Here is a 1,153,433-nt window from a genome sequence, read left to right as displayed (position 1 = left end):
TGCACACTCACTTCTTTATATGAAGAATCTTGACAAATCACCTGTTCGCACTCGTCCCCACTATCGTCTATTATCAACTTACGTTTAACGGGCTTTTTCTTCTTACTGATACCACTTGTTTTCTGTGCTGCAATTTCCTCCTTGTTGGGTGTGTCTGTTAGAATTCTAGATTTTCCTTTTGCTCTTCCTTTAGAAGTCCTCTTCCTAGGCAGCGCCTTTGGAAACGGTCTGATCATCACTGGTGAGATTGTAGGCTCTTCACTTGTTGAAGGTTTACTCACCAATTGCAGTGGCTCATGCCTTTCTCCTGGATTCAGTGCTGGATCGGGACGGTCTGAGACATACGAGGAAAGAAACTCATCTTCCTGAAAAATGTCCTCATTCAGTGGCGAGATGCCAGTAGCACTAAAACCACTCAGAATGTTGCTGGTAGTAAAAGCAAGAGGAAATGCTCTGCCCACCAATTGAGCAACATCATACACTGACACAGATTTCCCTGGGTTGGAGGACATCCAGTTATTCATTGCCCTATTATAATGCATCTTGAAAGAACCAAAAACTGTCCGATCTAGAGGCTGAAGTTTATGTGAAGTGTGTGGAGGAAATGTGATCATAATTATTCCTGAAGCTCGGGCCTTCTCAATAACTGGGATATTCACATGGCTATCATGGTTGTCAAGGAACATGAGAATTGGTTCCTCTTTTGAAGGCTTTGCATGTTGTATGAAATGATCTAAAAATTTCAAGAATAGACTCTCATTGGACCACCCGGATGGGTTAGCACCTCCTATGCTACCTACTGGAGCTCCAGTTAACATGAAATCCTTGAAATTTACTCTCGGAAACACAAACATAGGAGGAATGTGATTCCCAACAGCGTTAATTGCAGCAATCATGGTCACATTCTGTCCCCTTTCTCCAGAAGTCATACTTCCCAACTGTTTTATGCCTTTTGGAGCCACAATTTTCGGTGGTACGTGGACCGTTGATAGCCCTGTCTCATCCACATTGTAAATTTGATGTGCAGGAAATGGACCATCCCAGATAACACGGCATTTGTATTACATCAATAATACACACAAAAAACGTGACCAAATACATATGTATAAGATGGAATACGATCGTATTACATCGGTATATTTCACGTAGAAGTGGTTCAAAAGTCCCTATGGATGTATGTATTCGTGCGTATTACAAATTGGAAATCTGAATACCCATACATGAATTATACATATGTATACAATGGAATACAATCGTATTACGTCTGTATATTTCACGTAAAAGTGGCTCAAAAGTCCCTCAGGATGTATGTATACATGCGTATTACAAATTGGAAATCTGAAAATCCTCACATGTAATATACATGTGTATCTGCAGGCCCTCGTACACGAATTATACATATTGATTTTCTGACCCACATCCACTTAATATCAATATGGATCAAACGGATGAATAAATATAAGGAAACCAGAACGTACAGATAATAAAACATTTATTCAAAGAGAAAAATAAAATAATACACACAAATAACAAGTGTGGCCATGAATATTGCTAACAAGCATTAAGGGCCAGCAAACAGTAGGTGAAACTTAGTTAAAAAAAATGGCACAAAGATAAATCAAGTACAAACAATGGTTTGAGTTGGAAAATAGAAAAAAATGTTAGCACGGAACAAGCGTTGTAACCCATTGCACAAGAAGAAACCTGAATTCAGGAAACCAACTCTGCACAATTAGCCACTTTCTGAAAGGAGAAAAGAAGACGTCAAGTTTAAAAGTCATGCAAAAATATATCTTTTTGTAAGATCTGAATAGGAGCTCAAGGCCTTTCAATTTTATTTTTTTTCAATTCATATAGGCAGTCAGTAATCTGTGAAGTCTGTAATTTTAGTACTAATTCTGTATTCTGAATGCAAATGAAAGTTTGGCTTCTCTGCTAGGTTCCAGACATAAGTTTTAAATTTTTTCATTTACCAATTATGTCGAGGTCCCAGCTAGCACAGATTTGACCTTGTACTTTGATAAATCATATATTTTGGGGAAATGCTTTCATTTTACAAAATTAATAGCCTTTCTCTTAAGAAGAATGAGAAATATGAGAAAAGATCATATGACTACTTTTAAATATAAATTAACTAGGAAAACGTGAATCCATTGGTATGCTTATTTATTACAAGATACTAATATATTACTACCATGATTTAGTAGCGGATGACTCACACAGAAAAAATATAAACTTGTGATATCAAATTTTCAAACAAATAAATTTCATACATAACCGATAATTTCAGGCTTAACTTTAAGAAACCTCTCCATTATGGTAAAAAAAAATTTCCCTCAAAGCTTACCTCGGTATTAACAATTCCACCTGGTCTTCTGGCTTTGCTTCGTCGTCTTTTCCGTAATCCATTCTCCTCTTGTCCAGGCCAAGCTATTTACATCGTCGCCTGCTGGGTATGCGCGAAAGAGCATGAAAAGAAAATTATAATTAATTAATTTGGCCCGTACGCACCTTTTTCTTACATATAATGACAAACTTTCGCATGAAAATTACGTATTTATCTTGTGTTAATAATAATGACGAAATGCACCTTGATTGACTGCATTTCAAGATGAAAGAAATATTACATTTTGCTTTAAGGGAACCGATATTACACGACCAATACTTCTTGTTCGTTAAATAATTAGAAGTAGAGGGCAAAACCGCTCGGAACCTCGAGGAATCTATCAGTGACAAGGCTACGCTGATAAGTCTACGGTCAAAGATGTTATGACTAAAGCATAGGATAACTAGGAATGCAAGAACTACAATACAGTAGGTTGTGGTAATAAACAGCGATAAAACAACTTACACGTGAACGAAAACATTCCTTCAAACAATTTTTTCTGCTCTTAATTAAGAGAAGTAAAAATGTAACTTCAGCCGCGAAGCACGGAATTACTATACGACGCATAATCTATTAATTTATACGTACAAGATTGACATTACTATGTTTTACCATATAACTTCAATGGACACTAGTCTCCTCGATACATAACTCAACAAAAAAGGAAAACAATAGCCAAACATAAACAAAATAATTACCTCTATTGGCGCAATGTGTTGACCACATTGCGCCAATAGTTGTATCCAAATATACTCAAATAACATAATTAATGTAGTCTATGTAGGCGTACAATACAATAAAAGATAAATCATACCTTACCTTAATAATCCATGGATTGGATGGATCACTGCAGTGACAGGAAACTGCTGGAGCTGGCTTGCACGAATCGCAATAACGTGTGGGATTGAAGCACATTTCCAGCAAAACATAGAGCACACCATCCACACGCACCGGTTATCGAGGATTAAAACACTATGTCAATTCTTCCAATAAGTATAATAATACAAACAAATATAAAATTAACTATACATCAGTAGCTAGTTAATAACGGATTTCCTTTTGTTTATTAGCGTAGATGCCGGAGTTCCTCCTACAGCATGTTCTCGTAGTCTCGAACGAAATGCCGAGGCCGAGGTTTACTGTCAATGAGATTATAACTGTATCACTCCCACTCACTTCCCTAGCGACAGTGAGCCGCGGAATTGAGAATTTAATTTTTTGTCTAAACAGTTACATTAAAATATTGTTTAAAAAATCAAACTTCGCTTTTACTTTTGATCTGTGCAAGTACTATGTTTTGTATTTTTCATGTATTGTGAACCATTTTTCCATGTGTATATTTCGCGGATAGAAACTGAATTTTACATATGTAATACGTCTGTATTTCGCGTGCATTTACAAATTAACATAAATAGCCGCCATATTTACTACCCTTGCTCACATCGACCAGTATATGATTTATTTTTAAGCTTTCTGGGTATAAATTCGAATGGATGAATGATCATTAAAATAGGGAAATCTGGCGTTTGCTGTGAACATATTATTTCTGGAAAAAATGTTTATGAACGTTTCGCAAGACGCCACGAAAATCTACCTCCCAAGTATTACAGGAAATATACATAATGTATATTTTGTGTATTTTTGACCACATTTACATATGTATTTCCTCTGTATTCATACATATGTAAAAGTGGTACGTGTTACACGATAAATACATTTGTATTTTTGTGTATTTTTGACCACATTTACATAAGTATCCAAATTTCAAAATACACAAAAAATACAAATGTATTTATCGTGTAACAAGTGCCACTTTTACATATGTATGAATACAAAGGAAATACATTCAATAATACATATGTACTACAGATGTAATACATAACAAAAATATATATGTATGTGACCCATGAAAATACAATATATATACATATGTATATCCAAATGTGTGTTGTTGGGGATGCTTTTCCAGAACAGTTTTAACATTTTTAAAGAATGCTTGTACATTGAATTTATTAAAGCTTGTTGATCGAGCAAGAGACGTTGCTTCAGGCTTCCGAAGTGCAACCGAAGCTTCATGTTTCTTCATAAAATTTCTCATCCATTCACCTCCGGCAGTTTGGTTTTCATCCCACTGTTGAGGATATTTAACTTTGTTTGCTTTAGCATACTGGTATGCAAGCTCCCGTATCTCCCATTTCGTTAACCCATAATGCAGAAGAGCTGCCTGCTTTATGTAGTCAAGCAGTTCCTCCTCCATTGTAATATTAAAAACTTGTTTTACTGCATTTGTTGCTTCATATTTATACACATCTGAACCTGACTGTTTATGAATTTCAATATGTCTGTGTAGTGTTCCCAATTTTACTGTAAAATCTGCACATGCTTGCCGCAATGACATTTCACCATTTATGACTGCCATAACTGCACATTCAATATTTTCTTTTACAACTGCTGATCGTTTCTTACCTTCTTTACTTCTAGGCATATTCTGGCCTAACCTAAAACAAAATAGATACTGGTATGTAGCTTCATCATAATTGTCTTTAGTAAGTAATTTACAAAAATGATTCATGTTAGTGTACCTTGGAACATGTTCCAAGGTACACTAACAATAGTGTTCAGAGGTACACCAACTACAACATTCATTTCCAAACACCGACTTCTTCATATAAATTACAACAATTAACATTAAAATAAGTAGTAATAGACACAGTTATACTTACAGTTTAAGAACAACTAGATGAAAATTCACTAACAATCGTGATGAAGATTCAGTCAATCGAAAATACTATCTCTGAATAATTACTTTTTCGCCACATAAAATTCAACTGGAGTTTACATCAAAACTTGTTAACATCAGGCAGCCATTTCAAAACAATTGAGCATCTACTGGAGGTAGCTTCACATAGTTCAAACCATTCCCACTAGATGCCATGGTAAGTACTAAATATCTTCAATGTTCCAAGGTACAAGTGTTCCAAGGTACAACACCTTCCCCTACATATGTATTACACATGTTGTACATAACAAAAATAAATATGTATGTGACCCATGAAAATACAATATAAATACATTATGTATAACCAAATGTGTGCTGTTGGGGTACCACAGCTTCCTGATCAAGCACTGGTATTATTAAATGGATTTCTTTTTCTTGACCTCAATTATTTAATGATGATTAATGTCTTGGTGTATAGGTCTGAGAATTATATACAATTGTTATGAATGATAAAGGGTGCATACCTGGTGAAAATAAATTGTTCAAGAACCATTCCAAAAGTGTGACACAAAATGTTCAGAAACTGTAGCAGAAGTGTTCATGAACTGTTGGGGAACCATTCTTGTAGTGAATTTTGGCCCATTGAAGCGTTGCAAACTGTTCAAATAAGCTATTCATGGGGTATTTTCCTGCTGTTCATGAGGTGTTTTCAGATGTTCATGACGCATTCTTTTAACTTTACAGGAAGTGTTTACAATTATACCAATGATGATTAATGTCTTGGATTGTAGGTCACAAAAATACAGAAAGAATTCAATTATGTACACAAATGTAAAAGAAGAGACAAGAATTTCGGCGTATTATGTATGTAAAATTGATTTCTATTTACATATATTCTTTTATTGTAACAAAACCTTTCATTACTTTATGCATAGGCTGATTTAGGGGGGGGGGGGGGGGCACGGATTGTAGATTGCCCCCCCCCCTAGACGCTTGAAAAACACACAAGATTTTTAGTATTCTTTTTGTTTAATTGGGAGTCTCAATCATTTATGTAATTTCATATCAATAAGTATCTTGTTAAGATAAAGAAAATATATTGTACAGTAATCTTTCAATGCATATTGTTACCCTTTAAATCTCAAATATGAGAAGACTGTTTGCCTGTCACACCCATGTGCCCCTCCCAGAAAAATATCCTGGATTCACCCTTGCCTTCATGTATCAATTTAATGTAACGTTGTGATTGTTTTTGTTTGAATATGGCTGGTAATCTCCCAACTATCGTATTACTGTATTCATTTGTTTTTTTTGTTCTTCACCGGAAGTTGGTTCTTTTAATAAATCGCAGTTTCGCCATGTTATTCAACACGTGTGGTCGTGTTCATTTACCACTCCTCCTGAATCTAAAACCATCGTCCCCCCAGTAACTATTTACAACAATTATCATTCATAACCCAGAATAAGGCATGAGGAATGTATCGAAATGTTGGTAAACAATTTTGCATATTATTCTCACAAGTGTTATTTACACAATTATTATTGTCAGACCTACACTTCGAGATGTTAATCATCATTGGTATTATGGTAAACGCTTCCTGTACAGTTGAAAGAATGCTTCACGAACATCTGAAAACACCTCATGAACAGCTGGGAAACGCCTGTTGAACAGCTTATTGGAACGGTACGTCACGGTTCAATGGGCCAAAATACAGTCGGTGAACGGTTCAATAATAGTTCATGAACACTTAGGGAAAAGGTTCTGAACACTTCGTGCAACGCTTCCTGCACGGTTATAGAACACTCCATGAACAGCTGAACACCTCATGAACAGCTGAACACCTCATGAACAGCTTATTGGAACGGTTCGTCACGGTTCAATGGGGCAAAATACAGTCCGTGAACAGTTCAATAATAGTTCATGAACACTTAGGGAACAGGTTCTGAACACTTCGTGCAACGCTTCCTGCATGATTACAGAACACTCCATGAACAGCTGAACACCTCATGAACAGCTGGGAAGCGCCTGCTGAACAGCTTATTGGAACGGTTCGTCACGGTTCAATGGCCCAAAATACAGTCCCTGAACGGTTCCCGAACAGTTAATGAACGCTTAGTGAACAGGTTCTGAACACTTCGTTTAATGCTTCTTGAACGGTTCGTGAACAGTTCATTTTCACCAGGGCAGTTCTGACTGTTTGGTGCCTATAGGTGGTCTCAAGAGAAAACTATTCGTCATCGGGGTTCAGCCACCTTAGTTAAGGATGATTTTATAAAAGGTAAGAGAAAACCATCTCCCCAGATAATAAGGCAAGCTGGAATCAAGCTTGATTCCCACTTGACCTATCAGGTCAGTCAGGCTTGAATAAAGGAAGCTTGAATCATACAAACAAGTTCCCACCATGCAAGCTTGCCACAATTAGGATACTAAGATCGGTTCAAGCCTACCAACTCAAGCTGGAATCAAGCCTAAAAATTAAAGGTTGTTGAATCAAGCCTGCCAATGCCAGCTTGTATATTATTCACATCAATCTTACTGTCAGAAATTAGTGCACTAATGTTCTATTACTGGAAATGGAATTAGGTTCTAGTATTCAGTCAAGTTCTTGTAAAGGTCATATGAATGAAGATGAACATTAACATGACTAGACAATTAAGCTCGAATCATATCATACATGTCCATTTAGTTTGAATAACAATTATCAAGTTTGAAAAGGATAAAATGAGTGAACCAAGTTTCCTTTAAACAGTACAATTTATTTGCAAAAGAATCATAACATCTCATTATCCTTGTAGCTCTTGCAAGATTGGCAAGCTTGATTCAACTTTGTATTGGATCATGCTTGACAATCCAAACCTAAATGAAGCTAGAAAATGTCAAGCTTGACGTGACAAGAGAAAGTTAAGCTGGACGTCAGCTTGCGTGCTATCTGGGTCATTATTACTCTGCCATGCTCTGGTTTTGCTTAAAAAATTGAATAATATTTGTAGAACAGTAGGCATTCATTCTTTACTGTAGGCTGAAATATTATTGTTTCTCATTCTTTCTTTTTTGATTTGTTTGTGTAAAGCTTGCAAATGTAATTCGTAATGATGAGTGGTTGTGGTGTTAATTGTTTGACAATATTATTAATTTAACTCCCATTACTTAAGCCCACAGCCCACAAGAAACCAACAGCTGTAATCACCAAAGGAAAACTATCCAAGTATATTCTCTCAATAAAACACGGTTAAAATATGTACAAATTAGTACTGCCTATTGTATAAATGGAAGAGTAAAAATGTCTCATCACCATATGTCAACAATATCTTAATGATTGATTATATGTGCAGCTGCTCAATTCTGCTCTCCTATCTGCTAACCTTTTCACAGTGTCATATTTCTTTTCTCTTACGTTCTTTTATAACCTGCCCAGGGGTGCCGGCTTACAGAAAATATTGGGGGGGCCCAAACCGGGGTTCTGCCCAAGGAAATTTTATACATAGTGAGTTTTTAGTTTTTTAAGCATTTTAGAAGAGTCATATGATCACCATTAGAACCCTGATAACACAAATCTTGATATCTGGACGTTCCGGGGAAAATCGACAAGCCTGACACACTTTTTCGTCGCTCCCATAACCAATTTTTGAGGAGGCTCGGGCCCCCTCAGGCCCCATGGAGTCCGCACCACTGAACCTACCCTATGTAATTCATTCGGGGCCATCCCTTGCCCTTCTTCCCTTCTACCCCACACACGGACATCTTTGGGATGTCTGGTGACTGTCCGCCAAGTGGCCTACGGACATCCGTAGGCCATCCCCATGCCAGAGGATATTTATGCCAGAGGATGCCCACTGCATGTCTGCATGTCAGTAAAAAATACTGCCTACGGACCTCCTGAAGGTGTCTGCTCCGGACACCTTCAGGACACGCATTAAGGATTAGGACTGAATTTTGTTTATTACCAATAAATACCAGGTCCGGACAAGAATTTAAATAAATAAGGCATCAATTTCATTATAATTATTGATTAGACTACTTAGTACAAGAAGCTAACACAGGAAATTACATATTACTTATTTTTCTTCTTCCCCTGCAAGCGCTCCTCAGCATGCCTAATCCAATTTCTCACAGTCACTTCTACATCTTTTCCAGGGGCAGGCTTTCTCTCTTACACTGCTGCTGAAATGATGAATAATAATGTAATGATTGCATTATAGCAGGGCATCATCTATTGTAGATAAAGAACTGATAGCATAAGACAAGGAATTACGATTTTTTCCATCAGGCCATCATGTCTCATCATAATGTGGCCTGTCCCGTCCTCTGACCAAGATTTTTAGAAGACTTGTCGCTCCTCCCACTCTTCTCAGCCCTTTCTCATTGTGTACTCAGTCAATCCTTTTAATCTTCGTCATTCTTTGGTAGCACCACATTTTGAATGCCTCCACTCTTTTTGAAGTATACCGGGACTCAGTGGTGCAGCAAGGGGGGGGGTTTTGGGGGTTAAACCTCCCCCTCCCCCCCAGAGCTCAGAGAAATTTTTAAGTTAAATCTATTTTACTTAATTGGATTAATATTGCTTATAGAATAGTGTGAGGACTAACAAAATATCCTTCATAAGGCCGTAAAACTCAACATTTAGAGCGATTTATCTTAAATTTTTTTCTGGTGGAGGGCTCCTGCACCAACCGCTTACCCCGGTGGGTATACCACACCCCCAGGCACCCCAGTATTAGTTGCACCTGAAACCTCCCCTAGCCTTAATTCTTATCTGCGCTCCTGCCAGGAGTAGCCATGGTGATATCTTTATGGAGTCACCTGCAATGCACAAATTGTGCCAAAAATACACAGAGAAAAAATTCATTCCCTTCGACTAGGAAACGAAACCGGATCCCCCAATTTCCAGTCGAGTGCTTAACCCAGTTGAGCTACCAAGGCATCATTTTCCTCAGTGGAAATCCTAGTCAAGGCAAATGAATTTTCCTCTGTGTATTTTTCCACTCAAGACTTCTCTGCTGATGTAGACCTCCTATCTCCTATCCTCGCTATCATATAGAAACATGCTCCATATGTATCATCTGCTGAATTTTTTTCATAATTCTATACTTTTGTAGTCAGTTATGAAGAGATTCTTCTTTTTGCGGAAAGCTTTTTGCGCCTTAGCTATTCTACTGACTACATATTTCTTTCTTAACCAGAAATGGTTATTTGGTGTCTAGGTAACAAACTCTTGCACACTTTTAAGCTTTTGTTTCCCTAGTTTCATCTTTGTCCTAGGCTCCTCTCTTTTGCTTTATATTACATAGTATCCATAGGCGGATCCAGGGGGGGCACGGGGGCACGTGCCCCCCCCCCAGACCCTCAAAAATATGCAAGATTTTTAATACGGTCCTAATATCATTGCGTTCGTTTTGTATTACGAGGTATCCTTGTGCCCCACCCAGAACAAAATCCTGGATACGGCCTTGCTTGTGCCCCTCCCAGAAAAAAATCCTGGATCCGCCCCTCATAGTATCTTTGTCTTCCTTTTGTCAATTTTCTGCTGATATCTGGCCATTGTCCTTTCCATATTTGTCATAGTCTTTTTCCTATCATTTTCACTCTCAGCTATGATGGTAATGTTGTTAGCAAATTGCATGAAAAATTACTGGGAACAGTGCACACCCTTGTCTCATTCCTTTTCTTGCTTCTTCATAGTTGGGTGCTGATTTTATCGCAGCTACGTTTATAAAAACTGTACTCATTTCTACGATCATTGTGAACAATCCAATTCTTTCAGAATTCTTAAGATTGAATTCCATTCCAAGTTATCAAAGGCCCTCTCCAAGTCAACAAATGCTATAAAAGTTGGTTTTTTTCTTCTCCAATTTCTTCAAATGTTGGTTTTCAGCTGATATCTTGCCATTGTCCTTTCCATATTTGCCATAGTCTTCTTTAAATCCTTCTCTGTCTTGGCTACAAGTGCTATTTCGCCAGCAAATCCCAGCGTACTAATTTTTTCTCCGTTGACATTGACACCCAAAGCTTTCTCCTTGATTTCAGTGATTGGCTTTTTCGATGCAAAAATTAAAAGTTATGGGGGAAAGTGATCCCTTGTCTCACTTCTTTTCCTATTCTTGCTTCTGCATCATTGGGTCCACATTTGATCACTGCTACTTGGATTTTATACAAAATATGAACAATTCTACGATCATTGTAGAGCACTCCGATTTCTTTCCGGATTCTAAGCATTGAATTCCATTCCACATTGTCAAGCGCCTTCTCTAAATCGACAAATGCTGTGAAAGTCGGTTTGTTTTTCTCCATTCTCTTCTCTATAAGCAGCCTAAGAGCCAGAATTGCTTCTTTTATACTTGCTTTTCCTACATCAGAATTGGTCCTCATCCAGGAATTCTTCTGCTCTATGTTCTATTCCCCTATAGATGGTTCTTGTCAGTATCTTCAATGTATGCATCGTCAAACTCATGGTACTAAAATCTTCATACTTCTCTGCTCTCTTTGTTTTAGGCATAGTAATGATGATATTAATCTCAAAGTCTTTTGGCAAATCTCCAGTTGAGTTCATTTCACTGATGGTTTTGTTCAGTCGATTCAAAGTCCTCTCTCCTGCATTTTTGATGAGCTCTGCTGGAATATCAGCTGTTCCTGAAGCATTATTCCTTAGCAGGGCTCATATTGCAGCATCAAATTCTGATCTTAATGTGCTCACTCTCACGTCATTTTCCATTTCACTTTCCTGTTTGACAATTTTTGTTCTGAGTTTGCTTCCATTGCATAATTCTTCCAGGTATTATTTCCATCTCTTCCCTTTGTCTTCCCTCCTACATTTAAAGCATTGTTCTCTGCAGGAGCGGCAGTGGCGTAGCCAGGAATTTTGTATGGGGGGGTCCAAAATCAGGGGAGAAATATTGGAAAAACAGGGTACTAAGTAGAGGGTTTTAAACTAATTTTAACGCCTTCATAATCGAAAAAAATTCATTTGTTAAAAAAATTTTGCAATATTTTGTTATCTTTTATGGAGAAAAATAATTGTGCCTTTGTATTTCGGGGGGGGGGGGGGGGTCCAGAACCCCCCCAATGGCTACGCCACTGGAGAGCAAGGCTTGGATGTTAACAGCAGCAGAGAAGTCAAGAGTTGAGGCATACCTATCTATCAAAATATAGACAGTGGAACCTCGTTAAAGCGAGTATGGGCTATAGCGACACCCCCGCTATTACGAGAGATAGCCGATGCACCGTCAATTGACCCTATGGGTGCTTTCCAATCACCTTGCGCAGACTAGCTCACATCGCAGCAGATTGAAACACACTAGCGCACACTGAAACAGACGATTGGAACGCATCTGCGCTGGTGTGTTTACAAATGGTGGACCTATCGGCGGCAAAAGTTGAATGTTCAAATGACCTGTAGCTTTTGAACTGACCTTCGCCACATTATTATTGAAGAAGGATGATAAATATTCGTCTATATCATTTTGTATTTATATAAGCACTAGTAAGTATTAATTGAAAGAAAATAATGGAACTATCGCTACTTAATAATGAGGAACTTGCATGAATTTTTTTTATTTCATAGGCGGACAGAAAATTATTTTCTGAATACAACAAAGAAAACCGCATGTAAATCTGAGTTTTCCTTCGCGAGATATTTAATGATAAATATAACGAATTTTAAAGCGCGGGAAAAACTCCCTCACCCCCCAAGACCCATGCAAGTTCCTCATTACCTCTCCCGAACTGCTACAGTGCCGGCAGTTATACCACTTATACTTCATTTCGCATTTCTGGATTGAGATACATATACAACTTAAATCCATATCACGCAGGTAAAGCCGTAAAAAATTTTAACACCGCATTATAAATCTGCCGATTCTATAGTTATTTTGCGGTACTGAATTTCAATTAATGGAATGAAATTAACGCCACATGAACGTTAAAGGAAATTTGGTATATAATACGCCCGCTATCCATGTAAGCTAATGAAATAAATCTGCTTAGAATCTAAGCAATATAACATTTTAGTTAAATAGCTAACATTCTCCATTTCTAATTTTTTTGATAGGGACAATTACTCTAGAAAATCTACTAGCCTCCTCTTGCTATCGTTCTTTGCTCATGAGTTATATCAATCATTACGTTTGACGAAGATAATATTATATTTCCGACATTACGAGCTTAATTAAACTTATGTAAGACATATATAGATCAAATTATTGTTTATTATTCTCAAATGATCATCATACTTATCTTTGAGATGGTGGAATTCATTCATTCATTTTCCGTCACCAATATATTTTCCCGCCATCACAAGTTTTGTCTGCTAGCAGACAAAACTTGTGTACAGTAGGTTGTGGTAATAAACAGCGATAAAACAACTTACACGTGAACGAAAACATTCCTTTAAACAATTTTTTCTGCTCTTAATTAAGAGAAGAAAAAATGTAACTTCAGCCGCGAAGCACGGAATTACTATACGACGCATAATCTATTAATTTATACGTACAAGATTGACATTACTATGTTTTACCATATAACTTCAATGGACACCAGTCTCCTCGATACATAACTCAACAAAAAAGGAAAACAATAGCCAAACATAAACAAAATAATTACCTCTATTGGCGCAATGTGGTCAATGTGGTAGTTGTATCCAAATATACTCAAATAACATAATTAATGTAGTCTATGTATGCGTACAATATAATAAAAGATAAATCATACCTTACCTTAATTATCCAGTGACAGGAAACTGTTGGAGCTGGCTTGCACGAATCGCAATAACGTGCGGGATTGAAGCACATTTCCAGCAAAACATAGCTTCGGTTTGAGCACACCATCCACACGCACCGGTTATCGAGGATTAAAACACTATGTCAATTCTTCCAATACGTATAATAATACAAACAAATATAAAATGAACTATACATCAGTAGCCGGAGTTCCTCCTACAGCACGTTCTTGACGTTCTCGTAGTCTCGAACGAAATGCCGAGCTAACTGTTAACGAGATTATCACTCCCACTCACTTCCCTAGCTTGTTGCGACAGAATTGAGAATTTAATTTTTTTGTTTAAACAGTTAATTTAAAATATTGTTTAAAAAATTAAACTTCGCTTTTACTTTTGCGCTGTGCAAGAACTATTTTTTGTATTTTTCATGTATTGTGAACCATTTTCCATGTGTATATTTCGCGGATGGAAACTGAAGTTTACATATGTAATACGTCTGTATTTCGCGTGCATTTACAAATTAACATAAATATGGTCGCCATACTACCCTTGCTCACATCGATCAGTATATGATTTATTTTTAAGCTTCCTGGGTATAAATTCGAATGGATGAATGATCATTGAAATGAGGAAATCTGGCGTTTGCAGTGAACATATTATTTCTGCAGAAATGTTTCTGAACATTTCACTAGACGCCACGAAAATCCACCTCTCAAAAATTACAGGAAATATACATAATGTATATTTTGTGTATTTTTGACCACATTTACATATGTATTTCCTCTGTATTCATACATATGTAAAAGTAGCAAGTGTTACACGATATTTACATTTGTATTTTTGACCACATTTACATAAGTATTCAAATTTCAAAAATACAAATGTATTTATCGTGTAACACGTACCACTTTTACATATGTATGAATACAAAGGAAATATATCCAATAATAGGGGAAGGTGTTGTACCTTGGAACAGATTTTGGTTTTTTAATCATTTTGATACTTTAAAGGAGAGGTCGGAGGTTCTGCCTGTTTCCATTCTTTGGTACCACTATTGTATATGTTTTCTAAATGCCATTCAGATAAATAATAAACAGATCCTTAATGCAATCATTTAATTTTGATATCAATGACATGTGTTCCAAGGTACAGTGACTTCTTGTACCTTGGAACATCTCATGTTGTACCTTGGAACATGGCTTGTATAAATCTGGCAAACGTATTAGCAGTCCATCTAATCTTTTAATATGAAAACATCTATACTCATACAAATACTAAGTGAACATTTAGCAAACGTTATGTCCTAATTCATTGAGTTTAATTCTGGTACATGAAAAAATCCTCTTTTTGAAATTTGCCTTGGAGAGTTAATACCACCTAAAATATCTTCCCATGGATATATTAAAATGTCTTCTTTCTCTGGCCATTTCCATGACTTTTTTGATTTTGTCATTGAGCTAATGGTTGCCCCATCATCATTAACATTGATTATTTTCCCAGGATACAATTCGTTATCATATGTAACTGCTACAAACTGCCCCACTGCACGAACAACACTTTTTAGAGGAAGAACATATTTCATGCTTTTTTCTCCCATACCCACTGCAATGGCATTTTCTTCGATTTTGTCTTCAGCATCTTGTTCAAGTATTTCTTGCACACTCACTTCTTTATATGAAGAATCTTGACAAATCACCTGTTCGCACTCGTCCCCACTATCGTCTATTATCAACTTACGTTTAACGGGCTTTTTCTTCTTACTGATACCACTTGTTTTCTGTGCTGCAATTTCCTCCTTGTTGGGTGTGTCTGTTAGAATTCTAGATTTTCCTTTTGCTCTTCCTTTAGAAGTCCTCTTCCTAGGCAGCGCCTTTGGAAACGGTCTGATCATCACTGGTGAGATTGTAGGCTCTTCACTTGTTGAAGGTTTACTCACCAATTGCAGTGGCTCATGCCTTTCTCCTGGATTCAGTGCTGGATCGGGACGGTCTGAGACATACGAGGAAAGAAACTCATCTTCCTGAAAAATGTCCTCATTCAGTGGCGAGATGCCAGTAGCACTAAAACCACTCAGAATGTTGCTGGTAGTAAAAGCAAGAGGAAATGCTCTGCCCACCAATTGAGCAACATCATACACTGACACAGATTTCCCTGGGTTGGAGGACATCCAGTTATTCATTGCCCTATTATAATGCATCTTGAAAGAACCAAAAACTGTCCGATCTAGAGGCTGAAGTTTATGTGAAGTGTGTGGAGGAAATGTGATCATAATTATTCCTGAAGCTCGGGCCTTCTCAATAACTGGGATATTCACATGGCTATCATGGTTGTCAAGGAACATGAGAATTGGTTCCTCTTTTGAAGGCTTTGCATGTTGTATGAAATGATCTAAAAATTTCAAGAATAGACTCTCATTGGACCACCCGGATGGGTTAGCACCTCCTATGCTACCTACTGGAGCTCCAGTTAACATGAAATCCTTGAAATTTACTCTCGGAAACACAAACATAGGAGGAATGTGATTCCCAACAGCGTTAATTGCAGCAATCATGGTCACATTCTGTCCCCTTTCTCCAGAAGTCATACTTCCCAACTGTTTTATGCCTTTTGGAGCCACAATTTTCGGTGGTACGTGGACCGTTGATAGCCCTGTCTCATCCACATTGTAAATTTGATGTGCAGGAAATGGACCATCCCAGATAACACGGCATTTGTATTACATCAATAATACACACAAAAAACGTGACCAAATACATATGTATAAGATGGAATACGATCGTATTACATCGGTATATTTCACGTAGAAGTGGTTCAAAAGTCCCTATGGATGTATGTATTCGTGCGTATTACAAATTGGAAATCTGAATACCCATACATGAATTATACATATGTATACAATGGAATACAATCGTATTACGTCTGTATATTTCACGTAAAAGTGGCTCAAAAGTCCCTCAGGATGTATGTATACATGCGTATTACAAATTGGAAATCTGAAAATCCTCACATGTAATATACATGTGTATCTGCAGGCCCTCGTACACGAATTATACATATTGATTTTCTGACCCACATCCACTTAATATCAATATGGATCAAACGGATGAATAAATATAAGGAAACCAGAACGTACAGATAATAAAACATTTATTCAAAGAGAAAAATAAAATAATACACACAAATAACAAGTGTGGCCATGAATATTGCTAACAAGCATTAAGGGCCAGCAAACAGTAGGTGAAACTTAGTTAAAAAAAATGGCACAAAGATAAATCAAGTACAAACAATGGTTTGAGTTGGAAAATAGAAAAAAATGTTAGCACGGAACAAGCGTTGTAACCCATTGCACAAGAAGAAACCTGAATTCAGGAAACCAACTCTGCACAATTAGCCACTTTCTGAAAGGAGAAAAGAAGACGTCAAGTTTAAAAGTCATGCAAAAATATATCTTTTTGTAAGATCTGAATAGGAGCTCAAGGCCTTTCAATTTTATTTTTTTTCAATTCATATAGGCAGTCAGTAATCTGTGAAGTCTGTAATTTTAGTACTAATTCTGTATTCTGAATGCAAATGAAAGTTTGGCTTCTCTGCTAGGTTCCAGACATAAGTTTTAAATTTTTTCATTTACCAATTATGTCGAGGTCCCAGCTAGCACAGATTTGACCTTGTACTTTGATAAATCATATATTTTGGGGAAATGCTTTCATTTTACAAAATTAATAGCCTTTCTCTTAAGAAGAATGAGAAATATGAGAAAAGATCATATGACTACTTTTAAATATAAATTAACTAGGAAAACGTGAATCCATTGGTATGCTTATTTATTACAAGATACTAATATATTACTACCATGATTTAGTAGCGGATGACTCACACAGAAAAAATATAAACTTGTGATATCAAATTTTCAAACAAATAAATTTCATACATAACCGATAATTTCAGGCTTAACTTTAAGAAACCTCTCCATTATGGTAAAAAAAAATTTCCCTCAAAGCTTACCTCGGTATTAACAATTCCACCTGGTCTTCTGGCTTTGCTTCGTCGTCTTTTCCGTAATCCATTCTCCTCTTGTCCAGGCCAAGCTATTTACATCGTCGCCTGCTGGGTATGCGCGAAAGAGCATGAAAAGAAAATTATAATTAATTAATTTGGCCCGTACGCACCTTTTTCTTACATATAATGACAAACTTTCGCATGAAAATTACGTATTTATCTTGTGTTAATAATAATGACGAAATGCACCTTGATTGACTGCATTTCAAGATGAAAGAAATATTACATTTTGCTTTAAGGGAACCGATATTACACGACCAATACTTCTTGTTCGTTAAATAATTAGAAGTAGAGGGCAAAACCGCTCGGAACCTCGAGGAATCTATCAGTGACAAGGCTACGCTGATAAGTCTACGGTCAAAGATGTTATGACTAAAGCATAGGATAACTAGGAATGCAAGAACTACAATACAGTAGGTTGTGGTAATAAACAGCGATAAAACAACTTACACGTGAACGAAAACATTCCTTCAAACAATTTTTTCTGCTCTTAATTAAGAGAAGTAAAAATGTAACTTCAGCCGCGAAGCACGGAATTACTATACGACGCATAATCTATTAATTTATACGTACAAGATTGACATTACTATGTTTTACCATATAACTTCAATGGACACTAGTCTCCTCGATACATAACTCAACAAAAAAGGAAAACAATAGCCAAACATAAACAAAATAATTACCTCTATTGGCGCAATGTGTTGACCACATTGCGCCAATAGTTGTATCCAAATATACTCAAATAACATAATTAATGTAGTCTATGTAGGCGTACAATACAATAAAAGATAAATCATACCTTACCTTAATAATCCATGGATTGGATGGATCACTGCAGTGACAGGAAACTGCTGGAGCTGGCTTGCACGAATCGCAATAACGTGTGGGATTGAAGCACATTTCCAGCAAAACATAGAGCACACCATCCACACGCACCGGTTATCGAGGATTAAAACACTATGTCAATTCTTCCAATAAGTATAATAATACAAACAAATATAAAATTAACTATACATCAGTAGCTAGTTAATAACGGATTTCCTTTTGTTTATTAGCGTAGATGCCGGAGTTCCTCCTACAGCATGTTCTCGTAGTCTCGAACGAAATGCCGAGGCCGAGGTTTACTGTCAATGAGATTATAACTGTATCACTCCCACTCACTTCCCTAGCGACAGTGAGCCGCGGAATTGAGAATTTAATTTTTTGTCTAAACAGTTACATTAAAATATTGTTTAAAAAATCAAACTTCGCTTTTACTTTTGATCTGTGCAAGTACTATGTTTTGTATTTTTCATGTATTGTGAACCATTTTTCCATGTGTATATTTCGCGGATAGAAACTGAATTTTACATATGTAATACGTCTGTATTTCGCGTGCATTTACAAATTAACATAAATAGCCGCCATATTTACTACCCTTGCTCACATCGACCAGTATATGATTTATTTTTAAGCTTTCTGGGTATAAATTCGAATGGATGAATGATCATTAAAATAGGGAAATCTGGCGTTTGCTGTGAACATATTATTTCTGGAAAAAATGTTTATGAACGTTTCGCAAGACGCCACGAAAATCTACCTCCCAAGTATTACAGGAAATATACATAATGTATATTTTGTGTATTTTTGACCACATTTACATATGTATTTCCTCTGTATTCATACATATGTAAAAGTGGTACGTGTTACACGATAAATACATTTGTATTTTTGTGTATTTTTGACCACATTTACATAAGTATCCAAATTTCAAAATACACAAAAAATACAAATGTATTTATCGTGTAACAAGTGCCACTTTTACATATGTATGAATACAAAGGAAATACATTCAATAATACATATGTACTACAGATGTAATACATAACAAAAATATATATGTATGTGACCCATGAAAATACAATATATATACATATGTATATCCAAATGTGTGTTGTTGGGGATGCTTTTCCAGAACAGTTTTAACATTTTTAAAGAATGCTTGTACATTGAATTTATTAAAGCTTGTTGATCGAGCAAGAGACGTTGCTTCAGGCTTCCGAAGTGCAACCGAAGCTTCATGTTTCTTCATAAAATTTCTCATCCATTCACCTCCGGCAGTTTGGTTTTCATCCCACTGTTGAGGATATTTAACTTTGTTTGCTTTAGCATACTGGTATGCAAGCTCCCGTATCTCCCATTTCGTTAACCCATAATGCAGAAGAGCTGCCTGCTTTATGTAGTCAAGCAGTTCCTCCTCCATTGTAATATTAAAAACTTGTTTTACTGCATTTGTTGCTTCATATTTATACACATCTGAACCTGACTGTTTATGAATTTCAATATGTCTGTGTAGTGTTCCCAATTTTACTGTAAAATCTGCACATGCTTGCCGCAATGACATTTCACCATTTATGACTGCCATAACTGCACATTCAATATTTTCTTTTACAACTGCTGATCGTTTCTTACCTTCTTTACTTCTAGGCATATTCTGGCCTAACCTAAAACAAAATAGATACTGGTATGTAGCTTCATCATAATTGTCTTTAGTAAGTAATTTACAAAAATGATTCATGTTAGTGTACCTTGGAACATGTTCCAAGGTACACTAACAATAGTGTTCAGAGGTACACCAACTACAACATTCATTTCCAAACACCGACTTCTTCATATAAATTACAACAATTAACATTAAAATAAGTAGTAATAGACACAGTTATACTTACAGTTTAAGAACAACTAGATGAAAATTCACTAACAATCGTGATGAAGATTCAGTCAATCGAAAATACTATCTCTGAATAATTACTTTTTCGCCACATAAAATTCAACTGGAGTTTACATCAAAACTTGTTAACATCAGGCAGCCATTTCAAAACAATTGAGCATCTACTGGAGGTAGCTTCACATAGTTCAAACCATTCCCACTAGATGCCATGGTAAGTACTAAATATCTTCAATGTTCCAAGGTACAAGTGTTCCAAGGTACAACACCTTCCCCTACATATGTATTACACATGTTGTACATAACAAAAATAAATATGTATGTGACCCATGAAAATACAATATAAATACATTATGTATAACCAAATGTGTGCTGTTGGGGTACCACAGCTTCCTGATCAAGCACTGGTATTATTAAATGGATTTCTTTTTCTTGACCTCAATTATTTAATGATGATTAATGTCTTGGTGTATAGGTCTGAGAATTATATACAATTGTTATGAATGATAAAGGGTGCATACCTGGTGAAAATAAATTGTTCAAGAACCATTCCAAAAGTGTGACACAAAATGTTCAGAAACTGTAGCAGAAGTGTTCATGAACTGTTGGGGAACCATTCTTGTAGTGAATTTTGGCCCATTGAAGCGTTGCAAACTGTTCAAATAAGCTATTCATGGGGTATTTTCCTGCTGTTCATGAGGTGTTTTCAGATGTTCATGACGCATTCTTTTAACTTTACAGGAAGTGTTTACAATTATACCAATGATGATTAATGTCTTGGATTGTAGGTCACAAAAATACAGAAAGAATTCAATTATGTACACAAATGTAAAAGAAGAGACAAGAATTTCGGCGTATTATGTATGTAAAATTGATTTCTATTTACATATATTCTTTTATTGTAACAAAACCTTTCATTACTTTATGCATAGGCTGATTTAGGGGGGGGGGGGGGGCACGGATTGTAGATTGCCCCCCCCCCTAGACGCTTGAAAAACACACAAGATTTTTAGTATTCTTTTTGTTTAATTGGGAGTCTCAATCATTTATGTAATTTCATATCAATAAGTATCTTGTTAAGATAAAGAAAATATATTGTACAGTAATCTTTCAATGCATATTGTTACCCTTTAAATCTCAAATATGAGAAGACTGTTTGCCTGTCACACCCATGTGCCCCTCCCAGAAAAATATCCTGGATTCACCCTTGCCTTCATGTATCAATTTAATGTAACGTTGTGATTGTTTTTGTTTGAATATGGCTGGTAATCTCCCAACTATCGTATTACTGTATTCATTTGTTTTTTTTGTTCTTCACCGGAAGTTGGTTCTTTTAATAAATCGCAGTTTCGCCATGTTATTCAACACGTGTGGTCGTGTTCATTTACCACTCCTCCTGAATCTAAAACCATCGTCCCCCCAGTAACTACCCATACAGCACAAGCAGTGCGAAACCCGTGTAAAATCGTGATAAAACACGGGTAAAAACTCGTGTATATCTCGTTTCTACTCGTGTAGGACTGGTGTAATTGCGGTGTATTTCCGGTACTATGTCCGCTATTTCTGGTGTATACACGAGTATTATCCGTATATTATTCCCTAGGTCCCACGTAGTACCACGGTTCCCGGGGGCGACGCCACCGTCGCAACATTGAGTTACTTTCAAATATGGCCGCTAGATGGCAGTACTATCGCTGCAGCCAAATCGATTGGTCGATTATATCGAGCTATCCATAGGTCGCTCTTGGCGATGTATATCGACTCATCGATAGGTCGCTCTTGACAATTACTCGAACCTGAACGATTAGGATGAAAAAATAAACATTGCTATTCCACAGATCAAAAAATTAAACTTTGCAATTACACTGATTTCTGTGGAATTACAAAGTTTAATTTTTTATCTGTGGAATAACAAAGTTCAATTTTTTATCTGTGGAATAACAAAGTTCAATTTTTTATCTGTGGAATAACAAAGTTCAATTTTTTCATCCAAAATGTAAATTCCATGAAGTATCTTTAGGGTGAACTTTATAACCTAATAATATATTCTGTTGAAAGAAAAAGTTTAATTTTTTACCCAAAAAGATTGTTAAATTCAATGAACTATCACCAGAAACCACCTATGACCCCGAATGCATAAAAAGCGGAAGCTTGTAGTTTACCAGTGAGTACATTTAAAGTGGTGCATTTCGAAGGCTGTACCACAATGTTTTTTCATTGAAAGAAGTTCCTTCAGCATTCCTGTAAACAAACGTGACAAGGTGATCCTCTCAAAATGCACCATTTAATGTGATCTGGTGTTTAATACACAAAAGCAAGTAGTAGAATTCACAATCAATGCAACCCCCTAAACTTACAATTAGAAGTCAACTAAAATTATCCTGGATCTATAAGTTTCTATAGATCTAGACCCTATAGACACTTACTTCCCCCGAACTATTAAATTAAAATCCCAAGTGGTTGATTTTGCTCCCCAGGGGGCAAACAATGCATACTTACCCAACTCCCCTTGGTTGCCACTGGCGTCTGACATCTCATGGATGAGGAATGCTTACCAATCCTAAGCATGAGGACTTACACAGAAAAACTCACCCATTAATGATGGTGATCACTGAAGAAGCCCACCTAATGCTAGGTGACTTATTTCAACAAAGTAAATGGGAAAACCTTTCAAATGCAGATTAAAAATTTAATGACACTTCAATTTAAGAAAACATTTATTTGGGCACTATTAGGTGAATGGCGGAATACAAAACAAAGCATACAAAAAACAGAATAAACAAAGCATACATGAGACTTCATTCGTATCCCCAGCAATCAAGAGACTTAAAATCCCTAGTGAATTACAGTCGGTCTGTGAAACTTCATTGTGGAATGAACCACTCACTATCAAATACTCAGTAGCATCTACAATCACAAAAAGGGCTTCATTAATAGGAAAAACCATACTCGTGATCCCATACCATCAAATACAGAAAGAACAATCAAAAGAATTTAACTTTTATGTAAACACGAGAACCATACTATCACCTGCAGAGACAAAGGAAACAGTTTGGTTATATAAGAGTGAAAAGAGTGCCATGACAATGTCAGCGATTCAATGAAGATAATGATTGTGAATCTTTAATATATGTACTAGAGAGAAATGAAACAAGAGCTCAACAATTGTTACTTCCCACTGACAGGTAGAAAAAAACATGATTTTATCAAATAGTGCAAACATTCCACATAGTTTTATCAATATTAACCCTTCATCATTACGGTTATTTGGCCTCCTTAAGATATAAAGGATTACTAACCCAGAGAGACTAAATCTACTAATGCTCTGATAACAGATAGGCAAATGAAGAACTCTCCGCAGATTGGCTCAAAAATTTCATGGATAAAAAAAATCAACTATGAAAGTTCATGTGTAATTGATTATGGACAACCATAGAAGTCAAATCTCTCTTGATAGCTATGAATTCCATAGACGTAATCATGTTCATGTTGTCTTTATACCCCCGCATAATCACTGCCTTTGGATTTTTTAATGATTCTCTCAAGAAAGTGTTTAATTTACAGTGGGACAGGCCCTTATGGATTAATGACCTCCAGAAGATTTCAGGAAACGACATAACTTTGACCCAGAAAAAACTTTCATCCTTATTGCGACATTCATGAAGCGTATATTAAGATCCCAACAATGCAAAATGGTGTTTCAGGATTCAGTGTAGCAGAAATCTTTCCCTTTATACCGGAAGAGTTCAATGACGTGGACTTCATCTTTGAAAAAGCTATTCAAACACAAATCATCATTGACCCAGAGAATGTTGACGAATCAATGAATGACGAAACTGATCACAAACACTATGATGCTGTCAATGAGCAGCCATCAAAACCTTAATAAGACATGTGTTGAAACTTCGAATCTTTATGGGTATAACCCAAAGGATATTGCTTAAAAAAATTGAATCCAAGAAAACAGCCAGCTTAAATTTATCAGAGCTGTACGAAAATCCTGTTGGTGGTACTTCACGACCTAATTCGACACCCAAGTCAGTCCCGGAACCTACTCAAGCCCATCTCATTTCAAAGAAACCGTTGAATTGACATATCCTCCGCAAAAACCACACAGTGACTGAAAATAAAATCTAAGAATGGACAGAAAGCAACACTCAATAATTAGGACTTCTACTCCTATGAAATTGGTATCAAAGTGAGTATAGAGAAATAAATGCACGTAAACAAAATTGTAATTAATTTTCAAGTACTTCAATGAAAAATGTAACTAAATATGTAAAAAATCATAAATTTAAATATGTCTTAAGGAGTCAAAATTGTTCTGGTCTACCATACCATGCTAACATGATTTTATCTTCGTACTAGCACTCATCAATGCCGAATCATTCCTGAAAAAAATTAAAATCATTATTATTGTTGAAGTAGCAAAGCTATCAATCACTTCATCTATGTGCTAATACCTCTTAATGCAGAAGCAATACTTATAGCATATGAACTATCTTTTTCACATACAATGACGAATGACATTGCAAAGCCTACAACTAGTAAGCGTTCCAACAAAGATGCCATGATGAACGCAACAAAAATTTAGAAAATATGGAACCTGGTGCAAACTGGTCTAACAAACAATTTTATACTACCATATTTAGGCATCATGTGAAACTAAGTGCCAACATTTTTCCCTCCATGAGATATAACTTTTGAATAAGTATTTGGTACCTGTATTCCACATCACGCCACAGAGTATGGTCTATACCCTTTTCACCAGACTCCTTCCTACGGCCAGCTTTGAATGTTTATCCTCCTCCATCAAACGACCATAACCAATGTTTCCAATGGAGCTTCCTAGATTTATAAATGCAAAGGACACATTAAAACATTTTTATGATTGTATGGTCTCAAAATTATTTCTTTACACCATGCACCATGTCATGCCATCACTTAGATAAATATTCACAAGAGAAAACGAGACACAGTGATATATATAAGAAATGGTATTTTAGTATCTCAGTATAGTTTTTATTAAAAATATGAGGAGCACGTCTAGTACCACACCAATTAAAAAAGTACAGTCATTTGCAGCATGGCTGATGTCTCTCCCTACATATAATATTGAAATCTAACCAACTCTTAAATATATATGAACTGAAATATGTCCTAATCATCAGGAAACAATCCTCTTGTCGTGAACTTTCTATCTTTAACAGAGCAGAAGACTCTATAGAGTATGCCGTGACCTTTGCTGGCTCTTGAGTGAGCATGCCTCAGAAAATACTTTTTCATTATACCAGCCTCAGTCTTGCCTCCAATCCTATTCATAGTATTCTCATGCGGATGAGACTAAGTTACAAGTAGTGAGTCCATCTCCACCCACCCTTCTCTAAAATGAGTACACTTGAGTGTTGAATTAATTTGATGATATTTTTACTAAATCTAAACTCAAGAAAAAGATAAATGGAAAAAAGTGTATATTGACAGAGGGCAACATTTTGATATACCACACAGTTACATTATTTTATTTATATTTCTTAGAACTTGAGGAAGAAGAATGAGAAAGATCAAATTTATTACAACATAAATTGCACTGTTTTGGTGTAGTTGGATGGCAGGTAATAATGGACACAAAAATGGGGCGAAATATTTGTATTGATGTTTGGAACTCTAAAAGTTATAAAATAAAACAAATCAGTGAATTTGATCTCATCCAACAATATGCCATTTAAGTTGAACATTCCAATTTGTCTTCTACGATTTGAGGGAGCTTGCAAATTCAATTAATGCACATATATATAGCATCCTGGGTCTTTATGCAGTATTTTCTCAATATTGTAATCAAGTAATTTACGATACTTATTTTGGATCCATTCAATGTGTGTATGAAAATGTGGATTAAAAATCATAAAACCATACTCCAAGACAACTTACCAATATAACAGAGCAGTGAAATGCAAATGAAGACCATGAAGTAGACTGATTAAGATTATTAATGAGCCATTTACATCCCTCCAATACACAGGCATCATATTACTCTGGTGAAATTCAATAAACGCGAAAATTATTCTAGACTATGAAGGCAAGGAAAGAGCAAATTTGAGATTTTAAAATTTTCCGAATTTAAAACATTTAGAGCGTAAGGGATGGTAAAAAAAATGCTGGCACGAGATTGTAAATAAAAAAATAATTAACACCTTTCTATCAGGATTATTTTCCGAGTGTTACTGCGAAATTAACGAAATATAATTAGCTTATATTATAACATATATCACCGTAACAAATTATAATTACAGCAACGAAAAAAGCTTTCATTTTTTAACCATTCACGAGCATACTAACCGCGACGTTAAAGCATCGTGGCAATATGCTACACACTAGCACTCATATACTTGATTCTCCGAAATATCAATTGAAAAATCCGGACCAAACAGCCCAATAAAATCACCAATTGACGCCCAAAAATATAACACAAATAAATCTCCCGGCAAACATATGAATTGCGTCGAATAACGGCTCTATATGTTTAAACCACACGGATGAGCAATGATGAATTAAGAGCCAACAAAAACTCAGTGGATGAAACAGTAGAATAATATATATTTTCGCAATGGCTAAGAAAAGGGAAGGCTGACAATGAACCTTCGGCCATTTTCATGACGCCACGACCTCAGGGAAAGCAACACATTTGTAAAGTTAACTACGAATGACAAATAAATGTGAATCGAAATCAAAGCAAATTGAAACCATAGAATCAGCCAAGAACCTTAACATAGTTACTTAAAGGGTACTTGGAATTTTGACGCTCAAAGATTTATGAAAAATATACCTATCACCGGACGAAGATAGCGTCGAAGTAGAACCGAAGACGAATACCGCCGAATCCCAGCTGTATTTGAAGTATTTATATCACACAGATGAGAAATGATAAATTAAGATCCAATAAAAATCCCAAGGATAACAGAATAGAATATGAATAATAGAACTACATATGCGCTATTACCTAATGGCGTCCTTCGGCCATTTTCATGACATCACGAACCTCATGGTAAAGGTCACATTTATAAGATTACGTATGGCAAACAAATGTAAGTCGCATAAAAATTGATAACTCACCTCTTTATGAAAGCAGCAAGGAGCAGTAGACGGCAGAGGTTGCAATATTAGCGCGTTGAGTTACCTGAGGTTTTATCGTTGCATCTTGCGTCCTTGGTCCTTGTCCTTGTGTTTATCCAGCGACACGGAGCGCCACACACGGTGCTAACAAGAACTCATAGTCCAACATGTCTGCTACCATCAGCATCACGAAATATCAGAAATATCACGAAAAACATTATCTTCTTTTATTGTAAAAAGAATTATTCGCCAATATTAAATACGCTCATCAATTTACATCTGAAACAATATTTATCAAGGTGGCAATTTTTGAAAGGACGATCCAGTCATTTGATCAAGTCACGGACGTATATAAATAAATATATTTTTAAAATTATACATTTGCCTATCTGGAAGTACGCAAGCAATTTAAAAAACATAAAAATTATGGCAGGAATAGATTTCATACCGAAAGTATAGCAAAATGTGCGTTTAAATGCAGAATACTTCTGTACACGGGTTTTATTATGAAAATATCCGAGTTTTATTTTTACACCGCATTTACACCAAAAAAACACGTGTAAATAATTTCTCGGTGCTGTCTGGGTATTTACAACAATTATCATTCATAACCCAGAATAAGGCATGAGGAATGTATCGAAATGTTGGTAAACAATTTTGCATATTATTCTCACAAGTGTTATTTACACAATTATTATTGTCAGACCTACACTTCGAGATGTTAATCATCATTGGTATTATGGTAAACGCTTCCTGTACAGTTGAAAGAATGCTTCACGAACATCTGAAAACACCTCATGAACAGCTGGGAAACGCCTGTTGAACAGCTTATTGGAACGGTACGTCACGGTTCAATGGGCCAAAATACAGTCGGTGAACGGTTCAATAATAGTTCATGAACACTTAGGGAAAAGGTTCTGAACACTTCGTGCAACGCTTCCTGCACGGTTATAGAACACTCCATGAACAGCTGAACACCTCATGAACAGCTGAACACCTCATGAACAGCTTATTGGAACGGTTCGTCACGGTTCAATGGGGCAAAATACAGTCCGTGAACAGTTCAATAATAGTTCATGAACACTTAGGGAACAGGTTCTGAACACTTCGTGCAACGCTTCCTGCATGATTACAGAACACTCCATGAACAGCTGAACACCTCATGAACAGCTGGGAAGCGCCTGCTGAACAGCTTATTGGAACGGTTCGTCACGGTTCAATGGCCCAAAATACAGTCCCTGAACGGTTCCCGAACAGTTAATGAACGCTTAGTGAACAGGTTCTGAACACTTCGTTTAATGCTTCTTGAACGGTTCGTGAACAGTTCATTTTCACCAGGGCAGTTCTGACTGTTTGGTGCCTATAGGTGGTCTCAAGAGAAAACTATTCGTCATCGGGGTTCAGCCACCTTAGTTAAGGATGATTTTATAAAAGGTAAGAGAAAACCATCTCCCCAGATAATAAGGCAAGCTGGAATCAAGCTTGATTCCCACTTGACCTATCAGGTCAGTCAGGCTTGAATAAAGGAAGCTTGAATCATACAAACAAGTTCCCACCATGCAAGCTTGCCACAATTAGGATACTAAGATCGGTTCAAGCCTACCAACTCAAGCTGGAATCAAGCCTAAAAATTAAAGGTTGTTGAATCAAGCCTGCCAATGCCAGCTTGTATATTATTCACATCAATCTTACTGTCAGAAATTAGTGCACTAATGTTCTATTACTGGAAATGGAATTAGGTTCTAGTATTCAGTCAAGTTCTTGTAAAGGTCATATGAATGAAGATGAACATTAACATGACTAGACAATTAAGCTCGAATCATATCATACATGTCCATTTAGTTTGAATAACAATTATCAAGTTTGAAAAGGATAAAATGAGTGAACCAAGTTTCCTTTAAACAGTACAATTTATTTGCAAAAGAATCATAACATCTCATTATCCTTGTAGCTCTTGCAAGATTGGCAAGCTTGATTCAACTTTGTATTGGATCATGCTTGACAATCCAAACCTAAATGAAGCTAGAAAATGTCAAGCTTGACGTGACAAGAGAAAGTTAAGCTGGACGTCAGCTTGCGTGCTATCTGGGTCATTATTACTCTGCCATGCTCTGGTTTTGCTTAAAAAATTGAATAATATTTGTAGAACAGTAGGCATTCATTCTTTACTGTAGGCTGAAATATTATTGTTTCTCATTCTTTCTTTTTTGATTTGTTTGTGTAAAGCTTGCAAATGTAATTCGTAATGATGAGTGGTTGTGGTGTTAATTGTTTGACAATATTATTAATTTAACTCCCATTACTTAAGCCCACAGCCCACAAGAAACCAACAGCTGTAATCACCAAAGGAAAACTATCCAAGTATATTCTCTCAATAAAACACGGTTAAAATATGTACAAATTAGTACTGCCTATTGTATAAATGGAAGAGTAAAAATGTCTCATCACCATATGTCAACAATATCTTAATGATTGATTATATGTGCAGCTGCTCAATTCTGCTCTCCTATCTGCTAACCTTTTCACAGTGTCATATTTCTTTTCTCTTACGTTCTTTTATAACCTGCCCAGGGGTGCCGGCTTACAGAAAATATTGGGGGGGCCCAAACCGGGGTTCTGCCCAAGGAAATTTTATACATAGTGAGTTTTTAGTTTTTTAAGCATTTTAGAAGAGTCATATGATCACCATTAGAACCCTGATAACACAAATCTTGATATCTGGACGTTCCGGGGAAAATCGACAAGCCTGACACACTTTTTCGTCGCTCCCATAACCAATTTTTGAGGAGGCTCGGGCCCCCTCAGGCCCCATGGAGTCCGCACCACTGAACCTACCCTATGTAATTCATTCGGGGCCATCCCTTGCCCTTCTTCCCTTCTACCCCACACACGGACATCTTTGGGATGTCTGGTGACTGTCCGCCAAGTGGCCTACGGACATCCGTAGGCCATCCCCATGCCAGAGGATATTTATGCCAGAGGATGCCCACTGCATGTCTGCATGTCAGTAAAAAATACTGCCTACGGACCTCCTGAAGGTGTCTGCTCCGGACACCTTCAGGACACGCATTAAGGATTAGGACTGAATTTTGTTTATTACCAATAAATACCAGGTCCGGACAAGAATTTAAATAAATAAGGCATCAATTTCATTATAATTATTGATTAGACTACTTAGTACAAGAAGCTAACACAGGAAATTACATATTACTTATTTTTCTTCTTCCCCTGCAAGCGCTCCTCAGCATGCCTAATCCAATTTCTCACAGTCACTTCTACATCTTTTCCAGGGGCAGGCTTTCTCTCTTACACTGCTGCTGAAATGATGAATAATAATGTAATGATTGCATTATAGCAGGGCATCATCTATTGTAGATAAAGAACTGATAGCATAAGACAAGGAATTACGATTTTTTCCATCAGGCCATCATGTCTCATCATAATGTGGCCTGTCCCGTCCTCTGACCAAGATTTTTAGAAGACTTGTCGCTCCTCCCACTCTTCTCAGCCCTTTCTCATTGTGTACTCAGTCAATCCTTTTAATCTTCGTCATTCTTTGGTAGCACCACATTTTGAATGCCTCCACTCTTTTTGAAGTATACCGGGACTCAGTGGTGCAGCAAGGGGGGGGGTTTTGGGGGTTAAACCTCCCCCTCCCCCCCAGAGCTCAGAGAAATTTTTAAGTTAAATCTATTTTACTTAATTGGATTAATATTGCTTATAGAATAGTGTGAGGACTAACAAAATATCCTTCATAAGGCCGTAAAACTCAACATTTAGAGCGATTTATCTTAAATTTTTTTCTGGTGGAGGGCTCCTGCACCAACCGCTTACCCCGGTGGGTATACCACACCCCCAGGCACCCCAGTATTAGTTGCACCTGAAACCTCCCCTAGCCTTAATTCTTATCTGCGCTCCTGCCAGGAGTAGCCATGGTGATATCTTTATGGAGTCACCTGCAATGCACAAATTGTGCCAAAAATACACAGAGAAAAAATTCATTCCCTTCGACTAGGAAACGAAACCGGATCCCCCAATTTCCAGTCGAGTGCTTAACCCAGTTGAGCTACCAAGGCATCATTTTCCTCAGTGGAAATCCTAGTCAAGGCAAATGAATTTTCCTCTGTGTATTTTTCCACTCAAGACTTCTCTGCTGATGTAGACCTCCTATCTCCTATCCTCGCTATCATATAGAAACATGCTCCATATGTATCATCTGCTGAATTTTTTTCATAATTCTATACTTTTGTAGTCAGTTATGAAGAGATTCTTCTTTTTGCGGAAAGCTTTTTGCGCCTTAGCTATTCTACTGACTACATATTTCTTTCTTAACCAGAAATGGTTATTTGGTGTCTAGGTAACAAACTCTTGCACACTTTTAAGCTTTTGTTTCCCTAGTTTCATCTTTGTCCTAGGCTCCTCTCTTTTGCTTTATATTACATAGTATCCATAGGCGGATCCAGGGGGGGCACGGGGGCACGTGCCCCCCCCCCAGACCCTCAAAAATATGCAAGATTTTTAATACGGTCCTAATATCATTGCGTTCGTTTTGTATTACGAGGTATCCTTGTGCCCCACCCAGAACAAAATCCTGGATACGGCCTTGCTTGTGCCCCTCCCAGAAAAAAATCCTGGATCCGCCCCTCATAGTATCTTTGTCTTCCTTTTGTCAATTTTCTGCTGATATCTGGCCATTGTCCTTTCCATATTTGTCATAGTCTTTTTCCTATCATTTTCACTCTCAGCTATGATGGTAATGTTGTTAGCAAATTGCATGAAAAATTACTGGGAACAGTGCACACCCTTGTCTCATTCCTTTTCTTGCTTCTTCATAGTTGGGTGCTGATTTTATCGCAGCTACGTTTATAAAAACTGTACTCATTTCTACGATCATTGTGAACAATCCAATTCTTTCAGAATTCTTAAGATTGAATTCCATTCCAAGTTATCAAAGGCCCTCTCCAAGTCAACAAATGCTATAAAAGTTGGTTTTTTTCTTCTCCAATTTCTTCAAATGTTGGTTTTCAGCTGATATCTTGCCATTGTCCTTTCCATATTTGCCATAGTCTTCTTTAAATCCTTCTCTGTCTTGGCTACAAGTGCTATTTCGCCAGCAAATCCCAGCGTACTAATTTTTTCTCCGTTGACATTGACACCCAAAGCTTTCTCCTTGATTTCAGTGATTGGCTTTTTCGATGCAAAAATTAAAAGTTATGGGGGAAAGTGATCCCTTGTCTCACTTCTTTTCCTATTCTTGCTTCTGCATCATTGGGTCCACATTTGATCACTGCTACTTGGATTTTATACAAAATATGAACAATTCTACGATCATTGTAGAGCACTCCGATTTCTTTCCGGATTCTAAGCATTGAATTCCATTCCACATTGTCAAGCGCCTTCTCTAAATCGACAAATGCTGTGAAAGTCGGTTTGTTTTTCTCCATTCTCTTCTCTATAAGCAGCCTAAGAGCCAGAATTGCTTCTTTTATACTTGCTTTTCCTACATCAGAATTGGTCCTCATCCAGGAATTCTTCTGCTCTATGTTCTATTCCCCTATAGATGGTTCTTGTCAGTATCTTCAATGTATGCATCGTCAAACTCATGGTACTAAAATCTTCATACTTCTCTGCTCTCTTTGTTTTAGGCATAGTAATGATGATATTAATCTCAAAGTCTTTTGGCAAATCTCCAGTTGAGTTCATTTCACTGATGGTTTTGTTCAGTCGATTCAAAGTCCTCTCTCCTGCATTTTTGATGAGCTCTGCTGGAATATCAGCTGTTCCTGAAGCATTATTCCTTAGCAGGGCTCATATTGCAGCATCAAATTCTGATCTTAATGTGCTCACTCTCACGTCATTTTCCATTTCACTTTCCTGTTTGACAATTTTTGTTCTGAGTTTGCTTCCATTGCATAATTCTTCCAGGTATTATTTCCATCTCTTCCCTTTGTCTTCCCTCCTACATTTAAAGCATTGTTCTCTGCAGGAGCGGCAGTGGCGTAGCCAGGAATTTTGTATGGGGGGGTCCAAAATCAGGGGAGAAATATTGGAAAAACAGGGTACTAAGTAGAGGGTTTTAAACTAATTTTAACGCCTTCATAATCGAAAAAAATTCATTTGTTAAAAAAATTTTGCAATATTTTGTTATCTTTTATGGAGAAAAATAATTGTGCCTTTGTATTTCGGGGGGGGGGGGGGGGTCCAGAACCCCCCCAATGGCTACGCCACTGGAGAGCAAGGCTTGGATGTTAACAGCAGCAGAGAAGTCAAGAGTTGAGGCATACCTATCTATCAAAATATAGACAGTGGAACCTCGTTAAAGCGAGTATGGGCTATAGCGACACCCCCGCTATTACGAGAGATAGCCGATGCACCGTCAATTGACCCTATGGGTGCTTTCCAATCACCTTGCGCAGACTAGCTCACATCGCAGCAGATTGAAACACACTAGCGCACACTGAAACAGACGATTGGAACGCATCTGCGCTGGTGTGTTTACAAATGGTGGACCTATCGGCGGCAAAAGTTGAATGTTCAAATGACCTGTAGCTTTTGAACTGACCTTCGCCACATTATTATTGAAGAAGGATGATAAATATTCGTCTATATCATTTTGTATTTATATAAGCACTAGTAAGTATTAATTGAAAGAAAATAATGGAACTATCGCTACTTAATAATGAGGAACTTGCATGAATTTTTTTTATTTCATAGGCGGACAGAAAATTATTTTCTGAATACAACAAAGAAAACCGCATGTAAATCTGAGTTTTCCTTCGCGAGATATTTAATGATAAATATAACGAATTTTAAAGCGCGGGAAAAACTCCCTCACCCCCCAAGACCCATGCAAGTTCCTCATTACCTCTCCCGAACTGCTACAGTGCCGGCAGTTATACCACTTATACTTCATTTCGCATTTCTGGATTGAGATACATATACAACTTAAATCCATATCACGCAGGTAAAGCCGTAAAAAATTTTAACACCGCATTATAAATCTGCCGATTCTATAGTTATTTTGCGGTACTGAATTTCAATTAATGGAATGAAATTAACGCCACATGAACGTTAAAGGAAATTTGGTATATAATACGCCCGCTATCCATGTAAGCTAATGAAATAAATCTGCTTAGAATCTAAGCAATATAACATTTTAGTTAAATAGCTAACATTCTCCATTTCTAATTTTTTTGATAGGGACAATTACTCTAGAAAATCTACTAGCCTCCTCTTGCTATCGTTCTTTGCTCATGAGTTATATCAATCATTACGTTTGACGAAGATAATATTATATTTCCGACATTACGAGCTTAATTAAACTTATGTAAGACATATATAGATCAAATTATTGTTTATTATTCTCAAATGATCATCATACTTATCTTTGAGATGGTGGAATTCATTCATTCATTTTCCGTCACCAATATATTTTCCCGCCATCACAAGTTTTGTCTGCTAGCGCAGACGAACGACGGTGCAGGATGTGTTCCCATCTGTTTAGCGCAGATGACGTCACAGCTGCGATTGGAACACGCTCTGAGCTAAACAGTTTAAAACAGATCAGCGCAGATACGCGATTGGAAAGCACCCTATAACAAGCATGTTAAAAAATTCGTTTTTACGAGACCCTTTCGGTGTTGGCTCTTGCCATAGCGAGGGTTTCACCGCCGGAAGACTTTCATCAAGACTCCTTAACCTCTGTAATTGCTAGCGATCTGTTAGAAATGGTTGAACATTCCTTGAACATTCTTAGGCAGTGTGTTGGCAACCGCTATTTGTGCTCTGGGCAGAATTCCAAGAATTCCATTCTCCTCTTTTTTTTTTGATTTCCTAATCAATATTTTGCTGTTATTCTTCCATCCTGGACTTTGCTGATGACAGCATTTCAATCCCCTAAAACAATAATGTTTTCTTAACCTTTTATGTGCTTGATTACACTGTTCTGCAAAAAAGAAGTTAAAAAAATGCTCGGCTACAAATTTGGGTGTTTCTGGCTAATTTTGGGTCACTGAATCCAATGACAGACTCCTCAGAAAGAAGACCCAAATGCATAACAAAGATAAAACTCTGGACTATTTGTATAGCATCCAGGTCCCCGTGACGTCATGTGGAGTGGCATCGCATGGCCACCAATCTGGCCTTTTTCAAATGAGGATAAAATTGACTATCAACATTCGTCTAAACTGGGATTTATAAAACCAATTATATATATATGTAATTTGTATATTATGAGTGCACTAATGGTGGGAAATGAATCACAATCTATGTCTTTCATTTTCTTTGATGAAAGAAACTACCATATTGACTTCCTGTGGGTCACAATGGCTCTAATCTAACATAAATTACCTAATTCATCGGTCTTGCATTACTATTTAATTTCATTGCATCTCTTGTGAAAAATGCCCAAAGGCATTTTTTTATGAGTAAAGAGCAAAAATTGGTAGCTGCCTTGTAAGAGTCTGTCATGGAAGAAGGAGGTCCTCCTCCTTTCATGGTTTTACTTTTATCCTATACTTATCTTTCATACTTATCTTTCCTACTTGTATCCTTGCGACTGGGGTGCCGCTATTTAGGGCGACTGGTGGGAATCAATGAAATCGCAGGAGTGGAGATTCCTGTGTGCAATATTTATGATCAAGTAATGTTCAAAAAATGCCTGGCTACAATTTAGGGTGTTTCTGGCTAATTTTGGGTTGCTGAATCTGAAAATGACCTCCATTGTTTTCTATCACCCTCCATTTTTAGAAGCAACCCCTAAATTTGGGAAACCAACCTCAAATGTAAACTAATTGCTTTTCAAGGGACTTTTACTACTATTATCTGCTTCTGATTAAAAAAGTGGACGCTTTGATGCTATAAGGGTCATGAAAGAGACAAACTTGACTGGGGTTGAAAATATTTAGGGGATGAAAATTGAAAAAAAAAACATTAAAAAACCATTTTTATTCACTTTTTATCGCATATGATATGGTGGCTGATAGAAAAGTTTTTAAGGGATAAATACACTGTTCCTCTTTCGTAAAGGATTGATAGTACATAAAATATAAGGGGAAGGGGAGGGAATTGGAGTTGGTATGAAGGGCTGCCTCAAAAATCTGGATACAAAAATTAAATTTGGTAAATAGGTAGGTACATATTGTACCAGCATTTGGGGACTCAGGATTTGACCTTGTTGTCCTCCTCAATTTTAAAGTAAGAGCTGAGACCTTTCTTTCCATTTAAAGCTTTGGGAAACGTTAAAAAATACATTGTATGTAAAACCATTGGGAAACATGCGGAATTACATCGTAAAAGTTACTCGCCACATGTTTTAACATGCTTGGACACGTTGTAATGTGTCTTCATGTGTTTTGGCAGTCACAGTTGCTGATGTTCATCTATGAAACAAACCAGTGGTCTATTCAGTATTGTTGTAAATAGTTACTGGGGGGACGATGGTTTTAGATTCAGGAGGAGTGGTAAATGAACACGACCACACGTGTTGAATAACATGGCGAAACTGCAATTTATTAAAAGAACCAACTTCCGGTGAAGAACAAAAAAACAAATGAATACAGTAATACGATAGTTGGGAGATTACCAGCCATATTCAAACAAAAACAATCACAACACTCTCCCTTAATCTACCAACTTTACATTGCATTTTTACAATTAACCATACCCAGAGGAATAATGCACTTGCGGTGTGCAGTCACATTAAGTGCCTTAGTAAACACATCGGCAATCATTTTTTCAGATTCCATGTAATTGAGGACAACCTTCTTATGCTTAACAAGTTCCCTGATGTGATGAAACTTCACTTCTATATGCTGAGTGCGAGCATGCAATCCATTGTCAGAGGCTAATTTTAGTGCACTCTGGTTATCATTCCATAAAAGAATTGGCCCCTTCCTACCACATAACTCAGAGAGTAACCCCTTCAAGTAAGTGCCCTTCCTACCTGCAGAGTCAATGGCAATATACTCTGCCTCGGTTGAAGACAAGGCAGTTACACTTTGTTTTTTACTCTCCCAGCAGATTGGTCCACCAGCAGACACAAAAACATACCCAGTCACTGATTTTCTGTTGACGTCATTAGCAAATGACGCATCAACAAAACCACAAATATCCGGATTATTCTCAGTCCTTCGGAATTCTATTCCTGCATCAATTGTTCCTTTTAAATACCTTAACACTCTTTTCACACACTGCCAGTGTTCATTTCCATAGCAGTTGTTGAACTGGCTGAGGTAATTGGTAGCATAGGATATATCAGGCCTGGTACACACTGATAAATACAGTAAACTTCCAATCACTTGTTGGTAAGGTACACTATCACACGTTATCGATTCACCCTTGGTCAGTCGAGTGCCAGGAACCATAGGGGTTGACACAGATTTACATTCTGCCATCCCCACCTTACTCAGCAAGTTCAAAATTACCTGTTTTTGGTTCAACTTTACTTTACCATTACCCATTTCTACCCTCATTCCCAGGCAATCCACGACTGATCCTAAGTCTTTTACCTTAAAACAAGAGTGGAGCTTTTGTTTCAGTTTCTCAGCTTGAACTTCATCATTAAAGAATACAAAAAAGTCATCAACATAAACACATATTATAACCATGGATGCACCATCTCTCCAAAAATAAACACAAGGCTCATGTTGAGATTTCTTAAAACCAACACTTAATACGACTTCATCCATTCTCTCATACCAGGAACGCGAAGCCTGTTTCAGGCCATAAATGGCCTTCTTTAACTTATACACTTTACTTGCATCTGAAACAAAACCTTCCGGTTGGTACATGAAAATGTCTTCACTTAGTGAACCATTCAAAAAGGCTGTGGAAACATCCAAGTGATGTACATGCAAACCATGAGCAACAGCAATTGAAAAACACAATCGTAAGGTATCATGTCTCACCACAGGAGCAAAAGTGTCAAGATAATCAATACCATAACGCTGAGAGAAACCCTTAGCTACCAGGCGAGCCTTATACTTGTCCACTTCTCCCTCCCCATTCCGCTTCAATTTAAAAACCCATTTGCATTGCACTATATTTCCACCCTTAGGTCTGTCTACAAGATCCCACACATCGTTTTCCTGAAAAGAACTGATCTCTCTTTCCATAGCTTCTTTCCAATGAATTTTATCAGTACCATTTAATGCCTCGGTAACTGATGTAGGTTCTACCTTTTCATCACATGCTAAATATAACTCAAAACCAGGAAATTCCTTCCTTTGCCTTTCCCTCATAGGATACCTCCTTTCACCTTCATCGACATTATTTCCAGGATTTATTTGCACCTCATTTGCATCCGCAAAAGACAGATTTTCAATATCATTCTCTGCTCCATGAATGTGATTGACATTGGCATTTGTTTCACTCTGACAATGAACATCATCACTGACATTACACACTGAAGTAAATGGCAAATCATCATCTAAGTTTACAGGCACAGGCATACTGAAAGAACCCTTCTTCCCTTTACCAATAGCCTTAATTGCAGTGAAACTATTTTCAATGAATTTAACATCACGAGCAACAAGAATTTCTCTCGGGTTTTCAGGATTAAGCAAACGATACCCCTTGGAAGCTGAAGAGTAACCCACAAAGACCATTTTCTTGCTCCTAGGATTTAGTTTATCCCCCCTTATTTCCTCAGGGATTAGAGCATATGCATCAGAACCAAACACCCTGAGCTGATCATAGCTGACTTTCTTACCTGACCACAGGACCTCAGGGACATTGTCAGGGACACTCCTGTGGGGGCTTCTGTTTAATAAGTACACAGCAGTGTTAGCTGCTTCTGCCCACATCTCCTTAGGACTTCCTGCGTGAAAGAGCATGCATCGCACTTTCTCCAGAATGGTGCGATTCAGTCTCTCTGCTACACCATTTTGCTGTGGAGTATACCTTACAGTTCTCTGATGTGTGATTCCTCTGCTTTTAAAGAAATTCTGTAACTCATCACTCAAGAACTCAGTTCCATTATCAGACCTGAAAATTTTCAACCTTTTACCAGTTACATTTTCAGCCATATTTACAAAATCAATCACTCTCTGCTTGGTTTCAGACTTGCTCTTTAAGAAATAAACAGTCGTTCTGCGAGAGAAATCATCTATCAAAGTAAGAATGTACCTTGACCCACTCCATGACTTTACATTAGAACCAAAATCACACAGATCAGAGTGAACAAGACCTAGTACCTCATCTGCCCTAGTACCTCCTTCCTTAGGAAAAGGATTTCTGTGCTGTTTTCCAAGAACACAAGCATTACAATCATCAGCAGGTTCATACTTGAAATCAATGCAATCACTTAATTTATCCCGCAACAATATCATATTTTGCATACCCAAATGACCCATTCTTTGATGCCACAATTCATAATCATTAATATTGCACACAAATGCCTGCTTTGATTTAACATCCAAACGGTTTAACCCATTACTCGTTCTACTTGCAGTAGCTAGTTCTGTACCATTACAGACAAAGTCATCATCATACATTTTACAACCCTTTTTATCATAAACAACAGTGCCCTATTGGAAAAATTCAATGGGAAAAAATTCAATTGAAATGTTCCATTGAAAAGTGACAAATTTCAATGGAACAGTTCAATTGAAAAATTTTCAATGGAACCGTTCAAATGAAAATTTTTACAATTGAAAAAAATTCCATTGAAATTTGTCACTTTTCAATGGAACAGTTCAATTGAAAAAATTACAAATACATTAATACATCCAATATGGTAAACTTATTATTAGGTAGAATATACTTAAAATCTAAATTTCACGAATCCCGAATTCTGAATAAATAAAACACGTGAACAAAAATTAAAGTTGAAATATTTTTAGAAGCAGTGTCATGAAAACTTTAATTGGGCTTTTCCACATCTTACATCACTTCTCACAATCATGAATAGTTATCGAAAATCTGTATAGTTTTGCCATGATTATCAGAACAACTATACCATGAGAGCCACATCTTTTACCTGTTCAAACAACGTTGAATAGTTGTCGAAAAGAAGACGTTTTTCCGCGATTAGCGATAACAACTTCACCAACAAATATCTCACACGTCTTTATCTAAGAAAGGCTTCTTTAAAATACTGATAAATATACTTCTGGTTTGACATGAAGCCAACATAACTTATTTTTCACAACAGAAACATGTCACTCATGTTTATACAAGAACACGGGAATTTCACTTCACACAAACTAACCTGCGTGATACACACTTTCCGACAATGCTAGTAGTTGTTTGTCGGCGACGTAACGCACGTACGCATAATTAAGTTATATAAATATGCTTACATTTTAAACACAAACGTTAGTATTACCAGTCAAAAAACTGAAGGCAAACGATACATTACTAAATGAACGCACTACAGCACAACAATCACATCAAGACTTCCACTATATCACGGAAGAAACACACGAATGACCTAAAACAACGCTGTGGGGATCAAGCACAGGTTAAATAACAACGATACTAAATAGTCTTCACCACAAGCAAAAAATTAACCACAACTGACCACAACTACCATGTGCACGTAAACATATGAATAACGGTATAACGGTATTTTTTATTTCAATTGAGTATTTGAGATTTCAATGGAGTATTTGAGATTTCAATAGGATATTTGGGAATTCCATTGAAAATTTGAGAATCCAATGGAATACTTGACAATTCAATTGTATCTTTTCTTCGAATTCCATTGAATTTCCTAATATTCAATGGAATATTCGTATTTTCAGTTGTAAATTTGAAAATCCGATTGAATTTTTGGATATTCCATTGAAAACAAGGAAATTCCATTGAAAATTGGCATTTTCAATTGATTTCAATTGGAATTTTCAATGGAATCGGCTGATTTTTTCCAATAGGGTGATCCCTTTGTCGGCAACTTGACTTACAGAAATCAAATTTTCTTTCAATCCAGGAACATGCACAACATGTTTAAGTTCACAAATGTGATCACTTACATTTAGGTTCACAGATCCAACACCTCTGCTTTTAAGCTTACCGTTATTTCCGACAGTAATCTCAATATGACTGTCAACGTCACGACAATAATCATGCATACGGTCTTCATGGGGTGACATATGTACGGATGCTCCGGAATCTACAAACCAATCTGAGTCACACGATGCAGCCGACAGGGCACACAGAAGACTTCTCAGCGGTTTCCTATTTTCTCCTTTCTTCTCTCCCTTAACCTCGGCTCTGTTCTCGTTCGGATCCCTCTTCTTCTGCGACTGCGGGCATTGTGTTTTAAGATGCCCCTTTTCACCACAGTTCCAGCACTTCCACGCCTTCACAACTGATGAACTCCCAGCCATGGTCGAAGAGTTGTACTTCTTGCCCTTGGAATACAGGGCAGTGGTTTCGGGAACACTCGCATTTTGACCGGCACTCACGCTCTTCCGGTAGCTTTCGTCTAGCAAAATCGTCTTCACACGATCCAAATTTAAGACATTCTCCCCACTCGTGATGGCCATGACAAGATTGTCATACGAATTTGGCAGCCCCTGAAGCAACATTGCTGCAACAAAGTTTTCCGCCATCGGCTCACCGATACCCTCGAGCTTGTGTGCCAACATTATCACCTCGCTGATATAAGTGTCCATGGTTTCAAACTTTTCGAGCCTCATTTGGCACATAGAACGAAGCAGGGATACATACCGCCACTTGCCTTTATCCTCATATGCCTTGGATAAAGCATTCCAGGCATCCTTTGCCGTTTTAGCTGGCCTTACATGGGGATATACCACAGGCTGCACCATAAGGCAAATGTCTGCTAAAGCTTTCTCGTCCCTACGTTCTTTACCTTCGCCATTATCACTTCCCTGGACACAACTCCACAATCCATTACGACGTAAATAGTTTGTCATCGCGAACGACCAGTCATAATAGTTTTCCCGCCCAACGAGTTTTTCGAAACCATACGCCTGCGAAGTGACCTGAGATTCTTGCATCTTTGCTACCACACGGTTTACCACAAAAATAAAGAAATCTGAATTCAGCAGCGCAGTGGAAAGTGCGCTGGGCCCATAACCTGTTGTAAATAGTTACTGGGGGGACGATGGTTTTAGATTCAGGAGGAGTGGTAAATGAACACGACCACACGTGTTGAATAACATGGCGAAACTGCAATTTATTAAAAGAACCAACTTCCGGTGAAGAACAAAAAAACAAATGAATACAGTAATACGATAGTTGGGAGATTACCAGCCATATTCAAACAAAAACAATCACAACAAGTATGTCACTCTCTTCGTGTTAGGTTTTAATCTTCCAAGTTCTTTCTTTATTTTTCTAGGGGTGTGTTCGATTTCTTGTGTTATTTTGCGAGCGATTAAGTGTTTTCTCACGATCATGCCATGATCTTGCAAAAATCATCCCAATTCATTTTGTTACATCTGTGGGGACTTAATGATTAAAGACCAAAGGGAAGTGATGACTGCAATTGTGCAGATTTATCATGAACTTTATTTCGGGTGTAAAATTGGTGATCAAGACATATTGTGAGCCCCTAAATTCTGTTGCAGTGGTTGTCATAGAAGTCTTTGTGAATGGCTAAACGGGGGAAATTGTTCCCTAAATTTTGAAGTGTCAATGGTTTGGCGTGGACCCACTTGCCATGTAATGGATTGCTATTTTGCCAAACCGACACTAGGGGGTTAAAAAAAAAAAAAATTCCATTCATTTTCGATAGCTTTCGATCTTATGCTGTTTCTGTTGTACATATAACTTCTCCAAATATTCTTTCCATCTCTTTGCTTTGGCTACATTTTCAATCATTAGCTCTCCATTTTTGTCCCACTAGGGTGTTACACCTTAAGCTCCTTTCCTTGAAGTGCTTTTTCACTATCCTATTGCCGGCCTCTACTTTTCCACGTACAAGGTTGTTCTGTATTTCTTCACAGATATTTTTCATCCACACTTTTCTAGCCTTCTTTGTACTACAACATATTTCATGTCTTATTCTCGTGTAAGTATTCTATCCTTCCACTGTTTTCGAGTTCTTGTTACTTTCATCTTTCTTTAATGAGATCAAAGACTTCCTACCCCTGTAAACACAAATAGCTGCAGCAGCGCTGCACAGGGGTTTCACAGCTGCAAGTTCGTTTCCGTTTCAATGAAGCGCGGTAACAGCGCTTGTGCAGCGCTCTTTCGCAGCACGCTGGCGAAACATGCAATTGCAGCGCATCAACAGCGCATGCCCAAAGCATGCCTGCAGCACGCTGCTGGAACGCTGCAAATGCGAGTTTGTGCCAGTTTGTGCAACAATCCTCCGCTACGCGATACGCGATTGTTTACCAGGGTGCTTGGGAAGTTTGCTGAGGCTATGGCGGCCAACGTCGTGGAACTGTTGATCGTCCTTGGGGATTCTAAGTAGGTAAGAATTTATCATCTTCTTTTAAAATGTATAATTTTAGTTACTTTAAATTCAATGCTCCTTGAAATTAGGTAGAATTGGCATTCTTTCATGGTGAATATAAACACATTTTAAGAGTGAGTGTTTTTGTTTACATACGTGGTCGTAGTTATGTTTGGAACCATTGGAAATAAGCTTTAAAATAATAATCATATAGGTTTCCATTAATAGTGAAATAGGAAATTTGTAACGCATATCTCAGGAAAAGTTCACAGCTGAAAAGTTTTTAGTTAGCCAACCTTTTTAGTAAAATACTAAAAAGATTGTCTAACGAGATGGGCTGACGCGGGAGTGAAAAAATCATTAAAGCGACAGAGAGAATGCCCTGCTAAAATGGAAGATGTCAATACTGATTTATCCAGTAATTATCTCGTGTTACTAATTAAAAAATATAAGTTGTTTAAAGCTTAAGTAAGCCTTCAAGAATGCATTGACGAATTTTAAAATGAAAACGCTGGTAGAGGAGTAACGGGATAACTCAAAAGCATTTTGGTCTGGTGTTAGGGAAGTACGAGCAATGTAAAATATCTTCCGTTTGATCGCTAAAATACGATGATGGATAAGTATTAGCAAACAGTTTCGTGAAAGTCAATTTATTGAATTCCTACTTCAAGAGTGTTCACTGAACCTTCTGAGAACAAATTAGAAAATATTGACAATGTTTTTGCAAGTTCTAGCTTCAGGGTAGATTGCCTTCATGAGTGTTTGGCAAGTTTAGCCTTTATATAAATGAGGGAGTGTAATTTTCTGGCGTATGTAACATTGTTGTGACCGTGTGGTGTGCATGTGGGAATCCTCTTGCGTGCTTATGATTCATCATGATAAATATTATAATTATTGCAAAGCTATTCTTGGTATAGTTTTTACTCTTGTCATTTATTCCTTCCCTACTTTCACAATTGATCTCCCATTGATTGCGTCTTTTGTATCAGTAGATGCTTTATGTGTGTTCTTTGGTATTTCCTCAGATGCTGATAAGAAGCCTACGCTGGTTCATGTTGGTTTTGGTAAAATAAATAAAAAGATAGGAGAGTGGTACCAGTATTTGGACCAGGATAAGGAGATCCGTTTTTGACAGCGATTGTGTATTCTGTTGCATTATTATGAATATATGCTTTTATTTTTCATTGAATTGCTCTTGCTTCATATGATGTGTCTAGCATAATTACTTTAAACGACCACTGTTTATTTTCTAATTTTCAGTTTTGTATTTCGAAGAAAGAGCATAAATACTTCCACTGCTATTATATGCCATGCAATTCTGCCCTTGGGTACTGTCATTTTATTCTGTAACTAGGAATTGTGGTGCATTCTCATTCTATATTGAGTACCATGTTTGTTGCCTTTGCTTTTGATGATTTTTCGTTGCATTGCTTCTGCTGACATATCATGCATTAATTACTTAACATGAATTTTGTTTTTTCTCTAATTTTCAAATTTATATTCTGAGGAGAGGGCAGAGAAACTTCCACTGCCATTAATTGCTATTTAAATCTGGCCTTGCATACTGTCTCTTTGTTCTGTAACTTTTTGGGATGCAAATTAAAAGATGCACTGAAAATAAATTTTTTAAGCATATTTTGAATTTTTTTCTTCTACCATAAACTCATTCTGCTGTAAGGATAATGCTATATAGCGAATGGTGAGTAAGTATCTGTGTTTAAGGTATGCTTAGTTATTCTGAGGATTGTTGTACGCTTTGTATGGAGTGGTTACCAGTTCTTAATTTTGCATTCTTTTTTGATTCGAGATTTGAGAACTAGGGCTGTTTTTGGCTGAGTGAAGTACTGATGGTAAGCCTAGAGTGAAAGTCTATGGAAATTTTACTTTCTAGGTTATGACCGTCATAGAATTCTACCCTGTGTGCCAAACTTCTTGTCAAGGTAATTTCGTTTTGGTTTACTACCCTGTGGCCATAGTTATGCAGGTTATTCCGGACCTTTTCATTGATGGTATGCTTTCAGTGTAAATCCCCAAAAGCAATTCCATCATTCATGTGCAGGTCTGAATTATCATCGCTGCTATGCTCGTAGATATGTCTACTTGTCCGGGCACTAGTCAGCCTGGCAGGTGAATGAAGAAATGGCTATTGGGCATAAGCTATGAAGGAGTACTGAAATAAATTATTAGGTCTTGATTGAACTGCGTAATTCAATCAAGACTAATAATTTATTTCAGTACTCTTTCATAGCGTATGCCCAATAGCTATTTCTTCATTCACCTGCCAGGCTGACGAGTGCCCGGACAAGTAGACGTATCTACGAGCATAGCAGCGATGATAATTCAGACCTGCACATGAATGATGGAATTGCTTTTGGGGATAGGCCACCGGGTAGTAATTGGCAAGGATAAGCTTGATTCAGTACGCAATTAAAGCGAAATTCGGGCGCCGCAGCACCGCTGGTGTAGCGCTGCAAGACGGTTGTTGCAGCGCTGCCGCAGCAACTAAACGGCGCTGCTGCAGCTGTTCAGCAGCGCTCGTGATGCTCCTCCGTTACGCTGCCGCAGCTGTTCTGCAGCGCTACAGTGGCGCTGTAGCAGCGCGTGTGGCATTCAAAAAACGGAAATTTGAAGGTTGCTGTCGCGCGTCAGCAGCGCGTGGGCACCGTCTGCAGCGCTACGGTGCAGCGCTGCTGCAGCGCTTCAGCAGCTATTTGTGTTTACAGGGACGTGATCCATGTTTTTTTTCAAAATAACTTTTCTTCTGCCAAGAGCTTCTTCAGCTGCTGTCTGTAATTCATTTCTAATGTTTTTCCAGCTCTCTTCTGTAGATTTATTGATCATATCCTCCCCAATTCTTTTTTCTACAGTTTGTATAAAAGCCAGTTGATGCTGAGACTTGTTCAATATTTCAACCTGCCAAATTTATTTCATGACTTTCTTCCATTTTTCTATTTTAGGTGGCATTTCGAGGTAACTAAGTTATGGTCACTTTCTATATCTTCTCTATCTCGGATTACCTTTTGCAGTCCTTCACCTTTTTTTTTTTACCAAAAAGGACACAGTCGAATGGGAATCTTCTAAGGTCTCTCAGGATATTCCACATGTATCTTCTTCAAATCGGATTTTTTTAATAATATGTTGGCAACTATTAGTCTTTGTTCCATGCAGAATTCAAGTAGCTTTCCTCCTCCTTTGTTTCGGCTTCCTAATCCATATTTCCCAGTTATCATTCCATTTTGACTTTTGCTGATGGCGGCATTCCAGTCACCTAAAATAATTAGATTTTCTTCTCTCTCACCTGCTTGATTACCTCCATTACATCCAGGTAGACATCTTCTACTTCTTTATCTTCATAATCTGATGTAGGTATGTGAACCTGCACCACTACAAGTGCTCCAGATTTGGATTCTGCCTTCACCATTAAAATCCTTTTATTAATCTGCAAGTAGCTTTTAGTGCACATCCTAGTGCTCTTTCTAAACGGTATCCCAACCCCTGTTTATACCGTTTGAAGATCCTGTGTGCATCATGCAAGTGGTTCCACTCCAAAAGTCACTCACCATGCTCAGGCCACTTCATTTCGTTGGTTCCTAGCTCCTTTTCATTCCCACCTTATTGTTTTCTAGCCTATTACAAAGTGATATCACAGTGGATTGATGCATCCTCTTGAGTAGTTCCCACTCAAAGATTCAAATGGGAGACTAGTTTACCTTTAGAATATTTTATCTGAGAGAATTCCATCATCATGTCTGATATTTTAAAGTTCGAGTAGCTGCCACTCCTTAGGCTAATAATATGGTGGTTTTTGATGCCTTCAATATTTCACTACTTCAGCTATTAACACGTTAAGTGCCGCAGCGGCCTATAGGAACCACTACGAAAATGTCCACCGCGGCCACGGCGGTCCCAATGGACTGCCCAAAATATTTTCTTGAGAAGCGTTGGGGAGGGCCGGAGGACCGCTGCTACAGTGCGAAACGCATTATGATCGGACCTCTATGGCATCAAGGATTTTTATAGCATTTTTTTCTTAAATTACGAAATGGTATTTTATTGGTAATTATTACATAAAAGTTTTATTTGGTTACCACATTTAAGTCTATTAAACACTCGATAACATTTGAAGTACATAATATTTCTTTAGTTTTAGATACTTTACATTTTTTTGATGCTCATAACATGGTCATTTCTATTTATTTCAAGTAATTTTTTATGATACAATGCAAAACAATTGATACAAAAGTAGGGGTTACCTTCGCAGTCTTCGCAAAAAGTGGCTATACCTTAGTCACCCTGTTTTTATTTATGAGCCCTTTTTTTTCTTTTCTTAATATCCTTTGCAATACTTTCTCACTTTGTGGCTGGGACCACTCATTTTTTTAGTGAGTGAGGATAGCTTTTTCTTCTCTTCTTGAATGATGCCCCTATTTCATCATCTTCAGCCACTTCCTCCTCGCCAAACAGCAGCTGATCAATTAATAATTCTCCATAAACTGTAATAGGCGTTGCACAATCATTAATTAGTTTATATAGAAAATGTGCATTTACTACGCTAGTCCCCAAAATTAATTCTACTGCCAATTTTTGATACCATTTCAATGTTTTCCTAAAGGCTGATCCATAGCTTGAAAGCTGGTCTGACAAATCAATGGAACTTTTCCCTTTATTGTTGTCCAAAATAGCTACGGGTTTTTTTTACAGATCCTGAATGTCTTTTGGTAACTACCATTCCGTCCTTGTGCTTAGTTGATAGAAGCAAAACATCTCGCCGGTCTCGCCATTTCATAATGCGTATTCCTCTGCTATTCTCTTGCGCAACTATTTCCCCAACTTTCATCTTTTTATCTATTACATTCTTAGGGTTTCCCCGTCCATCACTTTGTAGTGTCCCAATTAGATGGGTCTTGTTGTCTAGCAGAGCATTTGCCAATTCTATGCTTGAATAGTAATTGTCAGTTACCATGCTTCTTCCTGAATTTAGCAAATCTTTCGATAAATTCATCACTGCATTAGTTGGCATGGAAATACTTGCATCCTTTTCTCTACTGCTATACATTTTCATGTTCCACGTGTATCCCTTACCTGCACACAATTTGAAAATTTTATTCCGTACTTGTGGGTTTTGTGTGGAATATATTGCTTAATTTTTAGGCGTCCCCTGTTAGGCACTAACGTCTCTTCCACGAAAGAAGTTTCCACTGGGGTGAAGCACTTTTTCCACTTCCCAATGAGGGAATTCATTAAGGGAACAATTTTGAAGCCTCTATCGCCATCTGGGCACTCTTCATTATTACTAAAATACCACATTTTTAGAAGGATTTCAAACCTATTTCATGACATCACATTAGGAAGGATGCTGATTCCGAAGAGTCTTCTTTTACACCAGTAGTAGCGAAGTGTAGGCAGATCTTCTATACCCATATATCCGAGTATGCCAATAAATCTCTTTATTTCCCCTAACGTGGTAGGTTCCCACGAGTGTAATCTGGAATGGTCTCCGACGTCATCAGTAGACATTAGAGTTTGTGTTGCATAGAGATTAGTTTGTTCCACCATTTCTTTTATAATATCTGCATTTAAAAACAGTGAAAAAAAATCTAAAAGAGTTCCACCAACTAATGCTGCTGCTATTTCCGGAGGAATGCCATGCGGTCCCTCAAACTCGAAGTTTTGGTGGCAGTCTGCAAGAATGAATTTTGAAGTTAGTTTATGGATGGCCTATTTGTTCTTCCGGGTTTTACTTCCCCAAGAAAAGGGCATATTTACCTGTAGGATCACTCCAGCCATTACTGCAGTTCGGATGTACGGAGGATGACTCACTCCATTCAGGTGAGTGGATTGGCATAATACTCTCATCGGAGACTCTTGCAGGACGTATCTCCGTAATCTCTGCTTCTGAGCTCTCAAATTCTGAGGTTCCCCCTTCCTCATCGCTGCTGATATTGAAGTCTGGGTCTTGCAGAGAATCATCACTAGTGACCGGATTATCTTCCCCATCGGACTCAGCAACCAATGCACGAGTCAGCTATACTTCCATGAACATTAGGGAAAAATAAGCAATGCCTGACAAGTTTTTGTCGTGGCCCACAAAAATTCAAGGTAACGTTACTTACCTTTTAAATTTTGGTAAGATTTTCTGGCTAGTTCCAAAATTCTCCTCGCTCGTTCACTCATTTCAGCGGTCACTCAAGACGTACAATGGGATATATCTTGGACAACTTGGCACTTTGGAGAATGCTGGCAGACTGTGCCTGTTACTAGCTGGGGGCATCACACAAACCGTTGAGTGGGAATGGTAACAATGTAGTATAATAACTTTAGGTCCGTCAATGGATCAGTAAATGGAAATTCAAGACAAGGAAAGGTTTCTGATGGGCGTCGTCATGAATGAGCAGCAAAATATCATTAAAATGTTGCATGAGATCGACTTTAATGCCTTTGAGCCAGAGGAACTCCAAAGCTTGTATTTGTATTACAAAGTAAGACTACACTCAGTCCGAGGAAACTTGTGGATGAAAAATAACACGTGGAAGGGGTAGCACTCTTTGAAAGCACCAAGTGTCGCTATTGTAACCTAGATAACATTAACCTAGATAACACAGAACGCAAGGAAAGGTTGAAAAGTAGGCATTCAACCTTGATAATATGAAATAACCTGCCAGACGTAGAAAAAAGAATTATGTGACGTGGACCGCTAAGGGACCGCTATGGCAACAGAAGTCCCATATAGACGGCCGTGGTGGCCAATGGTTTAAATGGTGGTCCCCTGGGACCACCATTTAAAATTTTTGTGAAATTAGCAAAAGTAAGGCAAATTACTTATCCATAATGATTTTTTAAAACATTATCATAATTTTGCAAGTGTGAAAAGAAAAAAAATTTGGCCCTGATGAACTTAATTAAAAATTCAAGTTGGCGCTCAATGTGTTAAAGTTAATCTTTAGCAGTGAAAATCCATTCAGTACCATTTATTTCTTCTATCTTACCCAAGGTTAAACCATTTATCCCTCAGATTGCTATCACTCTTTGTCCACAATTGCTTCTTCAAAGAGTAAAATCTTGTAAATAACAGCTAACCTCTACATCTAGAGGTCGACCTACCATCCACAACCTGCTATGTTGATGGAATTGGTGGCTTAAAGCTCAGCCTCTAGTAGAAACTTCTAGGCATAGAAAATGCTGGCAAGCAAACATCCTATATTAAATAATTGTGAATGGAGAACTATTTCTTGTAAACAAGCTGACACATATTCATCAAACTTTGCAGAACAGTTGTACAATGTTTGCATATTCCCAAAAAATACTTATGGGATGGAAAAACTCAAATCATGAAAAGTTATCACAAACAGACTTGATAGTAGAAGCACTATTATGCCTCAACCACTGCATAAATTCACTTCAAACTTAATCTGCCAGTAGATCATTTTGCCTTCTAAACTACCATCACCATTTTAGTACTTGCGTAATCCTGGGGTAGTACTCATAGGCTAGAAAAACTGCCATCATTGCTCTCTCTTTCTTGGAATGAGGATATTAGAAGTACATACATTATGCCTTAACCACTTCAGTTGATTTCTTCAAACTTTGTCAGCTCATAAATCTATACGTCTTTAAGGTAAACAACCCAGTTCAGCATTTGTACATTCTTGGGAAAGTATCTACTTGTGGGGTGGAAATACTCGCATTATTGCATGGTCTCTCTCAGAATGGTGATAGTAAAACTACTATCACACCTTGACTCCTTGTAATGAAAGCAAAGCAAAACAACATGATTTTTTAAAGATCATTGACATCTTTTAGAGGAGTTAGAAATGAGTATCCATCATGATTTTATTTGTGAAGCCCGAGATACATAGTGAGATAATTTCTGTACTGTCCTCATATGTGAGGTGAGTTTTTATAGATTACGTATGTATACAGGTAATTTAGCCCCATCTAATAAGTAGAACTTGCTTGTTTAGAGAAATTACTATCATCTCTACATGTTACAGGCGGCCTTAAAATGACTAAACAGCCTGCAGCCAGTAACTTCTACCCAATGAGAAATACAGTAGATTCCGTTTAATGGGTCCACCGGTTAGTTAGGACAGCCGCTTAATTGGGGCAGATCTTGAAGAACAGAACCCAATAGAGGATTATCCCAGAGTATTTTCCGCTTAATTGGGACAGCATGCCGCTTTATTCAGCCATGAGTCGGCGACATAGACTCTATACTCGCGATGAAATTAAAATTTTTGTTTTCAGAATATTATTTTTTTATGTTTTCCCTTTGATTTACTCTTATTTTTCACAAATGTTCCTATTCTTGCCCTATTTTGAAAGCTCTTTTTGATATACTATCCGCAAGAGGATAGGACTTTTCTTTAATAGGACTTAGTAAGAGATATTCATTCAGCGTCGCCCGGAGCTGTGAAAAATATTTTTAACTAAATTGTTATAATTCTTAAAAACGATAATAAATTAATGAACTCGCTGATTTATTAATCAAATTAATAGTTTAATAAATTTATGTTGCATTATACACATTCTTCAGTCTTCTTTCTATCATTTCAACATTTCTTAATGCCCATATGCAGGATAGTTCGCTTAATTGGGGCAAAGTGCACAAGTCCCGATATGTCCCAATTAACTGGAATCTACTGTATTTATGCAAAAATGCTGATTTTAAGGAAGGGGGGGGGGGGGAGTCAGGCATAATAGCACCCAAATAGAAATCCTGTAAATCTCAGGGAATTTTTTTATTGCTGGACACCCTAAAAGTATAAACCAGTTTTTCTTACTGAGCCAGTTTTTCCCTGATGAACCAGTTCCTTCCTGATGAACCGGTTGTTATATTCTACGCCTCACCTCGTTAGGGAATCTCTTTTGGTAGTTCAATACTGAAACCATGAATGAAACACACGAGTTATTTGTCAACGGTGGTGTCCGCCATGCCACGGGAAGGGCGCGAGGTAGACTACTGCGAACGATCGGGAGAAGAGGGGAGAAGAAGGGAAAGGAGGGGAGGCATGAGCGAACTCACCAATCGCCTTTATTCTACAACAATGTGCATACATAACACATTCCTTCCCCTAATTTTTGACTTCCATAACCAAAAAAAAAATTGTAACATAATACATATCTATGATTATACAATCAGCACATCAATCACATTCAGATAGGAGAAAGAAAATACGATTTCACAATAAACCACAGAGAAAATAACTAATAATAATTTCACAGACACACTCTTACAAGTTCAACCGAGAGATTGGCTTTCTCTCTCTAGCTGGATAGCGACGTATTGGGCTTTTTGAAAGTTGCACTTGTTCAACCACCTGATCAGCTGATGTTAGGGGCACCCCTGCAGTGGATTCACCCGATGTTTTCTCCACAATGGAAGTGTTCTCTTGTGGTGGTGAACCATGTACCATGCCCATTGGTGATTTAGGCAAGTCATTACTTGGTACGGTACCAACATCATTTTGGAAAGGCAAATCAGGGCTTTTGACATCAATTCCGTCTAACCAAGATTGGACGCCAATCAACTGGTTAATATGGCGCTTCCAAATGATGCCGTTATCCAGTTGGACTAAATATGACACTGGACTCAATATCTTTGAAATTGTACCATCTATCCATTTACTTTTGCCTCTATAATCTCTACAGAGTACCGGTTGTCCAATGCATAATTCTCGGGTGTTATGCACATTTGAATTATGAGTTTGCTTCGTCTGACTATTATGAACTGTTTCTTGTAAATTGGGTCGGATCAAATCTAATCTGGTTCTTAAATTACGATTGAACATAAGTTTAGCAGGTGTCTCTTTTGTAGTGCTATGAACTGAATTCCTATAGGCAAACAAGAATTGACTTAATGCCATTTCTGCATTTTCTTTACCCAATAATATACATTTTAAGTATTTCTTGACAATTTTTACTGAGCTTTCAGCTTGCCCATTACTAGCTGTGGATGGTAGGATGGTGTGAACGTATGTCTCACTCCATTCTTCTTCAGAAATTGGTCAAATTCACTAGACGAAAAGGGTGGACCATTGTCTGTTACACAATGCTGCGGAAGACCAAATCTTGAAAATATGGGTCTCAATTTGGAAATGGTTTGCTTTGCGGAGGTGGAAGTAACTTCTTCTACTTCCAACCACTTGCTATATGCATCCGTAATAACCAGATACATTTTGGCATTGAATGGCCCTAAAAAGTCTAAGTGAACTCTTTGCCAGGGTGTCTGTGGGTATTCCCACACATGCAACATACTTTTCACTGGGTTTTGCCTCTGTGATAAACACGGTAAACAGGAATTAGCCAGTTGTTCAATATCAACATCAATACCCGGCCACCACAAATATGATCGAGCTAATGCTTTCATTTTTACGATGCCTAAATGGCCAATATGGAGCTCATTTAAAATCAATTTTCTTAAGGATTTGGGTATTATGACCCGGTGACCCCACATTAAGATATCTTGCTCAATGGTGAGCTCACTAATCCTTTGAAAATACGCCTTCAAGGCATCATCGACATTCCTTGGCCAGCCATACAAAACATAGCCTAAAATCTTACTCCACTCAGGGTCCCTTTTAGTTTCCACCCTTACATCCTTAAAATTAAGGGGTATATTACTCTCCTTCAAACACTGTAAGTAAGTTCCCTCACAATTTACATCTATCCACTCCTTTTGATTTTTGGGGGGTTGCGTTAAATCCTGTAAATTCAACGGTAGTCTAGAGAGTCCATCAGCTGGTCCATTATCTTTAGAGGGGACATATTCAATGTCAAAATCATAACCTGATAGGAAGAGTGCATTACGCTGTAGTCTACTGGCTGCATAGGCTGGTAAGCCTCTCCCCAGCTAGCACATTATAAGTCATTGAGATAAGGTGAAAGGAAGAAATAAGGAAGTCGCTTCTCAAGTAAGCTTGTTATGGGTTTCTTACGGTCAGGGCGACAAACATCCAGAGTAATGGCAAAATGGATGCCAAACTTTCAGCACTTCCGTAGATGCTGTTATTATCCCATCGTTACAGAGTGTTAATTAAGGCCTTTATGCATTAAAACAATGTTTTTATTATTGGCGCTTCTATATTATGAGGAGAAATAACATCATACCGCCATAATTTGAAAATCATTCACATTTATGAACTGATAGCTTAACGAAGGTCGTAAGAAAAACACAATTTCACAAGAATACCAACGTAGAATAATATAAAAATGCCGGAAGGAACATCTAATATACGTATTGTAGTCATCGGGTTATCAAACCATAATTTAAAATTCATAAATGTTAAAATGTATGGACCTTGAATAAATTCAGTTTTTCATGCAATGCCAATCAAGTTTTTTTTACATAATTGGATATTTAATTAGTAACTACGCCAACTATACTTAATAATTGCCGTGGTGTAGTGGTTAGCGTGTAGTATTTCGGTTCCGAAGGTCGCACGTTCAAATCCACCCTGATGTTATTTTTTTTTCTTTCCGCCGCATGGATAGAGTACTTGTACTATGCTTTATATCTTCACTAGCCGGTTGCTTGAAGTTATTAATTTTTTTCTATTTACGGGCAAATCTGTTATCAGTTGTTCAGCCCTTATAAAAACTCGCTAAATTTCCCCAATAGCCTTTAAATCCATGTCAAGATGAGCCGCGTAGCATGTTTAGTACGCTGTTCAGCCGCCTTTGGCGCTCCAACAGAAGTGACTTACATTGCCTGAGGATATTTGACGGCATTCCTTACCTAAACGTCCCTAACGTCTTACCCTTGCCTTATATAAGTCCCTTAGCTTACGATAAGCTGCTTATCAATTTTTTCCGTAAGAAAACCATAAGAAACGGTTAACTCACTTACTTTGTGCTATCTGGGTCTTAGGACCGAAAATAGATAATAAAGGCTTATGGTCAGTGACCAGCGTAAATTTCCTACAAAACAAGTACTGGTTCCACTTTTTGATACCAAATACAATGGCTGTTGCTTCCTTATCAATCACTGAATAATTAAGTACATTTGGGGTTAACGTCCTGGAAGCAAACCCAATAGGTTTTTCACATCCATTAGCTTGAATTTGAGTTAATACACTTCCTAAACCATAAAAACTACTGTCTGTGTACAACTTAAGCGGTAGATCTGGATTGTAGTGAGCTAGGATGGGTGCTGATATCAGCTTTTGCTCAATGATCTCAACAGATCTTTTACAAGGCACACTCCAAACAAAGGGTACATCCTTTTTTAACAAATTATACAACGGTGCTGCAATCGAAGATAGCTTAGGCACAAACTTAGAGTAGTAATTAACCAGGCCTAAAAAACCTTTGAGTTGGGAAACATTTTGTGGAATAGGTGCTTTAACAATAGCTTCAATTTTGCTGGGTGAAGTCTGAAGACCCTCTTTACTTAGTACATAACCTAAGTATTCTACTGATTTTTGAAAAAATTGACATTTCTCTTTGCTTACTGTCAATCCATGGCTACTTAATCTAGAAAACACTTCCCTTAACTTGGTTAAATGATCATTCTGGTTTTCCCCAGTTATGAGAATATCATCTAAAAAACAAACTACTCCCGGTATTCCCTGTAGCAACTGCTCCATTATCCTCTGAAAGAGCCCAGGAGCGGATGCTATACCAAAGGGCAGGCGATTAAATGCAAATAGTCCTTTATGAGTGCTAACAGTGCACAGCTTCTTAGAAGCTTCATCAAGTCTAAGCTGGGTATAAGCTTGAGACAAATCCATCTTTGAATAAAACTCCCCCTTTTGTAAACCGTTCAACAGATCCTCTATTCTAGGGATTGGAAAACGATCAATTTCCAGGTATGGATTCAAGGAAACCTTAAAATCCCCACATATTCTTAACTGACCATTCTTCTTTAAGATAGGAACAATAGGCGTCCCAAATTCACTGCTTTCTATGGGAGTCAAGATTTTATCTTCAACTAACCTATCCAGTTCTTTTTCTACCTTTTGCCTCAACGAAAAAGGGATTGGCCGGGGTTTGAAAAACTTTGGCACAATATTAGGTTTTAAGTTTAGCTTAACTGGTTCACCCTTGTAACATCCCAGTTTGTCTGTGAAAACAGTAGGAAATTCATTAAACAAACTCGTTACTATCTTTTGGGAACTGATCTTAAGCTTACTTGTCTCGTCATCTTCCACCTGGTTCACCATCATTGGAATGCTGATGGTAACATGAAATGCCTTGATCCAGTCACGACCCATTAAAGGATTTGCACCTGTTTTGAGCACAAAAAGATCAAGAGTTTTTTGCAGATTATTATGTTCCACATTAACAGATAGTTTACCAATTGGTTTGATTTTCTCATTAGTATATGAACTCAAAAGCAAATCAGTAGGCTGCAAGGTAATATGATTGAAATATAACTCATAACATTTCTGAGATATTACTGAGACACAAGCTCCACTGTCCACTTCAAACATCAAGGTTTGACCTTCTACCTTTAAATTAACATGAATGGGTTTGACTCGTACTTGATTGATGGACATTTTAACATTTTGCAAGTTAAACACGCCACTCAAGTCAAAATCATCATCGTCATTCATATCAGTTTTGTCCTCCTCAACATAATGTTGGCGATCTTTGGCAAATTTAGTACCCTTATTTTGTACATGCTTTGAACATTCAGCCTTAGGTTTCTCATAACATACAACGTTTGATGGCGAATTAATAGACTGCTTCTTACAAATACAAGCCTTCTCCAAATGGCCTTTCTTACCACAGTAATGACAACTGTAACTTCTGAACTTACAAACATTAGTCGTGTGACCACTTTTACCACAGCAAAAACAATTCACTTTTTCACTTCCGATTCCCTCCTCACGGCGGAAAGGACGTTCCTGCCCCCCCGACTGCTTCGGGAAATGCTGAGGACGCCTTGGAGTTAATGCCTGAAGTCTAGATGATGTTGCCTGGCCGGCCGTATGATGGTAGGTCAGGGTAGATGAGTCCCGGTCCGCAGCCTCCAGTGAAGTAGCCAACTGCACCGCTTTCTCGAACGTCAGCTCCAGTTCCCCTAACAGACGTTTCCTGATAGCCTCGTTAACCATTCTCCTTTTGAACCATTTTTTCTTGCTGCTAAACTGCTTCATCCAACTGAACCAATTTTTTTTTCTGCTGAATCTTTTATTTTGCTCTAACGTTTAAACATTAAACAAGACTATGTGGAGGAACGCTCAAAAGCTATTACCAACCCAAATGAAGTTTATATTCATGTGCTAAAATTTTCTTTCTTTAAAATTGCAGGAAACCGTGCTCCAAAGGTCCTAGATACTAAGAGTTTTGTGGATGAAAATACCTATGTATTCTATCCCGATGGAAAAGGTAAGGGTAAAGTCGTTTTGGACCAAATTTTTGTTTTGACATATCTGCAAGCATTTATTAGAAATGATCCCCAAAAATCCAATTCACCTCCCAAAGCACAAACCTGCCTCTTCTGCCAGTCCCCAAGGTATTGCCTGGTCCACTTAAATACATCCGCTGGTAGACACTTCCTCTCCGACCCCTCCCATATCTCGCAGGGGCAATCTTCCTTGTATAAAAGATCTAGCCTCTGTTGGCTTGTTCTTACTTCAAAAAAGATTTAAAGGGAAGTTATTACCATACCAATCAAGTTAGATAAAATTATATTCACAATGCCTGTGTCCGTAATTAAAAATGAGCCAAAAATTAAGCAAACTTTTATTGTATCTCTTTATATCCTCTGCAAATTGGTATTAATGGGTATTTGAAGTGCCTTATACATAGCAGGGCATGTGATATGATTGGTAATATTGGCAATGTTTATCCCTTTTTTCATGGGTGTGTGAAAGAATTGAGTGCATATTTTTTTATTTATTCTCACCTCCCTGAAAACAGCACATTTTAGGCTTTTATGTCAGGAGATTTTTACAGTCAACAACGATTGGCTATCACAAACACCCATTCCCTAAATACTGGGGGGACCCTTACCCTGGCAGGACTCCAACTTGCCCTGGTGAGACTCAAACTCTCGACCTTCGGTTCGGTAGGTGAGGACTGCACCCTGCCACCACTGAGGCTGGCATTTCCTGCTGGATATCACTGCAACTGCTTTCTTTTATTAATAATATGTATGTAGTGGGAAAATTTATTTTAGATTACTGAGTTATCAATTTTGGACAATGATGAAAGATTGCATGTATGAATGTAGTAAGATCTTTCTGTATGAGTAGTGGATGCTTTCTCAAGTGAATAAGATTTTCAGCCCTCTCACAGTTATTCACGTTTTCTTTTCTCCCCCAGGAAGGCATTTGAGAAACAGTCAAAGTCCTACCAACTCCTCACTGAAGTACGGTAAATCATTTGGAAACCTCTTTTGAGCCGACTGTGCAATGTCCAGGCTAAACATAGTTTACAGCAGTGCAAGGGATGTTTGAGGAATTGCAGGTCATTGTTGGGAGTATACGCAGAGGAGGGAGAGAACATGTGCACATGTAAATTCAGAACAAATAATAATTCATGCATAAGACTGTTTGCTTGAGCTTGGCTCATGGAGAACTGCATACGATAAAGCCAAATCACAATTTAGCATAAGAATTGGACATCCATCAAGCGCTATGCATTGAGCCTGATTAATCAAAGCAAATGCAACTAAGAGGATACTTCAAGGAATATTGTCGTTTGCTCTAGCTGTTTTTGGCAGTTCGCAATGAACTCATTCTCCAACACTTTTTCATATACATTATCGCAGTCATCATTAATGGTTAACAATCCTGAGATTGTTTTGATGCAGCTCTCCATTCAGTTATCCTATCGCATAATCTTTCTACCCCTACTTCTTCTCTTTCACATCCTTCTTAACATTGGCATAACAATGGGGGGAGGGGATGAGGGGATAGATCCCACCCCAAAACCTCAGAAATTAACAAAATATTTAAAGCTATTATCTATTTTTGACATGCAATAACTTCATCTGCTTAAAGTTAAATATTTAGTGCCAAAGTGATTTAAAATGTATTTCCAGGCATGTCATTTTCCGCGGACCCCTCCCCCCTGTCTCCACCCCAGGCCATCCCATCCCCCCAAAGCATATTCCTAGTTACGCGACTGCTTCTTTATCTGTTCCATGTACATATTTCATTCATGGTCTTCATTTTCCTTTCTTTCCATCCTCTTGTCCCTCGACAGTTGTCTTCATCAGGCCATCATGTCTCCAGATGTGGCCTAGAAGGTTGTTTCAACATCTTTTCAAGGTTTTCGTGAGGTTTCTCTCCTCTCCTATTCTTCTTGGGACATTCTCATTACTTACTTGGTTTGATCCTAATCATTCTTCTGCAGCACTGCATTTCAGATGCCTCTATTCTCTTTGGATTTCTCTGCAGCAGCCATTGTCCGTGCCTCAATTCCATAAAGAAGCACTCTCCAAATGCAATTTCTGATTAACTGTTTCCTTACTTCTATGTTTAAATTTCCCACTTTAAGTTGGCCCTTTTTAAGACGGAACGATCTCTTTGCCTTGGCTATTCTGTTGATAATTTCTTTCATGCTTCTCCCGTAGATAGTTATCCTGTCACCCACATGACAGATGTCATTCAAGCCTTCGAGTTTTTGTTTCCTTATTTTAATTTTGGTCTCAACTTCTTCTCTCCTGCAGCATACTTGTATTTTGGTTTTCTTTATGCTTATTTTCAGCTGATTTTTACCCATTGTCTTGCCCATGTTAACCAGAATCTTTTCCAATCCTTCTGTCCCTACTATTATTGCTATGTTATTGGCAAATCTTAGCATGTTACTTTTTTCCCCTTGCTCATTCATTCTTGAGGCCTTTCCTTTGATTTCATTGATGGCTTTCTTGATGAAAGGTTGAAAATTATGAGTGACAAAGCACAGTCTTGTCTTACACATTTCCTAATTCTTGCTTCCTCACATCTAGGCACTGATCTTATAACTGCTACTTGGTTGTGGATGATTCTCCTGTTATTTTAAAGAACTCCGATTTCTTTCAGGATTATCAGCATTGTCTTCCAGCCTATTTTTGTTAGTCGCATCCTCTTCTATTCTTTTTTCTATGGCTTCCATATAAGCCAGTCGATGCTGAGCCTCCTTCAGTTTTTCAACCTGTTGTTGTTGTTGAAACTTTAAAGCTTAAATGAAGCTGTCTCAAAGATGCAAATAGTATTATCCTTTACTAGGAAACTCATCTGACAAAAAAATCTAATTTATATTGAAATCCAAGTGCTTATAATTGGAGAAACGAAACCAAACCAAACCCAAGAACCAAAATGGAACTGGACCCGTCACTATTGGATTCTATTGTTGAGAATGGTGTGCAATGACCATTACATAATAAGCATAGCTTTCGTTTGTCTTTTCAGCATTTTTTGAAAATATTACGTTAATATCTAAATAAATATTGACTGTAAATTCTTGTAGATCTACAGTTATTCACATGATGAAGCCAATATCTTTATTAATTGGTGGTGGAACTCAGTAGTCAAATTATTCCAACGTGCACTTTCTTTTCTTCAATTTACTTTGTAAAGGGCTGGTTTTCTGACACCCCCACAGAACCAGAAGCAAGCATCAGGAAAAACATTGATTTATGAGAAAATTTTTAAAATTCTGGAAAGTTCAAGGAAAGGTCATTGAATTCTCATACAAGTCAGGGAGAAGCTTAGATGGATAGAAATTCTCCTATTTCTACTACTGATGCATTTAATTACTTCGCCCTATAGCATCTTTTCATTTTTTGGAGTTAATTCTCTGGTAAATAAGTTTTGGAGAAGCCACGTCAAATATGTATATCTAGGCAATTATAAAAATAATAGTAAAAAATCTACTTTTTTCTTTGTTATACCGCTTAAAACTTTTTATTTATTTATGTTACATACTGTTGCATTGTTTTTTATGTTGATATAGGGTGGGACTACGAATGATGAGGGATTTGTAGCCCAACACAATTTAATTGAAGGGTGAAAATGAAAAGACATAGTACATATATGAATTGGATGATAGGTTAATTCATGAGGGCTTTCATGTAGTTTTTAATGTTTTTTGGTTTGAGCTGGTAACATTTTCTGAGTTAAAAATTTTATGAAGGCAATGTAAAATATTTCAATAATTTTGGAGAAACAGGTCTTCTCTGCAGTATTCAAAAATGCCATAAATTCGTCTCTCAGAAGATTTCTTTTGTCATGATAACCTTTTATTTTCTCAACTCATGGGTCTTTTAACATTCATAGAATGAATATTTATCCCTTTAGGATTGTCGTCTTAATTTTGCACAAGATAGGGTATTTGGGTAGTTATTTGTTGAGTCATAGCATCTGGGCCAAAATTTCTTGGTATATTCCTGTAACTCTTGTTTGTAGCCAGATATTTTATTGCATGGGGAAGGGTGGATTTCATTCATGCAGAGGTTGTTTTCCTGATACCTTATTCTTCAGCAATTGTTTGTTTCTTTATCTCTATTGATCCATGGATGTGAGAAGACATGGATATCAATTTAATTAAGGATAACCTATTGATTTGGAATAGATAGTAGCCTCTTCATCTTGATTGGCTATGGACTTGAGGTAGCCAATATTTCAAGTCTCATTGAGAAACATTATCAGCCTAATATTGTTAACAGTGCTTCAAAACAATGTCTCTACATTCTTTGATTCTTACTTGAGTAAAATTTAGGGGTGAAATCATTCATCTGCATCATAAAAGACCTTATTGATCCTATTAGAATATTTTCCCAGGAAAATACCTAAATAATAATATTGTTATAAGAAAATTTATATAAAATGTTATACGGTTTTGTAAAGCATCACGGTAGGCAAATGTGAGGCTCCTAGATGAAAGTAGGCGGGAAAAAACTTGATCAGGCACAGTAATTCATCTACATATTTGGAGAGCGTTTTAGAGGGAAATGGATACGTCAATGAGGATGTCATGAAGAGAATTGCATTAGCAAAGGAAGCGTTCATGAACAGGAAAAAGCTGATTAGAGGATCGTTATGTAATTGGGTAGAGATTAAGGTAGTGATGAGTCTGATATGGAGTGAAGCACATTACGGTGGGGAAATATGGACCCTTAGCATGGCGAACAAGAAAAGACTGGAGGCATTTGAGAGGTGGGTGTGGAGAAGGTGAAGTGGACGGAGAAGAGAAGGAATGATCAAGTGCTGGACATGGTGGGTGAGGAGAGGCAGCTTCTAGATGAGTTGAGGAGACACAAGGTTTTTGATGGAGCGAGTGCTGAGCAGGTAGGGGATGTTGAAAACAGTGTTAGAGGGAAGAATTCTTGATAGGCGAAAGGTAAGGAAGAAAATCGGATTATCGGAAGTGTAGAATGTTGGGTAAACAGGGAGAGGACGGAAGAGAATAGATTTTATGGATGGAATGAAAAGGAGTAGGCCTTATGTTGAATTGAAGAAGGAAGTCCATGAAGCTAGGGAAGACTGCCACAAGGCTTTGTAAATACTCCATGCAAACCTACCTTAATTCGTGGAACACTTTCATAAAAATAGGCGGTATAATGTTTTGTAAAATAATGCGAAGCCAGTGATTTATGATTTTGAATAAATATACAATTTAATATCCATGGAAACATCGTCAAAAATTCACAGGACAATCCATAAATGCTTGAACATTCAGAAAAATGTACATTTGTATCTTAAATGGCAAAGAAGTTTGCCAGGAAAAATTGCAATCAACGGTCATAACCGCAAAAAAGAGAACAAACACAGCCTTGGATGCGGTGATACCTCTCACGTGGAGAACAAAAGAAAAGCGATGGAGCGGCTGATGACTCATTGGCGGTCGGTCATTTGGTGTTGGTTGTTTCCGCCAGTCCGTCGTGCAGACTTGAGAGGAAGGAGGGAGCAGATTTTTTCAAAGGGATTGGGAGGACAGGTTTGGTTCATTGCCATCCCACCTAACCCTTTTAAAAAGAAAAAAAAACCCTCTCCTTTTTGTGTGGAGGAAGTTTTCGTGGGGATGAGGCTTAGGGTTAGGAAGAGAAGAGCTCTAGCAATGCTTGGGTAGTGCAGGAATATGAATCTGAGCTGGAGTAGTATATCAATTGTTGCTGGGTTTATTTCTGTTGAATTTTGCCCAAAAAACAAATTCACTTTCCATATCCAAACACCAAATCAATGTGCACACATTCACCTCCAGTTTATCGTGTGTGACACCATAGTTTCTCCCCATTCGTTGCACGTTCGCTTGTTCGGCACACGAGGAGAAAAAACTCGATGTCTTCTAACAAAATTCCACTTAAATGTCGAGGAGGGAAGTAGTTATCACCTTCAACACGTCTTTCAGATGGGATTAAATTCATGCCTAATTAAGAGTTCTTGGTGAATCGTTATTTCCCAAGGCAAAAGCTAACAGTTAAAGAGTCACTCAGCTGCTCACAAAACTATCTTCTCTGGATAGAATCCATGATCAAGCCGAGGAAAAACATGGATCTCCAGTAGGTGTGATAATTGATTTTTTTCTTTGGTATCGTGTCAAATAGTCTCTTAACATGGACAACTGTCATGATGTTGGTGATTTTCTCCTTCAGAAGTATGCTCTCGCGCTATATACATAATAATATGCATTCATATGTGTTGACAAAGTACCTGCTGAATGGATATTTGTTCCCACTAGGAAATGTCACTGAGTTTCCTGCCAGCTCATGCCTCTATTGTAATTCTAGCTATAAACTGAAAATTCAGGTATTGATTTTTTTCAAATCCATGAAATTTTCCTAGAATTTTTTTCGAAGACTTGAGAAAATTTCTGTGTCAGATCCTACAATCTCAGTTAAATTTTTATTACTTTATTGGTATAATAACTAAAAGTTCGGAAAATACTGTGTAGTGTATGAGAAAAACCGTGGGAACTTGATAAAACGGAGTCAATTTTATTGATTATTTAAAAAAATATGGTGCAAAGTCATGTGAAAGGTGTGAGTTTAGTTCTGCTTCATGAAGTAATGTGAAAATTTTGACTCTTACATAAAGCTTAGTGTCTTTAATAATTATTAAAAAGAGATTTGAGTTTATTATGGCTTTGATTCATTGGCATTTACTTTAGTTGGGAGAAAATCACTTGACTTAGGGTTCTCTATCCGGAGGTCGTCTTTTCTGATTTCAATTTACCATTGCCCCAACTTCAGCAGTATTAGTGGTATCTCTTTAAAAAATCTTTTTTTTATATCATATCTGTGAGAAATTTATCATTGGTAATATCACTTGTATTTATACAATGATAGTGTGTTTCCTAACCAAAGGGATGTTAACCAATTGTAAAACTTTGATCTAAATTTTGGTGGTACCACGTAAATGCCAAAAAGAAGAATTTTTTTGTCATCAATATCTGAAAACTTTGTTGGTTTGGCTGTTGCTGTGAAAATTATTAGCTTGCCTGAGTTTGGTCAAAGTGGGTGATATCATTTTATTGGTACCACTTTTTCATCATTTTCAGTGATACCCAAATTTGATGCTGAGTTTTTTTTCGACATCTCTTTTTCATCATGTGTTGTGCTTTCAAATTTGTAATCCCGAAGTGATACAGTATTGTGCATAACGAATTGATAAATGTATAATATCGCTTTTACTTAACGCTAAAGATGCAGACGTGAAAGTGATATTGATGATTTTAAATTGATGCCTTGTTGACTCAGAAATGACACATGGTTTGGAAGAGTTCTTTGTGAGATTTGTGTAATTCCTGAAATTTTGGAAATCATTGTGATATGTCGAGTTACAAAAGAAATTTCAATTAATTTGATTGCGTACGGATAGCTGAATGTAATGATTGGGCTAGGATTAAACTGTGCAACAGTGAAAAGGCTTTTCTCTCAAAAGTAAATGTCCTCTATGTAATAATGCCTCCAGAATTCGTAAATGATATTCAAAAGTTCGTATCACTCGCGATTTTTTATTGCATTTTCGATTTCCGGAGGAAAAACATTAAGAACACCTACTTTGGCGAATTTTTTTTCGCTGTTGCACAGATGATCTTTGAAATCAGAGAGAATTTTGTGAATTGCTCGTGACCATCGTACTTTATCATTCAAAGAATTTCGAGGCAACTGTCGCGGGCACTTCTATAAAATTTGCATGTTAGAGAGGGTCTTTGGTTCCATTTGATGTGTTGGCGTACTATTGGGACGAGAAACACACTTATTTACACATTGTTCGCACCCTTAAATCATGTACACACGCCACTCCTCTTATTCTCTCGACGAAGGAACGAAGCAAACAAACAAACGCTTTCACAGTTCAACACTGTAGGGAGCAGTGGGGAAAAGTCACTGTTTGACCGTCACTGTTCTCATATGCAAGCGTGACTCTTGAAGTCCTTTAAGTCCACCGTAATGGGTGTGCCGAAAGTATTTTCCCCCGCTATTCAAGTAGGTACCCGAACGAATGAATCCATACCCAGATGACTACTCTAGTACCCACACGAATACGTGATTTGGTATTCGGACGACAATACCATGGCAACAACGTGAGTACTCGCTTATAATTAATATCAGGCATTTGTATTCCTCCATGAACTCCAAGCAATGGAATGTAGACTAATGTCCTCTCCCCAAGATAGCGACTTGGAACATAAATAATTTGGATCCCAGCGACAACTTTTCCTTTTCAAAATGTACTTTTCTTTCGATCGAATATTCTTGCCATTTAAAATACACGGGAGTCGCATGGGTTCCATCTTGGCTCCAACTGTTGGTGCCGTGCACTCCATTGTTTGCAGTTCATTAATACTCGTTGATGCCTTGTTATTCTTTCATTCGTTCGGGGCCTGTGGACGAGTGAGCACTTCCCACACGAGCACTTCTCGTTCTTTCACAGCTCGTTGGCGGCGTCGGCCCACGCGCTGAGCAGATGCGAGATGTGTGGCGGTGCGGTGGTCCTGCCGCCCCTGCGTCCCTTGGCGTGGGGCCAGGGGTGGTCGGCGGGTGGCGGCGGTCAGTAGTGCGAGGCAGGGGCGGTGGCCGGCTCCAGCCACGAGTCGGGGCTCGGCGGGAAGTCTGGGTAGGCGCCGGGCGTGGTGCCGCCTCCGCTGCTCGCGTCGCTCAGGTCCGGGTGCAGCAGCGGGTGCGGCGGAGGAGCGCCACCTGCCGACGAAATAAAGAAACGCTCTGGGTCGTACACATTACGCAAATTATCACTACATCACTCGGTCAGGCAATCAGGTGCCGTGGACCCCGATATGTGTGATACATAAGTTCAACTGATTTAGGCGTGATATAGTGGAAGTTCGACTTATTGAAATAAAAATTAGTTGCACTTTTCCACAATAATTTAATGTGTAGGTACGAAGCGTTTCGGCTCACAGAGCTATCATCTGCTGATAGGCCGTCATTTGGTCCTGCTCCAGATGATGGCTCTGTGCGCCGAAATGACTACGCATTAAATTATCGTGGAAAAGTGCGACTATTTTTTATTTCAATATGCACAATACAGGCAGTAGGCAGGAGGGGGAACGTGCCCCCCCCCCCCTAAACCCATTAATTTTAGCATAAAATATTAACCTATCAAACGAATTTACTCAAACATTGGACATCATTTATAAAAACAGCCCGACGACCGATAAACTGTGTAATTATAAGTGCCAAAATAGCATAAAATGTGATGTTCACATCCATAGGTTCCAACAGCTATATCGTCAAACTGAGGTAATTGAGAAGCATTTACTCCAAAAACACTTCTTAATAGATAAATATCTAGGTGATTATGATAAGAGTAACAACCAAAATATAATGAAGTAAAATCAGATAAAATAAAATCCCAAGTTACGGTGTTGTGCAAACAAACTTTTCTTTTGGAAAATAGTAATAAGGATACCCCAGGAATTCACGAGCTTTCTTTTTCAATAGAATGATGGATAAGGCATTTTTCGAATATTTTTTACCATGTGGATAATTAGGAAGTCTTACGTTAGCCCTGAGGACGGGACAAATTAATGGGTCATATGTTTAGAGACGACGGTTTGATGAAGCCTGATACCTAGGGGCTAATGGACGACAGGTCGGCAAAGTAAGATCTAGGATGAGTTACGTATAGATAATGTTTAAATATGAAGTTCGAATAAAATGAATATTTGAAAATAAAATAGCCGATATGAGAACTACATAAATAATTGTGCCCAGCAAATCTTAATATTATTGACCAATGGTGATGGAGAGAATTCTTGTTCTATACGGTGAATTATGTGATGGAATGGGTATGAAGTGAGGGTCAAGTTTGAATAATTCGCATTGGAGCATTGATGGCTACATCTACATAAGCAAGCCGACTCAACAGGCGTGTGGCAGGTGTTGTTAGGACACCAGCCATTTACAAATAAAAAGGAAGTGCTCTAATTAAATTACGCTTAGATTTTATTAATGTCATCTTTTGTCTTTTTTTACCGAAAACCAGTCTAGTCTACGACGACGAATCGAAATGAGAACGTGGATCCTTTAGAATACGCTCAGTTTAGGGTGAACTCTAGATATTTAATCCTAAAGTTGCTCTTTTTAATCCTAGTAGCTCAGTGTGTAATCGTTAGTGAAAAATTTACACCGCTGAGACCAAAAGGGTGGACGCTTCACAAAAAAAGGCCAGTCGACGTATCCTTGAATCCAACCATCAACCACGTCTACTTTTGTGACTAATAATATTGCGATTGAAAATAATTCTTTGTGCTTTAGGACATAAACAGATAAAAAATAGTCTCCTAACTGTTAATTATACGGAAGTTTCGCTTTTATTAAAGAAAGCTAAGAGTATTTTTGTATCAAATGAATTTAAGAAGTGGTAAAAGGAATGCGGCCAACTTCATTGCTTTAGGGAAGTTGGTGTCATGAATGCAGAGCATTTTCTCGAAAGAACAAAAGTATGCTCCTCTAAATTGGCTTATGACTTTCTAGCCATTTTTCTGGAAAATTTACGTTTAAGACAATCCGCAGTTTACACAGGCTCCTATGGCAACATTTGCACGAGCGTTGCAAAAGTTTTGATCACTGTTAGCATGTGAATGTCATTTTGAAATACAAATTAATATTGTGCTCTTTATGATGCAAGGTCAATGAAAAAAATAGTTTTTAACCACGTGGTCTTGTTACTGTTCGATTCAACGGAAAGATTAGGCTGCAACCAAAGTCGAACCCCGTTAATTAGATAAAAATAACACCACGGGCTATTGCTGCCCACCAGGCTATGCTGGCTCTCCTCCTGGAAGGTAGGCTAATCAATGGGCACGGAGCCTTTTACTTTGCATAGCATCTAGGATGCAAGGATCGGGATAGGTTTGTCAGATGCTATGGAGCATGTTGTTCAATGGGAGCCAGGCTTGTAGACGTCAAAAAGTGGTAGCATTCAAAATTTGGCGCTAGAGAAGAATGATGATGGCTTGAACTTCTCCTGTTCTCCTGTGCATAGCGTTGCTTCAACTAAATTCTCCCTCTTTTCTGTTTTCATGTTCCTCCTCTCCCTTGATGTAATAACTCTCTGCTTCACATTCCGCGATTCCGTCTTTCCGTCTCTCAACGCTCTCTCTCCTACCAAATCCCCCTCTTTATTCACTCCCTGGCTTTAAAATATTCTTCCCAAGACCTCTTTTCCTCTACCAATATTTTCAAATACTCCTTAAAAATGCCACCTGAACAACTCACCACTTTCAACCCATCATCCTCATTCCCCCTTTCTTATGTTTGAACATTTTGTTTTCTGTTTTTTTATTTATTGTGTTATCTTTAAGATGTTATTTATTTATCGACGATATTCAATGAAAAAGCCTTTGAGCCTTTTTTGGTGGTGAAATAAATAAATAAATAGCGACCAGGATTCCATTTGTAAGAGTTCAGTGCAGCGAGTACGCGCAAACTGTAATAGACTCGACAAGAGTGGACTTGTGATTGATTGAGAGTAGTAATATTTGCTTTATCAATCGCTTGAGAAGCGTGTGTGTGAGAGAGGTGGGAAGATAGAGAGACGTACCCTGTGTAGCGAAGAGGGTGTCCGCTCCGAAGGGTAGTCGCAGCGGGGGGGAGGAGGTGGCCAGGAAAGAGGGGGGCGTGCCCCTGGCAGCCGAGCCCGCGAGGAGAAAGGGCGGCGGCCTCCGCAACCCACCGACATCGCCACCCAACGGCTCTGCGGGAAAAACGGACAGCCAATCACAAAGCTGTACACATTCCATCTTTTGCGCTGCCTCTCAGTGTCGTCCAGATAATTTATCTAGCTCTGGTCGCTATGTTTGTTCGTTATATACGTTTAAAATTACACCCACGATTTTATTGATGCCAAAATTCTGTTGACGTTACCTTCACTACCTAAACAGGATCAAAATTACGACGGACACTCGATGTTAAGAGTAAATTGACGAATTTGCTGTTGATGATAGGTGGTTTTGACCCTGAAATCTAAAAAATGTTATGCTGATACCGCCTTCCCAAATTGAAGACAAGAAATCTCGCAGATTTTATTTTTTTCAATTTGCAGAACAAAGGAGAAACGGAGAGCTAACCAAATGTCTGAGCGTATGGACTCGTGTGTGACTAATTGTATATTCGATCTTTTCTGCTGCTTCATTTGTTTACTTATTTCATTAGCTACATTTGATTCCGCCGCATGTTATTTATTATCGCTGTGTGAGATGATGATGAAAACAAGTTTGAAAGAGCTAATTTATGCGCAAAACTTGTACTTTTTCTACCACTGGATACATTGGTTATTCCGAAATCACGAATATTAAAACAGAACCACGTGGGCAGTATAAGATACGCTATTTTGCCGTAGCTATCTACGTAATGGCGTTTTAAAAGAATACAATCATGCTCCTGGTCACTTTCGTGGATTGATGCTTTTGTGGAATTATTTTCACGGCAAGTCTGGTACCAAAATTTATGTTGCCATGATAGCGGGTCCTATGTAACGTCAAAATGACTACGTTGACACAATTATTTGTTAAATGGTTCTGAAGTTACTATTGATGGCGTGCTTTCCACGTAGTATAAAGTTTATTTACGTAGTGATGATAACACGATGGGAACTATCTGATGTGACTGGAATGCTGAGATTATACGTTTGATCTCTTTTATTTTGAAACCAAAATTTGTTGGAAATACCAAAATATTATAAGTTCTACGTGTTCATTCATACACTGCTGACTGCAATAGTTTTCCTAAGGGTTGCTATTTGCTAATTCGCCCAAAATTTGAACAATGAGATGATAGTGGCCAGGAAAAATTAGGGCCCCTCTGATTGGTTTGGGCTCTTTTAGAATTGAGAACCCAAGGTCACCAAAATACACAGTTGTATAATTGAAAAATATACGGATGACGGGAAATCAATGCGATGGGAATTATGGTTAAATTTGGTAACGAACAGATTGAGGGCATTATCCACTTACCTCTGCGGCGACATATGCCGAGGCTAGGCCAGAAAATGCGCGGGCGGAAGCTATGGAGTGAAGAAGTGTAATAAAGGGAAACCCTCCGACTTAAAAAACGAACAGGCAAATTTTCTTGGGAGCTTTCGTTTTCAGTATTCAAACACAGGTTCAGATACCTAGATCATTTTAAAACCGGTTCGGAGACGTGTGATGTTTTTGCCGAAGTAAACGTGTCTTAAATAATTTAACCCGATACTTATATCTCTCCAATCAATTTTTGTAGAGACATTATTTTGGTCTCATTTTCAAGCTCAGACTTTGCTGTAGACATTTTATATGAATAAATTTTACTTTGCTTTACGCCTTGTCATTGTAAAAAAAATTGGTAATTCAACATTTTCAAAAATTCCTCATCCTAATAGGCCTAATAATAATAATAAAAATAATAATAAATAATAATAAAATATTATTTTTGAAATAGAAATTCCATTTTACGTTTGAAAAAATTAAATTTTCCAACAGTTCATAAATTTACCTTTTTAATATATACGAATGTATTTTTCCTACTGCGGGGCGATTTGGCTTCGCAGTTAGAAATAAAGACAGTAAGCTTATCGTAGGCCTTTTGCAGTAATTGATCGAAGCCTCGTTAAAATGCCCCAAAACTTAAATGGCACATCGTCCTTACCGCCAGCACTTGTTATTTAAACTATAAACGCAATAATTTATGTGAAATTGATACGAGAGCCAACATAAAGGCTATATTTGAAAATCATCTAGTGTGAATTTATTTTCGGGCAAATTCGAGTTTTTACAATTCAATAGGATATAAATCAGTGTAATGGAAAGATAAGTTACTTTTCATAGAGATTATTTAATGAGTGTCACCACAAGTCGTTCCAGATCGAAAATTAATCCTTTTTTTTTAACTATACGTGATCCGTTTCTATTTCTGCCTCTCTATTATTTGCGAAGGCGTCATGGCCACTTGTATCCTCGTTTTCGAATTTCATTTTCACTGCGATTCACTGGAAAGAGTTACCATGTGGAAAACATAGTGAAAGATTGTTTCCTTTCCGAATTTTCCATCTTTATATCTTCGAATCCTATTACTGCTGTTGCAATATTTATATGCTTTACCATAATTTAATGCAAGAATATACAGAAAATACCATGCATGAAGACAACGGTTGCAGGTGTACAGTACGAGTGCATCGGTGTCAAAGAATTTCAATGATATGCAACTGAGTACCTTTCTAATCTGCTCTTACTTTTAGAATCATTAATATTAATGAAAATAGAACTTTAAACAGGTCACTATAGATCATATATAGAAATACAGGTTGGATATTTTGCGTGCATCGTCAGTTATAGTAAAGACTAATTTGTACTATAGATTGTGATAATTTAAAATGAGTACATACCTGCTTTGCAAATTCAAATCATCACATTAAGTTAGGTAAATTGGCCGTGCACATAATGGAACTACCCTCTATCTGGTTCGACAATTTTTGGTCTTTCTTTTTAGCGCTGTTACAATTCAGGGTATTGGGGGAGAGTGAAGCCATTTGAAATGGTTTAGAGAATCACGGAATCTCGTCTATGGCATTGGAGAAAAAATATATATTGTGTCGCTCGTACCTAGGGAACCGTCAGCCTGTCAGATATCTTGGAGGGCTTGCGGCTTTGACACAGAAACATATGATACAATTTGTCTTTCAAAGATAATTGTATATCAAAATGTAGGGATAACAAGCTATATTTTTTTACTCAATTAATGTTAAAATAGTTCTTGGAGTGTAGGTCAATGTATGTTATGCAAAAAGGTTTTAGCCAACGTTTCTGTTTATTTTAAACTATCATCAGGGCTTAACTTTGTACATATTTATTGATATTAAATATGATTGATATTATATTAATATCATATTTAATATCAATTAATATGTGCAAAGTTAAGCCCTGATGATAGTTTAAAATAAACAGAAACGTTGGCTAAAACTTTTTTGCATGACATACATTGACCTAGACTCCAAGAACTATTTTAACTTGAATTAAACGAGGTAAAGATAAGGAAAAAAATAATTACTCAATTAAGTTATCCAAGTAAATATTCTCTATCACCATACGTTCATTGAAAAGATTTTAGTTTCAAGAGGCAATTTAAATTTATCATCATATTTTTACTTTCAGTCAACTAAAATTACGTTTGCAAGTTACGATTTGTCTGTATGTTCATTTTAAAGTAATACGTTGTAGCATGATAGTGAATATCTTTCAAGAATGTTGCATTTTACTGACTCCTAATCCCCAAAGATGTTTGATGCAATGAGGCGCAAGAGAATGAGCAAAAGTTTTGGGAAATGAAGATAATTATTAAGAAAATGCACTGCAAGATGTTTACAGTCTCTGTGACCGGACTATGGAAGGCTGCGGAGCAATACTCAATATTTCAGGGATACATCAGTGCGCCCGATATTCACTGCTGACAATAATGCACAGCGGGTTGGTGGGTGAATCAGTGCTCACGAGGAGTACATAGACATCCCCTATGAGAAGGAGTTGTATGAGGTGTACTGATAATTTCTGGTCTTGCTTGTTTCCCAAATTTTGCTACGTTGGAGACAACGAGGTTTAAAATGGTAGAAAATCATTCCGAGACCCATATTCATGCAACAGAATGGCTTCGTCTACGTTTCAGGAATGTGTCCAATGTGTGCCGCACTCTTTTGTACCCTGTGTATTAAAAGCACTGAAGACATTATGATAAAAATTCCGATACGTTGTTGAGGAATTGCTGTTTAATTACACTGTTCTGCAAAAAAATAGTTCAAAAAAATTCCTGGCTACAATTTAGGGTTTTTCTGTCTAACTTTGGGTCGCTGAATCCGAAAATGACCTCCGTTTTTTTCTATCACCCTCCATTTTTACGCAACCCCTAAATCGAGGAAAACAACCCCTTATCTAAACTTATCGCTTTTTAAGGGACTTTTACTAATATTATATGCTTCTGATTGAAAAAATTTACGTTTTAAGGCTATCAGGGTCAAGAGAGAGACAAACTTCATTGGGGTTGAAAAGATTTACGGGGTGAAAGTAAAAAAAACTTGAAAAAAACGAAAATTAACAATTTTTCTTCGTTTTTTATGACATAACATGGTAGCTAATGGAAAAGTTTTTAATGGAGGAATACACTGTTAACCCCCCCTATTTTGTAAAGGATTTAAATAACAGTGAATTCATCCATTAAAAACTTTTCCATTAGCTACCATATCATATGTCATAAAAAACGAAGAAAAATGGTTATTTAAATGTTTTTTTAAAGTTTTTTTTTCTTTTACCCCCTAAATCTTTTCAACCCCAGTAAAGTTTGCCTCTCTCTTGACCCTGATAGCCTTAAAACGTCAATTTTTTTCAATCAGAAGTATATAATATTAGTAAAAGTCCCTTGAAAAGCGATAAGTTTAGATAAGGGGTTGTTTTCCCCAATTTAGGGGTGCGTAAAAATGGAGGGCGTTAGAAAAAAACGGAGGTCATTTTCGGATTCAGTGACCCAAAATTAGCAAGAAACACCCTAAATTGTTGCCAGGCATTTTTTGAACTATGTTTTTGCAGAACAGTGTTATTTCTGCAACCTTACCTCGAGAGGACCCCCCGAAAATAATTTGAGAATTGGGATCAGGGGCCGGCCATATTTACACGTTGCGCTCATGTGTGCGTTCGTGCTATTTAAGATTTTTCATGAATTTTGATGTGCACGTCCGTACTTGCTCAAGGCTTTGGAATTAAATGCAATGGTTTGAGGCGTTGCTTGATGGAACTCCTTCATGACTGTCAGGAAAGAATAAGGCTTGGCCATTTCCACGTAATTCATTCACTCGCATGTGAATAAATCATGTGGAAATAGCCAGGCCTTATTCTTTCCTGACATCCACTGTGAAAGTACGAGCCTCGTGTGAAACGTTTGGATTCTTAATCGAAGCGAATGCTATCATCTTGAAAGTTTCAGGTATTATAGATCCTTGATAAAATTTGTCTGCATAGAAAAGTGCTTCAGAATCACGTTCCAGACGATAATGCAAAATGCATTTTAACCACTAAAGATAAAGCATCAGTGAAAAATTACACGTAACTTTAAGTTAAAAATTTATCTGTATTTCAAATTTGAAATTTTTGCTTCAGTATTTTCTTGTATGCAAAGTTTTCTTTTATTTGAGAAACGGCCATGTATTTGCAAAGGCCCACTCTATGCACTGAAAATTTCAGAATGATAGCATAAGTGTTTGAAAGGAGAATTGCGTCATCAAAATAGATTCAAAAAGCGACTGGTCCAGAGGGAAAGAAAGGGGATTCCATGGGTGAGAGATCGAAATATTAGTTGTTGTCCTCACCGTGGTGAGAGAGGGGCGGCGCCACTTTGATCTCGTCGTCGTCGTCCTCCTCGTCGAGTCTCTGTTGGACGTCGGTGCGCGGCGAGGAGGCGCCCTTGATGCTGCGGAAGTACTGCGACCAGCGCGTCCGACCGGCGTCCTTCTTGAGCCGCTTCTCCTTTGCCCTTCTGAAACCAAGGGCAGGCGATGCGTGAGAACAACCCTTATGCACTCTGACACAAACACACACATGCTCCGTAATCACAAAGAAATAGTTAACCAGCCTCAGAGACAACTTCCTCCGGCTTCAAAAACGTTATGGGACCGTTCACGCAGACCCAAAGTTGTACTTCACCTAAATAATTCGATTGATGCAAAGGGAAGATAGCATAATTATATCTTCCTTTTTATCCGCAATCCGCCTCAATAGGCGTGTGGTGGGGGCTGTTAGGACACCAGTCGCCACAAAAGAAAATGAAAACGGAATCCGCATAGGGCAACATTTAATGAAGTCCTTCATTGTTCGGGAAAAAAAAGGAATTCCCATACCAATCTTTTAAGCAAAATTTCTCTCTTAATTCACCGTGTATGTCGGATAAATATGGTGGAATTATAACATGATGTTCTTCGTGTCACTGGGAAAGATATCTATTCTTAATTGCTCGAGCAATCCAAGCTTAGCTCGTAGCCTCTGAGTCACTTGCGGCTTCCAGTCTAATTCGTTTAAGATCTGTGTAGCACTTTCTGTTAGCCCGTTGCAGCTTTTGACGAATAGCGCAGCTTTCTTTTGTATTTAATGAAATTCGCAGTTTAAGTCTTTCTGCGTCAGATCCCATTGTATTGTATTCTCGCTTCAAGGTGTGAGCGAACGAGTCCGAAATAGCACTTCTCCATCAATTTACCATTCGCTGCAAAATTAAACCCCTCTCTCTTTCCTGTCAGCGTGGTCCAATGGAAAATCTTCCTCGTTCAGCCGTTTTCTCTTTAGGTTTCAATGAAAAAATACGCATGTCTCTGCTCACATTTCATGAGTAGGCGATATCATGGTAGGTCCGTTTCATAATCCGTTCGAGGAGACCAACTCATATCTATCGCTAAGCGCGTGATTTCGGTGCGCGAATTCGCATCCGGTACTATACGTTCTTATTAATTTAATTAAAATACGAAAATAACGAGTTTTTAACTTTCTTTTTCATGCAATACTCACTTATTTACTCCAGTTTATAGAACTCAAATAGCAGTAACAGCAGTCATGATATAGCCTTCTGAAGAGAAGGATTATTTATTTGCGCCCGAGGAGGACATATTTGTATCACTAATATCGGTAGCAGGGATTTTCCCAACACCCAGAAATATCTTCGGAAAGAAAGCCCATTTTTAGTCTTCTCATTATTTTCGGTGTCCCTGTATTGCGATTGATGCGTCATTTCATGCATCGTTTCATCATGAACGGTCTCTGGCGTAGAACCGACTCATGTGAATTATAAAGACTGATTTGTCGCTCCACATAAAAACACTTATTCAAGTAATCTGGTTTTTTAGGTCTCAAGACGATGAAGTGAGACCTCGAAATGGGGGTCGCTTTAATGCTACTTTTTGCGGAACGACATCGTTAAGAGTGGCATTCATATCGCGCATCTTATGATACATCGTTCGTTGGTCCATTTCCGGCCGATTCAGGAATGGTGTCTCAGTCGGATTGGACGTACTCAACGCTGAATTGGTCGGGAATGTTTCAATGAATTATTGAATTACAATGCGCCGGAAAAAACTTCAATTTTTGATACGTGCACGCCTTTTTTAATTTCTATTTTCATTCTCTAAAATTATGACCACGTTCAGCAAAGGCGCTATTTTACATTGGCCAAGTAACAATACATTCATTTTAATGATGTAATGGGTAACTTAACGATAAAGTAGACAATAATATTAGTAATAATAAAGAACAGGAAACGTGGTTGGGTAGAAGTACGTAAGAAGTACATATTTGTAGGAGGCGACCGACTGCTAAGGCCATTTACGCCATGTGGCAAGGGTAGGGAGGGATGGGTGGAGAGAAACCTGGCGTCGGCAGTAGCCTACTCATAAGGAAAGGCGCAGAGGGGACCACAGGTTAACGTCCCATCCGTTGGACGGAGTGTCTATAGGATGCTGGACTTGCAGCTTCCTCCACAAATCACTCGAGCAGGAATCGCCCCTCGGGCAAAATCTCTGCCACCGCCGGGATTACAACCCGGACCGACTGGGTGGAAAGCTAGCATTCTAGCTACCATACTAACCCAACCCCGTGGAAATACTATTTAGTTGCCAGGTTCTAAATAGCATGAGTTATAAATCTATTATATGGAACGGATCAATGTGTGTGGGGGGGGGGGGGGAGTTAGTTGTGTGAAGAGGAGAAAAAGAACGTTTCGCACTCGAAACTCTGTGAATGGGAGAGAATAGAGAGAATAGGGTGAGAGTGGCGGTTGGGCCGGGATAAGGCTTAGAAGCTCACACAGGAGAGCAATTCAGGGCAGTGTATGGGGGAGTTTAGGGTGAGAATTATAAATTGGTTTTAAGTCTGCAGTGAGCCTTTGGGTGGCGAGGTTAGGGTTGTAGAGGGAGCAGAGAATGCTATCGGTGGACATATTTGCAAAAGTGTGCTAATCTATGTTAAACTATTTTTGCGAAGTAATCACTGGCACAGCCCAAAGATGGAAGATTAGTTTGAGAGGAGATGAATCCAGACGGGAGAGGCATGGATATGTAGGAATCTGAAAGATTGAAGAAAAGAAGAAAGTCTTGAGGGGGGGAGGTGCTTTTATTTCTGTGAAACGGAGGAGGAGGCCTAAGAGAGATATTGCGTCAGACGTTTCTCACATGAGGGGAAGAATCTGGTTTATTGAAATAAACACTTTGGTACCGTATTTCACCTTGAAAATGATGTAGTAACATCGAAATCTAGGTTGGGAATAAATAATATAATCTTGGAAAATTGCAAGTGTTTATTTCAATATCGAAAAATTTCACTCCATTTCGCTCGGATCTTCGGATTTCATTAATAATGTAATTAATTGTCTCTTCGCCATTTTCAGAGCTCCTTTTGAGTCATTTGTTCGACAGAAAGAATAATTCGTCGACGAGACTCGTTTGTTGGGAGTGTTGCAGCCGCGCGTCGCTTCTATCGACCTTCAACTTCGTCATTGTGGGTGGGCGGGCGGGCGGGTTGCTGGACGCGCATGCGCCGACGGGAATCCACTCGCGGGGGTGGGAGTGGCTGATGTGGTCTCTCTCTCTCTCTCTCCCCCCTCTTCCATCGCTTCCCATCGTCCAAACGCCATTCCTCGCCCTCCACTCCACCAGTCACCATTTTATCGTCACGCAGCAAAGTTAGCGCCACCCACCTCGCATAAATTCCACCATCGAACCAAGTCAGTCACAATTACAAAAAGTAACTACAGTGAAACTCGCTTATAGCGAATTTCAAGGGACCATTTCGTTATGAGAGAGATTTCTTTATATCCAAAGTATATGATTTTTCTCTATGCATCACAGGACGGCCGGCTAATGTTCCGTATATCGTCTTTAGCAACGGATCCGCAACATTTAACCGTCGTCTAACCCTTTCCATCAAACGGCTGTTAAGAGAAGGATTTTTAGATCAACGGTAGAACTCTGTGGTGATGACCACACGTAAGAACAACTTATGATAAGGCAAGGAACCGTTATGTAGCCAATATGGCCGTAATTTCTTTATAAAGGAGGTTACAATTCCCCAAGGGACCAAAGAATAGTTCGTAATAGCGGGGATTTCGTATCATCCAAACTTGTTACATGCGGGGAAAGGAACATAAACGATCATAGGAGAGTCCAAGGGATCGGGAACTCATCTCGTTAAATGCGAGATTTTGATCTTTATAAGCGAGTTTTACTGCAGTTACAGCTATAAGGTCATTCACAGTTTATTTTCGGATTACTTTAAATACCGCACCTTGATGACTTACGGACCATGATCTCCACGATCGGATTAGATTTATTGAACCACAATTTAAAACTCTTCATTTTGTACAAAATATAATGCATCTACCAATGATCCGCAGCTGAAACAGCAGATGTCTTAAATGGTAAAACTTAAGGAGTCTCCAATTACGTATTTGTCAGAGTTGCGAATATTTCTCAAAATTGTCCTCCCAATAAGCCTAGGTTTAACAAATAAATAGATAAAGATGGAGTTTTACTTTGACCGTTCAGGTAGTTATATAATCAAGACCACTCTGATTACATTTCCAGTTTTTCATTTCCTCCTATCATTTGGACCGCGACTGCAGAGCTTATTAGCGTAACATAACAAATGTATGTGTGTGGATAGTCTTTCGTTCAAATGACACGGGCAAAAGCTCCACTACGTGCATCGGCAGGGTAAGTGCCGAAAAGGTAACCATGTATTACATTCAGAAAGTAATGCGTACTTCACCTGTTGGTGCGTTTAAATGTAACGATTAAAAGACGCAAGTAAATCAAATGTAATCGTTGCCTGTAACACAGTTACTTTTTCTGAGCTAGGCCTGGTCTGCAGTGGGACATAATCAGGATAAGAAGTAAACCGCAAGTGATTGCTCATCTCCAATGCAGAAGTCGCGAATATTGCGAAGGAGGATCAATCTCAAGTCGGTCTCTAAATGTGTCGTCACCCACCGCGAATTTATATGGGACGAATTGTTTCGAGTTTGACGGGGAAATGAGGTATAATCAGGGGTGTAAACGGTAATCTACATTCATGATGATAGCGCAGTAGCTGAGAATGGGATTATGAGAAAGAATTATCCCCTATGCCTTCCAAATGAGTAGGTATATTGTCTCGGCGACGGGGCCAAAATACCTGTGGCCACCCATTATTCACACGTTTTTAGTGACAAAGAAGAGTGACTATGTACATTTGGCAACGTTATATTCGATCCTCCTCCATCCCTCTTGGTACTACCCCTCCCCTATCAGCGAGGCCATCCGAGAGTGTCCGGGCTCTCACGAAAGCTCACCCGCAGACATAAAGTGAATAGACTATAGCGAAACCTTACTTCGATGTATCTTCGGAAGGGGCAGATATTTCTATGCAGAAGGGAAATCTTTCAATTCTTCCGTCTTCAACTCGAGTTGGCGCGTGCGTTGGAGCTCACCTGTTTTGGAACCACACCTGCACGACCCTCATGTCCAGGCCCGTGTCTTGGCTCAGCTGCTCCCGAACGTGCCTCGCTGGCTTGGGTGAGTTGTTGTAGGCGCACTTGAGCGTTTCCAGCTGCTTGGCCGTGATTGTGGTCCGGGGCCTCTTGTTGGGCGCGTCGCCATCGCTACCCGCCACCCCTCCACCCCCGCAACTCCCGTCTGTTGAGAAAAAAAGGAAGACAGGGGGCGGCGTGAGAAGATACACATTGGAAGCAAAAGATGTGGACCCATCATGCATCCCAATTGCGATGAACAGAAATTTATCAATTTATTGGAATCCGTATAAATAATGATACCCATCAATCAATATTACAAAACATGCTTGTGTCACACAAATTATTCAACCTGAGCTAAAGCTATTGATTTCGGTATCTCAGTCGTTACCATCCAGGAGAGAGTTTATAAACTAAATGCGTGCCTTGTACGTAATATAGCATGCTATTTTACTTGGTCCATTTCCCGTGGAAACTTCTGAAATCAGATTTTCATTTTTTTCCCGTGTCATTTGAAAATATTTTTCTTTGCATGCGTTTCGTCTATCTAGTGGGCTATGTCATGGTCACTTACATTACAAGATGACCCCACATCTTGGGTAAGAGAATTCCCGCAGGAAAGCCGTACTATGTATGATAGACGAAAGACTTCAGGAGGAGAAATAAGAAGGAGATAGAGGTTGTGGACGGATGGGTGCTCAGTGAGGAAGATGACTGAGTTTGGCGGGGGAGGATGAAAACAGGATGAAGGGAAAGGGAATAGGCATCACTTTGAAGTGAAGGCGGATGTCCAATTTGGGAAGGAGAATAGAGGAGGCTGATTGATTAGAAATGTACTCTGACGAATGACCTTTAACTAAAGGAAGGCCACGTACGGATAATCTACATCTACCTTCACAAGATACCTCAATTGGCGTGTGGAGGGTGTTATTAGGGCACCAGCTAGAAAAGAAGTTGTCGTGGGAGATATTTGACGACAGAGTCCCACCTTGCATTCATTGGAGTAAAGTATCGTGAAATAAAATGTTTACTCGTGGAAGCATAGAGTGACTTGATGTGTAGCCAGTCGTCCAATGTTTAGTGTTTCAGATTTACATTTTCATTGTGGATGACCATGAGGGTAATTGCCCTGGTGTTAAAAGGTATGCATGCAGTAACAACTAGGATGGATGAGAAATAGAAAACATATGCTCTCTGTCGGCATATGAGCACTGACCGTGGTACAAACCTTTGCTGCGCGCCGCCTCGTAGTCTGGCTTGCACACCAGCTTGCGGTCTTCCATGAGGTAGAATTCGTCGCCCGTGTTGAGTTGTCGCCGGCAGAGGGCGCACGCGAAGCAGCCCAAGTGGTACACGTGCTCGCCCGCACGCCTCACCACCTCCGTCGGCGGGATGCCCTCCTCACACGCCGCGCACTTGGTGCCGAAGCGCCTGCGCAGAGCAGAGAAGCAGACACGAACACATCAGTAGGTGATTCCATGAGCGATTTTTTCAGACGTGAATCATAATTTAGAGTTTAAGTTTGTGTACCTACAGTTTAACAATTTAGGCTCGTAATGCGAGCACTTTTGAATTATCAGCAGATGAATGCCTAGCTTAAATTCAAACCGTATAATTGACTGGAACTGAAAGGGCTGTGTTCAGGTGGAAATGTGTCAAATGTAAAATTTGGGATACGGATCGAGGGAGTCGCCGCTGAAGGCCTGACTGCCGGGAACCGCTGATGCACGACGTCGCATCGCCCGCCAGCTGTCTTCTCGGCAGTTCAGTGCTCCTGGTTTCCATGCATTGCTCATCTACCCCTTAGGCAGCACATGAACCGAGCCTGGTTTCGTCACTATAGTGCCAATTTCTAAGTTTAAGATTAAGGCATGTGGTGGTTTGATGACTATCAATTTGAATGTTAATGTATACGATCTATCAGAATGAGCTTGATAGATTTATTTGCCGTAAGGTGATACAAGCAAGTGATATGCGCGTGTCATGTATTAAATAGCTTTTATTTAAAAAATTTCATAAGAAAAATGTCATTTTTTATGGGAATTGATTTTTCAGTGATTTAAAATTGTGTGTGGTTTTACCCTCTTTGGGGTGAAGGTTTTTTCTTTGATAATTACATTTCCTAATAATTCGCGATTAAATTTTGGTGGAGGAATAGATATTTCTCGGCTAGGTATAAGTATATTACACAATAAAGGCTACAACTCTACTCATGCAAAGAAGACAATAGTAAATCCTTGCTTGGTGAAATTCTTGATGCATTAATTCATGGAAATCATAAGTCTAAAAAGTCTAGAACTCTTCATCAATTGTTTGATTAAGAACTGTAAACATTCATCTCATGAGGATCTTCACAGGTTTCGTTATCATTTGGATGGACAATTTACCCAGGGATAGACCCAAATCATCCCGAAATGCCGTCACTCTTTGTCCGCGGCTGCCTAAACGAAGATTAAACTCTTATATCGCAGCTAACCATCTCTATGTAAAGATGAAACCCGCCATCCGCAACTCGGTGGCTTTAAGCATAGGCGCGCGGAAAAATAATTAGATAACCTAGGTCTAATAAGTTGAAGGCACCTTATAGCTGAATGAAGCCACTTATTATTTATCTATAGATGCACGTATTTAATGTTGATTTTGTGTGTATATACTTTTATTCTGTATTTGTTTGTTTATGCAGTGGTGGTATACTGTACTTGAAGAAGTCGTCCTTGCAGAACACGTGTCCCTCGCGAGCGAAGCACTTGTCCGTCAAAGGGGCCGCGCAGTCTCCGCACTTGAGGCACCGTGCGTGCCACGTGCGGTCCAGCACTTTGAGGATGAAGCGATCCAGGATGAGACCCCTGCATCCGCCGCACCGCGGGACGGTCGCTGCAATCACAGAAACAGGAGAACGCAGGGTAAGTATAGGTACCAGCAACATCAACTCTCTCTCCTCGGTCACTCAACCCAATGGTTGGTTTCTGGTAAGCGATGGTAGAGCTCACCTCAAACGAAGTTACAGTTATATGTACAAACAATACACTCGGGTTTTATCTGGTGGAAATTTACAATCATGATGCTTGTGGGGAACTCAAACTTTTGTAATTTTAGTATCATCAATATTAACTGTCTCAGTGATTCAACCAGAGGGTAGTGAAGGATGATCGGGTGTTCCACCGGGTCATTTGCTCCATGCGATGGAGCACACGAGCAGCCTTCACGACCAGCATACGCTGGGAATGCATTTAGGGATCTTATCTCATTCAACCCGTAGGTTGGTTTAGGGTAAGCGATGGTAAGGCTCACCCCAAACTTAATAACAGTTTAACCAATTTTTCCGTGCAGCAGCATTTGTATATATTCACTTAAGGGTGGTGTGGTAGCTGGTAGAATACCTGAACGGCAATCGGGAGATCCGGGTTCGAATTCCGGTTAAGCCAAAGGAATATTTCATACTGAGTTTCATCCTTGGTGTATATAACTTGTAATTTGGTTTTATCGACACCTCAGTACCAACTTAACTATAATTTCCAGGTCAGAACGCCATTTTACTATTAAAGTAACTGTCTAAACTTAAGTGTTACATGCGATGCAAAGAATGTCGTTCTCAGTGCTATTAGTACGTATAAGGATATGCTGATAGTAAATTAATTATATGAGAAGCAAAGTTATACCAAAGTGTTGACCACTTACAACAAAGCTGACGCAAATGAAGGAAATTCAAATCAAATCAAAAGTACTTTTTGTGGAAAATATAGAGAGAGTGAATGAGTATGTTGCCAAATAGCTACTTTGAGTTGGAAGGGGTCAAGCAGCTTCCAAAAAGACCACAAAGCGAGTACTCACTTCCATATTAACATGGAATTCGTTTGAATTATGGCATCACAGTCTTCAGGCCGCGTATGCGTTGCTTTAGTGGTGAAAGTTTCGCCTGCAATAATGCTAGTATCTTCCATTTACATTTCTACGCCTGAATACGCAAGATAGAGGACTGACTATACTGTCGCAACAAACCAGCAATCATGCTGTCTTAGGTGTCAGCACAGAACTTCCACATGAGCATGAGTTTAGCATCCAAGACATAATAATATCGCTTATATTTGTGCATCGTGAGGAAATCGCTGTCGAATCATGATGCAGCATCTTTCATCCCGAGAGGTATGCCACAATCAACACTTGTGTGTAATGCAAAATGGCATATTTCACGGGGTACAATAAAAAGAAAATTCTGTTGGATCCCACGAATCTGTATACACAACTCATTATAATCTTTGCATTCCTGCTTGTGTCATACCACCGAAAGTTTGATTCGCGTGAACGATTAATATCCGCGTTTTTTATTTCATTAGGACGGATGGATTGATTAGAAAATGATTTTAAAAGCGTAGAATACCAAAATGGAAATGAGATTCGTTGGCGGTTGTAGCTCTGGAATTTTTCTTGGACTCCCCATCAGGGGGACTCGAATGATTGGAGTAATTCCGATAGGTTTTCATTGCGAGTGGTTGGTTTGTTATTTGCGTTGCTGTGTTCTTTTCATTTCCATTACGAGATGAGCCCTCGTGCAGTTCGTCCGGTGTGAACATTTTCAAGCGCACCCAATCACTCGAAATCAACCAATCGCAGTAGATCTGCTTAGGATCATTCCGATCTGTAACCACGCAAGGAAGGAGGAGAGGTCGAGTTAAGCCCTCTGGGGATTTCGCTCTAAATATTTATTTTTACCTAATGCAGAACGCTTAGATTGTTTGTAGTGTTACGTTTATCAATAATATATATTTAAGTGCTGAATATATAAATACTTAAATATGAAATCCTGTGCTGAGGAGAATCCACGATAAAGTGGCGGAAATCGACGAACCAATCACAGGCTACCCAAGCGAACATCGGCCTTAATGAATAGCGGAGAATTTCACGACAAGTCATCCACCTCTGAGGAAGATGGGCGACTCGGCCATCGGAACGTCGGCAATAATGGAGAGCCTGCTGGAACCCGGCTGCTTACCCGACATCACTTTATCAATATTTCAATAACTTTAATTTAGTAATTAATAATTCTTAAATACTTCAAACGTACGCTTATTTTTGGTCACCATGAGTCATGGAAATTACAAAGGAATCACTTCAAAAATATCTGGATTGTATAGGAGGAGGGAGTAAGTTGCGAAAAATTTAAAAAAAGCTCCTAGAAAACTCGAAAGCTCCTGTACTATGATCTCCACAGCGGCTACTCGCGCCCATCCACTTTGTAAAACCACCATTTGACTCCATTCAAATATCCCTCATTCTATCTTTCCCGCCCTGTTTATTTTCCTCTGCCCTCACGCACATTAACCCAATAATTATCTGGTATGGGAAAGTTTTTTTTAATTTGAGGATCACTTCGTTGATGCTTTAACTTTTTTGTAACTTTAACTAACTAACGGTTTGATTGAAACTGTTTAACTTAATGACAATGAATATTACAAAATAATGATGATGTCTGGATGACGAGGTAGATCAAATGGATTGATGGTGTGAGCAGGGGGGAAGTTCTGAGAATGGGAAGGTGAGGAGAGGAGATTTTGAAAACCTTGGTTAGAAGATGAGACAAACTAGTTGGGCGAATAATGAGAATAGAAGATCTGATGGTAATTATCGCTGAAGGTCAGGTGGAAGGGAAGAGTGGCAGAGATAGACCACGGATGAGAATCATAGAGCAGACGATGAATGGTATAAATCAAAAGAGAGTGAGTGTTTAAAAATTAACTGATATGAGAATTGAGTGGTGATCCGCGTCAAACAATCGTCGATGTGACCGAGACTGTTGATGATGAAGGTAAAATATGTTATGAGGTCATATGAAGCCAAAAAATATTGGCTATAGTTGTCTGTAATCTCCAAGTATCCCAATGAAAATCCAAACCTCGCCTAAGAAAAATATGTGTGTCGGAACGTTGTCAAAGAGCTAAATACTTTTTTCTACCAAACTTCAAGATGTACAGGCAATTGATGAATTTTGATGGTGATAATTGAAATAGAAAGCGTCATTTGACTGAGAGTTATCCGTATAGGGACGAAATTTTCAACATTTTATTTTTCATTCTGTCTTCGCCAGCAATGCCTACACCACCCAACCCATTCCCCCTCCCCCGACCCATTTCCTCCCCCCCCCAAACCAATCCACTTCCCTCCCTCTCCCTCACTCTCTTTGGCTTTGCAATATGAAAAAGCTCCGTCCAAGCGGAAACGGGGAGGGCGCCCTGCTTTTATAAAAAAGAAGAAGATGGGATCCCTGTTTCATCCCCTTTCTTCGAGCAGAGCATTCTCACCCCATCATCCACCCCCCTCCCCCACACTCTTCTTATCCTTCTTCCTCTGCATACTCTCCACTCCGCTAGAACAGTACTATCGCACATCACCTATCTCAACTCTTTAACACCCAAACTACGGTTCTGTTTCTTCAAATCCTACTCCTTTGGACGTAAAAAAGCCACATCTACATATTACCCTGCAGGCCGTCTTTAGAGGAGGGCGGCGGGGGGTGCTAGGAGAGCAGGCGTTAACGAAAATCGAGACGCACGTGGTAGAAGCTAGGCTATCCGTTTTCACCTATTAGTTGGGGAAAATATCACTCTTTCTTATTGCTTCTGTCGGGCATTCTCAAATCTGGTGAGTAGGAAAGACAAGTCGACGCATTATTTCTAGATTTAAAGAGAGATTTCGACACTGTACAAAGACCTCAATACAAACTACAGTCATGAGGGTTAAAGAAAACAGTAGTAAACTGGATACGAGACTTTCTGATTAATCATAAGCAACATGCATATATTGACGGAATTAGCTCTGATATAGCTACAGAGAAGTCCCTCAAGGTAGCGTAATCGGCTTCCTTTCGTAATAATATGTTTTCGTTCGTAATATATACGTAGGTGACCTCTGCTCCCGAATAAGCAGTAAAATGCGTGTATTATCTGTCGACGCTATCAACTATCGCGAAATTAGTGATCCCTCTGACTTTGAAATTCTATCATAGGAACGTTCATGTGTGGAGCCAAAAATGCTGGACTAGAACTTAATCTGAGCAAATGCGCGGCGGTACATTTCTTGCGGAGGACATCGATTATCCCCTTGGCGATAGTGTTCACATAAAGGTAACAGACGAAGTGAAGCATCTGTTAGTTACGATAACTTCGAACCTATCGTGGCGAACGCATATAAAAATTATTTGTGGAAGAGCCATGAGGGAGTCAGGATGCGTCCGTTGTGTTGTGGGAAGATTTCGGATGAGAAAGTAAAGGAAAGGTGCTATTTCGCACTAGTCCGACCACACCTTGTGTATGGAGCGATTATATGGGATCCGGTGCAGAAAGACTTAATCCGTAAACTTAATTAAATACTAAGAAAAGCTGCACGATTCGCCAAAAACTACTGCGGGCGTGCAGAGAGCGTTACCCAGATGTTAAGTGAATTAGGCTAGGAGCCGCTGGAGACTCGGAGGCTGCGCGCTAAGTTTAGATTGCTTGAGCAATAAGAATCTTTTCTTATCTTTCAGAGCCACTCAGAGAGCATTATTAGAACCACAATATATTTTTAGGTCCGACAGAAACGGCAAATTAAGAGAAACACATATTTTAACGAACGCAGAAGTTTAGGGATTCGTTTTTCCCCAAGCTATAAAGAACTTAAATAAATGCTTGGCGGAACTCGGTACATCCATTTACTTTTTATTTAATAACGGTTTGTTTCCTAGCAAGAAGGACGGGAAATGACTGGAGGCCTTCAAGATGTGGGTGTGGAGAAGAATTAAGGCGGTGATGTGGACGGAGAGGAGCAGAAACGACGAGGTGCTGGGCAAGATGGGTGAAAAGAGGAAGTCTCTAGATGACATGAGGAGAGGATTTGGATGGAGCGAATACTGAGGAGGATGGGGATGTTGAAAACGGTGTGGAAAATGTTATGCAAGAGAGGGCGGGAATTGAAGAGAATGGAGTTTTCGGATAGAATATAAGGGGTTGGGCCTCATTATGATTTGAAGACGAAAGTTCAAGTCGGAAGAGGAGATTGGGCGACGTAATCTGCTCCATGTAAACTTACTGCAGCCGGTAGAGTTCTTTGATAAACTGTGAAAAGGTGCTAAATCATTCACCTTATAATTATCTCCAAGGTCTGCTACTCGGTCACCATTAATACCGGCATGAAAACTCGAAGAGTGCCCTTCGTCCATCGCGTGGATTTGGAAATAAACTTCCTGTGTTAGAGCAACATTCCCATGCATCAAAGGAGTATCGCACGCAGCAGTACGAACATAAATTGCTCACGCTAGTGCATTTAACGCCGCGAAAATCCAAAAGCAAGATGAAAAGCGTTTCCTTTCTTCCCCATTTTCTTCGCCCTTCGACATTTACTCGAGGGAGAGATAGAGGGCGGTGCGGCGGGCGTGGTCCCCTACCCCCCTGCGTGCGTGCAATGGGGGAGGAGGGGGCTTCGCTGCGCAGGCGCCCCCCTCCTTCCACTCGCCCCTCCCCCTCTCTCGTTGAGCGCATGCGCAGGAATTCAATCTTCCCGGAGAGAGGGGATTTCCACCCCCCATCTCATTTATTCCCGTTTTTTCCTCCCCATTCCCACCGGAGGCCACTCGATTAAAGCCCTAGGGGTGCGGCAAAGGGGAGATGGGACAGGGGCAGCAAACTGGGATAGCGAGGCCCCCCCGTTCAGAAGGACACTTGGAGGAAAGAAAGAGAGGAGGATTTTGAGTGGCGCTAAGGCGATGAAGTCCGTGGTTAATAGCTGCATAGGTTGGCAGTGTTGAGATGTGGTGAGTGCGGTTTAGGGAGATGATGAATGACGTGACATTGAATGAGGAATGATGAATTCACGGTGATTCTTTGCAGGCAATCGCGGAATGGCAAGCGTGTGCGACGATTAGGAAATGATGGCCTCAAATGAGCGATATGGAAAAATTAATGTGACTGTGAAAAGATTGTATGAGAGCTGTTCGAAACCAATGTAGAGTTTCTTGGACTAGACTCCCGAAACATCGGCAAACATTCAACAATTACTCGGTGGAAAACAAGATAGGTATACTTTTAAGACACTTTACGCCTGTATAAAACAAGAAATAAAATATATATAGACTGCTTCATTCATTATATACATACGTCTGCCTACTAAACCGCAAGCCGCTTCAATAGGTATGTGGTAGGGGTTGTCAGGAAACCAGGTGTCAACATAAAGAAATTCGGGTGTGAAGTTACACTTTGTGTCTAGTAGAGTCCTCAATTGTTCGGGGAAAGATTAATGCTTCCACCAATCCCTTCATAAAAATATTTATCTTTTTTCTCGAATATAGGGAAATTCTAATGTGATGTTGTTCGGGTCACTATGAATGGTATATTTTCTTAGTTGCTGAAGCCAATCGCGTGGCTGCCAAGTCTTTACCGGCTTCTAGTAATTGGTTTAAAATCTGTGTAAAGTTATCTCTTCAGTTGTAGTAGGTTTTGATGAATCGCGCAGCTTATTTAGGTGTGATATTCTAATAGGCATAGGACGAATAATGCGAAATTGAGTGGATAATTATGATTTTGTGGTACACTTTAGATATTGCTAGTGGATGTGAAGATTATAAAATTGAGGACTCAAATAACATGGGAAATGTGAGTGAGTGTGAGATTCCTAAGTGTAAAACAATTTTATGATGGGAGAATTTAGATGATAGCTGTTTAAAACGTCTTTTCTGCTGCTGATGATGATGACCGCTTATATACACATAGTAAATCTTCAAACTAGGCTGCTTACTGTGAAGAAACTCCATAATTGGTCATCCTAAAAACGAGATCAGGCCAAAATTTCATCACTGTAGATTGTCCGCAGCTTCATACTGATAATAATGTAATCAGCGATTCTTTGGTTAGAAAAAAAATATTATAGGAATGTAATGTAAACATGCAAGTGTAATTTTTTCAATCCTCAGTTGTGGATGTATAAATGGCAAAGGAGCCTGTACGTTTTTTCATATTTTCCCTGCTAAGTGTGGCACATGCCAATTTTTTAGTCAATCTGAATGTTTAAGCATTTCCACATCAGAAATCAATGTGCCCTGAATCGTCTGGAAACATCGTTTTCATGAACACATTTACTATAAGTTTCAATAATATGAAAACTGACCCCTCTCAAGTACGACCAACTTTTATTGTTTACTATTATCTCAAATGCAAGTCGAGATTTGTACTATGAAGATCATCAGTCATTACTCTCATAGATAAAGATCTTTCGGCTTTCATTCCGATGTACATTTCCTCATTTTGAACAAAATCTATTCTCCTTCACAGTCAATGACGTTTTAATCGACGTTAAGTAATTTGGAAATGTACTGCTTCCAGGTGCTTAGAACTTTTTTTTGCTTCACCGGTTAGACTTCCATTTTCATATCCAGTGCTATTTGTTTTTAGGTTGAATACTTAAATAAATACTGTAAAATAATTGAGGTTCTTATTTTTTATTGCATCATGCGAGAAACCTAAAAACCACCATTATATTTCATCCAGAAGGAAATGCAGCTATTAAGCTCCCACTTTCTCGCAAAGGTGCCCCGCGCCAAGAGGCCTATCGGCTTCTATGTGCATTTATACAGTAGTATTATGATATGAGGCGTCAGTCTGATAGAGAATTCATATTTTAAGACTCAAGGTGTGTTTTACAAACGTCTCAATTGAAGCCGAAATATTTTTAGTCCTAAATTGCCCTAAGGAAAAGCGAATTCACTATCATACCCATTCGACTATGCTTCTAATTTGTATACCACACCTGCAAAGATAATGCGCAAATAGATTTTTGAGTAATTTTTATCTCTTCTCTATCTATCGTTTAAATTTTCAATCGACCTAATTTTATAAAAATTTCCAGCTTCTAAAACCCAGTCGTCTAGAAAGATATTTTAAATATTTTAAAATTTAATTGCTTAAAAATTTCACGTGTTACTACAACCTAAAAAGGCCATTGTCGACCAAATCCTATCCTTTGTAGAAAATGCAGAGAAGAAGTTTCGTAAATGGCGATGCACGAGGTCCTTCATTGACATTCGCAGCAGATGTACTGACATGCATGTCTAGGCGGCTGCATATTGTGCCGCAATTCGCTCTCTAGAATCTCGAATGCGCACTGCTATGATGAGCTCGAATCTCTCTTTCGCTGTGCATCGCTGTCCTGTTTCGCACGAACAATCTCCGTCCAACGCTCTTCATTGAGAGACTCGACGTGCAGTCCAAAAGATCGTGCAACGCAAAAATACGGCAAAAATATGGCGACGCTTTGGCTTCTGGGAAATTAAACGAAAGCCACGGTTTCGGTTCATCCGTGCACGACGCATGCTTGTGCGGTGTTATTCGGATGTCGGTTGAGAGATATCGACGGAACGGCGTTCGCGAGCACCACTCTTTCCATTTACCTCCCCCAGATGTCTCTGCCGTTTATGCAGAGTTCGGATCTCGCGAGTCCTTTTTTCTTTGCTGCATCCGTTTTTGTGTGGAGCGCGGGATTTGCACAATGGGCCCGCGAGGAATTGAAGCGGGGGCGCTGAGTGGAAAGGGTCCCCCTCTCCTTCGACCCTCGTCTTTCTTCCGATATGTGGAGATGCGGGGCGGACGTGCCTTCGACGGATGCCATTCACATATTGTGAACACCACCACTATTACATCCGTGCCCTGCTTTGAATATCTGCTGTAATATCGGATGCATATGCTATGCACGGATTGCTGCGCACCTGGATTTACGCTCGGTAAACACGGCTCGACTCTCGGGTCTCCGGAGGGAGGTGAATGCAATCCATGCGATTGGTAAAAGCGATTTTATCTCGTAGTTTCCGTGGCGCTGGGTTAGATGATCTCTCCGTCTTTCGGGTTGCCACCACTTTGTTTGTCGTAGGGTGACAACAGTTTCGCCAGGATTCCAGCAGGCGTCTTCTGGTCGAAGTGCCCGTATCGGTATTTTCTTAAGTATCTGAAGACGCGTTGTGGAATACCGGCGAAGCTATTCTTACCCTATTACAAACAAAGCGGCGAGAACTAGAAAGATGGAGACATTACCTAATCTAGTAAAAGTGATTATTTTCACGTTCAAATGTGGTTTGAATCTAACCAAAAATGTTTCTTATGAACTCACTCCGCTATTCAACCGGAAGGTTGGTATGGGTATGTGAGGATAGAGCTCGCCCCAGATAACGGCAGCAGGCGTGCAAGCATCACGCAGTGTCTTTCCTTGGGTTACCTGGCACTTCAAGGATTTTATTTGGGGGATTTCAGAAGGCTTAACCCGAGATTTGAAACCGGATCTCTTCGATCTCCTGCCAAGCGCTCAGGCCACTTGACTAACACCTTCCCCTTTTCATAATTTACGGTAAATAAAGAACTTATTATAGATTAAAATAATCAATATCGCAAGGGTGAAAGTACCCAGGCATTGAGTGTAGCTACACTTCGCTAGTTTTTTAAATCCTTCCTTGTGAGGGAGCAATCATTAATCAAAATACAAGTATACTATTTCAGGAAATGAAATTATTTCTCTTTCGCAACCGTAATTTCTTTGGTTTCTCTGCCTCTGCCACCACGAACCGTGTAGCCATTCTTGGTACACTGTGAGCTAAAAGCAGCGAGGGAAATTTGTTAGATTGATACATTTTTATATCTGCTGCCTTTGTAATCAACTTGGACGTGTAAAGCAGCCCTAATGCCTCTTTTGCTCGGAGCCAGTGGCTTCCCGAGGCCGATAATTCTGAATTATTACGATGGGGGAGCTGCGATGCGCTGAGACGTGGTCTGTGACGCATGCCACTCGCATTTCGTGTGCCTTGCAGTCCCTCTCTGAGTGGGTGCTGTAATTTTGTAAGCATATACTAGATGCGGATATTTCTGCATACTTGTGTTTACTCTTGGTAAACACGGCTCGGATCGCAGGTATCTGCAAAGAGGTATGAAAGAACGAACTTAATGTAGGCTTAATGCCCGAAATTCGTACTAGGAGAGGCATTTCGCATGAAATGCGGGAAATAGCCTTCGTTCCCATTTTGGCCTCGCTGAACCCGAAAATCGCGAGAAATGTGCGGCGGAAGTGAGATATTCAAGATGACGTCCAAGACGGCGGCCGCGAAAATAAATCTCGTTTTCTCAGAAGCATTGGAGGAAATGGCTGGTTTGATGTCACAAATTTAGTCCTCAGGATCTAGGAGAAAAAAGTAGCATTTGGACATTATTTCTTGAGATATTTGGAAATACTTCACAATTTGACTACTCTGTGTGTCTTCTTCCTTAAAGTCATATTTTCCGGAAAACTAAGTCATAAACGGGAATGGTATTCCAAGCAAACGTTTTATCAAATTATTAGAATTTTCATTAATATAAATCCAGATTTTTACGATAATTACCATTCTAATGGTAAAATCGATCACTTTCAATTTCAAAAATGGTTTTAATTTAACAAAAATGCTCTATTATGCTTAACATCCTCAGGATTCACTTCGTGGAAGTTATTCATATTCATGATGTCAAATTCATACTTTTTCACTGAACTCTAATATTGGTGCCGCATGCTTCACGGTTAAGCGGCATCATCATTTAAAAACAAACAATAATCTTGTTATGTGGTAGATACATCTGCTGATGTCGTTGAGCGGCAAAACATGTTGTCAAGGTATTAAATTTTAGTGAAAAAAGTACGAATTAGTATGGATGAAAAATTTTCTTGATAAGCTAGTAAACAATAAGGCAGTGTCTATGCCAAATCCATTTTATGAACGCAGGAGATTTGTATTACTAACTGCTACTCAAATATAAAAATTCAGCTGGCTGGTATTTGAGTCAGTGACTATGACACATGTTAAATTACTTAAGATTATATTTTTGTTGAGGGCAGGAGGAAATATGCACCCATTTCATTGAATTGATTTTCATTCAACGCTGTTCGGTCCAAACCTACGTATTCGTACTACCCCATAAGTCGCATGAATAGTCGTTTGGAGGTGGGAATGGGGAGACAACCGTTTATAAATTAGAAAATAAGAGCCGTACGCGTTGCACAGTGGTTCCGGCGAATATAGTGGAGCGTAATTATTTTTGATGAAAATAAATTATAAAAAAAATACTCATGATGACAAATTCATACTTTTCCACTGAACTTCAATATTGGTGCAGCATACCTCACGGTAAAGCGGCATCATCATTTAAAAACAAACAAGAATTTTCTTATGTAGGTTATGTAATTTTGTTATGTTGTTGTTTTGTTTTTTGAATTTTGCCTAGGAAGGTAGGTATTTGCTTTTATTTTTTATTTTTTTCCTTTGCAAAAAAATTAGAGCTCTTGTCGTTTAAACATTCGGAGTGGCCAAATTATAGACATGAACACAACATAACACTATCATAGGTCTTTTCAAGGTGGTTTTTATGAAAAAAATGAAATATAATTAACAAAATTATTTTTATGTTACCCAACACTTTAAAAATATGCATAGAATCATCAAATTATATATTAATGCGCTTTTCTTAATTTAATGAACTAATTACGTTAGAAATATACACCAAAACGCAGGATTTAACATACAATCGTTTTTCACAGAAAGTGAATTGCGGAATATTAGTCTCTTTCATGACCGTCACTCTCCCAATTCTCTGCATTTTTGAATAGCATTAAAATTTTCCTGATGTCCTTTGAGGCATCTTCATTACAATTTTCAAATCAAAGTTTATGTTCTACGTATTAACATAAATCATCTACAGTCATTTTCTTCTGCAGAAATTCCATGCGAGTTATCGCCGGCAACTTGAATCTCTCTACATGCGACATGATTTTCCCTATCGATATAAAGATTTTAAGCCATATAATATTTATACCATAAATATTTATGAATATATGGACCATACTAAAATGCTATACTTAAATTTAAAACTATTCCTTTTAACCCCAAAATATCTCTCTAGTACGTTTAAGCGATCATAATTTGGCTTCCTCCTAAATCTAGAACGATGGTCTCTATTATTAAGCCACATCCATCAATTAGCAAAATAATATAATTGTCCACATGTTTAACAGAAATTACCTAAAAAGGGCGACCAATAGCGTAATTTATACCGATATTCTAGGCGTCGTCCAAGGGTCTGTCCCTGGCCCATGTCTCAACGGCCCCCGTTTGTTAACTTCATGGAACAATAAGGACATTATTGTCAAAAGGCGCAAGGGGGCGCAAAATCTGTTCGAAACATCTAGGTATTTGAAGTCGGTAATAAAGCAAGGTTTTAAAGACTGAGTGATTTCCCTTTGAAATCTAGTGTTTGAAAGTTATTAATTTTGAAGAAATATCACTCTAAATAATGTTATATACCGTTGGCTACAATATCCTGTTATAAATTGTGGTTCCTTGCGTTTTTGCTGTCTTGCATGCACGCGTTAGTGCTAGCGAGTCAGCCCCCGTCTGGGTGTAGGCGGCGGGTAGGCGATCTCGATCCGTGACTTTGCAGCTGTCGTAACATTGTTATCACTTATACTAACCTTGTCAAAGTGAACAGTAATGATGAAGCACTCAATTGTGGATATCGCTACTCCTACGGCGGCTTTGTTTTTAAAAGTTGCAAAACTGACTTTTGTCCCGCTAGATTAGCGATTGGGACTCTGCGTTAGAGGCATTTGACGACCGAGTCCCACCTAGCATTTTATTAAGTCCTTCGCTATGGGGAAGAAAAAGGAATTCCTATATCTAGTCGAGGGACAAAATATCTCTCTTATTTTACCGTTTCTAATGGAACTATAAACAGATTGAGCTTCTGACATGGTGTCCTCCGTGACGCTCTGAAAGATATCTATTCTTGATTCCTCAAGCAATTTAAGCCTGGAGCGTGGCCCACGAGTCTCTAGCGGCTCCCAAACTGTATTCGGAAATTGCAAACGTGATCAGAAACTATTGTATGAGCTGTGTAACGCTCTCTGTTTTATCGTCTTTATTTACGACGGATTCTTTCAGTTTTCCTTTGCATTTGATCTCATCTCGCGGATAAAATCTTCCTGAGCCGGACTCCGCATGCTCGTCGTGGTGTGGCGTGCGGACTGGTTCTCATATCCTTCATGTCCCTTCATGATATCTCATCCTTCATATCCATATCATCCCTATCTGCTATTCATGTTTTCATATCCTTGACTACATTTGTGTTGCTAAAATATAGTGGGTACTGAGTCAGGGTCTAGGAAAAACCTATGCTATTAGCGATGTTTGGATTGTTCTTTGTTTGGGATATCTTGGAGCATGTTTCTTTATGGCTGCGACGCATGAACTTCGACGGAAACAAAGGAGTCTATAGTGGAAGCATTCGAAACGTGGTGCTGCAGAAGATTGTAGAAGATAAAATGGATCTACTGATTAAGTAATGAGTAAGTATTATGAAGAGTGGGAGGAAAGAGAAGTATTGTGTATACCCCAAAGAGAGGACGGGATTAAGTAATCGGCCGCAATATGAGCCATGATGGCCCGATGAGGATAATCGTCAAAGGAAGTGGTCGGGAAGAGAGCCGTAGGAAGGCCTAGAATGAGGGGCACAGGAGAGAATAGAGTAGGTGTAGGAGAGTTGCTTCAAACCAGTCTTCGCAATGTTTGCTTATGATGACGAGTGATTTCGAAAGAAAATAGTGATTGCTGTTGTGGGATTGTCGGCTCTTCGCAGTGAATGAGACCATATATGTGGAGGTGACACTCTCTATGATTAGCTCTAGGTCCTCACAAAGCCTTCGCATTTAGCTACTTTCCATCAGCGCCGTGCATCCGTGGTCGTCCAATCTGTCCCTTCGCTTGCGGTAGAGGTGACGCGCGCTGGGCCCCATTTCGTCCTGTCACGCGCGTGCCATATGCTACCTGCTCCGAGCGCGATGTCCATCGGATGCCCTCGTGGTCGCGTGCTTCGCATTGTTTCTCAAGTCGACATATGTTTCTCATCCATGCACCCCCTGTCCGCATTTTGTGCCCGTGACGAAATCAATCGATCGACGGGCGTTTAGGGAGGGGCTGATTCAAACTTCATTTCACTGATCCTAGTGCCAATCTTCCGGATAATTTGCACGAGGGAAGGTGTTAACGATCCGTCATAATCGGCTCGTGGCCGTCAGCGTGTGATGTTAGTTGACTCTTTCTACTTTCACATACATTCCACCCATCGAGCCACCACGATAGGTCTGTGGCACAGAATGCTAGGACACCGACCGTCAACAGGAAAAAAGTTCGCGTTGGAATTATGTGACCACCCAGTTTCACTTGGCATTCATTGAAGTCCGGAGAATTGTTCTGGGAAAAAAGAATTATTGTAGCTACCCTCTCAGCGGAATATCTGGCTTAATCTATCGTTACGGAGAAGCAGGCTGAGGAAAAGCTGTGTGCACTGTGTGCGGAAGGAAATGGTGTAAATGGAGTGAATTGGATGAAAAACTGTGCAATGACGGGCGGCATGGAGATTGGGAATCTGAAGACGAAGTTGTTACTCACAACGAAAATGTGGAATCATCTTATCCGTGTCTACATTTTTGTTACTGCGTTATCTCGAACTTTATTATTACATATCACGTTGTCACTTTCTATCAAGAATAAATGCTTACACATAATAATGATGTATATGTGTGACCAACTACCCGACCGAAAATACCCGTGGGGGTCATGGTACCATTCGCACGCAATGCTTGGAATGACTGTCAGTTGAAGGACTTAGGGTCTCTCAGTCAGTAGGTATGGCAGAAGAGGAGGCATCGCAGTCATTTGCGTGTGAGAGGCGTGGGCTGGTTCTTCTACTTTATTGAAGTGCTCGCGTGGGGAAGGTGAAGTGGAGAGGGGGTGCTCACGAGGGGGGGCACCCCTTCACTCTCTTCCTTGTCGTGCTGATGATCAAATGGATGGATGATAGGGCGAGAAACGGGGAGGTGTAACCAAGAATAGGAGGTTAAAGGGAACTTCGAAGCAAGAGGAGGACCTATGGGTGGATAGGTCCTTCTCTTATATGTGGCAGTTAAGTGAGGAGTATAATGAAGGTATAAATATAATGAGAAGTCCTAATAGGAAGAGGTAGAAATGAGGAATTACCTGGGACAGATAAAATGAGGACAAAAAGGGAAAGAACTTGAGGCAACTGATGGAAATACAGAGATAGGAATGGAGGACTGAATTGTACCAACCTTAGGATTGGAGTACTTTGAATGGAGCGCAGTGATTCAACCCGAGGTTGGTTTGAATTGTTAGTATCATTGATAAAAACACAACTTGAAGTTGCCTTGCCCTTTTAGCGTTTGATTCGCTTCAAAGAGGACTTGCGGCTTGGAGTTGACTCACAACGGATGAGAGGTAACTCGAAATTACCCGTAAATTACTAGAAAAACGTGAAATATACAAAAATACAATACGAAATTTAGCTGAGAACGTCCTTTCGCCGCCTTTTCTGCCGGGACTGTAGCTTAGGAGCTAAGGTGCACACTATAATTTGAAATTTCTATCCTTCATCTACGAATGAACTCCACAACACTTAACAATGAGTTTCTTCCATATGTCCTCAGTCTTCGCAATGATGTGAATTTCACCATTCCTGCTCCTTGTCTCCTCACTATCTATCGCTCGTAGGTTGGTTCTTGGAACTGCCGCGTGGTAGGGAAGAATGCAGAGTTGCGCTATAAAAATCTTAGGATCATAATTGTAGAAGAAGTACCGCACAATCATTCTGAAGGCTGGGCTTGATTCTTTTAGGGGTGGGCGCACGAGCGACCCTAGGGCCTTCCACGTTTGCACTCTCCTTCCAATCGAACAAAAATACTGCAGAGATCGCTAAAAGTTCAACCACGTGGTGCTTCCCCCTCCCCTCTTTCACAGACGCTACCCCTCCCACCTCCCCCATTCCCTCCAAGTAATTAGAGTAAAAGCCGTCGGCTCTTCGTGTGCTCGCGTTCTCCCCTCCCCATCCATCTCGAAGACTCGTATCGGCGGAACTACGATTCCGAGACAAAAAAGAAAACAAAGCACCTACTGTTATCCGCTTTTGAGGACGCGTCAGTCCCGCACAATGCGTCGTAAAAACTCAAATTTCAAGGTGATCGATTGAGGTTTAGACCGGAGTTGAGTCCAAAAACAAATCTTTTAAAAGTTGAAGTTAATCATGGTGAAAGATAACGCGTTAGAGTTGAAACTTATCCTTCTGAAAGAGCAACTCTATTAAGCTTAAAAATTAACTTTTACGCTAAAATTTACTGATTCCATTTAGGTGGTTTAAAATATAATCACATAGTGACCCTCGAAATTTATCGGTCAAATTTAGTTTTGTTCCATTTGTTTATATCATAGTTGAGATTGGCGATTGAAAAAAAACAATCAATAGTAAATTTCCTCGCTTTAATTACACCGACGTCGGTTACAACAGATACATAACCGCAATTCTCAAGGTTTTGGGATACCAAGGTCGGTGAAAGTGTGGACATTTGCAAAATTTTGAGTGTTCCTCTACCATCACGATTGAAAAATTCCACAAAGTTCAACCTTCAGTCCCTTTAAGAAGTTTCCTTGGCCTCTACACCACTTTGATATTGGCTTCATTTCCACTTTTTTTAGTATATTGTTTACAGTTAGGAATAACGAGCAACAAATTACGCTTTAATGTAATCCTTAAAAATGTATTTGAACCGTAAACTATTTAATTTTATTATTAATTTTTTGGAAGTTATAACATTGAAAACGACGTAAAGATTTCAAAGGCTGCTATGTGATTTATACTAGAATTGCGATTAGAAAAAATTCCCCGGGACCGGGAATCGAACTTTTCGGGCCACTGCGCAGACCACTATGCTATCCAGGTTCTTTTATTACCATGGCAATTATACCGAGGCTCATCGATACCTCCACTGCAAAAACGCTCAACAATCGCCCACCGATTCAAATCCGCTTCATCCGATTATCACATCATCCAAGCTTGGAGTATAGGATATACTTAAGCATTTATGCTTCTTACACTGCCAGCTGAGCGGATTCGTATCGTTGGAAGAGCGGGTTTGATTCGGTGGACGATTGTTGAGCGTTTTTGCAGTGGAGGGATCGTCCTAGTACCAGGTGTTAGGCCCTCACGGTCCATCAAGGATGGCAATGCGAGGGAGAAAGGACTTCATAGAATACTAGGACTCCATAACCGGTTGAGAGCCTCAAACCTGCGCTATAGCCGCGCAAAGCGGTAACAAACTGGTTTGAGGCTCTTAACCGATTGTGGCTTCCTGTAAGTCCTTTCTCCGTAAAATCTTTTGCAATAGCTATAAGAGTTTACGCTATCGCCTGGATCGCCTAGCACTGGTCCCGATTTTCATGTAATTGACTTCTAAGTGAATGAATCACTTGGCTTTTGTGTTTGCCTCCATTGATTTAGTGCATGGAATGTTTTAGTGAGCTCAAATTCCATCGTCTTTTCGTTAAAGTCCTTATCTCCAAGTGCGACAGAAATTATTTATTAAAAGAGATATTTCGCTGAACGGATTGGTATAGGTATTCGTTTTTTCCCAAACAATAATGGACTTAAATGAGCTCTTAAATGAGAATGAGTTCACTCTTTGATATTTTATTTCTCATCGGCTGGTGTCCTAACACCCCCCCTACTACACGATTATTGAGGCTGGCGGGATATACTTGTAGATAGGCGTAGATGTTGATAAACTCCAACCACGGGTGAGTATGATATCGCCCATTTACGATTGGATCGCCGTTTTCGTCAGCGCAGGCGAAGCTTTCGTAATCGGTGTAGACCTACTAGCTAATGGATGTTACAATCGATCTCACAGCTGCATGGAAAAGGCACTCATTTCGGAATGGCTCATAGAATAGCTGAAAATAATATTATGTTAGATAAGAATGGAATTATTTGTCAAATTCGCGTACCCAAACTAATCTTTGCCATCTCCAGGTGGTACCCCTAAACAAGTTGCGGTGTTAGACAGCCCTGGGCTCAATACTGATTCCAATTTAGCGGCACAATGTTATTCATTGTGATCATTTAGCTGTTGAATTGTATTTGTTCGGTAAGGCTAAATTATTGAAGCAAACACAGCACTACACAAATATGTTGTTGCCTTTGATGTTTTTAGATTATCTATAGCAGTACGCAGGGTCGTTCGAAATATCCTAGATGTCATCTGCAAATATTTAATCGTATCACGTCAGTTGATGGTGAAATAAATACGTTCACTGAACTAAGAAACTTTTACTCCCGCTGTCAGCATTAGCAAAGGGAGTTTGATGAGCTTTCATAAACAGAAAAGAGCGAATGAGAAAATCTTTATGTAAGAATTTTTAAGAAAAGACTCGTAAAGAGTCTGATATGGAGTGTTGTGATTTACGGTGCGGAAATGTGGACATTTATGAAGGTGGACGAGAGAAGACTGGAGAAATTCGAGATGTGGGTGTGGCGAAGAATGGAGGGGGTGAAGTGGACGGAGAGGAGGAGGAACGACGAAGTGGGCGAGAAGAGGCAGTTGTTAGATGGAATAGGAGGAAGGAAAGATGCTGGGTAAACGAGGGAGAGGAAGGTAGAGAATAAAATTCACAGATAGATATTATGAAATGATGTTATCGTGAATTGAAGAAGTGGGTTGATACTGGGAGAGAGGGCAGGCTGAGCTAACTTGTGAAACGCTCCCTGTAAACTTGCCTTAGCCAATAGAAAGCTTAAATTATCCTCTAAACCTCACACAACCAAAATTGATGTTAGCTTTGATGGCGAAACGTCTCATCTTTAAAACGTATCATCTGAATATCAATCAGACCGCAAGATGCCTCTAGTGCTGGCCACTGGACTCTAAACCTAAACAACGGAATGCTGAATGATTCCCCCCACCTCTCCAAGTAAAGACTAAAAATTTCGCATGTGGCCATCTTGAACGCCTTCACAATTGCCCTCCGTTTAAATGTATGGTAAATTGAGCAATATGGAAATTTTTATTCTCAGCTTATACAGTTTGGATGAGATTACAGCTTGTAAAACCAGTTATTGAACGTAAATACTATCTCGTATTACAATTGAACGCTGCACATTTTCTCATTTAAAGTTATTCACGGAAGTCGGCCAGTTATCTTTGCAGAACCCGGACTGGCTTCAGTCTTGCTTCATTTCTCCATTTCCCAGGTTTTTTCCGCGTTTTGTTGTTGCTTGCTTGATGCTTGTTGAGACACCATTGCTTCAACTTTTCTCAAGCGCGGTGCACAATGAGCAGCTTTCCATTGTATCATGAATAAGACATACGAATAAAATGTCTCAGACGAATGTGCATATAAAGGTCCACATATTTGTACCTACCAACCCTCTTTTAGATTTAACAATTTCGAGTATGGTTGATAGTTTTTTTAAATTGTAACTCGAAGCCTCGGTGGATTAACAAAATTATTTGTACCATACAAACGCTTGACTGTGATTATATTGCCTGTCTCACAGTCCACAAAATATCACCAAATATCCGTTTAAAGGGCGCATTGGTCTTCTCCCTCAATTGCTCTTTTTTGGTTTCGGATATCTCCCGTCAAATTCATGCTATCATCTTGAAATGCACAGAGGCTATGAAATAGATCCTCTTCAACATTTTTCTGGAGCTCAAATTGGAAAATTTTACCTTTCTATTATTTTTTCTGGTGTATTTTTTCACGTTTTCGATACGCAAAAGTGCAGAATAGGTTCACTTCTACTTATCTTGAAAATTTTAACGTAATATCGTAAGTTTGAAGCAGGTAATTCGTCTCCTTATAAAGATAGTTCTTGTCGAGAGGGGCCCTCTCGTGTTGGTTTAGCATTCCGTTGTTCTGAGTTTAGTGCTATTTCGATGATCTCTCCCTCGATCAATGGATGGTGCTTCTCTCTCGAGTGGGCTCTCGTCCGACCGCAGAGCACTCGGTCGCCGTGTCAACAAGGGAAGTGGGGTGGGCAGGGGGGGGAGAGGAGACACCCCCCAATCATCGTAGGCTGTCATCCCGTCACGGGCGTGGGGGAGAGCGGGGAGAGGTAGCGGAATTGGCGTGGGAGAGCGAGGCAGGAAGAAGAGGCCGGCCGCCTTGTTGCTGCTGCCTTTCTGTTTGGCCGGGGGAAGCCATTGTGTGCGCAATCATCATTACAACCCCCTACCCACCCCCACCTTTCCCCTGGGAGGGGGTGGGCTTAAATCCCGGATGATTTGGGGGCGGACTCTCCCTCTCCCCTGGGGGAAGACGGGGGACGGGGGGGGGTAGCATCTAGCCTCGGAGCGCTCAGCCCCCTCCCCCCTCCTTCGTGAGTGAATTATCCGAGTGTTGTGAGGGGGTCGGAAGGGAAGTAAGGGGGTCAGTGGTTGGAGCGAAGCACTGCCACCCGCCCGCCACCAACCTGCACGTTGGTTCATAATCGGTCAGGGTGGAGCTCACGCCAGACTAAGCCACAGGCGGGTGAATTTTCACGCAGTCGGGGTAAGTGGACCGGGATGCTATCCATGGTGGTCACCGCAAACTTCGTTTCTGAGCGTCCAAACGAAGGCCTCACCTATTAGTAGGAAGGAGGCACTGGGTTAGTCGAGCATGGGTCCCGAACGTGGAGAGACCGGAGTTTGCGACCGGTTTGTGTTTGCTGTTAACTTTTGTTTTTATTCCTTCCTAATTATTTTATGATTTATCTAATCAATTTTCATTATCATTTGAGGCATTCATAACCATTAACAGCGGAGAAAATGCCTTATTGCACGATAACGTGCGCTGTTATATTATCAATAGAAAAGAATAACAACGTATTCTCAGATCATAGGAAACTAATTTTCAAATGAAATATTTCCCCATAAATATAGGTTTCTAATATTTCTTTTAATTTTAGATGGAACAATTTTTAAAAAGTTTCATTATTAATAACAATGCGCGCAGCGAATTTATCAAATTTTACTTTGCTTTGTGCATTTGGTTAAAATAATTATTGCAGGTTGGAATTATTTCTAAAAATGAGTTTTGAAGTTGTCCAGTTCGTGAAAACGGCTAATTTTTAGGGTTCACGGATTTAGTTACTCCATTGCTGCATTGGGGCCTTTGAGTATCTCATACATGTATAAATATATCATTATGGAAAGAAACATGATATTTTAAATTCTGAATATACTGAGTAATCATCTTGATAACGGGCCAAGGTAGAAATGAGTGAATTACAGCTACGCATCGTTTAGACGGCGACAGTGGTAGGATGAGATGGCAGAATTGGCCGCAAAAACTGGCGGGTGAATGCATAAACAAATATGCCGCCAAATCTTATCCCCCGCCTGGTCCTAAATGGTTTAAGGATTTTTAAATGTATCCCCGGTGCAAATGTAGTTATTGAAACAATTTAAAAGCATAAGAATCTTAATCCGTGAGAACTTAAATACAAATGAAAGCTTCTCGGCACGTTAAAAAAACACCTAAGAGCGAGCAGAGAGAATTTCACTGTTTTCACTCGAATAAGAATGGCAACTGCTAGAGACTCGTAGGCTATGCGCAACGCTTTAGCAGTTGATATCTTTCAGAGCGACTTAAAGAATATCATTTAAGAACTTCACTGCATTTTTGGCCCGATAAAAACGAAAAACTAAGTGGCATATTTTGTCTTAACGATAGCTAAAGGAATTAGTTTTTTTACTCATGGACTCAAGTAAATTCCTGGCGGGACAAAGAATTCGAATCACTAAAAAGTGCCCCTTTTATTAAAGAAAACGCACTGTGGCTTAACACGCATATTGAGGCGTCTTGCGGGGTAGTGTATTATTATTAAAAGTATTCTACCGATTTAGGTAGGTTTCCACGGAGTACTTATGAAATATTCCGGCTGCCCCTCTTTCCTTCAAGCACCTTCCTCGTCCATTCACTATGAGACCCTCTGCCTTACATTCTATCTACGAATCCTATTCTCTTCCTTCCTCTCCCTCGTTTACCTAACATTCTACCCTCTGTTTTTTACATCCCCTCCCCGCATTTTTTTCCATCCGTACCTTCTGTCTCCGCCGAATATCATCTAGAAATTCCTGCGTAGGTTTCCGTGGCGATGTTCACGGTGACTGCAAAATTCCTGTTTCTCAAACGACAAACGCAGCTGGAGAACCCGGACTTTGGCTCTCATCTAGAAGCTGCCTCTCCTCACCCACTCCCTCATTCCTCCTCCTCTCCCTCCACTTCACCTTCTCCTTTCTTCTACACTCCCACAAAATTTGTCATCCTGCTTTCTAAGCGTCCATGTTTCCGCTCCATAAAGGGCTACACTCCAGATCAGACCATTCACTAACGTTTTCTTTTAACTCCGGCTAATTGATCCTCTGACAATCTCTTCCCTATTCAAGAACGCGTCATTTTTTCCGGCTGTCCGTACTGCCGTATCCGTTTTTCTCTAATGTGCTGTCCTAATAGCTGTGCTGCCCACCTACTTTTATCTTGAGGCTCACATTCCTTGCTCAAGATGCCGCAGTGTATAGATGCAGGTAGTGTATTCAATGGTGAGGATTCTGGCATGGTCTTCAACTATCAACATGCGCAATTTCTCTCTCAGGTACTAGATCAAGCTAGCCGGAACTGGAGACTCGAATGTGATGGGAGGTTGACTTGGTGTTGGGTTGGGGGACGGAGTGCAGCATCCCTTATCCTCTCGGTGGAGGGGATGGGCGTGCAAAGTGTATTTTTGGAGGGGTGGGAGCGGCTCTCGAAGCGTGCGTGCGGGTCGCGTGCCCATCCACGCACTGCCCTCGCAGCACGCGTGCCTTTTAGCGGCCCGCCGCCGCCGGCAACCCCCGATCATCTTCCACGCCCCCTCTCTCTCTCTCCTTCTACCACCGAGAGAAAAAGGCGCCCGCCCCGAGCACTCATTCCGTTCAATCGGCCGCCGCGTCGCAACTGTTGTTGACCTTCGCAAACCGAGCTCGTCTAATGCAAATTTCATGCCCTCTCCCTCTCGTTAACCGCGGTCTCTTTGCTACAGTCAAGTGAATGAAGCAAGGCCTTTGATGGAGTTTTCTGTGGGGAATAAAATCCCTTGGAGGCGAAGTTGGTTATCAAAAGTATATCGGACTTGAAGGGGCCAATTTACTACTGGCTTGAAAACACTGGGGGAGACAAGTATTTTGGATCCTTATAAACAACAATCTCAGGTTTAATTCGATGCAATTTTTCAATCACGATAATAGAAGAACAAGCGTTTTTTATGATCTAAGGTTTTCCCGGCGTATCAGACGACATCAACCGGTGGAAAACCCGAGAAACTCTTCCGCAAGCGTTTTTTTATTTTTCGCGTTTAATCACATTTATATTGACTTAGATTTCCCTGAATAACATACCCTCCGAAATACGCTTATCCCCTTAAACCTATGTAGTTGTGAGCTTGATTTAAGCGTGGAAAATTACAAAATTTTGTTCTTCTATCATCATATTTCCTGCCAAGTCAAGCATACTAGTACAAATATTCAAAATTCTTGTTTCGAACGGTGCTTCGAAAATCTTCCGGTAAACCCTAGTCTGTGATCCGCATTTTAGAATAATGTTCATTTTTTTCATTCATTTTCGAAACTGATTTTACATGACAATTACCTACGTATTTTATAATTATAACTCTTGTTTCAATACCTACTTGTAATTTTCAAAGCTTTTTCTCTTTGAAGAAGAGACTTGGACAAGGAACTGCTTATCATTCCTCACCCGAAATCGGGAGATCCGGGTTCGAATCCCAACTAAGCCTCAATACTTTTTCATGGCTAAATTCAGCTTTAGTTAATTTAATTGGCGGACAAATTTCCCGCTTGAAGTATCATTGAATAGTCGTATTCCATATTTACCAAATCATTGTAGGGAGATTCTCTCAAAACACGTGATTTAAAACCAGAAAAGCAAATCATATTATGAAAAAAGATATCACATAGGGGCAATTTACTATTTGAATGAAATTACCTTAATAAGTCATTTGGTCATCTCTGGATCGGGAGATCCGGATTTGATTCTCGGCCGAAGCAAAATTTTTTCGTGATTAATTTTATGCTGTAGTGTGTGGAAAAGCAAGTCTCTTTCACCAGGCCCGCCTTATCCCTTCTTACCGACTTTAGGACATTTAATCAAGAAATTTTGAAGAGTAGTTACTTGACGATGATATGGAATTCATTGTAACCAGTTGTGTTACTAATCTTCTCTTGGACTGTTTTATTAATATTTTGGGGCTATGCATCGTTACGTACGGGAAATTTGTAAATAATTTTTTCGCTAGTTTAAAATATATTCTCTTTGAGAGCAACATATATTTCTTAGTGAATTTTACTTGGATTTATCGTGCTTTTGTTAAAATATTTCACACATTCAGTATACTGATTCATTACATGTTGTGCGTTCAAATTATATAAGGGTTCTTGTTGATGAAGTTTTCACGGGAAATCAGCCGGGTCAGGATTGACATTGCTGCCAACGTTTCAATGGCCTTCTCTGCCATCGTCTTCAGGGCGAAGACAATGAAGCCCGGCAGACGATGGCAGAGAAGGCCATTGAAGCGTTGGCAGCAATGTCAATCTTGACCCGGCTGATTTCCCGTGAAAACTTCATCAACAAGATTCGCCGGAAAATGCTAGATCCTTCATAAGGGTCCTTGTTACGCATGGAACAAGTCCCCGCAATATAGGTCATCATTGAGATTGGCAATCAAATTAGAGGCATTGAGAATTACCGTCTTGACTACAAAGTAGAAACAAATTGTTTCAGGTTACACTATCACTCAGGTAGCTTATAAGAAATTTGATAGCACCTTTTATCGAAAATCCTATTTAAGTTAACTGTGGTATATTCAAATCAAAATCTTGATTACTGCTTTGTATTTTAGACTTGGATGAAGAGGAAAACAGTAGCTTTATTGTAGCACACCTATTGAGGTAGCTTGCGGGATAATATGCTGATGTAGATCCATACCTCAGGGATCAAGATGTGAATTTCACGCTATGTCGCGTTGTTGCCTCTCACCGCCGTCGTGTAAATTGAATAATTCTCCCTCCTCCCATACCAACCACCGACGGTCCTTAATAATTCAGCGCTCTTGACTCCACCCCGGTCACCCCATTTCTCCCCCACCCACCCACCCACCCCCGGGGGAACACGTTCTTCTCTTTCGATTTACCCTCGCGGTGTTTGAAGATGCCGAAGGCAAGATGACTCCCTACACCCACTGCTCCACTCCGGCTTTTTTTTTTTTAGCTTCGACCGCCCCTTAATTTCCTCCCCCCAGGCACTCAAGCTGCGACAGCGAATCATAAAGTTCCCCTGATTTCATGAAATATTTAGTAGGAATCTCGACCCCTCAATCATGCGGAACGGATATTTAGAATGCATGAAAAATTCGTATTATTGGGGTCCCGTCTATATGTATTGTTTTTTATGCATCATTTGCTGTGGGAATGTATGCGAATAATTTGACAAGGATTAATATGGACTTAGAACATGTATATCTCTGAAAATTAAATCTGCTGCAGATTTTGTTTATGCTTGGCATAAAATTTTTATTTTTTTCGCATCCATTGTGTTTTTGAGCGGAATTTCTTCCGAGAAGTGATGGGCCATTTCTTGCAAGGTTACATGCTCGGCTAATTACGTCTCACTATGCAATGAAGTGAAGGCTGGGTGTGAAAATGGAAAGATTGCGAGTAAATGCCCATTTTATCTTTTACATTTTTTACATGTCCATTATTCTTTTGGATGATTTTTTGGCCCGCCCATTCACAACCACTCTGTTTCTCCAGTTATACCGTAAGTATCACCCTTAGGATCAACTATTATCAGTTAGTATTGCTTGAGAGGGTGTTGTATGAAGCCTTTATTCTTCATTTTTTCATGTCATTATTTATTCGGCTCTTTTTGTGCTTTTGTCATAAAATAATTCTAAGCTCTTTTCTCGCAAAACTTAATTCCCAGTAGCAACGGAAGTTCAGTCGCACCCAACTACAACTATCAATATCTACTTCTAGCAACTATCAAAATGGAACTGAAGCTGATGGCAATGGTGTCAACGCGTAGTTTGGAGTTCCTAGATATTTATTTGGGGGTGATATCTAGAGTGTGAAGACCTAAGAAGAGTAGGAGAGAAGTATTTTGAACATCTTTGGTATACGGAAGAACAATTTAATCGGTCATAACGAGAGGTATTAATGATGTAATGGTAGTTACCGTTGAACGATGGGTGGAGGGAAGAACGTCAGAGGTGGGAATATAGAGAGGAGTTGATGAAGGGTGTTAGAAGAGTGAAGAAGGTATTATAAGATTGGCCGATGGCGGAATAGAGTGGAGGACTACATCAATAACCTATCTGAGGATTGATAAATGTTGATAATGATGATGTAGACAATTCTATGAATTCAATGAAATGTGTAGAAGTATAATTTAGTGGTAGTTTTCACTGTTCAGACTTGGTTATTACGGGTTAAAGCGAAGAATGAAGGGAATGAAAAAGAAGACAAAATGAGAAGTGGATTAAGTGATGGAGAGGTCAATGAATAATGTGGAAGAAAAGAGATGAGCAGTGAAGATAATGAGATGAAGGACCCTGGGGAAGCCGACGAGAGAACGGGAGATTCATGAATAGCTCATGTATGCCATTCATCACATAAAGTGAACCTGCCATCACAACCTGGCTATATAGTGAAATGGAATTTTTTAATTAATGTTCGAGTACCTTTTGAGTGAGAATGCACATGGGAAAATAAAAAAAAACACTTTTGTATTAATATTATTGCTTTATATCGATTCAATAGTTGCAAGACGCTGTGGAATTTGTTCAGATGAATATAAAGAGGTTTCCTTACACTAAAGTCATTGGGTTTCAAATAGCAAATCTTATGCCAACCTGAAAATGTGTATTAGACGATTAATATTTCGGTGAATTGGAATAAATTATGATTGCCAACTATTATTTTACGACTGCAATAGGAGTACCAATGCATTAGAATATATTTGCATTCGGTAAAATCATCATCTGGTGACATCAGATCAAACATCAGTAAGCTAACTCATTAAAATGGAAATTTCTTATACTGCATAACTCTTGTGTGTATATAGATTCCACTGCATTGCGATGCATTTTATTTACATATAGGTACACATATGGACGACTAATGTCCTAGCACCCCCGCCACACGCCTTTTGATGATTCTTTTGTGAGATATCTTTTATCAATTAATGAATTTATCAAATCCAGCAGCCACGCCTAATAATTTATCATTGCCTAAATTTGTAAACATTCGTAAAATGTAAAAATGCACTTCATTTTATCTCAAATCCATATATTTTTTAAAATTACAACCGTTTTCGTCCCCATAAAGTTTTTAATGAGTTTCTCTCTATGAATTGATTAAGATGTACCCAAAGGTTTGACTTACGTAAATTATTTACTAAAACAATATAACTGTAACTGTATTTTTACTCTTCACTGACAGCCATCAATTCTGAAATTGGTTTGACGCTGCTCTCCACTCAATTCTTTTGTCGGCTAATCTGTTAACAACTTTATAATTCTTGTGCTTCACATAATTCATCGCCTGCTCTATGCATTTCATCCGTGGCCTTCCTCTGCCGATCTTCCGTTTGGCCTGTCCTCCTACGAGGTCTTTCATTAAACCATCTGGTCTTAGGATGTGGCCGATCAAATAGTCCCGTCTTCTACTCAAGGTTTTTAAAAGACTTCTCTCTTATTAGAACTACCACCTCAATATCTCACATATATTCCACATAGTATTGTTTCATCATTTGAATAGCTCTCTCTAGGCACGGGGGAAATTGCCATTGTTTGTTCAAATGCCTCATAATTCAAATTGCATCATTGCAATGCCACTCACTGAATTTGCCGATCGAATCGGGATCAAGTACTTTTCGAGTCCCGTCCGCTTGAGTACGCTGCATATCGTACTCATTTCCCACGCAAACACATCTTCTGCTCCATCCCCCCTCTCTCTCTCTTTATATCATTTACTCGATCTCTTTCCCCTCGCTCGCCTCAATCGCGTTATACAAATTCAATTATCCTTCTGGGGGTCTGTCCGTGTCTCCCCAGTGGTTGGTGCCTGCGAGGAGCGCGAGCGGAATGGGAAGAATCCCCCAGCGATCCATTGATTGATGATCTGTATCTCTGTCTGTAGCGCTGCTGATCACCTCAAACAGTACGTTGCATTGAGAGCGACTTTTCGTGCCTCGGGGCACGCCTGGGACAGAGCAATGAGTGAAAGGCACGGGCGTGCCGACTAGAGGCTGACACCAACGCCACCTCAACTGCACATTGGTCCAAAATGCTTCAAACTGTAGCCACTGTAACCTATCGTAACCAAAGTGGAGTTATCGTGGGTAGTTGAGGTCGCTGATGACAGATTTCACCTCGAAAATTTTCGAAAACACTAAAAATCTGAATTTGAGGAATTGGTTTTGGATTCCTGAATCCCTGAAGACGATGGGCGAGTTGTTCATCGAAACGTTGGAAGGAGAAATGGAGGACCTGACCCGGTGTGAAACCCGAGAAAACTTCACTGCACTAAGAATCTGAAGCTGTGCTCGGGGAATCCCGATATCTTGTCACCTGAAAACTCAACCCAGTTTAGAGGATTGGTTTAATAAATTCTGAAACTGTGCCAAAAAATGAAGCTTTATAAATACCAAGCACGATATTTACGATTTTCTGGAAAATAAGCTATATTCTACTAAACGCCATGTTCCAAATCACTTGTAATAGCTATAATTATGCGAGGCACTCAATAATCAGGAGTGAGGTTGACGTTGTCCATAGTTTTCAAGCATTACCTGCTTAACGTACAATGTTTGGAGAGGGATGTTTTTATTACTCTAATTTGCGAGGAAGTATACGTTAACTTTTGCTAATCATTACTCTCGATCGAGAATCCCAACATTAGGCGTTTAGTTAGTACATCTTTTGCCTTGTCACATTCATTTCATGTTTCATATATTTTAGGGCTGTCAGGATTAAAGCCTTATACCTTTTCAGGAATTAAAAAATGTCCGTATTATAGTTTACAGAAAACTCTGTTGCCATAGTCTCTCTCAGAATTGATAAAACGTGTAATTTTGTCCGTCAAAAGTAATTACTAAAGAAATAATTGAAGGCATAAACATGATCGAGGGAATTAGAAAATTCATTATTTTACCTTTAATATGAATTTGACCATTGAGGCAGACTATGCCCTTGGAACAACTAGGAATATCTTTGCACAACGGATTGGGGAAAAGTTTGGAAACAACGACAAAAAATATTTGAGGCATAAAAATTCCAAATTCAAATTTACGCGGAAATAATTCGTAGCCAATGGGCAAATACAGTTTAAAAGTCGCATTTCAGATTTTGTAATGAAGAGAATGGTCTCATTATGGTATTTAGTGCATTAATCAGTGGTCATGAAAGTTTTTCGTTAAGTTAACTACTGAATGGAAAGCGCCGATAGCCAACGATATCTCATTACGTCGAGTGAGGAAAATTCTCGATGGAAATCTGTGCTCGAGTGCAACAAAAATATCACATAGCATTAATTATTGTCGCTGTCGTGCTGTAGATTGGATTGATGTATGGCATGCTTTCGGTTGTAATTTATCTTAGCACCTTCGGCATTCACATTTAGCTCATATTCACATAACCAGTCCAGTAACTATATTACTAAACATTAAGTTTTGCTACTATACCATCACATACATAATGGAGAACACCGACAGCCTTCGTCGCCAAATCAACAAAGTTAAGAAGGGCTAGAGGGAAATTGATTCATGCCACTGTGCCAAAGTACAATGTAAATATCACGTCCTGGCGAAATAATATAACAGAGAGATGGAGGATGCATTAGGGAGATTATCCATTCAACCTGATGATGACACGTCAAAACACATGGATAATTTTTGCAATAAAAAAGCGAACAGAACGAAAATATTTTATTCAATTAATTCGACACCCCATTTCGCCTAATGTAGTTGAACTTTGTTCTCATCATTGTGTCAGTACTCAATGAACCCCGATGTCATGTGACCCGCGTGACCTCAGCACCGTGACCGCTCATTGGCCGATTCCGTCGATAATTTTTTTCAATAATAGAAATTTGGATCATTCCTAATAGAAATTTCCTCAGAAAAATTGAACTCTTAGAATGACGAGTAGTTATGAAGATTGGAGTGCTAACTTTTTAGACGACTTTAATAGGCTTAAATAATTAATCAATAGCTTGACGCAGTACTAGGCTTAATTTCTTCATTTAAAATAAATATTCATTTATTTCACAAGAATATATAATTTTGGACGACGCAGATGATGTCGCCTGGCGACGAAACTGGTCGTCCCAAATTATGTACACATTTGAAATGTACAGAGCTTTAATTTACTCTTCCAAGATCCATCATTAATGTCTATATTTTTCAGCTACAATGTGGTTTTAGAGCCGGCCTTTAACTTCCATTTTTTTGCGTCCATCGTTCTTGTTTACAGTTACTCAGGACTTAGCGTTTTTCCGGGTACCATTGAAACTAAATATGAAATTGGCGGAGAGGGGGTGAATTTATCAAAAGAGTGCATTGCTCGGACAAAGAGGAATCTTTATTTACATTTGGCAAACTGCGATGTAATCAAGTGATATTGAAAAAGGGAATGTTTCACAAAAGGCTCTCCAATCCGTCATTGCATTGTGCAGGGAAACGCGACTGCATGTTTACCGAAAGGAATTTCAATCTCAGATATTAAAATAAAGGCAATCAGAGGTTAATTATTTGATTGCCTTTTTAGTTGTCCCAATTAGCTGATGTATTTGCGCGCTGCATTGCTTTCCTAATTTATTTTCTCTTCTTATTACGTTAATTTACATATTTGTATTTCACATTTTGAAACTTAGGCTCACTAATTCCAATAGTTTTTTCGGCCCATACCATTTGGTTGAAAAATATTCATCTTTCCAAACATTTTATGAACACATAGGAGCAAGATTTCCGTTACCTATAGATAATTTTAGGTTTTCTGGCCGTGACCGTATTTTTCCGGACTGGATTTGCAAAATGAGGCTACGTTAATTCAGAAATCGATGATTGGATGTTTTATTAATACTACGATCATTTGAAGCTGAGCTTCATTAATGAGAAGCAAATTTGTGGTGTAAAGTTTGAATGAATGAGGAATTATGTGATTTATTCTTGTTAATCAGGAATGTAGTATTTTAATAACGCTAATTATTATAAGTAAATATTAACCTAGGAATTATTACGCAACCGCATTTGGGGAATATGTTGGTATTGTGTTATAAAAAGTAGTGTTTATAGCTAATAGTTTCATATGTTGGTTAAATATTTTTATGGCAAGAAAACATATTTTCGCCAAAATCAATATTTATTTAATGTTTTGTTGTGCTTTTTTTCACACTTCATGTCGGCTCTTCGGGCACCAAGACTTCCCGTTGTATACTATTCCCCGTTCCCCTCATCATGCGTACTGATCTTTGCAGTATTTCATTGATTATCATTATATCCACTTGGCATACATGTGTGCTATTTGTCGTTGCTCCAATCTACCAGCAGTGCTTTCATTGGATTTAGGCCACTTTTCCCTTGACGTCCCACCGAGGCTATGATTTGGGCTAGGGACGTATGTACTTGCGATTATTTCAACCTAAAGCCTTATTTTTTGGTCTGAAGCTCGTGATTCGTGCACCACCCTTCAAAGATATTCGTCAAATTTTCCTTCTATCATGCAATACTTTTTGAACATTGAGTTTGCCTATTTTCCTCTTTGGCGCATGTTAGTAATGCTGAGGAAAGGGTTACGATTCGTCAAAAACTGGTTGGTTCAACAGCGTTCCATAGCTTCCGCACAAGAAAGGCTGGGAGCTGCTTGAGCCATGGAGACGCTTTAAGAATTTTTCAATGCAATTTAGAATATTTCAGTACGACACGGAGAGTATTATCTTAGTAATATTTCGAAGTCTTTCGCGTGAACGGCGGTGAAATATACATGAATTTCCATGAGAAAAAAATCCCCTGGATCGGAACTTCGGCTTTCCACTGCGCAGACCACTACCCTATCCAAATTCCGGATCTATTAAGGTACAATTTCCATGGATTGTCTACCTTGAATAAATAGTTAAAAATTCATATTAGAATTACCGTATGGCAAGTTAAAAGATAAAGAATTTGGGTGACATGAATTCTGCCTCCATCGCCTCAAATGATAAGTGCTACATTGGTTAGAAAAACGAATTGAAATTTCAGCGTAAAAACTTCGATATCTGTGAAATACCATGCCAGGTCATACACTTCAGTGTTGGGTCGTCCATTTTTTTGTTTACAACTGGTATCCCGGCAACGACTCCTCCTCGCGACACATATATGGTGTCGACCGACTAAGCTCTAACCGGAAATTCTTACCCTCAGAATAAACGATTAAGCGTTGAAACTTGGTTGCAGTTAAGCAGTAACCACAAAGTTTAACAAATCAACGATGCAAAATTTACATTGAAATAATAGCCAAAAAGTTACCACCTAACAACACCTCCTAAAAATCACTTTAGACTTCGCTGAATTTTCCGCATCAAGTATACTGCACGATTACCACCTTCCGAACTGTACAAAACGATGGCTCCACCGATATGGTGTCGACCTCCATAGCTTAGGAGAGTTTTTTAAACGTAGATTTTCCTTCTTCATTTCGGCTCAAAGTCTTCATAACTCTTCATCTGAACAAGAAACCTGTGAACGAGGGGTAAGTTCACCTGAAACGAGATAGAAAACAATGATTCTCTTTTTTTATCACTGCGATGAGAAGTAAAATAAGGAATTCGAATCGATAAATCTTTTTAAGATTTGAAATGGCTACAATGGACGAAAAGTGTGGCTCGTAGAACAGTGAACTCAGCCTCTCTTGGAGTTTGGGGGTGCCAGAAGACGTTTATGAGAAGCAGTGGATATTAGTTTGCTTGGCATGGTGATTGTGTGAAAACTTTAGCCTTTTTCATTGAAGACAAACAGACTCATAAAAATTGATTTTATTTCTAGCATTACGGATTGTATATGCCATAGAGAGCCTTCGTCTAGGAGTAAATTCTGCGCGTCTTCTAAATATGATGCTTTAACGTTTCTCAGTCAGTGTGGAATTACTGCCCTTCACATTTAAGGGGCGAGTCATCATCTCAAGGACGAGGGGGCGGAGAAGCCTTTTCGGGGCCAGGGGGGGGAGGGTTCCCCCTTCTAAAGCCCTCCATCGGCTCAAGGGGGATAATTATGTCAGATAGGGATTCCTTTTGAAGCCGGCTCCTCAGCCTCCGCGATCGTGGCTTCCTGTTTGTCCAACCCGGGGAGGTAATCTGGGATGTTGGCCCGTGCAGGGGCGGGCGCAGGGGTGGCGCGTGGCGGCCATGTGCCGCCCCTGTTGTTCCTTCCGGAGAGGAAGTGCACTCATGTCTACACTGTCGCCCTCTCTCGTGAGTCCCCCGTACTTCACCGCAGAGTGTAATTGTTGGCGGGCGCATTTTACGGAAGGCGTGGCCGTTTTGACTCGTTCGCGGTGCAATCAAAGAGTCTTCAAGGTCCCATTCATGGCTGCCCACTGTTGTGTGCTCGACGGGTAGGGGCGGCTCCAAACAGGGGCGTTAGGACTTACTGCGAGAGCGTTAATGGGTTTATATTTCCATAATCTGACCAAGATGTATAAAATTAATAAATGTGTTGCTTAATTTTAAGCGTGCAGGTAGTGAGAACAATGTTCAGAGTATTTCTTCTCTTAGAAATGAGAATTATCAGAAAGCCATCGTTTTTTTTACCATTAGGAAGGTGGTAATGGTGCAGTATACATGAATTCTATTCGCGATTCTTGTCCTACTCATGAACCGTTTTGTTTGAAATCTCTCGCAGAGGTTGCGTAGCAGAATTTCAGCCGTAGAAAATAAAAAAGACAAAATACGACTGGCACACAGTGTGACTCTTCCCAAGAGATTGAACAATCATCGGGGGAATCTCAGCGTCGTAGGATAATAACCACGTCAAAAGTAACTACGTCGCAGATTTCAGAAAACCACCATCGGCCGTCCATCAGCCTCTGTTGTTTTTTTTTGTTTCTGAAATCACACAGACCATTAATCATTGTCTTCTAAGGAAAATATCAAATTACACGAGAACAAATGAAGCTTGTTAAACTCCTACCCTGTCTCACCAACTGACCTTTTTTGGCCTACCTGCTTTAATTTTCTGTTTCTAGACGACAAATGCTACGTGAGTGACTTTCGGGGCCCGAATATGTCTCAAAATCTTCGGCAATTAGATGACATTCACGAGATTTAAAAAAGAATTTGACCAAACGCGACACATTCCTGGCGATATTTCTGTTTATTTTTCAGCTCTAGTTTATTGCCACTAAGTTTTCTATTTACAATTAGAGATAAGGAGAACCTATGTATGCCATGTGCGTGCACTGTAGCGAGAAATTATCGCGAGGAAGTGCTAAATCCACCTCAACGTAACTGAAGCATTTTCGGGTGAAACACAAGTCCTAAGGCGATGAGAAAGTGACAAAAGTCGGGGTAAACGTGCAAGAGGAAATTTTGAATTCAGTCGATGGCATTGGAGTAGCCAGGAATTTCGTTAGAGGGGTCCAAAACCAGGAAGAAATATTTTTAAACAACAGGGTACAACGTAGAGGGTTTCAAACTAATTTTAACACCCTTCTTTATCGAAAAAAACTTCATTTTTCAAAGAAATCTATGGTAAATTTATGATTTTTCAATATTTTGTTTCCTTTTATGAAGGAAAGTAATTGCGTTTTTATATTTTGGGGGGGTCCGGACCCCATGACTTCCTCTCGCTACGCCACTGGTCAGTGGATTTTCCGAAGATTTTTCCTATTTTCATTTCCAAACCCAAGCGTAACAGTTTATGTCCTAAGCATGTAAAGATATTTAAAAAAAACAACTTGAAAGTCTACAAAAATGATTTTTAATTTATGAAAATATGAAAATGCGAATGAACATCTAGTTTAATGGCAGGAATTTGAAAATGCATTTGGATCCGAAAATCAAGGATCCGATCCGAATCCGGATCCGAAAAAAATCCTGGATCCGTCCATTCCTAGCTGAAACGTTTTGGCTATTATTTCAATGCACATGTTCGATCGTTGGTTTGTTAAACTTTGTGGCTATTACTTAAATGCATCCAAGTTTCAGCGCTTAATCGTTTAGTTTGAGGGTAAGAATTTCCGGTGAGAGCTTAGTCGGTCAAAATTCCCAAATGCCAATATAAATTTAGAATATTTGAACAATTTTACGGTTATAACGAGAATGTGGTTAGGATGAATAAATAAAATTCGTAGGTGAAGTATTTTTTCACTGCTAAGAAGGAACAGAGACTATTGCACAGCTAAGACGTGCATTAGGCCGCTAGAGAGTCAGAGGCTACTTGCTAGGCGTAGATTACCTTCCTTTGAATCTAAGAATCTTAAAAAGCTACACGGAGAACATCGTCTTCGAACCTCACTTTAATATCGGTCCGACAGAAACAATTAGTATTATCAGAGTATTCTACCTATTATGGTAAGTTTGTACGGAGTATATCCGAAGTATTCTAAAATTATCCCCTCCCTCCAAAGACTTCCATCTTCAATGGTTCTTCCCTATCATTCTATCTGCAAGTCCTCTTCTTTTCCTTCCTCTCCCTCGTTTACATTCTGCCCTCCAACACTATCTTCAACATCCCCTCCCCGCTCAATACGCGCGCCGTCCAAACCTTCCGTCTCCTCCGCATTCCATCTACAAGCTGCCCCCCCCCCCTCTCCTAACTCTTCCCTGATCTTTTCTCTAAACTCTTGCACAGCAATCACAGCAACAGCTCCTTCCTCTTCCAGAAGGCTCCTTTGAAAAACGCAATTCTCATTCTTAAGTCCTACCAGCTAGATAATTATCCCGAAGGGGAGGTTTAAGAATTTAATAGTCAGAGATTTAGGTGGAAGCTGCCTGATAGTTCCATATTTAGCACCAAATGATGTGGGAGTTGTGTGTATTTTAACATGATTCGTCTTCGTATCTTCTCCGTTGAATATCAACGAGTACCTACGCCATTGTATGGATTCTAAGCTAGGTACTGAAGTTGTTACGGAGGCTTTTGGGCCTCAAAATGGGAGCTGGAAAGCGGCCGAAACTGACGTCCAACAAAAATGTGTCGACGTGGTATTAACCCGAGAAAAACAATCATCAAGGTATTCAAGTGTTGAATGTACAGCCGCGGAGTGAAAGAAGACTTTTTTTACATCTGATTTTCGGGGGTGGGGGTTGTTCATTTAGTCCTTCCCTCCCCCTGGGTCCCACTTGTCAAGAGCGACCGAGGGTGGGTGGCTTTCCTTTGGTCCTAGGGTGCGTGGGGGTGCAGGGAGCAGAGCGTGGCAGCAAGAAAGGGAGCGTCGCGTGTGCGTACAGAATGGCTGCGATCGAGGGAGGCAAATATTTTTCCTGTCTCCATTTGGGATGGAAATTGAATCTGTGACAATGGGAGCGACAAAGGCCCTGGAGGAGGTAGTGAGGACCGTCATGTTTGTTGATACGCGTGAGAAGTATGCGGAAGCACTCATCTTCAGCCTCCCTTCCCGACCTAATCCGTCAACAGCGGATTATCTCAAGCCTTTGTCGTTGTTTCTTTATTTTCTTGTTTGTTTGAGCGTTTGTGTATGCTTACGCGACTGTCCTATGATTTGTTATTTATTTTTTACATTTTGCATACGCGGCAGATTTACCATTTTTCATTAAGTCTCGAATGGCCACTTGTTGCGTACGTTAGGATAATCTTTCACTTACTTGCAAGTACCACTGAGTATCAGTGAGATATTAAGAGTTGTATCCATGAAAAAATGGTAAAGGATTCCAGGCTTTTTTTTCCTAAGGCCATGTATATTGTATGCTTTTTTGTCGCTTTAATTTATGTCTTATTTTCGTTCTCATAGTGAACAGATTGTCCTTCCTTTTTGTGCGTGTTGCGCACACTGATACTCACGATGTTTTGGCAAGGGCGCTGTTGCTCTCTGTCGACCAATTAATTTTCTTATCAATGCTTTAACTAAACTCGTCTCATTATTTTAGCTTTATGACCTCATCGTTATCTTAGTATCCGATTTTTGAAATGCCTCCACTCTTGCTGTAAAAACAAAGTACGACCACGTTGAGCAAGGCATTAGAGTCTATTCACTTTATGTCTGCGGGTGAGCTTTCGTGAGAGCCCGGACACTCTCGGATGGCTTCGCTGATAGGGGAGGGGTAGTACCAAGAGGGATGGAGGAGGAGCGAATATAACGTTGCCAAATGTACATAGTCACTCTTCTTTGTCACTAAAAACATGTGAATAATGGGTGGCCACAGGTATTTTGGCCCCGTCGCCGAGACAATATACCTACTCATTTGGAAGGCATAGGGGATAATTCTTTCTCATAATCCCATGGTATTCTCAGCTACTGCGCTGAATGAGGCACCGTTGATGGAAGGCATGCTTAGTCTTATACAGGGAGAACGCGCAACACTGCTCCATTAGCAGATTCACGATGTTCACTCGGCGGAGGTCTGAGAGCGACTCACTGAGGCCACGCCTACTGTTTGCTGATTGGCAAAGGCAAAGTCACATGTCGAGAAACTTTCCCTCCCTTCATCTCCACTTGATTTAGCCACACCAGCTCACCCGCTGAGATAATATGAACGGAGTATAGGAAGGGTGCGCAGAAGGCCTTGTTCGAAACATTGGACGAGAAGGCCTCGTGGAAGCCACTGTATGCAATGAGGCCTTCGTGCGCGATATTAAGGTTAGGATTTCCAATCCGTGAAAGTGGTGGAATGAACTTGAAAGGACGTGTCCCTTGATAAAGGACCCTTCTCAGTGATTTGAAGCTAGTGAGTGAGTGATCTGGCATTTTGCGATTGAAATCACTAAAATTGGCGCTTGCTAGTAAGGAACAACCCTGAGCAACGCTTCGATAATCTATCTTGCTTGAATGAAAGGTGCACACATAATATAAAAGGCTATTGAAAGGGTACCTGATCCAATAAATGTATTTCAACTCAAACAAGGGTCGCTTTCCATGTTTCTTTGCAAAGTACTTGGAGGTCATATGGACAACGAATGAATTTATTCATACCCAATACTAACTGCAGTCGCCCCTCGTTTCTACTGAGTTTACAAAGTCTTGTGTTGTTCTATCTTCAATCCTTTATTTTATGCTTTCAATCTTTGGTTAGCCTGGCCTAAACAATTGACGAAAGCCATAGTTGTATTTGACTTATCGACATAACAATCGTCGCTTGTTGTTTATGACAAACTCAATAATTTGGATTTGATATTCTCCACCTGGGAGTTAAATCTTATATCTTGCGTGTACCAGTATGTGTTTATAGAAGCATCCTAATAGCCTGTCTTGTGAACTTAATTGGCCCTTTGAAGAACGTTCATGTATTATCACGAATAATATTTAAATGCTCCTTCTAGCCGTTTTTGAAAATGTCAGGGACAGAGGTGGAGGGGACGATAGGTCAATTAAAGTGACGAGTCATCAGACCCTACTCATTGTTTCGAACAAGCCCAAATCGTAAGACTAACTGGGTCAACAGGTTTAATGGAGGCCATGGAATGGAAGTATGGTAATGGGCCCGGCTATTGTGCAACGCCCATCAATTTTGAAAATTTAACGAAATATTGAAAATATCAATGTGACTATTTATAGAAAATTAATTATTATATTTTATAAAAACCGTATGAAAAATCTTATTGGAGTTCATAAATATAGGAGCATTCATAGATTATGTACTAAATTGCGCATATTATGTCATGAATCAAAGTTATAAATTGGCGATATTATTGGATCGTTGAATGTCATGCAGTTGGCGGTATTAACGCATCATGTCTCTTACAAATATGTTAAGTATTTCATTAAAAATTCTTTAACGTTTTAGAGGATCGAAAATAACATTAGTGTAATGTCAATATTGCTCCAACCGGAACATTGTGTTGCTATCACGGCTTTGTTGCACGGAATATTTTAAGAGCTGCCCTGGTTGGTATTTATTTGCAATCGCATAAAGTTACTAAAAATTAAATCTCTTGTGGTTAGAGTACTACCTATATGCGTAATGGAAATTACGCTTTCCGAAGATTTCTGTAATATTTGAGGGCCATGTTTTGTGGAACGAAAATGCAATCGGTAAATCGATAATCGATGAATCGAAACGATAAATCAATGAATCAACCCTAAGGCCGATCTGGAATGGTGTTGGTAGAGCCTATCCCATGTTAAGTCAAAGGCATCACACATTAATTGTAGAGGTGCCAGTTTGTTCCCCTGAGCCACCTCGCATTTCAAGGACTTCACACTTAGGGGGTGTGCGAATTTGGGGGTGTCCGTTCCACCTTGGATTTGAACCTGGAGTTCTCATATCAGAAGCAGAGCAGTCACCCTACTTGGCTACCACGCTCCTCCTACCGTATATGTTCAGCAATTCGTTTTTCCCTCGTAGAGCAAAGGTATTAATTTAATGCTATAGCTCTGTCTGTCAAATGTCTATCCACTTTCACCTAACTTTATTCTATCCTTAAATAGGTTAACGGCTGGTTTCCTTGCACCTCCTGCCACTCGCCTGTGGAGGGGACTTGCGGGGAAGCAGGTGGATTTAGTGATGCTATGGGTTGAAAAAATAGGGCAGTATGGAAGTGGGCTTCACCTTGCATGCATAAAGATTTTGTTTGACCTCATTGATTTCTCCCGACGTATCCCATTGGGTTTTACAAAAAATATGGATAAAAGGCTGCTTCATTGCTTCAGATATCACTCGCTCAACTTTCTTTTTAGACGCATTTTATTTCAAGTCCTTATCTTATATGAGGGGGTTGGAAGCCGAGGGGTATAAGTGATTTCTCTTTTCTATACGGTGTTAGGTACAGAAATTAGGTATAGAAAACAAACAAGATCAATTAGATATTTAGTACTTAGTGCATTAGATTTTTCCATTCGATGTCAGCACAGGACAGAGACTTACTCGTTTCCCTTGGCAATCAGGTTTTTGTGTATTTATTCTAACAATTAACTTTACCTTTAATTAACTGTGTTGAGAAAACAAGTCACTAGTACCCCTTGGCTTCCAACCCACTCATATAATTTCCCGGAAGTCACTTTTTTCCACCCTTTGTCCATTACAAGTAGAATTATAATTCCAATGTCCCGCAATACCGTGATATAACTTTAAGATCCTTACGGATTCTGGGTCTCAGGTGCCCGGATCTAGCTATATTTCCTTATTTCTAGTTCCTTAAATGTTGAAAACCTTTATGCAGTTTCCGGAAATGTGATTGCACGCTGTTATGGCTATCTAGAAATAGGACAATAATACTTATTACGCACCCTTTTAATTCACTTACACGAGTGAGCGGTGATGGCTAGAGATTACGTCCAATGCATGAATGTCCTTTTTATGTCATGATTTTATGTATCTTTTTGATTTGAGTTGTAAAATTTTAAATCAATGCCGTGCCAACGTTTTGGAACATTTACTGCCATGCTCAGGGCTCAGGGCCAATCGATTACGAAAGTGGGAAAGAAAAACCGTTGAATATACATTAAATAAAAATGTAAAGATGAAGATAAAAATAATGTAGCCGAAACGTTTGCAAGCAAATAATAATATACATATTAATGGACTCAATCTCAAAAAAAAAAGGAAAACATGGATTAATTAGTCCTTTTCTACGCCAATGGAGCGCTTTGTTAAATGTTGAAATGGGTGTCTATTATCATCACTTACCCATGTCCATGTTCTCATGTCTCCGTGTAATTTTCTCAAGTAATATTTTGATTACATACGGCTTTTCCATATTGGGTGAAGCGAATTGGCGGGTGATAATCCATCTTTTTGTCGCTTTTTCCTTGATTGGAAGCTTCCGCATTGAATCGAATCCTGTGGCATTGCTGCCTTTCGGCGCGCGGCCTTCATCCCTCATCATCCCGGCGTCGAATCTGGTTCACTTTATTAATCTCTCTTTCTCTATCGCCATTCCTTCAATCACAGATTTGAGAATCCCTTCACACCTGGGAACCCTTTTACGCACCCTTCTACACCCTGTCGTTTCATCGAAAATTCATGAAAAGGGAGGCCATGGTATGACGCCATAACAATCCAGTCGTATACTGTGCCGTTATGGAAATAATGCATGTTTAATATCCTGTAGCTCTTTTAAGAAGTCAAATACCGTAAACAAAGTACCACTATATCCGGCTATTTTCGTTTATTTCAGTAATGAGTGAAATATGTGTCCATGTACTGAAGTTTATCAGGTATTTTTACGTAGTATATGTGTATTTCTTTTATTTATTGGAGAAGGTTTATTCATAAAATTAAGTCGTTCATAAATTTTTATATGCGCGCATAGTGAATGTATATGAAATCTTTGGGGCTAAATTTGACGCCTTCGCACTTAAGAAATAAGCGAAAAAATGGAAAAATTCATGTCTATGCATTCAAACCTTACGTTCGTCTTTCGCTCTCAAAGGTAGATATTGTATCAGTTCAGGGTCTTTTACGCAATTATCATGGCGGGTGAGCACTAAGAATAGCCGTTTACCTTTTTCCTGAATCCCTCCTTCCGTTTTTTAAACTTGACTTATTTATTTGTGCCGGAAACTTGGCATCACGCCTTCGGGAAACAGGAATATGCCTCGTGAGGGTAACACGAAGGCTCAAAGCGGTTCAGTGATGACATTAGTGAAATTATCCGGTCGTGTTACATGTCCAATGATAGAGGATCGTCAGTGTTCCATCTCAAAATATTCTATCGTAAAGAGTAGTCATTTTCTCCTTGAAATTTCTCTTTTTATGGAAGCGGTGAGAAAAGCAAATGACTTGAGTTATCGGCAAAATGGCCTATTAATGCCAAGAAATAAAATTAAATTGTATAAAAAATTACTATTATCTCTATTCACTCCGAACGTTACATGTTGCATAAATTCAATCAATGTATTCTAGAAAATAAGAAATCGTGGTTGAGGTGAGGACAATTAATTAACCTCCACACTTATTCCAAATCGCTTTCCCCCCTCATTCAACCTGACTCACTTATTTGCGTTGGAAACATTGTATGGGGCAGGAAACTCAGTATTGCCACGCAAGGGCGATGCAATGAATGTGAAGCAGGTAGGGAGGTCTGTGAAATGTTCGCTTTCGGGTAGAGCTTTGAATAATATGTGGTTTGCATCGTTCCACCCAAAATAATCAGAGATAAAGATTTGGCACTACCCAATTAAAATTTCAGACGCAAGTGAGGAAGTGTGTGTGATGGGGGGGGGGGGGGGAAATGCGAAATGGCGACCTCGATCCGTCCCGAGCGGCCATTTTGTAAAAGTGAGCGCTGTGCGACGGGGAAGCGTCGACAGGTTCACGCATTGATAAGATGCGTCAATATCAGGCCCCCAAACGTAGAGAACGAACAAATGACTGCGGTTGGCCGTGCTGAAATATATGTATACGAGATACAGTTATGCTCCTATTTTAAATCCTTTCGACGTAATTTAGAGAAATAATTCCGACAAATGTTTAGAGTAATTTTCATTTAAAACGCAATTATGGCCAATCAGAGAAAGTACGGCGTTATTCCACAATAGAAAAAAAATTGACCATATGCTACGCATTGTATCATGATAAAAACCTAAATCTCGTGTAATAGAATGCGACCGGGAAAGGTGATACATTGATGGCGGAAGTTGTCTTTTTTTCTAATTATTTTTATGTTCAACAGATGGAGCCTTTTTGTCACCAGCACATTTAAGTCGAATAACTTTTATTGGAGTGAGATTATTTTTAAGCGGAATCCTGTAAAATTTTTCCTGCTTTTTTAAAATAAATACATCTATTATCTATGGTAAAATAGGGAAGAATTTTCGAGAATTTATGATTTAATTTAAACTCTAGTGCAAATAATTGAAGCGTAAAAGGTTATATCCACTATAGGTCGATTCTAGTTAAAGAAGTAAAAATTACCATCAATAGTATTTTTCCAAAAGTACCGCGTGTTGGCCAAAGTAACTTCTCGAATCTGTTTTTCTTGAGCCAAATACTTAACTACCAGTCGAGGCGAGATTCCATTTTAAAACGACAGTCGTTGAAATCTCTTTTTATTCCCTGAGTGGGGCATGCGATTGGCGTATTGACTTGATGCCTATGGTCGTTATTCTAAGGTTCCATTATGGCTTAAGTAACTTCGCCTAAATATAGTAGAAATTATTTTGTTATTCATTCTGTCCACTAATATAGTCACTGTGTGTAAATTATGCATTGGCTATCTTCTCTTTCTCTGATTTTTTTATCCACACGATTGGCTTTCATACTAAAGTAAATCTTGAGCGAAAAAGTAAATGTGGCGCAATTTATTGCGTCTTTAAAACTATCATGTTACGCAGAATGGACTACCTCATGGATAGAAGTATTTTTTACGGCTGGGTACTTATTTTAATTGATACAATGGCATCAAATATAAGCATGCAATTCTTTGCTACTTATATTTTCAACCAGATACTAACAATAAGTAAATAGGGAGGTAATTAAAAGAATAAAATAGTAATGCTAATTGTTGCAATTTTCGTCGCCCATAAATTGTGAATGATAATTTTCTCAAGTTTTGCCAATAATCGCTATAAGCGATGCATTTAATTAGAGAAATATTTATTTCCGGCGGATATTGATGCAAGGTGAATTGCTAATTTCTTGCAAATCATCCATTCTAGCTTATTACAGAATTTTTTCCCTTGTCACCTTTTTTCTCAAGGTTTCCGTTTAATAGTGACTTAATTTCGAATTAACACTTTGAAATTTATTTCGTAATCTACAACGACTTTAGAGGTAAAAGCGAATTATTTGCGAGTGCTGAAGGAATCCATGTCGATAAATGTGCTAAGAAATAGGTTTTCTTTCCGAGATATCAGTAAGGACGGATTACGTATTCTCTTCAGCTTACGTGAAGACTTACTAGGTCTTTCATACAAATTGCTTTTATACTTTTCCTCAATTTATTTTGTGGGAAAATTTGATTTTTCTTTGCATTCGTGCCCATTAATGCTGACCAGCTACGTAAATTTATTGATGACGGAATAACCATTGCCTAAATGTCTTCATGCTAATTTTCAACGTTAGTTATCCAAAGATTTGCCGGACAAAAAAATAATACTCCTTCTACTACGGATGATATTAAGTTTCAGAGGCTTACTTTGTTAACAACTTTTTCGATTTTATTGGATCAGTATTTGAAAATGTTTTCTGAAACGGAAATGGATCTAGCTACCAAATATTGAAATCACAAGTAATGGGAACGAAAACTATGGAAATACGAAGAACTAAATTTTTAAGATGCCGATTTTACGCGCAAAACATTGATGTAGTCTTAACAAAATTGCTAAAATACTAAAGAATAGAGGATTTTGAAAAGTGTGCGATCCAACGGAGAAATAAAACGACCTGTGATTCGAAATTGCTTGGACGCTTCTTGCTCAATTAGAGTAATAGATTTGATTGGAGCACTGTTAAACTACATAGAAGTGTTTCGCACTTTCCTTGACTCGGGCACAGCATAGCACCTCTCAGCGGACGGGATGAGGCCCTCTCCTCGAAGCACGGAACACACACAAAAGCACACGACCGAACAGAGAAGAGGCACACTCGATGGCTTGGCGCACGCACACTCACCCTCGAGGGACTTGTTCCTGGAGAGCAGGGCAAGCAGCACGTCGGGTCCCGGCGGCTGTGGCGTGGGGCCCCCGAGCAGGCCCCCCTGCGCGGCCTCCACGCCGCCCTTCCCGCCCCCGGCGCCGCCCCTGCCCCCCGCGGCCGGGGGCAGGGGCCCCACGGCCGCCGAAGACATGGCCCCCTCGAGGCCCGGAGGGAACAGCGTCGTGGCGAGGAAGCGGGGCCCCTCAGCGTGCACGAATATGTCTGCGGCGGCGGCGGCGTCCGCCGGCGGGAGGAATGCCGCCGGAGGCACGAAGTGGTGCAGCAGTGGTGCAGAAGGGGAGGCCTCTCGCTTGACCCGCACCCCGAACAGCGAGAGCGCGGCACCCTCCTCGTCCACCTCCGCGCCTCCCACCCGCTCCCGGCCCGTCGTCTTGCCGCACCACACAACAACACCACCCGCCACGCCCCACTCTGCCCCTCGGACCGAGGGATCTTCTCTTGCCCCCGAATTATGCCTTTCCCTCGCACGTTTCGCTGTTTCCCCGGCCCTCGAAGACACCACAAAGCACAGCGGAGGAGTAGTGTTGTGGTCGCGGCGTATAATCCGTCGTGTCCGCTGCCGAGGGCCCGGCCTTGGAGAGGTAGCGGCTCCGACTGAGCCATGGGGAGCCAGGGGCGGCAGCGCAGGCGTGGGTCGATGGGGGCACGCAGGCGCGGGGACACGCCAATCCCCTGCCCCCGCGGGGGATGCGATGGGGGTGGAGGACGGGGGTGGCTCGAGTCTGGATTGGCGGGAGAGGGGGGAGGTGTGAATTGCGCAGGCGCGGGGAAGGGAGGGGTTGACGGACGAGGGGAGAGATTTCAACGCTCGAAGTGTGAAAAATGCGAATGTGTGCGTGTGTGTGGTGGAGAGAGAGAGAGAGAGAGAGAGAGAGAGAGAGAGAGAGAGATGTCCTCGCATCGGCCATTTTGAAATCAGATGCTTGCGAGGGTACTTCGATCGTAAGCGTCGCACAGACGATCGCATGTTTCGCCGATGAGGGTGTTTCCGAGTAAAGAAAAATTGCGAATTCCATTTGAAGTCGGAAATAATATTTCATTAGACGGATTTTTAACTGAATGAGTCAGCCATGATCGGGAAGCAGCGTTTTACAATTTCTGATTCCCCCAACTTCATTCATACTTATGCCCATAAGCTTTTTTTGCCGCTGTGTTTATCGATTTCTACTAAGAAAAGGAAAAATCCATCATTGCAAGACTTGTCCTTTGTGTGAAGGGTTTAAGTGGTAGTAAATGAATTGTCTTGTTTTTCCGTTCATTTTATCCCGAAGTATTTTCTAGTTGTGATCTTTATTTAATATGAAGGATGTCAATGTGCAATGAAAATATTGTTTTATACAATCTTAACTTCATATGGGTCAGCATCTATTTAATCCTATAGTTCCTAACGGAGATGATGTTAGTTACTGATTAGTCAGTCTAATGTTTCAAAACAATACTCTCATTTAGCCTTCACTTAACGTAGCGATACCCTAAACTGGTATCTAACCCCTAAAGCCATTTCATTCACAGAAACGAAATGAGAAAAGTTACACTAGTAATGGGTGTTATTAAATTAAGTGCCAAAAACTGTATCTCAGGGTAATTATTTGTTTTAGCTGATTATGTAATTAAAAAAATTAAATGCACGTTTTGAATGCATTGGTATTGGTAATCAGAAGGTATTGACACGTAAGCGCCTAAATGTCAGTTCAGCGGTGAATTTGAGGATACCAGCCGTTAAAAAAAATTAAATATAAATGAATATCCGCGCCCACGTGTTGGAAGTATCTCACTCCTGAGTTGCATATCACATTTATTGTTCGGTGGGGAAACGAATTCTTAGACCTATCCGTACGGCAAAATGTCTATCTTATTTTATCATTTTTATCGGTCTGAGATGCAATGCATTGTACGTGTCACTTTGGAAGATATCCGCTCTCAAGCATAAGCACACTTAGCCAAGCACGTCGCCCACGTGTTGGATGGCGAGATTGACTTAACCGATTACCCCCAACGACGGCTCTATTTGATGACTGAAGTTGATAGAAATAAGTACTAATAAATTCTCCGAACGAAGATTTGTGCATGAGATTCCAATGCCCATATGTCAACGGTTGCGATCATAGAAAAAGTCAGCGCGGAATTTCGTGAAATTAAAGTGGATGTTAGCGTGGAGTGGTTCGGTCGATTTTGAATGAAAGGGAATATAAGCGCTAAACCTTGGAATGCACAGTGCCGTGGTTACGTTTTATGAGCATTGCATCCGAGTTTTATTAGTGCTAACAGGAATTCGTGGAATCAAGCACTTAAGTATGAAAAGCAACTCCGGAAACTCCGTTTAAGACAGTGATGCACCAAAGAAACAACTCTACTCAATGTCAGTAAATAATGTGCGGCAGATTTGTTTCTTCTTTCAGCAGAAGAATGACAGATAGCATCCGATTGACGCCACATTTTTTCTATGACCGTCGTGAAGCTTTGAGGATAATTTATTCATTAGTCCTAATGTTTCTTGATCGCAATTACCTTCCTTAAACTGGGATTTACTATTATTATTTACTATATTAGGAAATGGGGGGAATCGCAGCTGTTCTTGGAGATGTAGCGTTTGAATGAATGGTGCTTTTTAAAATTAACTTGGAAATAATATTGACTGTGTTGATGCTTTAGACCAGTTTATACATTTTCAGGCCATTGCATTTCCTCAAGAATAAGGTTAAGAAAAGCAAAATCGACCAAATATGTCATTAAATGAAGTGTCGGGTGAAGCAAAGCGCTGATAAAGTTCTTTCGGGTTTGCAGCCGGGCGATGAAAACCGTATTCACTGAAATTTCGAGGTCTTCGAGGGCGAGGACGTCAAAACATTTGGCCATATGCATTATCTCACCCTGCGGGAAACCCAAGAGAGCTTACTCCAGATAATGAGCCTTGGAGGAAGTGCCCATTATTTTATTGATATCGGAGTGTATTTGATATTGTAGAAAACGTAATGTCACATTTTTGCATCCAAGCTTTGAACATCAGTTATGAATGTGAATGAAGCGAATGCCCGCAGCTACTGCTCCGTGTGATTATTTGCTCTTGAGAGCGGGCGAGATAAGGGAATGAGAGGGGAATCGTAAGTTTTGGGGGGTGGTGCTATTTTAAAGGGACGCCAGGGTTCTCAGGGAACACTCCCTGTGGATGTGGAAATGGATGCATGCGTGTGTTATGCACTCGACGCAGCCATTGGTGGCTTCTGGCGTATGCGTATATTCTCGAGTTTTGACGTTCTTTTTTGTTTGGGGGTGCTCATGCGAATTTAGGAGCTGGGAAGTGCTGCGAAGGGCTGAGTGCTCCTAGCAGTCTCATCCAATCCATTTAGCCCATGAACTCCCTTCTCCACGAGTCTGTCTCTCAGTAGAATATGAGGGTTGCCGTGAAAAATATTCGCCAAGTTTTATTTTTGTAAAAGGTGAAAATACTTATCCAACATTCTTCAAAGTTTACTTTACACAATGGAGGTAAATAAGTGGAAATTTAACCGCTACAAATACGAGTCCACCTGCCGGCTGAAAAAATTCTCTTTGGCCGTGAATTCATTTTAATCATCGTTTCTTTGGATCCAGGTGGTATGTGCCTGGTCCATCACAAAGTAATGCATATGCAGCTGCGGCTGCTGTAATTTTTGTTGCTAGCATGACTCAGGATGGTTCCTGCTAAAGCGATCCGAAATATGTCGTTGCAAAATTCACCTGACAAAGCTCGCTGTTTTCTTGAAAATCCGTACCTCTAAAATTTATGTTTCAATAGCTGCGGAAATTCAAATGATTTTCTTTGGAAGTAAGCATTGCAATGGCCCTAGAGACGATGGAATTGTTTCCTAATATCATTCGGATTCATTAGATTTCTCGATAGTTAATAAGCATTTAAGGAGAAAGAAGTCTTTTGGATACTTAGAGGGGGTCACTACATAGTCGTCTACATACTGAGACACGATTGTCTGATTCAAATAATCGTTGAAGGATAGATTGTAGGGGAAGAACGGCGGAGTTAGTCAATGCATAGGTGATGAAGGACGTGTAGTAGTAGAATTATATTCTTAAGCGTTAAATGGCTAACCGATGGGAGACTTGAGTGGCTCCACTTGGGAGGCACTAGGCTCCCTATTCTATTTATTATATTCTATTAATTAGATACGATTTTCTTACAGCATTTCTCAAGTAGTACTTGAGAAGGATTGTCATAATTGATACATAAATGAGATACCTGAGCAATAATGTGGTCATGAGATGAAATATTTGCACTTTGAAGTGAAATGTTTTCAACGGCTGAATGCACAAATTCATCGTCATAATCATTACCCATGTTTATAACAAGTGTCTATGATATAACATGCATGGACCTTCTTATGCCTGGTTATATGTCCTGTTTTATTTCTCCGTATTAACTATATAAATGACGAAAAGCACTTTATTTAAGACAGAACTGATATATCCGAAGAGGAAAAGGGTGTTCCACATGAATAAACTAAAACGTTGCCCTCTCGGCAAAAATATGTTCGAATGGAAGCAGGAATAAAGTGAAATCCTTCACAATAACATATTCCACCAATGATTTTTCCCATCGTCTAGCTAGATAATAGATTTTTTCGTCAACATTAGACCTAGGTGTGGTGGAGGACCGCAGCCGCGACGGGAGCATTGATTTCCACTCGGATGACCCCCTTTACCCCCCCAAAAACTCCCCCCAACTCCCCCCGCTCACACAGGGAGGTCCCCCCGGGCGCCGCATCCACGCAAGCGCCACCGCACCCCACAGGAGGAGCGGCTTTAATCAGGAAGGGAGCCCCCGCTCCCTCTTGGGCTTGTGTTTGAGAGCAGCGCCACCGCCCCCCTCTGTCGCTGCAAATACACGCGTTGTGGCGGAACGCAGGCGGACGGAAAATATGCCCTTAAAACATCGTCGTAACACACAGCTTTAAATTATATTCATATTCATAACTTGATGTTCATGGAATTATTATGTTCATTAAGTCAGGTTGGCTTCGGTTGACGGGTTAACTTGGTGAAAATCCTTCTTATAATTTTAAGAGAGACAGCGTGTTCATCTTACATATTACGTGAAAGAAAACTCAACCAAAAAAATAAAGGAAGGCAACACGTGCCATATCAAAGATAAGCCTCTCTTCCTCCAATGGGAGAGGAAGAGTGAGGTGGGTGAAGCGACCTGTCTTGGCCAGATGGCTGATAAAATTAATAGATTTTTCCCTAAAAAGAATCTAAATTTATGTTTTTTCTAACTTACAGTGATCTATTTTTTCAATGTTTTTTATTATTATTTATTATTGACGACACGGAAAAAGTGGAGTGCATAATTAAAAATATATTTCAACTGATTGCAAATGTTTATATAATGGTGGACGGAGCTATTTAAGATTAGGCGAGCATGAAAAACAGTTTTAAAATTGCGATTATGAATCTACGCTTGCAAAGCATTTAAATGATTGTGGCCATTCATTTGATATTAACTTCTATATTTTACACTTAGATGAAAAAATGTCAAATTGGACTTAATTGAAAACTTCAAGAACTATTTATAAAACGTAAGATGAATGATGTTGACCGTTTCTTTTTTTTCCCCGTCCCTCTCCCCATCCTCTCCTAGATCCGCTGTAGATAACCATGGCCATGCTCTTTCCGCTTCAAATAGTCCCCAATTCTCATCCTCGCTACACTTTTCATGTTCCCTTTGCTACCTAATCTACCATTCTCAATTACAGTTATACGCGAGACTGATTGTGCGCTAATTAGGCAACTCTTGAGTATGACGCCATGCACGTTGAAACCGAGTTTTAATAATGTGTAAAAGTACTACACTGTAAGTATTACTATTATGATAATTAACGTGGATTAAGTAGATGTGGTGGGTCTAGCATGAATGAAATATTAATCCTCGAGGAACTAGCTCTTTTCAATATTCACGTAATTGCAAACTACAAATATGGTATGAAGACAACTGATTTCCCTCCATGAATTCTCTCGCCTCGTGTGCTCCAACGTGTGGCACCGCTAAGTTACGCAGATAGCTAAATCGCGGTTGTTGCTATAATTGAAGTGTCCTACCAGTTACAAGGGTAGGTTTGCATTGTGCTGCACTCTGCAGATTACCCCGCCTGGCTGCCTCCCCACCCATCATGGACACTCCTTTTTGACGTCCCTTCACCGCTTAGCACTCGCTCGATCCAAACCCTCTCTCTCTTCTGCATCTCATTTTATCTATTTATCTCCTCTACAACTACTTCCACCACTTAATCAATCATCATCCTAAATTAAAGATTTTATTATGCTGAATCCTCTCCTCATTTGAGTAAAATTAAACTATCGTTGGCATTGTTTAAAAGCTTTCTGGATGTTGTGAACACTCACTATATGATTCATCTCGAAGTTTGGATTAGTTAGGCGAAGCCAGAGCTCAACCCGGGCTAGGCCACTGATGTAGAAACATCACTCATTAAGGGTACGGGGATAATATCCTTTCCCTGGCCCAACTCGTGCACTTCCAGGGTTTTTGATTTCTTGAGATATCTTGATATTTATTCAGTTCAAAAAAATCGTTTTAATATGGAGTTTATACCATAATTGATGGGGTAAATAAATTTGTGGGCTTTGATTGAGAACATGGCGCCCCATAGCATATGCCTCCTTTAACCCCTCCAATACTCGTAGTTTCCCCAGTACTTCATCTTGCAGCGCCTCCGAGTTTTCAGCGCTCGCCTGAAAAATTCAGCGCTCTCGTGGGCGGGACGCAATTCCCCCCCTCTCCCCAGCCCCCAACCCCCCCAGCCCTCTCCTCTTTCTTCTTTCCTTGGGTCGGAGGCAATCCTGGGAGTTGAAAGGGCGACGGGAAATAAGAGGGCTTCGCTCAGAGACGCGCAGAATCCACCCGTCCCTCTTCAACGAGGGTCGCAACCGAAGATGCGCACGGAACACTACCCTTTAAACGATGATCATTGCCGCTGTAATTTAAATATTCCTATCTTGGTCTGTTAGCAGGATAATGTCATAATATTAGAAACAGCCACCTAAAAAAAAATAAACACGCTGAATACGTTTGAAGAAAAAAACTTTTCTCATTCGGCTCGAGAATAACGTGAACAAAACATATTCCCGATAGCTTGATAAGTGGCGCTATTCATATTAAACCGTACTCTGAATCTAGTTGTCCTATTTGTTATATATATATATATATAACATATAATTAGCTCCTTTTTTCTTTATTGGTTTCGTAATAACTAGTTCCAAAGGCTTACGAATTCGAGTCCACTGGCAAAGAAAATTAAAAAAAGTAAAAGTGCTTATCGACAGAACTTTAAAATACCAAAGTACGTTGACAGCAAAATTGACATGCAATGGAAAGTGGTGACCTTGTGGGCATTACAATTGGCTGCTCATCGACTTCCCTCTTTTCAATCCTGGGTGAAAGATACGGACACTCCTAATAAAAAATTTTTCAGTGAAAGCTGGTCCAGGGATGGAATATCCCCCTTATCCCCCACACTGATTGTGCCTTCCTTGTCCGTGCTTTAGTCGGGGGCAGAGGTGGCGAATCTTTTGGCGATCGAGTGTCATAAATCATGAAATTGCTGAGAATGGTCGCTCGACTGTCATACAAACCCAACCCAATTCAACTCCCAGGTGATGGATTGCGTCGATCGCGAGCGACGCTCGCTTGCGCGATTTAAATCGTTTGTGTGATCGACTAATGAACGGGATCACTCCGACGAACGACTCAATGTTTTAGGCTGTTCGCGACCGAAGGCGTTTGTCAGTCATGCGTGACCCAATCTGTAGATATGTCGGTCGTCTTCATTCCAAGCCAATCTTCGGGTCGAAGTCCTTATTGAGCACAAAATGGTGTTAATTGGGATGGGGTAGTGAAAAAATATCTTATCTACTCAATGTGTTCAAGTTTGGGGCCAATACTTCGAAAATCATTTTGTTAGTAATGAAATTATCAGACGATTCTGTCCCAGGTCCACTTTTACCCCTGGCATCCTAGAGGGCGTAGCCTATTTTTAGGTTTTCCAGGGACCGGGCCACCAGAAATTTACATACACCTTGTGATGAGTGATGAAAAATCGACACAAACGGGACTCGAACCCGCTCATCATCATCATCATTAGTCAACAATCCTAAGATTGGTTTGACGCAGCTCTCCATTTCTCTCTCCTATCCGCTAATCTCTTCATAGCTACATATTTATTCCCCTTTATTCCTTTATAACCTGTCCAATATAACTCATTCAGGGCCGTCCCTTGCCCTTTTTCCCTTCCACTTGTCCTTCAACGATTGTCTTCATCAGACCATCGTGCCTCAAAATGTGGCCAACTAAGTTGTCCCTTCTTCTGCTTAATGTTTTTAGGAGGCTTCTCTTTTCTCCTACTCTCCTTAGCACTTCATGGTTACTCACACGGTCAATCCATTTTATCTTCATCATTCTTCGGTAGCACCACATTTCGAATGCTTCCACTCTTGACTTCTCTGCTGCTGTCAACGTCCAAGCCTCGCTTCCATAGAGAAACATACTCCATATGTAGCATCTGATGAATTGTTTCCTTACTTCTATGCTGGTATTTTCAGCTGTAAGAAGATTCTTCTTGTTGTAGAAAGCCCTCTTCGCCTGCGCTATTCTACTGTGTATTTCTTTCTTGCTCCGTCCATCGCTGGTAATTCGGCTTCCCCGGTAAGAGAACTCGTTCACCTCTTCAAGCTTATGCTTTCCTAGGTTGATGTTTGTTTTAGCCTCCTCTCTTTTACTGCAAACTAATGTCTTAGTCTTCTTTTTGTTGATTTTCAGCTGATATCTGGCCATTGTCCTTTCCATGTTTGTCAACGTCTTCTTCAAATCCTTCTCTGTCTCGGCTATGACTGCTATGTCGTCAGCAAATCGCAGCATACTAATTTTTTCTCCGTGGATATTGACACCCGAAGCTTTCTGCTTGATTTCGTTGATGGCTTTCTCTATGTAAACATTAAAAATTAAGGGGGAAAGCGCACAACCTTGTCTCACCCCTTTTCTTATTCTCGCTTCTGCACCGTTTGGTCCACATTTGATCACAGCTACTTGGTTTTTATACAAACTATGAATAATTCTACGATCATTACGATCATCCCAGAATAAGTAGGCATGGACTTAACTACGCCGCCTCCGCGGCCACACGTGAAAATTGTGTTTTGATTTTAAATTCAAATTTCTTGATCTAGAAAATGATTGAATGCCTTCGCATCGGCTCCACATTCTGTTTCCGCGTGTGACTGCACCGTGAGAATTCCACTCCTACTCGTTCCTTTACACGACGGCACGCGTGCGTGTCGCGGAGGTTTTCCGCCCGAGGTCGCTCCAAAACACACGAGGGAGACAAGCAGTTCGCGGCGGCAGGAAAAGGGAAGAAAAGAAGAAGGGGTGGCGCATCGGGAGAATTTTTTATAATTTTCAATCCTGCTTCGGTCGAGAATGCATTTAGCTCCATCTTTTGAAAACTGTGGCGGGAACAGCCGTGCGAGGGCAACCATTTCCCGCTGAAAATTTAAGGGAATTTTCATAGCTTAATTACATCCGCGTGAAACCATCCTCTTAATTTATGCACGCATTCATTCTTCTCCTGTTCCAAAAGTGAGAGGTCCCCTCAATTCTTTTCTTGCATCCGCTTATGTGAGGAAATAAAGCACCTCTTATTAATCTCCATCACCTATTTTGGGTGATGGTGCGCGGGAAATGTAGTAAACATGTAGGCGTGAATATAGATTGCTGATATAGGTGATGAAGGTTATAAAACTAAAATTATGTATTTTTAAATTAAAAAATGCTGGAAACTTTTCACTCACAATTTAATTCTAACGTAAACATTCTAAAAGTACATGGTGGAACATTTAAATATAAATTAATTAATCACTCAATTAATCAAAAACTTATTGTAAATGCCTCTTATATATTTCAATTGAACCAAACGAGGTTTCAGTTGTTTACGGTCATTGTCAGACAGTTCTGGCTCAGTCTGAGTGGGGATGAATACAGGAAGAAAGTTGTGGAGAGATGAACATTCTTGAAGAAAAGACGAGGGAAGGTGAGTGTGAGTGGATCACATGTTTTACGTTAACAGTGTCACTCTTTTGGACCATTTGCAGCTGCTCCAGGGGTTTTGTCTTTAATTCGAACGCGGGTGACTCGTGGTCTTCTTCAAACTAATGATAGACTAATTCTAATGGCCGTTTTGCACTGGGTACGTCATTGTGCAATGTGACGTATGTAAGAAGGCGCAGTTAAAATTGCGTCGTATAAAGTGGTTAATAGGGTAGTTTCCTTCATCAAAGAAAACGAAAGGCATTGATTGTGATTCGTTACCCACTATTACTGTATTCATAATATCAAAATTATTTGGTTTTAGAAATACCGATTTAGACGAATGGCAACGGTCAATTTTATCCTCATTTGAAAAAGGCGCCCATGCGATGCCACTCCACGTGACGTCACAGCGACCTAGTTTCTATACGAGTAGATAGAAGTTTTACATCGTCTGAGATTACCAATACATGCATGAGGCACAGAGCTCAGGGAAACATGTCTTAATAATCACCTATTAAAACTACCTAAAGTCGGAAAGTTTCCTTGGTTTGATATGGTGTTAATAATCCTTATTTAAGCCAAGCGCTACTAGCTGGGAGGGTATTCAACTACCTGATAGCATCCTGCGTCGTATCAGCGCTCAAAGCCTCGCCTCAAGGTCACCTCACTTGCGGCAGCGGGAACCAGAATGACGTCACACGGGGTTTTCCCAGCATTCATACTAAGCCGTCGTGTTTTCGCGCGGTTTAAAATGTTCACTTAATCGCGAAAAATAGATATCGTCATTTAAAAATCTGCAAGCGTAAAATACGTACTCCTGGAGTAATAATCTTTCGATTTAGGCAATAAAAAATAATAGTAAACCACCCTATTGCCAGAGCGCATGCCAGAATGCATTGATGCAAGATGTCAAAATAGCCCATGCTCTAAGTTCGAGGTCGAATTCTCGCCATTTCAACAAATGCCCTCAGCGCTAACCTGCGCAATGACATGCCCTGTTTAAAGCGGCCTTGAAATCTGTTGACAATGGCACAGCAAATACTGATTTATCTGATACTGATTGACAGTCCAACGCTTTGGATGCATGCTACTGCTAATGATAGTGTCATTCTTTGAAAAGACATTTTATCAACTTCAGTTTTATTTTTGGTATTTTCCGTCCTCAAGACCTCAGGAGAAATAAATTTTGCGTTGATTTCCATTCATATTTTCGTTTGAATTGTTAAATTTTAAGTGCGCATCCCTCCAGCTCGGCTCTTAAATCTTTGCCGTAATCGTGGTGTTAATACCTTACAGTTACTCGGTTCCTTTTTAGATTGCCACATATGGACAAAAATTGTACTGGAATCAGCGTCTGCCATTTTGTAATGAATCGGCGATAAATACAAAACTTTGTAATAATCAGTTTATAATAAATGGTAAAATGATCTTGTACTAATATACATTAACGATTTTATTGAATTCCTTTGCTGTAAAAATACAAGTCTGAAATCTGTCAAGTACTGTATTCCTCGTGGCCAGTTGCGGATACTCCAGACGGTCGAAAAATCGATGTGAATTTCCGCCTCGTATGCGGTGGTAGATCATCGCTGCAGACGTAGTCTACGAAGGCTTTGTTGTGTATTAGGTGTAAATATCTCGAGGTAACAGGGAGACCCTTTGTTATAATCCTGCATTTACAAAAACAAATTCACGAAGGACAGGGTCCAACATTTTGTGTTGTTTCGGTTAAAAATAAAGCAATTAAGTTGATGAGAAGTTTATTTAATATAAGTTGATATTAGAACAAACCGTTTAATAGCAATGTGAAGTTTCGGTAGCATTTCATAACTACAATAGGTTGACCATTCGGTTAATTCCTCTGAATTTCGAAAAAAAATTCAATAGGAGCAATGTCGGGAAAATTTGTTCAACTTTGAGGCCATGTATTTTTTTAAAAGTAATAAATGAACAACGATAAACGTAAAAAATGCTCTGATGTACCGACAGCAACTGTGCTAAGTTTCATCTTCCGTACTAAAAAAAACTTTGAGGTTTTGGCCTGCTTTTTTTAGATTTCATCCCACTGTGCTTCGGCCCGAGTGAACTCCCTGATCCGGTGGACAGCCCCAGAAAACTTCTCGAAACAAAGTTTAAAATTTTGCAAGCCGAGTTCAAAAGTTCCACAAAATGACGCCAGAAATTATGAATTTTCCACGAAGGAGCGAACATTGGTGGGGGTTGCTTTTTAGGAGATCAATTTGAAGATCAGCAGCATGTGTTATGAAGTGGGTAGGGTTAAGGGGAGGAGAGGCCTGCTAAGTACATTGACTGGCAATCACTATATAGCCTTTCCACCCTCCTCCAAGCAATCGTCGGATGGGAGTCCCCAGCGCTGGCCGCCCCCGCCCCCGGGGGCAGCACTCTCGCTCGCTCTGATTCACCCACCACTCTAGCAAATTGAAGCCCCCCCTCACACATTAAGGGGGGGCGCCCCCTCTGCCACTGGGGCGAGGGGCAGCTGCCCCCCTCCGCCCCCACGACGTGTTGGCCTGGCACACCTCACGCTAAGTAATTCCTCCCGAAGAATTCGCAGCCATTCGAAGGTGCGGATTTGAAAAATAAAAGCAAAGCCCACGCGGAAAGGATCCCTTCTGTAACCCCGCCAATATCCTCGCTGAAATGTACCCTGATACAGACTTGGGTTGGGTTTCATATATTATTACAATGTAGCTGGTATTATATTTCAGTGTGTATCGCGTATATTTTTTATATACATACATGAAAAAAGCCTGCATAATCTTGATTTCTAGAACATGAGGTGTCGGAACCATAATCTACCGGGAGGTACAACCCATCTCACCTCATCAATAACGCTCCAGAAAATGTTTGCCTGTGCATTAAGTTAAGAGAACTGAACATTTTATTGAACTACACATTATAAATCAGAAAAATAATAGAAAAACTGCAAAAGTTAAACAACCATTCCTAAAATATTGTCCAAAACTTTAATATGTTTCGTCATATTTATTTTCTCTTGATACCTCCTTCCTCTTGACAGCTTGGTCTGAATGGCGTCCAGAAAAAAGTGAAGTGCCAACATGCTTCTCTGCATTAAAAAGCCGAAGAGAAAATCATTTAATTTTCACGAACAGCTGAACTGTTGCAATTTCGAGTGACGATCTCAGTGGTTCAGTTGCTAAGTTTCTTCTGAGAGAATCCTCTTTCACATTTATTCGGCGAAAAGGCAACTAAGTTGATTTATTGCACTAAGGAGGCGAGGCTTTCTGGTAACATTGTGTAGTAGATGCACATTCTCGGGAAACTATAGTGTACCATCATTCGTTATAAAATAAAATAAAAATACTTTGTTCTATTCCACACTTTATTTTAAATAGTACGACCCTGGTTTCTGATCATATCATGTTATCATCAGAAACCCGGGTCGTAGTATTTAGAATAAAGTGTGCAATAGAACAAAGTATTTTTATTTTATTTTATGGTGAAGCAGTTCCACGAAGTAACGCTGGAGATCGTGTCTTATATCTTCTTTCGTTAGTTTAAGCCTAGAAGGAAGTTTTCTCATTGATTTTCCCCTAATGTTATTAGGAATTTTTGCGGTCAGTTTATTGTGTTTACATCTTTAAAAATTTCAGCTAACTCGTCTTTTTAATCATGCGGTCTTTTTTCAATGGAGTTTTAGGGCCTCTTCAAATATTTTCGGGGTTCAACGACTGGTTGTCTGTTCTAAATTCTTTTGCGTGGAGGGTATCTCGGATAAAAGACAACTTGTTTACAGCTCCTTGATCCATTGTTGAGTAGCGTCTCTCTCTTCAAATGGAGCAACTGTGATGTATAATCGTCTGTTTGAATTGCTCAAATCTACATTGCTATGATGCTAAGCGTCACTTACTTCTGAAATTTCTTGCAAAGCATCAGCAATTTCGATTCCTCCTCTGCATAGACGCTCAACAATCGCCCACCGAATCGAATCCGCTCATCTAGATAGCCCTGATAGTACCAGATGAGCGGATTTGATTCGGTGGGCGATTATTGAGCGTTTATCTAGTGGAGGTATCGATTAATCCTTGGTCTAGTAAGAAATTAGTTTCTGTGGAGGTTTGAAAAGGTTTTTTTTCTGAGTCTATTTGATCATCTGAAGTTTATTTAAAGCATTGGACTATTGCTTTTTCGGAAGCCCAAACTGCTTGCACAGTTCTGAAACTAGATGAATCGCAACGGGCTCAAATCCTGCTGGAGGCGGAAATTTTTCAGAGACTGGCTGCCCGATCCCTGCCTGAGCGCTTTGTGGATAGTACTTCAAGTACAGTACTCCATCCGTCGGATGGGATTTTAAGCCGTGGTACCCTAGAAGTCTTTCGTTAAGAGCAGGCTGATGCCAACGCCGGGTTTCTCTCCACATTTCCTTTCCTACCGTCACCACATGGCACCAATGACTTCAGCCGTCATTTGCCTCCTCCAAATACCAATCAATACCAGCATCACAAATAACGCATTTGATTTCGATCTTTTTGTTTCACCTACCAAAGTTACTTAGCCGCTTGTAGTTCTTCCTGGGGGAACAGTGGCGATCGATCGTAACAATTTTGGGATGCTTATCTTCGGTATGAGTTACACCACAACCTACAACAATCTATCTTCATTATCGAGTTTCCCCGGCGACCATGACGGTGCTTAGAGAACCGGTGGCACCAGCAGCCGTGAAAAACAGGACTAGTATAGACAAGAAATCGATTCTAGAATAGGATGAGGGAGTGGCTGACGCAGCTATGCTTTCCTAGATCATTATCGCTCAGAACTTTTTCCGTCGAGGGAAAGTAAGCATAGTGTTGTGAAATTTCAGGATATTTTTGAACCCAGTGAAAATTTCCAGTATTTATAGGTATAGGTTAACACCAGGTTAGGTGCGCATTTATTTTGTACTAGGGGTGTTGATGGCTTGCATGATAGCTGTAACTCGTCTTGGCGTAGCTCCTTAAAAAGGGTGGATGGAAATTTAATCAAGGTAGGGCTACTTAGTGGGGAGTTTTCATATGATTTTCGATGTTTTTTTTTTCATATTTTTTTCGATGTCATTCATGAATGAAATCGCTTATGCCAAATGTTTGTACGTAAACAGTAACCTTAAATTCTTCCCTGCTTCACTGAGTTTAGATCTGCTATGTGCATTTTTTTTAACGAAAAACCCGGTGGCGAGTATGTAAAGACTTAACGACGATTATTCTCCAAAAAAACTTGAAGCTATGCAAAGGAAAATAGTACTTTTTATGACATACAATGTTCTGATTGAGGTAGTTTTTGATCAAGGTATCATATAAGTCACAAAAAATGACAATTCAATAAAAATCTTTTATTTTCGAAATTTACAAAGAACATTGGTTTATTCTCTGTTGAATACTTATAGAATTGGTATATTTACATGGTATTATTTCCACATGGTGACGCTATGATGACCGACCATGGTTTCACTACAGCGTGACATCCATGCTCGGTCATAATAAATCACCAAATGAAAACAGCCAAGTTTTTATTCCATCACTCCTACGATAAATGATTTCCACCAAGTCACGCCCCCTGCTATTAATTAGCGATATTTATTTCTCTCGAAATATCATTTCACGAAGAATTTGGAAACATTTTTCTAGTATCACAAAATCAAACTGAATTTTAACACGCATAGGCTTTACTTGCAGTTGTATTGCGGCAGATCTTTTATATATGCTACGTTCGTTATCTCTCATCAGAAACTGTAGCGTTAATTGTAAGACTTTGACGGATCGGCCAATTTACTAGAGAAAGTAAATTGATGTCCTGAAGATGGCTTTATTATCTGGCATGAGCTGCACAGTTCATGTGGTATTAAACATTGCAAATATCCCGCATATGATGTGGTAATAACAGTATTGCAGGAGATGGGAATGTTGTTCGAATTTCCCTTCTACATGTACAATAGAAAATACCGGAACTACATTTCCCAACTGCGGTGAAATTGGCGCCGCTCCATTCTTTGGAATACCTTTGAATCCGACTGTGCAACTCGCCCGTATGTGATCGCCGCAGCGGGACCTCAGGAAATGTCTCCCTTTGGGTTGTGAGAATGAGAGACGTATTCAGTGAGGGGTTCAATTCCATCGCCATTTGTTGTTAGGCTTATTATTTTTGGAAAGAGAGGGAAACGTAAAAAAGCAGAACGGATGGGAATGGGTCGTGGTGAAGCGGACGCAAGGAGTGAGGGATTAATCTACCAGTTGAATGACAAAGCGATGAATGTTGTCGATGTTACTCAATTAGAGCTGCTCTGCCGCCCCTACCCTTATATCCACCGCATGCGTAAGGGGAGCTAGCGCCCCGGGCGGCGAGGCGCTGTTAGCCGGGGCGACAAAATCCCAATAAAAATTACACGCCCCTATTTTAATTAATTCAGCATTTAGCCATTCCAATTCATAGAACTCGGAGCGCAGCATCGAATTAAAGTTAGGAGCCTCGCAGGTGCGTGTTATTCTGCTGTGCGTGATTTTTGCCCAAAACGAGACTACACTTGGCATACACGCGTTATCATCGACATCAAAACTAGTTGGAATGTTTTAAGAGTGAATTTCACTTCAGCAAAATGCTCTTATTATGTTCTAAAACTTGATATATATATATTTTTTTTATTCAGTGGAAAAGGTTGATGAGCTTACTTAAGCCCATTTTCATATTATATATCGTGATATTAGTTCAAGGATAAAAGTCACTTGATTGAATGGCTGTTTTTTTTTGCGTTAAGTTTTTACATGTACCTATTTGAGATTCCTTTTGTGGTGACAAAAAATCTTTTAAAATTGCTATTTTGAAATTTTGTTTACATTATGTCATAATGTATCAAGATATTTCAAACATAAGCTACACATAATTGTGCGATAAAAGTTCAAAATTTGAAGTTTTTACTTTTGCAATGTCAGGGATTGATGATTTTTTTGTGAACTTATTTATTTCTTGAAAAAGTTTTTATCCTCCTCCATCAATGATGAATCGGCATGATATAATTAGGTTGTAAAGTTTGGCGGAGGATTAGAACTGTGTCGGCTAATAATTAATTTACGAAAATTGAATCTCTACGGCGAGGTGCATTTGTCGCGAGAATGAATTGGCTCATCGAAATGAGGTGGATTCAAGGGGGGACGAAGGCCAAGCCAATATGACCACGGCCATTTCAGTGGTAAAAAAGAATGCCTCTAACTTTCAGCATTTATTTCGGCACTGATGAGGCTTTGGGGGATGCAGCCCAAATTTATCCCCGAAATTTTCCCCACGGTGGCGACAACCCGCGATACATCTGCAGAGGAGACCACTGCCATCTATCTTCTGACACTCCTTTTTTAGAAATATTTAAATTATATAAAACCTGCCTATTAAATTCAATGAATTTAACTTTCAGCTCCAAGTAAGCGAAATTCATGTCTTAATTAATGAAATGTACTGATGCGTGCGAATTGACGACGAAACATTATCATAGGAAATCCGCATTCCACGAAAGCACCACCCGGAGAATTATTTTGGCCTCGTGATTCTGGGGGTTGGTCGGCGAATGCGCCAATACTGGACAGCACAGAGCCATCAGTGCCACTGCCCCCCCCCCCCCCCCCGCCCCACAACCGCTCTCTGTCTTCGATTCAACCATTTTTTAATCCCTCCCATCCGCCCTAGCAACATGAAAAAAACCACAAAAATTAAAAACGCGAGCGGATTTTTCTTTGGGTATGTTTAAAAAACGATTCAATAGACCTCCAAAATGAATTTTTTGGACTTATATATATAGTTTTAAACGCCATTTCTGTTCCCCTATGCGTAAAAAATCGTATGAAAAAACCGTCCGCCATTTTGGAACATAGGGCTACCGTAACTTCGTACAAAATCTCTGAAACTAAGTACGGGTAATGCTACGGACGATCTTCTACGATATGTGGTAGAAGTTATTAATATTAGTTAAACAAGACATTGCAATATTTTTCATTGAATTCTGTCAGTGTGTATGCCTGCAGCATTACGCGCCTCGTTGTTGCCATAACGTTGGGTACTTGAGAATTTTGTTGTGACCACGAAACGCGTCGTTTTAAAATTAATTCTGGGGAAATATTGCAATTTCTTATTCAATTAATGCATAGTATCATATTAAGAGATGAGATGATGATCGAAATATTGCAAAAGCGTCAGCTGGTGCTTAATCTATGAAATTTTCCAATAGAGCTGAAAAACGATCTTCCTTGAAAAGTTATTGATTGCCAAATACTTGCGAATATTGTTTCGAATAGTCAGGCTCTACCCTAATTCGTAAAACGTCATTTTTAATCCTTGTCCACTTTATTTCGATCTCAGCTCCCTTAGCCCTTTCTGTTCGTTCCCTCCATCATCCCTTTGTCTTGCATTATCAAATCCATCATACGAGTAACCTTCCCCTCCCCCTCATCACATATGACAACGGGAGAGCGAAAGGGTGAATTTTGAAATCAAAAACCGATGCTGGAAATTGGTGCTCACCACCGCTGCACTACGCTATATCAACCGGCGCAGACTGTCTGCGGGAAACAGCGGCCAAATATGCTTTTCAGCTAATATATCTCAATTTTCCATTATTTTTGGAGCAGATTGGAGGAGTTTTGGAGCAACTGATAGTTCCCCACTAAATTATCAAAACCTTATCGATATCACAGATGTGTGAATTTTTTTGTCCTATAAGGTTAATATCATGTGTCAGAATTTTTCACTAAAATTTGTAAATAAGTTTCTGAAAAAGTTGGATTTATTTTTTCACGTCCTAATAATTTTGGTTCCTGGTCAATATTATTTTAATCAGCCAACCCCGTCGCGGATTAATATGTATTTTTGCTCATTTAGGGCCTGAAAGTTTTAATAAATCATCACTCATTTCCGAAACTGCTTGAACCCGTCGTTAAACTTGAGCTTTAAATACTTCATTTTAGTTATGTCAAGAAATATTACAGTTCCCGCAAAATACATTAGTTTATAATAAAAGCCCCGAAGATGCAAAAATAAAAGTTGCGAAACGTGTGCTGGAATTTTTTTTCCAAAATGGATATCTCCAAACTGAATTATGCATTTTTGTTCATTATAAATTCAAGAATTATTCACTATCATTTATTTTTTTGGCAAAATGGCCAATTATTATTTAATATTTATGATTAGTGCATTGCATTAAAGGTTTTTATAAGTATTTTGGAAAGATGGTGCTGAATATAATAAATAAACATGGTAAAAAAATAAAATTTGTAGTGTCCGTGTGTTTGGGCCGCTCCTGCTGTCTCTTTCTATTTTCTCTCTGAAAATAGTGCAACGGAGAGGCACTCATAGAAGAAACATCAATTTGATGAACAACCCTCGGCAGATGCAAAACCGAAGTCATATACGCTTCTTTATTATCTTGAAAAAATCATTGGGAAATTTTGAACCTCTGTGCGTGGAAATATTGTTGGATTAGATTTCATTGCTTTCGTTGCATTATTTCAATTGCCTACCTCTCTTTGCCTTCCGGCATTAGCGTGCCTTTATCTCGGGGCTTGTCAGGTAAATATTTCCGTTTTAATAATTGTTAAGCCCTTGAAATGAGCGATCTCTGCCCACAGATAATGATCATACAGCGTGACCGTTTTTGTCTTCTGGAGTTGTGAAAAATTCATCAATGATTATGAAAGGCCTCAATGTCAGTTTCGAAACGGCATTGGTGGAGTTCAGGAAATAATCAGTTGGACATTACGCGAGTGATCAAATGGTTATTGGGTTATTTATGATTGGCCATACCATCGGTTATATCATAATCAGTTTCACCACCGTTGACAGTCTTAATTGCTCTACCAATAACTCTTTGTTTCAACGTGAGGGTCCATCTGATTAATATATAATGTCCTTTTGATGCAGAGAATCGATTGTACATTGAATGACGGTAATTTCCTCGAACATGGTATACACGTCGAAGTACACTGCATTAACAGTAGCTCAAAAACGATATCTCACCACTATAATCAATGCACTAGTGCCCAAAGAATGCCAATACGCTCAGTAATTTTCAATAAATCCCCTCCTTCCGAACGAAATTTCTGGCTACGCCGCTGGCTGCAGAATGTGTACCAATGTTTTTCACACAATTTGTACCGATCTTAAAATTGGAATGTATGAAAAAATCCAATACGGAGAAATTACACTCCTAGCTAGAATTTTCGGATTTAATATGATGAAGGTCAGTTCAAAATCATGTGGAGTGTATTTTCTTTTGCATTATTACGACTGCGTTAGACGGAGAAGCTTCCTCTCTTGATGTATCCCACGCCAATCATGAATCGTGTTGTAAGCACGTGAGATGATGGACAGAGCGCCAAAGGCCTTTGAGAATAGCACACACTAATACACGAGTGGGCCTGCTGAGCCGTCATGTGAAGGGCATTTGCACCCGTCACCTTGCACTCCTCTACGCTGTGACCCTAATCACGATTGCCTCCGCTGTGCACAGGCACGTCACACGCAACCGCAGCTGCATGCGGAATTACGGTTGTAGGTACCCTATCCCATCTCCTCATTCTTGCGCCTCACATACTTATAAAGAAAATGTGAAATGATGAGAAGAAATGGATGGGGTGATGACGAGAAAACAATACATTACCGTTCCCTTAACCCACTCGGGTAAATAGACGGCGATTCGTCGGTTTGATACAAATTTCCTTAAGGTAAAGAGCCGGCGAACTGCCGGCAGCGTCATTGTTGTTGTTGCATTTGAAAATCTTTTATTGAATGAATATTATCTTAAAACTAAATATCATGTGCGAAAAAAAACAATTGAAACTATCTCACAAAAATTCCATGCATCTTGACACAAAATGTGATATTCTATAAAATAATAGGTAAATGAAATCCCTTGGAAAAATATAAAAGGCATTTAGTTTAGAAATTACCAAATTAAGAGGCGAATGGGTTAAATGATAAAACACCTTACATTCTTACAGTGGATACAAAACCCTCGGGCGGGATCGCCGGTTACTCTCCTGGGACGAGGTCTGGAAGTGTTAGCTTATTACCTCTGCACTACAGAAGGGGGGGACTAGAAGGAAAAAGGAAGGAGGCGCCGCCGCGATAGGAGCCCGATGACACCTCCAGGGAAAGGATAGGGAAGGAAGGGATGGGACGAGGAATCCCGCACCGTCACAAAGGCGGGCGGGTCCTACCACCAGCGAAACCAGGCATCAGCCATTGGTATTCTAACAACTTTAGAGGATTATCCTATGAGAAAGAATAATCCAACGATCAAATCGCTTTACATTCTTACTCGAATATTACTCAATGGAAGATTCTCATTTCGGCCTCAAAATGTGCTTGCACTCAACCGCGCATTTTAATGTGTTTGTAGTTGTCGCCGTCGCGTCGCTGACGGCAGAGCGATCCGAATTGCACGGGCAGTATATCCATGGTTGCTGGGCTTTTATCCGAAACTGTATTTTAAATTAGGTAACCAGCCAAAGCTAAAGGTTTTAAACAGAGACTCGTCCGAGAAGCCATTGAAATATCCAAAGAAGGAAAGAGCAATCTCAACAGGGACACCGGCATTAAAATTAGCCGTACTTGGCAACCATTAACCAGCTGAAACAATCAACAACCCACTCCTCCAACCTCCCTCTCCCCTCCCCCCACCAACTGACACAGATACCTAGATGTAAGAATTTAAATTCCCAACTCTTCATAATTCCTTGAAAAAGCGACCAGCATCGGTTGAGAAACGTTGGGGCCACCCAAGAGTTGACGCGGCGACATAGCCCAAAAGTTTTTATTCATAATAGGTAACCAGCATATATCATGACTTGTGAGTGATATTCCCTGCGAGTGCAAGTACTCTTATGCTAATATTGAAAATAATTGGATCGTATTGCACTCATCACTGCGCTGCGGATATTTTTGAAAACTGATGATATTGCTCGCTGAGTGACTGCGTAAATCTTCCATGCCACGGAAAGGATCCTCCCCCGCGTAATATCCATGCCTAATATAATTCCGAAGCAGGATTTAATGGCAGGAAAATAAGATAAAATACAGTGGCGAAAGAGAGATGTATTATTTATCTCCTCTTCTTTGTAACAAAATTAAAAATAAATTTTAGCTTACCATTAATTGATACCTCAGAAGTAAGTAATTGAAAAATAAGGTAGCTGTAGCCGTGTAGCTATATCATTTGCCTGAGTAGTTGTCAACTTAAAAATCAATTGAAGTGTCAGGCACTCGACAAAATTTCTCTAGAATACACTACTTTCTCGAGATGTGAACTGGAAGAAAGTCAGTCTGCACGTAACGTATTGAAAGACATGTACGGGAAGCCAATGGTTGAAGGCGTAACTTTGTAGTGTTTTGTCATAGTCACGACGGAAACATTTACATAAATTCACTATAGAAACATTTAATTCCTTCCCAGTTGTTGATTGCCTCACAGTCATTATTGCGGCCCATAAAGCATTTTATCTGTCAACGTTTAAACGGAGTGAAGCTACGCTAAAAAGCGTTCAATTTTTTTTTAATTTTCGATTTTTGCTCAGGTCATTGTGATAATATTAAGACCCGCTGAAAACCTGAGTACTCCTAGACATTGCAAAATAGTTCATCTGTTGTTTCAATGAGCCATTTAGTCGTTATATTTTAATGTGAAATACATACAAAAATGGAATTTAAATGAAATGACATCGGCATCTGAGAAATATTGACCGATGCTTCTAAAATATTCTTCTAAGGTATTTTACTATACTGTACTCTTAGACGGTATTGTAAATTTTTACTTTATATTTAATTCTATATAATAAGCATTCGATTGATGGCCTTTACTAAGAAATGGATCGATAATGACTCGAAATAAAATAAGATAACTATCGTTGATGAATTTTTCTCGGGTTTTCAGGCAGGTCGATTCTTTCATACAAGGCTTATATGGGCTTATACGAAATAATTAACCTTGCTGAGAACCCGAGAAAATTCCTCCATGGTATTACTAGGAGAAATTACAATCGTTTATAACTATCGTTAGTTAAGTTTACATAAGAAGATCGGAGTTTGTGTGAGTGAAAGAAAGAATTTTGGGCCAACGTTTCCTAATTTATTGAATATTTTTTTCTTTTCCAGGCCTTGAATCCAACCATACGGCATCATGTTGTGCGAAGAATCCCAGTTCATGCCGCGATCTCTAAAAATAATCCTTTGCATTCTTTACCTTCGGTGAGTCCTCTAACGTTCTGTTCAAGTGGCGTCTTATTTCGATTTAATCGGAATTTTTATTTGCGAATTTACGATTCAAAGTCCTTTCATTGAATCAGGGTTTAACTGCTCAATTATTGATTGGTATTCTCATAAGCACTTTCTTTCAATTTCTCGATTGGCCATGGTTACTGGTTAAAGAGGTTTTACCAAAACGTTTTACGAAAGTTTGTCGTGGAATATTCTGTGGTCTTCATGATATAGAAAAAATGAAATTGACCCAATTTTTGCTGGAAAATGTATCCGCATGTCGGTCCTTGATGATATCATAATGGGCTAAAACCATATTTTATGGTAAGTGAGGTATGTAAAAGAGTTAAAATTTCATTGCGAAGTGGTATCATATAAAACTGGAGTAGATCGCGCCTTGTCATCGTACTATGTAACTAAGGTAGTTGACGCATATTCGGAGCCCTTTGTTCTCGTCTGGTAGTAATTGGCTAGTGACTTCTCCTCTGTGGAATTGAAGTGCATATTCGCCTTCCTTTATCGTAAATAATCATCTCAGGCTACACTTGTTGGAAGTTTAAGATAGTCATAGTGATAGTTTCTCTTGTTTAAACCCCCTTTTTTTAAATTACAAATCGATCTGCCTCTCTACACAGGTGTGTCCACATTCATTCATACAAATACAATCCTAATATGTATTGTATACCGAGCCCTCCGTTTTCTTCCTTTCCCAAGCTGGTCCCTTCATTTAATGTTCCGATAGTCTTTTCCCACATGTCCGTCTTTGCTTGCCCTGGCGACTTTTCCTCCTATTTTTCCCTCGGTAATATACTTCCCTGAGTAATTGCTACATTGCCGGGTCGTCTTAATTCAAATACCTCGACATGCCTCTGAGGTATGGTTTTATCGTTCCTTTTCTTATCCTATTCTTCGGTACCTTTTAAGTGTGATGATAGCTGATGATGGGACAGTTGTTTTTATTCCAGGTTGGTCGAAGAAAATAAATTTCATTGAAATGGAAAACATGTAAATTTTCTTTGATAAATGAGTTAAGGTTTCCCCGACAATAAGTTGAATGAAACAATACCTTTTGGAATTTTTAACCGTCAATAAACTTTTAATATCTCATGCTTGATAATTTTGAAATTTAGACGTAAACTTTCGTGGAGGTGATGTGAGCTCCCAACTAGCATGAATGGTTCCATGCAACAAAAGTCAGTACCTCAGATGCACTCGTATAGACGGCTAAAACCTTCGTAAGCCAAACAAAGTGTTTTTTCTCGAAGAAATAAAGGCAAAAAGGAAGACGAAAGTGATCAGATGAGTAACACTACCGTGCAAATGCATGGCGAGCAAAAGAAAATACCGAAAGATATTTTCTGTGTTACCTCGAAACTCTTTTTTGCATTGCAGTGGCTGAGAGGGGAAGCGTGTATCCCTTTCTTAAGGTGAGGGTTATAAGATTGGATCCCTTGTCTTAGCAGTGAGGGGTGCGGGTGGAGGCGAGATGCTTGCTCTCCATGGAGACGATCAGATAGGGGCAGGTGGGGAGGGGGTAATCGGCGTCCTAAGTGGATAATCGGGGTGCATGTCGCCGCTTTTCGGGGTCTCTCTCGTGTGGGGCAAGGGGAGCGATGCATTGCAGGGGGAGCTAATTGAATTGGGGGCCCTTTGCCATGGCAACCGCCCTTCCCCAAATCTCCCCTCGTGGAATCCCAGCATTCCCCGGACCCACTCTCCCCACACAGAGTGAGCTACCTCACCTTCGACCTCCAATCCTCAACCTAATTGCCTCCACCCAAGAAATGGTTTCTTCGCCAGAAAATGTTTCGAAGGTTCCGCAGTCAGGTGTAATGCTTCATAGACTGGTTCATCCATTGTATTGTAATTGGTGGAATTTAGCCTATCCATGCCAGTTCTTTTACCTTGACAAAATTTCACTGGACAACACTCCTATTTCGGGTTATGAATGGGATGAAAATCGTTTAGCACACGAGGAGATAAAGGCATAAGTAACATGTAGTTGAAGGTATTATCATAATCACAGTGGTTATATTATAAGATTGGTATGTTTGCAGTAGCCCTCCCCTTCTCACCATCTCTCCCATGACAGTTGTTCTACCTCCATGAGCTCCCTCTTCCCCCTATCATTCTTCGTCTGTCCTATTGGCATTTGTCCCTTGGTCTTCCTGTGCGGACCTTATCATCAATGTTTCCTTTCATTGTGTTTCCCACCCAATTGATGCGTCTCTTTCGGCGGCCATTTCACGAAGTATGTTCTTCTTTTGCATGCAGTGACCAAAGTGTCCTTCCTCCTACTCCTATTTTTCTCTATAGGCCTCCTCGCTTCTCTCCCGATGCCTGCATTTTGTCTTCTGCATCCTCCTCCAGTGCCACACATCGAAGGTGTAAGTCGCCAAGGCCCTCTCGTCGTCGTCGCCCGGGGATTGATCGGGAAAATTGCACAGAAAAAGGAGAGAACTCATGTCGACAACAATCACGCTTTAATCTTCCTTCATTCGTGTACACTCGCCGACTGCCCATTTCGCTGTCCTCTCCCTCTGGTAAGCGTTTTTCTGTTATTTTCCGGTACCTTCTTAAGAAAGATATCTTACCTTACGTGACCATGCGAGCGCTTCCTGTCGGGGTTGGATGGAGGGGAATCGTGGGAGCCGAAAGGAAAGGAGTTATCGCCGAGTTTGGATGGGAAAGGAAATGAGGTAAGGAAGACGATAGCCGCCTCTTACTAAGGTCTTATATTTTCGAAATTGCTCCGGAAGCCAAGACCCCTAATCGCTATTTAGTCAAAAATATTCGGTCAAACGTATGGGTGTATCTCCTAAAAAGCTAATTGAAATAGGAATTAATACTCCGAAACAGGTTTTTCGGTTGTCTACGCAACCATCACCGGGGAGAGCCTGTCAGAGGACGAGGAGAGAGGGAAGAAATTTTTGTGCATTTCTTTCCACTCATACCACGATCTGGGAAATGTGAACACGAATTCTACTCGCTGGTGATGGAGGCCTAGCCAAAAGAAGAACCTCTTTCGGGGTATTAATTCCCAATTAACAGCACCACTAAACTGTCCTTAAAGAATTCGATATTGAAGGGAGGGAAGGATTAGTTACTGTGAAACTAAATATTCCCATTCAAACTTTCTCTTATAATTGTTAAATCAAACGTAAGTTCCTACCCATTTTTTGTTAGTTGATGACGACATTATTTATCAGGTTCATGTAAGTGCATATTTGAAAGGAGCATTCGTTGAGGGAAAGAATCGCTAAGTAGAGAAGTTCACGTACGAATCTAAGAAGCGTAGACATACTCAGCTTGTCTACGAAAGGGTTTACGCTATTGCTTTTTCGTCGCATGAGAAGTAGGTATCCCATTGCAGCACGTCTCTATATTTTACAATCTCCACCAGAATGTGTCGAGATTAAAATTAAATTTGAGAACGGAACTCTCTGAACATCTCGTATTTCCGTTTAAGCCACACAATGTTTCAAAAACCCATTTGTATTAACGACATTTTAAATTCATACCAAATTGCACGAAAAGCTGCTTGCAGTTGCAGAGAACAAATTTTTGAAAACTATAGCAATACTCCTCATTTTGGTGCAACCGTGTGAAGTCGCACTGAATTTTCAAAGATCGCTCATACGAATGGAATGCAGTTATAAAAGAAGATAGTAATATAATTCTTGTTGTCTCATCACCCCAAATAGGGGAGTCTAAGGAAGTTGAGCCGGTCATTATAATGCCGTGTACTTTTTTTTTAGCAGAATGCAAATAGAATTGATTATTTATTAGTGAATCGATTCAACTCCTCCTAGCTTCATCGCAATATTGATTTTTTAAATGATTTTAAATCGTTAAATCGGTAAATAAATTTAAATCTTCGGAGTTAGAGTACTTTACTTCGATTCCAGAGGTGAAATCGAAGGAAAACAGAATTGTAAAAATCGAGGGAAAAAATAGATTAAACAAAGGCATTCTTTGCATCACTATTCATGAGTATTTAAAAATATTTTTCTACAGTTACGTTTTTAAGTGTATTGGCTAATTTGACATGTTTTTATATCAGGCTGATTATCTGATGATGGGGAGGAGTTAGTTTCAGTGACAAATGCCGAGATTAACTCTACAATTTTTAGTTACTTATTTCAATAAAAATGGGAGAATTTGGGCCGAATCAATGCTAAATAACCATTTTTTGCCTTTTGCACCAATCAAAAATAAGGCATTCAAATCGCAGAGTCAACATCCCCCAATAAGTCTCATTTCTCCACGGAAACCTTCCATAGGGTGGAAATATCCGTCGTCGAGGTATTTTCGTTTCGTTCCGATTGCGAACACTCCGCGCCAACGGCCGTTTCCTTCTTTCCTTCCATCGCTGCTGCGAGGCGAGGCCGTCGCCTTTGCAGCTCCCTCTTCACATCGTGCGCCTCCCTTTAAGAGCAACACCCCCCCTCACAACTCCCCCCCTCCTCCCCTCTCTTTCATTCCATTGTTTTTTTTTTCATTTTCCGCCCCCTCCGCCACCGCAACCCACTCCTCCAACTCCTCTGTTCTATTCCCCTCCACTCTACCCCCTCAAGTGAAAAACACAACCCCCTCTCTTCTTCTTTTGCACCTCCACTCCTCACATAATTGCCCCAATATTGTTTGCAGGGCTCCCTTCCTTCTCTCGCCTCCCTTTGTCGGTTGCTGCCTCTTCTGCTCCTGCTCTTCTGCCTTCCCCGACCATTCTAGATTTCATCCAACTGTTATGACAGTCTTTTGTCGCCAATCAATGAATGATGGCGGTACGTCGTAGTACCTAATTCGGAACACATACGCAGTTCATCAAAAAAATTCTATGATTTATTCATGTTTATGAAAGAAATTGAATTTTATTTTTATTTTAATCCTTTACAACACGAACATGGTAAATGAAACAACATTGGGCTTTTCTAACTCCTTCATTAGATCCCCGATCGCTTTTAACGACCAATCGTCTCTCTTTAAGCGATTAAGATGGCGATCCCCACCCCTACTCTACTCATTTGAAAATGACGCTTTGTCGTTGAAATCGGACGGAGTAGGTAACGCTGTGTGGAAAAATTAAAAGTGCTATAATTTTCCATTTTTGTGTAATCAAGGTAAAATTTAAAAAAATCCTTCACTAAATATGCTTAAATAGTAAACTTTTTTCAATTCTTGACCCACGTACATGCACTTTGAGACAAATTACGGGACATAATTATTTTTCTGCGCCAGTTAAAAGTCCTCTGAAGAATTTAAAAGTTCACTGATCGACTCAAAGAAAAAAGATTAGGAAAATATTTAAGAGAAGAAATCAAGAGCGGGCCTGATTTGAAGCCTTGATCACTAAGTTCGTCCGTTGTTGTTCAGCCAATTAGCCTTTCCTGTATGTACCTTTATTGTTCTTCCTTTGTCTTTAGCCTTCCTTTGTTCGGTTTTTCCATACGTTTAAGTGCAGCAATGTGATTTCTTACGCGGCACCCGTCCTCTCGTTAAATTACCCGAACAAGACCAATTACAGCTATAAATTTCTAGGTCCAATAGAATTGATGAAATAAGAGAAATATTTTGCCGAACGGATGGCCGTCTCAATTTTCGCATCGTACTTTAATTATAATAAATCATAGATCGCAATCAAATCACGCAATATATGTATATGTTTTTAACATGTTGGTTAACGGTTGCTGTCCTAAAACATAGGGTTACAAGCCTATTGAGGAGACCTGTGGGAGAGAGAGTATAGATGGAAATACAATTCTCATTCACTCTCTGAGTGATGCAAATCAAAGGTTGATTTGGATAGATGAGGGTAGAGAGCATCGCGGACTCACCTAAGCCATCTACTGACATGTTACTTCCTCAATATCATAGCAGGGTTGCCATTTCTTATCCCTGAGCCACCTCACAATTGGATAATATTTTGGGTGAGCTTCAACCGGGACTCGCTCCCGGGACCGCTTGATCAGTGGCCCAACTCTCTACCCATTGCGCCACTACGCTCATAAATACTTACAGGGTTCATGCGAGTCAGGGAAAATCGTAGACATTTCAGGGAAGTGAAAATCGGGAGTGGGAGTCAGGGATATGTCAGGGAAAACTCCAGAGGCAGCAAGATGAAAGTCGTGTTTGAAAGAGCGTTGCTGTGTTCGAGGGACGTGGGGTATTTCTTTGCCGTCTATGTGGGGGGAGGGATTATTCTGTATTTCTGGATGAAAACGGCCACATCTGGTGAACTTGAGAGGGGATTTTGTGCTTGCTGAGGTGAGGACCTTTAAATGAATCGTTCAAAGACTCATTTATCGCTCGGCACAACAATGATAAGAAAATTGAAATGAACCGTTTCTACGGAAGTGAACCATTTGCGCGACGTACTCGGTCACTTACTTATTAGACTTCCAAAAAATTGGTATTTGATTAAATCTGTGACGTCATCCGAATCGGAGCCCAAATTCGAAAAAAGAGGATAACGTCGCTGGCTGGGAGGCAAAGGGTGGCGCTCCCTGACCACATTTCTACCCTTATGACAACTGCTCCACTTCATGCTACAAAATGACATTGTGCATTTTTCCATAAAATCTATTTATACGACTGATTCGCTCATTACATGCAGTCAGGGAAGATTCGGACTGGAAATGAGTAAGGAGTCAGGGTAATTGAAAATGGAAAGTTGAAACTCACCCTTAAATACTCTGCATGGAGGCTAAATTACGTGATAAAGTGATTCAATTGATAATTTTAATTTGCTTTAGAAATATTATAGACATGATTCGATAGTTTGTGGTAGTCCCCAATCATGGAAGTCACCCTGTCGATTCGAGTATATGTTTTGAGCTTCGTGTTTGGGTATTCCACGATTTATCCCGTCCGTATTTCTCATTGGAAGAGCGCGTACTTCCTCTAACAGCCACCCGCCCCTCCCCTTAGCAACTGCCTCACCCCATAGCAACTGCCCCCGCCCCCATATGGCACTCACTCCTAGGGGTAAGATGCTCCTTCTCAAAGCGATGCGTCCTTCCGTCTCGACGGCAGCGAAATGTCGCCCTTCGCCACAACAGTCTGAGTGTTATGTTCTCCTGTGCGTGGTGATGGGCCAAGTCGTTTCTTTGTCGTTGCGTCGATCACTGTTCACCATTCTCTCCAGTGAGTCATTCGCAAATGGTCGAGCGTTGGTCGCTATAGTGATTCAAATAAGTCAATCACGACCGACTCCGGCCGCGAATGTTTGTCGACCGATTTGTCCGAATTACTCGCGAGTGATCAAGCAACGCGCCTATCACAGTCCAGTCCACCATGTCAAAATGCCAAAGCTACAACAGGCATGCGGAGCCACGTTTTAATAAAAGTGAACAAAACTTTTTATAATCGTCATTTACTGCAATGGATTGTATTTTGCCAAAACACCTTCGTCTTGCATCTACGGCTGATGTGGTGGTCAGCTGGATGTTTTAAAAATATTCGCTGTATTCGGGTTCAGTACAAGTACCTTCCAAAACATAGCTGTCGCATGCTTTGGCAACAAGTTACTATAATTTTCAATGAATTTAGAACAAAATTGAGGTTGTACTGACGAAATTATTCGGCTCACTATCTCTTGATCTTCCAAACAGAATTTTACGTTCCAATTTCCATAAAATACACGTACGTAACATCGGAAAAACCCTAGGCTAATACAAAACGGTAAATCAGACTAATAAATGATATGCAACGAAGAGATCACAAACAATAGAATCATTTCGTAAATGTCAAGAAGAGAGCAATCAATCAGAAAATATAGAAGCTCGACAAACCTAGAGATTATCCAGTGGTGATTATTTGGTAAATGTTACCACAGTCAATGTAGCTATGTAACTTCACCTTGCTAGTTTTTAATATTTCATAATTTTACTTTCTTTTTTATCCTCCCCCCCCCCCCCCGACCCCATTTCTGTGCACCGTATAAAATCCCTCCCACATTCTCAGTCCCAAATGAAGAATTCCAATCCGGTCGGGAAAATAAAAGTTATTTTGGAAAAGTAACGAGTATATTTTTCCTTACTATTTCTTAGCAAGTGAGTTAAGTTTGAGTGAGTATCCAAAATAAGTCTCAGATTTATCTCGAGTCCCGACTCCACGGAGAATGAGCGAGGACTCAAGATTGAGGGAAGGTGCGTCCTCTCATCCGCTCCTCTTTCTTCATTTCTTCCTCCTCTCCTTCTTCTCCTCCTTTTATCCCCACATTCCTTTCATCCTCCCTCCCTTTGGGGAGCACCGCTTTTTCCCTCTTCTTTTTACGGCTCTCCACTCCATAAAAAAAAAGAGGATCCCACGTGGCCCCACCCCCACTCTGCCTGATTTGCACCCCTCTTCTCGTTTCTATCATCTCCCACCCCCCTCTCCCCCCATTTACACCCGCTGCTACTCACTCTCCCCCCCCCCCACTTCTCTCATCCACCCCCTACTTAGACGATCCATTTTCCTTTGCAACTCTCCATTACGAAATACCTTAAATCTCGCGCATTTTTGCATTCTTTTTTCCGTACATCTCCATACTACTCCGCCATCCACCTTAATAGACGTGTGGCGGAGGGTGCTAGAGCACGGTCCTTCACCAAATAAAAAGGAAATGCTCTTACCGATTCCCGCCAAGCATTTAATATAGTCTTATCGTAATCTTCTAGGAAAAAAGGCAATTCCGATAGGTTCGGATAAATATCTCTCTTAATTTACTGTTTCTTTCAGATTTAGAAATATAGTGAGGTGATGGTGATGTTATCTGTGCTTCTATAAAAGATATCTTTTCTGGTATGCTCAAGCTAAATAAGCTAATTAATCACGTAGCCTCCGAGTATCTAGCAGCTACCAGTCTGATTCCTTTAAAATTCATGTTGCGCTTTCTGTACGTCCATAAAAGTTTTTGGCAAAGTACGTAGCTTTTATTTGTTTGGTCGTATAGCTTTACGCACATCGCCTAGAATAACCGAATTCCGGAGACAAAATAATGGGAAAATCCAGTAAAAATTCATGGAAGTGGTGCATATTTATAAAAAAATATTCGTTGTAGGCAAAATCGAATGATTTGGGAATTTTTTAGTGTAGTCAAATTAGTTATTACTAATCAAACTCTGAATGCGTTATATTATTAGGATTAGGCCTAGTTCGGGGAAGAGCTCTCCCTTAATTCTCCAAAAAAAACCTTAGGATTGGAATATAATTAAAATATTTGTGGAACAGTGCATAATAACATTTTGCATATAAGAATATAATTTCACCAATTGACGGATTTTATGGTTGAAATATAACATCTCCCTATCCGTAACATAAGAATAGAGACTCGATTTTGAACGCTTATGAAACCATTCTTTTTAAACTACTTTCATGATATTAGTACTGACTAGTTTTCTTGTTATATTGCGCGTTGATTAATATGGCTGAAAATATTTTACTCTTCCAGTAAAATATAGTTATTAGCGCATAAACTAAAAACGCACCGGTTTTTTTGAAGCCTCTCTTTGTTAAGCTCACCATTGGCCAAAGTTAAAGAGAAAACAAATCATGAAAATTATTTCTGCAATCGGATACCGGGAAAACGTGCCGCATCGCACTTAAATTTTTGAAATTATGGTATATTTGGGTGTTTCTCTCACCAAATGGAAAAAACGGGGGCGTCCCAAAATAAATTCGAAATTTTTAAAAATAAGGGCCACCCTAATGTATATGTATTATTGAGTAAGGCTTTTTTGGCATTTATCATAAGTTTAAAACGTCTCACAAAATTACTGCAATTGTTAATTAAGGTATATTTTACGAGACAATATTTTCTAAGTAACGGTTGTCCGAACGAGGTAAGTTTTGACACTGTTGTCATTGGCTGGTCTTCCGTATATTTGCACGCACGTAATCAATACCCGTGACCACAAATATCCGTTGATTTTATAATGACTTTTAATCGAGGCAATGAGCGCCAATCGGTAAAGACAGCCGGAAACATCAGTCCTTGTTGAACGCACTCCCTCTCCCTGAGCGTTGGGGAAGAAATTTTAATTTTCCTTGCTACGAGTCACAAAATCGTTATAAATCAACGCATGTTAAAGCGCAATATAGCAAGAAAACTAATGTTGCCAATGCCATGGAAATAGCATTAAGGATATAATTTATATTTATGGCGCGTTCAAACTCGAGTCTATACTTTTGTTAAGAAAATTAGATACTTGTTTTCACTTTTTGTAAAATAAAAACGGTGAGGCGAAAAGTTTTACTGGGAATCACTCAAGTTAAATCCGGGAAGCACTTCAGTTTTCGACGGCTAATTCCTGAATCGCGTGAATCCCAATCGGTTCGATTTGCTTCCATCAATAGGCATCCCTCTTCCGGCGACAGCCTTCCCAATCATAACATGATCGCCTCCTCCCGCACTCCCCCAACCGTCGCCAACCGCTACGCCAATAACAACCGCTCGCTTCACCCTTTCAACCCCTGCGGTGTCCATCTCTCATATTGAATTACTCGCGCCATCCGTTTTGCCCCTCTCCACTGTTTTTCGACCCTTTTACCCTGAGCAGCAGCGGGTGCAAGTCTGTGCATCTTCATGATCGAATCTTCCTATTGCCTTTCACCCTCGGAAAAACCCAGAATTATGGGACGCATCTGCGCACTTTGAGTAGTTTAGGAATGCAGGAATTAATCTATGCTACCTTGTTGTTTTATTTGATGGTGGATAAAAGGGATTTTTATGCAGAAATGAGCATCGTTTTATTGTTTTTTTGCAGATTATCTCATCATCACCATCGCATTCAATACATCTCTCCAATCCGACTTCCTATTTGCTAGCCGCTTCATTTAGAAGTGTTTCTTCCTTTTTGCATGCTAAATGACTTATGTTATTCAATCGGGGCCGTCCTTTGCTCTTCTTCCCATGGAATTCTTCAATGCATATCCTTCGTACGAAGCCATTCTTATTTCTGTAAGAATAGGGTAGTTTCCTTCATCAAAGAAAACGAAAGGCATTGATTGCGATTCCTTACCCAACATTTGTGTATTCATAATATACAAGTTATTTGGTTTTATAAATCCCAGTTTAGACGAATGGAAATGGTCAATTTTATCCTCATTTGAAAAAGGCCAGATTGGCGCCCATGCGATGCCACTCCACGTGACGTCACAGGGACCTAGTTTCTATCCGAGTGGATAAAAGTTTTACATTGTCTTAAATTACCAATGCAAGCATGAGGCACAGAGCTCAGGGAAACATGTCTTAATAATCACCAATTAAAATTGCCTAAGTTCGGAAAGTTTCCTTTGTTTGATACGGGAATAATAATCCTTATTTAAGCCAAGAGCTACCTGCTAGCAGGGACTCAGCTACTTCCTAGCAGCCTGCGTCGTATCAGCGCTCAAGCCTCGCCCCAAGGTCACCTCACACGCCGACAGCTGGAACCAGAAATACGTTACACGGGGTTTTCCCAGCATTCCTACTTAGTCGTCGCGTTTTCGCGCGCTTGAAAATTATCACTTTTCGTTTAATCGCGAAAAATAGATATCGTCATTCGAAAATCTAAGAGCGTGAAATGCGTACTCCAGGAGTAATTATCTTTCAATTTAGGCAATATAAAAATAATAGGAAACCACCCTATTGTGGCTGAGCAATAGTCCACCTCTTCATTGCTCCATAATTATCCTTGCAATTAAATTAATCTATAACATATAGAATTAATAGACTCAAATGACAAGAGCTTAGTGGAATTTTTACATTCATTCCATGTAATAAAGCAGAGTTACATTTTAAAATGGAATACCAATAAAGACGCTCGGTACTTCATACCGATCTTATATTGGTATTAATCTGCTCAGCACTCCTGGGCTCTTCAGATTATGATTCGCTTTGGGTTCCAACTTGCCAAGGGACTTATTCCCTGTAAAAGCCTCCTGTGTTGAGGCCGTAAATCCCGTTACGGGACCGCGTTCTTTTGTTCCTTCGGAGGAAGATCTTCTGTTTGTCCGGTTCCGGCGCAGGGTCTTCTGTATTTGTCCCAGGGCCGGACCGGGAATTCTGCAGCGCCGTCCGCCGCAGCCGTCGCAGCTCCAAAAACTTTGACTTCGCGACCTCCTGGAAAAATTTCTGTGTCTGGGAACGAAGAGTCTTCTCCAGCGGCTCCATCCGCGCTAACGGCCATAGGGCGTCATTATGCGGTGTCCATCCGAGACAAAGGGCAACCCGAAGCGATTTTCTCTCTGCTACTTCCAGGATATGCTGAGCAGATTTGCTTGCAAGACCAATCCATGCTGGTGCTGCGTATGAAATGATGGGCCGAATTATGGTCTTATGAAGATGCACTCTTCTGTGTTGAGGGAGATTCACGTTTCCAAGCATTGATGATAACTGATGCCTCCGCACTCCCACGATGGCTGCTTTGCCGCGGGCGTGATTTGATATAATTTGTATAAATAGATTTCGTCAGTGATTTAACGCTTCGATATTCGGTAAATGCAATCAATTGCAGTCTTTGATACTTATTATCACGAAATCTGGATGATAATTATTCTAACACAAATATTATACTTAGTTGTAAACCTTGTTTTATAGGCGTTTCATATTTAACGCTAGTGTTAAATTATTGAAGGGATATATAATGGCAGTTGAATTAAAGATGTTTACGTGAGAAGTTTTAAGTGCTGCTGTGCTTCAGATAATCAGTGTCTGTCACTAAAATCTACCAAAGAAGAATAAATACGCTTCATAAAGTATGTGATCACAACTGACCGTTGTTTCAGTTTAAGAAGTCGTTTTAGAATGCCATGGTTACAAAATAGTTATTATGTCATAAACCTGACGATTTCTTTGTTCTAAAGTGTGGTGGAAACTATGCAAAACAATGTTAACTTATTTAAATTCCTAAAGGAGGCGCCACTCGGAGGAAAGTGGTTACGTGGGATAGACAGGAAGAATATCGAGCCATTGGAGGAAAGCAGTTATTTGAACAAATTAGTTTTCCTTTCATTACCCTATCGGTATTTATTTTACCCACTCTTATCTATTTTATAACTGTGGTGTCCTGACATCCCCCGCCTATTGAGGCGTCGTGCGGGGTAGTACGTAGGTGTAGATATTTTTGCCTTGGAATTGGGGCGGCTGTTGTGGAGTGGCGTGGTGGGACGGTAAGGAGGGACGATTCGATGATGCGGTCGTTCGATATGTCACTCCAGTCGATGGGTCGATACGGCATTCGAGGAGAGTGACAGGCCAATGGGGAGATTGGCCAATGGGGTGGATGCTTATGCTTTCGAACCCTCTCCCCTCACTCTTCCCTTCACCCCTCAGCCATTGAGACATTAGTGGAGGAAAGCAACTTTGAATACTGTCCAATTTATACATGTGTCCATTTTATACATTACTTGGCAATCTATATGTACAATTATCGACTCAGTTCGCAGATATAGTTCGCAGTTTACAGTATCGACTCCTACAGACAGATACCACCTTGTCCGGTATAGTCCACAAATTTCCACAGGGGAGAATGACGCCTCGGTAGCTTAACTGGCTAAAGCACTCGGCCGGAAATCGAGGGATCCGGGTTCGAATCCCGGTCAAGGCGAATGATTTTTCTTCTGTGGATTTTTCGCACTATTTGTGCATTGCGGGTGACTCCGTAAAAAGTTATCACCGTGGCTAGTCCCGGTATACTTTCATAAGTCCAGAGCGAACACCTCTAGTGTTCAAAGTTCGGGCTTTGCTCTCCGGCTGTGGCGCCATGCGCACGACCTGGACTGCTAGTCGCATCATATGCTCAGCAGTCCATACCACCTTGTCCGGTATAGTCCACAAATTTCCACAGGGGAGAATGACGCCTCGGTAGCTTAACTGGCTAAAGCACTCGGCCGGAAATCGAGGGATCTGGGTTCGAATCCCGGTCAAGGCGAATGATTTTTCCTCTGTGGATTTTTCGCACTATTTGTGCATTGCGGGTGACTCCGTAAAAAGTTATCACCGTGGCTAGTCCCGGTATACTTTCATAAGTCCAGAGCGAACACCTCTAGTGTTCAAAGTTCGGGCTTTGCTCTCCGGCTGTGGCGCCATGCGCACGACCTGGACTGCTAGTCGCATCATATGCTCAGCAGTCCATACCACCTTGTCCGGTATAGTCCACAAATTTCCACAGGGGAGAATGACGCCTCGGTAGCTTAACTGGCTAAAGCACTCGGCCGGAAATCGATGGATCCGGGTTCGAATCCCGGTCAAGGCGAATGATTTTTCCTCTGTGGATTTTTCGCACTATTTGTGCATTGCGGGTGACTCCGTAAAAAGTTATCACCGTGGCTAGTCCCGGTATACTTTCATAAGTATCGACTCAGTTCGCAGTTTTCCTCAAGCATTACTCAGGTGATTTTTGTGGACAAAAACTAATGACAGAGGTGGTAATTATCAGCACCTGAGTTGGGAAAGATGTCAAAAAATTAGCTTTTTAAAGTTAATCTCTGTAAAACGTAAATATTTAAATTTTTTAAATTATTTTTTAAATACTTATAGTCACTATTCTTTGAAAGTAACTTTTTACTGTTTAAGTCTAAAATAATTAAATTTTACGTTAAAAGTTATAAAGTTGATTAAAAAGTTATCGCAAAGTAACCTTTATATCTATTTTTTTCGCAATTACGACATAATAAATGAAAACTTGCCATAAGATTTTGAAGACCCTTATTCTCATCTTCTGATTAATGTGTATACCTAATAATTCGATGCCGCTGAAGAGCCTTCTTGCCAATGCGGACATTGTCTTTGAGCGGTCTCGTGTATTCTCGTCTAACAACAACTACCCTTCTACGTATATTACACTCTTAGACACCGTTTTATTTTCTTCTCTGTCTTTTGGATAAGCCAGGAGGCCAATTTCGAGCAGATCGACGTTCACCAAAATTTAGCGAAATTTAAGTTAAGGTAATCTAGAATCAAGTACTACATAATTTAAAATTTTAAGGCTAAAAATTTAAATTCTAACTTACATAAGGAGTAATTATTAAATTAAATAGGTAAACAGTTTTAACGATATATTTAAATCGTTATCCCCACTATAAACTTATAATGAAACACACACCTACGCAGGCTTCAATGAATGAGTTACTTACCGTCATTTCCAAGGCGCCGAACAACAGAAAAGCACATATCTCAGTTGGGGTTGCATATCTCCCTCCCGCAGAACTTTTCTTTTTCACCCAAACTGATAAATATATGAATGCTCTTTGCAGGTTTTTGTCACCTTAGTATGGTGGTCACTCGATCATAACCTTGGACGGTGTGTGTTTAATTAGATGTAAGGATAATTACTAAAGAACTGTTTTCCTTGCGTCGTCATAATGCTCTAGAGTTGCATGTAAATTCATGTACTTACTTAATCTTTATTAAACTGAAAAGAATTTATTCACGATTTATTTATTTTGTGTAATAAGTATGTTTCCCGTGGCAATCATCATCATCACTGTTGCACAATCCTGAGAATGTTTTGACTCAGCTCTCCTCTGAATTTTTATAATATATGATAATCTTTTCACGCCTTCGTATTTCCTCTCCATCACGTTTTCCATTACCTTTTCCATATATTTTGTCGATATCTTCCTTTGCTATCATTACGATCCACATTGTTCAGATCGTCATCAGGTCATAATGGATAAAGATATGACCGATTAGATTGTTTCATTTTCATCTCAAGGTTTTCACGAGACTCCTCTCCTAGTCTTCTTAGGACTTCCTCATTACTTATTCAATCGATACATTTGATCCTCATCGTTGCAGTATTATTTCTTCTCCATGGAAGCTACCTACATTTATAGATGGACGGTAGAGGTTCTTTCTATTATCCTTCTAATTACTGAGGTTGCGAAGTGGAAACTAGCCGTGCGTATCCGTGCATTTCCGAGGTGCCGTGAGATTCGCGTGGTCCATTGTTGTCGGTGCTGCTCCCTCTCTGTCTCCCCTCGCACTCCTCTTTGGATACGTCCCCCGTTTCCACAGAGAGCAGTCGAATTAAGCCCGTCCCCTTCCGCCCCCAATGTGGGTTGCGGGTGCTGCTGTCGGTCGCGGCGGTCTAAAAGGGAGGCAGGAGGAGGGGGAGACGGGAGTGTAGGGGTGGAGAGAACGGCGCTATGTGCCCCTTGGGGGTTGATAAAGCCCCCTCCCCCCATCCCACCCTCCGCCACACACCCCCCTCTCTCATAGACATGCAGGGGAGGGAAGAATTGAAGGCGAGACGCTCAAGGTATCGTGCGAACAGAACAGCCACTGGTCGATGCTCCGATGTTTTCGATGCAAAGCAAAGGGTCGCAAAATATAGCTATGAAATGGATTCTCCATTCTAGGCATGTTGGCAGCCACCGCCTATTTAAATGGGTTTACAAAAGTCGCCACCATTGGCGTCGCTGGCGGGCAAAGCGATCCGAATTTCATGGATAACTTAACTATACTTGGTCTGTAAACTAAGATTTACATTCATGATGATGCGATATAGCAAATCCTTACTATTTTAGCTTTCCTTAGCTAAGTATTGAAAATGAATGGGTCGCACCCATCGTTGCTCTGCGGACACTTTTGAAAACCGATTAAAATTCACTCCAAGAGACGACAACACGAAATGAAGCTTATGCAGGGCGGACTGAGGCCTTCTGCATGTTTCCCCATGTGCTGCGCATAACAGGTCGAAGAAGACTGATGTAGCAGTGATCGATATCTCGCTGCTGTGATCAACACACAAGAGTCCCAAGATAGGCTGAGTTAATTCAGGTTTAATCATGTCGAATTCTAACGTATTTGCACACTAAAAGTTAAAATAAAATTTCCACAAATACGTTAATTTCATTTCGCAATCGGTTTCAGTATACTCTTCATTCTTCTCATCATCATCACTGGTCAACAATCCTAGGATTGGTTTGATGCAGCTCTCCACTCAGTTCTCCTATCAGCTAATCTTTTCACACCTACGTATTTCTTCTCTTTCACATCTATCTTTACTTGTTCCATATATTTTGTTCAGGGTCTTCTTTTTCCATTCTTGCCTTCCACTTGTCCTTCGACGATTGTCTTCATCAGGCCATCATGTCTCAAGATGTGGCCTATAAGGTTGTTCCGTCTTCTTATCAAGGTTTTCATGAGGCTTCTCTTCTCTCCTACCCTTCTTAGGACTTCCTCGTTACTAACTCGGTCGATCCATTTGATTTTCATCATTCTTCTGTGGCACCACATTTCAAATGCCTCTATCCTTGCTTTCTCCGCTGCGGTCATTGTCCATGCCTCACTTCCGTATAGGAGCATACTCCAGATGTAGGTTCTTATAAATTGTTTCTTTACTTCTATATTTAAGTTTCCCGCTGTAAGCAGGTCTCTCTTTTGGTGGAATGCTCTCTTCGCCTGGGCTATTCTGCTGATAATCTCTTTCTTGCTTCTCCCGTCACTAGTTATCTTGCTTCCCAAATAACAGAATTCATCCACCTCTATCAGTTTTTGCCTCCCTATTTTAATGTTGGTCTTGACTTCTTCTCTTCTGCTGCATACTAAGATCTTAGTTTTCTTCGTGCTTATTTTCAGTTGATATCTACTCATTACCCTACCCATATTAACCAGAATATTTTTTTCAAATCCTTCTCTGTTTCTGCTATAGCGGCTATGTCATCGGCAAATCTTAGCATGCTAATTTTTTCTCCATGGATATTCACTCCCAATTCCTTTTCTTTGATTTCATTAATGGCTTTCAAGTGTGGGAATGATACAAAATGCATTGAAGCCGATATTTTAAAGTGAAAAATTGCATTTGTAACTTTTAGCTGACGCGTAAGGTTCCTAAGCATCTCAATGCACTTCGTGATTGCAGGGATGTAAAACAAATGGAGCGATGTTGGTGGAAGAGAAATATTCTCATCTCCTCTTCTTTGGGGGAAAATTCAATTTAATTTTGGCGAAAATAGATAAGTAAAAAATAAAAAAGGAATATGTATTGATGTTCTTTGCCTACTGTATCAACGTTTACTTTTTCCAATCGATCTTGACTGACGGAGAGGTTGACCATAAACAATATATTGCGTATCAATTACTCGTGAGCAGTGACTGCGGTAGGAATCGAATGAAGACGTGGTAGATTTTGAATCGAGGATAAAGCAGAGCCGCCCAAGAACAACAAACATTATTACTATGCAGAGTGCAGTTGAATTAGACGCAGTAAGAACAGAAAATTATGCAAGATATATCTCAAAGTAAAAATAAAATACTAAGGTGAAAATACTTCACAGAGGCATGGGGAACCAAAAACCAAAGAAATGTATTAGACGTGACTCTTGATAAATTCACTATTTTATTTATCAAAAATATATTTTAAAATCAGCTTATTTTTCACAAATGATATTTACATACTTACGTTGAATCTCTTTAAGTTTCATAACTTTATTCTACAATTTAAAATTTTTTTCAATATATGTTTCGCGAAACTTAATGTCTTATTACATATCAACATTAATTGATTAGTTTTTGAGCTGCTTAAATGTAGAAGACAAATATCGTCGTGTTTACAAGGTGATAGCATCTCATCTTTCGATATTTCCGATATGTCGGCGAGATAACGTTTCGAACGCAGCGGAACGCAACTTTATCGGTGCGTATGTTTGCGTGTGCGTGCGTGCGGGAGGGGAAAGGGAAGTTGGTTTGGGGGGCGGCGTTCTTGCCCACCCCCTCCCCTTCCACTCTTTTGGTTTCACCAATTTTCGAGAGGGGAGGGACTCCTGACATATTATCAAGGGTTTTAGTTGCGCAGGGGAAGAGTCAGGGATGGATTCCCAGGGAATGGAGAGACAAGGGTGGGGGGTAGGGCCCCCAGGGGAATCCACCCTCCTCCCCGACCCACCCCATCCATCCCCCTCTGCATGCGGATATCATATCGATGCATGCGCACGCTGTTTGTGCCGACCCGGCCGAGAAATCGATGAACATATGTTTTCGATTCATAAAGATCTGCAGAAGTTAACTCGGCATTGATATTTAGCTCGAAATAGACTACAAGGCCTTATTGACGCGTCGAAATTGACTGCTACAGAAGTCGACTATTGGAAACAATGACGTTTAAATCGTGCGTGTAGACATTTAGGGACTGTGAAGTCCTGCGGCGTGAGGACAAATTGATTGTATGCGAATGTGGTATAATAATTATCCCAGCATGCGAATCCCCTTTTTCCCGATCTAAGAAAAGGATCTAGATGAATGCTAGGCAGAACTCGGGCAGCCAAGTCATATCGGCGCTCACCTGAAGCTTTTAATATTCTCGTAGTGGCATATTTACATCTCCCGCCAAATACCTATCGCTGATTGGTGTGTAGATTACAGTGAACCTGAAACTGGTAAAAAGAGCTAGGGTTGCAGTATTCTTAGGTCCGTGTTCATAGTCGCATCTTGAGCATTTGCTTGACGAATATCGCCTTATTTCAAATAAAGCTATCTTGTGTACGACGCTTTCGTCAAGTCGAGCTTATTTTATTACTGTGAAATCGGCAACCACATAAGCTCGCCTTTACCAACAAGGCGGTCTTCATCAAGATGGTCTCCAGTAAGCAATCAACACGCTACTATGAATGCGACCCTTAGTCCCCATTCGGATGGATGTCAAATTTAATTAATAGTAGCGGGCGTAACTTGGTGGAAATCCATAATCGCAGGAATAGAAGGATCAACAACTTTGCTATTTCCACATAGTAATTTATTGACAACGACCATGGTTTCGTTGTAGAGTAACATTATCGAGGTGTGTATAACCCGATAATGTTACTCTGCAATGAAACCATGGCCGGTGTCAATAAATTACTATAAGGAAATAGCAAAGTTGTTGATCCTTCTATTCCTGCGATATCATATTAGATGGCCACCAAAAAATGAGTTAAGAATGTAGTTCTAGAACCATCATCAACGATCAGCAATACTAAGATTGGTTTGACGCAGCTTTCCACTCAACTCTCCTATCAGCTTATCTTTTCAAACCGACGTATTTCTTCTATTTCACATGTTTCTTCACCTGTTCGATACATTTTATTCGAAGTCTCCCTTCTTCAAGATGCGTCCGATGAGGCTGTTTCGTCTTCTCATCAAGGTTTTACTAGGCTTCTTCTCTTCTCTCCTACTTACCTCAGTGCTTCCTCATTGCTACGCGTTTGGTCCTCATAGTTCAAGAATATTTGCCTGTCTCGATTGAGTTTAAGATTCTACCTTTCTACGGTAACATTCACTCGCGGCCGATTGCTTATTGCATGGCTGTTGAGGCGGTTTGCTTGTGTTATATTTGCATCTATGGCGTCTGTTCATCATGCAGTGCATCGATGTTTTGGCATCTCCGGTGTGCTATGCATCGATGTTTTGGCGTCGCTCGACCCCTTCCATCAGAGAGAGGGTCTGTTGGTCGTAGGGGCGTTGTCGGGGGTGATAGATTGATTTAGGTCCGCTTCGGGGGTGGCTGAGGGAGTGGGGGGGATGTTTTCGCCCCCTCCCTTTGCCTTTGGGCGATCGGCACGCGCCAATCCACTCCCAGAGGACCACCTCGCATCGCCTGCCTCACTCTGCTCGCGTTCCCCAACCACATCGGGCCCTATTCAGTCGAGGATGCTCAAGCCTTGTGTCTCTACTCATCCGCTATCCACGTTACGATACAGCGGGACTCAAGTCAGATCAATCAACCGTTCACAGAGCCTCGATCGCTATCACGAGTCGTTGGCATCGATGTTCGCCTATAGATTTTCATGAACAAATTTAAATATGCCGTGATTAGCCTCGGAGAAGACTTCACGGAGTCACCAGCAATGCACAAATAGGGTAGTTTCCCTTCATCAAAGAAAACGAAAGGCATTGATTTCGATTCGTTACCCACCATTAATGTATTCATAATATACAAGTTATTTGGTTTTACAAATCCCAGTTTAGGCGAATGGCAATGGTCAATTTTAACCGCATTTGAAAAAGGCCAGATTGGCGCCCATGCGATGCCACTCCACGTGACGTCACAGGGACCTAGTTTCTATACGAGTAGATAGGAGTTTTAAATCGTCTGAGATTACCAATGGATGCATGAGGCACAGAGCTCAGGGAAACATGTCTTAATAATCACCTATTAAAACTGGCTAAGGTCGGAAAGTTTCTTTCGTTTCAAAGGGTAATAATACTCCTTATTTAAGCCAATCGCTACCTGCTAGCAGCGCACACATCCTCGCCCCAAGGTCACCTCACTTTGCGGCGGCGGGAACCAGAATGACGTCACACCAGCATTCATACTTAGCCGTCGCGTTTTCGCGCGCTTGAAAATTTTCACTTTTCATTTAATCGAAAAAAAAATAGATATCGTCATTTCAAAATCTGAAAGTTTGAAATTCGTAATCCAGGAGTAATATCTACGGAATAATCTTTCGATTTAGGTAATAAAATAGTAATAGGAAACCACCCTATTGCGCGAAAATTCCACGGAGATAAAAATTAGGTTATTTCGTCTGCTTATCAAGGATTTTACGAGCCTTCTTATCTCTCCTAATCTCCTCAGGGCTTCCCCGGTTGCCTACTCGGTCGATTTATCATAGTTCAAGGGCATTTGCCTTCTTCATTTGACGATTTGGTCTGCTAGGTGCATGATAGGCTCATCAGTCCACACAATCTTGTCCAGTATAGTCCCTTAAATTTCCTTCATTGGGAATGAAGCTTCGGTAGCTTAACTGGCAGAAGTACTCGACCGAAAATTGTGTGATTCGGGTTCGAATCCAGATAAACGCGAGTAATTTTTGGGTGAGTAGAATTTTCGCAAAATGTCTGACAAATACCGAAATCTTGCGTTGCGGAATCGATAATGCTTGAAATAGCATAAGTGCTCCAAAATAGTAATAACGATGAATTCACTTTTTTTATTAACGTTCGATAAATAAATATTATCTTGCTGACACATGGCCGGAATGCTTTCGACAGTTTCCACGTCGCACGACCATACAGAGGGGTACAGCAATGGAATTGGAATTTAGCGACGAATTATCGAAATTTGAAAATATTTCGCTCCGTACTTATGATTTTACCGACAGACGTAGTTAAAAATGAGGTGCAGAATAACAGTATTCGGTAAGGAAGATAGTGAACCGAGATATTTCGTTGCGTGTCTTGAATATATTTCGAATTGATACATTTATCCGACAGTATTGAATGATTAGCATATATTTAATATAGAGAAACGAATTATCTTTCCGAAATACATTGATATGTTTTTTTTCTGACTTATTTTCCCATACTAGAATTTGCTTGAAATTACATCGCCCTATATCAGTGGCGAAATTGAATATTGACCCCCCTCGGTGGCGGAGGGGTAAAATCCCCGCCTGCCAAGGAAGAGGTTCGAGTCCCACCTGGATAGGTTTCTCTGATAGGGCATGGCTCATCGTGTAATTGTTATATTTGTCGAAATCCCTAATGTAATAGACCAATATATGCTTTTCTCGGTGGTATGGGAAAAAATAAATATTCCATCAGATTAAGCGTGAAGAAACTCTCTATACCAAGAACAGATACCATTCAGAACGGCACAGACAGTGTCATCTTAGAACCGCACTAAGCGAGATAATATATTGACTACACTGTGGTGAGACAAAGGTATAAAGTATAAGTGAATCAGTGCGGCAATAAGACTACGGTGCGTAGATCAAGTGGCATAAGTGCTTGCAGACAAAGCGTGTTAATGGAAAATCAGCTAATATACATAAAGTTAAGAAAATCAAAACGAGAACGTTAAAGCTGTTTTATACAAAAAATTAACATTTAATTATCCGTAAGGATCTCTTAGCATGGTATTTTGTGATCCATAAGTCATTGACGGCGTTCGTAGAAAATATATCAGCGCCGATATTGCCTGATGAACGTAGCGCGAAAATCGCTTGAGACTTGATCGATTTTTGAATGGCGGAAAATTATCATGAAACTTGGGAGTATATAGGGTCGTATTCAATTTTTTCATGCGATTTGCATCCGTGTTTTGTCTGTTCTACCTTGAATTGTGGAAGAAGAGTCCCCGGAATAAAAATAACTTGGATATTAATACAGATTTGGGAAGCAAACCCTGGAAAACTATTAATATGTAATTAAGAAAACTTTGTAGAGCGTCTTGAAGCTAATTGGTATTTATCGCTAAATTTGTCTATAAACTGCCCTTAAAGCCTTCACTATCACTGTAAGTTGTAGAAGAACTCGGTGGATTGGCCACATAATAAGATATAACAGTTACATGGGAGTCATAATGGTAGGAAAAATAGATAGAAAAATGCCAGAGGAATACTGTGTGCAAGTATCTATGATAGGTGAAGGAGGTTGCAGGTAAGAAGATCCTCAGGGAGGAGGAAGAACCAGCATTGGATAATGAGAAACGGAAAGTGCAAAACCAATCTCAGGATTGCAATACTATGTATGCATGTATGTAAGGCCATGATGCATCCGCGCCGTTCGCATATCCATTCCGCAACCCCTTTGAAACGGCTCTCTCCAATGGCCCTTCACCGACCCCGACCAGCCCCAACGCAGGGAATCCGGTAAAAATATTCATTAGCAACCGTAATGAGCTCCATATCCGTCATTCCACTTCCGATACCCCCTCCAAGGTACGATTCAAGCCCCTCTTGTGCTCATCACGAAATGAAATTTTTCTTACCGTTCTCAATACATGCGTAAGTTGTAATATTTTGGTGGAACTGCTTTATTTCTAACGTAAGACTATCGGAATGAATTGATGAAATGTGGCCGTTGGCGCTGGTGGTTAAGAAGATTAATTTATTAATTAAAAATATATTACCAGTTAGGAAGCAATGTACTTATTTAGCTATTTATTCATGAGGACTTTCGTTTGGATCCTTCTTCTTTAGGGGGGCGTGGCCGATGACAGCAACGGAAACATCCAGGAAAGCGTTCAAAATGTGGGAATAATGAAGATGAAATGGATGAATCGTGGGTTTAGTGTTAAGAAGAGATGGAGAGAAGTCTTTTGAAAGCTGTGGATGTAAGACGGGACAATTTATTCGGACGCATCATGATACAAGACTAAATTCAACTGATTTGGGCGCTACTTGGTGGAACTATGAAATATTCATGGTGAAACAAAACCCATTAGTGATCCAAAAACTTTTTATTATTAGCTGTCAACTAGTTTCGACATCTATACCGTCATTATCAAGACTCTGTTAGTCGAAACTAGTTGACAGCTAATAATAAAACGTTTGTGGAACAGCACTGGGTTTTGTTTCACCATGACAATGATACAAGGCGGTCTGATGAAAGCTATCGTTGCAGGACAGGCGGGGGGGGGGGGAGGAAAGGCAGAGGTAGGGCACGGATGGAGCAGGTGATGAAGAATGTCGTAGAATTAAGTGGGGAGCTGCGAAAAACCAATTGATTGACGACTATTGATCATAGTGATGCTACTGGCTACAATAGATTTTCATGGGGCGTTTTGCGATTTAGCTCAGCCAGGAATTAAAGAGATTGGATCGATCAATCGCTTCAATTCACTATACGGCCTCATTGCCAGAAAGGTTGCTGAATCTTATATCCTTCTTATTAAAAATATTGCCTGGTTTCGATCCATAATGACAAGCATCCTCACATTTTAACGTGACACAATGGCCCTTTACCGGCCCCAACCAGCCCCAACGCAGGGAATCCGGTCAAAATCTTCATTAGAAACCGTGATGAGCTCCATATCTGTCATTCCGCATCCGATACCCTCTCCAAGGTACGATGCAAGCCCCTCTTGTGCTCATCACGAAATGAAATTTTTACATTTGATGACACAATACATCAAGGTACCAAGGTATCAAGGTATGCCACGAGGGCGCGTAAAATTTCACATCTTTTATTGCTCTCCTGCAATCAACATGTCCGTTCGTTAATTTTCCTTGTCGGTAGTCAAATATCTCCCATAGTCAAATATCTGCACCTACGAATCATCTTTTCTTTTATTCTAAACAGCTTGTCCATACTCAGAGTATATCTGTATATCAATATAAGTGAACCTCGGCAGCAATCTAAAACTTTGAACCAAACCTGACTTGAGGCGTTGTCGAGATGCTTCGCGTGCTGTGGTTGGTCGTTTCATCTGTTGGACGGAGGTGAGGACCACACGCGCACGCCTTTCGAGCGGAGCAGATCTCATACCGTTCGGATGTGACCCTGCAAGGATTCCTATCCGGCCCCTGTTGAGCAAAAGGGCTCCAGCGGCCAACCCTTTTCGCCCCTCATTATTGATTTTCTCGACCGATAAGTCACTTTCCGCGCGGGAGGACATCTTTCATCTCTCTCCCTCAAACACGGACGGAAAGAGAATTCGAAGTGGAAATGTGGAGGATACCTCGCCCTGGGAATTTCTGTACTTAAAAACAGAGAGTCGGAATGAACCTCGATAGAGACTCAGAGGGCTTACTTTAGTTAAGTTTGCTGTTTTTTATCGGATTATTCACTTGCTTTTTTGTCACCAATGTGTAATTATGAACTGTTTTTGTTTTATTTTTTAGCTAAGAGCATTATACTTTCTGAATTGTATTAATCCTCTTTCTCTAATTATTTATTTGTTCATTTATCAATTTTCGCAAAGAGCTTTTCTTTGAGCTGTATTATAATGCTGTGATTTTTTCATTTATTCATTACTTTTTAGTGCGTGGCATACCTGCTTTCAATATCAATCAATAGAGCTATCTTAAGAGGCATCCAATCCGCTTCATGCTATTATCTTTGTATTTTATCATGGACCAAAGGGAGCAATAAAAATTATGATAATGATTACCCTGATTTCACCGGCCGACTTCTGCTCAGAAAGCAGAGCTCCGTGTTTCAATTCCCGGTCGAGGAGAAAATGGCTGGTTTCCAAACACCCATTGCCACACGCCATTTGCGGCGATTTGCGGGGAACTGTACCGATTTATATTGTGAACGATTTCATTTTGATGGAATATGTTTTCTTTGCTTTGCTGATACAAGATAATACAAGCCTCCGACTCATTCCATTAGTTTGTTTGTGAAAGTCTTATTCCAAACTACCACATCATCTGGTGTTTTTTTCACATTGTGAAATTTCGTGAGTTGTGCTAAGCAGTTATTTGAAATGTTCCGTCGGAAAAGATGTTAAACTTCAAATCATACGTTCTCCATTTTCCTAAAGCATAGTTTTGAAGTATTTTACTGATTAAGGCAGATTTGCATGGAATTCGCGAAGACTTCTTTCAGTATCCTCTCTCTTCGTGGCCATCATGCACGGGTTTCGCATGTTAACGACCCCGAGACCGTGAACGACACCGGCTCTTTGAGGACAGGTCCCGTTCGATGAGTTTCCGAGGCTCATTTGTTAGTAATCCATGTTTACAGGGAAGAGAAAGTTGGTAGAGTTTTCCACTTCCATAACGACAGTGTTTTTTACGTGACACCATCACATGGACTACCTTTTGTCTGACTCCTACCCTTCGACCTATCTGCATGGGTGGCCCTACCTAGAGTAATTGAGAATTTATCCCGCCAGTGCAGCTCTAGGGGTCATAGGAACGCACAAGCCTTTCCACCGCGGCAAGGTTCTAGCCCAAGGCACAGGAAAGCAGCATATTTAGCAGCACAAAAAATAACCCTTGTGATTCTCTCTCCTGAATTCCTCAGTGTGGATAATCAGTGTGTTTTCCTGCCGGGGCTGCAGTCTGTTTTGCGATCCCCCCCCCACCCCCTCGCATAAGGGGTTGCTGGTGGTGGTTGAGTTCTGAGTGCTCTGTCGGACGAGGGTTGGTTATTTTTTCCAATTCGCCGAAATTAAGGGAAGGCAGGAGGGTTGGTGGCTGCAGTAGGGTAGGGGGATGGAGCAATCCCTTTACTCCTCCTGGCGGCGGCAGCGGACCCCTGTTTTTTCCCCTTCCTTGGCCATGGAGGGGGAGAGTGTATGGCGGCAGTAAGCGTGTAATGGGAGGGGGTTGCTTTTAGGCTGAGGGGTGGGGGTCGGGGTGGTCCTGTACGGGGGAAGTGGTAAACACGCGTGGCTGTCGTCGCCATGAGAGCGAGCAAATGATACGGCCAGGCCCTCTCTCTCGCGTGGAGGGTGCGTGTCCCGACCCAGGCACGCACACACGCACGCGCTGCTCCCGTGTTTTCACGGTCCCCCGCGTATCTGCATTTCCACGCTCGCACCCGCTTACGCTTGCTCTAACTCATACATCGCCGTTCCATACTCTTGTTTTGTTCCACGCACTCATTTGCTTAACAATATCTTTATATGTGGATAATCTACCTGATACACAGCGAGTCACCTCTAGGATGTTTGGCAGGGGGTGATCAATCACCATCATGCAAGAGGATTCCCATACGCACACCACGCGACCATAAACATTTTACGCTTACTAATAAATTATACTTCCACATTTATGCAAAGGCAAAACTTGAATCATTCGTGCAATGTAATTAGATGGTAGATTTCCTGCCTAACTTTTTGAAATCTTTAATTTATGTGGAACCAGCACTAATAGAGACTTTGTTATTTTCCACAGGATATCTTATTTTATGGCCAAGGTTACGTCAAACAGTCGACATCATCTGATGGAGAGAAACTTGGCGTATGCATTAGGCTATTCATAAAGATGAGTGTCAAGGGGACTTAACTTCTCATCTGACCGACATATTAACAAGTTATTTTTTAGTGAAGTATCATACGCTCTAACAGAACGAAGAACGTATAGTTTTATGTCGAAGTTTTTTTCCAAAGGAATATTTCATATAAACGGCTGCTCACGAGGTGTTACATAGTGGAAAATGACACCAGGTAATTTCATAGGTTCGAATAAGTACTTCTCCTAGCCGCCACGTGATAATGTTGACTGTTCGACGAAACCATGGTTGTGTAATAAATTATTCTGTTGAAATTTACCAAGTATTTTCTTATTGTTTCAACATAAATTAATTTTAGTTTAAAATAGCGTCAGCCTTGTTTGCTGCCTTGGAGCAGCGTCATCAACGGGAAACTTTGTATCCTGGGATGGAAGGGAGGCGAGGAAATTTAATCTCAGGAAATCAGATGGAATTCTCTCTGATTGTAGGTAGAAGGACAGGTGGAAGGGAAGAAGGGCAAGGGACGGCCCCGAATGAGTTAAAATAGGACAAAGGGTTGTAAAGGATGAAGAAGAGAAGAAATACGTCGCTGTGAAAAGGTAAGCGAATAGGAGAGAGGAATGGAGAGCTGCGTCGAACCAATCTTAGGATTGTTGACCAGTGATGATGACTTCACACCCCGCGCGCCCGCATTTAGATCTTTGCAGGGGCAGGCGATTTTTAGTTTAGAGACCACCCAATCCCTGCTTGAGTGTGGAGTGGAGGACACTTTAAGTACAGACCTCCGTCCGTCGGATGGGTCGTTAAGCTATGGTCTCCTTTGCGCCTTCCGTTAAGATCTGGCCAATGCCAACGCCGGGTTTTCCTCCACCCTTTCATCCCTATCCACCGTTCCCTCATGATCTCAGCTGTCAATCACCTTCTCCACATACAATTCAGAAGGCTTATCCTTGGTAAGTAGGTTGGTTAAAAATCTAATCATTTTTTACATGGGAAAAAATTAATTATTTTTTTTGTGCTTGTCAGCATGAAAGCCAAATAGTGGATCCCCTCATTTTAGCTGGAAAAATATCTTTATGTAGCTAAAGAAAATCCAAATTTCCGGAAAGTTTTAAATAATTTCTATAAAAATATCGACCGTAAAGGAACTTCTTCGCGTAAAATTATAAACTCGAAATACATGTATCATCTTTAATTCAAGTTCAACCAGCAACAATAGAGACTTCAAATGCTACAAAAATAAGTCCTGATGAATTGCTACATTATTACTATGCTTCAATTTTTCGCAGTGAAAAATTCTTCTTTTTGGTTGAATTTTTTCATCGCTTGGGCCATTTTTCTGATACAAAATTTCTAGCTTCTTTCATCACTTGCTATTCTGCCTCCCAATAAACGGAATTCATTCTCCTCTTTTCTCTTCATTTTTAGGAGAATGAATTGTAAGAATGTAAAAATTAAAAAAGGAGGCAATATTTCATTTGTCAGTAGATGGGGTGTAGCTTGGGTGGTGAGATTGATACTCGATTAAAAAAATGAATGGAAATATGGAGGGAATGAATTAAGAAGGGAACGGTGGCGATAGAAAGGCGAGAAATATCGTGGGAAATGGCAGATGGAGTATGGCGAGTGTATCGAATTGATAAGCTGAAGTTGAAGGCAGAAAACATTTCAGGGCATTCAATTTGGGCAGTTAAAAATACGTGTGTTCATATAGAGCAACAAGGAAAGGGGATAGAAAACTACTTTAGCAGGGGATAAATTTTCGTACAGGATGGAGGTGATGAGAAGTACTATGCATCAGGATGTGAAGAGAAGAAAGACTAGCCGAGAGTCTAGCCTGGAGTGTAGCGGATAACGGTGAGGAAACTTATTTTGCTTAAAATTTGGCCCTCTGTGCATTTCCAGGATTATGTGGAGAAAAACGATTCCCTCCCGAGAGAGGGTTGAGGCGTCAATCGATGATATACCACTAACGTTTGTTTCTCACATTTAATCAAATTCTCTAACTATATACAATATTTCAAATCGATTGGTTTAGTTTCAAATAATTCGGGATATACAGCTGATTTTCAGCCTCACCGACTGACGTAAGGACTCTTTTCCATATTTCCCTTTTGCTCTGACTGTCACTGTGCTGCTCCAAGTCACAAGGGATAAAACTGCGGTACGGAGGTACGGAGCGATGTCCGAGGGATGTGTGTAATCCATCGCCCGATGGGACCATTTTCCGTTCAATCGGTTTGGCCGTCGCAGAATGTGATGCGTCCACTCGAGTGATTCGATCCGGGGATTAAGAGGGGACACCTGTCACCCTGGGTCACGCCCCGGTGCACTCTGGGACATCCCACAATGTGCTCCTCTCGTCAGGGTGCTCGGGGATCCGTTTCTCTCGGAGGTGGCGAGAGATTAACGCTCTCACGACGGACGCTGCGGAAGAACACCTTGCAAGCCAACTCGACATTTTACGGAAGGGACTTGACATATTTAGCTTTTGAACCAACTTCATAATTGTAGCATTATATTTCTATTATGTGCATGTTTTTTGTAATCTTGATACAAATTTTTGAAAGTGAAAGTATACTTTTAAGAATTACGATAACCTGAATGTTTTTTATTTAATACTACGAAATTTCCATAATATTTCTGGATCATTTAAAAAAGTTATTAATAAGAAAGGATAATATTTAATTCTACTGGAACTTTGGTTGAATTTAGTTTATATTTTTGATTTGCTTTTTTGAATCATATTACTTATGTATATTATGGTGCCTAAAGGGCCAGATAGACCCACGGTAATTATGTGAAATGACATTTCACGACCTAAACAAGAATGATGCGGCTGAACATTTACTTGCAGGCCAAAGAGTATATAAATAATTTTCCTACATCATTTTTCCTGCTGGCTAACTCTAGAAACATGGCGGGTACAAAACAAACGTATCGATCGGTCGTATACTATTGGATCATCAAATTTACTTTCATCATCTTAATGCAATAAATTGACCGTGCCAAACAACACTTGGCATCAGATTCCAGTAGCCACAGAAAATTTACGGCGTTCATAGAAAAAATAGTGTAGGTATTACTTGGTTAAATTAATTGTCGTGCTTGGAAAATTATCTTAACTTTTGGTCGATTTTGAATTAGTGTGAATATGGTAGAATGCGCTGTGTCGAAGTAACTTATTTCATTTGATTTTCTTCTGTGTTTTGTTAACTCAAACCGGGGGTCATGGAATAGGATATCTCGGGCATACTTGGAGCAGTGCGATAGGCTTTTACATGACCCTATGCCGTATGAGTATTTGCAGGTCATTCCACACAAACCAAGGCGGGAGTTAACCTCTCGGATTTTGATTTTGGAATAAAAGTCATAATTAATAGTGGTGCATTTATTTTGATAATGACCGACACTCAACTGTTATTTCGTTTTCGCAAGACGCTTCTATTTTTCATTTGAGGAACATTCATGTGTATTTTCATCGAATTCTGACGGATCAGGGGTCAGATCGTGTCGCATTGACATCGGAGCTTCATTCGTTGGCGTGACATTCCCATCACTCTGGGGAACTTCCACGATAGACACTCTGGTCCATGATGCGACTGAGGCGGGCAGGTTGGATTTTTGATCGTGAAAGCAGGAGTCGTTGCAGATAATGAGGTTACGAAGCGGTATGGTAGGGACTAAAATCATTGAGCGCTATTGCCTCTGTATCGAGTCATTAATACGGTAATGGCTAATAAAGGAATGGAGTGCGTCAAACAGATTGTTAATCGCGCGACTCAATCAAAGTTCATTGCAATTACATTATTACCTCATATTATCTCGCCAATTTCTACCGTAACATCTAGGCACGGAAAAGTCATAGAGAAAGTCAATTTCATTTTTGGAATAGTTTGAGGACCGTTTGCAAATTATGGAAAATATTTTTAGGCCGATTCCGAGGGGGGCTAGTATAGGACATTTTTTCAAACTTTAAATTGAGTTTGAGTACAAAATTGCGTAAAAATCAACTTCAAATGCGTGATATATATCTCAGGGAAAGAAAAAACTTTAAAATGACTTCAAAACAATAGTGCTAAGAAATTATGGGCAGAGGAATGAGAAAAAATACAATGGGACACTTATTTTGTTAAAAATGAGAACAATTATAATGGACATGAATCGCCCATTTTGTTTCGTAAATTGGTTTATAGCTTTGAAGCGATTATACTTCCTTATTCAAGTTTAATCGAATGTGACCCATAATCTCTTTGTTTGTTAAAGTTAACTGAAATGAACTAAGAACCAATGCGCTGCTCATTGAAAAAATTTCACTGTATGTACGGAATATTCCCTAAATACAGGTATATTCTTCTTACAAAATTAAGTACCTCCATGTTCGATATTGTTGAAAACTCTCCTCTCCATCTCTCTAACTATCTCCAATTACCTGGTATTCACTTTTCACTCATTCCCTTTGATCAGTACTCAGAATATATTAAAATTAAATAAGGATAGTATAATAAATTCTTTAAAATGATGAATAACCCCTTTTTTAGCATTCCTATACAACGTGTGCTCAGAAAACAGTTAATTGTAGATTTAATTGTTGCGCATTGCTGATAAATTTTCGATGCAAGAGAAACATGGTGAAGTTGAGAACCAAATAGATAAATTGGCCTCTTTAATTTGCTGTACATAAGGAACCATAAACAATATTGAGCCTAAAGTAGCAACAATTCTATGCAATACTTTGTTACTAGAATCCTATTATTCGTTAAAAATCGAGTAAAATGCTTTTATATCGAATTAACGTATTTCCAAAGGCAGATTCACAATTCATTTTCCGCACCAACTGCTCATGCCTTCAGTCAGCTAGCAGGCGGGTGGTTTTTTTGATTCCCAGTGCACACCATGAGAAATTTTCCCTGACGCCATTGCCGAGATTCCCTCACTATTCCCTGAAAGTCCCGATTTCCCTGATCTGTAACCTCCCTGAAATTGCGAAAGCAAGAATTTTATTAACTATCCAGGCGGCATCTGAAACAAGTCAATGGATCATCAGAGTGCGAATGCCATTATCGACGTTGGAATTGGAAGCATAAGGTGAATGGAGGGGGTTGTTATCCTGCTAGGCGTTGCTTTTAAGTGTGAGCACGGCGACCTTCCCGCCGTCCCATGAATTATTAATCAGCTGTAAACGCTCTCTTGCGACGACAAAGCGAGGTGGCTACTACAGTGGTGTCGGAGGGGAGTCAGGATGGGCACCCTGGGATTTGGAGTGCTTTTATCAGCCGAAGGGAGCGCGCTCAGTGTATCCTCATGCGTGCGAACAGGAAATAAATCACACGATAGCGGAAAGACGGGCAGGAGGAGCAAAGATGATTCAGCGCGAGATGAAGGAATAGAAAAATTAAGTGAACGTAAAGGTCAAATGAAGGCAGTCAGGAAAACAGGTGCGACCATAAAAAGGGCCTAGCAGGACAAGATGGTGAAAGTGGTCCAGTGGGAAGTGCTTTTGTCTGATGAGGACAGTTTCGCAGGTAACCTGTGCCGCCAGTATATCTACGTCAGCAGTGCACTTCTGACGTGAAGATTTTGGCAGAGTTTCTCGTGAAACTGACGTCATAAGACAAAAACAACGCGGCGAAAACTCGTGAAACACGACCAGTCAAGCACTCACCACGGAAGCATGTAGGAAACCCAATATAAGGATTATAATTGAAAAATCGCTGTCCTCGTTCTGCACGATGAGTTTATGTGCGAATTTGACATACGCATCGAGCCTTAATTTCCAGGAGGTGTACACGAGAGTAGGACTATAGCAGGTGCACGGTTTGAATCACGCGATCACAATTCGCAGGACGCTTTGGCTGCACGACTTGCGCTGCACAGTGCTCGCATACGGATGTGACTCGGGGGAATGAAAAAACAGTTGAATAAAGGACGGCGAAAAGAAGAATTAAAAGCAGCCGGGAGATGGTGAAAAGGAGAAAGAGGGATGTCCCGCTATTCATGACATTCGGATTTTATGGACGTGGATGTAGTGCGGGACAAAAGGCCCTGAATGGGCGGGGAACAATTGGGATATCGGCCGTGAGGGTCCGCAGGGGCTTTCGGTCGGATTTGGTGCGCAAGGGGGGGGGAAGGGTAGGGAGGGACCAGACCCTTTAGGGGTCTGTCTGCGTAGGGGAGGACATAATAGTGGAATCACCGCCCGGGGAATGAGACGGATACGTACGCGCTATTCCACCAGGAGGATCTATTCAGAGATAGATATTTCCGTGAAACTAGGATCCTAATCCAGATAATCCTACATTCCTAGACCACAGTCGCGAATCAATACTCACCCATCCGTGGGCGTCATTGGCTTACTACATATCCCTCTCAAAATGATCCGTGCCGCATTACTTGAAAACATTTGACCCTATTTTAAAAACACGTTTATATATACACAAATCAATTCATCGTGTAGGAAAGAAATGGATAGGGATTTTGGATTCGAGTCAGGCACATTTTTACCCTCTGATATTTGGCTTTTTCCATCTACCAAAACACCGTTGTCTTCCTCCTTTTTCTATTATATGTTCCTATTTCATTTATAGTAGGTGTATTCATTTTTCGGTATATTCATGCATAGTCATCCCTTCGGTATATTTATATTTATTGGAAAAATGCTAACATCAATTTCATTCACCAAAATTAAATTTTAATTCAATTTCCTTGGAGCAGTTTTAGTACCATAGATCCGTAGCCTCTCCTTAATTTCACTAAACCTTATGCGGCTGCCTTTATGTTCCGCTTCAATATTTGGCATTCAAATTAAAGATCCATCATTTATTTATATTCGCGATGGTTATCATTTATTCAAGGTCCAATCGTTCGTTGAATTTAAACCGCAATAACGATTGAAAATTTTTAATTTACGTCATTTTGGTACACCATCCAGCCACTATTCCACCTTATCGCCGCATAGTGGGCTAGAATCGAAAAAAGCTGGCTAAAACCTCAAAATCGATTTTTTTTAGCTAGGACGTTGAAACTTCGCATACATATTCTCAAATAAATTGTGCATATCTTTCCAGATTATTTATTTCCTGTGTTTTCACGTTAACAATATGTGTGAGGTCAAAGTTCAACAAATTTAGCGAAAAACGACGACCCTCGATTTTTTCTGAAAATTGCCGCCTTTATCCTCGTGCAGTAGTTTCATGAATAGTTTTATCAACAAAACTGTTATACCATCTTAATCGACACTTCTTTTTCTTTCATTTGAAGGGTTTTTAAAGATTTTCTTTCGGCACGCCGGTTAGACTCAGGCATTTGTTGTAGCGTGGTATTAATTTTCCAACACCCTCGTCGACAAAGGGTAGTCGACGTATTGGATGGGCAGCGAAGAGAATTGCCAGTGCTCTCAGGCAATTCTCTACGCTGGTCTGTGTCTTGCTCTCCGTACCGAAATGCTGTTCTCTTGGCCAGCAATTCGTGTGGCCAAGGGCGTATCCAGAAACCTCACTACTGCTGGATACGTCATCAGATGGTGACGTAGCTGCTATAGCGGCCGAGCACCGCTACGATCACCCGCTGTAAATTCTAGTGAGGCCCATGCCATGCTACTAACTACAAGTAATATAGCCACCGGATTTCGTCTGCTCATCGCATCGCATTTATAATTAATAATTATTGATTTTTAAAGAGCTATAAGTTCATGATAACCATTTCTTATTGCATAAAAATATAGCAGAAAAGCTTTGATACAGAATTTGATGCTAATGAGTAGATATTTTACCTAAAATAACTACCAACAACTACTGTCAGCAATACCGTGATGTAACCTCTTTGGCTTCACCGTTTTAATTGCTATTGACTACTGAACGGGTCCTGTCATGCCTTGAAAACCATTTATAATTAAAGATAAACAAATAATGACATAGTTATGTCTCACCCTGATACTTGAGAAATACGTTTTACGTAAAATAACTACTGTGAACACAATTATGCTTAAACCTCGTCTGCTTTGCCATTCTAATAGCTATTAACTTTGGTATGGACCGTAGCTTGCCTTGAAAACCATTAATATTTATATATAAGTGCCCAAATAAAGTTGCAATCACCCGCTTTGTGCCTGTGGAATCCACAATTTGCGTAAAATACTCAAAACAACAAAGACGTCTTCCAGTCAGCTACATCCACACTAAGTAACTGCTTGTTAAAGTAATGGCAGTTCCAAGCCATTGAAAACCACATTCAATTACGTGAAAACTTACCTATAATGATTTATGCTGTTACTAAAATGATGAGTAAAAGTTTAAAGGAAAATTCTCATAGGTCGATGGAATTAACATAGTGCTTCTCCTTCTCCTCAACAGGTGCTCAATGATAAAATTTCCGATTTTTTGGGACACTTATTACATAAGGAACGGAACCAGATTCCCAGAAGAGACTTGAGGGACCAGGGAAATCCCATGAACGGGGAATAAATTCCGCACGAGATACCGCATCTCCAAAGACACCATGTTTCCATGAACGCCACTATAAGAGAGAATTTTTATTAATAATTTCTATTCACATTTGGAGCATAAGACAAAAAAAAAATTCTTAGCCATTGCTTCGCGATGTTATCCTTCGTGGAAGTCTCACCGTGCACATTATCCATATATGTCAATGAATTTCGGGAACATTGCTTTCTTCAGCATGAAAAATCAAAGTACATCATGAACTTAGTGGGAGACACCGTTGTTGTAGACGTATTTAATAGCTAATTACGCCCTCAGAGCTAAAAATTATGACGCGACGCGGTCGACGGATATACTAGAGATACTGTGAAACACACTTTCGCGAAGCATAATTGGATTGTCACTGTGGTTTTAATTTCAATTCGGATTGGACCCTGGTAAATGATTAAGAACGCGTAATCTCATCAATATTTAAAGATGATTTCTTTTGACGCATTAGTTAATCGTGGTGATGAAATTTATATTTTATAGAGCAGGTTGGTTGAGCAAAGTGGTTTAAACGGCTATTGTTACCCTCCGAGAGTCCTATTGAAATTATGCTAATTGAATATTAGGTCCATGATTCGTGCAAAAACAGATGAGTTGAGCTAGGGATTCATTGACCTCGGAGTGGTGCAAGTATCAGAAGCGACGAACTCACTCCATCTCATATTTTCGTCATCTTTTTAATATTATTTACTTACTTCTGGCCAGTGAAATTAAGAAAGATGAAATTTTAAGAAAAACTCGATATATTTAATTAGCTTCGTTTGTCCTTTTGTTAATTCAAGTAAGTTTCCTTAATTCTGAGAATGTTGGTAATCATACTTTACGCTTTACACAATGCTGAGAAGAGATGTTGCCAGAGGAAGACCTATGGACAAGCATGTAAAACTGATCCAGAAGGATACGTGGAAGGAGGACCATAGGGAGTCAAATGAGCTAGCATGAAAGAGATGGGGAGACATTGAGGTATGCAGTCTGTACAACAATCTTAGGATAGCATTACTGTGAATGCATGTAAGCAAAAGATCTGAAGAGAGCAATTCATATCGTACTCCAGAAGGTCGCTTGTAACAATTGAATTGAATTTGAAAATATTAGGCGAGGTATAATGTCTTCCACTTTTATCTTGGGTTCTTATCATAGTGAAAATACTTGCGTGAGTAGTATAAGAAATCGTTTCCCACTGCAAGAGAAGTTAATTGTGGAACTTCATAATGGTACCTACGTCAAAGGTTTCTCGTGATGTTCCTTTTGGAATGGTTTTTACGCGTGAAGAGTTAAATGGCCATCGTTTCTTTCCATTTCTTGTAATTTCCGGGAAATGCTTGTCCGAAACGTTTCGTCTTTTCTGTCGCCATTCCTCACTAGGATTTCTCGTGATATATTTATACAGTTTATTAACCCTGAAATTTTTAAAAATCTCAAGTGTACAAATTGCAACTGCAAAAGTTTATACTTAAAATTTTGATATATTAGATACAGAAAAATTCTGAACGGAGTCTGATCAAGGTACGCCGAAAGTTTCAAGGAGATAGGATTAGTTTATAGCGAATAATCCGCCATCAATTAGCAACCATGCACATGCGTGGAATAACTGAATTTATTTCAGGAACTGATAAACTGATACTCTAAGTAAGTGGAACCTCGCACAAGAATTTATTTGCAGGGCCGTAAACAGGAAATGAAAGAGACTGCTGAGAAGAAGTATACACGTCCTCTGACCACGGAGCGCGCAAATGCTCAGATATTGAATCTATCCGACCGTGTTCCTTCTTCCCTCTCTTCTCCAGTACACATATTTCACGGATGGCGACTCCTCCCCTGCCTTCGCACAATGCACGCAGCGAGGAGGTACGCCTTATGGCCTTCACAACCACTCCCATCTCGCCGTTGGCTGGGGGATTTAGTTGGCAGCATCTGTCCCTTTTAAGGGAGGAAGACTTCCGTGCCCATACCGTGAGCCACTCGGATTATCGCCATCATGATTCGAGCCATTAGTGAGCAAGGGGCGTTCGCGTGCCCGTGATCGTCGCCTCGCGTGCGCTCACGTTTAAAGGGCTGCCGCCCGCCGGCGGACACGCAGATGGCGCGACTCACTTCCGGCCGAAATGTGGGCCACGCGCTCTCCCGATGCATCCGACCCCGATTCATTCAATCACGCGCCGGTCCTCCTGACGACTGAGCCGCATCTCGAAGACGTATCGCGGCTCTGGACGAATCGCTTGAAGTACCTTCCGGTGTGCCCAATCTCCACACATCATGTAAAAGTGCGAGACAGGTGGTCTTGAGTTCGCATTCCGCCCGTTCGAATGATCCTGTTTTTTTTTCTTTCTCGGTGGCTTATCACTCGCTCTAAACTTTGCTATCACCTTAATCCTTTGAGTTCCAACCTGTTTTTCCAAGTACTATGCCAAAAGTGCCGAGGCATTTTTTTCTGATTTTGCAGTAGGTTAGGAAAAAAAATTAGGTCTCAAAAACAACTAAAGATATATATCCAAAAACTTTAAGAAACTTTTATTATATGTGGTTTCACCTTTTTAATGTATTATTTGACGAATTTTGGGTAATATGAGTTAATTTTTATAATTAAAAGAAAATAGTTAATGTTGAAATAAAATGAATACTGGCAATTGAATTATTAGTGAACTATCAGCATCTAAGAGGGACTTAGCGCTATCGCGATTCTGGCACTTTTCGCGAGAGATTGGAGGAGCGTGATGGCGCTCACCGGCTCTCTAAGAGTTAAAGTATTCAAAGTACATAGAGTGAGAATATCATTTATTTGTTTCTCAAATATAGTACACTTACGAATGAGTAAATAATAACGATGAAGTTTCGTATATTGAGATTTCCCCTGACGCCGAAAACGAGTCCGCCGACTGTGCCGAAAATGAGACGCCTAACTCCCAGAATATACTCAGTAATAGAGTAAACGCTATTTCGGTCATTTTTTAACTTACTAATTCTTGTAACTCAGTCATTATAATCATTAGTGGGTGATCAGCTTTTGGAGTGGACGCCGGTGTTCAGCGCGCGCCGAGAACATTGTGTGGGGACGGAGCAGCCATTGGATGCATTTAAATCGCCGCCCATGTCCAGTGAATGGACCCAACCTTTGGACGGCGAAAACCCCACCCAGGCGGAATTGGAGGCCACGACCTCTGAATTAATAGGCGAGTACTTGATTCGTCATCACTGAGACCGGCGTGGATTGTAATGGAAGGACCCCGAAGGAACTATGCACCAAGTGTTGACCTCGTTAAGGAAGGAAATCTGCATTCACATCAAACTTATTTTCGGTTCTTCAAGTTAAACTTTTATGTTTTTATTAGCGCTTTAATTAAATTAATTCTTATTCAGTGAGTTTTAGAGTAACCGCCTCAAACCTCTTTAATGGAGTTGAGTGAATGTTCCAGTAACGTAGTTAACAGCGTCTAGTCTTCACTGCTCGAAATGCTTAATGAATCATAAAAATTCCGACTTCAGAGATTTCAACGCTCTTCTCGCCAGCTATTTTAACAACTAGGTGTATGCTGGTGACGTCAATGCCCGCTGTGAACGTGAGGATATGAGGATGGAGATTTGATTTTAAATATTGCGGACGGGGCTTTATTAGTGTCGATCCTGCAAGAGAGACCTTGTAACGCATTTTTCAATTACGCATCCATTATTCCGTGCAGAGGACCAATCCACGGTGTCCTCTTCGCCGGTGAAAGGCTTTCTCAGTCATTTTGTTGTTGGAGGATACTTGAAAAACGAGACGCTAAACGAGTATGATCTAAGGTAAGGCTTTCCCGGAGCACGCTATTTACAAAGGTTGTTTGAGTTCTCCGCCGGGTTATTACCATTATCGTTACCGATACTTCGATGACTTCAGGGCCTTGCCGACGAACAGTTGTTGAAAAATTTGCAATAATTTATGATAAGGTAAATCTGGTGGAAAATCTTAATAAACTATAATCCGATAATTATAAAACTAGGAAGGTTAGGAATATGTATTCGCCGTGCACCCACTTTTTAAGCCTCGCGACACAAGTAAAAAGTGTTCAGTGTTTTAATTTCAGAGACATTGGTTTTCTGCTTCGTGCCGACGATAGATTTCTTTGCTTTAAAATTGAGTGAGCTTCATCGTTCTGGAATCTTTATGTGGCTTAACTATCTCTACGGATGCATTTATAGAAGGAAACCGCGCAGATTATCAGGTCCAAGTTTTTACAGTTTTATGATTTATGGATATTCTTTTTCTCGATTTCTAAATATGTTCGGATTATTTTAGCTCTAACAAATTACAATTTTGCTATATGGGCTTCAGGATCTATTTATTACTAGAAACTGCAGTGATTCCAACGCTTAATTTGTCATTTTAACAAGTAGTTTATTGGTGACCTCAATGCACGTCGCATATTTAAAATTAATTTCGGAAGCAACTTACGAAGAGTATATCTGATGCAGTGATATGTGGAATCGCTGCCTGAATTTTTCTCTTGCATGTTGTATGTAGGATCTTATATCCGGAATTTGGTGCTAATGTCATTCTTATGACTCGCTTCAGTTAGCTCTCATACGCTAGGCAAAGCCATTATTTGATAATAAATACAAGTTAGAGTGATTAAATTGACATTGCCGCGTCGAAGGATTTTGACGTTCCTTGATGAAGGTGCTCAATTTTACGTGGAAAATTCCAAGTTTCTATGATACCTATGTACGTTTTACAGCAATATAATTGTTGTGTGATAAAGTCTATTTCCACAATTTTTTATAGAAATAGCTTTGAGGCCATCAAACTGCATTAATATTTTTTCTATAAACTTTTGTCCTACTTTTATTTTTAGAATATGATTTGTGCATCATGTCTCAACCAATGAAATAGGTAATAAAAAACAATCCTAATTTATACTTTGGAGCAACTCGTGATTGTCATCATGAGAGATCTTTTCACTGGATGCTTATTTTATCGTTTAAGTGCTGCTCGAAATTATATACGAGATTTGGGTAGAGCGAGTTACTACCATTGCCGTTGGCTAAAGTCAGTTTTGGATGAGGTAATAGTTTATCTACTCTCGATGAATTTGAATTTTCTTGATGAATGGATTGTTATAGTACAAGATAAGTTTGCCAGAATAGAATTTTTAATCGAGTTTAGAATATTTCTCGGTGAAGAAAATGCATACTTCCTTGTAAATTATCGTTTTTTTTTTATTCATCGTTTTTTGCTCGTCACCGACTGGTTTCAACTCTACTTTCATTCTCTTGGGAAATACTTGTATTTTGCCCCCTTAAGAATGAAACCTGAGTGTTTCAAACTGGTCGGAGTTTAGCAAATAAAAAGTTGCGCCGTATTAAAAAAGTTTCTCCTATTTATTTAGTCATGCAATGCAATGAAAATTGGGTGAGAGTGATAGCACTACCCTTCACCTCCCCTTCTTCTCAATAATAAATAAAAAACCCTCGCCCAGATGCAAACTTGCTAAATGGTTAACAGCATTATACATATAGTACGTATTTTCCTTCTTCCTTTCACGGGTCGCGGCACCCGCCAGGTCGTCCATCATATCTCCTTTGGGGGCGTGAACGACAGGGGGGCTCTCCGACCCCCCCATAACCACCAGGGGGTCCGTTCCCCTTTTCCGTGATGACCGTATCGCAATCGCCGATCCATATAAACTTTAATTCGATAACCCGCAGCTTAAGGAAAACACACGTTGGCGAAGAGGGGAGTACGCAGTGTGCTAACCCATTTAAATGCTGCTCTGCTCCGCTCGTCTCCGTTACGTCCAGACGCCCTTCCCCTCCCCGCTTCCCATATCAGCTGTCTCGCTGCAATGTACGGCGGGCCCTAATGCAGAGACTCCGCGGGGGGTTACTTACGCCCGGTCCCCCCCCCCTTCCTGACTGGGGTGGGCCTGGAGACCACATGTCGTGGATTGGTGGCGAAGAATGATTCAGGCACCCCCGTCCAGGGGGATTGTGGGTAGCAGGTTGCAGCGTCGTCTGCCGTTCGTCTCAAAGTCAAGTTGAGTTCAGTCAGAGCGTCTTCCAGAGCGTTTCTCAAGTGCTGATCTTCTCTCGACTCGGTTGCCACTCAACTCAAACGCGACTTTGTTGACACGTTAGCATTACTAGACTTCTCCCAAGTACGAAATATCGTTTTTTTACCATACTCCACGACTGATAAGTTGATTCCCAACTCAGATCCAAGTTCCAAGATATCCGCTGTCGTCTCCTCACGTTTTTAAATTGAAATGTCTCCCGTAAAAATACTTGGTATTGTACTCCAGTAATGCCCTTTATGTATTAGCGGGAGACCATAAATGGAAGTCGTTTTGGTAAATGCATTTTTTTTTTGTAGTTTTAACGCAGTCAATCTAGCTCAAGTGAGTTGAGATGAAGTTAGTTTCTTAAATACTAAAATCCAACTCAAAATTCATCTTGAGCCTGAGATCCGAACCACCCGAACCGCCGAGACGGAGTGAGGAATGAGTGAGGTTCCCCACGAATGTCGCCATCGATGATTCTCCATCCGGCCACTAAAATGTGCTGGCGCTCACTGCTTACTTAAATGGGTTTACTAGAGTCGTCCCTCGCGCACCTTGGGACTCAAATTTCGCCCATGACACAGTCTTTTGGTAGAAGGTTACCGTATTGGTTTTTTCCCCGTTTTCAGTATACGGAGCCAAGCTTATTGCGCGGAGGAAAATACGAAGGCATTCAGAGATCATAAACCTCAATATATAATTGAATGGTGTACATCACTCTCGTGGAAGAAATAGCTTGGTAAGTCGAGTTCAATACGATGGAAGTTTGTTTGTAATGATCCGTCGCTCGGAGGTTGCGGAATCGAAAGGCTTGGCCGAGATGGATTAAATCGAGAGGAGCTGGTGACGCGAGGGATTAACGTATTTTCCAGTAGAGTTCTTTAGCATCGATTCAAGCTTGTAGAAATAAATCTACATGATACTCTCCGAGCCAGCTCTTGGGTGCATAGCATGGGGTGAGCATTAAGTAATTCATTCCAAAATGCATTCAGCTTCATGTACGTGCTACCACAAACGCACTTGCAATTGCATGCCTCACTGTCGTCATGCATTCTCCATGCATGCCTGCGGACTTTAGTATGTAATTTACTCTGCAACGAATGCAACGAATACTTAATTCACTCGAGGATTCCGCGCAGCATTTTAGTAGGTTTAAACTCCTTTCACTCAGTTTTACTCAGTGGCGCCGACTCTATGAGGCCTGAGGGGGCCCGAGGCCCCTCAAAAATTTGTTATGGGTGTGAGGTCAGGCTTGCCGATTTTCCCCGGAGTGTCCAGATATCGAGATTCGAGTGATCAAGGTTCTAATGTTGTCTTATCACTCTTCTAAAATGCTTAAAAAACTTAAAACTCACTACTTATAAAATTTCCCGGGGCAAGATCCCCGGTTTGGGACCCCCAAATATTTTTTGTAAGTCGGCATCCCTGGTTTTACTACCCGATGGTTTCAGGAAACATAATGAAAGATATACTTTTTATGTTCCACAGAAGTTATACTTAAGCGACCCAGGTTTCGACATTACACTATGGCATTTTCAAATCTTTGAAAATAAGTATTTGGTCGGTTAAGTGAACTTCTGTGTAACATACAACTCAGTGCATCTTTTATTTTGTTTCCTATCACCAAGTATCGCCCTCCAGCCTTAAGGTGAACCAGATGGTTTTTTGGTAAGGTGAGAGTAGATCTCTACGCATATTAAAGCGAGTGAACTTCGCACATTGAGGGTAGGCAGTACGTTTCCGTGGGTCACCTCGCATTTCGAAGATATAATATTTAAGGTGGTATGCGAAGGCTTCACGGATTGGAGCCCGGGACCCTTGGGTGAGCGTCTCCTCAATAGTCTACCACGCTCCTCCTAAGCCAAGCAGATTCTACTGGGCATATTATGTATTTGGTTTTGAATCTCGTAGTAAAAAATAACTAACTAACTTTCAAAAGGGAGGCCTTTTTTTCAAATCGCGGTGAATTTTGTTGCAGCCTGTCGTTGTTCTGTGATGAATTGAAATTTTGAACCTCTGTATTCTCTAGACTGTTTAACGATCATTATCGATCTCATGGACTCTGACGTGAGCTCTACAAAGTCGCACGGAGCGCCGTGCGTTAGCCGATTATGTTTTCCAAGTGTTCTTGTAATGTTTGGATTTATCCTCACCATCAGTCCAAATTAGGCGAGCGATGCCGTTATTAGCAGATTTTGTTTGCATTCATACCAACTCGGCGACTAAATTGCGACGCTTTCATGACCACCATTCTATATAGTTACATTTCTAATATGACTTTTGGAAAACTATTTTTATTTTGAATGTGCGACTTCAATAATACCATGGAGATGCCTTGACTTCAAGTGGGTATTCATTATGCCCAATGAGGAAGATTTTTGTTTCGTACTCACTTAACGTTAACCTTTATCCTACCGACTTTATGTAATAAATTGCTATTTTGGATCTGAATAAACGATCCCGTTCAGATAAACCTCGTTTCTTGAAGTGCATTTTTAAATGCTAAAACTTCGACGAGTTGGAATCCGCCATTGAAGTACCATTCTCTTTGTCACTGTGTAAACGGGGAAATTTGGCCAGTCATCATTAAAGTACTCTACCGATTATTATTGGTTTCCATGGAGTATTTAAGGAGTAATATTTTAGTCTCCCCTCTCGTCATGGACTTCCCAAGTCAAGTCGCAATAAGGCATACTTCCTTTCATTATTTCATCTATAAGCCCTATTCCACTCGAACACCTTTTTCAACTCCCCTCCCCGCTAAGTACTCCCTCCATCCACACCCTCTGTCTCCTCCGCATCTCATCTAGAAGCTTCCACTCCTCACCCACCATGTCCAGCACTTCGTCGTTCCTCCTCCTCACCCCAACAGTGTCGACGTTTCCGCACCTTAAAGCGCTCTACTCCATATCTGACTTTTAATATAAGACACGGTGTCAGGCGTTACTTTGTGGAATTGCTTCACATTGAATGAAATAAAATAACTATGTTTTATTCCACACTTTATTTCTGACTTTTCCCTCAGCCTCTCCTTTAAATGCTTGTCTGGCGATTCCCTCATCAGCTGTTTCCCGTTCATGAGCTCCTCTTTCGCTCCAACGCAGTTTTCTTCCTGATTACCTCACCGTTTTCCCCGAGTGATCAATGAAGTAGTGAAATGAAATGAATACCGGAGACTGTTGTGGTGGGTGTGGCGATTGTTTGGATGGATTTCCCCTTCCCTTCCCCTTCCCTTTGCCTCCCCCCCCCCCTAGGGGCTCTCGGGTTTCTCTGTTGCCACTGCTTTATCGCATTCGAGTGCGTATCATCCTCTTGCCTTCCTTCCTGGACGCGGTGAGTGCTTCCCATTGTATCGGATGTTATTCTCCGTTGGGGGAGGACGTGCGAGCAGAAGGTATCAAGTCAAGTGCGAGACACCCCACCCCTCCTCCTCCCATGTTGTTTCTTTTAAGCATGTTCAATATGTTTGCGTATTCCCCGAGTCAACTGATGGCGGATGTTGGCTCTCTCAAGAGACTACTATCCACTCATTATCACCTCCATTGGCATCCAAGGACCTTGACCTCTTTTTATCCAAATAATCCTAAATTGTATAAAACCCGGGTAAGTCGTTAAAAATTTCAAGAAATTTTCCGTTCCTAAGAAATATTTCAACGCGTATTCACGCGGTATAGCATTTTAAACACAATATAGAAACATTTCGAACGCTTACTTTCCACAAAAATAACAGTTAAGTTGCAGCTTTTTTGAAAATTGGCCTGTTAAATTGGCCTCAGCCGGATTACCACTTGTAGTGAGCCTTCTTTTAAACGTCGAATCTCTATTATTTTGTATAAAAATATTTCTGCTTTTACTTATGCAGCGTGATTAACATGTATATATCCAATTTCATAGCCAGTACTAATTACTTAGCAACTTATGACTGTAAATGTTTATTTGCGTCAGTCATTTTTACAGCATCGCGGTTCGGATTGACCATCCAAAGGTACGTTCATTTTCATTTGTAGCATGTTGCTGAAAATGTAAAAGAATGATATTTTTGGATTTCATTGACTTATCTACAAACCTAATCAAATAAATTACTAACTGAGCCATATACACGCCTTAAATATCAGTTTTTAACCTGCATGGCTATCCGAATGTGCTTATTTGAAAGAAAATTCGGGTATGCGCCCGAGGATGAAGAAGTCCATCGAACAAGTTCGCGTCTTCTCTGAGCCAAAGGGATTGCCTCTCAAAGGGCAACCTCCTCATTTTCACGTTCCTGGACGTTAACTCATCTGGATAGATTGATCCAATTAATCCTTGTCTGTAATATCGGGGTACTCGAATTGCAGAGAATCGGAAAAAGTTTTATATTCTAAGAGATGCTTCATCTTGAGCTCCAGAATCACCACGATTTAGCATGTAACTACAACATAGAGACACATCGAGCGCTTAGTTGATGGAAAAATAACAATTAATAGTTGTTGTAAGAAGTGACTATCCCAGCCAAGGCCGATTATTTGATTATTTTGTACCGTAAACATCACATAAATATTAATTGAATACCATTATTAATTACTTAGCCTCGTATGATTATATAAATTCGTATTTTCTTTAATTATTATCACAATTTTTGCGTTTCGGCTGTAGCACACACATGATAACTCATTGCAATATTATTATGTTGTTTAAAATGAAAAAATGAGCGTAGTTTTAAGTAAAATTAACGTATCTACGAAGCAAATCAAATAATTATCAAAAACTCCTCTCTTGTGTAACAGCAGGACTTTGGCGATTCGATTGAGGACGTGGTCGATATTGATTCGACCTATTTGCGAAGTTGAAGCAGTTCTACTAAGAAAACTGTAAAAATTAATGGCCAATGTAATGTTCCAAGCGGCACATTGATTTCATTTAGCAGGAAAATGATATTGTTAGAGGTGACTATTTTTACTTTATTACTCGTGATGGATCATAAGTAAGCCAAAATCCAATTTAATTTTCTTAAATTAACAATTACAGAAAATTAAAATATTTCTCTTTCACGGCTGGCTCTTTTTTTAATTTTTTACTCCTGCCATCACGAAGTAAATTGGAATACTTGTTTCTTGATAATAGTGGCGAAATATCATAGTAGCGGTCAACTTTGGCGTGGAAGCCAGCCATAGGTGGTGCAACAGGGTAGTTTCCTTCATCAAAGCAAACGAAAGGCATTGATTGCGATTCGTTACCCACCATTAGCGTTTTCATAATATACAAATTATTTGGTTTTAGAAATACCGGTTTAGACGAATGGCAATGGTCAATTTTATCCTCATTTGAAAAAGGCCAGATTGGCGCCCATGCGATAGCGCTCCACGTGACGACACAGGGACGTAGTTTTTCTACGAGTAGATAGGAGTTTTACATCGTCTGAGATTGCCAATGCATGCATAAGGCCCAGAGCTCAGGGAAACATGTTTTAATAATCACTTATTAAAACTGCTTAAGGTCGGAAAGATTCCTTCGTTTGATACGGTATTGATAATCCTTATTTAAGCCAAGCGCTACCAGCTAGCATCCTGCGTTCTATCAGCGTTCAAAGCCTCGCCCCAAGGTCACCTCATTTGCTGCAGCGGGAACCAGAACGACGTCGTACGGAGTTTTCCCAGCATTCATACTTAGCCGTCGCGTTTTCGCGCGCTTGGAAATTTTCACTTTTCATTTAATCGCGAAAAATAGATATCGTCATTAAAAAATCTAAAAGCGTGAAATACGTACTGCAGGAGTAATAGTCTTTCGATTTAGGCAGTAAAAAAATAATAGGAAACCTCATATTGTGTAAACTTCTTAAGCCACTCCCTTCAAGATGTTGTGATAATTTCCTTCGGCGTGCCGTTGGCGTGGTGAGGCACGAATCGTTTTTGAGTGCGCGTCGGAAGTCGAATCGATTGCGCGCAGGTCGACCTCTCGCTGCGTCGACTGTTGAGCGCACGTCGCCCCGGAAACAATCGCTCGAATCAACACGTGCTCGCATGCACGACATGTGTCGACACCGGCGGTGATCCCTCGAACTAATCATTTTTTTCCCTTCGTGACGAGTTCATTTTCGCGATCCATAAGGGCGACACAGAAAAAGAAATGCGGACGACTCCCGACCTGCGAAGAGAAAAGCGAACGGATGTTGTAGTGATGGGAGGCGATCGGAGGAAACCTTAGACATATCCTCGGAAATGATGAAGAGATTTCTTTAAATGAGGCTATACGGGTGGGAAAACTTTATGTCCCTTTCATTAATAATCCAAAATGATCTCCCTCAGATCTGCTTCCTCAACAGGCATTTAAAAAAGTTAGCCTCTTCATGTCGTAAAACAATGCATATTCATGTTTGTATCCTCTTCCACTTTCGTGGGGTTTGAATTTTTTTCCTAACCATTTTCATCAAAGAATGTTGCTTCATTACTCTTGCCTCCCTCATGAAATTATCTCAGGAATTCCCATTTGTCTTAACAGCTACTTTTATCTAATCCATCCATATTTTGCGTGGTCTTTTACCTTCTTCATTATCATCCGGCATCATTTTCGGTATCTTCAAATAGGTAGTTCATTCTAATTAGTTTATTACGTTCTGCTGTTATAAATTTCCTGCCTTCATCTTTAATAAATTGTAGGATTCCGAGTGAAAGGATCAATGCCCTGCAATCTTACCCGACAGGTTTCCACCATCTTGGCCTAATCCTAAGTTAATTTCCAATTTTGTTCTTCATGTGTTTCTTAAATATTTCCTTAATCAATAACACCCGGTCAATGGAATAATGTGAGCAAGATAAATAATGCAAAACTTTAATTTTATTTAGAAAAACATTTCAATGTTTAATTGAATTTTTACATTATTTTTTAAATCAAAGTTTATAGTGAGAATATTTAAATTTACGTTGAATAGATATGAAATTAGATGGTTAATTGTAATTTTACTTCAAAAGTATAATATTGTCACCATTTGAGGTACACTTAACTGTGGTAAGTGTGAGCAACTAAGCTGGCAGTTGAAATTGGAAAGTAAAACTTAAAATCTTTTATCCTTTAACGGTCCATAATAGAAAGTTTTCGCCTCGTAAAGAGTCAAGTTTTGCGCGACTGTGAAAGTGGGTTACTTTGGACAGTTTTTGAATTTGAAAATCATGAAATTGAGTTAAAATCATTGAAATTTATAATACGACAAGATTACTTCAATCTAATTCCTGAAATTGAAATTTTATATGATAATTATTAGCATTATTAAGTTATTAATTTTGTCCCAAGCAGTCCCTCGTTATGTTCGATCCAATATCACACTCCAAAGGACTTTTGGACTTTGTTTGTTTTTCTTTTTAAATAATGAGCAATTAAAAATTTATAAAAAGAACTAGCCAGGGGAAACTACGAATGTTGTTTCTGCGATTTGAATTTCGCATTTTTGCTCGGCGCAGAATGCATATAGTAGTGGCTCTTCAGTAGTCATTCGATCCATCTCCTCCCAGCTTCAATGCAATGAATAAATATATATTGTAAAATTAATTAATTATTATAGACGTAAGCCTTCGATGAGCATTGTGGTTGGTGTAATGGTCTCTGAATTAAAAATCGCTGGTTCGAGGCCCAAAAAAAAAAGAATTTTTCATCGTTAATCATGAATATTTCAAAGGATTTTTACCATTTAAAATATTTTTTTCAGCAAGGCTGATCACCTAGCAATGGCGAGGAGGAAATGACAACCAGTAAACTGATTTAACGCATAAATTATATCTCAAAATGAAACTTGAAGGATTTGGGCCGAATTACTTCATAAACATCCCCTTTTTATTGGTCTTCTGCTGCAAACAAATCATACGCGAACTCAACTTCCGTAACTTCCCCTTAAAGTGAATTTTTTCCAATAACATTAGTTTATTTTTTTCTTATTTTCTATCCTAGTTTATTGGAAAATAAAACGCGTGCACTTTGTTCGACGCGAATTCCGCGGAGTTAGGTATATTTGAAGGAAGAGCGTCGTGAGTGGGTTTAGCGGCCCTTGTTGTTGTTGGGAGCAAACAGAGGACGAGAGAGAGGACGGAGTGTATACAAGGGGGTGGGGGTGGAGGGAGGGAAGGCCCGAAACGAGGAGAGGGGGAGGACCATTAGCAGGATTGAAAAACCCCTTCTCTCTCTCTCTCTCGAGGGTGTGGATCGCGTGCTCTCCCTCGGTGGCGGTGGTCGTCCATGACGGGGGCGCATATGTGGCGGGGGAGGGGGGTGGGACGACGAAGGGTAGAGGGAATGGAGGGCCTAGCTCAAAGTCAATCAGTCAATAAATAGCACAGATGAGAGCAAAATCATATCTACGGTGTGGGTGTCTGGCGATTTTAGCGATTGGCTGATGATAACTAATGTGTCAGTGTGTCTTACACGTCAGAACGACATATTTTTACCATTTTTTGTCGTTGCTACAATTAGTCAATTGTTATTTATTCTATGCATGATTCAGCACTTTTGCGGCGAATGGAATGACTTAACTTTAAGTTTTCTTACCCGCACGGAAACCCGAGAAAAGTTAATTCGTTATTTCTTCAGTTGGGCCTTCATTACCGAATTTTATATATTACGCTCAACTTGTAAGTAAATAAATTTCGTTCGTTATAAATATGTATAGTCATTAATATTATAATTCTTCGTGAAACAAACTGTTAAAATTACATTGCATATTTATATTATTATATGGTGAATTTTATTTTATTAACATTACAATGGCATAAGTCCTCTGCTTTATACCTCCTGCCCCATGCATACCTTCTCTTCTTCCCTTCCGCCTTTCCTTTAACAATTGCTGCCATCGCATCTCCTGATGTGGCCCAATAAGATTGCGCCGTCACCTACCCACTTTTTAAAAACTTGTTTCTTCGATACTTGCAATCGGTGAATTCAGTTGATTTTTCTGCAAATCTTTCAGGGGGGGGGGGTGGAAGGTTATTCCTACTCATAATTGCATGTCCAAGGGTGTCGAGGACGAACGAGGTTCGAACGGAGTGCCCTCGCTCAAAGAAGTCAATCAATCAATAAATGGCACATCACACATCTACACAGCAAAATCACACATATACAAAAGCTCAATCGGTTACGACGTTTCGCATATATTTCTTTAAGACTTGTTTGGAAGTATTCTTGTCTGGAACAGGTGATCTAAATGGAAGACACGATTAACTCTGACTATGAATCTCGGAAAAATCTAATTCTTTACGAGTTCTTGTCTGAGGTAAATCGATTGAAGATTACGTGAGACACGTCGAAACCGGTTACGTTTTAATAGCACCACGTGAAATATTACTAAATTGTCTCTCTCATAATTATTTCAGGGCATATGCCCGTGCAAGTGTCCACTATTTATATCCATTACTGTTTGTAGCCTGGGGATGCGACTTCGGCAATGAAACTTCCTATTCGGTGAATGGATGTTCCAAGTGCGTTATAATAAATGCACATGATCTATTTGCTTCTTTATTTATTCTTCGAGAGAAACAAGCGTCGCTTGATTTGAGAAACTCGTGAGTTACGATTTTATCAAGAGCAAGCATACATTTATTTTACTTGAAACTATTTGCAGGTGTAGACAGAGATTTCCGTTGAGAATATGAGGTATTTAAACAAAAACTTTGTGCATACTGCAATTAATGAAGCCTAAAATGTTTGAGGGGCGGAGTCGCCTTGTTGCGTGGCCAGCCAGAGGATGGTGGGGTTTGGGGAGGGGGAATAGAGGGGGGGGAGGCCCCTTCTCCTCCTCCCCCGCCCCCTTGCTCAAAGGCAACCTATCAATATTAGATAATGAGCTCAGATGAGATGAAATCATACAGCTACGGTGTGTGTAGCGATTTTAGTGATTGGATGCTCATCATGCATAACTTATCGAAATAAAAGCGGCAGTGCCCTTTGTAAAAAAGAATTGGAAAAAATGAATGTTAATGAATTGTGAAAATGAATGTGAAGGAAAAGGAAATAGCTGGCGCATGGCATACTTTCCCATATCTAAATCTAACCCTTTCATGTGAAAGATGGCTTAAATCGTTTCATTTGGGCAATGTACGAGTAATTTTCTCAGGCATGACTTCGTGTAATTTGCTAATCATTGTAATTGAAAAGAAAAAGCTTAAAAGAATGTATGCGTTACCGCATTGCTTTGTGCCTGGTGTTCTACGTCGAAACCATAGGCCTATAAATATTATTTATAAAACAACCAAGTCTTAGCTTTTCAGTCATAAGTACTTCCTTGAGTAATAAAGATCTGTTTCAATTAGAAAATAAAATAAAGTTTTTCACCTCGAAATATGACTTCCGGAGTGAACCTACTAATTTAAAATGTTATACCTTAATCATTTCAATCTATTAGAAGGATCTATATATTTCTTTATTAGACGGAATCAAGTCTCATGTCTCATGAATGTGTCACTGAATTGGTATGGGCTACGATTTTATTGAGAGCAAGCATGATTGTCTTGATTTTCCCGTGAAACCACGACACGATGTGAAAACACGTGCTTTGAGGATGTGTGGTAATTGTTGTACTGGATGAGGCCTAAAATGGCGGATGCGTGTGTTCTGGAGGAGGTTGTGGGAGGGATAGGAACAAGTGGAGGGTGGGTGGGAGGAAAGATCTCTCAAAGTCAATCAATCAATAAGGAGCAGAGATGAGGATGAGGGAAGAAAAGATTTCAAAACATACATCGAGCTCTATTTTGCATTTCTTTTTTGTCGAAAATTCAAAGCTAAATTATCATTACACTAGGAAGGATATATACATATCTCATTGTTATAAAAAAAGAATAAAGTCAAAAGATTAAGAATTCATTTTAAAAAAGTATGGTGCGCCTGCCTTCTCATGAATGTGTGTTTTCTTTATTTCATTTGGAAAATATACATCTTTTTCATTTAGCTCAATCTACCTGCTGAATGAACACTTACGCCTTTATTTTTTACGTTAACCGTGTTTTGGTGGAAAAAAACTATTTTTGTGGTGACCAATTCTTCTCTTCATAAAGCAGACACATTGGCCGCATGTCCGAACTTGACGAGGAAAGCCCGGGCTAATTCTGCAATTGGCTTCTATTCCAGGAAAATTGTCCCAAATAAGTGTATTCCATCACAATCCATTGAATGGAATAGCCCGTATGTATTAACATCTTTGGAGCTCTTTCCATTTTCTTTCCTTGTGAAATGCGCTTTTCCCTTTTGATTCAGCTGCACACACAATTCAATCCAAAGTGACCATTACGATAAGATGGTGTCCGCTGTCCTGGATTACTCAGGGAATTTCTGTCCTCTGGATAAACTCAAGAAAATCTCAGCTGTGTGTGCTGGAAAGGCAAGCAGCTTTTTCATTCGCAACATGCGGGGAAAGTATCTCAATGCGTTGAATTCTCGCGACGCACCCAATGAAGGGCAAAGTAATGGAGTAATTTTTATATTATTTTTGTTCTTACTATCAGAACTCTAAATCTCTTTAATGGAAGCTTTATTTCAATACTATTCATTTCAAGATTTTTTAGATTGAATAATTGTTGAGTTGATACTCATTGCTTATTCACAATCTCACTTCTCATTATATCAAAGTAGTAAGTAGAACTGTTTATGATTGCACTTCAATTGAAAGTCACGACAATTTTTATCTGGGTGTTTTCATTTTGCTCAATTCAGTTTCATGTTGAGAACATTTTAGGTGGATATCTATTGATAGAGATTGTAAGGGGTGTCTGCCATCTTTTTAATTTTTAAAGATCAGGATAATTTGATAATGCCTGCGTTTCCTCTTGCGGTAACGTATGAGCTGCATTTACATAGATTAAGTAGAGTATTTCTTGAACCTCATCTAATTGGTGTAAATTGTAATTTAAGATAAGTTTCTGTCGTCTCGGAATGTTTTATTCAATCTCAAATAGACTTTACAGCCACTTCTATAGTCAGTAACATCCACTCGTCATCAACTTTTTCCAAAAATGCTAAGGACCGGATTGTTTCTTGGAAAACAACGCGGCCTCTGTAAAACCTGGAATTATCAGGGATTTTTAAATTTGACTCGTAGTGGGCATTGTGTTTAAAGCTATCGCAAAATATCGGTAGTGATACTATGATGTAGCCTCGTGGTGGTTGGCCTTCAATCACAGGGAAGCCAATTTAGAACATTCGATGATCGTAGGACTGTCGGGTCCCGCAGTCTGCTGCTCTCGACTGTTCCTGATAAAACTCAAGGGCTGATCTCGTTGCCCTTTGACGGAGAGCGACATCTGCACGCCAGTCTTTTCTGCACGCATTATCCAAAGACTGATTTCCACTCGCTTCCTCGCCTTCATTTGTCCGATCATTATCTCCGAGAGAGAGAGAGAGGAATCTGCGACCCTCTCACGGCTCTGTTTGCCCACCGTCATTTTACTCCACATATCACTCGGATCATGTTCAAATACGAAAGAAATTACTGCGAAAGGGTTTCGTGTCGTCACACGGGAGCAAAATAATACGAGTATATTCTTTCCCTCCTTGGCATTTGTTTGAGTTTGGTCACTGAACTGTGTACAATAGCAAGCTGATCGCTATGCTCCGCGCTCGGAAGCAGTTGGAATTAGGTTGAAGCACTTTCGGACCCTCAAAAAATGGACCACTACCACCTATAATTTAAATGAAAATTGCGCTGAATCCGACTGTGTGGTGGAAAGTGCACTTGAGGTAGAAAAGCTGTCGTGGTATTTCATCCTTGCAAGCTATTTTCAAAATCGCAGTCGCATCTGAATTATATGAGCTGGGAGGAAGCATTTCAAATATGGGCGATTTTCAATTTGATTTAAACATTGTGGAATTCCTTGCCAAGATTGCCAGAAGCGCTATTTCTTGGCTCCTCTTGGACATGGAGTTTTACTCCTCCACAGTTTTTAGAGTCCAGTGCTATATTGGACAAACGTTTCAGCTCAATTCCAGCTGAAATCTTGAGGTCGAAGTTCTGCGGAGTGCGCCTTTCTTCGGGACGGCTCTCAAATGGAGGCACGATACATTGGAATTTCATTGCTGCGCACTTCTTGCTGTAAGTGTTCCTGACGATTTGAGAGCGTGAATTTCAGGGAAGAGTCAATAATTAATAAACTTTGGTCTGAAGTGCTCAAAAGCCAGGTGTATACGCCCAAGTGGACTGCTGTGGCAGAACATCGAGAGCGATATCTCGCCACAATTATTAGCAAAGGGGTGTCACAAGAGTGAAAATCCGCTTCGTGATGGCATAGGTAGAAAAAACAAAAGAAGTTGCTGTTGCGCAGGGGAAATTGTTTCCCTCCTCTTCTTTGTGAAAAAAATAAATCAATTTATGGCTGACTCTCAATCCCTAATTAGCATTAATTTTTAAAATTTTATCATTAATTAATATGTTAACATTCGAAGTAAAATCAAAAATCATCGCTTGCGGTATATCATTGGTAATCGCTTCCTGCTGTGTTAAAAGTAGAACTTCGATAGTTGATCGAATCTAAGACGTAATAAATTACGAAATAAAATAAAAAGAATTGTACGATATCAATACGATTCAATTGAAACAACAAATCCAGTTCGGAAGTAAAATCAGGAAATAAGAGTTGCATTTAGTTCCTGCTGAGCACATGTAGATCGTCAGCAGGTGCGCTCTTTCAGTATTCTTTTGTTTTGCTGCGGAGCTTTTGAACTAATTCCAAATCTTGTGCGTTCGGAATATCACGGAGGAATAAATGTCTGTAAAGAAGTGTTATCATTGCTAATGCGGACACCCAACGCCACGTTCAAGCTTCCAGTTTCGATTTAATCACGGGGAAGTCAATGACCTGAGAAGATATCTTGGCGGTGCATTGGGCTAACACGTCTGACCGGCTATCAAGAGATCAGGATTCGAATCCCGGTTAAGTCGAATATTTTTTATGGCTAATTTCATCCTTGGTGTTTCTAGTGAACTTTGAGTACTCTGGTTCGTCGGACCTTTATGGAAGGTGTTCGGGGTTGTTTGATGATTTGTGGCTCAAGTAATACTGGGAGGGGGGAGGGTGGGGGATGGGTGGCAGGTCGGATGTGATGGGTAGGTTGGGGGATGGTATTTGCATTATTTTAGGGAATGGGGTGTTTAGGGGTTGGTGGTGTCTAGGGGGCGCACAGCGGGATTGGAGATGGGGTCCCTCCCCCTCTAATATGTCAAGCATTCTGCTGAGGGTCTTCTTTTGAAGGTGGTCCATGCGAGAGAGGGGATTCCCATCCATTCATGGCTCTTCACCCTCTCTCGGCCCAAACAGCAGAAGGACGGCCTCTTTGGAAGGGGGATGTTTTCAAGCACTTTATGTTTGTGGAGAGCCCTTTTGTGCCGGTCCCGGGTTCGCGTCCTCGACCCTGGAAAAACTTTACCGCTCCAATGCACACCCGGTGTGTTTTTTTTAGCATTCAAGCGCCAAAACAAGGGTCATTACGGAAAACTTTTCGCTTTCCTGGCGTACAGTCCGGTGAAAACTCGGCGACTCCTGAATGCGCAGAACTCTCTCGGGTGGGAGGGGAAGATTCTGTGGAGGGGGAACTTCTGAGGGGGGGGGGGGGGGGGGGAAGAAGCCCTTCGGATTTTTGAGTCAAGCACGGGCCTCGAATGGAGTCAAGTCCGAAGCAGAATGGGAAATATTAACCTACTTCCTCGTGTGACGGTACTTCAAAACCTTGAAGACGATGGTGGAATTAGCTATTTGAATCTGTGCTTCATTTTTTCAATTTTAAGAACCAGAACGCATACCAACACATTTAATCCACATGATTTTCAAATATAAGCCCCCCTCCTAATTCTTGAGATTTTTTAAAACTAGTGATAAAAGTTACTACGAGGAATCATGTTTTACCCATTATAAAAAAAAGATGAAATTTTTTGCGCGACCCAATTCTCCGTAAAAGAACGCCGTTCCGGCCGAAATTAAGCACTGATTCAACCGTCGGCAATGACTGATTAACTTACGCGGGGAAGACCCCGATAATGCCTAACGCCAATATTGTCATTAGTTCTCGTCTAGCTTGCGTTATTGTCTACAGTAAATTCTTCATCTACAAAGTACTCCGAGGGCCGCCACAATAGGCGGAGGACGGAGGGTGTTAGGTGACTAGCCGTTGAGAAAAAATAGAAGGAAAGGAGATGAACTTTGAAGATGTGTCAGTGCTACTGAGTCTCGCGCAGCATTTGTACTCGTTAGTTCGAGGGAGAGCGAATTCCGCTATCTATCCTTTGGGCAAAATGTCTCCCTTATTTCATCATTTCTGCCGGGCATAAAATATATTCGAAGGCGATGAATAATTATGATCTCATGTTGAGATGTTTCTAAGATGATGTTCTCTGAGTCGCCTGGAAGATGTCTTTCTTGTTTGCAGAAGTAAACAAAGCTTAAACTATGATTGTTATGTAATGCATTGTTCATAGTGTATTTAGACCGAGTTTTCATGTTGACACGAGGCAGTGCCACAAAGTGAAATATAAATGCATTAATTGGATTATTACCACCTACTCTCTCTCTCTCTTTGTTTCATCTTCGTAGAAGACAGAAAGAACAGTTTGACATCCAAGGTCTCATTGGATTTGTTTGCTTATTTGCTTACCTCATTCTAGTTCGTCCTAAGCGATTCTCCCCTTCCACGTGTACTTCAACGATAATTTTCTTCAGAGCATAGTGTCCCATGATATGACCAAACGAGTTGCCCATCTAAAACTACATTTCCTTTAATGTACAAATCATATTCGGCCTGCCAAACCCCAAATTTCACCATCATTTGTCACGTACAAGTTCAGTGATGGCTGCAATGACTGCTCAAATGATAGCTATATGACGTCATCATTTTTTCAGGAATGGCATTACTGATAGTGATCACCATTAATACTTATTTCCATAATTTGTTGTCGTCGCAATTTTCTTCACTGAACACGGGCGCACGTGAAATACAGCAGCAAGCATTCAGCCTACCGAAACCAAAGGCATATCGCGGTGACGCCATTGAGCTAAATGATAACGAGCACAGGAAACATAAAGGACTGAAAATGATGGCTTGAATAATCATCTTCCTTGTCATTGAAAATCAAAGGCGAAAAGTACGTAATTCTGGCGTAAGATTAAAAAAACTTGTTTACTTCTCAAGTTGTTCACAGAGTACAAGAAATCCACATTTTTCCGATGCTGTGTGCTTGAGCGATGTCGTCGATAGGGGAAATGAAAATCCTTCTGACTTGTTTAAACGCATTGCGAGCCATCAATGTGAAAAAGTGCGTACTAACGATTTGTCAACTCCATTAGCGGCGAGGCAATTTGCCGGCAGCCACCCCCTGTTCGTCGGAAAGGGCATTGTTGCTGGGGACCCCTTCACCAGGGGCATAAAAAAGGATATAAACAGCCTCCCGGCTGCTAAGAGAGCTTAAGGGTATCGGTGAGTGCGCGGCTAATGCATGAGGATTAAGGGTGTCATCGAATTCCCTTCCGGGAAGGAGGGACAGATTGCCGGTCAGGCACCAAAGTGTCCGCCGGAATAAAGAGGGCCATTTATGCAAATGGACCTGAAATGGATCTCAATTGGTTTAAAGCGATGCCCGTCCGAATTCATAGAACGTCTTCATTCGTTGTACCTTCCTGTCGCGTTCCTGGTCTCCATTGCAATTGTGCCCACAGACTGCCGATGTGCGTAAAGAGGCATATAAATAACGCAAGAGTTAGACGTAAGCAACGAACGGAAGTCTTAGAAGCAGCTTCAGGGTTAATTTTGTGGGCTTTCGCTGCCCTCATAATAGAAAATGCCTTACTTTAAAAGCCACACTTTTAATTGGCCGACCAATACTGACCCACGCTTCAACACAGTACTTGGCACAAATGATGGCGCTAATACTATGCTGTAACCCACTTTGGTTTGGGAATCGAAAGTGTGGATTAAAAACTAAGTTAATTTTAATTGAGAAACGGATGAGAAGACTTAAGGAAAAATAGGTGATAAGCAAGTGTACGCTGCGTCTAAATATAAACCTTCATACATAAGTCGTCTCAATGGGGACATTTTTTATCCTGTTGGCTTCCGCATATTTTAGGAGAGTGTCGTGTGGTGTTAGCTCACCAGCTGTGGAAGAATGCAATAAAAATTGTTGCGCGTTGTTAGTGATTTGAACGCCTGAGTCAAGCCTAACATTTGTTGAAGTCCTTTATTTTTCGGGAAGAAGCTGCATCCTACAACCATCCCTTTAGAAAAACATTTTATTTTTACTGTGGGACCCAGAAATATAGTGCGGTTCCAAATCTATGCCCTCTGCGTCCCTGTGAAAGTTATCTATTCTTAATTGCTCAAGCGCTCGAACCGTAGACTCCCAGTCTCCAGTGGCTCCGAGCCGAAGTCGTGTGTAAGAAATGTTCTTCGTTCCCTCGCAGTAGTTTTTCAGGAAACCCACGGCTTTACTATGTATTTTATTTAGTTCACTGAGTAACTCTTTCTGCTTCAGATTCCTTGTGCACATAGCATATTCAAGTTGTGGTCTGACGAGTGCACAATTGCCACTCCCTTTTTCTTTTTTATAAAAAAATCTCCCCACAACACGCTTGACGAATCTTAGCTGCTTCGCGGCCCTCGCTGATTAAGAGCAGCTTGTTTTCTCAAGGGAGGAGACGTTCCTCTCTTCTTCTGAGAAATAATCCCATCGAAAATCAGAGCAAACTAGCTCCATATTTTCATTTATTATTTATTTCTACTATCAAACTAAATGTTTCTGTGGGCCCACCCTGAGACAAGAAGAAGTTTTGTTTATTTATTTATGATACTCGTGTGAATCACTTTCAAACGTGTGCGTGTGTAAATATGTATAATGTGAAGTTAGTTAAATCTATTGGTGGGCTCCATCTTAAGAACCACTGGAAACCGCGCGAATATATGCTGAACACGGCTTTGCCTGTGCGTGTCGGTGGCGGTTTCCCTTTGAGTGTGTCCCGCTCGGAGAATAGTGGTGTCTCGTGGCGAGGTGAGAGCGACAGATGCGCAGGGGGGGGGGGGGGCCGAGGGGGGAGGGGGGGGGGGCGGAGGGGGTTGAATGGAGGGTGTGTGAGAGAGAGGGGCTTCTTCTTCCTCGTGACATCCGTCGTTTCGTCCCCCCCCCCCCCCCATGCTCCTCCTCTCTCACTCCATCTGGTGGCCCGCACGAGAAACACCATACTGGACATTAGGACCAATACTTGTTCGCGAGTCGAGGGACTCACAGAGGGGATGGAGGGGGGGTTAGACTTCTATGGATTGAGTGTAAGGGGCTGGTTGGGTCATGATTCGAGTGAATATATCTACATACATTCGATGAATGGAAAATTTATTGTTATTCGCTCGGAGGATGAATGGCATGTCGCGAGGGATTTTGTGCGTGCGAGTGAAAGCGGTGAATAATGTTTGAGGAGCAGCCGCGAAATCAGTTTGAAACGAACAAGAGAAAACGAAACGCGCAACTTCGGCTTACTCGATGGCATCTTACCGATTCACTAGCAAGTGCTCCCAATTGCACAATTCCTCCGCAAAAATAGCCCAAAAGTCACTAAATAGCATAGGAGGGCATGTTAGTGATGACGGTAATAATAGTGGTAATTTTAATGCTCCCAAACATGCGCAATTATTAGATTAAAACACGTGAATAGGGAAGCTCTAGATCACCCCTATGATCGAAACCCGTGTGAGGCTAACCGAATACCTGCCATGCAAATATTTTTAAGAAAGGGAATGAAATATTACTGTGATGTACAGATTTTTACAGCAGTAAGCATTCAGCAGACTAATTTTACAGCATTATTATACAAATTTACATTACATATTCATGTTTTAAAACAATTTCTTGTGTATTTGAAAATATAATATCAATATAATCATATTAAGCAACCGTATTTTGACTTGTTTTTAAAATAACATAATTTTTTTCCTTTTTATGTCCGTCCGTTGTCGATTAAATATTTCTGGAACAATTCCACTATCCGACAAATTACGAGGTCTCAAAAACGTTTTTCGAGAATTTAGGTGTTTTGAAGGCATTTCGACCTCCTAAATACAAAAATGATACTCAGATCATAGAATCACAGCATGGAAGAGGAGTGCGCGGCGAAGCTTTGTGGAAACGTCCGCGGGAAGGGAATGGGAGACAGGAGTAAATGTGCACACGGCTTTAAATTTGTCCGACCTGGTTTCGACACTTGTAATGAGCCGGTAACTCTCTTTACCGCGGAACTGTAATTGCAAATTATGGACTGCAATGACAGCAGTGAAACCATTGCGGAGACTATTGATTCTGAGTTTGGAGTAAGCACTCACTAGAGACTTCTTCTGTCCACACAGACAGATCTAAATTATTTCTTCTGTGATCTGTGTCTGACTCAGTATGAAATAAAGCCTTTGGAGGATACAGTTCCAGGAGAAATTTGTACGTCTGCCACATTTTACGAAAAAAGGAGATTGGCCAACATCACTGGTCCATAACTATCCTAAGATATGTTTGACGCAGATCTCCACTCAGTTCTCCTATCAGCTAATCTTTTCACACCTACGTATTTCTTCTCTTTCACATCCGTCTTTACTTGTTCCACATATTTTGTTCGAGGTCTTCATTTTTCGTGCTTGCCTTCCTCTTGTCCCTCAACGATTGTCTTCATCGGGCCATCATGGCTCAAGAAATTGCCGATAACGCTGTTTCAGCTTCTTGCCAAGGTTTTCACGAGTCTTCTCTTCTCTCCTACTCTTCTTATGACTACATCGTTACTAACTCGGTCGATCCATTTGATCCTTATCATTATTCTGTAGCACCGCATTCCGAAAACCTCCACTCTTGAAATTTTCGCTGCCGTAATTTTCCATGCTTCACTTCTGTCGAGAAAACATTCTCCAAATATAAGCTATGATGGTTTCATTTATTTTCTCCAAAGCTGAGATTTCCCGTTGAAAATAGATATTTCAGTTGAAAGAATGCTGCTTCGCCTGGGATATTCTACTGATAATGTACATCTTAAATGGCATGGTAAATATTTATCTTCATTTTCCTTATTATTAATTTAGTTAAAGGAGATGGATTTAGCATTTGATTCATATGGCATTTGGCAAACTTGAGCACAAATTCGATTCTCTACATATCGTGAATTAGTGACAGCTGTTGGTTTTAACTTACGGGAAAATGTGCCCAAAAATTTTCAGACTTTCGTTCATTTAATATATTGAGGGGAAATCTCTTCCAGCACTGAAAGATAAATCGGTCTTTCCATAGTTATCTTCCCTGGAATATCCGTAGAAATTACCGTACTGCATAATGCGTTGTTCGTGACTATGATTATTCTATTGTCATATATTTATTTCATACGATTACTAATTTTTAATCTAATTCTGTGCCATATTAATTTTTAGTTCAACGATTATTTTCTGAAATATAATATGAAACTGAGATCTATGTCGGTATTTATTTAAAATATTCACAATGGATGTAATTCCAAGGTCATTGACAAGATACTGGTTTTGCTCTTATCAGATAAACCTTCTTCCTAGAAGAAACTAGGACTCGTCAAGCGTATTTTGGGAAGATTTTTGGATGAAAAAGTAAAAGAAAGATTTTATTTCGCACTCGCCCGACCGCACCTTGAATATGCAGCGAGCGCATGAGATCCAACGCAAAAAGAGTTACTCCGCGAACTGAATAAAACACAAAGTAAAGCTGTGAGTTTCGTCAAAAACTGCTACGGGCGTGCGGAAAGTGTTAAACAGATTTTGAACGAATTAGGTTGGGAGCTGCTTAATACTCGGAGGCTGCGCGCTAGGCTTAGATTGCTTCAGCAATTGAGAATGAATATATTTTAGAGCAACACGGAGAGCAACATTAGGACCCCCACTTTATGTCCAGGTACGACGGAAGCGATAAATTAAGAGAGATACTTTGTCGAACGGATGGGTGCAGGAGTTCGTTCTTCAAAGCAATAAATACATCGGCAGTGAAGATTCCTCGGGTGTCACACCGCCTAAGATACACCTTGTTTTCTTCCGACGCTTCGATGTGCTACTCACCCATCGTCCTCAGGGATTCAATAAGGATTCCTCAATCCCCGGGAAAGGAGATGTGGAGGGCCTTACCCGGTGTGAGACCGGAGGAATCTTCTCTACCATTGTTCACCGGAATGAAACCAGACATTAGTTCTTACATCAGTGAATGGCAGGTGGAAAGAGCTCAGTTGTCCAAAATCTCCATCGCGCCTCTTCATGTGTTCGCTTTGCTTGTTAATTATATCGGCTGATCTCCCAATCGTTTCCCGCCACACATTTATTTTAGCGGCTCGCAGAGTTATTTATAGATAATGATTATGATTGGTAATATGTCGATCTGAATAAGAACTAATGACGATATTATTTGTAATAGATCCATCAGAAAAGATAACACCAGAGATAAATTTTATCCAACGAACAGGCATAGTAAGAATCTGTTTTCCCCAGAACAAGAAAAGACTTAAATAAACACTATAATGGGCTGTCAAATCACACTAACGCAGACCTTTTTTTTTTCTCTGTCTTTTTTATCGGTTGGTTTCTTCACACCTACCGCCGCACGCCTAACGAGACGGCTTGCATTCGCGTAGTATGAATATTTAGATACTAATACGATGTCCACGCACGTAGACGAGCGTATTTTGACTCGAAACGCCATCTCCAAGTCTTAAATACGTATTATAGTATTAAGAAAGTAACGCAATAACGTTCAAATGACTTGATTGCAGCGTACGTAGGCCGAAATGAATGTCCGGGTCAACGACAATGACGTCACTGATAAATTTGTTCTTTGGTAAAGATTGCATGGGAGAATTCGTAACCTTGGCATTATTTTTTGGTTTTATAGCCGAAATTAATGCAATTTCATAAGAAAACTTATAATCAGTGCAATAACTATTTTTAAGGAACAGAATCAGAAAATCAGTGTTTTTAAATATGTGGAGAGTACCTATTTGAGATACACTCATGCTCGCACTATGTCTTATCACTTTCTTTTGGGCAAAACTGGAATTCTTTTCGAGTCCATTTCCCTTTGTCATTGCACCCCCCTCTTTCCAACCCCTTCCTGCTGCTGCACGTACGCATTACCCTGAGGGATCATCCCCTATTCCCTTTTATTCATATCGAGGGAGTGAGGGGGCTTTGCCACCCCCCACCCCGTGAATCACCCCACCCTCCCCCTCCAATCGGCGGCCCCCTTTCGGGGGGGTGAGGGAGTCACCTGTCGCCTTGCCCGCTCCTCATTTGTCACGCGCCCCTCCCTCATTCCCCCGCACATTCAATCATTCCATTCCCTCATTCCACGCCGGGAGGCCGCTCTTGTTCCGGAAGTTGAGCGGAAAAGACCCCCTTTAAGTCCTGGGCGCTTCCTTCCGCCTTCCCAAACGACGCGCTTTCTTTCGGCTCCACCTAGCGGTCGGGCGAACACGACGCGTTTATAGCCGACGCGTTTACAGCCCTTTCCATTATTTCGGGGATCACATCATTGATTCACTCAATTATCTTATGTGTTCCTTTCGAGAAATGCTCGGCATTTTAACTTAAAATTTCCCTCCCATTACAGAGCGTTTTCAAGAGAAGAGAGATTCGTCTACCAGTGAGAGGAGTGAAATGTTAAAACCATTTCCACGTAGCATTTCCCGTAAGGAATATATTAGATGGACTAAATAAGCTGTTAAAATATTCGAACAAATAAAATTTAATTAATTGTTTACCAACTTTATTTTCCACTTTTCGAATATAAATGTTAATGGAGACCCCTCCTCATCTTCTAAATATGTGCAATATCAAGTTTCAACGTTTCTTTAACTCTTGTGTACGCCTGCATCGTCCAACATGCACACTCATTGTGGGTTTCAGGTTTTCTCCTTTTAGTGTTTTTTTGAAAATCTATGAATAGCGTTGTCATCTCTGGAAATGAATGAGAAGTTAATTTTTCGATCTCAGCAACGCAAAGAAAAAATATGAAGGCGTGATGATGGTTTCAACAACAGCGTAAGCGTTGGCTAAAGAAATACAGTTTATTATAAATCTATTAAAAACCATCACGACCAGCCTCCGAAAAAGTCGGTAGACATTAATCGATATTGTGATAGTATGAGTTATTTGTTGTAATATATGGGTTATTTCTTACTTAATGTGGGCCTATAATAACTATATTTAGTATTGGATGTAGGGAGGTACTTTTATACACCAAGAAAAATCATTGCCGATGACTTTTAGCTCTGTATGGTTGTCAAGTTGTCAAAAAATTACTCCGACTGCTCAAGATGGAAAACCGGCTCACCATTTTAGATAATGGTTAATTTATGGACTGTGTTACGTGATAAGCTATTTTTTTGTTTTCCCTACGTAAATGCTATATTATTTAAAAGTAGCTCCGGCAGGGAAAGACATTTCAGATGATTTGTAGCTCTTCATGGTTGGCAATTAAACTATAGTTCCTCATAGATATGACCTTCAGGATTCCTGCTTATCTCTATCGTGGAAGCATTCACAGTGATAGGATTTTTACTGCGTGCTCTCTATATTTGAAACAAATTCAAAAACGAATTTTAAGATCGTCATTACTTAAATTATGAGTTCCAAAGTTAGCACGAAACATTATTTGCCTTACGCGAAAGATTGCGAGTTAAAGACGCGGTTTTTAATGCATTGCGAACATTTTGAATCCCCATTAATTGCATTAAAAAAATATTATCCATATTAATCATCATTGAAACACTCTTTGCAACACAGAGGTTTAATTCTGTGAGAACAAGTTATTAATGTTTTGCATAGAAGAGGATGAAAAAGCATTTTTTTTATAATTAAAAAAAGCTTTTCCAAGGGGGAAAAAGATTATTTTGTCTACTGAAATATCATATAGATTAGAGCAATTTAACGGGATAATGATTATTTCTTTTGGAAACTTTACACACTTTAACCGAGGAAAATTCTTCAACTATCTCCCAAACATTGAGTTCCTATTTTTCACGAATTAGTGCCTAATACTTCGGAGAAAATTTATCATCACCACGGGATAAACTTTGTTGTGATATGAAAATTAAGCACCAATTAATTTAAGTGAAAGAGAGCAAGGGCATAGCGCAGTAAAAGTGTCAACGTTTTATGATCCGAGGGAATCTCTTTCTGCGGCTCGTTACGCTCGCACGTGATTTCATTAAGGGAAACTTGTGGACCAGTAATTCGCATCCTCCTGGATATGGCGACGGAGGGAGATTAGAGGGTGTGGGGGTGGAGGGGATTACTTGCATGATATTAGGGGGGGGGGGTCGGAAGCACTATTTTCCCCGCTCGGTCCTTCCATTCATCCGCGGACGTAAAAGGGGAGCATGAGGAGGTGATTGGGGGAGTGGCGAGGGTATACTGCGCTCGGGGGGTTGGTGGGGTTGGTGCTTAGAGGGGAAGATAGGCAACCTCTTCTTCGTTGGCGATGAGAGCCCGTTCATGACCATCATGTGCTGACGCCAGCAGAATGAGCGTCTTAGGAGGCCGTATTCACTCCCGCTGCGTCTGCGTCGCTACGCTCCCTTACAATATCCCTTTCTTATCTATCTTAAGGAGGTTGATCCGAGGTTCGGAGTAAGTAGGGTGTTTCATGGCAAATATCTCAAAGCTCTCTCTTGGGAGACGTGTATAATTCATATACCATTAAATGAAATAATATTTATTCCTCTTCAATTGTGAAAAACAACGAAGGGCATCAAAAACAAGTCCTCGAATCGCAGGAATAGAAGGATCAACAACTTTGTTATTTCCACATAGTAATTTATTGACACCGACCACGGTTTCGTTACAGAGTAACATTATCAAGGTCAATGTCAACGTCAATTATCAAGGTAAACGATAATGTTAAGCTGTAACGAAACCATGGTCGGTGTTAATAAATTACAATGTGGAAATAACAAAGCTGTTGATCCTTCTATTCCTGCGATTCGAGGACTTGTTTTTGATGCCCTTCGTTGTTTTTCACTATTGAAGAGGAATAAATATTATTTCATGTAATGTTTCATTTATTTCATGTACGGATTTCCACCAAGTTACGCCCGCTACTAATATTTAATTAAGTCCTCGAATATTGGAAATTGAATTTACTGGCGTAGTAAGGTGATAATATTTAGAATACATTAGTGAATATCTTATTTTTTTACTTCTCTCACACAGCCTATGCAAAGTTACACTCCATGCGAAGCGATAAAATGCCACTTTTAGCAACACTTGTAGAATAATTTTAATTTGGATAAAATTGTGTATGAATTTGATATTAAGAGCGGAAGAAATTTTTATCTTACTTATCTCCTCCCTTTTCAGATAAAATCAATGAAGATGTTTTAATAGCTTAGCTTGGATGTAAGAATAGCTTAGTGGTCTGCGCACCTGGAAAGCCAAAGGTCCGCGGTCCTAATCTCGATCGGTAATTCCAAATTACTATGAACTTCACCACCAATAAAGTCTGTAAAGTCACTCACACGGCTAAAATCAAAATTGACAAACTTAAGGCCTCACTTGTTCTTATCATGATAAAAAAATTTAAATTGATGAGAACGTGATGAATTTGCGCCGTTTGTTGACTTCTTTTCGATTAATACAAACGGACATCAGCGCCGATACTCGAAAATCGCATATGTTCACGCTCAAAAAAATAAAATAAAATTTTTAGTCATAGTACCCACATATTTGCTAGCTGATATAGATATTATTTAGTACGAGTAAAAATAATGTCATTGCAATGTCTCGCAGTAACGTAATTAGATAAATAGAGAAGGTTTGTTGAAACGTGGCAGAGTCAATCAATTTCTTTAAATCGATTGGGTATTTTTTTAAATCTTGAACTATCAAACGTCGCATTGTTTGGAAAAGATAGACGAAGTCTTGAGTGAGCCATGAGTAGAATTTAACGCTTTTAAGCGCAACTTTCTTAGATGTGGGCATTTTATTTTTAGAGCGCAGTGCGGCAAGATTGAAATATACCACCATTTGTTATAACTGTACCCATTGATGTTTCATTTATTCATTAAAGTAATCAACCGGTATTGCTAGGTTTTTATGGTTTATTTTTGTGGGGTATCTATGCCAGCTCAGATTGGACCCCTATCTTCGGTTCACAACAAGGCCCACTCCTATCCAATCAAAATCTATAAATCCTATTTTCTTTCTTCCTCTTCATCGTATAAACAACATTCTTAACTCCAACCTTGCCTTCAACATCCCCTCCCCGTTGAGAACTTACTCCATCCATATCTTCTGTCTCCTCCGCATCTCATCTAGAAGCTGCCTCTCCTCACTCACTAAGTTCAGCAATTCTTCCTTCCTCCTCCTCTTCTCCGTACAATTTATGTTATCCATTCTTCTCCATACCCATATCATGAAGATATTTTAGTCTTTTCTCGTCCTCCATCCTAAGTGTCCATGTTTCTACACTATATTAATGCGCTGCATTCTAGACTGCACGCTTTAATAGCCTCTCTTTATTTCTAAATTACCGATCCTCTCATCGCTTCCTCCCTTTACTCGCGATTAACTCTTTTTGTATCGCACTTTTCATTTTGATATGCTTAGTGATTTAATCTTTTTTTATGTGTACTACAGGAAAATTTCTCGATGATATTTATAATAAATAGTGTTAACAATAAAATGTAAATGCTACTGACCATGCAGTAAGAAGGGTCTATTCTGTACAAACTGGAGAGTTCACGGTTGTAGCTCAAGTTTAAATCAAGTAATAGGCGTGTGTCCCCGTAAAAGAGGGATGTGAGTTGGGAGGCGGGGGGTGAGGGGGATGGAGTGAAATGGAGAGACGGGACCATAGCCGGTGTGCCGAGAAAATTAAGTCGCGAATAAAGGGCGGAATTGAGATATCCCGGGGAGCCCTCCCGTCTGCCTCTACACCCATTGTGAGCTAAGCATGAACACTGGCGCTGAACGATAAATGCCGCCCTCAATAAAATGAGTGAAATGAGCGGAAAGAAAATGAGAGGCCGTGCGATGGGAGGTCCAAAATAGCTGTGCAGCGAATCGGAAATAAAAGCGTGTTTTTTATACGTTCTAGCTTCATTGCCAGATTCATGCAGTTGTGTCCACATTCATGCAAAGGCATGTTTTGCCTTTGCATGAATGTGGAAGTGTTGTTGTTTGTTTAGCATTTTATTAACCGTGTGGTGTGCATGTGGGAATTCTCTAGCATGTTGTTGTAGCGCAAACCTCGTTTAAACCATTTAAATTTCACGCAACATGAAGACTAAATTTCCTAAAATCTATTGAGGGATGAGATGATACTTTAGGTTGGACATCAATGGCACAAAATTTCCACGTTTTATCACGATCAAGTAAAAAGAATATTGAAAAACCTTACACTTTAAAATGAGGGATGAAATGAATACGGGATTAAATGCTACACAGCTGGAAAATAAGGTCATTAAGTGAAACAAAATACATATAAATGACACTTGACGACTTCTTTTCGTCACGTCAAATCACAGAAATCAGTTATGAACAATGAAGTTGCCCCATATGACCGACACAAAAACTCCTCCTTCTACTTCAATATAAAGAGTCCGGCGTCGGTCCAACAGGGATGACAAGAACGGAAGAATTATGATACAAAAATTAGATGGTTCTTAGACCTGGAAAGATTGAAACTAGAATGTCTCTCAGAGCACTTTATATTCGGGGGACCCACTCTCACTTGGTGTTTCTTCTGGGAAGACGGGCTGACTGGATCAGGGGGAAAGGATCGGGAATACTTCACTATCCCGATAGAGGGTTTACAGTACTTAATTGTCTAAGGCGTCACCAATCGGGGTCACCGCTTCACGAGCTGTCCTCCGCGGGGAACTTCAACCCGTGGCTTGTTAGACGACGTCTTGAACGCTCGTACTCTGCTTTTTCTCTGCGTCACGTTTCCTCCGTTGTCGCTTCTTTGGACCTCCAACCGCCGCACGCGCGACAGTCTGTCTCGGGAGTGATGACTCCCTCACTTACACCGTCTCGCTCTTTGCAGCGTCTTCCTTGCTATCTGACCCCCAGTCTTTGGGTGGTCACCTGGCCCTGATCCGGCCGTGGTCTGTTCTTATTCAAATCTTTTACAAAAGTGTCCCGACACACCACTCAACACCTGTATATCAATTTGACACACAAAATTGCTGTGCTCGCGCGCTAAACACAAACATATAAAAAGGGTGGGATTAGAAACACAAAGACCGCGATGAGGCCATACCATCACATTATTAAACACTGTATTTCACCTAATTGGAGAATATGTGATTAACTTATGTTTTATCTTACTATCTGAGAGACTTTTTTTTACTACCTGTCCTTTGCATGAATCGAATTAGTAAACTTTGAGGTTATATCGACCCTTTGTTCATTCTGTATCAACTTAAGCTACTTTAAAATTCACCTGAAAATAGAAATGTTTGTTTTTGGAGGGTAAAGTGGATCACCATGGTTCGTACCTATGTGAAGAAGATCGGAAAATTGATGTATCACAAGTAGGCTGGGAAAGATTTAAAATGTGCATTGCAATGCGTCAAAAGTGACAGAATGCCAATTAGGAAAGCTACAGAGATGTTTGGTGTTCTTCAAATAAAAATTCGTCGTACTGTCAAAGTTTTAAATCCTCTGAAACATGGCAGACAAACCGCCATATCAGAAAGAGGAGAGAGGTGGTTGATTATCTACATAAAATCGAACCCTAATGGTTGCGGGTTTGATGGTAACAACTTCATTTATTTCATCAAACGCTATTGATGAATTTCATCGAACGTTTCGATATTTCATAATTTTGTCAATTGTACGAAAGAGTTTGGTAAAAATAACTGCATAAATTCGATACGCTTTTCGGTCATTTTTATCGAAGTTTTGATTAAGTTTTCGCAAGTGCATGCTTGTTTGGTAACTATTATCAAACTCTATATTGTTAACCAAATTCGGTTTGATAGAATTTACTAATCGTATTTCGTAATCTATCGAACAGATCATCGTTCCTGTTTTGTTTATACCAATACACAGTTGGAGATGAATGATTCCTAAACAGATCTTGCTTGAAAGATCGGTTGGAGAAATGATTTTATTTTCATTATTTGTGAAGGCGACAACGTTTTAATTTCGTTTACGTTCATTTTTCTGTTTAGTCCTGCTTTAATAAGATAAGATTTATTCATCCAAGTGACACATTACACAGTGACTACTGGTATATGCATAGGATAAGTCAATATGCAAGAAATCTTACATAAATTACAAAAAGAAAGCATGTATTACAAATATTTCTCGGGTTTGCATCCAGGTTAAAGCTTTTATGTAAGCCGACGTTTCGGAAGACGACTTGTCTTCCATCCTCAAGGCTATGTTACTTTTTCGAAGTTCAATTTCACACTAAACTGGATCGACCGTTTACCGAGGACAACAATACGGCTCAGGTGTCGTCCGATTGGCTGTAGGTCTTTTGAAATTCTTCACGTTTAACCCTTATGTTTTTCATACAGCTGATTACAGGTCGATCCAGTTCAGTGTGAAATTGAACTTCGATAAAGTAACATGGCCTTGAAGATGGAAGACAAGTCGTCTTCCGAAATGTCGGCTTGCATAAAAGCTTTAACCTGGATGCAAACCCGAGAAATATTTGTCAGAAGTATTCACCAGGAAAAACTTAAATCGTTTATTATGTATTACAAATTTGGCACCAAGTATTTTTTAACGCTATAAAAACATTTATCAACCAGATATTCATGGACCAATTTTTTTAAAAACAGGCATCCTCATTTCTTTTTTAATGTGTTCTGGTAGGTTATTGTATAATTTCACACACATAGACCTTGGACCATTGGATGCCATAGACAAATTATTTGGCTTAACATGTAGGTTGTTACATTGCCTTGTGCCATACATGTGTATTTTACTGTTCAATTAAAATCTGCAACTATTTTGTTTCACGAGTAATACACAATGATAAATATAAACACAAGGGGCGGATAATAATTTTAAACTTTTAAATAGAGGACGACAATGGGCATAGTAACTTTTACAACACATCACTCTCACCATCTTTTTTTGTATTTTCAGTAAACTGTGAAGGTGAAAAGGCTGTCCCCACAACACAATACCATACGAAATTCTTGAATAAAATAATCCATGGTATAAGGTTAACAAAATCGTTTGGCTTACAGAATGTCTTAAAATTGATAGCAGGTAGAACACAGAATTTAGCTTTTTTATCGTGAGTGTGACATGAACATTCCATTTCAGGTTACAATCGACATGAAGTCCTAAGAACTTACAAGAATTAACAGTATTTACCTGATTACTAATTGTCAAAGTGGAGTCAATATCAGTAGTGCTATGAACAGTAGAGAAAACCATAGCTTGGGTTTTATCGATTTTTAAAACCAAATTATTATCATAACAACATGAAGTCATACTTTTCAGCAGTTGTTCACTAGACACAACCAAATCACTTAAATGTTTACTTGAAGTCAGAACACTTACATCGTCTGCATGCATAACACTTTTATGTGTGACACTGTACTGTAGCTGCCCAGGTAGCTCATTAATAAAAATTAAAAACAATATGGGGCCAAGCACTGATCCCTGTGGAACTCCTCTGTTTAACTCCAGAGGGGCAGAGAGACAGAGATTCCCTTCATGATGATAAACAACCCTTTGGCTTCGATTTTCAAGATAAGATTTCAGCCATCTTAATGCCGCACCCCCAATGCCCAGTGACTCACATTTAGAGATCAACTGACAGTGGTCAACAGTATCAAATGCTCCGCTCATATCAAAGAAAATACCCATAACCTTACACTTGGTGTCAATCTCTTGAATGATGTAATCTACAGCTTCAAAAAGTGCAAGATTTGTTGATCTCCCCTTACGAAAACCAAATTGGTTATTGGATAGCACGTTTTGGCTTTCAAGATAGTCTATTAGCCTTTTACCAAAAATACACTCAAGAACAAAAAGTCTCCAAATTGTGGAATTATAGATATAGGTCTGTAATTACGTACATTGTTCCGGTCACATTTATTCTTGTAGACTGGTATAACCTTGGCTACCTTAAGGGAATCTGGATAAGTGCCTTCAGCTAGAGATTGGTTAACCAGCATTAGCAATGGGATAAGTATACTGTCCCCACAGTCTTTAATTAATTTTCCAGATATGCCGTCAATGTCAACCGACCCTTTTTTACCAATCTTATCCAGATAAGAGTATAATTCTCTCTCACTACAAGGTTTAAGGTACATAGTTTTATGTGTCTTTCTAATGGATGACATGGGCTCACATGGCACAAGGCGTTGCATATTTGGCAGAGACAGAAAAGCTTTGTTAAATACATTGGATATTTCACTTGGTTCAGATATAATGATACCATTTTCATTCTACACTTGCAGTGGTAATAGAGTAGTACTTGACTGGCTATTACTTTTTATGATATTCCAAGCAGCTTTTGAAAAATTTGAAGCATTCTGAATCAGCCTATCATTGCATTCCTTTTTAGCACGTTTTAACAAACACCTAAACTCCTTTTTCTGCTGAGAGTAATTCCGGTATAATGTGCTATCACCAGAAGATTTTACAGAAGAGAACATAGTTTTCAAATTCTTGGACATAATACGAATTTCTGGGGTTAGCCAACTTTTCTTATTACTTATTCTATTTAACACTGGTTGAAATGGAAAGGCGATGTTGAAATAATGAATAAAATAACTATAAAAAGCTTTGAAGTTCTCATTGATATTGACCAGCTGAAGCGTCTCCCACCAGTTATACTGGTAGAGCAGTACTCTAAAATAACTGATATTAGATTCATTGAAGAGCCTGCGACGTTTGAAGGCATTGGATGGTGAAACTTGTTCATGCAGATGAAAAGTAGACATTACAGCTGAATGATCAGACAATGCCGGATCAAATACTTTCGTTACAATTCTGCTTTCAGTATAATCAGTAAAGACATTGTCTAAAAGAGTTTTACAATTAGCAGTTATCCTCGTTGGAGACTTGACTAATGGTATCATTTTATAAGAGTCAAATATTTGGAGAAGCTGTCTTTGGTCATTTCCATCAACCAACAAGTTACAATTAAGGTCTCCTGTAAGGATAACTGTAGGCCTTGATGAGTGATTAGTTAATTTGTACAACAAAAATTCAAGTTTTTCACAAAATGATGTAAAACTAGCCAGGGGAGATCTATATAACACCAAAATAACAAATAGACGGTTTGCCCTCATGAACCTTACTCCCGAACATTCGAATGTTAATTCCTCACAGATATTCGTTATATCACGAGAAATGGTACTAAAAACCAGATTATTCTTTACATAGATGACAACACCCCCATGATGACGATGCCTACGGCAGAATACGTCTCCAATTACGTAGCCTGGTATTGTAACACTTACAGCTTTTAACCAGTGCTCACAAATACAGATTAAGTCAGGTTTTTCCCAAGTGGCCACAGCTTCAAGACCCTCAAGCTTGTTACTTAGACACTGAATATTCAATACTAAGATTCTTATCACAAGGCTAACACTATCACATGGAACAGACTGGTTTGTCTCCCGGACTATCCTTTTGACAGGTTCGCCGAGATTTTACGAAAAAAATATGGCATCACAAATATATCAGTGGGCCAAAACTCTGGATTTGATATCTTATCTTTTAATTTCAAGTCTAATGCCACACGGAAGAGTGCATAAGCACCTTTAGTGACCTTGAGTTCCTCAATTTCGACATCATAACCCGTGCTTCTGGTACAAACATAGTCTTTAACCGATTTTGCGGCCGTATTTTCTTTAAAGTTGCAAACATGTATATGGGTTTTTCTCGGATTACCACGAAGTGAATCGTCAGATTTGGCTGTACCGATAACTGGGGGATGTTTAGATCTCCTCCTCGATCCAGCAACGACAGCCCACTCCTTATCCTTCGACTGAGACGGTCGATGGTCATGCGTGTCTGACGTATTATTTTGCGACACCGATGTATTAGAACTCAGCATAGAATTATCATTTAAGTATCACATATGCAATGTTATCTGTATGCTGGTGCATCAAAGACAATGCACACTAGAATACGTAGGAATAGTGCAATTATGGGCATTCCATTTTCAGTTATTTGCATTACGAAGATCACCTTTCATTAAGAGACTACTCACATTTCAAAACAAAGGTTGATTATTTACATTAATATTACGGCGTTTGTGTTGGCATTTATTATAGCAACCGATTTAGACTATAGTTGGAGTCCGTTGCTTCTACGCGAGTTGCTTCACGTTCAATATTTTCTACAGGCGTATTTTCCTCCACTTTTTTAATTTTTTTGCAGAAACTTAGGTTAAACTCCTAATTTTATGATTTTTGACACGAACAATGTTTTTCTGGGTGGAAAATCTTTATTATGTGCGCACTATGTCCGATATATTATCCTTTTGAATTTAGAGGTTTTTATCGAACTGCTGTGGCCAGTTTGGTAGCAATAACCAAACCAGTTTAAAAAATTCTATAAAACTGGTTCGGTATTTGCTACCGAAGTTTTCAATGTTCCATGTGAATCGAATAGTTGGATAAATTTCATCATAATTCGATAGTTCTAAGAAAACTATTTTTTTCAGCGTAGAAAAGGAAGTTTTGACATAAAAAATATTTAAAAATAATTTACCGGGTCGAAAACGGGTATGAGGCTTCTTCACTCGTCACCTAAAAATCACTGCAATATTTAGTGAGTATATAAAAACCAGAGCACTGGTTGATGTTGATACTATAACAAATATCTACTTTAAAAATCTTGTATCCTTGACAGATGTACCGCCTCAAAATATTGTTAACTTTGATGAGGCAAACCATACTTATTAGTGCCGAATGCATAAAAACGTTTTAAAATCAAATATTTCGTGGTTCACTGTATCTTATTACCATTAGAAAGATGCCCTAGGCACCAGATATAGAACAGTGGTCTATTTTACCCCAACTTGTGGGGTAAAGGGGATCACTTTTTTCAATAAAAAATACAAATTGCTGGATAGTTGGCACACTCTCACGCACATTCCATCAGGAAGATCTCAAAGTTATTTAGTTATTATATTGATAATACCAAAGGGATACGTAAATATTAAGTAGTACATTAATTTAAAAAATTGATAAAAACGGTCCATTTCACCCCACTCCACGTTAATTGTTCTGAGCGAGTTGAGTGAACGTTAAACTTCTCAAACTAAATTAGGCTTATTTATCAGTGGCTTTGGATACCATGTCCTGCATTTACTTTCTTCAAAATCGTGTTGCTCTCATCTGCGGCAATCAAAGCGAACATTATTGCAGCTCAACGTGAGCGTGTGAACCATTCATGTATATCTGTATTCCATAAATATAAATTAACGATCAGATTTACCTTTCACTTCGTCAGTGTATTGAGTCATCGACAACTAATGGATTACAATTACTTTTTTAAATCTTTTCAAAATTAACTAATCCAAATGAATAAAATTATTGAAAAATATTTTAAGTATTTAATTCGAAGAATGATTTGCTTTTAATTATTTGTGTTGGTACTAAGTCTATGGTATCCCTGAGGATGATGTTTTTTAAACACAACAAAATTTTGGCAAATCAACGTAAATCAAACGAATTGATTTTTTTCTCGGCATTTATAAATATTTAAAATTTATTTTCATCAAAGATAATTTAAGAAAGATTCCCTGTACTTTGGTTGTTTTCACGCTGAGCCTACACCCAGACGGTGTTTTAAAAATGTATTAAGATGTTTGCCAGGCAAGTTTGTCAATCGTTTGTCAAAACACATGAAAATACTTGAGCAGCATCCACGGGATGTCCATTGTCTGCTTGGCTGGATTTGTGTGCATGCGGCGGGCGTGCTCTTGTCTCGCGTCACTAATCACGCGATCACGCGCTCGCCCTCGCATCCCACGCCCGCCGGCATCATCTCTTCACTGTCACGAACTGCTGCTTGGGTGCGCGCACCGTGCATTAATTATTATTATTGAGCCAAAGAGGGCGCTCGCAACAGCTCAAAGTGTCAAGCCTCAAAGGCATTCGGTCGGACATTCTCCAAGGCGAAATTTAGCAGAATGAACCTTGCCCTATCATTAAAGCATGGAACACAGTATTAAGCAAATAATGCGTTTGTGTTTTTGAAATTCTTCATAAAACTCACGTGAGCTAGCCGCATCCATAAAATTGCTTACTACTAAATTGCTACTGAATGAGCTGATTTGATTTGGTGAGCGATTGTTGAGCGTTTTTGCTGTGGAATTAACTATAAGTTCAGCTTCATCAATAGTTAGCAATCGGAAGATTGAAAAAATTGGTTACCGGCGTCATTCTGTGGAAATTTTTAATATTTAACATAATTATATCACTTAGTCTTATCATGAAAGAAAACGTGTGCACAGCTTCATTCGGGACACCACTGTATAGCAACACAAGCACATAGAGATAAATCCCTTCCAGACACTGAAATTCTCTCAAGTTATGCAATATTCTGCGTATGAATGAAATAGCTATCTTTTCGTACCCGTTTAATAGTGATCAAGGAAAAGAAATGTATTATTTGAGCTATAAAATAGAAATGTGAAAAATAATTAACACCGAGTCTGCAAAATAATTTCGATCATTGAGCAGCCCTTTATTTACAGTTATCGAGTGTTTTCCGGGGATATGTTAGCCATATAAGTAAAAAGGGGCAAGACCGGGAAAGGCAAATCTATGATCTACGACTATAAGGAGAGTACTTGACAAGAGACGGTCATATATTACGATTTTCGCAAGAACAATATTTCACACGATTACGAAAACAACTAAAGGTATGCAAACGAAATCACTGGGAAACGTGATGCAGATTATATCATAAGTTCGATTAGTAAGCACTGGAAACACAGTCAATTTATCACTCAGGGGCGAATAATAGGCATACTCAAATCTAGCGTCAATTTCCTGCCACAGACACTAAATATATCAGCAATTGATTAGCAAACAATCTTGGGGGGAATCACGGTTAAAATAACTAATATGTGGCACACAAGATCTTCGCGGAAATTTCCAAGCGATGAATAACAGAATAATACACAAGGTGAAGTCTCCGCCGAAATTGTACACTTGGATTTTCTGGACCTTTGACAGGATTGATAAAGTATTGATATCAAAAAGGAGAGCGAGCATTCATAAAAATGAATGTAATACGAATAAATGAACTCAGCTAAACTCTGAACTGATCAGCACTAACCCAGTTTGGACCTATTCTTTTCCATTCCCAATACGGCCTACTCATTTTCATACCCTTAATCTTATCTATACTTACAAATCCTACTCCATTCCTTCCTCTCCCTCGTTAGTCAACATTCTTCCATTATCTAACAATGTATTCAACATCCCCTCCCCGCTAAGTGCTCCCTCCATCTACACCCTGTCTCCTCCGCATCTCATCTAGAAGCTGCCTCTCCTCACCCACCATGTCCAGCACTTCCTCGTTCCTCCTCCTCTCCGTCCACCTCACCCTCTCCAATCTTCTTCACACCCACATCTCAAACGTCTCCAGTCTTCACTCCTCCTCCCAAAGTGTCCACGTCTCCGCACCATAAAGAGCTACACTCCAAATGAGACCACTTAAAAAAAACACTTAAACTTCGTCTTTTTAGTACTTCTGCATCATACATAACCGTAAATAAACACTAATCTACCAAATAAATGATACTTAAGCTTATAATTAGAGTATTTACTATTGGATGTTATTAGGAGAAGGCTACCGACAGCTGGGATCACATGTAACATGAGGCAAGGGTAGGTAGGTTAGGTTAAAGGTGGAGGAAACCCGGTGTCGGAATCAGCCTTCTCTTAGCGAAAGAAGCCAAGGGGACAATGGCTCAACGTCCCATCCGACGGATGGAGTACGGATGGACTGGAAGTGCCGTCCGTGGAGCACTCAAGTAGGGACCTGGCAGTCTCTGAAAAATCCGGTATCCGAAAAGTATCACCGGGAATCGAACCCGGGCCCAGGGGGGTGACAGCACCCTAGAGTTTCACCACCCTGAGCCTCCTTCCTCATGTACGGCCATGAGTTGGGGAGCAGACGGAGAAATAAAAGGGAGGGGCGCAGGATAAAACAAATAAGCCAAACAAAATTCTCATCTTCAGTGCACCATTATCATAATCTTCTGCTGCTTAAAATTACGACGCTTTCATAAAATCACAAAGGATTTTTGCTATTAATATGTGAGTAATGATGTTTCTTATTAATTTCATCGATTTTTATCCTTCGAGTCTAATTGACGTATTTAATCTATCCCCGGTTACTTTCGTTTCAATTCAGCGTTTAATTTAGCATTTCTATCATAGCCGTTCTCTTATCATTTAACAAGGATGTTATCATGTATCCTCTTGTCCTCTGTCTAATTTTCTGTCCCTACTGCTTCCTTTTTGTTGATATTCCAAATTGAAGCTGTGTATCGCTGTGTGAAGTGTCTAAGTCTCGTCGTTACACGGATTATTTCTGGTTGACAAGATAACATTTACTACCCCGGAATTTAACTTGACAGGGATGTATCAGTCACGAATTTTAAAATTCATGGTCCTTCGGGCGGTTTCTAGATGCCTTGTCAACCAATGCGCGTTATGAATGGATTGACTAAGTCGCTGAAGGCAGCGTGATCCAAATTTCACAGAGATATTAGTCATAAATAGGGCTGCTCACCGTAATTTATATTCGCGATAGCGTCATGTATTACATTAGTGACTTATTTATGCCTTTCCTAGCGATTTTTAATATAATACGGTAAATATTGAGAATAATTGAATCACTGAGCCCTCACCTAAGCGCCGCGCTTCGGACATTTTTTTAAACCGACGAGAATGCGTTGAAAGTGGCACCAATGATCGAGTATGGGACGGACTTCTCCCTCTAGTTGACCTTGGTTTCAGCTCTTGTTTAAATTTACGCGTGCGGTTCGTCTGTCTTGACAACGAATCCTGATTCGCAACTTGTAATTTCGAATTCACAGCAGAATAGGTAGCTATCGCGAAAATTATTGAAAGAATTTTTCTCAAAGTTGGAGAGGGTAAGAATTCTCAGTGTGCCTTAGATTTGAATGGCTTCTATTGGATAAGGATATCGGTATTCACAATAAGTACGCACAGCCCAAACTAATGAAGATTCTGCCATGAAGTTTTCAGGATGTATTCCTTTTTTCCTTTATGGGCACACCAAGAAGAGCATACGTGAGAATCAATTTTTACGCCATTATAATCGATAACTTCTTGACTCTCATCGAAAAAGCTTTTAATTTTCTGTCCATTTTTTTATTTTGCTTTTAAAAGTTACTTTCACTTGACGCATTGGCTGTAAATTTGTATTAATGCACCTTAAATGTAAAGACCTTAAATATGTAGATTCTTATCTGAAACCAACTTTGGCTATTGCAGTGAGAAGGTAATTTTTAGTGTACAATTTCAATTATTTCATTAATGTTGGTATATATAGTCACTTTCAAAAGTTTTAGGACTAAGTTTGTGGCTCCGCTTCTGCTTCTCGAGGAAATTGAGCTTCCCTTACTACTTTAGTTGTCATTGGCTGCACACGGCAAGTATTTCTTTTTGCGCGTGAAGATACTTGCATATGCACTCAGAGGGAGAAATCACTTGCAAAAATTATCATTCCGAATAGATTTATGCTGAATACAAAGATAATTTCGCGAGCATTAGCTGCGCACAGGATCTGGTTTTCACTATTGGTTTGTATTTTACCTCATATATAGTTTCTGGTGGGTAGTCGCGGTGGCCTAGTGGAGTAAACGTGCTGCTGATACGGAAATGGTATTCTTATCGAGTCACCGTCGAGGGAAACTTATTCCGTCACTATTTTTCAGCTCTTTCAATCGTTTTGTATTTCTTGAGGGTTTAAAATTATTCATTAATCATCATTATGTAGAGTATTCAAGCTAAATTTCCTCGAGAAGCAAAAGTATTGCCACAAACTTAGTCATAAAACTTTTGAAAGTGACTGCACATTAGGCCGGCCCTTATTTTTCAGAATTCAGAAAGATCTAGCCTCTTAATGAATGTGAATGAATGAGTGACTATTTTTATTATGCCTTCGGTAAAACCTGTAAGATCAAAAGAATGGAAAATACATTAAATATTATTTTTAACTCTTAATAAATAACATGTTGACAAAAAATTGCATTATAGAGATTATTGCTTGGCTAATGAGCAGTAAATATTTAGACAAAAAAGTCAAATATTCAATATTAATAACAAAAGAATATAAGTTTTAGCACAGATCATAATGAACACACGCATACATATATATACATTTATGTAGAAAGTTTGATAGCATCGCAAGTTTAAGTTAAAAAGGATTCAATTGGCATGACAAAATTTCCAATCAAAAGTGATCAATTAATTTTCACACACCATGAATCTAAGTAATTTAAGTACATATTAATAAAAATAAAATAAATTTTCAGTGTGTTTCTAATCTTCAAATGAAAGGCCGTATTTGGCAGTTAAAGTTCTTTTGCGCTCCTAGGGGATTGTGCTTAAATGAAAACTTAGTAATAACTTTTGAAAACTTCCTTCCTTCCTCGTAACTGGCTTAAAATCTTGAATTATTCTCACCTCTCTCTCTCTCTCTCTCTGTGCACAATCATTCACCACTTGAAGACCTCGAATAATTTGCAAAACGTTCTTTTAATCAGTATGTTCATCGTTCATCCCACCTTCGCGTGGGCACATCAAAGAATGCAGTGCATATTTCAATTGATTAAACATCCTCCTTATCATCCTTCTCAGAGAATGCACTTTTCACTCATCTAATAAGTTGAAGTATACCATGGTAACTGAAAATATCAGATTTTACCATTACATTGATTTTAACTTGCAGTAGGCTGCTTGACTGTCCTTTCCGTATTCAATCAACCACAATACCTGTCTCTCTGAAGGAGATGTATTTAAAAATGTATAATTATTGGAATAATTACCTGAGATTTGACGCGGTTCCAAATACGTCACTCTTCTTTCGCGCAGCATTTCTTCCCGATGCAGCTTCTTCAATAATTTCCAAGCAATCTTTTCTTCCTTCCAGATCACATTGAAATCTATTCCACCAATAACTGCACATCGTGCTCCTCTTTGATCGCGTAAGAATTTGACTTCTTCAGCCCGAGCACACTCATCCAAGAGATTAAATGCGCTCTTCTCCTCGTGCGTCAAAAACTCAATGGCACCGCTCCTAGCAGATGCAATGTCGAACAAATCATCAAGTTTTGATGCCAAAGATTTTCTTCTCTTCATCTCCATGGCAATTCCCGCTCACTTCTTGTGCTGTCGCAAGTTCCCCCATCATTTGCGTAATTTTTCTTGCCTTTCAATTGCCTTAATTTCCCTAATAACAGGAAATCTCGTTTGGTTAAAAAAAAAGAATTAAACACATTTCTTACGGTTTTTTTCTCACTAAGTCTAATCCATTTCGAACCCTTCTTGAGGTGAAAGAAAAAAGCGCACATTAATTCTCTCATTCCAGGTAACTTTGATCCAATAATTTCTACATTTTATTTTCCAACCAGTTCAATTTCTGAATTCAGTATTTATTTCATGCCTTTCCTCGTTGGCCTAATTTTTAACTGAACGCCACGTGTATCCATGATAAACTAGTCATTAAACGGAAGGTAGCAACGAATTTCTGTCGTTCATTGCCGTGACTAAACAATAGCAAATATTATCGGTGGTTACGCAATCTTATTAATGCGTTTGCTTACACACATTATATCAATCTAGGAATAAAAAAAGGTGAATTTAATGTTTAATTCCCATTATTTGGCCATGGAAACACCCAGAAACTGATACAAATAAATCGACAGACATCGCTGATGAGTAGGAACCTCGGAAGGGTGCAGGAGAGATGCTGGTGCAGCTTGAGGAAGCCATCGATTGAGCCTTCGATACGAGCGACACAGGGGTGGGAGGGGCACTGGGGGTGGGCATAGTGAGGGGTGGAAGAATAAGGATTCTTGGATATGGGGTGATAGGGGAGTGGGAGCCATAATTGTCGGAAATCCTAAAAGCGAGGGTCGTATCGAAAAAGGGAAAATTAGTCATCGGAAGAGCACGGAGTCGCAGCTGATTGGGTAAGGCGAAGGAGGGGGATGAATAAAAGTTGAATATCGAAGAGATTAGAGCTACCATATATTTAGATAAATTAGAGATGAACACCTGGAAAAAATATTTCAAACGTTTGAAAAAACTTTCTTTACACTTGGCTCGAAAAGAACGTGAAATAAACTTTTTTCGATAAATTTTTTGAACTGCGTTTTTCATAACATAATCTTATAAGTTTAACACTCCAAATTTAATTATTGTATTTTTTATGTCATTTGTCTGTAATTCCTTCATTTTATTTATTAGTTTCTTAATTACAATTCCCCAAAATATACGCGTTCGATATGTGGTTTCACAGAAGTCTAATAAAAATACCTTTCGTAATGTCGCATTTTATATTTCAATATATTGCTTTCAACATGGAAATATTGAAATGTAAAAAGCTATTAAAATCACAGATATATTATCATGGTTATAAATTATAATATATTAGTGTTGATTTCCCGGGAATCTTGTCAAATAAATGCTCAGATGATACGTCTGGTAAAGATTTAATATGAGAAAGGAAAAAATGTGAAATATACGTTTTTAATGGAGAGATCACCATTCACAACATATGTGCGCTCAAGGCGTCGTGTGAATGAATGCCTCCTTTATTTCTCCCTTTGTGACGTGCTCGTGTCACCTCTTACCTTGTGCGGTGACCGTGTCGGCAATGCGGGGGCTGTTCAAAAAGTGATGATAATAGTTTCCCAGAGGGAAAATGCGTGGCGAAGTTTGAAAGCACTTAGTACCATTGCGTATCTTATTCGCTTAGCCAACGACACTGTTTGTTTCGCATTGACTGGTACAGTGAGTGGACGTTTGTGGTGCATCACTTTCGCATGTATGTGTTATTTAGTTTACCTACGTCAGTCGCTTGCATTACTATGCGTTTCTTGAACTCTTGAAGCATCTCAAATGTATTAAACTAATCGGCGTGCAGTCCAATCTGGCTCCTTCCAGGCTGTTCCCCGAACTCAAGAATCAGCTGTGCTGTTTCACGGAGTTCGGGAAAGATGGCGCGGCGTTCGTCTTAGTGTCACGAACGAGTGTATTCGCATTGAGGCCCCACGTTACTTCGAAAAAGAGAACCTAAATTTGGAATATTGAATTGATGTTTTTTTAGCGTTTTTATCATTACTTCTTGAACAATCCTCCTAATTGGCCGAGGAAGGACGCCTAATTTTATTCGGCAAGATGCAATTTGGTAAAATGGTAGTGGGAACAATCCTACTACTGACTAATATTATACAAATTGTAATAGAAAGACGGCCGGACAGCAGAGAGGACAGCATTGAACCGTTTGGAGGTGAATGTTCTGACTACGAGTGAAGAACTGGACACCAAATATTTTCGACTCGGTCCGCTAAGAGGGTGACACCACTCAGGGCACGCAGTTTTTTTTACCAAGTTTCTATATAAAGTCACTTTCTGGTCTTTTTGCTTTCATGCTTGCCAGGGAAAAATCCTGCAGCTAAAATCCAACCCACTTCCCTATTAGCTATCGATTAAACTACTTTTTCACCACAGATCAAAACCATATCGCAATTAATCCGTGAATTATTTCTAGTTCTTCGGAGGCAGCGAGAGCCGCCATTTTCGGCAATTCACGTTTGCATTACTCGCACTTTATTTTAGCAGTTTGCAAAAACTCAAAACTATTTCCGGCTATTCAGATTTGCGTGAATACAAAAAATGCAAGAAAAATTTTTAAAATCACGTTTTCGTTTAAACTAAAAATCTGAAGATATTTCGGTTAGTTACAAGATCTATATGAGGTCCCACGTTTTTGGTCGCGCTAAAAAGAGGAAAGTAAATCACCCTACCTATGTAGGCACAGTGTAACTCTAATGATGAAGGGCGACACGTTGTGCACATTCATTCGCTTTACATTTGACTTTGGAGAGACATAAATCCATCATAATAGGTTTTAGGTTTCATTTACGGCATTTTGATGAATATTTGACAGATAAAGGTTTGATTTAAGACGTTGAAATTAATGCACACCACGTTTTTAGCTTTGGATATGTAGACATATCTGCAAAATTTAAACATGGGACCATGGGTCTAGTCAGGGTGGTTCATTTTATTATTTTTAGTACAAATAAAAACGTGTTTTTTTATTAATCCTTTTTTGTATTGTTAAATTTAAATTTAAAAAATATTTCGAGAGGGAAGGAGGAGATTATGAAGGGGGCAGTGGCCTTAATCACCGAGAATCTTCTCCACATCTTCCACTGCTGAGGCAGCGCTCTAAAATGGCCGAATGACACCGCTGCGTACGCAGAGGGAACCGGAAGTTTCAACCTGCGCCAGATCGCTCTGTGAAAGCCGACGCGCAAGATATTATGCCATAAGTCACGTACAGCCATCGTTAGATCCTCGAAGCAGGGCTTGCATTAATCAGATATCTGAGAGGGCATTTGGCATAAATCCTCACCGGTCGCCAATGAATTGAGTTTTTTTTACCGTAAGGGCTTAATGATTCGTTGAGTTGCTAGATCAATATGTGTCGACTCACTTAGAGAGTTATTCGACTCTCATCAATTTGTATCGGGGTGAATAATTTGTGGTCGGCGCTAATGAAAGAGGCCTTCGGAGATGTCGACTGCAGCGAGCCCCCGCGGCGAGATCTCTAATTAAAATCACCTCGCGGCCAATCTTCTCTCGTCCGCAGTATTCTTAAGGACGGAATCTTAAGCGTGAGTAGGTGCGTGTTCCTCCTTTCCCAATCCTCGTGCCCACATGTTTTTAATGGTTGCAGTTGGATTTAGTGCCTACAATGCCATGGCAGTTTGTATTTTCAGGTCCAATTGGGGATGATTTTGGCGCCATGTTCCTTGTCATGACTTAAACGTGAACACGAGAAAGCTGTTGGTGCGTCTGAGAGTTGAGTGTGAATGACGAATTGCAAGGACTATGATTTTGCAGCTATTTGGCTCGTGAAAAGTAAGTGACGGTTTTCTCGTTACTGGAATCATCCGTGTGTTGTAAGCAGTCTCGTTCAGCTGCCGTTGTTCGGCTCTGATAGAATCAAGTACGGTTTTTATTCAGGGAAAAGTTCCAGGAGTAAGTCACGAGTTTGAGATCTGACACCGGCCTTAAAATGATTACTCAGCATTGCTTCAGGTTCTGGAGTGAGGCCCTCACTCTCGATGGCGTCGAAATGAGTGCAGAACGAAGGTTGGTCGACGTGCCCCTTCTGCGTAACTGCACCAAGTGAATCGGATAAATTATCGGTGTTAACACCACCCTCCACGGAGATTTTTAAATTATCCTAGGAGTGGAGGTAGTCATTATTGGATTGAAAAAAAAGGAAAATAATATTTTTGTCTTGGCAGTCAGGTCAGAGGCAGCGGTTTGGGTTTGTGTGGCGGCTAGAGTGACGGCTTCCCATTAGGTTGGCCATGGTTTGCATCCCAGCGGTGGAATTTACCTTAAGCTTCCTGATACCTGCTTGAGTGCTATGTTGAGGCCATTCGTCGGATGGCTTTAAGCGGTGTCTTTCGCGAAGAGCAGGCTAATGCTGTCGCCGGGTTTCCCTCCACCATAACCTCCCTACCGTGACGCAAATGGCTTCGGCAGTGAGTCGCCTCCTCCGAATGGCATACCATATCCGAAAGCCGTCAGGGGAGAGACAGAGATTGGCTGAAAAATCGTACGAAAGATACACAGAGAAAAAAATCATTCGCCTTGACCGGGACTCGAACCCGGATCCTCCGATTTCCGGTCGAGTGCTTTAGCCTTAGTGCTTTAGGGCAAAGCACTCGACCGGAAATCGGGTTATCCGGGTTCGAATCCCGGTCAAGGCGAATGATTTTTTTCTCTATTGATCTTTCGCACGATTGTGCATTGCGGGTGACTCCCGTAAAAGTTATCACCGCGGCTAGTCCCGGTATACTTTAAACTTGGCTGAAAAAGTTCTGTTCGATGTAAAGAAATTCGAAGAAAAACAAAGTATCAGTCTATAGTGATTGAGAAGAGGTTGGAACAGGAGATGAGCCTAAAACTTGAGGAGGTGTAGACGTTGAGCATTTTGGGTTGCTGAGTGACGACAGAGAGCGAGATATACCTCCTGAGTCGGACTCCGCCAAATACCACTGCCTTCAGTGAATTACATTTTTCGCTAATGCATAACTTCCCGCTATAGTTTAGCACATAATACACTCCTTGGCACAATTCTTGTGTTTGATAGTCTCCTTGTAAAAGGTTTGGCAGTTTTTTCCCAGTTAGCCACGCAGCTGTTTCTTGTTACCATGGTCATATTTCCTTAGTACCCTGGATATCTTTTCAGGAGTAGCAGAGTGACGACAGCCCTCCTGTGTCAGCTTTTAAGTATGCCATTTCAAAGAACCTGCAAAGTCACGCCGTTAGTTCGAATGGGAATGCTACGTGCGTTATTCCCCAAAATCAGCACACGCAGGCTAACTGCAAGACGTCACAGGTTCTTTGGTCTGGCTTTATGCGTGGAGACGAGGGATGGGAGAAGTAACAAGGAAATAGTGAGTAGAATAGCGAAAGCAAAGAGGGCATTCCTGGAATAGTGGAGACTCAGGTGTAGGAGAGATTCATTCATTTGGACTTACATTCGGAGGTGTAGAGCCAGGGACGATAAAAGTTGCTGAGAAATCAAGGTTACTTGCTTTCGAAATGTGATGTTATTAGCGATGAGTGATGACGATAGGTTGTGGGAGTGATGTTGAAGCTCTAAGAAGAGCAGGAGAGAAGTATTTTGGTCCCCTTTGGTGGAAGACGTGACCATTTTATCGGCCATTATAACATGAGACACGATGCAATGATGAAAATCATCATTGAAGTATTAATAATAATAATAATAATAATAATAATAATAATGTCGTCTTTACTTCACATGCGAATTTAGGACTAGATAGTCCTCTCTTACAATTAACTTGTCTGACAATCACATACATCCAATGGAATTATCGTATTGGGGAATTGGGTATGAGGTCAAAGGTTCACCTCGGATGAGAAAGAGAAGGGCAAGTGATGAAGGAAGTAAAGCAGAAGAATTATGTGGGTGATAAAAGATTAGCCGATGGGAGAATTGAGTTGAGAGCTTCATCATACAATCTTAAGATTGATGAATGTTGGCGTTGCTGATTAGTGAAATTGACGAGAAATTTTCCTCAATGTATCCTGAAGAAAAGCTCGAAAATTGTGGCTGCGTTTATTGAAATTTTGGTTCACTTTCCATTTTGCGGACCGTTGGTTTTCCTTTGCGCATTTTCTGAAGCGATTCATTTTCCCCTCGAGTACAGAGATCGCGTTTTATAAAAGAGGATGCAATACAAGTAGTGCGAACAGAGAAACGCGGGTGGAGCAGAAGGTCTCGGAGGGGGAGTCCACGAGAGGAGGGAAGCTCCCCCTCCCTTCTCCCCTCCGGGGGGGGGGGGGGGGAGTAGTGCGTAGGGGCAGTCCACCGCCCGGGGCAGATGGCAAGAATGCCGTCCCTACTAAATATTATACTATTTTAGAAATTTCTCTAATTATTTTCTCCAAAAATTAAAAATTGTTTTTTATCTGCTCCAAAAGTTAAAAACTAGGGAATTAATTCAATTTTATGGTAAATTTTTCACTCTAATGTCATTGAATCTCTTCTCAAACTGTAATAAATTTTTTATATAATCCACTGTGTTGTGGCCATGAAGGCCATAAATACTATTCGAGAAATACTGGATATTGCAATGCAATGGAAATTGTTTTCGCGGAGTTATAAAAAAATAAAAGGAATCTATTGTGAGATCAACTTTCCGAACAAAAAATAAAATTCCTTAACCTACTTTAAATTTTTTTACACTTATTTAATCTGTATAAGAGGGATATAAATAGTGAAATAATTTTAATTAGCTTCACCGTTTTTGAATTCTGATCTTCTTCTCTTCTATAATGTAGTTATAAAATATCAAGATTGGTGGGAGTTCAAACTTCTATTTAACGCCACACTTTAATGCCCACAATCTCCTCTCTAACATGTCCTTACCAAAGAAGCTATTCTAGCTTATTTCCACCTCTTCCAGTACGCCTATTATTTCCATCTAAGTAAGTAGGTAGTAATCTATTCTACCAAAACTTCCCAGAGTGTCCTTTAATCACAAATGTTAATGGGCTTTCAGAGACTTCCGCCGGGACCCTTGGGTACTCTATCCACCACCTGCCTCCTCTAATGTTTCCTTTCTACTCTGCTAGTGGTCGGAATTTTGAGTTTCATGTAAGAATAATCTAGGCAAGTATGTTAAAAACGTATTTTCGGATTGATAACACATTCATAACTGGGAAGGATATTTATAAAGTTTTCTCTTTATTAAATTGTTGATTTATTTATATTGCCTTTCATGCATCTAGGAATCTGATATTTCATAGATACAATCTGATATTGCATAGTGACAAAGATAGTGTAAAGTGTAGACTTGCATGGGTGTTGACTGCCGATGAGATGGCAGCTTCGATTCTTCTCTTTCATATATCATAGCGTTAGTTTTCCTTTACTTTTCTTTTTCTTTTTGATGACCATATTGTCTTGTTTCTTGCCGTGAGTTTCTAGTAATAGCTGGTAGGTAGCGCTTACTCCTCCACTCTTATAGCATTCAGAGGGAGACCCATTCATCGGCGGGAAAGATCTGGTGGGCCAATCAATTCATCTGCATATTAGTCCTCAATAGACGAGTGGCAGGGATAACCAATGGGATTATTTTCAAAACAACAAATCAGCAACCTTTTGCTGTTACAGCACACAGGAATTCAAATGCGTAGAAGACCGCGATAACTTAATCGTGCATTTAAGTTCGGTCTAGAAATTTTTGTTTCCATGATGGAATACTTTCTAAGACGGACTTAAAACTATGTCTAAAGACTAAGTAAAAAATCTATTTTTTCTGTATTGCAATAATGGAAAATAAATTTGATGAACCAAACCAAATAATTGTTGAAGAAGATAAAAATATTGTACCTTTAAGAATTGAAAAAAAATATTGTGAATTGCTTTTGATATATTTGCACCATGAATATTTTTACTTTTTTCAATACCCTATACATTTATATGGGTCAGGGTATCACTACCCAATTTAAACTAAATGCGTATGCAGCATGCGTGTTTTCAATATGAATTTATCGACATTTTTGATGGTCCTCCTCCGCCGAGTTCCGCCCGGGGCGTGGGCCCTCCCTTTGCCCCTAATGCTCGCTGTTACGCCAGTGGGTCTGGGCGAGGTGCCATGCGGGAACAGATCATCGGATCTGGGGGGGGGGGATAAAGGGGCGCCAGCAGTGGGGGGTAACAGCAGGGGGTCTCCTCTGTTTACGGTGGACGAAGGGGTCCTGCAGGAGGTGAGGGAAATGGCCCATACATTGCCACCAGCTGTCGCCCATCCACTCGATCCGATACGAGGAAGCCTTGTAGTACTTACTAGCAGTGACCACTTCATCGACCGTCCTTGAGAAGACGTCTTGGGCCATGGTGTCAGTCAGATCCAAAGTCACAATTCTTCAGAAGTATTTGGTCGATATTGAAGCAAAAAGATCTGGGCGGTTTATTTCTTATTTCCGAAATAGGGCTCAAATTCGAAGGACAAATCATAATGGTTCAGAATAATGGTTTGGCCACAGATTTATCCACCAGATGATGGCTCAGTGAACCGAAACGCGTCGTACGCATTAAAAGTTCTTGTGGAAAAGTGCTACGATCTTTTATTTATTTACATATGTCTAACTTCCACCAATTGAAGCCTGAATCTGTTGAACATTTACTAATCTTTGGCCTTGCGTTGTACTCTCGTTTCCATTTTATAAAGGCAAAGGCAGAAAGAATGGGAGTGCATGTAGTTGTTTTGCAAAGAGAATCTTATAACAATATTGAGTTCACTGTCAATTGCCCAATCAATTTCATACTTATTTTACTAGTTCCCCTTCAACGGTTGAAGTCATTTTATTGCTGAAAGCATTTTCTCACCGTATAAACTATTATTAAATTAATAAATAATAACATTAATATGAAAAATCAGCTATTCTCTCGTAAAGTTGCCGCTCTCATTCATGAGTCGGTGACGTCATTAGCTCATTTCCGTACCCTAACTCTCGCAGTGATTCAACCTGTCGCTCGGTTGGTTTTTTCAAGGTGTGGATGGCTAGAGCTCACCCCTTATAGGCATCGATAGCAATAAAGTAGTCGACAGATCGATTAGCGTATGAATATCTTTCTTTTTGAAATTATATCTGAGTTAAGATTACAAAAACATTTGGTGAAGATTAAGGGCTGATCCATGATTTATTTTCTGGGGCCGTACCAGGATGTGGTAGGCAAACGGAATTCTCGTATTTGGGATTAAAAACTTCATGGAACAATTACTCTACGAAATATACTCTCTCTTTTAATATAAAAGCTTTTAATTTGTAAATATTTATAACTTTTATATTAAAATGTCTAATTTAATAGCATTTTTATTCAAAATAACCCCTAAGTATATTTTAGGGGGGGCACGTGTCTCCTTGTCCCCTCCCCCCGAAAATCCGTCGGTGGTGATGAGTATTGTCTTCTCAATCGTACAGCTAAATGTTTTTTATACCACTCTGTACGATTTTTTTAATTTTCCTTCTCTAAAAATGTTTTTTTTTGAACTTAAGTGCTCATGAATAATTCAAATCCCGTGTACCCTTCTTATCTTCAAAGGTCATAAATTTGATATTTTGGAATTTAGAGAATATAGTGTGGTCGAATACTTATGTTCCACGGAATTATATTACAATTATTCGAAATAATATATTCCCATATTATTATTTCGAATATTTTGGACCCATGTGTTTCATTTTCCAAGGATGATGATAAGGATGATAATACACGTGCATCTTCAAACTATCCCCCATACCTCTGGGTGGCAGGGGTTTTAGAAATCCAGCCACCACCAAATATTTTGAGGGATTTTACTATTGATTACGAACTAGCAATCCTTTGAGTCTTTTCTTTTTCGCGAGAAAACGAATTACTATAGCTATCCGTTCGGCAAAATATCACTTTTTATCGTTTCTGTCGTTCCAGGAAATAAAGGAAGACTCAAAGATGATTTTTTTCGTGTCGCTGTGAGAGACAGAATGCTTTGAAAGAAGCTTCATAGTTTGAGTGAGTTATTACTTTGAAATGATGACACCAGGAAAGAATTTTGGCCTAATTTGACGAGGAAACGAATGATTGGTAATACACCTGACGTTTCAATAGATCCATGGTGGACTTGTTAGTTATTCCTGGCATTTCCGTAGGAGTCTAGGGCGTTGTCTTCTCACCCCGTGGGGTGGCCTATCTCTACACCCTTCTTCCCCTCCTTGATGGCGCAAATGACCGAATAGTCGTCGATCTCCCCCTCCAAATACCATACCGTACGTGAATATTTCCGAATAGATTTATCTTTTTTGTGGTGTTTAAACCTTCGATCGCTTTCTAATCTTTATCTACCATACTCTCCATTCTCTCTCTCCATCAGTGACTCTATCTATTCCAGAAATAGTAATTTGAAATCGTCGCATGTCATTTGATACGTGTGTCGCCTTTTTTTCATCATGAGCTGTCTACAAAAGATATTTGAGTGATTTAAAAACCTTTTGATAATCTATTTCCAGCGAGTGTGCCTGTATATCATAGGTCTATGCATCTATTTTGCGGAAGATTATGACCATTTTAATTGAAAGAATGATTAATCGATGTTATGCAGTCTCAGGGAATATATTTTGGATTTATGCTGTATACTTTTATTTTTAATGTGACAAAAAGCAGGTGTACGTAAGACCGCTAACACTTCCATGACGATATTCTGGTAAATAAATGTAAATGATGCTATGTGAAGTATTTTGGTAATTTGCATATTTTTATACTTGATTTATTAATTAACATTAATTTTACCTATTATCAATAATTTAATTATTTTTACGAATAATTTATTTCGTAGATTAACGACTCAATAATTTTGTTTCATGCAATTTAAGTAAATTTTGAGCGATATAAAATAGATTATCTTATTTTATTAATTTATCTAGCAGAATTTGTGCGCGGGGCGCCAATAGAAAGTTTACAATAAAATATATTCTTCTCCCGCTGCAGGCGCAAGAACATATTATCCCGTCGCTCCTATTGTTTTCACAAACTTTCGTGAGTGTGATGCGGTTTAAGTCACTGGGTGGCCGCGAGAGGGTTGGAGTGGGGGGGTGGGTTCTATCGTTGTGGGGGTGGAGGGTGTTTCTTCTGTCAACATGGGGTTGGTGTTAATGAAAGGGAACGAGCCTTCCAGGGGTAGTTTTGAATTACTCCCCTCATCTCCGTTGTCCGTAATTTACGCCCAACTGCGCGTCCATAAAAAGTGACTCCGTAGGTACTCTTTCCCCTGTTGTTGCGTCACGCTGCTCGCTCGTGACGTTGGCGTGACGGAGCACTGATGGACTTACTCGAGCGTGATCCTTACCAGCGTGTTTACGGGAAACAGTTTGAAGTGGACTCGGCGTGGACTTGAAAATATAATTCATAAGGTTAAAATATTGCATAATTCATTTACGTAAATAATATTTATGATAGCTGTGCAAATACCTTTACTCAAGGCTCTTCCTCGCAGTTTGAATAAATATATTAATTAAATTGACGACATATTACTTTAGGTTAATTCATTTCAATTGTGCTGATGGAACTGTTTAAGACACATTTATTTTCATTCATCTCCTATCTCTGACAAATTTCCTCATTATCTTTTTCTTTTTACAACAAGCTAAGCATTCAGAATAGAAGATTCACTCTGAGTTTGGAAAGAGAGGATATGTTGGAGCATGCATTGCTGTATTGCCTGGATCAGTTATTACCATCCTCGACTCGACTCGATAGTCGCGAGTCGTTTTCAACTCGACTCGAGATCAAAAAGTACTACTCCCACATCTCTAATAATTACACATGTCACATTGGTCAAATTACCAGAGGGCACGACCCAGTCTATGTGACTGCCCTTTTAATCATTCTACTTTGCTTTTATTGAGCTCATAGCCGTCGTACGTTGGAATGAAATCAAAATTGGCGAGAACGAATTATAATAAAACTATCGAATCCAAATATTTGCCGAGAAAAACCGGAAAACTCCAAACTACCTTAAAACGGAGATATTTTTTTTTTTTTAATCCTTCAAACATCTTGGTCAACTAATTTCACGGTTTTCAAATAGATATGAAAATAATTTTTCAGCTAAGTGCGAAATGCTTTTCTGTGTCAAATCGGGGTTTGCACTAATTTTTGTTCTTCGCCGATCATTTAAGATTTTGCAAAATTAATTTCCCGAAGTTTTTTTCTTTTTCCAATCCGTCGTCTTCTTCACGAGCAAATCGCATTGAAAAGTTCTCTCTCTCTCATATGGAAGTTGTTGACGTGACTAACTCATGCCTAGCATATCGCTGCTTTCATTAACATAGCTCATTGACTTGGAACTTGGTCTGCCTTGACTTGTTGCTGTTCGCAGTCTTGTGAGCGATCCTTTCTCACATTAAGTGGTACTCACTGAAGCAGTTAATGAACCGATAACGTAATGACGCCAAAAACTCGAGAAATTTGAATGGCAACCTTCCATTTTTTTATTTTAAAATTATAGGAGGATGGTTGGATGAGGAATATTCCTATAATTATCTCTCCTATATAACTTCAGAATTCTCTTGGTGAATTCTGTAGTTTACAGATTTTAGCGTCCAGATGATCCATTTGCATTGATATCTGGTTTGTGGCCGGCTTATAAAAACGTATCAATAATTGTAAATTAGGATTAGCGAAACCATTAGCTTCAGAGTTTCGAAGGGGCCTTCAAATACAAAACGTCAGCGTGGACTGTCCTATCAATTTTCTCCAGAACTACATAGTACACTGCCGCTCATAAAGCGTTTAAATTGAGTTGAGCTACTTCTTAGTCTCATCGATTTTACTTCTTATTCCATAATACATCCACTCTGTTTTTCATTCCAACCTTCTTCCACGATTCACGGTTCGAACTAACGAAACAGTGTTTCAAACCTCATGCAAAACACGAATGCCACACTGCGCGTTTCAAATTATTATTATATTGCGGGAAAGCTAACCGTAAACTTGGATTTGTAAAAAGAATTCTCGGTAAATGCCCAAAAAAGGTGAAAGAAATAAGTTACCTGACTCTAGTGAGGCCTCACTTGGAATATGCTGCTAGCGTGTGGGACCCTTACGAGGTAGGACTAATACGTGAAATTAATTGAGTACAGCGCAGGGCGGCCAGATTTGTGATGAGTTGTTACGACAAAAAGTGCAGCGTTTCAAGTATGTTAAACGAGTTAGGATGGGAATCTTTACAGGAGCGTAGATCGAAGTATAGGCTTAACTTACTTAGGAAACTCGAAGATAATATTTTCTCAGACGACGTGAAGCATATCCTTCGTTTACCATCGTACTATAGTAGACGCGATCATGAGAAAAAAATAAAAGAAATAGACTGCAAAACAGAGAGATTTAAAATGTCATTCTTCCCTCGTACTATTAAGGATAGCAATGTTGTCTCAATCGAAAGGATTAATGACAACGCTCGCTAGGATCACCCATGGCATGTTTTTTCGTAGTTCTAACCTTGCATGTATTTGCTCTGGAAATTACTAACCATTAGCAATTTTTTAATGAATAAGCATGAACATTTTTCTAGTGTGCGTAATATTTCTTTGACTGTGTGGTGTGCATGTGGCGGTCCTCTTGCATGCTACATGTTGGTGATTGGTCACCCCCTGCCAAACACCCTATAGGTGGCTCGCAGGGTATTATGTAGATGTAGATGTAGATCATTTTACCTTTAATTCAAAATCAATGAAACCCCTATATATAATGATAATTTCATCGGATTCTGCGCTAATTCATACTGTCTTTGAACATCGCCATTGAAGTGTGTGTGCTGAAAGCTAACGCTAAGTGTGAAATCAATGGTTTGAGAGTTCACTTCGTGGAATAGTGACATGATACATTGAAGAATAAATGTTGTTATATTCTACACTATTCATTTTTTAAAAACCTCCACCGGTTTCAACGTTTTCAGGTCAATATCAAGAGGTAAAAGAACCACTTTTCGTCGAATTCACTACCGATTTCGTCGAATTGTTCGAGACCGGTAGAGTTTCTTAATTAATACTGTGTGTAATATAACAAAGTTTATTTTTGGATCTATCACGATAAGTGTTACATACGGATAATTTATTACTATTTGTTCTAAAATGCGGCCTTTGTGAGTCGTCACTTTAAATGAAGAAGAATCAAGGCTCGTTCGCGCCCTGGAAGATGAATAATTAATAATTCCGAGATAACTGAGCTCATGTGATGAGTGCGGGGGGTGGAAGTGAGAGGTTCTGATCCGATGGACCGCCGCCCGGGATGCTGTAATGAAAAGGCACTTAATGGAAGAATGGTTCGCAGGTGCACGACCCGCTAGCAATCAGGGCGATGCATTTTAAGGAGGGCGTGAAGATGCGAGGGTCAGGTGGGTGTTTTTAATGCTGCCTTTTAATGCGCCTTCAAATGCCCCAATTCATGCTGCGGCCGAGGGCGATATCGCCTGCTAACGAATTTACCAATTCATCTTCTCCCCTCCTCCCTACTCCGGCTATGAGTGAGTGAGTAATAGGAGGCTAATGCGCTTCAAGCTCCCCCGCCCTCTTTTTTTTTAGCTCCAATTCCTCCAAATTACGACGACAACACCTCCATAAAGTTCATCTTCCATGGTGGGGATTGCTTTCAGTCAAGCTCCGTTCGCAGAGATTTAACGTGAAGTAACTTCATACAGCAAGGTCTTATGGCTGCCTCGAGTATGTATTGACTTTGAAGGCTAAGCATGACTTTCATTTAGTCGCGATGACGAAAATTACGTTTTGCTAAAAATAAGAAAATAATTGCCTGTGGCCCCTTAAATTGCTCATGACAAGATTTTTGTACTTATCGATATTTTAATATCCAAAGCTTTATCGCCGTATATTCCGAGTCTTCCACCGGATCGATCGCTGCATTTATTCGGACTTTTCGATGGCCGAGTCGTTCATGACCTCCATTATGAGCTTAGTTATTACACGCTAAAACTTACCTCTGTGAGCTTTTTTATTATTTAGCTTTATGTGGAGCAACTCGACTTGCTAAACGGTGCACACTGGTCTGAAATCGATGAAAAAGGTGGGAAAACTTGAAAATGAGGTTCTTCAAACTAGGGATTTGATGTTTGAAAAAACAACTGAGAAAGGAGTGGAAATGAACGACTGGAGTACTTTCCATCGCAATAATCACTGTTGTCTACATAGAGCCATGAATACCGAGATGACAAAACTTTAAGGAGTGTCTGTTTTCACGTTTCTTTTAGAACCTTACCGATGGAGCAACTACCTGATTACACTATCGGAATATTTTTATGCGAGGAAAAGTTGTGTCTTGAACTACAATCATACTTTGTCTTAATTTGCTTCTTTTTGGCTGTAGTGATTTTGAGTGCCTTTATGTTGAAAAATGGCGGACGTTAATTTTATTCCATTTTTAATACCTATGTAATGGAATAAAACCAGCGTTTGAATTAATGATGAACTCTCCATTAATGAATTAATTAGTGTTAAGAATAAGAGTCGCGTTAAGAATGAAAATTTAATTTGATTTCGTCCTAATTATATTTATGTTGTATGCACAAATATTAATACTTATTTCACATGCATAATTCATGCCACAGGGAGACAGAATTTTCAATCGTCTCGGTTAAAAATTTCCCTATTTTTACAATAATACATAATCAAATGAGTAAAATTCAACGAATTTAATAGCCCTTGAAAGTCCATTGTATACGTATCAAATGAATTTGGAAACTTGTTGCTATCATTTTATCCTTATGAAACTTCGCATTCGATAACTTCCAATGTATAAATCTCACTTACCTAGAGACAAGGAATGCTAATTAAATTATTTTTATCATTATTTGAAAGTTACTTATGGCCCAGCGATAGCGTAGATACACACCTAATAACAATATACATCTGTACCCTCGTCAACAATATCCTGCACTCAAACGGTAATAACAATCTATTCTTAAATATATTTACGTTTTTTGGGAAGTGTTCGACAAACTTCGCTGGTTCATCGGTCATGTCAGCTTATGTTTTTATCGAGGTAGGAAAACTTGTTTGATTGATGGAAATCCGAAGATCCAAGCGTGATTGAGTGAATTTTTACCATAAATTGATCCTTCGTGATTGGCACCTTATCCTAAGCTGGTGATCATTAATTCCGACTGAGTTTGGCTTCAATATATCCTTCCCTAGATCTTGTCCTTCTCTGTCCCTGCTATCTATTCTCTACATCCCACATAGACATTTTTCCTCCTTTGCTATCCCATCCGGTGATAACTTCCGCAACACTTTCCGTTTTCTAATGTATTCCTAGCACGTACCTACCTGGCTGCTTTCCTTTTCACTTTCTCCGATTTTAATTCCTTTCCTCTCTCGCATGGCCATTGTGAGAGTATGCACATATTCTTAAGTGAAGAAACATGGGCGAAATCTGAAATTCGATGTTAAAGCTTACGTTATGAGGATTTGGAACGTTTGCTTCTTGGAGTGTTGCGGTGGTAATGAGGTTATGCATTCTCGTGGTCATGCATGTACTCCTTCGATTAAATGCTTTGGCCGTGTGACTGCACGCAACGACAGATGTTCTTCTCCCGTATTCGCACCTCAAGCGTGGTGACCTTGGGGTCACCCGTGGTCCCTTCCTACTTCGTCGGCGTTTTTTCCATTAAGACCTATATCGCACCTGTCCCATTCTCTGGCCGTTGTACAAAGTGCATTCAAGCTATGACACCTACTATTTTTTTCTCAGGACTAGCTACTGACAGAAAAATGTTATTTGTTTTGAAATGCACTCGTAATAAATGTGAATGCATGATAGATATGGCGGATCTGCAAGCCCTATAAGCTTCCAGTGACTTAAGACGTTGTAGATACCTAAGTGGCGAAGATCTCAGTACAAGAACAGCGAGTAAACATTCGTTTTCTCCGTAGTGTGCGCGTAGTGTGCCACCGAAATAAATTCATCGCTAGTCGAGTGAGTCACGTGATTATAGTGCCATGCATGTATTCAATGTGTGTTTGTGGGTGCGACAGTCCGAAGAAGGCAGAACGTCGAGTGACAACGTACCAAGTCAATCTAACCCTCGCACCTGACGAGCGAACGGAGGAAATTGTTTGGGAGTATCGCCGGAGAACCGTATATTTGGACATTGCGTCCAAAGTTGATATTTCTGTGGGGTCCAACCACACTCTCCTTTCTGCACGAGAGCCTAAAAATTCGTGAAAAACGAATGTAGAAGATTGCACTTAGGCTCTTCTATCTAGAGAATGCGACCGCCATATCGGGAACTGGCTCCATCTCGACTTTGTCCAACGATGAAACACACTCTTGCGGATGAACTTGCAGTGTTTCAATGGCATCTGTGATTTCCTAGTGGTCGAAGCAGACCTCTAATGAAGCATTCGTTGTGGCTCTGGAATCGTGGAGTCATCGTCGTGAAAAATGTGTACAAGTGCAGAGAGATTTTATAGAGAAGTGGCACAAGTTTTGCAGTTTCCTTTTGATTGTTTTTTGAAAAAAATAGGAGTTGCTATAATGGGGTGGTTTCCTATTATTTTATTATTGCCTAAATCGAAAGATTATTACTGCTGGAGTACGCATTTCACGCTTTTAGATTTTCGAATGACGATATCTATTTTTCGCGATTAAATGAAAAGTGAAAATTTTCAAGCGCGCCAAAACGCGACGGCTAAGTATGAATGCTGGGAAAACTCCGTGTGACGTCATTCTGGTTCCCGCTGCCGCAAGTGAGGTGACCTTGGGGCGAGGCTTTGAGCGCTGATACGACGCAGGATGCTAGCAGGTAGCCGAGTACCCTGCTAGCTGGTAGCACTTGGCTTAAATAACGATTATTAATACCTTATCAAACGAAGGAAACTTTCCGACCATAGGCAGTTTTAATAGGTGATTATTAAGACATGTTTCCCTGAGCTCTGTGCCTCATGCATGCATTGGTAATCTGAGACGATGTAAAACTATTATCTACTCGTATAGAAACTAGGTCCCTGTGACGTCACGTAGAGTGACATCGCATGGGCTCCAATCTGGCCTTTTTCAAATGAGGATAAAATTGACTATTAACATTATTCTAAACTGGAATTTCTAAAACCAAATAATTTGTATATTTTGAACACACTAATGGTGGGTAACGAATCGAAATCAATGCCTTTCGTTTTCTTTGGTGAAGTAAACTACCCTATTTGAATGCACCCCGTATAGCTTGAGCACCTTCTTCTAGACCGGTCTTACTTTGTCTTCTTTTAGAGGCGTATTGCTCATTTCAAATTTATCTAATCATCTTGTCATTTCCAGGGCACTACATTGATGAGGCCTTGGCCAAAATTTGACTCTATTTCAAATATAATAAACTTATGTCTGATATACATCTCGAGAAGAACTTTTAGTAACAGATAAATGTTAGCCCAGGTCCAGGGGGAGGCAGACTGATCAGGGGCGTTTCCCGCCGGCCCTGAGGGGCCAAGGTCCAAAGGCCTCGGGGAACCCCGGAATCTTTCAGTGTCTTCCATTTTCCTTGGACCTTGCAAATATGTACTTAGAATTGTGAAATGAAAGAACTCGCAAGACCCCTGCAGTAGCTAATGCCTTTCTTTTCGCACTCATCAATGCCCTCAACGTTGTAATTATTGAGATACACCTGGGATGGGGCCCACATCTCGCTCCTTCTTCGGTTGTCTTCGCAATTTAGCTTTTACTTTGTTTTTGCATTGTTTTGGGAACAATCTAAAGGTGTTCTTTCACTATTTTTGAACGTCGGATTTGCCTGTTATAGCCCTATGATGAAGTATTCGCCCTTGGGTAACTAGCCCGCTCCTTCCTGCCAAAGGGATTCTTTGCCCGCTCTGAAAATTTGTAGGCGTCATGAGAGGTAAGCGAGCAGTCCGTCACCCAAGGAGACCAATTGGACGAGAGGAATGCAACGTCAAGTAAGGAGCCTGTAACGATAACTCAAAACGATTCTATACGTAATTTTTCGCTTTTGACATAAAAAAATTTCTGTTTTCGTCCATTAAATTCTTGTTGTAAATCGCTGATTAGTTGATTTCAAAAGGAATAATTAAGGTGCATAAAGTCTAATAAACAAGTGAACACGTTCCAAATGAATTTGAATTTGCATCTCATTTTTCAAGTTTTTTTAAACAAAAAATTCAGAGCCAGAAATGATTCAAATCAAGTTTATTAAAGTTAAGAGTTTTTTGTAATTAATATCACCATTGTTATTATTGATTAAATTTAATTTTCAAATCAAAATAAATATTGTGCCAAAAATGTATCGAAATATGTTTTTCAGTTACCATACAAAACATGTTATGAAAAATGTAATAATTCTTCAAAACGAATGTATTTTCAATATAATAGCGCTTCCCATAATATTCAGTGATCATCGGATATTCTGAATTGCGTTATCTTCGCCTACCAGTTACCTTAGCTAAAAATAAAATGTAAAGCCACTATAATACAAAGTCATCATAGAAGGAAGTGAGATTGTTCCTCTTTTTATTAAATACACTAGACTTCAGGACATGCAATTAAATTTAAAAGTGGCTCAAAGTGTGGAATCTCTTATACGAGGTAAAATATATTGAAAATAAGAATAATTGAAGGCATTTTTTAGAATATTTTACATAAAAAATATCCTTAAATTGAGACAAAATGAACATAGTTGACGGTAATATGCACCCTCTCATGTACCGGCTACTTTCATCGTCGATCGTCAGCTAAATGAATTTTAAATTGACGATTATTACTCTCACAAGCCTGGCTCACATTGGTAAAGCCATTTTAATATTTGATCCGATATTGGCTTGCTTTTGTGGGTATTAATATCCCCTCTTCGCAAGGGCGGCACAGCTAAAGACGCACGCGTCTAGCCTATGCACTCAAATGACGGGAAGGTTGAAATCAGAGGAAAATTTTCCATTTTTTGTGTAAATTTATGAAAAAACATCTAAAATATTTCCTGGTTAAATTGGACTGTTTGACCCTAACGAAACGCGTTTTTTCCTAAGTCCAAAAATTTTCATTGTTCGCATTTCATGCACGTAGCGCTGAATGAATTTGCTGCTTCAAAAAATCCATGAAATATCAAATTCAACATTTCCTGAAGTCACGACCTTAGTGAGTAAACACTATAAATGGCCGTTTGGGTGGGATTGGGGAAAACAGGGGGGTAAATGCGTCACTGTTACTTTTTTGTTTATGATCATAAATTCTCTAACTACGCACAAATGTTTAAGTCAATTGAGCGGCTGAGTAGCCTAGGGGCAAAAGTGATTTTTTTCTAAACAGAGTTAAGAACAGATATTTGGTAAAAAAAACAAACGATATCAACCAGGTATTGCATTTGATTTTACAGTGCATGTTAGAACAGAGAATCCGCCGTGTTTTCCTCTATTTATTTTATCAACTTGTGTGCCCAACTCTATTTAAAAAGTAAAAAGTTGGAAAATCTGCACTCATAATGGAGTCCAATTGCAATTCTTATTCCCTTCAGTCGCTCGTAATTCCTGTCTTGACGTCTAGACACTATAGGGACACTTTTATTCCAGGGTGGGGTGGTGTTTCCCCGACTAACCCCCCTCTTTCGCCCATTTCCTCGTCACTCATCCCCTGCCCCACACCCTAAAAGGCAGTCCTCCTCGAATGGAAGGGCACTAGTCCGTCGCAACAATCGCCACCTAGCCGTGACAGTGTGGCCGCGTGCCGCCGAAACAATGCAGCGCTGGGAAACAATGGACACGCGTGGTGCGAAGCTCTGACGCCCCGTTTGACACCGCTCATGACGGGAACTTCTGGAAAGGAAACCAGGATACCAAGGAAACACGACTTTGGTAACAAGAAACAGCTGTGTGTCAGATATAGGATGGAAAAACACTGTGTACCCCAACCATCAAATACATTAATTGTACGAGGGAGTGTGTTAGGCGCCCTGCTCCAGTGGGAAGTCATGCATTATCGAAAAATGGCGATCAATGAAGGCGGTGGTATTTGGAGGAATCGACCGACAGTTGGGGTCATTTGCGTCTTGAGAGAAGGGAGGGTAGGAAAGAAAGGGTGGAGGGAAACCCGGTGTCGGTATTAGCCTCATCATTACGGAAGGCGCCAAGGAGACTACGCCTTAACGTCCCATCCGATGGACGGAATGCTGTACTTGAAGTGCCCTCCACAGAACACTCAAGTAGGCATTGGACAGTCCCTGAAAAATCTCCGACATTTCTTTCGCCGTAAAAATAACATTGAAGTTATTTAATTACATTGAACGTAATATTTGATTAATGGAACACATTTATGTTATTTTTGTCACAATGATTTTTTGTGGAAAGAAAATTTGGCGGTAAATTATCGTATTAAGCATTTATGTAGTATGATGTTATAGCGCAATAAGGCCAACGGTAGTTTTCGTGCACTCTGCTCTAGTTTGAATTTCCTGATATAGGTCGAGAAATAATAATATTGCAGACTGTGTCTTTCTGGTGATTTTTGGAGTGCTTTATCTTTAGAGGATCCTTAAATATCCTCTGTTCCAAAGTAATTCATTCGGGTCCTGGAAATTTTCGTATGCATCGAAGGGTGAAACTTGGTGAAAAGGTACCTTACGAAAATGGATTACGTTGGTAGGCAACTTTCTCGGCGTCATTTCATGAATCATTTCGGCCGCCGTTGCCGCGAATCATGAATTGTTGCATCACAATAAATTTGAACGTTTGAAACAAGTGAGCGCATTTCTACTACTTATACGGCAAATTTCTGACTGAATGAAATATATTGCTCTAAGTAATTTGTTCATCATTGCATATTGGTACATGAAAATCATTATTTATTACATTAAAATTGAGGCTGTTTATGACTTTCTTCGAAACTCGGCAAAACTTCATTCGTGCTTACCTACTATTGCCAATCACCATATGTACGTTGAAAACAGTGAGTTTGTGTCCCATTGCTGTCTTACGTCTGCATGTCAAAATTTTGCTTTGTTCAAGAGAATCACGTGACTTTCCAAGCCGTCCCCTACTTCGCCCGATTACCACTGACTCGGGTGCAAAAGTTCGCTCGTAAACTCGAGGTCGGAGGTCGCGTAGAGTGCTGCCCCCACAAACTCCACGGTCAAAGCGGGAAAGTTTGGAACGTCTGGTTGGGGGAAAATCCTTATATTTCAGACATCGTCTCTGCGTAAGGCAGGAGAGAGATACGCGAAAGAGATCTAACAGGTGAATCCTTATATCCACTTAACAGTAGAAGATGGATTGATGATTTCCGCTCTCCAAGTGAAGCTATTAAAATTGCGCGTCACGCCATCTTGAGATGAACCTCTAGAACCGAGCTCCATCTTAATACCACATGGAAAATTGCACAACTTTGCATTTATCTCAACTCATCTATATTTCGGATGATATTGCAAACTCTGAGCATTGGCGTAACTAGGCATATGCTTTGGGGGGGGGGGGGAGGGATGGTCTGGAGTGGCCCCCACCCCACCGCTCCCAGGCAACAGGGTTTCCGGGAATATTTTTGAAAAACGACATGCCTGGAAATACATTTTATCTCATTTTATCGCTTAAAATTTAACTTTAAGCAGATTCAGTTATTATATGTTCAACTAGAAAATAGTTTTACATTGTTTTTTATTTTTCTGAGGCTTTGGGGGGGGGGGGAATTTAATCCCTCTTCCCCCCATAGTTACGCCACCGACTCAGAGGATTACTATGAAATCCTATGCGACAGTTTTTTCACCTTAATTTAAAGTTTCTGCCTTATCCCGTTCAAAATAGTGCATGGAAGTCGTCCATTTTTGGGATCCCGGGCATGCTTCAGCCTGGTCTGGATTCAACTGCTCCCATGATGCATATATGCTGATCGCTATAGCGATCAGCTATTATTCCATTGTTTATAGTTCAGCGGTTATATCTGGTGTTTTATTCTCGATATATCGATACTAGCGACATAGTTTTTGTAATCGATAAGCACCGTAATTTTTATCAGTTATTTTTGGTGGAATAATGGATAATTTCCGGAAACTGTTTATTGTAGGCGGTATATTCTGTTAATATATCTTAAATAATAGCTTGGAAAATTTTAGTTTTGATGAGTTGGCTGACGCACTCATTAAATGTAACTATTTGAATGATTTATATGAAAGGTTTTAACTCCATGTTCATATTCAGGTGTGTTGAGTGAACTTTTCGCTCCAAGTGCTTTCGGGTGAACTGTGTAGCAGGTTGTGGCGTGAAGCTCCCGCAGGGGAAAATGAAACTCCGGTTATGGCCGGAGGGAAGAAGATTTGAATTCGGAGGGAGAGTATGTTGAGAGGGGCTGCGTATCGACCCCTCTCTTATGCTCATCAAATAAACATGCGTCCAAAGCAACACGCATGTGGTTTCAGCCAAAGCAGAGTCCTCTACATTGCCTCATAATAACTAGGCAAATGAGCCTTATAAAACGTTTGGAGAACGAAGTTTGACTAGGAAGACGTAGCGCGTTGCTTTCTACACGTTGGTGTACACTCACCCCCTACCAAACGCCAATAGCATGGGTCTTTTTAGATGTTGTTTAGGGTTTTGTAGAAGTAGTTTTTTTGGCTTTCGTCCGGGTGAGGCGTTCCATGTTTGCAGACGTTTCGAAGACATAGTTTTTCATCATCTTCAGGGAAATATGATGCTTGGTTGTCAATAACAAATGGATCCCATGAAATGTAAAGCCACTAGCGTGACTGGCTGACTCAGTGATGGATTCCCGTTTTCCACTTCCAGAAGAAGAGCTGCACTGAGGCGGAGGACCCCGAACTCAGGTCACGTGATCAGCCAGAGGAGCCACGCCCCCTTCACGCCAGTGTTAAAAACAGCACGTATGGCTTAGTATGTGGTGATCTCTACCCTCATCTATTTCAGCAGCCGTTATTTTTTTGGGAACAAACACGCCTATTAGCATCCAGAAACGCACTTTTGCGACAGGGAATCAGTGAAAAAGAAACACCTCCACGGCTTGGCGGGAATACACAGCAGCACTTTTTTTTTTCGTTCTCTCTACACAAGTAAAAAAGGTAAAAAGCGTTGACTTAGTTTCCTATATTATTGCCGCCGGATGTTGTATGTGCCAAATGTGCCTTTCTCAATCGCAGCTGATTTAGACGATCGCAACCCTTTAGTTATTCCAACAACCTATCCAAACCAGCCATCGCCGGGTTTAATCACTGGAGGACCTGGTTCGTACATTCGAATGGCAACTGTGCTTAAGAGTTCGGAAGCATAATTTCGTGAGGAACTTCGCAGAAATGTCACAAATTAGGGTAAACAGGTTAATGTGAGGGAAATAAGCGAGACCTTTGAGTTATGAAGACCGAAAAATTCGAGTTTCGATTGTTATCTGCTGAAAATTAGTAGGCCCGCTTTTTAACATGTCCTTGTACAATGAAAGTTTTCTTATTGTACTTAATTTCGGCTGCTAATATTTGGATAGTACTGTAAAGTTCTATATACTTATTCTCAAAGCTGTCAAGCATTGTTACTGATGACCATTTTATCCAAGATATTTGCACGTCGTTCAAAGAAACACATCGATATTTTTATTTACCATTTGTCTGGTTATTTCTTTCCCCTGAAATACCATGATGAAATGATGCTTTGATTGAAAGGAATAATTTTCTACCTATAAATGCAGCTTCACATGGAGCATATTGCGAAATATCCCGCACTGTGTCTTCCACTAAAATGAAAGTTAATATAATAATAACCCTTCCAACTCTCAGTAAGGCCTACACCCTTTAATTCTATATCTATGAATCCTATTCTCTTCCTTCCCCTCCCTCGCTTAACCAACATTCTTCCCCAATCTAACACTGTTTTCAACATCCCCTCCCCACTGAAGACTCGCTCGATCCAAACCCTATGTCATTTCCATTTCCCATGTAAAATCTTCCTATCCTCCCCCTACCATGTCGAAGACTCTCGTTTGCCTTTCTCTCCGTCCATCCATATTTATGTAAGAGTAGTTAAAACATAAAAAATAACTTATTGGAACTCTGTTATTTATTAACTTTGTGTGAACCGGTTGAAAAGGAAGGAGCCGTTAAAAGTATGTTTATTATAATATGAACGGCAATAACAAAAGTATCAGCTTTGATTGAAAAAGGCGCCGTTTGCAGGTTATTAAGATAATGGGAACACTTATTTCGCTAATTTTTCAAAGAATTCTCGTATAAATCAGCGTCGTTATTGTAACTGCGTTGTAAACAGATTAATTGTAACAGTTGTTTACATTAAAAGACGTACCATAAAATAAACATTTTTAGAATTGATAGAATGAACATGCAATACAATCTGTTAAACAGTGTATTGTTGTGTTGTGGACCCATGGGAAATTTTGGAGCGCTCGCTGGAAATGCAGGTTGGGCGGAGTGTGAGCTAGCGAATGTAATTTGATCGACGCGTTGAGAAGCGGCGGAAGAGAGTCTCACAGGAGACGGCGAATAGTGAAATGTTGGTGGCGCCCAGATCGGCTGCGAGGGCAAAATGACACGGATGCAGACGGAGGGAGGGCTGCTATCATAGTGGAGGGTGAGCAGTCTTGCAAACTGCAAAACGAAAAGTTGCGTTGGGCCGTAACTACCGGATTAAAGAAAGGAAACCCAATACCAACTGTTCGTAAAACATAAAATTATTGAAACAGCTTAGCGTCATAATCTCACTCCCTCAACTCTTATTCTAATTTTTTAGTGCAACATCCTTGCATTTTGTAATAGAACGCATTCTTTTTTAAAAAATAACATTTTCAATCTAGTTTCTCCAACCTGTTGATGTAACTGTAGCGACATTTTTATTTTAACTATGCATATTATTACGGCTCAAATTCCTGAATTGGTTTCGCCGAAATCACTCAAAAAACTCCCTGTGCTTTTGTTAACTTTCATGCTAATAAATCGCTATACTCTGCCTCTTGTCGGAGCAAAATTTGTGTCCCATTTTTAGCCTATTGTTTCAATGTATTCACAGGTCTTATGGTCAGGTTGCCTTTATGACGCCATGGATTTTAAGAAGGCGTAGCGGGAAAAAAGGGTGAGTTCGCTTTTGGAATGCTGCGGCGCGAAAGCAGAAATGAATCGGCGACACATTTGTTGTGATCGTGAGGGGAGGGAGGCTTCGTGAGGGGTGTAGTTCACCCTCCACTGTTATTATTCCACTGAGCATTCTACCGGATAGGTTTCCGTGAAGTACTAAAGAATCGTTCTGGTTGCCTCCCCTTCCTTTATTTCTACCCTCTTCAATTCACAGTAAGACCTACTCCCTTTCATTACACAATAATAGTTCTATCTAAAAATCCTGTTCTCTTTCCTCCTCTCCTATGCTTATCTAACATTCCACTCTTTAACACTGTATTCGATATCCTCTCCCCGCCCAGTACTCCCTCATTCATATTTTCTGTATCCTCCGTACGTCATCTAGAAGCGCCTCTCATCACCCACCATGTCCAGCACTTCGTCGTTCCTCCTCCTCTCTGTCTACTCCACCTTCTCCATTCCTCACCCCACCCACATCTCGATTTGCCACTCAAACCCTAGATGATTTCCCAACACTTCCTCGCCATTTCTATCAATCTCCCATCCACTCAACTTTTACTTTTCTGTTCTTTTCTGCTTCTCAGTGCAGTCGTGGTCGTCACTAAGGCTTGACACGGCTTTAATCTCATTATCTTCTCACATGACCTTAGTCTTCTGCTTTTGTCTGGTGCAATTCTGTCTGACTCCTGACAAGACTCCCTTTGCTTGTTGTTGGTTCATATTCCCCTCATTCATTCTCCGTTCATGGGACATTGATGCTTATTTTTATTTTAGTTTCTTTCTAACTCACAGCTTTATCCTATAAACTTAGAGATCGTCCATAACTATTCATTACCCGTGCAAGACCACTGGTCGTATGATAGTCTGATATCCGTATTTTGTCTATATCAATATTTTGTTTTTCTTGCCAATATTTTGCCTTTTAGAATACCTAGTATAGCCCAGTTGTGTCAGTTGTCATTTTATAGCATGGAATTCATTTTTGTCTTTTCTTGGTTTGTCTGACTAATATTTACTCTGAAATACTTATATTAGGTTACTCTTTAAAATTTAAAATTTTCCACCCTTACAGAGTCTGTCGTGCCATGGATTAGTCTATCATGATTAGACAATGGTAACGAAACCCTTGGGTCGGGTTCGCGGGATATACTCCTGAGGCGAGGACTATAAGCGATTAGCTTTTCTCCTCTGCCCCCAGAAGGGGAAGGACGGGAAGGAACAAGGAAAGGAGGCGCCACCGCGATAGGAGCCCGATGACGCCTCCAAGGAAAGGACGGGGAAGGAAGGAAGGGACGAGGAATCCTGCACCGTCACAAGGCGGGCAGGTCCTACCATCAGCGAAACCATGCGTACGCAATTAATATTCTAACGACCTTAGAGGATTATTCTATGAAGAAGAATAATCCAACGATCAAATCGTTAGATAATCATGATTAGACATTTGGCCTTCTCCCCCGATTTATTCGTCATCTTTGCCGCTCCTCATAGAATCCTGGCAACGCTCTCCAAGTCAGTCCCATCCTCCGCCAATACAGCCACGTTGTCTGCCGAGGCTAAGACATTGTTTTTTTCTGCGGCTTCCTCCATTCCATGGTATTTCAGTTTTGCACCCGGCGAACACTGCCTTTAACATTTTAACAAATGCGTTTCTTTCCTCTTCATTGAGTTAATAGAATATTATTTTCTTCCCTTCGTTTCCCCTCTTCTCAGCTTCTTCTCTCCCTGATTGCATCAATGGATCGTCTCCGTTAGTAGACTTGATTAGGTATCCACCCCCTCCCTTCCTCTTCCACTTCCCACTCATCCGAATAGAATAAATATAGCTCCACAAACTGACAATACCGCAATGTACTTGGGAGTGACCCTAACGGTCGAAACGCCATCTACGGTACGCAATAAACTTTTGAAAAAGTGTCATCTCTTTTTCGTTAGCCCAGGATTTCCTTCCACTATATCTCGACTGCCTCAATTATTTTTAGAATGTTTGCTTGTAATTCTAGAAGTTTGGTTAAAAAAAGTATTTCGTTCTCTGCCAACGTTCCAACCCATATATTTTTCATAGTCAGGGCTTGGAATTTCATTGAGAAACTTGGAGATTATAGGCCACTATAGCCAAAATATTAGGCTTCATTTGACCCAATAACATATTTTTCCTTCATCATCAGCGATTCGAAGATTGTTTTACGCAGCTCTCAATTCAATTCTCCCATCAGCTTGTCTTTTAACACCTTCGTAATTATTATCACCACGCTCAATGAATTTCATGCGAGGACTAACTTTGCTTTCCTTCCACCGATCCTCCAATGATTACAATTTTCACTTCACCATAGTATCTCACAATGCAGCCGATTTCATTTTCGCATCTTCTACCTAAGGTTTTCAAAATATATTCTCTCCTGCTTCCACACTCATTACTCGCACGAACTATACTTTTGATCTTCATCATTCTTCTATAACACCTAATTTCTACATTTTGCCATAGAGAAGTCAAATTTGCCTTAAACATAATACTTAAATGCAACCACTTCCTACATCCCTCTATGAATCTTCGAAATAAAATTATTCCAGTGATTTACCATTAAAAACTGTTTCATTACAATTGTTATTAATGTCAAAGAGTAAATAAGAGCGTAACTTTGAAAGTTCCATGTGAAACCATCGAGTAGTGTACATAACACCCCATCATCACGTGTCCGTCTCTCCTCTGCTGCATTGCTCGTTTGCACTCTTACATTTGAGATCTACGTGAAATATGTGTAGTATTTGGAGAGGAGGGGAGACTGGAGATGAGATGAAAAGACGTTTGTGACATTTTGAAGGAGAAGACGAAGAACTGGATGCTGCTAGTCGGGTGGAGAGAGGCTATTGCCAGTTACCAACGAGATCGATGTGACGTCACCTTTCTCCGGGTGGGGGTGAGGGAGGGGGTGCCGATTGACTAGTGCGCATGCGCCACTGCCCGCCCTCCCCTCCATCATCCGATAACATCTTCCGATTCCCTCTCTCGCCCCCCCAAGTACATTTCCACATCGCACTGCATTACAAAAATATGCTCACTCTTCACATAATATCAGTTGTTAATTTTTCTCGACACCATAGTGTTGACTTCAATGATATCTGCCGATTTCTTGTGTTATTTTAGTGCAATCCTACGATTGGTGCACTCCATCCCTCAATTTCGAACATTTTAATTTTTGAACTAATACTCTTCAAACTCAATGCAACGCCGATTTCGCCTTACTGCCGTAAACAGACATAAAATTCGGCATCTCAACTAATAAAATTGATTATGACGTGCCTACAATTTCTCCATATGATTATCCTCATGGTAAAATACTTTTTACTTGGTACTTTTCATCAGTTTTTAGCCACAATACATTTGCTTGCTGTTTTATCGTTCATTTATAGCATTGAAAACCTATAGCATTGGTGTGTTTTATCGATGTTTTATTCTTATTTCCTCAGCAAGTTTCTTCGATTCCAAGTAGTGATGGGTCGTCAGCGATATATTTTCTCAAAGTGATCGAATCACGGAGTGAATAAATTGACTCATGAGTCACTGAGATAAAAAAACATGCCAGTTATCAGTTAGACTTATGGTTCCATCGAAATAATCATTGCAACAACCCGTTAACCTCAATTGGTAAACTCCTGAGTGTGCTGATTGGTAATCTTTTTCAGTTTAAGAAAGTTAAAGTTTGGTACCAAAAGACAATGAGTGATTTGCGCGCATTGGAGGCACAATGAAATATAAAACTCACTAAATCAATAGGGCATTTATGATTCTTTAACAGATTGAACTATTTTCTCGAATGCTTCATTTTTAGGGGATTAATAATAGAAATGGTAGATTCTAAAAAACTATTACAGTTCTACTTGTTGGTATTTGTGCTTTGTGGGGCCGTAATCAAATACCCCTATCGATGATAAAAGCAATATTTACTCAGGCAGTGCCGAAGTATCACCCACGAATTACGGTACCCATGCTAAAACGTAACTCAGCGTATTCATACATCATGCTCATTTACCGTGAAAATTGGCTCTAAACTCATTCTCTAGAATTCATTTTAACGAGGAGATAGGAGAATTAAATCAGTATTACAGCTCAGAAAATACCTTCACGGTTTGAAAAAAAAGTTTAATTTACGGCAGGAAAAATAGCTCTTGAATAGTACTCTAATATCCATTACAGAGTCTTTCTTAATTTCCACTGACCCTAATTTCTAATTTCATTTAAAGAACGGATATCCGCAGTTAATTGTGGCCGTCAGTCATCAATCATTCCAAGGTTTCACTCACTCCAGTCATCAGGAGGAGTAATATCACATGCCATAGAGTAATTTGTTCTCGAGGATTGAAGGAGAATCTTTCCATTGATAGAGAATCACAGGATCGAAATGATTGAATCGCGCTGTTGACTTGATTCGTTAAAAGCGAATCTTTGAAAATGAACGGCTTCGCCCTTCTCTCATCACTAGACGTTCTTCTTCCGTGTATCCTTCTTTATTTTCTCAAACCTCAAAAATGTCGTCGGGGGGGCTTCTTCCTCCATTAAACCCTCGATTTTATTCCTCACTTCCGGGTGTTCCTCCTCGTTGCTCATTATGCTCCGCAATGCGCTTTCTTCTATTCCCTATCCTTCAGCACAGTTCGTCTTTCTCTCCCACCCGAGGGCAAAAGCGTGGTTAAATCTAAGCTGCATCACACCACATAAAAATGCTTATTTGGCCTAATTGCATCTAAGGTTACTCTTTTACTTTGCAATAATATTGATACATACCTGTTACTTGCATTATTATTTCTTCTTCTTCTTCTTCTTTCTCTTATCCCCTTTTGCTGTTAGGCGTCGGGTTCCACCAGCCACTTTCTTAACTCCCTCCGATTCTGAGCGAGCCGCTTCACATCGTTTACACTCCACTCTCTCCACATAGCCTCCTCCCCACTCCAGCCTTGGCCGTCCTCTCCCTCGCCTTCCCTCCGGCATTGCTTCTTCCATCACCTCTCTTGGCTTTCTCTCCTCCTCCATCCACCACCACATGTCCATACCATCCTAGTGCTTTCCTTTCCATTTCTTCTGCGATTGATTCTCGCTGGAATTGGGCTCTGATGGTTGTATTTCGCACTCAATCTCTTCTAGTGCGTCCTGCTGCACGTCTGCGATATCGCATCTCGCAGCTTTGGAATCTACCCGTGTTCGAAAATAAAAAGGAGACTTCGTTCATTTCCACTAATTTATTTTGTCCGTACGACATGTTTCGAACCATAAAGGTCATTATCAAGTCCTCCTGTGCTTATCTAGTGTGTTTATCTAGTAGGGTAAGGCTCTCCGTTCCATACACCATTACTGGCTGGAAAATAGTTTTGTACACCCTCATCTTTGCCTTCTCCGATATTTCTCTCTTGCCTACAATTGATTGCTTAATTGATGATATACCTGTTTGGCTTTATGGACTATGTGCCTATTTAATGATTTAAGTGCGTCTCTGTGTCCATTTTATTTTTATATTTTATCATCTCTGCATTATTATTTAAGTATTACAATCCTTGGTATCCGTTTTCCAGAACCTGGCTCCATTTTGAACTCTCGTTCTTCTTCGGCAGGTCAGATCTCAAACTCGAGTTGAGTTTGAGTTATCTACTTTTTGGAACTAAATTCGTCTGAACTCGTTTGAACTAGATTAAGTGTGGTAATTTGAAATCGTAATATTTTAAATTGTAAAACATTAACCTAAACTGAGTTCAGCATTCTTTCGGGCTGCATCCGCGTCCGTTGTCGAAGAACCACAACAGTTTCGCCAGCTCTCCTGCCAGCGTCCTCAGGTGAAGGATGAAGTGAAGCTTTTAGTCCTCTCTTATATAGTCAATTTTTGGCGCCAATTCGGTGGATTTCTTTCGACCAATCAGGGAACGTCCTCGTATTTGCGTCGAATATACCTTTTCCACGCGCTGTGCAAAGGATAGCCATCCTCCCTGTTAAAGTTCGCTGGTCTTTTGACTATCTCAATGGCCTCTCTTATTATTCTCGGGAAGTACTTGTCTTCTCTCGCAATTATTTTGGCGTCGTCAAATAAAATTGAATGTCCGGATTCACTCCAGGCGTGCTCCGCGATGGCAGAGGCTTTGAACTGTTTGTTTCTGGTCGCTCTTCGGTGTTCGCTCATGCGGGTGTTCAGCGCTCTGCATGTTTCACCAATGTACCATTTACCGCAAGAGCATGGCACTTGGTACACGCCTTCGGAGAGTAGTGGTGAAATTCTGTCCTTGGGCCCGGGTAGGATGTCAGCTATCTTAGTGACGCAGTTGAACCTGGTCACTACATCATGCTTCCTCAATACTCTCGCGATTTTCTCAGACGTCCGTGCGATGAAGGGGATGGTGACATAAGCCTTCGGATCCGGCCTGGTGGCATCTTCCGGGTCAGGCGTCGCGGGCACTTGTCCTCTGTTTTCTTCCTTCTCGGCCCTTTTCAGGACCATGTTGGCGCTGTATCCATTTCTTAGTAAGGCTGATGTCAGGTGCTTCTTCTCGCTGGCAATTGAGTCCGAGTCGCAAATTTTATATGCTCGGTTAACAAGAGTAGCCACTAGTGAGCTCTTCTGGCTGGGATGGTGATGTGATGCGGCATTTAGATAGCGGTCGGTGTGTGTAGGCTTTCTGTATACACTGTGTCCAAGCCTTCCATTCCCTCTTCTCTTCACCATGACGTCCAAGAAGGGTAGCTGATGCTCTTTGTAACGTCATCAGATGGAGCCTGAAAAACATGTATTTAAATGTTGTTTAGATTAGTTAATATTTTTCAGCCGCGCATATTGCCTAAAAGTTTGCCAAAAGATAGAAAATTTCAAATTTTTACGAGTTTTTTTATGTCTTGCATGTACTTTTTTTAACGCAATATGTACAGTATTGACGGCGGGCTTGAATGAACTGACCGTAAAAAAAAAAAATTCGGAATGCTCTCCCAGACGAAGAAACGTGAAAAATTGTGTCTTGTACCTACGTATTATGACCAGGCAGTGAGAAATATGAGATAAGGGAAGAGTAAACAATTTTACTTTCGTTTCAATCAGTTACATTTTCAGGATAATAACTTCAAAATTAACTGTTAACCTTTTACGACGATTAACTGTAACTTTAATCAGTTAATATTTTTTGTCAATTTTCCCAACTCTTATGATGGCAGATAAAAGTTTTACTTTACAAGAATATTGCTTAATGATATCCCCCGATTATGATTATCTGAGATGCAAATCGTATTTCATGAACAGATCTCCTTTAACTCACTCAGCCAAAGTAGTAAGGACATCAGGAAGAGAATTGCTCTTGCAAAAGAGGCGTTCATGAATTGGAAGGAGCTTATGATAGGATATGGAAGAGTTAAAAAAAAAAGGTTAGTGAAAATTCTGATCTGGAGTGTAGCGCTTAACGGTGCGGAGAAGTGGACACTTAGGAAGGAGGACGAGAGAAGACTGGTGGCATTCGAGATGTGGGTGTGGTGAAGAATGGAGAAGGTGAAGTGGACGGAGAGGAGGAGGAAGAAGTGCTTGACATGGTGGGTGAGGAGAGGCAGCTTTTATATGATATACAGAGGAGACAGAAGGTATAGATGGGGTGAGTATTCAACGGGGAGGGGATGCTGAAAACAGTGTTAGATTAGGGAATAATGTTGGGTAAACGAGGGAGAGGAAGGAAGGGAATTGGACTTTTAGAAAGGGAGTAGGCCCTACTGTGAATTGAAGAGGGAAGTGCTTGAAGTAAGGAGAGATTTCCAGAATGCTTCTTAAGTACTCCATCGAAACCTACCTTAATCGGTAAAATAATATTAATACTTACAATAATTTTTGTATTTGGGACCTTCAATCTGTCTTCGTGTCTAAAAAATTACGTAAGAAACTCATTTTAACGCTAATATAACAACTTTGTAGCTTTCCGCCGTAAGCATTTCATATTTACACTTCAGGTGTGAGGTTTTCTTGCCTGAATGAATTCATAATTAAGAATCCATTATCGTAGATTGATATGTTTTGTGTGGATATAATTTAAATTTTTCTGCCCAAGGTGAGCCGAGGTTAAAATGGCAATAAAAGTTGAGTTAAGGCTGGAACCCAAGTGTAAGAGAAATGATATTTGCTGGTATTTCGACTGACTATTGCAGGAATCTCCTGGGAGTAAAGCTCAATCAATTTTCACTGAGCCTGTCTTGGAATATTTACATGAACATCGATAGTTTTCTTGACATAAAATGTTTTTTTGGATATGGAACCTAGGCTGAAGAAACAGCGAAATGCATGTTTGCACGTATGATGTATACAATCAGCGTTCATTAATATATTATTCTCCGTGCGCCTTCATCCTTAATTGACCTGAGAATGTGTGAAGTAATGCGTGTAAATGAAATCCTGTTTATGATCGGACAATGTAGGGAAATATCGGCATCGTTGCCGAGTGAGCGGAATTTGTGGCCAGACTCCCACCCGTAGCTAAGGGAGGGGAGGGAGGGGTGGTCACCCCCCTCCACATCCCCACCCCTCTCCACCGCGCATGACACCCCAGCCGCAATATTGATCCTCTCTCTCTCCCTCTCTCTCTCTCTCCATCGTGCAGTATGTATTAATATATATACTTGTATGTATGTATGTATGTAGTGAGACAATTTTAGGTGGAGACAGGTTCGAAGAGTTGGCGTTTCCGCACTATGGCGGTCAAAAGTTCAGAAGGAAGGAAATTTCTCGATGTTTTTACGGTCTTCCCATCCCGAGGCAATGAAGCCTTTGGCTCCTCAACCTGAGCTGGAAAGATGAAGCAGCAAAGATTGATCTTTTACATTTGCATGGAGTGATCAGCAATGCTTTCTTTATGCATTTGAGTTCTTGTATTGTTAATGAACGCATCTTTCGAGGTTTTGCCACACCTAGTACCATGAGCCTCGGTATAATTGCCATGAGAATTAAAGAACCTGGATAGCGTAGTGGTCTGCGCAGTGGCCCGGAAAGCCAAAGGTCCGTGGTTCGATTCCCGGTCCAGGGGAATTTTTTCTCATGGCAATTCTTGTATATTTCACCGCCGTTCACGCGGCAGGTTCATAAATATTACACACATAGGCACCCGTTTACAACGAGAAAGAAATTATGGCAATCGATGAAGATGCCTGGGTTGATAATATCTGTGGAGATAAAATTTGTATGCTACGATTTTGCGATGACATTGCTGTCATAGCATAGGTGCAGATATATTTGAAGAAGATTATGGTAAGTAAGAGTTGGATATTGTGTAGGGAAGATGAAAAATAAGCAATAAGAAACTAAGATTTAGTATGCGGCGGAGGAGAAGAAATCAAGAATAACATCAACATAGGGAAACAATAACTGGAGGTGGTGGATGATTCTATCATTCGGGAAGCAGGATGACAAGTGATGGGTGAAGCAAAAAATAAATTATCAGCAGAATAACGCAGGCAAAGAAAGAATTCCACCAAAAGGGATAGCTACTTACAGCGGGAAATATAAACATAAAATTAAGGAAACAATTCGTCAGAACTTGCATCTGTGGTATGCTCCTATGTGGAAGTGAGGCTTGGACAATGGCAGCCGCGGAGAAAGAAAGGGCAGAGGCCTTCGAAATGAGGTGCTACAGAAGAATGATGAAGATCAATTGGGTCGACCGATTTCTTAATGAGGAGTCTTAAGAAGAGTAATAGAGAGGAGACATCTCGTGAAAACCTTAATAAGAAGACCAAACAGATTGAACATGCAAAACATGAGTTCTTCTATTCCATACCGTATCCTCGTCCTCAAAAAATTCTCACTGCATTATTTTTAGTCGATAAATAAAGGATATATCCTTCCATCATCACAAAAACAATTTATAAATTTCTACACTAACTTTTATTCGCGCGACCGATAGGTTTGAGCGAATTTTGTCCATCCGTAAGTCCAGTTAAACGGTTTGTACTTGCATCATCATTTGTCAGCAATCCTAAGATTGGTTTGACGCAGCTCTCCATTCCTCTCTCCTATCCGCTAGCCTTTTCATGGCTACGTATTTCTTCTCTCTTACATCCTTTATAACCTATCCTATGTAGCTCATTTTGGGCCGTTCCTTGCCCTTATTCCCTTCCACTTGTTTGTCCCTACGATTGTCTTCATCAGGCCGTCGTGCCTCAAAATGTGGCCAACTAGTAAGTTGTCTTCTACGAGGGTGGTTTGAAAAGTTCTCGGAATCACCACGAGTTGTCAGCGCTAGTGCAACGAACTTTTCACGTGATATTCATAGGACTGTTCGCTGTTAATACATGCCACGTCAATGCTCGTGGAAAAGAACTGTGGCGGTGACGTGGCTTTGTTGTTGTCCCCGCATAGTGATTTGCGAAGATAGAAAAAAATCGAGATTCGTGCAGTGACTAAGTACTTCGTAAAAATAGGTATGAAAGCAAAGGGCATTCATGCCGGTTTCCAGAGTACACTAGGGGACTCTGCTCCTTCATAGTCAACTGTTGCCAAGAGGACAAAAGAATTTAAATTTGGTCGGGGGAGCTTAGATCATGGTCCGCGCAAATGTCGGCCAAGAAGTGTCACTACTCCAGAATTCATTACAAAAGTGCACAAAATGGTAATGGAGGATCACCGATTGAAAGTGGGTGAAATTGCTCTAGCTTGCTAGATGTCATATAAAAGGGTATTTTATATTTTAACTGAAAAATTAGAGATGAAAAAATTACCTGCAAGATGAGTGCCGCGACTTTTGACGCTGGATCAAAAACGCATGAGAATGGTCATATCGAAACAATGTTTGACCCGTTTTAGGGAAAACAAACTAGTTTTTTTGTACCAGTTTGTGACCAAAGATGAAACTTGGGTCCATTACTATTCCCCAGAGACAAAACAACAGCCAAAGCTGTGGAAGCATGACGATTTTCCACCACGAAAGAATATAAGATAATTCTTTCGACTGGAAAGGTCATGTCATCATTTTTCTGGGATGTGAAGGGGATTATTTTTATAGATTGTCTCCCCACTAGGCAAACAATTACTAGAGGATACTATGCTAACCTCTTGGATTAATTGCAGCAAAATATACGCGAAAAAAGGCCAGCTTTAACAAGGAAGAAAGTCATCTTTCATCAATGCAATGCGCGCCTGCATACATGTGCTATTGCCATGGCAAAATAACACGAACTATGGTATTAATTGTTGCCACTTCCGCTTTATTCGCCTGATGTGCCTACGTCAGACTTCCGTCTCTTCCCAAAAATGAAATTTTTTGATGGTGGACCCGGTGGGGACAATGATTTACTTCAAATGGAGAACTGATAGCCGGAGTTGACAATTATTTTGCAGGCCTGGAGAAATCTCATTTTCTAGATAGGATCAAGGCACTAGAATATCGTTGGACCAAGTGTAGTAATCTACAAGGAGACTATATTGAAAAATAAAACAAGATTCAGTGATGTAAGAACATTTTTTCTATTTCATTCCGAGAAATTTTCAAACCACCCTCGTACATAAGGCTTTTAGGAGGCTTCTCTTTCCTCCCACTCTTCTTGGCACTTCCTCATCACTTACACGGTCAATAGTGCTTACATGATTGGCACATATAGACAGTATAGAAATGTTATGGATATTCTGTGGGTAACCTTTGTACAATTTATCAAAATTATGGGCACAAATACTCTGAAAGTTAACTGTTCTTATTATTGTTATTCGCGTAAATTGGGTCCCTCTAATAATGACTTGAATTTGTAGAAGGAGGAGTGGTGTAGGCTGTGCTTCCTGCTGCTACTGGCTACGGGCTTCCACAATCGTGAGTCAGTATTGCTGACTGACGACTCCATCGGTCCGTAGTGGTTAGCAGTCGTCAATAAGGGTTTTTTGAGTCTCGTTGATGAGTGGGGGTTGAGGCAGTGCACTCCTTCTCTGTCTCAGCATTATCTTCTATCAACGCCTCCACCGATGTGGAGCGGACGTGCAGAGCGCACCTTTCAAGTTGTTTGTGCTCTTCCTTATACTTACGTCTATCCATGGCGCCAAGAGTGGAGGCAAGAGTTAAATCACAGAATATTTGCAAAAAGGGACTACTTCTTCTGATAACCATCACACCTGCGAAAGTTCTACACTGTAGGCGATGTAAATGTATAGATTTGTTAGAAGAATTCAAATAGCTCGGACTCGCATTAACGTCAGATTTATCCTGGAGAAAGTATATACAAAACTTGTGCAGTAAATCATCGAAAATACTAAAATTTATCAAGCGTATAATAGGAAGGTCCTCGAATGAAATATTTAAAAAGTGTGACTTCGCTCTGTTTAAGCCAAACCTCGAATACGCCGCAGTAATTTGGGACTTTGTACAGAATGATTTTATCAATGACATTAATATAATACTAAATATATCTGCACGCTTAGTTCAAGAATGCTCCGAACGACTGCGGAGTATTTCGAAGTCTTTGGAGCAGTTTGACAGTAAAACTCTAGAGCGTCGGAAGCTGCAATTACGTTGACGTAATCGGGACAGATGCGTTTCATGGCAACACAGAGAGCATTATTTTGACGCCAGAATACATTTTTAGGTTCGGTGTATGGGGTAAAATACGTGAGATCTGTTGCCGAACAGATAATTTCAAGAACTCGTTCTTTCTCGAACCATTGAGTGAGTGTAATAAAGTCGGAACTCCACTAAAGAACCAGGTACACCCACATTAGGTTACACAACTGAATACATATTGTGACGGAACACGACATCACATATAGGGTAGGAAGGAGATCGAGCAAAGGAATGATCACGCCAGAGAAATCATTCTTTAACATATTACACATATATTTTCACCTTCCAAAAAAAACACACAAAAAATACCCTGATGATAATGATTACAATGAAACAATAGATTTTTACTTTCCAAAAACACACAAAAAATACCCTGATGAGAATGATACTACTTTTCTTCAACGAACAGTACTTGAAAATTAAAACTAATTGAATCTTGAATGACAGTGAGAGATTATTGCAAATGAGTTCTTCTTCATAACACGAAGAAAATATGAGAGCATTTATCGCGCACTTGGGGAACACTTTCATGTAGGATTGGAAAGTTTCACTTTGGGAAAAAAAAGGACTGGGGCGTGGTGTGCTTACGCTTCCGTTTTTCCGGTGAGGATAACTTGTAGAGGAACTCTGCAAGAACAAACATCTACTTGCGTTTGTTCATTCGTGGCAAGTCCTCTTTTCTTCCGCTCAAACCGGCGTCGACGTCATCCACTGCCAAAATGGCCCTTTCCCACTTTCCTTCCTATTGTAGGTGTTCTCTCCTCTGCGTCCGCGACCAACTGGGCATGAATCACCCTGCATTGCTCATTCGCAACTCACTGTCTCACTTTTTCTCTCTCTCGTCACCTGGGGACGTTTCCCTATATATCCGTCGTCACCTACCCATAATCCCAACCACTTGACGTCGTCTGCACTCGGCACTGGCAGAGCCGACGTAGTGGCCACTATTTGAACTAAGCGAACAACATACACTAAATTTTTTAATACAATGATGAATGAATCAAATATTGCTACAGAACATATTCTTTTATTTTATTTTATTTCTTTTTTTTTTTATCCCCTGCTCGAGTCATCACAATATATATACATCTTTAGCTCTTCAACATGGGTGATGCCCAGAAAACCCCTGCGACATACCCTTGCGGCTTGCAGGGTATTATAGAGGGTGAAGATAAATTATGTCGCGAAATTTTAACCTTGGATAGCCGTTGCCAGTAAACTAAAATTGCTGATGATGTGTAGGTGGAAAACGCACCGTTTCTAAACTACAGAATTTTTTAGCCAAGCGCTCCGATTTGCCGCGAGTTTGCCATTGTTGCCGGATGCTCCGGGCAACTCATGCTCTCGAATGCTTTCCCTGCCGGAGATCGCGTCGTTTTCGAGGCATCTGGCAACAGGGCAAACTCGCGGCCAATCGGACCGCTTGGATCAAAGTTTCTCTAATTTAACTATTGGAGCGTTTTTGACCCAAAAGTCATGATATAATTTTGTTTCCCTCTGGCGTCAGCTGTCAAGGGTTAAAATTTTGTGACAGAATATTTCTCCACTCTTTACAGATGGTCTTCGCGGATTCGTCTCACCAGTGTCTCATATTCTTGGAATGCTCTTGATATTCCAGTCATTCGCTTAATAAGAATTAAATATTATATGCTGATTTTGGTGATTCGTTGCATTTTTACTGATCATTGGTCCCGAATAATCTCAAAGGATACGTAAAAACTCAATTCAGGTACTTCTGTATTTAGAAAATGCGTGACGATACTACAATGTGTTTTTAGGTTTTTACCGGAGTCCAACAAGAAGCTTCAGTTAACTATTACTCTCTTTTTCCCGTGCTTGCATTGATAACTCTCGCTGCTATGAGCTTTCTCTATACTTGGCTTTCGTTAACGCGGCATTCGAAATATTTGTGGTATTTACATCTTACAGCGAGATCAGGGATTAAAGGAATGGACATGAATGGTGGTGTTCATCTGGAGCAACAGGTTCGTACATTTTTTCTCGACAACTTTTTCCATTCCACTGTTTAGGGAGAACTTGAACTGGTGACAGCGGTCCCCCGCCGCCAATTATACTTACAGGGTGCTATAATGTACAGATATATAATTATACTTACAGGTTGTTATAATTTCTCGTGCCTCAAGCCCTGTGGAGTATTTCAGGGGGGCAGTAATAATCAGCATATTCCTTTACTGGACACCTTCCTAGTTCTTATGGACTTAAGATTGCCCGACTATCCTGATGTCCTTCAGTTGTCATTTACCTTTTAAGGAACCCTGATTCCAGGATTTGGATTCTGATGCCTCTAAGAAGGCCAAAATCTTGCTTGTAACATTCGCAGATTATCTTGATTGTGAAGAAAACAAGTGAAATTACTTTCTTCAGCGATTTTGGGATCGCCTTTGCCGATGAGCTCCTTTCCACTGAAGATATTTATGCTATTTAAAAAAATTTTATATCAATTGTGGATATTCTACTCAGACACAGGAAAATCACAAACCCTTTTCTCCTAATATCTGTTATTCTTGGTTGTATACGACCAATCCATGAGTTGTTAATACTGCATGAGTTATCAATGAGCAATTGCTCTCCCATCAGATAGGCTGCCTCCTCCCGCCCACGCTCAAACTGCTCAACCACCCCAGGAATTTCTTTTTCTTAGGAATCACCGCGTGTCTTCCCATAGACACAGCTCTCAAGTGGAAATCCTCATCTCTCCTGGCCTATCGCATCAGGTTGAGGCCATCAGATCATATACACCCTTTGCATCAACAAACTTCCTGCTTAACTCAATTGAAGCCAGTTTTGGTATTTTTTGCATCGATATGCGCTTCCAGCTCGAGTTCAAGCCGCCAGGTCTCCAAAGATGACATCTCTGTACAAGAATCACACCATTCCAGGTTGAAAAAAATGGTATTCATTCTTCCGAAAATAAAAGGTACCCAGTACTCAGGAAATTATTTGGAAAGCTCAAACGGAAGATGTGACAGCGGGAATGCTTCGTCGCCATTGCAGCTGAAAGAAGATATTATATCGGAACCCTCAGTGTCTTCTACCAGTAATTAATCCTCTATTGCAAGTAAAACATAAACTTAAAATAGATCGTCCAGAACTTCAGTGTGAGCTCTCCAGTGACACTGGCTATTATGTCGAGGTTCAGAATATGAATGACCATACGAAGGCGACGTTGTTACAAGAACCGTGAAATCCTCCAATAGGCTGCTATTTCCCTCATAACGAAGAAATGTAGGAGGAAAAGCCTACAAAAGTATGCACAGAGATCACATCTAAACAAGTTCCACTGACTAGTGCTGTCACATAAAGACATGGGGCTGTGCTACAAATACTGTAAAAATACTTTCATCTGACTCAGGAAGTATACCACAAAGTAACTCCATTCTGGAAATTAGTAATGGAACCCCTTAAAAAGTTTGAAACTCCTTAGGGGAAAAAGGTGACCTCACTACTCACGAGAAAAACCTACTTAGCTAGCCCCAAGCTTATCTGTTAGTTTTGAACTTATACGTATGTTTTTATCATCACTGGAAGACTTCTCTAATGAATTATTTTAAAATTTTCTGTTCTATGAAATGTTAATATTTTATCGTTTATTTAAACTTCTATTCGGATAATTTTCTTATTCATTGTTTAACTTCTTAATTTTTTTTAATTTTAGACTTCATCTGTCGCTGAGAATAAAAATGAATATCTAGGCTCCAAAATGCGTTAAAAAAAGGGTATTTCAAAAAACTTTTCAGGGGAGAATTCTCTTTTTCGGGGGTATTCTATACTCTCCGGTAATGAACCCCCCCCCAAAATTTGATGGCTATTCCGCACCTGGTAAAGCTTGCTGTGCGAGGTGCACTACATAGTGTTTTACGATCTCATCTGCTTTCCAATGAGCTGTGGATCACATGAAAACGTCGCTAGCTGTGCGAGAAAGCAACCTGCTTCACGGAAAATGTTTGACAATAGGGAAATTGCATACTTTTTATAAGCAGTATGCTGATATACTACAGTAAACACTTAGTACCGCAATATACTTTTTTCCGCTTAAAATTCAGTTTATACCCTAGAAAATGACTCCCAAAAGTCGCCCGAGTTTCGCGGGCTAAAAAATACCGCCCCCACTAATCTTTGGCTGTGACGTCATAGTTCAGTACGAGTCCAAGATCCAAGCCCAGTACCTGCAGGGTTGGAAGAGCCACGTTGCGTTTAAAGGAGAACGTGGGTGAAATAAGGAAAAATTACAAGTGGTGCATTGTTCCTCTGTGCAATAACACCCCAGAAAAAATTTTCGTCTGCATTCCCACGGAGGAAATTAGAAGAAAAGCGTCGATGCAAGCCGTCCGTCGGGATGAGCGTTACGGAAAAATAAGAGTATAATAAACGGAATGATAAGCCCGTGTGCTATGTGAGCGAAGATAACTTTAATATAAATAATATTTCCATATTTCATTGACTGAATAACTTGAAACTGAGATTTTTTGATAATTCGTACGCCGTAGAATAAAAACTCAACTTCCGAACAAAAATCGAGATATGTGTTTCTCGATGGTTACGATGGACTCAAATTATTAAGGCACTTGTTCAATTTCAGTTACGGAAGGACATAGAAAATTCATTGATGTTTAAAATCAAGGGAGGAAATATGAAAATATAGAGCAACGTTGATCCTCATGCATTCGAGTGCCAGCTATGAAGACAGCGTTTTCTTCTACTGTCGGCGTCAAAATGATGTGCCGCTGTACTTAGCAAATTTATATCCTGGCTTCACTACATGCTATAAAAATGAACTATACGTCATTTTAAAGGAAATTTTATCCTAAATTCTGATTTATTTTATTACAAAAAAAAATTGAAAAATGTAGATACGGTCAGTGCAATAAATGACTCCGCGCACCGAAAAATTAGCCGTTTTGTCAACTTCATGAACTTTGCAACTCAACCTAAGGAAAACTACTACGTATACAGCATTCATCTTCCACATTAATTTACACTCATCAGTGCGGATTAATAAAATGGCTTTTGGGTATTTTTAGAACATATATTTGTTATAAATTAATGAAAATATTTAAACATTATCTTGTCCCATAGTTTACCCCGAAAGATAAAGGAAGTTGTAGACGGAAAAAGAATGGAATCCAGAGGTGGTCACAAAAAATGAATCGCAGCATTCTTTGATTTTATTCTGCGCCGTTGCTTGCTTTTCAGAAAAAGTTGAGTCACAAGAGGAATGCTCCGCGGCCCTTGATTTGGAAACTCTGGAGATAGAGGAAGACGTGTGGATCAGCAATTTCCATTTAGTTGGTTGTCAGGATAAACCAAGGATCCATTTAAAGGTTGTCAGGCCATCGTATAAAGATAAGACTGATGTGCACCACAGGGGAAATGGTGTGTTTGAGGGAAAGTCAAACCCAAAGTTGCCCAAAGAATGTGCAGTTCTATGTTGCTCTTTCCCCAGTTAAAACCAAATAGATGTTGGATTGGGATGATATTTTCACCACGGGTTCCAGTGATAGTGAGAGTGCAGGTGATCACGGTCATCGTCGAAAGTCATCCCTCTAGGATTTCCGATAGGGAATTTTTAAGTGACAACCGATCGCAATGACGATGAGCTCGCCTTTAGAGAAGGTTTCAGATATATCGTGAGAAAAGCTCCCAAAATGTATTAAAGACTCTGTTTGGAAAACATGCACATTTTAATGCTAATTTAGGAAGTACGTATTTCATTTCAAAAGAAACTTATTAACACCTGAAGACGTTGTGTTTATTATATTGATCGAAGTGCGATTGACCGATTCTTTCTGCAGAATAGGAAGTGGCTTCGGGGTTTTTAGTCACAAGATGGTAGATTGTGTTGGAAGTTTGTCTGTATTATCGCTACTAAATTGAAACATTAAAAGTCTGGCTTCCTCAGAGCTTCCTGTCGCCCTCCAGGCAAGGTATTTTTAAGTTGAAAGTATCATCGACAGCTTCGAGGTGGAAATAAGTTCACCATAAGACTCTACCGGACTGCCAAAAGAATACACATTTCACATGAGTATACGCTTTCGCCGATATTATACGCAAGTCTCACTTTGTTATGAACTATAAAACATTACAGATGCACATCAGCCACCTTTCCATTTCTCGGCATCGACTTTCCGAGCCGACGAAGTCTACAGTTTCACTAAAATACCCTGTTATCATGATGGAATCAGTAACAGGAAGCTTGCTAGGATCAGCCTAAGAATAACCATAAGCCTTCATCTTTACGCAATCTATCGCTTTCAATGGAGGAGAAATAGATCAAATAATAGCCCTGAAGTCACAATGAACAACTCCGATAAGTCTGCACTTCAATAAATGAATCATAACCACGCCGTCGCATGTATTCAAGTATGCAACCTTTACTATGGCCGTGCCGCCGTGCCTCGTACTGAACTATGACGTCACTTTTCTACCAGCCAATCATCGGGCGTTTTCGCTTCACACTTGCATTTGAAAATTCTCGTGAACTTTGATGCATTAAATATCGCAAACCACGTCATAAAATAATAAAAAAACTTTCACCGAGGTATGCAAACATATATTTTTATATAATTTTGGGGCTATTGATTATATCTGAAATATATGCAAGTTCCCTATTAACCCTCATCTTCTGATCACTTTCGATTAGTTCACCACGGATGAGCCCCAGCTGATGCCTTGTGCCTAATTATTTCTCGCAAGTGAGCTTATGAGTGTGTAATAGAAATTATTACTTGCTATTCTCGCACAACGGCAATTCATTAAAAACATGTTGCCCGCATTTGATGAAATAAGCCCTTAAAATTACGTCATAAAAGTTATAGAAGGTGTTTGAGGAGAAGTATTTGCTTAACACGCATGCGCAGAGTAAAAACTGGTATTATTGCCGCAAATATATTTTATAATTGGATTTAAATTTCTCGTAACCACTACTTCCGTTTCGCTTACGTGTGCATAGTGAAATTCCTTTGATATATGTGATACTGGCATAACTGAAGTTTTTATTGTATACCATGTAAACGTATGATAATGTGCAGGCTGACAAATTAAGTGAAACTGCAATAAAATGATACTTTGGATCGAAATTGGTATCGGTGGCGAAAGGGAAAATTGCAAGACCTGAATCCTGTGCCTTTTCTCCAAATTTGGATACAAAAACTATTTTACGTATTTCGTGGATTTTCTTTATCTTGCATAATTTCAGAGCAATGCGAAGAAATGTGACAACGTCACAAAACGGAGTTTCATTTTTGTCAGTCAGTGACGACGACTTTGAAGTAAAAAATCTCCGGTTCTACTGGGGTCACAGGGTGGTACCAAAGCCAGTGTATGCTTTCACTAACTTGTTTTTTGTGGAATCCTCCAGAAAGTTCCTAAATTGATTTGTATTAAGTCAAAGGGGAAATACATGAACAAAAACTGGCTGTAACGGTCAGTCAGTGACGCGTAGAAACGCTCATATACGGGTCCCTTGAACACAATTGGCAAAGAAATGGATTTGGTGCTTTCGCGGCGTAGTACATATATGCATAGGCGGATCAAGGGGGGGAGCACGGGGGCACGTGTCCCCCCCCTGAATAAAATCAAATATCATTAAAATTACATTCTAAATACTCATCTACAGAATAAAGGGGGTCGATTCTCATCCCAATGGAATTTTCAATATTGTAGTTAATTATAACCTCCTCGAATATGAATTTCAGCATTGTTTACATGCATTGGCGGATACATATGGGGGGCGCGCCCCCCCTCCCTTGCGGGGCCGCCCGCATTGCCTAATATTGCAGAACTACAATAAAAACTTTTTTATACCATTAGATGGCATTGTTTTGTATATGCCGTTTTATCAGTTTAAATAAACCTTTGAATGTGACTTAATTATTTGTCATTACGAAAAAAGTAAAGGTAGCTCAAGATATCTTTTGCGCCCCCCCCCCCCTTTCAGTTTTTTTTCTGTATCCGCAACTGTTCACATGTTAGGATAGAAATATACCACATAGGAGTAAATGTCATTGCATTGTTCCTTCTTTTTTAGGATGTATAGTGTCATAAAATATTCTAATCCTGCTTTCCCTTTTAGAATTGGTAAATGCAGCACGCAGGGCGAACGAAAAGTACTTCTCAACCGCCTGTGAGCATGAGCATGGCCCGGATGTCTTTTCTGCTCCGTCTTCCTATGTTCAAATCGAGATCGAAGCCTCCCCCTCCATTCACCATCGCGTCGAAAGAAAGCGTAGTTTAGAGCCCTCTAGATTACCATACGGAACTACTTGAGGGAGTAGTGCTGAGAATGGCATTCAGAGGACTCTGGCGTAGTTTGGTAAGTAGTGTTATCTGTTGGTCATATATTCAACTCTCTGGAGAGCAGTGGCGCTAATATACGCATGCGATTCAAGTGAATATTCTTCTTTTCTTACGATTGGATCATTATTATTTTCTTTTTGGGTCGTTTTTCACATAGAATTTAGATAATTATGATAATTATCCTTTGATTTACTGCTGTAATACCGAGGAACCTCTCAAGGAATTTTGTCAGTCAAGAGTTGAATTAACTGTCAACTGCACTAAATATACATTATACATTTAGGTCATTCTTAAATTGCACCAACTCATGGAAGAATCAGCATACATAGATGTACCATATATATACATAAATCTAATTGAGTTATGTCGAATTTAATTTTGGCTCGCTAAATTTTTTGCTTTCTGTGTTCTTTTTGAGTTAATTAAGGTCTAAAACAAGGGTTGGTAAATGTACGGAGAATAAGTTACTGGAGGCTCATATGCAGTTACCTCGTGCAAAAAGTAATCATTAACAAGTACAAATTATTGATTTCTACTACATTCGATCATTCTACCTACGACACAAATTTCTCAATCAAATATTAGTGAAAGTACCTTCAAAATATTTACTCATCCACAGAATGAAGGGGGTCTATTCTCATACCAATGGAATTTTCAATACTGTAATTACATAATTATAACCTTGAATGTGAATTTCAGCATTGTTCACATGTAAGGACACCCCATAGGAGTAAATGTCATTGCATTGCCTCTTCTTTTTTAACGATATAAATCTCACAACCGAAACATCCTTTTAAAGTTGGTGACTTTGTCCGGTCTAATTAGAGTTGGTAACCTTTTGAACAACCTTAAGGAAGGAATTATAATTTAAGGACATCCCACAATATTCAATCTTCCAATCGCTGCTGTTCCTCGTGTTATAGTTGTGAACATTAGATCAATGTGTGTAACTGTGTAGATTTTCTTTGACAATAATAATGAATAACAATGAAGGCAACCCTGTCTATTTGTCCCCTCTCTGCTCTGTGGTGAAGGGACAGTATGGAGACAGGGTGGCTCCGATTGGCAATTCCTTATTGGCTCGACAAAACACTTAAAAATTCCTTTGTACTAGAATTAGAATGCTTTATAAAAAAAGACAAAAATCATGAGTCTACCAGAGACATTGGTTAGGTTTTTTAGAGGATTGTGAGGATGTCTCATAAAAATGGCACCATGTTTTTCAAACAAGATTTTAGTATCTCAAGCCAAAAAAAGCAACTGGGTACAGCATTGCCTGCTTCGGTGGTGACAGGGTTAAGTCTTTGCCTCCCAAACTGAAGGTCACAGGTTTGAGTCCCACCTGGCTAATTTGCCCTTTTCCAGGGCATTTATTGATTGTTGTAGATTACCCAGTGTAAACGTCGTAAAAATGTGCATTTTACGTGGAGATAAAAATAAATTAAAACTATGCTGCTTTGAGAGAAAAACCATATTTAGTCAGCTACGTGCGTGATTGCATACAAAGATTTCTTGTTTCATGGATATCCCGTTGGGAAACCTTTGTTGGCCCATCGTTGGGATAGTAGAGGCTCTCCAACCAAAATGTCCCCAACGCTTTCCCAACGATGCCTACCAAAAAACTACGTTGGGCCAACAGACTGTGTTACTAGGGGAGTGCTTTGGATTCCCTTTCCTTGTCTTTCCTAGCATTTAATGCGTTGGAATTATGTTGTATAGAAAACCAAAACAAGGAAAACAATGGGATTGTTCTGATGTGGAAGAAAAGAGGCAAAGACTTCCAACTTTTATGTCTCTGCTGTGCCTTACTGCTACTACATAGAAGCATGCTCGAAATGTAAGTTGTAATAAATTGGTGTGTGACATCTACACTGATATTTTCAGCTGTTAAGAGAGACTTACCTTAGTACCACTTACCTTGAGGATAGGAGAATGAAAAAAGTAGCCGATGGTATAATTGAGTGGAGGGTTATATTAAGCCAATCTTAGGATTGATGACTGTTGATGATGATGCCCATCTGATCCGCATGCGCTGCATTTCTGCTGTCATTTTATGATTTGGGCATTGCATATTTTCATCACAGTATGCTATGGCAGTGTTCTTAAGCCGACTGCATTCCCTCACCAAGGGAACAGTGTGCAACTGATTGGTTGGCTGTTTCCCAACCTTTTTTTGCACCCTTGTATGCACGCAGGCGTACTGTAGTTTCCCAGAAGTAGTTTTCAGCCATGGTCATCATCTGCTATTATTTATTGTGGGGGAGATATGTCACGAGATATATGCAGTTGTCTTGTTCGTTCCCTGTGCGGTGAAACATACAAACAACTGGCCCTTGCATGTTAAGAGCTTGTTCACCATTGTTCCTGAAGTGCTGTTGCCTGCCTGTTAAGGAACAAGCTGCAAACAGAGTACAACCTGTTGGAAGGCTGTTCTTAAGTTGTTCCCATTCGCGTGTGGCACGAGATTGTTCGTTGGCTGTTCATACTCTGTTCACTAAATCTCCATCAGGCTGTCAACAGACTTCAAACGGACAGTGAACAGGTATTATTGTTACAGAAATCAACAGGGTGGGGGTAATTTTAAATAAAGGCATACTTCTCAGAACACTATTTTTACACATTTTGCAGTTTCCTTTTTTTTTACGAAAATCTATTTTTCAATCTTTTATCTTGACGGTGAAGCAAACATTGACCTCAAACATTGGATGTATAAAATTGTTTCCGGCTTGATTTTGTGGAAGTTCGTTGTATCCATGATAACATGTAAACTATGAATGGGAATTTCCATACTTACATTCAAAACTCAAATACCAACCATGGTTTCAACATATTATGTCATTGAAATGTCATATGAGACCTTGACAATGACGTAATGTGTCAAAACCATGGTAGGTTGTTGAGTTTTGAATTTCAGTGTGGAATAGTTTTAAGTATACCATGACTAGCCATGATGATAACTTGACGGGAGTTACCCACAATCCACAAATTGTGTGAGGAATCCACAGAGAAAAAATAATTCGCCTTGACCAGGATTCAAACCCAGATACATCGATTTCCAGTCAAGTGCTTTAGCCTTAAAATATCCACGGGGAGGAATGACGCCTCTGTAGCAATAAGTGGCTTTTGCACTTGACCGGAGTGTGGATATTGCCATTGGTGTTCTGTCATCAAATATTGGGTTGGACGTGTACCCCTGCCCACCCCTTTCCCCTTTAGCAACGATGCCTATTTTCAGCATCATGGTTGTGCACATTCAAGGTTCATAAGGGTGAGGTTACACATGCCCGAGCTGCTGACCTGACGATACAAAGTAGCTCGACTCGCCTCGCCCAATTACACAAGTGCGAGTCGCTAGCGTGAAAGTAGACACTTACTGCACGTGTGCACTCTCATCATCTCAGTGGCGTTTCAAACCCAATTCCTTACGAATGTGTTCAAGCATGGCTTTACGCAAATCTCTGTTCTAATAATTAGGACCCAAGCAATTCCACAAGTTGGTTTGGCCCTTGTATAACTCAAAAAACTTTATATTCTGTTTGGAAGTCCATCTATCCGCCATTTCTTGTTTTTAATCATGAGATACAGTGACACAGAAAAACACGTACAAAGAATGCACCTGGCGTGGTCCCGGACTTACGAGCCACTGTCATTTCGCAATACTGTGCAAGTTGATGTCTAAGTGATATGCAGGCTGCTGCTTATGGCATGGTGGGGGAAGGTGAGAGGCAAGTAAAAACAGAATGTGTTGTAGTAACTCGTATGCGAGCTACTGACTGACTCGCACATATCAGTAACTCGTATAATATGGTCACACGGTTAGAGTAGCTGCGCTGCAATACCTGATTAGGCCAACTCGGATAGTAACTCGCACTGTGTGAACCAGGCTTAAGTCAAGGAAATATGAGTCGAGACTGAAAGTCATGGAAATATGTATCAGAGAAATTACGTTATCTTGGAGAAGAGGAAAACTTAAGAGTTGTAGCAAACAGACAAAAATTATGTTTTATTCCATGGAGCATTGTTGGCTGCGTGTGGTATTTTGTTGCAATCCTGGTTTGGGTAGCATAGGTTATTATGAACTTGGGATTCCTTGTCTTTATTTTCCACCATACTCTTTTTCTCTGGCTCAGAAAGATTTAATCCAAACACATATGTATATGGTCCAGCGGAAAACAACTAATTTGTCAAAAACTGCTGGAGGATGAGTCTGGAAGCCACTGGAGACTCAGAGGCTACAACATACTAGTCTTGGATTGCTTGAGCTATTACGAGCAGATATTTTTCAGAGCTATACAGAGAACATCATCTTAGAACCTCATTATGCCTCTTGAGTCCGGCAGAAACAAAATAAGAGAGATATTTTGCCTGTTTGATAAGTACAGGAATTCTTTTTTTATCTCAAGCCATTAAGGACTTACATACTTGTATTTTTCCTTTAATCCTTATATTATTAAGATTGCTTTGCATTTGATGTGAAACCAAATTTTTTTTTTTAATTTCGGACAGAAAATCAGGGAAAAGTTAACAAAATGGGAAGTTGGTATGAATCCTAACATTGTTTTCAATCTGAATCCCAACAGCCCCCCCTTTGTCAGTCTGCTCCAGTATTTTATGAATCAGCGGAGAACTTTTGACTAATCCCAACAAAGTGCTTGTTGTTGCAGCTATAATTGCATTTTGGAAATACTGCACTCCACAGCAACTGATTTTGCAGACTGTCCATGCCTGAAATGCTCCTGGTACTCCTTTATTCTTGTGGTGATGGTCGCTCCCATCTCTTCAACATTGCCTGGCCACATTACAAGGACTTTGGTACTTTTCGATGGTCATGGAGCCACGGACATCCTTTCTTGTCAAATGTTTATTCTTGAAATTGAATTTCAGACAGAAGTAGGTTTTGAGACCTGACACACATATTCTCAATGGTCTTTGGCAAAATTTCATGACTTAAGGACATAAATCTATATGTATATACCTAAACCAGGGGTGCCGACTTACGAAAAATTTTGGGGGGGCCCAAACCGGGGAACTAGCCCTTAGAAATTCTATTAGTGGTGGGTTTTAAGTTTTTTATACATTTTAGAAGAGTCATATGATCAACATTAGAACCCGGATAACTCAAATCTCGATATTTAGATATACCGGGGAAAATCGACAAGCCTGACACATTTTTTCCTCACACCCATAACAATTTTTGAGGGGGCTCAGGCCCCATGGAGTCGGCGCCACTGGCCTAAACACCACTCTGTAAGCCACCCCAATTGGCATGCGGCAGAGGGCGTTAGGACTGTAGCGATTAGCAAAAAAAGAAAACAAGGAGTATGCTTGAGAAATTTGACTACAGAGTTCCAGCTGGCATTTATTTCAGTCCAGAACAAGTCCAGTCCTCTTCAGAGTGAAAAATTAATTCCTAAATGTACAGTGGGGCAGCAAGGGGGATTTTGGTGGTTGAAACCCCCCCAGAGCTCAGAGAAATTTTTAATTTAAATCCATTTTACTTAATTGGATTGATATTACTACTAATAGAATAGTGTAAGGGTTAATAAAATATCCCTCAGAAAGCCATAAAACTCACCATTTTGAACCATTTATCTTAAAATTCTGCTACCTACCGCTTATTCTGGTGGGTATTCCATACCCCCACACACAATGGTATTATGTAGTTGCACCTAAACCCACCGCCCAGACTTAATTCCTAGCTGCGCCGCTGTAAATGTATACCTTTATAAAAATAAGTGTCTAATTTTATAGTTTCTAGGGAAGGATAGTAAGAAAAGGTTTTTCAAACTTGTGTGCAGGATCTATGAGGAGGGATATTGGCCGGAGGATTTCGTGAAGACGGTTTTAATTCTGCTTCCGAAAAAGAAGAAAGCTGTGGAATGCGGAGATTATAGAACTATCAGCTTAATATCGCATGCGGCGAAAGTGGTACTGAGGATATTGAACAGATGAATGGAGGCAAGGGCAAACGAGTATTTGGGCAAAGATCAATTTGGTTTCAGAAAAGGTAAGTCAACTCGTGATGCAATAGCAATAATGAGGTCCCTTGTGGAGAGGAACCTAGAATATGACCAGGACGTATATGCCTATTTCGTGGATTTTGAGAAAGCGTTTGATTGGGTGAAGTGGGTAAAGTTAATGGATATTCTCAAGAGAATAGGTGTAGATTGGAGGGATAGACGACTGATTTGTAATCTTTATATGGCCCAGACTGCGCAAGTCAGGGTAGCGGACGGAGAATCTGGGTGGGCAAGCATTGGTCGAGGTGTGAGGCAAGGCTGTCCTCTTTCGCCGCCGCTTTTTAACGTATACGCTGAGGAGATGGTAAGAGAAGCGTGGGACGAGTTGGAAGCTGGTGTGAAAGTGGGAGGAATGATGTTGAAATCAGTGAGATTCGCGGATGATCAGGTGCTGATTAACCACTCAGCAAGGGGACTACAGGCACTAGTGGATGCGTTAGACAAGCATTGCGAGGAGTATGGGATGAGGATTAATCACATGAAGACTAAGGTAATGTGATTTTGTAAAGTATCGCGAGCGAGGAATGTGAGACTCAAGATAAAAGTAGGTGGGAAAAAACTTGAGCAGGTTGAGCAGTTGAACTATTTAGGCAGTATGTTAGAGGAAAATGGACACAGTAGCAAGGATATCAGGAAGCAAATTGCACTAGCAAAGAAGGCGTTCATGAATAGGACGGAGTTTCTGAGAGGATCGTTACGTAAGAGTTTAAAGAAAAGGTTAGTGAAGAGTTTGATCTGGAGTGTAGCTCTCTACGGTGCAGAAATGTGGACACTGAGGAAAGAAGACGAGAGAAGATTGGAGGCATTCGAGATGTGGGTATGGAGAAGAATGGAGAGGAACAGAAACGACGAAGTGCTGGACATGGTGGGTGAGGAGAAGCAGCTTTTAGATGAGATACGGAGGAGACAGAAGGTATGGATGGAGTTAGTGCTTAGCGGGGAGGGGATATTGAAATTGGTGTTAGAGGGTAGAATGTTAGGGCAACGAGGGAGGGGAAGGAAAAGAATAGGATTTTTAGATACATTGAAGGGGATTAGGCCTTACAGTGAATTAAATAAGGCAGTGCTGGGAGGAAAGGGAGGCTTCCAGATGACTTCTTGAACACTCCATGGAAACCTACCTTGATCAGTAGAATACTATAATAAATAAATAAAATCAGACTAGGAAAATAGTGAGGTTTAAATATGATGTTGTATATGTTGATGTGAAGGATTGCTGAAGTAATCCAAGTCCAACAAGTATTCTCAGAGTCACTCATGGCTCCCAGCCCCATTCGTGTGAAATGCTCTGTTTGCTCATTGCAGTTTTTGACAAATCGTGCAGCTTTCCTTTGCCTTTCTCTAAGTTCATGGATTGAGTCTTCTGCACCAGATCCAACATGCTTGTTGCACATTTGAGATGCAGCCTATTGAGTACGAGGTAGCACTTCACTTTCACATTGGAACACCTCCCCACAACTTGCTCAACAAATCCTAGCTTTTCCCAGGTTCTGCCACAAGTTTTAATGCATATGTGTTCCCAATGATTAGTTAATTATCATTACACCCAGATGGGGGAGGGAGCAGGGTCGCAGCTAGGAATGAAGGCTGGGGGGGGTTTTAGGCGCAACTAATACTTTGGGGTGTGGGGATATTGCATACCCGCCAGGGTAAGTGGGAGTTGCAGGGGCTCTCCTCCAGAAAATTTTAAGATTAATGGTTCAAAATGGCGAGTTTTACCGCTTTCTGAGAGACATTTGATAAATCCTAACACTATTCTATAAGTAATACTAATTCATTCAGTAAAATGGATTAAACTTAAAAATTTCTCTGAGCTCTGGGGGGAGTTTTATCCCCCGAAACCCTCGCTGCGCCAATGGGAGGGAGTACCGAGAGTAAGACAAGAAGCAATCTTAGAATTGCCAAATTTTCATGCTCCCATGTACTTTTTCAAGGAAAGACTTGAGCCATGGGTTTATTAGGTTCTGTTCCAAAACAATGTACAAGAGCCTCTTGCCTCTGTGATCACTGGCTTCAAGCTCATTGGCAAAATAGCTCCTGTCATTACCTAACCACCCCAGAAACTGCATTTATCTAGTTCAATGTTTACCTCCATTCCCCCTTGCTATGTTCTCTTGCTCACCATGTTTAAAAGGACCTTATTTGAAGTGTTTCATGATTACCTAATATCGATAGTGTCTTACCTATTATTTGGATAGTTTTGTTCTTCGATTTTATAGGCATCATTCCCTCAAGAGTTTTTGAAGGAATTTCCGCTAATACCCTCCGCTAATCATTCCCTTAAAAATATATTGGAATTCGGAAACAACCTACAGCTTTGTCGTCGTACGGTGGTGGTGGGATAATATCTCTGCCTGCCAAACCCACAGGTCGTAGGTTCAAGGTGTGGGTTTGTGGAATGTTTCTTAGGTTCGGACGTATGTCCAAGCAAGAAAGTTTTTGAGATAGTAATGTAACTACAGCCCTAAATTCACTTTTAACCGAAATTGTTATTGTTATAATCATTATCAACACTTTACCTCCATTAACTAGCACAAAAATTGTGTTATCCAGATTACTCGTTTCTAGAGGCTCGAGGGCATAGCTGTGGCCGTTTCAGTTTGCCTCGGCCATGACTTATTGGAATGTGGATCTTGCCGGTTAGTCAATGGAATGAAATAATGATGTATACATTGTAAATTGAAAACAATGCACATCTAGGTCACCAACATGATTCATAAGCCCAAATCGCCACGAGCTACTTATCATCGTCCGGTTGTTCTTTTATTTTACATCTTTGCTGAGGTGCCTCTAAGGATGTCTCTTCCTTTCGACCTGTTCATCACTTTCACTGGACGAACGCAACTGTGGGGGGGGGGGGGGTCAGGGTATGGGTAAAATTTAAAAAATACTATAACCTTGTTTCTGCATTAATGAGCATAGCTAGCATTAATAAGTGGACGTAATCCAAATGAATTAAGTGATTTCGGTAATGTATTATAGAACGGGCCTCTGCAGATTTAAATAATATGAAACAAAGCCTGTTGTTGACATTTCTCAGCGGGTTCCTCTAATGGTATATTCCTTGCGCGCATGTTAATATCGAAGCTCAGTTGTTATATCTTGGCGAAGGTTGGGTTATGTTGATGGTTCTGTAAATTCTTTGAAATATTGAAATTGTTGTCTTCCAGCATATATATGATACTTATCACTTAATCTGCAGAAGATGACACACTATTCACCGCAATTTTCAATGGAAAACGATAAATTTGTAAGACAGAATGGTTCTAATTTCGTAGCTGTGTTTACGAAGACCTGATAAAGTTGTCTTGCTTTCGTTTTTATTGCTCCTCTGTGACAATTTTATTGAGGTATTTGGAAATTCACCTGGCGCAATGATTTATCCTCCTCTTCTTTTATTAGGAGTGTTGTTTGGGCAAAACATCTCGGCGAACTTCGGAGTGGCCTCCATGCTATGACTTGAATCTCAACGAAACAGCTAATGGGAACTTTTAATGAACTCGTACCGTCTGCTGCATACTCTTCGAATCCTGGTACGTCACAGAAACTATCATTTCGGTTTAAATATGTCCTTATGACTTTGGTAGATTATACCTTACCTTTAACAAAGCTCGTGACGGTTCTCCGCGTATAGTATGCAGTTTTTCCCATGAGTTGCCCAGCAAAGCATATCGTTTTAAATAGTTAATTGTATGCAGAGGTAAAAATGAGGTTTATTAATGGACATTTTATGGGCTTAACTCCTTCGGTTTATTGTTGAATACCTCGGTTGTCGTAAAATTAAATTGATATAGTCGTTAGCGTTGCCGTATAATTTGAGTGCATGAATATAATTTAATGGGTTTTAATATTCCTTGACCATTATTTTATTTCAATAGCCTACCTCCTTTTTTATTTGTAACTAAAAGTTTAAAAAATATTTTGTTTTATTGAGCAGGTAAATTAGGAAAAAATCACCCGTTTGAAATTTCCAGTTCATTTTCACCTTTTTGTTAGAAATTGATTACTTCATTCATGAAATTCTATGTAGTTGTATTGTCTGTCGGCGGAGGCCCAGGCCTTCATATACTTGCCTAAGTGTGGCACCTTTTGGTCAATGACCTCTCTCTTTGCTTAAAAATAACTTAGTGCACTATGTTCTTTAATTTGGGCGATTTTCAATAGGAGTTGTGGAATAGATACCAGTTTTTGCGCTATTTAAGTGAAAAAATATAAGATACGTTTTAAGTACAATTTGTGCAAACTATAAAGAATAATGTGACATAGTACATAGAGTAATGCTGCGTTTCAATTATCTTGTGTTTAGATCAATGTAATTGTTTGATTTTAAATCGTATTACTCCCTGGGATTTTGACCTAGTTTATTTGTATAATATGGTTAAGGTGTCATCATTTAGACCAGTGATACTCTCTGTTGTACATTAAAATCATGGATGAGAACTAAATTACCGTGTAAGGCTCATTCTCATTGAATTGGCTTGTTTTGATGAATCTATTCTGCTGAAATTTGTGTTTTTTTTTGCCCCATCCTTGAGTGCTTTTTATGCTCTGTGGCGTATTCCACTGAATGTGCATTGTTATTCTTGACCACTGCTGGTAGGTTGTGGTATTTCAATGCTGTGAAGGGATGATCGTCATTTATAAACTCACCTTTGGCCTGTAGTTTCGCTCATTTAAGTGAGAATCCTCAGGACTCAGGACATATGGTATCCTTGTTTACCTCAAACCCAGATAAAGGCCGACTGATGTTGGCTAAAGAGCAATGTGCTCTTTTACGTGTTTTACATTTTAACGAAGCCACTTTTTGACAGTATTATTTGTTTGTTCTTCTGTGCAGAATCTTGAAACCCCTCTTAATTGGATCAGCTATCAATTTAACATTTTCTGTACGCATGAGATCCAGATGACAATACATTCTTATGCTATTTCTAGTTTTCCAGAGTCTGTATGAGTTGCCATGTTCAACATTTATTAGCATTTTTATAAATTTCTCTGCTGCTGCAAAAATGTTATCAATTTTATTCTTTGCAACTGAAGAAAGTGCTCAATGGCACTGTGGATAATGCTTCTACATATTTACAGGTCTTAAGGCCCCAGGTTCAAATCATCGCAGAGTCGTCACTCTTATTTTTATTATTAAATGATTTTGACTTTGCGAGTCGTTCATCATCATAGGCTTTGCATTTTGGCCTTTGTGTTTAGAATTTTAAGATAGTCCTATAGGACTATATTAAATATACTTACATATTTTAGATATGAATTCACTTTTATAAAATGAAAGTAAGAAAATGATATGTTCACAAATTAATTTAAAATACCACATTTTTATTTTTACTGAAAAGAAGAAAATAAACCATCCTACATTGGCCCAAGGTCTCACATCAAAATTTTACTCATGAAAGACTGCATGTTCAAAACCAAATCCATACATATGTGGTTTGCATCACTTTACGCATCTTCTATCAAATTCTTTCCCCTTCAATAGTCATTACAGCACTAGAGCTAAAATTTCTATTGTGAATTTGTATCACTTCAGTGTTAAAAGTAAAGTGGATGTGCACAACGATTTTTGTTGTGAACATGTAGTCTTTTCTCCATAAAATTTAAGCGTGTAACCTTGGGTCGATTTAGAGAAGTTTACTTTTTATCTTTTCAATCTGTCTCCTCTTTCTCGAGCTATGGGCTCTGAAAAATCGACCTGCATGAAAAAATGATCGTGTGAATTTTGTTCAATGAATGGAATGATTAAACCCCACTCCCCTGCATGTGGCAAGTAGTTTTTGTTGGTATTTTTAAATAAAAGGTCATTTTTAAATCCATTTAAATAATTTGAACAAAAATGCTACATATTAATATCTTGTATGATGGTGTACTTCCTAGTTTCCAAATTCCTATGGAAGCAAAGGATTAAGCCTTTTAAACATCTGAGGCTATGAGATACATAATATTCACTTAGGTCCAAGGAATGGGCAAAATTTAAATCCAGAAAAAGAAATGCTGGAAAGAAAAGGAAAGTTAAATTGAATATGTAAAGGTTGTTGATGGCATTAAAGTTGCAAAGAGCTCAGAATTCAACATTGCCACTATTAATTTTTGGCAATTTATTGAACCTACCTCCATACTTCATTTTACTTTGTAGAAAATTTGGGAGATATTAATTGAATTGAGGTAAAATATTTGGAACATGCATAGTCATCGGGAATGAATTTTTCTTTGGAATTCCAAAGTTCTAGCCCAGAAGGAGAATCGCTAATTGAGGGAAGGAATCACTGACTGGAACATAGACAGTAATATCCCATATTGTGTGAGAATTCTGCAGAGACAGAAATTCCTCTTGACCAGCATTCGAACCTGGATCTGCCAATAGGGTGGTTTCCTATTATTTTTTTATTGCTTTAATCGAAAGATTATTACTCCTGGAGTACGTATTTCACGGTTTTAGATTTTTAAACGACAACATCTATTTTTCACGATTAAATGAAAAGTGAAAATTTTCAAGCGCGCGAAAACGCGACGCTTAAGTATGAATGTCGGGAAATATCCCCGTACGTCGTATTTCTGGTTCCCCCTCCCGCCCGGTGAGGTGACCTTGAGGCGAGGCTTAGCGCTGATACGTCGCAGGATGCTAGCGGATAGCTGAGTACCTTGCTGAAAGGTAGCGCTTGGCTTAAAAAAGGTTTATTAATACCTTATCAAACGAAGAAAACTTTCCGAACTTAGCCAGTTTTAATAGGTGAATATTAAGACACGTTTCCCTGAGCTCTGTGCCTCATGCATGCATTGGTAACCTCAGACGATGTATAACTCCTATCCTCTCGTGTAGAAACTAGGTCCCTGTGACGTCATGCGGAGTGGAATCGCATGGGCGCCAATCTGGCCTTTTTCAAATGAGGATAAAATTTGACCCTTGCCATTCGTCTAAACCGGTATTTCAAAAACCAAATAATTTGTGTATTATGAATACACTAATGGTGGGTAATGAATCGCAATCAATGCCTTTCGTTTTCTTTGATGAAGGAAACTACCCTATTTGCGATTGAGTTCTTTATCCTGCTAAGCTATCGAGGTGTCTTTCCCCTCTGTGGAAATTTGTAAACTGTATCGAACAGGATGGTGTGGACTGCTGAGCATACGACTACGCGACTGTGTAGCATCCGCCCCGGCCTCTCTCGTGAGACAGAGGGTCGAACCCGGCTTGGCCATGTGGGTTCTTGCCTTTGGGTGCAGGAAGCAATGAATTGGTTCAAACTCCACTTTGTGAATAAAGTGAAAAGGCACTTTACCTTCGGGTCTCCTCGAGAAGCTTGTGCGATGCTCGATTAGGCGGAGTGACAGCTGACTTTTCGGCAGGGCAGCGGCTCTCAGACTGAGTAGTAAATACTTTTGCCTTCTCCTATTCTGATTGCGCCCTAGGCAATAGATACCTCGGCCGACAGAGTCTCGGAATACAGCTCGGAGAATACGGGAGATTACTGCTTGTCCACCGTTCGCGGTACACGCCCCGGTTGTCACTCCCCAAACACCAACTGCCTTCCTTCAGATTTTGAGTTTTTATACCCAAAATCTTGGCCTCCTGGGTCTTCCCCCCCCAAGTTGACCTATAGGAGTAACCAAGGAAGTAGAGTGTTTGTTACAATAACTCCATGTTGTTGAGTTGTCTCTTCTCCCGCATTCTCTAAGTGTATCTCTGTTGCTGTATTCCGCTTTTGCTTTCCTTGCCTCAAGTCATCCTCCCCCTCCGCCTCCCTTGTGCGTTAGAGTGGGTGTAAATACTTCCGTGACCGAATTTTAGATGAAAATATTGTGTCCAAATTCGTGGTCACCACAACAGTACAAGTTGTGTGCACATGCTCCCCGGCTGTGGTGTAGTATGCTGGCAGTTGGGTAGTATGTTTAGCAGTCCACACCATCTTTTCCGGTACAGTCCACAAATTTCCACAGAGGGGAAAGATGCCTTCACTGGCTAAAGAGGGAGCCTCACCGGCTAAAACACTCAAGCGGAAATCGGGAATTCCAGGTTCAAATCCCGGTCGGAGAATAATTTTTTGTGTGTGGAATTCACGATAATGTTGTGCATTGCAGATGACTCTGTAAAGATATCACCATGGCTAGTCCCAGTACCTTAAAACTAGCAGTATCCCACGGTGCGAGAGGAGTTGCTGAGAAGTGCTAGTCAGTGGGGCGGGAGTCCGCAACACAGTCACATTAGTGACATAGGAATGCTTTGAATCTATTTTTTAAATTTGCTATCCATTCTTACTATTTAAATGAAAATGAACACCTATGTTGTTATCACTTCTGCGCAACTCGGTTGTAATATTTAATTTTAATATTTATTGAAAAACACCTAGCCAATAGATTGGTCCGTGATATTTTTCACTCATACTCGTTGGTCGAGTGAATCATCTGTCTGCCTTTTAAAGGGTTAAGCAATGAATAAATATGTTCATGAGGAGACTTTCTGTGAAAACTTTTAACTATTGTACATAATTACGCATCTCATTACTTCTGTCAACTGTGAAGATGGTTGACCACAAATGTTTGTCTGCCTTCCAGATGTGTTAATGGTGCAATTGCATTTGGTTGTGCAAAGCCAAAAGTGTATTTAATAAATTAGCAAAGTTATCAATGGTCCATAAACAGCATAATAAGGGTGGGGTGATATTGGCATTAGAACCCTGCTTCATAATGGGTTTGAATTTCTATGGATTTGGAGTACTGTATCAACTGATTTTTTTTTTTATTTTAAAGTCCGGCAATTTTATTTCCACTTCCACCAAATGCCATCAATTACGTTTTTATACTCCTTATTTGTTTACAAAACTAATTTCTTACAAAGGCAACATTTACGTGGTCTATATACTGATTCCTTGACCAGAAAGAAATGCCTATTCAACATTTGATTAAATTTGCTTTATGATCTGCCCTCCAGAATGTATTAATATTGTGAATTGAGGTCTGCTTTTGGTACTTACAATATTATTTGGGGTTGAGTGGTTTGAAATACTGTAGCAATGTATCTTGTGTCTTTGTGTGGGAGCAATTGGTCTTTTTTTTTTTTTAATCTGCCACTGATTTACATTGTCGGCCTAGTTATCAAACTCAGCATCATGACTGTCTACGCTAGGGTTGGCCGAAAAATGATTTTCTTTTGGATCAAGTTTTCCCTCTACAGAATAGCAGTGTGCTGGTATCAGATTCTTTGAAAAACTTCCTAAATAACTGGAACTTTGGCTTCCAAAGGCAAAATGCAAAGTTATGCGCTATCTAGCCAGATATTTTGGCTTGTATTCAGGTTGCCTTGACACAAAACTTGTCTTATCTTTCTCACACATTGCAAAACCATAGAATTCATTGAGTAAACTTTAAATTTTATGCAAATGAAACAGAAAGTGATACTTTTCATTGTGAATATCAGAAAGTGATAAATTCTTCTCCCTAGGTATACCTATTTCTTCTAATTGAACTGGAATTTTTCTCAAAATTTTAAGCTTAGGAATTGGGTGGCAGTTATCTGATTTTGAAAAAAATTTGGTTACGAGAGACTGATATTAGTAAATGCCCTCTCCAATGGACAACGAGCCATTAATAGTATGAGTGAATTTCCTAGCTGATGTATCAATCATTTTCATTTACATAATTGAGTTATTCTTATGTGTGCACCCTTTCATTGCTCCAGATAACTGCATTTATTCAATGGAGTAGCCACTGGCGATGAAACCCTGGTGCCACTGTGGACCTGTGCTTGTGGTCTCCCCCCTCCCGAAATGCACTTCTGGATAGACAAGCGCAGCCAGGCATGCGGTGGCGCCGCGCCTGGCCGCCTGCGTGGTCCGCCCATCCCGCCTCACCGGCGCCACCAGGCACACGGCCTCTTTCGCTCGGGCCGCTCTGCCATCCCGAGGCGCTCCATCGCCAAGCCCCCGCCCCACCGTCCCAGGTCGAGGCTGAACGCACCCCCAGGGGGCAGGGGGGCCATGCCGCCCCTGCACCACCACGAGGCCGTCGTCCCCCCCTCCCAGCACCCCCCCAACATCACGCTGTCGCGGCCCTCCGAGTCGTTTGCCTCGTCTGTCCACCCCCTGGGCCACGCCAGCATAGACGCGGACCTCGTGGCCGCAAGGAACGCAGACTGCACGCATGCCCCGAGTTCCCGCCCTCCCCCCCCTCATGTGTTCGGCGAGGACTCGGTGGGCGACGGGAGTCAGAATGGAGGGGGAGCCATTCCCCCTGGGTCCGTGAGGAAGCTGCACTGCGGCATGTGGGCTGGATTTGCCATGGCGGTGTTCTTCGTGGGAGGGACCAAGGTCTACTTTGACCGGCAGGTGAGGTTTGTCAAGAATATTTGGGTCATACAGGTCAGGGTAATAAAATTCAAGACTGCAAGATACGTCTGAGAAATTTGATTCTGGTCAGGGAAATTATTTTTGTGCTTTTCCCTAACTCTGCAATCGAAATATTTGGCAAAAAAAATAACCGTGGATGAAATAGGATCAATAATTATCATTTGAATAATCACTATCAATATTAGCATGGAAAAAGTGCTTCTTAAGTTATTTCTAATGAAAAGTTTGTCTGTACAATGATGGCTTCTGCATCATATAGGAGACCAAAGTGGCTCCTCTCTATTTAGGTATAACAAGGTGACAGAAATTGCTTTGTGGAGGGCTGAGTTAGCAACTGAGAGGTATGAGGTAATAAATTTGTAAGTGCTAGAAATGAACAGATCGCTGTGATAATGGCTGGCCAAGAATAAGTTCCAATTTCTTTATTTTTGTGATTTCTTTAGTAATCTCAGATTTTTTTAACTAAGACTGTTTAAATTTAAGATTTTGCTTTGTTGTGGAGAGTTGATAATAATTTTATTGGTCTCAGGACTTTACATAGTAAAATATAGTACTGGTCAATACAAAAATACATACATTAAAAATACACATTTACAATCATGCACTTCTGCGATGAACAAATTCCTTCAGAAATTGATTTGTGCTATAATAGCTTTTGTTTACAAGGTAATATTTGAAATTTGCTCTGGTAGGAGCATTTTTTAAGCTTGAAGGCAGGGTAATATAAACCTTGATATGAAAGGGGCTCTTATCGTACATGTTGTAATAGCTATTTCGAAATCCAGGCGATGATCCCCAGAAAATAATTCCACAGGACAATTAATGTGACAAAAAATATCTATAATAGACCATTTTTAGAACATTTGAATAAACTATATCCACAATATTCCTGATAACATATTCACTTTTTGCCATCGAGTAGAGCATAGGGCATTGGTATGGGTCTTCCAGTTTAGGGAATCATCAATATCTAAACCCAGAAACCTGGTCCTTTTAACCCTCTCTATGGGCTGACCATTTAAAAATACCTCTAACTGTGGCATTTCTCTCTTTTTTAAATTGAATATAAATAGTTTTCTTGGCATTAACAGAGAGTTTATTAAGGCTAAACCACTTTTCTAGTAGTAATAATGAACTCAATTCCCAATATGCATTCCCTTTCTCTGATGGACCGAAGCTGCAAAGAAATGTTCCATGTGAAATGTGTTGTGTTCCGTAAGAAAGATGGTCTTATTGTTACTTTGCTTCTAAGCATTCATGAGTGCCTTTATTTTGCAGAAAGAATCAATCAAAACTCTTTATATAATATATAATAGGAGATTTTTATCGTGGTAACTTGGGAAGGTATTACATGCGTCTAAAGTGCTTGTCCTCTCTTCATTTCAATCTTCAGGGGTCTGGTGTGGAAATGTTGGTGTTTTGTGCAATGCTGCTCCTCTTCTTGTTGGCTGGGTGCATCGTGTCGATTTGCAGGTCCAGGGGCGATCGACAGCTAGCACAGCAATACTTGGAGGCCTTCCAGCATCAAAACAACCGACCAACAGACGCACTACATTCTACGGAGCCACCTCAGAGAGTAAGGAAATTTGCACATTAGAGTAGAACCCACCCACTCACACGCTCTGTGAGCCAACCTACAGGTTGCTTTGGATAGGTGAGGGTAGAGCTCACTCTCGCCTAAGCCACTGGCATGAACTTAGAATCTTACAGTAGGGATAAAAGTAGAGGTTGGGTAGCCAGCATTCTCTTCAGTAAAACATATGCACCCATCACGTGTATCACGTAACGTGGGAAATTTACCCAACAATGAGTCTGGAAGGAAAAATTTGACACGTATCATAATGAAATAAAATCAACAGAAAACTCTCGATTATGGGAAGCGAGATACTATGAAGTTGTCAATAATATAAAGTAAAATTGTAGTCCCGGCGAAAAGCCTATGGTAAATACATGGTGCTTTTCGATATGAAGTTATGATAATACAAAATGTTTTGAAATTACGAACATCGGGCTCGGTCCCCATGAGCAAATGGCATTCGTTTATACAAACTACGGCAAAAAAATTGTCAACAAAACTAGTTATACTGGCAAAAGCAGCAAAAAAATCAGTGCCCTAGCTTTCCATAAGTTAGAAGTCAATGAGTTAATGAAAGGGTGACCATCTAACTACGACAATGTTGGGCTTTCACCTTCCAAAAGATGGAGGGGGCTTAATTACAATGTAAGTTCCAGTGCTTAAAACGTAGCCTAATAGCGACGAAGCCAGCCAAAGAGGGTGGGGGAGGATCTAACTCCCTCTCCCACTGTCATCTTCCTCCCATTCCCCTCCCACTGCTAACTGGGCATAAAAAAAGGAGAACGTACAATTGGAGCACACGGAGCATACTCAAGGCCGTAAATCACATAAATGCTTGGACGGAACTGGCTTTGGGTGTTGTAGATCTGACTCACATATTTTATTTTTAGTTTAATGAACAGACGTAATAGTTAATGCTCCCTCAGCGTTGAATCGCCCTCAAGAAATATCTTTCGTAAAGCCGAGCGTACACTGTGGAAGGAACTTTTTGACCTCGTTGAATATGATCTATTTTACATGTAAAGCATAGGTAAAATGATTATCTCTCACAGAAACGTGATTCCTGTAAAATGCCATGCTCATAAAACTAGGCTTCCACTGTAAAATGTTACACACGAGCCGATTTTAAGGGTGAAATGGCTCCTATATTGCTAATTGTGACGGGATTTGAGGATTCTGTGCATTAAGTTTTTGCAAAATAACCTGCTATCTATCCACTAGGGAGGTAGTGTCTGGCTATCTTTCGTCCTGGAAGCGCTGAATTGTAAGGTATGGGCTTGAACTAAATTCATGAGAGAATGTGCAAAGGGCTTCAGTTGGTGCCTAGCGAGTGTCCATACCCTTTCTCCGAACTGACGGCGGCTGACCTTGAGCGTGCTCGAAACCCACCCACTCTTCTAGCCAATCACAGAAGAGCGACAGGAGAAAGTGTGTAGGAGGCAGCAGTCTCTCTCCGAGCTCCGTACAGAGCAGATCGCTCTCCAGCTAGCAATGTTGCCAAATATAATCTATGGGGATCGCACAGCGTTCGTCTGATAATCTTCCGCCGCCCCCGAAAGTACCGTTATTCCCAAGGCTGGCAACGCCGGTCGACCGTATGGAGGGGAGCGGAGGGGAAAAGGGAAGGGGATGGGGGGGAAGGGAGAGGTGGAAGGGGCAGCGCTTCTGATTGGCTACTTGCCATTTTCCACCCAGCCGCCATCAGTTCGGAAAAAGGGTATAATCAGCAAATAGTGGAGTAGAAGCAGCAGACGTACATGCCAGCAATGAAGTTGAAGTAGACATACATGACAGCAGTGAAGAGGAAGATGAAAGTGAGGAGGAGTATGTTAAATATTGGGCTCTATTCACCACCAGTTTATTTTGCAGGCTACTCGTACTGAAGAGGCACTTCCAACTCTAACCATGAACTTTCTTGTAGCACTCCTACCCATTTCCCCATTCCGAGAGATCTTTTCTTCCAAAACCTATGCTTACTTTCTCCTACAGCCTTTTGCTGATCTTCCTGGCACCCAACTTACGCATCCCAAACCTCCCTCCACTAGCATTTCTCACCTTCCCCAACATTTCCCGCAGAACACTTTGAGTGCGTCGTAAAAAACACGGCCCCCAAACGTAGTCTCAGGCAAGGCTGAAGGCCCTTTACCCACCCCTCTTCCTCCCAACCGCTGCACCTCTCTCTATCCTGCCCCCACTTCCTCAACGAGGCAGCACCCATCCCACTCTTGTTTACCCCACCCCCTTGGAATGCTCTCTGACTGTGGAAGTGCATGGTTCATCTCTACTGGTAACGGGGGTAAGCTTCTAACCTGAAAGAGGCTGGAGAAGTATTTTTGTTTTTCGGGGAAATGAAGAGGAAAACTGTGTCATCTACATTAATTTTATTGGCCACGACATACGTTTTGTCATTTCTTGACGTATTTTTAGTCTGTTCTTGTTCCCGTGGACTTGGCTCATCAGATAGTCTGCTGAAATGTATCACCAAGCTGATTGCTGAAATGATGTATCGATGGCTATCCAGACTCTACTGTGGACAGTCATGCGATCCAAAATCTAATTGCTCATCTGGAGCAATGTCACACATGGGCCTAAAGTATTTTCAAATAAAATAATTCCTGCTATTTACGGTAAAGTGCCCGTACGTTTCATTGCAAGCAATTAAAAAGCATTTGGATCTGAAAATATCTGAAGACCCAATACCCGAAATTGAGGATTCGATTTGGGTCTGGATCCGAAAAAAATCCTGGATCCATCCATCCCTAGTGTTTACCATAGTATGTAATTCCATGGTCTCATTGTTGCTTCATAATGGATGATATGCATGAAAAATGATGCAATTTTTTATGTTTGTGGTTAAACAATTCGGCAGCATTTACGTAGGAAATTAGTTCCATTGCCATCATTTCCATGTTAACACTCGTTGCTATTGACTGTCCACTGTGAGCCGTGTTGACAGAGTTTCAAGTCTTATCGTAAAAGATGCAGCATATTGCTATTTATTCATATTTTATTTTATTTTAAAGAAATATAACCACATACAGCATATGCCATTTTATAGTGGCCAGGTAACAATACATAAATTAGAGGACGAAGACGCAATATAACATGTAGAAAACAATAATTACATTTACAAAAACAAAAGGACAACAAAAAAACTGCAGTGACAGACTACTTCGGTGACAGATAGGATAGGGAAAGGCTTATGAAGGATTTCAATGGAAGTGCAAAGGGGTCGATGTGTCAAATAAATACAACATGCATCCACTGAAATCTGTAAAAAAGAGGTTTGTTTAATCTAAAATTGAGTGCAGATCCTCTTAACTAATGCATTTCATTTGTAATACTTGCAGAAATTGGTTAATATAAAAAAAAGTTGAGGCATGTTTCTTTTCATCATCATATTTCTGGTGAAATTTTGCATCGCATGTCAGGTTTTCTTAATACATATTGACATGATACTATAAATTTTTTTATTATTTTTTCCTGTTTTATGGCAATTCTTGCCATTAAATGCTTGTAATTTCAAATGCAGTTTCTGCAAAAAGTACTTTAACTATGTTACTTATGTTTTTGCTATATTGTAATGTTATTATACGTTACTTTTATAAGATAGAAAATCTATAAGTGCTGAAAGTATAAAAATGTGACGTGACTTTCACTTTTTGAGCCAACCTCTAACTGAGCAGCATTTTACATACACACTTGCACTTTTGATCATTGGAGTGGAGAACTTGAGCTCAATGCTTCCTTCATAATTCCCTCAGGTGACGCGAGCCGATGCTGGACCAACTGGCGAGCAGCCATCGGCAAACGCTGTGACATTGCCCACAGAGTGTGCGTTGCCGAGAGCGGATGGGGGACCCCCACCTCCGTATCACATAGCAATCCTGTTGCCTCAGCCTCCGCGGTCACTCCCTCCAACGCCACCCCCTTCGTACGCCAAAGCGACCACTTAAAAACAGTGTAAATATATCTAATAGACTGGAGCCCTTACCACAGCCTAATACATGGAGTGTGTTGTGCTGCCTGCCCATTGACTGGCCTTTAACGATTAAATTTAAGACAGTTCCAATGCTATGGAGAGAACTGATGAACACAGCACAATCCAGTACTTTTAAGAATTTTTTATAGTTTCTGACCTGATGTAAATATGCTTGTCTTGAAGATTTTATTTTGTCTGTGATTATGGGAAAGTATTTTTTTTCTTTCTGGTGTATTTTATGAGGATTAGTGTGCTCAGTAATATTTCACTGTACATAGTTCCTCTGTCAGTGATGTTAGAAGGTGATGATTTATTTGAAAGAGTTATCGTTGAGTTGGTGTGATTTTCATTTTATGTTGCTTAAAAATGCCCAATTCCTGAAGAATTGGCGATGATGTGAGTTCTTTTTGGAGTTATTTTCGTTTATTGTGTTGCAGTTTAAATGTTACCCTATACTAGACAGTCAGATATTTTCATGTAATAGGCATGAGACACTGGCGAAATAGCTATGAATCCATGTAGTCGATTCCATTCCAATGTTCTCTTTTGAAGATGCTGCAGGTATAGCATGCAATTTTTGACTGTTACAAAATACATCTTCCGCTAATGTAAACTCTAAAGTCGTAAAAGCAGTGATGAATCTAATCAGAGGAGAGGAAGGAGAGTGTATTTTTTTAGCCTACTGGAATTCATTCCAAAATGTTCATGTGGATAAATTAACGAAGAATTAGGCCCCAAAACAATTTCTGGTAATAGATAAAAAATTCCAAGGTTATCTTCCTTGTTATATCTTATCAACTACTTTTAATGAGCAAATTATCTGCCAAATGCTACCTATGCACTACCAGCTTCTGAAATACACCCACCTGCATTTGAATATTTACACAAAATTTGGATGAAGCATTGCTTGACTTAACATGCCGCTATATAAATTAATCACCAGAAGTGTGAAAATTGTAAAATATAATGTATCTAATTAATCAATGTGGATTCTTTCATCAACATTCCCAGAAATTCCTGATAAAATTCTTGAGATGAAGACTAATAAATGCATATTCAAACTATGAAAGTTGACCTTTGATTTTTTTAACTTATTAAATATGCAATACCACAAATCCATTGACCAGGAAAATAATACTCTCTGGAGAATGCATTTTCTTAAGACTTGGTTTCCTTACCTTACCAATTGTCATTACAGGTCAATGAGAGCCTGTGCCTCTTAACACTTTCTGCGCTCATGACGTAACGTCTACGTCATGGCAGTTGCTACCGAGTGGCTGATGACGTAAGGGTTATGTCATGATTCCCTTTTGCGTTATATTCCGCCGTGAACACCAGCCATTGGTGTTAGGTTATGGGAGAGGGTCAGTCACCACTCTTCGCCTGTTTGCCGTGCGGAAAGCTCCGAAAAATTTTTTTTTTTACTTTTTCTATGTTTTTCTATTTTCCCGGTTTTGCTCTGCAAGGACATCTTTGGGGGTGGGTTTTTACAATCTATTTCATTTTTACTTTCATTTCATAATGCAGAAAACAGTAATACCGTATTTGCACGAATCTAAGACGAACACGATTCTAAGACGACCCCCCATTTTTTGGAACTCCACTATGGGAAAAAACATTTTCTAGGGGAAAACAATCAATGCGCGAATGTTTGGCTATGTTGCCTATGTCCCAGGAAACGCAGGATTTTTGGCTCGTAATGACAGGAATAGTGGTACTTAATTGAGACACTTAGGTCTTATTGTTGATTCGACTAATAGTTTCTTCGGTGGGGCCATGGTCCGAAGACGAATAAAATTAAACTAGTGAAAATGAAACCTAACTTTATTAAACCCACAATGAAAACACTCCGTGGTATGAAGGCAAGCCACCCTGGAAAGTAGGTAACCACTCGTACGAGCTATGCTATTGCGTTCGGCGTACGCAGAGCATACTGCAGGGGGTGAAGCATGACCATATGACTGCGCCATGAAATTTTTTGTCCCAAAGATAGGGCAACTTACCCATTCTTCTCTAATTAGCGTAGCACCAGATGGGCGAATGAATTCGGATTGTTAGTAGGGAGGAACAAAATATCCTGAGAAGATATCCCTTCCTCAGTAACTCTGACAAGTGAGACTTATGGTATAACTCGTAAATTGATAACTGATAATAACCTGAAATCCTGTTTTCGGAAAAAAATGCCGCATTAACTGCCGAGAAGCTCAGCAACGAGGATATCGAGTTTCGCCAAAAATCACCTTCGTATTTTTCCAACTAGTTCCTTGCTTAAAAATGCTTAAATAACGTTAGAAATACGTCGTGTTTGGTCTCGTTCTATTTTCTAATTACGAGTACATTGCAAATATTCCAGCCTAATAAAAGTATAATACCGATTACCGAAATTCATTGTTAGACACCTTTTGAGCTAATAGGTGATTCATGCAGCGGTTGACCTCCAGAACCTGGGAACTTTGAACCAGGTACGCTGAAAAAGGTCAGTGGGTGAGAAAAGGGGGAGCGTGAAAAGCGTTCATATTGTTCTCGTGTAACGTGATATTTTTTTCGAAGCTAAGGTCTTCGTAATACGATCCCTGCGCTAGCTGGGACATTTTGTTTGATTTTGGAGAAGAGGAAAGCATCAGAGGGGGGAGGCGAGAGATGTATGGAGGTGGATAGCGGATCTTGGGAAATGCGCTTATGCTACTACCCCAAGGCTTTTAGCTTCTCCCAATGGTAATTTCATTTCGTGGGGAATATTTAATCTAGGTGCCTGTAGTTATTAGCCATAAATGACACGTTGTATTTATTTCTTCTCATTTTCGTCAAAAGATTGATGTGGGAAAATTATACGTTGGGACCACGATCTTCAAACAATCAATGCGGTAAAAACGATACTTTTGAGATGCGGGAAAAAATTACATCGTCTATATGGAACCTTATTTGTGACCAGAAACGGCGAACGATGAATGCGGAAAAATGATCAATACGGGTACGATAGATCGGAGTTCCACTGAATAACTTTTCTTTTGAAAGCGGCAGTGTAATAATTTCTTTTCTCTGCCACCGTAATACTCTGAAAGGCACGGAATCACAACTAAATCGATTTCTCTAATCAGAGGCAAATCATGTTGCCATCTTACCGTTGCTCTGAGAAAAATGCGACGACTTTGTAGCAGTTTATCCCACTACGGCATTGAGGCTTTAACGTTACAATTTAGGTAAATTGTAACTAATCACACGAACGTTTTTAGAGTTGATCGAGCTTTAACTTGAATGGAGCCGAACCCAGGGTAAAGCAGGCAATCTCGCGGACTCGGCAGAAGTGCACCCGGCGACTGATCGGCACGCGCCGAATCTTTGCCTGCTACCCAAAAATGGATTTTTTTTTACTTGAACGCAAAATTAAATATGCTAAATTACTGTTAAGCTATTTTTGACGTTGATTTGTCGTTGTATTGCTATTAGGTGGCAACCTCAGGTGTCCATAATTTTTCCGACGTAAATTATGCAACCCGCTTGACGTCAAAAATTTTGCATCCGATTCTAAGACGAACCCTCTATTCCGCAGGAGGTGCGAGGGAAAAAAACCTCGTCTTAGATTCGTGCAAATACGGTATATATTCTCACAATTGTTCTTATGTAAGTCTCTCGGGTCCGCCAGAGACCGCAGAGGGAACGCGAGGAAGGGAATTAAGGAATTGGTAACAAATTCCCGGTCTTTTCCATAACTCCACTTTTCCACACTTCACTTTCCTACCGTCCAATTTCATTAACATCAATTATAGGCAAGATACTTGAGCATATCGTCGTTAGCAATACATATCATGACGTTCTTGGACAGACATAACTTCCTCCAAGACTGTTAGCACGGATTCCGAAAAGGTATATCATGCGAAACACAGCTCGCGCTCTTTCTTCACAACGTTATAAAATCTGGTGAATCGAAAAGACAAGTTGATGTACTATTTCTAGATTTTAAGAAAGCTTTCGACACTGTACCTCACTACAAACTTTTATACAAATTACAGTCAAGCGGATTAAACGAAACAGTAGTAAACTGGATACGCGACTTTCTCAGAGATCGTAAACAAAAAGTAGATCTTGACAGAATTAGCTATGATGTTGTAAAAGTTACATCAGGCGTTCCTAAAGGAAGTGTAATTGGCCCCCTGTTGTTCATTATATACATTAATGATCTCTGCTCCCGCATTAACAGTAAAATACCTTTATTTGCTGACAATGCTGTCATCTATCGCAAAATTAGTGATCACTCTGACTATGAAATTCTATCATCGGACTTAAACAATGTTCATCTGTGGAGCCAAGAGTGGGGACTCGAACTTAATCTGATCAAATGCATGGTGGTACATTTCTTGCGGAATTCATCCAACTCTAACCATGTTTATGCAGTGGATGGCATTAACATAAAGGCAACAGACGAAGTGAAGTACCTGGGAGTTATGATAACCTCGAACCTTACGTGGGGAACACATATAAAGAATATTTGCGGCATAGCACTGAAGAAATTAGGATTCGTCAAGCGTGTTGTGGGAAGATTTTCGGATGAGAAAGTAAAAGAAAGGTGCTATTTCGCTCTCGTTCGACCGCACCTTGAATATGCAGCGAGCGTATGGGATCAGAAAGACTTAATATCTATGTATATGCAGAAAGACTTAATCTGTGAACTTAATAAAATACAAAGGAAGGCTGCACGTTTCGTCAAAAACTGCTACGGGTGTACAGACAGTGTTACCCAGATGTTAAACGAATTAGGCTGGAAGCCGTTGGAGGCTTGGAGGCTGCGCGCAAGGCTTAGACTGCTTGAACAATTGAGAATGGATATCTTTAAGAGCGACACAGAGAACATAATATTAGAGCCACACTATATTTCCAGGTCCGATAGAAGCGATAAATTAAGAGAGATGTTTTGCCGAACGGATAGATATGGGAATTCGTTTTTCCCCCGAACCATAAAGGACTTTAATAAACGCTAGTCCCAACCTCCTTAGAGCACTTCATTTTTTTATTAGCTGTAAACGGCTGGTGTCCTAACATCCCCTGCCACACGCCTTATTATGTAGATGTATATTTGCGTTTAGGTACAACCATCCCGCAAGTCGTCCCTAAACCAACTCCCAACGTCGTGTGTTCTTCCACCAACACATCCGCTAGCTTGTAGTTCCCAGCTCTTCCTCAACGGATGCAGGGGGGTAGGAGGAAGGCATTATGTACCTGCTTGCTCTACCGCTAACCATGGTGGGAATGCAAGTCAGCGTGACACTTACACTTAAACCTTTTAAAAAAAACTTTTACAAATATTCAAAGCAAAATAAAAGAAGGCCCTTTTGCAGTTGACGAGGATAGGTAAGATACTTTATTACAAGGTATTTTATCTTTCTTTATGACTTTTCATGCATTGATTAACATGTGTTTATTTGAACATCACCATTGAATTTCAATAGAGAAGATGGATACTTCCTTCAAAGCGCGTGGAAAAGAGTAATCAAACAGAGAGCCAATCAGAGAGAAGCGCCCATTCAGACAGCCAATCACAGTGCAGCTCCCATCCAGCGGGATATAAGCGAGGCAGTAACCGACAGCCGACACCATCGACCTGAAGACGCTGGCAGGATAGCCACCGAAACTGTTGTCTACAAACAAGCTGACTATTTTTCCCTTGTTGTTATTTTTAAGTGTCAATTAATGCTAACGTGGTAAATTGCTTGGCTGGTTGCCTAATTTTGGACATACTCTGGTATGTGTAATTCAATCCTTATGATAAATAATAAATGCTTCCTTTCTTATACCTTCAAAGTTTCGGAGTGAATTTCATTTGATATGATTTCACCATGGCAAAATTTGTTTTTATCACTATGTTTATTTGCTGCTACACTTGAAATAATAACCATATTTGCATAAATTTTACAATAACTTCAGTGAAGTCCTGGCTCCACATTGCAATTTATTTTTTACTGTATACATTTCATGCACAATAGCTAGACTTCCCCATCCTTACTTCATTAACATTTGTATTTGAGACTCATTACTTGATTTTTTCCATAATATTCGAAATCCTTACAAGCATTTTATTTGGCATCCTCCCCAGCAAAAAAGCCTAAGAGATCGACTTCCCCTAACCCAGCCTCATGCCGCTAAACTCGGAGAAACTGATCCGGCCCGAGGATATACATCTGAGGATATAAAATGGGCAATGCATGTCCTGAAGGAAAATTACGAGATGGAAATATTAAAATTAAAGACAAGAACTTTGTGGTTTTACATTAATATTTATTCACAAATTTACGACCATGGTTTCAACGTTAGACATCATCATCAGGAGAAAGCACTGCATGTACACAATAAAGTTGTATATGTTGACGGAAGAACAGGGTTTGGCACTGCAAGTCTTCGAATACCAAGCATCTTCCATCTCAGAAGTGTCTGGAAAAGGGCATTTGGAGAAGATGATGGAGGATTATTTTGACCGCGGCCAATCCTTTTATATGGATAACTTTTATAGCAGTGCAGCCAGTTCTAGATTCCATCCAAATGGAAAAACTAACGTGACGGGGAGGAGAGGCGAGAGAGGTACCTATTTCTCCTGTTATGCTCTCCCAGGAATTAAAGAAAGGTTGAGGTGGTGGAGGCCTTTTCTGAGGATGAAGTCTGTATCCTAAAGTGGAAGGATAAGAGGGAAGTGTGTGTGGATGATCAGCACTGAACTCAGTGCAAAAAAAATTATTCTTTCCACAAAAAGAAGAGGGTGCATGCCAAAAAAGCCTCAGGTGTTGGTGGAATACAGCAATTACAATTGTGGCATCAATCATTGGGATTAAATGATGTCTTACTTTCCCATTGAAAGGAATTTTTTTGAGCCTGTGAGAAACTTCCTAGAATCCCATTCAAATTCTCTGAGCAATGGAATAAGGAGATATTCAATGCTATGAAGAGGATTTCAGTGGGATTTTTGGAAGCTTGGCTATGGTGGATTCATTGAGAATTTGAAGAAATGTCTTTCATACCCTCGAGGGAGGCATCTCCAAGAGACTTGCTAGAGGTTATCTGCTGTGAATCCTCAAAAGGATTTGTAAATTCCACGAAGAGACTGGTAGTTTCAGGTAAGATGTGGGGCAACTGATCCATTATGAATTTAAAAAATCTTGCAAGGTCCACTGAAAAACTTTATTTAATAACACTACGTATTTCAATGCTTTCATGTCATTTTCAAGTATGCCCATGCTCCTTTCTTTCTGCCGAGTCATGCCGAAGATATTTGGAAGGGGACAATGGTCTTCCTGCCCATGTCCCCTAGATGGAATGGTTAAAGGAAAGCAGAATTAGTTGAAGAGAGGTATGGGGTGGAGTCTCGGTGGAGAAGGATAGAACTCTGCATTGATTTTTCTATCAGGCCTAAACAATGGGGACGGGGGCTTTCTTAGGAATTAGGCTGCTGGCACCCCTTCCTCCATCCCTCGTCATTCGATGGTAACCCCTCATCTAACTTTTGTAGTCATTGGAGTGTGTGTGCCTTGGGGTTGTGTCCCATGTTGGCGTTGGGGAAGTGGAGAAGAGATTTCTTCTTCCTTTTTGTGGTTCTTATCTGTGCACCCAAGGAATTGGCCAAAGCCCTTGCGTCCTCCCTCCAAACACCAATGGTATTAATAGATGGAGGGGAAAGAGCCTGGACACACTTGAAAATGATGTCAAAGCATCAAGATCCTTAATGTAAGCAAATAAAGTTTTTCAGTGGAACTTGCAAGTTTCAGTTATTTATAATGGATTGGTTCTACCGCATCTCCCCTTGAATTACCAGTTAACTTCACTCCATCACCTTAAGTTATAGGCAAATACTATCAGCCTGAGTACAAGAACAATATAGGGTGAGACAAACCCTAAGGGCTTAGATCATATCGCTGAATTCAACAAATATTCTATTTGTATAATGTACATAATAAGAGTCCTTAGTTCAGAAAATATATGTACTTGATAATGGTGCACCACCCGAAACCGGTCAAAAAACTTTTTACAAATATATTGTGGAAGTAACGAAGTGTCAATTATTGATAATATGGAGCCCTTCCACCACGTACAAGCTTCAAGTTTCCATTTAAGTGTCCTTAGAGCCATGGGCGTACCCAGCAAGGGGCAGGTGCCCCCCCTCGAAGCAAAAATCGCAAATGTGTTTAAGGAAAATAATATTCTTTCAAGCAAATAATTTTTAAAACTAATAAAGAGCTGTTACAGTTTCCTTAAAATTTTGATTTCATTCACCTTTTCCATCCTTAAATCCAACCTACAACTTGAACAACCATGGCTTGCCCCCCCCCCCCCCCCTAGTTTTGATCCTGGGTACGACCTTGCTTAGAGCAATCACCTCTCATCACTGAGGCTAAGCTCTGTATTGGGGAAAAACCATTGTTTAGAGTTGCAAATTGTGATTATTTCGTGTAGGGGAGGGTGCCCAGAATCCCAGATAATCTGGCAGGAGGGGAGAGAGAAATGTTTTGGGGCTGTGCCCTAAGTCTGTTCAGACGAGCATACATTGACAGGTCAATTGGAACGATTATAAATATTAGTGGAACTTGCTGTAAAGAGGTTTCCAACAGGATTTGTGGAGATTTTGCAAAAGTCCATTCAGAGGGGATTTCAATGAGAATATCAGAAACTCGAATGAAATTCTTTCAGTACTTCCTGAGGTATTCAATGTATACACATGGAATGGTGTTTTCAAAGTTATTCAAAACATGTGTGGGCACTTCTATTAAATTTTCAAGAATATTTCGATGGAACATCCTGTTGAAAACCTGGCAGAAGTCTCCTTTGCCTGATGATTTTTATCAGGAATGCAACTGTTAATTACATGAAAATTTCCTTTGAGTACAGCCGAGTAGAGAGTGTTTTCAGGCTTAATCTCATTGAATTATAAATAACACTTTAAAATTACAGGCAATTTTTCAAAAATACTCTAATTCTTTGAAAAATTGGTTTCAATATTTCCTTTTGCTATCTCATTTCTTAAAGTGAATTCTTTTCACATCATATAATTTAAATATTTTGTATTAGAGAGAGAGAGGGGGGAAGGTGGGAGCCTCTCCCACCCCTCCACGAACGTAATTAAACAAAGTGTTTTGAGAAGTAGTCACCTGAATGTCATGCAAAATGCATTGATAATGGTCTTAAAATTTAACTATCTTTGGAAAATTGCCAGTAAGTAATTTTTAATCAATCAACTATTCAGCTGTGGTAGCTAGATCGCAAACCTGCCACTCCGCACATGAAAATCTGCCAAGAGCAGGTAAAAGACAGGATAAGAAGAGCAGGTAAAAGATCCTTGTACATAATATGTACCCTCCCGACCCATTTCACAGAGGCCAGAGGAGAGGACCTTGCCCACTAAGCGATGAATTAGAGGAATTTTGGATACTTGGTGATATACATTCATTGGCCTTAATCTACAAAACAAATATTGCATAGTTTTATCATAATTTTCTGTTTGATTCGGCACCAAACATCTTGGAAATTAGTTGGGAGGGCTCGTTTGGGTACGAAAGAAAGATTGCCAACTGTTGCATTCACTAAAGGAAGAGTTTGGGTCTAGGGGAGCGGGTAAGAAGACATGATTGAACATTGAAGTATGTTTTCCTTGCAGTCACCAATAGACTAGTACATGAACACTTCCTACAGATAGATTAACTATAAACTAGAACACTCCTCAAGAAAACACACAAGCATTCACTTTATCATGCTCACTACCTCTTACAGTGGCTGAAGTTTTTTCCATACGGTATGGAGGGAACACAGCTCAGTCTCTAGTGCCACACCACCTCCTAATGACTAATCTTCCCCAGAGATCTCTCCCCCAATGGCACACTGACAGTATTTGATCTCTTTTACCCTGTTTGATTTCTCTGGGTATGAAGAAAACACTATAAGTCTAAGCTCGGCCGAGGAAACTGTTTATGGCAGTGGACATGTGGAAAGGAAAGGTTGGGGTGGTGGGGAAATGCCAGCAACTTTCCACAGTGGCACAGCGATGGGGGGTTAAACCTCCCCCCCCCCCAGAGCTCAGAGAAATTTTTAAGTTTCATCCATTTTACTTAATTGGATTGATATTATTAAAAGAATAGTGTTAGGATTAATAAAATATCCCTCATCAAGCCGTAAAACTCACCATTTTGAACCGTTAATTTTTAAATTCTGCAATTCATAAATCTCGCACCTACCGCTTATCCTGGTGGGAATTCCATACCCCCACGCACCCTGGTATTAGTTGCACCTAAACCCCCCCCCCCCCCCCAGCCTCAATTCCTAGCTGTGCCCCTGACTTTCCAATCTGTGGTGGGTCTGGGGTTCACAAAATTTAAAGAAAGATCAGACCAAATTCGAGAATTTTTTAAGCCTCATTAAATCGAATGAAATCAGAGCCACATGCATAATTTTATGCAAATCTTTACTCTTAGCATCATATCTAATTTCAAATTGTAGTAAAATTTTCCCAGCCCTCCTCAGCCAGCCCATTGGGACACGCGCTCTAGAGCCACACCTCACCTGATTGAGTCTCTCACAACACAACCAGTTCCCAAAGGAAGCCTATCAGGCAGGGTGGGACTCATTGCAAGACTGCAGTGCTGGACAAAAGCACAAGTTGATCGGTAACAGCCACCTGTCAATCTACGGAAGGCAGTGGCGCCGACTCTATGGGGCCTGAGCCCACTCAAAAATTTGTTATAGGTGTGAGGAAATGTGTGTAAATGTCAGGCTCGTCGATTTTTCCCGGAGTGTCTAGATATCGAGATTAGAGTTATCAGGGTTCTAATGTTGATCATATGACTCTTCTAAAATACTTAAAACTCACTACTTATAAAATTTACAGGGGCAAGATCCCCGGCTTGGGCCCCCCCAATATTTTTTGTAAGTTAGCATCCCTGATGGAAGGTGAGGGTCAACAGGAATAAAAATACACAAAAATATAACTTTGAGTGACCCTCATTTTCGGCATGCTAGAGGAAATTGCTATTTTGCTTCAATTGGAGAATTGTGCAACTTGGTGTCATTACTCTCTAACTTTAAAAATTTAATCTGGCATTCATCGCCAAATAATGACACGACACCCATGCATTTCTAAGCTGATACAATTTTATGCTGAACGCTCGGTAGCCACTCCAGATGTTATGATTTATTCAATGGGAATATTGAAGCAGATTTAAATTAGTAACAATTACTGAGACAGATTACTCACTGGAAGTATCAGCTGAACTCAATTTTTAGCTTGAAATAATATGATGCATTGATCAGGCCTTTACATTTTCGGCTCACCTTCATTAAAGCAAAGGCTGCCCCGTTCTCCTCCAGCTAGGGATCATCAGAGATGAAGGGCTCCCCAAAAAATCCTTCACAGTTTGGAGAAAACAACTTAATTGCCCCAAATTAATAAATGTGTCAGGGTGTGCCTGAACATAACCAGTATAGTGAAGTATAAAGAAGGAATTCCAACAGGAAAAATAAATACCAAGAGCTTAATCCATGCAAGAAATTTCCTTATAGATGGAGAAGGAGTGCCATTTATAATGTGGTGCGAAATTATCGCATTTCACTTTCATTATCTCGCTCATACTTCAGGATTTCTAACTACCAACGACCATGCCATATGTGATCGCAAACATATCTTTACGCTAAAATAGAGAACGGTATTGGTTCTTATCGATCTTATAAGCGCGATTAAAGGACAACACTTGCTGTCATGTTATTCCAAAGTCGTGTCACGAGGCATAGGATTGGGGGCCCGAAAGTAGATTCTTAAAATATGACGTATCTCTTGAAGTCACTACTCATGAGATCTAAATAAAACTTAACAATAGGATCATAATGCTCTTATACCTTGATAATCACGTATTTATAGCTCGCGGCTCATGCCCAGTTAGTCATAATTCCAAGAAATGAAGAGTTCCTTTGTTAATGAATTAATTGCAACCCTTGACTAAGGGACTGCCCAGCAAATAGTTACGGGAGCATTGGCAAAAGCTAACTTATTATAACAACAATATATATTTTAATGCACTTTATGTGGTAAAGCCATAATCCATAAAGTAGAATTAATATTCCTCACTTTTGAACCTAAATATTTGGTGACGCTAGTGACGCTTGTTACAGCTTTATTGTTTTCATTCATGACGTCACTTCATTAAGGGGTGAGGCAAGATGGCTACTGCTATGTTGACCTGTTCGTGTTGCCTCCGATTTAAGTACAGCCCAGAAGAAATTGAGCAGAGACACAAGAGTCAACAAATTGATCGAATGATTGAGAGGGAAAGACAAAGCCTCAGGCGACAAGTGAAGCTCCTTCTTCTTGGCGCGGGTGAAAGCGGTAAATCAACTTTCCTGAAGCAGATGAGGATCATTCATGGACTGAGATTTGAACCGGAGGTGGTGCGAGAATACCAGCAAATAATTTACCAAAATGTTGTTCGTGGAGTGCGTGTTCTTGTTGACGCTCGTAACAAGCTTGGTATTCCGTGGGAACACGAGTCCAACGCCCATGCCGGAGAGATGGTTCTTCGATCAGATCCCAACAACTTCATTGAGCCAGTACCCTTCACTAGGTTATGTCCCTCGCTACAAGCATTATGGAATGATTCAGGAATAAAAACAGCTTTCCAGAGACGGAGTGAATACCAACTGGTCAGTTCATATCCTCTAATGGAGTAGATTAAGTTGATGTTATTATATTTAATAAGATTGTATGTAGTGAGCATATATGATAATACTCCATGTTTTAAAAAAAGATATCTTTCAGTACTCTAAATCACTTATAAACTGTCACCTGACTTGGTACTCTTTCTAGATCCATTTTCAGGGGTTGGTTTGCGTCTGTATACTTCAAGTTGTATACTACATTTTTACTGTTAAGCAATCAGTGATGTCAAGACATCTTCCTAATCACAGTATCGATCATATTGTGCCAAAATCTGCTTTAACTAATGGAATGACTTAATGCATAGCATCGCATCATTCATAATTGCTTGTTTGGTATTGCTGACTGTTAGTTGTTCTCTAAATGAGTCAATATGTACCTAATTTGAGGATGCCATGGTCTTATGGCTGTGATAGTCTCTTGTGGCAAGAGTTTCTTCTTCATTCGAAAGTGATTAGTGGGAGAGTTGGTGTGCTGAACATCGCGATGATAAGAAACTTTTCCAGATGTATACCTTTCATAACTGGTAAAGCTCTAATTTTCAATTTGTAAGTAATTCACGTTCATTGTAGCAGCCTCTTGTTTGCAAGCTATCGTCCTGCTTTATTTTCACGTGTTGTTCCCTGCCCCTGCCAGTGCAATGCGATCTCTCCAACTATTTATCGATGTTGATTACTGAGATTATTGCATGTCATGGGGGAGTTTTGTGTTGGAATACGTGTTTTAATCCCTTAGTGTTAACTTGAGTTGCTGTCACCAATTGCCCTATTGAAATGTTGTGGTAGCGAATCCTGCATGTGCTTATCTTAGTTCAACAAACCTGTAACACCTTAGTAGTGATCTTCATAATCAGTTGTAACAGTAATACTTAAGGGCGGATAATGATACCTCTCTGATATGCAAATCCATCATTCTAAAATAGAATTGATTACATTTCTTCTCGCTGGTGGTATTGAGCTCCAGTATCATCCTCTCATAATTAATCTTTAAAATTGTCTCAGTTGATGCAAGTTTTTGTCCTGCCTCTAGGCTCTAGAGATTGAGAAATTTGGCACCATACTTATTTTTCATAAAAATAGGACAATGTGTTAGTATCAGTGGAAGCCGCTGATATTTTTTTCTTCCATTATTTACTTGCATTATCAAAGATTTGATTGATCAGTAAGCAAGCATATTTTGTATTTGCACCGATGATGAACTTAGGGCTGAAGGATAAATTTACAGTCGTACTTAGGTTGAGTGTTGTTTATTCTGAAAGATTACTGCTTCAATATTATTGCTAGATTATGAATACAATGTGCCCTGTGGTATGATGCTTAGCTGATTTATCAATTTATCTCCTGGAAATGATGCATATTATTTATTTTTTACTCGTTCTTTTTTAGTTTTATTTTGAAATCTCATCAGCGTTACAGTGTGTAGTGCTACATAGGCTGTTTGAAGATCCGGCATATGTTTTGTTTATGAGTGGCATTTTTGTGGTTGGTTTTTTAATGTGTACTGTTTTGCTTGACTGATCGCTGTAGAGAATTCAAGTTTATTCTCTACTCAAAGTGATTTGTAGACTTTAAAGTCCTTTTTTCATATTCTGCTAGGACCTTGCTCATGAATATTGAACTTGGTTCCAAAAGTTAACTGTTGCTGTGTCACTTATTTCCTGCATTTGTGACCTTAGTCTTTAGCTAGTGCCATCTTGGCTTTTAGTAGAGTGATGTCAGCTTTTTATAAATAGATGATATTATTTTATTAGTTCCATGTTTCATTTTTTTAATTACTGCTAGATTACACAATTTTTGGCTGAGTAGTTAGTCACTCTAATGGAGCTGATGGAGCTGTTTCTAATGTTGTCTCTTGAATATTTCAGAGTGATTCCGTCGGATACTTTCTGGACAATTTGCCTCGGATATCAAGGCTGGTAAGTTAATCATGCTGCTCACTTAACATTGTTGTAATTTTGTTGTTTTTGCTTATTAATCACTACAATTAGTTCACATAATTCAATGAGATTCTTATATTTGTAAGTTAGGTATATTCCAAACTTACCTTTTTTCCGTTACTATTGTTTTGTTTGCTGTGCAGGAAAGGACAATAGTTTTGTCGGCACTACAGCCTGTTGTATTTTTTTATAAGGCGACCGATGTGGTCAAGACTGAAAAATGTAGTATTTGGAATCGGAACACCTCAGAAACTATTGTTTTCACAGTAACGTATAAACATTGATTTAATGAGTATTGGTATTCTTGGATATATGTACGTATTTGGATTGAAAAATGTGTAAATATTCTCTGACTTGAAATCTGACATTCCAAATCAAGTGTGACCAACTGGTGATTCACACCGGCCAGGATGAAATTTGTTTAACATAGGCACGAGCATTGCTCAATGGTGGCTCACACTCCTCCAATTGAGTGGTGCTACGCATGCTTGCTGACCATCCGCAACCTCTTATGATCAGAGAACATTGGATAGCGTGCAGCATTGTGTGAATCACATACAACCTGTGTGTTTTATGACCCAACTCCCTGACTTCACTTCAGAATGGAGTTTTACTATTAAAGTTGAAAAAAGTGGGGTTGGTGCCACCTGGGTGGTGCTCCTAGCTCTGCCTGGCCCTGGCCTCAGTTTAACGCTCAGGTGGAGGCAGCCCAGAAATTAGCACCCCTTCTCCCGACAGTGGGCCCGTACCGCGTTCTCGAGGAACTGTACTGGGAGGGTCTCAAAATGAAGGGCGTGCAGCATAGCCGCTAGCTGCAGTGGACCCAAACCGTGGCTGCTTCACTCTCCTTAACTTCCATTCTACCCGCTCCTGCTGGCCGAGGCCCCTGAGTGCAGCTCCACCTCTTTGCAGAGGCGATTCCTGCTACTTGAGCTTCCAATTTTATTTTTTTACAAAGATGGCGGGAAACATTGAACGAGTATGAACTCATGCGCGCACAATCGGGATAAGTCTGGTGTATGATCAGTCTCATGGTTAATTCCAGTCAGTGAGATCAGGGAATGGAAAGTCAGGAGTGGAGGTCAGGGAAATTAGATTATTTATCCCAATTTCATTCTTGTTCATTGCTCCAAAAGCAGCATGTCTGCTAGGCCTTTACACCAGATTGAGGGAGTTGACAGGATAATGGATATCACAAACATCCATGCTGTGGATAAGTGCAACCTACCCAGGCTGGACTCAAACCCATGACCTTCCACCACAGAGGCCAGCAAAGACCAGCTTGAGTGAAACTCCAATGCGTGACCTATACATTTGGGAGCTCTTGCTCTGCCCACTACACCAATGTATAATGTCATTAGCAAAACAAAATTATGTTTTTTGTGAATGTCAATGAATATTGCCTGTGAGGGAAAAACTATGTAGTTTAAGTGTAAATATACCAGAGGGGAATTACGAGGGCAAAATCAGTGAGCACTCTAGGATCCATCAAGGGTAAACGAAGGGAACAGCAGGTTAAATCAACGCAAGATATTTTTTGTTCCTACACTAGGCATATTCAACTGAAATGCTTTCTTCCCTTTGACTGCCTTGTCGGCATGTCCTGTGTTTGGCAGCTTGCCTTGCCCTCAAATTTGTGGAATGTTAACGACTCCCTGGGTGGTCCACTCAGTGATTTGTTAACATTCCGTATTGATTTTGTTATGCAGTTGTTATTTTATTTATTTTTGTATAATGAACTCAATATCTTGCTCAAAATATCCTTGTTTATATTTACCTTATGTTTACAATTGTGATATTTTAAGTACAGACTCTTGGAAATGATCTATAATTTCCGTTACTCTTATTACCCAGAGCAAATAATTATCATTGTTCTCACATCTGAAAGGTGTTCGACCTGGCAACGAACCCAATACGCTCTGGCTTCCTCAACCTCAGGGTCCGACGTGTTAATTTTACGACAGGGCAAATGCATGGAAGCTGATGAGGCAGTGGATGATGTCCTTCTGCTTTCTTGCTTTTGGTTTAATTTTGCCTATCCATTAATTCTTTTTCTTCTCTTCTTAGGAATGGACGCCATCTAATCAGGATATATTGCACGCACGTCGCGCCACGAAGGGTGTTGTCGAGTGTGTCATCCCCATTCGTGGAGTGCCGTTTCGTTTTGTTGATGTTGGAGGTCAGAGGTCACAGCGTCGGAAATGGTTCCAGTGTTTCGACTCTGTCACCTCCATTTTATTTCTTGTTTCTTCTTCTGAATTTGATCAAGTTCTTCTTGAAGATAGGTGAGTAGTGGATAAGCTTTATTTTTATTAATTTTCTTCATCTTTTTGGTTGGTGAAACTAGTGGTTCAGTAACTGATAGCATCTTAATGTAGTCTTTTTAGGCATTGTTTTTCTGCCATTATATTCGGAGAATAGGAGATACTTTAACTGCCTAGAATTTGGTATTCATATATGTGTGCATTTTAATGCCTCCATTGTCTGACGTCTTGTTTTGTCCATCCTAGAATAAGGCTGCATTCATTGCCACCTGCATGCCTCTTTTTCTCCCATCACTTTTGTGCTTTCTTCCCATCTTGGATTTTATCATTGGCACATCACTCTTATAATTACACCTTCTTCTGTCAATCAGCAAAGTGGAACCGCATCAAAGCGAGTACGGGCTATTGCGAGACCCCTGCCACTACGAGATATTGCTGAAGCACCGTTTATTTGACCCTTTGATTAGCATGTAAAAAAATTTCTTTTTAATGAAGCCCTATCATTGTTGGCATAGCAACTTGCCGTAACAAGAGTTTCCATCACCGGAAAACCTTTACCAAGAGTCCTAAATCTCAGTAATTGTTGGCGATCTGTTAGAAATGAAGTTGATATGGAGTGCTTAGTCTCAAATTCATGTGGTAAACTGTCGTTCGATAAGTAAGTAGTTCATTTTGGTGAAAATATTGCTGCTTTAGTATTCGCAAATGCTCAATCTTCTTTTGTTCCTCGGGTGACAGAAAGCAGTCAACAGTATACCCGCACTACCGTAAGTTGTGTAGATAGAAAGCATTGTAGGGTAGATACGATGGCCAAAAAAAACAAAACATGTTGAGAAAAAAAAATAATAGAGTGGCGTAGTTAATTTATCTACCTATTCGCTTTTCACAATTTAAAAAAACAAAGAGAAGATTAGGTATGCTGTGGTGTGCAAGGGCAAACCATCACAGCAAAAGCACCCAAGGAATGCGGAACATGAAGAGTTAGAAGCTTAGCTTAGCTTTGTCTGGGTGGTTTTGCCTTGTTCAGTCTGCTGTAACTACACTGAGAAAGTGGCTATGCTTACTATATGCTGTATTATTTCAATGACTCGCGGGCGTAACACTCAAAATGGAACTTTTATTTGAAACAACGGCAATATTAATCACATCATTATGCATGCCAAGCAGACTTTTTAGTATAGATAATAAAGATATTACATTGGATGATAGAGAAAGTCTTCCAAGGCAGGATCGTTCTACCTGCGCCTTCCAAGGTTTTTGTGTGCAGGAGCAAATGTGATACGTTATTTTACATAATCTCTGGAAAACTTAGAGGTACAATGAACAAACACCAATGGAAGCATTTGAGGCATTCAATAACTGCGATACAGTTTTATCAGTAATTCTTTGAATTTTCTGCGAAAAATACCAAAATAATAGATTGATCACGTAAATGCACAAAGTACATAGAAAAGTGACTTCGTCGGTTGTGCATTGGGATAATGATTGACAGAGCATTACTTTGCGTGACTATTATTGAGTATGGTGCTTAAAAATTGTATGGCTAGTTTGTTATTAAGGTAAGGAAATTTATTGATGCAAAAAACATCGCCTTTCATCTGGATTTCTGCTAAAGTTTATGGGATAGAAATGTCTCTGTTGCTTCACCAATAGTTTTCCTGTATTTCAGTGTTGACAGTTGGTTAATTTGCTATTATTTGCTTCACCTCCGGTGAATCGACAATTTGCTTTAGCGTGTGTTTATTTGAGTACCGTGGGGTCTCGTTTTATCGAGGTTGCACTCTAAAATATTCCACCTTTCTGAATTGCCTGTCGATCACTTATGCTCCATGTCTGATAAATTCTCCCTGCAGTTTAGCCCATGTCCCTCTTGGTGGACTGTGGCAGATTTATATGTAAGCACTGCGTTTACCAGCTGAGCGTAGATCACTCTGAACTCAGATCAATCTGAAAAGGGGAGGTGAGCCGACTGCGAATATGAGTCGATCACAAGGTATAGGGGACATCTTCTTAAACAAAAAGACTTGCTGTACCAAGCTTACCATTACAATATGTACTTATTCTTTTCTTTTTACATGTATGCATATATTTTCCATGTGCAACACAAGATCGATAATACAGAATGCTTGGGACCAGAGAAATTCCACATTAACGATATTTCTGGTGAATAGATCGCTATGTACATGTAAGCAGCAGTGCGACATGGAAAATATTTTTTTTAGGAACGTGCGTTAGCATCAGCCTAAATTATGCATTGTTGAGTGAGGTTCAAGTAATCAGAAAAACCCAATCAAATTCGTAGATTTTGATCAAACGTGATTTAAAAAGATTCAAAACACTTGAAAAAGTCCTTCGTCCATAATCGGGAAGGTGGATAAGTTGTGAAATTGATCAGGATGAGACCATCAGTGAATGGAAGGAAAATGGTCTATATTTTACATTTATGTTTTGCCCCTCCATATTTTTCCCTGTGCACTTGTCGCAATTTCATGTCATTTTCACGACTATTTACTTTTATCGGTAATTATTAAATCCTATGGTGGGAGGTAATCCCAATTTGAATACTGTAAATAATAACTTATTGTGAATTTTAACTCTTAAATTTAATAGAAGTAGTTACAGCTAATCTTATAAGTGCAGAAAATATGAGCATTTAGGAAAAACTACTTGGCATTGACTTCATAAGCAATCTTTGATGTGTTTGCATGGCCTAACGGTGGTCAACCTCGGACAGAATGCAGGATGCCCTTTCACTCAGCTCATTGAACTGCTTATTTCAATCCCAGATTTTCAAACATGGGCCATTAGCAAGGGTTGAAATGTTTTGAGAACATCTACTTTTGAAAAGGGATTGAGATATCCAATATAGAAAACTACTGCATGGCTCCCGTGCTGGAAGCAACTGGTTTATATCACTCGTGAATTTTCAGAAAACAGACAAACTTCGAATCAGAAAAGATTGCTTCCCCTTGGAAAAATGGCTTCTGAAGGCACGTGTTTTAAACAAAATTTTGATTCTCACTATATTGCAAAATTAGTGCCTGTTGATAGAAAACGTTGGTAGAATCCACCTCCAATAACGTTGAAGCTCAGTAAATGAAAAACTAGGCAATGATATTTCAAGAGGAAATAAGCAATTATTTTTCATGTTCCTCACATTTTTCATAAAACTTCAGATGTACTCGGATAATTTTTAAGAAATTTTGCACGCACAATGAAGACTTCAATCCACTTCAATTTCTCTTGTAATTAAGTCCGTGTAATGGACATTGTATGTTGATGCTGTGAATTCTGTTGCATGCAATAATCACTTTTGGGTGTCCTAAGTCACCTGTTGAAATATTATGCAGAAGAAATGAAAAGTTAGTGAAATAGCTCTTGTGGGATTAGTGAGAAGACAGCCAGGTTCTGAGATGGCAATTAAACCACTTAGCAGGCTAAATTTTCAGCAATGCAATGTTAAAAAATAGGAATTTTTATAAACTCCAGAAACCCTTCCGTTGTTTAGATCATTCAGTTATTTACATTTCCAGATTGTCAATCCTCTACTGTGTATAGTCACATTACACAGGTGGTCTGGTCTACTGGAAAACAGAGAAAACCGGCGTTGGGTATTTCGGTGTTTTGGGAAAACTCCAGGAAAGTGTTCTGGAAAAATTGGGGCTTTTGTTGAATGCAGTGTGTCAATAAGTGGCTCACTCAGTTGTCCCTTCCTCAACTCAAAGTTTCCTAAATACTTCTCATCTACTCTTTTTAAAACTTCCGTATTGATATTTGTTAATATTTTATTTGATCTTTTTCTTTCTTCTGTAACATTGCATTTGAAAAGCTTCAAGCCTTGTACGAAAAATCCTTAAAAAAAATCAATCGCCTTGATCGGGATTCGAACCCGGATTCCCCGATTTCTGGTTGAGTGCTTTAGCCAGTTAAGCTATGGAGGCGTCATTCTCCCCAGTGGAAATTTGAAAGAATGATGCTTCAGTAGCTTAACTGGCTAAAGCGCTCGACCAGAAATCGGGGAATCCGAGTTCGAATCCCAATCAATGCGACTGATTTTTTCTCTGTGGAATTTTTACTCAATTTATGCATTGCAGACACTCTCTAAATATATCACCGTGGCTACTCCCGGTGTACTTATAATAAAAAAAAATGCTTCAAACCTTGATTTTTTTGCTGCTATCATCATTTATGCCCATCTGCGATAAGGTAGCATGTACCAAATGTAATTATTTCTTATTTGCTTCAATGTTCATATTCTAAGATATCCCTCTTTTTGAAGAAAACCCTTAGAGCTTGGAGTTTTCTGCTATTTCCTTCTTGGTTTTTCCTCTGCTGGTCATTCAGCTTAACAATAAACAGAACTGCTTCACCTCATCAAGTTTATGTTCTCCTAGTTTAAGTTCCTTAGTTCATAGTTTTCATAGACTATGCATTCCAGTGTCCACATGGAACCGATTGTGAGCTACTTTTAGAGTGAGCTAGAATTTTTTACTAGTTGCTTCTTAAACTCTTGGATCCAGTTGTTATACTTGCCAAGTTATGAACCCTAGAAGAGCATGAGTTTCATCTTTTGCTTTCAATTATTGTTATAGTTAAGAAACTTACTATGTATTTGAGTATGGGTCTAAGGGAAGTTGATGTGTTCTGACAAGTACTGTGAACTGATTCCATTTCCCTCTTTGTAGGCGTACCAATCGACTAGAGGAATCTAGAAATGTATTTGATACAATAGTTAACCACCTGGCTTTTGGGAATGTTTCTACCATCCTCTTCCTCAACAAGACGGATCTCCTGTTGGAAAAGGTTCGGTCAGGGCTCTCGGATATTCGAAATCATTTCCCTCAATTCAGCGGCAATCCATCAGAGCCCACTGATGTCCAGGTAATAACCCTTTATCTTATTCCTTATTATGATATAAATCCTGTTCTATCTAGCTACTCATGACACATTTTCAAGAAAAGATATTGTTTCTTGAATACCACCCTTTCCTCCCAAACTAAAAGCTGTTAATCATATGAGTACCTTCTTAGTTGATTTTTCACCCCTCGGGGCATGGATATATGTATTCATGTCTTTGTTCAGTGCAGTAATAGTTAAGGAAGACCAATTTACCCTCCCTACATGTGCTTAAAGCAAGGCATTATGATTATAATTACTTTTACTATGCATAGTATGGTTTTGTCTGTAACATAATGATACATACTTTCTAACTTCCTTGTGTTTTCCCCCAATCTGTAATCATTAATCTCCTAGGGAAATATTATTTATTGGAAACTGCATTATATAATGCCTGCTGTATTGGTCCTATTAAAAGGACCCCTCTGGCCTCAAATGCTCCGTGCCTGGAGCAACAAGCGGACATAAGCAAAACGGTGGTGTGTGAGTCATTTCCATGCAAAACTTGTGTGTGCACTTGTCTGCTAGCAGCATTAGACGGTAGCCTAGAGTAGCGGCACTAACCAATGCACCAGTTGCGTGAGTGTTATAGCTTTCCATGTTCACTTTACTCTCTGACTTCTCAAATCTCATTAATGCAAATTGCAAAAACATTTTATGAGTTCTTTGGGCAAAAGCATTGGGAGCGACGATTCGTGCACCCGAATGCCAGTTTTCATTACAATACTTCTGTATTCTTTGAACCCCATCCCCAATGAAAATAATTTTCCTCCATTATTGTTTGACTCCATTGTCAGAGAGATTGTTACAAGCTGCAGTACGTATTTGTCTCTTGGAGTGTTTGTAAGCGAGCTACTGTGAAAACTGTGTACAGCGCAGTGATACCATGAGGAGAATTGCATTGACACCATTAAATTACATATAATTTCCTTCCAATGCTATTGATATCTTGTTATGTACTTTTTGTTGGCCTATTAAAATGTAAATTGAGATGGAATGCTACGTTGATCATGGAAACTACTCACTCTCTGCTGTTTTGTGCTTGATGGCTTGTTGGTCCAAGTGTGGTGTCATGTGGTTCTGAGCGTTCAAGGTCAGTGTCGTCCCTCGTCAGTGATTTTGAATATTAGATTTTTGTTTATTTCCACTGCTTGTTAATGCCTTGGCACCATAAGTTGGTTATTATTTGTGAAAGTTTTATTAATATATGTATATCTGTTTTTAAGTAAATGTTAAGTAGCCAAATTCAAATTTCATCATCACCAGCAAACACTTAGACGTTGGTGAAATTTGAGTCTGCAGTTTAATATTAGTATGGGGTCTGAAAATATTATTGTTTTTTGCCACTATTCATTGTGTAATTACTTCTTGAGGGGGACCAAGATCAAGGTTTGCAATAAAAAAATACTACAGTAGAATCCTGATTTAAGGTTGTTCAGGGGGGACAAAATTTAAAACACTAAATGCAGAAAAACACTAAATGAGGACCTGCCATTTTTTTCAGGTTTTAGGGTCTGTAATGATTTGAATGGCTTTCTATGAATAAAAAATAGTATTTTAAGTAACTAAAAGGTGCTGAATGCAGCAAAAAATTCTTTAATGAAATCTTCTCTGTCCTATGAAGGTTGGATAATACTTTTCAGGAATCAGCTAAAAAAATGGGTAGTAAAAATAAGTAATGAGAGGATGACAATTGTTTTAATGAAATATTTTAAGAAAATTCTAATAAACATCAACTTAAAAGCATTCCCACACAGATTATTATTATGGACATTAGTGATTCCATTTTATGCATATTTCAGTGGTCTCCATGAAATTTAGAATTTTTTCTGTAGAAGTGACATGTAGGTGATTATAGCATTTCTAATATAATAAGAAAAGGTGTAAGTAGGTACTCGAAAAATCATGAGGAATGAGTGAAATAAAGGGACAGCAGAAGATCGCTAATCCCGAATTCTCAACTACCGAATATCTAGTAAAAGGGAGGTTTTCTGGAATTTTGCCAACTTAACGTTTTCTGTTGCCTCGGCGAAACAAGGGATTTATGAGCCTTTAAAAAGCATCCTATGCGCACGTTTTGGATTTCGAGGTCATCCAAAAAAGTAGAATCTTATTTTAGTATGCGTACAAGTCGATGGTGATTTAACTCGATAACACCAGATTCGTTGTCATATATCCTCGGTCTTATGCAGGTCGAATGGAGCCGAGAGAAGTTGCTTACGCGGCGCGCTGATCACCTTGACTCCGACTCGCCTTGTTTCTCAGCAGCTTTTAAAAAAATTTGGTTGGACCTTGAATAACGATTAGCTAAACTCTGTTAAGTGAAAAGGTTTAATCTTCAACAGAACTGGATTTCATCCGAAAGATTGTCAGTGCCTCTGGAGTTTGGCAATTTCGTCAGGGTTATGATGTCGAAGTCAACCACCAAGGGATACTTGCCGGATTTTCGTATTATTCCGCGCTCATCTATTCTACCGTGAGTATGCGGTAATTTTTTTTTCAGCATGAGCGATTTATTTTGAGTCATGGACCGTGATAGTTCGTCAAAACTCCGATTGTCATTCTCTTTTGACATTAATTAGCACCAGATAAATATTTTTGAATCGACAGCGATATCAACCAGCCGCATGTCGATAAAGTGGCTCCGAGATATCTAAATTACGATGTAAAATAATGTTGTTCCGTAGGGAAAGAATGCTCTCACTCACGGTCATGACAGGGGAAACACTTCCTCTGTTCTTCCGCTGTTCCTCCGTGGAAACTGACCTTGGAATGGATTATAGAAAGAATCTTCTAGTGAACTGCACAATTGATATTGGTCCTCCTCTTTTGAAAAGAGAAAGTAGCCGAATGAAAAAATATTGGGCTAATAATCGACTGCCCGTAGGAAGTAGAGTTGAAAGGGGCATAAGCCATCAATTGAAAACAACGAGAAAACCATTATTGCAGCGGCCCTCGGAGGATAACTCGTGTCATCAGTCGTCACGTATCATCGAAGTCAAGTTCAAGAAGTGAAGGATAAGGTAGTTCGAGGTTATTAAGGGATGACTTTGCTCCATTAGATCGGATCTGATACAAAAAGTGCCTGGTGTTTGGATCAGAAGGGGAGCGAAACGTTACGAGAAGACAAATCACCCAACTTGCGAGTTGAAGGTCGCAGCGCTGCGCTTGCGGAAGAAAGCAGTTGAAGAAGCATTCCCCGATAGATTCTATCGACTCTTGGTAAACTTTCATGAGACTGTTCTTGTTGATGAGCATAAATTCGAAGATTTGGATGAACCGTCATGAAAAAATGTTAAATCGGGCAAAAAAATCTTGAGCGGGACAAATTTTTACGACCATAAATGTGGAAAAACGCAAAATGCAGAAACACTAAATAAGGATAATTTTTACATTGTTCTAATAGGGAATGAATCGGGACCCAAAAAAATAAACGCTAAATGCGGAAAAACGTTAAATGCGAAGACGTTAAATCCGGATCCGACTGTATTTGAAATTACCTGTTTTCAAATTTGCAGTGCATGTAGTATTCAGCATAGGCTTTTCATCAGGACTGATTGCTTCATGTTGTATTATCAAAACTTAGTTTTATTCAGCTCCATGGAATCGAGTTTACAGCTCAAATTTACTGAATATTTTCCATATTCCAATAATGATTTTGGTTAACTGTATTAACATATTTGTTTTAACCACAGTAATTTGAATAATTGTATATCTTAGATGTTTTAATTAATTTTGTCTCATAAATTTGGTTCTATAGATTTTTCCCTGGATATGATCATCACTGTATCCAAGCAAAACATGTAGAAATGTCTGTATTAATCGTGACAAGCTACTGATAGAACTTCGATGTCATACATGTAAGGTCCTCATACTGGTGTCCTTCTGTATAATTGTTAATATTTAAGTACCTTGCAGTTGTTAAGTTAATTTTTTGAATGCTTACTGACAGTCATAAATCTGGTTTAATCTGGTTTCATATTTCTGGTTGAGAATTCTGTAGAGCCATTGATAGATGCATGATGACTCATTTGTTTTGCCAAACTCATTCAAATATCCATTGCAAAATACCCATTGGTTCAGCCTCTTTAAATGACCCTCTCCTTATGCCAAAGAGCCAAAATTGTGGTCCCCCAAGTTTTCAGATTTACAGAGTCCTCTACTGTGCCTAATTCTACCAATCTGTTGCTCTGCTGTCCAAGTCTGTACGTACCGATGGTTTTAAGCATCTTGATTTTGTTTTGTTTGTTTCAGACCTTCATTCTCTCTCTTTTCTCGAGCGTTGTGAAGAGGCGACGGAGGAGTGGAGCGTTTGGTGGCAGGGAAGGGGAGGAGAGGACGCAGCCCCTATTCCACCACTTCACCACTGCCGTGGACACGGAAAACATCAAGGTAACCGCTCCTCGACCTTTAATGTTTCTGCCTTGTGGCAAGAGAATAAATGTGGCCGGCCAGCCTGCCACCAACCTGTTAACTTATGGCCATGCTTATGCATTTTTCTTATCCTCCCGGTTATCCCAGCTATCCTAGTATAATCAATTAACACAGGTAATGGAGAATATAATTAATGTGGCTGATAAATCAACATTTTACTTTGGAATGTGGAGAAGCAAGAATTAGGAAAGTGGTGAGATGAGGCTATGCTTTGTCACCTATAATTTTCAACGTTTCTATCAAGAAAGTTGTTGATGAAATCAAAGAAAAGGCATTGCACATTGGGTGTGAATATCCATGCAGAAAAAATAAGCATGCAGATTTGCCTCTGACATAGTTGTCATAGAAGAGACGGAGAAGGGTTTGAAAAAGGTTCTGATGGGTAGGGTAATGGGTAAATATCAGTTGAAAATAAGCACAAAGTAAACTTTGATATTAGAATGCAGCAGAAGAGAAGAAGCCAAGACTGATATTAAAATAGTAAAAAAAAAGTGGATGGTTGAATAAATTCTGTTATGTGGGTAGCAGGATCACTAGCGATGGGAGAAGCAAGAAAAAATTATCAGCAGAAAAGCCCAGGCAAAGAGAGCATTCTACCATAAAAAAAGATCTTTTTACGGTGGGAACTTTATATATAAAAGTAAGAAAACAATTCATCTCAATAACGACTTAATTTGGAGTATGCTTCTCTGCGGAAGTGAGGCATGGACAATGACAGCAGCGGATAAATCGAGGGTAGAGGCTTTTGAAATGTTGTGCTACAGAATAATAATGAGGAACAAATGGATCGACCAAGTTAGTGATGAGGAAGTCCTTAGAAATATAGGAGAGAGGAAAAGCCTCACAAAAAATCATTCAGCTAATTACCAATGGAAAGACCTGAATATCACAATCATTTTTTGTGTGCAAGTCCTGTGATCATTTCAGTTTCACTTTTATTGACAGCAGAATAAGTCGTCTTTCAATATCTCATAATAATTTTAGACACCTTTATCTTTACTTTTTTATCATAAAGCTCAATGGAATCAACTCAATATGCATTTGGTTTTGTTCTCCGATTGGCTGCTGCCGGTTATCACATCCATATTCAGTGATGGAGAACTCGACAGCTACAGGTGGTGGAACTAGGGACTTAAATACAGTCAGAAATGCATTGTGTTTGGTTTAACTTTTTAAAAATCTTGTGCATGTTATCCAAATGCCGAAAGCTGTTGTTAGATACCTTTGGGCAGGCTCACCCTGCAGGAGGTCTTCAGAAACAGGAAATGGAGCATTGAACAGGGTTCTCACTCAACCATGAATTAGCCGTGAATTTCGTCTACCGTGAAAAAACCTGGAAAAAGCCGTGAATTTCGTCCTTAAACCTTAAAAATATCTCAATCTTGATAATAATACCTTCCTAGAAATGTTCAACTTTGTTCGTAGCACGCGCACTTCTATTTATTGTGGCGAGCATCGTCGCATGGGTCAGAAAAGCGTGGGAACGAATGTTGCCTGAAGAAAAAAAAACATTTTTCCCAGCGCAGGCCTTTTCTCTCCCCCCCTCCTGAAATATGACACCACTTCTCATCAGCTTGTTTAAGTTCCTCGACTGGCTTGGTTTCCCCTCCCTCGATCACTGCTTAGTCCCCCTTCCACCCAATTAGGCTTCCCACTGACTGCAGCGACCACTTTCGAAACTAAATGTAGATGGCATTTGTTACGAAAAATTTGCACGTTTATTCAACACCCTCAAACCTGTGATTGGAAGACCGCTAGCCTGGACAACCTGCTATGCGCTGTGGTCACTACGCTCCTTGCGTTTGAACCGGGCGAAAGCGAGCTTTCGGCGCGACGTTACTAATTCTCGCACGTTGCGGCCTGAAAACGAGAGAAGATTTCCGCTTATAGCAATAGCATTACACGATTTTCACATGTGTCGACCGGGGACTTGCCAGTTTTACGTCGCAACCGGAAAGTTTGTGTGGAAATATTTGACGAGTGATAAAGTAAAGTGAAAGTGAAAATAACATGTTTCAGCAGGTATTTATTACCAAACCAAGTGAATTATAATGTACCTATTTGCACCTATTTAAGACAAGGTTTTTTTCCTCCTAACTCCTGCAGAAAAGAGGGTTCGTCTTACAATCGAATGCAAAATTCTCGACGTCAATCGGGTTGCATAATTTTCGTCGGAAAAAATTATGGATACCTGAGGTTGCCACCTAATATATATAGCTATACAACGAAAAATCAACGTCAAAAATACCTGAACAGTAATTTAGCTTATTTAATTTTGTGTTTTAGTGAAAAACTATTGCCATTTTAGGCAGCAGGTAAAGCGTGCGTGCCAATCAATCGCCGGGTGCACTTCCACCGTCTCCGCGAGATCGACTGCTTTACTCTGGGTTCGGCTCCATTCAAGTGAGAGCTTGATCAAGTTACAAAATTTTTGTGTGATTAATTACAATTTACCTAAATTTTAACCAGAGGCGGATCCAGGATTTCTTTCTGGGGAGAGGGGGAGCACAAGCAAAGCCGTATCCAGGATTTTGTTCTGGGGGAGGGAGGGGGAGGGGGCACAAGGATACCTCATGATACAAAACGAGCGCAATGATAATGTGACCGTATTCAAAATAATGCATATTATTTAAGTGTCTGGGGGGTATGTGCCCCCGTGCCCCTCCCTAGATCCGCCTAGGATCGTAACGTTAAAGCCTCAATGCCATCGCGATATAAACTGCTACAAAGTCGTTCCATTTTTCCCAGAGCAGCAGTATGAAGGGAACATGATTTGCCTCTGATTAGAGAGATCGATTCAGTTTTGGTTTTAGAGTATTACGGTAGCAGAGAAGTCATTACACTGCCGCTTTCAAAAGAAAAGTTATACGGTGGTACCTCGATCTATCCTTCCAGATGCACGGGGGGGAGGGGGCACAAGGATACCTCATGATACAAAACGAGTGCAATGATAATGTGACCGTATTCAAAATCTTGCATATTTTTTGTGTCTGGGGGTATGTACCCCCGTGCCCCTCCATAGATCCGCCTACGATTGTAACGTTAAAGCCTCAATGCCGTCGTGATATAAACTGCTACAAAGTAGTTCCATTTTTCCCAGAGCAACAGTATGCAGGGAACATGATTTGCCTCTGATTAGAGAGATCGATTCAGTTTTGGTTTCAGAGTATTACGATAGCAGAGAAAAGAAGTCATTACACTGCCGCTTTCAAAAGAAAAGTTATACGGTGGAACCTCGATCTATCGTTCCCGCATTGATGGTGCGCCGTTTCTGGTCCCAAATAAAGTTCCTTATAGACAATGTAATTTTTTCCCGCATCTATCGTTCCCCGAAGAATCGTTTCTCGCATTGATCGTTTAAAGATCGCGGTTCCGACGCATAATTTTCCTGCATCCATCGTTAGACGAAAATGAGACGAAATAAATACAATGTGTCATTTATGACTAATAAGGAATAGCACATAGTTGGAATCTTCCCCAAGAGATGGAGCTACCATTGGGAGAAGCTCAGTGCCGTGGGAAAGTAACATTAGCGCATTTCCCAAGATCCGTTATCCCCCTCCATTCAGCATTCGCCTCCCCCCTTCTGACGCTTTCCTCTTCTTCAAAATAAAAAAGAAGGCCCCAGCTCGCGCAGGGATTGTATTACGAAGACCTTAGCTTCGAAAAAATATCGAGTTACGAGAGAACAATAGAAACGTGTTTCGCACTCCCCCCTCTTCTCACCCACTGACCTTTTTCAGCCTAACTCCTTCAAAGTTCCCAGTTCCTGGAGGTCAACTACTGCATGAGTCACCTATTAGCCCAAAAGGTATCTAACAATGATATTCAGCAATTGCTATTATGCTTTTATTAGATTGAAATGTTAGTAATTTGCACGTAATTAAAAAACCGAGACCAAACGCGACGTATTTTAAGCAAGGAAATACATGGAAAAATACGATGGTGATTTTTGGCGAAACGCGATATCCTCGTAGCTGAGCTCTCGGCAGTTAATTCGGCATTTTGTCCGGGAAACATGATATCAGGTCGTTATCAGTTATCAATTTACGAGCTATACTATAAGTCTCACTTGTCAGAGTTACTGACGAAGGTCAGGATTTTTGTTTCTCCCTACTAACAATCCGAATTCATCTGATCATCTGGCGCTACGCTAATTAGAAAAGAATGGGCATCTTTAGGGTAAAAAATTTCATGGCGCAGTCATATGGTCACGCTTCGCCCTCTGCAGTATGCTCTGCATACCCCCGTATGCGATAGCATCAGTTTCGAACTTCACCTCGTACGAGTGGTTCCCTACTTTCCAGGGTGGCTGGACTTCGAACCACCGAGTGTTTTCCATGTGGGTTTAATAAAGTCAGGTTTCATTTTCACTAGTTTAATTTTATTAGTCTTTGGACCTTGGCCCCTCCGAAGAAACTATTGAGGACTTTAAGAGATGGACTGAAAATAATTGAACACGAAGAAAAGAATCCGGGCTAGATGCGCATGAATATTGCAGAGCACCTTGGGTTGTCCGCTAGCACATGACGGTAGGAGTGGGGGTAGAGTGAGCTACCTGGAGAAAATAAGTAGAGATATGAAGGCGAAGATCCAGATGAGCGTGCCACTGACGATTAACGCAACATTGTTCACGCTTTACACACTACCCTAATTATATTAAAAATATATTCATTAGACAGGAACAATTCAAGTAATAGAATATTTTTGGCGTTCGTCATCCATCTCACAACCAGTCACTGTGCCGGCGAATGCGGTTGTTTTAGGCACAACATGCACATTGCTCTCGTGAATACGTGTACTGGAAATGGTGTTTGATGGATAAGAATTTTTACATCAGACTGAAATTCATAATAGCAGTGTAAATGCCGAGTGGAGAGCAAACATTTTTTTAGTGAGATGGCGTTTTCCTTCAGAATTTTGAAAGAGATATGGGTTGAATCAACAATATGACCTATGTGTCTTGATAAAGTACTGCTATTCCTGTTATTATCTAAAATATTGTTTGAAACCTTTAATGAATATCTTAATTACTCGCCAAAAATCCTGCGTTTCCTGGGACATAGGCAACCTAGCAAAAAAATTAAGCATTAATCGTTTTTCCGCATTCAATTTATAATCGAATCGTTATTAGGAAAAAAAATTTTCCCCTAGTGGAGTTCGAAAAAAGAAGGGTAGTCTTAGAATCGTGTTCGTCTTAGATTTGTGCTTATACGGTGTATGAAATTGTTTTTCGATTTATTATGTTCTATAAACAATTTTCATAAAATATTTCCCGTTAAATAAGAGAGAATCAATTTATTATATTCTAAAAGCAATTTCAATAAAATATTTTCCGTTAAATAAGAATGATTGGGGTGGGGGAAATTCGGTTACTGTGCAGTAGTAACAACGTGCGCAAAAAAACAATCTCTCGGCGAGGAATTAAAGAAGGACCTCGGGTATCCGGACGGAAGAAGGTCCGAAGGGTATTCGGTGTCCAGGCGAGAGCGCGGTTGGGCTGGTCCTTTAGTCGGCCCTGAATTTTGCAAACGATAGATCACGTCATAACAGATATCACTTTTCATTGCGGCGTTAACATTCACAGCGTTTGTCACGTACGTTAATTTTCTGTTGAAATACGACCAGTGATTTTCTTATTGTTGGCTTATTAACGGACCGTGAATTTAGCGAAATTGTGACTGTGAAAACCTGAAAAAAACCGTGAAAACATGAAAAATAACCGTGAAAACCTGGAAAAAGCCGTGAATTTCATTGTTCAGGTAGAGTGGGAACCCTGATTGAAGCACTAAGTCGAAATAGGTCAGTTGGTGATGAATGCATGCATGTGTGTTCGCAAAAGAAGCAATCTCTTAAAACACAAAAAATCACTCACTATTGGCTGCACTCATTATAACGGATTTCTACTGTATCTCATTTAGTTACTAAAATATGTGGCTTATACAAACGTCAATTCATTTTTTCCAAAATTGGACTAAATTTTCGTGTATTATTTTCTTACGTGACAAAGCTGTTTCATCATTGCAATTACTCCTTGATCCATTTGTTATTTGATTGCTGTAAGTCCAGGAGGCACAAAGTTTGGTATATATTGGGAATTATTATTTCTTTATCTTTGTTTTTATCAGTTTCTCAGTTGATTACATTTATAAGATGTTGCTGCGCATTTAATGATAAGCAGCCACAGGCAGCAGGTTTTTCGGAAACAAGGCCAATAATTGTTTTGCGGTATTTTTTTTTGACAAAATTATGTACAAATAAGCAAGTTATGTTTTTGGAGCTGTAGTAATTTATACTAAATACAGAACTTATTCCTCTGTGAAATAGTACTGATCATGAAAAAAAATGTTGTAAGTAAATGTGAATATTGGAATCGAGGGGCTTCATCTTCACCTTTGGATATAAACGAGAACCTAATATAGCATGTGACTTCCCTGTAATTTTAAGCACTATTCATATGGAGCTTCCACTGTGGCGTTGTTCTACCAGATAAAATCAATTATTCTTGCCCCGTTGAAAGAATAGCTCCCACGATTAAAAAAACTCTTTAACCACAGCACAATGGTAGGGTTGGTAAGATGAGGACAGTGGACCTTGAAAAGGAGAGTGGAAAAATTGAGAAAAGGATGGGATAGAAAGTACATAATAATAACATACATGTATGAAGTGTTTATTTCCTGGGTAATCAGGGTGACAAATAACAACTTTTCTACGAGAATGACACTGCTCTGTTTTTCAGCCTCATTATCTATTTAACACCCCCTCCATCTCATATCCACATGTGTGACAGTGGGATTGTGTTGCGGATTAGTGCAGTCAGGGTACTGTAGGAGGCCGCCTTCCTTGTCTGTGTGTGCCGAATTATTCTCATCGCATTTTTACACTCCACCAAATTTCTTCATTTAATGCTACACGTCATCATGACTTCAGTTCTAGAAAATACTGTGAAAATCAATTCAGACTCATTTGCAATACTATTTCTGCATTTCGTGAACCAATAAATAACATGCAACATTGTTGGCATCACAGTGAATGTGTTCCAAAATATGATACCGGTGAAGGTGTTTAAACTGTTAGTGTGCACTTGTTACAGATTCTGATTATGTAGTCTAGTGTTTAGTTTTCTATTGTAAAGAATCATTGCTCTCTCTCTGTTTTTCCACCTACTGATATCATTTCAATGGCTTCTTTCACAGGTGGTGTTTGGTGCTGTCCGAGACACAATTTTACGCCGCAACCTCGAAGCCCTCATGCTCCAATGATGTTTCTTCTGCTACTTCAACAAGGGAAAAAGCGCTTTAAAAAGGATTATTCCTGGCCAATCAATTTTCCTTCCTGTGCTGCTTTTATTGTTATTCCTCAGAAGGCACTCAAGTGATTATGATAATCAACACAAAAAGCTTTTCTCACTGCCTACCACAGGCTTTAATGTGTAACCACAAGTCGTTGTGAGCACTGGAAGAGTGTTGGGTATTCTAGGGAGATTTTGAAGTATATTTCTACTTTTATTATTGAGCTTAGGCTTTGCCTTATTACACTCACAGCCCACAAAGAGCCTCATTGTGGACAAAGTTTGAAAATACTCTCAACTGACCAAAATGATTCCATGATTATTGTGCCTTTTGGGGCTGTCCCCACTGCATGAACCAAAGTTATTCCCTCTCTTCATTGTGTGTGGGTCGTCCTGCGTTCTTTGGTTTCTGAAAAAAGATTTGTCCATAGGGCACTGACCAAAGTATCCTCTTAATAATGGTTTCAAGTACAAATATATCACTTGTTTTACTTTGTTATGCTCAAATTCCATTATTAGGTACTGTCGGAGGCAGCATGTGTTTGTGTTGTGCAGCTCTTCCTTGGTTTTGTTGTGTTCTCATTTAAGACGAATGGGAGACTGCTTGGGGAAACTGTTTTGATTGGCATCTATGGAACGAGGTTGAGTTTTTTTTTTCGCAACCAACTGTTGTGGGAAGTGAGTCCTTCATGTTGCATTTAGGGTGACGATTGCAAAAATCCAAAGTCTTACTTGCCCGTTCTGCTAGAGCGAAGGCTTTGCGTGAATTACCTCTCTGTCAGGAACAGACTTCTGTTTTGGCTTGTCAATTACTGCGGCATTTTTTTGCATTTGCATATGCAGTCGCAGTGGCATTTTAATGTGATGAGACTGAACCCCTGTAATACATATGTATGTGTAATAATAATAAATTGAATTGACGTGCTTGCTGCATATCATCCTTCTCGTGTTAAGTCATGGGGCTGCCGTTGTTGACTAGTATCCAGACAGCTATTCTATTTTATATACTCATCTATACATGGAATGATATTACATGTTATACAAATCATTTTTAGTCGTTAAGAATTGTAAAATACTAATATTTGGAATTCCTATAATTGTTGTCTATCACAAATTTTGTGGCTGTTGACAAACTTGGGCATCTTTTACACGATATCATTCACATATTGTATCAACTTATTTGTTATTTAATTACAGTTTCTGTAACTATTTAAGAGTGATAAATTCAATGTGGCTAAGAGCGCTGGCAGATGTTTGCCTGTTGTTATTTTTATATGCTTTTTGCCCAAACAAGAGTTGACGGTATGTTTTCCAGGTGTACCTGGTTGCCATATTATTATGTATAATGTTATATTTATATTCTATGAAGACTCAATGTGATAAGGACTTTTGGTGTAAAATTTTGAAATCTCATTTTAAGGCTGCACAGAATTTCTTCCTTGAATATGGCTTCATCCACTTTTTGCATGTATGTACATTTTTGTAACAAGGCATATGTTGATGTTGATAATAGTCTTGTGACAAGCATTTCTTTAAGTAATTTAATATTGTATATAAATAAAAGATTATCAATTGTGGAATATAGATGTTTTCATATTATTCTAAGTGCTATTTAAAACATTTTAAGAGAGAAAGTTATAATATTATTGCAGGTCAGCCATAGTCAAGAGAAGTTTTTTTCTTCAGTTGTAGTTAATTCATGGGGTAAAAATTTTGTCATGGGGTATTTTTGATTCAGAATGTGTTATTGAATGGCTTATCTACTGTAATTAACACTTTCCTCACAATGTCTGTCCAGACAGCTATTCTATTTTATACATGCACTCATATATACATGGAATGATATTACATGTTATGAAAATCAGTTTTAGTATTTAATAATTGTAAAATAAATATGGCAATAGTAAATGAATATAGTAATAGATTACGTGGCTCGACTAACAACTGGTGGGTGCATCATTGTGGCAATTGATTGCTATTGTGTGGAGGTCTTTCCAAGATTTTTATACTAAAATGCTACGTATTCGCCATTACCTCAAAACACAAGAGGTGGCAGGGATGCTGACTTACAAAAAATACCTTTTGGGGGGGCCCAAACCGGGGATCTTGCCTCGGGAAATTTTATAAGTAGTGAGGTTTAAGTTTTTTAAGCATTTTAGAAGAGTCATATGATCAACATTAGACCCCTAATAACTCGAATCTTGATATCAGGACACTCAGGGGAAAATTGACAAGCCTGACACATTTTTTCCTCAAACCCATAACGAATTTTTGAGGGGGCTCAGGCCCCATGGAGTCAGCACCACTGACAGGTGGCCACAAGCAATCTGTGAGGTATAAAGGCGATAGATCTATAAATGAAAGAAATAAAAGTACTCATTCTCCAGATGTTAACATCAAAACAGCTTTGTGGAAGTATCTATTCCCTTACAGGACCACTGATCACTCAACTGTTGGTGTCTCACTTGCCAAAATGATGTTTTGGTGGGAGTTGCAAGATAAGGTCCTGAGCATTCTTCTAAGGGCATGATATGGAAATGTATGAATAGGACTTTATGAAGAAAGTAAACGTGACACACAATATAGACGTAGCTAGAAAGACTTTGGTATTGGATCTCCAAGTGGGTGCCACAGTCCATGTGAGGCAGAAACAGGGAGATAAGTTTTCCACCAATTTTTTCCCTAGTCCTTTTCAGGTGCTATCAAAGCGCATGGCAGTGTGGTGATGATGAGGACTCCGGCAGGGAAGCAGATCATGTGCAATAGCTCCTCTGTGATACAGAAATTGCTAACATTGCAACCTGCCAGCAATGACTTTAAGGACCAGTTAACAGATTCCTCCCACCCTCTCTCAGATGACTATCGGACTTAGAAGAACGTCCAAGCAGAACTGTCCCAGAAACCATCTTGACAGTGGGGTCATTGGCGAGCCTGGGGGAATCCAGGGGGTCCGGACCCCCCCAAAATATAAAAACACAAGCATTTTCCTTCACAGAAGAAAACAAAATATTGAAGATTCATGAATTTAAAAAATATTTCTTTAACAAATAAAGTTTTTTCGATTATGAAAAGTGTTACAAACCCATTACTTTTTTTACTTACCCTGTTTTTCAAAAATTTCCCCCCTCCCTGATATTGGACCCCTCCACCCGAACGAAATTCCTGGCTACGCTACTGAGTGGGGTAGCCAGTCATCACATTCGGGGGGTCCAAAACCAGGGAAATTTTTGAATAAAAAGGTACTAAGCAGAGGGTTTTAAACTAATTTTAACACTATATTCGGCAAAACTTCATTTGTCAAAGAAATATTTAGTACATTCATGATTTTTCAATATTTTATTTTCTTTTATGAAAGAAAGCAATTGTGTTTTTATATTTCGGGGGTGGTCCGGACCCCCCTCACCACGCTACTGGGCCTTGACCCTCGCCATGCACCATTTTCCACCTGCGCCGATGATTGAAAATGTTTGGTGCTGTTTGTCAGCATCGAGTGTAGTAGTTCTTTTCTTGCTGTTGCGATAAGTATTTATATTATTATTTTAATTTATTTTTGCTACTAGTATTCTATTGGCCGAGTTTGTGTTTGCAAGATAATTTCACTTATTGAGTCGTCAGGAGTGTATCGAATAGTTTTATTTTTCATTCCTTTGATGGCTATTATTACCCTGATTGTTTCGCGTTTAGTTTTATCTTCTTTTTATTCTTTCCTCCTCTCCGGTTGCACTGACCGCTCTCCTTATCACCCCTTCCCCTTCTCTGTTTTCGCCACACATTCCGAACACTTCATCCCCGCTCCTACAACTCACAGGGAGGTGGAATTTCTCCGGGACTGTGCTGCGATGATAACAATCTCTCGACCGCGGGACGCCATGCCTTGAAATCATATCTTGTAGCATCGCACCCTGGAGTCGAATGGCGTTCGTTCACGCGGCGCGCGAGCCAATTCAATCAGTCGGCCTAGCAGGAGTAGGTAAGCCTCCTGCTTCGGTCTGGCTTGGGCAACAGGAGGGCGAAGCGCGGGGAAATGGCTTCTTCGTGCATTATTCACCGCTGCACTGGTGCATTGCAAAACGATTCGGGATAGCCTTCATCCCAGTGCTGTAGTTGGGCCGGTACGGCGTACCCCCTAAAATCTAAACTCGTTACCAGTGTACTCGTTACAAAGTGTACCAGTTAAAATACCTTCGCGGCCGGATGCATGATACATATTCAGCTGTTGGAATTTTTGGTAAGTACCGCCTTAAATTTTTTTTCACTACAGCACTGCTTCATACCAAGTGATTTCCGTCGAGCTTCAATATCTGGGATAGAGCAACGAGTTACTCGAGTCTTTTGGTGCTTCCGTGTCCAGGATTTCTTTCTGGGGGGGGGGGGCAAGCAAGGCCGTATCTAGGATTCTGTTCTGGGGGGCACATGGATACCTCGTAAAACAGAACGAACGCAATGATAATGGGACCGTATTAAAAATCTTGCATAATTTTTATGGGTCTGGGGGGGGGGGGGGGAGTGCCCCCCTGCCCCCTCTCTAGATCCGCCTATGACGAGCATATTCGGTTAATATCCTAAAATTAATTTATTTCCCCATGAAATTCCGATCGCTCTGCCTCTTTTGTGAAGCCGTGAGAATGCATAGTCTCGAGTGGCGGCTGATCGGAGAATCCTTTGTTTTGTAAAATTCGTGCCTCCTTCATTGCAATTTGACGAAGCCTTCCCGTAAAAAAAATGGGCCGAGGTACTTCCCAACCACAGTGTATAGTCTCCTTGATACGTCTCATGCTTCAGCTGATGGCGAAATATGGCTACAGTTATTCTACTCCATGTATATTCATGAGCCCTCGTCTCAACTTATAAATTTTGATTTTGAGTCAACTCTATCGTATGCCGCGATGAGGGCTGGTCTTTTATCCCTCGCTTCATATTAAATCTAGCAATGCTCTCGAAGGGACGAATTTCTGCGAATTACGTGCGAAGCCACCGTGAATAATCGCTGGCATACCTACCTATAACACGCGCTGTTAACACGACGCATCACCACGACGCTCAACTGGTCGTATTTGCTTCGTTGCCTGCGGACTAATATAGTGGTGAAATGCGGTCATTTACCGCAGGAAGTGGTCGTGTCTTTAATATTTAGGCCTTCGGAATGTCGTTATGTTGAAGGCCTTTCGGATTTCGGAAGAAATTTCGGATCGGTGGGAAACCACTCAGAATATAGTTCAGTCGCTTGATAACCATGTGATGAGAGTGTTGATAATTTTATTTCTTAGTGGTGTGCCTTGTGACGTAATTATTCCTAATTTCCAATAACCTGAACGAGGTGATTTACGAATCCAAAACACGTGAATTGTTCGTTCCGCATAGTGAAGAAGTGTCTGTGGAATGAGAAAAAATCCGAATTGGGAAATCACTAGCTCAGCGCATGAAATGGCGTGAGTGTCTTCTTAGGTAAATTCGTGGAAGCATCTTGTGGCGTTTGTGTTACGTTGTGAAGTTTTTTGTGTTACAATGCGAGTTACAGAAGAGGAATAACATTAAAAATAATACTTGGATCATAGGATTTGGCTTCATTCTCTTGGGAAGAGGTAAATGGCTCCTAATCCAAGGAAACAACCTAGTTCCTAATGGTAATATTCACATTTTAAAACTAATTTTATCGATGCAGAGTTTCTTGTGAGAAAACAGTTATATTGTCTTTATTAATGACACAGATGTGCTCCGAATTCTTAACCTTCAAGGTACGGTATTAGTAAATGCAAAAGAATGAATCCGAAAATAGCGTATTTTTCGGAGTGATACAGATTGTGCATAATATTTCCCACCTATCATTGCAGTTGGCGCTCGAGACGATCTCAATTTCTTGCTTTCTTTACATCGTTTTATTATTGGTGGAAAGCCGATTTAAGCTGCCTTACCATTTTAGAGTAATAATTAGTAGAGGCCGAAAAGATCTTCACCTCTTTTTTTCAAAGCTCAAATCGCATACCAGTCGTATGAATGACGTGACGTGAGAAATTTAAGCATCAATGAGCGCGGAACGAAAAATTAAACACGCATCAAAATGAAATACAATATAAATTAAAACATTTTTAACTTGGCTCACCAATGAAAGGTCACTAAGCTCCCTTTGAATGATTTTTCTTAGCACTTTTATGCACAGAAATTATCCATCACTCCACGAATTATATTTAAATTACGTGACACAATATCACGTTTGTATTGTCACTCGAAGTATGCTGCGACGTCACCCGCCCTTTCCAATCCTAACTCCTCCATGTTTTCCGTCAATAACAGGTACCGTCATGTTTCTAGAGAAAACAGAGAATACGCGGTCATTCCACATGTATCCACACCTACAAAATATTTGTAAGACGTCCACTAAATAAATGAGACTTTTCCTAGAAACATTAATTGTAAAGGTTCTCTACAGATTGTTATATGTGGGTTCGCATGGAATATTTTGCTCATCATCCCGGCTTAGTCTCCTTCGCACATTGATCTAGTCATGCAATGAAATTCTTAAGGAGGGTATTTTGATTCACATCGATTTAAAATTCAGAAACTCTACTTATGATAGTCATTACTTGTTATATGGTCGAATTTCTCTTGAATTTAGCTGGTAGCAAGTTATTATAGTTGTATCTATGCCTTGTTTAAAATTTTTATGGAATCCGGACGTCTAAAATCAATTTAAAGATTGATGCGTGGTTTGTTTTCAAGAATATAATTTTCAATTTCCAAAACAAGTTGGCTTGGACATAATTTACGGACATAAATATTAGGTAATGTATCGCGAAAGTTGGAGGAGGAGGGGAGGTGGGGAGGATTTGAAATGGGTTGGTTGAAAAAAGCATCGGAAACCGTCGGAGAGTCAAAAGCGCCCGCAGGCAACTAACGAACTTGTAGGGTAACACAAGGAAGGTAGACGAGACGACAGGAAAACAAAAGACAATCTGTGTTCAAAATATTTTTAAAAAATAAATAACTTTAAACGAATTTATAGGAATATAGCATTTTAAAATGAAATAAATCCTATTTCGTAATTTAAGACAAACTATATTTTTATTGTTTTTACGAAAAAATATCAGACCTATTTTTGTGACATCATAGATGTCCTTCACTCATGCGGCTAATCACCTTCGTGAGCTTCGATCTTTCCCAGTTACGTGCGAACCGGCGTGGAGTTAAGACGTAAGTACTCATTAGGCCGGCCCTTATTTTTCATAATTGCGAAAAGTTATGTTTTCCTGGTCTCAAAATGGTCCAAATGGTGTTTATATTCACGTGTTAAAATTTGGTTACTTTAAAATAACGGCAACCCGTGCCCCAAGGGCCCTAAGTACTAAGGACCCTCAATAGGGTGGTTTCCTTCATCAAAGAAAACGAAAGGCATTGATTGCGATTCGTTACCCACCATTAGTGTATTCATAATATACAAATTATTTTGTTTTAGAAATACCGGGTTAGACGAATGGCAATGGTCCTTTTTTATCCTCATTTGAAAAGGGCCAGATTGGCGCCCATGCGATGCCACTCCACGTGACGTCACAGGGACCTAGTTTCTATACGAGAAGATAGGAGTTATACGTAGTCTGAGGTTACCATTGCATGCATGAGGCGCAGAGCTCAGGGAAACATGTCTTAACAATCACTTATTAAAACTGGCTAAGGTCGGAAAGTTTTCCTCGTTTGGTAAGTTATTAATAATCCTTATTTAAGCCAAGCGCTACCAGTCAGCAGGGTACTAGGCTAGCCGCTAGCAGCCTGCGTCGTATCAGCGCTAAGCCTCGCCTCAAGGTCACCTCGCAGGGCGGGAGGGGGAACCAGAAATACGTCACGCGGAGAGACTTCCCGACATTCATACTTAAGCGTCGCGTTTTCGCGCGCTTGAAAATTTTCACTTTTCATTTAATCGCGAAAAATAGATATCGTCATTTAAAAATCTAAAAGCGTGAAATATGTACTCCAGGAGTAATAATCTTTCGATTCAGGCAATAAAAAAATAATAGGAAACCACCCTATTGAGTTTTTTGGGGCCGAAAAAGCGCTATTTCTATGTAAAACGTAAAAGTAAAGGTTCTTTAGGGCCGATTTTCTGTTTGTTTTAACCTATCTCTAAGCGTTTAGGAGATATTGTCCGTCGTAATGCAATCCCCCCCTAGGGCGCCACCCCGCACCGCGGCACCGCTGAGGTATGTCCCGCACCACTTACTAGAGACTTCCCCTCAACCTCCTCCCCTCCCTCAGCAAAGACTTTGCTCCTGATGACAAGATTTACATGCTAGTGGTACAGTATTGAATAGGTTGTTCCTCTTGTGTCATGATTAATGTTGTTAAAGCCTATAATGTCAATTTTAACCCTTCAATGCCGTCCTATGTACTGGGTACCGACCCCTTAAACGTTGATTTTTGCCGCCATACGGCCGCGAACCATTCCAGCAGGCTTTGTTCCAAAGTGCTTTTTATGTACAAAATATTATAAGCATGTGTTACAAATGTGTCTATGAATAATAAAGGAATGAAGGGAATGAGCAGGGCTTCCAGGGATCCAACAGTAAATAGAAATATTCAAGGAAGAAGAAACGAGGCAGTCAGTTCACGGATGTAGATCACTGTGGATAGATAGAGATAGTTCTTGTGTATAGTGTGCAAAGGAAAAGAAGTGCTAAGTTTTTTAGGATGTAAGGAGAAAAATGGTGAAATAAATACTTTATCATGAACGTGACGTTCATTTTAAGAATAGACCAACAAGGAAAGGCATGTAATCAAGACTAAATCCAGGCATTGAACTGGTTGGAAAAGAAAGTGAAGAAATACTCGGCTCAAATTTACCGATAGTGAGAGAAGTACTGTGTGTTTTCTCTATCACCTAATGGGTTCGAAATTTGTAAGACTTAGTGCGAGAAAAACCGTAAGAAATGCGTCTCATCCAAAGTATAAAACTAGAATTCCTGCTATTACGGAAAATAAAGCGATTGAAAAGCTAGAAAAATTACGCAAACAATAGATGAACGTGCGACCAAATAAAGAGAGAGCGCGAAATACAGTGGATATGAAGAGAAGAGAATCTTTCGTAACAAAACTTGATGATTTGTTTGACATTGCAAGGAGCGGTACCATTGCATTTTTGACGCGCGAGGAGGAAAGTGCAGTTAATCTCTCGGATAAATGTGCTTGGGCTGAAGAAATAAAGTTCTCACGCAAATAAAGAGGAGAACGAAATGCAGTTATTGGTTGAATAGATGTCAATACATTCAAGAAGAAATGAAAAGATGTGGTTCTCCGCTCCTTTTGTTGCATTAGCTCCCATCAGTGACCCGCAGTTCCTACAAAGACTTGTTAATTACGAAAGTGTTAACCTGGACATAGCGAAAGCAGCACAAAAGAGGTTTTCAAACCACTTGTGAGTGAGGAGTTGGTATGCCTGTCATTCTTTGACGGATCCATTGCTAGGTGTGAAAAAAACGTGATACGCCGTATGTGGTCTTGTGTAGGAAAATATGATCCACCGAAGAAGGCAGTCTATAAACGTAAAGACATGACTAAGGTATCTATACCAAATTTTGTCACCACTAATTCGAGAAAGCTATTTAATGTATTGTAAATATGTATTGCATTCTTTGATGTGAACATGCGAGAATGTGATGAACATACAAGAACGATTTGCAAATTATTCGGGGTCATTAAGTGGGAAATGATTGTGCAGCGAGAGGAGTGAAACTAATTCAAGATTTTTAGGCAGTCACGATGAAAGAAGAGAGATTTCAAAATATTACTAACAATAAGCGTGACTTTTCATCGCAATACAACCCTTACGTGCGGAAAGGCACTTTAATTTCCAAATATGGGATGTCAGTGAAAAATTAGAAATACAATGAAATTCTTTTTTATTTTGGTTAATGTACCGAAATTCATGGACAGAGCGAAAATAAATTGATCTCTTGGATTGGAAGTATTGTTATGGCAATTAAATTCTTTCTAAAGTAAGCATATTTCTTCAGAGGCTAGATCTTGACATCAGGAGCAAAGTCTTTGCCGAGGGAGGGGAGGGGGTTGAGGGGAAGTCTATAGTAAGTGGTGCGGTCCGTACCTCAGTGGTGCCGCGGTGCGGGGAGGCGCCCAGGGGGGGATTACATTACGACGGACAATATCTCCTAAACGCTTAGAGATAGATCAAAACAAACAGAAAATTGGTCTTAAAGGGCTTTACTTTTACGTTTTACATAGGCATAGCACTTTTGGACCCCAAAAAACTCAATTGAGGGTCCTTAGTACTCAGGGCCCTTGGGGCACGGGTTGCCGTTATTTTAAAGTAACCAAATTTTAACACGTGAATATAAACACCATTTGGATCATTTTGAGACCAGGAAAACATAACTTTTCGCAATTATGAAAAACAAGGGCCGGCCTAGTACTCATGCCATATGAATGGTTTTTGTATCCCCGTGTCATACTTATGACTTTACTTTTTTATTTTAGTATGCATGTGGTTTGAGTAAATTTGCTTTGCTTTGTGCCGATAATAATTCGTGCGCTCACCTCTTTATTAAGATTTACTCTGCCTAGGATAATATTTTACTAATTTCAAAGAACCACAAGGTTTGAAGGTGATGTCTTTGTGATTTAATCGCGAGGGATGTGCATGATTTCATTGGTACTTACTGCCAAAGATACGAGGATAGTGACCTAGTTTTCCAATCCGTCATCTGTATTACCCGCTTATTCGCTTTCACGGGTCCGATTACTGTTTTGAAATGAGGTACGTCGAATTTCATCTATGAGTGCGATGTCTGGTGTACCGGTTTCAATAATTTTTTATCATGTATCACGCATCAGAAAATGACGAATTGTATTTTGAAGCAATCTATCGGTCATGTTGTGATCATTTTGTCACTTAGGCAGAACCTGATTAATTAGATCTGATTACGATTATTTGTGAATAGCGGACGGAGTGCTTTCCCTTAATTCACTAATACGCAATACTCGGGTGATTTCTTAGAGGTTTTGAGAACAACTTACATACAGGGACTTGTCCCCCACCGTTGGCTGAAAGTGGTTTTGATAGAATTTTCGCGTTATCAATAATATTGCGCTCTTGCCGCAATAATATTGTGAGTTTTCGGGTCTTCCTAATGGATTTTTGTAAGACTGTCCCATTTGACCTTTGATTGCTATACCTTGCTGTTGTCAATCATAAGACATGATGTTGAGAGTTTCTAGAACTCAATTCCTGATATTTCGTTTTGAGATTTGAAATAGATGGCTCTCCTTTGCGTCGCGGCAAGCGGTTGTAATCATTTCAATTCAGCCATTCGGGAATTTCGTCTGAAATCAACCAACCAAGACTTTTCAGTTTTCTTCATTAGTTTTTTCTTCTTAGCCGATGAATTACACGGTCTTAGCAACTAATAATAAAATAGAATAAATTAGTGGATAAACTATCATTTTTTAATCATTTCAAATCCTATCTAAACTTTTCCGTCTTTTTCTGCGATGTCGCTGCGACAGTATTTCATAATTCAGCTTTTGAGCATTTTGTATTCCATTTTTGCGCATGGTGACATTATGTTAATATGTGTCTGTTTCTTAATTTTTCCAGTAATTCGATTCGGCGTGAAATCAGTGCCGTGTTAGTTATACGAGAGATATTTTTTGGAATTGTTCTGCATTGAAGAGACGTCATGAGAGTTTAATGGTGAGTGAATTTCAATTTTTCAATGTTGTGTAACATTTTATCGTGTTTCATGCCAAAAATGTGTCTATGAAAATCCTTAATATTTAGTTAATATGGAGGCAATTTTTCTACATGCTCGGGGTTATAAATTCAACGAACAATTTTATTTGTTTTATCTGTTCCTCCCTGAATAGCAATCTTTGTAAAAATCAATCGCAAGGGAATATACCAGATGAGATGGACATAAATTTTACGCCTTGGGTTTTTGATGCAGACCTCATGATGGAGGTGACGGTTTATTTAAAAAAAATGTTTTGTTCCATAGTTTACTTGTTTCTAAAATTTACCGTTAGACCTCTTAGTGGCTTCTAAAATGTTACCTTGCATTTAAGCATTCCTTTTGAATGTTAGCGTCTTCTGAGTAAGCTTGACGTTTGACCTTATTGTTGCAGCCATGCCTTCCAACATAACTCCATTTTCAACCTTTTCTTTCTATTTCTTATCATTATTAAAGGTGAATCCCATTTCCATCGCTAATACTCTCGGTCGTTTTCTTTTGCCAAGAATTTTTCCTTCCAGTTTGAAGTTGTGATGTTTGAGTCATATTTTCGATGAACTTCACTTTCTTATTTTATTTTTTTTCCAATAGTTCTCTTTCTGCGTGGTTTCATTCCTAACGTGCTCAATTAGCTTTCTTTTGGTCTTCCTAGTTCATTTACCCCCCTTACAAAACCACATTTCTACATCTTGAAATCTGGTTATTAACGCTAACGCTATTGTTTACCAGAAGGCTTTTTTTTAATTGAAGGGTTTCATAAGCTAAAAATATCTTTGTTTTGACTTGAGAGAAGCAGTTGATATTATTTTCTGGAATGCTGCGCTACAAGTGCGCTTGTATAGTCAGGACTCCGTCACTTCTTCCAATCTCATTCCGGATGCAAGTATATTCGTTATCTTTCACTACTCCATATTTCCACTATCATGATTATTTATGTACGTGATTATATTTATTTTAAGGCTTAACCGTAATAGCATATTATTTAAAACTTCATAGATTTGCTTTTAAAACTTCTCTAGGCCGGCTACTAGAGGTATGGCCTTTGAACTTTGAATGTAATGAACTTTTATGTGATTTATTTACATTAAGGAGGAATATTCATTCCGGAAGTTCATTTAAACGAGATTTAAAAGACCGGAGGGAATTTTTCAACAAACGATATGAATATGATGTCCTCCCGTTCAGTTATCGACAAGCCGTATTTGTTCGCTACTTAAATACGCCTTTCGCACAACATATGCTGTAGTGATCGTCTAGGTCGACATGGGGAAGTGCTAACAGGATTGGCTCCAAATTTATATTTTATTTCTCAAGCCAAAAGTAAGTACCTTTAATGATTATTTGTTTGGGTAAGGGTAGTTATCAAGTTGGATGCAAAACATAAGTGTTAAATTACTTATAGGATGAAAGAACTATTAGTTCGTTCTATGAAACAATATTTGTTTAAGAACCAAATAGTTGATGGCCCTCTCAGTAAAGCAACGAAAATAATTCCCGTTATCAATTTGTTGCCTGTACTACACAGTGTTTTGCACCCCGTGATGATATTAGAAGCAACATGGTGGGTTGTAATATAGTTTTCAATAATATGTAGACGCCCACGAGACCCACTAAACTGATGGGGCAGGGTCGGCGGAAACTTTTTAAGTTAGCACATGAGGCATCCTTTACGACACCAAGAGTAGATAAGAACGTTCGTGGATGAAACCGGGATAGCGAAATTAGAGTCAAAATCCAGGGCCCTAGGGGACGGAATGCACTGAGGAAACTCACGTCCACGCACACGTTGCAACACGTTGGGCCGTCAGTGTTTTCTTTCGGTGTCCGTGGCGGTTGTTTTCTCTCTGTAGATTCCTATTTAGACTCACCGTTTATGTTTGATACAGACGTGGCACCGTATCCGAGGAGGTTAAATACATACGCGGTAGTTGAGGTCATGTTCTGAGATGTTTCCAAACGAAGTAATTACATTTTTTCTTTTAGTAAAATATCCACATTTACATTTACATCCACATTATCCACATAAACATTTTAAACGATACAGTTGACTGAATATAAGGTTAATACTGAATTCTTTAATCTAATATTTTTCTAATCTACGTTAAACCATTTATTTTTAATCAGATTCATTCATGGAGAGGGAATAAGCAGGGGAAATGGCAGTGGTTGTATCTTCGTGTCCTTGCGGCTCATTTATGTCAAATCTCCATTTAATACAATTCCTACTCGTAATTTCGACAATCTCACTAAATAACCTGACACACTCGTAGTTGACATAAGTCTGATAATCGTAGAGTAGGCAAAATGGTTATAGTAGTTCAATCGATAGTAAGTTTTAACATTTCTAGTGCTTGATCGCGAAAAAATGTGGGAAGCTACTTGATTAAAATCACCAGCGCTTCTTGTGGAAAATTAGTTGAATCAATGCCTAAACCCCTGCAGAAAATTGTAGCGAAAGCGGTTGACTTTACTAAATATTATTATTATTCAAGTATTCAGCCGATTAAGGTAGGTTTTCATTGAGTTCCTAACAAGCATTCTGGGAGCATCCCTTCCCTTGAAGTACTTCCCTCTTCAATTAACTATTTGGCCTATTCCCATTAATTTTATATTGAATTGAAGAAAGTAGTGGTTGAAGGGAAGGGAGGCTCCCAGAATGCTTGTTAAGTAATATTACTAAATGTTATTAAACTGAAAAATAGCATAGATTTACTTATTAAGCACCCAATTCACCTCGAAAAATGTACATCACAGAAAAATCACGGGTGAGCCTCATTGAAAATTTTGAAGATAAGGGTGACATCCAATTCGGCCGTAAGTGTATAATTATTAGCAGTCGTCGGAGCCCAATGCGGTCTTCTTTAGGTTGTGACGGAATATCGCCTGCCCACGCGCTCCAAACTTAATTCGCGGTGGTCGCTAGGATAGAAATGGTCGTTCCGTTCAACTGTGCGCTTTCCTTTGCCTCGCTTTCTGCCTCCCACCTCCTTTTCTTCCATGTCTCATGCTTACTATTCCGCTCGTGCGAATCCTTGAAATGAGCTCGAAGACCAACCACACTCTTTCGCTCCTTCATCCTTCTTTCATTTCGATTTTCTGATCAACATTTTCCCGTCACTCTTCCATCCAGTCCCTCCGAGACGATTCTAATCCCATTAAATAATAACATTTGCTTTCTACATCTAAATAATACCCAGCGAGCCACCTCTAGGGTGTTTGGCAGGGGGTGACAAATCACCAACATGCAGCATGCAAGAGGACCGCCACATGCACACCACACGGTCATAGAAATATTACGCACACTAGAAAAATATACATGCTTATTCATAAAAAAATTGCTAATGGTTAGTAATTCCTAGAGAAAATACATGAAAGGTTAGAACTAATAAAAAAAACATGCAATGAGTGATCCTAGCGAGCGACGCCATTAATCCTATCAATTGAGACAACGTTGCCATCCTTGATGGTACGAGGGAAGAATGACATTTTAAATCTCTCTGTTCTACGGTCTATTTCTTTTATTTTATTCTCATGATCACTTTCTATCTACCCTGTTTGAAATCTCTCCACGATATCCTCGTTTACGTCTTAACACTTCATTTTCATAGCCTGAAGTTGGAATGTAATCGTGGACCGCTACGCTATGCATCGGTATAGCCTCTATCATTACGGTAAAAAATTCTTCTTTGTACTGCAGGAATTTTTTTCCATGCATTCCATACATTTCGATCGTAGACTCATGGTTTTCATCTTAATTTAGAAATAAAACTTCGATTTAGACATTCCATAGCAATAACATTAATTTGGCTCCATTCCCAACCACTGTTCAGTTTTGATTTTCGCAAATCTTATCTCGTCTCACTGATACTACGCCTGGGGATGCGGCCTAACTTTTTATTTTAATTAATACATACCCACCCAATTATTGCAAAAATAAATTTTATGAGTACTATGGCCAATATTTCTAATTCTAAAAAGCTATAAACGTCTACAATATTCATTACTTACATCATTAATAAACTATCTCGACGAACCGTATGCAAGAGCTGGATAATTTTCTTTACCTTCCACTGTGATATATGACCCAGGTTTCAACTGCTAATCGTGTTCTTCAGGCGCTCTAACGGTATCGCAGCTCTCTCAAATACGTATTCATAATCAGGGGTGAGGGAAGAAAAGATACAGTTTAAGGGAGGAGATTAATAGGTTATACGCTGGCCATGTTGAAAGTGTTGGCTTGGGAAAGGGAGGGAAAATTATGAAATTCAGTATATTTTTGCCCCAAATTATCGTTGAGACATTTTTTCAAATCTCATATTAAAATAAAGACTTCGATTTAGTGTTGTGATATCAATAAAATTGATTTTTCTCCATATTATATCTCTTTTAAGTTTCAATTTTCAAATATGTTATAAATCATTTTTCTCGAATTCTCCTTGTCGGAATTTCCCTTAAAATTTCATTTCAATAAATACACTTATAATTTACCATTCCCCACCGGGTGCAAAATAACTGTAATCAACATAGGTGAAGAGGCGGAAGACAATAATATTGTCATTTGTGAAAGTGGCTGCAGGATCAACTCAACAGAGGATCTATAGAGGGATTAAGGATTCTCTCAATAATTTAATTTTTCCCAGGGGTTCAGCTGCCTGCACTCACAAATACTTGAAGCTTCCACATGGTCACTGGTATTTGTGACTGGTCACTAGATTACTTTTGCGGTCGCCGTTGTTACAATAGCTTTAACATTTTCTTTTGTCAGTGTGCATATATTCATTGCCTCATATTCCACATGAACAACACCACACTCACAGTTATTAATGCAGCTAATGCCACCTTTTGTCAAAGGATGAAATAAACGGGAACTACTTAGAGGTGGCCTCCTTCCATACCATAAAAGAAGTTCATTTCGGTCGACACCTCGGGCGTATTTTAATCGGCTTTCGAAAATATTCGCAACGCGGTGAAAGGTGCACTCTGTGCTGTGCACTACACAGTGACCCATGCATTCCCAATATTTACCATATAGTAATTTGAAGCACAATAAATAGCATTCAACCTGATGAAGGCAATGGTTTCCTATTATTATTGACTTCGTTCACTAATGGATGAGTGGGTGGGGGAGATGATAGTTCGGGTGTCTCCACGCGGTTAGCAGCTATTTTTGAATTCTTTCGCTCATTTGAGAGAAAATTGTAAAAATGGACTGAATACTGCACTATTGGGGAGTATTTGTGGTAAGAGTCGTGTTTTGTCAAATTGCCAAATTTGGTCGGATTATCACGAAATTTACAAATTTTTCACTTATTCCGCTTTGTAAGTGCTGAGCTTAAATAGGAAGACCTGGCTGGTCCCATGCCAAGATGTTGCAAGGTTTTAATGGTGTAAAGTTAGTTTTAGTGGTGTAAAGTTAGTTTTAGTGGTGTAATTATATCCACCCGTAAACGTGAGTCTACTACCAGATCTACTATTATCCTGAAGAGGTGCGCAGCTAGGAATTAAGGCTAGGGGGGGGGGGGGGGAGGGGTTCAGAAGAAACTTATACTTGAGGGTATGGAATACGGGTGGGGCAGATACCCTCCCCCATAAAATTATAAAGGTAAATGGTTCAAAATGGTGAGTTTCACGGCTTTCTGAGGGATATTTTATAAATCATTACACTATTCATACATAAGTAATATATATCCAATTAAGTAAAATAGCATTAAAATTTTAAATTTCTGAGTTACGGGGGGTTTATCCTAATTAAGATTTATTTATTATATTCATATCTGACTAAGAGCATAAAATAAAAAACTGGAGCAGTTTAACCAAAAATTTTATAATATCTAAATAACATCGTTGTAGGAGTCTGAGCCACGGCCGTTGGAAGGGGGATACGTTAAATGTAAGTTGATGTTATCGACGGCATATCATTCATTTAAGTATCTATTTAGAACAATTTTGATGCGGAATTCTATGTTTTCTCTGGAAAATAAATTTAAAATCCCACGTTATTATTCGAAATAAAAAGAAGAAAATAAACTACACCGCCATGGCCTAAATCTCACAGATTGAATACTACATGTTCAAAACCCAAATCGGGATGCGCGTAAATTTCTTTCTTTGTATTTATGCATAACAGCACTACTACTAAAATCTCAAATGCATGATGACGTCAATTGAGAGTCAGGGAATGCTCACCACGGTTTTCCATTTTGAGCGTGGAGTCTCTTTGAATTTTAACGTGAGACGTTGAGTCAACATATGGTGGTGTATTTTCTTTAAGTACTTAATCGTTTTTTTTTGACTAATTTTTTAAATTAACACTTTGCGTGCCATGGACTTAATATTACATCCTGTTATTCTTTCTGAAGATTTCCATTTACGTAATATAATGTTTTTCTATTTCATTGACTTTGTTTGCGTGAAGGCGTAATATTTCGCCCGTGGCACTTTTACAGTTTACAGCTTAGTGGTTTTGTTATTTCAAAAATCAACTGCTTGATGGAAAAAGAGTTCTTTTAATGTCTTGAGGACGAAAAGTCCTCTGTTGCTACCGGCACCCTTATCTCAGCCTACTTTGTGTGAAAATTCTTAGGAGGACCGTTCATTGAGGTTGTAGTGACCCTTTTTGTCATCCAGGATTTTGAATGCTATGCTTGGAACAATGATTTTGTATGATTTCCATGGTTTAAATAGTTCAAATTGAAAGTAATAAAAAAGGTATGCATTTTATGGCTGTACATCATTTGTTGCAACATTTTTATTTAAAAAAACAGTAAGTTTTTATTGTTAAAATATATATTTAAAATTCAGCAATAAATGTTATTCAACTCATTCATAAAGGAGAGCAAAGTCCATTTTCATTGAAATATACATCGATATAAATATATTTTTGATGCTAATGTTTAAAAAAAATTGCGAATTTGGCCGGATAAATGGCCGGATTTTTCAGTAGGGCTTTATAATTAGCGACCGGCACTCGAAGTGTTAATTATAATGTTTATATTGCAGGTATGCTCTCCCAATGCGACAGCCAACGCAAAAATTTGAGTGTAAGTGTATCTGGTCTTGCACATGTCTCCTCTTTCGTATATGTTGCTAACTATTCCAGTAGATTTAATTATTTGTTCTTTTTTTCTAAGTTTACCAAGCGAGGGGTGATAGTTCTGGTTGACTCGGCGCGGGTTGATAAAGTGAGCGGTCCGACTAGATGGGTTTGAGAGAGGGCCGAGTCATCTCGCATCCCATTAACCAGTCTGATTAATCTCGGATCGGGCTGACCTCAGTGGCAACGGCATAGAGCTCCAGTTCAGTTGCGCGTTGCGATTTCTCTCTGTCATTCGACGAACACTTTACCACTTTTTTTTGTGGGAATGCGCGTTTTGCTCTAAAACGAGACAAAAATGTTTCTAGGATACAATGACAATTCCCAACTATCCAATATTTCCCAAATATCCAATCATTTTTCTTGAAATGGTTGGCAACAATGACTTCCCAACAATGACCACCCTTGGCTTTGTTAAATTTGCTGACAACCTACACTTGAGCGTTCGTATCTGACAAACAATATGATTTTATATTATTAATTTAAATTTGACTAAGGGAGATCTTTGGCAGTGTCTCCTTTCCCTTCGATCCACTAGTGGCCAATATCGGTTTAATAAGGATATGGTATCTAATATTTTATTGGGAAACTGCACTAACTAGACTCACAAGGGGAAACCTCGTACCTTGCTCTGCCTTTTTCTATGCCGTATTTTTTGTGGAATTCGGAATGGCGAACACACCTCTCAACTGGTAGTGGTTGGTTGAATGGGTCTTAGATTGGCTGTAATTAATTAATTTATTTTCATGCGGTCCTTTTAAAAAGCCTTATATAATTTCAAAGTGGCATACTCACTTATAATTGGGTCAGTTGGTGTAATGGTTAGCGTCGTCGACTCCCACTCAGGGGGCCCGGATCGTAGCCACCGAGAGACAAGGCCTGAGCAACCAGCCGTGACGTCACGACGAGAAGGGTTAGATTATTGCCACTTGTCGTTAGCTTGAACGATCGCAACTGGAGTGAACGTAATTCTTTCTAATTAGATAGTAGAATTCCTTCGCATTTAGTTTGCTACGTTAAAGTATTTACCACAAATATTTCAGGTTTACTTTATTCAGCTCTTAACGTCCTTATATATTTACGATTGCAAACTTAACCACCGAAATTAAGCAAACGCAATGCTCGAACTTCTTGTTCAATAACACATTTTTGCTGCGGGGAATCCTTTGAAAAGCAACAGCTCATTAGTTTTCTCCAAATATATGATAAATTATTCCACGAGACGTTAATTAATACGTTTTAAAATCTGATCGGAATGAAGTAGCTGGCAAAGGCTTTAACCAAAATTCTCAGTATATCACTCCGGTAGCTTTAGACATCTCACTTACTTGACGTGCTCCTCTCCGAAATTGATTATCTGGATACCATGGACCTGTTTAAAAATAAAAGTCATAGGGGAGTGGAGGTGATGCATAAATAAGGATGTCAACAGTTGCGTATTAACATGTTTATTATTATCATCAAAACTCGAGTGTAATTGTACACATCACAGAGGACATTCTCAAATGCGGCTGCACACATATCCCTGGTACTTTTAATTTTAAGCAGAAGTTGAGAGATAGAGAGAGAGAGAAGAATTGCACTAAATATCTATATATCTGTGGAATAGTCAGGCTTGTTAACAGATTTCAAGGACAGGTTTTCGCCAATAAAGTAATAACAGGGATCACTGTCTGGCATGACAGATTTTCAGTAATCAGAGGCAATGACTATATCTACCACAAGAGGCAGATCAAAACATTTGGGAGAAAGTCTCACCTAAGATTCCAACATTATAAACATTCTTGCGTAAGCTAAACTTCCCTAGTTTTAAAATTGGAACTTTTTCAAAATTAACACTAACATTGCGTGCCTAGTTTACCAAAACAGAGAGCTAAATTCAAGGTATGGGGTTGAGGATAATGTGTTCGGAACAAGTATGCACTATGCAGTCATGCTTATGAACCACTGTCCATACATTTCACAAATCAAGAAACTGAACTTTTCTCCAAGATTCACTAAGCTTGAAATAATATTCTGTCGGTCGTATGTCTCCTTCACTCTAATGCTTTCCTCCACCGCCTCTTCCATTGCAGAAAATTCCTTCACCTTTCTTCGTTTGCCTGGGCTCTCCCGTATGCTTGCCTGAGAAGACAGGTAGATGGGGTAATAGGGAAGTTAGGATGTCTCAGCGTCTCAGTCGTGACCATTTCAATGGTGCGGAAAGTAATCTCGCTGTCCTCTCATCATACTTCCCTAATTCACGAATTATGCCATGAGGAGCAAAATTCTCTTCACACACACCTGTAAAAGTAATGCAATTCACTATTTAGGTCTCAGTACAACAATCAAATTAAATATTTTACATATTTACGCTCATATAAAAAGTAATCCCTTACTTCCCATTACATGATATTTTGAATGACTATTAATTTATTTTAAAGCATTTTCAATTCCTTAGACTACTCTATTTTTCTATTATACCCCTCATGCCTTTAATTTTTAACCTTGAGAAAACTGAGGCGTGTATAGGGACACCAATGACTACAATATTTATTACGGAGGCTTCCGCGGTGAGTTATTTGGTGATTGGTTTTCGGGTTCATTCAGCATTGACTCATATTTTGCAGACGACAGTTTCGGGCGCGTTCCAGCTCCCGTCTTCGGGTACAAATGATAATCAATGATAATGTCCAATCATTTGGAACCGAAGACGGGAGCTGGAACACGCCCGAAACTGCCGTCCTCAAAATATGAGACCACGCGGAATGAACCCGAAAAACAATCACCGACAACAAGATTTGTTAACTATGAATAATCGAGAATTATGGCTTACAGGAATTAATAAGAATTGATTCACCAAATAGGAGTCATGAATAAATAAAATTTGACCAATTTCCCAAATTTTTAACTAGAAAGCAATAACTTTTCTATCGCTGCGATCAATACAATAAGCCTTCCAATGAAAAAAGCTATCATTAAATAAATGCTACTCTTGCCGGTTGGATTTTTTATACCACGGCCGTGCTTCTTTTATTTATAATTAATTAAGTAAGTACTTGAATATTTGGCCAGCAAGACTAAATTTACACTCTTTGACTCCACCAAACAATAAAATTAAAATAATTTACACACTTCCAAGTACAGGAAATCTTGGACTGCTGTCAATTAAATTAAAAGAAATTCTAATTTTTTTAAGTAGTAAGTGGATGCCGCTATTCAACTCCTCATCCCTTTAATTATAACCCACAAGATTAATTGTAAATATTTATATTAAATCATGAAAATATTTCATTCACATCAAACGGTGACATAAAAACAAAGATCATTTTATGCACTTGAGTAATTTCACTGTGCTACCTTTACTTATTACCATATTAAGAAACTTTCAGTAATAGCTTAAAGCAATATCAATCTGAATTAAATGATATGCTTCGATCCACCGAATGGGATTCATGACTAAATTAAACATGCCGAATTACCTATTTAACAATAAATAACTTTTCCACCACTGCAATCATTACCAAAAGACTTCCAATAACTAAGGCAGGAACGTTTAATAAATGTTTAATCACTCAGGAGACTTTAAAAGTATCCATCGATTCGTGCCCTTCAAATTTAAACTCGGCAATTTCATCGAAATAATAAGTAGGCATCTTTAACAAAACCAAAAATTATTTTGAACACACTTTCATCAATACCTCTATAATTATACGATACGTACCTTATTGTTCTTTGTTGGCTCAAGTTCTTCTCTCATGATGGCACGAATGGATTTTTCTCAAACTTCTGGATCGCTCGGGAAATTGAAAACAGACACCTTGGGCCCCGTCTTGTAATTTCCTCGGCAGTCAGAAACACTGCGGTAGTTAGACTAATTGCACAACTTTTTACACTTTAGTAGAACTTCAGTAACATCCACTGCTACCGTAGAACGAACCACTGCTAAAAACCTCTTTAATTTCTTCAAATTATAGTTTTATTTTCACGTCTCACTCATTGAAGCGACTTCTGTTTACCACTTCGACAATGCCACTATCCTTCCATCAACAACTCCCTAACAATATTTGTAACCCCACTCGTCCTGACGTCACCGACCTTCTCTGCTCGCTTGCGTAGGCCTTGTCTCTAGGCATGGGCGGTACTTGAAAAAGTACCGGTACTTTTGTGATGAGTATTAAAAAGCAATAATAGTACTCTCCCGGTAGTACCGGCGAAAAAATACCGATATACCGGTACTTTCATAATTGATAAAATATGTTAATAAGTCATGATTTATCTCTTGTATTGCCCTAATTATCCGGTATTTCGGCAAATTAGCGTAACATACAGCAAGAATACACTAAAAAAATCATTAACTGGATTTTTTTTCGAAAATATATCGGAAAAATACATGGAGGATAGATTCTATAATAGTGAGAAGAGTGATAGCGATGAAGTTTTTAAAGGCAATGATTTAGGTGCATACTATTAAATTTTGGTGTTTTCCTGGCGTATATGAAGTGTAAAGTTCTCTCGGGAACTCCATCAGATGACTTGTTTTCCTAAAGCCAACGGTTTTTTTCGGACTTGAGACCAACATTAGAACGTCCTCTGCCGAGAACTTATAATGAAAAGTCTTCTTATTCACAGAGCTTACGTTTCAGTCTGAGATTACCTAGAAAAAGCCCCTATAATGTTAAGACATTTAGTTTTAGGATTTTACACAACAAGAATTGGTGTTAGTTATGGCTAAAATACTGCGATCGAATAAAATGTGACGTGTAGGTCGCTGTTTCATTTATTTCAGATAAAGAATTACATATGTGGAGTTCGATATAACTTTGACTTTTCTCACCTTATTTGAGTAAATGAATATCTTCTATATCAATAGTGATAACACTTGTCTCGAACTCACAGTTTTGTAGAAGTACCGTTAAATGACGAGAAAAGAAGAAATAAGCTAAGGAAGGAGGACACATCTTAATAATTAAGGAGCATAATTAATTTGGTCTTCTTTTGGTGGTGCACTGGATTGGCTGTATGTAAAAAAACGAGAATTCTCGTTTAAACGGATTAACATTTTTAATACATTAAAAAAGTTGATGACTATTGTTAATAATCTTAGCCAATATCATGATAGCATCACTATTTTTCAGTCTCTTCCTACGTTGATTAACTGTATCGGTGCTTATAACATCATATTGTTGAAATGACACATTGCAATATTTCCACTTATAGATTTATTTTACAGTACGCGTTTCGTCGTTACAGCGACATTTTCAAATGTCGTTGTAACGACGAAACGCGTAGAGTAAAATAAATCTATAAGTGGAAATACTGCAATGTGTCATTTCAACAATATTACGAACTTCCACCACATCGTGCCAAAAATTATACAAGATACTTATAACATCAGTTTAAATTAAAATAAACGGGTGGTATTATTTTTAGTGAGCTTATAATCAAGATGTGCACTTCTGGCATAAGTCTGCATCTACATTTTCTTGTCTCTTGTTATGATTTCTTGAGAAATATCCTTGACATTAATTAAATAAACACTTATTGCTCAAAGTCATTGTGAATTGGTGTTTATTTCTAGGAAATGGCCTTCTTCGCTTGATATATTATCAGCACTCAATTATTTAAGTAGCTGGGTAGGTAGTTCATTGATAATACATAAGATGGCAGCGCCGTCGAAGTACCGGTATTTCTAGTACCGATACTTCGGTAGTACCGCTAAAAAAATACTGGCCGGTACTACCGAAGTAGAAAAAAATAATACTCGGTACTACCGAATACCGGTATTTTTTGCCCATGCCTACTTGTCTCTCGGTGGCTACGCCCGGATCCGGTGCTTCATCGCAGCAGTAGATTTTCTAGTCTTCATTTTGATCATACGGTAACTATTAATTTTAATCGCAGCATGAGAGAAATGATACATTGAGAGATGCATGCAATATGCATGAGAGAAATTTTTGACCCTCATAATGGAATTTAGGTATTTTAGCGGTGTCATTTCGAACGCGGCGATATGACGACTACACTAGCAACGGATGGTGTGCGCAAGAATGTTAATTTTTCTATTGCTAATAGTGATAAACTTCCAATTTTAAAAATGAAAACCGCTTCTTGCGAGAGCACATGCCATTAAGGCTCGCGGCAAGAAGCAATATGCGTGCAGATGCAATGAATAAGAACACAAAACGAATATAAATTGCCATATTTCTCGAAAAATTGCAATTCACATTAATCCAAAGGGAGTTTACTTAAAAAGTACCTATGCACTAAAAGAATCATTATGAAATATTATTTCAATTAACTATCAGGATGAAATAAAAGTTGATTATTTAAAATCAAGAATTACGCCGTATGTGTCTTGTGCTCGCCGCTTCCCCACATCTTTCGTAGCCCATCCAGCATAATAACAAGAGGACAACCAACAAATGTCATTTCTTCGAAACAAAAGCCACTGTTATTGCTCCCCGTTCATCTTTCGGTATGTTTTTGAGGAGAGAAGCTAGTGTATTCTCATTTCTCCTTCTTTGAAATTCTCCACGTCATTGTTGATTTTAAATAATTAACTTTTATTTTATCCAATTAGTTAATTGAAAAATATATAATTATAGCCAAACTAAAACCCATTCAATCGAGCCATTATCAGTTCAGAGATGTTTTCGCCATTCCGAATGGCATCATTGAAAAAGACGGGACAAGGCACGAGGTCCTCCCTTGTTAGCCTAGTTAATACAGTTTCCCAATAAACCATCAGAGACGATATCCTATTTGAACCGATAATAGCCACTAGTGGCTCGAAGGGAAAGGAGACGCTGCCAAAGATCTACCTTAGTAGAATTTAAATTAAAAGTATAAAATTAATGCCATAAAATACGGTATTGAAAAAGGCGGAGCGAGGGATGTGGTCTCTCCTTGTAAGAGTCGCACTGTGAAATGTAAACGCACGGGAGGTGGACGAATGGAAGGACGGCAGAAAGGTGGAGATGAATGCCCAGCTATGTTAAATGCCCATTTTGGCGAGTGCAAAGCGCCAAGTAGGCTCGCTTTCTCCTTCGGATTGGTCAGACGCAGGCCCCGAAGTAGGGCGGGGGAGAGGGGGGCGCGTGCCCCGGGCGGCAGATTTCAGGGGCGACGAAATTTGAAATGTTCACTCAGAAAGTTATTTAATTTTTCTAATTACATCATTTCATAATAATTACTAAAATTTAAATGTAAGCAATAACATTTAATAAGCAATAAAATTAAATGTAAGCAATTAACGTAACTGATATTTGCTCCCCCTCACAAAACTCCTTCTTCCGGACCTCGTCACACCCATCTCAGCTTGGTCGGTTAACGCAGTGATAAAAAATATTTGATTTATCGGTCGCCATTACTCCTTTGATTTGTAATGTTTGATGGCCCGTACTCGTTTGAAGATATATATGTATATATGGCTTACATGGACCGCTATGGTTTAAACCAATTGAAATAACGAAATATTACATATATATTTTCAAGAGTGGTCTTCTTGTCCGATGTAGTTAAAAAAAGGTTGTTTCACCGCAATAAAAATTGGGACAGAAAGGAAAGTGGCGAGTGGTGGCGTAATTCGTGTCGTGATATTCACTCGGGATTTTAATTTCTTTTGTGCGAATCGTACCGTTTTTTGCTTGTGTTTTCTATTGTAAAATAAATCGCTCAAGCCATCGGCGGTGTCGTCATATCCCCTTAATGCGAGGGGCCGGTGCGCGAACCGCGATTCGCTCTTCTTGCTTTAATTCCAGCGACAAAAACATAGCCCGCTGAATAGCCAGCAGGAGGATTTTTTGTGAGAGAGCACGTATTTTTAAAAGCCATCTGATCGATTTTTGAAGAATTGGAGTTGGTAGGATGTAGTGGTCCATTTTATGCGCGGTTAGGTATAAGCTAGGGGACTACACTCTCACGTGGAGGAGGCCGTGGAACCATGATCCACGTTGCCTATTGTCGATGCGCATTTTCACGAATGTCAGAAGAGCGGCGATTTTTCCATAGCGATTCATTTACTCTCAATGTCTACCGACAATAGTGGCAATAATTTTTTTAAACTTGAATAGAAAATGCAAAACAAGAGATATTGAAATCTTGAAACCACGGAGTGACTATCTCATGCCAGCGATTCCATAAATATTGATTATTGACTGACACAGTTCAAAATGAAGCAATGTTCCATTTCATAATAAAAATATAACGTTAATAATAAAGTTAAAAAGTGAATGCAAGATACTTAAGAAAGATTAAACATATATGTAGATCAGAATACATATAAACGCAAATATTTATTTATTTTCCCAGCAGCCGGTCCTTTATGAATATTCTGGCTCTTGCTTTAGTTTAAGTATACCGGGACTAGCATTCGCACAATCTTGCTTTAGTGGTCAGTGTTCTCCAATCATACGGTATTTGGTAATAAATTTAAAATTGCAAGGGTTAGGATTGTTAAGTTATGAATTCGGTTTATTGCATCGGTCACTGAACTTAAAAAAATTCTCAATTGAAGAAAACCGGGACTAACCATAGTGATACCTTTACGGAGTCACCCGCAATGCAAAATTTGTGCAAAAAATCCGCAGAGAAAAAATCTTTTGCCTCCCGATTACAGGTCGAGTGCTTTAGCCAGTTAAGCTACCGAGGCGTCATTCTCCCCCGTGGAAATTTGAGGACTATACCGGACAAGGTGTTGCTGGACTGCTGAGCATATGATGAATACCACGAGCAGTCCAAATCCTTCGCACAGCCGGAGAGCAAAGCCCGAACTTCGAACGAATAGAGGTGTTCTCTCTTGACTAGTTTTAAGAATTCCGGGACTAGCCACCGTGATAACTTAAATGATTTTTTTCTCTGTGAGTTTTTCGCACTATTTAAAAATTTCATTTAAAAGCTCTGTTATTTATTATCTTATTCCTCGTTGAAATTCGGATCTCTTCAGTCGTCAGCGGCGCGAGTGGCGAGTTTAGTAAACTATTTAATTGCACGGTGAGTGAGAGCACATTTTGTGGACGACTGGAGATTCCTCGATCGCAATGTTCGTGCGGAGGTTATCGTGGGAATTTTAATTCTTGGAAATTCGTTTGGATCTCTGTGCGAGTACTGCGGACAAATGAAATCTCCTCGAGTCGAGTGGTTGGCTCGGAAAGTGTCCGCTCTCTTTTGTTTTGGGATATTTCTCCCCCACCCCTCTTGATCCTCACACCCCACCCCACTCCGGAAGGGGTCACCTCTTTTTCTTTCCCCCTTTCACTACCCTCTAAACACGGTCACTTTGACAACGGGGTCTTTATGTTGAAAAATTCCGCTTTGATAAATTTAAACAGCAGATGAGGGAAACCACACGTAAAGTGGTTTCCAAAAGTTTCTTTACAAGTTGAGACGACACCAACAGACGATACGGAATGTAATATAGACATCCTATTCTCTGAGGAACTGATGAAATAAATCACTGTTCAATGCGATGGGATAGCTAAACAACTACCATCTATAAATAACAGTAAATCTCCGGGTGCTGAGGCAAGGGAAGGTTGCCTATATCGCAAAAAATTAGGAAAACAAACGAATTATCTCAAAAATAAGGAACGCAATAAAAGTTTTTGATGCTGTCTAATATGAGGAGAAAAGTCTACTTCTCTCACAATTTTTGGAGACAGTCAATTCCTAGTTGAACACATGTATAAAAATTCAATTTCAAACCTCTGCAAACAGTGCGATTTAGGCAACCGGTTTCCCAAATCGCACCAATGGAGGCCAAAATTAATAAATGATGTGTCAACGACAATGAGAGGCAGAGAGCCAATTTATTTAAGGTTATTTTTTAGATCCCTTAAAAGAGCAAACATGTACATTAAAATACCCGTAACATAAGGAACGAAAAAAGTTAAATAAGTCATATCTTTGACAATAACAATTGTTTTTTTGCTTGATAAAAAATGTGCATTAAATGAAAAAATATTTACGAGTTTTTTTGTAGGTGTGTTTATACTTTGGAATAGTCTTTTCACGGCAGATTTCTTAAGACAACTTACATTGCAGAGGCATAGAGACGCGTGGTGCGATTTGGGAGCGACCGCCATTTTATATGAAATTATTTCCACTGCCTAAACGCGTGATCATACCGCGCTGTTAATAGCTCTAAAATAAACACAATAGACTTAAAAATTATGATATGTAACTAAAACTATGTAAATACTACTAATTTGTTTTCAATATTCTTTTAAAAAGACGAAATAAATGGCAGAAGAGATACTTCTTTTCATAATACCAACGCTCTTGACTTGTCAATGCACTGGTGGCCACAATTGAAGTTTCGTATGCTTGGTGATTCAGGAAGTTCCAAATGCAGCCATTAGACACATATATAAAACATTGGTTTCTAGGATGGTGGGGCGATTTAGGCAACTCTCCCCTAATACCTGCGCGTGTTCCCAAAAGGTTGCACTGTTCTTAGAGATAATATTCAAGAAGTCATTATTCGAGGGCAAGGTAGACTGGAAAATTGCAATCGTTACACCGATATTAAAAATGGGAAACAGGCAAGGCCTAGGCAACTGTCGACCAATTTCATTAACATTAAGTGAAAGGCAAGATATTTGAACCTATCGTTGTTATCAACATCATGACTTTCCTGGATAGTCGTAACTTCCTTGAATGGCTGTCAGCACGGCTTTCGAATGGCGCGAAAAAAGCTCACGCTCATTCTTTGCGGCGTTCATAAATCTGGTGAATCGAAGAGAAAAGCGACGCATTATTTCTAGATATTTAGAAAGCCATAGGTACGGTCTCTTGCAACACCCTTTGATACAAATTACAGTTATGCGGGTTAAAGGAGATAGCCGTAAAGTACGTCGCCTAAGGACCCACGTTTTTGTGAGACATAAACGGCGTGTCCAAATTCGAAATTAAAGACAGGAAAAACCTCGCTATGGAGCCCGAAAGAAAACACTTTGAAGGTCCAACGTGTGCGTGTCGTGAGTTTACTGAGTTCATTCTATTCGCTAATCTTAATTTCGATTGGGATTTTGCTCCTGAAGTTTGACTCCAGCTGCGGTTGCTCAGTCGCGTCCGCGACCGTCTTCGTCGGATTTTGGTACTGTGATGGCAAAGGATGCAGGTGGCTTCATGTGCCAACCTTCCAAGTTCTCACATACTACTGAAAATGATAGTACAGACATAACTGTGGCGAAGGGGGATTGTGTTCGTGTGGTGGCTAGAGTGTTGGCTTCCCACACCGTGGGCTTGGGTTCAAATCCCGGCGGTGGCAGAGAATTTTCAGAGACTGCCCAATCCCTGCTTGAATGTTGTGTGGAGGACAGTTCAAGCGCAACATCCCGTCCGTCAAATGGGACATAAGGGCGTGGCGCCTTTTTTTCTACCATTCCTTCCATACCCTTCCCTCATGGAACAAATGACCTCAGCTGTCGGTTGCATGCTCAAAATACTATACTATAATGTGGTGAACCTAAATATTTATATAATTTTGACGACTATAAGGACAGTTTTGAGTCAATACACTGCGAACTCAGGACGAATTAGTTTTTTGCGCACTTTCTGAAATTAGGATAATAAAAATAAAAATTCGATTCGCAAAAAAATAAATGTTCTGATGTTTATCTGCACAGTAGAAAGGCAAAGAAGCGTCAGAAACGAGTGATTTTTAAAATGTTTTTTATCGTTTACAGCGGCAAGCAGCGCGGAATGCAGTCGCTAACTTTGGAGAGGTTTTGGTTAATACGAAAGAGGACTTGATGCATAAAAATACCATCGTGAAATTTTTTCCCTATTCTTCGTGAAATGAGATTTCGAGAAAATTAATAACGATATCCGCAAAAACAAATGAATTTTCGCTTTACAATTTTAAAATGTTAGCAGTGAAGTTGAAGAGTTGAAAACAGAATAATTTTGCTTTAGCGACACTATATTTGTGAGACATTATTTGCAGTAGCATTCCGGGAGATCTTTTATGTATTTTACTTTTGTAAACTCTCATCATAAGGCTACTGCTTTAACTTTATGAAAATATACTTGGATGGATCGGTCAATTTACGAGAGAAAATGAATTGAAGTCATAAGGGTCTCGCGCCATAGCTGTGCTTTACTCGCCACTCGCTTGCTTTGTTGTGCGCCCGTGTGGGTGAGAGTTTAATTGTTTTAAGTATTGTTTTCGTGGTTGTTGGCCGTGAATGGCAGTTGTGAATGTGTCGTCGTGCACGTAAGTAGGGTCTGGAGCCGGCGCTGCATGAGGAAGCCATCGACGGGAGCCCGGCATTCAGGTGAGTGGTGCTTTTGGATGGTGTGGGACTCCCGGCGCATATAAAAAATACAGTTCACTTTTGATACTGTCGTGTCGAGCACAGATATTAGTTATCTAGCTTGAGCTGTAAAATACATGTGGTATTAAACATTGCTCAAATTCCGCATACATGGCATTTTATTATGTAGTAATAGCGGTATCGCGGGATATGGGAATGCTTCTCCCTCCTCCTACCGTTAGAGGAAGCGACAAGAGAAAGACGGAAAGTTCGTGAAGCTCCCTTCGCTCTATTTTTTTATGAATTTGTCCAAGCAAGGAAGAACATGGGAGAAGAAAAATCGTTAAATACACGTTGAACACAGTGATATCTTGTCCCTGCGTACCTCAACAGCTTTGCTAACCTTCAATTTCTCGTTCACTTTTGATGTCAGCACTAGAGGGCAGCACATGTTTTAACCATCGCCGTGTGAATGTACGATAATTCCGACGATTGCTGGAACAATCGTAATCAGAACGAGGCATAACCATCGTAAAGTGGCAACGTACGGGACTACTATGGTAACTATTGTCAGGACATACATTCACACGTCTAGTTCGGTCAACTATCGTTAGGAGGATCGCTCGGGCAATCGTAACCTGAACGAAGCATAACCAAGAATGGCAATGGCAGTAATGCCTGTTCTAGACGCTCGGCTCAGCGCCAGGGATCAGCCGTCCTGGCGTCTGATATTGCCGAGTAGAGGCGTCACCACGGCTCAGCCGAGGGGGTCGAATCATCTCCCCTTGCCTTGTCTACACTACAGACTTAACTTAAGTGACTTCACTTAAATATAATCTTAAATGTGGTGCGGTAGCTACACTTGAGCTATAAGTCGACTTCAGCACCGTGATTGTCTATATCGGGAAACTGTTATGTTGACAGATGAAGGTCTAGGGGAGCAATTAGTGATTCTTTGATCCAAAGCGACTGTTATTTGAAATAAACTTCCAAACTCCGTGAATTAACTATTTTGGATTTAGAAGGTTAAAAGGAAAGACCGATTTCAGTTCCTAAGGGAACGCTAAATGGCGAGAGGTGATGGAGCCAGAGGAATTTAGAATTACTAAGCATGACTGGCGTGACTTCGTGGAATGACATATTCACAACGTAAACAAAAAACTTATTGCCAGTCAAATTCCACTGCTTTATTAAAACCATTGATGTTAAATTTCAACCATTAATTCCTCCCACGTTCAATGAAATCGCCACATCTTATCTCTCTCGGCATCCCTAGGACTAAAATTAAAGCCCTATGCAATAGTTTCAATAACAGTGTGTGGGAAGTTACTGAGTGCATTCGTTTACGTTATTTTCGATTATGACACCATGGAAAATAAACTGTTTTACCGGATCCTCTGCCGTCGTCTCATTGTCAGTCTTAAAATTCCTTAACACGTTTCTAAGTTTTGTAAATCGAGTTTCACCGTGAGCAACAGGCATAGCAATTAGTTTTCACGGAAATAAAACCAACGATAAGATGAGAAACACCTCAAAATAAATTCGTCGAATTAATAACCCCAACACTAGAAATTAACTAACGAAATAGAACGCTCAATAACCACATCATGGAATACAGCACAACTTAGAACATAATCAACGGGATGATTCAGAAGTGAGATGGGTATTATGTGCCATTTACAACACTTGAAGAGCTTCAACCGTGCGGAAACAGTTGCCAACGCAATTTAAGTTGGGTTCTAAGATGACTTAAGTGGAGGTGTACTTAAATGAAGCTGGTGACACCTACACTACCAACTTAAGTACAGAGCCAACTTAAGTAGTCACTTAAGTTACTAGTGTAGACCCGGCACCTGGGACCCCCGGCTTAAGTTAAACGCTACGCTGTTGTCATCACCTTTCTCTCTCTCATATGGCGCGTGTATTTGGTTGCGTTTGGCTTTCTTTTGGGTGCGTTTCTTCTCACTGAGCTCGTAAATGACAAAGTTAGTGGCTCGTGCTATAAATTGAATTGTAGATTAGACCTACACCCTTACTAGAATACTGTGATACGTTCCCAGTCAGCAAGAAATTTGAAAACCTTTACCGTCGCGTCGTCGCCTTGACATGAGCGGTCGTGCCATATTCTCTCAGTTACCCTCATGCCCATTCCATTCATGATCCAAAACAGTCGTAATATTTAATTCTTAGAGCCATAATATACCAAATTTATATTTAGGATTTTTTCGCTGAAAAAACTTCAAAGTCTGAGGAATCAATGTGCCATCGTCCTAGCCGACGAAAAATCATCTTCAATTATTCTAAATTCATCTCCTTCCATAGAAGTGCATCAGATATCAACTCGGGAATTCACCGATCAGCCACAATAAACGCGGTTATATGTGCTTTGCTAGAAATGTTCCCATAAAATGCTTCAGCGCTTGCCGATTCTCAAGTGTTCTTACGATTTCGGTTCTTGTCATCAGATGGCGAGGGGTCGACTTAAGCCTCTCGTTAAGAATGGGTTCGCGCTGATTGGCTAATTGTTAGCCGGATGAGCTGATCCGAGCGAGTGGAACAGGCATAACGAAAGCTCAGTTTCTATGAGGAGCAGAAGTAGCGTCGCTTTATTTGTGAAGAAACTTTACGAAACCACTGTACATGTTTGGTGTTACTATGGAGATTTTAGTGACGGAGTGCTTTTCAGGAATTTAAATTGGTTTATAAAAGTTATTGGGTTTATGTTCCGCAGTTTTATTCTCAGTTTCATTTTAAATCCACGTTATTTTTCATTCTGAGGTGTCTCCTTCCACAATTCACCGTTTAAAGTGTGACACTGCGCGTATTTGAGTTTCACGCTGATTTTACCGTTCAATCATGTCGACCAAACCCCCTCACGCTATTTTTAGCACTATTTTCACCTGGTGATATAAGTGATAATGTTTTCTATGAAGTATGTATACTGCCATTGAATTGTGGATACATTACTCCCGCGCTAATGTAAGTGCCGTACGGAATATTTATCGTTAATTTTTCTCGTAAACCGGTAATGTTTGCACCAGTCGGTAGGTGGGCTTTCGATCTCCCAATTTCAAAATTCCTTCCAGGAATATTTCAAAAGAGGATCCCCAAGTCGGCTTCGAAAGCGTTGTCAACCACCGCGCATTTAAATGGGTTCACAAAAGTCGCCACTCGTGTCGCTGACGGACAAATTGATCCGAGTTACACGGGGAAATAAGGTATAATTAGCTTTTTTAACCTAGATTTATAGACATGATGATGTGATCTACGAAATGCATTAAAGCCCAATGCTATTCCTCAACGTTACAAGCTTTAGACTGCAAAATAATGGAAAAAATTGGATCGCATTGCACTCATCACCGCGCCGCGGACATTTTCGAAAACCGATTAAAATGCGACCGAAGTGGCAACAGTTGAAATCAGCCTTCTATGGGATGGAATTTAGCCTCCTCAATGCAGTCCCCTTGATTCCTTCCTTCCCCACTTCCTTGGGCGCAAACCGCTCTTCCTTTGTTTAGTTTTGACATTCGAATGTCTCGTGGATTGCAAAACCAGGCAAGTCACCTGTTGAACTCCGACGGGGGCGTGCTGTCTTCGCAAAAGGAAGCGAGGTAAGTAAACGTCCATATCCTCCTCCTCTGCCTCAACTCCCCTTATTACTTCTGCTCTCTCCATCACCTTTCTTCCCGGTCTCTTTTTTAATTTTGCATCTAGATCGCATAGGCTTGCCTCCGATTTTATTTTTTCTGTGTGGTGGAAGCTTCGAGTATTCAGAACGGTTTTTAGATGTTCCTTAAAATGCAAAGAGTTTCTAGACTAGAGTTCTGCCGCAGTCGATCGCAGAAGCCATTCGACCGTGCTTCGGCAAGGGAGAGGAATCCCTTTTCAATGAAAGATTTCTATCCTTCCCTGCCGATGTCTAGGGTGAAGTGTTCTCGGGCATTACACCGGGCCAGATGGTCAATGTTGGCCAACGCTGCACTAGAGTTCTTAGTTCATGGTAGCTTGGTGGGGCCCCATTGGACATAAGGTATAACAGACCCGAACACTACTAGAGCGCGACCCTTTCTTCGAGCTCCGAGAGGTAATCCGGCGCCTCAGGAGACGGTCGTCACAGCGTGAAGTTCTCCCTGCCGATGTGACCCATCGTAGTAAATTTTATGCTTTACTTATTCCAAAACTTAAAGAGTTACATAAATGCACTAATCACGCCTCTCACGATGACGCATCCAACGAAATGTGAGACTCTCTCTCCACCAGGGGCACAGCTAGGAATTAAGGCTGGGGGGGGGGGGGGGCTTAGGTGCAACTAATACCGGGGTGTGTGGGGGTATGGAGTACCCACCAGGATAAGCGGTAGGTGCGAGATTAATAAATTCCGGAATTTCAAGGTAAATGGTTCAAAATGGTGAGTTTTACGGCTTTCTGAGGGATATTTTATTAAACCTTACACTCTTCTATTAGTTATATCAATACAATTAAGTAAAATGGATAAAACTTTTAATTTCTGTGAGGTCTGGGGGGGCTCTTAACCCCCAAACCCCCCCCCCTCGCTGCGCCACTGCTCTCCACAACACCCTCGATAACTGCCTCAGACAGGACCACCTCCTCTTGGCGTGGGCAGCAGCAAAGAACACAGCCCTTATTCACTCTCAAGGCCTGGATACACGGTACATTATCACGTACAAGTTAACGTACGTTTGCGTGAATGATTTTGGTGGACCGGAACGGAACATGTACGAATGCATGAACCAAATTAGAACAGGATCTATTTTCTGTGCATGCATTCGCACAAGTTGGGTGGTTACACGGTGCATTTTGGCATTCATTCTCGCGTTCATACATTTAGATATTAATCCATACGTGCTAATGTATCGTATAACCAGGCGTTTAGCAATGGCTTAACGAAAACAAATCCACGACTAAGCAGCTACTATCGTGTGTATACCGTAGGTTGGCGCACGGGCCCATGCGAAGTACGCGAGCCGCGAGCAAAGGAGGGGAGGAAAGGACCGACAAAAAAACTGTATGGGTCAGACAGACACAGGTAGGTGGCGGGTCCGTTCGCCCCTCCCCCCGACGAAGTCAACAAGCACCTCTAATAGAATTATTAACTCTTTTAACTTTCTCATAATATCTCAATCTAAATAGCATATTTGTAAAGTACTTAAAAAGCTATGAAGAATGATAGAAGTGCTCCGATCATAAATAACGAAATGGTCGAAAGTTAAAACAAAACATACTTAAAAACGGCTAATAAATAACTAAAGCAGAGATAGGAAAATTGTTTGTAAAAAGTAAACCTCAACTAAGAAAAACTTTTCTTTCATTTTGGTTCCACAACTGGTATCCATTTGAAGTATAACCTACAAGAATAGCTTCTTCACTCCTACTTACCAATTCTTTCAGTGGTTTTACTGTTTTTGAAAAAAACTTTCTAACAAAAAATTTGTAAATTTCTCAAGTCAGGTTTCTTTTTAAACCAGTTTTCAGCAGGTGCTTGACGTATTCCTTTGGTTGGACTTCTATTCTTCAGATAGGCTGCTGTTTGTACTGCTTCACCCCACAGGTATTTTTCGCATTTAGCGTCAAAAATGAGTGCTCTGGCTTTATTAATTAGGGTAAGATTTGATCGTTCACTTTTTCTATTCAATTGAGGAGTATGCGGAATGGTGAAGTCTAAAATGATTCCTTTTTCTTGACACCATGTTGTGAGAAGCTCATTTTTAAATTCCCCACCATTGTAACACCTAATCTCACTGGCTTTTAGATTGAAATGCGTCTCTCCCTCGTTTATAAATATTTTATTGCATTGAAAAACTTGTGAAGCTGATTTTGTTTCTAGGAGATATACCTTTCAAAGATGTGTTTATTGATCCAGCAGTGTAATGAAGTAGTTCTTGTCGTCATAGGTTGGAGATTCAATTGCCCCACACAGATCTGAGTTTATAATTTCCAGGGGACGGCTAGCTCTCTCTCTCTCTCTAGCTCTGTTCTAAAAGGCAGTCTCACTTGTTTGGCTCTTGCACAAATACTGCAATCAACGCTATTAAACTTAACAGCCTCGTAAGATACTCCACTGCACAGCTTGGGAATCTTCATCAGCTGGCTGTGACTGAGGTGGCCTAATTTTATCTGCCATTCTCCTATTCCCGTTGCCTTCTCTTCAGCAATTAAAGCATTCCAACCAGATTTCTTCATGTTTACAACATAAACTCCATTTTCCGTTTTATTTCCTTCTATGATAACCTTGCCCTTAGGTATTTCTAATTTGGCGTTCAGGTTGTACACTTTTTCATCATCGAAATACATTGTTCTGTTACATTTTGTTACACTGTTCACTGACATGAGATTTCGTGTCAAATCAGGTACAAAGCATACTTCATTTAAGGTACAATTGTCCAGTTGTATCTCAAACCTTCTATTGACATAAAATGTCCTATCTTTGATATTTTTACACAGTCTGTGTATTCTTTCATGCCTGATATAACTTCTTTTTTTCTGTGATCATCATTTTATTACAACCACTATCTACCACCATCTCAAAGTTTTTGCAAGGCTCCGGTTTATTTTTTTCATTGACTGCTGAGAGCGTAGAAAGAAATCTTACTGTTTCTTCTGTTTTCTTCCTCTCTTCATGTTCACCTTTGAAGAAACAGTCTTCCGATTTGTGATTTAATTTCTTGCAAAACGCACAAGCTCTGAGGAAACAATCATGTTCGTCATAGTTTGTTTTAATGCAAATTACGCACGGTTTCTTTTTAAATTGCGTCTTAATATGCCCTCTTTGCCAGCATACGAAATACTTGACATCGCTATTGTACTGTCTTTTAGTTTCTGCTCTACATTATGCAGGTATTTCCTCTTTTAGCTCTTTAAAATAAGATGTGTCCTCTTCGAGCGACAAACGCGATATGAGATTTTCTATTGTTTTGTCTGCTTGTGATAACGAATCTCACGCGCTACTAAAATGTTTGAAATTATCGGGCAAAATAGTTCTAATTTATAAATTAGCATTGGTTCAGAAATTTCCTCATTTAAAACTTAAAAAGCTGCAGCCTCCGTCATTATCCACTTCAGAACCTTCTTCTAATTGACTTCTCATGGTGCGCGTAACCATGTGCCATCCACGATATCCATCAGCTGTTTTGCTCGAAAGGGTGAGAAGTTTAAAGAGGAAACTTGGACAGTTTTCACAATTAACATTGGGGTTGGGTTGTGAACGTTAACATGGAGACGTATTTTAGTTACAGTGAATAAATAGCAGTATTGTTGCTCTTTTTTAACACATTGAACTGTATTTTTATTCTCTGTCGTGTAATAAGAAAAGTACAACCAGTAAAACCATAAATTACTAAGGGTTTAACATGCTATGGGTCCACAGGCACGAGATAAGTAAAAAATGTGAATGAAGATATAAAGAAGGGTGAAGTATTTGTTATCAAAGGTGTACCTGTGTATATATACATTATGGCGTCGGAAATGAAGATCGAGAGTGAAGACATAGCATAGTGTCCAGAAGTTAAAAGACATCAATACTGCTATTTATTTACTGTAACCAAAATACGTCTCCATGTAAAAGTTCACATGCCAACTCCAATGTTACATTTTGAAAACTGTCCAAGTTTCTTTTAAAACTTCTTCCAGTAAATTTTGCTTTTAATGATGTGGTTTATATTAATTATAGTCAGCGGATTGTAATGAACCTTCAAAAACGTGGTTTGATTATTCACATATTTTTGAATAATTAGTAAAAATAACTTGCATCGTATAGATTCATAATAATAAATGCTAATTTTCTTTCAGTCTAATAAATTTCTAATTATTTCAATCGAATGCGTACTTTGAAATATCGAATTTAGAGTAAGTTCACATAATATTATAAAAAATGAAATTGAGTTGAATAAAATTTTGGCATTGCTTTTGCATTTTTATAAACCAAAGACAAAATAAGATAATTTCGATCTTATTTCATTGCTCTGAATTCTGAATTCTAAGTAGACTAAATTTAATGTTGAAATATGCTTCATTAGATATTCTATAAAACCGTCAAAGAAACATATAAGTTAGGTTAAGTATTGAGGAGCATTGAAGTAATATTAAGGAGTAGTAACTTACCCTATTGGGGAAGCACTTTCAGGAAATTTGCGGGCAGGAAAATCATAAATTGGGATTTATTAAAAGGATTCTTGGAAAACGCGATGGGAAAGTAAAAGAACAATGTTGTTAATCTCTCGCGAGCCCCTATTTGGAGTTTGCCGCTCGTGAATGGGAGCCCAATGGACAAGGAATGGTTTCGGATATAGATTGAATACAAAGGCGAGTAGCATGACTTGTTAAAATTTTTTACGATAAACATAGTACTGTAACTGAATTGATTAAGAATTTAGAATGGGAAAGTCGAATCGAATCGAAGGGAAAATTTAGAATTAATCTTTTGTGAAATATCTCGTTGAATACTTAAAGCACGATGTTCAAGGTATTTCGGGAGAGCATAATAATTATGTCGGAAACGATCGAATGGATAAGATTAGGGAAATAGGCTGCAGAACCGATGGATTAAAGATGTAATTTTTTCGCGTACTGCAGTTGAGGGCCAAAAATGCTTAATATAATGGGCTGTAGTGATAGGGAAGAACAATTGAAACCAGGATATCGGAGCAAATACGCTGCAGAAATTTTTTTAAGGCCATGTCGCTATGTTACAAATCTATTTTTTTCTTAATCTCATTTTCAATATAAGTATGAATTGGAATAAAATATTATGATACATGAAAATTATTTCGAGTTGCACCCTCCCTACACCGGGAAAGAGGCTGCGAATATCTGCCTCGAGTAACACAAAGCAATGAACAAGCTGGCATTCAATTGGTGGTAGGTTTATATGTCCTAGTGGTATCTTATGATGGTCATACTCACGTGGGGAAATGTGAGTATTAATCCCCAACACCACCACTAACCGCACTCCCGCAGAAACAATAGACTATCTTCTTTATTCCACACAGTTCATGAATCTCATTCCGATTGAGAAAAACATTCACTTTGTTTTTTGGGATGCGTTTCTTTCTCCTCTTGTCATGCTGTCGGGGGGCGTACATCAAGGCTCGCCTTGGCAACCGAATCATGTTCCTCACTTGTTTTGCATCCTCCCTATCCTTGGAAACGGATTCGGAGTCCATTGTTCCCCCGTCCGTGGTGATGCGTGAATGTTACGCAGGGAAAGAAGGGGAGGGGATAGGCGCCTCTCGGCCGGCCACCCTCATTCCTTTCGCTCAGCTGCGAAAAATCGCAGTCCGCTTCGCATCTGTCTCGCTCGCTCGCTCACTCTGCGTACCCCGTCCACATCTATTCTTCCGTCCACGATATCTAAAATAGATATTTCTTCAGGCAATCTCTACCTGAGTTTTCCACCACTTGGTATCTAAATTGATTTTCAAAAGTCTCCACTTGCGTCGCCACGGTCATAGTAATCCGAATTTAACGGAGATATAAGATTTAATTTGGGGTGTTAGCCACACTGTGTATTCGTGATGGATTGACCTATCAAATGCATATCTTTTCTAGGCTATTCTTTGCAGTTGCTGCTGTTCGAAAAAAGTGCATCATCGCCGCGATGCGGGAATGTTTGAAAACCGATGAAAAAGTGATCGAATTGGCAACAGAGACATTCGCAAATATCGGTGATTTGGATCGCGAATGATAATATTCTTATGTTTTGCTTGAGGCGGTAATCAGTCTAATGTTTTCAGTCCTGTGTACAATATCCGTCGTTGGCAGACTTCATAAGAAAGAGCGCTGTTACTATAGAGGTGATTTGTTAACGGAGAGTCGAGAACGTTCTACGCCATGTGCTAACCATGATTCTTCAATGAGGACCCTAAGTTTTAGCTGTGTAGGTAGAGTGATAGCAGTTTTATTTACAGCCTGGGCATGTTTTTTTTATCTTGCTGGTTAAATGCAACTACTTTGTTCTTTCCAGACAGGTTTTTAATTACCCCATCGATTTAAAAAAATGAGTCATCTTCAAGGGTGAGGGAACCAACATTCATCACTCATTCATTTTTAATCTTGGAATCGAATATTTATCTGATTTGAATACAATGTAATTCATATCGGCAGTTGCAGAAAAGTTTCTCGGGTTTTTCACCGGTTGATGCTCTCCATGTCTCCCGACGTTTCGAGCTGCGATTTGCTGTTCATCCTTAAGGAATCTTCTGAGGACATTATTCAGAAGTTCAGAAGAACCAGTAAATCAGGAGATCCCCTGAGGATGATCGGCAAGTCGCTGCCCGAAACGTCGGGAGACATGGAGAGCATCAACCGGTGAAAAACCCGAGAAAATTTTCTGCACCTGTTACGCCGGGAAAACCTAAGATAATACATTTCGGCAGTAATTTTGAAGGGCCATCATAATGATCGTTGTTATTTGAATATCCTCTTTTGACTTATGTCTCCATTCAGTTCTCATGTCTTTCGCACGATCAGCAAACCATTTGCAAACCACCAGCATCATATTTGCGTTACTTTTCTTGTGCATCCTCAATAATTAATCTATCGTACGTGACTTATTTGGGGCCTCCTATTTCGTCTCCTTTCTTCCACTTCTCCTTTGACGATTGTCTTTATCAGGCAGAGAGAGTGCCTAATGATGTAGCCGATGAAGTTGTCCCGTCCCGTTGGTGTGTTAACAATACTTTCCCTTTTCTCCTTCTCTTCTGGAATTCCTCTGCCCTCGTCGGTTGCTGTGATGTAAAAGACAGCAGTTTCTCTCTCTCCACGGCCAGCGTCTTCTGTGCTGGCCACCGACCGACGTCATACCAAAAAATGGAGAATTTGGAGTCAATACACCGCGGGAAGCTTCGTTCTCACATGGTGGAATTATTATCAACCATTTACCAAAATTAAAGATCTCAAATATTTACCTACGTTGAATAAAATGTTAAATTTATTTAGAAGTTCCAAATTATCTTGAACAAACATTTATCTCGATGAGGCACCGTTTTATAGACACCGTCGAGATAAAGCGAGCGAGTTCTGGAAAAATATTTTCCCTCCTCAAGCGTATCCGGAAAGGCAATTAATCGGGACAAAGAGAAAACGATCTTCACTTGTCTTGCGATGTGAAAAAGGCTTCCGAGAGGGTCTTATGCTTTCATCTCATTCGACCATTGATCGCTCGCTCTCTTTGAAGCCGCACCATTTAGCAAATGGATCCACCCTCGGCAAAATACCCCACCCTCTCACACCATCAGCTGCAATTTCAGCTAACCCAGGATCCTCCCTGCCCACTCCCCGTGAAGAACGAAGACCACTGAGCTTCGCCTTGATTACCGTTTCCCGGTGAATTTTTCCATTGAAAAGGCAGCCGTTATATGACGCGACCACGTCTGGGATTCATTTTCGAATACGCAAATGTACATTACAATCGGAGGGAATGGGATTAATCTGTCAATCTATTTCTGTAAGTCTCAACTGCTTTTAGGATTTTTTGTATCCGGGTAAACCTGAAAATCTCAGGTAATTTGATTTCTACTGTAAAAATCATGGAAATGTCAGAGAAATGTTGGATTGGCTTTGAAATATTCTCAGGTGTTAATTAATAAAACAGATATATATGCATAGTTCCTCCTTTGGCAGATTTGTAAGTCAAATTGCCCTTGTGCTGAGGTATTTTGTATTCCTGCCATCCCCATAAGTAGGCAAAATTGCTATCTCGTTGTGTAAATTGTGCCCTGATTGGTCATAAACTGTTAATGACATAAAAGAAAGTTGCGAGGTCAATTTTCTCTTGGGTTGATGTATATTTTTTGCATTCCTCCTATTACCGGGAGAAAAGTATTTTTTGCAATTTATGGAATCTGGAAGGATTTCTATTTCTTAGTTCCACCCTCGGACGATCTTCCAACTTTTTTTAAGCTGTTGAACCTTTCACACATCTACTATTAGGAGCAAAGTCTGCTTGTAATTTTGTCTACTTCCTGTGTGGCAGTATGACATTATTTAGCCCTGAGAAAGGACGTTGGTGTAATATTCTCTGTAGCTATTTTCAAGGTTTTTAATACGATATTTTTTGTTTACTTTAATAAAAATATGCTGCCTCAACAATAATCCTTAAGTTTAACAATTCAAAAAATATGCTAAGATTTACCTCATAATTTGCGCATAGAAATCAGTGTTTATTCGGGAAAACTGAATATCATACCTCAAGCTTCATACCGATCAGGAAAATCAGGGAATATGTCAGGGAAATTAAGTGATGGTCATGTTAAAAAACAGAGGCAGATGTAGAGTCGCAGGAGAAAGGTGAACATGGTGGTTGCAGCGTTGTTAGAGTGGTGAGTATCATTATATCGAAGGTCCCTCATTCTTACCCCCATCGATCTGTGGTCATACGATCTCTAATCATGCGTTGATTAAGAGGTATTTTAATTTTTTAGATGCCTAGCTGTTTTTTCTCTCTCCTTACATAGTTCATCCTGCACGCATGCTATGTATTTATTGACATTCTTTGTCACGAACCAACCTAAAACATTTCACACCGCAACTGGAATTTCATCAGATGGCTTTCCAGATAGAGTCCCGAAATTTGCTGTGGTTTGATGAGGATTTCCTCAAAGGGCTTGTTGTTGGCAAAAGCAACGAAGTCCTCAATTGCACTGCGGAAAAAGCTCCTCTACAATTAGCAGCATCGTTTTATAAGAAAAATCAATAGATATCCTGGTAACAAGAAATTAAATGAACTTTGATTTTATTTTTACAGTGAATAACGCGCGGAAAATTTTTATATTCTGCAAAGAAAAAAGTCATTTCTATTCCTTTTTTTTTACTGTGTTGCTATTATGCTTAGAGGCGAGAACTTTGTTTTATTTTTCATTCCTGAAATAGACAATTCTGCGCACATTCTATTCCATTAAACTTTCAGCTTGAGCGATATATCATCCCGTGGCAGCGCAGAAGTAATCTCATTTCTATGAGTAACTGTATGAACCATCAATGCGCTGTGCGGAACCTTTTCCCATGGTCTGATAGGTTCCACCCGGGCAGCGAAATTCTATTATTTCGACGAAGCACCGAATTAGACCCACATACCTCAAACATTTTCACTCGCACTGTTTTTGGGACTCTTTGGTGGGTGTGTTGTGGTCGTCCAGGCTGGGCGCACGAGGCAACGCCAACTTGACGCAACTCAACTTCATCTCTCAGTATGCAGTGCTGCAATTTTCCATAAAATCTCTTCATACGACTGCTTTGACATTGATAAAAAGTCAGTGAAATAAAAATAAATTCGTTCTGAAAATTATAGGAATGTCAGGGTAATTGAAAGTGGAGATTCGGTGACCTGTAAAACGTGGAAATGTATGGGCAATTCCTAATTACCAGTGGCTAGAAATTCACTCAGTGCTTTACAATGAATTTAGCTCTCTTCCCAATGCATGGTTCGATTCCATCGTCGTCGTTCGCGGTAGACTTCTTCCCCCAAAGCCCATCCAACGTCTTCCGAATTGGACCCTTGATTACCGTAACCTATTCAAAGATAACTGTTTTAGTGTATAACTTATCCCGTTAAAAAGTTTATTGCTGGTGAAGTCACTTTGAAGACATCTTTTCCAATAGTCTGGCTTGAATATTGAACAATAAAAGTGAAAATAAAAAAAACAAAAACAATAAATTGTATTGGTGCCGTAATTCACTAAAATTACTCATAAACCCCTATATTTTCCATTATAGATGAACTTACGGTTTTATCATCATGGGCTTCCGCACAGAATTTGAGTTTCAAGAAAAATGCTTATTCCGATGGAAACCCAAAATCTCCTGATCATTTTTTTTAAAGGAGCCATAATAACTTGGAATTGGGATTATGCCATCTGCCGCAAAAACACGGAGAATATTTCTTACGGGCGTAATATTTTTTTACAGTCGAAAATTTAGCCGATTGTAGAGTTAGAAAAGAATTCGCGAGGAAAAACTTAAATCGTATAATACTTTGATGGGATGGGAGACTGTAACCAGAAATAAAAGAGCTTAATCCCCATGAGGCATATAATATATTGGATACTGGTGGATTCAACTTCCCATGTGGGCATCATGATAGCAACTGATCTGGAGCCATCCAGGGCAATATTTAAGTGCGCAAAGATAACGACACGTAGTGACAGACTGGTTAACTACTAGGAAACAAACGGTTCGCAACGGCGATCTTTATGAACCTTCATATTTATTACCTTCAAAGTTTTGAGCATCAGAGTTTCGGAAATTGTTTTTATTGGAATTCTCCGTATGATGAAAATTTTGAAGACTTTTTGCTGAGCGACTGGAGAAAAGAGGTTAGCGTGAGAAGTCGATTTTTATGATTCCAATCGGACTTCTCTTTCCGTTTTTTTGTTCCTTTCCTAGTTCTGCGATTGATTTGAAGCAGGTCTTTACTCTTTAATTAAATGTTCTTTTCCCGTTTGTCTATCGTCTTTCACATCCTTTTTCGTCTGTTTCATGCTCGTATCTCATTTATAGAAGCAGACATTTCTCCTCCTTGATGCGTTCTTCTGAAGACTTCATCCTCTCAGGACTTCTCCATTGTTCACTTTATCGATGCATTCGAATTTCGTCATTCTCCTGTTGTGCCAAATTATATGGAAGTCCACCCATGATGTGTCTACTCCTGTCTTCGCCTATTACTCATTATTACCCGAAATTACTCATGTAGACAAAAACTGTGAGGAGTGCCTGCGGAGCTTTCTTAGCGAAGGAGAAAGCGGGTAAATGATTAATTAAAGGGAACAGCACCGCGAGGTATTCGATTCAAATTAATGAAAGGGCTCCTTCACCGATTTTATTTTCATCTACATCTACAAAATACCCCGCAAGCCGCCTAAAAGGCGTGTGGCAGGGGGTGTTAGGACACCAGCCGTTTGCAGCTAAAAAAATGAAGTGCTCTAACGAGGTTGGGACTAGCGTTTATTAAAGTCTTTTATGGTTCGGGGAATAAAATAAATCCCATATCTATCCGTTCGACAAAATTACTCTCTTAATTTATCGCTTCTGTCGGACCTGGAAATATAGTGTGGCTCTAATATTATGTTCTCTGTGTCGCTCTTAAAGATATCAATTCTCAATTGTTCAAGCAATCTAAGCCTAGCGCGCTGCCTCCGAGTTTCCAACGGCTCCCAGCCTAATTCGCTTAACATCTGGGTAACGCTGTCTGTACGCCCGTAGCAGTTTTTGACGAAACGCGCAGCCTTCCTTTGTATTTTATTCAGTTCGCGGATTAAGTCCTCCCGCACCGGATCCCATACGCTCGCTGCATATTCAAGGTGCGGTCGGACGAGAGCGAAATAGCACCTTTCTTTTACGAATTTTGTTGCCACTTATGAAATAATTAAAAAAAATATAAGACCCGTGTTTATACAGTTTTCACGATTCTTTGCCTAGTTCACAAACTGTTCGCGACGAATAGTCGACGATCTTAACACTAATGCAAATAAGTTGATAAGGTGAAGAACTCGTGTCGAGCGTGCTACCTCACCTTCGCCAATCCTACGCCGCGGCGCGCCGTGTGGAAGGGACTCGTGTAGTTCACTGTCGATAACACTCTTGAGAGCAATTTCTTCCCTAAATGGAAAGTTCTATAAGGACGAGTTTATGAACCTGAAGTCTCATGACGTCAAAAATTCATGAAAAATATGCGGCAAGTTTCGCGTAATATCTTTTATAATTACGGGAGAACGGTTGGATGCGGGAGAAAGTTTTTTTTTTCGCCGTAACCCAGCTTCGCTAATTTTTTCAGTCATTCTCAATATTTTTTAAAATTTATCAGTTATAGTGAATTTTACAATCGAATGGTCAATATCCCGGTTTGATATATTCGCATTTTCATCCATTTGACACTATGGCCCATCGATTGTATCTTCGAGGAAAATGAATTAATGTACGTTTACTGATGCATTGCAAAGAACCCAGAATCGACATTTTTCTACACTTTGTCGAACGTATCCGTTACGGGAGACTGTCATCACATGCATTAGGTGTTTCTTACCGTAATACGAATCATAGCTGGTTTGTGGTGCGTATTTATGGGGGGACTGAAGCTTTGGACCGGAATCCGTTTGAGATCAAACCAGACGGCACTGCCCGTATGGAGTACTTCGGAATTATGAGGCAGAATCAGCAGGTTATAAAAGTTCCGTTTATGTTCTTTTCCCCTGATATACCTGCAATTATAATAAGATTTTGCAAGACTATACGTTCACAAATACATTCACGCATGAATGCATTACACTAACGCGACAGGTTTATTGTAACTATTTCTTGAAGGTCCAGCTTGGAATTTAAATTTTTTTAAGCATAAGATTTTTAGAAAATCACTATGGGATAGTTATGGAAGTAATAAATTTCGCACTCAGAAATCAAATGAAAGTCATATTAAATATTTTCTTATTTAGTATGACAAAATTTTTCATTAACCAAAAGGTATTAACGTCAGAATTTGCATTTTCTCGCGGTAGTAATAAAACTTCTGTGTGTAACAAAGTAGGAACAAAATTTCGACCGGAGAAATTTTAATCATGCTGCTTGCAAACAAAGGAGTTCTCTCCACCCGCAATTGCAACTCTGGAGATATTATATATTTGTGGCAGAGAGAGGAGAGGAAAATTAATGAACAGCAAGTCCAAGGCTCGGACCCCTAGTCCCCCTACTATCCTCCATTAGTCATCGTAATCAGCGGACATTTCTTGATATTGGTTATCCCTGGTCTCGTGCCCTCTCTCACTCTCTCATTTAACTGAAAGGCGCGGCCCGATTCTCATGGTTTGGTGACGTCATTATGGGTCAGTTGGCTCATTGACTCATTTGAGGAGATCACATTGAGGGAAGGCATCCAGAGAGGAGTGTGAGGAAATGCGAGCCACCAGAAGCCCTGGAGAAGGCGAAACTCGGCTACACCATTCGGTATGAGCTCGTGACGTCATGAACTTAACTCCGAGAGGGTTAAGGCGGTCGTTTTTTTCGCCACAAATAGCTCAATAAGTAGTCGGCGGATGAAAATCCGGTAAAATTCGTTCCATTCTATATTTATATCTGGATCACGTCTAAGAGCAAGAGAGGGAATGTGGACCTACAGTTTTAAGCCCAGTGCAACTCCCCGACCCTGGTAATGCTAAGCGATGTCGTCCTTAATGTCGCCCGGAGATGGTTTCAAACGTAGATGGCAGCACCAAAGCTCGCCCGTGTGCTCCTATACATTTACCTTGTTAGGACTTAGCGGGAATGGCTCTCAATATGAATTTATATCTTTTAAATACTGACTAAAGCACTGAAACTTATTTTCACAATTAAAAATCTTTTTTCTGTGATATGAATGCGTGGAGAACGATGAAATGAGCCCCCGGACTTGACATTCTCTGCCTCATTGCATTCCGCCTGCTAGGCTTCAAACAGATCAATCAACGGCGTCAATCAAGCACAAACTCTACGGAATGGGATTGTTGTTAATACTTATCTCAACAGCTTATCAGTGGAATTCAAATTCCTGAGTTGTAAGCACGTGATTCCGATTCAAGGAAATGTATGATGAAACAGCGCCATACTAGTGGTGATTTTATTTAACGTATGTTATGAAAGAGGTTCTAAACAACCAATTTAAATAATTTAAATATCGAATCAAGCCTTGAATAGCATTTTCAACCCACTGCATTTCTTTTCTGCGATACCTATAGCTGTAGAATAACGTAAGTTGAAGCCCCCGAACTTCGCATTTATTGTTTCATTAAATATCATCTGCTAGGATTTTATTAGGTCAATCAACAATGTAAAATTAAGTACAAACTGCATGGATAAACAGTTAAACATTAAAATTAATTAAATTATCTCAACAGTTTATTAGTAAAATTCAGCTTCTAAGTGGTGAACAGGTAACTCCGTTTCATAGCATATGTGATGCTATAAGAGTGAATCCTAGACTGGAAATAATTGCACGTCATAGTTGTTTTACTAATCGAGGCGGAAGGAACAGGATAAAATGATAAGGCCCTATCTAATATACTAGCTTAAAGTGCCCTATTTCAACAGGAATAGCTGCTTCCAATAAAGATTCCCACTGCGGTAGTCAAGAAGCTTGAGGCTGAAAATCTTATGGGATAGGGAGATGAGAGCGAGGTCAATTCTACACCAAGGAATCGACATCATTATCGGCAAGGAATTTAGAAATCATAAGTGACGTCAATGACAGTATATCAACTCATTAGAAATGTTGATAAGGTATACCTGCTATTAAAATACCATTTGTAAAAAAACAAAATCGTTTTTGTTTTGCTGAAATCACCACCATTAATAAAATAAAATTTAGTTCCAAGGAAGGAAAATTTTACATGCAACCAGTTTACTTTTTACGAGGCTTTTTGAAATACTACTTTAAATCCAATCTGCGCATCTACCCTCATCGTTATACTTGGACCATTTATTTTACAGACGCAGTTATTCAAACGACGATCTCTTCAGCCAATTTAAATGACTTGTCAGTGTAGACCGCCATCCATCTTGCTGGCTGTGTTTCCGTCATGCGCATCATTAATTTGATGGGCTTTTTTTTCCTGACCACAAGTAACATTCATTATCGGTCAACGTGGTTCAGGAATGTGTCGCCCAGTGACAGCGGAATACGTGTTCTGTATGATCACGACACCGTCCTGATTGGGCCGACATTAAATATTGAATTTGGGCATAGCATAGTGGATTAATGATGTTTTAATATCCAATCATCACCAAAAGTCAACAATCCGAAGATTGGATTGGCGCAGCTCTCAATGCCGCCGCAAACCTTTTTCATATTTGCATTGTCTCTTCTCTTTTACATTGTTTATAACCTGTATCTCATTTGGGGCCGCCCCTTGCCCTTCTTCCCGTCCTTCGACGATTTTCTTCATCAGGCCGTCAAGTTTAATAATATATTTCTCCGCCTTCCTCGTGCCGATTTTGGAAGATTCTTCTTAGCTTCACTCCCACTCTTCTTAGCACTTCTCATTGCTAACTCGATCGATCTATTTATTATTCAGCATTCTGCGGTTGTGCCACGTCGTGAATTCGGTATTTCTTGAATTAACTGCTGCTATAAAATGTCTATGACTTCCATACAGAGTGGAGCATGCTGCATGCGTAGCGTCTAATGAATCATCTCTTTAATTCTCTGCTTTCTTTCTCAGCAGTGAGTAAATTCTTCTTTGAATAGAATTCGTCCTCTTCGCCTTAATAATTCTGCGCAATACTTCTTTCTTGCATTGTCCATCGCAGGCGACTCGGCTCCCGAGTAGCAAAACCTTTTTGCCACTTCATTTCTTTTCCTAATCTAACGTTTCCTAGGCGAATACCTTGTATAAAACCAAGAAGTCAAACCTCGTGGTGAAAACGAAGGCTTCATGTGCCCCAATTCTCATTCAATCGAACAATTCCTTGTGCTGGCCGAACTATTTTTGGTGAATGCAAAAATAGGACCACGCCATATGTGGAGGTGTTCATCATTTCGATAATTCATCAATGCCAAAGATTCAGGTGGCGCCTTCAGATGTAAGGCGCCACTTCGTGGACCATAGGTAGGGTTTATTCTGTAATTCAGAATTTGGCCTTAAATTCGGAATACATCACTGATTTAGCAAAGCTTCTTTTTGAAATTCAATTAGTGTCCGCCGTCGGCTCATAAGGGCTCATAATCTCGAGAATGGTTCATTTGAAACGCGTTCAATGGTATTGCCTCGGGCAATAAATTGAAGGATTCTTTTAAAGATCCAGCAATACTTCGAATGTGGTACTTTTAACTCGGGAATACATTATAACCGCCTAGCTTTAAGTAGTGTCATATGAGTCTAATCCACGCGGGCGAAATCCCGTCAAATGATCTTTAGCGCTTGATTACTGCATTGAGGTGTCTAGTGAATAGATGGTAGGAATGAGGATATTGCCTCTCTTTCGGGTTCTAACTGCCTAGGTAAAGCTTAAAATTTGGACTGAACAGTTTCACTCGTTATCAGCTGGTCGCCTTCAGGTCCAAGTGGCTCGGATCACCAATTTCGTTGTCTTCTTTGCGTGAGTTCGTTCTCCAAATCGGAAGCCGTGATTGTTTAAAACGTTGGCATGCCCTCCTGATCAATCTTGACAGGTGGTACGCGTCCGCTCCGTTCATATTATATGTTCACTCTGTAATACATATCAGTATTCATTCTCTCACTATCTCTTTAAGGGGAATTACCTTTTTCTTTTACAATTAACTTGGATTCATAATTAATAAAATTAATAGTAGTGAGCGTAACTTGGTGGAAATCCATAATCGTAGGAATAGAAGTAATAATGACTTTGCTATTTCCACTTGGTAATTTATTGAGACCGACCATGGTTTAGTTACAGCGTAACATTGTCAACGTGAAGAATTACATGTAAATTGACAAGTATATATAGCAGAAGGTTGGGCAGGGAAAGTTGGGCAGAGGTAACCAACAGCTCCCGCAAATTTCTCTACCCAACCTTCTGCTATAATACTTTTCAATTTACCTGTAAACCTTTCCCCTGACTATGTTAAACTGTAGCGAAACCATGGTCGGTATCAATAAATTGCCATGTGGAAATAGCAAAGTTACTATTCCTTCCATTCCTAACTTGGATTCGTCGTGTTTGATGTGTGTGTACATATTCCGACCTCGAATAATTTCTTGTGTCGGGTGTTATCTTGTTGTTAGTCGCAACAGGTGTACAACCCAAACAAGTAATCGCACTCAAGTTCACGGCTCTCTCCAGGTCGTTTGCGTTCGCGGCCTCACTTCCTCATCTTCATCCCTCCGTCACCGTCCCGATTCTTCAACCCCCGTCCCACCCCACTCTCCGTCTCCTAGCAACCGTTCATTTCAATTTTTTTCCTACCGTTTTCTTGGCAATTCCGATCAAAGGTCCGATCTCCCTGTGATGTCCCCTGACCTCGTGTCACGAAGTCATTGCTTGCACTATTGTGGGTTTAACTAGCGTGAATTTTCTTTCTGTAAATCCAAATCCTATCCAGCAAGCTGCCTCAATATACGTGCAATGGAGGTGTTAGGACAAGACCCATTTCATGAAGGTGAGCGTTGGAGGGAGTTTTCTCAGTTCCCCCCTATCATTAATTTCAGTCCTTTATTTTTCGGGGAAAAACGAATCACTAAGCCTATTTTATATTAAAAAAATACAGCCTATAGCGATACCATTCGCTGCCGACTTGTGTCGCGAATAACTGACGAACGACATGGGTCGCGAAGAGGCCAAAAGATTGTGTCATTCGTCGGAGTGATCCCGTTTTTCAATCGATCTCATAAAAAGGCCTTAATCGCGCATTTCACTCACTCACGATCGAGCCATCGCTAGCAGTGATGCAGCACGTTTTGACCGACTCTCAGGCAAGCACCATTTATACCTGTGTATGTCTATAGGAGTCCTACATGTATATGGAGATGGGGTGGTTCACTCAGACCCCAAATGCGTAAAAATAGCTATTCATTTAAATTATGCGGTTGATGAATGCTAAAGATAAGTAACGACCAAAGAAAATTCACCCATCCACTTATAATTTTATATTAAAATTATGGAAATCCACTTTTCATGAGTTTGTGACGTCATGAGAATCCAGGTTCATTAAATCTTTCTGGGAGAAGTGTTGAGCAGAAGGAAGGAGTCGCTCCTAAGGGTTCAAATAATAATAAACGACTCGAGGGCCCTTTCTCAGGGCCGAGAAGTAGCTGAGACGTAGTGACCCGTGCGGAATGAGTTGGTGACGACATTCACTTATCTGCAAATGGATTAAGGTCGTCGATTTTTCGCCGCAAGCAGCTGGAGAAGTAGGCCCTGTCTCACCTCTTCCCTAAATCCTTTCGTGTTTCCTTTACGACCATTTCTTACGTACGTATATCTCTCCGTTCCGCTGCCAATCGAACCGTCTTTCCCTTCCCTCTCATTGTGTCCCTGATTCATATTCCTTGTTGCTGCCCACCACTAAAGCTGACTCTCACCTTGTCCGAATTGCGTCCCTCGCGGAGATACCATGTTTCAGTCATACGCGCGGCACCGTTCACTTTTTTTTCCGATTTCACCCAAACCACGTCCGAATACCGTTAGCCCAAGAATATTTCCCGTAGCATGAATCTGTGTAGAGTCAACAAATATTTGACTACCTAGGTTTGGCGGACTCAACGAGTTAAATACCTCAAACGAAAGATAAGCGTGGTTACCCAGAGGGCAGTTCAGCTGCTCAGCAAAGGGTTTCGGATTCAAAACTTGAAAGTAAATCATGGAAGACCCGTGATAAATGTGCAATTGGGAGGCCCAGGAAAAGAGTTGCCCACCTGCACCCTATACCACAACCACCACCTCAAACCAAACGTGGGGTTGAATCAGTTTGTGTGTTATTAAATCATTGGGCGTAATGTAGTTTGAAGCAGTGGCGCAGCGAGGGGGGGTACTGGGGGATAAACCCCCCCCATCCCCCCAAAGCTCAGAGAAACTTTTATGTTTAATCCATTTTACTTAATTTGATTAATATATTTATAGGAGAGACTAAGGATTAATAAAATATCCCTCAAAAATCCATAAAACTCATCATTTTGAACCATTTATCTTAAAAAATTTGTGGGAGAGGGCCCCCACACCTCCCGCTTATCCTGGCGGGGATACCATACACTCCAGGTCCAGTTGCGCCTAAAACGCCCCCCTAGCCTTAATTCCTAGCTGCGCCCCTGGTTTGAAGATTAGTCCTAAATAATAAAGACAGCAGAAACACATGAATACACATCGAACACACTTGATCGAGCAATAGTTTGAGGCAAAGGTGTCGTCACCAGTGGAACAAAGAATTACGAATTTAAAAGGGGCTAATTTGACGACGGATTCTTCGGGAATGCTCCCTGCGACGTCATCGCAACGTCATGCTAAGGCCAAGAATGTTTAGACACTGATACTTTCCCTCTTAACCATCTTTGCATGGTCACAAACGGCTGAACCAAGTCTTCTCTCCTTTAAATCTCATAAATGGAGACATCCAGTCCTCTTGGCTCAACTCCAGTCACGTCGGATTCACTCTTGAGAAAGCCCTCGGTCACGCCCCCTTTTTTTTAAGGGTTTTGACCTCGAAAGAAAGCGAATGCTGACCGCCTTCGTTGGCTCTCCACAAATTCACAGCGAGCAATGCTTTGGTGATTGACTACTAGATGATATCATGATTCGTTAGGCAATGGGGTGCCTCACTCATTGTCAGACCCAAAACCATTGAGGGAATTGCGTTTGTAGAAGGGACATGTTAGTTTAGACTTAAAGTAAATCCTCTCATCATTCGGCCGCACCCTCCCAAGTGTAGAACAAGAAATCGCTCTGAGAGCAGCCACTACCCACTTGACATGCGTTGATGACATCGCCATTGGATGTCTGCTTTACTTATTTAGTACTCGTTTAGTTGGAACCAACTAATCATTGTCGGTCGGATTCGCCAAAATTAACGTAAAAAATAAAGCACGTCCCGGGCACAAGATCGAGGCGCAGCTGAGACCTACTCGGCATGACCTCTTGACGTCATCAACTCATCTGCGGAAGGGATAACTCCTCAAAAATGTTTGAAAAAAAAATCGCAAATGCACCACTTAAATGCTTTCCATCCACGGAGAATAAAAAATAAGAAGTGCGTGAGGAAATGTTGAATAATTTGGCATATGGCAGTGGTGCAGCTTGTATGCGAAGGAAATAAAAGCGAGGCCGTCTTGAGTTTTCGCAGACCTACTTCATTGGATTTCAGCGAAATGAATCTTCAAAAGAGCATTAATTTCCTTTGCTGCCTCTGTACAATAGTATTTACAAATTTAGGTCAGTGAGATGATGAAAATACATAGAGAGTACTTGATTAATTGAATAAATTCTTCTGCATTGCTTGAAAAATTGTGCTAGGGTTGAGGTTTTTCTGTTCGTGCTGTAGCGGTGGGAGAAACAGATTTAGGTGGAACTCTTTTGCTCCACCATAACGTCGTGGTTTGGGATTCGCCCGAGGCGTGAGGGAGTCGCAGGCTGTTTTGAATGCTATATGCACGAATATTACAAAAGAGTCTCCCTCTAAAAGTGTTTTCAACCACTGCCCATTGAAATGGGATTACAAAAGTCGCCACTCGCGTCGCTGACGGAAAAATTGATCCGAGTTTCACGGGGAAATAAGGTGTAATTAGGGGTGTCAATTGAAATATACATTCATGACGATGTGACCAATCAAATGCATTACTTTTCAACGCTATTCCTCTCAATGACTAGCATTGCACTGTGTAACGACGTGTTCATGATGTTTGGCGTGATTGGTTATGCATTGATGTTTGAATTGTATTTTTATTTGTATGCGTATTTGTGTTTATATTGATGTTTTGGAGTTGAGGGCGCTATGGTGATGGGGGAGTAAACAGGTGATTGTTAGTAAGAGAGCCATTTTGGATGGAGATTATAAATGATTATTATTGTCTAGAAGAAAAAACGGTTACGACATTACAACTGTAAAATATTGGAAGAAGTGGATCGCATTGCACTCATAACCGCGCCGCGGACATTTTTTAAAGCCGATTAAAATGCGACCGAAGTGGCGAGAACAGAAATCATCCATCTATGGAATGGAATAGGGCCTCCTCTATGCAGTCCCCTCAGCAATATGAGTGATGGGATGACGATGCCGTATTCATTGAGATGTCTTGTGTTGCTATTATTGTGGATCTATTTCTGCGGTATTGCATTCACATCATCGCAGTTGGCACGGAGCGATTGGATTGGCGTGTTCGGCTGTGGCCCGGTTCGCTTGAACTGAGTCATTCGTGCTTTTCATCACCAAGGCAACTGAGGCATTGTCAGCCGCAGCCGAGGTTCCTCGGTGACTACAGTTGCCATACTTAATGACTTGATGCTTTGTTGTCTGTTACCATGACAGCAGCGTACACAGATGCTAATACTACGTAATCAAGTTTTTGGATACATTTTCATATTATTTTAAATTTTGCCTGTATTCCAGTTAAATCTATTGTATATTTTAAACTGGGAAGCCTCACCGTGGAACCAGAGAGTAATATGTATGATAATTACTTGTAATTGAAGCGCTGAATTACAAAAGTGCACTGAGCTAAGATCCAACTCCATCGTGACTGCATCTCCCCGCTGTGAGTTTCAAGGAAATATGCAACATCAATCATTTAAAATAATCTACAAGGGTATTTCCCTATGAAGTGCTCATATAATCTGTTCCTATCCAATTCCTGCCTATTTGACTTGTGGAGTTTCGGAAATCATGGGAGCGATTATGGGAATTAGTTATTAACATGTCCGTTGTATTTTCCTTCGTTAATAACTTTTCATGTTAACTGGTGTAGTCTTAATTTACTCTCTCGTGTTTGATTGGTTAAATTTTACTTTTTCGAGGTTCCATCATGCTATGCAACATTTCCTTTCAGTGTAAGTATAGACCAGCTTATAGAAATGATTTGCAATGAATCTAAATTAGAATTAAAGAATAAATTAGTTTAAGAGATTGTGGGTTGAGTTGGGGCGTTAGTAGAAAAAAGTTAGCGTGGACCAGACGCCATCTATGATTCTATTGTAGAACTATAACAGCACCCTGCCCCTCATAAAGGAGCACGCGCGTGTTGGACCCCTTCATACATCGGGCGGTGGACGGCCGTGGCCAGAGGGCGCCACCACTATGCAGGGGGAGGACTAACAAAACACGGTTGCCAACTGCATGAAACAAATTTTATACGACCCTGTGTGCTCTAAAATTTCTCGATCATTCAAAACGGACCAAACCCCTTTGTGATGATTTTCTCGCTTATTCCACGAGGAAAAATCCGCGCCAAAGTTTTCTATGAATCCATTAACGCATTGGCATATCACGCAAAGTGTTCCTCACGGATAGAACTACAGTTCGCGGCAGCTGTCTCTGCTGGGTGTCAGTTACATTGTATTGGAATTTAACTGTTACGCATGTACCAAGGGATATTATGAATTTCGAGTTACGTTTTTGAGTGCCACACTAGTAAGGATGAAAAAAATGATTAGTAATGTATTAAATGATTAATAATGTAACGCCCTTCATTATCCCAGTTTTGTTTAATACGCGACAGTGACATCGGTTTATCCACAGATATATACAATATACAATATACACAGATGTATATATCTGTGGGTTTATCATAGTAGTTGCCCACTTTGTGCGCTAAACCTCGTAAAATAAAGTTGAGGATTTTTAATCATTGGATACAGTCTGATCAGAATCAATCATGTAAACAGATATAGTCAGAACTAGTCCTTTCAATCATCATTCTTTAATTAAACGTATTATATATATGTACAAATAAGTGGTGGTAATTTTTAGTTGAAAAATTCCTTTACTAGTAAAAAGTAGTTAGCATATTATGATAGATTATAAGAGGCTATAAGGACATACTAGAGTTATTATTTTTTTTTCGTTTTCCTTGTCGTGTTTGGCTATAAGAGACTGGTGGTATACTATCATATGTAGCAAAAATTAATTTTCTTAAAGCGCGGTCTTGTTATTTAGGGAATAATTTTTTTAACATATGCAGGGTATTCTTTATTAAAATTTCTGTTTTAATATCATTAACCTTAATGTTTTTTTGGCTATTCGTTGAAGATTTAAATGCAAAAAGTTTTTCAACCTTCTTTTTTTTTTAAAAAAAGATATATTTTTCAACCTCAATATAAAAAAAGCAGTGAGACCTGATTTCAGTGGCGTGCGTATTTGTTTACGATGAATACATTTGAAAGCATGGTCTAAACTACATAAAAATTGGACTTCCGTCCGATTAATCCCGTCGCTTTTTAATTTGTTTCATCAGGGGGACTGTCCAAAAATTAGGCTATATGAAATTGAGATTCTAAATTTTTAGCTTTTTACATTCATCTTGCCGCAGCATATAAAAGGTGTTAAATGTGGTCTATACGAGTAGAAGAAGAGTTTACGGATCGAACATGATTAATACTTCAATTTTTCCTGGCCTATGATGTGGCTGGAGTTTTCTCTGGTCACCACCTGATGAATCGACTAGGCATGGCTTAAGTTTCTATTATTAGTTTTCGCGGTTCGCGCTTGTTCAAATAAATTTCTTTGGATATTGCCAAGTGATCACGTCGTGTTGATCATTCAATTCCTGACGTTCCGCGTCTCGTGGTAGTCTCATCGGACGAGTGACTTTGGAATGCGTTCTCATTAAGATCGGAAGTGATTTACAAAAAGTTCATCCAGAGTGTTATAGAAGTGCAGGGGAGTGTATGCATTGTTAAGATACATCCTTTTGAAATTATGCACCTCCGATCCTTGGTGAATAAATATCTAGAGAATCCATCCGCATAATTAATTTTTTATGCATTTACACAAAGAGAATTTTCATTTCGCTCATAAAATGGATGCATTACTTAAAGAGTATGTAATTACATCCTTTTTTTAATGATGCCTCCAGCTATTAAAAATAGTCATGGCAAATTGTAAAATCCCACGAAATGTTCTAACACTCTAATAGTTATGTCGTCCACCAAACTGCTTGGGAACTTAATTTTTGGGAAATTGATCTCGGCAATGGCACTGTAGACGTTGAAGCATATTGACATAATAAATAAACATTTCGGAACTGCACAACATATTTTAATCGTGTTTAATTCGTTACTATTCCAGCAAGTGACACTAGAGGGGGCGTAGTAGTCGAGTGGATAGAGCGTTGATCTGCTGATAGGGAGGTCCATGATTTGAATCCCGACTGACGCCTTTGGACATTCCGATACCTATCCACTGCATAAACGGTCAACAATCGCCCACTGAATCAAATCCGCTCATCAAGTACTACTTGGGCTACTAAAGTCCGCTACCGGTGGGCGAATTCAGTGGAGGTATCGATTCGCAAACAAAAACACTGAAAATGCGAGATGTTCCAGGGAAAGAAACTGCCACCCTCCTTACCGTGAATTCGTTAAATTCGACTCGCTTGTGGCTTAGTCATGGGTGACCTCTATCCTCACCTTCCCAAACCAACCTTCGGGTTTGAGTGAGTGACGCGTAATTTCTTCGTCTCGGAGCCTTTAGGGTGAACTGGTCATCCATAGTCCCCTGGGGTAATCCTCTCCCGCCATGCTTTTCTCGAACCCTTCCCATCCTCCTGGAAGTAATAAGCAAGGGAACATTGGGATTGGCAAGGGATCGCCTGAAGCACCTGATACTCAAACCGCCATTTTCCTCACTGATCGCTCATTTTTCTTCCGTCAAAGTCATTTCGTTTTGCTCCAACCGCAGGGGAGTATAACAACGGGAGGCTCAAACAGTCAGCCATCACCGATGTAGGAGCCAGTGTGATTTTCGTCTCAAAATCATCTTTCACCCCTACGGCGTATTGGCTCATTGACTGAATGATTGGCAGCAATTTCCCGCACAGGATTTTAATGTCTATGTGATAGCGCATGGCATGCGTTACGGCGTCATGAAGTGCAAGTATAGTGTTTTGTTTCATTTGACTCTTAATTTTACCCATCGCGAGTCACTTGGCATGTGGAAGAATTCCTCAGCTACAGGAGAAAATTTTAAATCATGAAATTGAGGAGGCATTCTTCCCCTTGGTATGGCGAGCGAAAAAGGGCGAACGAAGCAAGAAGGGAATAGTGACTCAAGCTAAGAGGGCATTCCACAAAAATAGGAGATTTCTTTCGGTTGGAAATGTAAGCGATGAAGTTAGGAAGAAATTCATTAGGTGGAGCATGCTACAATGGCAGCGATGCATAGAGGATGGCTACAGCGAAGGAATGAGGCTTTCCGAATGCAGAGTCACTGGCGAATTGTGGAAATCTGGTGGATGTGATGAATGCTTAGAAAATTAGGAGAGAAGAGAAGTCATTTGAAAATGTTGGGTGGAAGTGGGACGAGTTTAATTTCCCACATTAGGAGACGCGATGAAAGCGTATGGGTGAAGGGAAAGTGAAAGAGGAGAGAGAGAGGCAATGATAAAAGCAGGTGATGAAGAAGAAGAACCATGATTGAAAGATTGACCGATAGGAGGATTGAATTGAAGGCTGTTTGTAATTAATCCTTGGATTGATGGCTTCTGATGGTGACTATTAATAATGCATGCACATCAATTGTCTTGGGAATGATTTTCTTAATTGGACCACGGACCTTTGTCTTTCTGGTCGGCGAGTAGCGAGAATTCCAGCGTTTTTCACGCGCAAAGATTGAAATAATGATAAATTGAAACCACGCGAGGCTTCAGCGCCAGTTTTCTGTTCACCATTGGCAGTAGTTTCTTGCAATGCCTTGCTTTGCCATCTTCGAGAGACATCATGGGATAACACTAGTCGCAATGAACTTCGATAGAGTTGCCAGGGAATGGAATAAACCTGATAGCTTGCAAAAGTCCGTGGTTCGACTCCCAATTTAGGGAAATTTTCCTGTGGCAATTGATATGTATTTCACCGCCGCGGCGCGCCGTTGGAGCGGTAACATTGAAATACTGCACCAATACATTCACAAGTCGCAAATGTTTTGAATATTTTATTAACAATTATTATGATCATAGACTCTTTCAGCTGTTAACACGAGTTTTCAGAATGGATAAGAGAGAACAGGAATAAAATTCAATGATCTTTAGTAATGGAGCCGCCACAAAATCATTTCGGAGTGGTTGGCTCACTTTTCTCGGGAGTGTTTATTTCGTGCAGGGCGCATGCGCAGCGCCAAAAGCATCGCTCTCTCTCTCTATCTCGTTCTCTCTACTCTGAGAATGCGTGCGGAATACGTCATCACGATGATAAAGGCTCCAAAGAGGCGGAATAACCCTGGATTCAGTTATCTCTTCCATTTCTAGTCGACTGCCATCATTGCATTCACAATTCGTGCTCAAACTTATCTTCATCCTCTTTGAAAGCCCTATGTCGCGTTCTCTTGTTTTTGTCATCTTACTTGTGACGTGCTTATTTTTCCTGTTGCCTGGGTAAGTATAAAAAAACTCTGAAGGGTGCTGTGCCGTACACATTGGCTAAAAGTTGAAGTCAGAATCACACGATTTAATGAAATATGCTAGCATATTTATGGAAAATGGCAAGTGATGGTATTTTAGAACCTTAAAATTTACACAATTAAGTAATTTTAATTGCGTAAATTTCTATTTATTGTAATAATTGAATCCTTGTTAACGCACTCGAAGCCCAATGCCTCACTTTCTTTATGAGTACAAAACTAATTCGGAATAAAATATTCACTGTAGTTAAACAAGAAATCCGCTACAGTTCTGTCCAAGCCAGGTAACCTTATTGACAATGTTGCTTTGGATGATTATGATTCAAAGTGGTCATAGTATTTTCGTAATTTCTCTGATTTTCACTAAACTTGGAATAATGAGTACATTCAGCAATGTTAGCATGTTTTTCAATATTCAGTTATCAGAGTGGTAGCATAGAATATTTATTTCATTAAAAGAAGATTAGTCAGCCTACACTTCGATGGATGGCGTTTGGGCTTTACACGGACGTTTAAAATTTTTTTATTATCTCAATTAGCCTTTCCCTTTGGGCTGCAATCTTCCGCGGTGGAAAGCAATGTTAGAGGGTGAAAGACAGGGTAATCGGGGAAAGGACGGAAGGAAGAGAGTGGGATTTTCAGATTGGACGAGAGGGATTAGACCGCATTGTTAATTGAAGAGGGAAGTCTATTTAGGGAGGGGAGATTACCGGAAATCTTCGAGAATAGTCCATGCAAATCTATCTCAATCGGTATAATAATTTAATAATCTCAATTACCACAAGATTTACTGCAGACATTAGGTTCCAAAAGAGTTCTTATTTTTTAACAAGAACAAAATGAATTTCGTTATAGGTACGATTAAAATGCGGGCAATTTTCATTAGTGAAATCTGAAAATTCAAATTCATCCTTTAATTGTTAACTGAGTTCTAAGCTTCACGTTTCGTGAAAATGGGAGATCTTTCGAAAATTTGGTGATAGTTTTAACCTGGAATTACTCGAATTGACAGAATCAAGGGACATTGATGTTTTTCGGCTCGGACTAGTCGCGATGAGGAGTTGAGCATCTTGGTTTCGGTTACTCGTTGTTCAGTCTTCGCTTCATACGTAAGAAGTCAGCATTCTCTGATTTGAGTCTGAGAAATCTTGCTCTCCCTCATATGATATAGATATTATGCTTTGAATACGTTATTAACCCATTGTAACTCAATGCTGCTTTTAAGCAACATTAAAAATGCATAACTTTTCTGCTATATTTAGGAAATATCTCAACTAAGCATTATTTTGTGGTGTAAATTGTAATGACTAAAAATTTAGATGCCAGGATATTTATGATTTAATGGAAAAAAATAGTTTTCTTCATGAAAATTCTTGATATTTTACATCTCCCAGAAGCTGCTCTGGGTTAGAAAGGGTTAAGGTTATAGTTATAATAATGAACGGTAGTGGACGTAATAAAAATTGATTTATGTCGTTAATTTTAAGGTTCACAAAAACTTCATATTTTTCATCAATATGCCGTAATATTTCAAAATTCATGTTATTTCTCTTTTGTCTGCTAATTCCGGCAAAAGAGAGCTGCGCAGCCATTTTGAGCGTCATATTTATGATACGGGGCACTGAAACGCCTTTACCCAGCACGGAGCAGCCAGGGTGATAGATTAAGTATCATGGGGTATTATTTCCTTCCTCATATAAGCCTCGCTTGCAAGAAGACGCAATGCTCTCTTTAGCATTTTAGGAATCGAACCCTCTATTATCTTCTTCGCCCTTTCCCTCTGACTGTATATGTGCTGTGCCCTCTCAGATAATAACGCCAAATAGCCACGACGCAGCGGAGATCTTGGCGCCATTCCCTGATCAGCATGCAACTTACCCCATTGACCCCGCCCTTTTCTCTCCTCAGATTACAACCAGTGAGATAATCTCTCTGGCACATTTGTCTTTCATCTATTCACTGCGATATTCTTGGCTTTGTGGTCTTATTCATCATCATCATTATAAGTCAATGTGAGCCATCAATCCTTAGATTGGTTTGGCGCAGCTCTCCATTCCTCTCTCCTATCCGCTGGCCATTTAATACTGACGTATATCTTCTCTTTTGCATCCTTTAAAGCCCTTTGTCATATTTTAACTCATTCGGGGCCGTCCCTTGCCCTTATTCCCTTCCACTTGTCCTTTTATGATTGTTTTCATCGGGCCATCATGCCTCATACTGTGACCAACTAGTTGTCCCGTCTCTGTTGACGTAAGGTTATTAGGAGGCTTCTCTTTTGTCCCAATTTTTTCTTAGCACATCCTCGTTACTTAATCGGTCGATCTTTTTATATCCATTATTCTTCGTTTACAAAATTTTTTGAATGCCTCTACTCTTGATTTTTCTGCTGATGTTTACCTCCATACCTTACTTACATATAAAGAAATTCTCTCAAACGTAGTTATCTTCGATATTCTCTCCGACGTATAACAATCCTAACCCATAGGAATTATTCAGCTAGCGCCCCTTATAAGTAGCCATTACTAAAAAACTTTTTTGCGGTGAATTTACTTGGTTTGTATTTTATTTCTTATTTTTTTACCCATAATCTCGTTTTTTCCTTAAAGATGAATATTGCATAAAATATATAATATAGATGAGTCAGTGAAAATCAGGAAATTTTAGATTGAAATTATGTGTAAATATGAAATCTTGACGTTTTGGTCCTTCATAAAAAACACATTGGCTGACGTTCTGTAAATTTCTTTTTCATTTTGGATCCCTAAACAATTAGAGGCACAACAAATACAAAAGTTGTAAAGTAATACAACTTAATTTTACAGCGTAAATATTATGCAAAAAGTAATAATAATGAATAGATTTAAAATTTAAAAGACAAATTAAGATAATTTATGCTACATACATTTATGAAGTTTTGTTGGTTTTTAATTGCTATGCGACTATTATAAGTATATTTCACATATTCATATCAATTTTGATTCATTGCATGGCAATATATTTGCATAAACCATTTATGCTGTCTTTTATTTCAATTGTACGTGTTTTCATGCAAAAATATAATCTTTTCGATAATTTTTATTTTGTATCTAAAATTGCGGCGTTTCCAAAAAAGAGAGCGCGGTTCATGCTAATTGCATGGTTAACAAGTTTACTGAACTCTATGCCATTTTATTTTAAAAGATGATGTAAGTGAGCTCTTAATTTTAGAGATTTTAATGTTAGTAATTCAGCTCTATTTATTTAGTATTAAATATATTTTGTACGTACACTAAATAAACCTGCAAAAATTTGAAGATATTAACGACAAAAAAGTCTATCCCAAACAACTAATTCGTTCCATTCAGTACTCTAAAAACAATTTCCGCCCACGTACTCAAAAGTCATGAAAATGATTTATTTGATACAACTCCTCTCATTTTCTATGCTATGGAATTATTTAAATAATAATTTATCTTAACAAATAGTGGAAGTTTAAAAAATAGACTACAAATTAGTTCATAAGACTCAAGATATTCAAACGTTACGCGCAAATTTTATGCAAGACAAGGAATTATAATATATAGAACATCTTGATTCACGATTGTGAAGACTCAAGTAACAACTCAATGCCTAATAAATTTAAATTCATAGCAAAATCAACTTTTTAAATTAACAAAAAGTTCTATGCATTTTTTAACCATGGAGTTACACAGAACATAGCATAAAGAACCGATTCCTATAGCTCCTTGTTTGGCAAAATATGCTTATTGATTAAATGCCTCAGTCGTACTTAGAAACAATCTGATGTTCTAACGTGCCACTCTCAGTACGAAATTTTGCACATTTTTACATTGAATATTTGAGTGTCTACTCATAAAATTTTGCCGATTTCCTCGTAGCATTAGAGCCCTTTTATAATTCGGGGGTGTAAGAAATTTATGAGCCGGCGAGTTCGCCAAAATGTTTATATTACTTTTCCATTGTTCTTACATAGCTCTGAAAAATGTCTATTCTTTATTTCTTAAGCAGTCTAAGCCTAGCGCGTAGTCTTTGAGTCTCTAGCGGTTTCTGCCGTGATTTATGTAATGCTCCCTACCCTGCCATCTGAGATTTTAACGAGTTGTGCAAATTTTCGTAAGAATGTATTTAATTCCCGGGTTATATCACTCCTCACCGGGTCCCATATCGTGACTTTCGAATCTGTGGCCATGGCGAAGTTCAAAGGTGTCTCAGGGAGGTATCTGCTTTCATCTGGTCATCTCTTTCTAATGCCAATTATCAGAGTGCAGTGGTTTTTGTCTCTCTCATTTACATTCCCTTTTCTCTCTCTCTTTTTTTGTCGCCCACTCCCGTTCTTCGCTTTACTTCCTTCCCCTCCCTTCCCACTTCTTCCCCCACTCCTCATCCCCTTCTCCCCCCACACACCCCTCGTCCCCATCCCCCGTTTTCTTGCATAACTTTAATTTTACACTCACTGTTATTTCTTCATCATTTCAATCCTTTTCATTCACTTATTCTCACTTCACTTCCATTCCTCACATTTTTACATTGTATATTTGAGTGCCTACTCATATTTGTACAGATTTTCTCGTAGCATTTGATGCCTTTTATAATTCGGGGGAATAAGAAATTTATGTGCCGACGATTTCGGCAAAATTTCGTAATATTTATACCATTTTTTCTAGAATCATATCGAGGTTCTAAAATTATATTCTGGCAGTCGCTCTGAAAGATATCTGTTCTTAATTTCTCAGGTAATTAAAGTCTCCAGGTCTCAGCGGCTCCCAGTCTTAATCTTGCACCTTAAGACTGGGAGCCGCTGAGACTCGGAGCTATGAAGCGGCCTGGATAACCAAAACCGCTAATTTGGAGAAACTATTCTTTAAATTTGAAATTCTTTCTTAATAGGATTTATATGAGTCCCTAAAAGACAAATATACTACGGTTTGCGGCCAAGAGATTGTGTAGTTCTAAGATATTGCTCTATATGTCGCTCCTATAGGTACGTGTTCGTGATAGCTCAACCGATCTAAGCCTCGCATGGAGCTTCCGAGTGAGCTTCTGTAAAATGGTACACCCACAGTTGCTATTCCGTCATGATTTGTCAAGAACCCAATTCTATATTTTCAGCTTCAAGGTGTCCCATGTTCCTCCCATGGCATAAAAGCATGTCGTCAAAGGTGCGTTCAATTAAAAGTGAGCTTATTAGCAAAGAGAGCGCTTCCAACAGGCCAGTGTAATTTAAGAGCATTTTCCCACCGATTCTTGCGAGTGGCTTCTCTCGGCCTCCGCACCGCGCATCTCGTTCAATTATCATCAAGGGGCGGTGGTAGTCTTCATTTCCTTTCCACTTACACTATCCTCTTTCTCTCTCTTTGAGGTTCCCTTTCTCGCTATTCTTCCTTCCCCTCATTTCGCCTCATCCATTCCATCCCTCATTTACACCCCGTTCTCCACCCTACGCATGCACTTAACGAACGCATCGAACGAATGATTAAATCTTTTCGGCCGTTCGCCACCGAAGTCGTTCGTCGATCATTTGCGATCGAAGTCCGTCGTGATATTGATGTTTCTCCTCACCGATCATGCAGTGACATCGGCTGCGATAGATATCAGTGGCGAATGACGTCGGTCCTGATTCATACAGGAAGTTATCTGCGATGGACCATTCGGAATTGGCTGACTCAAGTAAACGACGATCGACATCACTTTAACGACGGACCTGGCACATCATTCCCCCATCGCCCACCTGCCTCTCATTACGTGTCATCGCTTCTGTCGGATCTATGGCCGTAGTGACGTTCTAAGGTGATCGTGTCGCGCAGAATGATCTACCCGATCTGACTATCTATCTCCAATTCCTATGCGTACGGCAATTATGTCAAAGAGCGGCGGTTTTCGTCTCTCTTTTCATTTATATTCCCCTCCCTCTCTTCCTGGCCACTTCCGTCCCCTCCCTCCCTTCTTCCCCTCCGCGAACACCCCCTCCTCCCCCTCCCCTTCCCGCGTTTCATCGATCTTCCGCGAGGGGTCGACTCTGCCCCTCGTGAGTTCGTCGGATCGACGCCAGGTGGCTCGCGGGAGGGAGCGCGCGCGCCTGCCCCCCCCACCTCCTCCTGCTCTCCCACTCTGTCCATGGGGTGCAGCGGGTGCCTCAGTGCCGCTCCGGACTCCCTCGCCTCCGCACCCAATCTCCTCACGAGCTGCGCCCCGCTAACACAGCCCGAGGTAGTATTTGTGCGCCTCTAGTGGCAGTAGTGAGTCTCGGAGGATCACCGCCATCATCTATTCCCTGAGACTGGGGAAAATACGAGGGTAGTGGTGTGGGTGAGGTCACGGCCGAGCTCTCCTGCCACCAGAATGATAATTAAACATTCCGAGGGACTGTCTGACCAGCCGCCTACGCCACCACAGTAGGGCGGTCTCTCTGTGCGACTGTGAGCGAAAGCAATTCATTCGACTCATTCATCTCCCTCCATAGCGAGCGAACCTACTGGGCAGATGATCTCGCGGTTTGGATGGCGCAAAAGAAAACCCTGATATGAGCCAAGGACGGATAGGGTGACACGAGCACCTTCCCGTGCTAGCGTGTGCATCGGGGCCTGCAGTTTCATTTATTTCCAGTGTGTTATTTATTATTAGTGTGGGTGGGCGGGGTGGGGAGTGAGGGCTTCAATCTCTCTGCCAGCTAGTGTTCGTAGTGTCCAAGGATTGTTATTATCTTCCCCAGTGCTTGGTCCAATTCCCCCTCCCTCTCATTATCATTATCATCATCGCCATCTCACGCGCGTTGCCCTGGTGACGGCGGCGGCGCGGGCGAGGGAGTTGTGACCCCTTCCCGGGGCCACCCCTGAAAAGCAAGTGCGTCCGTCGACCTCCTCCCGCCCCTAGAGATACGCCCACCCCTGACGACACTCACTTCCGTGTACACATAGTCCAAATCAAGGAGTGAAAGCTGTTTATTTACTTTCTCCACTTCATCACCTCCCTTGAGACCATTTTCACACCCCTGTTCTTCACCTTGTTCTTCCTGAGGAAGGTCATCATAATCTCCTTTTCACCCTTGCATGCAACGGATCAATCGCAGTTTTGAATTACGCACTCGAGTGTTTGTGCACATCCTTTTCTCTGCATCGTCGAGTGATATCGTCTCCGTTTCTTCACCCTCTCGTCGCGACGGGATTACAGCAGCAGGAGCAGCAGCTGACGAGCAGGAGGACCAACGCCTTGATTGCCCAACGCGCGGCACACAGCATCTTCCCGCCGATGGCGCGGTCTCCATTGCGACTCATCCCGGCAACTGGGAAGAGCCTCATGGACCAACAAAAGCGGTACGTCTCTCCCTCCTCCTCTCTCTTTCCTTAAACGCCACCGCAAGTACTACTCTGGGAACTTCCTTTTTCTTGAATAATATCCTGAAAAAATGTTCGGATTTGGAGAATGTCTCGGAAAAAATCCCATTTCCGCCCTTGGAGTGATTACAAACGTAAAGCCCCGAATTCTCGCTATGCACCCACAACAAAGCGAAAAATGAAACAGATTTTATTTGAGAATCGTTTTTATTTGTCTAGAAATATGAACCTGTTATGATAGTTCCTTTGTGATGTTCTGAACTGCTTCACTTCACTTACTTGGAGCTGATATGTGGAAACTAGATACATAGCAGAATATTTTGTGTAATGGAAAATAGGTCTAGGAGAGTGTGGCATCTAGATGGGGTATTTTTATGCTGTAGATTTTGCTGCTATGTTCAGAGAATTTAAGATGACACTGGTACAGGTGATACTAAAGAGTATACGCCATAGTATTATTTACAAAGATCTGGATGATTCCAGTGCTACTGTCTCCTCATGTTTTATAATTTAAGTTTGAATTTTAAGAGCTGAATTTTCTGAGGATATGCACTTGGTTTTCTTGAACTTCATATAATTAGGGTCGATTGCATGTCTAGATAGGTTTCTGTCATCTTAATGCAATATTCAGGGCATTAGAATGATTTCACAGCGATTCCTAATCAATAGTTTCCACCCTTTGAGCAATATTCACCTCTTATGCGCATGTTTAGGACTCAGCATGCTCATTTTTAGCTCTGGATAGCATCACATCGGTGAAAAGTAATTCCCGTGGAAAACCTTCCAAGGGAATTGCTTAGTTGTTTTAAAGTGGACGCAAGGAAGTCCAAAAGACGTACGATTGGAAATACGCGAATTTCAACAAAAAATGACGAAACAAATGGATATTGGTTCTGGGCCAATGCGTGGTGCTCAGAAAAATAAAATCGATAATTTAAAAAGCCTTCCTGGGTTGGACACCGGGTAAGGCTGTTGAAATCCGACGTTTCGACCAGCGGCTATGTGATCATCGTAAAGGCTGAGGTGTAATCAGTTCGCGCCGGGAAAGACAAAGATTCTATATCATCGAGCATTTTTTTCGCTATTCTATCTCAATTTCAGCAATTTTTGCAAGAAAAAATTTCACCAACGCGACCAATATCTCGTGCTCAGGTCGTATGGAATGAAAAAACTTACCTCATTCCAAAGTTTTGGCAATAAATGTTTTATCGCAGGGATTGAACATGAAGAAAGCGTGGGGATTGCGTTGGTGTGGTGGCTTAGCTTCACGCCTCAAGGGCCAAACATTCAAACATTTTCCAATCCCTGAGAAGAGTCGTGTGTGGAGGACATTTGAAGTCCATCTGTCGGGTGGGACGTTAAGCCATGACCCCTTTGGCGCCTTTCACTTAGAGCAGGCTAATGCCGACGCCGGGTTTTTCTCCACCCTTCTTAATCTGTCCTTCTTCCATGGCCCAAACGTCTCAAGTTGCTACTGGTATTTTACCACTAATGTCATATGTGTATGTGAACTTCTTTTGATCATGTTCTCGGTAAACCTGAATTTAGACTTTGCCTTCAAGTATTTCAAAAGAATAATTTAAGAAAGGGATTTCAGATAAGAAAATTGTAGTATCTGCAAGTATTCTGCTGATAACAGGAATTTATTCTCAGTGCGTTTCGAGCCTCTTAGCACCTCTAATGGTACTGGGAAATAAATATGCAAATAGGACAAATACATACACTCATCGCATTATTTCAAGGGCTGGCTCGAATAGGTGAGGATAGAGCTCATCCCAGGCAAACGCACCGATGTAAGAATTCCACATGATCCTGTAACATGGCCTCACCGCAAGGATTTTAATCTTGTCTAAAATTTAATCAAGTATTTGACTTCCAGTCCCTTCGAAAATTTTTCAAAGGCACCCTAATGTACTTTATTTTACTACTTGCAACAGAATGCGAATATATTTTTTCATTACAAGTAATCGTGAACCAATAAGCAGCACATTTTAATGAATACTCTCTTTTAGCTTATCCCTTGTACCTGCTATCTCTCATCAAAGTTCTCCTCTACTGTTGCAGTTAACTTAAAAGCACGCATTGCTCTTATAAGAATTATATTAAACGTCATACTATAAATGCAGATGGTTGGAGAATCGATCCGCTAATTACATCAAAGTATATATAAGAAAAGACGAAAGTCAGTGATGGTAATACATTTCTACAATTACCATAATGAGAAGATTGGTTAATTGCAGTGTGCTTGGAGCCGATTGCTATCCCTGATGGTCTTTGGCATGAATGGTCAATCTCTCTATTCTGAAGTTGGCTTATATTTATCTAATCTCACTTGAGCGATCATTTTCACCACCCCAGATTTTCTTAGAAATCTTTTCCTAAATTCTACTGGACATTTTAATCGGCTGTTGCTGGGTAATTAGTGCCTTACAAAAGCCTAGTTTTGTATTGGATTCTTAGGTGTTGATGTCCATTAACTTTATCATAAATATGGTGTATTGAATATTTTCGTTCTTATATTATTTCCATGGACACTTGCAACCGCAATACGTAAATTTTATCTTTCATTTTTTTCTAAGTCGTAAAAAAATGTCTGCCTGGGAATTTTTTGAAAGTCTTGGTTGAAGATGGTGGTTTGGTATCGCTCTGCATGCGTTTATCAGCTTAATATCAGGCTCCTTGTGTAGTAGCGATTCATGGTAGAAGTGGTCTAACATATTCAACGATTAGGTGACGAAATGACTTGAAAAGTGAGTGCAAATCATCATTGAGGAACCAACGAACCGATTTTTTAGAATTTTAAAGTTATATAGCAAATAGATAAGATTGATATTATTTTTAATAGTCCAAAAGCAAAGTTACAAAGGGAAGAACTACCACAAAAGATCCTAGCTCCATTATGCGGGATTATAAAATTGCAATAAAACAAAATTTAGAGTTTAGAAAATAGTGGTAGAAAGTGTGACTATGAATTGGAAGGGGGTATGGAACATTCCGGAAAAGAAAATAAATATGATATTGGAGTGCCTGAATCAAGTTTTAAATTGAATGCGCAGGAATACTCTGAATCTAATTGAAGACAACTTCAACCACTTTGTAGCTGATGCCGTTTTCATCGTCGAAGGAGCTCTGCGTTATAAATTCCTCGATGTACATTTTGCCCTTCAGTTCTTGGTGGTTGGTTGCGTGCTTTGGGCCGATTTATTGCCGGGATGAAGCGGAAAGGCGTTCGCTATTTTACCGCTCATACCTACTCCTCAATATAGGTACTCTTCTAATGAATGGTATGAATTTGACCCTCGTTTACGGAATATGCTATTGTTTTACTTTTTTGCACCTCTATTTACTCTCTTTGAATTATAAATATACTAGCTGACCCGGCGAACTTCGTACCACCTAACAATCAATGAACTTACAGTTTACTTACACCATTTATAAATCAAGAGCGGCTGTATCGTTTTTAATCATGTTTAATTTATTATAATAAAATAAGGATACAAATTCAATAAAACTACGTAAATGAGTACCAAAATTGCTTGTCAGAAAGACATTTTCTTTATTGAATCTACATAGGGTGAATCGGAGCACGTTTACGCGGGTTTTTTTCAACAAATTTTCTTACGTTTTAGCTTAAGAAATTTTGGGCACTGTGGTTTAATAAAGCAGTTCATGAAATAAAAATTATACGCAATCAGTTGTTGGCTATTTGCGTTATTAGCTGTAAAAAAATGTTTTTAGGCCCAAGTCTGTTGCATACACTTGGCCCATTCAGGGGGCAGGTTGACACGACCCCAGACCGACGCTTGACTGATGCTCGAAATCGTGCAAGAAAAGCCCCTATGAAGCAGCATTCGCATTAAATGACTTAAGGCGCGCCAGTTTTAGTATCTCTGTTTGGAAAAAATGCAATGCGTAAACGTACTGCATGCGTAAACGCACCACAGTGAGCCCTACACATTCGGGTTTAATGTCTTGCGTCAAGCACCTTCTGATAAACAACAGTTTTTGTTTTGTTATCAGGCGCAAGATGAAGCGGATGAAGCTAAATAAATATAGCGAAGCAAAGCAGTGACGCAGCGAGGGGAGGTTTTGGGGGATAAACCCCCCCCCCCCCCAAGAGCTTAGAGAATTTTTTTATGAAAGATTTTGTTATTAATATTAGGGGGACGGAGGACTAACAAACAAAACATATTTAACTATTCACACAGCCACAAAACCCACTATTTTGAACCATTTATCTTAAAAAATGTCTGGGGGAAGTGCCCCCACACTTCCCGCTTACCTTAGCGAGTTTTCTATACCCTACAGACCCGTGGTATTAGCTGCGCCCAAAACCCCCTATCCTAGCTACGCACTTGAAGCGAAGGAATAAATACAGAGGATGGTTTATCGACTCGTGAACATAGCACGCTAAATTGACCATGAGAAAATCATGGGTTTTCATTAGCACATGAGCACAAACAACACAAAAACTGAAAGACTGACCATGCGATTTTTTAATCGTTATCACGAATGCAACACGAATTGTAAATTGAATACGTTTCAGCTCAAAAGGGCATATGAGTTGAGATCATGGAATCTACGGAATGAGGACTTGCTAACCTTTGAATTTTCCTTTGAGTAAAGTTGCGTGAATCACATTCATCGCCAATTTTTTTAATGATCAAACACGTTCCGTAGGATAGTTAAGGTTGGTTTAGGCTTCGAAAGATCATGAGCACAGAAACTACATTTTTCTGTAAATCGTACCCTGGTAAGCCAGGTACGTCCAAGGACTTAAAATATTCAGATAGATAGTTGGTGATTTCGTCTTCGTTTGTTACACATTTAAAAGATTCGAATCCATGCAGAGTACGAACTATTTGAATTTACGTCGTTTTAGTCATCCACATCTTCGTTCTTGCTCGCTAAATCAACCATCTTTGATTCTTTTGGTGATCAATCATATTCTGGAACTCTTTGTTGATGAGCTTAACTTCCGCTGAAACTAATTTGCAATCATCAAAGGAAATGAGTTAAAACTACTCGATTCCTCGACCAGAACACGGACATTACCGTTTGTCAACAATTGCTTGGAGATTTGTTTACAAACACGGTAGTGAAGTGTCAACTCGAGCTGGGCCACGGCTGGGCTTACAATTAGCTCGAATTAAATTGTTTAACTGTAATTTCAATTTAATTAATATTTTGAATATATTCAGTAATTAAAATGTTATATTGTTACTAAATTCAGTTATTAAAGTGGTAAAAACAAAGCAAAATATTTAATTTGTAGTTTTGACCGACTTATCAATTGTTGTGTTACTATAACTCCTAAAAGCATGTCCATAGGAAAGAGATGAATTTATTTTGTGAAATTTTCCTTTTTTTAATGGCCTATATGTTAACCCCGCCTGAGACGAATCCAAAGAACCAAATCTCATTGAAATCGGTGCAGCCGTTCTCGAGTTATAAGTGTTCTAACTAACACGATTTTCGACTTTCTTTTATATATATAGATATAATGTGCAAGTAACTATTCACTGTTTGAATGTCGGCGGTGGAGCACCGTCGTTCTTAATCCCAGGCAGTCACTGACCTAAAAAGTTATTGACGTCACTAACGGCTTGCGTACAATCACCCTTGCATTTCAGATATCTTTCCTACTACCTCGCTTTCCACCGAAAAAATGTGATGATTTGATGATGGCGCAGAATATTTATATAGATAGTTTCATCTTATTTTGCTATTTATTTTTAATAATCTGTATGAGTGAAGCAATGTAGAAATATTTTATTTCTCGCAAAACCTTTCTTCCTCCCTAATTCACGAATTAAGTCTACATTTATACATCTTACCTCTAGGGTCTTCATCATAGACGAGGTGAACCATGATGAAAGATCTGACGCTTTCCCGAAGGCGTATGCTTGTAGTGAAAGTTGCTCGTGTGCTCCACTGGGTTATCCCCTCCATGGCTGACGACGTGCGGTGGATCGCCCGATAAACCTTCACGTGAACCATCATTAAATCATAATGGTTCATTCGAGAAAAATAAAAAGTCCCGTGGAAGGTTAATTACAATGCCTCACTTCCTCCCAGTATTTACTTATTCGCAATTTGTGAAGTACTACCTCTCTTTTCGTAACGACTTCATGCAAAGGTTCTCTCCAGTCTCAGACCTCAGTGTATTTTCCTCCTCTGATTTCTTTGACCTTCCTTTCTGGGATGATGCAATGCCTGCGCTGGAAAAACAGGAGGTCGTTTACCTTAGCAAACCTCTCTAACCATGCCCGTATGCGTGCGCCCATTCGCGTGTCCATCACTGTCATTGTGTCTGACGCCGTGATCATTGGATATTTCCAATTATAGATACCATACAGGGTCTTATATTTTGCTGCATAATGAAATAAGTATTCATAGTTTTATGTGATAATTATTGAAAATGGATTTAGTTGCCTGTTCTTATAACATGGAACTTAAGATTGTAATGAAATGCCTAATTAGATAATTCTATTTTTAACGTACAAATACTTTAAAATTATATATTACTAAAATTTGTCCCAGTCGAATGTTGTATAAGTAATTATACATAAAATTCCCCATGTAGCTCGACGGATAGGAACAGTTAAGAATATAATTTTGCAGACGCATGTAGACTGAAGCGTTTAGCGTCCATTATTCGGGTGAGGTTTCTCATGAAACTCCCAAATATACAGGTGTTTCTTGATGTGACTTTGAGACTAATATTTTTCCTGAAGTTACGCATCTAAAGTTGAACGAATGGAGGTGGATATCTTTCAGCGGCGCTGAAGGCGAAAGTCATCTTCAAAGCCATAGCTTTCACGGCTCTCTTAACATTAGCCTTATAAAGGCTGCGTCGTTCGCTCGTTGCGAGGATCAGATCTTGATCCTTGGGTTGTGGGAGAGGATTAACTCTCCATCATATCCAGAAATTGCCACGGGGTGTATCCTCTCCAAAGATATTCGTTGCGTGACTCGCTCCGCCTCTTAATTACTCTCATGTCTTTTTTTCGTACGTAATTTTCCCTTTCTGCTGCTTTTCTATAATTAAGTGAAATTAATTTCCTGTAACGTTCCCCTGTGAATTCAATCGCGGCTAGTATACGTTGAAACACTATGCCACCTGATTTTGAAGACTTGAATGTCTTAAAAACTGCTCTTTCGACTATATAACAATTTGCATAAAATAAAAAGTGCAAAGTGCGTTTAGAAATGGCATATCAGCACATTTTCACGGTTGCCGTTCGGATGTATCGCATTTACGACTTCGCAGAAACAAAAATATTAAGATATCTAAAAGTGCTCCTTATATGTGGTAGATGAAGACTTTCAAAAGAGTCTTTTGAAGTTTCATGCTATTGCACACATCAGTAATTCAATTATCGATGCAAAAGTTGAATTGCGATATTGTTCGATGTTTACACCCAAAAAAATCGCATTTCTACCATCTTCTTACCTCCCTGGTCTTCATTAAAAGCCGACCAATGAAATATTCACGGAATAATGTATCAATTCGTTCACTTTCAACATTCATTTCAGGATAGAAGAGCAATGAACTCTCAAGAGCCAGCCGATAAGAGAAAGGAATACCTAGATTGCACTACTGCCGTCTGAGGGTTTGACATCCTTGTGGGTAGACTATCTTCAACTCCTATAAGATGTGCGCTGTGGCGGATAAGCACGGTGTCCTGGCGGGTGCTTCGTTGGACCTGGAATTTTGGTTCCGACCACTCGTTAGCATCTTGGCGCTGTCGCAAGAGCTATGGAGCATACATTACAATACCGAAAGTTGTCAAAGTATTAGGAACATGTACTCAATTAGAGAAAATTACTCAAACCTAAAGTAATTACTTTCCCTTGACATTGGCTCTCTCACGCCTAAACTGGTCGAATTTCTTTGAATAATCATTGAAGGGAAAATGTACTTGGTTTTATTAAATAATATGAACCATCAATTCCTCTCTTAATCGAAAAAGGGCTCAAATTTATGATACTATGCTTTTATTGGCACTTAATGACATTAATTATGTTCCTTACGACTTTTCATGCAACGTTCATTATATTTCCTATAACTACTCTTTACATAACTCATTATATAACTACTCTTTAAGACGTAGTGTAGAGGTTTATAGTGATACTTGCAATGATCTCTGTAAACTTCTCCACGGACTTATTGACTGCCGTCCTGGAGTTATTTTCTAACTAAAAAGAGGTCAACGTATTTTTCGTAAATGTTAAGTTTTGAGACGTTTAAATATTATGTGACCACTTCTTGGGGGGTCTGGGCAGCGAGTTTACTTACTTTTTGGGTACAAAAAATTCTTATTTTTTAAAATAGGGGTGGGTGAGGGTAGGAGCTATATTTGCTTACGCAATAATTTAACGCTTTTTTAGTCTAAATTATCACTTGTTATCCACTTGATATCCGAAAAAAACTTGGGATCCTTTTTTAACTCCTTCTCCCTCAGTCTGTGTTGTGCCTATTAATATAAGGTATTCATATAAATCTAAATATTACCCTTCTAGTCTCCTCAGGAGGTGAGTGGCAGGAGGTGTTAGGACACCAGCCGTTAGCCAAAAAAATACGCGTTGGAGATATTCGACGACTATTCCTTTAAATTTAATCAATTCCTTTATTACTGCAGGGAAAAAAACTCATCATACCTATCCAATCACCAAAATATCTCTCTCACATTATAGTTTTGGTTGGACCTAGAAACCTTGCAGGGCTTTGAAATCATATTTTCCATGTCGCTCGGAAAGCTCGCTTTTTAATAGCTCAATCAATCTAAGCCTAGCGCGTAGCCCACGAGTCTATTACGGCTCCCAGCCTAGTTAATTTAAAAGCAGTTCCAAAATTTTGAAAAATAGTAGGGTATTATTAAAATAAACATGGATAACGGAGTAAGAGCTATGGAGTGTACATTACAACACCTAAACTTGACAAAGTATTAGAAATACGTACCAAACTCTGTCTGCAAGCATTTCAATAGGTTGGGAAACCGGTGGTAGTGTTTTTTTTTGTTGAGGACATGTCGCAAGTTAACTGTTGTACCGTGCAGATGTTGGAGACACTCTGACAGAGTTGAATCTTTTGACGTTTGAACTAAATTCGCTCGAATGTCCTCTTTTTTTTACTTTTCATGACATCCTATATTGTCCTAACACCCCCCGCCATTCCTCTCCAGAGGGGGAATGCGAAGTGGCATGCAGATGAAGATGCAGGTAGGTGGGCGTCAGTGAAAACCTGGAATTGTAAGAAATATTTTGAGCTATGGAAAATTCAGGGAATTCTCGTAGAAGTCAGGGAGAAACTTTGATTGGAAGGTCTACTTATTTTCATGTCGATGCGTTTACATTTCGCTTCATCCATTTCATCAAATAAAACTCAAAGTATGCGCTTACATGCATTAAATGTGCCTCATCCATTCGTGGGACATTCAGAATTACTTCGATCATCAGAATTTTCTATCTGGGCGTTTATCTTCCCCATTGTTTATTTGGGAAGCGTTGAGGAACGTAGGCGTGGAGCGGAAACGTTTTGAATGACAGGTTTATCACATACAGGTTTATTTTATTTTTCGTTAGGATATTAATATGGTTTTTATTGAATTTGTTTCCGCTTTTTAGATTTTCCGAGTTTTAGGCAGTTGTATAAAGAAAAAATAAAATTCTCCAATAATAGTAATAATAATATTTTTCTCGCTCAGGGAATTTGATAAATTGACAGGGAAAAGTCAGGGAATATGAGAATTGGATATCACCACCGATTTGTGCGTGCCTCTCCCTCCGCTTCCATTCGTGCCGCTCAACGCTCGTCACTTGTTTTGAGGCCGTTCGCCCCCGTTCTTTCCCCTTGTGAATTGGCGATAGGTATCTCCTCCCTGGCATTCACGTGGAGGCAATAGAGAAGAGTCGCCGCTCGATCGCCACTTATTTGTCATTCAAATATTCAAATTATGGTTCAACTATAACGTCTTCTTGCTTATGACATTCTTAATTTACGTGGTATCTTTATTTTTTCATGATTTTATGAATTGTACCACCCGCTACCAATTTTATAACACTCCATCATATAATTACTCTTCTTCGCTCAGATGAAACTTACTTGATGCTGTTGTAAATTTCTACCAATATTTCGTACTAATGAAGAACAGTGAGAAATAGTTGTTCTTCTATCAGCTAATGATCGAGCCTAACGCTGGTAAAAAAAGTCTCCAATTCTTGATTTACTTTGTGGTATTCCATTATAAGTTTTTCTGGGTATCAGACATTTACTTATACCACTTATTTTTACTAGCGCCTGAAGGTGATGATAATTCATTGAAACCCGAGTCGCGCTCTGATAAAAAATAAGTGGTCTAAGTATTTGTCTGATATCAAGGAAAACCTTAACGCTGGTGTTTCAATTCTTATTTGGACTTAAATAATGGTGGGCCGCTCACCTTGGCAACGCACGCCGTCAGTTAGAACTGCGTGTAAAATTTGACCGATGGTTTCCTCAACACCTTCTTCCACACGCCTAATTACTACTCGCAGCGAAAATTCGTCACCTTTGGTCCTAATGTAGCGTCAAATCATTTACTACACGAGCGTTTGAATTTGAATGGTTTTAATCCGTACATAATAAACAGACGTATAATATATCATAACATTCAGTCTGATGTAAACCAGACTCAAATCTCTCTGGGAATTATACCGCGTGCTATCCGTGGAATGAATTCGGGAAGAAGGGCTGTAAAGCAATAATTGAAAATGTTAACTCCTCTTTCCATTAAAACGTAAATCATCCGAGTATAATTTCTCAATTGCGGAGCTGCTGTTTCCTTGCTCTAAAGACGTCGCGACGAGGTGACGACAAATGAATAATAATCCATTGTGTGAGTGAGTGAGTCGGCTCCTCCGAGGGAAGGAAATCCACCCTCCGCCCTGCACTCCCTGCTCGAGGATGACAAAACGCGACGCGGCCCAAAAATAAATTAAGCACCGCAAAACGCAGAGCCGAAATAAGAAAGGGGCGATGAAATGCGCGTCTTTTGAAACGGAGGCGACATTCCCGCTCGTGTGGAGAAAAGACATAAAAATATTGTGGTGAATTTCCCTGTAATCGGCGTATTTCCGGCACTGAAAATGGTGTACAATCACTGCTGGAGCATACAATAAAAAATGGAAGGAACCTTAAATATATTAAAATAAGTAAAAAGATTAATTTTAAATCCACGTTTTAATTCGATCTAAAAAGAGTGAAATGAACCCCCTGGTCCTTCCTTAGCCTTGGTCCCACGTTTAAATTTTACAAATATAAAGACATGATTAACCCTTTCCAGTCCAAATAATGAATATGCAGCAAAAAAATTTATTTACTGCACTAAAATGACTTTGAAAGTGTTATATATGTGCGGAGAATCTTTAGTGCGTTCAAATATATATTAATACAAAATTTCAGACCTGATTCCAAATGGAATCAGTGGCCTTTTTGAAAGCAATGATTTCCGTTCTAACTGAAGTTTCATTTAAATAGTATACAGGTTTAAAACAACATAAAATTTGTAAATAATGTACAAATTACATTGTTAAATTATCAATTTATTTAATAAAACAAATTTTTGAACTTCATGTAGATTACATATTACCTTTTACATGAAATACAGGGGACAAATATATCATTTTACATGAAAAGTTTTGAAACAGTTTTTTTCGTTGGAGAAGCACAATGGTAAGTTGCATTTCTCGCACTTCACTCGCGTATAACTTTTTATGCACAATTTACATCTATTTTTAGTATTTACATGCAAAGGCCAATGATCAATCCCATCGAATCGAACATCGGCCACCGGCCGTGGTGTAAAAGTTCTTTTCGCCACTCCTTTTCCCTCCACACTCGGTGATGAAGATGGTCTTCCTCTCTTATTAGAGATATTGGGACCAAAGTAGAGTAATGCATGAGCTACAGATAATTTGAACTCAATCAAGGGCATATATTTTTCTTTCAATTGCTCACAATGTCTGCGGTATAACAGCCAAGCATTTACAACACTGAGGTCGATGAAGTGAAAAATCACCCTGAGGTAATAACGCTTCCCTTTGAGGTTTGTTCTGTAAAGTTCCAGAAGCATATCTTGTTTATCGACTCCTCCCATATGCTTATTGTACGCACGAACAATATTTGGCTGTGGCACGTCTATGTACCTTTTTTCTGCTACAGACCAGCGTCGAACATTTTCCACAGGATGAGCCCCAACAAAGTTGGAAATTAAATACACTGGTTTATTGTCCAGCCATTTCAAAACAAACGTATTTTCACTTTTCTCAAGTCTATAATCAAAGCTACCCCTCCCTTGTTTTTTCAACTCCTTGTCACTTTTCAAAGTGCATTGCCCTAGCCTATTTCTACGGATAGTTCCTGCAGCTAAAATACCATCTTTCCTTAGTTGCGAGAATAGTTTAGGCGAGGAAAACCAGTTATCACAATATAATTTGAAATTTTTGTGCTTAGGGATATTTTCTGCTAGCCGAATGACAATATCACCACTGATTCCAAGACCAGATTCTTTTACATTAGTTTGCTTGCCCAGATAAATTTCAAAATCATACACAAATCCGCTAACCCCTGCACGAGCAAAAACCTTCACTCCCCACTTGTGTGGTTTGCTTTTCATATACTGCTTCAATGCTGTATGAGCTTTCAAAGGAATCATAAATTCATCCACTGAATTATGCTCTTCCGGTTCCACTTTCAGGAAGTTTTTCCTTAGAGCATTTAAAAATGGCCGGATTTTGAACAGTTTATCGTAAGCAGGATCATCACGGGACAACATATTGTCATTATTATTAAAATGTAGATTACCTCGCAAAGTTTTGAATCTATTGCGAGACATGACATCTGCAATTTGACCATATCGCGACTTTTCACTCCAGAACATGGAGTAACTTGGCATTGTGACAATGCTCATAATCATATGAATTCCTAGGAGCTGATGTATTTCTTTGTCATTAGTGTTTACATTTTGGCATTTTTCCTGCACTGAATAGAGATTAGTTTGCTCTACAATATTACTTATCATATCATTATCAACAAAAAGCTTGAAATATGAAAATGGGGTGCTAATTTCATCAGGAGGTGGTGAAAATTGAGAGTCACATGAGGAATCAACATAACCTAGGTCTTCATAAGTCCATAATGACCTATTTACTTTTCTCTGCGATTGGTTCATTAGATGCGGATAACGTTGTGCCAAAGGCATGTCATCATCATCACTATCATCACTACACTTATTTACTTCAAAAGCAAGTCCGACATCAGGGATGTTCGGAAAACCCTGTACCTCGGTATTCATAACGTCAGGTCCGACTGCTTCTCTATTCAAAAGCCAATCCGGGTTTTCCTCTGAGATGTCTTCATCATCTGAGATGTCAATATCAGAGATGTCACCTTCTAAAATGTACACTATTTCCTTAGTCGTCAATGATGTCGCCATCGTCTGAAATGGAAATGATTCGGTGAAAATAAAATCTATTTTCCAAAATCCCTGTGGCTTTACTAAACATAAATACACTGAAAAAACAATTAGACAATTCCGTTCATGAGATATTCAATTAACACGTTCCGTCAATTCTAATTCGTATTTAAAATACCAACTATTTCGTTGGATCTCAACTAATGAGCTTACTTTCAGTAAAATGATGCTTTGCAAACTCGGTCAAACTTAACACATACATCTGGGCCACTGATTCCAAATGGAATCATGTTATATTATATAAAATTACAAAGACATTTCCTCTCGCAGAAGCTTAAAATCTCTTATAATCAATGTCAAACAATGTCGAAAGAGCTCTTAATTTTTATGGTCAAAATACTGCACTTACCTCCGTTTTTCATTCATGTAAAACTCCGCCGATGAACTCCGAAGAATACTCACAAGCACATGTGCAGCAATCTTCATCAATAGCTGAAGATCGTATTTATTCTTGAACGGCGAGTCATAAAACCTGGTGGTGGCACAATGTACTACGGCCGCTAACGCTAAATAGAGTCCGCGGGGGATTTGAATTGATGCTCGAAGCAGGAAAGCGACGTGATTCCATTTGGACTCACTGGACCGGAAAGGGTTAAAACTAAAACTAACTTTACCTAAGGTCCCTTTTTACCGAAATGAAGTATCACTTAAATCAGTGCATTTTTTTGCTAACTTTCTCAAATCTGGCAGTCAATTTATCGCTCCGTCACGTTGGGACACTGAACTATCAAAACCGTGAAGGGATGGAAAGAGAATAAAAGCAGTTTGGTTGGGTGGTGAAATGATCGGGCTGTCACCTTTAAAAGAACGCGAAAGACTTATTGTACTTTATTCCCTCGATTGTGCTGTAGAAATTTTTGTCTTCCACACCTTCTTACCCACCCACAATCTCATACTCAAGAAACCCTCTCCTCTCTTCCGTATATAGTTGATCATATTCATCATTATTAGTCCTAAGATTGCTTTGACGCATCTCTCCATTCCGTTCTCCTATCCGCTACCCTTTTCATAGCTACGTATTTCTCTTCTTTTTCATCCTTTATAACCTGTCCTATTGAACTCATTCAGGGCCTTCTTTCCTTCCAGCTGCCTTTCTACGATTGCTTCCATCTCGCCATCATGGTTATAGAATAACACACAAGCGTATGTGATTTTCCACAGTTTAATCAAAATTATATTGATTTAGGTTTTTATATATAACCGCAATTCTCAATATGAGAGGGTCAATGGGAAAGTTAATTCGATACATTCTCAATCATAGTAAATACCGGTTGCCCGTTGAAGCCTTGGTCGCTGTAAGTTTGATCAATGTGTTTGGAACTACAAGAGTTTGTTCTTTTAACCCAACGCTTTGAGCACTCACGATACACCAAAAGCAAGAACCCAGAGTATAGGAGGAAGTAACATCCATTATATTGTTATTCTTAAAATTTCCAGGAATCTTATTTTCTTCAGAGGAAACTAATCTTCTGATGACAACCCATTCAAAGAATTTCACATTCTAGATATTTTTCACTATTCACGATTAAATAATCACAAATAATATTTTGAAAAAAGTGAGGAAAGATTATTTTGATTATGAGATTCTATTCTTGGTCACTGGAGTTTATTTCTGGGTGATTCTATGGCTTTAATATACTGTTATGCTGAGGACATTTTTGATGGACATCTTTCAAGATGCCATAATAAGTGTCCGTCATGGTATTACTAGTAAAGGCCTGTATATGAATGCGGTGATACTGTGCTGTTTTCTCCTCATGTGCGTGAATACGAGTTCAAGTTTTAAAGATATGTAGACCTTTTATAGAACCTCACCTAATACGGTTAATTTACATCTGTGGACAAGTTTCAATATCTCAAATATTTTCACGTTGCACTAAAGTGAGGTGGCAACTATTCTTGTGAGCAGTACTATCTACACCTTGAAAAATATTTGGCCAATAATGCTTATCCATTGGACTGGATGGATGGCACTCCAATGGGAAAGAATAGTAAGTCCCGCGGAAGACGTGGAAACCTGAGGGATTTTTCAATTGCTGTACAGTGGACGCACTGCAGACCTGTACTTAATAAATACATTTGTGGATACACTTGTCTGTAGCCGAAAATGATATAACAAATACTATCACACATAAAATTCCCTTTCAATTGTGGTAATATGTAATACTCACCTTATGAGCAATATTTAGCCAAAAATTATTATTGTGTGGCGTTACGTCTTTAAATCTTCCAGATTGAGAACGTAGGCCCCCGACACAATCAATATCTATTAGAAGTAGAAATATTCAAAATCAGAATTATTACAGAAAACAACGATGATAACTAATCATGTCATAGGAAACATTGCCAAAGAATAAATATAAGCTGTATGATTTTGCAGAAATCACCCATCTCAGCCGAGCAATCTATCCTCCGCCAGCGCCGAAGCAAGAGAGAGCTTGCCGACCTCCGAATCGTGTCAGGGTGGAGGGGAGGGAATTTGCAAAGGAGTGGAGGGGTAATAGGGCGATGTTCAAGTTAGCTGCATCGGTGTAAATCTGCCGGTAGGCGTCCCTGTTGACTGGCACCACTGCAGATTATCCAAGCCGGGGTTGGGGGAGAACCGCGTACCGCCGGGTTTTCTCTCCTATTTCTCCTGGGTTGGAGACATAACCAAGTGGGGTGATAGCTGGTAGAGGGAAGTCATTGGAATTCATGGAGGGCAAAGACATAGTGGGATGAGGTGTTGGAGGGAGAGAGAATTGTGATAGGACAAGTGGAGTACTTCTCACTCCAAACTGCATTCTTATGCCTCAGCACCCACTTCCCCTTGATTGCCAACGAGTAGGTATTCCTCCGCCGTACTATCTATAGAAGTCTTGATCTCCAGGTGGTTTGGCGTCGGAGGGCTAGCGTCGGAGGGCTGCGTCGTAGGGTAGCGTCGAAGAACAGAGTCCGGAGACAAGACTTCCGAGACTTAAGAGTCTCCGAGCATCCGAGTCGAAGGGCCTTGGCGCGAAAAACCTTAGCGCGAAAAGTCCTTAGCGGGAGAAGTTCTGCGGATAAGTTCGGAGGAAGTTCGGAGGAATTCGGAGGAATTTCTGGGGGGCTACCAGAAATTTTGGGTGGGGGTTCACTAAAAAATGCCACAATTGTTTAGGACTGAATAGCAACATTTAAAACAAAGCAAACGTGAATTTTTTTAAAATCTATACTCAGGGCACACCTTGTATTATATTACGAAGCAACGGGGGGAGGGGAGGTGGGATTTTTAAGGAGTGCATCTTGGGAGTGAAGTGGCTTGGGCATGATTCTGGTCTCGAGTGTAGTTTAAGCTGCTTAATGAGAGATTGGTGGAATGAAAAAAGCGTGAACGATGCGATGCAAGTGGGCATGAGGCAAAAGCAGATTTCAAGAGAGAGGGACTTGACACTAATTCGCGCGCGCCCGCTCGGAAGAATCTCCGAATGACTCGGAATGGAGGTCACCGTCGTCCTGCGTGCGCTCTCTCCACCTTCTTTTGTTCGTCGCTTTGCTCGTTCCGCTCGGGTTCTACGTGCGCGCATTCCCAGTCTAAGGGCAATAATTACGCTCCGTTTTCGCAATGACTTAAGGCTTGGTTAAACTATTCACTGAATGTCGCACAGGTCTGAAGTGCGTGAACTTTGCTTGAACGGTATTAGCGGAACGCGGAGAAATTATGCGAATGTATGACCCAAGTGGGGAGAGTGCGAATTTTACAAGAGGACATCTCTCTTTGCACCAACGGTGTGGTTTCGCGGTGAATTGCCACGTTTATTCTCGCATTAACTTGCAAGTGGATCATGCTAAAATCTATCTTATGACTTAGCTTTGAATCTTCGTTCATAAAAACTTACAGTTTTAAACTTATTATGGAAAAGCTGGAAATTCGAATACGTTCGTTGTCTGAGTAAATGAGAAATAAATACGGAAATATGAAAAATTTCCTGGTTCCCATTACTTACATGCTGATTTGATGACAGAAGTTCACTCTTATCCTTCGAGCGTCAAAGCGAGATTTTATATTTTCTATAAGAACGATATATTCAACTACTGTTCTGGATAAGTGGACATTTTGGTACGCTGCTGAACTCCTATTTTTAAAGCTAACTTAATGAGCTTAAGATGAAGCACTGCCCCCGCTCTTACGGTCGTATTTTGCTTTTGTGATGCATTGCTTGTTTATAATAATACATTATCATCTGGAAATTGTCTGGGAATATTGAGTATACCCTTTTCAACATTTGTATGTGTTACAAACACCGAAAAATACCTTCGAGAAAAAAATTCTCAGGTATAATTTTAGTATTTTATACATTGACAAAAGTATGTGAGCTTTTTTCTCTGAAAAACACTCCACGATAGTGTCAATTTTAAGCAAATAATACGTAATAACGAACGGCCGTGGAGTGAAAGCAATGCCTCTTCCAAAATGGATTTGAATCTATCGCTGAAATATAAAAATATAACGATTATCAGGAGGCTGATGAATCTAGGATACCTATTATATTATAAAATTACTGCCTATTCTCCGCAAAAGGTGAGTTTTTGTTGAGAGTTGCCGGTTATGTAATTTTATAAATATATATTTTTCCACAAGGTAAAGCTTCGAAACACCTCCATACTTGGATATCACCTCAGAACTTTTATGAATTAAAATTTAGTTAATATTTGTACGATGCCATTGAATAAGCAATTTCTCTGACCCTAGTATTAATGCAATGCAAATCAATGATATGGAAGGTTACATTCTGCCCCTCTCCCCACTACACAAGAGTAGCAATAGCGATCGGTTCGTAGATCAATTCGATTGGTTGGTTGAGAGGCTGGTGCCCCCAATTACTGAGGACGGCCAACAATGAAATTTACACACTCTTGCTACGGGCGCGGGTAGTCACTATCCCCGTGCCACCTGTGGTTTGCCAGAGACATCTGGGGCATGGCCAGCAAACCACACATTAAGGGTTTCAGTGCGCCGCTACGAAAGAAGACTCGCCCGAATTCGAACCCTTTGGCGAAGATAACCTTTGGCTCAAGAGAGCCGACCGGCGCCATTGATGAATTAATCACGCTGTTTTTACGAGCTAAAATATTAACATTGCTGTGAGAGTCACGGTGGGGGTGGACAACCTTTCTTTACCTGTCCTTGTTCCAATGTTTTTCGACCGGCGCGACCCGCTTGCGTTAGGATTTAACAATGGCATATATTTTCACCCTACTACCCTTTACTTTAATTAATATTACCTCATAAACTAAATTTTAATGGTGACACATGCACATAAATCATTGGCAAGCCATTTCAATAAAAAATGGAAACGCTGATATATGCATAACGTAAATTTAATTAATTCAAAGAAATGATTGGTCCCAATATGCAGGATATCGTAAATGTACCCACATAGCAAAAATACGTCCCGGATACGTCTCTGAGAAGTCTCGAATATCACATGTTACGTCTCGGAGACATTCTGAGAGCTTCAGAGACATCTCTGAGACTTCTCTGAGATGTCACTATGTCCAAAAAAATGGTCCCTGAGATTTCTCATGAGACGTCTCAGATAAGTCTCTGAGATGTCTCATGAGACTTTGTACTATGGTATGCTTTAAATTTAGGCAGAAAATAATTAAATGCAAATTATACAGTTATGGCCTACTTTTCTCGATCATTTTTAGCGACAAATTTTGCGATGGATGACCTTTTGAAAATAAAAAACCCATATTAAATGTCGTGATTTTAATAATCAAAACTGCAGAATTGCACCGAAAATATATATGGAAGGCATTGATGGCGTTTAAATAAATTTTTTTTAAATTCCTGAGCGTCTCACGATTACATCTCCAAGACATCTCTGAGACATGCGCGGTATTCGAGACCATAGTGAGACATCTCTGAGAGGTTCGTTGCTATGTGGGTACTAATAAACAGATTGAAACGTTTACGGATAATTTGACAAGCATGATGGCTAAATTCTTTAAATTTTGCATGACATCTCTATTTACTTTACTATTTCGTATTTATCGTGATGTGGGATTGCTCTTGGCGTGGATGCCATCGTTCTCTCCTCCGGATCAGCCTCTCTCTCTCTCTTCTGACCTTCAAATTCCTCAAGCCCGCACCAATATATATTTCAAATCTTTTCATCCAACTGCGTCTAGATTCTGGAACTCTCTACCGCCAAATATAAAGACGTCACAATCACTTCAGTCGTATAAAAGAAGGCTGTACTCCTAACTGAAGTCTGGGGCTTAATTCAGTCTCCTCAACTCATTGAAGTTATCATCTTAAGTTAAGTTGTGATGCTATCAAAACTCATTACATAAATGTGTATATGTATGTGTGTGTTAATTACTGTCTGTGTTAAAACTTGTATTTTAATGTTATTAGTATTGAATATTTTACATTTTTTGTCTAAATATCTACTACTTGTTAGCCTAGCAGTAATCTCCATAATGCTATATTTTTGTTAAAATGCTTTTTAGTAGAACATTTCCTGTACTTTCTATTTTTTGCTCTCATAGGTTTTAACTAGAGCATAATAAAAATATTCAATCATTCTGTCGCATCTCCTCAGCACTCCGCCTGCTTGCAACTCCTTTCCTCTTTCCCATTGCCTTTGGCCCCCACCCCTCTTTCTCGTCTCCCCTCCTCCTCTTTGAGCTTGCCCGTCCGACTACCTCTCTCGATTTGCCTACCCTGTTCTTGCTTATCGTTTGGTCTAATGCTCACTCTCTCGTCAGATTCATTTTCGACGGGTACACTTCGTGGAAATTCATCGAAAGCAATCATACAAACGGCTGTGATATTATAATTTTCCAATCTTTTTAATTTGCTCAACCGGTTTCAATGTTTTCACATCAATGTGAGCTGTTAAACTGCGGAGCAGCAAGCTTGATATACATGTGTATGGCTGGGAGGTGTAGGTGGGGTCAAATATAGAAGTAGGAATCGGGGGTTGGGGGGGTAAGGTTGGGGACTCATTTGTGCGACTGAGGTTTAGTTAGGGTCTTTGGACAAAGTTTTTGGGGGGAGCAGGAGGGGAGACTACCTTATTAACCAGACTTTCTCCAAATAATTAGGAACACACTCCTGTTTCAAAATTTTCTACAAAATCCAGTTCTTTTACCCTCGTCAAATATATGTAAAATTTTCAAATTAAAATCGGACGAATCGTCACAATTATATTAATTATGTGTTCCTATGACTCTCTGGCGTTTGAAATGTACCGATTGCTTCTAATTACCCGAGTTTTAACAACCGTAGGATTACATTATTCACATTTGCATATCAATTTTTTCTACCTCTGCCTCCTATATCAGCATAATAATACCCCACAAGGTGTTTTTCCCTGATCTCTTCATTTTTTATTATTTTAGGTGGCATTTTATCATTGTTAACTTATGGTCGCTGCCAATATCTGTCCTAGGGTAGCTTTTGCAGTCCTTCATCTAATTCCTGAATATTTATTCAGGAGAATGAAGTCGCTTTCGAATCTTTTCGAAAGATTTAGACTATTACTAAAATGGAATAGCCAACACCCCTTTCACATATTCCCACTCGTCACTGACAAATATGGCTGACGCAGACTTCTCCATTCCATAAATAAGTGCGTCATTCCACTTCAGTGAAGAAATCACCAAAATACAAACCTTTTTTCCATTTCGCCAAACGAAGTAAATTTAATATTCGGAACTTTGGTGAGTAATGGAAAACGATTTCAAATGGTCAGAGCTAAGCAGAGGCGAAAGTAAGGTTAATAAAAGCGGCCTAGAAGATAATAATTGCGTGGGAACGACTCTCGTTGAAGAGATTTCCTTGGGAAGTCGTGGCAACTTTCAAATAGCTCACTGAGAATGTGAGGTAATGGAATTAGGAGCGACTAATTTGAACTCGTGTACCAGCGCATACAATCCTCTTTCTACGCTTGCTCCTTCAAAATCGACGAGTAGCGTATTTCGCTGCTAAGTCGTCTGGCACCGCTCAATTTCCAATGGTTCCGTGAGTAATTTAACATGGTGTACATTGAAATATGAATCTCGCATACTTTAACCAAATTTTAGTTGAGCAAACCTCTCGATGACAATATAGGGATGTGATTTCTAACTCTCAATTCAGAGCAAGAAACTTATGAGCTCTGTTGACTTTGGAAAAGCAATTTGGTCTGGGGTGATATCTCTGAATTCATATTGAATAAAAATACCTGTGTATAAAACTGTTAAGCCCAATGACCATGGGATGTTGAGAAGATAATTAGTAAGGTTAGAATTATTTATCTTGACATCTATTCGTGAAGAGCTATCCAAAATTATTGCCATTCTATGAATAAATTGTGCAATTTATTTTCTGTGTGTGACCTACTGTAAGTCAGTGTGTGACCTGATTCATCATAATCACTGATCAACAATCCTTAGGGCAAGGCGAGAATATACAGTGTACTAGAGTAATTTTGCTAAATAGACTTGAGATTGTGAAATACGATGAAGAGCTATAAAACACGATAAAATCTTCACTTCTTCGTTCAAATAATCTCTCGATCACATGCAAATATGCACATCATAACTATTAAGTAATAACTGCAGCAAAATTTTATCTCTTAAAAATTCACGTTAGGAAAAATCAGCTGCGAGGGTAAGGAAATGAAAATTGATCACTGTTTACGTGTCTGAATAATTCCAATACTCGAATTCATAAAAAGCGATGACTCTGATTTTAGCTTTAGTTGTCACTGTAGGGCATTGATTCAATAAGATCGATGAAAAATCAACTGGAAGGAAAACAATATGATTAAAACGGATATCATAAGTGGATATCTCTTGGAAAACTGTTCGATTCTGAAAAATGTTTCGTTTTCGAATCGCTACTGGACGAGACTTTATGTTAGATTTCATTGATAAGGATAAAGCCATCTTAATTGACCTCACTATGAGCTTATTCACTGCTTACTGATCGCAATTAACTTCATCCGAACATTACCAAATGCGCATTGAGTGATCACATCCTGTAGCTCAGTCTGTCGTCTCTCTCTTTTTATTTACTTAATTTTTATCCTTATGAATGATTTCGCAACTCTACTCTCAGTTCTCCCAATAGCTAATCCATCCACATTATTTACTTCTCTTCCACTTTCGTCTTCACTTGTTCTATGCATTGCGTTCGTGGTCTTCCTTATCCGATCTCGCCATCCACTTATCCCTCGATGATGGTCTTCATGAAGCCAAAACGTCTCAAGATGTAGCCAATTAAATTGTTTCGTCTTTTCATTAAGTTTTTTTTACGAGACTTCTCTTCTCTCCCACTCTCTTTAGCACTTCCTCATTTATCTCTTGAATCGATCCATTTGATCGTCACATTTCTCTGCAGCATCATAATTTTTAATTTAATAGCCGATTAAAATAGGAATTTTATCTCCGAAACGGGTTTTTCGGTTGACTGGGCAACCGTCACTTGGGAGGAGGAGAATGTGTATTGAGCCGTCAGAGGACGTGGTGAGAGTAGTGAGGAGCGTGAGCTGTATTACCACTTCTAATTGTGTTGAGGGCATGCACTTCTAAATCCCATTACAGCCAAACAACACCTACACTATATTTTTCCTTTACATGCCAGTTATACCAATTACTGCCAGGTGATGGAATACGCGTAACATTTATAAAAGTGCCGATTACTACTTTTATTTGAGAAAAGTTAACTCCTAGGAACTTTAAATTGGGCGATAAAATAGCAGTGTATTAACGAAAATGGATTCTGATCGAAGCTTGGTAGGCTGAGTTTATAATGGAATGAATTAAGAATGGTATAATTAGAACCAATGCCTAAGGACTCTTCGTTCAACGACTAATATGAGAAAAACAAAACTCTCATTCATAAATACTGCAGATTCAATGCTGCAATTGTACTGTAGTAAAAGCACTCTCCCACTCGCAGTACACTCTTGATTATACAAATGACACAATGAAAGGTAGGGATCAGAGTTTGCCATAATTTTAGCCGCTCGTGTTTGCCCTTGGGTCGGTGGACAGGACGTGACAGAAGTGGCCTCTTCGCACCCGCCAACGCCGCAGCCATTTCATCGCCAACAAACATTGTTCATGCATATACACTCTTTGATTATTACAAACTTATACAAGTAAAAGCAACAGTGACAAAAAATAGCAGTTGTGTGTAAATGTAGCTCAGATAATATTATTCATTGAGGGGGTGGTTGGTTGGCGACAAATACATTCACCCCTCAGCTCCTCCCGCTGCGTTACACTCTTACGTTACCGTATCACGAACACCCATATTTACCGTATTTAAAATGCATTATGCTCTCCCGTAGAATGGTTGACGCACTTTGCAAATACGTAATGTCCTTAGTTCAACACTTACCTTTTTAATTTTTGCGCTCGCTTTCGGGTGGAATGACATTCTGCGTTCGTGGACAGAAGGGCCGGTAAACGCAGGTGGATGGACCACACTCCGTCCCCGTTTTCATTTCCGTGGTTTGCCCTCGCGGGGCGCTCAATATCCGTTTGTCTACTCCGCTCTCTCGGGCGATGGCCAGCGCAAGCGAAAAATAAACAAGAGGAATGCGATACTTGCCGGTTTCATCCCTGAGCGGATCGCTTATGCACGCACTTCCAGCACACTGTCATGAGTTGAGGATTCAGCTGGCCAAGGTAGACAATTGCAAATGAGTGTTCGCACCATTAATCTTTTCTTTGAATTCCGATTACCTCGGTCATGAGTACAGTTGAATATTTGAAAGAATCATCGCGAGGTTAGCAAATAGAATGCAATGCGTGAGATCTATTTTTATTATAAACGTGCGTGATGCGCCCGCTCCCAGCGGGCTTCCCCCGCTCTTTTCAATGCAGGTCCACAGAGGGATAGGCGCGTTTCTAATTTTAAAATGTAGAAAAAAAGGCAGGGTCTTATGTACAAATTTAATTGGAATGTTCATGCACAAATTGAGGTCAGAGGACCTCTTTAAACACAACATTGGAAGTAAATACACTATCCTCTGTTAAACGCACGTGATGACTCATACTTACGTATCAACAGGAGACTTGAATGTGGAATCAGCCGCATTTTGATAAAAGTTGTTTAAAGAATGCGAGATATTGTTGCGATTGAACAAATGTATCAGTTTGTGCGCCGTTAACGTCAGGAATATCTACCGTTTTTTTGTTGTTTTTTTTTGAAATTATTTAAAAACAAATTTAAGGAAACAATAGCAATATTTAGGAAGAAAAATATGCCGTCGCATGTTCTTTGATAAATTCTGTGCATTTTGGTACCTCATTTGTAGAGTTTGGTTGCAAATAAGTTGAGAAAAAGGTATCTATACAGTAGAAATAATTTAGAAGATAGCTTACACATCAGAAAGAGAACTACATTTGCAAAGAAGGCGTTAATGAACAGAAAAGGGTGAATTAGAAGATCGTTACGTAAGAATTTGAAGAAAAGGCTAGTCAAAAGTTTGCTCTGGAGTTTAGCGCTGTACGGTGAAAACTTTGACGGGTCAGGGGAATAGCCCTGTTCCTTCTATGCGTAATAGAAATAGGTACCTTGGAATACACTAGTGGGCACTATCTAGTATGAGAATGAGCTCACTTGAGGCTATCGGTGTAATCCAAATGCGCGTCTAAATTAGCCTCCATTTCAGAGAGCTATATCGTCACTGGAGGATCTGAGGTTTTCCCGGCGAATAGACTGGAGGAAGAGTCTTGCTTCGTCTTATCTACTAATTCAGGTTCATTTCCAAGGTTTAACCTTTAAAATGTATGACTGATTCCGTGCAGAAGTTTTTAGACATGGAATTTATACTCGAAAAATGATCGAAAAGTTTGACCCTGCTCCTGCCGATGCGTTTAGACATTACTAGTATTATGGAACAAGGTGTTTTGTCTAACAGGGTCGTTTTTCTTTTTTTTCAGACCATGATTAATATCGTGCATAATATTCATTAAGCTTTCCAGGTTACAAGATTTCCAGAATATCGGGACAAAATTTTAATATTTTGGTATAACCGAAAATTTCTATCTACTCAAATACCAAAGCTCGTCAAAATTCTAATAAGTAGGACCAATATGTAAAGTACTTTGGTTTAAATTGGTTACCGTTTCGTACATTTCAGCACATTGATGTGATAGCTGCGCGGAACTTTGTGGTCAGGCATCTCGCGACGCAGTCTCCTTGCGTGCAAGTTTGCCGAGGGGTTAACTGCTGCGTGACACGGTCCCGTGATCACGCAGCAAGATCTCACCCTCCACGTTGCTTGGCAACCAGTTTCGTAGAGATAATGCCCCGTTTACACCACGATCGTCGCGACGTTGATCCGTACGATCGTAACCTCAAAACGTCGTGTAGACGCGCAGAGTTACCATCGTAGGCCTTAGTACCTAACACTGCCGAACTTACGATGGTTAGCGCTAGTGTGCCAAGAAAAAAAGAGATCGAAATGAAGATCGATGCATATACGATTCTTTCGCGCCGTTGCAATCTTGATACAGTAATTGATATTTCATAAATAACTCTAATATATCAAAGATATATGGCAACGATTGAAGACATTATTCAGCAGGCAATGGAAGGACGTTAGGGGAAAGTTTTTTCTGATGTTCTATTTACCAAATGATATCGGATATTCTGTACTATACCAGTTTTATGCATTTCGTTATTTACAGGTTAACCCATAACCATGTATCCTTACATTATAATTCACAGATGATGGAAAATAACAAACATGCACAAAATGTTAACCAATTAAATCATTGTATACAGGATTTCACAATAAAATTCGCCAGAAATAACCATAACATTTAGATGAGGACATGGAGATATCAATACTTGTGCCGAATCAAGCCGAAATCTAAGCCTTTTCTAGTTAAATTATAACAGCAATATGTACTGTCTTTAATGCGTGAATATTCTTGAATGTTTTGACATATTCTCTCGAAGAATCTAGTTTCTTAAAGACTTCACGGACTGTTGTGACTAGTTTTAGTTTTATCTCATCATAGGTGGGAGTTGAAGACATAATTTGCTCTATGGTAATTAAAAACAAGCAGGTGAGGATTTATATAGCTATGACGGGATCCATTAAAAGTTACTAATAAAGGAGATTGGAACAATCTAAATATTAATTGATAATTTTGTAGAGGAATATGCCTTTGTTGGAGGATCCTTGGTCGTGCAAGAGTTTTCAAATTAACTAGGGAAAGAATATATGAAGTGATGTAATCAGACAAAGAGATTAATAAATCGCAATTATTTAATTTGAAAAATTTATTTTGGACACGTTCAATCCGGATGGAGTCGATATTATAATAAAGTGACCAGTTAGCAAAATATTCCAATTTGGAACGTAGCAAGGAGACATATCTACTGTCTTTACCGCACGAATATTGCTAAACTTTGGACAGATTCCCATAAAGAAACCTATATTCTTTAACGTTTTACCGACAGTTCGGTCTAGCTTCAGTTTTAGCACATGAAAACATTAATATTCTTTTGCTTCTTAATTTCCAGGATTTCAATTTTCTCACGCAGTGTCGTCGTCAGTTGTTATCTGACACAGTTCCACAACGAGGGCAGCACTGAGTTACGATGGTAACTTTTAGACGTGTAGACGTGCAGTAGTCGCGATCAACGTCGCGACGATCGTGGTGTAAACGGGGCATAAGACAACTGGCGAATGATCACGCCGTAATGTAAGGGGCTAAAGGCCCCCTCTGGGCCATCTCGCACCATGAAGATTTTCATATATTCACTAGACCATCAATTTGTGCTTACTAGCTAGGAATATACTTGTCTTTGAAAGCGTACTTCTTTCATGGAGGCTAAATTTTGGTCTTCACTCTCCTTATTGTAATTTCTACATCTACATAATACACCACAAACCGCCTAAGAAGACGTGTGGCAGGGGAGGTTAGAACACCAGCCGTTTCCGCATAAAAAAGGAAATGCTTTAAACGGAATTGCGACTAGCATTTATTTAAGTCCTTTACGGTTCGGGGGATAACCGAATTTCCATATTTATCCGTTCGGCAGAAAATATCTCCTAATTCATCGCTTCTGTCCGACCTGGAAATACAGTGGAGATCGAATATGACGTTATCCGGGGTGCTCTTAAAGAATTATATTCTCCATTGTTCAAACAGTCTACGCCGCAGTTAATGTTGGCGGGCGAAGACGATTACGACGTAAGACATTTTTAGGAATTTTTCGAAAATTGAGTAAACCTAAAATGCCCTAGGTTTCTTCGGTTGAGGCAGGTTCTTTTCATAAAACTGTTCAAAATGGAATCCGTGTGTGGGGCGTAGCATTTTAAGACATTGCGAGAGCATTCATTTGAGTACAATGCGAGAGAACGTTTTCGGTCAGAATTATGATGAGAACTGCAAATATATGCGTGAATTATTCGCATTCTGCACCGCCAGGCCCATTTTACCATGCATGACTTATTTAAAATTCCAGGGACACAGTACATCTACACACTTTAACATATCTATTTACGAATTCGCTTACATTTTATAAAACTAAGTCCTTTCCTATGATATCTTACCTTTCTTAGCAATGCACGATTAAGTCTTCTTGACCTCTATATAATTAATTATCAGATTTATTTTTTGATGATTAGATCTCTAATTAAAATACATCAGTTCATCTCCGATTCGAACATGTGAATTTTCTTTCTAAATAGATTTTTTAGAAGATAGATATCGTCAATTTGTTGGATGAGAGCCCAGGGGCACTTGTTCCGGGTTTGCCGGGCTGTCTTTTTTTAGCCAAGCCACGAGTCTTCCACTCGCGAGCCAACAGTGCATACGAATCGAGGCAGCCGAAGAAATTTACGGCATTTCAATTAAATATCGAGGAGGAACATTTACATGTACCAAACGGAGACGAAGTGAAGTACTTTATTTATAGACCTACTCTTATTTCATCGTTTCTTATCACTGTTTATCGAGATGCTTGTTTAAAGCATATCCGTCAAAATTTTAATTGTTCCTTTGTTCTAGTTTTCTGACGTAATAAATTCAATTTAAACATACATTCTTCGTTCAATATTATAAAAACTGAGTTGGAGAATGTGTAAACTTGTATCAACCCTTAGAGCATAAAATTTTAGGATCGAAGTATGATATATATGACGTTTAGAAACGTTATAAAGCATGCACTAACATGGGTTATATTTAAATTTAAGAGTGACAGCCCAGCTCCTTTCTGCCTTAGGCGTTGGATAATTCAAATCATGCTAAAATAATGTCTACATACGCAAGTCAAACGACAAAGGCAATACAATGGTGTCGTATTTTTGGAATAAGCCTTAGCTCAAAACTGAAGGCATTATATATTAATTCTTTTTTTCTAAGCGTTTATATATATCTCCACCGAAAAAGTTTTGTTGGAGATGTATGAATTGCCTCTACGAATTTTTCGTTGTCGATTCGCTCGCATCAGACGTTTTTATCAACCAGCGATAGGCATATTTAGTTTAAATAATGGTGAAAATTAAATTAACCGTTAGTTATTGGCAGAAGTCATGAAATGTTACAATATCGGAAATTGGAGCGTCATAGGATAGTGGTCTCCTTTGCGGGTGTGAAGCAGGTAGACGCAGGCACTAGGGGAAAATTTCGGGGGTGGGCCGAACCCTCCAAAGACACCGGATGTCTTTAGCGGATGTTTTTTGTATGACAGCAATCATTTTTGAAATGCGAGTCTGAATATATATTATTTTGTACATAATATATTATATATATAAGTATTCGAATAGCATATTAGAGGCGTAACTTTCTTCAAAGGATGAATGTTGCAGTGAAAAAGTGATTTACTTAAACCAGGAGTTGTAAAATTGATTTTAGATGAAGCCCAGAATAGTTTCCCAGTATAGGTGGCCCAAATTAGGCGCCCAGAGCATTTAGTTAATGTTAGAGGAGATCCCATTTAATGGGAGGTTTTAAGAAACTTTTCTTAAATTAAAAACATTATTACTCTACAACATTATTACTAAACAAAAACATTATTACTAAACAACATAACTCTATTAAATAGTGCTCTATGACTTTAAACTAATAATGTCCCTTCGAGTTAAAAGTATAATTTTTTCTAACATGAAAAATATTCAGCAAATTTCAGACCATGAAATTCATGTAGCTATGACTCCGTCAGACGAGGAAATCCACTAAAATAATGAATTACCTCTTTCGTGTCCGCGTTAAGAATATTTCCTTACAAATTCAAGGAAAATTATTTTTGCGGTTTTCCCGAGACTCGGTTCGTTTTGCGTTACAGCGTTGGCTACTCTAGTTTTGAGGTGCGGAGTGAAGTGAACGTTATGTATAATCGGGTGTGAAGCCAACAGAGCGCCCCTGGCTGAGGAAGCCCGCTCGCGTACTCGTACGGGAGAGGCCTTCTTTGGACAGCTGGGAGGGAAGCACTATACGTACAAGTGATATGACTAGTCCCTCATCACTGCTTTTCTCTTATTGCGCAACTCATTGCTTCCAAGTTCATTTGCTCCTTACTAGCAATTAGCACAATGCATTCGTCGCATGTGCTTCAATAAAATCGAAATTGGAGGTTCCTGTTAAATAAAAATTGTGACCAATGTTATTCCATAAATGATGGGGAACGATATAAAAAAAGTTAAAGGTTTAGAGTTTATTTGGCAGCACTAGAGCCTTTGCAGTGGTGAGTATGATTTGGAAAGTAGCGCTCTACGGTGCGGACACTTGGAAGGAAGCTGAGAAAATAATACTGGAGGGATTCAAGATATACCCACGGAGAAGAATGGAGAGGAGGAGGAACAACGAAGTGCTGGGCATGGTGGGCGAGGAAAGAATGCTTCTAAACGTGATACAGAAGGTGTAGATGGTGCAATTTTTGAGCGGGGAGGGGATGTTGAAAACAGGTTTGGTGGGAAGGATGTAAGGTGAACGGGGGAGGGGAGGGAAGAGAATAGGATTTACAGATGAAATGGAAGGGAGTAGACCATATTGTGAATTGAGGATTGAAGTCTAAGATATAAAAAGAGTCAGGCCGTTTTTATGTGCAAAGTAGTCCTTTCGAAACTACCTTAAACGGCAAAATAGCATTCATGTATTATTACGGCCATTGAGTTACACTATCCAAAATGTGAAATTCCCTCGTTACGAAAAGCATGTTCTTTATCCACGGCATCAGTGATGATAGTATTGACTTAAGATGGTCTTTCCCGGCTGATGGTTTGAATTAATTCATTATAATAGACAGGGCACGGTTGCGTATACGTAAATGAATTATTTGCCGGTAATTGAAGGCGTTACCTATCTTGCTTACGAAGTGCTAAATTTGATTATTACTGGAGTGATGGCTATGCACGGTTAGTTAAGTGAACATAATATTCAATCACACCTTAATGAGCACTCTATTAAAACTATCCCAGCGTAACCCAATGACACCACCTTGTTCCAGGCAAGGCATTGACACTCTGAATATTTACTTACTCTCCGTCAATGACATTTTAATCCTCTGTGTACATCATTGCACCTTCACCTGTGCATTTTTTAGAGAAAGTTTGAGTCTTTACAAGGAAATTGTATGTCTTTGACATTGTCTTTACAATTGACAATTGATGATCATTACTGAAGTATATTTATTTAACCATTCCACGGCGCAAAACTAGAGTCCATTTTGTTCCTCATTTACATATTAAAATGTCTTCCAAATGACTTTTCCACTAGAAATGAGCGGCGAACCAATTTCAACCGTTTCAAAAGCGAGCCCTGCGTCGCACTGAAATGGTTTCTCTTTGAATTCGATGTATTTCTTTATTCCTTCTCCGCTGGGGCGTCGCGTTTTTATCTCGCGTCGAATGCTCGGAGTGCCGTTATATTTCGGAAAGCGAGAATACTTATTGTTATCCACCCTCCCTCCCTCTAAGTAAACGTTCGGATTTCGTGCTGGCCTCACCGTCCGACGAAAAATAATTCCTTCTATCGATCAGGGCGCCAAAAAGGAGCAGTAAAAATGCTGTCATCGAAGGGGCGATTTTTCTTTGCACGCAAAGCAGCCGAAGCAGTTGGCAGGCCTTCGCACCCGTGTCTGTTATTCATACCAACGCCATTTCGTTCTCTTGTGACCTATCCCTGCAATAATGTTATGATTTCCTACTACCACTCTTTGTTTCAAAAAAAGAGAAGAAACCCGAATTTGAAAACCTCTTTCATCTAAACTGAGCGAGCAATTTAAGTACAACAAAAATCATATGATAGACCCGTTATTTCTACGATTGATAATATAGTATCATCGCTATAATACTAATCAGTTTTCTATTGAGTCGTTGGCTTCTTGAGAGTCCTTTCTCCCTCGCGTTGTCATCTTGGATGGACCACGAGGGCCTAGCATCTAGTACCATTAGCCTCGGTACAATTGCCATGGGAAATCAAGATCCTGGATAGCGTACTGGTCTGCGCAGTGTCCCGGAAAGCCAAAGATCCGCGGTTCGATTCCCGGTCCGAGGGGTTTTTTCTCATGGCAACTCACGTATATTTAAACGTCTTTCACACGGCAGGATTTGAAATATTACTCTTGCTCCGTCTCTCTTTGTATTTCGTTGCATTCAATTCCAGTCGGTGGGAGAGAATCATCGGATAGTGTCCGATCCCTGCTTGAGTGTTGTGAGTGGGACATTTGGGCAATACAGCACTCCGTTCCTGAAACTCCACCAATGTGAGGACTAAGCGCGTGATAAACTTTAGGATCTGATATATCCCGCGCGATCTGAATGATGATTTGACGTTTGTGTTTCAAGAAGTAAAGCATTCAAGATTAAAAGAAAATTCAATGGGCCAGTGGTGGAGATGGTGTATATTTGAGTGTAATTTGTCATTCTGAGGTTGCCCATAGAAACGAAATGTCCGCATTCCTTGAACATGTGACATTGTGGCACTGTGTCTGTGACTTATAGTGCATTATGCTCTTCCCTCATCCACCCGATGAACCTCCATGGCTCTGACAATTGAGCATGTTGCTCGTTCCCTTCCAACTTGGATTCCCCTCTTCAATTCTCCAATTCGTCTCTCCCTTCTCTAACTTCAATCAGACATCAAATTCATTTATAATACTCTTAACTCCCACGTCGACAGTCCTGACATTGTTTCCTTCCTCAACATTAGAGTACCTTCCCGCCACACCCGATCTACCTCTGTACTCCACATTCCTACACCCAGGCTATCTGTAATTAAGCGCTCACTTTTCCGTAGACTGTCTTTTCTAATAAATTCTCTGCCCGGTGATATTGATTCGTTTGCTCTGACACTTAAAAATTTTAGTCACCTGGCATCAACATATTTATCGCATAAATGACTAGATAGCCGGGTAAATGTTTGGTGTTTTCTTTTTTACTCTATTTAAATGTGTAATAAATAATTATAATTTAATTATTTGATATTTGTTGCTATAAGTGCACTTTAAATTGGCAGTCTTGCTGTATGTGTCCCTCTTTATTAAAATAAAATAAACAAAATTCACAATATGACCTTTTCCCTTCCTATCCATTTATATAAATTCTATTCACTTCCCTCCTATCCCTCGCTTACCCAGCATTGCCCTCATCTAACCGCTAACTCTGTTTTCTATATTCCCAATGAGCACTCCCTCAATTCTTCAATACCTTCTGTCTCTTTCGTTCCACATCTAGAATCTTTCTCTCCTCGCCCGCCTTACCTTGAACCCTTAACATTTAATTCCTATACCTATCCGTTCGGCAATATATCTGCCTTATTATATTATAGTTTTGTTGAATCTAGATAGAATTGAGGATCTTAGACGATTTTCTTCGTGTCGCTCTGAAATTTATTTGTTCTTAATAGCTCTATCATTCTAAGTCTAGCACGTCGCCTCCAAGTCTTTTAAGCGACTCCCTATCCCATTTTTTCCCATAAAAAATGGAAAAATTCAAACTCAAACGATGCCGTTACATCGCATTGGCCTTGGAATCTTTTATCTGTTTTTTTTTTAGTTTTATTTAAAATACCAGATAAATAACTTCTATGATTTTCTCATGGGTGTGTCCTTTTTTATAGGAGTCTGTCGACTTTTTTTTCCGAGCTGAAGATACATTTTTTCCGAGCTGAAGATACATTTTTTCCACGCAAGAAGAGAAAGAAAATTGTGTGTCCTGTCTTGCATTAATTTTTCATAAAATGTCATTAAAACATGGAAAAAATATAGATTTGATCGGGATATAACACACATCGGTGAGGACACGGATGGACGTTTTGCTATGATGGAGAAGAGAGTTACTGTGCGTGTGATTAAGGTTCGCGACTCGCTTCCCCATTAATTAAACCTCCATAAATGTTGGCCCCTTATCCCTCTCTGTCGTCCGCCCTGCACCGTTCCAATTTTCTCCGGCCTTCGGAAGCGGAACCATTTAGGGGTTGATATGTTCCGTGGGAAAAGCTTTCACCGTGCACGGATGATGAGTTTCTCGGGAAATGGTTCTTTAGAATGGATCTGTCCTTGTCGAAAGCGGATTATCTGCACGAATTTACCAGCCTTCCTCCAGAAATGTCCCGAGGATGAAAGAAATTGGCAGGGTAGCATTTTCTCCCTTCATGCTATGCTTCAGAGAGATTGGAAATCATATTTAGCTTTCATGTTGGTCATCTTCGTCGGGAAGAGGAAGCAATCATGATGTTGGGTTTTCTGAAGTGGTTTTTATAGAAAATACGAGAATCCTTCAAATTGCTTGAGAACACTCTTCCCACACTCTTCTTTATTCGACATGCTGTGATTTCAGCGTACTACTTTTGGCCACGTACTTGCAACGTATGAAAATTAACGCAATGGTTTTTAACGCATCTTATTGCAATTTACAATCTCTAAATGCATTAATCTTCAAGATAAAAAGGAAATTATGCAATTAATAATATTCACTATTTCACTGTTCACTTTTTTTTTTACATGTTTTCAATGCATTCTTCACTCATTACCAGTATTAATTCTCCAAGCATTAAGTTATTTAAATGGTTTCTGAAATGTGGGAGAATTCATCGTGATAAAATAGTGTTTTATGTCGTTTGAGTCGCCGATGTCATACGTTACGAATGCCTGTGATAACTTTTATAGTCATCGGCCATCTTGGGAGACGTGTGGCGGGATTTGTGTGGCGCGGCGCGTGTCTCCCGTATTTTGGGAGCGTGCTTTGGCCATCGATTGGTTTGCACGTGACTGCTGGGGTGAAGGACGCCAGGCGCTGGAGGGGGACGGGGTAACACGAGGCACGTCGCGGCTGTTATACCTGGACACGTCGATACATTCAATGCCCCAAACAGCGCGACGTGTTTAAAATGAAATATCTCTCCCAAAAATACTTCCACGTGTGGTATTGTGCTCCAGGAAAGCTAGTATTTGAACAGAAGGGGAAGAATGAAAGTAGTCTGGTTGAATGAATTACTTGGTAAATTTTACTTCAATGGCTCAAGTGATTTCAGTCGAAATTAATTTCTAAAATACGAACTCTTAACTTGAAGTTCAGCCCTGAAAACCGAGGTGGAGTAAGTAAAGTATGAGTCCGGGTCTGGAATTCGGCCCTGAGTCTCATTCATAAACAACAATAGTAATCAATCAGTCAACAATGCTCCCCCATATCCTGGTGTCTCCGAGTATCGGAGGTATGGGACCATTGTTATCCTTATCGTTTGCCTCTTTTTTCGTGGGTGTATCATAAGATGAGATGCCCTCGCGGTGGATAAAAGGATTTTGCTGCGTAATATCCTGCCTTGAGTCTAAAGGTGCTTATCCGATATGGACAACCTGTCACTAGAAACCCGCCCGTATTGTACACGAAAATAGGCGTGGTTTAATGTTTCCGTAATCTAAGCTTCCTTTATCTCCGTTAATTACTTTTTTTTGCCGATAGCGTACAATTAGTTGTAAGATGTCGCTGATTGCGAATTTTACTTCGGAATAAAAATAATAATTATTTATGTATTGTGTATAGTTACATTGTGCTGAGGTATTATTGAAATCTTCTCTCTCGGTAAATCAAAACAATTTTCCAGATTGGACAGATGAATGACTCATGTGACAGCAAACGAAACTTGATTATTATAAATCACTACCTTATATCAATGGTTTTCCGAAATGGATAGCTATATGACATATTTAAGAGAAAATAACTCGCTACAAGTTACTTGCAATGGCTACATGCATAGTGCATCTTAGGTAGCTGTACGGTTGGGGGTCGCATTCATCTTTCGAACGAAACTGGCAGATTTGCAGACAAACGTGCTTTTAAAATATTGAGCCGTAGAGAGTGACCTGCGATAGTTGATTTCTGAAAGCACGGCGCAGTAAAAATTTAGTTTTACACGAAGTTTCCAATAAAGAAAAATTTCCGGAGACTTCAATGAGTGAAGAAGGATCTCCTAACTTACGCAACCTGCCACACACACACATTCGATTGTAATTTTTTTAAAGTTACGCGAAGGGAAAGACTCTTCCTCGCAGCTTGCGTCACTCTTCCGACAAAGTGGAGACGCAGGTTAGAAAGCCTCGTCCTCAGAACTCCCGTGGGAGGTAGTTTCTCACGAATATTACGAAAGAGCATTCTCCAGTAGGCCACTGAATATCTTGGCTCCCACCGCGCATTTAAATAGGTTGACAAAAGCCGCCGCTCGCGTCGCTTACTGGCAGAGCGATCCGAATTGCACGAGGAAATAAAGTGACATTAAGGCCGTTTACCAAAGTTCATATTCGAGGTGGTGAAATCTATGGAATGGAATAAAACCCCTTACTTATTGTTTGTTAAGTTAACTGACTAATGGTATGCTGTCGCCTGGCTTTAGTTATGTATAATATTCCTAAAAAATTCTATTGAAACTCTGTCAATTCTGTACAAATCAATATTTGATTAACCATGACCGGTGTCTGCACTTACGTGTCATTCTCCAGGGAAATAGATGAACCTAAGATTATATGCTGCGGGCATAACTTACTATGGAAAAACACGGTGAATAAAAAGTTGCATGGAATTTTTAAATGTTCAATCGATACATTTAGCCATGAATTCGAGGTTACATAGAGTAAGCTCGCGAACCAATTGAAGGCAGTTGTGCCGTGGGATCCAATAAATGCAAAATATTACTCCTGGTGGACATTGATGGTATTTATCTATCCCTCTTAAGTATTCCCTCTCTCTCATTACATTGTCTTGTAAAAAACTGGAAAGGCAAAGCATTCTCTTAACATTTCGATCCGAATCAGAGCGTGGTATTTCATTCTTTTAACAGCCCTCATTGTTGTTCTTCAAAAGTATGCAAAATCCCCCCCTTCCCCCAAAGTGTTTTTTCTCGAGGACTTTTATTGCTCTGCTATTGCCATTTTGAGAGGTTGCTTTCGCAGTTGGGGCCGTGGGAATCACATTTTTCAGGGCTTAGGATTCCCACGCGGTGAAATCTTTTCGTAAGACATAGGCACGTAAGACGTAAGCACACTCTCAGAGAATGATTGGAGCAATTTTCCCACCATTTTTGCAATTGAAATCCATTTTAAGCTGCATTAATATAGAATGTTCTGATATATATGGTTTAGAATACATATCTCTTCTATACAGCATAAAAATATCCTAGGTTGGGCAGAAACACAGGTCACAAAAAGACAAAAAAACACTCACTGGACTAAATTTCCGGTGGCATCGTCGTGACATTCCGGTGGTATCGCCGTTCAACCACAAAATGCCAAATTTGAGTCCGCGTCCGTGAAGAAAATATTCCAACGCCCACGCAGCGTCGCCGATAGAAGGGCGGCAGGCCGCTCCCGTCTCCTCCCCGCTCGCTTCTCCCCTTCCCACGCCTCGAATACAGAAAAAATCATCCCACGTGTGCTGCTAGGAGGGCGTTCATCTTTGATAATATAAACAGGAAGATGGTAGAAGGTAAGAGAGGATGCGTAGTGAGACGACTTGTCCCTTATTTGGCGCCTCTTTGGCGTTAGTCAAATCAATGTTACCAACTTTTAGAGAAGTGATGACATATTTTTAGATCCGAGAACGCAGGCACGGAGCCTACGGTCTATGAAGAGATGAATTCTGTTATTTGGGAATCAGAATCACCAGTGACGGGAGGAGCGAGAGAGAAATTATCAGCAGAATAGCTCAGAGAGACCTGCTGACAGCGGGAAACTTAAATATGGAAGTAAGAAAACAATTTATAAGAACCTACATCTGGAGTAAGCTCCAATATGGAATGGACAATGACAGCAGCGGAGAAAGCAAGGATAGAGGACTTCGAAATGTGGTGCAACAGAAGAATGATGATGATCAAATTGATTGACCCAGTTAGCAATGTGGAAGTCCTAAGAAGAGTAGGAGAGAGCCTCATAAAAGCCTTAACAAGAAGACGGAACAACCTTATAGGCCACATCTTGAGACACGATGGCCTGATGAAGACAATTGTCGAGGGACAAATGGAAGGCAAGAACGGAAAAGGAAGATCTCGAACAAAATATATGGAACAAGTAAAGAGAGATGTGAAAGAGAAGAAACTCGCAAGTGTGAAAAGACTAGCTGATAGGAGAATTTAGTGAAGAGCTGCGTCAAACCAATTTTAGGGTCGTTGACCAGTGATGATGATGACGACGGGGAAGGTTACAAAATGGAATACTTTTTGGCAGTGCACGCTTTCTTCCCAGGTATTGGATAAGCCCCTCGGGACTTCTATAACCACTGCAATGTTTTTCGAGCGATTGCGATTGGCTGAGGCGAGGGAATGAATGAGATTCACGTTTGAGGGCCATACGGCTCAGCCCTCTTTTCTATCTCCGATTATTTTACGATCCGTTTCACGATTAAACCGCGTAAAACTGGAAAAAAAAGAAGCAAACGGTTTGTTCCAGTGAAAAAATGTCGAAAAATGGGCGAACAGAGGTTTCGAATACTTAATTTAGTCACCTATTTTAGGTACTTCACTGTGCTTTGTAATCTTCTGATGTTCTTCTTTGTAATCAATTTTAAATCGCACAAGTTTCGGGTCGCTATGTAATTCACTAAGGAACGTGGCCGCTTTAAACGCCCAAAGGTAATGATGTCATGAAACTATATCATAAGCCACTTGCCCGTTAAAGTCATCTATTCTCCGCAGAATAGAAAGAATATGTCTTCGAAGTTCAAGTGGCGCGAATTTTGGGAATCCGTTTTAATCATGGTTAAAGCAAATAATTATAATTGGTAAAAGTTTGTTATTCGCTCATCGTACGGACATGTTGAATGAAATAAATATTTGAAGTTCACTAGGTTATTTTATTTTACATGAAGCAATTTCGCCAATAAACGCCTAAAACTAATGATTATCGTGTAGGCATTTGCCAGTTAAAATTAATGTTCACTTTTTTCCGCCTTCCCTTTTTTCTTAATTCCCTTCCTCCGAGTATTGATCCCTTTTTCCTTTCCCAGAAAGTCTTCACTAGCCTGCCTATATCTTACCTCTCTGAACATCAATAGCAACACTTCCCATTTCTTACCACTGCTACAATTTTCTTTGCCTTTATATACAAGTGTTCTTTAATTTCGAGCTTTTGATTCTCGTTACATTATATGTACTTGATTATCGGCATATTTTAGGTTGATGTGACTCCCGTAATATTATTTTTTTTCTCTTGTTATATATTATTTATTCTCTTGTTATTGCGCCACTGTAAATTGCCAATAATTGCCGTATGTGGGCTTTTGAAATGAATAAAAAAAAATAAAATTAGCAGATGAGCATTAATCGTTGTTGGAAAGGAATTGGACGAGGAAGCACTCAAGCCTTCTCCTTGGGATACACGGAAGAAGGCAGAGAGCCCCTTGCTCTCCATTCACAGTTCGCTAGCTCCCGAACAGACTCCAATAAAGAAGGCAGTGGTTTTCGATTCAGGGACGCCCGTCAGGCAAAGACCGAGGCTGGGAAAAATACGCCTCTTCCATTGGTGAGCGTTTCTAGTTGGCGAGTAGGTATTTCGGGAAAAGGAAAATATAGCAAACCCGTATTTTACGTGGAGGGAAGGGTGGGCGTAGAGCAGTTCGCAACGCCGCTGCGTTTTGTTTTAGGACTGCTGAAATACTCACTCGCAATCCGTGACTTCCTTCTCAAGCGCAACCGTAAATTCAATTCGTATTTTCCGCCCGAACGGCCGCGTTCTTCGGTTTATCTATTTACTTATCGTCAATGCCATTTGTGGAAAAAAGAACGCATAAAAGCTCCTACTTTAGTTTAATTTAGATTAATTTTTTCGGCAAAGTGGATGCTGAGAAGTGTAGCATTAGAGAAACGGTCAAATCTCTGGATAATTTAGAATAGCGTCATAAAGACCAGAAATCGTTACTCATTAAAAGACTCGGTTGATTGGCGCGAAAGATATTGATTTGGTCAGTCTCTCATCAGTGTAAAATAAAAAAACGCGTAAGAATCGTCCACTTTTCATGAGTTGCTGACGACGTTAATGCTCTGGCTCAGTTAACCAGAATACATTTTCAAGATCTTCGCCGCAAGTGTTAATTGTTTTAGGGATAAGTTGTCCTCAATTAATTGCTTTTATCATTATTATTCTTTAAGAAGTATTGGCATTTGCGAATTTAGGCTGATTTGGTTCCAGTTTCAATTTTTAATAGCTGTATCTGAGCGAGTTTTTTGTTCCTTCTCTTTGCTCTTCTGTTGCTTGGCACTTAATTATTTCATCTTGATTTTCAAACTTCCACCAGGCGATGACCATCCCAATTAGTTCAAGAAGGAGGTGATGCATTGAGAAATGGAAAAATATGGGTCAGTTTATTGTTTGTTGTCAGTGACCTCTTTCATGGAAAAAACGAAAACTATGAAAAATGGCTTCACGAGTCCATTGGTTCATTTGATGATCAATCTGTTTAAATTGTTTGTCTGCGAGTCAAAAAAGTGATACTTAACAGCTCTTTTAATATTGATAGTGGATTTTCATTGAACCATTCCGTGAGTTGATGAAATTAAATCGCTGGAAAATCATGTATTTAAAGACTGAAATTTCATATTTCACAGCCTATAGTATGACGCAATGTGTATGAGTTGGACGATTGGTTTGGCCGCGGTGAATCTGGAAATTATAAAGGGAATGACCAACTCTTCAATTATATACCAAGCCAGTAGGGTCGGAAGGATAGAGACAAAAGATCCCCACTGACATATTGTTTTGAGGTTTGGTGTTCCCCGTTTCTATATCAGATGATGTCGCACCACGGCGAATCGGAGCGTCCCAAATCATATCTATTTATTACATGTGAAATTTAAGAGTTTTTTTATTTACAATGAAGAAAATTTACCAAGTGACACCACAGACTATTGACTAAAGATCGGCATAATTGGTCAAGGTTGTCCATGTTATCTTGTAAGTGAGTCACCATCGGAACCACGATTTTATTTGTAAGCGAATTGCAATTACCGCTATGATAATTAAATTATCACCTGTTTCGTTGAAAATAACGTTCTATCCCTTTAGGCCTAAATATTCACATATTGCAACCTATAGGAAGACGTTGTTGGTCAAAGTAGCGTATGTTATTGATTTTGTCGTGTGAGTCACTCACGTAACCACATTTTCTAAAGATAATTTCAATCAATCACAGAAGAGTTCGTTAATTTTTTTGTATTGCACGATTCGTTGGAGATCGCTTTATTTTCCTTGAGGAATGCCCAAGGAGTAACAAGACGCATGTAGTTGTCCCGATAAACGTTTTCCATGCATAGCTCAAGGGACGGCGAAAGAAGGTCCTGGCGCATGAGGGTGGCTACCCCCTTGGCTTGTTACGAGGGCCCCTGAGGAAGACAATTTTGCGGGGCCTTTGTAGCAAGTGGCGCCGCCGCAGACCACACGATAGGCACTCCGTGAAATTGCTTTAGCGGTCAATGAGGAGGACTGGCTGCCTCTGTTTAGGCTGCAATCTGTTAAAAGGCCCCGCTCGGAAAGCAGCACGTCAATTCGCTTGTTTGGAGGTCACGTAACCACTTGCGGTCGAACAAGTTGAGGCCAGGGGCTTTGAAGGCGATGCCCCCCCTTAATAGTGAGGATGGATTTATGGATTTATTCCAGTCATGGTATTCTAGGATATTTCACCTTTAAACAACTAGACGAACAAATGTTTTTCATATATTTCGTCAATGAAAAAGTTTTCTTTGAAAGAAAAAGAAATACCTATTCAGGTAATACTTTTTCTTTGAAAGAAAAAGAAATACCTATTCAGGTAATACTTTTTCTTTGAAAGAAAAAGAAATACCTATTCAGGTAATACTTATTTTACGCGCGTTTTAGGTAAATCTGCTGCAGAAAAATTTACCTTCTGAAAGAAACGTGATGCACTTTTTCTCATAGCAAGAAAAACCAATACGAGTTTTATTTCCATATTAGTCATTAAATAAAATCTTAATTTTGTTTTTTCTTCGGGTGGAGGCAAAAATAAGACAGCGGATTTGCGATAGAAATAGGATAGGAAAATTGATTTCCACGTTAGGAATATGCTGATATTTTGCATTATCAATTCTCTCAATTGGAATATTATGGCTTAAATTTGTGTCGGCTGATTTTCATCACACGGAACTGCGAATTCCGCCGGTAAATTTTATTTCACCAATTACTCACTCACTCCCATGGCCATATGCACCCTAATAATAATTACTTAATTGGTATTTAGCCTCGCCAACTGTCTGCCTCCAGCTCTTTTTCTAACTTCTGCATCCTCCTCGATGACTCCCATTCTACCCATATCAATCAGCACCTCATCCTTCCATCTTTTTCTCGGTCTCCCATCAGGGTTTTCCGCCCAGACTTGTTTTACTAGGGCCTCTTGCTCTCTTCGTATTATGTGCCCTGCCCCTCGCAATCTGCGTCTAGCTATATTAATTGTCTTGTGGTTTTGATTCATTTTTTATTTATTCCCATACGACCGAAAGCTGTGCAAATTGGCATTTTGCAAGGGGGTGTTCAACAAATATGACAGTTACATGTGTAGGAACAACCATAGCCTGGATAGGGGCAACCTGTCCAAGCGAGACTCGAACCCGTGACCTCCTGTTTGGCAGGCGAGGTCTTTACCCCTCCGCCACTGAGGCCGACAATATTAGGATAATTATATAAATTTGGTGTATGGAAAAATACATCAGAGTGTTTTCGTTAAGAAACAATTTCTCCTTTGAATTCATAACAAGATATTGCCACGCAAATTTTTTTTATTGAAACGATGGCTATTTTTCAAAATTTCGAAGCTGTGATCGATTATCGAATTTTCTTGAGAGTTTGGGAAAATGCTAATGTTCTTCTTTTTCGTTTCAATAGCGAAAAAACCAGTGACTTTCTTAGGCTCTTTCTCGGACGGATAATAAAATTACCTTTGTCATATCTGAGAAAGGGGCTTTAATAAAAAAATAAATGTTATTGTATTTCAGTGACTGAAAATATGGAAATTTAATTCAAAAGTATTTTATCACATGCCATTATCGTGCTTTAAGCCACCGCAACGACATTGAGTGCTTTTTTTCAACCTGGAAATGTCTTCGTTGATATTTCGTGCTCTGAAAGCTGACGAAAAAGTAAAGGCCTTGATAAAATGTTCTATTCCCTTCGCACGAAAATAAATGCTAGGGATATAATGCGAGGAATAACTGCGTCATAACCAGACGCGTAACTTCACGAAGTCACCGGAATAGTTGCACTTAAAAATTACGTAGTGGACAAAGCATTTTCTTTGAGCGAATCTCCTGAACATTTCCCGCATTTAAGACGAAATCACTTCGGAAATAGCGAACTATAACATGAATCTTAGGGTACGTTTTTGATCCTTTCAAAGAATGATTTCAAAGATTCTTTTAAAGGTACCTTTCTAAGAATTAAAAACATATAATGTCGGCCGTTGAAAAAAAAAGCCATGTTAATTAATTATATTATAGTCTCCCTCATTTCTGTGACCCTATTTAATTTTCGTTATTCTTTAAGACTCATATTTTATCGGCTGTTATTGAGAATAAGGAAGAGAAATGAGTAATGAGACGGCGGGTGCGCAGTCACTTTAAGTATCACTACGTAGTCGATTCTGTTATGGTGGTACCGTGTGATTTTTACGGTTTCTTATTCATCTAAGCATTTTTTTCAATCACTATGCACAATCGGTGTGGCTATTTCCTCGTCTATAAATAATGAAGAAATGCTAAATTTTTTCGTGCATTTTTATTCTACCGTTCAACATACAAGACATTATATATCATTTAATTTTTTTCAAGGTCATTACTTTCCAAAATCTTGCGAATGACTGTGTTGGTTGACATGATCAGGAGTTTACCTTACACTTTTATCTAGAATTGGATTTCTCCCAGATAGTTCTTTCCCTCAGTAGATAGTAATCTTTGCATCCATTTCTCTTTGCTCGTTGCATTTTTAAGATTTATTCTATCTTTTATTCACCATTCATTATAAGTTTAAATATTTAACGATGATGTCATGATTTAGTTTTTCATTTCTTTCTGCGCTGGTGCTTCGTTCTATTACCACACCATTTTCATTACTGACGTTTGCTCGTATTTCGCTCATAAATAGGCCCGAGGTAGTGTAATCGTTCTACAGCTAACTTCCCATGAACTAAAGAGTAAACGTTAAAGTTTATTTTTGAAAGATGAGTTGTTATCATATAGGTAAACTGTCTACCGCATATCCTTGAACCCATCTCTGCTATCGTCACGAACTGTCACAATCAATTAAATTGACTTTCATCTTTGATTACAGCATTCCGTGTACGGTAAAATGGAATGTTAAATGCGGAGTTTCATTTTCAGTGACGCTCATCCTAATAATTAATTCACCTATGAACTTTGATTGCGTTGGATGGAGAGTTCAATTGAAGAAATGCGGTGTTCATTCGGTCATTTCCGGAATTACAATTGCGTTCCTTTAAGAGATATTTTAATACATAAAAATGAATGCAAACGCTCTCATGAAGGAGAAAAATTCATTTGTTTTTTTAATTTTTTTATTTTGTTTTTTTAATATTTCACCTTAAAGTTTCGGAAAATTCATTTTACTCCGTTTATTATTTTATTATTAGTTTTTGAGCATAGATATTTAAAAAACGCAGATACCAGTCTTGGTAAAATGAATATTTTTTGCTTCGGATTTTACCTCTTAAAATATATGATTTTCCATATTGTATACTTAATCACTTGAGCATTCCCAACAGGAAGATGGATTTGGTCAAAGACCATTCAGACAAATTCTGCCGCCGACTGCGTGTGGAGTTAGATTGTATGTTTTGCAGTTTCCTTGCTTTCGCCGTTCTCTTATATTGCAGAGGCCTAAAAAGAGAGGGCAACTGCCTCATATCTCGCGCAGTTTCCCATTCCACGGAGTGTTGCAGCTTATTTGGATGCCATGAATCTTCGAGAGTGTGTGTGTGTGTGTGCGTTGTCACAAGTTTCGCCTTTCTCTGCAGTTTGCAAACGGATGCAGGAAAGGAGAGCGGGGTGCGGGGTTGGGGTGCGGTTGCGTGATTTGTCTTCCATCGCACTCCGCCCCTGCCACGTGGCTTATAGCTCTAAAACTCTAGGTGGCTATCAGAAAAATCTATCTCCTCTCTTCATAATATTTTATATTTATGTAATTTACTAATAAATGTTATTACTTAGTAAAAATGAAAATGCTAACATGAGATAAATATTTCAATTTACATTGATTTCCCCAAATTTTGAAGGCATATAAAATAAAATACTGAATATTCAGCTTAGTAAAACTACTTGTATGTTTCCACACACTTTTATTTAAACCGACCATGGTTTCGGCAACTTGTGCCATTATAATATACAGTTGCCGAAACCATGGTCGGTGTAAATAAAAGTGTGTGGAAACAGACAAGTGGTTTTAACTCAGAGTAAGGATTGGGGTAGAGGGCGCTTTCAGGCTGCGCAGTAGCAGATTCTTGTAGTCAACATGGTTACCACGTGATCGTGGGAAGTAGTGCGGGAATCCCTTGTGGGAAGAATTGTGGGAAGTGTGGGATGCATATGCTGTATATGCGGGATCTTGACTACATGCGCAGTAGCCAAAGCGCACTCTCCCCCATCCTTACTCTGAGGGTTTTAATAAGCCAAATATCAAATATTTCCACCGTATCACGCCGGACACTGTATCTTTTAAAATACTGAATAATTTAGTGCGAACATTTATAACAACATCTTAAGGTAGCTTTGATAATTAAATCACATCGATTTCTAGCTGAAAACGAAAATAACTAATAATATATAGTCTGAGGTTTCAGGCGAGATGGAGTGGAAAGCGAAACCGGTCGTATTAATAAATGTAAAATTGTGGAAATTGCTCCTGCTTTTTCATTTTCATAACTAATAATATAAACGTAATCATCAATTTTAGCGCACACATTAGCTACGGTTTACTGTGGATTAACATTCAGGTGCACTCCTAATGAATTCGCCTTTTTGCATGGGTCATCGTGAGCTACACGTGAAATTGGGTAATCGCAAGCTCTTCTGTGCCGTTCGGATCTGTCCAGCGCCTGTGAACGATTACATTTATCAGCCCATTATGTCCCAATATGTGGTCGTTTGAAAATTCCCATTTTCTGCCCAATATTTTCAAAAGACTTCCCTCTTTGAACTCACGCATCAATTACACGGTCTTCCCATTTCATCTTCATCATTCTCCTGCAACTCTACATTTTAAAAGATTCCTTCCTCGATTTATCTGATGCTGTATACATCTATTCCTCCCTACATTAAAAAATCATTGTATACGATAAGGCTTCAAGAATTGCTTCCTTAATGCAGTGCATATTTCATAGAGGGGATTGCTCTTGTTGTAGAAAACCCTCGCTGCCATCGTCACGCCAATATCCTTATATGGCATCACGGCGTAAAAAAGTATTACGACGATGAATTTTCTGTGCAATACCTACCTACATGGAAATCGGAAACGTCATTCTACGTGGAAACGTCAACCTACATGGAAACGTCATTCTACATGGAAACGTCAACCTACATGGAAACGTCATTCTACGTGGAAACGTCAACCTACATGGAAACCATGGTGACTCACACTCAACGAGAATGGCATACAGTTTTTCGATAATTGCGTGCAACGCGAGGCTGTGAGTTCAGAGATGAAGTCGTAATGTTACCACTGTTTTAATCTATTATATATGCATAAAAAAGGAATTGTATTTCATTCCGACAAAAATAAGTTCTTTCGGACTTTAATCCCTCTTGCAGTTAAAGAGAATTTCGTTTGTATGTCGGTAAAAATATTTTATTGCTCCTCTCTTTGGCATAATTTGGTGAAATTTAGGCGTCAAAAAACGAATTATCATTAAATTGGCTTGGAAAATGCTTTGGGACATAATTTGTGAAAATAATGACTTATAGTAAAATATGCAGATTGATTAAAGTGAGGTTTCATCGTTATCAAAAATCACTTATGAATCAAGCTCTGATATTGACTGAAACTGGAAGATTCTTTGATTGAATTTGTCAGGATATTGCACAAATGCGTGGAGTGTACGCAGTTTAATCTATATATACATATATCCTTGGGTGAGCTCTATCTTTACCTATCTCTGACAACCTTCTTGTTTAACCGTAAGAATAGTGATAAGTTTAGGTTCAAATTGTGAATAAACATTTAAACATTTTTTCTCCGTTTGGGTGAACATATTAATTATGAATGACTGTAATTTTATATTTCGGGGTGGAATGGGAATCAAGGCTCTCTTTGCGAGTTGGCCTACTCCCATCAGGCTCCTCAGGCCGATACGTGTCGCCATGGCGATTCCGAGAGGCCTTGGGGATCCTGTATCTGTGGATACGTCGACCTCGGCCGTCATTCCCCTGGATGCGGGACTACTTGGCTGCGACGAGACCCTGCTTCGTGGCATTGCTGAGGAAATAAAAAGTAAAAGGCATGAATGGAATATCTGCGCCCCGGCGATCAGATATAGCCTGCGAACCGCATAGTCGCTTTAGGGGGCTATCCACGTCAGCGAAAAGAGTGCATAGTGGCCTCACGAGCCATCTCTCGGGTGCTCACACCACTTAGTCATAAAAGTATTACGCATAAGAACAAAAAGTGCGATCATATTTATCCCTACGGTTATAGTTCTCCTCATAGTAAATGCATGCTAGGTTTGAACCATGGAAAATGAGTAGAGGTACATGAAAATCGCGCTTTCATTTTTATTTTATCGCACTTTCAATTACAGATTATCTCATTTTGTAGCCTCTATTTTTTATTTTCATAATGAAGTAGATGACGATAAATGTAGTGAAACATATTTTTATGACAAAATACAGAATATTTCAAATAATTATGTTGTAGAACATTAATAAATTGAGGAATAAGACGTATAGTGGCGGAGGTGTAGCTTGCCCGCGCCCATTTGTAGTTCGCGGCCACGTAGAGTCCCAGCCAACTAATAGGTGGCCAGTCGCTCACATGCTTTAAGCGGTGAGTGTCGGTGGAGCATTTAAAATGCGCTCGGCACAAAATGTACGAATTTTGCCGTCGAAAAGGTAAATTTTCGTAAAAATATCATAAAAGTCCAGTCATCGCATCTATGTCGCATTTATTGGCGCACCTCGCATATATATCGCATTTATCGCATTTGCGATTTTCACGCATCTCTAATAATTATGAATATGAAATGAGACACCCCAACGAGTGTTTGCCCTTATTTATATTCATCACGCACCGCAGTAATCCCTGGTAGTACTTAGAAAGAATGACATTTTCCGTTTCTATGTTTTGCTGCCTATTTATTCTCGCGTCGGTAAACGCAAGTTTATATGTTTCACGTCGTCTAAGAAAAAATCTTCTCCAATTTAAAAAGTAAATTTATCGTACATATTGCTCTACCTAACACAACCAAGCCAAGCCAATGGTTGAATCACAGAGTGAGTGAGGGAATGGTCGTAATCACGTGTAGTTTAAGCTGGCTTTAATCGTTGAAAATTTACTCGTGGTGAAAATTTTCTTCCATAGGGAACTCGCGCATAAATATTTTTTCCTTTGATATATTACTCTTACCCGTAATTTATTTTTTAACGCTTCACAAATTAACTAATAAAGTTTAACACTGGCGGAACGTTGGATCAATAATGATAAGCGATATTAAATAAAGAAAGACAAAGGCAAATTTATTCATCAACGAAACCCCAAGAAACAAAGCGCATAATAGTTGTTACTCTAGAGCAATTTTTCAGCCGAAGAAAGAGAACTCATAAAGGAGCTTTTCTTCTCGACGGATCCCTCCGGGAAATGAGCCCACGAAGTTTTCAATGCATATCAAGCAATGTTGACCCCGTTTTCGATGGAATGAGAATATCACGCCATTTCAATCCGGATAAATTTAATTCGGGGCGAGGCATTGTGAGGTTTAGGTATTCCGCATGGGATTCCAGAAGCAGGCGGGCGTCAGGTGGAACGCTCCGAAACCACTTCTGGGCCGGTGAATAGAAATTGCGAGGCGAATTCCGAAGCGATCCCTCCACATTCTGTGCTCGATGCCATTTGCAGATGATATCGATTCGTGTCGCGTTCATTTTAGAGCGATTGCTGGAGAGACATAGGTTGGGCTCACATACTTCTACGAATGTAATTGAACATTTCAGGCGATATACAGTGCAAAGTCGCGTCACAAATGGTATGATAAAATCGTTTATGCTCCTTGGTAGATAGGATCTTAGGACCTTCTCTTGGTTCCAACTTGCACAGGATAGGGTGGTTTCCTATTTTTTTTAAATTGCCTAAATCGAAACATTATTACTCCTGAAGTACGCATTTCACGCTTTTAGATTTTTAAATGACGATATCTATTTTTCGCGATTAAATGAAAAGTGAAAATTTTCAAGCGCGCGAAAACGCGACGACTAAGTATGAATGCTGGGAAAACCCCGTGTGCCGTCGTTCTGGTTTCCGATGCCACAAGTGAGGTGACCTTGGGGCGAGGCTTTGAGCGCTGATACGACGCAGGATGCTAGCAGGTAGCAGATTACCCTGCTAGCTGGTAGCGCTTGGCTTAAATAAGGATTATTAATACCTTATCAAGCAAAGGAAACTTTCCGACCAAAGGCAGTTTTAATATGTGATTATTAAGTCATGTTTCCCTGAACTCTGTGCCTCATGCATGCATTGGTAATCTCAGACGATGTAAAACTCCTATCCTCTCTGGTAGAAACTAGGTCCCTGTGGCGTCACGTGGAGTGGCATCGTATGGGCGCCAATCTGGCCTTTTTCAAATGCGGTTAAAATTGACCATTGCCATTTGTCTAAACCGGTATTTCTAAAACCAAATGATTTGTATATTATGAATTCACTAATGGTGAGTAACGAATCGCAATCAATGTCTTACGTTTTCTTTCTCGTGCTCAACACAAAGGTTGCCTGTTCAAGTGCTTTTACCAGAGAACACATTCAGGAACCTACAGTAACTTTTTTAAATCGCATTATTATATTTTTTTATAAATCTTTTATTATTATTAATTATTTTATATTTAATGATACGTAAAATAATAATAAAAATCCGATAAATAATTCTCGGCGAAATTTGGGAGGCAACACGATTCGCCAATCCACGTCAGCGGTGAGAGAGAGGCAGGAGTGAAACTTCCAGGTGGCGAAGATTGGTCCGGGGTGAACCAGGGGCCTGGAGCACCAGGGGTGCGGAGTGAATTTTCATTGTTGCTCCGAGCTGCTCCCTTTTCCCTCCGGCCGGAGTGGATCGGAGCGGAGCGCTCGGATTTGGAGTGGCATTCCGGAGCGACGCGGAGCAGAGCGAATTGTTGTAATGCTGCTCCGCTCCGATGTTTCGGAGTTTCTATGGTGTTGAGTTTACTCCAGAAATTCTGTTGCCTCTCGGAAGTGCGTATTTTCCAATAGGCATTTTTCATAGTTTATTGCATATTAATATAACGAATATTTAATTTTTATATTAAAAATTAAATGATGTAATAGTGTCCGTTTGTGTTTCAAATTTAAAAGTAATGTGGATTTTTTCCCATCCTTGGCAATTATTCTTACTGAGGGAAATACGGTATCTTAAACGAAGAGGTTTTATTTAAAGACCGAGTATTGAGAAAAAAATTGAAATTTCAAATTTTAAAATAGGTGTCATCGAACATCAGATAACACATCGCTCAGTAGGACCTCTAATTATAAAGAATTTATTCGGAAAAAATTATGTGCTTAGGTTAGAATATATTTCTTTCAAAATGAAGACAATATTCTAAAATTCCATGAAAAGTATTGTTTGCACCCTACAAATGGGCTGACCCCAAATTCTTTGCATTTTAAATTTACGCTATGGAATCGTTTAAAAAAACACGCAATCCCGGCCAATTACCGTGATTAGTAGGTACCTCGAAGGATATTTCATGAAGCGCAAGTGAATTCCATGAACTCGAAGCATACTTCTACGCGGTAGCATTAAATTGCAGTGACACTGTCGACGGGAGATGGTATCATGGTATCGGTCGGAATGCTGCGATGTGAAAGGCAACGGGAAACCATCACATTCCACACCTTCCCTGGAAGATATATTCGCATTGCATTAAACATGACATGACGGCGTCCTGCCCGGTAAAATATTCTGGAGGCGAAGTAGTCTCCCAATCGGATCTTCGGGCAGGGACTGCTGGGAACGACAGTCAAAAGGGTCGGTGAACCTACCCTTAATGAATAATTATTTCTCCGTCAAAAATGCACACTTGAAGTCATAAGAAATTAGGTACACCGCAGAAGATCTTATGTCGGAGCCGCCATTCAATGAATATGAGGGATCGGCACTCAATGAATGTGTGGGCTACCTTCGTGCACTAATACAAAGAGCAATAAAAGAACATTGATAGAAAATTTATTAAAGACAAAATATATTCAAGCAAAATCTGTCGAAAAATTAATGAAAACAAGTTTTTATAAAAAATGTACATATTCAGTGGACCAACTGTATTGAGAAAGCTGAGAAATTTTCTAAAAAGTAATTGAATATCCTTACTAAGAAATAATCAGTGTCTCAAGTTAGAAGAAAAGGCAAATTGAATATTACAACCGTAAGTTTTTATTTGGCTTTACCTTAAATTTATGCTTTGATTTCTCGAGCAGTTTAGGATAAGTTTTTTCAGAGAGACACGGAAAACATCAATTTGGAATCTCACACACTGTAACACACCAACCCTACATCAAGGTCCTGCGCAAATGATAAATTAAGAGAGATATGTAGCCGAACAGATGGGCACAGGAATTCGTTTTTTCCCAAACAATGATGGACTTAATTCAATATTAGGACAGGACAATTCAATGTCAGGACAACCCCCTCCATGCACACATTGAGGAGATTTATTGCGCGGAAGTATTTAGATAAATAGTTTGAAAGAAAAAAATCATTTTTTTTATTTCTCAATATTTCTGCTATCATTTCGCCAAAGATATCGCGAACATATGATCTTCAGTTCTCTTATTTTCCAGTCTCGAGTGTTTTTTTCCGTGTCGTTCATCACGCCTTCGCATTATCGACTGTCGACTGGACTGGGGCAGAGACGGAATATTATTTCGTTCAATCACTCGCCGCCAGGGGCACTCCATTCGAGAAAATACCCGAATTTTCGAACTAATAAGTTTCGCGGCTATTTCGTGTCTGCTTTGGACTCCCCTCGGTGTTAGCAGAGTTTTGGCATACTTCAGACCGAATGCTTTTTTATTTTAATTTGTGACTCTCTTTTCCTTCCCTGTGGATTAATAATATCCAGATAAGTCTTTTTTTTAATGGCCTTCCACCCATTCGAGGCATCGCATCTATCTCTCAAGCGTGTGTTATTTAAGCCGTTTATTAAGTGCCCGGAGCAGCCTGGCCTTTCCTTCATTTATTACCCTTCCCATACAGTCAACTCTCTTAATAAATTATGATTTTTGTAATGAAAAATATCTCTTGGCACAGTTATGGGCCCCTAGTATGAATGATAGCCAGACTCTGTTGAAAATGTGGCTATTATAAAAGCTCTTCGTTAGCATCTATTTCACACTTTGCGGGGAAAAAAATATTAAATCTGGTATCCATTGGACAATTATATCTTTAAAAGGCCATTAGGCTGAATTAACAAACGGAAGGTATTCTCATTCCTATGTTACGGGAAAAATGTCTCGAAAATTTATTGATAGGTCTATGAACATATTTTTGTAGAGACAGCAGTCATTTGTGCGGGAGTCGAAATAAAAATTCATACGGTAGAGGGATATTTTTTATATGAACAAATTTCATATTACTTATAACGTCGGATTCCTGTGATACATTTTGCTCATTTTAGGGGTTGGTTCCATTCAAATACAGAAATTAATTAATTTAATTAAAAATTAATTAATTAAAGTATTACTTGTTTTAACCTGTTTTACCAAGAGTTCTAAGGAAGAACAAAATCGGATGATTAGAAAACTTATTGAGTTGCAACGGAACGCCACTATCTAAAATGGTTGCAGTATGTATGCAGTTGTTGTCAATTAAGCATGTTTATGAAACTATAGAGATTTGTCTCAAATTCATCCGTGTGTGCTGTGCTTCAGAGGAAAATTTCTCTTCGTTACCATTAATTATTTTTCAGGATAAAATAAATTTCAAAGTTGTAAGGTTGATGTAGTTATCCATGCCAGCCGAAAGGCTCGCTAATCTAGTCTCTATAGGGTAGTTTCCTTCATCAAAGAAAACGAAAGGCATTGATTGCGATTCATTAACCACCATTACTGTATTCATAATATAAAAATTATTTGGTTTTATAAATACCGGTTTAGACGAATGGCAAGGGTCAATTTTATCCTCATTTGAGAAAGGCCAGATTGGCGCCCATGCGATGCCACTCCACGTGACGTCACAGGGATCTAGTTTCTATAGGAGAAGATAGGAGTTATACATCGTTTGAGATTACCAATGCATGCATTAGGCGCAGAGCTCAGGGAAAAATGTCTTAATAATCACCTAAAACTGGCTAAGGTCGGAAAGTTTTCTTCTTTCCATAAGGTATTAATAATCCTTATTTAAGCCAAGCGCTACCAGCTAGTAGGGTACTCTGCTACCTCCTAGCATCCTGCATCGGATCAGCGCTCAATGCCTCGCCTCAAGGTCACCTCACTTGCGGCAGCGGGAACCAGAATGACGTCACACGGAGTTTTCCCAGCATTCATACTTAGCCATCGCGTTTTCGCACGCTTGAAAGTTTTCACTTTTCATTTAATCGCGAAAAATAGATATCGTCATTTAAAAATCTAAAAGCGTGAAATACGTACTCCAAGAGTAATAATGTTACGATTTAGGCAATAAAAAAATAATAGGATACCACCCTGTTGTTCATTAAGTCCATCTGGTCTAAAGAAAGTCGAATAGGTGCAATTTTTCCTGCCTGCATTCGTGCATTTGTTGTTGGCAGTGAAGTGAGCGACGGACGAGCGAAGCTAGCGGAGCATCCCTCCCGACGAAAAACAATTCTCCGTGTGAATGAGGTGGCAAGCAAGGAAAGGATCGACTCCTTACCTTGAGTATGCCAATTAATCACATTCCTGTGACGTAGGGAGGGGTGTCAGCCCTACCATATCCATGAGGACCTAAAATCACAGAATCATTGAATGATTGTGTAGAAATTGACTCCTTAAAGCGATCTAATTTTCCCTCCGTTTTGGGCGCAAAAAAAAGTATGTGCCTCTTGCAATGGCCTTTAAGAGTGTCACGCGGAAGTTCCAACGTGACCGAGGCTATAATTATCAGTGGATATGCTAGAGTAATTAATGTCTAGCAATCCTAACCACTCTTTTTATTTATTTTTTAATTTTTCAAGGTTTTCTTCTAATGATTAAAAATCTCGAGTAATGGATACTTCTGTAATAGTTAAAGTGTGAATTTGTTGAAAAATAATGCCTTGTTGCGTTAACGATAAAAATATGCCCAGAAGTTTCTCTGGAAATAAAGGGGAACGTTAGCCAGGCAAGTTTTATTGACAATTTGATCAACCCTTAAGAACTTCATAAAAGCTATAATAATTACGAAGTGGTCAATGAATATTAAATATATACTTCCCTTTGAACGATGAGACGAATTAAAGCTGCCTGCACTATGTTTTAATGGTTGCGTACCAGATTTATGATGTTCCATTCACGCGGGCGATGTCAACTTTTGAACGCTGACTTTCCTTTTTCGAGTGGTTGACTGTGTTATTCCTTTTTTATCGCCGCTGGACTAACTGGTGGCTTTTGTTCCTCTGAATGTTCTACGGGTGTAGCAGTTGGCATCTGACAAGCAATATGGACCATAATTCAGTATAACGCCAACGGGAGTTCCATTTTCATGCCGTGGGACGCTTTCTTGTGACGACTGCGGCCATTTAAAGACACGGAAGTTTTTTCTGCGCGATTGAAATCCTTATTCTTGCTCAAACACTTGGATGATCATAGGTGCGTTCGGCGATGCCCTTTTTTTCAATAAACCATGTTGATTATTTCATTAAGTAGTTTATTATATCCAGTATTACTATCACTACAGCGCCATTTGAGCTAATTAATGGTTGATATCATTTGAAAGTAAATTTAAGGAAATTTAAGGAAAGCATTTCTCAGTGCCCTGAAACATTTAGCTGGCACTTTGTGCAATTCTTATTCTAAAGGTAACAAACTGTGACGATGATGGCCAGTGAGTTAAGCGATGATTTCTTTCACTATCTTTCAAGAGTATTGTTGAATATTGCATTGGTTTTGCTGATTTTTTGGAGATACCATTCAGCTTAATTTTTTTACTACATGTTGGTCCATCATTTAGATGACATCGGCATCACATTGGACTTCTTCAGATCGCTGAAGTTCCGATGCATCCTCACCTCCACCTTACAAATGTAGTACCTCACTCTTGACTGGTTGTTGCCGTTTTGAAGTGTAAACTTTCTGCAGGCGCACAAATTCTGCATTGAGCTTGGAACGGATTCTGGACATGACGCTCATTTCGTTGCGTCTCGCTCGGCTGTGCGACGGGAAAATAACCAAGGCAGAACTGAAGACTGAAAAATAACCAAGTCCTGCCGATAACCTATTCATATATGTTGAATCTGGGCTGTATTAATTAGGGCTGAGTAATGTTGAGAAATATCGAATATCTTAACAACGATTATTGAATAAGGAAAATATCGGGCACGGTCTCAGGCGTAACTTTGTGGAATTGCTTCATCATAGAATAAAATAAAATTACTTTGCTCTATTTCACACTTTATTTTAAATAGCACGACCCGGGTTTCAGCATCTCATGCTATCATCAGGTCTGATAGTGGAGTCAGACCTGATGATAGCATGAGATGCTGAGACCCGGGTCGTGCTATTTAAAATAAAGTGTGGAACAGAACAAAGCAATTTTACTTTATTCTATTAGGAATATATCGTTTTATCCCAGTTATCGATGCCTAGGTACGAACTTCAAGTGTTATTACTAATATTAGTATGAGACAGTATTAAGTCACGTGATCTAGGGTAGTATGCCCATAATCACTTCAAGTAATCAAAAAGTTCACAATATAACCATGTGGTGGTGATATTTTCAATATCATCTAAGCGTAAAATTGAAATGAATACATCTATAGGTATTCGATGTTTATCACGCATTTAGAGTGTGAATTGATAAATATGAAGCAAAGAAAATATTCTGAAACTTTGGCGCAACTCAACATAAATTTGTAAACGTGACGACGTAACCACGCCCGCATCGGCTGTTGGCCACATTTCCCATTTAAGACGCTCCTGGATGTGACTCAGAAGATAACCGCAAGGGGGGGGGGGCGGGGTCGCGTCTAACTTCCGGGTAAAACCAGGGACTGGTGGTTCCTGGAACGGGTAAGGGATCCTAGATCCCTTTCTCTCTGAGGAGACCATCCCCTGGCAGTGTCTTCTTGGAAGACGCGGTTTACGTGGTCGAGGTTTTTCGGAAGTGCTGAGACTAGTGTTGAGGCGGCCCCTGTTTGTGGCGAGCGAGGGTTGGACCCCTGCCAACAGGGTCACGGGCGACGGCCGTCTGCTTCCCTTGCACGTCTACGATACATACTACCTTTTAAAAATCACCTCAATAGGCGTGTGGCGGGGGTTGTTACGACACCAACCGTTCACAGAAAATGTGCGGGTAATACAATGACTTCCTTCACAGCTGAGTCCCAACTCTAACATTTGTTATTTAGATCCAAGGGGGACAAACTCCCATACCTGACCTCTGCATTCTCTTCTGGTTTTCGCCGCGTCCGTTGGGTTTTGGCAACTACAGTTTCGCTGACATTGCAGTCAGCGTCTTTAGGTCGAAGGTGAGGTAACTCGGAAAATTTTCCGCCATATAAAGGCGGAAATTTTCCGTCTTATATAGGCGGCGGCGGCCTCTTCATCCCGCTACTGCTCTCTCATTTGTCGGTGGTTGTCCATCTCTCATTGTCGGTCTCCCATTGGTTGGTGGTCGGAGAATCCTTTTCAAACTGTTGTCGCCAAAACAACGGACGTGGTGAAAACCCGAAGAGAATGCAAAGATCATCTAATCAACGCGCGAAAATCTTCGAACGTACACAACGCCCATACCTATCTGTTAGGCAAAATATCCCTCCTATTTCATCTTTTCCTTCGGACCTGGAAATTAGGCGCGGTTTTAGTATTATGTTCTCTGTGTCGCACTGAAAGATGACCTAATAGCTCAAATAAACTAAGCCTAGCGCATGGCCTCGGAACCAAATCAGCGACTCCGAACCAAATCCGTGTAAAAGCTGCGTAAAGCCATTTATTTTCTCGCACCAGTTTTTGAGGGATCTGGCAGATTTCCTCTGTATTTCTCAGGCTCACCTCTGTATTTCTCATGGCTCAGCTCACTGATCGAATCTTTCTGCTCCGGATCTCACGTTATCCCATCCCATTTAAAGTCCTGACAGACAAGTGCAAAGCACCTCTCCCTCGCTTTTTCATCCGATCACCTTCCTTGAACGAGCATAGTTAGGACCAAGCCACAAATATTCCTTAAACGTGTTTCCCACGATAGTCCCGAAGTTTTCGTAAGTCTCATCCTATATATTTCATTTCATCTGCCACCTTAATGTTAACAAAATTGAAACATACTTGGATGAAATATATATTTTTTCATATGGTAGTATTTATTCCTTTAAGGATGCATGAATAATCAAGTTGCTATTGATAGAATAGAGTCAACTTATCTGCACGCTGTCAACTTTATTTTCATAATGCATGGGTTGGTTTTGTAGTACCTTACCAATTGATCTTAATTCAGTAATTGTAATAATAATAATAATATTAATAATGTATTTTGTTCCATTGCAATCTTAAGACATTACCTTTTACAATTTATCCAAATTTATGGAGTAGTGGTACCCCAGAGGACCAATACCACAATTGGAGTTACCATTGTATTCAATCACCAGCTGGCAAGATGCTTATTTATTTTTACTAGTTAAATAATGCAGTATGCATTAAAGTGATTTAAAATAATTAAAGAGACTATTTCATCCATCAATATTCAAAATACGAGTATATATGTATGAGATAATGGTATGACATCGTTTACCTGTGAACAAGTAGTCGTCATTTATAAACATTTTACGTAAACTTTTTAAGCAACTTCCTCATTGTTCGTAAGCCTGTTTTAACCCATTTATTGAATCCGAATATGGTTCATACCATGGCTACTTTATGCGGCAGTGAACAGTACAATATTGGTCCTAGTTATTGAAATAATTGCCAATATATTTCATTTTAAAGCCTTGGTTCTACGTATTACGTTTTTAATCTCGTAGAATTTACCTTGGTTGTCATGATGCATGGATGTGAAGAGGTTATTTATATCCAAATTCGAGTTCGTATAGCGGGAATTTTTTCCAGAACAAGACCACTTGTCACTAGGAACGAACCGATAGGAATCCACGTCAGCGAAAGAGACTATAGAGTTGTTCGCCCTCTGCCCCTATCTTTGACCCCTACTGACCAAAAGTCAAATCATCGCTTTGAGACCTTTTCCTGAATCGGATGACCTCTTTCCCTCACCTCATCTCAAACATCGGAATCGCACACATTTATATATCGGAGCGTATATATCGCGCGCCACTCTTATCGGAGACGACAGAACTGGAACGAGAAAAGTTTCGTGGGGGCGTTATGGACAGGGGCGGGCGTGTTGGCGCTTCTGGGTCACCCCGATCGTCTTTTTTTTATCATGCACAGGGCGTAGCCTCCGAGATGTGAGCAGAGGCCCATAGGAACACTTCCTCCACTCCTATTCAGACGCAGGCCCTGAGAAGAGCGGGCAAATGCGCTCACTCCAATCCATATTCTTATGGAGTCCAATTAAGTTTAACCATATTATCTTGTCTAACGCCTCATTTCATGTGACCATTCTATTGTGTTTAAGGTATTTATGAGCTAAAGAAAGCAACATTATTTTTTAAGACGGTAGTATTGGCAATTATTACCAGAGAACAATAATACGTTTCGTAGCTTCAAACAGACTTTCGTAGCTTAAAGAAGACTTCATGAAACATAAACCATTATATATACATATTTGCAAGGCTTATTTTACGGGTCACTTTTCCTTCATTTCAAACATCATTGTGATCACAGAGGTAGCACTACTGAAATTTCAGGCGGCTTATTAGGCCATTGCGTTTTAACCTATTTACAAAACTCTGATCGTAGTGTTTTGAACGACGTGATAGTGTATGAGAGAAAAATCACATGAAATGCTTCATGAGGCGTCAGTAGTTTATCTTTAGTATGAGAATAATGATGTGCTAATTGATGGTACTAGCCAAAAAATTATATCAGGCCAAATAACGTTACATAAGGATAGTTCCAACAAGGACATTCGCTAGAACAGGCCTACTGATTGCAAACAGATGACATTCGAAATTCGGATGTTCGGCACTGTACATCTCGGAGGGTACGTGGCGCTTCTGGGTCAGCCCGATTGTCTTTTTTTCAGTCCCGCTGGCCAGGCGAAAAAGAAATAAAAGTTTTGGAAATACGTGAGTGCAGTGTAATGCTTTCCCCTCCATCCATCTTGTTTCTTCTTCGAGTGTACCGCCCACTGCATCCTGCCATGCTGCCAGTGCAAATATTTTCCGCGCATTGGTGTGGACAGGGGCGCAGCTAGGAATTAAGGCTAGGGGGGATTTGGCACAACTAATACTGGGGGGTTAGGCGGTATTGCATACCCGCCAGGGGAAGCTGCAGTTGCGGGGGCCGTCCCCGAGAAAAATTTTAATATAAATGGTGAATTTTACGGTCTTCTAGGGATATTTTTATAATCCCTACATTATTCTATAAGTAATATTAATGCAATTAAGTAAAATGGATTAAACTGAAAAATTTCTCTGAGCTCTGGGGAGGGGGGGTTTATCCCCCAAAACTCCCCCCCCCTCGCTGCGCCACTTGGTGTGGAGGGATGTCGAAGGCCCTGAAAACAAATAAACATCTATCAAAAGTCTTCAATTTCTGCCGAGTTCCCCATATCCGTTCCCCCATCCAATAAAATATGCATCACTAGTCATAGAATAAAATAAAATTACTTTGTTCAATTCCACACTTTATTTTAAATAGCACGACCCGGGTTTCAGCATCCAATGTTATCATCAGGTGATAGTATTATCCTGACGATAGCATGAGATGCTGAAACCCGGGTCGTGCTATTTAAAATAAAGCGGAGAATAGAACAAAGTAATTTTATTTAATTCTATGATGAAGCAATTCCACAAAGTAACGCCTGAGACTATGTCTTATATGCATCACTAGTGTATTTTAATTTTGTAATGCGTATTATTGATTCATTGGCGTTTTGTACTGTTTTATTTAACTAGTAATATTTATTAAATCGATTTAAAATTTTAATATGTGTGTAAATAAATGTATAAAGTTTAACTAATTATGCCCGATATAGCAGATACCTTTTAGTCAAATGGCCAATGTGATGAGTTATACCAACTTCTGTATTTGGGCAAGTGAGTGAGGCCCATGCGCTACAATAGGCGTTTGAATTTCATGCGCATTCTCATAAATGTACTTTCTTAACCTCGGTGGAGGCGGAGTAACGTTCTTACTTGTCAATTTTTCATTTGTTGGATTCATTCCCGCCTGGATGTGTGAACCATCATCCAGTGCATGGAAGTGTCCGTTTTTCCTATAAGTTAATGGTCAGACTGGACTAGATAAGTCTAAATTCATTTTTGAAATGAGAAGACTATATTTTATTATTATTTATCAAGAATATAAATCAATGCTATTACTATTGTTATTGTATTTCTATTGCTTCGTTCACAAGTAGATGTCGGGCTGAGTTAAACCAATGTCTACATGTTAGCAAGTGAATGAGGCCTTAGTACTTCACTAGAACTCTTAATTTTATTGTCATACTGAAGAAAACATGCAATTGCATTTTTTAAATGACCATTACTTGAGATTTTCGGATGTACCGTGTATTCTCATGAACCAAGTGCCCGTTCGTAAGACGCGCCAACTCTCTCCAGGGAAAGTAAATCAGGAAAAGAATGATTTCGTAAAACTGGAAGAAGATAACGAGTATCGTTCACAGGAAAACCTACAGAATATAGGTTTACAGAATTCCACTGTCTTTTAAGAGACGACGGTCTAGCAACCCTCGGTAACTTGATTGCGCATCGAGCACATAAAATGGATGCTATGAGAGCGACTGAAGTGGCCTCTTCTGGGCGTCGTAGAAATGCAACGCAGGGAAATGCATGCTCCACCGGAGATTGTTGGTTGCTTTGCCCGTGCTGATGTGTCTTTGCAATGGGAATGATCGTGTGACCCACGTGTGAGTATTGCGCGCAATCCGTCTTTGACGACGCTGGGAAGGAAAATAGGTGCGCGTGATACATTTGCGGAAATTGGGGTGATTATGTTGGAAAATAAATGCAGATTAATATTCAATTTGCGTTGAAGGCACTGCGTCAATCAATCGGGACATTATTTAGGCTCAATATAATATGTACTGCATGCAGATGGTATAAACGCGTATTTCGAGAATGTGAAGAAATCTCCACCTGTCTGTTTCCTTGCCTCGGAATCGAAGATGACAGGTGGTAGGCATACTTTCACCTTACATCACACATAATGGAAGAATGGAACGTACTCATCTACTGATATATTTTACCGGGAAATGGGTTTGTTGAGTAATTAGCCTTGCAACCATACGTGACTAATGAAAGGTATTCCTTGATGACTCCATTTTTTTGCAAAACGCGATGGAATTTAGTTAATAAAAAAAATTCAGTTGTAGAACACAATTAGGTAAACTATGGGATATATTTTTAGATTTTTTTTTCAGTTTCATATGAAGTTATGAAAAATTGTCGGTTATTTCAGATTAAATTATTTTCGAAGATGCTTGGCCATAAAGTAAAAGTAACCTCAACATAGGTGATTGTTTTTCGGGTTCAATCCACGTTAACTCATATTTTGCGGACAACAGTTTCGGACGCGTTCCAGCTCCCGTCTTCGGGTCCAAATGATCAGCTGGAACAGAAAACACGATTCAGATCACTTGGACCCGAAGACGGGAGCTGGAACGCGCCCGTAACTGTCATCCGCAAAATATGAGTCATCGCGGAATGAACCCGAAAAACAATCACCAAATAACTCACCGCGGAAGCCTCCGTAATAACCTCAACATATTTTGTTGCACCTCGGCTCTCGCTTGGTTAAATAATCTTTTGAAAATTACGATGATTTTTTTCATATTATAAATAAAACCGAAAATATTTTTAATGCTTATCCCATAATGGCCCGAGTGATGCTCCATCATTAGATATTTTCATTTTTCTCATTGTTTCAACTGAGAAAGAAATATTTGATAAAGTTTGGAAATCACGTTTTCGTTCATAACTCCTAATTAACCCCTTCCACTTCGATTAATTTCCCGAATATCGTGCTCCTATTCTCTATTTATTTTTTTTTGTGGTTCTCTTTAAATGATAGGGATGGAAATGATATTTTCTAATCAAGGTAGAACCGTGAAATGAAATGTGATTATTAAGCATGAAGAACACAGCTATCGCTACTCGAATAAAATCATTTTTATCGTTCCAATGCATCATGTCTCATGAAACATGAATTATTCATGTACACTATGAATGCTTTCACATTTTTAAGCTTTCAGAATAGTTATATTGTTCCTCTAAATAGTGCTAAAATTATATAAATCCGATGACGAGATGCACTTGTCATTGCGCGGTTTGGCATCGAAAGTTCATGACGAGCTCGATTCGTCATTACAGCGCAAGGGGTGAATGTGGGGTGAATGTTTCGCAGGGCTCAGCAGCTCACCAAGGCACATCATTGGGGCCAGAATGTTTGAAAATTTCCTGAGGTGGGGTTTACCAATCCACGTCCACCACCGTGGCCTTTAGGAATTTCATTCTGCCGTTATCTTTGTATTCGCGAAACGATCTGACGCTGACATTGACGTGAAAAAGTGTCTGATTTTCGTCGGATTTCAAGTGGTTTGCCTTCCTACCGAGTCTCTGAAGTGAGGCTTAAAGTAAAAATGTACAAGGTTTCGGCTGCGCATGACGTGAAGATCGTCAAGGCATACAAAGTTGACCATTCATAAAATAGCCGAAACCTTTTGTGTGAAAAAGCACGACACATCTAGGCCGAGTTATATTTAAAAGCATCAATCGGAAAAATCGGCTTTCCTCTCAATGCATCATCTAGAGACACAATACAATGATGACTGGTACATACTTCCGTTTGTGGGCTAGAGGGTTTTATAAATGGCAGGGAATAATATCCTGCCTGAAAGATTAATTTTGTAGCATTTTAATTCACAATAATGAACTAAGCCAAACAGGTCATGTTTAGATTAGTACAAAAAGCCACTGTTACTCCAGCCTGACACCAATTTCACACGTACATAAAAATTGAGTAAATACCAACAAATGCAAACACAAATGCTAAACATAACTTTATTTTAAAATAAATAAACGCACCATAAAATAAAAATCAATAAATTCATTAGATTCATTGGTAATTTAAATTGAAAATCACTTTTTTTTAATTTTAGAACGCTGAAGTATCCCATTTTGAAGCGTTTCAATTTATGCTAAATGGAGCCCAGCATTTGTGATGAAGCACCCGGATGTGCTAGCCAAAAATATTTAAACAACCCAGAGTAGGAAAAAGAGTTTTCCGTATATGACTAGAATATGCCGAGTAGTGGAGAGTAATTGGATAAAAGTCTCAGTTGTCATAATCGATCATTCATTGCTAGTTTTGAGCTTCTTTGACGCATTTAACTTAACAGTTCATAGAGAAATTCGCAATCACTATGTGAGATTTAGGTATTAATTTGAACTGGTGAGAAATTAGAATCTTTCAAAACAAATTTCTGAATAAAGTCAATGAAGTAAATAAATATATAATAGTGCACATCTACAGGAGGCATCACCACAGTTATTAGTTGGATGGAATTTGGTCCACTTTAAACCTCAGCCAATGAAAAAATGGGTTTTCGATCACGATTTACTTCTTCTAAAAAAAACTTCCTAGTTTCATTCAAATTGTAAGCGAACCATTTTGTAAAACGACATTACAAATAATAGAAAATATAATGTGAAATAGTTCGAAGGTTGGAGGCGCGAGGATATCATCGAAGTCGAAAGGGAGCTATTTCTTCTCGGTTTCTCTCCCATTTAATTCATTGACGCGGGAGTAACTTTGTGAAGTGCAGTCTCAGACATGACGAAAAATACACTAAGCGTACTGCACACCCAAGAAATTTAAACTAGACCACAGGATTCATTTTACAAATTAATGCTGTGCAGTTAAAGCTGAGATCGGAAATCACTGTTTTATAGCGTAAAATACACTTATAATTTCTTTTTGCGTCCCACCTTTCTTTCTGCAATTCGAATCGGCTGAATGAAAAATTAAATAACCGCAAAAGCTATTGCTTCGTCAATTTTCAGGCTACTATTTTTAGAATCATGCAATAGATAAGGGTTGGGTGCTTTGGTTCAATTAACAACTTTTTGTAGAAGGGATTTTTGTTTGCTATGGATCGCGTGCCTAGCATTTGAGGAATGTCCTTTAAGGATGGCGTAGATGAGCCTCTCTCGCACTGATCTTTTGCTTTTGTTTTGTAACACGAAGACAAGGAAGCTGCATTGGATTTCCGTCGTCCTCTGCTCCGTCTCCGTGGTGACGTTTAATTTGTCACTGGCGTCCGTCCGGGGAGCCACCATCGCTCTAGGGTGCTGCAAAAACAAGCAACGGACGAAGCCACACTCACAAAGGGGTGTGGCCAGCTAGCGGATTCGATCGCCCTACATGAACTAAATACTGTTTCAGGATAATCACCCTAATGGGTTAAAACTAACTATTTTTCAAAACCACGGATTATGTTTGCAGTTTTCCATATACTAATTATTAAATAGCATATCATCATCACTGCTTAGCAATCCTAAGATTGATTGGACGCAGCTCTGCACTCAATTCTTCTCTCAGTTAATCTTTTTAAATCCACGTATTTCTTCCCTTACACATCTTTCTTTACCTGTTCCATAAATGTTTTTCGAGGTCTTCCTTTTCCATTTTTGCCATCTACTTTTCCGTCCACGATTGCCATTATCAGGCCATCATGTGTGACCGATAAGGCTGTTTCGTCTTTTTATCAAGGTTTTCACGAGGCTTCTCTTCTCTCTTACTCTTCTGAAGACTACATCGTTACTAACTCTATCGATCCATTTGGTCCTCATATTCTTGACCATTTTCCTTGTTTTCACCAATGTAGGTATCTCGATGAATATGCTCTCTCGATGTATACGCTGAAAATTACATGTGACTAAGTACAACCTTGTTTCACAACCTCGCCAGGAACTTTTAACCGGCCTTTATTTTCGGATTCACACTTTGGATGATGGTTATCATGATACACCCCGCAATATGGAGAAAAAAATTCCCGACAAATGGAATAGCAGGTTAACAAAGAAAGGAGTGAATTTGTTTGCTTTTCGTTCGACGTATGGGGCACTGAGAGAGCTCATTGTCGTGTTTTATTTAACTTTCATTTCGTAACTGCTTTTCTTTTAGCACTCCCTGTCAATTTTATTTTATCATTCACGTATGATATTGCACTCCTACCATGTCTATCTTCCTTAGGGTAGCCACGGCCTTCATCGACGGAGGAAATCAAAAATCGTCTCCGAGCACATTAGGAGCCACTCCATTGGCGAGGAAACATTTATGGTCCATTTGGTCATGCCGATCTTCGACGTACACGCCCGAAACCCTTCATTGAGGCCATAAGAGAGACCGCGCCACAACATGTCCAACTCATTTACTCTCTTGACCGTTGCAGACCCTGCAAGTCTCGTTGACCTCTCCCACTTGCTCTCTCTTATCCTTCTCCTATTCTCGTGTCATTTCTTGTCTTATCGTGAATCGTTCATTTCAACACTCGTGTGCTTTCATTTTAGCTCTCGAGGATGTGTTTGATCCGAGGTTTCCGCGGCCTTTCTTCATATGAGTCTCGTCTTCCGGGCATTCCTCCACGTTGAGTTATCCATAGGTGACGACAGTTTCTCCAGCCATCCTCCTGGCGTCTTCAGGTCAGAAGTCACTTCTGACTTGGCTGGCTGGCTGGAGTGTTTGCTATCGTCACTTATGGACAACTCAACGCGGAGAAATGCCCGGAAACCAAGACTCACTCTCGAGGATATCTTTAAGAAAATGCCTTTGCAATCGACACTATTTAGTTATCCAGATGTTAAGCAAAGTAGGCTGGGAGTTGCTGGTGACTCGGTGGCTGCGCGCTAGGCTTAGATTGCTTGAACAATTGAGAATGAATATCTTTAAGAGCGACACGGAGAACATATTATTAGAGACACACTATATTTCCAGGTCCGATAGAAGCGATAAATTAAGAGAGATGTTTTGCCGAACGGATAGATATGGGAACTCGTTTTTCCCCGAACCATAAAGGACTTTAATAAACGTTAGTCCCGACTTCGTTAGAGCACTTCATTTTTTTTTAACTGTAAACGGCTGGTGTCCTAACACCCCCTGCCACACGCCTTTTAGGCGGCTTGCGGGGTATTGTGTAGATGTAGATGAAGATATTTCCGGTCCAGGAAAAAGTTCAGAGAATCAGCGCATGACAATGATTCTACGTCAATTTTTGGCCATCTCTTAAAATAGAATTGCATAAGTATCGGCATTAGTGGATGCGGAACGAAGTCGGCGAATATTGAAATTTGAGAAAACGCGCGGGTAATCCGCTCAGATTGAATTCGGTCGAATCCATCGGAGTCATCGGAAGTCCACTGAACTCTAATCAGTGGAATGCTTCTGCCTACTCCCCAATGAAGTCTAGAAATTGCGCATCTGGCCATCTTGAAAATTTCCGATAGAGTTGCGCACCCCTAAAATACATAGGAAATTGCGCTGCTTTAAAGTTGTTCTCATCAGCTCATAGAAGCAGGACGAGATTGCGACTTAGAATATCAATTTCTTGAATCTCGGCTGACAAATTTATCACCTGTAAAATCAACATATTTACAGTCTAATTTCCACATTTTCCTGTTAAATAAAAATGGCGTCGGACATTTTTGGCTGTCCCTGACGATCTTCATCTGCTCTCGTACTTGGCGTTGCATAGCAACCGGAGTTGAATTTGTTCCGTCATTTAAGCGGGGGTCTTCTGTGTTGCTATGATTAATATGATCAATATCACTGATCAGAAATTCTTAGATATGCTGTCACAACGTTGGCATTAATGAATCAATGTACATTTCATAGACCTAGACTGTGGAGATAAAGAAACAAAGGAGGACGAATGAATGATTGGGCGGTTGTGGAGGTGTGCTGAGGGCTCGAGACAGAGTGTGTGTGTGTGTGAGTGTGATCGAATGCAATCGATGTCCCCCCACATCCCCCCCCCTCCTGATTGAGTGTTTGGTTGCTCCCTTTGGAGGCATTCACGCCGCCCCTGGCGTGCAAACGGCAGCAGAGAACGAGAACAGCGTTGGCGAGTGGGTGGGGGCAAAGTGGCGTCCGCCCCGGGCGCCTGCCCTCTTTTCAGGGGCACCTAAATCCCCCAATCTCATAATATTAATGTAGTATTTTATCTATGAGTCTTATTGTCTTCCTTCCCCAAACTCGCTCATCTAACAGTTCTTTGAATCCAACACGGAGAACCGCTCATCGATTGAAGAATATCTCATTTGAGTGTGAGCAATGACGACCCGTGCATAAGGCTGAGCTGTTGCGAGGAAAAGGTGAGCTGCTCCGCATGAGTTCGTGGCGTCATCAAATTATCTGCAATAGGGTTTAGGCCATCTATTTATCGCCGCAAATGTATTGGGACGACGGATCGGAAAACAGATAATTGGTCTCATTATTAAAAACTATACCACATTCTAAAATAAATTGAAATTGATGAAGCATATCTGAGTCAATCGAAGGGAGAATATTCTAAAATATCAGAATAGTTTTCAGTGAAAGTTATTTATCTGTAAATGCAATCTATCAATTATTTCCTATCGATACATATTTATTTAGAGTGTCTGGACACAGTTAAACTTAATACTCGGGCGAAAAAAAACATTTTGAGAGAAAACAAAACGGATTTTAATGTATTATTTCTAGTCTCCAACTGGGTTAAGATTCGCTGGCTATGGGTGATAGATAAATAGTTCATTTACGGTAATAGTAACGGCATCTGCCCCGGGCGGCCTATGCCCTCCCTGTGTGTGATCTTTCCTCCCGTTCCACTTCCGGCCTCATTAACTGCAACGAGGACTCCGTTGGCACGGTCGCCGGATGAGCGGCGCTAAGGGGTAGCAGGCTGCTGCTGCCCCTGGATAGATGGATTGCCGGTGGCGCGCGGGAATTCATCCGCCGCGAACTCTTTGGCACGGTGAACTGGTTCCAAAAAAATAGAAAAAAATATTCGAGGGGGTGGCGACACCTCCCATCTATCACCCCTCTTTCCCTGTCTCCCTACAAATTACTCTCCTCTGTAAGACCCGCAGCTGAAATATTGCAGAGTAAAAACTATTATTAAAGGGGGAAATGGAATTTGAGAGAAGTCAAGGTGAAGTAACACAAAAAAGAAGGTAAGAGGCTTGATGGAATTAAATATAGAAATGAAAATACCATATTTCTTGAAGAAGTCTTGAATAAAAATATGGAGTGAGCACTCGCAGAAAATGAGAAACGAAATATTCAATGAACGGTTGTTTCATCGGGCAAGAAAATCGAAAAATAAAACATTTGTTTGTTTATTTATTGTGTTTAACGTTCGTCTAACGTAAACACAATTACAGGAGAAGAATCCAAAAGAATACTGGCAAAAAATTATAAAAAAACAGTTACAGCCACAAAATAATTACAATAAATAATAAAGATAAAAAATATTAGTTTTAAGTGTACCGGTACTAGGTACGGTGATAACTTTACGGGAGCCACCCGCAATGCACAAATTGTGCGAATAATCCACAGAGATAAAACCATTCGCCTTGACTGGGATTAGAATCCGGATCCCTCAGTCCATACCTGCTACTATACAGTCCATAACTCCAAGCCACCCACCTCGTCTAGTTGTGTCCACAAATGTTCGTGGGCGGAATGACGCCTCGGTTGCTTAATTGGCTAAAGCACTCGTCCGCAAATCGAGGGTTCCGGGTCCCAATCCTTTCAAGGTAAATGATTTGTTCCTTGTGCATTATTCGCACAATAAAAAATGCTTCCATATGCATATAGCCCTTCAGTCTCACGTTAAATTTTGTTACGCGGTTGGACGCGCGGGCCAAACAGGTGGCTCAAATTCAATTTTTTTATTTCCTTAAGTTTTCAACATTTTGTAAAAAAAATTACAAACAATAAATTTGGACATTTTTTGTTGCTTAGTGAAATTTTTGTCACTAGGTAAAAAGTTTATAATTACCAGTGGAACACAATGCACCCCTGCGCCTCTCCCCTGCGAAGAAGATAAGAAAGCTGACCACTTGCCGAGGTAATCATAAAAGTAACGTCCCGAATATTGTTTACTCGTCAAAGCAGACAAATATGATACAAAATTTTATGCACAGCTAAAATTGACGCTGACAGATTACACAATAGTGTAGTTCCCTTCATCCAAGAAAGCGAAAGGCATTGATTGCGATTCGCTACCCACCATTAGTGTATTCATAATATACAAATTATTTAGTTTTATAATTCCCAGTTTAGACGAATGGCAATGGTCAATTTTAACCTCATTTGAAAAAGGCGCCCATGCAATGCCACTCCACGTGACGTCACAGGGACCTAGTTTCTATGCGAGTAGTTAGGAGTTTTACGTCGTCTGAGATTACCAATGCATGCATGAGGCACAGAGCTCAGGGAAATATCTCTTAATAATCACCTATTAAAACTGGCTAAGGTCGGAAAGTTTTCTTTTTTTGATAATGTATTAATAATCCTTCTTTAAGCCAAGCGCCACCTGCTAGCAGGGTACTCTGCAACCTGCTAGCATCCTGCGTCGTATCAGCGCTCAAAGCCTCGCCCCAAGGTCACCTCACTTGTGGCAGCGGGAACCAGAGCGACGGCACACGGGGTATTCCCAGCATTCATACTTAGTCGTCGCGTTTTCGCGCGCTTGAAAATTTTCACTTTTCGTTTAATCGCGAAAATTAGATATCGTCATTTAAACATCTAAAAGCGTGAAATGCGTACTCCAGGAGTAATAATCTTTCGATTTAGGCAATAAAAAAATAATAGGAAACCACCCTATTCTTCTTGGGCTTTACACCAGGTTAATTAAGTCGTATTGGTCGACGTTTCGGGAGACGACTGTCATCCCTTGTAAATAAAGTGCAGTTACTGAAAAGCATATGCTTATAATGTACACAAATCATTTATATTGGTGAATTTGAGCGATAATAATTATTCACCCTTGGTAATTAAAATATTTTTTTTTTAACCATGTAGTCCGTGATACTTTAGTGACTATCATTAGTATTGATTTAAATATCTCATTCGATAGTCCGTTATGAAATGATTAAGAAAAAGTGGGTGGTTTATCTTCTCCTATTTTGTTATGCTTGGAATTTAAACTCTATTAACAATACATTTTTACAAACATGATAGTCAAAAAGCGGGTATACATGAAATTACGAAAAAAAAAATCAAAATATTGTTCATACGTGCATTTCACTATATTTCTTCACATAAGGATTCCATGTTTCGAATCCAAATTCCAACCTACTTCTTACATGTTGCTTTGAGGCGTGTAGACATAGATAGGTAACTGAAGCAACTATTCTGTAACTATTTTAAAGTGATGTTTAAGGGAAAATAGATTCATAGTGGAATATTGGACATTTTTCGCAACATCATTGAAACCAGCTGGTGGCAAATGTATATTTATGGATTAATCAAATTAGGGCCTATTGCCAATTTAATCGGTGTTTTCGGGAATTTTGATGTACCATTCATATATTTTGATCATTATGGATGCATGGTAATTTTTACGCCTGCTCTTTTTCTAGTCTTTACGGTTCAAACGGGAACTCAATTGAAATTGCATTTCAAGTCCTCTATTAATATAACGGGAGGCAGGTCATTCACTCTGATCCGATTTAGCAATTCATTGAAACAGTTCGGAAAATGGATGGGAAAGGTAGTCACGACAACTGATGTTTGTGTTCTCCTCTACTCATTGTGTGAGCCATTGGCTCGCACGTTTTAAATTACGAAGCGCGATATAACTTCCACCCACTTTTCTTGAGTCGTTGACGTCATTAGAGTTCTGGTCCATTCACACGTTTAAAGAGAGCCTCTTGTTGTGGAAGGGTATCGCTCACAAGTGTTTTAACGACACGTGGCCCGTGCACAATGCCGAATGAACCACGTGAGTCCGAGGAGTGGCCAGGAAGTGGTGGTTCGCCCGGCATGGGCTCGTGACGTCAATAGCATTTTAGCGTAAGGGTTAAAGTCGTCGACTTTTCGCCACGACTATCCCCTGAACAGAAAATGTAAAAATGTGGGGCTTTCTTATTTTCTAAAATCTATCAGAATCGATTTTAAGAGAGATTGGTTAACGAGCCAGCTGCTTTCTTTTATTAAAAAATAACTTGATGCATCGTCTTCATTTTGCCCGAATTTTTAAATATCATAGTCATCGTGTGGATGTGTTATAATTTTGTATTTGTATTCATATGTTAATGCAGACGCAATGGATTTGATTAGTGATTTAGGTTTAGTGCTGTATCCACAGGCAGTAATACAGTGCCGTGTAGACAGGAGTATCTACTCTGTGTCGTAGTGCTGGGTCATTTGGTTGGGGGGGGGGGGGGGGCATGAAGGTGTAGTCTCCATGGCGCCTTGTCGTCGGCATCGGACGACGTGCGCTCTGATTACTTTTCCCCCTTCATTACTGTGTGACCTCGATCTTCCCTCCGACCCACACCGGCCAAGTTCAGAAAATCTCAGCCTCCATTGTAAGAAACAAGCAGCAGATTATAATGGGGGTTTATCGATTTAATTTAGTATTAGCCTACGTCTAGGTGTAGAAATTTCTCATCGCGCAAGCGAATTACGGTGATTATCATGTACTTTATTACGCGGTAGTGTCTAAGTTCAGGAAACGCATAACGATTTCGTTGCTTTTATAATTAAGGGCAACCGTATTTTAGTACGCTGCGGAGAACTTTGATTTGGGTCCACGTAGTATTTTAAAGCGATATTCTAAGTAAAGTTAAACTCTAAATGATATGAGAAAAGTTACACAATATCTTGCGGATGTGATTAAGAACGTATTTCCTTTAGCAGGAAAATTAATTATTGTATTGATTGAATTTTGGCAATGATCTCCCTTCAAGGTGGTGATATTTTTATAACCATTTTTCATGAATACGAACGGTGAATTAAGTTGAATTCTTTGAAGTCTTTTAATTTTAAATTCAGTTGGTTATTACCTTAAATATCTTTAAATCTTTGTTGTTCCAATATTAGGCAAGGAGAGGCTACGGAAGAAGAGAGTAGGGGTAATGCATAGAATATGGCCTTATCACGGACAATCGAAGGAATATGAATGCTGTAGGGGAAACAGACCGAGATATTTCGCCCATTGCACCGTCTCAGTGCACCTTCCCGGTAAAATTACTTGAAAGTCAAATTAGCCAGGACTAAAATAAGGGTAAAGCCCTGAGTTTGTAATGGAAAAGTAATATTTGGTGCCACCAGGTAATTTTGCTGCTGAACACAAATTCGGGTTTTCGAACAATGTTTAAGAAGGGAAGACAATGTCCATCATTAAATCATCAGAGTTTTAATGAAAGACATCGTGTTTTTCCGAGTTTTGGATAATTATTATTTGTACAACGTTGTCATGGCCAAAGTTAAGGAAAAACAGAATGCTAATTTTACATTTCGATGTTATTCCTCTCCTATTTAAAATGATTCCATTTATTTTCTAAAAGGAGAGGCATGAAGAAAACTTAATTACATTCGAAAAAGTCATAAAACTGTTTGATTATCTCTCCGCCCGTTTCCACGAGCACGGCGTGCAGTGAATTCGACTATTGCGTGAGAGATTTACTATCTGAACAAATGCTGGACGATTTAAAGATATCAAAATAAAGTTCAACTTTGTTAATCCACCAGAAGTGATAGACATAGAAAAAAAAACAAAAATTTTTTGCCCATGAAACCCAAGGTATATGCGGGTTAAAGTTGTGACCTAATAATACTGGTGGAAAAGAGTAGTCGAGGCTGTATTATGTTAACGCTATGCTTTTCGGTCTGTTGAGAGAATAGTTAATGTTTTCAGAAATTTTTATTAAACATTGCCAATATGTTTATTAGGAATGGTTAAATAATAATTATTCTGAGTGGTATAAGGAATACCCTCTGAATGATTTTCGGTGTTTAGTTTGTACGTTTGAACTTCTTGATTATAATCTGACTTGTTTTACATACCGATTCATATCTGGAAAATCCTTTTTTTCTTCTCTGGGGCGGCCTTTGGTGTTTCCTCGTTTTTTTCTAAATTAACCCTTCCTTCCCCCGTTGCTAAGATACGAGGCGGGAGCGTCCTTTTCCATTCATAGTCAACATCAATTTAATTTCGCTGTTCGCTGAGCAGCAGAGGAATTATTTCGTGAAATGCATGCAAAGCCCTGTGACTTTGTCCGATGGGATCTGTTGAAAAGGCCGCAGGAGGACGCACAGACAGATGAGAGAGAGAGAGAGAGAGAGGGGGGGGGGGGAAGACCCTTTCATATAAATCAACTGTCAACCTCCTTCCCTACTCTTCCTTGGGCCCTGTCTCTCATATCAGGCTCCTTTAACCACTCTTTCCTTCCTTAAACTTTGCTATGTATTCCAGACTTCTCTACCTCCCTTTTGATGCGATAATGGTTCATTATGATTCAGGTATTATTCCTATTCGAGAATCCAGGTAAGCAATACGCCAACTATTGGTCGAATTTGGAAGTAGAACTCTGAGGATACCAAGCAATTCCCTTCGGAAACCACGTTGACAAATCATTGGTATTTCAGGGAATTTACTGATTTTTATAATTATGTATTTGGTAATAAGCTATCACAACGCTGTAAAAAATATATTTGATGCATTTATATTAATGTTAAATGCATTTAAGTCACCGTTCATGGCTACAATTCATCATTTACTGGAAGGGTGGTTTCTTTGTTGCTAAGAATAACTTTTTTATCGGATTCACGCATTTATGGTCATTAGGAAACCTTTGAGTGATCGCCGTGAGATAGTAGAGGATATTTCAGCTAAAATTTGTTTAGTCCTTAATCTTAACTGCTATTTGTCCCTAGTAAACGAAATACCTCCTCAAAGCCAGGAAAATTTTTCCTTGATATTTTATAGTTTAATTTTTGAAGTGGTTCGACGATTCATCCTATTAAACCTATGTCATCATCGCAACAATATCCTCGATGCATCGGCCATGTTGGCAAATGACGTCACTGCCTTCAGCGCCGCCATCGGTGATATGAGTCTCGAATACGAATATGCATTACTTGGCTGCAGCAGTTTCTTTCGTCACCATCAACAGAAATCGACTCGAAGATTAAACCAATAGGGTAGTTTCCTTCATCAGAGAAAACGAAAGGCATTGATTGCGATTCCTCACTCACCATTAGTGCATTCATAATATAAAAATTATTTGGTTTTATGAATCCCAGCTTAGACGAATGACAATGGTCAATTTTAACTGCATTTGAAAAAGGTCAGATTGGCGCCCATGCGATGCCACTCCACGTGACGTCACAGGGACCTAGTTTCTATACGAGTAGATAGGAGTTTTACATCGTCTGAGATTACCAATGCATGCATGAGGCACAGAGCTCAGGGAAACATGTCTTATTAATCACCTATTAATGATAGGGTATTAATTATCCTTATTTAAGCCAAGCGCAACCTGCTAGCAGCCTGCGTCGTATCAGCGCTCAAAGTCTCGCCCCAAGGTCACCTCACTTGCAGCAGCGGGAACCAGAATGACGTCACACGTGCTTTTCCCAGCATTCATACTTAACCGTCGCGTTTTCGCGCGCATGAAAAATTTGCACTTTTCATTAAATCGCGAAAAATAGATATCGACATTAAAAAATCTAAAAGCGTGAAATACGTACTCCAGGAGTAATAATCTTTCGATTTAGGCAATAAAAAATAATAGGAAACCACCCTATTGGCTCATCTCTCTACTCAATTCTCACATCAGCTATTTATTATCAGATACTTTTTTTCTTCATCCTTCATCGCCTGCTCCATGAATCTCGTCTTTTCGGCATTCTTCCCTCCCACCTGTCCATCAGCAATTACTCTCATTAGGTCATCGTGTCTCAAGATGCGCCCGTATTCTGCCCCACTTCTCAACTTGTCTTACCTACGCTGCTTAAACTTCCGCATTGACCACACAATATAACCCTTTCATGTTCTTCATCTTTTTCCCGTAAGTTTTCATACAGGTTTTTTCCCGCGTCCTTCTGTCAGCATAATAATGCTTATTCCTTTCGGTCGTCTCACTGCCCTGTGAAAAGAATACAAAGAGTGCGAATAGAAGAAATATAAATTCCGCTATTTCCACATGGTGATTTATTGTGACCGACCATGATTTCGTTTCAGCTTAAAGCTATCAAGGTGAGGAGGTCCAGGTAAATTGACCAGTATATATAGCAAATAAATAGACGATTGGTTGGTAAATTTCCGGGTGTTTTGGGTTCGGGGGAGGTGGGGGTCGGGCTCAGTGCTTTGTAAGGTGTCACACTGGGTGGGCGAGCAAAATTTTTTATTTCTTCTATTCCTACGACAATGTATTTCCGCCAAGTTACACTCGCTACTATCAATGGGGAACATGCATGAAATTTGTTCATCTCGCTAGTAAGTCTCATTGAATAGACAATTTTCTCTCGAGTCCAAAGATATAAGCCAAAATTCTCCTAGTACTCCACAAACGTCATTAAATGCTTATTAAAAGTGATAGAACATCGCTTGATGTCACAAGACCTGAAATGCCTTCTGACGTTATCGCTCGGTACACCATTTAATTCGCTAAGAGAGTAGAAGGTCAGAGTCTTGATTGCAAGATATCGAAGTAAAAATCATCAACGAGCTTTGTGGTAGTTCCTCAAAGGACAAGTTGACTTAATATGGATTTAAGAAAGCACAATACGACAGTTTACTTTTGGTCGACTCCCTTATGGCGGCTGATTATCTGAAAAATAGTTATTGCTTCCATATTTCACCAAAAAATCCCCTTCATTTGTTTCAGTAACGCCTTGGCAACCCAACATATTCACAATCTGCTGTTTGACGATAAAAAAGCAATTGTATTCGCCATATTTGCATTTGAGCCCCTGTATAGACCGATTTTCTATCCACTTCCTCGGTCTGTCATCAGTGGATACAGTGCCGTGACGTCAAGCTCCGATGACGTCGTGTTTTCAAACAGCCGATGAAGATTAATTTTCAAAGATTCATAACTCAGCTAAAAAACATAATTCATCCGCGAAATTGTCGGCGAATGTATTTGAGGTAGGGACCTTCTTATTCTAGTACTCTGAAAAAATTGTGCATGTTTCCCATTTTAGAATACAAATAAGTAATTAAATATTATCCGTAATAACGGCTTAGTTAGGTCGCCGTTTCACTCATGATTTGCGTACAGGCATCATTGGGAGTGTGCTATGAAGTTGGTTTGTGCTTCGATCTTCGCAGAATAGAGGGCTCTTCAATTGGTCACCAAATCTGTTGTCACAATCCGTGCATTTCAGAGGGCTTACAAAAATCGCCAGTCGCGTGGCTGATGACAGATTGATTCAAATTTCTTGGGGAAATGGGCTTTAATCTTTAATTATCAGTCGTGATGATATTATCAGCCAAACCCACACCTCGTTCGTTCGTCGTCGTTCATCGTTCGACCCACCATTTTCTGAATCACTCGGTCATTCCGCCGTCCGTTTTTCCATTGTTTGTTACTTCGTCGTTTTCCGTATTTACAACCGTCATTGCATAACTAGTCAAAGGTGGCATGGCAATCGCTGCTGGCGGTCGTGCGTTCTGATTGGCTGATCCAAGGCGATCGTTTCAGATATTTCGTAAATAGGAAACGTGCCGAATGATGGCAAAAGGGATAGGATTGCCATCCCTCGAGCAGTCGCGAAAAAATGATTGTGTGAAATGATAATTTTCCATGATAATTGGAGCGATCATTGGAGCTGTCGCTAGAAAGGGACGGGAAAAGTGATGATGGTGTGATTGAGGTTTAATTGATAGGACAGCATAAATCAAGGTTCTACTGGACGGATAGCGACTGCCTCTTATGCATTCCTCTTCACCTTGGCATGATGATCAGTTGACACATCGCTGCCCTATATCCTGCTGTCCAACGCCATCTCTCTTCTGAAGCGGTCATTTCTATTTAAGGCGGGATATGAGTGTTGGTTCAATTTATCAATCTAATTAATTATTCATAAAATATGAATTTTCCGACTGTTCCGATTCCGTCTGTATCCCGCTATCATAAATAAACAAACCGTTTCATATTAGGGTGGCGTTGGGGCGGGGAGGGGGCGAAATGCTAAGCTAGAAGTGTTCCACTACAGGTCAAGGCCTTCTCGCATATCCAGGCCACCGACTCATTCCAACCGAAGCCTCATTTTTCGAGTTCAGTGCATTTCTTTTTCTTTTCTGTTTTTTTTTTCAAACCGGGCTGGAATTCGATTAGACATTTTATCGGATTGGAAGCTTGCCAATTTCGTAGATTGCGAATTTATTCTGTTCTGTTTGGGAGGGTGAGGCCATAAAAATCAAAGTTTTCGAAGACCTTTCTATCATACGCACACTTTAAACCATCAAAATCTCATTTCCTGGAATTGTGAGTTTACGTCGGAGTGGGGGTCTATCGTTGCGTGTGAAATCCATGCATACCTTATCTTGTCGACATAATTTCCACCGTAGTTTAAGCCTTGAGTTACCACCCACGCGGGATCACAAATGGGACCTCAAGTCGATAAAAATTGACATTTGTAACATATTTATGGTTTTATGCGTGAGTTAGATAAAGCTTGAATCACTTGATCATTTTCACGAACAAGTTCAGTGATGATTTCAGTTTAGCTCTTCAATGGCAGGGAAAATGATTAAATATTTTAGATTTTAATAAAATATTTTTCTTGCTCTGTACTTATCTGGAGTAGCTCGAGTAGCACTTGGCTTCATCCTGTGCCGCCCCTTTTGCTTGCCTCTTGCCGCTTTATTTATCCAAGGGAAGATGGCGATATCTTTTGGAGGTCTATGACATGTTGCATAATTAAAGGCAACAGCTTGCATGGCCCACAGGTTGTTTCTTGATAAGTCTAGGTTTCGACAACTCATGCCATTAGCAAACTGATACTGACATGATGATTACACACCCTTTCGATACTTTGATCGGTAAACTATAAACAATGCAACCTTTTTGTACGTAATTATGTTATCAGCTCTGAAAACCAATTTTAGCAGAGTAGTTCATCCTCCCTCCGCGGAACAGCGTGCCAATCGCAAGGAGCCGATGGATAACTTGCATTACTCAAATGAAATGGCTCGTTTATCGGCCTCACGTCCGTGATGGGCATTTAACACGGGCATTAAGATGCATTTTGGGCTGCTTCTGTCCGGGGAATCATTACGGGCGATTAGTATTCCCTCCTTCGCCTCCCCTGCCAAGTGGGCATTTGGCCTTATTAAGTGCATCTGGGTCGAGCGATGAATGTTAATGGAGCGTGAATTATTCCTCCTTCCGTGAGCCCAAACCGCTTACTTCCTCCCCTCTTCCTCTCCATCTCTGTAGCAGGAGGCCAACCCCCTCTCCACCTTTTCCTCGGCCACGCCCTTTCCCCTCTCACCCATCTGCTATTTTCCCATCGTCATTACTCCAGCGATACAACAATCCTTCCTCTATTTATATGACGAAAGAATCCTTCGCCTACCTGCTTGCCATGTTAGACGTGATCACGAGTAAGCGAAATAGGAAATAGACCGTAGAACAGAGAGAGATTTAAATGCCATTCTGTCCTACTACTACTGTTGTTCTATTAAGAATAGATATCTTTCAGAGAAAGTCATCTTGAGACCTTCCTATTTTTCCGATTGAAACAACAAAATAAGATAGATGTTTTGCTCATTGGATTACTGTAGGAATTCGTTTCCCCTACGAAAAAAAATGACTTCAATTATTGCTGGGTTGGGCTCACTGGCCAAATTGCTCCGACGTCTACCTCCTTTTCTTCTGTTTTCTTTACAAGGAGCTAGTGTCCCACAGAGGTGTCTTGCAGGACAGAATGTATAAGTCCCTAGGGACAAGTAATAAGGGATAAAGTAGGGATAAGTAACAAGGGAAAAGTACCAATAAGTATGACAGATGAAGAAGGATCACGGGGAGAAGGAGCCTCAGGGATAGAGGTGGAAGTATTAAGTGACATTAGAGGGATAGGGATAAATGGAGGGCTGAAGCATGAATACCAATCTCAGGATTGTGACACTACGTTTGTGTGTTTCGCTCTAAGTCAGTCAAATATTTTCGCTCAAATCAATGGCTGCAGAACACATTAAAGAGGAGATGATATTTTGGTATAAATTCAAATGATAAAGTGTTTGCCACTATTCCATTCCCCGATGACTTCATCCTCAATGCGTCCCACATTTTTCGAAAGTTTTGCCATCCGGGATTAGGCCCATAGGTAATTTATTTCGAAGCATTTGAAATAATATCAGCATGCATGTGACTCTCTCAATATGTGCTTACTATTAGTAGGTCATAAATATTTCTTCTGCAAGATAATTTCATTTTTTCAGTTGTTGAATAATTCTGGCATATTTCGCAGATGGGATTAAGAGGGAAAAAACCTTTAGCCGATTAGTTGTAAGAAGGTTTCATTTTTTGCATCGAAAGCTCTATCGTTGAAGTAGATTTTGATTGAAGTGAACGTTTTTGAGATTTTTATGTAAAACTCAGCGCTGGACCCAATGGCTCATATGTAGCTTTTGTCTTAGTTTTACAAATAAAAGCATTATCATATATCCACGGCTGCATTCTTATTCATCCAGAATAAAAAACGAATGTCGGTCGCATTATGTAGAATCTCTCAACGCAGTAATTGTAAAATAAGACTGTAAACATGATTAGTTTTTGTAGGCTATCCATTCCCTCCTTTTCATTCACATCCATTTTCACCAGTTGTGAAAGTAGGTACTGTTGCGTCACTTCTGATGTCTACAAGTGCTCCGGAATGCCTCTCAAAGGGGCGCATCTTCCATGTCCTGTGGTCGTTCTCGAGTGAAGGTTCGAGGGGGAAGTGGGGCTTCGCAATGGCTCCTTCTTCCTGTCCCTCCCTCTCCATTTCGCCTCCGTGTCTCAATTGCCAACCATCTCCTCCCTTCGCCGCCCCACTCCATCGAATGCCTTTCGTTCCAATCCGTCTCCTCATCTGTTTCGTCTCGTCCTTTGAATTGCCTCCCTCCTTCATTCGTCTCCTTCCCCCGCCAACTCTTCAGCATGCCCACTTTATGCTTTGCTCACCCTATCAGTCGGGTTCAGCGTGTAACCGACCAAAGTCCATATCTGCTTCCACTTCCACTGACCCTGTTCTGTATTTCAGCGCTCATCATATCTGGTGTTGTTGATGTAGGTGTCCTGTAATTTTGATGTCAGTTATCTAATTCCAATGAAGGTTCTCATGCAATCATTACGTTCTCTAATTGGCTATGTTCTTGATATATTTAATGTAAATCGCGAGTATGTTATTCGTGGATTTTAGAGCGGAATTTTCTTGGAGTCGCCCTGTTCATGGTTGGCTCGTGCTTTTTGCGACTCGGAAAGGAGCAGTACCCACGTCGGCCAATTTACAGGGCTTTGCTGCGGCGATTTGGGCCTGAAAGTGGCTCTTTCTAATCGGAGATGTAAACGTCATTTATGGCTCTTTAAAGTCAAAGGACTTTATTCAAAAGTGAGATTTTTGAATGATATTCCTTAAATGGCATTTGAGTGGTGATTGAAGATTTCTATAGATGCCTGGGTTTTATTGAGGTAACTGCATGGCCACTCCGCCTGGATTAAAATGCGTTGAGAGAGTTGCCTATACCTAATTATTTTTTAAATAGCAATAACTCGGTTCCAAGGCCACGGAGGCTCGGAAGATTTCACAGGACTCAGCGTTCTATTATGGAAGATATGCTGACAACTTATTAATTACATTGGTGGGTGGCCATTCCCGAAGGAATCTTTTAAGATTTAAAAATTTATGAGATGCATTTTCCGCTAGAGACTCGAAGACCATCTATCAGACTTAAATACAGTCTTAGGCTACGTATAAGTACAGGAATTTGTTTTTCCCCCAACAATAAAGGACTTCAATAAATTCATTGGTGGGGCTCAGTTCCTTTTATCTATTTTTCTGATTTAGTGAACGGCTAGTGAGCGCAGGGAGGCAGCTAGAAATTGAGGTTGGAGGAGGGTGGGGGGTTTAGGTTTACCTAATACCGGGGTGTATGGGGGTATGGGATACCCACCAGGATAAGCGGTAGGTGCGAGATTAATAAATTGCGGAATTTTAAAGATAAATGGTTCAAAATGGTGAGTTTTACGGCTTCCTGAGGGATATTTTATTAATCCTTACACTCTTCTATTAGTTATATCAATCCAATTAAGTAAAATGGATAAAACTTATAATTTCTGTGAGGTCTGGGGGGGCTCTTAACCCCCAAACCCACCCCCCCCCTCGCTGCGCCACTGCTCTCCACAACACCCTCGATAACTGCCTCAGACAGGACCACCTCCTCCTGGCGTGGGCAGCTACAAAGAACACAGCCCTTATTCACTCTCAAGGCCTGGTTACACGGTACATCATCACGTACAAGTTAATGCACGTTTGCGTGAATGATTTTGGTGGACCAGAACGGAACATGTACGAATGCATGAACCAAATTAGAATAGGTTCTATTTTCTGTGCATGCATTCGCACAAGTTGGGTGGTTACACGGTGCATTTTGGCGTTCATTCTCGCGGTCATCCATTTAGACATTAATCCATACGTGTTAATGTATCGTGTAACCAGGCCTGAGCTCTTGGGGGGGGGGTTTATCCCCCCAAAACCCCTCTCGCTACGCCACTGAGTGAGCAAACACCGATTGAGGCGGCCTGCTGGACACCATGAAGGTTTCGGGGCAGAAGGACAGATGACGAGTGGATAGCGGAGAAATATGGGGAGATGAGAGAGGAATGGGGTTGAAGTGGGATGGAACTCGGAGGGGAGTGGATGGGATAAGGACACCGTGGTGGGATTATTTGGGGAGTGCCTTGGGTGTTTGGACGGATGGAGTGGCGGCCTGTGATCGCGAATCTCCTTCTGTGGACCATGCCACGGACGAACACTCGCAACTGACCTCCGTATTACTAGGGATCTGAGGCAATAGTGAAGGAGTCTCCGGGTTTCCCACCGGGTCCTGAGGGTTGATTTTTTCCCGTTTTGCGTGGTAGTAGTGTGGCTTCTTGGCAGTTGGGTGATGAAGCAGCTAGGAAGTATGATCTTAGGTTTTCCCGGCGTATTAGGTGCAGAAAAGTTTCTCGGGTTTTCCACTGGTTGATGTCGTCCATGTCTCTCAATGTTTCGAGCAGCGACTTGCTGATCATCCTCAGGGGATCTTCCGAATGGAATCTTCGGAAAATCCTCTGAGGATGATCAGCAAGTCGCTGCTCGAAACGTCGGGAGACATTTCGAGCAGTTACATTTCGCGAAAACAGTTTGTTTTTTCTCTCTCTTTAGCATGCCAACTCAATCTTTTAACCCTAAATCAATACACGAAGCATATTTCTTATGCGTGGAATGGTTCCGACAAATATCCAATCCCAAGCATTTCCACTCGAGTAACACGTTAAATGGTCAATTCGGTCGATCTATAATCCTTGCTAATGTCATCAGTATAGTGTTTTAGGTCATTAATGACTAGGTTCTGTGCTTAAAATGACGATTTTCAAGAATAAAGTTTCAAAAAACTTTAATCATCGACCTCGGTTACCGAGCCTCAGGGTCCCGCGGCGTGTAGCTCAGCCTTGACTCGCGATCGAAAAATCGCTCTCATTTCCTTCGTCGCAGACTTTTTTCCAAGATTTCTGCTAAGCATTCTTAAGAATTACTTAAGAATTCTTAAAAATACTTTACACCGTGATGTGAATTTCCTGAGTTATATATTTCGTAAACGAAAGATAATGTCTACTTTATGTCAAATTTCACGTGAAAAACGGGTCCGCCATTTTGCGTTGTAAAACCAGTCAAATGAGAACCAAAATCTTCAAAATTCATGGAAAGTATAGGCAAAGCATCAAGTCAAAGGAATATTGCGTTTTTTATTCCATAAAAATCATGCCAACGCAACACCACCTGCTTAAATTCAAAGGTTTCTGAAGAAAAACGAGACCGCGCGTGTTTTTAAAAAGTTGGTCATGTTTGGGCCACTGTATCTCAGTAACGGATCGTATTGATGTAAAATGGCACATACATCTATAGTTGGTAATCATTTATAAGTATTTACGCCAAGTTTGAAGTCTCTATCTCAAAAAACGTCATTTTGGACTTTTGTCCAGCTTTTTTCGATTTCAGCCCACTGTGCGTCGGTTCGACGTTGTGGTGAGCCCGTGTCTCTGTGGAGTTTTTTGGGGTCCTGTCTGATTTCCACGTCATCTTTCATTGGTGCATTCTAGTACTTCTTCCCTTTGCAGAAAATGGTGTGAATAGTGGTAGTCTGTTGAATTTATTATAGGTCCGAACTTGACAAGTTAATTCTGTTCTGGGCTTCGACGCATCGAAATAAATACTTCTTTTTGACTCGGTGGGAAACCTGAGAACTCTCAATATCTTAGCTTTCCCGGTATATCGGCTTTAAGAAGTTTTCCCGGGCTGTGCACTGGGTCAGAGCGTCCATTTGTGCCGACGATGAATTATCGTCTCAACCTTAAAAATTTTTATGGTGTCGAGGATCGAAACGTCGGCCCAAATAGATGGCCCGAGCCCGCGGACAACCTGAGAAATATTCCTGAACCCAAAGCTCTTCTTTCGACCTCCTGTTGATCGCGTTCCATCCGCGCGTTCGCCCACCGCTGACTCCGATATTCGGGAATGAGGAAGAGTCAGGGGGGGCCTAGAGTTCGGGAGAAAATTACGAGTTGCTGCTGTCTTTTCAGAATAATGAAATGAATTAGTCCCCCCCTAAAAAGGGCTTGTTCGCCATTTTTTAATAATCCGTTATTTTCCTATGATCGTCGATTATTCAAGAGTTTGAAAACTTAAAAGAGACCCCATTTTTTTCCGTTATTCGATCCGTTACCCTTTTCTTGGGACATTCGTGACAAAAAAGGACGGCTTTAATCTTTCAGCCTGTAATTAAATGATGTCACGAACGTCTTCCGAGCGGGTCAACGTTTCTCGCCTGCTACTCAGCCTCGGACATCGGCCTCACGTGGTTCCCAGTTGAAGCAGTACCTATCGAAGGCGATGTAAAAACCTATGCTGAGATTACAGATGCATCTCTCAAAAATATAACTCAATCATTTTTTTAGCCTTTTTATCATGAAATGACCATTTTATATTGTTTCCCCCTCACTGGGAATTTATCGTTTTGAAAGGGGGCAATTAAGAAAATCATATAAGATTGCTTGAAGAAATATCTGTAACTTCCATTACCGCAACAAATTAAAAAAATGCCATCAATGACTGAAGCAAAGATTCTTAAAACCAGTAAATACATCCCCTTGCCTACGATCTGCAATTTTTTAAATCTCCGGGGTGACATATATTTGACATCGCCTAACTCACTCACAGTTAATAATGGAGATCTGTCTCTGTGGTTTTGGCTTTGTGCTGACGTAGGAAAATGTTCCTAATATCGTTGTTTCTTTTCTTTACCCGTTTAAGAAAATACACTTTCCAGCGAACATTTATAATATTTATATCCGTAAGTCGCGTTCGGAGAGGGCCATTTTTTATGGAAGAAACCGCCAATATAAATTCAGGAATGAGCTAACATCTTGCTTGCTTCGAATATGATTGCGTTCTCATAATTTCTCTCCCACATTATCGGCTCAAGTGGTGTTGACTGTTTCAGTAACATCCTTGACTAATTGTGTCAGATGGATTCGCGACGAAACTATTTGGGAAAAAGTACGAAGTTCAATGAGGGTTCATTAGAAGTTGATTCAGGCGCCATTTGGTGTAAGTCTCACATATTTATTGTAAATGAAAGCTTTCTTCCAATTTACCACAAACATTTTGATTCGCACGTTCCGTTTTAATTTAATCCGTATTATTGTCAGGTTACAATATTGTTAACTCGAAATGTATTGAAACGGGTCGTATGAATAAAAATGTTTGTTGAAAATTGATAATAATAAATATTCAGTGAAAGTTACCGGAGAATATCATTTTTGCTAACTTTTAATCGTCTCTTCATACTTTCCCCTAAAAATGTAAGGCAACTGAAAGCCATTTGAGAAATATGAAGAATCCATGAATTACTTACTACCAAGTTATTTGCAACCTCTATTCCTCCGAATAGGCCATGAAGGAGACCCACTTGTACCATTTCCTCTCCATGTAAGACTAAGAGTCTCTGCGTCACAAAACGTTTTCTCTTATATCAATAAAAACGTAAAAAAAGGATTTTTATGAGCCAATGCCATAAAATATTGAACGTGAATCCCAGCTGTGTCTCGCTCAATATTTTACAAATTGCGTTCGTGGAAATAAATTTATAAGTTGTCCCTTGCGTTTTAGAGAAATAACTTTTTCTATTGACAAAGATTTGAATCTAGGCATTTTGATTGTATATATTTACATATTTAGTAACCTTTATTCAATGAGAATAAAATCTGAGCAATTTTTACTGACTTATACTTATTGAAAATATTTTTTAATTTATATGATGATTATTCATCGCATCATCAGCTATATACTGTGAAAATATTACGTAAATAGTACTAGATTATTTTATATTTCAATATGTTATTAGGTAATGAGTATGCTTTCTTTCCATTTTCAGGTATGTGCAATCTGTGATCCTTCACTTCACCAAGAGGAGGAGACGCACTTCCCCTTGGAGTTTTTAAAGCGTGTGAGTTTAACCAACCACCCTTCTATATTTTCTCCTATTACCCTGCTAAAATCATGATTTTGCAATGGGCGGAAATGTATAAATTTACCATATAATATTTTATATCGGGAGGAATATCTAATATTCAAATTGTATTACTTTGATAGATGCAATCATCATATGCATAAATTTTGATAAAAATTCTTAATTATTTGATATTTTTCTGTAAATTTTGGATTTTTATAACCGACAGGGAAGCCATTGGTGACGTTTTATAACTCCATTTGAATTCGCGGTGGTTGAAAACACTTCTAAAAGTCAAATGGAGAATCCTAAATTGTTGTAATAATTGTGGTTGCATGACTGAATTTATCTTTGAAGAGCGTAACACGTAATGCGATTCTTTTATTGTTCGCCGGCGACCATAGATACACGTGTGCAAAGGGAGACTCGAAAAGCTGAAAGTTTGAAATTTTTGGCGGCATTTCGGTTTAGTATGTGAATACATTAAAAAATAATCCCAAAACAAATGTTCAGCCATCTCACACACCTCTACCGCAAAACATTCCATGTTCATAAGTTTCCATTGCCTGCATTTCGTCTCAGGAACCTTTAGGAGTTAAAATCCGAAAAAATTGTCTTTTATTTTGAGAAAGTTACGCTTCTCATTATACTGGGAAAACAAAAACTTGAAAATGCACTATAACTTATGTCACTAATTTTTATGAGCACTTCCATTTATAATAAGGTAGGCCCCTGTGGAAAGTACTCATATTTTAATGCAATTGAACTATTTTTTACTACAGTATGTATACACTTAATTACTCGCTTCAACATTCATTTATGTATATAATAGCAGTGTGAATTGCCTCATTTCTTAATATTTTAAAGCCGTAATCCCTTTAGTGCAATGATTTCTTATTGCACCTTGTGTGCATTTAAATTTACATGAGAATGTTCAGGTTTTAAACAGCAATAAGTAAATATGCAAAAAAGTATTAACTCTGTGGTTTGGAAGGAGTACGTTTTGTTTGAAGGTGTAAATTCCAGGTTTCAGTCAGGTAAAGGATTAGATATTTGCATTTTAAACAAAGATTACTCCAGTTCTCTGGTGTGTGAGAGTTATTTCAGGGCACGCAAGAATTGAGTGGGATATTGGCACTACATGTTTGAATGGGAGCGTATCGCATGTACTAAATCAGCTTAGCTCCCTGCAAACTTAAAGTCAACTTCCCAGCTCCCAGTTATCTCGCAGTCAATTACCTACCTCTCGCTTGTTCCCATGTGCACACAAGCACTGGTAATTCAATTGAGTGTTTCATATCCTTGGACCACGCTCAGCTGGAGCATCCATAGCGAATGGCGCATTCCATATCGGCTAAGTTCGCTTCGAAATCCCTGTTTAAGCCACAGCAGCGGTGAAAGCCAATAAGTGATGCTGTTGCCATCGCCAATGCTGCTACCATCAATATCATCCTCGTCACTTCGACCCGAAATCGTGCCTGAGAATTTTTTTCTCTTTCCAAGTAGCTCGCGGCCAAGTATCATTAACGTTAATAGCTTAATGTTTGGAAAAGGTGTCTGATATGCTTCGATTATATACGATTTATGGACACGCACCCATAATGTATGGGGGATACTTAGATTCATACGGATTTCGGTTTTTAATTTTTGTATTAAATTTGTTATGAGTTCGATCTAGCTCATCTAAATAACATAATTCTTGTCAGTATCTTCAACTTGTCGTCTGGCTTATGGTCCTAAAATCTTCGCACTTCTCTGCATTCTTCGTTTTGGGTATGGAAATGATGATGTTCATCTCATAGTCACTTGTTTAATGTCCCGTTCAGAACAAATCGCATATAGTTTGACATAGGTGCGTTAAAACTTCTCTCGAGTCTTGGACTAGCTCCACTAGAACTTCATCTAGTCCAGGGGACTTATTCTTTCGCAGGTATTTTTTTGCAGCGTCAAATTCCTATCTTAGGATGTTTGCTCCAATATCATATTTCCTACTTGACTTTCCTCTTCGATAACTTTTGAGCTGATTTTACTTCGGTGGTACAACTTCTCCAGGTATTCTTTACTCTTTACATCTCTCGGCTTTCTCTTTGTTTTCAATGAATACATTTCCATACTTGTCCCTTATGATACTATGTTCCTTGAAATGGTTCTTCTATATTCCATAGGCCGCTTCCACTTTCCCCTGTAGGAGGTTATTTTGCGCATCCTCGCTTATGTTCATCATCCACACTTCTCAAGATTTCCTCGCTTTGCGACAAATATTGTTCCTTATTTTCTTAAAACAAGCCTGTCCTTCCTCGGTTTTCGCATAGTTATACTTTCTCCGTTTTCAATGAGGCCGAGGACCTTTTACATGATACGCTTTCTCTTCATAACTTTTCTTCTCCCCAGAACTTCTCTAGTGGCCTCCTGAAGCTTGTTTTTGACATTTTCCAGCTATTGTGCACTGATTTCTCGGTCTTATGTAATCATATTTTACCCTCCGGTATTTATTGAAACGCTTGTTGATATTTTCGGGTCGTTTAGTTTCTCTAATTGCCGTGTGTTTTTCTCTGATTTCTTGAATTTTAGATGGCATTTCTTCACCACTAGATTACTGTCTATATCTGCCCCCAGGTAGCTTTTGTCCTTAATCTGGTTGGTAAACAACTGTTCCACTACAATGTACTGTGGTTGAAATCTTCTTTTGTCTCCTGGAATTTTTAATATATATATATTATTTGAAAGTGATTTTTGAAGAGTGTGTAGGCTACCACTAATTTGTGTTCTCTGCAGAATTCCAGGTGCCTTTCTCCTCTTTCGTTTTTATCACCATATCCGGGTATAATCCGGTTATGTAACATAATTTCCGGTTATTCTTCTATCTCGGCCTTTGTCCGAAGATTGGAAATACCCAGGGATACAAATTGTTCACAAGAAAACGATAGGGGTAATCGGCGTCAAGGAAAGATGCTTTAAAAGGAAAAAGGCAATTGCACTTTTAAATAATTTACTATGGATCCAGAGTATATGTAATTTAAAAAAGAGAGAACTTACAACACAATAGTGAAAATCATAGTAACTTACATGATTAAAGTATGGCTACTATCGTAAAAATCAGGAAACTAACTACTGAACGGGGGAATTGGTTTCTGGCGACGAACAGCCGGCAAATAAAAAAAAGTAAAAATTCGGAATTTAAGGTTAAGAGAAAATAATTAATATAAGTCACACAATAGTAGAGCAAATAAGCTAATGTTGCAGTGGATCCCAGGAAAAAGGTGACAGAGAATCGGAACAAGAAAAAGCTGCATGCGTGGGGCGCAGGAAGAAGAAATGGCTGAAAGAGAGAGAATCGGATGAATTGAATTGGGGAAGGATTCGGGAAGCATGGGGAGTGAGAATCGGAAGACGAAGTTGATTTCGAACATGATTGTGTTCTAATTTCAAGTTAATTGCATTGAGTGTAAAGAGCACGTAGATGCGTATTATGGTCAAGAGTGCACGCAGTCTTGGAAGATCAATCTTTTGTATTACCACTGTCGTAATGCCTACAGTATAATGCCATGAATTCTCTCTTAAATATTATCGCTTGGACTGCGGTTCTGAGGGCACGATTTATTATTTTTCGTGTCAATTTACGCGTTTGACGTTTCAAATTTCACCAGCGTCGTTTCCTAAGACGAATTTCGTGCTTTTTTTTAGTGTTTCTGCAATCCGTTGCCTGGGGTGCTGCGATAAGAAGCTTAAAGGCTACCGAAAAGGTTTCTTAGGGGCAGTACTCATGCCATGAGAAGTCACCGCAACACCATTTATCATTTCGTAGCTAATGTATTCGTAGCCCAATTTCCTTAAAGAGTTTTACTTAACCTTGCGAATAATCCTCTCCCAGCTTTGGCCTCCCAGGGAAACTTTGAGAGTATGAGCCATTGTAGCAATTAATTTGGCCCTGCGCCCATTTTTTAATTTCCTTCATCTAAACTGTGGAAGATTTTAACTCATTTAATGTGGAATAAGCGCCCATAATTTTTTTCCTCCTGTGCAGTGATGTCTCCCATTACGATAAAAAATTTCTATGCCGGGTGATTTAATAGTAGATTTTTTGTAGCTTTGACTTTACTCCGGCAGCCATTTTCTCGACAAAAAATATTGTTCCAATTTCGAAAGCCAATCATGAAATTCGAAGACTTCAACTGGTGTAATTTTTTCTCGGCTTAATTGACCTTTGTCAGTGCGTTTTTTTCCCGAGAGCCAAATCCTTGATAAAATTTCCATCTAACATTTGCACTGTAATTGTGTCAAGCGCTTTATTCTACTGAAAATTCTCCTGACTGACATTTAGGACAGAAAATACCTGAAATAAATCTCTCAAGCTCATCCTGGCATTATGTTTTTGTGAAAGGGGAAATAATTAGTAATTGTGAAATTATGATGGGAGTACCTTTGCTACTTAAATAATTGAATAATCTTCAACCATTTAGAGCTTAAGTATAAAATACAATGAGAGAGGAACTTCACGAATTTCGTAATAATTATTATACCTTCGTCAGGTTGAAACAAAGATAGTGTGTAAGTTTTAGCCCCAAAGAAACTTTTTAAATCAAGGAAAGCGAGAAAAATGTTTCCGTTGAATTTTAGGCCAAAAATCATTTAATTTTGTTCAGAAGGAAATTTCTGTGGCATTGGTTCTTGTCTCCTAGCATGTGCTTAGAATTATATTTCCTGAACATACAAAGGAAGTCGTATTTTTTTCTTCGGCGTAAAATTGAAGTCAACTGCGGTAATTTTTACTACTTCTAATCACAGTATAAATGGATATAATTCTATTTAAAGATAGTCGATATGATTTTTATTTAACCCGCATATCATTTGGAACTTGACTGAAAAATGGCTTTTGGAATGCTTGCGTTTCTTTGTTTAAAATTCGCAGTTTTAAGTCAAATTCAAAAGAGAAGAAATCCTAAAACGGCGAGGAAATATACTAAAGTTGATGAACGATCATATTGTATCATCAGTTATCAATGATACGTCATCAAAGCACGAAAATGCTAAAAAAAACTGTCAGTCCAATAGGGTGGTTTCCTATTATTTTTTTATTGCCTTAATCGAAAGATTATTACTCCTGGAGTACGTATTTCACGCTTTTAGATTTTTAAATGACAATATATATTTTTCGCGATTAAATGAAAAGTGAAAATTTTCAAGCGCGCGAAAACGCGACGCTTAAGTATGAATGCCGGGAAATATCTCCGTACGTCGTATTTCTGGTTCCCCCTCCCGCCCGGTGAGGTGACCTTGAGGCGAGGCTTAGCGCTGATACGTCGCAGGCTGCTAGCGGGTAGCTGAGTACCTTGCTGGATGGTAGCGCTTGGCTTAAAAAAGGTTTATTAATACCTTATCAAACGAAGAAAACTTTCCGACCTTAGCCAGTTTTAATAGGTGATTATTAAGACATGTTTCCCTGAGCTCTGTGCCTCATGCATGCATTGGTAACCTCAGACGATGTATAACTCCTATCCTCTCGTGTAGAAACTAGGTCCCTGTGACGTCATGTGGAGTGGAATCGCATGGGCGCCAATCTGGCCTTTTTCAAATGAGGATAAAATTTTACCCTTGCCATTCGTCTAAACCGGTATTTCTAAAACCAAATAATTTGTGTATTATGAATACACTAATGGTGTGTAACGAATCGCAATCAATGCCTTTCGTTTTCTTTGATGAAGGAAACTACCCTATTGTCAAATTTACCGTAAATTTACAGAATTTCAAATTTGATAAAACATTTTTGTTCAATGATACAGTGATTTTTCATTAATATGTTAAAAAAATAGCATGTGTATTTCTTTTTCTCTAAAGGTTAGCCAGTGTCAGAAACACAGCAAAAACTGAAATTGCTCGGATAATATCTTCTGATACAAAAAGTTACACGCGTTGTTCCTGCATACAAGACAACATATGTGTTCTATTGCAGCATAGTGTTTGTAAAGTAATGGCTTATGTAATTTTTTTGGAACAGAAATTCTCTTTTTAACACTATTTATTTACAGAATTTTGGCTGAAAAGGAGATTAAATCATTTATTTTGCATGAAAACGGGTATTTCCCTTCATTTCCTAAGGTATCTCGTTCCGAAAGCAGGTTGCAGTGGCAGTGACTTGTGGTGCGTAGTTTAGCAATGGGTGGGTAGGCGAGAGCTCGACTAAGGGGCACTTCCATTTGATATTGCGCCGGCGATTAAGGAAATAAATTACATGCATATGCTTTTATTTAGTTATCAGCAAACAATAAAAATAAAGTGAAGCACCAATGACACTTCCGCCTGAAAGAAATGCCAAGCCAGCGGAGCTCATTACTTTAAAGGGAAATGTGCTCAATATGGTAAAATGTAAGGAAAGTTATGCGAAAATGGAAAAAAATACGGAAAATGACATGCCGATCAAACATTGGGACGTTTATCACTGCAATGCACAGATTTTCAGTTTTGAAATTAACTGTCCTATTTTTAAGTTACAATCATTCGAAGGACATTTCCTGCTATGATATTGCCAAAGGCTTTTTTCCTCCATTTTGAGCAGAGCCCAGTGTAGTGTTGTTGTTATATTTGGATCGTAGGGCCATGTTTTTCCTCCAGTGGATGTGATAAATGTATTATTGATACGAACGCCCGCCGTGAAGCTACTCAACTTCCTTGCCCGCACAGCGCCTTCTAGCGGACGCGAATTATTTATGTCTCTCCCGCGATGGAAATAAGACGCGGAGTTTACTTTGGCTGTCGCCCGTCCTATTAACTCGGGTCTCTACGATAACGACGCCGTGGGTACTCTCATTCGGTTGGTTCGAGCCGAGGAACATGGCCGCCGCCCGCAAGCCCCACCCACTCCTCCTCCCCCTCAGACCCCCCTAATCGAGAAAAAAAGATCCTCTACTCTTTCTCACTCGAGTGTAAAAATATTAAATGGAGTGTTCCGTTTGCAATAAACTTTGCCCCTTTAGGATGCCCAAGCGGCCATATATATTCCATCGCACATTTGCGTAAAACTAAGAATTTATTTTACATTCTATCGCAGTATTACAGCACTTTTGTCAATTAAATACCTGCATGCCTCGCTTTCTGTATACCATATGAGTATGGCTCCGCAGCTTAAAGATCTATTGTCATAAGCTTCCTCGTTCGATGAATAGGTTTAAATGAATTGGATCTGACATAACGATCTCCTAAAGAGGAGCATCTGCCATATTTTTCGACCGAGAACACTTGTAAGCATAGTTTTCACGGCATCGTCCACATCTACATTATGCGTATGCCTCAATAGGTGAGGGGCAGGGGTTGTTAGACTTAAACCGTAAATAAAAGATTCTGACCTCTTAGTCACAATAACATTTTAGTATGGTTCTTTACTTCTCGGGGGAAAACGAATTGCTGTTCCTATCCGTTCGAAAAATATCTCTGCTAATTTCTTCATTCGTCTCCAGTATAATCCATCGAATATCTAAACTAGTTATTATAAGCATGAAAGGCTGCATCGGACATTGGTCTTATTGTTAATACACGGTACTGGATTGAATCCTTGCCTTGCATAGTGATTTCACGAAAGAGCTGTTTGGATACGCCACGGCAGCTAAACTGCCCAATATGCAGGCAATCTCAGGAGAGGTCTTTTCATATATACATGTATCAATTCAATCTACTGCACCCGCGGGAATGCACTGCAATTATCTTGTGGAAGAGTTTCATCAGTAGCAAATAGATGTGTTTCGGTAAGTACTTTGGGGTTGTCTGAACTACTGATTTAATTTCGATTCCTAAGTGCCAAATAAGTCAGTCAGCGTCATTTAATTAGCTATGAATGTCATTAGAATAGTGTTGAAATAGGGTTGGTTTTTACCGAAATGGCTGTAGTTATGGTTTCATCTCAGAAGGTGTTAGCTTACGAACTCCGTATGATTTTTCGAAACTTTCGGTCTATGGCGGCAGCTGGTAACATTATCAATTGTCGCCGGACTAAATTTTGTAAATTTTGAGTAAAATTCGGACCTTAGAGCGTGTATTTTTGTTTAAATTACTTTGAGAGAGTCAGAGAGTCCCCTGCGGAGGCGAGTGGCTCCTGGGGTCCGAAGGGAGGGCTGCGTATGGAGCCCAGCAAACCAGCAATTAGAAAACTCGTCAACTTTCAATTGGCTGGCGTTGGAATCGAATTCATACATTCGAGCGTCGAGTTGACCGAGAGCGATTGTGCTCGATAGCTCTCTCGCCTCGAGTCAACAGCCAACCACTATGATCAACGGATTCGGGCCACTCGGCATTGGCTGCTTCTTGCGCTTTAGCTCAAAAATTTCCTTCGCTAAAATCTGTAATTAGAGGCTATATTTTAAGGAGATGTGAAAAGTGAGGCACGATTTCTCGGGCTAATATGACTGTACTCGACGATTCGCGGTCGAGTGCAGCCGTACTCGGCCTCAACATTCCGATTTCTCCGCCAGAGTGCGGGCCCATTCCTCCGTCATAAACAAGGGGGCTTGATTCTGGAGGCCGTTCCATTGATGTTTGATTTCTGTTCTCGGGGCGCATTTTAATTAGTTTTCCAAAATATAACAATATAAGTTATTGCGTGGAATGGCTGTTTAAAATAATCAAAGATAGATCAGGTCACCAAGAATATGAATGCCGGTTAACACCTTATAAAACTTATTTCTACGTAAAATTAGTGTCGCTGTGCTCCCTCTATCTCCCAATCTCTCTCTCTTCCTCTCCTTCGTCATCGCCTCCTCCTCCTTTTCCTCTCTTCCCTCCATCCCTCGCCCTACTTTCACCCTTTCCAATGTCTCTTTCTTCCCCTGCCTTCCATCCTTTATTCATTTTTTTCAAGCCCTCTTCCCCCTCGGCGTTGGCGAAAGGTCAAAGGTCGGTCTCACACGATCGGTTATTTTTTCCTTTTAATCTCTCATCTCGCTTGCCATAATAAGATCGCACCCAGAAACAAGATGGGCTCCAGCCGATGCCCTCCAATTTAGCTCCTTGTTTACTTTCTATTTTTCAACCTTCTTTATATCCGCTTCCGATACTATCCTGCTCACTGAAATCGGAAGGCAGAAGATCGCCCTCGAAGGAGATTAAGTTGCCTCGCATACCTGCCCATCCATTTTATGTGTTTCGATTCAGATACTTCGTTTCAACGCTTCTTTACTTACCGAATTGAAGTACTCAAAGAACGAGGTGCATTGATGTTATAACTATGATTTTTCTCCTCGTAGGTGTACGTCGGGTGTCGTGCGTTTACCTTAAAATTGATGAGTTTCGACAAAAGTTACATTTTAATTTATTTTTTAGCCCATTTTTTATAGCGGAGAAGCATGAACGATGGACTTGGTTATTGTAACCTCTATTAGCATTCATCAAAGAGAGGAGTCCTCTTTCATACGAAAACATAAGCGTTCCTTTCTGGTGGCTATTAATTAGGACTTTTGTATGGAGCATGCTTTATTCAAGGCTGTGAGGCATGGACGATGAATAGAATGGCAAAGCCTAGGTTGGAGACTCAAAAGAGGTCTGAGGGCCTCTATCGATATATAGAGGATCTCACCCGTTTCAACCGACGTTTCGGATCTGTAGTAGGGTCGCTAGGATTTTGAAATGGGGGTGAGGGGTTTAGCGGACTTTTGGGTGCCCTTCCGGGGTGTATGGAGAACACCCCAGGGTAATCGGGGGGGTCATTTTTGGCGCCTCTTTCAAAGGCTCAAAAGGAGGGTTGTAATTCCCCCGTGGGCACGCCAATGGCCCTGATGATGGAACGCAACTCTGGGTTCGAAAGGAGGTCTTTTGAAAACCTTGGGTGGGCATGAAAGCAATACAATTGCCCAAAACGCAGAACATGATCAAAGCTATCGTTGAAAGATAGGCTGAAAGAAAGAGCGACAGAGGCAGACCACAGATGAGATGCATAGAGAAAGCGATGAAGGATGCGAAGCGGAAGAAAAAAGATGCAAAGCAGATTTTAAAAGAAGCCCCTCCCCATAGTGATCTTGGAGTGAATTTTGACTCTTAGCCAATCTTCACCTCTAACCTCTTCCAAAGCTATACCTCCTACACAGATTCACTTAAATACGAATTCCAATGGCCCTGAAATTCATTTCTTTTCGTCTATGCTCTTACATTAATAGATTGCTATGCGCCCTTATGGTCTTCCACTTTTCCATCTAATCTCAAGCTCTCAATCAGCCCCTTCATAAATTCCTTCGTAAACAGTGTGAAATATGTTAGCCCCTCCCTTAGTAATCCCTAAACTGACGGTCTGCTCTCCCAACATGAAATATCTCCCTTCCAAAATCGGATCGCTCTCACGGGCCTCAGATTTTCCTCACGAATGTCCGCTGACGATATCCCTCCCATGTTCTTCCCATCCTCTCATAAAACACACGACTCTTCCGTCTACTCACCATCGTGACGATGATGTCCCTTGTTTAATAACGGCGGCTTCTCTACTTCCTACGATTTCCTCGATACCGCTCCTTCCGCTGCCATCCACTTCATCAATATCATAACTTCCTCCCTCCAACCCTCTTAATTGATCTGTAATAAAGGCCTTCACTTCTGTGCTGTTAATGGTTTCCATTCTAAATAAATAAACCAAATCGTAATATTTTCCGATTTACGGACCAAATCGCCACATGGGAGTCTTATTAATCTCACTTCAGAGTGATGAATCCACTCATGATATCTGACGGAATTTTGTATTAAGTCAATAAATTCTATCGTTTACTAGCAGGCCACCCGGCGTTGCTCGGGATGGAATGTTACCAGAGAAATAGGAAACTTAGAATTCATGGTCACATTGCGGGAGGTTTAGGTAAAGGAACAAAGCAGGAGGGACGGAACAGAAAGTACCACTAAGTGGTTTAGGAACATAACATGTTTCAAAGTACTAACTTTGGGTGTAATCCATGCTGACGCATGGAAACGCATAGCGGATAGACAAACAGACATCCTCTTTTATACGTATAGATTTCGGTTTCTAAACACACTCATCAATCGGGAATCAGTTGAAAAGGTAAAGGAAAGAGAGTGTTGCAAAGTCGGAGGCTTGCAACGAAATATCGAATTGGCCATCGAAATCGGTTGACGTAATTTTACATCTGATAATAACTTAGAGATGCATATGTTTTTTAGAGGAAATTTATAATTTCTGAGACTGCACATGCAGATAGAAGGGATAGACCAATTAATTTCCAAAGTTTAAGGTGCATTTACGTGATTTTGGACCATTTATTTCGTGTTAGTACGTTTTAAAGCTCTCGGTCGTCGTGCACCAACTGCGGAATGCTGGATGCGCGTTGATTAATCCTCTAGTGCGGTGTGTAAGAGGTTATGGACGGACATGTTCGCTGAAGAGTCGAGGGTAAGTGCTCCCTAAGAAGGACGGTTACCCTGCTTTCGTAAGGAAAGAAATATTCGCAAATTTCGAGGCCTCGGTTACATTTGCGAAAACACTTGGCTCAACTCCAAACAATGAAATGCTGTTCCCCCTCAATCACAAAACAAACACAAACATGTGAACAGACCAGGAGAATAGTTGATGCAGAGGAAAGGTGTGCAGTCAGTCATGAACTGCTTCGAGTGAGCAGAATACGATGCCTTTGAAACGAATGAGGCTGGGAGCCACTTGAGACTCGGAGCTTTTCTTGCTTAATCAATTCAGAACGGATTTCTTTAAGAGAGACTCGGAGAGCATTATCATGGCATTGAAAACGTTTGTTCACCCTATGGATACGGTAAATGAGAAAGATATTTTGTAGAACCGAAAGTTATAGAGATTAATTTTTTGCCGACCAATAAAAAAAAGGACTTCAATACATTTTAAGTGGAATTCGGAGGTCATATCGCTACAATTACAATCACGCTATCACGTACAATTAAAAAAATATTTTTGTCAACGGTTGGCGCCTCTGCCACACGCCTATACAGATGGCTTAGAAATGTAGAATGTAGGAGATGTAGATGTTGAATAAGTAGCCAAGCCTGATTTTAGCCTTGACTATAATTTGTTGGAGTTCTCTACGGAATGGATAATATTGAGGCAAGGGCAAATATTTCGAGAGAAACTTGCTAGATTAAATATTTTTCCTTTGTGTGTGAAAATGAAAGCACGTTGCCAAGGGTTTCTCAACTGAAGAATCTCATCCCAAAAGGCCCTCCATCCACGACATGAGAAAAGAAAGAAAATAATGCCGACGTCCTTTCACTTCGCATAAAAAGTGAATGCATACGTGACTACGACTCGTTGAGCGGAGGGATTTTTATTCGTGCGCCTTTCGCGAATGGATTCAACCCCCTCCCCGCTTGCTGCCTCCCCCTTCCACTGGGGGGGGGGGGGGCGGGCGAATAACCAACACCTCCTCTTCACTCGCATCTCCCCTCCACAATGAAACATTTAATCGTTTCTAATGTCACAGTAATTGACCGAATACTTACAAGGAACTTACACTACTAAAAAACCATGAAATACCCTCGTAGAAATTACGGAAAAATTAGCGTGAAATTTGGTCAATTCCGAATAACGAAAAATTCATTGTGAAACTTCGGACCTCGCTGTGCCCTTGTTATTTTTGCCATGCACTTTTCATCTGTCTTTTTTATTTCCTACCGTTAATCATAGAAAAAGACACTTCACTGGATAAAAAATGACATGAATATAATGTTTAAGTTCGGAGTAAATTTCAGAGAATACATGGATACGTATAAGTTCAACTCAATCTCCATTACACGATTTAGTCGCTTCTCCCTCTGCCTGCACGCGAAATCCGCGAAATTGCTCCCGTCCCTTAGACCCAACTGCTCCTCTCCGCTGCGAAAAAAATAAAATGCAATTCCTATTCCCTCTGGAACTGATGCGATACTACGAGGGATACAACAAGTTGAGGCCGGTTTGCAGAGGAAATTTTTGCAATAAATTGACCGTGGTGATCACTGAGCGTGGGATTATTTAACAAATTGTGGATTTGGTTTGACGCGATCAATGATTTCTTCATCGGATACGGCGAGGGCTCGATCTTTTATAAAAGGTCTTCATTACGCAGGGTGACATTAGACGGTGGTGATGACGACGCGGGCGCCCCATTCAATGTCCTGTCTGAGTGGGTCTTCTTTCTATGGATTCCAAGCTACCGACCTGCTTTCTCTTTATATTACTTCAAGGAATGGTAAGGAGCTGTCCTCTTCGATTTCCTTGGTGGTCTTGGAAAATGGTTGGCTCTTATATTCGTCGCCGCTCGCCGTTACCTCTTATATGCTAGCCTTTTCTAAGTGACGTATTTCTTCTCTTCTACATCCTCAATTACTCTTGCTTTTTAAATCACTCGAGCCCGTCCTTAATGCTTCTTCCCGTGCACCTGTCCTCATACGATTATCTTCATTGGGCTTGAGGTTGTGTCCAACCAAGTCGTCCCGTCAACTCCTTCGATTTCTCAGAAGACCTTTCTTTTCTCCCATTCTTGGTAGCACTGTCACATTTCTCGCAAGGTCGATCCATTTCATCATCATCATTTATATTTTATTCACATTTCCAATGATTTCACTCTTAATGTCAACGTCCATGCTTCACTCCCTCATTGAAAGATATTTCCAAGTATTTTTCACAAATTCATTATTTCAATGGCATTCAAACGGTTCGTGGGAAGAATAGTACAGAGCCTGGTTCGAATATTGTGGAGGATTTTCGTTTGGCTTGAAAGTTTTTGGAACATGGAGTGTCGTAGTATTTTTTTCGTGTGAAATTCACCCGTGTTTTTATTACTCAAATCGTAAATCATAAATGGGTAAATCTTAGGGTTGAAAATAAAGCATATGTAGAAGATGTGATGGAGATGAGATGGAGGCTGCTAAGAAACCACTCCATTCACTGTAATTGCGATTTGTGCGGCAGTTTGCTGTTAGTTCGTCATGAGAATGATAGATGGCGTCTGGTACGCATTATTATTTACTTTTATAAACTACCTGAGCCACTGAGGAAATTTTTACTGAGTTTCATAATGTAATTTGTCGTTATTTTATTTTAAAACCCATTTGTAACGGATATTTACGGAAAGCTCAGGATAGAGTCGTTTTCCAGTTTTTAAAAATTCGTTTATTGCGATGAGGGTTATAAAAGTTAATTTTTTTTGTAAATTTAAATCATAGTTAAAATGATTATAATGTTGATCAATCCGAATATCTGCTTCTCGAGTTTTTCACGGCGAAAACGACTTCCTCAACCTCATTTCACATTAGTTGAAGACGTCACACACTCTAGTCGCTAGTCAGCATTTCTCATTTAAGTATACCGGGACTAGCCACGGTGATAACTTTGCGGGGTCCCGCAATTCACAAACTGCGAAAAATCTAAATACCATTCGCCTTGACCAGGATTTGAACCCGGATATCACGATTTCCGGTCGAGAACTGTTGCTAGCTGAGCTACCGAGGCGTTACTCTCCCTTGTAGAAATTTCAGGACTATGCCGGACAAGGTGGTATAGAACTCAAAGTATGTGCTTTAATAAATCTATGGTATGGACTGCATATTATGCGGCAAGCAGTCCAATCGGAGCCACAGCTACCGGCGTTGAGTTACGCTGACCAAGTGAGTGAAAGTGACTGAGTGAAAGATCCCACTGCGCGGGGCCGGATTTTTCTGAAATGCATGGAAAAGTTTTTTTTTCAAAGTTTGTGGAGGAAATTTTAAATCATTGAAGGCTTTTTACGTGCGCAATATTCTCACAATACATATCTATGTTTTATGATGGGTATAAAGTGGATACTCATTAAATTTGTGTGATATGGAAACCAATAGCTAATTCAGACTTTTATTGCATACCCTTTTTTTTTTTTTTTTTAAAAAGAGCTTCGAATCATTATAGGTTATGAGTCTGCGCAACATGTCTAATTGTGTGTGCATTGTGCAAGTTAAACTTAGGGTAAAGTATTTTTCATAGCATTCACCTACCTTAGCTTTTCCAGAATTTTATAATATAAATTGATGTATTAGTTATAATTTTTGATTAATAATGTAAATACATTTCAGTTCATATTGATTTCACCTCACATCAGGATAATGCAACTGAAACAGGGTAATACATCGATCAATGCATTAGGCATAGGATTCTGTGCGAAATCTACAAATACAGAGGCTCTACAACTGCTGTTCAAAGAACAAAATTCGTGCGTTGAGTATAAAACTCAAGTATTCCAGATGTTTCATCGCACCTTTCATGTGCACTGGCGCTTCCTCGACCCTTCCTTCCCCCCCTCTCCGTTCTCCACCCTTACCCTTACACCCTTTATGTCTGTTTTTGCTTTCTCATTGACGTCCACTCTGCACTTGCTGAGCCATGTGAGCGCCATCATTTTAAACCTTCCCGAATTGCATCATTCTCACCCAACAGCTGCAGATTTTACGCCACTGAGTTCCTCAGTGGTGAATCGTATGCTCTAGTGATGAGGCCTTGGTCTGTCCCTCGGAAGCTTCATTCACCCTGCCGATTTAATCAAATTTTAATTAGTTGTCAAAAATTTACGCTGAGCGGTGAATGAGCATAGAGCCATTCATTTGCTCTAAATACTTCTGAAAAATGTGCAGCTGTCGCGAGGAATAGCGTTGAAAAGTCATGAATGTGATAGATTATATCATCTAGTATATGGATTCTGTTCAGAAGCCTTAATTATCCTTCATTACACCGTGAAAATTTTGCCGTTAGTCTCCACTGCCCAAGTGAATTTGATGGATTAGTGCCGTGTGTTAAGTTGCAAGATGAAGTCTGGATGAAGTGTCTTTCTAAGTCACCTAATGGCGAAAGTGCCGTCAAAATATATCAGCCACATTTTAGGTTTTCTGTCATACGCTGCTCTTCGCATTTTCCGTGAACACAATCGCCACCACTATAAGGGACTAATCCACCTCCTGCCTCCTCTTCAGCTTGTCCATAATGCCAACCTCAGTTAAATTGTGAAATAGGCTTTTTTTATAATAATTTCAACGAAGTCCTTGAATTCGAAGGCCTCTAACAAGGGGGACGTTCCAGCCATTCAAGATGTAGTGGGCTGGCAGAATGGAGAGTGTTTGTTTTGGACGGTGGCGGGTGAGTGAGTCATTCTTGCAAGAGGGAGACGGACAACGCGAGGAATGCGCATCGTGAAGGGGAGCGCTCGAGGAATCCGAGTCATTCGCGGTCGCCATCACTCGCTCCAAAGGGAACGTTGTTGTTCAGACAGCGCCATTTCACTTCGCTTTCAACCCGCCCAGCCGATTCATTCGCTTTCAAGCGCCGTTCATGCGATTCGAAGAAGTGGCGCGTGAAAAGGACGCGTACACATTTCTGTGGCATGAGAGAGGAGAACCCATCGTATGAGTGCGTACCCGAGTCATTTATGTCGAAACTGTTTTTATGCCTCGACAACGAGATTGTGGGCAATAGTGAGTGAGAGTGAGGATGATCACGTGAGGGCATAAACTGCGATCGCCATAAATTAATGATTGGAATGTGATAGCCGCCATTGATCGACCACAAAATCAAGCACATACACCTGAAATTCGAGATTTTTTGTCACCAAACGGAAAAGGCTCGTGAGGAAACGCTGACTCAACGGGTGTTGCGCAGTATGTACTAATTTTTTCACTTTTTATAATCGAAAGAACTTCATTTTTTAAAGAAAATTTTTTAAAATTCATGATTTTTCAACATTGACTGAAAATAATTGTGTTTTTATATTTCGGGTTAAGGGGGGGGGGGGGTCCGGACGCCTCGGACCCCCTCTGGCTACGCCACTGAATGTCGCCTTCTATCAATTCCTCCCTTAACCAAGATATTCCTCTTTCTTTTTTTCTGTTTATGCACTCTATGCCAATAATCAAGTAACATCACCGCAGCAGCATTTTGTGCACGTCTGCTTCGTGGCATTGTAAAAAGCTGCTGAACACGGTACGGGAGGGACCACTTCCGCGAGTTGAAATTGCACGAAATGCTGTCACTTGTAAACGGAATTCATACCAACTGTCGCAAGCAACAGTGACACTGCCTCGCGCGAGAGCTCGCAAAATAACTCGCGGCCAACTCTCGGGAAAAATTGCAACTGTGAGTTTACGCTATGCAACACCACTCACGCAACTTATGTCGCAACTTTTCTCGCAGGTGTAAACCTAGCTTAACATTACCAAAGTTTCGCATTTCTTGAAGTTCCCAAATATATTATGAGCTACCCGATATTCATAGTGTGTACTTCTTATTGTAAAAAAAATTAAATTAAGTAGGCTGATCTTTGGAACAGGGAAACGGTTCTGATTTTGCAATAAATATGCTTACTGGAAGCATTGCTGTCGTTGGCAAGAAATACTCGATAATAATGGGTTGGACGAAAAATAACTTTTTTGGAATCGAAATTTCCTTGGATGGCAAATCTTTCAGCTTATATCAGTGATTAAAAATATGCAACATTAACTGCTTTAGGCTAAGTCTTACATTTCAAATTTTGCAAAACTTCGGGCTGAATTTGGAGACAACTATTTGGAAGATGCCACAAAAACTAGTCCCATTTTGATAATAAAAACTGATTATTACAAAAATAAGCAAATGTTGAAAACTTTTAAAGTTAATATTACGAAATTTATGGCTTTTGAAATGTAAGGATGTGATGAAAAAATTTCTCATAAGGGTATACTGCAAATTTTTCTGTCTGGATGCGTGTGCCATAACTTCACACCGCTAGTCGAATACGCTGGAAAATGTTAACTTGTTCTAAAACCACCCCTTAGTAAATGTCTCAATGAGCCATCGGAAGGAAATTAACCCAAAAATTAATAATTTTATGCTATCGTTATTTTTTTAATTAATTGATGCGTAAAATGTCCCCGATATTCCATGTTCTAAAAAATGATTTGAGGATTGAAACTCTCATCGTTATGTGTCCCAAACGTAATTACCGGCTGGTTAAGTGCATATTTAGAGTTTATATTGCTTTTTAAGGGGACATTTACTTAAACATCGATGATGATCGCGTCCTGCGCGAAGGTTTGATTCGTGGCTTACCTGAAGTTGGAAAAATTCTCAAGTGACGGTCTCATCTCAACTCAGGCTCTTCTTTTTATTTTTGCACTCACTCGCTCGCTTCAAAAGTAAATCCTCTTCGCAATCTCCAGCATCTTCTCCACCTCCAGATTCGCATTTGGCCAATCAATTCCAGCATTGTCAGATGTCCTGAAACTTACACTTTTATCGATCCATTGTGCATATCTGTTTTTATTACCCAATACGTATTACACACCATTTTAAACTAACATTTCCACGATGCTACAGTGCATAGTTATATTATAAACGTAGGTACTCGTTATTCTAAGTTGAATCCATCGAAAAAATCGTCTGGCCACTGTTCCTCAGACTTGTATTGTGAGCAGCATTCCCTCTTTCGAAAAGCAAACTCTTGTATAAATAGAAAGCCATGGAACACAGTGTTTCTTAAAGGCGAAACTTTAAGGAATTTATCCTCACCCCGTGGCGCTCGTGCAAGTTCCTCTTTTGGCAACTTTCTCCGCGTCTGAATCCACCCTCCTTCCCCTCCCCTTCTACCCCTCCCTCCCTTCGGCCTTTTCATTTTTCGCTTCGCAAAGCAACTTCACTGCAACCGCTCATCATCACCCTCTTTACCACGAATACCATCTGCGGAGGAATTGAAGCTGGGATTACGATTTAAAGTTTGCTTCAATGAAAGTAGATTCTCAAAAATAATATCTCGCACATATTCACACAGAAGAAGAGCTGGGCTAGTCACCAAAAACTTAACTGATCAAAGTTTACTTTATTCTCGGCGAAAAGTAAGTGGTTAACGTCAAAAGTTATTCTCTAAAAAAGTAACTGTTTGAAACTAAAGTTGGAAATTTCGTTTATTCCCCCCTGTTCTTATATTTCTGACTGCTGGGTCAAACTGCGCTCCATGAGTTCTTCAGGAGTCAAAATCTTTGTGTGGAGTCGAGCCTCTTCGTCTGAGAATGCGTATCCATGCGTATTTTCACGGTACTTCGCTCAACGCCGCAGACGACGGGATGTCGCCGAGTGCGCCCTCTGACGCATTCCACATATCAGGGGTACTTTGGGTGAGGGACGACCCCTTGAAAGGCGCTGCGTTTTAATGCGTGGGAAATCGCGCAATTTTAAGTTTTTTTCTGTGCTTACAATTCGGACTTGGAATATAAATTGCTTGCACCCATTGCGACAGTTTTTGCGCCTCAAGATGCACGTGCTGTTTTTTTTCAGTCTAATTTTGCGCCTTTTCCCATTTCAAATGTAATGAACGGAAGTCGTCGGTGATTGAAAGACCTGGAGGGGCTTTAGCCTGGCTTTAACTGCTCCCATGGTGCACTGCGATCAGCATTCCGTCGTTTAGAGATCAGTGGCTGAGACCTGTGTTGCCATGAAACATATTCTTAATCTCATGAGAGTGAATTATAATTTTCTGCAACCACAGGAAATCGCATCGTTCATTTGACGAGATAAAGATTAACCGAAGCCATAAAATTAATTGGAGGCCGAAATTACGTTTCGCATGACATCGTGTAACTTTCTCCTCGGGGCTTTTGCTCGCTCTGGGTCGTCGTCCGTCGATATTCGTGGAACGGAAGAGAGGCACTCGAGGAAGACACTTGCGTGTGTTAATGCGCGCCGCCGCCCGTCTCTCACGACAGTGTTTTCTCCACAAACCTCTTTCGTTTCTACTCGTGACTACTTGTGTTGGTGTTGCGTGGAAAGATTTCACATGTTTCGCTCATTTCACTCGCTCCATGCTCGATTGACTGAATACCCCTGGATATTTTGTGGAAAAACTGAGAATCTCTGTGTTTGGACGATGCTGTGACTCTACCGAAATTTTCACATTGAAGTCATCGATGATCTCATCCTCACGATGCATTGGTTTTCATTATCCATGCGCCGCTGTTTCGCTTTTGCGTTTTGACAAACGGCAGACGCGGGCCATGGATGAAATTCATAGAGCAAGTGATGAAGCAGAAAAATTATGCAGGTGTTAAAAGATTAGACGACAGGAGAATTGAGTAGATAGATGTATCTAGCCAAACTGATATTAACGGCTGCCGATGTAGCGAAGTACTAATAAAGCCAATCTTAAGATTTGTGACTGGTGCATCTGTTGTGCTGCCGTCTATCACTTACGGGCACTTCTATCTCACGCAAGTATTCCCCTCGTGTTTCCCATAATTTTTCCATTTCTGCAAGAAAGTTGCATCCTTCCATTTAAGAATGTACATAAGTATTTATATATCAGAAGATCCTTGGCCATACGCAAATTCAAGTCCACGAGGAGAACACTAGCTGGCACATGATATCGAAAGATTCGGAGTTGGCACACTGGAATAGGGTAGTTTCCGTCATCAAAGAAAACGAAAGGGATTGATTGGGATTCGCTACCCACCCGTTAGTGTATTCATAATACACAAATTATTTGGTTTTAGAAATCCCAGTTTAGACGAATGACAATGTTCAATTTTAACCGCATTTGAAAAAGGCCAGATTGGCGTCCATGCGATGCCACTCCACGTGACGTCACAGGGACCTAGTTTCTACACGAGTAGATAGGAGTTTTACATCGTCTGAGATTATCAATGCATGCATGAGTCACAGAGCTCAGGGAACATGTCTTAATAATCACCTGTTAAAACTGCCTAAGGTCGGAAAGTTTCCTTCGTTTGATAAGGTAGTAATAATCCATATTTAAGCCAAGCGCTACCTGCTAGCAGGGTACTCTGCTACCTGTTAGCATCCTGCGTCGTATCAGTGCTCAAAGCCTCGCCCCAAGGTCACCTCACTTGCGGCAGCGGGTACCAGAACGACGTCACACGGAATTTTCCCAGCATTCATACTTAGCCGTAGCGTTTTCGCGCAATGGAAAATTTTCACCTTTCGATTAATCGCGAAAAATAGATATCGTCATTCGAAAATCTAAGAACGTGAAAAGGTTATTCCAGGAGTAATAATCTTTCGATTTAGGCAGTAAAAGAATATTAGGAAACCACCCTATTAGGGCTTAGGGAGGCACGCGTCATGCTGCGTCTCTTGGTTTCCTTGGCTCTCTCCTTCGTGTTCCCTCTTCTCTCGCCATTCACTCGCCTCTTCTCTTCTTGCCTCACTCTCTCTCTCCACTCGACGTCAGCTTGCAGCTCTTTCCCAAGGATTCCCTCCCCTCCCCCCCCCCCCACCCTTCCCCAACTCCGCACCCTTCCTCCAACGGTGTGTACAGAGGGCGGGCGAACGGCCGTTGTCTGCAAGGAAGCTATGCGTATCTACAGAGGGGGGGTTTGGCCCATTTTGCTTCGTTCAGCCAGATTTAGAAGGATGAGGCGCGAAGCCACTTTGAGCGCATTTTCATAGGTTTTTACAAATGATGACAGCGCGTCGATTTGTTCGCAACAATCAATTTTCGAATATTTTCTCTCGCAAGTAATTTAATTATTTATATTCGCGTGAAATAGCAGTAGAAGTTGTTGAATTCCATTGATTATATGAATGTATATGCTCGTTCATGGCATAAAAAACAGCTGATTTCACCGTGGAATTCCAATCACTCTATCGTGATGAGTGCAGACAGAGCGGCACGTTTGTCTTCAATATTTACAGCAGATTATTTCCACTCGCAAGAAATAGGATTTACGAATTTAATACATCATATTAAATCTATATTTCTATGAAAGGGCTCATTTTTCCGCGAATTCGGAGCATTCTGCTCGTGAGCGAAGTGAGTGGCGACTTTAGTAAACCCATTTAAATGCGCGATGGTGGACAGCTCACCTTCAGTCCAAATGGAAAAAAAACTCGATTGAATTAAATTCGTCTTTTAATGAAGTGGTCATGTTAAAATTGGCTTGTTAACTATGAGACGCGTTAGAGAATGTTGTTAGATTAGTGCGCGTTGGAAACTAGTATTTTTCTCACTAGCAGAGACATTAACCCAGTACTACTAGTATAGTACTCTACTATTACATAGTTTGACACCAGCATTATTTTAAAGAGTATGAAAATTGGTTTTTATAAATTATTAACATATTCTACTTAGCATATTACGGGGAAAATTCGGCAGTTATCAAAACGATTATTTCCATAGAAAGTGATTACACTTCTTTAAAAAATAAATTTTCTAACTTATTCCATTCCTGAATAAAATTCTTTTAAGTCCCCTTACTCCTTTAAATACAGTTTCTAAGATTAATTTAAAATAAATTATAGAACCCCTAACATAAATTAACGCTATCATTATCATTTTTATGCATTCAATGGTGGATTTAAATGGAGAATTTCGCAGATTAACCCGGTCCATCTTCGCTTCCAACTTGGACCTCTCACTTCAATTGAAAATTGGGCCCAACCCATTTCAATCGATCTATAAATTCCATTGCCCTCTCCCTCGTTTAATCAATATTATTATCTGTAATGCTGTACTTAAAATCCCCTCACCGTTAGTATGCGCTATAATCTAAACTCTCTGTCTCCTCTATATCTCATTCACAAGTTGTTACTTGAAGCTCTGTAGCAATTTTCTACTTACAATTTTATATCGTTTAAAGTAATTAAAATTGTACGTGGAAAATGGCCCCTATATATTATTTGGCAATAAATTTTACCAGTTTAAGCCTCAATATACTCTTTATACTCATAGACAAGTTTTCTCTCTTCCATCAACTGTAGCACTTCATCGTTCCCGTTCTAGAACAAATCGTTAGACTCAACTGGCCTTTTGTCATCGTAATACGTGTTTTAGAATTATCTACCACTCATTGACCGCGGTGAACAGACTAGACCATCGCTGAGTGTTTATAGGGATGACTTGAGTGCCTTCGCTTCCTCCACTCTCTCTCTGTCTGTGTGGTGTTCCAGCCTCCTTCACCCCTTTCCACTCGAACATCACCCGCCCACGCATCTCTCCACAATAAGAAATAATTCCAGTCCCCGTTCCCACACTCACATGTTCATTCCTAATTGAATTACTAATCCTTGCCCAAAATGAATGAACGTAATTAATATGTTTAATTCCTTATTTGGATATCATACTGCAACACTACTAGGAGGAGCGACCATGAAGTGCTAGATATGGTGGGCGAGGAGAGGGAACTTCTGGATGAGATACAGGGGAGACAGAAGGTATGGATGGAGGCAGTGGCGCAGCGAGGGGGGGGTTTTGGGGGATAAAACCCCCCCCCAAAGCTCAGAGAAATTTTAATCCATTTTACTTAATTGTATTGATATTACTAATAGAATACTTTAAGGATTAAAGAAATATCCCACAGAAAGCCGTAAAAACTCACCATTTTGAACCATTTATCTTAAAATTCCGCAAGTTATTGATCTCTCACCTACCGCTTATCCTGGTGGGTATTCTATACCCCCACACACCCCGATATTAGTCGCTCCTAAACCCCCCCAGAATTAATGCCTAGCTGTGCCCCTGGATGGAGGGAGTACTTGGCGGAGAAGTTATGCTTAGAACCGTTTTAGATTAGGTAAGAATGTTTGATAAGCGAGGGAGAGGAAGGAGGAGAATAGAATTTCTAGATGGAATGAAAAGGAATAGGCCTTATTGTGAATTGAAGAGGGGAGGCAGGGGGGGGAGGAATATGTGCGCCTCAACCGATAACATGTACTTGAATAAAGATAATCTATAACGTCAACTTCATCAGTGGTTGGATCTTAGGTTTTTGAAAAACTTGATGTTGGTTAAAGTCATTCTTTAATGGTACCTTTAAATTGGATGATTTACTGACCACGTTTTACTTCACATTTACTTTCGGGTGAGTTGATCAAAAAGAATGTTATGAAAATGGTGATGACGAAAAGGACGAAAATATTTTGCCTCACCACTGAATTCCATGATTTTGGTCAAATTTTTTAAAATTCGTCTCCATTCTAAAGCATCTCACAATGAGAAAAACAGAGAATTAAATTTGAGGATCAGGTGGCTATGGGTTTTAAGCAAATTTGATTTTTAGCAGTGATGAAAAGTTTCGAAACTTTTTATTTATGTAGACGATTTAAAATTCTATTAGAAGTTGAAAATTCCTTGGGTTTTCTCCACTGTTTTGCACTCTTTATCCACTTTAATTGACACCGCCCCCAATGTTATCATAGCTCCGCCTGATCATATCTAATATGCAGAATAAAAAATTAATCGGCCCTGGCGAAATGACGTGTGTAGTTATGTTCCCCGTTCATGACTCTCTGTGTTCACCGAGCGCTCTCTCCGATGGCATATCTGGCGGCATGAGCCATTGTAGGCGCTGCTGCCGCTGCTGCTCTGAGGAGGACGTGTTATTCTTAATTCAATCCGCCGCGGCGAGGCGGAGCTGAGCGGCAAAAAAAGTGAACGTCGGCGAGCGCAGCGAACTGGCGAGAGCCGTTTGTTAGCCCTCCCCCTTGCATTGTTGTTCGCTCCCCTTACGTAATAATTCCCCTCCCACCCCACCAGCCTCCCGCAGGGGTTGAAGAACCTCCCCCTCCCTCTCTCGGGGGCCGTGTCCTTCGTATCTCAATCCAGCTGCACCCTATTAAACAGCCGACGCCTTTGTCTCCCTCTCTCTCTCTCTCCATCTCTCTCTGTCTTGCCCACCGCCGTCACAGCCTCACACCTTCCACGTCTACCTTATTTTTTCAATCCCGTGGCGCAGGTTTTCTTCCGTCCTCCTTCCTGAGGTCGCATTTCGACGTCGGAAAAAGTAACGGTTCCCTACTCTGCTCTCTAATTTAGTGACGTCCATCGGTATAAAACCTAACGTATGTTTAACACTTTGAATGCCGGTCAATAATTTTAAAGCCCTACTGAAAAATCCAGCCATTTTTACTAAATTTGCATTTTTTTTCAAAACATTAGCATCAAAAATATATTTATATCGATGTGTATTTCAATAAAAATGGACTTTGCTCTTCTTTATGAATGAGTTGAATAACATCTATGGATGAGTCTTAAATATATATTTTAATAATGAAAACCTAATGTTTTTTTAAATAAAAAAAGTTGCAACAAATAATGTACCACCATAAAATGCATAATATCTTTTATTACGCTCAATTTGAACTATTTAAACCATGGAAATCATACAAAAGCATTATTCCAAGAAAATCATTCAAAATCCTGGATGACAAAAAGTCACTGAACCCTCAACGAACGGTTCTTTCCTCCAAGAATTTGCACACAAAGTAGGCTGAGGTAAGGGTGCCGGTAGCTACAGAGGACTTTTCGTCCTCAAGAAATTAAAAGAACTCTTTTTCCATCGAAAATTGAGTTGAAAATCCATTTTTGAAATAACAGAACCACTAAGCAATAAACTGGAAAAGTACGATTGGCGAAATATTCTTTACGGGCTTCATGCAAAAAAAGTCGGTAAAATAGATAGACGTAATATTCCGTCCATGGCAACCCTCGCAAGGAATAGCAGGAAGTAATCTTATGCCCATGGCACGCAAAGTGTTAATCTAGTGGTTTGAAGTCGCAGAGTAAGTGTGCGAAGACAACGTCAAAAGAAACTCTCGAAGAAATATTTCAAGAACAATTGATAATGGCTTTGAAAGAGGAGTTCGTTAATGCGCAAAAAGTCTCTGATAAAAGATTTAAATGGAGAACCGAGTAATGCCAATTTCAATGTTTTTGAACTGTGACAACGATGATAAGCCCGATATAGAAGCTTGTACTCTATTATAGCTATATAACTATTAGCCTTAGCAGTGAATTTCAGAAGTTATTATTAACGGTCAAAATTACCCAAAGCATTGTAAAGAATATATTATTTACCGCTTGAAATTATCTCATCAAACACTTTAATATTAACAATTATTGCAATTATTTTTTTATTTTCGGTCTAGGAAAGAAATGTATGCTTAGCGCACGGCATTACTACTGTAATGGTAACACTGAGCGATCCTTGTGTTCAAAATTAAGGAGTGAACAAAAATTTACGATCAAAATTGCTGGACTTCTGCTATTATGGAGTTACAAAGGGGACTTCTATATGAGACGAATCATAAGGTGTCCGCTAACTACGAGTATTGCATTTGACCCTTGACCAATTCAGCTCAATGCGTTGAATTCTTGCGAACCACCCAAAGCAAAGAGAAAATGATTTTTGCGAGAATCATTATTTATTCCGAACAATCTTCATCTCTTTCAGTTGGATCATATACCTATCACATACCGTTACAAAAATTATGTTTTAGCTTTGGTGCATAGAATATAACATTTTATTTTAGATCGTTTGGAGCAGGAAACGTGGAAAACCAGCTCAGAAAAGTGAGGAATTTATTTACAGTGAAGAATTGTTTAATTATGTCACTAAACAGATGTTTGTGGATCAGCTAGACTTTTGCCATGATTTCAAAAACACGTTCCAAGTCGTCTTTGAAATTCTCTACCGTGCTGCCTCCTCTTTACTGCCGTCGTCTCCAACGTCTATCTCCATAAAGCAATGGCCCGAATTCACTCCAGGTACTTCTGCATAACATGGTCTCCATGCCTTGCTGCTATTCGCCCCCATCCCTTCCTGGTTCTCCTTCCAACTCTAATTCCGCACCAAATGGCTTCCATTTCCTTCCTGTCGCTCACACTTACTTCCGGCCTTTTTCAAGTTTTCTCTCTCAGAAGAGTCTCCCTCGGTATAAACCTGATTTTCGGGGGTCCGTTCGCTGCTCTCCGTTCATTGAAGCCCATCTCATCCTCACGAGCAGTCTGCCTCTCTGTAAATCCCTTTTCGAGGAGTAAGGGTAAGAATTAGCGAGCTTAATAATGAAAGTAATTTATCAAACTATAAGCGAATAGAGCTCGGCTCTCTGGCATGGAATACTTGTTTAGTTCCCTTTTTTGGATTTGTAAAAACGTTTAAGACAGTTTTCTTTGCTTATAAATCGGGAACAGAGATCATTTATGTGTGTAGATATATAATGGACAGGATAATTATCGATCGCACTTCCTTGTCGGATAATGTTTTAGGCCGCGCATAATGTTATGACTGGAAACAAATAACACAGGCCAACAATTAAAAAACTTTTTTACTGATACCTTATTCTTATGTTTTTAAAGTTGCTGAATCCAAATATGATGGTTTTAAAGTTGTATCACCCACCATTTATTCACATTTACAGTTAAATTTATGAAATCAAGCATTTTTTTAGAATTTTACAGATTTTTTACAATTATAATAAAATTGAAAAGTAGGTCTAATGAACGAAGATAATGGGGATTACTGTTGGTACTTAAACGAGAAGTTCAGTGAGCGATTCATCGCAGAAAAAGCTACACAAGAAGCTTCAAGGAAAAAAGGGAAAGAAAATGCAGACCAATTCCAGTTGACAAGTGAACCCTGTATTATCACGCTGTAGTAAATACAAACAATTTTATCACGATGTAGTGAACAGTAAATACAAACATTTTATGGTGTAACACAGTGTTTCATTTATTTCCTTTTGTACCGTATAGGGGTATTAGACTAAATATTAAATACATATTGCTTGGAAACTATGGGTGATGCAAAAAAACTAAGACCAGTTTTGGATTCGGCACATCAAAATCTATAAAGATCAGCTATTAAAATAAAAAAAGTTTTCAAAAACATTTTTTGTTGGCCTGTGTAATTGAATCGCAGAAAAAGGGCTGGAAGCAGATACAAATGTGTATATTATTGAAAAATGCGTAGGGTCATACGCAGAACATATATTGTCCATATGTAGTCTGTGTATAATTTCTCCTCTCCACCATTCAATTGCTTCCCCCGAGTCCACTTTCTCACGGTCTACCTCTTTTTTTCCTCCTGCAATCAACAATTCTCCGCCATAAAGCACCGCCCGTTTCAACAGTTTGCCTTTTCATTTACTCCTTCGATTCAATTTCTTTTCTTCTCATTGTACATTGCTCTCACCGTCTCGTTCTACTTACCGTGGGTTGTTTTTCACCAACCACACCTCTTCCTTCACTTTCCGTCGGAATCCCAATACAAATTGAAGCCGCCTTTCCTCTCCTCCTCCGATCGGAGACGTCGCGAGCCAAGGGACTCTTAATTACCCTTCTCTCCTCCTTTCCGCACATCGGAGTCTATGAAACGCCATCGCCAGTTCCAATCGCGCCTCTGTAGACGACGCGGATGAAATGAGTGGCCAATTAGCACGACTGCCATCTTTGCTAATTTTTAACGTATCCACGTTGTATTCACTTCTCTCTAAAATTTTGAGCTGTTCAAATGGTGCGTTTGATGTGTGTATGATATTTGCATTTTGTAGAGGTATAAAACTTTAAGAAAGTCAATTAATTCTCAGCTTATATAGATTTTAAATTTACATGCACATTATTCCAATATATAAACATTTGGGCGCGTTTCTCGATGCCGGACAATCGTCATACAGTTGTACGCATAACATGCAAAAAATGAGACTTATTTTTTCAGCTTTTTTAGGATTCTCGGGAATTTGGAAACATTGAATGGATTCCACGTAATAATCGATTTTCGATTTTGCATTTTCATTGTTAGACTTGCGATTTGAGAATTGATGTTTGCATACACATTTTTGGAATCAAGATAATTTTTTAAAGCATATATACAACGTTAATAGTTACAGACTATATGGATTACCAGTTAGGAAAATGTCTGCATGGACCTCAAATGAGAAAAGATTGTAGTTTTGTTTGGAAAGTCATTAAATCTAGATAAAATTGGAAAATAAACCAGAAAAATACGTCTTTGCTGAGAAATTAAAGTGGTAATCCTTGCCTTCATATCCTCTCGGAGGCATTGGCATTGATTTGACATTCGAACAACCTTCGATTGATGATAGCCATGCATGCAATCTCCCTTGTGACAATTGAGGCACTTAACTGAAGCCTGGTTCACAAGTCCATCGCAGTTCTCATCACCACCGAACTCTGGACAATTGAATACTTACTGATGCCGTTTACTTTCAAGAGCGAATTTAAACTTCGACTTTATCGTTTGCTCGTTAATAACTCATGAAGAAGTGAGGTCATTTATCCCAGATATTTTTGTTAGTGGTTTCTATGATTTGGGGATTTTGTTTAGTTTTAATGACATATGTGCTGTTGCTTTTATCTCCGTCTTTTTCTTTCGTATAAACTTAAAGAGCATACATCGGCAGGATTCTCTGATTTTATTAAATTATTTCTGCTTTTCTGATGGGTGGGGTATTTCATGGAGAGCCTACATTTTTATGGTTAACTGTTGGTATAGTGCCGCTAATACGGCTTATTTTTAAATTTACCTGAGCTTGACGTTTGCTCACTACTTCAACAGTGACGTCATGGCAAAATTAGCAGTGCCAGGACTCACTTCCCTTAACTTCTTTAGAAGTGAAATATTGCTCTGTGCGTCATTTTATTACAAGTATCTATTTACATTATTAAATACATTATTTAAATTACCAAAAATGTTTTAGTTTTGGTTACGACTGTAAATATTAGAAATTTTGAGGCAGCAAAATTGATAAAAATGTTACTTGACTATTATGTCTTTTGTTAACCAGTGCTTGAACGGCGTTCCTTCACCATTACACCACTGTACGTCAATCGAATGTACCTTCTTAAATGCGGACTTTTTAGTTCCCATTCCCGCCGTCAGGTCGTGCCATGTGCTGCATCGGAACAGCATCGGAATTTACATTCGGAAGGTCTATCTGCTCCCATTGTTGTCTATCGCTTACGGATCGACGTTGCGTCGCGTCGGCTCCCTCCTTGTCACTTACTCTTAAACCCTTGTGTCGCTTCTATCTGTTCCGGACTTTGCTCCCCCTGGGATTCCTTCGCTGGGCCCTCAATTCCTCTTCAATACGAAGGTTGGGTGGCCTTTACCTTTTTTAGGGACGGCGTTTTTTACTTCATTTGGAAAATAGGGTTGTTCACCAATTTTTTTTTACTGTCTTAAATGAAAGTACACACCGAGGGGATACCGGCGACAGTTTCAGCGCTTTTCTAATCAAAAATTTAATCCTAAAAAGGCTAGGCGAAAAGTGTGGAATCCGAGGGCCGGCTCAAACGCTCCGAAAGCGCACGAAGGTTGCCGAAGGCATGCTGACGTCACACACAGCGAACTTCTCGCGGAAGCCGTCAACCCGGTCGAAAAACCTGTGATCCTGCGTCAGAGAAGAAACAACGAGGGTGAAAATGGAGGAAATTAGGAAGAAGGCGTATATATATAGCGGCGCTTTCTACCGCTTTGTAATTCTACCACAATAAGAAATCCGGGAAAACGTTTTATAACTGTGCCTCTTAATTCTCGTGTGCGAAGGAAATGGTTAACTGCAGCAATGCGAGATGACCAAAAATATCAACGGCAAGACATCTTATTATTGCTGTGAAGATTCTTTTAATGTTAGTGTTAAATTTATACTAAATGCCAGCATCACAACGTCAGTTTACGTGATATTGTTTTACTTGCGGTCTTCCCAAATAAGTCGAACGGACGAAAAAAAATTTAATTTAAGTTATTTGAATGGAAATAATTTACGAAAGATTAAGAACAATGTTTATGCTACTATTCAATGATCACCGAAGTTAATTGATGCTAACATAGTCTTAGATTTTTAATACACCAAAGATTGACACACAGTAACCAAACATAATGTTTATTGATGAAATATTCTCGAGCACATTCTCAGCCGAGAGTTTTGGAGTTGGTGAAAACAGTAATATAACTGACTTAATAATGAAGCTACCCCTAGAGATACTTAGGAATACCTAATGATCCAATGTACGCGATTGATTTGCCCTCTGGAATATTTAAGATTGCCCCTAGAGACATTTTCATCACCATCATCAAAATTCAATTAAATGACAGCTTGGAGAGATTAGGAGACCAATTACAAATCAGTAAGACAAGAGTTTTTCTACTATCCACGCAACTTTACCTCTTATTTCACATTGCTTAAAAAATTTAATATTCTTTCCGAAGCATAACAAACTTGATCTACCTTTGTCTTTTCAAGCCAATTACAGCAATGTACAGTATATAATTGAATGTTTTGAAATTCAAATTCGAAAACCCTCTGATCCAATATATCAAGCTTTGACATGGAGTGAGTATAAAAAATGTAATGCCATCAAGTATTTAGTACCTTGTGAACCAAATGAATTTGTAAATTTTGTTTCCCCTGGGTATGGCGGAAGAATAAGTGTCAAAAATTATTTTTCCTGTGGTTTCTTCTGATTTTTTGCTCAGGACAAACTCTTCCTTTCATAGTGTATATATTATTCTCTTTTAAGTTAGAAGTTACAAACTGCTGAATCGCCGTATTCTTTTCTGGCAGCGCTGAGATAGTTTTCAACCCTTATTAGGCCCATAATAATAGACCCGTAGCGCACCCCGATTTTGGACGGCCGGCAACATTCCAATAGTGAACAATGGAAGGGCATGGGAGCTTGCACACTGACCGACCGCGCACCGGCAATGGTAACAAGTCTGTTAGCTACCGGCCAATGCCACTGCGGATCCCCTGCGCCAGCTCAACAAGCAAACAACTTATCTTTTGACCTGTGAAAATCCGGCGTGTGTGCAAGTAGTGCTTCACCGGTAAAATATCGGCCGGTATTTTACCGGCCGTCCAAAATCGGTGCGTGTGCAAGGGGCCTTACAGTAACATTCACAAGAATAAATATTGACAATAATTCGCCATTCCATATCATGATTCAGACAAATCTGCGACGAACAAAAGTGATTATTTTATGATAATAGTTTCCTTATGTCACCTAAGTTTTTATAGGCTATAAATTATCAAAAGCCTTTAAAACTAAAAAACGAGCATTGCGTGACAGGGATTTGTGATATAATATGAAATGTACCCCTCGAGAACCATTTCAGCGTTTACTAGGGGATAATTCGAATAAAAATGGAAGCCAGGGCTGAGTAAATCGTAACAAAATTAAATATTTGATGGAAAATATACTCTTAAGTACGATTAACATATTTAACAGTGCTATAATAATTAATATGCATTGACTCCTAACTTGCCTGCTTGACTCCTTGAATTTCCGGAGCGCTAAAAATGTCATTACTGCGTATTTAGATTTTTTTCTTGTCTTGACCTCTTCTTATTCATGATAAAAAATGAGCATCAGAGCACTCATTTTAGGTGGGGTAGTAGAATTAGCCCTCACAAAGCCACAATCCGAAGGCATTTCTCACCACGGCATCCACAAATTCAAGCACGGCACGGATAACGGCGTTCACCGAAAGCGTGCAGTCAGCGAAGTAGCTGTGTGTGACGTCACAGCCATTCGAGCCTGACTTCCCGCCGAAACTGGCCGTTTCAAAGACGCACAAATTTCAACGGAGCACCAAAGAAAATGTAATGCACCTATTGCAGAAATTTTTTCACCAATGTGAATTGTTAGCCAAAACTCACCGTTAGCATCTACTTAAATGGGTAATTTCGTTTGAGGTTAACACCCCTATTGACCTGCTGACTGTTGAAATATTTATATGGGATATAAAAACGTGTCACATATTATTTTCGAACTATTTCTTTATTTTAATTTAGTTCGAGAGATTTTGAACTGATTTTGGGTGCCCATGCATCGAAAAATGGCGGACGGTAATTTTATGCAATTTTTGACATGAACATGACATGCTAAACCGGCGTTTAAAAATATACAAACGTCTAAAAACTCATATAAGGAATGTTGAGAAGTGTCATGGCGACGTATCTGAAGAAAAATTATTAAAATCCGTTCGTGACGCCGAAAGCTTTCCTAATTAACAAAAATACGTTCCTCACGACGCAAAGTGGTACATAGTGTACCTAAACGTACCGAAATCAAATAATGGTATTTCCGAGCTGTTCGAGTCCCTTACTAGGAATCCAACCTAGTTTTAGGGAACAAAAAAAAATTGAAATTTGAGGAATTTCAAAATGTTGTCACCAGGAGATTATAACAGTTAGGAATATTTAGTCAATAAATTCTTGTTGTGCCAAACAAATGAACGCTGATTTATATCTATCACGATATTTACGATTTTCTTAAATGAAGATTTTCACCTGTCACTATCGCTAGAGGACTTTAATGTTAATACAGGTACAATTCATTGCAAAAAGCTCTGATGAAGGCATTATTCAAAATTTTGACCAAATGTACATTTAAAATTCTTAAAGACTCCATCACACTGAATCGACATCACAAATAGAAGTAATAGAGATTTTTCTAATATTCCTTACCTGTCAAACTTTTCGGAAAGAAAGTTGATTTTCGGGTCCATGGCTGATTGCTGGTGTCTGAGAAGCACGAGCCATTGGGAAGGAGGCTCTCGTCTCATCGCTTCCTCCTTTCTTATTCAAGGACGATTCCTCGGCGCAACCACCCCCCGCCACCCACCACATAACAAAATCAGAACATTGATTTCCACGCGCCCCTTCGATAACAACCCCCTCCTCCCAATTTATTCATTCTCACCGCCCGTGTATCTTAGAAAGCATGTTGATCAGATCACTTGCCTACTGATCCAGCAGTCCCGGCTTCGAATCAAGAGTCTCATTTTTATTTCTACTTCAGAGTCTCACTCAGCGGTTATGTTAACCGGGGTATCTAATGTTCTAGAAAAACGGTAAGATAAACAAATCAGGCGGAAATTTATTTTCATTGTTAAAATCATGGAAATATGAGGGATAAAGAGGACTGACAGTGGGATTTTCTACAGGGTTTATCTATAATTTCCATGGGCCTTTTTCTGCAAGTTGATTTGTCAAAATGTCATTGTCTTGTCGCATTTTGTATTCATTTGATCATCGAAAGTATGTGTAATGTTTTCTATATAGATATATCGTTTCCTTATTGTTCATAGCATCTAAATCGGTAGCTTCCACAAATTATGTTTATCGCCGAGTTGCGTTGCCAAATTTCCCTTGATTTGTCCATTTTCTTGAGATTCCCTCAATTACAGTGAGTCCAATGGTTTTTGAAAATTTGTAGTCTGGAATTTTGAGTATTTGACTTTCGTCCTTATGTGCCGATTACTCAGAAAAAATTCAATTCTTTTAGTTTTTAATACTATGGTATTACAATTGTTCTGTTGATCGCAATGTCTGACTTAAATACAAATATTTTCCCGAGCGCCAGTATTACGTTATTAAAACCAAAGAATGCGAAATGGTGATGCCATTTTGTATTGAGGTTTTCACTTAAACGTTTATAGATTTGTAGAGTATTGATTTTAGTTTGTAGACCTTGCGAGAGGTGAGTTTACAATCAAATCTTTAATTTAATTATGCAAATTGTAGACCATACTTTTTTTAAATTAAGGAATAATCAATATTTCCCCTAAAAAATGTTAATTACAGGCGGAACACATGGAATGGTAATACTTGGAAATTCCATTCCCAAAAGTTGAGTAAATAGTATTAATAAATATTTTGATACTTTTAATTTTCCAAAATAATAGAACCGCATTTTATAAACCTCATTAATAATTTTATTTAAGTATCAGTTATAAAATATTTCTGCAAAACAAAAAATTATGAACAGCTACTTTCTCTGGATTGAAGTTCAATTTCCATTTTTATTCTGGGCTCTTTGTTTGTCTGGTTTGGTTCAATGATATTGTAAAAATTTCAGTGAGTCGAGAAACCATGGAATTATGCCACATTATCACGGAAATATGCATGTTGTGATCGGATTGTTTGCAGCAGTAAGAAGTAGATAAAGAATATGCAAATAATGCTTAATGATAAAAAAGGGAATAAAGAGTAGAACTAGTTAGCAGACTTAGAAATTCCTTTCTTTGTAATGATGGTTCTTCAGTACTACCATATTTAGATTTATGAAATTTATGAACCCAACATTATCCTATATATTCTGTATTAATTACGGTCGCTTCGCCCCCATGTTAAAGCTACTGCCCTCCGTCTTTCTCAATTCTTATGGATTTTTTCACGCCCTATTTACCCCGCATTCTGCGCGCCTTCTCCGTCTTTTGTTTCCGTGCCTCGTTTCCTGTCGTTCCGTCCCGATTTTTCATTTATTATGAGGGCGCTCGAGTCACGCCAACACGATCCCTCACCACCAATCCCATTTACCACGATAGATGGCCTCAGCGCGCTCATTATTGGCTGCGAAAACCTACGATTTGTTTCTACGCAGCCCTGTAAATATCTATACCTTCTTTATCTATTCCTTCTCACTGTCCCCCCCATTCCAATCCCTGACCCTATTCCGAATCTTCTTCTAGACTTCGATCTAGCTTTCTCACGAGTTTGGATTTCTATACACGAAGGTCTCACACCCCTCATCGTAATTCAGAGAAAGAATTCGGAAAAGTTAAGGTACGGCGAAAACAAGATGTTGCCTACTCAGCGACTTCATAATCATGAGGGTGTAATAAGAGAACGTGACGGTTGCCACTGTCTGCTTTACGTTAGTTTGTGACGTCATTAGAGTTTTGGTTCATTTTCTTGTTTAAGGAAAAATTTTCATTGAAGGGGAGAATCGCTAGCAACCGAGCAATGAAACAGCGAATCGTGCCAGACTCATACAATACTAAAAGGCCGTGAGATAGCTGGGAAGCGGTGACTCAAAAGACATGAGTTCATTACGTCATCACGTATCTGCGAAAGGGTTGAGCCCGTCGCATTTTCGATTGAACTCTTGCTCTCGAACGTCGAAAATGAGCTTCGTTAGCGAATATTCAATTTTTTTATACAATACAGAGCGCTAGATCCATAAAATAAGTTGACAATTTAGTGATACAATCGTGCTCATCAGCCTGAAATTCATGAATTCATATCTCCTCCTGCGGTTCAATGTGGACAGTAAATGAAAGGATTTATTAATTTTGTCCAGCTTTTTTCTTAATGGCCCACTATGTGGCGTTAGCCCTGGCATGGTGGAACTCACCTCAACTTGGCAATACATAGGGGAGGCCTCCACGAACGCCTCATGATTAGGAAACTTTGCTTTCGTAACTTCGCGTGCTCTCTTTCCAATCCACCCATCGATTTCAAATCATCCCATCGGACTCTGTGTGACTTCCGCATCAATGCATATGCATATTCAACCTGGTTCCGTTGATGAGGTCGTTTACTTCGCTTTAATGTGAGTGTTTCGGTGGGGAAGGGAGGGCTTTACTTGAATAATGACACCTGTTCATACTTAATCACACTTGTAGCATGGGCATATAGAATTTGAATTTTAGCGTGCAGCAATGGTAGATACTATGATAAGACTTGAAGAGTTAAGGGTGTATCATCTGCAGGTAAATCTTTCGAGGTAAATCTGAGAAAATTCTTTGAATTCCCGCATATATCAGTGGATTGCCTTCATCTACATTCACATGTAAGTACATGCTACTACGTAAGCCGCATAAACTGCGTTTGGCAGGGGGTGTTAGGACACCAGCCGCTTACAAGTGAAGAGAAATGTTCAAATGAAATTACGCCGAACATTTGTTAGAGTCCTTTATGGTGCTGAGGAAAAACGAATTCCCATATCTATCTCTTCGGTAAAATATCTCTCTTAAATTATCGCTTCTGTCGGACCTGGAAATATAGTGGGGCTCTGTTATTATGTTCTCCGTGTTGCTCTTGAAAATATTCACAATTGCTAAAGCAATCTAAGCTTGGCGCGTTGCCTTTGAGTCTGTAGTGACTCCCAACCTTATTCGTTTAACATCCTTGTGATGCTCTCTACACGTCCGCATCACTTTCTGAAGTAGCGCGCAGCTTTCCTTTGTATGTTATTAAGTTCACGGATTAAGTCTTTCTGCACCGGATCCCATTTGCTCGCTGCATATAGGATAAGTGCGGTGGCACAGCTGTGAAATTTGTGCCTCTCTCACTTTCTCATTCATAAATATTCCCTCAATACGATCGATAAATCCTAACTTTTTCAGCGCTCTTCCACAAATATTCCTCTTATGTGCTCCCCACGACAAACGAATTTTGAAATTATACAGACTGTCCCAAGGGTCGTGTGTCATTTTTGACCTGTAATTTTAGTAACTTTACATCGAGCAATATTCATGAAAATAGGCATACTTATGGGGAAAGGTTCTAAGTTTTGTTGAGTGCAAGCAAAATTTTACAATTTTGACCTTTTGACCTCACAATGTGAGTCCAAACCCAAAATTTGCATTTGCCTTATGGGGTTTCAATGTTAAAAAACCGAGATAGAGAAAAGTCTGAATTTCATTGACCAAGTTGTCAATGCTTAGGTTTTCAGATACGAGAAATCCGAAAATAACACTTTTATTTACGAAAATTCAACCGTTGAGCCAGTAAGGTCACCGTCAAGGTCATAAGGGTGGCAAAAAGAATAGCATACCAACAAAGATGTCAATCCAAGATTTATAGGGTGCCCAAGTCATTGGTATTGTCCAAATACCCGTTTTATTCACTGCACTTGTGTAATTTGACGGTGCGCCGTTGGCAGATATCATGTGCAGACTCGTGGCTTTCCAGGTGTATAATCTGCTGATATATATATCTGTCGCTTGTATTCGGATGATTTCGTTGAATTTCCAGGGTTCGTGGTGTTCCCAAGGTTTGGATGGAGCGACCCACGCGATGCTCCGCTCTGCTGCCATCCCCCCTCGTCTGTCGTTTGTTTATACACATGGCATTGACATGGCTTCATCTCACCATTCATGCGTCTTCATTGAGCCATTTCCATTCAAACGAGTCTTGCCCTTCATTTTAATTCTGTCCTCAGTGAATGTCTGTGTCCCCATTGATCCAATTCATCTCCTACATGACTGATTCGTTGAAATATATTCACCCGATGATGCGAGCAAGTAAAGCCTGAATCACACGATCTCAATTTTTTTCGCCGCGAAAGCGATCACTATCGCGATCACTTTTCCCGTCGCGAAAAGCGATCGCTCTAGTGATCATTTTTCTGAATCACACGGTCACTCCCGCCGTCGCTTTTCGCATCATTTCCGATATCACAGCTTGTTGTCATGGGACCCGCATCACGAAAATATACAGCGTGTTTGTTTATCTATGTCGTTCCCACAGTTGTCAAACGTAGCGCTGCAATCGCTCCATACGGGCATGCGTTCTGATTGGCTGATATGGGGCTTTAGGGACGGTTTTAGCGACGGAAAAAGCGACCGGACGAGTGATGAAAAATAGCGATGGGAATCCTCATCGTGATCGCGAAAAACAATTACCGGCGACGATCATTTTGCGAGTGATCATTCTAGTGATCGCGATAGTGATCACTTTCGCGACGAAAAAAAAATGATCGTGTGATTCAGGCTTAACCAAGCTGTGTACTCCGATGTGAGGCTCTCGTGTTTTGCACAGAATTCGTCTAGAGGGCGTTGTATCGAAGATTGTATTTATTGCATTTTGAGCTTCAGTGTCCCTCTCTCGATCGATAACGTGAAGTGACCACTTTCGACTAAAAAATACTCCCTGGATGAGAAATCGCGCTAATGAAGAAATCGAAAGTTGTGTGAGAGGGTCTGTCTGTCCTCGCACGTTTCGTTGAATGGACTGCAGAGCGAAGTGAAGGGGTTTCCGTTGCGTTAATTGAGCTTACTGGCGCGGCCATCTAGGAGTTCTCTCTCGAGTTGGGCTCCAAGTCCTTAAGAGGACGAAAACCCTTCTCCCTGGTCGACATGAGATTTTGGTCACGCATTTCTCGCTTCAAATTTATGTTATCATCTTGAAATATAGAGTAGCCCTTGGTCAACGAATTCTTTAACTCAAATTTGAATGTTTTACCGCAGAGTTTTCATGAATACGGAATTTCATATAACTTTTACAAAAAATGTAGCCGTGGCGCCTCGGCTTTAGGATTTTTTAATTTGTTTCTCTGCTAATTCTATCTCAATTGTTTTCTTGAATTCTGTATCCATGAAAACTGTTAAATCAACGTGCCCCTCTTAACTCTCTGTCGCTCCGAGATGGAAAAAAATCAATAATTTGCCGATGAATGGCAGATGCCGGAAAAGAAATTTCTTTTCGTATGAGATATATGATTAGTTGATGAGTATATATGCATATGGTATGGTATAGGCTATCACCTCAAATTGCCGACTTACTTGAAAATCTCCTTCTTGACTTTCGTGAAACGGACGAAAAGAAGGCGGGATATTCCAATTTACCTTTCTTCTTAGTTGACAATCTGTGAAAAAGGAAGTGGTCGTAGCTCAAGCTCACAGAGGACGCAATCAGAGACCGATTTTCAAGAATAATTCCTATATTTACATAAATATATCGAATATCGCTTTGGGAATTAGGATGTTAAGAAAAAAACTAACTATGCGACACTTTCTTAATATTTATACTCGAGTGATTTTCGATGTAATTTTCTCTGCGTGCGTACGGGAAATTGATTTATTTTAATTTTATTTTAAAGAAAGAAAACCACCTACAGCATATAGTTGCCATTTTATAGTGGCCAGAGCTTGAAATGTATATGTAGATTCATTTGGAAACTCAACTATAGGGTCCGTATTCTACATATCAGCGTATCACTGTAGTTTTATGTTGCCCATGTTTGTTTAACCCTGCTATATATTTATTGTGTATGAGATTTTTGTGAATGAGACAGGAGAGGACTCAGGAGTAAAATGTCGGCAGATAGCCAACTTTCTTTTCGGGATTTTGCAACCGTCTCTTGTTCTCAGAATCGGAGTGAAGTCCTCCCATAGATACCGAGACATTTTGGGGCGAGTACCACCTGGTCAGGTTTTCCAAATCATTAAATTGAATGTTTTCGAACCTACCCTTCTTTATTCACTGCTGGGAATTAAAATACCACTATTCTCGGGGCGTTTAAGGAAAAAGAATTCAATGTTGCCGCGCCAATTTTAAAGCAAGGAGGCTTTCTGAAGGCAGTATTTTTTCCCCAGAAATCCCTGAATCCAACGGCCATTTTCTCCGTGCCTCCATAGCTTTTCAATGTCATACCATATTTATGCTTACCGCAATCCTTTTTCCCATCGCTTTCCCTATTTAAAACTGTCCAAGCTCATTCCATTCAATTCCATTAAAAGCCAAACGTGGCGTTATAATCGGTGTAAGCGGCCGAGTTTTCTGATTGGCTGAAAGGGGATGCCAGGGGTTGCTTCAGCGACGTTAAAAGGGACCCGCCGAGAGATGGAAAAAGGGATGACGTTGTCTTCTCATCGCGAAATACGATCGCGCGTAACGGTCACGCCATCATTAGTTTGACCACTAGAGCTTCCACTAGAAAGGGATGAAATAATTATAGTGTGATCCAAGCGTAACGTAAAATGCGCTTCAGAATCCACGTAATCGCCACCGAAGACGACTTATGCGGTTAATGCGAAACTAGGAATATTAGTTACTGAATGAACCACTTTCGTTCCATCAAGTGCTGGAATATGGAATGCTAGAATTTTCACGGTTTCGACGAGTATCGTCGTAGCAGTGCTAGTAGCGAATACGGGGTGTGAGGGTGGAGCATTTCAGGGGCGGCAGGTGGCAGGGCCGTTTCGTGAGAGCGAGGACTTTAGCATGTGTGTATGGAGGAGAGAGGGAGAGAGAAAGAGATGAGGCGGTGGAATGTGTGCCAGGGTGAGCGTGGGATGACTCCACGGAGCAGAGAGGGAGATTCATCCGGGGAGCGAATGGGGCGCTGTGTGACGTGTCGTCGAATGGGGTCAAAGTGTGATCGATGTGGAGTCCAATGCGCCCCCCGAAGCGGAGCAAGGGACGCTTGTGGAGGGCCCTCAAAGGGAAGGATCCTCGTACGACGGAAGAGGGTCCATCGCACTCACCGCACCTCCCTTCTGCTCGCCTCGTATTAGCAACGAAAATAAATTAGCTTCGATTTGTTCGTAGACATAAAAGCGTGGCCTGGACGCCACCTATCACTTTTTGTGGAACTAAAAGACAGATATACTGCGCCTTAGGTATTGTAATTGAATTGAGCTGCTTTCCATATAATATCAACTTATTCGTCATTTCCGAGGTGTCTTCTTCCACAACATTCGGTTAGAACTAACATAACGCGGTAGCAAAGCGCATTAAAGAAATAAATAATTCCAAAATTTCGCGATAAATTCGCCAGGTAGGAAATATTTGCGCCAATATTTTCCATGTACACATTCACAAATAGGTTAACTGGAATCTCTCTCTCAGTGCTCCAAACGCAATGCTTCATCGCTACATTTTTCTGTTGAGTGACCTTTATGATATCTAACGATTTTAAACGGACATTTGAATCCAAATTTTTGGAATTATTGTTTCACAGACGATACTTCGACACTTCGAACCTACTGAGGTTGAAATTCAAATTTGGCTGCGCAGAGTGAAAATCAATCATACATCAGTTATATCTTTCGGCTCCCTTTGAGTTACTGGTCGGCGATAAAAGAAAAGATTATTCAAATGCGAATATCGGAGTCCATAATAGTGCTTCATCGATTGATAGTGAAGAAGATTTATATTTACAGGTTAAGCTTTTATGGACTAACTTGAAAAAATGACATCATAAAATAACATTAATTTTCGTGGTAACGAGATCCTGTCGAAACTTCACGATAAAACAAAAGTTTTAGTTTTCTGTCAAAGGACTGTTAATTATAATGACAAAGTGCCAATGATATAGCCGTGATTGCTACTAATATCGCCATGAAGCACCCCGATGAATGTATCTGCTTAGATTACTCGAATTCATGATTTCCTATTATGCAATAAACATAGAAAATTCAAGTAAGGTCAAAGTTATAACTGCAATGGCTCACTCAGGATTTTGCCGTAAGTATCATCATCTTCATTGCTATCATCATCCTGTTCCACAATCCTAAGATTGGTTTGACATAGCTTTCAACTCAATTCTCCTATAGGCTTATCATTAACACCAATATAGTTATTCTGCTGCACATTCTTTATCACCTTCTCCATCCAAATATCTCATACCTACGCAAGTCTTCCCTTCATCCCGTACACATGATGTGGCCAACAATTTTCCCGTCTTCTGACAAAGACGTCTCCAATCTCCTTGGAAATTCCATATTAGTCAACGTGTCATTTTTAGCTTACGCTCATATTAAAGTAAAATACGCCATAAATTCGTTCCTCCATGCATACTTAGTAGGTTACGTAATAATAAGAAATGGATCATCATTATTTTTAATGGTTATAATCAATAAGATAAATAAAAAACTGGAATACTTCATGTCGTTTATTATGACATAAGTAAATTTTGACATACCTTGATTGAATATTGATAACGCAGTACTAGATACTAAGTGATTTACGCGGACGACAGTTTTGTTGAGTCACATCCGAGCATGGTACTAATACATTGTAGTGTATCCTGATACACTACCCCTCATAGTGGAATGGTGATAATATTTCATCATTGAGGAAGTGTCTGTGAATTGTATTTGTTTCTTTCAATTTGTGAGTGTGAGCATCGCATACAGCTTTTTACAGACAGTGGGTAAGTGATAACCTTAACTTCAAGTATTCAACCTGCAAGAGCAATAATTTATTCTAGCAGTAAGTCCTTATTGGTTGGATATACCGTATTTTATTATTGTTTTAGCTTAACAGAGTATTATTTTTCTGCTCAAGCCTTACCATATACGAGCGTATTTTTTTCAAAATATTACTTTGAAATCTTGTATGGAAGTCGTTACACCAATCCCAACTTTTTGGTACTCTAAATATAATTTTTTTAAAGTCGAAAATCATGTTAGCTACACCATTAATAGCTCGAGAATTCGTCTCAGCCTCGGATAACAGAATTAACTTTTAAAAATAGTAAAAGTTCACGAAAAAAATAATATTGATCTTAGGTTTATTTTTTTAGGAGTTGGTAACACTGGAAAAGGTATCAAGCTGGTCAACACTTGATGATTTGTTTTCTTTTACCAATATAATGACTGAGCTTCTTAACTATATTCAATAGTTTTCAATAGTTTAAACATATTTAAAATGTTAAAATAATATTTTTATCATTTAATTCAAGCTATGCCCAGTTCTAATTGAGTTGTCAACAAACACGTCTCTACCGTGTGTTTGCACACACGTTATGTAATATGCATAATATGTATAAACATACACATATGGCATCAGTCTAGATTTGTGTAAACTTTCCTCAAGAAGGGGGCAAGACTTGGACTTAAAGGCATTTTTTTACGACTAAAAATGAAAATAGGCCTACAACTGAATGCATGAAATTTTGCCATTATTAACTGCTCTATAAAACCACAATGCCTAAAATTTCTTACATTAAGAAATAAAAATTAAAAAATTCATTGAAATAAATCCGCGTATGCGTGACCCGGGCGTAGAGTGAATAAAGAAAACATGCCATTGTAATGCTTATTATTTTTGCATTTTTTGTTTTTTTTCTTAATTTATTAAATAAGTACAAAATTATTAAAATCAGTACAGTCTATTGTGATTTATAATTGGTGTAATTGAACTATTCATTGCTTATTAGGTGGTACGACGTTCGCCGGGTCACCTAATACTGGTATGCAATAATATATATTTTAAGAGAATAGGTTTTGTAAACAAAGATTTTCCAAACGCTTTCTGAAAAACCTTATTTAATCACTAAAATAAGCATTTTATAGGCAAAACTAAATGACACCGGTGAAATTCTAAAAGAGATTGAAAACAAGGTATTTTAAGCACAGTGGAAAGTACGTTCTTTTTTAAATAGAAGAAATTTGTTCTTAAGCTGCTCATGTACAAGGCTTTTTTTTACTAATTTAGACGTGATGTATACAAATGCATTGTTAGCACTCGATTAAGTTAATGAATTCCTCTTTATAATTTGCAAAAATAAATGAAGATAAACATCTCTTGGTTACAGCCATGTAAGAAACGTTCTATGCTGGAACTTTTTTCCTCTGCGTTGGCTTCGTGGCTTGGTATTTGCCCGAGACGTGAGGGAAACCGGCAAAACCCCACGCAGGCTGCCGTGTGTCATTGGAGAAATGTTATTATGCTGGAACTCTTTTCCTCCGGGACGCCTTCGTGGTCTGGCAATCGCACGATGCTTGAGTGAGGCGCTGGTCGCCGTGAATGCAACGCGAATGATGGGACGATAATGCTGCATGCATTGAGATGACTTCTGTTGCTTTCTTTCCGTATCCATCTCTCCGCGATTCCACTTACTTTGACCAAAATCAGGAGGGATTCCATTGGCGTGTGCGTCTCTGGCCCGTTTCAGCCAAACCGAGCCATTGTTGCGTTTTCATCATTGAGAGCATTGTTGGCCGTAGCCTAGGCATTGATCACCCGAACAACTATTGTTGTTGTAGAAAATGGCTTCTTACCAAGTCTCCTGTTTCCCTGACAATGGGGCATATTGGTAAAAACGCTTTGGTATGAAACTTTTTATACTATCCTCACAATGAGTCTTGCACTTATCAGCTTAAGGTTGGAAGGCGATTCTTGGTGGAACTTGTTGGCAGGAAACATAATGAAGATACACTTTTGTATGTTCCACAAGAGTTTTTAATACCTTAGGTATATAATTTCTTAGGTATATAGGTATTAAAAACTCTTGTGGAACATACAAAAGTGTATATTCATCATGTTTCTTGCACTTATGACCATGAGAACTCTCAAATGCTGTTGTATTGCATTGTGTGCGGCAAAGTCCCTTTCATGATCGGCGAACGGAGTTTAAGGTTTCGCTTTTGACAGAGTAGGAGTATGCCGATTTTAATTGCGGTAATTGCTCTTACTGAGTCAGCATTAGTATCCGTAAAGACGACTTTGAATCTCGACCAGCGATCATATTCACGTGAAGAGCCACAGGAAAAAGAAAAAGCCTGTCCCTAATATTGTTCCGTCTCATGCCTTTAGGACTTATTTTGGGGTTTCCGAATTCTTAACTTATTATTTGAGCCTTCAGTGGCCAAGCTCCTCACTTCCCCGCCTCCCATGCTCGGTATCTGGCTTAAAGGCCGTTTTACACGGTACACGGACTTGCGCAATCTGACGTACGTGCGAAGGCGCAATCAAAATTGCGTCACGTAAAGCGGTGAATTGCTGGATCACATACGAGAATGCGTGGATGCGAGACGGCAAAATAGCCCCTGTTCTGATTTCGTTCATGCATTGGCGCAATTCCACACCATTTTAGAAATTAATGCAGCTCTAACCTGCGCAATTCCGTGCCCCGTGTAAAACGGCCTTAAGACACGCAGAGGCGGAGTGTAGGTTACGTGAGCTGGTGCGGTGGAACCACATCAAAACAAAAAGGCGAAGTGCATTTATTCATCTTGGAAACAATCACTCACACATCGAGATGAAACTTCGCAAAACAATTATCGTGTGGTGGGAAAAGTAGCTGATAAATATGAACGACAATTTAAAAAATTGATGCAAGGCATGAGAGATTATATGTACTGCCCGAGTGTGGATCTAGAGGAAATGCCTGGATCATTCGCGTCACCATGACGACGGCGGTGCCGGATTCTTGCCTCTTTCCCTCCACCTCCTGTTCTCATCCTTTGATGCGTCGTCCCCGTCGCCTTGGCTCCCTTTTCATTTGTTTTATCCTCTCCTCCAAATAAACGGCCGTAACAGTCACGAGTGTATAGGCTTGGCCGCAGGAGTGTGCTCTCGCGCAGCCCGCGCTGGGAATTTCGTTCCATTTCCTGAGGTCGATCTAATATGCACCAATTCCTTCGTTGTCCTTGGGAAAACCACTTCATGCACCTTAGGGGCGGGCATCAATAAACTTTTCTCGGAATTCAAAGTTCAACATACTTCAAAATGTAGCCCAAGGTACCAAATGAACAGAGAAAAATTTTTGTTCCTGTAGGTTGACATCCTGCGGTGGGGCCAAGGTCATTTATGTTGAGCGTAGGCAACCCGACATACACAATATTTTTACGCTATTTCGGCTGTAAATGTCGCGATTTAAATACATTTTTCAGCTGATTCTGTGACGTTCGTGTCTGAAACTGTCGAGATAACCTACAAAGATCGAATGGCCACTTTTTTACGTAATAACCGGTGTTAAAATGAAAATAAGCGTAAAAAACTGGAAATTTCTTAATTAATTGCATGTATTTTAATTTGTTGTACTAGTATGGGTATGATCGCACTAATATTACCCTTCCACTTATATAAAACAACACCTTTCCTCTCTCCCATCCTAAAGTAAGGATCTCCTCATCTCCCTATGGCCTGTCAACGAACTAATGTCAACGCACTGTTCAGGCTACATCGTCTACGGAAATGGCTCCGTGTTCCAAATTTTGCAGCTCTTCGCCCACCTATGAGAAAATCGCACCTGTTTGATCGGAATGTAAGGAGAAAATTTGAAAGGCAAAGGTGTTGCAAATAACTCTGGTGACGGTGAGGAGCCATTTTTAAATATGCTCTCACACGCCCTGGCAGGCGAAGTGGAAAAGGGTTGCGGGATGCCTGGGTTTGTTTGATGTTATCTAAGTTCTTCTAACCTGAAGATGCCCGCATGACTTCCGGCAAAACTGTCGTCATCAGGCATGAAACAGCCAAATGGAAACAATGAGATAATCTAATACTCATCGCGGAAGCCTTTGCAGCTACATTACTTGCTAGTTTCTCTCAATGACAAGACATCAATAGCTGATATAAAATTTTGACTTTGCGCTTTCCGCATAAGTAATTAGCTCTTTTTTTTTAGCCACAACAACTTCAGATTATTTCTCCACAAGATGTTTGTCAAAGAGCACGCGGTTAATTACTCCCTTGGTCATAAACGAAGGTTCCATTAAGGGTACTTTCTCTCTCTCATCTGCTTTTTTTTCACACGTGATGCATTCTATTTGTTCGCCATCTCTCGGGACAGCCGTTCTCATTAGTACCAATCTCTTTCTGCTCCTCATAAAAGGGCAGCCATTGTGCAAGCCAGACAAGCCCCATTCATTCATGCACTGTAATGATGCGCTGCTTTACTTAGCATTGCTGTGTGTTGGTTGAGTCCTTGCAGATGGAATGACGATCTTGCGACATGGACTACTGGAGGCGACCTTCTCCGCCCCTTCTGATGGAAAAATCACTCTTCGTAATGTCCTCTGAGATTTTATTTTAAACGATCATCTCGCGTTTCGCCGCATTGTGGCACATTAGTGTTCGCAGCACCAGTGCAAATATGTACGTGGGCCGGTTGATGGAGTTAAGAGGGGAGGAGGATGTCCTTTGGAGTAGGGGGTGCATTGTTGTAGGAATGGAGGCTGCAGTGAGGAAGGTGTGGGTGAGAGGCAGGGAGTGTTCGCAGGAGTTGTGGCGATAAAAAGTCACACTAGAATATAATTTATTCAATACAATATAAAACTCCTATTATTCGTGTGTCATTTTTAAAACTAATTCAAGGCTCTTAGTGTTGTGCGAATTTGAAGAAGTTTGGCACATGCATCAAAAAAGGTTGAAGGTTTTTTTATGTAAACCAAATTATATAATTTTTACCTCATAATGTGGGTCTAAACGCAAAATTTGACTTCGCCTTATGTTTGATGCTAAAAATTTCAAGGAAAAAAGTCCTGAATATATCTTTTAAAAAATTGAAATAAATTCACAGGTAAGGAAAAAAGGAATAGGAACATATAACAGAAAAAGGACGAGGTCAACGGTGCTGTGGTAGATGGAAAAAGCCAAAAATCAGAGGGTAAAAATGCTACCTGACTAATATTTCCTTGGTTTTTGTGAATCGGGAAAAGGATGGGACTTAATTTATTTGCAATACCTATTTCTACTGTGGCACTTTTGGAGTCACTTTCAACGTCACCAGCGAGGTCAAAGGGGTGGTAAAAAGAATTTATGTTACCAACGTGTCGCACCATTGGTTTTCAATGGTGTCCAAATCAATGGTACACTCCACTTTTTGACCTTCAGGGGTCGTGCGGGGGTCAAATGCCACTGAGGTTTTCTCCGCACTATCTGGATAAACAGCATGCCTAATCACAGTTTTTACCAAGTTTTATTATACTCGCTTTCTTGTTTGTCCTTCCGGGAAAAATCTTGCTACTCAAATTTCGACCACATTCCGATTAACTGGAGCACTGGAATTTTCAGGATAACTCAGTACTGGATGGCAACGCAATGTCCTTATAATTTTACCGCGATTGAAAGAGTACCTCGAATTATATTAAAAAATTAAAATTAAATGCGGAGTTCTAAAGAAAGGCCACTTAAATCCAGTGGAGGCGCTACAATCACAGCACGTGTAATAAGATATCTGTTTGCACAGCGTTAAGTACCTGTATATATTTCTGTTGTTTATCTTAAGCAGAAGCTTGCGATATACTATTCCTTTTGTGACTTGCTCTGAAAATTTTACTTTGCTCGGTCGAATTTCCAAAAATAACTCCTGCCGTCTCTATGTTCCAATCAACAATTGAATAAACAAACGTTTATTCAATTGTTATAGCCTATTTCAAATTGAAGGAAGAAGTTTAAAAAGAATTGAATTTAGAGGTGAAAATATTTTAAAGGAAAGAGAAAAGGAGAAAATGCATAGTAATACAGTGTGTTAAGACATCAATTTCAAGACATCAGACAAGGTAGGTTGGCAAGATGAACAGTTTAATCAGAATCCATTACGAACCTCTTTACGGCTCAAGATGAAACTGTTGCATAAGTTCTTGAGATCTCTCATTGATTTAAAATAATGCGAGTCAAATAAGTCCAGATATAAATCGGTAAAATAGTTGAAGTGCAAACATACAGCGAGAAAGTGAAGAGAAATTAAGGAACAGCATAAATAATACAGTGTGTTAAGACATCAATTTCAGGACTTCAGGAGAGGACAGGTTGAACAGTTTAAAAAAATATTTTGTCAGATTAGCACTCTCAGGCTAATATGTTATAATTAATTTTAACATAACGAATACAGTGGATGATGGTTTTTCTACGGAATATCCAATACGAAAATTTTTAGTGCTCTTGTTAAACATTAGCATTGCATTAGCTCTTTATTTATCTTTACAATTTTAAGTAATAGATATAATATATAATACTTCTAATTTTACGGTCAGAAAGTAAAATAAGTTTCAGAAGAAGATTTCAGATATCAAAAACGAAAAATGTGGTGCGAATGTTAGATTTCATTCCCTTTCGCTAGGAGACAAACCTGATATATATTGAAACGTTACCTTGGTAATCGGCAATAATTACGATTTTCGTTTTTGATAACTAAAACGTTCTTCTTAAACTTATATTACTTTCTCATCGATCATATTTGAAATTTTCAATAATTTAAAGGGCCATGGATAGTTATTTTCTTCTTTTTAACAAAACGTGGAATTTATAAAAATGTCTTTTTTATAATTTAATATTATTAAGGTTGAAAATTGATGAGGTCCACAGATCCATAATGTCAATCTGCGAGTTAATTCTCTTCTGCGTATGGTGCGTTGGATATCCAATTTCCTCTATTAATTGCAAATTCCTCGTCATTGACATCGCGCCGAAACCTACGAGCAAAAAAGAGTGACGGTTAGTAGCTAATTTGTATTTCATCATGGTGCTTCTTCCTTGGAAGACAAATAGTGCTGGCTCTTCTTGGTTTCTCATTGACTTTGAAGATGTAGCAGTCTAAGGAGGCGAAGGTTTTCTCAACTGCATCTCAAGGAGGTCGATGGAGCTTTGGGGGACTCAGCCATGCTAATTAAGTCGGCGAGATGAAGCGAGACTCTTGGAAATATTTGGACGATTACCAAGGTAACGTTTCGGATGAAATGGAGGAAACAAATGATCACTCAAGCAGCGAGACACTTCATTGGAGTTCAACTTACCCACAAGGGAGTACAAATTAGAGGCTTAACTACGATCAGTTTGGTCTATTCTCGTATCCATGTTGCTATCAACGAATACTACAATTGCTATCAACGAAGAAGATTCTACAGTCGTCTCTCAGATGTGCTTAATGAAATGGTACCAAATCCTCATGATCATAGGCTACGAATGCCGATATCTATGATAATAATTACGTACAAGTGTCCGGCACCAACCGAATATCAGCACCCCAAAAAATGTGAAAAAAGAAAATCTACATTGTGTAAAGACATACACAAAAACAGGCCGACAGATTTCAGACACATGACAATCGAAATCCGGATATTCCGACTTCATATTCTCGGAGGCTGCGCAATGGAATGCTGCTAAATTTCCCCTCCCCAATTGACGCCATGAAATTGCGCATTTGGCCATCTTGAGGAGGACACGGCAAAGCGCGCATATTTTAATATTAATTTCTCGCCTCATAAGATTCGGATGAGATTGCGACACGGATGATAACTTACTTGGATCCCATGCAACAGATTTTTCACCAATAATTACATCATTCTTTTCGTCGAATTTTACCCATATTCCCATGTAAAATTATCCTTGGGAGTCGCTTATGTTTGCAGTGTCCGAATGGTCGTCAGACTGGATAAACTGCTCCCGAGCTCAGCGGTGGACGATTATTCCATTATTTTGAGTTGAGTAGGCGGGGAACAGAAGATTGCGCGGAGAATCCCCTTTTCTACATGGCTGGAGCTCGTTTAATTCCATCCAATCGTGGACACGTGCTGCCATCTTTGGAACCCACCCATTAAGTACGCTGCGTATATTTTGGCGTAATTATGCATGTCTCCTGCGCTGATGGATGGACTGCAAATGGTGGCCGAGGTAAAACAGCTTTGTGACGAGCCACGCTCCAATTTCATCCGTATCACGCGTAAAAACGCGTATTACGTCTATTTCCATGGAAATCTTGAATCACAGGTGAGGCTGGATGTAATTGGTCGAGCCGAGTGAAATGTAATGCAATGGATTGTAAGGAAAATGCCGTGGAAAAGTGCTATGAGTTGGGCTGGTGGAATTCCAACGTAATGGTAAATTTAAAGTCACCGGCGATTTTCTTGAAATGCTTCGTTTTCACTTCACGACCGATTTAACTACATATTGTACGATCTTTATCGTCCTGAAATTAACACGAAAAGCATTGAAGCTGGTTGTAAAGTTAAAACGTTATTTTTTTGGAAAGTTGGCCGCAACTTTTAACAGAATCAGCGGAGGAAAGGAGGACTTGTTTCTAAGAGTAGCCAGTGGTCGGGGAATATGTATTCGAGAAAACTCGAAAGCGATCCTGTATCCTCTCTTTCTCTCTAATCTACCATCGCCCAAATGTCAAAACAAAGTTCCTCAATATATGGCTGCTTAACTTATTCTATACTTCTTTAGGCTACTCAAAGGACTTCCCTAAGCTCTGTTGTATTTCCTTCACAAGGTTCATATTCTCGGCGTGTGACAGTGTTAAAAAAAGTGTCGTTACAAACCATCACGCAAACCCATTGTCGTTGCTTACGAGAAAGTCATGATTCTCCCATTACATTCAGTTACATCTTAAGTGAAGATTGATTTGTGCAGCCACATGAGAAATTGCTTGTTATAACCGTGAAATTGAAGAAAAATAGCAAAGCGTTTTTTCCGAGCATTAGAAAATACGTTAATTCCCTTTTAGTGCCAAAAATAGAGATAATTTATTGAAGCTTAAAATGATGTTCCTTAATTGCCGAAAGCTGGCAGCGTGCGTCAATTAATAAATATGAATAAAGAGCAATATTTTCGGAGTTATTGCGGTTGTTTCAAGATTTTTCATTGATATTTGAACCCGTCACACTTTATCGGGATTAAATATTTTACTTTTTTATAAGGGTATAAGATTAAAGAAGCTATCAGTAGCATTCTAATTTATATATTATGGACTAGAATATAAGCACAACTTTTCTACACGCAGTAATATACTTATTTTTTATGGTTAGAAAAAATTTACACCAGTTGAATTTTAGAAATATCTTCCTCATAGGTTCCACTTTTCGTTTGCTATACGTTTTCAAAGGAAATCATCATTCCTGGTCAACAATCCTTAGATTGGTTGGACGCAGCTCTCCACTCAGTTCTCCTATCAGCTAATCTTTTCACACCTACATATTTCTTCTCTTTCACATCCTTCTTTAATTGTTCCATATATATCATTCGAGGTCTTCTTTTTTCATTATTGAAATATACTTGCCCCCCCGACAGCTGTCTTCAACAGGCCATCATGTCTCAAAATATGGCCTCACGTTGACAGGTCTGGATGTTTCGTCTTCTTATCGAAGTTTTTCACCGTGGATCAAATTTGCCGTGGCTCGGTTTTTAGAAATGACTGCCCCTTTCTGCTATGACATCACATTTAAGTGGTGTTATCCTTTCCTTCCCTTAATTGGCATGAAATCATGGATCTAACTGGCTAATGACAACTAATCGTAATCTCTAAAGATATTTTTAGCTCCAATTTTTCCCTTGAACTTCAAATTGTGAATTAGAGAACTTGGAACTTGTGGCTTTTGTATTTGACACGTAGGTATTCGCTGTAGTATTTCTCCTTTATCACATCCTGTAGTCCGTGGGTGGGGTATAGTCTGGGTGGTTGTCGGCTCGGAGCGTGTGGGATGACTCGGGAAACAATTACCGCCGTCCTACATTCTGACGCCATTTCCTCTCTCCATTTGGACGTCTATGCCTCGTCGTCGCATCCGCCGTCGAAGGGAGGGGGGCAGCACCATCGACGATGCTCTCATTACCACCCTCGGAGAGAGAGACAGCCTCTTCCACCCCAACTACAACCACCCACCCCCGCTCGCCCTCCTTCAACCCTATTTCCACTCCGCCTCACCAGTTGGCGACGAAGTGAGTGCTAGGGCTGATGGTCACAATCCCCCCATGATTGTGCAACTAGGAGAATAAATTTATTGAAATATTTCCCGTTAAATTAGTTTCGCGTGGATTATGTTTTAGATTACATCAGCTGGTCTCCCTTCCTCCCAACTTGTACTGTGTACCTCTTCAATCCATGATAAAGCCGAATCCTTTTCATTCTAACATAATTCCTATTCTCTTCCTTCCTCTCCCTCGTTTACTCAGCATTCTACCCTCTAACACTGTTTTCAACATCCCCTCCCCGCTAAGGCTCGCTCCATCCATACCTGTAGATAATTATGTATTGCATATCCAGGTGCGCATTGAAAAAAACGTCTCTCCTCAAATAGATGACTGCTACTTCCATGGCGTCCAACTTTATTGCCAGGTATAAAGGAATATATCTGGGCTTCCCTTAAAAGCTGCCCCAAACGTTGATCCATATCGGATGTCGCGTGCCAATGAGCGTAGCCGGCTCATTCGCTGTAATGCGAAAGAAGCTCATGAGTTCGTGCGTTTTAATGTAATATTTTCGTTCTCATTCTCTCTGGCTTATACCATTTTTATTTACCCGTGGCAATAAAACGGGGAACATTAAAAGGTGGGAGAAAACTGTGCTTGTATTTAATGCAAATAATGGTTTGTCAGATGTAAATCCACCCCATATAACTGCGTATTCAACGTGTACTTCTAAGTAGTTATATTCAACGATAGTAAATGGAAATCTCTCTTTAGACAAAAGGTTGCGAGAGCCAATTTATAGAAAAAAAATCGTTAAAAATAAATATGTGCTTGACGATCCGAAAAATAAATAAATAATAATTGGAAACCATCTATCATTCCTTTGCAGAACTAACAGCAACCTGCTGTAATCACTGTACTAAATTGAGTTGATATAAATAGCTTCCTTGATGTCTTTTCCTGACCCTACCTCTATATTGTTATTATATCCAATTAATATTTCATCCCGATTCCTTATTATATCCAATTTCTATTTAATGCCATGATTTACGGTTTGAAGTAACTAAACATGAAGGAATGCCGCATAACACGAATGATTACCACACTTTGAAATCCAAGAAAATCACACCGAATCAAAATCTGCGAAACCTCAAGGTTATTTTCCCGTTAATTTAGACAGGCAATATCGGTGTTAACATTATCTAAGAACGCCGCCGCCACTGTCCTATGGTTAAATGTATCTCATGCTGAGTTCTATCTAGGGATAATGCGTTGTTAATGTTTCCTTTGAGGTGGCCATAATCTGTGCAAATTCTTCAGTCTGAATTAAGCTAAAATGTGTTTTCTAACTTTTTTTTGAAGTTTTTCCGTTTCATATTTTCTATTTGGAAAGCCATATGTTACTGTGAGTTAAATATTTATTTAATAATTAGTATTAGATATTTTAAACTAAGAAGTAATTACTTTTTGCCCTAAAGGAAAGACTTGCGAGGTGAGTTTAGAAAAGTCTTAGTGAGTACATTATCGTGCGCTCAAGGCCTCTCTTCTGTACCGAGCAATGTGGTACTTGCCACACAATCTGATATAAATACTTGCTAACTTGATTCCCATGAACGCACGGGATCTCAGTAAAGCTCATACACTGTGTTCGTATACTTACTGATCGGAATCTGTGGCATGCTATTAGGCGAGCGAAAGCAGCCCATATTTTGTTGGCCGTCTCATGCAAGGCACAGAGTTGCCGTCGAATAACAACGATTCACAATTTGTCGTCGAAATTGCCCGTAATTGCTGTCATGTTTACGTCCACCTATTCGTTATAGCAATTATCTTGCCATTGGGACCTGGCGGTGAGGTATGGAGAGGTCACCGTCCTCATCGATTGCCTCCGTTATACTATATTAATATGTATTCAGTGGATTAGGAGGAAAGGGACGGGAACGCACAAGAGAAAAAGGGACGAGGATAATGGCGAAATCGGAACAGGGTAAAAATGCTCCGGTCTCCATTGTCAGGTCTCCATTTCACGGGAGAAATTTAAAATTTCCTCTTGGGGAGTGACTTGCGTGACTCTGTTCTGTCTTTGCGTGCCCCCGAGTTGGAGTCACTTAAAATTCTCCCTCGTATATATATGTACACACGGCAAGCGCAAATTTAGATAGGACACACGATTAAGAATATATGAATATATTTCATAGTTTGAAGAGTTAAAAACGTGGATTTAATGGAAGTCACGATTGATCCTGACCATTTTCAAGCTCTCACTGTTCTTCTCATTTCTTCTAAATCTCTGAAGTTTGCTGAGTTTACAAACGGTGGGAATTGTCGCGTGCAGGATTCAAATGTGTTGTTCGAATCAAAATTTGAGCATACTTGGTTCCAAGATTGGCTTCAAAAATATTTTGCTCTTTGGTTTGCGGAAGGAGACCGCGTGGAATGGCCTTCTCATTGCTTCATAGCTTCGCGCGCCTTTGTGTCAGTTGATGGCTGGGGATTGATTACATTTTTTTCAGGTATTTGAATGGAATCAAGTTCATGATATATAAATGGCTACCTTGGAAAAATAAACATTACGGAATCAAAATCACGCTATGATATCTTGTAGACAAGGTACATAGATAGGCAGTAGTGATGGGTAGGTTTAATACTAGCATTTGTAATTGGTAATAAAGCAATACTGCCATGTGCATTAGGGTGGTTCGAAAGCGTCAAATTTATGAATCAAAATTTACATTTTTCCTAGTCAATTACCGGAGAAATGATCAAAAAATCATGGGGCACATCTTTAGTCAATCTGAAGAGTGCTATAAGTTCAGAATATAATAGCGACAATGGTAAATCTTACATTAACGCTTTGAATCTCATCAAACATATTCGAAAATTTCAACAATTTAAGAGACCAAAGGCCTTTATTTTCTTCCTTTTAATAAAACGTCTTATTTTTTTAATAAATAATGTATGTTTTATTTTGCCATATCATTTTATTAAATTTAGGACATGAGAAAACGTTGTTTTACAAAAGTTTTTCTGCTGTAATTATGGCTACATTGCTCTCTTAGATTGGCGAAAATATAGCAAAAAGGGGGGGGGGGGGCATCAACGAATAATCCATCGGATAGTGACGAGAGAGTTGATGAAAGTGTGCTATCGAAGAAGCGTAAAGCTGGGGAGAGGATCATTTAAGGACGAATAGATAACATTGGGGAGAGAATGATGCGTCCACTCGCTGAGATACGTATGAATGGAATACATAGGGAGAGGTCTGAAGTTATGAGCGGAAATTCCTAGCAACAAAATACAGGGCAAATCATAAAAGGGAATGGTAAATCGCAGGCTTCTGTTTACGATAAACAACGAAAATATGATGGAAAAAATGTCTGCAGGAGAGCCCGCCGCTCTCAGAAGTCCCACCGTAGCAAGAGGGCGTCGATGGACGCTGACGTCTGTTCTGAGGAGTCCAGTTCTTTACACCAGCATTAAGTTCATTGGATTATTGAGGTGATTTTTAAACTAATCTCTTTATTTACAATTATTATACAATAAATAAAATTTCTCCAATCGCAACGAGGCATGTAGCGTCACAGGAACACTAGGAAATACAATAATAATAATTTTTATTGCTCCACACACAAATTACATGACAATAGCAAAATTGAGTAATTTTAGGTAGCCGCGAAGGATAACCTGTTTGAGGCTACCATCCAAAATAATAATACATTATGCTTTACATATAGTGTAGCTCATTTTGTGTTCCCTCGATAATCTATGCTAACAATAAGTACGTACATGAAAAAAAACAACTAATGTAGTATTTATAATTCACTTACATCAATATTTTATAACAATATTTGTTCTACACTTTCTTTAGTGAGAAGCAAAGAATGTGCATTTTGCAAAAACTTTTTTAAAGACTGAAATAAAGCATTACTGGGGCAACAAATTGAAAACCTTTGGTCCTACGTACAAAAAAACGTCTTTTAAACAAATCCAAATTTGGTTGTGGTAAGGGCACACTTATTTTACGCAGGGAAATGGGAGAAGGCAGGGACTGAGATTCTTCAATACTTATCTACTGCTGTTTCATCCTATTTTCACTTTGGGTGAAATTTTCTCGTACCTATGTGTATGCATATATGATCCCATTGGCTCTTCCTCAGTAGGTTTTTGCCGGTTATTCACACCCATCTTCCTGTGTGGGCGTTTTCCTACAATGGGCTTTTTCTCCTCGCTTTTAATATTTTAATCTCTCTCTTTATGGCGAGATGTCCTCTGTTTCTGCTTGTGTGGCCATTTTTCACGTCCACCCACGCCCCCTGCATTCGGATTGGCCAGCCGTCGAGTGGCCTCATTTTCCAAGCACACCCTGTGTTAACACGAAGTCCTCTCGGCGAGAAAATAATGTCCGTCGGACAGCACGAGGATGACATGGCTCTTGTTGAGGACGTTCTCTTGTTCCGTGCGTGTTATTGACTCTCCTTCTTACATCTCTAAGCTCCAGATCGGAGATTTTATGCTAGGCTTAAGATTGCCTGAGCTTTTAAGGACATACATCCTCAAGAGAGAACATTGTCTTAGTACCAGTTTATCTTTCTGGGTCAAATAGGAAAGATGGCCTGAAAGAGATATTTGCCGAACACATGGTCATAGGAATTCCTTTTCCCCCCATGCGTACAATAAAGGCCTTGGATAAACCCCGGAGGAGGGTAGCTTTCGTCAAATACTTCTTCGCACATCTTTTATTTTTGAATCTTTGTCGGCTGGTATCTTATTGCACCGACACACGACTTCAACTTTCGGGTTATTATGTAAGCAGAGTAATATTTTGCTTTGGCTGAAAATCTCCTGTGTGTTGTTATTGTCTTTTGTTAAATGCAAGGCACCCAAGTTTGAGGAGATCTATTGCCTAAACGAAGTAACTAATGCCAGCGTAACAAGTACTTAGCATTGGAGAGACCACTTATGTGTAAGATGGGTCATACACTAAAAAATACTCTGTCAAGTGGTATATTTGGCACTTATTATTTTCGAAAAATGATGATGCGATATTTTTGCTCCTTAGAATTCACGATTTCAAACTTCGCCCGCTTGGTGTTACTGCAATTTTCGTTTCCATTCCTTGTTATTTTGTTACGAGGAAGAGAGATCTATTTCTGTTTGCAAGAAATGTATTGCTCTTGTAACTAAAGTTAAAGAAGCTCTAACGAACAAAGCACACTCCGAAACCAATGCCTCGGTTGAAAATGGATTGATACTGTCTGTATAAGTATTTAATCTTACATATTTTAAGGCTTTCTCTAATGCTTTTTGCTGTATTGCTATTTTTGGCTTATTTAGGATGATAGATCTCATCAAACTCGGGTTGTATAGCTTTCCTTTTCCTGTTCGTATCTTTTTGTAGATAGGTACACTAGTTGGGCGTTTTTCTTCTTGGTTTATCGAATCACTTTTTTGTGCTGACGTTCCCGGGATTAAACCGATATATTTTGCTGGCGTTCAAACTGCCTGCTTGCAAAGCATGACTTAGGAAACGAATTTTCGTTTTGCCGCTGAGCCTCTCTCAATAGTGTGTCATGCTGGAAGTCTTCGAGTAATCCATGCTTACAGCTTTTGTATCTTGCCCGTCTTCAACTCCATCGTACAAGCTACTTTCTCAATATTTATCTTGATCTCAAATTCATTCTTCTGGCGCTCACTATTGAGCAATTCAAGCGTTAGAAAAAACAAAGTGAGGACTTTATGCCAAAAATCCAGCGCTTCGCTACCTAGTAGCATTGGAAAGGGAAAGAGTACATCTGAGGGATTAGTATGAATGCCCTCTGTAGGAGTGGTTCGAAAGTAAAACTAAAAATAGATGTGGAGTTATGGTTTTGCTTACGCTAAAAAGGGTATTATTTGGTTGTCAGGCAAATCAAATGTAAAGTTTTTGCCCTGAAATTCTTCCGTTCTTTGCTTAGTACCCAGAGAAGCGAACTGGTCCCATTGCCCTAAATGTGTGATATTCCCTTGGCTAATTCTGAGGTGAGCTCTACCCTAGTATGTTTTGGTTAAACCCCTGAGTTTATTATAATAACTTGTTCTCGATTGTCATTTTTCAAATTGATGGAAAAACTGAAAACATATTCCTTGCCGATCATATTCGCTCGATCATGGCGTCCACATTGATGCAATTAACCAACTGCGGTCATTTGAAAGAACCTCATTACTGCGCGTTCATAATGTTAAAAAATGAGAACAGGTTTCTTGAGTCTATCATATTGTGACTTGATGGTTACAAGAAATGACTCACAATTAACGAGAAACTTCAAAATTTCATCGAACGTGATAAGGAAGAAACGGCTGTGGCAATTTTCCACGCTATTATATTCGCTCAACCGGTTTCAATTTTTACGTTTCACTATCTAGAAAATAACCTTAGCTCACGGTTCTATAGTAAATTAGTAAATGCAGAAATGAAATAACAAAGCTATTGGATTTAATTAAAGCTTAATGAGGGGTAAGGCCGCCTGAAATAATCAATCCTTGATCGAAGACAACTGGTTTGAAGCGAGACAGTTCATTGCATGCTTACTCCTTGGGACAGGCGCCACATTTCATTCAGCGGATTACACAGGCCAACAAAAAAAATTGTTTGAAAACTTTTTTTATTTTAATAGCTGATCTTTATAGATTTGTATCTACCGGATCCAAACCTGGCCTTAGTTTTTTTTGCATCACCCATAGTTTCCAAGCAATATGTATTTTAATGTTTATTCTAATACCCATATACGGTATGTAGATAAATCAATGAAACACTGTGTTACATCATAAAATTGTTTGTATTTCCTGTTCACTACATCGTGATAAAATTGTTTGTATTTACTACAGCGTGTTAATACAGGGTTCACTTGTCAACTGGAATTGGTCTACATTTTCTTTCCCTTTTTTCCTTGAAGCTTCTTGTGTTGCTTTTTCTGCGATGAATCGCATGCTGAACTTCTCGGTGAAATACCAAAAGTAATCCCCCATTATCTTCCTTCATTGGACCTACTTTTTCAATTTTATTATAACTATAAAAAAGCTGTTTAATTCTAATAATATTGCTTGATTTCATAAATTTAACTGTAAAATGTGAATAAATGGTGGGTGATACAACTTTAAAACCATCTTATTTGGATTCAGCAACATAAAAAACATAAGAATAAGGTATTTTCAGTAAAAACGTTTTTTCATTGTTGGCCTGAGTTATTTGTCTACATCTTTCGACTAAGGCTCTTTTGTTACGTTAATGAGCGCGGTTCGGCGCAAATAAGTACGGTGTAAATAAGTTACTCCAATATAGCAAGTTAGTTGCAATGATGAGCGTTCAATTAATAAATTGTTCATATTTAGTTTTGTTTGTAATTATCATGGTTTGTATCTGTAGTGTGAATCACCCTCTGCAAATGGGTGTGGTCTAATGTCATTTGATATATTCTTACTCACTTCTGGGGCCATCGAAAGACACCTAGGTCTTTGACCTTGCCAACCCATCTCCATTCCCGCCTGTCATCTGCCATGTCCATTTCTGCTCCCATCCCTATCAAATATTCCCCCACTTTTCCTTCCCACCTCAATCTTCGTCTCCTTACTTACTTAGTGTCTCTTATCGTGCTCCTCTCTCTTTACTATCGAGTCTTCATCCCTCCGCAGCACATGGCCCATACATACATACAGTTCTTGCTTTTGACGGCTGCTACAATGTCTGGACTCCCATACTACTAAGTGCATGAATACATAAGTGCATTAATCTTATTCTTTAAGCATCAGACCAAGCTCGTAGTGAAGGTAGGAAGTTATCTGGTTGAATTATAACATATTGTAAATTGAATCTTGCTGGTAATTTCCACTAAATACTTTCTTTTTCTCTAAGCGAATGGTTTAAATACATAATTTACTACCTTTAGTTATGCAAAATGTATTTTAACCGGCTGTGTAAAAGAAATTTAAATATTTGCGGAAATTTTCCTGCTAATATTAATTTAAAAATGGTCATAATGCTATCTTCACGCTGTCTTCCACTATTAATATGGCCCACTTTAACTTAATTTATTTACAGGGCTGTTATGAGTCAGAGTATATAGTTAATGGCGTCATTGAGAAGTTAGGAAAATCGGGAAAAGTCATGGAATATGGTCCATGGTGTCAGAATGAATTTGTGCCACGTCAGCATAGCCACCACCGCCCGCCTTCCCAGTTTCTGTGGACTCGCGTCTCCTCCCATTTCATACGAAAGAATATATGTTTAAAAGTAGCAGTTTTTCTATATGCAATGTAAATAAATACGCTTCAAATATTTAAAAACATATATGGAAGATTTTTTAAAATTTTTATCACTCTTCAAAAAATATTTGGAAAGATTAAAAATTTGTTTAGGCATATTGAATACACGCATTCATTAATTGCCATCTTTCAAAAGATTATTGATCTCCACTTCGAAACATCCTTCCTGCTCGCTACCTTCACACTGCTCTCGACGACGGCCAGATGCCTAGGAAGACCCATCGCCGCATACCTTTATGATGCACATACCACCGTTGATCTCAGTCACTCACCCCAACCACACAGTTTAAAGTAGAAATTATTTTTTGCGCATTAGTTTGAGCTGCCAGCGTCCAGTGTGGTTTTCGAGAAAAAGACATTCAACATTCTTAAACATTTCTTAAGTATTACTACTTCATGATTTTTTACAACGGTTTTGCTTATTTAAAATGAATTATTAAATGAAATTTTTTCTTTATTATTTAGTATTTTTTAATTTTCTTTTTCTTCATTTTCATTATTTTTTGTCTAATCTGGACGTATGTTCACTCCAGAAAGTGATGTTCCCGCCGCGGCCTTATTCAGTGTGGCGCTCTTAACAGTGGAGTAGAATTGAGTGTTTATATATATATAGAATTGTTGGGCTTCACTCATTGCTCGCCCCGCTACGCACACCTCTATTGGCTCCCTATTTCTGCTTCTACGTCACTCCCTGCAATAAACCTACCACTACTTATTTCCATCATCTGTTCCGTGATACGTGCGCATCGTTAAATTAACCTCTTATTACTTTTAAGGCTTTATGAGTAGAGATCCGTGAAAATCGCAATTTCATTTTTATTTTATCGCACTTTCAATGACAGTTTTTTGCATTTTGTAGCGTCTATTTTTTAATTTTCATAATGAGGTACATGACGATAAAATGTGGTGAAACACAGTTATATGACAAAATACAGAATATTTCAAATAATTATGCTGTAGAACATTAATAAATTAAGGAATAAGACGTATAGTGGCGGAGGTGTAGCTTGCCCGCGCCCACTTGTAGTTCGCGGCCACGTAGAGTCCCAGCCAGCTAGAAGCTGGCCAGTCGCTCACATGCTTTAAGCGGTGAATGTCGGCGGAGCATTTAAACTGCGCCCGGCGCAAAATGTACGAATTTTGCCATCGAAAAGGCAAATTTTCGTAAAAATATCTTAAAAATCCAGTTATCGCATATATGTCGCATTTATTTGTGCACATCGCATCTATATCGCATTTGCGATTTTCACGCATCTCTATTTATGAGTAATGGAACAAATACTTCTACAGTTTTATTAGATACGAGCGGTTTCAGCTGATCGGAAACGTCTTAAATCTACTCCAGCGACCACCACTATGACGACCACCACTCCTATCGCAACCCAACCGCATTGCTACGCCACCCACCATCGCATTTGCATTACTACTCATCACCTTACCAACCTCCACAAATCCCTCGTTCAACAATAACCTCCCCTCCCCTTCCTTATTCACCCCCTTCACCAAACTCACACCCCTCCCATAGGATATTATATAAAGCCTTACCATCTGAGAATCATATTCTTGAAGACAGCCTAGCCGTCGAGACATGTCGTATCTAATAATTCTGTGCAACTAGTCAAACTTGATTATGGATGCCTTCCGTCACGAATCAGCATAGATCTTTGATTTAAATTCAATACTTAAGGGTGTTGCCGAAGGTTTAAAATTCGGAGAACTGAAGATTCGCGCTTCGGCAGGTCACGGAACATGGAATTTTTTCAGCGTAAAATGTACTTTTCTTTTCTCCTTAATTTTTTTCGCCAATATAAGTTTTTTTCCTACCCTATTGGCCTGGGTTAAAATCCCAATGGTTGCGGAGGTTTTTTAGACTACCCGATCCCTGATAGAGTGCTATATTGTGGACACTTCAAGTACAACACTCCGTCCGTTGAATGGGACGCCAAGCCGAGCTCCCCTTGGGCGTCGTTAAGATTAGGGTAATGCAGGCGCCGGGTTTCTCTCCACCCTTTCTTCCGTTCCTCATGATCCTCGCTCTCTGTCGCCTCCTCCAAATATCACACCATAAAGTCGCATCATCCTTATATCCACAAAGATTTCTCAAGTTAATGGCTTTATTGGAAAAATTCAATCAAATTTATGTAGTATTTTAGCCTTATATTACATATAAATGGATTAAGAATTGGTGACTGCGTTTCCTTTTCGTATTTTCTGTTGCGTTGTGATGAAAATGTGTTTAAAGAAAATAACCATCATCCGTTTTACAAAAGCGAGGAGGAGTTGGCATAAAATAAAAACCTACTCACAGTGTGCGCAAAAATTCCATTTTGATATATACCTCCTATCTTTTTTCGCTATGATGATTGATTCGCATTGGCTGTGGATTCTTCATTTAGAAATTGTATCTCTTTTATGTCTATTGTCGTTACGGTTCGTGAAAGTAGAGTTTGTGACAACCCTCATCCCTCGCACTATCATATGTGGAATTTTCTTTCGTGTGATAGATAGTAGATGTTACTGGTTTGGGTCGAGTAGGGCGGAGTAATTGTTCCTTAAAATCCAAAATAATTTATATAGATGGAATAAAATTTTCTGTATGCATGACATTTGGTAAAGCACATGCTTTCGTAAAGTTTAATGAATAGAAAGCTTTAGCGGAATAATTTTCCAGAATATGTAAGAGATATTGAAGGGCAATAGGCCAAATGTGCATATGACAAGGGAGAAAAATAAATTTATTTTTACGTACGTTGAATTTCAAACCAAACTTTTGACAAGCGGGCCTTAATTGGTACTGCTTTGGTGACCTACTAAAACTACGTCCCTTCATTGATTGGCACTATGGCTTCGGCAGTCATCCGTTTCATATGTGATGGTAGAGAATGTGGGCAGTTTCCATGGACACTCCATGAACGCCTTTTTCGGAACTTTTTTCGAAACTGGCCCGAAAATCCTTTTCATTCTCGGGATTTTTCTCATTTGGTGATGATTACTGACAAAAATCGGTCTCCTTCATCGTCGCATCGTTCGTGACATTTGTCATACGTCAAGCTGTGAGTTTGGGAAGGATGTCGAGGCATTCATTTGTTTTTTTCCCAAAAATAAGTCTCAGATAATGATGGTATAAACAGAAAAGTAGTATCAATTAAATATCAAAACTTTCGGCGATCCTATTACACTTTTTTCCCTTCGCCGCAGCATAACCAACGACACAGTCTCGAAGAAAAAATCTCCGCGAGGGATGGATCAACATATGCTAGAAGCTGCGTATGCACAAAAAGAGATCTTTATATTGAGGCAATAGTTTTGAACCAGGAGTTTTACACTAAGCTACCATCAAATGGGTTGATGACTTTGAAACGAAATCGTGATAAATTATGAGGCTTCTGCGGGTGGAAAAAAAGATAAGGTCCGTAAAAATATTTTCCTTGATCAACCATTCTGTCGTTATAAAAAAAACACGAAAATTGCCACTGCCCACTTTTAATGCGTAATTAACACAGTCATTTCAAATATCGAAGAGATCAAAAAACTCCTCGAATAGAAACAGCCAAAGGGGCTCGCTACATCAGGCTAAAGCCACGCCGTATCACATACTGACTCAGAAATGATGAAATAACACCCATCTAGTGGAAGAAGCCATAAAATATAATAGTTGCGTTCGCAGCGATTTCCCCCTGGTTATTTTATCAACTGGATCAGAGAGAGCCACTCGTGACGAGAAAGAATTGTTCACAATAGTAGAAACAAGAGGGAACCATGCGAGGCCGAAGAATGGCTAAGATGCGGTGACCCACTAGAATGGAGTGGGTGACGTCACCAACTAATCTTCGAGAGGATTAAGGCCGTCGATGTTTCACTGGGAACTCTTAGTGAAGTAGGTGTGGAAGTCTTCAATAAAATCATTTGCTAAAATATATGCACATGAAATGTTGAACTTCAAATATAGGAGATGTTGGGGGGGTCACTATAAATATTCAAAAGATAACTTCTCCAAGCTACGAGGTTATAATCAATCAGACTCTAATTGGTAGAGTGTTTCAGTGGCTCCGTCTCTTTATGATTCGTATATTGTCGAGTGCTCCTCATCCATTATGGTGGTATCTTGCGTGGAATTCGATTTCTGGTGGCTCGTGAGTTGCTTCTGCTTGTGGGTGGGGGGGTGGGGTGGGAAGTCCAGATTTCATCTCGCCAATGGAAGTCGTCTCCTCTCTCTCTCTCCTCCTTGCCCCCCCCCTCCCCTACCCCTTACACTCGCGCTGCTCATCCATCAAATCTCGCCAGAGTCATTTGTGAGATAGAGAAATAAAATGCTGCTCGATGTTCCAATTGGGTCCATCTTTCCTGCGGGGCTAATTAGGGCGAATTGTCTCCATCTAAGCGATGCGTGGAGCACACCAATTACAAGTTGCTTTTTTATCATACATGGTTCCGTTTCTATCCATCACTTTGCTACACAGCAAGAGGAAGACGATACCCGTACCACGTGATTTTCCTTGTGCCGGTGCTTTTACCATTTGGGAAAATACTAAACGTTCACGTCATGAGGGGAGCACATGAGGGGAGAGTCTTCAATGTTGTTGTTGAAAAGACTTGGTTGACCTGATGAAAAGAATCGCAAAAGAACAGGTAGACGGGAGTAAGGGCAAGGACGACCTCAATTGTTAAAGTGTTACAGATGATACGGTTTTGAGAGAGAAGAAATACTTGGGGATGTAAGTAGGCTGGTACTACAGATAAGAGAGTGGAGTGGAGAGCTATAGCAAACCAATTCTCAGATTGATGACATTTGTAGTTGATGTTGATGAGCACTAATGTCCTCTGATTGATAAGTGCTGAAGCCGGTTGTTCTCATTCACTCTTAAATTTGTGCAGAAGATAAAAATCTCAGGGTAAAGACGGAGTGCAATGTTATTTACTCAAGAGAGAAGTTTGCCATCTGCAATCTCATTTTCTCCCTCTTTCCTTCATTCGCTAAAAATGCATTAATATTTATTTATTTTGCAGGTTTGCTTTTCATGACTATGTGCTACAAAGTAACAAACTGTAATTTTATTAGTTATGATTCTCTTCATTTCTTCGACTCAGTCGAGTTTCGGGCGACGCGTTTTGCTATTCTTTATTCGTGCCTTCATAAAACTACAATAAATCCCTAAAATGCATTTCTCGGCGTAGAATATTTTTCAACGCTAGTTTTGTTACCTTATATCAAAAATTGCTCAGAATTATCGTTTACCATTTTATCGCGGTAGGCTCTGATCTAAAATCTGATTAAACTCTGCAGCTAAGTTAAATGGAGAAATTATTTTCCATGACGTCATAAAGAACTTGAGTTATAAAATTTTCTAATGTAACCTGCCAAAAACACCTGGGAAATTTTCGACATGTTTGCATAAAAATACACAACGGTAAATGTACACTAGGCCGGCCCTTATTTTTCAGAATTGCGAAAAGTTATGTTTTCCTGGTCTCAAAATGATCCAAATGGTGTTCATATTCACGTGTTAAAATTTGGTTACTTTAAAATAACGGCAACCCGTGCCCCAAGGGCCCTAAGTACTAAGGACCCTCGATTGAGTTTTTTGGGGCCGAAAAAGCGCTATTTGTATGTAAAACGTAAAAGTAAAGCCCTATAGGGCCGATTTTCTGTTTGTTTTAACCTATCTCTAAGCGTTTAGGAGATATCGTCCGTCGTAATGCAATCCCCCCCCTAGGGCGCCACCCGGCACCGCGGCACCGCTGAGGTATGTCCCGCACCACTTACTAGAGACTTCCCCTCAACCCCCTCCCCTCCCTCGGCAAAGACTTTGCTCCTGATGTCAAGATCTAGCCTCTGAAGAAATGTGCTTACCTTAGAAATAATTTATATGCCATAACAATACTTCCAATCCAAGAGATCAATTTATTTTCACTCTGTCCATGAATTTCGGTACATAAACCAAAATAAAATAGATTTTCATCGTATTTCTAATTTTTCACTGACATCCTATATTTAGCAATTAAAGTGCCTTTCCGCACGTAAGGGTTGTATTGCGATGAAAAGTCACACTTAGTAATAAATTTTGAAAGCTCTCTTCCTTCAACGTGACTGCCTAAAAATCTTGAATTAGTTTCACTTTTCTCGCTGCACAATCATTTCCCACTTGATGACCCCGAATATTTTGCAAATCGTTCTTGTATGTTCATCCCATTCTCGCATGTGCACATCAAAGAATTCAATGCATATTTACAATACATTAAATAGCTTTCTCGAATTAGTGGTGACAAAATTTGGTATAGATACCTTAGTCATGTCTTTACGTTTATAGAATGCCTTCTTCGGTGGATCATATTTTCCCACACAAGACCACATACGGCATATCACGTTTTTTTTCACACCTAGAAATGGATCCGTCAAAGAATGACAGGCCTACCAACTCCTCACTCATGTAACACAAGTGGTTTGAAAACCTCTTTTGTGCTGCTTTCGCTATGTCTAGGTTAACACTTTCGTAATTAACAAGTCTTCGTAGGAACTGCGGGTCATTGATGCAACAAAAGGAGCGGAGAACCACATCTTTTCATTTCTTCTTGAATATATTGAAATCTATTCAACCAATAACTTCATTTCGTTCTCCTCTTTATTTGCGTAAGATCTTTATTTCTTCAGCCCAAGCACATTTAGCCGAGAGATTAGCTGCACTTTCCTCCCTGCGCGTCAAAAATCCAATGGTACCGCTCCTTGCAATGTCAAGCAAATCATCAAGTTTTGTTACGAAAGATTCTCTTCTCTTCATATCCACTGTAGTTCGCGCTCTCTTTATGCCGTTGCACGTTCATTCATTCTTTGCGTCATTTTTCTAACTTTTCAATCGCCTTATTTTCCGTAACAACAGGAATTCTAGTTTTATACTATGGATGAGACGCATTTCTCACGGTTTTTCTCGCACTGAGTCTTACAAATTTCGAACCCATTAGGTGATAGAGAAAACACATAGAACTTCTCTCACTCTAGGTAAATTTGAGCCGAGTATTTCTTCACTATCTTTTCCAACCAGTTGAATGCCTGGATTTAGTCTTGATTACATGCCTTTCCTTGTTGTTCTATTCTTAAAATGAACGTCACGTTCATGATAAAGTATTTATTTCACTACTTTTCTCCTTACATCCTAAAAAACTTAGCACTTCCTATCCTTTGCACACTAGTATACACAAGAACTATCTCTATCTATCCACAGTGATCTACATCCGTGAACTGACTGCCTCGTTTCTTCTTCCTTGAATATTTCTATCTACTGTTGGAGCCCTGGAAGCCCTGCTCATTCCCTTCATTCCTTTATTATTCATAGACACATTTCTATCACATACTTATAATATTTTGTACATAAAAAGCACTTTGGAACAAAGCCTGCTGGAATGGTTCGCGGCCGTTTGGCGGCAAAAAATCAAGGTTTAAGGGGTCGGTACCCAGTACATAGGTTGAAGGGTTAAAATTGACATTATAGGCTTTAACAACGTTAATCATGACACAAGAGGAACAACCTATTCAATACTGTACCACTAGCATGTAAATCTTTTAATCAGGAGCAAAGTATTTGCCAAGGGAGGGGAGGGGGTTGAGGGGAAGTCTCTAGTAAGTGGTGCGGGACATACCTCAGCGGTGCCGCGGTGCCGGGTGGCGCCCTAGGGGGGGGATTGCATTACGACGGACGATATCTCCTAAACGCTTAGAGATAGGTTAAAACAAACAGAAAATCGGCCCTAAAGGGCTTTACTTTTACGTTTTACATACAAATAGCGCTTTTTCGGCCCCAAAAAACTCAATCGAGGGTCCTTAGTACTTAGGGCCCTTGGGGCACGGGTTGCCGTTATTTTAAAGTAACCATATTTTAACACGTGAATATGAACACCATTTGGATCATTTTGAGACCAGGAAAACATAACTTTTCGCAATTCTGAAAAATAAGGGCCGGCCTAATGTACACAGTTATTTGCAAAGCATTAATTGACTGACGACCATTTATTTCAGAAAGTTGTGAGGTATCTCGAAAAACTTCATTTCATAATTTTTTCCACTCTTTTCCGATCTCGGCCCACTCACTGTGCAACGCATCGAAATATGAAAAAATAAGATTTTCTTAATTTTTGCACTCTATCAAAATCAGCATTTGAATGAGATTGGTGAATGAGTCCATTCATTAGTAGCCTGGATATCTCGCCTTTTACATGCTCAATGAGCCTTCTACGCTCAGTGCGTTTTTCCTCGATATTCTCGGTTTCTAGAATTTAAGTTTTTTTGGGCAATTTCTGCCGAGAAATCATTTTTCGAGCTTTTATGATCCCCGGGGATAATTACAAGTCGTTCTGGCGTTTCACGCTTCACTAAGCTGCTAGCATTATTCCTCGCCCTGAGTTTTGTGTGAGTTGGGTTGGGTTGCGGTGGCGCTAGTCAAATTAGTGAGGATATCGAATTGGAGTGGGTTGTGGAGGGAGGCGCCGTGGAAATTCGAGAGGTGGTAATTGGAAGTTCGCAGGAAACGGCCCAAATTGGGCTAGCCGGGAGAATATTGGCGTTTATTTGCCCCCGCAACCACTTTTAGACGTTTCCTAGAGTGTGCTAGGTCGGGACTTCAGAAAAAAAAACATTTCCTATTTTTGACGTTTGCCAGCCGTAAATCTGAGTGGTAGAAAATAAAAATGTGTCCCAGAAACGAAGCTTCCAATGTGTTACGAACAAGAAATTTGCCATTCGAGAATATTTTTTAATGATCTTTTCCTCTCGTAATGCTCTCCCCCTTCAATTTTGTCTGCGTCCAATTTCTTCAGGCAATTTGTTTTTAAAAAATCTCAAGTTTCGAGCGAGTGTGGATGAGCGAGCTAATAATGCCGGTCACCTTAGGAGGTAAATATCGTGTTGGCATGGAAATGAATATAATTGGCGTAATGACATACAACAAAAAAAAGAAACGTTTCATTTGGAAAATTCTGACCCAGTGCTTGAAGACTAATATCTCTAAGATGATTTCCCAAATACTTACTACAATTATTTTTTAATTTCGTTTCATTCTGTGTTTCTTTGATGGTGTATAAAGTATTTTGTTTTATATATAAAAATAAGGTCGTATTACCTACCTACGTAAGTAAATAAGAGATAGCTATAGTAAAACGACTTATTTTCAATAGTTTCCGAGCAGAACCGGCGCCAGGGGTCTATTTTAGATAACTCTATACCACCGCGTACTGAACATCAGCAATCATTAATATCGTTGAATTGTAAAAAATGGAATACTGGCACACCCTCTCATAGCGAGGCCAAGAAATTGCGCATCTGTCCAGCTCGAGAAGGAGGTGCGATCCTTTTTTGGATTTGTGGCAAAGCGCGCAACTTTGAAATTACATTCCGCAGCTCGTAAAAGTTGGATGAGGCTGCAGATTGGAAGCTTATTTTCTCGGATACAAGACGATAGTTTTTCAGCTAAAAACTTACTTTTCCGTTAGTCACGTTTTGCGAATTATGTCATTTTGATGATTACATGGGAGTCGCCCATGTATGTAATGGCCCGGACGTTCTTCAACTGCACCCGTCTATAGCAACCAAGATTCCATTTCTTATGATTTCAGTGTAAGAAAGTGTTGAGTTATCTCATTAATATTCGATTAATAATTTTTGGATTCAGAAATAATTTCAGTGCCTACACTTCGGTGTCCAATTGATGACTTTTCCATTCTGTTATTCGATGATGGTCGTCAACAGCATATTTGCATCGGTGCAATTCAAAGGCCCCTTGTCATCTCTCGCCGTCTAGAGGCGCTGTTCTCTTCTTGCGCTTGGGCTGATCTCGTTCACGTAATCAAGGCGGACGGAGAAAGTCGTCGGTCGATGAGGGGGCTTTAATTAATGGCCAAAACAATGGAGAAACAAAAGAAGAACAGGGTCGTCTCCTCCGCTTCCATGGAGACGGAGAGAGGGGGAGGAGACAGAGGGGTAGGGGGAGAATGGGAAGTGGTGGGGAGGGGTAGTATGGGAGATTGAGGATTACCGCCTCGCTAATATCCGTGCAATTGAAGTACACATCATTTTCCCGGCAATCCCAACGCTTATTTTATATTTTTTATATTATAGAAATCAATAATAGCTACTGCAAGGCTTAAAATGTTAAGGATAAGTACAACCAGATTCATATAGTCGTCGATTCAATTGGTGAATGGCGCGCAGTCACACCACATGGAATCCAACGCAAAAAGGTTTATTCTGTGAACGAAATAAATATGTATTAAAGCTACGTGATTTATCAAAAACTGCCACGAGCGAACAGAGCGTGAGACAGTTTTTAAACGAATTAGACCGAGAAAAGCTATGGACTCGTGGGTTATGCGTCAGTCTTAGATTGTAGCGGTGTAGGCAATTACTCCGAGAACACCATTATTGAAATCATAACTTTTCTAGGTGTGAATAAAACAATAAAATTAGATAGACGTTTTGTTTTGAGAATCGTTTTTAATTTGAAAAATAGGAATACATTTCTAATTGCTAAGTAGGGCTCAGTACTCAAATAACTTAAACACGCATTTTTATTTTTTTATAACGGCTAGTATTCAAGCAACATCTGCTGCGCGCCCTTTGAGGCAATAGGAAATATATAGATGTGAAAGGTCAGATGTTAAAAATCATCAGCCTTATTTAACATTAGCACACAATGTGTTAATAATATATGAGCATTATGAATAATGCAGAAGAAGGAGGTGTGAGATATTATTGGGGAGATCAAATGGTGAGGATTTGGCAAAAGAAAGAGGGAAGGACATCAAACATGCGATGAGGGAAACAATGGGTGGTGTACTAGTTTTAGTTTTTTTTCTACGACAATATTTTTTGCGCATTTTTATTACAACTTAATTTAAGCGTCCTCTGTTTACCCTCTTCGTTTCCAGCGCGCACGTTTTTAAATCACTCGTCTGGACATAACCAAAGACCATTTTATTAATATTACAATGTAATTGCAGAAGTGTAGAGAACCATCGCCAAATGAGACAGATGAGGTGGAAGGCGTACGTTTTCGTCTTAAAACGTTGCAACCGCTAGCAAAATCAAACATAGAAGACTCATTATTCGTAATGACAGCTGTTGAGTTAAGTATCTCGTTTGATTAGGTCCATCCTACTAGCAAACCTTTTTTTTACTTAATGGAGAAAGGTTTCTCGGACTGATTCCCACCGGCTAATTGTCTGCCGACGTTTCGAAGAGCGACTTGCCTTTCATCCTGAGGGGATTTTCTGAGTGCCGTCCCTCAAATTCGTCCGGTATGTATACACTACGTCTATGGGTCATGTGTAACTTGATAGGATCTGGCGCGCATTGCTTATCCAGCCTTTTAGTTGGTTATTAAGCAGGTCATGATCGCTCTCCAAGTATTGCTGATGTGGAATCCGGATTCTCGGTTGATATGATTTGCATTTATGCGGACCTGAACCCGAGAAACCTTTGTGCACTTGATACGCCAATCGAATCTAAGGTCTTACATAATTATAATGGATTAAAAGGAAATAAAAAGAAATTTTTAACATAAAATAGGCGGTATTTTTATTGAAATTTAAACTATTAAAGTTAAATTAATTGTAAAAATTAACTGTCAAAGGTATTCTTAAAACCTTTTTTTTTCCTTTCTTTGCAAATGAAATTACTTTCAAAGCGTTTCTATCTCTATTTTCGTCTACGAGGTATTGGGAAAGAAAAAAAGTTTACAGCGTAAAATTGTAGGTAGATTGTCTCCCGAGCGGCCATTTTTTTCGCTTTCAGACTTTCTCTAGTGGTATTCATGGTACCGATGCAAAGTGTTTGATTCAAATTGGAGAAACCACGAGTCACCTCTCTGATGATCTGACGTGAAATGACTAAGGTGCAATTTTAAATTTCCAGTAGATTCCTTCAATTCAATATCCAAACTACTAAATTAATTGTTGTAATACGTCGGCTTGATAATCCTACGCGACTATCCCAGGCTGTCCACTTCCCCTTCCCTCTCCTCTCTATTGCAGTGTGCATCCAATACTCACTCACCCCCGCTACCTCGTGTCTTCCTCCCCCTCTTAGTTACGTCACATTATTGCCTTACATAGTGCATACATATTTTGACGTATTTGCAGTCAGTGCTTCCTGTGCCTTTTCTGCTTTCTTTCTTAAGTGCAGGCGTTTGGTAGCATTTTATCCTTAGTATTACCAATCATTCATACATTCAATCATCGCCAAGGGCGAAAAAATCGTGACATATAAATTTAAAGAAGGGAAAAAATAGACATGGGAACACACAAAAAATATGGACAAACTTTTTCCGCTTTGATTTCCAGCTTCCTCCATCTTCCACTTCTCCTTGTCTTTGTTGCGTTTTATGTTCCAGTGTCTTTTTTGCCCCACAATCTAAAGAACTGTCGGCAAAATTCCACATTCGGGATCCGTGAGGTCTATCAACTGTTTCATACACACCTAAAAACTATTTGAAATAAATTGAATTAGCTCTTTTAGTAACGAAATGGTTTGTACATTTCAAAATTATAAAAAATGCTTTAAATTAATTCCTTAACCCTTTATAACATATTCTATTCCCTTTTGAGTGCGACGACGACTGTTTTCATGACTTCTACTTTAAAATATTTCGTCGGTGAAACGCTTGATATTTGAATAGTGTTGATATTTAATGCTGTCATTAATAAAAGGAAAGATTGCTCGAAAAGAAAAGTGAGGCGAGAGTTGATCGAAGTAGGGAGGCAAAAGAAAGACTGTGTCTTTAATAGAGTCAAAAGGATTTGAAAAAATCAAACTTCGGGCGTTACAAAGATATAATCTCGTGCTATCCCAACGAAGCTATACACTATGAGACCACATTCAACCACTCACTGACTCACGCACTCGCTCATGCAGATTTTGGGGGTGAACGAGACGAGGTATGAGAAGTCCTGGAATCGATCCCCTGTAACAGTGGTCGGCAAAGTGCGGCTCCGGTGTCGCAAGTGGCTCTTCGGCTCATCAAGTGCGGCTCTGGCACTAATATCCACGGAAGGCGCAATAATATTCTCATTATAAAAAAACTTGGTAAGAAAAGATTTAAGAGACCTACTTGTTAAAGCCAAGGATTCCTCTTGGTTTTGAAACTCCAGGGGTCTACCAAATTCCTTGCAAGTGTGAACAGGTGTACGTTTCGGAAACGGGGAGAACCATAAATACCAGGATAAAAGAACATAAGAGACACCTTAGGCTCTGCCCACCGGAAAAATCCGCGGTTGTAGAACATGCCATTGAATCCGACCATAGGGTGAAGTGGGACCACGTGAAAATTCTATGCCGTGAGACTAAATTCTGGGAAAGACTGGTAAAGGAATCCATCGAGATGCGGCTGACACGTAACACCCTCAACCGTGACGCCGGGTATTCACTAAGTAATGCATGGAAACCGGCACTTAGGAAAATAAGATTGGCTGCCTCCCGGCCAATCACATTAGACCTTACATCCAATTGAAGACTATACAAGCTGTCAAACTTCATCCACTCACCATTATCCCTGAGGATGGAACCCTACTCGTGTTCCGAAACGTCGGCAGAATGAAGGGCGACCACCCGGCTGGAAGCCCGAATAGGCTTTTTCGAAGAATTAAATAACAAAACCCCGAATACAATATGTTCGAATACAACTCCCCAGCATATCGAAGATCTGAAATTGGTTTCCGCTTTATCTATAGCAATTGACGGGTCTTGTGAAATAAATGGTGCAGCGCAAGTTTCACTTTTTGTAAGATGAATGTCTCATTCAGGCCCTAGAGAAGAATTTGAAGGATTATTGCCACTAAAAGGTCAGATGCGAGGAGAAGATAGCGAAAATGCTGTAATTGAGTATATGGATAAACATAGTATTCCCCTCGATAAACTTGCGTCGATTTCAATGCATGGGGCCAAAAGTATGACCGGCGTAAGAAAAGGGATTTCTGCTATTTTGAAAGAAAAACTAAATCTCGAGATACTTATTTACTATTGTATCATTCACCAAGAAGCGCTTTGCGCGCAAATATTTTCGGATGAAATTTGTTATTAGTTATGGAATTAGTGATTACCGTTATCAACTTCATTTTAGTTGAATCTCTTGATCATGGCCAATTCAAAGAATTTTTGTGTGAAATGGAGAATGAGAACGCTGATCTTCTGCTTCAAAGGTACGTTGGTTATCAAGGGGGAACGTTTTAAAACATTTCGTGTCACTTTTTCCGGAAATTAAAGCATTTCTTTCGGCGTTTACTATCCAGAACTAACAGACGGTCAGTGGATCGAAAACTTTTTTCATCGTAGACGTTACATCTCATCTAAATCAGCATATTCGTAAACTACAAGGGAAAGGAAATATTGTTGTCGATGTTAGAAGAAGTAATTACATTCGAAAACAAATTCTCCATTTTTGCTCAGGATTTTGAAAGGGAAATATTGTTTCACTTTCCGAGCATGCTGAAGTATCGTCAAGAAAATAATTCCTCTTTTATTAAATACCATTTTAAAACAATAATTTTAAATACGAAGGAAGCATTTTTCAGCAGGTTTCAGGAATTTAAAAAAAATCAAAAATCTTATTAATGCTACGATAACTGAGTTGAAATCTTCTCCTTTTGAATTTGAGATTGGTAGCTTAGAAATGCAATTTCTGGATTTGAAAAAGAAGGAGATATGGCGCTCTAAATTCGATCGTCCTTGTGTTGGATTGGAAACATTGGCGAAGAAAACTGTGATCTTAGTTCGCAACACAAGTGGTCTGCTTGGAATGATCTGGAGAAGGAAGACATTATCATTTTCAACGCCTGGAGTAGTATTCCTGGCTCTCACGATCCGCTGAAAAAGCTCGCGTTTGCTGTTCTCTCCCTTTCCGGTTCTAATTGCATATGCATACAATCTTTTTCAAGCATGAAAATTGTCAAGAGTGAACTGAGAAGTCGTCTTATTGATGAGAACTTGTAATCATGCCTAAAATTAAAAACAACGACATTCAAACCTGACTTACTTTCCAAGAAGATGCAAGTACATTGTTCGTGTTACTAAATATTTATTAAGTTTGAAATTTAGTTTCATTTAGTGTACTACTAATTTAGAGTAATAAATGTTTACCAAACAAACAGATTTGGCTCCCAATTTTTTTTTATTCTTGTAATGTTCATATTTGGCTCTTTGGCAAATAAGTTGTAAGAAATAAGCCGACCTCTGTCCTATAAAATCGTTTGAAACCCAACGGTATGTTATATACAAACCCAACATAATTGTCGAAACATTAGCATTTCAATATTCCATTCTCTAAAATTAGGTACAGGTATTAGTTTAAAAAATTACCGCTAAAATCTGATGGCGATCATTAAAATGCAGGAGAATGATAGGTTTTCATAAGAATAAATTTGTTTACGCAAACAAAGGAAGCAGAAGTGAAATGCGAAAAGTGTAAAATAAGAGGCAGGAGCCAAAACTAAATGATGAGGAAGTAAAGTAGGAAATTTACGATATAATTTTTGAAAGTCAAATTCTTTTTGGCTTGTTTACATACCCGAGAGAACTTAATCGATTTCTACTCAATATGGCACAAATACTCTTCCGGTTTAAATGCATCTTAACGCAGTAATCGCCTCATAATCACTCGTGCGTGCAAATGTGCCACTGGCCAGATCAAAATCGTCCCCTCCCGCCATTGGCTGAAACACTAAATACACACACCTGCACGTTTCCACATCTGCATCTGCACACTGATCCGCAAGCTGACTCGATAGATGTGTGGCAGGGGGTAATCGAACGCCAGCCCTTTCTAAAGTGCGCGTTTGAGCAATTTAATCACTGAGGCTCACCTAGCGTTTACTCAAGTATTTTTTTGTTTTGGGCAGATGCGAATTCCCATACCTACACGTTTGGATGAATATCTCTCTTATCTTATAGTTAGTTCCTTTCGTATCTAGAAATATAGTGAGATTCGAAGACAATGTTCTCCGTTTTGCGCAGAAAATATTTGTTAATGTCCCTAGCACTTTAAGCCTACCGTGTAGCTTCCGGGTATGCAGCAGCTGCTAGCGGCTCTCTGTCTGTCCTACAAGCCGTGCGATGCAAAACTGTGCTCTTCGATATCGGTTTCGTTCGTTTAATTTTTTTGGCTAATCGTGCAGCTTTCTCTTGTATCTATTTAGTTCTTGGGAATTATCTTTCTTTTCCGGATCCCAGACGTTTTCACATTGTACACGAGATGTTGTCCGACGAGTGCTAAGTAGAACCTTTCTTCCACTCCGTATTCGTATAAAAAATTCCTGCAGCACCCGTGATATATTCTTTCTTCTGCAAGGCCCGATCACAAATATCTCTTATGCGTGTCCGCAGCGGTGGTTTCCCCATTATGTTTATCACATTGTCCACCAACTCCTGCTTCTCCCTCCCCCCGCCAGGGTGTGCTCAGTGTGAGTGTAGTAAGGGGGGGGGAGGGGTAAAGAGGGGAGGCCGATTCCATCGATCCAACTCTCCCCTCCGCTGCTGTTCTCCTGACGCCCGTCAAAATCCACGTGTGAGCGGACGCCTCAGACGCCGTCGAAAGATTAGCGGCTGCGGTGCGCCGCCGTCCACGGCATTCATTCCCGTTATTACGTCGCCAAACACAACTGGCTGAAAAAAATCTTTCCTGCAGACTTCTCCTTCTCAAGCAGTGCAAACAAGGTGCTCAATGCAACTGCACAGTAGTCAAAGTAGGACGAAGACCAACATTGAAACCAAATGACTTTGTAAAAATACCGCGACATAATTATGGGTATCGGAAAAAGTAAGCAAAATTTATTTTTTTAAAGCAGCTTAAGAATATTGAGCAGCTTAAGATACTTATTCGAGTGTTCCTCAATTTGATGGGAATAAAATTTTCGCCCTAAATGACGAAATTCGGCTCTTCCAACTAAAAAGTACCACGTTACTATTCAAACGTTCTTTTAGACATCAATTGAGACCAATTGGACCAGTTTTATAATTTTTGTTCTCTCGTAGAGTAAAAAGGTGGATAAAATTTTAACCAAGCGCAATTAACTCCAGCTTTGATGAGGACATTATTTGCTTATTTCGGTTATTTAAGGGAAATCCCATGCAATATACGATAACGGCCACAAATTCTGGTCTGTTGAAACGCAGTTACGCTTCATTCAGACTAGTGTTAGCCTATCAGAGTATAAAACCACAAAGAAGCGAGAATATGGCGTTGGTAGTTCAGCTTTTACTCTATTCTAAGGCACTTACTAATAAAAACCAAGAATAAAACCGTTTTTTGTTCGATAGCTTCATAAGCATTCCACTGCCTGGTCAGTGCACTCCGGTCAGTGGTCGATGGAGACGCGATCTCAGGGAGAAAAGATGGTTTGGACAAAGAACCTCCACTATCTGATATAGAAAAAAATTAGAGGCATATTTGATTACTAAATGGATGCATATGACACTATTGCTTCTAGATGGCATTTTAATAGTGTGACAATCGTATCGCCTGGTGTCAGAGTAAATCCTTTGTAGCAGATCAATGGTTCTTATCAATAGCAAAAAAGAAGATACAAGTTACTTAGACAATTTCTATCAATACTTAGCATTAGTATAAGGATGAGCCAGACATGCTTGGTTGAACTATTCATAAATATTGAGATTCCATCCTTGAAATAAATGGTACTCCAGCCCATAGCTGTTTTGAATTAAATTTCAACAAAATTCTTGGAAGTTACATGAAGTAAGTGGACAAAGGCAGTGTATCTGCTCGAGTCTCGTTACCGTTAGGCCCACCTTTAAATCGGAAACTAGCTTTCAAGCCTTGCATGGAAGAGATATCATCTCCAAGGCACAATCGTCATTCACCCCATGGCCCTCAAACTTCTCATGCTTTGTCGCGTAGTTTTCATTCCAAGTATTGGAGCCATGGAATGATGGAATAGCAATCTTATGCTCGTATTCCAACATGGGCAAACTTGCTGAGCCCGATTCCGCAAAAATACCACTTATTGATGTAAAAATAGAGACAAATCCTCTTGGCGTACGTTTTAACATAAATATCGCTCTCATTTGTCAGTTTAATTGTACCTGAATCAAAATTATGTCTTTTTAACATTGAATTCGTTATGGTAGCTGATTTTCCAAAAGATCCATTTTTAAAACACCTTTAACCATGCATTTGCGAAGAGATCAATGCAATAGTCTTTGAAACAATATTTTCATGTGTATTAAAACCTGCAATAGGTAAAATTTATGGTGAATATCATATTTTTCGAACATTCGGCATAAGTGGGCTGAAATAAATCAACTGTCCCGAGGCCGTGGTAGCATAGAAATTTTTGGCGTGTGGCTGCTGAATGTGAGGTTTCCAGTTCGAATCCCGAGTGAATTCCTTGGACACTCCCAAACGTACATCTTCACATCGCGACTTATCTCAGGGACATGAATAGGGCTTTTTGCTCAAAGGCAATTGAATTTTGAAATTCATTTGCCTGTGGGTTAATGTAGTGTGAGCTCTACCTTCGCGTCGTCGATCCATCTTTCAAAACGAAGCTCTGAGGGAGTCAAATTTCACTTGATATCTTTGCGTTCATTTTATATTATATGAAGGCGACATTTTACTGACTTGTTTACCTTTACAATAGACATGTGTACAATTTCGGTTGAACCAGTTCAAAAATTTATGATAAAACACCAGAGGAGCATTTTTTGGATTAGTTGGTTGGGTGTGTATCACTCGTTCTTCTACTGGTTTAATTAAATGGAAAATTCATGAGTATTGAATTCGGTGTCATTCCTCACTTAATGTGCTTTATTCTCCTTTCAGGTAAGTGAAATCCTTGATATACATGCTTTGGCCGGGACTTCTTTCTGCTACCAGTGCGAGTAAAATGTATGTGAGTAAAATCTCAATAGATGTAACTATAAAAAAATTTACATCAAAAAATTAAAACAGAAGGAATTTATATGAAAACCATCATTGGTGAACATGCAAATATTTTTAAGGGAGAAGAGCATGAAAAAACTCTGTTGTAATAGCAAGCAAAGACGTAAGAATTTGATAGAAAATAACAACGAATTGGAAATACATGAATAATAAGTAGGCCACTGACACGTAGATAAGGAACAAAGTATATAGTTAGAATTCTTCCTTCCCAATAATCACTGCAGGAGTGTTTACACTCGAAACTGCCAGGTTTTTTTTATTGAGTAGGTCCAGAAAATTCTTACGCCTGAAAGTTCCCCGTGTGCTTTCCAATAATTGTGATTCACTGTGCTATTGGCCGCATTTAGCGGGCGTTCTTTGAAGAAGCCATGGATTTGACATGGAGGAGACGGAGGCTGTGTCAACTTTAAAGATACGTGTCTACTGATGATCAAATGTCGAGACTTGATATCTCAGAACTGTGTCCATAGGAGACTGATCTCAGATTCCGAGAATTGTCTTGGGAATTACATTGACTTGTGAATTATTGGTCGTTGAACTTAATGGGGATTTATTTGCTACGAGCACAGTCCAAGAAGAACGACATCGCTTCGTGTGACTTTTTCGCAAGGGTTGGGAATTGATCGTGTCCACCGGCAACAATTGTAGTGTCCTTTGACTTATCGCACGTTGTCTCTGAGCGTGGTCTCATTTCCACTTAAAGGTTTGAATCTTCGAGATTCAATCTCAGTGACTTTGAGTATCCGGTGGACATAGTTTAAGGCGAGTTCAACTATCCACTTAAGGTCGTAATTCTATTTCTTCGATAGGACGATATTTCGGTCTTTCTCCAATGCTTCTGGAAATAAACACGCAGAGATTTACATGTACATACTACCCCGTAAATTGCCTGAATAAGCTGTAGCATGTAACAGTCAATTCGTCGTAAAATTTGCCGAGGGCTGATGTGGCACTGGTCATTACTTAATAGGACTGTCTGTTGAAGAGAGTTTCCCAAGAGATGAGTAGTCATGTGGATCGGGCGCGGAAAAGTCCGTACTCAATCCGTACGATTCAGAAAAAAACAAAGGAAAGTAATTCCCAAAAAACTGCTATATGTGTACCGACAGCCTAACACATTGTGGGAATGCTTTGTAGTGGGAGTGGCAAGAGGTTCGAGGATTAATTCGATTGAAAATACGTGCAGCTTTGTTTATGCTAGAAAAAATACCCACCCCTTGCCACAGACTCTAGAAATGGCTCGCTGAGTGCCCTTTAGGAGAATTCATGTGGCAAATTGACATGGCGCGGAAAAATGCATTGGGACACGCGTGCATACCGCAGCGTCTCCATGGCCAACTCATAAAGCTCACCGTTCAATGTTCCTCCATTGGATCCGATTGGTTTGCGTGCATTCGAAGTGCGGCTTGAAGAGTACTTCTCTCTTTCAAATAAAATAATTTTATAATTTTGGTGTTACTTTGTAATGACGATTGTACCGATATTTTAATACATGCACTCAAGTTTTCCGTGACAACAAATTATTACTCAGGGTGTTGGGCACTCGAGAAAACTGGAGAGAACAGGGAATAAAGGGGATTTATTTTTTATCTAGAAAGATCAGGGTAAACCTCAAGGATTGATCGAATTGACTTTGGTGTTTTCCGTGGTGTCATTTATTTAACATTATACCTTTTTTGTCAAGTGCCGAGTAAATTTTCTCATTTGCCAGATGTTAATATTTTGTGCATCTGTGATCACCGACAAGAGTTGCAGTGTTTTAAATGGGTACATTGTGCTCTTATCATGCAAGCCAGTAGGGTGGAAAACGTATGCATCGGAAAAATTCAAATTCGTTGCTCTTTCCTTCCAATATCCATTTCATTGCAGAGTATACAATTTCATTCAACTTTTGTCATCATTGATATGTCTGTCTCCATTGGATCAGCCTGGAAAAGTTGGGTTCCTTCACATCTAAACTTGTTGATACTGGTAATATTGCGCGAATTGCATAGTCGTGTTGCACATAAACTTGTTCCCGAGCGTCAGAATTATATTTTTAAATCCAAGGAATGCTGGTGCGGTGATATTCTCTAAACACATTTCCACTTTCCCATATTTTGGTTAATTCGCAGCTGATATGCAAGTTTCCAAAAGATCCTTTCTTTTAGTAATCAAAATATTGTACCAAACGTCCTCTTATGCTTGGCCATTTTATATAAATAGTTAAATTATAATTATTTCCTTTAACAACCAATATATTCTTAGTAAAAATAACATTATACCTGGTAAACCTTGACATTTAGGTGAGTCCCATCCAAGTGCTGAAGGACACACTTTGTATCTCTATGGCACTTTGCGGAAAAGAGGCTTCTCTGCGTTTCTTTAGCCGACTCACCACCTTTTTCTCGTCTTCCGTCCAATACATACGTTCGTATAAATGGACTATGTACGTCCGTGTGTGAAGAGAGCGTTGTCACATCGGCCTTGGACGTGGGGGGCAGCAGAGTTGGCTGCCCCGCCCCCGCTCCGGGGGCGAGCTAGACGGGGGTGGAGAGGGGCAATTCACGCGCCGCTGCCCCTCTCACGGCGTGTGGGGCGGCGCATGCGCAGTGAGACGTCTTTGTGAGGAAATGGAGGCCACTCCACCCCTCAATAACCCCGTGGAAAGATGTAGGGCGCGTCGCTTTCGCGTGTAAGGGAGAATGGGGGGCGGGATGGAGGTCATTGAGACGCCGTGGATTATCTTAAAGAGGAGCCCTAGTCACATCAGATGCGCCCAGCCTATGACTAAGACGTCTTCCATCTAGACACTACCCCGCGATAAGCCACCTCAATGCGGGTTTGCTAGGACAACAGCAACAATAAAAGAGGAATGCGTGTACCGCCTAGCATTTGTTGTTCGGGGGATGTACGTCTATTCTTTCGGCAAGATATCAATCTTCATTTATTGCTTCCGTCGGATCTGTAATTATAGTCAGGTTATTAGAAAATCCATGGTCTTAAATCTTTAGCATGTAAGTTGAATACGTCACGAATTCATTAGTGCCGCTTCTCACCCACTCCTCGACCTTGTGCATTGGCATATAATGGCTCCCTGGCGGTTTACACTCTGTTATTAGCGGTTCAATTTCATTCTTCTCTCGATTAAATATTCATCCTGTACTAGTAATTGAACTGTAACACAAATTTTGTCACTAATTCACACAATGCAGGCTCAAAAACTTACGCGACTTTTTTAATTTTAAACCGTTTACAGAGTGACTCACTTGGGAAGCTTCTAATTTTACGTCGCAAGTTTATCTTTTTCATCTAAAGATTCTTTTTGTAAGTTGCGTTTTCGTGTCCGAGAGAAAGACTCCATTGCAGCGCATTTAAGTTTTTCATCCTTGGAGATATACTGTGTTCAACTCGTATATGAAGTGCGTGGTGGCAGGTGAGCACGGAGTTAAAGACGACCTTGTTGCTTACCGCGAACTCGTTCGCATCCTTTCCACGGTCTTAAGATAGTAATCAGGACTGGGCATTTAAAGCTTCATCTGTCGTCGCTATCGTCGCTGAAGAGAAATTATTCGCGTAGATGGCAGCACTGCGGCTAGCTTAGAAACATCTAAGGAGTTTCATGGTGATTGTTCGGGATTCATCTTTTTCCACCATACTTTCGAATGTAGAAGCTACTTTGGAAGCTACGATGAATTTTCTTGAGATACCAAGAGAGTTATTTCCTAGAGAATATTTCCTCATACAATGCTCTTGGTATCATATTTCCGCAAACATTTCCTCTATAAGATCCTTGTGCAACTCCCCAACCCTGGTGAGGGAGTTATTCAAGGAGTTATTCATAATCCTTACCACGGAATTGATCCTTACTTTGTCCCAAGCGAAATCCTGATATGCTAATTTTTTCTATAGTGAATATTTTCTGTATATATGTATTATTTTTCTTGTATTCCTGGCTTGCTTATTCTTGCCTTGCCGTTTTATTGAAATTTATCAATGCGTATTGTTTCCGCATGACTTTTGCCATTTAGCTATTTCTGTAAAGTGCATCTTAAAAATGTATTCTAATTTGTTTCCCTTAGCACAAATATTTTTGCCAAATTTCAAACTATACCTAAGTAACTTATTATGCATAAATATATTACTGCTCCTAATATTAAAATCAAGTAATATAAACAAAATTATAGTTTTACAAGCAAAAACGGGAATCGCCATTTTAAGGCTGATCTAAGTTGAATTTAAGGTGAGGTATGGTTAGGAACTTTTTTTGCAATCGCTTGAATGGATGTACTCGACGTCAAATAACGAAAGCGGGATTGATTTCACGGGTAATCGTTAAGTGATATTTGGTGCTGGGATGGACATTTTAAGTGAGCGCAGCTAAAATGCATTGAAAGTAAAATTAATCTTCTTTGATGTAAAGCATAGTCTGAAAAAAAGTGATAATGTAGTGAAAATTGTTTGAAATATGATTTCTTCATAGAAATGGAAAGTTTGAATCCGCGGGTAAATAGAATGTAACAGTAGCATTCAGTTTACATTTTTTATGCTTCTTTCGATTTCCTATTCGATGAGTTATTTTGAAATAAAATTATTCCACCCCCGGGGAGAAGGAATGAAATTTCTCCCACTCCACAATATGTCGATGAAGCCCTGAGGAAGAACGTTACATGCTTAAAAAGTTGAGGAATTAAATTGTTTTATTTACCGAGATACACCTCTAGAAATTGTCTCCTAATTATGCCACTAGTGTTTGTTGAAACATTCTCTAACAATGTAAGAAAGTTCGTGTTACTTGGTTTAGTTTCGGAGAATGCGGATACAAAAATCACTAGGACTACTATGAAGAAGCAGTACCGCGTTCCGAATCAGAGGGAATGAACGGAGTATTAGTGGGATCCGAACTGCAATGAAAATGAAGACGGGGATGGCGTTGGCATGTGTGGCTTTTCAAAGAGAGAGATGGTTGGGGGGTGGGAATGGGGGGAGGGAGGTTCTTAGCGATGGAGGGGTGAGAGCGACGCAGAGGGGCACAGTTGTTGACTCAGTTGAGCTTTTAAAAGGCCAGTGCGAATGCCATCTAGTGAGAGGTTTTCGCTCGCAGCCGAAACGGGAGGAGGGATGGGCTGTGTTGCCAAGCGGAGGAACTCTGGGAAATTTTGAAAAACGCTTCCACTTTCGCACCGTTATTCCTTTTTTATCGGTATTCATCTGTTTAAACAATGAACCTAAATACATAGTCAATTTTTCTTTATTTTTTCCTTGTGTTGATAGTCTTTTCTCTAACCTCATCTGTTATCTTTGGCTCCTTTTCGTAATATCTTATTATCCTCTGGCAGCCGTCAACGTCATATCCCTTGATTAAATTTAATATCCATCGTGTCGAAATCGTACGCACGCATTGAATTCACCCAGAGGTTGGTTTCGATAGAGTATATGTTAGGGTAGAAATCACCCCAAATAAGCTACGGGCACGTCATTCAGCGTAGAGGTAGGCACTTCCTTTCCCCAGGTATACCATCATGATGATTATCATTTGTTAATGTATCCTCCAACACTTCTTCCGATATTTGAACAGGGATCTTTCGATCGGAAGCGTATTTTACTTATCATTAAGACTCCGCATTTCCCAATTTTAAGGTATAATATAAAAAATAAAAACAAATTTAAATATGGAGCATGTAGACATAAGAATAGGCAATAATTTAGTTTCGTATTCAAGTGAAAGGAGCGAGATATTTTGCTGCCACATGGTCTTAAAGGGGAGTCGGGTGGCTAATGTGATATCTTGGCCTTTGCTTACCTCGTTTATCGTTTGTCGTGGTGGCTGCCCGAGTATCGGCGAGTGCCAAATGGAGACACTGCTGATTACATGCTTGTTATCGACGTTTCCTTGGACATGTAAAGTGTTACACCCACCGCGGCGAGTATGCTACACAGGTTATCCGTCGATTAATGGTCTTTTGGAACCACTTTATAACTCGCTCATTTTGCAGTTTGCGATCGTGCCAGACACGAAGTGATCGTTTAGTAGAAATGAGGGAGAAGGCAGTGAATTGCTACTAAAGTCACTTTAATATCACGTATCTCAATTTCGTGTGATTTAGTGAAATATCCGAAGATAAGGAAATCCAAGTGTCAATTAGTGTTGAAAAGATAAATACTATCTCAGAAACAGTTTCTTCGATTGACTTACGCAATAATCTTTGGGGAGGGCAATGGTTGCCAAGAACATCTTGGCGGTCGCGGTGAATCTTTCAGGTTCTCACCATCTTGATATTTTTGTTTCTCGCATCGCAGTAAATTTGACTGTTGCATTCGTAACTACAAACTTGGCTCAAGGCGTGCATTAATAGGAAGTTGAATCGCCGCCATAGGTTCGGGCCAAAGTACAACGGTCGGCCGTTGGCTCTCTTACTGGGAATCCCTTGAACATCTGGTCCACCTGTTAGGTGAGCTAATAAGTAGGCCAAACTAATAAAAGGGGCGCATTACACGCTGCTAGGTTACGGAGCGTCTCGATGAGTGTTTGCTTGTATAGCGCATGCGCACTGAAGCCCTCAATCACCATCCTCATCTCGAAATATCCATGGTACGTATACTGGCGATTGCTCAATGTCCTACTTACATTTGCGAGCCCACCACCGTCAACATTTCAAAATGTTTATCTTTTCTGCCACTTGTGTATCATATTTCGTTCTTCTTTTGGTGCATTAGAGTGAAATGTGAATAACTACTACATCATGTATTGAGATACTACCCCGCAATATGCCTTAATATCTCATGTGATGTTAGCACACCAGCCACTTACAATAAAAAGTTATGCGTCGAAGTTCTTGGCTACTGAGTTCTTCCTTACATTTGTTGAAATCATATATTTATTAAGAAAGAGTTTGGCAAACTCCTTGATGATAGCACAGCAAGGGAAGCCAATGACTGATTTCACAATTATTTACTTGTTATCAATATTAAGTTGATGCATCAACAAATAGTTTTGGAACCTGCCATTGCCTTCACTTTCTGTGCTATCCTTTATATTATTATACAAGGGTAAATAAAAAGGCCTTTTGGCCTATTTTTTGTGCAGAATCGCTGTCAGCACAATGGTATAATTTGTTTGGATCAAAATGTTGAAATTAATGTATGCATATGTTTGATATTTTTGGAGATTTTAAACCTTAAACACCAAATTACGTAAAAGATCGTAATTTGGTTTACCGACCGTTAATCGACCGATTTCGCCCTCATCACTATTTGGTATTCCTTGGTTTTTGCGATAGTGAAATGAAAAGTTTTGCGAAATTAAAATTTTTTAGGCATTCTGATGTCTAGCAAAATCTGCTTGCAATAACGGAATCTAGAATATTTACAACGACGAACATCAAGGAGGCCTACTCAGAACGAGGACCTTAACACGTTCCCTGCCACGCGCCGCCATAGGGCGTCTCACATAACTTCAAATTCGAGTTAGTGAGACGCCATATGGCGTCTCGCATAGCTGCTGGACGCTACTAGTGAGACGCCAATGGGCGTCAAAGTAGCGTTTTCCTTGAATCATCAAGCGATGTATAGAACTTGAAATTTAAGCTACATTTCCTTATGCACTGACGAGACAATGTTATCTTCTGTGAAGGGAGGGTATTGGTAACACATTTCAGCTCGAATTTCATTTTTTTTTCGTCTTCGGTTTCTCATGTTTTTTTCGAGAGTGCCATTTTTCAATGGCTATATCATTCTATGCTTCAAGTGGAAGCTCGAGGTATTATATCTCCACACAATGTTTCAAATTACATTTGCAGAGCTTTTTTCGTTTTTTTTTCCTTCCCTCACTTGTCCCTCGTACCTAACCGAGTTTGGAGCGTATCAGTATACCAAATGTATTCTCTGTGTCTGTGCCTTCGATACGGAAGTGATAACCAGTTTAGTGAATATATCATGTGTACTCCGTCACGCATTATTGGGGGAAAAAGACGTTTTAACGAAGAAGAAATTGAGCATATGTTTCATTCTGACGATTCGGCTTCCACCAACGACCTTGAAGGATTTTCTGAAGGAGACACCGCTAATTCAGGGTGTCTGAGGAGTCGTATGAATCCTCAGAGTCAGGTAATCTTTCTTCTTCTAATACAGGTATGATTCCTTATTCCATTTTTTTATTCACAATCTAATAACTCCTGCTCAGTGGCGCCGACTCCATGGGGCCTGAGGGGGACCGAGCCCCCCCAAAAATTCGTTACAGATGTGAGGAAAAAATGTTCATGCTTGTCAATTTTCCCCGGAGTGTCCAGATATAGCGATTCGAGTGATCAGGGTTCTAATGTCGATCATATGACTATTCTAAAATGCTTAAAAAACATAAAATTCACTACTTATAAAATTTACAGAGACAGGGTCCCCGGTTTGGGCCCCCCCAATATTTTTTGTAAGTCGGCACCCCTACTCCTGCTGTAATGTTTAGATACTTCTAGTGATTTGATTCATCCCACGCTTATGGAAAGAAATGTTGTGAGATAAGTTTCATTTTGTGGGTACCATTAGGAAAAATAGGAAAGGGCTGTTAAGAGAAATAACGACTGCTAACTTAAAGAAATGCATTTCAGTGCTATGAAAAACTTGTGGAGCAACGGTAAAGAAATGAAAAGGTCAGCGTGACGTATTCATGATCTCCACCACCATCAGATAGGAAATAATCCCAACGGGGAAAGAAACCGAAGAGGGCCATGGTTACTAAGCCAAAGATGGTGTTTGAGTACATTAAAATAAAGGGAGGAATTGACATTGCTGAGACCCTTTCGTTGTATCACTGCACCCATCGAAGAAAAGTAAGGTGGTACCACAAGGTGGCCGATGATGCTCTTTTTGGGACTTGCATTGTTAATGCTTTTATACTGTGGAATGAAACACGGAATCCAGGTGCCCACATGATCTCTCTCCAGTAGTTAAGACGATAAATTATAGAAGAATGGCTGCATATTCTTCGGGATTCCGTTGATAGGGTCTAAAAAAATTGACGCACTACCTGGTAAATACAAATAACACTGAAGGAAGCCTTCGAAGTCTGGTAATTTAGAGGATAAAATTATCATAATATAAAATCAAGAATTAGTATTTTTCGCACTATTAGATATTAGCGCTGTTTCTTCATTTTAGAAAAGCCCGTGTTGGCTGTCGTGGATGTTACAAATCATTCTTGCAGACGATGAGTCGCAAAGTTGCCCTCAGTAAAGCCAAACGTGTTTCTACAAAATTTATGATCTCTCCGGATCAGCCGTACCCAAGCCTCCCAAGTATAAATCATTGCACTAATCATCTCCAGATACGATAGCAAATATTATTAAAAGCATAATCAACAATTAAAATTTGTTTTAACAGTATTTTCAACCATAGCTTTTGAGTGTACACTAAAACGTTGGAACGAAGATCCAATGGCCTGAGCCGCCAAATGGCGTCTCATCAAATTTTAGGCATTGTCAAAAGTGGGGAGACGCCCTATGGCGTCGCACGTGACTAAAGTTACAATCGATAGCGCATCACATAATGAGTCCAAATATACCGAGAAATATTAGTAACACCCGGAGATAGGCTCAATATCGTTATTGCCGTTTGGTAATAGGTTCGAAAATATTCGCCTGGCACACGCGGAATGACAGTAGAATTCGGGCCCGGCAGCGAACGTGTTAAAGAGTGTATCGCAAGTTTCAATTCGGTGAAAGAGTGGTAAAAATGTGGGGCGGAAAAAAAAAATCTTCGCGAGTCGCCAGATAGAATGAGAGGTGTCCCAGGGCGGGGTTGCCATGGGCAACCGGGCTTGTTTCTCACTCTTTCTCTTTTTTTATTCACGTCGCGTGTTGGCTGAGAATTATGTGTTCCGAGTCTTTTTGTGAGATACGATGCCGAGATTTTATGTCTCATTAAAACGGTGACTGAACGCACGCCCCACCAAGAAGCTAGGATCCGCCAAGCGTGTTGTGGGAAAATTTTCGGATAAAAAAGTGAAATAAAGGAACTGTTACGCACTCGTCGTGACTCAGCCTGATTATGCAAACAAGTTTATGGGAACTGGTGAAGAAAAACCCAATCTATGAACTTAATAAAATGCAAAGGAGATCCGCGCTACTTGTCAAAAACTACCACGAGTAGGTAAGTGGCCTTAAAACGAATGAGGGTAGGAGCCTGTAGAGGTCACCTGCTAAGCTTAGATTGCTTGAGCAATTAACAAGTAATTAGAACAACAAAGAGATAGTTATCTTTGACCCTCACTATACTTATATGCCTGACGGGAACGATAAATAATCGATGTATTTTGTCGATGAGATTGCTAAAGGAATTCGTTTTTCCTCTAAAAATAAAGGGATTATATGAATGCTGAATGTAATATAGTGCACACATTTCCTTTGCTTTTTTTCTACTGGCGGCTGTTATTCTGACAGCCCCCACCACACGCCTAGTGAGACGGCTGGCGCTGTACATGTATTTTAAGATCTTTACATTCCAAGGATAATATAGAGGGCGGGAGAGTGGTCAATAATGACGTACAATTTAGACGCGTCTCACGAAAGAAAAACGGTGCTGTAAAAAGTCGTTTGTTAAAATAGACAGCTCAAATTTATCTCGTGATCAAAATTGACCCCACTGATTTTAATAACTCAGGCTTTCAGTTGTATCAACATTTGAACGAGAAATCATATTATCAGTCCTATTTTTATTTACTATGTAAAAAATGTTGTTTATATTACCTACACTGATAGATAGGTAAAATATTGAATTTAACCGATTGGAGTATTTTCAAGGCTCAGATATTGATTTTTGTTGATTTTTCTGCTGAACTTTACATTTTAAGACAGTTTATCCCAAAATTTTCTTCTACCGCATGCTGTAAATACTATAAGTCATTCATATTTCCATTTTTGGAAATCGATGAGGAAGGAACATAAAACGTGGTCCAATGGGCCCGATCGTAAGGGGTTTGCTTACGTCTGCTATCAACAGTTAGACTTCAGGAAAAACAAAGGCGAAACATTATAGGCGTAGAGTAAGGACTGGTTGAGTGCCGGTGACGTCACCACTTTGTTACCAACATAACTCGAACTAGATGAGCCAGAAGGTGCAATATAATCAAGATATAAAAGGGAAGATAAGTGACTTTTAATAGTTAAGTACCTAGAGAAAATAATATCTTAAATGATTGTATTTCATTTTGTTATTCGCCTAATTTTTCCTCCCGAGCTCATTGATGTTGAAAAACTTCTCACGTGATACATATGATGAGAGGACACTTTATTACTGTCTGCTACCAGCCTCCTCTACTTTCACCCTTACTCTAATGTATTTGGTACTTATTTAATCTCATCTAATTTTATGATATATCCGCACAATTCCACAAGGAAATTTTCTTTACTGCACCTCTCACTTGTGTTCATTTAATAATTATTCTCATTATACGATTGTAACATTTAAATACTTACTGCTCAAGGTTCCTAAATACCGAAACTCAGAAAAAATCGAATGATAACAAATCTTACTGAGGCTAGAAGAGAGTGCGGGCATGGTTTATTAGCATGATTCAATACTGATTTTAAATTGCTGTTGCTGAGTTAGCCGAGTTGCTGAGCCAAAGATGCAGAGGTTATAATTTTTATACTTAGCTTTTTGGACGTTGTTGACGTCGTTTTAAAAAAAAAGCAAAAAAATGATTCGCCGTATGCGAAAATTCGGTATTCCTAACAATGGAATTAAAGAACGCTGTCTTGTCAGAATTAACCATGCATGCACGCGCGCTATCTTTATCCCGCTTCTTTCGATTCGCTCGGATGTGGATTTGAGTTTTGAGGGCCATGTGTGTGTTTGTGGCTTTTCACGCGGCCATGTTCGTGTGGAAGTTCTTGTGTGTGTTGTGTGGTGTGGGCCAGAAGTTGAAACCGGATCTCTCTCTTCGCAAAAGTTGGCTTCCGTAACTTGTTTTTTTTATCTTTTTATTAGCGGAGCATCCGTGGCCTGTGTGGGAGCTCGTTCGCAGATTTATGAGGGCGTAAATGCCCTATTGCGGTAAACAATGAGAAACGCCCAACCCCTCACCCCCTGCTTGCTCCCCGTTCATTTTTTAAGGTGGAAGAAGGCCCCTGGCTATGTGCCGGGTTATCCTCCTTTGCAAAAAAAACACATTTCCCCCGTCGATACATCATACGGACTCTTAAATTAAAGACATTCACACTTAATGAATGGATACCAGTTGTTAAATTTATATGACTGCTATCGATAGAGCGCTGAGATATTTGTGTGCAACAGGGAGGAGGAGAGGATGATGAAATGAAAATAGGGAATCAAAACTTGGATGACGCGAATGCTTTCTTATGTTTGACTGGTGAAATCACCAGCGATAGTAGAAGCATGGAAGGAATTAGAATGTAAATGACCCAGGAAAACAGAGACTTCCATTGAAAGGGGGTCTACTTGCAGTGGGAAACTAAAGCATAGAAGTGTGTAAACAATTTACCCGGGCCTACATTTGGAGTAGGCACTTATGCTTCTCTACGGAAGTGAGGCGAGGACAATGACAGAAGCGGAGATATCGATGGTGGAGGCTTTCGAAATGCGGCTCTACAGAAGAATGATGGTGAGGATCAAATGGATCGACCACGTGAACAGCGAGGAAGAGCATGAGAGAAGAGACGCCATTTTAAACTTAAGGAAAAAGGCGGAAAAACTTACTCGGCCATATCTTTAACTGACGAAGACAATCGTCGAGAGACAAGTGGATGACAAGTAAGGAATAGGAAGACCTCGAAATAAATATATGGAAGAAGTAAAGAAGGATGTGAAAGAGAATAAATTCGAAGGTGTGAAAATGTTGGGAGGATAGAAGAAAGGTGGGAGTATGTACAAAGGAGGACATGTTGAAGATAGTTGCAGATCAGGTGTTGCAAACGGTATAAGGCGGAAGTCCTCTGTGGCTTAACTGGCAGTCCATAGTTTTGATACCTTTGGTGCAGTAAATTATATGGTAAATGGTACATGGATTCTAGATTCTGGTGCTTCTGACCAACTGATGACGGCAGATAATCCAGTCGTAAATAGAAGAAAGCTAAAGGAAAATAGTAAGGGAAACATTGAGAGAGACTAGGAAAGACTAATAGCTAAGGAATGTTCACAAAGGAAAGTTTTAGATTATTCCGAGACTTATGCCTCAGTAGCCAAAATTGTCAGTTATGAGGATCCTCTCATCTGTATCTAGTTATAAGCAATACTTTGTTCATCAACTTGTTGTTGAGAATGCTTTTCTGTTGTTCTTGCATGGTATGATGAAGGAATGTATTTATATGTTTCCTCCATAGGGAGTAAAGTTAGAATAAGGCTTGGTGTGCAAATTTAAAAAAGGCATTATATGGTCTAAAGCAAGCACCTAAAGAGAGTAATGTTGAATGTTGTTTGCAACATCACTTGTTTTTGTTCAGAGTCAACCTAACAGATGCTTATATGTGAAACTATTTTGAGACAATGAACCATGTATAGCTTCATTGTTACACTGGGGTCAAACATGTTGATGTAAAGTATAATTTTATTAAGGATGTTGTTGAAACCAATATCATTGATGATGAGTATGTTCCCTCAGAAATTCATAATGCAGACATCTTCACAAAAGGTTTGCCATTTGAATGGATTTCCAAAATTAGAGAGAACTTAGGTATGTGTGAAGTGTAAGTTTAACATAGAAATTGAGGAGTGTCGGTGTATTAGTGTGTGCAATTTCAATGTTTGTTTCTCTGAGATATTCTCCGCTTTAAGATTCAAACACTAACTCTGATATTTTAAATCAACAAGCAACAAAGATAAGTTCAAATGGAAACAGGAACTTCAGTTTGAATTACTTCATTAAATTAGTTAATGTCATGGCAGGGCATCTGCTTAACTGAAATAACCGGGAATACCTGGAATGCTCAGAAACTTTCAGTCTCGTGGAAAAAATACTCGGAGATTACTCAGGAAATCCGTCGAATATTCTGGAAAAGTTGTTTTTAACGCATGCAGCCTGTTTCTTTTCCAATTTCGATTGCGAGAATTTATGTTTGTAAAGTCACTTCCTAAGCATTCCACCCTTACACGCACAGCAGACATTTAGATACTTTTGCAGGAATGTCATCGTATTGCACGTTATTTCTTGGTATCCAAAGTATTTCATGGTGTTTAATTAATTACCATGTAATTGAGAACATTTGAATTTGTTACATTTCGGATGATGTAGTAAAGTGACGATTATGGGTAAAGATGACGGCGTTATGATGAGATACATGCTGTTTTTTGTCCCATTTGTTTATGCGCGAGATTAAGTTTTATTGGGTATGCAGATGGTTTTATGAGTCTCATCTTACTGGAGAAATTAGGCTTGTCGATGAGTGCCTATTACTTGAAGATGATACTCATAGACTTTACAATTCTTTGGAAATTAGTCATTTCTACCGCGTGAGTAATTAATGGCTAAAATTCGTATGTTGAGGACAGCATAGCACCCTGGAAATCCTATTAATATCAAAGAATGTTCAATGCTTCATATCGGACATTTCGCAAAGCCAATAAATTGTCTTCTTATGTTATGTTTTACTTTTGATCATGAGATACATCTGATATCTTCCTTACACCAATCTGAAAGTTTCTAACCTTAAAGCTCTCTTAGCTTATATTTTTTCCCGTACGTTCTTGAATTGAGAAGCAGACTGTTTACCAATGGTGTTAGGTTGTTTGGAATGTGATAATATCACTGAGATGGATCATAAAATGAGAATAATTGAAGGGGCCAACACGGTTGTTCCGTGGATTGAATATGGAAATTCTGTATTATTTTTGTCATGGCAAAGTTGTCACAACCGGAATTGCATCCATTTGTCGTTGTTAAAGAGTGGAGGATTTGTCTCCATAGGTTCCTAAGAGGCTAAAATTGGCTGAGATGATGGATTGCTTTTAGAGCAATGTGCGCCGGGGAGAGTGGATTGCGAGGATTGGATGGGATTGAGACCCCGATGTCCACGGCGCTTCTTTCTTTCACGGCCACACTCTCTCTCCCCCTGCTATCCCTCTCATTAGCTGAAAGCTCAACATCCATTGTTCGCTATTCTTCCCGAGACTAAGGACTCTCTGACCTTGCTCGTAAAATGTTTTTATTTCCCCTCTCCCCCTTCCTACAGGAAGAAATTAAAAAGTGAAAGCGAAAGAAAGAAGAATAAGAAGAGACTCGACGCTTGAAGAGCCCTCTCTCGGATTTCTTTAAATCTCCCTCCCTTCTTGGAGATCTTGAGGAAAGCGAGAAATGCGATGGGATGTTTTCATTAGCCCACACTTTCCGTCTCTTCTTTCCTTTCTCTTGCCTTTCCCCGGCCCTCTCTTCCCTCGTAGCCATGGTGACGACAACAACAACAATAGCAGCATCCATGCGTGCATCTGAGTCGTCGGTTGGGAGGGGAGGGGGGGGGGCGAAGACGTCTCTGTCGTCGCGAAGGGAGGGGGTCGGCGAGGCAAGGGTTGTCAGCGGCAGTGTTTCTGTCTTATCTCATTAATCGCTCGACTTCTTGGCGGGGGAAACCCTTAGAGAGAGAAGGAATGGGGGTGTCGCACAGTGGTCCAGAGACCCCGAAAATCAGGCATACACCCGAGAATGAACTTTCTTACCGAGCAATTTAACGGATAAGGGTTATAAGGAAAATTCCAACTAATTCTGTTATTGATAGTAGTAAAGGTGCTCGGGAAGAAACTAGTGGGACAGTCTGGAAGTGAAAAGAGCGCATTCTAGACCACCCCGGATTATTATTCTTTTTGGTGCGCAGCTAAATAATCCTGCAATTCATAAGAAGATATCATCACTGCTATTACTCCTTTTTGAGCTCTGTATACAGAAAACTTAAGAATTTAATTAGAAATTTTATTAATTTTGTTTAAAATATGCCTTAATTTCGGTCTTACTCACGTATGCATTTGCTAAAATATCTTTTCCAAGGTTATTTTCATAGATATAAGTTTTGAGGTGCATGTTTGATGCCAAGCAGAAGTTATAAGATGCTAAAATAATACTTTATAAATGAAGATTACCTCCAACCTTGTTCGTATTCATGTGTGTAGCCATTTCAGGTTACTTCATGTAGTATGGAATTTAGGAGTACGAATCTTACATCTCCTTTTCAAGAAATCATAAATATCGTGCTTGATATTCATGAAGCTTCATTTTTTTGGAAATATCAGCATTTATTGAACAAATCTTCTTCACTGAGTAAACTTTTCAGGCGACCAGGCAGGCGATAATATCCGAATATAATTTAAGATTTGTAATTTTTATATAAGTTTTGATTTATTTTTAAATTCCGCGGTGAAATTCATTATAAGTGATCTCAAAAACCTGTAAATACTGCACTTTTTGTAAATAGGTGCCAAAATTTCAAACATTCTGGACTACTCACTGTGCGGCGGCATTTTGAGAGCCCGCATATGTCCGAGCCTCGGTTGATTCTGGCCCGCATGAGATGTCCTCTCCGCTATTTCCGCTGAGAAAGAGACACAGGGCCAACTTACAAGGGAAAGCTTATTTCAATTCAGTTAACGTTTCAAAATAGCCGAATTTATGCCGAATGTTGAATGATGCTTCAGCGACTGTGGCCTTAAACAGTCAAATTAAGCAAGGAAATGGCCACGGACTAGTCCCAGTCGAGGCCGAAGGTATTTTTTTCTGAAAAATTTCACACTTTAATGATTGGAGTTTCAATATGAGCAATTATTATGCTGTAGTATCTATTTATCTGGATGAAACATTTTTTGGGTTCCAGCCGAGTTAGAGTTGGCTGAATGCCTACATGTTGATACCTATATTCTGCTGTGGTCCTCAGGGATTCTTGTCAACTGTCAGATCGATCAGATTGAGAAAACAAGCTTTTCATTCTTCGCAAAATTACAAAATATGCCTTTCGCATCACACTCTCCCGAACTATCGTCTTTTCTAACTTAGATACAATAGCTGTTCTCATTTGAAAATTAAATCCCTCTGCAATCCCTTTAATTTATCTAAAAAAAATTTATTCTTTAATCATCGTAAAAACTTTCACTGTAGTGAAATATTTATTGACAGTCATATCTCTATTACTGATAGAAGAATTACTATAAATGCAATATATTTAATAAAATTGAAACATTTATCCAAAAACCTTTTTATTGCAGTACTTCCTGAGGACATTATTCTCAAATGAGCAGGATATTGCAATAACTTGGCATACATTTCTAATAAATACATCCATGCACATTATAATATGTTATTTCTCTATCGATGGCTAACTTCTTGCAACACGTATCTCAAAATTCGGCCGGTTTGAGTCAGGTATCTTAAACAAAGTGTAATGACATCAAAAAATGGAATACAAGCAAAGAACAACTCTTAATGTAAATCGTGTCCTTTGTTCCTCTGAAAAATTTCTATTTTTGAGACACTTATTGCTAGAAATTAGCAATCGAAATGTAGTACTGAGTTGAAGCCTGTGGAAAATCATGGATCTTCGATGAAAAAAGCAGTTGACACTTGACACTGTTGGCCAAAAGACACACAAATTGTCGTCATGACGTGGGATTTCTCGAATGAATGCATATCTGTTTGAAGACAGAAGTAACGTAACGAAATCGTTGCATTTCAATAAAAATTTCTAAAATACTACTGTTACTCAGTGTAGTTATGGAGTAGATTTCAAGTGTAATTAGTAAAATTTTCTTTTTAAATTAACAACTTCAAGTAAAAAATACTCAATAACTAACCATTACCGGTAGCTAGATTACTTTCACTCGAATCATGGCCATAACTGCTTGTAATTGAATGTACCTCCGTGTCAATGTTTTGGTGGTTCGATCGTTTCTTGTTACCATACATCATTAATAAATATAGATAACAATCAGTATACATGTTCATATCGTTGGAACAAACGGTTTTGGGCGAAATAGTACTATAATGAATAAACCAAGAAATAGGCTACCGTAATAAAAATATGGAAACAGTTACTCCTTAACCCTGAGAGTCTGAAATTTTACGCGCCTATGATTAAGTGAGTCGGGGTGAGATCTGTCCTAATATGCTGTCGGTTGACTTTTGGTGTTGCATTACTGAGTGCTCATGATTTTCAAATATTTATCTGAGTAAGTACATGTACAATTCACCGTCTGTCTATACGCTATTCCTTTGGGCGTTGTAATACCAATGAGTGTGTCGTCCATGCTCCTATTTATGAATTTCTCTTTCTTCACGTTAAAATCGCTCGTTCACTATCTTGAGGCCTTCCTCTTGCATCCATCAGCCGTTGCCTTCTTACCCTACGTCCCTTTTTCGTTTCGCGTTTTTTTTATTTGCCGCTTGGCCACCGAGCGAAAGCGATGAGCCGCTCCCCGTTGCTCACGCTGTCCGTGATGGCGCTCACGAAATGGAAGCAGGTGCAGCCGACGCATTGGAGTGTCTCCCGGGCGACCGATAAATACAGCGCGAATCCAGCCTAAGCTCTGATTTTGGCCGAGTCGTGAACGTGTGGCGAAAAATACTCCCCGCATTCCAACCGAGTTTCTGCGTAGTCCCTTGAAAATGGCACAGATTTGCTGAAAACCGCTAGGATGTTATACCATTACCATTTAAAAGAAGAATGCTCCATATGTTAGTCCACATTAACTGTTTCCTTACTCCAAGCCCAACCAATGTGAAGGGGCATGCCTCAATAAGATGAGTGCTGGGAATGTAACCTTTGAAGGTATTCTTCAATTGAACTTGCATTGATAGCAATGGCTTTGTGGTATGGTATTTGAAGGAATCGACCGACAATTAAATTCATCTCCGCCATGACGAAAGAGTAGTAATTGGAAAGATGGAAAGAAACCCGGCGTTGGCATTAGCCAATTGTTTAACAAAGGCGCCAAGGGGATCACGGATGAACGTCCCATGCGACGGACGGAGTGCTGTACTTGACGTGCCGCCCACAAAGCATTCAAGTGATTGGACAGTCGCTGAAAAAACCTCGGCCTCCGTCGGGATTTGAACCCGATCCCACTGGGTTTGAAGCCAACACTCTTGCCATAAAAACCAAACCAACCAAATTCCATAGTAGCCGTCTTATTCACCACGCATAAGGAACACAATTAACGACTTTCTAAGGATATAAAATTAATTTTAGAGCGTGGATGGATTGCGTTGAGCTGGTGGCCTGGTGACCATTGATGGACGATGTAGGAAGGAAATAGAGTAATTTATAAAGAAAAAGTTATTTTTCCGAAAAAGAAGACAGACAGCATATGGATATATGAGCGTTGAGCAGAGGAAGCTATTCATCAGAACTGGCATTTGGCGCATGCGTCTTTTAACGGGTAATCCAATGCGCAGTCTCAGCATATCTATAGTATAATCAAGGAGCGACCATCGGAAAATGTGGTGAGGAAAGAATCGCGGCCTTGTGGTGCTGGAGAAGAATGCTGAATATTAAATGGACGGATTGGGTGAGAAATAAACGCAAAAAAAGAACACGGAGTGCTTTCGTGCGCCATGTAATGTAACAACGGGGGAGACAAATTAAGGAAAAAAGTGATTGACCAGTCCCCCGAGGAGAAAAAAAAGGGTAGAGTACCAATAGGACAGACAGATGAAGAAGACTACGAGGAAGGAGAGCCTCTGGGAGGAGGAAGTAATGGCTTGGGAGAAATATGGACAAATGGAGGGATGAAGTATGCTACGTAGTCTTAGGATGGCAATGCTCAATATGCACGTCGTAATGGAACTTAAAATACAAAGATGTCCGTATGTCTCTGCCTTTTTCGCCTATTTCTCAAGCTGATCGGAGGGAAAAATCCTTAACCCTTTTGCAGGTAAGTTGATGATGTCACCAAGTATACGCTATGAACTTCCGCAAAGTGACGGCGGGAGTTTTTATGCAAAATGCTTCATGCGTAAACCTACCTTATTCCGCATAATCCTTAAATAATAATTCATATGAGCGCTGAGATTAAAGCTGATGGACCGTTATGGATGCATACGTACGTTCTAGAAATGTGTGCGGTGTGTGTTCTTGCTACTTGCATTGAAAAGACTCACGTGGGCGTGCCGTGAATGGAATGCATTTCATCGCGTAGCTCACGTGAGCTCGATCTGCGGCTCATATCGCTCCCAAAATGAGAAAGTTCTCGGCTGGTGGAGGATGGGAACACTGCGGGGGAGTGAGGGAGCTCTCTTTCTTCTCTCCCTTCTGTACCTCAAACGCGAAGAATGGAAGCGCAGCATTCCGAGGACACGTCTTTCGCTCGATTAGCTTCCTCCGCTCGTGGAGGGGAACAAATCGTGGCAACAAAACCCTCTCCCCCTCCTCCCTCCCCTTTAAATTCCAAACGACCCGATCCAATCCCCTCTCCCACACCAAGTGCACTCTTTTGCAATCCACCCGCTAAAACATTGTAAAGCTCATACCTCGTGCGATTTTGCACGCGTGTGCTAATAGGGTAGTTTCCTTCATCAAAGAAAACGAAAGGCATTGATTGCGATTCGATACCCACCATTAGTGTATTCATAATATACAAATTATTTGGTTTTAGAAATCCCAGTTTAGACGAATGGAAATGGTCAATTTCATCCTCATTTGAAAAAGGCCAGATTGGCGCCCATGCGATGCCACTCCACGTGACGTCACAGGGACCTAGTTTTTATACGAGTAGATAGGAGTTTTATATCGTCTGCGATTACCAATGCATGGATGAGGCACATAGCTCAGGGAAACATGTCTTAATAATCACCTATTAAAACTGCCTAAGGTCGGAAAGTTTTCTTCGTTTGATAAGGTATTAATAATCTTTATTTAAAACAAGCGCTACCTGCTAGCAGGGTACTCGGCTACCTGCCAGTATCCTACGACGTATCAGCGCTCAAAGCATCGCCCCAAGGTCATCTTACTTAAGGCAGCGGGAACCAGAACGACGTCTCACGGAGATTTCCGGGATTCATACTTAGCCGTCGCGTTTTCGCGCGCTTGAAAATGCTCACTTTTCATTTAATCGCGAAAAATAGATATCGTCATTCGAAAATCTAAAAGCGTAAAATGCGTACTCCAGGACTAATAATCTATCGATTTAGGCTATAAAAAATAATAGGAAACCACCCTATTGGCGTGCATTGTGACGCACGAGCACGACTGCCAAGCGCTGCAGTCAGATATTCTTCGCTTTGTTTCGGACGAACTGCGCGAGGAAGAAGGTTGTCGAAAACTCTAAATTCCAGTATGCGTTTATCAATTCATAAGTAGCACGGTATGCATCAGCGTTACTCGATATCTACAAACTACATATACGTGTAGACCGCAAGCCGCCGTAATAGGCGCATGCCTGGGAGCTTTGAGGCAGCAGCCGATTACAAGAAAAGATAATATAATGCGCACGTTGAACGTATTTGTTGGTTGATTTCCTGCTGGAATTTATCCAACTGCATCTACATACTGCTCCGAGTCCGCGTCATTAGGTGCATGGCAGGGGGTGCCATAACACCAGCCATTTGCAAAAAGGAAAATTAGCAAAGAAAAGGATGTGTGCCTACTGAGTACCACATTGCATTTAATTGAGAGCCAGATTATTTGTAGGAGTAAAAGAATTCCCATCTCTGTCCTTTCGGATAGTTATTTCTCTTAGCTTGTCGTTTCTGTCCAACCGTGGTATGTAGTGATATGATTTTCCCCGTGTTGTTCTGTAAGATATCTGTCCTTAATTGTTGAAGCGATCTCAGACAATCTCGCTGCCCCAAGAATATCTAGGGTCCCCATTGTTAAAATTCTTTCAATTCCTATCCCGAATGTAAGTTATAATGGGGGCCGGATGCATTGGTTTGTAGCAAATAAACTGTGTGACATCAATATATGATATTCATTGTTATTTTTTATGATTTTAAATGACATTATTTGTAGATGGGATACCTCGATTCGATTCAGAGTGTGTTTATCATGTATTTAGAGATCTCTTCCATCATTTTACCGCACTTCCGTTTCTTTTTAAGGGCGATATTGTTTCCATACGCGCATCACTCACTCAGCCAAACACCGTTTCCCCTTCTCCGTGACATTTTTAATCCATTTTGGAATGAGAGGAATGAAAAACAGCCCGTTCGTTTCGAACGCAGACGTGCTCCTCCGGAGAAAGAAAGTAGCTCCACCTTGCAGCCACTCCTCATCAAAGGAAGAAGAAAGCCGTGCTCACAGCCGTGCTCACAGCCGTGCTCGACTCGCTCAAATTGAGTAAATGTCATCATGGAAGGGGGAAGTGGCAAAGACAGGGATAGGGCGGCGTGGACACAAGAGGACAGATAGTTTACAGAAGCGAGAGAGTGGTTTCAGATATTAGAGCAAGGGAAGGAGGCAGTGCGCGCAGCATTTGGTCGATGCTGCTAGGAAAAAGGACTGTGAACCAGTTGGATTATCAATGCTAGCGGAAGCTCATCATCATCAACAGTGATCAATCCCTAAAATCAGTTTGATGCAATTCTTCAGCAATTTCTGCTATCGGCTAATCTTTTAACACCTACAAAATTCTCCTTCTTGCTATAAGTTCCTTCATCATTCGCGGCCTACCTCGGTGAGCATAAATATGATAATGAGCCCAAAAATTGTTTCCATACGATCTCCATTCATCAGAATACATACAATGTACAATTTCATGGTCGTATAACCGGTAGCTTGTGCTTTTGCTGTACCGCAATGAGTGAGTTGTTTTAGATTTAAGCTAATCATGTTTCGCATGCAGCCAATCATCATGGTTATGTGTCATCAATTCTAATATTCAGATTGATTTTCGATGACTTCACTGTGCGGAAATTCATCGATACTGATACAGACAGCTGCAGTTCTTCACTTTTTAATTTCCCTTCACAGCATAATCAGGCATCATGTAGACAGCTCTTGATAATGATGTGACGCCATATAAACCAGTTGAGCAAATTAAAAAGTGTAGAAAATGCATCTACAGCTGTCTGTATCATTACAATCCTAATATTGCTTTGACGCGGCCCTCCATTTAGTTCTTCTCTCTGCCAGCCCATTGACCTATTTCTTCTTTTTCAATTCGCGGCCGTCCTTTACCCTTCTTCCTGCCCTTTTACAATTATTTTCATCAAGCCATCATGTCACATGATGTGGCCACCTAAATTGTTCCGTCTTCTGCTTCAGGTTTTTAGGAGGCTTCTCTTTTCTCCCACTCTTCTTAGAACCTCCTCATCACATACTCGGTAGATCCATTTTATTTTCTTAATTCTTTTGTAAATACACATTTCCAATTAATCTCTAAAGTCACAGGCTCAACTTTGAGGAAGTTTATTTCAATAATTATAAGGATCAAACTTTGTATTAATCCAACAATTAATTTTTGTGGTGCGACTAGTTTCGACGCAGCGGCGTCATCCTCAGGTATAAAGGTTACAAGCTGTAAAATATCATTACCACATGATATATAAGGATATTTTATTGCTTGTAACCTTTGCACCTGAGGATGACGCCACTGCGTTTAAACTAGTCGTAATATGAAAATATATTGGTGAATTAATACATAGTTTGTTCGTTTTAATTATTTTAATTATTTATCACATTTCCAGATTAACTCCTCTACCGCTGTCAATGCACAAGTCTCGCCTATGCGCTGAAAAATGCCCAAAATGTGGATGCAAATACTATCAGCTGTAATCGGGTTCTTCTAAATGTACACCGATGGAGGAAGTGCACCCCACAAGTTTCTATAACGATCAAGAAATAAAAATATTCCTCCCTCGGAATGCGGCGGCGTGCAGGTTGCAGTTTATTAAAATAATTCGGTAAATTGCAGATAAAGGTAAGATGCGGCTTCATGAACGTCTTCCTAATTCAAGTTTTTTCTCTTAATACTAATATAAAATATATTTAAAAGGAGGATTTTTTCATCAGTGAGTAACGCCATTGTATTATTGGCGCATTATCTCGTTCAGAGAGTTCCGATCGCTGGCGGGATGAATCGCTCACTAAAATAAACGATACAAGAAGCTGAAGAGCTGTAGAGAAGCGGTGATCCTCCGTTCGGCAGGTGACGTCATCAACTAGCAGTGAAAGGGTTGAGTGAGACAATTTTACGTAACAAGCGGGGTTGATGTCGGCGATGCATCAAAATACGGGACACATAATGCGTCTTTTTATTCTATTAAACTCATACAAATCTGCAGTAGAACATGTGTGTTCTGAATACGAATTTTTAAAATTTAAGTTACGTTAACGAGCGTAATATGGGCATTTTTGGGAAAGTTAGAAAAACTACTAATTGTAAAAAGTTTTAGCTTATATCGGTAGAATGCAACTAGTTAAAGCTACTTGTATGTAAAAGTAAATTATAAGAGGTGAAGTTGAAAATGAATCTCTTGTCAAAACAAAGTTATTAATTAATTTACGTTTATAAAGCATTAGAAATTCACCTTTAAAATTCTTTTATTTCACATTAAGATAAAATAAATGCGAAATTCAACTTCAAGAATAACGAATTCAATTTTAATTTTAAAAGCCCTTAATCTTTTATAAAAGGCTTATTTTAGGATATCCATCCTCTCCCGTTTGTTGAAAGAAGTATGTAAAAATATTGTATATCTTTGTATTATATATTGTTCTTATGTTTTATTTCATAGCCCTGATGATAGTTTAAAATGAACAGAAACGTTGGCTAAAAGTTTTTTGCATAGCATACATTGACCCACACTCCAAGAACTATTTTAACATGAATTATATAAAATACACCTTTAATTTAATGGTTATCCAGCCCTGAATATGCTCGTTGGTGGCAATGTGAAATGAGGCAAAGAACGATTTCCCAAAACACTTTCTCATCCTCTATATACCTATCGGATCGATATACTCTTTTCCGCTTGATTGAATAAACCGCCGTTTGATAATTAATACCTTGGAATCATTCCATGAGTTGAGAGAAGTCTAATGCCAAGGGGAAGGCAGCGAATGTGGGATGAGCGATGAACCGGAACTTTGTGGTTAGATGGAATGTTGGGAACGGAGGAACACAACCGCCGCCTCTCCCGCTGCCAAATCTCGTTTTGTCTTTCCAAGGAATCGTCCTTTGCGATCCTTGGCAAGTCATCCGATGCGAGGAACTTTTGTCTTACCTCTCTCGCCAACTGACAAGCGATAATTGACAGGTACTCTAACATCTCGGTTGTCCAGCACATTCGGTAAAATGAAGCTACTTTGAACATGTTTTGGATATTTTACTCGCGTAATTTTTTTGGCAAACTATACTCCAACCGTTTCGTTCGCTTCGTAATCAAATTCAAAGGTAAGTTAAGTCATATCATCACCACACAATTTTCAACAATTAAAAAAAATAAGTATTAAAGTAACAACCAGTTTGAGGACTTTATGAAATCATTTGGCTGATAAAAATGTCATATGCGTTGAAAAAGTATTTGAAATTTAAGTTTCATAAAAAATCAGGCAAGATTACATGGACTGTTTCTTCACAAGTATCGCATACAAAGTCCGGATTTCTCAGCAAGATCTTGCAGCTAGGTAGAGGCAAGGATTCGAATGCATTGAGTTCAAATATAAACGTTCAAATCAATGAACACCTCGGGCGGCCTTCCACAAGATACACTTGGAATTGGTAATTAGGCACTTTGTCAAAGTAACCTTAAAAACTGTCAAAGTTATTCTTAATGCCATGCTAACACAGCTCTACTGTGTGCAACCGTCTTATAACTGGATCATCTATTAGCTAAGCTAATATACTAAAAAAATTATAGGCCACAAACACAATTCGTTAAAATACGTTTCATGATATTTATTTAGGAATTAAATGCAGAATTTGTAGTTGGCTGCGCTGAAGAAGCATCCGTACAATTCGTATTATAATTCATATCTTTATTTTATTTCCATGTGTAGTGATTCACGTTACTATAACGCTAAGCAGATTATGTTAAGTAAAAAGGTGTCAGGAATAACGAAATGATTTTAACCGATGTGAAGTCCTTAGTCCTGGTTGCCAAATCATTAGTAGAGTCGCATTACGACAAGACTGGATTGCATAGAATGTTCTGTATTCTCATTTCACTCCCTCGGTGCTTGTACCCAAACGTTTGGTTTGGATAAGTGTAGGGAGAGCTGAACTTAAGTCTCTCCACATTTGGACTTTTTATATCGAAGGAGATTAACGGTGAGGAATACAACCGTAGAGCGTAGAGGAAACAATTCATTAGATGCTATGGTTATCCGGAGCCTATGGCAAACACTAATACGAAGATGGGTCAAATTAATCGGCGATGTACTGAGATGCATAGGATGGCAAGGGATTCTGCTAGGAGAGATGGTGGAAGGAAGTTAGAAGAGTGGGAGAAAAGTGTATTCTTCAAAAAACCTTAAAAAGAAGATGGGTCAATTTCGTTGGCCAAGTCATGAGGTTGTCATGGTGGCCTCATTGAGACACCGCTCAATGTAGGCAGTTTGGAGGAAAGACAATTGAAGGCCTAGAATGATTTTAATTGATCAGATTATTAAGGATGCAAAAGAGAGAATGTTGTAAACCTATGTTGGCAGAAGAAGCGAGTTGCCTCAAACCAATCTTCGGATTGATGATGAAGATCCATTTCCTTACCTTCGGCCACTTCGCATTGTGAGGGCTTTTTCTGGTGGTGTCCTGAGGCTTCACTCAAGATTTCATGCAGGGAGCCGTCGATCAGACGGAAACTCCGCTCATGTCGACCATTGTGTCGTGTCGGTGGCTTGGTTCGCGTCCTAGGTTGTCAGCTAGTAGGTTGCAGTAAAGAAATGCAGCCGGTAGCAATTTTCCATGAAGTAAGCCAACACACAGATAAGACTGGTCAAATATTTTTCGCTTATTTCTTACCAATAAGTCCTTAAAGAATCACATTTTGGTAGTGGAAGTAAAAATTTAATAAAATTCTAGATGATAGAGTGACTACATTCCGTCTGAAATTTTAACTTATAATCAATTTCTTAATTAGAAAAATATGCTTATTGGTAGTTTTCCAATACCTATATATAGATGAAAGGATTTTCTTGCCAAATTATTTAATGATTAATATTATTATTATGATTATATTCTTGCTATTACATATACTCGTGGATTTTGATTATATTTGCCATTAACAGTCATCGATGGTAATAGCATTCAAAGCAACCCTTTTTTCTAATTACTTATGTTACTTATATTTCTTGCGTAATTATTACGTAATTGCGTATTTATTACGTAAGAATTTGCGATATTTAATTGAGGTGAATAATCTGAAATATATATTTTAATAAAGCTTAAAAGTATTAAGTATTGTAATTAAGTTTAGAGTATACCGGGACTAGCCGCGGTGATAACTTTTACGGAGTCACCCGCAATGCACGTACTCTAATTTATCTAGATTATTTGCATTGAAATTTAGAATTCCAAATTCCCAGTTGGAGACACGCTTGGAATCCAATAGAATTGCTCCAAGGTTGATTCAATGACTACCATCACGATTTTGGCTGCATTTGTTTCCCCAATTATGTATCCCGAATGTATAAAATTGCAGGAAATTGACCATTATTCGGACGCGGGATCACAGAGTTGGCAGAGATGTAACACGAGTGACTCTTGAGACCAGCGATGCGTTTTAAGAGGGGGCTTCGATTCAGAAAAATGGCTTCCTGAGAATATTCCGAGAAAATAAGGATGGTGAGGGCCGGCAGTATCTATGGCAGTTTTTATAGTTTTCAGAAGCTAATGGTGTAAAATCTAACCTTTTTAGTTTATATGTGGTTGAACATTAGCCGTCAAACAAGTGGAGGGAAAATGTAAGATGGAATCTATTTCATGTTTGCGTGGTAATATTTTAGTGTTAGTTATGCTCAAATCTCGAAATAGGTGGTACTTTATCGGTAAATTATATGTTTGTTGCTAGTTTATTCTATTGTTATCGTAAGCCGAAAAGAATTTATTCTCAGTAGAGTTGTTTCAGGTTTAATCTGGTGTAATTATATTACATTGTAAATTCCCTCTTATTAGAAATGTTTCATTAGCAATGCGTTATCACCGTTATCATCTTATGTATTCAAATTTTTTCTCTATCTACCATTTTCATTTGTATAAATCCGAGGATAACAGCTTAGACAGCCCTTGATAATGACTCAAGACCCGCCTAAATCGGATAAGTTTTTACAAGCATAGAGTTGGAAATTCCTTTGTTGTCTCTCTTATTATAATAATATGAAATTTATTGAAACCAGTCGAGTGAATAGAGTTGTTTGTGGAAAATTGCTAGAAAGTGTTGCTGCAAAGTTTTACACTGAACTCAATGATTTAGTTATCACCTTGAAAGGATGAATTTCTATTCAAGGTCACATCATTCATGGCAAATGTACATTATGTTCTAGGTAAGGCTTTTGCTTCTTTTCAGCTTGCATGAAAGATTGAACCAATAAACTTCCAAGATATGGAATAAGCATTTGCGTTTTAAAACAATTCACGCAAGAAAGAGAAGCAGTTGGTGGAGCTGAATGAGAGAGGTAATGAAAGTAGTGCGGGCGGGAGAAGGGGAAATAATTGAAAGAGAGGAGTGGTTTTGTCGGCGAATCTCGCTTCACACTGAAAGGCGGTTGCTTCCCTTCAATTTTTTTGTGACGACTTGATTCTCTTAAAAGCCCTTTTCATCCGTGGACGGAGGAAACGCTTAAAAAAAGCAAGGAGTTGGCATGGCACATGCAATTGAGGGATAAGTTTAGTTTTTTATGATCAAAAAGATTTTTATGACTCATTTTTTTTAATTCCACACTCCCTTTGATGAAATTCCATTTCAGTGAATGTTATTATCGTTCGCTTTGTGCCACAATGGTCGTCATCTCTCTGACATCGATGGAAATTAAATGAAGAGGCTACTCAATGTGAGTGGTTCCGGAATCGTTTGATTCGTCTTTAAATAAACTGTCGAATTGAACCTGTCATGCCTAGACAACCTTGCTTTTTTTTAAGGGTACATCCAGACAATCAGAGCATTTTGATGAGAGTCAAACAAACCTTTGGTCTATTTACAGTTAAGCAATAATTTGACCAGGAATGGCCTCTTTCCCCATTTTTTGCTAATGTCAGTTTTTAAGACGTTTGAAAAATAAAGAGACCTATCTATTTCCATTTTTCGATTCATCTCCCACTTATCATTAATTATTTCCCGGCTTTATTTGACAGAGTCAACCCTTTCGCTAATAAGTTAATGACGTCACTGACTCTTCTCACCGCTTTCAGCTACTTCTCGGCCTCGCATGATCCACTGTTCTTTAACTCTATTGAGCAAATCATTTGAATCGTTTGGATCGGGTCTCTTGGAGCAAGTGAACGAGCCATATCCATTATGACGTCAACAACTTGTGAAAAGTGGGCAGTGACAACTTTCGCGTTTCCTCACTTGAAAATTACAAGAGAGTGGTTGAATGAGGGGATTACTGTTTTCGTCGTAACTTATCTTTCCGTACGATTTCCCCGTTTTTTTGCGCGAATTGCGATTTCTGGTTTTAGTTTTGCCGTTTCATATTAATGCGTGCTCGCCATATACCGGCCTCATCGCATTGCATACTCACTTCAAGTCATCACTTCCATCAATCGCAGTATTTTTATTAAAGTTGCAAGTATGTGAAAGGTTTCCGTTAATTTAGTTAAAATTTCAGAAAACCGTAAGGATATGGAGTAACATGATGATTCAAGAATTTGAATGTGGAATTGTTTTCCCGAAACCGAAGGATATTTTTCACGTGAGCCAATTAATGAACCTTAAAATTTTTAAATATTAATCGATGGTTAATTCGAAAGTATAAGAAACGCATTTTAGATTTAAATAGTTTCCTAACGTTTTATTACTTTTGTTCGGATTTATTGGTTCTATGTTTCAAGAGCCTTGGAAAGTCCGTTTTGAATAAAGCTGATAAATAACTAGTTCAATTATTACATTAACTTGTTAAATTATTGGTATAACTTTCTTGAAATCTAGGTACAGAGGAGAATTTTGTAGCTGTAGCAGATGAAAACGTTTTAGTGCGCTTACGTGCGTAAATTGGGCGAATTAACGCCGTGTAAATAAGCAGCCATAGTATCACAACTGTGTTGCGTGACCCGTATTCTTCAGGCGTGCAGTTCCATTTCCGTGGCAGTTATCTTCTAAACCCATTCTCGTCATAGCTATTCCAGCTCATATCTGAAGAATTTGAGACCCAGATTGTTTAATTAAAGCAAGACCATTACAATTACTTATTGAAAATTCTTTCCTTACATTTCAAGCAGATTCAAAAATAATCCTGCTTCTAAACAATTGATCAATTTTTTTAGATCTAACCTGTTAGTTAAAGATTTAAATTTTTTGATACAATATTCCATAATATTCTCTCGTAGCTTTTTAATGCTGGATAGTCTTTCCTAATTATTTTTATCATATGGTATTATTCCATATTTTAAACAAATTATCACAGTAAAATTTATTCTCACCTGTCCATGTAATTATGCGAAATATGGAGTATTTGGAAATCTCTTTATTTCTTTCTTCTTTCTTTGGTAATCTTTGGTAAAAAATCTTTGGTGATTGACGCTTTGTTTCAATAATTAAAACCGTTAATTAGTTTTTTAATGAAGCTTCACACCGTTTTTGTAATTTGTATTTCCCTCTGCGGTTCTTTTGAGTGGTGCGATTAAATAATAGCTACTTAAATGTTGCCTCCCTCCCTTCCGTTCGGTTCCTTTCTTCCAGCACTCACTCTTTCAGGAGACAGAAAAAACAAGTGAAGGTTTATTTTTTTCTATTCTCGAGTTACGTCATTTCGGACTTGAACTAATTATTACCCTCGTTTATTTAACGGGTATTCATTTTAATTCTCCCATTATTATTTAACACCCATTTTTACTTTTTATGGGTTGAATTCATTGAAAATTTACACCGCTTTTCTATTTTATATTACCTTCTCTGGTTCACTAGGGTATAGCAATGAAAGAGTAATAGCTATCAAAAGATTATCTTCGTCTTTTCCGCTGAATCTTTTTGATGCTCTCCCTCCTTCAGAAGAGAGGAAAAAACAAAGGAAGGTTTATTTTCCTCTCTTTCCCTGAGTTATGTCGTTTCGGATTCGAACTAATTATTGCTCTCATTTCTTGTGTCCGTTTTTGTTAAAAGGGGAGGGAGGGAGGGAAGTGGCGTGGATTTAGAGCCACCGCCCGCTGCAAACTATTCTTGAGACCTCATTCTTTGGCTCACCGCTCTTTCTGTGTGTGTGTGTGAGCGACTCGTAGGCCGTACGGGGGGGGGGAGAGGTGAAGGGCATTCCTTCGGAGGGGGGAGGGGCGTAGAAAATCAATGGCCTGGAGGAGAAAGGAGCGGGAGGGGAATGGAGGGGAAGGAGGGGAATTTAGAGGGGAGGGGAGACTTAAAAGGCTACCCTGATGGACTGCTGCTGCCGTTGCCTTGGCCGCTTCTTTCTTCCGTAAATATTTCACATTCGCATTTCTCACACCGCTTCCTTCGCCATCTACATTTCAGCTCTACTTTTTACTATTTAATCCAGTAATCAATCATTCATATTCATCGTTACGATAAGAAATTCTAATTGGTGTCAATCGGTGAAAACTTTCGCGGACCACGATGTCAAGCGATGTTCATTTGGTTAAACCCGCGTCACAGTCTCAAAACAATTGGCAGGCTCTCTTTTCCCTTCGCTGCTGAAGATATCCTCATGGTAAAAAGCGTTAGAGGGTTAGGATTGATCAAAAGGAACACTGGAAATTCTACGATTTGTTTTAAAAACATCTTCACTCATTTTATACGCTACACATCCCACAATCTTAATATACGCAGTTAAATGAGGAAAAAGGTCCTCATTAGCATTTACTATCAGCTTCGGAGCGTATCTTTTCTTGATGCATGCATTCATTACCTGAGTCTTTAGCGGTTTCCTAAGACCTATTATCATGATGGAGATTGACGTGAACGTTTCCAATAAAATTTATGCTCTTATGGGTCTGAAATCAGAATATTGATTTAAATCAGAAATTGATAAATCAGAAGTTGAAATTGATTTAACGCTTAACTTAGGGCTATCTGCTAGTTTTTGACCTAGGGTAACGTGTCCTTGACCTTTTTAGGCCTATTAATTGACAAAATAGAAAGTCGTCCGTGGCGTAGCTAAGGGAAAGTATCATCCCCACTCAGACCCCTGAAAATAAAAATATAATGTTAAATATAAAAATATATTGTTTTAGTTTTAACTTTGTCTCCCTTATTTTTTTTTTAATTTGCTTTATTTGCATGGCTTTGTCTCATCTCGTTTTGATTTTTTGCTGCCTGTGACTTTAAACCAATACTCCATACATTTACTCTACGTCTTCTTTCATCTGCATTCTTTTGTCTTGCATGTCTCTCGACTATTGTCTTCATCAGGCCACCGTGCCTTGAGAAATGCCCCACTATGTTTTTTCGTCTCATTCTTAAAATTATCAGTGGAAATATCTTCCCTCCTACTCTTATAAACACTTCCTTATTTGGTCAATCCATTTGGTATACTCATCATTCTTATGTTATACGGCATTCAGATTTCGATACTTGTTTCAGTTGGAGTTAACTGATGACTCTTATTCCAACCCGAGCGAAAATTGATAAAAATTTTCCGCTTTTCAAAAGCGGTTTTGAAGAAATAAAGGATTAAAATAATTTGAATACGTTTTTAGAAGAAATTTTATATTGGATGGACTCTTCAAAAATGTTACGTATTCGTCGAAAGAATACTTTTCTATTCAGGGGAACTGAGAATTTTTGTCAGGCAATTTGATGTAATTTGAATCCCAGAATCTTAAGTATAACCAGCAACTTCTCCTCCCTACGTATATTGTGCTCCTTGGTATGGGTTCCATTAATGAATACATACTTCCACGAAAAAATAGGTTTAATTTCTTTACGGTATTTGTAATTAGTTATGTGGAGCTTCCACGTATTGGCAATGTAGATTGATGATTCTGGTGGCATGTGAGCAAAATGTTTAGGAAGAGGTGTTTTACGAACTGAAGAATAAAAACTAATACCGATTGAACGGCAGGAATATGCTTTTCTCTCGCAGACACCAATTCGGAATTCATTTGAAGAATTCGATCGATGGGAGGAAAATAATGAGGTTTCGTCGCTAAGAATGCGTCGCGACGAAAGAAAAACTCCTCATGCGGCCTTTTGATTGTTGCAACTATAACATAAGGAAACGTGAAAGTAGCCACTGCCTACTTTTCATAAGTTGGTGACCTCATCAGAGTTTTAGCTCATTTACTCTTGAGGAGAGAGGAGGAAATTCCTTTCTTTGAGGATTCGAGTCGCACACGAGAAGAGTGTAAGCAATTACGAACCGCACGTAAGGGCCAATCCCAAAGAGGCCGAGGAGGAGTTGCGGAGAGTGGCGCTTGGCTTGAGAGTGTGATGTCATCAACTTACCAGCTAAAGGGTGATAAGAATCCTGCCCTCAGTGGTTCAAGCCTTAGGATTTTTTGGATTGCTTAGGGTAGAACTCACCCCAAACTAAGTCACCGGAGTGTAATAATGACGCATTCGGGGTAGGGCTCGCCCTTCCTCTCCTTGGGCCACCGCATCCAATTTAAGGAAGTTTTTGGTCGTGTCCGAGCGCTTTACCGGGATTCGAATCAGATACCCTTGGATGAGCAGCCAAATTCTCTACCAACTAGACTACCACGCTGATCTGGGGTAATAAAGGCCGATTTTTCGCAGCGAAAGGCTCTACAAATAGCATAGAATAGAAAATATAGAAGGCTCGTTGTTTTTCAAACTCTATTACATTTCACAGTCTAATAAAATTGGTTAACCAGCCCTTTTTACACAGGGATTGGCTTTCAAATGTTTGTGGTTCAATGATGTTAGTGAGTGTGCAAGCAGCACATGAAGAAGTGGAGCAGGTTCATTCCGTGCTTGAAGTATTAAAGCCTTGTCTTAGCGTGGGAGGAATCGTGTTTTCGCAGCTTCTGGGAGGAGTAGTAAGGTGGTGAGAAGGGGCCTCTTCTAGTTGGCATGTGTCTAACGGACCCCCCCCCCCCCCCGTTCCCCCTGATTTCACGCTTCGCTGCAGTCCTTTTATCCGCTCTCTCTCCGTTAGTTTTTGCCAAACCCTCACTCCCCCCGTATAGGTGGCGCCTCCTCTCACGCCTCGACGCCCATCGTGACAAAAGAATGAGTGGAAGGGAACAACGGAATTGATTTGCACAATTATTACACGTTAACTCCACAAAACGACGCATCAATTTTAGTCTAGAGCTAATATCACTGAAGCGATTTTTTAAGACTAAGAGCCGTTTTAATTTGAGACAGCGGCAATCATGTAATAAATTTTTACATCTCATATTTTACGACCATTATCTAATTAAAAAGACTATGATTTTTTGTTAAAATAAACCCGTTGTCACGAAAATTGATGTATTTTCTTACAGTTTTTTGAGTTTTTCAGTTACAAGAGTCACTTATTTGTCTCCCATTTCTATGTAAAAATCATATGATTTTTAAAGCATCAAGATTCCTAATACCGAGACAATAACATGCTCATTTAACGAGAGTTGTCACTCTTGCTCCGTTTCACGTCTTCGATTGTACTGAATCTCTATACCATTCTTATGTTATGTATTTAGAGACAGCTGTGTGTATCCAATCGAGCACTATTCGCTTAATAAATATGTTAAAACATAATTACACACAATTTTATATTTGTTAAGCCTCTACCGGTGTCCAAAATCACGTTTATTTCTCAACATAAGCTTGTTTCTGATTGGCTAGTGCGTTGTCTATATAAGGGGGGAATGAGCTTTGGCGGGAGGAAATGACTTAATGAGGTGATAAGGGTGAGTCTATGGGCTGGGGTGGACGTGACCAAATATATTCTTGGAGTGGAGAGCGAAATGGTGTAATGTATCAAATTATTAACAGATTATTGCCTAACAGCTTGACATATGTCGTAATTCAGTTTGACGCGCAAGTTTTGAAACTGGTCGTGGTATTTAGAGTTGAAAGTTTCGCGGAATGACGAAGTTGAAGGATCTGGTGCCTTCCCGGCGAATATTTCATGGCCATCTTGAGCCGGCTGATTAATTACCCAATAAAATCTCACCAGCATGAGTGAATCACAAATTTTACTCGAAAATCATTGAATGTATATGATTTGACATTGAAAATGATGTAGAGATAGAATGCTTTGGGAGCATGTGAGCTTAAAGCCTTTCAGTGTAAATCAATGATGAGTATAAAATAGTTGTCCTTTCTTTCCATTCCAAATATGTGAATGCTATTTCGTTTTTTCTTCCTCATCAACTCCACACCTCAACTTTCCCCTCAGTGAGGATGCCTCCCAAATGTCAAAATGGCCAAGGGAAGACTTATAATTTTTTCCGAAGTAATCGCCTTATTTCATTCACCAATTCTTCCTTACTTTGTGTTCTGTTTATCGCGTCAGTCTTCTTCCGCAAACAAGATTTTTTCTTTCCTTAAATACGCGTTTACTGTCGGTAATAGTCGCTCACCTTTCGCTTTATTTTGTTTCTATTGACGAATGACTCCCGTTCACATTTTCTCTTGTCCGTATTTATAGGCATCCGCAATGGTTTTGTGAGAACTAATTATTTTTTAGTCTTGTATTTTATACCTTCTGAAGGATTAGGTATGTTCCTTGCCTAATTCTACATGAATAGGAAGATAAAAGTTGAGGAAAGTTAAACAACATCCACTGTTCAAGCAGAACTCATCTGCTGATTTGACGCCTATCATGCCTTCCCTGACAAAAATAGTGAGCCAATAAGAACCTTTGATTCTGTTTTTCAGAGGATTGCGAGAAGTTTTCATTTAAATCGTCCAAAAAACTTAGTAATGGTGACTAAAAAGTTTTTTTTACAACATTTGAAAACCTCTGCTGTGATTCTTATATTGAAAACCTCTGCGAAACCTTCATAAATTCAGTTGGAAATATCTCAGAAGCATTTTAAAATCGCAAACAACGCCTTTTGAGGAGGCACAAAAGAAAACGTTCTGCACAACTTCGAAACCTGTCGCAAAACCCATTTGTTCACAATGTGTTCTCTCGTGAGGTTAACTTGGAGATTCACAAAAACTCTTTTATCTGGAAAGAGAAATTTTCAGATAGCTCTTCAAATCTAATAATTTTCATCAGGGTTAGAATTTGTGTACCTAATGGAGTATTTCGTCTGATTCCTAAGGTTGTCCTTTCTTAATAATTCCTCATTGCTCACCCAGTCACCTAATTTAATCTTACAATTCTTCAATAAATATTACTTCCATTCTTCCATATCTCTTTCATTGCGCATTATTCATTCAGTTCCTCTGCTGCTGTAATTGTCTTTACATACTTACTTTATTACTTTTAAGAAACATAAAACCCAAATACGTGATACTCTTTGTCCTTGATTTGCCTGTTTGGCCAAATTTAACCAGCTCCGGTCATATTTTTCATGTCTTCGCCTTCCATAGTTTATTGCTTTCACACCAGAGTATAACTGTATGTGAGTTTTTTCATCGTTGTTTATTATATTGTGTAATATTTTGATAATTTTTAGGTCTAATATTTTTTATTTGGAGCAACACAATAGATGTAGATAATATCTTGCAATCGATATTTATATTTAGTATACTTCAAAGGGTAGTTGATTTTTTGCATAAGTTGAAGTTCGCAAATGATGTACAGTAAATGGGTAGCGTTTGCTCTACTTTGGAATAAATTGCGTGTGGGAAAATCACTAAAACTCTAATGGAATTTTGAATTAAAAGTATAGCGGTGCTGAAGACACATTTGATTATAAAATTACCCGTAAAAATCCCTGTTCGAAAACTAAAACTGTGTTTAAGAGACTAAGATTTGCTTCGTCGCACCTTAAGCTTAAAATGTACTCCTGCATCGAAGCTAAGGCTTTGGATGCTATTTCTATGGATGGGTTGCTTCATTATTCACTCTGACGCAAGTGCCTGGGCTAAGGGACGTCGTTTATGGATACACTACTGCTGTCCCCCGTGTCCCTAGGCAGGGTCTATATTGGGAGAGGAAACTCACTCTTATTCGTGGCACGATACTTGCCAGATCCCTCGTAGCAAGGGAAACCCCTCCCCGGGAAAGGCTCGAGGACACGCGATGTGCAGTCACATTTATTTAGAGGTCCGCCTCCGGTCAACCTCATTGGTGGTGCGATCGTAATTTCAGGAGCACCACTGCCTCTATCTTCCTTCGCTCTAGGCTTCTCATTTGATATGTGCCAACGAGATGGACCAAATAAATAAAGCGTCGGGCGTGTAGCGGATAGGTTCCGTCTACGAGGGTGCTATCTAAGCGGGTCTCATTGGTACGAGAAGAACATTATATACTTATTGTTATGTATATAAAGTCTTGAGGAAAGCGCACTACGCGATAGTATAAATAACGAACAAAATAAACACTAATAAAAAACATAGGAACACATAGAAAAGGACACTCACAATGAAGCTTGCAAACGTTTCAGCGGGTTGACCCGCTATCGTCAGTGCTATTAGTGTTTATTTTGTTCGTTATTTATTGTTATGTATATGTATATATATATAAATTATCTTTTTTGATGTGTTTGTGAATACATACATATTTTTATATATTATTTTTATATTCTTGTGAAAGGAGAAAAAAATTATTTTGTTCTGTCCATATATTATACACACAAAAAAACAAATGATTCTAATAAAATTTTAATGGGTCGCTCAAGCATATTTTTTTCATTTGAAGGCAGGTGTCTATGGTTCAATGGAAATGAAATGGTGAAATATAGGAATGGAAAGAAGGGGTTTGATATAAGATAATGATGATATGATTTTTAACTACAAACTGCAGACGCAGGATGTATTATTACGTGCGGTTGGCGGTCAAGGAAACGGTTGGTTGTTGCCTGAGAGTAATCTCCCGTATTCTCACTGTTGGCCTGGAGTCGCAACTGTGCATGGAAAGCAGCGAATGGATGGAGCGAATGGATGTCTCAAAAAAGCAGAATGAGAATGGAATGGGGTGACTTGCGGGAGGAGTGCAGCTGATACTCAATGGGGATCTATCCATTTTCATTCTTGTCTCTATCGAAAGATAGTCACCCCGCTCTCCCATTACGTTTTCCATTCCAATAGTAATGGTAGGGTTCGTATGACGCTCACTGCAGTGATACTAAAAAGTACCAATTATAATAATGATATCGAATAAATACTAATTTATTTACTCGTAATTCTTGAAACATCGCGAGCAAAAAATGAATGACTCAAGATAAAAGTAGATGGTCACAAACTCGAGCAGGTGGGGTAATTCAACAATTTGGGCTGCACATCAGAGGAAAATGGGTATGGCAGTGAGGACATCAAGATCTGTGTTGGATAGCGCACGTTCGAAGGAATGATGCGGTGAGAGGATATTTACGTAAAAACTTTACTTAAGGAGGAGGACGAGAAAAGAGTGGAAGGGGTCGAGACGTGGGTTTGTGGAATTATGGAATAGGGTAAGTGGACGGAGAGGAGGAGAAACGACGAAGTGCTGGATCTGGTGGGTGAGGAGAGGCAGATTCTAGGCGAGATGCGGAGGAGACAGAAGGAATGGATGGAGCGAGTACTGAGCGGTGAAGGTGGTTTTCAATGGTGTTTATGAACATTAGGTAAACGAGGGTGGGGTGGAAGAGAATAGCACTTATAGAGAAGGTAATGAATGGGAGAAGGTGATATTGGGAATTGAGGAGAGAAGTCGTTGGTGCGAGAATAGGAAGACTGATTTTATCTGCAAAATATTCCATGTAAGCACAGCGTAACCGGCGAAATACTTTTATGTATTAATAATCTCTGAAGCTCACTTTTCATTCGATCGTTCCTGATTCGCTCCATCCGCCCCAACGCAATAACTTCGCTCTGACTCTGCCATCGACTTTTTTTACACTCGGCAAAGGCCTAAATCATCTCTTGCCCGCCCCCTTCTATCTTGGGGCATTGGCGTTCGGCGATGTGCATTATTGCCTCATAACAACAGTCGATATCCTCCGTTCTATCCATCGCAATGAAGGGAAACTTTTATTCAGTTCCCCCCTGTCCCCTGTACCCCTGCCCCCCCCCCCCCCGCCCAGCATCCCGCGTCCCGGAAATCTGACCCTATCGATCACGAACCCTGCACCCACGACCTCCCCTGCATTAGAATTATTCGTTCATTCCCCCACCCAAAGGGGTGAGCGAAGTGTTTTGCTCTAGATGGTCTAGAAGGAAGCAGGAGTTAATTTACATTTATATAATGGTGGATTAGGTGTCCAACAATTTTATCAAGATAGCTACATCTTTGGAGTACATGGACAGCCCTACCACGAAAGAATACCTTCTTCACTTATGATATTTAAAAAATTATAAATGGAAACTATTTTAAAACGCTGATTACTTCAGCACGCATGACTCATTAAATTGATAAGAATAAAACAATTCTGAAAAGCTTGTGCAATTGATTTTTGATACGTCTTTGGTCGCAAGTAGTTTAGTATGTCCTGGAGAGTTTGCAACCCATGAACCACGGCATTACAACTGCTAAATGTAGTTAAATAATAATGAGAAATATGCCCTGAAGTAAATAAAAGAAAATTTTTAATTTGAAGAAATATACAATCATTTATTCAAGTAGTGGTTTTCATTCACGGAGGAACAAATTGACCGATGCTATTTATATACAGAGCGTGTTTCTGAATGAGACATGGAGGGACGGGGCAACTAAATTGATCACATAATGGGGCATGATAGCGAGAGGAGTTATGTTTGAAACTTTGGAAAGACAAGCAGCAGTATGAGGGGGGAGTGGAGAGCTGCGTGAAACCAATATGAGAGGGACTGATGATTTATAATGAGTTTTAACGTGAAAATCGTTACTATAACTCCACGACCGTTATCCTTGCCTTAACATCATCACTCTTCGAACGCCAGCTGCAAAATTTTTATATTGCGACCACATGTGAGATAAAATGAAGACGGGAAATGCCCGACGACCAGTCTCAGCATGAAAATATTCCGTCACATGCATCCTGACACTGTCTCTATAATGAATATTTAGCTAAATTTTAACGGCATTGATCTCATTTGTAAATATTGGAAAATTAATGGGCTCTTCGCCATTTTTTATAAAATTGATTTTGATACAGTTTAAAAAATAACAAGATCGTAGAAACAACTAACCAACACCGACGCGAGGTCCATGAAAAATGCTAAGATGTAAGGCGTTGGCGCTCTCGAGTTCGTGACGTCATCAAATTGTCCGATAAGGGGTGTGGCTGATCGATTTTTCATCGCTCTAGGCGATTGATCGAAAAACGGGAAAGTGCGTCTTCCTTCTATTCGAACGCGACCACAATCGACATTAATTAAAAATGAGCGAACCAAGTTATAGCAGCTTTTGGCCATAATGTTATTCTAATTATATAATTCTGAGGAGGGCTGTTGTGGTCCCGGCTTACCGCCCCGTGAGACTGGGTTCAACTCGCGGCATCGGCCGATATTTTTCCGAAGCTGCCCGATCTGTGCTTGAGCGTAGAGTACAGTACTCTGTCTTTCGGATGGGATGTTGAACGGTTCTCCCCCAGGCGCATTTCGATAGGAAAGTACAGTACTGTCGTCGCCGGGTTTCTCTCCTCTCTCTCCTCCCCACCCATTCGCAAAGAAGTCATCGGTCAAAATGTCCTCGATTTTCGTCCTGTTTGTGGGATCTGGGTGGAGCATCCTCTTAATCACTTAAGCAGCGGATTTCATCAAAGAGTTAGGCAGATGATACAACGCTTGATTCGTTCATACGTTCCATTCAAGGAATCAGTCTCAAAAGGTGGCTTTCCTACCCAGACACGCAGCAGGAATTAAGGATGGGGGGGTTTTGGTGCCACTAAATACCGGGGTGTGTGGGGCAATGGAATTCCCACCAGGAGAAGCGGCAGGTGCGAGATGGATAAATTGCGTATTTTTTAAAGATAAATGGTTCAAAATGGTGATTTTTACGGCATTCTGAGGGATATTTTATTAATCCTTACACTATTCTATTAGTAATATCAATCCAATTGATTAAAATGGATTAATCTTAAAAATTTCTCTGAGTTCTGGGAGGGGGGGGGGTTTAACCCCCAAAACCCCCCCTCGCTGCGCCACTGACCAGTAGTGTGTACATTATACATCCTATTGACTTCACACGTGTCGACTTAATAGCTATGCTCTTTCTTGCGAAGTATTTCTGGGACTATGTCGTTCGGTGTACCGCACAACGTTTTCTTTCGTTGCCCTTCATATGCCACTCTGTTTGCTGAGCCAAAGTCCCCAATTTTTACCTCCAGATTATCATTCAGAAATAGCATCACTCATGGTGCAAATGGCTTAAGGTGCTCTACCAAATGCCATAGCAATCCTCGATCAAAGAGCCTTTGGGATCTTATATTCCCGATAGACTGGCGACGGCAGATAGCGATGAGCGAGCAATGACACGTGCGAAGGGAGGGTTGGGAGATGACGCGAGGCGCGGTGGATTGTGGGAAGGTTCGCTTCTCTTTCGGGACGCACCTCATTCCACGATCCGAATCCTTTGCTGCCCGAAACATCACTTTTCGAATAGCTATCCTTGGGGAGCTTAGCGTGGACGCCTTTGATTGATTTTAGGAAAGCTGTCTGCGCTTTCATTGCAGTTATCGCAGAACCGATCAGCGCTAAAGTATTGATTAATTTGGGCTTTTTCGCCTTTTTTAAGGGTTTCAGATTGTATTTATTGTTTTAGGCCGGCTATGTGAGACACCATATCTGCTTACATTAATATCTTATCATAATATGTTGCATGGGAGTGTTCTCAGAATCAGTCTCGTGATTTTCTAACATCACCTTCATTTACCAAAAATGACTTGTTTTATGCATGACCTACTATGGGAAACGTCCTTCGCGATATTGCGACTTAGTAGGGTATATTCTCTCGGACTGTGGCATTATAATAAGCACGACCTCCTGGGCCACAGTGTGAACTTGAGATGCCAGAAGCTTGTTCGATAAAACCAGTCTTGAATAAAGGATACCTTAAAGGATAAACCTTGGATAAAGGTACCTTAGTGGTGTTAGCCGGGATTCTGGTTCTAATCCCGGCTAAGCCAAATGATTTTTTATGGCAAATATCGTCCTTGGTATATAAAATCGTAATATTGTGGTATATTTCTATCATTTTTCGTGAACAGCAGTGACATTCACATAAATTTCAATGACGAGAAAATTGATGTGGACCGGGAATCGAACCACGGACCACGAATTTGGGTTTCCACCGCCGCCACATTAACCTGAAGCGCGACGTTCGCGCTGGGATGGGGTTCACCTTTGCGGCTACAAAGATGCATGCACTCCCTTACGTAGTCATCCTTGAAGGGCATAACATCGAGTACCGTTGAACTGGAAAAAATTGCCATGATACTTGAAGAATATCGAGGAAAGAAGGATAGCATAGTGGTCAGCGCAGGGGTTCGGGAAGCCTAAGGTCTGTGGTTCAAACTCTGGATCAGGAAAACTTTTTTCACCTGATAATTCCTGAAAATTTCATCGCCGTTAACGTGGCAAGCATAAAATGAACCAAAATCTTACGATTCTATTCTTAAAGGATGATATTCACCATAAAAAAATTAATTGGGTTCGCCGTGATTCGAACCAGAGTTTTCCGAATACCTATCAGGTAAACTACCAGTTACACCGACACGCCATGTGCAATGCAAGAGAGAAACGTCTGAAGGACACGAGGGAACTGTCCCCGAAGATTACCGGTGAAAAAAAATCTATAAAATATATAAATATATATGTTTGTGTAAAGTAACGCATGGATATACGAAGAATCTCGAATGAAATGGTCCAATCAAAGCTAGGAAAAGCGAGTGAATGTCATGAGATCATTGCATAGAATTGAGAGACTCAATCAGTCAGTGATTCAAACAGAAGATATTTTTGATTAGGTGAGGGTAGAGCTTACCCGGTACTAGGCCAATGGCGTGTGAACGGGTAGAGGGGCAAATTCTTTTCTCTCGGCCTCCTCGCACACACAGGATATTTGATTTGGTCACCGATAGTTTGCGCTTTATTTCAACAGTATTTGTACCCATTATTGCTATAAAACGTAAAGAACTACGCCTTCAGGGTAAACTTAACATCTCCATGTAGTTAATATCAAAATATCATGTCAATACAAATACTTAAATTGAGTTATGATATCTTGCTGTTCTCGCTGCCTCTAAAGATAAATCCGTCGTGATTCATTATCAAACCGTTTTCAGAAAATCCCGCGTCATTTGCACTGGCTTCGTAATACGATCGCGCCCGGAAGCTGAGGAAATTTGTCCTCCGGGAAGGATGGGACTCCTTCCGGGACCAAAAACCCCCCTCCACACATCCGGGGGTTGATCTGCGTCTCGCCATCCTGTTGTAGTCGGGGACAATGTGTGTGGGAGGACGGAAGCGAAGCATTCTGGGAAGAGGATCCGATATGCTCAGACGAATCGATATCATCCATCGCTTCGCTAAAGCGAGCGCCACCACCACTTCTGATGGCTGCTGCTCTCTGAAGGACGGGGGGGGGGGGCGAGGGACCTCAAAATTAACTCCCCCTTCCCTTGCCACCGCGGTGGTAACCTTCCCAGCGGATACTGCTCTTACAACTATGGACTGATAAAATGCCTACCCATCGACATTGAGACGGCCCTTATTTTTTAATAATTTGAATACTTTGTGTTTTCCTAGAATCAAAGTGGCCTAAATGAAGTTGCATGTGCTAAAATTTGATTTCTTTAAAATTGAGTTAACTCGTGCTCCAATAGCACCCAAATAGGATGTTTTGGGGCTGGGAAGGCTCGATACCAATGGAAGACGTGAAGGTAAAGTTCTAAAGGGCCGAAATGTCGTTTGTTTTGACGTATCTCCAGGCATTAATTTATTATCCAATTAGCGATCCAATCTTCGCCGTGGAGCACCACCCATGCTGAGCCTTTGAGACAACATAGACCCACACGATGCTCTGACGTACTCGCCAAGAGAAATAGAAGTTGTTGCCTCTGAATTTTCAACAATAAAAAGTTGAGGTACTTTTTCACACAATATTTTGAGGCAACTGGTTTCGTCGCAAATAACGATTTCTGTCCCTGAAGATGGCGCCTCTGATTATAAGAATAACGACTTATGTACCTGAAGATATCACCTTTGCGACGAAACTGGTCGCCTTAAATAATTTGTGTGAAATAGTAGCATACATTTTTATTGTTTACAATGGATTTTCACAAAGTTAATGAAAAAATCGAGTTTATCTCTGAATCTTTGTCGAGAATGTCAAATGCGTATTGAAATCAGTCGGGGTTTGCTAAATGAATAGTACCTAGTATAAAATATATGACGTTTTGGAATATTTAAGAAGGCAATGCAAAGTTCCCATAAGTTAATCTCGCAAATCATATAAGATATGGAGAATTATTACCCCGCATGCCGCCTGTAGGTGCAACTGCAATTGTATGTGCAATTTATGGGCTGGAATCACCGGAATCATGCGCTGAGTTAGCGATCGCAACTTTAGGGCACGAAATAAAGCTACGAACGTAGAGATTATTTAATATCACTGGGCATAGAAATAGATAATAATGGGTAAAAACAATTAAACTTAGTAAATATATTGTGCGAAAAGCATCTCTATATCGGGGTGAATTCTACTGTGTTCTATTATAATTCTCGGGAAGAATTAATTTTTAAACGTCACCGTTCTCGAACTTACTTCCCTGATTATGCATTCATCGTCCAATCTGCTATTGTACTTAGGGTCTCCCAAAGTATCGTAAACTCCGTCTGCAAATATATTTGTCCCTATTGAAATATTCAAAAGATTAGTTCTAAGACATAAACGACGCGACGTTCAGACAGTGGTCTACTGCTACAGCAGTAATTGGCAAATTTATGCGGAAAAGACGTGCGGGTACCTCAGTCCCGTGAAAAATCCAGCAAATATTTTGTATTGTAAGACACCTCTTTAAACAATAGAATACAAAGAATATGATTTAGCTAGTAAATTTTTAGCGAATTTGAACGTGAAACGGGTGAGAAAAATATCGTGAGAATCGATGCGTAACTCTCGAGCTGACGACAATGCATACAAGCAAGAGCAAATCTGCAAATGCAATTTTTTTTAAAGTTCTAAAATACATTAGGTATTCTGATTTTATATCATCGAGATCTCACTGCATAACGGAATCGGAAAGCAGTCTTCTCAACTCAGTCATTCACTATTAAGTTCGTAATAAAATGTTAACAAAGCTGTCACCAAATTTTCTGAGTTTGTGACGTCATGAGAGTTCTCTTTTATTTACGAGGGCATAAATACCCACCCATTGCGAGAATAGGTTGCTCACAAGAGTGAAAAAAAGAGCGGGAGGCCCTCGCCTGAGGAAAAGAAGCAGCTGTCGAGCGGTGACGCGGTCGCATTGAGTTGGTGACGTCAACTCATCGGCGAAAGGGCTCAACTCACTCCTCCACCGTAAGCAATAGCTCGAAAAGTAGATGGTAGATATAAAATTTCTGTTGTTTGTATTTTTCAAAGAAAACCTAGATCGATAAAAGTAGAAGGAATTGATGAATATAGGATATATTAAATGGCACATTAACGTAGGACATGGTCTCTTTCCCAGCACCAGTAACTTAAGCCTGAATCACACATAATTTTTTTTCGTCGCGATGGTGATCACTATCACGATCACTATAGTGATCACTCGCGAAATGATCGTCGCCGGCAATTGTTTTTCGCGATCGCGATGAGGATTCATCACCCGTCTGGTCGCTTTTTCCGTCGCTGAAACCGTCCCTAAAGCCCCATATGAGCCAATCAGAACGCATGACCGTATTGTGTGATTGCAGCGCAGCATTTGACAATTGTGGGAACGACATAAATAAACAAACACGCTATATATTTTCGGGATGCGGGTCCTATGACAACTAGCTGTGATATCGGAAATGATGCGAAAAGCGACGGCGGGAGTGAACGTGTGATTCAGGAAAATGATCACTAGAGCGATCGCTTTTCGCGACGACAAAAATGATCGCGATAGTGATCACTTTTCGCGACGAAAGAAAATGATCGTGTGATTCAGGCTTTAGGAAATATCCTTTACTTTGCTAGGTTTCCGTTTTCAGGTGGACTTTACTTTTAGCATTAAGTAGTTTCGTGGCGAAATAAATATTGAATAAATTCGGCTGAATGTAGATTCAACGTACAAGATAAACTTCTCTGGCCTTTTCTTTAAACTCTTTCGCAACAATCCTCCCAGCAGCTCCTTCCCGTTCATGAATGCATTTTTTCATATCCCAATTTCCGTCGCTAATATTAAGTCTGGCTTTATAATTTTAATCTTTCCCTCGTATGCACGAGGTAATGGCCCAGGGGGATAATTGTCTACTCTAGTGGTTCAAAAATTAACCTGGCAATAGAAAAAATCCAGAAGATTGCGCAAATTCATTCCATTATTAAGCGATGTAATTGGAAGTGAGGAACTTACTCTTCACTGAGGAAAGAATTTTTAAAGGTCACCATCTTGCGGAATTTCCCTGGGATTAAATCGCCCTCATTCCGTTCAAATCTCGTTAAGGGTGGAATTATATTCATGGGAGTGCTGCATGAGAGACGGCGAGGGAACGTGACCAAAATTTGAACGGGTCGACCCGAACCTTAATGCCATGTTTGTGGGCGGCAGCATTCCGATTTGGAAATTATGGAGGTTTAGCTGGGGAAGGAAGCGCTGCGGAACGGATGGTAGCACAGCCCCTCCAGAAAATGGAGTTCGCTTCGAGAGAATTTTTCAACCATAGTTTTATAAAATTCAAAATCTTTTAGAATCTTTGAGGAGGGGTCTTGGCCGAAGGATTTTTATGAATCGGTGCCATGTAATCCCGCTACCGAAAAAGAACGATGTAGAATCGGGAGATTACTGTATTTTTACCGTAATATCGGACGCGGTGAAAGTGATACTGAAGATATTAAACGGATGAATAAAGGCGAGCTCAAACTAGTCTTTGGGAAAAGATCAGTTGAATTTCAGAGAAGGAGAGAACTCGAGAAGCAATAGCTGTAATGATGGAGAGAAACCTTGAATATGGCCTGCTTTGTGAATTTGGAAAAAAGCATTCGGCATGAATCAAGTTAATGATTATTATTAAAGAAAATGGTGTCAATTGGAGGGATAGACGACTCATTTGTGATCTTTATATTTTCCAGACTGCACAAGTATAAAGCAGCACAAACTGAAGCTGCAGGCTCTAGCGAATGCGTTATGCAAGCGTTACTAGAAATTCAGAATGAGGATTAGCCACTATGAGAAATGATTATAGAGGTTTATAAAGTATTGCGGCTGAGGAATTCGAGTTTCAAGTGAATTGTTTTGAACGGAAATGTTTGAGCGCAGCTCGCCATTCTTATACTCTGTTCCCTTGTTGCTCATCATTGTATACAGTGGCGCCGACTCCATGGGGCCTGAGGGGGCCCGAGCCCCCTCAAAGATTCGTTTGGGGGGGCGGAGCCCCCTCAATAATTCAAGAAAATAATTAATTTATATTATGCTTTGTGAAGTCACATAATAATATTTGTTATTTTTATTTCCCATGTTTGACGATAGTTACCTTTTAAAATAAATTCAACGATGTGTGTTGAAACAAATAATGATAAGGTTAAGCAGGTTAACTGAATCAAGTGGTGTGAATCATGGTAGTGTTTCGGTGCTGCGACACACTTTGAATTTAACCTCTTCCCGGGGCAAGACCTCCGATATGGGCCCCCCCAATATTTTTTATAAGTCGGCGCCTCTGATTGTATAATGCCATCGCAGCGGAATTCCTTAAAAAATCATGGAAGTCCCTGAAGTATGTTAACAAGTGCCTTTTACACACCAAGGGTGAGTATCAATAATGTTCATGTTATATGTAATAAAAGCAAGTATTGAGTAATGGAGGAGGGCATGTTAATGTATTGGAAAAATCAAATTCTAGCTATATTATTTGCTTGCTTAGTTATAACGGAGTTTATCACTGGCGATATAGCCACAGCAAATCGATGTACACTGACTTCATAGTTGACCATATTCAACATCGCTAATAGATCGAATGAAAATGGACCACGCCCACAATCGAATCGACGCAATTACTTCGCAGTGCTTTGTAGCCCCAACCTCTGAGTCGTACGTAGCAGTCGACTGCAACAGCTGTCGCAAAAAAAGCAATCTGTAATCGCATACCATGCCTGCTAAATTAAGTAAAACATTTCGGCGTCCGATACATTGACATAGCCATCACATCCTGCAGCATTCAAAGTTGATTTTCTTTATATATTTGCTAATAAATTGAATGAAGACCTCGATCGATTTGTGATCTCTTAGCAGTCGCTGTCCACTCGCATAGTAGAATTTTACCAGTCGAATTCAATAGTAATCAACTTTAACGTTTAAATAAACGTTGGGGGAGGCGGTGAGGAAAGGATCGGCGTTTTTCAAATCGAGTTTGTATTTTTGTGTCCTTCCAAAGGCGTCCTTCGGTGGGAGCGGTGAAAGCCGCAGTGCTGATTTGCGCATCACTGAGCTACTGAGAAAGATAAGGATGGAGCATGCATTGCGCTGCTGCCTTTCTTTTTATTCCGATTGCGAGAGATAATCGCACGCATTTCTCGATATCTAATCGGGCGCATGCATCCATTCGCCATTTCCATCTCGCTCCAACGTCCCGCGATTCATATTTTATTTTTATTTTTTACCTTCAGGATAATCCGACGATCCCATTTGTCCCTTCAGTCCTCGCTTGGGGTGAAAAGGGTGCTGGATTATTTAAGTATTTGGCGTTGGTTACCTGTGTAGCAAGTAACTGAGTTGCTGCTCGTGAAAATTTATTCATTTTATATTCGGTCTTAATGCTATTCTAACCATAATTCTAAAGCAATTCCCGACTAAGTCCATGTGATAAAAGTAATAAAGTAAGGCGTTATAAACGTTAGCACTATCCAGTTCTATTTATTACAGTTTCATCTACGACGTGAAAAACTTCAAAACATTCGCTCGTATATTCTATTCACAGTTTTGGAAACATTACAAAATACAGCGATGAAATAATTTTTTTTCGAAGACTGTTTACTTTCAACGCGATCGGTGGTGTGAATTTTGCAGTGAAAGGACATATTCATCATTCCCAAAAAATGTTCATGTGTATGAAAGCATTGGGTTATTATTTAGAAAGAATAAATATGTGTTGTTATTGCTAGACCAAATTTGTATTACTTTTCATGTTTCCAGTTTATCCATTACTTTTAAAGAAAAACAGACAAAAACTACATTAACTCTTCGTTTGTCAACGTGCTTTCATTAATTGCCTTATTTTATGGCGCCCAAACATTAACATGCTATGCAGCTGGGCCTTTTACTCCAATTTCGATATCATCGCATGGACATCAGCGCACAAACCCTTCATCATCATCATTATAAATCAATAATCCTAAGATTTGTTTAACGCAGCTCTCCACTTCTCTCTCCTATCCGCTAAACTTTTTGTAGCGCCGAATTAAATTCGTCCGAAGCAGTCGAATATTTATTGTTCGTGTGCTCATACCAGTTTACACCCACTTTTCAAAATCACCCTTCAGACTGCAGCAATTAACTAGAGAATATTTGGCGAAATTATTTGCTTGGCGATGTTTTTGTCATCCGTTTTGGTTACTACATGCATGCTGCAGCATTCGAGACTTACCCAGATTGGTAGTATACATGTAGTACAGATGTATAAATATCGATTTATGACTTTCTACGTCTTCTGATTCCCAATATCCATGCCTCCGGATTCTTCCACATTTAAATTCATCCAATCCTCTTTTTTTCAGCCATTTCTTCTTCTTGTACCCCATGTATACTAATGTGCTTACCCTTTGCCTGCGTCGTCTTCCCTCTCTCTCAGATCCACTGTAACATTTGTAGCTTTCCATTTCCTATTCATTGCAGGAGCAAATTCTATTTCCGTGGTCCTATTTCATTTACCACTGTGTACCTTATATTCTTAATTCCCCTGATCATTAAATTCCGGATACTTTCTTTTTTTATTTTCCAGATGCTCTTACCTCACAGAAGCCCATTTCTGCGCTAAAAAGTAGGTTTTCTGACAGTGTTGTTATTGACCATTCTTTGCAGCTGTAGTCCTACTGTTTTGTTTTGTATTTCTTTTTATACTTTCATTTGATAGTTTTTGGTTCCATAACGAATTACTCAAACGTGCATTTGCTTTGTCTACTTTACTGCATCTTTCCTTGATGCCCGAATCCATCGTTTCGTTTTTTTTCTAAATTTCCATTTCAATATTTTTATACTCTTAATTACACAGCTCCATTTCTTACCCTCCTTCTGAATAAGATAATGCCATATTCCTATTGTTAACGAATATTTTATGCTGTCGACACTCCTTTCCAGATTCCAATTTTCATATTCTTCTTTAGTTTACGTCTAATATATGCCATAATTTCATAATTTTGTACTCCATTATTCCTTTTATTCAAATTAGTAATTAGATATTCAAAACATTACATTCCAAAACCAAATAATGAAATATTTAGAAGATCATTTATTTATTTAGGCCCTAAATTATTTACTCCCTTGCCTCATCATATATCTTGTGTAACAAAGGAGAGAAATTTCCCAAAATGTGTTTAAGATTGGCTATTCAAAAACAAGGAGGTGTAGTACTTGATTAAAAAGTTGAGTAAAGGTTATTCTATGATATATTGTTGTTGTATCGAGTTTTTTGTGTTCCAGCAAATCTGTTTTTTTCCTGATTTACTAATGTTGAGATTTTTAATTTACTTTCTTGCCTCATCACACATCTTGTGTAACAAAGAGAGATGTTTCCTTAAAATGTAATGGATTGGTCATTTGAAATCAAGAAAATTATGATTTTGTGTTGATTTTGTGATTCAACAAAACTGCAGTGTGTTATGTACTTTGTGTTATGTAGCCAATATCTTAAAAGAGCGACTTTTGAAGAGTCGGTTATCTCCAAACAGGAATTATCCTAAGGGGGACCTAATGTTCCTTGTTTTATGTAAAAAAAGTTTGTGTTACTCAAGCTCTGTATATTACACAAGGAATAAATTTTAATTTCAATATTCAAATTTTCACGTGGTAGCGATTGCCCTGGAGTATGAGGCGGTTCCCTCCATAGGGATAATGTGGTACCCGTATGCCTTTCCTCTGTAATCTGCCATCACGACGTGCCCACTCCGTGAAGCGGAGGCGCCGCTCTTATCGTGTCGGACGTAGCTGTCGCCTCCTATTGGAGTGAGCGCGGAAACACTTTTGACCACTCCGTCCTCTGGTGATACTTGCCGAACGAATCTCCTCTCTACCTTGAAACTCTCGCTGCATTCATTTCTCCCTTTTCTCACATCCTCTCTCCGTCACACATCACTCCATCAGCTTTTTGTGGTGGCTGGAGTCTTGACTTCCAGCCAAGAAGGTTCGGATACAAACCCGGAGGTGGCAATGATTTTTTAGAGACTGGCCGATCCCTATGTTAGTGTTTTCAGGAGGACACTTCAAGTACAGCACACCGTCCGTAAGATAGGACGTTATTCCGTGGTCCCTTTAGCGCTTTTTGTTTGAAGCATCGCCTTATCGTCCTTAATAAACTGACCTTGGAAACTCATTCCGAGTCGTACATTACCCTTCTCCCCGTCCACCTGTCATTCGACGATTGTCTTCATCAGGCCATCATCCTCATGATGCGGGCGACTGAATTCTCCCGTCATCTTCCTAAGGTTCACAGAAGACTTCTCTTTTCTCCCTCTACTCTGTGTACTTTCCCATTGATTACTCGTTCGATCCATCTTTATCTTCATCGTTGTTCGACGGCACCTATTACGAACTATTCTTCAGCTACCAAAGTCCATGAATCGCTCTCATTAGGGGACATGCTCCATATCTAGCATTTGCTTAATTGTTTCGGAATGTGTATGCTTACATTCTCAGCTGTGAGAAAAAATAGCTAATCAGTTCAATTGACTGGAATTTACCGTTTCTAGAAAAAGGAGTATTACCTTTAAACAAGAGATTTCTCTCTGACCACGAGAGTTCGTGTTCTTCCGTTCATTCTGCTTGGATTTGGTGGAAAATCGGATTGGCATTTTGTATTGAAATGTATAATTTTTACATGTCTACGCCGGTGTAAATGATCAAATAAAGTTATTTGTTTAATTTATTACTGAAGAATATGATGTTTTGATTACATCAAGCTGTAACGGAAGATCAGTTTCGATTTTGGAAAGATATGTGACGTATTATTTTATTTAGTGCTAAATTCTTGCATGTTAATTTTTTTATAATTCATGCATATTTGTTGATTACTTTTGCGAATTTTTATTTTGTGGTGAGATGAAGCATTTTTTCTCAACTTTCGTACCTGTTGACTAACTACGCTAAGTCATAATGCCTATCCTTCCACTGCCTCAGAAAATTCACTCGGTGATTACGTTAAATCTGTTCTTTAGTCAAGGCTGAAATGCGTGTCCGTTAACAGTTAACTTTGTACCGGTGGGCGTGTATCACGAGTCACGATATACTTGTCCAGATTGCATGTGTTGAGTGAACACTGCTTTGTGCATATTTCAAATGTTTGCTCTTTATTACCTGAGAAGTAACTCTTTGAGAAGATGATTTTTGTATTTTTTTTACCAATGCTATATTTATTTATGAAACCTAAGGCCCGTATTCTTTGTCGACCCTGTAGGGTCAACCGACCCTGGATACGTCATCAGCCCCTACATAAACCGATCTCGCCCTACATACGCCACATCAAGCCGTGGCCATATTTGGAACTGAACGGGCCCTACTTGATGCAGGGTACCCGAACCAGCCCTAGACCCTATAAAAACATGGCGGCCAAATATCGTCTACTGATCACGTCGATTAAAGAATCGTTACAATGGATATTAAGGGAGACGAGCTCACACAGACCATTGTAAAATATACAGTGACGCAGCGGAAAGGTAATAATACCACATTATAGCCACCAAGTTAAATAAATTATAAAATTGATTGAACTAAAAAGAACAATATAGCCGTATACATGCACCATTTTTCTACGAATATGTGATAATATTTTTCACGTTTAGCACTTGGTATACTTTTGGGAAACCAATACTTCGTTTACGTATAACCATAGAGAACGTTTTTCATGCCACTATTTGCCACATAATAAACTTGACTACGGAGGTGAAAGTGAATAACGAGCCTTGATGATGCAACGTAATTTCCCACGCCAATGATCATATTTGCTCCGTAATTATTATTACCTTGTACAGACCGCCTTTGAAGTAATTAACGATAATGTTCTACTTTGGCTCGATATGAGAGTATTTGTAGCGATACTTAAGTACCGATACGGCCTGGCGGACGACACCGATTGTTTATTTACCTTGCGCCGTTGCCCTATCAATACGCCCGAAAACTATCGGACGTCTTTTCTTAGTTTCATAGTTAGTTCCCATTACGCCACCAGAGTGGAAAATTGGCGCTGCGCCATCATCCACATCATCTCAGAGAACTTGGACGACGGAATCACCCCCATCACTTATGTAGGGTCGACTGAGAAACGCATGTAGGGGCCTTTTGTTATGTAGGGACGGATATTTAGGGTCGACTAAGAATACGGCCCTAATTCATCAAAGTCTATACACATTCATTCAAGTCATTTGTCACAACGAAAAGGGAAGCTTTTATGAATTTGGCGCTGATTGGCTGACGGCCGAAAAGTGAGTTTCTTTAAAGACAGATTTTTTCTTCGATTAACCATTCCGTCGTCTTTTACGACCACTTACTTATTTTAAATTCAATAATTTCTCTGACGAATAAAATTTTATGCATGAGGTGAGCTCTCTTCTCACTGTTCAACCTTCTGCTTGATCCACTGACAAAGTGAGAGAGCCCTTCACAGAGCCTCTACGAGCCACCAATTAGACAAAAGGGAGCCGAAAACTATGCAACGAGTAATATGTTCTTCTGTATTTGAGCGTATAATAACTAAAGACCCTCACAAAGTCTTCCGTTGGGGAAGGGCACTTATGCACCACGCAACTTTGGCTGCGGCATTATTTCGTTATTATATTCCACATTCATGCAAAATAAATAATTTGTAAAGGCCGTTTTACACGGGGCACGGAATTGCGCACGTTAGAGCTGCATTAATGTCTAAAATGGCGTGGAATTGCGTGAATGCATGAACGAAATTAGAACAGGGGCTTCTTTGCCGTCTCGCATCCACGCATTCTCGCATGTGTTCTAGCAATTCACCGCTTTACACGACGCAATTTTGATTGCGCCTTCGCACGTACGTCAGATTGCGCATTTCCGTGTACCGTGTAAAACGGCTTTAAGATTAGTCAGCTTGCATTGAGCATTGAACTAATAATGGTTGTTTCAGAGCTATCATTTAATATGTTCCAGATTTAATTTTCTCTGGCCTATTTTTTTTCAATTTGGGTGGAGATTGTAGCTAGTTTTGGCTGCCGGTATCAATGCCTCGGGTTCAATTTTTGAATGTGGCATAGATTATTCTGTGTACTCCCGAACCTTAGTTGAATCTAATGAAAAACGTCTTCAAATTGAGCGCTACTGCTGTCGAATGGGATGTTAAGCCATTGCCTCATTTGCTCATTTCGTGATAAAGCCCAGAATAATACCACAGCCTACATAAAGTTGCGTCGTCACAAATAATTTTACTTGGAAATGCACTGCACTGCCCTTGAGGAATTGCACTGCGCCGATCCCAGCGCCTCTGGTGCTGAGAGGGTGTACTACCACTCTACAGAATATGTATCGCATATTAATTTGAGCTATTTCAACTCCAGAATTTTTAACCTTTCTTAAGTTAGAATTTTGCTGGCTTTGGATTTGTGTCGCAGCGTAATTATCCCCTTTTAGTTTATAAGATCTCGTGTCGATCACCAATATTTAAACATCCGCAGGAGCATTGATATGTAAGACTAAATATTTCAAAAGAGTGTGACCTGTCTGAAATATTTACTTTGAGCTATTGTGTTGTTACGTTTTGCTGTCAGGTGTTCATTCGTATAGCATATTACTCATCAATTGACTAAAAAAAAACTTTAATAAGTACAGTAATTATACTCGTTCGTCGCTTGGAGGGCTGCCATCTAGTGCGCAGAAAGGGTCCCACTTGTCGCGACTGTCAGGACAGCGATGGTGCCATTCCTTCGTGCATCGTTTCCTGCTGCGCGAGTGACCTTAGCTGCTGAAGGTGCTTCCCCGAAGAATAAACTAATAATAATAAATAGTGCCAATTAACAAAAAATGAGCTTATACGAAAACTTCAAGACAATCAAACACAGCAGAAGTAATTAACTTGAACCAATCAACAAAAACCAGCATACACAAAGAATTCAAGTCAATCAAATACAGCAGAAAACAACTTGAACCAATTAACAAAAATTTACACATGACAAAAATTTCAGTTCAGTTTAATACAATGGAAGAAAATAATTTGAAAGAATCGACAGCAATTAAAATTTACAAAACTTTCAAGTCAATCAAAATATACCGTGAGAAAAATATACAAAACAGCAATACAGAACACACAAAAACAATTCTATACAACGTACAAGTAGCCAATCAAGATGAGCTGCCTAACACCAAGTATAGTCTATTGCGGAACACTTGTAGGGATGAAGATTCCTTAAGTGTTATAGGGAGGCTATTCCATAATTTTGAGGCGACAACAGTGAATGACTTTTGGAAGGTTGTGGACCTATAATGGGATATATGGAGATAATGAAACACTGACTTGCAATTTTCCACAAAAATTGTTTTTTGGAAATTTGCAAGTCAGTGTTTCATTATGAATCAATTCCACTCCATCTCGCTTGATTCTTCGAATTTTATATATGGAGATAGTTCGGATCGGCTCTGGCAATGACATTAGGTAAAGTTGTTCTCTTGGGATAAAAATCTATGATGTATTGCGGTTCGTTATTTTTAAACAGGGAAAACATGAAGCAGGTCAATTTAAACTTTCTTCTTGTTTTAATGTCCATCCAGGAGAGTTTGTTAAGATTGGGGTTATATGTTCATCTTTTCAAAGGGTTATATACGAATCTTACAGAGGAATTCATCAGGCGTTGAAGCTTAATATTGAGTTCAGCTGTGAGATCATAAAACACCAGGCAACAGTAGTCGAAGTGTGGAAAAATTAGTGTAGAGACAAGCTGACTTCTTACATGGATAAGCAGTAGCTTTTATGGAGTTCTAGTTGATGAAGAGCAGCATTGACTTTATTTGACACGTATAAAATGTGATCTTTCCATGAAAGGGTGTTGCTAAAGATGACCCCTAAATTTTTAGCCGTTTTTGTGTATGGTATTGAAATTCCCTGAACTTCGATCGTTGGCATATCGGCGATATTTAGCCTAGAAATTACCATAGAGTGGCCGATTATCATTGATTTGGCTTTATTACTATTTATTTTCAAGCAGTTGTATTGAGCCCATGACACAATAGCAGTTACGTCGTCGTTTACTAATTTAATAGTAGAGAATAGAGGGCTTTGAATGCTCCCAGGACTACCTCCGACTCAGAAATTGATACGCTGTTAACATTTTGGCCCACGGAAATAAAATAGCCCTCGACATTCAATAGGTGATGTCCTCACATCTTTAGCTAAGTCTGCGATGAGCTCCAAACCATCCCTGCGTTGAATCGCTGAGGGAGTGGAAACGTTTCAACGACCGACTCCGCTATCTTTTTTTAGTACTGATAATATTCTAGTCGCGATCTTTTCGAGGACTTACTCTGGTTATCTATTTAAAAGTCTAACAGCTCTGAAGAAAAAGGCCAACTTGGTCGTCGAAACGTTTGCAGCATTCTAATTTCTGACCCGGTAGCAGGTTTTCACGCGCCATTAGGTGCTGTTTTCCTTAATACAATACTTTGTGCAAAGCTTTTTTGGATTGTGTTCTACGTTTTGTTTTGATACCGTGATATTCCTTTGCGAGGAATTTCTAAACTCTGTCGAAACCAAAATGTACGCGTCGCCTCTAAATGGCCTCTCACAACCTTACATCTTCCCTCCTACTCTAGTGCCTCCTCAACTTCTGAAATGTCTGCTCTTGAGAGTACAGAAGAAAGTTAAAGTTCAATACTCCTCATACCATCCTTCCCAAAATCTAAATAACCCCTACCTCATCCAAAAAATTGTATGGATGATCTGCCATCATGTTCAGCTCTACGTTGAAAATCGCATGAGTTGTCGAAGCCTAGGTCTGTTGGTAATAAATTCTTTGAACCAACAAAGCGTTTTTCTTTCCTGTTTATTGCTGCGATGGTTGCTGGTAGACAGTGCGAGTCGTTGTGTGGCGATTGTCTCCCTCCCAGGACAACGACGCGGCAATGCGGGGGGACGTGGGTGAGTGTTTTTTTTGGGGGGGGGGGGGGGTGGTTTCCCCCGTCCTTCCCATAATCCAGCAATCCTTTCCTTTCCACACACTGCACGACGTCCACCCCGCCCTATTTCCTCTTGCACGAATGAGAGAGAGAAAATACAAAAAAGGCGATTGTGAAGAGATAGGCGGCACGAATTTCCCGACAAAAGAATCGTCCGATGCGATCTCATGTGACCCTGCAGCGCCCTTTGTGCTGCTCTTGTGACGGAGGTCTCGCTGTTACTTCCCTACGATTGCGCATCTTTCCTTCCTTTTTGCATTTTTGAGCTCACGAATTATATATTTTTTTAAAATCTTCGAAATGAATTTTACATACATACAATTACACCAAAAAAATCCCTCTTTAAATGTTCATTCCTTCGCATGAGACTCGAGAATTTTATAAAAGTCTATAACTTGGTACCAGATAATTTAAGAGTAAATATTTATTTTAAATATTAATTTCTCCAATTGGAAGCTAGAGAGCTACAAATTCAGCCAAGTGCACACCATTTATTGGATATAAAGCCTCACTACAAATTTATCTCTAAGGCTGCCTTAAACTTACCATAGTTTTGTTCAAAAATAGCGTAATTTCTTTGGTGAACAAAGCTATTTTGGAAGTAAAAAACGTATAATTATACGGTCGCCGCATGGTTTGAATCTTAAATATTACAAAGCAGCACTTTTCCTTATTTATTTATAGCACAGTTTATCCTTATCCCTTCCCATGAAACACTGTCAAAGCTTCTTCAGGGCTCACTCACAAATATTTATTAAAGGCGTTCCCAACGGTACGTATCGCAGCTGCAAGATATTGGCTTAATATGACGAGTCCATGTTAAACCCACCCAAAACAGATAAATGGGAATAGTTTAAAGTCCCACACAAGTAATGTGCCTCCGTGCATTTCTTCGGATTTAGTTTTGGACCCCATCGTTGGCTTCATGAATTTAAAACGTCGTCTACGTCCGACTAAAAGATTTATTTCAAAGCCAATGTATTCACTAGTTTCTTCAGTACAGAATGTATTCAAAATTTGATTTTTTTATCCGAGAACTGAGTTCATTCGCATGAATAATTAACAAAATGAGGCGGATAATGCTTATTTTTGAGAAACAGGATGTGGGAAGAGCTATTTCAGTCAAGACCTACTTTTTGCTCACGACCACTTAAAAGATCGCGTGTCCAGTTTATTCTTTCTTTGGTTAAACGACATGACTATTATTATTTATGTAATAAGTGCAGTATTGATACATGTGTTAAAAGGTGGTCGGTATGTGGTTTTTGTCAATGTGGCGTTCATATTGTAAGTTAATTGTGAATAACTGTGAATAATTGTGAATTGCATACGTAGGTATTGCTTTAAGAATGCATTCACAAATGTGGATGTTTGGATCCGATATCCTATAAAGAAAGCGTTATTCGGTCAATATTTTAATATTGAAATTGCTTGAAATAACAAAATGAGAACGTCTATTTCATAATTTTTTTTCGAACACGCCATCTATAATTTGTGTTGCCAACTCTTTATAACGCGGAAGAGAGATTAGGAATCTTGAATGTTACCGAGCAGTCTTTCAAGAAAAGGGTTGAGTTTGGAGGGGTTGTTTTGGAGTCTCGAAATAAAGCCTCGATGGAGCTGAGTCACGCCGCTGTCCTCTCAAACCTTCTCTTAGCCTTCCTCCATCATTATCTGGGCCTCGGGAGAATGCATGGATAAACATGAATTTGACGGATGACTTTGTGTTCGTAAATACCGCTGGTATAACACGCAAACGTATAACATAGTGCAATTTTGAAGTATTCCATCAAAAATGAGTGTTCATCTTCGTCTTCCTTTTTCGTTTACCTATTTCAAGTACAATAAACTTGTATGAGCTACCCCACAAGCCGTTTCAAAGGACGCTGACAGAAAAAGTAAAGAAAATAAGTCGTGCGTTAGTTTAATTTGGCTGTTGAGCCCCTCCCAGCATTTATTTTTAAGTCTTTTACCGTCCGAGGTGGGAGAACGTGTTCCTCTACCGATCAATTCGGCAAAATATCCATCTATTACATCCAAACAGCACGTTGGGGTTCCTAGGTGACGTCCTCTGTGTCGCTCTGAAATATACCTGTTCCATAAAGGTTAAGGAATCTAAGTCTAGCGTGCATCCTCCGTATCTTGTAGCAAGTACCTTGCGGCTCCCAGCCTTATAAGGAGTTGAACGATATTGGATCGGTCGTAGCAGTTTTTGACTAATCACGCAGCTTTACTTTGTTTTTCACTAGCGTTACGGAGTGATTCCTTCTCCGCCGTGGACCATATGTTTGTCGAATTACGTGCGTCGACAGTGGATTCAACAAGGGTACGACGGAGAATGACTTTGGGATTTCAATTTATTGATCATATTGCAAAATATAGCGAGATTTAAGTTAAAGTTCACTCGGGGTCATGGAGCTATGAATACCAAGTTTTTGTTCCTAGTCATCTCCGCTGCCCTGCGGAATTCACTGTAATTACAAGTAATTAATGAGATAACATGTGGGTTCATTGAGGGATAGTATTTGAATGTTGGTTTTAAGGAAAATGGTACTCCTTGCTGCATTTCAATATTTTACTTTGATAGATATTTGGTTATGAATTGATTACTTTGTGATACAATCGTTGCTAGCTCAACTCAGTGAAATACAGTGATTTTGATAATGGGTTTGTGAACGACTCAGTAGTTTTCCTCAGAGCGTTAATCCAACCCAATCTCTTTAGAAAATGCGTCATTATAAAATGTACAACCTCCTTGTTTGAGAGGAATATTCTCCTGAGAATGAAACAGTAGCGTCAAAACCAATGAACTTTGCGTGAAAAATTACCGAGTCACTATTTTTCCCATCACCACAACCTGCTAATTCATTTCTTAATCCTTCAGTACAAGTGAAGACTGATATTCATTTGACAATTAAATGTTATTGCGATTTTCACTTCAAGCGTTCCTTTAAAATACGATCGGTTTAATTCCACATTTGTCAAACTAATAAAGGAACATTTTAAGTGTAAATCGGGCACAAATTTTTATTCTTAATGAAGCACACCATAAATTTCCGCGAAGCTGATGCGGGAAGTATCAAAGTTAATTGATATTACCATCTTTATGTGAAAGATTGTGAACGAGTGTTTATGCAACCCTAGTGGAACTTGCATGACCCTGGAGGTCAGCATGTTAGCCTAGTGGGTAAAGCGCCGGGATGCTGTTATTTCGAGTGATCGAGTGATTTCGGGTTCAAGTTCCGCGTGAAGCCTCAGCTAAAATCATATTATAATAGGTTAGTTTCCTTCATTAAATAAAACAAAATGCATTGAATACGATTCCTTACCCACCATTAGTGTATTCATAATATACTAACTATTTAGCTTTAGAAATTCCAGTTTAGACGAATGGCAACGGTCAATTTTAACCTCACTTAAAAAAGGCCAGATTGGCGCCCATGCGATGCCACTCCACGTGACGTCACAGGGACCTAGTTACTATACGAGTAGATAGGAGTTTTACATCATCTGAGATTACTAATGCATGCATGAGGACCAGAGTTCAGGGAAATATCTCTTAATAATCACCCATTAAAATTACCTAAGTTCGGAAAGTTTCCTTCGTTTGATAGGGTAATAATATTCCTTATTTCAGCCAAGCGCTGCCTGCTAGCAGGGTACTCTGCTACCTGCCAGCAGCCTGTGTCGTATCAGCGCTCAAAGCCTCACCCCAAGGTCACCTAAGGCGGCGACAGCTGGAACCAGAAATGCGTCACACGGACTTTCCCAGCATTCGTACTTAGCCGTCGCGTTTTCACGCGCTTGAAGATTTTCACTTTTCCTTTAATCGCAAAAAATAGATATCGTCATTTAAAAATCTAAAAGTGTGAAATACGTACTCCAGGGGTAATAATCTTCCGATTTAGGCGATAAAAAAATAATAGGAAACCGCCCTATTCTCGAAGCATGTGGATCCAGGGAAAGGAACTGCTGGCTGAAATGAGAGAGAAATTCACTCGCTCTTCCCGAAGTGAGTTATGCGCTCAGTGATCATAACCAGCGTGATAGCTGAAGCCTTGAGCGAAGGAGCGATTCTCAATGTCTCATCTGAATAAAAAAGAATGCAGAAGTCTAAAAATGAATGTTAATTCCACATAATAATCTAACTTATAGGCTCTTTATCTCATAGTGCGAAGGGCTCTCGGCCGATCAAATTTTAACGATGGATATATTGTAGTGGAGGAATCATCCTTCTATGAAAACTGTAATAGAGACAACTAATTTGAAAAATCCTTTCTATGCTTGGTGTGTCAATTTCCTGCGCTGAAATTTTGCAATCCAGATTTTCACGTGTAGAAATGGGAAATTATTTTTCTCCCCTCCTGAGAAAACTTTGTATTTAATATTTGTGTTTGGTATTATTGCTTATTTAGTACTTGCGACGTAGCATAAAAGGCTAATTTAAACTTTTGTCTTTTCAGGTAAGTGTCCCAATGATTTAAGAAACGCCTATTCATGGTCAGCTGCATTGGTGAGTCACTTAGCATCTTCTAATCGACTAGATAATACATATAATACGGTTAGATACGGAATCGACTTTTGGTTTACATTTACTTTCTTGGATTACCTACTTTGGTGAACAAATATAAGAGGTAATTTTTATAACCATCCTGAACACATTTGCTTGGACATTCAAGCGTAGTATTGAAAAAGGTATTATTCCGGGCGGGGTAGTTGTTTTTGATTCAATTATCTTAGTAAATTCCTAAACAAAATTTGTACTTTCCATGCTTGTGATTTCCTACGCTCATTTCTTTTTATGTAATGCTTCTTAATTTTCTCACTGGAATAGATTAACTTGGATGTGCTTTACACTTTGCACACCATTGTTGTGTAGAAACCAGAAGAAGTCAAATAACAGTGTTGGGACTGATAAATTCAGTTGTTTCTAGCTGTGATATGAAAGGCATCGATTATAGCATTTAAAATTCTGCGAAGCCTCGTGACTCATTCAGTTCAAACCCTGCATTTCCCTCGAGTCCTTGTGCACGAAGGTCTTCATGCGATTCCCTTCTGCTCGAGTAATGAACTACGTTTATAGTCGTACAATATTAGTTAAACCATAATAAAAGTAAGAATATCAATCAAATAATAATAATAATAATAATTTACGAGTTCTTTCTGTCCACTTCTAATATTTTTATGCCTGGGTTTAAGGTAAATGTGCAATTCATTTTCTGGAAAAAGGATATCATAAGTTTTTAAGATGTATTACGGGATTATTAAAAGAACCATTCATGTGAATGGCTGAGGTGCACTGTGTATTGGTCAAGCGGGAAGAAAATTCTAAGAAAGAGTCGAAGTACATAGCATATTTTGTGTCAGTAAAGGAGGATGTTCTAATATTTCAGAATATCTATATATTTTTTAACATTTTCGTGATTTTAATTTTGAATTTTTATGCTTACATGAAAAGGGTACAAATCTATTACCATTCTAATGACTTTTTTGTATTTTTGTTACATTTTATTGTTGTCAATTCTGAATTTATGCTTCGCTAACTTCGGTCATAGCTCATGAGTGCGTCTATGGTCGAATGATCCTCAGCCATTGCTTCAAATTTGAAGAATGATTAAGATATAAAATCGGATAGCTTAAATTCTTCCTTCCATTTCAAAGAGAAGTTCTTCGGTTTGCTTAACTTCTATACCCTTAAAATCTTGCTTCCTTACGATGACATCTACTCCGCGCGTCAAATGGAACGAATAAAAGTTTTGGTGGGCATTTGTGAGGAATTGGAGGGTAATTTCGCCGCAGATTCTCGTGGAATACCTCCCGTCAACGGTGCTCGGGGAATGCCCTTTGTGTCATCTTTTCTTTTCCAGCGTGGCCTCGAGGGTTTGCCTCCGGCCTATCGTGATGAAAAGGCAGCTCGTGTCATCTTGCGTAAAGGGGTCGTCTTCATTGGTGCCCCCTATCAAGAATGCCTCGCTCATATTCTCGTTTGAATATTCATTAAATGAAATTTAGAAGAGCATTTCCTAAAGCCAATTAAAATAGGAATTGAAGTTCTTGCAACCGGTGTATTTGTTGGCTTTGCGAACGTCATCGGGGAAAAGGATACATCCAATAAAAACATTCCATCTGAGAATAAATAGAGAAAACTTTTCGTACTTGGAGATGCATGCAATTCCTGGCCAGAGTCTGCTTTTTGCACCTTGAAAATTTGATGAGATGATAAATTTATGTTTTAAGAGACTCCCAACCAGACGGTCTTTTTTGTGATGTATTATTATTATTATTAATTACCATGGAAAAAAATCCTCCAGGCCCAGGAACAGAACCGTAGATCTTTCCTACCACTGCGCAGATCACTGAGCTATAACTACGCCATGCTTAATTCTCATTTCAATGTTATTGAGATTCACGGCGTTAGATGCTTAGCCCTTACGGACCATCAAGCATGGTAAATGCATTGGATTGTATGCGTTAAATTTACTGGTAAATGAATAAACTTTTCTCGGGCGGGTAAGGAAATCTAAGGCAACCAACGTCACACATTCTCAAGGCCATCTTAGATTTTTTTACCCGCCCGAAAATATTTTTTCATTCTATTCGCCTGGAAAGTGTTGAACTCAGTGCCAGATCTATGGGGGTGGTTAAAGTGGCTATAGCCTCCCACATTTGCTATCCAATTTACACAAGATAGAGTGGTAATTTTCTAATAATTTTTCGACCCCCACTACTGCTGGAATTTTAACCCCCCCTCCCCCTTGTCCCGATCCTGGATCCGCCACTGTTTGAACCTAACTGGTAAATGTTATAGCGTAGTAGGCTGCGCGGTGGCCCAGAAAGGTAAAGATCTGAGGTTCGATTCTCGATTCAGAGAAAATGTTTAATGTATCATAATATGAATTTCCGTAAATTCCACGCGGCGACGACGACGTTGGCTATCCTCATGAAATCCTCATGGCACACAGGGTCTCCATCATCGTGAATAAGTAGCCCGTCACTGAATAGACAGAAAAGCAATATGCTCCAGGCTCCATAAAAAATTTCATTTTATCTTATTTTCACCACAAAGTGTGAGCGTTGTGACGCGAGTTTAGTTGTCAGCCATCCCCGCTTTCCCTCCTGCTTTCGCCGGCATCTTATAGAGAGGAGTGGGCTTCATCTTCCGATCTCAAGATGCTGGCTGGATTTCCGGCGAAACTGTCTTAATCAGAAATTTAAAAAACACCTTGGATTATGAGAGCAAATTTTTAAAGTAGTTATACGTCGCGAGAAAAGACAAAATGCATAGGGCCGAGTGACGCGAAATCTTAATTCGCCGCTGCCCGAAAAGTGGATGTTTTGCAATGTGCCCGACAGGAGCGCGGGCGCCGTTGCCGTGTGCGCATAGCGTGGGAGGAGAGGGTTTTCGTCGGTTGACGCTTACAATGGACCACGTCGCCATGGGAACGACGGCGCGGTGTGGGATAGGTGATGGGAAGATAGTGGGATGATGATGCCTTCAGGTTGGGATGTGGAACGGGATATGGAAATGGCCAAGATCTCTGATCACGTTGCAACGTGTACTTTTCGTGCGATGAATCTAATACAGTGAAATAGGGTGGTTTCCTATTATTTTTTTATTGCTTTAATCGAAAGATTATTACTCCTGGAGTACGTATTTCACGCTTTTAGATTTTTAAATGACAACATCTATTTTTCGCGACTAAATGAAAAGTGAAAATTTTCAAGCGCGCGAAAACGCGACGCTTAAGTATGAATGCCGGGAAATATCTCCGTGCGTCGTATTTCTGGTTCCCCCTCCCGCCCGGTGAGGTGACCTTGAGGCGAGGCTTAGCGCTGATACGTCGCAGGATGCTAGCGGATAGCTGAGTACCTTGCTGCATGGTAGCGCTTGGCTTAAAAAAGGTTTATTAATACCTTATCAAACGAAGAAAACTTTCCGAACTTAGCCAGTTTTTATAGGTGATTATTAAGACATGTTTCCCTGAGCTCTGTGCCTCATGCATGCATTGGTAACCTCAGACGATGTATAACTCCTATCCTCTCGTGTAGAAACTAGGTCCCTGTGACGTCATGCGGAGTGGAATCGCATGGGCGCCAATCTGGCCTTTTTCAAATGAGGATAAAATTTGACCCTTGCCATTCGTCAAAACCGGTATTTCAAAAACCAAATAATTTGTGTATTATGAATACACTAATGGTGGGTAACGAATCGCAATCAATGCCTTTCGTTTTCTTTGATGAAGGAAACTACCCTATTATGACAAGGAATCTAACCCCCATAGGGGGTAAACTTCCCATATCACCTGTGCTGAAACTTTATCTGAACTACTCTAACTCTGCTGAACTACTAGCTGGTCAATACTCAGCTAAATTTAGCTACATAGGAAAAATGCATTGATGTATTGGTTTATCCATTAACAGCAGGCCACCCTGCGTTGCTCGGGAGGGATAGGACCCAGAGAAGTGGGAAAATTGGAATTCATGATCACGATTTGTATGTTTTCTGTTTGAGCTTGTGAAGAGGTTTGCCTGCCCCTCAGAATGCCCAATCGCAGAATTTGTAATGACGTGATGCAACAAATGATAATGAGAAAACGACGCAAAGGACGTCTTTGACACAACAGAAAGTAGCCTTACTGGGTTTGGGAGAATGACATGAACCTATGAACTACCTTCGGTCGCAACCCGTGCAGCCGTAGTGAAAAACATACCAGACAGACAAACAGACATACCCTCTTTCACATAAATAGGCGCTGAAATTCGAGATAATAAGGTTTAAGAACTCTAATGATAAAATTTTGAGGAAGATAACAAGTCATTTCCATCTTAAAGCAAATATAGACTGAATTTTCAAGCGAGGGTAAAGCGCCATCTGCGATTTCTATATTTGACACTGTGAGGTTTCCCATAAACCATATCATTGATCCGCTCATTAACTATCATTGAATTTCAGCATTTAACAATTATTAAATTTCACATTCCAAGTTATTCCATGAGACTCAACACATCCGCCTTCCGAAATGTACCAATCAGCGTTTCAGCAGTTCAGGTCTGTGTTCAAGTTTAGAGCGTAAATGTTTCGTTGTAATTAATTACGTTCAGTTGAAGGACTATTAATCAATTCTACTTGCTTCTATTAAGTGATTTATAATAGTTGGATAATTATTCATTTCTCGAGTGAGTGAGATTTAAAAATGCATTTGGGTGTTCGAAATTTCCATTGGAAGGTATTAAATAACTATAAAGTTTTTATTTTCAACAAAATATATCTACTTGTGAATGTACATTCCAGGACGTAACTATGATCCCGTGAACAAAGACACCGCAGGTTAGCCATTGAAAACAGTGTCAAAATTCAACTTGTACAGTCAACCGTTGCTTAAAAATGTTGTTTCTTGAAAAATACAATAAAAATTTAAGTAATTGTGTATGAAACTTAGAAAAGCCATAATTGATATAATGTATAAATTTGGTGAAGTTAGTAATGCGGGTTTAAAGTTGGCCAATGTTTAAAGATGAGGTTTACCTAGAAAGGCTTAAAAAAACCGGTACTTTTTTTTGGTTTATGTCTTCATATCTATATAACAACGTATCTCAAATTCGGTCGGTTTGAGACAGTTATCTTAAACAAAGTGTAATGACATTAAAAAAATAAAATACGAGCAAAGAAAATCTCTGTATTTGCAAATTAACGCTTCTTTTTCAGTGTTATGAACTTTTGGTATTTAATTTCAGCGTGCAAGTAAAAGAAATGAATGACTTTTTTCTCTCCTGTGAAGTAGCTATTTTTGAGATACGTGTTGTTAGAACTTAGCCATCGATTTGTTCGAATTCGAGTCCCTTTACTTTAAGTTTGCAAAGTAAGTGTGATATTCCATTTCGTCAATTGTAGTTTTGATTATTAGGAAGCCACGAAGGAAAATATAATGAATGAAAATGAACTTTGTTTTTCCACATTGATATTTATTTAATCACCAATTGGTGATAAAATAAATATTTATGCGGAGAAATAAAGTTCACTTTCATTCATCATGAGTAAATTCCACTAAGTGACGCCTCAAACCATCAACGAAGGAAAATAGTATAGGAAAAAGTATTATTTTTCATTTTTACCCCAGTCACTCTTGCTCGTTCGAGTTGAACTTAGTTTCTAAAATACGAACTCTAACTCAAACTAAACTTGAGCTCTGAACCACCGATTTAGGTGGAGAGTGAACTCAAAATCGGGTCTTCTCTTATGAGTACGGCCTTTTGATCTTCCTCGTTGTCTCTCTCCTTCCTTACTTAGTGTCCCTTATGATGCTCCTCTCTCTTTACCATCGAGGGTCAATTCCTCCGCACTCCATAGTCCAGCCATCTTATTCTCTTACTTATGACGTTTGCTATAGTGTCTGGCCTCTTATACTACAGCTTTCTTATTTCTCTGATAGTATTCTTTCGCCATTTGCCTCCTTCATTTAGTGAGGTCAAATACTCTTATTTAATTATTTATTTTACTTCTTTGTAAAAGTCAAAGTCTCCGAGCTATTAAAAAATACTGGCTCTACCTTCGTTTCATGCATTAAGCCGTTTTTTAGTTCAATGCCTCTTGGTACAAATTCACTTTTTTAAAGTTCGTTATCAGGCTCCAGTATTTTCTGTCTTCTGGTGCTAATCTGATTTTAAAATTCAGTCTCCTCCCTGTAGTTATGCTTACGGTCCCTCTGGCTCTCTCCCGAAGTACTTCGACCATTCCCAATGTTCATCCCTTCGTCATCTAACGTGGTGGCAACCAGTATTGTTGGCAAAATACCACGGGTGAGGCGCAAGCTTCTCACAAAAAAATCCCTGAATTACATCGCGATGTAATTCAGGGATTTTTTTGCATCGTTTCTCCATTTGCCATCCACTTGTCGTACCATTTGCAACGAAAAACCGAAGACCCTTTAGCAGATGAGTTGGTAAATATCTAGCACAAGTTGATATCAGACTTTATCTGATGGAAGTCCAGCGTATAAATGAAAATGACTGGAAATTTTTCCTAAAGGAACTTTATAACACAAGCGGTCTTAACACACTAAGTATCATCCTCCAGTGATTATTTCTCAAAATATCTTGTTTAAATGCCAAATTATGGTTTTGAGAAAGATGAACCTGGGAAAAGATACTCGCTTATTTATACGCCAAGGATGAAATCCACCATGTTAAAAATAATTTTGATTTAGCCTGGAATCGAACCTGGATCTCCTAATTTCTGGGCGATTTTGCAACCAGCCGCTCATGCAAGGACCGGCAATCAGACCTGGGTTCAAATTGTGTCTGGTCAAATGTTTTCCATCGCGAACTCACTTCTTTTGGTGCATATTTAGAGTTGCTTTCCCCCAATGCCCAGTACGGCATTCGAACCCGCGTCCTTGGATTTAGTGGGTGAGAATGCCACCCATCCGCCGAGGTCGCCACCGGCGGCGTGGAGAAGCTGGCGAGCGAGTATTTTAGCGTGAAGGGCAGGTTTTGAGTTGGGTGGTGTTGACCTCATTACGGGGGAGCTGAGGCGCCGCTGGAACTATTTTCTCCGGCGGAGGAGTAAGTGGACCGCGCCGCGGGTGCCAAGGTTAAAGATGCATCGTCACTTTAAAATGAGGGACTGTCATCCGCTCTTTCATTGGTGGAGAGGGGCGTCTGGTGAGTCATACATTTGGCTTCTCCAAGCACAGCCTCGTATTACTGGGAGGGGAGTTGCAAAGGTCATAGTTGAACCACCGAGGTCCACTTGGGCCATAGTCTGACAGCGGGACGACGAAATGGACCGCGAATGCAACTAATCGTGCACTGACTAAAACCACGCTCACTGCAGTTGCGACATCCCATGTAATTTTCCTTACGTCGACTTGCAGTGCGCCGAGACCAGCGCCTCTGGTGGTGAGCGGGTATAGTACCACATACACCTTATCTATCGCATGCCAATTTGAGCTATTTCAACTCCAAAATTTTGAGCCTTTTCAAAGTTATAATTTTGCTGGCTTTAGTTTTTTGTCACAACATAGTTATCCTCTTTTAATTTTAAATATTTCGAATGGATTACAATTTTTCAACAGCCGAACAATATGCCTCAAGTATTTGCTTAAAAATATTGGTTGTTACATCTTCTAATTATGTCATTATGCGTGTCATAAATCAACTGGCAAATTAAATCAAATCATTTTATTTACACTCGCCTACCGCTTGCAGCGCTGGTAATATATACCGCACAAAAAGGCTCCTACTTTTTGCAACTCTATAGACAAAGCTTAAGCTACATTTGCGAAACAGTGAAGTTCATGATGGTTGATTTAGATGTTATGAACTTAAATACGTATAAACCCTCAGGGAAAGCAAGAGACCCCATGCACTGAACGATTGGTTTTCTAATTCCTCTGGTTTAGATTAGGGTTAGCTATAGCTTCACCTGGCTAAACCTATTAAAACAATTAATTGAAACCCTGAAATAACCACGTTGAGCGTTTATTTAGCTAATGTGAATGTCCGTACATGAGTGACTAAGGAAAACAGGCCACTATTTTAATAGAGTCTTCTAACAGCTGAAAAAATGAGCATGGAAGTAAGGAAATCATTTATCAAAAATAACGATTGGAGCATGCTTTTTGTGGTAGTGAGGCATTGAAGAGGATGGCAGTAAAGAAATCAAAACTGGGAGCTAATGAAATGTGGTGTAATAGAAGAATGATGAAGAACAAAGAGTTAGATAGTGTGAGTAAGACGTAAGTTCTAAGAAGAGTAGGAGAGAAGTATTTTAAAAACCATGGGAATATAGAAATCGGTCACGCCATGAGTCACGATAGAAAGAATGAAAACTTTCGTTGAAGAGATGGATTATAAGAAGGCAGAAGTAGGCCTCGGGTGAAATACATGAATGGAGCTCGATGCATAATGTGGGAGTTAAAAGGTTGGCCGGTGTGAGGAATGAGTGGAAGACAGCGTCAAAACAATCTCAGGAATACTAATGATTTTTGATGGTGATGATGATCGAAGGCTGTTCATCCAAATGGCGATTGATGTTAGAAGCAAAATATTCCAAAACAGCATTTCGAATGCTGGGCTGACAGGGTTACAGCCTTCTACTAAAAAGGGCACTCGTCTCTCGGGAAGGCCTCAAAGGGCCCAAAGGGGCGGAAAAGCACCTTCTCCCCGTTGATAAATCGCAAAACTACACTCGGAGATATTTCCCCCTCTAACTTTAATTGTAATGCTTACAATTACAGTAATGATTACACCGTTCTGTCTCCCACCAAATCATGGACTCTTCTCTTCAATTTAACCTTAAGCCTATTCCCCTTCGTTCTATCTATAAATCCTATTCTTTTCCTTCCCCTCACTCGATTTACACAAAAGTCTACCCTCTGACACCGTTTTCAACATCCCCTTCCCCTTTAAGTACACCCTCCATCCATGCCGTCTGTCCCTTTCCAATACCATGTAAAAGCTTCCTCTCCCCACCCACCATTTCCAGCACTTCGTCGTTCCTCCTCTTCTCCGTCCACTTCACCTTCTCCATTATTCTCCACACCCACATCTCCAACGCTTCTTTCCCAAAGTCCGTATTTCCACTCCGTAAAGCGTTTCACTACAAATCACGGTCACCGCTAGTCTTCTCTTCCAATTATTTCATCACCACCCTATCATCAGCTCCTTCCGATCCATGAACGCCTCCATGCTAACAAATGTAATTTAATCGGTACCTATTTGGATTTCCTGTCTTCGAGCACTGATGGTATGTACTAATCGTGGACAGAATATTCATCAAAGTTCATCATTCATCGAAGAGGGGACAAAGAGTGCGCATATGCCTATGTAGAATGGAGTGGACGAGGGATATGAGAAAGGGGTTGAACCAAAGCGAGTGCGTGCATATGGGCGTCTTAGTACAATGGATGCGATTCCCACAAAGCGGGCGTTGGAGAGGCCTATTTCCTCTGGAGGCGACTGACTCGACCGAATCTTCACGTTCGAAGCGTAAGTGTAGGTGTATCGACCGGTCCATTATCTTCGCGTGAAAACAATCTAAAATGCCTTTTTAATGAACTTGAATCAACAAAATAGGAACATGCACCCATGCTTCTAAATTTGTCCGCCGAAGCTCTTGACTCTTCTGTTTAAGCTCGAATGATTTCCTCTTATATACCATAATGATGCTTCGTATTTATGAATACAATCTATTTTAATACAATCTGTTTTCATTCATGCTCAGACAAAAGTGACAATGGTTGAAATTATTTATTTATGTGTTTTTGTAGAAATTATACATTAGTAGAGGTGCCAAATTTTCACTCATAGAAATTTTAAGCACAATCAATTTCAACAACATTCGTAGTCATTGATTTTATAAAACGTAAATCTATGTTTTCATACTATGTATGACATTTCCATGAAATCTATTTCACAGTCATTCACTCTATCTCTTCAAGGTTCCGGAAGAATTCACAAAAACATCCTCAATACAGATGCCATAATAATAATTTATAATTAATTCCCAAAATAACGTCCACAAAAATATAAAAATATTGAAATTTCAAGAAAAGAGTTTTTGAGCACAATGTGCTAAGCTTTAGGTAGTATCTTGTAAGAAAAACCTGTGGTGAGACTACCTTTATAGAAATCTTAGCTGCTTTTTTGAGAGCGCTGCCGTTGCTATGGCAAAAAATAATTTCGGTATAAATATTTTAATGGACCACATGAGAAAACGATAGAAATTATGAAAAAGAAGACTTCACAGAATAATATTTTTAACAAATGGCCTGCTTTTTCTACCGTTACCCACCTTGTAACTGAACACACCGATAGGACTAAGTGAGCACCTGGGGTATAGAGTATCGCAAGAAACAGCATTTCCTGAAATTCCTTCTTTTTTCTTCCTCCCCCCTTTTCTTACCCTCGACAGTGGCGCCGGCGGCGGCGAAAGCTGTGCCCACTCTTCCGTGGCTAACATCTCTCGCCAAGTAAGGAGCGCCATCGTTTCCCATCGCATGAGTGAACTCCGAGAATAAAAGTCGGAGCGAGAGGACGAGGCATGAGCTAACTTAATCGACATCCCTCAAAAATCGACGCATCCTTCGGAAGGATTCGTTTCTCACGATTCTCTTCCTGTTTATCTCGGTCGAAATGTCAATTTAATCTGTACAGAACTGGATTCGCGCGCGTATTCGTATGATGTACAAGCCGCATCACCTTCGAGTTGTAATACTTGTCGATTTTTTCATTTGACAATGTCGTCTTGATTGTGAGTCATTGAGGCGTAAAACCAGCACTAGTGTGGGGGCTAAGTCCCAATGAACCCTCCTCCACCCCTCGGGTTTCAAGTTTGAACTTATTTCCCGGGGGATGCGTTTTCTTTGCCATGTATTTTATCTTGCCGATTTATTTAAGTGCATTTATTCGTTTTGCCTCGGTTTTCGCCGGGCTAGTGTCCCCCTCACTTGCCACGTCGTGATAAGATCATCGGGAATCGGATTTCTTTTGGGTATTAATTTCACTTTTCGTTTTTAGGATTTTGTTTATTAAACGTTTCGTGGTGTTCACGGTTTTCTCATTTATTACATTTCTTGTGTTTAATATTAGGTTATTTTCTTCCACCATTTTTATTAGTTCATTTCGTTCATTTATTAGCGGTTCACACTCCGCTAATAGATGCCAGGAGGAATCATCCCCTTTTTTATATAAAGTGCATACTTTAGTGTCAATTAATTTAAGATCATCCAGTTTTGCTTTAATTACCATGCCCTGTTTAAAATTGCACTATGTTATGATCCAAATCGTAAGTCTTTTTGCGGATCCGTTCATGCACGTCAGGAAAAAGAAATAGGTCTCTCTGCCTTTATTAGATTTTTTCCATTCGTCCTGCCATTTGGCAATTGTCATTTTTCTAAGAGCGGCTCTTCTCTTTTCGCAATCAGCGTTCGTCATTTTGTTTTTAAAAATGTCCATCCTCTCTTCTATTAATAAATGGATAGGGATGCATCCTGCCGTAAAACCAGCAAACGGATCAAGGGCTCAAGGGGAGCCCTTCGAGGGTACAACACACCGGGGCCGGGAACCAAAGCAGTGGCTTATACGCCCGATCACCCGGGGAGGGGGAGGAGAGGAAGGAAAAAGGAAAGAGGTGCCGCCGCGATGGGAGCCCGTCGATGCCTCTAGGTAAGGATAGGTTCGGAAGGGATGGGACGGGGAAAAACACTTCAACGCCATAGAAGCGGAGAGGGCCCAACTCCGAATTCTTTGCAACTAAACAAATCGACTTGAAATTATCTTTTATAGAAGAACATTTATGCAACATTTTTACAATAGTTTAAAAAACCGATGTAAGGCAAATTTAACGAAAAAATGTTGCATGAGTTCTTTTTCATAAATTAATACTTTTTGAGCTATCCACGATTGAAAGCTTATAATGTTCGCGGATAGTTTATTTTCAAACCATTTTTCTCAAAAAGTGAAAAATACCGATATTATAAAAAAACCGTTTCATTGTAAAACTTTCAGCTTACATAACGACAAAGAGAATAGTTTTTGAAGAATTATTTTGGTGGAATTCAAAACGAGATATGGTTGGAGGATGAAACTTGTTTGGCGAAAAATTGAATCGATGTCAAAAATAGGAAGAGGGGTTGATTTCACGTTAATAATGACTTGAATGTTTTGTGGAGCTTGTAAAGAAGGATGAAATAAGCACTGATAAGATTTGGTGAGAGCTAGAAATTACAAGGAAATTTCAAGTGAAAAATCTGAGCATTGGTTTGACGCTGCTCAGTACTCATTTCTGCTCTCAGTTAACATATTCACATTTACGCATTTCTCCTCTTTTTGACCTTGAGTAAATTGTCCTCTTCCCTTTCCTTTGTCCCTTTCCTCTGTCCTTTACCCTTCCTCACTTCCACTTCTACTGCGACAATTGTCTTTTCATCGGGCCATCGTACCTCAGCATGTGGCCATACAACTTCTCTCGTCTTCTTCTTATGGTTTTTGGAAGAGTTCTCCTCTCTCCCATTCTTCCTGGCACTTCCTCATAACTTAATTTATCGTTTATTTGATTTCATTGAAGGCTGTGAGCATCATATATACTTAACCTTTTCAGTCCGATTTTTTTTCTCTCTGCTGCTGAAAATTATTTTTTTCTATTTAACCATAATTATGGTGCCGTGAGCACTTTGCCAAAAGGATTGGCTATTTTTTGCTAAATAAATGTTTTGGTCTATGTCCATAGTATTGGACAAGCATACTAATTGGGAGGTTATATCCCGTAAAAGTCATGTTCATTTTAATGGACATTATGACTGAAAAGGTTAAATACAGTAATACAATTTTCAATGCATTTTCCCTGTGGCAAAATGCCAAAGGAATCGAGGGGAACCAAAGTATAGATCTCATGTTGAGGATTCGGGAGCCCAAACTTCGAAACTCGACTCATGGCTTAGAGGCATTCTTGTGGTGGATGAAATACCTCAGACAAATGAGTCGTCATGTTTACGGTCGAACAGGTTAGCCGGTTGGGAATTGAGACAGCTCAGTTCAGCAGTGGCCCTCTGCGGGCCGAGTAAAGCGCTCCCGAGGACCACAGCAGCGCTCTTGGGAAAGTGAGAAATGCGAGAACGGGGAGAAGAAAGCGCCAACCCAAGTGGAAGGGGAACCCAACTGGGGAAAAGACCCATCACTCAAGGGTATTGGCTGGGGTCACTAGTCACACGTGCACCACCATGTTAAGTATTTAATCTGTTGACTAGCACCGTAGCGTATCTCTTAAAGCATTTAAATGCCTCCTTCATGATTAACATAAATATTTGATAGCATTTTTAGTTTAAAAATTAACAAAATGAATCGATTAGATTGCTATATCAACAGACTTTTTATTTTTGTGGGATTTTTCGGTTAAGGTGCATGGCGCTGGGGTCATGTCATCCGTAGTTCCGAGATGGGTGTGTCCCACCCTCCGGAGGGTCGCCAATACTCAATAACTCAAGTCGCTCACTCTCACTGTCAATGGGCTCTCTCCCAAAACTAAAGCGCTCTCGCTGCAATGTCAGCTTTTATAACTAGGAAATTTAACAAAAGAAATCATTAAACACATCAAATTCCCGCCATTTGCGCGATCAAGTGCGTCATAATTATCTAGATCATCATCAGTCATCAATCCTAGGATTGGCTTGAGGCATCTCTCCGTTCAATTGGATCACATCGAATGGGATTTTCAACACTCGAATAACTCTCAGTTTCCATGGGTGCGTCTCCGTTCACTCAGATGACCCGCATTCGTAGGACATTCCTGTCTCATCGTCTTCTATTCCTCACGAAGCACACGCTCCAATTTTAATTTCTGATCAATGATTTCCATACTTCTACGCTTTTGTTTCCAGCAGTGGGAAGACTTCTCTCTTTGAAGAATGATCTCTTCGCTTCGGCTGATTTCCATCTTGCTTCGACCTTCCTTGTTCACTCGGTCTCCCAATTTATAAATTCTTCACCAGCACTAGTTTGTGGTGCGCTAGTTTTACGCTTGCCTTGATCTCTTCCCTTGGGCTGCAAAATTGTTCCACCTTGGTTTTCTGTGCATTAATTTTCATTATATTAAAAGCAATTGTGTTTTCCCTATTTTTTTATAAATCTCGTTTACTCATAAATGCATTTAAATATAATTGCACTTTTGAATTTGGTACTTTTATTATGCTTAATCGATGAACAGCCAAAATACAAAAATTACTCTTTGACCAAACGGAAAAGTTTCCAAATCTATGTGGTGGCGCAGAGCAAAAGTGAGTACCCCTCGCGTGCAGGTCGAACACACGTCCAAGAATGTCGGGATTTCTCATTAATATATCTCCGTTCTGATTTCGTCTGAATCTGCGTACTAACTAGCAGGTTGCCTGCATAATATAATCCCGATGTAATTCCCGATGCTATCGCTATTTCATGAAAGAATTATAATCATTAAAGAAAATTCTTCAGTTTGTCTCAGGAAGAGTCTCAGGTTTCATCCCAGATAATATCGATAAAGCTGGCAAGAGAGGCTAGCTCTTCTGGCGCTATTTTTCTTTTTTCACTTCCTATTATTCGTCGTAGATAGGAGGCATTCGAGATGTGGGCATGGAGAAGAATGGAGAGGGTGAAATGGACGGAGAGGAAAAGGAACGACGAAGTGCTGGATATGGTCGGTAGGAGAGGCAGCTTTTAGATGAGGTACGGTGGAGACAGAATGTATGGATGGAGCGAATACTTAGCGGGGAGGGGATATTGAAAGGTGTGTTAGAGTGTAGAATGTTAGGGAAACGAGGGAGGGGAAGGAAGAGAATAGGATTTTTAGAGAGATTGAAAGGGAGTAGGCCTTACAGTGAATTGAAGAAGGTAGCGCCAGAAGGAAAGGTAGGCTCCCAGATGACTTCTTTAGTACTCCATGGAAACCTACCTTAATCGGTAGAATACTGTAATAATAATAAGAAGCATATAACCCATTCAGAACCTGAAAAATAAAAAAAATCGTCCTACCTGTTTGACCGCACCCCAAACGGACGGCACTATATGGCTGCCATAGTTAAGCCCTTATGCCGGCTTTCCAAGAGGGTTCTTGACGCTGCCGCTATTGAGAGATGCTGCGACATTGTTGACTTGAGTACCGGGCATGAGACAGAATTACATGCAGTGTAAAAATGTTTCAGTTTTTATATTTCCTCTTCAACTATTCAAAATTGTAGTTTATTTTGATTTAATTGCGTCGTTTCACTTTGCATTTTTTGCGCGTGTATTCGTAAATTTCGTGTTTAATTTCCCGTCGTGTTGTGCTGCTCACTTCATATTTCAAATCTTCCGCGTGAACAGCGGTCATCTTCACAGAAATTGCAATGAGAAATATTCCCCTGATACGAGGAATTCCGCGCAGACCACTTGAAAAGCCAAGGGTCCGCAGTTCGACTCCCGGTCCAGGGGAATATTTTTGCGACAATTAATGTGAATCATTGGATATATTTCATCATGCAAAAGCATTGTTTTTCTATAAAATTTTTGGAAAATTTGACAGATGTTATTTTTGAGCCTCGGAGTAGCGGTGGGACATCCACAAGGCCTCCTCATGAAATGGACCTTGATTTGGGCTTGATGCAATGAATCCTGATGGCGGGGCGATGGAAGTACATGTCTAATTGTAAGCGGAGGGAGAGTGGGTGGTGGATAGGGACATCATCAGATGTGCACCACGATGGAATTGCCTGCCTTTATTAGTGCTTCCCTTCCGTTTGATGGTGGTGACCTTTTGACCTTTTGCCCTTGGCGGCGTCGGCGGGGCAGCATCTTTGCCGTCTGGAGCCGGAGGGCGGCGGGTTGGGTTGCGTTGGATTAGGGGGGCGATGGACCCCCCTTCTTTGCACCCTCCTCTCGATGTGAGGTTCTCTCCTTGTTCCCTGCGCGAGTGTTTAGGGGGGGGGGTGAGGGGTAAGGATTTTTCCCTCCTTCGTCTCCCCCCCCCCCTCCGTTTGGGTCACGTGGGCCACGGACGAAAGAAGGCGTGGCAGAGAAAGACTTGGTCGCCTTGAGACAGTACGCGCTAGGTCATGTGAGAAGGGGACCGTGCACTCCTCAACTGTGCACTGCGCATTTTAATGCTGGCCTGTTTTTTCCCCATCCGTTCCCCATGGTCTGTTTGTTTATGCCTTAAGGCACAGTCGATTTACAATAACATTTTATCCACATAATGCATTAGTATCTAGGTGGAAAAACAATGTTATTCTTTCTTCTTTAAGATAAACCCCTCCTCAGACCCTGAAAAATAAATTCAACCGTAAGTTGAAATTTTTGATAACTTTTATCATCTCAGACCTTCCAATTGGATAACTTACCTAATTTTAATAATTGAATAATTGACCTAATTTTTATGATGGCGTCATCAAGAGGTGAATATCTCCAGCGGCAGATTTGGTCTCATTAATTTTAAAACATCCCAAGGATTCACATTTCATTGGAGTAATTACTTCAATGTTAGGGGATGCTTTAGTAATGTCTTGAGGTACACCTTCATAAAAAAATGGACATTTTTAGTTTCAATTCAGTGAACATGTTTCCACAGTATCCTAATGGAAACAATGGAAGTGATAAAAAAATAAAATAAAGATGTAACATTTAGTTATGTCAGTGCGAGCAAAATAATATTTATCATTATTATTATTATAAGTCACTGTGGTAACTCCAAGGTAATTGGCTTCATCTGACGCCTTTATGACAGCACCATCTTCAGCTGGTACAAGGGGATGGTTGGACCTTTTACACAATGAATATGATGCCACAACGTCTGAGACATGAAGCAGAGTGAAATAATAGTGTTAGCCTTTACTTTAAATTGGTTTTATTGTCCGCGGGCAAAAATAAGTCTAGATGAACGAATTTCTCTTCGATAATATTTGGAGGGTTTCCCTATAACTTCATGGTTCACTTGATGTGATGACCATGAGGTGTCAATTTTAATTATATTATGATTCGTCTTTAGTAATGTTATATCGTTGCTAATGGGAATTATTCATATTTTCAGGTACGTGTGCATCATATGGAACTTCAGTAGTACATGCTGAGAATTCCTTCTATTTGGGAATAGAAAACAATGTGAGTACTTTAAAAGATGTTGGTGTGTGATAAACGCTGAGCTTGTGATGGTTGGAACTAGGAGAATGTTTAGCATGCGCTGAAATTTAATCATCGAAGAAGTAAGGACTTTTCTTTGCTGTAATAACTGTATTAACATGTCCATTTCATCGGCTGTTGCACATAATATAATTGGCTAAAACATTAGATGCTCGAAGGCAATAGCCGTGCCTGAACTTTGGGCTGGCAGCTTGCGTTTGGCGTGCTGATGACGAGGCTGAGAGCATTCTGGAAGACTCCTTGAATGAGATGAGTTCTCAGACATCTCAGACAGTGAGTTTTCAGACATCTTCGATTGAATGGAAAAAACTTAAATTTTATTAATTAACTAATTATTTGGTGTCAGTATACGATTTTAAGTCATATGCACTGTTTTTCAGTCAATTCTCCTATGGTTTTGTAGAGTTTTGATAGCAATGTGGCACGAATACAGTTGAGATATTTCATTGACACGCTTGGCTAATCAATTTTTTTGCTGTAGGCAGGAGTTAGTTACTGTCTCTTTTCTATTATTAAATGCCTCACATAGCAAAATTACTCCACTGGCCATTTATTATAAATTCGTATTTAACTGCACATCATCATCACTGGTCAATAATCCTAGGATTGGTTAGACGCAGCTCTCCACTCAGTTCTCCTATCAGCTAATCTTTTCCCACCTACGTATTTCTTCTCTTTCACATCTCTCTTTACTTGTTCCATATATTTTGTTCGGGGCCTTCCTTTTCCATTCTTGCCTTCCACTTCTCCTTCGACGATTGTCTTCATCAGGCCATCATGTCTCAAGATGTGGCCTATGAGGTTGTTCCGTCTTCTTATTAAGGTTTTCATGAAGCTTCTCTTTTCTCCTACCCTTCTTAGGTCTTCCTCTCAGTTCTCCTATCAGCTAATCTTTTCCCACCTACGTATTTCTTCTCTTTCACATCTCTCTTTACTTGTTCCATATATTTTGTTCGGGGCCTTCCTTTTCCATTCTTGCCTTCCACTTCTCCTTCGACGATTGTCTTCATCAGGCCATCATGTCTCAAGATGTGGCCTATGAGGTTGTTCCGTCTTCTTATTAAGGTTTTCATGAAGCTTCTCTTTTCTCCTACCCTTCTTAGGTCTTCCTCGTTACTAACTCGGTCGATCCATTTGATTTTCATCATTCTTCTTTTTCATCATCCCTAGCACCACATTTCAAAGGCCTCTATCCTTGCTTTCTCCGCTGCGGTCATTGAAGATTTGAAAAATATTCTGGTTAATATGGGTAGGGTAATGAGTAGATATCAACTGAAAATAAGCACGAAGAAAACCAAGATTAAAATAGGGAGGCAAAAACTGATAGAGGTGGATGAATTCTGTTACTTGGGAAGCAAGATAACTAGTGACGGGAGAAACAAGAAAGAAATTATCAGCAGAATAGCCCAGGCGAAGAGAGCATTCCACCAAAAGAGAGACCTGCTTACAGCGGGAAACTTAAATATGGAAGTAAAGAAACAATTTATAAGAACCTACATCTGGAGTATGCTCCTATACGGAAGTGAGGCATGGGAAATAACTGCACATATATCGTTTTTTGCGGATAATTCAGATTTCCCCCAATCCAACCACTCGTCAATCCTGCTCCGATGGTTGCTACGTGCTAGGGATGCAAACCAGATACCTCGGCTGACGACTTCGATATTCGGTGACAGGCTTAGGCTGCATTCGGGAACAATTGAACGGTATCGCGCGCACGGCTCTAGCAGGTTGACTCCGTGAAGCACGCAATTCGGACTAATGTCACTCATAATAATGTATAGACTGAAATGGTAGACCGGGAATATATCGATAAAATACTCAAACGCGCCCGCTAAAAAATGCCGAAAGCGATGCAGGTGCTGCTATTAAGGTAAGTCACTATGGGGATGCATCATTGAGTGCTAGACGAATTTCACGGAAACTATTATTAGCGTTGATAACGGCGAGGAAGTTCTCAGGACACTTTTAGTTGTTGATTAAAATATTTTCAGTTACATGTATAACTTTCTGCCCTAATGAATTAATATTTGAACCTAAAGCATATCCATCTCCCGAATTTATTGACGGCTTTTCAGTGCACAAGTAATAAATAGGGCAAAATGATTAGGGTCTACTGTGGAATCGTTTGAGAGCCAAAGAAGGATGGCTTCATAGAAAGAACAGATTTATTAGAAACCCAGATAAGGTACAATAAAGCGGCTGGATAAGTGCTGTGGAAATATAAATACAGAGATAGTGTGTGTGGCTGACGCACTAGGGTGGAAGACCTAAGAACTTGGACTAGAGGTGGGGGAGTAGATTATGTGGGATATTCAGAATAAAATAGTGGGGGGAATACTTTGGGAAGAAAATACTAACACGAAACTTCGTAGAAAAAATGATCTTAAGTACAAGATAAAGTCCTGGTCACAAAAGATCAGAGTAAAAAACATTTTTACTTGAATAGGACAGTATTTGACTGTTACAATTTTGCAGCATAAATCGAAATCATTCTATAAAATAGGAATTTTAAAAAAATGAAGGGTTTGGAGCGGGGATTTAATGAAAGAAACCACCTCTTTTTTGGCAATTGTAAGTTACTGCCTCTCTCGTATTCTACTCATTACTATTATTCAGATCCATCCTCGTGGGAGACCAATGGAGGAAAAAGCGATCGCGTCTGAAATTCTTCTGGAGGAAATTGGCCTGATCCCTATCCACACCGGATGCGGATCTCCATTCTGTTTCCGCCGATTCAGTAATCTCTTTTCACATCATAACAACATCCGTATGACAAGCGATTCATGCGCCACTTTTTTGTAATGGTTTACGGTTTTCGTTATAGTTCCAGATTGACAGGATTAAAGTTATTTTTAAAATTTTTATGTCGTATTTTCTTCTACTAGCAGAAAATCTACCCCTTTTTTAACAATTTTATTAATATTAATAATTATAATAACGTTTATCTCTTTAATAAATTAATCGATCTGATATGCCCGAAGGGGGTTAAATTTTATGTGGCTATTTAGTTCACTTGATAATTAGGGCACTTTCGCACGCCACTTAATTTCTCATTTGGAAATTTGTTCGAAAATATAAGGGTTACGATGGAGAGCTAGAAATGAAACTAAGGAAAGCGATCTTGTAGCGCTGCAATACAACCCATTTTCAGATGCTTATGTGTCTCTCTGTCCAACTAAAATAGGGTTTGACTATCTTATTTTAATGGATATCCATTTCTTAAATATATTTACGACTGTTAGGTGCAATAATAGCGTGTAAAGTGATCTTCAAGATATTATCATCGTTACAACAATAAGCAATAGCACAACGTACCGTTTAATTTTCAAAGTGCCTGATAGTTATGTGGCCGACATAATTTGCCTATCTCAACGCCTAAAACGTATTTTCCGGCTTTGAAATCGAATTGCAATGGCGCTACTATGTACTTCCATGAAAGTTTCATTCTATTCTCGATGCCTCGATTGAAAACATTGGTTTTGACAGTTTCGTTGCATTTGACGCGTTGTCTTTATTATCCTCGTATGGTGCATGCATTCGCGATCGCGTCTGATATTCTTTACGAGGAAATTGGGCTGGTCCCTATCCTCAGCGAATGCAGATCTTCATTCTGCCGCTTCAGTAATTGCCTTTCGTAATAGTTAGCTCTCCAGTTTCTCCACCATTAAATCAGACCATAACGGGAGTGGGGGGACAATTCAAGGCATGTGTACCAATCCATGGATTTTTATAACCATTCAATACGGTCAGCACCACTTGATGATGTAATGTCATAATTTTCCTGAAATCAGTTCTCCGTATAATATTGGCGTAAATATAAGCTATTCTCTCAATGCCTTGAATATTCGTATTTTTTTTAATCATAGTGCCAGAATATTATCTGTAGAATGTCTGTTTATGGGGATAATCATCATGATCACCATATTAATTATGATTGTATTATATTCGGTATCGATGAATTGTATTTGGTAGTCATGATTCCAAACCTGAAGGTGGGTCTATGAATTTAAACGCTAGATTTTTAGCATACTGTGAGGAAATAACAAGTTTACTTTCACAAAATAGGAAATAATTCTACCAGGTAGCCAATGCTACCTTTTTTGGAAATCTATCTTCCTTATGACCAGCGGATCATCCTCCACTTTTTTTTAACGATTTGCGGTTTTCCTTATAAATAATTATGAACCGATAGCTATCATGATTAAAATATATCCTTAATATACTGATTAATAAGTTGGCCCCCAATTATTTTGGCTAAAAAGTGGGAAATTTAGTTCAAATAGATTGCTATCATCGTTTATCTCCCTCCAAACTATTGGGGCAGAGTGCGAGTGTTTCTGACTCATATTCTTCTTGTTCTCTGGGGTCCTCGAATCGGCTATTGCTATTGATATGTCGCAGTTTATCCAGTTGTATCTTTAAAATTATTATGAGTAGTGTTTACTTTTTTGGAACAATAAACAGCGAATTTAAAAGCTCCGTACGATAATGGGTAAGGAGTTGAGGGAGTAATCTGGTAAGTAAATATGAGAATTAGGTGATTCAGCGTCCACTAAGAGATAGGAGGGAGAAGAGACTTTTAGGAAAAGACGGAACAGCCTAGTTGGCCACATTTTGAGGCGCGATGGCCTGATGAAGACAATCGTAGAAGGACAGGTGGAAGGGAAGAAGGGCAAGGGACGGCCCCGAATGAGTTACATAGGACGAAGGGTTATAAAAATGTATAAAAATTCTATAGAATTAGACTGTATTATTTTCTTTTTTTGCTAATTTGCAACTGAATGCTACTTTTGTATTACATCACTATAATGAGAAACATTGATTTAACCCTTTAATATGTCATTTAATTTTAAGCCCTGATAATGGTTCGTAAATAAACGGAAACGTTGGAAAAATTTGCATTTAAATTTAAAGACCTGCATTACAAGATTCTAATTTAATGTTAAATATAGAGGTCAGGAAAATGTAATTTAAAAATTTGCAAATCTCTTACTGGGAACATAATGCACAAGAATATTTAAAAAATGGATTTAGAGGGTATCATTAAATAAAATATTGTTACAGTGGGAATAAATCCGTAAAAGTCGTAAGCGATACTTTTGTAAACTCTATTATCAATTGATTGCTTTATTCATAAGAAATTCCCGCCTTTCCCGGGAGTCTCGACGGATGTAGAGAAGTCTCGAAGGGGCGAAATGTCGTCAAGACCCTCGCCGCGCCGAGAGTCTCGTCCCGACAATGTCGAGAAATAAAAGTCTCGTGTCGAGCGTCGAGACGAGACTCTCGCTCAGCACTAGTGGTGGGCCGGTGACTGAATGATCGTGGGGACAGGATATTACGTATCTGTGACGTGGAGGTGGAGGGTATTGGTTTTGAGGAGGTGTGGCTGGGGGGGGGGGAGGGGTTGAGGGAGGAGCGGTGACTCCAATTTCCTCTTAAGCGGAATGCCAAAGCGATCCTGCGAGGGTTGAATGGGGTCGGTGGAGTGGGCGGTTTAATGGCGCACGTGTAACTCGCACGCGGCATCGAACGCGCCTCACAACCCCAAAGGGCGCTTTTCATTTCGGTGATTCGAATCATTAGATTTGGTGCATTCTGATGAATCGTTCTTTCAAGTCGTTCGTTCAGCAACCTTCCTTACACGGCGCACTGGGAATTGAAGCCCTTCGATATTTATACTCGGATTTTTATGACAAGGTTAAATAATACACGGAAAAAGTTAAGTTCATAACTCCATATACTCCATATAAATATCTAGTGCAGATGCTCAAGAAAACTTTATTTGCAGGCTATTTACATCGATATAGAGATGACTTAAACGTGCTGAGTGATATCCTTAGCATGGATTGGGTCTAGTGTGACGACTTTTATCACATGTTATTAAACATGATCGTGAATGATTATACCTCAGGAATACCTCTAATTAAAGTTTTGATGTGTCGAAATACACCAAAATCTCCTTACAGTTTTAATATACATGATAATACGCTATTCAATCATTGTCTTTGATGCACCAGCTAACGCATTACATTTGCAATTTAAAGCAGGAGCATACAGAAAAATGAATGTAAACAACATTAAAACGTTATCGCCACCACAAATAATGAATTCAAAATCATTTCTACCAACCTATCTTTTATGTAAGGCCTGTTTAAGAATCTTTCAACTGCAAATGCGTATTGGTATAAACAAAAGAGGGACGACAGACCGTTCGATAGATTACGAAACACTTAGTAAATTCTACCAAACCAAATTTGGATAACAATGCCGAGTTTGATAATTTTTACCAAACAAGCAATCACCTTAGTAAAATCAATCATAACTTCGATGAAATTTACCCAACTCAGACTCGTATTGAATTAATTTAGTTATTTTTACCTAACTCTTTCGTACATTTGACCAAATTATGAAATATAAAATCGTTTGATGAAATATATCAAGAGCGTTTGGTAAAATAAATCAAGTGCCTAGTAATTTACATCAAATTTTTACTATATTTAACAAAAATACTCCCTATAACACCAGTTTGATAGTCTTAATCAAATCTTTTTTTCCGTGCACTAATTTAGGCACCACCTTTATGATCGTAATTTGGAAATTTTTTTAATTGAAATTTTACAAATTGCTATTTAAATATTTGCAAAAACTTTACCATTGCGTCGGTCGACGGCATAAAGAACAAAAATATATAAACACCAAAATTCAAAATATAAATTACGAAATACAGAAAACAAAACAATTCTACACGGAAAAAAATTGATTAAAACTATCAAACTGGTGTGATAGGGAGTATTTTTGTTAAATATACTTAAGTTTTGATGTAAATTATCAAGCACTTGATTTATTTTACCAAACGATCTTGATACATTTGATATATATGATATATCAGACATTTTGATATTTCATAATTTGGTCAATTGTACGAAATAGTTTGATAAAAATAACTGAATTTATTCAATACGATTCAGAATTTGGTAATTTTCATCGAAGTTATGATTCATTTTAAGAAGGTGCTTGCTTGTTTGGTAACAACTATCAACCTCTACATTGTTACGCAAATTTGGTTTGATATAATTTACTAATTGTGTTTCATAATCAATCGAGCTGTTTTCGTTCCTCTTTTGTTTAAACAAATACACAAATACATTATTGCAGTTGAAAGTTTCTTAAAAAGGCTTACTTAAAAGATAGGTTGATATAAATGATTTATTTTCAGTATTTTTGATGTCGATAACGTTTTAATATTGTATGCGTTAATTTTTCTGTTTATTTCTGTTTTAAAGTGCAATGCTATTCGTAAGCTCGTTCATTTAAGACAATGTATACCAAAATACGTAGAATAAATGCAATTGTGGTTATTTCATTTTCAATTGTTTGTACTAAGAAGATCACGTTTCATTTGGTGACTAAGTTATTTAGCTTTTAACATCTTAAGATTCACAACTTAGTGATATCTGACATATGAAAGGTTGTCATCTTCTAATGGGAACATCTCTCTCGGGACGAAACTTCACTCCCGGGAACGAAACTAAATTAATCGAAACTCCGCTACTCACAATTAAGTTTTGATCTCAGAAGTTTCGATCCATTACCTTTGACGTACTATGTGTACAGAGGTTAAAACATCGAGCTAAAATAGAATTCGAATCGAATTGATCAACATTATCCTCATCATCGACATTATACACATGGTCGACATTAAATACACGACCACCATTAATGGTATGATCGACATTAACAGCGTGATCCTCTTTTTCATGATGAAACCATTTAAAACTAGTGGCGCGATCCCAGTCGTTCGTTTTATGGCAGTGAAACGTTCGAAATGAACGATTCACTCATGAACCACAAGGCTGTATTACTGAGTCCCTCATTTGGCGATATTTTCATTTTATTTTCGCTGTCTCCTCTCATCGCAGGGAGCTACGCTTAAAATTTCCATATTCCAATGCAATGTAACTTGAACCTCCCATTTCTCTCTCTCTCTCTCTCTGACCGCAATATACAATTTTCCGATTCCGCCTTTGTCCTTCCGCAACTGGCCATTATCATTTTTTTCTCCGATTGTTCTGTGCGTATTATTTCCGAGCCAGCCCTCCCTTCTTCCGCCCCTCTTAATCTCCCTGGTAACCCTTCCCCCGACATAACCGCCGTATCGAGGGAGGAAGGAAAGAAAGAAAAAAAAAAAACAAAAGAAAATCCAAAAGCGGGACTTTAATGATGATTGATGACGGGATCTCCTGCTCCATCGCCCCAACCCAATGGCTCTTGTCCCCTTATTTCACCTTGAACGACGCGAAGGCACATGACAGCGAGGAATTACCAAAGTGTTTACCCCACACGCTTCGTTTTTCGCCAGTTCCCGTTTTCATTTACGAGGTTGTTTTGCGTCATAACCAGAGTGTAAATATTCACCTTATTTAGGATTACTTTTGGACGAAAGGGGTTGAGACTGCATTTTTAATTACCTGAGGATTAATCTGCAAACCATTTGCGTAATATTTCAAGCATTCCTGAATTTGCAGCTTCCATGCGAATTTCGTGAAATGGTGTAATTAATAAATTTACAGAAACAATTATTTAAGGCGTACCTACACCAATGCCCTGCAAAGAACCAACTCCAAAAATCGTCAACTTTGACTTATTCTGTCGGTGAAATCGAATGTATATTCATGCGCTCGAGTTGAGCCATTGTGGCTGCGATCGACCATTCATTCGCTTCGAGTCCACGGTCATCCGCCGTTTATCAATAGGTTGGGGCGACTCTGCAGCTGTTGCTAGGGCGCTCGCTTTCAAATATTCTTTGCTTGAATCTGTACTATTAGGAGAGTCCTGAAGAAACGTGTGGCACTATTTATCGGGCGATCGGGTGAGTGCACTCGACGAGTCGTCTTCGTCGAGCGTTGTCGTGCTTGGACGTTGGTATCCGATTATTCCGCCAGAGTGCGGGCTCTGCGCCCATTTCTACGTCAGAAACGTGGAATGGGAGATGAGTCAATGAGATGCAGCGGCCGGCCGACTGTTCCCGAGTGAGAACGGAAGCCGTTTTTCAGGGCGCTAACCCACACTCACGAATCATTTACAGCCGAATGATAAAACTCGTGAGGTATCCCAGCGTGTTTTCCCGACAATCTTACTACCGCTTTGATTCCCTCTTTCTCCGCACGATGAGTTAGGGCGCTGCGCTCGCACGGTCAAGTCTCCTCGGGTTTGCATCTCAAGTCTTGCGACGCCTATCTTCCAACTGAAATCGCAACCATTTTGCATTCCAAGTGAACATTCCCAAAAGGACTGACGATACCTTCGAACCTATTGCGAGGGACAAAAATAGCAAATACATATCATAGAACGGGCAGGAGTGCCGACTTACAAAAAATATTGGGGGAGCCCAAACCGGGGATCTTGCCCCAGGAAATTTTATAAGTAGTGAGCTTTTAGTTTTTTAGGCATTTTAGAAGAGTCATGTGATCAGCATTAGAACCCTGATAACTCGAATCTCGATATCTGGACACTCCGGGGAAAATCGACAAGCCCGACACATTTTTTCCTCACACCCATAACCAATTTTTGAGGGGGCTCAGGCCCCCTCAGGCCCCGTGGAGTCGGCGCCACTGATAGAACCCTAAAAAACTAAGGATTGTGGGAAGGTTTTCGGATGAATAAGGGAAAGAGAGATGCTACGTCACACACTTCCAATATCAGTCGATCATTTGGGATCAATTGAAGAAAGACATTATCCGCATATGCTATTCATTCCAATAATAAAGTTGCTTTATGTGGTTTTCTTACTTATAACAGCTGCTGATTTGTATGAAGCCATTTATGAGATTTTTTAGAGGCCTTATGTTCTTTGTTGTCTTGCATTTTATCCTGTTTTGGCTATTTCAGAGAAAAAGATTTGTCATCTTAGATTGCTATAAAATTCCTAGACATTTATTTATATGATGATAGTAAAGTTTTATTGCTTGAAGTCCTAACCTCTATTCCATTTTGGACCTCCTTTTTGATCTAGGGTTCACTTAAAATAATTGATAAAATATATAATTATGGCACTTTCTCTTAGAATTTTATTCGCCATCGGACTTCTAATTGTATATTATTTTTTTTCCTAAATTTATCCCGTAAAGTGACGGAAGGTTACCGATTTTTCATCACAGAAGAATATGGTAGTAAATTAGAATGTTGTTCTCAATCTGGACTAGAGCCGTTAAGTATCTTCTTTAATACAGTGTGACTTTAATGATATGATTGGGCGGTTCATCGTGCTTTTGCTTCGGGCAGTACATGTGCAAATCTTTGTATGTGAGGAGGAACAACTTCAGAATGAGACAGAAGGTATGGATGGAGGGAGTACTGAGCGGGGAGGGGATGTTTAGAACAGCGTTAGATAAGAGAAGAATTTTGTGTAAGTAGGGGTGGGAATGGAAAAGAAATGGACTTATAAAATGAAAGGAGTAGGCTTTATTGTGAATCGAAGGGGAGGTTGAATTTGGGAGGGTACACCAGCCGGGGTAATTTCCAAAATGGTCTTACCCTTGCGCGCGGATAAATTAATAAATATGCGTTTTTAAACTTATCTCATCTGCAGATGTAATTATGATATTGGTGAACTTACTTAAGAACATAAATATTCATCCAAAGAAGAACGTCTCAAACTTGGGACCACGATGTATTATTTCCTCGCTTTTTTCTGAGAAAATAATTTCCGTAATAGGCTTCCTCAAAAATATTCGGAGAACGTCGCGTCGTGGCCCAGGGAAATGAGCTGACCTACAACCCTCATGCTCACATGGTGCCTCATGCCACTGAATTTGTCTGAGGTGAGCTTTATCCTCGCCAAACGAACCTTGATTTTTAATCAAAGAGAGATGGAGAGTTTTTTTATTAATTATTTTGACATTCTTCGTCAAAAACTATTTTCAACCAATAGTCTTACACTTCATTAGCCACCGTTTTCTGTGGTTTTCATGATTCTTTTGGGCGCTATAAATTTTAATTCATGACATTTTCCTTCTCATTTTTTTAGCATTTTCTGTTACTTGATGTAACTTAGTTACGGATTTTCAACCCATACTAATTTCGTGCATTAATTAGTAATTAAAGGTTTATGTAACGGTATCATAATGGAATCTGGCCCATTGGTCTTTCAAATAATTAAATTTTCAAAGAAAACCAATTCGTCTGTCTTATTATTATATTATATTATTCTGGAATATAGTATTCTGGAATGGAAATTAATATTTCCTTCATTTTAAGCAAGGATGCCATTGAATGCGTGGGGTTTGCGGAAATTACCGTACATTATTGATTTTTATCGCAGTGATAACTAATGGAGATAAAGGAGTTGCTACAGGCAATGGAGAATAAAGTATGCGCGGTGGAAAAATTCCATAAAAGTTTTTCAATTTATCGGCTGGAAAAAAAGAAGACTAATATATTGGAACGGCGCGCGCCCGGGAAGCTGTAATGAGCAACGCAGGAGAGATTCTTGGGGCTATAAAAAGCAAATAAAAACTTTTTTTTAGTTTTTTTTGCGCATTCCACCTTTCTTTTGTTATTTTATTAGAGTAGCGGCCGATAGAGACCGCCCCAATCGAATTTTTGCCTCCGCTTCAATTCCCCTTGGCATCAGCATTGCCTCGCCACGGTAGTGCGACGAGGAGCCGGAAGAGGCGGTAGTTCCGCCCTATTCCTCCCGAACGACGTTTCGCATTCATTAACTGTAAACTATTAGCGAGCATAAACTGCGCCGCATCCAGAAAAAATACTTATGACGGGTTACCCCTAGAATCAGCTGCCATTCCCACTTTTCGTGCCGTGTTTTCACGTCGTAGAGAGGTAAAGTTAATTAGTTCGCTGAGAGTTTAAGTTTAATTTAAATGCTCTAGTTGAATGTATGATTCAATTTTAATGGTATATATAATTCTGTAATGACAGAAATGCGGCTCCAAGGTAAATAGATAGGTGGGTGGACATAAAAATGGGAAATTGTCCCTTCAAGTACCTACACCTAGGAATATAAAATACATTTCAATTCATCAAGGTTCCGGGAAAACAGAAGCAAACTAAAAATTGTTGAATTAAATGTATATAGAATCAATGTTGATGTAATAGAGAGAACAACCAATGTTATTCGCGCTAAAATAAAAACTAGGCGTGATAATTATATGAGAGCATTGAACGAAGGTTAGCATTCAGGGGACTTGACTAAGGCAGTTCGGTTATTGCATATTACACTGAAAAACGGGAACTTATTCGTACATTAAATTATCATGAATACTAAGACGGTGCAATACTTATAGTAGCCAAAAAGTTTAAATTTCCTGAGTCCTGACTTTAAATTCAACTACTTCGGATGACCACTGAAATAAAGTTGATTACTTCAAGGATAAGTTTGTGGAAATTTCGTACATTTTTGATGAAAAACAGTTTTCTATTTTTACCACTGAAATCGTAATCTAAAATCGTATTACGCTTTTTACTACGATATGGTGATGTTATACATCAATTCTTAGACGATGTTGGTAGGGAATAGGTTTATGAGCCAATAGCTTTGAATATTATGGAAAAGGAATTTCAGGAGTTCAGCCAGTAGGAACGTTTAACGGCATATCGCGGTGAGCTATCAAAGATATTGGGGATATGCTCAATCCTCCAGAGATTGACCTATGAGTGCATGATAAAAACACAAATGGTAATTTCCACACTTTTAAATTCAACAATCAACGACCGACCATGATTTCTTTCAACAATTTGTGTCATTAACCTTTTGAGCACTTTGTTTTGAGAAGTAAACAAATTATTCAACGCGTAAAAGTTGTTTTTGGAGTTGTAAAATAACACAGGCCAACGAAAAAAATTTGTTTGAAAACCTTTTTATTTTAATAGCTGATCTTTATATATTTTGATGTGCCGAATCCAAACCTGACCTTAGTTTTTTTTATCACCCATAGTTTCCAAGCAATATGTATTTAATATTTTGTCTAATACCCCTATACGGTATACAGGGAAATCAATGAAACACTGTGTTACATCATAAACTTGTTTTTATTTACTGTTCACTACGTCGTGATAAAATTGTTTGTATTTACTACAGCGTGATATTACAGGGTTCACTTGTCAACTGGAATTGGTCTACATTTTCTTTCCCTTTTTTCCTTGAAGCTTCTTGTGTAGCTTTTTCTGCAATGAATCGCTTGCTGAACTTCTCGGTGAAGTACAAACAGTAATCCCCATTATCTTCGTTCATTAGACCTACTTTTTCAATTTTATTATAACTATAAAAAAGCTGTTAAATTCTAATAATATTGCTTGATTTCATAAATTTAACTGTAAAATGTGACTATGTGGTTGGTGATACAACTTTAATACCATCATAGTTGGATTCAGCAACTTAAAAAACATAAGAATACGGTATTTTTAGTAAACAAAATTTCATTGTTGGCCTGTGTAACCGATCCATTGCTGAAAATTAAAAAAATCAGAATTTCTACTGCCCCGTCTCTAAGTACTGCTTACAATTAGCTTGCTGGATAAATGTCGCAAAATACCTCCGTTTTTCTGAGGTAGAGTTTTGCAGCAAGGCGATTTGGCGTTGAAATTGCAGTTTTTTATTTGTTTATTAGCATGTTATATGTATAAGTATTGAAAACGATCGAGATTTCCGAATAAGAAGTTGTATGTAGTTTATAAAGTTTTAATTTATTCAATTAAAATGAATTTATATCTTCCAAATGTTCGATAGAAAACAATTGGTGCATATAAGTGGGAGCCGAATGCAGTCTACATGAACATATTTACATAGTAAGGTAGAGTTATAGTTATTTACAGCAGGTCCCCGTTGTAGGAAGTAACCAGAATATTATTACCACTTTAAATTTCATTTCTAACTGTTATGGTACATTTATAATTTATTCCCACACCGCCGAAAACAGAACTTAGTAGCCTTTCACATCGGCTTTCTCAATAAATTCAACAACTACACGTGCATTAACAACCATGCCCCGTATTGGAGAAACAGGCCCATGCGGGACGCGAACCCGCGACCACTTGTTTGGCAGGTGAGGACTTCACCCCGCCGCGCAGAGGATATTATTTTTCCTACAGTGTCTTTCCCTTAGCTATTTTTTTAAGATTCTTTTTTAAGAGTGCCAAAATTTAAGCATAGATTTACTCATGATTTTCATCAAAAATATTCCTTTTTAATGCGACCGGTGTCGTCCTATCTTTTTAATAAGTTTTATATAAAAATTTTAATTGAAAATCACCTGCGTTTAACCTTCAAATAAGCCATGCATATTCATAAATGTGAGGCCGAAAGTACCAAATTTATTTGAGCATAATCCTTTAGTTAGAAACCCTTAATTTTTAAATCGTAGTATTCTTTATTTGGAATGTTATTCTTTCCTTTCACTTAAATCGATGTTCCCCATGGATTATAACTTCGCATTTCTTGATATTCTTTCGTATTTCTAAGATTACTGTGTTAGATTGTGAAATATATTTTTGCGAACAGCCCGAATTCACCCAATTAGATAAGTTTTAAGACATTCAGTATCGATTTCGATCCACGATGAAGTTTGCGACACGGGTTCGTTTCGAATGATAAAATTTTTATTTGCTTAAAAATGAATAAAAAGTTTCCAAACTTTATTTTACGTCCCTTTCTCAGAATTCCGCGAGACGCACCGAATTTCTATTAAAAAACTTGAAAGCCAACAGCCACTGGCGGTGTCAATAAAGAGAGGGGTAGAGAGGGGGAGAATAATGAATGTGTTTTGGAGGGGGAGGGGGCAGCTTATGCATGGCTGGCTTTAAAACAATGGCATCGATTTTTCGTTTCAGTTGCCAACGAAGGAAAGGACGGAGATTCATAGAAATTTAGTGGAAAAGCAAAAAGAGTTATCGAGAAGACGGCTAGATAATCTTCCCTTTCACTGGTTTGGATCAAAAGAGACTGTAAAATTACCGATTCCAATGATAAGCGAGTGATATATGCGTGAAGTATTATCGGGATTTCCACCGCTGTGAATAGTTGTTTACAGTGGCGTAGCCAGAAGGGGGGGCCGAGGGGTACGGACCCTCCTCCCCCGAAATATTGTCCTTCATAAAAGAAAACAAAATATTGAAAAATCAGGAATTTACAAAATGTTCCCATAAAAAATTAAGCTTTTCGGTTATGAAAAGTGTTAAAATTAGTTTAAAACCCATTGCTAAGTGCCCGGTTTTTCAAAAATTTTCCCCCCTGATTTTGGACCCCCCTCCAGGGAGGGGAACGAAATTCCTGGCTTCGCCACTGGTTGTATAAAACCAATTTTTCAACGGGTGACTCTTATATAGCCAGAAGATTCATTATATAAAACGGGTGGACGTCCCGGGAATACATGGTGCAATCGGGACAGAATAACACCCTACGAAAGGGAAAGGTTAACTTCATAGCCAACATTAGATATTGGGCCGGATAAATAAAAGTTGAGCGTGTTCTCATGAGCAGAAGCTTGGAGCATAAGCATTTGCTTTGAGCAAAAGGTAAGAGCAGAAGCACAGGACTTGCTCTCTTTGTTGTTAATGATACTGAGCTTTCTTCTCGATCTTTACGATTTTATTAATTGATAAACAATATGCTACATAGTTTGTCTGGGAACATAAGTTTAAGTGTGTTTATGTGTGCGAGTTTTTTTCGCTGCCATGGTCTCTGGCTTTGCTTACCTTGCATTTAGCTTTCACTAAGAAGCCCAAGACTTACCAGCCTTCAGTTTATTACTGCCATTTAATTAATTTTTCCCTATTCTATTCCGTAACATAATCTATTGTGAATCATTGACTTCGCGACAGTGAAAATGAAACTTTGGCGTTGTTGTTTGTCTTTTTTGCTATCTCTGTGCTTTCTAAAATATTCTTTTAGTTCATCTAGTTTAGAGTCATTGGTCGAAATAAGAGTATATCATTTATTTCAAAAAATGGCTTATGTTTTAAGCTGCTGTATTGCATTAACTCTCGAGGTTGGAGATATGAAGTATTTCATCCGTAAGATAAACCCGACATTAATCGTCAAATGTTGACGGTAATTGTTGAAATTTACGAGTTAAATATAATTAATTCAATTACTTCCGTGTGTGAACATCATAGCTGATTATTCAAATAAACTGTACTAATTTTTAGCACAACTTTTCTTTATGCATGATTTAACTCTTTCCCGGCGAACAGCATGTAAAAAATTTTCTCGGGATACCGCGAAGATTTATAGTATTTATAGATGTATAGTCTTACCCGCGCGGTATCACGAGAAGATTTTTTACAACTTTTCTTTCTGTGACAACTTGTTTCATTAAACGTCGAGAATTAGCAGGCACAAAGTTTAGATAATTTATTTCCTGCGTAAAGGTTCTCCAGGATAAAAATACGACAGAAAGTGGAATATTGGGTCAAATAATTATGTAATATATACGTAAAAATACGTCTGAGGCGATACTGGGTGGAAGTTGTTAATCGTTATAGTAAAATACCTTTGTAAATTCCACATTTATTTCGATGTTAACCCGATGCGTTTTCAGAAGAAATTACGCTAGGCTGCCAAAACCCGGATTTGTTGACATTAAAATAAGCGTGGAGTTCTCAATTCCGTTTCATCATGAATAATGCTGACGGTTAAAGTATTAGGTAGTTGAGGTAATGGTGCTAAGATAATAGGTACCTACATGAGGTATTATGGTAGAAGTGGGGTACGTAGAACAAGCGTTAGAAACAAGAATTGATCGTAAAAGGAGAGGAGCTAGAGAGGGTTTTTGTGCTTTGAGAATTTTGGGAGCGGGGATATTCACCGAACGTATGTGCCTTTACTTGTGCGACTAAGGTGTTCTGCGTGGGGTAGTAATTGTGAAAAAGTCACATGATAACATCAAAACTTAAACGATGCACTTATTCACTATTCACCGCTTTACAATTCGTGCATTGACACAAAGGCTCCGGTGGAAGCCTTTGTAAACCCCTAATTAATCCCCATGATGTAGAATCCCTGAATATCAATCTTAATTTATCAATGTAATGTATTCACCGTCTCAGTTATAATCTTGGAAAATGATTTGACGATTAAAATGTAAAATTCAGCCATTCGAACAATTCGCGTCTACGATAAACATATTATGTCCATACTATATCCTCATCTACATACTACCCCACAAGCCGCCTTAAAGGCGTGCGGCATGGGGTGTTAGGACACCAGCCGTTTACAGATAAAAAGGAAATGCGAAATTACTATTAGCATTTATTAAAAGTATTATTGCTCGGGGGAAAACGAATTCCATACCAATCCATTCAGCAAAATATCTCTCTTAACGCATCGCTTTTGTCGGACCTGGAAATATGGTGGGGCTCTAATCATATGTTCTCCGTGTCGCTCTTAAAGATATCTATTCTCATTTGTTCAAGCAATCTAAGCCTAGCGCGCATCCTCCGAGTGTACAGCGGCTCCCAGCCTAATTCGCTTAACAACTGGGTAACACTGTCTGGTAACAAAGTGTTTTTGCACCGGATCCCATACGCTCGCTGTATATTCAAGGTGCGGTCGGAAGAGTGCGAAATAGCACGTTTCTTTTACTTTCTCATCCAAAAATCTTCCCACAATAAGCTTGACGAATCCTAATTTCTTTAGGGCTGTGCCGCAAATATTTTTTATATGTGATCCCCACGTGAGGTTCGAGGTTATCGTAACTCCCAGGTACTTCACTTCGTCTGTCTGTTGCCTTTATGTTAATACCATCCACAGTATAAACATGGTTATAGTTGGACGAACTCTGCAAAAAAATGTACCGCCGTGCATTTACTCAGATTTAGTTCGAGTCCCCATTCATGGCTCCACAAATTAACGTTGTTTAAGTCCGGTGATAGAATTTCATTGTCAGAGTGATCACTAATTTCGCGATAGATGACAGCGTCGTCAGCAAATAAACGTATTTTACTTCTAATTCGGGCGCAGAGGTCATTAACGCATATAAAGAACAAAAGAGGGCCGATTACGCTTCTCTGTGGAACACCTGATGTCACTTTAACTACATCAGAGGCGATGCCGTTCAGAAGTACTTTTTGTTTACGATCATTCAGAAAGTCGCGTATCCAGTTTACCACTGTTTTGTTGAAACGGCATGAGTGTAATTTGGATAAAATATTTGTTGTGTGGTACCGTGTCGAAAGCTTTCTTAAAATCTAGAAATAATGAGTAATCTTGTCTCTCTCCGATTTACCAGATTTGAGAATGTCGTGAATAAATAGCAAGAGCTGTGTTTCGCATGATATACCTTTACGTCTGTCCAAGAAATTCATGATATGTACCTATTGCTAAAGACGATACGCTCAAGTATCTTGCCTATAATCGATATTAATGAAATTTTTCAACATTTCTCTTGGTGATGTTACTATTGCTTAGGTATCTCATTTACTGCAATCGTTTTTAAGTACTATTCAAGAAAGTTTGGAGAAAAATAGTCTAGGATGAATAATTGTAGGAGACATGAAGCATCTTACAGACCTTACTTAGTCATGGCCTTCAAATTTATCGAAGTAGTTCAAAAAAGAGCGCTGAGGGTTTAAAGAGTTAAAATGAAGCCGTGTTGGACGGTTGGGGATCGTTATCGTTCCTCGTTATCTCTCTATTTTATCGCGCTCCCTTGTCACTCAGGATATATGATCATCATCATCCCTTAATACTAATTTATACTGTGCCATTTATTCTTCGAGACGATTACTTTAGGCAGCATTTAGTTTCGTTTCCGTCAAAGTGTATCCCAGTGGAACTTGAAGCGTGAGTGTGGAATTTTATGCGCCAGTTTCCCGTCGGCCATCTGTCAATGCGGAAATTCCAATCTGTTTCCGCATTAATATTCATTTTCTCCTCCCAATGTTCCCGCGAAGGCGTTTTATAGAGAGTTCTCATTTACATCTACGTGCTGCCCTACTAGCCGCAACAATAGGCGTGAGGTGGGGATAGTTTATCACACATCCGTTTATCAAAAGACAGGAAATGTGCAAACAAATTTCAGCCTAGCATTTTTTAATGTCCTTTAATAATTTTGGGGAAAAACCATTTCCTATCCCTTTGGCAAAATAACTCTCTTGTATCAGTCTGCATAGATGCTAGCCCCTCTGTTTAGCCATATCTTCGACCACAATTTTTTTTGAAATAATCAAATATTTTCACCACATATTTTTTATAATACAATACCAAGTTTAATCATCTCGGTATACTTTTTTGTCCCCAAAACTTCCGTATAAATTTGGGATATATTTATATTTTTAGTGTATTAATGTACTTGTAGAACCTTCTTTTCCTTTGGAGAAGTATCTGTCGTTTAAGTTATCTTAATCGTAGAATGAGACTGGGATCGTAGAATGATAATGTACTAACAGCAGTCATAAGAGTCATAAGAGCAGACATAGGAAAGTCCTTATGTAGTTAGTATTACCATTAGTATTCATAGATGCATAAAAGTCGCCGTCTTAGTCGTAAAAATATGAAATTATTATTACGACGAAAATGTCCATTTAGGCATTAAATCATTATCACTCAAATTTGAAAATGTTAATTAAGTCCTTTATTAATACACTCAAGTTCTTTTTTGGCGGCGGGAAAACCCGATTCCTACTTCGATCAGTTCGGCAAAATATCTCTCTTTATGCGTCGTATCTGGTCCTCCTTTAAATTTCTTCCCATCCACTTGTCCCACGACGATTAACACCACGAGGCCAGAAAGCCTCACGATGGAGTCCATCTAGTTTTTCCGCTTTTTTCTTTGGGGGTTTTTGGTAGACTTTTCTTTCCTCCCTACGCTCCCTACGCTCTAAGAACTTACCTTGCCGATCCATTTTATCTTCATCATTTAACGGTATCAACACATTTCGAATGCTTTGAATTCTCCACTGTTTCCCACGTCCATGCCTCCCTGCTATACAAACAATGCATCCTCCTCATGAAACAGCTGATGAGTAATTTCCTTTCTTCTGTGCTTGTATTATCAGCCGTAAGCAGAATCTTCTTTATGCCTTCATTTCCACCATTCTGCGTTATATTCCTTTCTCGCTTCGTTCAAGAATATTTCCTCTAAACCAAACTACGGATTCAATTTTTGAATCGTAGCCGAACAATATTATAGAAGCCATAAGCTCGTGCCATGATCCGTATCCGGAGTTTGATGATGCACGCACCAGCTGATCATCTGCGCATGCGCCGATGCATATGCCATCAGCCGCCACGGGCGATCAGGCAGATTCATGGCCAGAGACGATGCGTGGGTATGACGTCACTGTGACGTTTGAGCGTGGCAGCACGTGACCTATTTCGGAGTTTAAATGCCTGCCGCAGAGGGCAGCAAGCGCCAACGGATATTCTTCGAGAATTCCTCGTTTCCTCTTTGTCAAGTGCGATAAAAGTCACGGAGCATTCAATTAGCATATTTCGCTTTTTATCTTTTTGGGATTTGAGTTCCCATGCATTCATCAACAACAGGAGGTCGGCACCCGCCCAAATATGTGATGTGAGCTTAACTTTTCCGATGCCTTTGGCAGATGATCCACTTTTCTTCCGCTAGGCTGCGCTCACGGCTCGTTGGCTTCCAAAGCATCTTGGAGATCCAAGTGCACAGCAGGGACGACGTAACACGGTGCGCTGGAATTCCACCTCTCTCTCTCTCTTTCTCTCTCTCTCTCTTTTCGAAGCACCTTGCTACATTTGTGTACACGTTGCTATCTAAACGGTGAAATTGAAGAACAAGAGGTTCCTTTTCTCCACCACTATATGCAGGAAAATCTTCTCTTACCTCATTATCTACCTCTATGCGATGTCCTGCTGTGTTCTAAGTTCCTATGGTTCAATGGTGTGTGACAGATTAATTCCACAACATGCACTCACCTGCATGTAAGTTAGGGTTTGTCTTGAAATATCATTCTCGCAATTCTAAGTTTGGCTTGAAACAAATTGTAGCCCCTAGTACCAAATGAGCAAATAAACTTTTTCCGCAACACAATAATATCAGACGGTGGCCCCCGAGGGCAATTTTTTTACTACACTATGCAATCCGCTACACAAACAAGCTATTTCTCAAACTATGATTTGGTTATGTTTCACTTAAATATGCTCTAGTCACGTTGGTTATTGTCAATATGAGTCACGCAGGGTCAGAGACCGTTAAATTAGCCATTTTGTACTCATAAAAAGCAAATTAACGTAAAAACATGAGAAGACTTCGTCAAAAATGACCAACCGGGCATAAGGGCATGCATATGGTTGACTTCAGCCTAATAATCCTTTACGAGGGTAAACACACTGTTGTACCTCTTCAATCAACTCCCATCCTGCTTATTATCACAAACTTAAAGCACGCAAGAAAATCTTAGTGCATTTGCCCATTAAATTCTACTGGGCACACTATTGAAGATGAGAGGAAGCCCGCTAATTATGATTCTTTTTTTTTAATTTGTGTTTTAATGAAACAATCAGTAATTTTTAAAACTACAAAATTACTAGTGTCATATATAAGAGTAAATTTTTCTAAAAATTAATTTCTGTTTTCATTAAGTAGTGATTTTTCCAAAACACAAGCATCTTAAAATGGGCTGGTGCCATTCGTGATTTGAGTTTTTCTTGAATGTATGGTAAAAAGGCTTGCTAAATCAAGACTTCTTACTTGTAACTGCCTCACATGCACGGTTTAACTTTTTATCTGCTGCGTCGCGAAGTACAACTGACGTTTCACTGTACAGCGAGTGAATCATGGGAATGTGTCCAAGTACCTGTATTTGCGTAAAGGCGTAAAGGCCTCACTCACCCTCATTCACCACTCACCCTCTCATATGTATTTAGATACTTCAAAGTATTCGCGATTTCGCAACATCCCACCTGTGAGTGGATTCAGTGAGGGATTAAGAGTAATCTCTATTCATTACTTGGCACTGAAATATTTCAGTTGCTGACGTTGCGGGAAAGTAATATGAACAGTTGAATCCGTAATCGGTAATAGTGGCGACACTCGCATTGTGTCCTCTCGACTGGTCTGCGTTTCCAGTGGCGCTGTTTTCGCCGCGGTCGTGGTGCCAATTATGCAAAAGACGAGGGAGCACTCTAGTGGGGGCGCCAGAAATCACATTTCCACCCCTTAATCCTATTACTACCGATGCGGTGCGGAGGCATAATAAGTGTTTAGCGTTAATGGTTTGTGGTGATAATGCCTACTCGCTCGCTCTGTGTGCGAAGACTTACGTGGTTGGCCGCGTGCGTCCCCCTGCAGGGGGTGGCTCGGATGGATGGGTGGATGGGGTGGAGTGGGGTGGGGTTGCGGACAATGAGCGCGTGGGCCAAATTCCCTCCTCCTCCCCCGGATTAGCCTCCCTCCTTCCCCCGGGGCGTAGGCCAACCACATTGCTTCTGCATCTCGCGGTACAATCTCACTAAGGCCTAAACAGATCCTGCTCTGAAAACTGTTCCCAAGGATTTTTGATCATTGGCACTGAGCTGCATAAACTCACATACATGGCTGCCATTTCTATGTATTGTATTTCGGAGTGTAGACATCAGCCCCTTTCGATGAGTTTGGATGGCAGCCAGTGTTTTGGGAAAACAGAACAGTACATTCGCGTTCATAGTTTAAATATAAATAACAGAAACGAGAGATGTCTCAAGGAGGCAAATGGCTGCTTGAGTATCATGATACGAGAAACAGTTTGGATATTAAGTAAATTCGAATTGGTATTAATAAATTCTTGGTATATCTCTTTGATATTATCGATATTTCGTCGTTATTTGATGGAAATAATTTTTTAATCGAAAGAAAAAGCATGTAAGACAGCTTAACGTTCGTTATCAGCCAATCGGACGGATCTGATGACACGATGCGTTCCTCCTGTGGAGTTAGCCAATCACATTGCACCCCCGTCTTGTGGTACAGTCTCATAAAGCCATAAACAGCAGTGTGGGCCGAAAATTCTCAACATTCTATTTTTATTTTCACAATAAGCATTTTAACGCTTGAAATTGATCCTTAACTAATTAGGCATCATCCATGACCATGCGCTTTCAGGGATAAGTGACACATTTTTCTTCTTCTCTGCGGAATATTCTCTCGCATCGGACATGACCTCAAAGGGTAAGGTGGACGGAGAGTGATGGAGATATTCCAAGGTGGTACGCACAATAGACGGCGTGAAGAGGAAAAAGTGGTCAGGGATGTATGTAGTAAATCACATGCCATATGTGAGGTCACATTAGGCATTGGGTCCGACATATCAGCGAAAGCCGTATTCTGCAGGTATCCCTTTTCCCTGGAGTTAAGACTAGTTGTGCGATTGGTATTTTTTTATTCAAATTGCTCTGTTTGAATGAAATTTTTTCACCTTGATAATTGGTCTACTTAATGTCATTCCTTAGGTAGCAACCCTGCCACTGGTATACCTACGCACTGCAAACCCTCCATCTCTCCCAATCCCTCCGATGCCATTCTCCCTGCGACTCTTCTACACCTCTCCGATTGGTATTCGTCCCTTGGTCTTCCTATTAAGACTCTATCATCGATTTTTCATTTAATTATGTCTTCTTTTGGAAATAAATAATATAGTTTACAGACTGGTCAATATTCTACCGTGGATGTTTAATTTAGTTATTGCTGACCGGACATCCCGTATTTCCGTTTTACTGTGCGAGACCCCAGGGTTAGTAGGGCTCCGTAGGATTCCCCAACCCTACCACTACCCGGGCCCAAATTGGGACTGTAAGGAATTGAAATTCGGCTTCAGGCATCTCGTTGAACCCTTCAGATATTTCTAATTTATTTCATTTTTCCTCTTGGGCGCCGATGCGATACGGAGAGGGCGGAGTTGAAGGAATGAATGCTAAGGGTGGATGGGGATGTTTCAGGGTGAAAGGGGGCGTGGATTCGAGGGAGTGGGACTTTGTCAGGGATGCATTAAATAAATCCGATGCCTCATGTAACGTCACATCAATCTGCCATTAGCCGAACCCGTATTCCTCAGTTTCCCTTTTAAATAAAGTTTAACTTGCAAAATTTCCCGAAGATTTTGTTTATTTTCGAAAAAGGCCATTCGGACTTCCAGCCGGGTGATCTCCCTCCATTCTGCCGACGTTTCGGAACACGAGCCGGGTTCCATCCTCAGGGCTAATGGTGAGTGGATGAATCCGACCACAGGGTGAAGTGGGACCACGTGAAAATTCTATACCGAGAGAATAAATTCTGGGAAAGACTGGTAAAGGAATCCATCGAGATCCGGCTGACAAGTAACACCCTCAACCGTTACGCCGGGTATTCACTAAGTAATGTATGGAAACCGGCACTTAGGAAAATAAGATTGGCTGCCTCCCGGCCAATCACGTTAGACCTTACATCCAATTGAATACTATATAAGCTGGCAAGCTTCATCCCCTCACCATTAGCCCTGAGGATGGAACCCGAGTTGTGTTCCGAAGCGTCGGCAGAATGGAGGGAGACCACCCGGCTGGAAACCCGAATAGCCTTTTTCGAATGTATTCGCCGGGAAAGCATCAGCTTTTACTTCATTTTTTTATTTTAATTAAAATTTATATATTTATGTATGTGACCCTACGTTTTATTCACCTAAATATTTAATATTCACAATTAAAATACTTTTCAAGAGTCATGAATATCCTTTATTGAATTTTCAGCAGTTGAAATTTGGTTATGCTTTATAGCGTCCCACATATCCTTTTAACTCAACGATTTAAGATAAAAATAGCATATTTTTGTGTTCCGTCGTTTAGTATATAAAATATAATAAAATCCGAGGGGTGGGTGAGTAAATAGATTGCCGTTTGGAAGACGCGAGACTGCTGAGTGTGTATGTGTGAGCTGCCTCCGTTCCCTGAGGTCTGTTTACGCGCAGAGGACGGATTCTTGTTACAGCACTTGTCTCGGCAGCAGATTCCGCGCCTCGGGCCGTCAACATTCCCTTGTTACGAGGCCGTACCATTCTCAACCGATCTGGGCCATGAATTCGAGACTTGCTTATAGTATAGAACGAGCTCCCCAGCAAGGTTAAACAATGGAAGAATGTATTCAGACTGAATTGGAGAGGCAGGGAGAGACAAGCAGTCGGCTACATTCATCTCTAATTTAAAAGCCTTTCTCTTTGACACCTCTTGGTTTTTCCGCTGAAGGGCGAAGCTTTCCATAGCAACCAAAACATACTATGCAGTAAACTTTTCTTCAACTGAAGATAGTTTTGTCAGCAAGTTTTACTAACCAATTATATAACTATATTAGAAATAATAATACTTAAATTTAATAACAATGTAATGTTTATGCTCTTGGAGTATAGGTCATGATAAATTAAACTCACATTTGGCCAACGTTTCGGAGATTTATTCTCCTTCCTCAGGGCTCTTAATTAATGAAAAAATGGATTGATAATTGAATACCAATGTGTTGAAAAATACCAGTGTTAGATATATGATCCATCAGTCGTTATTAATTCTTTGTATCCTAGAGAACATACGTTGAGATTTTAAAAATTCAGATACCGAAAAATTTTATAGTTAAATTCATATATTTTTTGACAGATACTTCCTCCTGCAATGCGAGACGACCGTGGTGCTACATGGATGTTACCAACACAACGTACATTGCCTTTAATTAACACAACACTGATTTTCTAGCGACTCAATAAATATTTCGACGACGTTCTTAATATTGCTCGTCTCATGGTTCTGTAGTTCAGTCTAACTTCTTTTCGTGTAATTTTCATTTGTAAGTATTCCGACTGAATTGCAGAATTCATAATATGGTCATTCAAGTAATTTTCAGACAAATTCCACCTAGACTCGGATAAAAGTAAATCTTATTCCCTATATCATTCTCTTTTGTGTTGTGTCGTTTCAATAGTCCATCGTGGTGAAAAAATAAATGTGTTATCAATCTTTCTATCTTAACTTGCATAATTGCTTTTATTTTTCTGAGTTTTCAAGCGGCATTTCATCTGAGAATCAGTCTTCTTATGATGATCATCTCACTGTGAAAGGTTTCAAAGTCTAAAAATCCACAGAGAAAAAATCATTCGCCTTGTCCCGGGATTCCTGGATCCCGCAAAAGGCAGATGATTTTTTTCTCTGTGGACTTTTTGCACAATTTGTGCATTGCGGGTGACTCCCGTAAAAGTTATCACCGTAAATAGTCCCGGTATACTTGAAATTCTAAAATGTGGTTTAACAGAGTGTTCGATCACCTGGAATAAACCGCGAAAACGAGGAAGACTCAGTAAATTTTGCTCTCTTCAAAAAGTTACTCAAGGTATTAGGCGAATTTCCCGGAAAATCGTACTTTTTTGCTAACAGAATCCAGTTATAGATAGCCCAGTGCGTTCACCTGAATTTCTGCCCTTTTTTATTATTTACTCATCAACCATTCTTGTAAAATAATTAGCAGAACTATTTATGCAGCGGAATTTAGTTCAAAATCACTTTGGTGTCATTTTGGCGTGTTGCTCAAGTCGGTGTCGTGTTCAGTATATTTGCAGTGGATATCTTTGGAAAGTGGTACTGAAGGGTGCCCGACATCGTATTTTTTCCAAAGATCTGAATAATTTAATAATGCCTGGACTTTTTTCCTCGTGTACGTGAGCTCTGTTTTTATGGAATCGGTTTATTAAACTTCATCAGATTGGGATAACGTGCATGTGTACATAAATTCCAGTCATCTCTAGATGGCCCACAAAGCTCTATAAACTTTGCTATAACGTATTTCTGTGGACAGTAATTCTATTATAGTTATATTTGACCCAAAAATTCTAATGCTAAAAGCTGATTATTTACCTTGGAAATAAAATTAATTTTCCTGCCTTGAAATGCCCTTTGAATTTATTAATCTTTAAATAAAGGAATAACTGTTTAACCTATAGCCATGCATGGCTTAATCATAAGTATGAATCATTTAAATCCACATAATTTTAAATAAGACTCTTATCAATTATAATTCCAGCCTAGTTCCGCATTAGTTTTTCATCTCCTTAGCATGTGCAAATGGAATTCCTGCGGATAGTATTTGCCAAGAGTTGGAATTCGCTCTAGTAAATCGATGGAGAGTAGTTTTAAGTGCAAACGTCGGAAATTTAGAGGATTGGTTTTACAGATTTTGCTAGCTCTCAGCGGAATGCCTATGATGCTCTCACCATTTCCTCAATTAATTTGTCGGCATAATTTTTCCGGTCCACTGATCGATGAAAGTGGAAAGCAGATTTTCTCATCCTTCCTGAATTGTTAGAATGTGACAACGTCGGAAATGGTGCTTCATATTTCTAAGTAGTAACTTCGCTTAATCCTTGACCGCGACACAATCTTCTATCAATATTTCGTATAATTTGTTCCCATGACAATAATGTCTTATCGCATCTCGGAAGTAATAGGTCTGGTGGATGATAAGTTTATCCCGCGATTTTGTGTATCCACAACCGACACCGCAAACTGCCTCGGCGTATGGGTTTAGGACACCAGCCGTTATCATGAAGAATAGAAGATGCGTGCTGCAGATATTTGGCCCCTGATCTTCACTTAGCATTTATCAAAGTATTTTATTGTTTGGAGTAAAATATCACAATACATATCCTTTGGACGTAATACCTGTCCTAATGTATTTTTTCTGTCGGACCTAAAAATATTTAAAATTCTAATGCAATGTCGCACTAAAAAATATGCATTCTTTATTTCTTAAGGAATATGATCTCGCAATATCCGATTCTCTGGAGGCTCCCAGCCTGATCGTGCCAAAGGTATAAGTGACTCCCTAAATAACGTCTGAAATTTCCATTTTTAAATACGTTTTCAGTGTTTTCATGCATATTTCGGCATAGCTTGGCATGTACCGCTAACATTAGGAATATTTTCCGCTATTTCCTCGCAATTAGAGAAAGATTGTATAGAGTTTTAGCCAAAAATAATAAGAAACTAGTGAACGCGCATGAGTCGAAAAAACGAAACTCTCTGTTGTCCTTAGTAAACGCTCGTACCAAAAATTAAAGCTTCCTTTCGTATCCTACTAGACTTCTAAGGTGGCAAAGTACTCGTGGGATCCATTACCTTTTCTCGACGATTTGATCGAGCAGCGAGCAAAATGAACTCCTGGCTTCACGGTGGAGTAAACATACGCATCTGTGAGGTGTGTGCTGCTACATTAGTAGTTCTCGAAACGGACGGTTGACCGCTCGGGGCAATATTTGAAACGATGAAATAGTACATGAGTTTTAAGCGTTTCATCAAGAAATACCGCTCCTGCTTCACATAATCGGATCAAACACTTTTTCCTGAGTACTGTGGGCCCTTCCCATCCAATTTCACTTCATGTGGCTATTTCAACCGATTTACTTATCACGCCATCGAGCTCGTTTCACTCGTAAAATGAGCAGATCCCATTTCATTTAACGAGGAAAAACTTTTTAACGCGCTATCCGCATTCCCTCGTGTCTGATGAGCATTTTGTACAATAAATACGATTGGTGATAGTATTCAACGAATTCTCCTTCTATTTAACACCTCTCTCCTTAATTCGCGAATTACGTTTGTCAATGCAGAATGAAATTAGCCTTTTGAGTTTCTATAGTGTTTGCATGCATCTGCGGCCTCTACATCTTGTCGTTTTGTCAGGTAATTCCTCCCTAGGGACCCTAGACATTCACTAAAATTAATATACTCTGGCTATTTCAACCATCTTTTTTATTTTGTTTTTGATTAGACTTCCCAGCTAGAGAGAGCCCATTTCATATGAGGAGAAAAGATTTTTTTTTTTTTTAATCTCCAAAAACGGCACAAAGGCATTTACATTGGCTGTTCCTTAAAAAAATAATACCAGAAAGATAACAAACAATAGCAAAAAAAATAAAAAACTAGCAGAAAACAAAATTTTTAAACATAAGAAGGGGCACTATTGATTAGGCAATGGTGAATTATTCAGGTGGAATTTTGAGGTGGATTTGTAACTAGTGGCAGAGGTAAATAGGTCCATAGACGGGATTTTTGAAGCTATGGAGTTAAACAAGGGGATTTTTATCTCTTCATCCGTATTTTCACTTTCTGAAGAGAATAACCTGTCATTTTATGGGATAATGGTTTTCATGAATGCACTTCCACTCTTTTACTTCTTCGCATACGGATTGTCTGTCCATACAAGTTAAAAATTGTCATAAGACTTTTTAAAAAAAATTATTCATCTTCCGACGTGACGTTCTGTTATTTGATTACCGCACTTTCTCCTCAACGCACCATTTTTTTCGTTCGATTTAATTTCATCTGGCTCTTTGATCTATACTCTTCAAATTTGCTGCTGATCACATTTTCCTCTTGAAATGAACACAAAAGATCATTTCATTAAAGGAGGAATGATTTTTTTATCGTTCCATCCATATTGCATCTCATTCCGCAGAGCCTTTTGTATCAGTTTAGTGGGTTTATAGTTTTCATCAATGCACCACTGCTATGCCTTCTTCATTTGCAGACTGAGTTTTTCAATAATAACATAAAATTTCCACTGCCCTTGTTAAATACTTTTCATGCGCATTTCGACTTTACATCGTGTCATCTGATCAGGATCTTTCTACTCATGCCGTTCACTCAAATTCCTTTCATCTGGCTATTTGAGCCATCTTTTTATTTCGCTCTTGATTACATTTCCCTCTTGCAATGAACACAGAGGACCGTTGCGATCAAAAGGGAAAGATTTTTACGTTCCGATTGCGTATTTTCCGAACATCGCCACAGAGGGAGTCCCACCGCCACTCTCGACTCTTACTTTTTCTCTCTCGCTGAATGTTCCAATACTTCTGGATGCTTTTGTGCGCCAGCCGACGACAGACTCAGCTTTTCTTCACCAGATAGCGCCTCGTTCCTCGCGCCCCTCTCCCTTCCCCCACTCTTCCCCTTCCTCTCTTCGAGTGGTTCGATAACTTATCAGGAAAAGGTTTTGTGGCGTCGCTCGGCATCGATGAAAAACTGGAAGCGACGTGGAAATGAAAAGGGAGGGGGTTTGTCAGAACGAAAGTGACTCAAAAGAAAGTAGCGAAAATACCTCACCTCTTTTTTCAATCACTAAATCATTGTGTAAAATAACCTGTCACCTGGTGAAGGATGATTATTCACTTACGCAATGAGAAAAGTTCCCGAATTGGTGAGACCAGGGATGCAGCTAGGAATTAAGGCTGGGGGGGGGGGGTTTAGGAGCAACTAATACCGGGGTGTGTGGGGGTGTGGAGTACCCACCATGATTAGCGGTAGGTGCGAGATTAATAAATTGAGGAATTATAAGATAAACGGCTCAAAATGATGAGTTTTACGGCTTTTTGAGGGTTATTTTATTAATCTTTACACTATTCTATTAGTAATATCAATCCAATTAAGTAAAATGGATTAAACTTAAATATTTCTCTGAGCTCTGGGGGAGGGGGTGGTTTTAACCCCCAAAACCCCCACTCGCTGCGCCACTGTTGGAGACGACATAGAAATGGCCTAATATAAAGTCATTTTACCCGTAGAGTTACTCTGTGGAAATTAAATTCAATTGGTAAGAACAAACTTGCATTTAAAAACAAATTGGTAGATTTGTGGATTATTATCGCTATTTTATTGGTAAAGGTAGATTATGTACATACATATGATCCGTCAAGGTATAAAATAAAATTGCAACGATAGAATATTTACTATTGAAAAATAGCAAATGCATCTCACAAAAAATGTGGCATCACCTCATGCGTGAATCAGGAAAGAAGCAGTTGCTAAGGTGGTGGTCAGTGCTTTTCAAATGCTTGGAAATTCTCTGATGCCTTTTGTGGTGCTTTCGGTATAAATTGACATCAATATCATTCATTACATGTGGGAATTAGACATTATATCTACATATTCTTATTTTCATACCCAACTGATTACTAGTAATACCTATTGTTTCAGACTTTAATTGAGGATGAACTTTTTCTGTCATTCTATTTTCTAATGCATCAATAATGCAATCAATCTAAGGAATGACACCTAAGTTGAAGCTCTACCTAGATATATTATACATTATTCCCCATCCAGTGACCACATTAGCTTCGCCAACCTTCTTATTGACGCCGCAATGATTTTCCGATTAACGCTTAAATGTACTAAAACGACCTATTTTATAGAAATTACTATTTCGATCCATTAATTTGATGTATTACTACAATATATGCCCCACCAAAATATAGAGCTAATTTTTTTTTAAATTATACTTCGTTGACGGCCGCATTTGTGCGTAACCATTTTTGCCGTATTTAGTAACTTTTCGGTTTTATAATACCCGCGTGTTCATACATATTTTAACGTGAATAGTATATGTATTGTAATTGTACCAAAATCGCATGAAAGTAAGCGGTCAAATGTCGTTAGGAAACAGTGTTATATTTTTATTTAGAGATCTTTGGAAGATTGGCATCGTGAAAAGCGAGAGAGAAAATTCTTCTGTCTTCAATCGAGAAACATTTACGTCAAGAGCAGCTATCGGGCGTCATGTCTACGTCAAATAGCCTTCTCCTTAGGTGTCTCCAGTTCACTGCATTCCAGTGAAAAGCCGTTGACGGCAACGTGACTGATGGCCGGGATGGAATTCGGGGTAAGGCATGGATAGGCAGTTTAATGCCCATCCACGCAGCGGTGCCTACGCCAATTATGCTTAAAATAAAATCGTAAATATCCTCATTCTTCGCATGCATGCTGCTTTATTGATAAATGATAATTGTGCTGGAATTCGTTGCTCATTGATACATAAAAATTTATATGTTCAGAGTCCATTAGTAACTGTTTCTCATCATTGGCCATGCCCATCATAGAAGTCCACAGAGCTCCCTGTGGCCAACCCATTGTTCCATCACGTGTATTATAATGAATAATCCCCTGATATTTCGGTGGTCGATTCGCTCCATAGACATCATCGGTGTACTCAATCATCGGCGCAGACGCCCACGCCGCCTCCATCAATTTTTTTACTGTCAAAGCAGTGTCGAGTTGGAGAGTATTAAGTTTTTTCCTTGTTTTATATAATTTTCATGGCAAATACTACTCTATATGTTCGAAGTATTTTCCGTCATACCTTACTTACATGGAAAGCCCCACGATCACTACATCTTAATTCGGTGTAAATTAATTTCAACCAGTTTTATAAGCGAAGTATTCCACGGATAAGCTCAGACTGCGTATCAAGCTTGAAGAGAACTTTGAATATTTCATATGGATATCAACAGTTACTATTTGTTTCCTTGCTACTGTGTACTACCACGATATATTTGATCAATTTTTAGCTAGTGGTCATTTAGCTAATGCGTGAGTTATGCCGCTTAATTTGATGTTGTGGACCAGTTGCTGCTCTCCTAAGGTTTTCAATCTCATAGTTTAGTCGAGTGAAGTTGTTATCAACGGGCCTTCATAGTCTTGTGTAAGTGAAATTCGCAACTGGTTTGGGCATCTTTAGTAAGTCAGGATAGCCACCCATCTGGAAGAGATGGAACTTCGTGGAATGCCATCGTCTTTAAGACGGAAGGGTAGTTTCAAAATGAAAATGGGTTGGCAGGAAAAATAAAATTTCGCCTCAATCATAGTGATGAATGCAAGGAGAGAGGGATTCAGAGGCGCGCATTAATTTAGGGAAATATAAGCTTGGTTGTATTTGGTGGAATCATTCTTATTTCATCGGATTTCCTAGTGTACTCGAGAGTGTTGGAGTTGGCAATCCTGACTGCTTTATGCTGCAATGGTATCGTAAATGCAGCGAGGGGAGCCCAATCTTCGAAGTGCTTATTCATTATTGCGGGCTTTGGCCTTGGGGGAAGGGTTACTTTATATATTGGCGGAATGCGAGGTTGGCCATGTTTATGTCCCCCAAAGCAATCCACTCCCAGCGCAGTCGTACACCTGTGGCGGAAATGGGGAGGCGAAGGCCCTAGCAACCGAAGAAGGCACGCCCCCCCTCGCCGCGTAAATAAACCATGCCGATACGAGATCACGATGTGCGACTTCTTAACGTTTCTTTTGCTAAAAACTAAAATAATTATAATTATAAGTGAAACTCGCTGTAGTGTGTTGTGCTTTTATGCCTTAGATGAAAAGGCTTTTTAGAGTTAAAGGCGATAGCAATCATTAAAACGCGTTTTCAAGAAACGGCCTTTGAAATCTGACGATTGGGAATCTTTTGTAATTTCCTTTTGGGAAGGTAAGGACGTGCTGTAGAAAAATATTTTCATGAAAACATGGAGGTAACATAATGACAAAAATCATCTGCGCTGACCTCAGAATTTTATTATTAGCCGAAATAAGTGTAGACAAATTATGGCATTTTCAAGGTAGGTGAACATAGAGTTCATACCAGGGTATAACCAATGGCACAATATGAAGCACATATCACTTTTCAATGCCAAATTAATATCAACAGAAATTAACGCCTTTGATTCCGATGCGGCTTATGTTTTCATTTTCTTGTTGCGATGATTATCATATTTATTTGAACGCTAACCGTCTCAGGAGGCGTACGGCAGGGACTGAAAGGTTAAATGACAATAATGAATAAAAGAGTTTTCAAGAATTTATCTTTTCACAATGAGGCGGATGCCGTCGTGGTGGTGTGAGCAAAGAAGCGGTGTTGATGAAGTGGATCATGCGAATGAGCACTAAGTAACTCCTGCGAAAAGAAGGAGAAAGGTTTAGGTAAGGTCTCTTAGGTTTAGTGGGAGACGGAAGGACTCAAGCGTCTGCATCTTGAGGAATGTTACCTCAAAAAAGGAATTTGCATATATAGTGAGTGTCCATGCAAAATATGGTAGTTTCCTTCATCAAAGAAAACGAAAGACATTGATTGCGATTCGTTACCTACTTACCATTTGTGTATTCATAATATACAAATTATAATTATTGGTTTTAGAAATACCGGTTCAGACGAATGGCAATGGTCAATTTTAACCGCATTTGAAAAAGGCCACATTGGCGCCCATGGGATGCCACTCGACGTGACGTCACAGGTAATAAAAAACACCGTCCGTGCTAGTTAGGCATTACTTCAGTTCATAAAAATCTATTTAAAACAAAATTACAAAATGAGAGGATATTTCTTGGATCTCATAAAATGTAAATGATATTAATCGAAATCTTCCCGGGCGCTGTCAAGAAACCACGAAAAAGGCGTGATCTCATACAGCTTTATTCTCGCGACCAACTCTCCAAAGAATCGATTCATAGTGGCCAGGTGTCAGACGATTTGTTTTCATTTGCGAACGGCAGCAGCGAAGTGACCTGGGAATCCAGGGTTGCTCATCTTCTGCTCATTTCACACACACTCATTCCGTTGGTTTTTGCGACCCTCGCTGCTATTCCCCCTCCCCAACCCAATTTCTATTTGTACAACTAGGTGCCGCATCGGCTCAAATGCTAAACGGACCACGCGAACCATAAGGATTTGAGCAAAAAATAGAGGGACGAGGGGGTTGAGAATTGGGGCGACGACTTTGTTGAGGTGTGGGGAGGCCGTCGTGGAGGCGAATGGGGTCTGCGTGGGGAGTGGTAAGGAGCTGCTAAGTGCAGTCAAATTGCTCGTCCACAAGTGCTAAGCCCGAGGGGACTGCCTAGAGGAGGCCCAATTCCATTCCATTAGAAGGCTGATTTCTGTTCTCGCCGCTTCAGTCGCATTTTAATAATCGGCTTTCAAAAATGTCTGCAGTGCGGTGATTGGTGCAATGCGATCCACAATTTCCAATATTGTGCAGTATAATGTTTAAAATTTCAAGGATTAGCATTGAACAGTCATGAAATTGATAGATCATAATTATCATGTTTATAAATTTTGGTTAGCACCTCTAATGATACCTTATTTCCCCGTGACACTTGGAACAATCTGTCCGTCAGCGACGCGAGTGGCGACTTTTGTAAACCCATTTAAACGCGCGGTGGGCGACAACACATTTAAAGGACGACTTTTTCACTTTGGACAACGTTTGGGGGATTTGAATTGGCATGATTATATACACGACATAAATGGGGTACCTTACTTAAAATCTTGACGCCTGATTTCTGCTCTTTTTTGAGGTGAAATACGGAACTCATCTTGTATTTAAGCCCTGGATTTTAGCTCCTCATTATTGTGGAGCGATTCCCTCAATCAAATCGCCTCTTTCTAAACACGATATTTGCAGCTGTAATCACGGCATCCTATCCTCAAAAGGCATCAAATATCAAGGCGGTAAATGGTCGCTTGCATGAAAGACTATATTCTAAGACCATCAATGGTAAATGGTATTTGTGTCGATGGTTAATTCTTATACAAGTTTTTAAATTCACTAAACTTTAAATAAAATATGTACCAAATTATTGATCATTTCTCATTTCATTAAGTCCGAAAATAAAACACATAAAGATTTTGCCTTTATTCAAAATTAGCTCCCCGTAATAGGCTTCTCACGGTGTTTAAAATTTACTTTTAATCTACCTTCGTGATACATTTAATTTCTACTTCGATGTTGGTACGGAAATTCTCAATGCCTTTGCTTTGGCGATGATCTTAATGATAAATCATATCGAGCTAAAGAAATTAAAACGGAAAGTATAAAACGAATATTATATTAAAAAATCAAATGAAATTAACTACATTAACGAAGAATTAATTAACAGTTAATATTAACAGTTCCAAGGCATGCAGAGATTCACATATTTTAAGCTGAAAAGAAAAATTATTGCGGTCATGAAATCTATCCCAGATATTGCTTCAATTGCTCAGAAAGGATTAGGAGAAGAGAAAGAAGCGTGGGATGTGAGGTTTAAATGGAGGAGTTTGGTGTTTTTTGTGCGTGCCTCCTCCTTGTTTTTCCGACGCGAGGTCCGTGATGAATGTTGGAGGAAAGGTCTTCGCGTTTGAGTTGGAGGGTGGGGCTGTGGTAGGTGAGGAAGCAGCATGAGGTCCCCTGGATCGACTCCAAACCCACCCTTTCTCTTCTCCGTCTCGTCGGCACAAGGGCGCCGCCACCTACTGGCCTCCGTGCAGAAAAATTAAATCATGGACTTAAAAGAGCGCACACCACGAGTCGCATTTTGTCTTTTTTGGTCAATAAACATGCGTTTACAAATTTACTCTTTCGTCTTGAGCTATGTTTTTGTTCACTTGTCTTTGTCAACACCTGCCTGTTGCTTACATCTACATCTACATAATACCCTGCGTGCCACCTCTAGGGTGTTTGGCAGGGGGTGATCAATCACCAGCATGCAGCATGCAATTGGACTCCCACATGCACACCACACGGTCCCAAAAACGTCACGTAAACTAACAAATTATACTACCATATGCTGTTATAAATAAAAATAAAATTAAGAAACATGCATTAAGTTTTACATAGGTTAGTAGGCTACACTACAAGTATTGGAATCTATTTATGAGTTATATCGCTGCCGTTACAATCTCTTATTGATCGAGGAAAAAAAGACATTCTGAATCTGTTTGTTCTACTGTCTATCTCTTTTATTTTATTTATATGATCTGATATTCCGTAGTATGTTGGCGTCCGTAAGATATGGTCAACTTCGTTAGAAAAGACACTGCTCTTGAATTTATCTAAAAGGTTTAGTCTACTTTTCAATCTACGGTCCGACAGAGATTCCCATCCGAGTTTATCTTAGAGGTCAATTACACTAACAAGACTATCGTAACGACCTTTCACATACCTGGCAGTTAATTGTATTGAATGTATTTTAAATAATTTTAAACGCCCCAAAAACGGCACGAAGGCTTTTCGCATTGGGCGAATGTATGTACGAGAGCATTACATTCCTAAAATTGGTCGATATCCCTCCATTCCTGCCGCTTATCGCATGCTAGTCATTTCACTGCCCTCTCCTTCTTGATGTGTCCAATAGGGTAGTTTCCTTCATCAAAGAAAACGAAAGGCATTGATTGCGATTCGTTACCCACCATTAGTGTATTCATAATATACAAATTATTTGGTTTTAGAAATCCCAGGTTAGACGAATGGCAATGGTCAATTTTAACCGCATTTGAAAAAGGCCAGATTGGCGCCCATGCGATGCCACTCCACGTGACGTCACAGGGACCTAGTGTCTACAAGAGTAGATAGGAGTTTTACATCGTCTGAGATTACCAATGCATGTATGAGTCACAGAGCTCAGGAAATGTCTCTTAATAATCACCTATTAAAGCTGCTTATGGTCGGAAAGTTTCCTTCGTTTGATTGGGTATTAATAATCCTTACTTAAGCCAAGCGCTACCTGCTACCAGCCTGCGTCGTATCAGCGCTGAAAGCCTCGCCCCAAAGTCACTTCACACGCCGACAGCAGGAACCAGAATGACGTCATACAGCGTTTTCCCATCATGCATACTTAGCCGTCGCGTCTTCGCGCGCTTGAAAATGTTCACTTTACATTTACTCGCGAACATGCATTGCATGCATGCAAATAGATATCGTCATTTAAAAATCTAAAAGCGTGAAATACGTCCTCCAGGAGTAATAATATTTGGATTTATGCAATAAAAAAATAATAGGAAACCGCCCTATTGCTACTTATCCATTGGTCTTCCACTCAGGACTTTCCCATTCATGTTCATTCCTTTCATTTTCCCCACGTAACTAATCCTCTTTATCTATTGAATCCAACGTATTCTACTTTGGCAAATTTATTCATTGGATGAAATAAATAAATTATTTTAAAGATTTAATTATTAAGGTTAGCAAAAAACTCATCAGCATAATAATAATTTTAGAAATAGGTCTAATGCAATGGAGGAAGATATATTCGGGGACATTTATCAGAGGCGAATGAGGATTTTATAATAGAGGTCAATGGGGAGGAGGAGAGGTCAAGTGAGGGTGGGACATTTAGGGGTGGCCGAAATTTTGGAATTACGATCAATTGAGTACTGCGTGTGGTATATGCATGAGGAACATGATGAAAGGCATTGGGGTGGAGAGAAATTACAGTGTTGAGTAACTTTCAATGTCATGGGTCGGAGAAAGAGGATTGATTCCATGGGATGAGAGGATTGGGGGGGGGGGGGCGGGAATTCGGGAACGTCTGCAATGGCAATAATGAAGTATGGAGTAGATTTGAAGGTATGGTGCTGTCTGTGTGTATATTGTGGTAATGGAGCACAGTATTCCAGGATTGAAGGATTCAAAATTCACAGCAAAGTGTCGCACATTCTCCGATGGAATAAAGCTTAAGCTGCTCTAATGCCTTTTACAGAGCTCTTTTATTCTCCAATCAAATGTTACATCTATGCTGCTTTTCAACCCGAGAAATATTTTTCCTATATTCGCGGTTTGCGTTTACAATAGATGGAAGAAAATCTCATGAAAACAATACCATCACCATGTGTGTTACCAAACGTCACGCTCATGTTTGCGCTTACTTGTATGGATAGTTTATTAGTACTTGTATTTAAGTTTGCGTCACAATTTAATAAGACTTAAAGAATAACGCTAATTTAACTATCCAGTTGTAGGAATTGTACCTCTTTATCACAGGTAAAATTGTTATAAATATTAAAAAAAGCTTTAAACCAAAACACCTTTCCTTTGAATTAGTATGGACAGTTAAGCTAAGGCTCTTGAAGCATAAGGTTCTTGATTTTTCTATAATTATCTAGCAATTTACATAAATTCTTGTATAATGTTATATTGCAATATAGCTTAACTATGTGTGGGAAATTTCAACTCAATGGGTGTAAATTTAATGGCCAGATTGTCCACGGAAGGTCATTGAATAGATGTGAATGTAACAGACGAAGGACAGCCTCAAAAACGCGCTGCCATACATTTTTAGACCCGTGGGCTCCAACATCTTTGAAGCGATGAGTTTTCCTCTGATTCCATGGATATTTTTGGGAGCACCTGGATTGATAGTGAGGAAATGATCTTCTTTCAGTCGTTACATAATCTCAATCTTTTTTGTCAATTGTTATCGAGGCACTCAAAAAAGTTCAAACAATGATGCAGGTAGCTTCAAACGACTTTTTCCTTTTGTATCCGTTGAGAACAATTGGTTAGTCTTTCTGGTAATACCGCTAGGTACCTATCGATATATAGGAAAGTGAATTGGCAATTTTTCTGCCAGCTATAGTTTCGAAAATGTCTGTCATGAGAAAATTAACACGACATTGATGAAACATTGACCACATTGTTCCTCCTAGCAAGTTCATTTTCTTATCTTATTTCAAGTTCTACAGGGTTAAGTCGCATACGTTGAACAGGAAGCAATTGACTTTAAAATACAATGTTGACTTTAAAATACCATTGATGGGGTGGGTGTACCGATCAAAATCATGGTTTTATGCCGAAGTAAAATTAATTTCAATGAAAATATCGTAAAAAATATTCATTTGACCTAATTTGCTACAGATTTCACTCTATATAGTACAAAAGAGCTATTAAAAGTTATCATATCACAATCAGTACATTCTTAATAGCATTTCAGCTAACTTTTTCAAACCTCAAACTCAGGGATAAATAAATAGATAGTTTTTTGTGAATCTACACATCTTTTTATTTGGTAAACCCTGACCGTTTCCAACTCTCAGAGAATCATACTCAATATAAGTAACAGTGGGCATTAGGGTTATGACTTTTTGTACAAAATTTGATTTCCTGTGCCACAAAAGGATGAACTTTCGCCCAAAAATAACGTCCGAAGTCTTAGTTTTGTTCTATTTTTTAAAAAGGTCACCCCCAACAAGAAATTACTAATTAGAATTTCAGCCCTATACAAGTTCTTTCTAGAGTCTTGTCAAACGTTCTTCAAAGATCTCAATCTGTATGATGGAACTCTATTGAGTAGTCTGGATGTTTGTAAGACTCTCTGAAGTCTTCTATGGCTGTATTGAATTCTATATTACTCAATAGAAGTGTCCAGAAAGTTCTAGAACATTCTCCAATTTTTAAGTATATAACTGTATACGTTTGTGATCTTCTTATTAATTCTTATTCTTAATTTCTTATTAATTTGTTCCACGTCTCCAACTGCAATTTGAAATGGTAATGTCTCATAAGGTAAGTGCAACTACTATTGGAGGGAACAAGGAGATCTGGGAGAATAATCCTACTCAATATCAAGACTCAAATAGAAAAAAAGAAGAACTGCTCCACTAGAAGAACAGTCACTGGAAAAGAACTGCAGGATACCACTGAAAATCCAAGTTTTTGGCCGCTATCTAACCCTTAGAACATCTATTAAAGGAAGGAACGAGTGAAAGAGATTAAGAAAGAAGTTACAAGTTTGTGGCGAAAGAAATTAAATTTCCTAACTTTATCAAAAAAAGTAGTACAATCAAAACTAGAACATATGTTAAGACCTATGATGAATGTGTAAAGCGAGGAAAATAATTTTCTTTGAGTGAAGTATTTGACATAACAAAAGATAATGGTGAATGGCTGTGCAGTGAGGTTAGAAAGTTATATCATCCACAAATTGAGAGTAAAGGAAAAGTGGGTTATTCTACTGAAAAGTCAGCCAGTAATGAATCTATCCATCCATCTAAAAGAAAAAAATGCTTTTGCCATATACTTCCTTAACAGCAACCGCAACAGTAATGTCAGCTTGTGTATCAGAAACTGATAGTCAATATCAAGAGTCCGAAGAAGAGGAGTCACAAGCACATGTAAGGAGTACAGCAAAACCACAATTTTAAATTTATCAAGCAGCAAAGCATCAGCAGTTTGTAAACAGCTATTTCAAGATGGGATTAATGTGGATATGCCTTCACAATCGAGTACTCACAAATCCACTATTAAAGAAGGCGTTACAATAAAAGAAGAAATGAAGAAAATGCTACAATTAGAAAAAGTTTTAATTAAAAAATAATGGAAATTAGAATCAAGACTTATGGAAATGTGTAAAAAGATGATTGTTGCTATCAGTAAAAATGTGAATACTGGAAGAAAGAATGGCGTTGTCATCAGTTATTCAGAGTTTGCTGAAAATAAACTAGGAAAGCCACAATCCATTGCCTGTCAGCACCATTTTCTTGATCGAGTTCTTCACTTAGTAATGGATAGTGAAATTGAAGAAAAAGAGACATCTCCCAACATTGAATATCCATTTATTCTGGAACATGTAAATAGTTATGAACAGCTAAAAATGAAATTCAAAAATCGTAAAGGATAGATTACTGAATCAGCAGGATGACGTGATGATATGAAATTTCTATTTCATTTAACTCGGGTTTTCCGTTTTTTTTTGAAGAAATTGGAAGATTTTCTAAAGTAAAGTTTCAGAAAATATACCTAATTTAAGTAATGTCAGGTGGCATTCCCGAGCAATACTAGCTCTTTCGTCATTTATTCTTTTACCAGAAAAAAGACCCACTCAAAACTTTTAGATTAATCCCCGACAGTTGGGTAGATCCATTGGGGGCAGCCATGAATTACGTTCGGGGGGATGGATTTTTTTAAAAACGGGGTCCGGACCCCCCGGACCACGCCCCTTCGCTACGCCATTGAACACATGTGTGTTAATGCATAAGTGTTATAAAATTGTGTCATTATAATTTAATTTATAATCTAAATTTTAAAAACTGGTATAAAATGATTTTTTCACCGAATACGTTATTATGGTAAAAGTAGTTTTTTGGGTTGGGGGTGACCTTTTTTAAAAAGAAAATAGAAATAATGCCTTTTTCTTTAGTTCTGAACAAAAGTTCATCAATTTATAGCACAGGAACATGGTGTTACAAAAAAGTCATAACCCTAGTGGGCATTTATACCAAAGGAAATTGTGCATAAATGACATGTGACATTAGTTTGGGTGTACCAGTTAAAAAGCTACGTGGAATGTATGTATACCTTGGGCTATAACTAAATTAGTGGATAAGTAAAAATTGTATGTAGGTGATAATAAATGACAGAGGAGCTCTGATGCAATTAAAATAACAGAAAAATCCTGAAATAAACTGTGCACCCACAAACGTGACAAAAACCCTTCTCATGTTTGGTCTCGCATTGACGTCATACGAACCCTACTATTGCTAATACTAATTGTAGTAATTGAGAGGTAGTAGCCACTGAAGTATAATCTGTAGATGACAGTTACTGTTAAATCCTTCGGTTGCCGAATGGTGCAGGAGGCAATTTATTTAAAAGTTGGGCCTTCTGAATTCTTCGGCAGCCTCGGATTGGTGCAAAATCGACGATTGATTTAGCACGCGCCCTCGCGGCAAACACAACAAATGCAGTAGATCAACACGGTTTCCAAATCAATAAAGAGCCTTCTGCTGTTTTTTTGGCTATTTTTCTAAGCGACTAGACTCACTGGTGTAAATCGAAAATCGAATCTTGTACGTGGCGAAGGTGATCAATGACAGACACTTTGTTACTTCCAATATTGTGGAAGTAAAACAGTGTCTATTATTGATAACACTAGTATAATCCATTAAATGGAATTGATACCCCCTTATTTTGATATAAGAAATTTGTATTGTAATCCATTTAACTATTAACCATAAAGAACTAAACGTTGATTCCACGCAGATGCAAACCCGAAACTGGATTACACGATTGCATACTTCTGCTGGCTCCAATTTTATGAACTAGCTCCCGCTACACAAAACTCTATATATCGGCGGATATTATCAGTCTAATGAAAGCCTGTTCACCAGTCCACCTACATAGAGGCAATGTCACTATTTATACCTTTTAAAAACTTTGAGAGACAAATCTAGACCAAATGGCGTCACTCCAAGATTTTGTTGCGCCGGAGAAGCAGGAGATAAGTCGCTGATAGTGCGGTTTTGGAACGGAAGTGAAAGGGTCGAAACGATTCTAGATTCTCCCAGAGAGGTACGTATATCACAGCTAAGAAGTAAACATCTGATAAAAACACGTCCACATTGAACCGTCCAATCTCTGCAGGATGTCAATGATAGCAAAACAAAATAAGAAGTGGTGTTGACTTTCAGGCAGAAATAGCGCGCCTAAAACCCATGTTTTTTTCCAACTTTAGGTTAAAAATGATTAGATGCCAAATGATTTTTCAGGTGGTATTTATTCGTCATTAGTTCATTACTGCACATTAATAAAATGCTTGAGAATGAATGGACCTGAAATATTCCAATTTTCCCTCCGTCGTCGTCCACTTTTCGAAATATTTGCGGCGCAATTTCGACAGCTTGAACCATTCCGCAGATCTACACCTGCATACTACCCCGAAAAACGCCTCGAAAGGAGTGTAGCGGAGGGTGTATCGGACACCAGCCCTTTGTACATAAAAAGGAAATGCTCTAGCGAAATTACGCCTTTGCAATTATTAAATTCCTTCATAGTGCGGGGGAAAAATATATTCTCGTACCTATCCGTTCCACAAAATGTCTCTCTTACTTTATCGATTCTGTCAAACTTGGAATTGTAGAGGAATTTTGATTCGATGTTCTCCGAATCGCTCTTAAATAAATCCATTCTCAATTGATCAACCAATCTTAGTCTAATTCTAGTCTCTAGCGGCTCCCAGCCTAATCTGTGCGACGCTTTCCAATAATTTAATGCAATTTGCTAATAATGATGGATATCGCGTAATATTGAGCGGAGAGTGAGAGGGCGTGTAAGGGCGTTTATTCTGATCCTTATTATTAGCAGTCGCGACTCTCGCTTGATTAATTTTTAAAGTTTAAAATTTCTCCTCTTTCCGTACCAATATTTTTATCTCAGTGAAACATTAAGGCATGAGTAAACCTGGAAGTTACGTCCTTCGTAGCTGGTTGTCTGATTCAAATTTTCAGTTCAGTTCTCGCAACAGGCTCGTTTTTCTAATGCGCTAGCCAGAATGGCCGGAGGAAAATGAATAAAAAAAAACTGCATTGACGCGTTGAAATTCAACTTTATTTATGTAATACTAATATATTTATGTTTAGATTGTAAAATAAAATTTTGGGCCAATTATCATGTGGGTTATTTGATAAAAATTTAATGAACAATATTTCCATCATTTGATGATAAAAAATGAGTAATTCGATGCAAATTAAGAGGAATTTAAAAAGGACAGTGAAATCTATAACTTTTTAGTAAAATAAACGTGATACGCAAAATCATCACCTTTGAAGCAATCCAAAAATCACCGCTCTTCGGCCAGTTGGTGGAGAGTCAAAAGGAATTACATGATTCAATGCATTTTTTTTTTTGGCAAAAATGAGAAAAAATTGAAGAACCCTTGGAATGCACAGCATTTTTTTCACGAAACACCCTAGGAATAGCTTGAGGTGAAGTTACTCTAATAAAGAATTTTTATCGAAACCTTAGGCGCTGAGAGAAAAACGGTTGTTGAATCAAGGTGGAATTATCTTCTCAGCACTGTCTATCCTTATGTGCAGCTAATCCTGAGTGGCAAATGATGCGGAATATAAGCATACCAGGTCATCGTTTTCCTAGCATGGGATTCTTACAGTAGCGGATACAGAAAAAACTCAAGGGGGGCAAAGATATCTTGAGCTACCTTTACTTTCGTAGCAATTACAAATAATTAAGTCCCATACAAAATATAATTTAAACTCATAATATGAATACACAAGACAATGCTATCTTGTGGTATAAATAATTTACAATTGTTGTTCTGCAGTGTTGGGCAATGCGGGCGGCCCCGCAAGAGGGGGGCGCGTCCCCCCTCTGCCCCCCATATATATCCGTCACTGGATTCTTATCGTTTGAAAAGTACTCGGGGCATTAGCAGAACGGAGGTCTTTGTGTCATCGGTACATTTCGGTTCGCTGCAATTGAGGTTTTTGCGGTGAAGAACAGCTGTGTCTGCGATAGAGAGATATGACCGTGGAAAGAATTTCTATTTCGACGGCCCTCGCCTGTCTTTTTTTGTTCTCTTCAAAGATGAGGATGGGAAGAGCCTTTTATTAGCGATCTCCAAAGAGTGCCCCCTCAGCAGCGGAAGCGGAAACAATGCATAAAAGCCTGATGCTCATCTCTCTCTTTTCTTGCTCGACCGCCCCACGAGAAAAAAACAACAACCCCATCTTCTCATCTAGCAACCACTCGGTCGTAGTGGCTCCCATCCCCCTAATACTTATTGCATTTCTACCTCAGAGGATGTATTCATATGCATAGTTTGTTTTTTTTATCGTTAACCGTGCGCAGAAAAAAAAATTTTAAACATGCGCGAGGCAAGGCATTTTCGTGTTAAACTTTTTCTCATAAGCTTATATATTATATAACACTACATTCTTTAATATATGATAATAAATATATATCTCCCCAGTGTCAAATGCAAAGCGAATACGCTCCAAGTTTTTTGTTTCGGCCATGTAGTCTTTTATTTGTAAAATTTAAATTTGGTACATCATGACAAGGCATGGTAGTTTATTTCTTGTATACAGTCCGAATAATGACTTGCTTTTTTAGTTACTTAGTATTATAATATTCTGCGATTTCCTATATGGAATATTCGCAGTTTGAAGTCCAGTTCCGGGTAACTCCGTGAAGGCACATTGTTGGCTCCGATTTAGGGTTATCAAGAGTTGATATTTAAAAAGCGAGTTGTAATTCACCAATTTGAAACCCGATTGAAAACCCTACAATTTTTCCCTCCAATCAATTCCCCGGAAAAGCGCAGGATATGTCTTTAGCAACTCCCTATTATCACATTGAATCCATCAGTTCAGAATATTTCTATTGATCTCCGCTGGGATTTGATTTATTTTTTTATTCCCTGGTGAAATTGCCCCAGTTTCCAAGAGAGGCGATTCTCTGTGTCGACCGATCTCAATCATCATCAGCCTACAAAAGGGATGGGTCGGCGTCCGCACGAACCCTCCTTCCTTCCTTCACTGCTGCTCTCTCGATTATCCGCTCATCGACGTTGGATGGAGAGTTGCTTGCCTGAGTCGTAGTGGGGGGTGTGGTCGCAAGCGCAAGAGAGCGTTGCTCGCTCCAGATGCTGTGGCCCAATTGATATCAGCAACGAAATTCTATCGTCCAAGTTTGAAGACCGCTATTACGATTTGAAACAAAAACCATTCGTTTAAATTGGGATGTTCGGATCGGATACCTCGGATCCAAATATCCGCGGATATTGTCCTTCATCGGATACATCGGATCCAATGTCACGGAAGACATCGGATCTGGATCTGAAATTTTAAATAATAGCTTCAGTGAATGCAACGCCCCATAAGGGTGGAAAGAGTTCCGATTCTCTCTTCGAATGCGCCGTCGCATGCGATTCTTGTCCTACTCATGAGCCGTTTTGTTTGAAAGCTCTCGCAGAGGTTACGTAGCAGAATTTCAGCCGTGGAAAATAAAAAAGGCAAAATACGACTGGCATATAGTGTGACTCTTCCCAAGAGATTGAACTATCATCGGGGGAATCTCAGCGTCAGGAATTTTAAAATGCATTTGGATCCGAAAATATCCGATCCGAAAGATCTGGCTCCGAAAATCAAGGATCCGATCCGAATCCGGATCCGAAAAAAATCCTGGATCCGTCCATCCCTAATTTAAATACACTTAATTTCTGCGTTTATTGATGTAAAGAAAAAGAAAATTCACTTGCTCATTTTTGACTGTGTGGTATTCCATTTTTTTGTTTCTTGGTTGCATAACTCTTACTTTAACCACAACTTTCTTTAAATAAAGCGATTCGGGTTCCGATGAATAATCATCATCATGATCGGGCGCAAATTATAATAATGGATTGTCATTTCAACACTTTCTTTTCAGAAAAGGAGTAATAAAATATTCCAATATTAGGTAATCTATTGGTGGTCGGTGAGGTATATTCAAGGAATAGTCAGGGAATTTAAAAATTGGATTTTTGTGGTAACCCTGTTGTTAAATAGGATCTCCTCGGAATTACCCTGAAATTTTCAAAATGATGGCGCAGACTTAAATCGAAATATTAGAAGATCTACCAAATATTCCTAGTCATCTCATTAGAGGTCTCAAGCGTAGACCACTTACACATGCGGTGGCACAGTTTCATTAATTTAGTAATTCATACAAAAAACCTACTCATTCTCCTCTATTTCATTCAATGATAAATGCATCATCAATATTCCGAGAAATTAGCTAAAAATCTCAAGGTAAATTGACAGAAACACAGAATCTACATGAAAAATTTAGAGCCACTCATCTACGAGTGAGATTCTTCCGATGGAGTCATCATTTGAGAGTTACGCTAAAAATGAACTCATACCATCAGTTTAAGCGACAAATTTCCGTAGAAATACATTACCTATGTTGCGTTGACGAAAGGAGACGAGTGTAGCCGGAGGAATGGATTGAACAACCCCTTCCTTACTCAATCACGGCTTAACGCGCCTTTTTCGTCCCGTTTGTCCTCGCTGCTTATCAAATGTATTTCAGTCGCCACCTTCCGTGGTGTACTTGCACCAGATAATGTCTTAGAACTCCTGCTCAAACAATGGCGAGTTACTTTCGATGCTAAAAATCAGATCCTTGCGAGGGATGTTCATTCGTAGGTGGCGGAGGAAGAGTTATGGTGGAGCCATAGGAAGAGAGGAAGGAATCAAATGGAAATAGTTACATTCCCTGCTGCCGTGATAGATCGTTCACGCAAGCAATAGGGTAGTTTCCTTCATCAAAGAAAACAAAAGGCAATAATTGCGATTCGTTACCCACCATTAGTGTATTCATAATATACAAATTATTTCGTTTTATAAATGCCGGTGTAGACGAATGGCAATGGTCCATTTTTATCCTCATTTGAAAAGGGCCAGATTGGCGCCCATGCGATGCCACTCCACGTGACGTCACAGGGACCTAGTTTCTATAGGAGAAGATAGGAGTTATACGTCGTCTGAGGTTACCAATGCATGCATGAGGCGCAGAGCTCAGGGAAACATGTCTTAATAATCACTTATTAAAACTGGCTAAGGTCGGAAAGTTTTCCTCGTTTGATAAGGTATTAATAATCCTTATTTAAGCCAAGCGCTACCAGGCGGCAGGGCACTAGGCTACCCGCTGGCAGCCTGCGACGTATCAGCGCTAAGCCTCGCCTCAAGGTCACCTCACCGGGCGGAGGGGGAACCAGAAATATGACGTACGGAGAGATTTCCCATCATTCCTACTAACGCGTCGCGTTTTCGCGCGCTTGAAAATTTTCACTTTTCATTTAATCGCGAAAAATAGATATTATCATTTAAAAATCTAAAAGCGTGAAATACGTACTCCAGGAGTAATAATCTTTCGATTAAGGCAATAAAAAAATAATAGGAAACCACCCTATTCAATTCAATTCAATTTACTCAGTCACCATAAGCATATTAATTATGCTTGGCTTTGTCAATATATTACATGCTTCACACTTCATATAAATAAAAGAAAACATTATGCACAATATCAACACAATATGAAAAATACAATACATACAATTTAAAATTTTTTGGATTAACACATTTCAATCATACATTTTAAATAGTTTGCATTAGAAAATCATCTACACTATAGAATAATTTATATAAAAGTAGTTTTTTCACGGCACATTTGAATTTAAAGTAACTTTTGATATTTTTAATAAAGTTAGGCATTTTATTGTACATAAGTATTCCCTGATGATCTATCCCTTTAATCGTTTCATTTACTCTGTGCTGACTTACATGGAATGCATTTTGGCTTCTCGTATTATGACTATGAAGGTCACAATTTTTAATAAACATGTCTTGATTTTTGTTAATAAGAGACACTGTTTCAAGAATTTGTATGCAAGGAAGAGGTAAGATTTCTAGTGTTTCAAAAATAGGTTTGCTGGGAGCTCTATTATTAGAATTAGTTATTATGCGAATAATCTTTTTTTGGAAGTAAGGAAATAAAACTTTGTAAGGTTTACTTTGTGTATAAATGTATGATGCATGCAAGATCAGTCACCTGACGATGTAACCAAGTTACGAAACCCGGGTCGTGCCCATAATTAAATAACAGTGAACCTTACAAAGTTTTATTTCCTTACTTCCAATATGGAGAGGTTTCACAAAGTAAAGCCTGAAGTTATTAGTTAAATCTTTTGTTGCATTTAAAATAATTTTGGAAGGAAGATATAGGAGCCCCAAAAGGGAACTTCATAATTGAGAAGTGACTGCACATAGCCAAAATATATAGTCCTCAGTACCTGAATGCAAGTGATCTCCTTGAGTACACGGAATGCATAACATATTTGATTGCCTATTGCTATTGCAATTGCTTTTTCTGGGTGGTATATATTACCCGTATACAATGAGGTACCGGATAAGCTGGATGTATTGGCCACCAACTCACTCGGCCAGGGTTCAACTCCCGGCGTTGGACGAGATTTTTCAGGTATTGCCTGATTCTTACTTGAGTGCATCGTGGAGGATACTTCATATACGTCACTCCGTCCGTCGGATGGGACGTTAAGCCTTGGTCCCCTTGGTGCCATTCCGGGCCTCTCCCCACCCTTTCCTTCCAAACCTTCCGTGGTGGTGCAATTGACGTCGGCTCTCGGACATCGCCTTCAAAAAAAATAAATAACATGCCATCTTGTACAGTTTCTTTTTCAATGAGGTATTGCATATCATCAAATCAGGGGGGTAGGAATTAAGGCTGGGGGGCTTAGGTGCAGCTAATGTCGGGGTGTGTGGGGGTACGGAATGCCCACCTGGATAAGCGGTAGGTGCGAGACTATTAATTGCGGAATTTGAAGATAAATGGTTCAAAATGGTGAGTTTTACGGATTTCTGAGTGATATTTCATTAATCCTTACCCTATTCCATTAGTAATATCATTCAGTTAAGTAAAATGGATTAAACTTAAAAATTTCTCTGAGCTCTGGGGGGGGGGGTTTATCCCCCAAACCCCCCCTCGCTGCGCCACTGCTTCCAATAATAATTGAATACGATGTCATATTCGTCTTCTTTTAATTTAACCTCTTGTGTTCCAAAAGCTGCCAAGCCCATTGTCAGAGGGCGTTTTCTCGTTTGTTCTAACTTGACAACGGTAACTTTTCAAGTTATTGAGTAAGAATTGATTTAATAGAAATATTTGAGGGTATGTGAACGTTGTTGAGAGAAAGTGATAAATTTTTGTATTTACTCGAGCAATAAAATATGACTCAGCCAATGATTAGCCATAAATATTTGGATAAAGCTATTCGCATTTCTCAAAATAAACTCCATGAATTAAATAATAAACGCAATTTTACAGCGTCTGTTATAAACACATTAGGCCATTTATTTAATTAAAAATAATGATAAATCGTTAAAAGATAGAAATCTTCATCATATTATGCGCCTTTTAATTTTATCTACTTAAGCTGGACAATTTAAAAGACAAAGCCGCTTCATCTTTGTTTTAAGATGACGCGGTGACTGCTGATCTGAATTAACTTTTTCGCTAATTAGCGACTGCTTGTTTCTCTAATTGGTGGAGAAAGCGTCGTAATTTGATTGAAAGAAAGTAAAGGAAAAAAGGGGGTCCTCCGGAAGGCGTCCTTTAATAGAAGGGCGAATCAGTGGACGCTTTCCGTGGGATAATTAAAATGCGAATAAGACGCACAAATCACATCTCGCACGCACTACGTATAATCTTCCTATAAATACACATATTTCCCATTGCGGGGCATGAAAATTCGAATTATATAAGAGTGAATATTCACAATGTGTGGTAATTCATAATGTATTCTTCTAAAAACGTCTCTTATTGCTGAAGCAATGACTTTGTACAAACTACATGCATAGCCTTTCTATTCGTGTCATTGTAAGAATTAAATCCCATATCCATAGCGCATGATGCATGTTTGATGGAAAATTCCCTATTGGAACACAAATAACAAGCACATATCCGGGACAGGTAAAGGAGGATGCTAGGAAGAGGAGCCTCAGGGAGGTAAAAAGAACTGGCTTAGTAGATATAGGGATAAACGGAGGGCTATGGCATGTTACCCACTCTTAGGAGTGAAGGACTGTTCTTTTTGTGTGCTACTTGACGATCTTAAATGTTTCGTTCCCAGGCACAAAGAAAAGTCAACTGCGTAATTATAATAATAATAATAAAATGCCTTAATTCGGGCGAGGTTGAGACCAAGAAATCCCCTCTTCCACCTAACCCCTCCATAGCGTCAATGCAAGCATATTAAAAAATAGTAGACAAACGTTTACAATACAAAGGATAAGTATACAATACATAATATTTGTGAAATGGCAAAAATAGGAACAACTGTACGTGAAAATTTTGGGGAGAAAAGATTTCTGTTTGCGGGAAAAAACATGAGGATAATGGTGTAGTATCCTTCAGCGAAAAAACCCACTGCAGGAAAACGCCCACACAAAAAGGGGGGCGTGAAAAACCTGTGAAAACCTACTAAGTGGAAGCTAAAGTCGTCTTATTTGTAAAATACAACATAGTCAATGAGTTGCAAAGTATACACAAATATTACACATGCAATTAAGATATAAAATGTAACATATATATACAACCAGTTACTGATACATATCAGCTTGTCGTAGGTGCTGCCCACTACAGCGGTCAGTTTTCATATTAACAGTTTTTATGGCTGAACGATATACTCAGGATACACGATGATATTCAGTGCTGCCACCCTTCGCAAGGTATAATCCTTATTATCATTACTTATTTTACGGCCCTCGCATTTATTCCCAATGCCTTTATTCTGAGGAATGCCATTCAAAAGTGTTGAATTTTATGTATCGTATTAAGTCAGATTCCAATTCCGTTTTGCAGCCCTAATTATCGTTATTTTGCAGTTTGAAATTCGGACCGCTCTGCCACCAGTGGTGACTTTCGTAAGCTCATTAAATCAGTGGCCGACTGGGGAATATTGCGAGGAAATGTCTCGAAATGTGTTCTCATCATATTGAGTTCTTAATATGGTTGTTCACCAATATTTTTTTACTGTCTTAAATGAAATTTCACACCGAGGGGATACCGGCGGCGGTTTCAGCGCTTTTCTTTCAAAAATTTAATCCTAAAAAGGCAAACCGAAAAGTGTGGAATACGAGGGCCGGCTAAAACTCTCCGAAAGCTCACGATGGTTACCGAAGGCATGCTGACGTCACACACAGCGAACTTCTCGCGGAACCCGTATACCCCGTCAACAAACGCTGTGATCCTGCGTCAGAGAAGAAACAACGAGGGTGAAAATGGAGGAAATTAGGAAGAAGGCGTATATATATATTGCTTTCTACCGCTAAATCGACCACAATAAGAAATCCGGGAAAACGTTATTGTTGTGCCTCTTAATTCTCGTGTGCGAAGGAAATGGTTAACTGCAGCAATGCAAGATGACCAAAAAATCAACGGCAAGACATCGTATTATTGCTGTGAAGATTGTTTTAATGTTAGTGTTAAATGTATACTAAATGCCAGCATTACAACCTCAGTTAACCTGATTTACTGTTTTACTTGCGGTCTTCCAAAATAAGTCGAACGGACGAAAACAATTTTAATTTAAGTTATTTGAAGGGAAATAATTGACAAAAGATTAAGAAAAATGTTTATGCTACTATTCAATGATCACTGAAGTTAATTGATGCTAACTTAGTCTTAGATTTAGTACACCAGAGATTGCCATACAGTCACCAAGCATAATGCTTATTGATGAAATATTCTCGAGCATATTCTCAGCCGAGAGTTTTGGAGTTGGTGAAAACAATAATATAATTGACTTAATAATGAAGTTACCCCAAGAGGTACTTAGGAATACCTAATGATCCAATGTACGTCATTAATTTGCCCTCTGGAATATTTAAGATTACCACCAGAGACATTTTCATCATCATCATCATCAAAATTAAATTAAATGACAGCTTGAAGAGATTAAGAGACCAATTAAAAATCAGTAAAACAAGAGTTTCTTCTACTATCCACACAACTTTACCTCTTATTTCACATTCCTCTAAAAATTTAATATTTTTTTCCGAAGAGTAACAAATTTGATCTACCTTTGTCTTTTCAAGCCAATTACAGCAATATACAGTATATAATTGACCCACAATGCCCAAAATTTCTAAAGTTAAAACATAGGAGAATTCATTGAAAAAAATCCGCGTAAACGTGCTCCGATCCACCCTATGTAGATTCGATAAAGAAAATGTCTTTCTGACCAGCAATTTTGATACTCATTTACGTAGTTTTATTGAATTTGTATCCTTATTTTATTATAATAAATTAAATATGTTTAAAACGACACAGCCGCTCTTGATTTATAAATGGTGTAACTTAACTGTAAGTTTGTTGATGATGATAACTGATTGTTAGGCGGTACGAAGTTCGCCGGGTCAGCTAGTACAGTATATAATTGAATTTTTTGAAATTCAAAAGCCCTCTGATCCAATAAATCAAGCTTTGACATGGAGTAAGTATAAAAAATGTAATGCCATCAAGTGTTTAGTACCTTGTGAACCAAATAAATTTGTAAATTTTGTTTCCTCTGGGTATGGCGGAAGAATAAGTGACAAAAAAATTTTTTCCAGTGGTTTCTTCTGATTTTGTGCTCAGGACAAACTCTCCCTTTCGTAGTGTATAAGTTATTCTTTTTTAAGTTGGATATAACAAACTGCTGAATCGCCGTATTATTTTCTGGCAGCGCTGAAATAGTTTTCAACCCTTAGACCGATAGCACGCACCGATTTTGGACGGCCGTCCACATTCCAATAGTGAACAATGGAAGAGCATGGGAGCTCGCACACTGACCGACCGCGCACCAGCACTGCTAAAAAGTCGGTTAGCTACCGGCCAATGCCACTGCGGATCACCAGCGCCAGCTCAACAACCAAGTAACTTCTTTTGACCTGTAAAAATTCGGCGTTAGTTCAAGCAGCGCTTCACCGGTAAAATACCGGCCGTCCAAAATCGGTGCGTGTGCAAGGGGCCTCACAATAACATTCACAAGAATAAATGTTACAGTAACTCGCCATTCTATATCATGATACAGGTGAATCTGAGACGAACAAAAGTGATTATTTTACGATATTAGTTCTCTTATGTCACCTAAGTTTTTATAGGCTAGAAATGATCAAAGCCTTTAAAACAAAAAAAAACGAGCATTGCGTGACAGGGATTTGTAATATAATATGAAATGTACCCCGCGAGAACCATTTCGACGTTTACCAGGGGATAATTCGAATAAAAATTCGAATAAATCCAAGACAGAGTAAATCGTAACAAAATTAAGTATTTGATGCAAAATATACTCATATGTACGATTAACATATTTAACAGTGCTATCATAGTTAATATGCATTGACTCTTACCTTGCATGCTTGACTCCTTGAATTTCCGGAGCGCTAAAAACGTCATTACTGCGTCTTTAGATTTTTTCTCGTCTAGACCTCTTTTTATTGATGATAAAAAAATGAACATCAGAGCACTCATTTTAGGCACAGTGGTAGAATTAGCCCTCACAAAACCACAATCCAAAAGCCGTTTCTCACCACGGCATCCACAAATTCAAGCACGGCTCGGATAACGGCGTTCACCGAAAGCGTGCAGTCAGCGAAGTAGCTGTGTGTGACGTCAGAGCCATTCGAGCTTGACTTCCAGCTGAAACTGGCCGTTTCAAAAGCGCACAAATTTCAGCGGAGCACAAAGGAAAATGTAATGCACCTATTGCAGAAATTTTTTCACCGATGTGAATTATTAGCCAAAACTCACCGTTATCATCTACTTAAATGGGTATTTTCCCCTATTGCCTCATATTCTCTTGTTTTTTTTGTTTCTATAATATCTAACCGCTTTGCGCACTTTGTCATGCCTTTAGCGTGGTTTTAACATGCCGTAAATTGAAGCGAACAAGACCCTGACATTCTAACATTCTTCCCCCGCACCCGCGGGGGTGACAAGGGGCGCGGCATGAGCTTCGATTGTCTCCGCCAACCGCTTTGGATCACGCATCTCATGCTCCAGTGTGCTTAGCCCCTTCCACTCGCTTCTTCCACTCCTCGTTTCTTTTCGCGAGCGGTCGTTGAAGCAAGTGCGCAGCGGAGGAAACCGTTGAAATTCTCATCAAAGAAATTTGGGGACAGTGGGTCTGGTGCGATAAGATGAAAGTTCACTTCTTATGCGTATAAATTCACGGAACGTCGTTTAATAATTATTGAAATTAGGGTGGTTTCCTATTATTTTTTATTGCCTAAATCGAAAGATTATTACTCCTGGAGTACGTATTTCACGCTTTTAGATTTTTAAATGACGATATCTATTATTCGCGATAAAATGAAAAGTGAAAAATTTCAAGCGCGCGAAAACGCGACGCGTAAGTAGGAATGATGGGAAAAAGTCCGTGCGACGCATTTCTGGTTCCCCCTCCCGCCTTGTGAGGTGACCTTGATCGAGGCTCTGAGCGCTGATAGGACGCAGGATGCTAGCGGGTAGCTGAGTACCTTGCTGGCTGGGGTTTTAAAATAAAACAAATTTGAAAAAATTTGGAAACGGTTAAAAATTTAACTTCTCTCTGTGCTGTTAACGCTGTTATGTTTGGCAAACGGCAGTGGCACGCGCACATGTTAATGTTGAGTAAGCGTGGTAAATAAACGGTTTTACGTATGGCGTCAAAAATTAATATTATTATTGGCGAAGACGTAGTACGTGGTTGCCTCTACTGTTCTTCCTGGTCGATCGACGGTGATTTTCATGAGACCTAAGTGTCTCACTTTGTGGTCGATTACGCCGTCCCGTCTTCTACTCGTGGTTTTCAAATGGCTTCTGTTCTCGCCTACTCATCTTTGAACTTACGCTTTCTATCCATTTTCACTTCATCATTACTCCTCTTTAAAACCGCATTTTGAAAAATTCTTAGATTTACCTCTCTGCTTGTATTTATTCTCCATAATTTACCGTCATTGAGAAGCTTACTCGAAATGGACATCCCAACGTTCCTCACTCCAACGCTTTAAAAGATATTTGGAGTCTCCATTCTTTAAGGAACACCACCTTCTATTCTGCTCATACCACTAGTCTATTCTACTCATCATTCCTTTCCCGCTTCGACCAACGCTGGTCATTGAGATACTCTAATGGCAAAACTCCTTCCAAGTGCGCGTGCCATTCCCGTTTTATTTTGATAGCATAGGTGTGCGTTGAGTTTTTTTTTTGTATTTCATACTTGGAGGAAAATGTTCTCTTGTTCTCCCACAGCTGAAAATTTCATTTTACGTACAGGTTCTATTTCTTAGAATCCGCGTATAGGGGTAGAATTTTGTATACGGATTTTGGTTAGTTAGGAGGTTATACTCGGGTATTATTAAACTTTTTTGCAAACATTTACAATTATTATGCCGTATTTTCGAATTATATTTAAGAAAGGATTCAATAGCAATGATAGCATTGAACTTTAATCGTTTTCACCTCATTATATATTCTTTAATCATTGTTTATTAAATTCCAAAGTGAATTAAATATCATTGCGCCAATAATCCAATTTTAGTTCCTTATATTATTTTCGTTAATTGTTTTTGTATGATATAGGTATGCCACGAGCCTAAAGACCTGCGAGAATAAATACACACTGCCAAAATATTTACAGTTCCATAATTCCATTTTACACAGAATAGAGCAGACGGTCTATCCCTGAGCAGCGTGAAACAAATGGTCATTGAATCAGTTGTCGCTGCAAATTAGAAATAAAAATGGCCTGAGGACAGAACCTTGTGGGACACCATGAAATAAAGATTGCAATGACTAATCAAATGGAACATGCGAGTGGAATGCTTGTGAAATAACGTTCATCATGTGAGTCGTTCAATTTTCTCAATGGATGACGTTCTTCTTTCAGGTGGCCTCAAGAGGAACGCCCCTTCGCTTTGGACGACATCAGCAGGAGTGTTCTCGCCTCGTCGACGCCCGCCGTCGCTTCTTCCTCCGCGTGCTGCGCTAGTATTTCTGCGCCCCGCCACGGCCGCCGCCGCTCCAGCAGCACCTTCGCCTCCGCCGCCCCCCGCGATGCCTCGCCCCCGATGCGTCGCCGATGATGGCCCTGGGCTCGGAGGACGCCCTGCCCCCGCTGCCTCCTCCACTCGCCGCGTCCTCGGCCGCCCCCGCCGCCACCGTGACCACCCCTCCCACTCGCCTCTTCGGGGGCGGCGAGGGGGCGGTGTGCGCGGCGTGCGGAGGCGGCGGGGGCCGGGCGCCGTGCCCCTACTGCGGCGCCGCCCCGCCCCCCTTCGGCCATGGCGCCTACTACGAGGCGGAGGACGTGTCCGCCCCCCGGGGCCCCTCCCCGCCCCCACGCCTCCAGAGGGGCAGGCGGCCCCCACGGCCCGGCGACCGCCCCCACCATGGGTCCTCCCCCGCGCTGCCCCCGTGGCCCTCGTCGCCCCCAGGGCGCGCAAGGGGAGGGGGCGGGAGCCGGCAGCGTAGGGCCATCTCGCCGGAGGAGGTTCTCAGGCTGTTGGGGCCGGGGCCCCGGGCGACGTCGCCCCCTCGCCCCCCCAGGGCCCGAGAGCCCCCCCAGTGGGTCCCCCCGGCCGATGGCGTGCGCACCGTCACCATGGACAGGCCCCCGGATGCAAGTGGACAGGGATACGGCATTTGCGTGAAGGGGGGAAAGGAAGTCGGTGGGTTTTCCGTAGGCCGCTGCTCTCTGTGCCTGTGTGTAATTGGTTGTGCATTGCGCATGCGTCCTCGAGACGTGAGCTTTAATCAAAGGGGGGCAGCTACCTGACCCCTCCCTCAGTAATAAGTGTTGCACCGGTCAGGGTGGTCGTGGAGAGGATGAACGAAAAACTGAGCGTTTCCGACGAAAGGGAGTATTATGAATGCACCATTTGGTCGAAAGAAAATCACGATCTTATATGCGTACGGGACAACATGTCAACTTCTCGAAAAGAATTTGTTCTACTTGGAGTAAAGCACTGAGGTCAATGTGAGAATAGCAAACCGCCGCTGCCCTTGCCTTTAAGCCGCGAGATTATTTCCATTTTTGCATTTTTTTTCTTACCAAGTGACGCGTGAAAATTTTTGCAGTTGAAATATCCATGGACATGGTAGGCTTTTGTCATGTGCATCTACTCGTGCTCTCATCGCGGCGTTGCCAAGTTTTCTTTATTTTTTGGAACTCAATTTTTGTTTTCTAATTCCGGCTTCAATGGGATACCTCAGGATATGCTCCAATGTTTTTTCGGTTACATTTTTATGCTAGTAAATCCACGCTTTATGTAATATAGCGCTTGCATGAAAATTGTGCGTTCAAAATTATGCATTGCATTCAAAATAGCGCGTTGACGTGGATATGGCAACACGTTGTGCTTCTCCCTTCCCCGCCTACTCCCCACCAGCAATGCCTGCTGTCTTGCTTGAGTAACCGCCTGTATGCACAAAATACCTTCATTTCCCTGATATGTAAATTAGAAAGTATCGCAGAAACCTATTTTTTTTAAATATTGAATGAATATCATTTTATTTTACGGAATAGACGATAAATACGTGAAAACTGATACATCGCGCATTATAAAGTAATTAAACCGACGGTAAATGTCGGGAAATGCTTTATTATAACCGCAGTATTTGACAATTATGTTGGAGCTTGTTGTATGACGTCAGCCAAGAAGCGTTATCATTGATTCAATTCCTGTAAATAGAATTATCTAGTGATTGTCCCTCCGTTTTCAGATCAAGTGATTCCTCAAATTCCTCAAATTCCTTAATTGAATTAATATTGCTTATATAATAGTGTGAGGATTAATAAAATATCCCTCAGAAGGCCGTAAAAATCACCAATTTGAACCATTTATCTTTTTTTTTCCGGCGGAAGGCCTCCGCTACTCCCGCTTACCCTGGCGGGTATGCAATACCTCCAAGCCCCCCAGTATTAGTTGCGCCTGAAACCCCCCCTAGCCTTAATTCCTGGCTGCGCCCCTGCCTCAATGCTCTTGGATTGAAAAATATAATCAATCTGCATAGCAATGCATTAGGTCTAATTTTGATCTATTTTTGCGATGGACGATGACACAACTGATATTCGTATGATTTAAAATCCCCTCAAGATTTTTTAAGTGATTATTTGTTTCACCATGGGCGTCACCGTAGTTCCCTTTCCTTGAATGCCCGTCACCGTAGTTTCCTTTCCTTTCCCGCAACTCTCTTGCCTTATTTAAAGGGGATGAAAATCTCCACGATGTGTATGTCTCGAGCACATCCACCTACCTCGCGGTCGCTCCACACTCATATTTTTCATTCTCCCGACGTTAATTCCTTCGACCAAAAGTGGCATCATAATACTTCCTGGTGCGCCGCAATCTTGACCCTTGTAGCTGTCTCTTTTCCTTCTAAGTATTATCTTTAATATTCCGGGAAATCCAACGTCTTCTCTGTTCAACAGGTGTAAGGAGGATCAAGAGGCGTGATGGTAAGTGTCGTATTTTTTTCCCTGTGGCTAGTCTGCCAGTAGTGAGAACAGAAAATAAAAACCTTTGGGTCTTCAGTAAGGTATTCCAGTCGGTAAACGAAAATTTTCTTTAATTCTCTCCATGACCCTTGCTTTAACCGTGGCCATATGTTGTACGTAGTGTTGTTTACCTACTAATTGGTGTTGTGTTTCCTTGGCAGCAGTTGGGAAGCATTCTCCCAGAATTTTTTTTGCACGAGATTTTATTTTTCATTTTTTGTGTGCTTCTAGAGTCAAGAAATAATTGTTTCCTCAAAGGAGACAGAGAAAGCACATTGTTGCCGAAGTCATGCACGAAGAATACATAATTTATTCTCGGCAAATACTGTTCACATGTTTATATCAGTTCACCATTCACACCACAAATAGTAGTACTACTGTATCGGGGTGCATATGCCAATGAGGCCGTTATGACGTCAACGAATGTGTTCGTATAGTAACTCACAAATAGGAATACACTAGTACATGGAATATTTTAATCGGCGAAAATACATGGTTATTTACTGATGAAGAGTAAAAAGGCCGGATTTTTTATAAAGGAAATAGCAATAAATTATCCGAGGGCTGAACTTAAAGAGCGATTGCAGTGCCAGTACAGAAATTGTGGCGACGATGGAAAAAATAGCACGGACCCCGTTCAAATCAACGCGAAAATCAGCGTTAAGGGGTTTGGTCGATTTTAAACTAACCGTAAATTTGGCGTGAAACTTTGGAAATCGCAGCGTCGAGCTCACTTGTTTCATGTGCTTTGTATCTGTGTTTTGTTACCTCTGACCGTGAATAATAATGGAGAATTAAAATGAGGAGAAGACATCGATGAGGCGAAGAAACGGATCGACTCAACTTCAATACCTTATTAGCCACAGATTGCTCTTATAGTTCTGTAGAAGAGTGATAGATGGCGCTACTTTTATCTATGAAATGAGCTGTGAAGTTAGCTTTTGCGTTAATCCTAATTTATATTGATGCTACTTTTTTCCTTGCGCTCCCATAATTAGGGGAAAACTCCTTTCATTTCCCAATGTCCGCTGTCTCGTAGACTGCGGTTGGGAATCCCAATTGAAGGAATGGGCTCACGTGAAGGTACCGAAACTCGGGATTATATTCGCGTGACAATCATTTTTCCCTCATACAGTGAACCCAAAAATGCTCAGTGCATTTTTTACGCAACAAATTGATTTGCATCGATTTGAAAGCTCCCCATCCCTCGCAGTTGATCTTGAATTTTCGAAGTAGATGGGGTTGTATAATTACGTTCGCTTACGTTACGTTTTCTTCCCTAATATCTCTGCAATTCTCGTGGAGTAGCGTACTCTCATGCATCCCCCCTCAATCTCTTTCGATTCGATATTCACGCTCAGTCACTCGCTGATTATGAAAAAGCTCTTTTCACTCTTTCCATACAGATTTCTACCTTTCCTTTGCAGGTGGCGTTTAGTTTTCCAATTTAGCACGAGGTGAACAAGATCGTGCTATCAGAAAGCTGTGCTTGTGTATTATAATATATTGTTCTCATAAAACCACTTGCCATTACGAAAAATATCAGTTTTAGCCATTCATACAAGTATAGACATGCTAATACTCAAATTATGTGCTTAAAAAGTTAACATAAGTAAAACATTTCACTTATTAGGAAGACTTCTTGAAGCCTGCACAAGTTTTCGCAAAGGTGCACATACAGTAGACTGCTCAGTACTCACTTGCGATATTCAAGCTTGTCGTCCACGTACGTTTCTCCTCTGAGATTGCAGAAGATAAGTAGCCTCATTCTCCACTCTGTGAACACTCATTCCAATCCATGAAAATATTGAGCTCATTCGTAATCCGCTTCCAAGACGCCCATACTTGACACCCAATTGACAATCATGCATTCCGACGAATTCATTCTATCGAGTTGATTTTGGCTTCACTAAAGCATAAACTAATTTCATTTTCTAGACTACGTATTTACATCGTAGCAAGATTCAGCGTCATACATTTACACTTGCGTTGTGATTTTTTGCCGCCTACTTAGCACTACAAATTGTCAAGGTAATAAGAAAAGCCATATTTTTGTAACAGAAATCTTTAAAATTGTCGCATTGCCCAAGAATTTTTTTGTTACTTATTGATAATAAACATCAGGAAATAATGGTGGAAACAGATGCGGCACTTTCTTCTTCCATTGAGGAGGAAATTGCGATCGTCAGGGTATTTATCATCTGGAGCAAATTATCAACCCGCTCGTCTGGGCATTACTTCCACCCATGTTGCTTGATCTTGCGTCGTGATGTTGCCGCCTAAATGGTAATCGAGAGTCACTTTCCAAGCGATGGCAGCGCTTACCTACTATCATAATGTGGCAAATGTAGGAACTACATACTAGTCACGCGCGTATGGATAGGCGTCCACACGATATTTCGTCGCCGCAAGCAAGGACCTGCGTTAGGATGAACGTTGTGCGGAAGGGACGTCTTCGGTCGTCCTCAGGAGCACCGCGTCTGCACTGCGACTGCTGTAGGCCGCTGCACGGACACGAATCAAGTTCCCATGGAGAAGAAAGGCGGAGGAGGAGGAGGGTTGGATGTGCACCCTTTGTGGGAGGGGTGAGGCTCACCCAAAACGTGCAACTTTTGATTACTCTGACGCATGCAAACTGCTCAACTTGGCCGAAGAGCACTTCACACTTCAAGGTGTCACCCAAAGTTTCTTTTTATTCAAAATGTTTACCTTTTTCGAAAACTTTCTTCATGAGCTAATAGATTGATGGCATTCATTTTTAAGTAAAAAATGATGACATAATGCATGTTTCAACCATATCAAAAGAAAAGTGGTGTATCTTGATGGATAGCGTTGGGGAGAGTGGTGTACCTTCAACCTATTTCTAGTTTTTTATTGTTAACCTTTTAGTAAAATAAAATCCGAAAAATACATAGTGTAAACTTTGCATCTCTTAGCGTAGCATATCTTTTTTCAAAAGCTGTGGTAAATATGTACTGTTGTTACGGCAATGAAATAGTTGGTCTTTGGGGCGAAAGATGGCATACAGATGTCTGGAGAGACATGAGTGACTGAGTGGTACCCCAGAAGGGGATGGACCGCGTTTAAGGTGCCCGGGAAGGGGGTTGTATCGTTAAGGGTGCCTCGGAAGGGGGAGGGAGAAGAGACAATAAAGAGAGAAGGGACTGGAAAGGACAGAAGCAACAGTCACAATAGATCACGGTCGGTGTACCGTGCATATTCCACGAATGTATGAACGATTCCAGAACAGCCGTAACAACGATGTGAAAACTAAAATACAGTCCATTTTAAATCTACAACGTTTTTTTTATGTTTACAAGCCGAAGGTGCAACAATTATGTTTAAATTTCATATGAAAATAATTTGAACTTAGGAACGAGGTCCACTGCAGATAGTGCACCTTGGTTCTGCGCATTGTGTACTTTGGACCGAAAAACCTGGGATGGATTTATTAATATTAAAACAAAAATAATAGCAAAAGTGAAATTTATTGGGTTAAGTATGCACTCTTTATATTATACGGCCTCTGCTGTGAACTTTTATATTTTTTTAGCTTTGGATTTCTTCTCCCTATCTTGATGTTTTTCTTCGTTTGTTTTCGTTTCTCTCAAGACTTTTTCAAGAGCAATGCGGTTTTTTTTTGTGTATCACTTAAAATACGCGATTTAACTTTTGGACTTCCTTTTCTCGTGTCCCTACGGTCATCGCCTTCGGACAGGACCCGATTTCCTCAGGTGAAACAATAGATAGGACAGTAGCTTGTGGTTAAGATGAACATGGTGTGTTATAAGGAGCATATGATGTCAATGGAGTACTTGATGGTACTTGCACTTGATGGAGCATTTCTACAGTGCAACTGAGGTTGAGGGACCACTAACAATAGCGTTTGTGTTTGACACATGTTATATTTATAATATTTTAATATATTTATAATTATATTTCATAAAATATGGTTTAAAAACTAGTCAGTACGATGATATATCATGTGAGTAAATTGTAAGGCAACTTCTGTCAATTTATCTACTTCGAAAATGCCAACAGATTCCTAGTTTTTAGAAATTTACCTCTTTTACTAAGTTAGCTTGGTTATATATTATACCTTGGATCTAGAACCAAGGTACCCTTCATCTCCAAGGACCAAGCTACTCTGTTGAACTTTTCTGCAGAATAATGGTGGACAAAAATTTATATTTAACTGAAGGTCCAATTAAAACACGTTATCATATAACCAAAAAGAGTACTATTAACCGGTAATTTAAGTGTCAGTGTCTACTATGAACCATTGTAATAGAATACACAAACAGTAAAGCAAAAATACTTACTTTTTGAGGTTCAAATTCTTCTTTTAATTAAAAAAAATTAAAATGTGTAGCTTTCCAGACAAAAACCAAATTGCAGACACCTCTAGTAGCATGGTTGCGTACTAATGATCAGAGGATCTCTTTTACCTACACTATATGGCTGCAAACAGGAAAGGTCCAAGGTACTAATAGGTTCAAGGTACATCACTCTCCCGTATATGTCAGCTCTATATATGAATGTGAAACAGCCAGTTCATTCAAAGAACATTCAGCAAAAAGCAATTTTATCAGTAAATGTGAGTTAAAGCTATATTTAGAATGGTGTAAGAGATTGGCATTTGTGGCCTCGTCCGCAAATAATTGAATTAAATTGACTTTTGAATTATTGACCGAACAGGGGCAGCACGCTCATTATTATTCACGTTGGGGATATGTTTGCTTTCCCGACGATGGTCCGTTAATTACTGGGATCCAGAAAAGCTATTCAGTCAATGTTAGGGTCTCATGGAGGCTACTTTGCCTCCGCTGAGAGAGACTTAGAGCTGTGCCCTACCTTTGGGATAGCAGGACCTCGTCGCTATGGATACGGGTGGCACTAGATAATGACCACACAATATCCTCTGAACCACTCTCTCGCCTCGGAGAAGTTGTGCAGTTCGAATGTGAAGATGCCCAAGCGCAGAGATATGGCATATCAAATGGTGTATCAAATGGATTGCAGAATCAACAGGAGCTAGAATTGCGAGAGGGAATCCAGTACGATAGCTGTAAGCCAAAGCCTTGAAATTTTGACAAAGTATCGGATTACGGCCGAAGCGTTGATGACACACGTGGTTCTGGAAATGAGCGATACCATTGTTATCCTCCGCTTGTCGTTTATAACAAGAGGGCCGATCGAAGTTGACACCTCCACGGCTCGGTGCGTATAGAAGATAGCTAATTTAGGCTTCACTGGGTTCCAACTGGGCGATGGCGTTTGTGGACACCGATGCATCAGTAGGGTGGGGCAGTCTGCCATCGCCAATACGGTTGAAGCCCACGAACACCGTTACCTGATTGGCGAATTCATGAAAGCTTGTGGTCGAGTTCCAATCCAAGTATACCACATTCGTATTTACATACCATGTACTAAGTCTAGTACATGTCCTGGGCGTACTAGCAAAGCGAAAGGTACTACCTGCTTACGACCGAAGCACACATCAATATCAATGCGGCCGACAATGAACTATATACCAAAATAAATCGCTTAGAGCTGAGTTGTGCTGAAGAATATGCATCAAATTTATTATTAAAATGGATATTTCTGTGTAAATTATCGTCTTAGTACATTTAAGCGTTGCTTACAGAATAACTGCGTCTCTGGGAGGAATTTATTCGACTGCGGGATGAAATGAGTCGACGAAGTAGTTTTATTTGAATGCAATAGGATACGTTGTATTTAAATGATAAATACATCAAACAACAGGAGCACTGAAAGAGGCATTACCCACGATAATTTTGAAATACTATTTTAAATTACCAACTGGGCGTGAACAAATACCAATGCACGAAATTCAACCAAAATATCGTACCTATCGACAGTCGAATATTTGGGAATAGCTCGCACACAGCAGGTGGAGTCGAAATTAAAGCGATAAGTTTTTTATGCAATCCTTTTAAACATAAGCGCTATAAGTTTAAAAACGAATTCTAACCTAATTTTATAGCTTAGGTTGATTAATTAACGTTGTAAGAACAAGTAATATAGTCGTGCGTTTGGCGCATGTCCCGTTAAAGAGGCCGCCTTGGCTCCGTAGATCGCCTTCAGCTTTACCAGCTCTTATCTTGCTCTTTTCTTGTTCATGAAGGTCGCCTAAACTTTAAAAAACGTGAGGTCACTTCCGGAAGCTAGGAAATATAATGCCTCATTCACATTACGATTGTTCCAGCGATTGTCGGAACTATCGTGAATTCACACGACGATTGTTAAAACCTGTGCTGCCCTCTGGTGCTGAATTCTAAAGTAAACGGGAAATTGACGGTTAGCAAAGCTGTTGAGGTATGCAGGTACAAGATATTACTGTGTTCAACATGTATTTACCAAATAATTTTTCTTCCGCCCATATTCTTCCTTCCTAGGACAAATCCATGAAAAAAATAGAGCTTCAAGAGCTTTTCGACTTTCTCTTGTCGCTTCCGTTTCCGGTCTCCCAGCGCCTAACCATCGTAAAGTGGCAACGTACGGGACCACTACGGTAACTATTGTCAGGACATTCATTCACACGGCCAACTATCGTAAGGACGATCGCTCGGACAATCGTAATGTGAACGAGGCATAAGTACTCCTATATATAAGGTGCACCCTCTCCGAAGTGATCGGCCAATTGCCCGTGTGCCAATCTTCGCTTCCGCTTTGGTCCGTTCGCTGTTCTGCCGTGCGTCACTCTTTGCCGGCCGAAAAACTGGATGCGGCTCTCTGCACTCTGGTGGTGCAGACGATGCGGTGGATCTTTCTTCTGCATCTCTAGAGACCGTGACAAAAGTTGCACGTTTTGGATGCGGGCACAGAGTGGGTTGATCACCATGTATGTCCATGCATGTATAATGTGTGTCGCTTTCTCTTGGTTGGGGGTGATTAGGCGGCGGCGTGTACATCTCGCGCGTGGAGCCGGGGAGCGTGGCGGAGCGCGCGGGCCTCCGTCCCGGCGACTCCATCCTGCAGGCCAACGGAACGCCATTCCGCGGTATCACGCACGAGGAAGCGCTGAAGGTGAGATCAGGCGATCCCTTCCATTCCCCCCCCCCCAACAGGAGCCCCCGTCCGTGAATGAGCCCGTGTGAATGAGTGTGTGAGAATGAGCGAGGGAATGTAAGAGAGAATGGATTCGAGTGGCCGCTGTCGATCGAGATGCCATCTTGTGGTGTGCAACGAAGGGAATGAGACGATCCCTCTCATTCACGTATGTTAGATTCATCCATTCAATGACAACAAAAGACATTCTCAACTGAACCTAACTGCTCATCAATGCCACCTTAGATTAGTTCTTACGTGGCAGAATAATTCTATGTGACGGGGTATTTATTAGTCTTTGATGAACTGCCATTTTGTGAATCCAGAATCAGTATCTTTTCTAGGCTATAATTTAGTCTGAGGTTTCAGGCGAGATGGAGTGGAAACGTGACATAGTGAGAAATGAAAAAGCCGGAGCAATTTCCACAATTTTACATACATATATTTTTGTACCTGATGATGCTGAAAAGCGAAACCGGTAGTATTAATAAATGCAAAATTGTGGAAATTGCTCCTGCTTTTTCATTTCTCATTGGGCTATAATTCTATAAATATATAGCTCCATCATGGGGGATTAGTTCTTCCATCATAATGGAAAAAAGATCTCAAGACAATTTTTAAGTATCCGCGATGACTAATGGTTTATTTTTATTTAATGGAAATATGAACACAAACGATGTTGCCAAGTAACTGTGGAAATAAATAGCGAAATCAATATAAGAATTTATAAAGCGAATCAAGCGGTTGGAATTGGTCAATAACTGAATTTAGAAGTAATTCTAGCGATTTTCTGAGATATGAGAGTTAAGATCCAAGTAGTTAGTGAATGTGTTGGAGAAAATAGATCGACGTCCTGAGGAATGGAATGGGAAAGAAGAAGAGAGGGGAGGTGGAGAAACAAGTGAGCGCTGAATGAGCGATAATAATGTAGTAAGTGTGGAGTTTGAGGGAGTGTGCGATTGACGTGAGAATGGGTGAATTTGTGCGAAGACAGGCAGTCTTTGCTGCATTTGGGGATGTTTTTAATAAATTTAAAGGTCTCTTGCAATGAAAAACTTTAATTTTTCAACCACCGCAGCACGATGGTCATATTGTAAAAAATCAAAATCAATTTTGACAAAACGTTCACCAAAACTCAGTATTTTTAAACGGTGTCTTATTATTCGGAAAAACTAAACATTTGTCAAAAATGTGGTCAAGAGGCAAAATTGTTTTATGCAAAGAAGCGAATCCCGCGTTTGAAGACAGTCACAATTTTTTTATGTTAATTTAGAAAGTAGACTAGATATCTTTGGACTGCAATATTCATGGGCTTCACTTTCCCTTCAATTAATTATTCTCCTGTAGAATTTCTCAATGCATTGATCAGTTCATTATATCACCTTTTTAAGTCTCTTGTATTTATTTACTATCTCCTTAGGACTTGGATCGTTTTCTTTCTCCTCTAGCGTTGCTGTGCCCACGCTGATGACTTTTGCATTATTCCTTTCTCAAACGTCCATGGAAATGATTTACGTTACCTCTAAACTCACAGGGTGGAGGTTCATATGGGGCTTAGTTTGTGCATTGAAAAAATAATAATTCAGGGGCTTGATTAGATGAGATCTCAAAGAGCTTATCGTGTTCTAAGTAGGTACCATACGAATATTTCAACGTTTCTGGAAAATGAATGTCCATATCTTCATTACAAAAGGATTTAATTTATTAATCAATAAACTAATGGCATTCATGTATTGTGAAATTGCTGCCATTCAATTACTATTTTAACGGTGCATTGCGTCTACAAAATTTAAATTGGGGTCCCCAATCATATTTTTATATACTTTTTAATCTCTTTTTTATTGTTTGTCCTCAGGCTGGGCGTTTCTAGTGATAAATATTCGCATAATTAAATGATAATAATCATTTAATTATGCGAATTGGGTTAGCATATCTTCTCAATATTGAGACAGTGCTCGGATGATAGGCTGATTCCGGATGGTGTTTATTTCGTATCCTTAGTTGCTGCTGTACTTGGATTCATCCAATATCTTTTTTTAATTACAAATTCAGTCCATATTAGGTTTATGAGGGAGCAAAACCGATGCTCGCTCTTCTGAAATTTAGTGATAATACAATTAGAAATGTTCTCTTTTAATATTTCCCAGATGATTTTTCCATCAATGTTTTAAATACTAGGCAATTCATTTTTCAGAAATTAAAAATCAAATTTAGAGTTTACGTAAAGGAGAAGATACGTTTGAAGACAGTGGCAATGACTTAGACGTTAATTTTGGAATCAATTGGGTATATTTGGGCTGTTGTGAGTTAGGGCGACCTCCTATTGGCTAAAATACTTTGCTATATTTAAGTGAGAGCTTTTTCATTGCATATTACCAACTATTATTATCCGCTATTTTTGATGTAAGTGTTCATCTGCTCTATTCTACATCGGGAGAGAAAACAAAATTACGCATTTAAGGAAATAGGGCCGGCTAAGACTTATGCTTGCGAGGCCAAATTTTATCCTCAATTAACATTTTAAAAGTGTATTTACCTGGCGGTATTATTTTTCTGTGCAAAGGTTTATATTTCCAGTGATTCAGCGTTTTCAATTATCTGGTCAAATTGGATAGATGTTTATATTTGATCACCCGAGAACTCACTGTAGCTCCCAAATGCCATGCCCTTTTATTTGCATAATCGATGGCAGACAAAGAGATACAGAGTAGAAGCGAATTGAGGTACCTTCAACTTTGACGTCGCTGGTGTAGGAAGAGAGATGTAGGAAGAGATAAGGGGTTTAATGATGAGTTATGACATATCGATGAACAATGATAGTGGGGGAGGGAAATGTTTTCCCTCTGACATTAAGATGTTGCATTCAATTGATGTGAGAATTCATGGCAGTATCTTGAAAGATAATTGTGAAAATAATTAAGTATGATTTGGCTTGAATCCGAACTTTTAATGTATCAGCTGTCTGTGGTCCAATGTAGTAGTAGTGACAAATTCATCGGGTTAACATTTTCTTAAAGGACTGTGTATGAGCAGATAAAGGTGGGATGTAGAGTAGACGGATTACAGTGAAAGTTTGCATCAATAATGCACGGTTGCTGGTGTCCAAGACTTAAAAGGTGGCTATACGGTTTTTAAATGGGATAGTTCTATTATCAGGAGAGGTTACTGGAATAAATGGCCATTATATAAAAAATTCAGGTTTCAAAGATATCTAAACAATCAATTGAAGCACACTTCCCATACATACTTAGATATTAAACATTTTATTTATTTTAATTTTGAATTTTCAAGGCTACATAACAGGTGTGCGGAATTGCATTTTTAGATTGATTTCAATAAGTGAGTAACCTTCATTTTTAAAGTAATGGCCGTCACTCAATCGCATCTCCCCAAGATACGCCCAGCACAACCCTTAATTGTTAACAGCTGTTGCTGCCCAATTCAACATCACTGATGCGACGTCCAATCGACAATTTGCCTTTCACTGCATTCACATACACAAGGCCACCTGACGAAGTGTCACCCTCTACATCTGAACCCGGATTGGTTCATAAATTATATAGTTGATTCAAACGAAGCTATTTTCCATGGTGGTTACAAAAAAAAACTCACAGAGTCAAGTCGAAAACAAATAACTTTTTAGACACCTAAATTCGCAAACCGGATGCATATTTTCTCAATAAAAGGGGAGTTTAAGTACCGCAGACATTTTTTATGTATCTATTCCCTATTTAGAGGCTGTTGGCTTGTGCTCTGTTGTGGGTAATTAGGAGATTGTGTGCGTGTGTGCTCATAGCCAGTGCGTGTGTTGTTGGGAAGGAGACAGTGGGTGGACACCTTTCGGTGAGTTGCTTGGGCGAATGTGTTTTGTTTGCAATTGTCTCCATACTCTGCTTCCTTCACCTCCAAATGTTTCTCTCTCTCTCTCTTTCTCTCTTGTGATCTTGAATGTTCCATGATGCTGAATCGCTTGACCACCGCGCTTGCTGACACGGGAAGATCCTGAGAGGAATGCTGAGTGGATCGATTGCAGGCAAAAGTGATGGCTATAGGATTAATGTCAAAGGGGACGCCAAGGTAATATCATACATGTGTGTGTGTGATTGTGTCTCTGTGTACTCGGAATCTGATTGTGGCTTTTGCGTGATGTGCATTTCAAGCAATGAGAATAAAAGCATTCGAGGAAATTCATCACAGATGTCGCCACAAAACTCTAGTAGGTAGCCTCCAAAGTATTTTCCCGAAGAATCAACGCACTTCTGCAGCTGAGAGTTTTTCATGCTCACCCTGGAACTGAACAGCGGAAACATCCTTCGGAGCATGCTTGCAAGACAGCATCCAAGGTTCCGAGTTCCAGTTTTTTGAGTGCGTTTTACGCTTTTTGGGAGTGACAAATGGCTGCTGGAACAAAATCAAGGGTATAACATGGCTTGGGAATCTTAAGCATGCCATTTCTTGGAAGGTGATTGGTAGCTACGAACGCTGTGTGCTGTCAAAGCGGCTTGCTCGTATGCATGGTTGGGTGGATGTTCCGCTTGCTTTATGTTTCTGTTGTTCACTTCCACGGAGTCTACGAAAAGTGGAAAACTCGCCTCAAAAAGTGTGTTGATGCCTAAGGAAAATGCTGTGGAGACTAAAAGAGTTTTGTTGCGATATCGCAAAATGAATTAATTCTCATTGCTTAAAATGCACTCCCGGTGGAGGGGAGGGAATCATATTTGAGTTTCTCTTACCACCGGCTGAGTGAGTGAGCTGCAATTGAGTTGGAATGCATCGGTAGGGGTCGCGACCTAAACTGAACCTCTAATTAGCAACTATGACCGTAGGCTAAGCTGAATTCTCGTGGCAGCACGTTCGTGCACAGAGGCGCAGTCCTGAGACTGAAGCCAGGAACGCTAGGGAACTGTTGAAGGATCGAACCGCGGACAAGCCAACGGCGTGCCATTACGGATCCACTAGTGGAATTGCACGATAAAGTGAGAAGATTCGACAGAGTAAATAGTATTACCCTCGACTAGGATTCGGACATTTAACCTCGGAACTCACGTCAATTCTAAGTAGCTGTGTAATTGTTTGGGCAGACAGTCAGCGATCTTAAAGTGCATTCGCGGGTAACTTCTTAAAGACTGGCGTCAGTGTGACCTTAAAAAACGCACCAGGGGTAAGACGGGGCAAGGGGAGAAGGAGGCTCGCCTGCTTGCTCTCCTCTCGCAAGAATTGAAAATACTTGCGTGTGGGGTGTTTGAAATAATCGGTAACTGCTCAATCGATTGCAATGAAATACACCGCAAATCAGTAAAAATTTATTTTGAAGTTTTGTGAATATAATACGGAATTTATCCTTACACTAAAAACATTTTACCGGGCTTCGTAGGAAATGAGGAGCAGTGTTTGTCGCTCGGAGACGGTATTTTTCGATAACTTCTCCATTTGTTTACAAGACGTTTCATTCAGTGAAGAAAAGGACCCGTATAAATGTGAGCCCCGAGATGTACTTTGTAATTATTGTATTAACGCTATAAAGTGTTGGTGAAGAAAACTAAATCCCTTTTTTAAAGTGTTTGCAATCTCTCAGGGTTGCTAAGCGACAGCCCCTCTATCTACTGTCAACCTCTTCATCTCGAGAAATCCTCGGCCTCTATCACATTATTTGCCTCCAGCCTATGTCTACCTCTACATCTCCCACCCTCCACCAACCCTTCTAGAATCATCCCTTCCTTCCAACCCTGTTTGCCTGCACGCTCGTCCCCTATAAATGTCTTCTTATTTACGTTTTCCATTGACTCCGCTTTTCGTTCACTTTTTTAATTCCTCTCCACTTGTCAGTCGCTTTTGCCAGTTTTATGTCCTCAATTGCATGACATTGCATTCAAAATTATGAAATTTTGGATTATCTTAACTGAAACATAGATGCCGATCAATAAGCCTGGCTTCCGTTTATTCGCGCTCGAAACTCTGACTGTTCTTCCATCAGCGTCGCGGGTGGTGACTTTAATAAACCCATTCGAATACCAATGAATAATGCCAGGTACACACAGGCCGAATGGATAATCCTTTATCGATTGCAATACTAGTGTTTGAATCTGCCATTGTCGAAACCTGATATTTTGTGGAGGAAGGCAGAACAATTTTGTGAGTAAAAGACGGACGAACAGCGATTATTCGACCTTTACTTTGTATAGACAATTAGTTTGCTTTAGTATTCCAGCCACAGATGTCTTTTAAATTTCTTCATTCAACTATTTCATAAGCTCTATACCAAGAAAATTTCGCAAACATTTTTTTTAATTGCACAAAATTATTCAAATGGTAAACGCGAAAGGCTGCTGGAGGAGCTTGCTCCATGCGTTCAAAATTTGTGACCAAAATAGGACCCAAACTGACGAGTTTTGGCGCAGAGTTAGAATTCTTATTCGATGTCTAACGTTGTTTCTACATCCCATAAATCCCGTGCATTTGTGCATAAAGTTTAGACTTTATTTTATGGTAGGAATTTGTATGAAATGTGACGATGTATCACATTGTACTACTTCCGAAACACCGATTCTTTATCTCATCAATACGTCACATCGTATTGACAGTATGACTTATCAGGTGGTATCAAGTTAAGCTTCACGAGGCTGAAACTGACGGATAATTTTTCACTTGCAGATGCGTCTATATTCTTTAAATCAATTCCAATGAGACATAATAACAGCAGACATAAACATGCGATCTAATGATAGTAATCCCACCGTAATGAAAGCTACGAAGCAAAAGGGTTTTTGGCGGTGATTAGTATCACATTGACATCGTACCCCCGATTGACCGATATTCCTAATCTTTGTTGCATCCCATGGACTTCATTGTTGAGTGTGCGCTTTGAGTGAATTGCTTGTGTGTGAGTGCTTGTCTCAAAGTGACAAATGCCAGAGGGAAGTGCAATAAGTGAGTGGATGGATGGATGCAGTGGCCGAGTTGGTGTCACCGAAGTAAATGTGGTTGTGGATTGCGTGAACTGGATATAAAGAGAAAAGGCAGTTCCAAAGGGTAGATCCTTTACAGTGCTAGGGGAACAGGCGGTTAGTCAGTGGAGGGAATAGCCAGTTTCCCAAAGATTATGACCACAAGGGTCTATTTATGAGGACGTACGTGTTTACACTAGTTTCGATTGCGAAAGAAGAGGATGGCACTGCGAACGGATGTCGCCCTCTCGACCGGACTTCTCTTGACGAACAAAATTCACTAACTCTTGATTAGCATTGTGGTATTCCATTATAAGTTTTCCTGGATATTACAAAATTACTTATACCACTTATTTCTTACAGAGCGCGACCCGGGTTTCGGTGAATTATCATCATCTATCATTTATTTAAACATAAACAATTGATAAACTAAACTATTGAAATCATTTTTCATCGCGTGAATTATTATTTGCGCCTGAAGATGATGATAATTCATTGAAACCCGAGTCGCGCTCTGTAAAAAATAAGTGGCATAAGTAATTGTGTGATATCCAGGAAAACGGACTTCTCTTGTTCTTTTTTTCGGTGGCGGCACTGATCCGAGACTCCAAAGAAGACAGGTAGTGCGGAAGATATGCGACCCCTGAAATAGACATAGAGAATAGTCCTCACGATAAGAGAAAAATGTATTTATTCTCATCCCAAAAGTAAAATTTTCGTGTTCGGGAAAAAGTTCATGTTACCAATACTAGCATATTTTACACTTTTATGAAATCTTCAAGATGATTGCGTAAGAAATAGGCCACAAGATAGTCGAGCAGTAGATCGGGAGTGGATCGTCGTTTTTATGGAACGTGTGCGAAGAATTTGTGTAGAATTCTGGCAAAATCTTCTGGTGATAGAAGGGGAAAGAAGAGACATTTAAATGGTTAGAGGTTTGGCTCGCGTGTGCCGAAATGACGAGAAGAATCGCGTGATGAATGACGATTCACAACAAAGCTTTTTATGGAAAGTAATTGAACATTATAAATCTACCCTTTACCTAGGAGCTAACGATGTGAGGCTGTCTTCTTTTTAGTTCGGCGTGTGCTTGTTTTCTATCCTTTGTAACCCAATTAATCGTATAATACAGTGAACTCCGATGAAGTATAGATCTTGATGAGTGCCTATATACCCATTTCTTTTGTCATTTTGGCTCCGATTCCTCGACAAATGCATTGCCTGGCAGACGTATTTTAAGCCTAAATGGAAGGACCAGAACAACTTTATCGTTCCCCAGACTAAAAATTATGACTGAACAGGTAACTGTAGCTCGTTCCTTTTAATTGTACAATCACTATTGTACGCGTCCTCATTGTAGCCGATGATATCTTGAAATACACATCTGCGAATAGTAATGTATTTTGAGAAAAAAATGTAAATTATTTACCACATGTCATATTTATCTCCAGAATATAAATCCCAACTACAGCTCTACTTTACTCTGTGCATAAAAGGCTCCTTAGGATTCCAACCGGTTTACAGGCTCCCTGATTGCCAACGCTTCGAATCGGTCACCCGCTCAATAATATCGTGACTGGGTGAGAGTTGATGATCATTGCTCGTGATTTTAAGTGTACCGCTTCAACCCATTACAACCCAATTTTGCTTCCAAGTAACATAAAAAATGTATATATTTTAAGCTCTATTCATGAAAGATTTTAATTACGTTTTCTTTTGTGCTGTACAGTTTAATGGAGAAATATGAATCTGCCACAATTATTGTGGCTGAATAGAATATTTTCAATTTTTTTCAAATGAGAAGTCTTGAAATTTAATTACTCCCTGGATCAGCTCTTGGTTAGAGAGGGAAATTGAACTTTGGGTAATGAGGATGAAACGCTATAAATTTGGGAGTGAAGAACAGTGGAGAAGGTGAAATGAACGGAGAGGAAGAGGAACGACGAAATGCTTGTCATGGTGGGCGAGGAAAGGAAGCATCTACATCCAGATAATACCCTGCGAGCCACCTCTAGGATGTTTGGCAGGGGGTGGCCAATCACTAGCATGCATCATGCCACATGATCCCCACATGCGCGTCACACGGTTATAAATATACTATACATAATGGCAAAAAATATGATTCTAGATGAGATACGGAGGAAGCAGATGGTTTGGATGGAGTAATGAGGGAATGTTAAAAACAATGCTATATTAGAGAAGTAAGTTAGGTAATCGAGGGATGGTAAGGGAGAACATAGGATTGATAGAGCTATATCATGAAAGGGGGTGGGCCATATTGTGAGCTGAAATTGGAATTTCGAGTGGGGAGGGGAGACAGTCCGGAGTGTTCAGCAGAGTGCTCCAACCCCTGCTTACTGTAATCTGTTGAATATATTATTCATAAATCAGCACTTTGAATGTATACATTCACATATTTACGTGATCTCTTCCGTGTAAACGCTTTATTCTTTACGCGCCTCACTCTACGCTATCGGTCGAGCAGCTTGGAGGGTGGTGAAATCCTTCGCCAAAATGAAATGGCCTCCGGTCAGTAGGGGCCTAACATTGGTGGTGGAAAATGGGCCCAAACCTATATAAAGGAATGCTTGTCCGCGAGCGGTGGGCATTGTCGCTTGTCGAGTGTTTGGACGTGAGGAGAGCTGCACGCGGGAGGCGACCAAAGGCACATTTTTTTTCTTGACCACCGCTACCTCTTACAGCCAAGGTAACGATCTTCCATCCCTGTTTCCTACCTCGCCTTTTTCCCCGAGTCATTTGTTGGCATCGTCACCACCACAGTTCAGTAAGGTGATTCTTTTTTGTTATTCGACCGCTTTTTTTTTGTTATTCGACCGCTTTTTTTTGTTATTCGACCGCTTTTTTTGTTATTAAATTTTTGATACTCTGTCCAACCGTACCTTTCACTTTTTTGAGCTTTACAATCCCCCCTCCCCTCCCCCCCCCCCCCCGGACCTCTAAGTACGTTTCATCTTGTTGCTGGGATTGTTCGTCGCTGATAGCCCGTGAATTAATTCAATATTATTTCAATTTTGCATTGAAGATACCTACTGATAATATTTACAAGTTGAGGCTACCTTTGAAGTTAATGCCACCGTAAAAGAAATACATTTTATATTTTTGCTTCTCTGAGGGATGAATGGGCATCTAACTTTTTTTTAAGTCGGCAGGAGCATTTAAACTTTTTTGTAGGCACTTGCAATCACACTATTTAGTTAATATTTTTAGCTTTATTATATTATATATTTTACGCATTATATTTCACTTTAGAGAAAGTTTTGGCCTTTTAAGCTGCAACATCTCGCAGGATTTATCCCTTTGAGATAACTCGTGGTAGTTTCTTTGAATATATCCTTGTAAATATCTGGTATATTGTATTTTTATTTTGCTTTCATCGGGTATTTAACAGCAGAAGACGTGGGTATTAAGTTTTACTCAATTGGTTGCTTTATGAATTTTATTTAAAACTATATAGACCGGAAATAAAAATGAAAACTATTGTATTTTTCCATTTCACAATATGCTGTCTACTCCAGCTATTAGCGACAGGAAATCGACGGCCTTATCCCTTTCGCAGATGACGTCAGGCTCTCATTTCAAGAGGTTAACCACTTCTCGTCGACTCTGAGGAATTTTTAATCCATTTCGCGTAGCTCTGTGTTGTTTATCTCTTGTGATAGATTCATCTCCTTCGTGAAAGTTCTACCTGGACTTTTAAATTAACCTTTCCATGACGTATCTTTATTTTGAACGAATGAGAGAGTGGCTGAGTGCAGAAGATTTTTATTTCGCCGTAACTTACCCTTCCCTTCCATAACTACCGAATTGACACAGTAAGCGATTTCGGCTTAGAGCAAAAACCACCCCTTTCTTTACGTCTCTAGAAAGTTACTCCAGCATCCTAGCATGTACAATGTACAGTTAAAATTTTTCGCTGTAGGAAAGCCTCGGTGACAATTTTTTAAAATTTAATTTGACTGAAATCTATCTTAGCTAACAATGGTTGCTTTCAAGTTAATTAAATGATAAATTTGTCTATCCCGCACACTTTATTTGGTACACTTTGACTGGCCTCAACACTCCTGTGTCATTGTCAAGAAGACATAGACGGGAAAAAGTGACAAGGAAGTGTCGTAACCGGGAGAATTTCACAAAATAAATTGTACGGAATATACAAAGGTTATTCATCACTAATAAAAGACAAAGGTTACTCATTTAATTGACCAGGAGAAAATTCCAACTGCCGCCTCGCATACAATTAAAGATATAATTTTCAAGTTTTCTCAAGACAATTATTACGACTGTATCATGGTCCGGTTAACGATAACCAGGCATTATAAAACCGGCTGAAAGTGTCTAATAAATGTTTCACTACTACTTGGTGTGTCTTCGGAGGGAGGAGTATAGGTGAAGCGAGATAAAGCAAGGAATCAAAGGAAAGAAGGAATAGGCGCTGAATGGAATGGAGCCCACTTCCCTCTGCTCTCTTGTGCTGATGAATGGCGATGCTTCCAGAAGAGAAACGCCCCATTCAGACCGAGAACGAGCACTTCAACAGAAGAAACACGCCGTCCTCCTCTTGCCAGCCTCCTCTCTTAAATCTGAACTTCTATTCCTTGTGTTTATGTAGCGCAGTGGGGGTGTTGCTGCTAGGTCCACGGATATGTTATATATATTTAATTTAACAACGATATTATCTTCAAAAACGCGAAAACGGCGCGTTTAAGGCCTTTACAACGATGGAATCTAACGAATATCAATATTGGACAATCAAAAATATCCATGCCCTTGATAAGGACAACCTGCCCAGGAAGGAATCGAAACCTTGTGTTTGGGAGGCGAAGACCCCATCACCACGGAGATCGGCGTATTACAATAGCGTATTCTCTTTCAGTCGACCAATAACTGTTTCGCCACTCGCGGAGCATTTAAATAGGTTTGCAAAAGTCGCCACTCGCGTCGCTGAAGGACAGGGTCTTTAAATTGCGTCATAATAACCACGAAGTTGAGTCGTCTCTGTCCAAAATTGTTTCGTACATTCATATTAAAAATTAAATGATGTTAAAATATCCTTCTGCCAAGCATCGCTTACCAGTGGCATCTGCTTAAATTGAGCTTCACAGAAGAAGCAGAAAAAGAATAGAACTATTTTGTATTTGATTAAAATACCTCGAAATTCCAACCTTCATATGGTAGCGATCCATCGATGAGCCTTTGCTTCTCTTTGCGAAAGGAGACCACAAGATATGGACACATGTGACGACCATTTTCGGGATGTGCCTGACAAAATGGCTTTTGTTAAACCGCAAAATACAAACGTTCATTCGACAACTCGGTACAAGAATATATTTACATGATTCTATTTCTTAAATTACTACTCATGAAGGCTCAATAGAAAGCTGAAACTAAATGAACTTTCGTTTTAAGAAGAGAGATGAAATATTCCCTTTTAAGGCTCCTGCCGTTATTTCTTTTGGTGTTTTTTTCTACTTCTGCGATCGCGAAGTGCGTTGGCACTCCCGGGATACTTCTTTATTGACTGCAGTAAAATGTCCATACAGGTCAGGGAATTTTCAGGGAAATGAAAATCAGGACTGGAAGTCAGGGAAACGTCAGAGAAGAACGTAAGAGAACAGGCGCAGGAAAAAGATGAAGGTCGTGGTTGATCTGGCGTGGGGTTGCTGCTGCGTTGCTGAGCGTCTGACCGACCCTGGATGCGCGAAAAGGACTCCATCTTCAACTACATCTTCAACTACATAATACCTTGCGAGCCACCTCTAGGGTGTTTGGCAGGGGGTGATCAATCACCAGCATGCAGCATGCAATTGGACTCCCACATGCACACCACACGGTCCAAAAAACGTCACGTATGCTAACAAATTATACTACCATATGCTGTTATAAATAATAATAAAATTAAGAAACATGCATTAATTTTTACATAGGTTAGTAGGCTACAATGCAAGTCATGCAATCTATTTATGAGTTCTATCGCTGCCGTTATAATCTCTTATTGATCGTGGAAAAAACGACATTCTGAATCTGTCCGTTATACAATTTATCTATTTTATTTTATTTATATGATCTGATCTTCCGCAGTATATTGGCGTCCGTAATATATGGTTAACTTCGTTAGAAAAGACACTGCTCTCGAATTTATCAAAATGTTCAGTCTACTTTTCAATCTACGGTCCGTCTAAGATTCCCATCCGAGTTTATCTAAGAGGTCAGTTACACTAACAAGACTATTGTAACGACCTTTCACATACCCTCGTCTTTGCACGCGTTCTAATTTTGTTATTAAGCCTCTTTCATGAGGGTCCCAAACACTGGCAGCGTATTCTAAATGTGGTCTAACGAGGGAAACGTAGCTAATCTTGGTGCTGTCCGACTTCATTTTGCTGTTAATACTGCCAGTACTCAAATCAATTACCCTATAAATATACCTTGGTGCATTTCCCTACAAAATCCCTCAATGCGACTGCTTTTCCATTGACAATGAGGCAGAGGAGATCTGTTTGGTGTGGTGGGTGGTTATAGTGACGGCTCCCGACCCCGGGTGCCGTCACTATTTCCATGCCGCAAAGTACCCAAACGCTCACAGTTCTGAGGTGGGAGAGTTTACAAGAGGGGAGGAAAAGAAGCTATGTGGCATGTTTAGAATAATGAGTGGGGAAAAAGGCATGGGAAGAATTTGGGAAGGACGTATCAAAACCCAGCTTTGTTGGAAAAAATGATCACCAGTTCAAGATAAAGTGCCGATCACAAAGGACAAATACATAGCAGTTCTCCTACTTGAATAGGATGATAAGGGACTGGAACGACCTACCAGCAAAAACTCTTTGAGCCCTTCCCGAAATATTTACATAGTTTTAAAAAGCGGTTGAACAAGTGTGGACCGAAGGTTTCTTATGATGTTTTCTATTGTTTTTGCATCATATGTATGTATGTTACCACCTGGTCAATGGCCTACTTATACCATTTAATAATAATAATAATACCCGTCGCCTCCTCCAAATGCATTTATTCCATACACTGATAATGAATCGGGGAAATTTTAAGCATCCAAACTAAAATAATAAAATAATGAGGGAAGAGTCAGGGAAATGGAAAATTGACAGTTGTTTGTGGACCGTGCAGTGGGGAGACAACGTTTTTGAGCTGCTGCCTTTGCATTCTCCTCGGCCCTGTAACGTAGGCGAGAGAAATTTTTTTTGTCTTGGTGATTTTCGTTTCGACTCGAGTTGAAGCGCCGCTTTCGGGCGTTGAAGGGAACTAAGTGGTCAGCGGGCTCTCAACTCACGCACTCTCAATGCATAAGGAGATGGAAAAGGGGAGGAAAGGTTGAATAAGTGAGAGAGAGAGAGAGTGGAGGTCTTTTGTTGAAGTGGAAGCGTGAGGAAGGGGGAAATGTATTTTGGAATGGAGAATGGAGGCGGAATTCATGGCGTCGTCTCGAGGAGTAGGCGAGAGGCGCTCGAAAGCAGAACAGCTGAAGGGCGAAGAGCGCATTGTCCGAATATTTGAATCGGCAATCTTCCTCCAAGGGACGTCTAGATCCTCGCTTTGAGAGCAATGTAGGCGCCTCTGAAGTGTGCTAACCGAATGCGAAGTGGTACTTCGTCAACTGGCTCGAAAGAATATAGTATAAATAATAGCTTGCGAATAATCTTTTAAATTGTTGGGTAAAGTTTGAAAACGTATCAGGCGAGAGATAGTGACTATAAATTTACGAATTATGAGTAAAGATTCACTCTTACATGCCATTGAATATATATTATATGAGGAAAACATGTATTTTTATCAAATTCTTCAATTTTTTATGGAACATATCATCATAAAGAGCCATCTATTTTAAGATTGGTTCGATGCAACCCCACACTCAATTCTCCTGTTGACTAACATTTTCTTATCTACATACTTATTCTGCTTTACGTTATTTATCGTCTGATCCATGCATCTCTTCGGTAGTCGACCTCTATCCCTCTTCCCTTCAACCTGACCTTCCATCATAATTACCATCAGATCATCTAGTCTCATTATTCGCCCGACTAGTTACTCCCCTCTTATGCCCGAGATCCAACAGACGGCGCATGAATTGCGAGAGCCTAACTACTATCCGGTGTTACTGAGTGGAAACAATATTGTTTGCGTCACTTTCAACTTCCTGCGTGGTTTTACTGTTAAGTGTAAATCCCTTTATTCACGCCTCAAGTGAGCTGGATCCGGGTTCAAATGCGATGTCTCATTTCTCGAGTGAGAGAATGAATTCATCATGTTTATACCTCGAGTCGTTTCTGCAAAAACAAAGAGAAAATATCGAATATATGCAATGGACGCAATTTTTGCGCAGAAGTTTGAGAATTTGATTTTCAGTCGATAGTTGCGAAAGGCGTTCCCTCACACCCTCACAGCCTCCTTCCTCCACCACCGCCACCCTCTTTCCAACCCTTCTTTTCCCAATTAGTTATTACACCAATTACTGCAGCAGTTGCCGCAATATGTAACGTCAAAATTTGGTCGATTCTACGTGCTTCCATTTCCCTGAAAGAAAGTGGTGAAATTCGCGACGCTAGAAAACAAAACACTAGCTTAATTTGATGAAATTCCACCGCTAAAACAAGCACAAATTATACGTTTGCACTCGTCGTTTTAATCACTATTCAGTCGTTCACGCAAGACTGTCTTCCACGTTTGGACGTTCAATCTCTTGTAAGTACGCTCGTTTGTACAAAATCTTTCACCGTTAAAACGAGCTTAATGAATATTGTAGCGTGTGCATAGGGGAAAACGGCCACATGAGTGAATGTGTTGTATGAATCGAAGGATGTCTGTGGATGAGTGGGTGATTGAGGCGTGTCGGGGGTTCCTTAGAGTGATTGTGGGTATTATCCTTTCTTTTTGCCAATCTGTGACTTAGTACTCAAATGAATTATTTGCCTAATGCTGCAATACCATAGACTATATCAGTCACGTGTAATCCATAGCATGTAACGTTGTATTCAAGCCTTCGCCACCCTTTGCCACCAACTGATATTTTCCAATCGAATGCATTTCTACGAATTTGCTTCCCATGTTTTTCAACTTAAGACTTTTTCCGCACTGAAACACATGAAATACACTATATATACGATGCGAGAATATTTATTAGTATGAATTTATTCTTTATGTTGCGATCAGTAAATAAAGATATAAATAATTCAGAAACGAATGTGATTCCGAATCTCTTTGCATTATCAATCCCAGCTCTTGATAATGATATATGCTGAGAGTTTCTGGAAGACCGTATAAGTAAATGGTTTTAATATCATATTGCCCAAACAATCGCTTCTGATAAAAGTTTTTCTTTATTTATAGTTTTCACCAGCTTTTTGAGTTTCTACTGATTTTTGTAGCCAGAATCCATTAAAGTAAAGGATACACGTAAGGCGATATTATCCATCAATACGATTATACCTGGAGAAAACATTCACGAACCGCATGAGTCAATATAAATTCGCGTGACCTGTATTTCACTGCGTTAACATTAACTTCAAAAATCAATTGTAAAAATCTAAAAAAAAATTCCTTTCCCTTCCTTTTCAGAAATAAATATCAAGGAACCATTTGCGTGTTGTTGTTATCCCATAGAAAAAAATAACTTTTGATAACATTTATTTTCTTTAATACCAAAACCATGGGAGCAAATTTTTATTTCGTATTCAGTGGGGAATCAAATGTCCAAAAGATTTTCATGGAACGTTCAGTGAGTACTGTTTACAAAGACAAATTGAAAAAAGAAATCTCAGATTACTCGAGTACTCCAGATAGCAATAGATATTTTTCAGAAAGTCAAGGGGAACATCATCATCATCCTCACTGTAAGTATATCTAGGCCCGACAAAAACGGTAAAACACACAGCCCTCCGAGTCGCAAGCGGATATCTACACCATTCCTGTGACATTCATGTATGTAGTGAAACCGGATCAATCTCCTGAGACTGCACCAATATGTTGCTTTCCCATCTGCTCTGTGAGCACGTTTTTCCTCGCGCCTTACTCGTTTATTTTCTTTTAGATCCTGAGTAGTGCCCTGCAAGCCGCTAGTGGCGGCGTTGTTAGGACAACGGCCCTTTTCAAAGAAAACAGAAGAAAAGGAAGTGTGTGTTGTAGAATTTTTACAAGTGAGTCCCACCTCTAGCACTTTTTAAAATCCTTCGTTATTTAAGGGAGAAACTAATTCCTATACCTATCGTTTAGGCAAAATATCTCTCTTATTTCATTATCCCTATCATAATGATATGTTTAGATGATGTTCTCTGTGAAGCTCCGAAAGATATCTGTTCTGAATGGCTCAAAATATCCAAGCCTAGCACTTAACCGCCCAGTCTCTCAAGACTTCCTACCTGATCACTTACAAACGTCAATTATATGCTTATGATTGACTGAAGTAAAATAGGAAAATAATTATTACCAAAAGTTGATGGAGCCACCACGAAAAGTTGCCACTCACCGAATGTGGGACCATGCCGCAGTCATACTCAATTGACTCCGCTTTTGCACTGGCGTTTCCGGGTGCCCTGCACTGCGTGCGAAGGAAGACTGAAACATTCGTACAAATGGAAGAGCAAACGGAAGACGAAAGTTCAGGGGCTCCGCCAAGAGGCAGCCGGCTCCACCTCGACAATTAAAGAACACGGTCTAACGTACTTCACTCGGGCAATCGGTCCGGTGCAATATTCTGGAATGGTTGAGATTTTTTTATAAAAATATAGGGTGTGTATTTTAAGTAAAGAGGTTCAATTAATTGAAAATTATTGAAGGTGAATATCGCAACAACACTCATTAAGTCTTCAAAGCATGCTCCTTAAGCATCGACAAAATTCTGCTGACGATTATTTCAAGCTTCGCACGATAGTGAACAACCGAAGCATCCTTAAGAGAGTGCGTGAGAGCCATCTTGAACGCATCCAGGGTGCCGCTTTCGGGTCCTGTGGGGGCAATTTCCATTTCGGGTGTGAGGAAAAAGTCTGCTCTGTGAATGGGTGCTGAGGAATAGTTTAGATGCCATCTCTTTGGAGACCATCACACTTTTGTTGCGACATCTTTAATTAATTTCTTTGAATAGTTCATTGTCGCCTGACACTCGTCGCGGCTCTTATTCAGTCGATTTCCCTCCCTTCATCATGCTTGAGACCCCTTCGCACGCTTTTGTTTCAGCAGCAAACACAAACAGAGTACAGAGTGATGAAAGTGATTTCCAAGGGTCTTGCGCGTTCGTGTGTATACGCAACGAGGGCAAGTGCTTCTCACGATTCCGTGACAGTCAGTTGGTGGCTCCATTCATCTGAGATTCCGACAGCTTCCCCTTACTTACATCTACATCTACATAATACCCTGCGAGCCACCTCTGAGGTGTTTGGCAGGGGGTGATCAATCACCAGCATGCAGCATGCAATTGGACTCCCACATGCACACCACACTGTCCAAAAAACGTCACGTATACTAACAAATTATACTACCATATTCTGTTGGAAATAATAATAAAATTAAGTGACATGCATTAATTTTTACATAGGTTAGTAGGCTACACTACAAGTCATGCAATCTATTTATGAGTTCTATCGCTGCCGTTATAATCTCTTATTGATCGTGGAAAAAATGACATTCTGAATCTGTCTGTTCTACAATCTATCTCTCTTATTTTATTAATATGATCTGATCTTCCGTAGTATGTTGGCGTCCGTAAGATATGGTTAACTACGTTAGAAAAGACACTGCTCTTGAGTTTATCTAAAATATTTAGTCAACTTTTCAATCTACTTACTTACTAATGCTATCATAGGGATAAGTACGTATGTAGGATTTAGGTCAGGTTAGGACAGTGGTGGAAAGGGTGGGTGGGGTGAATGAATGGGCAGAAAAAGGAGAAGAGTCTGGGTTTTATTTTAAAGGAACTTGTCATTGATTAAAGTGCTCATCTTCCGATCCATTGTGCGCGTGTTGATGTTCGCTCGTTTGGTGCAAAATGGCTCATGTTCTCTCTCCCTTGCTCCCTTGCGGTCGCAGATGCTCAAGTCTTGTCGCACGCTGAGCATGACGGTCGAGAGCAACCCCCAGGCCTCCGCGGAGGCGACGGCGTCCCTCCTGCAGGCGTCCCACGCCATCCCGCGGATCCCGCCCCCCGGGGGCAGCAGCGTCGGGGGCGGCTGCCGCTACTCTTGGGTGGACCGAGTGGGGCGGCCCGTGTCTCCGCCCCCGCCCGTTGGTGTGCCCCAGCCACAGGGGGCGCCTCGGTCGCCCCCCAACAGAGACGGAACCATCCGAAAGGTAAACCAATCCACTCATTCATTTTTAAACTATCTCTGTCTGTCTGCGCTTGCCAACTCCATTCCACCATCATACCCATGCCTGAAAAAATGAAAGTGATTCTACTCTTAGGACTTGACTTTGCAGTTTATTTTACCAGGCCCAGGTGAGGCCACAATCCGGCCCCCTCCTCCCCAGGGCCTGGACTCTTTTACATGGTATTTGTTTTGGTACTTAAATACAGAAATTGGTACTAATACATTCTTCCGTCTTGTTGTTCATCGAGATTTTTTAGAATTTCTCCTTCCTGGCATCTTGTTGAGCCGGCCAGAATCATATGGCAAGGAGGCCGAATAATTCTAATTCTAATGATACCATAACAGTAAAGTCTAAATCACACGAGCCATATTGAGTTATTGCTCCAACGATAGCTTTTCATGGACCGAAAAAAGTGATCGCTCGATCCATCATTTGATTAGCAGAAAGACGGCGCCAGCGATGGCTTCAGCCATGCTGAAAGGGACGTGTCGAGTGATGAATAAAAAAGGGGTGGGATTCCCATCCCTGGGGCCGTCGTTGGAGCGATCACTAGAGTTGCCGCTCGAAAGAGATAAAAAGTTCGTGTGATACAGGCTTTATCTCTAAGGTTTCCGCGGAGCTTTTCGGCCAACACTAATTACTCAATACATTCATGGTGTGTATTTTAAATAATGAGAATAAATTCATGTTGATAAACTTATTATAGATATCGATTCAAATCTATAGCAGTCTCCAAAGTATGCTCCTTTATCATAAGCGCACTTCTGCAGGTGAGTTTAACAACACTTTATCCAATCCCTGCAAGTGAACACCGATTCATTCTTTGAGAGCATCCAGGGTCTGATGTTGGAGTCCTTTGAGGACGGTTTTCGGTTTGGAGAAAAGGACAAGAGTCTACTGAGGCAGATCGGGTTTTTAAGGTGCTGATAAACTGGAAAAGAGTGAAAATGTCAACTCTTCGTGGTGCTCGGTAACCATGAACGCCGGACGTTGTCAAAGCGCCTTGCAAGCACACATGCTCTGAAGGATGTTTCGCGTTTTCGCCTCCAGGGGGCGTATAAAGCGTGGTTAAATCGCCAACAGTTAATGCTGAAGGAGCATACTTTATCAACTACCAGATATTACAGTGATATTTCCAATAATTCTCATTACTGGAAATACACACTCTGTGCATAAGCATTTTTTTCATTTCTCTGATACTTTAGCTTTTTCGGATTATGCCCATACGGTGAAAATTGAAATGGATTAATTCAAGTGATCCTTCAGCCTCATCTTTTGTGCCTGGGAGTATCATTGATTGGTTGATTTCGTTTAGTTTTTTTTAAGCGTCATGTTGTCGATTGAAAGTTTTTTTCGACGGCTTGTAAAACTGTAGAAAAAGGAAATGTGTTAGAAATTTCATGAAATGGATTAAAAGCAATTAGATGTTAATATCTTTTTTCAATATTCACGTTGGTTTTTTTCGTCAATTTTTGGCACTGTTTACTTCAAACTACGGAGGGGATTTAGGATTTTCGTGATTGGCTGGTTCAAGAGTAAATTTCCCACGTATATAATGTTTCCATGCGTTTTCTCGATGTAGTATCAGCTGTTCATCCTGTGAAAAATATTTCAATCTTTGCTTCGGTACCTACTTGACGAGGACAATTTCGGTGAAAACTTCAGTCTGAGAAAACGCATGCACCCGGAGTGAAACCCGACAGATGCAGTACTTCAATTAGGCAATTCCGCAGATTTATGTTAAAAATTACAATATATTGTTATGTGTGCAACTTAAAGCAAAGGAGGGGAATCGCTCAAATTAGCAACTCTTTGCTAAACATATCTTGAGGATAATCGACAGTCAATAAATGAATACCATTTTTCTAAGTCTTCATCTGATAATTCGAATTGTGGATTACGACCACTACACCAATGATACTATGTTAAACGCGAATCTGTGAAACCTAGGAAAACCTAAAACTATGTTGGGATAAATTTATTCCAAGTTGCTCATTTTATTTTTTATACGAACCGCGATTGTGATGGCACAGTCTCATCATCAGATAGAAGGGAAACGGTTTTACTCGAAGAAATTTATTTGTCTCGAAAGATAATGTTTAAATCAGTCAAATGCGCATAAAAACGCATTTGTTGAAATTCTCTTGAAATATTCATGATTAATGAAGAGAAAAAACATAACTTGATTGGGCTTCGGCCACCGAATATTTTGAGTTCAGTGCGCAATACGCTAACCCCATAGGGCTGATCTTTTATAAATGGCTGCAGGTAATGACAATTAGAGCGGTTACTTTAAGATTTTAAATAATATGCTGAAATGAAACTTGGAGGACTGAAAAACAACTTACTAGCCTTCTATTTCTATTTGGCTTCTGCTAAAATCAAATTACACAGCATTCAAATCGAGGAGTCATCGCCTCCTCATGAAAGGCAGAAATAATTTTGGCAGGTTATGGAATGTTTTAAGCCTAAACGTTTTCAAAATTTCCTTTATTTTTTCGTCTGCTGAGTGCAAACGCATAGTAGGACTCATTAAGTTAAATGCCGACGTCGCATATCTATGGTCCTTTTCAACTTGCTGGCGATTTTTTTCTCTCGTATTTGAAGTATTTGTTGAAAGTATTGAAAATTAATTATTTATGAAGCTTCAATACCTATTACTCTACGTTGTTCAATGTCGAATCTCCTTATCTTCAAACTTTTTAACCTCGTTGACAGTATTAGTTTTCTTTGATTATCCACGTCTTCTAGTCAAAAATGTATTCAGCCAAAAGGCGTTCGTATGAACGCCAGGGTATAATGAATAGTATTTTTCTTTCAAGCAATAATCCCTTAAGGTATGTCAGCCTTTATTTCATATTTGTGCTGTCGTGTGGAAATGAATGACTTCAGTGGCGAACTTATTAACGCGCAGTAAGATGCTCGGAAGAATTCATGTGAGTTAAGGTAACAAAAATTATAGTTATTTTTAGACATATAACTATGATTTTAACGCGTAGCTTCATACTAAGACGACGCTGTGCTGGCGTTTATCTAGCCAGAAACTTTGTAATCTATCTGCATGGTGACGCTGCGAGGAGAATCCTAGACCGAGGCAGTCCACATGTTCTATGAATAAAAACCAAGTGAAATATTTTCGTTTCTAATGAATGGCTTTCAATCGGCTGCGGCGGAAACAATATCATTATCAATTAAACATTTATCTGTTTTAGGGCAGTGTCTACCGACTTATAGACCCGGTATGTAATGGTTAATGTAGTGTCGTGGAGTATATAAATTGAAATGGGTTATCAAAAGAAAAGTTATAAATATTAGAAATCTGTAGTTCTTATCATGGAGAGAAACTTATTTATGATACCATTCAATACTTAGAATACCTCGTATTATATGGATAAGTTCTTTCTTTCCATCAAGCGGTCAAGTGTCATCCTAAGGGATCTTGATTACAGAGGCATCGGGGTGGTGTCAACATCTTCGCATCTGCGTGTTGAATTGGAAAAGATGATGATTGCCTGGCTTTTTTCTTATGGAGCTAAAAACAACATGGCGGTCAAAATGGCGGCCAAAACATCAACTCCTCATATTTGCACAATAATAGTGAGGCTAATAACCAATCATTGGGATTTCTGTTCAAAAAATGGAATATAAAAATTGAGAAATCTTAATCACTGATCGGAGTTTGAAGTATTCAAAATGGTAGCCTCGTCTGATAAGGTCATTGTGAATTCCTTGTTCCAGTATCTTATGATACATATCAAACTATATGTACTTCGAGGTTTTTGATTTTAAAAAATGACATAAATTACCGAAGAGCCGAAAATTCATAATTTTATATGACAACCGGAGATTTGGATGATTCATCATTCAAAAAGAAAATTAATTAAAAAAAAAAACTAGTTCTCTAAGCATTTTAAGATTCAAAAATTATATTCCCCTAACAAAAATTAAGCGGCCATCTTGAAAATAAAGCTGAATAAATCAGTATTACTCGCTTTCTGCATTCTGCTTTCTCTTATTATTTGATTTCATTCTTTGAAATGAAATAACAATGAATGACATTAACTTTGATATTTTTGTGGAGAAATGTGGAATTTTAATATTTTTGCAGCTATATTGGCCGACATCTTGTTTTTACCACCTCAATAAAAAATTCTGCTTATCGCCATTTATTGTTGACATTTTTCACGTTATAACGAGGAGAATGACAGCTCCTGAATGCTTCTAACGTGAAGAGTGCCAAGGTACCATTCTAGTGACACTTGTTCCGACTTAAAACTGAAATGCAAAAAGTATTCCATATATTGTACATGTCAAATGAAAGGCATGGTTCTGTATATAGAAAGTTTGCTATATTCCTGCTCTCCTAGGCTACAAGAGAGTGTATATTTATAGCAATACTTATAGTTAACCAATTAGATTCTTATATCCTTGTGTAATGAAGAGAAGACGTGAGTACATTTTCTCCATTTTTTCAGCTTATAGCTCCCCTGCCTTGCCTTTTTCTTAATCGAGAACGTTTTCGCTACTTCCGCTTCTATGAAATGCTTCATTATTCATTAAACTTTGATATGTCATAAGTCTCTCATTATTTCGTGTTTCTTCCGTTTGCTTTCAAGCTTAGTCGCGACGCGCGACGGAAGAAAACTTGCACTCTGTCTTAAATAATAATTATAATGTATATAGTGTAGTTGTACTCACCGAGCTTTCAGAACCTATGCAATGCCTCATAGGAAGACCAAGCGAATTTTTGAGGTGAAGCAGTCTTTTTTTCCTTGTGAATGCCGCTTTTTAACGATCCTTCGCTTTCATCTCAAAGGGAACAAAACTCTCTGGTCTCGAGCACTAACGATTTCCATGCATGAACCTCTAATCCCACAATCGAATGGAGCGTAGAGTCGCGATTCGGGCTTTTCCTGAATTGGGAATACGGTAGGTAAGTACTAGGAAGCGAATGGATATTGAGGAGGACTGGGGTTTGAAAATGTAAACTTTCAGTTTGTCAGGGAATATAGATGGAGAAAATATTGTACTTTGGTGTGTGTTTAAGTAATGAGAATAAATTCTTTTATATAAATTTATTAGATATCGTTATGTTTGGATAGATATCGCGAAAATGCTCATAGTGGTCTCCTCCAGTTGTCTTCAAATACATGTTCCTTCATTTATGCTCCTTCCGTATCTTCGCACTTCTGAAGGCGAGCTGTCCACGCTTCGTGTGCCCTCTGGACGTGAACGACCGAAATACCGTTGAGAGCACGCCAGCCAGCCGTGAAGGAGGCACCCTTTGAGAGGGTGGTTTTCACTTTGGAGTAGGGGTGTGGCAAGATCGGAGGTGCAGGGAGGCTGGATAATCGTTGCGACGGTCGGTAGGACTAGAAGTTATTGGGACCGCGTAACTAAAGAAGGCGAACAGAAGTTTTTCCTGGATATCAGACAATTACTTACACCACTTATTTTTTATCAGAGCACGAACCGGGTTTCAATGAATTATCATCATCTTCAGGCGCTAATTATGATTGGTTATCTTATTATTGTTACCTAGTTACTTGATGAATCACCAATTACCCAAGGACAAATTCCGCATGGCTTTTAAACCTTATTCCACTCTAAGGAGACTGATCGTTAAATATAAGGCTCAGATAGACCAATTGGATAGATGTGGAGTATATTCATTGAAATGCAACGATTGCAATGGTGTGTACGTGGGACACACAGGAAGAAGTTTTGAAATCAGGAAGAAAGAACATTTAAGTGCTTACAAAAATAAAAAAGATGAAAAAAGTCATTTTGCTGGACACTTAATATGTAACTGCCATAGAAGCGATTTTAAAATGAATATTTTAAATTTTCGCAATGTCCGCCGTGAACTGGACTCTAGGAAGCAGTTGGAAATTTTAAAAATTATTGAAAGTGAAAACAGTAGGTACTCTTATAAATGAACATCTCTACCCATCCTTTTCCCCTATTCTGGCGTCCGTGTTAAAATAAAAAAACTAGGTAACAATAAGATAAACTAATCATAATTAGCACCTGAAGATGATGATAATTCATTGAAACCCGGGTTGCACTCTAATAAAAAATAAGTGGTATATCCAGGAATAACTTATAATGGAGTACCACAAAGTAAACCAAGAGCTAGTGAATTTTGAAGGCGAACAGAACCGTCTTCACCCAAATAACATCAACAGACTGCGATTAAGCAACGCTTGCATCCCGGCGATAAATAGGATGAGAAAGGAGGAATAATCCCGAGCCAATCAGACGCCACCTAGGTGAAGGAGGGGGGTACAAACATCGGCATCATCAGCCCTGAGGATGTTGGGAAAGTCTCCCAACGAAACGTCGGCCTACACAATGCAGACCCTGACCCGGTTGGAAACCCGAGAAGAATTCATCCATACTATGCACCCGGAAAAGCTCAGATTCTTTGTTTACCATGCTCATTTTTGCCAGATGGTTGGTAAAGCCTGAATCACACGATAATTTTTTTTGTCGCGAAAGTGATCATTTTTCTTAATCACACAGTCACTCCCGCCGTCGGCTTTCGCATCATTTCCGATATCACAGGTCGTTGTCTTGGGACCCGCATAACGAAAATATACAGCGTGTTTGTTTATCTATGTCGTTCCCACAGTTGTCAAACGTTGCGCTGCAATCGCTCCATATGAGCATGCGTTCCAATTGGCTGATATGGGGTTTTAGTGACTGTTTTAGCGATGGAAAAAGCGACCGGACGAGTGATGAAAAATAGCGATGGGAATCCTCATCGAGATCGCGAAAAACAATTGCCGGCGATGATCTTTTTTGCGAGTGATCGCTCTAGTGATCGCGATAGTGATCACTTTTCGCGACGAAAAAAATGATCGTGTGATTCAGGCTTAACCACAAACCCCAAATGCTGTCAAAGCAGCTTGCACAAATGTTCTGACGGCTGTTTCCATTGCTTCGGTTGTTCGCTTCCAAGGAGCGTACGGAGCGTTGGCAAATCGCCTGCAGAAGTCTGTTGACGCTAAAGAAGAATTACTCTGGTTCATACACCAGGTTACTTTGGGGACTGCTAAAGTTTTTTCGCGATATCTATAAAAAATTTCTTTAAATGAATTGTAATCATCACTTCACACACACTCTCTGTAGTTGGATCCTGATTCCACGCCAACCTAGACTGGAGTTGAGGCTTTACCTCTAAGTCAGATTTTGGTGAATATAGGTACGAATATTTGTCTCCTCCAATGAAAAAATGAAATTTTTTGCTTCTTGTGAAATAAACAGCGGAATGATGATTATTTTTAAAACGGATTTTCTTCACAAACGCTGTATTTTCTTCGCCATACTTTTTCGATAAGAGAAACTTGAGGACTTATTTTTGCGCTACATTCGTGCAAAAGCCTAATAATTTTCATAACAATCACTGCAAATCGGATGACAATGGTTAAATTCTTTAAGCATATTGGTACCGAGTTCCTTCTGGGTTTTACTGAGGATCCAATCTTTGAGATTTGCATGGACATACCTGAGATCCGGTGGCCGATAGCAGAAAGTTATTCTAATAATTTCTATAATATTGCGTCAGATAAATTTCGAGGATTAGATATGAAAATCGCCACTCACTCATTGAGTGACTCAATCAGTGAGTTAGTTTGGGAAGGTGAGGGACGAGCATAGTAGTGACTAGGCCACAGGCGTGTGGTTCCACTTATCTACAAGTGAGGGGGGTTCTTTTCCCGAGACCACCTTTGAGAATTTTTGCTTGAGATGTCCTTAGGTCTCGCCCGGGATTCGATCCGGAGACACATTAGTCAGAAGCCCAACTCCTCAAGAGAAGGGATGAAGAGGTGTGAAGTTGGTGGTGCCCTGATACCGCTGAAAACCCTCTGGACATAATTTGGACGACCGCGCCAATGATTGTTTTCATTTTTGCGCAAATTTCCGGAATCCCGTAGTCCGGAAGAAGTCCCCTGCAAGTGTGAAGAAACGTCGGCCGCATTTCTTTATCATCGAGCCGCGGTTCGCAACAAAAGTATAATGAGTTATCGGGTGTGGTTTAAATATATCTTTTGCTTGGTAGGCATTGCATCATTCCTCTCTCTATCTCTCCTTTTTACTTGGTAGACTTAGCAAGAAATTTTCGAAGCATGTCCTCAGTCTCCTCCAATTTTATTATGATATCGTGCACGGACTGATTTTCTGACTTTTTCAGAGCCTTCAAATGAATCTCATTGACACTCAGTCAGTTCTCCATCCTCTTCCCTTTCTTCCCTTGCTGTGTGTGCGTCAATGACAATGATTCCAATGCAAATACAATCATTAGAGATATCAATGCATACCTCTAGTAGCCTCAGAAGTATGCTCTTTCACCATCAACGCACTTTCGAATGCGATTGTTCCACGCTTCTCACGCTCACTGAGAGTGAACAACCGAAGCATCTTTCAGAGCATGCGTGCGAGACAGCATCCATGGTTGCGTGTTCCAGCATTTTGAGTGCGTTTTGTGGAAGGGAGAAGTGTCTGCTGGGGCAAGATCAAGGTTATGAATGGTCTTGTGAATCGTAATGATGGTAATGAAGAAGCAGGAGCAATTTCCTCAATTTTAAATTTATTGGTACTGCCGGTTTCGCTTACAGCATCATCAGGCACCTGATGATGCTATAAAGCGAAACCGGTAGTACCAATAAATTTAAAACTGTGGAAATTGCTCCTGCTTCTTCATTATGTTCCGTTTCCACTCCTTCTTACCTGATACCTCAGATTATATTCGTAATGATGGTGTTTCTTGTCAGGTGACCGGTAGCTCCGAACCCTGGATGCTGTCAAAGGGGTTTACACTCACTCATTCTCTCAAGGATGTTTCTCTCGCTCACTTCCAGGGAGAGTATGAAGCGTGGATAACCCTCGTGCAGAGTTGAGTTGTTGATGGAAGAGCGTACTTTAGAAACTACATGACTTTTGTTGCTATATCTCTGATAAATTTCATTAAATTAATTTCACTTCATTCCTTAAAAGACACACTCTGTATGCCGAAGAGCTGACGAGAGGTATTCCATCCTCTTGAAGTGAGTTGCTCCCAGGGATATGCCTTCTTAGCCAATCGCCTTGAACTCTTCTGGTGCCGTACTACGACTGCTGATCAATGGACTCTCTTTATGACAAATCTCTTACAACTTTCATCCATAATGTCCTCATGAGAACAAGGTTTCAAATAAACATATACGGAGTCTTTCCAGGCTATATGTGGTGAAACTCTTACATATTACATCGAATAGCTGGCTATTTCCCACAAAAAGGTCTGTCACGAAACCAGTCCCAATATATTTTGTATTCTCATCAGGTTACTTCAGTCAAAATGTCGTGTTTACATACCCCCCATGATGAGTAGGGGGTTGGGAAGAGGCTGAGGGGAAGGGGGTGGGTGGGGAAAGAATTTAAAGGGTAAGGTACGAAATTGGGGGAACTCCTGAAATACAATTTATAAGTCTATCTCCTAAATTCACTTAAAATAGGAATCGATATTTCCAAAACCAGGAGTCTTTTGTTGGGCTAGGCAACTGTCGCTGAGGAGAATGTGTCTCGGGCTGTCGGTCCCAGGATGTGATCCGAGTGTAGTCTCACCACGACAGACAAAGACACATTCTTCTCCGCAATGATGGTTACCTAGTCAGCCGAAAAATCTTTTTCGGAAATATCAATTCCTGTTTTAGGAGATGCACTAATTTATCAGTATAGTTTGCGTGTGAAAAGGGTGTGTGAGGGGAGTGAGATGGATGAATGTGTCGGGAAATAGGTCTGCTCGGAATGCCATCTATGAGAAGGGTTCAGAACTACATCGATGATCGTTATGCCTTTATAATGTCATTGTGCTTGTCTGAAGCTTACTACTCTGCCATACTTATCTTTCCCCTCCCCCTCATATTAGCCGTCCTTCGTTCTCAGCCTCATACCATGCCTTTTCGCAGAGTGTTTAATAGTAATATGCTTCGAGATGTAGTAACCTGATTAGGACACGAAATGTGTTGAAACCGTTTAGATGATAAATATTTTTATGGAAAATTATTGGTCAATTTTTATCGATATTCGAAGCACATTCTCAGATGGTCCGAAAAAAAGTTGTTTATAATTTAATCGACATGGACTTTTTGTATTATTCTAGTATTCTTCCTATTTCTGCTGAGAATATGCGGTAAAATTCATTTCACATCGAAGTCAAATATATTTTAATCGTAATTTTAATTTCATTTTATGGGATTTACTAAGGCAGGAATTTAAATTGTAGAAGAAGAAAACTAAGAAGGAAAATTATGTTTCTCGTGAAAGTGGGTTCTAAGAGAAGTTGGTAAAAAGAAGTCCTTTATATGCGGCTTACGAGAAAATACTTAAATATCGACACAGTGTCCCACTTAGGAAGCAAAGCGATGGCGTCATATGATGACCGTCATAAAGGGCCAATCAGTCACGGACGCCTGGGGGAAAAGAAGGGCGCGCTCAAATTCGGATGATACTCAAGTATTTAGCCGAAAGGGGGCGGGAGTTGGTTGCAAGTTCAAGAAGTGCCACCCTCGCTCGCTTCCATGGGAACGGGTCATTTCCATCGAGTCATCGTTGTCACCTCCACCAACGAATGTTACATCGACTGATTCATTTGAAGATCCAGCGGTTCTCGAAGATGTGGTAATTTTCATTCATAAATGCAGTACAACCCCATTGCGTAATGTTACATAATAGAACGGCATGAGAATGCATCTGGGCAAATCATTCGCCGAATCGTAAGGCAGCCATGGACCGCACGGAAGCTGGAGAATTCTTAATTGCCCTTCGAGGGATCATTAATCTGTGGGGGATAATTCGCCACCGGGCGAAACTTGTCTTCATTGTTTATCTTCTTCAGTAGATTATCACCTTGAGGGCGATGGCGGATCATTATCCTTAAGACCACTGGAAGTTAGTGACTGAAACAGCAACGAAAAGTCTTTACTGCAATTCTGATCACTGGGAACGCTCAGTGCTATAATCCAAGTTCCCGATGAATCAAAATTTGAAGCTATACTTAGGAAATTGAAGGGGCATAAGTTTCTTTTGACCTCATTTTGACCCCTTTTTTTCAATAAAATATTACGAAACCTACATTTCGTCAGATTTTACTGGATAACGAGGCAGCTTAAACCACTCTTTCACGAAAATACCATCGTTTCCGTTGAAACATCAGAGAATAAAACAACAAATCAAAGTAAATTTGCTACAACGGTGTGCTGTGTTGCTTGTTTTTCTGAATATTTCAACGGAACTATTGTTAATTTCGTGAAGGAAAATTTTCAAAGCTCTGAAAATTTCGAGTAAAATTTTTCGGCAAGTGAGTTTAGAGTACCTGTTTTATTGTGACGTTGACCATACCGCTGCGCAACGGGAACAATAGTTCAAGTAAGCCGTCCGGTGCGAGTCTTAGGCAGTGAGACAGTGTTGAATGCTGTGGCAAATACACGAATGCATTACATCCCGTTGTAGCCTTAGCCAATGCTCTCACTTGGCATTGGTTTTCAAAAGTATCCTTTGGCTATGAGTACAGGGCGATCCATTTAATTTCAATGTCTGAATTACAGTTCATTTGATCGTGGAACACGGTATTTAAAAGATGTCAATATTATTGATAAAATCGTCTGGAATGAAAACTTTGGTTATTAATTAGTTAGCCATAATGATATTTCATTTTCCGTTTGCAATCCGGATTGCTAAGCCATCAGCGTCGCCAGTAGCAACTGTTGGCAAACCTCATTTAAGAGCGTGATGGATTACGGCACATTTTGAGGTCGGCTGCTGAAGAATCTTCCAATGTTGTAATAATCGTGCTAGCAGCGCCAAGTTGCCTTGATTTATAGCTTAGCTGGTGTCGGAAGGCAGGGATCTCATACAAATAATTGACGAACTACCCCCAGCGAAGGAGACAACTAGCTGTCATCACCGTGTTTATATCTTTGATACTTTGGGTTATACTGGATTTTCGATTCTCGTTTATTTTAACTCGGCGACGACCGATATATGTATATTTCGCTAGTAGTTCGTGTGTTGAAAAGGAGATCGTTACCCTTCTTCATCAAGTGATCTCAGAATCAAGTTAAGATGATTATTTTCGGCACGAATATTACATTAGAGAATTCTCGAGTCCGATGCTAGACTTGTTGTCGCAATCCAGACATTGAAATCAGGTTTCAAAATCGCCACTCGCGGCGTTACCAGTCACCTGTATCCACTTTTCTCGAGGAAACACACGGCAGTTAACTAAGCCCGTAAATCATATGAAGCACACGTTTACCGCATTAGAGACGATTTTCAACTAAAAGAGACTGCTTCCACTGCGATAAATGGCGTAAGTCACGCTCAACGAGAAACGGCTGCCTGGTGGCGCCGCCGAATAAAATGCGCGCGAAGCAAGAGGCAACAGATGTAACGCCTTATGGCCATGTTCTTGGTCTTCTTAAATGGAAACCCATTGATATAAGCCTTCGAAAACACCCCTAGCTACATTCAATTGCAGTCGTTCTGTAGTCGTTCAAAGCAGTGGCGCAGCGAGGGGGCGGTTTTGGGGGATAAACTCCCCCCCCCCCCCCCCAGAGCTCAGAGAAATTTTTAATTTTAATCCATTTTACTTAATTGGATTAATATTGCTAATATAATAGTGTAAGGATTGAAAAATATCCCTCAGAAAGCCGTAAAACTCACCATTTTGAACTCTTTATCTGAAAAAATTTTTAGGGGATGGCCCCAGCTTACCCTGGTGGTTATTCCACACCCTCCACCCTCAGAACCCCCAGTATTAGTTCCGCCTAAAATCCCCCCTAGCCTTAATTCCTAGCTGCGCCCCTGGTTCAAAGAGATTAGGGCTGCGCATTTATCTTTTGGACTGAGAAGGCATATTCGTGTGTGTGTAGGGCCCTCTATCGGCCAATCCCTTCTTTAACACCTTTCCCACCTCTGATCCAATAGATACATATGGATTACTGACTGAGCAAGGAGTCTGATGTGTGTTGTGTGGCCCGCCATTCTCTGCACACAGGTGGAGCTGAACATAGAGCCCGGGCAGAGCCTTGGTCTGATGATCAGAGGCGGCGCGGAATACGGCCTCGGCGTGTTCGTAACGGGCGTGGACGAGGGATCGGCGGCCGAAAGGTCGGGCCTCAAGGTGAGAGCGATCGCTAGAACACCCACACACGAGTGGTACACTTGACCACCCGAAATAACTATACAATCCATTCAGCAGATGGATGGAAAAGTTATCGTCAAAAAGTAATCATTCCTCATTTTCTCAAAACTTTAACGTGATAAAATGCAAAAAGTTGCCGCCCACCGTCCATGAGCTTGTGACGTCATTGAAGTTCTGGTCCATTTAGGGTGCCTTCAAAGTTCGACGTTGCGTTGACGCCGCGGCTAGCGAGCCAATCAGAGCCCGTCTTTGAGAATCGATGACGTCACGTCTCCAGCTCGCTGCGTCGTCGCAGAAAAACTGAACCTGTCGGATTTTCCCTGCGTAAAGGCGGCAGTACGCCGACGATTTCGAATTGGTGTTTGTTTATGGGAAGCTTAGGAATACAAATATGCAAGATTAGCTCTAATGGGAGTGAAAAATGCTATTTATTTCATTATTTACTATTATTTTAAAGTGTTAATTAAGCATAGATATTTCGTATCTTTCCTAAACATAAGAAAAATGGAAACCCTAAATTAGATAACAATCACTGAGGAGCATTGATTAGCATAACACATACCCGTCAACGGTATCACAATCTAAATACAGCGTGAGAGCTCCTTGTTGGTGACTACGGTCGTTTGAATTCCAATTGATATTTAATAATGGTGCCCTCATGATCTGCTCAGTTGGAACTATTTAGATTACATGACTGGGACAATCTGTTTGAACAACAGTTATCATTAATAAATATTCCTGATAACATTCCACGTTACTCATGCTCACTGAGTGTATGCAATTTTTTATTATTCGAATATTCCGAGTAAGGAAATAAAATTTAAATGCCATAATAATGCATAGGCAAGGGCCATGACTACATGCATGATTATCGACTTTATGGTCGCCATATTAACTTCAAATTATATTTATAGTAAAGAAGAATATTTTAAGAAAAGAAATTGTGTAAAAATACAGAAAATAACATATGAGTTGTGCGTTTGGTTCGAAATCATGAGATGATACGCTCACAGGCAGATTTTTAGGAGCCGACGCTTTTTGACTTTCATTTGTTTTCACAACGCAGAGCTGTGAAGGGCTCCAACTTGCTGCGATGAGTTGGCTATGCCCCCAGGTACGCAACACCGAGCTATGAAGGCACCCTTAGTCGCTCTGAGAAACCCGACCACCCTTGGCGGAAAGAATCCCCTTAATTTGAGTGTTAATGACCAAGAACAACGCGAGTCGGAGGCCGAGAAGCAGCGAAGTGTTGGGCCGCTCGCAAAGAGTCAGTGACGTCATCAACTTACCAGCGAAATGGTTTCATCCGTCGATATTTTTCTACAAGTATCTGGGGAAGTAGGCCAAGGATCGAAAAACGAAACATTTCGAGTAGGTTTCTTAACTTTTTAAACTCTGTAGAAATCGTCAATCTTCTATATTATTTCTACTGTATAGATACCTTTTTCTCAACTTATACGCAACCAAACTCCACTAATGAGGTACCAAAATGCACAGAATTTATCAAAGAACATGCGACGGCATATCTTACTTCCTAAATATTGCTATTGTTTCCTAAAATTGGTTTTTAAATAATTAAAAAAACGGTAAATATTCCTGACGTTAACGGCGCACAAACTGATAAATTTGTTCATTTGCAACAATATCTCGCATTCTTTAAATAACTTTTATCAAAATGCGGCTTATTCCACATTCAAGTCTCCTGTTGTTATGTAAGTATGAGTCATCATGTGCGTTTAACAGAGGATAGTGTAATTACAAGTTGTGTTTAAAGAGGTCTTCTGACCTCAATTAGTACGTGAACATTCCAATTAAATTTTTACATAAGACCCTGCCTTTTTTCTATATTTTAAATTAGAAACGCGCCTATCCCTCTGTGGACCTGCATTGAAAAGAGCGGGGGAAGCCCGCTGGGAGCGGGCGCAGCACGCTCGTCATAGAAAAAATGTTGGACGAGCCCGTTGCAAAATGGAGCGGTGGTCCAGAGACCCCGAAAATAAGGCACACCCAAAAATGAACTTTTTCCGAATAATTGGACTAACTGCTACAAATAACGGTGACAGTAGGTACGATATGTGCGGGAGTGCACGAGATCGCTGGTCAGTCTAAAAGTGGGCGAACTTGAGATACCTGCTGCGAAGCAAAATCAGTCTCCAATGACTAAGCCAATATCATCAGGTCTATTTCAGTTCTGTAAACTGGATACAGTCAAAACAAGGCATTATTTATTTTATTTGATACTAAACAACGCATAATTTTCCTATTTTTATTAAATGTTTAAAATAAAATGAGATCGTATATAACCGAAGTTGAAATTTAATTAGTTGGTAAAGAATGCGGTACAGTTTTACCCACATTTTCTTTGATAAAGCAGCTATTTAGGTTATTTTCCTCAGTTGAGCTTTAAGAGGCATGCTCGATTCCATGAAGAAGTTTGCAAATGCAAAAGTTATGGTTTAAACATAAGGGTAACCTCCAACCCTTCTCCATCTTATTCCGTCGCTTACGTGTAGCCATTAAATGTTACCTGGAACAAGGATTTTAAGAGCATATAGCTAATTTCTCCTTTTCAGAAAACCATATGCATCGTTCTTTATATCTATCAACCTTAATTTGTAGGCATAACAAGAGTTTATTGAACAAATCTTCGTTAGTGGGCAGACTTCTCGAGTGACAAGATTTTGAGAATACTGGAATGTGATTTCAGATTTTTATTGTTAAAAAAATTATTTTTTCTACGTTAAGTTAGTAATCAGTGACCTCAAATACGTGCTTTGGTTTCCATGGGTTATAGTGCAGCACCTTTCAGCATCGTGGAGTTGGACCCCTCCGCGCCCTCTTAAAGTCAGACAGATATATACAAAATTCTTTACTACTAGAGTATGTGGAATAATCATTTGGCCTATCGGGATGCAAACCCGGATATGCCGATGTCTTATGCTACCAGTCCCACGACCAAGAAGTCTTGTGCTAACATTAGGTTGGATTTGGCGAATATAATACGAAACGAAAAAAATGCGAAATAGAAACGTGTTTCACCCTTCCCCATTTCTAGCCAGCTGACCATTTTCAGACTACGTTCTTCAAATCTCTGTTTCTCGAGTCCAAAACAATTAGCTACCTATTAGGTCCAAAAGTGTCTATACACAAGTTTCGGAAAATGATGAGGTATATTATTATTGGATCTTATATTGGATTGAAATATTCGTATTATACACAAAATTCTACAGAAAATGACACCAAACACGGTGTAATTTTGACATTTTTAAACATTTTAAGCATGGAAGAAGTTTCCGCGTAAAAATTTCAAAATGGGAGTGGAATGGTGAGGGGGAATAGATAGAGCCCGGAGTTCTATACTCGGAGAAAATTTCGCAGAAGTGAAGTAAAAGTCTCAAGTTGCCTGAGAACAATGGGAAGTGGTTTCTTTGGAATAGCTTCTCCCCCTCTCCTTCTGTCCACCTCCCATCTTTGCAAGACGCCTGCCTTCTCAAGTTGCCTGGTCCTCAATTCTTGAAACACCCTGATAGCATTAGTCACATATATGTACCGTGCTCTTCTATGACAACCGATAACTTTCCGCAATTAGTGTTTTACCTCCGTATGGTTTCAAGGATAGGAATGCGTACCAAATATAAAAAACTGAGTCAAAATATGACGCATTTCCGACATAATTTAACTATGCTAATTATAGTTCCGTCACTTTTATTTATCGATTTAACAACGAATCACTCGTTCCTACCGCACCCAAAAAGCAATGACACGTTTTTACTACATCAGCATAATTTTGCTTGAATCAGCATAATACTAAAAATATAATTCCCACTGATATATCCAATGATGAAAACAATAAGGATTACATGCAATAATTAGAAAAAGTTCGTATGTGCACATTACATTGTATTCTACACGTTAGCACACATATAACTGTGCGTCTTATATTTTCGTTTTTCTTCCATATATTGCAGATTAGAAATTGACACATGGCGAATTTAAAATAAAGTTCTGACTCAATCTAGTAAAAATAAGACAGTTTTCAGATTCATCGCACAAATATATTTATCTATGATACTCCATCACCAGAACTTGAAAAACATGGTAGTACCGTAAAATTTTAGGACTGTGTTATTAGTATTAGACCCAAACAAGACTAAACAGACTGGAAACTAAAAACTCCGAGAATTACGTAGTTAGCGCGTTTCTACCTAAAAAAAGACCTCACAAAATGGCATTATCTTACACACTCCTCCGTAGCTCCCGTCCGTATTCTCTCCAGTTCCTCGCTGCTAGGAAGGCAGAGTTCCCAAACACCCAGAGAACACTCTCCATCCCCACCACGGCCCCTCGCCCTCCTATGCTTTTTCAGCCACCTCCTTTCTTTTTTTCCGATTTCCTCTCGCTGAGCGGATGAGTCGTTCTAGTTCCCCCAGCTCGCCGCTGGCGATGCCCTCCGACGGGTCGTGTTTCTGTTCATTACTACTATTTGATTTATTACTTTACACCCGCATATATCTTGGTTTGAAAAGTCGCATTGGACTAGGCTAGTACCTTGGCTAGAAATCCTATTTTGACTGTTTTTGCCAGAAATAATATTTCAATTAATTACAACATGTAAAACTTACAGTATCCAGCTTATGTCATTTTACATAAGCTATACAGAAAAAATGCAGTGACCGTTATACATAACAGAAGGTTTCACGTCGATAGTACCGTACTGATCACTCCAATAAGGAAAATATTTTGACGGGGCAATCACCTTTCGCCTTAAAAACAGTCTGAAATATCCTTATAGGTGCTTAGTGGTGTAGGTGGTAGTACATCAGACCGGCGACAGAGAGATCCGGGTTCGAATCCCGGCGAAGACAGTCGATTTCTTTTTTCGCGGGCAGTTTGACCGTAGGTGAGCAATGCTATGCGCCCTTTCGCGTAACTACTTACTAAGTCGCTTGTGTAGTTCAGCTATGGCAAAACATTGGTGCGCTAATAACAGCCATGGCCATTTTCTATCGCCATGTTGTAACATACGCCAAATGTGCACCAAGGTATTTGCATCTCCACAAGGACTGTTCTTCAAATCCTAGGAATCCTTGCATTGTGCATGAACACGCCCAATGTGAATGTAAGACATGGACGAGGAAAAGAGGGCGCAAATACACCGCGTGAATGTGTGCCAATGCAGAAAATGGAGTCTCTTCTAACAGTGGCGTAGCCAGGAATTTCGTTCGGGGGGGGGGTCCAAAACCAAGGGGGGGGGGAAATTTTGAAAAACAGGTATTAAGTAATGGGTTTTAAACTAATTTTGACACTTTTCATAATCGAAAAACCTTCATTTGTTAAATAAATACTTTGTAAATTCATGATTTTTCAATACTCTGCTTTCTTTTATGAAGGAAAATAATTGTGTTTTTATATTTCGGGGGGGTGGGTCCGGACCCCCAGGACCCCTCCCCTGGCTACGTCACTGTCTTCTAATTTGGTTCACTCAAGTGTATATGTTCCGTTCCAAGACCATTCATGCTTTTAATAAGCATTAACTCGTGCTTATGCGTTATTTTAGCGATGATTTTCCGAGGCTCATTTGAATGCACTCCCTTTCAGCGAATAGAGATATTTGGCTGAGTTCCCGCGTTCATTTCAACAGTGCCCTTTTTACTTGACGCCATCTTGTGGACTACTTTTCATCTGGCTCCTATCCTTCGATCTATCTGGCATAGGTTGACCTACCGGGAGTAAATTAGAATTAAAGCCATCAGTGCAGCTCTAGTGGCAATAAGAACGTGCAAGCCTTTCCACAGTGACAAGATGTCAATCGAATTAGGCTGGGAGCCATTGAAGACTCGGAGGCTGCGCGCTAGGCTTAGATTGTTTGAACAATTGAGAATGGACATCTTTAAGAGCGACACAGTGAACATAATATTAGAGCCACACTATACTTCCAGGTCCGATAGAAGCGATAAATTAAGAGAGATGTTTTGCCGAACGGATAGATATGGGAATTCGTTTTTCCCCCGAACCGTAAAGGACTTAAAATTTCGCGTCTTTAAATCCCGTAAATCTGCTGATGTATTTTCGATGGTAAGAGTCTTATTTTTAATAAATCGACGCAGTAGATTCACAATATATGTCATCTTCAGTTTACTTTTGTTGGCTGGCTGCAAAAATGAGAACGCTCAGTTTGATATGAAATTCGAGAAAGTGATCAACCAACTCTTATTTTAATTCTATAGCTAACAGTTTTTGGATCGCTAACCCCTCAGCCCAGACTCCTCTGCCACCCAAGGCAGACAACACATGAGTATGAATGCCGCACCAGATTCCCAAGCCATGAAGAATCGGTTGGGAAACGATGGGCCCAACCAATTAGTCACGAGGAGGCATTAATTCAAAAGGCGATTACCCGAAAAAATTAACGACCAACGACTAATCTATTTGTATCCTTTTCCATGATCTGTGATCACAAGACTAGAGAAGAGAAAATATTAACACTTTTAAGTCGAGAAAACATTGCGAATTACAAATCAATGGGTAATGTTACCCAATTGTGATGGCTTGTGGCCGATGGCTGGTTAAATTGCTTCACTTAACAGTCAATTCAAGGAAACATTATTTCGGTCTAACATTCGCAATTACTGATCATGGGAGCTATGATAGTCAAACTGCATAATTAAAATATCAGTGTCGAAATTTTAAGGAAGTAAAAGGAAGTGTTGGCATGCCTAATTGTGATTCTAAAATTGTTTGCTGCTATTGGATGGAATTCATTCTCTTCGCTGGTATTCTAAGCGCCTTCTTTGGCGATAGCATTGTGGTCGTGTGCGATTTCGTTCATATGTCGTCGTGGAGGTTGAATGATATTCAATATCGATCGATTGCGATGGAGTCAGCACACTGAGAGCTACAAGTGGGTTCGCCTTCATTCCTCCCATCCCGTACCCACCCTTGGAATCTCGTGCCATCGCCTTGTGGGACTGGTGCGAGCGGGAAATGTCGAGGAAACGAGCATAAAAAGGGACCACAGACGGCGGAAGCAGATTCACCGAGTATAAAACCGTATTTATCATTCGATCCCGAAGGTATTTTCGTTTCATCTTTCAGTCGGGCGTCAATAGGGTGGTTTCCTATCATTTTTTCATTGCCTAAATTGAAAGATTATTACTCCTTGAGTACGCATTTCACGCTTTCAGATTTTCGAATGACAATATCTATTTTTCTCGCGTTTAAACGATAAGTGAAAATTTTCAAGCGCGCGAAAACGCGACGGCTAAGTTTGAATGCTGGGAAAACCCCGTGTGACGTCGTTCTGGTTCCAGCTGTCGGCGTGTGAGGTGACCTTGGGGCGAGGCTTTGGGCGCTGATCCGACGCAGGCTGTTAGCAGGTAGCTGAGTACCCTACTAGCAGGTAGCGCTTGGCTTAAATAAGGATTATTAATACCTTATCAAACGCAGAAAACTTTCCGACCTTAGCCAGTTTTAATAGGTGATTATTAAAACATGTTTCCCTGAGCTCTGTGCCTCATGCATACATTGGTAATCTCAGGCGATGTGAAACTCCTATCTACTCGTGTAGAAACTAGGTCCCTGTGACGTCACGTGGAGTAAAATCGCATGGTCGCCAATCTGGCCTTTTTCAAATGCGGTTAAAATTGACCATTGCCATTCGTCTAAACCGGTATTTCTAAAACCAAATAATTTGTATTTTATGAATACACTAATGGTAGGTAACGAATCGCAATGAATGCCTTTCGATTTCTTTGATGAAGGAAACTACCCTATTGCGAGTTTTGAGTTGCGTATGAGAAAGATGATATAATGGGAGATTTCGGCCCAGGGAATGTGGTCATAAACACAACCATCGAGTTCACAACTCGTGATATCCGTTTAGAACGTAGTAACGAGGAGACCTTTTGGAGGTGAAAAAAAGTTAGGAAAGAGGTTAGGGCAGAGAATTTGGACGCGACAATATAGTTTATTCTAAGCAAACAAACTATTCATATTAGTTTCAAATTTATTCCATTTTGTTTCGAGAAATGGAAGGCTCTCAAGAGACCTGAATTTTGTTATATATTTAAGTCCTTGATTCTCATTAGTAGAATTGTATCATTGAAAGGAATAGAATTGTTACTTAACACGTTGTTAATTCATATGCATGTGTGCAGCTACCTTTGAGTGAACCAATTGATTCCCTCGGTCGTGGGAGGCGATAGGCCGAGTCCGGCTGTTACATCATTTAACACCACATACACAATGTACACTTCAATTTAAATAGAATATTTGAAAATAGCAATAGTAGTGTGAACAATATATTACCTCATATTCCTTACATTGTCTAATTCAATGTATGCAGAATGTTCAAAAATAAATTTTACGACTACATTTAATTCCTTTGTGATTTCCCGAAAAGATCAGTTTCAATAGATTAAGGACATACATGTATAGCGTCTGTGGTACTTTTTTTCATTGATAACAATTACGGCTATTCAAAAATGATCTCCGTGCCTATCCCTGCTGGAAAGTGTGCTTCGTCGAGGTGGGGAAATATAAAATTTCGGATTGGAAATGCGGGAGACGTCAGCGAAATTGAAAATGGAAAGTTGGCGTAGTGGCTGTGTCGCGTCTGATGCATTGCTGACATTCGCATTTACAGATTGCCTCTCTAATATTATTTCCAGATGAGCTGCGAAGGTGAATGTAATTGTTTCCGTCAGGAATAACTGTGCTTCTGCGTTGCCCAGCTGTCCAGCATCTTTGTTTATGGAGATAGAAATTACTGGAAATAATTTTCATCAAAATATGACAATAACGGCATATTACACTGAAATGTATTTGCTGTCAAAAACATGTATTATTTCTCATATTTCAATATCCTTGACATCAAAGGCCTTACCTTCATGTTTTTAAGGCTATAAGTTGGACTCAACTCAGTTCTTAACGTCATGTCGTCACCTCTTTCTCGCTTTCACCACTCATTTGTGTACAATACTAGGCAAATACCGTTGGAAAAAATAACGATATTTAATCAAAGAGCTTGATTTTTCAACATCAACATTAGTGTCGACATAAAAAGCACGAACATTAACTGCGTAGCCACTTTAAAAAACTGCATTGCGTAACCTTCCTAGTAACCGAGGTCCCTAGTAACCTAGCATGCCTTCTGAGGTAGCCTAGTGGGTTTATCGCTGGACTGGTGGTCAAAGGTTCGACTCCATGGAAAATCCTATAGGCATCTCCAATTACCAGTCCTCGAATTGACGTAGAGAAGGGTACTTCCTCTCCCTCCCCTCCCCTCTAGCCTGAATATCACACGTCCGTGACTTGGTCAGGGGTGAGCTCTAATCTCACCTGCTTAAACCAACCTTTGGGTAACATCCCTGAGTCGCTGAATAAACAGTGATTACAAATATAAATAAATTCGAATATATTTGAGTATGTTCAACTCTGGGTGCGATGACTGTGGTTGGTAATACACGAAAATGTAAAAATATTTTTATTTTTCTTCATGTATTCTTCTCGGGCTCTGCCCTGGGTTATTGGCCACATTCGTTTCGCCGACGTTTCGAAAAATAACCTGCCTACTTGCCATTTTCTAGGCGTGTTTATCTTTTCGTGTATGTGAGGACGGCTTGCGACAGGGCGAGATGAAGGCCATAAGAGATGTGTACTTAAGTCAGAATGTTCAAATGTAAATAAAAATGTGGTGACTATCGATTATACTTGACAGTCCATCAAAACAGTCAGCTAGGCAATTTCAATGCTGAGACATGTCTAAATTGTGTTGATTTGGAGAATTTAACTTACGAGTGCTCACGTATTATTCGAGAAATCACAGGATGAATTTTTTCTAAAAAAGTTTAAATGTGGAGATTAAAACCATCAGTGGTAACGAATGCATCGAATAATTGAAAACATGGAAAACATTTGCATTCATGTGAATTCGGATAGCTCCTCTCCTCCATGTTTATCATGTCCGCCTCGTCAAGCAGTCAGGTGAGAAGAGAGGGCATTTAAGTCGGCGAACTCCGATGGGTGAGGACGCAACGTCCCTCAGCTCCGCATTCCCTCCGAAAGCCTCGACTCCGGCATCCATTCCATCCTCGAAAGAGCGCACACTCCTCATGTGCTCCCAGTGAGAAGAAGGCCTTTCAGGCGCATTGTGTGCCAGACCGCCGGAGTTTTTTCTTCAGAAATTTGCCCCAATAGGGTGGTTTCCTAATTTTTTTAACTGCCTAAATCGAAAGATACTGTAGTACATATTTCACGCTTTTAGAGCTTTGAATGACGATATATATTTTTCGCGTTAAATTAAAAGTGAAGATTTTCAAGTGCGCGGAAACGCGACGGCTAAGTAGGAATGCTGGTTAAAACCCGTGTGACGTCATTCTGGTTCCGCCTGCCGCCGTGTGAGGCCAGCTTGGTTCGATGAGCGCCGATATGATGCAGGCTGCTAGCAGGTAGCGCTTGGCTTAAATAAGGATTATTAATTCCCTATGAAAATTCCCTAGGCAATTTTAATAAGTGAATATTAAGAGATGTTTCCCTGAGCTCTGGTCCTCATGCATGCATTGGTAATCTCAGACGATGTAAAACTCCTATCTACTCGTATAGAAACTAGCCCCTGTGACGTCACGTGGAGTGGCATCGCATGGGCGCCAATCTGGCCTTTTTCATATGCGGTTAAAATTGACCATTGCCATTTGTCTAAACTGGGATTTCTAAAACCAAATACTTTGTATATTATGAATACAGTAATGGTGGGTATCGAATCGCAATCAATACCTTTCGTTTTCTTTGATTAAGGAAACTACCCTATTGTGAGTGAGAAACACACTCTTTTCGAAACGATATTGCAGTCCGTTAGTGGCCCCTTCACAGTATGGGCGAGTCTATTTTGAAGACGTACAGTCATAGGGGGTGCAGGTTGTGATTGCCATATTTTCTTGGGACTCGGGACTCCATTGCCTGACTCAGTCCGAAGTAACTTTTACATGGCTTCCCCTCCACACTCCTCCCCCTCCACAAACACACTTTCCCCTCCACTCAATGCATTTCTGCGCATACAATGGACGCCACCTTTTGACCCGACTGTATAGGCCGTTTTACACGGGGCACGGAAATGCGCAGGTTAGAGCTGCATTAATTTCTGAAATGGCGTGAATGCATGAACGAAATTAGAACAGGGGCTATTCTGCCGTGTCGTGTCCACTCATTCTCGCATGTTTTCCATCAATTCACCGCTTTACACGACGCAATTTTGATTGCGCCTTCGCACGTACGTCAGATGGCGCAATTCCGTGTAACGTGTAATACGGCCTCATGAAACGGGCCTCCCGTATGTGCAGGGACGCCGACTTAATATTGGGGGGCCCAAATCGGGGATCTTCCCCCGGGAAGTTTTATAAGTAATGAGTTTTAAGTTTTTTAAGCATTTTAGAAGAGTCATATGATCAACATTAGAGCCCTGATAACTCGAATCTCGATATCTGGACAATCCGGGGAAAATACAAGCCTGACACATTTTTTCCTCACACCCATAACGAATTTTCGAGGGGGCTCGGGCCCCTTCGGACCCCATGGAGTCAGCGCCACTGCGTATGTGTTGTTATTGCAGTTGATCTGATTGACACGCGCAATGGCTATTTGCAGGTGGGGGATCAGATTCTGGAGGTGAACGGCGTGTCCTTTCTCTCGCTGAGTCACGATGAGGCTGTGCACCGCCTCAAGCACCCGCGGCGCATGACCCTCACGGTGCGGGACGTGGGCCGGGTGCCGCACTCCTCGTCTGCGGCCGGCCGCTTCGAATCGTCGTTCGGCGCTTTCGGAGATGGCGTCGGCGCGGCGCCTTACCACCTGCAGACCACGTCGGACGAGGAAGAGATGGTGATCGCCCCGGACGACGAGGAAGAGGAGGAGGAGGAACAGAGGCTGCTGCTGCCATGGTGAGTGATATCCTCAATTAGATTTTCAATTGCTCTTTTCCACCTCATTCTGATTCATCGCACAACATGTGCACCCGCTTAGCGTTACCGTAAGAGACATTTTTTTCGGAATTTTTGTAGTTTTTAAAAACTATTAACGTGTTAACATAGTTACGCGTGATTTACTTAGAACGTTTAATTTTGCTCTCATAAGTATGGATAGGAAAAAACAAATAGACAATGTGTTCATTCAGCTTAATATAAGTGATGATGCTTCATAGCGGTCCAGCATGTTGATCTACCAATTAAAATTTAAAAAAGAAGAGGAAAAGTACAAATAATCTAATTCATACTCAACATTGTTTAATTACTTGATATTTAAGAGAGTGTCACACAGCTGTTACACAAATGTATTGCACTATCGCACTCTCTCCCTAAGCAATCTGACCTTAACGCCTTGTAGGAGCGGTATTCATCGATCACATAGTAAGAAGGTTTACGGATTCAATACAAAATACAAAAGAAAGCTGCATGATTCTTCAAAACAGCTACTAGCTGACAGGGAGACTAACGCAGATTTCACAAAAATTAGTCTGAAATTCATTAAAACTAGGCTACGTACCACGCTGTAACGAACGGATATTTTTAGTGTGATTCAGTGAAAATCATTTTAGAACCTCAACATGCTTATAGCTCCGGTTTCTCATCAGGAAGCTGAGTCGCCATTTTTATTCGTTATAGATTCATTCAAAAATGGCCTTTGCTCCTGAATTAGCATTAAAATACATTAATATGTGGACGACGCTGTAATCTACCGTAAAATTAGTGAACCGTCTGATTTTGAAATATTATCATCGAAGCTAAACAACGCGCATGAGTGGAGCAATAAGTGGGGATTTAAACTGAATCTGAGAATGTTGAAGTTATTTCGGGTTTCCCACCGGATGAGGTTCTCCATCTCTGCCGACGTTTCGATGGTCGTGTCGTCCATCGTCATCAGGGCTTGAAAATACACGGTGGTAAAATTACGGTGGTCGTCCAACTATCCCCATGTATATTATGTGGATATTTCTAAAATAATTTGACAGATTAAGTAAAGTATCAGGAAGTTATAAATGAGAACTTGGAAATGAATGTGGGGAACATATGAGAAAGATTTGTGACAGAGTTATGAAGTTGCTAGGAAACCCTCAGCATTACAATAACCGAAGTGCAAGGTGGCTCTCGGATAAAAACAGATCCCTTACGCTGAACGTGTAAATGTTCTTCCCTGCGGTTTTCTGTGGGATGAGCTGTGCCCTCACCTATCCAAGCAAACCTTTGATTTGACGCATTGAGTGGTTGAATCTCGTTTGATCTTCACATTATTTGAGAGTGGGTTTTAAGATTACTTAAAATAAGCTTGTTACAGGTGTTGTTTACATCTTGTTTGAAGCTTGCTGAAATCTACGAGGTCTATAACTAATGATATAATTTCATGTATACTAGTACCAGAACACCGAGGCACTGTCTATAATTGCATATTCGTGTTTGCTGTAGCGCATGACATCCTTCAATTGTCGTCGCGTAGTGATCATGGAGACTTTACCCAATATGGTCTTCAAACTCATCGCTTAGCCTAAACATGCACCACGAGCAGCAGAATAATCGCCTTTAATCGAAGTCTTTACTGCCCACCGTAACTTTTTAATGGGTTTTTCGTTATCTTTGGCAGATCCTACTTGATATTTGTGAACAAGGAAAAGTATTCATAAAAAATGTTCATCGCTGGATTACCTTGTTTTCATCTGGCGATACAAACGATCATGAGAAGTTTATGGGTTATAGTTTCAATGGTGAGAAACAATTGAATTCTGTTTACGTTTTCATTACACGTCGTTAAAATGCGTCACGTGTACTGTCCACAACACACAAGATTGACATGTTACCGGATGAAATTAATTTGAAAAATAATGGGGTGATTTTGGTAAATTTCTAATCGTACTCAGCTGGCCGAAAATTATCTTTTCGCTGGGTCTTTCATTGTCAATGAAGCATGACAACTGAACTCTGAACTGAACTGAATATTGACAACTGAACCCCCATTTTATAATTTCGCGATACACATCTAAAATCTGCAAAGAATATTCATTATCAGAGTGGCTATCCATAGCGGTGGCGAATCTGAACGAATCTGTGTGGGTATCCTATCCCATTGGCCCTAAACAATATCTACGTATTCATTATGAGGAGGAGTATGCAAGAATAATTGTATTATTTCAATGATAATTTTTGTGGGCGGCGGAATAGGCGTTTGAGCATTTCGGCTTGTAGGAGTGTAATAGCAGCAAGGCTCCTGCTTCTAGAGCCCGCAGCCATCGAAAGCAAAGCGCTGCAGTGGCTTAGAAATTGTTCTCAAGTCTCATAGGTTACCCCGTAGCGTCGCCACCGTAGCGTACGGATGATTTCTACAAAACCTAAAGTACATCTACATAATACCCTGCGACCCACCTCTATGGTGTTTGGCAGGGGCTGACAAATCACCAACATGCAGCTTGCAAGAGGACCGCCACATGCACCCCGCACGGTCATAGAAATATTACGCACACTAGAAAAATATACGTGCTTATTCGTACAGATAATTGCTTATGGTTAGTAATTCCTAGAGCAAATACATACAAGGTTATAACTATGAAAAAAAACATGCAACGAGTGATCCTAGCGAGCGACGCCATTAATCCTATCAATTGAGACGTTGCTATCCTTAATAGTACCTACAAGGGAAGAATGACATTTTAAATATCTCTGTTTTGCAGTCTATTTATTTTATTTTATTCTCATGACCACGTCTACTATAGTACGATAAGTAATTGCCGTTTCTCTGAGCGTATGAGTGTCATGAATTAATTCACCTCGGATATTCCACCACTCGACGGTCAAAATTATTCAGTGCGTATTGGTAGTCCTGCAGTTTTTTAAACCTTTTCGACAAAAATGAGAATCTCAGGTGGAAATCTGAGAATGCTGCTCTCAATACCTAATGACTAAGGTTAGCGACGTATCACCGAGCTAAAGAAATAATAATAGAGTGATATAATTTGAGAGATAAGTTACTTTTCAGACACCCTCCAAGTTACTATTCAGATTGAATCGGTGTAAATAATCATTTTGTTATTTAATGCATCGCATGGAAGTACGGAAGGTATATTTATTATATTTTTTACTCTGGCTTTATCTGTGAGACTGCGAAATATATGAGCAAACCAAGTTATATATCTCCTTTTCGTTACTTTACTCTGAACACAAAGGAATGGAAAAAGTATCTCTGACTTGTGCCGATTGAGCGGAAGGACATGTTTCCTTCCTCAGTGCGTTGGTATTCTTTGGTCGACGAGGGACTTTCAAATAAGGCAAACAATCTCCATTTATTCGTCGTCGCAACGGATTAGCGAGTGTCCCGAGAGTGTCTTGTTACGACCGTTGATGGGACTCGGAGAGCATTGGATGTGCGACTTGGAAGCGTTCCTACGAATGCCACTTCACATTCCTCAAAGGCACGACAACACCAAACGGATTTTCTCATCAAAATACCCGACGGAATACCAATGAAAGATTTTTGATGCATTTTGCCTTTGAATACAGCTGAGTTTGAAGACATATAATCTTTATCAGGAGAAATGACGAGCTCATTGCCATAATACGTCTTCATTTTCATTGGTAAGGACACGAGAGCCCATTCTTTGAAATTCGGTTGATTACAGGGGAAGGGGAAAAGTAGTAGGCTTAAGGCAGTATTGGCAGCAGCTGAAATGTCTGGGAAAATATAATAACTCTCAGAAGAGTACAGAGTAATACCGGTGGATAATGGTTATAAAACGAGAAAAGAGGAGGGAGACCGCAGCGGGTGCACAATTTGTGTCCTCCAGTTCGTATGCGAATGATTTAATAGCGCAACACAGAAAACTAACAGGGTAGTTTCCTTCATCAAAGAAAACGAAAGGCATTGATGGCGATTCGTCACCCAAAATTAGTGTATTCATAATATACAAATTATTTGTTTTAGAAATCCCAGTTTAGACGAATGGTAATGGTCAATTTTAACCGCATTTGAAAAAGGCAAGATTGGCGCCCATGCGATGCCACTCCACTTGACGTTACAGGGACCTAGTTTCTACACGAGTAGATAGGAGTTTTACATCGTCTGAATTTACCAATGCATGCACGTGGCACAGAGCTCAGGGAAACATCTATTAATAATCACCTATTAAAACTGCCTATGGTCGGAAAGTTTCCTTCGTTTGATAAGGTATTAATAATCCTTATTTAAGCCAAGCGCTACCTAATAGCTGGGTACTCTGCTAACTGCTAGCAGCCTGCATAGCAGTAGCGCACATGTCCTCGCCCCAAGGTTACCTCCCTTGCGGCAGCGGGAACCAAAACGACGTCACACGGAGTTTTTCCCAGCATTCCTACTTAGCCGTCTCGTTTTCGCGAGCTTGAAAATTTTCACTTTTCATTTAATCGCGAAAAATAGATATCGTCATGTAAAAACATCTAAAAGCGTGAAATACGTACTCCAGGAGTAATAATCTTTCGATTTAGGCAATAAAAAAATATAGGAATCCACGCTATTGCATCAATACTTTTCCAGTTCAGTTCTACGTTTTCAGCTAAATTTCTCCTTCATAACCGTATTTGAAAAGTGTGGATCACAGATCTAACGAAAAAAGTATCCCGTTTTCAGAGCGTTGGAGCAAAACACCCACTCTGGTACCTCATGCTTCGGATTATATAGGAATAAAGGCACGTTAGCTCCTTTGGAAGTAAGTTCAATCCGGTATAACGAAAAAGCGAAGTAGACGAGAATGTCGCGGAGTATGTACAACTGCACGAGAGAAGTCAGAGGACAGGACTAGAGAGAGAGAAAGAGCGAAAAAGCGCTCAGAGAGGATACTCGGGGCACGGGCAAGTTGCGCAGTGGAGAGAGTTTCCCTAGCGGCAAGATGTGGGACTAGAGTTTACGAAATCGTAAAAATCCGCAGCAATTCATAAGTAGAAAAGGTAATTTTATTGTAACCAAACTTAAGGTATAGCTGAATGCACATATTTTGTAGGAATAATTTCAGCCATAGAGACTAATCTGATGTAAATAAAGTGCTATTATCAATTTGCAAAATGTTGGAAGAATAGAACTGAGGTGTGGTAGTTATTGATAGAATTTCGCCCACACTGGGGTTCTAGGACTTAGAAAATTCCGGGATTTCTAGTGTTTAGAATTATCAAAGTTTCATTCGCGCCACGAAGTATATTTGTCTCGGTATCTATTTGTACACCTTCCAAATTGTTCATTTCCATCGGAGTTAATATCGACGTCGGTTGCGGAGCCGCTAACAAAAATAAATACATGTTATCTGTGTAGGAGCACGCAGTAGCGACGTAGAGCGGCTTGAGGGTGTTTGAGTGTCGTCACCTTTTTGTGAGGTCAGGGGTCGCGCAGGTCGAATCGGGGAGAGGAAGTCTCACTTTCACCCCTATAATTCTCATTGTTAGATTTCAAGCCCTCTCGCGACTTCAATTGACTGCATCCTCTGCTCCCTCTCCAATTCAGCCAGTGGAAAATAAGCGACATATCATTGTCAAGTAATCTACTCATTTTGGTGGGGTTGGATGGAGTATTTACCAAGTATTCTGGAAGTTTACTTCCCCCTCCCTTCGTGGATTTCCCTCTTAACTTCGTAGTTCGGCTTACTCCTTTTCATTCCATCTAAAAATCCTATTCTCTCCCACCCTCCCCTCGTTTACCCAGCATTGCACCCTCTAGAACTGTTTTCAACTTCCGTACCTTCTGTCTCCTCCGTATCTCATCTGAAAGTTGTCCCTCCTCACCCACCATGTCCAGCACTTCGCCGTTCCTCCTCCTCTCCGTCCACTTCAATTTCTCCATTATTCTCCAAACGCACGTCTCCAATTCCTCCAGTCTTTTCTCGTCCTCCTTCCCTCCGCAGCGTAATGTGCTTCCATCCAGATCAGAGATGTTTCCTAATTTTTTTAAATGTGATAATTGTATTACCTCTCGAGTAAATTAAGCCGATCGGCAGTTAATAAAGAGTATCTATTGCTGTGATATCAACAGGCCGTGAAAATATGCGTCCAGTGTTTCTGTAACAATTCTCTCAACATAGAGGGGATGTATTTTGTTTTAAGACATGAGCGATGTGAGATGCTTTGTACCATAAAAGGTACTAATGTGTTGGGAATGATTGTAAAAAGTTTCAATTCTGTGCCCAAAAACGCAATCATTTTTAAAGTTTAGGACCGCTCTTGAGCACGTTTTCACAAGTTACTCTTTAAACTCTACTTTTTTTCGTTTTTCCACCTTTTTACTCGAGTCATTTTCTCATTTTTGTGGTTGTTGGATCTTCCGGGAAAAATCTTGCACAAATCACTCCCCGATTAGCTATCGACAAAAGATTTCTAGTACAGATTTCTAGTACAGAACCAAATGACAATGCATTCTTAAGCTGTTTCTATTTTCCAAGAGGCAGTGTGAGCCGCTATTTTCAACAATAAATATTTTTATTAATCGCTCATCTACTGAATCAATTGTAACTGTTTGATTCTCCGAACTCATTTCTAGCAAAGCGGATAACGCGTGTGATCAAACGATATCTAGACTCTAATTCTGGCGGGATGCTTGCGTTTTTCATATTTTTTAATATGTTTTACTATTTGGATTATCGAGCCGTCCATCGCGTTATGCTTTGCAATTTTCCTCATTTTATGTAGAATTTTTGCTAGCCTCATAGGCTTTCATTTTCTAGAATGAAATTGAGAAAACTATATTACAATAGATAAAGAAATAACATAAAAATCGTTTTTACATTCACAAAAAAAACGAAAATATTGCAATAAATTAAAAATTAATTTAAAGTTCATGTTTTTATTGGAGACAAAAAGAAGAAAATAAATCACCTTGACTTGGCCCGAGGCCATTCAAATTATAAGTATAAAAAACTACCGGTATCAAATTCAAAAACGGTGACTGCAGCAATTAGAACTTGTTAAATCAATAATTCCTCTTTAAATATCCATTGCAATGCTGCAAATAAAATCTGAAATATAAGATTATGAATTTATATGAACAGCAGTGTTAACTTTAAAGCCAATTCAACCCACGTTTTTGGTTTTGAGGAAATAAAATGTGGGATTTTTATTTATTTATTCATTTATTTAATTTGTATTCACAGCATTATATTTCGATTTAAGGTCGCTGTTCGCAAAGGCATCAGTCGAATGGACCCGCAACGGAAAGCACCACCTTCTCTGCACACCCCTCCTCATCAACCCCAATTCACTCCGCTCCCTTCACCATTCAGCGTGAAGAGGTCGTCCCCTCATTATCCTTCTCCTTCAACGTTCCATTCACCCCTTCAACACTTTTCCGTTACACATTGCGACGACCTGCCTTTTCATATCGCCTGAAGCTACCTTCCGTCACCGCACACCCAAATGTATTCATCTAGATGCAAGCCGCCTCTCAGGGCGAGGGTGTTAGGACGCCATCCACCAAAGAAATGGATTTCCGTTGGAGTGGTTTGACTAATGAGTTCGTCAAAGAATTTATTTATAAAAGTCACTTCACCGCTCGGAGTAAAAACAAATAACCACATGTATTTATAGTATCTGTTCGTCCCGGAAATATGGTGAAATGGAAACGCAGCCTGCAATACCAAAGATTTCATTAGGCCGATATGGTGTCATATTGTTCGCTATCGCATGAATTTGGTGCTGAATGTGTAAAAGGCAAATGTAGCACGAAGCCAAAACTGCTTTTGCATATTCTCGGGTGCACTCTCTGGAAAGTCGATTTGAGGCGCAGTTGCTGTTTCACAGCTCACCAATTCTCTTTAACTTTTGTCCGTCAGTTGAAGAAGAGAGAGCAAAACTTAATCGCTCAAGACGGTCACTCTCTTAACAATAGGGTACTATCCTTTATCAAAAAAAAGAAAGGCATTGATTGCTATTCGTTACCCAAAATTAGTGTATTCATAATATTCAAATTATTTGGTTTAAGAAATCCCTGTTTAGACGAATGGCAATGGTCAATTTTAACCTCATTTGAAAAAGGCCAGATTGGCGCCCATGCAATGCTGCTCCACGTAACGTCACAAGGACCTAGGTGCTATACGAGTGGATAAGAGTTTTACATCGTCTGAGATTACCAATGCATGCATGAGGCACAGAGCTCAGGGAAACATCTCTTAATAATCACCTATTATAACTGGCCATGGTCGGAAAGTTTCCTTCGTTTGATTCCTTGGCTTAAATAACCCATATTTAAGCCAAGCGCTACCTGCTAGCAGGGTACTCTGCTACCTGCTAGCAGCCTGCATCGTATCGACGCTCTTAGGACCAAGGTGGCCTCACACGGCGGCAGCCGGAACCAGAATGACGTCACACGGGCTTTACCCAGCATTCCTACTTAGCCGTCGCATTTCCGCGCGCTTGAAAATCTTCACTTTTCATTTTATCGCGAAAAATATGTATCAAATTCAAAATTCTAAAAGCGTGAAATGTGTACTCCAGGAGTAATAATCTTTCGATTCAGGCAATAAAAAATAAAAGGAAACCACCCTATTCTCCAGGGGTTGTGTTGACTAATTGCCCGCGCTCCTCCTGGGGGCGAAAGGGGGAGGTGGCGCCATGAGGGTGTCGCCTATACATATTGCCTCTCAAAGAGGTCAAGAGGACCAGGGTGGATGAAATTATATCTGACGCTGTTGTTGCTAAGTTATAAAAATATCAGTGGTGAACTCCAACCATACGCTACTTTGCTAGGCTTCGCAATTACGATAAAAATAAATGCAAACTTGCCATTGTTTTTCAATGGCCTCTTCCTCATGGTCAAAAGTATTTAATAAATAATATTACGATGTCGCATATGAGGCATTATTGCTGTCGCGAAAATTGTCTTTGAGTGGTCTAGTGTATAGAGTCGTATCTGAGAATACGATAGAAAATTCGGATTTCCGATGCCCTCAACTCCGCTCTTGTTTGGATGCATTCGTCTGGCCCTACTCATTCATTGCATTCTAATGTCTTCCCTTTGGACTGATGGATAAGCTCGGCGCCCAAATTCGAACAAAAGATCGGCACTCAACCTAATCTAACGAATAAAACTAACTGAGGTTAGCTTTGAATCAATTATAGTAAAACTTTGACGAATGAAATTTTAATGCTAACTTTCATAAAATATAAATATTAAATTAACAGTGTTCCTACGTTTTAAATGATTGATTTTAATCGTTCATTTTCCAAACGGTTGATCCCGTCCGCCTACATCCGCGGTAATTTCGTCTCCCAATGACTTCGTTCTGTTTCTCAAAAGGCCGTTGAAATGTGTGTGTCCACTCGACACCACCTCGACGAGACTTTTTCTGGAGCATTCCCGATTAAACGAGTCGAAGGGTGCCTTCCGCGTGTAGAAGATCCGCTAACAGATGTGTATCGACACGGAATGAGATTATTTTGATAAATTTTATCATTAAGTACGTTTTGCGTGAGCATTTTGAAAAAATGCAACGGACACTTTTGAGGAAAAAACCAACAGGAGTTCGATTTAAACGCGAAAAATAATTCAGTGATAGTATTGCTAGGATAACAATATTTGTGTGAAAAACTGCAGCCCTCCCTATCTCCTCATCTGTCTTATTTTCACCTCCTTCAGGCTTTCCTCCCTCATGACACTTCTTCATCCGTCCATTTTAGTTATCCCATAGAATTCCTCTCCGTAGAATCCGCGGAATTTTTCCTTCCTTATTTTTCCCACGTAACTGCTGTGTCGCACTACTTTGCCAATCCATCGCATTCTACTTTGGCGTACAGTCATCTAACATTTTGTCCTTTCTTATCCTCTTCTTCTCCAAACCTCATTTCTCAACCTATTCGTCCATTTCATCTTCAGCATTCTTTCATCTAGCACCTGGTCTTGAAGTCCTCAGTACGACACGAGAGGCCTCTAGCATTAAAATAGCTACTCTCATAAATCCTGCGTGGATCTCAGCCACCAAATCACGCTAACGGCGTAATTTTTTAATTTTAAGTTTAATATTTCTATTTTATTTGTTTGTACACGGCTGCTGCCATAGCACCAAATGCCGATTGAGGAGGCTTCGGATAGTTATGTATATGTGGTTATATTTTCTGTATAGCACATTTAATATACCGCATTTGTGTTTCATCTCCAATGGCGAATCACGTCCAAGCATTCGATAAATCGGTCAATAGCTCGCAAAAACACTGACTTGGTACTTTTTCAATTTCCAGCTCAAATATTAAGTATATTGGATTCTCCAGTCGGCCACTGAGTGTATTGCCACTCACCTCGAATTTGAATAGGTTTAAAACGACGCTTGCAACATTCGCGATGCGATGTCTTTCTCGCTGAAGAAGAGCACTATCACCTCCACTTATACTCTAAATAGTCAACCCATTCCCTCTGTCTTATCCCACTCCGATTTAGGAGTCACTTTTGACCAAAAATTAACCTTTTACGAACATATAAAAACCGTTGTTAACAAGGCAATGGCAGTGGTTGGGACCCTATACCGTCTGAGCGAGATATCCGAACCGAGTGCCTTAAAATCAGTCTTCATTGCATGTGTGCAACACATCCTTGAATATTGCTCTCCCATTTGGTCAACTGCGTATCCCACCACACTAAAATTAATCAACCGTCCACTCAATTTCTTCTCAGCAATAGTTCGACATCGCATATCTCACCTCAGATTCTCTTCACGTGCCGAAATACTTCATTCACTTGGATTATTACACCCCAACCACCGCCGATTGACATCAGACATCAAATTTCTTTACCGCATCATGAACGGGTCCTTCAGCATAGATCCCTGGGTTCTGGGAGGCTCTGGGAGCTTTCACTGCGGCACATGTTGACATGGTTCTCCACTTTCAATCAGGTACGGTGTCCTTATATGATCAAATAACGGGCATTTACCGACGACACAAATTATATTTGATGGTGATAAATGATACAACAAATTTAATGGGAAACCTACTGTTACCAGAGAACCCAAAATATAGTCTAAATTGATTAAAGTTTATAAAACAAACTAAACTTTTTCCTTCTATTTTCAATTCAATCTCCAATACTTCTCCCTCTCTTGACATCTTTGCCTCCCGCACCAATTTTAATAACCAAGTGAAAAGACTATCTTTTTGACACGTACCTTTTGTATGTATTGCATACGTTGAAAATGGTTGTTATCTATGACATTATTTTTATACATGTTTATTAATTGTATTTACATAATTTATTTTGCTTATAAACCCAATGTAAAGGCCTCAGTGCTGTTTTTGGTGTGATATAAATAAATAAATTTCCTCTAGGGTGGTCTGAATTCCGTGGATGCGGCTATCGAGTTTGCATTCTCTATGGTATTTTTCAAATACAACTATCAATTTCACGATAATATTCTCCGCTATTTCAAATTCCGCATCGCAAATGCTTAGAAAAAATGGATCGTTATGCCCCAATCGCCGGTTTGCGAACATGTTTGGTAACAAATGCGAGCAAATTATCGGCAGAGACCAAACTGCTACGCGACGGATTCGACCCTCCTCTTCGCACTCTCGCCGCTGCATCGAAAACTCTCGCGTTCTCCGCATTCTTCGCTTCGTGTCTCTCTTTTGTTTTGTTTACCGTCCGATGACATAGAGGGAGGGAGCTTGTTGCCCGCTGGTGCGGAAGCCTTGTCGATTCCAAACACAGTGCCCGGAGAATCTTCCAGATCATCACCATGGCTGCTGCTTGAATGTAACAATGTGAGCACCCACTAGCGATGGAGTACGGTTTAAAACGAGTGTACATGACGAGTGTTAATGAGCGATGAGTGAATTATCCGCGATAAATTGATATTAAGAAAGTCAATAGCCGCGTAAAACCTTTTTGTTGAATTTCGTAAATTACATTATTAATTAAAGTTCAATTTTTCAAATCGATATCGAAGGGGCAAAAACGCGTTCTGACGTCAGACACCGTGTTTGCATGACATTATCTTAAGTTTATTTTTTTCTACAGGACGAAATCGAAAATAATACGTTACAGCGAAATTTTCAGGTTGCTTTCATCAGCGCGGTGACAGACTTTGATTCAATTAACATAATTTTCGCTATTTTGTCTTTTGTAGCATAATTTAATTATAGTTTTATGTCATGAAGCCGTTTTCCTCTAGCCCTTCAAACTCTTCTTAACATCAAAGAATAGGCTTCGACGTCCGTCGTTAATTGATCGACAGGCTTTTGCTTTATACAAGCAATCTACTACTACTCTTTTAAAATAGATTGTTTTTGAGCTGTGAGTCGATCATTTCTTCAATCATTCATTACCTTTACAACATATCTTTCTCACATCTATCTACGAACAAATATGGATAAAATTACGATACAAAAGATATAAAATGAAAACCACTCCTACACTTTTTGAAATACACTGCGAATATTTAATTTGAACTTTGTAAGATAGAATTTCTCGCAATGTTTCTCTCGAAATCCTCTCCCACCGACAGTATTTCTTTTGTCATCAGCTAAATTTATCATACACACTTCATTTTTTTGGTCGATAGTTATATCAACGCTCGATATGTTGAAAGATTAATTTCGGAGAGTGTAGAATAATAGTCTAGACGTTATGACGGTGAGAATTAAAGCAGGGGCTAGGGTAGTGCCGCATTGTTATCCAAAATTGGTGTATTCGATGAAATAATGTCCCGGCGAGCACAACTTGCGTTCTTGAGGACAACGGAAATGAAAGCTAATGCTCAGAAGTAAAAATGCTAAATATTTGCTGTTGTAACGGAAAGAATTTGAATTTAAAAAAGGGAAAAGTTATCTAAACGATTGAATTATAAGGCAAAATATCAACGTTATCTCTCTAAAAACCTGTAATCCTGCGGTAGTAGAGGGTTTCAATTACGTTGCTGCTGTGAGTGATGAGCGGAGGTTGGGTTGCCAGGTACCTGTGGAAGGCCTTGATCCGATTGGCTGTTGCAGTGGCCCTTCGCGTGTACTCTAGACAAAGTGTTTGCCCAAAGAGAGAGTTCCCATTCGCACTTTCTCCACTCTGGATGCATCGGATCTTCCTTCCGCCCCACCCAATCAACCCCTCAAAGACATTAGCACCCTCCTCACGAGGGAAATGGCCCAGGCGCACGCCATGTGTCTCAAGTAGAAGTGCACGTGACGATCATCATAAATAAAACTTCTTCTTGCCCTTCGGCGGTCACATGAAAACACTTAGCTCTATGGTAAATGCAAAAAAATATGGAGCTTATATTTTCTCTAATTTTCGATGGGACGCAGCCCATATTTCTCAAGAGGATTGAGGAACAAAGGAATCCTGGAATTCCTATTTACTCAATATGTGCTGAACATTTATTGATGTGATAACGTAATTGTGTAAATTGTAAAAAGAATTCCCGATCCTCGATAGCACACTGGTCTGCCCGGAAAGCCCAAAGGTCGGTGGTTCGATTACCGATCCAGGAGATTTTTTTATCGTGTCATTTCATTCAAGTATAAAAATTTGAGAAAATGGTGAGATAATCTTTCGTAATTTGAGAGATCAGCAAAAATGTCTTCGACACTTCACCTCAATGCACCCAGAACATATCTAGATGCGATAGCAGAGCCTTGTTAAGAGGATGCAAAACAAAAGAAGAGCGATTGCGCAAGCGGCCTCTTCTCAATTAACCAGACGTGAATATAAGTAGACGTGAATTCGTGCGTAGTGATGGGCCTAGTCGGTCGTTTCAGTGATGTTGTTCACCGTTCACCATTCACTTGAGTGAGTCGATCGCGAATGGTCGATCGTCGCTCGATAGCTGGAAACCTTTTTTCGATCACGAAAGACCGACAACCGAGACGTCGGTCACGACCGAAAGGGTTGTTCCGTTCGTCGGAGTGATCCCACTCGTAAATCGGTCACACAAAAGACCTGGATAGTGCACATCGGTCGCTCACGGAGCTTGTATGTGTGCATCGCCACTCTTGCCCTTGACCCCCCTCCCACTCCCCTCTTTCTCTGTCTTCGGGTCGTGACCTTCCACCCGCGTCACGTTTCGTGATGACCGACCGTATGTATGGATCGAATCTTTCGTGTCTTCGCGTATTGATCCAGAGGCGAGTGACAGGCCACGAAAGGAGAAAGATAGTGAGTGGCCTCTTAATTATTCACGGACATCTGTTTGCGCCCTCGACTCGTACCCCCCGACCCCCCCCCCCCCCCAACTTCATAGCCATTTCTGACTTTTGCGTCTCTCTCGTGGAATACCTGAGCGACCACTGGCGAACTCACCATATTTCCGATAGAAACCAAATGTTATTTTATTATAGTATTCTACCGATTAAGGCAGGTTTCCATGGCGTATTCAAGAAGTGATCCGGGAGCCTCCCTTTCCTTCCAGCACTGCCTTCTTCAATTCACTGTAAGGCCTACTCCCTTTCAATCTATCTAAGAATCCTATTCTTTTCCTTCCCCTCCCTCGATTCCCTAACATTCTACCCTCTAACACCATTTTCAACATCCCCTCCCCGCTAAGTCCATACCTTCTGTCTCCTCCGTATATCATCTAAAAGCTGCCTCTCATCACCCACTATGCCCAGCACTTCGTTGTTCCTTTTCCTCTCCGTCCATTTCACCCTCTCCATTCTTCTCCACACCCACATCTCGAATGCCTCCAATCTTCTCTCGTCTTCTTTCCTCAGTGTCCACGTTTCCGCGCCGTAGAGAGCTACATTCCAAATCAAACTCTTCACTAACATTTTCTTTAAACTCTTATGTAACGATCCTCTTAGAAGCTCCTTCCTGTTCATGAACGCCTCCTTTGCTAATGCAATTCGCTTCCTGATGTCCTTGCTACTGAGTCAAACGAAATATTAAGAGAAATATTTTTCCCAACGGATAGGAATAGGAATTAGTTTTCCCCCGAAGGACTTTAACAAATGCTGGATGAAACGGTATGCGTAATTTCTTTTTGTTTTGTTGCCCATTAATGCGGCTTGTACGAAAATGCAGGTGAGGGGCAATACCACCTCCTTATGCATACTATATCTGATATTATCATCAATCAATTTTGCTAAACGTTAATGATACTTGATAATGGCCTCTGCGCCTGATTATAAAGTATGGAAGCATCTTTTAATGGTAAAGTTTTCGTTTACAAATTGGGTTACGTTTGGTTGAGAAGAAATCGTTTAGCAGTTACTATTATGGTCAAGTAGCGTCATATTTCTTCTCTTTTACATCCTTAATCACTTGTCTTAAACAACTCATTCGGAGCCACTCTTAATCATTCTTTCACGATTGCTTTCTTCGGCTCATCTTATCGAAGCTCCCAAATTGTACCGTCTACTTCCTTCCGCTATTAGAAGACGCTTTTCTCCCACTCTTTTTAGCACCTCCTCATTACTTAAACGAACGATCCATTTCTTTTTCATCATCCTACGGCAGTACCACAGTTCGGAAGGTTCCACTCATTACTTCTCTGCTATCGCCACCCATTCCTTACTGCCATTTGCTCTATCTGGTGATTTTTCTCTTCGCATCATCGATATCGTTCCTTATTTTTACCCTTTCGTTGGATTTATTTGAAGAATCTAATCGAGAACACGGTTTTCTGTAGGAGAATCAGCTTAACGCTTTGCTGTTGTTTCTTTTGGTAACTCAATCAACATAAAGTTATCAGCGTAAGATACTAGTTCATTTTTTACCCGCCAAATTGCAATCGTAGGCATTTTTTCATTTAAATCCATACGTGAATTGAGTCAAACTTTCGGAGCGGTAAGTAAACTGCACTCAAATGTTTCGTAGCTAGGAGAGAGAATGTGTCACGTGGTCGATTAAAGCCCTCTCGGCGCCAAACCTTTCCCCTGCTTTGCTTCGTACCCTTCTGCATTCCCCTGATTATCCAGGGGCAGAGGGAGGCCTGACCCCAGACAAGCGACTATTTCTGACCTCCCCCCTCCCCCCCCCTGCCCCCCCACCTGCTGCGCGTCTCGAAGCGTCTCAATCGCACTCGTAATTTCGAAAGAAAAAAAACTATTCAAAGAGGGTTCATGTGCTTTGTTTTTTCATTTCCAATTAATTGATACTTCTGGAGGCACCGTATACAAACTGTACAATGCAACTAAAATCTCAACTCTTGAATGAACTATTTAGGCCTGAAGTACGACTTGAAGCTAACGAATCAAAAATATTTCGAAATATTTGACGGGCTTATTTCTTTTGCAAGTATTTTGGATTTTTATTGCCATATTACACTTATAAATAATTTCCAGTGGTGTCAGGTCGTCATGCGACCAATTCGTTATGTTCAATTCACCAAATATCCTGTAAAGGACTAGTTTAAATTCTAGGGAAGGTATTTCAGAGGCACCTTCTCGGAATGTGAAAACTTTCATGTGGGCACTAGTATACTGAAAACCTAGGGCAATGGGGAAAACTGACCATATAGGACTCTGAAGCTGTCGAGACGAGAGGCTAGCGGTGGACGCTGAAGATGAAACGGACGGATGGGGTGAGAAATGAAGCAGAAGTGCCGAACAATAGAAGATCGGGAACAGTGGAGAACGACTCAATAGTGGATAGATCATATGCTATAAGATGCGTCAATTACGTAAGAAATAAAATGGAGTGAAAAATCCACAGAGGAAGAGCTATAAGAGGATATGCGAATGTGTATAAGACTGGCAGGTGAAGTCTGGGGAGAAGAGCGTCAGGGAAGTGGGGGAACTGGCATGGGTGAGGTGGGGAGGAGAAGCGGAGGACTGAGGAATGTAGTAAAATGCATTTATGGTCGCATTAATCCACGTCCACATACTACGGAACAAGCCGCCTCAATTGGCGTGTGGCGGGGGATGCTAGGAAATCAGTTTTTAACCAAAAAAGAGAAGAAGGTGGTCCTTGAAGATATTTCACTCCTGAGTCCCGCGGAGCATTTGTTTAAGTCCTTTTGAGTACAAAATAAATTCCTATTCTTTAACTGCGTGTTCGGAAAAATGTATCCCTTGTGATATTGTTTTTTTCGGACTTGGAAATTAAGTGAGTTTCTAAGGGCCGTTTCACACAGGGCACGGAATTGTGCAGGTTAGAGCTGCATTAATTTCTAAAATGGCGTGGAATTGCGCGAATGCATGAACGAAATTAGAACGGGGGCTATTTTTCCGTCTCGCATCCACGCATTCTCGCATGTGTTCTAGCAATTCACCGCTTTACACGACGCAATTTTGATTGCGCCTTCGCACGTACGTCAGATTGCGCAATTCCGTGTACCGTGTAAAACGGCCTTAAGATCGGTTCTTGATTGCTTATGCATTCCAAAGCAAGGACGTAGTCTTTAGCAGCCTCCTCTTGCCGTCAAATGTGCGATACTCTACCCTAGCAGATTTCAACGATTTGGGCGGCTTTCTTTTTCAGTTTGCTATGTTCCCCAATCATGAAATTCTGTGTCTGTATATGGTGAGTTTCTAATATGGCTCATTTCGATCAATAGGTGTTATTCCACAGTAAGTACATGTACTTCCCCTTGAGCCGTGCGTCTGGATAGCGAGCGCAGCACAGCCCTTCCTTCCCCCGCTGCTGCACGCGTCTGGGCGGGGAGGCTTCGCGAGCGAGCGGGCCACTGTGTCACGCAAAGGCACGCGCGCACGCCTGGGGAAGTGGGAGGGCCTATCGATCCAAAACAGCGCCCCCCCCCCCCAACCTCACCCTCTCCCCCCTTTTTATGGGGGTGGGGGCAGGCGCGGACGATCTAACATAAGAGCTGAATAGGGTTGCTCCTCCTCGGACCCTCTGCCTCGCAGGTGAGCCTTGCACGGCCGCAACTTCGCTTCCATTTGGAAACAGTTGAGGACGAGGACCCGCAAGGGTGCACGTGACGAGTGCATGAATATCACAGTGCTTTTTCAGCGTCATTTTCATAGCACCGTTCGCTTTATCCACGTTCTAGACGTTTTACCTGTTTCTCACTGCTCTCAAGAACTGTTACCATCGCCTGCTTCACACCAGCTAGAATCACTCAAGATCTCTCCTTCTTATGAGAAACAATTGAGGACGAAGATTCGCTAGAGTGCCCGCGATGAGTGCTTAAATGTCACGGAGCAAAGTTTCACAGGCTGCGATTCTCTCCAGCAGAGCAGTGTTCGCCATATCCAGGGCATAGACTTGCAATCTGTTGCTCGCCGCTGCCGCCAACTGCCCCGTCCCGTCAACTGCCTCATACTCGCTGCACCACCACATCCTGACTTTCGTCTTGCAACACCAGGAGAGAGAGCACGTGGCTAGTGTTTAAATGTCTCAGACCACGAGCGCCACTACTCACCCTGCTTCCGTCGCGTTGTTCTCTTCCCACTTGTAACTTTGCTCGTGTTTGTTCTCTGTGCGTGCTCCGCAATGCGAGGAAGGAGATTGCGAGGAAGAGAGAGGCCTTGACCTAGGCCGGAGAACTCTCTAGGTCATGGTCATACGCTGGGCGTAAGGAAAAGTGTTCTCTACTACTTATTTGGTGGTGAGTGTCTGCTTCTCGTGGATGAGGGTACTCGCATAGTGAGGAGGTAAGAGGTGGAGGTGTAGATAGAGGTAGAGGTCGCGGTACCTCGAGGTAACACAGATACATTGTGTGATACGGGCGCGCGCATAGTGAGCATGTCGAGGTAGAGGTGTATCTCGCGGTTCACCAGGAGGTCGCGCGGGACCGCTTTCAAAGACAAACGAGTTTGTCTTTCGAGCGGTGTGTAGCAAGGTATATCGGGAGGCTTCTCCGTGATTGGTGCGTTCAAGACCCGTTTCATGTGACATCCTGGTTTCCCGAAATTTGTCTGGGTAATACTTATGTTGCAAATACAGATGGTGGTATTCTCCCAGATCTTGTCGCGCTTGATTTATGGGATGAGCGCTGAATTCAAGATAACTTATCTACCAGTCAGCCACCACTTACATGCGGATGACATGTCACCATCACCACTACTATCGCTTAACATTGTAAAAATGTTACAAATAAGCAAATAACCATTATACTTGAGGCCGCACGGTGAAACACTGGATCGTGGTCGAGGCAATGGGAAAGCTGCGTGCATAAACCTCTTCACTATGCGATACTACCTCTACCTCCGCCTCAATCTCCATCTCTACCTCTATCTCCACCTCCATCTCTGCCTCCTCACTATGCGAGTACCCTAAGAGCCTTTCCCTGGCCATGTGCTGGGTGTAGCGTCGCTCTCAAAGGAACACGAAGCTCTTTCCCTGGTTGCCATGTGTTGTTCATAACATAAGTGTCGTTCTCTCCCTGTTGTGTTTGTATGTACACATGTATTCACGTATGTCCCGTGGGCGGTGTGTCGCAGGTGTGCCAGCGGTCTTCCCTCGTCTGCGGTGGACGGGAGTCGCCTGGGCTGTCCTTCGCTGCAGATGGTGGAGGAGAAGGCGCGGCGCGTGCTCCGAAAGTCCGAGTACGCCACTCTGGCCTATTACATGCGGGAGTACGCGGCACGCAGGATGGCCATCGACGCCTTCCTAGCCGTCCTCTTGGAGATGCTCAGCACGCCAGAAAAGGTGAGTTCCGTTGATGCGTAGTTTTCCGGGGCGTTATCTAGATGATGTCGAAATTTTTTAAAAATGACATGAAATAAATATTACATCATTTTGTCACTTAAAATTTAACTTAAAGCAGATGCAGTTATTATAAGTAAAAACTAGACAATATCTTAAAATATTTTTTTTGTTTCTCTGAGGCTTTGGGGGGTGATCTATCCCCCTCATCCCTTCCCTCCATAGTTATGCCACTGCTACAGCACATAACAATCGTAACGTTTTCTTTTTTACTACAGGAAAAAAAGTTTGTCAAAATTAACTCCTGTTACTTGAGCAAAGCCTTTAGCAACAATTCTAACTTTAAAGCATTCAATTGTTCCACATTGATCCTGTTTAGTTTTGAAATTTCACTTCTTACCTAGCACAGTTTCATTCTTTGGCCTGTCAACTGCACTAAATACCTTCTTAGGTAGTTTTCCGTGGCGTTGTCTATAGGCTGTGTCCATGCTTCTGGGTTTCACCGCGTGGATTTTTCTTTGCGACGACAGTTTCTCCGGTATTCCAACCGGCGTCTTCAGATCGATGCCGGGATTCAATTTTTGGTGACTTATATAGTGCGTTCTTGTCGCCAATCTTTCATGCTGGATGCTGATTGGTCCACCTTCTTTTCTGTCGTATGACCCTCTTCCACGAGCTGTGGAGAGGGTAGCCGTCTTCTCTATTCATGTTTTCCGGTGACTTGAATATTTCGATAGCCTCCTTTATTAGCCTGGGAAAATTTCTATTTTCTTTTGCAACAACTGTTGCTTCGTCAAACAGTATCTGGTGTCCGGGTTCAGTCCATGTATGCTCCGCAATGGCGGAGAGCTGAAATTTCTTATTTCTTGTGGCTCTTCTGTGTTCCTGGATGCGCACTTTCATTGATCTACACGTCTCTCCTATGTAGTCTTTGCCACATGAACATGGCATCTTATAGACACCTCCTTGAATGTCGTGCGGTAAAATGTCTTTTGGACACGGTAGGATATCTCCAGTCTTGGAGACACAAGTGAATCTTGTTACGATGTTGTGCTGTCGTAGAATCCTAGCAATCTTCTCTGAGGTGCCAGATACAAACTGTCGTCGCAAAGAAAATCCACACGGTGAAACCCAGAAGCGTGGAGACAAAGTGAGTTCCATTTAAATGTCACGTCAGCCAAACAGTGTGAACAGCCTTTGTAGGGGGCACGAAGAGAGATCTTGGCATGTCATTCGATTTTTCTAAAAACTCGAATGACATGCCTGCGATGCTTTCGATAGTGATCGGAGAAATCCCTGCCTGCCTGCGCCCCACTGCGGACAAGCTCGACAACGAATAGTCGAGGACTCGCCAAGAAATCGTGCGTCAATTGTCACAGCTCATCACCACGTTCCTGATGGATACAGACACGAACATTACAAAAGAGGATTCAGAAGTCAGCCTCTGATTGTGTTATCACCCACCGCGGATTTAAATGGGTTTACAAATTTCGCCACTCGTGTCGCTGACAGACAAATTGATCCAAGTTTCACTTGTTATTATTAGAGGTTTCAACGAAAATTTACATTGATTATGATGTAATTCATCAAACTCACCACTCTTCTATGCTAATACTTGCAATGACAAACATTATATATATTGCAGTTTTTGCTTTACTTATAATTCTTTCAATGAAAGCAAACCCTCCAGGATGGTTTAAATTTCCCGTACTTACAAACAAACTTATAATGATTTGTTGGCTACTACTATAATTGGTTGGCTACCCAAAATCAGATCGTCGGAATGCATGATCAATAATGATTAGCGAGTTCGGACACGGCTTAGAAGTGTTATTGGCTGAGCGAATAGGGTAGTTTCCTTCATCAAAGAAAACGAAAGGCATTGATTGCGATTCGTTACCCACCATTAGTGTGTTCATAATATACATATTATTTGGTTTTAGAAATACCGGTTTAGACGAATAGCGATGGTCAATTTTAACATCATTTGAAAAAGGCAAGATTGGCGCCCATGCGATGCCACTCCACGTGACGTCACAGGGACCTAGTTTCTATACGAGTAGATAGGAGTTTTACATCGTCTAAGATTACCAATGCATGCATGAGGCATAGAGCTCAGGGAAACGTCTCTTAATAATCGCCTATTAAAACTGCCTAAAGTCGGAAAGTTTCCTTCGTTTGATAGGGTATTAATAATCCTTATTTAAGCCAAGCGCTACCTGCTAGCAGGGTACTCTGCTACCTGCTAGCATTCTCCGTCGTATCAGCGCTCAAAGCCTCGCCCCAAGGTCACCTCACACGGCGAAGGCGGGAACCAGAACGTCACACGGGGTTTTCCCAGCAGTCCTACTTAGCCGTCGCGTTTTCGCGCGCTTGAAAATTTTCACTTTTCATTTATTCGCGAAAAATAGATATCGTAATTTAAAAATCTAAAAGTGTGAAATATGTACTCCAGGAGTAACAATCTTTTGATTTAGGCAATAAAAAAATTATGGGTAACCACCCTATTGGAAACACGATGATTGTAATCAGTGCTGCCACCCTTTGCATCCCTATTATAGTCACTTTTCGAGCAGCTCTATTCTCTTCTTCTGTTTCAGTACACCTTGCTTACGGAACTAAGGGAGGTGGTGGCTCTGGAGGACCGGGCTCGATTTGACGAACTGGTTTATCGACGAGAGGCTGAGGGTCAGAGATGCCGCGAACTCAGGCAGATGCTGATGGCGGGAGGGCCTTCCAACGCCGCCGCCAGGGTGAGTGAAATCCTCCTACACCTGCTCTCTCTCTCAAAAGACAAACGAAAACCTCCTTCCGAGGCGACGCGAAAAATACGCTCTTTCCTAGCTTTGCAATGGCCCTAAAATGAAGAAATTTTGATTATTAGTAAAGCAGTTCATTCAAAATTAATACACTTGCAGTATACAATCTTTTATTATTACATTTTATTTATCATTTCCCGATATGAAAATACACAACCTTGGTAACTTTTCATTGGAAAATAATTTATTAGTACGACCCGTTTCGACGATGAGGCGCCATTCTCAAGTATCGTGTATTGACTTTTACCTTGTACTTGACTTGACAAGTACCTTGTACTTGAGAATGACGCCTCAGCGTCGAAACGCGTCATACCAATAGATAATTTTCCTGTGAAAAGTTACCAAAGTCGTGTATTTTCATTTCAATATGGATTTTCACGAAGTAAAAGCCGAATCAATTGAATTTATCATTTCCCGTTTTACGCGCCTACGTTTGTGGAAAACTGGAAAAGTATGACCCTTTCCCGGTAATTTTTAACTGCGATTTACCTTGTAGTTTTACCTTCATATTCATGTTAAAGTAGCGATAATTGTTCATGGTTTGCAGTGTGATGGCCTCTTTAAGATTAATTTCGTTTCAACTCTGATTAAATCAACTGCGCGATAATTGTTAGCCTTTTTATCGCCTCGCTTTTGTTTTGGGCCATGTTAATTCATTATGTGCCATCAGTAACGCCCACGTTAAGTTTGCATATTTTTTCTCGTTCTGTTGGATAGGCCATTCGTTCTCATAGAAAATTCCTGCATAATTTACTAATTAAAGCTGATTAATTCATGCAGTTGGGCAGCCGCATCAAATAACTTTACATAACGTGGTAATTTTTGGTTGTAAAAAACATTTTCGGTCAAAATCGCTGATTTAAGTAATTCATACCTGTGAGAGAGTTAGTTTTTAGATATCTCACCTATTTCTCAGAATATCATTCGCTATCTTAATCATCTCATTCCTCTTTTTCCAGTTTTATTAAGATTTTTACAGAAATTTGTGCTTATTTTTTCTAATAACGATTTAATTTATCTCTAAAACGTTTTATTTGAATATATTTAATTTGCAGTAAAATGTTCTGAAAAGACGTCTATGAATTGTCCATATAATCCGCTGTAGCTTGTGCTAAAGACTTTTGACCATTCAGGATTCTGCAGAGTATTCATAACTCTGGAAAATGCGCGTAACTTATTTCTTTGGGGCCATCGACCGCAATTAAGTAAATTATTTGGCGGAGGAAGGTTATTTAACATAATTATTTCACTTGAAATTGATTTTAAATGAAGTTTTCTATAACTATCATTTATTAAAATCTTTACTTTGAAAGGTTCATTCTCAGACAATTTATAATGTAAATATGTTTTTGGTTCCACATTTATGTCCAATGTTTTTCTTATTACTCTAGTGCATAGTAAAATTTATCCGAAACTTTCAGTTGCATGCAAAATATTTTTAGTATAGTAAATTCTTGTAAATTTTAGAAGTCTTTTTACATTACCTTTTTCCAGCACACTTCTAATTCACTTTGTTTAACTCATGCAATAACTTAACGGCTGATTCACAACAATTTCAGCAAAGCACCCTTATAACAGAATGTCTTTAAAATTAGCATTATTTAAAAATGACTTATTAAATTACTTTTTATGTACATACATAAATTATTTGGTTGCATGCATAGCCAAATGACACTGTGGGCTTTAACATAACAGGCACCTTGTTGCTGCATATAACCTCGATGATTTTAAATGAACCTCTTTCTTTAAATTGCACTATCCTTTAACATAATGTCTTCGCGATAAAAATACTCTATAAAATTCGACTGTAAACTGGCGTACTTCGACCCTCACTCTCTCCAGTCTATTTCACTATTCACCACGACATCGGAAATATTTGGCGTTATTACATAGAGCCAAAGGTTTTTTTTTTAATTGATGCTTTTTCGCAGCTTTTTTCATGAGTGTGTATCTTGCACCTTACGAGAAATACTGCCTCTGAGTCATGTTTTTTCTCGACGTTTCGCCCCTCCTACTGGGAGCCTTATATAGAAAATTTGCAAACAATCGCTCCGAGTAAATTTCCGTTTCTTCACTTTTGCGTCGATTTGAACTGCGCAACCGAAAAGGCAGCCGAGTAATTTCAATGCTATGGATGATGGCTACAGCGTGAACCGAGTTTGTGGAGGGCTTCTGACCCCAACGGTCCACGTCTTCCGGCCAAAATTAAGATCGACCCTACAATGTGGTGACGGATATTTAGGATTTTATTCCTGAACGTCAGTGCAACTCGATATTTCAGATCTCAAACTCAAGTTGGATTTGAGTCAAGATATTTTATTTTAGACTGACGTCAGCTCATCTCGCTTGAGCAAGATTAATTGCGGTATAATACAAAATAATGCATTTACCTGATATATTTCCTGTCATATTCTCCTGCTTATAAAACTAGCATTATTAAAATTTAATATCACTGGCGGAAGTATTTTTACGAGTGATGATTCGTTTTAAAAACGTGAGGCGATGTACATCTAGGAACTTAGCGACTCTCGCGATTTCAAAGTGACAACCGAGTCGACTTTGCGTCAAGATTAAAACTTGAATAAAGTCCTGGAAATCGGCCCTTGATTTTGACTCAAACTCGACGCTGTTGTCAAATTGGTATTAAGAGACCTCACTCGAGTGCCTAAGGTTGATCAGACTACACTCCACCATCGAGTCGCAACTCAAACTGAGTCCAAGATTCCAAGATGCCATCGGCTGACGTTTTCAAAATGATACGCCGTAAAAACACTTCCACGCGTGATATATTGGTCACCACTAATGTTAGTATTTAATGAGCTGGAGATCGTGTATGAAATTTTTTTAGGCATTTGCATTTAGATTGAGTTGCACTTGAGTTAAAGTTAGCTTCTGAAATACGAACTCTAGCTCAAGCAAACTTCATTGTCAAGTCTGGACCCACTCAATTTTGAGTCCGGTTCTTCAAAAATGCGGTCCTGACAGTGATGTGTGTGGTAGAGATAGCGATATTTGTCCCTGCACCTACGGTCACTCATCCACATCCATCAGGGCCACTTGTGTCGAAAAGGTATGGAACCGAGATTAAGGAACTTCACTCCACCGTCACAAGTACCTGAGAAGTGATATATGATCCCACAACTCTTGTTTAGGGAAAGGATACGGTAGAATCGCAGTTAATCAACAAACAAACATTCATAACATTCATTTATAATATGTCCGATAGAAACAAAGACACACGAGTATTTGACATCTAAAGTGGGACCATACTGGGTACGTAATCTCTTAAAATACGGTTTAGGTTTTAACAAATCTCATTTCTCCTATGTCAACCAACTTGGATTTATTTTAAGAGAAAAAATTACTGTAGGTCATGTCAGTTTTCCTCTCCCACGTATTCTGATCGGGGTTCATATACAGGTCAGAGAAATCATTCATTGGGACTCTCAGGGAATTTTCAGGGATGATCAGGAAAAAAACTGCAGACGCGCAAGCAAAAAATGTGAAAATGGGTGTGTTCAACTTTTGGAATGTAGCTACGTTCGAGGTATGAGTCGTGTACAATTACTATTATGTGTTCCCGAATTAAAATGAGCACATTCGGAGAGGTGTCGGATTTTCAATGACTCTCATCTTATCATAACAGTGTAAAGGTAAACTGGCCAAAGAACTGATATTGTAGGGAATTCCATCACTATACCAAGATAAAACTTTGTCTCAAAAATTCCAAAATTTATTTAACCTGAACATTTAAATAAATACCCATATATATCGTGAACACAACTGTTGACTCTTGTAGATAGGAAGATCACCATGACTTTTTGAAAATATGCATCACTTCAGAGGCTTCAAAAAAGAATACTTATCCAAGATAACTCGTCGAAATTTTTCATTCTTGATTTGGCGAACGGGTTTTTTTTAATATTGCGGTGACGTTATTTCATACATTCAATTTTGGTTGGTGCTTGCAGTACGGAGCCATGACGAATGTAATTGCTTTTTCCTACGCTTTCTATATCAGTTTAAAAAAACGAAATTATCAATATTGGCTCAATTTATGCAAAATAACAATGTCGCATCCAATAAAGTATGTATGTTGAGAGGGCCCCTGTGCGTCCTGTATAAGCTTCATTTTTGTCCTTGACGCTCAGAGCGAATTTAAATCGTTTTTTTATTGCCACAGCGCGGAAATGTGCGATCCATTAATTCTCAATATTTGCTCTTCCAAGAAAAATATCGAAAAGTTATGGATAGGACTGAAAATCATCATCATGAATTTCAATTTCGTTCAGCAGCCCTAACTATTGCTTATTTCCCCGTAAAATTCGGATATCGCTGCGGTCAGCGACGCGTGGGGCGACTTTAATGAATCTATTTAAATGTGCGATCAGTGATAACACGTCTATTGGGCGACTGGAGTTTCTTCCATTGTAGTACTCGCGGTAGCGGAGTTGTTGTTTACCTACTCTTGAAGTTAATGATTAAAATGTGGTAAAAGGTTGTCATTAGAAGACATCGTTAAAAGGTTATAAGTTAACCAAAGTGGAAAGTGTTCAATTTTGTGACACTTGGACGGTAACTACGAGAAGTAACGTCGGCCAGAAGTGTTGATCGTCACCGCATAGTCATGTTCGCAGGAGAGAAGCACGCTTTTGGCCAAATAAGAGCAAAGTGGCACACACTACCTCGGCAGATTAATTAAGGGTGAGTTCGCGCTGAATGCACTACCATATAGTAAGTATATACTTACTCAATGGCCCTACGCTTCAAATGCAAACGCTTGCGCCAAGCTTAGCGCTTTGCTTATTGCCTGCTCAGACCAAATTCTTAGAGCACAGCGGGACTCAAGAGGAGTAGAAGTAATTCCAAACATCATCGCAATCACTGTATCCATGACAACTTCCTCGATGATTTGCGGCCCTTAACGCAAAGCGATTGACCAACGGGACTCAAGTAAAGGAGACCAAAGAACATGGCGGTTGAGCGTTATATGTTGCCGTTTCGCACGCATTTTATTCTGCGACGCCACCAGGCACCTGTATCTCGGTCCGTGTGACTTTCGCTATTGACCGTGGTGGAAGTGGTCTATTGTAGTTGAAAATCGTCTCGTGTGCGTTAAACTTGTGGTTTATATTATTTATTGACTCAACTTCGTAATACTGCCGCGTATTTTCTGCAGTTTCTACGTCGCGCAACGCATAGCGCTAAACTACAAGCGACACTTCATGATAAGCGCGTACGATGTGAACGAAGCCTGAGACTTGATCTCTTCCCCAACAATGATTGCTTGAGACAATCGAAAAACCGGTTCCGGAGATAATCTTCCTACCAACCATGATTGACACTCGGATATCCAATCTTCGGACGTATTTCAAGAGGAACTCTTTTGAACTATTGCTATGCTCTACTCGAAGATTATGTGTCCTGATCAATTGATGAAGGTCTATGGATGCCAAGAAGAGATATGAAGAGGAAGGTGCTCTTACCTTTTGAGAAAGAAAGTTCGCTTCGTCGTGGGAGTCGCTGTGTACCATGTCTCTTCCTTAACATTAATACCATAAGAGTTGTCGAATCATATCATATTGAAATTCAGGATTATCATCAAACCGATACTCCCAAGAATTTTATCCGTGTCGCCATGATTATTTGATCATTGACCAGCCAGTATTTTAGCTCTGTGTTCAACTCAATGTGTGAATGTTAAAGTAAAATACAGTTGCTTTCACCAACTACGAGCTTATACTATTATGTGTATTATATCAAGTATACTTGCTAGCATAAATTGACTATATTAATTGTATAATGATTAATTTCTCTAATATGTGAGCTTTAAAAAATGCACTGCGGTTTTTGAAATGTCCTCCTGGGTAACCGAAGGTGTAAAATAACTTCTTCATGAATTTCGTTGTTGAAATAGATGAAGTGACGTGACAGAGCGTAGAGTGGTATGTGAAATTCGTTTAATAATTTAAAAAGTCCTCTTTTTTCCTTTTTAATTCCCTCGTTATGTGCGATGCATGACATGTCCGCCCTTCAATTTTGCGAACGATGGCAGCAGAGGTGACAAAAGTTGCCGCGTGCGTCCGCTCCTTATTATAATCGGAGAACCCATGAGCCCCACTTTCAATTGGATGGCACGAGCGCCTCCGTATTCGGCGGAAGAAGCTAAGCATGGAAGGAAAGGTAACCTTCACAGGCTAAGTCCTGAGTGCTCACTAAGTCTAATCAAATCATATCCTCCGCAGACAATTGCTTGTCTTAACTATATCACAGTTAATTCCATATTTAAAATAGTCATTATATTCTCCCTAATTTGTAATATTCCCTTTCGTCTCGCATTTTCAGTTTGAATTATGTTTACGTGCATCGTACTCATAGTTCACTGGTAAAGTCACTGAGTCCAATTGCTAAATATTGTGCAATAATTTACATGGCATTGGTATTCTCGTTGGAAAAAGTAATGATTATGATGAATCCAATGGCGTGAAATTCCGTTAATTTTTCATATTATCAATGTGATTTAGCTGTGATAAAGCTTTCGATGCTTACATTACTCGTATTTCTCACATTTCACTGTTAGAAATAAAAAAAATACTGAAACTGGATACTGAATACTGGTTAATACTGTTACAAACTAGGGAGAATATAATAAATATTTTAAATATGGAATTATCTGTAATATAGGTTAGTTAAGCAATTGTTCGCGGAGGATGATGATATGATTAGACTTAGTAAACACTCAGGACTTAATATTGTGCAATAATTTACATGGCATTGGTATCCTCATTAGAAAAATTAATGAATACAATGAATTATAACCTCCAATGGCGTTAAATTCCATAATATTAATGTGATTTGGCTGTGATAAAGCTTTCTATGCTTACATTACCCGTATTTTTCACATTTCACTGTTAGTTCCTTTTATCGATACTAGATAGCGCACGGAGACCGTGAGGTCCGCACCCCCTCCCCCTGATACACACCTGCGACGGTGCTATTGGCTGGATCGAAGAACGGAACTGAGGCTGCAAGCGGGAACTTCCGGTGGGAGGAAGCGACCGATCGGAAGGCGCCAATTTTCACTCAATCTGCGATCAAACGATCCATTCGTCCGCAGCGAGAGTCAGAACAAGTCTTTTCGGAGCGATAGTCTCTGTCTCCGTCTGTAACCATCCATTCTGGGAATGCTGCTCGAATTTGATCATGTTTCCCACTCAATAATGTTAATTTTTCGGTACACCGCGATCCACTTGAGGTCCTTGAGATGTTGGTCATATCTCTAATATTTTGTCCTCTAACCACTAATGATGGTTTGATGGAGTTAGCTGAATGCCGTCGTCCAAAGAATCCAAACGCTAAGTTTGAAAAATCGTCTAAATGTATTGGAGTAGAAATTCAATTTGAAATGGAGGATTAACTTCCGTAAGAATACGAGAATTATGTTTCATATTGGGTTTAGCCTGTGCCTTTTTTTTAATTCCATGATATAAACAGGAGCCAAGGCTTATAAAATGGAAGCTTGGTGAATTTCATCAATAGGAGTACATATAGTATTTCTGTTGGTACAAAGTTCTCGTGATGAATAATAGTTTGTGTGATCTCGTTTTTATTTTAAGCGAAGGGTGTTTAAGAGGGTGATCAACCATCAGCATTGCATAATGCAAGAGAATGCACACCACACGATCATAAAAATGTCATGCATGCTAGCAAAACACACTTCTGTAAAATATAATTCTTGCAAAGGCAAAAATTTCCAACAAATCTTAAAGGCAATCAGCCTATGAAGCTAGAACATGCAAAATATGCTGTTAGCAATTCTAGGAAAATTCAGAAACATGCATTAAGGGATATAGGAGTTATTTTACTACACTACAAGTCAACTAACAACGCCGTCGTCATAGTCCCTTATTGATCATGGAATAAAAGGCATTGTGAATCTATCTGTTCTACAGTTTATCTCTCCTATTTTATTTTTCTAATCTGATCTACCGCAGTATGTTGGCGTTCGTAAGATATGGCTAACATCTTCGGGAAATATATTGCTCCTGAATTCATCGAATAGGTTTAGTCTATTTTTCAGTCTACGGTCTGACAGAGATTACCGTTCGAGTTTATCATGGTGATCAGTAGCACTAAGCGCTTTGCAAATTACACATATGTAATAATGGCTTGTCTCGTACATGGCAGCTCTTCTCTGCACGCGTTCTCTGTTTTTAAGCCTTTTTCATGAGGGTCCCAAACACTGGCAGCGTATTCCAAATGAGGTATAACGAGGGTAAAGTAGCTAATTTCTCTCACTTTGTCGTCGCACTTTCCTAATATTCTTTTAACAAATCCCATTTTACGATTAACTCGACCTGTTATTTCTCGAATATGTTTATTCCACGATAGATCATAATTGAGTCTGATCTATTCAAAGCACGAGTGCAGTGCTGCTTGGTCTGCTTTTCATCACCGTGCGTTGCACTACTTACATACAATGAGTTCGCTGCGTCGTGAGCCAAAGACAGAGCCTCTCAAAGATATCCCTCATCCCCCCGCCCTCTATCACTCTCTGATCTTCAGATGCGCTTCAGGACGCAAGCGGGAATGGGCGCGTGCATGTCCAGTCAATTGATTTGGCAAAACCCCAAATGTGCCTCGGCCGGTCAAAGTAATTATCATCCTCGTGTGTGGCGGTTGAAAGTCCAATTTCTCGACGTGATTCAATCTGATTATAATGGCTTTGATTAGTTTTCACAACTTCATTTTATGTGGATTAGCATGCATGCACAACGGCGCATACATCATGCAAACACTAGCCCGGTTGCAAACCCAAAAAGAATCCTCCCGAGTCATTCCCTGAGAAAGCCTTAAATATCAGTCTATGCATTAATATATTTGTTTTGTTTTTAATATAACTACATGTATAAATTGTATGTGTGACAATGAAGTAAAGTATTACATGATAAAATTCACTAGAATACTTATTTGAGAATAATAATGATATTTTCTCCCACTAAGTCCAAAAGGAATTATGGAACGGTTTCTATTTAATTTTTATTGCTTTTCAAGTTTACCATCATTTTCTTCACAGCATTACGTCACCTTTGTTCTTGTAATTTACATTTAAATTTTTATCTTAACTCCCATGCAAGTGATTAATTTGTTTACCACGTGGTATAAAGTTGCAATCTGTTGAAACGATAATTATAAATGAATTGCACATTTACATATTACTAATAACGCGTCGTAATATTTATGCATAAATAAGTGTTTCTCGCTTTACCGGTGGATTTTGCTGATAAAATTCCATGGGGTAACTTCCCGGGTCAGCTAATCCTTATACTCCAATGTTTCGGCAGCTGACTTCGGAACTGTCGGCCTTTCGGAGTGTCGTGCTTATAAATTCGCGGTTCTTAAATACCTCGCGCCACCTGTCGGCGCGGAGCTTTCGTTCTCTCCTCACCAATCAAGTTCAAGACGTGCAACGTTGTCTTATCTCTCAACATTCTTTGATGTAAATGACTAAATTGAATTCTATTACCAGCTGAGAAATTGATTCTTCGGTGTTAGTTCAAAAATCAATTTCACTGCACGGAAGCAACAGTAAATTAAATGTAAGGGAGGAGCCTTTATCATCATCAAAAGTCATCAATCCTTAGATTGGTTTGAAGTTGCTCTCCACGCCATTCCCCCGTCCGATATTCTTTCACCGCTCACACAATTCTTCATTCTGGTCTCAATCCTTCACTCCATCCTGCTCCACGGATCTAACCCCTTCCACCTCTCATGCAACGACGATTTTCATTATTCCATCGCATGATGTGGCCGATTCAATTTCCCCGCCTTAGACCCAATGTTTTCAAACGAGTTCTCTCCTCTCCTGCTTTTCTGAGAACTTCCACATTACTCCCAAGACCTATCCATTTTTACTTCATCATTCTAACTATCTTTCATGCTCAGAAAATTTCTTCTAAGCTACGTTTAAAAAGCCTCTGGCCATTTTTTTCCGCTGCTGTTGTCCATGCCTCACCTCAAAGAAGCATTCTCGAAATACAAGTCCTAATCTATCGCTCCCTTACCTCGTCGCTTATATTCCCAGCTGTTAAGGGCCTCCTCCCTTTGAGCAATGCTTTCTTCGCTTATTAAACACTATAAATAATAGGAGTTCTTTCTTTCAATGCCTCGGTTTATTTGCGCTTTTAAATTTCTCTCGAGGTGCATCCGTGCTGCGAGGCAATGGTGGATAATTTCGGAGCAAATGCAAAGGTACTTCACCCGCTTCCGACGACTGATCTCTTTTGTCATGGTATTAAGATAATTATCTCAGCATTTTGAAGAGCGGATCCTTGGCATCTCCTTCTCCTCACCGCTTTCTCTCTCCTTAAGCACACTAATGGACACCCCTCGGCTTTTTTTTCATTCTTTTTTTTCAGACTGCTCTGATCTCTTTTTACCACTTTCCTTTTTTTCTAAATTCCTTCGTTCTTTCCTCTTCATGAGGAATTATTTTTTAACAAAGGATAACTTTATTTTAATATCCAGTTCATTCATTACAAATGCTGTTTTATAGGATAACGCATGAGAAGTTTCTCCCTGATTGCTTTATAGCGTGTCATTGCAAGAATTCAGGCATTGTAAAATTTAAGGATTTACATGGAAAAGTACAACATTATCTGAAAAAATTATAGTTTAACTATAATTTTATGCGGGTATTATATATTTATGAAACTATTCCATTCAAATATCTCAACTATGCTTGTACCATGTTGTTTTCCGAACACACCACAAAACCTAATAGGAGTGACTGAAAAATTGTGTTCAATACTTTGAATCGTATTCAGCCAGACCAAATGTTTAGTTTCGTGGAGTTGTTGCCACTGTAGCGAAGATGTCCGAAAATAGGGTATGGCAATCGCAACCTGCATCCCCTATGACTGTACGTCTTCAAAATAGACTCGCCCATACTGTGAAGGGGCCACTAACGGACTGCAATATCGTTTCGAAAAGAGTGTGTTTCTCACTCACAATAGGGTAGTTTCCTTCATCAAAGAAAACGAAAGGTATTGATTGCTATTCGTTACCCACCATTAGTGTATTCATAATATACAAATTATTTGGTTTTAGAAATCCCAGTTTAGGCGAATGTCAATGGTCAATTTTAACCTCAATTGAAAAAGACCAGATTGGCGCCCATACGATGCCACTCCACGTGACGTCACAGGTACCTAGTTTCTATACGAGTAGATAGAAGTTTTACATCGTCTGAGATTACCAATGCATGCATGAGGCCCAGATTCAGGGAAATATTTCTTAATAATCACCTATTAAAATTGCCTATGGTCGGAAAGTTTCCTTCGTTTGATAGGGTATTAATAATCCTTATTTAAGCCAAGCGCTACCTGCTAGCAGCCTGCGCAGCGCACATGTCCTCGCCCCAAAGTCACCTCACTTTGCGGCAGCGGGAACCAAAATGAGGTCACACGGGTTTTTCCCATCATTCATACTTAGCCGTCGCATTTTAGCACGCTTGAAAATTTTCACTTTTCATTTAATCGCGAAAAATAGATATCATCATGTAAAAATCTAAATGCGGAAATGCGTACTACAGGAGCAATAATCTTTCGATTTAGGCAATAAAAAAATAAAAGGAAACCATCCTATTACTGCAATCAAGTTATTCAATAATTCTTCAGCAATGCTCGCTGCAACGTCATCACTTCGTCGCGCACAAGCGTGCCAACCCAAAGTATATATTGTTGACATTTCGAATACCATGCTAATAGAGCCCCCATGCCAATTTCACATCTCGAAGCCGATGCGCGGAATGAATCTCTACCCATTATTTTCCTCGTCCTTTTCGTATATCGTATTGCGCTTTTCGTGTCGCAGTCGTTATTGCCACCATCCTCGTTTTTATCCCTTAATCCTGGATACACCCTTTAATTCCCGTTTTATATCCAACGAAAATCCTTTTTCCCTTGATAATCTCCCTGAGTCCCTACTCCTCGGATACCACCAGGGGAATCTTAAGCACTCATCAGCATTGTCATTTACGGCAGATGTTATAAATATATACGGAGACTATTAAGAGTAGTTCGGAGACCGACTAGACAAACTGTAAAGTTTGAAGAGTTCACTTAATCTGCTACTATCCTCTGGGAGTAGTTAATGACAGTCACAATCTTCACAAAGAGATTTCCACCTTCTTAAAGAAGCTATCCCATAGAATGATGAGCTTGATTAAGGGCATTCTAAGCAGTTTAAAGTGTGAACAGTGCCATGAATACGGGAATTGCGGGAAAAGAAAAGAGAGGGGGGGAATAATTAAAAGTAGGTTTACATCGAGGACCTTACATGAAAACGTCCCTCATTTCGCTTTAATGCCCGCTTGCACAATGCTTGACGTGGAAAAATAGAAAAAAATTGTCGCACTTTGATGGGGGGATTGGGGGAATTGAGGGGTGGTCGAAGGGCCGCGTTGATTCAAGGGCACACAATTGCGTGTGGCTGTGTTTTTGGGGAGGAGAAGAAGAGAGGTTTGTTTACTTATTTATTTTGGAGAGGTTTTTAGATCGGTTGGTTTGCTTGGAGTCCACCGCCGCTGTGCATTTTGGGAAATGGGGAATGCTGATCGCTTCCCTTTTTCCTCATTTTCTTCTTTTGTTTTCTGATTGTTGGAGAAAATGAAAGGTCAGGAAAGGTTAACAAGTAGTGGGGGCAAGATAGAGAATTTTACTTAATAAAAGAGGAAAATTGTCGCAGAATAAATTCGTTGGAGAGGCTGTTGAGGAAGGCCAATGAATTGGCTTTAGTTGTCACAAGTGGAATCGCACGCAGTATTTCTTTTGTTCTTCGTTTCCGGCGGATTTAGGGAAACAACGATAATTGGGAATGATCGGATGGCTGAAAGCATGAATATACGTCCGGAGCGAGGAACTCGGAAAGAACATTCATTTTTCTTTGTATTTCGCCAATCAGCGAAAAATTTAAGATTAATATCACCTTAAGGCCTCTTAACCTAGCTGAGAAACATATTGCTAGGTGACTCCAGTTCAAACACTGATTTTTCAAACACATCTTTCAATGTATTAACTTAGTATTGTATTAACTTAGCACATGAATGTCCCGTAGTTGTTTTTGAAATCGTGCATAATGCCGTCCTGGTAATATTTACAAGTTCGCCAACGAGCTAGAAGCATTGAATTTTTAAATATTTCATTCCAATCCCTTTTTTGTTCTGGCAAAAATGCAATGGCTACAGCACTTATGTAAATTAAGATTGTTATGTACTCCGCAATCAAGCATCTCCTTTGAGTTTCATCGGGAATATTTAGCCATTAGGTTTGGCTTTTTATTCCTAAGTGGACGAAGACGGATGGGTATAAGAACTCGCGTTCCTCCGAGCAATGAAGGACTTTGATAAATGCCAGGCCAAACTTGGTTTGAGCATTTCCTTCTCTTTATTTCTCACACGGCTGGAGTTCCGACAACCCCCGCCACACGCCTGCTGAGGCGGCTTACGAGGGATGTAGAATGTGTGCTTCCAGTGTTAAAACGTAGTTCCTGTTGAATGAAAGGAACAGTGAAGTGGTGCCGTGGCGTCCATTATGTTCCTTTCCGCAGCAGCGCACTTTTAAATCGCGGATGTGAGCGAAGGAGAAGCACTTGGAAGGGGAAAGAGGTTTTCCAGCATCTCTTACAGCGGTCCTTAACCTTTTGACCAAGAGCTCGTTGCTGCTAGCGCCGTCGACTGGTGGTGGGAATAAGAGAAAACGGCGCCAGCCGGCCGTAGTCGTAGCCACATGCACCAGACGGCTTAAATAATTAGGCTTGTTTTTTAGCATGTAAATATTTTGTGACGATATGTGTGGCTGCTGATATTATGGCTAGAATCGTTAAATTTTTACATAATGAATATCACTGCTATCAAGTAATCCCTGCTGATGTCTCATAATATGTTTCATGTTTTACCCGATTTATTTTCACGTCGTCGAAGAAAAGAACTCGCCCATCGGAAAGATTTTCATTTATTATTTGTCTGTTCATTTCTTCCAGCTAGGATACAATAATCATTGCTTTTTTATGAAAGGACAGTGACCCATATTTTAAGCCGTACAATGGTATCGTTTAAATTTTTAATGTTTCTCGAACTCTGGCAGAAGAATAGCTTAAGGAGCGACGAATAAATTTTTTTTTGTAATTATTGGCGAAAATTCAGTTTTGAATGATATAAATGGTTTCTCTGGAGCATAAATTTTTGAAATAAAATTGAATTGACTGATAAAATGAGGCGTGCAACAGTATGTATAAATTTTAATCCTTAACTAATTGAACTCTGTGAAATAAGAATAAAAATTGGTTTAATCGCGTTTCCCGTGCTTCACGTAGTCTAAATATGAGTCGGGGGGAGAAGGTGCTTCGGCCTTTGCTCCTGTCTCTGCGGTCAGCTGCGCTGTTGTCTGCTCTCTGCTGACTGACGACACATGTGAGCCACGCAGCCTGCGTTGGGTATAGATTCGTGGTCGATTGTTTTGATTCTGGTGCCGCCTGTAGGTGACATACGAGCGCAGCGGACTTGTCGACGGTGAGCCTGGCGCATAATTTCCACGTCCAAAGACTGACGATTCTGATTGACCAAGATGCTGAATCCAAAACTTTCCAAAAAGTATCAAAGTTATATCAGCCAAAGAGACTACTGCCTTATTCCTGATATCGGGCACTTGGTGTGAAGTGGCAAAAATATATTCGTGAAAATTCAGTAAAATTTCTTGGTTTCCCCTGAAAAAATCAGGAAAAGTGAGTAAATGTTTAAACTTGAAAAGCGTTCGAGTCGAGACGCCTTGGCTCCGAAATTCGCCGCTAAGTGCGTAGTGCCCTGATGATAGCACTAGATGCTGAAATCCGGGTCGTGCTATTTAAAATAAAGTGTGGAATACAACAAAGTTATTTTATTTTATTCTTTAATGAAGCAATTCCACAAAATAACGCCTGAGTCCGTGTCTAATACCTAATAGTTTTTTCGGCGTCGAGCATCTTCCTTGTACCTTCCCCCACCAACTGTGGCTGCTCAGTCATCCCTCATTTCGCCTTGCATGCGGCTATTCCCACTGGCGGCTGACCCCAAGAAAGCGGAATAGCGCCCCGATCATTTTTTCCTCCGCATGCGTGTTCGCAGAAAGCGAAGCGCCGACGTAGCCAGCCGTTTTACCGCTTTCGTCGCCGTCGTCCTTTGGTTCGAGTTCAAACCGTTGCCGGCTGCGAGCACGCACGCACGCACGCACTCTCACGAGACCATTTAGCTTTACGAGTTTGACCGCAGGCGGAGTGAGATTCTCCTCTTTTTTATCGAATCCGTTCTTAGAAAGGATTCCTTCCTCCGTTTATTTTTTATTCGGACTTCCGAGTCCACTGAGTTACCGTTTGAAGTGCGTCATTCTGTGAAGCCGATTTATAGACAAAAAATAGCAATAAATATAAAATAGGAATGGCGAACAAAGCAGCTTTACAGCTCCGGGGTGTGTTCATAGAAAACTATAGCGAACACTAAAATCCCATCAATCATTCTCCTGTGGAACTACACCAAAGTGCCTCATACAACTCATACTCTCGCAAAAGTATACACTGTCGCTATCCTTATTTCATTTCCTGTAGTAGTTAGGAAAATTAAAATTTACTTGTAATTTTCTTAAATTACATAAATTCTCAAGTGCCTCGCTATTTTTGCTTTTACTATGCTTAATTTGAACATCAGTTCGGAAATATTATTACTTCCCAATCCAATAGTAATAGAATGTACACTATACATGATGGCCAAATTCTGATTAATTGCTATAATTGTTATATTTTAATTAAAACTTTACCGCTAAATTTAAGCCAAATACCTAAGTATGTTATTCATTTATTTCATTATTGAATAATTCACATTTATGGGTCGGTAGGTTAAACAAGCAATTTTATTGATAAAATAAGGAAGTAAATATGAATGTCTTTCTAAAATGAAGCATATACGTTACAATTATTTTGTGAAAAATATGCATAAAATATACGAAAATTTGGCCATTATGTTGAATGAGTATTTTTTTATCGTTAGATCAATTGGGAAGGGATAATTTAATGTTACCATATCAAATGTTGGCGTCTGAGCCATGCTGATAGTTGCATTTACAAATACATTGACTAAACAAATTGCAGTTAATCATTAACCTGTAAATAGAAAACTGGGGGAGGGTTGCGCGTCGAAAATAATTCACTTGGGTTATCTGGGGACCACAGTCCCTTTCACTTTCATTGTGATCGTCCACCATCAGAAAAAATAACACAAGTAAATCAGTTAAAGACTGCGAGTAAGCAGTTAGCTGCCGCTGGTAAATCTATCGAATGGACTTTTAAAAAACTTTGAAACAAGGATTCGGAATTTTGAACCCAATTCCGAAAAAAAAATGGGAACAGTAGTCACTGATACAAAAAAATAAATTCTGATGAAATTATCAAAAAGCCATCAGATATACATTAAAATATTCAATATCTATTTGGCAAAAATCCTTAAGGTATTTTATTTGTTTCCAATAAAATTCATGAAATATCCTTAAAAGTTCCCACACTCAGATATCTAAGTGATCTACAAGTAAGGACATGGTCTGAATATTTCGGGTGTTCATCATTAATTTTAAACTCTTTATCGTTGTAATAGGGGCAAAAGCTTCTTCACACCTCCCTTTTCAATGCTGATCATCAAATAATCTATTCAAGTCTTTCACCCTTTATGCATGTATGCCTGGGGAGGGTTGAGGCTAATCAAGCAGTATGTTTGACTGCCCAAGTAACCAACATAAATTGTTCATGTACTCAATTAAGTGATAATTTTTCAAGAACATATTGACTTAACTGAACATAAGGCTAAGAAGTTTTGAAAATATACATTTCTTCGTTGTGAAGTTGAGCATAATAGCCTATTGCAACCCAAAATCCATGTAATGTTTACCAATCTAGAGTAAATTGAAGTAAAATAGATTATTTATTCCAAATATAATAGATTATTTATCGCTAACAATCATACACACATAATAATATGCGTCACCTGTAAGTATATCATTTTAACAGTCCCATTAGTCATCCAAAATGTGGATATCTACAATGAAATATTCCCACAATATCGATAAAATTCTAGAGGCTGGAGGTGACCATCGATGGATATTTACAAACTAATTTGGATATCGATACCCACTTTGGGAGCCTTCATCTTAGCTATCATTCTATACTATGATACCTTGACGTATACGTGTATTGTGTTTGCGTGCTTCGAGCTTAAATAAATTTGGCGTCATCGTTCATTTTTCTTTTTAATGCTGGCCTTGCCAGCGGTCTCTGCTTAAAACTCTGCGATTTCCTAAATCTTCCTCGGTAAAAATTATAACTTAAAAAAATAAATATCCTTGCGAGAATATATTAACCATATTCTTTAATATTCTCCTTCGTAAAGTCACTGTAAAAATGTACATCTTACGCTAAAATTTAATCTGAAATCATCCTACACATGTGAATACATTCTCTTACTTGTGTAGCACCAGAGCAACGTTTTTTCTGTGCATGTGTTTTATGCTTCCAATAGGTATCTTCTCTATCTTGAATATATTTCTAAGTGTAGCCCATGTATCGGGAAGTGCACTCTTCTCTTTTTCTGTATTTTAAGGCCCCTATTGACTTGATCAATTTGCACCCTGTCAAACGTCTTGCGCTATCTCACCATCCTCTCACGAGATTCGTGTGTTCCTGGATTGTGACACCGCATTCGATTGGTTCTCTCCCACTTTCCCTTCCTCTTTCTTCCGTGTGCCTAGGATGTGACGCTTTCCCCATGTCCATGTCGAATCTGTCTGCATGTGCCCCCCTCGTCTCATCCGAACCCGAATCCCAAATTCTTCGTCCGCTTTCCTTCCCCTGTGCGATCTCTAGTTTGCTGTGACTCTCAATTCCGGAGATGGAATTTCCTAAATACAGAATATTTATCTTTCTTCAAGAAGTTTTCTTATTATATAAACTCTTTCATTCGCTATTGGTTTGACTTATCCATTTCTACTCGATAATCAAAGCATTAGCTGTAGTTTTTACCTATCTTCTTTACGTGCCATTCAATGTTGAATACAATTACAATTTTTATCTTTTAGCGTTTCATGGCCTTGGTAAGTTAGAAAACCGTAGTGCTTTTTTTCTAGAATCGCTTCGCCAAAATAACATAATAATAATAATAATTTAGTCTTCCGAGAGTTAGAGCTCTACCTTATGCATATACTTCGCCATTATGCATAATTTTTGGCTTCAAGGAGATTACTAGGATTTGTAGAGCTTCTTAATAACACGCTCAACATGTTTATTTTCAGTTCTGTTACAAATATCCTGACAGTAAATGATTTATTCATTCGAAAAAATCTGAATTAATGCGCTTTAACCAATCTGTTCGTGCATCTCGGTGTTTCTTTATTGTTCGTGAAAATTCTCCAGAAGGGCTTAAAGTTCAACTACAAGATGCATGACAAAGGATTACTCTCTCACATTTTGCCGCGACAGGTGAAGCCATTTTGCTATTTTCGTGGGTAGCTCTGTGCTGAGTCAATTTACAACTATACCGCTCTCACGTAGTTATTATAAGAGCTATCTATTCTCATGATATCCAAATGTTTCCATTCTTTTTTCATTTTACTTTCAAGTGAACTTCTCTCGTGTTGTACTCTGTTAACGGCTTATTCGAAGAATTTTCATCTGTCAAGTAAGTATTTTGCATACCAGTGGTAACAGTCCGTACACTGCTCACCAGATGAAGCCATAGGGGAGTCGTAGGATATTCAGCGATGTTCCTTTTCAGTTAATTCCCTCGTCAAGTTTTTTAAAGAAATTTTCACTAAAATTATAAAAATGCGAAAAACTAAGTCACTGGGATCCGATGAAATTTCTATTGATTTATTGACAGTGGGTGGTTTGGCCGTTTCGAATTACATTTGCCATTTTTTCAATGTCACCATGAACAACAATGCCTTATCTATAGACTAGAAGATGGAGTACCTAATACTAATATTCAAAGGAGGAGATAAAGACCTTGTTAAAAATTATAGACCGGTATGTTTGACTTCTGTAGAATGAAAGTTGTTAGAAAAGATTTTAGCAAATTACCTTTGGGATTTATGGGAACGCAAGAATAGGTTATTTAATCGCCAATATGGATATAGAAAAGGTCAATCGCCTGAAACTCCGACTCTATAGATGTGGGAATATAATTAGATGCTGTAATAGTCAATCTGTCGAAAGCCTTGATTGTAAATGAGGCTGTTATCAATGAAGATAGATGGAATAGTCACCATGTGGGTCTGTGAATTTCTCAAAGGCAGGACGCGAGTGGTTAAAGTATGAGGTGAATGCCCAGAGGCGGTGACGGTAAAGGCAGGTGTTCGTCTAGAAAGCGTCCTTGAATCATTATTGTTTTTAGTTTTCTTAAATGACCTACCGGAAAAAAGTAAAATACTAAATAAGGCTTTTTGCGGATGACTGCAGTATTTATCGGAAGATTAAATATCAGATTGATCACGAGGCACTTCAATAAATCGAGAAATATCATTAAGAGTTGACTTTTGCCCCAGAAAAAAGTTCGGAAATGGAAATTACGGATTCTTTTGGGTAACTTAATTCCAAAACTGGGCAGCTGTAAATAATTAGAAGTACATTTGACCAAGAATTGAGGATGGGTTTTAAGCGAGGAGCACACGATCTAAGAAGCTCTTAAAATGTTACACTGGGTATTGAAAAACCTGACACCACTAAAGATAGGGCCCAAAAAACTCTAATACGACAAAATTTAGGACACGCATCTCTTGATTGGGCCCATAGAATAAAGAAGAGGTGACGCACTTGGTTAAGGCGCAGGGAGAAGCTGCCGAGTATTATGTGTTGCAAACAGAGGGGAAACAAAAAACAGAGAGCGTCGGAGAAATCCAGAAAAAAGAGTAGTGGGATGCGAGAGTTTACAGGAGGGGAGGAAAAGAATCATGCTATGTGAGAGTAGTGCAAAATAGAGAGTGAGGAAAAAGTATGGGATGAATTTGAGACGGACATAATAGAACTTAATTGTAATGGGAAAAAGGATGACCAATCCAAGATAAAGAGACGATCAATAACGTTCTCATTCTTGAACAGGACCACACGGAACTGGTGCGACCGATCAGAAAACATTTATGAACCCGAATAAAATCAACAGATTTAGGCGTTACTTGGTGGAACGATGAGATATTCATGGTTAAATAAAAAACACAGTACTATTCCACAGGTAATATAAGGTTGTGGAATAGTACTGTGTTTTTTATTTAACCATGAATTTATGAACCCTTCCTAAAAAGCTATGCCCTTCAAAAATCGCTTAAATGAGTAGATGTCTAGGGCTTATTACAATAACGTCATTCGTTTTACTTATGTTTTCATGTTATCACCGGTCAAATGGCCTAATTGTAACAATTTAATAATAGTAATGGCGAGCGTTACGTCCCCTATGCTTGAGACCACCTCGGAGCTAATAAACTGCCTTTAATGCGCGTGGAGTTTATGTACGATCGTAGAGTTTATATTACTGTATACAGGATAACAGCATCTATGCACATGATCACGGAAGAGGGAGGGGTTGTGAGAGGGAGGGGAGCTATCTGTAAGTTTCTATCTTTTATGGAGAGTACTGGTGGCCATAATGAGCAAATCTGCTCTTAGATTTTTAATTTCTCTCACCCTTGCTCATACCAATGCTCTCCATGCAAGATAAAAGCTGACAGAAAGCCACACTCCTGCTCACAACCCTCTTCCATTATCATATATAAACTTCACGCGCAGATCAGCCTCTTTGGTCTCCAGCTTTGGAGACGAAAAGTTAAGTGTTTTGATTCTTTACGCGGAAATTAACTCAAAAGGAAAATCTCTGTACAACCATGGACGGCGACAGTTTTAACCAACTGAAAATTTGTACGATATTTTGTCACTTTTCCTGTCCGGTGCTCCAACTTACGTTATATATTCACGCATTTTAGACGGAGACACATCCCTCACTTTCGATTGGTCTTCTATATGTCTTTTTTGGGCGGTGTGAGTAGTTTAGCATTTAAGCCTTCATCTTGAAATTTTCAGAGTAGATCTTTATGCAGCATTTTTGTTTCCAGAATAAAAAAATGATGCTTAGAAAATAGTGAGGTAAAACTTTCAAATTCGAGATAAAGAAAATTTTGATAGAATCTTCTATGTTCACCGAGAGAAGCATAGTTAGGATTGACGATTTAAAAAATTAGCGGTCACAATTAATCTTTCATCATTTAGGTAGCTATTTGATTAAATTGGTTAATATTTTTATATTTTAACTTTTATCCATTAAAAACTTTGCACCTGCTGGTTCTAAACTAATTATATTCACAAAGGTTAAGAAAAGACTTAGCTGTTTCACAAAATAAAATATATTTGCGACCGGTTTCGATACAGCGTATCATCATCTGGCTATCTCTCATGCTGATGATGATACGCTGTATCGAAACCGGTCGCAAATATATTTTATTTTGTGAAACAGCTAAGTCTTTTCTTAACCTTTGTGCATCATGAAGGAGTTTCACCATGTTACGCCAACCACCATCGCATTCTAATTATATTCGTCAAATTTTTGCGAATGTCGATGAAGAATGGCAGAAAAAAATCATCGCAAAGCTCATTGGCGTCTGAAGGTGGCCAGTTCAGGAACTATTTGAAGACGTCCCTCATCCAGAATTTTGTCCTCGTATTACTCTCGTGTATCCGGGATTTTTAAAAGCAGTATACCTCTTATATCGGGGAAATTAATCATGTGACAACGCGTAAAAGACGTAACTCGGAATTCTTCCTCACTGTCTCCGAAGTTCGCCAACGTTTCACTTACAATGGACTGCACTCTTGTTTGAATATCTGTTCACATTGTCGCGTGTTGTCTTACTGAGGCAGATATGATTAACATTAGAGGTATCTATACAGTTTTTTTTTAATCCAGGTTGTATGAGATCATTAAGTGGATAAAATTTTGGAAGATAGACGTCTCCAAGTAGTTCCTAAGCTGACCGCATTCAGACGCCAATGGGCTTAGCGTAATTTTGTTCCGCCACTGCGTATTTCGATTGGCGGCAAGATGACCGACAGAGACTGCTAAAATGGAGATTCGATGAGTTCAATACTAAGAATTCAATTTCAAGTGTTTATTTCCATTCAACAATGAGACGAATAAAGGACGGTGTTTGACAATGGAAGCATTTTTTTCCTAATCAAGTAGGAGGCGCTTTCGAATGCCAAAGCAGTATAAGATATTTTCACATGTTGTTCACTATCAAATTTTATCTTCATTAATTGGAATGCTGGTTTTCCTTCATCAGCAAAATGCCAAGTGCGGTACAATGAAAGGAGAGGACCGATATTAATTTTTGGAAATGAGATTTTTATATGACTCTTCAAGTAAAGTAAAATAAATTATTCTTGAACTTGAATTTTGTATTCATTTTATCGTTGTTGCAAAACCGTTTATTTTTCATTTTTTGTGAGGTGACAGAAAAATTAGCTTTTTATCGCAAAAGTCGCTCTTTTTACTTTAACTTTAATCTGCTACTTTTTCAGAAAAGTACTTACAACTGTAATTAGTAATTTTTTTGCAAGTTTCCCAACTCTGGTGATGATTTCGAGAATATGGCATTAAATGTTGATCGAATGATATTTCAATGGTAATGACCGATCGAGGAGTTTGAGTGTTGCGTCATCTAAAGATTGCATGACCGAATTATATTTTCCATCATCTCGCTTTAGCGATTAAGAAGGTAAAAGACCTGAGTGTTTACTGTGAAAAAATAGATAATTATCTTTACTCATTCCATCTGCTCTGCCCTGTGCTGTGCTGACTCATGACAGGCGTAACATGCAGTAATTCAACGGTAGGTATTTTTCGAAGATTATTAGATATTTTGAATTGACCACCGAATCACAATTTTTATCAAGAAATATATTTCACTTTTTTCTCACTTGGTACCATTTCATGCCGTTGGGCGCTTAAGAGCAGAGATATTATTCAGAGCATCGTAATAGAACTGAGTTTGACACACCAGGCGATACCTTCTGGAAATCGAGAATCGATATCTTGATAAAGATAAAACAGTTGTTTTATTTCCACAGATTTTATTTCGTAACCGACCAAGGTTTCGACGATATACACTGTCATTATCAAAGTCGTTGGTACCTTGATATTGTTTTATCTTTATCATGATTCCGTATAAGAACTCTACTACATTTCGAAGTCCAACAGAAACGATAAAATAAGAGAGATATTTTGTCGAACAGGAATTCGTCCGAACAAAAAGGGCTTTGATGAATGCTAAATGGAAATTGGGTCGCGCATTTCCTTTTCATTTGCAAACGGCTGGTTTCCTATAATCCCTGCTATTGTGTCATTCTTCACTGTGCAGTGGATTAATGGAAATCTCAAACTTAACCTCAAAGACGCGGTACCAAGATTTTAGGTTCAGTTTCCCGCCATTCAATTTTGTTTTTGATCTCTAAAGTATAAAACTCGCTTGCTAGAAAGAAAATTTTTAGCAATAAAGTAAATGCAGCATAAGGTTTTTCTGTCATAATCGTTTAAAAACTTGACCAATTTTAGGTTTTATCGCCAACTCAATCTTTAGCCCTGGAAGAAGTCAGCATCTATGGAAATCCCTTCACTGCCGAATGCCATGTTGTCGGCCACTTTTCTTCGCATGGCGGCGTGAATCTTTCTCTTCTCTCACAGCAATTTCATTTGACGTAACATAGCCAATTGTTACTTGTTTCAAGTATTCTACTGACTAGTATTTCAAGTTACTCATAGATTCAAGTATTCTACTAGCACTGTGCAAACGACGTGAAAATATTTAATCATGTCTGATTAAACGTCGCATGTGTCTCGAGCTATTCGCGGCGAAATATTGCACGTTTAATGACGTCAGCAACTCATGGGTGATAATATTTGCTCTCTTTATAAAATGACGATAGAATGGATGATAGAGACAGATTCGAATTCATCTATAACTTACCTTCCCCAACTATCTACCAAATTCAGTCAATTGATTGCGAACTAGGGTGACTTAGTGAACGAGTATGTTTCTTTTAAATAACCGAAAAAACAATGAGAGATTTTGTGCATTGCGTTGAGGAAATACGTTGACATTAAGTTGCTGCTAGTGACTGTATCATTAGACATTATCGTTATATGGTTGGCGTTGATGATTTTTGAGAAAAAAGCGGGATTCTATAAATGAATTTGGAGGGTAAAAGAAATCGATTATAATAATTGAAAACTTACTGTATTTAGTCATTTGAAGAAGAGATTCTCAGCCTTCATTCATTTTACTTTTAAAAAGCATAAAATGAAACCAGTACAGCCCGCTGCATAGAACCCAATGTATTTGAAATGGAGAAGAATTCTTGTGGGATCTGAGGGTGAGTTGCATACGAAATAAATGGCTGGTGGCGCAAAAATCTTCGCCAGGAAAAGGATTTTTAATTGGGCGTGCGCGAACTTTCGCGATGATTGGTGCGGCTGCGTTTTCGAATACTATCGATCTCGCATGGACATATAGACATACGAACTTCTTGTTAATTATATGTACCTGTACATAGATTAGGAAAAAGTAAGCAGGATTCTCATGAAGGTCTCACGGGTAACTTCGCAGATCAGTCCACCCATCCAGTAACCAGGATTTTTAAATGCAATATTTGAATCAATGCACTTTGTATTCTATTTATTTAGGATGTTTATTGCACAGCCTTCAAAATCTTTTTTCATCGAAAAAGTACGGGATCAGAACGGATGGGTCTTACAGCGCTCCCATAAATACCTAGCTTGAAAAGGTCAAATTCATAACCGCCTTTTTTGATGCAACTGAGTCTGTCATTTTATATCATCCTTGTCATCATTGTGCTTCGAAACTGTATTACTGAAAATGGTTAATGAAATCTCCGATATTATTTATATTGCTGATTCTGTAATTACTATATCGAGAATTGGAGGAGGCGAATCGACGGTTATGTCATTCAAATCATGAGGAATGATGGGTATGGAGAAAGAAGTCGTTTGCTGTTCACACAGCCTAGGCCCAACCACTTCTTGACGCCCCATTCGAATTGCGGAGTACTGCACTTGAAATGTCTCCCACATGAAACTCAAGCATGGTGCTGAAAATGTCTGCCTACGCCGGAATTTGAATCCTGTCCCACAGCGAGTGAATCCACCACACCAACCCCAACCCTCCTGATCCAGGGGTCCGAATCCGAACTGAATCCTTGTGAAAGGAGCTTACTACTCACCCCTTACTCTGAATGAGAGTGAAATTAGCACATAATTAGTTCACAGCGATCTCTATCCTCACCTGTCCAAATCAACCTTCGGGTCGAAACAATGGCTGATTTAGTAAAGGCCGATTTACTGAGAAAAAAATTGGCGATATATCATCCGTACGCAGAGATTTCAATACGCATTCGAAATTTTTAATGAAAATAGGTCATTGCAATTCCCCATTTTCATAGAAAAAATTAGCGCGTATATTAGAGAAATTTGCGTGAAAAATAGCGTGCGGGTGGATTTGGTCGACTTTGAATCTACGCTAAAATAAGTGTGAAACTTTGGAACGCGCAGTGTCGCCTTCAATTTTTCCGAGCAATTTGCAAACGCTTGTTAATTCTAAGCATGAATCGTGGGAGGAGAAAATGGAAATAACGTGGTTAAAATGTGGAATTAAGAAGTAAACTCTGCAAAAGACACCGATGCGGCTAAGAAACAGCTGAACTCGATTTAAGTATCTTGTGTGCGGAAGCTTACGCGGTTAATAATAATGAATGATAATTTCTCTATGAATTATCTGTTTTATTTCTATAAAGCGGCCTAATCGAGTGTTCGCCTCGATATATCGCCCGTAGTCCACCCAATGAACGCATTTTACTATTTGATAAAACCCTATTGTTGCACACTCATTGCTGTGAGCTAAGCCAGGCCTTGAGGACTCCCCCCCCCCCCCCCCCCCAAATCGCCACGAAATTTGTTTTTCACCAGTGACGACTACCCGGGTTACATCTGTTGGGGAGATCACTGGCACTCCTAACCCACGACACTCCAGTTTTCGATTCACAAGAAAACCACTCCTAGGCGGTCTCTGCTGGGTGCAGGGAAAAATGGCCATTTGAAGACGCGCGATTTCGGGTTATCTCGTAAAATACGGAGGAGCACGTGTAAAATAATTGTTAAATATTAATTTTAACAAGCATTGATTAAATTTTCGATCTACATTTATTCTTATTCAAAAAAACATCAGCTAATGAACTTTATTATAAGTTTCATTTCCTTGGAATTAATTTTCTACCCTATCTTGAAGTTTTTTTAAGGATGACGTCGTGCTTAGATTATGTCCCTTCAGTATCAAATTTTGCAAGGAGGATTTAAATTTCAGGAGTCAATGAAGTTACTCCCCAACGTTCTCTACTTTGTTGTTTCAGCTACGTCTTCCTTCTTCAGTCTAACATGTGTCTGCTTAAAATAACAAAACAAATAATGACAAAAATTTTGTAATTCAAACTTCGACAGAAAGGTTACTTTAGTCAATACGAGTTTTCAAATTTTCATCCGGGTCATTTCAGCAGCTAAAATTCGCCTATGCATAATCGTAAGATGTCCCCCTCGTGTTCAAAGGACTTCTTCTTCTTTTTTCTGCCTCCAAATGATATTTTTATTTTCGACATTTAGTAGAGTTCGGAGTGGCTAATTTCTGATCGGGAAGAGGGTAAATAGGCCGCCATTTAAACAACGAATGATTGGTAGAATCATTCCGTTCTGCTATAAAATGCTATATCGGGGTGACCGCTGAATAGGGGAAGCCGTTGGAAAAGATTTCAAACGAAAAAATCCAAGAATGCGTATTTAACTGGACAATATTTTCTACAGATTCTTATTATTTTTTTAGTTGGAGTTCTGGTTTTGTTGTGGTGAAAAAGATGTCAAACTTGCAAGTTTTGAAAATTTATGTTTAAATGGTATTACATCAACGTCTAAAGATTAATTGAATTACAATATATGTGGAATTATTTATGGAATGGAAAAATTCGTTTTGTGTACTCGGCACTGGTTTGGGGGATCCTAGTTCAATTCTTGGAGATGATTTTTTTGTGGCGAAAGGGTTGCTCTGTGAGGCATTGCTGTGGCCAAGATGGAGGTTGACGTTGATCCATGGGTGCGATTCTCCTGGAGTCTGCTGGAGCCAGGCCAAGAGAGAGATGTCAACTCGATGGGGACATCTGCCACCGTTTCATAATGCTCCTTTCACACTCACAAACACATTCGGCATGTTTCCGATTCGCTTTCGGTGACCGTCGAGTGGCCGAATTTATCTATTCACGCTTACGCGGTTAATTCAAAATCTAAATATTCCTTTTTCGAAAGACAGCCCAGACAGTGCAATCATAACTACCTATTTTTTGATACATTGTAATTTTTCCGTAAGCTTAAAAAGGACTATTTCGAAAACCTATATTAGAAGACGGAACTACTTATGCGGCCTCGGACTAATTAAATGGAATCATGGAAATGAAAGGTTAAGAACAGAAGAATTGAAGACGCAAGAAAAAGAGAATGAGAAAGATGATGAAGAGAATGGTGAACTTTCAAAAAAAAAAGAGTAAATAATTGTTTTGCACTCAGTGAGTAGATTGTAGTTTTACAAAAATCTCTACTGAACGTATTCGTATCTTATGGTTAAAAATAGCAATGTCTGCAGGTAAAGGGAAGGAGGGACTTCATGTGTTTTCTAGAAGTCTCATTTTTGAAAAAAAAAAAACGTTCATTATCTGATTCTTGCGCTGAGGTCCTAAATTATGCAAGTGCTAAACGGTGTAGCTGGAAAGAGAATTGAATGGAGACCTGCGTCAAGCCAATCTTCGATTAGCTGATTAGAGGTTGTGATGGGTATTTAAAGAATAAATTGTAAATAATAAGTTTAAATTTTTATGCTTGAAAATTATGTCTTGAATGCCCACTAATATTAACGTACCATAGTTCAATCTCGCGATGGAAACATAGACACGCGCTTCGAATGTCCTCAGCTGAATTTTAATATCCTCCCGCCCCCGTCAACCTATATCACTGCCCCCTCACCCTCCCCGACACGTGAAATCTTGTGCAAGTTCTTTGACCCTCCTCTATGTAGTCTGGAGTTTGTCCTTTTCGCCGCCTTGAGGCGCTGTTGTCATGCGGACTGCCATTTTGATTGCGATGATGATGATATTGTTGTGCATGGATTTGCTTCCCTCTCTCTCTCTCTCTTCCTCTTTCTCTCTCTTCCCTCCGTTCGCTCGTGTTTTGTTTCTGAGTCTCTCCTAGTGGCCTCTCTCTCTCTCTCTATCCCTCAATGTACAGGTTTTACTGCAGTTGTACTCGCTCAGAATATGTAATTCTCATTCACTTATCTTCCTCTCACTTTGAAGTTCTCTTTTCGTCCTATCTCTTTGATTCTGTGTCGTAACTCCTTCATCTTGTGTAGACCAACGCTTTCTTTTCACTTGAAATTTTAAAAGTTTTTTTTTATCTTTGTGTCGCGGTAGTAATTATTGTCCTGTATTACGCACGGTTGATATTATTCTAGGGATTTGTTTAGTCTCATTAATTAAATACATTCTTTTTTAAAGTATCATTTTGAAGCAACTGTACCTGCGCTGAAAATGAATTGTTTTGTCCGAAGTGCCATTCCTTTGTAAACATCTAGACGCATGGTTTGCAGTTTTCTGAGTATAATTTCCTTGTCATAGTTTTTAAATTTTTTGAACATTCTAGTAAATTATTGTCTAATTCTCATGATTAACTTCCATTTCATAATTTTTAGATGTAGAAAGAGTGGAAGGGTGCCAAAATGGGACAAAACTTTGTAGAGGTAAAATCTGAATTTGCCTGCCAACTCAGTAAAATGCACTATTTGTGCATTTTAATTTTTTTTCTTTCTTCAAATTGATATTGTATAAAAAAATATCCTGTATTTGCAGTAAGTTTTACTAGGACTTTTTTAGACTGTTATGGTAGCAATAACCGTTGGAAGTCTTACTAGCCTCCAAGCTTCAAACTGAGTAGCGAATGGTTATCATTCAGCTGGTTGATTGTTTGATCCTTTACATCAGGACCTGTAGTGGTACATTTTGTGCTCTCGTTCAAACTAAATTGAGGTCATTATAAACAGAAATAAGTGTAGTTAGATATCTGTTGCTTAGAGTCCTCCATCCATCTCATTTTTGGCTTTTATCTATAGTTTGCATTTCACCTCATACGAGAGAATTAATGTTTATGCGAGAAAATTTAGTCCCAGATATAGTGAATGTTTTTTTTTTCAATTATACAGGATAAATACTTTTAAAATTTATCCCCTCTGAATATTGATATATCTGCAGCTTTGTATCACTATTTAATGCCCTAGAATAGACCCACATATGAATAGCATTTATAATAGATATTTTAGCTCCCTTGATACGTGGATCATAATGTTTGCATATTTGTTTAGTCATTCACATAATTGGCGAACCGATGTCAGCAAAAATTCACTGAAGGAAAGAAATAGAAATTACTAATCCTAAATACTTCCGTTTCCATTATATCCTTAACTGTTGATCATTATTTAACTGATTGATAATACAATAGTATAGTAAATGAGAGTTAGCAAAGAAATTACTGTACTCGAGAAACCCATTAGATAGAGGCTTGATGTTATCTTTACTAGTGTAAATAACTACTTTTGTTCTTTCATGAACAACTTTTTAGTATGCAGGCCTAAAAGGCGCCTCACACCGAAAGCCGCGCCACGCTATCCACTTGTGTCTCTTTGTATGGCCTCCGAAAGGGGGCAATGCAAACTGCGATTTGGGCAGCAGCACACTGAATGTGAGCCACGTCGCATCGATACAGCCACGTGTGTCTTGGACGGCGCATGCGCACCTCAGGTGACGGAAGCGGGAATATTGCGAATTACACTATTAGTTACCTAGTGGGTATATCATTCGGTGGGCATTCGTAATGGAAAGCTTAATCGAAGAAGTAGCCTCGCCTGAACAATACAGGAAGCGCCCTTGGCAGGAATTAAATAAAAAAAGGAAGCTGATTGGGAGTTTATAAGACAGAATCTTAAGAAGACCCGTAGAAGGGTAGCTAAGTAGGTACTTCAACACATATTCACACTACATAGACTCTCATTGATCGCGTCTGGTTTATATAAACTGTAGCAAATTTAATTGCAAAGTGCAAAATGTGCCGACCAATAGGTGTGTCAGATAGCATCCAGTCACTTAGCCATGGCTGCGAGCGACTCATCTCAACAACACCTCGTTTTTTCAGCACCAAACAGACGCTATTTGTAAATTTTGTGATAAAAGTTTTTGCTAGTGTTACACAGTCACTCTTACCATTATAACAAAATTTACATTTTAGGCTTATCCCAAAATGTAATCGATAGGTTGTAAGTTATTTTGTGAAATCCCTTAAACTGAATGCGTTTATACTTTCATAACTGTTACTCTCATCCTTACGCTCACAGAATACTCACTAACTGGTGAAAGCTGATTTCAATCTGAGCATGACCAGTATCGTTTTTATTTTTGAAGTGCTAACAAAAACCAAGTTATGCACAGTTTTCGGCTTCTTCAGCTGACGTCACGCGGTCGACGCACCTTATTACACTGCAACCTTCGTACACTCGCCCGAAAAGTATCGGTCATTAGAGTCTGGATATTAACTTCTCCGCATATTAAAGAAGGAGCATTTCACCCATTGCAGGTGGCACCCATTTATCTCTTAAAATACGAGACTTTGCAACGCACTGAACATTCCATCTCCCGGTCTCACAATTTGCAAACGGGTCTATCTTCAAACTGGTAGCAAGCTTCTGTGACAATAAATTACACTTTAAATAATTTATTGCATATCTTCAGACTTTAGTTGATTGAAGTTGCGGATCGTGTCCAATTTGAGCGGCAAATGACTGAGAAATGGCATTTTTAGTGTTTTTCCTCCAAATTTATTGTTTATTGAATGTTTTTTTTATTAAAAAGAAAACCTTGATTGCAAATTCGGAAAGATTTGGAATTGAGATTAGGCTAAATAGGATGGATTAAAAAATGCCAATAGCATTACACTTGGGCCAACTTGATTGCTTGGCCCTTGCTAGGCGTGGTGTTTCTTTCGGTCCGTGCGTGATACCTCACGTGGCTGTTGTTTCTAGCGAGGCGTTGTGCGGCGTGTCTTTCGGTGTCTCGTGCTTTATGCTCAGCTCATTCGCTCATTTCCCTCACAATTGTTTGTCGAGGTCACATTCCCAAGTTCCCCGCTTTCCGTGATTTTTTTAATGGTGACATTTATCGTTTCAGCTATCAATTCTTTTTATGAACGTTAAAAAATTTTGCTAAAATCGTGATCGCCGGGAGGCGGAGCAAAACAGTCACCTTCATCTGTCCTGGTCTTGGCGCCCTTCTGCACTTTTAAATGTACGAGAGAGAGAGAGTTGAAGCAAGATGTGGCCTCACAGCATATATATGCTGATGCTAAAATTGCCATGAATAATTCTATTCACGCGAGGGGACACTTTCAAGTAATTCACAAATAATGAATGTTTGAATGGAGAGCAAAACACCTTGTTAGTCATTTGTTTTCAAGTGCTCGAAATGAAAGACGCAGTTACAATGCGCTTCATCTCCACCAACTCTCTCGCAGTCAATGGTTTTTTAGAGCACTAGCATAGTGACGATAAGAGCAGTGAAACATCGTTTTCTCGGCTAAAAGGCGTTGGATGATGAGAGGAAGAGAAGTTATTTTCTTTTTTGTTAACACACACATTGTCAAGGATAAAAAATTGATCAAGGCATGGCATTGTCCATCTCCATGATGAAGCACGGTTCTGCTTTCACCTGACAAGCAGCCTTCAACAACTGTCCCCCTCCCATTTCCTTCGAATTTGGCGTAATCCACCAAACAAGTGAACGAGTGCAGCATTCCCGGTTCCCCCGTGGCCTGAGAGGCGAGTAATAAGCTTTATAAGTTCCGCACTCGCGACCCATTTTACGGAGAGGGCCCACGGCCACGCATTTCCGACTGTCAGCCCGGGGGAGGGGTAATTCCGGGGGTGGGCAGGACCCCTGGTGGTCACGTGCTAAGATTCTGCCGACGGAAGGGATGATGATGCAATATACACTCCGAGGCCTATGTCATGTGTAATTTTACCCAATGCTAAACGAAGAATTTCCATGTAAGCGGTGTAATTATTTCTTTGTAATGAGGGGTTGATTTGAATTTGAAGGTTGAAATTCCCGTGAATCTAGGCTCAGAGATTCATCGTATATCCATACGAATTTTGAATAAAAAATACAGTGTCCGGCGTGATACGGTGGAAATCTTTGATATTCAGCTTATTAAAACCACTAGTCTGTTTTCACACACTTTAATTTACACCGACCATGGTTTTTGGCAACTCGTGCCATTATGAAGCAGTTACCTCGATAATGGCACAAGTTACCGAAACCATGGTCGGTGTAAATAAAAGTGTGAGGAAACAGACAAGTGGTTTTAATAAGCTGCATGTGAATTTTGTTACATTTTGGAACAGCCACTCTTTAGCCACACGCACCACTGTTTCTTAACTTTTCATCATCTTTAACGGGTTCTTTTCTCTCCCACCGGTCAGAATCCAAAGACTGAAGGCCACATTGTCTGGCCCCAAGGGCAGCCAATGAAACTGCCCCCTTCATGACCAAAGCACTCGTGGTTGTCGACGTCACGCCTTGCTTTTCGATGCTTCTCTTCCTCGACGTGGCTTAGTTGCCTTGGAAATGAAGTTTCACTGCGGGGGGTGGGTTGCCAGGGAAACAGTCGATGGCCTAAACTGATGGAAATCGAGTGCAGACCGTTCAAAAGAATGATAAAAATTCTACTTCTCATCGAACGCCGCTGTGGGGGATTGCCGTGTCTTGCGCACTAATTTATCGTTTTAGCACCTCACTAAGTTTCTAGGTCCAACAGAAACGATGGAATGAGAGATATATTGCGTGGAACGGATTGCAATAGGAATGTGTAATGCCCCTGAACAATGCAGGAATAGCATATGCTAGATGAGAAACGGTAGTCAAATCACTCCATCATCGCATCTTTGGGGCATCTTTTCAGGTGTATAATCTGTACTGATAACTCAGCAGTGCTTACTCCGACAGTTAGATGCGCCAAACATTTCAACTCAAAAGTATTCAGTGTGTCTATGAGATTACGCTCATACCACGTAACAGAGGACTATAATTAAGGTCAGGTGGTACTCAGTAATTGTATATCTGCTACGCACACCTGCGTCGTTCACAGCTAGTGTCCCAACAGCGCCTCCCATACGCCTTTTGAGGTGGCTTGCTAGATAATCGGTAGATTATTACCGGGAATGACTATTTTATTTCTGTTATATCCTTCAAATTCGCTGGCAGTTCAAAACTATATTTACCAAAAATGACTCTAATTTCATTGGCCATTTTCCCCAGCTTATCTTTACTGTAGAATTTATTACGGAAACCATTCCTGGCGGAAAGTGGTCATTTTTTCTGAAAATTATTTGTTAACAGAAATATTTGTTCTACATAAATATTCACGCAAAATGTAAGAAAATATGCACGTAATAATATAAATTTTAGTGAAAGCAACCTTTTAATGGTAGTTAAAGTACCAAAAATGCATTAACTGCGACGAATACTTTTTCAAAATTCATATCTATCTCAAATATGTTAAAGTTTTACACTTACAGACCAAATAATACGACCTTTCTCTTCAATATGAAAAGATTAAGTCTCCATAGCATATGAAGACTATCGACAGTAGAAAATAAAGCTTATAACAAGACTGAAGAGCAGTTCAAAGAATTTAATTGCGTAAACATGGATATAAATGTGATAATAAGACGAATATTTATTCTTATAAACACATTCTACTACATTAATTCAATATTATAACAAAAATATACAGATGTCTTCCAAATGCAGCCAACATCAACGTGGTCCTCCTGAGTAGGTACCATCCATCCTCTAATTGTCTCAATTTGTTTTACGTGCTCAATGAGAAAGCTCAAGTTTAGCATCTCAATAGCGTAAGCAGTTTAACCTGAAAATGAGATTCAGTGGATAAAGGAGATTTTTAAAGAAAAATTGTTTCTCGTTTCAACCATCGTAGTAATGTGGTAACTTTTAATTCGCCATGCTCTACAGTTAAAATTCAACTACTTAGGTTTGTGATGTTATGAATAAATATGACATTTCCGAGAAAGAGCAGTAAATAGAGAGGTGCTTCATCCAGTTTTCTATTGGCTTTTGAAATATTTCAACCATTACTGCCTGTTAGGGGAAATTTTTCAGTCGATATACATCTGAAAAGGCTCATACCTATTCATTGAAATACTTCATGCCTCATTTTAATTTTATTTCCATTCATTTTTATAAATTTCTTTTTTCGTGGAGGTGCGTTGGACAGATGTGAAATACTGAGCTTAAACCTGGTCATTAATGACATTCATGAAATTTGTCACTTCACGGAGACAATATTTTCACTGAATTCATTTCAGTTTACTTTGTCAGTATTGAAATGTAATTAATTGAATACTTTGTAGAAGACTTCATTGAATGATTTTCTATGTTAAATGTCACGCGATAGAAATCTGTTGTTACGCTTAACTTGAACCCAGGAGAAAAGTATTTCTTACGACTCCAATTAAATTAAGAGATGACTCTCATTTTACATTTGAAATTAGCCTTTCGAGATTCTTTTGGTTCGGTGTATTGTAATTGCGAGGGCGCGTGGTAGAACCCTGATTGGTTAATTGCAGGGGCATCGGTCCTCGGTTCAACTTCCGGTTGAAGCCTTCGGACACCCCGGAACTAAAATCCTCGGAGTGCGAGGGAACGCACCTTGGATGTGTGAAGCTGTGCCCACGTAAAAGGCTCAGACCGGATTGGGCCCAACCCTCGCCTATCCAAATCAATCTTAAATCAGCGATCATTCCTCTCCTGTAAAGAACATTTCTTTAAATCAGTTGATATTTGCTGTCAAATGCAGTCGGGCACTTCCTTCACTGACGATTCCTTGGTCTTCAATGTATTTTGAGGTAACGAAGAGTTGAAATAGAAGTTAAACAACGTTTCTATCCATCATTTTTTATCATCATTGTGAACTTCTATTCACTTTTAAATACCGGCTGTCTTAAGAGATTTTTCATATTCGGGACTTATGTAGTTTCATCTCATCATATACGCATGAGAATTCAGATTCGATCCGTTTGGGGTTTTGATTAGACTTCAGGAAGGGCCAATATTATAGATGCTTGATGCTATCGAGCTATGAAACCTTCCATTGTCAGAATTGTCAGTCGTCCATCTAATTAATATTTCTATTAATTAATGTCAATTTCACTAGAGCATTGAAAGGGAAAGCCGCCCCCTCTCGCCCGTTGCTATCTGGGGTGAGCTCTATCCTCACCTAACCAAACGAAATTTCTATTCGAAACGCTGAGTGGGGGAAACGAGATGCTACTCAACATAGGAGAGGTGGTTCAAAGATGTGTGTGTAAGAATCGAGAGTAGAAATTTGCCCCGAATTCCATCAGAGGCCTTCGACTGGGGATATCTCCCTCTTCCCTCCACAACCCCCTCTCCCCCGTCCATAATTATTATTATTTTTATTGATCTCCCGCCCACCCAACGCCGCAGTCCCCTCGACACCACGTGCAACATCCCCTAGTCCGGCGGCCCTCCCCGCACCACGCGACCCTTCGCAACGCCCCTGAGGGCCACGAGTCCTCCGCGGCGGCCCTGGCCGGCCCTAGACCGCCGGACGAGTACCGCACGCCCACCTCTGACGACTCGGGCGTGGACGTGAGCGGGCCGCCGCGCGTTGTGCCCCGCGGGTCGCCCGCGAGCATCGACAGGGCGTAAGTATCATGTGCAGCAGAGCGGCGAGAGTTTCATTGGAGGAAGAAAGGCCCCGTTCACACTGCAGAGCATCGCGACTTTTGAAAGCGATCGACGATAGTAAGTGAGGAAGATGTGGACGGACGGAATGGGAAACACGAGCTCATGACACATCTCCTACGCATAAATACGTGAAATAAAAAGACAAAGAAAAATCTGAGCGATTCGCCAAAAATGACTGCGAGTGTAGAGGAAGCGTAACTGAGATTCTGAGCGAATGGGGCTGGGAGGCACAAGCGATTCGGTAGGCTAAGCCGTAGACTTAATCTTCTTGAGAATATATAAATAGTTTTCCCCGAATAACAATAGGACTTCAATAAATGCTAGGCGTGACTTCGTAAGCGCATTTCCTCTCCATTTTCTACGTTGGAGTCTTTTGTCCTAACCTCCTCCCCCTGCCACCCGCATATTGTGGCGGCTTGCATTTGGGCAGTCTTCTGTAGATACATGTAGATCTAATATCTACATTGTCCGGCGTGATACGGTGGAAATCTTTGATATTCAGCTTATTAAAACCACTTGTCTGTTTCCACACACTTTTATTTACACCGACCATGGTTTCGGCAACTTGTGCCTTGTGTTTTTGAATGACGAAAACCACTGGTGCAATTTTGATGCAAAACTTTTACATGTAAATGACAAGGGGCCGAAACTGGATCTCTTAGAACAGTTTGAAATAGTTAATTGCTCCAATAATTTTAAATTATGCAACGACCATATGTTCCCATTCCACTCACCCCTTCTGAACATTACCCTACCTCCAACCCATCGACATCATCAGTAACCTCAGAATGAACACACTCCAATACCCCTTCCCTCTCTCTCTCCCTCTCCCCACCCTCCTCCTGAAAAAAACAATATAAAAAGGCTATGTACCTTGATAATGGCACAAGTTCCCGAAACATTGGTCGGTGTAAATAAAAGTGTGTGGAAACAGACAAGTGATAAGCTGAAAATCTAAAATCTCACTAAACTAATTACGTCACGCATTTTGTTCATCTACATCTACGTAATACCGTGCGAGCCACTTCTACGGTGGATGGCAGGGGAGAGTTCGGGTGTGTAGACGTCGGGAGACCTGCGCAAGTGCGAATCCGATTTGCGAAGGAGCTAAATTGGGTGCACGTTGGTCCACAAAAATCAAGACATTCGAACTAATTACGCGACGTATGAGGTTCATTGAGAGGTCTTTAACCCTGGGAGATATCGGCACACGACAGCCGCAGTGACCTGCAAAGCTTAACATATTGCAATCGTTAAAAAGGAATTCTGAACTGAATAGCGCAACGCCGTGGAAGTTCAAGATGGCTCTCAGGATGGAAGTGACAGGATGAGTGGAGATTTTGCCAAGCCTTCCGTGGCGAGTAGTAAATGAAGTCAAAATCGTCTACCTCATTGGCTATCGTTATGAAAGTGAATCCACACTTACGCTGGTAGGCTACAAGCGATGCGTGGACGCATTTTATTTCGAGAATTTGCTCAGTGTCACTTTTTCGAATGAATTGGAGCTCGGATGAAGGATCTAAGCTGGAAAGTGAGGATTGACATAGGTATGAGGTCAATCGGATGAGCATGGGTCGGGAAATCCCATCTTCCGATTCCATGATAAAAATTACAAATGGTAATTTCCACACTTAAATACAAAACTCAACTACCGACCATGGTTTCAACATATTATGTGACGTTCAAGGTTGAAAGAGCTTAGCCTCGTAAGGCCTTGAAAATTACATATGTTGGAACTATGGTCGGCATTTGAGTTTTGCAATGAAAAGTGGAAATCACTATAGGTATGTATTTTATCATGGATATATCAAACTTCCACAAAGTGAAGCCTGAAACGATTTTATAGGACCTCCGGATTGCACAGAAGTCAGGTGAATAGTCTTAATTGTGCGATACTTCAGGCGTCGGAGAATTGTTACTAAGTCAAAATTATCAGTTACGTTTGACTTACGACAAGCATGCACGATATCCTGCATTATTGATAGCTTTTTTAGCTAGTGTTATCATTTTCATCATTGCTGAGGCTCTACTTTTAATCTTTACTTTGAGAATGATCTACAAGCCGACGATTTGCTCCTTGGTAAATTTTAATTTCGTTCGTGTTGTTTTCAATAATTTTCACTTTCTATTAATTTAAAAAATACTGTAGTAATGTAACTGCAAACCAGAGCAATCTTGTGCAAGTGATTTTGACGGTGTGATATTGAGGCAATAAAGACGGTTTTGAGTATTCTAGATCCATTTCCTAAGAAGTTTTTAGCACGGTTTACCTTTTGAGCGATCAAGTATCCATCCAGGCTTAAGTAAAGAGAACTTTATTGGGGAGAATTCCATCTTTTTGAAGGACACAATCCGACCCAGTCTCCGATCGCTTCACTGAGAAAAATACCATGATAGGTATTTAAACTTTTCTGGGGATTCCGCGCGGGTAAGATTTTCTAAGAGCTCCAGTAGCCGTGAGAATGGGTGACGAGTCGGAACTCGAAAAGTCGGCGCTCTTAGAAAATCTTATCCGCGCGGAATCCCCAGAAAAGTTTAAATATTCTCTTCGCCAGGAAAGTGTAAAATCTTACTATGATACGTCTTCGTTACGTCATTTACAGCAATATAAGTGCCTACTGGCGTAGCTCTTTGTTGCGCAAATTTTTATGTAGAGAAGGGAGTGTCTTTATCTTCAACAAGAACCACTTTGGAAACGGCGAAAGGCTTTGATTGTGTTTTTGAGTGTTGCCCCACTTCTGTGATACAATAAAGTGCTTACTTATAATCTTTCGATGGTAAAGAGCATCATATTCGATTTGGCAACATCAAAAAGCCGCTTTTGTCACCTTCACGTATTCCTTTTACGAGAATAATCGAGAGAAGACGAGAAGAAACACGCTCTGAAACCCCAATTCAAGGAACATTCGGCGGCCAAATAAGAGCGCTGCGTCTCCGGCCCCAACCGCATAATAAAACGAAAAACTTACAGTTAAAGAATATATAGTAAAGAAAGGGAAGTGGTATATGCCATTTTTATAAAGTAGCGAAGATGAAATCATTGCTGATAAAGCTCTAAAACCAATCGGTATGCCACTTCAGTTGCCAGTTACTATTTCTTCCAACCACATGGTTTGATGGCAGTACAGGGCTTTGCGCGAGGCACAATTGTAGTTTGAGCGTAGGTACTCAGGAATTTACAGTTTATTTAAGTAGCAACCTCTGCTGTGTGAACGGGGGTCTGTACTTTCTCACCTTTGCTATGTTGCCGCCTTGTGAAAGGCGATTTAATTTGGTATCTGCTAAAAGGTGGCGACACTCATGATTGTAAGTACGTATGCACTCGTCAAAGCCTTCTTGAAAATTAATGGCCACTTTGGCGTACATTTGCCATGCCCGTCCCGCTAATTGTAGGCACCATGAAAATAAAATTGGGCTTCCTACTCCGTTTTGTCTTACTTTTTCGCTTGGAGATCAGCGGGTGAAAATCAGAATGAGAGAGAGAGAGAGTTTAATTATTTCACTCGTTATGTTGCTCATTCCAGTGAAGTTGAAAGCAAACGTAAATAATTTGTGTTGATTGATTAAGGGGGAGTTTTTCAGAACTCTGGTAGCCTTAGTGCTTGAACTTTGAAGACGTTTCTTTGAATTAAAACGCAAGCATTACATAAATCTGCATCAAATTTCAAAAACATTATAAAATTAATTTATGCATTCCCGGCGTGCTGCATTAGGCAAGGTTCTATGGATTTCTCATCTCGAGATTGACCGATTTTCTGACATTTTGTCGAATTTAGACCTCATACCTATGCCCAGCGTGAGACTCAGTGAAAACCTCGGATAGCTGTTCCATTATAGAAATTTTTCTATATCTTCAATTGTATGCTTACTTTTTTTGTGGAACCTCGATCTCATTGCTAAAGATATTCATTGAAACCTTGTAAATTCCAACGCATGTAGTAAACCCCCATCTGGGATCAACTGTCCTTTTATCAGGGTTCTATTTTTATCAAGAAGGACCCGTGAGTGTTGACACGGCTAGGGCTTTATAATACATACACATAGTATGGAAATCCTAACGCTGGATCGTATAAGTAAGTACTGTAGCCCTCCACTTCTCCCCATCTCTTCCAATCCAGTCCTTGAGGCTTTTCTTCCCACTACCCTACTTCATCTGACTTTCTCACCATTTTGCTTGTCCCTTGGTCTTACTCCTGGGACTTTTCCATCAAATTTCACTTGCATTATGTTTTCCGCGTAACTTCTGTAACTCACGACGAGGCTAATAAACCGTCTATGTACTATGATCCTTAGTGTCCTATAGACACAGTAAAAATGAAACTCATCAGATTTTCAATTTTCGGTGTCACTTCCACCTTCCTTTAGAGTTAGGAATAAGAGTTCTTAACTCACAGGATGCATCTTTTTCTTCTCTTGTCGAAATTGCCGTTGGTACAATTTTCTGAACCATGGAATTCCATCGCCCACGCCAATGTTGTTCTGCTCGTGCTGTTCCAATCTTCGAGTGTAGTTTGGCCAATAACACCGCCTCGGCTTGCGCTCTTCAACTTTTGGCGTCTTTCCTTCCTACACCGCAACAGGACTGTGGACTTTACCCAATAAAAATTCAGTTGGAATTTATTAAAAAAATTGTGTATTTATTGACCCATCAATTCGTTGTCTGATTGCTGATTGGTTGAGAGACTATGGAGCTTACTCCCGAACATTCACGCCATGGAAATCTTTGGAGGTAAGGCAACCCCTCAGTGGCCTATAAATGACATCGTTTTTAATTAATTCCCCTCATCCTAAGTTTAAGGTTCTTTGTGCTCTCTGTTCGCTAATATAAGATCCAAACGGCCGCAATTTCCAAGCAGGTCTGAAGGACAATAGGTTGATTCCATGAGATGGGTTTTCATACGCTGCTTGAGCGGTGGTATATCACTCATAGTTCCTGTAGCCATGGTAAACTAGGCAGCTGTGAATCCATAGTTTTAGATTATTGATAATTAACAAATAGAAATAGTTACTCTTTTTTATTGCTCTTATCTTTTTGTAGGGGGTGCTGTAGCAAATTTTGATCAATTATGTATGTATTGAGAAGCCTGAATATATTTTTATTTACTTCATAGCTCAGAGATGTATTTCATTGTATATAGTCTGTTTATTTTTACATTCGACCCATTGATATTTAAGTTTTCTTCTCTCCCTTGTGCGCCTTCCATTTGATCGTTGGATTTGCAATCGATGCCGTGTCTTTTTGTGGCTCCGAGAGCAAAATATACGTGTCCTATCCGTGTGTTCTCTTAACATGAGCCACGAAACCCGCATCTATGAAATTGATGTGGCAATATTTTCGGAATGTTTCCTGCATCAGTACACTTTTCATTGATATCTAACCACTAAAATGTTCTGATGTTGTCAATTCTACTCCCCGTAATCAATACTGCTCTTCGATACGAATCCGTTCTTCGCCTTTTCTTCTCATCTCCGCCTGGACGTCACATGCAATTATCTTCTTTCTGGTGCGCGTGATTCTTGGTTGTCCATTTTGCGAGACCATAAAGTTATAACAGGGTTATTCCCTCTTCTCCCTCCTTACATGGTATTTGGAATATCAAAATTAATTTACTTGCAAGGAATATGGATCTTTGAGCAAAAGCTTAACTTTCAGGAGATGTGCAGATACTTTTTTCGATGTGTTCGGTGTGGGTGGATTCAAATTCCGGACGTTCCAGTATGGAATCTTTCGCTGGTCTCTTTGTTGTCTTTCCTCATCTTGCCATTCTATGGGCGAACACTTCCTTCTGCAAATCTCTTTTTAGCGTAACCTTCGATTGCAGTTATTGTTGGAGCTGGTAACTTATCAGCCATTATCCGCATTGAGTTCAACTTGATGTTCTTACATGAGTGGTATTAAATGGTATTCTCATAACAAGGTAGAGTTCGTTTATCAGTGGCGGGAAATGTTTCTTTTGAGTTTAATCTTCAATATTTGAACAATCTCAGGCTTCCGCAGGTGACAGGAAAATATCTCGGATTTCCCAACCGTTCCGAAAGGTTTAACGTTTAGTGGGTGTAGTCTCCATCATCTCCAGGGTGATGGAGCAGCTAGAAAATTCCGTGGTTCAAGGCGGCGTGGACACGCGGCACTTCACGTGCTCATTTAGGGGTCCCCGCCCCGTGAATTTCCGGTGGGCGTCTGCACCCTCCAAGGAATTTTAGGGTTTTGAAAGTTCTCCAGGAATAAATTATAGGAGCTTATTGTTTTTAAACATTTATCGAATGAGGAATTTGATAGGCTACAACCCTTTCAAATTTGGAGCCTGAAGTTCATTTGGAATTGGTTGAAATTAATTTTTTAATTGATATTTGGCGGGTTGCGAGAAGTAATTACTCCTTATTCATCCGTTGATATCTCCGAAAATTATGGTTCGAAATTCCGAATGTGGCGGCTTTTTACAGAGCCTTTGTAGGGTAAAGAGAAATAAGTTGCTTGTCGTACGAATTCTACTTCTCTCTAGTATCCAAATAAATAATGACGCTTGTAAATTCAATAGGTTTGGAGTCTGAGTCTTTCGAGTGCCGGAATGTGCCCATAAATCTGCATTTCCGCTATTTTCAATTTTTCGGGTGGATGGAAGAGGGTGATAGTCGTGCTTTTCGGAATTTGCCTCCTTATTGTCTTCTGCCATGACTTACGGCGCCGCAACTCTCCCGGATGTGGAAAGGAAATCTTTTCAAGCCCGGGCTGGACTGTAGTACCTATAAGGAATGGAACCCTCGGTCAGGTGGGCTCTGATTGGTCCGCTTTCCAGCAGGTTCTTTTGCTCTCTTTTCCGTGTTTTTTGAGATCGTTATTGTCCTCGTAAAACTCCGGTGGAAGTATGGAGGTGTCTCTTTTGACTCTTCCGTCTGATTTGCACGTTATCTTTCTCTCCTCGATTCTAGCAGTATTTCTGTATGTAGAGATTGATCACCTCTTAGACATTTATCCTGTGTCCTAACTCAAGGCTGTGCTCGCAATCCGCAGACTTTTCCAGACGCATCGCTTATAGGTTTCTCTCCATTGTACGGGTGTGGCTAATTTTTTTCGTATTCTAGGTTTCAACAGAATATCTTAAAAATAAAACATCTTAAAATGTGCTTTGGGGAGTAGGAACACTGTGGTGTAATATTTTGTCGATTGTTTAAGATTAACAGCTGGCCCAAGATCCTTAAATAGAATTAAAACAATTAGAATAGAACAAGTAACATCATTTCTGGGGCTAAAATGAAAAGTTATAGTCATTCAAAGCGTAAACTCATTCCGTTTTTATGTCTAAACAATTCCCAAGGAATTAAAACTTTTAACCTCGTAAACAACTGCGCGCTTCTTCCTAAACCTCGCGCCGGCTGCTAGTGAGCCGAACTCACCGTGAGCTGATAGGTCCGAAGACCCCACAACCTTCCGTCGCGACCTTCCTGGCTACATCTACGGAAATAATTCACCGTAGGCAGCAATGGCATAGTGATAATTAAATATTATAAAATAATTAATCCATACCCTAAGTTCTAGTTTCGTGGACGTACGCCGGACCGCATTCGCGTGGCATGAGGTAGACTGCTGTGCTGTTTTCATGCCTACAATGCGCTTTGCCATTGTGAAGGTGGTGTTAATTTTCACGTAGGCTTGTGGATGGTTCGTACGTGGCATTACTTCAGCGTCCTATCTATTTTAGTGAGGAAAATGCAGAGGAAGAGAAGCCACAATCAAGAGCATCCCTACCCCACCATCTCCTATGCAGCACTTTTTTTGTGCTGAATACCATTTTCAGCGGTTGCCTACTCTCCCTACTGGAGTGCCGCTCATCAATTTAGTATCATCCGTCTGGCCCTGCATCCTCTGATGGTCCCTCCTTTACATTTTTCACCAATATCCTCCTCTAACTACCATAGCACACCAGGCGTCAGCAATCCAAAGATTGGTTTGACGAAACTCTTCACTCATTTCTCCTACCGCCCAGTCTCTTAACAGCAGCATAATTCTTCTTTCATCGCCTTCCCGGTGCAGGTGATCCTATGTCTTCCTCTTCCCTTCCTCCTATCCTCCAACGGTTGCTTTCGTCAGTCCATAAACTATTTTATAACATTTAGTAAGTGACCTTACTTTTTGTAGGACTTCGTCATTTAGAGATAAGTTAAGGGATACTCGATAGATGCCTCTGTTCTCACTCACCTTGAGCCACAAAGTCCATGAATGCTTAATGTAGATGCGACTCAGATATCCCATTGTATGGCCAGACTGCGGCGAATTCGCTATTTTATGGTTGAAATAGGAAGAGCGTTGGGTTGGTAAATATTTTACTTGCCTCCAATCTTCAGCGCAATTATTTAATATTTTTATTTGCACCGACCTGGTGCTGGAGAGTTCCAAAAGAACCTTCCGCCAACATGATAATCATTCATAAGTATACAGGGGATGGCGTTGGAGCAGTGGTTAGTGTTTTGACTTCCCACCCTCTAGGTTTGGGTTCAAATCCCGCCAGCGGCAGTGATATGTCATATGCTTTAACTGATAACATTAGCATTTCATATTGTTAATAATCAGTGAAACGAATATTGGTCACTATTGCACATCTCCAATTCTCCTATAAGCTGATCTTTTAACACGAGCATAATTCTTCTATTCGTCATCACCTGCTCATCTGTGGCCTGCCTTTGCTATGCTAACCTTCCATCTGCCCTTGCACGATTATTTTCATCAAACCATTGAGACTTTCGATGCGGCAGTTTAAATTTCCCTCCTCCTAACAAATGCTTTCAAATGACTTCTCTCGTACTACTCTTATAACTGCCGCGTTTCTCACTAGATCTATCCATGTGATCTTCATCATCCTTCCTTTAACCCCACATTTCAAAAGGGATTTCAATGCTTCTCTCATCGTCCGTGCCTTTCTACCATAAATGCTCCAAATTTAATCCTTATGAATTCCTTTCTTACCCAAACGGTAATATTTTCAGCTGTAAGGAGACTCCTCCTTTTGAGTAATGCCCTTGAAGCCCAGTAGCACCGACTCCATGAGCCACCTCAAAAATTTGTTATGAGTGTGAGGAAAAAATGTGTCAGGCTTGTCAATTTTCCCCGGAGTGTCCAGATATCGAGATTCAAGTTATCAGGGTTCTAATTTTGATCATATGACTCTTCTAAAATGCTTAAAAAACTTAAAACTCACTACGCATAACGTAGCCCGGGGAAAGATCCCTGGTTTGGGCCCCCCAATATTTTTTATAAGTCGGCATCCCTGTTGAAGCCACTCCACTGATTCTTTCCATATCGATTCGTGCATTGCTCGTATCCGGCTAACCAAGCAGCAGCACTCCTTGACCTTCTCAAGTTTATGGTTTCCTAGTTGTGGTGTAAGTCTCAGCCTCGTCTCTTCCACAGGTAACTTGTTGTCTTGGTTTCCTCTTCATTGTATTTGAGTTTATATTTTTCATTACGCACTCTTCTAAAGAAACTCTTCATACATCATGTTTTTCCTAGCTATGAAAATCTCGGGGTAGTAGAAAAATTGAGGAAAGATTCATTGAAATGAATTTTACTATTACTGAATATTTGAGTGTCGACTGAGTTGTCTAGGGTACAAAGAATATGTGATCGAATTGCACTCATCCTTGGCTCTAAAGTTAGTCTTTGGACGGTAAATTCCATACTATGTCCTAGCGAAATATTTTTCCGATCCGGAATTCTGGTGGTGAAATTCATCACTGAAAGCTTTTAGTTGATTTTCATGCATATGGGTCCAGGCACCTAATAGTGACTTCTTTAGTATTGAGTATGGTGAGTATACTGTTCGCTATGCAACCTAAGTTTTATACTTTTGTAAATATTTCATCCCCGAAATTTGACGTAGAATAGACTCTATCCGGCGTATGCATGAGTTGCAGGGAAAAAAATGAGAGACTTTTGCACTTAAAATCTGCTGTTAAGTATTTTATTTTCAGTCCGTGGGATGGACGCTGGGCTGGGAAAGTTGGAAAAAGAACGAAGGCCTACCAACCATTGCGAACTTAATTTACGTTTAACAGTTTGAAATAATATAGATATCGTGATATTAGATGTTTGTCTTTCTTCGATTGCATTATAGCTGTGTGTAAACAAAGAGGATATAATATCTCAAAAATATCTAATAAGTAATTATAATTCTTCAAAAATCAATATTCTAACTCCTATTAAAGAAATTCGTCAAAATGGAATGGAGTGGGTTTATGACTGAGTAATTGGGAAGACACTGCACAACAGTTTCTTCTCTTCAGCCGTTCACTCGTAAATTTAACCCAAAATATCGCTGAAGTTGGTAACGGTATCAGATCTCTGTTTCAAGAGTGCATTTTGTCTGATGGATTGAGGGGAATGCTGTCTGGACTTCATCGCTTATTGAGCATCTCGAACGTTCCAAAAACCTTTCCGTGCAAGAGTTAGGAACTTCAATTTTTCTTCACCAATATCGTCAGAATGATCATTTACAGATGAATGTCAATGGAATAATATTGGTATTTTAATTCTATTTGTGGAGTCACAAATGAGGTTTTTTATCAACAAGCCCATTGTGACCTTGACAATTTCAAGTTTCCGATACGAAAAGGTCTTAAAACACTCACGGCTTCTGATTTGTGGAACTAGACATCCAGCCTCTCTCTCTCTCTCTCTATTTCTCTCTCTGGCGTGTAGCATTGACCTCGGACGGGCATCGGCACAGCCTCGCGGTCTTACCCAGTGTGGGTGCGGTCCAAACCACGCTACCAATGCTTCGGAGCGCTCCCAAGCGGTCCGTTATTCGATACCGAGCGCTACAGGTTAAGCTGTGACGTCACGGCAAACGTCATACACCTTTTTCCCGCCTTGCTCCAGACGCTCCCGTGAAAACTTGGGTCAGTGGAGGAGCGAGTCATTTTTTGGGGGAAATTCGGAGGGAGTGCAAAATGGAGTGATTACTCACGTTGGAGCTGTTGGACGCTGAATCTGGACGCCTTTTTTCAATATAGGTGACTCCAAAGTATATGAGTAGGAGTACATAGATAGGATGTAAATTTCACAGTGATTAAATAAATATACAACAAGCATTATCTCTCCATAGACATTCTCCTATCTCCCCCAAAATGAACTCAAATGTCTCTGGAAGCAGCGTTCACATTCAGGAGACAACAAAAATTATTAAAAGGTCCATGTAATTTTAGAAACAATTGTAAGAACATACATCGACACATCAGCACGTGCCATAAATTAAAGTCTGAAGAAAATTAGGATAAAAAAATAGTTGGAATGGATAAATGTTTCATAACAGTCGTTTTCCATCAGAAGCTAATATATTTCAAGTGAATAAACGGTAGAGTACGTACTTTTTACTTCATTAGGGTAATGAGTTTCATTTAGTTGGGGAATATGGGGGTAGGTGTGAGAAATGCAGTCCAAAGTTTCTTATTTCACTTTGGGGAACCTCGATATTGGAAAATAAAATTTATTTTAATGATATTCGAACATAATCATTAATATTTACTGCCCATAATCGCCTCCATTCGCAATTAAAACCATCTCTTCGATCTTATAATCCCAGCTAGCCCACCCTCGTTAATTTCCGCCATTTTGACTTCGCTCCTGACTGGTCATTGAAGAATTTCTCGCAGCGAACGCAGCGCCAATGCACTCCGAAGCACTTTCGTCTGTAGCGTCTTGTAGCGAATGTAGCGTTCTTTGGACCGCACCCCCAGTCTTTCGCCCCTTCCATCGAGGCGGGGCTTACGAAGTTGAGTTGGTTGAGTGTGAGTGTGGCCCCGTGGGGCTTTACAGGGCCCTTCTCTCACCGGAGTCCCGGTCGGCGACGTGGGGTGGGCCGTGTACGGCGCCTCCGCCTCTCCCGCTTGTGCCTCTGGCGCCCCCAGGCGGCGCCTCCGCGCGCACTGGCGCCGGGTGGGCCTCTGGAGTTGCCGCGACCGGCCGAGAGCCGCTCAGGCCCCAACAGGTACGACTCTTCCCTCCAGCAAACTGAGAACCAACGTCCTTGGAGAAGACACCTCCTCTTCACTTGCTTTTATGACTCCGTTTGGAGAGGCCTTGTTGGCAGTGGGTTGCATATCCTCCCCTCTTCCTAATTTTTGTTCAAGACAACTTCACTTGACGCAACATTGGAGTGGAGGCCTTCAGAAGAGCGTCTTATAGTTAACAACAACTTGGTATTGTCATAAGTAGAGCGAAGCACTTTTGTCTCTTAAATCCAGCCAACTGCCAGGAAAATATTATCGCCTGTGATTAGTCCTTCGCTATCCGAATCATTATCATCTAAAACAAATTTCATGCCGACAATCTGAGCAGTATTAAAGTATATATCATAGCATTCTGTATTTCTGGTAATATTATTTTGTGTTACGCCGTGATAAGCTGTTGTGATCGAGCCACTATGACTTCTTATCCCAATAAGCTGGACGAAGTACGCCCTTTAGTCAGTTAAAAGGCTACCATCGTATGCTACACGCATTATCAGTTTCTGTAATATCGTTACCTGTAATCCTTTGAAGCAAATACGACAACTGTAATATATATCCTGCATCATACGTATACATATCAGATACTATGATGATGGTTCCAACATATTTATGTATTTTTGGGCGTGCTAGAGTATCACCCAACCCTTGATACAATATCATGTAAATCCGCCCTTATTAATGTAATCTGGTGATAAAAAATCTGCATGCAATTAAAGATGAACAAAGTATGATAAATGTAACATATGTGTAGCTCCATTCGTCAAATGGCAATTTTGCATGGTTTTCTGCCTCCTGTGGTTTATACTCGAAATTGTACACTCACTTTCAAAAGTTTAAGGACGAAGTTTGTGGCGCCACTTATGCTTCTCGAGGAATTTTAGTTTCCCATTCGCTTTTTGTTTTCCTTGGTTTATCACGGATAATCTTTCGTTCGTGTGTGAAGATACATGCCCTCAGAGGGAGGTGTTACTTGCAAATTGATCATTCTGTTTCGTTTTATGTCGGATTTAATGATTATTTCGTGTGAATTTACTTGCCCCGGTTTTGACTGATGATTTCCATTGTGCGTATTATAAAACTTCCATTACAAGCGGCTGAGGTGGTCTATTGGAGTAGCCGTCCGATTTTGCTGTAGATTGCAGCCAGTTCGAGTCCCCGAATCGTTCACTTGTTTTACATTTATTTATGAAGAAATGTAAAACAAGTGAACGCTTAAAAAATCTTGTTATGCATAGATTCTGCTTTGGGGACTCGAAATGGCAGAAATATTCACCGCAACCGCACGGCTACTCCAATAGGCCACCGCAGCCGCTTGTAATGGAAGTTTATTAACAATGGAAATCGACAGTCAAAACCGGGGTAAGTACATAGCAAATGCACACTAAATAATCATTAAAACCGACATCAATCGAGACAGAATGATCAATTTGCAAGTAACACCTCCATCTGAGTGCATGTATCTTCCCCCAAAAACGAAGGATTTTTCGTGATAAACCAAGGAAACAAAAAGCGTAATGGAAACTAAAATTCCTCGAGAAGCAGATGTGGCGCCACAAACTTCGTCCTAAAACTTTTGAAAGTGAGTGTAAGTATATACGTTATCCGTTGGAATAACCTAAGGTGGGAATCCTTGGAATCCAATAGCCGAAAGAGTCTGCATTCTGTCAGTGTTAAGAAAACGTTATTTCGGAGAGAAGCAGAGGTGTGATGATATATTTTTAAAGACAGTGTATTTATATTATCTGGTGTAGTATATTTTCCATAGTGCAATGCCTTGAAAATAGAGTGCATATCCGCAACTGAAAATGACGAGACTACAAGTCATGCTAATACTGTCTGAGAACCTCGTGTCGCGATCTCTGTTGAAGCCTTACCCAAATCATTTTTGTCACCAGCTCTCCAATATAAGGCAAGGAAGTTTCTCCGATATGTGGGATTTGGTGAAAGGCTGTGTGGTTGTTTCTGGCACTTTCCTCCTGTTTGTGTGGTTTATTTTCTTACGGAGAAACTGTATTCTTCGTATTTTAGCGAGAGTTCCCGTTTTGGAATCCCGCGGACGCATCTATGAACTGATATTTGCATCGTGTTCTCCGGTAATCTCCAGTTACTCCATAGCCTCAAAAGTTCCGACAACTATACTCCGTTATCACCATCTGCGAACTCAGTTTCAAGCAAGCAGTGTTTGCGTGTTTCTAAATCTCGTTTATCCGGGTGAGCAGCGTTTTTCTCTGATGGGCCTTGTTCATTCCTCATCTCCATGATCGGTTACCACGTCTGGGTAAGGTAGTGATGGCATAATTGACTCTTTTTATTGAGCTGCCTCACCGCTCACAGCACACTGCAGAGAGCCGCTCGCACAGTGCGACTCAGCAAAGCGCTTCTGGGTTGAGGAGGGGATTGGAAGAAAGGGGAAGAGGGGAAGGTGGTGAGGGAGGATTTCTCAACGAACAATTAAAATGCAACATTTCCTAGTTCACAATTTGAAAAATTGATTGCAAATCAATCACGTATTGCATAGTCACAATGTTTAACAGGTGATATAACTGAGGAACCATTTTTGCCAATACGTCATATATTTCGTGGAAGACGGAAAATTTATTCCGTCTCCTGTGTTAAGAGATTACGACAATTTAAAAAATTCTGTTGTAACAAATAATTCTCTCAGAAACTATACGATCATGTTAATAATTCATAATTAATTTCCTCGATTGATCATAGTTGTTTGAGTTAGAACAAATTTTTATTTTTTGTCTCGTATTATTTTCCTAAATTTCTCGTTGAAGAAAACTTTTACATGAGCATCTCCAACCCTTTTTCTTTCGCGATGTGTTTAAAATGCAGGAGAGAGAAACACGATAAGGGTCAAATGAGACTCTATAGAGTAATAACCAGAATCTTTCAAGCGACGTGAAAAGGTGAGCGTTGGGCTACCCGCGAAAAGTGCCATGTTGCTCCCTTTGACCCGCCAAACGTGCGATGAGCCTCACACGGGAAATGTTTGTGGAAGGAGTCGTGTGCGCATGGAGTCTGACTTCAACCGCTCACGACTCCAACACGCACAGCGTGTATAGTCTGAGGTTTCAGGCGAGATGGAGTGGAAACGTGACATAATGAAAATGAAAAAGCAGGAGCAATTTCCACAATTTTACATTTATTAATACTACCGGTTTCGCTTTTCAGCATCATCAGGTACCTGATGATGCTGAAAAGCGAAACCGGTAGTATTAATAAATGTAAAATTGTGGAAATTGCTCCTGCTTTTTCATATTCATTACGCACAGCGTGATTTCGACTCGCACAATGACAGTGTGCACGGAGCGAGTCGTGAGTGGAGGGAGTCGCGACTCACCAAATAAGAAAGACTCTCTCGCCTCACAGCTCTATCAGCTGAGTCGCACATTTGAGCTGACTCACTCGCACCATCACTTTTAAGGTTGCTTCGATAGTAATGGGGGCCGGTTGGTGTACCGAATGATGGTACAGGTTTAATAGTATTTATAACGACCACGTAGTCTTTTCTCGAATACCTGTTATTCTACGAACTATTTACCTCCAACGAAATTATGGTAAATCAAACAAAGAGTCAGCGCTTGCCTATGAAAGTCGCGATAACTCTTCTGAAACGTTCACTTCTCTGTTTTAGACTTCGTTTCTATTTACGCCACGATGCGCAATCCAAGACCTGTCTCTTCGTTTAAATTTGACCAGCTGATCAATAATGCAGATAGTTTTTTTGGGAAATATACCTCGTATGCATATAACAACCAATATGGATAACGACCAATCTTTGGCCTTTTTACGAAATTTATTTATACTCTTTAACTCTTTGATCGAACAAGGTAATTTATTAAAAATCTTGGGCCCCAAATAAAGAAACGATCTTTTAAATAAAGAAATATTAGGCTTAGGAACTAGAAAATTAACATTCCTACGTAAGTTATAACCATGCTCGGTTCCATAAATTGCTGGAAAACTACCACTTCGCAAAAAAATAGCATTAAAGTTTTATAAACAAACGTGTACCTTAATGGCAATAACTTAAGACAAATAATAGGGGATAAGAAGGCTCAAAACGATTTTTATTGGCAATTATTCTAATTAATATACCAATGGTGTAAGGTTAAGCGAGTGATGGCTTGCCAGAAAAGAGAGGCTTCACGCAAATTAGAAATTATTTCAACACATTTACAAGACTTTTTTCGCGCAGTGCGTGTGATGTTTTGAAAACCCTTTGCAACACTCTCATTGAGGGTGCTTGTGGGGAAGTACGTAGATATGGGGGTTACCAGCCAAAGGAGGGGAAAATATATTGCTAGTCAATTTGCCATAACATATGTTAATTACCTTAGTTTTATCACCATTAGACTTCTCCTAATTTTATCATGTAGAGTATAGATTCAGGGCTTAGAAAAATTTGCTGCAAAACGTGTGCCCGGAATCGATAAGTGCTTTCCGCAATGTGTATGAACTAGCTTTTTAGTGAACGAGATGTTTATCTTGAAATTAGTACCGGCCTGTTTGTGTTTGGTTTACGCATATCGCTTTTCCTTTTGGCCGTTCCGACAGAAATAATGCCTTGCATCCGAATGGATATGAACAGTCAATGTTTGAGTTGCCATATCGCGGCATAGATAACGATTTTATCCCCGATTATCGGGTCACCGCGTTTCGCTATCTTCCACGAGCCAGAGGAGAGAGAGCCTTTTAGTTATGCGCAGGTGTTCTCGTTGATGTGATGCTCGATTAATCCATGTTATTACGAAGCGCGATAAACGCTACGGCCAACAGTAGCTTATCGGCATTTGAGAGCATTTTTATCTGGCGCAAACCATCGCAACCTTGCGTTCAAAGCTTATCGAGCTGCCTCACAACATCACCGCCCATTATCACCAAGAGAGGACATTCGTCCATTCATTGCATCTTTTCACATGGCTCGACCTTTCCCACGAGCTGTAAATATCACAGTAACATTCTGCTCCCGCGAATAACTTCTATTATCGTCCAGGTCTATTTCTTGTCAATTTTTCTCATCACTATTTGAGTAAAATTTAGAAGTGCAGCTTTTAAAGAAAGTTAAAATAGGAATTAATATTTTTCGGTGGTCCAAGCAGCCATCATTGGGGAGGAGAATGGTTCTAAAGGTGTCCGAGGAGGTGGTAAGATTGAAGAGTGGGAGGGCAGAGGAGGAGGATACGTTAAATGTCAAGCGCATTGCTCTGCCGTCCTACGAAAGGATTGACACTGAAACAGGTGGACACTCTTTGTTTTGAGGCATTTGTTTACCCAGCGAAACACACTAATTATCTTATTTGGTGATCCAAAAGACAGTACCCATCCGCTGCAGGAACACGAAATTAAACATTGTGCCTGCAGTCGCTCGCACATAGGCCGAGCGAAATAGAACCCAACCGCTACAATCGGGGAGCAATTGGTACACTATAAAAATGGAACACCTTCGTAATTGGCTGTCGCGAAAAAAAATATTTGAAACAGGAAATCATGTCACTTCCGCAGATCTAACTTAGTTAAAAAACACTAGAAATTACAAATCAGAATCGTTAACCCGAGGCTATTCAAACACCTAATTTGGAACAAAATGATTAACAAGGATAATCAACAGCAAGCTCATTCACACAGAAGAAAAACTAATTTAAACACGCACTAGCCTGAGTGAGCACAGCACCGTACAAGTGGACATATTTACACTCACGGTAATTGCCCACCAAAACTGAGACGCAAACAATTCCCAGGATAACCGAGATGCAATATTTTGCTAAAAATGTGTCGTCAGCAGCCTCCGTGCCCCCCCTTACAGTCAGAAATTCATGGGACCCCCCTGGGCCGTGATGTCATCGTCACGTCAACACTACATCCTCCTCGCCTTCACCCTTTCTTCGGACATATCCTCCTCCCCAATGATGGTTGCCTGGCCAACTGAAAAACCTATTACGGAGATATTAACTCTTATTTTTAAGTTAAGGCTTTAGGCGATACACTCCTAAATTTTATCTCAGCCTGTTAGAATCTCCACCCAATCGTAATTTTCAAGTATAATAATACAATTCTAACTTCAAAAACAAATACTTTAATAAAATTTGTTCCACATAAGTGTCTTAACAGTCCAGTTTTTCATAATCCTTTCCAATGTTTGAATGAAATTGAAATTCATCACATTTTTATCTGTCCATTGGTTTTAGAGCCGTTATGTAGCAAGCTCTTGAGAAAAGAGCGTGCTTATGCTCTTACATTAATGCACCTGAATTCTTGACGTGGCACGATGAAAATCCCCATGAGATAGATGTGGGCTTTTTTTATTTTCTACAAAAATCCTCTGGGATAAAAAAGCATATGAATGGGAGAATAAAAGCCGAATGGAAAACCCGCATTTAGTATCCAGCAATACACCCCCATTCGTTATCCTTCTCCACCTCCACGAGTTCCAAGATCTGCTTCACTTTCAGTTTGGATCTAAATACAGCCTCAAAAACATGCTGGTTCGTGCAGAGGGAGTTCTCATCAGCCAGGAATTAGTTACCCATGCGTCTGAAAGAGAATCATTGAAAACATGAAATTTACTAGCAAACTGCTATAGACATGCTGAAACGTAAATTCAGTACTGCTGTTCTTGTGTGGGCTTTCGCGATGGAGTAATGCTTCAGGAGAGGTTTGCGTATGCATTCAACGCTCGTGCTTACATCTTCTTAGACGACAATTTTACCGACAATGTTGCTGGCCTATTCAGGTCTTCAGTGACTAACCTCAATCAATGGTCCCATGTTTAAATCCTGGTGGTGATGGAGTTACTATTCAATTCCTTCAAGAACGGTTTGTTTCGGGTAATTCAAGTTTATCAGTCTGTCCTGTAGCGGATGTGAAACCGTTGTTTGGGACTTTTAGTTAAGATCATACCGCCCTCGGCACCGGGTTTCCTTCCTTACTTCTTCCCATATCGTTCGCTTGAGGCGGAAACCACCTTAGATGTGGGTCCCAATCCTCAATTCCCACGTCCTACGAATGAGGTTCACCATTTCTTCCACTAAAAGACAATGTCGTCATGTTGCGGGATGGTGAAGGAATTCAAAACATCCAGAAATTAGTAGTTATAGTCTTAGGTGTGTTTCCAAAATAAATCCTTTCGGATCATGTACTATTTAATCCAACGCCTTATGCGAGATACACAGCGTTAATATTACGTATCAATATTGTAAAGGGTTGAGTTCAATCCCCAATATTGACCTCCCTTTAAAATATACCCATCCTGAAATAAAAATCCGAAATTTTTCTGAACACGGCCTTGATGAAGTGCTGACATACAAAAATTGTATACACGGGAATAAAACAATTAAATCGAAGAGAAATGAAGGAAACGTGCTTACATACGTTCTAATGAGAGCAGCGAAGAATTCCGGGTATCCATGCAACTATTAGCGTCGCTTGGTTACGACATTAACCACAACGAACGTCTTGACTGTCGCCACACACTGTGATTATGTGGATACGTGCGGAGTGTGAATGAGTCGGAGCATCTCGGATCCGCCGTTAATGGTGATCGATTGGTGAGAGACAGGCTTCGCACGGAACGAAGAATATGGAGAACCCCCGCGCTCGGGAGCGAAGAAAGACATGTTTCCAAGTGCTTCGTTAACGTCCAACGCTTCCAATACACAAGGACAAGTGCCTGAGTTGCGGTCAGGGTGAAAAGCTGTGCCATCATTCATCTGTAACTTCTTCATTGCGTTTTCTTCCCTCCTATAATATTTTATCGTGTACCGTAAACACTATTGAATCTTGAACTATTTTCATTCACTCCGTTCATCGACCGTGGTGGGATTGATCTGACCAATCCGAATGAGAAAGTGAGTCGATGCGGCACTTTTGCGTTCAACAACATGCATTAATTGTAGGTATCCATCTTCTCCTTCCTGCTGCCCTTCCCTTTACATTTCGTGAGTTTGCATTTCACATTGCGTCCCTTTATCATGTCTAGTTGGCCTGCGCTCTGAAAGTGGAAGAGGAGACAAAGGCAGAAATGTTTTATCATCATAGCTGGAAACTGTTGATGGCAAATCTTAACCGATGTCAGCCCCTCCTAGCGATGTGTAAGCACAGGGAGCACCAGCAAAGATTATTTTGCCACCATGTTAAGGTATTCATTCGGTTTAAGTGTATCTATATATACAAGTAAATAGGAAATAAATACATTATAGAAGTCGAATATAAAATAATAATACTAGACCTTCGAGAACACACTTTATACCCTATGAAATGGAGACTTTCATGTAATCAACAAGCACTGTAACTAGACAATATACAATGCATTTATTTGATTTACTTAGTAGCAGACCGCACAATAGTAGCAGTCTAAGGGGTAGTGGGCTTTAATTCACGAGCAAATTTTATCCGACCGCAAAACCATTTTCACTAATTTTTTTTCATATTAAAAGCGGGAGTGAGTTTGACTTGTAATGGAAGGGAAGAAATCAACAGTCACCAATAGCATCGTGTCCTAGTACTACTGAAACTCAGAGAAGACGCCATTGAATTTCACAGCCAAAACACAACCCATATTTGTGGTTTAGGATAAAATGGCACATTTCCAGCATGGATTTGTAAGTAAGAGAGGGGATTCTATTTCAATAACCAGCCGCTTCTGAAGAGTCCCATAACCACTCGATCAGATGAATGATCCGTTGGACCACAACAATGCGAGATATTGTCAATCACATCGTTCTTTAGTGAAATATTAATCCATAACAATTTCTCCCGCTAAGGCAATTGCTCCTCCTACGCAAGGAGTAGACCTACCGAATATGCTCACCCGCCATCTTTTCCAGGTGCCGCACGATTGGCCGTGGTGTCATCCGCTCTCTTACATGCTTACGAATTTTGCGTCGAGTGGTCAAAGCGGGTTTTCAAGGAGCGCTACCGCGTCCAAGTCTCATCCCATGATATTTTTCTTCGGACTGATTCTCAATAACATCACTGTGTCTCTTTCTGCGTTTTCGCAGAGTTTTCGGGGTCGGTGTGCACCCTTTACACTTGTCCCCCATGCCTTGTCGCTCGCTTCCTGCTAGGTGCTCATTTTTGTTTTACAAGTTCCGCTTCGCTGGTTACTGATAGACGTCAGAAGTGTCGTTGAATAAGTAAGCGAGCTTACTTTTCGTAAGTTTTAGTTCATAGACCGCCGCATGACGTCAGCACTGTCCTTGCGACGCGAGGGAACGAATTTCCTCGTGCTCGCTCGTTGATATAGCTCTGTTGTTGTCGGCGATCTATTTTACTGTGACGTCAATTATTGGTGGTAATCCACTCTATCTATAGACCTCCTCGTTTTTAACATAATTTCTTATGGAGAAAATTGAACGAAGACATTTTCTTTCGCTCACTTCCATTTTTTGACGCGATTCCTTCCGCAATCGGCCAAAGCAAGCCGCAGCTGCATACAAAATTATGGGTCTTATGTACATTGAGTACATGTGTACCTTAATTTCTTTCGGCGTCTCCGGGTTTGTTATTATGCCAGAGAGATTGGCCCGCGTCATAAATGTTTTCATAATTATGTGGCTAACATGATCACTCATGTTTAGTTTCTCGTCGATTTTTATTCCGAGATATTTGGCGCAGCTTTGCCATTTAATGGACTGTTGTCCAATTCTTAGGCCTCCGACGATGTCGATGTTGGTCCCATGTTGGTCTCTATAACATCAACCGAAGTGCAGACATTATATTTTGTTCTACCTGGAAGCTCTCCTTGACCACTCGACGCGAAAATCGTGAACGTGAAATATCGAATAGCGCCGAATGACAGCGCAGCCAATCACTTTGCATCTGGCTGAGATGGGGTGGGTCTACATATCCGCTAGAAAAAATAACCCCTTCTACCCTATGCTTTGCTCTTTTCTGTGATTACTTCCGACAATATATACTGAACGATATCGACTCGCTGACAGCTTTCGTCTGAGTATATATCGTTATTGGATCCATAATGATGAACTGCAGAGCAAGAAGACGGACCAAACGGCAATGTCGTCGGGTGAGTGGATGGGAAAATAATTTTTTTTTAATATTTGAATTAGTAACTAAATTAATAATTTGCGTAATGACATGTAACTAAATATAACTAAGTCATCAGCCACGAAACTTACGGAGTAAAAGTTTGATATTTCAATCCGCTGTGTTACTACAAAGCCATAAATTCCATGAAGCAATGCGGAAACTATTAAAAAAGGCGCTGAAATCGCGTTCATAGTCCATAGTGAGCAACAAAAAAATTGTTTGGATAACCTCGGTCAACGCATAAAAAAACGAGCTTTCATTCGTCGCATATTTTTGTAATCAGAAGTGATGTCTTTGGTCTTCAAACGTGGAGTCTTCTTCCGTATTGAGATGAGAGAGAGAGTGGGGGCGTGGAGTGCGCTGGTGGGGTTGACGGGCGACAGCGGTGGGTTATGTTCAGGGTGGTGGTGGTGGGTGGGTCCATCCGACCTGCCGTCCGTCGGACCGTCCGCCGAAAGACAACACCCCTCCGCCCTTTCGTAGCAGGGGGAAATGGTGATGGTCCGCCGTCGGCGCCATTCCCTGAGCGGGGCCGAATGCTGCGCTGACCCTTCTGCCCTCGGAGACGCCTCCGCCCTGCCTGCGGAGCACGTTCCGCTGATGGGCACCGCCGCTGCTCTCTACCACGATGACCCCAACATGGTGAGTGCCCCAACAACGTTTGCCTTGGCTTCATCACAACGTGCATTCCCTGATTGGCTTCATCAGAAAGTACCTCCTCCTCTGAGATGTGCATTGTAGCGCGACTCCCGCCACCCCACATATCCAATGCCTGCAGAAGTTTCTGAATGAATATCACAGTCATTGAAATTGCCTTCTGTGGGGGATTTCGCGTCGTTGGCCATTAGTGATCTACCTTCCCAAATCCCTACACCCGCGGGCGTTGACTTTGAGAGGCAACAGTTTAGGCAGTAAGAATGTAAGCTTTCATTAGCCCCAAATGTTGAGTCTATCTTTCGGGTCATTCCTGCGTTGCTATTTATCACCTGATATGTCCCTTTATTTTTTTCGTTTCCTTGAATATAAGGCTTTGGCTCCTAGATTTCGCTAGTGGTGTATAACTCACTTCGCATGAATGACATTGGTGCGAGATTCTCCCTTGAGCAGCCATTCCCACACTCTCCTCACCACTCCTGTTGGAGGATTCGTCGTGTCTCATCCCCCTAATCCTTCATTCCATACACTCACAGCATCTGAAGCTGAAAGATCTCTATCACATATCGTTGGACGTCTCTTCTTTCTATTCGTTTGTTCACATTGGGGTCGTTCACAAATTTAAATGTATTACCGATTGTGATAGCATTTAAAAGCAACATACATTCACAATACTGCAAGCCCAAGATTCGTATACATACTGCAGATGGTCCATTGGGTCCCTCTTCATCTTTCCCATATCCTTCTTCATCTTTCCTAGGTACTTGTCCCTTGGTATTCCTCTCGGGACTTTCCCATCGTTTGAAAAATAAAGGGACCGGTATTTTATCGTTGTTATGTCCATTACCTACTTTTCGCGAAATTCTTCACGAAAAATCGACGCTCTTAACCCTGTCGTAAGTGAGTTGATAACGCTACAAACTCGCCGTCACCGTTTGAAAGCTACGTCACCAACTCATGAAATGTTGATGGATATTTTCGCGTTTCTTTATTTTAAACTCTCTCGGGACCTTTGCCTTCCACATTCTGAATCCAATTTAATACATGCACCGAGGAGTGATTTTGGAAAATTTCTCACAGTTTTTATTTCATTTAAAAATATGATGACGGGTGGTCAAATTAGCAGACTTGCTGGTCGCAGAGGATGCGTATGCTGCACTGTGATTGGTTGGATCCAAACCTATGGCACAAGGATTGTAACTTTGTTGGAAGTTTGAGGTACTTCAATGAAATTATTTTTAAGCATACGGAATTTCATGCTATTTTAAAAGGTGCTTAAAGTATTCCAAGTTCTGAGAGGTCAAAGTTACTCGTGGTTAGTCCAGTTCGAAGAACGGAAATTCCCAGAAGCAACTGACAAGCCAGAAATGTCTCGCTGCTCAGTAGCCTGTTAACTCCAATTGATGTCTGATTTCAAAGCAGAGCGGGAGAAATGTCTTCCGCAAAGTGGAGTTGCGATTATCCCAGGCTAATGAAAAAGGCTGCCCAGGTAGCGTAGTCGAAAATATTTCAACACGGATAGAGGCTAGTCTGTCGGCATCTAGAGGAAAATTACCCTTCGCTCCAGTCAATTACAGCATGGCACCTTGTGACTTGGTGGCCATCGACTAGATAACTTTAACCACTAGCGGAAAATAAGGCTGAAGTAGCTTCCCTTCACACTCCGCCTAAATGCGATAGCAAACCACTGTCAAAGCTGTTGCCATCTGAAGTCAATGCACCCAGATGGAGAATTTTTAAGTTCTGAAACACTGTTATGCGTTAAAATTAGGTAGGACGGCTTCTCATTTCTTACAGTTTTTGTATTTAAATTAAAGGGAATAAATTTATTTAACCGAATTTATGAGAGATATCACTATAAAACTCTGGTTGTTGAAAACTTATGCTCCTTCAGTATCATCACACTTTTTGGCGCGAGTTTTATACGCTCGGTACGCTCTCTGGAAGTAAACAATCGAATCATCCCTCAGCACGCTTCAAGCAGCTTTGACGGCATCCAGGAGTCACGGTTCCCGGGAACCTGGCAGCAAATTGTATCCCAACTATTCTGTAGCCTCCTCATAGTCCCCAGAGATCTTGCCATAGCGGACATATTTCTCTTCCCCAAAGTTAAAATCGCCCTCACCGGAAACCAAAATGGGATCCTGGAGGCTGACAAAGCACGCGTGCTCTCAAGAATAAATTCACTTCCAGATAGAATACAAAGCGTTGAAAACTCACCTACAGAAGTGGTTCATGCTCAAGGAACATACTACCAGAGTTTTGTTGCGATATCTCTTACAAGACGAAGACAATCGTCGAAGGATAAGTGGAAGGCAGGAATGGAAAAGGAAAATCCCGAACAAACTATATGGAACAAGTAAAGAGAGATGTGCAAGAGAAGAAATACGTAGGTGTGAAAGGATTAGCTGATATGAGAACTGAGTGGAGAGCTGCGTCTAACCAATCCTAGGATTGTTGGCCAGTGATGATGATGATGATCTCTTATTAATTTCTTTGAACACCCCTTGTTGCGTACGAGCGCAGTGATTCTTCCATCCAGTGATAGCAATAGATGAGAAAATACCAAGATCGCTCCTGTATCCCCCCAGCCAGTCGTATTACCTCTCTCTCCCTGTCTCTCTCTGTCTTACAATTGGCTGAGCGATGGTTTGAAGTCGTAGATGATGATAAGTGTTATTGCACGCTAGAAAATTAGGCCTTGCTGCTTACACTTTCCCTGCCTTTTAGCTGAACACATCGACTCCCTTAGAAATTAGTCATCCAAAGATAAATTGAGATCGAAATACGAGTAAAAATCTCCGAAACCAGTATTCTGATTGACATGGGGAGCTATTCTCCGGGGGAAGAATTTGGTGGTGACCCAACAAGACGTTTTTAGATTCCATTAGTATGACTGATGTTTTATTCACTTCGCTGAAAAGAGAGTAATGCACAATGCGTCTTAAATAACGACTTCATTAATGAAGTAGCGATGGATCAAACGATTTTGACCCATTTACGAGGATAGCCTTTTAAGTGTCGGGAATGAAGAATATTATCTACATCTACATAATACCCTGCGAGCCACCTCTAGGGTGTTTGGCAGGGGGTGAAGTGCAATAATGCAATTTTTTATTATTTTTCAAAGTACTCCTCGATAGGCAATTCACTTTTGCATTCGATGGAACCAGTCGTTATAGCATTTATTCCATTCCAAAGTAGGGGTAGTCAAAACGGCTATTTTGCAGACACAAACCGCTTTTTCAGATATCTGGAAGCGCTTTCCTCGTAGTATATTCTTGATTCTGGGGAATGTGAAAAAATCATTGGGGCTTAAGTCCGGGCTGCACGAAGGATGATCAAGAATTTCGACGTTTTGCTATTCCAACATCGACTTCGTGACTCGAGTGGTGTGTGAGCTTGAATTTTCGTGATGGGGTTATGCGTCGATTTGGGTTATCTTTCCGAAGGTAAGCGATCACTTCCGGCAAGCAAATGGTCGTATACCACTGAGAATTAACTGTTCTTTGATTTTCATGAATTTAAAATCATAAGTTACCAACAGTTTTTACGCTGTTTTTTCAGCTAAACGTAAAATTCGCCTCCCCTTAGATAGCTCTCGTTGTCAGCCGAAAATACGTATTCAGAGATTTTGTTTCCGATTTAAGACTGTTTTCGGAAGATTCCTTGCTATGAAAATATTTACGTAAAGGGCTTTGGCACCTCAACACAACCAAGCTTTATATTATCAGCTGAAACCCTTATCCTATTTCAGCTTTCGATCGCCAACTCGCAGTGTATGCAACAACCGTCTCTTTAGCGCATCAAGTAGTGGCTAGTGGGGACATGTTCACTCTTGACTAAAAAATTGAAGTTATGCAAAACCTTATCCCTTATGTACATATTTCTTCTTATGACTTCGCAGTAGTTTTTATAGTTAGCGTGTTGGAAAGTTAACCGCTGAACGAGGTCATCGAGTTAAAAAGCTAGAAACCAAGATATTAGTTGTTATGACTTGATTTTTCAGGTTTGGTTCTGCATAGAACATTTGGTATTAAACATAGTGTTTATCGCTAAGTGGATTTTTCATTTGTATCTACAGAGGTCTCGTTTGGACATCTGTTATATTTTTGGGAGGATATTACTTGGCACCTTGAGGAGTTTGTGAGTAGTATAATTTTGCCGTGCTGTCACTACTTCAGCGCCTCAGATTTCAAACAAATATATTCAAGAGTTTCAATATTACAAACAAGTGTGTGTGGCATTGAACCTTGAGGTATCGCATTTTTCAGTGTCTTTCATCTATTTTCATGCATAATCATTCCATTTTTTTCATTATTTTACTATTGTTTAATGTTATTGGGAAATAATTTTCCTAAAGCTTCCGATATGAAACTCTCCTGAATAATAATTTGCAGGGAATTTCATGAAATATCTAACTAGGAGAAGCTGTTGGTGGATGAAGTAATAAGTTCGCTAATAATAAGAACGTCTCCCAAAACATTAATCATTATCGTATGTTCAAAGTCAAAGAATCATTTTCCCAATGGAAAACTGAATGCGCCTCATTTGCAATCCGTTGTTGGGGCAGGAGACTTCTATTTGATTTACTTGCGCTCCGGTGGGAGCAGGGAGAGGTGCGCGCAGAGTTCTCTGCCGTGGAAGAAAGGAGAGAGCGGGAAGGGAGGAGGGTGGGCGCGGTCCACAGAAGAGTTGCGCGTACCGCAAGGGACTGGCCTTGCACCTCTCACTCGCTTCGCTGTCATTACCCTGAATCTGAGTCATTCGGCCACGGCTGGTTAAAACCAGCTGAAATGCATTCCGCTTTTGTTCGGAACGAAGTTACACAGCTTAACCCTTTGACTTTCAAATAGCTGCGTTCTGCTCAGGCGATGTTGTCAGCACAAGGTGGCAGGTACTCTCTTCGATCACGTCTACCACCTTGTTTAAAATCTGAAGGCCGTCTAATTCATGCAATTTTGTCAGTGTTTACATATTTTTTATCAAAACCAAGCATAAGGTAAGTATTAAGTAAGTATCTCAGTATATCACTTTACTCCGCATAATATGTTGTCACCCTATTCTTTTAATGTCAGTGCTCTGCGTGGGCTTACTAACACTATTTAACTACTTCTCAACTTAAACTACTACCAAATAAGACTCCAATGAAGACTATAATACTCACATCTAAAGGTAATACATACTATATATTTAAATACATTTTAAGAATAAAGATAGAAAGGTGATGATGGGACGATATGTGTTTTTAAAATTTTATTGTTAAAATAAAGTTACATAACGTAATAAAATATTAATAGCACTAGCCCTCTTGGCAAGGGATGGCAATTTTTATTTATACACAAGTATATATATTTATATAATATGGGCGTGGGGAGGGCCCTTAAAATATGAGCTCAAAAACAGCGCGAGTGATTAAAAAATTAGCTCAACAGATGCTCTGCGTACGTGGATGTTCGCTTTTCCGTAGATTTCACTCGGGCGGTCATCAAAACAACACGTAACCACGTAGGTCTATGTATTTTTGCGTTCGTGCCTAGATGCACATGAATATTTCCTTGTATTCTTTGTGCTGGTTGGTTTGTTTGCAAATCAAATCCACCACTTGTGATTGAATGAAAATATTGGCAGTGCTGCCATGGAGACCGCAGGGCGAACAGCTTCATTTGAAAGATTTATACAGTATTTGCTCACTTTTGGTAAACTGCATGAAAAAAAAATCTATGCCAGCCAATATTGCTAAATTTCAAATCCTACGTCCAAAGATGGTATCGTTAATTAATAATTTAATATTAACATCAGCAACATTGCAATGGTGGAGAAACACGCGATCTCGTCGTTTTTCGATTTTTGACGTCAGCTGGCAGACACAACAACCTTTGGCATAGAATTGGTTTGGAGCGCTCGTCCTGGCTGCGCAATAGTGATAGTTGTGAGCCGACATAAGATCACATGACTATTACCAGGCGTCACGGCGATGCGCAATTTATTAATCTTTAAACTAGCGTTCCTGATTCTATGGAGGTAATACATACAAATTGACTTGCGTATTCGTGCAAAAATGTGAATATTGGGCCGGTGAAAATATTGACTCAGCACACGATCTACTACAGTGCATTTCATTGAAATGAACTGTAGTAGTTCATGAAATGAAAACCGTCGTTTAGCGTCCCTGGATGCTGTACACTGGGCAGTTAGCGGGCGCTAGATTCGAAAAAAAACACTTCCTCGCGCTTATAGACGATATCTATCGCGGTTAAATAGCGAAATAAGGGCATAGAGGACAATTAAATCCTCGAATATACTATTTTTTTCCTTCACTTTCAGCACAACTTCATGAATTCAACATTATTTATTTATTTCCAACTTCCCCGTTAATAGCACATAGAGGCCTTTGCAACGGAAGAATTAACAAAGCACGAAACAAACGTCCATGCCCTGAAAAGGGCCCACCTACCCCGGAGGGATTCGAACCCGCGATCTACCGTATGGCAGGTGAGGACTTTTCCCCACCGCCACCGAGGCCGACTATTTTATTTACGAGGAGTTACTGCCTTGGCAAAAATTACGGGCCACTGCATTATCCATTTTCTTAATTCCCATGGAAACGAAATGCTCTTGTCAGGGCAATGGTCTGCGCTGTAGCCCGAAATGACGAAGTCCTTTGGTTCCATTCCCGGTAGAGATGATAGTGTTCTCGTGGAAACGAATGGGCATTTCTCCGTCTTTGTTCACGAGGCAGGATCGAAATGTGACACATTAAATGTGATAACCCGAAAAGTAATGCAGTGACGAGCATACGTTTTATTTTTCACATGATTCTATAAGTACATTTGATAGAATGTCAGATTTTTGTCTACCAAAGGGCATTCTATAATCATAATGATTACACATGCGTCGTTTCTCTCGCGAGACTCTATAGCGTAAAGGGTGAACCCCTGAAGACGATGTCGGACTCAGCCGTAGAAACGTTGGGACCCATCACCACACCCGGTGGAAATCCCGATTAATTTTCCTTCAAATTAAAGGTTACTGGCGATTTTCCACAAATACTTTTATGTATCTCCACGACCGTTTGCAATACATTTTTATTACTCTCGCGTTGAAATCTTGCAGAGTGACCGGAAGTTAACACAACACGTCCTTAAATTCTTCGAGGAGAGAGATAAAAATATCCGGTGAAAATATTCCCAGTGAATTTTGGCCCTAAACTACCGACCGGTCTCTCAGACCACTAATTCGATCTCCTTGTTATGATGAAGACGATGAACGGCATAATACCTCAATACCTCCTCAATACGTACCTCCCTATTATGAACTTCCTCTCCGTTGTTTCACCCTTATTTTTTCTTCCGTTTGGCATTTGCATTATATTGAGTTAGTTTCGGTTCCACACACCGAGATTCGCCACCCGCGTCTTGAATTTACCCCATTGCATGATGGTAAGCCAAAATCATAGATGCACGGCATTTCATGACGATGTGAAATGCTTTTGGGGCCGAAGAACCTGAAATTTGCGTTCTTATAACGATTCAGCAAATATTTTTGCGTGATCAATACGTTTCACCGCATTGAGATCACAGAAGGTTGGCCTAAAATTAATAGGAAATAAACTATGTGCGTAACTTTCATAATGAAAATGAGCTGTGCATATATTATTTCTTAACTTTTGATTGGATTCACGATTGGTATAGTAAGGAAAAGTTTTTATTATTGGAAAAAATGGCGCATACTCCGTATTGGTCCTGTAGACCGTCATCACAGCTTATCTCGCAGTTATTTACTCTGGAGTTGATTCACTAATAATTGCCTCCCAAATGGAAATGACCCATGTCTGCCTGTGCTGATGCGTCGAGAGGAGGTGATGATGATGACGTCTCCATGGCAGCACTCGTGCGTACAATGAATGAATGTCTAAAGCTTCTCTTCGACGGCCCTTCGCAGCTCCTCGGCGTCCTCCGCCCCCCGCCCCCTTCCGCCCCCGCCCTCCGAAGCACCCGACGACGCGCCCTTCTTGGAGCTCCCCTTGTTGGTTCCGGTGCCTCCCACCTTGGCGCCACCTCCGCCCACTCCTCCGCCATGGTCCGCCGCGTAGTCCGCTGGGGGCTCTGCCGGTCGCCCCGTCGCCACCTTCGGCCTCGGGATCCTCATCTTCTGCACGTCCAACAGCCAAGACTCCATCTGAAAATGAAAATAAACGGGATGCTCTCAGTACTGACGCAGGCGTAGAGTATCTAAGGACTAGTTGACGGCGGGTGACGTCGCCACGAGCGCCTCAATGGTGACGTGGTCGCATAGGTACGATAAGCGAAATGGTGCATTATTGCTGTGCACTTGGGTACCAAGAAAAACCTTTGACCTAGTGAGGTCAGCGACCTTTAATTGGTGAATGAAGTTAAAAATATTTTAATATATTGCACTTGATTTGGATATATTTGCCTAATTTTTCCTCGCGACATCATTGATGTGTAAATTTCCCACGTCACGTGATACATCAAATAAATGAACATCTTTACAGTGATCAACGTCTTAATTTGACTGAAAATCATAAATAGACGATGTATAGCAATAAAACTATTCGGAAAATAAGTAAACTTAGCGCAATAACAATTTTAAGATAAGGAGTCAGCAGAAAAAACAAAAGCCGTAAGATATTAATATATTGTGAGCAACTGCCGTTCGGGACAACAATGTCCCATCCCGCCGCGCCGTCGCGTCGGGGGCGATTCCAATATTTAATCAAAAACTAATCGTTAATTCGGGTCCGTTTTATTTATATAGACTACACTAGAATACATTAAATCTCTCTTAGTCCCACCGACATAAAAATATAATCAACACACTGAGTGCTTGAAATTTCCTAATAATTCCTTAAATTTTCCCAGAAATAGACCTGCATATGGGATGCAAACATCCCATACTCAGGTCTATTGCTAACATTGCTTCGGTCATGTGCAATATCTGATTCCCGTTCGGGCAGACCTGTTATCCGACGGTCTCGTGATACTCTTGGCGGCAACTTTAGTTGGGCAAGGTAACCATTTTCCCGCAATTCTGGATGCCTGCGTTGCTTATGCTCATTGCTGTAATGGTCTCGTGTCGGCTAGAACAAACATACAGAACGTCACTTATTTAATGTTATGTACAGGGGGAGAGGAATAGGAAGAAGTCGATTCGCATTTCACCCAACCTCACGTGGAGGTCTCGGCAAATATGATTCCACTGCAAAAAGAGAAACATTGCGAGAAAACTCCTTACTTGTTCTGTTTACGCTATAGACGTCTAAAGTTATTCTTGGCACTGATTCGATTGTCATGAATGAATCCATTTGGGTGATTATATCCATTGATTCAATCACTTCGGTCTTTTAATTTTCGGTTATTCAACGAATCGAAAAAATTGTAGGGTAATTATTTAGTGGAATCGACTTACTCTACGATAGCAAGAGATTTAAATGATCAATGTACCTACTCCGGTGAGTGGAATGGCCGATGTCTGATTTCCCCAAATGACTGAGTAAGCGTCCTTTTACAGAAATTATAAAGTATCAGTCTCATTGCAGATCGAGGAAGAATCTGGAATGGATTTCTGAATTAAATATATCTATGTAAGAAATATAATGCCTGATGTTAAGTGTGCTTCTCTTGAAACGAGGAAGGCTGATTTGTAAGACTGCATATTTTGAAAAGCGCACAGGTAACTAACACTAGTTTAACAGTCAATCGTCAAACCCAGAATTTATCCAACACTTTCCGGTTTAACCGGTAGTTGTAATCAGTGGCGTAGCGAGGGGGGTTTTGGGGGTTAAACCCCCCCTCCCAGAGCTCAGAGAAATGCTGAAGTTTAATCCATTTTACTTAATTGGATTGATATTACAAATAGAATAGTATAATTATCAATAAAATATCCCTCAGAAAGCCGTGAAACTCACCATTTTGAACCATTTATCTTTAAAATTCCGCAATTTATTAATCTCGTACCTATCGCTTATCCTGGTGGGTATTCCACACCCCCAAACACCCCGGTATTAGTTGCACCTGAACAACCCCAGCATTAATTCCTGGCTGCGCCCCTGGTTGTAATTATTGATTTGATGAAACTGGAAGTCCGACGGATAGATGATTGCTGATCGACTTGTTTCTGCTTAATGAATCATGAGTCTTTTGATTCACTTGGTGAATCGATCAATTTGAACGGATCGATCGTGAATGATCCATCACCGGTTAGCCGGTGAATTATTGGTTACGCGGGGGCCAAGTCAAAGCTGTCATCCATTGAAAATGCATCATCATCGTTATTATTGTGAAACTCGTCTATTAGACAAAGACATACCGCCACGAAGAAGTAACGCTGTTTGTCGAATTGGATCGCAGCGAAGCCGACGTTCCAGAATAAAATAAGATGTGGTCGAAAACGCTCAGAATGAGATCGAATAAAGAGAGTTTTTTGAAGGTTAATCTGGTGGAATTCGGTAAGTACGAGAAATTTCCAGAGACTTACTGCACAGTAAGATCGAATACGTTCTCAGTAGTCTTCGATAAAAAATAACTGATAAATTTGTTTTTTCTTTCAAGGAATCCAACGCAATCAAGCACAGATAAAGCTATGTGCACTAAAAATGTGCATTTTGAAAATTCTCACGTAAGACATGGATTCTCACCTATGAGGGAGGAGATGGTCGGATAATTAGGTACTAAAAATGACGCAAGCAATTAGTAATGCGATGCTCCTTAATCTGTTAGTTACGTTATCCTGAAATTTGCTTGACGCAGCCCTCCACTAAAATCCCCCTTCGACCACTCAATGCACACTTAACACAATTCTCCATCCTCACATCCTTCATCATCTGCTGTCTGTGCGATTCTGTATCATTCTCACCCTCCACATCCATGACTTTTATGCTAGTGATGGGAGTAGCTGTGACTCCTCCTGATAACAATAGGGTGGTTTCCTATTATTTTTTTACTGCCAAAATTGAAAGATTATTACTCCTGGAGTACGTATTTCACGCTTTTAGATTTTTAAATGACGATATCTATTTTTCGCGATTAAATGAAAAGAGAAAATTTTCAAGCGCGAGAAAACGCGACGGCTAAGTATGCATACTGGGAAAACTCCGCGTGACGTCATTCTGGTTCCCGCTTTCGCCGTGTGCGGTGACCTAAAGGCGAGGGTATGTACTTTGCTGCGATGCAGGCTGCTAGCAGGTAGCAGAGTACCCTGCTAGCTGGTAGCGCTTGGCTTAAATAACGATTATAAATACCTTATCAAACGAAGGAAACTTTCCGACCTTAGCCAGTTTTAATAGGTGATTATTAAGACATGTTTCCCCGAGCTCTGTGCCTCATGCATGCATTGGTAATCTCAGACGATGTATCACTCCTATCTACTCGTATAGAAACTAGGTCCCTGTGACGCCACGTGGAGTGGCATCGCATGGGCGCCAAATCTGCCTTTTTAAAATGCGGTTAAAATTGACCATTGCCATTCGTCTAAATTGGGATTTCTAAAACCAAATAATTTGTATATTATGAATACACTAATGGTGGGTAAGGAATAGCAATCAATGCACTTCGTTTTCCTTGATGAAGGAAACTACCCTATTGCAATGCTATAGCTGTTAAAGTAAATGTTATCACACCTGCAGTGATATGAGTGTCGCTGTATTGACCACCGTGGTCTCCACCTTCCCTCATAAGAAGAAGAGCTGCTGCCCCCTCCCCCGGGCGATGGGAGGCATAATTGTTGGCGACCTCACGTCGCCAAATCATCGCATCTTTCAAAAGTTAGTCTCGGTATCATTTAAAAGATCTACCTTACCAAATAGATGAATGTATAGCACCCAATGATATAGACCAATACCCCAATATCAGAACGATGCGGAGTTCTGATATTGATTTTTCGCGACGTAGCATAGGCTCATTTTGTCCACGACTGTTTTTCACCAGAGATTATTACATGTTATTGTTGGATTACATGATCTAGCTTAAAACAAATTTGTTTTTGGTCAACTTAATACGGCGATTTAATGGGAACTAACTCTATGTGACAAGCAGTATGTTCGAGTAGATTTTATTTCGAAAACCGGTGAAGATTCTTTCTCAGGAACATGTGGGCATAATAAGTTTTACTCAAGGGGGCTCATTACCCACACCGGAAGCGTTACGCTAGGAAATTATCAGCAATATTTAACGATCAAAACATGCTGCATCTACTACAGTTGGGAAATTTCCTCGCGACGCCTGAATCACATGATCATTTTTTCGAACATAGCTCCAGCAATCACCAAAGTTATGGCGGACGACTCTAACCATGTTTATGCTGTGGATGGTATTAAAATGAAGGCAACAGACGAAGTGAAGTACCTGGGAGTTACGATAACCTCGAGCCTCACGTGGGGAACACATATAACGAATATTTGTGGCATACCCTTGAAGAAATTAGGATTCGTCAAGCGTATTGTGAGAAGATTTTCGGATGAGAAAGTAAAAGAAAGGTGCTATTTCGCTCTCGTCCGACCGCACCTTGAATATGCAGCGAACGTATGGGATCCGGTGCAGAAAGACTTAATCCGCGAACTGAATAAAATACAAAGGAAGGCTGCGCGTTTCGTCAAAAACTCCTTCGGGCGTACAGACAGTGTTACCCAGATGTTAAGCGAATTAGGCTGGGAGCCGCTGGCGACTCGGAGGCTGCGCGCTAGGCTTAGATTGTTTGAACAATTGAGAATGGATATCTTTAAGAGCGACGCAGAGAACATAATATTAGAGCCGCACTATATTTCCAGGTCCGATAGAAGCGATATATAAAGAGAGATGTTTTGCCGAACGGATAGATATGGGAATCCGTTTTTTCCCCGAACCATAAAAGACTCTTATAAACGCTAGTCCCACCTTCGTTAGAGCACTTCATTTTTTTTAAGCTGTAAACGGCCGGTGTCCTAGCACCCCCTGCCACACGCCTTTAAGGAGGCTTGCGGGATATTGTGTAGATGTAGACGAGTGACCGTTTCACTTGGATTATTTTCCACGACCGCTCCAGGGATGGGAACCCCATACTCTTTTCTGTAGCTGAAACCTTCGCTCGCACCGCCCTTCACTATAATGGAATCAGATCAACACTTTTGGATGCGCAAGGAGCGAAGGAATGGCCGCGTGGTCCAGACAAAAACGGGTCGAGTGATCACTTTGCTGTTTTCTTATAACTATTGCTGGAGATATCAGTGAATAGGGACGGAAATAAAGATGTCGTGATTCAGGCTTAAGATAAGTACGACAGTGACAAAGAGGAGGGAGGGAAGGGGGGGGGGAATTGAAGAGAAAACCCAACGACATCTCAACTTAAGAGGGGGGAGAGATCATGTGACTTATGGGAGCCCCAAAATATTGGCACATTCTCCCGCTAGCTGCTCAGCAGAGAAACGGAGGAAATCTTCGCCCGAGGGACGTCCTTACTCCCTTGGCTTATCGTCTTGCGTCAATGGGCAGAGCGAGAATTTCCCATTGTATGCCGCTACGATTTCTCCACTTTACTTTCTCAGCATTGTTTCCGAAACGAATAAGTTATGCCAGGAAAAAGAGAGAAAGCTGACCAAAAACGACAAAAAGATTTTTAATCGAATTGATTAACGAAAACTATTAAATAATACTGGTTAATATAGGTAGGGTAATGGGTACATATCAACTGAAAATAAGCACGAAGAAAACCAAGATATTAGCATTCAGCAGAAGAGAAGAATTCAAGACTAACATTAAATTAGGGAAAACTGATTTAGGTGGATGAATTCGGTTATTTGGGAAGCAAGATAACTAGTGACGGGAGGAGCAAGAAAGAAATTATCAGCAGAATAGCCCAGGCGAAGAGAGCATTCCATCAAAAGAAGTACCTGCTTACAGCGGGAAACTTAAATATTGAAGTAAAGAAACAATTTTATAAGAATCTACATTTGGAGTAGTATGCTCCTATACGGAAGTGAGGCATGGACAATGACCGCAGCGGAGAAAGCAAGGATAGAGGCCTTCGAAATGTGGTGCTACAGAAGGATGATGAAAATCAAATGGATCGACCGAGTTAGTAACGAGGAAGTCCTAAGAAGAGTAGGAGAGAAGAGAAGCCTCACGAAAACCTTAACAAGAAGACGGAACAACCTTATAGGCCACATCTTGAGACATGATGGCCTGATGAAGACAATCGTCGAAGGACAGGTGGAAGGCAAGAATGGAAAAGGAAGACCTCGAACAAAATATATGGAACAAGTAAAGAGAGATGTGAAAGAGAAGAAATACGTAGGAGTGAAAAGAATAGCTGATAGGAGAACTGAGTGGAGAGCTGCGTCAAACCAATCCTAGGATTGTTGACCAGTGATGATGATGATTAAATAATAGGAAATCACACAGCGAAAAAAACAAGAACATAAAACAAGAACGCATAGAAATAATGAATTGACAGAACATTAACGATATGCATCGAGATAATGGAAGTTAGGTTGGATATCGGCTCTTGTGATTGGAGAGGGAGGATTTGAACGGAGTGTGAACGGAGAATAGGTGATGGATTGCGAGGTCACGAATTTGAAGATTTTAGGGAGACGGTGGAATTGAGAAATTACATATCATGTCTCGAAGAATATGTTTCTTAAAAAAGAGATTTAATACTGCATGGCTAGGGTGAAGTATTTACGCTAAAAGTACGCGTTTTGAAAAATCTGGAATGAGTGTATGGGGGAGTAACAAAGAATCTCGCTGGGGGAGGGATGGTGCGAAAAATCACCCAAATCGCCACCTTGCGTAATTAATGGTAATTTTCAGGACATTTTTACTGATTGGTTAATTAGCGGAGAAACGTGATTATTGCATGGCGCCACTCTCGCAGTGTGCTTAGCTCCCATTGTCCGCCACCGCTATTTCTCCACTTCACTTTCTCGGAATCGTTTTCGCGAGAGGGTGCTCACGGCAGGAGGCTAGATTGCGCATGCGCACTGGGCGATATGGGCATTTCCTTGTACGCACGTGTATTTCCCGACACGTAATCGACGATACAGAACAGTTTGCGAAATATTACAACACAACTTATTATTTATAGCTTTTTACTCGGAATTACTTCTTGCTTGGCGTCACCACATTATGATTCCTTTTGTCCATTCTATTCTGATCTTGGGACGCAGAGTCAACGTGCTAATGCTTCGTTCACATTACGATTGTCCGAGCGATCGTCCCAACGATAGTTGACCGAACTAGCCGTGTGAATGCATGTCCTGACAATAGTTCAAGTAGTTCCGAACGTTTCCAATTTACGATGGTTAGGCGCTGGGAGACCGGAAAAGGAAGCGACAAGAGAAAGACGAAAAGCTCGTGAAGCTCTATTTTTTTCATGGATTTGTCTTAGGAAGGAAGAATATGAGCGGAAGAATAATTATTCGTTAAATACACCTTGAACACAGTAATATCTTGTCCGTGCATACCTCAACAGCTTTGCTAACCGTCAATTTCTCGTTCACTTTAGATGTCAGTACTAGAGGGCAGCACAGGTTTTAACCGTCGCGTCGTCATGTGAATGCACGACAGTTACGACAATCGCTGGAACAATCGAAATGTGAATGAGGCATATGGCGTTTCTGCATCTATGGCGCGCGTCCGATAGTTCATTGCCTTTGCCTCTAAATAGTAATGTGTTGCCATGTATTTATGAACATCCTTCATGTATTTCATATGCATCATCATGTTCCACCACACCTCACATCGCACCTTCGATTTCAAACGAAAGCTATCATCATCGACCAGTTACTCAAGGTTTCATGACAAATTAGATAATAATCACCCTCCTTCAATTGTAGTCGGTGATTATGGAATGCTATTCAGTTCGCACTCTTAGACTCATCCTCACAATTACATCTATATCGGACCCACTATATGTATATGTCAGTGGCACCTGCAATAAAGGTCTCCACATCACACTATCAATGGACACTTCTTAAGCTCTCTTTTCTATTTTCACCCGAAAAATGTTTATCTCCACCTAGGCACTCCCTTCCTTTGATTATTGAGGTTTTTTAGGTAATTTCTATGTCATGCCTATAGATCTGGATAAAGAGTGCAAAAATGCAGCTTAATTCATGAGCAGGATATGCATTTCATTTAAGAAGGGAAGTTCAAGCATCACAGAACAAAATCAGGCAAGGGTGCCGAAATGGAAATTACCATTTATGTTCTTTCATCATAGACACATCAAACTTCCACCAAATAAAGCCAGAAGCGATTTTATACTCACATATTTACTTCTTTACTTCTATATCTACTTTCGCTCTGCATCAACAGCTATTGCTGCTTTAATTTTCACGTAACTTATTAGTTTTTTGTTGAACCAATTGTTGTCAATCGTGATTTGCTCCAAGGCATTTGCCCCTTAGGAGAGTGAATATTTATTCTATTCTTTTCTATGATGTAAGAATAGCGACAGGATTTGTAAATGTTTAAATTAGGTCAAAATAATGAAGGGAATGACAAGGGAAAACGTTTCTTTTTCTATGTTTATGCAGCATAAAGAGTTACATGATAGCGTATCTCTTAATATATCTTATGTAAGGATATTATAGCGTCATGCTCTTCTGTGCTGATATTCTAAAATATGATGAGATAGAAAGTTTAGTTATTCACCTCACGTTGATAAAGAGTCGTTTTGCAAATATACTTTTTATAGGTCGACTCGAACCCAGAAATCCTTGATATGAGCCCCTTACCCGTGCGCCGAAAAACGATGAAATTTTGGTGTTGCCGTCGGCGAAGTAAAAATACTCCATTAAAATACTGATTTTTTCGATATATTTTATATCATATTGACTTTATCACGAGTGCGCCTTAACACATTCAATGCGGATGATATTTTCACCGAAACCTCCAGTGACGGATGGGTGATTTCCCTTCATAACGGTGGTCTTGGAAGTAATCCAACAGAATTTGCAATTTTTTTTATTTCTATTTCAAGCAATTTGTAGAAAACCCTAATGACATACATGTATGCCACCCGTCACCAGTAATTGACAATTCACGCAACCCGCATTACACACATGCAATTTTCCTTGCATGAAGAAGTGAACTTTTCATATTTCTGTTTATAATACTTCTTCTACCGTTGATTCCTTAGGTTAATGACGAAAATATCTTGGAATTAGTCTTTACGTGTATTTTTTTGTTTCAACGGCCGCAGATTTAATTTTTTCAAGTCACAGAAGTAGAACACACAATGAACGGCAAGAAAAATATAAATTTATGGGATAAACATTTTTTTAAATCTATGTTACCTCAGAGTTATTGCAAAATTGAAACATTTCAATAAAAGTTCTCACAAATGTTTATGATATATTTGAAAGCAAGGCCTTAGACAGAGCCCTGGTTGACCTTCACATTCTGGGCAAATCGTAGTCACTGTCCCACGGATGCCTTCACGGTTAGCGGAGAAATGAAGAGCCTGCATCATTCCTAAAAACCTATCACGGCACATTTTCTCCCGAATATCGCTACTCACACTAATTCTGACCTCCAATCGTTAGAAATCGTGTTAACCCTAATTGCGCCCATGTGTGGAAGTTTCCAGTTCTCCCTGTCCAACGGCTTCCAATCCATTATGCCCTTAGTGAAGGCCCTTGGTGAAGGATTTTGGAGGAAAATGCTTTCTGCATTTTTCTCCGTCTATGAGAGGATTATTTCAAAGGAAATATCATTTGCAAGTTGAAATAAACTCTGCGAGTGCCGCTGGTAGGGAGGGACTCCAACCTTGAGCCTTAATAATTATCCAGGAAAATAGTACAATTAGTGTAATGGAGTGTTGCATATGTGATTAATACCTTAGTTTTTATGAAAATTTAGACTGTATGTGTACCTAACACTAGAATGTATTAATGACCTACAAAATGAAAACACCATAATGATCAGAGGACAAGTAATTGATGCGGAGCAATGACTGAGAAAATATGCCGTAAAATTAGGAAAAAAATCCAAATTATGTAAAAAAAACGTAATTTGCAATAATTATTTTAAAATTATTAATAAAGTATAAAATACGACCTTATGGACCGCATGGAAACATTTTGGAATAAAATAGTAAGTTTTTAGACGGGAATACACGTTATTAACAAAAAATAAGTCTGATAATAATTTTTGTGGTTGCACATAAGATATGAATAAATTAAAAAATAAGATAAAAATACTATTTCAAGGGCATAAATAATGGTTAAATGCCGTAATGCTTAAAATACCTCTGAGTCTATTCTTTTCCGCAATTTTGTTTACAAAGCTAAGGAAACAAATAAACGAGTAAAAAAATACAGACCAATACTGTAGATAATGTAATGCAGTGTTGCATACGCCATTAATATGTTATTTTTTTTATGAAAAGGAAGAAAATCTGCAACTAACCCAACACGTATGAATAACTCAGAAAATGAAATAAAATCGAAATGAATAGAGGATTGGTAATTGACCTAGGGAAACTAGAGAAAATATGCCGTAAAAGTAGGAAAAAGACCCAAAAAAAATCACCCAGGATAAACGTAATTTGCATTAATAAAAAATGTTCCTACAAAAACAAATTCAAATATAACATCATTAACTGAAGCACCGCACTAAGATCATTTTTTTATTATGTAGTGAGTATGAAACGGGGATAAATAACTTTAATAAAAAAGTTAGTCTACTCATAATTTTTGTGATAGCACATAAAATATGAATAAATAAAAGATGAAGGTAAAGAAACAAATTAAAAAAGATAATCCATATGTAAGACATGATGATGATATTTACGATAGGAATAATGAAATAGAGGTGAAGGAATTGAAAAGAAAAATCTCAACCTGCCAAATTGTTCCAAAAATAGGACTAAAGTAAACAAAAAAACACTAAAAATGAAGGAGCATGTAGAACTAGAAACGGACACTTCTGCAATGGTGTAAGGTCAATCCCGAACTGCGGGAGGGTGAAAAAGTAACGCTAGGCGCGCTCGGAGCACCCTAGTGACAGGCGGAAAAACGAGCTCCCGAAGACATACATTTATGTCATCCGCTTGAGTGGAAAAGCCCTCATGACATATATATATGTCATCCGCACTGAATGTGTTAAGCAAGCGCCTTTGTCCCTTTTCGTATGCGAGTTACTTTCCGTAATAGTCAGAAGCATATGTCTAAGAAATGCTGCAACTTTTCGTAACATTGGTATCAAAGGCTTTCAGTTGTATTTTCCGTTGTATTTCGTGAAATATTTTTTCTGATCGTATAGCGTGTTATGCTACCATTTCAATCGATCCGTCTTCTGTCTTTTTTGTTATCTATAATCAAGCCATCCTCAATAGGGTGGTTTCCAATTATTTTTTTATTGCCTAAATCGAAAGATTATTACTCCTGGAGTATGCATTTCACGGTTTTAGATTTTTAAATGACGATATCTATTTTTCGCGATTAAATGGAAAGTGAAAATTTTCAAGCGCGCGAAATCGCGACGGCTAAGTATGAATGCTGGGAAAACTCCGTGTGACGTCATTCTGGTTCCCGCTGCCGCAAGTGAGGTGACCTTGGGGCGAGGCTTTGAGCGCTGATACGACGCGACGTAGGTAGCAGAGTACCCTGCTAGCTGGTAGCGCTAGACTTAAATAAGGATTATTAATACCTTATCAAACGAAGAAAACTTTCCGACCTTAGCCAGTTTTAATAGGTGATTATTAAGACATGTTTCCCTAAGCTCTGTGCCTCATGCATGCATTGGTAATCTCAGACGATGTAAAACTCCTATCTACTGGTATAGAAACTAGGTCCCTGTGACGTCACGTGGAGTGGCATCGCATGGGCGCCAATCTGGCCTTTTCAAATGAGGATAAAATTGAGCATTGCCATTCGTCTGAACCGATATTTCTAATACCAAATAATTTGCATATTATGAATACACTAATGGAGGGTAACGAATAGCAATCAATGCATTTCGTTTTTTTTGACGAAGGAAACTACCCTATTTTTATTTGCTCGAGTCTTATATCGAAGCGATGCTAACGTGTGTGAGAGCACTTTTGGTATTTGGAGGCGGTGGGCGAGAGCTGAGGTCATTTGAAGGGAGGGAAGAAGGCCTGCGTCGGGTGCTCAGAAGGAAAGGCGCCTAAGGGACCACGGCTTAACGTCCTATCCGACGGACTGAGTGTTGCACTCGAAGTGCCCTACACAAACCACTCAAGTGGTAGGGATAGGGAAGACACTAAAAAACCTCCACCAACTCAACTGGATTTGAACCCAGACCCACAGAGTGGCAGGCCAGTGCTCTTCCGCCACGTCGCCCTCAGAATATTTATGTTTTCGTTGACTCATCGTGAAAAGAAATCGTGCCTGTCGTTTTGTGATATATCGGCCATAAATATATAGCGATAATAATTCGATTGGTGGCACAAATGCACCAGCACTTCGCCCTCGTCTTCGATAGCTCTGCCTATATTCGGTGTGAAGACTGATGGGTGCGATTTCGAATGATAAAGGCTACGCAATCCTCACTTCCACTAAGATACAGGCTGCGACGCTAGTGATAAAAATGGACAGCAGAATTGGTGGGAATGGACTAGCGGTTGAAAAAATGTGACGTAAACTAATTTGACTGCCTCTACGTTGGAGTGACTTTTTTCCAACAATCAGAAAAGGATGAAAGTGATTCCATCTCTATGATGAGGTTAATCGATGGAATGATTCGCATTTACTCAGAAGGCAATTTCAAGTATTTCCACAATCGATATTTCGCTCGATTATTACATTTGAAACTATCACCCTTTTTCGTTGATTAATTTTTTGAGTGATTTATAGTACCAACAAATTCTATGTCATATCGGGTAGGAGTATCGCAAGATATAATAACGGTAATCATTTATTTTTTATTCAGTATATAGGAGTCAATATTTTTTTGTAGTCAATATTTAAAATATTATGAAGTTTGTGTGTAGGTGCATATTCTATTGCATTTTGAGGTGACTAAGACTCACCTTTTGCAAATTTTTTTTCTAGTCAAAGTGAATTAGCGGTAAATTTAATCAATTGAAAATGGTAACAAAAATGTTTGTTTGGATAAGTATTTCAAATGTACGACTAGTTATCTCTACATATGATATTTACTGAAACACTTCTTTTTGACCACGCCTGGAGGAAATTATTTCCTTCTTCCGAGCTGTCATAAAGAACCTTTGAAATAGAAAAATTTATTCATAAATAAAAGTCCCTCCAATCAAGGATAATTCTAAAAAAACGGCGTTAATTTAATTTGGTGCAATTTGCCAGAGAGTGGGCCTTGTGACCTGAAGAGGGAAGACCATAAAGGGAAGGGACACCGCCAGAATGCTTCGTAAATGCTCCATGGAAACCTACCTTAATCGGTGAAACACTTAAATAAAAGCATTTTTATACATTATTTAAATGGTGAACGATCTTATTGTTAGCGGAATTTCATCCACTCAGAGGCCCAGTGAATATCGGATTTACTTTTCGGCGACAGCTTGATTGTATTTCCTTGAAAGTGGTGTGCAATCCTTCGGATAATATTCCAAAGATACACAAAGTAATTCGCCAGCACACAGGTTAAATGTGAGAGTGGCGGTTGCCCGTTGAAACTAAGAACGATATAAGCTTGTTTAAAGTGTGGAAAATGAAAAAAGAGTTTACGTGTTCTTCTATCATTATGAATCAGTGCCTAAGTCAGCAAAAAGTCCAAAATAGGAGCAGTGGAGCGGGAGTCTTATTGATGAGACCTCTCGTTCATCGAAAAAGTGGAAATGATGAGGAGAGCTGAACGCGAGGCCAAATTTGACACTCTTTCAGCATATTATTCGACATGAGCGTGGAATTGCATGACGACACAAGTTATGTTCCGAATATCAGGAAAATGAAAGTGGTTGCATCAAGATCATCGTCGATTTAACATGACGCATCCCTCACTCTTGACCAGTAGTACTTTTCATCACATAAAACTCACTTAAAACACGCGCTTTCATCTAGTACTTTTTGGGCATCGATATTAAATATTTTGTATGATATGCGCCACGATTTGGAGGAAGTTCTTAATGTTAGTGAAATCAACATTTCAATATCTTCAGAGGAAATTCTGTGGAAATACTATAATGTTTCATCTAACTAATAGATATGAAAACCAATCAATAAACCCACGAAAACATTTTCTTTTTGTAAAATTTCCCATTATTTTGGCAAAATTCAAAATTTGAAAACTATCCGCTGCGAGTTTTCATGAGGATGATAAATCATCACTTCTACTCGATGGGTCATTTTTCCAAACTTATTGCCTGTTGAAATCTATTTATTCAAAGATAAAATGGACGAATAGGGTGAGAAATGAGGAGATTCATAGACGAATAAGGGAAAAAAGGACGCTGTGGTACACCAAAGAAGAACTCGGAGGAATACATAATGAGAGGCAGCAGTTAATGTGTGGGAAAACATACTGGAAGGAAAAATTGATGGACAAGACCCCAGGGGAAGACCAAGGGGCGAATACCTGCAGGATAGGTCGAGAAGAATGACGGGGAATAGAAGCCTGGGGGAGAAAGGTGGAAGAACTAGATAGCATTGGGTGATATTGGGAGAAATGGAGGGTTTGCAGGGGTACACCAATCTCAGGATGGCAATACTGTGTTTTTATGTATTGCTTGTTTAAAACTCACGTTCTCATTATTCAGCGCGGGTAGACTATATCCCTGTTAGCATTTTCTTATCATATTTATGAAAAATATTTCTCGAGTTTTCTCTCGGAAGTAAAATGGTTCACTCTAGTCATTTAGAAATTTTAAAGATGTGAGCTGAAGTGTTTAACGAGTAAAACGGACCGAAAAACGGCAAATAAGGATCATTCTTGCAAGAAATAAAGGAGTAAAACTTCGTCAGGCCCACTATTATGTAGTACTACTAGCAGTACTATATAATAGTGAACATGTCAAGTGAAGTCAAGCCTGAAGTTATCAGTTTTATTCTTGCAGGATCGATGTCACCTCTTAAAGAGCTAACTGGATTCATCATATAAAATAAAACCCACGGATTGATAATGTTGAAAACTATATATATTAATTTTGCAATACTCTGCATGCGTGTGTTGCTTGATTTTTAGTTACGTAATTGTTTTTCAGTGCACATAGGGTAGATCTCAATTAGCACTTTCTTATCTTATGTATGAAAATATTTCCTGGGAGAGAAGTGCGTCCTGTATATGAGACCTCGTTTTTCCGCGGCCTGCTTCTATTAGTCAGCGGGTGTCTCCCTTAGCGATGTGTTTTTCCGCATTCGCAGCAGCGAGACACGTTGGGCGGTGGGCGATGTCATCGGGGAAAGTGGAGCAGGGCGATTGTGCGTGGGAGGCGGCTGCCAATGAGGTCGTTCCACTCAAACTCCAAAATGAAGTGACGCTGAGGGAAAAAGATTTCTCACTTAGTAATTCTCTCTCATTTGTAACATGAAGAACTTGATTTTTTCGAAAATTTATACGAAATTCGGAAAATTCTTATCTACGGAAGTGAGGAATTGACTATGACAGTGAAAACTTCCATCCTTGAATTTTCCGCCGTACAGCGGTTTTCAACACGTAGTTCTACAGAAGATTGATGAGGATCAAATGGATCGACCGATTAAGTAATGAGGAAGACCTAAGAAGAGTAGGAGAGAAAAGGAGCCTCATGTTTAAGGACAATTGGATGGCAAGAACGGAAAAGGAAGACCTCCAATGAAATATATGAGTCACTTTACGCAGGATGTGAGAGAAAAGAAATACTGTAAGGATTAGCTGACGGGGTAATTAAGCGAACAGTTGCGTCAAATCAATCTCTGGTTTGTCGATCAGTGATAGTGATGGCAAAGAGTAAATCCTTGTAAGCATAAGATATATTTTGTTTGGACAATGGATTAGTTGTTTTGAAAATGCTGGCCAGATTTGGCGGTCTCTTGATGGCGAGTGAAGGGCATCGCGGGAAAAATCTAGAAGTGGTTGTGTTGCCCGAGAGGACGGCGAAAAGGTCCTAAAGAGCCCTACGCAGAACGTCCAGGCCCGGAAAAGAGGTCGTTCAAAGGGAAAGAGACCGTGAGGAATTGTCTCCGCCTTGTAGTTTCGGGACATATGGTTTTTTTTCGGATTTTGTGAAGAAGGAGGGATTCTGGGTAACTCCTTCTCAGGAGGTCACGGTGTAGATTTGAAAGAAATCAATTAAGGGAGTCCGGTTCGTAGCATATTCTGAGACCACGGATGGATAGGTCGAAAGGGAGGGAGCGTTTAGTATGTGCCGGATGGCAGGTAATGTAGTGCAAATATTGCTGTTTATTAGTGCTTTTAATGTGTACGAAGGTGTGAAATTTACTGTTAGTAAGACAAATGTCCACATTAAGGAATGTGACGCAAGTGGAGGAAGAATAGCATTTAAAGTTTACGGAGAAAACGAGATGAGTGAGGAGATGAAAGTGATCAAGGATTCCGTGCCATGTGGCCACAGAAGGTGGATGCCGTCTATTTATCGGACCCAAAGGGTGGGTGTGAGTGGGTATTAGGAGAGAAAAGACTGTTCTAGGATGCCAAGAAAAAGGTTGGCCTAGGACGAACTGAACCGGCTCCCCATAGCACAACACAGACTGGGCGAAGTGCTCGTAATTAAAAGAGTTGTGTTTGATAATTATCTTGGAGAGCTCCACGAGAAACTTTGTGCTAGGAATCTGTGGAGTGGAGCGTTGGTTTAGGAAGTGTTGGAGAGCGGAGAGGCCTTTTAAGTGCAGTATAGAAGTATAGAGAGATGTGACGTCGATGGTCGCCATTATGACGTCTTTGTAACCAGGAAGGGTTGTCGAGTGAAGGCGTTGGAGGAAGTGATATGTCTATTTTATGTATGAATGCAGAGAGTGGACAATGTGTTGGAGATAGTGGTCGATAAAAGCAGAAATTCGTTTTGTGGGAGATTGGATTGAAGAAACTATCGGAGGGTCGGGAGGGAACTATTAGCTTCGTGAATTTTCAGTAGGATGTAGAAATGAGGGAAACGGGGGTTCAGTGACGTAACTAGAGATATGCTATAGGGAGATGAGGGGATTAGTGGGGGCAACCCCCCCCCCCCAGGAAATGGGGGGAGTTCAGGATAATTTTTGAAAAATAACATGTCCGAAAATGTATTTTTCATCATTTCGGCACTTATAAATTAACTTTATGCAGAGGCAATTATTATGCATCAAATCCAGACAAGATTTATAAATAATTTTTTGATTTCTCTGAGGCTTCGGGGGATATTACATCCCCTCATCACCCCATAGTTACGCCACTGCGAGGGTTGGGAAGTGACAGCAATGGGCTGTTAATCCTTCCTTGTGTCCGTTTCCTTCGGGAAAAGGAAGAATCTTTTCTCGATATTGGGGGTTGGGATCGGCAGGAATAGGTTGGTGAACCGAAGCGTCTGACAACTGCCTAAGCGCCTCGTTGTTATAATCAGCCGCATTCATTACGACCACCGTAGACCCTTTGTCTGACGGGTTGATGATGATGTCCGGATTGCGGGTGAGGCACCTTAGCACCAACTTTTCTGTTTGCGAAAGTTTGTTCATAGGTTTCATTGATTTTATGAAGGATCCGTCCGAAAATTTCGAGAGGAGGAGATTATTAAAGATTTCGATAGGATGGTTGGAGGGTAGAGGTTTGAGCTTGTGCGAAGAAGGAGGTTTAAATCTCGTAAGTGCACTCTGGATCTTTTGAATAAATGATAATTTTTTGATAGAGAGCGAGTGTGGGGAAAAATATCGAATAAACCGCATACACACTAGAGAGGTGATGAAAATAACCAATTATGAAAATGCATAATTAAAGACCAAGTGATGCGATTCACTTTTAAAAAATACTTCCACACTTTATTTAAATAACAAAAGCTGCAAAAGTAATCACAGATACGAAATATTATTTTCATGGATTTTTATAATTTTGTTCCCAATTGGGATCGTTGGACTGCAAACATTGGAAAAAATTTAATGCTTGAAATCGGTTTGAAAAAATAAGTAATAGAAACGCTGATGAAGTCTGTTTTTCTTCAATGTCGACACTGAAATGTGCGATGTAATGACTGCCACCTTTTCTCAATAGTGCAACAATGAAAATCAAGCGTTATTCAGCGGGAACTTTAAACTCAGGAGTGGGAGTCATAAGTATGTCGATGACCTCGTTGCTTTCACCCTCTTAAAGCGGTCAGGCCCTTACATGGATTATGTACCACTCCCGCCCCTCCACTTTCTTTTGACGCATGGCACTGTGATACGCACTTCATGCCAGTTCATAAAGAAATAAGCTGAAAATTAACCTTATGGAGTAATTAGCACAAGACTCCAGTGTCCAGTGTGCCTATGGCTGCGTTAGTGAGACAGCATCAGTGCGGAAGTCGATGAAATTAGAAAGACGGAATTTCAGGGACGCACGGTGTTGTTGTCATTTTTTCGAGCGATCGATGCGCTCTTTACCGTTTTTTTGTCAACTCAATCAGTGGATTAAGATGACGACAGATAACGTGGATGTGTTATTGAATGGAGAATTCAGCGACGTAAACTGGCCCTTTTCTGTTGTTCTACTTCAAAACGCTCTTCTTCCAGTAAACGCTAATTATTTTCTATAATCACCCCAAAACTGTGAAGTTAATTTCTCGAACAGCACTTCATTTTTTTATTATTTTTGCTACAAGGCAGCCTTAAAGCTATCATCTTCAAGCTTTCCGGGTGCATTCTAAGAGTGAACTCTCGCCAAAATTCTCCCATATCTAAAACATGAGTATTTTCTCTTGTAGAGGCAATGGGCTCGTTAGCATATTTTATTTCAATGGTGACCTATTGCGACGGGAGAGGAATCAGTCCTTTTAAATCATTCTTTCTTTGATCCGTCGTATACTCTATACTTGTCGAGATATTCGCGACAGCAAATCAATGGACGTGACCCTTTCGCTGATAAGCTGGTTACGTCACGAGCTCAGGCCGTGTCAGTCACTGCTTCTCTGCTTTGCTCCTGGTCCTGCTGGAGTTCGCTGTTGTTTACACTGTATTGAACGATTCGTTGCCTCAATGAGCGGATCTCTGTGAACAAGGTAATGAACCGGAACTCTAACGGCGGCTATTAGCAGGCTTTTACCGAACAGATAAGAAATGATAGAAAATAAAAATGAATTATGAAATCGATTGATTCGGATTCATCTTGGGCATTTGTAAAAATTTTAATTTATATTAAGGTAATATAATTATCGCACCAATAATCAATTTGAACATTTACTATCTCAATACAGAGATATTGGTTTGAATGAAGTTAAGCAAAGAAAATTTATTTGGAGTTGGAACTGGAGTGGATTGCGGAAGGAGCGCCATTCCTTTGAATGTGTGTGACTGAGCGTGCTGCTGGGCGTCCGTCGCAGGTGCGGCTTGACCGATGGCCTTTGGCCGTCACAAATGGAGGGATGGGGGGGGGGAGGGCGTCAGAGAGGGGGAAGGCGTGGGAGGGGGAGTGACGTCATGGCGATCCGCCGCCCGATGCATTATTTAGCGCGGCGCCTCCTGCGAATGTCTCCCAAACCGTTATACGTTTCAAACGTGACCTAGAAACAACATGGGCATTGTTTACATCGCCTCCCACTCAATATTTTTCAACGATTACTCTAAAAACTTAATAATTTCAGTACAGATCAAAACCAGATGAGAATGCATTCTAACGCTAAGTATATCTAGTCCTTCAGAGGTTTCATGAGCTTAATGATTTTCAACAGTTAACATTTCTATTATTGTTAAAATAGTTCTCGGAGTATAGGTCAATGTTTGTTATGCAAAAAAGTTTTAGCCAACGTTTCAGTTTATTTTAAACCATCATCAGAGCTTTGCACATATTTATTGTATAAATAAATTAATATTAATAATGTCAATAAATATGTGCAAAGCTAAGCCCTGATGATAGTTTAAAATAAACTGAAACGTTGACTAAAACTTTTTTGCATAACAAACATTGACCTACACTCCAGGAAATATTTTAACATGAATTAAACGAGGTCAAGATAAGGAAAAAAAATAATTTCTATTATTCTCTTATCTGCACTGAAAATATGAAATGCAATGCAACTGGAATGAGTGGCTATTCGATGCGATGGATAGCACGTCCGACTATTGATGACATAATGCAATGTTCAAATACTGACAGAGTCCTTACTTATTCCTTACATTTTCTTTACCTGTTGGCTTTTTGCGTATTCCATCGCTTTACGCTTTAATATGTCTCAATTTTTCATGCAAAAGGGTTTTGATAGCTCGATAGGCCTCACTTTTATAAAATAAAATTGGGAAAATAACGTTACAATAGATTTAAAAATAATAATTTATAAACGTTTTATTTGGAGTTAAAGATCAATGAATAAACCGCTTTGCCTTGACCCCAGACTCCGCGTTGGAATTTCACATCTAAAAGACAACACGTTCTGCATCTGTTCTGCATGAATTTCTTCTCTGTAAGTATTCATTTTAGTACTACAACTAAAATCTCAAATATATGATGATGAACTGACACCACTCCAACGTAAAAAATTAAAGCAATTGTACACCAATTTTTGCTTTTGAACCGCAGTCTGTTACGTGTAAAATTTGAACGTGGGAACTTTTGCCAAGGCAACATTTTCTTCTTTTTACCACTAATAAAAACGTGGGTTTTTAAATTAATTTTTTATTAATAGTTTTTATCATGGATTTGACCAACTTTTAAATCTGGCCGATAGTTAATTTTTTCTAACGTAAGAATCATTGGAAACGTGATAATATTAAGTAATGAATCAGTGGGCATTAAAAAGTTTTAAATTGTGCTTCAAGACATGAAATGTGGTTGTAAATGCAGCGGGTGACTGCGATGAGAAAAATATGCTTCAAATATGAATCGTGGCTATTATGTAATTTTTTATTTATTTCTCCGAACTAATTATTGCTGACAGTTTACTCCTGACTAATCAACGCTACACCGCAGATTACGATAGTATTAGGGTCATTGAGATATATTTTCGGCGATATGACGTTGTTTTGCCTTATTTTTGTTCAGCCTTACTACGTCCGATATTCGCCATATTTTTCACTATCTCATTCGCATAAATTCAGACTTCATCCATTAAAAAAAAACAATCGAGGAACTCGTCAGAAAAGGCCTTATTAGGAGGACGAACAGCCATGGAAAGTGAAACCTTCCGCGATAGGCAATCTAGAAGGTGGTCTTGAGTGAAATAGTGGCGGCCAGCCATCCGCGGCCGAGATTTTCGCGACCATCAACTGGAGGGAAAAGCGTTTTTGTTCACTTTTAACCAAACATCGCGTAATTAGGGAAACGCCTGGGAAAACGGACGAATAAGAAGACTTTTGCCTCCAAACTAATGCATATAAAAGGCGGATCATCACCGGTGACCTAAAGAAGGCAGCTGCAATAACTGTCGTCTAGGGATATGGACACATGCGGTGAATATTATGAAATCCTCTCCGCGGAACTATTCCAAACCTTTAAAAGGGTAATGCTTCAATTGTGATACACTTGGGTCATTACTCACTCTGCTAGATGAATAATAATGAACACAAAATGGGACATGCGCATGGCATGAGATTAAAAGCGTTTAGTGCTTCTAGAATAAGGCACAAATGTCCCTGATTTTCAGATATTAGCAATCACCTGCAGCGTGGTGAGCAAAGAATTCGGCAGCGTTCACAAGGGACTTGGAATCTTGAATGAAAATTTATTCTGAAATTAAGCGAAAGCCAACACATGCTTCCCATATTGAACTTTTTTTATCACTAATATTTATCCAACATCTTCTATCGAGAATTTAAATGAAGATTTTTCAATTTCTGTTAGAAAGAAAGGGATAGGAACTTATTATGGAAAAAGGACGAGGACAACGGAAAAAGCCAGTATTTAGAGGGTAATAATGCGGTTTGACTGGGACTCGAACCCACAACTTCCCGGTTGCTCTACTAGTTGCTGTACCACGACTTTCGGCAGGGGTTTATGGAAATGGTAAAATGGTTTATCCCTATCTTTCCTAACCTATTAATTTATTTGTATGTTTTCGCTTAATATATATATAACGTATCCATCAAAGCAAAAACCGTAACTATGACTTATTTGATGTCTATACTTCATTTACATGTTATCGTTTATCAGGTTGCAGATAAGTATTTAGTTTGGAAAGGAAAACGACGTTATTGAAACGTTTGCAGGCTTCACTGCATTGAATATTACTGTCATGAGTGAATAAGTGAAGGGAGAGAGAAGGTTTTTACGCTCAAAAAGACAAAGTGTAAGCGATGAAATCGGCCGCGCATGGTTCAATGAATATTGAGGAAAATTACTTAGAATTCAGTTTCTCCCTTCAAGAGTAGGAATGAATACAAAAGGGAATTGCGCCGAGGTGAAGGAGCATTGCAAAGCCTTCAACAGGTAACCACTTTACGCTACTTTGTCACATTGTGGTTACGTGATTTATCGACACCCAGCAAACAGGGACGATTAGCATATTTCATCCATCTTTGATTATGTGTATTCGGATAGTCCTTTCTAAGAGTATTCTAACGATTTAATTAGTTTTATCATGGAGTACTTAAGGAGCATTTTGGCAGCCTCCCTTCCGTTCATGGGCTTCCCTCTTCAATTCACAACACGACATAATTTCTTTCATTCTACAACTTCTATTTTCTCCCTCCCCCCCGCCTACAAAGCATTTTTCCCTCCAACAATGTTTCCAACATTTCCACCCCGCTCAGTACTCGCTCAAACCTAACCCCCGTATCTCACTTATAAGTTGCCTCTCCTCATCCACCATGACCAGCACTTTGTCGTTCCTCTTATTCTCCGAGCACTTTTCCAATCTCCTCCACACACGCATCTCGAATGCTTCCAGTCTTTTCTATTTCAACGCCTAGTCTAGTCCCTTCCTCAACGTCCACGCTTCTGCGATTGAAGAGCCATACGATAGCAGACTTTTTCTCATTTATGAATACCTGGTTTTGTGACGCAATTATCTTCCTGATAATTTTCACACTATGCCCATTTCCTATTTTGTATTGCTGTGGCGAGACTATTCCCGGAGTAAACTTTAAATTAAAAAAAATTATACCTGTCAGCTACTTCACGATTCTTATACTCCTTCATTTTTGACCCCATTTAGCTTACAAGCTTTCCCTTTTTGACCTTCCAAACATTAATTAGCCATTTGAATATAGCATCTCATTCCGTGATCAAAATATCGTGACCTCGATCTGTTTCCGCTCCTGGAATATTTCGTGACTTACGGAAACCTTCCTAAAGTTCTGCATTATCACCTTGATCTTTGATTCATTCTCGAGTCTCCCGGACAATTTCAAGAGCACCGATGCCTGCAAACCGTGTGCTGTTGCTCGTCTACTTTTTTGCGACGCAAAAGTCAACGGCTTTCCTTTCTCCCTTTTCCCCATCTCATGATCAACTCTTCCAATCTCTCACTTACTTACCGTTTATTTACCTTCTGTTTGAGATTTTCGGCCCTCATTGTCTAGTAAGCATTTCTTGCAGAAGTACTTCACCAACTTCTTACCTTTAGCTGTTGTCATGGGCCTTTTGATGACTACTTTCGAGGGAAATAGTCTTTTCGGTAATCCGTTCAATCTATACCACCCCTTCATTCAATTTAGACCAAGGCTACAAGTGGGGACCTCGAGAATATTACGATTTAATCACCGAGCTGCTGTTCGTAAGACTCTGCGTTGAATTTGAGACGCAAATCATAATATATGCATGCTGGAATACTGATGACTCTACATTGCAGTGGCTGATCGTAATTGTAAATGACCGTAGTCCTGTCAAACTGTTATAAACTCTAGAAATTGAGTGCATAAATAAACTAACTTTCAACGGCTCAATAAACTTCCATGCTGCTTTTTACACCATTTCTATACATAAAAATGATGCACAGAGATATTACTTTTTTGCGAATTTATTTTAAATGAAATCCGCGATTCGGATATTCATTCCAACTTTCCACGAGTATATAGCATAAAAATAACGGAAAATGCGACTCATAGCATTATACCTTATCATATCCGATAGCAGGCATTTTTATCGTTAGCGATTATTCCACCTTATCTTCATTCCTGCGTAACTCTCCGTTTAAAGCGCTCTCTCTGACGCGCGTGTCATTTGTCTCCGCTTTCATACACTCCACCATGTAAACAGTTAGCCGAGCCACGACTCGACGCATTTGTGTGGAGGCCGTGCTTGCGTGTCGATGGCTCGCATGGTTGCGCACGGGCTGGAGAGTGACTTCAACGCTTTACTCGTTTGCGATGAAAAAAAGTCACACGTGCGCACTGCGGTCGACGTTTGTTTGTGTCAGGTGCCGTTGAAACGGTTAAATAGGAAAGCAAACAAGAGTTCGCGTCTGTGGTTTTCCTAGAATGACACCATGCACGGCAAAAATGAGTGAAATCATTGATCGACGAGTTCAGTTTGTTTGATCGAGCACTGGAGGTAGAAATATAATTCGCATTACTCCACGCATCAAAATCCACAGCTGGCTTAGACCTCTCGTGGTCTCAATGGAGTGAATAGGGGGATGTTGTTTTCGGTAATTAAGGCACAAAGAACGATTATTGCTGTTGTGAAAAGTCATCACCATTTTACATTTCACTGCATATTTATTTAAATGTTTAAGTTCAAACATAACCAACCATAATTAGGGGAGCGTGGCAGCTTATAAAACTTTATGTGTTGAAAGCAGCGTATGTATGTTTATATATATATATTGTATGTTTACCACTATATCTCGATTTTAGGACCTCAATCAGCTGATCAATTATTTCCATCGTGATTATATATTTCCTACTTTTGAAGCATTTGAAGCCTTCGGTGCAATGATTACTAACATCTCGCCCCTCCCTTTATATTGGCCACGACAATAGACTGAAATCAAAAGTCAGTTATGATAAGTTAATATGCAAAAGTGAAGTTAATTTTTTGTCTCGCATTTAGTTTGAGCGTTGCCCTTGCAGGTTGAGCGTTTGCCAACACATCGAAATATTCCGAATTTGAATCCGATAAAAGCTTTCGTGCACTCGAAACGAATAATGTTAGTTGTGCAAGGAGGTGCTCTGTAGGAAAAAATGAAACGACTAGTCTCAGCCACTCTGAACGTGTAACATTTGCATTTCTGCGGCTCAGAGCAGGGCGTCCCTCTCATCCATCCAAATCAACATTCAATTTCGAGCACTGACAAACCGCATGAAAATTAATTAATTACAGCCAAACTTAGGCTCATTAAATGGAACTACTGCCAGTTCAGAGATGGGTTCGCCATTCCGAAGGCCATAAAAAAAATACGGCATTGAAAAAGGCGGAGCAAGGTACGAGGTCTCCCCTTGTGAGTGATTGAGTGAACGTAATGAAGTGTAATATTTACTTTACTTCATGGAGCGCTGTGCTTGCAGTATAGGATAGATTATATCGCAAGAGGTGAAAGATTCCAGGTGTTGCATCAGGGTACTCCCATGAAAATATAATCACAATGTGTGGTTTCCATCGCCTCCACTACCACAAAATTTTGAATCTCAAACGCATAAAACTGACTTGGGGATGATTACTGTCATCATCTATCCCAATTAGCTCTCATGTATAAGCAATTAGTAAATTAGTGCATATAAGGAATTATTTATATCTCTTAACGAAATTAAATTGGGATCCGGGGATTTGAGCGTTTGTCTTCATGTCGAAGGATCCCGGATTCAATTTAAGTTGAAGCTTTTGGACACTACGAATGCCATTGAGCTTCTGCGTGGATTAAATAATGTGACGCAGTGTATAATTACTACATTACAAGTGAAGATTGAGGGGACATGTGTTTGGATGCTAGGGGCCATGTGCTGGGAGGTGGACGTGTTTCACGGAGGATGGGGAAGATTGGAAGGAGGGAGTCAAGAGAGCACAAGCACCGCCGCCACCAACACGGAGAGATGTAGATAGAGAGAGAGAGAGCTGTGCGTACCGTTACGTAGAGGGATCGTGGGGCGATGAGAGCCGGCCACTCTGCGACGTTTCACCCTCTGATCAATCCCAACAAGGGGAAAAATCCGTCTGCTGATTCAGCCGCTCTTGGACACAGCAACGGGTGACTTCAACGCCTGACTGACCAAATTCTGCTCCTCAACACATGCAACAATGATTCCGGGCGAAGATCCCTTCGGCGCGGATTCTGACAACACTGAAGGCTTTAACGGCTGCGAAACCGCCGTCAAAGTTCACTCAAGGCACCTCAACACAAATCTCAGCGCCTCACGCGGGTCCTCTTGAATCAATCTATTGAGACGGGTGACTTCAACGCCTGCGCGCTAATTCTCTCGACGCGAATGTCTCCTCCGCGGGTGAAGACCCTTCCGAAGGCAACTGGAATGGCCCGTGGGGTCGAGCAAGGGGTCCTCCACTCTAGCCGCGTCCACCTGCAGGGCCGAGAATAAGGCGTTGTAGCCGCAGACGTCCCGTGGCGGCGCAGTGCCGCTCCCTCTCGACCGCAGCTTCCCAGCACCCATACACTGCTCTCGTAGGCCCTCCGCCGGCTGCGTGGTGATCAGCCTCGCGTCTTGCACTCACTCTGACCATGCCCTCACCTCGCTCTCACTCCCTCCCCTCCCCCAACCGCTTTCGCCCTCCCCCCCCCGCGCTGTTGCCACGTCTATCTTATCCGCCCGTGTTGGGAGGTGGAGGCGTGGGAACAGATTGGCGGCAGGTGGGAAGAAGATGATGATGATGAAGGCGATTGGCGATGGGAAAAAGTCCTTTTGGACCTTTGGAGGCGGAGAACAGCAATGGGTCGACTCAAAGAAGACAGAATATGGAATTTTCGCGGGTGTGAGCCAAAAGTGTTTTGATGCGATTCTTCCACTGGCCATTCATGTACTCGCTTGAGTACTTCTGACTTGTTCCTTTTAGCTTTCGAATTTTCATCTTTGTTCTCGAATACCCAAATAAGAGGACTTTTGGACGCAAATGCATGCATATGTGCTCGCATCAATACCCTGTACTCGAATGAACATAGGTACATGAACCCCTAATGCATAAGGATGCATGTACTCAAACTTAACCATTATTGCAGCTATGTTTTCCAAGAGAATGTCATCGACTGTAAGAATTTTTTACTATTTTTAAAATTAATTCCCGAAATTCGTATTTTTTCAATATTAATTACCAGAATAGTTTTTATTATTGCATATATCTTAGTGTTTATTGTGGTTGTTCGGGAACCAATATGTTCTAATCGCATGAGTACCTCGTCTTAGTGCATAGGTTTTATATTTCGGTGTTAGGTTAGCAAGGAAATTTCCCATATATTAAGGGCAAAGCACCAAACTAATCGAACACTGGCCTATCAAATGAAAATAAGTGATATCCAATCATGTTTAGTCGGAGATTCGCTCGATGATCTCATTGGCGTGGACGCATGAGGGTGTTAGCCTTGAACTTGGATATGCAGAGTCGAGTCCCTGTGCTCGTGAATGCGTCAGCAGCGCCGATTCGAATCGATTGTCTGTGATCTCTGGCGAAAGAGATTTCGCTTCACAACAGAGGAAATGTGCCCCCCCTCTTTAGCGGTCTTACTTTTCTTTGTTACGGCTTACTCGCTTATAACTACTGTCATCATGTAGAAATAGGTATATCTAGAAGACCATTTCCATTATTAACTATATCTCAAATTCAAAATATTTTCCTCGAATTTTATTGTGTCATTTTTTATACTTGAGAAAGAGGCAATTATTGAAAAGGGTTGACTATATATGCTCTGAAAATTTCAAGATGACACCGAAAATTATCAAGGAGTCGTATGGCAGCGAAAAAGACGGAAATGTTCAGACTTACGTCTTACGGCTTACGGATAGCCAATCAGAGGACGTATTCGGCACGACTGTTGTCAGTGCAGTGCTTTGCTTAGCCGAAAGTAGGTGGTGGTGATCCCATTGACCGCACCTTATGTCCAAGAAATGAAAACTGCGGGAAAGGCACGGCGGTTACGGCTCGTGGTGTGGGGATTTCTCCTGCGCGTGAGAAGAGCGGCACGGCCGTGAGTGCTTCGCCGCTCGCACGATCCCTCGCGAAAATTCGCCCTGAGAAAATTTGACGGTCGACTTCCGATTTCATTTCGAGGTCCCACCGCGCGCTCCATCTTCAGCCACGGATCTCATTTCACACCACAATCCACTCTCTTGGAAACAGTGCTAGGATAGCCGTTGGTACATCTGCATGCAAGCCACCTCAATAGGTGTGTGTTAAGACACCTGCTAACATTAAAAAACAAAATGTGCGCGCGATGTTTATTTATTAAAGTCCTTTATGTTTCGTGGGAAAATCGAATTCCTTTGCATATCCGTTCGGCAAAATATCTCTAAAAATTGGGGTGGGGGGAGAAAAAGGAGCTTTTCGCGTTCCCCCCTCCACTCAAAAAATTTCGGCGTTGCCAATTCAGCGGAGGCAATGGGCGTCAATTTGATCACTTTTCGTAAAATCCTTATTTCTCATCGTAGAACCTCGATCAAAAGACGCATTTAATCGCTCAACGGCAATGAGTATGATAGGTGTAATTGTTTACCTCCAAGTACTGGCATTAGTAAAGTAAAAAATGTACTACGAAAGGTCATATCGGCAGCGGTTACCTCATACTGTGACGGCGAGGACCGCGAGGACCCGGATTATAGCTGAGAGCCCGAGAAAGGGTTCGAAAAAGGTTCGCCCTTCCGTCCAGTATACCTGACCATTTCTTGGCCCTAGAAAAGTACCACTAACCATCGCGGAATCTGGAGAATTTAAATTAACGTGAAGGGTTTTGATCAATTTTGAAAAAAAGGATCATTGGCGAGAAACTTTGGAATTCGCATCCCCGTATGCATTTTTTCTCGCACTTTTCAACAGTATTTTTCTTATCTCCGACTATGAATCATGAAAGAAGAAATTTTGGAATGAAAAATAGTTTGCACATTGCGTGGAAATGATGAGTACAATCCTTAAATGAGTGAGAGCAAATAAATGAGTGAAATCCAAGAAAAAACAGAGCTCAACATCAATACTTTGCGTACGGAATTTTTCTGTTACATTTCTACAGAAAAATGGTAGATGGCGACGAACTTCAACTCCTGCAAACAGTAATGGATAAGCCATCGCAGCTCACAGGAGACGTAGAGTTTCCCGACTAGATCGTCCTTTAGAGGATAAGATTAGAACTCAAGGCTGCGGTACGTCTTCGTGAGATTACGATTCAAGAAGAGTCACGAACAGAAGGTCCACGAAATACATCGTATGGGTCATTCATGCTGACGCAATTATTCCCCACAGGAGAACTGTCGGATTTTTCAGCTGTGATATCCGGAAATCTCAAATGAATTATAGTGGGGAGAAATTGATAGGAACATGCTTAGTCTTCATCAGGGTTAATGCGACACCGTAATACTTACTCATCAATTTGATGATAGATGGGATAGATATTAATAATGGAGGAGATTTTCCCTTTGATACGGGAACAAGTCGGAGATACTTTTCGGAGGGTTGAAACTCTGCTAATACAAAAGCAATTCCGGAGAAATAAAAGCAATGGAAACATGAAGAAAGTGAACTGGCAACATAATTAGAGATACGTGAAAATCGCACTTTCATTTTTATTTTTTCGCACTTTCAGTAACAGTTTATCGCATTTTGTAGCGTCTGTTTTTTTATTTTCATAATGAGGCAGATGACGATAAAATGTAGTGAAACACAGTTATATGACAAAATAAAGAATATTTAAAATAATTATATTGTAGAAAGTTAATGAATTAAGGAATAAGACATATAGTGGCGGAGGTTTAGCTTGCCCGCGCCCACTTGTAGTTCGCGGCCACGTAGAGTCCCAGCCAACTAGCAGCTGGCCAGTCGCTCACATGCTTTAAGCGGTGAGTGTCGGTGGAGCATTTAAACTGCGCTTGGCACAAAATGTACGAATTTTGCCGTCGAAAAGGCAAATTTGCGTAAGAATATCATAAAAGTCCAGTCATCGCATCTATGTCGCATTTATTTGCGCACATCGCATCTATATCGTATTTGCAATTTTCACGGATCTCTAAACATAATTAAAAGGCTCTCGCACTCACTGCCTCTCTATCTGTCTGTCCTTTGATTGTCCTCGATAAACCTCGAATGATTATATTCCTCGGAAGAACGAATCTCGTATTAATGAAGGCGGACGGAAGAGTGAAAATTAAATACAGCCGATTGAAACATGTGCGATTGACGACGGTCGTAAATTTTAGCAATATTTTGCTGTTGAACTTCACTTTCAGTTTATGACTATTTTAAATGAGTAGATTAAATCTAAAAGCCTTCAAATCTCATTTGGAGAATGAAATAATTTCCAATTAAAGAAGTCAAATGAGGAGAACAGCGCTACTGGGTGAGCTAATGATGTTGAAAATGAATTATTCCCTGCTTTATTATTGGAGGAAAAGTAGTAAGAAGTATCGAAAAAAAAACTAAAGATAATTGAGTCGCATTATAAATGTAGAATAGATTTTGAGAAATGTGCTGTATTTGTGGGTAATGGCTGTTGAAATCAAATGAGGAAAAAGATGTGAGAATTTGTTTTGGTGTTATTGAAAATTTATTAGAAGAATGATTATCGAAATGGAAACAGCATTAAATGGGAAACCAATTAAGAAATGAATGCCATGGAAATGAGCACGCATGGCCACGGACGAAAGAATCTTGGGCATGTGACACGAAGCTGCATCGGGGATTTCTTGCTCTTATGTGTTTCTTTGTTCTGTCGCATTTGTCTTAGGATTTGTGCATCTGCGGTCCTTGACACAAAACTGATTCTTAGGATTCTACTATCAATGTCCACATTATATATTTTTATCCTTAAACGTGGTAATAATGCTAAAAAGAAGATAATTTTTTGGGAGAAGGACAATGGGGTTGTACAAAATAGTTCATCATCATCATCACTGGTCAACCATCCTAAGATTGCTTCTCACTCTTACGTATCAAAAGTAGTGGGTGGTGGTGACTCCTCGGGATAATGAATGTGTTGCCTTCCAAATCGCATTACTGTTACTGCAGCTGTATTTCCACGCCCACAGTGAAATGAGTGTCACTCTTCAGACCACTGTTGTCTTCGACTTCATCCGCATGAAGAACTGTTGCTGCCCGGGTGATGGTGATTGTTGGCAGCTTCCCGTCGCCAAGTCACTGAATCTTCACTGGTCCCTGATGAGAATGATAAATTTGAATGGCCTACTTCGCTTGAGGATAGACCAATATTGAACGGTTTATATAGACTCAGCACGCGAACAAAAAGAAACGAGTAAATTCACTCATATGATTGCAGCCAACATATACATCTACCCACCATATGCAGCCTTATTTATGGACTCACTCGGTGGCTGGTGATGGAAGAATCAATTTCAATTAAAACCAAATTTTGACAGTACAAGATCGAGGAAATTGAGATCTTTGAGTTTTGATCCAAACTCGATTCCTCAACTTCGATTAATACTATTTCGTTCGATCTCAGCTCAGCTATCGCCGCGCGCTGAACGCAAGCGAAGACCACGGAAAGGAGGTGCAAGTTGACGACTTCTTACTGGTCAAGTCATGTCTAGCGTTAAATGCAGGGATAATATATTAAATGCACAATTATATATATATATATTGTTTTGACTTGTTTTCGGGCGGCGCGGCGTTGCACAGTGGGATGAAGTATAAAAAACTGGCAATAACCTCAAAAGCGATTATTTTTTGAGCTAGAAAGTTGAAACATCGCCAAAGTATCCTCAAATAAATTTTTCATAACTTTCCCGGTTTATTCTTTCCTCTACCCTCACGTTGGCAGCATTAATGAGGTCAAAGTTGAACATACTTAGCGAAAAACTACCACTCTCCATTTGTTCTGAAAATTGCCAATATTATCCTCTTGCAGTGCTTTCATGATTTGCTTAATTGACAAAGCTGTTTTACTATGTTAATAGACACTTCTTTCTCTTTCATTCGGAGGTTTTTCAAAGATTTTATTCTTTTATTAAACAGAGATATATAAAAAATCAGAGGAACATGTTTTTACCTAATTTTTTTACATACACGTAGAATAAAAGTATCTATTATGTGGAATTTTCAATGATATTATATACCGACTTACTTGTAATTTGTTAACGTAAGATTATGCTTATTTTATTTTTTTTTTCTAAAAATCCTTTTCGATTTTTTATTGAAAAATTCTTGAAATTCTTCGTGAAATTTCGGATAAACCTAGTAAATAGTATTTTTTAAATAAATAATAAAAAAATTTGTGAAAACTGTATTTTTTCAGAAAATAACCGTCGATTTTTTTTCAATTAATCGATATTTTTGTTCGAATTTCGATTTTTGGTGAAAAATCGAGCTTTTGTTTCTTTTAAAAATCGATTGCTCGAAAATTCGATTTCGATCACCATTTTTCCATTACTACTTACAGCTGAGAGTGTCACCCACCCTGTGCTTGGGATAATTATGAGCATCAAGTTTTGAGGATATTGTTTATTTTTTAGTGCGTATCAAAATATCTCTATTAGGTTAGGGTTTGTGGCATACTTTTTACTTTATATTGCATTTTATCGGCGTCTCCGAATCAGAAAAAGATTAGTAAATTGTGTCCAGGTTCAAATATACAGTATTCTTTTAGTATAGGTTATCCCAAAGGAAATTGGAAGGAAGATTGAAAATAAATATTCTGCAATATAAGTAAGGATTGGCTGTAAGCTTAGCTTAAAAATTACGTGCATAAATCGGTGAGTATTGTTGCTAGTGATGGGGATAAGAAGATGAATGCAGTCGAGGTGTCGGGCGAGCTTTGGGAAGATAAACGAATGAATGGAAGGAGGGAGGAAAGAGAGGTATTTTATGAATGGTGTTCGGGAGATTCTCCCCCACATATGGAGAGGAAGGAAGTTCACTCTTCGGAGAAAAACGATCGAAAAAAATCGCACCAGAGAATTAAATGAGAATATCGGTGGATTTTGTTTGTTTGGGGTCGTTCGTTTTCCTCCAAAGCCTAAAAAGCCCTCACTCCCCTTTACAAAATAGCCAATATTTCTCACCCTCGCATCACAATCAGCTATAAAGCGCCTCACGGTAATAAATTACGGAAATTACTGATATCCTGCAAACATTTTTTGCACTTAGAAGTCAAGCGGGCATTCATTTTTTTTTTTTAATCCGTTGGAAAAATATATTCTATTGTTACTATCACAAAGTACTGTATTTAAATTACTTATTGAGCGGCCATGACAATTTTCATTTGTTTTACTGATATTTTTTGTTGATATTGGTATTTGGAGGAGGAGACCGATAGCTTGGGACATTTGCGCCGTACCGGAAGGATAGGGAAGAAAGGGTGGAGAGAAACCCGGCGTCGACATAAGCCTGCTCTCAACAAAATGCACCAAGGCTTAACGTCCATTCCGACGGACAGAGTATTGCGCCTGAAGCGTCCTCCATTAAATACTCAAGTAAGGATCGGGTAGTCCCGGGTAATAATTCTATGCTACTGCCCTGATTAAAACGAAGGCCTACGTGGCGGTAAGCCAACTATTTAGCCGTCACAACAACCCCAACCACAAATATTTCATATGAAAGTTTCATGAGCTTAATTTTTTAACTTTAAATCGATTACAACGGCGCAGGCATTCATAATTTACTACAGTCGATAGCAATAAGTATCATAGCGATTGAGTAAGCTTTTATTTAAGTGAGTGGGTCGCGGTGGAGTGTATGATGTGGAATTGCATTTACCTGACCTACAATTCTTCCGCCACGCTCCTCACTTGTTTCCGCCGACGACAGTCTTTTGTTCTGCACAACTGGAGCGAAGATTTGAGGCGTATTTTTTAGCGCAAGGGCCCTCGGAGTAGGAGGGAGCAGATTTGGTGAGAATCCACGCTAGAGATGGGTGACATTCCGCCGTAATCGATTAATCGTATCAAATGATCATCGGTTCCCAAGCATCAATTCAGTGTAAAAATCGGGAAGGCGTAATCGATTATTTTGAAAATCGGTCGAATCATATTATTTTTCAGTAGGCATCGAATCATATGATTTTAAGTAGGCATCGAATCATGTGATTCTACCAATTATGTGCAGGCAATGAATCATATGATTTTTTAGTAGGCATCGAATCATATGATTCTGCCGATTATGTGCAGGCAACAAATCATACGATTATACCGATTCTATGTTGGGTAATCGCGGGGATATCATACGATTTCTCGATGTGAATTTTCCCTATCACTAGCAATTCAAATACACTACGATATAATTGCTACATAAAAATTTAGCCACTGGTACTTGATTATCACGCCATTAGAGATATATTAAAACAACAACTAGTCCGCCGATTTTTTCAAGTGAAGATCGAGCTTGAATAATCGATTCAACGATTAAATCGACACCCCATAATCAATTACATCATCGAAACAATCGGAACACAATAATCGATTATCATCGAAAATCGATTATTTTCACCCATCACTAATCCTCGTCATTCCGCTCTGCCAGTGGAGTGCCCCGAGTTGAAAGTTGAAGAGAATGTTCTTCGTATTGGACTCGCAAAGCGGTCCGTTCTTGTTGGAGCATTATGGGTAAAAGGGGGAAGACTAGCTCCAGGATATATTATCAATAAATCGTGCGTATGGAGTACTCTGAGCGTGAGATTCCAGTGCTATGGCGACATTCACAGAATAAAATTAGCGCGGATATTACGACCTGATGGAGTTAAATTAACGTTGGGTTTTGTAGAATTAACGGGGAAATTATCGCGGAAATATAGAACGCATAGTGTTGCATTTCGTGCGCTTTGCAAGTGTTTTTTGCTAGATGTACTTAACGGTGAGTCGTGCGTGGAAAAACCCATCCGAATACAAAATGACGTGGATAAAATATGGTATTGGAAAGTAAAAAGCGGAAAATAAATCAACGTGGCTAAGGAACTGCACAACTAAATGTCAATGCCTTATGCACAAATATGACATCATAGGATTATCATGATCATCGTTAGAATGGTTGTCGCTCCGGCGCATTTTAATGAGTTTTCAAAAATCGGCTATCAGGCGACCATGTCCACCTTCCTTGAGGAAATACACGGCGTAAGTGAGCCAACTAATCAAATAAACCATACACTTGATGCCTTGATGCATTTTAAACAACTGTCAACTAAAATGTGACTCATCGATCCTTACTTTAGTCGACCGAAACGTAATGTCAGACCAGACAATCAAAGGGTAATCGGTTATTGGTGATTATTTGGGACACTTTCTCACATGTCTAATGCACTTGCTAATACCCCTATCCTCTGTCCGAATGATCGCACCAAAAACTTTTTTGTCGTGCCAACCGAGGGCATTCAGGCATCAATAGTAGTCCTAGGCTGCAAGCAATTTTTTGTCGTTTACTGTGGCGAATGGAATCCAGACAGTGGAGGATCCCTTCTCTTCAACCCTGTGGAGACGCCTCCCAATACCATCCAATCACACGAAGAGATAGAGCGATCATCTCAAGTCTACACAATGGCCGTGGTGGTATGTAAAAAAAATAACACGGGAAGTGATCCAATGATAAGGGAAATAATAATAATCAGAATTAATTATGATTCAGCAGAATATTGCTAATATTATTGCATGAAAATACATATCCTAGCAACCAGAGCTGCAGCACAGAAAAGACAGGGACTTAAGAAATTCAGTCATAAAATTAGTAGCCATTTATTAGTGGCTGGCAGGCGTTTCGTTTGCCTAACTCCTTAGTACGTCTCTTTTGGCAATCGAAGCCTCATTTTGTACCTTGTATCCGTGAGCATGACTGCGCCCAAAGTTGCTTTTTCCATGCCATGTACTCAATTCAACCGATTTGGGAGGAGTAAAATAGAGTGGTCGGGGGTTTATTACCTTTCGATTGCCTTATAAAATGCAACGAGTTGAGAATGACTGACTGATTCACTCACAGGCCAACGTCCTGCTCACACCACTGAACAAACAGCCACATTAATATCACGCTGTATTGCTAGTGTTCGTAATACGTAAGGGTGCACTAAAAAGTATTTTACGAGAAACAGTGCTTTTGCGCTGGTGTGTGAGTGAATCAGTCAGTCATTCTCAACTCGTTGCATTTTATAAGAGAATTGAAAGGTAATAAACCACCAACCATTCTTTTTGCTCCTTCTGAATCGGTCGAAATAAATTACACTGCATGAAAACCCAAATATACCACTTTCAATTTTCATCGCCCGTTTAATTTCAAATGCGAATTACGTACCCATTACATTACCAAAGGATGTTGCAATAGCTCTATTTTTAAGTTTTTAATTTTTTCAAAAACAAATTTCATCATCCTTGCTTACGTTTTCGTCTTCTATTTTACGTAGTATTTCTCTCCAAGTCGAAATTAGCGAAGTGGGTCGCAGAAACGTTTCTTTTTCCTTGGATGGAGATCAGAGGAGATCAGTGGATGGATTTCCTGGAGATTATCGCTCTAAAGCGATGCCTTTCGTGAAATTTACGACTCATGCAGTGAGTAACCTTGAACCAAAAAAGTAGTCATTTGGAGAAGTCAATGCCTCGCAGCTGATTATGGCTAACGGGACTTCCGCTTCTGGAGACAATAAAATTGTCCACGCATCCGTTGCTTCATGAGGTTTCGGTTTGACAAACAGTTGCTCCCATTTTTCGGCGTCGTAAAGCAACGAGGCCTACAGCCATATGTCACATTTGCTCACATCATGTTCCGGCAACACCAAAAGAGTTATGAGAATTATTAGTCCGGGACAAGTTTCACGAAAACGAGGTCCCGTGATGACAGAAAAACAATGGCTGTAAACCTCTTTCTTCGTACCAACGTGTAAAATGCGAATATCGACCGTGATGAGCTGGCGTCAGTAAACAATATTGCGGGAAAAATGGCTGCCTATGTATTTAAAATCCTCATTTGCGAATGCATCTATGACTGAAGACTTCATTTGCACTCTGGAGTACCCATGGACCAAACAGCCTTACAAATTGCAAAATTTGGTAAAAAAGAATGGTACCTACACACACGAAAGAAAAGTCAATTTACATGGCAAGGAGTAATACAAAATTAAAATTTTACACATTTAATTCCGTGTTCTTAACGTAGAAAATAATTTTACCATAACGACTTTTGAAGGAATGAGACTTGACTTGGAAGAGTAGCGAATACCAAAACTTGGAATCCATGGTTAGGAAAGAGTTGGAGAACAAAAGGGCTTCATTCATTTTATTCGGCATAAAAAAATGTATGCCCAACGAAAGGTATTTAAGTTCAGACAGTGGAATAAAGATATTGAGAAAACAAAATCTATATTGTCGAAATGGCAGCATGGAGTCCAAGTTGACCGTCTCAGTTAATGGCACTGTGAATTTCGTCGTTTTCGGTGTCGTTACGCATCAAATTGTTTTAAGGGTAATGGAATCAAAAATTGAGACTTGATAGTAGAAATATCAGGAAAACACTATTTTCTTACAATTGTTTTAGATGCTTGGGGCACAAGAAATGGAAATAAAATCAAGAAACTGTTAGTTCTCTTTGCACGTGGTATTCCTGAATCAAAAGCGTCGTATAATGAGCTTGAACACGTAAAGAGGCACCCATTCATTGCGTGAGGCGTTTAGGGGGAGGGGGGCGGGGCAGGGGGTCAAGCTGATCCTCACCCAATTCCACGTGGGGGGACATGGCAATAATCGCGTATTTTTTTCTGCGAGAAACAATGTAAAATTGTGATATTTTTTTAATTTTAAATACTCTTCTTAATTAATCTTAAATAAAAATTATCTAACAAATTCTTTTTTTTATAAATCCAACGCAATAAAGCATAGATCAACGTAGTTACACTGAAAATACGCATTTTGAACAATCTCACGTGAGATTAGAGAGAAGGGTCGAGCCAAATCTCACGATATCTTACTTAGTGGGATGGGTGGGGGGGTCCAAAAATCGACAAAATCACCTACTATCGCCGCAAAAAAGGAAGGTGAAACGCATTTGTATAAAATCCTGCCGAAGATCCAATATATCGTGTATTGTTTTACTCATCGTTTATTCAACTATAACAGTGAATCATTAAACATTGTTTAAACGTATACGTTTAGCTTCTATTGTCGAAAGAGTGAAAAACACGCGACAAACAATGAGAACAGCGAAACGCTCGTCTCCTTCATCTCGTGATGAGCAAGATGTTTGATTGGTGCATTTTATTGTATTTTTTATTGGAGAGAACATCTTCGCATTACAAATAGCCTCTCAAAATTAAATTTTACCCATTTTTTTATTTTTTAAATGGCCGAAAGGTATATTTTAATTTTCGAGTTATAGAATATAACATGAATATCGAAGTTACGTATACTATATAAAAAAATATTTCGAAACTTTTCATGCAAGGGACGGTTAATACAGTTCCTTTTACTTAAAATAAACCACAAAGACGAAAATCGTCGTTTGGTTGTGATGACGAAGGAATGCTTGGTAAAATATACTTCTGATGTAGTTTTAGAGGTCATCAACTGCGCTGTGTCGTACAAGGTGCTGCAGTTGAACAGTGTGTAAATATCTCACTCCACTGGTTTAACGTCTGGTTAGCGCTAACCATACAGCCTTAAACTTTACCTGGCGGTGGCTGTTTTGTTGGTTTGAAATCTGTTCTTATTCAGAGGCTAACCAGAGCTTTCAACCGCCGCCAGGTAAAGTTGAAGGCTGTATCACATCGTTGTTAGTGCTCACTAGACATTATGAAATCGGTCCTTTGCCTCATCTGAGAGTGCGCTCCGAAATGTGGGTGTCCAATCCCCTCAACTCAGCTTTCGTTTGGATGCATTCGCCTGGGCCTATTCATCGCAATCCAACAACAACTACCCTCCTGCATATCCTCTTAGTTACTGATTTATTTTCCCCAGTGCATGTTGCACAAACTCCGCGTCCAAATTCGAAAAAAATCGACATTTTCCAAAATTTAACGGTTATTTTTTAAATCGTCAATCCAACAATGTGCATCAACAATTGATCAGTCTTTCTTTCTCCCTCTCCTGTTGCAACAGTGCGGTTACCTGGATGGCATCCGCTCGCACCTGGGTGACTGGACGCAGCGGGTCAAGTCGTGGTACTGGGGAAGGCCTCCCGTGAGTATAATTTCTCTCTATCCATTATTATTTATAGATATCTTCGGCATGCCCTCTACGAACGCAATTGATATGGCCCGTGATGCAGGATGGCTTCATGCGATAAGGCAAAGCCACAGAGTATTTACAGTCGTGTCGTCGTCCGATGTAAGTTTCGTGCTGCTTTTCCAGTGCGCCTCTGGTGATGACCGAGTAAAACTACAGAGCAGAATGTGTATCGCGCATTAATTTGAGCTATTTCAACTCAAAAACTTTGAGCTTTTGAACCAAATTCAGATTTTAGATGGCTATTTTTTTATGCCACAAGATAGTTAAGAACACGATTATTTTCGGCAGCAACACGAGGATGAATAAGTGCCTGAGACTACACAATTCCAAAGAGTGTGAACATCTTTCTAAAGTATCTGCTTAAGAATAGTGGTTTTTGCTTGTCCTAATCAAATTATGATTCCTCTATCGTATTATCAGTGAATTAACAGATGAAATCAAAGCATAGTATTGGAATTTTACTCGCTCGCAACTTGCAGCGATGCAAAACTTCTAACTTGTCGAGACTGAATAGACTGTGGAAAAATTATAATTCAACAATGTCCCACGCTTCCTTCGCTGCCTGGACGTGGACATTCATCTGCCCATGCGCGCGTGCGTGCAAGTTGCATTGAAAGAGTCGAGGGTCCTGTGTTGGTCCATTCTATTTGGGAAAGAAGTAAAAGTGCCTGCTGCAGCAAGATCGGAGCTGTATGAAGGCTGGGAAATCCTTACGACGTCATTTTTTGCCAGGTAGCCACGCAGCCTGGATGCTGTGTCAAAGCGGCTTGCCCGCACCCATTTTCTGAAGGGAGTGTCTGTTGCTCACAGCCAGGTAGCGCACGAAGCGTGGATGACTCGCCTCGAAAAGTGTGTTGATGCTTAATGAAAATACTTTGGAGTCCATAAGAGTTTTTTTTAGCGATCTCTCTTAAAGATATCTCAACATGATCTTATCTTTTTATTCCTTATCTTGACCTCTTTTAATTCATGTTAAAATAAACGATTTTAATTTTTCCTGGTGAATATTTCTGACGAATATTTCTCGGGTTTGCATCCAGGTTAAAGCTTTTATACAAGCCGACGTTTCGGAAGACTTCGGACTTGTCTTCCATCCTCAGGATGTTAAAATAGTTCTTGGAGTGTATGTCGGTGTATGTTATGCAAAAATGTTTTAGCCAACGTTTCTGTTTATTTTAAACTATCATCAGAGCTTTGCACATATTTATTGAATAAATAAATTATATTAATAATATCAATAAATATATGTTTTAAACTATCAAAAAGAAAAAAAATTAAAAAGAAAAAAAATATTTTGAAAAAAAAAAATTTCCAAAGAAACGGTTTACATATCAAAAACAAATAACAGTAGTAATAAAAACAGACAATCATAACCTCAGTATAATTTAAGTTTACTTAATTAATCAAAATTAATGGTAACTAGGTGTGGTGATAGCTTAGTAACATAATATCAATAAATATGTACAAAGAAAAGTATGTCAAAAATGTTTGTGCATTCTGTTCTTATATAAATATTCTGTTTAAATTATATTATTGTAAAAAAGCGCTATCCTAACATTTATCTATGTAAAAATATTGTATATCTTTGTATTTTATATTGTTTTTGTGTTTTCTTTCATAGCCCTGGTGATAGTTTAAAATAAACATAAACGTTGGCTTGAACTTTTTTGCATAACATACATTGACCTTCACTCCGAGAACTATTTTAACATGATCTTATCCTCATTGCTCAAAATACACACCCAGAGATATTACGATCATCACTCAAATTGAAGAAGAACGTGCTTTTGTGGTGATTGGTTAGCAGAATTGGGCGGTGAAGGAAGTGACTCGCCAGAATGATTGAAATAGGCCGGGCCTGCAGCAGAGGAAACGCGAGTGAAGTGCTTGACTGGTCCCGTGATAACCAAGCCAAGGAAACTTTTCCTCTTTCTATCTTTGTGATCGGCACGCCGAGGGCTGTTACTTACCGCAGAGGGCGGCAAACACACTCTCCACTGGACAGGCATTAATTAAAAAATGGAGCTAGCCCAGAGAAAATGGGGACTTTATTATTTCATCCCATAATTTGTCCCCCGCCTAGTACGGTGCTGCCCAATTATTTCTAATCGGCGGCGCTGCGCGGAACTAACGATTAGGAGGGACGAGAAAATATTGCAAGAATTCTTACAAATTAATTTGGCCACATTGAAACTGCTAGAGAACAAAACGGAAATAATTTTTAATCTAATGCTTGGGCGCAAATAATTTAGATTCTGTGGCGATTTCTAAAATAAATACTTTGATTTCCTGGTAACAAAATTGAGCAGTGGATGACATGAAATCCGAACCGAAGTTAACCCACGTATGAGATCTGACAAAGATATAAAGTTGAGGTGTCCGCACTTTTCTTAAACTAATTTTTTTCTTCGTCACCATCTTCATCACTGGTCAACAATCCGAAAGATTGGTTTTACGCAACTCTCCACTCGGTTCTTCTGTCAGCCAATCTTTCCACACCTTCATAAGTCTTCTGTTATCGTCTATCCTTCTTTAACTGCTCCGTGTACTTCATTAATTTTTATCCCTTTCCATTTAAACCATCTACTGGTGCCTCGGCAATTGACCATCATCTCTCAAGATTATGGCCTATATTTGTTGAAACCATTTTCATATTGTTGAAGCCCAAAGTTATTTATTTTCCACCAAAGAAATGCACATCTGCTGATATTTTTCGTTTGGAGTGAGCGTAATATTTTCAGAAGACCATGGAATAATTCGCGCGAATCATTTTTTATGGCACGGCTGTTTCATTAACGTTTAATTCTATGGATTGGATTTAACATTTTCTCTGCGGTTTACGAAGCAAATGGATAAACAATATGAGGAATTAACTGAAGGTGTGCAAGCACTGAAGCATAGAATCAGCATATTATGCTCCAACGATATGCTCCAAATAGTTATGATATTCCCGGCAAATGGCAGGATTTTAAATGATTCTGAATAACCTATGAAATAATCTGACTTGGTAAAAGAACGAACGAGCAAAAAGAGAATACGGAACAATGAATACTGACGGCACTGAAATCTGAATTAAAGTTTTAAAAGGAAGGATCTCCATGCACTGTATTGTACCGAAGCTGGATCACGCGTCGTTGGTCATTCACTCCTACCTTTGCAGAGGCATCGTGTCACTATGAAGTTTCGAAATTATTAATAATGTTAAAAAGAGTAGTTATTAATTTGAGCTAGAGGAATTCATGCCAGAATCATTACGTTTTTGAGGTGAATTAGCATGAATTTTAATGGGAATTTCTTTAGGATTGTTGAGGTAAAAAAAACGCCACGTGTTTTTTTTTTTAATTAACGTTGATGCATATGGCAACAAAGGCAAAGTTTCTTCTTAGCTCGCAGCAGGAAAGTACGTAGTCGTAGTTTCTGAAGGATAGGTGATTGCATCACCATCATCGAAGCAAAATCGGAATAGGCAGGTATAATGTAGTCGATGTAAGAATATACTCACCGCGGTCGGTAATGTAGCCACTCATAGAAATTTCATCTCAATTTCAAAACGTTTCTCTTCACTTCACTCGGCCTGCGTTGTTCTGTCCGGTCAATTCTCTTTTTCGCTTCCGATTTTTCGATCAGTTCGCGATTAGATGTGCGGCTAAAATTTTCATGGCAGCTCAGAAGGGGACGGCAATGCAATTTCTTTAAGCCTTAATCATGTTTGGATCAGTATATTTGCGTAATATTCACAAGTAAAAATTAAATATGGAGATAATTTCCAAAAAAATTGTCACCAAAATCCACTGACAGAGTTTCAATTGCCTAAAATATCAACATTTCCAGAAGAAAACTGAATGACTGATTTAGCGCACTTGAACAAAAAACATTATGAATTTTGAAAACAATAAGTATTATCAAGAAATAATTCAGCTATTTCAAATTAATTGATTTGAAGTGAAAAAAGTTTAAAAATTAACTAATGAATTCAATTTTAAAGGTTGTTTAGAATTATTCCTTTGTCATTTCTACATTTTATTTGCATCAAAGCACAAAAAATGAAATAAGTCGAACGCGGTAAAAAGGATAGAGAAATATCCATAATTACTTAAAATAGATTACGAAATTGCCTACGCGCAACTAAAAAGAATACAATGATTACAGCTTAAAAAACTTATATAAAACAAAGTTTATCTCATGAAGGAAATAGGAGACATTAATTTTACTTTGAGTCTGGCACGAGCTCTGAATGAATTGTTTCACATGCAGAGAAAATTTGGGCGTATTTTCCACTATAGCACTCAATTTACTAGCAACTCTACTTCCATACATCATCTCAATAAATATAGCACTTCGACTCATTGAAATTCCTAATAACATAAATAAATAGATCATTATTCATGACAGCTACATGTGATAGCTCTGTAAATAATTTGAGAATGTATGATTCATTGCTCAGCCTAAAGTTTCTCTGCTTCATTTTGAACCGCATTGGATGCAAAACGAAACCTGAGCTTATTTTGCTCCATTAGTGAGGTAGCGTAGTGCGGCAGCCTTGTGGGATAAGCGATTTACTGCTGATCGGAGGATACCGAGTTCAAAACCGGGCACTCCATTTGAAAAAAGTCTTTGAAGTGAACGAAGTTCCAAGAAATGGAAACCCTTAATGTGTGACATTTAAACGCCTACTTGTGAGGTTCGCTCTATCCTCACCTATGCAAACCAATTTTAGAGTTGAATCGCTGAGTGAGGAACCAAAATCAGTGGAAACCCTTTGGCATCGCGATACTCAGTGATTGTTTTATCATCTTCATGGCGCACGTCTGAAATGGGCATTTCATTGCATTGAATCTTCTCGCGAAGAATACTCCTGTGAAGCGAGCAGCCTATTATCATAAATATCGCTATTTTACGAAACCCATTGCGATTCCCGTTTGGTTCACTTCATAAAATGCCCGTCCTATTTAAAAAAACAACTCTAATCCGTCCAAATACCACCTCTTCAAAGGCCATAGCTCCCCAAACAGCGAACAAGATAGCTTCATTTCATAGACATTGAGGACAATATAAAACTTCATATACATGCATAAAAGTGTAATTGTGACTTTTGTGTCGCATTTTCGTAAATAAGTTAACATTGGAAAATCATTTCCTGTGCCACATGTGTAACTTCATGCATTTGAGTGGAAAATATCGAATTTAATTATTACAAATTAGTAATTTCCGGGGAATTGGTGAAACTTTTTTCACAAAATCATTTCTTACCACTTTTAATAATTCGTAAGCATAGTTGTGTTCCCACTTTTGCCATGGTGAGAGTTTATAGTTGCAGCCAAAAAATAAGAAAGAGATCGTGCAGTCTGAATATTGGCCAGCTCATTGGCTGCTATGCTGGAAGTCATCCAGTTTGGCAGCAAACCCTGTCCACATCTGTTGCAGCAGATTAATATGTGCTTCATGGCCCATTACGCGTTTTGATAGTTCAAATTGAATCGGTGGCAATGGATAAATAAGTGATTTAAATGGCACAAGGAATTCGACATTCGATGGCCTGCATTTTATCGTGCAACTTTTAAGAATTGTTCTGTGAATACTTTGAAACAGAACTCATCACATCTCACATTTAAACCTCATTTTATCGATAGTTCTCCACTTAATTGGGTGAAAATGTTGCATAAAATATGCATTGGATAATCGTTAGACTCCTGCACGGCTGATTAGTTTCGTTGTTGCTGACAAAAAAATTGATCCGTTGAAATTTGTTTCTTTTTTTACAATGCTTCATGCGTAATGGTGCATTCAAAATAGAACTTACTACCTGTGCCAGTACGAGTATTTCAATTGGAAATTAAAACAAGAACACACCTCAGTATTTTTCACTGTTTTGTTATAAATCCTACGACCGGTTGTTGTTGTTATCTGGTCTTTCATTTGAAGGAATCTCATTCAGCCGCGGCAGGTATTTCATTTATTGTGAAATAACCTAAAGCGGACGAAGAATATATATCTTATATATATAAAAGAAAGTCGAAAATCGTGTTAGTTAGAACACTTATAACTCGAGAACGGCTGCACCGATTTTAGTGAAATTAGGCTCTTTGGATTCGTATCAGTCCCGGATAACACATAGGACATTAAAAAATAGGAAAAGTTCACAAAAAATTCAAATTTATCTTATTGTTAGAGATATGTTTTTAGGAGTTGATTGTTAAGACGGTCAAAAAAATAAGATTTTTTTTCGTTTTTACTAATGTATTGACTGATCTTTTTAACAATATTAAAAAAATTTAAATCTTCAAACATGTTAAAAATATTAAAGTAATATTAAAATAGTATTAAAACCATTGAATTAGACGTAAGTTCAGCTCGAATTGAGTTGTCAACAAACACATAACTACAGTGTGTGTAAACAAATCTCCAAGCAATTGTTGATTATCAGTAATATCCGTGTACTCTGCATGAATTCAAATCTTTTAACTTTGTAATAAACAAAGACGAAGTCACGAACTATTTATCTGAATATTTAAAGTCCTTGGACGCACCTGGCTTATCACGGCAAGATTTACAGCTAAAGGTAGGCTCTGTGTTAATGACATTTCGAAACCTAAACCAACCAAAACTATCCAACGGAACGTGTTTGGTTATTAAAAAACTGATAATGAAAGTGATTCACGCCACTATACTCAAAGGAAAATTCAAAGATGAGGAAGTTCTCAATCCGAAGATTCCATGATCCCAACTTATATGCCCTTTTGAGCTTAAACGTATTCAATTTCCAATTCGTGTTGCATTCGTGATAACGATTAACAAATCGCATGGTCAGTCTTTCAGTTTTTGTGATGTTTGTTCTCATGTGTCAGTGAAAACCCATGATTTTCTCATGGTAAATAATATGTGGTATGTTTACGAGTCGGTAAACCATCCGCTGTATTTCTTCCGTCGCTTCAAGGGCGCAGCTAGGAATTAAGGATAGGCGCAGCTAATACTGGCGGGTCTGTAGGGTATAGAAAACTCGCCAAGGTAAGCGAGAGGTGTGGGGGCCCTCCCCAGACATTTTTTGGGATAAAAGGTTCAAAATGGTAGGTTTTGCGGCTGTGTGCACAGTTAAATATTTTGTGACTCATCCGTCCCCCTAATATTAAATACCAAATGTTTTATAAAAAGATTCTCTGAGCTTTTGGGGGGGTTTTAACCCCCAAAAACCCCCCTCGCTGCGTCCTTGCTTCGCTTCGCTATTTTTATTTAGCTTCATTCGCTTTATCTTGCGCCTGATAACAAAACAAAAACTGTTGTTTATCAGAAGGCGCTTGACGCAAGACATTAAACCCGAATGTGTAGGGCGCACCGTGGTGCGTTTACGCATGCAGCACGTTTACGCAGTGTATTTTTTCCAAACAGATACTATAACTGGCGCGCCTAAAGTCATTTGATACGAATGCTGCTTCATATGGGGCTTTTTTACACTATTTTGAGCATCAGTCAAGCGTCGGTCTAGCGTTGCGTTAACCTGCCCCGTGAACGAGCCAAGTTTACGCTACGGACTTAAACCTAAAAACATTTTTTTACGGTTAATAACACAAATAGCCAACAACTGAATGCATATAATTTTTATTTCATCAATATTTTCTCATTTAATTTATAATAAATCAAATATGATTAAAACGATACAGCCGCTAAATGGTGCAACTAGACTATAAGTTCATTGAATGTTAGGCGGTACGAAGTTCGCCGGGTCAGCTAGTTATTTTATAAAATGAAATGTGAATCTCTTTTCTCTTTTAAATAGATATTCCTCAGCACGGATGGCCTCAGCGATCAGCGTATTATCGCAAAATTCTCACTGAATGCCGGAAAGAATCATAATTTTCCAAGAAAGAAATGCGGTTCACGAGCCCTTCAGGGGTTCTCAATGGAAGTTCAGCTATCTCTTGCCAATGTTAAGAAAAATCGCCATGTACTTCACATGGCTGAAAATTTAACTATAAAACTGGAAAATTAAAATCACATTCGTCGCCGTCCTGTTTGGGCGGCAGTGATATTGCTCATTTGGTGGCATTTACTTTAGATCTGTTTGTGCCAACGCAACTTATTCCTGAGTTTATTTCACGACAAACCCGTCACCGAAACTTGTTGCAATTTTAGTCTTACCATGGGTAAAATGCAAACCAACATTGAAAACCGGGACAAGCGATACAAATAGCAGCAAATACACACGAAATAATCATTTAATCTAGCATAAATCGAAACAGAATTATACTTTGCAAGTAATTTATCGTTATGAGTGCCTACATCTTTACGCGCAAACGAAATATTTGCGGCGTGCAGTCAATGACAACTAAAGTAGTCAGGGAGACTCAATTTCCTCGAGTAGCAGAACAAGGTGCCACAAACTTAGTACTAAACTTTTGAAAGTGACTGTGCCTCAACTTGGGAAGAGGGAAAAGTAAATGGTACAATACAACTCCTGCGGTCGGAGTATGGACAGTTTGAGCGAACCTTCAGTTCATGTGAGACATTTTCAAATATATCTACTTTTAGGGGATGAAAAAAAAGGGGCTTCCCATTCCACTCACCCCTCGTACACATTGCCCTCCCGATCACCCATCGCCACTTTGCGACATCATGAATCACTTCCCTCATTCCCATTGTATCCACGAAAACCCTCCACCCCCTCCTCCGACCGATATTGTTAACTCGCGCCATGGCCTAACCGCGAGAGGCAGTGTTTTTGCCCATCGGCGTGACGCAATTCAGACGTCAGGGTGGATAAAATTTTTGAATCAGCCCTAAAGAACCGGAGTTAGCTCAGTTGTTCGGTGGCCGTGTGAGGAGAGTGCTGAATAATGGTAGTTGGGAGTGGTGTGCCTTTTCCGGCTGGTGAAGTTTTATTACCTACTTCCAATATTCTTTAACACGAGGACAGTGATTAGAGCGGGTAATCCCAAAGCGCTAATTGTTCGTTAAGCACCGTGGATAAGTGCATTGCTCTAAAAGCAGTTGGAAATAATCTCAATCTTGAAATCTATGGATCAGTTCACGGAATGGTGTTGAAAGTGCGTTCGGTGATGTATAACTTGGACGAAATTCGGGATAATAGTGTGATAACGTGTTTCTTCCTACCGGAAGAGTTACAGAAGAGGAACAACCAACTCAATGATCCACGAATGTTAGGATATCGCTTCATTCCTGTCGAGTGAGGAGAAATGGCCCCACGTCAAAGGTAACTGTACAATTTATAATAATCATAGCATTTGAAAACTAATTTTTACCCGGATATGAGCAGTTTATTATAAGAAAACCATTGTATTGACCTTATGATTAACATGGAGTACGTGTAGATATATGTACGCGATGTGGTTAGGGTAAAATTGAATGAATCCTATCTAATATTTTTTCCTAAAAATACCGCTGCCGATTTCCCATAGTTCACTACTGTTCGCGCAAGAGTCGGCATTCCTTTCTTTCTGGACGCACGATAAATACTTATTGTTGAAGGTGTGTATGAAGTCAACTGTAAATAAGTGTCTGTTGCGTAAGGCACGGTTATTAAAAGATTACTTTAGAGTTACGGATGAGGATTTCAACGAACACTCGCGTGGAAAGTTGCATGCGTAAACTTCATATCATTAAGGTACCGTTTCTACGAGACCATAAGCATTTCATTTCGCTCGGCCTTTCGACCTATGCTGAACATAAGAAAAAGATACGGTACGCTTCAAAATAACTGGGTCGGCCATCATATGTAGCCCTTTTCTACTGCAGTGAGAAAAGGGTGTTCAAATATCGAAGTTGAAGGTTTAATTTTTTTAGAGGTTGGTAGTTTTTTTCGAGAGGCTGCCAGCAAAAATTAATTACGTGTGATTTTGGACACAACATATTGCTCATTCTAGCCTTATTTTTCAAACATCTTAAGACACAGGAAACGATTGTATACAACACAAGTGAACTAGGCTGGACATTCTGCATGATGTAAAAATGTGACCTAAACAAAAAACACACGAACTTTAAAAATTACAATGTCTTTATCAATGTTTACCATACGCTGTTTTTAGTGAATTCTGTGGATAGCTATGGTTTTTACGAGACTGGAAATGTTTGGTATCACCTGAAGTGGGTGTATCTGCCTTTCCGATCTATCGCCACTACCCCCCAACCCGAGTGTGCCTATTGGAGCACTCCCCCGCAGGAGAGTGCAGAAAAACGACCCAATTCTGCCCCAGCGTGTGAGAACCGGGGACTCGGTTAGCCAGGCCACGCCATTGTCTGTGTGGGACGGTGTTCTGAAGTCGAAGCCCTGACCTGCCTTAAGAGTGCAAAAGGCGTGCAATGGTCAGGGGTGTGTGCTTTTTGGGGCCCTCAGCCAGGCCGAACCACTGGTTGGTGGCGACTGAGGGGGTCTTTGTGTACCAGCCGAAGTCTTCTCGACCTACCGATCTCCAGATCAGAAAGCCATTCTCTCCGGGCCGGAACAGCGAGTCTTGATTCCCCGGGCGAGGAGACTCCTTCGGAAAGTGGGTGCGAGTGATTGGCTGCCGTGGGTTAGACCCAGTCGGACCTCTCAATCGTTCCAAATCCCTGTCCCTATCACGTCGTCTGCCGTGGATTCTGCAATCACGCGTCGGTGTCCTGTCTGGAACGTGAGAAATCCACGGAATTCGCGGCTTTATATAGTCGATGGCGGGCGCCGCTGTGATTTGATTGGTCCTCTGGCGTATTATTTTGCATCTTCCAATCAGGGAGCTGCAATTTAAAAAATTGATTCACTGGATCTTTCTTACTGAACGCTTCCAAAATATTGATGCTCCAGAATGTTCTAATAGTAAGTAAGTATTCTAATTCAAAAAGTATTCTAATTGAAATTTCCGTAAAAAAAACTTTTAATCTAAATTTATTTCTTATATCGGTCACACTTTCCCATTCTGAATTCCTAATTAATTCAGTTACACTAATGTGTATTTAAAATTTTTCGGGATTAACGTTCTGTTCGTCGGGAAAGTGTAAAATCATGCACTAATATTTTATTCGTAGCAAGTTAAAACAAATCTTGCTGCTCGCCTCTGTATTGTATCTGTATCCGAATCCATTCCTTTTTAATACGGGTCCCACAATACATCCTTATACATGATTTGCGAGACCGAATATATTCTGAATGGGCTTTCTCCAGGATAAGTCGTGGGTAAAGTTACTCCTAAATACTTAACTGACTCCACATTTGAAAACTTTGCTTGATTGATGGAATATATTTCGTCGGGAAGTCAATCTTTTTCCAAATAGTTGTTACTACACAATTGCTAAGATTTAACTCTAATGGCAAGTACCAAACCAAACGTAAATTTGGTTCCAATAGGATCGCACCAATTTCCATGTACCGTAGCATTGAGAACATTCTGGAGCATCAATATTTTGGAAGCGTTCAGTAAGAAAGATCCAGTGAATCAATTTTTTAAATTGCAGCTCCCTGATTGGAAGATGCAAAATAATACGCCAGAGGACCAATCAAATCACAGCGGCGCCCGCTATCGACTATATAAAGCCGCGAATTCCGTGGATTTCTCACGTTCCAGACAGGACACCGACGCGTGATTGCAGAATCCACGGCAGACGACGTGATAGGGACAGGGATTTGGAACGATTGAGAGGTCCGACTGGGTCTAACCCACGGCAGCCAATCACTCGCACCCACTTTCCGAAGGAGTCTCCTCGCCCGGGGAATCAAGACTCGCTGTTCCGGCCCGGAGAGAATGGCTTTCTGATCTGGAGATCGGTAGGTCGAGAAGACTTCGGCTGGTACACAAAGACCCCCTCAGTCGCCACCAACCAGTGGTTCGGCCTGGCTGAGGGCCCCAAAAAGCACACACCCCTGACCATTGCACGCCTTTTGCACTCTTAAGGCAGGTCAGGGCTTCGACTTCAGAACACCGTCCCACACAGACAATGGCGTGGCCTGGCTAACTGAGTCCCCGGTTCTCACACGCTGGGGCAGAATTGGGTCGTTGTTTTGCACTCTCTTGCGGGGGAGTGCTCCAATAGGCACACTCGGGTTGGGGGGTACTGGGGATAGATCGGAAAGGCAGATACACCCACTTCAGGTGATACCAAACATTTCCAGTCTCGTAAAAACCATAGCTATCCACAGAATTCACTAAAAACAGCGTATGGTAAACATTGATAAAGACATTGTAATTTTTAAAGTTCGTGTGTTTTTTGTTTAGGTCACATTTTCACACCATACAGCATGTCGAGCCTAGTTAATTACTCATAGGTACAATCTTTTCCTGTATACTGTATCTAAAGCGTTTGAAAAATTAGTGTAGAATGAGCAATATTTTGTGTCCGAATTCGCGCGGTATAACTGTTCACTAAAAACCTCTCAAGAAAATTATCAACTGCTGAAATATTTTACGTTTAAATTTGTCATTTGTACACCCTTTTATCATAGTAGACGAAAAAGTATCTGTCTAGGTGATATCTGGTTATCTTCAATAGTGCCCTATCTTTCTCTTGAGCTAGGCATAGGGAGAAATTTGGGTTCACTGACGTCAACTAAAACGTAACGCTTGTGATCTCGTAAAATTTTAACACTGCTTTCCATTGTTTTTATGCTGTTGCGACAACCACACTTGCTATCCAACGCAATTTGCTAACCACTCATGCATTATTTTTCTCGGGAAATTTTGCTTGAAATACTTAATATTTCGAATTAATAAATTTTTTGATCGCCAATTGCACGCTACTACCTCCTGAGGGCCCATCAGCAAAGTCTATCTGTGAACCCTTGGAAAATTGGTTTTTCATTTTCGAATTAATAGTACCCTTTCGATGAATTAACTCTCTAATTTTACCTTTTGAGATGGAATTTTGCAATTTTCTGAGTTTTTTTCACAATGTCAAGAGAACGACAATTTACGATTATCGAATAAGAGGCCTTGTTGATATCGCGACAACCCCACCATAATTATCGCTGGGTTTGTCTGTTAAACATGCTATCATCTTATTGCACATTCCAAATATGAATCAGTTTTTCTCTGCGCGTTTTGAATGGCCCTTTTCGTTGGTGTCATCAGACCTGCTTACCTCGGATGCTTCTTCGATGGACCTTTGCCCCCGTGTCCGACTCGAAAAACTTTATGTCTAAGTAAAATACTGTAGTCATTTTCATAATTCCGAGCGTTTGTATTTCATAGTGCCTCTTTTTCGATTTGAAGTTCAGTTTGCACTTTATTCTAATAATTCCAGAAATACGATTTCATAGGAAATGGGAAGACATTTAAGACGTTCTAGACGTCTAAAGCAATAGTTGCGTTAGTTACACCGGCAGGGTATATTAATGAGGCCTTAATGTATTTCAATGGCAGTTATTTATCGCATTCATCGTTTTTTGCGTTTTGTGAGAGCGTGATAGAGTACTATGCAATGCGGGGCTTCGGCGACGGCCCGCGATGCATCCGCTGAAGCGGCCTTTTTCCCATCCTCTGCCACTGTGTTTCGAAACATTTAAATTTCATAAAGCCTGCCATCGAACCGCTTTAACTATCTCTATCTCAATACATCAATCTTTGCAATACAGGGGATTTTTCATGCCACTAACACTCAGTCAAATGCATCACCATGCATAGACGTCGTGCTAGGAATTCAACCACGAATTCTACCGCCTACTCTTTCGATGCATGTATTTTTCCAAGCGTCTCTCATGGAGTGAGGGTTCATTTTTTCGGGGTATGCCATGCAATCGTGATTCGAGGTGCATCCCGAGTAAAGCCTGGAAACCGTAATAACGGGTAAAAGGTGAAAAAATGGGCGGTGAAGAACCACTACCGTTGCTAATTCGTTCCTCAAAACGCTCTAGAAAGGGGACCGGTTTAGTTAGAGTTAACCTCATAATTATACGAACGGTTTCGGGTGTTATGTATTGAACTGATCTTACAGGACGTTCGTTGAGGCGCTGTATTTCTACATCTATGTAATACCATGCGAGCCACCTTCAGGGTGTTTGGTCGGGGGTTACCAAAAAGTTTGAAAAATAGAAAAAGATAAACATTATATGAGTCGCCCCAGCGAGTGAAACTATTTATTTCATTATACAAGACACGCTTTCTATCCTTAATGACACGAGGATTGTGTAATTTTAATTCCCTTTGTTTTCCTCGTGTGATCATATCTAGCATAGTGAGACGGTAAACGAAGGATATTTTTCACGTCGTCTAAGAAAAACCATAATTTTTTGCGACAACCCCCCACGAAGCACACGCTGAGGCTGCCACTTTTCCAAGGTATCGCATCGTATTGACCGTTTTTCTAAACATTTAAATTTCCTAATGTCAGCAAAGAAACGTATCTAAACAAAAAACCTCACAACAAACATTTATACGAATTACAGCCATGTGGACCCGTACAGAAACGAATATTGTTTACTATACGAAACCGAATACGCGACTCTCTGAGTGATCGTATGTAAAAAGTAGATCTTGTCGAAATTCGCTCCCATGGAGTGTAAGTGACATCAAATGTCCCAAAAGGAAGCATTTCATTCATAGAAGCAAAGGAAACCTTTTACTCATTGTATATATAATTAACCAATGCTGTTATATTAGCACAAAAATACGTTTATTTGCTGACGACGCTGTCATCTATCGCGAAATCAATGACCTCCCTAACTTTGTTATTATAATGACAAGGACAAAATATAAAATTACAAAATTTTCTATTAACTCCCATATCATATGCAATAAAAAGCGAAGAAAAATGGTTATTTCAATGTTTTTTAAAGTTTTTTTTTCAATTTTCACCCCCTAAATCTTTTCAACCCCAGTCAAGTTTGTCTCTCTCTTGACCCTGATAGCCTTAAAACGTCAGTTTTTTCAATAAGAAGCAGATAACTTTAATAAAAGTCCCTTGAAAAGGGATAAGTTTAGATAAGGGGTTGTTTTCCCCAATTTCGGGGTCGCTCGTAAAAATGGAGGGTGATAGAAAGAACGGAGGTCATTTTCGGATTCAGTGACCCAAAATTAGCCAGTAACACCCTAAATTGTAGCTAGGCATATTTTGAACTTTTTTTTGCAGAAGAGTGTTATCTAATATCGAATTTAGCTGCGTTCACGTATGGAGTGGGGACTCGAACTTAATACATGCACATGCACGGCGGTATATTTCTAACGGAGGTCGTCAACTATCCCCATGTGCATGCTGTGTATGTGGTATTAACGTAAAGGTGACTGAGGAAGTGAAGTATCTTGGGGTTACCATGACTTCAAACCTACCGTGGTGAACAGATCTAATTGTAAGAAATATTTGTGGCAGAGCCCTGAATAAGTTAGGATTCGTCAAGCGTATTGTGGGAAGATTTTGGGATGAGAATGTAAAGGAAAGGTGCTATTTCACTCTCGTCCGATCGAACCTTGAATATGCATTAAGCATATCGGATACCGTGCAAAAACACTTAGTCCATTAACTTAATAAAATACAAAGGAAGACTGCGCGTTTCGTCAAAAACTGCTACGGGCGTACAGACAGCATTACTCAGATGTTAAGCGAATTAGGCTGGGAGCCGCTGGAGACTCGGAGGCTGCGCGCTAGGCTTAGATTGCTTTAACAATTGAGAATAGATATCTTTAAGAGCGAAACGGAGAACATAATATTAGAGCCACACTATATTTCCAGGTCCGACAGAAGCGATAAATTAAGACAGATATTTTTCCGAACGGATAGATGTAGGAATTCGTCTTTCCCCCGAACCATAAAGGACTTTAATAAATGCTACGCGTATTTCGCTAGGGAAATTCATTTTTATATGTTAACGGCTGGTGTTCTAACAACGCCTCCCCCCACCCCCCACACGCCCATTGAGGCGGCTTGCGGTGTAGTATGTAGATGCATTTAAATGATGGAATGCTAGTAATAATTATGCATTTATGGGCGAAATATATGTCACCCATACCTTCACACATATTAATCACGCTCACCCGTGATTTTGCTGTGGTGAATTTATTTGGGGTGAATTAGCTGGCCGTAGCGTTTTTCTTTAGTTGTATAAATTTCCAAAAAGATTTCGGAATGATTACTCTTGAAGTTATTTCGAGGTTGAAGAAATGATTGATATCCATTCGGTCATACTTGTATAATTATTAATAGTCGTCGGGTTATTTAAAATATTCATGTACCAATTTATTTCAACCTGGTCCTTAGAGGTTATTCTAGTTTGCGCAATCACTGGAAGAAAAGCGTTGGTGCTTAAAAATTTAATTAGCATTTTTTCGTGGTCAAGTACCAGATATGTGAAAACTACGAATAACAATCGAATTAAAATTATTTATTTTATTCTGGGGTTATCAAAATTATTTCAATTACCAGTATGCAGGGTTATTTAGTGATAATTATGGTTCAGTGAGAAGGAATTTTACTTTAACGAGATTTGACAATAGTTTAGCCGAAAGGAAACGAAGATACAACCACTGCCACTTCCCCTGCTTGTTTCCTCTTTGTGAATGGATCTAATGAGAAATAAATGTATTAACGTAGATAGAGTTATCATGATTATAATTTAAACCTTATGACTTTAAAATTTTCCATTTCATTTGCCAGTCACTTCGTGAGCGATGCTGTATAAATGTGATTTAAGTGCTAGAAAAACTCCACCACCTGTTATATCGCGTCGATCGCATATTTTTATAGGATATATTTTATATCCTATATCCTCCAGGATATATTTGATATCCTGGAGAATATATTTTATATCCTGGAGATAACTTCGCGACTTTACCACCTTTATCATCCTTTATCACCTTGGCTGTCGCCTGCATCCTCAGTAAGCCAGTTCTCTGCTCCCGTGACCTCGTCTGCGGCATGAAATTTAAGTTCGATTTTAGTGGTCGTGTTTTAGCGCGCTCGTTTTTAAAACTACGACAAAGTTAACGTCATATTTTGTAGAGTGAGTTTCAGTTGGTTCTTTTCCACGCGTATCAGATGGGCGAATTTCATTGGAAATGCTTATCACATTCGATGTATGTAAGTGCTTAGCCTGGAGTACGCGTTTTGGAAATTTCGTCACACTCGGGCATTAGCGCTCCTGAGTTTACTTTTATGTGACATGTATCGATATGCAGATTACTTTGGAGGCTACATTTAGTTAAATAACTTTATTCGTTAAAAACAATAGTATCGACTTTTTCTTGATTCATCTGCATATATTTTATTGATAGTAAGACTTACCCTTTTTTTATTAAAAAATTGTTATTACTTTGGACTCCAATCCTTCCAAAACTTCCGCGCACAGAACAGACCTACTGGGCTACGGATCTGCTCAACAGAGGAATATTCGCGGCGAATCAAAACATGAATCTAAAGATAGAAGAAAACCTCACCACGGGGCCCGAAAGAAAACACCCCGACGGCCCAACGCGTGCGTGTACGTGAGTCTCCTCAGTGCATTCCATCCGCTAATCGTAGTAGGGTAATTTCCTTCATCAAAGAAAACGAAAGTCATTGATTGCGATTCGTTACCCACCATTAGTGTATTCATAATATACAAATTGTTTGGTTTTACAAATCCCAGTTTAGACGAATGGCAATGGTCAATTTTAACCTCATTTGAAAAAGGCCAGATTGGCGCACATGCGATGCCACTCCATGTGACGTCACAGGGCCCTAGTTTCTATACGAGTAGATAGGAGCTTTACATCGTCTTAGATTACCAATGCATGCATGAGGCACAGAGCTCAGGGAAACGTCTCTTAATAATCACCTATTAAAACTGCCTATAGTCGGAAAGTTTTCTTCGTTTGATAAGGTATTAATAATCCTTATTTAAGCCAAGCGATACCTGCTAGCAGGGTACTCTGCTACCTGCTAGCAGCCTACATCACAGCGGCGCACATATCGTCGCCCCAAGGTTACCTCACACGACGGCATCGGGAACCAGACCGACGTCACACGGAGTTTTCCCAGCATTCATACTTAGCCGTCGCGTTTTCGCGCGCTTGAAAATTTTCACTTTTCGTTTGAACGCGAGAAAAAAAGATATTGTCATTCGAAAATCTGAAAGCGTGATATGCGTACTCCAGGAGTGATAATCTTTCGGTTTAGGCAATAAAAAAGTAATTGGAAACCACCCTATTGATTGTTGCTGAATGGGATTTGTTTTGATTGTTTCCGCAGGAGGCGTCTGGTGGCGGTGGGGGCGGAGTTTTTGAGGGTCTGCCGGTGGGAGGGGACGAGAGCACCACGGGGGAGGAGACGGGGGCGGAGTGCGGGGGCGAGGGGCGGCAGGGGGCCGCGGGGCGGAGGCCACTCATCGGAGCCCCCAACGCGGGGCAGGACGCTGCCTCCGGGCAGACCGGAGAGTACCCAGACGGTGACAACGCGGTGAGTGTGATCTGCGCCACCCACACGACCACGCAGTTCTGTTTATTCACTTTTTATATGTGTCCATAATTACTACAATACTCATTTGAAACAAATTGATTACATAAAGTCATTGAAATGTAATAACCAAGTATAGAAAATTGTACTTTGTAAACAATTTATGCAAAGTGACTACACAATATATGCATGTATAAAAATATTTGCAAGGTACATAAAAGGTATAAATATTGCGTTAAAAATGATGCTAACTATACAAAATATGCGCCATATGTACAAAGCATCCTTGGCGTACATGCTCTTAAGCTAGGTATTCAGAATTGTATACAGAAGCAAACAACATACGAGGTAGGTACAACCACTGTGTGAGTAGCCACATCAATTAAGTCGTACCTTAATTAATAAGGCCACTTAGTGTTTGTTTACATACTGTTTGTTAACTTAAGTAAGTAAATTTCGGAGCCTCTGAGATGTAACCATAAGCCCCTCCCCCACGAGATTTTAGATGCTCTACAAGATGTACATAAAAATGTTTTGCCCATGCTATTTTTAGACATGGTAGAGTTTAATGAAGTTTAAATTTTAACTTGTCACATGTCACATTTTATCTCCCAATTTGATTGCCACGGTTCTTATGGATCACTTCCGCGGGAACGGTTGAGCAATTGTCGTTGCCTACGGTAAAATTCAAAAGTTACCCGAGTTTGAAGGGCTGTAATGAAGTAATGGCTGGTTCAAAAAATCTATCTTTCTCTTCCTTCTAAAGAAATCTATCTTTCCTTTTCTTTCCACTGAGGCACTATTCACCATATATTCCCACGGTCTTATCAGGGAGAAAGTTATGAAAAAATCCTGCCTCATCAGCATTATAAATGTCTTTTTGTTTTTTCCCTCAATAAAAATTCTCTTTGGATTTCTCTGCACTCATGTACGACACTGACATTAGCTTCTTCCCCAGACATATTCAATGCTGCAAGATTCCAGAGAGGTTAAAACTTATTTTTTTCTTACCTTATGTTGGGTATTTTATTTAAATGATATTTGTTGTTGAGCAGAATAATTTCTTTCCTTTGCTCTTGTGGGTTACTCCAAGGCCAATTAATAAACGTCCATCCATTCGATCACAGGGTAACTCATCGGTGGTTGCGGATCAGCAGGGCAATCTTCGGATCACCGTGAGGAAGACCAGGCCGATGTTGGGGATTGCGATCGAAGGAGGAGCCAACACCAAACACCCACTCCCCCGGATCATCAACATCCACGTGAGTGACACACGCACGCACTCCAACGCTGCTGCCCTCCAGCGGCACCTATTTACACGGCACCTAAACCCTTCAGCTGTGGGAAATGAACGAAACGAACGACCGACCGACGACGAACGACCGGTGACACGAAAAGTGTACCGGTGACTGTGAGTGGGAACGAGTGCGACGCACACTGGTCCCAAATCGAAAAAAGCTGGCCAAAATTAATCAAGTCGTAATTTGACCTAAGTTAGCGAGGAAAATGGAAGTTCCTCACTGAATTTAATCGCCTGAATATGAATTTGGCACTATTTTTACGCTATCTCTTCATTTCATCATTGTTTTAGCTGTTATTATTTAAACAATTTTTAGAAAATCTCGATATAGATGTCATTGCCATTGGCGATAACTTGTTGTTGATGAAGAACTTAAAACAGTATAATTTTAAGGTAAAAGATGTATGAATTTTCGTTATAAGCCATGACAGAACTTACCACATGAAATTTACGAGATTCGAATCCGCGGCCATCAGCATAGTCGGCGAGACACCGAAATCGGAAAAACTACTCACACATACTATTTTTTGGCTTCCATGCATTAGATAAGTCACATTAGATCAAATAAATAGACTGATATTAAGGACATTGCGGAGGATAATGTTTAAATTTCAACAAAATCACTTTTATGTATCGCAAAAAACGAATTTTAAAAGAATCGCCATCCCAACATATATGTTACCCCATCTGACTCTTAGTCGCTCTGCGAATCACATAAAATTATCAGATTTTCACCTCACCTGATAGGCCGACCTCGTTTTTTGGAACTCGTGATGTAATTTAAATGTATGGTTCATTTAGTAAAAGGAGCCTTCGAAAGATATCTTCATTATTCAACTTTCTTGAGGATTTTCTTGTAGGTGCTCTCGGAATTTCCTTATGTCGATGCTCCTGGCCTCCAAAGCTTCCTCCATTAAAGCTCCAATAGGAAGAAAGGATTATTTGGCAATTACTGTTCCATCTATCAGTACTTTATGTACCATTGGTAGCATATGTAATACCAACCATAAAGCTCGATGTACAGCTCAGCTGTTTCCTCGCAATATTGGCTGAAGGCTTCATTATTCATCTCATTGCCGCAGCGTAGGGATTTTAACATCACTGAAAGTCGATGCATAAGTCTTAAATCGCTACCGGTAGTGAACAGAAGAGAAGAGACTACCAATTGCATCAAGTATGTTGGCTTCGCCAATGCTTTCTTTTTTCGACTTCGCACATCTTCGCGACATCGATGTCTGGGGAGTCGACGAACAGGCATCGCCTTGAGGAGGTCAACCAAGCCTTCCCGCGGATGACACCAGAGGGGCTACGGAGGTTATCCTTCGACGAGCGGCCACCACGATCGATCTGTCGGAGGATCATTTTCCTGAGCAGTCGACTTCACCAGCGGCCGCCGCCAACGCTTGCACTGCGGGCCGCCGATGTCCAATGGAAATATCCAATCCAATGAAACTTCCTTGTAAATAGTCGAAAAAATGAGTTTTGGCCAGCATTTTTCGATTTGGGACCACTGTGCGCCGCCGCCAACTCTTCTCAGCCAGGGGCGCAGCTAGGAATTAAGGCTAGGGGGGGTTTTAGGCACAATTAATACTGGGGAGTTACGGGGTATGGAATACCCTCCAGGGGAATTTCAGGGCCCTCCCCCAGAAAAATTTAAACAAAAATGGTTCAAAATGTTGAGTTTAACGGCCTTCTGAGGGTTATTTTTATAATGCTTACATTATTCTATAAGTAATATTAATCTAATTAATTAAAATGGATTAAACTTAAAAATTTCTCTGAGCTCTGGGGGGGGGGGGTTTATCCCCGAAACCCCCCCTCGCTGCGCCACTGTTCTCAGCCGCCTCTTGTCACCCACTCTCTTTCTTTTACGAATGACGTACAGCCCTCTCTCCTTGCCCAAACCAGTCCCTTCCTTTTAAACAGTGATTCTTCCGGGTTTCCCACCGCACTGAACCATTTTCCTCCATTATTTTGCCAACGTTCCAGGTGGAACCCTGGAAGTCAACTGGAACTTTGGCTAAATAAAGGCCAGGAAAATGGATCGACGAGGAAGGAAACCTGGAATAATCACTGCCTATAGTCAAAATCTCCGTGGAAGCCTGCATGGAAACTTGAGTCCCTTCTCTGGGATGTTATTGCTCGCATTCCATTCCCTGGCCTTCCATCATCCTCCCGATGCACAAAGGAGACTGGATGCAAGAAGTTGTAGAGATGCAAAGAAGACTTTTAACCATTGTTATACCTTCCAATTTCTGTGATGATTGGTATTAAATTAAACAGAAAATTACGAACAAACTTCACATTACATTTGTTTTGTATATTTGGGCCGATGAAATGATTTCACCAAATTATCCAGAAAACCTCAAACCCTTCCCTTTGGAGACTGGGGTCCTCCCTCCCAGGAAAAATGGCTGGGAGGATTTTACATACTACCTAATGGACTTTCACCTTCTCTGCCCCGCGGAAAATTGGCAATTTTTCAAATTGTGCAAGTTGTTAGACTAGCCATCATATAGCTGCCGCAGCTGAAAGGTTAATGTCTTCAACTTGGTAAATGTGACAAATGCCAGAGTTCTTTTTTTACTTATTGGTACAAGTTTACTTAAAATTTTAGCATAAATGTATCCGATCTTTTTTATTTTTATTTCTAACGCTCACTTCATTGATAAAAAGATGATAAGTAAAAAAATAGAGTTCAAAACTCGGAGTTCATTTTGAGAATTCATGACAATGATTTGATTCTTCGTGCAAGGCTGACCGCATTGCAGAACCACGATTGTAACTTTTTTATATCATAAGATAGCATTGTCTAGTATGAACTCCTTCAATATGAAACTGACAACAACACAGATATAATTTTGTTCAAAGAGACACACTTATCACCTCATCATTCCTTGCACAATAAGCACTTTCACGTGTACAGACTGGACTGCATCTCCAGGGGAGGATGAGCGGCAGTCTTGGTCCACGAAAGCCTTCCCCAATACCTATAACCAGTTTAAATAAAACTAACTTAAACTTTGCATGTAACTTGATTATTTTTCATTACTATAAAAGTATAGGAAGCTCGACCCCCCCTAACGACTTATTCTTGGCAAATTCACTCAATTGGTGTAAATAACTTTGCACAGGTCCTTGACTGGGTGCAAAGAGTCTTTTTAAATTTAGGACCTCAAGTGTATCTATTTATTGCAAGTACTTCGGAGCCATATATCTTTTGGCACTTGATTTCTCCCTTTATTATAGGAAGATGGAGCTGCTTTTGAAGCAGGCGGCTTGGAAGTTGGCCAGCTCATTTTAGAAGTCGATGGCCAGAAAGTTGAAGGTAAGAAGCCAAAACTAACACCCAAATCCTATTGGTCCGATGAAAAATGGCGAAAACAGTTATGTAATGTAGTATGTACATATCTTGCATGCCTGACTTGGAAAGCAACCTAGTTTGACGCTTAAATCCCTTTAATTTTTCTCACTGAAGCCTTGGTACCCTGAAAATTTAATTTACAGAGATTCAGGAAAGATTTGTAGAGGTTGCTCTTACATAAGAAATTCAAAGTCCACCACCAAATTTTATGCCACAAAAGTCACACTTACATTAAGTGCACTCAGGAAATTAAAATCAAGGGGGAAAAAATATATTTTTCCTCCGAATTGATTTTAAGCCAATTTGGTGATGGAAGATATACCCCAGCAGGACAAAGAAATCTTTTCCATATCACTTCATATATTTTTTATCACTTATTAATCTAAAAGATATCACTGATAATACAGTAAAACTTTGATTTTACGCAGTTGGAGGGACCGAAATATGGGCACTGTGTAAAGTGTGTAAAATCAAGAGTTGGTATTGAGGAGAAGTATAGTTTTCAGGATAACTCTTGCTCATTATTTTTAAAACCCTTAGTCATACACTTTTGTATAGTTCTGATTTGAGCCAGAACCGGATCCAGAAAAAGTCTCATATGTGTGCCTTTACGGTAAAAGAGCATGAAATCCTTTTCAGTCGTATCAGATATATGTTTCCTGGATTCAATTACTCATTTGGGGGCAAGAAAATGAAGCCTAATAATCTTATTTACTCACAAGCAACACCACAGATGACGTGTTACTTTGAGAAAAACAACGTTGCATTCCTGAACAATGTTTCCCATGGTTGAATAACATGGTAGAATTGCTAGCATTTCTGGCACTAAGATTACTTCTGTTACCCAGGAGAAATGTCGCAATGGTGATACTAAATGCTCGCAGAGAAGCTAATTTTTGAAAATATTCTCATTAAAAGCAGTTTTCAGGAAATCCGTTTAACCACCTGCAGACAAACAAAGATTGGAGATTGAAGAAATGAGATATCTGACGATAGTCATCCAAATTAACCCCATTAACAGGAAGCAAAATTTTGCTAATACATCACAAAGGCTTTACACCCTGTGGGCCTGGGTTCAAGTCCTGGCAGTAGCAGAAACTTATCAGAGATGGCATCTTCATCTTCGACCTGAAGACGCTGGCAGCAGTGCCAGCGAAACTGTTGTCATCACCAACAAACCTACGCGGTTGCTCCGGAAACATGGAGAAATTGTTATCAGAGATGGCCCTATCCCTACTTGAGAGTAATGTGGAGGACACTTCCAGTGCACCACTCTGTCCAGCAGATGGGACGTTAAGCCCTTTAAGGCCTATCATTACAACCTGGCTAATGCCAATATAGGGTTCCTATCCCCCCAGCCCTTACTTCATGGCACTAATGACCCCAGCTATCAGTATCCTCCTTCCAAATAGCATACCAAAGATAATACGGAGCACATAGGACCCGGGATATTCGGAAAATCAGATTTTTCCGGTGTTTAGATCACTTTTTTAAAGTGAGCTATTTAAATAACCGCGCAACTACCGTCAAAAATTATTAATAGTCCGGAACAATCTTCCTTCTTTATAATTTTTACGTGTTAAAAAACCATTCTCCCAAAATTCTCTGAAAATTTAGCATAAGTAGATAGAATCTACCGGGTATAGCTTCTCTGTCGGCATTCTTCCGCGAATTCAGCGCCGGGACCTTCGGCTCACAAGCCGTGTGACTCATCTTAACGTAATATTTTGCTTCCCCATGTCTGATAACAACACCGGACACTTTTTGTATTTCGATTTAATGGTACTTAGCCATTCCTGAGTTTAAAAGAACTGCCTTATCACTCACGTCTTGATTTGACTTCAATGATTGCATGACGATTGACGACGCGAGTTATTCTCCGAGGGCATTAACTCCCGTTCCGTTAAAAATAAACGCTTGCCACCTAGCGGAGTTAAGCTAATAGCTATTGAAGTTCCAACCATGTTTCATTTAAACCCACTGAAAATGAGATACAAGTTGAATCAGCTCTAATAAGCACGCCGCGCAATCAACTTTCCCTCGCCTCCATTCGTCCCGCAGATGTGGGGTTAGCCCGCGGAATGAGACAACATATGCTTTTACCATCGTGTTGAATCACCATCGACTTACGTCCATACTAGAAGTATGACTATCTTTTTTTGGATCACCTTGGAAGCCAAAATGCTGGCACGGGAGGATTTTTAACGGCTAATTTCGCCGTTACCTATATTTCGCTGGGGCGAAGGAAAACATAGCGTTCGCAAAATTCAAGAAAACCTTCCGTTAGGGATAGATATTCCGTAGTTCATAATTCCGGATTAACGACCATCTACTGTAATTACAATATATATGTTATAAAAAGCGTCGATCAATAAGTCAAATAATAAACGAAAGGTGATAATGTTAATATCTCCGGCGATTATTTGTCTTAATCACGCATACACGGCGATTGCCGTATATTTTAGGTTTCGATATCCTTCTACGGCAAATGTTAACTAAGAGCGATATTCGCGTTCGTAAAGGAGCCTGAAATATTACTGAGAGGTCGTAGGGGGAAGCAATAATTAGATTCGCGTTGTTTTTAGTTTCACGATCAACAGCGCGACGTCATTTCAACCGTTCTTGTATTCATTTTTGTAACTCATTTAGACGAATAAATAATGTAACTTCATATTGCTCCAGTCGGGATTTTCAAAACAAGTCGAAAGACAACTGCGTAAAATCAAGATTAGCGGCCTCTTTGGGGCTGGGGTTATGCTGCGCAAAATCGAAAAAACTGCGTAAAATAAAGAAAAGATGTAAAATCGAAGTTTCACCATTAGAATTCCCTATGCTTTCCGGCCGGACTTGAATGTCGCTGCGTAAAAACGAGACTTGATGTAAAATCAAAGTGCGTAAAATCGAAGTTTTACTGTACTATTTTTCATTGGAAATGTAAGCATACTTTGTCAAAAAAATTATTTTCACTATTTATGTCATTTTGATGCATAGCATAAGTTTTCCAACGCACTTGGTAGTGATCAATGCGAAGTGAAATAAGTGATCAAAGAAGAAATACATAATCATTTAGTAATCATATTCTGATAACCACTTTGGGGCGCTTCTGTGAAAAACATAAATTGGTGAAAGTTTAATCAATTTTTAATATGTACTTTCACTGGTGATACTAGGGTAATTCAAATGAAAACCTAAAAAGCGCAACAATTTTTTATTGTAATAATTATGAACAACTTTTGAAAATCATTTATCTTCTTAGTTTCCCTGGCATTCAGCATAAGTTTTCCCATGATTTGGAAGTGCACAAATGATATCATGTTGAAATAAATATTTTTATCATGTCTGTGTCCACTAGTGCAGCGTGGTTTTCACTTCTTCATTAATTTAGAAATGCTTGCGTCCTATTGCTTCTTTGAGTGCACCACAAAAGCATAAGGTCTAGAGAATAAGGAATACAATTGATGGTCTGAACTGCCAAAGAGGCTGTATGTGGTGGGGCATTGTTCACTGTTGCAGTACACCACAAGTCCTCGATATTTTCTCCAGATTGCTGGGTGAAGATGAATTTTCAACATATCGGAATGATAATGACTGGTTACTGTCTCTCCCCTGCCCATGCAATGCTCAAAACTAACCCTTTTTCATCCCATCAAAGAATATGCATGACATTCCCGGCAGGCAGCCAGGTGAGATATTTCTTTGGTGTTGGTGACGAGCTGTTATGCCAACCCTCGCTCTACCTTTTTTGTACCCCGTTTACCACTTTTGAACTTGCTACCCTACTACAAGAATCACTGAACTGAATATCATTCTGTGATGAATTTCTATTTGTTTCACTCCTTCACTACCCAAAAAAGATAAACGTGTAGATTGCTGCTCTGGCATGGAGCACACATCTCGTTATGGAAATTGTTGTCTTCAAAGGATGTGGCATCAATTTGCCATCTGCATTTCACTTTGTTAAACTCCAAACCAGGGCCGCTTAGAGGGGGGTAAATGGGGCAGACTGACCTGGGCCACAGAGTTAAAAGGGGTCTTTAGGGTCTTTGAGGGTTATCGGGGCTCGTGTTAAGGGGGGTGACGGTTGGGACATGCAAAATCCTTGCAGAGACTTATCATCATCACCAGCAACAGCAGCCATGAAGAGAGAAGAAAAGAAGACCAATATGATGGAGAAGAAGAAGTCGGCTATAAATGTAGGGATGTGGAATGATGAGGGCAATGATGAGGGCGGGGAAGCTAGAAAATAACAAAAGGGAAATCCAGAAAGGGAAGTTAGATATCCTAGGATTATGCCAAGTGAGGTGGAGGGATGGTGAGGACTATTGGGGTGATGGGTATGGGGTTATATGTAATGGCGGGGAGGAAAGTCAGCGAGGGTTAGCTTTAGTATTAAACTGGAAGGTGGGTAAGCCTGTGGTAGATATTGACCAGGTAAGAGATTTTGGTGGTAGAAATTGAGGCACGACCCACCAACCACATTGGTTCAAGTTTACATGCCCACTAGCAATCATAGGGAGGGAGAAGGAGATGAGGTGAATGAACAGCTCGAGGAAATAATTAGAGACACACCGGGTAAGAAAACTACAGTCCTGATGGGAGACTGGAACACTTCAGTTGGGAAAGGGAGGGATGGGAACGAAATAGGAGAATTTTGTCTAGGAATACGGAACGACAGGGGAGAGAAAGCAGCAGAATTTTGTAGGAGATACAAATTATTCATCACAAACACGTGGTTCAATCATCATAAAATGCAAAGGTACACATGGAAAAGTCCAGGGGATATTGGGAGATATCAGATAGACTACATTATGGTAAGACAGAGGTTTAAAAATAGTGTGAAAAACTCACACGGCTTCCCTGCATCGGATGCGAATTCAGACCACAATCTAGTGCTCATGAAATGCAACGTCAGATTCAAAAGGCTTATGAAAGTTAGGAAGGCAAAGAAATGGAATATAGAAGCTCTGAAGGGAACTCTGAGGAGAGAATATCAGGAACTAGTGGAAAATTGTATCCTGGAGATTAGAAGTACACAGATCGTGGAGGAAGGGTGGGATAATATTATAACGGGAATAGTCCAAGTGGCGGAGAAGTCAATTAGCTACTTTGACAGGAGAAGGATAAAGAAACCTTGGGTTATGGAGGCAATGGGAAAAGAAATGGAGGAGAGAAGGAAGTGGAAGAACGTGGACACAGAGCAGGGCAAAAGAATGTATAGTGAACTAAATATGTAATCGGTTACGACGTGAAACTAAGAGGGCAAGGGAGGCTTGGTGGAAAAGACAGTGTGAGGAAATGGAAAAGTTCCAGAAGGATGGAGGAGTAGGGGCATCAAATGGCAAAGTTAAGTCGCTATCGGGTGGCAAAAGAGCGCAAACCATGCCTAAAATTAACGCTAAAGATGGAAGGATGCTAACCGAGCGAGAAGAGGTACAGAGTAGATGGACGGAATACATGGAGGATCTGTGTGGTGAAAGAAACAGGCTGGAGAGATTGACTTAAGAGGCGGAAAGTGAAGTGGAGGAGGATAATCTTGGGCCGGGGATATTAGATTCGGAAATAGAGAGAGTACTTCGTGATATGAAGGCTAGGAAAGCAGTAGGTGTGGACAATATTGCGTGTGAGCTTCTGAAGAATATAGGGAAGTATAGTAAGGAAAGGCTTTTCGAGCTAGTTCGCAGGATCTATGAGGAGGGATTTTGGCCGCAGGAGTTTGTGAAGACGGTTTTAATTCCGCTTCCGAAAAAGAAGAAAGCTGTGGAATGCAGAGATTAAAGGACTATCAGCCTAATATTGCATGCGGCTAAAGTGGTACTGAAGATGTTAAACAGACAAATGGAGGCGAGGGCAAATGAGTATTTGGGCAATGATCAGTTTGGTTTCAGAAAAGGAAAGTCAACTCGCAACCCAATGGCAATAATGTTAAAATATTTCTTGGAGTGTAGGTCAACTTATGTTATGCAAAAAAGTACGAAGTATAAATATGTACAAAGTTAAGCCCTGATGATAGTTTAAAATAAACAGAAACGTTGGCTATAACTTTTTTGCATAACATACGTTGACCCACACTCCAAGAACTATTTTAGAATGAATTAAACAAGGTCAAGATAAGGAAAAAAATGAATAGCAATAATGAGGTCCCTGGTGGAGATGAACCTAGAATATGACCAGGAAATGTATGCCTGCTTTGTTTATTTTGAGAAAGCGTTTGATAGGGTGAAGTGGGTAAAGTTAATGGATATTCTTAAGAAAAGAGGTGTAGATTGGAAGGATAGGCGACTGATTCGTAAAATCTATATATGGCCCAGACTGAGCAAGTGAGGGTAGCGGACGGGGAATCTGGGTGGGCAAGCATTGGCCGAGGAGTGAGGCAAGGCTGTCCTCTATTGCCGCTGCTGTGTATGCTGAAGAGATGGTAAGGGAAGTGTGGGATGAGTTAGAAGCTGGGATAAAAGTAGGAGGAATGATGTTGAAATCAGTAAGATACGTGGATGATCAGGCACTGATTAGCCAGTCAGCAAGGGGACTGCAGACTCTAGTGGATGCGTTAGATGAGCGGTGCGAGGAGTATGGGATGAGGATTAATTACTAAGGTAATGCGGTTTTGTAATGCATCGCGAGCGAGGAATGTGAAACTTGAGATAAAAGTAGGTGGGGAAAAACTTGAGCAGGTTGAGCAGTTGAACTATTTAGGCAGTATGTTAGAGGAAAATGGACTCAGTAGCAAGGATATCAGGAAGCAAATTGCGCCAGCAAAGGAGGCGTTCATGAATAGGAAGGAGCTTGTGAGAGGATCACTATATAAGAGTTTAAAGAAAAGGTCACTGAAGAGTTTGATCTGGAGTGTAACTCTCTATGGTGCGGAACATGGTCAGAAAGAAGAGGAGAGAAGATTGGAGGCATTCGAGATGTGGGTATGGAGAAGAATGGAGAGGGTGAAATGAACGGAGAGGAAAAGGAACGACGAAGTGCTGGATATGGTTGGCGAGGAGAGGCAGCTTTTAGATGAGATACGCAGGAGATAGAAGATATGGATGGAGTTAGTGCTTAGCGGGGAGGGGATATTGAAAATGGTGTTAGAGGGTAGAATGCTAGGAAAACGACGGAGGTGTAGGAAAAAAATAGGAATTTTAGGCAGATGGCCGTGGATTCAATGACACCTTCGCATGTGGGCTGGCAGGTCTTCCTCTGGTGCAGGAAACTACTCCTCGGGTAAGGGTGCCAAATCCCTGGGGTCCCGTTACCCTACCGGTGCCAAGGGTCCTCCCCCTTTCCCTCAAGGCGGTGCTGCCTTTCGGCGGTAGCGCGCAATGATTTGAATGATACACGGGCTATTTCTCTTCAGGGGAGGAGGTCCTCACACCCAAACTCTACCCCCAGCCACAGGAAGTCTGTGGGTGGCCCAGCTCCAAACTACCAAATCAATATTTCGCAAATGAAAAATGAGTGAGACTGCTCACAATTCGATAGCACTGTTAAGGTTTTCATTTGATTTTCCCTTTTTATTTTATTGGAATCACTCATTATTAGGGACATGCAAAAGGTGGGGTTATTTTATAGCCAAAAGTGGTGTTATTTTTCTACAAAAGCGATGTTATTTTGCCCTGAAATCGGTGTTATTTTAACGGCAAAATAATTTATGTTGATTGAGAGCCATCCTTCCAGTGGCCCACCCATTGCCCTAAATTTAGGATATTATTGATCGGGAATAATTAAAGCAATAATATACATGGAGTATTGACTGAATTAACCTATTTTACATATTTTATCCTTCGCGTAACCATATCTCTAGCTTACATAGAGAGAAATTACTTTTAAATGTCTGTAATTTCAAATGAAATATTGCTATTGTGATCAAGTTGTCATCTTTTACTTTTGTTCTCATATCTGTTAACACAGTGCTATAGCAGGAAAGAAATCTTTCTCAGTCCATGTTTGCAGAAGGGATCCAAATTGCTTAAAGGCACTTAGATGCAAACGATTTCTCAGACATTTGAGCTCCTGGATTGCTTTAATTACATCCATTGAACCCCGGGAATTTTACTTTTGTAGTAATTTCTGTAATTCTCCCAACTCCAACTTCTCTGTCTCCATTGATTCCAGGCCATGAATTTTTTGTTTTTAAGTCAGGGTTCATGTCTGTAGACGGAACTTCTTGGGGATCAAAAACTGAGATCTTTTCAAATACCTATTTTTCTGCTTAGGTCTTCTACCATAAGAGAACTAAGTTTGGTTGACGCTTTTTCAGCCATCTGCATAGGTATTGACTTTACAGCAGCTGCTTTAGAGGTTTTCATGTTTTGCAGATGTAACAAGTGGTTTTATCTATAAAAAAAAAGTACTCTTATGAACTTTCTGGAGGCTCATTTTTAACTTCCTTAACTCTTTCAAAATGGTGGAGTTCTCTCCTTAAGATGAATGCGGTACTGCGCTCCATGAGACTCTTCGGTCCCCTCTGTATGGAGCATTTATGTTGGACATCTGTTAAAGGTCTTGCAGATAATCAAACACTCTCAACACCAACCTTTTCTGATCCTTCCTAGTGGGCATTTTGCATTATCTTGGACTCTGAGGGTAGTTGGTCTCCCTCCTTTCGTGGTTTACAACCCTACCAGCAGCATTGGTTTGCTGTCAACTCATGCTTTGTTCATGTGAATTAGCTATATGGATGATTGTTGCTTGCATGTAAATTGCAGACTTTCAATTGAATTCCTCGATTTATTCTGAGAATATTAAAATTTTGAATGAAGCTCTACCATCTGCATTAACGAATTTAATGCATTAACAATTTCCATGTTGATTTTATACTGAAATCGAGATATAAGTTAATATTTGTGGTAGAATTTCGTTTAAAAATTGTAAACGCTGCCAAAAGACTAAGAATTCAATTCTTCGTTTATATTTTTTGAGAAAGAACCATATATTTATTTCGCATACTAACTGAATGAACAAGTGTATGACTGCGGTCCCTTGCCACAAAGAGAGGTAATAAGAGACGAGGGTCTAGGTTCATGCTTCCGGATTTCGGAAGTTACAGATTTTGCCAGTCCATGGTGTTGGCCTGTGTTGGGTCCCGAAACTAAGACTTTGCGAACCCACAAATATCATAAAAGGAGGAGAGCAAGGAAACGTATTTTCGGCATTAGGCCTGCGTAGGAAAATCTCAGACGAAAATTTTCGCCTTTCGTCTCCCGGGTCAAGAAACGTCCTGCCGCATATTTTCGTCATTAGTAGCGAAAGGGTTAACTCTTTATAGAATGTGAGTATTTGATAGTTTGAACCCTCCAGTAATTGTATTAAGTCAACCATCAGATTCCCAGATTCCAATGGCATTTTGGCTACTTTGTAGACATCGTGAATGCGGTTTAGACATCCTCCGGACAAACAAGTCGCCTTATTTCCTCGAGGGTGTTTCTTTGTGGAAACCATGAATTTTCTCCAATTCATGGGCGATTTTCACCAACTCAGACGCGAATTTCATCATTTTTTTCCTTCTGCTCTGCATGGAATTGTTTTTCGATGCGTAAATTTAAGCCGTAATTTTTTCACGGCATTGGCCGCTCACCGACGCGACTAATTTCCGCGGGCCGCCCATCCCGCCACAGCGCCGTGAAATCCAAAGAGTCATCTTGTCGGGAAGTGGCCTGAATTTTACGGCGCTGTGCCGGGAACGGCGGCCGGCGATAAGTCGTTTTGGCACAAAGCTGCCACAATGTAGCTCCGTGTGTATTTCACGGAATAGACGGCGCACAGCCACTTTTTGCCGCTTTCAGACTTTTGCTTTGCTTCGCCCGTCGTCAACGGCACGGCACTGTGCTTTTAAATAACCATTGGTCACAATGCATGTCTGCAAGCGAGTCGACTCGCGCAGTTGACGGCACGGCGTTGTTGACGGTCAGCAAGGCAAGGTTCAATCCGGCCCGGCGGTGCGCCGTTTATGGCGTGAAATACACATCGTGCTACCTTGAGGCTACTTTCAAACGCAACGACTTTTCGCCGGCCGCCGTTCACGGCACGGTTCCGTGAAATTCAGGCCACTTTCTAACGAGACATCTCACGGCGCTGTGCCGTGAACGGCGGCCCATGGAAATTCGCCGCGTCGGAAAGCGGCCAATGCAGTGAAAAAATTACGCCTTAAATCTACGTCTCGAAAAATAATTTCGTGGGAGGAGAATGAGCTGAAGAAAAAAATTGTGAAAATTGCGTCTGAGTTAGTGAAAATCGCCCATGAATTGGAGAAAATCGCAATTAACACGAAATTCGCGTATTCGCGGGAAAACCCCGGAAATCGCGTATTTCGCGGGAAAATCCCGGAATTCGCGTTAAAATTCGCGTTATCGCATTTGCGACTTTTGCATGTCCCTACTCATTATCATTAGATGTGATATCAAATTTTGATTAACAATGTTATTTTTAACATCACTCTTTATCATTTGAAGCATTTTAATTTTCAACATCCAAAGAGATATTTAAATAATATTTTTATGTCATAAATTGATACCTTGTCGATGTAAAAATGATGTATGATGCTGCTTGGGAATGAGGATACTTGAAGCCACCTGAACTCAATCTGTTTGTTGCTTACAGGGCTTGGGCACCAAGAAGTGGCACGACTGATCGCAGAGTCCTTTGCAAGAAAAAGCAGGCCGGGGATAGAGTTCTTGGTTATAGAAGCTAAAAAGTCAAATCTGGAGCCAAAACCTACAGCTCTGATCTTTCTAGAGACTTGAAAGTTGTCTGCCTCAATGGAAGAATGGACGATGTGAAAAACTGAACTTGCCTTCTCCACGTTCCTCATCACCCCCAACCCCTCTCTCTCTCTCTCTCTCTATCTCTCTCTAACGTTCTCTCTCTCTCTATCTACTTCTCTTTCATCCCATCTGATGCCCTTTGATCTCCTCAAGGAACCCAAAAAGTGGAAGCCTAGACAAAGTGTGGCCTTTTGAAGCCTCCCGTGTTCTATTCTCAGTTGCATACACTGAGTCCTCATTGCTAACCTCTCTGCAATGTTATTGTAGACTGAATAATATTTAAAGAGAGAAAACTAAGAAAAAATATTGTCTTGTTATATACAATGTGCCAAAATAGCCTATTGTGGCTTGTATGAATGTATGATAAACAGTGTGCGCTTTTAATAGTGCTACAAACTGCTTAACCTATGGCCACTGTAATATGTCTCTCATATTTTGTTGATAGACGGGAAGCGAAAAAAAGAGTTGAGGATGCTGTTTTCTACCAATGTTAAAACATCAGTAATTCATTTCTGATGCTTGTTTAATGCAGAAATACTTCTCCAAGGAGATGTTGCTAGTGATTCGTATTAGTGAAAGGTGATCCACTCACGTAAGCGGGAGGTTCAAGCATTACGTAAGCACTCCATGGGATAACAGGATTGCATAATTCTGCTGATAAGTGGGGGGGAGGGTGTCTTGGATGGTGTCTTAGGGGAGGGTGTATTGCTTACATTAGACACACAAGAGGTCTTTTTCTTTGTTTGCGAAGAAAGGAGTGGTGGTCGAGCCAAGTATTTGGTTGGATTGACGCTCAAGTTAATTTTTTTCTATACTACACAGACTGCCTGGGTAGTGTATACTATTATGTCTATGTACCACTTATAATTTTATAGCATATAAATTATAGATTAAGTGTATGTACTAATAAATGCTGATAAAATATTTAAAAGAACCCTTTTTATGGTAATCATGTGATATTGCTGAAGAAACACTTTAATGAGAGCATAAAATATTTGCTGTTCTTTGTATCAAGTAAATATTGTAAAATCAAATTCTCTTTCTAAAGCAAGTGGGGAGATGGTAGGGGTTTGACAAATGCATATTTTTGCTTACGAACGGGGAAAATGGCTAAAACTGTGCTCACGTAATACTTGAATGCTTCCCACTTCCTCATATTCATCAAGCCTCCAATGCAAGCACCCCCAGTTATCGGACTGGTAGGTACACACTTCTCTACGGTCCCTCGGCTAGATTGCTATTGATAGAAAAAAATTGAACTCCTATGCAGATAGATTAGTGAAGAAAAATGTCTGTAAATGATGAGCCCCATTATTTTGTGTTTAGTAGCCACCTAGTTTTCCAATACAGCTCTTTTCTGTTGAATAGCTTTGACTAGAGGCCGGAGCTCCTGCAAACGGTGAGTTAACTTCGCCGAGGTGAAAAATAACATAAGCACAGAAAATTAGGTAAGAGCGCCAATATTGCAATGCAAATATTTAGCCACCCTTATCCATTCTTGTGCAATGGAAAGGAATGATGTTACAGTAGATTTTCTTATAATTGTTGCCTACTCAAAGATATATATGAATGAATAAAAATATATATATATACAAATTGACATATTTATGTCGCATGTTACTTTTGTGATCATGTTTTGCATTGTTCTGTTTTGTTGATACTTACCCGGGGTCACGGTGGGCAGGGAAAGAGCGGGGTTTTGAACATATTCGTCGTGTGGACTATTATAAGATGGGTTGGAATAATTTGGTCAAGCTGTGATCATCCATGTTCCTTTTATGCCAATGAAAAAAATGAAAAATTGCCTCATGTGTCTAAATAGATTGGGATTAAGGCTGAAGATGCCCAAATATTAACATATCTATCATTGCCTTAAATGAACATTGTACAGCTAAAAAAAAACAAAGTACTGTTATTTCTGCAAACACTTTTCTCCCCTTTCCCCCCAACTGTTAATTGGGTCTCCACCCTACCCATAATCCCATCTCGCTCCCCCCTTCTCCCTTCCGATACAATTCCCCTTGCTCTTTTCTCACTCCATTGCCAGATGCCTATTTTTCAATGTTTACAACTGCAATGGACACTGTCCGCTAAACTGTAAATAACATTGCCAGCAATTGTGACACTTCCACAATGATTTTTGTAACTGGAAAATAAAGAGAGCTTCTTCCAAAAGCGCTGACTCCACCGTTTCTTCAATAAAAGTTTTCCCCCTTTTTGAATCACTTACTCTTTGCTGATTATGGTAGGTTTTGATTGATGGACCTGTATTTATCTGTGTTTTGTTCCGTCACCAACTTCTCAAGCCATTCACAGAGGAAAATCAACATCCATTCTCATGCAATGGAAAGGAATGATATTACAATGGATTTTCATATAAATTGTTGCCTATTGAAAGATATATGTGAATGAATATAATATAAAACACAGATAGGAACACAAGCACATGACAACGACATAGAGGTGGCACGGAGATGGAATGATGGCAACTTAAAGCTGGAATTGAACCAAGAACTTTCAGCTTAAAAGTCCTTTCCCTCTCAGCCCCTTGGCTAAATGGCTGCCTCCAAAAACAGTGGTAATTTATGTAACTTCAATGGTATTTATGAGCTACTGGTGCTTCTGGCCCTTATGGGTATCACCACCCATGGTTCATCGTTGTTCATTACTCTAGCGAGGGATTTGCCACTTTCAATGAGCATTTCTGTATAAGCATCTCAATGAATTAAAATCGAATGGCATAGTTGACGGAAATAGCACACCCCAATAATGAAGTCAGGATACTGCTGTTATCACTAGTATTGAAATGCTGCCCAATATAAGGGCCTATTGGAGTGGCTCAAGGATGCTGTATAGTAGGTATATATAAGGATGTATGTATATGAATTGAATTATATCTGATTGTGCATGAATAATGCCACTTGGATCAGATGATGCACCAGACTGAGAACTTCCTTATTAGACAGATTGAATTCTACCAACCAGAAAGCACTCTAACCAACCAAGCATCAATTTGCCTCTTTCTCCATAAAGTTTGAGTTTTGAGAGTATAAGTTTCAAGTGTGGCAATCCATACTAATAATGGAACGTCTCTCAGTTTTCAACCCAAAGGATTGGTATTGATAGCTGAGCGAAGAGCTCAACCAAAAAAAAGCCACTGGTATGTTATTATATCTCATTCTCAGGGTGGGAGACCTAGTTCGTCTGGTGCACTTTGTAAACCCCTCAAGCGCAGCGGGCATTTAATTGAATCCCATCCCAACGGCCGGATGAGATGTAAATGACTTCGCCTTTTTGGCATGCTATCATTCAATAATTCATAACTTTCATAACATATGATCAGTATCGTTGAAAAAAAACATAATATAATTTGCTACTATATGATAATTTTTCTAGCAATTTGAATTAATATTTATTATTTTATGTATCTCATTCTCTAAACTACTTAATGAATAAATTTTCAGTTTTCAAAAATTTAATTTTGTTTCGATGCAGATCCCAGTCAACACAACAATTATGGCCACAGTATGGCCGAACTGTGGTTTACCTGTGGCAACTATGGCTATGGCTAGCCACAGCTTGCCATACTATGGCCAGACTGTGGTTGTCATGCGGCAAGCCATAGTGTGGCTTGCCATACACATATGCAACTATGGCCACACTTTGGAAAGCCACAACTGCCACAGATGATAAAGTTTGTTTACGGTTGCTATAGATGCAGACTTGTTGATGAGTTATCAAAATGAGAGTTGGCTGATTTCATTGATATAAAGAAAGTGTGTTAAAGAAAGAATAATATGTATTTATTTCAAGAGAAAAGGCTTCCACATTATTTATTGATTTAATCTATTTCAGCGTCTTTCCGTGAGTACTGTGATGTTGAAATGTGGAGAGGATTAGATAGACTACCGTAAATGTTGTAATGACTAAATATGTGATTTTACCTGTTACAGATTGGTCCACAAGCCTAGCTAAAATAACTTGAGGTGGATGTGTAACATGTTATTGTCTCAAATCCAAGGCAATATTGTAATACTAGCTTATCTGTTCTATTGTAATACTATTTATGTTATCCTACTCCACGTACTAATATCTACCAGAAATCATTTCTGATAACGGGATCAAAATTCTGGAATTCTCTCCCTGAGGATCTTAGACAGAGGGGCTCCATCCATGCTTTTAAAATTAAATTGTACATGGATTTACTCAGTGGAGAGCTTAAATAAACTCCCACGAAAATACAGCCTATTATGTACCATTATTATGTACTATTGCCCAATATTCCGTCTGCCTATGATGTCAAATTTCAATCCTTGTTACGTGTTATTTCTTTTTTTTATAGATGCGTATCAAACAACTTTACTTGACATTTTTCATGAACTTTTGCTTTGATGAGCCATTTTTTGTAAATTGTGTTTTTTGCTCCAAGGGTTTTTTCCCAGAGCATAATAAATATCTATTCTATTCTATCTGCAATGTTGTTATGTTTTTTTAGTGGCTAACCTAGGCGATCATTAATGGTTATATTATGTTATTCATGGTTAATTTACTGCAATAATAAAGTACTTACAAACATCATTTACTGAGTAGGAACTTTTATTTGCATTTACCTTTCTGATACTCGACTATATCGCAAAGTGCTACTTGGGGTATGGGGTGCCAACCAGAGGGCATTTTATCGTATTTATTATTTAAATTGATGGCAAATTAAAATTTTTGGTTCGCATCTAATTTTCCAAAAAATCATTATTTTTACATTGATGGGCATAGCAAGGATTGAAGGAGGCATAATAATACTATTAAAAAGGAATTATTATATGTGTAAATATTAATATATTAGTGGTGGAGCATTGTGGCTAGCCAAAATGTGGCCATAGTGTGGCTATCCACACTAAAGCCACATTATGGCTAGCCACACTGTGGCCACAGTGTGGCCGGGGGTCAAAACCATTATGGCGCCATAATGGCAACCCACTATGGCCATAATGCCTTGCCACAGTATGGCCATAGTGTGGCCACATTGTGGCCATCATTGTTGTGTTGACTGGGATGCGATTTCTCTTACATTTTATGCATTTATTTATATAGCGGCATGATATATTTTAGTGATTTGGGGTTGTTTTCATAACCAATTGGACATTTTCATTACTATTATGTACCTGTTTAGCCTACTTGAAAATTCATCACTTCTTCCATTTCTCTGACTTTGTTCTATTACTACCGACTCATTTCATATAGGTTATACTCACTAGCTATTGTTTCAAGCGTCAATTTTTGAATATTTTAATGACTTTACCTTAGTAATTCTGCTTTGTGCAGCAAGCATAATCCCACTGAACATTTTTGACATCAGTGCACGCTGTCTTTTCATTTCCCATACTTGACACCAACTGCACACCTCCTTTGGGGCTTTGATTTCTTCCCAGCTGCAGAAATTCTCCTTAGGAAATGTATTTCTGTGAGTCTTGGTAATTATAGTTTTTATTTAAAATACAATATCTTACAGGGAAAAAAATATAAGATACTAAAGTGCAGGAAGCATACTGCCAGTGAGAAATGGGTGGTGGAATCCACGTGGGACCCACGTGGAGATGTAACGTGGATACCACATGTTTTTGGTCGTGGAATCCACGTGGAAATTTGGTGGAAAAATTAAAACAGCAGTAGGTGCTGTCCTAAAACCATTAAAACCTCAACCACTCTACATCTAAACCTTCTATATATGTGTCTACGATTTTTCATGTGCTCTCATGGCTGCCTTTCCACGAATTATATAAAAATAGAATGTGCGATACATTTTCACATAACTAGAGTGGTTTCAGGATGATAAATGACACAATGTCACCAGAGAGTTAAGTTCCACAAATTAGAAATTCTGTTTAACATTTAATGCTAATCACCACAAATCCACTTGAAATCAACGTGGATTCCACGTGGGTCCAACCACTCAATATCCACCACCACCAAATATCCACCACTCAACGTGGATTCCACCACACCCATTTCTCACTGGGTGGGTACGCATGAAGGCATTGAGGGTTTAAGTAACTAAGCACTCAACCAAGTAGAGTTTGCGATACTCATTTCGAGAAATCTTCGAAATTTGTCGTTGAATCTCTGTAGTGAAGTCATTTGCCTTGAATTCACACATATTGGCAGATACCAAAAGACATATCCCACCTCCAGAATATCCTGAATTTACCCATGGTTAAATTGCTATAATATGATCATTAATATAAAGGTCCTTTTAGTTGCTTCTAGAAATAATGTCAATAAATATTTGGTCATGTGTTCCATGAAAATGGGAAAGACATCCCATTATAATCCATCGCGCATTGGAAAAATAAATTCCTCATAGTTACGAAATCATTGAACACCAATTTAAATTATCAGCAAAAAAACTATATAAAAATATAAATCACTTTATCAAAGTTTCAATCAAATATTTTTTTCGGAAATCCTTTCTAAATCGAAATTCTCTGGCAACTTTTCCTCAAGTCTATTCTTATCCCCTTTTAAGTCTTCATCACATTGGCGCCTAAGTATCAGCCAATCGTCTGAATTCATCACCGTCGAACTCGGCGCATTATGGTTGTCATTTGAAAATTGTCTCGAATGTCTCCGGCATCTTCGGCACGTTACTGTTTTCCTTTTTAAGTTTAATTAATAAATTACGTTCTGCTGGTAAAACCATCGAGTTACATATTCAAACATTATCTTTACATTTTGGCCTTCACCCTGCTTTTCGCTACTGATTTCTACCGATTCAGTTGCATGAAACACGTGCGACGTGGGCCAAGGAAACTTTAAATTCATAATAAGTATTGGTTGTGATATGTGTTTTATATTTTGAACTGTGGGTGAGGCAGTGATAATGGTGTTCTACTTCACAAGCAATGGTTAGTAAATCTCATGCTATCACTTCTCAAGCTTTTTATAGCTAGTATTCCTCTTATTTTTGAAATGTAAGTCGTGGTGTTTAACGTTACATGGCCTTCATACCGAGTGTACTGAGTGTTGGTTTGGAGCTTCAGCGGCATAACACCATATGTTGTTTTATTTTAACTAATAATTTCTCTATGATTTCCTTCTAGTTGTTTCCCCAGCTGTGGTTTTGTTTATGGGGGTCGACAAGTATGAAAGTAAGTGGTCAAGAGATCCAATGGTTCTTTTCTTTGGCGTTAATCCTCCCTCAATAAAACAGTGTTTTTGATGTCTATAACGGAGTAAACCTAACTTATTATTTCTGTATAACCCTGTCTGTCATTCCTCATCATTAAGTCCTCTGCTTCGTGTATAATTTCTTCAAGCTCTGTCTACATAATAAGATGTACCTTTGTGTGTAGTGAATATGAGATACCTTTTACTATTTAGAAGTATCATCCTCAAGCCTGTTTAAATTCGTTTCTCAGATCAGCAATTGACATTTGCAAATTAAAGGTATCTTTTCAAAAGGTATCTCTCAATTATTTTATCATTATTTTACTCTAAATCCATTGAGTTATGAAATTTCCTTGTAAAAGAATATATTTTGCCATCTTTATGTGATTTTTATGAGAGTAATTGGTCACATCGATCATTTTTTAAATTGTTATGTTGGTGAATGGGTTTTGCTGGTAGACATTGATTGTTAGTTGTTTGATAATGTGGCAATACTTTTCAGATGAAGGCCTTATCAAGTGGGGTTGGCCGGAGGATGTTTGGTTCCATGTAGACAAAGTTTCTTCTGCCCATGTGTATTTGAGATTAAATAAGGTAATTATGAAGGGAATATATTCTCTATCACTAGTTTTGAATAGGTATGGTTTTTGCCATGTGGGCATTCAGTGTATTATTTATTGGCAAAACTTGTGTAGTTTTATGTATATTTGGCCAATTAATGCGACTGGTACCTAGGTGAACAGGTCTTACTGAATTGTTTGTGCAAAATCTGAAGTTCTGGTCACTTTTAAAATATGTTTAGAGATTACTTATGGATAAATCAGTGCTCTAATGACTTTTTTCATAATTCCAATTCCACGATAAAGAAAGACTAGATGAACCTTGCAAAAGGCCAAGGAGTTGATGGTATATGGAGGAGATAAAATGTATCGAAAGTAGTGGTGACACTGAATTATCTCCTGAAAATTGACTGTTCCTGTTTTTATCGTGTCCCACCTTTCCCTACAGTCTACTTGCCAACCATTTACTGAATACTTCTATCCTCTTGTTCCCTTCTGGTAGTCCCCATCTGGGCTTCCACATTACATTTTCTCAAAATTTTAATTTTCCTTAGTCTTGTGAATTTTGCATTGCATTTCATGAGCAATCTGTTGTGGTCGAAATTCGCACTTGCCACTGGGAAGCAGCATGAGCTTGTCACGCTTCTCCTTATTCCCTGCCTTACCTCTATGTAATTTATCCGGTATCTCCCAATAGCTGCTGGACTCTCCCACATGTAACTCCTCCCATTTTGATGTGTTTGCTTTAATTTAAAAGTTCCTTGTGCAAAATTCTTCTGTTTTCTCCCCACAGTCGTTTTGCGATCCAATCCTCTCGTTTTCCCTCCCATCCTTTATTCAGGGGGGTCAGGGTGGTGTGGTGATGAGGGTGTTGGCTTTCCACACAGTGGGTCCAGGTTCAAATCCTTGGAATGGCGGAGACTTATCATAGTTTGCCCGATTCCAGCTTGAGTCCATTGTGGGGGGCACTTCAGATACAGAGATGCATTCAATTGGTCAATTGGGAAGATAAGCCACGGTCCCTGTGACGTATTTAATTTAGAGTGCAGTTTTCTCTTTACCTTGAAAGGTAGGCTTTTGCAGCTGTAAAATGACCCTATTTCCCCAGTCTCATTGTGGTAGTTGAAGGAGTCAACACCATCTACAGATTAGCAGGGCCCAAGCAGTAGGCTAGCAGCCTCAAAAAACTTCCTATTGTTTGGCATCCATACAATAGGGTGGTTTCCTTTTATTTTTGTATTGCCTTAATCGAAAGATTATTACTCCTGGAGTATGCATTTCACACTTTTAGATTTTTAAATGATGATATCTATTTTTCTCGATTAAATGAAAAGTGAAAATTTTCAAGCGCGCGAAAACGCGACGGCTAAGTATGAATGCTGGGAAAAGCCTGTGTGACGTCATTCTGGTTCCCGCTGCTGCAAAGTGAGATGACTTTGGGGCAAGGATATGTGTGCCGCTAGGCGCAGGCGGCTGATGCAGGTTGCTAGCAGGCAGCAGAGTACCCTGGTAGCAGATAGCGCTTGGCTTAAATAAGGGTTATTAATACCTTGTCAAATGAAGGAAATTTTCCGACCATAGGCAGTTTTAATAGGTGATTATTAAGACATATTTCCCCGAGCTCTGTGCCTCATGCATGCATTGGTAATCACAGACGATGTAAAACTCCTGACTTCTCGTATAGAAACTAGGTCCCTGTGACGTCACGTGGAGTGGCATCGCATGGGCGCCTATCTGGCCTTTTTTAAATACGGTTAAAATTGACCATTGTCGTTCGCCTAAACTGGGATTTCTAAAACCAAATAATTTGTATATTATGAATACACTAATGGTGGGTAAGGAATAGTAATCAATGCACTTCGTTTTCTTTGATGAAAGAAACTACCCTATTCATTTAAGAGTCCATATTTTCGTCAGAAGGATATCAGCTCACTAGGGTAATGCCCGTGAGAGTAATCAAAAGAAAGCTTGTGTGGTAAGCTCCTTCCAATCCTCTACCCTTCATATTAAAGTATGTCACTCTAATGTTGTTCGTATGCATCATGCAGACTATTTTGAAAATCGTGTCTGGAAAATCATCAAAGGTACGCTGTTGCAACGATAATTCTTCCCAGACACTTTCCGCACCACTAACCTAACCTGGGGTTGCACTAGTCTCGGTGGTGCGATTAAAGAAATGAAGCAAAGTATGGCTTTGTGAAATGTGGCTGGTAAACTCACCTTGATTTAACTGTAGAAGTTCTCTGAAGACTCCTTAATGAGGATAAGGATTAATAATTACGAGTTGCTTTGTGATGAGCACCAATGCATCAACTTGAACAATGCATGCATGAAGAAGTGCTGGCATGCTCTGAGTGAATGCTTTATCTCTTATGCTCTTTTTGCTTAATAATTTTGTTTATAAAAAAATATTTTATGCATTACAAATATTTCTCTGATAGTAACATATGTACTGTCGACAAAAACAAAAAGGGCCATTGACCATTAAAATAGGTAACTTTTGGAAAAAAAAATATTTTTTTTTTATTTAACTCGATACATCATGATTGTCTTCTATGCTATATTTAGATTATTTACTAATTATTTAATTTCAGTCAAATATTTTTTAACATGTAGGTAATCTGGATTCAAAGTCGTCTTTCAGATGTTAAAAAATTACCATTTTCATGGGTTGTGTTCAGGGGCGCCGACTTATAAAAAATATAGGGGAGGCCCATATCGGAGGCCTTGCCCCGGGAAGAGGTAAAATTCAAAGGGTGTCGCTGCACCGAAACACTACCATGATTCACACCACTTGATTCAGTTAACCTGCTTAACCTTACAATTGTTTGTTTCAACACACATTGTTGAATTTATTTTAAAAGGTAACTATCGTCAAACATGGGCAATAAAAATTACCAATATATTTTTGTGATTTCACAAAGCATAATATAACTTAATTATTTTCTTGAATTATTGAGGGGGCTCCGCCCCCCCCCTAACAAATCTTTGAGGGACTCCGGCCCCCTCAGGCCCCATGGAGTTGGCCCCACTGGTTGTGTTGCAATGCCAAGACTGAAGTAAATACTATTTGTATTTGTCTTTATTACAATAATATCAAATTATAGTACCATATCAGGGTTTCTATCACCAAGTTCTATTTATTTTTCGTTTATAGTGAAACCTTTATTTTACACTTTTGAATGGACCACGTACAAAAAGTGCAAAATTGAGGATATTGTAAAATAGAGTGTCGTTGTTTAAAGGCGGTATTGTTTGGGACCTGATAAAAACTGTGCAAAATCAGGGAAAATGTATAATGGGGGAATGAAAAATCGAGGTTTCACTGTATATGGTAGTAAAATAGTCTTTAAAAACACATTGTTTCATTGTCCCGTAGGTAACATAAAATAAATAAATTTCTTTTTTCACCAAGTTTCTAGACAGGCAGCTACTCTAAATACGATTTTCTATATAGCTTTTGTGTATATCTAAATGATTATAATTTAGTAAAAAACTAATTAAATTTAAACATGTATGTTTTGAACATAAGGGAGGTATACCCTAATGTTAAAAATCTTTCTGTCCCATACGTAACGTTATGTACGGGACAATACGCAAAATAATGTGAATAGGGAAGTGCACTAGTGTTTCAAATGCATCAAACACATTTTTTAAATTAGAGTTCAGAATAACATAATGTCGTAAAACCACAGTTTAAATCCTAATAGTGAATACTTGATTCGAGATGACCGTCTGAAATATGGAAAAATTCAAAGGCCGCGAAAACGGGTGTCCATGTTGAATATTGGCCGTGACGTCACAAGGCAGTAGCAGAAGGCAGCTTCTACACCGTTTAGTTCTACCACTATTATTGCATAGAAAAATTACAGAATTTGAGGGTATCCGTTTTTTGCTGTCATAAAATATCTTCAGAATATATATGTGGCTGCTTCTCTTTTGAGTAAACGACTTCATCATTGCGTAATATATTAATATTCATTTACGTGTCAACTTCAAGTTTGGAAAGAGTAGTACGAATAGCACATTGAATCTTTAATAAATGCATGATGGCATTTATTTTTCGCTGGGTATATTTTGGCACAATGCCGTTTATCATGCCAAAACTTTTTTTGTAAGAACCGAGTCAAACTAATAAACCTATTTCAGACGTTTGCTGCAAGACTTATTCGTTGCGTATGTATTCACGCCGGCCGGAACGTTCGCCCTTCGCAACTAGAATCATGGGATGTTAGCCTTATTTCCGAGCTGGCTGGTTGTTGCAATGGTTCGCTGTCCAGGATGGGTTCAAGAAAAGGTAATCTTGGTTGGGAGAAGGAAAATTCCAACGATTTATAAATGGTATACCAAACTTTGATTTATTTATGGTTACTGAATTTTTGAATAAGGAGGACAGGTTCAACGCTCCATAGAAATGCGAGACGTTAAGGGTAACAAGGGGAGCTGCTAACTGCTAACTGAGAGGGGTAACTGCATCTTTTTCAATTAGGGCGTTATTTAGGCTGTAATCAATTAATTTTCATGCGTTACTTTTTACAAGTTATATATATATAAATTCAAAATATCCACAATATCCTAATGGGTCGGTTGGGATAGTGGTAGCGTGCACGATTCAAAGGAAAGATCTAACTCGAAGGACCGTGGTTCAAGACTACGTCATGGCTTTATTTTTTGTTGTCTTCATTGTGATCATACGGCATCAAGTTTTTTATTAAGCTAATATATAATGGCAAATCGATATGCCACTGACTGACTCATCAATATTCGCAGCCCAAACTGTGATAGGTGTGGGTATTTGGCTTATTGGACGCAAAAGTAAAAAAAAATTCATCGGGAGAAAAAATCTGAAAACTTGAAAAAGTCGATTGGTTTTCGAGATATATCGACTTGAATTAACATGGGAGCCTTATGGGACTAAAACTTTTTCGCTTTCATTCTATGTTTTTAAACGTCTGAGGAACATGATAATCAATGGACATAAAATAGATTTTTTGGTCGATTTTTTGGTATAGTTGCCATAGCGACAAATTGATATTCAGTATTTTTTATTATTTTTTGAACGTTTTCTATGCTTTTCTTATGGAAAAAGTTTAGGAATTTTTTTGACCAATTTGCAATAATCGTACGACATTTTCCTTGACTTATTTGGTAGAGAATTTTTTGGTTGATTTTTTGGCTATCTTGGAATTTTCATATGTCGAAACAATTCCGAGGAATAAACGATTTCGATTTTACATTGTCGTGAAGGGCGAATTTTCAAACTCGGATTTCAGCCTTGAGACATGTGCCATATGAAAATTTGGACTCTTCTGGAAAAACCGTTAGAGGGTACTTCGTACCCTCACGTTTGAGCTCACTTTCTCCGTATCCCTCTTGGTTAATTCATAATTAAATTCCGAAAAATGTCCTGCACGCGAAAAATCATTGTCGCCATTTTTTTGTGGAGCATACAACCTTAAATATCTTAGCAACCATTTCAGCTAGATGGATGAAATTTTCAGGGTAATAGCATCATTAAAATAGTCAACTTTTGCAATGGTGATGATTCCGCTCGATCGATTCATGTGCGAGTTATATCGATACCAATCTCCTTGGATACGCTTTAATCGCTAATAACTTTTTTGTTAATCAAGTTTTGAACATGGAAGTCATACACAATACAACTGTTAATGTGTTTCATCCGACAAAAGTTAAATCAAGCGGATCGATTGATTAGACTCGAAGTTATGATCGATACAAGGTTGTATTCGATTGAGCCTTTTTTTGGGCTTATTTACATAGTTACGGGGATAAAAATTTTAACAATATGTAAGGAAAAGCATGAATTATGCGCACACATAAATTATTTAGATGAATTACGTTTCCTAATGAAGATACATCGATATGAATTTATACCTTTTTGTATTAGGCCCCCGTAAGAAATACACGCATCCCGTCTATCTACGTCACCAATATAAGAACAAAGGCTAAATTTTGAAAGCGGGGATAGTAGAGAAGGTAGGGATAACGAATTGACCAAAGAATGGAAGGGATATCAATAGGATTCCGGATTTTACAGTACAGATGTCACTATTGTCTAAAGTACGATTCGATTAGTATAGCAAATATGCAAATTGGCATAACTTGATTAGCGTATACGTTAGACCAATGAAACTTGGTGAACGGGTACATCTTGGTATTCCTCACAATACTCAATTGTAATATGTTTTGTATATGGTCTCACATGCGATATATATCGAATCTACCTTTTCTTAAAATATATCGAATTGCTATAACATGTAGGATTTAACATCCAAGGACATAGTTGACTAGGGATTAAATAGTAGATACCCATAGACTGGATTTCAAACCAATAGTATTGCGGATTTTACAGTACAGATGTCAGTATGATCGAAAAATCGATTCAATTATTATAGCAAATACACAAATTGGTATAACTTGAAAAGTATACCCGTTGGACCAATGAAATTTGGCGAATGTGCACATCTTGGTATTCCTCACAATGCCCAATGGAAATTTATTTTGTATGTAGTCTCACGTTCGATATATATCGAATCGACTTTTTCTTCAAATATATCGAACTGCTATAACATATAGGGTTTTACATCCAAGGGCATAGTTGACCAGGTATTACATAGTAGATACCCATAGACTGAAAGTTAAACCAATAGCATTGCGGATTTTACAGTACAGATGTCAGTATGATCGAAAAGTCGATTCGATTATTATAGCAAATACGTAAATTGGCATAACTTCAATAGTTTTTCCGTTGGACCAATGAAATTTGGTGAATGGGTACATATTGGTATTCCTCACAATGCCCAATGGAAATTTATTTTGTATGTAGTCTCACGTTCGATATATATCGAATCGACTTTCTCTTAAAATTTATCGAATTGCTATAACATACAGGATTTTACATCCAAGGACATAGTTGACCAGGAATCATATAGAAAATACCCGTAGACTGGAAGTTAAACCAATAGCATTGCGGATTTTACAGTACAGATGTCAGTATAATCGAAAGATCGATACGATCATTATAGCAAATTCGCAAATTGGCATAACTTGATTGCTATATAAGTTGGACCAAAGAAATTTTGGGAATGGGTATATCATGATATTTCTCACAATGCCCAATGGAAATATGTTTTGTATATGGTCTCACATGCGATATATATCGAATATCTTCATTTTCCAAATTATATCGATTTGCCTTAACATTTGGGATTTTACATCCACAGGCATTGTTGACCAGGAATTATAGAGTAGATGACTATTAACTGGAATTATAATATACAGCATTGCGGATTTTACAATGCAGATGCAGTTTAATCGAAAGATCGAATCGATTATTGTAGCAAATACGCATAACTTGAGTAGAATATGCGTTGGACCAATGGAATTTGGTGAATGATAACAACTTGGTATTCCTCACAATGCCCAATGGAAACATTTTTTGTGTATAGTTTCTCATTCGATATATATCGAATCTGCTTTTTCTTAAAATATATGGAATTGTTATAACACATAGGAATTTACATCAACGGGCAAAGTTGACTAGGAATTATATGGTAAATGGCCATATACCGGAATTAAAATCAAAAGCATTGCGGATTTTATATTACAGATGCAGTATAGTCGAAATATCAATTCAATTATTATAGAAAATACGCAAATTGGCATAACTTGATTCGTATATCCGTTGGACCAATGAAATTTGGTGAATGTGCACATCCTGGTATTCTTCACAAACCCCAATGGAAATATGTTTTGCATGTTTTGTCTCATTAGATATATATCGATTCAGCGTTTTCTTAAAATATGTCGAATTGCTATAACATGCAGGATTTTACATCCGCGGGCGTATTTGACCATGAATTATAGGGTAGATGACCAAACGGGAAGATAAATCAATAGGATTACGAAATTTTAACTTCACGTGTCAGTATACTTGATAATTCGATGATTACGGTAGCAAATATGCAATTTTTCGTAGCTGTCTAACTATTGATGTTAAACCGAAGAAATTTTATGAATATGTTTATTATAGCATTGTTCATGCTGCACCAATTAAATATATTTGCTTTCCAAGCTCCCATTCGACACATATCGAATCTACGTTTTTGTAAAATATATCGAACTGCTATTACTTACCGAATATAACATCAACGGGGACAGTTGAACATTCTTCGGTTCTTTCTCCAATTCAAGTTTCATAACCGTATTAATATATTTATTGTAATCAATGCGTTTTGTTGTTATAAACCTTCCTTAGATCCAAAAATTGACACCATTGAGAGACATACATCGTCAGAGAAATCCGAACATTACTTCATTATTCGAGACATAATTATTGGGATAATCATTTCATTAGTCTCTGTTCGTTTATTTTCTAAAAATGCTGTTTTGAATTTCATTAAGTTTGCTGTATGCAAACATTATAAATCAAAAATAGGTGAGTAAATCAAGAGGTGATACAATCCTAGGGTAATGGCTGAAATACGATAAATCGCTTAAATTCATCTACCATACACTATATTTTTTTTATATTGCGTAAATCATTCATAATAAAACGGTTCCCCGAAGCATTGATCACCGTGGTTACTAAGATGGTCTTAAGGATTGTTGACAGCGAATGAGCGTATTGCCCGCATATTTCACTCATTTAAACGATATTTGGGGTGTTTCTTTCGCTTTTTGAACCACTTATGGGCACATGACTCGGAAACATGTGACACAACTATGTTCCCCCCCCCCCCCTATTTACCCGCTTGATGAATTCAAGCGCCCAATCGACTCGTTAATTATAATTGCAGCAATCATTGACATGAGACAATTTTTTAATCATCATTATGGCGTTTAGGTATTTTAGCAGTGTCTTTACAAACGCAGAGATACGATGACTACAAGGGTTGGTGTGCGCAAAAATGTTAATTTTTTCTTTGCTTATACTGACCAACTTCCACATTAAAAATGAAAACCACTCTTGCAAGAGCACATACCATTAAAGGCTCGCGGCAAGCAACAATATGCGTACAGGCATAATTAATAAGAACACAAAGCGAATATAAAATGCCATATATCTCGAACACTTGTAATTCACATTACTCCAAAGGGAGTTTACTTACTCAGTACATACCTCAGTACCTTGTACTCAGTACCTACCAGTTTACCTCAGTAGCAGTGCTAAAAGAACCATTCTGAAATATAATTTCAACTAACAAATAGGATGAAATAAAAGTTGATAACCCTGGACCGGGCGCGCTGGCGTATAAAATACGTCAATCTTTGAAAACCAAGGATTTCGACATTGTACGTACATTCTGGGCTATAATGGTCTCGTGTATTCTTACAATGTACTTTGACTGCCTATATTGCGAGTTTTCAAAGTTCGAGGTATTGTAGCTAATTTTTTAGATCAGCAAGATGAACCCGTCACCAGTGGAGTACAAATTACGCCGCGCGACCTGCCGTGTACCTTTATATCTGTATCACCTATAAATGTACTAATTTCAACAAATAAAGATTAACTTTAACAAAAATCGTTTGTTATCATATATGCACATATCATGGGCAAAGTACGCATTTTGCCCGGTCGTGTAAAATAACAGTCGCGCCATAATTCTTTAACCAAACTACTTTCAGTTTATAATTTACGTAGGTCTACGCGGAAGATGCTATATTTTGACTCAACACTCTTTCTGATGTGACTGAGGAACCTATTAAGTAAATTATTATAATATAAATATCAATTTGATCTTACAATACCTTCAAATGATCTTCAAAACAGAATATCATCGATAGGAAAGAGTCAGGAGCAGCCTTGAACCATTTATTCCGTATAGCTTGTGCTTAAGGCACGGGAATGAATATCTTCTCCAGGCTTTTGTTTCGACGTCGAGATGAAATTTGGAACAAAAAATCATTTATAATTATATTTTGAATTCATGTTTTCGGTACTAGACGACATTTTTAGGAAGCAAACTCCACCGATTCCCGGAAACTCGCGCCGCGCTAAAGAAGGCGACGGAATACAGCGATACTCCACTGGTGACTACTGCCTTGTGACGTCACATCTCAATCAAGATGGAGGCACTGTGTTTCAGCGCAACATGAAATTTTCCGACTTTCAAAACGTTTTAAAGTGCATACCCCAGATGCAGAAAATAAAAGTGACTATACTAATGTTTCTTTTTTAGGCTAAACTTTCAAATTCAGCAATAAAAAAAAATTAGTGCACTTCCCTATTACACATAAAAATGGATTTACTATGTCATTTTATTGCTAAATGATGATAATATTTAACTCAAAAAGAAAAAATGAAGCCATAGTTACATTTAGGCCGGAAAAGTCTAGTCTAGGACAATTAAAACAAAAAAATTTGCTCAGGGCGCTCATGATTTTTTAGGTGAGGATATAAGGGGGTTTAGCATTGGTTGGTAGAAGGGCTTGAAATTAGGTTTATGTCAAAAGATTAAAAAGTAGCAGAGGAGTAGGAGAGGAGCTTTGGTTGTAGTAAACAAGAAAAAGTGAAAGTGAAGGTGCAAAGAGGAGTAAAAAGGTCAGAAAAAGTAAGGCGAGTGAAACAGTGATTCACTAGTGCTTAACTCAGATGTATTATTTGATCTTGTCACCTCAGTAATTTGCAGTTCTTAAAGGCAGGAAGGAGGAACTTGGTCCCTTTTGTATGAGTGTGTGGTAGACCATAGGTGTGAAATCACTGGGATAGTTTTTATTGATTAGATGTTTGGTGATACTAGAATCTTCAGTTTGCCTTTAGCCAGCACCTCATATGTTCCAGTGCACAAGTGATTATAACACGTATTATTTTTGTGACTCATTTCTACTTTGGGACCAAGGTGAGAAAATAATTAAATGTAGGCTACATGAAGTATTTTTATTGAAAAAGTTTACTAAATCACGGCAGAGTAATGCCTGAAACTTTAAACATTAGAAATGTTATACTTTTTGAGAATTTAAATGGTGGTGAAAAAACCAAAATCAAGTGGTGCTGCTAGTTTACAGAAAATGCGCGATGTATTCAAAGCAGATGATCGTGATGGCTTCTTAAAAAAAGAAAGGAAAAGAATAAATGAATTAAGAAAAAAACAAAGAGAAAATATTTCCGACAAAGAAAAAGAAGAAAAATGCAGTAGACTCTCATTATTACGAAGCAATTTGTTGGTCCCGACGAAAAGGCCTATCCTAACTGTAGCAAAAGAAATGTTATTATGAAATTTTTGTTTTTATGAAATTACGAACCTGTCCCGGTCCTGGCGGTTACAAAATGAACCTTATTATGAAGTTCCAAGAATAAGCCATGGCATTTAGGTGGATATTCACTACACTTAGTGTTAACAATCGCACCACGTTTACGTGCTTCTCGTGTACTGTGCCCAAGAGCGTCAATTATTGTTCTTTATTCAGTTTACACGCAGCGTCATATAATAAGCTTCATTCCTGTGGAGTCATGGTGACCCACCGATAACCGCTCATAAATTGGATGTGGAGTTAGTCCTCTTCCCACACACGTTCAATTTACGAATTTTCAGAGATACGAGCATTTAAAACTTTCAAATTTCGAATTTGGCACCTTTCGATTTCACTGATGCTATGTGCTGATGCACTGGTGTGGCATTGAGGAACTCTCACTGTGGGCATAATCTGGGCAAAGTATCATTGAATCCGGTGTTAATTTAGGAACTGTTCAGTGCTTCGCCCATTCTTCATCACTGCGGGGAGCTATTTTTTCGGCTCCGGATGCATCGCACGCCCAGCTAGATCAGTTTGTCACAATCGTGAGTGATGATGCACTGTTGCATTCTGCAGGATGACTGTACTCCTCGATTTCTTGCGTACAGTTTGGCCAGCGAGAGTTGTCCGATGACGGCACAATAAGAGGGGCGGATAACCCTGCACCAGCACGGTTTACAGCCAATCGCTTTCCCCCAAACGCATCTCACACCCTTGCCTAATTGTACAATGTTGTCAAATGCATAAGGAGCACCGAAATAAGCCTGATCCACAAAAAAATGATCCCTTTCTTAGAATCACAAACAAGTGATTCTTCCTCTGGGTCCTTCACGCTCATTGTCCCTTCCGGCTCCTTCCTTCAGGGAAACCTTTGTTGGCCTTTCCCATTCTTACCTGGCAACCTTGCCCCCTACCCTGACCTAGACTGCATGTCATCCGGCAACTCTCGGTGCCCGGACTGTAGGTTTATCAACTTAGGAACAAGGTCTTGGAATGCATGTAGTTCGTATATCGGACTTACTGTATTCGGGAAGGTATCAACCATCGATTGCTTCATGCCACATTCTTCTATTGAGAAACTGAAACAAATTTTCCTGATTATATATATTTCCACGTAATTTAATCGCATGTATTATATACTGTTATTTTTCGACGATTCCTACTAGAAGCGTTCATACGAACTTTGTTATTACGAACCTCGGGTTTTTCGGTCACATGAACTTCATAATGACGAGAGTCTACTGTAATATGAAAGGGACAGCGAAAAGCAGCCGAACTGAGTTTAAAAAATCCACCTCACATCAAATCTCCTGAATGAAAAGATGATGCTCTTCTCAATCTGCCCAGGACTTCGCAGCAGTTGCCTCAGAAGTTTGCTCAAAGACCAAGGTTTACTATCCTGGAGAAGATGGTATTATTGATACCATCGCCGAAGTAAAGCCTTGGGACAAAGTTCAAGCAGTACCAGATATCCTTAACTTTAACATGATATGTAATACTAATGAAAGTTTTTCAGGATAGAAACATGCTAAAGATATCAACTTGAATCTATACCCATTTGTTGAACTGAAGACAAAATTTAGAGGTCAGTGGGTTCTGGTGCAATATGATGGTGATTTGTTTTTAGGATAAATCATAGAAATTGTCCCAGAGAATCAAATGGAAGTTACTGTTATGGTTCCCACATTTCCTCCTGGGCAATAAATGGACAATTCCACCTGATTGTGTTGGGTACAAAAAAGGGACAGAGGTGATTAAAGTTATTTTTCCTCCTACAGTGGTGAACAACTAAAGAAAATATCAATTTAACGTTAAATATGTTAAAATATGAACTCGGGTATCTTTCTCATTGTTTTTATGATTAATAGCATAGTAACAATATTTTATTTGTATAATATTTTGTTACCATTATTGTATTCTAATTAAGCTAAGACATTTCAAATGAATAAGAGAATAATGCTTATAAGCACACTCTTTTCTTCAACTGTAATTTGCTTAACAACCTTTATTGATAAGTGTGTTTTTGACCTTGATCACTCTGCTTATTTTAATAACTTTTAATCTGAAGTGTATGATATCCATATGTAACAAAAGGTAAAAAAATTTAACTTAGTTAAAAATATTTTGTTGCTAATGTTAAACATATGTATGTACTCGAAGCATGCTTTTTAAGATATGTGAAAAAAATGGCACTGTAGTATGAGAATTCTAATTAAGCTAAAATACCATTTTTCATATGATGAGCCAAGCAAGTGGTTGACCCAGCTTGTCCCGTTCATAACAGGCACTTTTTTTCCTAGCAACAGTTACAACAAAGGCTTAAAGCCAAAACTACAGCTTGAAAAATAGTTTAGGCCTACAACTAATAATTAATAATTGTTTCAGTGAAAAACAAAACATATTTGGAGCTGAAAATAATATATTAAAGTTGTAAAAATTAAAACCAATGTAACGATGGAATGGCCCAAAAAAAGTAAACAGGGATCGATTCTTAGATAATGTGTAAGCATGCATTCGTGCTGCCAATTTCTAATTACGTATCTATAAAATTAAAATGATTGAAAGATGGCAATGCTCTATTTATAAAATTAGAGGTGATAGGAAAAACTTATTCCGTGTTTAAATTCAGGGCCCAAAATGTAATGAAAATTGTTTCAAAAAATTTCGACTCAAAAAAATTTATGTATTTGTACACTTGTGTTGTGGGATTAAAACCTAAGAAATAGCCGTTTCATAAAATGGATGCATAGCAAACAGTATTAAAAGTAGTGGAAATAGGTAAGGAGTCTGATGTGGCACTGACTCATGACATCATTCCCTTGTCTCACAGGGTCAAACGCTCGATGACGTACCCACCAGTGTCATTGAAGACGCTGCGCAGCTTGTGAAGGCAAACAGCATAAACGGGAACAAGATGAATGACGTGGATGTAGTGTACACCATGTGGAGCAACCTGAAGAAAACCGAAGGAATGGAAGTGGGACAAGTTGGATTTCACAAGGACAGAGAGGTTTGTGTGAGCAGCATATCATATCTGTACATACAGCCATCACACACTCAGATTTTGATGAAGCTTGATAGTTCACATCCCTCCATGAGATACATATTGTGAAATTTTTCTTTGCTATCACGACGTTTTTCATAGCTTTTTGAAATATCAAAAATTTTGCCTAACCCCGACACCCGAGCTCTGCCAAAGCAAGGCATGACATCATATGTGCCTAAACTGCTGTCAGGAGTCAGGAAATTCCCTGAGCGCATGCTGTAAATATTCTTTTGAGGGAGGATTTAGCCCACAAGGTCACATAATTATGTGCTGTTATTCTTGGGTATGTTTTCCTATGGGTAGAGGTAAAGATTATCGGTGAATAAAAACTGTGAATTTCGTCATAAAAATCTGTCAATTTCGGTTTCAAATTTTGTCATAAAATTGCAATTTCGTCATAAAAAAATACAGTTTTGTCATAAAAATTCACTCACAAAAGTCTTTATGGTCTTACACAAAAAATATAATATCAACACATGTAAGTATGTGTTTATCTATTACATATCTATAATTTTTTTAATATGCCCTCTGAAATTATTCACACTCTGGAATTTAAAATTGGCTGAATCCTTCTTTTACTGGAATTGGGATCCATTGGTCAAACTTGACTTTAATTCTACATTTTTTGGAAGTTTAGTGGTTCTTTTATTTATATTTCCATGCATGGAAAATCCTCTTTCTGCATCTACATTTGCCACGGGTATCCACAGGGTTTTCACACAATTTTCTACAAAATGGGGAAAAATCATTTTAAAGGACAAGAATTAGTGGAAGTACTGAAAATTCTTTTCCTTCTTCCTGAACTGATCTAACAGAATCCTTCAAAGCAGAATAGCCAAAAAGTTCTTGAGTTTCTGTTAATGATTACAGTGGAAGCCCCTTATAACGAGTACGGGATATAGCGACAAGCTCGAATTAGCGACAGCTACCCAAGGAACCATTTTAAACCCTATGATTTAAATGTAAAATAAATTCGTATTAGCGAAAATGGCTCGATTCCTTTCTTGCGCCATTCATAATTACGACAGGTTGACTTTTTGACCACGTGCCACATCCCTGGAATTCAATGCTTTTAAAACGGCATTTTTTCTGCCAACGTCGACGTCTATATGTTCCGTATTCTCCTATTCTTCTTTCCTTAATAAATTTCTCGAGAACGCATTTCATTGCTCTTTTGTCATCTCCCTCCCGCGCCTCCGCAGTGAGGTTAAAAATTATTCCGCCCGTCTGCTACCACCATGGCTGGTAAACGCAAGTCTTTGGATTTAAAAACCAAAATGAGAATTATTGCAGATTGTAAAAGTGGAGAGTGTTCAAAGAGTGAAATAGCGAGGCGATTTGGAATTAATACATCGACATTGTTCTCTATTTTAAAGAAAAAAGAACAAATTCGTTCGGCAGTGCTTAAAGAAGGGCGCCCAAGCACTTAAAAACACCTGCGGCCCGGTGAGCATCCGCAGCTAGAAACTGCTCTTTTCTCATGGTTTTGCCAGCAAAGAGCCACAGGGATTCCTATCACCGGCCCAATGATGAAGGCTAAAGCTGAGTATTTGTGTGAGAGGCTTGGTGAAGACAATTTTAAGTGCTCGGATGGATGGTTTGCACGATTTAAAAATAGGAAGGGGATATCCCTTCACAAACTATCCGGTGAATCATCAAGTGTTGACGTTAATGCTGTGGAAGGCTGGGCTCCGGTCCTTGAAGACTATTTGGATAATTACAGCCCCTGCGATATTTACAACGCGGATGAGACGGGCATATATTTTAACCTTCTCCCGGACAAAACTCTCGCCACTCGAACGGACCCCTGCAAAGGAGGGAAGAAAAGTAAAGACCGCGTAACTGTTCTTTTATGCGCCAATATGGATGGTTCAGATAAGTTGAAACCGTTCGTGGTGGGGAAATCCGCCCATCCCCGATGTTTTAAGGGAGTTAAAACTCTCCCTTGCACTTACGAAGCAAATAAAAATGCTTGGATGACGGCTGCTATCTTCACGCAGTGGTTACGAGCGTTTGATGCCAGGATTGGTGGAAGGAATAAAAGAGTACTATTATTCATTGACAATTGCCCAGCCCATCCACCAATAGAACTAAGAAACATTAAAATTGAGTTATTGCCGCCTAACACTACGAGTGTTCTTGAACCACTAGACCAGGGAGTAATTAAGCTTTTCAAACACAATTTCCGAAGTTTACTGGTGAACTACTTGGTCGCTCGAGTACCTGGACGAAATTTAAAAGAATTGAAGTGGAATGTTTTGGATGCCATGCGGGCAATATCAATAAGTTGAGAAAAAATACCTCCAGCGCACATATCAGCATGTTTCCGGCATGCTGGATTTATTCGAGAGCAGAACGACGAGGCCATAGAGATTATGGAGAAGCGCAAAGGGAAAATGATGAACCTGATGCTTGGGTAGAAATTCAGGAACATTTTGGCTCTTGTGACTTTGATGAGTATGTGGCCGTTGATGAATGTGCGCCTGTTCGTCAAATGTTAACGGAAGAGGAGTTGATTGCGGCTGCGGAAGACGATGTCATTGCTGAAAGTAGTTCCGAATCTGAGGATGAAATGGTGTCTATGCCTTCAGTGGATGAGGTGCAACATGCCATTAAAATAATAACTGACGTTTACCGGGCTAGTGATGCTTCACCGGACGATTTTAATAAACTAAATGAAGTACAAAGATTTCTGCTCAAAGCAAGTGCGACCATGAGGAGTCTGAAGCAGACAAAACTTGATTCATTTTTTGTCAGCAAATGAATCTGTGATTGAAAATTTTTCTGTGTTAGATTTTTAAAAGACAATGATGTTCTAGAATATTTTTATGTTTATCAAGGCAGTTGTTTTTAGAGTCATTAGAGGAACCTTATTGACCATTTATCTACGGAAGTAACCTAGTCATTTTTCAAAGCTGCTGCGGTTTATTTATTTTTTGTTTTTTTATTTAATTTTCATGTTTTATTTAAGTCTTCCAACAAGTAGTTGGAGAAGAATATTTATTTTAATATCGCTTTTATACGTTGTGCTGTGTACTAAAGTACCGTATAAGCGCGTGTAAGAGGCGCACCTTTTTTCCCAGATATTGCAGCCGAAAATGGGGGTGCGCCTCTTACACAAACTTCTTATCTTCCCCCCCTCCCCTTCACCGGTTGCAAGTTCAAGGGGAGCTGAGTGGCCTTGGTTTTCAGCGTGAGTCAGTCATCTGAAACCCTGGGTCAAAATCAAGCGGCAGGCAGGGGAGTTTCTCCCTTAGTGACGTATTTTTAAAATGCTCCTGTTTGAATTTCTTGCAAGCATCGCGCTGTCACATCGGTACCCCAGAGGTGAACATTGAAAAGATCGCGCGGGGTGATTCGCTCCGGAGCGCGCGCTATTGCCACGAGTGGGCATCCCGCGGCATTTATACTGCATATAGTAATATTGGTGTCAAAACCTGCGGTTGAAAAAATTCGAACAAGTGTGCTCATTGTTGGACTTAATGGTGGATAGAAGAAATCGGAAATGCTTATAAGTGAAGAGCGCTGAAGGAGAGGTCGAGGGGAAGAGGGCTCCCTCCCCTCCGTATTTAAAGCTACGAGCGAAGGAGCAAGGGAAGAACACGTCCGATCTTGCATGTGACGTCGTTGCCTTTAAAGCGAAGGGGCGAAGGCGCAGCAATGTGATATACGCAGTTTGCGTTGCCTGAGTTTCCAGTCCGTCTCGTCTTGTTTGAATGCACTTATGCTGCGCTTGTTTCTTCCGAAATTGTGCTGTTTGGACTATGTTGAATATTAGTAGCCTTATTTTAGCTATAAATCTTTGTGTCAATCAATTAGAGTTCAAAAAACTTAAATGCTGTAAGATATACGTCGCGTTAGGTCTAATTCTTTTTAGAACCTCGTGTGTGTCATACAATTGCTGAAAGATATCGAGATATCTTTGAGCTCAGTAGGTGACTCACGTAGCATTTGACCTCCAGAAACTCGGGGAATTGAACCTGGTAGACCGAAAAAGGTCAGTTGGTGGAATGGGGTAGGGATGAAACACGTTTCCATTGTTCCCCTGTAACTTGATATTTTCCTGTGGAGTCTTGGAAAGGAAAAAAACGGCAGAGGCATTAGCTGATGGAGAGCCGAGTGTAGTTCCGTTAGGCCCCTTGCACACACACCGATTTTGGACGGCCGGTAAAATATTGGCCGATATTTTACCGGCGAAGCGATGCTTGCACACACGGCGGATTTTTACCGGTCAAACGATACGTTGCTAAGTTTTTGAGCCGGCGTCGGCGATCCACAGTGACAATAGCCGGCAGCTAACCGGCATTTTGCCGGTGCCGGCGTGTGGTCGGTACGTGTGCAAGCTCCAATGCTCTCCCATTGTTCACTATTGGAATGTGGACGGCCGATATTTTACCGGCCGTCCAAAATCGGTGCGTGTGCAAGGGGCCTTAAATCTACGACGTGGTTATTATCATACGGCGCTGAGATTGCCCTGATTGTTGTTCAATCTCTTGGGAAAGCTCATGCCATTTGCCTATCGTGTTTTGCCTTAAAATTTTCCACGGCTGCAATTCTATTGCAATACTCCTGCGAGAGCTTTTAAACAAAATTGTTCGTGAGTAGGACAAGCAACGTAGAGCGATGGCATATGCAAAGAGAGGATCGGAACTCTTTCTACTCCCTCTTATGCCGCCGCAGTTATCAAAGTTTCCTCTTTCAAATAGTACTGAAAGAGGACATTTCGATAACTGTCGAAATTCCAGGCATACGTCTGCAACACTGCACGATAGGATTAAAAAAATGTCGCAAAATATTTTTTCTTTATGGCTTCGATCCTCAAAATAGGGGTGCGCCTCTTACACAAGCTTATACGGTACATGAAGTTTTGTGGATGCAAATGACAAATGTTTTTAATGTCCTATCACATGCTATTTTTATTGTTTCCGAGATTAAAATATAATGACAAAACACAAGATGATTGATTTAGACGCCCTATAAATTGTATAAACGTGTTATTTTGCATGAATGCCAGTGACTAAAATCGTGTTCATCCTGCCGCAGGTATCCAAGTCAGTTCCAGTCAGCAATCCTATCAAAAAGTGTGCGCTACTGCCGCTAGAGGTCTCTACGTCCGCTGAAATTGCATCTCATTGCGTGAATATCTACGAAACATAAATATTGCTAACAGACAGACAAAGAGTGGACTTCATTTATCATTTGTCCTTCTATTTATTTGAAACAGTTTTTCACCCTTTCCACCGAAGATAATTGATATGACTAATATGCTTTTAGATGCCGTAATGCTGGTGTTATGCGGTTTCATGATTCCGATAGCATTTGAGTCGGCTATTTTGAAACACGATAGTAAACCATTCATACAGGCAGACTTGAAGCATAAGAAGATTACTTCCACCTTTATTCCGCCGTTAACCTGAAAAAGATAGAATTGCAATGCTCATGTGGAACCCTAAAATTTTATCACGCTCCTTTCGTCACCCAATTGCAGCAGCCACCCATCATTTTCATTACTACTCGGAAAGATAGAAGGTATGAATTTTTTAACAGATTCTGAAGTTTTAGCATTTAATAGTCTGATGCATAGCCATAACTGGTAGTTATGACATGTATATTTGGATAATAACAGCTCATAATGCACAGTTCAGTACGAGTGAGTCTGAAGCTGGGACTTTTAAAATCGACTTCTTAATGCCTCGGCATATAGCATCCTGCATAATTACATATGATTTGATCATAGATTGCAAGTGAATATGGTCATTAGTGAATTAAATATTCAAAATAATGATTTAAAATGGCTATCATGCTGCATTTTCGCCTCTCGGCAGAAACAGCCGTGGTGACGCCTGATGAGTGAATTTTTTGTGGCGATGTAATTGCATTCGGTAACAACGACAACTCACTATAGCGACAGATTTCTCTGTTCCCAACAGCTGTCGTTATAAGGGGCTTCCACTGTATATGAGGACATTAGCTACAATTGTGCAGAAGTCCTTCACATCAGTTGTCAATATACACCTTGAGTTAAATAATCTTCCCATGGCTGTGATAATGCTCCTCCCTGGGTCACTATACAAGGAATGACAACTTGATATTAGTTTTTATGCCTATTTGCTTGAGGACCTCACACATGGAAAGTTTAACAGATTTTTTGAGACTATTAAGCGAAGATTCATTTTCTTTTCCAAACTGTGCATTGCTGACTAGGGTAAAGGAATTCTATAAATTAAGGTTGAATCGGTTCTTAAATTTTTTTCGGTACCGTTCTAGTTCTCCCCCATCAGTTCTCGATACTTGGTTCCAATGATGAACTCTATTTAAATTTGCCATTAATTCAGGTAATTAAACAACCACAAGAAGTGGATGAAAATAATTTCACGAAAGATGTTAAATAGCAGGAAAGCTGTGTAAAAAAATTCAAGATCGCCTCCATAAAATTTACTAAGTAAAAAAGTTTAATGACGCATTGTTAAGAATGCATGATCGACCAATGTCTCATTACATCAGGCAGCCACTGGTTCTTTCTCCAGGTTTTTTTTTGTAACTTCTAAGTCAGATTAAAATACATTCTGTGATGTAACTAGCTTAAATTGTTACTTTAATTGACAACTGATTTGCATGCTTCACTGTCACAGTTCTTATAACCTCAAATATAAACTGCTCAACACACCGGTACAGCGACAACATTCATAGACTGAGCGGCCATGAATTAACGCAAAATTATAATGTTGTATTGCATTCTGCTGGATAACCACACTTCTCGACGCCTTCCATAGGTTTATCAACTTACGAAAAGGCTCTCGAAACGTATCTTGCTCCTATATCGCAGAATTGCTGTATATACACATGAATAAATCTTAAGACCACTCACAGACAAAACGATTTTCCGCTGGTGCCGTTCACAGCACAGCACACGGCGTTGCAGAAAGTCGTTTCGTCTGAAAGCCGCCCGAATTTCACGTGAACGGCGGACGGTGAAAAGTCGTTTCATCTGAAAGCGGCCTCAATGTAGCATAGCCTATATTTCTTGCCGTAGACGGAGTATCGCAGGGCCGGATTGAAATGGGCGCCTTGCCGTCAACGCAACGATGTGATGCAACTCGTTTGAAGACATCCATAGACCTACAGTAAGTTGAAAGAACGTCACCGTGCTGTGGCCAGCGGCAGAAGAAAGGTCAGCTTGTTTGAAAGCGGCCTATGTGGCAGCGGCTACAGAATGTTACAATGTTGGCGAGAGTGACAAATTGACGACCCCTTAAATGCGCATGCTAGGGAGCAACTCTCAAAAGAAAAAAACATTGACGCCATGCAATCGGAAAGTAATATATGTGTTTTCAAATCTTTTGTTTTTTACTTTTTGGTCTTGAATACGCTGCGAACTATTTCGGATTTGGGTGCCAAATTCAAATCCTCGCAACAGTTCCGAGCCGGTTCCAAAGCACTGACTTTATGCGGTCGGTTCTTGATACTGGTTTTAAAAGAAAACATAAAGTAACGGTTTTTTTTTTTACCGGCAATGGTGGAAAATATCGTTCCAAATTCGCAGAAAAAGTGCTTAAACCCTAAATTTCGTGGATCCAAGTGAACTTCATGCAACCTTGGAAATTTCGCTGTTTGCAAAAATTCGGTGCCCCTACCTACAATTATTACCTGGAATATCATAAATGCCGCATCAGGATGATGAAATACAATCTTTTTACCTCGTATATTTCAGTTATCAGAAAAATGGATGATAATGTTGCCACTCGTTTGTATAGTATACCTAAAATTGATGCCATGACCCTCATGGAATTTGTTTTGACAAATTATATATTTTATTATATATTGGTGCCAAATCGCGACGTAAAAGAAACTTGTAATGTTGGAGGATAATGATCAGTTTATTTGTGCAAGAATGCCTCAATTTTCCCGGTTTAAGGTGATATTCCATGTTTCGGTGCATTTTCTAAGCATGTACCACTCTGTTTATCCCATTTTCATCTATGAATTTTAATGTTTAGGTCAAAACATACATTACTTGACACAGTAGTCTCCAAGAGTTCTTCAGAAAGTACTAACGGTAAAGATTTACTGGTGGATATAGCTGGCATTAGCCTCAAGAAATATCTACCAACACCTCTTTAAATGAATCGGGTATAATAGACTTCAGTTTCAACAGGCTCACAAGCCCCTGCCCCATGAACCTTATGAACATGGGAGTCCAACGCAGTAGTGAGGGCAAAATTCCACTCTTTCAGGTGAGCTGCCTCACCGCTCAAAGCACACTTTGGGGTCTGCTCACACGGTGCGACTCCACAAAGCGTTTCTGAGATGTGGAGAGGGGAGGGGAAGAAAGGGAGGGGAAGGTGGTGAGGGGGCATTTTTGACTAAACATTCGAATTGCAAAATTTGCTACATAACTATTGAAATATTCTACACCCAGGGGTTAAACTATACTTATACCTCGAACTCATCTCGCTAGCTAATTGCAATGCTAATTGGGAGTCGGGTGGATGCATGGAGCGGGCACTGTTGAAGCAAGATGAAATTTCAGGATTTAATCAATCTTGCCTGCATATTTCTCATCATTGAAGTGAAATATCAACTGTATGCCATTAAGTGATGACCTAATCAATTAAAAACCATTGGTGGGCTCACTGTTGGGTTGTGTAGGTATGCTTCAAATATCCGTGTTGCTGCGCTTTTAGCCCAGCGGTGGACTGCTTTCGGGTGATTTTTGGCACAGATGACGTCATCAAGGCATCTTCAGCAGTGGCTGGGGGGATGGAGATTTCGGCACGCTTTAAAATTCATTATATTTATCATTCAATATCTCGCAAAGGAAAACTCAGATTTCTTTGTTGAATGCAGTAAATAATTTTCTGTCCGCTTCCTGTTAGATAAAAAAATTCATGCAAGTTCCCCGTTGAGTGGAGAGCCGTGTCAAACCAATGTAAGGTTTGTTGTTAAATGATGATGATATGGTATTTACAATGCAAATGAGACAGACTTTTCCTCTCCTGAAGGCTTATTCAAAAATGTAGCACAGTGGACTGTTAACATAAACACAGTGTTATGAAAAATGGCTGCCTCACTAGTGCTTAGTGCAGGTATGCGGGTATTGGAACTACTCCACTTGCTGATGTTGACAGTGAACAAATGAAAACATAGTAAAATGCACACCAGTCTTTCAGTCAACCATCGTCCGTTGAATTGCCGAATAAAAAATATAGGGTACCATTTAAAAAAGACAAACCGCTGTTCATATCTTTGTAAATAACAAAGCTACAAGGAAGGCAATCATGCTAATTAATGTCCCCCTGACGGCTAATGAACATTTGCTTGACACATTTTTGAATTTGCATCTGGATAAAAAGTTATTTTGGGTGGTCAAGATAAATGGGACACTCTGTATATTAAAGTGCACCACAAACTCAAAGCCACTGCTGAAGAAGCCCTGCAGAATGTGGGCATAACAAACATTTGAACATCAAAGTGGGTGGAAAAATTGTAGTTTCAGCTGCATTAAATGTCAGAGATGCAGCACATGATAACAAAGTCAATCGGTCGTATTTATGAATGGTGCAGGTGAGGAATCGAGCCAATAATGCTGATATGAATTTATTTTTCATGCAAGTCTATGGTTCCTTGGCTATCTCTCTGATTCAGGCTTGTTACTACATCCCACACTCGTCATACATATATGAGGCCTCCACTGTAATTAAGTATGCATGTACTTTGTGCAGCCAATGCAGGAAATCATATTTTAGGGAGTTGTTTGTTATGAGCGAAAATGGTAATTATCTATCCTGTGTGTTGTTGCAGGTGAGGAAGATTCGTGTGGCCAAGAGGAGCAATGAGATAGTGAACCGGCTGAACAAGACGAAGACGGAGCGGCAGCCGGACCTTCGTGGGGAGCGAGAGGAGCGAGACCGCAAGGAGCGGGAGAGCGAGAGGCGGTTGCAGCGCGAGAAGAGGGAGCGCGAGAAGGAGGAGGAGAGGCGCAGGGAGGAGGAGGCCAAGATACGGTGCGTCCTATCATCTGCCACGCATGCCATCTATGCATGAGCTCTACATGTGTATTGCAGTGTACATATATATGCAACCCCCCAAGCTGCCTCAATAGGCATGCAATGGTGGGTGTAAGGTCTCCACAGCCTTGAAAACAAAAAAAGAAAAAAAGACTCATTTTGGTTGATATGCGCATAGATAAATCTAATTGTCAAAGGCATTCTTAAAGTACCAAAAAATGAACAAGTTAAGAAATGTACGAAGAAAGTTGTGTTCCACTTTGAATACAGCTCAAATGCAAATGGAAAACTCTTTATTTGTCAAAAAAAAACTCAGGGGTTAGGGTACCATTGAAACTTATCCCTTAACCTGTGATGTGCGATCTGAGAGACTGCTGCATTTCTAAAATTATAGAATATTTTCAATTTTATTACTTCAAAATATCTATAATTCTTGCTAGCTTCATATTTTTGTATAATAAGGACATAGGACCCTTAAAATTTAATGTTCATATTACTTATTTCTGTAAATTTTAACTGAATTCGATTAGCTGTCTGTGAGACCTCACCTCTATATTGGAAAAATCAATAAACGTAATGCTAACGGAAATGATTCAAAAAGTTGTTAAAAACAATTCTTAGTGATTTATCAATTAGAAGAATAATTAATAATTTCTAAGGAAGCATTTTTAGTTGCACAGCATGGATAATTTAGTTCTTAATTTTTCTAAAATACATAACGTAAGAATAAATGACTTCAAATCGTTTCTGAAGGTGAATGCAAAACGAATAAAATCCAGTTTTTATTGGAAATATCACCCATTTTGTTCTTTAAATGTTAAGATTTTAGTAGATGTTATATAATTACAGTAAAAAATGGTTAATTTTTCGTACCCCTAGCAGGCAGTACGCTTATAATGTATTTTGAAATTTGCATCGAATGGAACCCCGAAATCTTGCTTGCCCACGCCTGGAGTGCAACATTCATTTGTACGCATCTTTTGGCAGTCGGTCTCCCTTTAAGTATTTTGGGATAGAACATCCAAGCATTGATTGTTACCGCAAGAAGAAATAAAAAGGGCCTGGGAAACACAGAGAGTAAAATGTCGAAATGTGAGTGCCGTTATGTCTGCGTTTGTCCAAAGCGTGTTTTTTACTATTTTTGTCGGCTATTTTTTTTAGCAACCAGAAAACCCTCGAGTGTGTAGTTTTTGAAGGAGTGCAAAAATCTGTCGACTCATGCCGAAAAATACAACTGATTGTAAAGGGAGGAGCACAGATGATGAAAGGAGTGATGTAATTAAAGTTCTCACTAGGCAAGGACAATTTTTGAAGTGATAACTACTTACTTAGACACTTTTTTTCAGGTGGGTAAAAAACTCTGAACTTGCGTGATCATCACCTCAAAATCGTCCTCGCCTCGCTGTTAACGAAGGAGAGAGAAATAAAGGGAGAAAGATTTTTGAATTTGCTCATTCCTCTGGTATGAAAATATCGCCTGCTATCTTTCATATCTCACAATATAGGTCCACATATACAGTGGAACTTGTTTAGTACGATTCTGAAGGGACCACAAAAAATGAACGTACTAACCAGGAAAACGTGCTAACGAGGAAAGTAAAAAATAGCAGTCGGGGTAATTGCAATCTGTGGAAAAGTCGTCATAATTACAATTACTATCGGCAGTTCTCGTAGGACCGCCTTCCTGAACTCTTTTCACCTTTAAAATAAAGAAAATGGGCGCTACATTGAAAAACAATACCATGTGAATAAAATCACAATGTTTCATAGATTTCCCGAAGACAATTACATGAAAACGGCTTCTTTCTCCCGTGATTTATCCTACTTGTATTTATAGAAAGAGGACAAGTAAAGCTAAGTCATTTCTTTTTTGTCACAGCATACTCGGAGAATATAACAACATCCCTGAGTATGTCAACGGGTTGTTTTTAAACATAAAAATTGGACAAAATTATATTAATCTTAAATTATGGCAACAGCCGTACACATTCGCTTCTGGAATAAAGCCATATCGATTGTTATATCGATCTATATATCGAATAATAACACGCAAGATTATTAGATTACGACGTATTTACAAGAAGATTTTATATTATACAGTTGAAATTTACTTTAAAAATTTGTTTAATGTCGTCTGCTTTCGTGCCGAGATCAAGTATTTTTAATCTAAGCTTCGCGTGGAGATCCAGAGCATCGTCTGCTCCCGCAGCAGTAGTCAAATACGCACGTACTCCGTATCATTGACGTCGTGCAGTACTGCTTTAGATAAAGTGGGATTTGGATAAGACTCATTTCTTCATCATGATAACTCGTGCAATAGCAACAATTGCCCACTCGTGAAATTTGTGCGCAGTGGGCACTCCAGAGGCAACAGAAGGTGAGGAGCTCGGGGTGGGGAAAATTGGGGCTTCTCATTGGCTGCAGTTTTGCATAGTCAGACATTCCTGATAAATTCATCACGTCATAAGAATTGAGAAATGCATTTGGATAAATCACGGTCGAAGAAAGATATGTAGAATGAATGCAAGAATGTTAATGGCTAGTAATAATAAATTCAATCATGAATTCGGAGCTTTACGACCCTGAAGAAGATACTGGAGAACGAATTGCGGGTTGCGTCACGGCTAGCAATTGAGCGTATTAACCAGGAAAGCACAATTTTTTCAAACGTACTAACCAAATACTTTTGCCTATATTTTGTTCCTATGGTACCGGGACCGAGAGAAATCGTCGTACTAAGGAGGAAAACGTACTAAGGAGGAACGTACTAACCAAGTTCCACTGTACTGCATATGAAATTTGAAGAAAACTATAAATGTATTTTTGGTGAAAACGTCATAACTTTATCTTGAGTATGAAAGGAGTTATGAATTTTTTATTTTCTCAAATATTTTTACCGCGCCATTCAGCCGCTTGCTATTTCGTGGCAGTTTTGGGGGTACAATAGTGCCATAAAACGACCCTTGTCGGCAGGCCTTAAAATATGAACAGATGCCTGGGGAGTGGAGGCCATGCAATACCAGCTTACAGCATGTGCCTAGAGGTTTTTTTTTGAGAGTTTGTTTTTGATTTCAACATTCAGAAGCACGTTTCCCTATGCTAAGTGCACGTTGTAAGTCCATTCTCTGTGGTAGTACAGGTATAGAATGCACTCAAAGAAATGTGTAACTCTTTCAGTACACCTCTCGCAGTTCCCTGCGACTACATAATAAGTGCCATTCATAGCAATTTGTATTAAATTTACTAAATGGTGACTATTTTCTATCTCTATTGTATCAATTATCAAGATAGACTAGAGAATTTGACTATGTCGCATCCACACGCTTGCTGTGTCACCGTACCGTCCCCGGCATGATCCAGAGTCAACCTCACGCTCGTAAAAACAATGTAAAATTAGGGGCTGCAAGTGTGAGTGGAATTTTACTTCAGATTCACAATGTAAAAGCTTTATAGAAAGGGTTGGTATAAATCACTTGCCGGAAGTCAGCAGTGGTATCTGCATTTTCTCTACGTTTATTTAAAAAAACTGTCTTTGTTTGATAATAAAATGAAATCTTTGAAAAACCTCCGAATGAAAGAGAAAGAAGTGTTCATTAACATGGTAAAACAGTTTTGTCAATGAAGCTAATCATGAAAGCACTGTAAGAGTATAAAATTGGAAATTTTCAGAAAAAGATCGAGGGTGGTAATTTTTAGCTAAATTTGTTCAACTTTGACATTAAATATATTTTTAATATGAGGGCACAGGAATAAATAAATCAGGCAAGCCATGCACAATTTATTGAAGAATATATTTGCGAAGTTTCAACTTCCTAGCTCAAAAAAATCGTCTTGACTACTTCTTACCCTCTGCATGCTAAGAGAACAAATACCGTATATCTCCGAATATAGTCCCCCCCCGAATATAGTCCCCCCCCCAATTTTGAGACCTCAGTTTTGGGAAAAATTTTAAAATGTAAAGGAAGTCAATTTTTCTGTGGTTAGCAAGTTAAGATTCTAGATTCGATAAAAACTATTATTTTCTGTGAAGATTAAGAACAAATCTGTTCACATATTTTCCATCACAACAAAATAACTATACCTAAAACATGTTGTGATCCATTGCATGTATCAGTAATTTATAGTTCCTTAACCAGATGTAATGAAGAAATGAGAAATTTTTTTAAGTATCCAAGGCTATTGTATTTTTTAAACCTTCACAAATTATTAATATTTTTGATTTCCAAATGACTACAGACAATGTCAATATATAAGCTTTAACTTAAAGCCCATAAACAGTATTGCATTTGGCCCTGAAACTTCCTTAGATCCAGTGTAACACACCCATCAAGTCATCACAAATCCAAGTGACCTGAAGAATTTAGGAAATCTAAATAAAATTGTGTTAAATAAATTATAAATATTATAAAAATATTGCTATCAAATGCCTGCTAAGCAAAACAATTAAACTACAGGACTTACAAATATCAAAGTAATAAAATTAAGAAATAAACTTTTTCAACAAACATTAAAACTAAAAAAAAAAATTATATCAATTTTCAATGCCTCGTCGCGAATCATTGCATAGGTTACACAAAGAGCTTCTGCTCTGCATTTGCGCACAAATTCGACGATATTTTCCTCTAATTCTTTGAATCTGCCGCATCGAGACCCCCGAAAAGACTTCCGCGATGTATTAGCGCTTTGCAAGCGCTGTAAATACTATGATTTACGGCGTATTCTGCAACGGCTATTTTTAAATTGGCATCGAAACTCCGTCTTTGAAGGCCTCTAATCTGCGGCAGGATTGATCCTCATCTTTCTACTTGATCCATCACCGCACTGTTGAACGTAAAATTATTTTTAATAAAGAAAATATCGCGGAAATAATTGCGAAACGTTATGCGACGTAATTTATCGATCCTATTTACCCTGACGAATTGAAGATATTCCTCAATAAATTGATTACACTTTCGATGCTGAGTCGCTGTATTTCCATCAAATGCAGTAATGCCGGCGCTTCTGGTTTAAAGTCGTCGATTATTGCGCCTTTTCAGAAACAAATGCATCACCTATTGCGCATTCTTGTCCAGCGAAGGCGGTAAAGGAAGTGGTTGTAAACACGAACCGCACGGGCACATGGACGTATACAGTAGACTCTCGTTAATACGAACAACGTTATTACGAAGTTCTCGTTATTACGAAGCAACTCGTTGGTCCCGACGAAAAGGCCTATACAAGCTATAGTAAAAGAAACGTTATCACGAAATTTTCGTTTTTACGAAATTACGAACCTTAATCCCGGTCCCAGCGATTACAAAATGAACTTTATTACGAAGTTCCACACATAAGCAACGGTATTTTGGTGGAAATTCACTACGATAAGTTTTAATAATCGCGCCTCGTTTAAGTTCTTCTCGTGTTCTGTGCTCAAGAGCGTCAGTTATGGTTCTGTATTCAGTTTATACTCAACATTATATAGTAAGCTTCATTCCTGTGGAGTCATTGTGACCCACTCATAACCGCTTGTAAATTGGACGTATAGTCTTCTAACGCACATTCTATTTACGAATTTTCGGAGGTACGAGCATTCAAAATTGTCAAATTTCGGGATTTAGCGCATACGTGTAATGCAGTGTTGCATTCAGAAGGATAACAGCACTTCTCTATTCCTTGCATACAGTCCGGCCGGCGAGATTTGTCCGATGACGGCACAATAAAAGGGGCAGATAACCCTGGGCCAGCACGGTTTACAGCCAATCGCTGTCCCCCAAACGCACCTAATACACCCTTGCCTAGTCATACAACGTCAAATGCGTAAGGAGTATTGAAATAAGCCTGATCCACCCAAACACTCTCGGCGGCCGGACTGTAGGTTTGTCAACTTAGGAACAAGGTCTTGGGACGCATCTAGTTCGTATATCGGACTGACTGCGTTCGGGAAGATATCAACCCACAGATTGCATCATACCGCATTCTTCTATCGAGAAACTGAAACGTATTTTCCTAATTATATGTATTTTCACGTAATTTAAACTCGTTTATTATATACTGTTTTTTTTCGACGATTCCTAAAAGAAACGTTCATACGAACTTCGTTATTACGAACCTCCGGTTTTTCGGTCCCGTGAACTTCGTAATAACGAGAGTCTACCGTAGTAGCTACGGACGCAATGAAATGCTAAATCGTCACGAAAGGTTCACTTTATCTGTTTATTTTTCGCAATTATTTAAATCGTGTAGTTATTAAATGAGCGACGGGTACATATACTATTGATTCAAATCTAGTGTTCGATTAATGTAATGATAGTGTGTGTTTAGTTTTCATTTTAATTATTTACTGTTTTGCGTCATTAAGTGATCAGTGTCGATTGAATTATTCTAACAATACTTTTCCAAGAAAAATTAGCGGCTACCCGATGGATTCCGTGAAAACGCATGTTCGATATGCTATTTGAATTGGAATAATCGTATCTGTACAACATTTGTGGTAAAAATTGTCTTAATTTCCGGTAAAACGTGGCAGTATTTACTAATATCTCCGATTATAATCCTCATAAATATACTCAAATAGAAAGACTACGAGAACATTAGCCATTATGCCGTTATTTATTACTTTATGGTCACCTTTAGTATGCTAAACTGGATTATACTCGATTATAGTCCCCCCCCTTACTTTTCCGCGGCCATTTTTGGAAAAAAAGGGGGGACTATATTCGGAGATATACGGTATGCAGGTGTGAAGAGAGTAGCCTTCAGGAGAATTGATTGGAAAGCCGTGTTAAACCAATCTTAGGCTTGGTGACAAGTAATAATGAACTTGCCTTTCCCTTCTACATTCTGCAAAGTCTTTTTGTGAATTGCAATTCTGGGTCAAAGTGAATGACACCATGTTATTCTTAAAGTATTGTAACCAAGAATTTTCTCTGAATTAGTCGGTTATTCCAAGGCCATTTAAATACCTTCTCTCTATTACTTTTTGTAAAAAATGATTGTCGGATTTTAAGGCAGTAGTGAACAACAAAGATCTCTAAAAACAAAGAAGACACAGCTATGTATAGCATATTGCATCGATTCTTTGCTGTTGAGGCGCGAGTGCCTTGCTGTGAAGACATATTCTAGAAGATGGAGCTGTAGAAATGGGGAGAGCCTGTTTGCTTTGTCATGGCCTGTACAAAGAAGTTCATTTCCAGAATCCTCCCCCATCAGTCTATCCGCTTCATATATATATATATCGATGGATATTTGTACAGATGGAAGCACCCACACAGCAGCTAGCATTGATGAAGGGTGCATTCTGAAATTTACTACCAGCAGTGTCTGTGCTATTGTGAAATATGCATCAGAATGGAATGCAGAACTGCCACAACTCTGTAATTTTGGGACAGTCGACAGCACATTCTCTGGTACAACGTAGATAACGGACAGCTGAATGAATTATATTTAACGCTGTGTAAATGGATCTCAAGGGACTTTTAATTTTAGTATAGTAGATCAATTAGTTTTAATTTAAAATGCAATTTCTGGCGGAGGATAATATTTAGATTCAGAGTTCAGGAAGTGTACTGAGTACACATGGTGGTGGCATACAAAATTTTAATCGCGCATACTGGGTACACATGATGGCATTTAGGGTTTAAACATCAAAGACTCCCTAATTATGCGTAATATATAATACATGTTATAGTCACCACTACCACAGCACCCAAAATGTGGCATCGTCCAAGTCTTGACGATGCCGTGTTCCGGGTGCTCAACTTCACCACCAGTTAGCCAGATACTGCAAGCAGGCCACTGAGGCCCTCTCACCTGGCTCTGGAGACCTCTTAATTCACTGATAAAGCTGCATGAATTTCCATGTATCCTGCCAAGATCTGCTGTCCCTTACATGGACGTATTTTTTATATTATTTAGGACAGTGTATTTTATGCAATTGAAATTGAGGCTCAGTAGTGCATTACACTTTCTATGAGGTCATTACATTGGAAGCCTACATTGCACTACATAGGTGGTGTGATGGGCCACCAAACTGCTGTTTAATATTTAGCACGTTCTCTTTGGAGCTGAAGTATTTCTGTGACCTGACAGTGGGTCACTCCCAGCTTCATTTTCTAGAGGTCTCGGCAGCATCCTAACAATGTGAGTGGGTTGAGGGAGAGTGGATGATCATGTGGCAGGCAATGTTTGGGCCCGCAGCGGCCTGAACCACGCTAGGATCCTTTTATTGTGAGATTGCAGTGCCTGTGCTAATACTGTCACTATAAATTTAATAGGAAAATGATACTATTAGGTAATTCGCAATTTACCCCTGACCTGAAAACACATGATTACTTGGTATTAATAGAATGGCATAGGCTAATTGACTTTATTTACTGCTATATAATTAAAAATTATTTATATCCTTGTGTAATGTCTTGGCCCAGGCCCCAAAGTCGCGGGTTGCACGTTTTATAAGTGTGTGTGTGTTCTTGAGCTTGGTGTCAGGAAGCAAATTATCACACACAAGTATTTCAAGTATTTAAGCCAACGTTTATTTCCAAGTCAAATTCCAATTACCATATCAGTTCAATGAAAAGACATTAAGTAAGGATGGACTTGTGCATCTAGAATAGCCAAAAGTTAGGATATTATGTATTAAAGTCTCAGGAGGGAGAGGAGATGCTGGTGATGGCATGGGTGGAGACGCTTAGTCCTCACGGCCCTCACTTTGACTCCAACTGACGGCTACATTGTGACTAACCACTGGCGAGTCTACCTAGTGACCGAGTGAAGTGAGTGAGAGACCATGCCGTTGTACTTATAGGGAAGGTGAAACGAGGATGTTTTCGACAAAGAGGAAGAGGAAGGTTTAGGCATTCTTGAAAGTGAAAGGTGCAAATCCCAATGCATAGTTTGTCCAAGCAGGCTATTCTTCAGAGATGACACACAACAACTCATTTAGGCATATTTTTTGGAAATGGAAATCTTCCATTTCCAGATCACTTCACTTGCATACATAGTTTCATATTTATGTAAAATACATAAATGGAATAATTGGTAAAGTATGCATGAATGCTCTAGGTTTTGAACTTCTGGCTGAAAATAAGTTTCAAAGTTGATGAAATTGATAGAACTGCTAATTTTTGGGGTATCCTTAGTTTGTTATTCGATTATTGCGTAGTTAATTTAAGTCAGTCATACATATAGATTTTTATAAACAATAGCAAAATAATTATGATAAAAATGATGTGCTAATTATGACAGTACATAATTAGCAAGACTAAAATGCATAAATCACAGGAGCGCTTCATTTTAACCAAGACAGTATTCAAAATATGTTATGGCCTCTTTAAGATGATATGTGTACTGCAAAGAATTGGAAACTGTTAAATGCAGGAAATATTTTCAATTGCAGAAGCTACAGCACATTGATGGATCCAGGAAACATGACTTCCAACCAGGATGCTAGTGGCTACGATTCGGATGATTTCATGTGAAAATGGTCCATGTCTCTATTGTTCTTTTATGCAATGGATTACTCTTCATGTGAATTGGTGAGGTGGAGTTCCTCTGTAAATAAATGGTGTTGTGAAATCCATGATGATCGTCATTCGTACCTCTTCTCATCGGCATTTTTTGATAAAGGTAGCATTTCTTTTTTTCTTTTCATAGTAATTATATTCGACAACTTTGTGGTAAATACCAAAATGGCCCTAAGCTCGTATGTGACTGTGTTAATTAAATTATTATTAGACGATAGATGATATTCAAAGAAATATTAGCCCTAGATCATGTAGAGATATGTGTTGATAGTACACCCATTCAAATTTTATTTGCATAATCCAAATTTATAAATTAAAATTTTTGGAAGTGCTGAAATTAAAAGTAATTTTACTTTTATTGATATGCAGAAAGCCAAATTTTCTATTTCTGATTGCTATTGTACCATATGGTTTCTTACTATAGTTCTGTGGATGTGTAATATGTTCATCAGAATTGTAATTATGATAAAAACTGTATTTACTGTCCAATATTCAAATGATTGTGGTTATATGTCCAAACCACCATAATGTTCAATATAGCTATCATACATCGCTGAATGTTGCTAGATGTCTGTTTCTTCAAGTTTTTAAATATAAGTTAACTGTGCCAGCTCTGCTAGAGAAGCATGTATTTTATTTTTGTAATATGTTCTCCTGTAATATAATACATACCGTATTTCCCGGCCTATAAGACAACGGTGTATAAGACGCACCTTCATTTTCAGGTTAGAATTGACGAAAAAACTCAAATACTTGGGCCATACAGAAAAGAATCAAAGTAAATATTTTAATGATACCATTTTTTACAAACACAGAACTTTAACATAAAAAAATTGGCAAATATGTTAGTTTATTCATCAGAGAATCCCAAAAATTCCTCATCACTGCTGCTAAAATCATAAGTGTAGTTCGGGATTCGTTACTTTCCTCGTACAAAATGTCATCATCACTTCCATCCGGCGCATTGCTAATTCCACGCTTTTTAAAGGCTTTATGACTGTCTCACTTTTAACTTTCTGCCAGGAGTTTTTCACCAACTCAGAAACACTAGAAATTGACGGCTGTTTCATTCTTGCCGTCAGGGTGACATCATTATTTGGTGCCTCAATCCACTTTATCCATTCTTCATGCGTAAATCCCTTGAATGGCTCATTGACTGAAACATGCAAAGGCTGCAGTTGAGAAGTCAATCCACCAGGAATCATAGCAAGATGTGTCTTCAGTTCAGTAGCAAGGACTTTAGCTGACTCCGTTATGTGGGCCTTGAATGGATTGCACACCAATGAAGACAATTTCTTCAGAAATGCACCTGGACGCCTGGAACACACCTTCCGCTACCACAGTGTCATACCCTCTCCATCCATCCATCCTTTAAGATGAATGTGAATATAAATTCGGTGTGGAATTGTAAATTTAGGCAGCATTTTTAGTTTAAAGATTAACAAAGGAGGGGTTTTGAACTGTCAGCACAACATGCAAGGATGACAGTATAGAGCATTTTTTCATTACCTGAAGTCATTATCATCACCGTCTGGGAACCTTTAATGTCCACTGTTCTATTTGATGGTGCATCAAACGTCAAGGGAAACTCATCCATATTTCCTATTTGTCCTATCTCTAAAAACTTCATTTTTCTCAAGTTTATCATTTTTGTGGAATTCGATAATCTTTCTTTTGTATTCAGGTGGCAGTTTTTGTGCTATTGTAGTTCTAGAATGCATGCACAGACAATTTCTCTTCATAAATCTTTCACACCACGATGTTGTACTAGAAAAATCAGCAATAGACATATCTACGGCTAATTTTCTCGTTTCAATTAAAATCATTTTTGTCGAAACCATGATTCCCGTTCTTCCTGTGGTTTATTATCCAGTTCTTAACATGATTCTCAAGCTTTGGCAATTTCAGAGAACATGAAAGTAAAGTTTTTTCTTACTCTTATCCGCATTCACTAAATCCATCTTCTGCTTCCTCCATTCTTGTGCCATCTTCTCAGTCGGAGGTGGGTCCTTGCAGCTATTAGTTTGTGAGCGTAAAAAGAGGTATGAAGAATAATTAGAAAGAAATGTATTATGCCCTGAACACCACTCTTAAGCCCTGATGAGCGGAACCAGAACAGTTAAGTGGACTGGAACGGAACCACGGAACATGTATGAATGCATGAACCAAATTAGAACTTGTGGTATTTTCCTTACTATGTACTTGCTCATAAAAGTGTTATTAATGACATTGTAATGAATTGAACTATTTTCAGTGTCTGATATCGCATCAGCTTGGTTATTATAGGACGAATTTATACCGGCATACCATTAGCGCATAAGACGCAGGCTGATTTTAAAGCACATTTTGGAGTAAAAAAAGTGCGTCCGGGAAATACGGTATTTTGGTGATTTTTCAACTTCTGGAAGAAGTCGTGATGGATAGTAAGTTTTTGTTCTATCTTTCATTTTTTTTCAGTTACCATGGAAAACTGAGGAATAAATTTCAATGATCATTAAAAATTTTTAAAATGCATGCCTTGTTATATTTTATATCTTTATTGCAGTTCCATTTGTTAGTTACTGAGCTTAGCTCATGCCTTCAGTTTCAATTAAGTCTCTTAAAATGATCGTTTGAGGCATAACTTTGTGAAAGCGATATGTGAAAGCACAAAGTTCTTTTTTTTTTTTTTTTTAATAAGTCTCTTAATTAAAATCTGTTCAAAAGTATATATGCACTGGTCTTATTTTTCCTCCTCACCATCATGGTCTTCAATGCAGGCCTTTTATTCTTGGGGTGCTGCCGCATGCCTTCAATCACCATTCCAATGGAAAACGGGGGAGTTGAGCCATAGAGGCCTCAAAGAAGCTATGAGGAAAGAAAAGGCTCAAATGGCTGAATTACCTATACATATCTCAGAATGCTTTTCCACCTTGCAGAAAATTATCACTGCGTTGGTGTGCGGGAAGAGGATTTTGCATTTGATTGCATGGACCAGCCTCTCAACGGGGCACACACACACCCTCTCAAACGCACACACATTGGGGCGTTTGCCTTTTGCGTCCTTTCACCTGTTCCTCGTCCCCTTTGCAGCCTTGGCTTTGGAGCTCTTTTTTGACCTTATTTCTCAATGGAAATGCTTTGTGTGTGTGTGCAACTGTTTATCGAGCGTTTGCGCATGTGCATCTTTCAACAACTAGGTATCCATAGTTAGGCTCCTTGCCATTGCTGTCTTGCAGATTACGTCTGGCAAATATTTATGCCACCAATTTTCTGAGACGAGAAAATGAGAAAGTGGAGACGGGCTTTAAGTGAATTTTAGAACAAGGGCCAGAGAAGGTGCGAAGAAGAAAAGGAAATGAGGATTAGAGTGTGGCATTTTTTTAGTGTACCCCCCAAAAATTTCTGGTACCCCCCCCAGAAATTCCTCCGAATTCCTCCGAACTTATCCGCAGAACTTCTCGGATGCTCGGAGACTCTTAAGTCTCGGAAGTCTTGTCTCCGGACTCTGTTCTTCGACGCTACCCTACGACGCAGCCCTCCGACGCTAGCCCTCCGACGCCAAACCACCTGGAGATCAAGACTTATATAGATAGTACGGCGGAGGAATACCTACTCCTTGGCAATCAAGGGGAAGTGGGTGCTGAGGCATAAGAATGCAGTTTGGAGTGAGAAGTACTCCACTTGTCCTATCACAATTCTCTCTCCCTCCAACACCTAATCCCACTATGTCTCTCCCCTCCTTGAATTCCAACGACTTGCCTCTAGCAGCTATCACACCACTTGGCTATGTCTCCAACCCAGGCGATATAGGAGAGAAAACCCGGCGGTACGTGGTTCTCCCCCAACCCCGGCTTGGATGACGGACGTTTTGCAGTGGTGCCAGTCAACAGGGGCGCCTACCGGCAGATTTACACCGATGCAGCTTAGTTGAACATCGCCCAATTACCCCTCCACTCCATTGCAAATTCACTCCCCTCCACCCTGACACGTTTCGGCAAACTCTCTCTTGCTTCGGCACTGGCGGTGGATAGATGGCTCGGCTGAGATGGGTGATTTCTGCAAAATCATACAGCTTATATTTACTCTTTGGTAATGTTTCCTATGAGATTTTTAGTTATAATCGTTGTTTTCTGTAAAAATTCTGATTTTTAATATTACTACTTCTAATACATATTGATTGAAAATGACTCGTAATTTTGTGACAATTGTTTCTTTGAGTGCTGATAATTCTTGTTTGTGGAGTCTTTCCCTCAACCAGCTAAGTGACAGACGATGGAAGTTCCCTGTGTCTGGGGCTTATGTTCTCAATCTGGAAGATTTAAAGACGTAATGCCACAAGAGGGAGATATCGGGAAAAAGGAAAAAGGCACAACTGCTAAGGATATCGAAGATGCCAACGTTGTGGTGAGCATTAGGAAATATGTTTGAGCCTTGGTGAGAGGCAGGCAAGTTCACCGTCACAACCTTGGTGGCTGAAAAAAGACTTTATTTGAAAATCCCTCGTCTCATTCCAAGGATTATATACCAATAGAAAAAAACCCATCTTGTGCGAAGCGATGGTGGCGGCACAAACTGTTGTGGTCCTTTTTTTCCCCAGAGCACACAGTCATATGCAGAAGGCGCACATGTGTTTATTACAGGGGTATATTTATGGGGTGGAGTGTTTCAGGGCTCATGACCTCCCCTCCCAAATTCTATGAAAAAAATTTATTATTATTAGTTTTAAAGTTAATTAATCCTTAAAAGTCTCTAATTATTCATTTTTATCTGCTGTAACAAATAAAATTCAAGAATTCTAGAGTGCAAAAAAAATGGGTCACTGACATATAAGTGGCTGGAATATATTTTCATTCAATTGATACCAAAATTCTTAGGCAGTAATTGTAAACTGCCTTCTTGAAAGCAACAAAAAGGGATCATGTCATTCAATTTTTCTCTGCAACTTACTGTGTTCAGCTGCAACTTTGTAAATTAGCCCTTTTGGCTGAAATATTCAGATACATATGTATTCTCTTATTTTACTGTTATCATCTGGGAAATGCTTCTGTATCATTTGTGTCACTTTAGCTGCCACTTCATTGACCCTCTAGGCCAGTGGCGCAGCAAGGGGGGCTTTTGGGGGATAAAACCCCCTCCAGAGCTCATGGAAATTTTTAAGTCAAATCTATTTCACTTAAATGGATTAATATTGCTTATAGAAAAGTGTGAGGATGAATAAAATATCCCTCAGAAGGCCGTATAAATCACCATTCTGAGCCGTTTATCTTAATTTTTCAGGCGGAGGGCCTCCGCACCTCCTGCTTACCCTGGTGGATATGCAATACCCCAAGACCCCCTAGTTGTTGTTATTATTAGTATTAGTTGAACCTGAAACCCCCCCTAGCCATAATTTCTAGCTGCGTCCCTGCTCTAGGCATCATGGATAACTATAAACTGTGTAACAATGGACAACTTATATCAATGGCTAAGTTCTAACAACACATATTTAAAAAATAACGACTTTTCTGGTGAGCGAATAAATGATTCATTTTTTAAATTTTATATAACTTTAATTGAAATTATAAACCAAAAATACATACAACTGAAAAAAGAAGCATACAAAGAGTTGTTTCTTTGCTTGAATTTTATTTTTATTAACAGTATTAGCAGTATTAACTCAAGCCGGCCAAATTTTGAGATATGTACCTATTGTTAGAACTTAGCCATTGACATAACCTATATTACTGGGACCTAGCCGGACATTTATTACTCGGGTGATTGTCAACTGACATGGAGCACTCCGACCTTCTCCATTGTCAATCACTTATCAAAGCATATGTGACAATCGAAGGGAAATCAGTTATTGGCGGTTATTTGGCACACTTTCTCACATATCTAATGTAATTGCCAATACCCCTATCTTCTGTCCTAATCTTCACACTGGAAGCAAGAGAGCTATTCATTGTAACAGCTTCATTAGGGTGACTTTTATGAATTATGTACCTAGTGATGTAGAGATATTCCATTGCTCAAAGATTTTAAGGTGCAATACGGGTAAACACTTCACTAAGGTTCAAGAAATTACATGAGGAAATTGTATGTTGTAGCAATATGTCACACTCAGCAATGGTGGCGGCGTCTGCACATACATGATGTGTATCAAGTTTTGTTCATTTGACCCCTGGAAAACCTGACTCCAGGTTAAGCCATTTAAGATTCGTTGCTGATGGAAAGGAGCAAAAAGAAATGTTACAAGTGTCTATTTTGCTATGTATAGTGCCTAAATATCCCCTGCTTGATAAGATATTCCATTATATTTTCCCTTTACGCTCCCTTTTGCTAACAGAAATATTCCCACCACCATAAATATCTTCTTTCTATTCATCCGTAGATATCTCCGTGACAACCAGGTTGGAATATCCATCCTTCTAATTATTTGTGTCTTATGAAGTATTCACATTTTTAGTGTTTTAGAAATGCTCATTATGGAGGACATGAGGTTGGGAGTTAATCACCCCATAGCCTCCACATCTGAAGTATAATTGACATCACGGGAGGCATAATTGGAGCCAGGAGTGGATCCAGGATTTCTTTCTGGGGAGGGGGGGGGGTGGGGCACAAGCAAGGCTGTATCCAGGATTTTGTTCTGGGGGGGGGGGGCACAAGGATACCCCATGATACAAAATGAACGCAATCATAACGGGGCCGTATTAAAAATCTTGCCAAATTTTTAAGGGACTGGGGGACACGTGCCCCCCTAGATCCACCTATGATTGGAGCCACGGCAGATGGCGCTGTTTAGAGACACCCTTAACTTTTAAAATGGACTGTGAGAACCTCTTTCCCTCAACCCCCGCATTGAGATCAGCTAACCCTTCCGCTCCATGACTTGACGAAAAGAATCAAATCAACCTATTTCGGCGTTACTTTGGAAACGTAGTAATATTCATGGTAGACTCAAACAAAAACCAAGAACTGTTCCTCAAATAATTTAGGTATTGCATATCTGCGGCGTCTTTGAGTTTTACCGGTGAAGTAGTTTTGGAGAGATGATTTTTGCGATCTTTACGTAGATTTTGCTGCAAAACAGGAGTTTGTGGTTTTCCGAAAATACGGCTGGGAAACCAATTGTTTCATAAAAATCGAAAATAAATTTTCAAAACTTCTATAAAAATGTCAAAAAGCGATTCCATTATTTTGCGGGTGGTACAGAAAGTAAACAACATGAAGTTTGAAAATCAGTAAACTGTAAACATCTTCCCCTCTTAGCATTTGTGCATTTAGCCATCATACCGGTCTCTGCTTCGTCAATTTGCCATAAGGCTGCATGTTAAGAAAATCAATGGCGCAGCGAGGGGGGGGTGTTGGGGGTTCTTATTGAATTCTCTTACTGTTCTTATAGAATAGTGTTAGGATTAATCAGAAGGCAACTCGCCATTTTGATCCATTATTCTTAGAATTTTTCTAAAGGAGAGCCCCCGCAACGCCCGCTTACCCTTGCGGGTATGCAATACCCCAACACCCCTAAGTATTATTTTTGCCTAAACCCACCCCCTCGCCTTAATTCTTCGCTGCGCCCCTGAAGAAAATAATAAGTTTTTCTGAAACCAGTGGCTGCAGAGATCACATAAAGGTACGTAAATACTTTCTTGTGTGTCTATGTTTCTGGAAATTATTACCTTTATCGGGAAACATACCGTTAAGCAGATGTATGCTATGTTAAATTTTCATTCGCAGATGGTTTACTGATCGGCTTACGGGTGCAGTAATCGCAGAGATAGAAGGATAAACAGTTCTTACCTTTCACCGGTGAGTTACAAAATGGAATGAAATAAACGCTCCACCTGATAACTCAGGGAAAAATGTCTGCTGTGTAAGTCATTAATTGGAACTGTCATCTATCTGATTTGTAACCACTCTGATTAGTATGTGCTTTCGAACTGCTGTGAAAATTGAAACACAGTACACGGCAGTTCATGACGTCATAGCGTCCTACCATGTCATCATCTCATTTGTACATCTTTCTAACTCATATGTTACAGATTTTGAACTGCTTTGGATTTCCATTGGAAACTGCTACGGAACTAATTTTCAACCTTTGGAACTCATTTGGAATTAACATTGGAACTGATTTGTACCAGTCGGTCACCCGTTTTGGAACTCATTTGTACACCATGCAAACTGCTTCGTAGCCGTTCAAGATGGCGTATTCAATTTTCTTGAAGTTTATGGTGGTCTGTTATGAAAATTTAGGCAAAATGAATATTGCGAATTAAAGTGTCGCAGTGCCATCATTTCGCAGTAGCTCCATTGCTTTTCAAAGCATCCGTCACCAGTAAAGGTCATACAAGCTTGTCAAACTTGACACAAGTTTGATGTAGTCACTAGGCGGAGTGAGGGGTAGGTGGCTTTGGTGGTCAAGAAAGTCCTTTTCGAGAGCTTAATTCCGATCTTACGTGGTTGACGTGGATCATTCAGTGTCCATTTTTGAGTGAAATGCCTTCGTTTCTGGATAATTTTTCTTGAAATTCGTTATGTTAAATATCTGAAAATCCAATGGAAAATGCAAAAAAAGGCCTTTCCGGGGAACTTGTCTACCGCGACATTGAAACATATTTTCGAAGGAGGGATTCATTTTTGGCGAAAAAATTCAGTCCTAAAATATGGACATAAACCATTTCCTGGGGATCGGGAAGACAATACATCGACCGGTATGTTTTATGTATATTAATCGATGCAAAATACTACTTTTCCGAAAATATTAAAGAACGAAAGCAAAAAAAAGTTGCAAAAAATGCCGTAAAATTCAATATTTATGTGCGAAATATACTTTGAAAGCATAGACATTTGATGTTTTTACAAAAATAATCTACTTGGAAACGCCAAAAAACGCATTTATTAACGACGCGTGCGCCATGAAGTCGCCTTTACCTGAAGAATACCTTTATTATACGGAACCAAGATTCTCGGTACGTAGTGAAGATAATCTTGTCGCATTTCAAAACGGACCCAAAAATACGATTTAAGCAGCAAGGAATATAGAATAATTTTTATACTCATTCGAGTGAATATTTGGGAGTTCCGTTTCTATTAACTGACTTGCGATTATTTCTTGAACCACTTATGAATTTTTATTGCATACATTAAAGAATTTTCGTCTTCTCGACCAAACGAATCAGACTGAACCATGGTATGTTGGCGCGTAGAAGACAGTTCCAAAACAAATGATGAGGTCTATAAATCGCATGGATTCGTTCACAAAGAATTGCAAACGTATTGAAAGCAGCTACACATGAATCTTCTCAGTACACCAGGGACGCCGACTTACAAAAAATATTGGGGGGGCCCAAACCGGGAATCTTTCCCCGGAAAATTTTATAAGTAGTGAGTTTTAAGTTTTTTAAGCATTTTAGAAGAGTCATATGATCAACATTAGAACACTGAGAACTCTAATCTTGATATCTGGATACTCCGGGGAAAATCGACAAGCCTGACGCTTTTTTACTCACACCCATATCGAATTATTGAGGGGGCTCGGGCCCCCTCAAGCCCAATGGAGTCGGCGCCTCTGCAGTACACAGCAGTTACAATACGAATGATGACGTCTGGAAATCCTGTCGAATCGTTCAAAAGGAGTTCCAAAAATGTAGAAAGCAGTTCCAAACGAACACACACTGTACAAAGGAGTTCGAAAGTTGATGATGATGTTAGTTGAGTTGCAAGCGTTTTCATATTTCCAATTTTTGGTAGAAATGAGTTCCACAGCAGTTCCATGGCACATTTTGTTTCAAAGCAGTTGGAAAGCAAACATTTTTCTCTGAGAAATATTGAATTCGTTACCTACGACGTTACAATTGCTTCGGGTGCTAAAAGTGATTATTTGATAATGTAAGAGACAGAAACAGCAGAGTCACTTCCGTTCCCACCCTTTTCACGCCTCAACCCATCACCTACACTCTCTTTCATATTCCTTCCCAAGTTTCTGCCTTTGCGAAGGGTCGGATCGCTTTACCTCCGCGTATCCAGTGGCTGCTCCAACCTCCCGTGGGAAACTGCAGAGCTTGGTGAAAGAAACACGATGGCTGAGGAGGGAGAAGGAGGAGGAGGGGAGGTCAGCGAAGGCGGGCTGTGGAGACGCAGTCGTGAGTAGTCGGACGCGTGGTGGCGTAATGTAAACGAGTACAACAATAAAATCATCTCTCCGTAGTCTATGAGTTTCCTTTCAAAAATCCCTGCCAATTGATCGGCGGCACCCCTTAGAGCATCGGGGGTCTTACACTGGTGTCAAGAAGTGGGATAATTGGCATATTTTTGGAAGGACTCATTGACTACGATGGCGGCGAGAGTGAGCCTGGGAGGCCAGGAGATGGATTTGCAGCAGGCCATCACAGAGATGAGCAAGAAATTACGCGAGCTCGAAGCGGATAACGAGAGACTTCGGCGGACGGGGACAGCTGCTGGGGAGGAAGGCGGGCCGAAAAACTTCGGCTTGCTTTCGGCGACTGAAGCGTTCTCGGGAAGACCGGAAGAGTCCGTAACGGCCTTTTTAGACAAAGTGGAACGCGCAGCCGATTTGGGGGGCCTCTCTGACGCCGACAAACTGAATGCAACGATCCTGAAGTTGAACGGGGAAGCGGCCGAATTTTATCATAGCAAGGAAGAGTGCCGAGGGGCCGCGACGTTCGAGGAACTAAAAGCGCAGCTCTTGCAGCGGTACCGAACGAAACGGAGTACCCGTTTTTTTCGGGAGCTGTTAGCCAACATAAGAAGGGGCGCTGGAGAAGACTTGGAAGCCTTCGCAGACAGGGTGCGAAAAATCAACAGCCAGACGTATGACGTGGCCGGGCCCGCGGAGCATGCCGCCGCGACGCGCTATGAGGCAGATCAGCGCGCCCTTGACGCCTTCCTTAATGGTCTCTCAGGGGAAGTGGGCAGACAGTGCCGGCTGACGTCGCCTCAAAATTTTGACGAGGCGGTCGAGGCCGCCATTAGGATCGAGGAGGTGGAGAGGCGCCCCTTGAGAGAGGAGCCTGCGAGCCGCCATGTCTTCCGGGCTCCAAGGGAAGGTAAATGCTTTAACTGTGGCGAGATGGGGCACATGGCGAGGGAGTGCCGAAATCGGAGGCGCTGCTTCAACTGTGGAGGTGAGGGCCACATCGCCCGGGAATGCAGACGGAGGCAGCAGACTACGGAGTTAAACGACGGCGGGGCCGGCAACGCCGCCAATTCCGGCCCCTACTAGATGTCTTCCTTCCGAGGGTGGAGAAAAGAGGCGGACCTATGGATTTGGTGGCGGTGGTGAGCATCGGGGGAAGAACGGCCAGGTTCCTGTGTGACACCGGCGCTCAGGTATCCCTCGTGTGCAGTGATGTGTGTGGGAATGAGGGTATTAAACGGTCCCCTTATCGCGTGAGGGGCATTACTGGTGATGTGGTGAAAAGTTTTGGGGAAAAGGTTATTGAATTTTTTGTAAACGGTGTTCAATATAAGTGTTTCATGCAAGTTGTGAGTGAACTAGGGGATTACGAGGGGATATTAGGTTTAGATTTCCTAGAAAAGTTAGGTTGCTGTATAAACATTAAACAGGGAACACTCTCCGTAGGGAATGAGACCTGGGGTTTGAGGGGCAACCACGGGGAACAAGCGAATGTAGGAATAATGAAAGAAATCCGAAAGCGGAGTGACACGGGGTTTTTAATCCGGTCAATAGAGACAGAAATATTGCCGGGTAGATGTGAAAAACTAATTAGTGTCAATGTACCTGACCTACAAATCCCTATCGGCGCTGATATCCTTATCGAACCAAACTTTGAGGATCTGGAGGGCTGTGTAGTGACTAGAAGCATGTCAAGAGTGAATGAAAACCGTGAAGTAATTGTTCAAGTAGCTAACTTCAACGAAGGAGAGGTAACGCTAAGGAAGGGAACGATTTTAGCTTCCGCTACACAATGGGAAGATAGAGGGGCGGAAGAGGAAGCTGATTGGGGTCCGCGAGTGCATGCGGTGCGGCGTTGCGAGGGCGAAGTCTGTTTTGCGGATAAACTTGTGCATTTAAACTGCGGGGAACGTGACGCTCTATTGCCAATTCTTGAGGAATATAAGGATCTGTTTGCCGGTAAGGGTCTTCCACCGCCGACAAAATTGGTGACACATCATATTCCAACGTCTAGCGAAAGGCCAATCTATAGGAAGGCATACCGCACGCCATTCCACCAGAAGGAAATAGTCGATAGGCTAGTGAGGGAGCAGTTAGAGGCGGGTGTCATAGTGCCTAGTACCAGCTCCTGGGCCGCCCCAATTGTTGTTGTCCCTAAGAAATCGACTGATGGGAAAGATTCGTATAGGTTTTGCGTAGATTACAGGGCATTAAACGCCATTACGACTCCTGATGTTTATCCCCTGCCGAATATAGTCGAGACCTTGGACTATTTAGGGAATTGCCGATACTTTACTACGATGGACTTAACAAGCGGTTACCATCAAATTCCCATGGACAGAGAGTCACAACCAAAAACGGCATTTAATACGGAGAGCGGGCATTGGGAATATACGCGAATGCCGTTTGGGCTACGCAATGCCCCCGCCAGTTTCCAGCGGCTTATGGACAGCGTTCTGCGCGGGCTGAAACCGGCGCATTGTCTCGTCTATTTAGATGACGTGGTAGTGTTTAGCTCCACAATTGAAGAACATGCAGAACGACTGAGGGGCATTTTGGAGAGACTGAGAATCGCAGGTTTGACTCTGAAATTTGATAAATGCCACTTTGCCCACGACAAGGTGAATTACTTGGGTCATGTGATAACGAAGGACGGAGTTTTTCCCGATCCATCGAAGCTTTCGGCAGTAAATGAATATCCCACGCCCAGTTGCACGAAGGAACTACAGTCCTTCCTAGGTTTAGCCAATTACTACCGGAGGTTCGTGAAGGACTATGCCAGTATAGCAAAGCCCCTGACGAGACTGCTGAAAAAGGGGGCAACTTTTAGCTGGTCAGACGATTGCGAAGTGGCGATGAGGGAGCTTAAGTCAGCGCTTACTAAAAGCCCTATTCTAGTGTACCCAGATTTCAGAAAAACTTTCATCCTTTCTACGGATGCCTCAAATTATGCCTTAGGCGCGGTTCTATCGCAGGAGATAAACGGAGAAGAGCATCCCGTCGCTTATGCCTCTAGACAATTGAACAGCGCCGAAACAAATTACTCAGCCACGGAGAAGGAACTCCTTGGGGCCGTATGGGCTACGGGACATTTCAGATGTTATTTATTTGGTCGAAAATTTAAAATCATTACAGACCACGCGGCCCTCAAATGGCTATTGAGTCTTAAGGATCCTAACAGCCGCTTGGTAAGGTGGACGTTGAAATTGAGCGAGTTCGACTATGAAATTATACACAAACCAGGGAAGCTTCATTCAAACGCCGACGCACTCAGTCGGAAGGTACGAACGGTTGAACGAGGGCTATGTGACGAAATAATTGACTATCAGAACGACGACGCCGAATGCAAACGGTTGCGAACGCAGATAGGATTCTTTGTGAAAGGGGGCGTTCTCTATAAGAAAACCAAAGATGGTGAGAAAATAGTGGCCCCCGAGAAATTGAGGAAAGATATAATTAAAAACTTCCATGATCATCCATTGTCGGGGCATCTAGGGATCCGGCCTACACTCGAGAGAGTGCGGGCATCATATTGGTGGCGAAATTTAGCGAAGGACATTAAAGAAGCTCTTAGAGACTGCGTCGCATGCCACCGTCGAAGCCCTTACGGGAGAACAAGGGCACCCATTCAGGAATTACCCTCTTCCGATAGACCATTCGATTTCGTTTCTTTGGACACCGTCGGGCCCCTTCCATGTAGTGAGTATGGTAACAAATACAGTCTATCTATTATTGATAATTTTTCCCGTTACCTAGAAATGATTCCTTTACCGGACCAAAAGGCGGAGACGATCGCCTCGGTATTCGTGAGAAGGTGGATTCTAAGGTTTGGGGTACCGGTCAAGGTTCTCACGGATCAGGGTGCAAACTATATGTCCGATTTCTTTAAAAAGGTGTGCGAACTAATGAAAATTTCCAGACTTCGCTCTTCTCCTTACCATCCAGAATCGAACGGGAAAGTGGAGAGGGTACATAGAACAATTGCTGGTATACTTAGCCACTACGTTAACGACAAAAACTCGGACTGGGATACGTGGGTCCCGTACGCTGTCCTCTGCTACAATACAAAAATTCATCGCAGTACAGGCTTCTCGCCTCATGAAATCGTTTTCGGGCACGTCATGCGATCTCCCTTCGAGTACTTTGAACCGACATTGGGACAGTTTGACAATAAGTATCTTCAGGGATTGAAAGAGAAATTGGAGACATTACGGAGTAGATGTAAGATCAATGACGCGCGCGCTCGCCGAGAGAGGGCGGCGGTTTTTAACAGGGGGACGAAGGACGTGGCATATGAGTGTGGTCAATACGTCTACCTGAGTGACCCGTGCACGAAGACAGGCGGAGCGAAAAAATTCCATTACCCGTGGAAAGGGCCCTACCTAGTGACGGAAGTGATTCCCCCGTGCAACGTGCGAATTCAACTCCCCTACAGATCTCTTTTGGTGCACAAAAATCGCTTAAAGTTGCATTTAGGTAATTTGCCAACTCTAGGTTTTCCCCCGTGTGGAGAACGTCGTCGAGGAAGACCACGGAAACACCCCCCCACCAAATCAGCGGAAATTGTGCGTGGCCCAGCAAGCCCAATAGGAGACACTCCCTTTTCCCATATTCCCCCTCGCCCTGGTGTCATGTCCCCCCGATCCCATATATTGGCCGAGTCGGAGGACGAAGAACGGTTGGAGGAACTGAGTCATGTGTCGACATCGTCATCGGAGGGCGGAGAGAGGCAGGAAGCGGCGATCCAAGAGCCCGGATCGCCAATAGCCGAGAGAGAACGAGCAGAAGAGGCCTCTACGCCGGAGAGCACGGAGGAGCAGAGATACCCGTCGACGACCGAGTCGCAAGCAGCTGCCCGGCAAAGGAGCCCTTATCTCCTGAGGCCCCGACCTACCCCTACGCCTCCAGAGCCGTTGGGTGTACGAGAGGGCACTCCCCGTAGAACCCCAGCGAGCTGCCTACCCAGCGAGAGCAGTACTCTAAGAGAGTACGCACATTCCAGTGAAGGCCGTGAAGAAGACGATAGTGCCCTTGCTTCTCCCATTTCCACACCCCGTACGCCAGCACATACCGCGGAAGGCCGCGGAGACAGCAGGAGTAGCGACGCAGATGACAACATCCTTATCTCTCCAACCCATCCCGCCCGCTCTCCCTATCTTTTGAGGTCGCAAACCGGACCGTCCTCAGAAGGGAAGACGTAAGTGTTAGTGCTTCGGCAGAGAGAATTGTAAGAGAAGAGAAAGCGTAGAGTTCGCATTAGAGCGTAGAGAGAAGAGAAAGAGTAGAGCTGTTTGTTGATATCGTGTGTTGTTATCGTGTGTTTGTTAAGTGGGGCCGCTGTGTACTTTTTTGAACAGCTGGCCGAGAAAGTCATTTAAGATTTGTGAGTAAATTATGTCTTTTCGTGGAACGAACAGTTTTTTTTATAGTATGTTACGGAATTTTGAGTTTTCAGTATAATCTACTGGTTGTAATTTTTATGGAGCTGAGCATGTTAAAAAGTGAAAAACTCTGGTTATGAGATGAATTCTAATTAGTGGGAGAGAATCAGGATATTTTTATGCTTCTGATTATGTTTGGGTAGAATTTCAATGAATGAACATTAACGAATGGATGCATTTGCAATGCAGTGTTTGTCAATTTTACGTATAAAACCTTATTTCTCTTTCTCTCTTTGTATTTGCTATTTTAGTGTTTTGCTGGAGGATTTTGTTTTGACTAATTAGTGCCTTGGGGACATATAATGTATTTAGCCTCTGTGTCATCACCGAGTCCACCCATTCCAAGGCTCCTTGTATTTTATTCTTTGTGTTCTCCATTTCCATGTACGGATTTTTCACAGGATTCAATGGGTGAAGCAGACGAGGCCTATAATCAATTAGATTAAAGGCAGTTTGAGGGGAAAGTGATGTAAGAGACAGAAACAGCAGAGTCACTTCCGTTCCCACCCTTTTCACGCCTCAACCCATCACCTACACTCTCTTTTATATTCCTTCCCAAGTTTCTGCCTTTGCGAAGGGTCGGATCGCTTTACCTCCGCGTATCCAGTGGCTGCTCCAACCTCCCGTGGGAAACTGCAGAGCTTGGTGAAAGAAACACGATGGCTGAGGAGGGAGAAGGAGGAGGAGGGGAGGTCAGCGAAGGCGGGCTGTGGAGACGCAGTCGTGAGTAGTCGGACGCGTGGTGGCGTAATGTAAACGAGTACAACAATAAAATCATCTCTCCGTAGTGTATGAGTTTCCTTTCAAAAATCCCTGCCAATTGATCGGCGGCACCCCTTAGAGCATCGGGGGTCTTACAATTGACGTCATTCTGGTTTCCGCTGCCTCCGCGTGAGGTGACCTTGGAGCGAGGGTATGTGCGACGCTGCGATGCAGACAGCTAGCAGGTAGCAGAGTACCCTGCTAGCAGTCTGCATCTTAAATAAGGATTATTAATACCTTATCAAACAAAGGAAACTTTCCGACCTAAGGAAATTTTAATAGGCGATCATTAAGATAATGTTTCCCTGAGCTCTGTGCCTCATGCATGCATTGGTAATCTCAGACGATGTAAAACTCCTGTCTACTCGTATAGAAACTAGGTCCCTGTGACGTCACGTGGAGTGGCATCACATGGGCGCCAATCTGGCCTTTTTCAAATGAGGTTAAAATTGGCCATTAACATTCGTCCAAACAGGGATTTCTATAACCAAATGATTTGTATATTATGAATACCCTGATGCTGGGTAAAGAATCGCAACCAATGCCTTTCGTTTTCTTTGACGAAGGAAACTACGCTGTTTATACGGAAACGTAGTGATTTGGTAATTTTTTGACCGTAGTTGAGTTGCATTACGAGAGGTAGCATCGCTCTTTTCCAGGGGCTTTGACAGTGAAAATGGAATTACATAAAATAAAGTCTTGTGGTATTTCTGCTTAGTTCTTTTGAAAAAAATATTTAAATTACGGTTTGATCAATATTTATATCGTACAGGAGCAGTTCATGACGAGTTCAATGGTGAAGATCGAATTCGAATTATGTTCGCAGAATAAACGAAGATTGCATAGCAACATGTTCAATCGATCTTTTAATTCTGGATTAAGTTTCAGAAAGTAAAAATTAATGCAATTTTCGAATTTTCAGCCATTGTTTTCCGAGTGACATTGACAATGAGTTAAATATGTTTGACTGAACATCTAATTGTCCGTTGTTCTCCCTGCGGGTCACAACGGCTCTACTCGAGCATAAATTAATTCATTAGGTATAAATTACTATTTATTTCCACCGCACCTTTCGCGGAAAATGCTCAAAGTCATTATTTCATGAGTAAAGAGCAAAAATTAGTCGTTGCCTCGTAAGACTCAGTGTTATAGCGGGGCCCGGTAACATGGCTAAATGCGCAATTTGGCCACGCCCCTCTTGCTTCACTCCCCGCCGTTACAGAGGATAGGGCGCGCCCCCTCCAGTACCTAGATGAGCGGATTTGTTTCGGTGGGCGATTGTTGAGCGTTTGTGAAGTGGAGGTATCGATGTACTCTCCCTTTTCAAGTTAATCATCTGTGATTCTATCCTATGCCTTTTGAGTAATTCCTTCGAGTTTTATTGATTTATGATGCGATATTATTTGTCAGCAAAGATAGAATAAAAAAATAAAAAGGCTGATAGGTACTATGCGTTTTCTGGGGTCATTTCGCAGGTAGAAGGGAGTTGGGCGTGGTCCGAAGGGTAGCTAATCCGTAACCCTTTCCTGGAGTCGCTGACCTCTCTCCTCGACCCTCCGAGCGGGGGACGTCCTCTCCAAGAGTGACCGCTTTGACTGAAATTTTGACTTTCACAAGAAAATTATATGCCCAATTTAAGCCTCTGTAATTTCTTTAATGTAGTTATCCGAAGCAATTGATCAATTTGGTCCATTACCGATTCCTCTCATGGTGAAATGAGAGGTGTAAGTTGACGTTTGTGAACTTCATAACTTCTTTATTCTACTTTATTTTTAATCATATATATGATCCCAACATATTTGATTGAGAACATAAGTCAAAAGTTATAGATATGAAATAAAATAGATGTATCTGAACTGGGCTTTAAATGTTTTTGAATTCAAAGGACTGACATAAAATGAGAGCGAGAGAAGTATTCATTATGATTTTCATCTATTGCCAAGGTAATTAGACAACTGGAAAGATTAGAAAAATTCGAATTGGTAGAAAGGAACTTAATGGAAATGGACTCCATTTTCGAGTAAATAGGAGAGAATGTCATTTTTCTCGAATTTTTTTCCGTGATCATCGAATTACAATATATATGTTCCTTGCGAAACGTTGATACATCTCATGGACTGATATATTTTACCTCGGGAATTTCGGGCATAATCAATCGATTGATAATTGAATGATTTTCCTCTTCTTCATGCGGATAGTTTTTAAAAATCAAATCCGATCTTTGACGCTAGCTTTCTTTATCAATTCCTGCATAATTCCTCTCTTTTCTAAAGATCATGTGCTGTACCATTCAGTCATTTACCCGTCACATCCTTTTTTGTGTCCGAATAATTTCCCGAAAAGTATTTATTATCCACAATTATACTATTCTTTTTATTTTGATTACGTAGACTACTTACCAGTCCATCTTTAATGCATTTCAATGATGCAGCAATCTCGGAAGTAAATCCCTCCCCAGAAAGTGAAAAAGAAATAGCGGTATATGAGGAAAATTTTTAGTAAACATTCGGAGGCATACTGGAAATATTTTTTTTTGCTGAGACAATCGCAAGATTCGACCAAACAATATAATAGCAGAAATAATCTGTCGCACCTCTTAAATGAATAGATAATATTGGAAATTTGGCCAGAAAATAAAAATGTCGCAATTAATGGTCATTCATGAAATTTCAAAAATATAATCTCTTCATTGATAGGTAAAGGTGATGAGCAACTCATTTTTATTTGCAGCTCTTTGGTTCGTAACTTGGTCTTTTGAACTTAAAACGACAAAAATCTAGGTATGCCAGATTAGTGGATTTTATCAATTAGTATACAAATTAACATAACTGTCTTAAGACCGCATATCTGACGCGAAATTCCCTCGAAAAATTGAGCTCTATTTTATTCCATAACCTATGTTGAGTGATAAAAGTCATTAGAAGCTGAAATAAGAGACTATGTGAAAAGCAAAAACCACCAATAGTGAGCTATTTCCATGACTTCGAAATAGAATTAGATCCATGATGGTGATGAAATATTTTTTTTAAATGCATGCGTAATGCACATCTTGTGCATCATTCTAATTTAAGGGCAAGCCCAACATTCTGTTAGTACAATCATTTGCTCAATGTTTCGGATGATTTACAGTCACTTTCAAAAGTCGGTCCCCACGGCCGCGGCCGTGGGGCCAGACCCCACTTTAGACGGACAAAAGTCAAAAACTTTTACTAACAACCCTGAAGTTTTCATATATATGTTTTAGAGACCGCTTTAATGATATCCAATCTTAAAGTTTCATTATTTTCGATTTTTTAATTTTTTTTTCGATTTTATTACTTTTAGTATTTTAAAAGTAACTTGATTAGTTGTAAAAATAGATGATATATAAAAATTTGAAATAATAAAAATAAAAAAGTTCACGTCAATAATCCTAGTGGTCAGAAAAAATCGAATATAAAATTTGCAAAATTATTTTAGCAATATCTTTGAAAAACCTTCATTCTTAATAGAAAAATAAAGATTTGCTCTTAAGTTTGCATGTACCATTTTCCAATGCACAAAAAAAGAAAATACTGCATTGAAGAGGTAGTTTTAACTTTCAAAAATAAAATACAATATAATATGGTTTATTGCGCGTAGAAAGTGAAAAGGTACTACATTGGCATTCCGGAATCGAATAAGTACACCTCAGTTGAACGGAAATAACCTTATCGAGCACTTCATTCACGACAGGGTGGAAGCCTCGGGAATGGCCTCTCTACATTTCAAAAATCTCAGCCCTTGTGTAGAAAACTTCACCTCTTTTATCTATGAGTAGACAAAATACATAATGCATGCAAATTTGATTTATTACAAAATAATATTATCTGAATGGACGCTGTTTATATTATAGTTTACCCGTTGCTATGCGGCCATAGCGGCCAGATAGATTCCCTTACGGCTTGTCATGCATAGCTTATCTTTTATCATAAAACTGTTTTTGCAACTCGATGGCAGTTGATTTCTTTTACATTATTTAGCTCATTCTTCAATTGATAATATATCTAAAAATCACGTTACGATTCCGTCCGATTATATAACTTTTCTCTAATTAAATAAAACGTTTCATGGTGAAAAATCAACGACGCGTCGTTCCATTCAAAATAATTAATTTCTCCAAGGCTATTTTCTCCAAAAAATAAATAGTAAAAGCAAATGTGTATTTTCCATACTTATTCCAATTGATTGCAAGTTAAAAAATAAAATGAAAAGGGCCAGTGTACTGTTATCATAGTTTAAATTCGACCGCCAATTTAGGCGTCTGCGACTCCGGAACCAGTGCATCGCTTTTCTCTCACTTGGCACTTATTTCTACGCGAAGGTGCACACATAACAACCCGTGAAATACACTGCTTTGCAGTTCAAACATTCTTTTACCCAACCTAATATTTAAAAAACCCCATTTCAAACTTTCATTTTTGGACTTTTGTCCACTTAAAGTGGGGTTTGGCCCCACTGTGGCGGCCGGCGAGAGCAACAATGTTTTCCGCTTATTGTTAGCTCGAACTTCGGGTATTGCCTATACCTTCTCTGTCTTTAAAGGGCCAGTTTGACTTACTCTCACCGTCCGTGAAAGTCCCACCGAGGCATGCTTCTCTATTCCTAAATTTTTCCCGATTCCAGGTGCCAGAACACAGTGCGAAGCATAAGTCCTCAGTCACGCGAGTCTCACCCTGATAGTATTCTGAGATAGATGGTCTGAGTAGTCTGGCTTGTACTAAAAAATACCGCGACGTATCTGCGTCGCAATGCACATGTACGGAAATGACGAAATTCGGAATTTACGTATGAAAGAGTATTCTAAAAGTTATCCACAAATTAACCTTCTAGTTATGCCTTAAACACATTATTACCAAACATCATCAATGCATATTGCTCTATTTTTAAGTATTTTAGACACTCTGATAAGGGCGTTATTTATTCCTAAGCATTTTTTGGGATATATATCAATCTACAGTTTTCTACGCATCTCATCACACGAAAAATCAAAAATACTAATATGCGCTAAATTATTATATTTACTTCGGTATGATATTTGTTCCAGTCGTTACTAACATTTCCATGAGTAAATATATAAATAATACTCAATGAATTGCAGGTAAGTAATCAACCCACATAAAGTAATTAAGTGACCGTGAGATTAAGTCAGCAAGTAATTAATTAATCCTTAATGTCACGTTTCTGCACTGTAGAGAGCTACACTCCAGATAAAACTCTTCTCTAACCTTTTCTTCAAACTCTTACATAACGAACCTCTCAGAAGCTCCGCCCTGTTCATGAACGCCTCCTTAGCTAATGCAATTCTCTGCCTTATGTCTTTAGTACTGTATCCGTTTTCCTCTAACGTGCTGCCTAAATACTTAAATTGCTGTACCTGATCAAGCTTCTCCCCACCTACTTTTATCGAGAGCAACTTCATAGGAATTATCCCCTGGACGGGGAAGGCCGTGACACGCCGCACATGCAGCTAATGTTAGGGGCCGTCGACGTAGAAACGACTGGCCGAACTGGACGACGTGGAAAAGGTAGTCAAAATTCACTCCACAGTCGACTGCCCAAATTATTATGCAATGTAGGAGTTGAATTTCAGCAAATAAATATGCGCGTAGGAATTCAGTCATGCAACATCCTCTGGACCTTGTTGATAGGTTCTGCGATGTTTTAAGACCATGAAAATGCCCACAAATGATTTTATGCTGCACACAGTGTGTGTGCAGTATCAAAACATCCGTCACTTGATCCGTGGAACATTTGAGTCGTTGCATGATACTTTACTCGCTAGGCCACAGGAACGATTGTGTCCTAAGGCAGTCTCAATGCCCAATACGTCGCACAGCGGGCTATAATCGAAAAAAACTGGCCAAAACCTCAAAATCGATTTTTTGAGCTAGGAAGTTGAAATTTCGCATACATATTCTCAAATAAATTGTGCATAACTTTCCGGATTATTTATTTCCTGTATTCACGTTAACAATGTATGTGAGGTCAAAGTTGAACAAATTTAGCGAAAAACGATCACCCTCGATTTTTTCTGAAAATTGCCGACTTTATCCTCGTGCAGTGGTTTCATGATAAGTTTCATCGAAAAAACTGTTATACCATCTTAATTGGCAAATCTTTTTCTTCAATTTGAAGGGTTTTAAAGATTTTGTGTCATCAATAACCATAGATTTATAACAAAATGGCGGAGCCTGTTTTCAGCCCATTGTTTTTACATAAACGTAGAGAAAAAGTAGATATAATCATCGGCTTCCACTAAGTAACTTATATCATGTCGTTTTTTGAAGCTTCTATATTGTGAATCTAAAGTAAAACCTTGCACCAACTTGCAACCTCGAATTTGAAATCGTTTTTTCGAGCCTGCGGTCGACTCCGGTTCTGGCCCGCGGCGGCGGAGATTACGGCGACTTGGCAAGCGTGTGGATGCAATATGGTCTCATTCACTTTTATATGTGGATAACAGATATTTTAGTGATAGAAAAATATCATCAGAAAGTCAAATCACCAAAAACCAAGGAAATTCAAGATCTCTGAAGGGGAAACATCGTGATTTCTAAATGATACGAAGAAAACAAATACAATTTCATTTATTTAAATTTAAACCGAGGGACATGAAATCAATGTCTCGTGTAATTTTATGCATGCATTTTTGTCGTCTCTTTCTGAAGATTCGCCTTGAAATTAAAAAAATAGCCAGATTACACGTAATAGAACACAAAGCAGCGAATTTATGCGAGCGCTTAAAACTGAGTTACGTTATTATAGTATTCTACCGATTAAGGTAGGTTTCCATGGAGTGATGAGAGAGCCCTTTTCTTCCAGCGCTGCCTTCTTCAATTCACTGTAAGGCCTACTCCCTTTCAATCTCTCTAAAAATCCTATTCTTTTCCTTCCCCTCCCTCGTTTCCCTTACATTCTACCCTCTAACACCTTTTTCAACATCCCCTCCCCGCTAAGCACTAACTCCATCCATACAATCAGTCCCCTCCGTATCTCATCTAAATGCTGCCTCTCCTCGCCAACCATATCCAGCACTTCGTAGTTCCTTTTCCTCTCCGTCCATTTCACCCTCTCCATTCTTCTCCATACCCACATCTCGAATGCCTCCAATCTTCTATCGTCTTCTTTCCTCAGTGTCCACGTTGCCGCACCGAAGAGAGCTACACTCCAGATCAAACTCTACACTAACCTTTTCTCTAAACTCTTACATAATAATCCTCTTAGAAGCTCCTTCCTGTGCATGAACGCCTCCTTTGCTAATGCAATTCTCTACCCAATGTCCTTACTACTGTATACGTTTTTCTCTAACGTACTGCCTAAATAGTTGAACTGCTCAAGTTTTTCACCACCCTCCTTTATCTTAAGTCTCAATTCCTCGCTCGTGATGCTTTGCAAAACCGCATAACCTTGCTCTTCTTGTGATTAATCCTCATCCCATACTCCTCGCAACGCTCGTATAACGCATCCTAAAACTGAGTGAACGACGTTAGTTTTCAAGAGTTCATTCAAGAGTAGACGGTGCAGTCTCCAACGAGGTTAGAGTCACTTCTGGCGTCCCTCAGGGTAGTGTCATAGGCCCACTCCTATTCCTTCTTTATATAAACGACATTGGCGAAGTAGTACACAGTAAGTTACGATTATTTGCAGACGACGCTGTAGTTTACAGGGAAATCCGTTCCAGCCAAGATATGGATGAACTAACGAATGACATTGCTGCTACCCAAGCGTGGTGCGATGCATGGCAGTTAGATTTAAATAAAAAAATGCGTAGTAATGAATTTCTGAAAGAAGAATAACTCCCCAAAACGTAGCTATATAAATCGGGGCACCCAATTAAAGGCAGTTGAATCCGTGAAATATTTAGCAGTTAGACTCAATTACGATATATCGTGGAATAAACATATTCGGGAAATAATCGGTCAAACTTATCGTAAAATGGGTTTTGTTAAAAGGATATTAGGAAAGTGCGACGACAAAGCGAGAGAAATTAGCTACTTTTCCCTCGTTAGACCCCATTTAGAATACGCTGCCAGTGTTTGGGACCCTCATTAAATAGGCTTAATAACAGAGTTTAAACGCGTGCAAAGAAGAGCTGCCAGGTATGTGAAAGGTCGTTACGATAGTCTTGTTAGTGTAACTGACCTCTTAGATAAACTCGGATAGGAATCTCTGTCAGACCATAGATTGCAAAATAGAATAAACCTTTTAGATAAATTCAATAGCAAAGTCTTCTCTGACGAAGTTAACATTATCTTACGAACACCAACATACTACGGAAGATCATATCATGTAAATAAAATAAGAGAGATAGACAGTAGAACAAACAGATTCAGAATATCTTTTTTTCCACGATCAAAGGAGATTATAACGGCAGCAATAGAACTCATAAATAGATTAGATGACTTGTAGTGTAGCCTACTAACCTTTGAAAACTTAATGCATGTTTCTTAATTTTATTATTATTCCTAACAGCATATGGTAGGGGAGACCGGGGCACGTTGGCCCGATTTTTTAAATATTATTTATTTATGCATAATTAACTTTATGAAATTATTCCTAAATTATAGAACAGTCTTTCTGAATCTGGATGGCAATAGTTAAAATTGAATTAATGAGATATAAATTTTAAAAAATAAACACTGGGCATATGACAGGTGGGCCAATCTGCCCCTACATCGGGGTAAGTTGGCCCAGTGGCTGGGGCACGTTGGCCCATTTTTTTTTTGATAAGCTAAACTAGTATGATTTTAAGAAATCAAAATAAAACTAATAGTTATCAAGAAATTTATTTCAATATATGTAACCATTTTACTAAAACAACGGGAAAGCTTTAAATTATTAGGATTTATAGCGTGCTAATACAAACCAGTTAACTTTTGTGACTGTCCCGATACGAAGGATCAGCACAGTTATTGCACTTGTAAAATAGGACGCGGATTTCATTGTTCGCATATGTCTGATGAGCCCAACGCTTGCAATTTGTGCACTAATTACATTGTGCTCCAGGCTGACTGTCGAAAAAGGCACACTTTAGGCACAGTGAATCTTCATCTTCCTATATCGGACGCGCGTATTTTATTTTTTTAGCTTCAGTTGACATGCGTTACATTGTGATACTATGTTACGTTCAAATAGATGTCTATCTTCACCACTGCGCTTATATTTTACTAGCCTCTGTGAATTTAATTTGAGTCTTTGTGTCTAATAAGTTCAGACGCAACCCAACGCTCCCAAAGACGACTAATCGCAGACCCAGCGGCACCTCTGGAGTTGACTTCTGATGCAAGCTTACCCTCAAATGTAACATAAAGTAATCCATATAAGTGGGGAAGGGGTAATCCAGCTTTCGAGCTCAATTTAAACTGTAATCCAAATCTTCCTACTGAAGAGGCAATAAAATGCGTAAGTCCACCCGACTTTTTTTCCATTTTTATCGGATGAACTGCTTAAGCACATTTGCATAAACAGTGACATATACGCTAACCAGATAAATGTAAATCTAGCTTTGGAGAAGGAGTAACGTATGACATGCTAATGTCAGACAATATGACATGTAATGCTAATGTCATGCTACGATAAATACCCTAATTAACGTATGTGTTGGTCCAAAGAGATAACAAAACTTAGCAAAAGGTACATCCCCGCACTCTTGTCGGCAAGCATGCATTGTAACCGATTTGAAACAATATAAAGTCATTTACACCTGAATGACAGCTCATTTGATGATGGAAGTGACCGTCTTTTAAAAATTAGGCCATTTTTGACGAAGGAATACATAGGACGGGGCCCGGGTGGCCAACGTGCCCCGTCGTCGCTGGGCCAACCTGCCCCATCGCCATATTTACAATAAATTTTATTCGTTACAAAATTCACTGCAGCAATTTAGATTGTATGCCACACACAAGTTATCCTTAAACTATGATATTTAATTATAGTACTCAACTATTGGGCCCAAATTGATCAAAACTCAAATAACACACATTGAACCTGGGAGTAGAATTTTACTGAAACACTCGAAAATACAATTAATCACTATAACTTGTCAAAAACTGCTCTGCCAGCCATAATAGTCTTGTAGAGAAAGGGTAATTGTGCTACCAACCTTCTGATAGACTTCTAGCACGATTCAGTGTCTATTATGTGAATTAGCTCGACTGTGCCATCCTGCCCCTATGGCCGACGTGCCCCGGTCTCCCTTACTATAATTTGTTAGTATGCGTGACGTTTTTTGGACCGTGTGGTGTGCATGTGGGAATCCAATTGCATGCTGGTGATTGATCGCCCCCTGCCAAACACCTTAGAGGTGGCTCGCAGGGTATTATGTAGATTAATGTGAAGAGGGTGGTGCCCTGAGTCACTTTCCCTACCCTCGTCCTCTCCAACGGTCTTTCCCTACCTCTCCTTAACCACCAGCTCAATCCCTGCCGTGCTATGTGGCCCAACGACATCTATACCGAAACTCATCCGTCAGACTTCGTGATTCACTGCGATTTGAAGTTCAACACTTTTTGACTCTGCCTTGGGCTATTCATGCAGGGCAACACCCCCCACATTCCTTAGCAATCCTCCAATAGCAATGAGTAAGAAGCAGTGCACCGCTTTCGGTTTTTCCTCGTAGTCCTCATTCCAGTTTAAGTGAAGTCCGAGTCTCACAGCTGTTCGTTTGGCGTTGAGAGATGGACGGTCTGTTTGCTGAAGAGTGGAGGTATGTCTTTTGCTCGTTCCTATTTCTCCATGCTGTTTCTTAATATTAAATCATTACGTTTTGCACGTTAGGTATAAAATTACAATATACATTACGGCATAGAGATATAGGTAGTCGAAACAAAAGTAGTTTCTGCAACCCGTATTTTTGGGGTTTGATTCCCTAATTTATGCTGCAGGGGCTGGTTATGCGATGAATCACTACGTGAAATTTTATATAAAATAGCATGAGCCGAAAATGGACGTGAAAATTTACCTCTTAATCACTCACCTTTTACGGATATATGCTCAGAATATTATATCTCTTTAAATTTTGTTTAACATTTCGCACAAGTTTCCTTTCATTAAAATTTTTCAGAGATAAGCATGAACTTAAAATAGGTCATCTATCACAAAAAACAGGTTTTAAAGAATGGCTAAAATGTACTACCTGCATTTATGCTGTCACCATTTCTTCTTTCCTACAATTGGATGTATAGTGTCGTAGGTGCAATGTATTTGTTTGGGTTATAGCTTTATGACCACTTCTTATTTTCTAGGGTTCACGAGAAAGGAGTGAGTGATAAAATTCAAAAATCAACCGAGTGGATACAGACTTAAAAAAGCTTCATTCGCTCCATTTCAAGCGGTCAGTTACGTAGTCCCAAGGAAATAATGTGAATATTTCTATTGTGTTAACCAATGGCAGAAGCCAGTGAAGCGAAAGTGTCAAGTTCGTGTGGATAAATTCATGATCAGTTGTGTGTTGAATGTGAAGTGCTGGTGAACGTGTGTATTTTGTGGAATCGCCGATGGACAGCTGAGCTCTGCCGCCGATGGACATGTCATCGAATCGAAAGGTAGGGAGTCTTCTCCTCCTGCACTCAATGTGAAGCTTAAACGTATTTAGAGACTATTATTTGAAACCAAACTAATGTTTCACACATTTTTTTCTGGCAAGGATTTGAATTAATTTACACTGGACGACGTCTTTTTTAAAATGTATTATTTTCTGCGATATTTGGCTTCATTGCGTGATTTTGTGCTATCCTGGGTTTGAATAGAGAAAAATAAAATTCTAAAATTAGTTTAACAGATATAACATTCAATACTTTCCCTCATTTTTCTCCGTGGAAATAAAAAACAAGTCGCAATAAGTTCTACATGATTGATTTACTGTGCCATGGGATAAGTAATAGCCTTCGAAATCTTCTAAATTCTATATTTCATGCTCTAATATACTCTCAAATATTCTGCAGTCATTCGTCATTGATTCGGTTAAACGGTTAGTTCAAACAAAGTTAACTGTCAATGCTTAAATTTATGTGCGTACCGAGTTGACATGGGCAGAGTGGAAATTGGGTGGCAGAGAATAGAACTGAATCACAGAATGAAAAAAGTGGGTTAGCGTGAGGAAGGTATTCAGTTTTGGGAAGTAGATAAGCTTATCCAAACTTCCCACTGCGCTCTCCAAACATCGACGGGTTAACCCATGTGAGGCAGTGATGTCTGCCGTCAAGCTTCTGTTCGACCGAGTCTTTGATCCATTTGACCGACAATAGTGATAAGTGGATGATTTAATGAGGCTTAACATGGCTTTCTTATATTTCCCCTTACTTACATATTATAAAAGTATGCTAGTTATTTTATTTTAGGCAGGATCATTTTAAAATTATGTATTTTTCGGTGGACCTGGCTTTAGTGTTTTATTTTGTGCTATCGCGGGACTGAATTGAAAAAAATTGAGTAGTCAGATTTGTTCAATTTGTATTAATAGCATATATATCTCTTATAATTCTGTATGGCGTTATGAAAAACTGTTGTTGGAACGACCTAGTTTAATTGCGATGCCATAATTATATTCGCAGACTTTAATACATTTCTTTACGCTTCAACAGATTCATCACTTACGCATCGTCTTAATTAGCTTACTTTACGGTTAAAAATTCATGTAAGTGTCTTGGAGTTCAACTTATGTGCAAAGACAGTTGACCTGGGTTGGTTAAAAATGAGGGGAGAGAGAATGAAAACACCGAATCATATCAAGGAAAAAAGTGGGTTGACAAGAGAAACGTACATAGTGGTGGATGTACACGCAAACATATGTAATGTAGTGACCTGGTTACCAGGAACACAAGCAATGCATTAAAATTTAATATCTCGGCTCTGTTGATTACGTTGATATGTTTACCAAAAATAAATACCTCATCTCTTTCTTCTTCGTGGACTCCACTAAAATTATATATTTCGAAAGCGTTTCGGAATAAAAGCAAAATATGAGAGGATTTAATGAGTACATTCCTATGAAACGTCTTAGTTTACTTTACGACATCGAAGCAGGCAAAGCTCTCCGTCAGTTTGATCTATCATTAACGGTTTATATGCCCATTCCAAGGCTCATTTTTCCGCTCAATTTTATAATGACTAATGCGAATGGTCCATGCAATACTTATAAGCTAACCCTTTCAGGCCCAGCCGCTTTCGTGCTAACGGTGAAAACCTTAGCAACATTCCCATGCAAGCAAACGTTTATGAAAATCCATTAATCCGTTTGATTAGCGGTAAGTAGTGGAAATTTAAGTTTAACTTAAGTCACTTCGGAGGGCATAACTACGGTATGAAATAGGCGAGCGTTGAAATATTTATAAAATTTAAATAACATCGAGACCACTTTTTCTTACAGTCTGCAAGCATTATAATGTCGAAAATTGGAGTAACTTCGATACAGGAGGTTTCTTATGTATTTAGGCATATGCAACACCACAGAAACTCCAATAAGCAGAGCTTTTAGATTGAACAATTAATTGCCTCTTAAAGTGACTGAATAACATTAATGAATACTTAAGACAAATAAGTCACTGTAAGCTATTTTTTTCATGAAAACTGTTCAATTCATGTGAAAAAATGACATTACTTACCTAAAGATCGAATTGACGGTGAAGATCACACATGTATAGAGCAATTGTTGCCATCGGAAGGTTCTCGCACTTTTCTTTATTTGTCACCTTTCAAAGGAAAATTTTATCTTGAGTTGAGAATAGGGGCTCCACTATTGCTCGTAATGAATCACTTTGGAATCCATTTCGTATTACGACAGTGGCGTCGGCGTACTCCACTCTATAATGGCTCCAGATTTAATGCTATCTCGGAAATGAATCTGCGAATAAACAGGAAAAATAAACATTATTAGATTCATATGATGTTTCAACCGTGAGTCTTCATTGCAATAAAGTTCACATGAAATACTAATATAATAATTATTCAGACTGCATTTTATTCCATGTATCATTGGTACTTTCATATGCGATATTATAATTTTGACCTTTCCTGATGTAGAAAGTTCTGTATTGGCACTTACTAGGTTTTTATGTTTACGCTTGTACTATTCATGAGATAAGAGATAACTCATTAGTGTAATATGTGAAATTGAATATAGGAGAAGTATCAAGAGAATAAGAAATAATATATACGCGGACGAAATTCATTTAGGAAATCGCTAAAGTATTTCCATGTTAAAGAACATAAGATGTTATAACCCATATACCACGAAAATGCGAAGGAGAAATAGTTGTTACCACTGAGCGATAATTACCAGCCTTGAGTTTAATGCAAGCCACTTACAGTTAACCTCCTGCAATTTTGAGGTCTTTATAATTAAATCCGCAACGACATTATACATCGGTGGCCACACGAAACAGAAGTGTTGATTGCAATTAAGTCTATTTTACAGGGGAGAATTTTCATGCACAAATGCGAACATCGTTCTACTTTAAGTGTTTGCACTTACCGCATATTACATTACTAATGTTCCTATAGTTCCTGAACTCCGCTTTAGCAATTCGCAATCTCCGCTATCCACTTTTATAGGCAATAATAATTTTACATGCTAAGCCATGTTGGAGACGGATCTTTTTGCATTTTTCTAATCTCGAATACACCATAATTACAATTGTATCAATTGTACGTTATAACTCTGTCATGTCAATTACATGTTCACACGTACCTTAGTCTTTACCTCTGCTTCTTTTCCTCGCATATCTGTTGATAGATTGCCTGTATCGCTCTCCATATCCTCGTTCCTAAGGAATGAAACGGTGACTTCAATCAACGACGAAACGGCTGTAGCAGTTTAAAGAAATGTTTTAAACTTGCACACATATGATAACATCGAAATGACGGTTGGTGAGGGAATGGGGGTGTGTTGCGGAGGAGGGGAGGGGGAGTGCTGGATTGGAAATAACAGTTGAATGGAGACTCTAAGAAGATCGTTTGACTGTTCGAGATGTGACTGTTCGATGGCGTCTTTTGCACTCAAACCGACCTTCGGAATATTGTTCCACGTGTGCTGTGACCGTTGGCTGATCACGAAATTTTTAGCAACGTATACAGCGTTACCTTTAAATATTTTTTTCCCTCGAAAAAATGAGATATAATTTTTATAATTATATAGAATACCAATTATTAATTTATATTATTTTATAAAAATTCGAATAGTACAACATATACAATCTCCAGTGGTTTTAAGGCTTCTCATTGGTTCATAAATAAATCGATCGGAATATATCGTGACGTCACAGCAATACGTCATGCGGCTGAGAGCATCAGAATTCCCTCCCTTAGGACTTCATTTCGCGGCAAGATGTCTTGGGGATAAGAGGTGAGTACACAACCCATTCTTTTGGTGATACTTTTCTTACAATTATCAATCCATTTTCAATTCTTGAGTCGAGGATTATTTGCAAATACTGTTCTGATTTATTAAGTAATCGTTTTGAGAGTGACTATCATTTTGAAAAACCAATTTTTTATGCATCTTCTGTATTTCCGTTTCTGCAAATGATACTATGCGAGGAATGTGCCTCTGTTAAAATTATCGTAGTGTTTTCAAGAACGCCTGTGATAGGGAAACATTTTCAATTCTGTTCCAAATCCTCGTTTTTCTTCTCTACACTGAATTTCGTTTGAAAAAAAACTTCTTCTGCGATAAGTGTTTCGGCTATAGGCCAGGTTTCATTGCCCATTTTCTGCCGAAGAGATTGAATTTTAGCATTACTGTATTAATTAACTGGTTCGATCCTCCTCTATCCTGTTCGTATGTAATAGTTTTCGAGTGTAGGACGTGTTTCTTCTGTGTAATTGCATTTCGATCCAGACTCAAATTTGCAGATTTAAACTTTGATGCATTTGACGATCGTTGGTGACCTCTGAGTAGTTTTGTAGTTGCTATCGTGTTTCAAACAGATGCATGTGGAATCGCTGTGGCCGTTAATGCGGGGTGCTAATAGAAGTTGCTGAGAATTGTATCATACCTGCCACACTTTTTCCCTATTGATTATGAGTGCACTGTCGTGTCAAAACTGTCACATGGTCAACGGCTTCAGTTGCCAGTCATCAACCCCCATTCGACCTTCATGCATTACCTTTTATGATAACCCTACAGTGAGTTATAATATTAGTAGTTTTGTGAAAATGTTTAAAAATCTTTAAACGATATTTAAATCTTCGTAGTTGTAATCCGCCAATTCAGTTACAGGCTGTATTTCTAACTTTTATCGACTGTGCATTAATTAATAATTGTGTAACCCTTCTATGATAATTAGTACTTGAAACTGATGACCAATGCTTTCCCTACATTAATAAGTTGAAAATGTATGCGATCAACATTAGATATATAACCACTCATTCGGTGTTTCCTTTCTTTCATTTCTTTCGAGGTTGTTAGCATGAACTCCTGTCATAGCATCACGTTGCATGTCATCCCTAAACAATGCTTCAGTTAACTACATATAATCTTTTTGTGCTTCCTTATTTTCATCCTCTAATGCCTTTTTATTCCTTTTAGGTTTTCGTGTAATATTGTGGTGGCGAATATATTCTGTGAAATGGGTGGGGTTTGACGTGGAGTTGCGATGAGATTTCATGGATGGGGAAGCCTGGGAAAATGTGGTTAGTCAATATTACTCACTTTTAAAATATTTTATGTATCTACAAATATTCCCATGCACTGATCTTTTCCTTATTGCGTGAAGCTTTAGCAGAAGGCTATCAGAGCCCGAAATAGTTCAAATAACATAATATCTTCACGGGTAATAATTATGAAAAAGACGATTGTTTAAATGTGACCAAATCCATGGAGATTTATGGCTCTTATATTATTATGCAGGCAGTGAGTCTGTTTATCTCAATTACAAGTCGACAGTCTTACGATTGGTTTGACGCAGCTCTCCATTCCTCTCTCCTATCCGATAGCCTTGTCATAGCGACGCATTCCTTCTCTTTAACATCATTTACAATCCTTTGTCCTATGAAACTCATTCGGGGCCGTCCCTTGCCCTTCTTCCCTTCCACCTGTCCTTCTACGATAGTCTTAATGAGGCCATCATGCCTCGATATGTGGCTGACTAGGTTTGTCCGTCTCCTGCCTAGCGCATTTAAAAGACTTCTCTTTTCTTCCACTCTTCTTGGCACTTCCTCGTTACTTACACCGTCGATCCATTTATCTCTATCATTCTCCCCTCCCTTGTTTGTTTAACTGTTCCCTCAGTTCTATGCTTATATTCTCAGCTGTTAGGAGATTCTTCCTTTTGTAGTAAGCCCTTTTCGTGTATGCTGTTCTGCTTTTTGTTTCGATCGTCGTTCATCTTTGGTAATTTGGCCTTTTTAGGTGACGAAACTCTTTCGCTTCTTCTAGCTTTTGCTTTCCTAGGCTAATATTTGTCCTAGACCCATCTCTTTGGCTGAATACTAATATTTTAGTATTCTTTTTATTGGTTCTCACCTGACATCTGGCCATTGTCCTTTCCCTATTTGTTTGTCTTCTTCAAATCATTCTCTGTCTCGGCTATGACTGCTATGTCGTCAGCCAATCGTAACATACTTATTCTTTCTCCGAGGGCGTTGACACCCAAGGCCTTCTCATTGATTTAATTGATGGCCTCCTCTTCGTAAACACTAGAAATTAGGGAGAACCGGGCACTCCCTTGTCTCACTCCTCTTCCAATTCTTGCTTCTCCACAAATGGGTCCTCATTATACCACAGCTACTTGGTTGTTATACAAAATGTTAGATATTCTACGATTGTCGTAGGGCACTTCAAATTCTATCTGAATTCTAGCATTGAGTTTCAGTCTACGCCATCAAAAGTCTTCTCTAAGTCGGAAAATGTCAGTCGGTTTATTCTTTACCATTCTCTTGTCAATGAGCAGCCACAAAGACAAAATTGCTTCTTCATGCCCTTGCTTTTCCTAAATCCAAATTCTTCTGCTCTTCGTTCTGTTGTCCTGTTCATGAGTGTAGTCGGTATCTTGGACGCATTTGTCGTCAGGTCTCTGGTCCTGAAATCTTCGCTATTCTCTGCTATTTTCTTTTTGGAAATTGGAAAGTTCCTCTCGAAGTCACCATGTAAATATCTTCATGAGTGCATATCGCAAATAGTATTATTCAGTTGAGATAAGGTCTTCTCTCCTGCATTTTTGATTAGCTCTGCTGGAATGTTATTTATTTTATTTTATTTATTTTTATTCTTTCGCAGGTCTTTTATTTCAGCGTCAATTTCCGATCTTAAGATACCAATTCATTCTTGTTTAACCCACTTTACTCTTCGATAATTTTTCACCTTAGCTTTCTTCTGTTGTCAAAATATTTATACACTAATACATTAGGGTATTAAGTCTTGCACTCCATTCCTTGAAATGACTACTCACAGTTGTATAGGCATTGGTGGGCAGTATTTCAAATAAAAGTATTTTAAAATACATACATATTTTAAATGCATTTGTAATACGTGTTTGATATTTCAGGAGCTCGAGTATTCTGTATTTTAGATATAGAATTTTGGTATTTTCCCATTTTATAATAAAAGATAAAAATTTTAATTTCCATTTGAAGTAGCTACGATATCACTTCTATGTCATCAAGTTTCAGATATTGATTCGTTTTCGTTTAAAATGTTTTCTTATTAGTTTTTCTATCCATAATGTTCCGAAGGTCCCTTAGTCTCCATACTATTTTATTCCCGTTATTATTTTTCCCTTTATTATTTTGCGAATCCTCGTATGGATTCTATCGTTTTCGATTTTGTACAGACTCTCACTAGTTCCACTTAACCGATGTGGCTGGGTCGGTGAAAACTTGGAAGGTCGGCAGATGAAGCAACTGGCATCCGTTGCCTTCAAAGCACCAAGCGCCGACGGACACGGACGAGACAGAGTTAGCGTAGCTGGAGTCCGACTCAATAAGTAAAAGCCCCATCGCATTGAAGATTTACGAATGGAATGCACTGTGTAAATTCACGTTCGCGCATTGGTAGAGCCTTCAGAGTGTTGTAATGCACATACTACCCTCCAAGCCGCCTCAAAGGGCGTGTGGCAGGAGGTGTTGTGACAATCGCCGTTTACACATAAAAAGGAAATACTACGACGCAATTATCCCTGGCATTTATTCAAGTCCTTCATCGTGGGAAAACGAATTCCCATGAATATCTATTCGGCAAAATATCTCTCCCAATTTTGGGCTTATGTCGGACATGTAGTGGGGTTCTAATATGACATTCTACATGTCGCTTTGAAAGAATTCCATTCTCAATTGCTCAAGCAATATAAGCTTAGCGCGTAATCTCCGAGTCTCCAGCGGCTAAAAACCTGATTCTTATAACATCTGTGTATCGCCCGTAGTATTCTTTTAAGAATAGCGGCGCTTTCCTTTGTAATTTGTTAAGTTGGCAGATTAATTATTTCTGCACTGGATCCCATACGCTCGTTGCATATTCAAGGTGTGGTCGGACGACCGCGAAATAGCACCTCTCTTTTACTTCAGTACTAAAATCTTCCCACAATAAGCTGGACGAACCCCAGCAGCTTCAGGACTACAAGAAAAATATACTTCCTCTACGTGTTTCCCACGACAGCCTCGATGTTATCGTAACCCCTAGATACTTCGCTCCATTTGCCCATTTTATGTTTACAAAATCAACTGAATATTTATGGGAATAGTTAGAAAACCTACATAAGAATTGTAGCGCCGTGAATTTGCTCAGATTAAGTTTGAGAGTCTTGACTCGACACATGACCGTTGTTTAAACTCAATGATAGGATTTCTAAGCCGTACAAATAGTTAATTTCGCAATAGTTGGCAGTTTCGTCAGCAAATAAACGTATTTTACTGCAAATACGAGGGCATAAATCATTTATCTGTATTTATAAGGAACAAAATAGGACCGATTTCGGTTCCTCTTAAGACACCTGATGTCAATTTAACTACATCAGAGATAATTCCGTTAAGAACTACTTTTAGCTTACGATCATTCAGAAAGTCTTGCATCGAGTTAACCACTGTTTCGTTTAATCCGTACGGTTGTAATTACTATAAAAGTTTGTTTTGAGGTACCTTGTCGAAGGCTTTCTTGAAATCTCTGGAAGTTGTACGTCGACCTGTCTTCCCGATTCACCAATTTGAGAACGTCGTGAAGAAAGAGCACGAGCTGAGTTTCGCACGATCTACCGCTCCAGAATCCGTGATGACAACCACGGAGGAAGTTATGACTGTCCAGGATAGTCATGATATTGCTAAGGACGATATGCTCAAGTATCTTGTCTATAATCGACGTTAATGAAATTGAACGGTAGTTCCCTATGTCATATCTGTTTCCCCTTTTGAATATCGGTGTTTTCAATTTCCAGTCTGTATCTCTCCTTCAGATTGTGACTTCTTGAATGATATCTCCAAGAACGGTGTGATCTGTGGTGCTAATTCCTTGAAGACAATTACCTCGGGACTTGGATATTTACTATTTCTCATTCTACTACTATTTTACATGCTACTAGTACATACTACTATTACATTCTACTATTAAATACTACTATTGTACATACTATTTATCACTCATATACAGTGGAACTTGGTTATAACGGCATCGGCTGTAACGTCAACTCGGGTTTAACGTCACATTTTATACAGACCAGCCAAAATTGAACATTTTATGTTGTACGAAAACCCGTTTATATCGTCAACAAATATTGCGATTAGAGTGGGAAGGAGGGGATTGTAGTGTTAGGGAGAAGCAATGTCCGTCATGTGATGGTCCCGTTAAGGGAGAGGGCAGACCGCGAGGGTGTAAGCGACCGTGTAACATCATAGTGCATCCCTGGTGGCGGTTTTCCTCAGGTGACGCAAGCGGTTGGTACGGGGTACGAAGTGCTCCAGACTGCGGGTTGTGGCTAATGTCGGCGTCAATGATGCCGCCTTCTGTGGATCTGAGGAAATGCTAGATTCCTTCCGGGATCTGAATGCCGAAGCGAAGCGGGTGGGTGGGACCATTGGGGTCGGCATAGAGCTCTCGATTTGCAGTCTTGTCCCAAGGATCGATCGTGGTTCTCTGGTTTGGAGGCGAGTGAAAGGCATAAACCAGAGGCTGCGTCGTTTCTGCACGGACATCGGAGCCTCCTTCGTGGACCTTAGGCCGGCAATCCGATCGTGTCGGATCCCTCTGAATCCATTACACGTCCGAGTCGGCTAGTCATGTAGCGAGTAGCATATTTGAACTTAAAAAAAGAGCGTAGAGTTTTCATAAGTTCGAGTCTTGACTCGACACTTGGTTCTCGACACATGAACGTTGTTTACGTTCAATGATAGAGTTTCAAAGCCGCACAGATAATTAATTTCGCGATAGATGGCAGTGTCATCAGCAAATAAACGTATTTTATTGCTAATGCGGGAGCACAAAACATTTATCTGTATATATAAAAAACGAAATGGGACCGATTACGCTACCTCTTTAGACGCCTGATATCACCTGAACTACTTCATGCATGCTGCATGCTGGTGATTGATCACCCCCTGCCAAACACCCTAGAGGTGGCTCGCAGGATATTATGTAGATGTAGATAGCTAATTCCGTCAAGAACTACTTTTTGCTTACGATCACCCAGAAAGTCTTGTATCCACGCAACCACTGTTTCGTTTAATCCGTACGATTATAATTACTATAAAAGTTTGTAGTGAGGTGCAGTGTCGAAGGCTTTCTTGAAATCTAGAAGCTGTGCGTTCTTGCCTTACCAATTCAGCAATTGGTGAACGTCAGGAAGAAAGAGCACGAACGGAGTTTCGCACGATCTACCGTTCCGGAAGCCGTGATGACAACCACGGAGGAAGCTATGACAGTCCAGGAAAGTCATGACATTGCTAACGACAATATGCTCAAGTATCTTGCCTATAATCTATGTAAATGAAATTGAACGGTAGTTGCCTGGGTCATGTATCTTTCCCCTATTTGGTGTTTGCAATTTCCAGTCTATTAGTATCTATCCAATTTCTATCCTATTCCATTTGAAAATTATCTCTAAGAACGGTGTGACCCGTGGCGCTAGTTCTTTGAAGACAATTTTCTTGGGATCCGGATGTTTACGATTATTTATCAATTGTATGCCATCGGGATGAATAGTGATTTCTTTCATCGGTTCCTCAGCGAATGGAACGTCGAAATTACATGCGGTATCGTGCATACACTTTATAAGTGGTAATTTGACGCGTTGGCTTTGTTAATATTTTCGGTGACAAGTTTCCCATCTTTATCAAATAACCCATCCACAGTTGTAGATTTTCTCTGAATATCTCTTGCTTGTGACCATTCTTTTGTTTCAAGTTCCTTTGATATTTCACCTTACGTAACGGACTTCTTGAGCTAGTTTTACAGTTTCCTAAGGTCCATCCTAACATCGTTGCTGCAACCTGCGAGGTTCTTTAGTATCACATCTCAGTATTTGTGGAATGTATTCGTTGATTCCTTTTGTAGGATTTCTAAGAAGTATTTTAACGATACGTCAGCGGTTTTATTTTACGCTATAAGCTCGAAGTCCGAGTACTATTCATTAAGCATAATACCAAATTTCATGAAGTATCATTTACAAAATTAATAAATATTCCGTTTTGGTTTTACAAATGACGCAACTCCAGTATTTTTAAGCTTGCAAAAATTAATTAATGATCACTAGTATCGTCAATGACATTGGTTTTTATCATCAACAGGGAATGGCTTACTGCTGAAAGGTCTAATACTTTTTTCCCTCTCATAAGCTTGCCAAGTACCTGAGAAAGTGAGTGATTACCTAGTGCGTATAGTAAAATATCGCCTATTTCTCTATTCCTTGGCTTTGGTTTTATATTGTAAGAATCCCAAATCATAAATGGGAGATTAAACCCCCCCAGTGATTATTATATTTTTTGTCCCTCAAAATAAATGCGGAGGTGTGATTATCGAACTGGTAAATAATATCAACTTCGGAGTGCACATATCTTTATACACATTCTTTTGTTTCGTTATTTCATTATGCACCATACACTTTCTATTTCAATGTCAGTTATTTCATGGGCGATGCTTTGTATATTTTATTCAACTTTAATAAAAACTCCGCCACTTTTCCTATCGCGTAGATGGCATCAGCAGATTTTAAATCCTGGAGGAAATACTTGGCTGTCGCTCATATCTTCCGTAAGCCTAATCTCCGTTCCGATGACCACTTCTGCGTCCTGAAGTCAATGCTCGACAATAGCGCTCTTGTTTTTAACGCTACGGCAATTAACTACAACAAATTTAATGCCATATTTTGTAGGTTGACTTTCGGTTGAATATTTTCCACGCGTATGTCTATTTTTTTTTCGAATTACCCTGAAGGTACTTATAATATATTTTTGCTTTCTCTGGAGTACGCGTTTTGGATTTTAAGTTAATTTCCCGCATAACCGCTCCTAGTTTCAATTTATGTGATTTTTAGGGAAATTCAGCAATGCGAATTACCTAGGTGGATACGTACAGTTACATAACTGTACTCGTTCAAAGAACTCTTTCTTAAAAATTTCTTGAAACACCGGTATAGATTATGTTGATGTTAAGAATGCTTCTTTTAAAAATGTATCCCGAGACGTCCCAGACATTTACCGCGCACAAAATAGACACACTCGGCCATGGGGCTACGTGATACTGTGACATAAACAATGAGTTCATACGAATAGAAGGAAAAATAACTTTGCTATTTCCACATGGTAATTTTTTGACACCTAACATGGTTTCGTTACAGCGTAGCATTGTGAAGGTAATTGTAGATGAGTTCAGATATGAATCTAAAGATAGAAAAACCTCGTCACTAAGCACAAATGATAACATTCCCGAGGGGCCAATCTGTGTACGTGGACGTGGGTTTACAAAGATCATTGCATCCGCTGATCTTAATTTTGATGGAACATTAGCTCCTTGAGTTTGACTCCAGGTTCGTTAGCTCATGCCTCGTTTGCACAACGCACGTTTAGCGAAAGTTTCAATTCTAAGTTTTCCTACTTTAAGCACACGATTTAAGTCCATTCTCCATAGTAGTATATGGAATGCACTCAAAAAAAGAACCCTTTCAGTGCACCTCTTGCAGTGCCCAGCGATTGCATAATAAGAGTCATTCGTAGCTATATTTATTAATTTTTCTTTCTGGTGATTATTTTCTATCACTATTACATCTATTATCGATATATAAAAGTGAATGAGACCATATTGCATCCACACGCTTGCCGCGTCGCCGTACTCTCCGCCGCCGCCGCCGGCCAGAAACGGATTCGACCGCACGCTCGAAAAAACGATTTAAAATTCGGGGTTGCAAGTTGGTGCAAGGTTTTACTTTAGATCCACAATGCAGAAGCTTCATAAAATGACGTGGTATTGGTCACTTGGTGGAAGTCCGTGGCAATATCTACTTTTCACGGTGAGAGGCGTGAGAACTCCGCTGTGGTTCGAAGCACGAGAAGCACAGATATCACATTTACAGAATCGAGCTGCAGGAGTCTGATTTTATCGCACTCGCTCGTATCCGAGAAACTGTGAATTATTTCGTCATTGTTACCGAGAGCGCCGCTCATAATATTGCCTGCAAAATAGGGTAGTTTCCTTCATCAAAGAACACGAAAGGCATTGATTACCATTCCTTACCCACCATTAGTGTATTCATAATATTGAATCTATTTGGTTTCAGAAATCCCAGTTCATACGAATGGCTGTAGTCAATTTTATCCTCTTTGAAAAAGGCCAGATTGGCGCCCATGCGATTCCACTCCACGTGACATCACAGGGACCTAGTTTCTATACGAGTAGATAGCAGTTTTACATCGTTTGAGATAACGAATGCATGCTTGAGGTACAGAGCTCACGGAAACATGTCTTCCTAATCACCTATTAAACTTCTTATGGTAGGTAATTATCCTTCGCCTGTTAGCAGGATACTCTGCTAGCTGCTAGCATCCTGCGTCGTATCAGCGATCAAAGCCTCGCCTCAAGGTCACCTCACTAGCGGCAGCGGCAACCAGAACGTCGTCACATGGGGTTTACCCAGCATTCATACTTAGCCGTCACGTTTTCGCGCGCTTGAAAGTTTTCATTTAATCACAATGCCTCAGCTCGTGGAGCAGCGCCGACAATTTCTGTTCCCACCGTGCAGTTAATTTCTCACGTAATAGTTTGAATCGTAAGTCTTTCCTTATCCTGTGACCAGAAGCCAGCTGAAAATTCCCTGTTTGCCATACCGGGCGTAGACCAATGAACCTCGTTTATAGCTGGGGTTGGTAAATCGTCATATCCAAGTTATCATTATCCCTGAGGTAACGGTAGAATATCAGAATCTGTAATGAAGGCAAATAAATTTTAAACTCTGGACTTGTGGGAGTGAATGAAAATTGGAAAAGATAATTTATAAGTGAGAAACACTGATTGGAAGATAAGAAACGATAGCGTAGCTAACCTCTCTTTATTTCTCCGCAAAGGGGTAATTCTCTGAGTGATCATTTTTCTTTTCATTAAATGGAAATATTTGTGGGTCATAGATGGATATTTTCTGACCAGCAAGCGAGCATAGAGTGAGTCGTGTCCCATTGTCCTTTCTCCAGAGGAGAGAAGAGGAAGGGGAGGGCGTACCAAAACACATTAGTGAGGGAAATGTATCTGAGAAGCATCGCCTTATTTGACGGGTGATCATTCGTAAGTGACCAAGACCTAGCAGCCTAGCATACGCTTTGCAAACACTGGTGGGGGTAGGGTAAGGTTCCGCCTCGGCGCAATGGTGAGAAAAGATTATTCTTTCGCTCTACCGCTCGGAATTTGCATGTCTCTCCCAAACAAGCACAAACAACTGAGGGTAATACGTAGTGCACTTCGCCATAGAAAATCCAAACGCAATAGATTGAAACGCCAGGAATGCGAACGAGTAAATATCGTACCGACATGGAGATGTTTGATTACGTACCAGCACAATTTCAATTCATAATGGAGGAAGGTTATCAAATCCTCGATTAGCGGCGATAGTCTAATTCTTCTTAGATGGAATCGACCATAATTGTTGCATTGCTATTTTCTGCTAGAGATTTACGAACATCTTTGAGAATGCACTGTCTAGTGTATGTACTGTCGAGCCCAGTTTGTAAGGGTGGCTAATACCGCTGAGGGGAATGGTCCTTGGGGTGGTTCTTCGAAAGCTCGCCGTGCCCCAGGGGCTGCACGGGTTCGCCCGATTGCAAATAGCGGCTGGTCGATCGAGAACCTTCCTCGAGGTCCATCTCTCGATGAAGGGGTCACGCCACCCCGTAAATCTGAGGTTTGGAGGGTCGTGTCTCGGAGGGACGGTGGTAGTGTCACTCTAAGACGAGGTTTTGGGGATGCTGAGGCAATTCCCATCCTCGTTTCGAATAGGTACCAGTTGCTGTCGGATGGAAACTACGAGGTGCCTGACGTACCTACTCCTACCCCGAGACCGGCACCTAGGAAGAGGCGTCAGAGTGGGAAGGGGGGATTGTAGTGTTAAGGCCGTATCACACTAGCGACTGCGAGCGCCGCTGCGACCGCGATTTCGGCTGCGGCTGCGACTGCACCCCATCACACATCGCGGCCGACGCCACGATCGCGCATGCGCACGTATGAACGTTTCTGCTTGTGGCATGTTTGTTTACGAAAGCCCAAAGAATAGATGGAGAGCAGCAATTGTTGAAAATGTTCCTAAAATATGTTAAAACGTACTTCATTTTCATTCACCTGTGTACTCGGGTGCAATATCCAATATACTGGGCTTCCATCTTCACTTTAAAAATCCGAAATTATCTCAGCGTTATCTTATAACCTTCTTGAACTTCCCTCGCTACGGTAACCAAAACAAACAAACACGTCTGCCGCAAGCGCGCGAGATTGAAATGGAGCTCTCTGATTGGCTGCGACTGCGACTGCGACTCTGAAGAATAGCCGGTCGGCTATTCTTCGGAGTCGCAGTCGCAGCGTCGACTGCCTCGCTCTGATTGGTCGACGGGCCAGTCACAGTCGCGGTCGCAGCCGCAGCGCCGGCCGCAGTCGCTAGTGTGATACGGCCTTTCAGGAGTAACAATGTCCGTCGTGTGATGGTCCCGTTACGGGAGAGGGCAGACCGCGAAGGTGTAAGCCACCGTGTAACATTATGGTGCATCCCTGGTGGCGGTGATCCTCAGGTGACGCAGGCGGTTGGTGCGGCGGTACGGGGCACGAAGTGCTCCAGACTGCGGGTTGTGGCTCATGTCGGCGTCAATGATGCCACCTTCCGTGGATCTGAGGAAATTCTAGATTCCCTCCGGGATCTGAATGCCGAAGTGAAGAGGGTGGATGGGACCATTGGGGTCGGCATAGAGCTTTCGATTTACAGTCTTGTCCCGAGGATCGATTGCGGTTCGCTGGTTTGGAGCCAAGTGGAAGGCATAAACCAGAGGCTGCGTCGTTTCTGCACGGACATCGGAGCCTCCTTCGTGGACGTTAGGCCGGCAATCCGATCGTGTCGGATCCCTTTGAACCTTCCGGGAGTCCATTACACGGCCGAGTCGGCTAGTCGTGTAGTGAGTAGCATATTTGAGCACTGAAGGTCTTTTTTAGAGTAGAGAGTAATGCAGAGTGTAGATATAATAGTGGGTTGAAAAATATAAGGGTAAATTCAAACATTTTCACTGGAAAAAATTCTTCCAGAAATGAGAATTGAGTATTAGAAAGAAAAATCAGCGTTTCAGAATCAGCATTACCTATTTACAATAATACACGTATTATATTTAAGCAGGGGAAGCGTCAGTCGAGCAATAATTTCAAAGGCAGTCAAGGCTCAAGTCATTTTAATGGTGAGACAATGGCTTATGCGTTTCCATTTATCAGCGGTATTGAGCCTAAAAAGTCTAATCGACAAGACCAATAATACTAGTTCCGAAGTCTTAATCGCGGCTGTGGTTAATTGCCGTAATTTAAGAAATAAGATTCCCGAATTCCACCATTTAATTCATTGTCCGAAGTGTAACGTTATTTTTGGAACAGAAAGTTGGCTAACAGATGATGATTCAGACAATGAGATCTTCCCAAAATCGTTCACTCTTTGTCGGAAATATAGAATAAATCGAGTGAGGGGCGGAGTTTTTATAGCTGTAAAGAATTCAATTATAACCGTAACTGAGACCAGCGTTGAATCTGTGTGGTGTTTAATTAAATGTTCAAAATTCTATTTTATTATGTTCGTATTTAAGACCACCTAACTCAGATATGACGTCAATGTTGGATTTTCAAACTCAAATAAACAGCGTAGCATCCAAGTATTCTGAAAGAAACTTGATTGTAGGTGGAGATTTCAGCGTACCTTGTATAGATTGGGTGACTTATAGCCAGTGGCGGATACAGAAAAAACTCAAGGGGGGGCGCAACATATCTTGAATTGTCTTTACTTTTATCGTAATAAAAGATGATCCAGTCACAGGCAAAGTATATGAAATTTTTTTAAAAGTGTTTAAACATGTAAAAGACAATGCCATCTTATGATATAAAAAAGTTACAATTGTGGTTTTGCAATATTCGGCAATACAGGCGGACCCGCAAGGGGGGGGGGGCGCCCCCTGCGCCCCCATCTGTATCCGCCACTGCTTATAGCTTCATTCCTGGTGGGAGGGATAAAGTGATTTGCGAGGCTTTATTACACACCTATACATCTAACTCATTGTTTGACTAAGTAATGATCTATCGTGGATTAAACATAATCGAGAAATAACCGGCCAAGCTGATCGTAAAATGGGTTTTGTAAAAAGAATATTAGGAAAGTGCGACGACAAAGTGAGAGAAATTAGTTACTTTTCCTTCGTTGGACCACATTTAGAATACGCTGCCAGTGTTTGGGAACCTCATGAAAAATGCTTAATAACAGAGTTAGAACGCGTGCAAATAAAAACTGCCAGGTGTGTGAAAGGTCTTTACGATAGTCTCGTTAGTGGAACTGACCTCTTAGATAAACTCGGATGGGAATCTCTGTCGGACCGTAGATTGAAAAGTAGACTAAACCTTTTAGATAAATTCAAGAGCAGTGTATTTTCTAACGAAGTTAACCATATCTTACGGACGCCAACAAACTACGAAAGGCCAGATTATATAAATAAGATGAGAGAGATAGATTGTATAACGGACAGATTCAGAATGTCTTCATTTCCACGATCAATAAGAGAATATAACGGCAGCGATAGAGCTCATAAATTGATTGCATGACTTGTAGTGTAGCCTACTAACCTACGTAAAACTTAATGCATGTTTCTAAATTTTATTATTATTTCCAACAGCATATGGTAGTATAATTTGTTGGTATACGTGACGTTTTTTGGACCGTGTGGTGTGCATGTAGGAGTCCAATTGCATGCTGGTGATTGATCACCCGCTGCCAAAAACCCTAGAGGTGGCTCGCAGGGCATTATGTAGATGCAGATGAAGAACATTTATTCCAAATATATAAACAAACACACAGTTACATTAAAGTCACTCCAAGCACACAATTTTCTCAATCTCTTCTTGTTCATTCTTTTCTCGTCGTCAATAACCTCCGTTGCCAACGCTCTAGATGATTACTCCGCAAGGCTCTCGATGAATCCACCGTAATAGTATCTTAAAAATTACAAAAAATATAGTGATTTAATTACATTATCAAATTTTATGCCAATAACATAAAATATTATTAAAATACAATCATCACATATTAAAAATATCGTCAGGGAATACAAGAAACGTGAGACAATTTTACCTCAATAACTGAAATAAAGTTCAATGTTAGTAAGCACAGTAGAACTGCCGACTAAATATGATCTGAGAGTTTGAACTTTGTTTGGTGCATCTCGTTGCATTTGTAAAAAAAGGTATTTGTGATTCCAAAATTGATGTTTTTTACAGAATGGTAAAATTGTGAAAGAGTGCCTCTAGAGGCCTTTTGCTACCAGTGTCTTCTCTTATGGGTGCAGGCTGGCTATAAGGAGACTAAACCAAAGTAGGTCCTCCTCGGTGGCTTGCGATTTGAATACTGTGCCTGAGAAAGGGGGAATAATGAAGTGTGAGTTGCTAATTAGCAAAAGCGTATCATAAAAAACCCAAATGCCAACAGTATTTACCGTACATGAAGCCCACAATATGCTTATTTTTTTCCTATCTCCCAGATATTTGAATTCCGCTGACACCATAATGTTAAGCTCGTCTACACGTATACTTTCGTAAAAAGAGACACCGTACGACAAAATTTTGGTGCAGTGAAATGCTGAGATTTAGTTCTAGACCCCAACCTGGTTCTGCGCATCAACATTACTTTTATAATACGAAAAACAATTAAAATTCATTACTTTTACTTTTCCCTTTACTTTTCCCTTCGCAAACAAAACCTTTTAAAACGAAATTATACCTCCGTGTCATAAAAGCTGGCCGTTGATGAATAACCAGGGATATTCATGATCTCTTATGGGAAACATCGTGATTCCTAAACGACGACATGAAAAATACAATTTGATTTGTTTTAATTTGAAACGAGGAGTGTGAAAATAATTTCTCGCCGTAATTATACGCATGAATTATTTTCAGCTTGTTCTGATGATTTGACTCGAAATTTAAATATAGCCAAAGTGTGTGTAATAGAACATAAAGCAGAATATTTATGTAGTGATATTGCAAGCTCAAAATTGAATTAATGGCTTTAATGTGTAGAGGGTGGCGCCTTGAGTCACTTTTCCCACCCTTGTCATCTCCAACGGTCTTCCCCTACCTCCCCTTAACCACCAACTCAATCCCTGCTGTGCTATGTGGCCCAACGACGGACGTCTATACCGAAACTCACCCGTCAAAACTCCTGATGCACTGCCACTCAAAAACAGGTCCTTACTTTTTGACTCTGCCTTGGGGTTTTCATGCATGGGAACACCCCCTACATTCCTTGGCAATTCCCCATCCTCCAATAGCAATGAGTAAGAAGCAGTGCACCGCTTTCGGTTTTTCCTCGTAGTCCTCATTCCGTTAAAGTGAACTACTAGTCTCACAGCTGTTCCTTTCGTGTTGAGCGATGGATTGTCTGTTTGCTGAAGAGTGGAGGTATGTCTTCAACTGGTGCCTTTTATTCCATGCTGGTTCTGCATATTAAATCAATACGTTTTGCACGTTAGGTAAAAACTTTTAATATACCTACATTTTGTACTTGAGATATAGGTAGTCGAAACTAAAGTATATTTAGCAACCCATATTTTTGGGGTTTGATTCTCTAATTTATGCAGCAGGGGCTCGTTATGCGATAAGTTACTACGTAAAATGTTATGTAGGGATGCATGAGCCGAAAATGTACATGAAAATTTACCTCTTAACCACCCATGTTTTACGAAAGCATGATCAGGATATAGTAACTATTTAATTTTGATTTACCATTTCGCATAAGCTTCCTGTCATTAGAACTGTTCAGAGATAAACATGAACTTACAATAGGTTATCTATCACAAAAAACAGGTTTTAAAGAGTGGCCAAATATATATATATATATATATATATATATATATGACATGCATTTCTGCTGTAACCATTCCTTCTATCCTGTAATTGGATGTATAATGTCGTCGGTGCAATTTATTTGTTGGATTATAGCTCATTGATCACTTCTTATATTCCAGGTTTTACGAGAAAGGAGTGAGTGATACAGTTAATCAAGCGATTGGATACAGGCTTTAAAAAGCTTCCATCGCTCACTTACAAGCCGTCAGCCACTAAGTCCCAAGGAAATAATGTGAATATTTCTACTGTGTTAACCAAAGGAAGATGCCAGTGCTCACCGTGAAGCGAGAGTGTCAAGTTAATATGGAGAAATTCACGGTCAGTTGTGTGTTGAATGTGAAGTGTTGGTGAATGTGTGTATTTTGTGGAATCGCCGATGGACAGCTGAGCTCTGCCGCCGATGGACATATCATCGAATCGAAAGGTAGGGAGTCTTCTCCTCCTGCCCTCAATGTGAAGCTTAAACATATTTAGAGACAATTTTTTTAAACCAAACTAGATTTTTCACGCATTTTTTCTGACGAGGATATGAATAATTTTTACATTGGACGGTATCTTTTTTAAAATGTATAATTTTCTATGATATTTGGCTTCGTCGTGTTAATTTGTGCTATCATGGGTTACATTAGAAAAAAAATACAATTATAAAATTAGTTTAATAGCTATAACATTCAACACTTTCCCTCATTATTCCCTGTAAAAAGATACACAATGAAATAATTTCTACCTAGTTGAATTACGGTGCCATGGGATAAATAATAACCTTCGAAATCTCCAAAATATATTTTGCGCTCAACCACAATATAAAAAGATTCAGCGGTAATTTGTGTTCTCAGCGGTTAAACGGTTAGTTAAACTACTAACTACTAAACTACTCACTACTACTAGTTAGTTAAACTAAAAAATCGGTTAATTATTTAAGTCTAAAAGTATATCGAGTTGACATGGGCAGAGAGAAAATTGGTTAGCACAGAATAGAACTGAATCACAGCATGAAAAAAGTGGGTTATCGTGAGGAAGGTATTCATTTTGGGGAAGGAGATCAGCTTATCCCCTCTTCCCACTGCGCTCTCCAAACATTGACGTGTTAATCCATGTGAAGCAGTGATGTCTGCCGTCAAGCTTCTGTTTGACCGGGTCTTTGCTCCATTTGGCCGACAATAGTGATAGGTGGATGACTTTCTGAGGGTTAAGGTGGCTTTCTTATGTCTTTAATGACTTATAGAAGTATGCTAATTATTTTACTTTACTCAGCTCCATTATAAAAAAATTGTGTTTTCTGTTGAACCAGGCATTAGTGTTTTATTTTGTGCTCTCGCGGGACTGAATTGAAAAAAATACAGTAAGTAGTAAGATTATTTCATTTGGTATTAATAGCTTATTTATCGCTTATACTTCTGTGTCATTATGAAAAACTGTTGTAGGCTCGACCTAGTTTAATTGCTATGCCATAATTATCTTCGCAGACTTTAAATGCATTTCTTAACCTTTCAACAGATAGAGCACTTATGCATCTTCTTGCTTAACTTACTTAACGATTAAAAACTCATGGAAGTGTCTTGGAGTTCAACTTATGTGCAAAGAAAGTTGTCGTGGGTTGAGTTAAAGTGAATGGAAAGAGAATAAAAAAACTGATTCGTCGCAAGAAAAAAGTGGGTTTATGTGAGAAACGTATCTAGTGGGGGATGAAGATGAGATCTTCCCCACCACACCGTTTAAACATGAACTGCAAACATATGTAATGTAGTGATCTTGGATACCGGGAACAGAGGCCATGCAAACTAATTTAAGATCTAGTCTCTATTCACTACTATGATTTGTTTTCCAAAAATAAAAACCTCATCCCTTTCTTCATAATGGACTCCACTAAAATTAAATATTTCGAAAGCGTTTCGGAATGAAAGCCATATATGAGAAGATTTGCTGCGTGCTTAGCTATAAAATGTCTTAAAATTAGTTTGCGTTAGGATATTCATCAACACAACATATTCCGTCCTTTCGACTCATCTTAAAGGCTTATATACCCATACTAAGGCTCAATTTTACTATGACTTATGAAAATGATTTATGCAATACTGATTAGCAAACACTTTCAGGCCCAGCCGCTTTCGTGCTACCGGTGATAACATTAGCAACATTCCCTTGCAATCAGATGATTATTAAAATCAATCAACCCGTTTGATGAGCAGGAAGCAATGGATATTTAAGTTGAACTTAAGTTACTTCGAAGGGGATAACTACGGTATGAAATTTGCGAGCGCTGAAGCCGAAATGATCTCAATAACATCGAGACTACTTTTTCTTCCAGTCAGCTCGCATTATAATGTCGAAAATAGGAGTAACTTCGATCGTTAAAGGTTTCTCCTATGTTTATGCCTATGCAGTATCTCAGAAGCTCCCATGAGCAGAGCATTTAATGATGCCTAGATTGCAGAATTAATTGCCTCTTAGAGTTACTGAATAATATAAATGAATAATAAAGACGAATAAGTTACTGTAAACTATTATTTGCCATGAAAACTGTTCGGTGCATATAATAAAGTGACATTGCCTACCTAAAGAACGGATCGACGGTGAAGACCATAGTTGTAGAGGGAAATTGTAGCCATCAGAAGGTCCTGGTATTTTTCTTAATTTGTCACCTTTCAAGGGAAAATTATATCTTGAGTTGATAACGGAGGCTACACTGCTGCTCGTAATAAACCACTTCGGAATCCATTTCTTATTACGACAGTGGCATCACCGTACTCTGCAACTGCTGAATTTTTTTTTATGCTATCTCGGAAACTAATCTGCGAATAAAGAGAAAAATAAAAATTAGCAGGTTCTTATAATATATCATCCGTGAGTCTTCATTCCAATAATGTTCACATGAAATACTAATATACTAATTACTCAGACTGCATGGTCTTTCATAATTGCATATTTCATTCGTACTTTCGTACGTGCTATTAGAATTTTGATCCTTACTGCCATTGAAAGTTCTGTATTGGCACTCATGAGGTGATTTATGTTAATGCTTGTGCTATTCATAAGACATGAGATAATTCACTTGTGTCATATGCGAGATTGAATATAGGAGAATTATTATGAGAATAAAAAGTAATACGCACGCAGATGAAATTAATTTAGGAAATCAGTACATTATTTCTATGTTATAGAATATGTTATCTATGTTATCATCCATATACCACGCAGCTGCGAAAGAGAAATAGTTGTTATTATCACTGAGCGATTAATACCACCTTCAATTGAATGCAATCTAATCATAGTTCAAATCAAGCTACTTTCCTGAAATGTTGAGGTATTTAAAATTAAATCTCATGCATCGACGGCTACACGAAACAAAAGTGGTGATTGCCATTAAGTGCATTTAACGGGGGATCATTTTCATGTACCAATGCGAATACCCTTATGCTATAAGTGTTTGCACTTACCGCATAATGCGATTACTAATGTTCTTATAGCTCCTGAACTCCGATTTATCAATTCGTATTCGCCGCTATCCACTCTCACAGACGAAAGTTTTACATGTTAAGCCGCGTTGGAGACTGATAATTTTGCAATTGTGTAATCTCGAACACACCATTATTACAATTAAATCATCTGTACATTATAACTCTGCCATGTCAATGGTATGTTCACACGTACCTTAGTCTACACCGCTGCTTATTTTCCTCGTATATCTGTTGATAGAATGCCTGTATCGTTCTCCATATTCTCGTTCCTACGGAATGAAATGGTGACTTCAATGAACGAAGAAACGGCCGAATCAGTCCAAAGAAATGTTTTAAACTTGCACAAATATTATTGCATCGAAATGACGGTTGGTAAGGGAGTGGGGGTGTGTTGCGGAGGAGAGGTGGGGGAGTGCTGGATTGCAAGTAACAGTTGAATGGAGACTCTAAGAAGATCGTTTGACTGTTCGAGCTGAGACCGTTCGATGACGTCTTCTGCACTCAAACCGACCTTCCGATATGTTTGGAACATTCTGGAATATATTTCCACGTGTGCTGTGACCGTTGGCTGATTACGAAATTTTTCGCTACGTATACAGCGCCGCATTTACAACAAATCTTCTTTACTCTCGCAAAAATGGGATATAATTTTATTAATTACATTGAATACCACTATTTATTAATTCATTTTATTTTATTAAAATTCGAATAGCATAATATATACGATCTTCAGTGGTTTTAAGGCTTCTCATTGGTTCATAAATAAATCGATTGGAATATATCGTGACGTCACAGCAATACGTCATGCGGCTGAGTGTATCAGGATTCCCTCCCTTTGGACTTCATTTCGCGGCAAGCTGTCTTGAGGATAAGAGGTGAGTACCTAGCCCATTCTTTTGGTGATACTTTTCTTACCATTATTAGTGCATTTTCAATTCTTGAGTCGAGGATGAATCGCAAGCACAATTTATTCCGATTTGTTAAGAAATCGTTGTAAGAGTGACAATCATTTTGAAAAACCAATTTATATTGTGCGTTCCGTCTTCACGTTTCTGCATATGATACTATGTGAGGAATGTGCCTCTGTTGAAATTAGCATAGTGTTTTCAAGAACGTCTGTGAGAGGAAAACATTTTCAATTCTTTTCCAAATCCTCGTCTTTCTTCTCAACACTGAATTTTGTATAAAAATATTTTCTTCTGTGATAAGTGATTCGGCAATAGACCAGGTTTCAATGCCGATTTTCTGCCGAAGGGATTTAATGTGACCATTAATGTATTAATTAACTGGTTCGATTCTCCTCTTACATGTTCGTATGTAATAGTTTACGAGTGTAAAACGTGTTACTTCTGTGTAATTGCGTTTCGATCTAGACTCTGCATTTGACTAGTGTAAGTGACCTGTGAGTAGTTCTGTTGGTTTTTTCGTCTTTCAACCTTGATCAATATTATTATCAAATACAACGTTTGCTTTACTACACCTATGTCATCTTTGTCTATCCGGTAACTTAATTTTAGTGATGCGGTGACTTGACCTTTCCTTTTTTACGATGATGAAACAGATGAATGTGGAATCTCTGTGGCCGTTAATGCGGGGTGCTAATAGAAGCTGCTCAATAGTTTATCATACCTGCAACACTTTTTCCTTAGTGATTATGACCGCACTGTCTTGTCAAAATTTTCAGTGTCTATGGCTTCAGTTTTTAGTCATCAACCCTCATTCGACCTTCAGGCATAACTTTTTATGTTAGCCCGACAGTGATTTATTGTATTAGTAGTTTTGTGAAAAGGTTTTTAAAAAGCTTTATACGATATTAAGGTCTACGTAGTTGTAATCCGCCAATTCAGTTACATGCTGTATTACTAACTTTTATCGACTGTGCGTTAATTATTAATTGTGTAAAACCTCTATGATTATTAGTTCTTGAATTTGATGACCAATGCTTTCTCTACATTAATAATTTAAAATATGTATGCGATCAACATTAGATATATAACCACTCATTCGGTATTTCCCTTCTTTCACTTCTTTCGAGGTCGTTAGCATGAACTCCTGTTGTAGCATCACATTGCTCTACCATCCCGAAGCAATGCTTCAGTTAACTATAATGTTTTTTTGCTTCCACATTTTCATCCTCTAATGCCAACTTTGTTTTAATTCCTTTCAGGTTTTCGAGTAATATTGGGGTGGCGAATATATTCCGTGAAATTGGTGGGGTTCGGCGGGGAGTTGCGATGAGATTTCATGGATGGGGATGTCTGGGAAAATGTGGTAAGTCAATATTCCTCACTTTTAAAATGCTATATGTATCTTTAAATATTCCCATCCACCGATCTTCTTTTCCTTATTGCGTGAATTTTTAGCAAAATGCTATCAGAGCTCTAAATAGTTCGATGAACCTAATTTCTTCTAGAATGATAATTATGAAATAGACTTTTTACGATGCTTTCGATGCCAATTGGATCGTATTTCATCAGGTATATTACCGGAACGGCACTTCGTGACGATTATTCCTAAGCCGGCACTCAAGAATAATTCAGAATTAATCATATTCAAGAAAGGAAGTAGCTATTTTCGTAGGTGACATTAAATTTTTGAATGATTAAGTTTCAATAATAGTTAATGTTGTCTATCAGGCAGGTATGCGATTTTTGAATGGTTTTAACTTTTGCCATGCAGTATTCAATTTGTCTTGCTTTCCGGTAACGATTTCTAAGATTTACCCTCGGCGTGTATGAGCTTGCGAAATAATCGTGAAATGACCTAAATGTTTTTGGAGTTATTTTTCCTAAGAAATATTAGTTAGACTCTTTCATCTGGATTTTTGACGATCTGTTGAGTGAATTATAGGTGAATTTGGTATTAAAGGTCTCATTATTTGAAGAAATTCATAGAGATTTTTGGCACTTAATTCGGTCTATCCATTTTAACTAAATTGTTCCGTCTTCTCCTTAGGGATATTAGAAGACTTCTCTTTTTTCTTAGCACTTCCTCATTACTTACTTGGCCCATCCATTTTACCGTCATCGTTTTTCGGTAACACCACATTTCGAATGCTTCCACTCTAGACTTTTATTCACCTGTCAGCGTCCAAGTACCGCTCCCAAATATAAACATGGTACACATACACCTTCAGATGAATTGTTCCCTTTGTTCTATGCATATATTCTCAGCTGTTAGGAGATTCATCTTTTTCTAGTAAGCCTTCTTCATCTGTGCTGTTCTTCTTTTATCCATGCTTCGTACATAGTTGGTAATTTGGCTTTCTAGGAGACAAAACTCTTTCACTTCTTCTAGCTTTTGCTTTCCTAGGATAATATTTGTCCTAGCCCCCTCTTTTTGCTGCATACTAATATCTTGGCCTTTTATTTATAGATTTTCAACTGATATCCGGCCATTGTCCTTTCCATATTTGTTTGCCTTCTTCAAATTATTATCTGTCTCGGCTATGACTGCTATGTCGTCAGCCAATCGCAGCATACGTATTCTTTCTCCGTGGATGTTGACACCCAAGGCCCTCTCCTTTATTTAATTGATGGCATCGTCTGCGTAAATATTAAAAATTATGGGGGAAAGTGCACACCCTTGTCTCACACCTTTTCCAATTTCTTCTTCTGTAGTGTTGGGTCCTCAATATACCACATCTACATGGTTGTTATACAAAATGAGAGCGATTCTACAATTATTGTAGAGCACTTCAAATTATATCTGAATTCTAAGCATCGAGTTTCAGTCCATGCCATCAAAGGTGTGCTCCAAGTCGGCTAATGCTATGAAAGTTGGTTTATTCTTTTCCATTCTCTTGTCTATGAGCAGCCCCAGAGTCAAAATATGCTTCTCTTGTGCCCTTGCTTTTCCTAAATCCGAATTGTTTCTCATCCAGGAATTCTTCTGCTCTTCGTTCTGTTTTCCAGCAAACGATTCTTTTCGTTATCTACGACGCATTTGTCGTCTTTATCTTCTTCTTAATCCTTATCGGTATCGGCGCCTTATCGCTTGAATACTATAATGAATAAAAAGGGGTGTTATGGAGGGCCAGAGCATAGAGCCAAATGGCCAAAGTCGCATATTTTTAATCGCATTTTTTTGCGATGTTCCACCACGTAAAAGTTATTTTTTCAATACGCCAGCCGAAAGGTATTAAAAAACACCTCCAGAAAACGTTTTTTCTTTTTGGCCCTCACAAACATATTTTATAAAAATATTCGTTAGAAATTTTCAAATCAACGCCATATCTTCTTGTCCCGCTCAAAGTTCTGGAAAACAATTGGAAATCTGCTCCATTAATTAAGGTTTCAAATGCCGCAATCCGTATTAAAAAATTTGCCTTTTCGACCGAGCAATTAAAAAAAGAATGAAAATCGTATTTTCGATCTAGCCGGCCCTGGTGGGCCTCTAGAGGGCTGGAAATGTGGGTAGGTTTGTCCTATTTGATCCCAAATCGCATACCCCAATTACGGCAAAAATCCGCGAGGGGTGACTTTTCACCTTCTTTATCCGGCTATGCCCTTTAATGAAGTAGCATTCATAGAATAAATACTACACTCCAATTAATTACTCCAATATTTATAACGCTGCAGAAGTTACTTAGGGATAACTAGTATCGTCAATGATATCGATTTTTATCATCAACATAGGATGACTTACTGCTAAAAAGTCTTTAAAAAATTTCCTCTTATAAGCTTGCCAAGTACTTGTGCAAGTGCGTGATTAACTAGCGTTTACTAAATTCTTGTCTATTTCTCTACTCTTCGAGTTTGGTTTCACAGTGTAAAAACCCCAAATCATAAATGGGAGATTAAAATAGTAATTCTTGATTATCTAGTAATTCTGGTTGCTTCATTGATTAAGGTAGTCAAGCCGCATGAACTAATGAGATTTGTAAACAGCTTGGAATCGCAGCTGGGCATTAGTAACTAAACATTCATATCACCGACCATTACTAATTTCTGAGATATGCCCCTTGATTAGGGTTCAAAATCTGAAACAAATTGATCAATAGAAATTTTTTGTCCCTGTAGACGACAAAGAGATCAAATATACAAAACTTGCATGAAACATTGATCAACAAGCAATCAGTAGGGCTTATATGACAAGGCCTCGGTAAGGTTGTTATGTCTTGTCTTATAAACGCTAACTCACCTCTTGTTCTTCCAGAAGTATTACAATTTCCATTAAAATAGTACCTACCCACTCACTGTTTATGCATTAATTTAATCAGATTTATTCATATTTTATTGAAAGCTATAATATCGGGTAATTGTTACATGCTAATTAAATTTGAAAGTAGTAAATTAAAATTGTGTCTAGCACTTCGGATACTCTGATGGACGATCAATAGGGAATTCATTCCATTAAACGCATTTACATTAATATTTATATCCATCAAATAGGCTTATATTCTAGGTATGCCTTCTATACCATTGAAGTATGAATCACAAAAGGAATGATCAAAGATGTTTTACATCATCCATGATGCTAACTACAATTGCTGTCTCCTTTTCTACTTATCTCGAATAAATTTTACCTCCACGAATCCAAAAATACTTATAGTGCTTATCATTCTGCGCCACCCCACCTTTCTACCAGCAGAAAGGGTCTCATTAATGTAAACAAGTATTATCGTTTTCGATAATATGCAGACACACACCAGTCCCATTTTATTGATAGGGTCGTGTCGGTGAACACTTACACGGTTGGCACTCAATGCAAGCTGCTTCCTTTGCCTTTACGTCGCCGACGAGGTCGGACGCGGATACAGCCTGGCTAGCGAAATGGGAGTCGAACTCCCGGGGCAAAAACCCAGGCGGATTCAATGCACTGAGGAAACTCACGCACACGTTGGGCCGTCGGAGTGCGTTTTCTTTCGGGCTCAGCGGCAAGTACGAACTATGACGTGACTCACTTGAGGGGGTGTATATCGGCCACACTGGGAGGAACTTATTTACTCGTGTGTCCGAACGCAAAAGGTGCTTGGAGAACTGTGACTCAACTTTTCAAAGCGCCCAATGGCACAAAGAAATTCGCATTAAAATTATTCGTTTCCAAGGAAAAGGGATACGGCCGAAAAGTGGGAAATAGTGAAAAAGAAAAGGAAGAAATTTGACTTACTGAACGGAAATGAGTTTTTTAGTCGCTCCCCCATCTTAAGTATAAGTACTCCCCTGACTGCTACCTAGCCACACTTCCTTCCCCAAAACCTTTTTTATGTCGTGACATGACGCAAGTCCGGAATTTAGGTTGTCTGTATGATGAACGCTTCTTGACTTACCGTCGGTGCCTCCTCCTACAACCCCTCCACCTACTTCCTTCTGATCCTTCCCCCTCACTACTTTTCGGTGACGGATGCAGAAAAAACTCAACGGGGAGCGCAAAAGATATTTTGAGCTACCTATACTTTAAGCGCAATGAAAAGTAATCAAGTCACAATCAAATTTTAAGATAGTTTTATTCAAAATGATTATACGCATATACAAGACAATGCTATCTTATGATTAAAAAAGTTACAATTTAGGTTCTGAAATATTAGATGCGGGCGGTCCCGCAAGGGGGGGGGCATATGTATTCGCCATTGCAACATTTGAAGATATATATTTCTGTCGGAAATAGTAATTTGTTTGTACCCGATTATGAATGTATAGGAATCGAAACACGTGCTGTGAGGAGTGGAATGAAATTAGTGGGCAGTACGATATCTTTGCAACAATTCGATATTTTGTTCGGCGATATTAGTCCAGGCAATGAAGCTCATAAAAGTGAAAAACCTTGCAATTTTTTCAAACTGAATCGATTAACACCAAAATTTGGGATTAGAATAATCATACACCCTTCTTCAAAATCCATACTATGCCGAAGGGCGCCTCTTATTTTTTAGGGATGAAAACTACCCCATAAAGCTGAAACTTAAAAATTATATTTTAAAGCTAAATACGGGTAAACAGTTTAAATTATTTAAATAATTATTTTTTGTTTGGAAAATAATTTTAAGGCGTTTCAATCCATAATAATCACCCCTTATTGGGGGTTAAGTAAAAAAAAATATTTACCCTAAAAATAAAAATTATTTATCACATTGCATCTTCTTATTCACTTTCTTACTCCTTTTATTATGTATTCACTTTTTTCTCTCATGATTTTAATCACAGCACAGAAAAGATATAACAATAGGATAAACAGAACAAACTTCTTCATGGTAACATAAACAAATAAATGTACATTTATGTAGACATTACATGAAACACTATCAAACGGAGACTGTATGGCTTCCAGTCTTCCCACCACATGCATGCTCACAGGTCACTGTGAGCGAGAGCACACATTCTCACATATGTGTATGCATATATACTTCTTATGGTTATGTGTGTTTATTTTGTAGCAAATTTGGGTGTATCGTAAGCTTCGAACGTAAAGCACTCAAAGTATATGCTGATTATGAGGAATATTATGCTCTGAATTGTGGATTTCGAATTTTTCGAAAATAAATTTAATTAGTATTTCAAACATAGCTCCTTTATTTTTTATGATAGAAAGTTCATTTAATTTGTATTTTGTAGGGTTTTTACTGACTACAAGGTCATGTGAATTAAATTTTTTTCGAGTCATTAATTTTGAAAGGGGAGGGATTTAAGGGTTTAAATAAGGTGGAGCTCCCATGGAAATAGAGGTTTTAATTATCAATATCTCTACAAATATTTATTGTAAAGAAAATGAAAACACCAAAATATTTGAAAATAAAGAAGCTACAATTTATTACTCTTGCATTTTTTTCATATCTCCAGTTTTTTGGAGTTATTTTGAAAAAAGAGCATTTTTACGAAATTGTAGAAAATGACTTTTCACTTTTTCCTCCAATTTTTTCAAAATTTAGAATTGTAAATCAAAAAAAAACTTCTAGGATCAATTAACAATACTTAACTAAAGAGAAATTATGAAGGGCATTGATCAATTTTGGCTAGTGTGGTAATAAGGAATTGTTTTCACTGATTTTTTCGTAGAAAAAAGTAGGGACTGATCTTATTTTTAATCATAATTCGCTCAAATTTCATGATAAAATTTTTTTTTCTCATTATAAGAAAGTTTAAAAAAAATACTTTTAAACAGATTACATAATTTTTCCTCGAAAAATACATTTTTCCCGCTATTTGGTATTGAATCTTACAAATTTAGCGAATGACAAACAATAGATAACCATCAACAAGTTGTTCCTCGGTGCGAATTGGTCATATAGGAAATATAAAATAAGATTTTTATTTAATTTTTTACAAACCACAGTTTTGTAACTCACATTTTCCTAATAAAATTAATACTTCTTAAGTTATTTGCCTATAATCGATTAAAATCGTTGATTTTTTCGTCAAAAAAATGTTACTTTCAATCGCAAATAACTCGAAAAATATTAATTTTACGGAAAAAATGGATAGAACTTTTTATTCTTACAATTTATTTTTCTATCGATTCCTGTGTTCAAATATAGTTAAAATTATCCACCCCCGAGATGGGGTGGAAACCACCCCAAGGGTAAAAGCGCCCGTTGGCATGATATAGATTTTGATTCTTGCTATATTCCCTACTTATTGTGAAAATTTCAAGAAAATCGATTCAGTTTGAAAAAATTGCAAGCCAAAATGCTTCATTTCCTGGACTATATCTCCCCGGAAAAAGGTTGACTTTGCGGCATGGTATATCCTCCTTTCATATTCATACGTGACTTACCTTTACTGTCTTACGAAGTTGTGGCTGCATAGCTTAGTAGGTTCATTACATGTGCGGTTGTTGTGGTGAAATGTGGGAGGGTTTAAATTCGAATTAATTATTCTCTTTTTCATTTTACAAAATAATAGAGTATACAAGAGTCAATACTGCATTTATAAAAATAATGGCTCTATCTACCTTACACATTTCTTATGGATGGACAGATTAAATCACTGAGATGAAATAAGTAGGGGAAGTGGCAGTGGTTGTATCTTAATTTCCTTGCGGCTAATTACTGTCAAATATCCGTTGAATAAAATCCCAACTTATAATATCGACTATACTCAATAACTAACCTTCAATACATTCGTAGTTGAAATCATTGTATAGCCCTAGGGTATGGAAATTATTTTAACTCACTAAATTGGGACACGTGGATGTCTACATAGTATTGAAAACGATTGTACATCACTACGAGGCACGGATTACAAGGTCAAGAGTCGAATAGAAAGAAAAATATTTTTACTTGACACTTAGCTAACAGGTTATCATTTACGTGCTGATTCGGAAGTCGGAGTTGAATTCCTCCTAGATTTCCTTTTTCTAACTAGATTTCCTCTTAACCGGGTAGTTGTAGACAGTTTGGCTATTATTTATTTGTACATCTTATGCAGCGCAATCTTTATTCACTACTACTTCCATATTTTTACACATTGGCTGGGGATACCAAGAATTTCCGTGTTAATATCTGACATGCGTTTCTCAAGGTCGTCAGAACGGTTTAGTGCGTCAGAAAGTTGCATCTTAAGCACCACTTTTTCACTTTGCAGTTTGGATATTTGATCTAAAAATTTTTCTTATGTTCTACCCTGCGATTCAATTAACTTTCCCCTGTCTTCCAATTTATCGTATGGCTTATGAATAATGTTCCCTAGTTTTTTTGATCCGTCATCTTCAGTTATTTTATAACCTCTACGAACAAATAAAATATTTCCTGACGGAATTTACCTTCCGATTTACTCCTGTCCATCCGGGATGTCTTTCGTAAATTTTGGCAGTCCACTCATTTCCAGGATTGTCCTCTTGATTCAATCCCTTCGATGTCAGCGACTCCTGTGGAGAAAATCCATGGAGGGTTTTACGGCAGGTATCGCTATGGATGGAAGTTGTATTCCGTGTAGATGTGTTACACTTTGCACACGAACTAATGCCAGAAAGATGTTGTAGGCCTGGTTGTAGACATTAAATAGATAAGCTTAAAGCCAGAGATAGTACGCTGAATTATTTTTGAAGGCGGATGTGGAGATTCACACACGACATACTCACCTCTCGCACGCAACGGGCTGATAATGATTTTTATTGGTCGGATGACGAGGCATTCACACTTCGTATTGTCAAGTAGAAGAATGCTTGTGCCTTCATTCTTAAAGGCCCACGAATATTGACAGAATATTAAATGCAATCTCTAGAAATTCATATATTTTTCAGAAATCCACCTTTTTTAACAAAGTTCCATGACAGACTATAAAAAATGATTTTTTAACGATAAAGATATTTTAATTTTCTCTATTTCAATGGAAATAATTCTTTATGTGAAAGCATTATTCCGTTATGCAAAATGTCACATTCGGGGACTTTCCTTGCCCTACTTTCCTTCCAATTGTCCTTCTAAGATTGTTTTCATCAGATTATCATGGTTCACATTATTGCCAACTCAAGTTTCCCGTCTTATCCTAAGGACTTTAGAATATATCCCTTTTCTCGCACTTTTCTTGGCACTTCCTTATTATACTTACTCAGTCGATCCATTCCATATTCATCATTCGTCTATAGCACCTATTCGCTTCATCAACTTTATCTTTATCATTCTCCGGTAGCACCACATTTCGAATGCTTCCACTCTTGACTTCTCTGCCGCTGTAAACGTCTCACAACACGCCATAACGACACGAATTTGAAATATTTCACGATTATTATCAATCAGCGATTGAAGAATAGAATAGGTATTCATATCAACGTCGTCATATGTATAGATAAGCTACACCATTTTGAATTCAATTTCGAAAAATAGATATAACAACTAACATCAAATATTAATATATTTTTAATAAAATGAACGCTACAGTGAGAGTAATTTACGATTTTTATTGATAATAGGAATTTCTATCATCGCCGTCATATACGTAGCGAAGCCACAAAATTTCCAATACACTCGCGAATAATCGTAAGATGGCCCTATACATTGCACAGAAAATGTTAGAGGTGGTTTACTTTAGGATTCATTTGGCGCGATTACTTCTCGTAAAGTTTTCCATTCTTCCCTCATACGTAGAATGTAAGTACCATCGTTTTACCAAAGTATGTAGGCACACAGTAGTCCCACTTAACTGATGGGGCCGGGTCGGTGAAAACCTGTGAGGTTGGCACATAGAGCGACCTGCATCCCTCAATCGTAAGCAACCAAGAGCCGACGAGGACGGAGGTGGACGCGACCTAGCCACCGAATCTGGAGTCATACTCCATTAGCATAAGCCCAATCAGAATTAAGATTAGCCGATGGAATGTACTGAGGTAACCCACGTCCACACTCACGTTGGGCCGTCGCTGTGTTTTCTTTCGGGCTCCGTAGCGAGGGTTTTCCTATTCTTAGACTCACATTTGGACTCACCGTTTGTCTCTTACTACTACGTGGCTCCGTCGCCGAGTACGTCAATACTGTGCGCAGTTGTTACGGAAATGTTCTGGGAGTATAACTGAGGTCATCAGAGGCTCCGAAGTCTTGTACTGCCAAAGGTTTTCTGTCTGGTTATTCTTCTGTTAACTTGAGTCGCGTTGAGAACTCGGAGCTGACAGCTGTAGTTGAGTCCTAGTTTATAACCGATTATATACGAGGGTGGTTTGAAAAGTTCTCGAAATGGAATTTAAAAATGTTCTTACATCACTGAAACTTATTATATGTTTCATTATAGTCTCCTTGTAGATTACTACATTTGGTCCAACGATATTCTAGTGCCTTGATCCCATCCAGAAAATGAGATTTCTCTAGGCCTGCAAAATAGTTGTCAACTACGGCTATCAGTTCTTCATTTGAAGTAAATCATTTTATCTACCACGTCCACTATCAAAAAATTTCAGTTTTGGGAAGAGATGGAAGTCTGACGGAGGCACATCAGGTGAATAAAGCGGAAGTGGTAACAATTAATTCCATAGTTCGTGTTATTTTGCCATGGCGACAGTACATATGTGCAGGCGCGCATTGTATTGATGAAAGATGACTTTCTTCCTTGCTAAACCTGGCCTTTTTCCGTGTATATTTTGTTGCAATTAGTCCAAGAGATTAGCATAGTATCCTCTAGTAATTGTTTGCCTAGTGGGGAGATAATCTATAAACAGAATCCCATTCACATCCCAGAACACTGACGCCATGACCTCTCCAGTCATAATAATTGTCTTTAATTCATTTGGTGGTGGATAATCATCATTTTTCCACAGCTTTGGCTGGGTTTTTGTCTCTGGGGAATAGTAATGGACCCAAGTTTCATCTTTGGTCACAAACTGGTGTAAAAAAACTTATTCGTTTTCCCTAAAACAGGTCAAGCATTGTTGCGATTTGTCCATTCTCATGCGTTTTTGATCCAGCGTCAAGAGTCTACATCTACATAATACCCCGCGAGCCGCCTAAAAGGCGTGTGGCAGGGGGTGTTAGGACACCAGCCGTTTACAACTATAAGAAAAAAGAAGAAGAAAAGATACGTGGCAGTCATCTTGCAGATAATTTTTTCATTTCTAATTTTTCCGTTAAAATAGAAAATGCCCTTTTATATGACATCTGGCAAGCAAGAGCAATTTCACACACTTTCAATCGGCGATCCTCCATTATCATTTTGTGCACTTTTGCAATGATTCCTGGAGTAGTGATACTTCTTGGCCTACTTTTGCGCGGACCATCATCTAAGCTAACCCGACCAAATTTAAATTCTTTTGTCCTCTTGGCAACAGTTGACTATGAAGGAGCAGAGTCCCCTAGTGTATTCTGGAAATCGTCATGAATGTCCTTTCGTTTCATACCTATTTTTACGAAGTACTTAATCACTGCTCGAATCTCGATTTTTTCCATCTTCGCAAATCATTATGCGGGAACAACAAAAAAGTAACGTCACCGACACAGTTCTTTTCCCCGAGAATTGACGTGCTTTGAATTGAACTTTTCAAACTACCCTCGTATACGGGTATCAGTAATCCTTTTTAAAACCTTATTTAGGCTTCATATGACTGTTGTTACAGTTTTTACAAGCTGTTCAAGTTGGCGTGGAATGCTGATACGCTGTTGTGAATACATTGTTGATGACTTAGTTTAATGTAAGTAATACTATAGTAATATGGACGGGCTCTAGGAACCCTTTAACTATAAATGAAATACGGGAAGGACAGGCAGAGGTATACGTCATAAGAAAACATATGAAGCGAAAATAATATGTTTGTTTGAAATATTATAATTGTCATAACTAGATGATTCAGGAGGCTTCAATAAACTTGAGGATCCACCTGCCAAAAATTTGCCCTGAATCTCTTCACGGAGGGATTTCGATTTAATCTATCGTTTTACCTTATTACCGAGAGAATGTTTCCTGTATACACGGCTTCCGGAAACACAGCTCGCGCTCTTTCTTCACGATGTCCCTCAATCTGTCGAATCGAAAAGACATGATTGCACTTTATTCATAGATTTTAAGAAAGCATTTGAAACAGTACCTCACATTTAACTCATATACTATTTACAGTCATGCGGATTAGATGAAATAGTGGTAAACTGGATACGCGACTTTGTGAGTAGTCGTAAGTAACAAGTAGTTCAATACGGAATTAGCTCTGATGTAGTTGAAGTGACATAAGGTGCCCCACAAGGAAGCGTAATAGGCCCCGTTTTGTTCATTAGGCATATACATAAATGACATATGCCCTAAAATTAGCAGTAAAATATGCTTATTTGCTAACGACGCCGTCATCTATCGCGAAATTAGTGATCACTCTGACAATGAAATTCTATAATACGTTCATTAGTGAAGCCAAGAGTGGGGACTCGAACTTAATTTTAGCAAATTCATGTCGGAGCATTTTTTGCAGAGTTCGTCCAACTATTACCATGCTAATGCTGTGGACGGTATTAACATAAAGGCTACAGAGGAAGTGAAGATGACAACGTAGCGACGTTGCCATCCCTCCCGCCATATTAGTGATTACTCTGGCTTTAAAATTCCATCAACGAATTTATACAACCTCCATGTGTGGAGCCAAGTGTGGGGACTCGAACTTAATCTAATCAAATGCACGACGGTGAATTTTTTGCTCGGGTCGCCCTACTATCTCCATGTATTTTCTGTGGATGTTTTTAACATCATGGCGACGGATGAAATAAGGTATCTAGGAGTTACCATAACCTCGACCCTATCTTGGGGTACGCATATAATGGCTTGTTTACACGACGCATTAACACGTGCGAGTTAATGTCTGATTCCATGAATGCTTTTTCTGGATCGGAACGGAACACGTATGAATGCACGAACCAAATCAGAACAGGTTCTATTTTTTGTGCATGCATTCGCACAAGTTGTGTGGTTACACGGTGAATTTTGGCGTTTATTCTTGTGTTCATACATTTAGATCCGAACGGGTTAATGTACCGTGTAAACAGGCCTTAAGTAATACTTTTGTCAGAGCCCTGAAGAATCTGGATTCGTCAAGCGTTTAGTGGATGGATTTTAAGATGAGAAAATAAAAGTGAGGTGCTATTTCGCACTCGCCAGGCCACACCTTGAATATGCAGCGAGCGTATGGGATCCGGTGCAGAAAGACTTAATTCGTGAAATTAATAAAATACAAAGTAAACCTGCACGATTCGTAATAAACCCGCTTCGGGCGTACAGAAAGTGTTACACAGATGTTAAACGAATTAGGTTGGGAACCGCTACAGATTCGGAGGCTGCGCGTTAGACTTGGAATGCTTGAGCAATTGACAATGGATATATTTCGAAGCGAAAACGGAGAACATCATACCATAGGAAAAATACATAGTAGAAGTGATTCTGTTCGATTAAAATTAGCTTTTCAATCATTATTTGCCCGTAGAAAACTGAAATATTAGTTTATGCTGGTTTTTATGGAAAAAATGAAAAGGGGCTCCTTAGTTTAAGGCTGATACAATAATGTAAAGCTCTATCATTCGAACAATTTCTTTGGGAATCGGGAAGTACTAATCATTGCCCAGGAAAATTACTGGAATATTTGTGGGAACATTGCCACATGACAAAATTGATTAGAGTTCTTTGTATACCGCCATTGAATAAATTCAGATTAATTTTATAGTGTCAGTGAGTCATAAATCTTGCGAAGAAGGAAAGTTAGGACCCAAGGAACGCAGTAAATTACATGTTCAACGATAGTTTCATATGAAATCACGGACCAAACTCCTCTTCCATTACTATTGTGTTTCGTAAAAATTTATGGAAGGTAGCTTACACGCTTGTGATACGCCAACCCTGCCAAACACCTTTTCAGTTTGCTGGCTGGATAAGTGCTTCTTTTTTTTAAGTATACCGGGACTAGCCACGGTGGTAACTTTACGAGAGTCACCCACAATGCACAAATTGTGCTAGAATCCACTGAGAAAAACAATCATTCGGCGGGATCCGGGAAATCCTTCGAATCCTGGCGAATGATTTTTTTCTCCGTGGATTTTTCGCACAATGCTGGCTGGATATTATGCTGAGTTAGCAGTTGACATCGGGATATATGGCTCACTCTCGTTGGCGCTAATTTAACTAAACCTTCAAAGGGCGTCGGAAAAAAGTCACATGAAGCATAAATAAGCAAAGGAGCCGATAAAGTGTAGAAATAGTCTCGCGTACAGAAAGCTAGTACGTGATTCGATTCAGTGAATGAAGCTAATCATTTATGTCATGAGCTGAAGGATAAGACCGTGCTTTTTATTATTTTATATTCATAACTTCACCACTGAAGTGGAAACGTTTGCAAAATTATAATATATTAATTCAATATTTAGCATTTCATACTTTCAATTTCATAATTTTTTCGCAGATGGAGTTTTCACGCTTTTCCTTTAAGTGTCTGTACTCGATACTAACGCCTTTAGACAGGTTGAAAATAAGAAAACCGAATATAATTATAATATTATTCTCCAAGTTCCTCTCATCACAAATTGATAGCCCCTTCACTTTCCCCTTGACCTGTAGGCACAACGGAGCCATATTTTTCGGACGTTGATGTAATGCTTCGTTTGTTTACTACTCCACCTTCCTCATTTCCTGAAAGGATTTATTTCCTCATTTTTTCAACATTCAAGCAAAATATACCACTTTCGTCTGTTAACTATATATTTACTCTGTATCATACAAGCCAATTCTTACGAATATCACATCTTTGGGGGTATCCATTAACCCTTTCGACATAGTGGTGTTGTTTCCCTAGCATGACTGTTGGACTGAGCCCCAAGGGTCTCTTCCGTCCCCTCTATATGGACCATTTTTGCAGGACATTGGTTAAGAAGGGTCTCACGAATAATCACACTCTCTCAGCGCCAACCTTTTTCGACTTTTCCTAGTCGAAACTCGGACTCGAAGTTGTCTTCCTCCTTTCCGGGTTGATAGCCCTAGCAGTGGCATTGGTTCCGGGTCAACTCATGATTAGTTTTTGTGAATTAGCTACATGGATAATTGTTGTTTTCCCGTATGTTGCAGACTTCGAATATATCTCCTCGGTTTTTTTTCTGTGCATTGTCAACTTTAGAACGGAGCTATACCGTCCTAATTAACGGATTTAATGCATCAACAATTTCTAAGTTGATGTTTATATTGAGATCGAGATATAAGTTAATATATATGGTAAAATTTCATTTAAAATTGTAAACGCTCCTTAAAAGACAAAGAATTCTATTATATTTTTTCAGATCATTTTTTATATCAGAAAGGAACAAATGCTTATTTAAAAAACTGACTGAATGATCGCTATCCCTCACCACAAAAAGGGGTAATAGAAGACGAGGTATCCGGGTACCTGCTCCAGGATTTCGAGGTTACGGCCTATGTTCCCGCTTTGTTGGGTCTCGATAAGACTTCGCGTAGCGGCGACCGGCATAAAAGGGCAACGAAACAGATATTTCGGCATTCGTTCGCTTGCGTAGGAAAATATGAGACGAATATTTGCGGTTTTCGTCTTCCGTGTTAAAAACCGTCCGGGCGAATATATACTTTGTTAGTGGAGAAAGGGTTAATTGGATGTGGCGTTTAGGGGGGGCGAGGGGGTCAAGCCGATTCTCACCCAATCTCACGTGGGGGACCAGGGAGTCCTTGCAAGTATCACGTACTTTTTTCATAAAAACTCATAAAACATTGTTTTTTTAAAAATCCTACGAATGAAGGTTAGATTAACGTATTTACACTGAAAATACGGATTAAATTCTGTCACGATAATAACGCATTGTGATGGGTCGTGGTTTTCAGTTATTGATTTTTTTTCGCTAAGTTAACCCGTGAAATATAGAAATAAGGTTCACTTGACTGCCTCCTTTTGTTTCCAGTATCAATTTCAACCTTTTATGTGAAGAGAGAAGGAAATCTTTGTGTAAATATTGACTCTGATTATGATTAAAAATCAGCTTCCGTACTTATTTCTCCATAATAAACGTATCCAAAATAAACTTAATAAAGTTAAATCGTGATCTCGTTGGAACAAAGCAACTTTGAATTCCAATTTGTACAAATCCAATATATTTATAGAATCTTGCTCGACTTATAATATACTAAAATTATCTGGTCAATAACTTCAATTTTTTGAGTTATGTATTTAAGTTCTATTGTCTGCCTATTTGATTAAACAAAATAGTGAATACGATGTAATTTTTCCCAAAATGTTTGTTTACTATGTATTTCTTTGGCACTGCTTATTCTACGAATTCTCTAACTGTTGCTATTACAAAAATTCAAGTTATATATTTCTAAGTGAGTTAACATATTTATACAAATCTTTCACTGCTAAAATCAAGTGGATATGACGAAGTCCACATTAAAGTACAGTAATTTAACCTGATTACGAGATATTTTAATATACCTACCCTATTCAATATCACTTTTGCAAGCTCCCTAAAAAATAGCCTGTTGTTTAAAAGTCATCGAACAAATATGTGAATTGCTAGAGAATTTTTTGGGTGTCCTTCTTTTTAAATAAACAGTCTTTGTTTTAGCGTGCATTTCCTCGATTTTTAACGCTTGTCCCGTAGGGTCTGTGATTTTGATGAATTCATTCATGGTTGATAGTTTATAGTTGAAGCTGTAGGTCATACTACTATGATGTAGACTACCAGTCTCTGAGTACACGTCCATGGGCTGGTAATAATTTTAATCGGAAAACGGCACGGGAGAAAAAGTAAACGTTAAAATATTTTCCAAAAATATCATTCATGAGTTGATTTAAATTTAATTTATGTAATTCTAAAATTGTGAGACTATATTCAAAAGAATAAATGCTTGGGTCAACTCTGAGATGGATTATTTGAGATAATTTAATTAACAATGTTTTCAACATTTAAATTTAGCAATAATAGGGAAGTACGCTTTATAAATATATTACTCAGAGTGACTTCCGAAAGGACTTAGCTGTAAAATAAGCAATGAATAATGGCTCTACGACAGTTAAAATATTAAATTAAATAGTTAAATTGTGGGATTTATATGATTCAAGGCAATTTTTTTGGAAAAAAATTCGATAGCGTATTAAATCCACATTAAAAAAAGATCTCAGGGTATTTAGTTTGAGGTTGATATGCCGGGTGTATCTGCAGATATCTGTAGATATCTGCAGATATACCCATGCAGATATCTAAATCTGTCTCTCTTGTTGAATTAAGATGGAGTGATTCATATTTAATAATCTAACCCCCGAATTTAATTTCATTTTTTGCTCTCTCCTTAGGTGCAAGCCATCCCCGGACGTGAGGGGAAGAATGAAGGGTGGAGCAGGAAGAATGAAGAAGAGAAGAAGACGATAGCCTCGCGGGACATCCAATGCTAATTCCGTTTATATTATTCGGAGAGATTTGACTCGAATTTTAATCCACATTTTTGCTTTTTAAATTTCAGAATGAATATTGAAGAATTAGAGCACCATTCATCGACTTGAGATTGAGGCTGGTAAGAGTGCATTTTTCCTCGGACGCTGTGCATTGCCGTATATTTTCATCAGGTTTACAACAGGTTATCTTGAACGTGAAATGTTAAATTGGGGCCGACCTGAACCACACAACTGGAGTTATGAGAGACTCCTGGTGGAAAGTGAATTCACCCTCGATTATCAAAGCACGAGCTCTAGGTAAAAACAGTACACGAAAGGTAACGGCTCGAATGAGCAAGTTTAAAGAGGTTTCGAAACAGCGCTGAAACAAAGGTACCATAAAGTGCACTTTAAAGTAATTTGCTACGAATGAGACCGGTCCTAGGAGACAAAGAATGCATTCTTAGGCAGGATATCCATGTGGGTATTTTTGTGTGTGTAGTTTTTTAAAGGTATTTGGGTGGGTTTTGTACTAACACCATTTATTGCAGGAGTGAAGAATGAAGAAAGAAGAGGTACCTGAGGTCCCGAAGATTGAAGACATCGCTGGGGGCCTCGAAGAATGAAGAGTGAAGATAATGTGTGTGTATCGGGAATGAGTGGACATTGATAATCCCTCGCCTGAACTGAGAGTGTTTTTTTTGTACTTAATTGTAACATGTCTGTAACTCTTTCCCTTCCAGCCATGAAGATTGAAGACATCAAATTGAGCTCGAAGAACGGCATGAATCCGATGGCGTGTGTTTATTATCTATCGTGTGATTTCGTGTGATATTTTTCTGCGTGTGATTATTTATATTTGCGTGTGCTACGAGTATTTTTCCGTTTGCTTTCCGTTAGGGCTTGCATGTTAGTGTTATTTATTTATTTGTTTGTGCATGCACTAATCTTACCTTTTCACAGATTCCACCGCTGAACTTCAAGGAAGGAAGAGTGAAGACTGCACGAAGAAGAGGAGATTGAAGACGCAAGTATACACAGAAGAAAGAAGAGGAGCATCGTAAGAAGACGTGTGCGATATTTGCGTCTTAGTTTTGGGCCCTTCTGGCCAATGAATAAAAATTTGCGTAAGGGTAGGCGTTTTTTCCGTGCGTTAGTTTTAGTTTTTTGTGCCGCGGTTTTGCATTACATATTCCATTGCGTCATGCAGGAATGTGGCTATGGCTAGGTAGGGGATTTATGATTTCCTATTGATGCCATTGTCACGTTCTTGTGTGCTGCTTTGGAGTGATGCAATCCTCGGAAGGGTTATTTATTTGTGTATGCACTAACCCGCTCTCTCCCTAGGTCCGCATGCCATCGCTGGATGTTAATAGAAGAATCAAGATTCATCGGTAGAAGAGAAGACAGAAGAGGATGGCATCGCGGGACTAGAAGAAGACGACATCTTAGCTTTGGGCCCCTCCGGCCAATGAACATAAATTTGCGGACGGCTAGGCGTTTTTTTTCGCGCGTTAGTTTTAGTTTTTAGGTTCCGTGGTTTTGCATTACGGATTCCATTGCGTCATGCAGGAATGTGGCTGTGGCTAGGTAGGAAATTTATGATTTCCTATCGATGCCATTGTCACGTTCTTGGGTGCTGCTTTGGAGTGGTGCAAATCATCGGAAGGGTTATTTATTTTTGTATGCACTAATCCGCTCTCTCCATAGGTCCGCAAGCCATCGCTGAATGTGAAGAGAAGAATGAAGATTCATCGGAAGAAGAGAAGAGGATGGAATCACGGGACCAAAAGAAGACGTCATCTTAGCTTTGGGCCCTTCTGGCCAATGAACATGATATTGCGTAAGGCTAGGCGTTTTTTTCACGCGGTAGTTGTAGTTTTTTGTGCCCTGGTTTTGCATTACAAATTCCATTGCGTCATGCAGGAATGCGGCTGTGGCTAGGTAGGAAATTTATGATTTCCTATTGATGCCATTGTCACGTTCTTGTGTGCTGCTTTGGAGTGGTGCAAATCCTCGGAAGGGTTATTTATTTGTGTGTGCACTAACCCGCTCTCTCTCTAGGTCCGCAAGCCATCGCTGGATGTGATGATAAGGAGAAAGAAGACACTTGGAAGAAGATGGGATGGTGCACCTTACCGAGCCGGCTTCTTGCGGCTCTACAAGAGTTGCAGCAGATAAGGAGCGGTATGATCTCATAGTATTCGTTCAAATTTGGTCCATTTTTCCCATATAAATTTCAATTTTTCATTCATTAACGGAACTCAATTGTGCTCATGATTATACTGAACTTCTAATTTTCCCATAATGCCATCAAAATTAACAATTGACCCAGTAAACACGTATGACTCATGCATGAGGTCATAAAGAAGTCTGACGAATTTGTAGGACTCCTACAAAAGAGTCCCAAATGGCCTCATAATGATGTCTGCGTGAGGTCATATGCACTCGTATAGGAATTCTTTTCGCGGCCTCACACGACTCTGAAGGAGCTCATACGAGAGGTCTTATAGGACTCCTACAACAGTTCCAATATGATATAGGCGCAAATGTGGCGCCTCCACGTGTGTGATAATGGAACTACCTGGAGAACCAGAAAAATTACCCACTTCTTAATAATTCCGATAGATGGCTTTGAAATAGCCTACAAAAACGCCGGGGCACCTACCAGCCCATTAATTAAGATCTCAAAATACTTAACGCACCTTTATTTAAGAAAACTCTCCGATGACATAAGTACCCGACGTATCCAATTAAAATAAAGCAAAATAATACATCTAATTAGAACCATAGGTGGAAATAAGGCAGAAAAACAAAATGGAATAGACAACTTCATGATATTTATAAATTTATTCTTCATAATATTAAGTCAATAAACAAACATAACGAGTTTTTGAATTCTTCCTCTCTGCATACTTTACGCGGTCTCCGCTTGATACAGCCACTGCCTCTCCACTCTCTCCAAGGCGACACTACTTGCTAATGTCGGGTTCCATTTCATAACAGGGGCTGAAAAAAAACATTGAACTTAAGTTTGTTGAGAGTTATAATTGATAACATCAAATAAACCAGATAAAGACTATTTATCTCATTAGCAGTCCCTAAATACTCCCACGGCCGGTTTTAGCACCGAAGATGACCGTTTTAACTTGGTTAATTTTAGGAGTAACCGAATTAGTGAACTACTTTTGATTAATTCTCTTACACTTAATAACATTCCTATTGCATTAGAATGCACTTAGAAGTTAACTTAAATACATGGTGAACGTTATTTCCATGCTTTATCGTTCCATAAGTTACATTACGAAGTGAAATCAAGCAAATTATAAATCGGTTAGCACTTTTGTTTGTTTACGTCATGATTTTGAGAACTGAGAAGTTTATAAACTTCAATGATCTTAGGGAAAACTGTTTTGTGAACCAGAGATAATAAAAACACTGCTTGAACACGTACTAGATATGATCGAGATAGTGTATATTAGCGGAGATAATTTAAAATGCTATAACAGCAAATTTATAAGGATACGATGAATGGATGAAATGAAACATGAACAACAACAAAGGCACGTTACAAAACGTGTTCCATCTAAAAATTTTACATGAATATTTACCGATACTCAATGATACCTAAGCATGAACTTAACCAGCTTGGAAAATAGTATAATTAATGGATTTTCTCATTAACAAGTGGATAAAGAATCGTACACATAAAATCATTGAAACTTACCTTCCAAGTCTCCGTGCACGTAACACATCATGATGTCCACAAGGTTCGTGCCGATCTCAGATCCGATGGAATCCTGATTCACGTTCGTAGACACAGGGAAAAACACGAGCAAGAACTAGACCATGGAGTACACACGATATTAATCATAAACTAGACGTCTGAGCTCAAGGCAGTAGAATAACACGACAACACAATGGCGGACCTAGCGGAAAGTGGAAGTGTCAGCTTACCTAATTGAATCGGAGGGAGAAGTTTACGAACTTATCTCTTAATATAAAGAGTTAATTGAAGGAAGAAAAAATATTATACACGCAGAAATATATAATTACGATTGAAATTATAATTCATTAACATATACATGACTTGATTTTTCAGGCCTCATGTGTGTGAGATCTTGAAGACCCCATGAAGTGTGAGGTCTTCAAGACTTCATGAAGTATGCGGTCTTTAAGACATCATTCATGTGACCTCATGAAGTGTGAGGTCTTAAAGGCCCTTTCATGTCTCTTAATGTGGAATCTTAAAGGAGTCCAACGTATGAGTTCATATAAGACCTCATTACGAATACTGTGTTGACTGGGGAACTTAATATCCCCCTCAATTTAGTCATTGACTACTTAGCTTGAAAATTGTACTTGGTACTTAGTAACTGGAGGTGATATTTCATTGACCTATTAACTTTGAATTGAATTGAGATGTTATGAAAAAATATTCCAATGGGCAAAATATTTGTTTGTGCCAACATTTTTCTGGATGACTCATAATCCTACATCAACGTATTTTCTTTACAAATGTTTTCCAGTCACAATATCACCTCCCTTAGCAGTCTCCGCAAAATATTTTCACATTATAAAGCAGCCCGAATAACTTTTATTAATAATTAGTTCCTAATTATTTGTTTATTCATTACAAATTTTATTTTCCATCATGATTTTTCATTCTGAATCAGAATTATTTAACTATTTTTTGTCCTGTGAAAGGTTACCCATTTCAAAATCAATCCTTAATTTTTCCAATTTAAAACAAAGAAATAGTTACATTTAATTGGAAATGTTTTATTATAATAAGTATTGTTAATTAATTGAATATTTTTTTAATTTCCGGTGCAATACGGGAAATTTTATTTTTCACTCGAAGTTTTTTAAATCTAATTCAAAAGTGAGCCTATTCACTCTGTAACGTCCATGCGCCATAAGAAAATTTATAGATTGATTCGGCCATGAAGCCGATTTTCTAGGACATTGCTTTGTTTCTTTATGAGTGTTCGTTATTTTTTCCAATTGCAGAGTTCGTTGGATCGTATTGTGTGAGTTGACTACTCGAGGCCTCGATGCGAGAGCACGTGCAAAGAGAACGAAAGAAGACAGCTCGTTGCCGCAGGCAGACGGTAAGATTTCATTCATTCCTCTTCCAAGTTTTGAGTTCAGTTCAGAACCATTATTTAGTGATCACATAGGTACACTATAATTTTTACATTAAGGAACCTCGATGATAAAAGTAATGATTGCGTGATAAAATAAATAAATATTTTCACTTTTCCAACGCGGAAATATTTAATCAAACCGCACCCAAAATTAAGATCTCGCGCTTTTTTTTTTGCAACACTCACAGAACTTAAATCCCGCGCTGAATCTAGAGGCATAGATTGGTTGACGATGACGATAGCGTTTGCTTTCATATATTTCGATTTGAAACTTCATTTCTAAGAAATTAAATAATTCGAATGAAGGACAGGTATGGGAATTGTCGTGAATCTATCATAAGTAGTTACCTTGGTCTTTAATTTTCTCATTGTAATGTGGAGGTCGAGGTTTCCATATTGGCCTTGCTTTTGGTAACTCAGCAACCGTCATGCGCGCTCAAGTAATTACTTCCTTGGAGACCCTACCTGAGGGAAACTTGAGACTCTGGTCATACTTTCTACCTTTCCGAGTTTTCCGTTAATTTAATGAGTATAAGTGGCATATTGAAAAAAAAGTCGCAACAATAATGTTACCATGATTGATACACTTTTTTGTTTATTTTGGGTACTTAATTTCCCGTGACGCGTTTTTCCTTGCTATTGAATATTTTTTAAGCCAATGGTGTCGGAAAAATCAGTATATATTTTTCATTTTTTTGAGCTGTTTTGTTTCTGAAGTGGTACTTTGACTTCTGGCTCTTTGCATGATCTTGAGAATTAACTTATATTATTTCTTTCGTATCAGAAGACTTAATTATTAAATTACATCCTACAAGAAATTATTAAAATACATCCTCCTGGATAGGTGTGGTGTCCTTAATATGGATGCCATATTTTAACTTCTGTTTTCGTCTTTCTAAATAATGTCATCGTATTGAATTTTATAATTTCATTATTGTTTTCAAATTCATATAATAGTACGTATTATTACATACATATATTAAATGCAGAATGGTATGTACAGTAGATTCAGGTTAATTGGAACACATCGGGACAGTCGCACTTTTCCCCAATTAAGCGGCTCCCCCAATTAGGAGAACTTGTGTCATTGGTTATGTATGAATATGTAATTTGGTTAAGGTGGTACAAGTGGTACGCCGAATAAAGATGGCGGTTTGAGAAGTTTCCATAGATCGTTCGTGTTATTGCCACATACTTGTTCTATTCCCAATTGTCTTGAACCTATGTGTTTAGTTATGGTCTGGGCACCACCAAATATAAGTTTAAACAGAACTATCCCGTTTATGGGCATAAACAAACGTTGAAATGGTAGAAAGAAGACTAAATAATAATTATAGAGCAAACAATGTTTATAAAACTATCAATATCCGTAATAAAACAGATAGAATATAGTTAAGTAATTAAAACTATTAAGAATTCTGTAAATCTTATTTGAAAATGTTTGTCACAGCCTCAGACGACGCTGGATGAATGCCTTTTACTAAATGATTAAAGAACAACTCGCAATTATTAGTTAAAAATATGTGATTCCTAAATATTTCATTTACTTATAAACATATGAGTTCTCACTGTTCAAATGGTATCTCCTCATCCGAGGAATTTGTCTAATAAATTCGTACAAAATCGATTAAATTCGAAAAAAGTCGGCACAGACATCCAATGACAACATTGGGCTACCTTCGTCGCCGTTTTGCATAAAGAAGAGCAGTAACCCCTCAATGCACCCCCTTGCATTCTGAGATGTCGCTTGGCTTTGCTCAGGAGTGATTTCCACTCCATCACTATCCTCACCTTTAGCTTGCATGTAATTTTGCAGTCGATATTATCTAACTCTTCATTACTTGTCATTTGGTACAGTTTCGAGTGGAATTCACTTTCAGATTGTGCTTGAATGTTGAAAACAGCTTTGGAATGTTTGAAACCGCAATGAAAAAAATTTTTGAATGTTTGACAGGTGACATCTTGCCAGCTTTCAGCCGGAAACATTATAGCTTGCAGAATGTTCACCTTTGAACTTACTTCGTAGGCGGTGGATGACGATGTCAGATTATCTTCTCTAGATTCTAGAATACAATCTACTAATTTCCCACGGAAAAGTGTTTTCAAATTATCAATGATCCATCATCCATTGGTTGCACCAAGGTTGTTGTTTTTAATGGCAGAATTCCAACTGAATTTTTTTTATCACTAGAGCTATCAGGATGCGTCACACAGTTATCAATTACAAGTGGAAACTTTCTTTGTTTTCGTGCTAATTCTTTATTCTAGCTGGTGAACCATTGCATAAAGAGGCTCGCAGTCATCCATGCATTGCTATTTGCATGGTACTCCACTGGCTAACTGCTAACTATTAACTCTTTAAAGTATCGAGGCTGAGCACTTATTCCAGTAACCAGAAGAGTTTTTTTTATCAGTTCCCGAAACATTTGAACAACATGAAACATGTGATCCTTCGCTTTTCTGAAGCCCGTTTGTCCTACATCACTGCAACAAAGAGAGCCATTTGGTGTTGCTCGGTAATTCAGCCCCGTATCATCAGTGTTATAAGTGTCATCAGCACAAAAATTCTCGTGTAACCTGGGCATTTAGTTCAATTTCCACTCCTCTGCACTCACAACTTCTAATGACAATAGCTCAGTTGTATAGCGGAAAGGGGTGAGAGGGGATAGACCACATGTGTCAGTTGAATTTTGTGCAGGATGTTGGAAACAGAAAGCTCTTGGTAAGCAACATTGTTCATCTCGACCAATCTCCTCTGCTCATAATATCAGCCTGTAATCTCTAGAAATCGGCCTGCACCCGCTCGTATACCCTCATCATGAATGTCGCTACTTCTTTCTCACTATCCCAGGCTCATTCTATCATCCGCATGGTTAGGAAACAGAATCCGAATCCTCTAATGGGTATTATATCTTCAAGAGCGTTAATAATAAGGCAAGAATAGGTACCCTTTGTGAGAAATAAGACTAAATTAAAGGAGGAGAATTTAAAAAACCGTATTCTGATACGAAAAAATTAATTTCGTCGCGAATATTTAGTCAAAGTCGCCGACTCATGGCCCAATAAAGCGGCATGCTGTCCCGTTTAAGCGGAGAAAACTCTAGGATATTCGGCCATTGGGTCTGTTCTTCAAGATTTGCCCCAATTAAGCGGCTGCCCCAAGTAACCGGTGGACCCATTAACCCGAATCTACTGTATTTGCTATAAATTTTTAGTAATACCATAGAGTAAGTATATTCTTATATATACTTAGTACATAGTATTGCACATGGTACGAAAAAAAAGTTTTTTTTCGCGAAAATAACTCGCGTCGGGAGTCACCATTAAAGGGAAAGGTTAGGGTTGCGATATTAACCTCGCCTCAATTAACACACTAAAGTATTTTCGACCACGTTTATTGCGATGGAAAGCGATACACTTTTTCAATGTCTCTCACGCGGCGCCTTGCTGGCGCTATCTTCCGCGTACCCTGGCGGCAGCGGCAGGGACCTCAGGGTCCCAGGGCAATGACCTCAACCAGGTGCTGACCTTGGTGACGGCGCTCGTAATGAAGGGCTCCACCACAGTTAGGAAACAGAATCCGAATCCTCTAACGGGTATTATATCTTCAAGAGCGTTAATAATAAGGCAAGAATAGGTACCCTTTGTGAGAAATAAGACTAAATTAAAGGAGGAGGATTTAAAAAACTGTATTCTGATACGAAAAAATTAATTTCGTCGCGAATATTTAGTCAAAGTCGCCGACTCATGGCCCAATAAAGCGGCATGCTGTCCCGTTTAACTCTAGGATATTCTGCCATTGGGTCTGTTCTTCAAGATTTGCCCCAATTAAGCGGCTGCCCCAAGTAACCGGTGGACCCATTAACCCGAATCTACTGTATTTGCTATAAATTTTTAGTAATACCATAGAGTAAGTATATTCTTATATATACTTAGTACATAGTATATATATATATATATATATATACTTACTCTATGCTAATACCCATGAAGTCCAAGTAAGTCGTAAAAAAAGTTATATAAATAACACACTCAGCTCACTGTAATGATTTCCGGGAAATTTTTTTAATATTGCCCAATCATATCTTTAAAATGTTAAAAGAATAATGAAAATACATTGAAATATCGCCGATTAGATAAGCGTCAAATAATTTGGAATTACCCACTCTTGCATTTTTTAATTTTAAAAATTTCTAGACACTTAAAAAGTTAATATTTTCTGAACGTCTTCTTGGAAATGATATTCCTGAGCTGAGTTAACTTTTTAGTTCTCCCCTTTGTTGGATTATGAGAATTTTTTGTTATATTACCACAGGGCAAGCTTGTGGACAACGGCAGCGATCGCTTTTGGAGACAGCTGTGGAGGTCCATGAAATGGACACCAGAAGGTTACTGCGTCGACAACTATGGAGATTTGAGGATTTTATCATGAAGAAAGGAAGAATGAAGATAGGAAGAAAGAAGACACCAAGCCTGAAGATGGTTGTTTTTTGCATTTTTTGTTGCCATTATTGTACAGGGTGTTTGTATATTTTTTATTTATGCATGTATTTTTTCCAGCTATTGTTAGGATTTGCAGCAGGAGAGTAGGGAATTATATTGCGTCCTACCGTTGAGTAGAAATAACTCAGATTAGGCAGGACTTCGTATATCGTGGCCACGATTCCGTATTTAGGCATTCAATTAATTCAGGCGTATAAAGTAGTATTTAGGTGGGCAAGGCTGTATGAATGGATGAATATGATTTTATGAATGAGTGAATGGAATGTGATTTTATGAATGAGTGAATGGAATGTGATTTTATGAATGAGTGAATGGAATGTGGTTTATGAATGAATGAATGATGTTAGTAGTAGTACATAGTGCTTGATTGTTATGAATTGCTAATTATATTTTGTGTAGTTTTTTTATTCTTATTAATTTTGGTCGTAGTGTAGTGCATGCCCCCCTCAAATCCAAACTGTTCCCTCATCGTGGGGAGGGGGTGTAACAGGGATAAGTCATTAATTTGCACCAAATGATTACAAAATTGCACCCTTATTGGGAATGTGATGGAATATTTTTTCTTCCAAAGTTTGTGTTTTTTCCGCATGAGTTGCAAATTGTAAAGGTTATTTGATAGCATACAAATATGACTTATCCCTGGCTAAAACAGTTGGTGCATTTGTTATTTTATTTAAATATGGAAAACCATTGAATATAATACATGATATGTTGTTATGATCTTTATTCCAGTGCTTAGTACTGTTTGCATTAGTGTTTTTGTTATGTTTTTCGATAATGTAGTACAGATCCTTTATTTATTTTTGTAACCAATGCATGTATTTTTTCCAGCTATAGTTTAGACTCGGGGCAGGAGAGTAGGGATTTAATATTGCATCTTACAGTTGATAAGAAATTATTCAGAATAGGCAGGTCTTCGTATATTGCGAACACGAAAATATAATTAAGTAACACCCTAACCAGAATAAATTGTACCCATTGCTAAAGTCGATTTGTATTATTGTTGTTGATATTTTGTTTGGATTTTTTTAATGATATCATTTTAATAGCATTTGAAATTATTAATTTAATAATTTTAAATGCTATTAAATGGTGTGCATGTAATTTCTCCTAACTACTTTGTACAAGTGAAGGCAATAAAACTATTTTCTATATACCTTTGACCATGTTACTAAGGAGATGATGTAAAAATAAAATATTTTAATATATTTGTGATTGATGACATAAAATAAAACATTTTACATGTAATTTTTGTGAAAATTAAAGTGCTGGAACTAATCCAGTAAAATGGAATGCCGTTAAGGTATTTGCAAAATTTTACATTCGTCAGTTGACATTTAACCTAAATAAAGTGAACATATTCAGAAAGCATCCATCAAGGTGCAATATCATTGGGCATATATTGTGTGCATAACAATATTTTAATTCATCCGATTGTATGCAAATAGGCAATTTGTTAACATTTTTAATCCATTTTTGGTAATGATAATATGAGTGTTACACAAAAAGATTAGGAACATGTATTTTTGCAGCTACAGTTTAGATTTGGAACAGGAGAATATCTGTTATATATTAATTAATTATATAATGCTGTCGATTATAAATAACTCAGACTAGGCAGGCCTTCGGACATCGTGACAATTGAGTCCATATTATGGTGTTAGATTAAATTCAGGCGTGCATGTTGAGGTATTTAGTTAGGTAGGGATTTAACAATGGATTGGACAACAACGGATGAATGTGATTTTGTGAATAAGTGTAATAGTACTGGTAATGCTTGATCAGTATTAATTGTTTTTAATAATGTACTTAATTGATTTATTTTTACCAAAAATACTCCAGGTTGGGCACACACAGTACAAGACAATTAAATAAAAATCTTTCCTAACTTGGGGAAGATGGTAGGTGCCCCTGAAAATTTATATATTTTCATATTTAAGTGTGTATTTTACTGTGTGCGCCCAACCTGGGACATTTTTGTGTTACACACCTCATAGAGGAATTTCCTGAAGTATTAATACAAAGAATGGTAAGCAGGGGCGAATCCAGGATTTCTTTTTTAGGGGGGGGGGGGATGCAATTTTTCACATGCGACACTGTATCCAGGATTTTGTTCTAAGGGGCACAAGGATACTTCGTAATACAAAGCGAACGTAATGATAATGGGACCGTATTAAAAATAATGCATATTTTTTAAGGGTCTGGGGGGGCACGAGCCTTCATCAACGATTTGAGATTACATAAAGCCTTTGGCATACAATTAAAGGTATGAGGTACAACATACTTAAACGACCTTTAACCGTACGTGTTATTATAAAGATAAGTTTTCAACAAAGGACTTGTGTATGTCCATAGAATGTGTATAATTACATTTAATTTTGTGCTCATTTTTGAAATAGTTCTCTATAATAATGAGCCAATTCAGCAATATTTTCACAGTTAATAATATTTTATTATTAGTACGCAGTGATTTTAGGTCAGAATTACAAAAATAGTTCAAACCATCTGTATCAATTAAAACTTCAATATTCTCTTCTGGTTTATTACAATAGGGTAGTTTCTTTCATCAAAGAAAACGAAATGCATTGATTGCGATTCGTTACCCATCATCAGTGTATTCATAATATACAAATTACATATATGGTTTTAGAAATACTGGTTTAGACGAATGGCAATGGTCAATTTTATCCTCATTTGAAAAAGGCCAGATTGGCACCCATGCGATGCCACTCCGCGTGACGTCACAGGGACCTTGTTTCTATACGAGTAGATAGTTTTACATCATCTGAGATACAACGCATGCATGAGGCACAGAGCTCAGGAAAACATGACTTAATAATCACACATTAAAACTGTCTATGGTCGGAAAGATTCCTTCGTTTGATAAGGTATTAATAATCCTTATTTAAGCCAAGCGCTACCAGCTAGCATCCTGCGACGTATCAGCACTCAAAGCCTCGCCTCAAGGTCACCTCACTTGCAGCAGCGGGAACCAGAACTACGTCTCATGGAGTTTTCCCAGCATTCATACTTAGCCGTTCCGTTTTCGCACGCTTGAAAATTTTCACTTTTCATGTAATCGCAAAAAATAGAAATCGTAATTTAAAAATTTAAATGCGTGAAATACGTACTTTAGGAGTAATAATCTTTCGATTTAGTCAATAAAAAAATGATAGGAAACCACCCTATTGTGTTTAACAGAGTATTTGATGCCATTCCCCAGACAGTGATCCCATATCTTAACCTGGATCCGCCCAAAATATTTTTTTTGAGATTAATAATTCATATTCTAGGGGAATGGTAAGCGTCTCATTTTTACTACATTCTGCAAATATAACATTGATCGGTTGTGTAGTTTCCGAGATACAGGCTGTGACATAAATGTCACATTGGGCGGATCTGTTGTCTTTTGGTGCTAGGTAATATTTCCACAGAAAAAGCAAATATTTTTCGCATTTGAGCTGCACTGTTCATTTAAATGATAAAAAAAGCACTAGAAAAACATATTATTAATTACGTACACTATTTTCAAGCTTTTGTTTAAATATAAAGTAAATTGTTTAAAAATTTAGCAATAATTTTCAGAGTTCCATTGCCCGCGATTCATAAATTTTTCGATGTAAATAGTGATTTTTTTAAGATGTACAAATTTTTTGGATTATTTCAATGTTATTTCACAAATGTGGGGTATATTTAAATTTATATTGTTTATATTATAAACTTGTCAAATACACATCAAGAAAAATTATTTTAAATTTATGCAAAGTTTTCGGCAGGAGTGTTATGAATTTACAGAACCTTGAATTGACACAATCAATGGATTTGTTGAAGGTACATTTAAATAATATTTTTACATGGCTAATTAGTAAAACAGTTGAAAATGCATTTCTCAATTTTGGAAAATACGTATAATAAATATACATGTTTGAAAAATATTCTCACAACACATAAGAGTGTAATACAGTATAAAATTGAATGAAATTTGAATCACTTTGTTTCATATAAACTAAAGATTGATTTAGAGTTCAATGCCAGCGTATACGTACCATTTTGAGTGGTAAGTAGTAAAGCAATATTTGTCCATATTACATGCATCGCATGCTGTGCATTTGACGGAAGCGCAATATTCTCCAGCACGGCGACGCAATCTTTTGTTATAGTAAAACAGAGACTGATTGATCATTAGCATCGTAACATATTTCACTGTCTGCCTCAGTTGAAAATGAAGTAGTGCGGAGGCTATACTTGGCTTTGCATCGATGTATGGTCACTTATGTTTGCATTATTACATGCCTGATCTCTAAATGTGACATGCAATGACCAGATTTCGCTCGTGAACAGATTGTAAACAGCTTCAGATTGTGAACAGCTACATCCAAAAGCCAAGGAAAAATATTCCACCACCACCACCAAAACTGATTGTCTTCCGCCGAATGAATTGCATGCAAGGATGGATACCAAAATACGCAATCATACTCCTGCCAAAAGAGAGTTTTCTCAGTGGGAAAAATCCCCCTGAAACGTTCTTTCAATTTAGTGATCTACGGCGAAGCTCCCACAATTTGTCTATTATGTCGGGCATCGTATTGTCTGCACAGTGAAGGTATCTACTCATCACAAAGAACCTATTCCTTCGCTAGGCTACGGTAACCATTGAGTGGTGAGCACCCCCAGAATCTTCCCAGGAGCATCGCTTGGATGGAAACCAGTTACAACCTCATAACAGTAAATTTGCAATGAAAATTTTCATCTCCTCTTTACTGATACTAGAAGATGAAAAAACAATAGAAGTAGTATAATTATCTAACTCTGCCAAGAGAAAAAATAATGTCATCCGAAAAAACTATTTAAAAAATTTCTACACTTAATTTTTCCCTCTATTCAGGAAGATCTGTTTCGGGGAATAACCTATTTCTTACAAAATGACCTTCTTGTCGCAAATTGGCAACTCCTCTTTTTACTTTTTTCTATTGGAGAAGTGATGTAAGCTTCGTTGACTTCGAATTCTTTTCTTTACATCTAACTGGTACCGAAATACTTCCGGACTTCTCTTGAAATTCATTAGTATTATCATTATCAAGCTGCAAAACAAGCTCCACTCTTGCCCGAAGTTGTCTTCCCCTTAAATTTTCCTCAAGTCCACCAGCCTGATCATCTGCAATGTCCTCATCAGTGACAATTGCTGCTTCTGGTGGGTCAAGGCATACCTATTGTACTTCATCAAAGTCTTCGTTTTCCGGAAGCTATTTGGCTTCACACAGTGTAATATCTCTGAGCTATCGATATCTCTAATATTAAAAATTTTAATTCAGAAGTAATTACCGGAATAAAAGTAAATAAATGCAAATTTATCGTTGCATATCATATATCAAAATGCATAAATCATTTATGTATATTAAAAATAGCAGAGATCCCAGAATGGAGCCTTGAGGACCTCTGTGTTTTGCAACCTCAGTATCACTATATTTGTTGCCAATTTTTACTCTCTTCTTTCTATTACAAATATAACTCCTATACCATGATAAGATGTGACCCCTAACACCAATTTTATCCAATTTCCTCAGTAGAATATTAGTATCTAAAGTATCAAAGGCTTTTTTAAAATCGATGAAAAGCACTTTTACAGAAAAAGTTTTATCTGAAGTATTTTTTTCAATGTTTGAGAAATATTCAAGAGCGTCTTTCCTGCCCTTTGATTGATGAAACCCATACTGATAGACAGATAAAATCTTTTTGGCATTCAAGAACTGTAAAAGGTGATTATAAATATATTATTCTTGGATTTTGCAACTGAGCTCAATATGGAAATTGGCCTATACTTGTTGAAGTCAGATTTACCCCCCCTTTATGAACAGGGATAATGGTAGCAAGTTTCAGATCTTGTGGTATAATACCATGCTTGAGGCGATTGTTGATGAAGCAAGTCAAGATTTTAACATTAAAATTAGGATTTTTTAGATATCTTTTATTCTAATGTCGTCATACCCTGGGCCTTACATTAGGATATTAGAGATAATCTTCCTCACATCCTGGTCAGTAGCCTCAGGAATGTAAACACTGTCAAGTGAGGATAAATATGCCCCATGATATGATACATGACACACTTAAGTGTATATTCACAAGTATGCGTGTTGATAAAATGTTTTATCAAGGATTTTTGACCGGTTGATTTACCTCCTGTTAAATATTTTATTTCCTCCCATAACTTTTTGGGGTTATTTTTGATGTATGTATCTGAATTTCTTAAAATAGTATGATGACTTGGCTTTTCTAATTTCATTATAAGTGAGATTTCTATGTTAGGTATATTTTTTCCTATGTGAAATATTTGAGGGGCAGCTTTTGAAAGCCTTCTGTAATTTATCTCTTACTCTAATCATATTGTAAAGCCTGTTTGACACCCACATTTTTTAAAATCTAACATTTGATATAGCTGAAACAGAAGTAGCCTTTAAATATAAATTATTAAAATAACCATTTATCAAAAGAAGCTGCTTAATAGGCTCCCTCTCAGATAGAATAGTGTCAATATCTTTCTCTGATAACAAAACAATTTATTATATAATCATCAGTAATTGTTCTATGGGGATACTCAAACTGAAGATTTAAGAAGGGGTCATTGTCATGTTTAACCCTCATATGGATTTGCTGCGCCTTAGCGGCGCTCGTGGTTTTAAAAGTGGTGTAAAAATTTTCCATTCCAATGGATCATTTTGAAATTTTCAGTAGTCTATTTTTTCTGCTTTCTTCGTCTACATATAAGATTTTGTTTACATAGTGTCTATAGTTTACATTTTATTGGCCTCTAATGAAAAAAGTTACGTCGTTGGATTTAAGGCGCCGCTGCGGCGCTCAGTATTTCCTCGTCACTACGTCCGTGACTGCACTCTCAATGTTAATGTCAAAGCATTTATGTTTTGTATGAAATGCTATAATATATTTATAATCATATTTTTTATTTTTCTAAACATTATAAACAAAATGAAATTGTTTAAAAAAAGGAAAATGTTACCATGCCAATTGTGCTTTCTCTTTTAGCTAAGAATCATTATTTTTCCTCGTCATAATGTTCATTGACTAAACTTCATCTTTTCGCAAGAGTTATTCATAGAAACTCATGGCTAGCCAAGGTTGTTTTTTCCATGGCTTCCGACTAAGTTTTGCTTGGGCACCTTCTCCGCTCCGCGTCCACGTACCTGCCGTGGTGATAGTCACCTTTTGGTAAATCCTAGGGTGACTGTTTGGAATTACATACTCCATGCAGCAGTTCTAAGAAAAATTTAACACAATGAATTATCCGAAACCGTAGAATAATGCTTCCTCACCGTTATGTGAATATTTCTAGCTGAATGAGTAACTGTAACTTGCCAGGAGATTCAGAAGTTTCACCGACTACCGTGAAGAGCACATCGCACAGTAATTTTTTTTATGTCTTGTACCTTTCATTCGAAAAAAATCCCTTTGCGGCTACGATAGTCTAGACAAAATTGCTGGCGTTTATGTAGTTAATGATGACATGAAAGTTTACCATTGAAGGTGAAATCAAGATAACTAATTGTGTGATAGAAAATAATTTCTCTTTCCTAATGATGAGTTTAGAATTTACATGGTAAAAATCGTTTCATTATGAATAGGTGAAAAGACAATTTACCGTGAGGTGAAAATTTGTGAACATATTTCTCGTTTCTTTGTGTACTCAAATGCACTGATATTTTATGCATTTGGAGTGTTACTAACGTAAAGGGGTGCGTGAGGAGGAAAAAGGAGAAGGAATGCCAGGTAGGTTGTTTTGAGGTGAAGGGGTGGTAGTGTGTCGACTGCCAAGAATCGGGGAATACCCAGATCGTTAGGACAGGTAGGAGTAGAAAATCCTTATCGCGAAAAAGGTTTGGAGTGCAAGGATACAATTAGATACAAAAGCCTGCTTTTTCTTCATCCTTCCAACGCTGCGTGAGGGACAGGGAACAAAAGCCTTGTCAAAACGCCCCGCAGTGCCCCTCCCTTCATTCTAAGAAGGTCCAGCTCGGGTGGGTCATTAGGGCGGAGAGAAGTTCAACCAAGTTGTGTGGGAGGGGGGAAGAAGGTGGTGAATGACGAATTAGGGAGCTTAGTGGGAAGGCATGGATAGACTCAATGTTTGGGTCAGTGAAACGCTATGGAAAGAAAATGTAAGGGAAGTCCTTCAAAAGAGGGTATTTTTGTCACCCCAGAACATTCTTCCATCAGTTTCTCAAGCAGAGCTAGACGAAAGAAAAAAGGCCGCTGCTCCTTCTCCCCTACCACCAATAAACCATACTTCTAAGAAGTTATTTTTTTGGATTTCCCACCAATGCAGGAGTAAAACCTAATCTGATGCACTCCCACGCAAAACATTTACCCGTCCATATCCAAGAAAATCTTTCCCTTGGTCTACACGTCCCAAGTGAGGGAATAGGGCTCCGTGATAGGAAAAGAGTACCGACTCTTGTAGCTCCACCTCCAAAGCAGCGTTGGGTTCTTTGACACGTCGCTTATAATCCCATATTATTTATATTTCAAAACCCATAAGACTTGATATTTTTTTATTGGAGGACATTAGCTCCCAGAATATTCGTAAGATTTGTCTTGATCACCAGAATCTTGTTAAAATCACGAAAGTAACACTCGTCTCTTCTCACTTAACCTAAAGCTGTTCCATTATTAACGTTTAAAACTTATCCTTCTATATGCACTGCGAAGGCATAACATATGGGTGGACGCAGTGAAGCAAAATTATGTCATATGGGCATAAAAGAATTTTATTCGGTCATCATTTTTAGTATTTAGATACATAAAATTATAAACAATATAAACATTAAAAAGCGGAGTTTGTCGAGCTCTGTATATCAGAAAAATATTTCAAACGACCATTACACACGAAATTAAAACTTTCACACGAAAATAACAAACAAAGGGAACTGAAATAGAGAGCATTACGGCAAGGAATGGGAAAGAATGCAGCGTTCAAGATTTTTTGTTGTAACTTCAACAATAAGGGTTTAAATCTAGCAAAACACGGTGAGAGATAAAGATAATAGATGTATTTACCGTTATCAATCAGAAAACTTGTAAATTCAGGCTTACTTTGAAAGATAATAGCAAAAAATGACCCGGGGCCGCTGCGGCGCCGCAAATCCAACGACGTAACTAATTTTATAAATCCATATGAGGGTTAAGGTTTATTGACACACCAGTGACTTAATGGTCAGCCAATCTTGATTTGACAATGAAACCATTCACTAAATTTGTGTTACCTCTAAAAAGCATATGATCTATTGAAGATTTTGTTAGTAATTCTCCCATAAGCTCTTCTCTGGTGTATCCTTTAATTACATTATAATGAAACCCAGAGTATCTTTATATTCTGTGACAATGCTACTTTTCCCTTCATAATCAATATATAAATCACCTAATATAACAACATTGTTGTGAGTGTTAGAAAAGAAAAATTAAGTGCTTCTTCTAATTCATGTATGAAGTCTGTCACCTTTAAATTATGAGGCCATGGCCACTTTTAATACTAGTATTAAAGGAGGCCATGAGGAGACCCATGACATACATATCAATGTTAGACACATGTAATACACCCATTACATACTCTAAAAATACAAAGTTATGATTCATTTGAGAAAAACCTGATGAATCTTTAATAAAAATAACAACTCCTCCTCCTCTTCTATTTTTCCTCAGGGAAAAATATTTCTCATAACCAACAATATTGTAAAGGTCAATTACATCTTCATTTATGTTAACTTCAGTCAACACAATCACAGCAGTGGTACATTTGCAATAATTTTTGTTAAAATATTATTAATAATTCATCCCCGTGCTTATGCATTGATCTTATGTTAATGTTCATAAATAAATACCCTCTGTCATCAATATTAAACATGTTAACACTTTTGAATTCAAAAAAATTAACATTAGGTTCATCAATACGGTCAATGACATCCATGTTCAAATCTTAATTCCTCTACTGAAGTAACAATTAATTAATTAATTTGGTGTTAAGAGCATATAAACATAGTTTATATAGTCTAAGACACAGTGCAGAAACTAATTTCTTTTTAATAAAAGCATTAAACTTACGTTGGAAAAAAAACAATGAAGTATAAACTCTCCGTCCTGTTAGCCACTTTAGATGGTACTGGTGGGGGATGGGGATATCCTTGAAAATATACTTTTGCACTGTAATTGCTAGATTTCCATTGGGTAAATGAATTTTAAAAAGCAGTATAAAAGCAGGGAATTGACTAGTTTAAACTCGTAAAATTTTATTCTCATCTCAGCTGGTTGTAGAATGTAACCGTGGTGATAGATAATAATTTTTCTCTAGCAAAATATGTTTCAAACATAACTTCGCGAAGCCTACAAATGAAATACCTAAGCAAGAAATATTTCACGGTGTGCGTTCCATAGTTTATTTTAATGTATTAATGATTTAAGACCAAAAATTTTGCCAACTAGTGAACATTGACCATTATGGGATTGTCAATGTTTTGGTCAAAGTGGGCATGGCAATTCCTACCCAAGCACTCCCATTCCTGCAAAACGTCGCTTGAAGACACCTACATATGCATCTACGTAATACCCCGCAAGCCGCCTAAAAGGAGTGTGGCAGGAGGTGTTAGGACATCATCCGTTAACTCGTAACAAATGAAGTGTTCTAACGGAGTTGGGACTAGCGTTTATTAAAGTCGGGTAAATTTATGGTTCGGGGGAAAAAACGAATTCCCATCCGTTCTGCAAAAAATCTCTCCCAATTTATCGCTTCTATCGGACCTGGAGATATAGTGTGGCTCTAATATTATGTTCTCCGTGTCGCTCTTAAAGATATCCATTCTCAATTGTTCAAGCAATATAAGCCTAACGCGCAGCCTCCGAGTCTCCAGCGGCTCCCAGCCCAATTCGCATAACTATTGGGTAACGCTGTCTGTAAGCCCGTAGCGGTTTTTTGACGAACAGCGCAGTATTTTATTTAGTTCACGGATTGTGTTTCTGCAATGGATCCCATACGCTTGCTGCATATTCAAGGTGCGATATAGCACCTTTCTTTTACTTTCTCATCCAAAAATCTTTCCACAATATGCTTTACGTTTCCTAAAATCTTCAGGGCTATTCAGCAAATTTTCCATATGTGTGTTCCCCTCGAGAGGTTCGAGGTTATCGTATCTCCCAGGTACTTCACTTCGTCTGTGAGGCAGTTGTTCTTCCCCCCCTCCCCCTTCAGTATATAGCAACCTCTTCGGGTAGCATCCAGTTGAAAAGAGAAGGGGATGGGTTGCACGGTTTTCCATTCATTGGCTCGTGCGTGACCATTTGTCATCTGCAAGCGTTCACCTGAGGATAAAAAAGCAGTTTTTTCTTATATGTTTTCCCCACGAGATGTTCGAGGTTATCGTAACTCCCAGGTACTTCACTTCGTCTGTCCATTTGTCCACTTCAAGCATTCACCATAGGCTGAAAAGCAGTTTTGTCTGTCCGTCCCCTGCTAGCATCTACGCAGGGACCAAATGAGGGTCGTTTGCATGAATGCTCCACTTGGACTGTGAAATGAAAGCAAAAATGGAATTCAAGAAGCATGCCCGACGATTAGTTGGAAAAAACGCCGGCCGTCGCTAAAGAGGTGCAAAATCCATTTATCTTTATCATCCTAGTGGGCATCCTTTGATTACGTGAATTGGTGATTTTGGCGATTTATGGACCCCCATTAATGAGATATCGTGAGATTTGCCTCGACCCCCTCCCTCTAATCTCACTTGAGATCGTTCAAAATGCGCATTTTCAGTGTAAATATATCAATATATACTCCATTGCATTGGAGTTATAAAAACAATCAATTTGTTTAATTATTTTATTTGATATTAGTTACGGCTAGCATTTTAGATTACTAAGATCAAAATTTTAAGTTCTTTCTTGCGGCAAAAATGACGTAATACTTGCCAAGACCCCTCTTCACGTGCAATTGGGTGAGAATCGGCTCGACTCCCATTTCCCCCCTAAATGCCTCACTCAATTATTGGATTCCCGTATATGCATGCTCTAGAAGCAAATTACGGCGTCCTCTTTGCCATGAACCACGCCTTACCCTGTATTTACCAGTGGCACAGCAAGGGGGGATTTTGGGGGATAAAACCCCCCCAGGGCTCAGACAATTTTATAAGTTTAATCTATTTTATTTAATTGCATTAATATTACTAATAGAAATGTGTTAGGATTAATGAAATATCCCTCAGAAGGCTGTAAAACTCACCATTTTTAACCATTTATCTTAATTTTTTTACGGCGGAGGGCCCTCGCACCTCCTGCTTACCCTGGCAGGTATGCCACGCCCCCAGACCCTCCAGTATTACTTTCCCCTGAATGCGCCCCTAGCCTTAATTCCTGGCTGCACCCCTGACGTCCATGACTACGTTGCTATGCGAAAAGAGTGAAGAAAGGTATTAACTCCACTCCATGAGTAGACAACACACGGAAACATACAAACAGTCCCTTTGTTATAATACGGATCAATTTACAATAAATCTACGTTTTAAATAAATTATGAATGGTTTCGTAGGATAAGTTGTTGTTAAATAGGGCTAAAGTTTCATTTGCAGATAGTTTTAGATGAAATAATACTTAAATTCACTAGAACTCAAATACACCTAAAAAATACTACTAATAAAAATACACGTAAATATATTTGTTTATGACAGCTTCCGTCACACAGCGATGTCATCTGCTACAGATAACGTTGACCCCCAACTCCTTGAAACTAGATCTCATCTATGGGCGCGTACATTTTTCCTTTCCCACCTCAATTAGTCAGATTGCCAGAAATAATGAAAACCACTTGGCACGTATTTATTATAATTGTCGTTTTTAAGTGTTGTTTTTGTGAAAATGAAGCTAAAAAACTAATTGGGTTAAAAGCTGACAAAGACATGAACATTTGTAAATGACACGGAATTATTAGTCTGGGCAGTTTGGGGCACTTCCTCTCCCCTCTCTCCCCCCTCCCTCGGGTCATTGACCTGGAGGTGCAATAATAACTTCCTATGCATAAAACCTAATAAATTTCAAGCAATACTTGTTGGTTTTCTAAGAATTTTTAGCGAGAGTGCAGAGGGATGAAATGCCAAATTTACGAATCGCCGATTCCCTAATTTCTTTTTGCCTACGTTTGTCTACCATTTTTTTAGTATATTTGCATTGACATTATCAAGGGGTTAGGTGGAGAGGGTACTTCTTGTCTCAACCTCGCCTGAATAAAGGCATTTTATTATTATTATTATTATTGACCTTTCGACACTTTGGGTCCCCTCCCCAGGTGATTGGCCATTGGCAGTGTGGGGCACTCTTTCACTTGGTCATTCCTTCAAATTATTTTTGGCGGCCCCTACATCACACATTTGGGGCTAATTAGGTAAATTGCCACAAGCAGCCCACTTTCCTTTATGTCCCGCGACTTCACCGCCTGACCCCAATTGTTGCATGCAGTATTAGAATTAATTTTAAGTCTAAAAAAATTTGGCATGTAGAGGTCTCGAACGCGTGCCTCCGATTGGTAACCGGAAACACCATTTCATCATTTGGTACAGGTAGGGGAGGACGCGGTGGTATGAGAAACCGGGTGCTTCAGAATAAAGGTTCCCCCGATAATAATCTACTTTAGGTTTTATATGAAAAGGTTAATTACTAAATAGGCAATTTATGTTTAAGAGGCAATAAACGATTTATACAATGCGGGATTTTTCTCGATGGTAAAGTGTAGAGAATGACACAGTTCATTCAATTATTTTATTATAAGGTTCATGAATACAAACATATTTATTTATTATAGTATTCTACCGATTACGGTAGGTTTCCATGAAGCATTCAAGAATCTGGGAGCTTCCCTTTCCTTCCAGCACTGCCTTTTTTAATTCACTGTAAGGCCTACTCCCTTTCATTCTATCTAAAAATCCTATTCTTTTCCTTCTCTCCCTCGTTTCCCTAACATTCTACCCTCTAACACCATTTTCAATATCCCCTCCTCGCTAAGTATTCGCTCCATCCATACATTCTGTCTCCTCCGTACCTCATCTAAAAGCTGCCTCTCCTCACCCATCATTTCCAGCACTTCGTCGCCCCTATTCCTCTCCCTCCATTTCACCCTCTCCATTCTTCTCCATACCCACATCTCAATTGCCTCCAATCTTCTCTCGTCTTCTTTCCTCAGTGTCTACGTTTCCGCACCGTAGAGTATTACACTCCAGATCAAACTCTTGACTAACCTTTTCTTTAATCTCTTACATAACAATCCTCTCAGAAACTCCTTCCTGTTCATGAACGCCTCCTATGCTAATGAAATTCTCTTCCTAATGTCCTTACTACTGTATCCGTTTTCCTCTAACATACTGCCTAAGTAGTTGAACTGCTCAACCTGCTCAAGTTTTTCACCACCCACCTTTATCTTAAGTCTCACATTCCTCGCTCGTGATGCTTTACAAAACTGCATAACCTTAGTTTTCTTGTGATTAATCCTCATCCCATACTCCTCGCAATGCTCGCATAATGCATCCACTAGAGCTTGCAGCCCCCTCGCTGACTGACTAATCAACGCCTGATCATCCACGAATCTCACTTATTTGAACATCATTCCTACCACTTTTATTCCAGCTTCTAACTCATCCCACGCTTCCCTTACCATCTCTTCAGCGTACACGTTAAAGAGCAGCGGAGAAAGAGGACAGCCTTGCCTCACTCCTCATCCCATTCTTGCCCACCCAGATTCTCCGTCTGCTACCCTCACTTGCGCAGTCTGGGCCAAATACAGATTACGAATCAGTCACCTATCCCTCCAATCTACATCTATTTTCTTGAGAATATCCAATAACTTTACCCAGTTCAATCTATCAAAAGCTTTTTCAAATTGAATTACTGACTGTTAAGTTACTTGCTTTCATTTCACTACATTACGGTGCACATTGTGCGTCTGGACGAATCTGCAATACTTCGGGATGTGGTGTAGGGAGACTATTTCAAGCATTTTTTGTCCTATAATCATGGGGTCAGAACTAATTAGTTGCTGAGCTATGGCAACACAAACATGTTTTAATGCTTTGATAATGATTTCGAAGACCTCTCCTCTTGAAGCATCGCTTGCTTTTTTTTACACAAAACTCTCTTTCTTTCCTTGCCAAGTTGGGCAACGAATTGAATTCAGCAAGTCTCCTTGTAATCTGCTCCAAAGGATTCGTAGGGGTGCGCATCATCCTTTTTAATTACCCCAAATAGATTTCCAAAGGGGAGCAGCTGAAGGAATATAGGTGTGCCTTAAGAGACTTCACATCACTAGCTGTGTTTATCAAGCTGTGGACATTTTACGTTAATGTATCTGAGACATATTCTCTCCCATATCTGAAACCCCCATTGAGTCGAAACACACAATACTGAAAAGTTGAAGTTTTTGGAGATTGCTACTTTATTCAAAGGTCATTTTCTGATGTATTTATGGGCTTAAATGAATTGAAAGGCAAATTATCTCTAAAATTTAGGGCCTATATTATATGCTTTTGGTATGTTACAATCCAGTGGCAGATCTAGAGGGGGTAACCCATTCACACTGGATAGAATGGTAATTTTGTTTGGACCTCCACAACTGCTGGGAGGTTACCCCAAACTTTGCTCCCCCATGTCCCTATCCTTGATCCGCCGCTGATGGAAGGGATCTGATTTTTGTTCTGATTGCGCTTGAGAATGTTACGTTCATTCCATGCTAACATTCAATGGTAGCAGAATAATGCATTGCATGTTTGATGGTTGTTTCTTAGAAATTGGGATTCATGAATAAGAAGGGGTGTGTAAGGGTTTAAACTGTTATGGAATAGCAATATTTGTTTAAATATCCAATTTTCTTTACTCCCTTGCATTTTCAGTGAAATTATCCCTCAGAAAATTTCAGTTTTCCTCTAAGAGGTCCTATCATTTTTTTCACGGTGTGTTACAGGAGCCATTTAATCGCCATGTCTTCATATGAAAGGGTTGCGAGGTGTCGTGCAGTTGAGAGAGCAATGCGGAGGTATGAGACCGATGAGTCCATTCTTATCCCTCCTTCAGAATGCGGTCATACTGCTGACAAGAGAGAGACCTTTGATCCTTCCGAAAGTCCCAGCTCATCAGATACGGATTGCCATTCATCTGGAAGTGATGTGGCCAGTGGTCTAACTGGAGACAGCCATGATAATGTGAATTACGGTGATAGCGATGACGACATAGCTTCAAACCCTCAGCAGGAATTAGCACATTGGGCTGCTAGGAATAACGTTAGCCATAAGGCTTTAGATGAACTCCTGACTATGTAAATATTCAGCGTTCATCTTCCCCATGATTCCAGAACATTGCTGATATCCAATGCTTTACAAGGAAAAGTAGCTCGTCCTACAATAGACAACAGCAAGGGAGTGGGGAACTACTGCTATTATGGGTTAGAGAATGGGCTGGTAAATTTCTGTAAAAGAAATGCCATGAAGTTTTCTCATGAGATGTGCTTCAAACTGTCCTTCAACGTGGACGGTCTGCCGCTGTTTAAGAGCTCATTGCACCAGTTTTGGCCCATTTTGTGCAAAGTTGTTGGCTATGATTTCGACCCTTTGGTAGTGGCCTTGTACGAAGGAAAGTCAAAGCCATCGAGTTTTTGGAACCTTTCATTGTGGAACTGAAAGGTGTTCTCCTATCTGGGATTAAGATTGGAGAAGAGGTGCATGGTGTAAGTGTCCATGCATTAATTTGTGATGCTCCTGCTAGAGGTCATTTAAAGTGCATCAAGGGTCACACAGGATATCATGGTTGCGAGCGCTGTATTTCTGCAGGTGAAATGAAAAACAATAAGATGGTGTTCATCAGTGATGATGGAGAGTTAAGGAATGACGATTGCTTCAGGAGTGGTGTCTATGAAGCTCACCACAATGGACAATCCCCATTGGCTGCAATTGAGAGTTTTGGGTTGGTATCTCAATTCCCCCTGCATTATATGCACCCTGTATGCCTAGGGCTGATGAGAAAATTGTTGTGCCTTTGGGTCAGTCGTCCCAAAAGAGTGAGACTTGGGCCAAGATGACGAGTGGCAATTTTGAGGGTGATCCGCACCCCTAGGAATCCTTTGGAGCAGATTACAAGGAGACCTGCTGAATTCAATTCGTTGCCCAACTTGACAAGGAAAGAAAGAGACTTTTATGTAAAGAAAGCAAGGGTTTCTCCAAGGGGAGAGCTCACTGAAATCGTCATAAAAGGCATTAAGTTCTCTTGTAAGGACAAGAGGGACTCGTATGTAATGGTAGGAATCAAATGTTTTAAGATCCTAGGAATTCATTCGGAGTTGGGAAGTGATGGGGAAGTGGACAAAAACTCTTTGAAGGTTAGTGGGTGTTATTTTAAATATAGTGAAGATTATTTTAAATACCCTTGCAATTCCTCATCTTTGAACATTTTAAAAGTATGGGGATTGAGCAGCAAGAGGTCCGAAATTAAATACTCGGAGGAAGTAGTGAAGTGCTACATTATGCCCGAGAAGGACTTTTATGTAGCTTTTCCTGAAAGCAGTTGAGGGGTATATAGTGTGTATTAATTGTTTTACATTGACTAATTTCTGATGTTTAAAATAATCTTTTTCTTTGTTTTTATAGTATAAATGGTGTGTCTTCATTAATTTTTTGTTTATCTTTATAGGATAATGGCTGAGAAGAGGTTTTTGGTGGGAGAATTTGAAGACAATACTGTAGGAGTCCTTCCCCGTGAATGGCTTTGGAACTGTGGGAATAAGGTGTTTTGGCCCAGAAATACGAGCATGAGGAAGATCGAGAGGGCCATAATGTCCTCTGCTCCACCACAAGACCACTGGAAAGATTGCCCCATCAAAAGGGTTATTGCCCTATCAGGTAATTATTCTTTCCTTCTATTGCCTGCAATTATTGCTCATTTGTCAGTCTGGCCCTATGAGATGTAATGAATATTTAATATATGTAGTTAGTCTTTGCTTGAGGGATGTTTCACAAAACCATAGATATATAACTTAGATTGGAATAGCCCGCATCCAAGTGCAGTAAAAAAATTCGATGAGGTCATGTTTGTTGGCGTAAATGTTTTGGGGTAAGCACTCTTCAGCGAACAGAAGGAACTAGTAATGATACCAATCTTGGGAGCGGGAAACTATTGAAAGAATTTAGCTGTTTCCTCCTTGGTTTACTGTCGTAATATTGATGAATGTTTGTGACTACTTGGACCTTAAAGGTATTTGCCCAAATATTATAAATTGTAATTTTTGTGTTTATATGTATGTATACTATATATCATGTTATTTACCTACTCATAGATACTTTTAGCAGTGCTAAGAGAAAAGCGGCAAGGGCCGAATATACTTCGTCCATATCTGACACAGAGCCAGAGGGGGAGAGGAGGAGCGTTAAGCAGCCCAACTGCTTTATCTCCGAAAGTGAAGGAGAATTTCCTAGGAGGAGGACTCCTAACGTTTCGAGTCTGGAAGAAAGTGAAGAGGAGCCACTTAGAGAGGCTGCAACGATGAACCAGGTCCCTGTGCCCGAATTTCCCCTGGAATTCGGGCAACAGGATCCGCAAACTGATGGTGCCGGTGGAGAGAAAAATGGTGTGTATTTAATTATTTCTTTACTTTTAGGTATTGTATATTTTTGGATTCGTTTACTATTAATTCCTTTTGCTTTTTTAAAGTTACTTTGAAAGAAGTGCTGAAAGTTAAACACTCTCTAACGCAGGGGTTTCCAACCTGGGGGGCGCTTCCCCCTGGGGGGGCGTGGAGAAAGTCCAGGGGGGGCGTGACACCCAAATGAAATAAAACAATTATTGAATCTTTCCATTCTGCGTTACCGCATTCAACAGTGAACAAAAAAATCTACCTACTCTAAAACCTACTCTACCTACTCTACTACAAAAAAATCTACCTATCAAGTAGGCACATACTTGTATGAGTACAAGTACTTGTGCAAGTAGGAGTTGGTATGTACGGCACCGTGGAAATAGGGTATTGCAAAATGGAAAGCTGATATGTGTAGCGGGGGGGGCGTGGTACAAAAAAGTTTGGGAACCCCTGGTCTAACGCATCAGATGAAGTGAATGAGGGCCATCCTATTGAAGCAGAAGGGGCAGTGCAAGTGCACTTGTAGACATGGGGAGGCTGAGCATCTGCCAAATGCTCCCACATTCTCATCGCTACGTAAATATTAATGTGATGATGATGTGTACTTCAATAACTAGAAATGGTTTACCATTCAATGTGGCAAATTAATGCCCTTTGCAAGGGAGACTGACTGCATACTCTTGCATCAAATTTAAAAACATGATGATATTACATCACAGCATTAATATTTCTATTGGATTGCTCTTTACGCTTAGTAATGCTGCATTCAAGTGTCACTTGAGTTATTTTTATGGTGAGTGCTTGTGGCTAAAGTGGTGATTTTATTCCAGATAAGTCAATATATTGATAACTCTGACATGGACAATATCACGGAAACCTCTGAAGAGAGATGCCTCTGGAATTAGCAGTGATTCAAATACCATCACATTGGATCCATACGTAAATATTAATGTTCCGGTAAGATTTTCTTTTGCTTTATGCTGTGTCTGTCAAAACAATTATAGGTAGACCATACATCCATACGTATAGACAAACTTAAAATCAAGCTTACTACCCATAAACATTAATGTTTATGGGTAGTAAGCTTGATTTTAAGTTTGTCTATACGTATGGATGTATGGTCTACCTATGCTGCAATTGCCAAAATTTTACCTAAATGTATCCTTATCCTTATGTGAGTTTCAGTTTAACTATACGCAAATGCACACAACCCTCTATTTGCATTACTAATTATGTACGTACTCATGTATCTCTTTGGACCGTTGCAATGATATCTCTCAAAAGGATTTATTCAAAATGGAAATTTAACTCATAATCTTGGACTATGAATTTTGTTTTTGAATTTCAGTCTATAACATGAAAATTAAAGTCATAAAATAAATTTCAAGAAATTCATTTTATGACTTTAATTTTCTTTTTATGTAACATCAAGTTTTGGAATTAGGTCATTCATAAAATTCAACCTTAAATTATGATACTTATCCTATACTAAAATTGTAACTTACAATATATGTAATGATTAGTCCTGCAAATTGACGCACCATATTCAGCCATTTTCACTTGACTGCCGGTGAAATCAGTTGTTTATCATTGAGTCCCGATCCTGCAGCCAGCGCAGTCTCCATAAATTAAGTGAAGCAGATGCTGAGTCGAGGTACTTTGTTTTATATATAATAAATACCAAAGTTAGTGCGTTTTTCTATCATCGTGATTGAATAATTCTGCCAGAGGTAACCTGAGTATATTATTAATAGACTATGTTAAGTAAAGCATTAGCTAGTCCATGGAATTTTCCTTGAATGATGTGTACCGTGTTTTCAATTGTCATCACCGTCATTGGTCAACAGTTCTAAGATATTGGATTGACAAAGCTCTCCATTCCTCTCTCCTATCCACTAATGTTTTTATTGTGATGTATTTCTTCTCTTTTAAATCCTTTCTAACCTGTTCTATATGTAACACATTTGGGGCCGTCCCTTACTCTTCTTCCCTTCCGTATGTCCTTGGACGATTTGTCTTCATCTGGCCATCATGCCTCATAATGTTGACAGCAAAATTGTCCCATCTTCTGCTTGAGATTTTTCAAATAAATCTGATTTCTCCCACTCTTCTTTGCACGTCCTCCTTACTTACTCGGTTTTCTATTGCATTCGCTCAAATCTTCAAATCTGTTCATTATTTCTATTTATTTTATTGTGGTTATTGTGATTCATACTCATATATATATATTCTTCGAAATGTTCCTCGGCGAGGTAAATAACATAAAAAACCCTAGGATGAGCAGTATCAAAACACACAAGATAAAGATTAAAAACTCACACTCACTTAATAACTTAATTTTCGGTGGCATTACCACCTTCCTCGGAGTTAGGTAATTACTGGCGCTTGGGAAAAGGTTATATTTATGCCAGAATTTTCTATTTAAAGCACTGGTATTACTGAAGGATGTAATACTAATAATTTATGCAAAGATCACAGCTTCCCCCAATTACGATCATTTGGATAACACATTTATAAACACTTATGCCCAGGCGGGACTCGAACCCGAAACCAACTGTTTGACAGGCTAGGACTTAACACCGCCCCCTCCGATGCTTTTTCTCGGACATTTTCAAGGGTGATTGAAAGAGTAACAATAGAATATTTACTCCAGGTATTAACGATAAACACATTTTAATCTAGGTAATGCCGAAGGAATGCTGCAGCGCAGGAAAAATTGACTCCGCGACTTCTCAGTCACGGCGTTTACGTTCTTTGAACGCCGCTTGCGCCTCTGTCGCTTCGCTAAGGTCTTCTGCGCATGCGCAGTACACCTGTTGCTTCCACCTTGGGACAATTACTCCGTGAGCCGGCGACTGTGGTACTGGCCATCGCTTCAAGTATTCGACGCGCCCGCTGATCTGTTGTTCTTGAGGTCTTGTACGCGATTTCGCTCAATATATCGACCGATTCCGAGGTCTTGCGCGTGATATCGATTTTCATATTTTTCGAGTTTTCGTCTTCACTGCTTTCTTCCGTGTCTATAATAATTTGATTCAGACTGTGAATGAATTGTTTCGTGTGCACTGCGTGCCAGGATATTCACTGCTTGTCGTGTTTAGTGCTGTATCGTGTGATCTGCCTTTCCGGAATTTTTGTACGTCCTGTTGAATGTGGACGGAATTCTATAAGGGTTTTGCTACGTGGACGACGTTCATTCCTACTCATAGTGCCTGCGGCTGTGGTGCTCTGCAGGTAGGTGACTTCCATATTTCTGCGTTAATAGATAGCGCTCCGTAAATGTACAGTTCCAGGGAAAATGTTTTACCTCGCACAAGCTGAAATTTTTCCAATCCCCGAATCTACGTCGCTTTGGCAATGCTGTTGAACCAAGCCCCCCATACGCAAGGACAGAGCGCAGAGCGAACGAGGTCCTTCTTCCGTGCCGGTCAAAAGGAGTTTTGAAGACATCTGAGGAAGACTCGCGATTCTAATGACGCAGTGGTAACTCCTCCCATCCGCCCCCGAGTCGAACAAAATCCATTCGATCGCAAAGAAGGGAAGGAAAAACGGAAGTGGCTTGATAACCATTGGCGGATTTAAATCGCACCCGCCGATACGCTTAAAAAATAGACAAGATTTTTCATACCCTCCCGTTATCATCGCGGTAGTTTAGTTTGTGTATTCAGTGTTAGAGTTAAATGCAGAGGGTGCTTGAAAAGTTTTTCCTTCACACGTAGATTCAGGTATAAAAAGTTTTATCTCTAGTAAACTCAAAAAATAAGGTAACGAAGCGAGGTGGTATGACGCGAAAGTCAAAAATCGTTAAGGCGACGGAGAGCATGCCGTGCAAAGATGAAAATAATCCGTTCTGATTTATCGACTAGTGATCGTGAGTTAATTATAAAAAATATAATCTGTCTAAAGGAATCATTGAAGATAACTGTCGTTATTACATATTTAACTTATTGATATTTTCATGTTAATAACTTTTATATTAAAATATAACTATATTTTATATATATTTATATTAAAATAACTATATTTAGTACATTAATCGTTGTATGTTGTTTTTAATATCAAATATGAGAAGACCGTTACCCTGTCAAACCCTTGCGTCACCCTCGGAAAAATCCAGGATTCGCCCTTGTCTTGCTAACGCGTTATTTCCTGAGATCTGGGTTGCTGAATCAATGTTAGCATGCAATAGCCATTATCGAATTCCTTATTTCCGTTTTTCAATGTGAGCTTACTTGCTTTTCCTATTGAATTATTCCATTGGTTCATCTAAATGTATTCACTGATCTTAAGAATACAGACATTCGATGCATGCAGTGAAAGCATCGCAACGATTAGCATTAGATTACTGAGAATATTTCTGTGACCTTAATATTTTTCGTTACTTTACTTACTGATAATGCACACAGTAAATATTTAATATTGGCATTTAAAGTAGCAAAATGGACGAAAATAGCTTTTTCCCCAGTCTCACATGGCCCGTGGTAAATGTTTGTCAGAGAATTAAATAGACAACAAAAATTCGCTCCTCACTTTAATTGGATACATTAAATGACTAGATAACTATTTACAACGATTAAAAACGAATCAAAACTTTTGGGGGCTCTTACACGTACCTTATTTTTCCTTCTTGTTACTATTACGTTGGTGTCGCGATAAATCTTTGGGAACTTTAATGAATAGGCATTGAGTGCATTATCCTACTCAGACACGAAACGAGAGCAGCGTAGAGGGGGCACGTGCCCCCGGGGGGCATATTTCAGAGGTCGGCAAAATTACAATAGTCTATTCAGAAAAGTCATTTAAATTTTGTAATTAAATTGTTTGAAAATAATGATTAACTAACAATTTAATAACGAATTATATTCATATTAGCAAACTTACTATTACTTACTATTACTTTCCTCACAAATTATTCCATCTAAAGAAATAGCTTACGGAGGTATAATATTTTAGTGAGGGAGCATGGGGGTATCAGGGGAGGGGGACAGAAAACTCATCTTTACCCCCCCTGACAAAAGTCCTAGTTCCGCCTCATGCAGTTCCGGTGGATCCTACGCGAATATTTCCTTGAGATTCTCAGTTGTTCCGATAAGGTTTCCAAAACCGTATCGTAATCCGAAACGTCCACAGTAATAGTGATCCTGGAAAGGCGGAACATCCGAAAGTAATTCACTAATGGTAATAATATACCCAGTTTCCGTAATTGGAGAGAAATAAGCAGCATGCATCAGTGGCGAGGCTTTTGGGTAATCATAGGGACTGTTGTGAGTACACGAAATGATAACAGTAAAAAAAATTATGCGCATATAAGTTTAATCATCAATTTCACATTTCAGAGAGAGTAGGGCAACACGGTATTTTGCATAAATCTTCACGCAGCGCTTAGACTTGGATGGGTGGAGGCTTAAGAGTTCGGATGCATTTAGACTCGTATATGACTGACTGCATAATTGCCTATTTGCCCAGAAATATACAGGGTTAAGCTAAATTTCGACCCATTTACAAAACTTCGTATTTCTTGAAGTATAAATCAAAAATGAAAAATATTTATACCGATGAAAAGAGGAAGTTTCGAAGCTTTTTCATAATATGCAGTGGCGGATACAGATGGGGGCGCAGGGGGCGCCCCCCCAGTTAATTTTTATTACGCTAAAAGTAATGGTAACTCAAGGTATTTTTTGCGCACCCATCGAGTTTTTTCTGTATCCGCTACTGATAATGTGTGATATCTATAGAATTTAATAAATCTAATGATTTTTAATAATTAACTAGTTTTTAATAATGAGAAATGTGATAAATGTTCAATAAGGCCATCGTTGGCTGCACGGCAAACATTGAAGCGTTCGACTCGTTCTACAAATGCGAAAGGGTATCTGCTGTTATGGAGTGCACGGTCAGCAGTGATCCGGTTCAGAGCAATTAGTAGAGATGGAACGTAAAGAGCGTCCTTTACAGAACCCCATGACAAATAGTCGCAGGGTGTGAGATCAGGAGATCACGCTGGCCGGAAGTGCCAGATCACATTTTTGATTATGAAATAAGTATTAAGAACCATATAACTATGGCAAATCATAAAAGTACTTAAATTAAATTAATATAACATATAATGAAATTTTTTCTTCTTCTTTTCAGTGATATCAAGCTGGCTAATTTTGGATTTGTCTTTGAATGAATAGTTTTGAAATTTTGTCCATCATTTAGAATAACCATGCATTATCATTATAACGATTCGCAAAATATGTCATACTTTTCATCATGAATAGATTTTGTTACCCCTCACAAAATCCTACTGCTTCATCACTCTTATGAATCGCCACTTACTTTGGCTGTGAATTAGCTAATTACCTTAATCTTACTATCCTTCGAACATCATACAATCAACATGTAAATTATAGATTTTCTCCTCGAAATTTAAATTGGCGGGTTTAGCGATTTTTATGCCGAGACTCTAAAAAAATCGTTTTCGGCCAGCTGAATACGACTATAATTCATCGAAGCCAACCCAACCCGTGTTTAAAAAAATCAATTTCCTTTGACGAATTGTTAAGATAACATGACGGAAGGCCGCTTTAGTCAGTTGCAGCAAAATCCTAAACGAAATTCAAATGCTTATTCATTGTACATTATATCCAGTTCTTTAGATAATACCACCATACACAAGCGAGGTAGTCCAGTAATGAGAATTGTAATATGAATGCTTCAGTACCTTTCCTGTCTCACAAAGAGACCGTGGGTTTTGTGAAAAACAGCAAGACCCAAACCCGGGCAACGGGCCTGCCTTGCTGGAACCTTAGGAAGTATGGGAGAGAAGTCAGGTTCCAAGTGAATAGAGTGAGTCACGTATACCATACAGGAATTGTATTTGTTTCCTACTCCTATTGAGGAATAGATAAAGTCGGAGTTAAAAATAAACCTGTAGGTGAAGCTCCGATTCGAAGTGCCAAATGCTATCGAAAACCCTAATGACTGGGTACTTAGATACCTACTGAGGTGATTTGTCGTGACGTGACTACGTGAATACCCAGATCAATAACTTAGTACACTAATGATCTAAATCTACATATTACCCCGTAAGCTTCCTAAAAAGAAGTGTGGCTGGGGGTGTTAGGACACCAGCCGTCTACGTATGAATAGCAAATGCTCAGACAAAATTAAAACTAGTATCTTTTTAAAGTCCTTTATGGTTCGGGGGAAAACGAATTCCGATATCTATACGTTCGACAAAATATCTCTCTTAATTTATCCCTTCTATCGGACACGGAAATATAGTGTGGCTCTAATATTAGAGGAGAAGGTCCAAATTCAGGCTAGGGTCTAAATACGGGCTAGTCTCTGTTGTGAAGCCGCAGGGTGTCGCACCCTGTCGGGAATGGCATGACCAAGGTCCCCTAGGTCCCGCTGAACAGCAACGAAGAGTTGGCGGCCATTAGTCAACGTGCTCAGAAGCTGTGCGTAAAAAATCGTCGATTGTCGTGTTTTTCTACCATCAAACTTTTAGCAGGTATGTACAATATATTTTTTTACCATTAGCCAGTAAGCTATAAATGATATTTGGCAGCAGGGTTGTGTTTACGTTGAGTTGGTGAACGGTTTCAATGCTTCGTTCATCCTTCTATGCCATACCGGTAATGGCCGCCGTGATTATTTTGTAAAATGTGGTTTGGTCTAAAAACGGGCTACCTCTCCGGAGTAGCCCATATTTGGACCAGACATCGTTTCAATTAACCTAAAAAATATGTGCCTAATTACAATGTAGCTACTATTTATTTAAGTAATTGTTATTATGCCATTTAATGAACTAAAGGAACAGCATTGCTAAAGTTTTATTGGCTTTCAATCATTAACTCAGCATTTTTATACCTAGTTGAATGTTCTGGAAATAAATTTTTCCCCTTTCTGATGCACAAAGGATAAGAAAAGACTTCGCTGTTTCACAAAATAAAATATATTTGCGACCGGTTTCGATACAGCGTATCATCATCTGGCAATTACAAGTATCAGTACATAGAATTTATACCCTTGAAGGCGTTAGAGGGGCGGTAGAGTGGAGGTAGAGAAAGGGGGGAACTTCGGAGTACCTACTATTGGATGCAATTAGTTTGATTGTGTTTAGCTCCTTCATCCTGTTGTAATTCGACAATGGAATCAATCATAGTCTGTGAAGATTACAATGTATTGCTGATAGTTTGTGAGAGAAGTGGCGACACCACAGTGGCTCTATGTTCTCCGTGTCGCTCTTAAAGATATCCATTCTCAATAGTGTAGTTTCCTTCATCAAAGATAACGAAAAGCATTGATTGCGAATCGTTACCTACCATTAGTGTATTCATAATATACAAATTATTTGGTTTTATAAATCCCAGTTTATACGAATGGCTATAGTCAATTTAACCGCATTTGAAAAAGCCCAGATTGGCGCCCATGCGATGCCACTCCACATGATGTCACAGGGACCTAGTTTCTATACGAATAGATAGGAAATTTGCATCGTCTGAGATAACCAATGCATGCATGAGGCACGGGCTAAGGGAAACATCTCTTAATTATCACCTATTAAAACCGCCTGTGGTCGGAAAGTTTCCTTCGCTTGATAAGGTATTATTAATCCTTATTTAATCCAACCGCTAACTGCTATTAAGGTACTCTGCTACCTGCTAGCATCCTGCGTCGTATCAGCGCTGAAAGCCTCGCCCCAAGGTCACCTCACTTGCGGCATAGGGAACCAGAACGACGTCACACGGGGTTTTCCCGGATTTCTTACTCAGCCGTCGCGTTTTCACGCGCTTGAAATTTTTCACTTTTCATTTAATTGCGAAAAATAGATATCGTCATTTAAAAATTGATAAGCGTGAAAGACGTCCTCCAGGAGTAATAATCTTTCGATTTAGGCAATAAAAAATGTTATGAAACCACCCTATTGATCAAGCAACCTAAGCCTACCGCGCAGCCTCCGAGTTCCCAGCGGGTCCCAGCCTAATACGATAAACATCTGCGTAGCGCTGTCTGTACGCCCGTAGCAGTTTTTGACGAATCGCTCTGCTTTCGTTTGTATTTTATTCACTTTACTTTAGAGTATTGTGATTAATTAAAATATTACCCGCACCATTGTCATATCAACCATGCGTGCGTTTCAAAATTCACCCTCAACGCCGCCGAAGTGTTCCTTAGGGTGCCTTCATAGCTCGGCGTTGCGTACTTGAGGTCGGAGCTAACTCATCGCAGCAAGTTGGAGCCCTTCACAGCTCTGCGTTGCGAAAATAAATGAAAGGCAAAAAGCGTCGGCTACTAAAAATCGGCCTGCGATCATATCATCACATGATTTCGAACCAAACGCACAGTACATAAGCTATTTTATGCATGTTTACACAATTTCATTTCTTAAAATATTCTTCTTAACTATAAATAGCATTTGAAGTTAATATGGCGACCATAAAGTCGATAATCATACATTTAGTGATGGCCCTTGCCTATGCATTATTATGACCTTAAAATTTTATTTCCTAACTCGGAATATTCGAAAAATAGCTAATTACACACACTCAATGAACATGATAACGTGGAATATTATCAGTAATATTTATCTATTAAAGATAACTGTTGTTTAAACAGATTGTCTTAGTCATGCTATCTAAATAGTTCCAACTAAGCAGATCATGAGGGCACAATTATTAGATATCAATTGGAATTTAAACGACGCGACCGTAGTCACCAACAAGGAGTTCTCATGCTGTAATTAGCTTGTAATACCGTTGACCGGTATGTATTATGCTAATATATGCTCCTCAGAGATTGCAATCTAATTTAGGGTTAACATTTATCCTTCAAGCTTAAAACACTTCAAAATAATGGTAATTAATGAAATAAACAGCATTTGTCACTCCCATTAGAGCTAATCTTACATATTTTTATACCTATGCTTCCCATAAACAAACACCAATTCGAAATCGTCGGCGTACTGCCGCCTTCACGCAGAGAAAATCCGACAGGTTCAGTTTTTCTGCGACGACGCAGCGAGCTGGAGACGTGAAGTCATCAATTCTCAAAGACGGGCTCTGATTGGCTCGCTAGCCGCGGCGCCCTCAATCTTCTGATAGCACAACGCAGCAACCGATGACGACACTCTGTTGATGAAGTTGTCTGCCTTTGCAGACTGTGGCCTCCTTGGTGTAAGAGGCCAGAATACTACCGCATCCCTTTCTTTTATTTATACTATGACTTTCGCGAAGCTCGAATAATTCGCTTCCGATCTTATTCATATGGCAACACTTATATACAATGCCTCATGCCTCATGTTATGTGCAGCCGGTTTAAAGACCATAGCTTGATCTAATCTTTGCCGCCGCTCTCCAACGACTACGCCACCGATTTCGACCCTGCTCGTCTGGACCTTCGCCACCTGTTTGACCTCGCCTTCACGGACAACGATTTTTGGACTTCACGCCACAGCACTCCGCTTCCGCCGGGAGCAGAGTCATCACTCCAGAGTCCCGTCGCTAAAGGGGCGCCCGGGGGGCCGCAGCTGACTGGGCTCGTACCTACCTTTCGAACCCGGTCACTGTGGTTATCACCTCCGGGTGGTGCCTTTGCCCAAAGCGACACGCCCAGGTTGTCTCGACCGCTACCCCAGGCACTAGAGTCTAACTCATTGCACGCCTGGGGGACACGGTCGGGTCCCCTCGTTAGGGTGTTAGGCCCCAAACAAGCCCTCCCTGTCCTCCCCAACGAATCGTCTGGCCGCCATGGAATCCATGGCGGCCTCAGCATCCACCGGCTCAACACCTGCAGCATCTCGGTCGACTGGCTGTGACACCGAGACACTGATTCACGGCCTTCCGACGCTCTACGCTTCCAGAATGGCAGCCAGGGACCTGCCTCGAGGACCCAACAACACCGCGCCACCATCGTTTGACTCCCCCGAGTCACCAGACTCCGACAATACGGAAGAAACCTCAACGGCCCTCTTAAGGTCCTCTTCATCGGCCCTCTTAAGGTCCTCTTCATCGGCCCTCTTTGGGGCCTCTGCTCCATGCTCATCTGCTAAAGACGTCTACCATGCGCCTAATGCCTCCACTACATCCATGAAACATCAACTTTCTGCCTCCGACGGCCCTAATGAGGACCATAATGGTCCTCTTCAGGACCACATGGAAACAAATGACGCATACGTTCCCTCCGGTGCATTTATACCGGTTCAGAGGAACAGGAGGAAGAGAGGCCGTGCTTCTCCACCGACGATGCAGCCTGCTAAACAAATAGTGATGGCTAACAAATACAATGCTCTCTCGATTGTAGAAGATTCGGTTTCTAATGGAGACTCGGCATCTAATGAGCCAACTCCGGACGCTGCCATTCTGCCATCAGCACCTGCTGCATCGAAGCGTCCCCCACGACGACAACGTCCGCCACCATTCCTTATATATGGAATTTCAGACTACAGGAAGTCTATTGAACTAATTAAGTCAGTAGTAAAAGGAGAATTCCGCCTTGACATAAGACGAGAGTTCACTAGAGTACATCTCGATTCCATTGAGGATCACAAGGCCCTAAAAGAGCTGCTAGACAAGGAGCAGGCAGAGGCATCCTCGTACGCCTTACCCGAAGAGCGTACAACTGCATTCCTAGTAAGGGGATTGGAAGCAGAATTCGACGTGGAATATCTTGCTGAACTGTTCGAGGGTGAAGGCATTCCCGTCGTTTCCATAAGGCCCCTCCTCACTAGGGAAAAGGAAAAAAAGGACCTATATCACCTTACCGTTCGGCCCACTGCTGAGTGGACACCGAAGCAAATTGGAGCACTTAAAAAGGTTGGGCCAGTCCATCTTCGGCTCTCACCATTCAAACACGATCGGCCACAAATGTGTCACCGATGCAACAGATTCGGCCACTCCAGTGTGCATTGCACAGCATCACCACGCTGCTGGTCCTGCGCTGGCCCACACCACGGATCCCAATGTCAAGTTCCAAAGACAACCCCTGCAACATGCTGCAATTGCGAAGGCGACCACCCCGCAATGTCCAGAAAATGCCCTATCTACAAGAGGCATCTAGAGAAGCTGAGAGCTTCTCAAAAGAAGCCTCAGACAAACACGACTACACCGGCTGCTCCCAAGCCGATCCCGACTCTTGGGCGCCAAAACCCCTGGGGAACAGGACTTTCTGCGCCATCACAGAGGCCCTCATCCACTCCGCGTCAACGCTTGGATGCCGAATTTCCAGGCCTAACAAGCACTCAGGAACCCACACCAACGCCTGCCACTACCTCCTCTAATGACAAACCAGATCTAGTAGCTGCCATCCAATCACTAGTCGCAGTCACCGCTGCGATACAACATCAACTCCTGCAACAACAGACGTTAATGTCTAGGGTACTAGCTGCTCTTAACATCAGCGTTCCCTAGATACGTCAAATTGCCACCTCGCCTCATACTTGCAACATGGAATGCAAACGGAGGTCTTTATTGGAAGACCCCTGAATTACTGTCCTTCCTTGAAGAATTCAAGGTTGACGCTGCATTAATCAGCGAAACAAAACTGATTCCCACTCACAAATGGACCGTTCCAGGATACAAAGTCTTCCGCACTGATAGACCAGGTCAAACTGCAAGCGGCGGAACTGCAATCCTCCTCAGAGAAGGCTTAAGCGGCTTCCAGCTGCCTGACCCTCAAAACTCTTCTATTGAATCAACATCGATTCAACTTATTACCAATGCTGGAGACCTAACCATAGTTGCAGCATACCAAAAACCAGGCCGGGACTTCTGTGCAGGAGACTACGCTGCGTTACTGCAGAGAGGACCTCCGACTGTACTCGGCGGAGACTTAAATGCCAAAGACTCTTCTTGGCATTCCACAGCGCCCAATTCCAGAGGAAATAAACTGAGGACCTGGCTGAATGACACAGACATCAGAGCTCTGGGACCTGAACAACCCACCCACTACCACTTCAATGGGTCCAGTGATGTACTGGACATCTTCCTGCTAGCGAAACTGCAACTCTCTGTTTCCTGCCGCACCATTGAAGCTCTAGAGAGCGACCACTACCCGGTCCTTTGCTACATGGGAATAAAACCTGCCAGATTACCAAGACCAACTCATCGTAATCTTGCCAAGGCTGACTGGCAACTCTTCAGAACGAGACTGACATCTTCGTTGCCAGAGACGGTGTCCGCTGAAACTCCAGAGCAAATTGACGACCTTGTGTCGACACTCACAGAGAAAATGCAGGAAGCTGCAGACGCGGCAATCCCAGTAGCAGAACGTAGTCCACCGGATTACCTGACTCTTCCAGCAGGGATCAAAGACTTACTGCAAAGGAAACATAACGCAAGGAAGAGGTTCCAGCACACACACAGCCCCAGCGATAGAAGAAAGTACCAGGCACTAAAAAGGAAAGCGCACGAGGCGGTCGTCGACTTCCGACACTGCACTTGGGAGAAAAAACTCTCGTCCTTGCATACGGATGATGGAAGCATCTGGCGAATGGCAAGATCGCTACGAGCACCATACGTCAAAATCCCACCGATTCGCACGCAATCAATGACCGCATGCAGCAATGAAGAAAAAGCGACCTGCTTTGCAGACTACCTGGAAGAATGCTTCCAACCCAATCCACTGGACCCCCTAGCAGCCGACATAAATCAGCTGGAAAAGGATGAACCACCACTACCACCTGCAGACACAGAACCGCCCCAAGTCACTCTACCGATGATTGCGGGAGAATTAAAACGGCTGCGCTCAAGGAAAGCCCCGGGACCGGACGGAATCCGAAACGAAGTACTGCGGCAACTGCCTAGAGCTGCTGGCATCCTAATCGCCTTCATCTTCACGGCCTGCCTGAAACTACACTATTTTCCCAAAGTGTGGAAGAAGGCAAAGGTGATTGGACTTCAAAAACCAGGGAAGCCACCATCAAAAATATCCAGTTATAGGCCAATCTCCCTACTGGACGGACTCGGAAAGATGCTGGAGAGGATCATCCAAGTCTACTTACAGCAGCACACGGACTCCGAGGAAGTTCTACCATCCTTTCAATTCGGATTCCGCAGTCACCACTCAACATCGCATGCTCTCCTAAAAGTCACCAACTTCATCACTGGATCCTTCAACAATAAAGGCTGCTGTGCCGCCGCTTTTTTAGATGTCAGCAAAGCATTTGACAGAGTCTGGCACCAAGGACTAATCTGGAAAATGAAATCCTTCCGATACCCAACGTGGATCACCGCTATCATTTCCAACTACCTTCAAGGCAGATCCTTCAAGGTCACCTGGGACGGCGCCACCTCAAATGACCGTCTGATACTGGCAGGCGTCCCTCAAGGATCGGTGCTTGGCCCCCAGCTTTACTCGATATTCACAGCCGACTTCCCAAAGGAGTTCGGGTGGAATACCACAGTCAGCTTGTTTGCTGATGATGCAGCACTACTCTGCAGATCAACAAGGCCAAAATTTGCTGCCACATACTTACAATCAGCCCTAAACCGAGTCTCCAACTGGTACGCAAAGTGGCGAATTGAGTTAAATCCAGGAAAAACAACGGCAGTCCTGTTTGCACGCACGAAAAGGAAAGCTCATAAACCTGCGACACCAACGTCTCTCAGAGGCCAAAAAATAGAGTGGAGCTCTTCTGCCACCTACCTTGGCGTCAAGCTGGACAAAAGGCTGCAATTTAAGGACCACCTGCTGGAACTGCGTCAAAAACTCAATAAAAATGCAGCACACCTCAGACCATTGCTGAATTCAAACGCCATCCCTCAATACCTAAAGTTGAGACTATTCAAAGCCGTCCTACTTCCTTGCATAACATATGCCTCCCCAATTTGGTCTGGACTGGCACTGAAAGGTCCAACCAAACAACTCGACAAGACCATCCGGAACATACTGCGCCAAATAATGAGCTTCCCGAGATTTGCTGGCAACGAGGCCCTATACCTAGCAACGGGGGAGTCACCAATCGGACAACGTATGCAGGAAGAAGCGAGAAGATTCTACGAGACAACGAGGACATCCCAATTAACAGATATTGCTTCCATGGCAGTAGCGACTCCCAACCCATGGGACCGCTACCGTCGACCAGTGTCTTCTACGGGAGATGCTGCAAATATTCCACAACCCCGTAAATAAAAAATCCCAGTCCTGGAAGGCAGGACACTAACTAGGCTCCATCTTCAGAGTGCCCAAAAGGGTGGAATGAAGAAGCACAAAAAGACTCAACCTGTGTTATGTGCAAATTCAATTTCATTTAAATTATCATGGCACCGGGGAAAGCATTGGATGTGATTTCATTAAAAATTATATTCCCTGGCAGTGCAAGACCACACAGATTCCTATTCGACTTTCGCAGATATTCCGTGCCTTACATTTATTTCTCCAAGTGATTAAAAAAATCCACACAATCGTTTATCTGGCGCTACCTACGGAAGATTCGTCTAGGATTCCTCACCAAGCTTATTGTCGCTGTGTTCGTGCGCGGAATGGATGTGAGTCGAAAAGCGCTGCTCTCACTAGCTTGGAAACAAATGTGGGAAACAAGAAAATAACTACCCCTGCAGAAGCATTTCTTAACGATGAGCGCTCACAAAAGAAATAGTATTTAAGAAAACTAGGTTATTTTCCATACCGTTTTTATTAAAAACTCTACCGCTTTGGACCTTTTCAGGTCATTGTCAAAAGGAAACAGGACCTGTTTCCTTCGTTTTGTTTTGTTACCTCTTGATAATGACTTAAAAAAATCGAAGCCGTTATAATTTTTAATAAATACTGTGTAGAATATAACAAATTTTATTTTTGATTCTATGTCACGATTACACGAAGTGCACTCACGAACCAATGATTCGATATGCAGACAAAATAGCAAACGGTTTCTTCCAGCGTTAAACTTATAAAACGGCGTTATAATTGCGTACAATGTTGGTTTTATTCACATTTTAGTGCTAAATTATTAAAACTTTAACGATCATGGCCTTCACTCCCTAGTGTCGATAATTGGTACGCCCTTGTACCGTTCACAGTATTAAAACAGAGCTGAGTTGTTCCTTTAGGTCTGTTAATTTAAAAAAATTAGCTAAAATGTGATTAGGGCTTAGTAAAATAATATCTTCACTGCTTCATAGAAAAAATGTCGTGGATGGACGCCATCTGTCATTATTGGGTATAACTATAAATGCAAAATGTAGTTCGTAAGGATTTAAAATTGAGTCCAGCTGTTTGTTAGCCGCATCGAATTCTTTTTCCGTAGTTAACTTCTCGATTTCATACGTCCACGCTATTTTTCTTTCCGAGGAGTCTTCTTCCAATATTCACAGTTAGAGCTTAAAAGAACACGGTTGCTATGCGCAAGAAAATAATGAATACAAAACTGCGCGTTACAATAAATTCATCCTATTTTCCCTTTAAATCAAAATCGACCAATTTCCACGTATATTTTGGCCTTATTTTCAGTAGGTAATTATCACGTAATTTTTTTCCATCTATGAACGCCGACACTGATGTATGCATGCCGGAATCACGCTAATATAAGTGCTTTTTATGGAGATTTGGCATTTTATATTTCTCTGTAAATAGGGTAGTTTCCTTCATCATAGAAAATGAAAGGCATTGACTGCAATTCATTGCCCACAATTAGTGTATTCATATTATACAAATTATTTTGTTTTAGAATTCGATGTTTAGACGAATGAAAATAGTCAATTTTAACCGCATTTGAAAAAGCCCAGATTGGCGCCCATGCGATGCCACTCCACGTGACGTCACAGGGACCTAGTTTCTACACGAGCAGATAGGAATTTTGCATCGTCTGAGATAACCAATGCATGCATGAGGCACGGACTCAGGGAAACATCTCTTAATTATCACCTATTATTTCAAACGCACTCTAGGAATAAAGGGCGATCCTAAATCCATGTGGAAATCCATTCGTAACCTTGGAATTTTACCTCCTAAAACCAATAGCAATATCTTAAATATCCATCCAGATGTTCTCAATAATCACTTTGTCAAAAGTGAACCGCAAATCTCCCTCGAACCTCATATCCCACCTCCAGCGAATCATAATCAGTTCTTCTTCTCACATGTCTCATCGTCCTCAGTTTTTAGCACGTGCAAAAAAATCACCTCCAATGCCAAAGGACATGATAAAATTCCCATTTCTTGCATTAAGAAGGCTCTACCTGTCATTTTGCCCTCGCTCCTAAATATAATAGATGCCTCACTTCAAACGGCACACTATCCTGCGACCTGGAAGCACTCCCTTATACACCCAATTGCTAAATGCCCCCAGCCCTCTACACCTAATGACTTCAGACCGATAGGAATTTTATGCGCTTTTGCCAAGATATTTGAGCGGATTGTATTTCAACAATTAAGCTCATATACATCCACTGCTAACTTACTAAACCCCTTGCAGTCTGGCTTCCGTGGTCGACATAGCACTCAAACTGCACTCTTAAAAATTACCGAGGACATTCGTGAGGCAATGGACAAACGCCAGGTGACGATCTTAGTACTATTCGATTTCACCAAGGCTTTCGACTCCGTTTGCCATGAACTGCTCCTCCGCAAGCTGAGTACCCTAAATTTCTCAAAGAGTGCTGTTGACTGGTTTAGATCTTACCTCAGCGGTCGCACTCAAGCAGTGGTGGTCAGTAGTAACCTACAGTCAAACTGGATCCCTAATCCCGTGGGGATGGTACAAGGCTCAGTTCTTAGCCCACTTCTTTTTTCTCTCTTTATAAACGACCTCCCTGATGTCCTCATGCATTGTGACTACCACCTTTACGCCGACGATTTTCAAATTTATCGTCATTCATCCCCGTCCAATATTATTAATTCAATCGCACTTATCAATGAGGACGTCGAGAGAATTAACAGTTGGGCGCAGGCTAATCATTTGGTTCTCAATGACAAGAAAACAACAGCAATAATTATAGGGAGCAATTATTTCTTTTCCCAATTAGACCATGAAAATCTACCTAAAATAAGACTCGGTAGCCACAATATACCTTATGAGGAAACAGTAAAAAACCTTGGAGTCATATTCGATCGAACCCTTAGCTGGAAGCCTCAAACAAACTATGCGAGGCGTAAAATTTTGGGATCACTACATCAACTTGTCAGAGCCAGAGAAATACTTACACCCGACATACGAATTTCATTAGTTAAAACACTAGTCTTCCCTCACTTGGATTATTGCACAGCCTTATTCACTAACCAAGACGACGCAAACAATAATAAACTCCAATTGGCCATGAATTCAGCTGTAAGGTTTATTTACGATTTAAAAAAAATGGGACCATATCAGTATCTATTACAATCACCTCAACTGGCTTAAGTATAAAGAGCGTCGCACCCTTCACATAATAACTCTAGCCTTTAGTATCTTAACGACCGGTTACCCGCCATACTTGTATGAGAAATTCATTAGAAAATCTGAGGTTCATGATATACCTACCCGAAATCATAACATTGACCTCCATATTCCAAAACATCACACGCCTCATATGAACAAATCATTCATAGTAACCGCCTCACAAATATGGAACTCTCTCCCAGCCCAAATAAGAAGCAGTACAAATATCAATAGGTTCAAACACAGCACATATGGGTTTCTGAAGAATGCCTCCTTATCCCCAAGTTAAATTTCTTTTGTTTATATTCACTTTCTTATGTTCATATTTCTTGTTTATATTCACTTTCTTATGTTCATATTTCTTGTTTATATTCACTTTCTTATGCTCATATTTCTTGTTTATATTCACTTTCTTATATTCATATCTCTTGTTCATATTTCTTTTGTTTGTCACCTTAAATTTTGTAATTAGTGTGTTATATCGAAGTGCGATTATTTGTTATTATTTTTTTTGTCGAAAATATTGTATTGTTTCTTTCATGTACTAGGCGATATGCACTGTTCACATTTGACTGTATATGTATATATATTTATTTACTTTTACTTTTATTTATCTATCTCAATATGAAATGTAGAAAGATGTACTTATATTTTCTCATGGGCCCCAGTGCCTACGAAAATAAACGATATTATTATTATTATTATTATTAAAACCACCTGTGGTCGGAAAGTCTCCTCCGTTTGATAAGGTAGTAATAATCCATATTTAAGCCAACCGCTACCAGCTAGTAAGGTACTATGCTACCTGCTAGCACCCTGCGTCGTATCAGCGCTCAAAGCCTTGCCCAAAGTTCACCTCACTTGCGGCTGCGGGAACCAGAACGACATCACACGGAGTTTTCCCATTATTCATACTTAGACGTCGCATTTTCGCGTGTTTGAAAATGTTCACTTTTCATTTGATCGCGAAAAATAGAAATCGTCATTTAAAAATCTAAAAGCGTGAAATACGTACTCCAGGAGTAATAATATTTCGATTTAGGAAATAAAAGAATAATAGGAAACCACCCTATTGCCTTTCAGATTCCTTTAGGCACGTAGCCCGATTTGCTCAGAGGGTGGAGAACCGGGGGTGATTTGGTAGTATGCTGGTTACCAATACTATTTAATTTTTGTTTTCAATTCGCTGGCTTGGGTAACCATAAATTTCATAAAATAATCTATTAACGTTTTTTGTATAGTGCTGAAGTTTTGCACTGGTTGTTTTTTTTGCCGAAACGAACGTAGTTATTATGTCTTGGTCTCCTTCATAACCTGATGCAGGCATGTAAACCTGCGGCACTACAGTTCCTACGGGTTTATTTTCTACCTTCACCATTACTTTCCGCTCATTAAACTGCAGGTACATTTTACACGCTTTTTCCAAATATTATCCCTACTCCAGCATTACCATTTAGCGATCCCCATATGCAGCATGGGCGCAGCGAAAAATTAGGACTAGCGGGGGTTTTAGGCGCAACTAATACTTTGGGGTGTTTGGATATTGCATATCCGCCAGGGCAAGTGGGAGTTACGGGGGCCCTCCTCCAGATATTTTTTAAGATTAATGGCTCCAAATGGCGAGTTATACGGCTTTCTGAGGGATATTTGATTAATCCTAAGACTTTTATGTGAGTGACACTAATCAATTACGTAAAATGGATTAAACTTAAAAATTTCTCTGAGCTCTGGAGGGGGGGTTTTAACCCCCAAAACCCTCCCCTCGCTGCGCAAGTGCTGTGCAGTGGCCGTGGGGCCTACTGCTCCTACTAAATGCGTGGAGTGACCGAATAGTAGGTCATGCTGTCCTTATGTTGCTATCAGTGGCAGGACCAGAGAGGGGCTACAGACCCCCCTTGGGTATCCAATTTACACTAGATAGAATGGTAATTTTGTTCGGACCCCCACTACTGCTGGGAGGTTACCTCCCCAACTAGTCCCCCCCCCCTTGTCCCTATCCTGGATCCGCTACTGGGCTTAATCTATCATTTATATGGCCAATCTTATCCAAGGATAGACGCATACCATCTCGGAATGCCGCCGCTTTTTGTCCACGACTGCTTATTCGACGAGTGAACTCGCTTATATCACAGCTAACCTTTATATCTAGTAGTCGACCCTCAATCCGCAATCTGTTGGACCCACTCTTGAAACTCACCTTCGAGTCAAAAATACTGCGGGGAATTATTTTTTGGAAGCCACGCTATGCATTTCATGAACCTGCAAAACATCGCATTCCATGGAGAAAAGGTATGGGAATTCGTTTTTTACCCCAATCGATAAATGACTTTAATAAATGATTAGCGTAATTTCGTTGACTCGGTGTCTCAATCTGGTCGCCGATGATTTATCTCCTCGCTAGCTTCGCTAACTCCCAGTGCCCTGTTATGTCGGCAATGTTTTCGTGTTCTTAAGCACTGCTTTCCAAAGAAAAACTCTCTGTTTATCTGTTTTAAAACGATCCCACGCCTAATTTTCGGAGTCCATTGAAATTAGGCTTTTTCCGGTCATCTTTGAGCAACTCTTTTAATGGCATGATTTATAATCGTGATTAAAGTACGCGCGGGATCTCAGCTGTTTAGCGGTTAATTAATGATAGCCTGAGTTCTTCTGATACGTTTTTATGACCTCTACCTACTTATCAACTGCGACTACAATGTGAAGACAGCGATCATTATATAGGCACCGGGGAAAACCGCATTAGCAAATTGCAAGATATTTGCAAGCAATTGGATGGAAATGACATACATAAAAAATAGAAACCTTTCCGAGAAAAAAACTCCGCGTATCTAATGTCTTTGTCGCCCATGAACTCCATACACTCAATGACTTCATAAGACACCTTGTGATGGCGATTTAAAAATGCCGATCGAAATCGATTTTTTGAGTATTCCATTTTCAATCGAAGTGAAAACCTCGACTATCTAAAGAAAAGCAAATTTTAAATTCAAAGATCGAATATACCTACGATAACAATTGATGTAAATTTGAATCTTTAAGAAAATAAAGTCGTTACAAAAATATTATTACTTAACATGCGATTAACATTTAAAATAGGCATTTGAGGTTTAGAAAAATATCCCAAAAATCTACTTAGAATGCAAGCGTGAATTATTAGCAATAAAAATTTAAAATAGGGTAGTTTCCCTCACCAAAGAAAACGAAAGGCGATTCGTTAACCACCATTAGTGTATTCATAATATAAAAATTATTTGGTTTTATAAATCACAGTTTAAACGAATGGCAATGTTAATTTTAACCGCATTTGAAAAAGGCCAGATTGGCGCCCATGCGAAGCCACTCGACGTCACGGTGACCTAGTTTCTATACGAGTAGTCTATATGAGAGTTTTACATCGTCTGAGAATACCAATGCTCTTATCCTACAAAAAATGAAAAATCTCTCATTTTCAAGTTCATCCCTTAACCGATTCCTTTCCTACCTAAATGGACGTCGTCAATCTGTCAAATATTCCAAAGGAGACTTATCTAACTGGGTAACCACATCTAGTGGTGTTCCACAAGATTCCGTTCTAGGACCACTTTTGTTCTCGTTGTATATCAGAGACCTCCCAAATTGTATTGCTCACTGCAAATACATGATCTATGCAGATGATTTGCAGATCTATTGTCATTGTCTTCCAAACAAAGTGGCTCGGTGATAGCATCAATAAGGTTAATGAGGACGTATCTGCTATCACATCTTGGTCCAAGCTTAATTTCCTCGTGTTAAACGCCATAAACACTAAATCCATTATCATTGGCAACAGAAAGATAGTATCGAGTATCACAGAACTGCCAATGGTAATGGTCGAGGAAGTAAGCATACCGTTCTGTAACAGTGTGAAAAATTTGGAGCTGACATTAACCATGAATCTTTTCTGGAAAGAACACACGTTGAGGATATCCAACAAAATAAATGCAATTCTACATCAACTAAAAATCCATAGAAATTTACCGTCGCTTCAGCTAAAAAAGAAACTTGTTACCGCACTCATTCTCCCTCACTTAGACTACTGTAGTCTTGTGTACAATGACTTAACTAAAGAGTTGAATATCAAGCAACAACGTCTGTTGAACTCCTGTGTGAGATTCATCTTTAATTTACGGCGAGATGAACTCATTACCACTTATTTTAAAAAGCTGTCCTGGTTTGATCTTAAAACAAGGAGAAACTATATCATGGCTGGTTTTATATTCAATCTCTTCAAATATGGTAGCCCTCTGTATTTAAAGGATCTTTTTCTCCCCAGTTGTAAACACACTAATGTTGTTACAAGACAAGACCCCTGTTTTTTGTATGCCCCACAGTTCCGCACACCTACAGTGCAGAAATCACCTACTGTTGTTGCCTCAAAGCTGTGGAACGATTTGCCGAAACAGGTTGAAGAGACTGCATCACAGAAAATATTTAAGGATTGTCGCCCACCTACTTTCTGGCGACCCATGAACTTGGATCATGTAATTTAATAACCATCTATCTACTAACTGATGTAATTAATACCTATTGTTGTTTGAGAAGTAGTGATTTAGTTCTTTTTATTTTTTAAGCTTAATTTCCTTTTATAAAGTTGTGTTACTTGTCTCTTGGTACGTTTAATGGTCGTTTTATGCTAGAAAAAGAAATAATTCTTATTCCAGATCGTTGTTAAATGAAAACATGGTGTATGTCAATTGGTAGTAATGCATGTTGCCACTACCTTTATTTGTTTTTTCAGATTGGTTTATTACGATGTTAATTGTACTGCGCACCACTTTAAGAATGTGCATGTTCCAAAGGAGTTAAAACTCCTAGAGCAATAAATTAGTTTATTATAATTAATAATTAAATATTTGAATTCCGCTGACACTATATAGTTAAGCTAGCATACACGTATACATTCGTAAAGTGAGACACCGTATGACAAACTTTTGGTGGAGTGAATATGCTGAGATTCAGTTCTAGACCCCACTCTGGTTCTGCTCATAAACATTTGTCTTATACTATGAACAACAATGAAAATGCTTTACTTTCCCTTCGTAAACAAAAACTTTGCAATCTAAATTACACATTCGTGTCATAAAAGCTGGCCTTACGTGCAAAACCTGGGAAATTTAAGTTCTCTGAAGGGGAAACATCATGATTCTTAAACGACTCAAAGAAAAAATACAATTTAATTTGTTTTCATTTCCTTATTTTACGCATTAATTATTTTCTGCTTGTTCTGATGATTCGACTCGAAATTTAAAAACAGCCAGAGTAAATGTAATAGAAAACAAATTATAGAATTTATGCAGTGATAGCATAAGCTTAAAATTGAATTAATGGCGTAAATGTGTAGAGGTGGTTCCCTGAGTCACTTTCCCCACCCTTGTCCTCTCCGACGGTCTTTCCCTGCCTCTCCTTAACCACCAACTCAATCCCTGCTGTGCTATGTGGCCCAACGACGTCTATACCGAAACTCTCCCGTCAGACTTCGTGATTCACTGCGACTCAAAATCAGTTCAACACTTTTTGACTCTTCCTTGGGCTATTCATGCCAGGCAACACCCCCTACATTCCTTGGCAATACCCCATCCTCCAATAGCAATGAGTAAGAAGCAGTGCACCGCTTTCGGTTTTTCCTCGTAGTCCTCATTCCGTTAAAGTGAAGTCCGAGTCTCACAGCTGTTCGTTTGGAGTTGAGAGATGGACGGTCTGTTTGCTGAAGAGTCGAGGTATGTCTTTTGCTCGTTCCTATTATTCCATGCTGTTTCTTAATATAAAATCAATACGTTTTGTACGTTAGGTACAAAAGTGCAATATAAATTTTGGTAATGAGATACAGGTGACCAAAAGAAAAGTAGTTCTTGCAACACTTATTTTTGGGGCTTGATTCTCTAATTTATGCATTAGGGGCTTCTTATGCGATAAATTACTACGTGAAGTTTTATGTAGGAATGCATGAGCCGAAAATGTACGTGAAATTTACCTTTGATCCACCCATGTTTTACGAAAGTATAATCAGAATATAGTATCTTTTTAAATTTGTTTCACAATTTCACTAAAGTTTCCTATAATAAAAGCTTTTCAGAGATAAACATGAACTTAGAATAGCTTATCTACTACAAAAACAACTTTTCAAGAATGGCTACAATTTATATGTATTGCATGCATTTCCGCTGTCACCATTCCTTCTATCCTGTAATTGGATGTATAATGTCGTCGGTGCAATTTATTTGTTGGATTATAGCTCATTGATCACCTTTTATATTCCAGGTTTTACGAGAAAGGAGTGAGTGATACAGTTAATCAACCGATTGGATACAGGCTTATACAAGGCTCCCTTCCAAGCCGTCAGCTACGTAGTCCCAAGGAAATAATGTGAATATTTCTAATGTGTTATCCAATGGCAGAAGCCAGTGCTCATCAAACTATAAAGTGTAGCGAAAGTGCAAAGTTTATATGGAAAAATTCATGATCAGTTGTGTGTTGAATGTGATGAGTTGGTGAATGTGTGTATTTTGTGGAATCGCCGATGGACAGCTGAGCTCTGCCGCCGATGGACATGTCATCGAATCGAAAGGTTGGGAGTCTTCTCCTCTTGCTCTCAATGTGAAGCTTAAACATATTTAGAGACTTTATTTGAAACCAAACTATATGATGCACACATTTTTTTCTGGCAAGGATTTGTATTATTTTACCCTGGACGACGTCTTTTTTAAAATGTAAAAATTTCTGCGATATTTGGCTTCATTGCGTGATTTTGTGCTATCGTGGGTTTGAATAGAGAAAAATAAGATTCTAAAATTAGTTTAATAGATATAACATTCAATACTTTCCCTCATTTTTCTCCGTGGAAATAAAAAACAAGTCGCAATAAGTTCTATATGGTTGATTTACTGTGCCATGGGATAAGTAATAGCCTTTTAAATCTTCTAAATGATATATTTCATGCTCTAATGTACTCTCAAAGATTCAGCAGTCATTCGTCATTGATTCGGTTATACGGTTAGTTCAAACAAAGTTAACTGTCAATGCTTAAATTTATGTGCTTACCGAGTTGACATGGGCAGAGTGGAAATTGGGTGGCAGATAATAGAACTGAATCACAGAATGAAAAAAGTGGGTTAGCGTGAGGAAGGTATTCAGTTTTGGGAAGTAGATAAGCTTATCCAAACTTCCCGCTGCGCTCTCCAAACATCGACGTGTTAACCCATGTGAGGCAGTGATGTCTGCCGTCAAGCTTCTGTTCGACCGAGTCTTTGATCCATTTGACCGAGAATAGTGATAGGTGGATGATTTAATGAGGCTTAACATGGCTTTCTTATATTTCCCCTTACTTACATATTATAAAAGTATGTTGATTATTTTACTTTAGGCAGGATCATTTTATAAATATGTATTTTTTGGTGTACCGGGCTTTAGTGTTTTATTTTGTGCTATCGCGGGACTGAATTGAAAAAAATTGAGTAGTCAGATTTGTTCAATTTGTATTAATAGCATATATCTCTTATAATTCTGTATGGCATTATGAAAAACTGTTGTTGGAACGACCTAGTTTAATTGCGATGCCATAATAATATTCGCAAACTTTAATACATTTCTTTACGCTTAAACGGATTCAGCACTTACGCATCGTCTTAATTAGCTTACTTTACGGTTAAAAATTCATGTAAGTGTCTTGGAGTTCAACTTATGCGCAAAGAAAGTTGACCTGGGTTGGTCAAAAATGAGGGGAGAGAGAATGAAAAAACCGAATCATATCAAGGAAAAAAGTGGGTTGACCAGAGAAACGTATATAGTGGTGGATGTACACGCAAACATATGTAATGTAGTGACTTTGGTTACCAGGAACACAAGCAATGCATCAAATTTAATATCTCGGCTCTGTTGATTACGTTGATATGTTTACCAAAATTAAATACCTCATCTCTTTCTTCTTCATGGACTCCACTAAAATTATATATTTCGAAAGCTTTTCGGAATAAAAGCAAAATATGAGAGGATTTAATGAGTATATTCCTATGAAACGTCTTAGTTTACTTTACGACATCGAAGCAGGCAAAGCTCTCCGTCAGTTTGATCTATCATTAACGGTTTATATGCCCATTCCAAGGCTCATTTTTCCGCTCAATTTTATTATGACTAATGCGAATGGTTTATGCAATACTGATAAGCTAACACATTCAGGCCCAGCCGCTTTCGTGCTAACGGTGAAAACCTTAGCAACATTCCCATGCAAGCAGACGTTTATTAAAATCCATGAATCCGTTTGATGAGCAGTAAATAATGGAAATTAAATTTTAACTTACGTCACTTCGGAGGGCATAACTACGGTATGAAATAGGCGAGCGTTGAAGTTGAAATGATTTAAATAACGTCGAGACCACTTTTTCTTACAGTCTGCAAGCATTTTAATGTCGAAAATTGGAGTAACTTCGATACAGGAGGTTTCTCCTGTATTTACGCCTATTCAGCACCACAGAAACTCCAATAAGCAGAGCTTTTAGATTGAACAATTAATTGCCTCTTAAAGTGACTGAATAACATTAATGAATACTTAAGACAAATAAGTTACTTTAAGCTATTTTTTTCATGAAAACTGTTCAATTCATGTGAAAAAATGACATTACTTACCTAAAGATCGAATTGACGGTGAAGATCACACACGTAGAGAGCAATTGTTGCCATCAGAAGGTTCTCGCACTTTTCTTTATTTGTCACCTTTCAAAGGAAACTTTTATCTTGAGTTGAGAATAGGGGCTCCACTATTGCTCGTAATGAATCACTTTGGAATCCATTTCACATTACGACAGTGGCGTCGGCGTACTCCACTCTGTAATGGCTCCAGCTTTAATGCTATCTCGGAAATGAATCTGCGAATAAACAGGAAAAATAAACATTATTAGGTTCAAATGATGTTTCAACCGTGAGTCTTCATTACAATAAAGTTCACATGAAATACTAATATAATAATTATTCAGACTGCATACTATTCTATATATTATTGGTACTTTCATCTATGATATTATAAAATTGACCCTTCCTGATGTAGAAAGTTCTGTATTGGCACTTACTAGGTTTTAATGTTAACGCTTGTACTATTCATTAGATAAGAGATAACTCATTAGTGTAATATGTGAGATTGAATACAGGAGAAGTATTAAGAGAATAAGAAATAATATACGCGCGGACGAAATTAGTTTAGGAAACCGTTAAAGTATTTCCATGTTAAAGAACATAATATGTTGTAACCCATATACCACGAAAATGCGAAGGAGAAATAGTTATTACCACTGAGCGATAATTACCAGCCATGAGTTTAATGCAAGCCACTTACAGTTAACCTCCTGCAATTTTGAGGTCTTTATAATTAAATCCGCAACGACATTATACATCGGTGGCCACACGAAACAGAAGCGGAGATTGCAAATAAGTCTATTGTACAGGGGAGAATTTTCATACACAAATGCGAGCACCGTTCTTCTTGAAGTGTTTGCACTTACCGCATAATACATTACTAATGTTCCTATAGTTCCTAAACTCCACTTTAGCAATTCGCAATCTCCGCTATCCACTTTTATAGGCAATAATAATTTTACATGCTAAGCCATGTTGGAGACGGATCTTTTTGCATTTTTCTAATCTCGAATACACCATAATTACAATTGTATCAATTGTACGTTATAACTCTGTCATGTCAATTACATGTTCACACGTACCTTAGTCTTTACCTCTGCTTCTTTTCCTCGCATATCTGTAGATAGATCGCCTGTATCGCTCTCCATATCCTCGTTCCTAAGGAATGAAACGGTGACTTCAATGAACGACGAAACGGCTGTAGCAGTTTAAGCAAATGTTTTAAACTTGCTCACATATGATAACATCGAAATGACGGTTGGTGAGGGAATGGGGGTGTGTTGCGGAGGAGGGGAGGGGGAGTGCTGGATTGGAAATAACAGTTGAATGGAGACTCTAAGAAGATCGTTTGACTGTTCGAGATGTGACTGTTCGATGACGTCTTTTGCACTCAAACCGACCTTCGGAATATTGTTCCACGTGTGCTGTGACCGTTGGCTAATCACGAAATTTTTAGCAACGTATACAGCGTTACCTTTAATTATTTTTTTCCCTCGAAAAAATGAGATATAATTATATAGAATACCAATTATTAATTTATATTATTTTATAAAAATTCGAATAGTACAACATATACAATCTCCAGTGGTTTTAAGGCTTCTCATTGGTTCATAAATAAATCGATCGGAATATATCGTGACGTCACAGCAATACGTCATGCGGCTGAGAGCATCAGAATTCCCTCCCTTTGGACTTCATTTCGCGGCAAGCTGTCTTGGGGATAAGAGGTGAGTACACAACCCATTCTTTGGTGATACTTTTCTTACCATTATCATTCCATTTTCAATTCTTGAGTCGAGGATTATTTGCAAATACTATTCTGATTTATTAAGTAATCGTTTTGAGAGTGACTATCATTTTGAAAAACCAATTTTTTATACATCTTCTGTATTCCCGTTTCTGCAAATGATACTATGCGAGGAATGTGCCTCTGTTATAATTATCGTAGTTTTTTCAAGAACGCCTGTGATAGAGAAACATTTTCAATTCTGTTCCAAATCCACGTTTTTCTTCTCAACACTGAATTTCGTTTGAAAATAACTTCTTCTGCGATAAGTGTTTCGGCAATACACCAGGTTTCATTGCCCATTTTCTGACGAAGAGGTTGAATTTTAGCATTACTGTATTAATTAACTGGTTCGATTCTCCTCTAACCTGTTCGTATGTAATAGTTTTCGAGTGTAGGACGTGTTTCTTGTGCGTAATTGCATTTCGATATAGACTCAAATTTGCAGATCTAGACTTTGATGCATTTGACGATCGTTGGTGACCTCTGAGTAGTTTTGTAGTTGCTATCGTGTTTCAAACAGATGAATGTGGAATCGCTGTGGCCGTTAATGCGGGGTGCTAATAGAAGTTGCTGAATATATTGTATCATACCTGCCACACTCTTTCCTTAGTGATTATGAGCACAATGTCTTGTCAAAATTGTCACATGGGCAATGGCTTCCGTTACCAGTCATCAACCCTCACTCGACCTTCCTGCATTGCTTTTTATGGTAACCCTACAGTAAGTTAATATATTAGTAGTTTTGTGAAAAGATTTTTAAAAAGCTTTATACGATATTAAGGTCTACGTAGTTGTAATCCGCCAATTCAGTTACATGCTTTATTTTTAACTTTTATCGACTGTGCGTTAATTAATAATTGTGTAACCCCTCTATGATGTTATTACTTGAATTTGATTACCAATGCTGTCTCTACATTAATAAGTTAAAATATGTATGCGATCAACATTAGATATATTACCACTCATTCGGTGTTTCCTTTATTTCACTTCTTTCGAGGTCGTTAGCAGAACTCCTGTCTTAGCATCACGTTTCACTGTCATCCTTCAACAATGCTTCAGTTAACAATAATCTTTTTGTGCTTTCATATTTTCATCCTCTAATGCACTTTCATTCTTTTCAGTTTTTCAAGGAACATTGGAGCGGCGAATCTATTCCGTGAAATGAGTGGGGTTTGGCGGGGAGTTGCGATGAGATTTCATGGATGGGGAAGCCTGGGAAAATATGGTAAGTCAATATTCCGTTTTTTTTAAATATTTTGTGTATCTTTAAATATTCTCATGCACTGATCTTCTTTTCCTTATTGCGTGAATTTTTAGCAGCAGGCTATCAAACCCTTAAATAGTTCGGTAAACATAATTTCTTCTGGCATAATAATTATGACATAGACGATTTTTTACAATGCTTTCGATACCAATTGAGTATTATGTTACCAATAATCAGGTATATTACTGGCACGGCACTCCATAACGCTTATTCCTAAGTCGGCGATCAAGAAGAATTCAGAGTTAATTGTATTCAGGGTAGGAAGTAGCTATTTTCGTAGGTGACATTAAATATTGAATTTTGGCATTTCAATAATATTTAAAGTAGTCTATTATAGAGAGGTGGTATTTTTAAATGATTTTGCCTTTTGCCATGCAGGATTCAATTTGTCTTGCTTTCCGTTAACGATTTCCAAGATTTACCCTGGCGTGTATGAGCCTGTGAAATAATCCTCAAATGACCTTAATGTTTTTGGAGTTATTTTTCCAAAGAAATATTAGTTAGACTTGTTCATCTGGATTTTTGACTATCTGTTAAGTGAATTATAGGGGAATTTGGTATTAAAGATCTCATTATTTGAAGAATTTCTCAGAGGTTTGTGGCACTTTATTCTTTTCTATTGTCTTCTCTATTAGCAGCCAAGATCTAAAATCGCTTCTCTTATGCCCTTGCTTTTACTAAATCGAATTGTTCCTCATCCAGGAATTCTTCTGTCTTCGTCCTGTTCTCCTGTTCATGAGTCTAGTCGGCATATTCGACGCAATTGTCGTCACGTTTCTGGTCCTGAAATCTTCGCGATTCTGTGTTCTTTTCTTTTTGGGAATAGGAAAATCTAGTCTCTAAGTCTGTAGGTAAATCTCTTGTCGAGTATATATCGCAAATAGTTGTATTCAGTTGATCTAAGGCCTTCTCTCCTGCATTTTTTATTAGCTCTGCTGGATTTTCATTCAGTTTTGGGGCCTTATTCTTTCGCAGGTGTCTTATTACAGCATCAATTTCCGATCTCAAGATGCTGGATCCCATGTCATCCTTGTTCAACCTACTTTCCTCTTCGATAATTTTTGAGCTATGCTTTCTTCTGCTGTCAAACTATTTCTATACTAGTCCATCAGGGTATTAAGTTTTGTACTCCATTCCTTGAAATGGCTACTCAAAATTTTTTAGGCAGGGGCGGGCAGTATTTCAAATAAAAGTATTTTAAAATACGTGCATATTTTGAATACGTTTGTAAAAGTGTTTGATATTTCAAGTACACGACCTGATTATATCTCTTATTCTGTATTTGGTATTTTCCCATTAAAAAAAAAAGTTAATTTCCTTTTGAAGTAGATCACTTCTAGGACATTATGTTTCAGATTTTGCTTCATTTTCATTAAAATCGATTTCTTAATATTTTTGCTATCCATAATGTGCGTAGGCAGGTTATCTCTTTTTAAGATCCCTTAGTCTCCATAAAAAGGTTATTTGTATCCTAAAAGAAGGTTTTTACTAGAGAATAATGCTATTTTTGTAGGTAGGATAGTTGAATAATATTTTTCAGGTGGTTTTTCAAATACCCAAGTCAAAGTTATTTTGTAATTTGCATTGCGAATACTCCTAGTCCTGTATTTATCCCAACCCTGTCAATATGCCGCTTCCTCATTCCCTTTATTATATTTCCCTTTATTATTTTGCCAATCCTCGTATGGATTCTGTCGTCTTCGATTTTGTATAGACACTCACTAGTCCCACTTATCCGTTGTGGCCGGGTCGGTGAAAACTTGGAAGGTTGGCACATGAAGCAACCCGCATCCTTTGCATTCAAGGCACCAAGAGCCGACGAGGACGGACACGACAGAGTTAGCGTAGCTGGAGTTAGCGTAACTCAATAAGTAAAAGCCCCATCACATTGAAGATTTGCGATTGGAATGCACTGAGTAAATTCAAGTCCACGCATAGGTAGGGCCTTCAGAGTGTTATAATGCACATCCTACCCTTCAAGCCGCCTCAATAGGCCTGTGACAGGGGTCGTACCTAATGACAGTCGCCTTTTACACATAAAAAGGAAATTCTATAAAGGAATTACTCCTGGCAATTATTTAAGTCCTTCATCGTGCGAGGGTAAACGAATTTCCATGACTATGTGTTCGGCAGAATATCTCTCTTAAATCATCGCTTCTGTCGGACATGGAAATGTTGTGGGGCTCTATTATGAGATTCTACATGTCGCTTATAAAAAATTCGAATCTCAATTGCTCAAGCAATATAAGCTTAGCACGTATTATCCGAGTCTCCAGCGGCTTCAAACCTGATTCGTATTACGTCTGTGTATCGCCCGTAGTATTCTTTTAAGAATAGCGGCGCTTTCCTTTGTAATTTGTTAAGTTGGCGTATTAATTATTTGTGTACTGGATCCCGTTCGCTCGTTTCATATTCAAGGTGTGGTCGGACGAGTGCGAAATAGCTCTTCTCTTTTACTATTGATACTAAGATATAACCACAATAAACTGGAAGAACACCAGCTTCTTCGGGGCTCAGCAATACTTATTTATTTCCTCTGCGTGTTTCCCACAATAGCCTCGATGTTATCGTAACTCCAAGAAACTCCGCTACATCTGCCCCTTTTATGTTTACAAATTCAACTGAATATCAATGGGAATAGTTAGAAAACCTATATAAGAATGTTATTGCCATGAATTTGCTCAGGTTAAGTGTGAGAGTCTTGAATCGACACGTGAACGTTGTTTTAATTCAATGATAGGATTTCAAAGCCGTACAGATAGTTAATTTCGCAATAGATGACAGCTATGTCTGCAAATAAACGTATTTTACTGCTAATACGAGAGCAGTAATCATTTATCTGTATGTATAACGAACAAAATAGGACCGATTTCGCTTCATCTTGAGACACCTGATGCCAATTTATCTAAATGAGAGATTATTCCGTTAAGAACTACTTTCAGCTTACGATCACTCAGATAGTCTCGTATCCAGTTAAACACTGTTTCGTTTAATCTGTACGATTGTAATTACTGTAAAATTTTGTCGTGAGGTACCGTGTCGAAGGCTTTGTTGAAATCTCTGGAAGTTGTACGTCGACGTGTCTTTCCAATTCACCAATTTGAGAACCCGACAGCTATGGAGGAAGTTATGACTGCCCAGGAAAGCCATGCTATTCTAACGATGATATGCTCAAGTAAGCTGCCTTGAAGCTAATGACATTTAATAATAATCGACGTTAATGAAATTGAACGGTATTTTCCTGGGTCATGTCTCTTTCCCTTTTTGAATATCGTTCTTTGCAATTTCCATGGTATACGTAAGTATCTATCCTTCAGACAGTGACTTCTTGAATATTATCTCTAAGAACGTTGTGATCTGTTTCGCTAACTCCTTGAGGACACGCGCGGGTATTCCCTCGGGCCCCGGAGATTTACAATTCTTTACCAATTGTATGCCGTCGCGTTAAATTAATATTTCTTTCATCGGTTCCTCAGGGAATGGAACGACGAAATTACATGCATTATCGTGCATACACTTAATAAGTGGTAATTTAACGCGTTGTCTTTGTTAATACTTTCGTTGACAAGTTTCCCATATTTAACAAATAACGAGTCCACATTTGTGGATTTTCTCTGAATATCTCTTGCTTGTGACCATTCTTTTGCTTCAAGTTCCTTGGATTTTTCACCTTACGTAACGGACCTCTTGAGCAAGTTTTACATGTTCCTAAGGTCCATCGTAACATCGTTGCTGTATACTGCGAACTTTACTATCACAACTCAGTATTTGTGGAACATATTCGTTGATTCCTTGGTTTAGGATTTCTAAGAAGTATTTTAAAGATAATTAAGCGGTTTTATTCTACGCTTTATCTTCGAAGTTCGATTATCATACATCAAGAATTACGCCAAATTTAATGAAGTAGCATTTCTAACATAAATATTGCATTTTGGTTTTACAAATTACTCCAATATTTTTAACGCTACAAACGTTACTTAGGGATAACTAGTATCGTCAATGATATCGATTTTTATCATCAACATAGGATGACTTACTGCTAAAAAGTCTTTAAAAAATTTCCTCTTATAAGCTTGCCAAGTACTTGTGCAAGTGCGTGATTAACTAGCGTTTACTAAATTCTTGTCTATTTCTCTACTCTTCGAGTTTGGTTTCACAGTGTAAAAACCCCAAATCATAAATGGGAGATTAACATTGTAATTCTTGATTGTCTAGTAATTCTCGTTGCTTCATTGATTAAGATAGTCAAGCCACATGAACTCATGAGATTTGTAAACAGCTTGGAATCGCAGCTGGGCATTAGTAACTGAACATTCATAACTCCGACCACAGCTAATTTTTGAGATATGCCCCTTGATTAGGGTTCAACATCTAAAACAAATCGATCAATAGAAATTTTTTGTCCCAGTAGACGACAAAGAGATCAAATATACGAGACTTGCATGAAACATTGATCAACAAGGAACCAGGATGGCTTATATGACAAGACCTCAGTTCGGTTGTTATGACATGTCTAATAAACGCTAACACACCTCTTGCTCTTTCAGAAGTATTACAATTTCATAAGAATAGTACCTACCCACTCACTGTACATAGATTAATTTAATGAGATTGTATTCATATTTCATTCAAAGCTATAATATCGGGTATTTGTGACATGCTATTTAAATGTGAAAGTAGTAAATTGAAATTGCGTCTAGCACTTAGGATGTACGATCAATAGGGAATTTATTCCATTAAACGCATTTACAGTAATATTTATATCCACGAAATTGGCTTACATTCTAGGTATACCTTCTATACCATTAAAGTATGAATCACTAAAGCATTGATCAAAGATGTTTTCCATCATCCATGATGCTAACTACAATTGCTAGGTCCTTTTCTACTTTTCTCAAATAAATTTTACCTCCACGAATCCAAAAATACTTATAGTGCTTATCATTCTGCGCCACCCCACCTTTCTACCAGCACAAAGGGTCTCATTAATGTAAACAAGTATTATCGTTTTCGATAATATGCAGACACACACCAGTCCCATTTTATTGATAGGGCCGTGTCGGTGAACACTTACAGGGTTGGCACTCAATGCAAGCTGCTTCCTTTGCCTTTACGTCGCCGACGAGGTCGGACGCGGATGCAGCCTGGCTAGCGAAATGGGAGTCGAACTTCAGGGGCAAAAATGCACTGAGGAAACCCACGCACACGTTGGGATGTCGGAGTGTTTTATTTCGGGCTCAGCGGCAAGTGCAAACTATGATGTGACTCACTTGAGGGGGTGTATATCGGCCACACTGGGAGGAACTTATTTACTCGTGTGTCCGAACGCAAAAGGTGCTTGGAGAACTGTGACTCAACTTTTCAAAGCGCCCAATGGCACAAAGAAATTCAAATTAAAATTATCCGTTTCCAAGAAAAAGGGATGCGGCCGAGATGTGGGAAATAGTGAAAAAGAAAAGGAAAACAGTTGACTTACTGAACGGAAATGAGTTTTTTAGTCAATCCCTCATCTTAAGTATAAGTACTCCCCTGGCTGCTACCCAATCACACTTCCTTCCCCAAAACCTTTTTTATGTCGTGACATGACGCAAGTCCGGAATTTAGGTTGTCTGTATGATGAACTCTTCTTGATTTACCGTCGGTGCCTCCTCCTACAACCCCTCCACCTACTTCCTTCTGATGCTTCCCCTCACTACTTTTCAGTAACGGATATAGAAAAAATGTAGGGGAAGCGCAAAAGATATTTTGAGATACCTATAATTTATGCGTAATGAAAAGTAATCAAGTCACATGCACGGTTAAAGATACTTTCATTCAAAATGATTATAGCATATACAAGACAATGCTATCCTATGATGTGAAAAAGTTACAATATAGGTTCTGAAATATTAGGCGATGCGGGCGGTCCCGCAAAGGGGGGGCATATGTATTCGGCACTGCTACTTTTGAAGATATATATTTCTGTCCGAAATAGTAAATGTTTGTACCCGATTATCACTGTATAGGAATCGAAACACGTGCTGTGAGGAGTGGAACGAAATTAGTGGGCACTACGATACTTTTGCATCAATTCGATATTTTGTTCCGCGATATGTCCCCGGAAAAGGTTGACTTTGCGGCTTGGTATATCCATTTCTCATTTTCATACGTGACTGGCCGTTTCTGACTTACGAAGCTGTGGCTCCATAGTTTAGTAGGTTCATTACATGTGCGGTTGTTGCGGTGAAATGTGGGAGGGTTTAAATTCGAATCAATTATTCTCTTTTTCATTTCATAAAATAATAGAGTATACAAGAGTCAATACTACCTTTATAAAAAAAATGGCTTTATCTACCTTAACACATTTCTTTCAGTTTTTTATCCGATAATCTTCCCACAATACGCTTCACGAATCTTAACTTCTTCAGGGCTCTGCCAGAAATATTCCTTACATGTGTTCCCCACGATTGATTGTAAGTTATCATAACTCCCAAGTACTTCACTTCGTCCGTTGCTTTAATGTTAATACCACCGTTTAATCAAGCGAAGGGGAACCACGAAGTTTTCAGGCACGGAAATGAATCTTTGATTACCGGAGTAACTAAAAAAGTCGAACATACGAGGGTCATCTGGAAAGTAGTACCCGTTCGTGAAATAAAGACACAAAAGTAAATATTAACAAACATAAAAAAATTTATTTGAAAGAGGATACTTTAAACTACTTCTCAACATAATCTCCAAGCAAATTAAGGCATTTGTCATAACGTGTGACAAGTTTCTGTATTCCTGTTGCATAGTCCTCCGCCGCCAGCTCATTGAGATACAGGGTCACTCCTTCTTTAAGTTCTTCATCGCTGTCAAATCTTTTTCCCGCCAAAAAGTCTTTAAGCTTTGTAAAGAGATGAAAATCTGAAGGGGCCAAGTCCGGGCTATACGGTGGATGGTCGAAAGTTTCCCATTTGAATTGCTGCAAAAGTTTTCGTGTTATCCCAGCTGCATGAGGCCTGGCATTGTCATGAACGAGAATGACACCAGTAGACAATAGACCTCGCCGCCGATTTTGTATTGCCCGCCGTAATTTCTTTAATGTTTCACAATACGCATTGGCATTAATATAGTCTCCACGGGCCATAAAATCAATAAGCAATACACCTCGTTGATCCCAGAAAATGGTTGCCATGAGTTTCCTGGTGGACAGAACTGTCTTGAATTTTTTTGGTTTGTTTGGTGAATGAGCATGATGCCACTCCATTGACTGTCGTTTACTCTCAGGTGATGCATAACAAACCCAGGTTTCGTCACCAGTAATTATGCGATTCAAGAAAGAGTCTCCTTCATCAGAATAACGTCCCAAAAACGTCAGTGCTGCAGCCATACGCTTGGTTTTGTGCTCATCTGTAAGCATGCGAGGGACCCATCTTGCACAAATTTTTGCATAATGCAGATGGTCTTTAACAATTTCATGAACAATTGTTCGAGAAACATTGGGAAAATGTTCACAGATGTCATCAATTGTGACGCGCCGATCGTTCCACACGAATTCGTCAACTGAGCTCACCAGTTGGTCTGTAATGACAGACGGTCTCCCCGAACCCCCCGAACGCTCATCGTCGTGTGTGTTCCCCCTCCCCATGTTGAAGTTGCGACACCACCGCCGAACAGACGACTTGTCCATTACATTGTCTCCATACACCTCCTTTAATTGGCGATGAATATCACATGGGCGAACGTTTCTTGCATTGAGGATTTTAATCACTGCCCTCACTTCACAACTGGCGGCGTTCTCAATTTTTTTAAACATTGTAAACAATCACAGAAACAACACAGGCAATGCTAGCGTCACGCAACTTGGCTCAGAGAAGGCAGACAAGCCACTGAAGCTATCTAACCTTGTCCAGCGGCTACTCGCGTCGTCAGCACTTCATGCGGCACGAACGGGTACTACTTTCCGGATAAACCTCGTAATTAATTCCGTTCCACAGAATGGAGTCATATCAATATTAATTCGAGACTGTGGATTCTCACCTGGTTAAGAAGCTCGGCTGAAAAAATCTAGTGGTACCAAAATGACAATCAGCGAAATGGAAAATGAAGGCAGGTCTCACCAGATGTCAAATATTTCATATTGCTCCTTGGTAATCAATCACCTCCTCGGATGCCAGTGAAATTAACCCTCCACCACTTGCCCGTTATCGTATACTTATCCAATGAGCAGTGTTCGTAAAAGTGCTGAGAAAAAGAAACTCGGCTCAATTGCAGTTACTTTTTTAAAGGTAATTTTTTACGGGTATAAATTACTGATATTCAAAGTAATCAGTAAATTATATTTACTTCTTGTAAAATTGCCCACTCTAAAGACCACTTGGCATTCAATGTTGAATATTAGAGTAAAATATGGAATACTAGAGTCAGAAATAGCTAAAGTTGCACTTTAACTCGCGATACATACAATGATAACTATTGTAACACCACAAATGGGTACAAAGTACGACACCGCTAGTGTTCGAGTTGTTGGCTACAGCATAAGAGTGGATGAACCTAAGCAAGGAAATTATGACACTCAAAGATTAGAAGTTATACGTAGGCCAAGGCAAATCTGTGAAATCTGTAATGTTAGCGTCGATTAGGAGCAATTAACGATTACATCGATAGTACCGATTCCTCTTCCAACGTAAGTAGTAAATTACAAATAAAACTTGCATTTCGCTAAAAGTAATTGTTGCAAATACAAATTACTGCAAAAGTAATCGTTTCAACAAATCCGATGAGTTATACTCGATTACCAACCAAAAACTCCGATGAGGTACACTTTGGTAATTGTTCCGTATTGGGTTACTCACTGCATAGATGAGGCATCAAATGAGATGAGACACGTTTTGCTCTATCGTTCCAGGCACTCCAATTCAAAAATTCTATCGGTGAAACACAACAAAGTATTCTGTTAACATTAAATGGATTAGCTTAAAGCCAGAGGTAGCACGCTGAATTATTTTTGAAAGCGGACGTGGAGATTAGCACACGACATACTCACCTCTCGCACGCAACGGGCTGATAATGATTTTTATTGGTCGGATGACGAGACATTCACACTGCGAAATGTCAAGTAGATGAATGCTTGTGCCTTCATCCTTAAGGGCCCACGAATATTTACAGAATATTAAATGCAATCTCTAGAAATGTAGATGTTTTCAGAAATCCACCTTTTTTAACATAGTTCCATGACGGACTATAAAAAAATGTTTTTTTTTCAACGATAAATATTTTAATTTTCTCTATTTCAAAGGAAATAATTATTTATGTGAAAGCATTACTCCGTCATCCGAAAAGTCACATTCGGGGACTTTCCTTGCCCTTCTTTCCTTCCACCTGTCCTTCTAAGATTGTTTTCCTCAGATTATCATGGTTCACATTATTGCCAACTCAACTTTCCCGTCTTATCCTAAGGATTTTAGAATATTCCCCTTTTCTCGCACTTTTCTTGGCACTTCCTCATTATACTTACTCAGTCGATCCATTTCAAATTCATCATTCGTATATAGCACCTATTCGCTTCATCAACTTTATCTTTATCATTCTCCGGGAGCACCACATTTCGAATGTTTCCACTCTTGACTTCTCTGCTGCTGTCAACGTCTCACAACACGCCATAACGACACGAATTTGAAATATTTCACGATTATTATCAATCAGCGTTTGAAGAATAGAATAGGTATTCATATCAACGTCGTCATGTGTGTAGATAAGCTACACCATTTTGAATTCAATTTCGAAAAAACAGATATCACAACGAACATCACATATTAATATATTTAATACAGGAACGCTACAATGAGAGTAATTTACGATTTTTATTGATAATAGGGATTTATATCACCACCGTCATATGCGTAGTCAAGCCACAAAATTTCTAATACACTCGCGAATAATCTTAAGATGGCCCTATGCATTGCGCTGAAACTGTTAGAGGAGGTTTACATTAGGATTCAGTTGGTTATCGCGCGATTACTTCTCGTAATGTTTTCCATTCTTCCCTCATACGTAGAATGTAAGTACTATCGTTTTCCAAAGTGTGTAGACACCCAGTAATCCTACTTAACTGAGGGGGCCGGGTCGGTGAAAACTTGAGAGGTTGGCACATAAAGCGACCTGCATCCCTCACTCGTAAGCAACCTAGAGCCGACGAGGACGGAGGTGGTTGCGACCTAGCCACCGAATCTGGAGTCAAACTCCATTACCATGAGCCCAATCAGAATTAAGATTAGCGGATTGAATGTGCTGAGGGAATCCACGTCCACACTCACGTAGGGCCGTCGCTGTGTTTTCTTTCGGGATCCGTGGCGAGGTTTTGCCTATCTTTAGATTCACATTTGTACTCACCGTTTGTCTCTTACTACTACGTGGCTCAGTCGCCGAGTATCTATACTGTACCCGGTACTGTAAAGTTCTGGGAAGATTCGAATCCGAATTTATAATACTTTTTTTACTTCATTAAGGAGATGTCCTTAACATCAAAATAATCTCGCAGATTATTCTAAGTCCGTGGTCTATGCTGTGCGCGGTTGCTACGGATAAGGTCTTGGAGTATAACTGAGCTCATCAGAGGCTTCGAAGTCTTGTACTGCAAAAGTTTTTCTGTCTGGTTATTCTTCTGTTAACAATTGAGTCGCGTTGAGAACTCGGAGCTGACAGCTGTTGTTGAGTCCTAGTTTGTAACCGATTATTTATAGGGGTATCAGTACTCCTTTTTAAAACCTTATTTAGGCTTTATATGACAGTTATTACAGTTTTTATAAGGTGTTCAAGTAGGCGTGGAATGCTGATACGCTGTTGTGAATACATTGTCGATGACTTAGTTTAATGTAAGTAATACAATAGTAATATGGACGGGCTATAGGAACCCTTTAACTATAAATGAAATACGGAAAGGACAGGCAGAGGTATACGTCATAAGAAAACATATGAAGCGAAAATAAAATGTTTGTGTGAAATATTATAACTGTCACAACAAGATGATTCAGGAGGCTTCAATAAACTTTAGGAGCCACCTGTCGAAAATTTGCCCTGAATCCCTTCACGGAGGGATTTCGATTTAATCTATCCTTTTACCTTATTACCGAGGGAATGTTTTATATATACACGGCTTCCGGAAACACAGCTCGCGCTCTTTCCTCACGATGTCCTTCAATCTATCGAATCGAAAAGACATGATTATACTTTATTCATAGATTTTAAGAAAGCATTTGACAAAGTACCTCACATTTAACTCATATACTATTTACAGTCATGTGGATTAGATGAAACAGAGGTAAACTGGATACGCGACTTTGTGAGTAGTCGTAAGTAAAAAGTAGTTCAATACGGAATTAGCTCTGATGTAGTTGAAGTGACGTAACGCCACAAGATAGCCCCACAAGGAAGCGTAATGGGCCCCGTTTTGTTCATTAGGCATAACATAAATGACGGATGCACCAACATTATCAGTAAAATACGCTTATTTGCCTACGACGCCTTCATCTGTCGTGAAATTAGTGATCACTGTGACAGTGAAATTCTATAATCGAACTTAAACAACGTTGATTTGTGAAGCCAAGAGTGGGGACTGGAACTTAATTTGAGCAAATTCATGTCGGTGCATTTTTTGCAGAGTTCGTCCAACTATTACCATTCTAATGCTGTGGATGGTATTAACATAAAGGCTACAGAGGAAGTGAAAATGGCAACGTCGCGACGTTGCCATCCCTCCCGCCATATTAGTGATGACTCTGGCTTTAAAATTCCATCAACGAATTTAAACAACCTCCATGTGTGGAGACAAGAGTGGGAACTCGAACTTAATCTAATCAAATGCTCGACGTTGAATTTTTTGCTCGGGTCGCCCTACTATCTCCATGTATTTTCTGTGGATGTTTTTAACATCATGGCGACAGATGAAATAAGGTATCTGGGAGTTACCATAACCTCTACCCTATCTTGGGGAACGCATATAATGGCCTATTTACAGGATACATTAACACGTACGAGTTAATGTCTGTTTCCATGAATGATTTTTGTGGATCGGAACGGAACACGTATGAATGCATGAACCAAATTAGAACAGGTTCTATTTTCTGTGCATGCATTCGCAAAAGTTGGGTGGTTACACGGTGCATTTTGGCGTTTATTCTTGCGTTCATACATTTAGAATACGTGTTAATGTACCGTGCAAACAGGCCTTAAGAAATATATTTGTCAGAGCCCTGAAGAATCTGGGATTCGTGATGCGTTTAGTGGGTGGATTTTCCGATGATAAAGTAAAAGAGAGGTGCTATTTCGCAATCGCCAGGCCACACCCTGAATATGCAGCGAGCGTATGCGATCCGGTGCAGAAAGACTTAATTCGTGAAATAATAAAATGCAAAGGAAAGCTGCACGATTCGTAATAAACCCGCTTCGGGCGTACAGAAAGTGTTACACAGATGTTAAACGAATTAGGTTTGGAACCGCTGTAGATTCGGAGGCTGCGCGTTAGACTGGGAATTCTTGAGGAATTGACAATGGACATCTTTCGAAACGAAAACGGAGAACATCATATCAGAGCACCACCATATTTCAAGGTCTGACAGAAACGATACATTGAGAGATTTTGCCCAAAGAATAGGTATGGGAATTAGTTTTTCCCCCGTCGACAATAAAGGACTTTAGTAAATGCTGGGCGTAATTTCGTTAGAGCATATCCTTCTTATTTGTCAAAGGCAGGTGACCTAACACCCCCTGCCACACGCCTATTGAGCCGGCTTGCTGGTTAGTTTGTAGATGTAGTTTTAGGTGATCAAAACAATTTTTAAATAATTTAAATTATGTTGTGGACTAGTTCTGTAAAAGATTAACGCCCCGTCTTAATAACGCCCAGATGACTAGACACGATTAATTAACGTTAAAATGCGTTAGTGTATAGATTTTTACAAATGCGCTCATAAAGATATTGTATGCTTTCGAGTTAATACTTTTCTTTGCGCTGACAAGAACGCATGTAATCTTCCTTTTTCATTCCATTAGAATTTTTCACCTGCCCTCTTGTCGAGAGTCATAAATATTGAAACTCTTACTTTGCGGTGTCCGAAGTAGATGATATTAGTTCTAAAGAATTTCACAATACAGAGGAAGGAAAGGAATGGGATATGTCATATGTGGTGCACTGAGAAAAACGATAGGAAAACTAAATAGTAGTAGTGATTCTGTTAGATTAAAATTAATTTTTCGATCATTATTTGTCCGTAGAAAACTGAAATATTAGTTTGTGCTGGTTTTTATGGAAAAAAAATGAAAAGGGGCTCTTTAGTTTAAGGCTGATACAATAATGTAAAGCTCTATCATTCGAACAATTTCTTTGGGAATCGGGAAGTACTAGTCATTGCCCAGGAACATTACTGGAATATTTCTTGGAACATTGCCGCATGACGAAATTGATTCGAGTTCTTTGTATACCGCAAATGAATAAATTCAGATTAATTTTATAGTGTCCGCGGGCGATAAATCTTGCGAGGAAATGAAGTTAGGACCCATGGAACGCAGTAAATAACATGTTCAACGATAGTTTCATTGGAAATCACGGACCAAACTCCTCTTCCATTACTATTATGTTTCCCAAAAATGTATGGACGATAGCTTACATGCTTGTGATAAGCCAACCCTGCCAAACACTTTTTCAGTTGGCTGGATGGATAAGTGTTTCTTTTTTTACAAGTATACCGGCCCTTTGCCACAGTGGTAACTTTACGAGAGTCACCCACAATGCACACATTGTGCTTAAATCCACTGAGGAAATAAAATCATTCGGGGGAATCCGGGTTCGAATCCCGGCGAATGATTTTTTTCGCCGTGGATTTTTCGCACAGTGCTGGCTGGATATTATGCTGAGTTAGCAGTTGACATCGGGATACATTTCTCACTCTCGTAGGCGCTAATTTAACTAAACTTTCAAACGGCATCGGAGAAAATGTCACATGAAGCATAAATAAGCAAAGCAGCCGATAAAGTGTAGAAATAGTCTCTCGCGTACAGAAAGCTAGTACGTGATTCGATTCAGTGAATGAGGCTAATCATTTATGTCATGAGCTGCAGGATAAGACAGTGCTTTTTATTATTTTTTATTCATATACTTCACAACTAGTTAAAACGTTTGAAAAATAATATTATATTTAAAAATAAGTCACATACGGGTGTACGCCGCGTGTCGTAATGGAGATAGCCCCGACGTTTCGCGACCGACTGCTGGTCACTTTTTCAAGGGATCAGTGTTAGGATTGGGTTTTTGCTGATCCTAACACTGATCCCTTGAAAAAGTGACCAGCAGTCGGTCGCGAAACGTCGGGGCTATCTCCATCACGACACGCGGCATACACCCGTATGTGACTTGTTTTTAATCATCATGAGCCACGAAAGCTTCAATCAAGAAATATTATATTTATTCAATCTTTAGCATTCCATACTTTCAATTTCATAATTTTTTCGCAGATGGAGTTTTCACGCTCATCTTTTACATGTCCGTACTCGATACTAAAGCCTTTATACAGGTGAAAAATAGGAGGACCGAATATTATTATCATATTATTCTCAAAGTTCCTCTCATCACAAATTGATATAAAATTCACTTTTCCCTTGACTTATAGGCACAACAGAGCTATATTTTTCGGACGTTAATGTTAAATAATGCTTTGTTGGTTTACTACTCCACCATCCTTATTCCATCAAAGGATTTTATTTCCTTATTTTTTTTCAACATTCAAGCAAAATATACCACTTTCCTCTGTCAATTATATATTTACTCTGTATCATACAAGCCAATTGTTACGAACATTACATCTTTGGGCCTATCCATCGACCCTTTCGAAACAATGGTGTTGTTTTCTTAGCATGACTGTTGGACTGAGCCCCAAGGGTCTCTTCCGTCCCTTCTGTACGGACCATTTTTGCAGGACATTGGTTAAGAAGGGTCTCACGGATAATCACACTCTCTCAGCGCCAACCTTTCTCGACTTTTCCTAGCGGGGACTACGGACTCGAAGTGTAGTTGGTCTTCCTCTTTTCCGGGTTGATAGCCCTAGCAGCAGCATTGGTTCCGGTTCAACTCATGATTAGTTTTTATGAATTAGCTACATGGATAATTGTTGTTTTCCCGTCCCGTTGTTGCAGACTTCGAATTCAATTCCTCGGTTTTTCTGTGCATTTTCGACTTATGAACAGAGCTATACCGTCCTAATTAACGGATTTAATGCATTAACAATTTCTAAGTTGATGTTTATGTTGAGATCGATATATAAGTCAATTTATATGGTAAAAGTTATTTAAAATTGTAAACGCTCCTTAAAAGACAAAGAATTCAATTATTAGTTTATATTTTTTTGAGAAAGGAACGAATGCTTATTTCAAAAAGTGAGTGAATGATCGCTATCCCTTACCACAAAAAGGGGTAATAGAAGACGAGGTATCCGGGTACCTGCTCCCAGATTTCGAGGGTACGGCCTATGTCCCCGCTTTGTTGGGTCCCGATAAGACTTCGCGTAGCTACGACCGGCATAAAAGGGCAACGAAACAGATATTTGCGGCATTCGTTCGCGTGCGTAGGAAAATATAAAACGAAAATTTGCTGCTTTCGTCTTCCGTGTCAAAAATAGCCGAATGAATTTTAGCCTTTACACTACAAACATGTACATTATACTCATTCAAAGAATCGGCAACAGGAGGTGCCTCACAAGAATAATAATATATAGGCATATTCTTAAACCATTTATAGCAATTAATATGTCAGCCATTGCAGAATAACCCTTTATTCCCAATAAACTTGAACGAATAGTGCTGCGACATCCAGGAAACCATTTCATATTACAATTCAACTTATTTGTCACGGTAAAATTATCGGAAGCATCCCTATTAAAGTTATCCACAATAAAGCTCTCATTACACTCTGAAACAGACAATCTTCCGAGCGCCCTGAGACACGATAAAGCATCGGCTCTAGTGAAACCTTCCATTCTCTGAAAGTCAAACATTCGCACAGACCGTATCGATGCCTGTAACACAGGTGACATTCTTTTAAAAAGTTCAAGGCGACGTATACCTCGCCTATGTCTATTCCCACGACGTCCAAAATCCATCGATGTAATACAATCCAATTGTTTGAGGAAGGCAGGTAACCAAGTTCTTTTCTTATAAAAAACGACACAGAGTCTGCAATTAAAAATTTTCCTTTACTGTACGAGATGACATTCTGCATTATGGTTTATTAAGGTTATTCTGCATTGGCTGACATATTAATTGCTATGAATGGTTTAATTATTATTCTTGTGAGGCACCTCCTGTTGCCGATTATTTGTATGAATATAATGTACATGTTTGTAGTGTAAAGGCTAAAATATTCTTTTATGTAATTTATGTAATGTCATCTCGTACAGTAAAGGAAATTTTTTAATTGCAGACTCCGTGTCGTTTTTTATAAGAAGAGAACTTGGTTACCAACCTTCCTCAAACAATTGGATTGTATTACATCGATGGATTTTGGACGTCGTGGGAATAGACATAGGCGAGGTACACGTCGCCTTGAACTTTTAAAAGAATGTCACCTGTGTTACAGGCATCGATACGGTCTGTGCGAATGTTTGACTTTCAGAGAATGGAAGGTTTCACTAGAGCCGATGCTTTATCGTGTCGCAGGGCGCTCGGAAGATTGTCTGGAACGCAAATTGATGAATGGCCTAGATATATACTCACTTGTTTATTTTGTTCTAGCTTCCGAGCCAAGAGAATGAGGGAAATTGCTATATTTGTTTATTGTAATAGATTGCCAGTAGATAAAATTTAGGCGGCAATGTTTATCCATAATGATTTTCCTTTAGACATTGTTAAGATATGTGCTGTGTTGGTTGTATTAGATCGTCGTTTAGAGAATTTAAGGTATTCAGAGTCAAGGCTCGCTCGCTCCGTGGCGAATATTTACTTTGTTAGTAGCGAAAGGGTTAATTAGATGTGGCGTTTAGGAGGGGCGAGGGTGTCAAGCCGATTCTCACCAAATCTCAGGAGGGGGTCCTTGCAAGAATCACGTTTTTTCATAAAAAATGATAAAACATTGTTTTTTAATAAATCCTACGAATGAAGGTTAGATTAACGTATTTACACTGACAATACGCATTAAATTCTGTCGCGATAATAACGCATGGTTATGGGTCATGGTTTTAAGTTATTGATTTTTCATTTTTACGCTAAGATAACCCGTTAAATTTGGAAATAATGTTTAATTGACTGCCTCCTTTGTTTCCAGTATCAGTTTTAACGATTTACGCGAAGAGAGAACGTAGTTTTTATATAAATATTGATTCTGATTATTGATTAAAAATTAGCTTCCGTACTTAATTATCCATAATAAACGTATCCAAAATAAACTAGATAAGACTATATCGTGATCTCCCTGGAAGAAAGAAAATTTGAATTCCAATTTGTACAAATTCAATATAGTTAAAGAATCTGGCTCAACTTGTAATATACTAACATCGCGTGGTCAATAACTTCAATTTTTTTAGTTTTATATTTAAAATTTATTGTCTGCCTATTATTTAAAACAATATAGTTAATACGATGTTATAAATCCCAAAATGTTTTTTGCTCTGTATTTCTTTGGTACTGCTTTTTCTACGAATTCTCTAGCTGTTGCTATTATAAAAATTAAAGTAGAATATTTCTAAGTCAGTCAACATATTTATACAAATCTTTTACTGCTAAAATCAAGTGTATATGAAGAATTCCACATTAAAGTACAATAATTTAACCTGATTACGAAATATTTTAATATACCCACCCTATTCAATATCACTTTTGCAAGCTCCCTGAAAAATAGCTTGCTGTTTAAAAGTCAGCGAATAAATATGTGAATTGCTAGAGAATTTTTTGGGTGTCCTTCTTTTTAAATAAACAGCCTTTGTTTTAGTATCCATTCCCTTGATTTTTAATGGCAGGCGGGTATAAAAGTTAAAGTCATTCCACCTCAATTCCAAAAAAGCTTGTCCAGTAGGGTCTCAGATTTTGAGGAATTCATGGTTGATAGTATATATTTGAAGCTGTAGGTCATACAACTATGATGTTGACTACCAGTCTATGAGTACACGACCATAGATGGTATTAATATCAATCTGAAAGCTGCACGGGAGGAAAAGTAAACGTTAAAATATTTTCAACAAACATCTTTCAGGACTTGATTTAAATTTAATTTTTGTAATTCAAAGCTAATTAGACTATATTCTAAAAAATAAATGCTTGGGCAAATTGCGAGATGGATTATTTGAGAAAATTTAATGGTCAAGGTGCTAAACATTTAAATTTAACAATAATAGGGAAGTGCACTTTGTAAATATATTACTCAGAGTGACTTCCGAAAGGACTAAGCTGTAAAATAAGCAGTAAATAATGTCTTTACGACTCTTAAATTATTAAATTAAATAGTGAAATTGTGGGATTCATATGACTTAAGGTAATTTTTTCGGAAACAAATTCAATAACGTATTTAAACCTCATTAAAATAAGATCTGAGGGTATTTATCTAGAGGTTGGTGTAGACCCATACAGATATCAAAATCTGAGTCTCTTAGGGACAATTAAGGGATTAATTAGGGACAATTGTTGAATTAAGATGGAGTGACCCATATTTAATAATCTCACCCCCGAATTTAATTCAATTTTTTGCTCTCTCCTTAGATGCAAGCCATCCCCGGACGTGAGGCGAAGAACGAAGGGTGGAGCAGGAAGAATTAAGAAGAGAAGGAGACGATAGCCTCGCGGGACACCCAATGCTAATTCCTTTTATATTATTCGGAGAGATTTGACTCGTATTTTAATCCACTTTTTTGCTTTTTCAATTTCAGAATATTGAAGAATTTAAATCACCATTCATCGACTTGAGATCAAGGCGGGGATGAGTGCAGTTTTCCTCGGACGCTGTGCATTGCCGTATATTTTCATCAGGTTTACAACAGGTTATCTTGAACGTGAAATGGTAAATTAGGGCCGACCTGAACCACACAACTGGAGTTATGAGAGACTCCTGGTAGAAAGTGAATTCACCCTCGATTATTAAAGCACGAGCTCTAGGTAAAAAGAGTACACGAATGGTAACGGCTCGAAGGAGCAAGTTTAATAAGGTTTCGAAACAGCGCTGAAACAAAGGTACCATAAAGTGCACTTTAAAGTTATTTACTACGAATGAGACCGGTCCTAGGAGACAAAGAATGCATTCTTAGGCAGGAAATCCTCGTGGGTATTTTTGTGTGTAGTTTTTTTAAAAGGTATTTGGGTGGGTGTTCTACTAACACCATTTATTGCAGGATTGAAGAATGAAGAAAGAAGACGTAGCTGAGGCCCCGAAGATTGAAGACATCGCAGGGGGCCTCGAAGAGTGAAGATGATGTGTGTGTATCGGGAATGAGTGGACAGTGATAATCCCTCGCCTGAACTGAGAGTGTTTTTATGTGCTTAATTGTAACATGTCTGTAACTCTTTCCCTTCCAGCCATGAAGATTGAAGACATCAAATTGAGCTCGAAGAACGGCATGAATCCGATTGCGTGTGTTTATTATCTATCGTGTGATTTCGTGCGATATTTTTCTGCGTGTGATTATTTATATTTGCGTGTGCTACGAGTATTTTTCCGTTTGCGTTCCGTTAGGGCTTGCATGTTAGTGTTATTTGTTTGTTTGTGCATGCACTAATCTTACCTCTTCACAGATTCAAGCCATCGCTGGACTTCAAGGAAGGAAGAGTGAAGACTGCACGAAGAAGAGGAGATTGAAGGCGCAAGTATACACAGCAGAAAGAAGAGAAGCATCGTAAGAAGACGTGTGCGATATTTGCGGCATAGTTTTGGGCCCTTCTGGCCAAGAAATATAAATTTGCGTTAAGATAGGCGTTTTTTGCGTGCGTTAGTTTTAGTTTTTTGTGCCGTGGTTTTGCATTACGGATTCCATTGCGTCATGCAGGAATGTGGCTGTGGCTAGGTAGGAAATTTAGGATTTCCTATTGATCTCATTGTCACGTTCTTGTGTGCTGCTTTGGAGTGGTGCAAATCCTCGGAAGGGTTATTTATTTGTGTATGCACTAACCCGCTCTCTCCCTAGGTCCGCAAACCATCGCTGGATGTGAAGAGAAGAATGAAGATTCATCGGAAGAAGAGAAGACAGAAGAGGACGGCATCGCGGGACCAGAAGAAGACGACATCTTAGCTTTGGGCCCTTATGGCCAATGAACATAAATTTGCGTAAGGCTAGGCGTTTATTTCCGTGCGTTAGTTTTAGTTTGTTGTGCCGTGGTTTTGCATTACGGATTCCATTGCGTCATGCAGGAATGGGGCTGTGGCTAGGTAGGAAATTTATGATTTCCTATCGATGCCATTGTCACGTTCTTGTGTGCTGCTTTGGAGTGGTGCAAATCCTCGGAAGGGTTATTTATTTGTGTATGCACTAACCCGCTCTCTCCCTAGGTCCGCAAGCCATCGCTGGATGTGAAGAGAAGAATGAAGATTCATCGGAAGAAGAGAAGACAGAAGAGGATGGCATCGCGGGACCAGAAGAAGACAACATCTTAGCTTTGGGCCCTTTTGGCCAATGAACATAAATTTACGTAAGGCTAGGCGTTTATTTCCGTGCGTTAGTTTTAGTTCTTTGTGCCGTGGTTTTGCATTACGAATTCCATTGCGTCATGCAGGAATGTGGCTATGGCTAGGTAGGAAATTTCCCATCGGTGCCATTGTCACGTTTTTGTGTGCTGCTTTGGAGTGGTGCAAATCCTCGGAAGGGTTATTTATTTTTGTATGCACTAACCCGCTCTCTCCCTAGGTCCGCAAGACATTGCTGGACATGCTGAGAAAAGGAGAAAGAAGACACTTGGAAGAAGATGGGATGGTGCACCCTACCGAGCCGGCTTCTTGCGGCTCTACATGAGTTGCAGCTGATAAGGAGCGGTATGATTTCATAATACTCATTCAAATTTGGTTCATTTTTCCCACATAAATTTTTAAATTAACGAGTTGCTTGATAATGTTCAATGTTGCATTCATTAACGGAACTCAACTGTGCTTACGCTGAACTTCTAATTTGCACATAATGCCATTAAAGTTAACAAATAAACTTAATATCCTCCTCAAGTTAGTCACTGACTACTGTTTGAAATTTGTGCTTGGTACTTAGTAACTCTAAGTGATATCATTCCATTGACCTATACTAACTTCGAATTGAATTGAAAAGTTATGAAAAAGTATTGCAATTTTCCCTATTTAAACAAATATATAGTCATATTTGATTGTAATTATTTTATAATAATAAGTTTTATTAATTAATTGAATATTATTTTCATTTCCCCTGCATTACGGGAAATTTTATTTTTCACACGAAGTTTTAAATCCAGAGCCTATTCACTCTGTAACGTCCATGCGCCTTAAGAAAATTTGTTCATTGATTCGGCCATGAAGCCGATTTTCGAGGACATTACTTTGTCTCTTTATGAGTGTTCCTTTTTTTTAATTGCAGAGTTCCTTGGATGGCATTGTGTGAGTTGACCACTCGAGGCCTCGATGAAAGCACGTGCAAAGAGATCGGAAGAATACAGCTCGTTGCCGCAGGCAGACGGTAAGATTTCATTCATTCCTTTTCCAAGTTTTGAGTTCAGCTCAGAACCATTATTTAGTGATGACGTAGGTACACTATAATTTTTACATTCAGGAACCTTGATGATAAAAGTAATGATTGCGTGAGAAAATAAATAAATATTTTCACATTTCCTACGCGAATAGATTTAATTCAACAGCACCCGCGCTTTAATTTTAATAATGATTTCGCGCTTTTTTGTAACACTCACAAAACTTAAATCCCGCACTGAATCTCACGGCATTGATTGGTTGACGACGACAATAGTGTTTGCTTCCGATTATAAGTGACATATTTAAAAAAAAAGTCGCAACAATAAAGTTACATTGATTGATACTATGTTTTGTTTAATTTTGGGTACTTATTTTCCGTTGACGCTTTTTTTCTTGCTATTAAATATTTATTACGCCAATGGTGTCGGAAAAATCAACATATACTTTTCATTTTTTTCGGCTGTTTGTTTCTGAAGTTAATACTTAGACCTCGGGTTCTTTGCGTGATCTTGACAATTGACTTATATTATTTCTTTCGTATCATAAGACTTAATTATTAAATTACATCCTACAAGAAATTATTAAAATACATCCTCCTGGAAAGGTGTGGTGTCCTTAATATGGATGCCATATTTGTAACTTCTGTTTTTGTCTTTCTAAATAATGTCATCGCATTGATTTTTATAATTTAATTATTGTTTTCCATTTCATAAAATTTTACATACATTTTTACTATCAATTTTAGTAATACCCATGAAGTCCTAGTAAGTCGTAAAAAATTATATTAAAAACACACTCAGCTCAGTTATGATTTCCGGGAAAATTTTTGATATTACTCAATCGTATCTTTAAAATTTTTAAAGAATAATGAAAATATATTGAAATATCGCCCATAAGATAAGCGTCAAATAATTTGGAATTACCAACACTTGCATTTTTTTATTTTAAAATTTTCCAGACACTTAAAAAGTTAATATTCTCGAAACGTCTTCCTCGAAATGATATTCCTGAGCTGAGTTAACTTTTTAGGTCTCCCCTTTGATGGATTATGAGAATTTTTTGTTATATTACTACAGGTCAAGCTTGTGGACAACGACAGCGATTGCTTTTGGAGACTACTGTTCAGGACCATGAAATGGACACCTGAAGGTTACTGCGCCGACAACTAAGGAATTGAGGATTTTATCGTGAAGAAAGGAAGAATGAAGATAGGAAGAAAGAAGACACCAAGCCTGAAGATGGTCGTTTTTTTGCATTTTTTGTTGCAATTATTGTACAGGGTGTTTGTATATTTTTTATTAATGCATGTATTTTATTCCAGCTGTAGTTAGGATTTGCGGCAGGAGAGTAGGGATGTTATATTGCGTCTCAGCGTCGATTAGAAAAAATTCAGTTTAGGCAGGTCTTCGTGTATCGTGGCCACGATTTCGTATTTAGGCGTTTAATTAATTCAGGCGTATAAAGTAGTATTTAGGTAGGCAGGGCTGTATGAATGGATGAATGTGATTTTATGAATGAGTGAATGGAATGTGATTTTATGAATGAGAGAGTGGAATGTGATTTGATGAATGAGTGAATGGAATGTGATTTTATGAATGAGAGAGTGGAATGTGATTTGATGAAGAAGTGATTGGAATGTGATTTTATGAATGAGTGTGTGCTTGTAGTGGTAGTACTAATGGTAGTGTTAGTAACAATACTGACACTAACTGTCCTTTCCTTTCACTAAAAATCCCTCCCCACCCTCCCTCCCCCTCAAAATCCAAACTGCTCCCTCTTCGTGGGGAGGGGGATAAACAGAGGAAAGTCTATACCAATCAATTGTTGATTTTAATGAAACTTTTATGTTATCTCCTGCTTGAATTATAGCGTTGGACTTTCCTCTGGCTAAAGCAGTATGGTATCCTAGTGCAATTTCAAATTCTATATTTGTGCTTTGTATTTAGGAGGTTTGAAGTGATAAATGTTGCCTAATTTTTGTCTCGTGTAATTTTGTTCTCTTTATAATGTTTTCATATTTTGTTATTCTTATTCTTTTGGTTGAAATATGTTTCATGCTGACATTACTGATTTATTTTTCATTCGCATTTTTATTATCATAGCTGATTTTACCCACAAATTTTTGGTATTGTTTTTTTTATTTTCTCATTACTATGCAATGGTGAATAAGTATTACTGTTTTTTTTAGGGAATTAAAGTGATTTAAAATATATTTAATGTCTATATTAATTTTCAATGCTCTTGATAATGTTGTGTTGTGTGATGGTATATTCTTTAAAATTAAATGTTTACTTATATTCCCATTTAACCATATTCGTTGTAAAATACATTTTTTTTCCTCCTTTTCGTTGGTATTGGGGATTTTTTGTAAAATTCAACTGCTGAAATGCTAAAAATGTCAATTCAAATGTCAACAAGCTAAAATATGGCAATAATTTTCTTATTACCTTTGTGCATATTATTTTTTGTAAGTATATGTAGAATTAGTTTGAATTAATAAAAATTTGAAGAACCGCGCTTTTTGAATCCCTTTTTGGTAGGCTTTTCTTCGATGCTGTTATAATGTGCCCAGTCAGAGTTTTATTATGCCATCCATGTTGATGGCTTCCGCTGAGAGTATCAATATTTTAAGATTATTTTTGTCTCATTTACTGGTGAAAAATTCATAATTATATTTTTACTCCTGGTTTTCATTTTAGTTAAACTAATACTAAATAGTAGAAACTAGAACATTGTTGAACTCACGATGTGGGTCCATATGTTAAATTTTGCATGGGTTTTGCTTGCTTAAAGATTTCGAGATTGATACACTTCTGAATACCTAGGTGAAAATGACACAACCGCGGTTAAAGGTCTTGAGAAAATGAAAACACTACTTTTCAATCAAAAAAAACTACCGAGGCCCCAATGAGGACACAGGGGTGGTAACCACCGATGTCAAAGGGATGGCATAAGCAGCATGGTTGCTTAGATGTCCAAGTTTCCAATTATACTCAAGTCAGCATACAGCGATATTTTCAACTTGTGATCGCCAGGGTTCAGGGGCGCCGACTTACAAAAAATATTGGGGGGCCCATATCGGAGGTTTTTCCCCAGGAGGAGGTTAAATTCAAAGTGTGTCGCAGCGCCGAAAAGCTGTCATGATTCACACCACCTGATTCAGTTAACCAGCTTAACCTTATAATTATTTGTTTTAACACATTGTTGAATTTATTTTAAAAGGTAACTATCGTCAAACATGGGAAAAAATTACCAATATATATATTTGTGATTTCACAAAGCATAATATAACGTAATTATTTTATTGAATTGAGGGGGCTCCGCCCCTCCGAACGAATCTTTGAGGGGGCTCGGGACCCCTCAGTCCCCATGGAGTCGGCGCCACTGCCAGGGTTCATGCGTGCGGCAAATGTTTATGATGTTTATTTTGCACTACCTTGGCAGCCGAGCTGACTTACCATAGCGTTTTTGGTTGGAAAAGTTATTGACGAGGTCTGCAGATCAACCAGTTCACCACCAACGGCTATACGGAGGTCATTTGTTATTGACGCATGAGGTGGAGTATCTGGACAAGCAAGGTGTCAACCCTAGTCTTGGAAGTATGAGTCAGTGAAGTAGTATGTGATTAACTTTAGTGAAACTTTTTCTCTGACCCCCTTAAACCCCAGATTTTCCAATTACTGTGATCTAAGGACAATTGAATGACTATTTGATATGCAGGTATGGTTTTTTTGCAGCGGTTACATTTCACTTTTCTTACGCGCTGCAGTGCTTTCACTCCTAATTTGGCATTTGGGGTTTTTCATAAAATGTATGTATGAATGAAGGATCTCAATTAATACTCCTTTATCGGAAGGTCATAATTCAAGGTAAAAAAATAACAATTTTTTTCCTCGAATATTAGGAAGAGGATCTTCTAATCGGCTTCTTGTTGTTACCCATCGCGAATTTAAATGGGTTTACTAAAGTCGCCAGTCGCGTCGCTGACAGACATATATATCCGAGTTTGACGGGGAAATAAAGAAAAATTAGGATCGTCCACTTAAGTTTACATTCATGATGATGTGATTTATCAAATTCAGGCAGAAATCGAGGCATTCCTCTGCATGGACGTCTGTGGTAATAGCGTAAAATAGGCCTCGAAATTTATTTAGAGTGTTGTTGAACCTCGATTTACAAAAAGTGCAACTGCAGAGTGATTTTCTATTTGAAATGATGGCACTTAATTTCCATGCGTATTTCTTTGGAGGGTATATATTTTTTTAATTTATCACAATGCCTCTTGTTATTAGTGCTTTATATTTTTGCTATATATATATGCATGCTGGATGGGATACAAATACTCTAATCTATGTATGACCCAAGATTAGAAAATTAGCATAGGATTCGATGCGGATGTTTTTTATATGCTCATGTATTTGCATTTTTAATTGAGGTATATTTAACTAAAAATCACCGTTTGACGGATTAAAGATACTTTACTTAAGTTTAATCTTCGAGAGCGCTTATTATTCTATTTGAGAATAAAGTAAAAATACAGGCGGAGTAATCAAAGGTAATGTGAGGACTGTAAATAAAGCATATGTTTCGATGGAGAGTTTCTTTAATTCGCTTTTCAAAATCTTTTTAGCAGAATTTTCCTGACTTTAGCTCTTAATTTGATTGAAGAATAGACACGGTAGTATTCTCGCGTTATAATTCATTAATTTCATTAAAATTCAGTTTTTCACTAAAGTAGCAGGATTTTGAGCGTTCAACTTGGTAACCCTGGAGATGAATTATAAGCGATATAAGCGGATGGATTTTATTTTGTTGTAATTGAGAGGTCGGGGAGACCAAGTGGACCACTTGCTATGTCCCCAACACAATTCAGTCGAGCTTTACAGGTAGGTCGTAAGGAAAACAGGGCCGAAGCATCTCTTCATATGCCACACACGCGAACTCTAAGGTGATTGGCTCTGGGCACACCCGACTTCTCTTTTTCACATGTTTAATTTACGGGCGTGTGTTTTCCTAATGGTTTTCCAGTGTCGTTTGAGGTCGTAGTCGTATTAGCCAGGGGACTCAACCAAAATGCTGTAGAGAATGGTCGTATGCGAAATCCCTCCTAATGAACCCATCCTCCTCCTCCCCGTGAAATTTTTCGGGCTATGGCAGGGACTGTTTAAGATCGTTGTTTTAAGAGGTTCATTAATATGCGAGGTGCTTTTTTGGTGTGCAATACCTCTCAGCGATATTACGCCCGAGGCTTTATATGCGTATGCGAGTGGCTTTGTGGTATTCGTCAATCATTTTTACGCCGTTTATTAGCCTGGTTAAACGGAAAGGAAGAAAAATCCTTTAATTGATAAGCCACATGAAAGATTTCAATGCTTCCAATTTTTCTGTTAATTGCGTGAGTACCTTAATCTACCACTGGGCTACGGTCCTAATTTTAATGACGATAAAAGTAATAAATTAACTCTCTCAAACGCTGCCAAACACCCGTGCGATGCCTCTTACTTGTTCATTCAGTCGTCGTATCTTTCTGATTTCCGTGCCAGTTCTAAGGATTCCTTTCGGGTAGGACACTGCATTTCTGTTGACGTTTCGATGGACCCGTTAAGAAGTCCGAGAAAAATCCATTGCATATTTATTGCCATTTCCGTAAATATTAAGGAGGAAAAACGTTACTCATGGGCAAGATTAAACTGCGAGCATTGATGAGGCCGATTTACCTTACGATTACTATAATAACGAATTCACATAAATGTAACTCATTTCCCCTTTTCTTTCAACTATTGAGTACTTAGACCAATTTACCAATCCATTAACAGCTACGGCCCACGCATTGATATAACCGGCTAAGACATAGCCACCGAGCCACTCTCTAGGTGGCTACGGCTAAGCCCCATTTTTTGAAGCGATTCATCGCAGTCTCTTCTTCCTACGCCCATTTCAAGGGCAAATTCCTCCCTATTCGGCACAACTGGCGTGAGTGAAAGCAGAGGATCGAGCCACCTGAACCTGAAGTTTTCAATTATTAAATATTGTATGTTTTTTATCCAAAATATGGAGAAAATTATTGAGTGAGGGCTTTCGCTTAAATTTTCTGATATTGCACGTAAATATAGTCGTAAATTTTCTCCAATTATTGATAAAGTAACTTTATTTCGAAGTCTAATATATACGTGCCCTTTGGCGATTTCATTTCGTTTTTTAGTTCCGACATTTGGATTGAAAATATTTGTATCAATCGACTCAGGGGCGAATCCAGGATTTCTTTCTGGAGGGGGCGCAAGCAAGGCCGTACCCACGATTTTGTTCTAGGGGGCACAAGGATACCTCGTAATACAAAAAGAACGCATTGATAATGGCACCGTATTAAAAATGTTGCATATTTTTTAAGGGTCCGGGGGGTGCACGTGCCCACGTGCCCTCCTACCTAGTTCCGCCCATGAATCGAATTATTTATGCGCGGGAATTTTCGCGTCGAAAAAGCGGTCTTAACGAAATTGTGGTATTTTGCATGTCAATTTAACATATATTTCTGTTATGGCTTTGCGTTCTTCGGAAAATGTAAGGAAGATTTCGTAGCTGGGTCTTTTACGTGTAGTCATACTGCGACGCATGTGACTGAATTTGTCTGGTCCAAGGCGAATGCATAGTTTAAAAATTACCGGTTGTCTTCTTATCTGGCAGCATTTAGACACCAAAGAGCTTTGCGTTAAATTTTACCCACACTTTACTCCCTTGAGATTGAAAGGAAACTTCTTACCGTAACAATGCGATAATGTTAGGCGTAAACGGGTTGAGGTCATCGCCAAAAATAATGAATTGAGAAAATGCATAATTCCAATTTTATTTGGGAGGAATTGAAAATCAAATTTAGACAAAAATACGGCGGTGGAGTACTGAATAAGGGAAGTTTACGTCTAATAGGGATGAAAGGTAGTGATTTTTTGTATAAAATGAGTAATTTCTCTAGCGAAGTATGATAACTTTTGAATAATACGTTTGTCGCATCGTAAAGAGCATTTAAATATGGAGCATAATAGTTCTCGACGTCTCCACGAGCATGATTGGCAGATTGGCACCATAGATCTTTAATACAGAAAGATCCTACATGAAAGATCTATGATTGGCACTGGGTGAACAAGGTAGCAGCGATAAGTGCTGGTTGCCGTGGTGTCTGCCGGGAAACTTGAGTGAAATGAGACAGGTTTGCATTGTATTGACTGTTCTAGATTTTCAAGACCACCAGCACGACTATAATAAGTAAGTTTATCTACCTTTCTCCTATTTTCTTGGAGTTGAATGTTTATAGCATCATAATCTTGGACTTTTCCCTTAATCTTCGCGCAAATGTATGTTATTAATTGTAAAGTTTTTCATGATAACCTCACCTGACTTCGATTCAACGTGACTATGATATTCTCACAAAGATTAATCAATAAGAATGTGTGCCTAAATGTACTTCCATTGTGCTATTTTCATGTGCACTGGGTTCACTGGTTCTGAAATGCTTTCATGTCACCGTCGTTCTCCAAATTATGTTCATTCCGATATGAGATGTGTTATTGACTTACTTATCTTGATGTCGGATGGATAACTTTTAAGTTGCTTCAGATATTTTAGACGAGAAAAGACGATAAAAAACAATGCCAGATCTTGACGAGGTACGTTAACGTACCTCGTCAAGGTTTTAGTTCAGACGGAGCATGATGTTTGTTTAATGTGATGGACAATAATGCCGAATGCACTCTGTTAATCAAAAATTCAGTAAAGGGAAGGCTTAGAGGGATATAGTCATAGGGCCTTAGAGCCCCAAAAACAAGGTCCTTGTGAGTAGGGTACTCAGGGGTTCAACCCCCCCGAAATGTTTGGGAATACCATCATAACCTATTTCTTGATGGGGCCACATATTAGAAAATGCTACTTCCCTCATGAATGCCAAAACACATTTTTTGCATTGCCAGTATGTAGCTTTCACTATGCAAGGATCCTCGCTGGTACCTGTTTTCCTAACATGGGCTGGGGCCCATTGCGGTGCCAAACTTTTTTCTGGCACCAGGCTGAGATTATATCCTCCTTTTCCTGCTTGAGCACCCCTTAACAACATGCGAGTGCAGTCAACTATTTGTTTATGCAATGGCTTTCCTAAAAAACATGTTTTAGAAGCATCGATTTTAGTTTTATCGGAAATGAATTCTGTAAGTTTTTGCTTTGTATTGATAGCATTCAAATGAAATTCTATCAATAATATTAAGCTCTCTACAGCAATTAGTTAGGATATTCTTTTCCACACAAACTGCTTTTAAAATAATGATAGAACTCCACTTAAAATTTGTAGTTGTAGAACTACACGTAAAGAATGTCCAATTTGCCAACTGCACAATAAGTTCTAAATTTGTTATTCCACTATACCAACCAGCAATTGACTGCGGACCCCTGATGTGAATGGGGCACACACTGTGAAGAAAGGTCAGGATAATCCTCTCCTGCAAACCGAGAAAGGGTATCTAAGGCATCCCGAAACAAACTCCTTTATTGTGCATAAGTTAATATAGGTCTCCTTGTGGCTAGCTTAGCTGCATCGCTTATGCAACACATCGTTTGATTGTTTGACTAGAAAAATTGGTTGTTGATTGATTCAAAAATTGATTAAAATGTCTTTTATTTCGCTTGTATTCGAAAATGTACGCCTTGTTTAAACTTCACCTGTAGCCAAAAGTGTACCCCATTCAAAGGAACCACCCAAAAATGTGCTCATTCCTCCCCCTCCTGCTATCTTTTCTTGGCTAGTCTTGCTTGATACCTAGATAGATATTGCAGGTTCAAACTACCCATCAAAAAGAATTAGACTAAATGTTTTCTGGCTCTAGCTTTTTGTGCAGTGCCAGACACTAAAAATCTGGAAACTTTATTTTTCATTAAGAATGGAATGCTTGATGTGGAATCCTTAATGATTCCAAAGATCGCATTCTCATATGACATTCCAGGAATGCATTCCATTCCTCTGCAGAGCATCCCATATCCAAATAACTGCTAGCCAATTATTTTGAAGGGGGAGGGAATACCAGAGTAGTATGTAGATAATATGAGTAGTGCACGAGGAAGGGATCACCCTTTCTTGTGCACTACTCATCAACCTCCCACAGTTAATGTAATGCATCATTTGAGTCTTTCTTTATCATACAAATCAACGTAGGTTTTGGCCCGTGATGCCTTTTTCCATTACAATTGTCATGTTGTCAAATCATGTTGATACTTCATTTTTTTATTATCTTAGCCATTTTAAAATAGATGGTACAAGTGATATGTCATTGCATAGTCATAATAAGTCATCAATTCAAAGATTGGTAAAATCCAGCCAGTTGATATTTTTGATTTACGTCATTCTTTATAAAGCAATTGGTGTTAAAAGCTTGAGCACGACCCTTTCCCGATCCATTCCTCGACCAGGGGCTCATCTGGAGACAACCATCAGTGCTTGAGGTTCCTCTGTAAGATTTCTCCAGTTGTGGTACATGTTTTGCTTTACTAATGCAGAAACTTTGCGATTAATAAATTTGGTAGCCGTAATCTTGACAGTGAAGCTATTAATAATACCATTTGATCAAGGTTCTACAATGAACAATAGTGATTTTATTAAAAGGTGATCAGATTTTAGCCAAGTGCATCTGAAATATTGGCAATTCCAAAGCTATGCATGGGAATGGGGGATATCGAGAGGTGCCTTTTACTCCCATAAGCAAAAGAAAAAAACAGGACAGGTACGGTCAATAACACAGAAGAAAATGAGACCTATTGATATTATTTCATTTCGATATATCTTCATTAGGAAAAGTTACTTATCAAAATAGTTCATATTCATATAGAGAACATTGCTGTCTTAGCAATCTGTTAAAACTTTTATCCCCGTACCTATGTAAATAAGTCTGAAAAAGGCATCTATCGAATGAACACTTGGATAGATTATAACTTCGACTCGAATTATTCGATCCGCTTCATTTGCTCGGCGATTCGCACATGGTGCGGTTGGGGGCACACCTGGGGTGGGAGTGGGAGGGAGGTAGGTACATTCTAATAGCCTGATGGAAGTACGTACCGGTTAATGGTGTTTGTTAATTTTCGTGACATATATCCACAATACTTTATTCCACAAGTTCACCCCGCCCGGATCAGGATGTGCGTCTCCGGCCACAAGGTGGTTGAGCTGACGAAGGCGGTAGATTTTCATGGATTTTTTTCGAGGCCCCTGATCGTCCTTATTGGCTCGAACGATCTCCGTAATGTAAGTTTGCTGTGACAATGAACATTGACAATTTTAGGTGGTGCATTGTTTACCTGGCAATAAAAAATTTCATCCTTTTCTTCCCTGATTCCAGAATTGCGAATATCATTCCCTCCGAGGTGCCCTCCATTGGCTGATAATGAAAATTGGTTGGCACAGAATAGAATTGAATCACAGCATGAAAAAAGTGGGTTAGCGTGAGGAAGGTATTCATTTTGGGGAAGGAGATCAGCTTATCCCCTCTTCCCACTGCGCTCTCCAAACATTGACGTGTTAATCCATGTGAGGCAGTGATGTCTGCCGTCAAGCTTCTGATTGACCGGGTCTTTGATCCATTTGGCCGACAATAGTGATAGGTGGATGACTTTCTGAGGGTTAAGGTGGCTTTCTTATCTCTTTTACGACTTATAGAAGTATGCTAATTATTTTACTTTACTCAGCTCCATTATAAAAAAATTGTGTTTTCTGTTGAACCAGGCATTAGTGTTTTATTTTGTGCTCTCGCGGGACTGAATTGAAAAAAATACAGTAAGTAGTAAGATTATTTCATTTGGTATTAATAGCTTATTTATCGCTTATACTTCTGTGTCATTATGAAAAACTGTTGTAGGCTCGACCTAGTTTAATTGCTATGCCATAATTATCTTCGCAGACTTTAAATGCATTTCTTAACCTTTCAACAGATAGAGCACTAATGCATCTTCTTGCTTAACCTACTTAATGATTAAAAACTCATGGAAGTGTCTTGGAGTTCAACTTATGTGCAAAGAAAGTTGTCGTGGGTTGAGTTAAAATGAATGGAAAGAGAATAAAAAAACTGATTCGTCGCAAGAAAAAAGTGGGCTGATGTGAGAAACGTATCTAGTGGGGGATGAAGATGAGATCTTCCCCACCACACCGTTTAAACATGAACTGCAAACATATGTAATGTAGTGATCTTGGATACCGGGAACAGAGGCCATGCAAACTAATTTAAGATCTAGTCTCTATTCACTACTATGATTTGTTTTCCAAAAATAAAAACCTCATCCCTTTCTTCATAATGGACTCCACAAAAAAATTAAGTATTTCGAAAGCGTTTCGGAATGAAAGCCATATATGAGAAGATTTGCTGCGTGCTTAGCTATAAAATGTCTTAAAATTAGTTTACGTTAGGATATTCAACAAAACAACATATTCCGTCCTTTCGACTCATCATAAAGGCTTATATACCCATACTAAGGCTCAATTTTACTATGACTTATGAAAATGATTTATGCAATACTGATTAGCAAACACTTTCAGGCCCAGCCGCTTTCGTGCTACCGGTGAAAACATTAGCAACATTCCCTTGCAATCAGATGATTATTAAAATCAATCAACCCGTTTTATGAGCAGGAAGCAATGGATATTTAAGTTGAACTTAAGTTACTTCGAAGGGGATAACTACGGTATGAAATTTGCGAGCGCTGAAGCCGAAATGATCTCAATAACATCGAGACTACTTTTTCTTCCAGTCAGCTCGCATTATAATGTCGAAAACAGGAGTAACTTCGATCGTTAAAGGTTTCTCCTATGTTTATGCCTATGCAGTATCTCAGAAGCTCCCATGAGCAGAGCATTTAATGATGCCTAGATTGCAGAATTAATTGCCTCTTAGAGTTACTGAATAATATAAATGAATAATAAAGACGAATAAGTTACTGTAAACTATTATTTGCCATGAAAACTGTTCGGTGCATATAATAAAGTGACATTACCTACCTAAAGAACGGATCGACGGTGAAGACCATAGTTGTAGAGGGAAATTGTAGCCATCAGAAGGTCCTGGTATTTTTCTTAATTTGTCACCTTTCAAGGGAAAATTATATCTTGAGTGGATAACGGATGCTACACTGCTGCTCGTAATAAACCACTTCGGAATCCATTTCTTATTACGACAGTGGCATCACCGTACTCTGCAACTGCTGAAATTTATTTTATGCAATCTCGGCAACTAATCTGCGAATAAAGAGAAAAATAAAAATTAGCAGGTTCTTATAATATATCATCCGTGAGACTTCATTCCAATAATGTTCACATGAAATACTAATATACTAATTACTCAGACTGCATGGTCTTTCATAATTGCATATTTCATTCGTACTTTCGTACGTGCTATTAGAATTTTGATCCTTACTGCCATTGAAAGTTCTGTATTGGCACTCATGAGGTGATTTATGTTAATGCTTGTGCTATTCATAAGACATGAGATAATTCACTTATGTCATATGCGAGATTGAATATAGGAGAAGTATTATGAGAATAAAAAGTAATACGCACGCAGATGAAATTAATTTAGGAAATCAGTACATTATTTCTATGTTATAGAATATGTTATCTATGTTATCATCCATATACCACGCAGCTGCGAAAGAGAAATAGTTGTTATTATCACTGAGCGATTAATACCGCCTTCAATTGAATGCAATCTAATCATAGTTCAAATCAAGCTACTTTCCTGCAATTTTGAGGTATTTGCCGGCCTCGGTGGCGGCGGGGTAAAGTCCTCGCCGGCCAAACCGAAGGTCGCGGGCCCGCCTGGGTAAGTTACCCTTATCCAGGGCATGGGCGTGTATGAATGTCCTAAATTGTTAATTGTTAATTCCCCATTGTAAAGGCCGTAAATGTGCTGTTTATGGGGTAATGGAAATAAATAAAATAAAATTTAAAATTAAATCTGTAATTGCCTCATACATCGATGGCTACACGAAACAAAAGTGGTGATTGCAATTAAGTGCATTTAACGGGGGAACATTTTCATGTACAAATGCGAATACCGTTATGCTATAAGTGTTTGCACTTACCGCATAATGCGATTACTAATTTTCTTATAGGTCCTTAACTCCGATTTATCAATTCGCATTCGCCGCTATCCACTCTAACAGACGAAATTTTTACATGTTACGCCACGTTGCTGACGGATGTTTTTGCAATTGTGTAATCTCGAACACACCATTATTACATTTAAATCATCTGTACATTATAACTCTGTCACGTCAATTGCATGTTCACACGTACCTTAGTCTACACCGCTGCTTCTTTTCCTCGTATATCTGTTAATAGATCGCCTGTATCGCTCTCCATATCCTCGTTCCTACAAAATGAAACGCTGACTTCAATGGACGACGGAACGGCTGAAACGTCCAAAGAAATGTTTTAAACTTACACAAATATGATTACATCGAAATGACGGTTGGTGAGAGAATGGGGTGTGTTGCGGAGGAGGGGTGGGGGAGTGCTGGATTGGAAATAACAGTTGAATGGAGACTTTAAGATGATCGTTTGACTGCTCGATCTGTGACTGTTCGATGACGTCTTTAGCACTCGTACCGACATTCATATATGTTTGGAACATTCTGGAATATTGTTCCACGTGTGCTGTGACCGTTGGCTGATTACGAAATTTTTCGCAACGTATACAGCGTCGCCTTTTAATCTTTTTTTCCCTCGAAAAAAGTAATTACAATTTTTATAATTATATAGAATATCACTATTTATCAATTAACTTTATTTTATAAAAATTCGAATAGTGTAACATATACGATCTCTAGTGGTTATAAGGCTTCTCATTGGTTTATAAATAAATCGATCGGAATATATCGTGACGTCACAGCAATACGTCATGCGGCTGAGAGTATCAGGATTCCCTCCCTTTGGACTTCACTTCTCGGCGAGCTGTCTTGGGGATTAGAGGTGAGTACATAACCCATTATTTTTCTGATACTTTTCTTACCGTTGTTAGTGCATTTTCAATTCTTGAATCGATACTCAATCGCAAATACGAATTATTCAGAATTTATTAAGTAATCGTTGTAAGAGTGACTATCACTATAATAAACCAATATTTATTACATATTCTGTGTTCCCTTTTTTGCAAAATTGTGTGGTCAAAGTCAGCCTATTCCCTATCTGAGGAATGTGTCCCTGTTAAAATTGGCTTATTGTTTTCAAGAACGTATATGTGATGGGGAAATATTTTCAACTCAGTTTCAAATCCTCGTTTTTCTTCTCGACACTGAATATCGTATAAAAATAATTTCTTCTGTGACAAGTGTTTCGTCAATAGACCAGGTTTCATTGCCAATCTTCTGGCAAAGAGAATTAATGTGAGCATTACTGTAGTAATTAACTGGTTCGTCCTCCTCAAACCTGTTCGTATGTAATAGTTTTCGAGTGTAAGACGTGTTACTTCTTTGTAACTGCATTTCGATCTAGACTCTGCATTTGACTAGTGTAAGTGACCTGTGAATAGTTTTGTAGTTTTAATCGTGTTTCAACCTTAATATTTTTATCAAATACAACGTTTGCTTTCCTAGACCTATGTTATCTTTCGCTCTCCGGTAACTTAATTTTAGTAATGCCGTGACTTGCCCTTTTGTTTTTTTACGAAGATCAAACAAATGAATATGGAATCGCTGTGGCCGTTAATAAGGGGTGCTAATTGAAGATGCTGAATAGTGTATCATACCTGCCACACTTTTTCCTTAGTGATTATGAGCGCACGGTCGTGTCAAAATTGTCACATGATCAATGGCCTCAGTTGCCAGTCATCAACCCTAATTCGAACATTATGCATTACTTTTTATGCTAACGCTACAGTGAGTTATTATATTAGTATTTTATAATAAGGTATTTCAAAAGCTTTATATGATATTTAGGTCTTCGTAGTTTTAATCCGCCTATTCAGTTAAGATGTAGCAAACATGCTGTATTTCTAATTTTTCTCGATTGTGCGTTAACTTCCCACTGAGTAATGCCACCATGATAATTAGTGCTTAAATTTGATGACCAATGCTTTCTCTACATTAATAAGTTGGAAAATATTTGCGATCAACATTGTATGCGATCTACAAAAGAAGCGAAAGAAAGAAAATACCGAAACCACTCTTACGGTATTTCCTTTCTTTCGCTTCTTTCGAGGTCGTTAGCTTGAACTCGTGTTGTAGCATCACGTTGCTCTACCATACCTAAGCAATGCTTCACTTAACTATAATATTTTTGTGCTTCCATATTTTCATCCTCTAATTTGTTTTCATTATTTTCAGGTTTCCGAGTAATATTGGGGTGGCGAATCTATTCCGTGAAATGGGTGGAGTTTGGCGTGGAGTTGCGATGAGATTTCATGGATGGGGACGCCTGAAAAAATATGGTAAGTCAATATTCCTCACTTTTAAATATTTTGTGCATCTTTAAATATTCCCATGTACCGATTTTATTTTCCTTATTGCGTGAATTTTTAGCAACAGGCTATCATGGCCCTAAATAGTTCACGGATAGTATTCATGAGATAGGCGATTTTTTGCAATGTTTTCAATGCCTATTGAGTTTTATGTTATCAATAATCGGGTACATCAGAGGCACGGCACAACGTGAAGATTATTCCTAAGTCGACGAACATGAAGAATTCAGAGTTAATTGTATTTAGGATAGGAAGTAGCTATTTTCGTAGGTGACATCAAATTGACAGTGACAGGATTGAGTTTTGCTTGCTTTCCGTTAACGACTTCTAAAAGTTACACTCGTCGTGTATGAGCCTGCAAATTAATCGTCAAATGACCTTAATGTTTAGGAGTTATTCTTGTAAAGAAATAATAGTTAGACTTAATCATCTAAATTTGTGACTAAGTGAATTATGGGGGAATTTGGTATTTAAAAATCTCATTTTGTGAACAAATTCCTGGAGATTTACGACCGTTAATAATTTTTCTGGAAGTGAGTCTGTTTATCAGAGTAGTCAACAACCATACGATCGGTTTGACGCAGCTCTCCATTCCCCTCTCCTATCCGCCAGCCTTTTCGTAGAGACGCATTTCTTCTCTTTTACATCCTTTATGACCCGTCCTACGTAACTCATCCGGGGTAGTCCGTTGCCCATCTTCCCTCCCACCTGTCCCTCTACGATTGTTTTCATCGGGCCTCATAATGTGGCCAGCTAAGTTGTCCCTTCTTCTCCTTGAGGTTTTTTTTAGAATACATCTCTATTCTCCCATTCTTCTCAATACTAACTCATTACTTATACCTATTACATCTATCCATTTTATCTCTATCATTCTCCGGTAACACCACATTTCGAATGCTTTAGAGTCCTAACTCTCGCTCCCGCAGAGAAGCATGTTGCATATGAACCATCAGATGAATTGTTCCCTCAGTTCTATGCTTATATTCTCAGCTGTTAGGAGATTCATCTTTTTCTAGTAAGCCTTCTTCGCCTGTGCTATTCTGATTTTTATTACATGCTTCGTACGTATTTGGTAATTTGTCTTTGTAGGAGACAAAACTCTTTCACTTCTTCAAGCTTTTGCTTTCCTAGGTTAATCCATGACCAAGCCCCCTCTATTTTGATGCACACTAATATTTTAGTCTTCTATTTGTTGATATTCAACTGATGTCTGGCCATTGTCATTTCCATATTTGTCAGTCTCCTTCAAATCATTCTTTGTCTCGGATATGACTACTCTGTCGTCATCCAATCGCAACATGCTAATTCTTTATCCGTGGACGTTGACACCCATGGCCTTCTCCTTTATTTAATTGATGGCCTCCTCTTCGTAAACATTAGAAATTAGGGAGCACCTGGCACTCCCTTGTCTCACTCCTTTTCCAATTCTTGCTTCTCCACAGTTGGGTCCACATTATACCACAGCTCCTTGGTTTTGATTCAAAATGTGGGTGATTATGGTTAAAAACTTTTGGGCTATGTCGCCGCGTCAATGCTTTGGGTGGCCCCAATGTTTCCCGACCGATGCTGGTCGCTTTTTCAAGGTATTGTGGAGAGATGGGAATTTAAGATCTTTTATATAGGTGTCTGTGTCAGGAGGTGGAGGGAGGGGAGCGGGAGGTTGGGGGAGTGGGTTGCTGCTTGTTTCTTCTTATTACGGGTTTCCAGGTACGGCTAATTTTAATGCTGGAGTCTCTGTTGAAATATTATGACGCGTTTTGTGCGGAGAATGTTTTCTCGAAATACATGAGAAAGTGGAATCAAAGCTCGAGGACAGATGAGCATTTCAAAGAGATGTTCAAAAGCTGGTTGCAGAAGGAAATGAAATTCCCTCCTGAAGCATATCAATATCTCCCTCTCGCATCTAGTGAGTGCAAATGATTACCGTTTATGCACAGTCGGTGAATATATGCAGTGTATAAAAATAATCACTCATTAATCTTAATCATCATATTTTTAAAAGTTAAGTTTTAATTCAGGATTTCATTTCAGACAAGATGAAATTACGTGAAAATATTAAATTGTAATCAATAAGTAAGAAATATTGGACCCGTTTCCATAATTTTGAAAAATCTACGAAAAAATGCTTTATGTGTATGAAATGTAATTATTAATGTGATTTGTAATTTTCACGACAGGTATCGATGAAAGACTTATTCATAGACATTCAGTGATATTAAAATCTCTGTCCTGCGGCTATGAGATAAATAATGAAGCCTTCAGCCAGTATTGCATTGAAATAGCTGAGCTGTGCATCGATTATGGTTGGTATTATATCCTGCTCATGGTACATAAAGGGCTGATACATGGAACAGCAATTTTCAAAGAATCCTTTCTTACAATTGAAGTTTTAACGGAGGAAGCATTGGAGGCCAGGAACATAGACATGAGGAAATTCCGAGAGCATTGCACAAGAAAATACCCAAGAATGTTAAATTATGAAGATATCTTTCGAAGACTCCTTTAAATATCTGAATCATACATTTTAATTACATCTGGAGTTACAAAAAACGAGGTCAGCCTATCAGGTGAGGTGAAAATTAGCTAATTTTAAGTGATTCGCAGAGCGACAATGAGTCCGATGGGGTGACATCGGACGACGATTATTTTAAAATTTGTTCTTTGTGATAAATGAAAGCGATTTTATTGCAATTCGAACATTATTTTCCTCAATGTTCTTAATATCAGTCATTTTATTTCATCTAATGTGACTTATCAAATATATGGAAGCCAAAAATGAGTTAGTGTGAGTACTTTTTTCCGATTTTGGTATCTCTCTGACTATGCCGATGGTCGCGGGTTCGAATCTCACCAATTTCATGTCGTAAATTCTATAATGGGTTTTAACAACAATTAATACATCTTTTACCTTAAAATTATACTGTTTTAAGTTCTTCATCAACAACAAGTTATCACCAATCGCAATGACATCTATATCGAGATTTTCTAAAAATTGTTTAAATAATAACAGCTCAAATAATTATAAAATGAAGAGACATCGTAAAAATAATGCCAAAATCAGATTCAGACGATCAAAATTAGTTAAAGACATCCACTTTTGTCGCTGTTTTAGCTAAAATTACGACGTTATTAATTTTGGCCAGCTTTTTTTGATTTGGGACCACTGTGCGTCGTCACATGGGGTTTACCCAGCATTCATACTTAGCCGTCACGTTTTCGCGCGCTTGAAAGTTTTCATTTAATCACAATGCCTCAGCTCGTGGAGCAGCGCCGACAATTTCTGTTCCCACCGTGCAGTTAATTTCTCACGTAATAGTTTGAATCGTAAGTCTTTCCTTATCCTGTGACCAGAAGCCAGCTGAAAATTCCCTGTTTGCCATACCGGGCGTAGACCAATGAACCTCGTTTATAGTTGGGGTTGGTAAATCGTCATATCCAAGTTATCATTATCCCTGAGGTAACGGTAGAATATCAGAATCTATAATGAAGGCAAATAAATTTTAAACTCTGGACTTGTGGGAGTGAATGAAAATCGGAAAAGATAATTTATAAGTGAGAAACACTGATTGGAAGATAAGAAACGATAGCGTAGCTAACCTCTCTTTACTTCTCCGCAAAGGGGTAATTCTCTGAGTGATCAATTTTCTTTTCATTAAATGGAAATATTTGTGGGTCATAGATGGATATTTTCTGACCAGCAAGCGAGCATAGAGTGAGTCGTGTCCCATTGTCCTTTCTCCAGAGGAGAGAAGAGGAAGGGGAGGGCGTACCAAAACACATTAGTGAGGGAAATGTATCTGAGAAGCATCGCCTTATTTGACGGGTGATCATTCGTAAGTGACCAAGACCTAGCAGCCTAGCATACGCTTTGCAAACACTGGTGGGGGTAGGGTAAGGTTCCGCCTCGGCGCAATGGTGAGAAAAGATTATTATTTCGCTCTACCGCTCGGAATTTGCATGTCTCTCCCAAACAAGCACAAACAACTGAGGGTAATACGTAGTGCACTTCGCCATAGAAAATCCAAACGCAATAGATTGAAACGCCAGGAATGCGAACGAGTAAATATCGCACCGACATGGAGATGTTTGATTACGTACCAGCACAATTTCAATTCATAATGGAGGAAGGTTATCAAATCCTCGATTAGCGGCGATAGTCTAATTCTTCTTAGATGGAATCGACCATAATTGTTGCATTGCTATTTTCTGCTAGAGATTTACGAACATCTTTGAGAATGTACTGTCTAGTGTATGTACTGTCGAGCCCAGTTTGTAAGGGTGGCTAATACCGCTGAGGGGAATGGTCCTTGGGGTGGTTCTTCGAAAGCTCGCCGTGCCCCAGGGGCTGCACGGGTTCGCCCGATTGCAAATAGCGGCTGGCCGATCGAGAGCCTTCCTCGAGGTCCATCTCTCGATGAAGGGGTCACGCCACCCCGTAAATCTGAGGTTTGGAGGGTCGTGTCTCGGAGGGACGGTGGTAGTGTCACTCTAAGACGAGGTTTTGGGGATGCTGAGGCAATTCCCATCCTCGTTTCGAATAGGTACCAGTTGCTGTCGGATGGAAACTACGAGGTGCCTGACGTGCCTACTCCTACCCCGAGACCGGCACCTAGGAAGAGGCGTCAGAGTGGGAAGGGGGGATTGTAGTGTTAGGGAGTAACAATGTCCGTCGTGTGATGGTCCCGTTACGGGAGAGGGCAGACCGCGAAGGTGTAAGCCACCGTGTAACATCATGGTGCATCCCTGGTGGCGGTGATCCTCAGGTGACGCAGGCGGTTGTGGCTCATGTCGGCGTCAATGATGCCACCCTCCGTGGATCTGAGGAAATTCTAGATTCCCTCCGGGATCTGAATGCCGAAGTGAAGAGGGTGGGTGGGACCATTGGGGTCGGCATAGAGCTTTCGATTTACAGTCTTGTCCCGAGGATCGATTGCGGTTCGCTGGTTTGGAGCCAAGTGGAAGGCATAAACCAGAGGCTGCGTCGTTTCTGCACGGACATCGGAGCCTCCTTCGTGGACGTTAGGCCGGCAATCCGATCGTGTCGGATCCCTTTGAACCTTTCGGGAGTCCATTACACGACCGAGTCGGCTAGTCGTGTAGTGAGTAGCATATTTGAGCACTGAAGGTCTTTTTTAGAGTAGAGAGTAATGCAGAGTGTAGATATAATAGTGGGTTGAAAAATATAAGGGTAAATTCAAAAATTTTCACTGGAAAAAATTCTTCCAGAAATGAGAATTGAGTATTAGAAAGAAAAATCAGCGTTTCAGAATCAGCATTACCTATTTACAATAATATACGTATTATATTTAAGCAGGGGAAGCGTCAGTCGAGCAATAATTTCAAAGGCAGTCAAGGCTCAAGTCATTTTAATGGTGAGACATTGGCTTATGCGTTTCCATTTATCAGCGGTATTGAGCCTAAAAAGTCTAATCGACAAGACCAATAATACTAGTTCCGAAGCCTTAATCGCGGCTGTGGTTAATTGCCGTAATTTAAGAAATAAGATTCCCGAATTCCACCATTTAATTCATTGTCCGAAGTCTAACGTTATTTTTGGAACAGAAAGTTGGCTAACAGATGATGATTCAGACAATGAGATCTTCCCAAAATCGTTCACTCTTTGTCGGAAATATAGAATTAATCGAGTGAGGGGCGGAGTTTTTATAGCTGTAAATAATGACGTTGTAACGTTGAAACTAGTAGACTGCAAAAAAAAAATATAAGGTTGTGGAATAGTACTGTGTTTTTATTTAACCATGAGTAAAGAATTCAATTATAACCGTAACTGAGACCAGCGTTGAATCTGTGTGGTGTTTAATTAAATGTTCAAAATTCAAAACTATTTTATTATGTTCGTATTTAAGACCACCTAACTCTGATATGACGTCAATGTTGGATTTTCAAACTCAAATAAACAGCGTAGCATCCAAGTATTCTGAAAGAAACTTGATTGTAGGTGGAGATTTCAACGTACCTTCTATAGATTGGGAGACTTATAGCCAGTGGCGGATACAGAAAAAACTCAAGGGGGGGCGCAACATATCTTGAATTGTCTTTACTTTTATCGTAATAAAAGATGATCCAGTCACAGGCAAAGTATATGAAAATGTTTTAAAAGTGATTATAAACATGTAAAAGACAATGCCATCTTATGATATAAAAAAGTTACAATTGTGGTTTTGCAATATTCGGCAATACAGGCGGACCCGCAAGGGGGGGGGGCGCCCCCTGCGCCCCCATCTGTATCCGCCACTGCTTATAGCTTCATTCCTGGTGGGAGGGATGAAGTGATTTGCGAGGCTTTATTAAACACCTATACATCTAACTCATTGTTTGACTAAGTAATGATCTATCGTGGATTAAACATAATCGAGAAATAACCGGCCAAGCTGATCGTAAAATGGGTTTTGTAAAAAGAATATTAGGAAAGTGCGACGACAAAGTGAGAGAAATTAGTTACTTTTCCTTCGTTAGACCACATTTAGAATACGCTGCCAGTGTTTGGGAACCTCATGAAAAATGCTTAATAACAGAGTTAGAACGCGTGCAAATAAAAACTGCCAGGTATGTGAAAGGTCTTTACTATAGTCTCGTTAGTGGAACTGACCTCTTAGATAAACTCGGATGGGAATCTCTGTCGGACCGTAGATTGAAAAGTAGACTAAACCTTTTAGATAAATTCAAGAGCAGTGTATTTTCTAACGAAGTTAACCATATCTTACGGACGCCAACAAACTACGAAAGGCCAGATTATATAAATAAGATGAGAGAGATAGATTGTATAACGGACAGATTCAGAATGTCTTCATTTCCACGATCAATAAGAGAATATAACGGCAGCGATAGAGCTCATAAATTGATTGCATGACTTGTAGTGTAGCCTACTAACCTACGTAAAACTTAATGCATGTTTCTAAATTTTATTATTATTTCCAACAGCATATGGTAGTATAATTTGTTGGTATACGTGACGTTTTTTGGACCGTGTGGTGTGCATGTAGGAGTCCAATTGCATGCTGGTGATTGATCACCCGCTGCCAAAAACCCTAGAGGTGGCTCGCAGGGCATTATGTAGATGCAGATGAAGAACATTTATTCCAAATATATAAACAAACACACAGTTACATTAAAGTCACTCCAAGCACACAATTTTCTCAATCTCTTCTTGTTCATTCTTTTCTCGTCGTCAATAACCTCCGTTGCCAACGCTCTAGATGATTACTCCGCAAGGCTCTCGATGAATCCACCGTAATAATATCTTAAAAATTACAAAAAATATAGTGATTTAATTACATTATCGAGTTCTATGCCAATAACATAAAATATTATTAAAATACAATCATCACATATTAAAAATATCGTCAGGAATTACAAGAAACGTGAGACAATTTAACCACAATAACTGAAATAAAGTTCAATGTTAGTAAGCACAGTAGAACTGCCGACTAAATATGATCTGAGAGTTTGAACTTTGTTTGGTGCATCTCGTTGCATTTGTAAAAAAAGGTATTTGTGATTCCAAAATTGATGTTTTTTACAGAATGGTAAAATTGTGAAAGAGTGAAAAATGAAAGATGGTTAAACTCCGATGTGAATAAATTACTTTGATTTAAATATAATGATAACATGAGTGCTCAGATGATATGGGCGTCAAAAAAGATTATTAGAGGTAGAATGTTAGATTCAGGAATTTTTTGGTCATCTATTAATTTTTCCAATTCTCTACTGGTTCAGGGAGAACGTTGACTTAAAGTAGTTCTCCAGATCGTCGCGAGCCGCGCTCTAGAGGCCTTTTGCTACCAGTGTCTTCTCTTATGGGTGCAGGCTGGCTATAAGGAGCCTGAACCAAAGTAGGTCCTCCTCGGTGGCTGGCGATTTGAATACTGTGCCTGAGAAAGGGGGAATAATGAAGTGTGAGTTGCTAATTAGCAAAAGCGTATCATAAGAAACCCAAAAGCCAACAGTATTTACCGTACATGAAGCCCACAATATGCTTATTTTTTTCCTATCTCCCAGATATTTGAATTCCGCTGACACCATAATGTTAAGCTCGTCTACACGTATACTTTCGTAAAGTGAGACACCGTACGACAAAATTTTGGTGCAGTGAATATGCTGAGATTTAGTTCTAGACCCCAACCTGGTTCTGCGCATCAACATTACTTTTATAATACGAAAAACAATTAAAATTCATTACTTTCCCTTCGCAAACAAAACCTTTTAAAACGAAATTATACCTCCGTGTCATAAAAGCTGGCCGTTGATGAATAATCAGGGATATTCATGAACTCTTATGGGAAACATCGTGATTCCTAAACGACGACATGAAAAATACAATTTGATTTGTTTTAATTTGAAACGAGGAGTGTGAAAATAATTTCTCGCCGTAATTATACGCATGAATTACTTTCAGCTTGTTCTGATGATTTGACTCGAAATTTAAATATAGCCAAAGTATGTGTAATAGAACATAAAGCAGAATATTTATGTAGTGATATTGCAAGCTCAAAATTGAATTAATGGCTTTAATGTGTAGAGGGTGGCGCCTTGAGTCACTTTTCCCACCCTTGTCCTCTCCAACGGTCTTCCCCTACCTCTCCTTAACCACCAACTCAATCCCTGCTGTGCTATGTGGCCCAACGACGGACGTCTATACCGAAACTCACCCGTCAAAACTCCTGATGCACTGCCACTCAAAAACAGGTCCTTACTTTTTGACTCTGCCTTGGGGTTTTCATGCATGGGAACACCCCCTACATTCCTTGGCAATTCCCCATCCTCCAATAGCAATGAGTAAGAAGCAGTGCACCGCTTTCGGTTTTTCCTCGTAGTCCTCATTCCGTTAAAGTGAACTACTAGTCTCACAGCTGTTCCTTTCGTGTTGAGCGATGGATTGTCTGTTTGCTGAAGAGTGGAGGTATGTCTTCAACTGGTGCCTTTTATTCCATGCTGGTTCTGCATATTAAATCAATACGTTTTGCACGTTAGGTAAAAACTTTTAATATACCTACATTTTGTACTTGAGATATAGGTAGTCGAAACTAAAGTATATTTAGCAACCCATATTTTTGGGGTTTGATTCTCTAATTTATGCAGCAGGGGCTCGTTATGCGATAAGTTACTACGTAAAATGTTATGTAGGGATGCATGAGCCGAAAATGTACATGAAAATTTACCTCTTAACCACCCATGTTTTACGAAAGTATGATCAGGATATAGTAACTATTTAATTTTGATTTACCATTTCGCATAAGCTTCCTGTCATTAGAACTGTTCAGAGATAAACATGAACTTACAATAGGTTATCTATCACAAAAAACAGGTTTTAAAGAGTGGCCAAATATATATATATGACATGCATTTCTGCTGTAACCATTCCTTCTATCCTGTAATTGGATGTATAATGTCGTCGGTGCAATTTATTTGTTAGGAGAAAGGAGTAAGTGATACAGTTAATCAACCGATTGGATACAGGCTTTAAAAAGCTTCCATCGCTCACTTACAAGCCGTCAGCCACTAAGTCCCAAGGAAATAATGTGAATATTTCTACTGTGTTAACCAAAGGAAGATGCCAGTGCTCACCGTGAAGCGAAAGTGCCAAGTTTATATGGAGAAATTCACGGTCAGTTGTGTGTTGAATGTGAAGTGTTGGTGAATGTGTGTATTTTGTGGAATCGCCGATGGACAGCTGAGCTCTGCCGCCGATGGACATATCATCGAATCGAAAGGTAGGGAATCTTCTCCTCCTGCACTCAATGTGAAGCTTAAACATATTTAGAGACAATTTTTTGAAACCAAACTAGATTTTTCACGCATTTTTTCTGACGAGGATATGAATAACTTTTACATTGGACGGTATCTTTTTTAAAATGTATAATTTTCTATGATATTTGGCTTCTTCGTGTTAATTTGTGCTATCATGGGTTACATTAGAAAAAAATACAATTATAAAATTAGTTTAATAGCTATAACATTCAACACTTTCCCTCATTATTCCCTGTGAAAAGATACACAATGAAATAAGTTCTACCTAGTTGAATTACGGTGCCATGGGATAAATAATAACCTTCGAAATCTCCAAAATCATATATTTTGCGCTCAACCACAATATAAAAAGATTCAGCGGTAATTTGTGTTCTCAGCGGTTAAACGGTTAGTTAAACTACTAACTACTAAACTACTCACTACTACTAGTTAGTTAAACTAAAAAATCGGCTAATTATTTAAGTCTAAAAGTATATCGAGTTGACATGGGCAGAGATAAAATTGGTTAGCACAGAATAGAACTGAATCACAGGATGAAAAAATAGGGTTATCGTGAGGAAGGTATTCATTTTGGGGAAGGAGATCAGCTTATCCCCTCTTCCCACTGCGCTCTCCAAACATTGACGTGTTAATCCATGTGAAGCAGTGATGTCTGCCGTCAAGCTTCTGTTTGACCGGGTCTTTGCTCCATTTGGCCGACAATAGTGATAGGTGGATGACTTTCTGAGGGTTAAGGTGGCTTTCTTATCTCTTTTATGACTTATAGAAGTATGCTAATTATTTTACTTTACTCAGCTCCATTATAAAAAAATTGTGTTTTCTGTTGAACCAGGCATTAGTGTTTTATTTTGTGCTCTCGCGGGACTGAATTGAAAAAAATACAGTAAGTAGTAAGATTATTTCATTTGGTATTAATAGCTTATTTATCGCTTATACTTCTGTGTCATTATGAAAAACTGTTGTAGGCTCGACCTAGTTTAATTGCTATGCCATAATTATCTTCGCAGACTTTAAATGCATTTCTTAACCTTTCAACAGATAGAGCACTAATGCATCTTCTTGCTTAACCTACTTAATGATTAAAAACTCATGGAAGTGTCTTGGAGTTCAACTTATGTGCAAAGAAAGTTGTCGTGGGTTGAGTTAAAATGAATGGAAAGAGAATAAAAAAACTGATTCGTCGCAAGAAAAAAGTGGGCTGATGTGAGAAACGTATCTAGTGGGGGATGAAGATGAGATCTTCCCCACCACACCGTTTAAACATGAACTGCAAACATATGTAATGTAGTGATCTTGGATACCGGGAACAGAGGCCATGCAAACTAATTTAAGATCTAGTCTCTATTCACTACTATGATTTGTTTTCCAAAAATAAAAACCTCATCCCTTTCTTCATAATGGACTCCACAAAAAAATTAAGTATTTCGAAAGCGTTTCGGAATGAAAGCCATATATGAGAAGATTTGCTGCGTGCTTAGCTATAAAATGTCTTAAAATTAGTTTACGTTAGGATATTCAACAAAACAACATATTCCGTCCTTTCGACTCATCTTAAAGGCTTATATACCCATACTAAGGCTCAATTTTACTATGACTTATGAAAATGATTTATGCAATACTGATTAGCAAACACTTTCAGGCCCAGCCGCTTTCGTGCTACCGGTGAAAACATTAGCAACATTCCCTTGCAATCAGATGATTATTAAAATCAATCAACCCGTTTGATGAGCAAGAAGCAATGGATATTTAAGTGAACTTAAGTTACTTCGAAGGGGATAACTACGGTATGAAATTTGCGAGCGCTGAAGCCGAAATGATCTCAATAACATCGAGACTACTTTTTCTTCCAGTCAGCTCGCATTATAATGTCGAAAATAGGAGTAACTTCGATCGTTAAAGGTTTCTCCTATGTTTATGCCTATGCAGTATCTCAGAAGCTCCCATGAGCAGAGCATTTAATGATGCCTAGATTGCAGAATTAATTGCCTCTTAGAGTTACTGAATAATATAAATGAATAATAAAGACGAATAAGTTACTGTAAACTATTATTTGCCATGGAAACTGTTCGGTGCATATAATAAAGTGACATTACCTACCTAAAGAACGGATCGACGGTGAAGACCATAGTTGTAGAGGGAAATTGTAGCCATCAGAAGGTCCTGGTATTTTTCTTAATTTGTCACCTTTCAAGGGAAAATTATATCTTGAGTTGATAACGGAGGCTACACTGCTGCTCGTAATAAACCACTTCGGAATCCATTTCTTATTACGACAGTGGCATCACCGTACTCTGCAACTGCTGAATTTTTTTTTATGCTATCTCGGAAACTAATCTGCGAATAAAGAGAAAAATAAAAATTAGCAGGTTCTTATAATATATCATCCGTGAGTCTTCATTCCAATAATGTTCACATGAAATACTAATATACTAATTACTCAGACTGCATGGTCTTTCATAATTGCATATTTCATTCGTACTTTCGTACGTGCTATTAGAATTTTGATCCTTACTGCCATTGAAAGTTCTGTATTGGCACTCATGAGGTGATTTATGTTAATGCTTGTGCTATTCATAAGACATGAGATAATTCACTTGTGTCATATGCGAGATTGAATATAGGAGAAGTATTATGAGAATAAAAAGTAATACGCACGCAGATGAAATTAATTTAGGAAATCAGTACATTATTTCTATGTTATAGAATATGTTATCTATGTTATCATCCATATACCACGCAGCTGCGAAAGAGAAATAGTTGTTATTATCACTGAGCGATTAATACCGCCTTTAATGGAATGCAATCTAATCATAGTTCAAATCAAGCTACTTTCCTGCAATTTTGAGGTATTTAAAATTAAATCTCATACATCGATGGCTACACGAAACAAAAGTGGTGATTGCCATTAAGTGCATTTAACGGGGGAACATTTTCATGTACAAATGCGAATACCGTTATGCTATAAGTGTTTGCACTTACCGCATAATGCGATTACTAATTTTCTTATAGGTCCTTAACTCCGATTTATGGATTCGCATTCGCCGCTATCCACTCTCACAGACGAAAGTTTTACATGTTAAGCCGCGTTGGAGACTGATAATTTTGCAATTGTGTAATCTCGAACACACCATTATTACATTTAAATCATCTGTACATTATAACTCTGTCACGTCAATTGCATGTTCACACGTACCTTAGTCTACACCGCTGCTTCTTTTCCTCGTATATCTGTTGATAGATCGCCTGTATCGCTCTCCATATCCTCGTTCTTACAAAATGAAACGGTGACTTCAATGGACGACGGAACGGCTGAAACGTCCAAAGAAATGTTTTAAACTTACACAAATATGATTACATCGAAATGACGGTTGGTGAGAGAATGGGGTGTGTTGCGGAGGAGAGGTGGGTGAGTGCTGGATTGGAAATAACAGTTGAATGGAGACTTCAAGATCGATCGTTTGACTGCTCGATCTGTGACTGTTCGATGACGTCTTTAGCACTCGTACCGACCTTCATATATGTTTGGAACATTCTGGAATATTGTTCCACGTGTGCTGTGACCGTTGGCTGATTACGAAATTTTTCGCAACTTATACAGCGTAACCTTAAAATCTTTTTCCCCTCGAAAAAAATAAATACAATTTTTATAATTACATAGAATACCACTATTTACTAATTTATTTTATTTTATAAAAATTTGAATAGTGTAACATATACGATCTCCAGTGGTTTTAAGGCTTCTCATTGGTTCATAAATAAATCGATTGGAATATATCGTGACGTCACAGCAATACGTCATGCGGCTGAGTGTATCAGGATTCCCTCTCTTTGGACTTCATTTCGCGGCAAGCTGTCTTGAGGATAAGAGGTGAGTACCTAGCCCATTCTTTTGGTGATACTTTTCTTACCATTATTAGTGCATTTTCAATTCTTGAGTCGAGGATGAATCGCAAGCACAATTTATTCCGATTTGTTAAGAAATCGTTGTAAGAGTGACAATCATTTTGAAAAACCAATTCATATTGTGCGTTCCGTCTTCACGTTTCTGCATATGATACTATGTGAGGAATGTGCCTCTGTTGAAATTAGCATAGTGTTTTCAAGAACGTCTGTGAGAGGAAAACATTTTCAATTCTGTTCCAAATCCTCGTCTTTCTTCTCAACACTCAATTTCGTATAAAAATATTTTCTTCTGTGATAAGTGATTCGCAATAGACCAGGATTCAATGCCGATTTTCTGCCGAAGGGATTTACTGTAACCATTAATGTATTAATTAACTGGTTCGATTCTCCTCTTACATGTTCGTATGTAATAGTATACGAGTGTAAAACGTTTTACTTCTGTGTAATTGCGTTTCGATCTAGACTCTGCATTTGACTATTGTAGGTGACCTGTGAGTAGTTCTGTTGGTTTTTTCGTCTTTCAACCTTGATCAATATTATTATCAAATACAACGTTTGCTTTACTACACCTATGTCATCTTTGTCTATCCGGTAAATTAATTTTAGTGATGCGGTGACTTGACCTTTCCTTTTTTACGATGATGAAAAAGATGAATGTGGAATCTCTATGGCCGTTAATGCGGGGTGATAATAGAAGTTGCTCAATAGTTTATCATACCTGTAACACTTTTTCCTTAGTGATTATGACCGCACTGTCTTGTCAAAATTTTCAGTGTCTATGGCTTCAGTTTTTAGTCATCAACCCTCATTCGACCTTCATGCATAACTTTTTATGTTAGCCCGACAGTGATTTATTGTATTAGTAGTTTTGTGAAAAGGTTTTTAAAAAGCTTTATGCGATATTTAGGTATACGTAGTTGTAATCCGCCAATTCTGTTACACGCTGTATTTCTGACTTTTATCGACTGTGCGTTAATTATTAATTGTGTAACACCTCTATGATTATTAGTTCTTGAATTTGATGACCAATGCTTTCTCTACATTAATAATTTAAAATATGTATGCGATCAACATTAGATATATAACCACTCATTCGGTATTTCCCTTCTTTCACTTCTTTCGAGGTCGTTAGCATGAACTCCTGTTGTAGCATCACATTGCTCTACCATCCCGAAGCAATGCTTCAGTTAACTATAATGTTTTTTTGCTTCCACATTTTTATCCTCTAATGCCAACTTTGTTTTAATTCCTTTCAGGTTTTCGAGTAATATTGGGGTGGCGAATATATTCCGTGAAATTGGTGGGGTTCGGCGGGGAGTTGCGATGAGATTTCATGGATGGGGATGTCTGGGAAAATGTGGTAAGTCAATATTCCTCACTTTTAAAATGCTATATGTATCTTTAAATATTCCCATCCACCGATCTTCTTTTCCTTATTGCGTGAATTTTTCGATAGCTCTAAATAGTTCGATGAACCTAATTTCTTCTAGAATGATAATTATGAAATAGACTTTTTACGATGCTTTCGATGCCAATTGGGTCGTATTTCATCAGGTATATTACTGGAACGGCACTTCGTGACGATTATTCCTAAGCCGGCACTCAAGAATAATTCAGAATTAATCATATTCAAGAAAGGAAGTAGCTACTTTCGTAGGTGACATTAAATTTTGAATGATTAAATTTCAATAATATTTAATGTTGTCTATCAGGCAGGTATGCGATTTTTGAATGGTTTTAACTTTTGCCATGCAGTATTCAATTTGTCTTGCTTTCCGGTAACGATTTCTAAGATTTACCCTCGGCGTGTATGAGCTTGCGAAATAATCGTGAAATGAGTTATTTTTCCTAAGAAATATTAGTTAGACTCTTTCATCTGGATTTTTGACGATCTGTTGAGTGAATTATAGGTGAATTTGGTATTAAAGGTCCAATTATTTGAAGGTTTTCATAGAGATTTTTGGCACTTAATTCGGTCTATCCATTTTAACTAAATTGTTCCGTCTTCTCCTTAGGGATATTAGAAGACTTCTCTTTTTTCTTAGCACTTCCTCATTACTTACTTGGCCCATCCATTTTACCGTCATCGTTTTTCGGTAACACCACATTTCGAATGCTTCCACTCCTGACTTTTCTTCACCTGTCAGCGTCCAACTCTCTATCCCATAGAGAAACATGGTGCACATACACCTTCAGATGAATTGTTCCCTTTGTTCTATGCATATATTCTCAGCTGTTAGGAGATTCATCTTTTTCTAGTAAGCCTTCTTCATCTGTGCTGTTCTTCTTTTATCCATGCTTCGTACATAGTTGGTAATTTGGCTTTGTAGGAGACAAAACTCTTTCACTTCTTCTAGCTTTTGCTTTCCTAGGATAATATTTGTCCTAGCCCCCTCTTTTTGCTGCATACTAATATCTTGGTCTTTTATTTATAGATTTTCAACTGATATCCGGACATTGTCCTTTCCATATTTGTTTGCCTTCTTCAAATTATTATCTGTCTCGGCTATGACTGCTATGTCGTCAGCCAATCGCAGCATACGTATTCTTTCTCCGTGGATGTTGACATCCAAGGCCCTTTCCTTTATTTAATTGATGGCATCGTCTGCGTAAATATTAAAAATTATGGGGGAAAGTGCACACCCTTGTCTCACCCCTTTTCCAATTCCTTCTTCTGTAGTGTTGGGTCCTCAATATACCACATCTACATGGTTGTTATACAAAATGAGAGCGATTCTACAATTATTGTGGAGCACTTCAAATTATATCTGAATTCTAAGCATCGAGTTTCAGTCCATGCCATCAAAGGTGTGCTCCAAGTCGGCAAATGCTATGAAAGTCGGTTTATTCTTTTCCATTCTCTTGTCTATGAGCAGCCCCAGAGTCAAAATATGCTTCTCTTGTGCCCTTGCTTTTCCTAAATCCGAATTGTTTATCATCCAGGAATTCTTCTGCTCTTCGTTCTGTTTTCCAGCAAACGATTCTTTTCGTTATCTACGACGCATTTGTCCTCTTTATCTTCTTCTTAATCCTTATCGGTATCGGCGCCTTATCGGTTGAATACTATAATGAATAAAAAGGGGTGTTATGGAGGGCCAGAGCATAGAGCCAAATGGCCAAAGTCGCATATTTTTAATCGCATTTTTTTGCGATGTTCCACCACGTAAAAGTTATTTTTTCAATACGCCAGCCGAAAGGTATTAAAAAACACCTCCAGAAAACGTTTTTTCTTTTTGGCCCTCTCAAACATATTTTATAAAAACATTCGTTAGAAATTTTCAAATCAACGCCATATCTTCTTGTCCCGCTCAAAGTTTTTGAAAACAATTGGAAATCTGCACCATTAATTAAGGTTTCAAATGCCGCAATCCGTATTAAAAAATTTGCCTTTTCGACCGAGATATTAAAAAAAAGAATGAAAATCGTATTTTCGATCTAGCCGGCCCTGGTGGGCCTCTAGAGGGCTGGAAATGTGGGGAGGTTTGTCCTATTTGATCCCAAATCGCATACCCCAAGTACGGCAAAACTACGGGAGGGGTGACTTTTCACCTTCTTTATCCGGCTATGCCCTTTAATGAAGTAGCATTCATAGAATAAATACTATACTCCAATATTTTTAACGCTGCAGAAGTTACTTAGGGATAACTAGTATCGTCAATGATATCGATTTTTAACATCAACATAGAATGACTTACTGATAAAAAGTCTAATAAAATATTCCATTTATAAGCTTGCCAAGTACTTATGCAAGTGTGTGATTAGCTAGCGTTTGCTAAACTCTTGTCTATTTCTCTATTCCTTGAGTTTGGTTTCACAGTGTAAAAACCCCAAATCATAAATGGGAGATTAAAATTGTAATTCTTGATTATCTAGTAATTCTGGTTGCTTCATTAATTAAGGTAGTCAAGCCGCATGAACTAATGAGATTTGTAAACAGCTTGGAATCGCAGCTGGGCATTAGTAACTGAACATTCATATCACCGACCATTACTTATTTCTGAGATATGCCCCTTGATTAGGGTTCAAAATCTGAAACAAATTGATCAATAGAAATTTTTTGTCCCTGTAGACGACAAAGAGATCAAATATACAAAACTTGCATGAAACATTGATCAACAAGCAATCAGTAGGGCTTATATGACAAGGCCTCGGTAAGGTTGTTATGTCTTGTCTTATAAACGCTAACTCACCTCTTGTTCTTCCAGAAGTATTACAATTTCCATTAAAATAGTACCTACCCACTCACTGTTTATGCATTAATTTAATCATATTTATTCATATTTCATTCAAAGCTATAATATTGGGTAATTGTTACATGCTAATTAAATTTGAAGGTAGTAAATTAAAATTGTGTCTAGCACTTCGGATACTGTGATGGACGATCAATAGGGAATTCATTCCATTAAACGCATTTACATTAATATTTATATCCATCAAATAGGCTTATATTCTAGGTATGCCTTCTATACCATTGAAGTATGAATCACAAAAGGAATTATCAAAGATGTTTTACATCATCCATGATGCTAACTATAATTGCTGTCTCCTTTTCTACTTATCTCGAATAAATTTTACCTCCACGAATCCAAAAATACTTATAGTGCTTATCATTCTGCGCCACCCCACCTTTCTACCAGCAGAAAGGGTCTCATTAATGTAAACAAGTATTATCGTTTTCGATAATATGCAGACACACACCAGTCCCATTTTATTGATAGGGCCGTGTCGGTGAACACTTACACGGTTGGCACTCAATGCAAGCTGCTTCCTTTGCCTTTACGTCGCCGACGAGGTCGGACGCGGATACAGTCTGGCTAGCGAAATGGGGGTCGAACTCGCGGGGCACAAACCCTAGATGATGCAATGCACTGAGGAAACTCACGCACACGTTGGGCTGTCGGAGTGTTTTCTTTCGGGCTCAGCGGCAAGTGTAAACTATGTTGTAACTCAAATTTTAGTTTTAAGGTTTTCGCAGCGATTAGATGCACTATTATAATTCATTTTCGGGAATACGTCTGCGTGCTATTAATATTTAACTCAACGTTTCGATCCACTTACTGGGAACGTCGTCAGGAGAATGAAAATATAAACACCTATCATACCGTTGGAAAAACTGGTCCATTGTTGTTAAGGTATTTAAAAAAGTAAATAAAAATAAAAATAAAATAAAAGCCAACTTCTTTAAAACATCTAATATAAAAAAACATCTAATATAAAAAAGGAAGATGAAAGGTGGAATATTGTAATTAAATTTTCGAAATGTATCTCTTCCACACATGGCTTAAATTATATCCATCATCCCTGTTAAAATTCATTGGTCTTTTAGAAATTTCTATCGCCTCTCTAATAAGCCGTGGATAATATGCAGATTTTCTTGCAATGGCTTTGGCCTCATCCAGGAGGATCTTGTGTCCTGGCCCCGACATAAAATGATCGGCGACAGCTGAAGTTTCCCATTGCCTTGCCTTCAGCGCCCTTTCATGCTCTTTCAGCCTTGTCACTATCTTCCGTTTGGTCTGTCCGATGTAACTAGACCCACATGAACGCGGAATCTCATATATGCCTTCCATTTGTAATGGGGGAACAGCATCAATGACGGATGGAAGTAGGTCTCTGATCTTCCTCAACGTGCCAAACCTGGTTTCAACGTTGGCTTTTCCAAGGATGCGAGCAATCCGGTCCGTTGTTCCTGATACGTAAGGCAGAACTGCAAAAGCACTTGGTTTTGTTTTCTCCATCGGGGCCTTGACTTCCCTTAAAGCTCTCCTAATGAATGAATTTGCATATCCGTTTCCTTTTAAAATAGAAATAAGATGTTCCATTTCACTTTCTACGCTATCTTCATCAGAAACGGCAAGGGCTCTATGTCTTAAGGTCTTGATAACGCAGGACTTCTGACGCGGGTGATGGTGTGATGCCGCGTTTAAGTACCTATCTGTGTGGGTCTTCTTCCTAAAGACCGAATGTCCCAAGCTTCCGTCTTGCCTTTTCCTTACTAGAACATCAAGAAACGGTAAGGAGCCATCTTCTTCGATTTCTTTGGTGAACTTGATGTTATCATGAATATTATTCAGGTGTTCATGGAAATATTCAAGAGCCTCTTTCCCGTGTGGCCAAATAACAAAAGTGTCATCAACGTATCGGAGCCAGCATACCGGTTGATATTCACTTGATGAAAGAGCATCGGCTTCAAACTTCTCCATGAAGAGGTTAGCTATGACCGGAGAGAGAGGGGATCCCATAGCAGCTCCCTCTACTTGGGAGCTTTAAGGGAAGTCAAGGCCCCGATGGAGAAAACAAAACCAAGTGCTTTTGCAGTTCTGCCTTACGTATCAGGAACAACGGACCGGATTGCTCGCATCCTTGGAAAAGCCAACGTTGAAACCAGGTTTGGCACGTTGAGGAAGATCAGAGACCTACTTCCATCCGTCATTGATGCTGTTCCCCCATTACAAATGGAAGGCATATATGAGATTCCGCGTTCATGTGGGTCTAGTTACATCGGACAGACCAAACGGAAGATAGTGACAAGGCTGAAAGAGCATGAAAGGGCGCTGAAGGCAAGGCAATGGGAAACTTCAGCTGTCGCCGATCATTTTATGTCGGGGCCAGGACACAAGATCCTCCTGGATGAGGCCAAAGCCATTGCAAGAAAATCTGCATATTATCCACGGCTTATTAGAGAGGCGATAGAAATTTCTAAAAGACCAATGAATTTTAACAGGGATGATGGATATAATTTAAGCCATGTGTGGAAGAGATACATTTCGAAAATTTAATTACAATATTCCACCTTTCATCTTCCTTTTTTATATTAGATGTTTTTTTATATTAGATGTTTTAAAGAAGTTGGCTTTTATTTTATTTTTATTTTTATTTACTTTTTTAAATACCTTAACAACAATGGACCAGTTTTTCCAACGGTATGATAGGTGTTTATATTTTCATTCTCCTGACGACGTTCCCAGTAAGTGGATCGAAACGTTGAGTTAAATATTAATAGCACGCAGACGTATTCCCGAAAATGAATTATAATAGTGTATGTTGTAACTCACTTGAGGGGGTGTATATCGGCCACACTGGGAGGAACTTATTTACTCGTGTGTCCGAACGCAAAAGGTGCTTAGAGAACTGTGACTCAACTTTTCAAAGCGCCCAATGGCACAAAGAAATTCACATTAAAATTATTCGTTTCCAAGAAAAAGGGATGCGGCCGAGAAGTGGGAAATAGTGAAAAAGAAAAGGAAAACAGTTGACTTACTGAACGGAAATGAGTTTTTTAGTTTAGCCCTCATCTTAAGTATGAGTACTCCCCTGACTGCTACCTAACCACACTTCCTTCCCCAAAACCTTTTTTATGTCGTGATATGACGCAAGTCCGGAATTTAGGTTGTCTGTATGATGAACTCTTCTTGACTTACCGTCTGTGCCTCCTCCTACAACCCCTCCACCTACTTCCTTCTGATCCTTCCCCCCACTACTTTTCAGTAACGGATACAGAAAAAACTCAACGGGGAGCGCAAAAGATATTTTGAGATACCTATACTTTAAGCGCAATGAAAAGTAATCAAGGAACAATCAAATTTTAAGATAGTTTTATTCAAAATGATTATACGCATATACAAGACAATGCTATCTTATGATTAAAAAATTTACAATTAAGGTTCTGAAATATTAGGCGATGCGGGCGGTCCCGCAAGGGGGGGGGGGCATATGTATTCGCCACTGCAACTTTTGAAGACATATATTTCTGTCGGAAATAGTAATTTGTTTGTACCCGATCATGAATGTATAGGAATCGATACACGTGCTGTGAGGAGTGGAATGAAATTAGTGGGCAGTAGGATATCTTTGCAACAATTCGATATTTTGTTCCGCGATATTAGTCCAGGCAATGAAGCTCATAAAAGTGAAAAACCTTGCAATTTTTTCAAACTGAATCGATTTGCACCAAAATTTGGGATTAGACTAATCATATCCATAAGATCAAAACCAAAGATCCATAAGATCAAAAAAGGCCTTCAAAATCCATACTATGCCGATGGGCGCCTTTTATTATGTATTCACTTTTTTCTCTCATGATTTTAATCACAGCACAGAAAAGATATAACAATAGGATAAATAGAACAAACTTCGTCATGGTAACATGAACAAATAAATGTACATTTATGTAGACATTACATGAAACACTGTCAAACGGAGACTGTATGGCTTCCAGTCTTCCCACCACATGCATGCTCACAGGTCAATGTGAGTGAGAGCACACATACTGACATATGTGTACATATGTATATATACTAGTGATGGGTCGGTTCGATTCCTCGATTCTCGGCCAAGAACCGGAATCGAAAACGAGTACTTGCCAAGGCGAAAAATCGATTCCGATTCCAGCAGTACTTCAAACAACAAAATATACGACCGCATTTCCAATAGTCATTTGAATTTTCGCGCCACGTAACCGTAATAACAAAACACATATCTTCTTGGGATGTGCGAGTACTCGAAAATTCAAGTCGATCGAGTAGTTGGTACTCGACTCGAGCGTTTCGAGTAGCATTACGGATGTCGAGTCGAATAGTTAAGGTTACAGAGCATTCGAGGCTAGTAGGTCCAGCAATCTGCCGATCTATCATGAAACTCATGTTATAATGCAGTTTTTAAAGCCGATAAGTCATTCTAATGCCTTGGCCTGGTAGTTTCAGTGGTTTCAGCTTGCCGAATACACTATTGTTGTTGTCGACGTGGGCGCCGAATACCTTTACGCCAGCCGCGGCGGCCGATCGTCTTCCTACCCCGCGCACACTGGTCCGAAATCGGAAAAAGCTGGAATAAAGTCCAAAATGACCTTTTTGGGGATAGAGACTTGAAACTCAGCGTAAATACTCATAGATCATTACCAAATATTGATTTATATGCCATTTTACATAAATGCGAACCTTTAGTGAGATACACAGGCCCAAACATGACCAATTTTTCAATGCCACACGAGATATCGTTTTTCCTCAAAAAATCTTTGAATTTATCCCAGTGGTTTTGCGTTGGTATGAGTTTTGTGGAATAAAAAACGCAATATTCCTTTGATCTGGTGCTTTGCCTATACTTTCAATGACTTTTGAAGATTCTGGCTCTCATCTGTCTGGTTTTACAACGCGAAATGGCCCACCCGTTTTTCACGTGAAATTTGACATTACGTAGACATTATCTTTCGTTTACGAAAAATATAACTCGGAAAATTTGAACTACAATATTAAGTAGAGATTTCTAAAGAGTACTAAGTAGAAGTCTTGAAAAAAAAATTTGCGACGAAGGAAATAAGAGCGATTTTTCAATCGCGCGTCAAGGCTGACCTACACGCCGCGGACCTCTGAGGCTCGGTAACTGAGGC

The 1,153,433-nt window shown here is 39.6% G+C and overlaps 7 protein-coding genes and 2 long non-coding RNA genes across 14 annotated transcripts; 6 read left to right on the top strand and 3 right to left on the bottom strand.

The window, feature by feature from the left end:
- Positions 1-23,278: 23,278 nt before the first annotated feature.
- Positions 23,279-28,248, bottom strand: LOC124169351. Of its 2 annotated transcripts, none has more exons than XR_006867103.1 (3): positions 27,690-28,248; positions 25,302-25,427; positions 23,279-24,970 (listed from the first exon to the last, which is right to left on the bottom strand). It is a non-coding gene; the product is annotated as an uncharacterized LOC124169351 (long non-coding RNA). The 2 variants fall into 2 exon arrangements; XR_006867104.1 differs by lacking the exon at positions 27,690-28,248 and adding an exon at positions 27,403-27,673.
- Positions 28,249-63,583: 35,335 nt separating this feature from the next.
- LOC124169444 (LIM/homeobox protein Lhx3) lies at positions 63,584-128,812 on the bottom strand. Of its 4 annotated transcripts, none has more exons than XM_046548054.1 (7): positions 128,633-128,812; positions 83,656-83,830; positions 82,173-82,387; positions 80,918-81,122; positions 75,783-75,949; positions 70,002-70,154; positions 63,584-67,135 (listed from the first exon to the last, which is right to left on the bottom strand). In XM_046548054.1, exons 1-7 carry the CDS (start codon positions 128,805-128,807, stop codon positions 66,987-66,989), a joined length of 1,239 nt encoding a protein of 412 aa, XP_046404010.1. In that variant the 5' UTR covers positions 128,808-128,812; the 3' UTR covers positions 63,584-66,986. The 4 variants fall into 4 exon arrangements, with proteins under 4 accessions (XP_046404010.1, XP_046404012.1, XP_046404013.1 ...); XM_046548056.1 differs by having other exon boundaries at positions 75,783-75,946; XM_046548057.1 differs by having other exon boundaries at positions 82,185-82,387.
- A 161,580-nt stretch (positions 128,813-290,392) lies between these two features.
- On the top strand, positions 290,393-304,293 carry LOC124169114. The gene is made up of 5 exons (XM_046547608.1): positions 290,393-290,570; positions 290,723-290,853; positions 297,000-297,645; positions 299,060-299,242; positions 303,007-304,293. Exons 3-5 carry the CDS (start codon positions 297,088-297,090, stop codon positions 303,196-303,198), a joined length of 933 nt encoding a protein of 310 aa, XP_046403564.1. The 5' UTR covers positions 290,393-290,570; positions 290,723-290,853; positions 297,000-297,087; the 3' UTR covers positions 303,199-304,293.
- An 11,076-nt stretch (positions 304,294-315,369) lies between these two features.
- LOC124169086 (guanine nucleotide-binding protein subunit alpha-12) lies at positions 315,370-338,298 on the top strand. The gene is made up of 6 exons (XM_046547560.1): positions 315,370-315,884; positions 317,762-317,812; positions 319,901-320,118; positions 324,783-324,978; positions 329,248-329,385; positions 336,624-338,298. Exons 1-6 carry the CDS (start codon positions 315,405-315,407, stop codon positions 336,687-336,689), a joined length of 1,149 nt encoding a protein of 382 aa, XP_046403516.1. The 5' UTR covers positions 315,370-315,404; the 3' UTR covers positions 336,690-338,298.
- A 65,638-nt stretch (positions 338,299-403,936) lies between these two features.
- LOC124168746 (whirlin) lies at positions 403,937-925,500 on the top strand. The gene is made up of 17 exons (XM_046547013.1): positions 403,937-405,117; positions 707,079-707,859; positions 716,608-716,738; positions 720,759-720,836; positions 735,752-736,012; positions 749,070-749,195; positions 760,857-761,149; positions 780,524-780,731; positions 783,329-783,481; positions 819,332-819,552; positions 831,405-831,576; positions 842,138-842,296; positions 889,443-889,523; positions 907,707-907,913; positions 909,038-909,172; positions 912,460-912,538; positions 923,162-925,500. Exons 2-17 carry the CDS (start codon positions 707,271-707,273, stop codon positions 923,302-923,304), a joined length of 3,036 nt encoding a protein of 1,011 aa, XP_046402969.1. The 5' UTR covers positions 403,937-405,117; positions 707,079-707,270; the 3' UTR covers positions 923,305-925,500.
- LOC124169855 (piggyBac transposable element-derived protein 2-like) lies at positions 416,548-419,133 on the bottom strand. The gene is made up of 2 exons (XM_046548653.1): positions 419,005-419,133; positions 416,548-418,619 (listed from the first exon to the last, which is right to left on the bottom strand). The coding sequence occupies exon 2, from the start codon at positions 418,614-418,616 to the stop codon at positions 416,802-416,804; it is 1,815 nt and encodes a 604-aa protein (XP_046404609.1). The 5' UTR covers positions 418,617-418,619; positions 419,005-419,133; the 3' UTR covers positions 416,548-416,801.
- A 4,402-nt stretch (positions 925,501-929,902) lies between the features above and the next one.
- Positions 929,903-967,563, top strand: LOC124169100 (coiled-coil domain-containing protein 25). The gene is made up of 6 exons (XM_046547584.1): positions 929,903-930,224; positions 930,420-930,467; positions 930,989-931,080; positions 945,133-945,312; positions 955,150-955,352; positions 964,729-967,563. Exons 1-6 carry the CDS (start codon positions 930,200-930,202, stop codon positions 964,808-964,810), a joined length of 630 nt encoding a protein of 209 aa, XP_046403540.1. The 5' UTR covers positions 929,903-930,199; the 3' UTR covers positions 964,811-967,563.
- An 11,218-nt stretch (positions 967,564-978,781) lies between these two features.
- Positions 978,782-981,190, top strand: LOC124169117. 2 transcript variants are annotated; one of them, XR_006867032.1, is made up of 2 exons: positions 978,782-980,355; positions 980,815-981,190. XR_006867032.1 is itself a non-coding variant. In XM_046547610.1 (2 exons), the coding sequence occupies exons 1-2, from the start codon at positions 978,845-978,847 to the stop codon at positions 980,852-980,854; spliced, it is 1,365 nt and encodes a 454-aa protein (XP_046403566.1). In that variant the 5' UTR covers positions 978,782-978,844; the 3' UTR covers positions 980,855-981,190. The 2 variants fall into 2 exon arrangements, 1 of the variants encoding a protein (XP_046403566.1); XM_046547610.1 differs by having other exon boundaries at positions 978,782-980,169.
- A 10,625-nt stretch (positions 981,191-991,815) lies between these two features.
- Positions 991,816-997,816, top strand: LOC124169598. The gene is made up of 3 exons (XR_006867161.1): positions 991,816-991,901; positions 992,440-992,739; positions 997,722-997,816. It is a non-coding gene; the product is annotated as an uncharacterized LOC124169598 (long non-coding RNA).
- The last annotated feature ends 155,617 nt before the right edge of the window (positions 997,817-1,153,433 follow it).

This window comes from Ischnura elegans, chromosome 12 (genome assembly GCF_921293095.1).
Source record: "Ischnura elegans chromosome 12, ioIscEleg1.1, whole genome shotgun sequence".
NCBI lineage: Eukaryota > Metazoa > Arthropoda > Insecta > Odonata > Coenagrionidae > Ischnura > Ischnura elegans.
Note: the sequence above shows the minus strand (reverse complement) of the source record. Positions and strands in the feature narration are given on the sequence as shown.

Coding starts and splice junctions, on each gene's coding strand:
- LOC124169444 (XM_046548054.1), bottom strand. CDS start 128,807: ATGTCTTCGGCGGCCGTGGGGCCCCTGCCCCCGGCCGCGGGGGGCAGG. Junction 82,388..83,655: donor TGCAAGGACGACTTCTTCAA/GTACAGTATACC, acceptor TGCTCTGCGCAG/GCGCTTCGGCACCAAGTGCG. Junction 81,123..82,172: donor CAGCAAAGGTTTGTACCACG/GTCAGTGCTCAT, acceptor TTTTCTCAACAG/ACGGGAGTTGCGGGGGTGGA.
- LOC124169100 (XM_046547584.1), top strand. CDS start 930,200: ATGGTGTTCTACTTCACAAGCAATG. Junction 930,468..930,988: donor GGGGGTCGACAAGTATGAAA/GTAAGTGGTCAA, acceptor AATACTTTTCAG/ATGAAGGCCTTATCAAGTGG. Junction 955,353..964,728: donor GAGGAGGAGGCCAAGATACG/GTGCGTCCTATC, acceptor TTTCAATTGCAG/AAGCTACAGCACATTGATGG.
- LOC124169086 (XM_046547560.1), top strand. CDS start 315,405: ATGGCTACTGCTATGTTGACCTGTTCGTGTTGCCTCCGATTTAAGTAC. Junction 320,119..324,782: donor CAAGTTCTTCTTGAAGATAG/GTGAGTAGTGGA, acceptor CCCTCTTTGTAG/GCGTACCAATCGACTAGAGG. Junction 324,979..329,247: donor CAGAGCCCACTGATGTCCAG/GTAATAACCCTT, acceptor TGTTTGTTTCAG/ACCTTCATTCTCTCTCTTTT.
- LOC124169114 (XM_046547608.1), top strand. CDS start 297,088: ATGCACTTCTGGATAGACAAGCGCAGCCAGGCATGCGGTGGCGCCGCG. Junction 297,646..299,059: donor AGGTCTACTTTGACCGGCAG/GTGAGGTTTGTC, acceptor TTCAATCTTCAG/GGGTCTGGTGTGGAAATGTT. Junction 299,243..303,006: donor CTACGGAGCCACCTCAGAGA/GTAAGGAAATTT, acceptor TAATTCCCTCAG/GTGACGCGAGCCGATGCTGG.
- LOC124169855 (XM_046548653.1), bottom strand. CDS start 418,616: ATGGCGACATCATTGACGACTAAGGAAATAGTGTACATTTTAGAAGGT.
- LOC124169117 (XM_046547610.1), top strand. CDS start 978,845: ATGTCCGATTTCTTTAAAAAGGTGTGCGAACTAATGAAAATTTCCAGA. Junction 980,170..980,814: donor CCGTCCTCAGAAGGGAAGAC/GTAAGTGTTAGT, acceptor GATTTTTCACAG/GATTCAATGGGTGAAGCAGA.
- LOC124168746 (XM_046547013.1), top strand. CDS start 707,271: ATGATGGCCCTGGGCTCGGAGGACGCCCTGCCCCCGCTGCCTCCTCCA. Junction 736,013..749,069: donor GAGACGGAACCATCCGAAAG/GTAAACCAATCC, acceptor CTCTGCACACAG/GTGGAGCTGAACATAGAGCC. Junction 889,524..907,706: donor GGTACTGGGGAAGGCCTCCC/GTGAGTATAATT, acceptor TTGTTTCCGCAG/GAGGCGTCTGGTGGCGGTGG.